The sequence below is a fragment of the Pleurodeles waltl genome, chromosome 2_2, assembly GCF_031143425.1.
Source record: "Pleurodeles waltl isolate 20211129_DDA chromosome 2_2, aPleWal1.hap1.20221129, whole genome shotgun sequence".
Taxonomy (NCBI): Eukaryota; Metazoa; Chordata; class Amphibia; order Caudata; family Salamandridae; genus Pleurodeles; species Pleurodeles waltl.
Genome location: NC_090439.1, coordinates 698,626,040 through 699,779,472, shown reverse-complemented (window position 1 = coordinate 699,779,472; position 1,153,433 = coordinate 698,626,040). Strand labels below are relative to the sequence as shown.

At 44.2% G+C, this 1,153,433-nt stretch overlaps 1 protein-coding gene across 1 annotated transcript; it reads left to right on the top strand.

Moving 5' to 3' along the window:
* The first annotated feature begins 293,957 nt into the window (after window positions 1-293,957).
* On the top strand, window positions 293,958-1,102,873 carry CYP7B1 (cytochrome P450 family 7 subfamily B member 1). The gene is made up of 6 exons (XM_069220257.1): window positions 293,958-294,194; window positions 737,605-737,744; window positions 886,779-887,375; window positions 887,833-888,039; window positions 1,019,629-1,019,807; window positions 1,101,973-1,102,873. The coding sequence occupies exons 1-6, from the start codon at window positions 294,097-294,099 to the stop codon at window positions 1,102,258-1,102,260; spliced, it is 1,509 nt and encodes a 502-aa protein (XP_069076358.1). The 5' UTR covers window positions 293,958-294,096; the 3' UTR covers window positions 1,102,261-1,102,873.
* The last annotated feature ends 50,560 nt before the right edge of the window (window positions 1,102,874-1,153,433 follow it).

The window sequence follows — 1,153,433 nt, the reverse complement described above, 5'->3', positions numbered from 1 at the left end:
GTGGGAAGGCAGATGGACTAAGAAAAGAGACAAGGAGAAAGGTGACAGCCCAGGAACAAGTAAAGCTTAAACTGCACCAGATATGGAATCAGTAAAAATGCTACCAATGAGAGAGACAGCTGGTGGGGTTTTAATTCATGTACCGTGGTCCAGGGGAGACATCCTATCTTTTACAAATGATTATCCCAGGTTGAGGGAGAAACCGATCGAGTGGTACCAACAAACAGATAGGTTTGTGAAGTTTTCGAAGTGTCTCTGGGAAGACCTGAATACCTTGTTTGAGATCATTGTTCCTCCAGACTTATGGCTTGAGTGCAAGAGACGAGTAGACTGGCCGACGCAGGAGCCGGCAAGGGATAAGGTGACCGGAGCACCCTCTGAGGAGGTGATGAAGTACTATCACAAAGTGATTGAGTTTTTAAAGCAGAAAGTGTCGCTGAAGGTGACTGATTGGCAGAAAATTGATCGGACCGCACTGGAGGTTAAGGAATCAATACATGCTTACTATGAGAGGTTGTTGAAGGCATTTAAACATTACAGTGGTACTGAGACAATTGAGCCGAAAGACATGAACCATCTCGTGTTCAGATTTGTTGAAGGGTTGAGACCAGAGGTTAGCCAGATGATTAAGAATCATTTGACCTGTTGACAAGCAAAGCCGATTGATGAGGTGTTGCAGTATGCAAAATACTGTAGTGATGAGATTGAGCTGAAGCAGAAAAAGTTGAAGGAGAAAGTGATGGTGATGCAGATAAGGGCTGCACAGGCAGGAATGCAGGGAAATGGGATTCAGCAGATGATACAGCAACAACCGCAAGGGAATGGTGTGCTTCAGGCACAACCAAGAGGTCGAGGTTTTGTGAATCGTGGTCCAGACTTGAATACCATTGTGGTTCAAAATGATGTACAAGGGATGAAAAAGATGTCACCATGTCACACGTGCGGGGCGTGGGGCATTGGAAGCGGGAATGCCCAAATGTGGTGCAGGATGGCGTCGTTCAACAAAGCACTAAGGTCGGTACATTGCAAAATATGAGAGGACCAAAATTGAGGAATTAAAATCCAAACTTCCAAAATAACATGGTTCAGATGCAGGTGTTACAGCCCATGCAGCAAATGCAAATGACGCATGTTCAACCAGCGCAAATACAGCAAGTACAACAGCAGGTTCCCATGGTACCTAGACAGCAAATGCAACTACCAATGGCTCCAATGGGACAGCAACAGGTGATGCTTTCTTAGCAGGTCACGGGTCAGGTGATGAGCCAAAATAATACAGTACAGCAATTCCCATTGCGTGGTGAAGATGGAATGAATGAGGAATGGTCGGATGATAGTTCACACAGTGAAGAGTGCAGGCTTGCAGCGTCCCTAGAAGTAGATCAGAGGGGACCCTATGTAGAGGGAAAGGTAATGGGTCACAAGGTTTCATTCTTGGTTGATACTGGAGCTGCACACTCCACAGTCAGGAGTGCAGAGGTTCTGAAATTGCCACTTTCGGGGCGCACCATAAGAGTGGTCGGAGTAGCTAACCAGTACTTGACGAATCCAATTACAGATCCAGTGCAAGTTGAGATTGGCAACTTCCAGGGACTGCATAAGTTTGTAGTCTGCGATTCAAGTCCGGTATCGCTACTAGGAAGAGATTTACTGTGCAAAACAAAATGTTCGATTACATGTTCCAATGATGGGATTGAGGTGCAGACAAACAGTGATGATGAAGGGGATGATGGTCAGTTCTCAGAGTCGGAAGCAGAAACCGCAAATGAAGATTACCCTTTGATAACATTATTCCCGATGCTTACAGGCTGAATTACAGGGAACAGTGACAGAGAAAGTGTGGGATTTGACAGGAAAAGAAGTGGGACTGATAAAAGGATTGGAACCAGTTAAAGTTCAAGTGAAACCAAATGCAGTATTCCCCCAGGTGCCGCAGTACCATATGGCACAAGATGTCCTTATTCAGGTGTCGCAAATAATTGCAGACTTTGTTAAACAGGGAGTCCTGAAGGAGGTATTGAGAAGTCCATGTAATTCACCGATAATGGGTCTGAAAAAGCCTTGTGGGAAGGTTCGAATTGTGCAGGATTTGAGAAAAATAAATGAGATTGTGGTGAAGTGTTGGCCCATAGTGCCCAATCCAGCAGTGATTATGTTTCAGGTCCCGTGCGATGCTGAATGGTTCATCGTTGTAGATTTGTCACAAGCTTTCTTTTCGATACCTCTTCATGAGGACAGCCAGTTTTTATTCAGTTTCAAATTCCTGGACAAGGTGTACAGTTGGTGCAGAATTCCTCAAGGTTTTTCTGAATCACCGTCCATCTTCAATCAGATATTGAAAAAGGACTTAGAATCCCTAGTACTGCCTTTCAATTCGACTCTAGTACAGTACATTGATGACTTGCTGATTGCGTCCAGGACAAAAGATGACTGTAAATATGACACAATTGCCTTACTGAATCATTTGGGAAAGAACGGACATAAAGTGTCACCCAAAAAGCTGCAGTACTGCCAGAAAGAAGTGAAGTACTTAGGACATTTGATTGAAAGGGGGTCCAGGAGAATATCAAAGGAAAGGGTAACTGCTATTTTGTAGATGAACCCCCCAACAACAAAGAGAGATGTCAGGATGTTCTTGGGAATGGTGGGTTACTGTCGCCAGTGGATACCCAACTTCTCAATTATCTCAAAACCCTTGATAAAGCTGACAGGCAAAGAGATTAAGGATGAACCATATACCATAACCCTATCCAAAGAAGAGCTTGAATCATTCATGAAATTGAGAGAGTGCATGTGCAGGGCACCAGCTTTGGGTATGCCTGATTACACGAAACCTTTTCTACTGTTTTGTCATGAACGTGATGCTTGTTCTTTGTCTGTCTTAACACAGGTCCATGGAGGTGCAAACCGCCCTGTAGCATATTTTTCAGCTACCTTGGACCCCGATGCAGCAGCCTTACCGGGTTGTTTGCGCGCAGTTGCAGCAGTTGGCCAAAGCCTCACGCAGTGTGAAGGCATAGTGATGGGACATCCCTTGACAGTAATGGTTCCCCATTCAGTTGAAATTTTGTTGACTCAAACCAAAACTCAGCACATGACAAATGCCCGACTTACCAGATATGAAACAATTATATTGGGGTCACCTAATGTTTCACTGAATCGATGTACTGTATTAAACCCGGCAACTCTGCTTCCTGTTGAAAGTACCGAGATTAATAATGAAGAAGAAGTGGAGCATGATTGTCTTGAGGTAACAGAACTATGTACCAAGCCTCGACCTGATATTCAAGATATGCAGTTAAAGGAAAATGACTGCATCATCTTTGTTGACGGATCCTGTTTGAGAAACTCAGTCGGAATGCTGAGAGCTGGTTATGCTGTGTGTACCATAGCTGGTATCATTGAAGCTTCCTGGCTCGAGAGAGTGTATTCCGCACAAGTGGCAGAGCTAATTGCCCTTACCAAGGCATGCCACGCAGCTGAAAATCTGAGAGTCACTATCTATACTGACAGCATATACGGATTTGGAATGTACATGATTTTGGCCAATTGTGGTCACAGAGAGGTTTCATGACCTCTTCTGGTTCTCCTGGGAAAAATGGTGAACAAATTAAGGATTTGTTACATGCGATTCAGTTACCTCTTGAAATTGCAGTGGTGAAATGCAATGCTCATGTTAAGTTGCAAGACTTTGGGGGTTATTACAACTTTGGAGGAGGTGTTAATCGCCCCAAAAGTGACGGTAAAGTGACGGATATACCACCAGCCGTATTACGAGTTCCATAGGATATAATGGACTCGTAATACGGCTGGTGGTATATCCGTCACTTTACCGTCACTTTTGGGATGGATTAACACCTCCCCAAAGTTGTAATAACCCCCTTTGTGTCCATGGGAAACGGTTATGCAGATCAAGTCGCAAGATTTTGTGCATTGAACTGTATATCGTTCAAGGATCAGTGGGAATTATTATCACAAACTGAAAATGACACATATTTGAACCTTGCATTAAGGGTGGTTGATACATTAGATGAGCTGAAAACACTACAGGGTCGTGTCAGCAAAGAGGAGAAACGCTCCTGGCAGAGAATGCAATGCGTACAAAGGGCTGATGACTTGTGGGTCTCAGAGGACGGGAAACTGGTTTTGCCCAACAGTCTTCTGTCACAATTTGCGAGGCTCTACCATGGGCAGGCACATCTTGGGAGAGATGAAATGATCAGGTCATTCAAGATTGACAGGTTTAACCCAAAATTCAGACATGCTGCAGAGGTTACCTGTCACAGGTGCATCATCTGTCAACCGAGAATGCAGGGAAAGGAACTGTGGTAACATTGAGACACATAGGGAGAGCTGGAGGTCCATTTAGCAAGATGCAAATGGATTTCATTGAGATGCCTGTTTGTGGAGGATTGAAGTACGTGTTGGTGATTGTGTGTGTTTTCAGCCACTGGATTGAAGCTTACCCCACACGTAGAAACGACAGTCTCACAGTCGCAAAGCTGCTGCTTAGGGAACTAATACCCAGGTTCGGGTTTCTGGGCTCTATAGAATCAGATAGGGGCAGACACTTCGACAATGAGGTGATTAAGCTCTTGTGTGCCGCATTAGACATTGAACAGAAGCTGCATTGTAGCTACCGCCCTGAAGCATCAGGACTAGTAGAACAAATGAATGGTACCTTAAAATCGAGAATGGTGAAGATGTGCGCAGCTACCAATATAAAAAAGGCCAGATGCATTGCCCTTAGTACTGATGTCGATGATGGAACACCCCTGATAAGAAGACAGGACTATCACCCCACAAGATCCTTATGGGTAGAGCTATGAGGCTGCCCGCAGTACCTGCAAATGCTCTTGTGAATATCACGGATGATATGGTGTTGGACTACAGCAAAGGTTTGGCTGATGTGGTTCGCTCTTTTTCTCACCAGGTGGAAGCTAACACATTGCCACCGATCAGTGATCCAGTTCATGCCCTGCAAGCCGGTGACTGGGTGGTTGTCAAGAAGCACGTGAGAAAATCGTGTTTGGAACCACGAAGGAAGGGGCCATATCAAGTAATATTGACAACAACCACTGCTGTGAAATGTGCAGGCGTTCCAAACTGGATACATGCCACTCACACAAAGAAGGTAACATGTCCAACTGACGAGGAACTTGAAGCTTCCGACTCAACAGTTCCAGAGAGGGAAGTCTCAGGGCCTGAAAATAGCCACGAGAGAACTGAGACTACAGAAGAGCCCACTGAGAACAGCCTTGTCCCTCAAAGAGTAAACAAGTTCGAGAGAGGTGCCAGTGTGCCTATCTCAGTAGAGGCAGCAGGAGAACTAAATCAAGGAGAGGTTCTCCCAGAAGCAGACGGATACGGGTTAGAGCTTGAACACGTTACAAATCCAGAAGAAGAAGAAGGGGAAATATTAGAAAGAGATCAAAGTACACCGGCATCACCTGAGCCAGTTGCAGGTCTATCAAGAGAAAACACCATAGCACAAGAGGAGGGTGCTGTTCAGCGTCCTGAAAGGACAAGCAGGAAAAAGATGCATAAGGGAGATAACTGGCCAGAGAAGCAGGCTGCAAAAGAAAAGGTCATACCAGATGAAACAATAATAGAAGATACCGATACCACAAGGATAGAAGAACGGAGTGAAGGAGAACGCAGTTTGAAAAGAAAGAGAATCGCAAATAGAAGGTACGCAGGTCCTGAATGGGCATATACAACAACATCTGAATGGCAACAAGAATTCTTAGCATTCTGTTTTGATTGAGAAGTACCAGGCCAGTACTACAGTACCTGAAAGCAATCAGGGAAAGAGACTGTGTTGGAACTAAAATATTGAAACTGGTTGAGAAAGAGACTTATAAATTACCGGATGTGACACTGATAACCTGAATTGACTTTGAAAACCTGATTATGACAAGCTGCTAACCTGATTTGACAAAAGGGTCCTGGAGTGAGTGAAACGCTGTAAATATACGCAGAGAGAAAGAGACTTTTTGCATTAAGAAAAAAAAAGAAAAAGAGTTTATATCGTCCCCAATTGATTATTGTTCTACTATCTGATTCTTTACAGACATGGCTTATAATAGAGGTAGTAACAAAAAGGGTAAGGTGTGTGGTTGGTTGAGTCTTATATTAGGTATCGTGTGTGCAATAATAATTGTGGGAGTGATTGTGGGAATGCCGTGGTTGGATAAGAAAGTGACTAACAATGCTTCAAAACCTGAGACTACAACACTAACACCGTGGGAAAAGTTTGAGCAGGATGCAAGACACTTGCATGAGGGAACTAACTCAAAAGGGGAACTTTCTACTAAAGTTTTCTATCGCTTGCTGAATGAGTACGTTGAGACCATAGATGCGAAAAACTGTTATGTGTGCACAAAGATTCCTTCATCAGTACAAGAAGGGGTCACCTATCATAGCCTTCCACTAACGTACGGGATAAGTTGTAGCTTGCTATTAACAAGATTCTATAATCAGGAGCATGTGCAATATTTTTATTCAAATTTGGATGTAGTATTTTCTTTTGTGCCTGTGATTGAGTTTCTGAACAAGCTAGCTAAGGAGCATAGTATAAAATTAGTAAGAGCTTTCTTTGAACCAACGCTTACATTTGGGACAGCTTATGCACACCGCAACAATCTGACCTGCTTATTGACACCTGTAGAGAAAAGCTTCTTAGATCACACTGACGATAGATGCAAAGCACTGAAAGAAAGATTAGAAAAGGGGCTAGAAAAACACACATATGCAAATGATTATGCTTACACTGCAATAAAGACGCAAGGCAAACTAGCTATAGATGCATTACATGTAGGAAAGCTTTGTATATAGAGGCCGAAATCTGAACATGACACTTTATTTGTGGGAACAAGTGAATGCAGGCATGTGTTTTTGTTACAGAGTAAATGGACATTCATGTTAAATGGACAGGATCCAGCGATCCCTGGGATCTATTACATCTGCAGACTAAGGGGGTCATTCCGACCCTGGCGGTAAAACCCGCCAGGGCCGTGAACGACGGAAAGCACCGCCAACAGGCTGGCGGTGCTTTCCTGCCCATTCTGACCGCGGCGGTAAAGCCGCGGTCAGAAAAGGGGATCCGGAGGTTTCCCGCCGGATTTCCCCTTGCTGGGCTGAACCTCCATGGCGGCGCTGCAAGCAGCGCCGCCATGGGGATTCCGACCCCCTTCCCGTCAGCCTGTTTCTGGCGGTTTTTACCGCCAGGAACAGGATGGCAGGAACGGGTGTCGTGGGGCCCCCTAACAGGGCCCCAGCATGATTTTTACTGTCTGCATAGCAGACAGTGAAAATCGCGACGGGTGCAACTGCACCCGTCGCACCCCTGCAACACCGCCGGCTCCATTCGGAGCCGGCTTCTGTGTTGCAGGGCCTTTCCCGCTGGGCCGGCTGGCGCTCCCTTGGTGGGCGCCCGCCGGCCCAGCAGGAAAGTCAGAATGGCCTCCACGGTCTTTTGACCGCGGAGCATCCAAGTGGCGGTACCCGCCGCCCGCCGGGGTCGGAATGACCCCCTAAATGCTTATTACCGTCTCCCTAAGGGATGGTATGGGACATGTTGTTTGGGGATAGTTTTCCCAAAGATTTACCAGATTGATGACTTAAAGCAAATACCTAAAACGTCCGAATTACAACATGCTAGACAAAAACGAGAGACAGCGGCTGCTGTTGTTGGAGACATATTTGGAGCCATAATTCCTTCAGTAGAAGTTATCTTAAACTCCATAATGATTCAAAAGTTGTCTACTATTGTGGATAACATGCTGACAAATTTTACAGGGGCTATACTCCTGATGGATACTGAACTTGCTGCGGAATGAGCTATGACTCTTCAAAATCGGCTTGCTTTAGACATTCTTTTAGCAAAAAGTGGCGGAGTCTGCAAGATGCTCAACGAGCGTCATTGTTGCTCATATATACCAGATAATAGTAAAAAGATTAGAGGTATGCTTACTAACCTAACTAAAGATAGTGCAGATTTGAAGGATTTGAAAGAACCTGGAGTGTGGGAAAAATTAGAAAAAGGAATTACCAGAGAAGGGAGCTGGTTTGGCAATATTTGGAATGGAGTACTTGCAAAAATATTAGGGGGTTTATTAATTGTTCTGGCCTGTCTATTAGGATTATGGCGAGCATGCAAAATTAATGATACAATTAAAAGAAATTGGACAAAGAGGAACAAGAGAAATGAGGAAAGTGAAAGGGAGAAAATGTTTAATGAAATTTGGGAGAGTTCACACAAGGGACAAGATGTTGAAATGCGCATTATGCGTAAAGTAAACAAATTAAAGTGAAAGGACAAAGGGAAAGGTTTGTGTGATGACGAACGAGGAGGGACTGAGAGAGCATAGCTTTATAATCCATATTAACTTGAAATGTTTATGAATCAATGTGTGATAATGCTGCATAGAAACTATAATGATAGTAATTTTGCTCAGACGTGCACTTGAATTGTGACCACGGGGAGTGGCCACCAATGTATACGTAGACTAATAATAGTGACCAAAATGTTTATATTATGTTTAAATAAGTTTAAACTAATGATTGCGTTATTAAATCTGTACTGAAATCCTCATAGGCCTTAAGTTAGCATGAGCCGAAGCTTAGCTGCCTTGGCTCTCATATTAAATGCATTTTTCTATTTTTCAGTATGCTGACTCACAAAGGGATGTGACCCTGCGTGTTGTTTTTCTTCAAATTAGAAGACGAATGTAACCATGTTAGATCCGTTCACACTGCCTTTGCAGAATAAATGTTAAAAGTAAATTGAAACAGTGTAAATTAATGTTATGTACAAGGTCATTCAAACCGGTGAAGACAATGAAACTGCTGACCAGAAGATGTGCAAGAATTACAGAAAGATGAAATCATACCGGACGTGCCACCTCGTCAATTACGAAGACCAATCAAAGACTTGTAAAACAATATGGGGTGAAGAGTTGGGTTACCTAATGTGTTTTCTGATAGGTTAAAATTAGTGGGGTATAGCAAATGTCCAATAAAATCTTGGGGGAATGTACAACGGAAAAGGGATAAAAACCCATGTCATGGGAAGTCAGGGAATTAGGTAGGGAAAGCTATTGATTTTATCCAGAAACTTTGTCACTCTGTTTGGTGACTTGGTGGTTTACTTAAAACCATCCTCGCCCTTAGATTTGTCCATGTTACACTTTACCTCCTTATGAGGAAAGTGCCCTTTTTACCCCGGAGCTGAGCTCTGACTGATGGCGATTTGACTGATGTCCTGAAGACGAAGACTAAACCTGTGCGCTGACCTAAACTTTAAAGGGTAATTATGACAAATGCAATTGTGATTTGTCTGTTTGCTTTTCCTTTCTAGGTACCAACTGCTTACTTTTGACAGAGACCTTAGATAGATGTTTTCCAAATTGGTGTTCTAAATTGTTTTGCATGTAGCCCAACATGCTAATGCTAACAGTGGTTAGGACAGGTGCTCAATAAACTGACGCAAATAGACAAAAGACCGAGAGTATGTTTTGTTGAACTGACACGTTATTGACACTCTGCTAAACTTGATCTATGTTCACACCGTGTTATGTTCTGATGTTTGTAATTCTCGTTTTAATTAAATCTTATCAAAGTTGCCATATCGTGACTATGCTATTATGTTACTTGGTTTTGAGATTGACATATCTGATATTAGAATTGTAAGCAATAGGGAATAAAACTCATACAATTCTACTAATCAAGGTGTGGTTATTCATGGTTGAAAGGTCATGGTAGTGTCTTTGAACTGATTAATGACTTTGACTAAAGTGAAATGCATTGTCGTGATGAATATTGATGACATTATCAATGTATTGATTGATATATTGATTAGTTGTCTCGTCCTAAGGTGTCTCTCAACTGGGTCAAAAGATTCATTGGCCTAAAATGAGTCCTGATGTGTAATAAATTATCATAAAGGGACGCATTATCAAGAGGTTCATGGAAGAAAAAATAAAAGCCTTGAAAATTTGCAATACACCTTTTGAGAATTCGCTCTATCACCAGACCACTGTTTCTCTAGAAAACAAGTTTTACAAGGAAAGACTTCAACTGTATTCTTTGCTTCCAAAAACATTCATCATGATAACTTCCAGGCGAGGTCCACGTTGCATCACTTAATGTCCTGTCATTTGTTGAAAGGATGACCTATGCCACTTCCTGTGATCCCATAAGATGACTGAATGGGAAGTTAAGTCAAATCCTCTACCTTTGACATTTTAGAGAATTTATGCCACTGCAAATTCATGAGAGGAAACCCAAACAGTTTAACCAAAAGGGATTTCTGTGACATGGTTTATAGTATACAAAATTTCACATTAAAAGTGAAATATTTAACATAGTGCGCACCTTTAAATTAAGTAATGCATGCTAATTTTATTCTCAAATAAATGTGAAATGCATACTCGAAAAACATGGGACACATATCGCTTTACTTTTGGAAGATAATCTATTGATCTTAGCCTAGCACTCAATAAATTTCAAGGGGAAAAGGAATCATGGTCCCGCCTAGTCAAGGCCACATGTATAGGGCGTTGTCAGATTTGTCACACAAACATTTGTCTAGTGGCATAGAGAACCCCCCACTTTAGCACCTTAAGCGGGGGCTGTCACTGGGCCGGATAAGCAGGTTAGCCGGGTCACATAAACATTAATTTGTTGTTTTTGGTCCTCACATGTCTGCAGACAAAATGTTAATGGATAACACTGCTGGACAATACCACGAGACAGGGTTACATGCACAGGGAAGGAACACTTAAAGACAAGCATCTGCAATCCAATGATTCTCGCGTTTGCTCGAGTTAGAGCTATTAGCGTTTTAAACTCTTAACAGGACTTTTCTTGCCACATAAACTGAAAAGTAAAACAGTTTCACATAAGCGCACCATGTGCACAGAGCAGACACACAAAAAGAAACAGAAGTTCAGTTCGCTAGCAGTGAAACGCATTGGCAAAAGTGCAATTATCTATGTAACCGGCTAAAGTGCAATTATCCATGTAACATGGTCGATGTCATGCAAAGCTCTCAATTACTGGACAAAGATTGCAGAAAGATGTCCCACGGAGAGAAGTTAGATGCAGGGGAGTTTTGGTTCTGGATTCCTCCAACAAGCCTTGGTTCCACCAAAGTCGCGTTTTGCATCAAGTAGATGATATCTGGACCCAGAAGAGACGTGGGGGCCTCAACTCTGTGTAAGGAGGCAGAGGGGGCTCTCCTTTTCTCCTTCACATTCTCTCAGCTCCTTCGCCTCCCATGCTCTATTTTCTCTTGCTCTTTTGTTTCCCTGTTCCACCCTCCTTCCAGTTGATTTTTCAGTTGCATCCAATGGAATTAATTGTTTGGGGAGTCACTTCCAGGTCCCCGTTCCTGTAAGCAAAAGTCCTTTGTCACTGTTGTTGTTTTCGTATCCCTGCCCTCCTGACATCTGTTTTCCTTCACTTCTTGTTCCAGGAGATGCATAGATTGAGTGGATGGGAAGCAATTAGTCTCCAGACCTAGTGACACAACAGTTAAGGAGGGGGTTGGGAGCACCTTCACATACCTTCACCCCTACTTTCTTCCTTGGAAGAAACAAACTGCATGGGTAGAGGGACAGGAAGTCAGCGTTTACTTGTCCTTTTCCTGCTATATGTAATGTGGTGAAACTGTAAGGCTGCAGGGCTAAGAACCATCTAAGGATACATGAGTTATTGCCTCTATTATGGGACATTCATTCCAAAAGGGCACGGTCCATCTAAAGGGTAAACACATGACCCTCAAGATAGTATTGTAGGGTCTCTACTGCCCATTTGATGGCAAGGGCTTCTTTTTCTATGGTTGTATATTTCTGTTCACGTGGAATCAGGTTTTTGCTTATGTATAAGATTCATCTGTTTGGGAGAGAACCACCCCCACACCTACCACAGATGCAACTGTTTGAAGGATGAAAGGTTTCCTGAAGTCTGGAATTTGTTAAAACGGTTTCAACATGAGGGCTTGTTTTAGCTGTTGAAATACCTCTACAGTTGTGGTTGTGGGTTCTTTTAAGGCCTTTTCTGTGGTTTTTCCCTTTTTTTAGGAGATCAGTTAGGGGGACTGCTATCATGGAAAACTGAGGGTTGAACCTCCTGTAGTACCTGACTAAACCAAGAAATGCTCTGAGGTCGCATTTGGTCTTGGGAAATGACAACTGTTAGATTGCTGCTACTTTTTCAGTCTGTGGTTTGATCATACCCTCTCCCAGGAGGTGCCCAAGTAATTGACGGTGATAGGATTGACTGTCAGGCAAACTGAGCCTAAGGCATATAATACCTTCTTTAAGTGTTGTAAATGCTCTTCCCAGGTAGAGCTGTGGATAATGATATCATCTATGTAGGAAGCTGCATAGGTTTTATGGAGGTGTTAGACCTGGCATCTTTTGGCTTGTTTCCCCTGTTTATTTGCCTTCTGACCTCCAGTTTTTATAGTATGCTGGACTCTTTTTGTGCTGGTTTATTGTCTCTGCACACTTTACCACTGCTGATCAGTGCTAAAGTGCAAGTGCTCCCTATGTAAACTGTAGTGGTGATTGGTTTATCCAATACTGGAATTTTTTTGATTGCACTATTGGTGCCCATGGCCTGTAAATCAAATGCTACTAGGGGGACTGCAGCACTGATTGTGCCACCCACATGAGTAGCCCTGTGAACATGTCTCAGACCTGCCACTGCAGTGTCTGTGTGTACAGTTTTAAACTGCCAATGCGACCTCACAAGTTTACTCACTTCCCACGCCCAAATCTTCCATTTTACTACATGTACGTCACCCCTATGGTAGGCCCTAGGTAGCACCAGGGTGCAGTGTATGTTAAAGGTAGGACATGTACTGATGTGATTTACATGTCCCGACAGTGAAGTACTGCCAAATTCGTTTTTCATTGTTATAAGGCCTATCTCTTTCATAGGTTAACTTGGGGACTGCCTTTAAATATCTTTCAAGAGCAGTTTCCCATTGGGAGCTGTCAAAATGGTATTGTGCAAGCGCAAGTCCTATCCTCACTGCTGACAACCAAGGTTAGAAATGGGGTTTCTGGTTGGCTAGGGTATGCACCTAAGCCAGGCAGAACCTACTCACTCTCATCAGGGCAAGGGAGTTACACGTCCAAAATAACCCCTGCTCACCCACTTGGTAGCTTGGCATGAGCAGTCAGGCCTATCCCAGAGGCACTGGGTAAAGCGTTTCCACAACACACACAACACACATGACGCACTTTCCCCACCACAAAGGAATCACAACACCAAGTTATATTAAAAAAAAAAAAACGGTATTGTACACAACACAATTATTAGACCAAACACAACATGTCAGTAATATACTGCTACTGAAGCCGTAGTTACACAGTAGTTACTCTGAAGAACCAGCAGTAGTCACATTTATCACACAGGTTACTTATTATTCTGCAACATAAGCAGTAGTCATGAATCACAAAAGAAATGCACTTGTCATCAAAGAATCATGAATGCCTATACCAAGAGCATTAGAAAACCTATGGCAAACCAAAAAAACATTTCAGCATATCATGCCCATAAAAGGAACATCAACACTTCTATGTAGCACATCATAAAACTAGGCAGGTTAACATATAAATCAATAATGTCTATACTAGGAGCATACGAAATATGTATGTCCTTTAGAAAGTACCTATTTTTATGATGAAAGGCACTTTTAGTGCCAAGAAGTGAACAAAGGGGGCCCCCAGTGCTCCACTGCACTAAACGGGGGCCTTGTGGTAATTTCAGGGGAAGGGGGCAACACGCACCCCCTCCGGTTTTTATAATGGGCCCGGGCCACAACTGACCCTACAGAGGGGGGCCCAAAGCCAGCAAACAACACAATAGGGGGACCTGCGGCATGGGGAGCCTCAGAGGTCCTACCCTTACCTCCTCCGTGTCCTGCTGTCCAGGAGGTCCTGAGATCTGAAGGAGACCTCCGATGAGGTCTTCCTTCCTCCTGAGGCCATCACTGAGCACTTGCTCGCACCCGATCTGGTGCGCAAGTGTCTCTGCTCCCGGCCAGGCCGCAGCGGTGAAAAGGCCTAAGTGTGGGCCTGATGGTGCCCCGGGGGAACTCCTGAGATCGCGCTCTGCGCTGAGGGCATGGTAGGAGCACGACCGCTCCTTTTCATCAGTTGATGGTGCCCCAGGGGTCCCAGGGCCAGCGCTTCATTCACACTCGGCAAAAGCAGCCTGCCCAGGCTGCGGCAATGATTTCAGAATCAGCAATGTATATAGGAGCGCTGGGGCATGTTTAAAGAGCCCGGGTTGGGGCAATGATTCCAGGATTCAGAAAGGCGCTTAGCCAGCACAAGGGCACCACCAAGGATGCGCTTTCAAGCACAAAATGCACCCAACAGGAAGCGCTTTCCAAGCGCTTGAGAAACAGTTTATCAAAGTGCTTTCCAGGCACTATGGACTTGTTGAAGGGGGTCCAGGGCCATGGTACCCATCTCCTGGGGGACAAAGGAGAATGGATCACAGGGCTACAGGGCCCAGCAGCAGGCCAACACAAGGTGGATGCAATCAGTGGCATTTCCTCCTAATGACCCAGCAGGTCACCGGTCAGCACAGCAGCAACAGGCCATGGCGGTTCCTGGTGAGTCCCTCCAGCAGTCTGTGTCCAGTTTCAAGTAAGTTCCAAAGAGTTCAACATTGTTGGGAAAACTCCCTTGTACTTACACTCAGTTTTACAGTGTGTTCACAAAGAAAGGGGAGAGGAGGTTCCAACCAGTTACAAATGTTTGTGGGAGTGCCTCCTCTCTCCTCCAGCACAAGCTACAAACATCAGTTGGGGGTAAAATATCATTTTGTATGAGGCCAGGGCACAGCCTTTACAAATGCATGTGTGCCCCACCTCTCCCTTCGCTCAGCCCAGGAAGACCATTCAGCATGCAGATAGATCCACCTCAGTGACATCTCCACCCTCTCTGTGAACGGGATATCTGAAAAGTTTGCACAAAGCCCAACTGTCACTCTGCCTAGACATGGATTGGAGTCAAAGCTACAAAACACCAGAGTCATAAGCACAGAGAAATGCTCACTTTCTAGAAGTGGCATTTCTGTAATAGTAATAACAAAATCCACCTACACTAGTAAGCAGCATTTCTCACTACCATTACAACCCTACCAAACATGCCTATGTTACCCCTCATAAATGAGACAATACCCCCTAGACATAAGGCAGTGCATTTCCAATGCAATCCCATGAGAAGGCAGCACTCACAGCAGTGAGAAACCAAATAGGCTGTTTGTCACTACCAGGACAGGCCACTAAACCAAGTGCATGTCCTGCCTTCCACATACATAGCACCTTGCCCATAGGGCTTGGTAGGGCCTACCTTAGGGGTGACTTACATGAAGTAGAAGGGGAGTTTTGGGCCTGGCAAGTAACTTTAGATGCCAGGTCCCTCTGGCAGAAAACTGTGCATGCAGGCCCTGCTCTAGCAGGCCTGAGACAGTTCTGAATGGCCACTCCAGTGGATGGTGCAAGCAGTGCTGCTGGCCCACTGGAAGCATTTAATTTACAGGCCCTGCGTATAGAGATACCACTGAACAAGGGACTTACAGGTAAAATAAATATGCCAATTAGGTATAAGCTAATCATACCAACTTTAGAAGGGAGAGCACCTGCACTTTAGTACTAATCAGCAGTGATGAAGTGCTCAGAGTCCTAGAGCCAACAGCAAGAAGTCAGAAGAAATAGGAGGAAGGAGGCAAAAAGGCAGGGGATAAACCTGCCGAAAGGGCCAGGTCCAACAGGAGCAGATAGAGATGTGGAGTTTGGGGTCGCCAAACTCACAATTCAAAAATACACCTTTTGGTAAAGTTGGTTTTAAGATTGTTAGATTGAAAATGCCACTTTTTGAAAGTGGGCATGTCCTTTCTTGAACTATTCTGTGCCTCTGCCTGCTTGTGTAGTCCACATCTGAGTCAGACTGACAGTTGGGCTGTTGTGAATTCCCTCTAGATAGTGACACAAAGGAGCTGAGCTGTATCTTGCATTTCCTGATGATTCTCCTGGACTAAAGTGGGAACGGAGGAGCTGACACTTGCACCTGAAAGGGCTGTGCCTGTCTTCACACAATGCAGTCTCCAACCCCCTGGTATGTGTCTAGGGCCAGGCCTGGACAGGGCAGGATCTTGTCAACAACAGAGACTTTCCTTTGAAGTTTGCCTACTTTAAAGGCGGAAAGGGGCACAAGTAGTGGACCCAAAACTCCCGACTTCTAGAACACTTCTGGATCAAGAGGAACCTCCAAGGAGAAGATATGGAGGAGGAGTACTGCCCCTTTGCTATGTGTGCTTTGCTGGGTTGTCCTGCAGTTGCTGCTTCTGCCTTAAAGAGGATGAAGACTGAACCTTGCTGTGTATCCTGTTAGTGACGTTTCTCTAAGGGCTTGAAGTAGAGTTTGCCTCCTGTTGGAAGTCTCAGGGATATCAAAGACTTCAGCTTCATCTGCCTACAGCACTGCGAACTTTGTGCTGCAACAGAAAAAATCCCAACAACGCTGCTGTCTGCACCGTGACCTGATGAAGCCACACAGAGCCCTATCCCATGTCGCACAGCAATCCTGATCTCACCAACGCTGCCATCTGTCGTCATTACTGAGCCGCTGCTTGCACTGTGACCTGTAGGATCCGCACTCCACATCACCTTGCTAACACCACAGCCTTGGCATCTCTGACAATGCAGCTCCATGCTGACGCCAGTGCCGCTGCCTGCACCCTGTGGTACACAACGCACTGTCCCTTCTCGCACCGCAGCCCTGGTCCACTAACGCCAGTGACAGTGCCATCAACTGCACCATGACCTGGAGACACCACACGTTACACCGTCCCTCTTCACAGCATAGCCTGGTCTCTTTGACACAGAAAGATGCTGTCACAGAGCCACTGCCTGCACTGTCACTTCTAAGCACCGTGCGTCACATAATCCTGCTTCGCAGCGCAGCCCCGACTCATCCACTACAGCGCACCTGACTTTGTCATCAGCCCAGAGTTTGATCTGCAATGCATGTGACATTAAGGGTCTGAGAACCCCCACTCCGACCTCTGGAACCAATGTCTGCGACACCAGCGATGTTGCACTCTAGATCTCATCGCAAGGATCACGACACCCTACATTTCCAAGGAACTGTTTGTGGCCGCCCTGAAACTGTTGGATTTGTTGATCACAACGTTGTGATAGCCCAAGACGGAGCTATCAACTTCAAGGAACTGTATTTTTAAGTTTTTTTTTTGCCAAATTCATATCTTTATAACTTTATGCAGGATTTTTCTCGTCTTGGCTATTTTTCTAAAACTGGTGTGGTGTCCTTTTGTAATGTTTTCACTGTATTACTGTGTGTTATGTACAAATGCTTTACACATTGCTTCTGAGATAAGCCTGACTGCTCATGCCAAGCTACCAAGTGGGTGAAAAGGGGTTATCTGAGCTGGGTATCTCCCTTATCCGAACTAGAGTGAGGGTCCCTACTTGGACAGGTTGCAAACCAACTGTCATCTAGAGACCACATTCTTAATAGGGGCCAACGCAGTGTTCAGCATTAGTTGGAATGTGACCCGTGCCACATGAAGGCCAAAAGGAAGAACAGTAAACTGAAAGAGCCCATCTGGGGCTGAAGAAGGCAGTCTTATCTTTATCAGCAGGGTTGAGTGGTACCTGTCAGGAACCATTACAAAGGTCTAATGTACTGATGTACCGAGAGGTGCCTAACTATTCTATCATTTCGTCTACCCTGGGTAAGGGATAAGAATCAAACTTGGAAATTTTGTTCACTTCACGGAAATCTATAAAAAACCTGATAGAACCATCATGTTTAGGAGCTAGCACAAATGGTGAGCTCCACTCGCTTACGGTTGGCTCTATGACTCCCATCTCTATCATGGTTTGGACTTCCTCTATGATAGCGTGTCTTCATGCTTCAGGTATGCAATATGGCTTAAGGCGCACAATCCTACCTGGTATGGTAGGAATAGAATGTGTGACTATGTCAGTCCTTTCTGGGAGTGTCGAAAAGGTAGACAGATATGGAGATAAATACTCGAGGAGCTTTTTTTTCTTGTCTGGATCAAGCGTTACTGATATACTGTCAGACACTTGAGTTTTTTCATCTTCATGAGCTTCATGTAGGACGGGATTTGTACCTAAACATTTTTAGCAAGTTAATGTGGTATATTTGACTCTTTTTTTTCTTTATTCAATGCTAATCTAAAGGTTACAGGAGTTCCCACCTTCTATACCTTGTAGGATCCCTGCCATTACCCACAACATTTTATTAGCAAAAGTGGACATCATCAACAATGCCATATCTCCTACAGAAAACTGTCTTTATGTGGTGTGATTGTCATATTGTTCTTTCTGAGACAGCTGAGCACCTACTAAGTTAGGTTGAGCTATCGCACAGATTTGACCCAAACAAGACTTCATTTCAGTGACATATTCCATTAAAGACTTGGAATCGTCTTTTTCTTGTTCCCAAGCTTCCCTTGCCATGTCTAATAGAGTGCATGGTTTATGGCCAAAAACTAATTCAAAGGGGGAATAACCTATGCTGCTTTGCTTTTGGCTTATGATCGTGAACAGGGTTAGGGGTAACATCTGGTCCCACTTTCGGGTCTCAAATTCTAACAACTTCTTCAAGGTGAACTTTAATGTGGCACTATACTGTTCAACCAGACCATCCATTTGGGGTGGTACGCGGCTGTGTGGATCTGTCAGATACCAAGTTCCCTACAAATTTGTTTTGTAAGATGGGAGGAAAAAGGTGTGCCCTGGTCGGTTAGGATTTCTCAGGTAAAACCTACTCTGGACAGGACGTATATCATGGCTTTCACTGTTAGTGTAGTGGTGGGCCAGTGTAGCAGTACGGCCGCTGGGCATCTGGTGGCATAATCAACTATAACCAGTAAATATTGATAGCCACTTCTGGTATGAAGTAAAGGACCTTAGATGTCCATGCCTACATGAGAAAATGGGAATTTGATAACCGGCAGGGGCCCCAGGCAAGCCTTCTTGGGGAGCTTTATGCTTGTTTTCTGACAAATAGGACATTCCTGGCAGTATCTCTTTACTTGGTTTTACATGCCCGGCAAATAAAAATGCTCTAAGATTGCCTTTTCTGTCTTTTCAGGTCCAAAATGCCCCCCTAATAAATGCCTATGTACCAAGTAGAATACCTCTTCACAGGAATGGGTAAGGACCAATAGTTGCTGGGGTCCACTGTTGAGAAGCAGTGGTTATTTGCACATCTCTGAATTCTGGGGTCCCCATACTAGCATGTGAATTACAAGACATTTCTCAAATAGATGTCTTTTTCACGCACTGTCTTACATCTGGAAGGAAAAAATGGAGAGAAACACAGGAGGCAATAACACTTGTTCTACTATTCTGTGTTCCCCCAAGTCTCCCGATAAAAATGGTACCCCACTTGTGTGGTTAAGCCTAATGCCCACGACAGGAAACGCAACATGGACACATCACATTTTTCCAAGGAAAACTGACGTGTTTTTTGGAAAGTGCCTAGCTGTGGATTTTGGCCTCCAGCTCAGTCGGCACCTAGGAAAATCTACCAAACGTCTGCATTTCTGAAAACTAGACACCTAGGGCAATTCAAGATTTGGTGACCTGTGCGGCTCTCACCAGGTTCTCTTACCCAGAATCCTTTGCAAACCTCAAAATTTGACCAAAAAAACACCTTTTCCTCACATTTTGGTGATACAAAGTTCTGGAATCTGAGAGAAGCCACACATTTCCTTCTACCCAGCATTCCCCCTAAGTCTCCCGATAAAAATGTTACCTCACTTGTGTGGGTATGCCTAGCACCCGCAACAAGAAATGCCCCAAAACACAACGTGGACACATCACATTCTCCCAACGGAAACAGGCCTGTTTTTTGCAAAGTTCCTAGCTGTAAATTTTGGCCTCTAGCTCAGCCGGTACCTAGGGAAACATACCAAACCTGTGCATATTTGAAAACTAGACACCAAGGGGAATCCAGGATGGGATGACTTGTGGTCTCTCACCAGGTTCTGTGACCCAGAATCCTTTGCAAACCTCAAACCTTGGCCTAAAAAACACTTTTTCCTCACATTTCGGTGACAGAAAGTTCTTGAATCTGAGAGGAGCCACACATTTCCTTCCACCCAGCGTCCTCCCAGGTCTCCCGATAAAAACGGTACCTCACTTGTGTGGGTAGGCCTAGTGCCCCCTAAAGGAAATGCCCCAAAACACTATGTGGACACATCAAAATTATCAAATACTAAACTACCTGTTTTTGCTGGGGTGGGAACCTGCGTTTTTGGTCCTGGGCTCAGCAGCCATACAGGGAAACCTTCCAAACCCAAACATTTCTGAAAACTAGACACCCAAGGGAATCCAGGGAGGTGTGACTTGAGTGGATCCCCCAATGTTTTCATAGCCAGAATCCTCAGCAAACCTCAAATTTAGCTAAAAAATCTAATTTTTCCCATATTTCTATGTGGGATCACTGCACTAGGACAAATTTCCTACCACCAAACGTTCCCTTCAGTCTCTCGGTAAAAATGATACCCCACTTGTGTAGGTGGATCAAGTGCCTGTGTCGAAATTGAGGGGGAACCAAAGCGTGTCCAAAAGGGCAGTTTGAAACAAAACATTTTTAGGCTGATAAGTGTGGCAGAATAAATAAGACAATGCTGAGTGATATGATTTTTGTGGATTCCTGCAGATTCCAGATGGTTCCATCACAAAAATGTGGGGAAAATGTGTGATTTTCAGCAAAGTTGGAGGTTTGCAGGGCATTGAGGGTAAGAAAATGGTGCGGGTGCATGTGAGGCACACCACCCTGGAATCACCCAGGTGTTTAGTTTTCAGATGTTTCTAGGTCTTGTGGATTTTTCTACACGGTAGCACCCCAAAGTCCAAAAAATGCAGCCCTCACCTATCCGAGTGGGACGATTTTGAGAGTTAGCCAATCTCTCATGGCCCAAATGTAAAACCAAAACCCCAAATAATCAAAAGATGTTTTATTGTGCAGGGGAGAGCTGAAAGACTGTTACCCCCTTCAGTTGGGGTGGGGGCCTAACCAGCCCCATACTGGTTGGAAGCCACCACCCCACTAATTTTTTTTTTAAATTCCCTGGCATCTAATAGACTTTCTGCCCCCCCCCGGGGTGTGGACCGGGGGTAATTGCCCCATGTGCCCAGTGGTGTGCAGAGCAACTTTGGCCCCATTTATTTGAGGTGGGGGTATGGCCATACACCCACCCTCTTATTTTGAAAAAAAAAATCTTCCCTGGTCTCTGGTGGGCTTTCTGCCCCCTCTTGGGCGCAGATGGGCCTTCCAAAAACAGGCCAATCTGCCCCCAAGGAGGACAGATATGGCCAACAGTAATGTGCCCCATGGGGAGCGACCCTTGCCCAAGGGGCTGCCCCCCAAACAAAATGCACACATACACACACACCAATCCCTGGTGCCTAACTGGTTTCTGCCCCCCGGGGGCAGATCAGCCTAATAGAAATAGGGCGATCTGCCTCCAAGGGGAGCAGAAATGGCCTAAAATAAATTTGCCCCCCCCACCCCCTGGAAGCGACCATTGCCTATGGGGTAGCTCCCTTTGCGTGAAATTGGTACAAAAAAAAATCCCTGGGGCCTAGTGGTTTCTGCTCTCCTTGGGGGCAGATCGGCCTAATAGAAATAGGCCGATCTGCCCCCAAGGGAGGCATAAATGGCCTAAAATAAATTTGCGCCCCAGGGGAATGACCCTTTCCTAATGGGTCGCTCCCTTTGTGTGAAATTGACACAAAAAAAAAATCCCCGGTGTCTACTGGTTTCTGCCCCCTTGGGGGCAGATTGGCCTAAGAAAAATAGACCAATCTGCTAATGTGGGCAGAAATGGCCTAAAGACAATTTGCCCCCCAGGGGAGCGACCCTTGCCTAAGGTGTCACTCCTCACATATAAAGAAATAAAATAAACCACAAAACAAAAATCCCTGGTGTCTCGGGTTTTCTGCCCCTCCGGGGGTGTATCAGCCTAATTACAATAGGCCGATCTCCCCCCAAAGGGGACAGAAATGGCCTTCAACAAATTTGCCCCCCCAAACTGACAAAAAAAAAATCCCTGTTGTCTAGTGGTTTCTTCCCCCCTTGGGGGCAGATTGGCCTAATGAAAATAGGCTGAGCTGCCTCCAAAGGGGGGCAGAAATGGCCTAAATACAATTTGCCCCCAAGGGGAGCATCCCTTGCCTAGGGGGTCACTCTCCACATAAACTAAAAAAAAAAATTAAAAAAAAATTATCCCTGGTGTCTAGCAGTTACTGCTCCCCCGGGCAGATCAGCCTAATTATAATAGGCCGATCTGCCCCCGGGAGAGAGATATCAAAGAAAAGGAAATGCCTTTCATTTCCCTTTGATGGCTCTCTCTGCCCCTCCACGTGATCGGAGGAAAAATGCAAAAGCTGAGCTTCTAGCGCGGAGGAGTAGGCCTCTGATGAGGTCGCTGATTGCGCGCTCACTTCATCAGATGCCACAGGGAGGGTGGGGTGCGGGGGTGGAAGGGAAAGCGATTCCCCTTCGATCCCTGCACAGGGGAGGGGGGTGCGAGGCCCCCGGGGGGAGCGCTAATGCTTCCCCCGAGAGCCCCTATGTGGATCTAACCATTACGTCCAGGGCACCCAAGGGGTAATGCTTCCTGAGGCTTACTAGTCTTGGTGAATCTAGCAGTGCCTTAACAAGCATGGGTGTATGTGTGGGAACAACAACGCTCCACCCATGAAACACCTTCCGGGTGCAGAGTGATGTAGGGCCTTGTGTTACTCTAGATTTACAAAGACACACAAGGTCAAACAAAGTGGTTTTGCATGGCTTGGTAAATCTGAATTAAGCATTGAGTAGCCTTTGTGTCACCTTGGGTGCGCACAGGCAACACAATCCTTTGATAATCCTGGGTCAGAATCTTTTTCTCCAGCTGCAACTTGAAATTGGACTGGAAAAAGAGACTAATCATGTGAAGACTCATCAGCAAGTCATTTACCTTTTTTAGTCCCTGGGTGCACATCCCATCTTGCCCTCCTTCCTACTATACTGCATATTCCCTCCTGCCCTCCTCCATGCCGTACTGCGTGTGAACCCTCATGAAGTCCTCCCTGGGGCTTGTATTGGATTGCTGGTCTCTTGACCACAACAGAAATGGAAAAACCTCACTTGGTCAATAACTGAGGGAATCAGTTTTAGCTCTGAGGCCAAAATGGGTAAGAAAAAAATACAGAAGCATTTTAAGATCTGCAAAAATGCTCCCTTGTCTCCCTTTTTTTAAATTCCAACAGAAACAGGAAGAAATACCACCGATTCCAACATTGCTGTCTCCGTGATTTCCCAAAAATGAAGGTCCCTCACATTGTGAGCCATGTGCCACCTATACCTCTACAGATTCACTCACCCTATCATTTATACACTTAAGACCGGTATTATGTAATTTCGACTACAACGCAAGTGCTCGAGCTCCATAATTTCTCCACTCCAAGGCTTTCAGACCTGCTGAGGTACCATGTGAAGTAAACATAAGTACCTGTCTTCTAGATCAGGCAGGGACAACAGATATTTGAGTAATTCATTCTTCTATTCCTCTCAAGACTGCACATGGCTTACTCGATAAGGACTGAACATTTTTAAAGTAACTAGAGTTTCAGTATCAGAGGGAAAATTGATCTTACTTTGCGAGGGCGAGGAAGTGACACCTCAGTATAATGCCACTTTAAAACGGTGTGTCAATTTATAATTTTTTATGTTTTGACTTCAATAAAATGGGTGGTTCATTGTGTTTTAAGACAAGGCGACCTTGGCAAGTTGAGGCGATTTATTGTATTATTATGATTTTCGGATTGTTTTCTTACTTTGGGGGTCATTCTACCCTGGCGGTAAAATCCGCCAGGGCCAACGACCGCGGGAGCACCGCCAACAGGCTGGCGGTGCTCCCATGGGCATTCTGACCGCGGCGGTACAGCCGCGGTCACAAACGGAAAACCAGCGGTGTACCGCCGGTTTCCTGCTGCCCTGGGGAATCCTCCCTGGCGGCGCAGCTTGCTGCGCCGCCATGGGGATTCTGACCCCCATACCGCCATCCTGTTCCTGGCGGTTTTGCCCGCCAGGAACAGAATGGCGGTATGGGGTGTCGTGGGGCCCCCGTAACAGGGCCCCACAAAGATTTTCAGTGTCTGCCACGCAGACACTGAAAATCGCGACGGGTGCAACTGCCCCGGACGCAACCCTTCCACTCCGCCGGCTCCATTCGGAGCCGGCATCCTCATGGAAGGGTGTTTCCCGCTGGGCTGGCGGGCGGCCTTCTGGCGGTCGCCCGCCAGCCCAGCGGGAAACCCAGAATACCCGCGGCGGTCTTTTGACCGCGCAGCGGTATTCTGGCGGTCCCAGCATGACCCCCTTTATGTGGAATCCAGAAATGGAGGCAACACACCCGGCATGACATTGCCACTGACATTTATTTTGTTCTAACACTTAGCTAAAAAGAGTGGTGTCATAAAACAATATTCAAGCAGTATTTTGTTTACATGTGATCCACAGTATGTTGCTAACAGCTGGCGATTTTCTCTTCAATTTCATTTAAAATATTTATTGAAGCGAATATTCATTAACTATAACCTAATTAGCACATAACTGGTTTGTTTTTATTTGTTCTAATCTTGCAAGGTATCAACATTCATACATCTGTAATGTAGATCGACATCATCAAGGGCTGTTCGGTTCTTGAACCAAACTGAATGAATTATTCAGGTTGTTCTCGGGATATACCAAGAAATAACAAGTATCTAGTTGTTTATTTTATTAGCAAAGTTACATTTAAAGAACACACGCTATCATTTAATGTGAAACATTGAGCATGGTGCTGCCAGATTGAAAAAAGGGCACACTTTAACCCACATTAAAAACACCCTTTACATAATTATGGGCCTCATTATGAACACAGCGGAAATTTCCCGCCGTGTTCGGGCTGGTGGTCTTTCATCGACCGCCAGCCTCCTGGAAAACCCTCTGGCCGTAAAATGAACTCCCCGGCAGGCCACTGGGGGGGAACATGGCCGCAACATTGAGGGTGGCTCCATGAGGAGCCGCCGCCAATGTTGTTGTGCGACGGGTGCAGCAGCACTCGTCGCGCATGTCACTGCCCATAAATCGGGCAGAGACATGTGCAACGGGTGCCTGCACCGCGGCCCCTGCACTGCCCATGCAAGGTGCATGGGCAGTGCAGGGGCACCCCCCGCCAGCCTTTTCCTGGCGGGATGGCTGGCGGCATTGGAAACATTATCCGCAGGGTAGTGCAGCTAACCTGGTGGATTGTGTTTCCTCCCGCCGCCAGGCTGCCTGGTGGCGGGAGCATGGCAGTGGGTGACTGCTGCCGCTGGCGGCCGTCACCATGTTCTTTCTTTGGCGGTTCGGCCCGTCATGCCGGCTGGCGGCTTTAGCCGCCATTGCCGGCATGGCGGGCCGAACCGCCAAGTTCGAAATGAGGGCCTATATGTTCAACAATTTTTTAGCATCTTCCCTTACTTAGGCTATTCTGCATTTTGGGATCTGCCTTCAATTTCTGAAATATCAGGAGACATGCACTCTTGAAAATCCATTGCATTAATAAAGGTGCAACATAGAAAATTTAATTTGCATTTTAATTTCCACCAAATACTTTACATGTTAGAGCATTCTTCCCCATGCAGTGACATCCTGGGTTTGTTAGAATGGAATTTAAGCTCATGGCCCTCATTACAACCCTGGCAGTCAGTGATCAAATGACGGTAATACCACCAACAGGCAGGCGGTAACTTCCGCCAAATTATGACCATGGCGGTGAGAACTCAGATAGACAGCCACTTTACCACACCGACCGCCAGGGCGGAAACAACAGCCACTATGATGGTAGCTGCCTACAGCCCGGCGGAAGTCAATGTTCCGCCCACCATATTAAGAGACACGAATCTGCCACCCTTTCCGGGGCAGTACCAACGACATCAAAAGCCTCAGAAGGGAAAGGACTCACATTTGGAGACACAGGGAACAACCACACCTCCATGGAGCCTGAACTTCAGATCTTCCCAACGATTTTCTACGTCCTGCTCCACCACGAACACCAACGACGGCGAAGACGACCACGGTGAGTACAGCCACCTAGCACACACAGGAGGGGGGAGGAAAAAGAGAGTGATACACCCCCACACAACACACACCCCCACCCCCAACACCATACACAAAATCAGATGCAGTAATAAAACATTTTTATCCTGTACCCCTCAGGAATAATGCAAGGACAAAAGGAATTGATGAATGTGAGTGTAATAATATAAATACAGTAGAAATACCAACATTCAATCTAATGGTATATACATATGCACAGTTCAAGGGACACTGGCCAGTCCTCAATGTGCGTGCGCCACAGACAAAGTCCAAGGCCCCACTTGTCACCTGCAGCAACACAGAGAGAACGCTGCAGGGGCATCAGTTGGAAAATAGGCAGGCACCTCAGGGGGATGGGGAATGGGGGGCACCTCAGCCGGCAGATGGAACAACACCACTGGTCCTGGAGGGGGCAAAATGCCCTGTGCTTGGTCCTGGGGAGTGCAAGGCCATAGTCTCTCAAGTGGGTGATTTGCCGACTGCTTGGTCCTGGGGAGTGCAAGGCCACAGTCTCTCAAGTAGGTGCTATGCCCACTGCTTGGACCTGGGGAGTGCAAGGCCACAGTCTCTCAAGTGGGTGATTTGCCCACTGCTTGGTCCTGCGGAGTGCAAGGCCACAGTCTCTCGAGTGGGTGACTTGCCCACTGGTTCTGGAGGGGGCATCGTGACCTGTGCTTCAGATCCTAGGGAGGGTGGGGTGAGTGGGTGTCATACCCCCTGTTTCTGGAGGGGGCATCATGCCTTGAGCTTCAGATCCTGTGGAGGATGGGGTGAGTGAGTGTCATACCCACTGGTTCTGGAAGGGGCATCTTGCCCTGTGTTCGAATCCTGAGGAGTGCAACGTCACAGTCTCTCAGGTGGGTGTCATTCACACAGTATTTTCAGGGGGCAGACCACACAGCAGCCCATGGAGGCAGGACTACAGACCGTACGCCGGCGGTGATGGCTGCTGTTGGTTGTGGGGGGAGGCTCCAGCCATTCCATGCAGCCTCCTATGGCTGCCCACTGCTGGTGGTGGTGCTGCTGCTGGTGTTGATGGGAGGCTCCAGCCCATCCCCTGCAGCCTCGGAAGGCTTCCCACTGCTGGTGTTGGTGCTGCTGGTGATGAGGGAGGCTCTAGCCCATCATCTGCAGCCTCGGACGGCTCCACAACCATGGTTCGTGGTGAGGGCTCTGACTGAGCCCCTGCACCTGGCCCTTTGTCCTTCCTTCAGCAATCTTTATTGCTGTATGAAGGACATTGGAGACTGGATGATTCAATCTAAACTTAAATTTAATGATGGAAAATCTGAAGTTATTGTCTTAGGTAATGGTTCCCCAGCCTCCCCCCTCTCATCGTACTCAGAAGCTTTTAACAATCTTCCTCCTCCCAAAGCTCAGGTAAAAAGCCTTGGCTTCTGGTTGGACTCTCGCTTGACTATGGACTTTCAAGCTAACAAAGTCTCTTCTACATGTTTTGGACTCTTAAGAGTCCTTAGGAAGATCTTTAATCTTCTACCCTCCACGGCCAGAAGAATCCTTGTTCAAACCCTGATTCTTTCCCGCCTTGATTACGGGAACTCTCTGTTTCTCAGTTCCCCGGCCTATGTGATAAAGAAGTTGCAGACAGTGCAGAATGCAGCAGCCAGGCTTCTCACTAATCTGCCCAGACATTTGTCTGCGAAGCCGGCTTTTTCGATACTTCACTGGCTCCCTATCAAGCAGCGCATTCATTTCAAAGCCCTGTGCATTGTTCACAGGGCTCTCCATGATAAGGGTCCGATGTTCTTTAGAAAACGGATCCTTATTTATGTCCCTTCCGGAAGTCTGAGATCATCTTCCTCCGACATGTTAATATCTTTCAATTCAAGAGAGCCTGGGGAGGCAACTCTTTTTCCATCAAGGCTGCCCGCCTTTGGAATGCTCTTCCCTCTGAGCTCCGCCATGAACCCTCAGAGCGGCTTTTCAGGAAGAAACTAAAAACTATTCTTTTTTACAGCTAATTTCTCTGGACCTTCCTTTTTTCTGGTAGTAGTCATGTTATGTTAGCGCTGGGATGCCTTAGGGTAACTAAGCGCTTTATAAATCCATAAAACTAAACTAAACTAAACTTCCTGGCTGCTGGTGCAGGCCCCTTGCCCTTCTTGGCAGCAGCTGGGGATGGCTCCTTGCCCTTCCAGGCAGCACTTGGGGAAGGCACCTTACCCCTCCGGCCAGTACTAGGGGCAGGCTCCTTTCCCTTCCTGGCAGCACTAGGGGCAGGCTCCTTGCCCTTCCTGGCAGCACTAGGGGCAGGCACCCTTTCTTTGAGGCTGCCTGATGCCCTGGATCCTTTCACACCACGAGTGGGTGTGAAGACTACTGGTCCCTTGGACTGGGTGGCTGAGGTGCTTGCCTGGGTTTTTGACACCCTGGCCAGACGGGTAGGGGTAGGGAAGAGGTCAATGGTGGCGAGGAAAAGGTACTTAGGGACATTGGGGCAGAAAGAGGTGGAAGGTTTGGGAGTGGAGGAAGAGGGAGTGGTTGTATGAGGTATCTGTCTGCTGTGTTTGGGTGCAGGTGCATGGGCTGGATGCTGTTGTGAGGTGGATGGCTGTTGGGTGTCTGAGTGCTTGCATTTGTGTACTTTGGGAGGGGGGACAGATATAGTGGGAGAGGACACCAGGGACGTGTGCATGGATGTTGTGGTGTTGTCTGCCAGTGAGGTGTGTGTTCTGCTTGGTGTGGTGGTGATGGCGGTAGTGGATGAGGATGTAGTGCATGCAGGTGTGAGTGCAGACGCAACTGGGAGGGAGGTGGAGGAGGAGGAGGAGGTGGGCACAGTGGAGGCAGTGGATGTTGGTATGTCTGCATCTGGATGGTGTTTGTGTGAGTGTCTGTGGGTTGATGTGTGGTGCTTGTGTTAGCCTGTGCCACTCTTGGGTGTTGTCCTGTGTGCATGCTCGTCTGCCTGTGTGCTTGAGATAGGTTGGGTTTCAAGGGAATGGGATTGGGAAGAGGAAGTTGGCGGTGAGAGGGTTGAAACAGAGACAATGGCAGAGAGGAGGCCAGAGCCTGGATTGATCTCTGTTGGGCCGCCAAGACAGTGTGAATGCCCTCCAGGAATGCATTTGTCTGTTGCATTTGGGCTGCCAGCCCCTGGATGGCATTCACAATGGTTGACTGCCCTACAGAGATGGATCGCAGGAGGTTAATAGCCTCCTCACTCAGGGCAGCAGGGTTCACTGGGGCAGAGCCTGAGGTGCCTGGGGCGAAGGAGATGCCCACCCTCCATGGGTGAGTGGGCACGGGCAACTCGCTGAGGGGCTGCTGGGAGGGCGGTGCTGGTACGGGGGGTTGCGGCTGTACCTGTAGCTGGGGTGGTCACTGAAGTGTCCGCCACCACCAGGGAGCTTCCATTGGAGGAGGTATTTGTTTCCGAACTGTCCCCTCCAGTCTCTGCCGTGGTGCTCCCCTCACCCTCCGTCCCACTGGTGCCCTCACCGTCGTGGACTCTGCCTCCAGAGTCCTGTGGGATTCAGCTCCCTCCTTCGCTGGTGCCTCTGCTTCTCCGCCAGATGATGCTAATGTGCATAAGGACAGGATGACAAAACAAAAGTGGGGGAGAGAGGCAAAGGATACACTGGGTCAATGGATGCACCAACACCACAGTTGGCGTACACACCACCGTCACACTTAGGGAACAGCCCTACGCACTATGAAATGCACCACCGGTAATAATGCTAGCCACCAGGGCATGGGGAGGGGCACATACCGCCAACTGCAGCACACCTAGACCCACACAGCCCTGACCAGTAGTGGATGCCTACAAGCTAGGTAGCAGGATTATCACTTCCGAACCCTGCTGAACATGGGACCTACTCTGCAATGTCAGGCCTGACCTAGGGGCACCCACTGACACATCCCCCACCTGGGTCCCCCCTACCATGCGTAATTTGTAATGATGGGCACTGTACTCACCCCCTTGTGGCTGCTGTCATGCCCTCAAGTACCCATCCAGCTCAGGATAGGCCACCACCAGTTTGCGGGCCATCAGGGGGGTCAGGGTTTGACGGGCACCCCTTCCTCGTTGGGAGGCCATCCCCAGCTTGGCCTCCGCCATCTTCCATGCCCAGCGTCTCAGGTCCTCCCACCATTTCCAACAGTGGGTGCTCCACCTGCCGTAGACCCCCAGGGTCCGCATGTCCTTGGCGATGGCATGCTATATACCCTTCTTTTGATGGGCGCTGACCTGCAGAGAAATACACACAGGAAAAGGTATCAGTCAGACTGTCCTGCCTGTTACACTTATGGCCCACCATACCCCTTCACGTCGCCATTTGCACACACAGGGCTCAGCACACAAGCTGCATGCTGCCCAGGGGACATTCACCAACTCCCCCCAAACAAGGCCTTCACACACACCTCTCCATGCATTCATGCCCCATGCATCGTGCTCACAGTGTACTCACCTGTTGATCTGGAGGCCCATACAGCAGTCCATACTGGGGTGGGACCCCATCCACCAGTCTTTCCAACTCTGCCGAGGTGAAGGCAGGGGCCCTTTCCCCAGTCACACGAGCCATGGTAGGTTCCAGACACAGGTCATAACAGCACATGTAGTGTAGGTCCTCTCCTGTTGAAGGTCAAGTAGCAAGTGAGTGATCAGATAGAAAATGGCAGTTACGTCTGCGGCGGTGCATACCGCCACCACAGTTGTACATCACCATTGGCCACAGTACCCCATAGGGCCCAATAGTAAGCAATGAGGAGTTGCACGGCAGATCGCGACCACCTACCGCAATGGCGCACAACGTCAGCGGAATTACCTCACTTCCACCTGTCCCTCCACACAGGACAGGCAGATGCCATTTTGTGGGGGGGCAGTCCTTGGATAATAACTGTGTCACAGTTTAAAATTGGATATACAGGACAAATACCACTTATACATTAATCATTAACATCATGCATTGTACTGTTGTGGCTACAATGTACAGTTTGTGAATGGCTCCTCACTCTTTTTCCCCATAGAACTGCCACTGCTGCGAATGAATAGGAGATGGAGACATACCCCCGTGGATAGACCCCTTGTGAACTTGGCAACAATGGAGGACAGGCCTATTATCCTCACCTATAGACTTGACAGGGCCACAATCACAGAGCTGTGTGCCCAATTGGAGCCTGACCCAATATCTGCAATCCGTAATCGCACTGGGATCCCCCCTCTTGTGCAAGTCCTATCTGTGCTCCATTTCTTGACAACTGGTTCTTTCCAAGTGACAGTGGGCTTGGCAGCAGGAATGTCACAGAAATGTTCTCAATAGTGCTGACCAGAGTGTTGTCTGCCCTGATTAAACACATGTGCAACTACATTGGTTTCCCCCAAGTGTAGGACTTTGCCAAAGTGAAATCTGACTTCTCTGCAATGGGACATATCCCCAACATCATTGGGGCAATTTATGGTACACATATTGCATTTGTCCCCCCTCCCTGGCAAAACAAACAGGTGTTCAGAAATCGAAAGAGTTTTCACTCAATTAATGACCAGATGGTGTGCTTGGCGGACCAGTACATCTCCCATATCAATGCTAAGTATCCTGGGTCAGTGCATGATGCCTTTATCCTGAGGAATAGCAGTATCCCAAATGTGATGGGCCAACTGCAGAGGTGCATGGTGTGGCTAATAGGTGAGCCCTGGTTCCCACCCAGTAGATGTTGGTGCATGGGTATGGTGTGGGCCATATGGGATAGTGTGTGGCTAAATGTTATCCCTCAATATTTGCAGGTGACTCTGGTTACCCAAACCTATCATGGCTAATGACCTCTTTAAGGAGTCCCAGGACAAGAGCAGAAGAATGTTACAATGAGGCACATGGGCGAACAAGAAGGATTATCGAACGTACCATTGGCCTCCTGATGGCCAGGTTTCAGTGTCTCAATCTAACAGGTGGATCAATGTGCTACTCACACAGAGCACACAGAGCACACAGAAGGTCTGCCAAATAATTGTGGCATGCTGCATTTTGCACAACCTGGCCCTGAGACGCCATGCGCCTTTTCTGCAGGCAGAGGAGGCTGGAGATGGCCGTGTGGCAGCAGAGGACCCTGTGGACAGTGAGGATGAGGAGGTAGAGGATGAGGATGAGGACAAAAGAACTGCAGTGATTTGAGAATACTTCCAATAACACACAGGTAATACAGTGTTACTTCACATTTCATTGTCAACTATTTGTGTATCTTTAGCACTGGCATGCTGTTATTTCCCACTTCTATTCCCACTTACTGTACCCTTTGGCACCTCATTTTGCAGATGTTGGTGCCCCACTATCGCTCCTGGTGTGATCACTGCAGCCAGCTACAGGTCTTTCCGATTTGAACGTTACTGAACATTTGAATTGCAATGTTTAAACATAGTTAAAAGAACACATACTTAAATAAGTGTTTATTTAAGTGCTAAAAAGTCGTGGGGCAAGTGCATTGGGATGGGTTGATGATGGAGGAAAGTCCAGAGTATTGTTCCAGTCTATTTGTTGCACAGTTGCATTGTCCAAGGGGACATAAGAAGGGGAGCAATGGCAGTTCAAGGTGGACAGGGTGACAGAGTGGGACACAAGGGTGACAATCAGGAGAGCCTCATTTCCTGGCAGGGGTCTTGGCAATAGTCTCTGACTTCTGCCTGGATCACAGGGAACGTCTGCGAGGTGGTTCACCTTCTGCAGGGGGAGGGGTGCTAGTGGCCTGTTGGTCCTGTGGTGGGGTCTCCTGTCCACTAGCAGAAGCTGAGGTGGAAGGCAGTTCAGATGTCTGGCTAGTTTCAGGGGCCCGGTGTTGTGATGCTGCCTCCTTCATAATGTTGGCCATGTCTGCGAGCACCCCTGCTATGCATACCAGGGAGATGTTAATGGACTGCAAGTCCTCCCTGATCCCCTGGTACTGTCCCACCTGCAGCCACCTGTTCTACTGCACGATGGCCAGGATCTGGCCCAGCATATCCTGGGAATGTTGGTATGCTCCCAGGATCTCGATAAGTGCCTCCTGGAGAGTCGGTTCCGTGGGTCTGTCCTCCCCCTGGTGCACAGCAGTCCTCCCAGTGTCCCTGTTGTCCTGTCCTGAACCGTGTGCCCACTGCCACTAACCCCAGGTCCCTGATTGTCTTGGGTGCAGGGTGTGCACTGGGGTCCCTGTATTGATGGACACACTGCTTATTGACATGTCCTGGGGAGAGAGGTATGGGTACACTGGTGGGTGCCGTGCGGGTGTTTCCTGAGTGGGGTGTCTCTGTGGTGATGTGTGACTGTGGCTGGGTAACCGACTGTCCAGAGGTCCCTGATGGGCCAGGTTGGTCATCCAGGTCCGGATGACCAGAGTTGCTGTCATCACTGTGGGCCTATTCTGTTAGGGGACTCGATAGTGCTGGCACCTCTTCACCGCTGACACTGGCTGGGGTACCTGTGGGGATGTAAACGCAGTGTTATTGTTTGTGTGTGTGACATATTGTGCATCAGTGGCTTGCCCTCATTGGTTGTATTTGCCCTAGCAGCTTTAACTTGTGTAAGTTGGTATGTGGTGGGCTAGCTGATTCTCTCTAGTGTGGATGCTTTGGTGATAGGTGTCCATGCAGGGCTGTGAGTGGTGTCTATGCATCGGTATGGCATGCAGGGCTTGTGACTGGCGTGAGGGTGAGGGAATGTGATGGCATGCAGGTAGGTGGGTGATAGTAGTAAAGTGTTAACTTACCAGAGTCCAGTCCTCCTGCTACTCCAGCCAGGAACGCAGGATGCATGATTGCCAAGACTTGTTCCTCCCATGTTGTTAGTTATGGGGGAGAAGGTGGGGGTCCACCGCTAGTTCTCTGTACAGCGAGTTGGTGTCTTGCTGCAATGGAACGTACCTTCCCCCGTAGGTCGTTCCACCTCTTCCTGATGTCATCCCTGGTTCTTAGGTGCTGTCAAACGGCATTGACCCTGTCCACGATCCTCCGCCTTAGCTCCATCTTCCTAGCAATGGATATCTGCTGCACCTGTGCTCCAAATAACTGTGGCTCTACCCTGATGATTTCCTCCATCATGACCCTTAGCTCCTCCTCTGAGAATCGGGGGTGTCTTTATGGTGCCATGGGTGTTGTGTGGGTGAGGGTGTGTAGAGCGATGTGTTGGGGTGTGTGATGTTGGGTGCGTGGGTGGTGTATAGGTGATGGTGGTGTGTGGCTCTGGTTTTGTCTGTGGTTGTGGTGTCTGTCTCGTGCCAATGGTTTGTAGTCATAAAGGGTTGTGGGTAATGTGGTTGTGTGTTTTATAATGGTGTGGGTATGGTGTGTGTATGGGTGTCAGGTGTGTGTTATTCAAATTGACCAATGTAGTGTTGTTTTGTATGTGTGTGTGTATTTTGAGCGTGGCGGTATGTACTGACAATGGTTTACCGCCATTAAATGTCTGCTCTGGTGATTCGTGGATCATAATGTGGTGGGCGTAGTTATGTTGGTGTAACATGTGGGTTTGGATACCGCCACTTTATAACTGACCTTTGGTGTGACGGACTTGTGTCTGTGGATGAATAGTGACAGATTGGTGTTTGTGTGTTATAATATGGTGAACGGATGTCCGCCGCTGCGGCAGTATGTTGGAGGCAGTCAGCGTGGCGGTAAGTGGGATTTACCACCAATCTCATAATGAGGGCCAATATTTGTTATTGATGTGCATGCAGGGCCCAACAGCCATTTGTCTTTATGAGGGAAATGTGTTATGTTATGTAAATTTGTAGAGTGCACTATCAGCTGTGAGGGTTTCCTGGCACTGAGCACGTGTGTTTTCCTAGCCCTCCCCGTGGTAAGTTGGTTAATTGAAAAGCCACATCTTCAGCTTCTTGCGGAACACAAGAAGGGCAGAAGAGGCACTGATTTGGATTGGGAGGTCGTTGTGCTTTTTGAGCAATATATGCGAACATCAGTCCACTTGATCCAGTTCTGTGTATGTGTGCAATGTGTGTGAGACTGAGTCCTGCAGAGCAGAGGTGTCTGGATGGTCTGTTGAAGGAGCAGAGACTATTCGATAGGTAGATGGGGCCTACGTTGGGTAGTGCCTTGAGTGTGTGTGTGAGAAGTTTGAAATGAGGTTGTAGGTGTATTGGAAGCCAGTGGAGTTCCCTGAGGTGTGGCGTGATGTGGGTTATATGTGAGCGGTTGAGGTTGAGATTTGGATGCCTTGTAGTCTTCTAGTAAGTTGCTTGGAGATCCTGCATACCGGGTGTTTCCATGGCCCAATTTTCTGGTGACCTGGAAACGAGTGACAGTTTTCCTAGTTTTGCTTTGGAGCCATTTGAAGATGTTCCTCAGCATCTTCAGAGTGTGGAGCAGGATACAGTGATGGCGTTGACTTGTGCAGTCAAGTCAAGTTTGCTGTTGATTAATGTTCTGTGTTTCCTGTTGTGGGTGCTGTATGTGGGTATGGGTCTGAGTTTGGCTGGCCAACAGTTGGAGTCCTGTGGAGAGGTGTTCTTGCCAAAGATAATTACCTCTATGTTCTCAGTGTTGAGTTTGAGATATTTAGATTTCATTCAGTTAGCGACTTTGGTCATGCAGACAGTGAACTTGTTTGTTGTGTTGGGGGTCTTGTTTGAGAGGGAGAGTATGAATTGCCTGTCATTAGCATAGGAGAGAATATTGAAGTTATGTGTGCCGAATCATGTTGGCCAGTGGGATCATGTATGCAGTTAAGAGGGTGGGCTGAGTGATGAACCTTGGGGCATTCTGCAGATGGGTTTGCAGGCTCCAGAGGAGTAAGGTGCTAGACTTAAAACTTGTGAACAATACAATCCTTTTTGCATGGAACGCTGTTGATTTAATAAAATGTATTGAACTTATTCCTCCTTCTGTTTGTCTTTGCCTGTATGAGACATGTGTGACTGAGATAAAGGGGTAAGATCTGTTCCACCATGGTTGCCATGAGAAATCTAAGAAGTCATGAGAAAGGCTGCCACAAATCACCTTTACTCTTGGGTACTGTTGAGGTGCTCCTAGCTGGTCAGAAGGGTTAGGCCTACAGCTGTCACACAGCACAGGATCAGACTTAGTCCCCTGCGCTTGCTGGTGCTGCCTCCCAAATCCAGCAGTCTTGTTACCATAGCAGGAGTCTTTACAACATTACCTAAGCAGGGGCATGACAGTGGCATGTTTTCAGGAGTCTGAGAATTTAGCTCGGTTAGTGAAGGGATTGAGGATGGGTGTTAGTGTTTTGCTGACGCATAGGAGTTCTTTGGTACAGGCATGGTGAAAGAAAGGACCAGATGGGCCCCCCAAGATGTAGTGACAGCAGGCCACGAGGTCAGGGTTCATTCTTCAGCTGTGATGGGAAGTTGAGTTGCGATGGTGACGGGGTCTGGTTGAGGGTCAAAATTGTATATAGATGTGTTTTTGTTATAGAAGAATTCTGAGACATTTTTGCAAAGGTATTGTGAGGGGATGATGTTGCTGGAGGTGGCAGGAAGCACAGTGAAATCTTTGATAATGATCAATATTTCCTTGCTGCTCTTACTGTCGGTGTCGATTCAATCTGCAAGTGCTCTGTGCTTGGTGTTCAATATCAGCTGGTGGTAGCATCTTAGGTCTGATTTGAAGATGTCTTTATTTGGGGAAACATCCTTAACAACACGTTGCGAACAACGTGGATGTTTCCCATGCAAGCATAACTACGCTTGCCAGAACAGCACATGCCTTTCTTTGTGACTTAACCACGCATGCGCTAAACAATGTAAATGCGTAAATAAGGCACAAAAAAAGCTATGCTTTGCTTGGGAGAGGACGCGGAGGATGTGGTGAGGTAAGTGGGGCTAGGGCAGGGGTGGAGGATTGATTAAGGGATTGAGGTGGGTGAGAGGTCAGGGACAGACTATTTGTTTTTTGAGGGACAAGGGTGGGGGTGTTTGGGTATTTTTTTTAGGGTTTGGGGGTTGGGCTACTTTGTTTTAGGGGCTGGAGTGGGGGGTTTGGGTATTATTTTATTTAGGGCTTAGGGTGGGGTGGTTTTAAAGGGGTGAAGGAAGGTTTAAGGAAGGGTGGGAGGAGAGAGGAGGGTGAGGAAGAAGGACCTGAGAGGATGCAGTGAAGTAATTGGGATTGGGGCAGGGTTGGTGGGTAGTTTTTAGTGGTGGGAGGGATTTTGGGCTTAGGGTGGGGGAGGAGTCTTGGGGTAGTTTAGTTTTTAGGGACAGGAGTGGGGGGGTCAGGGTAGTTTTTTTTAGGGCTCATGGGGATGGGGGATCGGTGTAATTAGGTTTTTAGGGGAGTGGTGATGAGTCGGGATAGTTTTTTTTTTTAGGGCTTAGGGTGGATGGGGTTTCGGGGTGATTTACTTACTGGGGGAATGTTTTAGGGCTCTGGGTGGGTGGGGGGTGTTGGGGTAGTTTATTTTTTAGGGCCAGGGGTGGAGGGGTTGGGGTAGGTTTTTTTAGGACTTAGGATGGGTGGGGGTGAGTACTTTAGTTTTTAGGGGCTAGGTTTGGAGTTGGGATTGTTTTTCTTTTAGGGCTCAGGGTGGGTGGGGGTGGGGGGCTTGGGGTAGTTTAGGTACTAGGGGTGCGGGGAGTTTTGTGTGGCAGAACCACTCATGCTGTTTCTACATATGCTTTATTATGCATGCTTTTACAATGAAATTTGTTGTAAAGGCATGCCTGGTAAAGGCTTGCGTGGAAATGATGCGGTCGTAGTTCCGACTGCATTGTTAAATCATGCATTGTTCCATCATAAAACCCTTTTTTTCTTTGTGCTGTTTTGACTTGTTCACCATTTGTGCTCCAGTTGCTTGCAGTGGTGTTTTGTCATGTTGAGTTCTTCTGTGTACCAACTGGGCTGTGGTTGAGCTCCTGTCATTGGGTAGCACCAGAGAGTCAGCACATACAGTGATCCACGTACTGACATCCTTGATCACTTTCTGCAAGCTGCTGCCAGAAGCCCACTCATCATCTGCAGTGCTTTTCCAGCTGTGAGTGGTGGTTCTGGTAGTGGTGTAGGACGGGTATACTGAAACTGATGAGAAATGCTCTATCCAGGTTGTAGTTGCTGGCTTGTCAACTTTGATATTGCTGATTGAGGAGAAACTCAGGTCCAGTAGGTGTCCGGTGTCCGGCAGTGTGGGACGGGGGGCTGTAATGTGCCTAGAGAGACAAAGACTTTTGAGGTTTTCTAGAACAGTTGTAGAGTATAAGTCTGTGCATTGCATTTGCAAAACATTCGCTGATTTTAACATAGAAAGTTCAAAATATGTCTTACGTATTGTAAGAAAGTGGATTAGTATTTACAAAGAATGTGGGTTCTTCACAAGTGATAAGTTTGCAGACCTTCATCTACTCGGAATCATGTACTCAATTGCAGATTGAAGATGTCCCTTCCTGCACATAAACAAACATCCGTGGCATTTTGCTTCTTCTATGAGTGCTGCAGAATGCAAAAAGCAAACAATGAGGAGGAATAAAAGTATTCCATACTGCCACAGACTTATGCCTTCTTGGAAATCTGGGGCAGCGTCAAAGGCAACGGGTGTTGCGGTGTAACACCCACTTCAACACCCATTGCACGCCCCTCTGATGCAGAAAACTGCAACGGAGGATCCCATATTTATAAATAAAGCCACAAAAAGTGGTGTTACACCTCCTTGTAAATATGAAGAGGTGGTTAGCGCCACCAGAGTGTTGCAAAAAGTGACGGTTCAGTGATGATAGGACCTTGTAAATCTGGCCCTTAGTACCTATCCTCTGTCCAGCACCAGGGACTGTATTACAGAAAGTGCCCCAGGGTTTCAACTGGTGTGTGCTCCCATTTTGTGGGCATCAGGCCCTGTGATATTACAGAATGGGCCGCAGACACTTGTGCGGCCCCTTCTGTAGAACATGTAGGACCTGCACATTTCTAGAGGGCATTCCCTCATTTTCATGGGCATATGGCCCCATGCAAATGAGGGAATTACTTTGCTTCTGTACCCATGACATATTACAGAAATGGGCCTACAGGCAAACATGCCCTGAGGAGGCACACTAACAGTGCACCACAAAAAGGTGGAGCACTGTCCGTGTGCCAACCTGAACCCAACCCTCTTGAGAGATGAAAGGGGGTCCTATGCAGGCAAGTGCATTTACTCACTACATCCGAATTCAGGGGGATCTCTAATACCTATTGAAAGGGCAAGTGAGTTACCACCTGTCCTGTGAAACATAGAGCGGCATTGAAGCAGACACTTTGCATTTCACTTGAATGCGCTGCCCCAGGGCCGCATGAGTTTGTGGCTGCCATAAGGGCAGTGCATTCACCTTAATAGAGCGCACTTTTCCTGTTTTCTCCCTATGCACCTATTTGAAGGTGCAGCGTGGTGCAAACAGGGAAAGGATGTCCTTATCCTAATATGGGGCCCTGGTGTTCTCATCAGCCTGGGGATGCCTCAAGCCACACCCATGCCACCCTCCAGACAGAATGCCTTCCATCCCCACACCCTTCAGGTGCCATAGTCTTCTAGCTCATTTAAAGGGCACCGTTGTGATGGCAGAAGCCAGAGGCAGCCCTCTGTTGAGGGCTATCCCTCTGCAGGTGCAATCCTCAGAAGTTTCAGGGAAAACCCTCCACTGTCCTTCAGGGAGTATGGGGGGGTCAACACCACTGGCCCCAGAGAACTTAATCTACATAAATAATCCAGTTTAGGTCTAGGGTGCTCCAGCACTAGGTCAGGCCTTTTCAGGGTTCTATAAAAGCCATCTCTTTTTCTTTCACTCTATCCTGTGCAGAGGTGTTTAGTGGGGTGGAAAGTTCCAGAATGTAGGGGCTTCTACTGAATCCTGGGATGGCACTTGCACTCCATCCCTATCACTGGCCCCCTGTAGAGCAATTTGGGACATATCAAGATGGCAACTTGAAGTAGTCTATTGCAAGATCGCTCCAAAAATGTGCAATCATGTCCCTAACTGCCACAGCTGCCTGTTTCCTTCCTGCCAAAACTTCAAAGGGGACCCTGTCCCATGATTGGCTCCAGGCGTTATGACTTCTCCCCTTTGCCCTCCTTCAGATGTGCCTTCCCAGGCATGGGACCTTGTAAAAAGATACAGATTCCATCCCTAACATTTCCTTTCGCAGAAACAGGCCCAAACAAGGGCAAATGGCCATATTGTGTGGGGAAGCAATTGATCGTCCAGGTGGCCTGTAGAACAATTAACAAAGCCCAGCAGAACAAAAGACTGGTATCTAATTAGTAGCTGATTCAGGGAAATATGACAAATCTTCAAGTGCCAGAAGGAGTGCAGATATGAAGAAAATGTCACAGAATCTGCACTCTGAGTCCAAGTTTATTATAGGATTGGTGCGTCACCAGTCGCTAGGCCTTACTGGCAAAATTTGCTTTGGTGTAGTTTTCGCCCATAATCTATGCAATAAATGTATGCAATAAAGCACACCTCCTTTCAGTTGAACACTATATTATGGATTCTCACTAACATCATAATACCTACCCCAAAGTCAGCGGCACTCCCTAGTATTGGAAATGGGGGCTCTAGTTGGTAGTGGTTTGCACCCTGGTGAAGTAGGGACCCTCACTCTAGTCAGGGTAAGGGAATCACACATCTAAGATAACCTCTGCTCATCCCCTTGGTAGCTTGGCTCAAGCAATCAGGCTTATCTCAGAGGCAATATGTAAAGTATTTGCACACACCAATAGCCAATGTATATCTGAATACAACAAGACCAACACGAGAAAAATCTAACATACACAAGTAAAGCTATCACTTTTTAAAGTTATAAATGAGTCTTAAACCATAGGAATAAGTGGTTGTATCCTTTTAACACACAGCACCCGGGATGCATCAAAAACAAAGATGCCGGCCGCAGGAAAGGTGAAGCACCAGAAAAGCAAAGTCATGCATTGGTTGCTTACTGAGCATGAAGGGTGATTCTTTCCTCGCAAGTGAGACGATGCGTCAGTTCCTTACTGACAGGGGAGATTATTTCAATTCTTTCCTCTCAGGAAAGGTGATGCATTGATTTACAGACATGCAGCCTCAGTTCCTTACTGCGGTGTGGGCTAGATGAGAAATTGACACCCAGGGACTATGCGTGGAAAATGCAGATGCTCTGAGTAGATAGAATCGCTCTAAAACAGGCACTGCATTGATTCTGCAGTTGCGAGATCAGTGCTGCGTCACTTCTTCATCCGCGGAAAAAGCCATGTGTGCATGGATTTTCTCCTTCAGGTCACCAGCTTCCACTTCCAAGAGGCCAGGGACTGAAGATGGCAACACTTGGCAAGTCAGGACTCTCAGCAGAAGAGCCAGGCACTGGTAGGTGAAGTCTTTGATGTCCCTGAGACTTCTTGACAGGAGGTAAGTTCAGTTCTGTTGTGAAGCCATTTTAGTGATGTTTGTGGGCATGTTATTTTAGCAGCTAGGCTTGTTGTCTGTGCCCTTTGGCCTAGTAACATTTAATTTTATTTAATTTTATTGTTTTAGAAACAATCACATTTGTAGTGATGTGTTATTTTCCTTTATCTTGCTGTCCTTTTGCCTAGGAAAGCCTTTACATTTCTTTGCAGACATTCGTTCACTCTCTGCTTTATTCAGGGCTGTGACAAGATAGGGTTGCCTTCACAAAGTGGTACATTGTGTCTCTAACATTTCACAGAAATATACATATTTGTACGTGGGGACATTTTTCATAGAACAGTAGCTGTTTTATTATAAAACATTTCTCTGTCCCCTGCACATTAGAGGGAGGTTCCTGGCAGATGACTACTACTGTGTGCTGTCTGATTTTGCTACAGCTGCTTGCTGAGACTGGTGGTTCCCTGGCCTATATGGGGATGGTGTCTCAATAGATAACAGGCTTTTCCACTACTGTCATGCTCAAGTATCGGAAATAATGTATTCCTGGGGGGGGGTCCTAAAAGGTGGATTAGAGCTTATTCTGCTGTGCTCTAACATAGAACATTAGTAGCGTAGGTAGGAATCGCGCATCTTATATAGTAACAGTATGGTGGAACTTTTCTAATGTTTCACTTTTCTTGTCACCATTTTGCTTCTAGTATGTTTTATCACCCTAATTATTTGATCTAGGACACAGCTGATTCAATAAATCTTATTAAACCATTTCATCACACTAATTATTGCAGTTCATGTTATTCTATCAAGGACTTAGCTGATTCAATAAATCTTATTAAACCATTCCCTGCTTCTGTTGTCTTTGCATGTATGAGACAAATTTTGCTGAGTGAAAAGCGTGAGATCTGATCCACCACAATTTTCCTGAGTAGCCGCAATGTCCTGCGCCCAGCTGCAACAAACCATCCTTGCTAATAGGCATAGGTGAGGTGCTGCTATCTGGCCGGAAACGGACTAGGTCGACAGTTGTGACATGGTATGGGATCAAACTCAGTTTCCCACAATTCAGGTGATACTGCTGCCCAAATCCAGCAGCCTCATTGGAACAACGTTTCATCAGGCACTGATTTTCGGATCTCCCAGAGTATCTCTGTGTGAACTACGTGCTAAAGGCACCTCAATACTATGTACAGAGATGTCTGTGGTATTAAGGATTTCTTCCTCACCTAGATAGGTATTACCTGTTAAACGCTATAGGTTGCTCAAGCTTGAACCTTAAAAGAATCAATCCCCATTTGTTGTCCTTATCACTGAACAGGTACATTTACCATGGCAAAACCGCAATGGATGGTAATTGTAGTAAACATGAAGCTCCCCTCACTGCCCATGTATTAGCTAATTACCTTACAGCCCAGGGGAGTCCTGTTACTTTTGTAGTTGAGGCTCATCCAGCCTATAGAACAGAAACATTTTATTCTTGGGTCAATTTTACAGCAGGTGATGGGAACACTAATACATTTCATCATCATTCACCTGCTAATATACCTGCACAATACAGAGCATACACATAGTTAAAGGTACCTCTATCCTTTCAAAACCACAATAACTGACTTGATGGCACCCTATACCACACAATACTTCATGTTAGGTTAGGTCCTCTGAGTAATGATTGTCCTACCTGGCATTATTCTCCACAGACACACCTCATACTGATTCAGGAACCTTGGCAGTAGCTGAGATTTGTCGCTTATACATTGAGCTTACAGCAATTTATAGACTCTGATGCCCATATTTATAATTTTTTAGCGCCGCATTTGCACCGCTTTTTGGCGCTAAAATGGCGCAAACTTACAAAATACAATTGTATTTCATAAGTTTGCGCAGTTTTTGCGTAAAAAAGCAGCTCAAATACGGCGCTAAAAATGTATGAATATGAGCCTTAGTTTGTATTGCAAACATTAAATACTAACCCAGTACGTGCTGCTCCAGTGCAACTGCATGCAGTCACACCAGGCATTAACCCTGCAACTGTACATTCAATTATTGGTAAGGTAGCTGCCAAATGGGAAAAAATCTGTTTTGGTTAGCTCAAAAAATAAACGTGCTGGAGGCAGTATTTCCCCATACAGGACCTCAAGATAAACACATAATTCTCAGTATGTGCTTGCCATTTGGGATGGTTCTCGCAGTAGATAACTGCATTTCTTGGGGCACCGTATTCGCCATGCTCTATACTACTGCACAGGGTACATGAACACATGTTAATCTTCTGGAACTGTTAAAACAAATTGAAGATGAATACGGGGCTGCCCTGGCCTTGGGGTTTCAATTAATAAGAAGTTTTGCCACTGAGTCATCAATATTATTAAGGAATCTTAAGGAGAAGCAGTAGCGCTAGCAGTGATCATGCAGCTCTGGGACGTTCCTCTACAGGATCAAGAATGCAAGCTGCCAAAAATTATCATTGAGACCTATTCTAGTATTGGTTAGGGTAGTCTGGGACCTAGTAAACCACTAATACAGGGTATATCCAATAAGGATTCTACCAAGCAAGCACTTGGGGGTTCTAAAAAACACTGGGGTAAACAAAAACAAACACCTAAAAAACAAAGGAGAGAATCTCCGGGTTCGGAGACCCCTCAAAATAGCTATAATCTTAGAAATAGAGGAAATTTAAAAACTCCTGATAGATATCGATATAATGATACACGCCAATCTTGTCCTTTCAGGACTCACAGGATAAACGCAGTGAAAGAGGTGGGCGGTCAGAGCAGTGAACTGAGTAAATGAAACAGAGAAAGGAGTCACAACGCTCATCAGACGTTTCTGTTAAAAAAGAAGAGAAATGTCCCCAAAAAGACCTAAATTCAAAAAGAAGGTGGCAGCGATTTCTGCACGAAATGGCAATGAGGATAAGAGCTCTACTGAAGAACAGGTAGTGGGCATTGGCCCTTCTAGACAGCACGCCAGAGGTCACAATGGTTCACCTGAATCTTCAAGAGCATCTGAAGGTGAAAGCAACTAGCGACTTTTTACAAGTCCACATTTTGGATATGCACGCCTCCACATCCAACAGAGTGTATAAACGGAAAATACAATCAGAAGGAGACATTGGGCCTGATTCACCAAGGTAAACTTTGACGTTTGGGCCACACTTAGACCAAACATCTAAGTTTACGATGTTTGGAAATTCACAAAAGAAGTAGCTTTATGTCCACACTCAGGGCGGAGATCCGCCCCGATTGTGGATGTAAATATACAACTCATAAATGCCCTTTTTGAATTCCCAAAAATCATAAACTTAGATGTTTGATAAACGTATAAGTTTACCTTTGTGAATCGGTCCCATTGAGTGTACAATAGATGCTATCTTTTAGGATCGAGTAACTACCATTTATATTTTATTGGCCAAAAAAGATTGGCCACCAGGATTGTACATAATCTTCCATGTGGAGAAGAGGTAAACCATCTTTCCCGCCAGTAGTTCCAGTAAAGCTCAGGGAGCCTTGCACTATTGATTGTGCATTGGTGCAGGACCCCGCCCTATATCGTAACCATGTAGGGTGAATAAAGACTCTCCCTACCAAATAATATCACTTAGGTCCCAACCATAAAACACAACCCCATTATCCCATCAAACATGAAGCTAAATCACATTTGAGGGAAATCCTCACAGTGTGAGAGTACCAGGCCGTAATTGAACCCTCTGTCTCACCAATGAACACCCAGTTGTTTCCCGTAGCTAAACCGGACCATTCATATAGAATAGTCTAGGACTACAGACATTTGAATAGTCATACACACACATCTGCCATTCAAAATGCACACAGTACAGCACTTGTTAACAATATAGTGCACAAAAAAAACTTCAAGCCCTTAGAGAACCTTCGGAAGCAGGATGTAGAAAGCAAAGCCCAGTCCTTTCACTCCCAGGACAGAAGCAGCAAGCAATAGGCCAGCACCGCAGAGCAACAGGCAGAGTGACAGTCTGTCCTACAACATTCAGTTCTTCTTCCTGGCAGAATGTCCTCAGTCCAGAAGGATTCTAACTTTGTGGTGTCAGAGATCCAGTACTTACACTTATTTCTGTCTTTGAAGTAGGCAAACTTCTAATAGAAGTCACTGTAGTGTACAAGATCCCGTCCTTCCCTGGCCTGGCCCCAGGCATAATCTAGGAGGTTGGAGACTACTCTTTGTAAGGACAGACGCAGCCCTATTTGGCTGCAAGTGTCAGCTCCTCTTACCACTCTAGCTCCGGAAGACCCATCAGGAAATGCAAGGCACACCTCAGCTCCCTTTGTATGTCTGTCGAGAGTCAATTCACAAACAGCCCAGCTGTCATCCTGACCCAAACATGTATTCTAGCAGACAGGCAGAGGTGGAGAATGGCTAAGCAAGAAAATGCCTACTTTCTAAAAGTGGCCCTTTCAATCTTACAATTCAAAAACCAACTTCACCAAAATAAGTATTATAAAAGTGTGAGTTAAGAGACCCCAACCTCCACATCTCTGTCTGCTCCAAATGGGAAATTACACTTAAACAATATTTCAAGGCAATCCCTATGATACCCTATGGGAGATATAGGCCTTGCAATTGTGAAAACAAATTTAGCAGTATTTCACTATCAGGGCATGTAAAGCACACCAGTACACAACCTACCTCTTAAATACACTGCACCCTGCTCACGGGGCTGCCTTGGGCCTACTTTATGGCTGACTTACATGCAGTAAAAGGGAAGGTTTGGGCCTGGCAAGTGGGTGCACATGCCAGGTTGAAAGGACAGTTTAAAACAGCCCACACAGACACTGCAGTGGTAGGTCTGAGACATCTTTACAGGGCTACTCATGTGGGTGGCACAATCATTGCTACAAGCCCACTCGTAGTCTTTAATTTACAGGCCCTGGACACTCATAGTGCACTTTACTAGGGAATTACTAGTAAACAAAATATGCCAAACATAGAGAAACCAATCACCAATACAATTTACACAAGGGGCACTGGCACTTTAGCACTGCTTATCAGTGGTAACGTGCCCAGAGACCTAAAGCCAACAATAACAGGTCAGAAAAATAGGAGAAAGAAGGCAAAATGTTTGGGGATAACCCTGCAAAAAGGACCAGGTCCAACACATAGGGCCTGATTACAACTTTGGAGGAGGTGTTAATCCGTCCCAAATGTGACGGATATACCACCAGCCGTATTACGAGTTCCATAGGATATAATGGACTCGTAATATGGCTGGTGGTATATCCGTCACTTTTGGGACGGATTAACACCTTCCTCCAAAGTTGTAATCATGCCCATAGTCTCTTCTGCAACAGGATACCCGTGCACAGATACTGGTTTGGGATGGATAGTAGTCCTACTTACTCAGTACAGAGGTGTGCATTTATGTGTGTGTACATGTTCACATGCAGCTAACCCAGGACCTCTTGTCTCAGCTGAACAGCAGCAGACATAGTTCTAAAAGACTGACAGTGGCAGCTGTCACTCACAATCGAATTTTCACATGGTTTACAGTGAGTGTTACAGATAATAGGACCCATTTGCAGCAAAAGCTCAACACTGGGTAGTTCAAAAGCAAGAAACCCAAGGGGCTAGATGGGTTGGAAGCCATTTTCCTACAAGTATGTAAAAGCTGGGAATACATACATGTGGGTTAAGGTTAGTTGAGAAATAGAAGACAGCAGGTGGGAGCGGAAAGAAGAGAATTGTCTAAACTAGGCAGGTGGGTTAGGGAGTATTGAGAAGTAACAGGAATTTGAGGAAAGACCCAAGTATGGGAGAGGATCTAGGGGATGTGGATGTTTGGGCATTGGCAGGTGTTTTTCTTATCAACTTTTTCATCAACTTGGGTCTCTCTTTTTTTGCCTTTACAGGTGACTAGCTATTTTGGCGTGAGGAATTATATGAAGAGTAGAGTGTTCAGTTTCTTTCCTGGTCGATTTAAAAAGAAATGGTATTACACATTACTGAGCACAGCATAAGAAGTCCTAGAGTCTGGTTTTCTCTTTCCTGCATTTTTGGGTTTCTAGTCTGAAAATGGCCTGGCATGTGACTTGTGTGCCTCTATATGTGTTGTAACCTTTGGAGCCAGGTCAGGAAGAGTATTATTGTTAATAGGTTTTTTAGGTGCTAGGGGCGGGTTTGGATATTTTACTCTTGGGTGACCGTGGAGTATTGTTGCTGACAGGTTTAAGGTCCTAAATATGATATAGGCAACAGTTTGGTTTTGTGAATCAAGCATTTCTTGTCTTTCCATACATCCACTTATCAAGTTAAAATTGTACTGGACTTTAGCTTGCATATATGTCTGTTTTTGTTGCTAAGGAATATTCTGGGTGAAGCATCTGCAAAAGCTAAATTCATTACAAATTAATTTGTATTGATTAATAGGTTAAGAGTTTACATGAATTAGGCTAACATGAAAATAACGTGTACCTTGGAAAATGTGCCTACTTGAGTGGCCATCATCATGTGTATAATAATTAATTATGAATTCACATTTTCTCCTAGAACAGGTGTATTAATTGGTTATACTGATATATTAATGTCATATTTCTTTACAGAATTATGAACTTTTGATTAATTACGAGGTTTGGGGCCTAGTCGACATAGCCTCATGTTGAGTTCCATGGCCTAATAATTGTTTGAAAATGTCTTGTGAAAGCAGATAACTAATATTGCTCATTGTTCACTGTGCTGACCAAGCAATTTGTTCATGTCTTAAACTTTCTCATGAGAACTGCTGGTGAAGATTTTCTGTACTGGAAAATGTTACTTTGTAAATTTGATGTGAGGGAAAGAGATGTTCCCAGGGGCTAACAATAGGCTCACAGACTACAGTTGGACTGCATCAAAGAAGTGACCTGACGAACCTGACAATGAGAACGGGAGAAGAGGAGCCAATCATCGACGTGTGAACGACTGTGCAGTTATGTTTTAGATTTAGGTTTTAATCGCTATTGGTCCTACTGTAACTGCATGATTTTCTGATCAATGAAGATGTGAGAAATGCTTTAGTGGATTTAGTATATCCAGATCATAATTTGCAGAGCAGTTAGCCATTTTTTAGCAATTAGCTATGAGCCATTTTTCCATTTTCCGTGCCACTTTAGCCCATTCTGTTCATGGAGCACCGAAGTTCCAGATGTCTTTCTCCCTTCTAAACATCCTCATACAGAAATTGCATCCTTGTAGAGAGGTTGTGTTAATGCTGGTTCCTAGCTTGGTAACAGTTCTCGTGGGGAAGCAGTATTAAAGGCAACTCCTTAGCTTATTGACTTTGTGGTTCGGTTATTAGAGCCCAACTGTGGCTGAGCCATTTTCCTTTCATTACCCGTTGCTGATGCTGACCAGCCGGATGTCGAACTGACAAAGAGATCGCAGATTGTTGACCCAGTGTGACCCCCTGACCTGCTTTGGGCCAGGAGTACACTTCGGCTCCACCATCCTGCCTCCGTGCCCCTGACCCTACCGTTTTTGCTCCAAAAGAAGTTCGAGGTCCTCCACCACCCGCAGGCCTGCGCCTCATCCCTGGTGCCTAGTAGTAGGCGTGTCTAGTATACCATGTATTTCATTCCATAGCTCGTATTTCATTTCTTGTATCTGGTTTTTCATTTTTCATACTGTTTTTACCCTAAACTGTGCCCATTTTCTGCTCCGCTTTGTATTTGCGCTTTATAATTGTGCTTGTTTTCTTTTCCGGCACTCACCGGTTCCTCTAAACCCAGCCGCTGCGTGCCCTGTGGCCCCGCCCTCTTTGCACCCCCATTGGACACTCCCTCCCACCTCCCCTTCTTAATGGTGGCCGCTGCGCGGCGCCTAGTGTGAACCCCTGACCTTCTTTGGGCCAGGAGTACACTTCGGCTCCACCAGCCTGCCTCCATGCTCCTGACCCTGCCGTTTTTGCTGCAAAAGAAGTTCGAGGCCCTCCACCACCCGCAGGCATCCGCCTGCACCTCATTCCTGGTGCCTAGTGGTGGGTGTGTCTATTATACCATGTATTTCGTTCCATAGCTCGTATTTCGTTTCTTGTATTTGGTTTTTCGTTTTTCATACTGTTTTTACCCTAAACTGTGCCCATTTTGTGCTCTGCTTTGTATTTGTGCTTTATAATTGTGCCCGTTTTCTTTTCTGGCTCTCGCCGGTTCCTCTAAACCCAGCTGCTGCGTACACTGTGGCCCCACCCCCCACGTGCCCCCATTGGACACTCCCTCCCACCTCCCAGCTGCTCCTCCCTCCCAAATCCCCTTCTTAATGGCAGCCAGAGGCAACCGTGCCCAGCTCCCGTCCCCCTGGTCCACGCTCCTGCGACCCCCCTAAGCACCACTACGCCTCCACAGAACTCATTGCTCTCAACCCAGGCCAGCACCTAGACTGCGCCGAGGCCAACCTCAAACACACACACAGACCTTTCACATGCCACTCATGCCATTTCTCCTGCACTCACACCAACACCAGAAAAACCAACAAGCACCGCAACAACTCCAAACCCTGCAATCACATCAACTGCATCCTCCTTAACACCCCCTCTGTCCACAAGCACACCATGGAGCTTTGGGACCTGCTCACCACAAACTCTCCTGACATCGCCTTCGTCACTGAAACATGGATGAACTCCTCATCAGAACCCAACATCACCATAGCCATCCCAGAAGGTTACAAAGTCACCCGTAGAGAACGCACCAACAAATCGCCATAATACACAAAAACTCCATCAAAATTTCCACCAACACCAACGACACCCTAGAAAATGCAGAACACATGTACTTTCAAGTACACATCAACGCCAACACCACCCTCAGAGGAACCTTCATCTACAACCCACCAGGACCCCGCCCCCATTCTGTGACACCATCGCCGATACTATCAGCTCCCACGCCCTCACCTCCACAGACTACATACTCCTTGGTGACCTTAACTTTCCCCTGGAAAGCACCCACGACTGCAACTCCACTGCCCTGCTGGAACACCTCATGAACCTCGGCCTCAAGCAACTGGTCACCTCACCCACCCACTCAGTGGGACACAAGCTAGATGCCATCTTCACCTCCAGCAGCCACATCACCTTCACTCACACCACCGAACTCCACTGGACTGACCACCACTGCGTCCACTTCTCCTTCATGAAACCCACCACCAACAACACACCACACCCTACCGCAAGTGGAACAAGATCTCCAAAGGACACCTGACCTCCAACCTCGCACAAGCTCCACCTCCCATCACCAACGACCCCAACACCGCCGCCCTCAACCTCACACGATGGCTAGAAACTTGCGCAGACTCCCTCGCCCCTTTGAAAACATATAACACCCGCACCATCAAGACCGCCCCCTGCTTCATCACAGAACTTCAGTCTTCCAAACGAGAATGCCGAAAAATTGAGAAAGTCTGGTGCCAAGAACCCTCAATGAGCAACTTCTTCGCCCTCAAAACAGCCATGCACAAACACCACCAACTCATCCAGACCACCAAACGGTCCTTCTACAAAGAACGCATAGACAACAACACACACAACAGCAAGGAACTCTTTGCCATCATCAAAGAACTCACCAAACCCAAATCCTGCACCATCGACCGTCCATGCTCCCAAGACCTCTGCAACTCCCTCTCCAACTACTTCCACTGCAAAATCGCAGATATACATGACAGCTTCACATCATCAGCACCCACCATCACCACCACCGACACAACCAAGACCACAACACCCTGCCGGACTAACCTACTGAACACCTGGACCCCCACCAATGACAAAGAAATCGGCAAAACCATGAGTTCCATCCACTCAGGCTCCCCAACAGACCCTTGCCCCCACCACATCTTCAACAAGCACAGCCAAATCATCGCTCCCCAGCTCCGGGCCGTCATCAACAGTTCCTTCGATACCACAACCTTCCCAGACATTTGGAAGCTCGCCAAAGTCAACGCTCTTCTAAAAAAAAAAAACAAGGCAGACCCTGAAGACCTAAAAAACTACCGGCCCATTTCTCTTTTACCCTTCCCCGCAAAGGTCGTTGAGAAGATAGTAAACGTACAACTATCTCGCTTCCTAGAAGACAACAACATACTCCATGTCTCACAGTCTGAAATCCGCAAGAACCACAGCACTGAGACCGCCCTCACCGCCTGCACAGACGACATCAGGACCAGAGTGGACAAGGGCGAGACCGTCGCCCTCATTCTCCTGGACATCTCTGCAGCTTTTGACACTGTATGCCACCAAACCCTCTGCGCATGCCTTTTCGACGCCGGAATTCAACACAAAGTCCTGGACTGGCGCACCTCCTTCCTCTCCGAAAGAACCCAAAGAGTTTGCCTCCCTCCTTTCCGGTCTACAGCAACCAAGATCATCTGTGGTGTCCCCCAAGGATCCTCCCTCAGCCCCACCCTCTTCAACATCTACATGGCTCCTCTCGCCAACATCCTCCGACCCCACTGCATCACCATAATTTCATACACTGACGACACCCAGCTCATCATCTTCCTCACTAGGAACCCAACCACCGCCAAGAATAACCTGCACGCCGGACTCCTCGACATCGCCAAATGGATGACAGCAAGCCACCTCTAATTGAACTCAGACAAAACAGAGATCATCATCTTCGGCCCCAACAAGGCAGCATGGAACAACTCTTGGTGGCCCACCACCCTCGGACCACCCCCAACACCCACCTCCCACGGACGCACCCTTGGCATCATACTGGACTCGTCTCTCTCCATGACCCAGCAAATCAACGCCATATCATCCTCCTGCTTCAACACTCTTCACATGCTACGCAAGACTTTCAAATAGATCCCTTTAGAAACAAGAAGAACAGTCACCCCCGCCCTCATAAGCAGCAGACTGGACTACGGCAATGCCCTCTATGCAGGGACCACGGCCATCCTACAAAGAAAACTCAAGCGAATCCAGAACGCAGCCACATGCCTCATCCTCAACCTCCCTCACCACGAACACATATCCACCCACCTCAGATCCCTACACTGGCTGCCCATCAACAAAAGGATCATTTTCAAAATCCTTGTCCACGCTCACAAAGCCCTCCACAACACTGGACCGGCCTACCTCAATGAATGAGTCAACTTACACATACTAACTCGACAGCTCTGTTCCGCCGACCTCACCCTCACTACAGTCCCCCGCATACAACGCACCACCTCCGGCTGCAGATCCTTCTCCCACCTCGCCGCCAAGAGCTGGAACTCCCTCCCCACCAACCTACGCAATAACCAGGACCTCCTAACCTTCAGAAAGCACCTAAAAACATGGCTTTTCGAGCAGTAACTGACCCCCCATGGCCCCATCCCAGCGCCTTGAGACCCTATCGGGTGAGTAGTGCGCTTAAGAAATTATTTGATTGATTGATTGATTGATTCGAAGAGAGGTATATTGAAATGCGCTTACAATTGTTGAATGTTTTTTCTTTTTAGGTACCAACCACTATTTTGACCGAGCCCTAGTTAATGGTTTTCCAAATGATCTTTTGACTAAAATTTGTTTTGCATGAAGTCCAAACATGCCATTCTAATCAGAGAGTTAGTTAGAGTGTCACATGCTTACAAGTGTCAATAAAGAAGAATTGATTTGGTTCATCTGTCAAATCTAGTTGTATGCTATCTCTGTTGTTCAGTTATTGATGTTATTGATTTGTACTGTAACTCTTGAATGTCTAGTGATCAATGCATTAGTTAAATTAAGATTCTTTCAACGATTTGCTCAGCCTGTGTTGTTTGTATATGCTTATCATTTGGGTTTTAAAACTCATTTAAGTGATATTACCATTGGTAATATAGGGAAATAAACTTTCCAAATTTTACCAAAAGGTGCAGTTATTCACGGCCACATGGGTCATGATGCATAAAGATTACTGACTCAAGGTTGCCAGAAATTGATTTGTTATTCATGTTATGTTGTTGCTTGTAAGATTTCTGAGCAAAGATTGTGTATATGGTGGTGATAATGCGTCTTTCTATGTCAATTTATACACATTAGGACTCGTTTTAGGCCGATGAATCTTTTGACCCAGTGGTGAGACACCGTAAGACGAGGTAACTGATCAATATGTCAAGCAATATATCAATAATATTATCAACATATATCACCACACTATATTTTAGTTTAGACATTGGTTAAAACTGCCGGCGCAACCATAACCTTTCAGTCATGAATAACCACACCTTATTGAAGTTTTGTGAATTTTATTCCCTATTGATTACAATCTAATAGCAAATGTATTAATCTCAAAACCAAGAAGCAAAAGAGCATAGTCATGATATGGCAACTGTGATAAGATTTTGACAATGTAAAGATCAGAACCATTAAGACACTAACATAAGAGATACACAAGTCAGAATGCATAGAACATCATATAAGCCCAGTTCAGCACAGTGCAACGTCAGTCATGTCGGTTTGTCAGTCAAGGTGAATATCTAATCTAACCACTAATTAGCATCAGCATGTTAGACTTCATGCAAAAACAATTTAGAACACCGATTTGGAAAACATCTAACTAAGGTCTCTAATCAAAAATACAGCAGTTGGTACCTAGAAAGGAAAAGCAAATAGACAAATTACAAGAGCAACTGTCATAATTACCCTCCTCGGAACGAATCAGCATACAGGATCAGACTTCGTCTTCATGACATCAGTTGGATCGTCGTCAGTCTATCTAGTCTAAGGACAGGGGGCACTTCCCTCATAAGGAGGAGAGGTGTAATGGGGCAAACTAAGGGTGAGGATGGTTTTATGAAGTCTCAAATCACCAAACAGAGTGACAGAGTTTCTGGATGCAATCGATATCATTCCCTACCTAGTTCTCTCGAGTCTCCTGTGTCATGAGTTTTTATCCCTTTTTCGTGATACCTTCCCCCGAAATCCTATTGGATAGTCGTTACACCCCACTATCTGTAACCTATCAAATTATACATTAAGTAATGCACTTGTCATTTCATGATAATTCATAACATTTTGATTGGTCTTCATAATGGACGTTTTTCGTAGGTGGCACATCCAGGGTTACTTTATTCTCTGGCACACTCTTCGGGTCAAAAGTTCTCTTTTCAGTGGTAGAATGTCCTTGAAAGTTTCCATATTTGTTGCAAAGCGTATAAACTTATACTAAAGCAGCTAGAATGCAGATGGGAATATAACTATCATTGTTACATAAAAAGGAGAAAGGAACAAATGCTGGGTCATGGCCTTTTGCAAGTCAGCACACTGGAGAAACAGAAAAAATATGCTTTAATATGAGAGCTACACGGCTAATTCTTCGACTCGCGCTAATTTAAGGTTTATGGGTTCTAATACAAATGCAATCTTCATACGTGTTAACATATTCAATTAATCATAATACAAGCAATCATTTCTTATAGTTGATATTAGTATATGCATAGGATAATTCTCCACGTTTAAAATACGATTCAATGAATAATATTTTATTAATGCAGCATTGTTAAGTATAAGCAATTCACATCTAATGTATGTAATATTTAAACTACGCTCTCTCAGTCCCTCCTCTGATGACGCTCGTCATCACACAAATCTTTCTTCGGTCTAGTTTTTCACCTTGCGCATGATGCGCATTTCAACATCTTGCCCTTTATGAGAACTTTCCCATATTTCATTGAACATTTTCTCTCTTTCACTTTCTTCATTTCGTCTGGCACTTTTAGTCCAATTTCTTTTTACTTTGTCATTGATTTTACATGCCCCCCACAATCCCAATAGACAAACCAAAACAATTAATAGACCCATTAATATTTTTGCAAGTACCCCATTCCAAATGTTGGTAAACCAGCTTCGAACTCGGGCAATTCCCTTTCCAAATTTCTCCCAAACACCAAATTCTTTCAGATCCTTCAATTCTGTACTATCTCTAGTAAGGATAGTAAGCATGCTTCTAATTTTCTTACTGTTATCTGGAATAAATGAGCAACAATGACGCTCATTAAGCATTTTGCAGACACCTCCACTCTTTGCTAAAAGAATGTCTAAAGCAAGCCGATTTTGAAGAGTCATAGCTCTTTCTGCAGCAAGTTCAGTATCCATCAGGAGTATGGCTCCTGTAAAATTTGTCAACATGTTATCCACTATAGTAGACAACTTTTGAATTTTCATAGAATTCAAGATAACCCCTACTGATGGGATTATAGCTCCAAATATATCACCAATGACAGCCGCCACTGATTCTCGTTTTTGTCTAGAATGTTGCAATTCAGACGTCTTAGGTATTTGTTTCAAGTCATCAATCTGGTATATCTTTGGGAATACTATCCCCAAATAACATGTCCCATACCATCCCTTAGGGAGACGGTAATAAGCATTTAGCCCACAAATATAATAGATTCCAGGGATCGCTGGATCTTGTCCATTCAACATAAAGGTCCATTTGCTCTGAAACAGAAACACATGCCTACACTCACTCGTACCCACAAACAAATTGTCTTGATCAGATTTTGGCCTATATACACAAAGGCTACCTACATGTAATGCATCTATAGCTAGTTTGCCTTGTGTTTTGATTGCAGTATAAGCATAATCATTTGCATATGTACGTTTCTCTAATCCTTTTTCTAATCTTTCTTTCAGTGCTTTGCGTCTATCATCTGTGTGATCTAAAAAGCTTTTTTCTACAGGTGACAATAAGCAAGTCAAATTATTGCGATGTGCATAAGCAGTCCCAAATGTAAGTGTTGGCTCAAAGAATCCTCTAACTATTTTTATATCATGCTCTTTAGCTAATTTATTAAAAAATTCAATCATAGGCACAAAAGAAAACACAACATCCAAGTTTGAATAAAAATATTGCACATGCTCTTGATTATAGAATCTTGTTAGTAGCAAGCTGCAACTAATTCCGTAAGTGAGAGGGAGGCTATGATAGGTAACTCCCTCCTGCACAGACGAAGGAATTTTAGTACATACATAACAATCTTTTGCATCCATTGTTTCCACATACTCATTTAGTAAGCGATAGAAGACATTAGTAGATAGTTCTCCCTTTGCATTAGTCCCTTCATGCATATGCCTTGCATCCTGCTCAAATCTCTCCCACGGTGTTAGTTTAGAAGTAGTTTCAGGTTTTGAAGTTGCGTTAATAGTTTTTTTCTCTCTCCATGGCATTCCCACAATCACTCCCACAACCATTACTGCACACACAACACCTATTATAAGACCTAACCAACCACACACTTGACTTCCCTTGCTACTATTTCTATTGTAAGCCATGTTTGTATAGAATCAGTATAGCAGATCAACAATCAACTTGAGGATAAACTTTTTTTTTTTTCTTCTGCGTATATTACAGCGTCTTCACTCACTCCAGGACCCTTTTCGTCAATTCAGGTTAGCAGCTTGTCGTAATCAGGTTTCTTTAAAAGTGAAGTCCGGTTTTAGTGTCACTTCCAGTAGTTTTCCAGAGTTTCTTTCTTTTCAAAATTTTCGGAATTTAATTTTTGCCAGGTTTTTCTTTGAATTTCTTTTCAGGTACCGTAGTATTGACCTGGTACTTCTCGATCAAAACAGAATGCTAGGAATTCTTGTTGCCATTCAGATGTTGTAGCATACGCCCATTTAGGACCTGTATATCTTCTGTTTGTGATTCTTTTTCTCTTTAATCTTCGTTCACCTTGTTGTTCTCCTTCACTCAGATCATCTGCTTGTGAGGTATCACTCTCTTCTATTATGGTGTCATTCGATACCTCTCTTATTTTAGGATGCGATTTGTCTGGCCAATTATCGCCTCTATGTGTCTTCTCTCGACGTTTCCCTTCAGGACGTTGGACAGCTCCCTCCTCTTGTGATATGGTGTTTTCTCTTGACGGACCAGCAACTGGTTCGGGAGACTCTGACACTTTTTGATTTGTATCTACAGTTCCTCTTCTCTTTCTTCTTCTGGTTCTATGTTGGGTTCAGATTCTAACCCGTATTCGTCTGCTTCTGGGAGAACCTCTCCTTGGCTTAGTTCTCCTGCTGCCTCTACTGAGATAGGCACTCTGTCACCTCTCTCGAACTCATTGATAGCTTGAGGGACAAGGCTGTTCTCAGTGGGCTCTCCGGTAGTCTCAGTTCCTTCTTGACTGTTTTCTGACTCTGAGACTTCCCTTCCTGAAGTTGCTGTACCGGAAACTTCAAGGTCCTCTTCAACAGGACACGTTACCTTTTTCGTGTGACTGGCATGTATCCAGTTGGGAACCCCGGCACACTTCACAGCAGTGGTGGTCGTCAATATTACTTGATACAGTCCTTTCCAGCGTGGCTCTAAACACGATTTTCTCACGTGCTTCTTGACAACCACCCAATCTCCCGCTTGCAGAGAGTGACCTGAATCGCCAATTGGTGGCAACGTGTTAGCTTCCACCTGGTGAGAAAAAGAGCGAATCACGTCAGCCAAACCTTTGCAATAATCCAACACCATATCATCTGTAATATTCACTAGTGCATTTGCAGGTACTGCTGGCAATCTCGTTGCTCTGCCCATGAGGATTTCATGGGGGGACAGTCCAGTTTTCTTGTCTGGGGTATTTCTCATAGACATCAGTACTAGAGGTAAGGCATCTGGCCATTTCATGTTTGTTGCTGCACACATTTTTGCCATTCTTGATTTCAGAGTACCATTCATCTGCTCAACTAGTCCTGATGCTTCAGGGCGGTAGCTACAATGCAGCTTTTGTTCAATGTTGAGTGCAGCACACAGGAGTTTAATCACCTCATTGTCAAAGTGTCTTCCCCTATCTGATTCTATAGAAACCGGAAACCCGAATCTTGGTATCAGTTCCCTAAGTAATAGTTTTGCAACTGTAAGACTGTCATTCCTACGTGTGGGATATGCCTCAATCCAATGACTGAAAACACACACAATCACCAACACATACTTCAATCCTCCACAAACAGGCATCTCGATAAAATCCATTTGCATTTTGCTGAATGGACCTCCAGCTCTCCCAATGTGGCTCAAAGTTACCACAGTTCCTTTTCCAGCATTTATCTGTTGACAGATGACGCACCTGTGGCAAGTGATTTCTGCGGCATGTCTGAATTTTGGATTGAATCAATCAATCTTAAAGGACCTAATCATGGCATCCATTCCTAGATGTGCCTGCCAATGGTATAGCTGGGCAAACTGTGACAAAAGGCTATTTGGCAAAACCAATTTTCCCTCTTCTGAAACCCATAAGTCATCAGCTCTTTGTACACATTGCATTCTCTGCCAAGAGCGTTTCTCCTCTTTGCTCGCACGACCTTGTAATGTTTTCAGTTCATCTAAGGTGTCAACCACTCGTAATGCCATATTTAAACGTGAGACGTTTTCAGATTGTGGTAACAATTCCCATTGTTCCTTAAACGATATACAGTTCAATGCACAAAATCTTGCAACTTGATCTGCATAGCCGTTTCCCATAGACACAAAATCTTGTGACCTGATGTGAGCACTGCACTTCACCACGGCAATTTCTTGAGGTAACTGAATCGCATGCAACAAATCTCTTATTTGTTCACCGTTTTTCACAGGAGAACCAGAGGAAGTCATAAAACCCCTCTGTGACCAAAGTTGTCCAAAGTCATGCACAATTCCGAATCCGTATCTGTTATCGGTATAGATAGTGACTTTCAAATTTACAGCTGCATAGCATGCTTTAGTAAGGGCAATTAATTCTGCCACTTGTGCAGAAAACACTCTCTCGAGCCAGGAGGCTTCGACGATGCCAGTTATGGTACATACTGCGTAACCGGCTCTCAATGTTCCTGCAGAATTTCTTAGACAGGACCCATCAACAAACATAATGCAGTCATTTTCTTTTAACTGGATATCCTGTATGTCTGGGCGAGGTTTGGTACAGAGTTCAGTCACTTCAAGACAATCATGTTCAAATTCTTCCCCATCTTTGATTTCAGCACTTTCATTAGGAAGTAAAGTTGCCGGGTTCAGCACAGTGCATCTTTTAAGAGTAACATTTGGTGACCCCAATATAGTCGTCTCATACCTAGTGAGTCGTGCATTTGTCATGTGTTGTGTTTTAGTTCGTGTCAAGAAAATTTCAACTGAATGTGAAACCATTACTGTCAGGGGGTATCCCATGACTATGCCTTCACATTGTAAAAGGCTCTGACCAACTGCTGCAACTGCCCGCAAACAACCCGGTAAGGCTGCTGCGACAGGATCCAAAGTAGCTGAAAAATATGCTACAGGGCGATTTGCATCTCTGTGGACCTGTGTTAAGACAGACAAAACAACAGAAAAGGTTTTTCGTAGTCTGGCATTCCCAATGCTGGTGCCCTGCACATGCATTCTTTTAATTCTACGAATGACTCAAGCTCCTCTTTTGACAAAGTTATAGTGTATGGCTCATCCTTGACTTCCTTTCCTGTCAGTTTTATTAACGGTTTTGAGATGAATGAGAACTTGGGTATCCACTGACGACAGTAGCCCACCATTCCCAAAAACATCCTGACATCTCTTTTTGTTGTTGGAGGATTCATCTGCAAAACAGCTGTTATTCTTTCCTTTGATATTCTTCTGGACCCTTTCTCAATCAAATGTCCCAGGTATTTTACTTCTTTCTGACAATATTGTAACTTTCTGGGCGACACCTTGTGTCCATTCTTTCCCAGATGATTCAGTAATGCAATGGTGTCGTATTTACAACTGTCTCTGGTTTTGGATGCAATTAGCAAATCGTCGATGTACTGCACAAGAGTTGAATTAAAAGGCAGCACAAGAGGTTCCAAATCCTTTTCCAGTATCTGATTGAAGATAGATGGTGACTCTGAGAACCCCTGAGGAATTCTGCACCAACTGTACACTTTATCCAGGAATTTGAAACTGAACAAAAATTGGCTATCCTCATGAAGAGGTATCGAAAAGAAAGCTTGCGATAGGTCTACTACGGTAAACCATTCAGCATCACAGGGAACCTGAAACATTATTACCGCTGGGTTGGGTACCACAGGACAACATTTTATCACAATTTCATTTATTTTTCGCAAGTCTTGCACAATTCGAACTTTCCCACAGGGCTTCTTTAAACCCATGATGCGTGAGTTACATGGACTGCTCAAGATTTCTTTCAGAACTCCTTGTCTGAGAAAATCTGCAATTATTTGTGACACCTCAATGAGGACATCTTGGGTCATGTGATACTGTGATACTTAAGGGAATACTGCATTTGGTTTGATCTGAACTTTGACTGGTTCTACTCCTTTTATTAATCCCACTTCCTTTCCGGTCAATCCCACACTTTCTCTGTCACTGTTCCCTGCAGTTCAACAGGTAAGTCAATCAAGGTATGCATGGGGAATAAAGTAATCAAGGGGTAGTCTTCATTTGTTCCTGCTTCTTCCTCTACAAATTGACTCTCATCTCCCTCATCGTCACTGTTTGTCTGTACCTCAATTCCATCATTGGAACAGGTAATTGAACATACATTTTGGGCCATATTTATACTTTTCGACGCACAACTGCGCCAACGCAGTTGTGCGTCAAAAAATCTAACGCCGGCTAACGCCATTCTGAAGCGCCATGCGGGCGCCGTATTTATTCAATGACGTTAGCCGGCATTAGCCGGCGGAGCTGCCTGGTGTGCGTGAAAAAAAATGACGTACACCAGGCAGCGCCGGCGTAGGGGAATATGGAGCTTGGGCGCCAAAAAATGGGGCAAGTCAGGCTGAGGCAAAATTTTCACCTCAACCCGATTTACGCCATTTATTTTAACTCCCAACCCCCATTGAAATGACTCCGGTCTTAGCAAAGACAGGAGTCATGCCCCCTTGCTCAATGGCCATGCCCAGGGGACTTCTGTCCCCTGGGCCTGGTCATTGGGCATAGTGGCATGTAGGGGGGCACAAACCAGGCCCGCCCTATGCCACAAAAAAAAGAAAAATTACTTACCTGAACTTACCTTATGTTCCCTGGGATGGGTCCCTCCATCCTTAGGCGTCCTCCTGGGGTGGGCAAGGGTGACAGGGGGGGTCCCTGGGGGCATGGGAGGTCACCTCTGGGCTCCTTCCGAGCCCACAGGTCCCTTAACGCCTGCCCTGACCAGGCGCTAAAAAACGACGCTAAAGCGGCTGGACGTCATTATTTTTGACCCGCCCACTCCCGGGCGTGATTTTTGCCCGGGAGTGTAAATACGGCGCACATGCCTTAGAGTAAATTTTTTCGACGGGAACGCCTACCTTGCATATCATTAACGCAAAGTAGGTGTCCACGCTAAAAAGTGACGCAAACTCCATGGACTTTGGCGCTAGACGCGTCTAACGCCAGAGTATAAATATGGAGTTCGTTTTGCGTCGAATTTGCGTAAAAAAAAACGACGCTAATCCGGCGCAAACGGAGTATAAATATGCCCCTTTGTCTTACACAGTAAGTACAGTACGGTACAGTAAGTCCCTTCCTAGTAAGGATACTGGACTTGAATCGCATACAACAAATCTATGCAGCCCTTGGAATTTGCCAATTTCAACTTGCACCGGATCAGTAATCGGGTTAGTCAGGTACTGATTTGCTACTCCAACCACTCGTATGGTTCGCCCTGAGAGAGGTAATCTTGGGACTTCTGCACTTCGAACTGTAGAGAGTGTAGCTCCTGTGTCAACCAAAAATGAAACCTTATAGCCCATTACTTTTCCCTCTACATATGGGCCTCTCTGATCCACCTCTAGGGATGCTGCAAGCCTGCACTCTTCACTGTCTGAGCTATCATCTGACCAATCCTCATTCATGCCATTTTCACCTCGTAATGGGAACTGTTGTACAGTGTTATTTTGATTTGTTACCTGACCTGTGACCTGCTGAGGAAGCATCACCTGTTGCTGTCCCATTGGAGCCATTGGTAATTGCATTTGCTGTCTAGGCACCATAGGAATCTGCTGTTGCACTGGTTGCATTTGTATTGACTGAAAACGCAGCATTTGCATCTGCTGCATGGGCTGTACCCCTTGCATTTGTACCAAATTATTCTGAAAATTCGGGTTTTGATGTCTCATCTTTGGCCCTCGTGAATTTTGTAAGGTACCAACACTTGTGCTTTGCTGAACTGCACCATCCTGCACCATATTCGGACATTCCCGTTTCCAATGCCCCACGCCCCCGCACGCGTGACATGGCGACATCTTTCTCACTCCTTGAACGTCATTTTGAATAACAACATTATTCATGTCCGAACCGCGGTTCACAAACCCTCGGCCTCGGCCTCTCGGCTGTGCCTGAAACACACCATTCATTTGCGGTTGTTGTTGTTGTATCATCTGCTGAACTCCATTTCCCTGTATTCCAGCCTGTGCAGCCCTTATCTGCATCACCATCACCTTTTCCTTTAACTTTTTCTGCTTTAACTCGATCTCATCACTACAGTACTTTGCATACTGCAATACCTCATCAATCGGTTTAGCTTGCCAACAAATCAAATGATTCTTAATCATTTGACTGACCTCCGGTCTCAATCCTTCAACAAATCTAAACACAAGGTGGTTCATGTCCTTTGGTTCAATTGTCTCAGTACCACTGTAATGTTTGAACGCTTTCAACAATCTCTCGTAATAAGCATGTATTGACTCTTTGACCTCTTGAGAGGTCCTGTCGATTTTCTGCCAATCAGTCACTTTCGGCGACACCTTCTGTTTCAAAAACTCAATCACTTTATGATAATATTTCATCACCTCTTCTGAGGGTGCTCCGGTCACCTTATCTCTTGCTGGCTCCTTCCTGGGCCAATCTACCCCTCTCTTGCACTCGAGCCACAAGTCAGGCGGAACATTGATCTCAAACAAAGTATTCAAGTCTTCCCAGAGACACTTTGCAAGTTTCACAAACCTGTCTGTTTGTTGATACCACTCGATTGGGTTCTCCCTTAGCCTAGGATAATCATTTGTAAAAGATAGAATGTCTCCTCTAGTCCATGGCACATGTACTAAAACACCACCAGCTGTCTCTCTCATAGGTAATATTTTTACCGAATCCAAATCAGGTGAGGTCCTAGCTTGATTAGACCCTGGACTATCACCCTTTCCCTTATCTCTTTTCTTTGCCCATCGGCCTTCCCATTTCTCCAATGCACCCCAAATTTGTGCACTCTGCAACAATTCTCTCAAATGTGCTTTCATACCTGCAGATCTCATGTGTTCAAAATCTTTTGAATCGAAATCTAATCTGTAACTTCTTTTCAAATGTTTAGTGTTTCCAATATCGATATTGTATTTGTCTGTTACGTTCGCCAATCTCTGATGTACTTTGCCTACCTCCTTGGTAATTTTGGGACACAGGTATCTTAATTCCGCTTCTGTGTATGATTCCAATCTATTTACTCCCATTGTCCCTTCCACTAACTCGGCAGCTTCTGCCCCTAGTCGTACAAGGTTCAGGTATTCGTCTTGTTTCTCTTTCTCGGGTTCAACTGTGGTCACTGTAGTCTTTTGCGAGGTATAGGTTTTCTCTAACCATTCGTTTAACTGTTGTACCATAAATCCCTGCAATGAAATGTTCCCTGCATGTATCATTGGAGAGTGTGAAGTATTCGTACTCATGGTTTGGGGAGTTAGAACTCCCAAACCTGCTTGACGCATTGCTTCGAGAGGTGCTCCCACTGGACTAAGGTCCATTAAAGGTCTTGGTGGCTCATTTGCTTGCTCTCCATGGGCCATTATCTGTGGAGTTCCCATATGCCCTCCTCTTATCGCTTCTTGAGTCATCACTCCCTGATCACACACCCCTGCTTTACCTTGTGCAAACAATGGTACGGGGGACCAACAGTGATAGGTAATGATATAGCAGCAGGTGTCTGACCTGGACCCAGACTTCTTGGAGCTTCGACACCATAAGTCTGTTCCAATGTACCCGGAACGGATACTAACGGCGATCCCGCTACAGGGTTATACCCTGGTATCAACTGTGGTGGTTGGGACATTAATTTCGGAGTCGATTCAATCTGTATTAACTTTGGCTTCGTGTATATCGGGTCTGGCGGCACAATCAAATTCGTGGTAGTTTCGAGCAACGGGACATCAGGATAGATTCTCTTTATCTGTGGTGGTGGTTGCAACGGTATCGGCATGTCTGGTGCAGTGGGTACACTGACACCATTCTGTGGCAAAGCTGTATCACTAGTCTGTACCGTATCAGTAACTCCCTTTTCCTGCATCTGGTTCCCAGGATCTAAGCTAATGCTGGGAGCGCTGTCGCTCTCCGCATACGGTGGCGGACGATCATGTAACAATATATCCATAAATTCCTCATCGTCTGAATCATCGTCCTCTTCCCAGGATCTTTTATTTTCTTTAGATTTGCCTGAGTCTTTATCAGTTTTACAGGAGGCTTTCTTTCCCTGTGTTTCTTCTCCCTGAGTTATTGCTGGGAATAACTTCAACCCATCTACGATTCCCCTTCTCCACATTTTACTCTCGTTGTCCCATCTGGCCTCTGCATAGGATTTTTCTGCCCTTCTCAGTCTTCTCTGAAACCTTTCTTGTCTATGTTTAAGAGCCATTAAGTCCCAAATCGCTAAAGCCTCATATTGTGCCGGTCTTGGAGGTGGCTTTTGTGTACTTAACATCCACCTCAGATTTTCTAGTACCTTTGGATTGAACGTCCCATGTTCTGGGAACGCTAAACACCCTTCTTTCTCTGTTAATTTGCGCCACTGCTCCATCCATAAACAAGGCGCGACACCTTTCTCTTCCATAACCATATAAGCTGGAGTACCCTCAGGTGGTGTGGGTACCCATCGGTTGCAACAATATATACATCTCCCTTTAGAGCGCTATTGAATGCTTTGACAAAATCCATTTTTGCGATTCTCTTATTTTGTATTTAATCAGAAATGGCTTAGTTCCCAGGATACTCTTCACCCGCCCTTTCTCAACCTATTGCCTCTCACGGACAGCAGCCAATCCGTGCGCGACCCTTCTCGGCATCCGACCTATCTCAGCGCGGCACCACTGACGTCACACTCACACACACATCAGCTGACAAAGTCTTGCGGCTTGTCCGCTCCTCACTGACCCTTACAATCATACAAACTAATGCAAATTATTGCGAGCACCTTAAAAAGACAACTCAAATCTGCCAGTTTACTACAGGAAGGGTAACACATTCGCTTCAGAACTTTACAGAGATTTCACTTGAAGCCTCAGCCGCTACTCTCTCCTTATCAGTTCCCGCATACGCAAGCAGAATTCGGCCCGCAAATTCTACTCTCGACTTGTCAATGACTCCTTCTAGTGCACTTTAGAATTTGTCAAATCTCCATCGAAGGTTTCACACATACATTATAACTCAAACTTGATTTGTCAACCACGCCCGATTGACCTATTAAACCGCCCAGATTACAACATAAATCACATTTATCTTCATACTCCGGAGTCTTAGACCTCGACAGGTCCGTACACAACAACCAACCACGTGGATAATTTTTGAGCGACAAGCGCTACATTTACATGAAGTACGCCGACTTCCCTACTCTCATACTGTGGAGCACACCTACTCCTGCAAATCAACACTTAATTTGGCCTAATTCTCACAGATTTTCACAAACACCTACAAATTGCATAAGCTTTAGGCAAGCGCAAAATACCCTAACCACACACACTATGGCGCCGAGAACATTCCCAACTCATTTAGGCAGGCTCCGAGATCCCAGGAAAGCCATGGCAAGCTTAAAAAACCCATCATACCTCCGAATTGCATTATCACAGAAAAACAAATTAAACAATGAATCTTCGTCTTAGGGCCCCCAAGGGCCAAACCGTCGCTCTGCTACCAGAACTGATAACGCGTCCTTCTATGTCAATTTATACACATTAGGACTTGTTTTAGGCCGATGAATCTTTTGACCCAGTGGTGAGACACCATAAGACGAGGTAACTGATCAATATGTCAAGCAATATATCAATAATATTATCAACATATATCACCACAATATATTTTAGTTTAGACATTGGTTAAAACTGCCGGCGCAACCATAACCTTTCAGTCATGAATAACCACACCTTATTGAAGTTTTGTGAATTTTATTCCCTATTGATTACAATCTAATAGCAAATGTATTAATCTCAAAACCAAGAAGCAAAAGAGCATAGTCATGATATGGCAACTGTGATAAGATTTTGACAATGTAAAGATCAGAACCATTAAGACACTAACATAAGAGATACACAAGTCAGAATGCATAAAACATCATATAAGCCCTGTTCAGCATAGTGCAACGTCAGTCATGTCGGTTTGTCAGTCAAGGTGAATATCTAATCTAACCACTAATTAGCATCAGCATGTTGGACTTCATGCAAAAACAATTTAGAACACCGATTTGGAAAACATCTAACTAAGGTCTCTAATCAAAAATACAGCAGTTGGTACCTAGAAAGGAAAAGCAAATAGACAAATTACAAGAGCAACTGTCATAATTACCCTCCTCGGAATGAGTCAGCATACAGGATCAGACTTCGTCTTCAGGACATCAGTTGGATCATCGTCAGTCTATCTAGTCTAAGGACAGGGGGCAGTTCCCTCATAAGGAGGAGAAGTGTAATGGGGCAAACTAAGGGTGAGGATGGTTTTATTAAGTCTCAAATCACCAAACAGAGTGACAGAGTTTCTGGATGCAATCAATATCATTCCCTACCTAATTCTCTCGAGTCTCCTGTGTCATGAGTTTTTATCCCTTTTTCGTGATACCTTCCCCCGAAATTCTATTGGATAGTCATTACACCCCACTATCTGTAACCTATCAAATTATACATTAAGTAATGCACTTGTCATTTCATGATAATTCATAACATTTTTATTGGTCTTCATAATTGACGTTTTTCGTAGGTGGCACATCCGGGGTTACTTCATTCTCTGGCACACTCTTCGGGTCAAAAGTTCTCTTTTCAGTGGTAGAATGTCCTTGAAAGTTTCCATATTTGTTGCAAAGCGTATAAACTTATACTAAAGCAGCTAGAATGAGGATGGGAATATAACCATCATTGTTACATAAAACGGAGAAAAGAACAAATGCTGGGTCATGGCCTTTTGCAAGTCAGCACACTGGAGAAACAGAAAAAATATGCTTTAATATGAGAGCTACACGGCTAATTCTTCGACTCGCGCTAACTTAAGGTTTATGGGTTCTAATGCAAATGCAATCTTCATACGTGTTAACATATTCAATTAATCATAATACAAGCAATCATTTCTTATAGTTGATATTAGGATATGCATACGATAATTCTCCACGTTTAAAATACGTTTCAATGAATAATATTTTATTAATGCAGCATTGTTAAGTATAAGCAATTCACATCTAATGTATGTAATATTTAAACTACGCTCTCTCAGTGGAATCACTCTAAGCGCAGTCAAAAGGTCCATCGAACCTCAACCGCGTCACCTTATAAATAAATTATAAAGGACCAAATAAGGCCAGACGTGCTCACGCATCTTATGGACTTTAGTCAGTGACAATCGATGATAAAGCAATTGGAACATGGCTGTGGAATTTCGTTGCATTCATTCAAATTATCGTTTTTATCAATTGACAACAAATGTAATCAACATGAATTTTAAATGTATAGTCATAATGGGTAAACACTTTTTCGTGGAATACGTATTTATAAAAAAGAAGGCACCTGGGGTGCAGAGGAGAGTCACAAAGGTGGGCAGTGGTGAAGGGCAATCATTTAAGGAAGCACAATGGACAATGGATCTGTGAGGATTTAACGTCAAGGAAGGGCAGGGCACTGGCAACCATTATTATAGTATCTTGCGGGAATGTTTAGTCGAATTTTGGTAGGTCTCTTGTGCATTTTTTTCCCAGAGCTAAGTTCAACTTTCTCTAATTCTACTGATAAAAAGTGGCTTTCTTTCTGTACGCAGAGGACGACATTTCTGTCGTTTTAAATAGTTTAAAATAATTTTGAATCCGAGATTAAAAGTGCACTGATCTCTCTACAGTAGTTGTTAATAAGCTATTTTCAGAATGCCCTATGGACCATTTAAAGGTTGGCAATCCATAATTTGTGTTACTATAAAATGGGAGTTTGGCTATTGGAATCGTCTTTTCAGCCCTGCACCAATGTAAGATGGATGCCGTGCATGAGCATGTTACGTTAAAATGGCAGCATGCTAAAAGCATGACTTTATGACACCCATCCGTATCCAGGGCGCTTTTTTGAGACTGACTCTGTGCACCCAGTATTTTGGATGCCATGCTCAATTAAATTGGAATGTGCAGAAAAGGAACACAAGACAAGAAAAGATGAGTGTTAAGAAATAAACGGAGCAGAGGAATTAGGAGGCAGATTTATAATCTGGCAGATCGCTCATTTGTTCACTGATCTACCTGATGGAGGTTCCGCCTGCCAAATTTAGCAATGATCACCAATTCATGTCGGTCATTTCTTAAGGCATTGAGAGGAACCTCCCTCACAGAGATTTTTTCAATGCTTTTCACAATTTCATGTAGGGCTCCTTCAAATTGAGGCAGCCCTTCACCAAACTGTTTTCTATTTTATGTTCAAAAAGAAAATACATGGGCAGGTTTTTCATTTTTAAAATAAGAAAGAAAATTCTTCCCTCGCCCTGGGATCCCTCTTCCACTGCAAGTGGAGCAGTTAGCAGTTTCCACTGACCCTTACCGTCAGGGTCCTCGGACGATGATGGGAAGTGACAGTTGACACCTATAATTACGCTAATCTAAGTTAGGTGGGTGGAATTAGAGGTCTGCCTCTGATAGCCCTTATTCCTAAGGGCCTCTGGAGGGATTTAATAATGACAAAAGAGTAGTCTCTGCCGTACTTAAACCAAAGGTCCACGCGCATCTAAATTAGTCAGGCGGACTATTATGTTGGTAGTAAGCATACTCTGTCACTGTAGTGACGGAGCACGCTTACCAACACCATATAAATTGGGCCCTAGGTCTGATATTTTGCCTGTCATAGTCTAAAACTAGAGTGAAATTGGAGTATGACATTAGCTCCAAAGCTGAATTGTATTGCACCTGTTCACAGGGACACTTATGCTGGTAAATGGATGTTTGCATGTGTGAGTGCTGGCCCTTAAAAGAACAATCATCCATCAGACACATGTCCTTGTGGACACTGGTGGTCATTATGAACATGGCGGAAAACGCCGCACCACCGGTGGTGGCGGTAAGTACGGCCAACAGGGTGGAGGTCAAGTCCGCCAAATAATGAAGCACATGAGAAACAAGCAGCGGGCCATCCACCCACTGCCATTTTGGTAGTCCCACCGACGACGGGGGAGGAGGCCCTCAGGCCAGTAGCACGGCCCTACTCGCCCACCAGATTATGAAACACGACACCCCCATCAATTCCCTTGCGGGAAGCACCGCAGGTAAAGCGTGGCAGAAACAACCCATTTAAAGGGCAAAACTCACCGGAGGCACACAGAACACGCCGACATAGACATGGAGCAAGAGTTGGAAATAATCCCAGTGCTTCTCCTTGCCGTATTTCTCCAGGACCGTGACCGTCGACGAAGACTACGACGGTAAGTACTGCAGCCTAGTACACATGGGAAGTAAGGGCACAGTTACACATGAACCCACCCCACCCGCAACGCACTCCCAACCCCTCCCACCAACCCAAGCCATACACCACACCCCCACAGTAAAACGCTGCACAATGGCTCAATATTGCACCAACATGTCTGCTGGGCACTAAAATGTATTTTTAACAAATAAATATGAGTGTTCAAACAAGGCCATAGGCCAGTCCATAAACAAGTCCTGTAAGGGCAAATATAGGCTACACATGACTCCTGCGATGGTAAAGGAAACTCCACTGAGAAGGGGCATCACTGTGGCAGCCAGGCACCTCACGGAACAGGGGCAGGGGGTGGTGGGGGTGGTGAGTCAGGTCTTAAAGGGGGGGGGGGGGCTTTGGCTTATGTTTATGAGGTGGAGGTGGAGAGGGTTTGGGCTTACCCTTGAAAGGAGGTGGGGCGGGCCTGGACCGGGGGATAGCAGAAGGACCTGGGGCAACACGAAGCTTCTTCCTCCCTGGGCAAGGGGCAAGGGAAAGGGAAGGGCAGACTAGGGGGGACTTTGATGAGGAAGGAGTGGTCTGGGCCAGGGCATGGGAACGTTTAGGGATAAGACAGGTGGGCCAGTGGGTTCAAACAGGTCAACATGGGAGATGAAAAGCTTCTTAGGTGCAGTTGGTGGGGATTTGGAGCCAGGTCTGGGAGTGGAGGTTGAGGGAGTGGTGGTACGAAGTGTAGGTGTGCTGGACGTGGATGCAGGTGCCTGTTTAGTCTGCTTATGTATGGTGGGTGTGTGTGGTGTGGATAAGTGTGAGCGTTTGAGTGTTTTGGGAAGAGGGAGGTGGACATAGTGGGAGAAGACAGGCTGCCAGTATATATGGATGTTGTGTGGGTGTCTGCAGGTCTGGTGAGTGTGCTGCAAGTGTATGTGAATGGAGTCATGGTGAGTGCAGGTGTGGTGTCTGGGGTGCATAACTGGATGTCAGCTGTTGTGGTAGCTGCAAGAATGGGGGCAGCAGCAGTGACTGAGGGTGCAGTGCATGTGCATGGTGAGTTGACATACAAGGAAGCGGGTGAGGTTGACACTGTGGGGGAGGTGGATGTTGTTGTGAGTGCTTTGGTATATTGAGTGTGTGCCTGCCTGTGGTGGGAAGTGTGGTGCTTGTGTTGCTTAGTGTGCTTCTTGTGTGTTGATCTGTGTGCATGGCTGTCTGTATGTGTGCTTGGGATGGGTGAAGGGAGTTGGGTTATGGAAGGGGTAGAGGTGCTGGGAGGGGGGACAGAAAGACCAGGGACACTGGTAGCCGTCAAAGAGGAGGCCAGAGCCTGAAAAGATCTCTGTAGGCCAGATATGGCACATCCAGGAATGCATTGCATTGCTGCATCTGGGATGCTAGCCCCTGGATGGCATTCACGATGGTTGTCTTCCCTACAGAGATGGCTCTCAGGAGGTCAATAGCCTCCTCCATGAGGGCAGCAGTGCTGACTTGGGCAGGGGATGAGGGGCCTGGGGCGAAGGATACGCTCACCCTCCTGGGTGAGCGGGCACGGGCAACTCGGTGGGGAGCAACTGGGAGGGCGGTGATGGTATGGGGGTTGGCAGAAGATGACAAAGAATGGGTGGGCCCAGTAGGGTCTGCCACCACCAGGGAGCTGCCATCAGGGGAAGTATCAGAGTCACTACCTCCAGTGGTAGTTGCCTCCCCCTTGGTACGCCCCTCGCCCTCTAACCCACTGGTCCCCTTGACATCGGTTGACTCTGCCTCCTGGGAACTGTGGGCTGCAGCATCCCCATTTGCTGGTGCCACAGCTCCCTTGCCAGGTTATGCTAATGTACACAGGGACACAAGAGCACGGGGGGAAACAAAGCAAGAAAGAAGTATGTGAATTCCAGGAAATATGTTCATGTTGAGATACATACACTCCCACCCAGCTCAGGCACAAACCCTCAGCCGACACAACACATGTAATGAATGTGCACCGACTGGTAGGCATGACCCCACAATACACTACATTCCCATCCTGATCCACCACTCTGATACACTTTGTGGAATGAACCAATGAGAGACGATGCCAAGCCAACACATCTACAAGTTCATGAGGCTACATTGAATACAATGGTCCAAACAGGGGACCCCTCACAGGCCTACAGACACTGCCAAAACTAGCTATGACACTATCCCATGGACATGGAGGGAGGCAGGATTGCAGGGACACACATGTCTATTTGCCTTGCACTACTATGCATGCACCCCTTAGCATCTAACTACACTCATCATAGTGGCATCACAACAGTGTTGGCGCTCACCCCCTTGTGGCTGCTGTGCTGCCTTCAGATGCCCATCCAAATCTGGCCAGGCCACCGCCACCCATTAGGGGGGTCAGGGTCTGACGGGTACCCCTCCTTCGTTGGGAGGCCTTTCCCAGCTGGGCCTCTCCGATCTTCCTGGCCCAGCACCTCAGGTCCTTCCACCGCTTCCAGCAGTGGGTGCTCCACCAGTTGTAGACCCCCAGGGTCCGCACTTCCTTGGCAATGGCTTGCCATAGTCCCCTCTTCTGATGGGCGCTGACCTTCATGGGACACACAGAGTAAAGAAACAGACATCAGTGTGGGTGCCCCACACACAAATGCCATGACCGTTCAAACTGACATGGCCCATGGAGACATGCATTTGGACAAATTTCAAGCCGAAACCTCTAGACACACTACAGGTGAGCAGTCACACAATGAACAAAAATGCATACAGGCATCCGACACATGAACACATATGTAAGGAGGACAAATAGCATCTCTACCTGCTACAGTGGTAGGACCCCATCCACCAGCTTCTCAAGCTCCTCTGCAGTGAAGGCCGGAGCCCGTTCCCCTGTAACACACGCCACTTCAGGGACCAGACTCAGGACATAGCAACACACGTCACATCATCATAACTTACAGAACTAATCAAGCTACAATCCTTGACCTCTGTGCAGTAATGGATCCTGTTCTGAAGCCGGGCAACAGGAATCACCATGCCATACCTACAACTGTGCAGGTACTATCTCTGCCCCATTTTGTAGGCCACAGGCTCATTTCAAGTGACAGTGGGCATGGCTGCAGGGGTATCTCAGCCAATGTTCAGCCACATCCTGCCCAATTTTCTGAATGCATTCGCTCAACACTTGCAAAGTTATGTCCAGTTTCCCCAAAGGGCTGATCTCACTGCCATCAAATCAGTATTCTATGCCTTGGTACCCACATAGCCTTCATATCCCCAAGAGATAATGAACAGATGCGTCGGAATCGTAAAAACTATCACTCTATGATTGTCCAATTTGTGTGTACTGCTGATCAGTACATTTCATATGTCAATGCAAGGTTCCCAGTATCAGTCCATGATTCATTTGCCCTGAGAAATGGCAGTGTGCCACACATGATGGGACAACTACAGGGGGACAGAGTTTGGGTCCTGGGCGAGTGTGTATGACACTGGATCAGTTACATAGCTGACATAGCTTGCTGTATGCAAGTAAAATGTGTGTGTTTCAACACTCTTTCACCCACTTTTGCATGGGGATTCTGGCTACCCCAATATGTAATGACTCCTGACACCTGTGAGGAATCCCAGGACAGATGCAGACAGGAATTATAATGAGGCACATGGCCATACTAGGAGGGTGATTGAGCGATCCATAGGACTCCTGAAAGCAAGATTTTGTTGCCTCCATCTCTCTGGAGGATCCCTGTGCTATGTCCCTGACAAGGTGTGTAAGATAGTGGTGGCCTGCTGCATGCTGAACAACGTGGCTGTGAGGAAAGCTGCATGCTGAACAACGTGGCGGTGAGGAAAGCTATCCCACTTCTGGAAGAGGAGGATGCTGTCGAACCACACCTGCCACCTCAGAGGAGGGATGAGAGTGATGGTGAAGAAGAAGGGGAAGATATCAACTCCAGGACCTAGCTAATCCGGCTATACTTCTAGTGACTCTCAGGTACTGTTCTATGATGCTGATGGCTTCACTGCATTGTTTCAGGCTGACTCATGTATTGAGTACTGTGGTGTACTTTACCAGTGATAATGCAAAATCATAACTGAAGTGGTAGATGCCAGTGCACGCAATGTAATGTACAGTGTGACATACTTCAGACACTGCAATCTGTTGGATCCCCTCCAGCAATAAAAGTGGCATTATGATGGCAACTGGCTGATGTATTCACCTTCACAATTGACAGTTCATATTGATTATGGACAGATATTTTGAGTGCACAGGTGTATTTATTCCAAGTCAAAACATCCATGCGTGTTGGGACAGTGGAAGGGAGTGGTCACATGGTGATCAACAAACTCAGGTACAAATGCTCAGCTGTTGGTTGCCCAGGGGAATCGTCCATTGGGCCATTGGAAGATGGTGAGATGGCAGCTACATGTCAACTAGGTAGCTCAGTGGCACACAAGGGAGACAGTTCAGGGCATAGTCACTTCCTGGTGCTGGGCTTGGACTTGGCTGGTGTTTCAGTGGGATGTCTGGGTCTGAGGGCACGTTTGTAAAGGTGAAGCTGGGCTGCAGGGGTAGGCGCGCTGGTGTCCTCTGAGTCCTCTGGCAGTGCCACCAGTTCAGTGGATGCTGCAGATGAAGATGGCAGGGCAGTGTCCTGGCTCGTTTAAGGGGCCTGCAGGTGGGTGGAGGACTCAGGCTGGATGTTTGTCTGGTGGTGCAGCACCCCTGCAATGGAGGCCATGGTGGCATTGAGCTGTTTCCATTGTTCCATGGCCTCCTGGTGGTGTGCTACCTGCAGCCTCTGATTCTGCTTCAAGATGGTCAGGATCTGGCCCATCGTGTCCTGGGAATGGTGGTTTGCTCCCAGGACCTCCGAAATCACCTCCTGGGCTGCAGCATCCATCCTTGGGATACCCCCCTGGCCCACTGATGCCCTCCCACTGGATCTAGCCCACTGTGTCTGTGTCCCCTGCACAGGACTCACAGTCCCACTTCCAGTGGGCCCTTCATCATCCTGCCTGGTGGTGAGTGGAGACTCTGGCCTCTGTACCTGTTGGCAGCCAGTCAGTGGCCTGGTGACACTGGTGTGGGGTCGTTTGGCCAGAGCTGATGGTGGTGGCTGAGTGGAAGGGGTGTCAGTGGTGTCCTGGGTAGAGCTTCTGGAGGGTGACTGTCCAGGGGTAACGGATGGGCCAGGGATTTCCTCTGTATCCAGACATCCCTCTGCACTCTACTGAGTGGGACCTCCATCTTCAGGTGGAGGTCTGACACTCCTTGACGTCTCCATCTGGATGGCATGGGTGGTAGTGTCTGTGTGTGAGGGAATAGAGATGTGGGTGTCCTGCACTTTCTTGTCAATTGCAGCACTAGTCATCAGTAATTGGTGGTTGTATTCCCATGTATTGGCATGCAAGGTCCCTTCGTGTACATTTAGATGCATTTATTGAGGGGGGTGGTGGTGCATTGTGGGTGTTGTAGTGCTAGTGGGATAACATGCATGGGTTGGTGTCTGTGCACAGGAGGCTGGGTGGTGATTTGCATGGGGGATTGTGGGCATGCAGGTGACTTGGATGTGAGTGTGTGGGTGTTGTGGACTGGGTAGGGGATGGGGTCCTGGTGGTAGTGAGAGGGATGGAGTGATACATGCATTATAGGTGTGGTGACTGTTAAGGTATTGTAGTTGACTCCAATGAGTCCAGTAAGGCCCACTGGGTGCAGGATAGCCAGGACTTTCTCCTCGGTCGGTGTACTGGGGGAGGAGGCGGGGGACCACCAGCAGTCTTCTGTAGGGCGATGTTGTGCCTGGATGCCATGGAATAAACCTTCCAGCGCAGGTCGCTCCATCTATTCCTAATGTCAACCCTTGTGCGTGGATGGTTTCTCACTGTGTTGACCTTGTTGACTATTGTTTGCCATAGCTCTATCTTCCTGGCCACAGGTGTCTGCTTCACCCGTGCCTCGAATAGGTGTGGCTCGACCCTGAGTATTTCTTCCACCATGGTCCTTAGCTCCCTGTCTGTGAAGCAGGGGTGCTTAGGGGGTGGCTTGGTGTGTGTTGTGGGTGGTGTGTTGTAGGTGTGTTGGTGAGGGTGTTGTTGTGTAGTTGGGTGTGTGGCTTGTGATGGTGGTTGTGCTATGTATGTGTTTTGGTGGTATATTTGTGTGTGTGACTTGTGTGATGGTGAGTTCAGTGTATGCATGTTGTGATGTCAATGTCTGTCGTGCTATTGCCATTGCAAAGGACTGTGGGGTGTGTATGTGTGTGTTTTAAAGTGTTGGGGATGTGTGTAAGGTGTGTGGTTTTCAAACATGCCAATATGTGCATTTGTTGTTGGCGGGACCCATTGCTGGCCGTGGCGGTCCGTACCGCCAATGGTTGTTCGTCATTCACTGTCCGCCAAGCTGATTTGTGCATCATTATTAGGTGGGTGGGGGATTTATCAGCATGGCGGTGGCGGGGTGAGTTGTACTACCTCTCCGCCGTCGTTGGCCCTGGCAGTGGGTGGAGGTTGCAAGATTTTTGGAGGTTTGTCTTTTTGGTATCATTATACGGCGGTATGCAGTTCACCGCCACTGGCGGTCTTTTGTTCATCATCAGCACAGCGGTCGACAGTGATTGCCGCTAGGTTCACAATGAGGGCCATAGTATATCGGAGAAAAACAAGTAAGACATAAAATAATGTCACAGGTGAAAACAAAGCAAATAGGACACTTCTGTAAGTAGCCTCAAGGTCTTTGTCATAGTTTAAGTTACTTGGTGATTCAGGATGCAAATGCTGTTTGTGGAAGTGCCTAGAATGTTGTTAACAGCTGCACAACAGGATGCTTTCTGCAGAGTTTGAGGCCAGTACAAATTGCTAATGTAAGATATAGTTTGTCATCAGTGTCCAACAGTTCAAAAAGTGATTCACAGAAAGAACTATGCTGTTGTTTTGCAGCATTAGCTGTCTTGATGCGCTGGGGCTGGGAAGATTTTTCTCCCCTCCTCAGGTTCAGAAACCACAAATGCGCAGGTGAGACACCATTACTATTCTCACCTATAGCGGTCAAATAGGTCTTTGGACTTGGCAAAAAGTGTAGTAATTGTCAGAATCATTCAATCACAAATCAATGACATAAACCATAAACAATTCTAAACACCATGAACAATTTAACACTTAATCAAACTCCAAACTGAATAAAGTTTCAATCTTGGGTTGGGGGACTTTTTGTCAGACCCTCTTCACCTCCCCAAAAATGCTGCACAGATTCTGAAGGATGCATATAGGTTGAGTGTTCAAGTGAAAAAACTAGAAGAGGTTCCCTCGCTTAGTTTAACCGCTTTGGTGCGGGCGTCGGCCACTGGCCGACGCCCACACACCCTCCCTGGTGCGGGTCACGACCAGTGGCCGACACCAGGAAGGGCATTAATAAATCCTCGGGTGCGTCGCACCCGAGGATTTTTTTATTTTTTTCTTTACTCCCCCCGGGAGACACGGAAGCTACCGTGTCTCCCCCCGCCCCCCACCCACCCCTTTGCGGCGCGCTGACGTTTCAAAGGTGTTTTCCCCATCAAAGCAGGAAGCAGCCTTGCGGCCGCTTCCTGCTTTCATCGGGAAAACGGCCTTTTCTACGTTCGGGAAGGCCTCGTAAGAAAGGGGAGCTGTGCTGCGATCGGGGGCCAGGAAACACTTTCAGGAAGGCCTCGTAAGAAAGGTGAGACACTCCCCTTTCTTACGAGGCCTTCCTGAAAGTGTTTCCTGGCCCCCGGTCGCAGCTGTGCTGCGATCGGGGGCCAGGAAACACTTTCAGGTTTCCTGGCCCCCCGATCGCAGCACAGCTGCGATCGGGGGGCCAGGAAACACTTTGAAAAGGCCTCGTAAGAAAGGGGAGACTCTCCCCTTTCTTACGAGGCCTTCTGAAACTGTTTCTGGCCCCCGATCGCAGCTGTGCTGCGATCGGGGGGCCAGGAAACCTGAAAGTGTTTCCTGGCCCCCGATCGCAGCACAGCTGCGACCGGGGGCCAGGAAACACTTTCAGGAAGGCCCCCTTTCTTACAAGGCCTTCTGAAACGGTTTCCTGGCCCCCGATCGCAGCACAGCTGCGATCGGGGGCCAGGAAACCCCACTAGACACCAGGGATTTCACTTTTGGGGGGCGCCCCCCCGGAAAACGGGCCGCCCCCCCCCCCCCCTCCCCTGGCATAATTTTTTTTTTTTTAAAAGGTAGGTGCCCCCGGGGATTTAAAAATAAAAAAAATAAAAAATGAATGAAATGACAGGGGGTCGCCCGTGGGCAGGGTGATCCCCTGTGGGGGCAATTTTTTTTTAGATGTAGTAGGGTTTCCCTGGGGGCCATTTTGGCCCCCAAGGAAACCATACAACTAAAACAAAATATATGTATATATATATCTATATATATCTATGTAGATAGATATATCTAGGTACATGGATATATCTATAGATATATCTATGTAGATATATATATATATATATATATATATATATATAGAGGTAGATCTGTATCAAAGAGATTTATAAAGCGCGCTACTCACCTGTGAGGGTCTCAAGGCGCTGGGGGGGGGACAGGGGGAGGGAAAGGGGCTGGGAGGTTCACTGTTCAAAAAGCCAGGTTTTGAGGCCCTTCCTGAAAAGAAGTAGGTTTTGGGTCTTGCGAAGGTGGGTTGTGAGTGCGTTCCAGGTTTTGGGTGCAAGGTAGGAGAAGGATCTGCCCCCGGTGGTGGTGTGTTTGATGCGGGGGACAGAGGCGAGAGAGAGGTCAGCTGAGCGGACGTTTCGTGTGGGGGTGTGGAAGGTGACTCTCGTTGAGGTAGGCAGGGCCTGTGTTGTGGAGTGATTTGTGTGCGAGGATGAGGATCTTGAAGGTGATCCTTTTGTCAATGGGGAGCCAGTGGAGGGATTTGAGGTGTGGAGAGATGTGTTCGTGTCGGCGGAGGTCGAGGATGAGTCGTGCTGCTGAGTTCTGGATGCGTGTAGTTTGCGCTTGAGTTTTAGAGTGGTGCCGGCGTAGAGGGCGTTTCCGTAATCAAGCCTGCTGCTGATGAGTGCGTGAGTGACAGTTTTTCTGGTCTCTGTGGGGATCCATTTGAATGTTTTTCAGTATATGGAGTTTGTTGAAGCATGAGGAGGTAAGAGCGTTGATTTGTTGGGTCATCGAGAGGGAGGAGTCTAGGATGATGCTGAGGTTGCGTGCGTGGTTGGCGGGGGTGGGTGCAGGGCCTAGCGTGGTGTGCCACCATGGGGGGTCCCAGGTGTTTTTGTGTGGGCCAAAGAGGATTATTTCGGTTTTGCTTGAGTTGAGTTTCAGGTGGTTGGCTGTCATATATATATCACTTTTGTCAATATGTGTGTGGTTTCCCTGGGGGGAAAAGGGTCCGACTTGTCTAGTGGCAGTTTTAGTGCCATAAAGAAGCGCAGAAGGTTTATATGCCTACTGCAAAGAGCACATCTGTATTTTATGTAAATAGCTGAGTACATTAGTAAAGTCTATGGAGAGATGAAGGGCACTTTTGCTGGGTGGTAATGAGGGAATCCGAGGAGGAGAGAGTGGGAGCACCAATAATGATTGTTGGACTGGGCGCAGGAGGTGCTAAAGACTGTGACGAATGGTATGTGACAAGGTGTTTTTTGAGTGTCTTGAAAGTACGTGCTGATTGAGGGAAGAAGCGCAGGTAAGGTGGCCTCTACTGTTGCACGTATCTCACACACACCATCGATTTTGTCACTGTCTACGTAGGCTAGTGTTTTAGAGCAACAGTTTAGCCAATAGCAGAGATGGCATCTTGATGGATGACTGCTGCCTGCACTCGGGTTATAGAGGACCGCTCTGACATAGGATCAGAGACTGAGACATCAGATACTGAGACAGCATCTGAGGGATAGGACAATGGCGCAGACTCTGGGAGTGATTTTTCAGTCAGAGGAGTCCCATTGGAAAACTCCTCTTCCAGTACATTATGAGGGAGGTGATGAGGACAGTCCTGCTGTCCCTTCGCAAGCTGTTTGTGCAACTGGGTAATAGTGGGTTAGGCCAACCCAGAGAGCAGGTGAATGCGGCGGCAAGCAGAGAGAGAGTGCTCTCTTGGGAGCTCCCCAATTTAGTTCAGCCCCAAATTCCACCACCCAAATCATATTGTGGAGACATCAAAATTGTCTATGGCAAAACAAACTGGTTTTGTAAGGAAGGCACCTGTGTTTTTGGTCCTGGATTCGGCGGCCATATAGAGAAACACACTAAACCCAAACATTTCTGGAAACTAGACATTCGGGGGAGTTCACAGAGGTGTGACTTGTGTGGATTCCCCAAAGTTTTCTTACCCAGAATACCCTGCAAAGCTGAAATGTTAAAAAAAAACTCTATTTTTCTCGCATTTCTGTCACACAAACTACAGGAATATGCTGGGATCCACAACATTCCTACCACCCAGTGACTCCTCACCTGTCCTGATAAAAACACTACCCCACTTGAGTGCCTACACCTAGTGCCTGTGTCAGGAATGGATCACCCCAGGGTCAACAGCTGCCTCACGTAAGGACCAACATTGACCGTTGTGTGATCTATTCCTGTCGCAGGCACCAGGCCTAACCACACAAGTGAGGTATCATATTTATCGGGAGACTTGGGGGAACGCTGGGTGGAAGGAAATTTGTGGCTCCTCTCAGATTCCAGAACTTTCTGTCACCGAAATGTGAGGAAAACGTGTTATTTTAGCCACATTTTGAGGTGTTCAAAGGATTCTGGGTAACAGAACCTGGTACGAGCCCCACAAGTCACCTCATCTTGGATTCCCCTGGGTTTCTAGTTTTCAAAAATGTGCTGGTTTGCTAGGTTTCCCCAGGTGCCGGCTGAGCTAGAGGCCAAAATCCACAGGTAGGCACTGTTTTCTATGAAAAAATGTGATGTGTCCACGTTCTGTTTTGGGGCATTTCCTGTCGCGGGCGCTAGGCCTACCCACACAAGTGAGGTATCATTTTTATCAGGAGACTTGGGGGAACGCCGGGTGGAAGGAAATTTGTGGCTCCTCTCAGATTCCAGAACTTTCTGTCACCGAAATGTGAGGAAAACTTGTTTTTTTAGCCACTTTTTGAGGTTTGCAAAGGATTCTAGGTAACAGAACCTGGTCCGAGCCCCGCAAGTCACCCCTCCTTGGATTCCCCTAGGCCTCTAGTTTTCAGAAATGCACAGGTTTGGTAGGTTTCCCTAGGTGCCGGCTGAGCTAGAGGCCAAAATCTACAGGTAGGCACTTCTCAAGAAACACCTCTGTTTTATTCCAAAAATTTGGATGTGTCCACGTTGCGCTTTGGGGCGTTTCCTGTCGCAGGCGCTAGGCCTACCCACACAAGTGAGGTATCATTTTTATCGGGAGACTTGGGGGAACGCCGGGTGGAAGGAAATTTGTGGCTCCTCTCAGATTCCAGAACTTTCTGTCACCGAAATGTGAGGAAAACTTGTTTTTTTAGCCACTTTTTGAGGTTTGCAAAGGATTCTGGGTAACAGAACCTGGTCCGAGCCCCGCAAGTCACCCCTCCTTGGATTCCCCTAGGTCTCTAGTTTTCAGAAATGCACAGGTTTGGTAGGTTTCCCTAGGTGCCGGCTGAGCTAGAGGCCAAAATCTACAGGTAGGCACTTCTCAAAAAACACCTCTGTTTTCTTCCAAAAATTTGGATGTGTCCACGTTGCGCTTTGGGGCGTTTCCTGTCGCAGGCGCTAGGCCTACCCACACAAGTGAGGTATCATTTTTATCGGGAGACTTGGGGGAACGCCGGGTGGAAGGAAATTTGTGGCTCCTCTCAGATTCCAGAACTTTCTGTCACCGAAATGTGAGGAAAACTTGTTTTTTTAGCCACTTTTTGAGGTTTGCAAAGGATTCTGGGTAACAGAACCTGGTCCGAGCCCCGCAAGTCACCCCTCCTTGGATTCCCCTAGGTCTCTAGTTTTCAGAAATGCACAGGTTTGGTAGGTTTCCCTAGGTGCCGGCTGAGCTAGAGGCCAAAATCTACAGGTAGGCACTTCTCAAGAAACACCTCTGTTTTATTCCAAAAATTTGGATGTGTCCACGTTGCGCTTTGGGGCGTTTCCTGTCGCAGGCGCTAGGCCTACCCACACAAGTGAGGTATCATTTTTATCGGGAGACTTGGGGGAACGCCGGGTGGAAGGAAATTTGTGGCTCCTCTCAGATTCCAGAACTTTCTGTCACCGAAATGTGAGGAAAACTTGTTTTTTTAGCCACTTTTTGAGGTTTGCAAAGGATTCTGGGTAACCGAACCTGGTCTGAGCCCCGCAAGTCACCCCTCCTTGGATTACCCTAGGTCTCTAGTTTTCAGAAATGCACAGGTTTGGTAGGTTTCCCTAGGTGCCGGCTGAGCTAGAGGCCAAAATCTACAGGTAGGCACTTCGCAAAAAACACCTCTGTTTTCTTAAAAAAATTTGGATGTGTCAACGTTGCGCTTTGGGGCGTTTCCTGTCGCGGGCGCTAGGCCTACCCACACAAGTGAGGTATCATTTTTATCGGGAGACTTGGGGGAACGCTGGGTGGAAGGAAATTTGAGGATCCTCTCAGATTCCAGAACTTTCTGTCACCGAAATGTTAGGAAAACTTGTTTTCTTAGCCACTTTTTGAGGTTTGCAAAGGATTCTGGGTAACCGAACCTGGTCTGAGCCCCGCAAGTCACCCCTCCTTGGATTACCCTAGGTCTCTAGTTTTCAGAAATGCACAGGTTTGGTAGGTTTCCCTAGGTGCCGGCTGAGCCAGAGGCCAAAATCTACAGGTAGGCACTTCGCAAAAAACACCTCTGTTTTCTTCAAAAAATCTGGATGTGTCAACGTTGCGCTTTGGGGCGTTTCCTGTCGCGGGCACTAGGCATACCCTTACAAGTGAGGTATCATTTTTATCGGGAGACGTGGGGGAACGCTGGGTGGAAGGAAATTTGAGGATCCTCTCAGATTCCAGAACTTTCTGTCACCGAAATGTTAGGAAAACTTGTTTTTTTAGCCACTTTTTGAGGTTTGCAAAGGATTCTGGGTAACAGAACCTGGTCCGAGCCCCGCAAGTCACACCTCCTTGGATTCCCCTAGGTCTCTAGTTTTCAGAAAGGCACAGGTTTGGTAGGTTTCCCTATGTGCCAGCTGAGCTAGAGGCCAAAATCTACAGGTAGGCACTTTGGAAAAAACAGCTGTGTTTTCTATAAAAAAAATAGGATGTGTCCATGTTGTGTTTTGGGGCATTTCCTGTCGCGGGCACTAGGCCTACCCACACAAGTGAGGTATCATTTTTATCGGGAGACTTGGGGGAACATAGAATAGCAAAACAAGTGTTATTGCCCCTTATCTTTCTCTACATTTTTTCCTTCCAAATATAAGAGAGTGTGTAAAAAAGACGTCTATTTGAGAAATGCCCTGCAATTCACATGCTAGTATGGGCACCTCGGAATTCAGCGATGTGCAAATAACCACTGCTCCTCAAAACCTTATCTTGATCCCATTTTGGAAATGCAAAGGTTTTCTTGATACCTCTTTTTCACTCTTCATATTTCAGCAAATGAATTGCTGTATACCCAGTATAGAATGAAAACCAACTGCAGGGTGCAGCTCATTTATTGGCTCTGGGTACCTAGGGTTCTTGATGAATCTACAAGCCCTTTATATCCCCGCAACCAGAAGAGTCCATCAGACAAAACGGTATATTGCTTTCAGAAATCTGACATTGCAGGAAAAAGTTACAGAGTAAAACATAAAGAAAAATGGCTGTTGTTTTCAGCTCAATTTCAATATTTTTTTATTTCAGCTGTTATTTTCTGTAGGAAAACCTTGTAGGATCTACACAAATGACCCCTTGCTGAATTCAGGATTTTGTCTAGTTTTCAGAAATGTTTAGCATTCCGGGATCCAGCATTGGTTTCACACCCATTCCTGTCACTAACTGGAAGGAGGCTGAAAGCACCAAATATAGTAGAAATGGGGTATGTCCCAGTAAAATGCCAAATTTGTGTTGAAAAATTTGGTTTTCTGATTCAAGTCTACCCGTTCCTGAAAGGTGGGAAGATAGTGATTTCAGCACCAGAAACCCTTTGTTGATGGCATTTTCAGGGAAAAAACCACAAGCCTTCTTCGGCAGCCCTTTTTTCCCATTTTTTTGGAAAAAACAAAATTTTCACTGTATTTTGGCTATTTTCTTGGTCTCCTCCAGGGGAAACCACCAACTCTGGGTACCATTAGAATCCCTAGGATGTTGGAAAAAAAGGACGCAAATTTGGCGTGGTTAGCTTATGTGGACAAAAAGTTATGAAGCCCTAAGCGCGAACTACCCCAAATAGCCAAAAGAGGGCTCAGCACTGGGGGGGAAAAGGCCCAGCAGCTAAGGGGTTAACTTATAGCTTTTTATCCTTGAAATGTCATTATGAATTTGAGCATTTTATGGACTTAATTTTTGAAACACTAATCATGATATATAGTATTATTCTTGTTATGAGCCAGTGATTGCACATTGAAAGCTAATATTTTAGTGAGGACCTATGAAAACCAGTTTTCAGCTGAGAATATGTGATGTGTTGTGATTCTGCAGTTATGACTTTTAATATTGTTTATCTCAGTCTTAAATGTGTTTATCACATTATGGGGGTCATTACAACCCTGGCGGTCCAAGACTGTTTTGACGGAAGCACCGCCAACAGGCTGGCGGTGCTTCCCAGGTCATTACGAGTCCCCCTACTGCCAGCCTTTTCCTGGCGGTTTGAACTGCCAGGAAAAGGCTGGTGGCACTGGCATGGGAAGTCCAGGGGCCCCCTGACAGGGCCACGTGCAGCTTTTCACTGTCTGCTATGCAGACATTGAAAAGCGCGACGGGTGCAACTGCAACCGTCGCACGGCCGCAACACCGCCGGCTCCATTTGGAGCAGGTTCCTGTGCTGCAGCCCAGCGGGGATCTCCAAATGGCCGCGGAGGGGGTGCGGCCGCATTGGCGGCCGCCCGGTGGTCCGATCTTGGCGGGCGGCAAGGTCGTAATGAGGGCCTATATCCTATTTTTAAATTAGGTTTTTATCCTGCAGAATTGATATATTTACTGCTTGTTATTATTAGCTAGAGATTTTATGATTTTCTTTTCTCTTAATATATTTCTAGATGAACTTATGTAATTTTCTATGTGCTTTTATGGTAATTTTGTCTTACCGAAATAAAGCTACCACCACTACAAATAAAGTTTCAAAGCTTTATTACAATCCCAAGATCAATGTCACAAATGTGGTGAACAAAACTAAGTTATAAACAAGCATGAAAACCATAGGCTGACCAAAATGTCTGAAAAGATTTAACCTACTAAATATCAGGTCTGTTAAACACTCCAAAAGAATAATATAGATTAGCAGCAATACAATATGCACATTATTATCACACTTCAAAGGAGATGATGGTGACATCAGTAATTCATCAAAATGCAGTTTTTACAATCAATTTCAGGTTTTAGGGCTGGGCCATTCCTATCACTAACACGAATTTAGACTTGCATGTGTGGGAACAGGCTAAATCATGGGGGCAAAAAGAAAAAGAAAGACAGAAATAATTTGAAAAATCATCTAACTAGAACAACTCACTACAAAATTATGCTGGTGTAATTACCTAAACTGAAAAAGGAAACAAGAAACCTCATTTAGTTATACCTCTCCTCATGGGACAGCAGACAGTAGTGTTTCATCGGCAAGAGCGGTCACTTCTTCCAGCATTAGCTGACAGCAGCATCAGGACAGTGCAGAGCATGGGCTGCAAATAGGACAGACCAGCAGTTTAGAATTTGTTGGGCTTGTTAGTACTGAAATGCATAACAGAATAGGACAATTGAGACTAAGATGAGAAAACTAATTTGGGGACTTAAAAAAATAGAATGCGAGAGTAGACTTAAACAGGGTTTTGGACAGTTCTAAGGCAAGAGAAGAGCTCTATGACTGACCCTAACCAACAGTTTCCAAAGTTCTTCACTAATTAGAAGCATGTGCAATTCATTCATTGGGCCTTCAGATGGGTGCACTCCAAACGTCAGATTCAGTTCCCAATGACTGTTGGTGGCGCCATCGAATTTGGAACTATTCCAAATCTTCTCAGCAAAAACTCATTGTCAATTGAATGATTTCACAGAATTCCAATAAAATATTACATTCTCTAGTCAATTGTTACTTGAGAATTTTCTCTCATGAAACTAAACCTGTTTCACATAAGAATCATGAGTTTGCTGTCTTGTTCAACAACTAGAATAAATAATGCAACATTGTTAGTTATGAAACATGTTTCTTGCCTTCAATTCAAGAGGACATTCAACATCACATTAACAAACTAAGAAACAAATTCAGGTCAGAGGGAACAGAATAATCAAGTGATTTTCCATTACTGCTGCAAAATGAATCCTTCAGGCCTAGTTAAACTAAGAATGCCTTTATGTGCATTAACACAATTAATACATTAATACAACCTATTGCACACCTTACAATTCATATAAAATATGCAAAACAAATTACTTAATTGCAAACATTATTTATAACATGTTAATGCTGATTTAAGCGTGCATTTATTTTTCTGCACACATGTAACTCGCATTGATAAAATTCATTTAATTCAATATAAGTATGATAAATTCATGTTCATTTAATACGTTCAATAGCATTCTTAACATTAATTCACATTATTACTCCATTTATTTTGAATGCTGAATCCCTCAGGGTAAAATGTTTTATACAAAGGTTGGCCGCATGGGGGGCCACCATTATTCAAACGTGCACATTTTACAACTCGTGTTATTTTCCCTGTTAGGCTTTTCAATGAAGGTTAATTAGTCACCATATGCTAACTTCTATGCCACTAATATATATTTTTACAATTTGATCTGTCTCACTTGTAATACTTGAGTTCCAAAGACAGCATTCAAAGGAATTGCTTATGTATTGAGTTTCCAGAGTCATCCTTGGGTCACCTGTCAACCAGGTAACCTTTATCATGCATCTGTATGTGGGCTGTGTTAGGGCTGCAGACAGGTTTATCTAGAGTTACAAAGCAGGTGTCTACCTTTTTGCTGTGGAGGATGAACAATAAGAGCAGTGAGGGTTTCGGTATTATGTTCAGATGTGGCAGGAATCATTGGTTGAACGCAATGCTGGGAAAATGATGGTACGCAACTGACCCATTGGGATCCATAATGAACTTCCTTGAGCTGCATCTAATGATGGTTGTGTTGATGTAAGGAGTGAGCTACTACTGAACCAAATCATTGTTGTTTGATCTGACAGGCGACGAATACTATTGATACTAAGTAAACATGCCTCTCTGATTTTCTTACACTGTTCAGAGTACTGATCCTCAACTGTTTCAAGCTGAACATGAACTATATTGCAAAATGTTTGTACATGGTTGTACTAGGTTGTAAGAATAAAACAGCTGATTCCCTAGTTGGACATTCTTTGGAAGTTGGTGCCAGAGAGATAACTATGTCTGAGCAAGACCTTTGGAATTTGGGGCCCACAGACTCACAAATTTGACACAGGCATACCTCACGTTCTAGATAAATGGATGAATAAAGATAATTTTATGTTCTAATACTAACTTGAAAGACAAATACAGATTAACCAAATCCAAGAAAGTATAGACTTTGGCCAATTATAGACACAAAAACAGAAGAAAAAAAACATTTGAATGAGATATCCTCTGTGCTTCAGAAGAATCATCTGTTTCTCAAGAATCATAGTCTAAGAGGGTGTGAAGTACACTCATTGCTAGACATGATGCCTCCCAGATCACCGCCTTGGGAGGATTCACATGAAATCACTAAAAGAATGCCTCATTGACCAGTGACATGAAGCATCAGGCAACTGAGAGGACAAAACACATCACAATGGAGGAACAACATATGGAATGTAATGAAAGGAATTACTTTCCTGGTGTATTCCTTCTGCAGTAAATCATCTAAAAAGCGTGTTTCCACCAACTTAATAGACCAGCTTCATACACATACCAGACTTCACAGATAAGCAATTGGAAACTCAGAGCAGTCTATCCTGCTTTAAAATGATTACCAATGAGCGTTAATACATTAGTCATAATTTAAACAAACAGTACAAAACTGATATGTAATGCAGGGAAACAAGAAAGAATGAGGTCACTGACATTGTTCTCTGAAACAAGATATTTTACTGATCATGTCCTACCAAGCCGGATGAAGGACTGCTGTAATGCTGTAAATGCTGGGAACACAAACTTCTGTGAAGGGAATGACTAGGTTCTAAACACAAATATTTTCAGCATCTTGAAAGCCTGTTACTGCCAATGGTCACCTTGGTTATTGACTCAGTCATGACAAAAGACTGAGGGGCATATTTATAAGCCCCTTGCGCCTCCTTGTGCCACATTAGTGTTGTTTTGTTTACACTAGTGTGGCGTTACGTAGGCATTTCCATAGCACCATATTTACAAAGTAGCACTATTCTTGCATTGTACCACTTTGTAACCCCTTGCGCCACATTATGCCTGCACCAGGCACAATGTATGCAAGAGGAGCATTCCGGTGCTAGGAGGCCTGAAAAAATGGCACAGTGAAATTTACAAGATTTCACTGCACCATTTTTTGTATCATTTTTAATGCCTGCTCAAAGCAGGCATTAAAATGACACCCTCATTAAGTTCAATGGGCCTCCCTGTGCTTTGCTACATTAGCGTCAAATGTCTTGATGCTAGTGTAGCAAAATGTCATGATAGCAACAAAAATGTTGACGCTATTGTGCTAACGACCGCCATGGTGCACCATATTGTAAATACACACAACCATGGTGTTATTAGGTGCCGTTAGGGGAACGCAAGAAAAGTGGCTCATAATCTATGATGCGCCACTTTCTTGTAAATATGCGCCTGACTGTTTCCGGAACTGAAGTCTCTGGAGAATACCTCCCTGACATCTTCTGCATCCAAACTTAGAATTTTAGGGGATAAGCTGAAAACAGTAGGTATTCCCTTTTTGCATTCTATGAACCTGCTTGATTTGAAACAATAGATATCTGATACCATCATTGTTAGCAACCACGTACTTTTTAATTGTTGGGCACAAAATATTTTCATTTAAAATCTTTCTACTTACCTGGCGATCTGGTCTGATCACTATGTTACTACTGTTAAGAATGGTCATCTAATCTCGACTAGAAAAAAAAGCAATGCTCAGGCAAGTTTTTGCCCAGAATATAGATCCAAGTCAGCTCTTCTTGCCAATGAAACAAAGATGCTAATGGAAGGGGCCCAGGAGTCTCTTTTATTGGACAATTACTGGCTAGAAGTAATTGGTACTTGTAAAACCAGTACAATCAGTGAGATACCTTGGAGTCCATTTCTATACATTGCGCTTCTTTCCAGAATCTGAGGAAGATTATTCAGGTGCTGGCTGAAACTGAGACTTTATATCATCTTGTCATCCCTACCATCATTGGATTTAGACTGGACTTCACAAATTGCTTACACTTAGGTTTCCCATACTATGGGACCCTCCACCAGAAGTTTATTCAAATTCAAACTGCTCAGTTGGTCCTTTGTGCTTTAGGCTTCTGCTACACTCACCCACTCCTTATTGCATTCCACTGGCTCCTTTTTCTGGATCACATTATTTTTTAGCTTTGTCACCCCCTGTATTGACATTCGCCAGCCTTAGGTCAGAATTGCTTTCAGAAATATGTACTAGCCGAATCACGAAGCTCCTCATCTTTGTTTTTGCTGGTCAAACCTAAATTCCACAGATCCTTCTTTGGTGGATGTAGCTTTTCTGTACTTGGACCCACCATCAGGCATGCTCCTCCACTTGCCCTGTTCTCCATTTAATCCCTATTGACTTTCTTCTTCACATTCAAAACCTGGTTCTTCAAGAAACAAGACTAAAAGCTGAAAAATATATATACAGTCTGTGCTCCATGTTTTAAGCATGAAGTCAGGTAGGCCTGTCATCAATAACACATATCACATTACATAACGTAACATAACATAACATAACATGACATGACATGAAATTACATAATTTGACATAACATGATATAACACAGCACAACATGTGGGATGAAAGACTTGATTTCACGTCTACCTTCTGAACTAAATGGGTTGTGTTATGGGAAACAAAGGCAGTGTGTTCTAATGAAATCGGCTGCTTGCCCATTGTGAAATGTACTTCACAATGTTTACCATGTCCAGCACAATCGCTAGTAAAATGAAGAAAAAAGTATAGGCATTTTCATGACGGTTATTAATGGAGAACTGTTGCCTTGTATGTACAACAGAAAAGCAAGATATTTACAGGAATCATTGTGATACATTTGGAAATGATGCTAGATGTTGATTATACCAATAGTATTATTATAAGGATATGACAGTGGAAAGGCCACATTACATATACAGGTGGTCTTAAGAGTCATCATTCAAACATTAAAGGTTCATCTAGAGTGAGGGGAGGCTATTTAGAGTGTAGTAGGTCTTTCTTTTAGGGTAGTTTTTGAACATTGGTTGGTTGGAAAGATGCTGATCTTATATGAGTGTGGATCCATTACAGAATCTTGGGGCACTACTAAACAGTATTCTTAAGAGTAGGTGTATTCCTGAAGTGAGAGCGGTTTTGTTACTAACTTCTCAGAACTCTGCTTTTTTCAATCTGTTCCACTTTCTGTGTCAGGTAGACCGTGGAATTCTGATAGATACTCATATGTGATATGTGCTGCCCAATACACAGAGCAAAATTAATAAAGTATTTGAGCACGTTATGAACAGGGCAATTTGTTTCAAACATTCTAAAGTTAAGGATCATTATGGAAGCATAGTTGTGGAATGCCTTGATGGGTGGTAGCCCGATAGAGGAAGCCAGGGAATTAATAGATTCATGTACTCAATACCTAAAAGGGTGTATAGTAGGCTTGAAATCTTACTTTTCAAGGATACAATAAACGCATTAGAGGGAATGTTTGATTTTGGTGATATAATTTCCAAGCTCAATTTCCATGGGAAATCACTGAGGGGACTCCGCATGTGAAACTGAAGAGTTCAGTTTTCAAAAGCCATGGTAGGCAGTCAATTTCCACGCTGCACTTTAGGATCTGTTGGTTGAAATGTTTGGAACCATAATTACAAGAAGCCAAATCTAGTGTAATATGAGATTGATCATCCATGATTTTAACATGTTTGTAGTGTCTGTCTCTGCCCTCTCAAATTTTAGATCTGGAACACAAGGATGTAATTAGAAAGTTGAGTTTTTGGAGTCTGATTAAGACTCCCTCTGTGGTGCATATCTTTCTAGGTTTCCTGGTTTCCTTGCTGAACAATAAAACCAACTTCTTAGAATTTTTGAGCCTCATTCTAGTTGGTGCTAGTTTGCCCAAAACACCAATAGTTTCATCATTTTACAAGTTTAGAAGCTCTGAAACGGTAGATGTAAGCGATCTACACATTTTCATCAAATGGACCACAGAGTTCAGTTTTTATGGCTGACATATTTTATGTCAATTACAATAGTTAGTATTTTAGGATTCTTGTTAAGACACTATGGGCCTGATTTAGAGTTTGGCAGAGAGGTTACTATCCCATGTGCAGAAATCTAAATCCCATTGGAAATAACGGGATTTAGATTTTGGCGGACGTGATTCCCATCATTGTTGTGACAGAGTAATACCTCCGCCAAACTTTAAATCAGGCCCTATATAGCTTTGTGAACAATGGGGAGATAAATTTTGGAGTGATCTCACCAGTCCCAAGGAAGGACATTTAACATTTAGATTTGCTCAGCTTTCATGATCTCTTCTTCAAGTGTATACTATTGCTATACTATGTGTAGGTTTATGAAATAATTTGGCTGGTGTACATATTTACCACCCTGCCCCTCTGATCATCTGGTTATTAGAACTCCCTTTAATTTGATTTGCATAAATAATTTGTGTTCCTAAAATCAAATATGAGATTTCAGTTTACATGTTAAATATCTGTCACTTAATATGCATGTTTATATTGTTTGAAAAGACCAGAGCAGTGGTTCTTAACCTGTTGCTTAGAAAATTTTATAATATTAACAAATTAATAAAGTGTATATAAGTAAAGAAGCAAAATATGCAATTGAAAATTGAAAAGGTGAAGTAGTTTGAAATTGGAGGCTACAAATCAAGGTTGTGTCCTCAGATTGAATCAATGGAGCAGTGAAAGTGCATCAAACAGAATATTTGAGTGGCATGAATTACATTTAGAAACGCTCCAACCTACCTACTAGAATTAAAATTTGAATATATTTGTTTGTGAGTTGAATAAAAATGTCATAAATAAAATGTCATAATTTGTATATTTGTGTAATTACTGCTTGTTTTATATCTTTTGTGTGTTGTTTTGTGATTTAAATCATCAGAAATGCTTAAGCAGGGGTTCCCAGCTCCATATAATGACTCAGTGGGGAGTCCCTGGATTGCAATAATGATTCAGTGGGATTCCTGTAATTATTAAGTGAGGGTCCACAGAAGTCAAAAATTTAGGTACCACTGGGTTGGAGTATTCTTCCTGCTGTCAGCAGGTACCTGATACCTTCAATTCGACGACTGCCAGATTAATTCAATAGCCTCTTTCTAGTTCTGGGAGCAAACCATTGTGCACTCCTTCTGTTTGCAGTCCACAGATGGGTCTACACTGCTATGGGAATACGTCCATTGGTTCGGCTGTGTCTCAGCTCCAGGTGTTGCTTATCTCCACCCTTACCCTGTGTCAAAGCAGCTGGGGTCCAACTGCTCTGACCATCTCTGACTCTTCTGCCCCATAAATGTTGTAAAACATGAGAGAAGTGAGGAATTACCCAGGGACTCCATCTTCAAAGGACATCCCTAGGAAAGTTATTCTTCTCTTTTTTAGAGACCTCTATTCATCTATTTCAACTTCTTCCCATCCTCTCTCTGCCTATTTCTATCTCAAACTCTGTCTCACTCTACCCAGTGTTATTTTTGGTATTTTGGGGCCCAGGCCAAGGCATATTTTAGTTTTTTTGTGCGACTTATTTTCTGAAAAGTTAACATTTGATTTGGTATGGTTTGGCACCATGCAGCTGTAAGAAATTGGATTACTGGTTGAGGGGAGTTGAAGTCCACTCAAGTAATAACCACAATCCTTATCAGGGGAACCACAGAAGTTACTAAATTAACTGTGCCTAACACTCTGGTAGCTTGCATGAAAGCAGTCAGGCTCAACTTAGAGGCAAAGTTTAATGTGTAACAAATAATAACAGAGTGAAAACACAGCACAAGAAAAATACCAAACCAATTTAGAAAAGTATAGTAAATGTGATCAAATAAAGTGATGCCTGTACAACAAAAAAATAATCAGTAGAACTGGAGACATTCAGGGGGTCATTCTGACCCTGGCGGTCGGTGATAAAGCGGCGGGCAAACCGCAAACAGGCCGGCGGCCAAAAAAATGGAATTCTAACCCTGGCGGGAACCGCCAACACAGGCCGCCACTTTAACACTCCGACCGCCACGGCGGGACCGACAAACAGCACGGCGGTCACCGCCAACAGGCAGGCGGCAGACAATGTACCGCCCACCCTATCACAACTCACCAATCTGCCACCTTTTCCGGGGCGGGAGCCCCGCCGATAAAAACACGGCAGAAACAGACTACGAACGGGAAAACGCTCACCTATACGCACTCCACGAGGAAGGAGGACAGCATGGAGCCCGAATTACACATCCTACCAGCTATTGTCTACCTGCTCATCTACCAGGAGTACGAACGCCAGCGCAGACGACAACGGTGAGTACTGCACCTACGACACAGGCGAGGGGGGAGGAGGAAAGCTTACGGGCACACACATGCGCCATACACCCACCCCCCCACCACAAATACCTATACCCCAATGCCGAGCAACAAGTCAGAGTGACACTTGTGCTTGAGACGGCGGGGCCCAGCGGAGCGGTGCTTGAGACGGCGGGGCCCAGCGGAGCGGTGCTTCAGATGAAGGGCCCAGCGGAGCGGTGCTTGACAGGAAGGGCCCAGCAGAGCGGTGCTTGAGACGGCGGGGCCCAGCGGAGCGGTGCTTGATACGGCGGGGCCCAGCGGAGCGGTGCTTGAGATGAAGGGCCCAGCGGAGCGGTGCTTGACAGGAAGGGCCCAGCGGAGCGGTGCTTGAGACGGCGGGGCCCAGCGGAGCGGTGCTTGATACGGCGGGGCCCAGCGGAGCGGTGCTTGAGATGAAGGGCCCAGCGGAGCGGTGCTTGACAGGAAGGGCCCAGCGGAGCGGTGCTTGAGACGGCGGGGCCCAGCAGAGCGGTGCTTGAAATGAAGGGCCCAGCGGTGCGGTGCTTGAGATGAAGGGCCCAGTAGAGCGGTGCTTGAGACGGCGGGGCCCAGCGGAGCGGTGCTTGAGACGGCGGGGCCCAGCGGAGCGGTGCTTGAGATGAAGGGCCCAGCGCAGCGGTGCTTGAGATGAAGGGCCCAGCGAAGCGGTGCTTGACAGGAAGGGCCCAGCGGAGCGGTGCTTGAGATGGCGGAGCGGTGCTTGAGATGAAGGGCCCAGCGGAGCGGTGATTGACAGGAAGGGCCCAGCGGAGCGGTGCTTGAGACAGCGGGGCCCAGCGGAGCGGTGCTTGAGACGGCGGGGCCCAGCGGAGCGATGCTTGACAGGAAGGGCCCAGCAGAGCAGTGCTTGACAGGAAGGGCCCAGCGGAGCGGTTTTTGTCCTGGCGGGGCCCTGTTCAGCGGTTCTTGTCCCGGCGGGACCCTGTTCAGCGGTGCTCCTCCCGGCGGGCCCTGTTCAGCGGTGCTCCTCCCGGCGGGGCCCGTTCAGCGGTTCTTGTCCCGCCGGGGCCCTGTACAGCGGTTCTTGTCCCGGCGGGGGCCTGTTCAGCGGTGCTCCTCCCGGCGGGGCCCTGTTCAGCAGTGCTCCTCCCGGCGGGGCCCTGTTCAGCGGTGCTCCTCCCGGCGGGGCCCGTTCAGCAGTTCTTGTCCCGGCGGGGCCTTGTCCAGCGGTTCTTGTCCCGGCGGGCCCTGTTCAGCGGTGCTCCTCCCGGCGGGGCCCTGTTCAGCGGTGCTTGTCCTGTGTGTCTAGGGAGCCAGACCTGGGCAAGACTTTCCGCTCATTCACCATCCGAACTTGCGGTCGCGGCGCCCTCCTGTGATGGAGTCCTGGGCCTGTGGGTGTTGTCCGTCACACCCGGAATGGGGCTGGTGGGGCCCTCCTGGGCAGCTCGCCTGCTGCCTGACTTCTCCGCCCTGCTGCCCTTGCCCTCCTTCGCTGAAGCTCTGTGGCCCTTGTCTCCCTTGGATGATGTGGCAGGTGACGGGGCAAGGCTACTGTCCTTGGTGGCAGCCGTCTCAGGCTTGTCGCGCCGGGCCTTTTTCTTTTTTGTCCTCTTCCCGGGGGGGGGGGCTGGCTGTCCCCTTGCTGCTGGTCGATGTTCCTGCCCTAGGATCTGGTGGACTCCAATAGCCCTGCACTATGGTCACAGTAGATGCAGGGCTGGTGGTGGCTGAGGTGCTTTTTTTTACTCTTACCAGATGGAGGGGGTGGGTCAGTGATTGGAACGAGCTCAAGGTTGGAAAGGAAAAGGACTTTGGAAGGACAGGGACGGGTAGGTGTAGTGGGTTTGGGAGTGGAGGAAGAGGATGTGGTTGTAGGAGAGTCAAGTGTGCTGTCTTTGGGTGCAGGTGCTTGTGACGGAGGCTGTCGTGAGGTGGATGGCTGTTGGGTGGGTGGCTGCCTGCGTTTGTGTGCTTTGGAAGAGGGGGTGACAGACACACTGGAAGAGGACACAGGGGACGTGTAAATGGCAGTGGGGGTGGCGACTGCACGTGTGCGGACTGTAATGGAGGGTGTGCTGGTGATGGAAGTACTGGCTGATGGTGATGTGCATGCAGGTGTGAGTGGAGACGTCACAGGGAGGGAGGAGGGAGATGAGGAGGTGGGGGACACAGAGGTGGTAGTGACTGTTGGCATGTCTGCATCTGGATGTTGCTTGGGTGAATGCTTGTGGGATCTGTGGTGCTTATGTCTGGATGATCTGCCCTTGGGTGTAGACTGGTCTGATGGTGTGGATGGGATAGGCAGAGGAACAGGAGACTGGGACTGGGTGGAGGGAGTCAGAAGAGGGAGGCTGGAGACAGGGACAATGGCTGCCGTCAGTGCTGAGGCCAGAGCGTTGAACGATCGCTGATGGGCAGCCTGACCCGAATGAATGCCCTCCAGGTATGCATTGCTCCGATGCACCTCACTTTCTACACCCTGGATGGCATTCAAAAGGGTAGACTGCCCAACAATGAGTGTCCTGAGGAGGTCAATGACCTCCTCACTGAGGGCAGCAGGGGTAACTGGGGCAGGGCCTGAGGTGCCTGGGGCGAAGGAGATGCCCGCCTTCCTGGGCGAGCGGGGATGGAGCGAAGGCTGAGGGGCTGCTGGGAGGGCGGGGCTGGTGCGCTGGGTGGCGGCTGTACCTGTTGTGGCGGTGGGCACGGATGTTGCCGCCACCGCTAGGGAGCTCCCTTCCGAGGACGTGTCGGTGTCGCTGACGTCTCCACGGGTCCCCGTTGTGGAGCTCCACTCGCCCTCCGTCTCACTGGTGTACTCGGAGTCTGTTGTATGGCCCTCCGGGGCCATGTGAGATGCAGCCCCCTCGTGCGCCGATGCCACTTCTCCTCCGCCTGATGATGCTAATGCACACATGAACAGGAAGACAAAGAAAATGCGGGGGGGAGAAATGAAGACAGGTTGAGTTCATGCATTGGCAACACCGTTGTCGGAGAGGACAGACACAGAAGCCCCCTGAACTAGGCCGCGCAATGGGGGTACACTACTCAGTTATTGTGACTAGGCCTACGGGTCTATGGACGACAAATGCACACATGGGTGAGGCCGGACCATAGATAGCTGTACTTGGCACCCTACAGAGGTGGGGGGCGGGGGCACAGGGCCGTGTCTAACGGAGGGGCCTAGCCTACAGAATGCGCCCTGGCCTGGAGATAGCCACAGCCCTCCTCCCCCACCCAGACACCTTCACTGTGCGCAAAGATAGCAGAATGTGCTGATACTCACCCTCTTGTGTCTGCTGTGATGTCCTCACGCGCCCATCCAAATCGGGGTAGGCCACTGCCAGGATCCGGGACATCAGGGGGGTCAATTGGCGGCTGGCACCCCTCCTACGTTGGGAGGCCATCCCCAGCAGAGACTCGGCGGTCTTTCTGGTCTCGCGGCGGATGTCCTCCCACCTCTTTCGGCAGTGGGTGCCCCGTCTGTTGTGGACCCCCAGGGCCCGGACGTCCTTGGCGATGGCACGCCAAATGTCGATCTTCTGATGGGCGCTGACCTATGTGACATGTACAGGGTGGTAAAGGAAATCACATCAGTTTTCTGCCTGGTCAATGTGAGTGCCCCCCCCCCTCCCCAACCTTGCCATGTGGCACATGCTCTCATCTTTCGTGCGTTGCACTCCTCATTCGCTCCCCTCCCCACCATCTTACATACACCCCACTCAACACAGGCATAGCCCATTCAACGTGCACCCTGTGTACTAACCTGTTGGTCTGGAGGACCGTAGAGTAGCGCATACTGGGGGAGGACCCCATCAACAAGTTTCTCCAATTCTTCGACAGTGAAGGCAGGGGCCCTTTCCCCAGTCGCAGCAGCCATTGTATCTCCCAGACTGAGGTCACAGCAGCACTTGCAGTATAGGTCCTCTCCTGTGGATGATCAGGTCACGAGTGATTAATCAGATAGAAAATGGCGGCCACGCCTGCGGCGGTGCGTACCGCGGCGGTGCGTACCGCGACCGCCGGCGCACATCGTCATTGGCTCCTGAGACCCATAGGGTTCAATGTTAACCAATGCTGCTTTGCGCCGCGGTCTTCGACCGCCTACCGCCACGGTGTGCCACGCCAGCGCAGTGACCTCACATCCCACTGTCACACTTCACAGGTCAGGCCGCTGCCATTTCAAGGGCGAACATGGCATGATTTCTACTGCGTCACACAGGCCTAGGCCTTGCATTGCCACTCATACAAGCCATTCAATGCATAGCGAATCGTGTACTGTGCAAGCTGTGGTTACGTACCTGTGGGTTGCTTGACTCTGTGCTCCATGTTGTCCTTCCTAGGCACCGTCCGCTGGGACTTGCGAGGAGAAGGATAAATCCTCCTGTGTACCGACCGCTGGTGGACCTGTCGACAATGGAAGAACGACATATCATACTTAAATACCGGTTTGACAGAGCAACTATACATGAACTATGTGCCCAGCTGGAGCCAGACCTGATGTCCCCCATCCGCCAACCCACAGGGATTCCCCCTCTGGTGCAGGTTCTGTCAGTACAGTACTGCAATAAACACACTTTGAAAACAATACAAGTACAGAGTATGTCAAATGATGTAAGTATGTATTCGTGTAACAAGGTTTAAACATTGCAATTCAACTGTACAGTAATGTTTGCATAGGAAAGACCTGTAGTTGGCTGCAGTGAACACACCAGCAGCGATAGTGGGGCACCAACATCTGCAAAAAGAGATGCCAAGGGTACAGTGAGTGGGCATAGAAGTAGGAAGTCACAGCCCGCCAGTGACAATGGCAAACATTAAACTTTCCATGACAGTTTCACTGTCTTACCTGTGTGTCATTGGAAGTATTGACGAATCACTTCACTTCTGTTGTCCTCATCCTCATCCTCTGCCTCCTCATCTTCTCTGTCCACAAGGTCCACTGCTGCCACACGGCCATCTCCAGCCTCCTCCTCCGGCAGAAAAGGCACATGGCATCTCAAGGCAAGATTGTGCAACATAGAGCGTACCACGATGGTCTTACAGACCTTCTTTGGTGAGTAGCACAGGGATTCACCTGTTAGATGGAGGCACCGAAACCTGGCCTTCAAGAGGCCAAATGTACGTTCAATTATCCTTCTTCGCCCATGTGCCTCATTGTAACGTTCCTTTGCCCTTGTCCTGGGATTCCTCACAGGGGTCAGTAGCCATGAGAGGTTGGGACAACCAGATTCACCTGCAAATATCGAGGGACAACTGTTAGCCACTCACTAACCCTTATGGCCCACACCATGCCCATACACCAACTTCCACTGGGTGGGAACCAGGGCTCACCTATTAGCCACACCCTGTGCCTCTGGCATTGGGCCATCACATTTGCGATGCTGCTATTCCTCTGAATAAATGCATCATGCACCAACCCAGGATACTTAGCATGGACATGGGAGATGTACTGGTCTGCCAAACACACCATTTGCACATTCATTGATTGAAAACTTTTTTGATTCCTGAAGACCTGTTCATTTTTCCGGTGGGGGAGGTACAAATGCAATATGTGTTCATCAATAGCCCCAATAATGTTGGGAATAGGTCCCATTGCATAGAAGTCAGCCTTCACTGTGGCCAAATCCTCCACCTTGGAGAAAACGATGTAGCTGCACATGTGTTTAATCAGGGCAGACAACACTCTGGTCAGCACGTTTGAGAACATTGGCTGTGATATTCCTGCTGCCAAGCCCACTGTCACTTGGAAAGAACCAGTTGCCAAGAAATGGAGCACTGATAGCACTTGCACAAGAGGGGGGATCCCAGTGGGTTGACGGATAGCAGATATCAGGTCAAGCTCCAATTGGGCACACAGCTCTGTGATTGTGGCCCTGTCAAGTCTGTAGGTGAGGATGATGTGCCTGTCCTCCATTGTTGCCAAGTCCACCAGGGGTCTGTACATAGGGGTATGTCTCCATCTCCTATTCATCCGCAGCGGTTGCAATCCATGGGGCAAAAGAGTGAGAAGCCGGTCATAATCTGTACATTGTACCCACTACAGTTCAATGCATGATGTGATTTTTACAATTTATTGGTAGCATATGTCCAGAATGTACAATTATGAACTGTGACACAGTTAGGATCCATGGCCTGCCCCCCCACCCGAAATGGCATCCGCCTGTCCTGTATGGAGGGACAGGTGGAAGTGAGGTAAATCTGCTGACGTTGAGTGCCATTGTGGGAGGCAGTTGGGAACCGCCATGCAACTCCTCATTGGTTATCATTGGGCCCTATGGGGTACAGTGGTCAATGGTGATGTTCGCTGGCAGTGACGGTATGCACCGCCACGGACATCACCACCATTTTCTAACTGTTCCCTCACTTGCTACCTGACCTTCAATAGGAGAGGACCTACACTGCATGAGCTGCTGTGACCTGTGTCTGGAACCTACCATGGCTCGTGTGACTGGGGAAAGGGCCCCTGCCTTCACCTCGGCGGAGTTGGAGAGACTGGTGGATGGGGTCCTACCCCAGTACCGACTGCTGTATGGGCCTCCAGACCAACAGGTAAGTACACTGTGAGCACGATGCATGGGGCATGAATGCATGGAGTGGTGTATGTGAAGGCCTTGTGTGGGGGGGTTGGTTCATGGGCCCTGGGCAGCGTGTAGCATGTATGCTGGGCCATGTCTGTGCGTAAGGGGATGGGAGGGGATATGGTGGGCCATGAATGTAACAGGCAGGACAGTCTAACTAATACCTTTCCCTGTGTATATTTTCTCTGCAGGTCAGCGCCCATCTAAAGAAGGATATATGGTGTGCCATCGCCAAGGACGTATGGACCCTGGGGGTCTACGGCAGGTGGAGCACCCACTGTCGGAAACAGTGGGAGGACCTGAGACGCAGGGCATGGAAGATGGCGGAGGCCCAGTTGGGGATGGCCTCCCAACGAGGAAGGGGTACCCATCAAACCCTGACCCCCCTGATGGCCTGCATACTGGCAGTGGCCTATTCTGAGCTAGATGAGAGTTTTTGGGCATCACAGAAGCAACAAGGGGGTGAGTACAGTGCCCATCATTACTACTTACGCCTGGTGGGGTGGTATCCAAGTGGGGGAAGTGTGCCTGTAGGTAGGGCTGACATTGCAGTGTATGTCCCATGTTGGGCAGGTTTCTGATGTGAACTTCCTCTTACCTAGCTAGTAGGCATCCACTACTGGCAGGGCTGTGTGGGTCCCAAGTATGCTGCAGTTGGTGGTATGTGTCCCTCCCCATGCCCTGGTGACTAGCATTGTTACTGGTATGGCATTTCCTAGTGCATAGGGCTGTTCCCTGTGTGTGAGTGTGTTGTGTAAGCCAACAGTTGTGTTGATCCAGCAATTGACCAAGTATATCCTTTGTCTCCTCCACCTTTTTGTTTTGTCACTCTGTCCTTATGTGCATTAGCATCATCTGGCTGAGGAGCAGGGGCACCGGCGACGGAGGAGGCTGCATCCCACAGGACCCTGGAGGCAGTGTCCACCGACAGCGAGGGCACCAGTGGGACGGAGGGTGATGGGAGCACCACGGCGGAGACTCAGGGGACAGTTCGAACACGGATGCCTCCTCCAATGGAAGCTCGCTGGGGGTAGTGGACACCTCAGTGCCCACCCCAGCTACAGGTACAGCTGCCACCCCCATACCAGCACCACCCTCCCAGCAGCCCCTCATCGAGTTGCCCGTACCCGCTCACCCAGGAGGGTGGCCATCTCCTTTGCCCCAGGCACCTAAGGCCCTGCCCCATTTAGCCCTGCTGCCTTGAGTGAGGCGGCTATTGACCTCCTGAGATCCATCTCTGTTGGGCAGTCAACCATTGTGAATGCCATCCAGGGGCTGGCAGCCCAAATGCAACAGTCCAATGCATTTCTGGAGGGCATTCACACTGGCTTGGCGACCCACCAGAGATCAATCCAGGCTCTGGCCTCCTCTCTGATGGCAGCCATTGTCCCTGTTTCCACATTCCACCTTCCTCAACCCAATTCCATTCCCCTCAACCCCAACCTATCCCATGCACACAGGACAACACACAAAAGTGGCACAGGTAAACACAGGCACTACACTGCATCCCACAGGCACTCACACAAACACCATCCAGATGCAGACATACCAACATCCACTGCCTCCACTATGGCCCCCTCCTCCTCATCCTCCACCTCCCTCCCAGTCCCCTATCAGAGCATACACCTCACTGGTAGTCACCACCCCTACATCCAGGCACACATCCCCTGTGTCCTCTCCCACTGTGTCTGTACCCCCTCCTCCCAAAGTACACAAACGCAAGCACTCAGACACCCAACAGCCATCCACCTCACAACAGCATCCAGCCCATGCACCATGCACCCAAACACAGCAGACAGACACCTCCTACAACCACTCCCTCTTCCTCCAATCCCAAACCTTCTCCCTCTTCCTGCCCCAATATCCCTAAGAAGCTTTTCCTCTCCACCGTTGACCTCTTCCATACCCCTCCTCCCCCCGTTCTTCACATCAGGCCAGGGTGGTTAAAACCCAGGCAAGCACCTCAGCCACCCAGGCCACGGGCCCAGTAGTGTCCACAGCAACTCATGGTGGGAAAGATTCCCGGGCACCAGGCAGCCACACGGAAAGGGTGCCTGCCACAAGTGCTGCCAGGAAGGGCAAGGATCCACCACTATCTGCTGCAAGGAAGGGTAAGGTGCCACCCCCAGGTGCTGAAGGAAAGGGCAAGGAGCAGTCCCCAGCTGCTGCCCAAAGGAGCAAGGAGCCATCCCCAGATGATGCCAAAAGGAGCAAGGAGCCATCCCAAGCTGCTGCCAAAAGAAGCAAGAAGCCATCCCCAGCTGCTGCCAGGCAGAAAGGACAAGGGGACTACTGCTGGGACTCAGTCGGAGCCCACACCACCAACCATGGTGGTGCAGCCATCCGAGGCTGAAGGGGATGGGCACGAGCCTCCCCCCACCATTACCACAAGCTCCACCACCAGCTCCGCCCCCAGCACCAGCTGCAGTACTAGTGGGCAGCTGTCCAAGGCTGCAGGGGAGGGGCAGGAGCCTCCCCCCACCACTACCACCAGCTCCACCACCAGCTCCGCCACCAGCACCACCACCAGCAGCACCAGTGGGCAGCAATTCAAGGCTGCAGGAGATGGGCAGGAGCTTCTTCCCACAACCTCCAGCAGCAGCACCACTGCCACCACTGAGCAGCCATCACCACTGGCGGATATTCTGTAGACCTGCCTCCATAGGCTGTTGTGCGGCCTGCCCCCTGCAAATCCTGTGGGTATGGCACCCATCTGAGAGACTGTGACCTTGCACTCCCCAAGCTCTACATCACAGGTCACAATGCCCCCTTCAGAACCAGTGGAGAAGCCACCCAATCACCCCATCCTCCCCAGGATGAAGATCACTGGGCACGATGCCCCCTCCAGAACCAGTGGAGAAGCCATCCACTCACCCTATCCTCCCCAGGATGAAGATCACAGGGCACAATGCCCCCTCTAGACCTAGTGGAGAAGCCATCCACTCACCCCATCCTCCTCAAGAAGAAGATCACAGGGTACGATGCCCCCTCCAGAACCAGTGGAGAAGCCATCCACTTACCCTATCCTCCCTAGGATGAAGATCACAGGGCACAATGCCCCCTCCAGAACCAGTGGGAAAGACACCCACTTGAGAGACTGTGGCCTTGCACTCCCCAGGATGAGTCACAGGACATGTTGCCCCCTCCAGAGCATGTGGGCAAGTCACCCACTTAAAAGACTGTGGCCTTGCACTCCCCAGGACAGAGTAATGGGCATGTTGTCCCCTCCAGGACCAGTGGTGTTGTGCCACCTGCCGGCTGAGGTGCCCCCAATTCCCTGTCCCCTTGAGGTACCTGCCTGTTTTTGACCTGATTCCCCTGCAGTGTTCTCTCCGTGTTGTTGCAGGAGTCAAGTGGGGCCTTGGACTTTGTAATGTGGGCCTGTGGCCAACGAACATTGAAGACTGGGCAGTGTCTCTTCATTTGATCATATATATACCTTTTGATTTGCATGCACATATTACTACTATATTTATCTTATTACACTCACTTTGATCTATTGGTGTTGGCCTTGCATTAGTCCTGAGGGGTACGGGGTATATTTGTTGTGTTACTGCATCTGCTTGTGTGTATGGTGTTGGGGGTGGGAGTGTTGCGATGTTGCGTGTCACTCTCTTTTTCCTCCCTACCTCCGCTGTGTGCTAGGCGTCTGTACTCACCGTGGTCGTCTTCGCCGTCGTTGGTGTTCGTGGTGGAGCAGGACATAGAATAGAATTGGGAATATGTTCAGCTCGTACTCCATGGCGGGTTGGTTGTTCCCTGAGTCTCCACAGGTGAGTCGTTTCCCTTCTGTGCAGTGTTTCCACCAGGCTTTTGATGTTGTTGGTACTGTCCCAAAAAAGGTGGTGGTTTCCTGTCTCATAATACAGTGGGCGGAACATTGACTTCCGCCTGGTTGTAGGCAGCTACCGCCATGGTGGCTGCTGTTGATTCCACCCTGGCGGTCAGTGTGGTAAAGTGGCTGTCTGTCTGAGCTGTTTCCACCATGGACATAATTTGGCAGTATTTACCACCAGCCTGTTGGCGGTATTACCGCCACTTTATCACTGATCCTCTGCGGATGCCCTCAGATCTGTGAAGGAACCGTGGCCCTAGATATACAAATTTTAGTTGATTTAATAACTCTGAAACTACTGATTAGATTTGCACCAAATAACAAAAAGAAAACTTTCTAGACCAAGATTTAGCTTTCTGCCAAATTCATTTTAAATCCATTCAGTGGTCAGGCTGTAGTCGTATTCAAGCAATGCACAATCCCCACAGACGTTGCATGAGGAAAAACAGTTTTGGGACCCTTCCTTTCTCTCAGCCCTCGCTTGATGAATCACTCTGAAACTTTCCACACAACAGTTAAACTGAGTGGCAAACTAATTTTGAATATTTCCTGAAAATTCATCAAATGGTGCCAAAGTTATTAGCAAAACAAAAAATGCGTTGTCTGTGGGAAATGTTGGTCCTAACTATAACTACCTAATGGCTATTGCCAGTAGATAACATATATGTAATATATATGTATTCTGGGAGTGCTGGTCGCCTTAATATCTATATCTATAGATAGATAGATAGATAGATAGATAGATAGATAGATAGATAGATAGATAGATAGATAGATAGATAGATAGAAAACATAGTGGTGGTTGCACCTAGGTAGTTACAATTAGGGCCTAGTTTCCATAGAAGAGCGTTTTTTTGTTTTGCCCTTAAATTTAACACCACTTGACAAATCTTCACATCATTTTCAAAACTTATATTTGTTAAGATCAGCTTCTATCTGGACACTGCCAGGGCAAAATGCTTTTTAAGGTGGGGGAGGCCCTATGGCCTGCCCCACAGCCCCAGAGATTACCACCTCCCGGGGCAAATATACAAATATGAATGGAAGGTCGTGCGGCCATCCGTGCCCCAGGCATCACCACACTGGGGCAAAAAAAATAGGTAAGTCGGGGAGGCCTGCTTGCTGAAGCATTGGCACGGCGAGGGAAGCCTTAAGTCTTCTCCCGCAGTGCCAGGGAGCCCATAAGGGCTTTTTGTGTAAAATTAAATAAATCGGGACCGTGAGAGAACGGGGCTGATTGCAGAGGCCCCCTAACCTTTTGCCCCCATTTTCCACTTTTTGCTGGTGTTTTCCTGACTCTGATGGTGCCCTGGGTACTGCTAACCAGTCCCAGGGCCTGTGCTCTGTGTAAAATAAGTATGCAAATTAAGCTAATTATAATTGGCTAAGTCAACCTACCTATAAGTATATGGTAGGGCATGTAGGTTTAGGGACCCCAGCGTAGGTAGTGCACCCATAGGTGCACTGCTGAGGTGCCCATTGTCATTTTAAAGGCAGACATGCCTTGCTGGCTGCTTTTAAATTAAAGTAATATGCAAATTCGACTTTGGAATGACCAGCCCAGCCCATCTGGGACCTCGGGACAGTCGGTTCCCCTCACACTGGCACAATCTACTACAGAGCTTCCCCCCTCTGGAAACACCAGCACAGCACCCACCCAGCAGGCCCATACCCCTGTCCCCAGGACACGTCAAGCAGCAGTGTGTCCACCACTAGAGAGAACCCAGGCTAACCCACCACCCCAACAACACCAGGGACCTGGGGGCAGTGGGCACACGGCTCAGGGTACAGAGGCCCAGGAACACAGGGGAACTGGGAGGGCTGCTGTGCGACAGGGGGAGGCCAGGCCCAGGGAACCCACTCTCCAGGAGGCACTCTCCAACATCATGGCAGCCTACCACCATTCCCAGGAGACAATGGCGACGGTACTGGCCAAGTTTCAGGAGACCCAGCGGCTGCAGGAGGAACAGTATTTGGGGTTCAGGGAGGAACTCAAATCAATCAATTCCACCCTGGGCACCATTGTCAGGGTGCTGAAGGAACTCGTGAACACCAGGAGGGGCACTGTGGCACAACAAGGGGCCCCTGACACTAGCCTGGACGATGAACTGCCCACCACCTCCGCCGGCGCTAGTGGACAGGAGGCACCGCCACAGGACCACCACACCAGCACCCCACCCCCTGCAGAGGGAGAACCACCCCACAAACGGTCCCTGAGATCCAGGACAAAGACAGAGAATGATGCCAAGACCTCCGCCAAGAAATGAGACCACCCTGATTGTCATGCTTTTGTCCCACCTTGTCACCCTGTCCATCCTTAAACTTCCCCAGCTCCACTTCCTATGCCCCTTTGGACAATGCACCTGTGAGACTAATAGACTGGACTCTGCCATCGACATTCCTCCACCATCACCCCTCACCATTTTACAACCCCCTCCAATATTGAGCACTTAAATAAACACCCTTAAAGCACGAAACAATCAGGAGTCTGTCTGTGATTTCGAAATACTGTATTAGCAATTACAGTGGCAAAATACTCTTTCAAATGTAATGTCAACATACCTATGTCACACAGCTCTAGTCCATGAGGAAACAAAGCAGATGTCACACAGTGGGACCCACATCTGTGAAATCGTAAGGGACAGTGACAACTCAGTGACCATCCACTGGGTGAAAATGACAGACAGTAGAGAGGTAGAAGATGTAAATCAGATGTAGCAGGCATTGTTGTCTTCTTACCTGTGTCTCACTGGAAGTATTTCAGGATCACCGTGTTCCTGTTGTCGATGTCCTCTTCTTCTGCTTCCTCGTTTTCACTGTCCAGAGGCTCCACAGCTGCCACAACACCTCCATCTGGACCATCCTCCTGCAGAAAAGGCACCTGTCATCGCAAAGCCAAGTTGTGAAGCATACAGCAGGCCACGATGATCTGGCATACCTTCTTTGGTGAGTAGAATAGGGAACCACCTGTCGTATGGGGGCACCAGAACCTGCCCTTCAGGAGGCCGAAGGTCTGCTCTATAATTCTCCTAGTTTGCCCATGGGACTTATTGAGCGTCACTCTGCCCTTGTCCTGGGATTCCTCACTGGGGTCAGTAGCCATGACAGGTTGGGGTAACCAGAGTCACCTGCAAATGTCGAGGGACAACTATTAGTCACACACTAACTCATAGGGACATCCACAGACCATGACAACTATTCCCACTGTATTGGGCCTATGTCCTCACCTAATAGCCACACCCGGTGCCTTTGGAGTTGCCGCATCACAGAAGGGATGCTGCTATTCCGCAGGATGTAAGCGTCATGCACTGAGCCAGGGAATTTTGCATTTACATGGGAGATGTACTGGTCTGCCAAACACACCATCTGTACATTCATGGAATGGTAACTCTTCCGGTTTCTGTACACCTGTTCACTTCTGCGGGGGTACCAAGGCCACATGTGTCCCATCAATGGCTCCTATGATGTTGGGGATATGTCCCAGGGCATAGATATCAACTTTCACTGTAGGCAAATCCTCCACCTGAGGGAAAATGATGTAGCTCCGCATGTGTTTCAGCAGGCAGACAACACTCTGGACAACACAATGGAAAACATAGGCTGGGACATCCCTGTTGCTATGGCCACTATTGTTTGAAAGAACCCACTTGCTAGGAAATGGAGTACTGACAGCACCTGCACTTGAGGGGCGATTCCTGTGGGATGGCGGATAGCTGACATCAGGTCTGGCTCCAACTGGCCACACAGTTCCTGGATTGTGGCACGATCAAGCCTGTAGGTGATGATCACATGTCGCTCCTCCATTGTAGACAGGTCCACCGGCGGTCTATACACCGGAGGATGCCGCCATCTCCTCACATGCCCCAGCGAACGGTGTCTATGGAGGAGAACAGCAAGCAGAGAGTCAACCAACTCTGAGGTACGTAAACACAGCTTACTCAGAAAATATTAGCAAATCGAAATATGCCTGTATGAGTGTTTAGGCAAGGCCTCTTTATGTGTGACGCAGTCCAAAATAATGCCATGTGGGCCCCTGAAATGGAGGCTGCCTGACCTGTAAAGTGGGACAGGGATATGAGGTAACTGCGCTGGCGTTGTACACCGTCGCGGTATGCGGTCGAATACCGTGGCGCATTCCTGCATTGGTTAACATTGGACCCTATGGGTCCCAGGAGCCAATGACGATGTACGCCGGCCGTGACGATACGCACCGCCGCGGAAGTGACCGCCATTTTCTATCTGTCCAATCACTTGATACCTGATCTTCAACAGGAGAGGACCTACACTGCAAGTGCTGCTGTGACCTCAGTCTGGAAGAGACAATGGCTTGTGTGTCTGGGGAAAGGGCCCCTGCCGTCAGCACGGAGGAGTTGGAGAAACTTGTGGATGGGGTCCTCCCCCAGTACACGGTACCCTACGGTCCTCCAGACAAACAGGTAAGTACACTGTGAGCATGCTGTATGAGCAATGCCTGTGTGGTGTTGGGTGGATGAAAGATAGGGGGGGTGAGAATGAGGCGTTCATGAAACGACGGTGAGTGCATGTGCGTCATGGCAAGGGTAGGGATGCGGGCCAATGACTGTGACAGTGCAGATGGTAATTACTTCTCTTTTTCCCCTGTACAATTCCTGTAGGTCCGCGCCCACCAGAAGAAGGACATTTGGCGTGCAATCGCCAAGGAAGTCCGGACCCTGGGGGTCTACCACAGACGGAGTACCCACTGCCGGAAAAGATGGGAGGACATTCGCTGCTGGAGCAAGAAGATGGCGGAGGCCCAGCTGGGGATGGCCTCCCAACGTGGGAGGGGTGCCCATCGCACCATGACCCCCCCTGATGTTCTGGATCCTGGCGGTGGCGTACCCAGAGTTGTATGGGCGCTTGAGGGCATCACAGCAGGCCACATGGCCCTGCAGGGTGACACTACAGATTCTGAGTTCACCAGTGGGACGGAGGGCGAGGGGAGCTCCACGGCGGGGACAGGAGCTGACACCAGCGATACGGACTCCTCCTATGATGGGAGCTCCCTTGCGGTGGCGGGCCCATCTGTGCCCACCGCATCTACAGGTACAGCCGCCACCCCCCCCTACCAGCACCGCCCTCCAAGCAGCCCCTCAGCGTTTGCCCCGTGCCCGCTCACCCAGGAGGGTGGGCATCACCTTCACCCCAGGCGCCTCATGCCCTGCCCCAGTCACCCCTGCAGCCCTCAGTGAGGAAGCCATTGACCTCCTCAGGTCCCTTACTGTTGGTCAGTCTACCATTCTGAATGCCATCCAGGGTGTAGAGAGGCAGTTGCAACAAACCAATGCATACCTGGAGGGCATTCATTCTGGTCAGGCAGCCCTTCAGCGAGCTTTTCAGACTCTGGCCTCAGCACTGATGGCAGCCATTGTCCCTGTCTCTAGCCTCCCCCTCCAACTTCCTCCACCCAGACCTCCACCCCTGTACCTCAATGTATCCCAAGCACACCATCAGACCAGCATGCACACACGTCAACACACAAGGGAAGCTCAGGCAAACATAAGCACCACACATCCCACAGGCACTCACGCAAGCATCACACACATGCAGACACACCAACATCCACTGCCTCCACTGTGTCCCCCTCCTTCTCGTCTCCCTCCTCCCTCCCTGTCTCGTCTCCACTCACACCTGCATGCACTACATCCTCAGCCACTACATCCATCACCAGCACACCCACCACCACACCCCACTCATGTGAAGTCACCACCCCCACTACCATTCACACGTCCCCTGTGTCCTCTCCCAGTGTGTCTGTGAGGACACCTCCCAAGGTACACAAACACAGCCACACACCCACCCAACAGCCATCCATCTCACGACAGCCTCCAGCCCATGCACCTTCACCCAAATTCAGCAAACTTACACCTCCAACAACCACTTCCTCATCCTCCACTCCCAAACCCCCTCCAGCTACCCATCCCAGTGTTCCTAAGAAACTTTTCCTAGCCAACCTTGACCTCTTTCCCTCACCTACCCCACCCCTTCAGTCTCCTAGGGCCCGACTCTGCAGGTCCCAACCTAGCACCTCAGCCACAACATTGGCGGGACCAGTGGTGCCAGTAGTCACCAGATTCTGGAGTGCACCAGGCAGCAGGGCAGCCAGTGTGGCAAGGAGCCAGAGCACGGACAGTCCCCCACCTGTCAAGCATAAAAAGTTGGCCAGTGCCCGGCGGGAGAGGGGAAAGAAATCAGCCACCAAAGCCGCTCCCAGGGGTACAGTTGGGAGTGTGGTGACAGCTGCGACACCATCCAAGGTGGGGAAGGGGCACAGTAAAACTCGCAAGTCTGGGAAGATCAGCACGGCGGCTGCCCAGGACAAGACTGCCAGCAGCAGCCCCGCTGCCCAGGACAAGACCGCCAGCAGCCCCGCTGTCCAGGACAAGACTGCCAGCAGCAGCTCCGCTGCCCAGGACAAGACCGCCAGCAGCAGCCCCGCTGCCCAGGACAAAGCAGCCCGCTGCCCTGGACAAGACCTCCAGCAGCCCGCTGCCCAGGACAAGACCGCCAGCAGCAGCCCCTCTGCCCAGTACAAGACCGCCAGCAGCAGCCCCCCTGCCCAGGACAAGACCGCCAGCAGCCCCGCTGCCCAGGACAAGACCGCCAGCACCACCGCAGGACAGTGAGCGCCAATGATTACAATGCTACTGAGGCCGCCACGGGCAGGATGAAGCCCTCTGGGCACCAAGCCCCCTCCAGAACCAGTGGAGATTCACATCCACTACCTCTGTCCTTGGCAGGATGAAGCACTCTGGGCACCAAGCCCCCTCCAGAACCAGTGGAGAAAGGCATCCACTACCTCAGTCCTTGGCAGGATGAAGCACTCTGGGCACCAAGCCCCCTCCAGAACCAGTGGAGAAAGGCATCCACTACCTCAGTCCTTGGCAGGATGAAGCACTCTGGGCACCATGCCCCATTCAGAACCAGTGGAAAAAGGCATCCACTACCTCAGTCCGTGGCAGGATGAAGCACTCTGGGCACCAAGCTCCCTCCAGAACCAGTGGAGATTGTTATCCACTTGAGAGACTGTGGCTTTGCACTCCCTAGGATATAGCAGTGGGCAACCCACCCACTGTAGAGACTTGAGAGACTGTGGCTTTGCACTCCCCAGGATTGAACAGTGGGCAACCCACCCACTGTAGAGACTTGAGAGACTGTGGCTTTGCACTCCCCAGGATTGAACAGTGGGCAAGGAGCTCCCTCATGGATCTGGCGTCGTGCACTTATCCGGCTGAGGTGCCCTCCATCCCTTCCCCCTGAGGTGCCTGTTTTATTTCTATTTGATGCCCCAACAGTGTTCTCTCCGTCTTGTTCGGGTATTGAGTGTGGGCCTCGCCCAAGCCTTTTGGGCCCAGTGGTCCACGGACTATGATGGTGGAATCCCTTGGACTTGTGTTCTTGGTGTAGATAATTGTTTATAGTGTAAATGTATAAATATGTAAATATTTTTGATTAATGTAATTGAATATATAACAATTATTCAACTAATTTCCTTTTGTCCTTGCATTCTCCAGGGGGGGGTTGGGAGTGTAACTGTAATGTAGCATGCTGTATTAGTGTGTGTGTTGTTGTGGGTGGGGGTGGGGGTGTTGCATGTTGCGTGTGTGTGTGTCACTCTCCTTTCCCTGCCCCCTCCCCTGTGTAGTAGGTGCAGTACTGACTGAGGTCTTCTCCGCCGGCGTTTGTGCTCCTGGTAGAGGAGCGGGAAGATAAAGGCTCGGAGTATCTGAAGTTCCAGTTCCATGGCGTCTTGATTCCTCGCGGGGTGTGTAGAGGTGAGCGTTTTCCCTTTCAAGTCCTGTTTCCATTGTGTTTTTGTTCGTGGAAAATCCGCCCCGGAAAAGGTGGCAGATTGGACTGTTGTAATAGTGTGGGCGGTACATTGTCTTCTGCCTGTCTGTTGGCGGTTACCGCTGCGGTGTTTGTTTGTACCGCCGTGGTTGTCGGAGTTTTAAAGTGGCTGTCTATGTTGGCGGTTTCGACAACGGTCGTAATTCCGTTGTTTTTTACCGCCGGCCTGTTGGCGGTTTTACCGCCGCTTTAACACCGACCGCCAGGGTTGTAATGACCACCTAAGTCTGAAAGTAGAAAGTTGACCGGGATCTCCCAGCCAGCGTATCCGAGGAGGGCTCCAAGGACGTTGGATCAAGATCCAGGTTTGCCCCGGTCGAAGGATTTTCACCTCGAAAAAACGACTAAGTCCGAAGGTAAAAATCTCCACCGAGGGCTCCTGCAACGCGTATCCGGAGAAGAGTTCCAGGAGGTCACATTGGACTGTCAGGTTCGTCCCGCTGAAGAAAATCTTCAGAAAAGAGACTAAGGCCCATATTTATACTTTTTTAGCGCCACATTTGTGCCGCTTTTTGATGCAAAAACATCGCAAACTTACAAAATCCAATTGTATTTTGTAAGTTTGCGCCATTTTTGTGTCAAAAAGCAGCGCAAATGCTGCGCTAAAAAAGTATAAATATGGGCCTAAGTCCTACGGTGAACTTTTGACCGAGGCCTCCCGCGGGCTGTAGCCGAGCTGGGCTCCATCGCGGTCAGCCTCAAACTTTGACTTTGCCCCCGTTGCGGTGCGACCAGATGACCAGATTGGCGCTTTTTGTTTCTAGGCACTAGAAAACAATAATTCTTAAAAAATTAATTTCTCCGGTTCCCATTATCCGATTTTATTTGTTTTTGTGTAATTTTAAAGATAAAAATATTATCTATTATTATAAATTGGTTTTGGATTTTTAAACTGTTTCCTGTGTTTTATTTAATTACTGTTTTGTGATATTTGATTGATTTACACTCTGTCTCCTAAGTTAAGCCCTGTCGCTGGTTGCCAAGCTACCAAGGGTTGAGCTGGGTTTAATTTACTGAGACCTAACTGGACCTAAGTGGAGGTTAGTGGCCTATTGCTAAGTGTAGGTACCTACCTGCCCTTACCAATAACCCATTTTCCAACAGGGACCATGGGGGAGCCCTTCAGGGCTCCCCCATGGTCCCAGAGAGCCCATAAAGGGCTGATTTTTTTTTCAGACCAATTAGCTCAGTGTGAAGGTCACTGGCCTTCACAGTGAGCATTGGGGGTTTGCGTCCAGTTGGCCTCTTTTTTTTTTTTTTTTTAAGATTTTTTTTTTTAAACAACAAAAACATTTTTGATTTTTAATTGTACACAACTATCCCATTCTAAGTACATCAGACACCAAACCCTAATAAAACTCTATTGCTCCCTCACTTTCTTCTCTCTCTTTTTGTCTCTCTTTCAATCAATTTCTCCCCCTCACACACCCACTCAGACACTTACGCACCCACTCACAGATCCACTAAAATATTCTTGCACCCACTCACAGACCCACTCAGAGACTCCTACACACACTCACAGACCCACTCACAGACTCCCATAACCACTCACAGATCCACTCAGACAGTAACACACCCACTCACCGACTGACTTAGATCCTTATACACCCACTTGCAGATCCACTCAGACACTGACGCACCACACACAGACCCACTCACACTCTGACAAACCCACTCACAGACCCACTCAGACCATTCCCCACCAACTCATAGACCCACTCAGATACTCATGCCCCCACTCACAAACCCACTCAGACCCTTATTCACCCAGTCACAGACCCACTCAGACACTGATGAACCCTCTCACAGACCCACTCAGACACTGACGCACCCACTCACAGACCCACTCAGACACTGATGCACCAACTCACATACCCACTCAGACCCTGACGTGCTCACTAACAGACCGACTCAGACATTCATGCACCCACTCACAATTCCACTCAGATGCTCATGCACCCACTCACAGACCCACTCAGACACTGATGCACCCACTCACAGACTCACTCAGACACTCATGAACTAACTCACAAACCCACTCAGACCCTCATACACCCACTCACACTCTTAAACACTGATGCTCCCACTCATAGACTCACTCAGACACTGACACACCCACTCACAGACCCACTCAGACACTCATGCACCCACTCACAGACCCACTGACACCCTCATGCACCCACTCACAGACCCACTCACACACTAACACACCCACTAAAACACTGATGTATGCACTCTCACACCCAGTCAGAAAATCTGATAGCCACTCTCACCAGCAGATACAACCTCTCCCACCTATTTCCACACCCAGAGAGACCACTGCAATTCCCACCGGCCACAGCTGAAGGGCAATGCACAGCATGGGGTTTGGTGGTTAAGAAGGTTGACCACAAGGTCTGGCTGCAGGCCATGTCTAGCGGGCAACCTCTGGTGCACTTGGGTGAAGGCTGTACACAGTGTAAGGTTGGGTGGTCATAGGTGGTTGGCCACAGGGCCTGGCCAACCACCACCATGCCAGAGGCCGTGCGCTACTTGTGTTTGAATGAACGTATAATAATGAAAATTGCTATACATTAAAAAAACATAGAAAGTCAAAGAAAAAAGCTAATGTTACAGGGATGTCATAGTTAGGAAATAGAATTAAAAAAATTTGAAATTCACTGAAAAAAACAAAAGCTGCAGGGACATTATAGTTAGGCTCACATTTTAAACATTCAATACCTAAGAAATTCACCAGTTATACTTATCTAAATCAACTAGAACTCATGCCCTAAGGTAACTATAACTCATACCCTCACTCACTACATCTTAGATAACATCATTGATAATATCAATGTAATATTTGCTGTGTACTTTTTTTATGAAAAACGATGGTGAAATACTCATCATGATACATCTACCATCATAAAGCCTAAAGTTGCTACCATACAGGCATACATCTACCCTCATAAACCAGAGCACCTACATTATGCATGTACACCATCATTCATCTAGATAACCAACATCATATGTACAAACACTATCATATGGCCATATATTGATCATCATATTCAACCAACCATCCAGCACTATACATCCACACAACCACCATTTTATGCTCACAATCACTATTATACAGTCACAAAACTATCATCATATGCCAATGCACCCATCATCACAAGGTCACATACCTATCAGCTTACTCCTGCACAATCACCATCATAAGATTAACAATTACCACCATACCTCCAAAAATGCAACATCATATGACAAATAATAGCAACATCATGTGCCTATGTAGCCACCATCATAAGGCCTTTCAATCACCACCGTACATCCTCACAGCTGACATCTTACAACCACACACCACATCACACACCCATGCATGTACCATCATACCCATAGGTATCCACAAGTATGTGACAGACTTTCCATCATCACATAACATCATACAGGAACACAACCACTATATTTTGGCCAAACACTCACCATATTGACTCCTCCTCACACAGCAATGATAGTAAAACGCATGTTACTCTTGGTGTTTCTGCAGCATGTTTTTGCTTTGATTGTAGGTTTTGGTGTTGTTTCACAAATTGACAGCACGTGGGATTTGTCAGTGCAGATTTTGCAAACCCTTGATAGACTTGAGAATCCAAACAATTGGATTGCCAACTTAAAATGTTTGTTACATCAGCCATTATAGGATGAAAGGTACCAAAACCTGTATCCAGCAAAAACGTGCCAGAGGATGTATAAAATGGTTGAGGGAGTATATCCTCACCTAAAGTAAGGAAGTAGAGGTTACCAGAGGGAAGATATTGTCTTCAAAGTAAATAAAATGCCCCTCTTTACTCACACAATTTGTAGATCTAAATTTGGATCCTTAGAACCCGAGTATATCTGCAAATGGTTTTGAACAGATTAATGTCCTTTTCTGGAAACAAATCCTGAGAATAGTTAAAACAACAATAAATTTCGCAGATTCATCTATTTATGGTTAGTACCATGCACACTAAACACTATGAACTATGGAGATGCTCAAGGCATGCCAGGATCTGTGATGACAGCCACATCGCTGCTGAAAGGCCATTTATAGCTGGTTCAGAGGGGCAGGGCTTGCCTTCAGGTCAGTCCTTGCTCCCAAAACCCACTACTCACACATTGTGACCATGTGCATCTGATTCGGTGTCACAGAGGCTGGTGCAGGGCATGGGTTGTTGCTCGAAGAGCATGCTGTAAACTGATGAAGGCTGTAAGCAGCACGTTCAGTGGCATAGGACTTGAAACTCATAGCACACTACAAAGGGCTGAGCACACACACAAATGTTAGGCAATACATGGCATGTGCATGGAAAGGACTGCATCAGTGGGGGGTGTTGCAACAAAGGGGAATGAGGTATTTCTTGAAAAAATCACTGAAACTGTGTTTTTAAGGATAGATTATGGTTTGCTCTGCTCAGACAACATTAATGTATGTTTGAAAAAAGCTCAGAAATTCTTTCAAAAGCATAGTGAAAGTGACAATATGGTTACTAAACAAAACAGAAAAACTCAGAAAACTGACCAGTGATGGTTAGCTTAGCAAACCATTACCTGCACCCTAACAGCAAAGCTCATAACATTATAATATTTATTTCGAGGCAAAAACAGGATGTAAGAAGACAACATAGTAAAATAATGTCACCAGTGATGTTGTCAGTATAAAATGTGGTGTCACCTGTCACTTCATGGATCTGGACAGTCTAAGGACAATGGGGGTGATTCTCACCCTGGCGGGTGGCGGAGGCCGCCCGCCAGAGTTCCCCCCTCCAAAATACCGCTCCGCGGTCGAAAGTCCGCTGAGGGTATTTTGGGATTTGCACTGGGCTGGTGGGCGACCGCCAAAAGGCCGCCCGCCAGCCCAGTGCAAATCATCCTTCCCACGTGGACGCCGGCTCAGAATTGAGCCGGCGGAGTGGGAAGGTGCGACGGGTGCAGTGGCACCCGTCGCGTATTTCAGTGTCTGCAAGGCAGACACTGAAATACAAAGTGGGGCCCTCTTACGGGGGCCCCTGCATTGGCATGGGCACTGCAGGGGCCCCCAGGGGCCCCACGACACCCCATACCGCCATCCTGTTCCTGGCAGGCGAACCGCCAGGAACAGGATGGCGGTATGGGGTGTCAGAATCCCCCATGGCGGGCAGCAAGCTGCGCCGCCATGGGGGATTCCCAGGGCAGCGGAAAACCGGCGGGAGACCGCCGGTTTTCCCTTTCTGGCCGCGGCTGAACCGCCGCGGTCAGAATACCCTGTGGAGCACCGCCAGCCTGTTGGCGGTGCTCCCTCCACGGGGTCAGAATGACCCCCAATATGTTTATTTAAAAGAATCCCAATTGGCTTAGGCAACCTTTTTTGACATCTACCATTTTTGTCGCGGTTCTCAACGGTCTTACCCTCGCAGCGGAGAGGCGTAGGGGAACGGTCCTTGTTCCGACGGGTTCTGCTCTGGCCGAGGTAGGGGCGACCCCTTCCGGTAGCCACGGTGCTGTTTGGTATGAGCGAACCACTACAGTCCGTGCCCTCCAGAAGGAGTCCCAGAGGAAAAACCCCAGTAGGGTAAAAAACCTCCACAGGAACTCCCTGAAACGAAAGGAGGACACCAGGGTATTAGGACCGCAGTTCAGGAAGGCAGGAAAACAAAGCAAATCAGGAACAGACAGGATTCGCAGAAGGATATCAAATAGGAGCGTGACTATCACCAAGGAGTGTTGCAACGCAATGAACAGGCAGTTGGAATCCCCTTAAATACCCCTGGACAGGAAACAGGAAATAGGAAGTAGAACACCGCCATCTTGGATTGGGGAAAAGAAAACAGTAATGAATTAGGTATGTGTGTTAGACAATGCATGCTGGGTAGAGAGGAAGTGGTAAGCATGCTGGGAAGAGAAAAAAGGCAAGTATAAAGAACCCCCAGTGTAAGGGTTCGGTTTGTCCTAGGAACATCGGTAAGTGGTGGTGGGCAGGTGAATACATGCAAGAGAAATAAATGTTAAGCGCATAATGCGCTGTGTGTGGCCATGCCTGAAACCCCCTCGGGGTTTCAGGCTCTGCCGCGTCTGCCTTTAAGGCAGAACTTGAAAAAGGGGGAGCGGCGAGCGCCGTGACCCCCAGACCGGCTCCCTGGAGCCTTTATGGCCCTCGCCGGAGCCGCGGCGACCCCCGCGACCTGGGTGTCTGCCTCGGCGTCTACCGCGTCCCGGGCGTCGGCCGCGGCAAAATTAACGTGCCGCGCCGCGGCAACCTGAGCCCGCGGCCGCAGCGAGCGCTGCGGTGTAACAGTATGCCCCCTCCCCGAGGCCCCGGGTTTGTGAGGGAAGAGCCGAAAAAAGCGGCGGATTAAAAGAGGAGCATGGACTGAAGAGGCATCCTCCCAGGAACACTCACTCAAAGGGTACCCCTTCCAATGAATAAGGTATTGGAGGCGTCCATGGAAAAATCGAGAGTCACAGACCTCCTGCACTTCGTATTCAGGCACATTGTCAACCAACAAAGGAGGGGGACAGGGCAACTGCCTATGAAAGAGATCAGGACGGTAAGGTTTCAGTTGCGAGACATGGAATACTGGGTGGATCTTCCATGTCCGAGGTAGGCGAAGACGCTTGGACACTGGGTTGATCTTCTTGAGAATGAGAAAGGGACCATAAAAGCGGGGCTTGAATTTGTTTTGGGTGAGTCGGAGAGGTAGGAATCTAGAGGAGAGCCAGACCTTATCATGGACTTGATATAGAGGAGCCGCACAGCGTCTCCTATCTGCTATTGTCTTCATGCGGGACTTGGTGGACACAAGGTTAGAATGGATAATTCGCTGTATACCCCGTAGCTGTCGAACGAAAGAGGAGATGGCGGGAAGGTTGGAGTTGTCTCTCAGGGGAGTTGGGAAGGCCCTGGGATGGAAACCATAGGAGCCATAGAAAGGAGAGACTTTAGAGGCACTGTGTAGAGAGTTATTATAGGAGAATTCGGCAAGCGGTAAGTAGGGAGCCCAATTACTTTGTGTAGCGTTACAGAAGCTACGTAAGTACTGCTCGAGACCCTGATTGAGTCGTTCTGTTTGTCCATTGGTTTGAGGGTGGAACCCGGATGACAAGGCCACCTGGATCCCCAAGATCTTGCAGAATTGGTTCCAGAAACGGGAGATATATTGGGGACCTCTGTCTGATATAATAACTTGGGGTAGCCCATGTAGCCTGAAAATTTCTTGAGTAAAGACCTGACTTAACTCCTTTGCCGTGGGTAACTTTCTCAAGGCCGTGAAGTGGGCCATCTTGGTGAAGGAGTCCACAGTTACCATTATGACGTGGTTTCCCATTGAGGAAGGTAAGGCGCACATAAAATCGGTGGATATGGTAAGCCATGGGCCTGGGGGAACAGGTAATGGGCGGAGTAAGCCCACAGGTCTGGTTCGGGGTGTCTTGGCTTGAGCACATGTAGGACAGGATAACACATATGCCTCAGTGTCAGCCTTGAGAGTTGGCCACCAGAAAGAGCGAAGCAAAAGATCTTGAGTCGCTTTCACTCCTCGATGACCCGCAATAGGAGAATCATGGCACATGTGTAAGGCTTCGATTTGCACTGTTTTAGTGGGTAAAAACAGGGCCTTATCATGATAATAGTAGTCATGATCTATGTGCAGCTGTGGACGTAACCTCTTTAGTTCAGTTTCGTGTAGACGGGCATATTCAGACTTAACTTGATCTAAAAAGGTCTGTGCTACCCCTATGATTTTATTGTTGTCGAATAAGTTTTGAACCGCGGAATCACCGCACCCAGGATAACGTCGGGACAGGGCATCCGCCAGGATGTTCTGAGAACCAGGGATGTAGGTGATATAGAAATCATACTGGCTGAAGAAGAAGGCCCATCGAGCTTGCCGGCTATTTTGGCACTGGAAATTTCTTAAACACTGTAGATTTCTATGATCGGTCCGGGCTTCGAAGGGCTCCTTTGATCCCATCAAAAAGTGTCTCCATTCAGTGCACGCGACCTTTAAGGCGAGTAATTCGCGTTCTAGCACGGAATAGTTTCGCTCAGAATCAGATAGAATGTGGGATAGATAGAATACAGGGTGTTCTAGGTCATCATCGTCTTGTCTTTGTAACAAGGCAGCCCCAATGGCTCTTTCTGAGGTGTCTGTGACAACAATGAATTGTTTGCTAGTGTCTGGGTGTCGAAGAATAGGGGCTTGACTAAAGGCTTTCTTTAAGTCCTGAAAAGCTGACTCAGCGCCTGGTGTCCAACAAAAACCTTTCTTTAGGTGTTCCTTTTTGAGGGTTTGAGTAATGAAGCTGGTTCTCTGGGCAAAGTCTGCTATGAACTGCCGGTAGAAGTTGGCTAGTCCCAGAAAACATTGAGTCTCCTTGATGGAAGAAGGAGATGGCCAGTTCAATATAGCCTGTACTTTGTCTGAGTCCATGGCAATTCCGGTTTGGTCTATACAGTATCCCAAATATTTCACTTCTATCTGATCAAATTCGCATTTTTCAGGCTTACAGAACAAATGATGTTGTCGGAGTCTTTCTAAGACTTGGCGGACGTGTTTGGAATGTTCCTCTGGATGAACCGAATAAATTAGGATATCGTCAAGATACACTACCACTGTTTGTTGCAAAAGATCAGAAAAGATAGAATCCATGAATCTTTGAAAGATGGATGGGGCATTAGTGAGTCCGAAGGGCATTACTCTATATTCGTAGTGACCAAAAGGTGTTCTAAAGGCGGTCTTCCACTCATCACCTTCTCTGACTCTTAGCAGATGATAGGCTCCTTGGAGATCCAGCTTAGTGAACCTCTTGGCTCCTCTGACTGCTTCTAAGATGTCTTTGATGAGGGGTAGCGGATACCGGTCTTTGATAGTGATCCTGTTTAACCCTCTGAAGTCGATACAGGGACGCAGGTCTTTGGTTTTCTTTGGTACAAAGAAAAGAGGAGCCCCGGCGGGTGAAGAGGAGGGAGTTATTAACCCACTTTGTAGATTCTCATCTAGGTACTCCTTCAGAATTTGTTTCTCTGGTTCGGTGAGGGAGTACATCCGCCCAAAAGGAACTACAGTGTCTGGCTCTAAAGAAATGGCACAGTCGTATTCTCTGTGGGGTGGCAATTCAGGTCTTTCTGGCTTCTGGAATACATCGATATAGTCCTGATACTGTCTGGGAACTCCCTGTAGAACATTAATGGATCCTCCCACCTGGGCAGGTGCTGTTGAGAGACTTTTTGGGGACCAATAATCCCCGGCCGGATAGCAATGGTGTTGACAAAAATGGGAGGATAACAAAATGGTTTTTGTTTCCCAGTTGATGTAAGGATTGTGCCGTGTAAGCCATGGAATTCCCAGGATCATGACATGGTGTGGTCATGAGATTAAGTCAAACGAGAGAATTTCCTGATGTTTACCGAACTGTAAACAGAAAGTAGGGGTGGTGTATTGTACCGGTCCAGAGGCCAAGAGTGACCCATCAACAGTATGTACCTGTTCTGGTATTTCTTTGGGTATTTGTGTTATTTGTTGTTCTTTGGCCCAGGTTTCATCTAAATATAGGCCACTGGCTCCGCAATCCAATAAAGCCAAAGTTCTTGCTTCGCGGCCATCAGTTAAATGGAGGATAACTGGTAAGAGAAAAAGAGCAGTTCCTTCCTCCCTGGAAGAGCAAATAGAAGGTATATCACGATATCCCGTCCTCACCCTTCTTACTGGGGACGGGAGTTGGCGTTTCCCAAGGGCTTGGTTGGACGAATGGGGCAGGCGCGAATTAGGTGACCAGCTGCACCACAATATAGGCAAAGCCCCTTCCTTCGTCTATGTTCCCTTTCGCTGGCGGATAGAGGTCCGCGAGCTGTGTCAATCTGCATGGGCTCTTCCTCGGTATTCCCTTTGGATTCAGGGCGGGCTTCCTCGGAACGATGGGCGAAGGGACGAGATGGTACTGAGTGAAAAGGCAAACGACTCTTCTTTTTCTCCATTCGTCGTTCATTTAACCGATACTCTATAGTTAGTGCTTGGTCCATCAACCCTTTGAGGTTTTCTATCCTGGCAGAATGTACTAGTTCATCTTTGATGTCCTCTCTTAGACCTCTACGGAAGAGTGTCACCAAGGTACGTTCCACCCAGGTTGTTTCTGCAGCTAATTGTCTGAAACGGGTGATGTATTGTAATACATCCTGACTCCCTTGTTGGACTTCGCAAAGAGCCTCTTCTGCTGACGCCTCGAGTCCAGGGCGTTCAAACATCTGTTTAAAAGTAGTGATAAAGGTGGAATAATTAGATAGACAGGGATCGTTTCTGGTTACTAGAGGTGTGGCCCAGGCCAAGGCTGGTCCTGATAAGGCACTAATCAAATACCCCACCTTGGTCTTATCTTGTACAAATTGCAAGGGGCGAAAGGCAAAGTACACCGTTAAGGCATCCAGGAATTCTATTAATGTGGTGGGATCCCCGGAAAATCGAGGTGTAGAGGCGGCTACTGCAGGGACATCTGTGGTCCTGGAGGCAAAGGTTTGTCGATAAACAGTATTCTCAGTACGTAATTGCTGGAGTTCTTGAGCCTGTTGTTGTATCGTCGCCAGCAGGTCCTGGTTAGTAGGTTCCGTGTTTACCACTGGGTTATCCATAGTTCCGGACTGCAACAGGAATTGTGGGCGTTGCAATCTGTCGCGGTTCTCAACGGTCTTACCCTCGCAGCGGAGAGGCGTAGGGGAACGGTCCTTGTTCCGACGGGTTCTGCTCTGGCCGAGGTAGGGGCGACCCCTTCCGGTAGCCACGGTGCTGTTTGGTATGAGCGAACCACTACAGTCCGTGCCCTCCAGAAGGAGTCCCAGAGGAAAAACCCCAGTAGGGTAAAAAACCTCCACAGGAACTCCCTGAAACGAAAGGAGGACACCAGGGTATTAGGACCGCAGTTCAGGAAGGCAAGAAAACAAAGCAAATCAGGAACAGACAGGATTCGCAGAAGGATATCAAATAGGAGCGTGACTATCACCAAGGAGTGTTGCAACGCAATGAACAGGCAGTTGGAATCCCCTTAAATACCCCTGGACAGGAAACAGGAAACAGGAAGTAGAACACCGCCATCTTGGATTGGGGAAAAGAAAACAGTAATGAATTAGGTATGTGTGTTAGACAATGCATGCTGGGTAGAGAGGAAGTGGTAAGCATGCTGGGAAGAGAAAAAAGGCAAGTATAAAGAACCCCCAGTGTAAGGGTTCGGTTTGTCCTAGGAACATCGGTAAGTGGTGGTGGGCAGGTGAATACATGCAAGAGAAATAAATGTTAAGCGCATAATGCGCTGTGTGCGGCCATGCCTGAAACCCCCTCGGGGTTTCAGGCTCTGCCGCGTCTGCCTTTAAGGCAGAACTTGAAAAAGGGGGAGCGGCGAGCGCCGTGACCCCCAGACCGGCTCCCTGGAGCCTTTATGGCCCTCGCCGGAGCCGCGGCGACCCCCGCGACCTGGGTGTCTGCTTCGGCGTCTACCGCGGCCCGGGCGTCGGCCGCGGCAAAATTAACGTGCCGCGCCGCGGCAACCTGAGCCCGCGGCCGCAGCGAGCGCTGCGGTGTAACAATTTTAGGATCACTGTTTTCAACGGAATCCCAAGGACTCCAACAACCTCACTGGCTGCCATCACATGAAACTTTCTGTGGTTGTGAGAGAGCGTAGTTTGATATTACATATTATAGACGTGAAATGCTTATGATTAACAATGCTGCATTAAATAAAATATTCATTGAAACATATTCATTAACGTAAAGGATTTTCATGTGTATAAACTAATGTCAACTGTAAGAAGTAATCGTTCATAGATTGCCAAAGCTGTGCACATTAAAACGCATAGACTGCATTCGTTAGAATCATATATCTTAAGTTAGCGTGAGTCAAGCAAAGCTGTGTAGCTCTCATATTAAAGCGTATTTTTCTGTCTCTTCAGTGTACGGACTTACAAAAGACCATGACCCCGCGATTGTTCTTTTCTTCACTAGTTTGCAACATCCCCCGATTCTCCCATCCGGATGTTAGTAGCTTCTAGCATAACAGATATATACTGTGAAACATTAATGGACACTTCCAAGGACGATGAAGCGAGAAGAAGAGAACTTTTGACCTGATAAGTGCAAAGTCGATGAAGTAATCCCGGATGAGCCACCTACGAAAATACGTCAATTATGAAGACCAATTAGAAATTAGGAGAGTATCAAGAAATGACAAAATGCATTACTTAATATATAATTTGATAGGTTACCAATGGTGGGGTGTATTGACTGACCAATAGAATTTTGGGGGAATGTATTACGAAAAAGGGATAAAAACCCATGACACAGGAGTCAAACAACATTAGGTAGGGAATGATATCGATTGCATCCCGAAACTCTGTCACTCTATTTTGTGACTTGAGACTTAGACAAAACCGTCCTTGCCCATAGACTGCCCCCTTACACTTTTCTCCTTATGAGGAGAGTGTCCTTTGCCTTAAACTTAGATAGACTGACGGTGATCTAACTGATGTCCTGAAGATGAAGACTGATCCTGTATGCTGACCTATCTTGAGGAGGGTAATGATAAATGTTGCTAATGAAATCTACTTACTTGCTTTTCTTTCTAGGTACCAACTGCTGTATGTTTTTGATTAGAGACCTTAGTTAGATGTTTTCCAAATTGGTGTTCAAAATTGATTTGCATGATGCCCAACATGCTAATGCTAATTAGAGGCTAGACGAGGTATTCATTCTGACTGACAAACTGACGTGACTGACGTGATGCTATGCTGAACTAGTATCTTTAGAAAGTTCGATGTATTACGATTTGCTTATATCCATCTGATTGTCTATGTTACTGATCTTTGCATTATTGAAAGCTATTATGGTTGTCATCTTGTGACTATGCTTATATGCTTCTTGGTTTTGAGATTGATGCATTTGCTATTAGATTGTAATCAATAGGGAATAAAACTCATAAAACTTCATTAAGGTGTGGTTATTCATGACTGAAAGGTCATGGTTGCGCCGAATGTTTATTAATGCCTAAAGCAAGATATATTTTGGTGTTAAATGTTGACAATGTTATTGACATATTGATTGATATTATGATCAGTTATCTCGTCCTACGGTGTCTCACCACTGGGCCCAAAGATTCATCGGCCTAAAACGAGTCCTGATGTGTATAAATTAACATAGACGGACGCGTTAACAGTTGCATTCATTTTCTAAATGTGAGGATCTGCTAATCTTTGCTTTCAGATAATATAACTGTTGAAGATATATGACAGTTAGGCAGATATCTACCTTCCCCGTTGACAAGCGCATGTCCCAGAGCAGTAGTAGTAAATGTCATATAAAGATAAGAGTTTTCTTTGCTTGGATTGCCAACTTCACAGAATGATCACTGCAATGAAAGATGCACATGTACCTATACGCTTTTGACAAACAATAACATAAATACACTATCACCCATGAGCTAACGAGTAACAAATTGTATTGTATTGTATTGTAATCGTATTTATATAGCGCTTAGTACCCCTGACGAGGCGTCGAAGCACTTTTCGATGAGTAGCACGCTACTCCGGAACCCAACAAGAATTAGTGATGGATTAGTATCGTTTAATAATGAGTACAGTTTTAGTATTATTATGAGTTAATTTGAGCCGCGGATATGAGAGTTTGTTAGTTAGATTGACTGGAGTAATGGAGGGGTGGAGGAGGAAAGAAAATGTTAATTGGGAGTATATCCTTCATTTACTCAACCCAAAGGCTTGGGATGAATAAAGGGGGGCGGAGGGGGAAGAGTATGTGGAAGGGTTAGGGAGAGCATAGTAGCAGGGTGAGATGAATGCAGGAGAATTTAGTAGGGTTGTGTGGGAGGTCACAGAGGTAGAGTGAGGTTTGGTGAGTTAGATGTGGAGGTGGAGGGAAGAGCTTAGGCAGAGATATTTAGGAGATGAAGGTGGTAGAAGGGATTTGGGATGAGTCAGAGTGAGAATGGAGGATAGTTTGATAGAGACATGACATAAGAGTGATGAGTAGATACGTGTGATAAGATGAGAGCAGGAATTCATAGATATCTAGTATAACAACCCAAAAACCAGGAGCCATGCAATGATCCATGAACATGCCAAGCACAGAAACAACATATACACATACATACACATATAAATATATATATACACACACATATGCACATACAATACATAATTAGAATCATGGGTAAAAAATACTTAGTCCGACAAGTTTAGAGAGTGTGTTTGTATTTTATTGTTATGACAGTAGCAATACATATTTTCCAAAGAAACTATAAAGAAATAGAAATATACATATAATCTGAAAAAAATATTTATCCACATAGGCATATGCAGTTCATAGTTGTTTGAAAAAGGTGGTTATGAAGGAAAGAGCCAACTCTTGAGTAGTTTTCTGAAGACAAGAAAGTTATCTGTGGCTCTTATAGTTGGGGGTAATGTATTCCATATTTTGGCTGCTTGGACGGAGAAGAATGTACCACCTATAGTCTTTTTCTTGTATGGTGGTGTTCTAAGGCGGGGTGCCAGTCTTGAGCGGAGGGTTCTTTGTTGGATGTATTTGGTAATTTTCTTTCTGATAAAAAGCGGTCCTGTTCCATGTATAGCTTTGTGGGTGATACAAAGCAGCTTGAAAGTGCATCTTCTGGCAACGGGTAACCAGTGTAGTGCTCTCAAGGCAGGGGAGATGTGGGCTTGCTGCTTTATATGTAGTAGTAGCCTGGCTGCGGAATTCTGGATACGTTGTAGTTTTTTCATAACAGATAGAGATGATCCATGGTAGAGGCTATTGGCATAATCCAGTTTGGATAGTACAAGCGAGACAGTAGCTTGTACCTTGTGTGGAAATCAGAGGTGGGGGAAGATGCGTCGTAAAGTCTTTAAGGTGATGAAGCTTGTGCATGCTAATTTGTCTACTTGGGCATTCATAGTTAACTTGGAATCCATGGTGATTCCTAGGTTTTTAACTTCCTTGGATAATTGAGGAGGTGGTCCGAGATCGTCAGGCCAGACGCACAGAGGGTCATAATTTTTCCAGTCACCACATATGAGTATTTCTGTTTTGGAGGTATTTAGTTTGAGATGGCTCCAGGTCATCCACTGATCAACGGCTCTGAGGCAACTGAAGATTTGGGAGTTTTCAATGTTTTGGGGGTCTTCTAATTTAAGTAGTATTTGTGTGTCATCTGCATAGTTGTAGCATGTGAGATGGAAATCATTGATCAGTTCTGGTAAAGATATCATGTAGATGTTGAAAAGCAAAGGTGAGATGATTGACCCTTGGGGGACCCCTGCTTTTGTGAGGTAGGGTTCGGACGAGAAGGGGGGCGAGTGGATGATATTTCGCTCTTTTTTGGACATAGGAAGTAATCCAGTCGAGAGCAATCCCTTGTATGCCGGCTTCGTGGAGTCTTTGAGTTAGGGTGTCATGGTCAACCGTATCAAAGGCAGCTGAGAGGTCTAAGAGAAGTAGTGCAGCAACTCCATTTTGATCGACTGTGTTTTTAAGATCGTCCCAGATTGCCATGAGTGCTGATTCAGTGCTTCTTCCTGGGCGGAATCCAGTTTGGAAGTCTGAAAGTATAGAATTGTCTTCAATGAATTGTGACATCTGGGCGAATGCTGCTCTTTCTATCAATTTGCCCAGGAAAGGTCCATTTGTGATTGGTCTGTAGTTGTTGGGGTCTTGTGGGTCTAGGTTTGTTTTCTTTAATAATGGTCGTATGTATGCCTTTTTCAGGTCTGCAGGAAAAGTTCCTGAAGTTAAAGAGTTGTTGATGATTCTTCTTACAGGTGTGGCAGCAGAAGTAGATAGCAGGATGTTCTTGAGAATTTGTGGTGGGCAAGGGCCAGAAGGGCAACCAGAAGGTCTGCTTGCTTTAACATTAACAAGTACAGAGTTTTGATAGTATTATACTGAGTAGCACGTTCGCAAGGGACAGCAATCAAGTATCCAGAACAAGTGTCCACTATGGTGCAGGCGTATTGACACCCGCTACTAATCGGTAGTGACCCAATGTAATCAATTTGCCATATCTGTCCTGGTAACTTTCCTCTCCCCAATTGACCTTTGACTCTTTGTGGGACAGATCTCTGTTGTGTGTGCTGACAAATAGGACATTGTAAAATCACAGTTTTTATAAAATCTAGGGGAATGTGCATCTCTCTAACCTCTGCCCACCTGTAAGTGGCTTTTTCTCCCAGGTGTCCACATTTCTGGTGCGCCCACTTAGCCATCCCCACCAAGTCAGAATTCTGGGTTGACACTTCTGCCTCTGCACTTTTGTCTTTAACATCTTCAAGGGAATTGAACCAGCATTCTGAGTCAATGGGACAATGAGCATCTATGACTTTACTCTGTTCTGACATTTCCCAAATTTCCTGCCACAACTCTTTGCTCCTCACCTCCTTTGAATGAATGAACCAGTTATGTGCAAGCCATGTGGAAAGTCAAATGGCTAATCCATTGGCAGTGAACCAAGAATCAATGTAAAAAATGACACGACTCAGGCAGCTCTTGCTTTAAAGCCTGACACACATTGTACAACTCTGCATATTGGCTACTTCTTCCTTCTCTTGTGATAGATGAATTTTCAGTAACTGGATTGTATAACACTGCTTTCCAATGTCTTTTAGTATCCACGTATTTGAATGAATCATTAGTAAAAACAAACATGCTTTCTATCCTCAAGGGACAAGAATTCAAATGGTGCACTCAATTTCACTGGTGACTCTTTTACCTGTGGTACCCCCTGCACCCTCTCCTCATCCTGTACAGGGGCTTGTGACACCTGTTCATGTAGGGCTGCAGTGCCTATCGGTCCTACTCGAACCCTGTCTTGTATGTACCAGATCCATTGTATGATACTAGCCTCTTGTGCATGTCCTATACGGTAAGATTTAGGTGAACTCATCACCCACTGCATGATTGATATTTCAGGTTTCAGCATTACATTATAATTTAGTGTGAGTTGCTCAGTATTCACTAGAGCCCAATAACAAGTCAAAAGCTGTTTTTCAAAAGAAGTGTAGTGCTCCACAAAGTCAGATAGTTTTCTGATCCAAAACCCCAGGGGTGCCCTTGTCCTCCCTTGTTTCTGCCACATAATCAAGTTTGAATATTGTCCTTGAACATTTACATCAATGTTTCCCTCTTGCACTGCGCACAAATCTGAAGTCTGTTGAATTATTTCATTTGCCAAATCAAAAGCACACAGCTGCTCCTCACTCCATTCAAACTCATGTTTTTTCCTAGTTACTTTGTACCAGAGGGTTAAAATTTTACTCAGATGAGGGCTATACGGTCTCCAAAAATCAAAACATTTCATGAAATTCTGTGTCTCTTGCTTAGTGCAAATAGTAGCAAACTCCAAAATCTTTTGTTTTACCTGTAACAACATCTCTATATGTTCTTGATTCCACTGGATTCCCAGAAACTGCACATTTTGCGACAGTACCTCTGTCTTGTCTGAATTAATTTTACACATCGTACTCTGCAAAAGTGGTCTGAATATTTTAAAGAATGCACTTCAGCTCCTTCCAAAAACTATAGGCTGCTCTGCGCACGAAGATCTACGCTCTTCTCATCAGGCTCACGCTGGCCCCCACCTTTTTTACCCTCCTCATTACTGGAATGTGAAAAGTCAGATTCTCATGTAACAGCTTTGTAAATTTCAGTTTTATCTTGCAATGATTTCTTCTGGCTAATTTGCTCACATAAATTATTATTTTTATGTTCTAACTGTTTACATCTCTCATGTAGTTTTCTGTAAGCAGACAAATGTATCCAAACCCTTCGGTCAAAAACAAAAGGGACATCATTCCATTCAAAAAGCACCTTTCCTAAATATGAAAACTGCTTATGTGCCAATGAAGTCTTGCAAATCTTTAATAACAGTCCGAGCATCAGCCGAGCATTGTGGCCACACCCATAGAAATCTGGAGCAGGAGTCAACAGCGACTAAAATGTATTTGTATGCACTGTCCGGTGTTAAAGGACCACAATGGTCCAAGTACACACATTGTAAAGGTTTGTTGGAAATTAGGAGGGGTGTCTGCGGTGGGCGTTGACGGTGGAGCCCCTAAAGTGTTGGCAGATGTCACAACAAACGACATACTGCTTGATCTGTTTGTATAGACCTGCCCACAAATAAAAGCTTGCAATAATGATATTGTAGCTGCCACACCAGCATGGGCAGAGGCAACCCCCTCATGCGCTGCTTTAATCACCTCTGGTCTTGGGTCTTTATTGGGAATTATCCGAACCCCTACGCCTGGTATATTTACTTCTGCATCGAGGAAGCCTCCCATTTGTTAGGAAAATTTTGCAGGAAACGCTTTTGGAAAGGGCGTGCCTTCAGCCGTGGCTTTAACGGCAGCCCATATGTCATTGTCAGTTTTTTTTCTAGAATGTGTTACTGCAGCAACAGCAGAAGAGGCTACTGCTGATTTGGCTGTTTCATCAGCTAGTGTATTTCCAGCAACATGCATTCCAACGTGCTGGTGTCCAAGTGTATGCACAACATGGACGTTTGGTAGCGTTTCCTTTACATCCGCTACTTCCCCCACAGAAGTCTGTGTTTGATGGTGTTACCTTTAGAATCTCTGAACCTATTCTGGCGCCAGTAATGCAGGTATTCATTGAAGGACTGGACACAATAGTATGAATCACAAACAATCAGTTTTAGCTGTGCAGGATCCGTATGTTGCAGTGCTGTCACTAGAGCCTTTAGCTCTACCAGCTGTGCTGTGTAATCCCCTAGGGTTTGCATGAATGTATGTTGTGGATAAAATGTATTACCCTCCATGTAGTAACTTATGACTGCGCAAACAGTGGAGTATTGATGTTTTGTGCCTATTACAGGTTGTTCTGAGCCATCGGTGTACATGACTCTTTGATACTGAGTATTATAGTTCACATTGCAAAAATTCTTCAGTTTGTAATTTTGGGTCAAAAATGTAGTCGACATCAGTGGGTGTCAAAGTCTTGCCCATTGAATCCAACTTGGATGTAATGCTTTAGCGTTTTGAACACTGACTTTGGTAACAGCCTCAAGGGCTCGAATTGGACAAATTACAAGAATCCGTTTCCCCTGGGACAGTGGTCTTTTTTAATGACGGCCATCTGAACAGTAGTGAGAATTTTCTCAGTGGGAGCAAAACGTTGTTCTGCTATAGAGTACAAATGTAATTTATATGCAATAAGGACTGTCTCACCCCCGTTGAAAGTTACATAGGGGAAACCAATAGCACCAGCAATTACTCTGATGACCAGATGTTTTTTATTGTCCCTTGTGTATAGGTGTTGTGCTGCAAGCATGTCTATTTGCAAAGCTCTGAAAATGCGTGTGTTCGACTGTCCAAAATTTACTGAAATAGTCAGGATGTATTAGGTCATATAAAGGTTTTATACGCGATGCCTAGTCTGGAATGTAAGTTCTGCCAAAATTTAGGAAACCCAATAGGGATTGGAGTTTTTTAATGGGATTTGGAGGTTGTAACTGCACACATTTTTCCAAGAATTGTGGCGCTAGGCTCTTTCCTTCACTTGATAGCTCATATCCCAAAAACATGACGCTAAGGAAGGATATTTTATTATTATTCTTTTTTTTAATTTAATTTAAAGCCAAATTCGGCAAATCCTACAACAATGCTGGCTACCCGTCTTAGATGTTGCAGTAATTCATTATCCGTGGGATAGATATCATCTACATAGGACAATGCTTCAGGGTTAGTGTCGTACAATACTGAAGTTATACGAGCCGCAAACAGTCCTGTACTGTTCTTTTACCCCTGGGGTAAACAACTGAATTTTTTCCGGGAGCCTAGTGCGCTGAAACTTGTTAGGTCTCTACTCTCAGGTGCTATATTTTGGCAGAAGAAACCATTGGAAATATCCAGGGTTATTTTGTATTTTTTGTGCAGTATGTTGTTCATAAGTGCCGTGCTCTGTCAGTTTTGTATAGCATATGTGCGTGTATGACTATTTAAATGCCTGTAGTCTAAGACTATTCTGTACGAATGGTCCGGTATAGCTTCTGGGAATAAAGGATTATTCATAGGAGACAAGGGGTTCGATTACGCCCTTGTACACTAGTTGTGTGAGGATTTCTCTCACGAGTCCTTTAGCATCATGTTTTATTGGATACTGTGGTTGAGATTGGGGTTGATTTTTAATTGGAATTACATGATAGGGAGAATCTTTATCCCACCCTACATGGTTGCGATATAACGCGGGTGCCTGCGCCAATGCCCAATCGATGGCGTAGGATTCTGTGAGCTCATCGGGAACAAGAGGTGAGAAGGAAGGTTTGATAATATCTTTCCCATATGGGCAAGTATGGACAAATTCAGGTGGCCAATCCCTTTTCGGCCAGTAGAATATCATATATGCCTACGACGTGGTCCCTAAAGATTGCGTTAATTGTGCGTTCAATGTCTCCTAACCGTAAAATTACTTTGTACACCCTATCAGGCATGGAGACACACATGTCCACCATTTCAACTTGTAAGAAGTCATCAGTTGCTTTCACCTCCAGATGCTCTTGAAGATTCCGGCAAATTATTGCGACCTCTTCCACGCTGTCTAGGAGCTCTAGTGCTCTTCAATAGAGCCCTCTTCTTCAGTGGCATGACGAATCGCAACTGCTGCCACTTTCTTCTTTTTGAATTGGGGTTTTTGTTGGGAAAGTATCTCTTCTTTTTTAACAGAAACTTCTGTAGAGCGTTGTGATTCCTGTCATGGTTTCACGTACTCAGTTGTTCGCTCTGACTGCCCACCTCTCTCACTGCTTTTTTCCGGTGAGTCCTGAAAGGAACGAGATTGGCATGTATCAATATACTGATATTTGTCAGGCGTTTTTACATTATATCTATTTCTGAGATTATATGTATTCTGTGGGGTCTCCATATACGGAGATTCTCACCTTTCTTTTTTAGGTGTTTGTTTTTTGTTTTTTATCCCAGCATTTTTTAGAACCCTCAGAAGCTTGCTTGGTAGAATCTTTCTTAGATTTACCTTGAAACTGTGGTTTTGTGGGTCTGGCCTCCAGACTATCTCGACTAATACTAGAGTAGGTCTCTGCGATAATCTTTGGCAGCTCGTTTTCTTGATCCTGTGGAGGAACGTCCCAGAGGCGCATGCGCACGGCTAATGCAAATGCTTCCCCTTTAAGGTTACTTAATATGATTGAAGATACAGTGGCAAAATTGCCCATAAGTTTCATCCCCAAGTCCAAGGCTGGGGCAGCCTGTATTCATCTTGAATTTATTTTAACACTTCCAGTAAATTCGCAAGTGTCGGTGTACCGTGTGCAGTAGTATAGAGTGTGGCAAATACCGTGCCCCATGCATTGCAGTTATCTACTGTTGGAACCATCCCAAAAGGCAAGCACATAGTTAATATTCTATGCTTATCCTGGGGTCCCGTATTGGGAAATACTGCTTCCAGTGCATTTATTTTTAGAGCTAACCAAAATGGAATCTCTTCTCATTTGGCGGATACTTTACCCATGATCTAATGTACAGTCACAGGATTTATGCTGGCGTTACTGCATGTGGTTGTGCCTGGGCAGCATGTGCTGGGTTTGTATTTAATGTTTGCATTACAAACTGTACTAATTGTCTGTATATTGCCATAAGCTCAGCATAAAAGCGACAGTCATCAGCCACAGTCAAGGTTTCCGTAGCAGGGTGCGGTGTATATGGGGCCAATAAAGGCCAGCTATAACCATCATTACTTAGAGAACCTATCCTAACATGTAGAATTGTATGGGGTAGGACACCATCAAGCCAATTATTATGGTCTTGATAAGATAGAGGTATTTCTAACTATGCATATTCTCTGTATTGTGCAGGTATGTTTGCAGGTGTATAGCGATGAAATGTGTTTGTGTTCCCATCAGCTGCTGGAAATGTGACCCAAGAATAGAAAATTTCTGTTCTATAGGCTGGATGAGCCTCAATGACAAATGTAACTGGACCCCCCTTGGCCGTTAGGCCATGTGCCAATAAATGTGCAGTAAGGGGTGGTCACATATTGACTGCAATTGCTACCTGTTGTGGGTTTGTCATGATGAATGGTAAATTTTGGCCAGAGATAAGCACACCAAATGGGGATTATCCTTTTAGAGTTCAAGCTTGAACAACCTACAACGTTAGTTAGGTACTCCCTACTTAGCTGAGGAGGGAAAAATCCTCAATACCACAGACGTCTCCGTATATAGTACTGAGATGTCTTTCCATGTAGTGAGACAGAGATAATCAGGAGGACCCGAAAATTAGTGCCTGCCCAAACGTTGGCGTCGCCATGTCGTGTAGGGTCTCATTATCCTAATGAGACTACTGGATTAGGGCGGCAGAATCACCTGCGCAGTGGGGGAATGAGTATGAACCCAATACAGGTGACACCTGTCTGCCTAATACGGGTTTTGTTCTAGCTAACTAGCAGTGCTTCATCTCCGCCCTAGAGCAGGGATGATTGGGTAACCGAGTGCATGACACAATTGACTACTCAGGGAAATCATGGCCACTCAGATCTCATCCGTTTCTCTCAAATACATTAGTCTCACGTATGCAAGGACAAGCAGAGGCAGAGTATAGTTCAATAAGGTTTTATTGAAGTAACTGCATCTTAGATAATAAAGCATGCAATGCAATAAGTAGGACGATGAAGCATGACAGGATTAAAATTGTGACAAGAACAGTAAAGCATAAAAATAATGCTACCATATTGTCACCATGACCGTTAAGAATAGTCCTACCTAGGCTATGTTAGAGCACAGCATTTTAAGCTCTAATTCTGCCCTTCAGGTTCCCCTGGGAAGACATCATCCCTCATACTTGAGCAAGAGGCCTATACTCTACATAAGCAGCTGCAACGAAGCACTCAGCAATCAGCATACAGTCGTGGTCATCTGGCTGCAATCTCCATCTAATGTACATGGGTCAAAGTATGTTTTTATAATAAAACAGCTGAAGTTCCAAGAAAGGATCCCCACGTAAGAGTGTGTATGTCTCTGTGAACATTGGAGAAAAAGCGTACCCCATTTTGCTGGCAACCTATCTTACTCCATCCTTGAGAAAAGCGCAGAGTGAAAGAAATGTCTTGTTTAAAAAGGCAGTGCTGGCCTACGCAAAGACAGCTAGATAAAGAAATAAAACAAGCCGCAAATGTGGCTATTGTTAAAATAATAAAAACAAAGCTGAATAAAATAGGTCTATGCTAAAGTGCACAGCGACAGACCTAGTTTGCTAAACTAACGTGTAAGAAGCTATAACTTAAATGGCTATACAACACCTCCTTTCCACAGCTGGCTCGCACCCTGACCTGGGAGAGCTCTCCAGGCCCAGGGAGAAAGCTCTATGGTCCTGGTGGCGTGGCTTCTTCTGCAAAACAGTACACACACCTCACCTGGAGGTCTCTCTGCTTCAGACCCCATATCCCCTTTCCTTCTTGTGAGAAAGTCCCTCCTTTGTGCAAAGTTGAGCTCCTCAATCCAGTCCCAAGCCTTCTCGGGTGAGTCAAAGAAAAGGGTCTTGTCTTGGAAGATAACCTTCAGGCAAGCTGGGAAGAGAAACATGTAACCGGTGTCCATGGCTCTGAGTTTTTGCTTTGCCTCTTGGAATGAACAGCATTGCCATTGGACTTTAGGAGTGTAGTCCGAGAAAATAACCACAGGGGAGGATTTAAATGTCAACGATCCTGCTTTATGTGCCGCACGGAGGATCGCATCTCTATCTGCATAGTTAAGCAACAGGGCAATAAAATAAAGGTGCACCCACTGGGAGCTTCGCGATCAATGCTCGATGCGTCCGTTTGACTATGAAGCAAGTGGGGACCTCTGTTGATTCGTCCGTTTGACTATGAAGCAAGTGGAGACCTCTGTCGTAGGTATCCAGCTCTTTAGGCAGGCAGATTTGAAGGAGGCGGATTCAGTCTCCTCTGGAATGCCCACAATGCATTGACTGTTGTGCCTTGATCTGCCCTCAGTGTCCTCCACTCGGGCCTCCAGATGCCCCACTAGGCGTTACAGAGCTGTGAGGCAAGATCTGTGCAACTTGACTGCATCCTCAGTCTCAAAAAGCCTACTCTCCATCCCGTGACCCTATGTGGAGTGTTCGGTAGGTCCTGTCAGATCAGAGCTAGATCTACTTTTAGGTCTCCCATTTTATCCCTCATGGAGTCCGTGAGATCTTGGATTGGTTGTAGGATGGATGAACCTTGGAGGCCCTCGGTGGGGGGCGGCTGCCACCAGCGTCATCTGCCAGGGCCAGCTGTTTAGTGAATTTGTCGATTTTCTGTTGGGATGCAGATCCAGGAGGTTTGTCTCATGCCATGTTGAGCCGGGGTGGGAGGGGTGCTGGCAGGAAGATCCACCTAAAATAAAGAAGAGTAGGGTATTATGTGAGCCCCTCTTCTCACAAAACAGATACCAGGGCAGGGTGAGAGTGCAAAAAAGAAGTACCTGTGTCTTCCAACTAATATGGACTCCCCACAAAAGGAGGGGTTTTATAACTATTCTACTCTTACCTTAGAGCCAAGAGTAAATCCCTTATGACAGGACCCTATCCAATCTCTTTTTATCGGCACTCTCCAAACTACATTTTGCAGGGATGAGTAAACATGATTATTTCCATGTTTCATTCACTACATCTAGCATGTTCTTGGTGCAAGGGCATAAAATCTGTGTGGTGAAGCCTAAAACCTGCTGGGTTCATCAACCCAACCGAGAAATTTTCCAAGGTTTCCCCAAGTGCCCAAGGGCTCTCTTCATCTTTCTCCACATTTTGTTTTCCAGGGAGGCCTTTTGTCTTTATGTGCCTAGATGAAACTTGAGAGCTTTCCCTGTACCCCTGCTAACTGCTTCTTGTTGAGTTCCAGAGGAATGGTGTCAAAAAGAAATGTGATCTTTGCGAAAAGTGTCATGTAAACTAGGTTCACCCTACCATAAATGGTGAGTGGTAGATTATTCCATCTCCTCAATAAAGCATCAATGTCTCTGGTAACCTTAGTTAAATTCATTAATCGAATATTTTTGGGTTATTTGTACCCCTAGGTTTGAAATCCTATTTTTTCATATATATAGACCTTTCTAGAAGGACATGCCATAGCTTCCATCTTTCCCACATTCAAAGGATAACCTGAGAGGTCTCCAAACTCTCTTGCCAGTGCTCTACCTGTTGTTTAGCTGTCTGTTGGTCTAATGTATTTATAACAACATCATCCACATTAATGGCTATTTGAATGGTGGGATACCAGAATGCTCCCTAGTCAATTGAACAAAAGGATCAATGTACATGTTAAATAATAAGGGGGAAAGTGGACACCCCTGATGCGTGCCTCTCTGGACTGAGACATTGCTGGGCGGGGACATATTAACTAGGATTCTTGCTTTTTGTGCCCCATAGCAAGCTCTAACTAATCTTATCACCCCAACCTGGACAACCAAACCTCTGTAGGCACTCCCAAAGCAAGGCCCAGTTAACTTGTTCGAATGGTCTACCTGCATCTAAAGTTATAACTACCAGAGATGTAATTGCCAGTCTCTACTAAGTGTTTTGGACCTATCAGGGTCTGTTTCAAGTCATTTAGATGCCTACCTCTCATTAAACCCTTTTGATCTTCCTGTATTAGCCCCTCGATTAGTATGCGTTCTCCAGTTGCCATAATTGTAGTCAGTATTTTATAAGCTGAATTTAACAAAGGTATTGGCTTCTAGGAGCTACTTGCATGCAGATTCCTGTCAGGTTTGAGTATTACTGAAATGGTTGCCTCAAACCAAAATTTTCCCCTTGCCCCTCAATATTGGGTTAAATCACAGTCTTCTAGAACTCATCTGGAGTACCTTTGGGACCTGCTGCCTTACCATTCTTACCATTTCTTATAGCGGCATTATCAGTATCTCACTAATTCCTTCACCTAGTTTCTCCTGTTCTTTGCATGACCTGCAGTGTCCTAGCTGCCAAATACTTTGTAACTTCTTAATCTCCTCTCTAGGGATTCCAGCCTCCTCCTTTATCAGAACTCTGAAAGTAGATCTGAAAAGTCTCCAGAACTTTCCTGCCCTCAGATATTTCCCCCAGATCTTCAGTATAATACACAGGCTTTATATTATGTCTTGCCCTATCAGACCATGAGTTCCAAGCAATTAGTCTTCCACATTTCTCCAAAATGCTTTAGACTGCTTGCTTCCCATCTTGGACTTAGTTTTGCATCCAACTTTAACTTAAAATCCATCTTATCTTGCTTCAAATCCTCCTATTTACTTTGTTCCTTTACTATAGCTTTCATTTCCTCATCTTACTTTATCTTTCTCTGTTGGCTTCTGAGAAGGTTTCATTCATAGCGCTCCATGATCTTTTCCTTTTACCCCTCTTTAGAAAGCCGTATAGGCTTCCCAGATGATATCTAACATACTTCCCAACTTGTTTTGATAAACAAAACTCAGATTCTTTCTTAATCCACTGCATCATATCCTGATCCCATTGAATTTCTAATTCCAGCCAGACTGCTGCATGATCTGCTAGCTGGGAAGGTATGTGTTTTATAGCTACCAGCCTGTCTCTTTGAGTAAAATCCAAAAACCAGAAATCAGTATTAGAAAAATGGTTGTGTTTACAAATTGGGAAGATGTAACCTCTCTGTATCCCTGCATTCTCTCGGCATACATCAAACAGACCCAAGTTGAGCATTACATGCTTCAAGACTCTGAAAAAACTTGGGGAGTTCATTTTGTATCTTACTGAAGCCATATCTAGCTCTTTACTAAGTAAAGCATTAAAGTTACCACATCTGCTAGTTCCAAATGTATTCTTCTGAAGAGCTCTGGGTCATCAACATCTGGACCGTGATATTCTACACAGGCCCAATGCAAATTACCAAATTAAATCTTTGTGATTGCCCATCTCTCCTGCCCAAACCCTCCAATTTGATGTCACATCCTTTTTTTAGTAAGAATGAAAATCTCCCTAGTGATCCCCATCTGTTCTGTTGCCACCATGTCTTGAACCCAACTAGCTTTTTTGAACAACTCTATGCATTCTGGCATTGTAAGATGTTCCTCTTGTAGGACTGTTATCTGGGTCCCACATACTCTAAGATACTGTAAGACCTACGTCTGCTTTCTCAATCCCCGTAACCCATTAACATTCCACATCATAAAATATTTTGGATCCCCGACTAGCCATGCTCATTCTAGCTTAATCCACCAGCATATATTGCATGTGCTGGACCTCAAAAATAAGATGGGTAGGTGAGGACTTCTTTTTTATCAATGTTTCCCTTTATTCTCCCCACACAGTGATCTTTTCCCTCCCACACCCTTCCGCTCTTCTTCCACATTGGCATCTTTAGATGCCCGTTTGAGACCACCAACCCTACTAAAAACTAAAACCTACATCCCAAGAGCCCATGTGACAATTTAATGCACATTTTATTTGTATTCAGTTGCTTAATTTAAACTTTTTTTTTTTTGTTTCCTTTCCTTTTCATTACATTATATTTTTTTGTTTCCGTTCTTTTTTTACCCCATGATATGGAATAAAAGGGGGGTGTTAGAGGTGAAGACCAAATATATTGCTTATTTTTCCATAACACTATGGCATCCTTTATGTGTCTGAAGCTATGCAGCTGATTATGTTTCATTACCCTCACAGTAGCTGGAAAATTCATTTGCACTTTTGCACCTAACACATGCACCTCTTTCATCTTCTAACCAAGGGCCACTGCCTGTCCTTCGTCACACGGCCTCTATCAGACTTAATAGTAAAGGAATAGCTTCCATACAACTTCTGCTTAGCCTGTAATACCTTGGTCAGGATCTTTTCTTTCAATGAGTATGTCTGAAAGTTTTCTTATATCCTTCTGGGTTTCTGTCTAGTGGGGTTCTCCTAAAAGGGTACGTATGAACTCTTTGTATCTCCCACTCCATATCTATCCTCAAACAACCCATTTTTGATCAGCAAGATCACAAATGCTTTTAAATTACCCCCCTCACTGCCCTCTGGCACATCTAAAGTTTTCAAGTTATTACTCCTGGAGTAATTCTCTAACCTCCATGGCGTCTCATTAAACTTCTTATCCTGAGCCTTCATTTGTACTTAATACTGCTGAAATGTATCCACTTATTTGGAGACCTTCTCATGTACCCGCACTAGCATCAGTGTGTGTGCTGTCAGGTCATCAAGCTTTTCCCCCAAAGTTCTGCAGATCTTTTGGATTTTCTTTTAGGTATTTTTATAATCTATTCTGAATCTCACTAGTTTGCCTTTCTATCAGTGTTATCAAATTTCCCGCAGAGGCATGCTTTCCATGTGTTTCATCCCCTGAAATCCCTTTTTCTGAATTAGACTTAGCATTTCTTCACCCCAATCCTCTGCGAAGGGGTTCTACCTTTCAAGAATGGAAAATTCTTTAGAGGTGCCAAGGACCATTGAAGGCGGATCTGTCCTATAAGCTATTTCAATACTCCCCTGCTTCTCCATACTTGTGCTATGCTTCAACTCAAGCCAGTGCACAGCGGACTTGCATCTTATTTTGGCGTAACTTGGCAGGAGCTCTGCAGTTGTATCCACTTCTGTCCTCTTGCCCACTACCTTTGACTTTCCGGTTGTGGAAGTTTGCATCTTCTTCCTGCTATTGCCTTCTACCCCTGGATGGCAATAGAGTGTTACACTATGTACCTGCACATGCTGTTTCCCCATAATTTTAATTGCACAGAGCAGTAGCGATTTTAGGTCTGATTCTGGATTTAGTGCTGAGAGAGAGTACTCTGTTCACATCTCCTTTCTCCTTCCTTGGCGGTGTTCCCCTCTCTCCCTCCAACACTTAGTCCCTCATTATGACCCTGGCGGTCATATGGTGGAAAGTACTGCCAACAGACTGGCAGTATTTTCCACCATATTATGACATTGGCGGTTTCGCTGAAGCCAAACAGGCAATGTACCACACCAACTTCCAGGGCGGTAATGATAATGAAAGGCCATTGACCAGTCCATGAGTAAGTCTTTGCACAGTGCTGTGCACCTGCCTGACTCTGATCTCTGCCAAAGAAGCTCCACAGGAAGGAGCATCAAGTGGGCAAGTAGGCACTTTAGGGATCATCCTTGGGCAGGATGGGGTTGGATTTGGGATGGGTTGCTTTGGGTTTGGAAGGGGTGGACTTCACTTTGGGTGGGTGGGCTTCTCTTTTGGAGGGGTGGGGTTCTTCTTCGGGGTAGAAGGAGTATGGGTGGTTTCAGTGGGGAGGTGGGACAGGGGACGGCTTGGATGTGGAAGGGATGGGTCGGTATGAGGATGGGGTCCTAATGGTTTTGGGAGGGGTGGGTATCACAGAGGTGAGGGCAAGGTCAAAAAGGAAACTTTCTTGGGAAAAAGGGTAGGGACTTCAGAAGTTGTTGGGGTTGGGGGTTTGGAGATTGATGAAGTGGTTGTTTCAGATGTGGGTGTAGATGCTGCTGGTGTGTATGAGTCTGAGGCATGCTTGGGTTTTGGTGGTGTCTGTTGCATGTGTGAGTGTGGTCACTTGCATTTCTTGCAGGCTGGGAGGTAGAGGTGCTGGATAAGGTGGTTTGGTAGCTGTGTTTGGGGGTCTTGGGTTGTGTCTTGGGGTATGGTGTGTGTAGTGGATGTGGGTATTGGGGTGGTGTCTGGTGGTATGGTATCTTTGGTGTGTGGTTTGTGGGTGTTTGGGTGGTATATGGGGGTATGGTGGGTGTGGTAGCTGTGTCTGTGGGTGTTGGGGTGGAGTCTGGGGGTATGGTGGATGTGGCATGCGGGTCTGTGGGCATTAGGGTGGTGTCTGTGGGTATAGTGGGTGTGGTGTGTGGGTTGGTGAGGGTGGTGCTTGTGGTAATGGTGGGTGTTGTGGTGTATGTGAGTGACAGTTGAGTGCTTACATGCCAGTGTGTCTTGTGGTGCTTGTGTTTATGTGTGCTGCTTGTGCTTGTTGAGGTGGATATGTGGAGATGTGTCTGTGTGCTTGAGACAGGTAGGAGAATATGGAATTTGGATGGGGAAGAGGTAGGTGGTGGGGAAGGATTGTGGGGGTGGATGACTGCCATCAATTAGGAGGCCAGATTAGGAGGCCAGAGCCTGAAAAGATCTCTGTAGGCCAGACATGGCACTATGAATGCCTTCCAGGTATGCAACCATCTGCTGGAGCTAGCTTCCCTGCTCCTGGAGGATATTCAGAATGGCAGTCTGACCCACAGAGATACTCCTGAGGAGGTCAATAGCCTCCTCATTCAGGGCAGCAGAGGCAACAGGGGTGGAGGGTAGGGTAACTGAGGTGAAGGAGACGCCCACCCTCCTGGGTGAGCAGGCAAGGCCAACTGGGTGTGGAGCAACAGGGGGGTGGAGATGGATCTGGGGTGGAGGACAAGGACGGAACAGGAGCAGGTCCTGAAAGGTCCGCCACCACTAGGGAGTGGCCACTGGAGGAAGAATCTGAAGATAATGATATGGATCCTGCATCCTCCGTGGCACACCCCACCAGGCCACTGGGTCCCTCCGTGTAGGATGTCTCATGACTGGCGGTATCATGGCCAGCTGCTTCCCCACTTGGTTTGGCAATGTCTTCTCCACTTGAGTGTGCTGATGCTGAAATTACAAAACCAAATAGGGTCACTACATGTGCCTGATCACACTTGAACAACTGCTGTGATTAGCAAGCATTCTCATAACATACAGTAGCCCCCAGCCACAAGCTCCAGTCGAGTGGCTCCAACATTCGAACCCCATATACATGCATGGTACATGAACTGCAAACAATTGCCCAGAGGAATTTCAAAATTATAGACAACTCCAATTGCATGGATGAAGTTGTGCAATCATAATTCCCATGAATCAAGTAGGAAACCTTATCACCTTGAATGGTTTGCCTTCCTTAGGATCTCTTTGTAATCTGTTGTCACAAAATAGTATGGCAATGTCAAGTTGAATCTCACAGATCCTACACAAGGTCATGCATTCAGCTAATCTTCATATACCCAATACCACATCATAATCCTGCCATGTTGCTGTAAGAAGTACTGTAGCCAGAAAAAGGTGACATGGAAACACCCATGTCACAATGGAAAAAAAAAACAAGGTTCACTTCACTATATGTACATTGTCTAAATAGACTCAGGGAGGTTGTACTAATGTTGCTCAGATAGATTACACATCTTACACAGAAATGTACAAAGAAGACAAATTGGGCAAACTGTCTTGGAGATGTGTCTACAAATATCCACACCAATGAGAATCAGCTATCGCCTGGGAAATCAACCCTGTTGTGTGGTACTACTGAGAACACCCTACTCAGACTGCATAAATAAAATCAAATAGTCTTTTGAATGGTGTAGAGGCCCAGGGATACTCAAGTACCTGTAGAAGGCCCTTAACATGTTGCTTAAAGAGAAGGCACATCTCTGCCCCTTTTTGTCATGCAAATACAGATTCACTTGGATGAATGGTTGTACACAACCACATATGATTCCCACATTATTGCAAGTAACGTCCTGATGCATGTCAATGGTTAGGCAATGAACCTTCACTATTTAACATGTGCTAAGCACTTTTCTAAATAATTGTACATCACTGTCTTGGAAATATACATTGAGAGTAAAAACTATAGTCATACCTGTCATTGCTTCTGTAATTGTACGTGCCACAGAATGATGGGTAAGGGTATGTGTGAGCCACCAATCAATGGGGATACGATCCTGTCTGTGGCACCACATGAGCTGTAGCCCCATCACAAATGTCCAGTTCAAAACACAATTAAAAACACATATTGGCATGCACACATTTGTGGGGGAACAGACATCATTCCATAAAGTCAGGTAGGCCATGCTTGAAACAGCAGTGAAAATGATATGGCAAAAATGAAAGGTACACATGCTAACATGTAGGAACATGGACTGATGGCAACATTGAGGTCACCAAAATCATGTCACTGAGCATTCACTAATTCCCAATGGAAATGATTGATCTGTGACTGCATCTAAAGGGCAATGCATGCTCTGTCATATGTATGATGGTCACCTTCACATGACAGACAGTTGGGAGGCACCAGCACTTGTGACACACTGACTCAAGTGGCCTGTGGTGGGCATATCACAATATACTCACTTGAGCAGACATATTGTGGAGTACAATGATTTATTACTTCATGTTGTTTGGACTGACACACTGGAGACAAGTGGACTCTTTGCTACAAATGACACCCACAGCAACAAACAACAGGACCTGATTGATCACTGTACTCAGCCGTGTGTTGGCCCTGGAGAGTTACTTGGTTGTGGACTATACTATGTTGTGTCCAAGGTCATTGGGCCAATAAGCAATGCACACCAGCATGCACCAACCACCATACCTACACAAACAATTACTCATCTTGTGTGTCACACATGGCCCATCTCCAATATTCAGGGGGACATGGGAGAGTCTAACACATCAACTTGGCAATGTAACTAGCAGGAAAATGCACAGGATTCACCCCCTTATAGCTGCTGTGCTACCCTCAAAAGCCCATCAAGTTCAGTGTAGGCTACCACTAGAATGCAAGCCGTTGGGGGGGTGCGGCTCCAATGTGCACCCGCCCATGTTGAGAGGACAACCGCAGCTGGACCTCTGCAATCTTCGGGGTCTAGCGTCTCTGATCCTCCCACCTTCTGACTGTGGGTGCTCTGCCAGATATGGACCCAAAGGGTCCCTACCTCCAGAGCAATGGATCTTTAAATCCCTTTCTTCTGATGGCGTTGACCTGTATGGATGTAGGAGACAAATCAGAAGGTTACAAATCCCTTTTTTGGCCAAATGGTTGTATCACACACATTTCAGAAACACCAAGCACAACCATTTGGCTATTGTCAACACGCCACAAGTGTAAAGCCCACTTGCTGATAAGGAAAGGGACATGATTACATCATTTTGGAGTCATCTGCAGAATAAACCACTACCCTGCTCATGGCCTACGCTGACTAAGCAAGCCTACTGACATCAAGTAGCCCAGGCTCAAGCAACGTGTAATTTGTACACAAAGGAGGTGTATTTAGAGGGGAGACACGGTGCACCAAGGAACATTTTTCAACTATTAGGTTAAAAACTGACCAAAATGTCTACAATGGTCCACTTCTATGGGGAATACACCCTAACCCTAAATGCTGACTGTGAACACAGTCAAACTACCTATGTACATACTGGGGCACCCGTTGACCTAGAGTAAACTCCCTAAAGTAAGGACTCTTATTTCTATTACCTAGATGTGTCGCTTTAAATGTGCATAGAGCAACCACCCACTTGGATTAGTAATTATTTGATATACACATCATAGAAATATCATGAATCTTGAATTCCTATTAATTCAAATATCTAATTTTAATATTCAATCCCACATTCAAAATTCCCCCTACATTTCAATTGGTAATTTCAAAAGTCCAAATTCATCAGTCCATCTCCTTCCAAGTAAATTGGATAAACTAAAGTTGTTCCATTGATTTGCAAAGTCCACTTAATTCAAACACAAATGTTCCTGTAATCCTTATTATCACCTCTAGTTCACGTAGAAATCCATATTAAGTAAAAATGTCCAAATTCCTTGCAACGACCTCACAGCCAACACATGTTTCGTCACTTGACTTCCTCAGGGCTGGAATATAGTCGCTTCTCTTAATAAGTTTTTCTGGAACCCAAGAGTCATCATAAAAACATAAAATATATTCAATTTAATTGGAATGAGTTCATTAACGAATACGTAGAACGCTAGTGCCACCGTGAAAGCCAATATCCAAAAGAGATTTTGTGGATAGATTAGTATCAAATAATCCAAATCTATCTAAGAATATTCAAGTATTAATTCATGAAAACACCCAAAAAGTGACTTCCCTTATCATGCAATCAAAGTCACGGTGTCGGAAAGTGGAGAGAAAAAGCGGTATTCATGCACTATATAATTTCATTTAATTAAGGAATCATAAAAAGGAAAAGTTGGAATTAAGGTTAAACTATAGCCCATTTGTTGTCATGTTATAAATAGACAGATGAGTACAACCAAGAAAGTCAAAAGTAACCCTGAAGATTAAAACCAGTCGAAACTTACCTCCAAATATTCAAAAAATAAAATCTATGTGGTTTTCCAAATAAGTAACGCTTCCGTTGTCAAAGTTAGTCTACAAATGGTCTTTCCACTCGGCCCATACGTAACTCACAAAAGAAATATCCTGTAATGAAAGGATGTTTTTAAGCCTTCATTTGCTTGCCCATCGTTAACAGACTCATAAAGATACATCAAATCAGCACAAAATAATTAAATATACGCTTCCCCATTCAATTCCTAAAGATTATTTCTAAACCACATCCATAAGGAACCTCCTGTTTCCCTTTTTATGCCCACGTAGTTCTAATACCTACTCGATTAAATGTACCTTCTCATACTCCTCTGACAACACGTCGAGGGAAATGTGGCATACCAAAAGTCCGCCTCCGAAATTGCCTTGCCACGTAACTTATTCCCCGACAGCAAAATAATAATGTACAGGTGCACAAGGGAGAGAAAGTGAGACTAGTTACAGACTTTACAGATAGTACAGGAATTTTGAAGAAATATACCACCAAACATTGGCACATTTTACTTTGAGATTAAATAATGACTGAATTCTTAACTAGCAAACCTATCTTCACCTTCCGAAGGGGGAGGTCATTGAAAGAGATTTTCTAATTTATTGGGTGAAACATTTCCCATTAGGTCAAGCATGAACTGTAATACTCCTTTTGTGGTCTATGTTTTGGTTTGTAAGTGTAAGAGATATTGGCGGTCATTCTGACCCTGGCGGTCAAAGACCGCCAGGGCGGAGGACCGCGGGAGCACCGCCGACAGGCCGGCGGTGCTCCAATGGGGATTCCGACCGCGGCGGTAAAGCCGCGGTCGGACCGGCACCACTGGCGGGCTCCCGCCAGTGTACCGCCGCCCCATTGAATCCTCCACGGCGGCGCAGCTTGCTGCACCGCCGCGGGGATTCCGACCCCCCCTACCGCCATCCAGATCCCGGCGGTCCGACCGCCGGGATCCGGATGGCGGTAGGGGGGGTCGCGGGCCCCTGGGGGCCCCTGCAGTGCCCATGCCACTGGCATGGGCATTGCAGGGGCCCCCGTAAGAGGGCCCCTACATGTATTTCACTGTCTGCTGCGCAGACAGTGAAATACGCGACGGGTGCAACTGCACCCGTCGCACAGCTTCCACTCCGCCGGCTCGATTCCGAGCCGGCTTCATCGTGGAAGCCTCTTTCCCGCGGGGCTGGCGGGAGGTCTGAAGGTGACCGCCCGCCAGCCCAGCGGGAAAGTCAGAATTACCGCCGCGGTCTTTCGACCGCGGAACGGTAACCTGACGGCGGGACTTTGGCGGGCGGCCTCCGCCGCCCGCCAAGGTCAGAATGACCGCCATTATGTCCGTAGCACAATCCGACCTTTAAAAGTAAGAATTGGAGAACATGCGAGAGCCTTGGCTCAGCAGGATATTAGATACCCAGTGGTAGCGCATATGATCAATTGTGAATTTCAAAAAACAAGAGTCGGTTTTACTTTCTTTGGCTGTGAACAGGTATTAAAAGATCAGAGAGGTTTTAATAGGGAATTAACGTTACGAAGAAGAGAAGCAATGTGGATAATGCGGTTAAGGGCAGTAGAAGACGGTTTGAACTCAGATAGGGAATTGGAATATTTTCTGGGGGCTTAAACACACTAACATACACAAGTTTGGGTTACAATTTTACAAGTAGCATTTTCAAATAAGATATTATACTATGTTGTGACTTGTTTAGGATACGGTACATGTGATGATGCCTTTGAATGAATTGTTCAAAAATTTACTATAAATTGTCAATCATCTTGTCAAATAAAGGGACGAATGGAATGTAAAAATACTCATGTATAACCCTAACACTTTCCGGTGGAATATATGTGTAGTGGTTTCAGGGATTAGTTCATAACATATTTCTTTCCACCTTCACTTGTAATCTCTTTAATGTACCTTGTTCTGTCCTTTGATTGGTTCCATAATAATTAATTTTCTTTTTTAATTTTACAAACAACTGTTTGTTGTCATAGTATAAATGGGTGGGTGGTGATGTACAAGAGTACTCACTTTATATTAATATATGGCTGAATGGTTATATTAATTTAAACAACGAGTTATATAGGATATCGTCTTTATTAAGTTTAATTTACAATATTTTGCGTGATAAGGAAGAGGGAGGTATAATCCTGTATTTATGTAAAATGATGGATTAACAGTCCATCGTTTATCTTGTTGGAGTAGTGTATATTTGGGAAGTTATAATTGTAGTTTTAGTCCTTTGTTTATGTTTAATAGAATACAAGGGGAATGGTCCTTTCTCTATTTCGCTGACGGCCATTTCTTTATTAGCAGATTAAGGACACGCCATATACGGTGTCTACGTGCTTTACAGGCAACAACACACGATTTGTGCTTATCTGTGTTGGATCGGCGTTTTGCTGTCGGGGAATAAGTTACGCGGCAAGGCAATTTCGGAGGCGGACTTTTGGTATGCCACATTTCCCTCGACGTATTGTCGGAGGAATACGAGAAGGTACATTTAATCGAGTAGGTATTAGAACTACATGGGTATAAAAAAGGAAACAGGAGGTCCCTTATGGATGTGGTTTAGAAATAATCTTTAGGAATTGAATGGGGAAGCGTATATTTAATTATTTTGTGCTGATTTGATGTATCTTTATGAGTCTGTTAACGATGGGCAAGCAAATGAAGGCTTACAAACATCCTTTCATTACAGGATATTTCTTTTGTGAGTTACGTATGGGCCGAGTGGAAAGACCATTTGTAGACTAACTTTGACAACGGAAGCGTTAATTATTTGGAAAACCACATAGATTTTATTTTTGGAATATTTGGAGGTAATTTTCGACTGGTTTTAATCTTCAGGGTTACTTTTGACTTTCTTGGTTGTACTCATCTGTCTATTTATAACGTGACAACAAATGGGCTATAGTTTAACCTTAATTATAACTTTTCCTTTTTATGGTTCCTTAATTAAATGAAATTATATAGTGCATGAATACTGCTTTTTCTCTCCACTTTCCAACACCGTGACTTTGATTGCACGATAAGGGAAGTCACTTTTTGGGTGTTTTCATAAATTAATACTTGAATATTCTTAGATTGATTTGGATTATTTGATACTAATCTATCCACAAAAACTCTTTTGGATATTGGCTTTCACGATGGCACTAGCATTCTACGTATTCGTATGAACTTATTACAATTAAATTGAGTATATTTTATGTTTTTATGATGACTCTTGGGTTCCAGAAAAACTTATTAAGAGAAGCGACTATATTCCAGCCCTGAGGAAGTCAAGTGACGAAACATGTGTTAGCTGTGAGGTCGTTGCAAGGAATTTGGACATTTTGATTTACTATGGATTTCTACTCAAACTAGAGGTGATAATAAGGGTTACAGGAACATTTGTGTTTGAATTAAATGGACTTTGGTAATCAATGGAACAACTTTAGTTTATCCAGTTTACTTGGAAGGAGATGGACTGATGAATTTGGACTTTTGAAATTACCAATTGATATGTAGGGGGCATTTTGAATGTGGGATTGAATATTAGAATTAGATATTTGAATTAATAGGAATTCAAGATTCATGATATTTCTAGGATGTGTATATCATATAATTACTAATCCAAGTGGGTGGTTGCTCTATGCACATTTAAAGCAACACATCTAGGTAATAGAAATAAGAGTCCTTACTTTAGGGAGTTTACTCTAGGTCAACGGGTACCACAGTCTGTACATCAAGCAACATGTACTGTGATGTGAGCAACAGTGAAACACAACCCACCACTGTGGCCTTCTGAACGGTAAAGTCATTGGGCTTGACTGGACAGACACATGTACACCAAGCCACATTGACTCAATGCATTCAGTCCATACAGGCAGCTACCATAGTACAGACCTCACCCTAAGACTTAGGTGACAATGAGAGGGCTGCCATGGGTGTCACAGAAAGTCTCTTCCCTGTGCATGTGTGGACATGTCATCTACCCAATGTAAACTTATTCCACTTCAGTGTGGGTCTGTGTGGTATGTACGTGTAGCACAGAACACACCTTTTACCACATGTGGCAATCCTACAGAGATGGTACCCGACATACTAAGGTATGTTTGGTCTGGTTATTTACACGTTACCAAGCTAATGAGTCACATGTCCTACGCTCACCAGAATCAACCAACTATCTGCACTGTTGGTTTGTCACTTGTGCAATACACCTGTACTGGACAAATATAACTTATGTAAAGGTGATGACAGAGCTGTGGGAGTAAGGGACCTGTCATAAGTCAATGACACACATTGTGAATGCAAAATGCACATATGCACTAGGTCAGAGAGTTAACTCATTCCCCATTCCTAATGTTGTTAATTGACAAAGGCCGTCAGAAAAAGTCTTGCCACTGGAGACTCATTTTGGCCAAAAGCTAGGATCTACAGGTCTACAGGGAGTGGGCCTGGTGCCACAGTTACATAGCCACAGTAACTATGCCAACCTGGCCTATGCCCCATACTGGGAGATACATTTGCAGGCTGAGCATACAGAACCTACATGACACTAACATTTCCATCACTTCCATGCATGAAAGTTCATCATGTGTCGATCCTCTATGTGGGTTGTGGCTTGTGTGGCACTCTGAATGGCACAGTGAGTTGCATATGGTTGCAAGGCCAGATGTGGGCTGAGTGGGAAGACTCAAGCAGTATACATGCACAGCTCATGCTGTGATGCTCATTTATGCCATTTGACATATACTACCATCTTATCCAGAGATATGTTAATTTATGGCTTTAAAGTCTCCTTGCCTAGATTTATGATTGGATCACATGGAGGATCTTGACCTTAACACACATCACATAACAGTGTTAATGAGCACCTTTCTACATTACCTGCACCATGTACATCCTATGTATGGCACACAAAATGTGACAGCCGGCACCAAAAAGTGTAACTGGCATGCAGAGGCGCATTGTAGCATATGAGGAAGGAAAGGATGATGTTGAACAGAGTCGAATATGCCTATGAGGTTCTTATCTGCTGCTCTGGTGAGCTTTAGAGCTGACCATATGGGGGAAGGACCTCCTCAATGAGCCTCTTCAGGTCCTCAGGAGAGAAGACAGGGGCCCTTTCACCTGCTTGGTCTGGCATGATTACTCCCAGAGGCAGCACACAGCGGCTGTAGTGGTGGAGGTGTTGATGGCAGCAGTGTCAGGAGTCAAGTGAGTGAATTTGTAAAATCTGGTGTACATGTACACTACGTACACAATCCTGACCGCCGTCCGGCACAGCCATTGGCCCCCTACAGACACAGGCAACGTTAGCCTATGGCTGTGTCCACTGCGGTTGAAATCACGCACCACATGATCAACTTCTGCCGGCGTCTGCGGGCGGTTCCCAATGTCCAGTGAAGTAGGTCAGACTTCCTCTATTTTGGACATACAGTATTGTACCTTGATAAATGCGTCACAACACCAATATATGTCTTGGCTCATTACAAACCTTCTCAAGCAGACTTGTTGTGTAGGCCCTGCTACACAATCACTAGTGGAGTGTGCTGCTGGGCACAGATGGCATATTACGGTGGTGCACTGTCCACTGCAGCTGACAGTAAATTTGGCAGCTGGAACAGACTGTTAAATTTGGAGGGGTATTTGAGGAGCAATAGCTGGGTGTTGGCCAAATCCATGTTGTGGACACATGTATAGACAACCATGGAGGGCACATTTGACCTTTCTGTAGTTGACAGCTGTGATGTGTAATTGGTGCAATGTATTTCCAGTCAGACATGCTTTGTCACATGATTTTGTTGCCACATATCATGTGTGTTTGTGTGGACATAGTGACTAATGTTCCAACTCATATCATTTCACAAATAAGGACCCTGGGAGAGGGAGGAGGCAACAACCTTAGTGTACCATCCATTGCCAGACCTTCAAACCATGGAAGAACATCAAATCAATAAACAGCACCATCAAAATAGGCAAATAATTGTGGATTTATGTTGCCAGTTGGAGTCAAATCTGATGTCTGAAAATAATAATCCAGCATGCATAACACACGTTGTTCAACTCATGGCAGTATTACACTTCCTGGCCAGAGGGTCTTTCCAATATACAGTGGCCAAATCTGGTGGTAAGTCCCAAACTACGCTCAGTGATGTGTTAAGAGACGTACTATCATCAATGATGAAACACACTGACAGCTATAGCAGGTTCCCCAAACCTGAGGATTTAGCCAATGTGAAGGCTGGCTTCTATGGTTTGCTTGCCTACCACATGTGGTGGGAGCCATTGATGACACCTATGTTGCCTTGGTGCTGCTGCAGGCAAGTGAACAAGTCCATCACTACATGAACCACTTCAATTTGATCAACGTGCAAGTTGTCTGCATGGTAGATCTCTACATCTCAAACGTCAGTGCCTGGTTTCCAAGTTCAGCTCATGATTTCTTTGTAATGCAGAACAGCACCATACCCCAGCTGATGTCACAACTGTAAGCAGAGAGGGCCTGGTTGTTTGGTAGGTGACATCTGTCCTGATTTTGTGTGTGCAATGTCATAATCATAAAGTGAGTGACTCATTGTAGCACTTATGTCTCAATTTTTATCAGGAGACTCACCATATTCAAAACATCGTTAGTTATCAATGCCAATGAGGAATCCAGCTATGCAAGGGGAAGTCTACTTCAGTGTGTCAGATCACTGTGGCATGCTGCATGCTCCATAACATCTCCCTGTGGAGGAATATCCCTTGCATCTCAGAGGAGAGGGAGCCTCTGTGCCACTGGGTGAGAATTCTGAAAAGTCAAATGAAGATGATAGTGGTGAAGAGGAAGAAGTGTAAGTATGTCATGAGGTTTCATGACTTTGACTGTACAATGAACTGTAGTTGTGTTAATGTGTGGAGTTTATTATTTGAAATAGTTAGGGTGCTGATGCTCAGGCAAAATCTGCCAAAGTGTGTTTACTTAGGTAGATTTTGACACATCCACATCTTGATGATGTTGCTTTCCTTGTGTCAGATTTTTTATAATGTACTCTGATGTTTACTATGTGACTTGTGTCATTTGTCTGGTTTCATAACTATACTCCTTGTTTTGTCCTGGTACCTTAATCATGACATCTTCATGTGGGCATTTAAGAGTTGTGACATTAGCAAGTATCTGATGCTATTCGGACATACAAAGTAAATATGCATTGTTCCTGGGAATGTAGGTCACAGAGTTTTGTTGTATAAGACCTGTGCCAAGATAACTTGTGCAGTGATATGATGGAGGTTTGGAAGAATCCATTGGACTTGTTGTTTGTTGTGTGGTGGACCCTGATGAATCATGTGTGTAATCATGTGGTCTGAAAATATGTAGTCCTGTTTCCCTTCACATTGGCCAAACATTCGTTTGTATGAACTGTATGTTGCTGATGATGTGTTTCATCATTGTAGGCCAACTTCCTGAGACACATCACTGACATTTGTTTTTTGTCATTCCACTAGATGCCAAAGCACTTTATTGTAATGACCCTGTGATCAGAAACCACTGTACTTCCATTTGAGTCTTACATTATATGATGTTGGATTACTTTTGTGTGGTAGGCCGTTTTGTTCCAGCTAATGACATCAACCACTTACATGTCTGCCTATTCTACAGGACAATGTCTGATAAATTGATTTCTTCCATGGTCTTGAGGACTGCACCTGTAAATGTGATGATTTACCCAGTATGATTCAATCAAGTATGATTTGCTATGCTCCAGACATATTGACAACCTTTACGCTGAACATAATAATAAAATTTCTTATTTGATAAGACACTTGTATGTAGGTGTTTGTGTGGAATAGTTGTGATCCTGAGCTGGAGACTGTGTAATTTGAGGATTACCGTTGCTTGTGAGATGAATAAATGAGATAGACAGGCAATAGTATTGTATTGGGCTACATTTCATAATATCCCTGGGCAAAATATTGAAATTGAAAATTAGTGTTGCTAAAATATTGGCTAGAACAATATTGTAAAAGTAAGTAAATACTGACAGCAGTTATTAACTCCCATCCAGTACCTTGAAGATATATATATTTCCAAGTACATATATTTACAGTAAAGTACAGTAAACCTATATATATTTACTTTCACAATATTCTTGTAGACGAAAGGTTGTCTGGGAGAAAGTGAATTATTGGTCCAGCTCAGGTAATACCGTCACTTGCCAGAGGTTTCAGTAATTTAAACCTGAGCTCAAACAATGGTAGCTATGGCACAGAGGAGACAGACTTAGCTTAGAAAAAATGTGTGAAGCATTTAGAAGAACCAAAGCAGTTAAAAGCCAAAAACACTACCCATTAAAAATTCCACTCTGATTTATAAAAATAGAATAAAACTTAATAAGCAGAAAGACACTAAAACAACAACAATTGAATAAAGGGAATCTGAGATATGAATTTTTAACCACTATCTAAATGTTAGTCAAGGGAACTCCATGGCAATGGTGACGAAGTTCCTTCCTGCCATCATTATGGTCCACACACAAAATTTTAGTTAGAGCACACCATAGTTTGACAATGGCAGAGACTACTCCATCTCCACAGGGGTCTAGCTGATCTGATGACCAGAGTAAATACTGTCCGATTTAAAGCTGTACGTCCACCCACCTAATTTAGATAGGTGAATATACAGACAATTTTCAACACCCATCATCCACCAGGAAACACTTGTCATTAGAGGAAACTCCCATGTCGAGAGGGGCAATTTATTTTTTAAATCCCGCTTTGATATATTCTTTTTGAAAATAAAAAAAAGTTGCAAGTTGCAAGTTTGCCGTATGGCTCTGTCACGTTGATGGTTCCTGCCAATACTAAAGAGTACATTGGAACAGCGGACGTTTCTTAATTTGCTTATGATGAAATTACTGGTTTTGACGTAAAAAAAAGCTTTGAGTGGGAACATTTCAAATTTTGTGCCCAGGAAAGTCCCCTTGCTGATTGTATACTTTTGACACCTTTGCGCATTCAAGATTTTTATCTTTGGACTTGGATGGGCTGAGGTGAGCTGTCACAGTCCTACTAGTGTCTGGAAGTCCAAAAAATTTCTATGTCACATAGGGGGTCATTCTAAGTCTGGCGGGCGGCGGAGGCCGCCCGCCAGACTTCCCCAACCAAAATACCGCTCCGCGGTCGAAAGACCGCTGAGGGTATTTTGGGATTTGCCCTGGGCTGGCGGGCGACCGCCAAAAGGCCGCCCGCCAGCCCAGGGCAAATCAACCTTCCCACGAGGACGCCGGCTCAGAATTGAGCCGGCAGAGTGGGAAGGTGCGACGGGTGCAGTGGCACCCGTCGCGTATTTCAGTGTCTGCAAAGCAGACACTGAAATACAGAGTGGGGCCCTCTTACGGGGGCCCCTGCAGTGCCCATGCCATTGGCATGGGCACTGCAGGGGCCCCCAGGGGCCCCGCGGCACCCCCTACCGCCATCCTGTTCCTGGCGGGAGACCCGCCAGGAACAGGATGGCGGTAGGGGGTGTCAGAATCCCCATGGCGGCGGAGCGCGCTCCGCCGCCATGGAGGATTCTCAAGGGCAGCGGAAAACCGGCGGGAGACCGCCGGTTTTACAAATCTGACCGCGGCCAAAGCGCCGCGGTCAGAATGCCCTGCGGGGCACCACCGGCCTGTCAGCGGTGCTCCCGCCGACCCTGGCCCCGGCGGTCTCAGACCGCCGGGGTCAGAATCAGGGCCATATTTTCTGAGATGGTGGGAGAACTCCAGTTAGATGTACCAAGGGGCCCCGGACCTCAGGAACAGCACTTGGAGGACAAGACACGCTTTGCTGGAGACCAGGTAAGGCTCAGTTGGTACTGGTCAGCTGAGCTCTTCAGGAAAGAAGCTCTCTTGCAGCTTTTTGTATCCCTGTATGCACACAGGAGGTGAGCCAATTCACCCTTTGTCCTGGGCACAAGAGGAAGCAGGACCAGTCCTTCAGTGCTCATCTGAAGTCACAGACAACAAATCCAGTCCTCTTGTGTTTTTCTACAGGTCCAGAGAGTGTTCTGAAGCGAGGTCATTGGGGTGCTACATTTATTTCTGGCTTTAGCAAGTGGGTGGTGGTGACTCCTGGCCCCTCCCTAACCAATGTGTTAAAAATTCCCACAGGTAACCCAACTCACTGTTTTACAGCAGTTTCTGTTTGCCCTGCTGCAAACAATCCCACAGTGCCCTCACACCTAAAATGCAAGATAGGGAACCCCTTCCCCACTTGTGCAGAATTAGTGTGCCCACCCAGAGGTATGGCCAGGGTAATGAAAAGTCCCCTCCTCTCTGGTCACAAGTTCTGGGGAGAGCTTTATCCCTACTGCATTTTGTGCTTGCCTGATCTGGGTACTTTCCAGCTGTCACCTAGCATTTACTTGTGACAGAAAAGACCACTTTGAAGTTAATTACGTTCCTGGGTACACCCCAACTGGTCTTCTTGCCAGGGGACGAGAAAACACCTCCCCACACACAAGCCATGGTCTTTGCTCTGGGATCAGTTTTCCCATCTCATCAGGCCTAAACACTCAATAGCCTAGAGGTGGACAGCTAATGCAAATTAGCATTCAGGAGCTTCAGGCAGGGAAAAGTAACTTTCAAAAAGTTACTAATCCTTAATATTTACTACAAATTGACCTTCATCATTGAGTTGGATGTTTAATAAATAATAAAACCATTGACTTAATCCCATTTCTAGGTGGTCCTGAACCAGAGATAGCAAAGTTAATATTTAATCCTGCTTCCCATTGTTTCTCTATGGGCCAGCCAGCCTTGCTACAGTGAAAATTGTGTTTGGGTGCTTGTTAATGTAAGGACATGTTAACTTTACATTTCTACATGTCCTACCTTTACATGCATGCACCCTGCCTTGTGGGCTACAAGGCCTACACAGGGGGATATTATTATATAAAAGGAAGGTTTTATACAGCTGCGGCTACTTTGATATGAATTTCAAAAGAAATAATGCTTTATTGAAATACATGTGACAGGATTTTGTGAATCCTACTGAAATTCAATTTTATGTTGCGATTATTACTTCTGTTGCATTGCAAATTAAGCCCTGGGTTGCAAGACTTTTTTTGAAAAAACAGTAATGCTTTGTGATTTGAATTACCTACCATCATTTCAAGTAAAAAATAAAATAAAGCAACACAGGTAGTAGGGCCTTTCATGCTTTTTCCGTTCTTCTACTGCCATTCGTTTTCGTTTGCCCTTCTCCCAAAGCTTATTTTTTTAAACCAGCATTAGCTCTACATGTTAATCAATCTGTTTAGAGATCACTGCTTGCAAGTAGACAACTTCTGTTTGATCCTTTATCCCACTGTAGGTGTACCCTATTGCAGTGGCGGCTGGTGAGCTTTGAAAGTGGTGGGGCGTAATACTTGCACTCAGTTCTAGTGAGTAGGTGAAGCAAGCAAGCCCAGCCTCTTCTAAGGAAGGCTGACTGGCAAGCCTACCCAAGTTTCCCAGGTCCATGCATGAAGTGCTGCTCCAATCCAAGTGTTTTCTTTGAATTCTAGAGCTTGTAGTCCTTTTTGTTCCTTTATAAAACAGGCTAAAAGTCCCATAATTAAAAGAACAAAATATGGACTGGAGTAGAACATCACTTCAAGGAACTGGAAAACTTGGCTACTACAGGAGGGGTGGTTTCTACCCCCAAGAAGTTTAGGAGAAAATGGGTTTCAAAATTGCATTTTAAAGCTAAAGCCTCACGTAAATGTGTTTAGAAAGCAATAAGTCCTGAAAGGGCACTCATTAAATATTTGAGAACTTTTGTGGTGTGTTAAGCCAATGACACACAACTCTCCTCATTAATTAACTCCATTTACAAAATTTTCTATGGGTGCCCCTAAATGTCAAAATTGACCTCCATTGTTCCAGATTCAGCGTTTAATCATATGTGCCCATCTTCCACATGCCATGGGTGACCAAATATTACATACAATATGCCAGAATTGTACCATTAATGCCATGCATATCAATGAATAAACATTATTTCAAAGTTTACCTCTGAAATGGGCCAGCATTTTGTCATAGTTGCCCCCATTTCATATGCAACTCTTGTCCTCCCCTACGGCAAGAATTTGCTCCAGTGTGCTAGAGGGAGCATTATTTCTTGGGAGTTCCACGGCCACACATTACCTTCAGTGTGCTAGTACCAGACTTTCCTCCAATATGCCAGTGCCAGCATTTGGCATTCGATGCATAAGCAAGTACCGACTGCAGGCTTCCAACCGTAACTCCACATTATCACTCACTCTCATTCTTACTTATCATTTTCTACCACACTTTTGCAGTCACCTTTTCTCTCACTCATTCTCACTTACATTCATTGACTCTCATGTTTACCCACATGCACAGTCTTACACACACTAATACATACACAAGCTCCCTAACAAACACACTCTCACTCACCTGCTCTCTATATACTTCAATCAATCAATCAATCAGTCAATCAAACATTTATAGAGCGTGACAAATCACCAGAGAGTGTTTCAAGGCATTGGAGGTAAATGCCGCTGAGTGGAGGAATGATCATTTGAAACATCCAGGTCTTTAGTTCTCTTCTGAATTGCTTGAGTGATGGTGCGGTCCCGAGGTGCAGGGGAAGGTTGTTCCTAGTCTTGGCTGCCAGGTGCAAGAATGAGCATCCTCTGCTGTTGGCTTGACATATCTGTGGGGTGTCTGCAAGGGAAAGGAAAGCTGATCTGAGGTGTCTAGTTGGTTGATGGAAGGCCAGGCGTTTGTTGATGTGTGCTAGTCCTTCATTGTGTAGGCGTGGGTCAGCATCTTGAACTGGTATCTCTTCTGAATCTGGAGCCAGTGTAGTTTTTTAAGATTGGTGTGAAGTGGGTCCTTCTGGGAAGGTCGAGTATGAGCCTTGCCGCTGAGTTCTGTATTGTCTGGAGTCTCTTCGAGAGGCGTGCTGTGATTCCTACATAGAGAGTGTTTCTGTGGTCCAGTCTGCTGGTGATGAGTGCCTGTGTGATGGGCCTTCTTGTGTCTGGTAGGAGTCAGCTCAAGGTCTTGCGGAGCATGGAAAGGGTGTGGAAGCAGGCGGATGAGACTGGGTTGACTTGTTGCTTCATGGATAATTTACTATCCAGGATGATGCTGAGGTTGCAGGCGTGATCTGCTGGGGTGGGGGGGGGTGTGCCAAGCTCTGAGGCCCAACAAGCAGTAACAGGGCTGAGAAACAGAGAGCAGGTTCAGGCTGAAGCAGAACAGGAAGAGGACTGGAACACAATCCAACAAGGGGTCTGGTACACAAAGGAATCGAACTTCAATGCACGACGAGGAGCTTCAGGGAATGGCAGCTTTTAAGCAGTTCCAGGCAGCAGCAAACCCAGGGTGGAGTCACATGGCTGGGCTGCGCAAAAGAGGTCACAGATGTGTGCAGTTTCAGTCTCTCACAAGGCCTGGAGGAAAGAATCCAGTACAAAGGAGCAACCACAATTTTCCCATAGGAAGCAATGGACAGCAGATTACCAACTAATTAACTAACTTGTCTTACCAACTACCAGGCAGTGCATTATGGGACCTGAAGTCAATGTGTTCTTCCACAGCATGCCATATTGAAAAGGGAAGCAAACAGGGGTCAGAAAGGGACTCTGGGTAAGTGTTAATGATGATTCCCAGGCTACAGATAGTCCATTTGCAGCGCCCCCTGGAGATGGGACGGCAGAGTCATAACAAGTCCATGTGATCTGACAGTGATGGCCAGGGGGATCATGTAGGTGTTGAAGAGGGTTGGACTGAGGGATGATCTTTGGGTGACTCCACAGATGATCTTCTTGGGCTCTGAGGTGAATGTTGGGAGACTGATCCTTTGGGTTCTGCTGGTGAGATAAGAGGAAGTCCACTTGAGGGTGTTTCCTTGAATCCCGATGTGGAGGAGTCTGTTGATCAGGGAGTAGTGGGATATGGTGTCAAATGCCGCAGACATGTCCAGGAGGATGAGGGCTGCTGTTTCCTCATTGTCCAGAAGGGCTCTGATGTCATCTGTGGCTGCAATCAAGGCTGTCTCTGTGCTGTGGTTAGCTCAAAATCCAGATTGGGAGGGGTCTAAGAGGTTGTGGTCTTCAAGGTGTTGGGTGAGCTACTGGCTGATGGCTTTCTTGAGGACTTTTGCTGGATAGGGGAGCAGAGAGATGGAACACTAGTTGTTCAATTCAGCTGGGTCGGCTGATGTTTTTTTTCAGGAGGGTGCCTCATTTCAGCGTGTTTCCAGACCTCCAGGAAGAGGCCACAGTGATGGCCTCGCTGCCGATTGTCTTGCTTCTGAGTCTGAAGACATGGTGGGGTCAAGGGTCAGTGGGTGCTCCAAAGTGCACGGAGTTGATAATGGAGCTAATGTCTTGCGTGGTGAAAAGTTCCCAGTGGGTGAGAAGGTGTTCGGGGTTAGTGTTTGTGCATGTGAGCTGGTTAATGCTGTCTGTGGTGAAGGGTTAGTGTTCAAAATTTTCGTAGATAGCCAAGATCTTCTTGTAGAGAAAGTCTGCAAGGTTGTCACACAGTTCCTGGGAGGGAGTGAAGTCATTCTCTGTGGCTGTGGGAAGGGTGAATTCCTTCATGATGGCAAAGAGTTATTTGCTATGGTTTGTGCTGGCTTTGATGTTGTTTGCTAGTGTGTTCTTCTTGGTCCCTTTTCAAGAGGCGGTGCTACTGGTTGACCACGGTCCTGAAGGCGGTACGGTCTTCAGTTTTTTCGCTGATGTGCCACTTCCTTTTAAGTTGTCAGCAGATGCATTTGAAGGAGTGCACTTCCTCTGTGAACCAGCTTGCTCCTTTGCTTTGTTCTTTGACCTTGGTTGTCTTGGCAGGCGCAATTGTGTTGGCGCATTCTGTGATGCACTGGGAGAAGCTCTTTGCTGCTTGTTCAGGGTCGTGGGCAGAGTCAGGGAGGTGGGAGTGGAGAGTATTTTTCTACTGGTTTTCTGATAACCTTTTCCAGTTTCTTTGCATGCATCTGGGGACATGGTGCCAGGGTGTCTGGGTCCGAAGGTGGTGAAGTGTATGCTGTGGCGGTCAGACCAGGTGAATGGTGTGGTGTAGTTGTACCTGACTCTGTCACTGGAGGTGAAGATGGGGTTGAGCATGTGTCCTTCAATGTGGGTAGGGTTAGTGACAAGCTGCTTGAGACCAATGTGGCTCAAGCTTTCCAGGAGGTCTGTGGAGTTGGCGTCACTTGAGTCACTGAGGTGGAAGTTGAGGTCCCCTAGGAATAAGTAGTACTCTGAGTAGATTACTTGCAGGGCGGTGAGTTCCGGGATGGCATTGCAGAGGCTGCAGTGTGGTACCAGTGGTCTTTAGGCAAGGATGCCTCTGATGGTGCTTTTTCCGTCTGTGTGGTGTTGGGAGTTGAGGTGTTCCAATACTGGTGTTTGGGTCATCAGTGGATACGTGCAGCGGATGGTGTTCCTGTAGATGATAGTGATTACACCTCCTTGCTTGTTGGTTTAGTCCCATACTTTTCAATGCATTTTATTTGGGTTACCTTAGCTGCCAGCGAAAGCCTCATCTCATCTCCTGGTGCTTAATTTCATTACACCAAGGGCCTGTTAGAGGTTGTAGGGGTAAGTCAGTGGCTGCAGCTGTGACACTTCACGACCCCAATTTAGTCTGTGCAAACACCAATTTGGGAAAACGCATCTCCAGACAAATGGTGTCTTGATCATGTTGTCTCCAAAGGATGAGATTAACTTAATCTGATAGAGGGCACAGAGGTGCAACAAGCCCTACTGCTGATAAGAAATTTACATTTTTGCAAGAAAATCTATGAAGTCACTCTCAATGTAGAATTGCTCATTATTCTTCTGCATCAGCAAAACAGGGCACTCTGGGCTGTTCATAATATGACATTCTTGACACTAAAAGAAACTGTTGTTGAAAACACAACTATGTAGTATTGTCAACACCAATGCAAGAGAAATGTAAAAGGCAAATCGCTGTAAGGTAATAAACGAGCAGTGCAGAGTTTAATTAGGAAAGGAAATATTGGCAACTTTCAATTGCAGATGTTTTTACTATCGCTTGTCACTGGGGGGTGATTTTTCCATCAACTGGGCTATTTTGAAGGTCAGAAGCATACATTCCTTCTACTTAGTAGATAGCATTCAAACTTTCCTTTAAATGGGAGAAAGCATTTAACTTTGTTGGGGTGAACTATAACTGGAATGAATGCAAGCACTTATTGATTGCTCACACTCCCTTGCCACCTGTTTTAAATATGTGTATTCATTGTCAGAGTAGGCTTGTCCCCATACTAGTTGAAACTGTAAACCAATAAGTACTGGTGCAATTGTTCTCCTGTCCGCTGCGCCTTGGATCCTTGGAGCTGTGGCCTGTGCAGTCTGATGAATAAATCTGTGCTGATGAGTGCGCAGGAGCCTATGCTCTGTTTACTGCAGTTGTGACAATGTTTAATCACACCTTCCCCGACTCCTTGCATGGTGGGGTGGGGTCAATGAGGCTAGAACTCCCCACCCTGTGAGAAGTTATGGAAGGATGGGATTTGATATGGCTCGGTTACAGTGATTGACGTGCAACCTGGCCATTAACAGACTTAAACCTGAAACGCCTGAGATGATTTTGCCTGCTATGCTGCCTGGGGGAGGTTGCTCAGCACGGAAGAACAGAACTTTGCTGGTCTAATGACATCACAAGCTACCTTGTGATGTCATTAGACTATGAGATTGTCAGCCCGGCAAACACTAACTGATGTTTTGTCGGGCTGCATAAATGAACAGGGAGTACAAAAGGTGCTTGCTGCAGTTAGCATGTTACTGGTATAGGGATGTTTTATTTAACTTTACACTGATTGCTAACAAAAAATAAAACAAAAAAGATGTCATTAAAACAGTGTGAGCAGAGCCCAGGCACTCACCTGTAGATGCTGCCACTGCCCTCTTGTGCCCTGTTTTAAGAAGTGCTCAATTTACATGGTAATACATTTTTGCCCTATCTTGGTCTGTCCAAAAGGTTAATCCACAAATGTTGGGTGTATGAGGGAAATTGTGGGAACACACAATGCTAAAATGTCTGCCACTGACTGCACGCTCCAGCATTTTCATTGTCTCAATTTGACCAAATTGTGTATTTTTAGCCACAGTTTCAGATTTGTGGGTATAACAAAGTGGTGGGATCCATGTAAGCTACTCTCCATGGTCTTCCTTGGTTATTTAGCTTTTAGCACTGTCTTTGGTTGGTAGGTTTCCCCAGGATGCCAGTCAACCCCAGTAACATCTGCTCACATCCAAACTTTCAGGTGTTTTCCATGTCAGGCACACATGTAGGATACCACTTTTATCAGTAGAAATATGTGAATGCTTGGTGTGACTTTGATTCTGCCTGCTAATAAAAACCTTTTAAAAGGAATGTACATGTCCGTTCCATAATCCCGCCTTTGGCACTTCCTATCCTGGGGGATACATATACCATCGGATATGGGGTACCATTTTTGAAGTGAGAAGTATTGGATTGCTGGGTGGTGAAACTTTTACCATTCCCCACACATTCTAGAGCTTTCCCTCACAATAATGTGATGTGACCTGCACCAAGGATAGCGAAGAGCACAAGGTCCACACCATGGGTATCAAGGAGTAAAAGTAACAAACCCAACAAAAGTTGGTGTGACAACGTGTGTAGAGCAGCTAAGAATAAGCTGAAATGGGCATATAACGAGTGGTATGACTCACAAGGAGAAGAGCAATCCTTTAGAACCATGAGGAGAAATTATAAAGCCCTACTCCGAGACAAGAAACTAAACTACCACCATGAAGCGTGGCAAGACCTGATCAAAGTAGCAGAAGAAAAGGATAACAAATCCTTTTGGAGGAAAATCGCTATAATATTCAGAAAATGTCTAGTATGTCAGGACAACCTCATTCTTGCACAGACCTTGGTAGACCATTATAAAAACAATCACTCCAGCAATGACCGTGGACCAGCTCTAGTTAATTGCAGTGTACCCCTGCCATTGGAGGAGCTAATCATTCAGCACCCAGAAATAGAAAGAGTACTCCTGGACCAGGAGGCCAATAAAGCACCCGGCCCAGACTGCCTATCAGTTGACATGTTTTACCTACACTACAAAGCTTGAGCTGTGGCTTCTGACTAAGATGTTTAGGGCATATTTAAGAGCCCCTAGCACCAACGAAGCACCACTTTTCATGACATTCCAGTGGCGCTATCCCCTGTGTCGTATTTACAAGGTGGTGTTAAACAACTTTTTGTGGATTAATGCCACCTTGTAAATACGGCCCCTTCACATGCAGCACTTTGCGTGGAAGGGGTGTGCAATGGGTGTTGCTGTGGGTGTGCCACAGCAGCACCCATTGCATTTTGAGGCTGCCTCAGATTTCTGATTTTTCATAAACCTGAAGCAGCATCAAAATCTAACATCACCCCAGGGGTGGCGTTTGAGTGGCACAACGAGGACAAAATGCTTTAATTTCTCCTCCTTTTTTGCTCTTTCTATGTGTGCTGCATTTTTTTAAGGATAAATCTCCTACACTATATTAAACATTTAAAATTTTCCACCACACAGCGACAGACCACCATTCCTTTTCTATAACAGAAAGCACCTTTTCATTTTCTTTGAAAGACCTGGACACGAAACCCACAGTCATTTCATCACCTTCCTTTTTTTTTTTTTTAGCAATCGTGACACCCAGTCCATCAGTACTTGCATCAACAGTAATAATACACTCCATAGTGGAATCAAACGGTACAATAAACCAGCAGATACAATGCCATTTTTAAGAGCCAGAAATTAATCTTGGCATGTGTCAATCCAACCAAATGCTTTTTCTTCTTAAGAAGTTGCCTCAAATGTACTGTTTTCGAAGACAGTTATTTTAAAAGTTTGGTATAAAACTCAGATACTCCCAGAAAAGATGCCATATGTTCCTTGTTTTTTGGCCTAGAGGCATTTGTAATGGTTTCCACCAACCCAGGTCTAGGCGCTACCCCTTTTTTGTAACTCACATGGTACAAATACTCATTGCTACTTTTCGCAAACTCACATTTTTTTCACGCAGGCTTCTACAACAAATTTCTGTACCCTCTTTAACACTGCATGCATAGATGTAGCATGACTGTCAATGTCTTCCCCAGCCACCAGAATGTAATCCTGGAAAGTCACAACACCTTTGATACCCTGGAGTACATTTTCCAGCAGCTGTTGGAAAACTGAAGTGCCAGATGCCAATCCAAAAGGCATTTTTCTGAATTTTAAAGTGCCAACTCATCTAAGTCATCCTGATGGTAAGCAGAGGCCAAATCAATCTTGCTAAACACTTTGGCGCCTGCAAACACGGTGATGATGTCATCTATGTGAGGAAGAGGATATGAATATACCTATATCACCTTACGCAAGCTCCTCAGGTCTACACAAACCCTTAACTGGCCATTCTTTTTCCTCGCAATCACCAAGTGAGATACTCATGATGATGAGTCCACAGGTTCAATAAACTCATCTTCACACATTTATTTGAGTATTTCAGTTAAACCTTCACAAGCACTAAGAGCCAGGTTCCTTAATATGTGTTTAACAGGAGGGACTATATTTTACATCTTAATTTTGTGCCTAAATCCAATGACCTTCCCCATCTATCGCTGAACACTGCCTTATACAACCCAGTCCACTTATTGTTCCTGGTCAGAAGACACTTTATCAACTGATTATCCATCTGTGACCAATGAGACTTGAACCTTTCTCCCTGGCCTTAACATCATGACAAATAAACCTTGATGGTACCACTCTAGTATGTTCAAACCCTTCTTTGACACATACACTTTACCTAAGATAACTTTGGCCTTGAAGTTCATGTGGCATTAAAAATATCCAGTGAGGTCAATCTTCCTCCCATCATATGTTATTTATTTATGTCGGGTGGGAGCAAATTCCTCATACCCATGTCTGATGAAATAATTAATCAGTGATCATTCTCATCCTTGCTCCTGAATCAATCAAAAATCTCAAAGTCTTACCATCAACAATGATATTCTCATATGGGTCAACACAATTTGATTTCCCTCTCAGACAAGCAGCAGTAAATACCTTTCATTAATCTGGTCATCCTCCAAACTGCCACTCAGCCCTCTGCTGGGTACTGAATTTACCTTATCCTTTGCTGATTGACATACCTTGGCAAAATGTCTGACTTTACAACAGGTTCTGCACTTTTCATTTTTGGCTGAACAAGGACTACTATTAGGTCTGTGATTCAGATACCCACACCTGGAACATTTTTTTAATTGAAAAACCCATCCTTATCTTCTTTTTAATGTTTTCTTCACAATGTCTACAGTTTCCACAATTGTGGAAACAATACCACTATCTGATCCCAACTAAGTTGAGACATAAAATTCTCAAATTCACATTCTGCCCCAAGCATACGTAGGGTTGCCACACAACAGTCAACTGATTCATCTTGATGTTATTCTCTAGTGTAACACGTGTGCCTCTTTACAATTAAACTCAGTGGGACATCAAACTGCTTCTTCAAGTATTCTAACAACTGATATTCATCTATATCCTCCTCGTCCTCAACTAACTCATATGGTGGCAGATGTTCACAAATGGATTGAGCCCAAAACCCAAATTGTGCTTTAACAAATTTATTTTCCACTCAGGACGAATATATATTGCCCCCTGTAGCACCCAGGTACTTGGTAAAGGCTCTGTACCAATTCCTCCATGGAATAGGCCTTTCCCCCAGAGTCTGGAGAAAAGGAAGAGGAGTGTTAACACTCTGCAAGGTGATGTAAATTTACACAAACTTTGACCAAAACCCAAAGTATTGCAGTTAACTTTATAAATATGGAACCTTACACAAATATACGCTATATGGGATGAAAACCCTAAATACACAGCTACTACACACAACTTGAGTGGGAAAACATGTGGATGCATAATGTACAACTTATGCTGCACCATCCTCACATGCTTGCAGATTAACTATACTGCACACCGTGGTTGTTAAAGTCATGGTGATGGCTTCCACTTTCCTTGGTAAAATGTGTACATGGCAGAGTCTGTAAAATGTGGTTAAAACAGGAAGGTTGTTGTTTACACTGAATCACTCCCGCTATTGGGTATTTACTGTCCATTCAAAGGAGTATGCTTCATAGGCATGTGTGTGTATCACAGTGTTTCAGAATCAAAATATCAAAAAATGTACGCTCACTTGGGACACACACTACATATGTGTGTGTATATCACAGTTGCTAGGATGCACCTCTTCCCAGTTTATGTTGTGTGACTGACATTCCTTTAATCGTCTTCTCCCAAATCAAAGATGGCCACTAACATCCTCAGGGTACAGTCAATGACATTCTCAATGTAGACACGAGTGTTTGAGTGTCCTGTGCCTGCACAGATACTCGGTCAGAATGGGCTGCACACAGGAGAATCAACAGAAGGTGTGCGCAGAGCCTTTGATGGTGAGTGCATGGGGGCTGTCACGCTCTGACCTCACCTTGAGCGTGTAAGGGTGCACAGGGCCTGTCTCGCTTAGGTGGGGTTTGCACAAAGTACTTTAATTAGAATAGATGTGTAGGGCCTGTCTCGCTCATACTGTGCTCGCACAAATCCCAACTGACAATTTCCTTTGTTTGCACACATGCAGAGGCTCATTTCAATTTTGCTGTTTTGACAGTAGGGTTATTTTCAGCCAAAATTGTACTTAAACACGTCAACGCACACAAATGTGCTCAAATTACCTGGAACTGGCCTAAACGTTGAGTCTTCCATAACAGAACAGCTCTTACCCCATTTATCAATTCCACTGAGAAAACGCTCAAATACACTGACTAAAGTATGAGAAGAGTTCAGGATACACATGGATTCTTCACTTTGGATAACACGTCGCCAAAATTGTGGTAGTGTAACACATGATAACACCACACAATATGTTGATCAGAAGAGTGTGGGTTTATTAGCCACTGTCTTTAACAGCTTTAGGCAATAACTGCCAGAGATAGAACCCCCTCTTGGTAGACCTTCACCGTGCATTCCACCTTCCTAAGCACTGGAATCCAGAATGTGCAATGTAGTGCAAAAAACACATCATCACAGAATGCTTGAATTAATTTCAGCCATTGGTATCACTCAGACTGCATCCCAATCCATTGTTATTTTGCACACCATGACACCTCAGCTATATGCAAATCAGTCTTGACCCTGCTCCACAAAGGAACAGCCCCACCCAATCTGCAAGCCAGGTCCTTCCTGAACCAGAGAACAAGCAATCAGGACTGGTTTCACCTTAGTTATGGAGTCATCAGTGGATACAGCTTGGTTTGAGTGAAATAGGGTGTACGGGACAGAATTCTGGGCATAACTGTCCCACTTAGGGTTACACAATAAGTATACAAAACAGTGATGGATGGAATGCTTGAATTAATCTCAGTCACTAGCAATCACTCTGAGTGTATCCCAATACATTGTTATTTTGCACACCATACCATCTCAGTTTGGACCCAGCTATTTGCAAATCAGTCTTGACCCTGCTCAAATAGCATCAGTCCCGCCCGAACTGCAAACCAGATTTTCCCTGAACCAGAGCACAATTTCACCCTGGACCAGTTTCACCCTAGTTATGGCTCATCAGCAGGGTATAGCTTAGTTCCAGTGACACAGTGTTCACAGGACTCCTGTCTGGGCATGCCCATACACTACAAAGGCTCTACATCGTAGGGGCTTGGCCATTAAATGGAACTTGGGTGTTTGGAGGGAGTGGGTTCTCCATGAAGAGATGTTGACAGGACAAAGACTGTGTGCAACAGGGGCTTTCCCACCTGTATCTGATTGATCCCCCACACAATATTGGCTATCTACAAACTGTTTGGTGTAGCGCGAAGGCTGTGCATTGTGCATGGGAGGAGCTTGGCTCACCTATGGGAGCTTGTGTGCCTGAAGGGTAATTTATGTGTTACATAATTCTGCACCACTTAGAACTTGCTTTCATATCTGAAATGCTGTACTGGTTTAATTCGACCAGCAGTAGGTTGGATGATATCATCTGTAATGTTATCAGTGATAGCACCAATGATGTCTTCAATGATGTAATTGAACATGTCATGAGTGATGTAATATGTGAGGTTATAATCAGTGCATGCTAGGTACAAGGTATAGTTTGCTCAATAAACTACAAATAAGGATTATCAGTGTTTTTTTTAGTTTTAAACATGTGTTTTGTATTATCACAAGGCCTAAACAATAACATCACTTTAACTTTTGGTTGCTTTACTGAATCTCTGAGATTTTTTATTATAAAGTAAGATATCTTTATCATACCTAACTATCACATCACTTTAAACTTTGTTTCTTTTCAGTGAATGTCTGGTTTTTCTTAATGTGAAGTAAGTGTCTATTACCTTTCTTAACTATAATGTCACTTTAACCTTTGTGTTTTGTTCAACTCCCTCACTACGTATATCTTTTAAGCATGCACATTAGGGGAATGGACGCAGAGCCAGAACACAGGGCCTGGCCCAACCCTCCGAAGTCAGCTAACACCCCCACCACACGTTCTTTGTTATTATATGGGGTTGGTCGTGAAGCCATCCCCGAGAGCAGCCAACACACCATTGATGATTAATCCACTCCACTAATGGGTGTACAACTCCTCACAGACACTAACATGGACCAGACACAAAAGTTGAGAACCCACTTAAATATTTTCTGAGAATAAAGTAGGTGTTCGGTTATGAACAAGCGATAGTCCATCAAGTTTTTGAAATTTTGGGAAATTATGCATAATTATGAGAATTGTTTGAAATTTTTATTCAAGTGAAATGAACAAATCCAAATGAGTACTTAAAATAGAGGCACATTCCACCAGTCGATGTTTGTACGATGTAGTTATATAGATTATCCGAATAAGAATTGAATCTCTGAGCTGGAGGTCCTAGGGTTAATCCCTGAATGCAAGAACACGGCGTTCTACATGGGCGCCATGTTGAATATCACAAGAACAAAAACAAACTTAATGAGTAACTTAATGCCTTGAAAAAGCCCCAGGTTAACACACCACAGGTGGTGAAACACGTGCCGGCTGTTCATAGAGGCTGTTCATTGTTGTCATTCTTAGGACAATGGATAGATTTGGAATTGTTCATTTCACTTGAATAAAAATTTCTAAAAATTTCAAAAACTGGATGGACTATCGCTTGTTCATAACCGAGCATCTACTTTATTCTCAGAAAAGATTTAAGTGGGTTCTCAACTTTTGTGTCTTATTATTCTTATCTTGGGGCAAACTGGCCCAAGCCCCTATTTGACCACCCACTGCCTAATAGCAGATAACTCAGGCATTTGATTAAAGGAAAGGAGAATTGGATCCCAACAACTTGGTGATGTACTAACATGGGCAACACTGAAATGTGCTCTCCAAATCATCAAAGTAGCAGCCATAGCATGTCTGTTGATGTTGTGGCCTGTCAATCCTACACAGATATCACTAACATTTCAAGCTTAGGGGCAGATTTAAGAAAAGTGGTGCTGCGCTAGGTGCAGCACCATTTTTCTTGCGCCCCTTAGCACCCCCCTACTACCACCATGCTGTGAAATATTTAAACTACAGTGAACCATGGCACAGGGTAGGGGGCAATAGAGTCATTTTTATTTCATGCTATTGATGTACTCAGCAGGAGTAGAGACAAAATGTTGGTGCTACTCCTGCAGAGTACATGGGGGCCCATTAAAAATAATGGTATGCCCCCTTTTAATGCCTGCTCTGAGCAGGCATTAAAAGTGCCAAGAAATGGTGGAAGGAAATCTTTTAGATTTCCTTGCACCATATTTTGGCTCCCCAAACTGTGGAACGCCCCCCTTGCATACATTTTGCCTGGCGCAGGCATAATGTGGCACAAGGATTTACAAAGTGGCACAATATATCAATTGCACCACTTTGTAAATATGGCGTGGAAAAAATGCCACTTTAGCGTCAAACAAATGACGCTATGGTGGTGCTAATGTGGCACTAGAGGCTCTTAAATCTGCCCCTTAATTTCTTAAAATACGTAATTCTGTTCAGCTGGTTGAATCATTTAGTGCTTAGGGAAAGAACAGAGGTTTAGATAGTGGCGGTTGGTGAGCTTTGAAAGCAGTGGGGCGTATTACTTGCCCTGTGTTGTCGTGGGTAAGTGAAGCAAGCAAGCTCAACCTCTTCTAGGGAGAGCTGATTGGCAAGCCTGCCAAGTTTCCCGGGTCCATGCACGATGTGCTGCTCCAATCCAGGTATTTTCTTTGAGTTCTGGGGCTTGTCGTCCTTTTTGTTCCATTATGAAAACAGGCTAAAAGACCCACAATTAAAAGGGAAAAAACGTGGATTGGAGTACAACATCATGCAAGGAACTGGGAATCTTGGCTTAATTTAGAAGAAAATGGGGTTTAATAGTGCATTTTAAAGCTAAAGGCTCACATAAATGTGCTTAAAAAGTCATAAGACCTGAAAGCGCACTCATTAAATTAAATATTTAAGAATTTTTGTGGTGTGTTAAGCCACTGAAACCTGACTCTCCCCGTGATTTAACTCCTTTATTTACAAAATATTGTATGGATGTCCAAAAATATCAAAATGGACCTCCATTTTGCCAGGTCCAGCATGTAATCATGGGTGCCCCTCTTCGACATGCCATAGGTGACCAGACATTACATGCAATATGCCAGAATTGCCCCCATGCATTTTGTCATATTGCCCCCATTTCATATGTCACTGTTGTCCTCCCTACGGCAACAATTTGCTCCAGTGAGCTAGAGGCAGCATTATTTCTTGGGTGCTTCAATACCACACATTACCTTCAGTGTGCTAGTGACAGAATTTCCCCCAGTATGCCAGTGCCATCATTTGGCCTTGGGTGCTTATATAATCAAGGGCCCATTGCAGGCTTCTAACTGTAACTCCACATTATCACTCACTCTCATTCTCACTCTTCATTTTCTCTCACACTCTTGTAGTCACCCTTTCTCTCACTCATTCGCACTTGCATTCATTGACCCTCACTTTTACTCACATGTACACACAATAATACATAGACAAGCTTCCCAACAAACACACTCTCACCTGCACGCTCTTGACATACTTTTAAATGCATTTTATTTGATTTACCTCAGCTGACAGCGAAAGCCCCATCTCATCTCCTGGTGCTTCATTTTTTATTACACTCAGGGCCTTTTAGGGGCTGTACGGGCAAGCCAGTGGCTGCAGCTGTGACACTTCGCAACCCCTATGGTTACAGAAATAAACATAGTTTGAAATATATTGGCAATTCAGTCTGTGAAACCCATGATTTGGGAAAACGCATCTCCAGACAAATGGTGTCTTGAGCATTTTGTGTCCAAAGGATGAGATTAACTTAATCTGGTGGAGGGCACAGAGCTGCAACAAGCCCTACTGCTGATAAACAATTTACAATTTGCAAGAAAATCTATGGAGTCACTCTCAATGGGGAATTATTCGTTTGCATCAGCAAAACAAAGCACTCTGGGGTGTTCATCATACAACATTCTTGACGCTATATAAAACTGCTGTTAAAAACACAACTAAAGTGAATGAGGAGTTTAGCGCTTGTTTTCAATGTTAAGCGAGTATTGTCGTCATGTAAATTGTGCAGCATGGTAGGAGTTAAATAGGTGCAGGATATTGTGTGTGAGAATTGTAGAGGAGGGGGGTTGAGTCATATTAGGTCACTCATTGTATAGTGAGGGTTATAGTCTGTAAGGCAAAGGCCTTGGGATTGTATGTGATGTGCACCTGTCTTCAATAAAGCAGCCTTTTCCACACCAAAAATAGATGTCTGTGGTCTATGCTGTCCCCCTCTCACCCAATGCATGTGTTTATGTTGGATGCAATATTAAGGCCCATATTTATACTTTTTGACGCAAAACTGCGCCAATGCAGTTTTGCGTAAAAAAAATGAGCGCCGGCTAACGCCATTCCGAAGCGCCATGCGGGCGCCGTATTTATTGAATGACGTTAGCCGGCGTTAGCCGGCGTTAGCCGCCGGCGCTGTCTGGTGTGCGTTAAAAAAAACGACGTACACCAGGCAGCGCCGGCGTAGGGGGAAAATGGCGTATGGGCGTCCAGAAATGGTGCAAGTCAGGCTGAGGCAAAAAAATCGCCACAACCCGATTTGCGCCATTTTTTTACGACGCCCATCCCCCATTGAAATGACTCCTGTCTTAGCAAAGACAGGAGTCATGCCCCCTTGCCCAATGGCCATGCCCAGGAGACTTCTGTCCCCTGGGCATGGTCATTGGGCATAGTGGCATGTAGGGGGCCACAAATCAGGCCCCCCTATGCCACAAAAAAAAAAAAAAAAAAAAACTTACCTGGACTTACCTTAATGTCCCTGGGGTGGGTCCCTCCATCCTTGGGTGTCCTCCTGGGGTGGGCAAGGGTGGCAGGGGGTGTCCCTGGGGGCAGGGGAGGGCACCTCTGGGCTCATTCTGAGCCCACAGGTCCCTTAACGCCTGCCCTGACCCAGGCGCTAAAATCCGGCGCAAATGCTGGTTTTTTAGTCCCGCCCACTCCCGGGCGTCATTTTTGCCCGGGAGTGTAAATACGACGCATATGCATCGCAGTCATTTTTTAAGACGGGAACGCCTACCTTGCATATCTTTAACGCAAGGAAGGTGTTCACGCAAAAAAATGACGCTAACTCCATGAACGTTGGCGCTAGACGCGTCTAACGCCAAAGTATAAATATGGAGTTAGTTTTGCGTAGAATTTGCGTCGAAAAAAACGACGCAAATTCGGCGCAAACGGAGTATAAATATGCCCCTAAATCTTCAACTTCATTCTAAACGAACACTGGCAAAGGCAGTAGGTCAGCTGTGAAACCTATTAACTTTGTCAGTGATTGTTGTTATCCCAGATAGTCAGAGATTTTGTGCATGAATATTCACTGCAATTTTTGAATGCATTTTGTTTTACCAAAATGCAATCTCAGACAGCAGCCATGGATGCTCATTTTTGTGCAGCAGCCATCTTGGAATGGCATATTGTTTCGGGATGTGTTTAATTTGCATAGTTACCACTATCGTAATTACTAACAAAATTGCAAAAACGCACTTGAAATTCTGTTTAATTATGAGAAAAGCAGCTCCCTTCTTCATCCACATGAGAGAGATCAAGTTTATTAATAAATTAGTGGCATAGAATTAGCAAATGGCAGCTAATATATCTACAGTTTTAAAGGCCTAAGAGAAAACAATGTAGAAATGAAAATGTGCACATTTAAAATTGTGGTGGACATTTGTGCCTATCTTTAGTTTTTTGACATCACGTTTATCATGAAAACATTTTGCCTTTAACTTTTGGGTGAATTATTAATAAATATTAGCCTGAAAGTATTATTTTCAAGTACAGCCAGTTGATATAAAATGTATTATGAGTATTAAATGAATATGAATTAAACACACTTATATTGAATTAAATGGCTTTTACAAAATGTGAAAAATAAATACACGTTTTAAAATTGCTTTGACATAACATGAATAATGTTTATTATAATATTTTCTTTTTAAAGATTTGATCTTAATTCAGGGATGCGCAATAGGTTTTACTTTTGAATTGAATGTATTATTGTGCATTAGGCTTTCTTAACATGACTAGGCCTGGAAGTTCATTTTGTAAGCAGCAATGGAAACATTATTTGTTATTTTTATCCCCTCTGAACTGAATTATTTTTCTTTAAGATGCAAATGTCATGTTGAATGTTCTAATGTATTCCAGGAGAAGAGACGTTTCAAATGCAATAATGTAGCAATATTTGTTCTAGTTGTTGAAAAGAGCAGGATGTTACTACACTCATGTGAAAGAGTATCAGCTTAGTTTATTGTGTGTCATGGGAAAGGAACTGTAAGTTTCAAATTTAGAAATTGTAATGTTTTGACATAACCCTGTGATGGAGAAAAATGACAACACACTTTTTGCTGAGAGAATTCTTGTATTTATCAGAACTTGGTGGTGTCATCTGCCATGATTAGATACTGAAATCAACACCTAGTGTGCCCAGCTGATGGACCAGTTGAATGGCTTTTGGTTATTTTAATTAGTGAAGAACTTTGGAACTGATGTCAGTCTTCTTCTGTCTTCTCCCCTGCTTGGTATTGTTTCGAACTCTGTTTGAGTATTCTGTTTAAGTCTGTTCTCTCACATTCTGTTTCTTTGAGTTTCCTGATGAGTTTTCTCATCATAGTCTTATTTGCCCAATGCGGGTTCAATACTAATATGCCCAACTAATTCTGAACTGCTGATCTGCCCTACGTGCGGCTCATGTTCTGCACAATCCTGATGCTGCTTCCAACTGACGCTGGAAGAAGGTGAATGCACTGTTTGAGGAATCAATGCTGTATGCTGTCCCATGAGGGGGGATATAACTAAATGTGGCTTCTTCTTTCCATTCTAGCATAGTAACTTACACCAGCATATTTTTTATAGTTATTTACCCTAGTAAGATGTTTTTAACATTATGGCCCTCATCATTACATAGGCGGTAAATCCTGCTTACAGCCGCGGAGACAGCCGCCAACATACGCTGCAGTGGCGAATATCCGTTCTCCATATTATAACACACACACACCAATCCGACAGAATACTGCCACATACACAAATCCACCAGCCCAAAAGTCAGTGTTAAAGTGTCAGTGCCAACACCCATACCGTTACGCCAACAGAACAATGGCCACCACATCATGACCCACGAATCACCACGGCGGACATTCATTGGCAGTAAACCATTGGCGGTACACACTGGCGAGCTCAGAATGGACACCCAAATACTAAACCACACAACATTGGCCAATACAAAAACACACACCTGACACTGATACACACATCACACACACCCACCCACAGCACTATAAAACACACCCCCACATTACCCACACCCCTTTACGAATAAAAATTATTGCCACCAGACTGACACCAAGACCACTGCAACAACTAGACACACACACCACATACACCCATTCATCCCTCACGCACCCCACTTCACACACCCAACTACAGTACCCAAAACCCACACACTTACACACACCCCACAACACCCATGTCCCCATAAAGGCACCCCGTTTCACAGATGAAGAGTTGCGGCTCATGGTGGAGGAAATAGTCTGGGTAGAGCCACAGCTGTTTAGAGCACAGGTACAGCAAATATCGATTGCCAGGAAGATGGAGCTATGGCCGGAGAATTGGGGACAGGGTGTACACTGAGCGACAGCATCCAAGAACAAGGGACGACATCAGGAAGAGGTGGAACTACCTACGGGGGAAGGTACGTTCCGTGGCAGCAAGGCACCAGCTCACCATACAGAGGACTGGCGGTGGACCTCCACCTCCTCCCCCACAGCTCACAGCAGGGGAGGAGCAAGTCTTGGTAATACTGCATCCCGAGGGACTCACTGGAGTTGCCAGAGGACTGGACACTGGTGAGTCAACATTTACTACTTAGCACCCCCATACCTGCATGCCATCTCACACCCTCACTCCCATCACTCCACTCCATCCCACACACTGCAGCTACATAGATGACTAACCCCAATGCCAAGCCCTGCATGCATTACCAATGCATGGACAGCCCTCCCAGCCCTGCATGTACACCCATTACAAAAGCATGCGCAGCATGGAGAACTAACAATCACACAATACATCACCATACACAACCAAAGGTGGCAGGGCAACAGCAACAATAGAGGGGAAGCTAAGGATGTACAATATGTCCCATACATGAAGCATAATACATCACTTACATCCCCACAGGTGCCCCAGCCAGTCTCAGCAAACAGGAGGTGCCATGACTAACCAGTCCCCCAACAGAAGATGCCCCCAGTGATGACAGTAACTCTGGACTTTGGTATCTAGATGAACTACCTGGCCCAGTCGGTGACCCCAGCCCACTCACAGTCAACCAGAGAGCTTGCCCCATCAGTATCCAACACCACAGCACCCACCCAGCATCCTCACACCTCTGTCCCCAGGACACATCAATTAGCAGTGTGCCGACTTGTACATGGACCCCAGTCCACACCTCACACCCAAGACAATCAGGGACCTGGGGCAAAAGTGACACTGGGAGGACTGCTGTGCACCAATGGGAGGACAGGGCCAGGGAACTGACTCGCCAGGAGGCACTCACCAATTCCCTGGGGGCCTACCAACAATCACAGGACATGATGAGCCAGATCCTGAACAGCATGCAGGAGAACAAGCAGCTGCAGGAGGAACATCATCAGGAGATCAGGGAGGACTTGCAGGCTCTCAACACCACTGTGATCTCCATAGCAGGGGCGCTGGCAGACATGGCCAACATCATGAGGGAATCGACAGCACACCAGCGGGCCCCTACCACTAGCCAATCTATTGACCTGCTCTCCACTTCCGCTGCAGCTGGTGAGCAGGAGGCTCCGCCACAGGACCCACAGGCCACCAGTACCCCTGATGCTGTTTTCTAGGTTGTATCTTTTCAGACGTTTTGGTCAGCCTATGGTTTTCATGTATGTTTATAACCTAGCATCATTTATGTGACATTGATTTTGGGATTGTAATAAAGCTTCAAGACTTTGTTCAGTTTGGAGTTTTGATTTAGTATTTAATTATTCATGGTGTTTAATATTGTTAATGGTTATATGTGCTTTCGGTTTCTGAACCCAAGGTGGGAAGAAGACCTCTGCAGGTGCTACAGCACACACAAAAGATAAAAGATGCATTTTGTGTTAAAAAAATAGGATGTGACACTTTCCAGCTCCATCCTATCATTTCCTGTCCATGTATCCCATTTTTATATGTAGTATAGTATAGTATAGTTGTCCCTGGTCCTCTGCATTTAGTTTAATTTTTTTTGCCCTGTCTGTCTGTTTTGCTATCTTTGTTTTCACCCACTCATTCCCCCTATTTATGTCAGAGGCAGGCACTGCCCAACAGGAGGAGATAGATGTCTGAAATCCCCAAGGTTGGCACAAGGGTACCGGCCCACCACATGCAGCATTTTTGCAGGCCCAGTAAGGGGTACAGCCAGTATTAGAGCCAGTTGCATATACAGAAAGATATTACTATACTCACCAAGACAGCCAGTAAGTAATTCAAATCAAAAGGAAAGTTAAAACATGCATTCCTTTGCTGCATTTCGCAAACCAAGTATTTCTACCACATCTAACAATAGAAAAGCAATTCACTTTAAGCGTTAATTGTCTCCTCATTCTTGCCTGCCAGCCTTAGGAGGTTTTTGTGCAAAGTAAACTCTGTTCATAGTAATAATGTTGCAATTATATTATTAATTCAAATCAATTCAAATAGTCTTTATTCGGCTATTCTCAAGCCATAAAAGCACAAAGTAAAACTACACACTCATAAAAATGCACAGAAAGGGTAGTAAAAACATAGTTAAAAAGCAAATCAATTGCACTACAAATGATCAAAAAAGTTTGTAAGTTCATAAGTTCATTTGCATTCATGCACAGCCCCATAAAAGCTTCTAATCATTTCTACACGACAAACAAAGTTAAATACTACTATACAGAAATCCAACTCACACAATTTCTATAAAATTAGAGTAATGCTTCCCTATGTAATCTGATTTTGGATAAACATAGGGTTTATCTCATGAGGCACCTCCATGGGTTGAGAGTATAAATAGCAAAATGGGGTAAAGTGCATGGAGCTTTGCTTTAAAAAACACCACAAGGCAGTTTGAAAAGGTTATACACCAGATGACATCCTTGAGAAGGGCAAACTGTAGTAATTCTCTTTGTTTGGTCCAAATATAGACCAATTGAGTGCAGTCAGACATACGTCGGTACATGAAATTAAAAGGGGAAATTTTAAGGCTCCTATGGGAAGTAAGCTTAAAAAACAATCCTCAGCTCATTCCAACAATCTCCTCTTGTGGGCTATTAGATTACCAGTCATAATTGTTTAAAATGGAATGTGCTAATGGCATAAAAACTATCCAGACACTAACAAACCAAAGTACAAATACTTTTGTTATCATAATATTATCACTATAAATTATGATAAAATTTAATGTAAAAATATCAAGTCTAAAACCATAGGATGGAAACAATAAGTGGGGGAAAAGCCTTCCCGAAGGCGTGCCCATCTGTAGTTCCCTAATGTTCCTACTATCTAACACAGTGTTAGAAATCTGACGCTGGGATAACCCTGTGACGAATAGACCAAGCTGCTGTTAGGAACTTGGTTACTGCACTTACAACCAGAGTAGACAAATCATATTTACATATTCTGTAGGCATTAGCTCGATCATATAATAGCAAAGCTTTGCACAAGGGGGTAATCCATTTTCCCTAGTGTTCTTATATAGGGGACGAAAAAACAGGACATGTTCAATTGATTCCTCGCATATATTACAGTTTGAACACTTATTGGCCTCTGAACTGTTCTTCGGCCAACGAGCAGTAAAACTATTAACTGGTAAGGTTCCATATCTAAACTGGAGAAATAAGGCATGTGCGGGTATGGCGAGATCCAAAAATAGCTCGGGCCTTGGTTCTTGTTTGACCAGCAGGAATTCAGATGTTAATCATCCCACCCCATTTCTATGGAAGATCTCCTCATTGGCCTTCTGTCAGTACCTTTGTTTGACTAGTTAAGTGGCATTGGTGGGAATCAACTCCGGCCTCTCCCAAAAATGAGGGAGAGACAGTCTGTCCCAGGCCGATTTCATCTCCCTCAGCCAACTGACTTTTTTCCAGTTCCACTGGATCTTTGTAAGATCTTTAATTACCCCTCGGACGGGTGCCAGTTCTTCCTTTTTCCATAAGTGAATCCAATATAAGAGAGGTTTCAAGCCTGCTATATCTTTAATGCTGTTTGTTCCAAGATCAAGTCTGAGGGGGATCATCGGTGTGCCCTTCCCCAACCTAGTTATGTGTCTAATGAAATGGTTCTCTTTAATTTGTAGGGCATCTAGCTGCCTTTGAAACCCCATAGCTCTGCCCTGTGCAATGCAGCACCTCTGATTTGGACTTTATATATTTAAAAAATAGGATTCAAGGGTGGACTAACTACAGTTCTTGCTTTGCGTCCTAAGGCCCCTCCTCTTTGGCATATAGTGAAACCCCCTTTTCTGATGGCTGCATCCCAGCTACTCGAATCCATTAGTCTAATCCCCAAGTAATCAAACTCAGCAACCCTTTCCAAAGGAGTGGAGTTCATTCAGATGGTCACTTTTGTTTTTATTTTCCGCGGGCTATATATCATAAAGTTAGTTTTCCTAACGTTAACTTCCAGGTCAAAGTCTCTGCAATACAAACAGAATTGGTCGGCCAGATTTTGCAATACCTTGGGTGTTTTGGCTAGTAGTATGGTGTCGTCGGCATAGAGCAGACCTGGGATTTTCTTGCCTGCCAGTTTAGGTGAATCGTTATTGCAGTTAGTTAGATATTTGATGCAGTTAGTTATGTATAAAAGAAAGATTGTAGGTGCTAGGAGTCAGCCTTGCCTAACTCCTCTTTCAATAGCAACTGGATCAGTTAATTCACCATCTTTACCACACCTGATTTGGGCTAAAGTACTTTCGTGAAGTCAGACTATAAGATTTAGGAGACCTTTGGGGACACCCATGTTCGTTAATGTCAACCAGAGTTTATTCCTGGGTACCAGGTTAAAAGCTGCTCTCAGATCGACAAAAACCACATATAGGTTCCCACTTCCAACATACACCGTCTTCCATTTGATGCTACGAACCTCAGAACCTGATCTATTGTAGTGACCACAGGTCTGAACCCTGCCTGAAAATCCATAATGGCCCCATTCTCTCCACAGTAATCCACTCGTCTAGATGGAACAAGATCTGCTTTGCAGGTTGTTGAGTAAACAAATTGATCGATAATTAGAGTGATCACTAGGACTGCCTTTTTTGAAAAGGGGAACTATCTCAGCTCCCTTCCATGTCCAGGGAATGGGTGCTCCTGCGGCAACCGCATTACAAAACAAATTCAGATAGGGGGCCCAAATATCTGGATTTGATTTGTAAAGATCGCCAGGAATTTTGTTGAGGCCCGGGGCCTTACCCCACTTCAACAAAGTTATTGCTGCCTTAGTTTCTGCTGAGGTAAATTGGATTGGAGGTAGGTCACATTTACTGTTTTCATCCGATTCCCTGGAATTTGGAGCATCCACCCCTGTGTAAAGTGACCCAAAATGTTTTACCCATGTTACAGGGAGAATCGAAGTGCCAGGCAGAGGCCGGTGTTCACCACTGTCACTTGGAATCAACTTCCAGAACTTGGAGGTATCATTGGCTCTTGCGGCGCCCAAGAGAGCAGCCCACCTTTCTTCCTCCCAGCTCCTACAGGACTTAATAATTATATTATTAATTATATATATCTCTGGAACAGGGAGACTTTGTAGGAACTTGGAAAGGTGGTTGGATAGGTTTTGGTGCATTTAAATACAGCACCAAATGCAGCGTTTGCATGAGAGCAGATGAGGAATCTACTCATTTTCTCAGCACAAACAGGATGTTGACGTTTCCAATGGGTTTATTTATTCATTTATTAACTCTTCACTTACAGATTTATACAGCATGAGATGTTGGTTTTTCATTACTAATTCTCATTTATATAGCGCAAAATATAAAGTTCATATATAGTCCTTTATTTCACATGTACTGTTTCTATGTGTTCTCAATCACGGGTGTTGGCATTGCCCAATTTAATGATAATGAATGTCCTGACCTTGGAAGGATGGGAGACTGAGTCATTTCTGCAGAAGGTTCCTTTATTCACTGAGCTGTACTGAGCTGTATTAAAATACAGTCTTTGATCAATTATCAGAGGTACAATATTTATTTTGGGAAGATATTTCTAAAGATGAATGCATATATACTAGCAGGCTAGACACAAACTGGCATTGGCCTTGCCAGTCCTACTTTTTTCCCCCACAACTCCAAGCCTTTCTGTCATCACTCCCACCCTCAATCAGCTTGTGGGCCCCACTATTTATTTTTTCCAGATTCAGCACTGCATCAACACAAATCACACAACACATTCATTTTACACAGCCAAGGTCTTTTGGCTTCACCAGTGCTTGTTTTGTATTGTTGGTGGCCTCACAGATCTCCAACAAAAAAGTTTTACGAAAACTATTACAATACAAAGGAAGCATTGGCAAAGACAAAAGTCTTGTAGCCAACGCAAGATTTTTTTTAATGCTTCTTATTTTTGGAGGGAAGCCGATATCTGTTTTCGGTTGCCTTCATGCCTGGATGGGTTCAATTCTTCCTGGCTTAGTCACTTGCGACATGTGTCCCTCCCCTTAGACACTGTAAATAGAGACATTTTGGATTCGAATGAGGGTCAGTTTGGTGCTCCCTGATAAGCAAACCATGTTCAACAAGCAATGACAAAGCCAGTAAGTCTTGTTTTGGGTACCATCCTCTTGGCTTTGCCAAATTTGTTTTACTGATTTTCGAAAGCTTTACAACAAACACATTAAAGCAAAATAGTCTTAATTGCCCAATGCAATTCATAATTCCAAAAACAATATCAACCTACGTTTTAAGCCAAAGAGACAAAAAAAAAACAGAGCAGTCGTTTCCTGCAGGCAACCTTCCCCATAGCTACCCAAAAAAAGACCCCTGCAGTTAACACCAAGCCCTAACAGTGTCAAAAACTGTGCACCTAGAGGACCACAACAATCACCCTACTTCTGATTTTTCTGTCGCACCACCTGACGGAAAAGGCCAGGAAAGAGCTCAAATCATTGCCTCCCCCCAAACCCCATTAACATGACTTAAACAGTAGGAGTTGCTGCTTGACAGTGTATTTACAACACACAGATGCTCCCGAAGGAATCATTTAAATAGAAAATTATATAAACAGTTTGATGAATGAGACCAGGATAAAGTCTAAGGTTCATGCTGACCACGATGGAGCACAAGCTAGCTACAGGGAACCTGTTGGGGCCATTGAACAAAGGTATCTTAATCCTGTTTGCATCGGTGTTCATCTCCGCAGTGAAGGCAATGTGTCAATCGTTCCCACGCAGTACCAAAAATGCGTCTATTTTCTCAATGCAGCAACAGTGATGCGTCGGGTCCAAGATATGGTGTTTCTGAAGGTGATGCACGCTGGGTAGCTATGCGTCAACTCTGTTCCATGCAATGGGGCTAATGCGTTGGGTCTGATCCATGCAACAGGGGGATCCTCTAGTTCTGGTGTGTGCAACAGCAGTGATGCATTGGTTCTGACTGGAGCAGCACTTTACACCCACTTCCAAGGGCCCACACCAGGACTGGCATCGTTTGGAAGAGCAAGACTCACAGTTGGCTGAGTACAGGTGCTGTAGCAGGTGAGTGGGAAGTATTTTGTGTCTCTGAGACTTCAGAAAACAGGAGGCAAGCCAGCAAGCTCTTGGAATCACTTTGGTTCTGGTTTGGAGAGATGCAGGCCCAGTCCTTCTCAATACTAGGGAAAGAGGGCAGCATGTCAGCTTAGCGAGCAGGTCCAGGGGAGTAGCATTGCAGTGGAGTCCTTGTAGCAGAACAGCAGTACTTCTTCTAGGCAGAGTCTCTACAGGTCCAGAAGTGTACTGAGTTGGTGGTGTCTGAGGTCCAGTACTTATACTCAGTTGTGCCTGAAGTGGGAAAGACTTCAAAGAGATGCCATTTTAACACTCAAGAAGCAGCTCAGAGCTTCTGGAACCTTGGGGTGAGTTTGGGACTCTTAAAGGACCTTTTAAGACCTTCTGCAAGAAGATCCAGAAGTTTGGATAACTTTTGGAAAAAAGTTCCATAAAGGGACTGAACCGACATCGTGAGTCAAGCTGGCTTACCTCAACTTAGACCCAGCCTGACTTGTAGTTTCGTCCCGCTGAAAAGCTCCTTAGCCCCAGACTTCCAGGATTTCACAGGGGTCTCCTGGAAAGGCTCAAAATCGGCTTGCTGTGGAGGGTCGTCCAACGTCAGAGAGAAAAAGCTCAAAAAAAGTGCCAAAGTCATAGCGTCAAATGTTGACTGAGGCTTCCCACGCAGCATATCATAGGCGGGATCCAGGGATGTCAGATCAAATTTCAACTTCAGCCTGGACAAAGCTTTCCATCCCCAAAAGTCCGAAGTTAGAATTCTGCACCGATGTCTCCTTTGACGTGTATCTGAAGAGGGCTGCAAGGAGGTAGGATCCAGGGAGGGAGGATCGGAATGGTGACTTCGTCCCTGTGAGAAAAATCTTCCAAATCTTTTTTAAAAAGTAAACTTTTGACCGAGGCCTCCCGCTTGTTGTAGCCGAGTAGGGCTCGGATTTTGACTTTGACCCAGTCGAGTGCGACCAGAAGTCAAGATTGGTGCTTTTTTCTATGTGCTAAAAAACATTAGTTCTTTAAAAATTCATATCTCCAGTTTCCCTTATCCAATTTTTTAATTGTTGTCATGTCATTGTAAAGATAGAAATATACTCTATTATTATAAATTGGTGTAGGATTTGTATTGTGTTTTGTGTTTCACTTATTCACTGTTTTGTTATTTTGAAATGCTTTACACACCTGCCTCTAAAGTTAAGCCTTGTCGCCCATTGCTAAGCTACCAAGGGTTGAGTGGGGATTAATTTATTGAGACCTGACTGGACCTAGTGGGGGTTATTGGCCTATTGCTAAGTGTAGGTACTTACCAGCCCTTACCAATAATCCACTTTCCAACAGCAGCCTAAAATTGCACAAACAGGCTCTGCAATGGCAGGCCTGAGGTATGTTTGAAGTCCTGCTGAAGTGGTGGCACAATCTGTCCAGCAGGCCCACTAGTAGAATTTCATTTAAAGGCGTTGGTCACAGGTAGTTGTTGAAAATTGAGTCTCTAGTTGGCAGAGGTATGCACCCTGTCCAAGTAGGGACTATAGTCCAAGTCAACGTAAGTCAGAAACATGCTTAAAATTAACCTGTGCTCACCCTCCGGTACAGAGCAGGCAGGCTTAACTTTGGAGGCAATGTGTAAAGTATTTGTGCAACACACACACATACAGTAACACACTAAAAACACCAAAAAAGACTGCACACAGGTTTAGATAATAGAGAAAATTTCCCTGAGTACAACAACACCTACACAACAAAAATCCCATCAGTAGAAGTCGAGATATGAATTTTAAAGATTAAACTAAAAATAGTGCTTAGAATTCACTAGCAGTCAAAAGGGTACTTGAGGTCACAAGAGACTAGTGCAGATCCAAAGTTCAGGCCAGGTAGTCTGGCCACTGAACCCATGCAGGGTCTGCTGAAGAAATACCTTGAGCAAGTGTTGGTGTCAAAGAGCAAATGCGAAGGCTATGCAGTGATATTTTCAACGCAGTCAGGTTCCGCTTCAGTGTCGAGCTCTGTTGATATGAATGCAATGTATCATCATTGGGCTGCACGGGCTTTGAATCCACTGTTATTGAACAGCCTCTGCATAGGTGTCGAAGAGGTGACACATTGGTCCTGACCAGTGCAGTGGTGGTGATGAGTCTGTTTTTAGCAGAAAACAGCTGCAAACCCCACTTCTGAGGCCCAGGACTGGAGGGGACATTTCCTTGGAACAGTCAATCCAGGCAAATTGACAATCTTTACAGCACAGCAGTCCTTCCTGAGTCTTTGAAGTGGGGGTGACTTCAAAGCAGTTTCCTGAAGTACACAGGTCCCCCTTTACCCCCAGCCCTGGCTCCAGATTATAAGTAGGGGGCAATCAGACCTTTGTGAGGGGACAGGCACTTCGATATTCAAGTGTAAGTGTCAGCTCCCTTCCACTCTTCTTGCCCAGGAAGGCCCATCAAATTGCAGATAAATGCAGATGAGTTTTCCCAAAATACTGGAAACAACTTGACAAGAAACACAGTGGCAAGCTTTTAGATTGGGTACAATATTGTTCAGAGTACTGCTATGAAACAGTCCAGAGTGCTGGGACTCATGGGGTTTAATACACAAAAAATGTCCAATATCAAAAAACATGCTCACGCCTTCAAAATAAATAGTCTTTGAAATATTTGGCTAACCTATGGATTAATGTGCACTAACCTGAGGGGAAGGTACTTAGCCATGACAGTACTTGAACTGGAATCTGAAGATGACAGGAGGATTAGGGCAAGAAGTATAATAGGAAGCAGAATTGTAGCTCATGAAGGAAGACACTGGGAGCGTTGCAGATGCCTGGATCATAGAATCATCAGGAAGGCTTAGAAGACTAGAGCACTTGAAATTCCGAGTGAGTCAGGAGATGAGTGCAGGGATGTTGCCTGAGTGCAGGGATGGTGCTTGAGCAGGACTAGAATGAGGCCAAGGGCTGATGCAGGTTCAGAGGGGGGAATTTATAAAGAAAGGCATGTGTTTCACGTGGCAGAGTGGAATATTCCAATGAACCTGAGGAAGATCACATGTTTCATACAACAGATATGAAGCATAGCAGGTGGCAGGTGCAAGCAGTAACTGGCAACAACAAACAGGTACAACTGAACCACAAGTGCATGATGGTACAATTCAATGGTTCACAGTAGAAATGTAACTTTCCTAAATAGATAAGAGGTATCTGCAGGTGCACAATCAACGAAACTTGCCTAGCAACAGAACAGGAGGGTCAATGGTTCACGCTTTCTGGGAGGGGAATCGTAGAGAGCTCGAGGCTGGAAGATGCCACTGGGAAACGTGACTTGTAGTGCTTGGTACAGAGAGGTGCCACAAGGGAAGTATGAAATGAGGAAGAGTAAAATCCACAGCACATATGGCACAAGTTGTAGTTGTGACACCAATGATATGAAACATAATGCAGCTACTGCTTCCTGATCAGAAATTACATCTTAAAAGTATATTAAGGAATTCCCAATGCTGGCATATGAGGGGAGTAGGCCTCACAGTTGTAGTAATATTTCATTACCTCAGGAGACGGTGCACCTGTATTCTTGTCTCTCTCTGGGTCACTCGTTGGCCAATCTACACTCCTTTTACACTCGATCCACAGATCAGCTGGAACCACTATCTCTAGTAATGAGTTCAAGCCTTCCCACAAACACTTTGCAAATTTCACAAATCTGTCTGTCTGCTGATACCACTCTACTGGCTTCTCTCTCAATTTTGGACAATTATTTGTAAACAATAAAATGTCACTTCTGCTCCATGGGACATGAACAACATTCCCCCCCTGGAATCTCCCTCATTGGTAAAATTTTCACTGGATCTTTATCCTGCTGCACATTTGCAATCAGCTCCAAATAATCTTTTTTTCTTTTGTCTCTCTTCTTTACCCATCTGCCTTCCCATTTATCTAATGCTCCCCAGGTCTGAGCACTTTGGAGAAATTCCTTAAGGTGTGCCTTCATTCCCGCAGATCTCAAGTGTTCCTAATCTTTAGCCTCAATATCTAATCTGTAACTCCTTTTCCAATACTTTGTTTTCTCTATTTCTATGCCGTATTTCTCTGCCATGTCTGCTAGTTTCTGATGCGCATTGCTCACCTCTCTCGTAATCTTCGGGCACAAATATTTCAACTCTGCCTCTGTAGGATTCTAACCTATTCAAACCCATCGTTCCCTCAATGAGTTCACCCATTTCCATGCTTAGCCTAGTATAATTCAAATGCTCCTCTCCCTTAAGATCACTCTGTAGGGTATTCAGTTTGTCTAACCATTCAGTCAACTGCTGAGCTGTCAATCCTTGCAAAGAAATATTACTTGCTTGGACTGGTGGTACCTGCTGTTTAACTGCATTCGGGGTCTGCGGCATCAATAATTTCAAACTCTGGCTAACATTCGGCCCTGCCATAGTATCTGGAAGTGCTACAAATGGACTAAAGTCTAACAATGATCTTGATCCATCAAAGGTCTGTCCCACAGGAGAGACTACCTGAAAATTTTCACTATGTCCTCCCCTCATTATACACTGGGACATTGCTCCCTGATCACCTACAGTTGGTTTCTTCTGTGCAAATAAGGGTACCACTGGACCAACAGTAATAGGTAGCGATATAGCATCTGGGGCTGTTCTGGCACTAACGCTCTGTGGGAGAGTAACTCCCATATTTTGATTCATCATCGGAATCATATCTGACTGGGTTCCTGTCACTGGAGTGAATCTTGGCATTACCTGCAGCTGCACTTGGGGCAATAAAAGTGGAGTTAGTTCAGTCTGAACAAACGGTCTTGGGTAAATCTGTTCCGTAGGCACCATTAAGTTTGAAGTTGTTTCCATAATCGGCACACCAGGGTAAATTCTTTGAACCTGTGGCAATTGCACCTGATTCTGTATTACAGGAGAGGTAGGCACATTAGGACCACTCTGAATCGCATTCTGTGTCAGGCTAGCATTAACCTCAATTGGACTCCCATTTTCCTGTGTGGGAGCTGTGGGATCAGCACTGGTACTTTGGAGTACTCGCATGTACTGTATGTGGTGGTGGTCGATCCCTCAATAACTGTGTAATAAACTAATCATCATCCGATTCCTCCTCCACTGATGAAGACGTCCTAGCCTCTTTACTCTCGGACGGACTTCTGTCAGTCTTCCTAGTAGCTTTCTTTCCTTCCTTCTCTTTGTCCTGCGTAATTGCCGGAAACAACTTAATTCCGTGCAAAGTCTCTATCCTCCAAACTTTCTGAACACAGTCCTATCTAGCCTCCGCTAGAGTCTTTTCTGCCTTTCTCATCCTCCTCTCAAATTTCTGTTGCTGTTGCTGTCTGGCTACTAACTCCCAAATCGCTAATGCCTCAAACTGTGCTGGTCTCGAAAGGGGCTTTTGATTCATATAGCACCATCCTTCAATGCACCAAAACCCTCAAATTGAACGACCAATTTGTGGGAAACGCTACGTTCCCATCCTTTTCTGTCAATTCGCACCATTGCTTTATCCAAAGACATGGCACAACACCTTTCTCTTCCATTCCAATGTAAGCCGGTGTACCTTCTTGTGGTGTAGCCTCGCCTACACGCATTGTATTAGATGTATCTCACCTTAGGGCACTTTTTAAAGCTTTGAAAAATTTAATCTTTTCTACATTGTTTGCTATTCAAAATCAAATCAAGAAGTGACTTTTAATCCCAAGATTCCTTTCACCTACTTTCTTAACCAATTGCCTCTCATGGACGGCTGCCAATCCGTGTGCGACCCTTCTCACTAACTGACACATCCCAGAGCGGCTCCGATGACGTCACACTCACACTTAATGCGGCTGACAAAGTCTTGCAGCTTGTCCTCCCAAACTCTGATGCACATGAACGAATGCAAACATTGCGAGCACTATTCATAAACAAAAAAACAAAAAACAAATCTGCCCGGTTTACTATAGGAAAGGTAGCCCAATCGCTTCAGAAACCTTGCAGATTTTTCACTGACGGCTTTTCCCGCACTTACAGCTACTCCTTCTTTCTCGTTCTCCCAGATTTGCAAGCAAAATTCGACACGCAAATTTTACTCTCAACTGATCAATGGGTCTGTCCTGATGCACTTAGGAATCAGCAAATCTCAGTCGAAATTTTCTTTCACTCCCTCTGCTCACACTTGTTGACCACGCCCGATCAACATACTAAACCAAACAGATTACAACATAAAACCAAGTGTCTCATACACTTTCCAATATACTCCGGAGTCTAAGACCACGCAGGGTCCGTACATCAACAACCACGTGGACTATTTTTTAGCACAAAGCGCCACACTCATGTGAAGTTAGATGACTTCCCTACTCTCACACTGCGGAGTACACACACTCCTTCTACAACTTAATTTGGAGTACTCAAACTCCCTGAAACCCTCACAATTCACCGCCAATTTGCATAAGCTGTGTAAGTGCAAACTACTTAATTCACGCTGTCACTAGAATGCCAAGAATATCCTCAAACAGTCATCAGTAGAATCTAGGATTCTGGGAAAGTCATTTCTGGACTTAAGGGAACATTTTCCAATTAGCATCATTGAAAAATAAAATCCAAACCTCAATAATAATCAATCAGGAATTCAATCAGGAATTTGTAAAGTGCCCTAATCACCCATAAGGGTCTCAAGGTGCTGAGGAGGGAGAGGGGGGAAATGGGGGAGAGGTACTGCTACTGCTCGAACAGCCAGGTCTTCAGAAGTTTCCTGAAGGTAAGGAGGTCTTTGGTCTGGCGCAGGAGGGTTGGAAGAGTGTTCCATGTTTTGGCCGTGAGGTGCAAGAATGATCTACCGCCGGTTGTAGAGGCGTTGGACGGTTGCGAGGGCGAGGTTGGCGGAGTGGAGATGACGGGTCAGCATGTAGAAGGAGAGTCGTCTCCTGAGGTATTCTGGTCCGGTGTTCTGCAGTGCTTTGTGAGCATGGGTGAGGAGTTTGAAGGTGATTCTCATGTTGACTGGGAGCAAGTGCAGGTTTTCCAGGTGGTCTGTGATGTGGCAGTGGCTGGGGATGTCCAGGATGAGGCGTGCAGAGGCCTTCTGGATACGTTGCAGCCTCTTCTGGAGTTTAGCCGTGGTTCCTGCATAGAAGGCATTGCCGTAGTCCAGTTTGCTGCTTACGAGGGCTTAGGTGACTGTTCTTCTGGTTTTGGTGGGTATCCATTTGAAGATCTTTTGGAACATGTGGAGGGTGTTGAAGCAGGAGGAGGAGATGGCGTTGACTTGTTGGGTCATGGATAGTGAGGGGTCCAAATTGAATCTTACGTTTTGTGCGTGGTCGGTGGGAGTTGGAGCGGTTCTAAAAGTGGTAGGCCACCAGGAATCATCCCATGCAGAGGGGGTAGAGCCGATGATGAGGACTTCCATCTTGTTGGAATTCTGAATTAATTCTGCTACCACCTCTGGGACCTTCAACCCTGCTACTATCTCTACCAAAATCTTACCAGGAGATAAACCATTACCTCCGTAGTCTCTGCTCAGTTATTATTCTATGCCAAACGTCTATGATAAGCTCTAAGGAGACTAACCATTACCTCTGCTACCATCTATGCTAGCGTGTCTGGCCTTAATAAGTAAACTTACAAGGGTACGCAAATAAGTCAATAAACCTTTTGACTCGCAATTAAGATGTTCTTATCATAACTCCAGTACATAATCAATAATCATTAGTAATCAATAACATCAAAAATCAACGGAGTCAGTAATTGTCACGCACCATGACCTTTCAGTCATGAATAACCACACATTTTATTAAAAGTTAGAATATTTATTTCCCTATATTAACAATGCTAAAGTCATGTAGATTAATCTAAAAATCAAATGAAAAACAAACAGAAACAATAGTGGCTGTCCAAAGCGGCGGAAGAGAGGTAATCTAATCAAAGCTTGAACTACAACACATCAAAGTAATTTCATACGTTAAGTTTAGCTGAGAAATTCATCAAGCATTAATCCCTGTTAGCATGATTTCATTAGTGAAGATCCTTAACTAACACCAGATTAGCATCAGCATGTTGGGCTTCATGCAAAACTATTTAGTATCACAAATTTGGAAAAACATTTAACTATGGGTCTATCAAAACAGTGCAGTTGGTACCTAGAAAGAAAAAGCAAATGCATATCAATCAACAGTCTGGATCATAATACCTATCCTCAGTATGGATTAGCAAGCAGAGTCAGTCTTTGTCCTCAGGATATCAGTCGACCAGCAAGGCATCAGGTTTCAGCATCAAAGTTCAGAAAACGCAGTCTCTAAGCATTAAAGTTAAGCACAACTTTTGTCAAGACGCAGAAGAAAGTATTGACCTTTTGGTCAGGAACAAAATGAGCAAACGGTTAAAGGCAAAAGGCAAGGGCAGAATGTCTGGCTAAAATGCTGCTGTCTTCTCAGTGTAGTCCTGTTAAGTCAAAACTGCTAAAACTACTTCCAAAATCCCTATTGGTCAGTAAATCGCATGTTCACACTTTGTCCAGTAAAACTAAAACTCCAAATCTATGAATTCTGCTATTACTTCATTCACATGTCGTTGATTGGTTTGTCTTGCAATGTCCTCATCACCAGGCTTGTCAGGTAGCAATATTGTTGCAGCTTCCACTCTAGTCAGTATCTCCATTGTTCTTCTCCTGAGAAAGTCAGTCTCACACATAACATACAAAAAGTTACATTGACGAGAACAGCATCTTCTAGCAGTCGGTTCTCATGAGAAAGCTTCCGTCATGAGCACATTTAAACAATACAACAGGAATCACAGTTTAACTCTCTAGGACAGCCATTTTATTAAACCTTAAGAAATACAGCTTTTACATGAGGCCTTGGCAAGCAGGCCAAGACACTCGCTAAGTTAAGGCCTACAATTAATAAAGCTAGAGCAAAATGCATAACCCTTAATAAGATGCACTACTACATTAATCAAACATATATTCAATATTTTATATTATTAAATCATTGATTAGTACATTTCGTTAACATTGGTGACCATTCTTTGTGATCACATTATCATATGCGTGCATAATTGTTCTACGTTATTTGATTTTCTACACAAACTTATTATTTAGAATTCATACACTCATTAATAATTTTTATTAAAGCACCTGCGCTAGCAATGGCACCCTTCCCCATGGACTACCTAGAGCATACCTTATGGTAACATATATGTCATAAAAGAGGATTTTATGGCTTGGCAAGTTGTTTTAAATGACAGGTGGAAGTGGCAGTGAAACTCTAATGGCAGGCCTTAGACATGTTTAAAGGGCTACTTAAGTGGGTGGCATAAGCAGGGCTGCAGGCCCACTAATAGCATTTAATTTAAAGGCCCCAGGTATAAGGTATAACACTTTGCAAGGGACATACAAGTAAATGAAATATGCTAATTGTGGCTACACCAGTGTTACCATGTTTAGGGGAGAAACACATGCACTTTAGCACTGGTGATCAGTGGTAAAGTGCTCTGAATCCTAAGGCCTACAAAAAGATACAGCAATAATGTGAGGCAAACAGGCAAAAAGATTGGGGGAGCACCACCCTAAGGCTGCCAGGTCTAAATGTAGTACATTTTACTAGAGACTTATAAGCAAATTAAATATGCCAGTTGTGGATAAGCCAATGTTATCATGTTTTAAGCAGACAGCACATGAACTTTACCACTGGTTGGCAGTGGTAAAGTGGCCCGAGTTCTAAAGCCAGCAAAAACAAATTCAGTGGCAAGGGCAGGAGGAAAGCAAAACGTCTGGGAATCACCCTGCAGAAGGGGCAATTTCCATCACAAACCCCTCTAGCCTAGAACCAGGGTTGACTAATCAATACCTTGACGGATTTTCCTGCTTAGGCAATAGAACGTGCATAATGGCCCTCCATTGCATAGCATTTATCAGTTGTACGCCTCTCTGAATTCAGTTGGATACCTCTGCACATATTATCCTGAGCAACTGAACTAACCCACGGGGAACCCCTCTTCTCATCTGTGGATCCCATTTATGCAACACCTAACGTTAATTTGCGCACAGATGCATCCCAGTAGGCACACAGTACCACCGTGGTCAACAAAGTGATGTGGCCCATTCCACTCCATGGGTGTGACATCTGTCTTCAACCCAGTGAAAACTCTGTCCACAAGGACAACAACCATAAGAGGCCACTGACAGCTATTAGTGTCAAGCGACCAACTATAACTCGAGCACTAAGGTGACAGTAACTAGCGCCCTCACCATGCACAGTTTTCTCATCAGTAATTTTATTGCAAATGTTACAGTGATATTATCAATGATGTTAAAGAAGATACCATGAGTGATGTAATATCTTGGGTAATTAGCAGTTCATGGCGAAGGTGAGAGTTATTAGGGCACAAGTTATGGTTACTTGAAATACCTCCAACTATAACATCTGAATTGTTATGGTTTTGTGCGTGTAAAATCTGAACCTAATGATTTCGTTCCTGTAACCTTTGGTTTTTAAATATTTTTATTTCCTAACTATAATGTCCATGTAACCTTTGGATTTTTCAGTGAATTTCTAGTTTTTTTTTACATTATGTAAAATGGCCATTGCAATGTACGGTGTGGTTCGGGGGGGGTGTTGGACACAGGGCCTGGCTCCCTAATTTTCTCAATAGAAAATCCTTTCCATTTTCCACTTCAGTTCCATCAAGATGGCCTTCAGATGTGGCACACTTTTGACATAAATTCAGAATGTAAGCACTCGAGCTGCTCATTAGAACAATGTAAGCTGCAGATCACCAAGTAGTTAAGTGGCAGTCTGCTGTTGGGGTTGAAAGTGCATGTTTCAATCTACATGTCAGAATGTTTTAATGAAATAGGAGAGAAAGATGTTTGAGAACTCACTTAAAATATGTGCTTATGTATCTTTCTACAGCACAAACCATAGGTTCTATGATATAATGAACCACCTCATTTTGTTCCTTTCTAAATTAAATGTTTTAAGTTTTGCCAGTTTAATTCAATCAAGATGACTTCAGGTGTACCACACTTTTGTCATAGGTAGGACTGAAAGCACTCTAGTTGTTCTTTAGAACACTCTGACAGGCTGCAGTAGAACACAGGGGAATCAACTGACAGGCTGCTCCTGTTGGAAGAACGTGTTTTACTGTGAATGTCTGACTTAATTTTCATATGGCTGAGAAAGAAAGTGTGAATTTACAGATAAAAAAGCTCTCTCTTTTTAGCCTGTGGTGCACCTTCCATAACCTCTATGGAAAGATCATGAGAAAACAGTTTTCTCTCAAACATGATTCATGAAATCCTATCAGGTTAAAATCATATTAGGACACACCATAATTCCGAAAATTAGGATGGTACCATCAACATATGATTTATATTGCAACTAAAATGTGTTATCATCTTTTATACATTCTTTTTGTGTCCCTCAAAACCTTCTATTCACTAGAATGCATTTCAACGGGGAGCTACCGTGTATATTGGTCCCAAGATGTCTATATATATATATATATGTATATATATATATATTCACTTACAAATATCAAAGGTTACAGGGACGTTAGGCTCACATTTTAAAAGTACAAAACCATAGAAATTCATAAGTAATAGTTAGAGTTACCTCAAGTAACTATAACTCGCACCCTAAGGTAACTATTACGCGTGTCCTCGCCATTCACAGTTTTTTCTTTAAAATGTTTACAGCAAATATTTGATTGATATTATCAATGATGTTATCAAAGATGTCGTGAGTGCTGTAATTTGTGGGGTAACTAGCAGTGAATGGCAAGGGTTTGACTTAAAGTTACCGTCAGGCATGAGTTACAGTTACTTGCGGTAACACTAACTATAACTGGTGAATTTCTATTGTTTTGTATGTTGTCCCAAAACAGCTATGTCCTGGGGATGGCTGCCATTTTATGAACCTGGGCAATCGTCCCAGGGGATAAATATTGTGGGACAACAAAATGGAAGGGGTCAGGGTAGAGGCACTCTGACACCATGTGGATTACTTATGCATATTTGAGGGACACTTAATAAGATTTAAAACCTTTGAATCCCTTTTTATATGTCCACGAGTGCAGAGTCCTTGACGTGCTCCTGGCTCATAGCACGACCCCTCCCTCCGTTTAACACTGCAACAGAGTTGTGACTCCCACTGAACAAAAATTAAAAAAATATACATTCGTACAGTCACTTACACAGTAATGCATGCAGTGTCAGACCCAGTGAGACGACACTCACAACCCACTCTTAGACCCACTGACAGTCATACACCCACTCAAAGACCCACTCAGTCACTCACACATCTTCTCACAGACCCAGTCAGCCTCTCATGCACCCACTCACAGACCCATTCAGTCCCTCAGGCATCTATTCCCAGATCCATTTATAGACTCACACACCCACTCACACATTCATGCACACATTGACAGACTTACTGAGACTCTCAGATACCCACTCAAAGTCACACCCACTTGTGCACCCATTTACACTCTCACTGATACTCTCACACACCTACTCAGAGATCGAGTTTCCCGCTCTTGCACCCATTCACATACCTCATTAGACTCCCACTGAGGAATTCAGAAATGTATTGATACATGGAGAAAAGTAAAAAAAAAAAAAAGAATTACATGCCGGGTGTTGTTCACTGAATTTCTACTTTAGTTTGGGGATTTTTGTTAAAAAAAGAATTTGATTCTCTTTCTAAGTTAAAGAGTTTTCTGGGTATAGGGTGGCTCTAAAAAGAGTTTTTGTGTGTTTATTTTGCACATCTGATTAGTACATATAAGAGCAGTTGATACCATCTCTTCTATACATCCCATCTATGTTAAAGTACGGGTTATTATTGTAGATCGCGCCCATGTTATTGTCTATGAGGAATGCTGAAACAGTTTTATTAACATGTTTCCTGGCTTTGTCTATCCGTGGACAGAAATCAGTTGACCACTTAAATTTCTGCCTCTGGCATATGTTAGAGAACACAAAGGTAGTGTGAGGGAAAAGGTGCATTAAATGAACAAAGGTATCTTTCATTAGGATTTTCAGTCCTACCCCAGTCAGTGTGCCCCGGTCATTACCACAACAGTGTAAAATCATGAGATGAGGGGTTGGCTATCTCAAATGCTTTCAACATATGGAAGCAATTGTTGCCACTTTAACCCTCTCTTGCCAATCCAATTAATATCCACATGAGGTAAACCCAGGGATCTGTCAATGCCACAGTTTCTAGCAGCCTCCCTAGCACAAAAAACGTAGCTATAACCTACAATCCACACTTTTTGAAGGGAAGGAGCAGTAGCAAACAGGACAGGGTTGTACTGAATGAGGCAGTTTTCAAAATGTGAAGTGATTAAAATGGAGGGAGAACCTGTTTTAAAAAAACACACACACATTTGACTGGATGTTGTAACTACACTGGTAGACAAAAATAGGTTGTGAATAAAAATATTAAGTCAGTACACTTGTGATTGGCTCTGATTATTTCAGAAACAAGCAAATTAATTTTGGATATGCTTATGTTCTGTGACAGTCAACCACACCTGGTACTGCACAATATAAACTAGTATGTTGCTGACAGACAGATGGTACTGTAAACTTTTGAACTACTGGTACAGTAGAGTGTTCCAAAGTAGGCTGTATGGCAGCAGAAGTGAAAGACTGTGGGAGGGAGGGCAGCTATTAAAGCAGACTTGCAATCTTAAAGTAAAAGAAGATTTTGGTATATCACTAGTTTGTAAAATCAATATTTTCCAAATCACTATTCCTATTATATTGAACGTTTACATGAAATATTAGCTAAGCACAATGGTAAATATATTTTAAATTCCCCACCTCTATTTGCAATTCCGTTGCAATGTTACACTGGGGCGTGCTGCGCTCTTCCACAGTGTCACAACTCCAGCAGTACACAGTAGCAAAGTGGGATTCTTACCAAATAAAGAAAAAAAGGGTTAACAGCCACTAACCATTCAGATGTAGGATAACATAAATAAAACATGAAAGGAAGATTCTGACTTAATAAGTAGGACAGTATCATTGAGAACAAAGGTGAACAGGTTGCCATTACTGCTTCCTTGGTCAAAGTGTGGTGTGCCAATTTGTATTCTGAGATTTCACTGTGATATAAAGAAAAGAGCCAAAATGGTATTGTGATAGCATTTTACCTGTCATTGAAATATATTAACAGGTATGTGAATAAAAGTATTCACTTCAAAGCAAGCTGTGTTTCTAAATAAGAGTGATAAAAGTGTATATGATATAGATAAAACTATATTAACTGAGCTATAGGTAGAGAGGTATTAAAACGTGTACTCATCTATATGGTAATGTATTTAATATTTTAGGAAATGATTAAAAGTACAAGTTTTTAAATCATGCATTTTCTTTAATACTGTAAATGTTATATGCACACTTATGGTGCCAGTTGAGTGGGCATTTATGTCCACCTAGAGAGGCACACAGTTACCTTTTTAGTAGATAGAGGTTACGTCTAAAGTAGAATGTATATTTGTTATAAAGTGGGTGGTACCTGTTTATAATGTTAGATATATAGGGTCTCATTTATGAGGCCCATGGCAAAGGGTGGTGCAACAAGTGTCTTATTGTGCTGCCCTGTGCCACCGGGGGAGAAGGAGTAATGGTCTGTATCCTCAAGATACGGTGCATTTCTGCTCTCTCCCCTGTGGGGCCACATAGATTGCTACCTAGTGCCAACGCAGGCATCCTTTGTTGTGGTGCAGAGGTGCCTGCGTTGTGGGGATGATTGATTTTGTGCAGGAAGAGACACCTTGCAAAAGCAATCATAAGAGGCGTTTTTTGGTTGTACGTGTGCTATTGGATGATATATAGACCAACAGTATCAGGTACATACAAATGCATGCAGTGTAAGGTTGTCTGTGACACTTATACACAAACTAATATACACAAATACATGTTCATGCATAAAAAGACAATTTGATGCACACACTGATATGTATGGTGAGACAGCCAGGCAATTAATACGAAAATAGATGTATAGTGCCTACAATGTTGTTATGTGACTGACTGTATGAAGAGTATTTGATAACACTATATAATTGAACTGCTTCTTATGTAAATGTAAATCTGTTGCTATATTGTTTTGTGTTTCAGATATTTTATTTACCAAGAAAAGATATGGAAGATGCCAAAAAAAACTGAAAGCAAAAAAAAACTGACGGAAGCTTACTATCTACTTGCAGCACAAAACCAAAAGGCGGAACAAGAGGAAACTGTGGTTAAAGAGAAAAGAGCTGCTGGTAAGAGAAGCAGAAAATTCCTTAAAACTAAATGTGAGAAACTGCAAAATGTGAAAAATGTCATAAAAAAAAAAGGAAAGTTTGAAGTCAACGAAGTAAGGACAAAAATCAGGTGAGATAAACAGTAAGAAATCACTGAAGAAACTAGATAGGTTAAATAGAAGACAGCAACAGTTCAAAGAAATTAGATTTAGAATGTTTTGTGCCAGGGTAATTCAGAATCTTCTAAAAAATTTGAAGAAGTACAAAAGGAGAAAGGATGTACTGAAACAAAAAGAACGTCTTGAAGCAATAATTGATAAGGCTTTTGCCTTAAAGAGAAAGCTTTTTATTTTGATTCTCACTAGAATTAGAACACTGACTAAAACAGTGCTATGTATGAAGAAATGTAGCCAAAGGAAAAGGCTTGTTAATAAAAGTAATTATTGTAAAAACTTTAGGGGTGAATTGAAGCATGCCTCCAGCATAGAGCCTTTCTTAAATGAAGAAGGATATTCGCCAAGAGAATACATTAGTGCATGCAGTTGAATTAACTGGTTGATGTCATGAGATGAAGGATGGCAGTCTTGTTGAAGAAGAAGCGATTGTTCCAATGTGGAAGAGGCGGTAGCTGAAGACGTTCAGGGAAGGCATAGGCAGGCTTCTGTTTACACATGGAACTGTAGCAGTATTTGTAGTATTCAGCAGAAATCAATTGATTTTTAAGGAGTTTTGTACATGAGTTTTCATACAGAAGTTAAAAAAAAAAATCTATTTTGCAAGGATTAGATCCATGCAAAGTAAGAAAGTTTACAAATTTACAAGGACATTTATTAGCATGTTTATCCAACGAAGCGTGCCAAAGCACCTTTCATCAATTTAGAATACTAGCAGTTCTCCATTCAAAAAAATGAAGTTTAGTTAGGAGAATTTCATATGTGAAGACTCCAGCATTATGTTTAGGAGAAATGATTAAGGTACTTTTGCATGGTACCGTATGAGAGGTAGAAAAAATTTGTGAGGATGTGCAACTTAGAGTTTTTGGTCCTGAAGAGGATTTTAGGGAGAACGAGGAATTTGTAGGGACAGGTATTGAGGAGGAGAGCACAAGTATTGCTACTGAGAATTTTGAGCAAGAAATTATAATGTTTAATACAGCTTGTTCCTGAAAAACCAAACTATGGGCCTCATTACGACCCTGGCAGTCGTGAGACCACCAGGGCCGCAGTAGAGGTCGGACTTCCACCAAACCAGCAGTCCGGCCTTCACATTACAACCGTTGTGGAGCCACCACTGACACTGTAAGGTTGCCACCAGCCGACAGCCTGGCAGTGCCAGAGGTCTAAATCCGCCAGGGCAGTGCTGCTTACAGTGCCGCCCTGGGGATTATGAGTCCCCTTTCTGCCAGCCTTTGCATAGCGGTAGCTCTGCCATGCAAAGGCTGGTGTAAAGGGAGTGCCGGGGGCCTCACGGGCCCCCTGCACTGCCCATGCACTTGCCATGGGCTGTGCAGCGGCCCCCATGGACAGCCCTGTTGCGATTTTAACTGCCTGAATTATAGGCAGCGAAAAGCGCGATGGCTGCTGTTGCACCCGATGCATCACCACATTGCCGCCGGCTCAATTATGAGCCGGCTCTGATGTTAAGACCCTGTTCCCCACTGGGCCGGTGGGTGGTAATGCTGTTTCCCCCAGCGAGCAACTCTTACTAGGGCCAGCGAACAGAAGACCGGAGTGGCGGTCTTCCATGTGAATGAGTTTTGCAGCGGCATCCGCCGTCCACCAAACTCATAATGAGGGCCTGTGTTTGGATCTCTTGTTGATATACTCACTACATATGTCAAACACAAAATGTAGATTAATTTTCCAAAACTGAAGGGGAAGACTGCTGCTTATTTATTTGTAGAGGATTGTTTTGACTTGTCCATGATTTGATGTTAGAGGATCAGAAAAGGCCAGCTAGAGCAGTACATAATAGGTTAGAACTTGTCAGTATTCCAGAACAAATATGTTACTTAAATGTATATGAATCTATCCATATACAATCTGTTTATCCAATTCAAGTGATTATATGATTGGAACCAAAAACAGGTAAATTGCATCCAACAGCGTTCTTGAAAAGCCTTAAAGAGGGAGTAGTGTATTTGCCATTAGACTCTAAAAAAATGTTGAAACTGTAGGAATAGACAAAGACAATGAAGAGCCACTCATTAAATTAGTAAATAGTGCACCAATTAAGAATAAAACAATTTGGCAAGAGTTGCTTGATGTTAGTAAAGGTAAATAAGCACAATTATACCTGGTACAAAATAAAGTTTATTATGAAAATGTTGAAGTGGAACCTGATGTACCAAAAGTTGATGATGACAGTTTGCCAGCAAGCGGACAAATAGAAAAAATAGATCCATCCCAATCAGAACAAATTTATGAGCACTACAGCATACATCTGTTACATTCCAAAAATGTAATTGGTGATGCTATTGACCTTTTCCAAATGAAGCAGCTAAAGGAGCTCCCATACATGTGTGGGAAAAAAGTTTAGAGGCGTGCTGTTTTCCACACTTGTTTCTCACTGGACTAAGGGGTTGCTATGATAAACGGCCCATACAAATAACCACAGCAGAATACAGATCAACACAATTATATTCAGAGGATTTAAGATTCAGACAGTGTATCCCATACATATTTCACCTTCTAGTTGAGAGTGACTTGTCTGGACCTTCATATGCAATAAATCACATTCTAAAAACCGGAGTTAATCTTCAAAATATGTCTGCAAGAGATTTTGTTAACAAGGTTCATGATAAGGTTGAGAACTGAGACTACAACTTGATTAATTTAATGGCATGTCAGCATGGTACCAACAAATATTAGTTCCATTGTCATGGAGAACCGAAGTGTATGCTGAGAAACCTAGGATCCCCATGTGGTTTTTGAAACTGAGTTGAGCTGAGCATCCATAGGATGACCTTATTCACTTCTTGAGAGAAGCAAACTCTAAAATAAAAGATATCAATGTAAAAACAGCTGGAAAAATGTGCACATTAGATCCTGCTAATGTTTGTAGATATTTTCCAGCTATGCTTGCTTTTATCTGCAACAAGAGTAATCCTCCTCTTGGAGAAGTAAATGATTTCTTTTGGTGGAAAGAGTATTAGGCAAGAGGTGCTCCTCATATTCACATGCTACTGTGGATAAAAGGTGCACCCACCCTTGGAGCAGATAGAGATGAGTCTGTGTTGTCTTTATAGAACATTATGGCACAAATTTACCACTCCAAAATACACTGGTGACAAGGTTCTCAGAAAACAAGTTTTGTGTTTCCAAACACATGGATGTGGTAAGTACTGTTGTCGCACATACATGTCCCTAAGGACATTTTTGCACAAGATATTGATTTGGATTTCCAAGACCTTTCATTTAAAAAGGAAGGGTAAACAGCTTCTTGTTTTAGTCATAGATCTACTGACACAGAAATCACCAAAGAACGCATATAACTGAAAAAGAACTGAAAAATCCAAATATATTAATGACTGAAATCCTGTGATTTTAAAAGTGTGGAATGCTAATATGGACATACAATTTGTTGCAGACGACTCCATTGCTGTAGCTCAGTATGTCTCATTATATATTACAAAATCAGAAAAAATCTTGATGAAAGAGATGTGGGAGGAGATTTCTGCAGAGGATACACTGAGCAAGAAATTGCATTCCTTCAGCTTGAAAATGCTTTCCCAAGGGGAAATAGGATACTATTAAGCCTGTGACAGCTTCAGATTGGTAATTTTGTGTTCTCAAAATCAAAAGGAAGAGTCTGGGAACGTCTTGGTACATCTACTACAAGAAATAGAGTATTGACGTCTTTCCCTGAAATTCAGTACCTGGCACAGTTTGAACCAGAAAGTACAGAAATTTTAAAATTAAATATGTTAGATACATGCTAGCCAAGAAAAAGACGACATCTAGAAGACAAGTGTCTATGAAATTCTTCAAAACTACAGATCTAGAAGTAATGTAAGTGAAAATCTAGAAGGAGAAGATGCCCTACGTGGATGTGACATACGTTTAGTGAGACATGAAAAACAAAATGTAATTAACCATCAAAAACTTAGCTTCCAAACCCTGAGAAAAGATATTTTTTCGATTTAGCTCTTCTTCAGTTATTCAAACTTTGGCATACTGAACTGGAATTACTCAGAGATTATGACTGCTATGAAGATTGTTTTAATGCTGTTAAAGATAATATTCAGTGTCTCATCTTTAAAACGTTTTTACAAATGTTAAATGATGAGATTCAACAGGAAGAAATGATAGCTGCTGAGGTAGCTAAGGACAGTTTTCAAAGCAGCCAAAGTCCAGCAGCTTTAAGTCAGGATCCTCTTGAACAATCTATTATTGAAAATAAAGCTGCAATAGTTATAAATGAAGTTAAACTGCATTGGAACAATGGGAATCTGTAGACAACTCAACAACGTAACGGAACAGCATTTTTATTGAAGTAAAAGACAAAATAGAACATGGTTTTCCTCAAGAGAAGAAGGAATACTATTGCTCATCATTCAAGCTAATACTTTTATGTATTAGTGGTCAAGCTGGTACGGGTAAAAGCTTTTTAATTAAAGTTATCTCTACTTACCAACAAAAGATTACAGATTCAAACTTATTGTGTGTAGTAACAGCATCTACTGGACGCACAATATCAAAGGAATTATTTTACATAGTCTACGAATGCTACCAATTGAACCTGGCGATAAACTGCAATTCCAGAATTTGTCTGGTGAAGCTTGTCATGAGGTAGCAAGTGTTTTGAAGAAAAGGACGTGTTTGGTTATTGATGAGGTAAGCATGGTTTTAAATCTAATGCTTGAGTTTGCTCACCTAGGAATGCAACAGATATTAAAAACTGAATACGTCATCTTGTTTGGAGAAAAGCATTTGATTGTTTTTGGAGACCTACTACAACTTAGCCTGTAAAAGGACAGTCTGTTTTCAAAACTCTTTCACATGAAGAGACTTGAAACTCATTTGGGAAGTATTGGCAATGCAGTGACGCAAAAGTGGCGTAAACTTACAAAATATAACTATATTTTGTAAGTTTGTACCACTTTTGCATCAAAAAATGAAACAAAGGCAGCGCTAACTTTTCATAAATCAGGCCCATAGTTTCTTTGAATCCTACACTTCAAGAGTGTGCTGTATTTAATAAAGAATTACTAAAACTGGAGAATTAAGACATTTTAGAGATTACTGCTATTGACAAAATGGAACACCAAGGAGTAATTGTACTACTCAGTGAATAATTACAAGAGAAATTAAACTCTTTGGAGAAATCTGTATCCAGGACTGCTGGACTAGAGAAGTGTTTAAGTGTCTGCAAAAAATGGAGAGTTATTTTAAGACGTAATTTAAATGTTGATGGAGGATTGGTAAATGGTGCCATGGGTAAAGTTGACTTCATTAATTTTCCTAACCAGGATGAGGTTGAATTCTTTGCTATAAAGTGTGTTCAGATTGTTGGCATCAAGCAAATTGCATGATGTGTTGTAGGCGTTCCGCTTGTGAAAGATCTGTATGTTGTATGACCGGCGAAAACAGTTTCCAGTCTATCTTGAGTATGCCATAACTATCCACAAGTCTCCAGGTTTAAGTGGTGATGCTGCATTTATTAATATTGAAAGTACTATTTTTAAAGAAGGAATGTCATATGTAGCATTGTCACAAGTTTGAACATTATCTGGTTTATTTCTGGTTGAATTTGATGAGAAGAAGCTTACTGCAGAGGCAAATTGTGTGAGAGTTCAACAGATTAAGACGTAAATATGCTCCTCAGTTAGGACAGTATCCTGTTTACGAAAAACGGGTATTATGTCCTAAGCAGAAATTAGCAAAACAATCAAAGAAAAATATGGAAAAGACAGAAAGCAAAGTTAAATAAGAAGCTGCCAAGAAAAGAAAACTGGAAAAGAATGGAGATATTGCAGGTTACCAGTTGGATAACACTAATGGTGTAAACTGCTCTGCTAATGTTGTTCTCAAAGTTCTTTTCCATCTACCACGTGTTGTAAATGCATTCTAGGAAAAAACATGGAACACATTGTGCACTGCACTGTTTAATTGCCTTCAATGTTTATCTTATGACAAAAGTGTCATACAATCTACTTCAGGCATACGACAACTAGTCAACAAATATAGTGGATCTGTAGTGTTTACTCTATACACTAACAAGATGCACAGGAATGTATTATGGTGATCCTTGGGGTTTTAGAAGAAGATATAAATACTGATGATATATATGGATTCAGTTATACATGGAACCATAAGTGTGAAGATTGTTCTATCTCATTTACTACTGAAATTCAGTCTGAGCGATTTCTCTATTTAACTCTGCCAGATTGCAAAAGTATGTCTTTTGACAAAATAATAAAAAAGAGTGACCAAAACTGTTGGAAATGGGGTCTCTAGTTTGCCGAGCTATACACCCTTATCCAAGTAGGGACCACAATCCTAGTCAGGGTAAGTCATGCACAATCCAAATAATCCTGTGCCCACTCTCTGGTAGTTTGGCACTGAGCCGTCAGGCTCAACTTAGAAGGCAATGTGTAAAGTAGTTGTGCAATAAACCATACAGTAACACAGTGAAAACACCACAAAAATACACCACACAGGTTTAGAAGAATAGGAGGTCAAACAAGGCCAATAAGCAGAAGTTGAAATATCACTTTTAAAAGGTTTAAAAGAGTCTCAATCCTTAGAAATAAATAGTTGTCTTTTTGTTACACATAGTACCTGGTATGCATCAAAAATAAAGACTCACAGTGACCGTAGAGGAGGAGATACACAGAAAAATAAGGATTTGCATTGGATTTTCTGATGCGTCGTTTCTTTCTACGCTGCACTGGGTTTGCATCATTTTTCAGCGCACAGTCTTGGTTCCTCAATGCAATGTGGGGATATTTTGACCCCCAGGGACGATGTGTGAAAATCCTCGACGTGCTGGAAGAAGGCACAGGAGCTTTGTCAATCCAGTAGATGATGCCTCAAATTTTTCCATCACAAGGTTAGCGCTGCATCGAATTTCCAGTCGGGAAGTCGGGCTGTGTCATTCCGGTCAGCTGTGCGGTGATTTTTTGGTCGCAATGCAGGCTTCGCGTAATTTCTGGCAGGCGTTGCATCGATTTTCAATGCACAAGACATTTCTTGAAGAGATGAAGTCTCTGTTGGCCCTGAGACTTCAGAAACAGGAGGCAAGTTCAATCCAAGCCCTTAGCAAGCACTTTTTGGGTAAGGTAGAGTCCTTCCAGCAAAGTCAGAGGCCTGCAGGGCAGCAGGGCAACAGCCAGGCAGCTCCTCTAACAGGGTGCAGGTATAGTTCCAGAAGTGTCTAAGCTGGTGGGGTCTGAGACACAGTTTATATACCCAAAAATGCCTTTGAAGTGGGAGCGACTTCAAAGAGTGGTTTTGAAGTGCACAAGTTCCCTTTTCAGTCCAGTACTGTCTGACAGGGTCCCAGTGGGGGGTTATCAGTCTATTGTGTGAGGGCAGGCCACTGGCCTTTTAAATGTGTCAGGCCCTCCGCCCTTCCAGCCCAGGAAGATCCATTCAGTATATAGATGAATGAAGATGTGACTGAGTGTCCTGGGTTTGTGGTTGTCTGGACGAAATGCACAAGGGATCTGTCAACCAGCACAGACTAGACATTGATTGGGGACAGGCTGTAGGGCACAGATAGTTGTAAGTGTAGAGAAATGCTCACTTTCTAAAAGTGGCATTTCTAAAATAGTAATATTAAATCCAACCTCACTGCTAAGCAAGGTTTCCTAACACAATTCTGGCAATACTACATATGACCTGGTTACCCCTTTCAGATCAGAATCTACCACTCAAAAAGTATATGAGGGCTTTCGTACTGCTAGTCTATGAAAGGAGCAGGCCACACAGTAGTGGAAAATGAAATTAGCAGTTTTCCACTACAAGGGTATATAAAACACATATGTACACATTTGTACCTACATAGCAACCTGCCCTATGGGTTACTTGGGCCTACCTTAGGGGTGACTTAAATGTAGAAAAAGGGGAGTTTAAGGGTTGGCAAGTACTTTTAAATTCCAAGTCAAAGTGGCACTGAAACTGCACACACAGGCCTTGCAATGAGCCATGGTGAAGGGGCTACTTATGTGGGTGGCACAATCAGTGCTCCGGGCCCACTAGTAGCATTTAATTTACAGGCCCTGGGCACATGTAGTGCACTTTACTAGGGACTTGTAAGTAAATCAAATATGGGGATTGGGGATGAACCAATGCTACCATGTTTAAGGGAGAGAGCATATGCACTTTAGCACTGGTTAGCAGTGGTAAAGAGTCCTAAAACCAGCAAAATCAGTGTCAGAAAAGTGGAAGGAGGCAGGCAAAAAGTAGGGAGATGACCACCCTAAGGCTGTCAGGTCAAACAAAAACATTACCTTTCCAAGATGTAAATCAAATGCATTGTCTACATTGCTTATACTGAGAAGTGATGAATACATTATAGCAATGTTTCAAAGATGCAGAGCAGATGGATTTAAATTGGAGACTGAGATTACAAACTTTAAACCATGTCAACTGTCTATTTCTGGGAGAGCATACTGTACTTTGGCTTTCATCTTCCATAAAATTACATCTAGACATTATACTGTATATTTAAAGACTCCAACTGGATGGACAGAATGCAATGAGAGCAGCCTGCAATTCAAACAAAAACTACCTTTCAAACTTCCAAGTTCTTACCTATTATTTCTTCAGCTAAATTTTTAAAGAAGTTGTGGAAACATTAGGGAGATGCAGGCCCTCATTCCAATATTGGGGGTATTGACCGCCTACCGCCATGGCGATGGCCGCCAACATACCACCACCATGGCTACCAGACGCATACCGGTATCGTGACCGCTGACGGTATTCCGCCAGAATGCTGGTGGAAGACCGCTGACGGTCATGGAGGCGGTAAGGCGGCGCTGCTGACAGCAGCACCGCCACGCCAGCAAAACACCGCCGACCGTATCATGAGCAATGATACGGCCTGGCGATGTTTTGCTGGGGGACACTGCTGCTGACAGCAGCGCCGCGGACCGTCTCCAGCCGGAGGACCCCCTGCAAGCAGGTAAGTCGGGTTCTCCGCCCGGAGAGGGGGGTGTTGTGTGTATGTGGAGGGTGTGTGTGTATGTACTGGTATGCATGCATGCGGGTGTGAGTCGCATAGGATGCATGCATGAATGAGCGATTGTGAGTGTTGTGAATGCATGTATGTGACAAGGTATGTTGGTGTGTGTTGCGGTGTGTGAGTATGTATGTGTGCATGCATGGGTGGTGGTGGGTGCAAGTGTGGGTGTGCATATGTGCGGGGGGCAGGAGAGGGAGGGGGAGGGTTGGGAAGGGCTCTGGGGAGAGGGAGGAGACCCCTATCAGTTCCAGGGAAGGGATTCTCTGGCTCTGATAGTGCCTACCGCCATGGTTTTCGTGGCGGTAAGTTTGGCACGAAAACCATGGTGGTAGGCCGGGTCGTAATCCTGAGGGTGGGATTGTGGCGGCTGCCGGGCTCGAGACTGGAGTTTCCAGCCCAGCGGCCCTTCCCACCCTGACGGTCGGTGTGTGAAAGTGGCGGTTTTGGATGGCGGTAACCGCCATAGTCCAAATCCCTTTTTTTTTTACCGTTGGCCTGTTGCCAGTTTTACCGCCACTTTAACTCCGATCCCCAGGGTTGTAATGAGGGCCACAGTCTTCTGTCTATGTTAATGATTTCTGCTTAATATATCATTCAGCCTTTGAGGGGTCAAGTCTTGAAAAATATGACAAACAATGAAGTGTGGATGAAATGTGTTCAAATGTTTTCTGGTAAAAAACAAATATACAGTTTTCTCAACACATGGATCATCACTGTTTAAAACATAATTTGGCCTATCAGGGGTGATGTCAACCAAAGTATATCCAAAAAGTGAAGTGTGGATGGAATATTTTCATACGATTTCTGGAAGAAAAATGACTATATGGTCTTCTGTCTATGTGCAGCATCACTGTTTAAGACATCATTTGGCCTATCAGGGATGATATCTACAAAAAAAAGTTGTGGAAAATCCAAGCATAGATTATATTTCTTCATAGTTTTGTACCAGGTATAACAATTACCAAAATGTTCTTAAAATACCATCTTTTGATTACTTTAGTAAGTGTGGCTTCATTAAATATATAAAAAATTGTAGTGAGTGTAATTCACAATATCACTTAGTCGTAGTGAACTGTGGAGTTATGGGCTTTTTTCCTACAATCTAGGTGATTGTTTTTTCCCCACTATTCAATGATGATTATACAGTACTCTGGTTATAGGTACTAGTATAAAAACTGAGAACGGGAAAGAGGGAAAATAAAATGTTTTAGTAAATTGTCAAATATACTGCTAAAGTATACTGCTTTGTTTTACATCGCTTATAAGCATGATACCAACATATTTATATTTTATTCTTTTTTTGTCAATAATATTAGGAGATAAAAGTCATCTTTGAAGATATTAGGAGTAGCAGAAATATTAATGGTTTCGAACACTTATGGAACAGTGTTTATCGCAGTATTCTTTATCTGCTGCCTCCAGTGTGTTTTCTGGTTACGAACCAATACAGTGTCTGACACACACAAACTTAGTCAGTTTGTATTGTAAGCACTCATATAACTGTACATAGATCACTTATATAGTCACTCATTCTTACAGGGATACTATCACTCACTCATACATACACCTCTCATATAGTCATTTGGTCATTCATACATCACTGCTACACCCACTCACACATGTACCACTCATACACCTACTTAACCACTTATGCACCTATTTACCAGTCCATGCAGCAATTAATACAATCTCTCAGTTACCTATGACATCACTCATAGATCAACTCAGTCACCAAAGCAGCCACTCATGCATCCAGTCATTTATGTATGCAGCCTCTGATGCACCCTATCACACATCCGTATAGCCACTAAGGCACCCCATCACTCACCCATACATTCAGTCATGCACCCACTCACTCACTTGTACAGCCACTCATGCACCCAGTGACTCACCCATACATCCACTCACTCACCCATACAGCCACTAATTCTTCCAGTAACTCACCTATACAGCCACTCATGCATGCAGTCACTCACCCATACACCCACTCATGCACCCATTCACTTCCCCATACAACTTACATATCCAGTCACTCACCCATAAACCCAGTCATGCACCCACTCACTCACTGATTCGTACAGCCACTCATGCACCCAGTCACTCACCCATGCACCCACTAATGCACCCAGTCAGTCACCTATACAGCTACTCACACATGCAGTCACTCACCCATGCACCCATTCACTTACCTATAACCCGATACACACCCAGACACTCACCCATACAGAAACTCATGCACCTCATCACTCACCAATACACCCACTCACAAACCAAGTCACTCGCCTATACAGCCAGTCATGCACCCAGCAACTTAACCATCCAGCCACTCACACAACTAGTCACCCACCCATACAACCAATCATACAACCAGTCAGTCTCCCATACATCTACTCAAAAACCCATTCACTCACCTATACAGCCACTCCTGCACCCAATCACACATCCTTACAGCCACTCAACCACCCAGACATTCACCCAGTCACTCACCTATAGAGTCTCTCATGTACACAGTCATTCACCCATAGAGTCACTCATGCACCCAGTCACTCACCCATACAGCCACTCATGCACCCATTAACTCACCCATACAGCTCCTCGTGAATCCAGTCACTTACCCATACAGCCACTCATACACCCAGACAGACACCCATACAGCCAATCATGCACCCATTCACTCACCCATACAGCCACACATGCACCCTTTCACTTACCCATACATCCACTCACACACCCAGATATTCACCCATCCAGCCACTCATGCACCCAGTCACTCACCCATACAGCCACTCACAAACCCATTCACTCAATCATAAAGCCACGTGCGCACCCAGTCACTCACCCATACACCTACTCACACAACCAGTCTCCCATACATCCACTCACACCCAGTCACTCACCCACACAGCCACTCACACAACAATTCACTCACTCATACAGCCACTCACACACCCAGTCACTCACCCATACAGCTACTCAACCACCCAGACACTCACCCATCCAGGCACTATCACATCCAGTCACTCACCCATACACCCACTTATGTACCCATTTTCTCACCCATACAGCCAATTGCACACTTAGTCACTTGCCCATAGAGACATTCACACACCCAGACACTCATCTATCCAGCCACTCATGCCCCAAATCACTCAAAGATACAGCCACTCATGCATGCATTGACTGACCCATACAGCCACTCACAAACCACTTAACTCTCTCATACAGCCAGTCATGCACCCAGTCATACACCCATACACCCACTCAAGCACTCAGTAACTCACCCATACACCCACTCATTCATCAATTCACTCATCCACACAGCCACTCACACACCCAGTCACTTACCCATAGAGTCACTCAGACACCTAGACATTCACCCATCCAGCCACTCATGCACTCATTCACCCACCCATACATCTACTCATACCTCCTTCCCATACAGCTACTCGTGCATTCAGTCAGTCACCCAACCAGGCACTCACGTACCCATTAACTCACCCATGCAGGCACTGACGCACTAAGACACTCACCCATTCACCCTCTCAACCACCCACACACTCACTCAGACAGCCATTCACACACCGTCACTCATCCAAACACCCTCTCATGCACCCATTTACTCACCCATGCAACCACTCACACACCTAGACACTCACCCATCCAGCCCCAGCCACTCATGCGCCATGTCACTCACCCATACAGCCACTCATGCATCCACTCACTTTTCTCATACACCTAGACCTGCACCTAGTTACTCAGCCATACATTCACTCATGCACCCACTAACTTACCCAAATGTTAAACAAAAAAGTAAAACATATTTATTCTTTTTTTGACCAGCATAGTGGTTCTGAAAAGGATATTTTTTTTGTTTAAAAAAAATGAGTTTTTTTAACCATTTTGGTTATTTTTTTGCTGTTTTCTATTTATTTCACAAAAACGTTAAACCATATTGCTATATAACAAGCAGCATAAACTGTCTTGGGAAACAGGGAAAAAACGGACACTTATGTGCCTTGATGGAGTTGATGATGCTAGATATTGATTGTTCACCTACACACAATATAGCCTTGCATTTGATGCAGTGTGTTGTCCAACACCTGCAAAATCAGGACAGTAATCAGAATATTGCAGCCAACACAGATCCAGATGATGTCCCTGGTGTGGATCCTATCCTCCAGTTCTTCCAAGGGCGTGACCCCTTTGCCTCTCTGCTCTTAAAAGGAGTGCACCATGCATGCTTTGCGGTTGTTTCAACATTGCTGATGTCCCAACTGAGTATTTTGGTTCGGATCCCGAGACAAAACCTTCTTGCACAAAGTGCATTCAACCTGTCTCGCATTCACCTTCTTTTCCCCTCCGGAATTTGAAAGAAAGGCCAAACGATACTATCCTTCTTTTTTCTGGAGGGTTCTTCATCATCAGAATGATTGCTTGGGACATCGTCATTGGCTGTTGAAGTAGCTGCCATCGTGAAGTCTTCTGAAAAATATGTGAAGAAATAACCAAAATTAATGTAAAGCAACACAGGTCTGTTTCTATTGAAACACACCCAAAGGTTGCGCAAAAAAGTGTGGGACCGTCGTATACAAGTAATGGAATTCTGCTCATCCAATGAAATTGACTTTCTTGTAGTGACATGGTGTTCGCAACATCATTGTGTACACTCCGCAAAATCAAATAAAACCATTATTTCAAAGTTATGTATGTTTATACTACTTTTTATAGAATAATAGTAATCCTCTAACTTCAGAATATATTTTAAAACTCTATGTATATACTACTTCATACTGTAAAAAATACGGTGGAGCCACGTCACTGCCACGAACCTAAAAATGCGTCGCAGCTCGGCCCGCGTATCCATCGCGACTTCAGGAAAACTATCAAAACCACCAGTAAAATAACTTTTCTATACAAAATTGTGTATTCTAATACTTTATTAATGAATCTCTTAATGTAATCCATACTTATGAAAAGTGTTTAAATATAGTTTAAGAATATAAAAAACACGGTAGAGTTGCAACTGAAGCGTGGGTATTCGCAGTGGGGACTCCACTCTAATAAAACAAATAAAAAAAATATTAATAGTATGTTTCCATAAAATCTGCATATACATATTTTAGAAGCCTCTAACAAAAAAAGAAACATTACCTTAAAAAATTGCAAAAGACTACATAAAATAGTTTCAAGATATAAAATTAAAAAATATACAAATTAACTTAAAAAAACAAAGGTTAGAGAGGTATTATATTTAGGAAATACAAGTTAAAAGAACAGAGACAGTCACTAAAAATGAAATGTTACCTGAACTTTGCAAATAGTAAGTAGAACTTAAAAAACATAGATATTTGCTGAAAAAAACAAAGGTTACAGGGATGTTATAGTTAGAAAATAGTATTAAAATCAACTTAGAAACTCACAGAAAAACAAAGGTTACAGGGACATTATAGTTAGGAAATAGAATTTAAAAAACCTTAGAAATTTGCTGAAAAACACAAAGGTTATAGGTATGTTATAGTTAGGCTCGCATTTCGTTCATACAAAACCAAAGCTAACTATAATTTGCACCCCCGTAATGCACTGCTTATGACTTCACATATTACATCACTCATGACATGGTCGGTGTCATCACTGATGACATCATCCACTAACCTACTCACACACACTCATGTCCCCCCAATAATAACTCATGCACCCACTCCCATACAAGCGCTGACATACCCATTTAAAGACCCATACAGTTACACACTTACCACTTAACTGCAGAGCCATTCACAGATGAACTTACCCATACAGCCACTAACACAGCCACTCACATATACATCCACTCCTCTACCTACACTCACCAATACAGCCACTCACACATCAAGTTATACAGAAATACAGACACTTACACACCCACTCATACACCCATAAAGCCATTGACACTCTGAATCAGTCATACAGTTACTCACTCATCCATACAGTTACTAACACACCTAATTCACTTACTCACACATATACTAACACAAGTACTCACTCACTCCCATATACAGTTAATAAGACAAGCACATACTCGCCCATGCAACCTCTCTCACACTAACTTACTTGCTCATAGAGCCACTCACACAACCAGTCACTCACCCATATAACCACTTACACAATAACACACTCATCCATGCAGCCACTTACACAAGCATTCATGCACCCATTCAGGCACTCATCCACCCTATCACTCACCCACACAAACACTTGTGTAACTGCTTAATCACTCGATTAGCCACTCACATATCCTCTCATTCACCCTTTCCAGCCCCAGACACACCCACCCACTCACCTGTACAGCCACTTATTCACCCTCTCATTCACAATTACAGCCACTTACACACCCACTCACTCATTCATACAGAGTCTAACACAGCCACTCAGGGACGCATATACCCTATAACACACCCACTCACTCATCCATGCAAAAACTCACACAGTCGCTTACTCATGCATATAGTTTTTCACATACCCACTCACTCGTCTATACACCACTTACACACCCACTCACTCACCCACATAGGCACTGCAACAGCAATCTACCTCACTATACATGTTTAACACTCAGTAATTTTTAGAGAACACTCATAATCATGGGATGATGTCATCAGTGATGTCAATGACCATGTCATGAGTGATATAATATGTGAGGTCATAAGCAGTGCATTACGGGGGCGCACGTTCCAGTTAGCTCAGGTAACTATAACTGCTGAATTTATTTAGTTTTGTACGAATGAAATGTGAGCCTCACTATAACATACCTGTAACCTTTGTTTTTTTCAATGAAAACATATATATACACATATATAGTACGTATAAATATATATATATATATAAATATCTATATATATACATACATATATATAATACACATGTATACATATATATATATATTATATATACACACATATGTATATTATGTGTATATATATATATATATATATATATATATATATATATATATATATATATAAACATATATATGTATATCTATCTCAATGAAAAAAACAAAGGTTACAGGGACATGATAGTTACGAAATATAATTTATAAAATCATAGAAATTCACTTAAAAAAAACAAAGGTTACAGTGACGTTATAGTTAGGCTCACATTTTAAACGTACTAAACCATAGAAATTCACCTGTTATAGTTCCGGTTTTCTCATGTAACAATAACTCATGCCCTAAGGTAGCTATAACTCAGGTGGTTATAGTTAGGACCTAGTTTCACACATATAAATATTTATGTTACCTATTGGCAGTCGCCAGTAGGTAGCTATAGCTAGGACCTAGTTTCCATAGGAAAAGTGTTTTTTGACTTTATTATATCTTTGATGGTACTGTTTGAAGAATTTTCACAAAATGTACCTGAAATGTGCTCCCTAGAATCTTGTTGTGCATGGAAAATTTTGGTGTGATCCGTCAAGCTAAGGGTGAGAAAAAGGGGGTGGGGTAAAAAAAGTGTGTTTCCCCTGTTAATTCCAGTGGACTCTTTAGACACGCCTGTAGCCCGAACCGCTAGATGGAATTACACCAAATTACAACTTTGCACACTACCTCCCCAGGGCAAAGTTGTAAAAAAAATATAAGCGGGGGTCCTAAGGACCTCTCCGGACCCCCGGGACCAGCACTTCCCCAAGGCAAGGAATAGGTAATTAACACGAGTGCTCTGTGGACTCCCCCAGAGCCGGAGCCCACCACCTCCCCAGAGCAACAATTGTTTTAACCGGAAGGGGGATGTGTTTCCCCCCCACCTGCAGCCCCATGGACCACCACCACCCTAGGGCCAAATTCAATGATGGAGGGTGCTGTGTGCCCCCCCTCATGGAGCCATAGATGGCCCTGGGGATTGTCTCCCCCCCAGGGCCGGCTCTTGCAACCTCCCGATGTCCCCACCCTCGGGAGGTAGCTGTTTGCTTTTGCTTGGTGGGAGCTGGAAGCTCCCACCAAGCAAAAGGAAACATAACTCCACTTTCTGCAAGCTGTCAAAGAGCTCCAGCTTGCTGAAAGTGGAGTTTTCATCTGTTTGCCTTCACATAAATATGTGTACAGGGAAAGAGATGAAAACATTGCTCATACAAGCAGGTCGGGGGTTCTATTTAAAGCAGCACCCTGCTTGCAATGCCGGCTCTCGCAGGCCACGGGGAGCCTGATAGGAACGCGGGGGCCTTGAGGCTATCCCTGAGGTCCTGTGCTGTTACCAAGCAACTTGCTTGAGTGATGCTTTAAAGTCATTCTATGGAAAGACCAGTGCTATAACAATACCAATGGTCTCTCCATAGAATGACTTCAAAGCGGCAGAGAAGCAAGATGCTTTGTACGAACGTTAGTTATATATTGATGCACAGCAGAACAGAGTCACTGTTGGCCTAATAGTAAATCTCTTTGACTATCACTCAGTATGTTGAACGTTCAAATGTTAGTATTTCATGGTAGTGCGTCTGTTCATTTACTAGTGTTTTGAATGTGAAACACTCCTAGTGGAGGAATATTTCTCTCTGTCAATTTTGGGGCTTGATGGTTATAGGGGGTTGGCCGTAAGGCTTGGCCAAAGGCCAGGCCCAGCTTTCAACCCCTGTCATGCACAGCCAAAGGCTGTGCATGGCGTCCAGTTCAGTGGTTATAGGGAATTGGCCAAATGCCAGGAAAAAGGCCAACTCCGATTATCGTACAGTAATTAAAATTACTTTATGTTAAAAATACATAGAAATTCACTGAAAAAAACAAAGGTTATAGGGATGTTATAGTTAGGAATTAGAATTTAAAAAACATAGAAATTTAATTTAAAAAACCAAAGGTTATAAGGACATTTTAGTTAGGTTCTGAATTTACTCGTACAAAACCATAGAAATTCAGCAGTTAGAGTTATTTCATTTAACTATAACTTGTGCCCTAGGGTAACTGTAACTCGCAACCTCACAGTGCATTACTAATTACCCCACATATTGCAGTGCTCATGACATTTTTGATAACATAATTGATATTATCAATGTAATATTTGCAGTAAAACTCTTGAGGAGAAATCTGTGCATGGCAGGGGTGGGAGTTATAGTTTCCTTAGGGCAGGAGTTGAAGTTACTTGAAATAACTCTAACTATAACTGCTGAATTTCTATGGTTTTGTGCGAGTAAATTCAGAACCTAACTATAACGTCCCTGTAACCTGCCACCTCACCAAGGCTAAATACCAAGTTTGTGTGGGTTGGCCATATGGCCCCCTGCAGCCCCGGGGACCGCCACCTCCTGGGGTTTACACTGTATATTATGTGGGGGGGCATGCCTCCCCACAGCACCAGGGACTGCCACCTCCCTGGGGCACTTTACTTAAATTAAGGGGGGCACATGGCCCCCCACAGCCCCTCTGACCGTCACTTCCCTGGGGTACAATAAAAGTAGGAAGGGGGACCATTGCGGACTCCCTACTCCAGGGGCTACCACCTCCCCGAGGCAAATTGAACATTGGAGGGGGGTGGCACCTCTCGTGGAGCCACAGATGGCCCTGGGGGCCACCACCCCCCAGAGCCGTCTCCAGCTATGTCCTGGGGTGCCACTCCAGGGAATTAGCTGTTTGTTCTGTCTTGGTGGGAGCTTTGACAGCTCCCACCAAGTCAGAGCAAACACTTCACTTTCTGCAAGTGAGAACTGTCAAACAGCTCTCACTTGCAGAAAGTGATGTTTTCATCCATTTCCCTGCATGCAAATTTGCGTGTAGTGAAACAGATGAAAACATTGATCCCACAAGCAGGGAGCTGCTATTTAAAGCAGCTCCCTGCTTCTGGGGGCAATGCTGGAGCTGGCTAGGACCGCGGGGGCCTTCTGGCTCCCTCCGCAGTCCTGTCACTCTCTCTTTCTCTCCTATTCCATAAAGGGATGGAAGAGAGAGATAGATTGTTATTGGAACGGTCTCTCCATACAATGACTTCAAAGAGTCAGACTAGCAAGATGTTCGGTAAGAACATTACAGTTACATTTGGATGTAGAGTAGAATAGAGTCATTTCAATTCAATTCAATTCAATTTGTAAAGCGCGCTACATACCCGTGAGGGTTTCAAGGCGCTGGGGGGGGGGGGAGGGTGCTGCTACTGCTCGAAGAGCCAAGTCTTGAGTAGTTTTCTGAAGGAAAGAAGGTCCTGGATCTGTCGTAGATCCGGCGGGAGGGTGTTCCAGGTCTTGGCAGCGAGGTACGAGAATGATCTGCCACAGGAAGATTTGCGTCAGATGCGGGGGACGGAGGCGAGAGCGAGGTTAGCGGAGCGGAGATGCCGGGTGGGGGTGTAGAAGCTGAGTCTGTTGTTCAGGTATGATGGTCCAGTGTTGTGGAGTGCCTTGTGTGCGTGGGTGAGGTGCTTGAAGGTGATCCTCTTGTTGACGGGGAGCCAGTGAAGGTCTCTTAGGTGGGGGGTGATGTGGCAGTGGCGAGGGATGTTGAGGATGAGTCGGTGGAGGCGGTTTGGATGCTTTGGAGGTGTTGGAGGAGTTTGGATGAGATACTGGTGTAGAGGGCGTTGCCGTAGTAGAGTCTGCTGCTGACGAGGGCCTGGGTTACTGTTTTTCTTGTTTCTGTTGGGATCTATTTGTAAACTCTGCGAAGCATGCGGAGGGTGTTGTAGCAGGAGGAGGAGATGGGGCTGACCTGCTTTGACATGGAGAGTGAGGAGTTGAGGGTGAAGCCGAGGTTTCGTGCGCTGTCGATGGGTGTCGGTGGGGGACCCAGCGTGGACGGCCATCATGAGTTGTCCGAGGCGTAGGGGGTGTGCCCAAGGATGAGGACCTCTGTTTTGTCCGAGTTCAGTTTTAGCTGGCTGTCTCTCATCCGGTCGGCGATGGCTTTTAGTCCCTCGTGGAGGTTGGTTTTGGCGGTGTGTGGGTCCTTGGTGAGGGAGAGGATGAGTTGGGTGTCGTCGGCATAGGAGATGGTGTTGAGGTTGTGCTGACGGGCCACTTGTGTGAGGGGGGCCAGGTAGATGTTGAACAGTGTCGGGCTGAGGGATGAGCCCTGAGGTATGCCGCAGATGATGTTGAAGGCTTGGGATTGGTATGGGGGAGACGGACTCTTTGGGTTCTGCCGGCGAGGAAGGATGCGGTCCATTTGAGGGCCTGGTCCTGGATTCCTGCTGCGTGGAGGCGGGATTTTAGGGTGTGGTGATATACGGTGTCAAAGGCGGCTGATAGGTCTAGGAGGATGAGGGCTGATGTTTCTCCATTGTCGAGGTGGCTTCTGATGTCGTCTGTGGCAGCGAGGAGGGCGGTTTCGGTGCTGTGGTTGCGTTTGAAGCCGGACTGGGAGGGGTCGAGGATGTTGTTGTCTTCGAGGTACCGAGTTCGCTGAGTGTTGATGATTTTCTCGATGACCTTCGCCGGGAAAGGGAGCAGAGAGATGGGCCGGAAGTTTTTCAGGTCCTTGGGGTCCGCCTTTGGTTTCTTGAGAAGGGCATTGATTTTGGCATGTTTCCAGCTGTCCGGGAATCTTGCAGTTTTGAAGGAGATGTTGATGGCTTTCCGTAGGTGTGGTGCGATGGCTGTGTCTGCTTTGTTGAGAGCAGGGGTCTGATGGTGATCCGGAGTGGATGGAGTTCATGGTCTTGTGGGTTTGGTCGTTGCTGATGTTGGTCCAGGAGGTCAGGCGGCTGGAGCGGATGGAGTTCGTGGTGGGTGGGGTAGGAGCGTCCGGAGTGTGAGGGGAGTTGAAGCTGTCTTGGATGTCTGTGATGTTTTGGTGGAAGGCGGTTGCTAGGGCGTCGCATAGTTCTTGGGAGGGGGTGATGTCGTTGACGGTGGCGTTTGGGTTGGAGAGTTCTTTTACGATGCTGAAAAGTTCTTTGCAGTTGTGGGCGTTGTTTTCTAGGCAGGTTTTGAAGGAGGATCTTTTTGCTAGCCAGATGAGTTGGTGTCTAATAGTCAAGGTCTTGTGCTGTCACTCATTAGGCTGAAAGTTCGAATCCTAGTATCGCTTGGCTGTTTTTATTTTCTAGTTTCTTCAGTATTAAAAATTACTAGTGCTGGAACATTGAAGTCTTTTCCCCTCAAAATCTATAGGTTGAATATCATAGCTATGTCTACACACAACATAGTAAGGAGTCATCTGTGGTCTAGTTGTTAAGGTCGCAGACATTCACACTAATAGTTAATGGTTCTAGTCTAGGTGAGTCTGTGGTCATTTCCTACTTTAGTTTTGTTTCAACTATAAATATTGAAGTTACATACAGAAAGGAAATCTCACTCTTTTTAATTGACAAAAACATTTTTCTTTTCAATTTGCTCAGAAATATCTCATTCTAGCTAGATCATCCATCGAATCCTAAATTGCTCTCTCCCTCTCAAACATTCACTTTCTCTCTCTCTCTCTCAGGGTAGGGTGGTTGGGGCGGGTTCACCACAGAGACTGGTTGGCCAGGCGCGGTAGTGGTTGGATTAACTTAAAGTAATAAAAACTACTATACGTTTTAGAAAAACATAGAAATCCACTGAAAAAATCAAAGGTTAGAGGCTCACATTTTAAACTTACAACACCACCGAAATTCACCTTTTGGAGTTATTGCAAGTAACTATAACTCATGCCCTAAAGTAACTATAACTCACACCCTCGTCAGGCACTTCTAATTACCCCACAAATTATGGCTCTCATGATATCTTTGATAACATAACTGATAATATCAATGTAATATTTGCAGTAAAAGTTTGGACGATAAAACTGTGCATGTCAGTGGCACGTGTTATAGCTACTTCGGGCAGGAGTTATGGTTGCTTGAGATAACTCTAACTCAATGGTTTTGTGCATTTACAATGTGAGCCTAACTACAACATCCCTGTAACCTTGGGTTTTTTAAGTGACTATGGGCCTGATTCTAACTTTGGAGGACGGTGTTAAACCGTCCCAAAAGTGGCGGATATACCACCTACCGTATTACGAGTTCCATAGGATATAATGGACTCGTAATACGGTAGGTGGTATATCCGCCACTTTTAGGACGGTTTAACACCGTCCTCCAAAGTTAGAATCAGGCCCTATATATATTGTGTGTGGGGGCTGAGGGGGGGGTGTTTATGTGTGTGTGTGTGTGTGTATAGGAGTTTGCATCTGCAAGATCAAACTCTACCCATGAGTAAAATATTTCAAAGGGGTATGCAGCATGTGTATTTATGAGAAAAATTATTTAACCAATGGTTTTGAGGAAATCCCTTGCTGTAAGATGATGTATTAATGGTACCTCAAAGTTTCCTATTATCACAACACATACTGCTGCCATTGGAGTAGGAGTTTTAATATCAATCAAACTATCAATATCTTTTGTGTATTTGAATACCTTTTATTGCTCAAGTATCTGACAAACCCACAGCAGAGAGGGAGTTCTTGACTGAACTGTGGGGGGAAGTCAATTTACAAGGGATGTCTCCAGTATTACTAATATTGGTAATGTCCACTTATACATGTTTTGTGATTCCATATAAAAGACAAATGGCATAAAAATATCTGATACTCTGAGTACAAAAGAAATATATTGTGGCAATTTTGACACTTGTGCAGGGTGTGTATTTCTTTCTACTGCCATGGCTGTAAAACTCAGGACTCTCCTTCTTGGTGTCCTTTCGCAGAAGTCTCAGTTTATCTCTGACTGAAGTCTCAGAGGGATATGACAGCCTGTGTCTTTGTGGAACATTGGGCTAGATGTTGTATGAAGCCTCTGGTGAAACTGGGTTCCGGCTTCAGGAGATTAGGTAGCCTGTATTCCAGCCAGAGACTTTAAAGAGTGATTGCCAATGGTTGTTTGAGCTTTTTCCTCCTTGTAGTTTTGTTGACAACAGACACCAGTGCCAAGAAGTGGGGTGGCACTCAGTACTTAAAGTCAGTTGTGGAAAAGTGGTCGACCCAGGAGACTCTGGCCCTCATTCTGACCTTGGCGGGCGGCGGAGGCCGCCCGCCAAAGTCCCGCCGTCAGGTTACCGTTCCGCGGTCGAAAGACCGCGGCGGTAATTCTGACTTTCCCGCTGGGCTGGCGGGCGGTCGCCTTCAGACCGCCAGCCAGCCCAGCGGGAAAGAGGCTTCCACGATGAAGCCGGCTCGGAATCGAGCCGGCGGAGTGGAAGCTGTGCGACGGGTGCAGTTGCACCCGTCGCGTATTTCACTGTCTGCGCAGCAGACAGTGAAATACATGTAGGGGCCCTCTTACGGGGGCCCCTGCAATGCCCATGCCAGTGGCATGGGCACTGCAGGGGCCTCCAGGGGCCCCGCGACCCCCCCTACCGCCATCCGGATCTCGGCGGTCCGACCGCCGGGATCTGGATGGCGGTAGGGGGGGTCGGAATCCCCGCGGCGGTGCAGCAAGCTGCGCCGCCGCGGAGGATTCAATGGGGCCGCGGTACACTGGCGGGACCCCGCCAGTGGTGCCGGTCCGACCGCGGCTTTACCGCCGCGGTCGGAATCCCCATTGGAGCACCGCCGGCCTGTCGGCGGTGCTCCCGCGGTCCTCCGCCCTGGCGGTCAAAGACCGCCAGGGTCAGAATGACCACCTCTATGCCCTCCAACAGGAATGAGTTAAAAGCTATTCCAATTGGGAAAATAGCATTTTCAGCTCAGCTCAATGAAGAGCTTTATTAGTCAGGACAGACAATCAGGTAGCAAAGTCCTTCTCAGCTTGTGCCATTTCAGACTTGTTGAATAACGCTCATGTCCTTAAATCTCTGTACCGAGATATCCGAGAAATAATACCAAATTGAAGGAATCTTGGGAAAACGTTGAAAAAACTAAAGTGAGATCCTGAATGTGAATTAGCACTCTGTGTGGATTTGTTTAATTCAATGGGAATTTTAATGGAGTTCTACCCGGGGAGAGTGGGGACTTCTAGGGAGTAAGTACCAGCTATGAGGCATGTAAAACAGAACCCCTAAGAATAGAACAAGGTTTACCCATCAAAATGACAGATGGCATAGTGATGAGCTCCTTTCAGACCAGGATACCAGGTTGGAAACCTTGCACAGAAGAAGACCTGTGGTTTACCTGCTGAGAAATCTAATTAGTAAACAGAGAAACAAGAGGAAAAGAAAGGCAAATGTCCAAAGACATAATGAAAGGAATCAAAGGAGAGCCTAACAGCGAGGGACCAGAAAAAAAGAAAATAACGAAGATGCAGGGACGGTTGAACAGGTAAAATTTATGTGAAATGGATAAACCACAGCAACTACACAACATGTTGCAGGTGCCTGTTTCATGTTAGAAAAAGCCTCGAAAGCTCATGTTAACCTGAGCGATGATCTCTAATGTAGTTGTTTTGTGCTTTGTGTGAACCCAATCTCTACTGCCCTGTCTTCCACAATTTCCAGGCCTTTTCAGCCATGCAAGTATTTCAATATCTAAATTGTGTCTGAATTCTGACAGTTCTATATAGACAGACAAGAAGAGCCAATTTTTGAGAACTGCCATTATTGACATATTCCTTTCTGCCTTGGATGGAGATTCACCTTTACTCTATTCAAGCAGCCTATCTATTGGGGATCGAGAGCATTCAAGCCGACATTTTGAGGGTGTTCTCATTTTCATATTAAGTACTGCCCCAGAGTCAGGGTTTTCAGGAGACTGGCATTTATTTGGGGAATCCTTGGATGGGGAGATGCACATCTTATCAAGATGCTCTACTGCCTCTGTTCTGCTTAAAGGGGAGGGGAAATAGGGGCTGTGGGAAGTGCTGCTTCTACAGCTCAAGGGATCATTATTTACATTGGCCATATCCTCTTTAATCCTCAAGGTACTGAACAAAATCAGAAGGGAGAGTGTCTGTGATTTGAATGGTCCCATTCTGGCCAACATTCCTGATTCAATGTCTATTGGTGGTAAGAGCTGAGCAGGATATCTTGCTTCCCCTTCTCCACTGAGAATGGCAGTTCTACCATAACTCAGTTAGCCAGGCTGAGGCTAGCAGCATGGAGGCTAAATGCCTAGGTCTGGTTTGTTTGAGTGTGTCAGCTGAGGTTGCAGGGACTCTATAGATGTCCAGAAAATGCTCCACCGTTAAATCCTACAGACAACACAAAACATTTTTACATCTGGTGTGAGTCCAGAAAGTGTTTTTCCTTACATTGTGGTCCATTGCTATGTTATGTTATGATAATTTGTAAAGCACACTATCATCCACTAAGGTATTCTGGTACCTAGCCCTGCTTATGATTGGTTTGTTAATTGAAAAGGCAGGAATTCAGCTTCTTGTGGAATTGATGAAGAGAGGAGGAGGTTCTCATGTGGAGTGGGAGGCTCTTCCACACTTTAGGAGCAATTTAAGAGAATGTCCTTCCTCCTAATATGGTTTTATTTATATTTGGGATGTTCACAAGTAGAAATCCTGCCAATTAGAGGTGTCTGGGTGGTTGATAGAAGAAGATGCGACTGTTTAGGTAGACGGGGGCTCAGTTATGTAGTACTTGAATGTGTGGCAGAGGAGTTCATTGTATATTTTAGACTTCTTAAGTTGATTTAGTGATTGATTACTTTATTCAATCACATAAATATGGATCGTAAAAGGCACATCAATGAAAAAACATACACAATACAAACAATTAAAGGATATAATAAAAACAGGTAACAAATAGAAAACCAGGGACTGAGAGGAGGGTTTCATCACACGGACATAAAAGAATATCAGCAGGTGCAAATTGCACCAAGGGGAAGCATAACTGGCACTGAATCAAGCCAGTTCAAAACTTTGTAAGCAATGCTCATTGAAAGATATTCTGGACAATAACCGAATAAGGGGCTACAGCATCCATGGTTTGAACAGGGCAAAAGTCCCTGACAGATCGTTTCATAAGTTCCACCCTCTCCTGTTGGTCCCTCCTAAAGCCAAAACTCGATCCTTCAATCATCCTTCACCCCTCTTTGTGACGCTACTGAGGTTATCAAAAATATGGGGGCATCACAGAGCCTGGGTGGTCACACATATGTACCTCATCCACGGAATTTTAAGACCATGATGACAAGAGAGATAGTCCATAATAATAGTATGATTAACAACTGCCTCTTCGTTGAGCCAAATAGAACACCATAACAATAATAGAGGAAGGCTGATTATGTCCTCTACATAATCAAGGCCAAGTTCCTGATGGGCTATACAATGGGAACTGGATGGAGGGACACCCAAGAAGCATCAACAAACTCTACTTTCCTCCACCTGGACCCTAGTGATGTCTCTCTTGTCCCAAACCCCGGAACAGTACATCAAAGAGGGAAGGCACTTTCTCCTATAGATTTCTATGATTGGATTGATGGGTTTTCCCCTAAGGGTGGTGGCTAGGGAGAAAATTTATCCTATTGCACAAGCAAACAAATGAACCCTAGTAATAAGGCATGGAAACCAGGAGCAGGCTTCATCAAACGTAACCCCCAAGTAGGGATAGTGACTCACCCTAGCAAAATATTTGCCATTAACACAAACAGGGCACAATTTCATACTCTTGAGGCCACATATCATTATATGTGTCTTCGACAGATTGGTCTGCAAATCCAGCTCCTCCACACAGCTAGCAAAGGACGTAATTAACAACTTTAGGCTATTTGGAGTCCTAGTCAATAGCACGATGTTGTCCACAAAGCGGTGCACCAGCAATGGCTTGCTGCCAACAACTGGACTACCAGCCCCCACCACACCTAGAACCGACTGAAGCTTATTAATATGTAGGAGAAAAAGTATTGGGGCGAGGACGCACCCTTAGCGCGCACCTCGCCTTCCAGAGAAAGTCAGGGTACACTCATTGTCATTACCAAATCTAACTGTGGATTCCAGGTCCCAATGAAGATGGCGAAGAAAGGCGACAAGGTCAACCTCCACCCCAGAAGATGTTAATGTGACCCACAATTTGGACATATTTACGCAATCAAAGGTGCTTGACAGATCCATAAATGGCAGCTGAATGGAGACACCCTTGGTCACCTTATATTTTGCAACTAACAGATGAAGATTTAGACCTGTTATACAGTTCCTAAGCCTTTGCAAAACCCATACTGTGCAGGAGAGATAATATTATTACTCGAGGCCCAGGCCACAAGGCGGTCAAAAACAGCTTGCCCAATTAGTTTCGCCACTGAGTCGAAAAGTGAAATGGGGCGATAACATGCAGGATCATCAAACTTGCCCTTCTTGAATACGGGAACGATGACCGAATCTCGCCAAGACTTGGGAATGCCAACATGCAGAGTTGAATACCTTGGTGAGTAAGGGGAACAAAATTCTCCGTTAGCCTTAAATACGTCTATAGGGACCCTGTGAGGACCAGAAGCCTTGTTGGTCAGGCTATTGTTTATAGCAGTAACAAGCTCCCTCTCAGAAAATATTTTTCCTAAAGGCAGGGGGGCACCCAACAACTTCATCAGCATCCTGATTAGAACCAGATAAATAAATACTACTAAAATGCTCTATCCAGGAATCAGAGCTAACATAAGAGGTTAGTCTGCCAGGGGATCCCCTTAGGCTAAGACAGCCCTAACTAACTTCCAAAATCCTTGGGTATCCCTCGCCTGGCAAGCTGCCACCAATTTGTCTAATTTTTCACCCTGCAACTCAACCTTCCTTCTCTTTAAGGCAAGTCTGTAATCTTTCCTACAGGCTCTAATGTGCCCTTGATCTCTCGGGCTGGACTTCAAAGCAGATTGCAGTTTGTCCCTTGCAACTCTACTGGCCCTATCAAACTAGGACTTCTCCTTCCCCCTGGTGGCACAATGGGGTTTGGACAAACTGCCTTTGACATGATCAGTGAGAGCTTTAAAGTTGGTGAGAACAACAGATGGCTTCAGAGCCTCCAAACGACACCCCGAGATATTCACAGTTCACTATCTTTCCAATCCCAACAGCAGATTGCCCATGTCAGCAGAGCAGCAGACTAATCACAGGCCACCGTCCTTAGCAGTTATTTACAAATTTTTACTTATGGAACTTGCACCCTTATCCTCAAAATTAATAGAGTGCAAGAGGGTTATGGTCATTGTGTAAAGTAGGATTTACCCTCCCATCAGAGAGAGATTTGCACAAATTCCTAGTTGCAAAGATGAAATCTATAACAGACCCACTCCCTTTGCCTGTAAAAGTAGGGATGGAATCAGAGGCCTGAGATGGAGTTGCACAATACAAGTCATAGGCCAGTAACTTAGGATACAAAAAATGCCCTCTCGAATCCATAAGATTACTATTGCCAATGCCATCCATGTCCAGGTCGTGGGCACCTGTTACAATAGTCATGGAATGATTGGCACCTAACTTTCCATTAAAATCGCCAGCTAAAAACAGATTAAAAGACCCAAGTGCGTCAGCATGTTTAACAACCAGGTCCTTAATTAACAAGAACAACCTTTCTAGAATACTATTGTCCTTAGCTGAGAAATCATTGTTATAGATATTAATCATATAGATGACATGCTTTGGAACTCATCTAATCTCAAAGGCTTGTATGAATACTTTGCCCAATGCTATTGGGGTGATACTATAGCTGGGACCCAATTTACACCATGCCACCAAACGTCCCCTTAGCACGTCCTAAGTCAGAGGGACAAGTGGGAAGATTAAACAACACATAACCCTCAAGATAAATGTCTTCACAGGACCATGTCTCCTGAAGAAAAACAATTTCAAACCCCTCAATAAAGGAATAAAGGCCACCCACTCATTGTTATGTAATTTAGCTTGGATACCTGCAATATTCTAGCTTAAAATCGTTTACTTTGGTGTACCAATAATTTCAAGGACAGGTGGCACAGACACAGCCTCATTTGTGCCAAAACCCTGGACATGTATTTAGGGAGTCAAACCTGTGGTCTCTTCCAAATTCACATCCAGCGGCATGGCAAAACAATCTCATTCAGCACACCTGTCTACAGGCAGACTGGGGGCACTATGGGCCCCTCCAGGATATAGAGCGATAGCTACAACCTTGGCCACCCCGTCCCCCTTTCTGCTGTTTTTACAGGGTATACAGCAGGCTTTATCACAAATGGCAAGTCCATCAGTGTCATAAAAGTTTGTAAGTGGAGCATATCTATTCCTTCACAGATATTTAGCCAAACCATTTGGTTTGCGTGTGGGCTGCAGAAATCCCCCACCCCTGAAATGGGGTGTAATATGCCTATAAAAGAATCCTACGGGGAGGATCCTTATTACACCCATATAAGACAAGCTGGATTCAGCTTTAAAGAGGATGTCCTGTGCCACAACTAGCCTGCAAAAATGTATGATAATGCAGTCCTCTTTCAATCAACAAGGCAATGGACCAATCCCACCCACCCTTCACACAAAAATAATTTCATCATGGAATTTACATTAAGGTCCAACATGTTTGTGAAGCCAATGTATCAACTTATTCTCAAGCTCCGAAGTGTCCACCCTCAGTGTGCAAACCTTCTTCCCCTCTTCCAACTGCCACTCTTTAGATTCAGGTGGTCGGGAGCACGCTTTCAGCAGAACATGCATCCAAATGAGTAGCAGATATATGGAACTGACCTCTCAGGCCCTCTGAAGACAAAGAGAGTCTTAGTTCGGCGAGGTCAATCTCTTTGGATAATACATCCACAACCTGCACTAAAAATCTGTCTATAGTAGGGTGAGCAGGGCCACCTGCACTGTCACCCCTGTTCTGCTTTCCCATTGCACAAACTGAAACTGTCTTGCAAACCAAATAACAACACGTAACGAAGAAAGCATACCAAAGGCAGATGTTGTGTAGAGCCCGCAATAGTACATTGGTTTAGGAATAAATCCTGAGGAAATCAGCAACAGTAAAAAACTGGACGATATTCAAACCAAGGGGGGTGGCTCAGCCTGGCCTCTTCCAGTCAATGACAGGCAAAGACAGGCCGGCAGTGCACTTTAGAAGTGCAAGGAGAGATGTGTTCAGCCTCCTCTCAGCGGTCGGGTGGTGGTGCCTTCTGACATGAATGGAACTGGAACTCTGAGTCCCTCTCAAGCATCCTCCTCTCTTGCCCCCCAGACAGCTGGAGCCCACAAAATGCTTTAGAAGCACAGGGTGTGTTCAAGTTCCTCCCAGCGGTCAGGTGGTGGCACCTCCTGGTGCAAATGGAACTGGTACTCTGAGTCCCTCTCAAGCGCCATCCTCTCTTGCCCTCCGCACAGCAGAAGCACACAATGTGATTTAGAAGTGCAGGGAGAGGTATGTTCAGGCTCCTCACAGCGGTCAGGTGGTGGCGCCTCATGATGTGAATGGAACTGTGACTCTCAGTCCCTCTCAAGCATCCTCCTCTCTTGTCCTTCTTAAGCTATGGTGATGAATTAGGATGATCCCCTCCTTGTTTTGAGCTCACTTGGTTGTGAATGTATTTTTCTGATGGCTTTGGGAGGGTGGACCTGGGAGTGATCTTTCTTCTATAGGGGAGTATGGCTCTCGACTTCTTAAGGGTTTGAGATGGCAATACAAAGTTGGACCAAGGATATGCTCTTGGGAATCTTCCTTTAGTTTTACAGCTTGTACTGAACTACAATTCTGAACTCTTACAGAGGTTTGTATAATGTTTTCTGACTCTTAATGCTGCCTTTTTTTTAGTGTCAATTACTTCAGCATGATACTTGGGGGAGTTGCAGGGACCCATATTTGTGATTCATACCAGACGGTTTCATGTTGAGGCCTTTTCCGTCTTTTAAGACCAAGGTTATGATCAAATTGCATTTTTCTCTGCATACTGTTCTTCTCATTGGGAGAACGGAGACCTGAAATAAATATTTAATTATCTCCCCTTGTTACTGGACGTCAAGGCAATGAACCTTGAAGACAAGTAAGAAGGGAAGAAGCTGCAAATCAAAGCATTTAAGGTACTCAATGCTTCAATTTCATTTATTTTATAGAGTCAATGATGGGAGTTTGAATTAGTTTTCAGAGTTTTATTAATTATTTAGCTCATCAATATATTTATCAGTAAATCAATAGCAATTTACTGAACAAAACATATAGCATGTCCCATAAAGATCTAAGGGACAGATGTATCATTAATCCCAATAGCGATTACCAAATTATGATTTTGTGAATAGCAATTGAGTAATCGCTATTGCAATGTATGAAACTCCAGGAGTTTTATACAGAAATCAGCAAGGGCTTGCAAATATACCTACCTCATTAATATTCATGAGGTAGGTCACGATTTGCTAGCCATTGAGAATGGCTACAGTCAAAGGGATGGTGGCCTGCTGGGCTCAGCAGACCACAATGTCTGTGATTGCTTTTAATTAAAGCAATCTATTTTTTTTTTAAATGCAGCCTGTTTTCTTTAAAAGAAAATGGGAAGCATTTGAAAAAGTAAAATGAAAAGTTTTCTTTTTTGATTTTTTAAGAGTAGGCAGTGGTCCGTGGGAACACTGCTTCCTCTTAAAGAATGTTTTTGCATGCATTCACAAAAGGGTAAGGGCTCCCTTGAGGGCCCATTCCCCTTTGCGAATAGGTTACCGCCAATTCAAAATTGGTGACAACATTGATTGTTTTGCGACCTCATTCACAGTCACAAAACAATCATACATACCTCTGCGATTCAGTATTAGGAAGGGATGCCCTTGACACGCCCCTTCCTAATACCGATTCGCTATGTAGTCGCAAATTCAAGTTACCGAATCGCAAATTGGACTTGATACATACCAAAAGACATTTTTGTGATCGCAAACGGGCCATTTGCATTCACAAAAATGTTTGATACATCAGGCCCTAAATCCCTATTCTCATTTTCATTCTAGGAAATATAATTCAGCAGAAAACCTGTAAAGAGTTCTTGTCTCAGATATGAAAGCATAAATTCAGTAGAATCTTTCCGTTACAGATTTAAGCAGCTTAAGCACAATATAATGAATCAAACAAGAGTCAGAGAGCCCTCAAGAAGCATGCATCTTGGCAGAATGAAAGCATCAAAATCTAGATTGGCATGATGTGATGCGGAGTCCCCTTCTATTTCACTGGGGCTTTTTTAAATAGTTTTTACTATGAAACATTTTATAACAGTCTTGCAGATAATATTTCATCTCGGCCAATAGGATTGCAAAGTCTTCATGCGAACAGGACAGCTTCCACCTAGATTTCGAGTTTCACCAAAGAACATTCTAAATACACAATACATTAGCTAAACTGTAAACATCAAGGGGGTTATTCTAACTTTGGAGGAGGTGTTAAACCGTCCCAAAAGTGACAGAAAAGTGACGGATTTACCACCAGCCGTATTACGAGTCCATTATATCCTATGGAACTCGTAATACGGCTGGTGGTATATCCGTCACTTTACCGTCACTTTAGGGACGGATTAACACTCCTCCAAAGTTAGAATAACCCCCCAAGTCTGTTGGACCTGGCCCTTTTTGCAGGTTGGTCCCCAGACTGTTTGCCTCCTTCCTCCTATTTTTTCTGACCTCTTGATGTTGGCTCTAGGACTCTGAGGACTTTATCACTGCTGATCAGTGCTAAATTGCAGGTGCTCTCCCTTCCAAAGTTGGTATGATTGGCCTATACCTAATTGGCATATTTAATTTACCTGTAACTCCCTTGTACAGTGGTATCCCTATACCCAGGGCCTGTAAATTAAATGCTAGTAGTGGGCCTGCAGCACTGCTTGCACCACCCACAGAATTAGCCTTTCAAACCTGTTTCAGGCCTGCTAGCACAGGTCCTGCTTGTGCAGTTTGCTACCACAGGGACCTGGCATTTAAATTCACTTTCCAGGCCCAGAACTCCCCTTTTTATTACACGTAAGTCACCCCTAAGGTAGTCCCTAGCTAGCCCTGTGGTCAGGGTGTTACGTATGTAGAAGACAGGACATGTCCCTGTTTGCATGGCCTGGCCTGGTAGTGAAAAACAGCCTATTTGGTTTCTCACTGCTGTGAGTGCTGCCTTCTCATAGGACTGCAGTGGAAATACCCTGCCTTATGTGTAGGGGGTATTGTCTGATTGATGAGGGGTAGCATAAGAATATTTGGTATGGTTGTAATGGTAGTGAGAAATGCTGCTTTCTGGTGTAAGTGGATTTTTTATTATCATTACAGAAATGCCACTTCTAGTGTCGCGTAGGCTCTCATTATTCTAATAAGACTCCTGGATTTTGGTGGCAGAATCGCCTGCAGTGTGGGAGACTAAGGCGGTCATTCCAACCCTGGCGGTCCAAGACCGCCAGGGTTGGGGACCGCGGGAGCACCGCCAACAGGCTGGCGGTGCTCCCATGGGCATTCTGACCGCGGCGGTACAGCCGCGGTCAGAAACGGAAAATCGGTGTACCGCCGGTTTTCCGCTGCCCTGGGGAATCCTCCATGGCGGCGCAGCTTGCTGCGCCGCCATGGGGATTCCGACCCCCATACCGCCATCCTGTTCCTGGCGGTTTTGCCCGCCAGGAACAGGATGGCGGTATGGGGTGTCATGGGGCTCCTGGGGGCCCCTGCAGTGCCCATGCCAATGGCATGGGCACTGCAGGGGCCCCCGTAACAGGGCCCCACAAAGATTTTCAGTGTCTGCCATGCAGACACTGAAAATCGCGACGGGTGCAACTGCACCCGTCGCACCCCTTCCACTCCGCCGGCTCCATTCGGAGCCGGCATCCTCATGGAAGGGTGTTTCCCGCTGGGCTGGCGGGCGGCCTTCTGGCGGTCGCCCGCCAGCCCAGCGGGAAACCCAGAATAACCGTGGCGGTCTTCTGATCGCGCAGCGGTATTCTGGCGGCTGCCGCTGGCCCTGCGGTTACTGCGGCCGGCGGGAGTCAGAATGACCCCCTAAGTCTGATCCACTGTGGGTGACACCTGTCGCTCCAATCCGGGTTTTGCTCTGGCTAACTAGCAGTGCCTCATCTCTACCCAAGGATAGGGATGACTGGGCAGCTGAGCGCATGACATACTTGGTTTCTCAGGGAAGCCGTGGTCACTCAGGTCTCATCTGTTTCTCTCAGTTACCTTAGTCTCATATATAAATGACAAACAGAGCCAGTATATGTTTCAATAATGATTTTAATAAAATGACTGCATCTTAGATAGCAAAGCGTGATCTGCAATAACCAGGACGACACAACATAACAATATTAGAATTGTGACTAGAAGACTGAAGCATAGAAATAACGCTATCATATTGTCACTATAGTCAATAGACTAACTCCTACCTAGGCTATAATAGAGCACAGCATGTTAAGCTCTAATTCTGCCCTTCAGGTTCCCCTGGGAAAGCATCATCCCCCATACCTGAGCAAAGACCTGTGGTCTGCGTTAGCATCTGTAGCGAAGCATTCGGCAATCGACATACAGTTGTGGTTCTCTGGCTGGAATCTCCCTCTAACGTGTAAGGGACATGGAAGTGTTTTTATTACAACATAGCTGATGTTCTTAGAAAATGTCCAGACATAAGGATGTGTGCTTTTTACGAATGTTGTAGACTAAACTTCTACCACGTTCACCGGCAATGTACCGTGCTGTAGCCTTGGAAGAAGCACAGAGTGAGCAAGAATGTCTTGTTTGAGAACAGAGTGCTGGCTTAGGCAAAACAGTTAGATAAACAGAAAATAAAACAAGACCGTAAAAGTGGCTATTGTAACAGTAATGAAATGAAGCAGAATAAAATATATCTAGGTTAAGGTGCACAGCGGCTTGCCCTTGTGTGTTAAAATAACGTGCATGGAGCTATAGCTAGAATGGCTACACAACACCCTCCCCTTGTCGGTTGAAGGTGGTTCAAAGCCTAAGAACATATAAAATTGCTACTAAAGGCCCAACCTAAGATATATATGTAAAAATTTATGTCAAATATGACAAGTCGAAAGGACACGTAAGCATATAAAGGGACAATTTAAAATGCAAACATGTGGCATAAAAAGACCAAATTTCAAAGGGCAAAGTTATTTTTGAAAAGTTCCAATCGATTCCAGGACCATAGAGGACAGGAAATCTTCCACTTCGGCAGATGTTAAAGTTGGAAAGGCATCGGCAAGAAGGATCAAGGAGCAGTCGTGCTCCATAGCCTCAGCCTCAGCAAAGGCGGCATTCCATGTTGTACCCAATGATGAGTCAAGAGCCACATCCTCCAGGAAGGGCAACTCATAAGGTAGCTTCCGTAGCAAACACAACCTCAACGCACATGTCCGGTAATGAGCCCTCAGCGAGCACATCAACAGATCGGCGTCCAATGAAAGCAAGCGCTGCGTAGAAAGACAGACTTCCAGTGTGTGTTCAAAAGAGCACCAGAGGCATCAAAACACGGGCTGCACACAATGTAAATCCGGTCTGAATGACTGAGACCAGCCACACTCCAATTGCTCCAGGAGTGTTGCTCCAAAATACTGCATTATGCGTTCATGACACAGCTGCGCTGATGGGAGCATCTTCATTCCTCCTTGTTGTGGATGAACAGCCATTGCACATAATAAATAGCAACAGCAGAATGCCAGCTAATAAAGCCAAAGTTATTGGAAATCTCCCTAAAATACTAAAAAAAATTGAGTGGATGGTTGATGGTATTAAACCGAATATGGAGGAGAAGGTGGGAATCAAACCAGAACCAACAGCTTTAAAGAAATGTGTGATTCCAGTTGTACTGGATGCATTAAATATCCGTCCCACAAGTTCAGCAAAGTGTCTTGGAAAGTTGGTACTTAAGAGGGACTGTATTTCTGCTGACGACCTGGCCACCTGAAGTGCGTAGGTCTTGCATGCAGATGTAAGGGTCACATGATTTTTAAACAATAAAGCTTTGAGTCTGCTCAATTTGTCAAAATTCACGTTTGAAGTAGCAATATGAGGCCAAATGTCAGCTACCTCTTTTATCTTAGTGGAGGGAAAAAGTACATTCCCGCAGCATGTAACGAGCTTAGAGACCGAAACAACATAAACTATTCCAGCTCTCATCCCACAACAGTCTTCACCGTTGAGGAGGACATAGCTGCAGTTTGAAAGCACCTGGAACGTAGGTCTAATCAACGGGACTGGAACTCCCTTCAGATAACAAGCCAAGTTTGCTGCAGACGCATTACACGCCCCATGCAAGGACAGCTGTTTACAAACCATTGAATGGCTGACTGAAGTCTCGCATTCACTACTGCTAAGAAAGACTTTTTTCATGCCACTGAGACATTTGTATGAGAAGGGAAGCTCCCACACCTCATGGATGTAACTATCTCCCAGCCTTTCATATCTGCCTACCGGAATGTGTTTTAAACAGGAGGTGAATTGTAGTGTAGAAATAGGCAGATTGATGACCCCATGTGTGAGCCACTCAGCAGATGGTATTTCAGCCACAGTAAGAGGCAACTTTTCTAATTTCTCGATGTTTAGCATGACATAAGTCCCTTCTTTCTTAGTCATTAGTTATTGTTGTCGCGTTAAATTAAAGGAAGAAAATATTTCCTTTGCGCTGACATGCTGCCAGGGAACACGACACGTCTTCAATGTTTGAAGTGTCCAACCCAACTGCATAATGGACTTTAGCTGACTCTGTCCATGGTGTAAAGAAGACATATCTGTTTGTATAATGTCTATAGCAGAAGAGACAATGTTATTTAAGGTGTATATTCGGTCAGACAGGGTATTAATCCCATTATACACAACAGCTAATGCTTTTTTTAGATTTTCCTGGTGTATTTGCCTTAACCGGGCAGCTACTTCTTGTTGGGAAAGCTTCCAAATTTCATTATATACTTCATATAAGAAATGCTTTCTGCTGTGCTTTCTGGGGTCTAAAAGAAAATCTTGTGAATCAGTATTTTTAGACAGGAGATTGAGGTGTTCTCTAACCGCATCTAGTGAGGAAGCTCTTAACCATTGCTGGCATAGTTTCCCTACACTGTATGTTGTAACTATACCCTCATGTTCAGAAGATATGTAGCGAGAGTCCGGCCTATTAGTTCTAAAACCTCCTGAAGAGTTAATAAAAAGTTGGTGACACCCATTGGTATCAACTAGCCACAATAACCACCCGCCAGGACAGTGAAACATTAAATGTACCATTCTGGACCCATTCATCGAGCTGATCTTCAGTTGCATTTGTATATTTTTGCCATTTATAAAACTTTGCAGATCTTTTGTATGTGCCAATTTAAAATAATACGGCTTAGCATTTTTTATGTAGTGCCCAGAAAAATAAGTACATTTTTCAGAATATGTTTTGGAACTCCCTTGTGGTGGAGTTGACCAATGTTCCCATTGAGTATAATTAGAAATAGTTTTTGGGCTGTTCGCTCTGTGTATGAAATGGTGCCCATAATAATTGTAGCAAAACATATCACCATAATTTTCTTTAGATTGATACACATCTTCGTTTTCAAATACAGTGTAATATTGCAATTCAGTCATCACAGAATCAACTGTTTTCACATCCCAATCATCAGAAACAATGCCTGGTATTATGATATCATTCATAGATAGTTTAAACACATATGGTATTAAATAACTTCCGTGGGACCGTATTCATCAAATATTACTTTATCCCAAACAATCCCATTGGGAATTGGTATTGTGGAATTGTTCACAAAGGATAAGTCTGTTCGGACCTGATGTGATGAAAAATGTGGTTTTAGGATCTCATCTATCAGTTGAACTGTTGATTTTTCAGGAAGAAAATGACCATGCATTAATAAAAAGAAAGTGATAACAAAACCAATCTAAAGTAGGAAAGCTAGTACAGTCCAGGAAAGCAATAGATAGTTCCATAGAAAAATAAAATATGTTATTTTAAGCTTACGTGTTCAGTTGTCAAATAGGGGAATGAGTCTGAGATGTCATCATTGATGTCGGCAAAATATCCAGAAGCAGTTCATGCAAAAGCTGGAGTTGTGTTCATTGGTGGAGTTGGTGTTTCTCATGGTGGCACAGAATAAATAGCACCATCCGTTTGTGTTGAAGTTGAATCGAATTGATCAATCATTTCTGTATTGTTCGATGTTAGTGGAACCAAAGCAAGATCATTTTCCACCCTCCCCAAGCTCGGAGAGGTGTCAGTGTTGCTGCTAACAACTTATAGAGGGACTTCTTGATCAGTAGTGAGAGGGATTCGGGAACTACTGGTTGTTCCTCTTGGTATGCTGTGCAGGATCGGCCACATGGTGTAGTTTGACATTGTCGATTGAGACAAAACGATTTTCTTTGGCACCAGCCAACGGCGGTAGAATTACAGTTCTGGTACCGTGTATCCCCAAGACTGGGACTGGTGCACGATAAGAAGGACCAAATTCCTTTTTTACAGCAACCTTTTCACGTAATAGATCCCCGATTCTAGGAATCCAGCCAGTAGGCGTTACAGGTACATCCCTGATTCCTGTGGAGGCAGCACTGATAGAAGAATTATCATCACTCAACTGTTGCAATTCCTGTAAGACAGTGACACGTTCATTTATGTCAAAAGGTGTTTATGCTACCTCCACGCCAGGACCATCAAGATCTGGAACATACATTTGAGTTCCGAACAGGCACTCGTATGAAGTACGACCCCCCAGGGACCTTCTAGGAAGATTGTTAAGTGCTCTCTGAACTCCATACAGGTGATTAAGCCAACTACGAACTGTACCTAAGACTCTGGCTGTTAAGGATTGCTTTAAATCATGGTTTAATAGCTCCACAACACTATTTCCCTCAGGATGAAATGGAGACGAGTACTAGAGTTGGACCCCCAATGAAGCCATGGCATCACTGAATGCCCTTGAGGCAAAAGCAGGGCCCTGGTCTGAGTGGAAAGCCACAACCGCATATGTACCGATAAAGACTCGCAAATCTTTAATAACAGTCCGAGCGTCAGCCGAGTGTTGTGGCCACACCCATAAAATTTGGAGCAAGAATCAACAGCGACTAATATGTACTTGTATGCACTATCCGGTGTTAGGGGACCGCAATGGTCCAAGTACACACATTGTAATAGTTTATTTGAAATCAAGAGGGGTGTCTGCAGCGGGAGTTTGGCATTTGAAACTTTAATTTGTTGGCAGATGTCAAAGCAAAGGATATACTGCTTGGTCTCTTTGTAGAGGCCTGGCGACCAATAGCGGGCTTAAAAGATTGAGATTGTAGCTGCCACACCAGCATGGGCAGATGCCACCCCTTCATGCTCTGCTTTACTCAATTGTGATGTTATATCTTTGTTGGGAATAGCTCGTACCCCTATTCCTGGTATCTTAACCTCAGCGTTCAGCATACCTCCTATATGGTAGGAATATTTGTCAGGAAGTCCTTTTGGATAGGGCGCACCATCCGCAGTAGCTCTCACGGCAGCCCATATGTCTGCGTCCGGTTTTGAACTCAAACGAGTTACTGCAGAAACAGCAGCCACAGCCACTGCTGACTTTGTGGCTTCATCAGCTGTTAGACCTGACAGCCTTTGGGTGGTCACCCCTAACTTTTTGGCTGCCTCCATCCACTTTTGAGATACTGTTTTTGCTGGTTTTTAGACTCTGCGCACTTTACCTCTGATAACCAGTGCTAAAGTGCATATGCTCTCCCCCTTTAAACATGGTAGCATTGGATGACACCCAGTTGGGCTATTTAATTTACTTATAAGTCCCTAGTAGAGTGCACTATATGTGGCAAGGGCCTGTAGCTTAAAGCTACTAGTGGGCCTGCAGCACTGATTGTGTGAGCCACTTCAGTAGCCCCTTAACCTTGTCTCAGGCCTGCCATTGCAAGGCCTCTGTGTGCAGTTTCACTGCCAATTCGACTTGGCATTTAAAAGTACTTGCTAAGCCTAAAACTCCCTTTTCTACATATAAGTCACCCCTAAGGTGTGTCCTAGGTAACCCCTAGAGCAGGGTGCTGTGTAGGTAAAGGGCAGGACATGTACCTGTGTAGTTTACATGTCCTGGTAGTGTAAAACTCCTATATTCGTTTTTACACTACTGTGAGGCCTGCTGCCTTCATAGGCTAACATCGGGGCTGCCCTCATACATTGTTTGAGTTGTAGCTGCTGATCTGAAAGGAGTAGGAAGGTCACATTTAATATGGCCAGAATGGTAATACAAAATCCTCCTTATTGGTGAAGTTGGATTTACTATTACTATTTTAGAAATGCCACTTTTAGAAAATGAGCATTTCTCTGCACTTAAATCTTTCTGTCTGGCTAGGTTCAGTTGACAGCTCCTTGTGCATTCACTCAGACACACCCCAAACACAGGCTACTCAGCCTCACTTGCATACATCTGCATTTTGAATGGGTCTTCCTGGGCTGGAAGGGTGGTGGGCCTGCTCTCACACAAAGGACTGCCACACCCCCTACTTGGACCCTGGCAGACAGGAGTGAACTGAAAGGAGACCTGGTGCACTTCTAAGCCATTCTTTGAAGTCTCCTCCATTTCAAAGGCACATTTGGGTATAAAAACAGGGCCTCTGCCCTGCCACCTCAGATACTTCCTGGAGAAGAAACCTGAACTAAAACCTGCACCCTGACAAGAAGAACTGCTGACTGCCTAAAGGACTCACCTGACTGCTTTCTGAAGAGGACTGCTGACTTGCTGTTACCCTGCTGTCTTGCTGCTCTCTTGCCTTGCTGCAGAAGTGCTCTCCAAGGGCTTGGATAGAGCTTGGCTCCTGTTCCCTGAAGTCTCAGGACCAAAAAGACTTCTCTCCTGCAGCTGAAATCCCTGTATGGTGAAAATTTGATGCACTGCCTGCCAAGAACAACGCACAGCCTGCTGGCGGTGAAAATTGTACTGCACGCCGAGTCCGGAATGATGCAGCCCGACTTTGCAAACCGAAGATTGACGCAGCACCAGCGACGCAACTGGAACTTCAGCACACAGCTGTACGTAATTGACGCAAGCTGACTCAGAACAACGCCGCCCGACTTCCTGAGAGGAATCGCTGCAGCGCCTACTGTGCGGAAGAAAATTCCACGCATCGCCTACCAGAATCGATGCAGCTGCTGTTACTTCACTGTGCAAGCTCAGGATTCTAAGCATTGTCCCCGGGGCGTATGAAAACGCCGCAACCCGAAGAGGATCCAAGCCTGCGTGCCGGAAATCGACTCAACGTCTTCCCCTGTGAAAAATAACGACGCAAGTCCGTGTGCGAAGAAGCGAAACTGTCGTTTTCCACGCATCTCCTCCTCTGCCGTCCCTAGCGAGGATTTTTCAATGCAAACCAGGTACTTTGCCCTGCAAGAGACACTTGTTGTTTCTAGGTGAACTTAAGACACTTTTTACTGCTTTTACAGTAATCTTTTAACTCTAAAGGCACTTGATATCACTTTCAGTGATATCCCTACATTTGCTATTTCCATCTTTAATCGTGTTGACCTGCATTTATTCAGATAAATATTATATATTTTTCTAAACACTGTGTGGTGTATTTTTGTGGTGCTATATTGTGATGTTGTATGATTTATTGCACAAATACTTTACACATTGCCTTCTAAGTTAAGCCTGACTGCCCAGTGCCAAGCTACCAGAGGGTGGGCACAGGATAATTTGGATTGTGTGTGACTTACCCTGACTAGAGTGAGGGTCCTTGCTTGGACAGGGGGTAACCTGACTGCCAACCAAAGACCCCATTTCTTACACTTTTGGATAGGACGCACCATCCGCCGTAGCTGTCACGGCAGCCCATATGTCTGCATCCGGTTTTGAACTCAAATGAGTTACTGCAGCAACAGCAGCCACAGCCACTGCCGAATTTGTGGCTTCATCAGCCAATGTATTCCCAGCAACGTGTATTCCAATGCGCCGGTGTCCAAGTGTGTGTACAACATGGATATTTGGTAGCGTTTCTTTGAGATCTGCTACTTTCCTCCACAGAACTCTGTGTTTAATGATGTTGCCTATAGAATCTCTGAACCCATTCTGGTGCCAGTAATGCAGGTATTCACTGAAGGACTGGACACATTAGTACGAATCAGAAGCAATCTGCGTTAGCTGTGCATGATCCGAATGTTCCAGTGCCATCAACAGAGCTTTCAGCTCTGCCAATTGTGTTGGGCAATCCCCTACGGTTTGTGTAAATGTATGTAGGGGACAAAATTTATTGTCCTCCATATACCCACTTACGACTGTGCAAGCAGCAGAATATTGGTGCTTTGTGCCAATTGCAGGTTGTGCAGAGCCATCGGTATACATAACTCTATAATATTGTTCGATAGAAGTGTGTTTGCTTGAACTGGGTATTCTAGTTCATACTACAAAAATTCTTGAGTTTGTAATTTTGGGTAAAAAATGCAGTCTACATCAGTGGCTGTCAAAGACGTAGCCCATTGTATACAGCTTGGATGTAAGGCTTTTGCATTTGGAACGCCGGCTTTTGTAACAGCCTCCAGGGCTGGGATTGGAGAAACAACAATAATGTGTTTGCTTTGGGCTAGAGGTCTTTCTTTAATGACAGCCATCTGTACAGCAGTGAGTATTTTGTCAGTGGGAGCAAAGTGTTGTTCTGCTGCTGAATACAAGTGTGATTTGTATACAATTGGGACTGTCTCACCTTCATTAAATGTCACATAGGTGAAACCGATGGCACCAGCAATTACTCTGATGACCAAATATGTTTTGTTGTCCCTTCTGTGTAGATGTTGTGCTGCAAGCATGTCTGTCTGCAGTTATTTAAGAATGTGTGCATGTTCAATTGCCCAAACTTTACTTGAAAAATCAGGATGTATCAAATCATATAAAGGTTTTATGCTTGAAGCATAATCTGGAATGTAAGTTCTGCCAAAATTTAGGAAACCCAATAGAGATTGTAGTTTCTTGATCGCATTTGGAGGTTGTAGTTGTGTGCATTTTTCTAAGAATTGTGGTCCTTCACTTGATAGCTCATATCCCAGGAACAGGACACTGAGGAAGGCAATTTTTGTTTTTTAAAGTTGAATTTGTAGCCAAATTCAGCAAATCCGACAACAAAGCGGGCTACCCGTCTCAAATGTTGTAGCAATTCATCATCCGTAAGATAAATATCATCTACATAGGACAATGCTTCAGGGTCAATCTTGTGCAAAATTGCAGTAACACAAGCTGCGAACAGTCCTGGGCTGTTCTTATACGCCTGAGGTAAACAACAGAATTTTTTCTGGGAGCCTAGTGCACTGAAACTTGTCAAGTCTCTACTCTCAGGTGCTGTATAACTGTCCAGCGTTGTTTTGTATTTTTTACGCACTATATTGTTCATTAGTGATGTGATATGTGAGTTTTGTATAGCATATGTGCGTGTATGACTGTTTAAGTGTCTGTAGTCTAAGACTATTCTGTATTAATGGTCTGGTTTAGCTACTGGGAATAATGGATTACTCATTGGGGAGACACATGGCTCAATTACGCCTTGGTACTCTAGTTGTGTGAGAATTTCTCTCACAGTTGCTTTAGCATCGTGTTTTATTGGGTACTGAGGTTGAGGTTGGGGTTGATTTTTAATAGGAATTACATGGTAGGGGGATTCTTTATCCCATCCTACGTGATTGCGATATAACGCAGGTGCCTGTGCCAAAGCCCAATCAATGGCATAGGATTCAGCGAGTTCCTCTGGAACAAGGGGCGAGAAAGAACGTTTAATAACGTCTTCTCCATATGGGCAGGTACGGACAAATTCAGGTGGCCAATCGTGTTCGGCCAACAAAACATCATATATGTTTACTATGCGATCCCAAAAGATTGCGTCTATTATGCGCTCAATGTCTCCTTCTAACTGTAGCGTTACTTTATACACCCTATCAGGCATGGAGACACGCATGTCTGCAGTTTCTACTTGTATAAAGTCATCAGTTGCTTTCAACTCCAGATGCTCTAGAAGACTCTGGCAAACTATTGTGACCTCCAACGCGCTGTCTAGCAGTGCTAGTGCCCACTTCCTGTTCTTCAAGAGGACCCTCTTCCTGAGTGGACTGCGACTGCTGCCACTTTTTTCTTTTTGAATTGGGGTTTTTGTTGGACAGGTTTCTCCTCCTTTGATGAGCGTTGTGATTCCTGTCTCAGTTTCACATACTCTGATCTCCGCTCTGATCGCCCACCTCTTTCATTTTGTTTTTCTGATGAGTCTTGAAAGGAACAAGATTGGAATATATCAGTATATTGATGTCTATCAGGCATTTTTATATTATCTCTATTTCTGAGATTATATCTATTCTGTAGGGTCGCCATACGTGGAGATTCTCCTCTCTCTATTTTAGGAGTTTGTTGTTTTTTATCACAGCGTTTCCTATAACCTCAGGAGCTTGCTTGGAAAAATCTTTGTTAGATTTGCCCTGAAAGTGTGGTTTGGTTGGTCTGGCCCCTAAGCTAGCTCGACAAATGCTAGAATAGGTCTCTGCGATAATCTTAGACAGCTCGCATTCCTGATCCTGTTGAGTAACGTCATGGAGCCGCATGCGCACTGCTAGTGCGACTGCTTCCCCCTTTAAGATTACTTAAAATAATTGAGGATACTGTGGCAAAATTGCCCATTAGTTGCATCCCCAAGTCCAGGGCCGGGGCAGCCCACTATTCATCTTGAATTTGTTTCAACGCTTCCGGCAAATTGGCAGGTGTCGGTGTGCCGTGTGCAGTTGTATAGAGCGCGGCAAATACCATGCCCCAAGTATTATAGTTATCTACTGTAGGGACCATCCCAAATGGTAAGCACATCGTTAGAATTCTATGTTTATCCTGAGGTCCCGTATGGGAAAGTACTGCTTCCAGTGCATTTATTTTTTGTTCTAACCAAAGCGGGGTTTCCTCTCGTTTGGCGGGTACTTTACCCATGATCGAATGTACAGTCACAGTGTTTATACCTGGCGTGATTGCATGTGGTTGTGCTGGAGCTGCACGTTGCTGGGTTTGTATTTAATGTTTGCATCACAAACTGTACTTATCGTCTATATGTTGCTGTTAATTCAGTACATAAGCAACAAACCTCGGCTACTGCTAAATTTGTTACTGAAGGATGTGGTGTATAGGTGGCCAAGAAAGGCCAGGTAGGACCATCATTACTTAGAGGACCTAACCTTACTGGTAATATTGTGTGGGGTAGGGCGCCATCAAGCCAATTATTATGTTCTTGATAAGATAATGGTATTTCTAAATATGCATATGCCCTGTATTGTCCAGGTGCATTTGCATGTGTATAGAGATCAAATGTGTTTGTGTTCCCTTCAACTGAAGGAAATGTGACGCAAGAATAGAAGAGTTCTGTTCTATGAGCTGGATGGGCGTCCACCACAAATGTGACTGGACCCCTGGCCCGTTAGGCCATTTGCTAGTAAGTGTGCAGTCAGAGGTTGTCTCATATGACTGCTACTGCTATCTGCTGTGGATTTGCCATCCTAGATGGACTATATGTTCAGAGAAGGCACACCAAATAGGGTACTTTCCATTCAAAGATCAAGCTCGAACAACCTCCAGCTTCAGATAGGATAGCCCACGTAGCTGGAGTGGAAATCATCAGTACCACAGAGGTCTTTGTACACAGTATTGAGGCATCATTGTATTTAATGAGACAGAGATACTCCGGAGGACCCGAACATTAGAGCTTGACCAAATGTTGATGGCGCCATGTCGTGTAGACTCTCATTATTCTAATGAGACTACTGGATTTTGAGTGGCAGAATCACCGCGGTGTGGGAGACTCAGTTTGATCCACTGCGGGTGACACCTGTCGCTCCAATCTGGGTTTTGCTCCTGCTAACTAGCAGTGCCTCATCTCTACCCAAGGTTAGGGATGACTGGGCAGCCAAGCGCATGACATACTTGGTTTCTCAGGGAAGCCGTGGTCACTCAGGTCTCATCCGTTTCTCTCAGTTACCTTAGTCACATATATAAATGACAAACAGAGGCAGTATATGTTTCAATAATGATTTTAATCAAACGACTGCATCTTAAATAGCAAAGCATGAGCTGCAATAACCAGGATGAAACAACATAACAATATTAGACTTGTGACTAGAAGAGTGAAGCATAGAAATAATGTTATCATATTGTCACTATGGTCAATATACTAACTCCTACCTAGGCTATAATAGAGAACAGCATGTTAAGCTCTAATTCTGCCCTTCATGTTCCCCTTGGAAAGCATCGTCCCCCATACCTGAGCAAAGGTCTGCGGTCTGCGTTAGCATCTGTAACGAAGCATTCGCCAATCGGCATACAGTCGTGGTTCTCTGGCTGGAATCTCCCTCTAACGTGTAAGGGACAAGGAAGTGTTTTATAACAACATAGCTGATGTTCTGAGAAAATGTCCCTACGTAAGGATGTGTGTTTTCGACCAATATTGGAGACTAAACTTCTGCCACGTTCACCGGCAATTTACCGTTCTGTAGCCTTGGAAGAAGCACAGAGTGAGCAAGAATGTCTTGTTTGAGAACAGAGTGCTGGCTTAGGCAAAACAGTTAGATAAACATTATTGTAACAATAATAAAATAAAGCAGAATAAAATATATCTTGGTTAAGGTGCACCGCGGCTTGGCCTAGTGTGTTAGAATAACGTGCATGGAGCTATAGCTAAAATGGCTACACAACACTAGAAAGTGAGAATTTCTCTGTGCTCATGACTCTGGTGTTTTGCAACTTGACTCCAATCCATGTCTGGGCAGAGTGACAGTTGAGCTTTGTGCATACTTTTCAGACAGCCTGCACACAGAGGTGCATCTGCATTTTGAATGGTTTTCCTGGGCTGAAAGAAGAGGGAGGTGGGGCACACTTGCATCTGTAAAGGCTGAGCTCTGGCCTCACGCAAAGGGCTCGTTTACCCTCAACTGACGTTTGGAGGCTGTGCTGGAGCAGAGAGGGGGCACTCCCAGAACCAGATGTAGCTGATTGGAACCTCCTTTCCCCTTCTTTGTTAAGCCAATGCAAAAATTAATATAAGTACAAGGAGTTTCCCCCACAATTTGGAACACTTTGGAGACACTCTGGACTTTAAACCTGCTTATAACTGGACACAGAATGCTGCTGGAGGGACTCACCAGGAACCACCTTGGACTGCTACTGATGTGCTGACCGGTGACCTGCTTGGTCACTTGGAGGAACTGCCACTGACTGCAACCCTTTGTGCTACCCTGTTGCTGGGCCCTACCACTCTGTGCCCTTCTTGTGTCCCCCAGAGGCTGGGAGCTGTGGCCCCTCCCCCTGCAAGTACTCAGTTCCCAGCACGAGAACAGCACTGCGTACCTGCTCCTGTGCAGGAGCTCAGCACACGAGGAGCATTCTGTTGGTTCATTGCTCTGGTCACAGCGCTGTTGCTTGTTTTCTGGACTTGCTTTGAGTGCTTTGCGAGAGCTCTTCACCTTGTTGGGACAAAGCGCGTGAGGAACGCCTTTCCTATGTGCCTGGAAGGACTAATCACTGCCGCGACCTGGGCATTTTCAGAAATCAGAGCGCAGAATGTGCGCTCCTTGAAGTGCCCCTGGGTCACGAGAGAGAAGACGTGGGAGGAGTAGCACTCTCAATGGTGGCCCTGGGTTGCGGAAGGCTGTCAGGAGGTGCCCTCTGGGGCAGATGCAGGCATCCACTTCTGGTGTCTGGGGTCCACGTGGCTGCATCACCCCTGAGGAAGGAGCCCGGAGTGGCAGCCACGCCGCAAGGACGCAGGCGGCTGCCTGTTGCACTCCCACCAAGGAGGGGACCCCAAGAGGCCTTCCTGTTTGGCTGGATGGTGCTGGCCCTGTGTTGTCTACCCCTCCATCGTGCCCTCACTTTCTTTTTGTTGTAGGACGGGTGGGGTAGGAGACCTCTTCGGAGGCTCCCCCTCCCCCACCAGGCCCTAATCTGGTTAGGGGGTTGCGGGCAGGGAGGGAGCCTCATTGGAGGTCCCCTGCAGCACTTAGCCTCCCCTGCATGGTTACTCTGCTTTCACCCACCAGGAGGGCCAGTTGTGGCCCCAGGGGGAGGGAGGACACCGTGATCACCCAGTGAGGGTGTGGGACCCAGGAAGGGTCCCAATATAAGAAATGGAGGGGATGCGTGCCACCCCCCCTCCCTAATCACGAGAGTGGCCCCCATTTAGTGCAGAGGAGCTGCGGGGCCCATGGTCTTTCCTCGTGGCACAGGAGGTGCCTTTCACATACAAACCAGGTACTTTTGATGGCACTTGTTCATTGGGGCACTTTTGATTCTATCATGGTCTGTGCATTTATGATGCTATGTTTCCTATGACTTGCCATGCATCTTGCTAAAGTTTCTTTAATAGGGATCCTATTCTGTTATGTTTTTGCGACTTGGCATATGTTTTCTAATGTCCTTAGTATGGGCATTTTTCCAGTAATGTTGCAGAATAATGAGTAACCTGTGTGTTATATGTGACTACTGCTGATCTCAGCAGAGTAACAGTATTATGTAACGTTCTGACAACTGCTTGAGTAGCAGCGTATTACTAACATGTTGTGTTTGGTCTAATGATGTAGTTTACAATACAGTTGATTTTTATATAACTGGGTGTTGTGTTTCCTTTGTGGTGGGCATAGTGCATCACTTGTGTTGTGTGTGTTGTGCAAACTATCCCTCTGGGATAGGCCTGACTGCTTGTGCCAAGCTACCAAGGGGGTGAGCAGGGGTTATCTTGGACATGTAACTCCCTTGCCCTGACTAGAGTGGGTGGGCTCTGCCTGGCTTAGGTGCATACCCTAGCCAACCAGAAACCCCATTTCTAACAAAGGCTACATCAGGTACCGTTCTCATCCGTACAGCTCTATGAAAGAAAGAACAGTTATGTGAATACATCACAGTCTCAAGGTTAAATAGTCCCATCCCCTAACAACTCTCCATCAAACCTCTATTCATATAGAAACAATTTTTATAATTAATCTAACATAGCAGTAATTATTTTACAGGTCAAACTGTTATAAGACAAATCAATCAATCAATCAGTGCATTTGTAAAGCGCACTACCACCCGCGAGGGTCTCAAGGCACTGGGGAGTGGTGCTGCTACTGCTCAAATAGCCAGGTCTTGAGCCACTTCCTGAAAGTCAGCAGGTCTTCGGTCTGTCGTAGAGGCAGTGGAAGGTTGTTCCAGGTCTTGGCGACGAGGTGGGAGAAGAATCTGCCTCCGGTAGTTGCTCTTCGGATGCGGGGGACGGTGGCGAGGGCGAGGTCAGCTGAGCGCAGTTGGCGGGATGGGGTGTAGAAGTTGAGTCGTCTGTTGAAGTAGGCTGGGCCGGTGTTGTGGAGCACCTTGTGTGCATGGGTGAGGAGCTTGAAGGTTATCCTTTTGTTGACGGGGAGCCAGTGTAGGTTTCTCAGAAGGGGAGTGATGTGGAGGTGGGCATCGAGGATCAGGCGTGCAGAGGCGTTTTGTATGTGTTGGAGTCATTTGAGGAGTTTGGCCGGGGCTCCTGCGTAGAGGGCGTTTCCGTAGTCAAGTTTGCTGCTGATGAGGGCTTGGGTGACTGTTCTTCTTGTATCTGTGGGGATCCATCTGTAGATCTTCCAAAGCATGCAGAGGGTGTTGAAGCAGGAAAAAGAGACGACGTTGACTTGCTGGATCATTGATAGCAATGAGTCCTGGATGAACCCCAGGTTGCATGCGTGGCTGGGTGTCGGTGCAGTTCCAAGTGTGGTAGGCCACCAGGAGTCATACCAGGCAGAGGGGGTGGAGCCGAGGATGAGGACCTCAGTCTTGTCAGCGTTCAGTTTCAGGCAGCTGTTCTTCATCCATTCAGCGATGGCCTTCATTCCATTGTGGAGGTTAGTTTTGGTGGTGGAGGGGTCCTCGGTGAGGGAGAGGATCAGCTGAGTGTCATTGCAGTATGAGACGATGTTGAGGTTGCGTGATCAGACAATGTTTGCAAAGGGAGTCATGTAAACGTTGAAGAGGGTCGGGCTGAGGGATGACCCTTGGGGTACGCCGCAGATGATCTTAGTGGCTTCAGAGTGGAATGGAGGGAGGCAGACTCTCTGGAAAGGAGGTGATCCAATCCAGGGCTCTGTAACGGATCCCTGCCTCATTGAGGCGTGTGCGTAAGGTGTGGCGCAGATGGTGTTGAAGGCGGTGAGAGGTCCGGGAGAATGAGGGCAGCAGTTTCGCCATTGTCAAGGAGGGTCCTGATGTAGTCGGTGGCAGCGATGAGGGCAGTTTTGGTGCTTTGGTTGCTGCGGAATCCCGATTGGGACAAGTCCAGAGTGTTGTTCTCCTCGAGGACAACGGATCAGTTGTTTGTTGACAATCTTCTCAATTACGTTTGCCGAGAAGGAGCAGGGAGATGGGCCGGAAGTTGTTGAGGTCCTTTGGGTCTGCCTTGGGTTTCTTGAGGAGGGTGTTGATCTCAGCGTGTTTTCCAGCTCTCCAAGAAGGTGGCGGTCTCGAAGGAGCTGTTGATGATCTTCCGGGGATGGGGTGTGATGACGGAGCTTGCTTTGTTGAAGATGTGGTGAGGGCAGTGGATGGTGTTCATGATTTTGATGGCTCTGGCAGGAAATGGGTCCACGGGTGAGCCATGGGTGGCCTGGTGGCAGGTGAATGAGCAGCCGGTGTTGAGCGCGTGGAGGGTGATGGCATTGTAGCAGTGGGGGGAGCGAGAACCAGGTTTTCCGATGGTGGGCATGGTCCAGGTGCAGACGGGCGCAGACAGGCTTGCCTTAGGGGCGCCATTGGCCGCACAGTGGCCATTGTTAAGTAGGGAGGGGGAGGAGAGGACTGCTGGGAGGCAGGAGCGGGGGCAGAACACAGCATGAAAAAAAGGAGGTCGGCCTGCGGGGGCTGCAGCGGCGAGGATACAGCGCGAGAGAGCGGAGGGGGGTGGGGCCGCAGGAGCAGCAGCGGCATGGGAGAGAGAGAGGGGGAGAGAAGAGTGAGAGGAGAAAGAAACAGGGAGGAGAGAGTGAAACACAGAAAGCAAAAGACAAAAGGAACACAAAAGGGACAGAACACAGAAGGAAAAGCACACAAAGAGTGAAACAGAGGCACAAGAGGAAAAAAGGAGAAGAGAGGCAGAGGGCAGCCTAGTAGAAGAGCAGAGCTCTCCCACTAGACACCAGGGATAAGGTGCAGGCAGAAGGCTGCGGGTGGAGGAGGTCCTTGAACTCCTGACAGAGGTTAGACTTCAGAGGAACTAAGGGCTCTACTTGCCGGTGGAGCTACGAGGAGGCAGAGCAGTTCACTAACTAGGGCTAGGAACCATGTAAAAGTTTGTAAAATAATATTGAAAGTGTCTCTGCTATATACTAAACTTAGAAATTTACACATGATATTAGGGAATGTGGCGCTATATGCTACTTGTTCATGAGCTGAAGAAGTAATGTGTGCACAAACAAAGCAGTACTTTGCCTCAATGGCTTACGTATGTTATTGCACTAATCTACAATAAATATTTGTTGAATAATCTTCCTTTGTGTAATCCACAAAAGAAGCTTCTAGCTCATCTCCATTAGTATCTGATTTATATGTTGTGTTAGCTGTAGGGAACTACGATCTTTTTGGCACAGTTACCCCCACTTTTTGCCTGCTGTCAGTGTATTTTGACTGTGTTCACTGGGATCCTGCTAACCAGGACCCCAGTGATTGTGCTGTCTCCCCCCAAATATGGCTGCTGAGGATTTAGCACACCCCACAATTGTCATGCTGGTGCCCCATGTAAGTCTCTAGTATATGGTACCTACGTAATCTGGGCATTGTGGCACCAGGAGTTCCCCATGGGCTGCAGCATGTATTGTGTCACCCATGGGACCCCATGCAAAATGTGTCTGCAGGCCTGCCATTGCAGCCTGTATGAAAAGGTGCATGTACCCTTTCACTACAGGTCACTGCACCAGGTCACTGTGTCACCCCTATGGCAGACCATCGTAGCCCAGAGGGCAGGGTGCAGGTACCTGTGTGAGAGGGCACCTCTGCATGAGCAGAGGTGCCCTTACAAACTCCAGCTCCATTTTCCTCAACTGCGGGGAAGCCATTTTACCCGTGTACTGGATACTGTGTCCAGCTACATAATGGTAACTCCAACCTGGGCATGTTTGGTATCAAACATGTCGGAATCATACCCCAATATTGTTGCCAGTATTGGTTGTACAATCGCATGTACTCAGAGGGCTCCTTAGAGGACCCCAAGCATTGCTCCTACCACTCTTTTGTGGTTTTCCGGGCAGCCTGCACTGGTGCCACCCCACAGACAGGTTTCTGCCCTCCTGCTGCTTAGCCTGCTTAAGCAGAGGAAGGCAGAAGAAAGGATTTCCTTTGGGAGAGGGAGGCAACACCCTCTCCCTTTGGAAATAGGTGTTACATGTGTTGGAAGGAGTAGCTTCCCCAAGCCACCACTATGCTTTGAAGGGCACATTTGGTGCCCTCCTTGCATAAACCAGTTTATACCAGTTCAGGGACCCCCAGTTCCTTTTCGGACAGGAAACTGGACAGTGGAAAGGGGAGTAACCATTCCCCAGTCCATCACCATCTCAGTGGTCCTCCAGGTAGCAACTTTATTCTGCCATCTTGAATGCAAGGAGGGCATAGGCCCCGGGAGCATCTGAGTGGCCAGGTCAGGCAGGTGACGTCACAGCCCCCTCATGATAGGTGGTCACCCAGCTAGGTGACCAACCCCCTTCCTGGGCTATTTAGGGTCTCTCTCCAGGGTGGGTCTTCAGATTTAACGTGCAAGATTCCAGCAGGACTCCTCTGCATTGTTTACTTCATCTTCTGGCCACCGAGGCTGTAACTGGACCCTCCAGGAACTGACAATCTGCAATGCCAGCTGATAACTCCGCTCTGCAGCATTGTTTCTCCAGGTCCTTCTAGCAACTGCAACATTTCCCTGGCTGTGCGTCCTCTGAGGGTGATGAGTCTTCAGCCTGCACTAGAAGCGAGAAGGAATCTCCTTTGGAGTGAAGGAGTCACTCCTCTGCATCTGCAGGCACCAACTGTAACAACGTCCGGCTCTGTAGATCTTCTCTCCTGCAAAAGTGTGTGGATCCTGCAACACAAGTGGCAGTCTGGAAGGGTCCCCTTGGTCCTCTCTACCAGCTGTCCTACTTGGGAAATGTTGAGCCCTTGCCTCTCCTTGCAAGACAGTAACCCTGTGCACTGCAACTCTTGCAGCTACCAAGGCTTCTTTGTTCCTCCATCAAGGGATCTTTAGGCTCCGTGTAGTCCTGGCCTCCAGCACTCTTCCCTGCAAACCACAGTCTCCTGCCTGCTGCTCCAGCAATGTGGGACTCCTCTTAGGTGTGCTGAGTGGGGCTCACTGCAACTCCTGCTGCCTGTGTGTTGCCTGTGGAAGCTGCCTCATTGCCTTCCAACTCTCCTCACTGCTGAAGGTCACCTAGGAATCCCCTCCTTGGGTTGAGCCCCCTTGGCCTTGCTGGTCCCCAGCAGCTCTGCAACTCTTCATCTGCAACTTTTGCCTTTGCCAAGGCTTGTTGGTGATTCTCCAACACCACTGACTGACTTCAACTCTTCTTCCATAGTGGGACATCACCTGCATCACTTCTGGAACTCTTCCTGCTCCAGTGCTGCACAGCTGACTCTTTGTCTCCACCATCGACCTTGCCCTGCATCTCCAGAAGGGTGGGTAGTGGCTCCAGCCCCAACCAAACACTTCAACTTGAACTGGACCTGGTCCCCTTCTTTTGCAGGTCCTCTGCTGTCAGGATCCACCTTTGGTTTCTTCCTGTCTTGTTCGGGTCTTGCACAGTCCTTTTCCAAAGTTTACCTGTGGGTTTGGGGAAAAACACAGTACTTACCTCTACTCTCCTGGTTGGTGGGGGCACTCTGGTAATTACCTTTTGGGGTTCCTAGTTCCTCTAGCTCCCCTCTACAGATTCCACTTTCTTGGGTGGGGGACTGTCTTTCACATTCCACTTCCTTAGTATACGGTTTGATCTCCCCCTAGGGCCTTCACTGTTTTCTGTAGTTTTACTGTTGGCTATTGCTTTCTATGCTAATCACTGAATTCTAATGCGTATATAATAGTGGTTTACTCACCTTCTAGTGAATATTGACTATACAGTATTTTAGTATTTAATAACATACCTTTATTTTGTAACACTGTGGTTCTTTCATGTGTTTAAGTGCTGTGTGACTGTGGTTTTATTGCATAAGCTTTGCATGTCTCATCCATAGCTACCTCTAAAGAGCCCTGGTTACCTAGACACTGTCTACACCTCACTAATAGGGGATACCTGGACCTAGTATAAGATGATGACACCATAGGTGCTCACCACACACCATGCCAAATTCCTACTTTAGTGACTCCAGCCACAGATGTTGCTGTCTCTGTTGAGAAATGTATGACTAATAGTACTGCTGCTCCTAATAAAATTACTAGTGTAAATATAATGCCTATAAATATCTTGCATCTATTTTATTTAAGGTACACATGTTTGACTATGGTCAGACTACAGTCAGATCTTACAAAAGCAATGTGTGTTACAGCACACTTGTCTTCTTCTTCCAATAAGTAATGTATTTTTGATTTTCTTTTTCTTTCGGTTAGTAGCCTTATTTACCGCAATCTTCATATAGCCTTCCTTAACCCTACTCTGTGTTCTTCTAAAATGTTATCCCTACTCTTCCACTGCTCCACTGCTCCCTTGGACCGAGGTACTCTTCTTATCTTCTTTTAATTTTGTATTAATCTTTATTTGCACAGTTCATGAGTCTTTTAAAATTTTCTTGATTTTCGATATTGCCTCAGCTTGATTTTTCTTATTTTTTCTCTAGGAGGTTAAGTCAGTTCTTTATTCCTGTCAAGTAGATCTGAAATTGGGATTTTCTATATCTGACTCACATAATAGGTTCATTCAGGTGCTGAATATCTTCAACAAGGTACTCTTCTTGATCTCCTCAGCGTTTATTTTTCTCCTTCTGTATCAATTATACCACTTGATGCTGCGTCTTCTTCAATTGTCGGTGGTATAGATAAAAGCGACACACTTGATTTGAACCTCTTTCAACAGTAAGTCTTTGGTCCTTTGGCATCATAGGCATCTTCCCTTGTTCCTAATTCAGAACCTGTACAGTCTTCTGGATCTTCTTGTGGTTCTGCAAGTATCTCAGTTGTCAGTTCAGTTTGAGTTCTGCTGTCTGACAAATGGACTTCTTCACCTGTCTGCAGATCTTCACCCCTTTCTTCTTGCTGGCTCTGATCACAAACTCTTCTCTTCTGCATCTGTCTCTGTTCAACTTGCAGTGGTGCATTCACCAGTGTAATTGGTTCTTGCTCACAGGACACTCTTTCTTCAAATGGAACTCTTGTCCTCTGGGTATGAGAAGCATTCACCCAGTTTGAGACTCCAACACACTTGACTGCTGTATTCATGATCAGAATAACTTGGTAGGGGACTTTCCATTTTGACTCCCAACAGGACTTTCTCATATGTTTCTTAATCAGTACCCAGTCACCCGGACTGAGATCAAGGCACTTCTCTTGATGTGGTTTTGCAATGACAGCTTCAACTGGTGAGAGACAGAATGCACCACATCAGCTAATCCTTTGCAGTAATTGAGTGCCATGTTTTCTGCTCTGTTCACAAGTGCATTTGCAGGAACAGCAGGTAATCTCATTGCTCTCCTCATCAATATTTCATGGGATGACAAACCAGTCTTTCTATCAGGTGTACTTTGCACTCATTAACACCGAAAGTAAAGCATCATAACATTTCAGTGTAGTAAATGCACAAACTTTTGCCAATCTTGACTTAGTGGTGCTTTTGACTGTCACAGCAATTCCAGAAGCCTCAGGTTGCTAACTGAAATGCACCTTCTGTTCAGCTTGTAATTCTGCACACAATATTTTAATGATCTCACTGTTGGAGTGAGTTCCCTGGTCTGACTCCAGACAGAAAAACTGGTATACAGCAATACTAGGAACTAAGGGACATATTTAAGAGCCCTGGGCACCATTCAAACGCCACATTAGCATAATTTTTTAACGCTAATGTGGAGTTAGAAGGCCAAAAAGGCTGCATCATATTTACAAAGTAGCACAATGCATGCATTGCACCACTTTGTAACCCTTTGCGCTATATTATGCCTGCACCAGGCATATTGTATGCAAAGGGGGGGGGGGGAGCAAACAAAATGGAGCAAGGAAATCTAAGAGATTTCCCTGCTCTATTGTTTCTGCACTTTTAACTCCTGCTTAGAGCAGCCATTAACAGGAGCCTTCTATTGGTTACAATGGGCCTCTGGGTTCTTTGCAGGATTAGCGTGTGCAGTGCCACGTTTCTTAAATATGCCCTTAACTCTCTCAACAGCAACTAGGATAAAGTGAAACTAAAATCTTCTAGTGTCTACCCCTACACACAAGACGCACTGTGACCAAGCCCTCATCACCAGATGACTGGCCTATGGCAATGCCCTCTACGTAGGAATCACCACACACCTCCTACAGAGACATCAGACCATACAGAATGCTGCAGCAAGGCTCATCCTTGGCCTTCCTCGATGAACCCACATCACACCACACCTCAAGCAACTCTACTGAAGAGATGTCAATTCAAGCTGCTGACGTATGCACACAAGGCTCTACTTAACCAAGAACCCACGTACATTAACCACTGCCTGAACTTTCACCAACAGTCAAGAAGACTAGGCTCTGCCTATACTCCCTGCATCTATCAAAGCACAAGTGGAGGAAGCTCCATCTCTCACATCGCAACAAAAACCTGGAACAGCCTCCCCACATGCCTCCCCAAACACCGCGGGACCATCACCTCACTTTCGAAATTCTGAATGGTCCTCAAGACCTGGCTGTTTGAATAAGTCTCCTGGACCTGCAAGGGCCTGGATACCCTATTGTGTGATTAGTTGTGCTTTATAAATCCTGACTGATTTCTCCTTGTTGGGTCGGCTTCCATGCATCTAGAGAAAATACATACACACCATAACCAGGGCATATCTTAGCCCATTGCAAACAGGCATTCAAAAAAATCATCTGCATCCTATTGGAAGGACCACTTGATCGTCTTACATGGCTCAATGTGACTTGTGATTGTTTGCCTACATTCATTTGAAGACATGTCCAACATCAATGGCATAATTCTTCTTCATGTGCTAAGAATCTGAAATGAAACCAATTCTGCTTAATTAATCTCACAGTAGCGCCCCTTCCTAAGAGTGTAGTTCCATGGAAATGACTTGACATTGGTGACAATTTTCCTGTATGGCTTTTAATTCTTTCCAAGTGCCACCTATTTTAGACATTATAGAAAAGGCAGTGGGCCCCATGTACAACCGCTAGAAACAGCAACTAGAAATTTGCGATATTTTGCAACTCACAAATTGTGAGTCACTATTTCAAATGTGTGTACAATATTGGCCCCCAAATTACAACTCGTGAACGAGTCACATCGCAATTACCGAACTCACAATTTGTGAGTCGGTACCTGCTCGCAAATTGCAGTTGCAAATTTCGACTGCGGTAGCAGCTTTAAAAAGTGCCCAAACACTTCCTGGTACACTGCAAGGACCCCTAAGCAGGAAGACAGGAAGTGGGGCCCCAGGAGTCACAGAATGTGGTTGAGTCCTGCGGCACAGACCCACACCACTGGCTAACTTGAATCCACACACTGCAATGGCCAGCCAACAGAGGGAGAAGGCAACTTGGGAGCACAGGTGAAAACCCAAGTTCTCAAAGAGAGAAATGGACGTCCTCACCGAGATTAGCTGTAACCACCATGATGAACTCTGGTCAGCTGTCTCATACTGCCCCTGAGTCTGACAAACGTACGTTCTGGAGGGACATGCAGATTGGAATGAATGGTCTGGGCATGGCAGACAGGTTAATTGAACAGATCAAGAAAGGGTGGTATGGGCCAAGGAGAGGGTTGCAGCACGGTTGTGGGACACCCAGGGAACAGAAGGAGGACCATCCACTGTATACCCCCCATCAGCGGAGGTGGTGGTAGAAACCACATTGTAGCTGGAGGCAGTGTGTGGCTTTGGGTCCCTTGACACGTCTATACCCCCACCAACCACTGGTACGTACAATATTTTATGTACTACAACATTGGTCCCAAACCCATGCTGGCTACAAGCATGCAACACACCCTTATCCAAATATGCCTGGATGGCCCTTGTAGATGAGCACAATTTCACAACTGGTGCATTATGGGACATGTAATCATGTACTGAAATAATGTTGTTACTGTCAGACAGTAATTGACAACCAAAGAGCCAGTACTTTACATATACATTTTATTCTATTTCCCATTTATCACTTATAAACACCTGGTGAACCACAGGAAGGGGAAAGTGATGAGGGAGAGGTAAAGTCCAAGTCCCAGATGGAGGAAAGGCAGGATGATCCACCAAGAACATCATAGGTCCATGTCAGTGCTGCTTTCAGTTCACCACGCTTAGCTGCAATTGGGGGTCCGGTAGTCCTTCAACAGACCACTCCTCAATGCATCCCTTTGACCAGGATCCGGTGTCTGCACCCAACTCAACAGGCTTGAAGGCACCAGCAGGCTAGGCAGGCCACACGCTCCCAGGCAGAATCCAGCAACCAGGCAGACTTTGGTGAGCTAGAAAAGGCCATGTTGAAAGTTCCGCGCTTGCAACAAAAACAATTATGCATGATCAACCATGAACTCACACAGGGTTTCTCAAATATCACCCAGCAGATGTCTGCTAAATGCCCTTACAGGGGGATTGGCTAACTCTGCATGGAGATGGCAGAGGACAGATGATGGCTAAAGTGTCAGGAGCACAGCCGAGCTAAAGAGTGGACTCAATGACCAGGGCAATTGGCCGCCTAGCCCAGTCTACCACTCAGCACACTAGGCGCACACTGGCCCTGCAGGTGGTGATGGGCCACTTCAGTGGTGATGTGGCTAGAGGGTTGCAACAAATTACTACAGCTGTGCAGGAATTCCAGACAGCCATCGTTGCCAGTGGTGCTACAGGTGACTCAGCAGACAGTGAGGTGTCCAGCATGAGTAGTGTGTCTGCTGCAGACACACGTGTCCTGCTTATGACCAGCTGCCTGCAACCTGCACCTTCAACAGCCAGAACCCCACATGCCAGATGTACTTCACAGAAGTGACTGCACACTGAGTGTGCCTGTGTGTTTTTTCATGTATGTTTCCTTTGGTGGTGAAGTAACCGCACAACAGGTGCAATCACATTACTCATTTCAGTTATGATGGATAGGGTGTCCATCCTTGTTCTTGCGTATACGGATGTTAAATGGTTGCCTATTTTTTGCAAAACAAACAGTTGTGTATTTCATGGAGGATATTGAGTACATGTGGATTTCTCACTGTGCAAAATAATGTCTTGCTATGTGGTCCCTGCTCCTTCTCTGTTCTGCTGTGCTGCTTTCCTCTACTGGCTGTTGGGCAGGTAGAGCAGGGTCATCATCCTCAGAGTCAGATCCAAATACCTCTACGTGTAAGCCTTGCCTGCAGGCAATGTTGTGCAGTATTGCACAGGTTGCAACGATATTGCACACAGTTTCAGGTGCATACTGCAAGGCTCCACCCTTTGTGTAGACACTGGAATCATGACTTCAGGAGGCCAAACATACAAGTTATCACAGACTTGGTGTGCACATGTGCCAAGTTGTCTCACCTTTCATGGGGATAGTTGGGAGGCTTGTAGGGTATCAGGATCCAGGGCAGCAGGGCATACGCACTGTCACCTGTTGAGACACACGTGAGGGTTAGACCTCATAGAGACAAATGATTGTACCTCAAGACTTTAATGTGCACTCATCTATTACAGTACCTGTAGGAGGCTGGCCTGGTTTGTAGTGAGTACCAAGGGGTACTTACACTCTGCACCAGGTCCAGGTATCCCTTATTAGTGTAGAAGAGGTGTCTAGCAGCTTTGGCTGATAGAAAAGGTAGCTTAGCAGAGCAGCTTAGGCTGAACTAGGAGACATGCAAAGCTCCCACTATACCACTAGTGTCATATGCACAATATCATAAGAAAACACAATACACAGATATACTAAAAATAAAGGTACTTTATTTTTATGACAATTTGCCAAAAGTATCTCAGTAAGTACCCTGAGTATGAGGATAGCAAATATACACAAGATATATGTACACAATACCAAAATTATGCAGTAATAGCAATAGAAAGCAATGCAAGCAATGTACAGTCACAATAGATTGCAATGAGAGCACATAGGTATAGGGGCAACACAAACCATATACTCTAGAAGTGGAATGCGAACCACGAATGGACCCCAAACTTGTAGAGGGTCGCTGGGACTGTAAGAAAACAGTGAGGGTTAGAAAAATAGCCCACCCCAAGACCCTGAAAAGTAGGTGTAAAGTGCACCTAAGTTCCCCAGAGAGCACAGAAGTCGTGCTAGGGGAATTCTGCAAGGAAGACCAACACCAGCAATGCAACAACAATGGATTTCCAGACGAGAGTACCTTATGGAACAAGGGGACAAAGTCCAAGAGTCACACTCAAGTCGGGAGTGGGCAGATGCCCAGGAAATGCCAGCTGTGGGTGTAAAGAAGCTGCCACCGGATGGTAGAAGCTGTGGATTCTGCAAGAAAGAAGAGGACTAGGAACTTCCCCTTTGGAGGATGGATGTCCCACGTGGTGGAAAAGCTTGCAGAGGTGTTTTCGTTGAGAAAGACCGCAAACAAGCCTTGCTAGCTGCAAGGGTCGCGGTTAGGGTTTTTGGATGCTGCTGTGGCCCAGGAGGGACCAGGATGTCGCCAATTGCGTGAGGAGACAGAGGGGGCGCCCAGCAAGACAAGGAGCCCACTCAAAAGCAAGCAGCACCCACAGAAGTGCCAGAACAGGCACTACAAAGAAGAGTGAACTGGAGCTCACCTGAAGTCACAAAAGAAGGTCCCACGACGCCGGAGGACAACTCAGGAGGTCATGCACTGCAGGTTAGAATGTTGGGGACCCAGGCTTGGCTGTGCACAAAGGAAATCCTGGAAGAGTGCACAGGAGCCGGAGCAGCTGCAAATCACATGGTACCCAGCAATGCAGTCTAGCGTGGGGAGGCAAGGACTTACCTCCACCAAACTTGGACTGAAGAGTCACTGGACTGTGGGAGCCACTTGGACAGAGTTGCTAAGTTCCAGGGACCACGCTCGTCATGCTGAGAGGGGACCCAGAGGACTGGTGATGCAGTCTTTTGGTGCCTGCGGTTGCAGGGGGACGATTCCGTCGACCCACTGGAGATTTCTTCGGAGCTTCTAGTGCAGAGAGGAGGCAGACTACCCCCACAGCATGCACCACCAGGAAAACAGTCGAGAAGGCCGCAGGATCAGTGATACAAGGTTGCAGTAGTCATCTTTGCTACTGTGTTGTGGTTTTGCAGGCGCCCAGAGCAGTCAGCGGTCGATTCCTTGGCAGAAGGTGAAGAGAGAGATGCGGAGGAACTCTGATGAGCACTTGCATTCGTTATCTAAAGAATTCCCCAAAGCAGAGACCCTAAATAGCCAGAAAAGGAGGTTTGGCTACTTAGGAAGGAGGATAGGCTAGCAACACAGGTAAGAGCCTATCAGAAGGAGTCTCTGACGTCACCTGCTGGCACTAGCCACTCAGAGCAGTCCAGTGTGCCAGCAGCACCTCTGTTTCCAAGATGGCACAGGTCTGGAGCACACTGGAGGAGCTCTGGGCACCTCCCAGGGAGGTGCAGGTCAGGTGAGTGGTCACTCCCCTTTCCTTTGTCCAGTTTTGCGCCAGAGCGGACCTGGGGGATCCCTGAACCGGTGTAGACTGGCTTATGCAGAGATGGGCACCATCTGTGCCCATCAAAGCATTTCCAGAGGCTGGGGGAGGCTACTCCTCCCCAGCCCTGACACCTTTTTTCCAAAGGGAGAGGGTGTAACACCCTCTCTCTGAGGAAGTCCTTTGTTCTGCCTTCCTGGGCCAAGCCTGGCTGGACCCCAGGGGGGCAGAAACCTGTCTGAGGGGTTGGCAGCAGCAGCAGCTGCAGTGAAACCCCGGGAAAGGTAGTTTGGCAGTACCTGGGTCTGTGCTAGAGGCTCGGGGGATCATGGAATTGTCTCCCCAATGCCAGATTGGCATTGGGGTGACAATTCCACGATCTTAGACATGTTACATGGCCATGTTCGGAGTTACCATTGTGACGCTATACATAGGTAGTGACCAATGTATAGTGCACGCGTGTAATGGTGTCCCCGCACTCTCAAAGTCCGGGGAATTTGCCCTGCACAATGTGGGGGCACCTTGGCTAGTGCCAGGGTGCCCACACACTAAGTAACTTAGCACCCAACCTTTACCAGGTAAAGGTTAGACATATAGTTGACTTATAAGTTACTTAAGTGCAGTGGTAAATGGCTGTGAAATAACGTGGACGTTATTTCACTCAGGCTGCAGTGGCAGGCCTGTGTAAGAATTGTCAGAGCTCCCTATGGGTGGCAAAAGAAATGCTGCAGCCCATAGGGATCTCCTGGAACCCCAATACCCTGGGTACCTCAGTACCATATACTAGGGAATTATAAGGGTGTTCCAGTATGCCAAAGTGAATTGGTGAAATTGGTCACTAGCCTGTTAGTGACAATTTGTACAGAGAGAGCATAACCACTGAGGTTTTGGTTAGCAGAGCCTCAGTGAGACAGTTAGGCATCACACAGGGAACACATCCATATAGGTCCCAAACTTATGAGCACTGGGGTCCTGGCTAGCAGGGTCCCAGTGACACATAACAAACATACTGAAAACATAGGGTTTTCACTATGAGCACTGGGCCATGGCTAGCAGGATCCCAGTGAGACAGTGAAAACACCCTGACATACATTCACAAACAGGCCAAAAGTGTGGGTAACAAGGCTAGAAAGAGGCTACTTTCTCACAGTACCCAGTAGGAATCCTTTGTCAAAATCCCCTCTTTCTAGTCACTGGTATATGCCACTGTGCCTGGATATGTATGAGTTGTGTGCTCCCTGGATATTTGGCTGCATGGTCTGAGATGATGTTGGTGGCACTGCAGACAATGTGTATGTTCAAGGAGTGTGTGCTCTTACAGTTGAGGAAAGTGTATTCCAGCCTGAATGGGGGAAATAAGGGCACATGGGTCCCATCTATGCAGCCGATGACTTGTGGGAATCTGGCTGTCCGGTAAAATTGTATTTTTAGATTCTGCATTTCCAACTCGTCCCTGGGCAGGTGGATGTGCTGATGTATGTGTTGGATCTTTGCTTCCAGTACACTCTGCGACACCCCTCCAGCCAGTGCCATGACATGTTAATAACTACCACTGGCCAATAGGTGGAGGGAACACAAGACCTAGACATGGGTGGGGATTGCATTGCTTTGCTGTGTCGTGCTCTCCAGGTATGGCTTTAAGGTGGCTATTAGCTCAAGGATCACATTGCTACTCAGCCTGTATTGCTCAAATATCTTCTCCTCTGTCTTCTCAAGCAGGTCAGCCTGATCCTGAATATGCCCTCCTGTCTCCCCCTCCTCTGCTGGACAGCCAGTATCCACCTCCTCATCGCTATCAGGTACTGGGCAGCCATTATGGAAATTCCCTGATGTATTCTTGGCCTGTTTTTATAGGTTGGTTCCAGTTAACACCTTTTTTTAATTGGTGTTAAAATGCATGTGCAAATGGGCCATTTTGCAACTCCTCGCAAATTGCGACTCATTTGTACATGCAGTTCTGCAACTCACAATTAGGGTTTCTCTAATTGCGAGTCGCATAATCCGGTTGCAAATTTTGCGATTTCCAAACCGCTCTAATTGCAATTTCTGCTTTGCGAATGCTTGTCGTACATCTCCAACGTTAGTTATTGCATTCGCAAAACAGATTGCAACCGATTTGTGAGTCTCAAATGATCAGACATCTGGCCCAGTATTCTCTTGAGTGCCATTTGTGAATGTTCCATTCAATGTACAGGTCACCTTTGCACAACAGTGTGACACTTCATCTGCGTATCTGTTGCAGACAATGGTACAAATACTATTGCTCCTGTGCGCTGCACATTTAAAAACAGCAATTTCCATTGGGAGTTGTAAAGCTTCCAGTAACTTTCTAATCTGCTCCCCATTTCTAATGGGGGAATCTGAAAAAGTAATCAAGCCCTTTGTGATCACAACTGACCGAAGTAATGGACTGTATCAAAGCCATAATCTCTGTAAGTCTGGTCCCTCTCATTTGGGCTGTCAAGCTGCATGCTCTAGTAAGAGCAATCAGTCTGCAACTTGTGCTGAGAAGATACCTTGAGGTCATGAAGCTTCTTATATTTCTTGAATGGTACAGACAGCATAGGCTGCTCTCAAAAAGCCTTCATTTGTTCTTAAACATGAGCCATTAACAAGAAGGACATTATCAGGACTTAATAATAGCTCATCTTTTATCTCAGGTCTTGGCTTGTTGCATAAATCCATGACATCAAGACTGCCATGTTCAAATACATCATTTTCAGGAAGAAGAAGCAGTGAACACGGGTGCAAAATATGACAAAGATTCATTGTTATATTACTGAAACTGAGAATTTACTACTTGTATTTTGTCAGCCTAGAATTAGTCATACAATGAGTTTTAGTTCTGGTAAGCAGAACCTCAAATGAGTGAAGAGCCATACGAGTTAAGGGATGTTCTATCACTACGCTTTCCCACCCACCATATTATGGTACTGTGGATTTCCGCCATGCTTTGGGCGGAAATCTGTCAGTAGTCGTGCTGGTGGGTGGGGGCGCTCAGGCGGTTCCATCAACCTGCACTGCCCCGCCAGTAGGACACCACCTGCCATATTATTGGCCGTAATATGGCCTGGCGGTGTCCTGCTGGCAGGGCGCTGTGGCTGGAGGGGGGGAGAGGAGGCCTAGTGCTTGCTGGGAGGAGTAGGGAAGCCGTCTACCGGTGACAGGGAAGGAATTCCATGTCACTGGTAGCCCTTCCACCATGGTTTTCGTGGTGGTGCTACTGCTGTGGAAACCATGGCGGAAGGCCAGCGTTCTTCTGTGGACCGCCGGGTCAGAGATGATCATCTCCGCCCTGATGGTTCAGACCGCCATGGTAGCAACTTTATTCTGCCATCTTGAATGCAAGGAGGGCATAGGCCCCGGGAGCATCTGAGTGGCCAGGTCAGGCAGGTGACGTCACAGTCCCCTCATGATAGGTGGTCACCCAGCTAAGTGACCAACCCCCTTCCTGGGCTATTTAGGGTCTCTCTCCAGGGTGGGTCTTCAGATTTGACGTGCAAGATTCCAGCAGGACTCCTCTGCATTGTTTACTTCATCTTCTGGCAACCGAGGCTGTAACTGGACCCTCCAGGAACTGACAATCTGCAATGCCAGCTGATAACTCCGCTCTGCAGCATTGTTTCTCCAGGTCCTTCTAGCAACTGCAACATTTCCCTGGCTGTGCGTCCTCTGAGGGTGATGAGTCTTCAGCCTGCACTAGAAGCGAGAAGGAATCTCCTTTGGAGTGAAGGAGTCACTCCTCTGCATCTGCAGGCACCAACTGTAACAACGTCCGGCTCTGTAGATCTTCTCTCCTGCAAAAGTGTGTGGATCCTGCAACACAAGTGGCAGTCTGGAAGGGTCCCCTCGGTCCTCTCTACCAGCTGTCCTACTTGGGAAATGTTGAGCCCTTGCCTCTCCTTGCAAGACAGTAACCCTGTGCACTGCAACTCTTGCAGCTACCAAGGCTTCTTTGTTCCTCCATCAAGGGATCTTTAGGCTCCGTGTAGTCCTGGCCTCCAGCACTCTTCCCTGCAAACCACAGTCTCCTGCCTGCTGCTCCAGCAATGTGGGACTCCTCTTAGGTGTGCTGAGTGGGGCTCACTGCAACTCCTGCTGCCTGTGTGTTGCCTGTGGAAGCTGCCTCATTGCCTTCCAACTCTCCTCACTGCTGAAGGTCACCTAGGAATCCCCTCCTTGGGTTGAGCCCCCTTGGCCTTGCTGGTCCCCAGCAGCTCTGCAACTCTTCATCTGCAACTTTTGCCTTTGCCAAGGCTTGTTGGTGATTCTCCAACACCACTGACTGACTTCAACTCTTCTTCCATAGTGGGACATCACCTGCATCACTCCTGGAACTCTTTGTCTCCACCATCGACCTTGCCCTGCATCTCCAGAAGGGTGGGTAGTGGCTCCAGCCCCAACCAAACACTTCAACTTGAACTGGACCTGGTCCCCTTCTTTTGCAGGTCCTCTGCTGTCAGGATCCACCTTTGGTTTCTTTCTGTCTTGTTCGAGTCTTGCACAGTCCTTTTCCAAAGTTTACCTGTGGGTTTGGGGAAAAACACAGTACTTACCTCTACTCTCCTGGTTGGTGGGGGCACTCTGGTAATTACCTTTTGGGGTTCCTAGTTCCTCTAGCTCCCCTCTACAGATTCCACTTTCTTGGGTGGGGGACTGTCTTTCACATTCCACTTCCTTAGTATACGGTTTGGTCTCCCCCTAGGGCCTTCACTGTTTTCTGTAGTTTTACTGTTGGCTATTGCTTTCTATGCTAATCACTGAATTCTAATGCGTATATAATAGTGGTTTACTCACCTTCTAGTGAGTATTGACTATACAGTATTTTAGTATTTAATAACATACCTTTATTTTGTAACACTGTGGTTCTTTCATGTGTGTAAGTGCTGTGTGACTGTGGTTTTATTGCATAAGCTTTGCATGTCTCATCCATAGCTACCTCTAAAGAGCCCTGGTTACCTAGACACTGTCTACACCTCACTAATAGGGGATACCTGGACCTAGTATAAGATGATGACACCATAGGTGCTCACCACACACCAGGCCAAATTCCTACTTTAGTGACTCCAGCCACAGATGTTGCTGTCTCTGTTGAGAAATGTATGACTAATAGTACTGCTGCTCCTAATAAAATTACTAGTGTAAATATAATGCCTATAAATATCTTGCATCTATTTTATTTAAGGTACACATGTTTGACTATGGTCAGACTACAGTCAGATCTTACAAAAGCAATGTGTGTTACAGCACACTTGTCTTCTTCTTCCAATAAGTAATGTATTTTTGATTTTCTTTTTCTTTCGGTTAGTAGCCTTATTTACCGCAATCTTCATATAGCCTTCCTTAACCCTACTCTGTGTTCTTCTAAAATGTTATCCCTACTCTTCCACTGCTCCACTGCTCCCTTGGACCGAGGTACTCTTCTTATCTTCTTTTAATTTTGTATTAATCTTTATTTGCACAGTTCATGAGTCTTTTAAAATTTTCTTGATTTTCGATATTGCCTCAGCTTGATTTTTCTTATTTTTTCTCTAGGAGGTTAAGTCAGTTCTTTATTCCTGTCAAGTAGATCTGAAATTGGGATTTTCTATATCTGACTCACATAATAGGTTCATTCAGGTGCTGAATATCTTCAACAAGGTACTCTTCTTGATCTCCTCAGCGTTTATTTTTCTCCTTCTGTATCAATTATACCACTTGATGCTGCGTCTTCTTCAATTGTCGGTGGTATAGATAAAAGCGACACACTTGATTTGAACCTCTTTCAACAGTAAGTCTTTGGTCCTTTGGCATCATAGGCATCTTCCCTTGTTCCTAATTCAGAACCTGTACAGTCTTCTGGATCTTCTTGTGGTTCTGCAAGTATCTCAGTTGTCAGTTCAGTTTGAGTTCTGCTGTCTGACAAATAGACTTCTTCACCTGTCTGCAGATCTTCACCCCTTTCTTCTTGCTGGCTCTGATCACAAACTCTTCTCTTCTGCATCTGTCTCTGTTCAACTTGCAGTGGTGCATTCACCAGTGTAATTGGTTCTTGCTCACAGGACACTCTTTCTTCAAATGGAACTCTTGTCCTCTGGGTATGAGAAGCATTCACCCAGTTTGAGACTCCAACACACTTGACTGCTGTATTCATGATCAGAATAACCTGGTAGGGGACTTTCCATTTTGACTCCCAACAGGACTTTCTCATATGTTTCTTAATCAGTACCCAGTCACCCGGACTGAGATCAAGGCACTTCTCTTGATGTGGTTTTGCAATGACTGCTTCAACTGGTGAGAGACAGAATGCACCACATCAGCTAATCCTTTGCAGTAATTGAGTGCCATGTTTTCTGCTCTGTTCACAAGTGCATTTGCAGGAACAGCAGGTAATCTCATTGCTCTCCTCATCAATATTTCATGGGATGACAAACCAGTCTTTCTATCAGGTGTACTTTGCACTCATTAACACCGAAAGTAAAGCATCATAACATTTCAGTGTAGTAAATGCACAAACTTTTGCCAATCTTGACTTAGTGGTGCTTTTGACTGTCACAGCAATTCCAGAAGCCTCAGGTTGCTAACTGAAATGCACCTTCTGTTCAGCTTGTAATTCTGCACACAATATTTTAATGATCTCACTGTTGGAGTGAGTTCCCTGGTCTGACTCCAGACAGAAAAACTGGTATACAGCAATACCTAGGAACTAAGGGACATATTTAAGAGCCCTGGGCACCATTCAAACGCCACATTAGCATAATTTTTTAACGCTAATGTGGAGTTAGAAGGCCAAAAAGGCTGCATCATATTTACAAAGTAGCACAATGCATGCATTGCACCACTTTGTAACCCTTTGCGCTATATTATGCCTGCACCAGGCATATTGTATGCAAAGGGGGGGGGGGGGGGGAGCAAACAAAATGGAGCAAGGAAATCTAAGAGATTTCCCTGCTCTATTGTTTCTGCACTTTTAACTCCTGCTTAGAGCAGCCATTAACAGGAGCCTTCTATTGGTTACAATGGGCCTCTGGGTTCTTTGCAGGATTAGCGTGTGCAGTGCCACGTTTCTTAAATATGCCCTTAACTCTCTCAACAGCAACTAGGATAAAGTGAAACTAAGATCTTCTAGTGTCTACCCCTACACACAAGACGCACTGTGACCAAGCCCTCATCACCAGATGACTGGCCTATGGCAATGCCCTCTACGTAGGAATCACCACACACCTCCTACAGAGACATCAGACCATACAGAATGCTGCAGCAAGGCTCATCCTTGGCCTTCCTCGATGAACCCACATCACACCACACCTCAAGCAACTCTACTGAAGAGATGTCAATTCAAGCTGCTGACGTATGCACACAAGGCTCTACTTAACCAAGAACCCACGTACATTAACCACTGCCTGAACTTTCACCAACAGTCAAGAAGACTAGGCTCTGCCTATACTCCCTGCATCTATCAAAGCACAAGTGGAGGAAGCTCCATCTCTCACATCGCAGCAAAAACCTGGAACAGCCTCCCCACATGCCTCCCCAAACACCGCGGGACCATCACCTCACTTTCGAAATTCTGAATGGTCCTCAAGACCTGGCTGTTTGAATAAGTCTCCTGGACCTGCAAGGGCCTGGATACCCTATTTTGTGATTAGTTGTGCTTTATAAATCCTGACTGATTTCTCCTTGTTGGGTCGGCTTCCATGCATCTAGAGAAAATACATACACACCATAACCAGGGCATATCTTAGCCCATTGCAAACAGGCATTCAAAAAAATCCATCTGCATCCTATTGGAAGGACCACTTGATCGTCTTACATGGCTCAATGTGACTTGTGATTGTTTGCCTACATTCATTTGAAGACATGTCCAACATCAATGGCATAATTCTTCTGCATGTGCTAAGAATCTGAAATGAAACCAATTCTGCTTAATTAATCTCACAGTAGCGCCCCTTCCTAAGTGTGTAGTTCCATGGAAATGACTTGACATTGGTGACAATTTTCCTGTATGGCTTTTAATTCTTTCCAAGTGCCACCTATTTTAGACATTATAGAAAAGGCAGTGGGCCCCATGTACAACCGCTAGAAACAGCGACTAGAAATTTGCGATATTTTGCAACTCACAAATTGTGAGTCACTATTTCAAATGTGTGTACAATATTGGCCCCCAAATTACAACTCGTGAACGAGTCACATCGCAATTACCGAACTCACAATTTGTGAGTCGGTACCTGCTCGCAAATTGCAGTTGCAAATTTCGACTGCGGTAGCAGCTTTAAAAAGTGCCCAAACACTTCCTGGTACACTGCAAGGACCCCTAAGCAGGAAGACAGGAAGTGGGGCCCCAGGAGTCACAGAATGTGGTTGAGTCCTGCGGCACAGACCCACACCACTGGCTAACTTGAATCCACACACTGCAATGGCCAGCCAACAGAGGGAGAAGGCAACTTGGGAGCACAGGTGAAAACCCAAGTTCTCAAAGAGAGAAATGGACGTCCTCACCGAGATTAGCTGTAACCACCATGATGAACTCTGGTCAGCTGTCTCATACTGCCCCTAAGTCTGACAAACGTACGTTCTGGAGGGACATGCAGATTGGAATGAATGGTCTGGGCATGGCAGACAGGTTAATTGAACAGATCAAGAAAGGGTGGTATGACCTGAGCTCCTGGGCCAAGGAGAGGGTTGCAGCACGGTTGTGGGACACCCAGGGAACAGAAGGAGGACCATCCACTGTATACCCCCCATCAGCGGAGGTGGTGGTAGAAACCACATTGGAGCTGGAGGCAGTGTGTGGCTTTGGGTCCCTTGACACGTCTATACCCCCACCAACCACTGGTACGTACAATATTTTATGTACTACAACATTGGTCCCAAACCCATGCTGGCTACAAGCATGCAACACACCCTTATCCAAATATGCCTGGATGGCCCTTGTAGATGAGCACAATTTCACAACTGGTGCATTATGGGACATGTAATCATGTACTGAAATAATGTTGTTACTGTCAGACAGTAATTGACAACCAAAGAGCCAGTACTTTACATATACATTTTATTCTATTTCCCATTTATCACTTATAAACACCTGGTGAACCACAGGAAGGGGAAAGTGATGAGGGAGAGGTAAAGTCCAAGTCCCAGATGGAGGAAAGGCAGGATGATCCACCAAGAACATCATAGGTCCATGTCAGTGCTGCTTTCAGTTCACCACGCTTAGCTGCAATTGGGGGTCCGGTAGTCCTTCAACAGACCACTCCTCAATGCATCCCTTTGACCAGGATCCGGTGTCTGCACCCAACTCAACAGGCTTGAAGGCACCAGCAGGCTAGGCAGGCCACACGCTCCCAGGCAGAATCCAGCAACCAGGCAGACTTTGGTGAGCTAGAAAAGGCCATGTTGAAAGTTCAGCGCTTGCAACAAAAACAATTATGCATGATCAACCATGAACTCACACAGGGTTTCTCAAATATCACCCAGCAGATGTCTGCTAAATGCCCTTACAGGGGGATTGGCTAACTCTGCATGGAGATGGCAGAGGACAGATGATGGCTAAAGTGTCAGGAGCACAGCCGAGCTAAAGAGTGGACTCAATGACCAGGGCATTTGGCCGCCTAGCCCAGTCTACCACTCAGCACACTAGGCGCACACTGGCCCTGCAGGTGGTGATGGGCCACTTCAGTGGTGATGTGGCTAGAGGGTTGCAACAAATTACTACAGCTGTGGAGGAATTCCAGACAGCCATCGTTGCCAGTGGTGCTACAGGTGACTCAGCAGACAGTGAGGTGTCCAGCATGAGTAGTGTGTCTGCTGCAGACACACGTGTCCTGCTTATGACCAGCTGCCTGCAACCTGCACCTTCAACAGCCAGAACCCCACATGCCAGATGTACTTCACAGAAGTGACTGCACACTGAGTGTGCCTGTGTGTTTTTTCATGTATGTTTCCTTTGGTGGTGAAGTAACCGCACAACAGGTGCAATCACATTACTCATTTCAGTTATGATGGATAGGGTGTCCATCCTTGTTCTTGCGTATACGGATGTTAAATGGTTGCCTATTTTTTGCAAAACAAACAGTTGTGTATTTCATGGAGGATATTGAGTACATGTGGATTTCTCACTGTGCAAAATAATGTCTTGCTATGTGGTCCCTGCTCCTTCTCTGTTCTGCTGTGCTGCTTTCCTCTACTGGCTGTTGGGCAGGTAGAGCAGGGTCATCATCCTCAGAGTCAGATCCAAATACCTCTACGTGTAAGCCTTGCCTGCAGGCAATGTTGTGCAGTATTGCACAGGTTGCAACGATATTGCACACAGTTTCAGGTGCATACTGCAAGGCTCCACCCTTTGTGTAGACACTGGAATCATGACTTCAGGAGGCCAAACATACAATTTATCACAGACTTGGTGTGCACATGTGCCAAGTTGTCTCACCTTTCATGGGGATAGTTGGGAGGCTTGTAGGGTATCAGGATCCAGGGCAGCAGGGCATACGCACTGTCACCTGTTGAGACACACGTGAGGGTTAGACCTCATAGAGACAAATGATTGTACCTCAAGACTTTAATGTGCACTCATCTATTACAGTACCTGTAGGAGGCTGGCCTGGTTTGTAGTGAGTACCAAGGGGTACTTACACTCTGCACCAGGTGCAGGTATCCCTTATTAGTGTAGAAGAGGTGTCTAGCAGCTTTGGCTGATAGAAAAGGTAGCTTAGCAGAGCAGCTTAGGCTGAACTAGGAGACATGCAAAGCTCCCACTATACCACTAGTGTCATATGCACAATATCATAAGAAAACACAATACACAGATATACTAAAAATAAAGGTACTTTATTTTTATGACAATTTGCCAAAAGTATCTCAGTAAGTACCCTGAGTATGAGGATAGCAAATATACACAAGATATATGTACACAATACCAAAATTATGCAGTAATAGCAATAGAAAGCAATGCAAGCAATGGACAGTCACAATAGATTGCAATGAGAGCACATAGGTATAGGGGCAACATAAACCATATACTCTAGAAGTGGAATGCGAACCACGAATGGACCCCAAACTTGTAGAGGGTCGCTGGGACTGTAAGAAAACAGTGAGGGTTAGAAAAATAGCCCACCCCAAGACCCTGAAAAGTAGGTGTAAAGTGCACCTAAGTTCCCCAGAGAGCACAGAAGTCGTGCTAGGGGAATTCTGCAAGGAAGACCAACACCAGCAATGCAACAACAATGGATTTCCAGACGAGAGTACCTTATGGAACAAGGGGACAAAGTCCAAGAGTCACACTCAAGTCGGGAGTGGGCAGATGCCCAGGAAATGCCAGCTGTGGGTGTAAAGAAGCTGCCACCGGATGGTAGAAGCTGTGGATTCTGCAAGAAAGAAGAGGACTAGGAACTTCCCCTTTGGAGGATGGATGTCCCACGTGGTGGAAAAGCTTGCAGAGGTGTTTTCGTGCAGAAAGACCGCAAACAAGCCTTGCTAGCTGCAAGGGTCGCGGTTAGGGTTTTTGGATGCTGCTGTGGCCCAGGAGGGACCAGGATGTCGCCAATTGCGTGAGGAGACAGAGGGGGCGACCAGCAAGACAAGGAGCCCACTCAGAAGCAAGCAGCTCCCGCAGAAGTGCCAGAACAGGCACTACAAAGAAGAGTGAACTGGAGCTCACCTGAAGTCACAAAAGAAGGTCCCACGATGCCGGAGGACAACTCAGGAGGTCATGCACTGCAGGTTAGAATGTTGGGGACCCAGGCTTGGCTGTGCACAAAGGAAATCCTGGAAGAGTGCACAGGAGCCGGAGCAGCTGCAAATCACATGGTACCCAGCAATGCAGTCTAGCGTGGGGAGGCAAGGACTTACCTCCACCAAACTTGGACTGAAGAGTCACTGGACTGTGGGAGCCACTTGGACAGAGTTGCTAAGTTCCAGGGACCACGCTCGTCATGCTGAGAGGGGACCCAGAGGACTGGTGATGCAGTCTTTTGGTGCCTGCGGTTGCAGGGGGACGATTCTGTCGACCCACTGGAGATTTCTTCGGAGCTTCTAGTGCAGAGAGGAGGCAGACTACCCCCACAGCATGCACCACCAGGAAAACAGTCGAGAAGGCCGCAGGATCAGTGATACAAGGTTGCAGTAGTCATCTTTGCTACTGTGTTGTGGTTTTGCAGGCGCCCAGAGCAGTCAGCGGTCGATTCCTTGGCAGAAGGTGAAGAGAGAGATGCGGAGGAACTCTGATGAGCACTTGCATTCGTTATCTAAAGAATTCCCCAAAGCAGAGACCCTAAATAGCCAGAAAAGGAGGTTTGGCTACTTAGGAAGGAGGATAGGCTAGCAACACAGGTAAGAGCCTATCAGAAGGAGTCTCTGACGTCACCTGCTGGCACTAGCCACTCAGAGCAGTCCAGTGTGCCAGCAGCACCTCTGTTTCCAAGATGGCAGAGGTCTGGAGCACACTGGAGGAGCTCTGGGCACCTCCCAGGGAGGTGCAGGTCAGGTGAGTGGTCACTCCCCTTTCCTTTGTCCAGTTTCGCGCCAGAGCGGACCTGGGGGATCCCTGAACCGGTGTAGACTGGCTTATGCAGAGATGGGCACCATCTGTGCCCATCAAAGCATTTCCAGAGGCTGGGGAGGCTACTCCTCCCCAGCCCTGACACCTTTTTTCCAAAGGGAGAGGGTGTAACACCCTCTCTCTGAGGAAGTCCTTTGTTCTGCCTTCCTGGGCCAAGCCTGGCTGGACCCCAGGGGGGCAGAAACCTGTCTGAGGGGTTGGCAGCAGCAGCAGCTGCAGTGAAACCCCGGGAAAGGTCGTTTGGCAGTACCTGGGTCTGTGCTAGAGGCTCGGGGGATCATGGAATTGTCTCCCCAATGCCAGATTGGCATTGGGGTGACAATTCCATGATCTTAGACATGTTACATGGCCATGTTCGGAGTTACCATTGTGACGCTATACATAGGTAGTGACCTATGTATAGTGCACGCGTGTAATGGTGTCCCCGCACTCTCAAAGTCCGGGGAATTTGCCCTGCACAATGTGGGGGCACCTTGGCTAGTGCCAGGGTGCCCACACACTAAGTAACTTAGCACCCAACCTTTACCAGGTAAAGGTTAGACATATAGTTGACTTATAAGTTACTTAAGTGCAGTGGTAAATGGCTGTGAAATAACGTGGACGTTATTTCACTCAGGCTGCAGTGGCAGGCCTGTGTAAGAATTGTCAGAGCTCCCTATGGGTGGCAAAAGAAATGCTGCAGCCCATAGGGATCTCCTGGAACCCCAATACCCTGGGTACCTCAGTACCATATACTAGGGAATTATAAGGGTGTTCCAGTATGCCAAAGTGAATTGGTGAAATTGGTCACTAGCCTGTTAGTGACAATTTGTACAGAGAGAGCATAACCACTGAGGTTTTGGTTAGCAGAGCCTCAGTGAGACAGTTAGGCATCACACAGGGAACACATCCATATAGGTCCCAAACTTATGAGCACTGGGGTCCTGGCTAGCAGGGTCCCAGTGACACATAACAAACATACTGAAAACATAGGGTTTTCACTATGAGCACTGGGCCCTGGCTAGCAGGATCCCAGTGAGACAGTGAAAACACCCTGACATACATTCACAAACAGGCCAAAAGTGTGGGTAACAAGGCTAGAAAGAGGCTACTTTCTCACAGTACCCAGTAGGAATCCTTTGTCAAAATCCCCTCTTTCTAGTCACTGGTATATGCCACTGTGCCTGGATATGTATGAGTTGTGTGCTCCCTGGATATTTGGCTGCATGGTCTGAGATGATGTTGGTGGCACTGCAGACAATGTGTATGTTCAAGGAGTGTGTGCTCTTACAGTTGAGGAAAGTGTATTCCAGCCTGAATGGGGGAAATAAGGGCACATGGGTCCCATCTATGCAGCCGATGACTTGTGGGAATCTGGCTGTCCGGTAAAATTGTATTTTTAGATTCTGCATTTCCAACTCGTCCCTGGGCAGGTGGATGTGCTGATGTATGTGTTGGATCTTTGCTTCCAGTACACTCTGCGACACCCCTCCAGCCAGTGCCATGACATGTTGATAACTACCACTGGCCAATAGGTGGAGGGAACACAAGACCTAGACATGGGTGGGGATTGCATTGCTTTGCTGTGTCGTGCTCTCCAGGTATGGCTTTAAGGTGGCTATTAGCTCAAGGATCACATTGCTACTCAGCCTGTATTGCTCAAATATCTTCTCCTCTGTCTTCTCAAGCAGGTCAGCCTGATCCTGAATATGCCCTCCTGTCTCCCCCTCCTCTGCTGGACAGCCAGTATCCACCTCCTCATCGCTATCAGGTACTGGGCAGCCATTATGGAAATTCCCTGATGTATTCTTGGCCTGTTTTTATAGGTTGGTTCCAGTTAACACCTTTTTTTAATTGGTGTTAAAATGCATGTGCAAATGGGCCATTTTGCAACTCCTCGCAAATTGCGACTCATTTGTACATGCAGTTCTGCAACTCACAATTAGGGTTTCTCTAATTGCGAGTCGCAAAATCCGGTTGCAAATTTTGCGATTTCCAAACCGCTCTAATTGCAATTTCTGCTTTGCGAATGCTTGTCGTACATCTCCAACGTTAGTTATTGCATTCGCAAAACAGATTGCAACCGATTTGTGAGTCTCAAATGATCAGACATCTGGCCCAGTATTCTCTTGAGTGCCATTTGTGAATGTTCCATTCAATATACAGGTCACCTTTGCACAACAGTGTGACACTTCATCTGCGTATCTGTTGCAGACAATGGTACAAATACTATTGCTCCTGTGCGCTGCACATTTAAAAACAGCAATTTCCATTGGGAGTTGTAAAGCTTCCAGTAACTTTCTAATCTGCTCCCCATTTCTAATGGGGGAATCTGAAAAAGTAATCAAGCCCTTTGTGATCACAACTGACCGAAGTAATGGACTGTATCAAAGCCATAATCTCTGTAAGTCTGGTCCCTCTCATTTGGGCTGTCAAGCTGCAAGCTCTAGTAAGAGCAATCAGTCTGCAACTTGTGCTGAGAAGATACCTTGAGGTCATGAAGCTTCTTATATTTCTTGAATGGTACAGACAGCATAGGCTGCTCTCAAAAAGCCTTCATTTGTTCTTAAACATGAGCCATTAACAAGAAGGACATTATCAGGACTTAATAATAGCTCATCTTTTATCTCAGGTCTTGGCTTGTTGCATAAATCCATGACGTCAAGACTGCCATGTTCAAATACATCATTTTCAGGAAGAAGAAGCAGTGAACACGGGTGCAAAATATGACAAAGATTCATTGTTATATTACTGAAACTGAGAATTTACTGCTTGTATTTTGTCAGCCTAGAATTAGTCATACAATGGGTTTTAGTTCTGGTAAGCAGAACCTCAAATGAGTGAAGAGCCATACGAGTTAAGGGATGTTCTATCACTACGCTTTCCCACCCACCATATTATGGTACTGTGGATTTCCGCCATGCTTTGGGCGGAAATCTGTCAGTAGTCGTGCTGGTGGGTGGGGGCGCTCAGGCGGTTCCATCAACCTGCACTGCCCCGCCAGTAGGACACCACCTGCCATATTATTGGCCGTAATATGGCCTGGCGGTGTCCTGCTGGCAGGGCGCTGTGGCTGGAGGGGGGGAGAGGAGGCCTAGTGCTTGCTGGGAGGAGTAGGGAAGCCGTCTACCGGTGACAGGGAAGGAATTCCATGTCACTGGTAGCCCTTCCACCATGGTTTTCGTGGTGGTGCTACTGCTGTGGAAACCATGGCGGAAGGCCAGCGTTCTTCTGTGGACCGCCGGGTCAGAGATGATCATCTCCGCCCTGATGGTTCAGACCGCCATGGCGGTATGAGTGGAGATGTGGTGGGTTGGCAGACGCCAACCCGCCACACTCATAATGTGGTGGTCTGCACCACCAGCCTGTTGGCAGTGGGAATGCCACAGGTCAAAATGACCCCCTTGATGTCTATCCTCTGCCAAATTAAAGGGTTTAGTAAAGCAATGGTGTCAACAAGATTCTCTCGTCTCTGTTGCCACTAGTAAGTTATTGATGTATTGAACAAAGACTGCATTACAGGGCATTATTAGCGTTTCAACATTCTTCTTTAAGATTTGCTTGAAAAGAGATGGACTTTCCGTATAGCCTTGTGGGACTCGACACCATGCTAATAGTTTCCTTGAAAACACAAAGGAGAATACGAACTGGCTATCCTTGTGTAATGGATGGAATTGAGAAGAAAGCCTAGCAAAGATCAATAACAGTAAAGCATTCTGCTGTACATGGTATGTGGTAAAGTATAGTGGCTGGATTTGGTAACACAGGACAACATTGCATTACATTATCGGTACCCTTTCTCAAATCCTGGACAATCCTATATTTTGCATTAGGCTTTTGTAATCCCTTAATCTGTGATTATTTCTTTTAAGATCCGTTTCTGTATCATGCCTTCAATTATTGGTGTTATTCCTGCTATTACTTTAGGAGCCATTTGGTAAGGTGGTGTTCTTGGAAAAATTGCATTTGGTTTAACATTTATCCACACAACAAATGGATGATTTTCTTCAAGTGAATCTATTTTTACAGGGACTTCTTTTTTTATTGGGTTTGTAATCTGTAAATTAGTAACTCCTACAACTTGGATCTTCTTTCTCTAGAGGAGCAGGTCTGGGACATCTGCTGCTCTAACAGAGGAATGGGTAGCTCCATTGTCAATAAGAAATGACACTTGGTGGCCATTTACTTCACCTTCTACAAATGGTCCACTCTAGTCTACCTCTAAAACTGTGCCAAGTATGCAATCTACCTCCTTTCTCATGCACCGTCATTGTGACGTGTCCAAGTCCAAACGTTCATCATCAAACATGGGAACTGTTGGGCTGCATGTTGACTCTGTATTTGAACTGTATTTCAGTTTACTCAGGGCAATTGATTTTGATTCAATCTTTGATTTCTCATATTCTGCTCCACCACAGGGGATTGTGGGACAGGTAACATTTGAACCTGATTTTGCAGTGGTACCTGCATTTATTGTACAAACACATTTTGCACTTGCACTTGGTTTCCTCCCTGCCTTTGATTTTTGTTTATTCTGTCTGGTTTGAGCCTACACCTGCACTTCCAATTGCCCACATTTTTACAAAAATAACAAGGATTCATTTTGTTCAGCTTTGCTAAATCCACACCTGGACTCAGATCAATCACAGTTCCTTGATCTCTACCCTGTGAAACAATCAGGCCTCCCTGAACACCTTTCATTCCAGCTTGAAGTCCACCTCCCTGCATGACACTTTGAACACCGCCACCTTGTACCGCACCACCATTTCTTGGAAACTACTGATTCAGAAAACCTCTCTGTGCCAACTTAATTTGCACTAGCATGAGCCTCTCTTTAAGCTCCCGCTGTTTCATTCCAGTTCATCACTGCAATATTTTGCATACTTCAAAACCTTATCTAGAGACTTTCACATTCTGCTGTATATGCTGGCTAATCTTAGGGTGAAAACTGAGCACAAACTGTGAAATAAAGAATGCCATATCTTTAGGTTGAAGATGCATTTGACCTGTATGCTGCTGAAGCGCATTCATCAATCTCTCATGATACTCTTGCACAGATTCCTTCAATTTCTTTTCTGAATTTGATTCAACCTTACATAATCCAAATCCTTTGGAGGGACTCTACCTTTCAGAAAAGTAATTACTTCAGTATCCTTAATCATCAAAACAGGTGAAGGTGCATTAGTAAGAGGATCTCTTTCCGGTTCTGCATCTGGCCACTGAACAACAATTTTACATTCCGCCCACAAGTCATTTGGAAACACAATGTCAAAGAACATATTCATATTAACCCCCAACACTTTTTAACAAACCTCGCAACTTGAGTATACCTTTGCATGGGGCTCAATTTGGGGAAATTGTTTGTGAGTGATCCAAGGTCTCCTCTACTCCAAAGTACATGAACATATCCTCCACTCGGTATCTCCCTTAATGGGTAAGCAGTAGTTCCCTCATCCCCGGAGGAGTCTATAAGTGGCTTTCTTTTTACCTCTGCTCTTCTGCGAGCTTCTTTTTCTTCTTATGTTTCTGTGACCATTTATTTTCTAATTTATCAAATTCACTGCGTCTGTATAGGCATTTTCCTAGTTAAGTGATGTGTAATTCCATTCCTGAAGAATACATATTTTCCACTGACTCATCATCCAATTGTACCCCAAAACATCTCTGTAATAGGATGCTTTTAGAAAGATCAAATTCATATTTGTTTGCCAGGTCTGTCAATTTACCATGTGTGGATATTGTTTTTCTTGTATTTTCTCTGCACAAGTAAATCAGTTCTTTATCTTTACAATGATTTACATGATCAAGATCCAAACATCCTCCAACTATCTCTTCTAATTTGATCTTTAATCTCTGAACACTCAATGGTCTTTCAGTCTCTGAACTTATACTAGTGCCTGGTATTTCTGTGTCTTTTGCTTTTGTAAACTTTTTTATACTGTAGCTTCCTCTAACCATGGAGGACTAATCCCCTCTTCTGATGAGCCTGTTTCTCCCTGTGTTTGTTGTGCTGTGAAAACAAATCGACTTTCTTCACCTAAAGTCTGCATCTCTTGTGGTGTTGTCTACACAACAATCTGTGAATTTTGAGAAGTTGGAATATATCCTGCTACTAGTGTACCTCCAATAGCTCCCTGAGCTACTGTCCCTTGAGTACAAGCACCCTGAGTAGATACTGGCTGAGCTGTAATAAATCCTCTAACTTGGGAAAGTGTTGTCATTACAGAAGCAGTAACGTCTGCAGGCATCACAGTTTGAGTTGTTCCTACCTGTGCTGGAACACTTGGAATCATCTGCTGAACAACTGGCTGTGTTGTCACATGCTGTGCTACAATCGGCTGCGTTACAGCTGGCTGCACTCTTGTTGTCTGCATTGACACTAGTTGTGTAACAACTGGTTCTATTGCTTGTGAAGGTCCAGCAATCTGATATGTACTAGAGTCAACAGGAACTGTAGCCACTGTCACATTATTAGTTGCTGTCAAATCAACATTTGACATGGGACCCAGATAAGGTTCTGGACGTGTTGCCAATAATATGTCCAAAATATCCTCCCAAATCAGTACCAGTGTCTGATTTTGTTTAATCTTTTCTTGCTATATATACTTAAATCTTTTTCCCTTTAGGGTTGTCACATTTCTCAGATTGTTCACTGATCTCATTTGATATAACAGATATAATATTGTTCCTTCTGCTATATTTTTCTCCATCTTTGCTGTTGCTCATCCCATACTGCATCAGTATAATTTCTCATAGCTCTTTTTGTTTGTCTTTGGTATCTTTCTTTCTCTTTATCGTGAGCCATTTTCTCCCAAGCACTTAGTGCTGCAAACTGTGTAGGTCTGGGAGGTGGATTTCTTTGACAAAGTTTCTCATAATTTGTCAATAATTCTCAAATTAAATGTATCCCACCTTGGAAAGCTCAATGCAGCCTCTTTAAAAGTGTTCCTGCACTACTGACAAAGCCATGCACATGTATGTATCCCTGCTTTGATCACAATATGATATGCTGGCCTGCACGCAGGAGGTGCTTCTGCAACCTCCCATTCTGTAATGTTTATTTCTCCTCCCATTGCACTTCTAATAACTTTGAACCTTTTCATGATTTTTAAATTAATGCAACACAATAACAGCAATTAAATTTCAATGTTTCAATGTTGTAAATCTGTTCCATATACATCAAATCTCAGAAACCCTTTCTCCAAATCACAATGAATTTCAGTAGTCTAATCAACCAATACCTGCACAGCTTTTTAAACAGCTCAATCAAACTCAGTGCTGCATTTACACCAACTGACCAATTCCAGTGCAGCAGAATATGATGCAACAACTTGCTCCCTGCAACACCTCACTCTCTTTTACAATTTCTTCATATTTACACAAATCTTCAATTCTATAATTCTAAGCAACATAAAATTAAAATATTTGTCTGCTTCCTGTAAAGAAACCATAGAACAACCACCAACCAGTTTACACCCAAAAATGATGAACACTCGACCAGCGGGAAATCACCTAACCACCTTGTTTCACCTTTGCATATCAGGCTTCACCAGCAATAATCAATATTAATACAATCACAATTATTATTAGCCCTGTCTCTTTTGTACTGTCGACAACGTTTCATGATACCACAAATTGTTAGCAGACAAGAAAACCATAAATAAACTCTTATTTCTCTGTTTATCCATCCTGGTACATTAGATTACTTCTTAGTGAGATAATCACTTTATCTTCTTTGACAAAAGTGCACAAGCATCAACAGTGCAATTTAACACATTAATTGGTAAGCAATTTTCAAACCAATTCGCAAACCACATTATTCATCACAATTTCAACGTATATCCCTATTGATACTCACACCCGAAACTGGAATCACCAGTCTGAAGCCACTAGCTGAAAACTGCTTCAGGAACCGCACTCGGTCAGTCTTGGAAATCGGGTAGTGGGCAATTGGGCATTTATCTACCATGGGAACTTTTTCAATTTTTGCAGCTTCTTTTCCTCATTATCTCACCTTATCTCTGCTACTAACTTTTGAGGGAGCAAAGACCTCAAATAAATAATTAATTATCTCTCTTTGCTACTGGACCCCCAAACAATGAACCACGGAGACAAGTAAGAAGGGAAGAAGCTGCAAATCAAAACATTTAAGGTACTCAATACTTCAATATCAGTTATTGTATAGAGTCAATGATGAGAGTTTGAATTGGCTTTAAGTTGCATTAATCAGTTAGCTCATCGATATCATTATTGGTAAATCAATAGCAATTTAAAGAACAAAACATATAGCATGTCCTAGTAAGGTCTAAATCCCTATTCTAGTTTTCATTCTAGGAAATATAATTTGGCAGATAACTCATAAAGATTTCTTGTCTCAAATGTGAAGGCATAAAATTCAGTAGAATCTCTGAGTAACATATTCAAGTAGATTAAGCAGAATATAATGAATAAAGAAACATGTCAGAGTCAGAAAACCCTCAAGGAGCACTTGTCTGGGCAGAATGGAAGCATCAGAGTATCAGCCTAGAATGGCATGATGTGATGTAAAGAGCCATAAAGACACAACTTTTAAGATTAATCTAACATAGCAGTAATTATTTTACCAGTGAAACAGTTATAGGACACAAGCACCAATATTCTTCTGTTGCTAGCAAAGGACATTTGGGTCATGAAATGTTATGCTTGTGGCCATAACAGGGGTCAAACTAAGCAAAAGAATGAACGAAAGTCCTTGGAATTTGATAGCATTAATATTTTCTGCCAAGCACATGTCACTGTAAATGCTTTGAAAGAAAAAGATTTGTGTTAATATGCAGTGTTTAGTTATGCCTAAAACCCTTTCATACGGGTTAATATAAAATGTTTTTATTTCTACTAAAAACTTTAAATCATCATTTGATGCATTCGAGGAAGGGTCATGGAGTTAAAGGTGAGGCCGGGGCCTGTTAAAGCTGATCTTTTTAAAATTTAGGTTAGATATATTGTAGGAAGTTGGCTCTGTATGCACTATTTCAAAGTAAGGAATAGTATGCACAGAGTCCATGGGTTCCCCTTAGAGGTAAGATAGTGGCAAAAAGAGATAATTCTAATGCTCTATTTTGTGGTAGTGTGGTCGAGCAGTAGGCTTATCAAAGCAGTAGTGTTAAGCATTTGTTGTACACACACAAGCAGTAAACGAGGAACACACACTCAGAGGCAATTCCAGGCCAATAGGTTTTTGTATAGAAAAATATATTTTCTTAGTTTATTTTAAGACCACAGGTTCAAGATCTACAAGTAATACTTCAAATGAAAGGTATTTCAGGTAGGTACTTTAGGAACTTTGAATTAGCAAAATAGCATATACAGTTTTCACATAAATGACATATAGCTATTTTAAAACTAGACACACTGCAATTTTCAACAGTTTCTGGGGAAGTAAGTGTTTGTTAGCTTTTGCAGGTAAGTAAACCACCTATGGGGTTCAAGTTTGGGTCCAAGATAGCCCACCGTTGGGGGTTCAGAGCAACCCCAAAGTTACCACACCAGCAGCTCAGGGCCGGTCAGGTGCAGAGGTCAAAGTGGTGCCAAAAACGCATAGGCTTCAATGGAGAAGGGGGTGCCCCGGTTCCAGTCTGCCAGCAGGTAAGTACCCGTGTCTTCGGAGGGCAGACCAGGGGGGTTTTGTAGGGCACTGGGGGGGACACAAGTCCACACAGAAAGTACACCCTCAGCGGCACGAGGGCGGCCGGGTGCAGTGTGCAAACAAGCGTTGGGTTTTCAATTGAAATTGATGGGAGACCAAGGGGTCTCTTCAGCGATGCAGGCAGGCAAGGGGGGGGGGCTCCTCAGGGTAGCCACCACCTGGGCAAGGGAGAGGGCCACCTGGGGGTCGCTCCTGCACTGGAGGTCGGATCCTTCAGGTCCTGGGGGCTGCAGATGCAGTGCCTTTACCAGGAGTCGGGTCTTTGAAGCAGGCAGTTGCGGTAAGGGGGAGCCTCGGGATTCCCTCTGCAGGCATCGCTGTGGGGGCTCAGGGGGGTCAACTCTGGCTACTCACGGTCTCACAGTCGCCGGGGAGTCCTCCCTGAAGTGATTGTTCTCCACAAGTCGAGCCGGGGGCGTCAGGTGCAGAGTGCCAAGTCTCACGCTTCTGGCGAGAAACGCGTGTTGTTTCAAAGTTGCTCCTTTGTTGCAAAGTTGCAGTCTTTGGTGAACAGAGCCGCTGTCCTCGGGAGTTCTTGGTCCTTCAAGATGCAGGGCAGTCCTCTGAGGCTTCAGAGGTTGCTGGTCCCCGTGGAAAGCGTCGCTGGAGCAGTGTCTTTAGAAGTGGGGAGACAGGCCGGTAGAGCTGGGGCCAAAGCAGTTGGTGTCTCCGTCTTCCCTGCAGGGTTTTTCAGTTCAGCAGTCCTCTTCTTCTTAGGTTGCAGGAATCTGAGTTCTTAGGTTATGGGGAGCCCCTAAATACAGAATTTAGGGGTGTGTTTAGGTCTGGGGGTTAGTAGCCAATGACTACTAGCCCTGAGGGTGGCTACACCCTCTTTGTGCCTCCTCCCTGAGGGGAGGGGGGCACATTCCTATCCCTATTGGGGGAATCTTCCATCTGCAAGATGGAGGATTTCTAAAAGTCAGAGTCCCCTCAGCTCAGGATGCCTTAGGGGCTGTCCTGACTGGCCAGTGACTCCCACTTGTTTTTCTCATTATCTCCTCCGGCCTTGCCGCCAAAAGTGGGCCCGTGGCCGGAGGGGGCGGACAACTCCACTAGCTGGAATGCCGTGGGGTGCTGTAATGAAGGGGGTGAGCCTTTGAGGCTCACCGCCAGGTGTTACAGTTCCTGCAGGGGGGAGGTGAGAAGCATCTCCACCCAGTACAGGCTTTGTTACTAGCCACAGAGTGACAAAGGCACTCTCCCCATGTGGCCAGCAACATGTCTGGAGTGTGCAGGCTGCTAAAACCAGTCAACCTACACGGGTAGTCGGTTAAGGTTTCAGGGGGCACCTCTAAGGTGCTCTCTGGGGTGTATGTTACAATAAAATGTACACTGGCATCAGTGTGCATTTATTGTGCTGAGAAGTTTGATTCCAAACTTCACAGTTTTCAGTGTAGCCATTATGGTGCTGTGGAGTTCATGCATGACAGACTCCCAGACCATATACTCTAATGGCTACCCTGCACTTACAATGTCTAAGGTTTTGCTTAGACACTGTAGGGGCATAGTGCTCATGCACTTATGCCCTCACCTATGGTATAGTGCACCCTGCCTTAGGGCTGTAAGGCCTGCTAGAGGGGTGACTTATCTATACCTGTAGGCAGTGTGAGGTTGGCATGTCACCCTGAGGGGTGTGCCATGTCGACTTAGTCTTTTTATCCCCACTAGCACACACAAGCTGGCAAGCAGTGTGTCTGTGCTGAGTGAGGGGTCCCCAGGGTGGCATAAGATATGCTGCAGCCCTTAGAGACCTTCCCTGGCATCAGGGCCCTTGGTACCAGGGGTACCAGTTACAAGGGACTTACCTGGATGCCAGGGTGTACCAATTGTGGAAACAAAAGTACAGGTTAGGGAAAGAACACTGGTGCTGGGGCCTGATTAGCAGGCCTCAGCACACTTTCAAATCAAAACTTAGCATCAGCAAAGGCAAAAAGTCAGGGGGTAACCATGCCAAGGAGGCATTTTCTTACATATATCTTCCAGTAAAATGATAAATATCACATGTAATGACAGTGACGGACAGGGCCAGACTAGGAACCCTAAGCAGCCCTGGCAAATTTTGTCCAACAAGCCCCCATACGGTGCATAGCAAGTGAGTGCAGTAAAGGGGGATTCTCCCCCAAGAAAAAGTAGAAAGAAATGGCAAAAATTATGCATTTCCAATACTTTTTTCATTATATATTCAAATCTATTCTTTTAAATCTTAACAAATTATGACTTTACAGTGCACCAGGATACCAAGTAAAATCCACAGACATTGTTAGAGAGAACAGAAAAGAATACAGTTATGGTATGTCTTGTAGATGGTGCATGTGATCATGTTTGTGTATTTGCTTATTTGATGTTTATTAAATGGTGGATGTGTTAACATGATGATCTGTGTTAGTGCTTGATGACAGGTGATGCCTGCACGGTCTATATTAGCGGGATGGCGTTTGACTGGGTGCGCGCACAATGGCATAACATGTAGGTCACAGACAGAGAGAGATGTGTGAGTGGCTACTTGCTTAAGATGTTTGGGTGTATCAGGATGTGAAAGTGCATATCAGAGCCAAATAGCAGTAATGGAGTACCCAGTACAATTAAAGAGCATCCTCCCACTCAACTTCAAAATATATTCCAGACCAGGGATACTCACAAACTTTTTCTCGGTGCCAAAATGACCATCTGGTTTGTGGCCGAGAGCTGCAGTGATGGGCCTGCGGGTGGGGGCAGGATTACTGGGGTAAAACAAAAATCACCCCTTTTCAAAACATTACTAAACAATATTGTATTTTGAAGCCAGATATAACTACAAAGCTACAAGGAGGACATTTTGATAACTGATTTTTATTATCAGGCAATAGCAATCTCAAGAGGCATTGCATGCTAATCCTCGTTAACCTGATATTCAGCACAGGCCCAATGCAGCACAGGTTTAACTGAGATCGAAATATAGACATGTCAAAGAAAGATATACTAAGAACTAATTTTACACTGCATGTCAATTTCAGGAAGCAAAGTGATAAACTGCCCCAGAACGTTCCCTTTGCTTTGCTTTTGAACTTCAGTGTGCATCAAAAAGTCTATATATCCAGCGTTGGAATCCTGTAGCATAGCTTTAAAAGTCTGTGGTTAGGGGCTTTGGCACAATCAAAATTAACTATTTTCACTGCAAGTTTTAGGACATTATTCAGGTCTCCATGCTTTAATTTTGCACACAAACATTTCCTGATGAATAATGCAGTGGTGGTCTGTCACAGTCTGTCCGATGAGCTTCTTTTTAGGCAGAGAGATAAAGTCTAAGTCATGACCTACCATGGCAGAAGCCCCATCTGTTGTGATGCTGACAAGAGTGTCCAAAGGTATATGACATGTTTTAAAGTAGTTGCAGATGATGTCCAGTATATCTTCTCCTCTTGTGTGCCCTTGCAATGGTAGAAGGCCCAGGAGGCACAGGAGCTCTTCTTTAGGATGAAGTGATTGGCCCAAATACCTCTCCCAAACTAATAAATGGGTCACAACTGTGGACTTGTTCATGGCAATGCTAAAGAACGGTGACTCTCTGACTGCTTTGATCACCTGCTCCTAGACGTTTTCACCCATTGCCTCTATTCTGCAAGCACGCATGGAATACAATAGCTGTAATGTGCTGATTTCTTTTAAAATACTGGCTTTGTTGCTAAAGATTTCAAACAAAATTTCAGCTGCTGAAAGGAAACAGGTCTTCACCAGCTCTGCCTCAGTGAAACGCTTCTTATGTTTGACAAGCAAGTAGCATATTTTGAATGATGCTTCTGCAACTGCCTCAGATTCCTTCATCTGGCAAAGCAAGAGCTTCTACTGGAAAGAAGCAATTGCATTAATGGTGGCACTTTTACTGTGGTTTTCTCTTTTGACAATTCAACAAACAAGTACTCTTTTTCTCATTTTGCCTGGAATGACCATGTGTTCACACTGTATGGATCTGGGTCATTTGCAAGGCTGGGTAACAGGAATATAGACAATTGCAGAGCTCCCCAGTGGGTCTGTTACTGTGCCATAAGTAACAAGGTCCAGGAATCAGATTTACCCCTCATGGTTGATGGACCGACACAGCCTCACACCCGATGGACCGACACCACCTCATGACAGATGGACTGACACCGCCTCGCGAGAGATGGACCAACACCACCTCATGACAAATGGACTGACAACGCGTCTCGCTACATACCTTTGTGAGCAACAACAAAGAAATGTTTTGTTTAAATATACAAAGTAATGTGTAAAAAGGGAAGCACACACATTGTGATTAAACATTTAATTATTAACACACAGGCTGGCCTTGGCCCATTCCCAGAGAAGTATGTTATAAAAAGTTGTTATTACAATTATGCTTTCAACTTGTTAGACATCATAGTTTGGTGGTTAAAAGGTACTCCACTTGGCACATCTAGTTTTGTCTGCCCACCCTAAAAGTGAAAGCAGCAAACACAGTGCCAAATTGCAAGGCAGCAAAAAACAGTTATAATTAGGTTAATGAATAGTAAGTAGGTCCCTTTTTAGAGATTGTTTTTTAGTGCACTAGGTCACCAAGCAATTGAAATCAGCTGTGCGCGAAATGCCAAAAACCAAACTACTACAGGACTGTAGTATATTTAATGGGTGATAGATAAGGAGTCAAAACACACATTTTTGATATTTGTTATTTTTCCTATGAAACAGTCATTATATATATCCATATATATGTACATACACATAGATTTATTGCCACAACAATATTTCAGCAGTTGTATTCCTCATCCACACACTTTCACATAGAAGCACACTTATTTGATATACCTGACCACTGCTCTCTATGCGCTCTGCAGAGACAGTCCAAGGATGTATTCTGAACCAATTTATCACCCACTGATGCTAATTCAGGCTTCTTTTGACCATACAACCACACCAGAGCAGTTACGCAGTGTGATGTTTATCAGCCAGTGCTGCTTTGCTTCTCTGACCTGATGCCTAATAGGATGATTCAGGCTAGCTAAGGATGATTTTCTCTCAATCTGTAGCTATTTTTATTGGAGGAAATCTGTTTCAGTGCAGGCAAACGGCATGCTGTGTGGCCATACCATTCATCCATATGTGAGGCTGTGATTCATAATTCCAAGTTACAAGGAGGTAATCAACACCAGGTACAAAAACATTTATTTGAAGCCTGTCTAATGCTGGGCACGTGTGGCCTGATGTTCAAGAGTCCCTAAAAGCCTTCTCAGGTTTTATGGGTCCTGCTGAATATTTTATTGTGATATTTGTATGTATCCCCAATAAATACTGTCAACCGATCTTTGCCTTGTTTTGACAAGCACACAGTTCTCTGCTCTTAGGCCTTCCGTTGAGAAGTGGATCTACCACATGGTGATCACCAATAAATCTTCTCTGTTTTACATTCACAAATTAGCTAAATTGCTGTACAACTGCAACCTGGTGGATTATTCTGTAAATTATTGGCACTAATGGAAATGTGTACATTAGTAGTTTTGGAGAGAATGCGTAACTCAAATAATCAATAGTGTACCTTTCACCAGGGGACATACCATAAGTGGGAGAAAAAGTTTGCATGTTCTGTAAGGTCATATGTAAACAGGAACTATCTGAAGGTTGTTAGCTTTCTAATTATGGATGCTGCAAAGCCTTGCACAATGTAATCAGCAATTCCACCCTCACCCCTACTGCCTACCGATGGCAGTGCCTTAGGAAGTCTGATCAGCCTGCCCACTTCCTATCAAAGTCTTGTTTAGTGACCTTCCATTCCAGGGGGAATTTATGCATTTTCAAGATATTTGTAGAGTTTCTCCTTGCTCAAAGTTGTGTAATTTCCAAAATGTATCTTTTCTCATGGACTTCATTGCTTCAGCTTGCTTGCAATAAAGTGTCACAGTAAGTGGCACACATTTGTTTGTGGAACAGCACTCATAAGTACACTCACACTTGGAAAATGGCACGCATATGCAATCTGAAAACTAGCTATGTCCTCATTGGCATTACTGACACCTACATACTTGTTGAGTTGGCTATGCTGTTAGGGCTCATTCTCTCTTCATTACATCATCTGCATATTGTAGGGAGACAGATTTATGCTGTTCCTCTTCTGTGAAACTATCCGTTGGCTGCACAAGCATAAACACCTACAATCAATACATCTGGGTACTGGAACAAATTTCTGTTATTCATCAGGCAAGACCAGCCTTTAGCTTGGGAAAGCTGGGCCCCGGCTGCCAAAATTTTGAGGAGTGCATGGAACTGTGTGCATTAAGGTTAAGGCTCCCAGTTTTCCATTTCTACTGATTTTTACAGATAACTAAAGACCGAAATCAATGTGTTTCTTTTCTGTATTTATTTTTAAAAGCAGAAAAATACAGAAATTGTGGCTTCTTCTCAGTGACTCTACATGTTGTTGATGAATTCCCAGCCAATATTCGTGCAGATTGAGAGCATGCTGAATTTAAAAAAAAAAGATATTTCCTTCAGAAACTGCAAATCTCAACATATGTTAGTGCTATTATGCAAATGTATTCATGTGTTTTATTATTTTATTATATTTGGCCACCAACTGTGCTAAAACTGGACAGGCATCAACGTATGATTGCACATTTATTTGTTAAATAAATGTGGAAATATACATGTTAATGTTTCATTTATACACAAAGCGCAAAATAAATTCGGATAAATAATGATAAGATGACTGAAACATAAATATGGAAAAATTCCTGAGCCTGAGGAAGCCCAATTTGTCCCCATGGCCTGAAAGAGCAGAGCGGTCCCCAGGCCTGAAGGTACATAGAGGTCTCCATGGCCTGACGGAGCAGAGAGTCCCTTTGACCTGAGGGAGCAGAGAGAGCCCAGGGCCTGAAGGAGCATAACGGTCAGTGGGCCTAAGGGACAGAGAGGTCCCTGGGCCTGAGCGAGCAGTATGAGACCCATACAGGAGTGAAAAGGAGCACATGAACACAACCTATGAGGAACAGTACCAGCCTGACATGAGGGGGAAGGGTTTGCCCAGAGATATGTTTTCTTCTTCATGCGCTGTTGAAACTGGCCCTCTTGGCGGGTTCATTCCCTGACTTTTTGCCTCCTTCCTCCTAATTTTTCTGACCTCTTGCTGTTGGCTCTAGGACTCTGAACGCTTTATCACTGCTGATCAGTGCTAAAGTGAAGGTGCTCTCCCTTCTAAAGTTGATATGATTGGCTTATACCTAATTGGCATATTTAATTTACCTGTAAGCCCCTTGTACAGTGGTATCTCTATACCAAGGGCCTGTAAATTAAATACTACTAGTGGGCCTGTAGTGCTGCTTGTGCCACCCACTGAAGTAGCCTTTCAAACCTGTCTCAGTCCTGTTAGCGCAGGGCCTGCGTGCGCAGTTTTCTGCCACAGGGACATGGCATCTAAATTTACTTGACAGGCCCAGAACTCCCCTTTTACTATGTGTATATCACCCCTACGGTAAGCCCTTGCTAGCCCTATGGGCAGGATGGTCTGTATGTAGAAGGCAGGACATGTGCCTAGTAGAGTGGCCTTTCCAGGTAATGACGAATAGCCTATTTGGTTTCTCACTGCTGTGAGTGCTGCCTTCTCATAGGATTTATTGGAAATGCCCTGCCTTATATCTAGGGATTACTGTCTGATTTCTAAGGGGTAGAGTAGGCATGTTTGGTATGGTTGTAATGGTAGTGAGAAATGCTGCTTCCTGGTGTGAGTGGATTTTTTTTATTACTATTACAGAAATGCCACTTCTAAAAAGTGAGCATTTCTCTGTGCTTGTGACTCTGGTGTTTTGCAACTTGACTCCAATCCATGTCTGGGCAGAGCGACAGTTGGGCTTTGTGCATACTTTTCAGACAGCCTGTACACAGGGAGGGTGGAGGTGTCACAGAGGTGCATCTGCATACTGAATAATTTTCCTGGGCGGAGAGAAGGAGGAATCGGGGAAAAAATGCAATTGTAAAGGTTGTGCCCTGGCCTCACACAAAAGGATCATTTACCCCCAACTTATGTTTGGAGCCTGTGCTGGAGGAGAGAAGGGGCACTTGCAGAACCAGTTGGAACTGGTTGGAACCTCATCTACCCTTCTTTGTTAACACACTGTAAAACTGAGTGTAAGTACAGGGGAATTTTCCCCACAATTTGGAGACATCTTGGAACTGGACACAAAAAGCTGCTGGAGGGACTCTCCAGGAACCGCCATGAAGTGCTGTTGCTGTGCTGACCTGTGACCTACCTGTACTGTGACTGTCACGCACCGTGTCCTTTCAGTCATGGATAACCACACTTTTTAGTAAAAGTTAGAATATTTATTTCCCTGTATTAACAATGCTAAGATCATGTAGATTAATCTCAAAATCAAATCATACACATATATAAACAATACTGGCTGTCCAAAGTGGCAGAAGAAACGTGATCTAATAAAAACTTGAACTACAACACATTCTAAGGTTATAGTGCAAATCAATAACAAAGTCAACTACGTTGAAGTAATTTCATACGTTAAGTTTAGCAGAGAAATTCATCAAGCATTAATCCCTGTTAACATGACTTTATTAGTGAGTATCCTTAACTAACATCAGATTAGCATCGGCATGTTGGGCTTCATGCAAAACAGTTTTAGTAACACAAATTTGGAAAAACATCTAACTAGGGCTCTATCAAATCAGTGCAGTTGGTACCTAGAAAGAAAAAGCAAATGCATATCAGTCAACAGTCTGGATCATAATACCTATCCTCAGTGTGGATCAGCAAGCAGAGTCAGTCTCAGTTCTCACGACATCAGTCGATCAACAAGGCATCAGGGTTCAGCATCAAAGTTCAGAAAATGCAGTCTCTAAGCATTAAAGTTAAGCATGTCTCTTGTCAAGACGCATAAGAAAGTAATAACCATCTGGTCAGGAAGAAAATGGGCAATTGGTAACGGCAAAATACAAGGGCAGAATATCTCTCTCTTCTCAGTGTAGTCCCGTTAAATCAAAACTGCTTAAACTACTTCCCAAATCCCCATTGGTCAGTTAATCACATGTTTGCACTTTGTCCAATAAAACTATAATTCCAAATCTATGAATTCTACTATTACTCCATTCACATGTCGTTGATAGGTTTGTCTTGCAATGTCCTCATCATCCGACTTGTCAGGTAACAATATTGTTGCGGCTTCCACTCCAATCAGTATCTCCATTGTTCTTCTCCTGAGAAAGTCAGTCTCACACGCATTACACATAAAATGTTACATCTAGCAGGAACATCATCTTCTAGCAGTCGGTTCTCATGAGAAAGCTTCCGTTATGAACACAATGCAATAGAAATCACAGTTTAACTCTCTAGGACAGCCATTTATTAAACGTTAAGAAATGCAGCTTTGACATGAGGCGTGGCAAGTAGGTCATGACACTCGCTAAGCTAAGGCCTACAATTAATAGAACTAGAACATAATACATAATCCCTAATATGACATATTACTACATTAGTCAAACATATATTCAACTTTTCAGTGTTAGGCTCTTAATGAGTACACTTCGTGCATATTGTCAGCCACTCTTCGAAATTACATTTTCAAATGCGTGCATTTTTATTTTATTTTCTACACAAACTTATTTATTCAGATTACATAAACACTCATTAATAATTTGTATTAATACACCTGCGTTAGTAGGAGCCAGATCTGAAGCACCAAGCTCCATTCATCCCACATAGGTTACACCTCGGAAAATCACTTCAAAGCAAAAGCTGTAGTGGGAACACTGCTATGACCAGTGCTTTAAATGGGCCGGTACTGTCCGGTACTGAGTACCAGCACTTCTTTATTTAGAGAGGGAGAGTACCTGCTCTCCTCAAGAAAAACGTAATACTTTTAATTGTAGAGTACCAGCACTTTTCAGAAAGAAGCAGGTACTCTGGTAAAGAGTACTTGCACTTCTATTTTTCCATTTGAAGCACTGGCTGCGTCCATCTTTCAAGGCAATATAAGTGTACGGCTAAGATGGCAAAGCAGCTGCCCCGTTTAAGCCCAAAGTTTCACCATGGAGGGTGACGGAAATCCTTCTTTAAAACAAGGAGTTATTTCAGCCAGCTATCCTGCCCTGCCCCTTGGGACCAGTATTTATTATTACTCTTTTAGAAAACAGCATGGGTTTCCTTAAATAAATTGAAGTTTTCTACTTATTTCAGGACATCAACGCTGTTATCCAGAAATGCACCCGTTGGCAGTCACAGCTCATATCTCTGGTCTGGTGCATTCCTCATACAACAGTCATTTGGCACTCAGCAGCACTTACCTTACCAATACCCCAGATAGCTAAGCTAAAACTGCTCTTCAAGGGCTGTAATTATTAAACTAACCCGAGTCAGCTCGGCCTAGGTTGCTGACCTGGGCCTAGCTATCTTCCCCACACCATAAGGTAGGGCCGGGCTGCTGGTTTGGGCCTAGCTGTCTTATATTCTCTGCACCATAAGGTCTGTCCGAGTAGTATTCACAGGCCCCTCTGAGTGTGATGAGGTGACGAGGGCGGGGGGTGGCGGGGCGGCTACAGGAGGGACTTAACTGGTGGGGCGGGGGCATTGGGGGCAGACAGTGTAACTATGTAACCAGGCAAGGCCGTCTCCTCTTTCATGCGCTACTACATATTGACGGTCCTGTCAGCAAACTCCACACGACTGCAGCTGTTTTGAAAACGTTATGACGTAACACAAGTCCTAGACTAGGCGTAGAATGATAATGTCGTAACGTTTTCAAAACAGCAGCAGTGGTGTGCAAGCGTGGAGCGCTGGCCCCAGTAAACTAAAGAGGAATGCGCTAAAGGATTTGCTGGCCTGTTCATTTTCTTACCGTGGACTAATAGTTCTGCAAAATCAGCCCCATCCTTCCAGCTCTCGCAGGGAAACGCCTGGGTGCCCGTCGCTGCCAGCCGGGCCCGGTGATGGCAATAGTAGGATGAGGTGTAATTAAGACTACGTCCCGCAGCATGCACTGGGAGTTCAGGCAGTGTAGGTCTCTCTTAAGAGACATAGGAATGAATTCCATAAAAGGCATTACAAGGGCTAAAATATGATGTAAATTTTGCTGACATCGTCATTATGGTAATTAGTAATTTTGAACCTGAAAAATCTCCTCTTTTTGGCCACACTGTTGGTAGGTATGGTAATATACGCCAAGCATGCACATAGTTTTAGCAGTTGAATTGTCGTGAATATATGTGTTAAAATGTTTCTTTACAATGAAAGTGAACACACCCGAGGTTATTTGAAAGACGTTGCAACTGAAGTGAAAGTATTTTATAGGTATGTACTAATCCTGCTTCGCTGCGTCAATGTAGCTACAAAATAATAAGTCCCCATAAAGGGAAACGTGAGCTCTTTGGTTGCCGACCTTTGAGCTACACTGCTGGGAGGAGCCGGCTCACTCGCAGCCAATCTGAGCTTAAGCCTCCCCCGCAACTGGCGAGCAGTAAAAAGTTCACTCTAGATACACAAAAGTTGTAAAATCCAGTCTCTCGTTCTCACGGAAAGAAGAGGAGCTGGGAGCGGGCAGAGTGTATCCGTAGAACTCCTCCGTTCAGCTTTGAAGAGGTGTAACGGGGAGCCGCCTGCCAAGAAACAATGCTGCCGGCTCTTCAGTGGCTTTTCAGTGTGTACACCCTGACCGTCGGGACTGCGGTGCTGCTGGCATGTTTGTTCTTCAGCGGCAGCAGGCGGAGGTACGTGAAAGCATGTCGTTATCCCAGAGCAGCCCTTTTCCTCTTTACAGCCTACAGGCGTAGCTAACGCGAGGAGAACCGCAGGCGCTTTTGAAAGTTGCCGTGGAGGTTTCAGGTCAAGTTCAGCTGCCACCCAGCAGCCGTATATCACATCCGATTATGGAGCTAATCACTGTGTTAGTATCTTACTAAGGAAGATGGTCTCTGCGGGGTTCCAGCGCCAACATCGCAGCACGTTTTTGCTGTAAATAATGAGCGTTCGGGTATCTGAGTCTGCGCTGGTCTGCACGGTACCTAGGGCACACGTCCTAATAGAAAGAAGTGGGGGACTAACCAAGATAGGCAGTATGCGAGTGACATCGCATGTGGCATTACAAGAAGTGACATCACAGGAAGTGGCATCACAGCCCGTGGTTTTACAGTAAGTGACATCATAAGACGTGACTTCAGATCTTAAGACCTCATACATGTTTAGCAGGTCTATCATAAGCACATGTGAGCGCATTACGAATATACAGAAAACACGTTTTTGTGACCTAAACATAAAACAGTGTTGGCATTTGTCAGGGTATAGCGTCCCCAACCCAAGGGCAGAACAAACTATTTCCACCAGGTATAATAGTCCATACTCAGCACATTTCCACTATATGAAATTGCTTTAGCTGGCTGCCCATGTAACACCTAACTGAATCAAGTTAACTCAACACAGAGCAATGTGCTGCTTTGCGTTCCTTCTTTTTTTAAACAAATCAACCCAGCTGGGACTTGTATGGCACTGTAAATCACAAAATAGATTTTGCATCAGGGTTGTGCTAGAAAAGTGACACAACCCTGACGCAAAATCTGCACCTCAACTGATACATTTGCTTTTTAAAATCTCTGTAACCAACAATTGGCAACAAGGAGAAACAATACAATAAATCTGTTCTGCCTAGTTGGTTGCAAAATCTGAATTTGAAAAAAAATCATTGGCTTAAGGCACCTGCTGCAGAGATCTTTGGTTTCCCAGTAAATCTGCAGAAATAATAATGATGATAAGATAACCTTGGTGGTTAATGCATTTGGTGAAAGATCACTGTTTTGTTTAGTGCCCGTTTAAACTCAAAGAGTATTACTGTCTCCTGAAAAAGCACATCATGTAACATGCCCATGGCAGATTTTTATTTTATGTCCATAGGCAATTAGCTTACTGCTTTTAACATAGATATACTTTTGTTACTTGCAGGTCATAAATTGTAGTCCTTCTAATAGAGAGCAGTGAGCTATGAAGTGCAATATGAAACTCCCCTACCTTGTAACCCTAGTTATTTTATGTAGCATATCCTGAACATAGATGTACAAACTTGCCTGGTTTATTGTCAGTGTAATGAGTATTTGTGATGTAAAGTGCTCTGACACCCTGCATTTTCATTAATAGCACTATAACAGAAAAAAACCTGTGGCATTTAAATTATTATTTTGTGTAAATACTGGAACAGAATAACACATCTGACATTCTTCCAGTGCATGCATATATCTCTTATAGAGGGAATTAACAAAGACACAAGTGTGCCTCTCTGAAGTATGTGTAAAGTGCTAACAAGCTGTGTGCCTTTGTTTCCCCTCCACTGCATTTGCATCTAGGTGTGAGGCTCCACATAGCTTCCAGCCAAGGATACTCCAATAAAAGGAAGCCTGATTGCTTCTTAAGTTTGTCTTTGTTAAGGGCTCAGCTGGAGTTGGAAATTGGAAATACCCCCTCTCTGCCTGCACGTAGTTGCTCGAATGGAAAGCAGACAACGTGCAGGCACTGCTGAATGTGTCCCAGTGTCTGAAAATTACACTGGCACATGTTCAGCATTTTATAGTGGGGACAAACTTCTTGGCAGGGTGGACAATGTCCACCCTGTGAAAATAGTGGATGGACACCATCCACCCGCGTGCACCCCCGACTTCTTCCCTGATAGTATCTGATCATCTTTGAACAGTGGCTGTAACTATTTTGTGCTGAAGTACATGACATCAAACTGAACATTAACTATTTCGCCGTTGGAAGGGTCTGGATGTGTTGCCAGGCAAAGCCATGGCCAGTATGGCAGGAGCCTAGTGTTAGTAAGGAAATGTGCCTCCTGGTAGCTGTTTGAACTGTGAAATATAGTATTATTCAGGGTTCAGTGGGGCCCTCTGGGCACCGGTGCCACTGCACCTGCTGCACCAGTGGAAGCTACGCAACTGCTGGTCATTCTCTGTGAGTTTAAAAGCTGACTTGCACTTAAAGGCGTTGTGTACAGCGTAACGCAATGATGCGGTGTGTGCTATATGTTCCATCACTTCCAACAGGTTGATTAAGAATCCTTGCACAGTATATTGAACACTCAGCCATAGGTGCAGAGTAACACGTCACAAAAAAGAAAAAGAAAATTAAAGTAAACCCGTGGATACAAATTTCTGTAACATGGGTTTCCTGGACATCATGTCTCTTATTCACAAAGTTGTTTCTATAGCGAAGTAACCTAGAGGTGAGAACGTAGCACTATACTCTTCACTTTGAAATGAGTCATTACTTGCAAAATCGGTAGTTATTGCACCAGATTTCGTGTGTTTTGCCTTTTTTTTCCTTGGCTTTCCTCTTGATAAATTTTAGCAGACTTAGCCTTCTCACTTCTATCAGGTGAAAGCCACAGGGATGTGAAATGATTGCACAACTTAGAATTCTGCTTCTTGCACAAACGTTAGAGAAATAATAAACAAGGGAGCAAGTGCACTGATGCACACACACATTTTTAAATATCTAAGTAAGGGCCTATTCACTCAAGCATTTTGAAGTAAAGTAGTATTCTTGCAGTACTCTTTTACTTACTCTTAAGTACTTTTGTGTCTAGGCCCCAAGACATCCAAAACGGGGTTAATCAGGGAATAGTCATACAATTACTGCAAACTGAACAGACAATGTCCTCTTTGCACTTTTACTAGTGTGAAGTTGAACGTATCAGAGGTGAGTCAAATGTCAAATTCATGTAGGAACACGTAAAAGATACTCCTCTAGTACACCCCCCCACACACTCAAAAAAGCTTTTGTATCTGCACCACTTTCTGTGTTTTCAAACGTGCACATTTTTACACATGTGAATATTTCTGAGAAGCTGCAACAGTCACAGATTCATAGGATTGATTGTTCCAGAAATTCTTGATAAATTAAATACAAAGGAAATTGCCCCAAGCAATGGAGTAAACCAACAGAACCAAATTTCGAATTTTCTTTGTGAATCTGCCCTGTTTTTATTTATGCCAAGATTTATGTCTCAGATTGAGTCTGTAGCAGACCAAGAGCTATGTGGACCCAAATCCAAGTAAATACGTTTGGCCTCCCATACCCATGTTTGATAGCAAAAAAAACAAAAAAACACTTATTGGGATGCAGAAGGCCCCCATATCCCACTGGGTCATGGTGTCACTGCACTGGACTTCATTCCGCGTCAAAGTGTGCTTTGACGAGGCAATGATAGTCTTCTGGGCTGTCGTTTGCAAATCATCAGTTTCCTTGACGCTTTCAAGCTACGCCCAGTGCTCAGTTTCTAGGTTCAACACTGTTTTCCCTTTTTTTCACCCTGTGGTTTCTTTTGTGAGCCTGATTCCCAAAGATTTTGCTGTCAGTATTCTTATGTTACTCCTGTCTTTCTCCTAAACTTCTAGACTACTACATCAGTTGGTGAGAACATGTTATTTGTAATCCTGGCCAAGTTTTCAGTACAGGGCAGAGGTGATCAGTGAGGATTTGAAATTTGTCACTGGACCATCCAAAGTATATGACTGGTACCGCAGGTAGAGATGGGACCGGGGAAAGCTCAGGGTGCTCTGGCAAGGGAAAAATAAATGAGTAACCTTTTATTGTGCTGAGCTTAGGACAGGACATGGTACCAAGCGCTAAATTGTATTGAAAAGATTGGTCATTTACTCTGAGAGTTCAGGGTTGAGAGAATGTAATGAGGGGAAGGTTTGCTTGTTTTTGACAAAGACACCTACTTTAAGTCTTTACTAAATAAAAATGACTATCACACAAATCTCATGTTACTCCAATGGAGCAAAAGCCAACATTTTCACTGTTACATTCTCTATTTTAACTGGCCCATATTGGCATGTACTGTGTCAGCTGCAGTACTTCATTTGAGCTGCTGGTTACAGGTGGGCCCATCAGCACTCATTTTTGGGGACCAGCACTTATTTTTAATGGTCTTATTTTGACCCAGAGTAACAGAGAGAAAACCCAATAGGGGAGCAAAAGAAAGAGAGAAACGGAAAGTAGTGACAAAGGAAGAAAGTGAGGAATGACAAGAACCTTCAAGAATGAAATAAAGGTGCAGGGAGTGTCTGGAGTTGTATGTAAAAAAAACATGAGGTGGAATCAGAACTACCCAGTAGCGCGCGGGCTTTTGAGCAAAACTTTCGGCGCACCCACTCGGTCTTTTATAAATTAGGCACTTGACAGCCTAATATTTAGCCTGATATTTATTGTGCCACTAACATTTTTAATTCACAGGCCACTAGCTGGAATATGTTTTCGTTCCTCCAAACAATACTCACACTGACGGAATTGAGAAATATTGGAATGTACCTTCGAGGAATGCCAAGCGCATTGCCAACTTAAACATTGTAAGTATTTCACGAGGCTACAATCAGAGTGAGGAACGGGTTGGTTTTGGACACAAGTGTGTAAATTGCACTGTGGAAGAGTGACTAAAGTAACACAGTTTGTGGAATTAATGTAGGAGATGGCAATAAACAGCAAAGAAAGAGCAACCCCCGTAGACAAAAAAAGTGCAAACGCATCTGTTTATCCCCCAGTGATAGTTCTAGTGTTAACTGAAGTGCGTTGTTTATGTTTAACTCTACAGAAAGTTATCGCCGAATCCAATAATACAAGCCTACTTTTCATAGTGCCAAGTGGTTAGAGGAGCAACACTAGCTCTTGTCGGATCAATACAATACATGAACTGCCGACGTTCAATCTTGTGTGTAAATGATACAAAATAATGTGGTTTTGCTCCCAAAGGAACCGTGTTCTCTTCCTATCGAGAGTACAAAAAATGCAGGCCGAATTATACAGATGGCTGAGCCCATTGTTTATTTCCCTAGGCTCAAATCGCAGTAACAGGAAATGCCTGCGTTATTGCAAGAGGAGGACGCTGTACTATTTATTCGAGTTTGGGTGGCGAATAGTTTTGGACTGAAGTCGCTGATGAACCAAATTCATAACAGAGAGAGTGAGGGCAAGTGATTCATCTACTGCTAAGTCTGGCAATTTGCCTGGCTCTTCCTAAGAATGATCATATGTAATGCTATAGAGTCCCCAAGGCCTCAAGCGTGTTCTCATGGCTATTGCAATAGAAAGTTCAAAGTCTTACATAACTGATATCATAGTACTTGTTGATGTAAGTGCATATTAAATCTGCCAGTGAAAAATATACAGAGGTCTGCAGTTTGTACTATCTCAGGAATGAGACCTTGTAACTTAAAAATTCAACACTTTGAAAGTGATCATTCTCAGACTACTCACTGTTAGAAATGGGGTCTCTAGTTGGTAGTCGGTTTACACCCTGTCCAAGTAGGGACCCTCACACCACTTTTAGAAAAATAGCCAATATTTATCTGTGTAAAACAAGACCAAAATAAGAAAAGTCCAACATACAGTAATAAAGATATGAATTTTGCCAGCATTACTTAAGAATACAGTTCCTTGAAGTCAATAGTTCTGTCTGGGGCTATCACAGCATCATGACAACAAATCCAACAGTTCAGGCTGGCTGCGGCGTTGCAGGCCAGCTACGATGGCAGGAAGACCTGCAAACAGTACCTTGGAAATGTATCGCGTCGTGATCCTCGTGATGAGATTCGGAATGCGGTGTCACTGGCATTGGCAGGCAGCCGGCTTCGGTTCCGGAGGTCAGTGTAGGTGTCGTCGGGCCCTTGAAGTCACAAGAGTTGTAAATCGAACTCCGGGCTGATGGCAAAGTCAGGAGTGCTGGCGTTGATGGAGTTGGGGCTGCGGTGCAAAGTGGGACAATACGACGTGTGGTGCCCACAGGTCATGGTGCAGCAGCGGCTCGGAGACAATGTCTTGCAGCGTTGGTGAGATCAGAGTTGCAGTGTGAAGAGGGGCAGTGCAATGTGTGGTGTCTCCAGGTCGCGGTGCAGGCAGCGGTGTTGTTGTTGCTCAAGCACTGTCATCAATAGGCCCAAGGAGGTGGTACGATGTCGGGCGGGCTCTGTGCGGCACCCACAGGTCGCGGTGCAGACAGGGGTGTCTGTTGATGAGGCTGGAGTCAATGGTGTTGGTGCAGGTGGACCGGGGTCACGGTATGGGACAGGACGGTGCTTCTTGTACCTCACAAGTGGTATCTTCAGGACACAGTACAGGCAGCGGCATCGATGTCAGCGCAGAGCATCGTCATCGGGGATACCAAGGCTGCAGAGTGAGCATGTTGATGCAGAGTGCGGGGTCCATGGGTCACAATGCAAGCAGCGGCTTGGTGACAGCATCAGGTGGTGGTGTCAGTGATACCAGGGTTGCAGTGCGAAGTGGCGCACAATTCTGTGTGTCGCCATCAGATCACGGTGCAGGCAGCAGCGGCGTTAACAGCATTGCAGTGGTTTTTCTTCAGTTGCAGCTCAAAACACACAGTTCTCCGGGCTGTAGGGAGATAAATCTGAAGTCTTTGATATTCCTGATACTTCAACAGGAGGCAAGCTCAACTTCAAGCCCTTGGAGAAACTTCACAAGCAGAATACACAGCAAAGTCCAGTCTTTATCTTCTTTAAGGCAGAAGCATCAACTGCAGGCCATCCCAGCAAAGCACACAGAGCAAAGGGGCAGCACTCCTCCTCCAGCTCTTCAGCACTTCTCCTTGGGAGAGGTTCAACTTGATCCAGAAGTGTTCTAATAGTCTGGGGTTTTGGGGCCACTACTTATACCCATTTCTGCCTTTTAAGTAGGCAAACTTCAAAAGAAAGTCGCTGTCGTTCACAAGATTCTGCCTTTCCCAGACCTGGCCCCAGCCACACTCAAGAGGGCCAGAGACTGCAATGTGTGAGGGCAGACAGAGCCCTTTCAGAAGCAAGTGTCACCTTCTCCCTCCCCACTCTAGCCCAGAAGACTCATCAGGATATGCAGGACATACCTAAGCTCCCTTTGTGTCACTGTCTAGAGGGAATTCACAAGCAGCCCTACTGTCAGTCTGACCTAGACGTGGATTCCACAAGCAGGCAGAGGCACAGTATGGTTAAGCAAGAAAATGCCAACTTTCTAAAAGTGTCATTTTCATACAGACATTCTAAAAACCAACTCTACCATATGATGTATTTTTAAATTGTGAGTTCAGAGACCCCAAACTCCATATCTCTACCTGTTCCTGGTTGGAAACTGTACTTAAAAGAACTATAGAACTATTGACTTCAAGGAACTGTATTCTTAAGTAATATAAGGGCAGTCCTCATGTTAACCTATGAGTGAGATAGGCATTGCAATAGTGAAAAACAAATTTGGCAGTACTTCACTATCAGGACATGCAAAACACATCAGTACATGTCCTACCTTTGTTATATACTGCACCATGTGCATGGGGCTACCTAGGACCTAGCCTAGAGGTGAGTTACATGTAGTAAAAGGGAAGGTTTGGACCTGGCAAGTGGGTGCACTTGCCAGGTCACTTTGGCAGTATAAGACTGCACATACAGACACTGCAGTGGCAAGTCTGAGACATGTTTACAGGGTGACTCGTAAGTGGCACAATCAGTGCTGCAGGCCCACTAGTATTATTTGATGTACAGGCCCTGGGCACCTCTGGTGCACTTTACTAGGGTCTTACTAGTAAATAAAATAGGCCAACCATGAACAAACCAATCACCAATACAATTTACATAGGGAGCACTTGCACTTTAGCACTGATGAGCAGTGGTAAAGTGCACAGAGACAATAAACCAGCAAAACAGAGTCCAGCATACCATAAAAACAGGAGGTAAGAAGGCAAAACAAGGAGAAATGAAAAGAAATATGCCAGGTCTAACACTCATGAAGAATTACAAAATATACACAGAGAGGAGAGGAAAAGGAAAAAAAGAAGAGGGATGGAATATGAAAAAGAGGGGTGCAAGGAAATACTCTGCAAGGAGATGCATTTGAAAAGCCAAAATATATCTATTTTCTGTGCTTACAATATCAAAAGAGAGGCACGAACGAATGCTATTTGCATGTGTAAGCTCATTTAAGGCAGACTGATTGGCTTTGTTGATGTTCGTTAACATCAGGCCTGTTGTGCAGTACACAGGATTTTCAACCCCATTATTTTCCACAGGGAAGCCATGGAGTTCATTAAAGCTGTGTTATTGTGTCATCTGTTAAACATCTCCTGCAGCTACATTCTCTATGAGCTGAAAACCTCTGAAAATAATGGAATAAGCTCATATAAACCATGGAGCATATTTACAAGAAAGTGGTGTATCAGGTCTGATGCGCCACGTTTCTTGCGTCACCATGCGCAACCCCTAACATCACCAAGGTAGCGTTGTATTTACTATACAATGCACCATGGAGCACGATAGTAGAATAGAGTCATAATTTATGATGCAATTGTGGCGGTCTGTTGGATTGAGTGCCATAAATATTAGTGCTAATCCAGCAAAGCAGTGGTAGGTCTATAGGTTATTATGGGAGCGTCACTTTAACTCCTGCACTGAGCATGTGTTAAAAATGATGGAAAAAATGGCACAGTGAAATCTTGTAAATTTCACTGTGCCATTTGTTTGCGGCCTCCCTGCGTGGAACGTCCCCTTGCATGCATTATACCTGGTGCAGATATAATGTGGCGCAAGGAGTTACAAAGTGGCACAATGCATTCATTGGGCCACTTGGTAAATATGGCGCACAGTGGGGACCTCCTTGACGCCTCCTTAGTGTAAAAAAATTATATAGGGCATCCCCAGAGGCTTGTAAATATGCCTACTTGTTTGTGAAGTTAAAACAAGACAGGATTGCATCGAATATTTCTCTGACCTTCTGGGCATACGCATTGTAGGTGACTATTTAGCTAAACTGTAAGGTGGTAGTCGCCAATCCTGGCATATGAGAGAAACCTCATATTTTTAATGAGTTTTTTCAATTTTTTTCAGCAGTATTGAGCACAGTGACATTGATGCACGTTCAGCCTGATTTAATTTTAAAACATTTGGACATCAGTGGCAAGCAAGCAGGAAACAAACCTGATGACGAACTATTCCTAGTTAGAGGCTAGCTTGATGATTAATGGTGTCCTGCCTCTAGAGTTGGTAGTGTCTACCCATATGTTCACTTCAGAAAAGAGACAGAGCTTTGAGGTCAGCATTGAGAGTCTGGGATTCATGGCTCCTCCAGCTGTGCACCGGCAGCTGAAGGGTGACATCACAACACAGGGGATGCCTCCACACTGGCCCTGCTCCTAAGGATGGAGCAGCTTGTATCAGACTATGGGGAGTAGGCAGGGATCTTACCAGCACTGTCATCACTGGCAGTGTTCTGAAGTATGAAGAGGGTGAAGGGGATGCCACTAGTGCTTACAATACTGTCTGGAGAAATGGCGGACACAAGTTACCTTTTTTAGCCAAATATATAACTCTTCAAATCAACTCTGAAAGTCCTTCTCTTTATTGTCCATATTGGCTATGTATTATAAGTTGTCCTTTGAAGACCTGTCGTCTCCAGAGTTAGCTTTAGGTCAGCCCATTGCTCATGACTGGATAGCTTTGTTATTTATCTCACTACCCTGCACCTGATTCAATAGGTTTCCTCCTTATTCTTCTGTTCTTCCCACCCATGATGATTTAGTTCTACAATGTTTTAGTTGGTTGTTGTATCCTTCAACTGCTAATGTCAGACCTTCCATTGCAGTGCCTGGGACTATTCCAATTCTCTCATTCTCTCACCTGCATCTGTCTACTCCCTCACGTTTTACCACATACCTATCTTTTTAACTCTTTCTCCTCTTTCCCACTCCCCAAACCAGCATCTAAGTTTTGGCTATTCACTGCACTGTCCACAAGCAGCCATCTTAAAAATATTTTTGACTTATTTAAAATGGCTACTCACATGTACTCAGAACATGCAAGTGTGGCAGGCAACTTTCAGTTACTGTTTTTATTTTTATTTTAAAAGACTCTATTCAGCATTGTCTCTTGCAGATGTGCATATATCTAAATGTGGCACTGGGGGAGGGCAGATTTGAACGGGGTTTGATAAATGAAGTAGAATGCTTTCAAGGGTGGCTGCAAGAATGATCATGCAGTACCTGCTAAGGCCACCTTTAAATGCATTTTATTGTATTATTACAAATCCTGTTGAAAGATGGCCAGAAGGAGTAAGCAAAGCCAGTAACTGTCAAAGCAAGTCCTACTGGCTTTGCTAATGTTTATTTGATAATATGTGAGGTATGAACCACAGCTAAACCTGTCTCTGTATAGCCCAAAACAGTGAAAAGTTGAAAAAAGATAGTAAGACAAAGGAGACTGGGGAAAAAAATAAATTAAAAAAGGAAAGGGTTAAAGGAATAAGGAAAACTTGGTGCAATGATTACCCTTAAGAATATCTATAAGAAAGAATAAGAGCAAAACGTGGAAAGGAGAGATGGAAATGGGGGTGGGGGTTAAAGGAAAACATCATGTTAGAAATTTAAAGTCATAAGGAAAATGAAGTTAAAAATGGAAGTACAAATCGTACAGTAAAATATGCTTGAAGTAAAGTCTTAAGTTATTAGGGAAATTCCCTTGTTTTACTGCGGGAAACGTCTCTCACCAGACATATAAAGACTTATGAGGGAAGGCCAGTGCCTGACAATTACTTTTTTACCTAAGAAAAACCATGCATCCTTTGTGGAAAGGCACTTTCAACCATAGGAACACTGATATTTTTTTGGTAACGGAGAACTTAGTCCAACCCAAACTTGTTGCAACTCTAAGCACATGTTTAATTCCAAATGGTTGTATGTTTGTATAGCAGCTGATAAAAAAATAGAGGGACTGATTCACAAAAGCGTTTATGAGCACAAGATGTAGAAAGAGAACTCTTAACTGTCTGTGAACTGACCTAGAATCGTCCAACTCCTTAGTAAAACTGTAAAGAAAGCAACATCCTTTGTATTTACACTAATTGTATATGAACGGTCTGAATAGTCCGATTTTTTTGTTTTATGGCTGTTGACGCAAATATGCTAATTAGAAAATAGATGAAGGAGATGATGAAGACAATTTGATACAATTATGTGTAGAGCAGTCTAAATGTACTTTCCCAGGACTTGAACAATGGCAGCACTGACTGAAGTGGAACATGCAACATTTTCGATACCTGAAGAGCAGGATGATGAGGACATTGTATAGTGGACCAATCCATGCGCTGTGAATGGACTAATATTAAAATTTATAGATTTGAAAAATTAATATTATAGGTTAGAGTCATATCTGCTGACTGACTGACCAATTGGGAATTAGGGGGATGGACAGGAAGACCCTAATAAAAAGTCATGACAAGGGGCTAAAACTTCAGATGCGGGAGATGCAAGGGGAGAATTGATGGTGTCAGGAGACGGGGTTTGAGATTCTGTCATTGGGCTCATACTCTTGAGAGCCTGATGCATTGCTGATCTATTGACCTGTAGACAAAGACTAACTTTGTTGCTGATCCACTCTGTGAATAGGTAGCTATGACAATGTGACTGATTAACTTGTGTCTTTTCTTCTAGGTACCAACTGCGCTGTTTGATCCTTTTCTCTTAGCTAGATGTTTTCTAATGTAGTGGGTTGCTGCACATGTTTCATCAAGTACAAATCATGCAGGGAATGAAATAAAAGTAAAACATTGGACAGCAACTGGTGACATCCAAGAAGTAGGTGGTTTTAAGATGTAGAAATCCCCTAAAGAATAGTTCTAGAATGCAGAAGTATTTTAATATAAAATGTGTGAAAATGAATGACCGTACAACACTTTCAAGAATTTGAATCTATTTCTGCTTGTGTATTCGTTTGATTTGCTACTTTATTAGTTATCATCGTGTCCTGCATTGCTACAATGTCAACTTTTCTACTTGAAGTCTTACACACAAATTGGAATGTACATGTGAACCTTTCAGCGCCTATTTATGCATTTTGAAATATTTTCTTGGGCAGAGAAATGTCACAGTCATAGTTAGTGTGGCTCAACGTTTGAACAGTTTCTAGAAGTAGAGAAGGAGAAATGTACTTTTATTTCCAAGAATCTTTCATTCTTTATCTAGGCAATGTAGGAAAATGGGTATTAGTTGGGGAGCAAGAGGAAGCCAGTTCTGCTAAAGCCATAGGTCAAAAATATTGTCAACATGCAGGTTCAATAAATAGGTCTGGGCTTGTCGCATGGCTTGCATGCAGTTGCCATTTTAGATTCAGCTCCTTAAGTTGACTTCTCCTTTCCGTAGTAACCTTTGCCAGTTTAGTGTGTGAATGTGCTGTATGTGCATTTCTGACAGAAACATGTGCCCTGTAGTCTGTACAGCTAGTTCCAGGGTTGCTCACAATGTCACTTCTTTGCTTTTTTGTGTGCTTGTTAGGAGACAACTCATTTCAGCTAGACAATACAAATGAGGTGCTCTGCATCCCTCTCATGGTTTGATAAGAATGCTACTTCATTGCATAAAGAGCCTCCATGCTATTATTTAGTGAGAGGAGGACTTCTATGCTTGGAATATCACGTAATCTCTGAGAATTGGGACTGAAATGAAACCCTGCTGGCTCCGACCTCTGTCCTTCCAAGGAGGATAACCTATACTGGTTTTCAGACACTTGCACCAAGGTATGGAATTTAGACTACCCCAACTGATCTAGCAGAGGGTATTCCTGCTATGCTGTCTTTGGTATAGTATTAGATACAGATAGGAGTACGGAAACATTAGCATTCCCAAAAATTGCTATGTTTGCATTGTTTATATACTTCACCATTTTAACAATGCTGATTACCATAGTATGTCTCATCTTTCTAATAATCCCAGCACATGCTTTTTATATAAGAATAGAATAAATGCTTTGAAAATGCTTTTTATGTCTTTCTTGTGGTTACCTTCGGCATACAAGAGTAACTAAGAATGGGTTAGATCTGTTTGAACGCATTCTTTGGGAATCAAAGGGTTGTGTTGCAGATTGCCAACAACATCCTTCCCTTGTCTGTTTAGGGGTTGGATGTGGTATGTTGAGGTAGCCGAGGTACATCCTTACTTACAGATGGGATAGGTGAACTGAGAAGTTGTGAAGTTCATGTTGGTCTAATACACAGTCCTGCTGTGTAGGAACTGTATAATATGATGCCACAAATGTTTTAGGTCAGGTACTTATTTAACGGGTCTCCTGTGTAGTTTTCATGCGCATGTCCAAGGCTCCATTTTTAACCTCTACACTGAGACGTCTGTGGTGAAAGGGAGATATCCTCATCAGCGTAATTGGAAGCACCTATTTTTGTCTGTAGGTTGTTTAAGCTTGAAACTTTAAAACGCTTACCACACTATAGTTTGCCTTTCTTTGAATACCATTCACAAAACATGGCACTACCAACTGCTATTCCAGTTAACTATAGACATGCAGTTACTGCACATTTAACCACATATGGACTAATCCCTGGTGGGGAGATGTTACCTTTGTGATTGAGGCACACAACCTCTGGTAACTATGTCACAGAACAGACAGGCTTAACTTAAGGAAATGGATATAAAGTATTGAGCAATACAAAAGGAATTAAAAAAGCCAAAACACAGTAAAAATGGCACAACCAATTTCTAAAACTAGAGCAAAATTTAACAAGAAAAAATACAGAAAAATTACTAAAATACAGTTAGGGGTACCAGAGGTTTGAATGTTTAACGTTGTCATGCAAACCATGCCAAGAAAAAGTAAGACACTAATCAGAAGTCACTATTTGTTGGTGACCAAGGCCTAGGCATGATTTCAGGCTGACTACAGTGGAGCGGATGACAGATACCCTAAGTGGGCCATCCTGGTCAAAGATTTGTTATTTTTTTAATAAGGGCCTACTTTAGATCCAGATTTTAAAATGATTGCCAAGCAGGTGGTCATTTGATAAAGCATAACCAGAAACTGCAGTCACAGCGGTTCATAAAGAGAAAAACAAGAAGCAGCAGGTAGAAATCTTCAAACAAGGTAATTATTTCACAGTGAAACCTTAATTAAATTACTAGAAAACCAAAATGCATGGTTAGGCTCAACAGTTTTTCTTATCTATAACGTAGGAGGTGAGGTTAAAGGTACACCCACAAGCCCTAAAATTGTGCTTAGTAACAAATTTCAACACAGTGAAAAACTGTAACAACACAGTAAAATAACTTTTTAGATCAACATTGATTCCTTTCCCATATCTTTTTCTTGATAACTGTGTTTTACAATATAAATGGCAGTACCAATATTTGGAGGTAGTTGTAGGTTGGTGGCAGAAAACATAGGGAAAAACACTGCTAGAATGTATAATACACGGCCACCATCCACCCATTCCTTATATTTCGCTAGAACTTATATTCCAACTCCTCTGGGAAATATCAACAAGTTTCGGTACAAAAGGGCCTCCTCAGGATAAATAAGGAAAGAAAACCTAATGATTAAAAAACAGAGTCTAATAAAAGGAAAAAGTCAAAAAATCACTAGTGCCCCCCCAAGTGCCAAACTTGGAGTTGCAACTTTCCCACTGAAAGTGAAAAACCATGCAAAACCTCAAGCCAAGACTGAATCAACAAGTGCTAATAAGCGTTACATTAAAGAAGTGTCTTGTGCTTCAAGGAAGAAGGGCACTAGCTCGGACCCTGGCTGAGTTAAAAAAAAATACCTTAATGTCTACTAAGCAACCACTCCTAAAAATTGTCTTAAAGTACTCACACAACAAGAGGACAGTACTAAAGCTTGGACCTACGTTAAAAAAAGAGGAGAGAAGAATATCACATGAGTGCTTAAAATCTGGATATACTCATAGTGAAAAGCAGAAAAATCGGACCCTGCTAATTTCTTACCATTGCAGGGATCCTCTGCATCTCTCTCTCCCTCTCTCTAGAGTCTCTCTGGACTATTTACTCAATGCGTTCTGTGGGCACAAATCCAAGTCAAAACCACTCTGTTCTATCATGGTCAGCTTCTAAGTCACTGACAGGAGGGACACTAAGCCACTAGTCCGACCAAAAACACAGCTCACAGCTTGTGGCCGTAATGTAAAAATGACCCAGAAATGAATCATGGGTTCGCCACACATGCGCAAACAAAATTTAGAGAGGAAGCAGCTATCTTAAAGTGGAGTGGGACCAGGTTTTAAATGCTAAGTCTAGCAATGCCTAGCCATAAAGCAGGCATCTTGGTGACACAAATTGCTCACGTGGAGGATGCCAGATGCTAAGCCCGAGTGTGCTCACTCTGAATCTGAATGGCCACCAGACCATAGAAAATATAAACTTAACTCTGTGGCCATCTTGAAGTGCGTCAATCCACAAAAGGAAACGTGAACACTAGCTCCTGACATACATGCCCAAACAGTGAAAGGACATATTTGTAACACTCCAATGTACTGCCCTATATCTCATTCTAGTTCTCTCACAAGCTATCCTTTGTCTCCACTCTCTGACTCATCCCAACCCTTATTCCACTACTATGATCTCCCTAATAAACCTTTCTAGACTCTTACCTCCTCTAATACTCATTGACTCACCCCAAACTTAATTCTTCTACTGTGATCTCTCAAAGAAATCTTTCTGGAATCTTCCCTCCTGTATTCCTCCTTTAACTCATCCCAAACCCATTTTACTATTACGATTTCCCTTATAACCCATTCTAGACTCTTACCTCCTCTGTCTGTCTTTTGAGTCATCCCTCATCTAATTTTACTACTATGCTCTCCCAAATTCCACTTTCTAGACTCTTCCCTCCTATTCATCCTTTATCCTATTCAATCAAACTATGAGACTCACATGTCCTTCTCTCAACTAAAGAACTTAACTTTCCCTGTACTAATCCACTACTAATTCTTTGGGTTCTGGAGTAGCATGCCACTCACCTAAAATAACTTCAATGCCTCGTCAGGAATACTAAGCACTATATAAATACAATTACAATTACAGAACAGATGCACCTTAGCACATTCAAGAAAATATAAATCACTTCTAAGAAAATATAAGACCTGAGAAACCTGAACAACTATTCAACACACCTACTTAACAATCCAGTAACATCTGCTGAACAGCGTGTCCACTCAAAGTTATATTCATAAAGACAACCCCCCACAAACACAATAAATATCATTCTTGAGATATACTGACCTAGTACCGTGCCCTTACAACAACTTTAGATACATTTCTTGCTTACTACACACCTATACCTACCCTATATTAAACGCATGCACATACTGTCATGACACACAAGGACTTCTTTAAAGGCAAATTGATTAACCAATATATTCCTACATATCTGAGTCACTGAGAATGAACATCGTTCATAATAATAAGAGATGTATTGATGATTTCCTTGCACTAACACTGATAAACTCCTATTATTTCGTCTTGTGGTCATATTTTCCTGGGCTGTTTCAGCAACCAGTGGGAAAACAACATTTACACCCAAACAGTCCTCTTCGAATCTTTCAAGTCAGACTAGAATCAAATGCAATACTGCACCTACAGACTACTTGTGTGGTGCTTTATGTAATTCTCAATAGAATATGTTGTGTCTCTGTGGGCCCTGTGTCTTTTTGTTCCTCCTACGTCTGTGAAGTATTGTTTAATTCACCAATAAAGGAACCATGCATCTCGGTTCTTGCAAAAGAAAAAACAGCTCCACTGCAAAGACTTAGGAATACAGGAATAAGCAGATGGAGCACAGACAAAGGAAGTACAGAAAAAGACAAATCACAAACAGTTGATTTGTATTTTCCTACTAGAGAGCTAAAAAAAACAAATGAAAAATCTGCAGTTACCCTCATGTAAAGGCATTTTGCATGTATAGTTGGTCCCTGCACAGGTGGAATGTCCTCTGCATGCACAAAACCTTTCTTGTACTACTCCTGCAACTGTTGCAGGTGTACTCTTGGAAATCCGTGCGGATTCCTAAAATTAAATCTGCATGCAGGTACGGTACTAAAACAGCAAGAGCAGATGAAAAATTGTTTAAGAATCTGACCCACAGTCAGCATTTGATACATTTTCCATCAGACATTCCCAATGCAAATAGGGAGAACTTCTTTAATCTTTAGAAAGTGCCTCAAGGCAGGTTGGACTAGATACACTTTTACTTTGAGCCTGTTATCTTTTTGTTTTCATTTATATTTGGATTATGTGGAGTACTTCATGCCATGTTTTGCCTTCTCCAATCACAAGAAAGATGACAAGGAGCAGCAGCCATGTTAAGTGGTGCAGGTGATCCGCCCCAAAACACGATACGTTGGAATATAAAGATGACAAGCTTGAGTGCCTCCCTTGGAGTTTTAAGTGTAGAAGGAAAACAATGATTGTGGGAGCTCAGAGTGTCAAGGGCCATCCTGGGCATTTTGCTGACAGATGAAATAGGTTTCTGGTCATCAGAAAACAAGAATCTGTTGTGGCTTTGTCCCCTTTTCTCTGACCCTATGTCTGTAGTTCTGCATTCTACCTTATTATCTTTATTTTCACAGCCACTATTAGGTCTTTATTGAGTGTAATGTATTTCTGTCAATGATGTGCCAACATTAAGTGGCATATCAACTGTGGCTGTGGTTGCACTATACATTAAAATGTATTTTGGTTAAAGTGGATGAAGATGGATGAGTGAAAATTGAGAATATGTTCTTTGAAATTTTTTATAGTTTATTTTAAACAAACAATGAAGAAAGACATTTTTGGGTGATGATGAGAATGGCAAATGTTGTATAGCAAGTATTCTCTTTGTTACATAGTAAACTGAGTGCTGAATTTATGGGAACATCTAAGAGGAGCCAAAACCAGATCTGAGTGTAACACTTACAACCTTTATGGACAATGGATGTCATTACGACCCCGATGGTAGGCGATAATGTGGCGGTAGTACCGCCAACAGGCTGGCGGTACTTACCACCATCACATTATGACATTGCCGATTTGGCTGAAGCCAACCCGCCAATGTACCACTCCGACCGCCACAGCAGTAACAGCCGCCGGGCTGGAGATATCCATCTCCAGCCTGGCGGCCGCCATTATGCCACATGCGGATTTATGACCCCGTCTGTCTTCGTAATGCCACGAAAACCTTGGTGGTAGGCCATATCAGTGACATGGAATTCCTTCCCTGTCACTAATAGAGGTCTCCCCTCCACCTCTCCAGTTACCCTCTCACCCTCCACCTCTTCAAACCCCTCAGCCCCCTACATCCACGCCCCTTCACACACACACATACACACACTCATTCATACATACATACACACATGCATACATCCAATCACACACACATCCTCATACACCTCCAAACATACACGCAGACATGCATTCACATTTCACAACATACACGCACTCACACGTCCGTACATGCACACACGCATTCAACACTCAACACACACCCGCATTCACGCACACACATACATTCACCCCCCCCTCCACACACACAACACCCCTGTGCCCTGTCGGAGGCTCAACTTACCTGGATCCAGGGTGTCCTCCCGCAGGAGACGGGACGGGGCGCTGCTACCACCAGCAGCTCCCGCCAGCAGAACACAGACAGGTCATATTATTTGTCATTTTACGGCTGGTGGTGGTCTTCTGGCGTGGCGCTACTGTTGGTAGCAGCGCCACCTTACCGCCATCTGCCAGTATGGCCACAGCCAGATTTCTGCCATTCCTGTGACGGAAATCCGGCTGTGGTCATATTATGGTGGACGGCTGGTAGCCTCAGGGACAGTCTTTTGTCAGCCGTCTCTGCGGCGGTAGGCGGTTTTTACCACCTATGTTATAATGAGGGCCTATGTCTTTTAAGAAGGAATGTGTGTGCTCTATCACATTCCAGACATAGTTTCACATCTAAGATGCTGTTAGGGATGAGGAAACATAAAAAAGTCAGGTCAGAGGGTCAAAGGGCAGGCCTCAAGTGTAAGAACTAGAACATTTCACCTCTGATGTCATGGGACCACCATACTGCAGACTCACAAACTGGCAGACAGGTACCCCCATTTGTGCACTTCTCTCTCAGAGTAACAAGGCAGAGCATCCCATACCTTACTCATGCGTGGAGCTTCCTCTAACTGTTCTGGCAAGTCATAGCCACTAAAACACAATACTACCTATGTGTCAAATACAACATGACATACCTGTATAAAAAGGCAGGCCTACTGGCTTTGTCAGGGTGTCACCATATTCACATAAGCAAATCATATGCCAGTTCCTTATATTTCAATCATTATAAAGCATTTTTTAGGTTATTAGCTATGTGATCAGTGTAGCTTTCACTGATAGCATATATATGCTTTGCTTTTGATTCTCGTGTTGTACATAACATTTCAGCACAATGAACCATTTGAACAGTGAACATTTCAGCGCTCTTATTTTCATATTAACACAGTAATCAGAGATTTCAGAGTACCTAACTACAACGGCCCATTTAACCTCATACAACCTAAAATCAAAGAGCAATACACTACAGAGACTCAGAACAAAAGCTACAGCTCCAACAGTTTCTTGAATCTCCAATAAAGCTCTCCCATGGCCACCCTTACCGTACTTAAGGAGACTTAGGGTGTCAGCATTGAAAATGAAGTAGATGGCCACCCCGCACAATTTCAAGGCTCCTGCAGTAACTTGCCCTCCTGTGGGCAACATGAGCCAAATATGAAAATTCGGGAAAGCTCAACAAGGGCTTATGTGGCGAGGCTTTCATCTCTTTTGAGGGAGCCACAGCTCTTTCACTTTTTGGTGAAATAATACACGCCCATTGATGCAAAATGTTTTTTAATGCAGGTGTCACTGCCTCGTTTGGCCTTCTGTGTACTTAATTCAAGGACCATGCTACAGCCCAATCCCATGTGGTCAGGCCAGCAAGCACCCAATCAGCAATTCATCTCTGGGAGCTGCCTTTTGCTTTCTTCTTCCGTCCATGAGCGCACGCAGTAGTAGCACAGTTAAAATGGCTGGTGATCCACTCACGCCACCAGCTTCTTTCTTCTTTCTCTGCCCCTGTTGCTCTTAGCTCATGGAGCTGTGGAGTCACATGCCCGTGCACAAATCAGTCTTTGGGAACCCCATGAGTAGACATGAGGGCTTCTTTTGCTGGGTAGCCCGATGTCCCCCTCCTTCTGCCTTTTGATGTATTGAGGCATTGCTCATTTAGACTGGTCCCCCCAGGGCAGTGGCTCCCCCTGGAAGGATGATTAACTGCGAAATGAGAAAGAATATGGTAAGCACCATGAAAGTTCTGCATGAGTGAGGTAGTCAAATACAGATATCACAGTTTCCATTGGGCCTTTTAACATGGGACTTTTAGCATTTGGCTACTGGTGGCATGCTGCATTAGGACCTCTAAGATTTTGTGACATTTCTTGGCATGTGTACAGAAGCTTTTTTCTGCTTCTAGAGCTTTGTTGTCAAACTGCTCCTCAACTGAAGAAGAGTCTCCAGGGCATGTCCTCCTGCCCCCAGCTCCTAGTAGCTCCTTGGCACAGAGACTTCCAGAAGCAGCCCACTGTGGCTGTTAAGGCAAACTACTCTGCTAATCTGCAGTCTGTAGGCCCCAAGGCATCCAGGTTCAGGGCACCTATGAGTTTGAAGGTATCCCTGAGTGCCCTTCTCCGGGTACCACTAGGCTGAAATTATCCAGAAAAGAACCAAGGGACTAGTCTACTCCAGGGTTTCAAACAAGTCCAACTGCTACTGTCCCCTAGAAGGCACAGGAAGATCAGTGCCACTGGCCCCAGACTAAAAATCTGCAAGGTTCTGAGGCATCTGGAGATCTCTCCTTTCAGGGTTTTCATCTCATAATGGGTACTCCCCCCCCCCTTTTCTGTAGTTCCCTCTTCTCTCAAGTCTCTTCCTTGTGCAGATGATTAACAGTGGAGGTATATCATTTTAGAATGTAGTTGTCTCTCTCCAATGAAAAGATGCTGCATCACACCTCCATTCCTGACAGACACATCTCAGGTGCAGTCCACAGGCTGCCCCTGCTCCCCAAAACAACATCTTGGATACTTTCAAGATGGCACAATCAAGCTGTGGTCTACAGGAGCTCTTCCTGTGGCATAGCTTACACCCAACTGACACTGCAAAACTAGTTCCATGCCTTTAAGTGGAACCACTGGTTCGACTGATGTCAGAGTTCTACCTGTTACCCCATTCTCACTCTGGCTAATCCCACCCAACCTGCCCTATTGTCTATTGTCTAGGGCTGAAGTATACAAAAAAGAGATGGAGGGGATGATTGAATACATCTCATCCATTTCTAATTGCATAGGGCACCATGCCAGTCCATCATCAATTTGCACATCATGTCGCCTCAGTTTGGAACCAGCGATCTGCAAATGAGACTTGGCCCTGCTCCATTCGTAGCAGACCAACCTGAACAGTCATGTCAGTGCCTCCCTGAACTGGATCACAAGCATTCCAAGACTAGTATCGCCCTGAACTGAAATTGACAGCTGGCAAGCAAAGTTATTAACTTGGCCTAGCAGGATTAGGGGTCACTCAAGGAAATATTGCTAAAAGCAAAAAGCACGAAAAGCCCAAATATGGGCAAAAAATATTTTACTTGTGCTTGGCCCCTTTAAACATTGGAAAAGTCACATCAATCTTTTTTGTTCAGTTGAAGCAATTAAAAATAGACTTATTTACTTTTTCACCCTAAGTATAAACATAGTTAGTCACTACAGACTAGCACTTTAGTCAAGAAGAAATTGGATACTTCGTTTTCCATTTCTGTCAGAACCCCTTTCAGAGAGCCAACAGGCAAGCAGGAACTACTTTACCCCAAAATGATGGTCATGGCCATTACCTCCTGTTGTCCCGGGGCCCGACCTAACATATGTCCTGATTAACATACCCCTTCACCACTTGACTCTCCATGGTAGCACAAGTGGAGCAGTCAAAGGATCTTCAGAGGGAGGTAGGTGCAAGGTATTCGAGATCTCAAGACTCAAAATACCCACAGAGAACCCAATAAGATAAATGTCCAGTCCAGTACTAAACTTTGGTGTGAAAAGCTGTGTTTATTACACACGCTAAACACAGCCCCCCAAACAACTTAGCAAAAGTAGTCTCTCAAGACTAGTGCACTTGTTTTTATCAGGGAAGTGCTTCCCCCTGCATGTCCTCTAATTCACCTCTCCACTCCTCCATGCTATACTCAGCATCTCTGGCGGATTTTGGGAGATGCCCCCAGGTGCTTCCCCCACTAGTGATGTGCATCAATGTCTGGCTTTGGCCTTGGAAGTTTTGAGATCTCTGGGTGGTAAACCATTGAGCTTGAACTAGTCTCACATGGACTGGCGGACCTGCTTTTAACTTACCAATTGCGGCCCTGGGAAGAATCCAGGAGCTGGGGTTCTACAACAAGCAGCTTGCACCACACCCTTCCTGCATTGGTGAGATCGGTGTGCTGAGGCTGCCACAGTCGGAAACAGCTTCTAAGTTCAGGGGCTCCCTCTTCTTTGTGTTCTTGCCAGTAAGTAAGTGAAGCAGCGGCACACCTGCAGGTGGCTTCTGGGCATGTTCCCTAATCCCTCCACTGGTCGAGGGAACAACTCAGACATAGTAATGGCCCTAATGGTGCTAGTGGCCCCACCCTGGTTAAATGGATTACACACATATGGGTGACTGTCTCAAAATTGGTCAGATCCACAGGGTACTGTCACCAACAGCCTCAGTGTCACTCTCCTACCATGCAGGGGCCACAGAGAGGTGACCACCTACAAGCTCAGTTGCATTAACCATGTCCCAAAAGTCTCAGTTATGATGGGCAACAGCCTTAGATGTCCAGGTGGCTCCCTCCTGGCAAACAGGTGTTATGAACTTTGATGATGACCTCAATGAGATCTTCAAAACCGGGTGACAGTCTGCAACTTCACAGGAGCCTGACAGGGTTGTCAGCTCCCCCAAGAGCGCAGACAGCTCTCTCGCAGAACCGGTCCTGACTGGAGCAGGTGCCTCACTCTCTGTTCATCAGGATCCACACACCAAGATCCCTGGCCCTTTCCTCCTCACAGGGTATACTGTTTTTGTCAGGCAGGAAGAAGTTTGGTACTCAGGCACATGGCAAGTGTTCTTGGCTCTTGGGTGATGACCTCTCACCCAGGTAGGAGTCTGGCAGACCTTGGTTGCCAGTCCTGGTTCCAGCATTAATAATTCTTGGCGATCTTCCCTCTCCTGATGAGACCTTGCTGTTCAACAAAGTATTAGGATCATGCTTCCACCTTTATTGTCCAAATCCAGAGTCATATGTGATGTAGTGTCTGGCCTTTGAAATTCCTTTTGAGTGTGTCAGTTCCCATGAAGTGCCCTTTCTTCAGCACGCCCTTTGTCAAAGGGAAAATCTGAGACAGCAGGGATAGCTTCAATTCTCATTGACCCACAGGACAAGGGCGTAACCAGGGATCACACCTGGCTGCCCACCTCCCCTGAAATATGCCCCATAAAGAGGTTCAAAGAACTAAGCCCTCCTCTCCATCATGATTCCCTGATAGTGTCAACCTTATCAGTCTCCCTGACAATGAGATCAGGCCTAGGGATCCATGCTATACTTAGCTTCTCTGGTGGATTTTAGGAGGTGACTTGTGTAATTCCCTGTAGCGTAATCACACAGAATTACATGCGGATTCAATGAGCTGATGCTTGAATTACACGAGAAGAATAATTCTGTTTTTATAGCTATTTCATAGCACAAAAATGCCCTCTTGCACACAAAATGGGTGCAAGAATGCATTTTGTGCTAAGAAATAGTGGTAAGTGCAACAGAACATGAATAGTGAGCAGCCACTTGCAATAGCTAAATGTGCTCTTTGGGTAGGATTTTTCCACAACTTACTACTGGCTTTTAGTGCTGTTTTCCTTGTGGAAAATGGACCCCACCTCCGAAATGTAGGTGAGGATGCATTATGCGCTAGGAAACACTTCCAAATGAAGCAGAACATGAATAGCGAGCACAAATAGTTGCTCATTAATGTGCTCTTACAGTAGGATTTTTTCCCCCTAAATTCCTCTTAATTACTGAAGGAGAAGTAATTGCATAGTTATCTAATTACTTCCATGTAAATGAATTCTGCCCAGGTGCACTTTGCCCCAAAGACCAGTGACTCTTCTGGAACAAAAGAGCCATTTGATGTGCACAGAGGATGCTTTGCTTCACCCCCTTTTGAGGTGTGTGTCCTACCCCAGCCCTCAATAATGTTAGCAATACACATGTCCTCTCTGGGGGATGCGGTCCTCAAATCTCTAGCCTCTCCAGGCCCTGGGCTTCCAAAACTCATGCAACCCAGCACTCAAATGCAATTATCACACGCTGTCTGGCACCACAGGCAATCCAAATAGGCCAATGGTGAGTTGTGTACACAGCCATGGAAATTTACACGACTGTGCCAGTTGGCCCCATTCAAGTGATACAGGTAAAAAGGTCTCTTCACAATCCTGTTTCTACAGAACACAAACCAGGTATTTTAGCACCACTGTGTTTTCCCAGACTGCATTACCATTAGATAGGCCTAGATCATGGCACTTGTGTATGATCTGTGTTTGCCCATGATCAAAATCTGTACCATGGAACGATATTGATTAGATAGGCCTAGATCCTGGCACTCGTGTATGATCTGTGTTTGCCCATTATCAAAATCAGTACCATGGAAAGATATTGATGCAGTTGGGGCAGTCAGCACAAGGGTGCAGGCTTGTCACTATGAATAGGACTTCTGCCTTCTAACAATTCACAATTACATTTTAAGACCTGCACAGGCCATAACCAGTCTGTTCATGGTGCTCTTTATGATATGCTACTTGTGCACACATACCACACTGAATCAGACATTAGTCCTCCCCATTCAGCTTGAACATATTTGTGCGTAACCAATATAGGGTATTTTACTCAAGCTGCTCAGTAGTGATTCTTATTCAAAAGGCACTTGAGATTATCACTCACAAATTTGCTAACTTATTACAGAATCACAATTTTCATTTGCTACCAAATACCCATTTGTTATTTGGAAGGGGTGTCCAGTCCAAATACCGAATTGGTAAGGTATTTATTAATGTTTTGTAATCGAATTCCAGTTGCAAAACATTAATCTTTTACAACTACAAACATGTAGTAGTAACAGTCCCAGACATGGTGGTCTACTGACCCCAGCAGGCCACCATCCTGTGATGGCTGCAATTCCTAGTGTGTCACAAAATGTGACCTACCTCATTAATATTCATGGCTTAGGTCAATTTGCAACCCACAAGGAATTGCTATTTCAAAATAAAATTTTCCATATGTTAGGAATAGAGATCTCGAAATGTAATTCTGAAATAATCCTAATTAGGAAATCTCAGTTCCTAAAGTTAGTACTTCTGGCCCTATTCCCTATATGGCTAGGTAGGTTTGCACTGAGTACAGTGTCATACATACTAGGCATTCTGGGCACCATGGGCGAAAGGTATTTTCGGTGCCCCAGTTCAAAACGCCTTTGAATTTTACTAACCATTTTCAAGCCTTGTGATGCCAAGCATTATTGCATTTTATGTTAAAGGTTGGGATAGAGAAAGAGACAGAAGTGAGATAGGGAGGAAGTTCACTTTCCCATGGGTCCACTGGAAAGTGAGGCCCTAAGCCACTGACCATTTGCCCATGCCTTAAAAAATCTCTAATTGAGTTGCATATTTTGAGTTGCATTCAACCAAATTATTTCTCAGATATGAGGCCAAATTAGTGCTGATTTTGATAAATAAAATGCATTATCAGATGAACAGTCTTTCTTTTATTTCTCTTAATTTTCAGCCAAACACGAAGGTGTGAACAACTGATCAGAATGACAGTTTGATTTGCATTTGATGACATTTACATTTCTGAAATTGTTTGTTTTCTCATTAACTCTAGTTATAGTATAGTTTCCAAAAAGAGGAGAAATTGCGTATATTTCTATCAGAAAATGTAATAGACAAGGACACTTGCACGGTGCTGGCTTTCTCTTCTTATCTTGGGAACAGCTCCCTACCCCTTCAACCTTTCACTTTTAACAAACTTATACAATGGGCTTGCTTCCTCACCCATCACAGACACTTCTAACTGGTAAAGGACCTTTGAATTCACTTTCTAGCCATATATATTGACGGTTTAATAAAGACAGGGGAAATTACAGTAATTTCAGGTAGAATGTTCGAATCTAGCTACGCCCAACTCTGTTTAACTGCGAAGAGTTGAGCTACATGATGTCACATGATTTGTTTAAACTTGTTAGTGTTTGAGCTGCCCGAGCTGATGTGTCACAGCGGCAGAATGCATTTTTGTGGTTCTTAATTCTGAGTGATGGGGTCGCTTGCAGTGTTCTTTGAAATTATGTTGGCTTCATTTTTTTTTTTTTAATCCAATTCACGTGACAGTCTTCAGTTTCATAATATAATCGAAACCTAGCCCCCTGAAAGCTGCCAAAGGGGTTTTGGGTCATCTCTGTTATGCAGAACTTCCGCGTTAGAAATAAATGGCAATCGGGGAAGCACCTTGAATCTTAAAACAGTTACAGCATTTTTTCTGGGAGTTGGAAAGTCCTGCCCTAGATACATTACACCGCCTAGGTGTCCCTGGCATAAAGAACGTAGAAGAACACGTATGGTTTCCTAGCTAAGCTCTTTGGCGAAGATCTTATCCGCCTGTGTCCTTTGGCAGGGAGAGACATGGTGAGCAGAAAAGGTGTATTCTATACTCTGTGCTTGGGTGGTTTATAACAATGTAATGTATCATTACAACATAATGTACACACCACTGCTAAGTCTGCATGCATACCACCGGTGGCCTCACTAAAGTAATTGGATTATCAAACGTTATGTCACGGGCATTACCATGCATGCCTTTACCCAGTGGGCATTGCAATGTGTTGACCTTTACAACACGTTGTAAGGCCATGCAGGGCTTAATAACGGTTGCCTTTTCCCCGCCATTCTGTTGTAAAGTCTCATATATATATATATATATATATATGTATATATATATATATATATATATATATGTATATATATATATATATATATATATATATATATATATATATATATATATATATATATACAGGGCGGCTCGTTCGCTATGGCAAATGAGTGTCGCCCCCTGGCTGAGCCAGCGGCAGAAAAGTAAAACCATAGTCGTTATATTTCTCTTCTGCTGGATCTGCCAGCAGTGTAGGGAGGGCATGGCTGGGCCACAGGAGATGAAAGGGGGGATGAGGAGAGAGTGTACTTAAATGTGCAAGTGTGTTTGCCCGGCCTTCTCAGGCTGGCCATATTCACATGCACATGTAGGTTTCTCTAGCCCGGTTGTGTTGAACAGGTGGGCTGGAGAAACTGCACAGACCCCAGTGATGTGTCTGACCTGCAGTCTGAGTTGCTCAGACCAGTCCTGATGCTGCTTTCATGCTAGTTGTAGCATGAAAGCACCGCCGGAATTTCTGGGGAGCCTGTCCCGGTGACCCAGTGAATGCTGGGACACCACATCGAGGGAACAGGAGCGAGGCGGCAGGAAACGGCGGGAGACAGTGATAAGGCAGGTTTATTTTTATTTGTTTTACTCCCTCCGTCTCCGCCACATATATATATATATATATATATATATATATATGTTATATATGTACTTGAAAAAAAAAACAAAGATTACAGGGATGTTTTAGTTAGGTTCTGAATTTACTCCTATAAAACCATAGAAATTCAGCAGTTATAGTTAGAGTAATTTTAATTAACTATAACTCGCACCCTAAGGTAACTGTAACTCAAGCCTTTGCCATGCACAGTTTTCTTACCTATAATTTTTTTTTTATTTTTTTTTTTTATTGTTTTATTCAGTTAAGCACAAACCAAAGAAACATACATTAATTCAGCAGATCTCTCGACAAGTGGGTGAGGATATATGAGAGTCATTACACATCATAAAACTACAGTGGTATCCCATATCTCAAATATGACTCTGCCGGTGTCTCTCACCATCTGCCAATATCCAGGGGTCCGTTCCAGGAAAAGGAGATCAAAGAAAAAAAAAAAAAAAAAAAAAAAAAGGCCCTCCATATCGGAGAAATGCAACATTCCGCCACCCCGTAGAAAGGAAACGGCAGAAACACCCAATGTTATTAATCCAACACCGTCGAGTAGAGGGAACTGCAACAAGATACCAATTGTAAAAACCTCTAAAAAAAAAACAGGCAGGTGGAGGGCACAGCCACATCACGCAGGGCTATCGCACATCAAGGTAACTCGCATGACTCGGGGGGGGGGATTGAAGCGCGCAGATAGGGGACGTCAGTCACACAGCGCTCTCAGTCTGCGTAGCCAGGTATTCATTTAAAGGGCTCCAAATATCTTTGGGACGGGATTTCTCTGGCATGAGTTCCCAGAATACTAACAGCTGGTCATGGCAGAAAGCCGCATCTCGCAACCAATCCGATCTGCGAGGGGCTCTCCCTCTGCCCCAACACATTGCTACTCTTCGCTTGGCCAGCAGCATGAGCAGGCCCACTAATCGTCTATGCAGGCCTTGCACCTCGTCCATATATCCCAACAGCGCTACCTTGGGAGAGAGGGGTATCTCCTGTCCTATCATTTCAACAATCGCTCGTCTTATCTCCTCCCAAAACTTATATACTTCCGCACACTCCCATGCCAGGTGAAAGAAGCCCGCGTCCGGAGCTCCACAGCGGACGCAGCGTGTGTCCGCTAGCAGTCCCATGGAATGTAGTTTCCTAGGCGTGTAGTATATTCGGTGCAGAAATTTGAAGTGCAGCAAGCGCAGTCTATAATTCGGGGACAATGTCCTCATATGAGCACAGCTGCAGCGCCACATCGTGGCTGGAATAGGCTCCCCCACATCTCTCTCCCATGCAGCCCGAGCGGGCATCACAAAGCCGCCGCCCTGATCCTGCGCAGCACTGTACAGCCTGGTTATCAACTTGGAGGGGGATCTCACGCTGCAGAGTGCCTCCAAAGTCCGAAACTCGGAGGGAGCGTCCGGCTCTTCAAAGAAACGGTCCCGCAGCAAAGCGCGGACGCGGAGAGCACAAAAGCGCTGCAACGGGGTGCCATCACGGTTCGAGAGTGCGTCAGGGACATCCAACAACCGGCCATCCACCACCCAGTCTCCCAGCACCAGCAAGTCAGCGTCTCGTAGAAACCCGCGCACCCCTCCATCACGAAACATCTGGCCATCCGCCACCGCCATAACAGGCAGCGATGGCGCAAAGGAAGCCGACATCCCAGCCCGCCGCATCAACTCTTTCCATGCTCCCGCAGTGCAGGAGACCGTGTCTATTCCTCTAGAACGGGGGAGAACCCGCCCGCCGAGCGCACATACCAAGCCGTCAGGCCAGACAGAATCACTCTCCGGTGCAAGGTGTGGCATATAACGGGTCGGATTCAGCCAATAATACGCGAAATGTGCCTGAGCACTATGATAATATAGCTCCATGTCTGGGGCTGCCAATCCGCCTCGTTCAAATGGCAGCGTCAATTTCTCCCAAGCGATGCGGGGCTGACGCCCCGCCCACGCCAGCCACACAAGCGCAGATCTCAGGCGCCGGAAATAAGCCTTAGTGAGTGGCAGGGGAAGATTCACGAATAAATACAAAAATTTAGGGAGTACCACCATCTTAGCAATAGCAATGCGACCAGTCAGCGAGAGGGGCAGAGCTCTCCAGGCCTCCACCTTTCCCTCTAGCCATGTCATCGCTGTCCCGTAGTTAGCAAGCCGAAGCGTTTCCGCATCGCGGCACAGGTATATGCCTAGGTAGCGCACTGGCCCATCTGCCCAAACCAAAGGGTATCGCGAATCAAATCTCTCTACACTAGGGGTTAGTGGCAGGATCATTGATTTCGACCAGTTAATAGTGACCCCAGAAAAGTTCCCAAAGCGAACAATTTCATCTAATAAGATATCTAGATTTTGCCCGGGATTGCGCACATGTATCGCAATATCATCTGCATATAAAGATATCAAGACAGGGCGTTGCCGGAATTGTAGGCCGCTATTACTATATTTCTGTCGCAGTCCTGCCGCCAGTGGCTCCATTGCAGCCGCAAAAAGAAGCGGAGACAGCGGGCAGCCCTGTTGTGTTCCCCGCGAGACCAGGAATGGGGCTGATATACCCCCGTTGAGGCGCAGCCTGGCGGTAGGCAGGGCGTACAGCAACCTGATCCAATTCACAAAACGCGCGCTGAGGCCCACTCGGTTCAGAAGCGCAAACATATATTCCCAGGCCAGAGAATCAAAGGCCTTAGCCGCATCAAGAAACACTGCAGCCACATCATCTCCTGTCTCGAGTGATCCCAGCACCGCAAAGAAAGTTTGCAAATTGTGGCTCGTGGATCTCCCGGGAATAAAGCCCGATTGATCTGGAAGCACCATTTTAGAGAGTAGCGGCTGTAGTCGGGTCTCTATAATTTTTGCAAGAATCTTATTATCAATGTTTATCATGGAGAGTGGACGATACGAATCGCATCGCGTCGGGTCCTTCCCAGGCTTCAAGATAGTTATTATTAAAGCCTCCCGGAGGGAGGTCGGAAGGGACCCCGTCACCAGGGACTCTTCATACACCTCCAGCAAATAGGGGGCAAGGATGTCCCCATATTCTTTATAAAAGGCAGGGGTTAAACCATCAGTGCCAGGAGACTTATCCCCAGGTAGGCTTTGGATCGCCGCCACCACCTCCTCTACTGTGAACGGCATATCCAAATACATCCTATGTGCCTCTTCAAACCATACTAACGCAATGCTCTCAAAATACTCCTTCATATCTGCCTCCCTAAGACCCTCCGGAGGCGCGTATAGCTGCGAGTAAAATTTAGTAAATACCTGCATCACGCCTCCCATTCCAGTCACCCTGCCACCCTCGGTATCTATCACCTCAGTGACGTAATTGCTGGCCCAGGGGCTGCGCAATAACCCCGCTAGTGTCCTCCCGGCTCTCTCACCCTAGCCATACCTGCGAGCCCGCGCATGCCTCCCAAGAAAGCAGACCTCTCTAAGAGAGGCCTCTTCATACAGTGACACCTCTCGTCTGATTGCTGCAAGCACCTCGTTTGACCATGTCGCCTCTAATCGCTGCTCCAGATCCTCAAGCCTCCTTTCGATATCAGCCATCTCCCGTCTTAAAGCCTTCACTATCCCATGCTGCTTTGCTAGACACACCCCACGGATAACCACTTTAAATGCTTCCCATACCGTGCCAGGGGAGTCCACCGACCCTCGGTTCTCCTCAAAATATAACCGAGTAGCCTCCCGTATCTCCGCTCGGAAGGTGTCGTCCCGGAGAGCACCACTGGGCAGCCGCCACATCACCATCAGTTGTAGCTCACTAGGCATCGCCAGGTCTAATAACACCGGTGAGTGGTCTGACAGCGTACGGGGGAGATGGTCAATTGCTCTAGTCCAGGCCTCCACATCTCTAGTGCCCAGCCATCTATCAATACGGGACCAACTGCTATGGAAGTAATTCAGGCAGGTGCCCTCCCGCACTCCTGTATGTCTCTGCCTCCACAAGTCTACCAACGCGCCGCTATCCATTACTGCTGTCAATGACCTTGCTGCAGAAACATGTTGCATCCTGGCCACACTCTCCCGGTCCAGCCATGCATCTAAAACAACATTAAAATCACAGCCCCAGCTCCCAGCGACTCTATTTGGCGCCATACCTCCAGGAAAAATTCCGGGTCATCCACATTTGGCCCATATACTGCCACTAGCCGGCAAGCCCTGTCTAACAACACTCCGCTCAGTATTACATATCTACCGTTGGGGTCAGTAATAATTTCGCGCGTGCGCCACTGCAGCCCCTTACGGATGATGATTGCAACCCCACGAGCGTAGCTAGAGTATGCCGAATGGTGAGCCTCACCAACCCAGCTGGCCCTTAGCCTACCAACTGTCGATGCCATCAGATGGGTTTCTTGGAGCATACAAATATCAATGCCATGACGCTTAACATAGGCCATCACCAGCCGGGCTTTTCGATTATCATTAAGTCCCCGCACATTCCATGTCAAGCATCTCACAGTAGAAGAAACTTCATTCCCCATCCAGAACCTCAATCATGCAGCTCCGCACATGGACACAGCCCCCCACCTGCCAAAAACTGAACAAAAAAGGAACCAGGAACATTTCCCAATTCGCCCCATCCTCCCACCTCCCACCCAGGCCCCCCAATCGGACCCTCGTAGTGACCCAGCCAACCATCCCTAAAGCCCAAACTGCGGGCATGTAACAGAAAAAAACCGGAATCATCCGTGGGGCAGAGGCCTGCCATACAACTCTCCACCCAGATGGTCTAGGGGAGAGGGGCCACGGGCAAGCAACAGCTACACATCAGGGGCAGATCGCGGAGCGGACCCATATGCCCCCACAGTCCCAGGGGCAACGAAGTCCCGAACCTAGCACTTAGTCATTGTCACTGAGTGAGGCGTCCTCGGGGCTCACCCCCCCGGCGCCTCCGCCCCCCGCTGCCTAGGTAATCGTCTTGCAAACTTGTTCGCCTGCTTTGGATCCGAGAAATATAGCACTTTGCCTTCATGTCGCACCCTCAGTTTAGCTGGGTATAACAGAGCAAATCCGATTCCAGCCTGGCTGAGCAAACGCTTTATCGGTAGAAAAGCCCGCCTCTGAGCCTGCACACCTGGGGTATAATCGGGAAAGAAGTTAATTTCGGAGTTCTTATACATTAGAGGACTCTTCTCCCTAGCTAGCCGGAGCACAGAATCTCGGTCCCGATAATTCAATAGTCGTGCAATGATTGGGCACGGAGGAGTGCCGGGCGGAGGCCGAGGGCCCAAGGATCAATGTGCCCTCTCAATCACCAACAGCCGAGAGTGCTCGCCAGTGAACAGCTCTTGCAGCATGTTCTCGACGAAGTCTTCCATGCAACCCATATCTGTTGCCTCCGGCAGCCCCACGATGAGAATGTTATTACGTCGGGACCGGGCCTCCAGGTCCTCATTTTCGTTTCGTATCACCTCCAGAAGACGCTCCATCTGCGCAATCTGTTCTCTATCGCCACTGCGAGCATCCTCTATCTCAGATGTGCGAGTCTCCAGAGTTTCAAACCTAGCATCGTGATCATCTACCCGGGCTCTAATACGGTCAAGCCGTTCCGTTACATGATCCAGCTTAGCGTCTATCCCCGCCAAGCTGGTCTTGAGTTCCATGAACATGGCTCTCACAGACATCTCCGGAAACCCCTCCTCAGCGTCTGCATCTCCGGACCGGGAGGCGGAAGGGGTGCCGCGTTTTTCTCCTCCCGAGAAGGAGAGTTTAGCCTGTCGCTTATCTGCCTTGCCCATCTTGCAGTATTACACATATAGTGCAGCTAGCACGGTCCAAATGTACCTATCCAAGACTGCAAGTCTCTGTCACAGGAAACAAAAACACCTGGTCAGCTGTTTCGTTTACCTCACCAAGTTACCAGACGGCCCCCTGGCACACCCGGTGATCTCCTCCTCTCCCAGGTCCATCCGTTGCTATATGTGGGTTCCGTTGGCTTCACCAGCATCAGGGGGGGCTCGACACAGCACAGGGGAGACGGGGGGGGGGGGGTCAGCCGGCCACCAGATTGGAAAACCAGGACGTTTAAGCTCCACGAGCCAGGGGGGGCCTCAGGAGCACTGCGCCGTGCCAGCGAGGGCCTCCGACCCCCGCCCCAATCCCAATCCACCCCTTACCTGGTTCTGTGCTACTAGCACAGTGCAGGATTCCAGATGCGGTCCGCAGGGCACCAAAAAAGTTTGTGTGCAGGCAGCCGGGGCAGTCTCCGAGACCACCAGGCGAATCCCTCAGCAGGCTCCGAATTCAGGCCCTCGCCTCATCCAGTCACAGCGCTGTCAGTATGCGCTTATTATCAACCGGGCCCCGCGCTCTCCTGCCGGGGGTCCGGGGTTCAGGATGCCCAGCGGGAGACTCCGGCCGAGGGTCGGGAGCGGCCCACGAGGTCGGGGCCCCCAGCCGCAGAACGCACTGGGAGCCAATCAACAATAAAAAGGGGAGGGGGGGAGCCGCATCCGACACGACCGCCGATAAGGCTCCCCCGAAGTCCCTTGCACTCCCGTCCTCTCACCCCTCGATCGGGGGGAGTGGCCGAAGCCTCCACTCCCTCCGCGCACACCGCGGGACCCGGCGCGTGCGGAAAACAGCCGGCGCCAGGCCTCTTGGCGTTTCTCCGCTCCCAGGACGCCAGCAGCAGCCAAAATCGGCTAGAACAGCGTCGTCAGAGTCCCCGGGAGGAAGCCCCAGGGGCCCGCTCCTTCTCCACCGCGCATAAGATCGATTATATCGGATGAATTGCCCGGCCCCGGCAGAGCCTCACAAAGTGACGGCCATCTTGCCCGGTGGCCAAGCCACGCCCCCTTCTTACCTATAACTTATTGCAAATGTTGCAGTGATAATATCAACAATGCTATAGAAGATGTAATCAATGATATAATATGTGGAGTAATTAGCTATGCGTGGCAAAAGTGTGAGTTATAGTTACCTTAGAGCGTGTGTCAACCTTTATTTTTTCAGTGAATTTCTTTGTTTTTTTTAATGTAAAGTAATTTTAATTACTATACGTTAATCCAACCACCACCCGTCCAGCCTTTGGCCGTGCGCAGCGGGGGTTGGCAATAGGGCCTGTCACTCTCAGTGGATTTGTGAGTGGGTTCGTGAGTGTCTGAGTGGGTCTGAAAGTGGGTGTGTGAGTCTATGGGTGGGTCTGAGTATGTGCATGAGTGTGTGAGTGGGTGTGTGAGTGGGTGTATAAGTCTCTGAGTGCATGTATAAGTGAATGAATTAGTGTAGGAATGAGTCTGTGATTTCTTTTTTCATATTCTCGAATATCCTCAAATATTAGTTGATATTCGAAAATATTTGAGAATATTGAGCGTATGAAGAAAAATCATTTTAAACCCAGAAGTTTACCTTAAAACACCCCTATTTCACACCCCTGGGGTCAGGATACTATCACCGTGACCCGTTATACTACTTCCCATTTCTATTTTCAGCAACTTCTTAGTCAGGTTGTTGCCTGCCAATTACAGCCCTTCTATTCAGTGCGCATTGTGAAAATGTGCAAATATTCAAGATTCATGCAGAGATATACAAATGTATTTTCCCTTTAATATCTCCAAAACTACCGGACGGATGTACACCAAAAAAGTGAATGAACAATCTGCATACCGAAAGCTAGCTTTCTGCCAAATTTGGTGTATTTACGTCCAGCGGTTTGGGCTACATTCATGTCTAAAGGTCCCATGGGTATTAACATGGGAAACACTACTTTTTTGACTCCCACTTTTTCTTGGCCCCCACTTGACGGATCACCCCGAAACTTGCCATGCGCAACAATAATCAAGGGGCACCCTTTTTTTGGAAAATTTCATGAAGAGTCGTCAAATGGTGCCAAAGAGTTAGGCAAGTCAAAAAATGCTTTTTTTTTGGGGGGGGGGGGGGGGGGGGCATGGTCTTAACTATAACTCCCTACTGACCACTACCATGTTTCCATAGTAAAATCGTTTTTTGATGGAGGAAGGACCTGGCCTGGCAGTTTGGGTTGGATCAGTGCTATGGGGAGCAGGGTCAAGAGTGATTTGCATATAGCTGGGTCCAAACTGGGGTGGCATGGTGAGCAAAAGAACAATAGATTTAACCCAGATCTGTGACTGGGGGTGAGTGTTTAAAAAGTTTCAGCACTCCGTCCATCATCTTTTTGTGTTGCTGAAGTTGCCCTAACAGCCCGGGGTATGCCCAGATATGGATCCCTTGCTCACTGTGCCACTGGATTCAAGCTAGTCAGGCTGATGAGGGGTGATACCCCAAAACCCGTGCCAGGACTCCTGTTTCCAATCCAGGGAGGAACTGGCCTGGCAGTTCAGGCTGGACAGTTCCACTAGGGAGCAGGGTGAAGACTGATTTGCACATAGCTGGGTCCAAACTGGGGTGGCCTGGTCAGCAAAGAACACTGGATTTAGCCCATATCATTGAGTAATTCTTTTTGCACATGAAAAGGTTTGGGGTGACCGTCAAGCGGGGGTCGAGAAAAAGGGGGAGTCAAAAAAAGTGCCTTTCTGTTGTTAATTCCTATTGGAGTTTTAGGACCACCACCACCTCCCCGGGGCGGCCACTCTCCCCCATTAGATAGAGGTGGGCCTTGGGTTCCCCGGGGGGCAAAATTGGTTAGGAGAGTGGGGCTGCACGGCCCCCTGCCACACTAAATAAAGGTGGCTCTGTGGTATTGGGTCCCTTGGGCCAAATTCGGCCATGGGAGGGGTCCTGCACAGCACACATCTCCCATTAAACAGAAATGGGACTCTGGGGATGTGGTCCCCAGGGCTGAAATCAGCCTGGGGAGAGGGGGGGCATAGCCCCCCTCCCCTACAGTACATTGTTCTCCCTTTAAATTGCTATGAATATCCAAATGTGCAAATCATCCGGATGCTGCACCCGCTTGGCGCTGCACTGTCCATTTTAGTAGTATGAAAAGGTCCGCCCCCTTTTGCTAAGAAAATGTACAGCTTCCCAAAGGGCCCTCAGTGCATTTCCCGCCGTTTTTGATGGCGTTTTCTTGATGCAGAGGAATATGAGGACATCTCCACAAAACAAAGAAGCACTTACTTCATATATATAAGAGGAAGGTCCCTGATTTGGTGGAGATTTACGTCTTTGTGGTCTTGTTGGCCTCTCTATAGGAGGAATCATGTTATCACAGAATTCTAAAGAAACATGCAGCATGAACAATCATGTTGCCAAAACGCACACAAGGTCATTGGTGACATTTTGTTGTGCTCCGTTACACAGCTGTAGTGTAGAATACATACTGGACATTTACCCAAGGAGGCAGAGAGAACTCCACTTGGGTAGATATTTCATGCAAAGCTGTGGACTCTTGTTGGATAAAAGGGCAGGTGAGGTTCGTTTGTGGCAGAGTCGCTCATACAGCTACTCACACACCAGCACAGACACTCACACACCCACCCACTCACAGACGTACTCAGTCATTCACTCAGACACTCATAGACCGTCTTACACACTGATGCACCCACTCACCGACATACTCAAAGACTCACGCACATTCTCGCAGACCCACTCAGAGACTTGCACACCCACTGACAGACCCACTCAGAGACTCATTCACCCACTCACAGACCCACTCAGACTTTCACCATACACTCACAGACCTACACAGATATTCCCACTCACAGAGACATTCCCACTGTCACACCCAGAGACACCCTTTCACACCTATTCTCACACCCAGACAGACACTCTCACACCCACATAGACCCTCTCACATCCACTCTCAAACCCTGACAGACACTCTCACACCCAGAGACACCCTCTTATACCTATTCTTACACCCAAAGAGACAGTCCTTGTGGGCAACTGCTGCCGAGCAAAGCCAAAGCCAATACGCAGCTTGGGGTTGGATGGATAGAGGGGTTGGTCCTTAACATGCACTGCTAATTACCTCAGATATAACAGCACTCATGACAACTTTTATAGCCTCAATGAAATTCTCAATGAAACATTAGCAGTCAAATTATTGAAGAAAAAACTGCATGGCGGGTGTGATTTATAGTTACCTTAGGCAGTGAGTTATAGTTACTTGAAATAACTCTAACTATAATTGCTGAATTTCTCTGGTTTTGTGTGAGTAAATTCAGAACCTAATTATAACGTCCCTGTAAATTTTGTTTTTTAAGTGAATATATATATATATATATATATATATATATATATATATGTGTGTATGTGTGTACATGTGTGTGTACATATATATATATATAAAAATATATATATATTACGTAGTGGCGGTCTCTTCTTAGTCATTGTAGTTAGGATCTCTTTTCCATAGGAAAAGTGTTTTTTGTCCTGCAAACAACCTTGGCATGGTTTGATAAATGTCCACAAAAGATTCCAGAAAGGTGCTACTTAGTTTGTGTATGGAAAGTTTCGGGGTGATTTGTCAAGATGGGGGGGCAGAGAAAAGAGGGGGTCTTAAAATGCACAATTCTCATTCATTTTCTATCGACTTCTTTAACACAGGTTACAGCAAAAACTGCTGAATGGAATTACCATATTCATCAGGAAGCTAGATGTTGGTTCACAGATTGTGCTTTCTGTGATGTGGTGATCATTGTTCAGTAGTTTTTGAGAAATTAGAGGTCAAATATTTTTTTATATTTTGTCAGTTGAGCATGCACAAGTCTTAAGCTACTCTCATGGGAAAGACAATTTAAAAATGGAGCATCCTGATTGGCAGAGAGAGCTTTATTTCCCTTGGGGCTATCTCGTTCTTGCGTGAATCAAACTCCTGCAAGAGCAAGTGTTCTCATTGGCTGCCAGCAACATGAGAAAAATGTTTCTGGCAGCCATTTTCTCAGGGACTTAGGGCCATATGTACCAACGAATGTTCCCATAGACACGGAATGGGTAAAACCCTTTGATACATCTGGCCCTTAGTCCCTTGTCCTGCATTTGTTAAAAAATAAAGATAAAAAAGGCATGGTAGGGAAACCCTGACTACTGTGCTTCATGGGGGGAACCAGAGGGAAAAATGTGCGATCCCTCAAGACTTTTGTCGGATCGGGAAAAAAAATGACAGATGGGCCGCATTTAAAGGCCTTATGTCCTGTGGAGCCAAACCCTGGAGCTTATTTCATACAGAAGAATAGGGCTGCATTGCTCTCTTCCCTGAGCCTCCAAGGGCCCTGGGGAGCCCATCGCTGGGGCTGAAATCTGTTTTTATGAGGTGTGGGGGGTGTTTGGCCCCCTTTCCCAAGACTTGAGAGTCCCCAGGAAGCCTACTCCAAGGGCCAAAATGTAAGAAAATGGAAAGGGGGTCGCTCTGTGTCACTCCCTGAGCCTAAAGAGGCCCCAGGTAGCCCACCCCTTGGGATGAAATTTAGGAAAATGGGGATGGGGGACATGCGGACCCCCACTCCCTACAACTGAAAAGGCCCTGGTGAGCCCATCCCCAGGGCCAAGCGCTTTAAGGGAGGGTGACTGCCCATCCTTAGACATTAATGACCCTGGGGACACTATCCCCCAGTGCCAGCTCACAGGCTATGTCACAGGGAGCCCACCCACTGACAAAGCGGTTTCCTTACGCTCAGCAGCATGGGCAGGGAAACCTGTGTTTGCTCTCACCTGGCACAGCATTTTTAATTCTCCAAACAAGCGGGAGCAAACACCAAGTCTGCTCCCAGCCAGCAGGAGCTGCAAAAATGCTATCGCCCACTCTGAGTGGACTTTTCATCTGTTTCCCTGCTTGCACTGAAGTGGGCAGGGAAACAGTTGAAAATATTGCGCCTGCCTGCAGGGAGCAGCAGTAGGAGCTGCTCCCTACAGGCAGGAGCAATGACGGCTCCCGCTGTATGCGGGGATCTGGCTGGGGCTCTGCAGGCCTGTGGGCCACCCACATGTCCTCCAGTGACACTATGGTGGGTGCCCTGGCCAGGGCATAGGGGAAAGGGCCCCTGGTGCCACAATTGGCCCAGGGAGCGGCGCCACTTGCGGCCCCCTCAAAAGAATGCTGGGCCCTGGGGGATAGGGTCCCTGGGGCTGAAATTGGCCCAGGAGGGGGGCTGCCTGCCCCCTCCCCCTCAAAAGAACACCAGACCCCAGGTGAAGGGATCCTCAGGGCTGAAGTATGTATAGTAATTAAGTATTATTTTACGTTAAAAAAGCCCTAGAAATTCACTGAAAAAAACAAAGTTTAAATGGCATTAACGTTTTAAATTAAAAACACAGAAATTAACCAGTTATAGTTAGCAGCACTAACTATAACTTGTGCCCCTGCCATGCATCACTTATGACCTCACATATGATATCACCCTTGACATATTATAGTACATCAATGCTGACGTCACTGAAGACGTAATCCAAGCTTTGTTTGGTCTATAAATTACTATAGCATCAGAGGCCTGACAGTAAGTACAAAATAGTTCAGGTGAATATCTGTCAGCATTACTGCCATCACAGTTACAACGTCCTTGGGTGTAGCTGTCTTTACCTATTGGTCTATTACTGTGTCATTCACATTTTGCTTCCGCCTACTACAGCATACAGGGTGGAACAGTGTGTTATCCCACTTAAGCCACTAGATAACTTTTCTTGGAGTGAATGAATTTTGTTCTTTCACGAAGAGAACATCCGGACACAACAAAGAACATTTACAACTGCATTCCTGTATGTCATACTGATATGTATTTTAATTAAATACTACAGTTACATTTGTATACCAATGTAGTCTGTATGTCCTGCTTGTATAGGTTTCTAGTGTCCTTCAAGGGCTCTTGTAAGTCCTGCTTACATAGACTTTTAACTATTATAGTAATAATTTTAGCTCAGCTTATTCTAATTACTTGATCTATCTGTCTATCTGTTTGTCTGTCTATCAACCCATCTATCATTGCCACACTAGCTATCTGCCTTGGCAAGGCTCGCTGTTAGTCTATCTTTGCATGCCTCCTTATTCAATTCCGAGAATGTTTTTACAAAAATATTACAGAAAAGCATTTGAAAAGGTAAGGGGCTTGCATCCAACATTAAGTCGAAGGTCCGGGGTTAGCCAAGACCTTTTGATTTTAATACAATGATTTTTCTAACATAGGTCCTGATTTAGATCTCAGCGGACGGGTTACTCAGTCACAACAGTGATGGATATCCCATCTGCAGAAACATAAATTCCATTATATCCTATTGGATTTATATTTCGGCAGAGGGGATATCTGTCACCGTTGTGACGGAGCATCCCGTCCACCGAGACCTAAATCAGGCCCATATTTGCTAATAGGGTTTTTTAGCCAGACTTCATTAATCTGTTGTTGTGTCAGTCACATTGTTTTCCAACTACTGCAGCATGCATCATGGGGCAGTGGGTTAGCACACGTAAGCAACTGGCTGACTACATTTGCAGGCCCAGAATGATGTCCTTTCACAAGGAGCAAATACACACCCAAATTATTCCCCATTAAGGACTATTGTGACAGTGTTCTTTTTGGAAACAAAACATATTTCTGCCTTCAGTCAGTAACCTTTTTAGATTGATGATGTCTTTTCCTAACAGTAAGGATTTGCATTAACCATGACATAGATAAACAAGAATTGCAGAAGGCGAAAATGTTGGGCCAGTGTTTGTCTTACATTGTGGCACCGGTCATTGGAGCCTGAGGCAACGTTACTGAATTTCACCTGGCTTAGATTGACATTTACCTTACTCTTATTATTTATTTTGATAACAACATGCAATATTGTGTAGTTACTAGGTTTGCCTCTCAATTATTTAGATCGATATTAATTTAGTTTTAATTCAGCGACACATTCCATAAGTGGCTTCATGAAAGCATAAATAAACCTTCACTAAGTTACATCGATTTTGCAAAAGCTCAGACTGTTTTTTATTCCCTTTTTAGAGTTAGAGCACATGAAAATGTGTTTTTCTCTCACATATCTGGTTTTGTCTGACAGTTACATCTTGTTTGGGATATTAATCTTCCTCCTGCATTTTCGAACGTGATAGAGCGTTCCGTCCTAATAAATTACCTGTATTTGGACGCTCTTGGGTCGATGAATCTTTTGACCAAGTGGGGCTCTCTTCACCCGAGATTAGTCAATTTAATCAAATCAATAATCAATAACGAACATAAGCAATGCCCTGATCAACATAACACTTCACAATTAATCCAGAAAACATTTCGGCGAACCATGACCTTCCGGCCATGAATAACCACACCAGTTTATTCAAAGTTAATGAATTTATTTCCCTATATTAACAAAGCTAGCACGATATAAATGTGTCTCAACACCAAATGATATATGTAAATGAACATTAATAGCTGTCCATAACGGCGAAAAAGATGCAATCTATGCAGCATTTGAATAACAATGCATTCGATGATAGCAACGCAAACCACTAAAACTATAATCTGTAATGGGCTAATTGCATACATTAGTCAGCATAACAAGGTCTCAAATTGCATCGTGCGACAAATGAATCCTCATCTAACCTCAAATTAGCATCTGCATGTGGGACTTCATGCAAAAACAATTTAGCAACATTGATTTGGAAAACTCCTAACTAGGGCTCTTATCAAAAATCAGCAGTTGGTTACCTAAAAAGAAACACAATGCAATTGTACATTTTCCTTTCATATTTACCAAATTCAATCAGCATTCAAGGAAGTCTTCGTCTCACAGGTACCGGTTTCGATCAGCATGGGACGGGGGCAAAGGGGCAGGGTGGACGGGGCAATTGCCTCACAGCGGCAAGATAAAAGGACAAAACTACTACTTTATGCAAAGGGGCAAATCGAAGTTAAAGTCTCTAGGGCGAGAATTTCTTAAAGTCTCTTTCTCTCGATTAGAGATAGCATCAAAGTCTCATTCAAAATGGCGTCGGACATCAATTGGCATCGTAGAAGATGGCAAAATGACGAGGTCGGCAAGATGGGCCATAATGGCTGCAATGTCCTGCAAATGGCGGGTAATGGCCGCTTTCTTCTTGTGCATCAGGTTTAAATAATCAACAGTTCAAATCCAGTAGGGTCTTCCATTGGAGGGTTCATAGGTTGGCTTCAAATTGTCCAATCAAAAACAACAATTCACAAGCTTCTACCTAGGCATACATTATCCTTGGAGTCGGGAACGTAAGTTGCAACATATTTTACCAATTAACTCACTTTCAGAGCTTCCATTGTCTGCACCTGCAGATTGACCTTGGAGCAAAGAAGAAGATGCCAGGCTGGCACGAAACCTTAAAGGTAAGTATGTGAACCGATCTCACTGGAAAAGTACAGCTTCAAGCAAGAATACACGTTTTATTAGCACGTTAGAAAAACACGAGCATCTAAACCGTGAGACAAGGCAACTAGGCCGAAGCCTCCACTAAAGTTATGCTAAGTTAAAACATTTCAAACAAGCAAATCATGGCACACGTTTACGGTTATGTCAGATTAGTACAATTCTAATACATCACGTTATATAAAGCACGCTTATAAATGTTGGCAAACTACTCTGAGGGCACATTTGTCCCCGTACAATCTTTATTAGTTCGGTTAAAGTCACACTTGATTATTGCGGCACTACGTTTATGCGCTAATAAATGTAAAACCTTCGTTTCTGCGTCATCAATCCCTCCTCTGATGACTATTTGTCATCACACAAAACCATTCCCACAAATTTTATTCCATTAAAATTCTGTCAGTTCTCTTTGCCTTTTAGTTCCCCTTGTTCTTGCCTTGTATTCTTCTGCCATTCTTTTCATTATTTTCTCTTCCTTCCTTCTTTTAATTCTTGCCATGATCATTAGTATTCCCCTCTTTATTCCCCAAATCCCAAAGATGCAAATTAGTACTATTAGTATTCCCTGTATTATTTTTAGTAATATTCCATTCCAAATGCCACCAAGCCAATTTCCCACTGAAGCAACTCTCTTTCCAACCTTCTCCCAAACTCCTGGTTCTTTCAATTCCTTCAAGTCTGCACTCTCTTTTGTTAGATTTGCAAGCATTGTTTTAATTTTCACACTGTTGTCTGGTATATACGTGCAACAGTGACGCGCACCAAGCATTTTGCAAACGCCGCCATCCTTTGCTAAAAGAATGTCTAGGGCAAGCCTGTTTTGAAGAGTCATAGCTCTTTCTGCTGCAAGTTCAGCATCCATCAGGATTATAGCACCTGAAAACTTTGTCAACATGTTATCCACTATAGTAGACAACTTTCTTATTTTGATGGAATTCAACACAACTCCCAATGAAGGAATCATGGCTCCAAATATATCTCCTACCACAGCAGCTGCGGTCTCTCTTTTCTGGATACAATGAGATCCAGGCGTCTTTGGAATCACCGATAGGTCATCCAGTTGATAAACCTTTGGGAACACTATACCCAAATAACATCTCCCCCACCATCCCTTTGGAAGACGATAATAGGCATTATGCCCACAAATGTAATATACACCAGGTATGACAGGGTCAAGTCCGTTCAGCATGAATGTCCATTTGGCCTTAAAGATAAACGTATGTTTACATTCACTCGCTCCCACGAAAATGTTATCATAATAAGATTCACCACGATATATACAAAATTTCCCTACATGCCAAGCGTCTAAAGCTATTTTTCCTTGTGTTTTTATTGCGGCAAAAGCATAATTATCTACTGAAGTCCTCTTACTTAGCTCTTTTTCTAATTTCGCATTCATTTGTGCCCTTCTATCATCTGTGCGATCTAAAAAGCTTATTTCTACTGCAGAGAGCGAGCAGGTAAGGTTTTCCCTATGAGCGTGAGCTGTTTCAAAAGGTTGCATTGGCTCAAAAAATTCCCTCATTATTTTAGCATCCCAATCTTTAGCAATCTGGCTTAGTTGCGTTATTATAGGAACATATGCAAAGGTAACATCATAATTTGAGTAAAAATACTGTATGTTAGTTTGACCATAAAATCTAGAAGTTACTAAACTACATGTAATCCCATATGTAAGAGGCATGTGGTGATAAGTCACCCCTTCCGTTACCGATGTCGGTATCTGTGTACACACATAACAATCTTTCGCATCCATAGTCTCAACATATTCTGTTAGCAGGCGATAGAAAACATTATACGAAAGTTCCTTCTTATCATGCAAGTGTCTCTCATCTAATTCTAGTCTTTTCAATGCGGTTAGTTCAGTGACAGTAACAGGAGCAGAAGTAGAAGCATCAATTTTCTCATTCTCACCCTTACCACGCGTTGCAAGCACTATTGCCATTATTATTAGTACACATGCAGTTATTAAGCCTATACACGCATATTTACAATATTTCACTCTACTGTTTTGTGTAGCGTACTTAGTCATGATCTGTATAGAATCAGAGAGCTAGAAGCACTTATAAAGAAACGATTTAGCAATTAGTTACAAAGCTGAACGAGCGCAATGTTCACACAGTTTTCTTCAGGAGCCCAGTCACTTATCGGTTAGCAGCATTTGTCTCAATTCGGCAATAACTCAGTCTTTTATCAGTTAGCAACGTTGTCTCAAATCGGGTTTAAGAGTCAATCAGGTTATCAAAGTCTTATCAAGTTAGCAAATGTCTCATCCGGTTTAGCAATGTCTCAGCTGGTTGTATCACGTTAGATTATAGCAAGCAATGTCATTTATCAGTCTTTCAGTCAATAGTGTCCATAAAACTTTTCTTTTCTATTGGTATCTCTTCTTCTTCGTTCTCGAGGCTAAGAGATACAAATTCGTCGGTCCAATCGTCATTGACTACATATGCCCATTCTGGACCGGAATATCTCCTGTTTGGTATCCTTTTCCTTTTCAATTTTGCATCTCTCTTTGATTCTGCCTCACTGGTACTTTCCTCTTTGGCCAAGTCTTTTTCTTCACTTGATGTTGGTATCACGACAGACACTTCCTTTCTTTTCTCTTTCACTCTTGGCCCTTCACCGTCGTTCAACGTTTCTCTAGTCCTTACTTTTACTGGTGATATACTTGGTCTTCTCTTTGCACTGTGTCCACTTGATGGACCTGCGATCTCTTCTGAAGAAGTTTGAACAGTTTTGTTCTGTTCTGCCTTGTCCCCTCCTTCTGGGGAGTCAATCAGGTTTTCCTTTTCTTTTTCTGTACCGTCTGCTTCTGGGAAAGCCCTCCTCTGATCAGGCTCTCCTGCTTCTTCACCTCTTTCGAGCCCTTTGTCACCGTTACTTTCTTCAGGCTCTTTGTCACTTTCAGCTGCTTCGTCACTGTCTGAGGCTCCTCCTTGGTCTTCCCCAAGTGAATCGGTTGCTTCGTCCTCAGAGAATATTTCTCTCTCCTCTATTTCTGCCTGTTCGCTTCTAGTTCTGTTTTGCTCTGTCTCAGCGCTCGGCACTTTGTTATCAGGTACTGGCAGTTTCAGCGCTTCAACTTCCTCATCTGTGGGACACAACACTTTCTTTGTATGACTGGCGTGGATCCAGTTGGGAACTCCCGCACACTTCACAGCGGTAGTGGTCGTCAGGATCACTTGGAAAGGGCCTTTCCAACGGGGTTCCAGACACGACTTCCTCACGTGCTTCTTTATCACGACCCAGTCACCTGCTTTCAGTGTGTGTCCTGGACCTTGGATCGGTGACAAGGTGGTTGCTTCCACCTGGTGAGAGAAAGAGCGAACCACGTCAGCCAGACCTTTGCAGTAGTCTAACACCATATCATCTGTAATATTCAAAAGCGCGTTTGCGGGAACTGCAGGAAGTCTCATGGCCCTGCCCATGAGAATTTCGTGCGGGGACAATCCAGTCTTTCTGTCAGGGGTGTTTCTCATTGACATTAACACCAAAGGCAATGCGTCAGGCCATTTCAAATTTGTCGATGCACATATTTTCGCCATTCTTGATTTCAGTGTACCATTCATTTGTTCCACCAGTCCTGAGGCTTCAGGGCGATAGCTACAATGCAGTTTTTGCTCAATGTTCAGCGCTGCGCAAAGTAACTTTATCACCTCGTTATTGAAGTGACTTCCTCTATCTGATTCTAAAGAGATCGGGAATCCGAAACGTGGTATCAACTCCCTCAACAATAGTTTTGCAACTGTAAGGCTGTCATTTCTACGTGTGGGGTATGCTTCAATCCAGTGACTAAAAATGCACACAATCACCAACACATACTTCAGACCTCCATGCACAGGCATCTCAATAAAGTCCATCTGCATTCTGCTGAACGGGCCACCCGCCCTGCCAATGTGGCTCACGTTCACAACCGTTCCCTTTCCTGGGTTCATCTGTTGACAAATGACACAACGATGGCAAACTGCTTCTGCAACTTGACGGAATCTGGGGTTAAACCAATCAGTTTTGAACAATCTTATCATGGCATCTCTCCCTAGGTGAGCCTGGCCATGATAGAACCGCGCTAGCTGCGATAAGAGACTATTTGGTAAAACAAATTTTCCTTCATTTGAAACCCATAACTCATCTGGTCTCCTTGTACATTGTGACTTAATCCAGGAAACTCTTTCATCCTCCCTGACGCTATTCTGTAATGCTTTTAGTTCATCCATTGTATCCACGACCTTCAAGGCAAATGCTTCAGCTGGTTCGAGCTCTGGCTCACTTATCAAATTCCATTCATCCCTGAGCAATATACAGTTCAAGGCACAAAATCTTGCGACCTGATCCGCATATGCATTTCCCAGGGAAACATAGTCCTGTCCTTTTGTAAGAGCACTACACTTTACCACTGCAATTTCGGCTGGCATCTGAATGGCGTGTAACAATTCCCTTATTCTCTCCCCGTTTTTCACTGGGGACCCTGAAGAGGTCAGGAAACCTCTCTGTGACCATAGTTGCCCAAAGTCGTGCACAATTCCAAACCCGTACTGACTGTCAGTGTAAATGGTAACCTTCATCAATGTAGACAGTTGGCATGCTCTTGTAAGGGCTACAAGCTCTGCTACTTGTGCGGAATAGACTCCTTGAAGCCAGGACGCTTCCAAGACACCTGTTACAGTACATACAGCATATCCTGCTTTCAATATTCCCAATGCATCTCTTAAACATGACCCATCAACAAAAACAATTTGGTCATTTTCATCAAGCTTAGTATCCTTGATGTCAGGTCGGGGTTTTGTGCAAAATTCAGTCACCTGAAGGCAGTCGTGTTCGACGTCTTCAGCGTTCTCAATTTCAGCATTTTCACCGGGAAGCAAGGTTGCTGGATTCAACGTAGTGCACCTTTTCAGCTGCACATTTGGTGAGCCCAGAATTATTGTTTCATACCTTGTGAGTCTTGCTCCAGTCATGTGTTGCGTTCGGGAGCGGGTCAAAAGTATCTCAACTGAGTGAGGGACCATGACTGTTAATGGGTGTCCCATCACTATTCCTTCACTCTGAGTGAGGCTGATACCAACTGCTGCTACGGCGCGCAAACACCCTGGCAGTGCTGCTGCGACCGGATCCAAAGTAGCTGAAAAATACGCTACTGGTCTGTTTATGCCACCATGGGCTTGGGTCAAGACAGACAAAGAACATGCATCACGTTCATGACAAAACAATGTGAAAGGCTTTGTGTAATCAGGCATACCTAAAGCTGGAGCCCTGCACATGCATTCTTTCAATTCAATAAAAGCATCCATCTCATCTCCTTTCAGCTCAATTTCATCCAAGGCATCCTTCTGGGTCAGTTTCAGTAAAGGCTTTGCTAGAGTTGAGAAGTTGGGAATCCACTGGCGACAGTAGCTCACCATCCCCAAAAACTTCCTCACCTCCCTCCTCGTCTTTGGTGGACTCATTTGAAGTACACTTGTTATTCTTTCCTTCATTATTCTCCGTGACCCTTTCTCTATTTGATGACCCAAGTATTTCACTTTCTTCTGACAGAACTGCAACTTTGAAGGAGACACCTTGTGTCCATTCCTTCCCAAATGGTTCAGCAGAGCAATGGTGTCGGCTGTGCAGCCACTTTCTGTCTTAGATGCAATAAGTAAGTCATCAATGTACTGTACTAGGGTTGACTCGAATGGCAATTCTAACGCTTCCAAGTCTTTCTTTAGAATCTGATTGAAAATTGACGGTGACTCAGAAAACCCTTGAGGAATTCGACACCAACTGTAAACTCTGTCTAAGAATTTGAAACAAAAGAGAAATTGGCTGTCCTCATGAAGAGGCACCGAAAAGAATGCTTGTGACAAGTCGATGACTGAGAACCACTCGGCATCGCAAGGGACTTGAAACATTATCACAGCTGGATTCGGTACTACAGGGCAGCATTTAATTATGATGTCATTTATTTTCCTCAAGTCCTGCACAATTCGGACCTTTCCACTCGGCTTTATTAGTCCCATGATTGGTGAATTACATGGACTGCTTAACACTTCTTTCAATACTCCCTGTTTTACAAACTCGTCAATGAGTTGGGCGACTTTCATGAGGGTGTCTTGTGCCATGTGGTATTGTGGGGTCTGGGGAAAGGTTACATTGGGTTTTACGGTCACTTTCACTGGTTCCACTCCTTTTACCAATCCCACCTCTTTTCCTGTCATATCCCACACTTCCTTTCCGACTGTTTCCCGTAATTCAGCTGGAATATCTGCTTCAGTTATCATTGGAAAAAGGTTAATCAGAGGATATTCTTCATCGACAGTTTCCATCTCATCCCCTTCTACACTGTCCTCTTCTTCCCCATCACTGCTCGTCTGAATTCTAATTCCATCGTTCGAACACATAATCGAACATCCCAATTTGCACAATAGGTCTCTCCCTAACAGTGCTATCGGGCTTGAGTCACATACCACAAAATTATGTAACCCTTGATAGTTACCAATTCTGACTTGTACTGGATCTGTGATTGGGTTCGTCAGGTGCCTGTTTGCTATTCCCACTACTTGAACTGTTCTCCCTGAGAGTGGCAAATTTGGTACTTCAATGCTCCTAACAGTTGAACGTGTGGCTCCTGTGTCAACCAAGAATGAAACACGATGACCCATAACTCTTCCCTCCACATATGGACCCTTTTGATCAACTTCCAAGGATGCTGCAAGCACACAATTTCCCTCCTCATCTGAACTTTCACTCTCCCATACATTGTTTATTCCATTCTCACTGTGTAGTGGGAACTGTTGTACTGTGCCATTTGTACTCATCACCTGACCCGAGACCTGTGGAGGAACCATCACTTGCTGCTGACTCACTGGTGCCAAAGGTATTTGCATTTGCTGATTAGGTACCATGGGAAACTGCTGTTGCATTGGCTGCATTTGCGTCATCTGCATACGGGGCATCTGCATCTGCTGCGGCTGCATGGGCTGTAATCCCTGCAGCTGATTTATAGCCTGAAAATTTGGGTTTGGACCTCTCATTTTCGGTCCCCTCATTGTCTGGAATGCATTGACATCATTGTTTTGCTGACCAACACCTGCACCTTCCTGCACCACCATCGGGCACTCGCGTTTCCAATGCCCGACGATTCCGCACACGTGACACGGCATCACCCTTTTCATTGCCTGCACACCATTCCGAATCGCAACAGTGTTCAAATCTGGACCATTACTCCCAAAGCCTCCTCTGCCTCTGCCTCTCGCCTGTGGCTGAAACACCATATTTCCCTGCGGCTGCGGCTGCGGTATCTGCTGTGGGAACCCTTGCAACCCTGTCTGAGCTGCTTTAAGTTGCATCACCATCACTTTCTCTTTCAACCTTTTCTGTTTCACTTCAATTTCGTCGCTACAGTATTTCGCATAATTCAACACCTCATCAATAGGTTTCGACTGCCAACAAATCAAATGCGTCTTTATCATCTGACTTATCTCTGGTCTCAGCCCTTCCACAAATCTAAACACAAAATGAAGCATGTCCTTCGCCTCTATTGTTTCCGTGCCACTGTAGTTCTTGAACGCCTTCAACAACCTCTCATAGTAACCATGAATCGACTCTTTAGCCTCTTGGGCAGTTCGATGAAATCTTCTGCCAATCCACATTTTTCGCGGCAACCTTCGTCTTCAAATGCTCAATCACCTTATAGTACAAGCTCATTACCATAGGTGATGGTGCACCCGTATCCCTGTCTCTCTCTGGTTCACTTGTCGGCCAACCTACAGCCCTTTTGCAGTCTTCCCACAAATCTGCCGGAACCACAATCTCAAAGAGGGTGTTCAGGTCTTCCCAAAGACATTTTGCAAGCTTCACAAACCTATCAGTCTGTTGATACCATTCAATCGGTTTCTCTCTCAGTTTGGGAAAATCATCCGTAAAAGACTGAATGTCGCTTCTGTGCCACGGTACATGTATTAATTTTCCCCCTGCTGTCTCCCTCATTGGTAACATGGTTATTGCATCACTACTCTGTGATCTTTTCTCGTTGTGCTCTGGGACACTGTCTTTCCTCTTTTCCTTTTTCTTTGCCCATCTGCTTTCCCATTTGTCTAAGCACCTCCACACTTGTGCACTCTGCAGCAATTCTCTAAGGTGCGTTTTCATGCCTGCTGACCTCATGTGTTCAAAGTCTGTGGTCCCGAAATCCAATCTATAGCTCCTGCTCAAGTGTTTTGTCTTGTCTATCTCAACCCCGTTTTTGTCAGCTATTTCTTGCAACCTTCTATGTACCTTGTTCACTTCTCTCGTAATCCTGGGACATAGATACCTCAGCTCTTCTTCCGAGTAGGACTCTAACCTATTCAAACCCATAGTCCCTTCCACCAATTCTTCTGCTTCCATGTTCAACCTTACCCTATTCAGATAGTCTTCTCCCTTCCCACTGGCTGAGCTTTGTGTGGAATTCAGACTGTTGAACCACTGTGTTAGCTGTTGCGCATTCAACCCCATCAGTGTAGCATTCACATCGACTGCCATTGATGGTTGTGGCAACTTTTCAGTGTTCGATGATAGCGGTATCATCAGTGGGGGACTCGACCTCACCACTGTTGACTGAGCACATATGGGACTAAACTCCATCAAGGACCCAGATCCAGTTGGCTGAGCCTCTATCGGAGTTGTCTCTGGAGTGTTTTCTATGCACCTCCTTTCCGTCCCATTCTGCACCACTGATCCTTGACCGCTCATACCTGAGTTAGGCTGAATGTACAAAGGTACCGGTGGACCTACAGTAATGGGTAGGGATATCGCATCTGGGTTCTGTCCATTCTCCAGGTTCTGAGGCATGTTCATTCCCACACTATGGGTCATCATTGCCGGCATGCCCGTCTGACTCCCCGTCATCTGAGCATGTGCGGTTCCCCCCTGCATCTGCTTTTGAGGCATCAAAAACTGGGTTGATTCAGCTTGTGCCAATGTTGGGTTGCGACCATTCTGTACTCCCATTACGGTTGGATCTAGAATCATTCCCGTACTGTTGTCACTGCTGTAGTACCTTGGGACCTGCGGCTGATAATTTTCTGCTGTTTTCAATATAGGCACATCTGGATATATTCTCCCAACCTGCGGTATCTGCGGGGTGAACAGTAAACTCGGGTCCTTAGATCCCGATGGCGTTTCTGAATTCGGAGTTTCATTATTCTGTACCGGTGCCGGAGGGGCAGAACTGGTACTTGGACCTTGTTCACTCTCTACATAAGGTGGTGGACGGTCGTTCAGCAATTGCATGATGAACTCCTCATCCTCTGACTCGTCTTCTCTCCTTAACTTTTCCTCGTCCTCTCTATCTTTGGAACACCTCCTGTTTGTCTTACAGGTAGCTTTCTTGCCTGTCGCCTCTTCTTCCTTAGCAATTGCGGGAAACAATTTTATCCCCTGCAATATATCTGACCTCCACACCTTCTGTGCATTATCCCACCTAGCGTCCGCTAGTGTCTTTTCTACCTTTCTTATCCTGGTCTCGAACTTCTTTTGCTGTTGCTGTCTAGCCATTAGTTCCCAAATCGCTAGAGCCTCAAACTGTGCTGGCCTTGGGGGTACCTTCATGTCGTACATCGCAAATCTCAAATTCTCTAGGATCCTTATATTGAATGTCCCATGGATCGGGAACGCTACGCTCCCATGTCTCTCTGTCAGCTTGTGCCATTGCTTTAGCCAAAGGCACGGAGCTACCCCCCTTTCCTCCATTACAATATAAGCTGGTGTTCCTTCGGGTAGCATCTCCTCTCCTACGCTCGCTTTAATGTAAGACTCCCCCTTCATCGCACTCTTTAATGCTTTCAAAAATTTCATTTTCTCGTCTTTTATTTCACAAAATTTGTAATCAATAAGTGACTTTAATTCCCGGAATACTCTTCGCTTGCCTTTCCCCTTCCCATCGAGCCCCACGGACTGCGTCCAATCCGTGCGTGACTCTTCTCTGCAACCAACCTATCCCAGCGCGGCTCCTAGTGACGTCACACTCACACACTCTGCGGCTGACAAAGCCTTGCGGCTAGTCCTCCTTCACTCAGCTCCTCTCGTAACAACTTCTGGCATGTATCGCGAGCAACCAAATAATAATAAAACAGATCTGTCGGTTTACTACAGGAAGGGTAACACAATCGCTTCAGGACCTTAGGGATTTTTCACTAGCCTCGGCAGTTATTCCATCTTTCTCGGTCCCCACTTTCGCAAGCAAAATCTGACCCGCAGATTCTGCTCTCAACTTGTCAGTGATCTATTCTAGTGCACTTAGAATTTGTCAAAGCCCGAAGTCGAAGTTTTCTTTCACTCCCTTAACACACGTACCGACTCGTTGACCACGCCCGGTTAACCTATTAAACCGACCAGACCACAACATAAAACAAGTGTCTCATACACTTTTCAACATACTCCGGAGTCTCTTGACCTCGCAGGGCCCGTCTCAACAACAACAACCATGTGGACCTTTTTCTGCACAAAGCGCCACATGCACATGAAGTTCGACGACTTCCCTACTCTCACACTCGGAGTCGCACCTCCGCTATTCTCTAAAATCCTCGCAACCTTTTCAAACAATCTGCGGCAATAAGCTGTGCAAGCGCAAAATCCTGACTTCACTCATACCGTCACTAGTACCGCCAACGCCGATTTCACACCTCCATTCTCTCCATTCGCAAGCTCCGAGATCCCGGGAAAGTCGCGGGGGACTTAGGGCATCATCATTCTCTCAATCTGTTTTACCCAAGAAAAATCTAATTCAACATCATATACCTCTCGAGTGGGGTCTCAAAGAGCGCAACCGTTACCTCTCGAGCGGGGTCCCAAAGGGCGAAACCGTTACCTCTCGAGTGGGGTCCCAAAGGGCGAAACCGTTACCTCTCGAGTGGGGTCCCAAAGGGCGAAACCGTCCTCTCGAGTGGGGTCCCAAAGGGCGAAACCGTCCTCTGCTACCATCTACTGATAGAGCGTTCCGTCCTAATAAATTACCTGTATTTGGACGCTCTTGGGTCGATGAATCTTTTGACCAAGTGGGGCTCTCTTCACCCGAGATTAGTCAATTTAATCAAATCAATAATCAATAACGAACATAAGCAATGCCCTGATCAACATAACACTTCACAATTAATCCAGAAAACATTTCGGCGAACCATGACCTTCCGGCCATGAATAACCACACCAGTTTATTCAAAGTTAATGAATTTATTTCCCTATATTAACAAAGCTAGCATGATATAAATGTGTCTCAACACCAAATGATATATGTAAATGAACATTAATAGCTGTCCATAATGGCGAAAAAGATGCAATCTATGCAGCATTTGAATAACAATGCATTCGATGATAGCAACGCAAACCACTAAAACTATAATCTGTAATGGGCTAATTGCATACATTAGTCAGCATAACAAGGTCTCAAATTGCATCGTGCGACAAATGAATCCTCATCTAACCTCAAATTAGCATCTGCATGTGGGACTTCATGCAAAAACAATTTAGCAACATTGATTTGGAAAACTCCTAACTAGGGCTCTTATCAAAAATCAGCAGTTGGTTACCTAAAAAGAAACACAATGCAATTGTACATTTTCCTTTCATATTTACCAAATTCAATCAGCATTCAAGGAAGTCTTCGTCTCACAGGTACCGGTTTCGATCAGCATGGGACGGGGGCAAAGGGGCAGGGTGGACGGGGCAATTGCCTCACAGCGGCAAGATAAAAGGACAAAACTACTACTTTATGCAAAGGGGCAAATCGAAGTTAAAGTCTCTAGGGCGAGAATTTCTTAAAGTCTTTTTCTCTCGATTAGAGAAAGCATCAAAGTCTAATTCAAAATGGCGTCGGACATCAATTGGCATCGTAGAAGATGGCAAAATGACGAGGTCGGCAAGATGGGCCATAATGGCTGCAATGTCCTGCAAATGGCGGGTAATGGCTGCTTTCTTCTTGTGCATCAGGTTTAAATAATCAACAGTTCAAATCCAGTAGGGTCTTCCATTGGAGGGTTCATAGGTTGGCTTCAAATTGTCCAATCAAAAACAACAATTCACAAGCTTCTACCTAGGCATACATTATCCTTGGAGTCGGGAACGTAAGTTGCAACATATTTTACCAATTAACTCACTTTCAGAGCTTCCATTGACTGCACCTGCAGATTGACCTTGGAGCAAAGAAGAAGATGCCAGGCTGGCACGAAACCTTAAAGATAAGCATGTGAACCGATCTCACTGGAAAAGTACAGCTTCAAGCAAGAATACACGTTTTATTAGCACGTTAGAAAAACATGAGCATCTAAACCGTGAGACAAGGCAACTAGGCCGAAGCCTCCACTAAAGTTATGCTAAGTTAAAACATTTCAAACAAGCAAATCATGGCACACGTTTACGGTTATGTCAGATTAGTACAATTCTAATACATCACGTTATATAAAGCACGCTTATAAATGTTGGCTAACTACTCTGAGGGCACATTTGTCCCCGTACAATCTTTATTAGTTCGGTTAAAGTCACACTTGATTATTGCGGCACTACGTTTATGCGCTAATAAATGTAAAACCTTCGTTTCTGCGTCATCAAACGTCAGGCGCTAATCAATGCCCGACAGTGTTTCAGCTCCACACTCTCTGTAGTACACAGCACAGAGACAGTAATGACCTCCGGCAGCTACTGTGCTGGCAAACTGGATGGCTCTGATGGCATTCACATAAAACTCGTTTGCTTAAGCCGAACAGTTCAGTTTCTGTTGAGCATGAGCCAAAGAGCAGTACTTCCCTGTAGCACAGGAGATCTGTTTCGGCAAGTATTGGTAATTTCCGTTGTGAATTTACTAAGTGTCATACAGACCATGAACCATGAACTTCAGCAGGGAAGGTCCTACCACTTACAAAAAAGGAAATTTAGTCTGAATTTGCAAAAGGCTTCTTGAAGCATTGAATGTCAAATGCTGCGGATTATCACTTGAGATTTATTGGAGAAAGTTGTGGAATACTGTTTAAGGGTTTAATTTAGGGTTTGGTAGATGAATGCAGAGAGAGTAGTAGAGAAATTTACATCCATCACCCTGCTTTTTTTTCACCTGTCAAATCTGAAGATGTCTACCAGCCCGTGGACATTTCTATACATTGGCAGGAACCGCCATCCTATTCGTCCCTGTGAATGTTGGAAAAGTTGGATGGATGGCTTCATTGAATATGGTGCCAAAGTACGTTTTTGTTATTGAAAAAATAAACATTAATGACTGTCACACTATGTGAGTTGTCTCTATGGTGTGGGGATAATTTTTCTGTTTTTACTGCTCTGACCTCGAGGATATACCTGGTGTGACATAGTAAAAAAGGTAATTCAGCCACCCACTCTAAATAAAGCAGGCGGACAGATGGCATACTTCCAATGACCTTGGACTGTGAGAGGAAGGTTTATCCCAACAGAGTAACAGTTGGCGTAATCTTGGCATTCCTCCTACCTCTTAATTGGATGGACTGGGAGTTTGGTGGAGAGGACACTCGTTGCTGTTGGTACTCCACCAAACTCTAAATCAACCCCTAATTTACAGATTTGATGAAAACAAAAAACTTGAGGTTGATTCCCAGTTCCCTGAACTGGTCCAATGTTTGATCATGGCCAATTTTTGTATGCTTTTGGGGCACTGTTAGCTTTTCTGTAGGTGTTATGCTCGAGAATGCATTCAATATCATTAAAGGATCAGGAAGCTAGCAGCACAACCTGAATATGTCTGTGTCCCTCACAAACACTCTCAAAGCTGCTAAACCTGCCATCTGAAATACCCATTGAAATTCAGTAAACAAGGGTGTAATGAAAGTTCATTGACATCTAGAAACACCCCAGAATTCATTTTGTGTGCTCCAGCTACCTAGTATAAATCTTTGTACTATTAACCTACTCTTTAACTTTGCTTTGAGAGCTGAATTGTATGCAAACAATTCCTCACCTGCCCTTGGTGTAGTAGCTTGTCAGTGAGAACATAATAAAAAGGGATGGATAGAGCAGGATTTGCTAAAAGTGCGGGACAGAAGTGAGAAAAAGAGGAGAAAAAAAAGATGGTGTGGGAAAAAGTGATGGAAAAAGAGGGAGAAAAAAGGGAAAATTGGGCAGAAGAGAATACAATGAAGCATAAGAGTAAAATGGTGAGCAGCACATAAGAGTGAGCATAGTGTTGCTGAAACAGGGGAGCAAATCAGATTCTGGAGTGTGAGTGGGTGAGAAGGTGAGAGAGTGTGATACTTTTAGACAAAGGAGAGGGGAGGAAAAGCAATAGATGGAAAAGAAAGAAGAGTTAGTTTAGGTATTAAGGGTAAAAGTCCAGAGTGAAGAACAGAAGAGAAAAGAATTACAAGAGGCAGAAGTTGGAGTGGATTGAGAAAAGGGAAACTAAAAAAAGGGAGAGTGCGTTAGAGAAGGGGCAGGGCAGAGAATTAGTAGAAACAAGAGTGCGTAGAGAAAGAGATATCAAAAAGAAGATGTGAGAGTAAGAGTCAACAAAGGGAGAAAAATAGAAACAGAGTGGTAAATCGGAACCATAATGAAAAAAACACCTCTAATTTAGAAAAAGAGAGAGAGAATGAATTAGTAAAATAGCACCACAATAAGAAAAATCCAATAAATGGAACTGGAGATATACATTTTTGAAGATTTAAGGCAAAAAGCACCTAGATAAAGTTCAGCACGAACCAGTAGTCACTGTCTGTGGTTCATCAAGACCGAGGTGTGATTTCAGACAGAGCACGATAGAGCATGGGTCGGATACACCAAACAGGTTTCTCCCAGTCAAGTATTGTACCTCCAGACTGAGTATCTGAAATGGACGTAGAAGATCTCCATTAGGGCAAGGTTGCAGACTGTGCCTGCCGAGGTTCTCTTAAAGTCAGATAGTCATTGGAAAGGTCTGGCTGAAGCTTTGATTCTTGGGGGAAAAGCTACAAGTGGGAGACATGCTTCTTCTTTACACTTAACATAAAATGGGCAGACCTCATCCTGATTCCTTTCGAGTTTATTTAGTTCCTGCACCCTCCTTAGCTGTGCTTCCTGAGCTGATATTTCACATGCTTCACCCCCACATTGTCCTATGAAAAGGCAGAAGCCATTGTTCGTGCTCTGGAGGAGCTTTACAACTCATTAAATGGAAGCACTGGCAGGTCCATTTGCCAGCAGACTAAAGCTATTTAGCATACCGGAGGCTCAAGCAGGTGAAGTGTATCATTTTAAAAGTCACTTCTCTGAATATGTATTCAAAATTTAACTTCACCACTGAATTTGTTTTTTGATAAATATTAACAAATATTGTAGCTTGTCCCAAACTTGAGATAGCAGGTTTATGATTTTATTCACATCTGTAGTTGTTCTCATAGTACAGCTAGAGACCCTTAAAATGAAAATAATGGTTGGGGGAGATTCACTGCATGCATTTGCCAACATTAAATTCTTGCATGTACCACTTTTAAATACTAGGCACCTTACAATGTAGACCACAAAGCCTACATTTAATATATAAAAGTAGGGGTTTCTTTTTTGTCGGAAAGGGGTATTTGGCCAGGTTCATCTGGAGTTGTGAAAGCTGCTGTAGTCAAGCACACAGGTAGATCTGAAGCCATGTTTCTTTTGCCAGCCTGGTAGATAGACCACCATGTGCTGCAGTCCACAGGTGACTATTAACTTTTCCATGCCATTAGTGTATTTCTTGCACCATATGCAATGGCCTTACTAGGAAGTTATGTATGCAGAAAATCATTTTTTGTTTTGCTTATAAACCAGTGCTGTTGTCCAATATTCACGAAAGTTATAAAAAAAATAGTTCAGCTAAACTCCTTCCTGGAAAGTTTTGGGGTGGGAGTGATAACATGTTTTCCCCATGCAGTTTTCCATAGGAAAATTGAACATAGATATATCAAACACGGATGAATGAAATCACTCCAAATTCGTCAGAAAGCTAGGTTATGGAGCAGAAAATATGGTCTTTTGTGATATTCTGTAAACCTGTTCAGTAGTTTTACAGAAATTAAGTTTCAAAAACTTTGTAAATTTCACCCTGCAGAGGATGTGCAGAGGCAACAGATCTCAAGACAAGCTCTGATTTGACGCCACCACATCAACAAAAACATGGTAGTATCCATTTTAGGACTTAGCGACTCCGTCCCTTGTCCTGTAGAAAAGCTGAAAAATATATATGGGTCAGGGTAGGAATTCCTTACCCCCCTCAACCTGGTGGGGGAACGCCCTTGGGCTAAAAACTTATTGTTTTGTTTAAATTGCTGCTTCTGCAGCTCTGAGGCACCATTAAAAACAAAAGCACGCTTTCCAGAGCTTTTAAAAACTAAGGTGTCAGGTTTGTCTATGGGCTGGAGTGTAGGCGCTTTTAATTTAATTGATGAGTGGGGTGTCCGGCATCCTTCACTGAGTCTTTTTGAGGCTTTGGGAACTTGATCCCCTGGGTGTTAATACGTTAATTATTGGCAAGGTGGCATACAGCTCCCTTCCCCAATCCTTCCTGAGTGAAATAGTGACAAGCATTTCATAAGTAGCAGCAGGACAAGGCAAGAACATACACACTTCTTTGGTAATTTGTTGGCTGTTTTTTGATATAGTTGCTTGAGGAGGCCCAAAGTGGGACTGTCTTTATCATGTGTGACTACCATCGCCATGCTAATCCCAAGACTTGGTTTGCGGTTGGCAACGGTTTTGAGTTACAGGCTCTTTTATTTGGACCCTATGCTGGTAGGCCATCAAAACTGAGACTGTGCATGCCGAGTGGGAAAGATGTGTGGGAGGCATGTTTGAGACCACATGAAAGAAAAATCTCTATATATGTATGCAGTTTTGACTTTGTAGAATACATTGCCACAGCTATAGGCCTTGCTGGTAGCTGTCTCCCTTTTGAGAACCTATCTGTTCCTGTCCTGGCACTATTCCTTTCTCTCCACATACCTACACATGTCATTGTAGCGGTTCCCTTGTGTCTCTAGGCCAGGTCGACAAATTCTCAAAGGGGCAGATCAAGGAAGATTTTATTACCCTAATGTAACTAAAATATCATGTTATAGTGGCCTGTCTGTCCTTAACGATGCAATTCCTTGATGAAGACTTTGACTGGAAGCTGCTTCCACACCTGAAAAAGAGGGACGTGATAGCTGGACAAGAGGCAGGAACCTTATCTTCTCTCCGATAGCATTCTACACTAGATTCTATTATTGAGCAGTATAAACGTTTTACTTACAACCAATGTCAAGAGGCATGGCTTACATGCAAGATGAGAACCTGCCAGAACTCATTTGAAGAAGCTCTAAGGCTCTGGTGCAGAGAGGGACTCCAAGCCACTCAGAATTGTGTTGTGGTTTCTGTTGCCCAGCCTAACACATGATAATGTTTGTCCTGCTGCCCCGCCTAACACATGATAATGTTTATCTTTGCTTTTTGTAGAGAGTGATCTTGTAGTGCAAGGCTCTAACTGAACACTGCATGGTAATAGTTAAAGATCTTCTTGGGTGAGCCACTGCCTTTTTGTTGCCTTCTTCCCATGCATCTCAGGCCATTGTGGCTCCATGACTGGAGGGACCAAAGCCATTCCCACACTCTCCTACTGGGTGGTTACTTATCCTCAGAATGTTTGCAATGGTCACATCACGAGAGCTACTATATGTTGTCCTGTGCATGTTGCTGGCTGGGTGCCATTTGAAAGGTTGTGTAGCCTGTATTTCCCTGAGGCCATAAACCTCACTTGCTCAGCTATCCTATCATCTGTGCACACAATCTGGTTATGATAGAAGGCAGCCTAACTCTGAGCTCTCAGAGTCCCTCATTGATGAACACTGCAGCCACCACACGAGGGCTCAACACAATAAACACAATTGATTGCTGAACTCTTTACATTTTACAGACAGAATACACCAAGGCAGTGAAAGATTATCCCAATAGCTAAATCACCCCATCAGCAGCTCCCTCACATGTACAGCATAACTGGTTCATTTTGTTTTAGGGAAGTCAAAGACTCCCCATTCAAGTAGCAATGTTTTTACGTGGTTCTTTTTGTGTAAGAACTAAACTACTTTAATGAAGTGTGAAAAACAAGTATTACTTCTAGTGCAAAAGATATGACACTGCCTTGACTGTTTGACCTTCCAAGCCTCTGAAGATGAAAGCCTTTTTGGCGTGTAGAGTCTGGAGGGTTACTAGACAACATGCATTACAGAGGTTTCTGTGGTGTCCCTGAGTTCCTATAGTTTCTGACACCTTGTGTTTGCACAACTGAAGACCTCCACAAGAAACATGGTTTTCTTGTTACATTGTGTTTGTTTATTTTTTGTTGTTCACTGAATCTGATGTGTGTTAATTCTATATAGCTAGCCAGATCTAGAGATTTGTTGTCAGTTGGAAAGCATATCTAGTGTTCGGCCTTTGGTCGTCCTTTACACCAAGCATTGCTTGCACACATACACACACATACACACAGACTCTCTGGCTCTATCTATCTTTATCTCTCATCTCTCCTGCGCTGCACCTGAGACACTCACTGGCCGTTTCTTTGTAGAGATAATCTGTACTTTGAGTACTGCTAGTTGTGTGTGATTCCCTGTGCTGTTTAGATGTTTAAAAACCTCTAGGTTTGTGAAACTTAAATGTACCAGCATGCTGGAGGTTCTGAACAGCGTTTGTTACTGTATCCTGTAATACTATCAACAATGGCTTGTGAATAATAGTCAGTTGCAAACCCTGACCATTTGTACTACTGTTTGTTTTTGTGTGTTTCCCAGGTGTTTTCAGAACTTCACATTCATTAGCTCTGTGATCCGAGCATTGTGAACATTAGAACTTCAGGAACTTTACAAACAGTTAATAGGCAGGGGCCCTAGTTTTCATTTGCATAATGATGTGCCTCTGTGTTGAATAAGCAGTGTGTGTTTTGTGTCATTTCTGCTTCTGGAGCCTTTTGGTTATACTGTAAATGCATTTGTATATTTTGAAATGCTATTAAAATGATCAGTTTTAACTTCACATCATTATTGCAAGTTTGATAACAGTGTTGTACTGTATATAAACTCGAAATATATCACCTCCCTTGAGCTTGGTTTCGGCTACTATTCTAGGTCTAATCAAAAAGTCAAGAGGGCTTAGTGAAGTTAACTTTCAAATACTGACCAGATGTTTGGAGTTGGGGTTTTTATGGTCAGGGTTGACAGTGCAGCTGTTACCAATCAGTTAGGTGAGACTCATTAGGTGAGGGGCTTTGGCTCCACCCACATGCTAGGAGCCAGAATACTTGTTTTGATTGAGCAGAAGTTGTGAGTTTACTCACACAAAGTGCTTGCCCTAGAGCAGCTGTGATCATTTCCCCTTCTACTACTATGATCTCCCTAACCCCTTTCTACAGACTCTTCCCTCCTCCATCTCTCCTTTACTCATCACAAGCCTCACCCCATTACAATAAACTCACAATTGACACTTCTGGATTCTTCCCTCCTCTATCCCTCCATTACTCTATTTAGTCCAACTAACAAACTCACATATTGTCCGCTCAAATTAACTCATACTGATACTAGTACTGTACTCATATTTCCCTATACTAATCCACCACCAATCCTTTTGGGCTCTGGAGTAGGGGTAGTCAGTCTGGCTCGACAGTGCAACTGTGATTTAACATTTTAACCTACACCAATATTTATTTCTAGATAGTTCTTTGCTTCTACGCAAATGCACATTCATTCCCATGCTATCTACTTGTAATGCCTCAAGTTACCATGCCAATGCTTGTTAGGGTTTTGGGTTACGAAGTGAAATACTGATTTACAAATAGTATCATTTAAAAAACTGCTTCAATACAATAGCAGAAAACTCTCAAAGAGGCACCTTAATGCAGGTCAGGGAGCATGCTGTTTAAAAACACCATCAATGTTATTCTTCTTCATTGTGCGTGTCCCTTCATGTATTGTGTAGGGTGGAATAGAAGAGTGCTTTTCCCAGGATCTTTCGCCTACCACACAGTCTCCTGCTTTGTCAAGAGTTTTTGTTCCAAAATCAGGCACAGGCAAAAGCTGTAGATATGCGGAATTTCTCTGATATACATCCTTGGAATACCATAAGACGGCAGGTTTAGGTTGCCACCCAGCAGTACTAACAATTTTCAGCATAAGGCAAAAAAATGACATGCTTATCAGTGAATAGGACTTATATCAGTGGACAAAATGTGCTGAAAATTCTTTCACTGTTGCTGGCTGTTATTAGCTTTTTTAATTTTATGCAAGTGCTGACCTTACTTCAGTATGATTCAGTGCCTCTGAACTTTTGATTGTCCTAAGTGCTGGAAGTAGAGGTGCAGGAAGTGCTGCAGCGCCAGTAACATAACCATCCTGGAGTTCAGAAGATGAGTGAGCTCCAGTTACCCCACTTGTTGTGTTTTCAAAAGCAGGTCAAGTGGCAGGCTATGTCTTCTGACAAATTGCGGTTTATTCCTTTAACATGCAGACTAACGTTTACTTTACATTTCTTTCTCTGACTGCAAAGTGAGAGGATTTTATAAAGGGAGCTATGTGACAATCTTGCTGGAGTACAAGAGATGTAAAGAAAAAGGGTTAAAATTCCAATTTTATTCTAACACATAAGGACATTTAAATATGTGTAAATGAACTGCCCGGCTATTTCAAAATATATCAGCACATATCTGTAGGAAGGCACTTATAAGTCACTTTTTTTGAATATTTTGAAGTGTGATGGAAACAAGGATTTTAATGGGATCAAAACAAATCAAGACACCTTTCTTGGTGATGTGCAAATTATAAATATTAATTGAAAACCGATTTCCACACTTTACCGTTTGTGTACTTTATTGCTTTATCAGCAAAAATGCATGTCTATGTGAATTTATCTACCTTCAACAACGAGAAATATTCTGTCTGTGAATAGAAGTGTGCTACCACACTATGTTATAGTATCAGTTACATACTGCAACTGTACCACTCATCTTCTGAATCAACGTGGTTCACTTGTTACACTTGTTCTTTGTGTGGGCTTGGATTTTTCACTGACCCTATTACGTCAGTGATGTAACATTGATCGGAGCACCCCCATTCCAATAATTGTTCCAGGACCACTGGTTTTTGACATTTTGAGGTTAAATTGTAGACTGCAATATGCATGTAGATCCTGCATGTCCATAGTTTCTGGGAAGGATACTCTGCTAAATTGCTGCTGAAAATCTATATGCTCACGTCGAAAACCATTTTCTACTGCACATTAAAATGGACGCCCCTCCCACTATTTTGTATTTTTGTTTACTTATCCTTGAAATTAATTAGTAATTACTTGTTTGTCATCTTTATTTGTAATACAGTTCACCTTGTACTGTATTTTGTACTGTATTTTGTTTGCCCAAGTGTAATATTTGTACAAAGTTGTCAGTGCCTCTGTAACTGTGGTACTCTTGCATTCAAAATGTCTATTTCAGTAATTTTAAAAAGTAATGGTTTTTGACTCCTTGGCGCTGCTCCCACTTCTTCTTATTGCCCTCCATGGGTTATGTTTATAAAGTTGCCTGTGATCCAAAAAGTTAAAATCAAACATATTTCTGAAATACTTTGTATCCTGCTGGTTCTTTTGAACAATGATGATTTGACTTTGCTAACTTTCTTTAGCAAGTAAAACAAACATTTGATCTATTGGCTTTGCCAACGGTTTTAGCAGCATGATACTGTAGATATGGTGCATATTTCACATAAGTAATGACTTAGATTTTATGAACATTTGCAAACTCTCTTTTTTACATATTTTGTATTGTAATTGTGTTAGAAATTGGGTCTCTAGTTGGCAGTGGTATGCACCCTGTCCAAGTATGGACCACAATCCTAGTCAGGGTAAGTCAATGTACAAAGTATTTGTGCAATAATTCATACTGTAACACAGTGAAAACACCACAAAAAGTACTCTACACCCATTTAGGAAACTATATAATATTTATCTGAATAAAAAAAGATAAAAATAACAAAAATCCAATATACACAAGTGAAATTATCACTTTTTAAAGATTTAGATGAGTCTCACTCTTTAAGAATCAGTGGTTGTATCCATTTAACACACAATACTTGGGATGAGTCCAAAATAACACCGCAAGCAGCCGTAGAGGAGGAGATGCGTTGAATAGTAAAGTGATGTGTAAATTTTTCTGGTGTGGCTAAGGCGATGCATCGTTTCTTTGCACACTGCAAGGCGATGTGTCAGTTTCTGGGAGAGCAGCCTTAGTTCCTCACAGCGTACGGAGATATTTTGATGCCCAGGGACGATGCGTGGAAAATCCAGAATGTGTTGAGAAGAGGCAACAGGTGCTGCGTTGATCTGTCAGGTGATGCAGTGATTTGTAGCTGCGAGACAGGCGCTGCATTGATCTGGTAGGCATTGCATTGAATTTTCCAGTCATTGTGTAAATTTTCCAACGCTCTGGATTTTCTTCTCTCTGGTGAAGTCTTTGATAGCATAGCCCTGAGACCTCAGAACAGGTAGCAAGCTCAGTTCAAGCACTTTGAGAGCACCTACGGAGGAAGGCGGAGTCCTGCACACACGGGCCTGGCAATGGTAGACCTGAGACACAGTTAAGAGGCTACTTATATGGGTGGCACAATCCACTAGTATCATTTAATTGATAGGCACTGGATACATCTAGTACACTTTACTAGGGCCTTATAGGTAAATTAAATATGCCAATTGGGTATAAGCCAATGTTACTATGTTTAGGGGAGAGAGCACAAGCACTTTAGCACTGCCCAGAAGTGATGAAGCATGCAGACTCCTAAAACCAGCAAAAATTAGATCAGAAAAATGGAGGGAGGCAGGCGAAAGGTTGGGGGATGAGCACCCTAAGGCTGTCAGGTCTACGAAATTGAAACTGACCTTACTAAGTACAGGCAAAGCTAAGCAGCCTAGTATTCAAGTATTCGTATGGTACATGTTAGGTGAGTCACATTTAGGTGTGCAGGTGTGTTCTGGTTGCAGGAGAGCGCTCATAATGGGGCATGGTTGAGAGGTGAGGAGCTGTTGCTGAAGCTGAAGACATTGTAAGTCAGTGTGCTATAAAAGTGTTCAGAGTACATGGGCATTCAATAGTTGATGTTTTTCCAGTGCCCACATAGTCATGGTCACCAATATACAATTTGTAATTACCAATTCTAATTATTTACAACAAAATCATTACTGTCACTCATTTACAAGCAATCACAAAGCCTGGCTTGCTTTAGGAATTTGTTTGTTGTTGTGTGATATGTCTGGATAGAATAACAGAAAACTCTCAAAAAGGCACCTTAATGCAGGTCAGGGAGCATGCTGTGTAAAACATAGGTTTGTAGTTCACATGTTTAAGGCATGCCCTTAACTATTTAAGGGATGCCCCTTTAAAAGTCCCCTCCAAACCTTTTCGATCTCATTTAGAGCACTGTAGTCCACTATAGACTTTTGCCTAGAGCTAGAGAAAAGCTGTCCTGTAGGCGAGACCTAAAAGTTATGATGTTGTAAAACTGTATAATCCTTGGAGTCAAATCTAAATTTTGTGTCAGAGAAAGAAGGAGTGGCTGCACAAGAAGAGGAAGGAATTCCCACACAAGCTAACAAATAAGACACATGCAAATGAGAGTGACAATGAAAGCAACCAATGGTAAGCTATGGGGTGACCCTTCAGCCTACGGTAAGCTAAGAATATGTCTTTCAAAAGACAACACATGCGCTGTCTGGTAGGTGAGACCTAATAAAATGCATGGACTGTGAAAATTTAAAAGCTGACTGTGTGACGGGTCCTTGATATATAATTCACACGAAACGAAAAACAGTTTTGTGGTTAATTTGGCAGAATATCTGTCTCCTTTCATCCACAAATTTTCCAACATTGTTGCTGGAAGACTTACATTTTAATTTAGGTAAAACAAATAATATGATGGCGCTTACTTAGGCTCTTGAGGTTCTGTGTTTGAAACAGGCTCGTTTCCAGCCTTCTCATTGGGCAGGACATATTTTGGATGTTAATTTTACCTTCCCTGATTTCTGTTTTATTAGTCTCTCTATACCAGTTACCTGGTCAAATCATTTCTTGGTTCTATTTAGTATTATGATTCCACAATTATATAACATTCTAATTCAGAAACTTCTAGATGGATTGGCTAGGTCTTCACATAAGATTACAGAAGAAAAGCTGTAATCTTCCTTTCTGGCCACCAGTTTTACGTTTTTGTCATTCTTATCATGTGATGTATCATTGTTCAATAGCTGGCTATCCAATTTTTTGGACAACATTGCCTCAGTCCAGATTTTACAACCTTATAGAGCTAAACCTTTGGCACCATGGTATTCTGAAGAGGTTAGAGCCACCAAATTGCACTGCAAAGCTCTCAAACACCTGTGGAGTAAGGATTATATTGAGGAGACTAAAGAATTATATCTAAAGGCTGCCAGGGAGTACCGTCAAAACATCTGATCTGCTTGTGCAAATTTCTTCACAGGCAGGATAGAAATATCTTGCCACATGCCTACATAGTTCTGCTGCCTAAATAGCCATCCTTAGATACTAACATTCTAGTTAACTACAGACCTATGTCTTTGCTTCCGTACTGAAAATGCTGATCAAAATTGACATAAATTCCCAGCTAACATCTTACCTATAGGTGAACCAGATTCTAGATGATGTCCAGTCAGGTTTCATACTATTTTATTGCACTGAGGATATTACAATGGTCTTAGATCATGGTGGCTTGACTGCCTTAATCCTATTGGACCTCTCTGCAGCTTTCAATATGATTGCCCTCCCTGTGCATGTAGATAGGTGAGTGAGTATTTGGGTCTCTGGTTTGGCTTTGAACTGGATCAAATGCTTTCCTTCAGAGAGATCTCATTGTGTCTTTTTATTTCCTTTTTCATCAGTTGACTTTAGTCTTCTCTGCAGGGTGCCTCAAGGATCTTCTTTGAGCCCCATATTATTTAATGTATACATGGTCCCACTGGAAGCTGTGAATAAATACTTTGGTTTCTCTTGCATTACATATGCAGATGATACCCAGATTGTCCTCTTCATCTCGGACAGTCTGAGTGAAATCCAGAGTCATTTTTCTGCTTGACTGTTTTTTAATGGATGAACCAGAGTTTTATTAAGCTGAATGTGGAGAAAACCAAGATACTCCTATTTGGAGCTAACAGCCACATTTGATTTTCTAAATGGTGGCCCAAAGAAGTTGGTCCCTTACAGTCTTTCATCTTCTGTGCCAGAAATCTGGTCTTATTATTTGACACTGATCTTTCATTTACAGCACACATCACTATGGTACCAGCAAAGTGTTTTCCTTTGCTTCAGGCCATCCACAAAATGTGTCCATAATTTGCCCAGCTCTGCTTGCAAAACTATGGTCCAGACCCTCATTTCTTCTTGCCTGGACTGTGCCATTGCTTTATATCTTGTTCTACCAGTATACATTCTTGACAGTACAGAATGTGGAGGCTGGTGGTATTCTTAACCTTTCTCACAGAACCTCAGTTAAATATTTACTTCCAATCCTTCACTGGTTACCTATCCAGTAGAAGTATGTCTTTAATGCACTCTGTCTGGGTTTTGAAGCCATAAAGGATATTGTCCTGCTTATTTGTCCAGAAAGATCTGTTTGCATCTACCTTTGCATGCTCTCCTTTCTTCTGGAGTCAGATTTTTCGAGGCAACTAGATTTAGGCTGCACTGCATCAAATGACAATCTTTCTATTACCACAACACCAATTGGTGGAACTCCCTGCCTGTTATACTGGTGTGGCATCAGACTTCTCCTCTTTTAGAAAGTCAGGCAAACCTTGGTTATTTTGATTATTAGGAATGTGCCCACTTGTTCAGTTAGTACTCAGCACCAGGATTCCCCTTTTTGGTGTGACAGTGTGCTTTATAAATATTAATCATTAATTAATTCATTCATTAGTGGTTTGTTAGTTAGTGGTGTTCCCTGATATTTGACGTTAACAGATATTTGCCAGACCCAGAGTGCAGAGACCACAGTCATACTAAAAAGAGAGGCCGGCCATAATACTTTGGCCTCAGAACGGAAATGTGTTGGGTGCGTGTCTTGGAGCCTCTGCAGAATAGTGACTCTCCGTTAAGCTCCATGGAGCCCTCTTCAGCTCCCAGCCACTCTTGGACACTCATGACAATGGGTTTACGTGAGTGAGGCCCACGGAGTCCCAAATCAGTGGGAGTTTTGTTTTTAGGGGCTGTTTACCACTTTCAGCTTGACACCCTATCCTTTGGCATTATTTTACATGAGATTCTGTCCATGACTATGTTGCAGTGCGTTTTTTAAATCTGCAAAACTGTTGCTTCAGTCTGAGACTTTGAGGACACGTGTGTACTCTTATTGCAGCAAAACATTTTCTCCTGTCATATGGCTCAGCTTGGAAGTAGTCAAATAAGGATTCACTTCCTTCTGAGAAACAGATGTACAGGTAGCTTACCTTATCTAATGATACCCCATTCAATTGCCTCTACCTCAATTTGTCTCCCTGCTTGCCTGTCTGGTCTTTGTGATTGACCTGTAAATCGGATTGTCTCTTCCTAAGATGTCAGACTCGGAACCCCCCAAAAAGAAAGGGCACACTTAAATGTACCACACAAGAGCCACCAATTCCTGACACTCCAGTGAAGGATAAAAGAGATGAATCTCCACTTTGGAGACCATCCTAAAGAACCTGAATGCTGTGCATGATATTGTACAGATCACCAAAACCAATACAGACTTATTAAAGGTGGAAATTGCTGGTACTCATAAAAAGCTCAAGGAACTGAACATTAGGATTACCAATGTGCAGAGCACAATCAGCTTGGTGGAAGATCATGCCTGAGCACACGTAAAACAATTTAAGAAATCAGAATTATTAATTGCCTTTATCAAACATCAGATTACCAATCTGGAGGATTGGAACAGATAACATAACCACAGAATCTGACCTTCCGTAGAGGTTGGAGGGGGATGCTACCTCCGTGATTGCCTTCTGTGAGTCCTGTATCCCAACAAATCTTAATATAACCTTCCTTAAAGACTTTGAATGTGAACGTGGTCATAAGATTCCTACTTAAAAACCTAAAAACTCAACTGCCCTGAGACCACTAATCTTCTAAACATTATGCCATCAGCATAATGAACTGAATCTTGCACAGATTAGAAAGATTAAGTGCATCACCTGGTATGTTGTGAAGATCTCTATCTTTCAGAACCATGCACAAGACTCTGTAACCCAAATTGAAAGCTTCTAAGCCCTCAGAAGATGGCTTATTGACAGATCTTTTCAGTGAGTGTTCGTCAGCTCATCAAAATTCAAAATAAGCTTTCAGGACTGCTGTCCTCACGAAGCTGGCCAACTTGGAGTCCTTTTTGGAGAACAAACTAAAACACTGATAGATGCTGAATACAGTGTTACCTGATCTGCTTGGCGCTGCTGATCTCATCTGATTGGTTTACCTGGTTACTCGGAGATTGGAACACCTTCCCATGATACCTGATCTGCTTGGTACTGCTGATCTATGCTGATCTCATTTGATTGGTTTACCTAGTCACCTGGAGATGGGACTCCTTCCCATGATGCCATAACCAATGTGGATTCTTCAATGCCATGGCTGTCTTGAATGTAATCTTCCTTAATACCAAAGGTCTGAATCATCCAGTGAAACATAGAAGATTTACTGACTGCTGTAGCAATCTTAAGGGTGACATAATATTTTTAGAAGGAACTAATAGTCTTTACAGATAAGTGCTGTCTATGAACAATGGCTGGGTCTAGGATTTAACTTGCTCCTCTGCCTCCTTAAAGAAAAATGGTGTACTCATCCTTATTTCCAAAACCTTTGCTTCCCTTCAAACTGCAGCTTGCAGTTTACTTGGCAGCAACTCCAACCTCCTCATGGATCCCATTCTTGATAGATTATCGGCCTGCAAATGCAGACCTCCATGTGCCCATAATAGTATATGTTCCCTTTGTTCCTTTCATGGCCTGCTTGATATTTTGAGACTACATAACACTATAGGAAGTAATTTCTCTTTGTTTTCACCTCCACAACATTCCTTTTCTAGAAAAGAATACATTTTAGTTGATCTCTTTATCTCAAGGTATAATATATACATTGAGCCAGTCATGTGCTCCGACCACGGAGCTATCCCTGGACCTTGCATATTGCACCACCACGTCAGACAGGTCATTCTTGGTGGATGAACCCATAAGAAAAGGCCTTGACAAGCAGTTAAAATGGTTTATTCAAGAGAATATTAATTCAATTTATTTTCTTCCCAGGTATTCACTGGAATGCCCTGAAATATTCAATTTGATGTCAGAGTATTAGACATGTTGCCAAATAATTCAAAAATATCAAATCATCTCTAAAAAGGTTGGTTAAAGAAATTAAGGAAAACAAAACCCTTTACAGATCCACTAATGGTTCTTCCGTCCATGCCACCATCAGTCGTCTCAAATATGAGTACAAAATAATCATCAACAAACTTGCTCAACTTTTGTTTCACACACAGAAGGAATGAAACTCCTGTACCTAAAGCTGGGAAATTGTTAGCGGCTTATTTAAAATTGAAAAAAGTATAGCAACCTAATCTCATCCATTAAAGACCCTGTAGGCTTAAGTAAAGTTAAACCAGCCAAAATTCTAGAGGTCTCTAAGAACTTGTGTGCATCTCTTTGCACTCTCTTTACGCACTTTTCAAGGGACTCTTCCCTAGAATTCTTCAACTCTTTGCCATTTATGATACTGAGGCTGATAAATTCAAACTTAATAACTCTTCACAAAAAAAATCAAAACTATAGAGGTCATCAAATTCATCCTGGGTGGGAAAGCTCTTGGACTGGATGGTTTGCCCATTGATTTTTACAAAACATTTGCTTCTACATTTATTGACCCTTTACTGGATGTCCTTAACTACTTTGCCTCTTTGGCAGGATCTCTGGTTCAGCAGCCGAGACTATTGTTGTTATCCTCTCTAAGGAGTGTAAAGATCATTTGCTTCCAGAGAATTGTAGACTGTTTCACTGATCATTATGGAGGCCACAATTTATGCCAAAATCCTGGCTAAAAATATTGAACCTCCCACTAGACTGATTCACCCTTAGCCAATCTGGCTTTGTAAAAAGCAGACTAACCAGTAATAATATCTGCATGTTTTGCCATAATATTTGGAAAGCTTCTCTGCCTCAGTCTCCTCCAGCAGCAGCTAAAGCTTTGGACGCCGAGAAGGCATTTGATAAAGTTACTTGGCATTTCCTAGAAGTAGCCCTAACTCAGTGTAATCTTGAAAGCTGTTTCATGAAGATGGTCATGGCTCTTGGTGTGAATCCAACTGTGAGAATCAAAATCAGTGGTGCCTTCTTTGTATAGTATACAGTAATGGCTCATATCCCCTCTTGTTTTCCTCTTTACCATTGACCCATTATTTCATATTTCTAATGCCTCACGTGACATGGCGTGTTGATGGCCTGTTTCAAAACAGTGGTTAATGCTGATGACATTCTGAAAGTCACAGAACCCTCACTAAGTGATCCTTGCTATTCTTAAAATTATTTAGTAGTTTTTAACTTTTTCAGGGTATTTCCTGAACATAGATAAGACTGGAGTCTTACCACTCAATGTTTATTGCCTCCCCTACTGTGTCAGTAACACTGGCTTATTGTGGCATTCTAAATTCCTTAAACATCGAGTATCTGATTCACTCGAGATCTGACCACTTCTGTCTTCTACAATGAACAAAAAACGGTGGCAAAATCAGAAACCTCTAGTCTACTTTGTCACCTAAGTACATGCCGTGGTTGGGTAAGTTGGAAACACTGAAAATGAACACTGAAAATGATGGTTACCTCCTTAGTCAATGTTTTGTATGGTGTGATTCCTGCAGAGCTCTCTCCCTCTTTTTACTCCACATTAAATAAGCTTACCTTCGCTTTTCTGTAGAGCAGTAAGAAACCTAGATTTGGCTATAGTAAACTCCTCTCCAACTACAGTGCAGGTGGTTGCAATTTTCCTATTTGGTTTGATTATCAAACAGCATTCCAAACTACTTAGTCATGCTGGTTTTCTTGGGAATCCAATAATCTCCTGTCTTGGTTACAGATTGAAAGCTATATTTGCTCTCCCTATTCCATCAGCAACCTTAACAATGTCCTTAGTATGTCTCGCTCATTCTACCCAAATCATAGTGGACACTGTGAAAACCTGTGACTGCTGAACAGGTGCCTTTGTGGTAACTTCTCCAACTTTAAGCATAGAGACCATACTCTCCAAATATTTGGGTGGCTAAGGGCATTAATCTGATTGCTGACCTCCACTCGGATCTAGAACCGCCATCCTTTGCTTACCTTCAAACAAATGTCCTTGTTTAATATGGATTTCTATTTATTGATGTGGAGATCTCCAAATTGGGCCCACTTCAGCTACGAATGTTGTTGACTTTTCTGGTTCAATGTCTCTCCAACAGTACCCTGCTTCCAAAATGTATGCTTCACTATGTTCTTTTACCAACCCTTCCCCACTACTCTATTCAGACTAAATGGACTAAGTATTTCCATAGCATAGACAGACCACCTCCCTCATCAGATATGTGGGGGAAGATCTGCACTCATTCTCGACATAATATACTTATTTCCTCTTTAGCTCAAACTAAATTATTCATGTTACACTTTCTGTATTGGTCCCCAGATAAATTATTTAAATGGAAACTTAGTGAGTTGGACACATGCTGGTCCTATCATTCAATAGGTGGTTACCCTGAGCTTACGTTTTTTGGTTGCAAGTGGCTGACCCCTTTTTAGGCCCAAATTGCTACCCAGTTGAGTGACATCTTTACTACCACTATTACATTAGACTTCCCCACAATTATTCTTGGGCCATATGTAGTCAATAGGCCACCTCCTGTCTCTGCTACTGACTTAGCACTCCTAGATGTGTTATTGACGATCTCAGTCAAGGATGTCCTTCTTAATTGGAAAAATGCTAATCAAGACTCATTTCATACTTGGTTGGTCTCCGTAACTTACCTCAGAAGCACACATTCCTTTCAGATGCATATCAAAAGTAATCCTAAGATTTCACAGAAAATATGGCATACACTGGACATCTTTGCATGGAACCCAGGCCCTCATTTAATCAGGCAAGATGATACATCGCAAATTTGCCTGAATAGTTGATCCACTTCAGGTTTTTTCTTTTCACTCTAGGTATGGTAGTCTTCTTGAGCCCATTGTTAAATTAGGGCTACTTGTCCAGAGTACAAACAAATCTCCTGACTTGGATGAGCTACCCACCCATGGACCTGAGAAACATGTGAGCTTTGCATTCTGGGAACTAAAATCGAATCAAATGTGCAAATCAGTCCAGCAGTGTACCTGTTTAGCACTGTAACTTCTTAATGTATGAAGGTGGTAAGGTGCTGGTTGAGAGATAGCAGCCACCAGAGGGTTAATGATGGTTCCTCAGGTTGTTCAAAAGCACACACACATTCTGACTCCTTCCTAGAATGCAGCAAATGATCAGAGGCAGAGTATATGTGGGTATGTATGTTTTATTGCTAAAGGATGCACCTAGTCAAAAGGCAGCAGTGCACTGCACAAAGTCAACAGTATAGTGTCCATTTAGAAATATTGATCAAAATCATGTAAACACCTGTCATAAACTTCAAAACCATAAGAGACGGAGGTCATTCGAAGGTTAACCCAAAAACGATAAATCAAACCACAGAGACCATTGGTGCAGGCCTTCTACCCAGGCAAACACACCTTTCTATCAACAGCAGCACCAAAAGGCAATGGTGTGATCTGTAATATTCCCAGTGGTTGATAGCAAAGCAGCTTTTACGAGTAAGTCCAGGGTGACGTGATCTGGGTAAGTCTTAGTGGTGGGTTCGTTCCTACCTTTTATCAGTGTTAGTAGGGTACAGGGATGTTCTGTTTTTCTCATTATTTAATATACCGATGACACACAAATTGTCACCATCCTATCACAGAACAGCAAATCAGTGGCGTCTTCGCTTTCCCTTTGCTTGGCAGAGGTAGTGACATCAATGGACCTCAGCTGCTTAAAACTGAATGGTGGGAAGATGGAGGTGTTGGTTATGGGCAAACACCTGAACATATGCTCCAATGTCGGAGGGCCTGATAGCCTCAGTCCTTTATCCCACCATCCAAATCCAAGGTAAAGAATTTGGGCATCTGGTTTGATGACAAAAGTTCCTTCGATGCTCAGATCACTGCCCTTGCAGGGACATGTTTTGGGATGTTGAGCTCCTTGAAGAAAATTCTCCATCTACTACCCACAAAATGTTAGTGCTTGCCCTGGTGATATCCAGGCTGGACTACTGGGTGTATCCCAGTCCCGTCTAAGCAGGCTTCAATGAGTCCAGAACACTGCCCCTTAGGCTCTGCTCAAGCTACCCGAGTGGATCTCCATCAGTCCTGCACTAAGAAAGTTGCACTGGATATGGTTGAGGCATAGAGTTACATTTAAAAAGCTCTGTTATTGTTATAAAGCTCTCTCTTTCGAAGGCCTTCATTATCTTCAGTCGATAATGAAACCCTATGTTCTGCCTAGGAATCTAAGAACGCCTGAAGCAAAAGGGGCTGTTATTCCAATATTATGTACCCAAACTCAGGAACTCTCTTCATTTAGCAATTTGGCAAGCCCCATCTGAAACCATTTTTAGTTAAAAAAAAACTAAATCCTGGCTTTTCGGTTCTGGTTAGATATATTGATGGGATGGGCTTCAATATTCTCCGGAGTCAGTTTCCTAGGACTGGAACACTTCGTTAGAAGTAGCCATGCACTCTCTAATTTACGTTAATGTTATTATTATTTCTAGGTGCTCCAGTCTATTTAAGACTAGTAACTTCCGTATGTTGTCATCCTCAAAGCATTTCTAGATACCTTTACACTTCATTAGGAAACAACAATATTCTTACTCTGTCATTAAAAATTAGTGTTTCCGCTAAATTTCCTCCTTGGTTCTGTGTGGCTTGTGACCATTATGTCTTAACTGAATAAAAATATAGGATACAGTGTGCACACCCTAATACAAAAAATGGCCGAAGTGACATAATATGTGAATACGTTAAGGATTTGAACGGGCATTAGAAAGAGATTACTGAATGAAACCTAGTGCAATAAATTATTTAGAATACAATAGTAAACTGAACTTAAAACCACCATAAGTTTACACTGAGATGTGTGGGGAGAGGCTGCATGGATTCAGTGCAGAAATATATGAGATCTGGGACTAGGGGATCGTCCTGGTAGCTCACGAAGAGGCTAAACACAAAGTGAATGTAGTTGATAGGGAGTGCAGCGTTTAGGGGTCTTATCAAAAGTAAAACTTCTTTGTGTTTTTAACAGTATGTTTTCATTGAAGTGGGTTAGAGACGTGGCAGAGATGTTCATTGATCGTGGTGGTATCTATGTTGTCCCAAGCTTGATGCCAGCTATCTGCCACATCATTTGGACCAGGCCATTAATTGCCCAGCCAATGTCCCTCCAATTGGTAGGGGCTGGCTGTGGTGGTCTTTTCCTGACTCCATACTTATAGTGCCCAGCATGTAAGGTAGTAGGTTGGACATGAGGGCCTTTTTAGAGCCTGTTGTGTGGTCTGTTATTGCTGCTACGATTCCAAAAATTATGTATGCACCAGTCGCAAGACTACATATCACCATCTCCACAACACAATGCAAAATAGTGGGGCCAGTAGACTCCGGAAAACAAGCTGTGATAGATCTGCCTAAATGTTACATAGCGACATCAACACACCACATAGCAATAAAGCTCCCAACCATCAACTTTTATATCCAGTGTAAAAGACACAGATACGTCAACTCTATATCCTCACACATTTGATGAAAAGTCACAAAACCAGACCTGGTCGAGCACCATTCTTTGACATAACCTACAACTTTCAGATAACAGCCACGGTGACGTGTCGTGTAGCTCGAAGAGAATGAGGGCATAAACGTGGGGAGCAAGGAAAAATAGAATTAGCAAGTATGACATCCTAATATGAGTTTAACATTAGTGTGCACCCATTAGTAACCCTGTTATTGTTTTTCATATTCTTTTGTTGCATAATTAGACACTTGTTCATAGAATGCTCTTTTGGTTGAGAAGTCTTTTAGATTTACTTATATATTTTATTCTTATTCATTTTTCAAAACCTCATTAAAAACATCTCAGTATTTTTAATTGTCAGCCAATGTGTTTCGTCCCCACTGGGACTTTTTTAAGACTGTAAATGAAACATACATACATATAAATATAGCATTTCTTAAATACCATATTACTTTAAAAACAACCTTTGAGCTAAAATGATGATCTGCAATCAACACTCCAAAATTTGGGAAATTACTAGGATCTTTGCAGTCCAGGGGTTTCGACAATAACACCGCTTTTTTGTAACATTATCATACGTACGAGTATATCAATCAGCTCTATTACAATACTTAAGGATTCCGACCAACATATCACATACTATCAGCATAAATCCCATGAACAAGTTTATGCAAACAAGATGTGGCTCATAACATTATTGTTGGGGACCAGGTCTCAAAACACATTTTTGAGTATAAATTGGAAAGCATTGGCAGTTGTACAGGAGCTTGGGGGGGCTCATTCATGTGTTAAATCTATGCCTTAAATGTAATTGGCAAATCACTGCTCCTGCACCATTTGCACACAATCTGCCCTTCTTTTCACTGCCCTTTTTGCTCCCTGCCCGATCTGCTCTTTGCTCCATGCCGCTTCTCTTCACACTACCCCTTTCTTTGCTCCATGCTATACTGTCTCTTTAAACAACTCGATACAGGCCTTAGTTCGGTGCGACCGGTGCAGTTGCACCTGGCACTGATGCTGTTGGAAGGCGTCTCGTTTACAAAGAGCTTATGGGTTGAAACACACGTGAACTCCTTGTGCGTCCACCATTTTTCAGGCAACAGTAAATATGTCATGATAACTCTGGTGATTAATGTTACTGCTGGTGAGGGATTGGAACTTTGTCTAGAGGCAGTTTTTACTCATCATAAAGTTGCGTAGAGGGATAATGTGACTACATGTAACATGCAGAACACAGAAATGAGTGTGAGTGAATTATGTGCAGTTCTTTAGAAAAAAATGAAATGTATATCCGAGCGGGGCTATGGAGAGGTAAGGGGAAAGGTTGGCGAGTGGTCGTGAGGTAATTCTTGAAGAAAGAGATGGAGGGGACAAAAAAGACTGTTGCACCCTGCCTACGAGCCAGAACCGAACACCCCTACCCTGAATACTGCACTAAACAAATGACTCCGCATTGTAGTTCTGAGCTGAATTTAAATAGGTCCTTTAAAATGCTATAGTTTGCTTTCGGTGGTAGGGCAAGTAAGGTGTGGGACTTGCAGCTTTTCGGATAAGAGTACCAATCACTTTCGCATGACTCACACACCATCCGTCATCATGAAAGGAGAAGTACATGGCTCTCCACAAGGGCACAACCCAGAGCAAAGACTTGGACCTCACTCACTCCTAGCGGGTGGCTCTCAGGTATTTTAACAGTCGTAGCAAAATGGCAGGAAAGGCATGTTGAACGCCTCACTCTGACTGTATAGTCAAACCTTTCATTAGACGGTGACACGAGTACTTAGGCCCAGATTTATACTTTTTGACGCAAAACTGTGCAAATGCAGTTTTGCGTCACAACGTATTGCGCCATTCCAGGATGCCAACCAGGCGCCATATTTATGGAACAGCGTAATATGGCACAAAAAAGATGGGCTAACGTCATGGAAAATTACATTAGCCTGGTAGGGGTGGAGGTATGGGAGAGTGGTGTTTTGCACCAAAAAATGATGTTAGGCTGGTTAGAGTAAAAAAAAGATAACTCTAACCAGCCTAGCATCATTTTTTGATGCAAAGCCAGCCATATCACATGACTCCTGTCTTATAAAGACAGGAGTCATACCCACCACCCTACTGGCCAGCACAGGGGACAAGAGTCTCCTAGGCATGGCATTTGCACCCAGTGCCATGTAGGGGGACCAATATCAGGACCCCTAATGGCACTTAAAAAAAAAAATACTTACCTGTACCTACCTTTACTTGAATCTTGAAATACTTTTTTGGGCAGTTTGACCTAAAAGCATGCTTAAGAAAATACATTATACAAAACAATGCAATAATAAATATAGATTTGTATATTATTAACATAAAAACAATAAAAATGAAATTCTCATAAAAGACAGCAAAGACTAATCGATCTCTAGTCTTCGAGGTGCTCCATTTCTTATATACCCTATATTGCTTGTCACAATATATTACTACGGCCATCTCTGTGAGGGTTTAGTGAGCTCCACATGATCAGCTTACAAATCCTTAAAACCTTTTCCGTATAACTCCCCCAACCCCCTCGCTTGCTCCCTCCCGAGCCAGAGCCCTGTCTTTTCTGATCCATGCACCCAGGAGAAAATGACTCATAGGATAGACTAAAGTCTTGTCTGTACTAGTCTTAAACATGTGCATCACCACTCAATAATCCCCAGTCCCTAGGGATAGGCAAACTGGTCTAAGCCACCGCCACCTTGAGGCTCAGTTCCCAGGGCAGACAATAACAATATGATTGACTGTTTCAGGCTTAGATTTACTCAGGGGGCATAAGGCAGATGGCCCATCTTCACGCCATGAGCTACAGAAAGTGTTAAAGGGCAAGCAGCCGTATGTAAATCGCAGATACAAACATTTTGCCCTAGGTGGTGTAACATAGTCCAGGAAATCTTCCAATTTGGGCACCACTTTGAATTCCAGAAATGTTTCTGTGAGATGACCCAGGTTAGCCCTATACTGTTGGCGCTCCCCAATATACTGCCAATAAGCCACCTTAACTATCTGTTTGTCTTCTCTGCAGATTTGGTCCGGCTGTTCCCAAAGTGCCTCAAGCTTCAACTTTTTAAACCATGCAAAGACAAAGCCCAGCCAAGGGACTTTCCGAGCTAGGTCTAGCCTTACCAAGTATCTTAGACATGCACTATACATGGCTAATTCAGGGGTAGACCAAACCTGTACCTAATAGAGTAGGGGTTTTAGCTGTATTTGATCAACTACCCGATTAATACCCATATCATATCTAAAGGGTATAAGCGGGGTACTAGGTGATACGGGCCCTAACAGCCTAATTAAAAAAAATTCAGCTATCTCTACCTTTGTGAGTTAGCATACCCCCATATTTCTGCTCAGTAGGTTGCTGCATTGAGGGCCTTAGCTCGATAAGCCTCAACAGCTGGTGAGATAGAGTGAGTGCTAGTGGCTCTGAAGAATCGAAGAATGGCGTTAGATCTATGTTCTAATATTAGGGAATGTTTTACTACTTAGGGGTTCCATTTTAATTTTGGAGACAAGATGATACCTAGATGATCAAATTCTGACACTCTTTCAAGGTTGGAATCACCCATTTTTATGCTCCTTGTTCTGACTGTAAAATTTTCAAAGACCATAAACTTGGTCTTAGAGCAGTTTATCTCCATCCCCCTTTCTCTACAAAAAGACCCGAATTTTAACACCAGATTTTGCAGTCCCATTGGTGACTTGGAAATTAGCAGTGAGTCTTCTGCAAACAGAAGGATGGGGATGTTTCCATCACAAATGGTGGGAGAATCATTTATACACTGTCCAAGATATTTGGTGATGTCATTCATATATAGAGAAAAAAGTGTAGGGGCCAACACACAACCTTGTTGAACCCCCTGAATTATTGGAATTCTAGATCTCACTTCTCCTTGCCCACCCCAGCGGACCTGGGCATAGTTTCCACAATGTAGTCTAATCAAGATGTCCACTAGGCTACTAGGGACTCCCATCTTCTTTAGAACTTGCCACAGTTTATCACGTGGGATTAAGTCAAAAGCAGTTTGCAGATCAACAAAGGCTACATATAACCTCTGACGATGGAGGAGGACCTGTTTCCAGTACAATACTGAAAACCTAAATACCTGATTGATGGTACTTGTCTTGGGCTGAAATCCTGCCTGCAAGGGCAGGAATATCTCTGCGCTAGCCGCCCAGCCCAACAGTTTGTCAAGAACCTGCCTAGCAAATATTTTTGGGAGGTTATCCAGCAGACTAATAGGGCGATAGTTCACAGGGCAGCTTGTGTTTCCTTTTTTAAACACAGGAATAATTTCAGACCCTTTCCAGATATCCGTCATTCTGCCCCCGCTTATTATTGCATTAGAAAGAAGATTTATATACCCTGCCCACACTCATGGTTTAGACTTATAAAGGTTTCTGGGAATTCCATCCAAGCCTGGGGCTTTAGGAGGTTTCAGACTATCGATGGCTGCCAGAGTATCTTCAATTGAGAAAAAAATAGAGGACTATCTGCCTCACCTACCTCACCCAAAGCTGTACATGAGTTCTCCACCCCTAATGCTATATTAAGGTCCAATAAGGGGCTCCCAGTGTGTTGATGTGGGGTACCACCACAGACCCCCCCTTTATCGTTTACACTCACCGAATATAGAGCACCAAAGTGTTTCTCCCACTTATCTGGTGCAATGTTACAGCGCCTCAAAGTACAAAATTCACCAGTTCCATCTGATATTATGGCCCAAAAGGCATGATTATCTCTTAGCTTCAATGCCTTAAGTAGCTTTTGCCAGCTTTCATTGTCTCTTTCTGTCCTTGCCACCCTTTGAGCCTTTTATACATTGCTCGTGCATACTTAATATCTGCTTGATTACACTCCCTTATGGCGGTTAACAGCGCCCGCTTAGCCATTCTACAATCCTGATTAACCACTTCGCTGCCAGGCCTTTTCCCCCTCCTGTGCCAGGCCTTTTTTTGCCTATTTGGGGCAGTTCGCACTTAGGCCCGCATAACTTTTTGTCCACATAAGCTAACCAAGCCAAATTTGCGTCCTTTTTTTCCAACATCCTAGGGATTCTGGAGGTACCCAGACTTTGTGGGTTCCCCTGAAAGAGGCCAAGAAATTGGCCAAAATACAGGGAAAATTTTGTTTTTTTCAAAAAAATTGGAAAAAGTGGCTGCAGAAGAAGGCTTGTGGTTTTTCCCCTGAAAATGGCATCAACAAAGGGTTTGCGGTGCTACACTCAGCAGCTTCCCAGCTTTCAGGAACAGGCAGACTTGAATCAGAAAACCCAATTTTTCAACACAATTTAGGCATTTTTCTGGGACATACCCCATTTTTGCAATTTTTTTGTGCTTTCAGCCTCCTTCCAGTCAGTGACAGAAATGGGCATGAAACCAATGCTGGATCCCAGAAACCTAAACATTTCTGAAACCTAGACAAAATTCTGAATTCAGCAAGGGGTCATTTGTGTAGATCCTACAAGGGTTTCCTACAGAAAATAACAACTGAAAAAGAAAAATATTGAAATTTAGGTGAAAAAAACATAAATGTTTCTCTACGTTTTACTCTGTAACTTTTCCCTGCAATGTCAGATTATCGAAAGCAATATACCGTTACGTCTGCTGGACTCCTCTGGTTGCGGGGATATATAGGGCTTGTAGGTTCATCAAGAACCAGAGGAACCCAGAGCCAATAAATGAGCTGCACCCTGACGTGCGTTTTCATTCTATAACGGGTATACAGCAATTCATTTGCTGAAATATAAAGAGTAAAAAATTGCTATCAAGAAAACCTTTGTATTTCCAAAAAGGGCACAAGATAAGGTGTTGAGGAGCAGTGGTTATTTGCACATCTCTGAATTCCGGGGTGACCATACTAGCATGTGAATTACAGGGCTTTTCTCAAATAGATGTCTTTTTTACACACTCTCCTATATTTGGAAGGAAAAAATGTAGAGAAAGACAAGGGGCAATAACACTTGTTTTGCTAATCTATGTTCCCCCAAGTCTCCCGATAAAAATGATACCTCACTTGTGTGGGTAGGCCTAGCGCCTGCGACAGGAAACGCCCCAAAGCGCAACGTGGACACATCCAAATTTTTGGAAGACAACAGAGGTGTTTTTTGCGAAGTGCCTACCTGTAGATTTTGGCCTCTAGCTCAGCCGGCACCTAGGGAAACCTACCAAACCTGTGCATTTCTGAAAACTAGAGACCTAGGGGAATCCAAGGAGGGGTGACTTGCGGGGCTCGGACCAGGTTCTGTTACCCAGAATCCTTTGCAAACCTCAAAATTTGGCTAAAAAAACACATGTTCCTCACATTTCTGTGGCAGAAAGATCTGGAATCTGAGAGGAGCCACAAATTTCCTTTCACCCAGCGTTCCCCCAAGTCTCCCGATAAAAATGATACCTCACTTGTGTGGGTAGGCCTAGCGCCCGCAACAGGAAACGCCCCAAAGCGCAACGTGGACACATCCAAATTTTTGGAAGACAACAGAGGTGATTTTTGCGAAGTGCCTACCTGTAGACTTTGGCCTCTAGCTCAGCCGGCACCTAGGGAAACCTACCACACCTGTGCATTTCTGAAAACTAGAGACCTAGGGGAATCCAAGGAGGGGTGACTTGCGGGGCTCGGACCAGGTTCTGTTACCCAGAATCCTTTGCAAACCTCAAAATTTGGCTAAAAAAACACATGTTCCTCACATTTCTGTGTCTGAAAGTTCTGGAATCTGAGAGGAGCCACAAATTTCCTTCCACCCAGCATTGCCCCAAGTCTCCCGATAAAAATGATACCTCACTTGTGTGGGTAGGCCTAGTGCCGGCGACAGGAAACACCCCAAAGCGCAACGTGGACACATCCTAAATTTTGGGAAAAAACAGAGGTGTTTTTTGCGAAGTGCCTACCTGTAGATTTTGGCCTCTAGCCCAGCCGGCACCTAGGGAAACCTACCAAACCTGTGCATTTCTGAAAACTAGAGACCTAGGGGAATCCAAGGAGGGGTGACTTGCGGGGCTCGGACCAGGTTCTGTTACCCAGAATCCTTTGCAAACCTCAAAATTTGGCTAAAAAAACACATGTTCCTCACATTTCTGTGGCAGAAAGTTCTGGAATCTGAGAGGAGCTACAACTTTCCTTCCACCCAGCGTTCCCCCAAGTCTCCCGATAAAAATGATACCTCACTTGCGTGGGTAGGCCTAGCGCCGGCGACAGGAAACACCCCAAAGCGCAACGTGGACACATCCTAAATTTTGGAAAAAAACAGAGGTGTTTTTTGCGAAGTGCCTACCTGTAGATTTTGGCCTCTAGCTCAGCCGGCACCTAGGGAAACCTACCAAACCTGTGCATTTCTGAAAACTAGAGACCTAGGGGAATCCAAGGAGGGGTGACTTGCGGGGCTCGGACCAGGTTCTGTTACCCAGAATCCTTTGCAAACCTCAAAATTTGGCTAAAAAAAACACATGTTCCTCACATTTCTGTGGCAGAAAGTTCTGGAATCTGAGAGGAGCTACAAATTTCCTTCCACCCAGCGTTCCCCCAAGTCTCCCGATAAAAATGATACCTCACTTGTGTGGGTAGGCCTAGTGCCGGCGACAGGAAACACCCCAAAGCGCAACGTGGACACATCCTAAATTTTGGAAAAAAACAGAGGTGTTTTTTGCGAAGTGCCTACCTGTAGAGTTTGGCCTCTAGCTCAGCCGGCACCTAGGGAAACCTACCAAACCTGTGCATTTCTGAAAACTAGAGACCTAGGGGAATCCAAGGAGGGGTGACTTGCGGGGCTCGGTCCAGGTTCTGTTACCCAGAATCCTTTGCAAACCTCAAAATTTGGCTAAAAAAACACATGTTCCTCACATTTCGGTGACAGAAAGTTCTGGAATCTAAGAGGAGCCACAAATTTCCTTCCACCCAGCGTTCCCCCAAGTCTCCCGATAAAAATGATACCTCACTTGTGTGGGTAGGCCTAGCGCCCGCGACAGGAAATGGCCCAAAACACAACCTGGACACATCACATTTTTTCATAGAAAACAGGGCCTACCTGTGGATTTTGGCCTCTAGCTCAGCCGGCACCTGGGGAAACCTAGCAAACCAGCGCATTTATGAAAACTAGAAACCCAGGGGAATCCAAGATGGGGTGAATTGTGGGGCTCTGACCAGGTTCTGTTACCCAGAATCCTTTGCAAACCTCAAAATTTGGCTAAAAAAACATGTTTTCCTCACATTTCAGTGACAGAAAGTTCTGGAATCTGAGAGGAGCCACAAATTTCCTTCCACCTAGCGTTCCCCCAAGTCTCCCGATAAAAATGATACCTCACTGGTGTGGGTAGGCCTAGCGCCCGCGACAGGAAATGGCCCAAAACACAACGTGGACACATCACATTTTTTCATAGAAAACAGTGCCTACCTGTGGATTTTGGCCTCTAGCTCAGCCGGGCCCAGGGGGGGCAGAAATGGCCTAAAATAAATTTGTCCCCCACCCCCCAACCCCCCTGCCCCCCCGGGAGCGACCCTTGCCTATGGGGTCGCCCCCCCTTGCGTGACATTGGTGCCAAAAAAAAAATCCCCGGTGCCTAGTGGTTTCTGCCCCCCTTGGGGCAGATTGACCTACAATCGGCCAATCTGCCCCCAAGGGGGGCAGAAATGGTCTAAATACAATTTGCCCCCCAGGGGAGCGACCCTTGCCTAATGGGTCGCTCCCCATCTCTACAAAAACAAACAAACAAACAAAAAAAAACCACAAAAAAAACAATTTGCCCTGGTGCCTAGAGGTTTCTGCCCCCCCGGGGGCAGATCGGCCTAATACCAATAGGCCGATCTGCCCCCAGGGGGGGCAGAAATGGCCTAAAATAAATTTGCCCCCCCAACCCCCCCGGGGAGCGACCCTTGCCTGCAAGGTCGCTCCCCTTGCGTGACGGCGCAAAAAAAAGATCCCTGGTGCCTAGTGGTTTCTGCCCCCCTTGGGGGCAGATTGACCTACAATCGGCCAATCTGCCTCCAAGGGGGGCAGAAATGGTCTAAATACAATTTGCCCCCCAGGGGAGCGACCCTTGCCTAATGCGTCGCTCCCCATCTCTAAAAAAACAAACAAAAAAAAACCCACACAAAAAAAATTTTGCCCTGGCGCCTAAAGGTTTCTGCCCCCCCCGGGGGCAGATCGGCCTAATACCAATAGGCCGATCTGCCCCCAGGGGGGCAGAAATGGCCTAAAATAAATTTGCCCCCCCACCCCCCCCCGGGGAGCGACCCTTGCCTGCAAGGTCGCTCCCCTTGCTTGACTGCGCAAAAAAAAGATCCCTGGTGCCTAGTGGTTTCTGCCCCCCTTGGGGGCAGATTGACCTACAATCGGCCAATCTGCCCCCAAGGGGGGCAGAAATGGTCTAAATACAATTTGTCCCCCAGGGGAGCGACCCTTGCCAAATGCGTCGCTCCCCATCTCTAAAAAAACAAACAAACAAAAAAAAAACCCACACAAAAAAAAAATTGCCCTGGCGCCTAAAGGTTTCTGCCCCCCCCGGGGGCAGATCGGCCTAATACCAATAGGCGGATCTGCCCCCAGGGGGGCAGAAATGGCCTAAAATAAATTTGCCCCCCCACCCCTCCCGGGGAGCGACCCTTGCCTGCAAGGTCGCTCCCCTTGCGTGACTGCGCAAAAAAAAGATCCCTGGTGCCTAGTGGTTTCTGCCCCCCTTGGGGGCAGATTGACCTACAATCGGCCAATCTGCCCCCAAGGGGGGCAGAAATGGTCTAAATACAATTTGCCCCCCAGGGGAGCGACCCTTGCCTAATGCGTCGCTCCCCATCTCTAAAAAAACAAACAAACAAAAAAAAAACACAAAAAAACTATTTGCCCAGGCGCCTAGAGGTTTCTGCCCCCCCTGTGGGCAGATCGGCCTAATACTAATAGGCCGATCTGCCCCCAGGGGGGGCAGAAATGGCCTGAAATAAATTTGCCCCCCTCACCCCCCCCGGGGAGCGACCCTTGCCTACAAGGTCGCTCCCCTTGCGTGACGGCGCAAAAAAAAGATACCTGTTGCCTAGTGGTTTCTGCCCCCCTTGGGGGCAGATTGACCTAAAATCGGCCGATCTGCCCCCAAAGCGGGCAGAAATGGCCTAAATACAATTTGCCCCTCCAGGGGAGCGACCCTTGCCTAAGGGGACGCTCCCCATCTGTAAAACACAACAACAACAAAAATCCCTGGTGCCTAGTGGTTTCTGCCCCCCGTGAGGGCAGATCGGCCTAATAAAAATAGGCTGATCTGCCCCCATGGGGGGCAGAAATGGCCTAAAATAAATTTGCCCCCCAAGGGAACGACCCTTGCCTAAGGGGTCGCTCCCCTTACGTGAAAAACAAACAAACAAAAAAAACTCCCTGGTGTCTAGTGGTTTCTGCCCCCCTTGGGGGCAGATTGGCCTCATAAAAATAAGCCAATCTGCCCCCAAAGGGGGCAGAAATGGCCTAAATATAATTTCCCCCTATGGGATCGACCCTTGCCTAAGGGGTCGCATCCCACACCTAAAAAACAAAAGAAAACAAATAAAAAAACAAACCAAAAAAAAGTATCCCTGGTGTCTAGAGGTTTCTGCCCCCAGGGTGGGCAGAAAAGGCCTTAAAAAAAAAATGACCCCCTGGGAGCGACCCTTGCCCAAGGGGTCGCTCCCTTCTGTCAATTTCATAGAAGAAAAAAAAATCCCTGGTGTCTAGTGGGGTTTCAAAAGCCGGATTGCAAGCAATCCGGCTTTTGAAACCCTCGGAGAGACTTCAAAGGGAAGGAAATACATTTCCTTCCCTTTGAAGCCCCTCCGGGCCTCCCCCACGTGATCGAAAGAGAAATGCTGAGCATTTCTCTTTCGATCGCGCTGGAAGCTCTGCTTCCAGCGCGATGGGGGAGGTTGTGTGATTGTCAGCGCGCGCTCGCGCGCTGATGTCACAGGGGGGGTGGGGGGGGTCGGGGGTTGAAGGGGAAGGGATTCCCCTGTCAGCCCTGACCTAGGGGGGTGGGGGGGCGGCCCTCGGGAGGAGCACTAGCGCTTCTCCCGAGGGCAGCATTCAGGACGTAATGGTTACGTCCATGGCGCCACACGGGCGCTGCCATGGACGTAACCATTACGTCCGTGGCGGGGAAGGGGTTAAACTAATGTGGATGTTTTGCTCCCGGCCAATGGCTGCCTCGGTATTCACCAGAGGAAATCAATTTAAGTTTATCCACCAGTAGACTATGAGTTTGTAAAAAAAGATTGGGGTCTACATGCAGATCTTCAAATTTGTCTAAAAACTGTATGAACCACTGATAGATCTCAGCATGCTCTTCCTGATCAGCCAGAGGTCTAGGCCATGTTACTCATCGCTGATTATTAGAGATACTGGGTTCCAGCAGGTCTGAAAGTCCCTAATTAGGAGACCTAACAAATTTCCCTCCATTAAGCCATACTGATAGCGTGCAATGGTCACTCTCAGTGGTGCTAAGTACCTCCATATCTACCAGATCTGGCTATAATCGCACATCCAACAAGATATAATTAATCACACTCCTCTGGTGCCCCCTTCTAAAAGTGGGCGCTCGCGCTTGATCTGAGTTTGTTCTCCCAATACAGGCACATAACCTGTGGGCCGCCACCATTGCAACTATCTGCAGGACCATGTGGGAAAGATTACTTATTGGCCTACCCACCAGCTGTGGGATGCCCCATTGCTCATCCTCTTCCCCGGTTACCATGTTGAGGGCAAGACACGGTTCAAATAAGGTATTGAAATCACCAGCCACTATTAGGCTAGACTTACTTTTATAAGTTTCCACTAGCGTTTCAAGCATGGCCAAAACCGAGGACTCTCTGTTTGCTGTCAAAGTACGTTCATACACATTTAATATAACCAAGGTAAATCCCCTTGGGAATCGTAAGCTAATGCCCATTAGGTCGGGGAAGTCTATCTTCAGTAATTCATGCCTGCAGACTATGTCATTTCTGATCAAGATCATAAGTTCCCTCATTGCCCGGCCCATCTTCCTTGGTGGCAGGGCCTCAACGCTATAAGTGGTAAATCTTCTAACAAAGACCTTGTTAACAGCCCATGTTTCTTGGAACACACAGACATCATGTTTCCCTAAAAGGGAGTTCCATACTTTGCCAGCTACTTTAGGGTTCACCCCTGCCACATTCCAGGAGATTAGTGATAAGTTTGTCCTGTATTCAGCCACCTTTTTGGGAGGATCACCCCTTTGCTCATTGCCCATCGATATACAAGATGCCCCCCTACAACAGCCTCTAGGGTTGATTCAGTGACAGCTGGTCCTTGGGGTGTGAGAGTTCCCCTGTCCTTCCATAACCCCTGGGGACCTAGTCAGTCTAACTGGTCTACAGGGGATAGTGGGTAATAACGGTTCCGAATAGGTACCTTAAAAATAGTATGTTGTATACCTCCGGTTTGTAGTGATCGATGTTGGTCAGACAGTATCTTCCCAAAACCCCTTGCTATGGGGGGTATAAAAAACCCAGGGGTAACACTCTAATACCCCCATTCACTTGTTTTTTAGCACCAATCATATTTAACAGGGATTGAACACTGCTAGGTAACTTGAAGTTCACAATTATACAGTCCCCATGTGAAGCTTTTGGCGTAGGACCCACCCACGCCACCCTTCGGGTAGTGAGAATGTCCTCACAGAGGACCTGTGGCCAGCCCGACTGTTTCCGTAACCAGTGTGCAACTTTATTTAGTAATGAGTTATGTGGCTCACTTGTTCCTCTAGGTAACCGAGGAACGTTATAATGTAGGGAGTACACTCTTGAGGAATGCTAGGTCGTATATCAGAGGTGTCAGTACGCCCACACACAGACCTGGCTTCCTCAGATTCACTACCATGGTCTCCTAGCCCTTCCTCATCACCCACACGGTGTCCACTGCTTAGGCGTTGGAAAAGTCCATTAGGGGGTTCATTAAATGCAGGTGGACCTCTTCCTTTACTTGTTGTTTGATGGATCAATGATTCCTCTCATGTTCCCTCACGGGCATGCTCTCTGGGTGTCAGGGATTGCACCTGGCTCATAGGTCCGGCCACAACCTCCATCCCTAGGCTTAGTAGAGGGCTCTCTACTGACGTGGCTAAACTCAAGTCATTTAATCATAGCCTCTATCGAGTTGAAACCCTCGATTAGAGGCTGCAATTTTAATCAAGGATGCTACATAATTTTTCTTCCATCTGTACAAACATCTCCCCCTGAGCCTGCCCTCATCCCTGCCCCTTCCCATTACCTGCCTTCTCTTTTTTAGAATGGATGGAGTGTTGGGCTGCCCCCTCTTTTTTGGAAGGTATAGAGCTTTGGGCTGCCAACTGGATACTACCACAACTTAAGCGATTATCATTCCTTTCAGGATCAGTTTGTAACCTCTTCTCTCTTGTTACCAACTCTTCACCTTTATTATTTGTGGGAATTAAATCCAGGGCTCCAAAGTCAAGAGGATCATACTCCTGCCTCTGAGTTTGATCTGGCTCATCCACGTCCCCCTGAATCCCAACTGCCACAGGGTCATCACAGGGTATCACCTCACAACTACCTCCCAACCAGCCCTTCATTATTAGAAGCTCCTATTAATGAGTTCCCCAGCACCCCCAGGGGCGGGGAACTAGAGAGAGGATACAGAAAGCCAACACTCTGCCAGCTCAATTTCCTTATCGATTATCACCACAGCCCTTACTATAAATTTGTCCATATTAGACATGCAGGAACCTACTTGACCTAAAGAGTTCATAGGCCCGGGGGTGGCCTTGCTAGTTGCCTTACGACAAGATGTCTTAGATCTAGGCATGCTGCAAGATTAAAGTAAGGGGCCCCAGCAAGCACCAACCAGAGGCTCAAGCACTTATCTCCTAGCAAACTTCCCACTGCTCATGAGATTGCAAATAAGGATCGAATAAGTAGGCCCAGCCCAACTCCTTCTTTGGCCCCCCAACTACTGGAAGCGGAGATCCTTCAGTGCACCTCCGGTCGCCACAGGAGGTGGTATGCGGCTTCCCCCGCTGCCTGAACTGCTGTGGGATATAGTGCGGCCCCCCCCTGTCGATTTGCCAAGTTCATAATGATGGATGTTAAAGGGGTGGCCCAGCCTCCTTCTGGCTCTGACAGGTGTGGACGGGCCTGCTCTTGGCACCATTTTTGCAAGGGAGGATAAATAAGGCGCTAGGGCGTTAGAGTCATTTTTTGGATGGGAACGTCCACCCTGCATCTCAGTGATGCAAGGTGGGTTCACGCAGCCAAATCATAACTTTAACTCCAATATTTTGATGTTAGACTAGTCTAGCGTCAATATATAAATATGGGGTTACGTTTGCGCTGAGTTAGCATAAAGAAAATGACGCTAATTCAGCGCAAACCGGGTATAAATCTGGGCCTTAGTTTGAGAATGACATTTTGGATTGTAAACAAAAGTATTTGCACAAAGCCTTGCATTTTCTGCATGACCTCTAAACTTAATTTTGCTTCTTTACAACTAAGGGCCTGATTACAACTTTGACGAAGGAGGTTAATCCTTCCCAAATGTGACGGATATCCCGCCCACCGTATTTCGAGTCCTTTATATTCTATGGCACTCGTAATACGGTGGGCGGGATATCCGTCACATTTGGGACGGATTAACCCCCTCCGCCAAAGTTGTAATCAGGCCCTAAGTGTCCAATAACATCTTGCAATTCTTGCGGCATTCACTCAAGTCTAAAGTGCTGCAAAAAGTTAGTTGGCAGCACAAACGCCTCCCCTTTGCGTGCTGCATTATAAAAGACAGCTTATTTTCACTAGTGCAGGTTTAAAAAATCACCTTTAACACTTGCCCTGACTACAGCAAAAAGCACTGTAAGAAACATATCCGTCTCTGTCAGGCGCACGGAAGTGGCTGTGCGAGTGAGAGAAAGCACAAGAGTGGAAAAGCGCATGTGAAAACTGGAGTGAGCATGAGGCAGAATGCGAAGAAGAGAAGGCTGGGGAGAGAAAATGGTGTGTGAGGGAAAAAGCATGAGATTGTGTGAGGGAGGGGGAGCTTTGGAAGGAAAGGAGGCTATAATAGGTGAGACTGAGGGAGGTTTAGAGTTGTTGTATGCCAGAGTATGGAAAGTAAAAATATTGAACTACAAAAATATAGTGACCAGAAAATTGACTACAAAAATATCATGAAGGTAAGTACGTATACCTAAGTATAGATATATTATTCTTACCTTCATACCTACACACCTTGAAGATTACATATACGTGTGCGTACTTTCAAGGTATATGCATGTAAGTGATATTGTTCCTAAATATTCTTAACTTCACAAAATTGTGGGAGTCAATATTCAGATCCCAAGGTTTATATAGTTTGATGTTTAAAACTGAGTATCCTGGGGAAAAACATTTAATGTAAGGAAGTATGAGATGGTGTGGGAGAGATGTGGATTAAAGGTGGGAGCAGCACAGATCAGGGTGTTTTAGGTGGGACAGAATTGAGGTGAGAGTAGAAGTTATGTAAAATGACATTTTCGAGGAAAATGAGGAATAGAGTAAGGTTTGAGGTATGCAACAGAGAGGTTGGAGGGAGAGGAAGTTAACAGGGCATTAAAGGATGGAGAGAGATGTGGAGTGCAAGAAGGTGTGTGAGTCAGGGGCATAAGAAAAGAGGATATGCGGGATCAAGGAAAGGCAGTGAGAATGGATGGTGCAGGTATTTTATTTACAAAAAAATTGAAAGGGTTTAAATGATAAAGAGGGGGTAAAGAGAGAGAATGGTCTGTGTGAGATAGACATGAAGGCAGGGCTATTTTTCTGAAAGTAAGTACTATGTTAGGGAGCTTGTATTTCCTTCACAAGCACAAATATGTCACCATTGGTAGAGGAGTGATACAGAAAAATGTCCTTTTGTCTGCTTGTGAAACTATCCTGCAACTGTTCTTTGACATTGGACAGAGAGTGAGCAGATCCAGGTTTCCCTGTTGCTCATATGTTGAATTTCATCACACAGTAAAATGAAGAATTTGAATGCAGTCTAAGCGATAACACAGACGCTTTCTCTGCATGGAAGCACTGTTCGGAGCTCGACTTTGGTATCTGTGTCACTACTCTTGATGCTGGGTTTATGCAGAGCATTCCAACTCCTACCCTAATGACCATAATGATGTGGTACATGGCATAACTGTGGCTGATCTGGGAAAACCCTTATATCCTGGCCCTGTTATGTGCTAGGAGAGGAACAAATTATGTGGCAAGGTTGGCTAAATTATGCACAAACAAAAGGCAGTTATGTGGCGCAAGGTGGCACATTTTGTGATAGTATCACTTAAATATATTGTCATTTTTGGGCAAAGGTTTTGTTTCACTATTACCATATTACCACCCAGAAATAAGTAATAGAAAGGGACCAGTCAACCTTTTGTAGAAGGTTGCAGAATGTGAAGCTGATAAAGGATCATGTGGCAAATGCAGAAAATAAATCATAGCCACCACATTACATAATTCTATTGACCCTGTTTATACTGTACCATTTAAGTTGAGCTGTCCTCACATGTCATGTGGAGATTACCTTCACCCATGCCCTAAAGTATATGTCCAGTCTAACATTCCTTTGTGAGTTGAAGCTAGAAAATAACAGCTGGTCAGATGAGAATGACTGAATTTCACATGATGAGCAGACTGTGGGACTGGCTGGCACAACAACAGCATTATTTACAGCAGGTGTAATACTTCCACTTTGTTTCCTCTTTAAAGGTTGTGCTGCTTTCCTGCACCTGTTTTGAGTGTAAGGGAAGCTTGCTCCACTGCTGCCTGATCAGTGATGTAACAAAGGTCTCCCCAGCCCCGAGCTCAGGACAGAACACTGTTCATGGATGGCAGGCCCCTCAGTGAGTCTGGGGGGGGGGGGGGGGGGGGGGGGGGGGGGAGACCACCTGTGGTACTTTGCAAGATGGCCCCCTCAAGTTTTGCCACTGTGCCTGATATGTACCTGTTCTGTGATTGAAGACAGCTTACACTGCCTGTATTGTACTATGTTGATATGTATCACGGAACATTATTCCTGCTCCCATACCTATTCTTTGTGTTGTGTCACAAATGTTTCCACTGCTACTGTGGTTGATACAGATACATCGCTGGGTATTGAAGCTTGGTGAACATATTTTCACACACAAAAAACATTTTCAGTGCTTGCTTTAATGAGTGTGCAGATGAAATAGTGGCCATTTATAAAGCAAGAAAACCTAGTTTATATTCACTTTTACAATACAAAAGAAGCAATACTGTTATTGAAACTGGACAAGAGCGCTTTGTAATATTTAGAAACATAAAGTCCAATCATTGCTTAATTTGTGCCGATGTTTGGCAGTGCTCATCACTGGTACCTAATTGTTAACACAGGCACTTACGTATGACAGTCCACTACAGGGTGGAGCTGTCTGTATATTTTTGTATGGATCACATCAGTTTAACAATTAAAAGCACGTTAATATAATTCTAGAGGTTCCAGGCCATTCGTCCTACCTTGGCTGGCCTTTAAGTGATCAAATAGTAACATTTATAAAAGGGTAATTATTAGTAGGGAGCTGGCATGTGGCAGTGACATTAGTTACAGTCAGGAGTGCAAACTGAAGTAGCCCCCTGAGCAATATAATGGCCCTGCCACTTGTTTTTTACACAGTAAGCAGTGGTCCTAGTGGTCTTTTGTCAAGCGTAACTCCTTCAGGCAGTGCTGACTTTTTATCCAGGAACAATTTGCATTCTGGAATTTTCAGTCCTTACCTATAAATCGGAAAAAATAACATACGTTCGAGAATACAACATGTTGATGTTAAAAAACAACGGTTGGCCAAACGTGTCACACTCTAAAATGACCAATTCGCAAATGTATATAAAGTTTTAAAAAAGAAACATAAGTTTGTGATTTGAAGACTTTATTCCTGGATGGAAGTAAGGGATATTTAATGAAGTTTGTATTTCATGTGATTCATGTGGGGCAGTCCTATCACATAGCACTGCCTGCAACACACACCCCTCCAGATGCCACGCTGTATAGGAGCAGCAATTAAAGCAGCTGAACTTCTCAGTTCAAAACGTATGTGCTCCCCCTGTGTTCCTGAGCGTGGTGCATGCATTCACTTAAGTCTACAGTGCTGTACTGAGTTGCCCTTACAAACTCCTCCCCTTTGTGTGCTTCACGTGTCACATTGTTTTCTCTTTAAATGTAGAGCCCTCAGGTGAAATAATCCAGTGGTCTGAGTCCCAGAGCCTTGCATAGTCCTCAGAGCAATTAGTCCATTTTTAGTGATCCATGTGCACACAAATGTGTGCACAGGATAGTCTGAATCAGCGTTTCCCAAACGGTGGGTCCTGACCCGATTTTTGGTGGGTTGGTGAAGTGTCCGGGCAAAAAAAAATAAAGATACTTTTAAATTCTGTGTTTATCCTGTCAACAACAGTGGCTAAATATCCAGCTATGGCTTCTGGAAAATTGCTGCTTATTTTAGCATGGGGTTTGGTGTTTTGCTTCTTTCTCTGTATGCAAACCAATTAATAAATGCAGGTTACATGTAGGATTACATCCATGCACTTCACTCATGTGCATTCCAGTGCACCACATTATGGGGAAATCCATTTTCAACACAATTACATAAGGAAATAACCACTCCTCTATTTCCTATGCTATGAGACATAATAGGACAGCTAATGTTTGCTCTTTCAACCCTCTCTGATGATGTATTAAGTCATCACAATCCCACTTTATTCTCGAATGAGACTCTCTAAAACCTTATTGTTTTGAACAACTTTCAACTGGACTCCTCCAAACATTTCATATCATCATTAAATTTACACTGTCTGTCTTCTAATTCAATCTCTGCTCTCTTCCTCTTTCTGCCTTTCTGAATCCTCATTCCCTGAAAAACCTTGTATCCAACCAACAGAACTGTTGCCACTATCAAAGTAATCAAGAAGGGCTTCAAAATAAAACCTACAATTCCACTTCTCAAGTTTCCAATTCATTTACCTATGGCAGAAAATCTGTCTCCAGTAGCGTCCCAAGCACCTGCCACTTCCAACTCCTTGAAGTCTTTTATCAACCCTGAAATATTCTGAATGTACTTTTCCAACTCCTTACTAGTATCCGGGAAATAAGTGCAGCATTGCAGAACTTTCAGCATCCGACAGACCCAGCCTTCTTTTGCGAGTAACTTGTCTAAAGCAAATAGATCTTATCGCTATCATCTCAGAAATTACAACCAATAAAGCTCCAACAGTATTGGTGCATAGTTTATCCACTATAGTAGATAGCCTTTTGATCTTTAAATCATTTAAAATCAATCCCACAGATGGAATTAAAGTGCCAAAGATGTCACCCACCACATCCTGTACACTCACACCTCATTTAGGTCTAAAAAGCCATTAAGATGTTCTACAAGATACATCTTGGGAAAAGCAATGCCTAAAGAACATGTACCGTACCATCCTTTTTGCAATTAAAAATAAGTATGCTCTCCACAAATAAAACACACTCCAGGAATAGCAGCATCCTTTCCATCCACATACAACTTGCATTTCCCTCAAACTTTAAAGGCGTGTTCACATTCACTTTTTCTCACAAATACATTGTCAGTATCAGTTCTCTCCATCCAAATACACAACTTAGTTTTATGTTTCCAAAATAGAGCCACACAGCTAGATTTCTTGCTGTTGTTCAATTTCTTCTCTAGTCCTCTTATTTTGACTTTGAAAATTTTATCTAATTTTGATCTAGCTTCCAATTCCCTTCTTTGGTCCTCCACTAAGTTTAAACACTTCTTCTCAACTTCTGACAACAAAAATGTAAATGTTTGTCTATGTGCCTAAACTGTATCTTAAGTGGTAACAGGTTTAAAGAATCTTGCAATTATGTTTACATCTAAGGGAGCTGGATGTCTGTTGAAATTATCAATGATAGGGATTTCTGAGAGGACTAAATCATTATTAGAAAAATAATACTGATCAAGTAAAAAGCTTAACAAAAGTCACAGGAGTATGATGAGAGGAGATAACTTCTAACATTGAAGCTCTCCTTAAGAGTAATCATTTGTGGGAAAATTAGGTAATTTATTTAGAGGGGATATAGGAAAGTATGCTTCTGTCAACAGAACTACTAATATTTTACAAAAATAAGCATTAAAGCATCTATTATGTATGTGCACTTATTCTTTTAATTTGGCTCCATCACTTCTCCAGAATCAGATCTACCACCCAATAAGAACAGCAGCAGCATTGTTTCTTCAGCAGTTTCACCACAGCTATGACAAAAAGAACTCAAAGATGTAAAATGCATTCAATAATATGCTGTAAATCTTTGTGAGACTTCCCTAGGCCTACTCCATGTTACTTTAAATGACAACCCTCTTTTTTCTTCTACTGGGGCCTAGGAAATCTTCCAAATTCCTGATTCTAATCAATGTAATCGTCTCCAATGTCCACACAAACTAAGCTCTTGGATGACAATGAAAATTCAAGATACAATTCAACCACAATGTTCAGTTCATGAAGGTTCAGCCAAACCTGTATGTTGATCCCAATATTCTTGGAACTCTTGCTCTGCATTATTTGCAAAGCACGTCCAATCTGGTGAAGAATACCTACAACTAGGCACTCTTGTTCTTTTTTGATTTTCTGACTGTTACACCTTCACCCTTGCTCAAACCTGAGTTCTCAGTTTCTTTAGCAATTGTTGGTTGCACACGTTCTTTAGGAAGACTCACTTTCCCTCTTTCCTTCCTTCTGGGCCCTTTATCTCTTGCTTCGACTAACTTTCTTCTAACACTCATTCCGTCAGGTTCTGATTCTGAGTCTGACTCATCCACCACAGGACAAGATTCAATTGCTCCTGCTTCATGGTCAGTCGTGACTTGCTCTAGACCCACTTCGATTTGCTCAAGTGCTATGTCAGCTTCAGTTTGGTCCCCAAGAGCTTGGCTACCCTACTCCTGCTATCTTTCTTGCATCACTGTTTCTACTGGAACAGGTGCTGCTGCATCAAGGGGACACTCAACTCTGGGAGTATGGGAAATGTGAATCCAATTGGAGAGACCTCCACACTTTACAGCAGTTGCTTTGACCAGGATCAACTGATAAGGCCCACACCAACGGGGTTCCAGACTCATTTTCCTGACACATTTCTTCATTAAAACCCAATCGCTGGGACTAAGGTCATGGCACTGTTCCTGTTGCGGGGGGGCCATGGCTGCTCCAACTTGATGAGACACAGAATGCACCACATCAACTAGTTCTTTGCAATAATCTACGACCATATCATCAGTAATATTCTCAAGTGTCTTTGCAGGAATTGCTGGCAGACTCATCGTTCTTCCCATTAAGATCTCATGGAGGGACAGTTCAGGCTTTCGATTAGGTACTCTCAGAAGGCATATCAACACACGAGACAAAGGATCAGGCCACTTTAGAGAAGTTAAAGCACACACTTTTGCAAGTCTTGATTTCAGTGTGCCATTCACTTGTTCCAAAAGACCTGAAGCCTCAGGTCTATAGCTGCAATGCAGTCTTCGTTCCATTTGCAATGCTGCGCATAGCAATCTCACAACCTCATTATTCAATTGAGTACCTCAATCTGATTCCAAAGAAGCTGGGAAGCCAAATCTGGGTATGAGGTCTCTTAACAGCAACTTGACTTCTGAGACACTACTGTACCTTCTAGTAGGATATGCCTCAACCCAATGGGAAAAAATACACACAATTATCAAAACATACCTTTACCCATTGCACACAGGCATTTTAATGAAATCCATCTGTATCCTGGTAAAAGGTCCTTTTGACCTCCTTATGTTACTTAATGTGACTGCATTTATCTTGCCTATGCTGTTCTGTTGACACAATACACAGCCATCAATCTAAATCTAGGTTGAACCACGTCTGTCTGAACAATCACACCATGGCATCCCTACCAATATGGGCTGGTCGTAGGAGATGCCTAGCCATAGGAGGTAACCAACTATTTAGCAACAAAGGTTGCCTGTCCACTGAACCCATATGTCTTAATCTCCTTTGACACAACCTACTCTGACCGAGCTGTTGTTCCTCCTCAGGCACTTCGTCCTGAAGGCTCTTCACCTCATTCCAAGTATCAGCTGTTGTAAACAAATGATTAAAGTTAGTCTGATCCATTACCTCATTTTTGAATTTGCCATTAAATATACAAACGTTATGAGCACAGTACTTGGCTACCTCGTCGGCGTATCTTTTGCCCAAAGGCAAATGATCATCTCCAGAATTATGTGCAGGACACTTGACCAGGGCAACTTGTTCATGTAATTGTAATGTGTTGAGGTTTATCACTTGTTTGCCATTCTGGATCGAGATCCAGAGTACGTCATAAATACCAGCTGGGAACACATTTGTTTGAAGTCATGAACAACACCAAAGCGGTACTGACTATCGGTAAAGATTGTCACTTTCAATTGATCAGGCACACAGCATGCCCTAGTTAGTGCAATCAGTTCAGCCACTTGAGCAGAGAATATTCCTTGAAGCCAAGAAGCTTTGACATCTCCATAGAGAGTACGGACAGCATAGGCTGCTCTCAGACTTCCTTCATTATCTTTCAAACATGAACCATCAACATAAAGGACATAATCAGATTCAGGTAATGGTTCATCTTGCAGGTCTGGTCTCGGTTTGGTACACAGTTCAGTAACTTCAAGACAATCATGGTCCTCGTTACAAACGTCATTGCTTCCCTTACCCAGTATTGGCAACAGAGTAGGAGGATTCAAAATCCCACAACATTTGATAGTCAGATTTTCTGCTGCCAAGATGATCTGCTCGTACCTATTAAGTTGACTAATTGTTAAGTGTTGGGTACTTGTTTTAGTCAGGAAAAGCTCAACCGGTTTCTTTACCTCCTTTTTTGTCCATTTAGTTTCTCACTTCTCTAATTCATTCCATTTCCTAATATTCTAAATTCGTTCTTTGATCTGTGTTTTCAATATTGGAGTTCTTATGTCAGCAATGTCATTTTCACTGAAGCACACTCAATAGCTCATTTGCAGAGCTTTAATTTTATTTAAGCCTACCTCTCATTTTTGAGCTAATTCTTCCAATTTATCCTGAATTTAGCCCACTTGATTAGTAATTTCCCTACAAATAAATGCAAGCTCATCTTCTTGATAAGCGTGTAGCCATTTCAGGCCAAGATTTCCAATAATAATTGCATCAAATTCTACTGTCATCCTTGCCACATCCAAAATTTTCTCTCTCAGTGTTGATGCAATTGTTTCTTGACTCACTTCTTTACTCCCACTCTCTCTAGATGGAGTGCCTCCATTAAAGAATTGTACTAATTAATCTATCTGCTGAGCACTAATGGATCGAGTCACCACAGAAATCTTAAGTGTGGAATAATTTCCCCGAACACTATTTCCCAAATTCAAAGGTGGTTCCCATACAGGAGTAATACGGATGGGTACCTTCTGATAAGTGCCTGCAGAGGTGCGTCCTGACACTCTCTCAAAACCATTGGATACAGCCAAATTGTATGTATTTTTGACAGAACCTTCTGATTTTTACCTAAGGGCTACCGGGCTAATCTTTACTGTGACTGTAAAAGCAGCAACAGTACTCACATTAGGATCAACTGGGACACTCTCTTTCAAACTCTTGCCTTTTATCTCTCAGGGAACACTAGTAGGAAAGGCTCCCACAGGAGTATCGTTCATCCTATTTGGAACAGTCACAAAGATAAACAGACCACTACCACCAGTGTCCTGATTTCTGCTTCCATCTCGAGTTTCATTACACAGAGTTGGAGGTTCAGAAAGTAACATATTCATGTATTGTCAGATTCCTCATCGTTTTCTATGCTCATATCATCTGTTTGTTTTTGTTGCTTCTCTTTCAAATTTCTACTCATTTTTCTTTTTCCCTCTCCCTCAACTCATCAGTTTCTAAAATGGGATGCAATCTACCATCTTTCTGCTCCGCATCCCACCTAGCATTTGCAAAAGTATGTATACCTTTCTTTGCTCTACCCTGGTATTTCTCCTTTTCTCTGGAATGAGAGGATGTTGCCAAGCATTAAGTGCCTCATATTCAGCAGGTTTGAAATGTGGCTTCATTTTATACAGTACCCTCCTCAAATTTTCAATACTCTGCAAATTAAATGTGATGTAGTGTGGAAATCTCAATAAGCCTTCCTTTTCTGTAATTCTGTGCCATTGCTGAAGCCAAACACATGGATGAAGCCCTACATTAATTGCCATATAATGACATGGGGTTTCTTCAGGTGGTGCCACTTCTCCCTCCCTGCTGGGGATATGAACATCTCTCCTAAACAAATCTCACACTACTTTAAAGCTTTTCATTTTTTGACAATTGTCACAAAACTTAAATTGAATTCAGAAGACTGTTGTTTCTACAATTCCTTATACCGAAGCAACCACTCAGCGTGGCTCTCTATGACTTTGTCAACCAATAGCAGTGTGGCACCACACTAACTGACCTATACCAGCACAGCACACTGTGACGTAGACCTCGCTCTTCTCAGTAGTCCCCTCCTTTACAAACCACATGCACACCCGCTCCGCAATGTCATACATACTTATAAAATACAATACAATAACATTTGTCTGCTCCCCTAAAAAATGAAAGGTTTCCAACATAAAAGAAAGTTTCCAAACACTTTGAATGAAACCTCGACCCATGGGGTAACATCCAGATTAGTACAGCTTCACTCTGAACATTTAGATTCACTATGCTAAACATCTCACATTCACAAAAGATAAATCCCTATCTTAACTGCGCCATTGACAACGTTTTACAATGAGCACAACCACTCAGCAAACAATTTAATTTGGTGTCTTCTATACCTTTTAATACTATCCCGGTATCGTAGGCCACGTCATACCCATTAACCACTTCAACTTCTTTATAAGTTGCCACACTCACGCTACACACAAAACATCTCTTCTAGCCACCATCTACTTCTCACAAGCACCACAAGCGAAACATGAACTGCTGTATCGACAACCCTATTAATATACACACCTCTGCCACCAGAATGACTCTCTTCTAAGTCTCTGCAACTTTGACGATCCTCTGCAGGTGTATGACCTCCTAATATTAGGCTAAGTTGACACATAATAGGGTAGTGATATCTACTACCCTCAGACGTCGACTCCGACAGGAGTAATGAAATCATCCAAGTAAACAATGAGAACCAATAGCCATCAAATTATCAAAATGTGCAATGAGCAGTCAATAATTGATATTCTTCAAGACATCTGTGGCCATGAATCACCACACCAATTTAGTAAAGTTTAAACATGTATTGCCCTTATATTAGCAATGCTAAGGTCACATAAATGATACGCAAACCGAATGATAACAATATAGAAAAAACACAGGTTGTCCAAAGCGTCTAAAGAATCTCAATTATGTAAGAACATTCACCATTAAACACTCCGGAAGAATAATACAGAATAACAATAGAATTATTGGAGAATCAGAAAAAGAATACATTAGTTGTGCAGTTGAATCAATCACAATCAATTAATAAAATGTATATACATTTTTGGGTCAGGCATCCTAGATATTACTCTAATTTGAAAAGCATGTGTAGGCTACATGCAAAAAACTAAAATAAGACAAAAATAATTTGGAAAATATCTAACTATGATGGCAACAAAAATATGTGGGTGGATTTTCAAAGGGAAACCATGCAAAGGAAAAACAAATGCACATTGGTTATACCTCTCCTAAATGAGACAGCAGCCAGCAGTATCTTCATCAGCAGAGCACAGGAGCAGCAGGTCTTCAGTCCCAATCAGGAACATGAAAGGGACAACAGTTGAGTTATGTTGGGCCTAAGGTATCTGAACTGTTAGAATCATAGACAAAAGCTGAATAGTAGAACTGAACTGGAAAGAAACTGAATGAGATCTAAACTGTCTCTAAACTGACTCTAAAACTGAACACTGACTTACATCACCTAAAACCTTGCTAAATTAAAGTCCCCAAAATTACTAGCTGAGCTTCTATCGGACAAGACTATGAGGTGAGATTGTTGGCAGTCAATTAGACTTCATCTGAGGATCAGATGTACTTTTGCATTCCTTCCTTCTTCAAGATAGGCCCATGTAATCACTCCTCTCCAGTCAGCAGTTTCAATTTCCATTGAATTATTACATTTTAGAAAGCAACATAAAACATGATATTGAGCTAGCATTACTTCATACAAGAACTAAAGCCCATTGATGAAACATACAATATGTATCACTAGGAAGTACAGAGTGAGAAGCAACAACAGGACAGAAATGTTCCACTGTGCACATTCAACGGGATGTCTAATAAAATAATGTTTGCAAAGCATTTCAGTAAAGTCAACAGAACAAGTAAATACTGTGCTTCTGGAAAAATGCTAAAACGTAGGCCTTTTCACTAATGCTAATACTTGAAGAAATAAAACATTTCTAATAATTTGAAACCATTAGTTTTGTAGTACATTAATATTAATTTTCTTTTGTCAATACATGTAGTTATGATTAATCAAAATACATTTTCAAAGTCATTCATTCACATAGAAATCATGGTGGCGGACACCAGGTCGACCACACTTAAACCTGCACGTTTTATTTTTTTAACACACGTTTCTCTTTTTAAGCTTTTTAATACACATTATAAGTTAAGGTTTTAGTTACTCTTTTTTAATAATAATGTTTGCTCGCTAACACCTCCAACTCTGGATATGGGCATTAAGGATTGGACTCTGGATTTAACTAATCTAGAATATGGTCCCTGTTCTCCTCACTTCAGGAAAAGAACCATCCTCATCGCTACCATCTGATCTGGTTCTAGATACTGTTCTTAAACTCCTGAGCTCGATTAATCTTTTCCTCTGTTCTGAGGGGTGAGAAGATACTCTTTTCCAGTAGTTTATCAATCTCAGTGCAACCTCCCAGCCACACATTAAAACTCAGAGACCAAATTGAAGTTAAAAATGTATTGCAGATACAATCCCAAACGTACATAAATGAGTCTCAAAACCATAGCGTGAATGTAAAGCATCACCTAAGGAGAATTAAAATGAAGAACCACTCTAAACCTAATCAACATATAGAAAACCAATATTTCAACAACAACACATATCAAAAGAGGTGTGTGCAGCATAAAGGTGCTAAGTCTTTGGAAATAGAGGTCTCTACCTCAAAGGGGTCCACCTGGTTCAAAGGGAAAAGGGAGTCAGCTGTTCAGTTAACTATACCACTCTTAAATTTCAATCCTTCCAAGGAGTGACATGACAGATTACATTTTTCCACTAAAACACAACTCTATCAACTTCCTAATTAGCAACTGAACCTTGACGCATCCTTTGTTGCACCTAGTCTCAGGCCCCCTTATGTTTTCTGCACATTAGCATCCTTATTAGTCTGAAACTCATAACCCTGCAATCCTCATAGCCCTGCAACTTACGAAATAAAACAAACTTTCACATTGAAGATTAAACACAGGAAAATGAGGGCCTTCACTCCAGCCAAACTAATATTTTGTATAATGTACTTTAGTTAAATGATTTTAAACACATGTCTCTTCGTGAATATAAAATGATTATGGGAATAACATTTTGTAAAATACTTGAACATGAATATATCTGCAACCGATGAATAAATGCAGATTACATGTTCGATTATTATCATCCATGCACTTTACTCTTATGCATTCCAGTGCACCACGTTATGGGGAAATCTATTTTCAACACGTTTTCATAAGGAACAACCACTCCCCTCTTTCACATGCTATAAGACACAATGGCACAGCCACATTTATGCTCTTTCAAGATCAAAGCCAAATGAAGACACTTGGTGATGCAGACATGATAAATTTTCACAGAGACCCAATTTTCATACATTATCATTTGTGTGTTACGTGCCTTTCTCAGTAAAACTGTATGTCAGCGCAAAGTCGGAGGCCGTTCCAATGAAAAATAAACTGCTTGTAAATGACAATGCGCTACCACCTAACATTTTAGTAGCATTATGAAAATCACTCCACCACATATCCATTAAATATAGGTGGGTGGGGAAAGTTTGTCGTTCTAAAAAGGGTATTGTGGTTTTCAAACGTTTGGGAAACACTGGCCTTGATATTACCAATGTTGACTGAAGTTCGAAAAATCCCAACCTTGCAGATCAGCATTGCACGTATGCACAGCTGCTAACTGCCTTCTTACAGCTAAATCCTGTGTTTTTATCTCAAATCACCTCCATTGTAGTTGATGTCCTTTTATTGTAGCTGTTAGACACAGCAGAAGGTCAAGCAGTGGATTGCAAATACATGCTAACTAAATAGCCAGGTAGAAAGGCAGTGTGTAGCTGGCAGGCTGAAAGAGAGCACTCTGTGTGCAAGATGAGTAGAGCCAGCAAGTGAGACATCGCACCATGGGCTTCGACATCGGCAAAATTTCTTAGATTCGTACATAAACTCCTAATGAAGTGCTATATCATTGTACATATGACCAACTAACTTTGGAAAGTTTTTGGAATCAGAAGTTTGATAATAAGCAAGAATAAACTGAAGAATATCTGACTGTGTGATAGACCAATTGTTTTTATATATACCCCAATCTAACAATCCAAGATAAATTTAATTGAGTCAGGCTGCTTGAAAATAAACAGCCGAGTTTTGACAATTTTTTTCAGATCTAGGGGCATATTTACATGTGCCTAGTGCCACCTTGCGCCGCAATAGCGTCATTTTTTTAATGCTAAGGCGGCACTAAGGTGGCTTTTCCCCCACGCCGTATTTACAAAGTGGTGCAATGCTTGCATTGCGCCACTTTGCAACCATGCATCACTTTCTTGCAAATATGCCCTCTAGTCTTTGAAAATCCATATTTCAGGCATTTTGTTTGAGCCATAAAAAGACAAAATCCTTGGGACCCTGTGAAGACCAGAACATTTTGGCAGTGAAAATAGATTCAAATATTTATGTACAATGGAACAAATAAACATAATATAACTGCTGACCCATGATCTCGGTCACAGGTCTCAAAACCTTCATGTTGCCATAGTAGCAGATTGTAATCTGACCATTGGCAAATTCTGAAGCAGCAATTTGATGCCGATGATTGCAGTCAAAAGTGGGTTTCGGGGGCAGCCGACGACTGGGAGGTCTGCCCACCGAGCAGATTGGGACGATGGTGCATCCCATGAGCTGCCATTTTGTTTTGGGCTATTTGTGTAGCCCAGGTTATGAATAGTTTCACGTTGGGCTCTCTGTCACCATTTTAGGTGACCTGGTGGCAGGTGACTAGTAGCAATAAGGCGATTTTCTGATAGTTGTGGGCTGCAGTTATTCTGTGGGACTTTTCTACGAACAGCAGCATGTCACTGACCTGATTTGCAATATTCTGCCTAGTTGTCAATGGCTGCGGCAGACAAGAAGATTCTGAAGCAATGCGGCTTCTCTGCGAGGCTGGGCGCCTCAACCAGGTGGTGAGTGGTGAGGCCTCTCAGTGGGAGTGGCCCGCCCAGCGATGGTGCGAGTAGCCACTGCTGTGGTCACCTTCTTGCTGCTGCGCAAGTTGAGGGCATTGGTGGCATCATCCCCCATGTGGGTAAGTGCAAGAGGCCTCTCAGTGTCCAAGAGAGCGCCCCCCCACCGGGAGCAGGCAGGAGAGGAGCGATTATGAATGGAACGGGCGTAGCTGCTATGCCTGAGCGCACTCTCACAGAGCTGGGGGCAGAGTGGGGTGGGGCGTAGGGCAGAGGGAAGGACAGAGAGGAGGCATGAGTTCAGGCTCGTCTGCAGATGTGGACAAGGGCCAGGCACAAGGATGGTGGCTCTGGTGTGCCCTATACGTCTGTACAGGGCAGCGGGGAAGCAAAGCAGAGAAGCGAGTGGAGTCTAAAGAGCCGCTCGTAAGGCCACAGCACAATGGGGAGCAATAAGTGAGCAAGCAATAGGCTGGCAGGTGGAGGGGATATTGATGGATGCTGAGGAAGGCATGGGTATAGGGATCTTTCACACAGAACAGTCTGAGGAGCAGCAGGGGGGCACGGTAGATGTTCCCATGACAGAGAGAGAAGGGGTGAAGGGGTAGATGACAGAGAGTTCTTGGAGTCCGGCAGAGACCGACCGGAGACGTGGACAAGGTGGGCATATGAAAAGGCTTCTGCAATGGCAGGGTTATTGCGGGATGTGCTGGGAAGGGGCAGGGATATGGTTTCTGGGAAAGGGAGGGCTGAAGAAAAAGGGGACTGGTAGATTTTGGTAGGAGGGGGTATGGGGAGACATGGGCAACAACCGTTTGGGATGGGGTATGGCGCAGGACAGGCAATGCAGAGCAGCAAGGGACGGGTTAGGGATAAGCAAAGGCCCCGCGTCTGCGATAGAGGAGGCCATGCAGCGGAGAGGACATAGGGATACAGATATCCTAGGGGAAGAGGACTACGGACAGGAATGGCACGCTGCAGAGTGGAGAGAGATGGAATCTATTACAAAGGCGGCAAACAACTTCCAACAGGTAAGGGGCGGCCCTGAGAGGGCAGATGTGTTTCTGTCACAGGTGCAGGGGTCTGGCACACCAGTCCTGTCCACTTTTTGCAGGCACAGGAGCAGCACAGATTTCCCAACTAAGTAGAGCTGGTAGCAGCTTGTTGGCACCGAGGGGAAGAGAGGGTGGAGCCCCATGCTGTTTGCTTGACTTCGGCATGAGATCTCCATGACATAGACAGAAGAAGGTTCAGTACAACCTCATCAGCTCCACTCAGTCATAAGTCTCAAATGGCGTTGAGCAACTACAGCATGGCGGACAGGTGGGTAGTGTTGGCAGAGGGACATAGTGGGGTTATTTTGGCCCCCTTGGGTGCTGCACATTAGCCTACCAATCCCAGACAAATAACGGTATCCAGGCTGGATGCAGGTGCGGGCACAAGTTGGGGCAGGGTGGTGGACTATGGCATGGATAGTCTTGAAGAAGGTGAGGTATGGGATGAGAAACTAGGAAGTGATGGGAGAGGAGGGGGGCCAACTAATGTCATGTCCAGTGTATTGCGGGCAAGCAAGGCGTGGCCAAGTAGGTACACGGAGGTGCACAGGCCGCTGGCGAGGTGACAAGCAGCAGTATGGGCACTGTTCTTGGAGCCAGGTAAAGCACAGGCCATTGCAGTGGGGCCAGTAATGATGTCTACAGGTGTAGATGTGAGAGGGGTGCAGGGTGAAGCAGGGGTGGGGCTGTGTAAAGCGAAATATGTCACCAATGTGGGTGTGGGCACAGAAGGAAAGCACAAAGACAGGCGGAGAGACCAAAGCGAGGATATGACTAAAGGAGTGCGTAGTGGTGAAAAGTCAGGTGGTGGGGGGATCCCAGGAGAAAGGGGAAAATAAGGAAGGGCTGGAGAGAAGAGAGCTCAAGATAAAGAGGTTACCATACATGCGGTTCACTAAGCCACTGGGGGCATATTTGATGCTAGCCACAAAGGAGCAGATAATGAAAGGAGAGTACATTTAAATGCTCAAGCACTTGCACAGGGAAGTGCACTCTAAAGAGGTTTTGATAGGACCTCTGCATTCTTAACGTATGTCAGCGTTTACTGTGAAAAGTATCCGGAATGCTAAATAGCCATGCTTAAGTACATAAATGTTATTTGGAAGGCCCAACTTACAGGGGGAGGTTATGCATGGGCACATTACGGTGAGGAATGTCAGGCGCGATTGGCATGGGACCTTGAGGCAAAATAGAGGAAGTTGGATTCACACATTTGGCAGCATACAATGGGGGCTGCAAAGATGGGCATGACCATTATTATGGCAATCGGTTTGCCAATCGTATATCGCCCCTTTCAGGGGTGACCCACCCGGGTGGCATAGGTTTCACAGCAAAAAGCCAGTTTGGGACAGGGGCCACTTGCTGGGACTTTAATAAAGGGATGTGCACTCGGTAATACTGAAAATTTCTCCACGAGTGCTCCAAGTGCACGGGTAGGCATACCCTCAACAGTTGTTTTGCCCCTGCCGAGGACCATCGGGGACAGGGCTCAAGTAAATGGCAGCAGCATGGGGGCAGACAGATCCCACACCAGCAACAGCAGTTTTTTGGCAACCGGGGGGGGGGGGCAGGGAACTGGTTCCAAAGGCTCATACTCCCCAGTCAAGCTTGACAGGTTGGAGTGATGGCTGGGGTTCGGATGGCGCCCAAAGAAAGCAATAATTGTAAGGGAGGGGTTCCGATGGGGTGTTTGTTTGTGTTATGATGGCCCGTGGGTGCAGGGGTGGGCAGAAAACTTGAGGTCTGCAAAAGAGCACTAGCTGGCTGTCCAAGACAAACTGAAGATAGAAATTGTGGAGGGCAGGATGCAGGTCCCTTTCACCATTATCTGACTGAGGTATCGATTGTTTCTTCAATTGGGGTGGTGCCCAAAAAGGAGCAGGGCCATGTCACTGGTGGTGACGACTGGTCCAGTGGCACTAATGGGAAAATGTCACATGAAGTCAGCTTTTTGGCTGCTTCTGGTGCATCCCGATGACTTACAGCTCTTGTATATACAATTTGAAGAATGCTGGTACGTAGACAGGGCTTTACCCACGGGTTTCTCCATATAGTGTGCCCTTTTTGAAGTTTTTACGTGGTTGCTTACATGGCAGATGGACCATCAGTTGGTAACCGACTACTTGGATGATTAATTTTTTGTGGGGACACCTGGCTCGGTGGACTGACAATTATGGCTGGCAAGGTTCCAGAAGCTCATGGGAGACCTCAGGGTGCCTTTAGCACCAGAAAAAAACAGTAGATCCACAAACAGTGCTATTCTTATTGGGCATTGAAATTGACTCTGGCCGAATGTAAGTGCGGTTGCCGCAGGAAAAAAGACAAAATGTTAAGTCAGTTGGAGTGCATGCTTGCTTGAGAGAAGGTGAAAGTGAGGGAGGTTCAAAGACTGCTGGGTCTCCTCAGCTTCCCACGTAGGGCAGGCAGGACCTTTTTCAGAAGGCTGGGGCGGGCACTTTCAGGTCTCTCATCATCATGTAAGGCTATCAGCATGGGTCAAGGAGGATCTTTGGATGAGGTGTTTTTCTTGAACGCCATTAATGGGATTCCATTAGCACAGCAGGAGTATTTAAACTGGGATGTACAGATATTCTCTAATGCAACAGGGGTACTGGCTTTTGGTCTTTTTTGGCAAAGCAGGTGGTGCGTGGAGCCATGGCTGGAACAGGGGGCAAATGAGGGTAGGAACATTGCTTTCTTGGAGTTGTCCCCCTTAGTCGCAGCAGTGACATTGTGGGGAGCAGAGTGGGCACACAGGAAGGTGGTATTCGGAGTTGATAACGTCTGTATTAGAGGTGGTGAACAGGCAGTTAGCCAGGGATATGCAGGTTCTAAAAGTGCTGCAAGTATTTATTTTGGGTTGTTTGTGTCATTATATTTATTGTAGAGTGCAGCATGTGCCAGGTACTGACAATGATACTGCAGATTCTTTGTCTCGTTCACAGTGGGGGAGATTCTGTAGGTTGGCCAAGGATGCCAACAGTGAACCAACGCCTATGGCAGAGGAGTTGTGGTTGGTAGACAACAAAGCGGAGTCCACATGGAGAGCTTATGGTCAGGCATGGTTGGAGTTCTTGGCCTTTTGGGTGTAGCGAGGGAAGAAGATTTTTTGCGAGTGGAGTATGTGATTTAATTTATACCAAAGTTGATCAATACAGGCATGTCTTGGGTCACAATCAGAGGTAAATTGGCAAGAGTGGTGTGCATGGGAAATTTTTTGTGGGGATATGCTCCATGGGGGTGAGTTGGGATGCAGGATGCTGGAAGGGTGGGCAAGAGAACTGAGGAGCAGACTAGGAGACTAATAAGTTGGCAGCTACTATGCAGCCTTTTGGGGCAGTCAGATCATGTTTGTAGCGAGGAGTCAGAATGTTGCTTATTCTCTGCCATTATGTTGTGGATATTTTTGACACCTTCTGGGTGTCAGAGTTGTTGGGAGGCAGGTCCCAGGGAGGGGTGCTGTGGTAGCATGTCTCGAGGCGGAGGGGTAGATGGGAGGTCTGGCTGCATAGCTCCAAAACAGACCAAAGGGCACTGGGTAAGTGTAGTTTTACATGCAGTTGGACCCCCTGGGCAATGCCCGGTGACTTGGGGGTCACATTGGGTGTTATGCAGTGGATCTAATACTGGTTTGATTTTCAGTCACAGCTCTGGGAAGGAGGTCACCGCTTTTCAGCTGATATCGGTTTTGCGAAAAGCTCTGGTATGATTGGGCTTGCCCCCAGCTGATTTTGGAGCTCATTCTAACCGAATTGGCACTGTGGTGGAGGCGGGTGAACTGGGCTGGACACATGAGGACATTATTCGCTTGGGGCTATGGTCTTCCAATTGCTATAGATGCTATGTGCGGGTAAGGGGGAGGAAAGAGGGGATGGGCTAGCCTTTTTTAAGCCTTTACTGCGGTTATGTTTCCTTCCATGTTCTGTGGAAGGTCTGGCTGTGGAAGACGTGGCCATATGGGTGGGGGGCCAATCATTCATCAAGTGGGCGGAGGTGCAAGCTCAAAAGAGGGAGTGTGGGGCAAATTTGGGTCTGAATAAATGTTTGTTTATAGTTATGTGGAAAGGAAAAGGTGCAATGTATTGGAGGGATTTGTTACAGTGCCTAAGCGGTATGTTAGAGGGTGGCAGGTGTCCAGCTGTACTGATCACTCACTTAGGAGAAAATTACCTTTTGAAGGAGAAGGGTGTGGTTTTAATGAGGGTCATACAAAAGGATTTGCTACAAATCGAGGCAAACTGGTCCAGCTGCATTGTCTTATGGATAGAGTTTATCCCGAGGAGGTCTTGCAGGGGAAAGGACCATGCCCGCTGCCATTTACAGAGCACACAGGAAGGTCAATCAGGGAATTGCCCATTTTTGTAGGAAGACTGGTTTCAGGAGAATTTGTCATTCTGACATAAAATTCGAGGAAAGGTAGTTTTTCCACAGTGACGGGGTGCATCTGTTGCGCGTCGGCATGGCCCTTTACTTATTGGAATTGAGAGAGGTATTGTGTAGTACTCTGAATATCAGAAGATGAGGGAGTATAAAAAGGGGCCTTTAGGGGGTGGTGAGGGCAGAAAAGGTAGTGGCTTAACTCTATTTTTCTAGTTGGCAGGGGTCTCGAACTCTTGCAGTACTTGTCAGAAGTTTGCTTGGCATTGCCAGTTGGTGAATAAAGTCCAAAGGAAGAGTAAGCAGGTAGTTCAAGGTTCAGTTAAGGACTTTTAGTTGCTTAGAGGTTCATACATGTAGTCATGGGCTGTAGGGGAAATATAAAGTTTAAAATGATGAAATGCACTACAGTTAAATGAGATAGTTGCGAGGTGGGCTTGTTGGGGGAACCGTAGGAGTGGAGGACATTGGTTAGTTATATTTTATGTTTAGCGAGGTTTAGTTTTGTAAGGAGTTTTGCCAGTTAAAGTTTGTAATGTGCATCTATCTTAATAAAACAGCCTTTTTCACACAAGTGCATGGATGTCAATTCACCAAAATGCCAGGGGTATCGGAAGTGGCATCACACACCATTTCATCTTTACATTCACTCACACACATGCTTACACAACCACACATTAACTTATGCACACATTAACTTTTACATAAGCACACACTCACCCGCAATCATGCACACAACATATATTTAATAGTGTTTTTTACTTACCTCAGCTACCAAGGAGGGTCATGTTCCAGTTAAATGTACTCTATTTTTTATTACACTAATATTGAGTAATATATTATTCACTATTAGTGTAATAAAACAACCTGATTGAAAACAAGGAAATGGAGCCCCAGGCAACGCCCATAAGGACCAGCTGCCCCTGTGTTCCTGGCACTGATTTTGCCACCTCTGAGACCAGGGGTCGCAGAGGCAGTACCAGGGGTCACAAGAGGCAAGCTGGGGGTCGCAGGTGCGACCCCGGGAGACCCTTACATGATGTCCATGCGCTGCTTCCCTCTCTCCCAAAGGTAGCTTGACAGGAAAGGACACATACATTTTTTAAAACATTGATGATAAATCCAGCAGTGGCCACCACAAATCTCAGTAAGGGTAGGGGGAGTGGGGTGGGGGTGAGGGTGAGGGGGATGGAGACAGAACAAAAGATAAAAATAACTTTAAAAAAGACACCGACGGCTGCCATCTCCTTCCGCCTCGCTCGTCGCTCCTCTTCTTGTGGTGTCCCAGCATTCACTGGGAGACCCGCATAGGCTCCCCTTGGCAATCCTGGGGCTGCGTTCATGCTAATGATAGCATGAAAGCAGTGCCAGGATTGGTCTGAGCAGCTCAAGCTGCCTGGGGCCTGTGCAGTTTGTCCAGCCTGACTCTACAACAGAGCCGGGCTAGAGAAACCTGAGACGGCCAGCCAAACACACGTGCACTTAGTGCACTTTCCCCTACTCCCCCTCCTCCTGTGGCCCAACCCCGCCCCTCCCTGCACTGCTGGCTGAGTCAGCAGATGAAAAATTAAACGATAGTGCAGCTATCCTTTAATTTTTCATCTCCTGGCTATTGGCCAGGGGAGTGACATTCCTCCACCACTGCGGAGGAGCTGCCCCTGGATAAATCAAGCCTTCTAAGGATAATACACAAGAATGCGGAATTTGGTTGGGGAGTTTTAAAACTACTTTGAAAATGTATTTCGCTGTATCTTTCTTCTCAGATCCGAAAACACATCATAGTTGAGAGTTTAAAGATGAGCTCAGTTTTGAGTAAAATGTAAGAAAAAATGTAAGTATGCCAATAATAATAAAATTTCATATGTTCATTAACACGTGCATGCACCTACAGCGACCCAACTTGCAACCTTCAGAGTTTTCATTATGAAATCTGTGCATAATATAAGACTGTTTTCTGTAAACATGACTTAACCAGGCAATGATGACTATCGCTCAAAGATGTTCAAAAATCACAAACGCAGTTGCCCTTGTTAAACTTAATTAGTGCCCCTACGAGCACAACCTTTATTCAGAGTTTCTGCTGTTGCTAAAATGTAACCTTTCTGAGTATAAATGCATGTCCACTTACAGTTTGAGTAGTCAAATTGATTTTTTGAGTAAGTGCTTAATCAGTAAGCACTTTAATATCTACATGCCAAGAAAACTGTTTAAAAAAATCAAAGAATGTATATGGCACACCAGTTTGTTTGCTATGCCTTCATCTGGGATGTGATGTTCATATGCCTACAGGAAGTGTGCCTGGTTAATAATGGAACGTACTGCCGTTCTACTTCATATTTGGCTAAAGGCTGGGTTAATATAAATTCATTTTTCTTCTATGTAAAATCTGGCTGCTGTTATTTTAGCTAAAACCTACATTTAATTCATCGGACCCATGAAATATTATTTTCGTGATAACTACCGGCACAATTATGAATACACAACTCTTCTATGGTAATTGTAGAAAAGACGGGCTTTGCTACCAGAGACACTTACCCGCAACTGAAGGAACTGATAATCCGAATCATAGGAAAATAGATAATTTGTGATAAAGAGGTGAATATGTGGGAATTCATTACAATGAGTGAAACGCAATGGGATAAAGGAGGCTCTGTGTACCCTGCACCTCAAGTGGTGACAAGGCGCTGCCGGATTCAAGCCACAATTGACAAGAGGCCCCTGGATCTGATTCCTAAACCTGGATCTCCATGTGGCGCTCACTGAGATACAAAGGCGGCATATGCTGTTTTTCGATCAATCTTTTAACAAGGCACATTTTCACAAATCATTATTGGCATTGGATGCGTATTGCAGTCTTAACAGATGGTGACAATTCATTTCCGACGCAGTCTTATTAACATTGCATCTTTTTATACCATGCCAAAGACCCCTCTGCAAATCAGAAGATAAAACCGCGGAAGAGGGGAATGTGAGAGTCATTTTTTTAGTGTGATTCCTTTAAAGACCATTCATTTACTGTCATTCTATGGGATGTTTTTATAAGTTGAGACAATAACATTGTTATCAGCCTTCTGAGCTGACTGATACTGTCCCCCTCCCTGCCACAACCTGATATCGAATACCACTTACTACAAATGAAGCAATATAGAACTACTCGTTAAGAAGTCTGAAAAAATGCAAGTGCATGTGGGATGACCCTACAAATGTGCAGATAAAGCTTTTTAACCCCACGTGGCCACCTGCAATGGACATACCACAGTCTGCTTTGAAAAGCATGCAAACATATTCAAGGCCTTGTTCCCTCCCTGCAGCCTAGGTCTGAGCAGCTGATCAGAGTATGTTGTGCAGAAAAGGTTTTAGAGATATTTGTTGCCTATTGTAGACTGGAGAAAGTGAGATTTATTTATGACAAAATGAGTGTTGGCAAAGAGAATGAATGAATCACGGGCCTTTGGTAACCACGAAAGGTCCGATGATTTTTGAAGCCACAAGCAAAACTGCTTTTTTTGCACATTGTGGTCCATTTCTCTTGCAATGGTGGCGTGTTTGCAGCGTCTAACTGCAATCTGTACTGTTTGCTGTCCCTGCAGTGTGTGCTCCTTGCTGCTCCTCTTGTAGGGCTGAGAGGAGGCTTCCTTATCTGGACATATGGATGTGGGTCTTATTAGTGATAGTTGATGGAAAGTTATTGTGAACTAGGAACGATCACTCACTCTAGAGTATGACCAGCTGCAGTGCTTCCTAGACAAATATGTTTTTGTATAAGTGTGTTGAGGAGTTACTCAGTGACCCACTTCTGTATTTGTAGTTTGTCCTTTCTGCTAGCTACCAATTTTGTTAATAAAAGTAGATTTCACTTAATTAGATTAATTTAATATTTGTCTAAATTAGATTATTGAAAGTTAATGTTTCTATATTGTATAACTGATTATTGGACCCCTGTAATTAGATAATAAGCAAGTGAATGCTTTTAATGTTTGTGCCACAGAACTACGGGCCTCATTGACGAGGCCCACGGCACCGGGCAGATATGCAAGATATGGCACATTTCTGTCCTCTTTCCTTGTGCTGGCTCACAAATTGCTGCCTAGCACCAATGCAAGCACCTTTGCACCATGGTACAAGGATGCCTGCATTGTGGGGAAGATTGTTTTTGTGCAGGAAGGGACACCTTCCTCCACAAAAGTAATCACAAGATGTGTTTTCCTCTTTGCAGAATGCAGCACACATGGAAAGAGGAAAAACAGGAAAAATAAAGATATTTTTCTTTGTTGCGTCATTCTTACACCACCCCTGAGGGCTGGCAGACTCCGCCACCAGAGCATTAAAAAAAATGATGCTCCAAAGGCGCAGTGTGCCACTAGAGCCTTGTAAATGAGGCCCTAAGTCGTCTATTTATTTAACAATGTTGTGCAAAGCGTAAAAGGCCCTGGAGTATCAGAGCGCTTGAAATAGAGCAATAGACATTCACAAATCATATTAAGGGTCTCATTAGGAGTTTGGCAGATGGGTTACAGTGTCACAAACGTGATGGATATCCCATCTGCCATTTTACAGTTCTATTATATCCTATGGGCATCATAATATGAACAACAGGATATCAGTCATGTTTGTGACAGAGTAACCTGTCTACCAAACTCTAAATCAGGCCCTAAGTATTTTGAGTGTTAACAGATGACATGTAGTATAAAGAGGGTAGGATAGTCAAGCAAAGAGTATGCTCATTAAATACTAGTCAGATACACCCATTACTAGTCTACTAATCAGAGTATAAACACAACAATAATACTCAGATCCTATAGACACCGTAACGTTTGTTGAGAGCCAGGCCACATTGAAGCTTGTCCAATAGAAACTGTGGTCTCGTGTTTTGGAAACTAGATCAGAAAATATAAGAGAAGAGTCCTCCAGACTCCAATATGGTTTATCCAAGAGTATTAGAAAACTCATTTCCAGAATGTTGTTGGTGTAACAAAGGCCCCTGCAGGCTTTGTGGTGTTTGGAGGGGTGAGCTCCAGTGGTTCCCTCAGTACAGTACCGTGGTTTGAGAGATGACTGAGTCTGGAGGGGCTCCTCCATGTACTTTGCAGGGCCCCCCGATTTTCAAAAGGCCACTGGCTGTTCAAGCTATTTTTATAAAGAGCTAAAAGACAGAATAGTGCAGGTGGAAAGGGCATTCTCTTTGATCAATTATTGGAATGATGTGATTGTCAAATAGTTTAGATGAACATTTCCTTGTTCTCCCTTTACAACACAATGCATGTCACAAGCTGGCACTTGGTAGCAAAAGTCAGCCCTCTCTTTTCGACCCTTCAGTTGGAGGTATATTCATTGCCAGCTCCACTGGAATGTAATGAGATGTCCTGATCATTTCTCAGAACCATGTTTGACAGAAGAGTCTTAGTAGTTCAACAAAATCTTCTGCTTCTGTTGCAAGCACGTCTTACCTTATTGGCCCTTTATATGTTAATTGAAAAGGGGACGCATTCTTAGGCCAATGCACCTTTTGACTTGTTTAAGATGTTCACCCGTTAAGCAATCCACATTATAATTATAATCTAATAAAACAATGTGAAAATTCTTTAGAGTCAGTAATTCTCACGCATCATGACCCAATAGGACATGAATAACCACACCTTTAGTATCAGTTAGAAGATGTATTTCCCTAAATTAACACTGCTACTATCACGTAAATTAGCGTCAATACCACATGATATAAGTATAAGAATAATACTGGTTGACCGAATCTCCTAAAGAATCTTAATTTAATCAATGCGTTAATCACCAATCCTTCTAAAGCCAAAGTACAGATCAACAATGAGAGCAATTGCACAATAGTAGTAACATACATTTGAAGTTCAGCAACTGAGTAACATCAAATAACAATTAGTCGAATGAAAGGGAAAAATACTAACATCAGATTAGCATCAGTATGTTGGACTTCATGCAAAAGAATTTAGTCAACACAAATTTGGAAAACATCTAACTATGGTTCTATCAAAATGCAGCTGTTGGTACCGAAAAACAGAAGACAAATCAATAATAAAGACATTTGCGGCTTATGTCCTTATGAATCAGCAAGTGGTGAACAGTCTTCATCAGGCGTTCATCAGTTCGAGCAGCATTCAGCATTGGGGCATGGCAAGGGAAAATGGTTCAGAATCTGTGACTTTAAGCTCACCGAACCATTAGAAAGAAGAATCTAGGGAAGGTAGCAAAAGTGCTACAAGCATTAAGCATCGAGCACAAAAGTAAGCAGCAGCATTACGCATGGAGCACAAGTATAGAATAAAATCTGGCAAAGGGTAGGAATCTGAGAATCTGCAAATCTGAAGGAACTCTTAGTGCAATGCGGTTAAGTTAAAGTTGTCCCATGTTGTCATTGGTCTAGGAATCAGGCTATAGTCATTAGTCCAATAGAGTTGACATTTCGAATCTAAGATATAACTAAACAGTCTTTCACATGTTGCTGATTATTTTTCTCTTCTTACGCACATTGCTCAACTCGTCAAGAAGCAACTTTTATACTCTTCTGTCCTTCTGTTAGTACATACATTATTAGTTCCTGAGAACATCGCTCTCTCATACGCTTCATGTTATCATTTGTAACAAGTTCTCTACATTTAGGTTTCTAAGCACTTTACCTAATACCCAATTCCTATTAAAGATAGGAAAAACATATTTTGCCACAGCTAATGACTTGGGTCAACCTTCAGTTAGGAAAATCCACTTTTATTCAGCAAAGCATGACATCATTTTTTATTCTTACATTGAATTTTTCTAATAAACGGTAGTGCAATATTAAGGCTCAGACCTCGGTAACTTTGAGACCTACAGTTAACTTAAGGAAATACATAACATTTAATCGTAAGTATAACCCATTACTGAATTTTGCATTTTTATAAGTTCTAAATAAACATTAATAAGCTGTTTAATACACACATTTTCATAATAGATGACAGCCATTCAAGTGGGCCCATTTTCGAGTTGCACGTTATTGTCTAGGTAAATTCATTTTCTGTGCTACTACAAATGCAAAATACATGAAGCATTTATTAGTAACATTTTCACAATCCCCCCTCTGATAACTAAATATGTCATCACACTTACATTCCCAAATAAATAAAGTTATTTTGTTAAACAATTTTCTCTCAAAATGTTGTCTTTCATATTTTTATTTATTCCTTTTCCATTTGAAGTTTCACTGAACAATTTTCCATTCTAATTTATTCCCTTCTGTGTTACTTTTTCAGTCTCTTCATTTTAATCACATTGTACAATTTACGTATATACCATAATCCAACTAAGCAAATCACAATGATCAAAATCACATGTATTATTTTCATTAATATCCCTTTTCCAAGGTTTCCAAGCCAATTACTCATAGAAGTAATTCCTTTGCCAACATTTTCCCATAAGGTAGGTTAAGTTAGTTTTTTAAATCAACTTTATCTCTGGTTAGGTTGTTAATATGGCTTCTAATTTCTTTACTATTATCTAGTATAACTAAACAACAATGTTGCGGACTCAGCAATTTACAAGCTCTGGCTCCTTTTGCTAAAAGGATGTCTAATGCAAGGTGGTTCTGAAGAGTCATAGTTCTTACCACAGCCATCTCTGTATCTATTAGGATAATGGCTCCTGAATAATCTGTCAGCATATTGTCTACTATAGTCAACAATTTACGTATCTTTATGGCATTCAAACAACTCCCAATGAAGGAATCATTGCTCCCAATATGTCTCCAACAATGCTGGAAACTGATTCTCATTCTTGTCTTTTATGATGTAATTCAGCCTTTGTAGGTACTTGGTTCAAGTCTTTAAGCTGGTACATTTTTAGGAAAACTATCCCTAAGTAGCATGTGCCATACCATCCTCTATGAAGACAATAACATGCATTTGCCCCACAGATGTAATAAACTCAAGGAACTGCTGGATCCTGACCATTCAACATAAACGTCCATTTATACTGAAACAGAAATACATGCTTACATTCACTTGTTCCCACAAATACCCTGTCAACTCTAGATTCAGGCCTATATATACAAAGCTTTTCTACATGTTGTGCATCTAAAGCTACTTTCACCTGTTTTGTTATGTCAGTAAATGCATGATCATTTTATGGTGTCCTTATCACTAACCTTTTTTCTATCTTTGCCTCTAATGCCCTCCTTCTATCCTCTGTGTGATCTAAGAAGCTCTTTTCTACAGGTGTGAGTAAACATGTGAGATAGTTTCTATGCGCATAAGCTGTTTCAAATGTTAATGTAGGTTCAAAGAATCTCCTCACTATTCCTAGGTTATTTTCCTAGCTACTCTACTTAGATACCTAATTATAGTGACAAAAGAAAACACAACATCATAGTTGGAATAGAAATATTGGATATACTCTTGATTAATTCAAAAAAATTTTTAGTAACAGACTGCAACTTATACCATATGTAAGAGGCAAACTCTGATAGGTAACTCCTTCCTTGACTGATGCAGGAATATGTGTGCAAACATAACATTCTTTTGCATCCAATTTGTCAACATAGTCACGCAATAAGCGATAGAAAACATTAGAAGAAAGTTCTCCCTGTGTGTCATCTAAATGCAGATATTTTTCATCTAGCCTAAACTTATCTATGTTTGGAATTTCAGTAGTCGTCTCTATAGCTAAGGTATGGTTGGCCTCACTTTTGTCAAGAACAGTCACCCCTACAATCAATACCATACTTACTATTATACATAAAATCACCAAACCAATAACCATATATTTATAGCATCTACCCTTCCTACCTTGCTGGCTATGACTACTTATAATCTGTAAAGACTCAGAAAGGAGAAGAAGATACATGTATAGCTACAAATCTAAAAGAAAAAGAACCTTCAAATATATATATATATATATATATATATATATATATATATATATATATATATATATATATATATATATATATATATATATATATATATATATATTTATTTTTTTTTTTTTTATTTTTTTCTTCTTTTTTTTTTTTTGCAATTATGCACAGCATTCAGTCTTTTTCTTCCAGGACCCTTGTCAAAAATTGGTAGTTTGTCAAAAGAGGTTTAGCAGCTTATCAAATTTGGTTATCAAAGTCTTTTTCCGGTAATTTTCAAAAGTCTCTTTTTCTTTCTTTTCTCGAAGTTATAGGCTTTCAACAGTTCAATCCATTGATTTCCTTCATGTGCCAAAATATTGACCTAGGATGTCTCGATCAAAACAAAAAGACAAAAATTCTTTCTGCCACTCACTAGTAGATACATACGCCCATTTAGGACCCGCATACCTCCTGTTTGCGACTCTTTTTCTTTTCAGTTTTCGATTTCCAATTAATTCTCCTTCACTTAGATCCTCTTTCCTTGTGGTGTCAACTTCTTTTTAAATTGCTGTCACTGTGATTGCTTTCTTTGCCATTGGCTGTGATTCTGGACACTTGTCACCTTTCAGCTGCTCTTTTGTCAGTGCTCTTTCAGTATCGGACACGCAGTTTCTTCTTGCTCCGTAATATCTTCTTTTGACGTGCCCGCAACCAGTTCCAGAGAAGTCAACTCGTAATGGCTTTGATCTCCCTAAACTCCTCCCCCGCTGGGGTCAGTCGTTTGTTCTGTTTGTGTTTCAAGACCGTCTTCTGGGAGAGCCCTCCTCTGACCAGACTCTCTTGCTTCCTCAGTTGAGGTGGGTTCATTGTCACTCTCTTGTATTCCTTGCACTTCGTCTCTTAAAGGAGTGGTTTCGATGGATGTGGTTGGCACAGATAGAGTCTCTAGCTCGCTTTCTCCCTTCTCGAAGCCTGGAGCATTTTTAGACATTGTTTGTATTCTCAACAACCCTTCTTCCTCATCTGAAGGATTTGGTACTCTCCCAGTGTGACTGGCATGGATCCAGTTCGGAAGTCAAGCACACTTTACTGCTGTAGTTGTGATTAGCACTATCTGGTAGGGGCCTTTCCACCAAGGATCCAAGCACGACTTCCTCACATGCTTTTGGATCACAACTCAATCACCTGGCTTCAGGTAGTGTCCTTGATCCTGAGATGAATGCAGTGTGGTGAATTCCACCGGATGAGAGAAAAAGCAAACCACATCAGCCAGGCCTTTGCAGTAGTCCAATACCATATCATCTGTAATGTTCACAAGAGCATATGTAGGGACCGCTGGTAACCTCATTGCTCTGCCCTTCAGGATCTCGTGTGGTGACAATCCTGTGTTCTTGTCAGGTGTACTTCTCATTGACATTAGAACTAGCGGTAGTGCGTCAGGCCATTTCAGATTTGTGGTCGCACATATTTTTGCAATTCTTGACTTCAAGGTACCATTCATCTGTTCCACAGGTCCTGAGGCTTCAGTGTGGTAACTATAGTGCAGTTTCTGCTTAATGTTTAAACCTAAACTTAGCAATTTTATTACTTCATTGTTAAAGTGACTTCCTCTATCTGATTTTAAAGAGACTGGAAACCCAAAACTTCGTATCAGCTCCCTGAGCAGTAATTTTGCTGCTGTGAGGCTATCATTTCTTCATGTGGGGTAAGCTTCAATCCAAGGCTAAAAAGGCACACAATCACCAACACATACTGCAATCCTCCACACACAGGCATCTCAATGAAATACATCTGCTAAATGGACCTCCAGCTTTTCCAATGTGGCCCATATTGACTACTGTTCCCTTTCCCAGGTTCATCTGCTGGCAGACAACACATCTGTGGCAAATTACTTTGGCAACCTGTCTAAATTTCTGATTGAACCAAAATTGTTTAAAAGTTCGGACCATGGCATCCCTTCGCACATGTTCTTGACCATGATAATATCTAGCCACTTGAGTCAGTAGACTATTTGGCAAAACCACCCTTCCTTCTCCTGACACCCAAACATCGCCTTGAACACATTTCATTTTGAGACAATCTTTCCTTTCATCCTTAGTCACGTTGTCCTGCAGTGCCTTTAGCTCTTCCATGGTATCTACAACATGCAAAGCATAGCTAGAATGAATTTCATTGTCATCAGGTAACAGTTCCCATTTTTCTTTGACAATATACAGTTCAATGCGCAAACCCTAGCAACTTGATCCGCATATCAATTTCCCATTGAAACAAAATCTTGCGATTTCTGATGTCCACTGCATTTCACCACAGCAATCTTTTCGGGCAATTGGATAGCTTGTAACAGTTTGTGAATTCTTTCTCCATTTCTCACTGGTGAACCTGAAAAGGTCAGGAGACCTCCCTGTGACCACAATTGGCCAAAGTCGTGAACTATTCTGAATCCATATTGACTGTATTGTAAGCTGTGCGTAAACATGGCATGCCCTAGAAAGAGCTACCAGCTCTGCCACCTGTGCAGAATATACTCTTTGAAGCCAGGACACTTCTAATATACCAGAGATAGTACATACAGCATATCCTGCTCTCAATACTCCTGTGTTATCTCTCAGGCAGGAGCCATCAACAAAGATAATCTGGTCATTCTCTTCCAAAAAAGCATCTCTAATGTCAGGTCTTGGTTTTGTGCATAATTCAGTTAGAGAATCATGTCCAATCTCATCTATTTTGTCAATTTCAGCATTTTCATTTGGAAGCAAAGTTGCTGGGTTAAGCACTGTACATCTTTTGATTGACACATTTGGGAAACCCAAGATTGTGGTCTCGTATTTAGTCAAACAAGCACTTGTTGAGTGCTGAGTCTTTGATCTAGTGAGCAAAACTTCAATGGAGTGTGGGACTATTACAGTAAGTGGGTGGCCCATCACAATGCTTTCACTCTGAGTGAAGCTCTGTTTAACTGCTGCAACGGACCTTAGACAGCCTGGTAAGCTGTTGTAACTGTGTCCAAAGTAGCTGAAAAATATGCTACTGGGTGATTTACACTGCCATGTGCTTGGGTCAAAACAGACAAAGAACATGCATCACGCTCATGACAAAACAACATGAAGGGTTTCGGGTATTCAGGCATACCCAAATCTGGGGCATGACACAGACTCTCTCTCAGTTCCGTGAAAGCTTTCATACAGACTTGGTCTAACACTAGGGGATCAGTAACTTCCTTGTAAGTCAGCTTCTGCAAGTGTTTTGAAATGACCGAAAAATTTGGGATCCATTGGCGGCAATAGCCCACCATTCCCAAGAACATTCTAACATCTCTCTGATTAGATGGAGGATTAATTTGCAATATGGTTGCAACCCTTTCTCTGGATATTTTTCAAATTCCTTCTCAATAAAGTGACCCAAATATTTCACTTCTTTCTGACAGTACTGCAATTTAGCTAGAAACACTTTATGCCCATTCTTTCCTATATGATTCAATAAGGCAATTGTATGGTACTTGCATTCCTCCTTCGTTTTGGATGCTATCAAGAAATCATCAATATACTGTGCCAATGTGGAATGGTAAGGCATTTCCAGTGATTCCAAATTCTTTTTCAGGATCTGATTGAAAATGGGAGGTGACTCTGAGAACCCTTGTGGGATCCGATACCAACAATAGACTCAGTTTAAGAATGTGAAACAGAAAAGAAATTGGCTATTCTCATGAAGAGGAACAGAAAAGAATGCTTGTGACAGGTCCACTATGGTGAACCATCCAGCATCGCATGGGATTTGAAACATAATTACTGCAGGGTTGGGTACCACCAGGCAACATTTAACTCTGTAATTGGGTTTGTCAAGTATTAGTTTGCAACTTCTACCGTGTGGACTGTATTCCCCCAAATATGCAGGTTTGAAACTTCTACAGTTCTCAGCATAGAGCATGTAGCTCCAGTGTCAACAAATAATGAAACTTTGTGACTCATTACCTTTCCCTTTACATGCGGACCTTTCTGATCTACCTCTAGGGAAGCTGCACTCATGCATTCTTCTTCATCCGAACTCTCGCTCACCCAATCATTGTTTATTCCATTCTCACTGTGTAAGTAGAAATGGTGTACAGCATTATTACTCTGATTTAACCTTTGACCTGTGGCTGGCTGCGTACGCATCACCTCCTGCTGTTCCACAGGGGCTTGTGGTATTTGGATTTGTTGTCTAGGCACCATTTGAACCTGAGGTTGCATCTGCTGTGACTGGGGTATCTGCATTGGTGACAACTGTATTTTCTGCATGGGTTTGAAACCTTGCATCTTATTCATATTATTTTGAAAATTTTGGCTTGGACCTCTCATTGTCAGCCCTCTCAAGTTTTGGAAGGAATTGACATCACTCATTTGCTGAACAAAACCTCCCTGACTTACCATTGGGTACTTCCGTTTCCAATGCCCGAGGATTCGGCAACTGTGACACGGAAACATCCTTTTCATTCCTTGAATCTCACCTTGCACTACTACTGTACTTCAATCGGTACCACAATTCACACTTCCCGTTCTTGCACGCCTCTACCTTGGCTCTGAAACTGCGCATTTCCCTGTTGCTGCAGTTGTGGAAAACTTCCCTGCAGCCCTGTTTGTGCTGCTTTAATATACATCATCATTGTCTTCTCTTTCAACTTCTACTGTTTCAACTCAATCTTGTCACTACAGTACTTTGCATATTGCAACACCGCATCAATTAGCTTTTCTTGCCAACAAATCAAATGGTTCTTAATCATCTGACTAATTTCAGGTCTCAGTCCCTCAACAAATCTAAACACAAAATGATTCATGTCTTTCAGCTTAATTGTCTCTGTACCACTGTAATGTTTAAATACCAGCAACAATCTCTCATAATATGCATGTTTTGACTCTTTTGCTTCCTGGGCTGTCCTATCTATGCACTGCCAATCAATGTTTTTAGGCAAAATTCTCGTTTTCAAAAATTCAATCATCTTATAGTAATATTTAATTACTACAGGAGATGATGCACCTGTTACTGGATTTTCTTCTGACTCCCTTGTCGGCCAATCTACACTCCTTTTGTATTCCACCCATAAATCTGCTGGGTCTACTATCTCAAGGAGAGTGTTTAAGTCTTTCCATAGGCATTTAGCAAGCTTCACAAATCTATCCGTCTGCTGGTACCATTCTACAGGTTTCTCTCTCAGCCTGGGGTAGTTATTTGTAAATGACAGAATGTCACTTCTGATCCACGGGACATGCACTAAATTCCCTCCTGGAATCTCTCTCATTGGCAACATCTTTACTGGGTCCTTAGCCTTCTGTTGCTGTCTAGCTACTAGTTCCCAAATGGCTAATGCTTCGAGCTGTGCTGTTTTCAGAGGAGGTTTCAGATAGTATATGACCCTCCTCTCCTCACATTTTCTGGGATTCTCAAATTAAATGTCCCATGTGTAGGAAATGCTAAACTCTGATCTTCTTCTGTCGCTTTGCACCAATGTGTTAACCAAAGCTGTGGTGCAGCACCCTGTTCTTCGAACATAACATATGCGGGTGTACCTTCTGGTGGAGTAACGTCCCGTACTGCCGCTGCAATATGCATCTCTTAAGGCACTGTTTAAGGCTTTGACAAAATTCTTTTTTGCAAATTCTACCCTAATTTAATCAAATCAGGAAGTGACTTTTGATTCTGAAATGCCTTTCTCCGACCTTTCGCAACCAATTACACTTCACGGTTGTCGGCCAATCCATGCGTAACCCTTCTCACTAACCAACCTATCCCAGCGTGGCTCTAAAGATGTCACACTCACACGTACAGCGGCTGACAAAGTCTTGCGGTTTGTCCTCCTTCACCCCAACTCACACTAAACTGATGCTGAATTATTGCGAGCACTTCAACAAACCTAAAAACCAAAAAGTGTCCATTCGCTACAGGTAGGGTAACACAATCGCTTCAGGAACCTTATGGATTGTTCACTGACAGCCTTTTCGCTCTAGCAGCTACTCTTTCTTTCTTAGTTCCCCTGATTCCAAAGCAAGATTTGACCCACACATATTACTCTCAACTGATCACTGGGTCTGTCCTGGTGCACATAGGACTCACCAAATCTCAGACTAAAATGTTTTTCACTCACTTGGACTCACACTCTGACATGTCGACTATGCCTGATCGACCTCCTAAACAGAAAAATTACAACAGTAAACAAAGTGTCTCATACACTTATCAAAATATACACCGGAGACATAGACCTCACAGGTCCCGTATACCAACAACCACGTGGACAGTTTTTGAGCACAAAGTGCAACACACATGTGAAGTTCCAAAACTACTCTCACACTTCGGAGTACGCAAACACCTTCAATAATTTCATCTGGAGTACGCAAACTCCCTAAACTTCACAACCATCACAATTCATCTGCGATCTGCATAAACTGTGCAAGCGCAAAAACCTAATTTATTCACACTGCCACTAGAACGCCGAGAACACCTTGAAACAATCATAGGTAAGCTCCAGGGATCTGGGAATGTTACCCTAGGTTTTAGGAGAACATTTTCTCTCTATTTTTTGTCATTGAATCTGAAAATCTTAACCAAATCAATTTTGAGCTTCTAACCTTTCCACTGGACATTATGTTGATCTCTTAAGGAGATAAACCCATATAACAATACTCGAGGATGTGCTCTTAAAGAGACAAAACATAGACTATACTCAAGGAGGGGCTCTTTAAGAGACAAACCATCCTGCTCTGCTACCATTTCTTGCGAGCGTGTATTACCTTATTGGCCCTATATGTGTTAATTGGTAAGGGGATGTGTTCGTAGGCCAATGGACCGTTTAGGATGTTCACCCCCTTAATCAATCCACGTTATAAATATTATCAAATAAAACAATGCGAAAATTGCTTAGAGTCAGTAATTCTCATGCGCCATGAATAACCACACCTTTAGTATCAGTAAGAAAATGTATTTCCCTAAATTAACAATGCTAATATGAGGTAAATTATTCTCAACACCACTAATGTCAGATTAGCATCAGCATGTTGGACTTCATGCAAAATAATTTAGTCAACACAAATTTGGGAAACATCTAACTATGGCTCTATCAAAATTCAGCAGTTGGTACCTAAAAAGAAAAGATAAATCAATAGTAAAGACATATGCGGCTGGTATACCTGTCCTTATGAATCAGCAAGCGATAAACAGTCGTTATCATGTGGTCATCAGTTCGAGCAGCATTCAGCATCAGGGCATGGCAAGGAAAAATGGTTCAGAATCAGGGCCTTTAAGCTAACCAGATCATTAGAAAGGAGAATCTAGGGCAGCCAGCAAAGGCACTACAAGCTCTAAGCATTGAGCTCAAAGGTGAGCACCAGCATTATGCATGGAGCACAAGTATAGAATAAAATCTGGTGAAGGGTAGGAATCTGAGAATCTTCAAATCTGAAGGAAACTCTTAGTGAAGTGCAGTTAAGTTAAAGTTGTTCCACGTTGTCATTGGTCAAGGAATCAGGTGATAGCCGTTAGTTCAATAAAGTTGACATTTCAAATCTAAGATATAACTATAAGAAATAACTAAACAGTCTTTCATACGTTGATGACTGGTTTTCTCATCTTACGCACATCGTTCGACTCATCAAGTAGCAACTTCTATATTCTTCCATCCTTCTGTTAGTACATCCATTGTTAGTTCCTGGGAACATCGCTTTGACATACACTTCATGTTGACATTTGTATCAAGTTCGGTACTTTCCTACGCACGTTACCTAATACACAATTCATTGTAAAGACAGGAAAAACAACTATTGCTACAGCTAATGACTTGGGTCAACCTTCAGTTAGAACAATATATTTTTATTCAGCAAAGCATGAAATTATTTTTTATTCTGACATTGCATTTTTCTAATAAACGGTTTTGCAATTTTAAGGCTCAGACCTCGGTAACTTTGAGGCCTACAGTTAACTTAAGCCAATACACAACATTTAATCGTACGTATAACCCATTACTGCATGTTGCATTATTATAAGTTGAAAATAAACATTAGTAAGGTGTTTAATACACAAAGTTTCAAAATAGATGGCTGCCACGTTATTTTCTAGGTTAATTCGTTTTCTGTGCTAAAAGAATTACAGAATACATGAAATATTTATTAGTAACATTTTCAGGGCTCACACTGTTACAGAGGGACAATATATTCTGAAAAAATTAAAACATGTCATTATAAGCAGTTATGACTGATAAGCTTTTAAACATGTTGGTGTGCAATAACATACTGTAATTGCATACTGAGAGGTGAAGTGGGAGATCCTTAGCCCCCATGCCTGGTGTGGAGGGACTTATGTGGGTAGGTGAGGGTTCCCCAAGTAAGTGACAACGAGGAAAACATGGGCCCAGATGCTACAGATCATAGCAACATTTTCCTAAACAATTAATACAGTTAATGATTTTGCAAGTGTCTCTGCAGTGCTGCCTTTGAAACATTTCAAACGTTTGTGATCTGCTGAGCAAAGCCAGCTTTCGCCACTAGTTTTGAAGATATATGCATACATAGGTATATACATTTAACATCTCAAGACCCCAGTAAAAGGTGACTAAAATGTATTCGATTTTGCATACGCTCAATCTTGCTTGTAATTTGATGTGTCCCCTCTATTATTTTTTCAAGATGTAAACAAATCTCTCTTCAGCTCTGCCACCCACTTTTTTTCATTTTCTCATCTTACCCCCTCCAATCATAATCATCAGTCATCTAGAATTGAATTGAAGCTACCCAGAAGGGCCAAGACAATTTACACAGATCCAAAAAAGCCATCCTTGAGATAACAATTATTCATGGGTTATGAGAGATCTTGAACGCTTTGGCCCTACAATAGAAAAAAAACAGGCATTTGCCTAACTTACATCCTTCTGGCAAGTAGAGTTATAATAAGCTATGAAATTAAAGCAAGAAAATCTTCCAGTGGAGCCCGCAATAACACCCATGGGAGCATAACATGGTCTTCTGGCACCAAGGAAATATAACATCAGCAGTAAATCCTTCATACACAGCTGGTTATCACTCAAATATTAGATTTATATTTTATGAAAATGTACTAATTTAATTTCTTGATATCTCAAATCATAGTATATGAGGACTATCTTACTATTTTCTGACAATACACTGTCTTTCCACGGATATACCAGTTTTTTGGGTCTGGCTTGACAGCTCAGCTGTTGCAGGACAAATATGTGAGCATTGCTAGAGAGGGGCTTTGGCTCCACCCACATGTTGGGAACCAGGAGTACCTGTTTGTTTTGATTGGGCAGATGCGTGCTGTTCAAACAAAGTGTTTGCCCTCCACACAGCTGTGATCATTTGTTTATTTATCAAGTTGCCTGGGCTTGAACTTTGAGAGACACACAAATGACATTGTAATGCTTTTAGAATGTCCTAGATGACTAGATAATTTATGGTGTTTTCTCTGGCTGCAGCAGAGATGAGAGGAGTGCAGTCAATAACCTACATTGATGTTTAAGTCTGGCTTGAAAGTTCAACTGTCACCTGACTTTTTAACCTACACCTTTATTATTCTACAGTTCTATCCTTCCACACAAATAATATCCATTCATATGCTATTTTTTTGCAGTGCTTCACATTACCATACAACATTTCTCTAAAGCCAGACCTATTGGCATTACTTGTTCATTTTTGCATACACTCAATGATCCTGCCAAGATTAGTGGTTAATGTTTTGTGAAGCTTCTATGTCCAGGTATAACACAGAGATTCACCAAGAACAGGATTATTGTACCTATATTCCACTTGTATGCTGAGGTGCTAATATTCTGGTACATTCGGGGGGATGCAGACATGTACCAGAAGCAGTTACGCAAGGTTACCTCACACTCAGTGTATGCATTGAGCACAGTCAGTAGGACTGTATGCTTTTCTCACAATCAACAAACATTTCCCTCACATATAGCAGTGATGTAACTAGCCCTCAACCAGAAGTGGTACAATGCAGGTAGCTGTAGCGCAGTCTTCCACCACAAAATATATATTGTAAGAGCATCGTTAGTGCAAGGTTCACTCATATTTACAATGGAATTCAGTGTTCCCTATTAGAGGAGGTACAACATGAGTGCCAGCTGTGCACACTTATGGGATAGCAAGAAGCTATACAAGCTTCCATTGCTGAACGTGTACTGCAAATCAAACTGCAATGTGTTCTTCCTCACCCCAGAAACAGTAACAACAAGTCAGCTGAAAGGAAACTTTCTATAATGTCTTGAAAGGCATAGCACAATTGACTGAAGTGCAAGTTTGGTCTACCCTAAAAAGAGGTACATTGCAAGCACCAGCATTGCTCATTTCCACCACTCCAGAACCTTGTGGATCATATGCAAACGTAGTTCAAGTGTCTTCTGAGGACAGGTACAGTAACAAACAGCAGAAAATCAAGCTTCTATCACTGCTAGAACCAATACAGCACAGCCCACAACACTGCACTCTACTATTTCACACACATACAACAGAGACAATGATAGTGCAGCCTTTCCACAGATACTAGCTAATCTGCTGCAGATTACTCTTCCCTTACTCAACATGTACATTAAAGTATTCAACTGTTCAATCACGGAGATGCCCCTCGACAGCTGTGCTCATACATTGCAGGCAGGACACTTGGGTGCAGACTTGCAGGCCCTTATGCTGCTGACATCACATGTGGAGCATTTTTTTATTGCACCCAAGAATGAATGGTTTTGCTCATTTCAATGCATAATGATGCTGTAGGTAATAGAGATACTGGTACAACGCTTTCATTTTTGTGATGATAGGTGACCTAGGACCTCTAGTCCAAAGACTCTATTTGAAGATGTATTGATGTTAAGTTTATTTTCAATGCTAGCGCCCAGTCTCTGCATTTTGTTCATGCATATACCCAGTATGAACAAGACCCAAATAAAATATGTACTTCGGTGATTCTGCATCACCAATCTTGCCTTTTTGCTTCATTTCAACTAAGTCTTACAGAAAAAGTACATACTGCTGTATAATACCCTGAAAGTTGAGCCCTAAAAGAGAAATAATGTCTATCTTCTGCTGTGTTTTTCTTTTGACCAAATGGCCCCTCTAATGTCCTTAACCTTATTTTCTCCACGTTTTACTCTGTAACATTTTCCTGCAAATTCAGATTTTCAAATGTAATATACCATTACGTCTGCTGGACTCTTCTGGATGCGGGTATATGTAGCGCTTGTAGGTTCATCAAGAACCAGAGGTACCCAGAGCCAATAAATGAGCTGCACTTTGCAATGGGTTTTCATTCTATACCGGGTATGCATGCAATTAATTTGCTGAAATTTAAAAAGTGAAAAGTAGGTATCAAGAAAACCTTTGTATTTCCAAAATGGGCTCAAGATAAGGTGATGAGAAGCATTGGTTGTTTGCACATCTCTGAATTCCGGGGTACCCATACTAGCATGTGAATTACAGGGCATTTCTCAAATAGATGTCTTTTTTAGACACTGTCTTACATTTGGAAGGAAAAAATTAGAGAAAGACCAGGGGCAATTACACTTGTTTTGCTATTCTGTGTTTCCTCAAGTCTCCTGACAAAAATGGTACCTCACTTGCGTGGGTAGGCCTAATGCTCGTGACAGGAAATGCAACATTTTTACATTGAAATCTGACATGTTTTTTGCAAAGTGCCTAGCTGTAGGTTTTGGCCTCTAGCTCAGCCGGCACCTAGGAAAACCTACAAAACCTGCCCATTTGTGAAAACTAGACACCTAGGGGAGTCCAAAATAGGGTGACTTGTGGGGCTCTGACCAGGTTCTGTCACCCAGAATCCTTTGCAAACCTCAAAATTTGGCCAAAAAACACTTTTTCGTATCATTTCGGTGACAGAAAGTTCTGGAATCTGAGAGGAGCCACAAATTTCCTTCCACCCAACCGTTCCCCCAAGTCTCCAGATAAAAATGGTACCTCACTTGTGTGGTTAGGCTTAGTGCTTGTGAAAGGAAATGTCCCAAAACACTATCTGGACACATCAAAATTATCAAATACAAAACTACCTGTTTTTAAGGGGGGGCACCTGCATTTTTGGTCCTGGGCTCAGCATCGATCTAGGGGAACCTACCAAACCCAGACATTTCTGAAAACTAGACTCCCAAGAGAGTCCAGGGAGGTATGACTTGTGTATTCCCCAATGATTTCTTACCCAGAATCCTCAGCAAACCTCAAATTTAGCTAAAAGAAAACACTTTTTTCCCACATTTCTGTGTGGGATCACCACTCCTACCACCCAACGTTCAAATGATACTTCACTTGTGTACGTGGACCAAGTGCCTGTGACAGGGAAGAGCCAAAAACATGTCGAAATTGAGGGGGAACCAAAGCGGGTCCAAAAGGGCAGTTTGAAAAAAAACATTTTAGGCTGACAAGTGCAGAAGAATTTTTATCGGTATAGATGAGACAATGTTGGAGGTTTGCAGGGCATCATGGGTAAGAAAATGATACGGATGCATGTGAAGCACACCCCCCTGGAATCAACCAAATGTTTCGTTTTCAGATGTGTCTGGGTCTTGTGGATTTTTCTACATGACAGCCTCCTAAAGTCAAAAACGTGCAGCCCTCACCATTCCAAGTGGGACGATTTTGAAAGTTACTAAGCTCTCATGGCCCAAATGTAAAACCAAAACCCCCAAATAATCAAATGTCTTCTTGCTTGCCATGGGATAAGATGTTTTAGTATGCGGGGGGAGCTGAAAGACTGTTACCCTCTTCAGTTGGGGTGGGGGCATAACCAGGCACATACTGTTTGGTAGCCACCACCCCACTATTTTTGTTTTTTTTAACTCCATGCCATCTAGTAGACTTTCTGCCCCCCCCCGGGGTGTGGATCGGGGGTAATTGCCCCATCTGCCCACTGGGATTCTCCTTTCGGCCCTGACCTGGGGGGTGTGGTGGCTACCCTTGAGGGCCGGTAATCAGACGTAATGGCCGGTAATCAGACGTAATGGTTACGTCCGTGGCGCCCGAGAGGCGCAGCAACGGACATAACCATTACGTCCGTGGCCCTCAAGGGGTTAATGGAACAACATTCTCTTGATCTTCTCTTTGCTTACATCCATGTCATCATCTTGCTCTTTCTGTCACGTACGTTAGTACGTTTTCCAGTTTCTTGTCTATATTATTATTCCGTGGTGGCTCCTACTGAATGGTGGTGGTGGGTGAATTAAAAAAAAAAAAAGAACACTTAACCTGCTCCATCCCAGAGATGGGTTCCGTCTCTCCTCCATCCTTGTCCTCTTTCTGACTCCCAGCAGCACACAGGCTCCCAGACTCCCCTAAGCCAATCACAACACCGCTGTCACCAGCATGACGGCAGTGTCGTGATTGGTCTGAGTGGCCTGGTTCGGCACTCAAACAGGGAGTGGGAGCCTGTTCACTTTCTCCACCAACTGTGCAATACAGCCAGATGGAGAAATGCTGAGTGTGCATGTCTGTTTGGCTGGCCCAACACGGCTTGCCAAACCATCATTTGCACTTATGGTGCACTCCACTCCTCCTCCCTGTGACGTAACCTAGCCCTCCCCGGCCCTAACCTGGCTCCGGCACTGAAAAATAAAATGATAATAGCACTGTTTTATTATCGTTTTAGTTTTTTTGTTTTTTTTACACTGCTCAAAGCAGTGGGGTGACGCTCCTCTACCTTGGCAGAGGAGCCACCGCTGTTATTTTTATTGTTTCTGGCCTGTTTTGTAAGAATCTTTTTTCTGAAGTTGTCCTTCTGCTTCCTAAATTTTCTGAGTTTTAGTTTCAAGGCTTTTGATGTAATCCTCAATCCTGTGACCACCAGCCATACAGACAGAACATAGAGGAATACATAAAATATCTTTCAAACATTGCTTTCTGATTTAAGGTTTAAAAGTGGTGAACTGAAATGTTTACCTTTTCTTTACTTTACAACATTGACAAGGCACTGATGTCCGCCTTTTGGCAATCTAAGGTTTTGGAAAATCCAATAGGATGTACACTGCTGGTACATGACTACAGATCGTAACTCAAGACAACATAGAACCACCATAATGCTATATTGCTTGCACTTTCAGTAGGCCCTCGGGTGTGAATAGATTTCATTAAATGTGTAATGACAAAGGTTGTGAATAGATTATTTCTGCAAGAACGGCTTACTAGCCATATCTTGAGAAAAAGGCTCCTTATTTAGCCCCTGTTGCTTCCATACAGACTTCTGCAGGCAGTAGCCCTCCCATATGTACCAAGAATCCTCACGTTTGTGTCCTTGGTTCTGGACTTTTATCTGGGATGGTACTAGGTCACTGTATGCAGGGCAGGCTCTATCAGGTCCCATATAGTGGTTGCTAGTCTCAAGATTTAATGATTATAAAAAGTTAATATCCTTGCACCATTTGCCCACATAGTCTTCTACAACTATTGGAGATCATCCTTTGACCAAGTATAGAGGCTTACTGGATATGTAAGCATTTGCAGCACTCTGGTCCTGTGGCACACAACTGAGAGTGGGAGTGAGTACAGTAGTGGTACTCCTTGCAAAACACTACTGCTAAGCACTGCAGAGGGAGGATCTTGCAGATTCTTCACAGATGTATGTGTTAGAGGAATGAGTACCAATAGGAACATGCCTTTAGGGCGCTTATGGTATGCTCGGTGGTTGATTGTGTGCACAGCCTCAGTGCGCTGTTGGAATCCTGAAATGAAAGGTTCAGTAGTTATGGTTGCACAAAGGCCTTTAGAACATATGCTCCACAGCAGGAATGACTGAGAGTGTTGTAGAGCTTGTGAGTGTGTGAATGATCGCAGCACATCCATAAAGCTCCTTTTTACTGCCTAACCCTTCTGAATACAGTTATGCTTGCAAGGAAGTTCTGGGTTTTTGTGCTGTATGGATTATTTAATAGCAGTCGAGATTAGAAAACTACATTTTAATTACCATGCCCGGTCTGCTGCACTGAAATACATGTGGTTGTGGGTGCTGTTAGTAAAACGAGAACAGGCGCATATGCTTTTCCCTGGCTTGCAGTGCCTGTCACGCAGCCATAGATGGATCCTGCATCCCATCCTCCATTGGGACCATATGCTCCCTTGCATTCGGTGCTATAATTGATATGTGGGTGCCATCCACAGCTTATAGAGCTTACATGCATAAGCAGCACATTTATGTTAATGTTGTAATTGATAGCGCAAAAAAGAAAAAAAATCTGTCATGCTGAAGATTTGCATGTGGTCTTCACACACGTTACACGTGCACAGAGACCCCCAGGCCTCACGGTTGTTCCACTGTCTGCTGTTTACTGCCCCAGAATAATGTTTTGACGCACCCTCTTTTTAACCCTACCCTCTTCTTTGAAACCCCTTCTGCCCCAACAACCTGGAACTGCCCTCTTGAGGAAGGAGAGTGAGCTCCTCCCAGGCGCCCGACGCTCTGCCCTGTTCAGGGGACACGATGCAGTGCTGAGAAGTCAGGAATACTTTAGTGCTATGCTACTTTCTCAGTGCTGTTAACACCTACTCCATATTCAGAAATGGACACAAACACTCTTCTATTTCTGAAGTCCTGTTTCACTCCTGTGACGTTCACTTCCATTGTTGTCATTACTATGGTGTCAGAACAAAGAAGGAGATAAGTGTGGGCACAGACTGTACCTAAGTTACTGAACCTCAGTGAAATAGCAAGTAATGACGGGAACTAATTTTAACCAAATATTTGAAATTCATAATAATATTTTTTGAGTAACGGCGCCTTATATCTTAAAACCATTAATCACGTTTAGATGATCTACAATCTCTGAACACAAGTCAAACATAAATAAAAAAAGAAATATGAAATGACGTTACTGAACATTTAAATATCCATATAGCAAACAAATTCATAACCGTATCTTCCAATCAACCTTTGTATGCAGTTTGTGCATTGAACATGTGTTTGATCGCATGTTTCTTGTCCCTGAAAACAGTAGGTTCATAATTGGCGATTTGTTTTAACATTTCAGTCCCAAATCCACCCATATGGTAGTCATACCAGCAAGGAGTCTCCCAGCGTGCAGTCCCCTTATCACTTTACACCTTGTGGAAAAACAACATGTTTTTACTAGTTTTTTTGTCCATGTGCTCATTCAGTTTCATGGTTGACGCGTTTCAGCCAGACAAATGAAAGGCAGAAAAATAACCACCATTAGATCAAAAATTGTAACAAAATAGATATGGTGAAAGACTAACCAATACATATATACATATATATATATATATATATTTATTTATTTGTACATACTAAGACCTAGTCAGTCAGGGCTATTAAGCAGAGAAAAGACTGTAGAGCAAAGATGTGTGCTGCTCTTGTACATGCTGAATCTCATTGTGCTGAGGTGGCCAACATACGGGAGACAAAAGGAACAAGCATTTGCAATGCAATGGGTCTCGGTTTTGCTCGAGTTAGAGCTATTAGCGTTGTAAACTCCTAACCGGACATTTCTTGCCATATAAACTGAAAATGAAAAGTAATACACTTTCACATAAGGTAGCCGATTTAAAACGCAATGCCATGAGCGTGAAGGTGACTAATCAGAACAAAAAGACCGGTCTGGTTTTGTCTTTAAATAGTATTTTTTTTTTAAATGAGCACGATTGCGCTGTGTAAAACCTTGAATTCGCGAAGGAGCTCTAGGATGAACAATAGAATTAAACAGGAAGTCATGAAAAGCGCCCGATACTGCTCTGCAAGATCACGCTTCCTACGAAATATAGAGAACAAGTAGTGCAGAGGCCATACGGAAATCATGGAGCCTTGCATGTTTTCAGTAGTTGGCCGGTGCTCTCGAGGAGGGTTAAACATCGGAAAACGCAAGACGTATGCATGCCATTCACAAATGAAATCAAGCCAATTTTAAAAGGCAAGCCCACAAACTAACGAAAGTGATGGGTGTGACATGGGCATGGTTAAAAGCCCACAGAGAGATTACAACTGGGACAGAGCGTTTGTGCTCTCGACCCTAAAAATTATTACTAAACTCGGCAGTGTGTTACCACAGGAAACATCCACCACCAATAGTGAGAGAGATTAAAATCGAATTAGCTCACTACATCATCAAAAATGTTAATATCCATGCCTCAGCTTATAAAATAATTAGGGACTAGTGGGGAACCAACCACCATTGTTTACCTCTTAACACTAATGAATAAAAGGTGCCCAAGATCACCAACAGAATATGCGTACAGAAAAGGGGCTCATAAGGTTCAGATAGTACACATGACAATCTTATTGCATACGCCAACACACTCCTCATCAGAAAATGGATAAGCCCTGTGGAGGGCCAGAATCAATCCCCATACATTGGCTAGTAATCAACATGACGGCAACAAACTAACTCCATGGGAAATAGTGTATGTCTTACCACGAAAGGAGCTCCTTGGAGAGCTAAATTGCTAAAAAAAAAGAGAGTGTATCTCCAAGATAAACCACCTAAGTGCAAAACAAATACGAAAAACAAAGCAATACTAAATGCAGGTAAAACAAAAGAAGGAAACTGCAACGCAAACAGGGGCAGCTCCTCCGCAATGGCGGCGGAGCATCGGCCCCCCTGGCCAAAAGCCAGGAGATGAAAAATGAAACAATAGTTCCTCTGTACTTTTATTTTACATCTGCTGGCTTGGCCAGCAGTACACGGAGGGGCAGGGCTGGGTCAAGGGATGTTGAAGGAGAGAGTGCAGCTAAGTGCGCAAGTGTGTTTGGCCGGCCAGCTCAGGCCGGCCAAACACACATGCACATTTAGGTTTCTCCAGCCAGGCTGTGTTTAACAGCCGTGCTGGAGAAACTGCACAGAACCCAGGACTGTCTAAACCGCAACCTGAGACACTCAGGCCAATCTTGGTGCTGCTTTCATGCTAGCAGTAGCATGAAAGCAGCACCAGGATTTCAGGGAGCCTGTGCTGTTGTCCCAGTGAATGCTGGGACACCAGAAGAGGAGCAACCAGCAAGGCAGCAGGAGGCGGCGGCGGGAACAGAAAGGTGTTTTTTATTTTATTTTATTTTGTTCTTTCCCCCGTCGTCATCCCCCTTCCCCTCCCCCTTTACGATTTTCATCCAATGCCAGTGATCGCAAACCCCTTTTTGTTGTTGTAGTCACTTTTATGGTGTTCATGTGCCCTAATAACATGCCAGCCAATGTATGGCTCAGGAAGTTGGTGCAAAGTTGATGTGAAAATCCTGAAAATCCTAAAACTATCTAAACATCCTCCACTGAGCCCTGGACTAACCCAAAGGCACAGAAAAATGACTCAGAAGGAAGCCTTCTATATGTTGGGACAGTCATCACTTTGTGTGTGGCTGTTCCCTGGTATTCCAAAGTTACTGATTGTGTGAGGTGGCACGATCAAAGAAACTTCTCATGCAGTGTTAAGCATGGTTCTAGAGTCTAGAGTGCGTTGCTACCCCCATGACATGCGAATGTACATGTTTAATGAGAAAGGGAGCAGATTCTGATGATGAGTGTAGATGCCATACCATTTTGGGACATGTTCTCTACAGAATTTAAAAGTGACTTAAAACCAACCATGTCTTACAAGTTCATTCCATATATCTCTCTGGAACTCACTTTGGTCTTGCATGCACCGCCTGCAGCCACAGTTAAAGACTGGTTGCCCGCCACTGAGTGGGAGAGCACTCATCCTCAGAGAGGTGTGTGGGCCAGAACCAGTGGCTGTGGGTGAGTGGTTCCCTTGGTAGTGGTGTGCGATTCCTGTGGATGTTCCTCCATAACATGTGGCCACGAAATGGCCCCAACACTTGTATCTACTCCTAAGTAGGCCGCTTTTTAGTCATGGCAAGGGCTCAAGTACCAGAGGGACCAAGTATTCGTGACCCTTGCGGTAGGAGAGGCAACCAATCACCTGTGATGCACAGCTATGGGGTGGTACTAACTATCACGAGGCCAGAGTAGAAAAAATTGTCCCAGAACTGGAGGGCGGGCAGAAGTGTCAACAAGGCAGAGGCAATTGGTACCTATGGGTGACAACATAATGGCAACAGTAGTAAAGTGAAGTGGGTGAACGTATGGAATTATTTTTCAATTCCCATGGATTTGTCGCAGTTGAGGAACTCGAGGAGAGAGGTGCCCTGTCCCGGGCGTTTACCAAAGTCCCAAGGGCCAGTGAGGTAATAGTGCTTGATCCAAACCAGCATTTTCGCTGACATGCATATTGATGGGCGTTTGACAATCCCTCGTCTAGAAGAGCCTCGGTTTCATATCTGGCTCAGCAGCACAGACTGCATAGGCATGAATGACTTTCTCAGCCAATATACTTCAGTGCGGCACCACCATGTTTTTCTACAACGTGACATTAATAAAGCATGCCTCTGATCCTCACACACCAAGCCCAGTACTTTAGATTTGGCCAAACTACACCACGTAAAATATCACCCATGCACTAATAAAAGGCACTAAGAGACCAAATGTAAACCAGAGCTCTTTGGGGCCTCGTCAGGACTATGAAGTGCTATATAAATTCTACGATCAGTTCTGCTCAGAATGCCGAGGGTCCCGACCTGTTGGGCACGGGGGTGTGATATGAGCGAGGGACAGAAAGGCATTGTTCCATTTATCAGGTATGTATAAATAGCAATTGTCAGTACGTTATATCATTCTAGCTGTTTCATTAAATGCACTTTCGTACTTGTTATTGTTTGACTTCGACTCTTAATTGACGATTGGGTGTTGTTCTTTTTGTTTGCTTCACTACATTATTTTGTGGAAAGCCTTTAAAATAACACTGTAGATAAGACGTTATTTTCTGTTTTTGTTGTGTGTTCATTTTCTTTAGTTTCCAGAGCGCGGCAGCAGCTTCATTTCTCTTTTTTTTTAATAGATAGGGTTTCGAGCAACACGCAAAAAACCGGGTGTGTGCATGCAAAGATGTTCTCATAATATTTGGGAAAACGAACAATGAGGGACCATGTTTGCTGCTCATGGTTTCCGTTATTTGTGCATTTTTAAATGGCTTGAATGAGTTATTTCGCAGCTTAATTCGCTTTAAAATGTGTCACAAAACACACATTAGAATAAAGTGAAAGCACGAACGTGTTGATCCGCTGTGGAGTTGGCATACAGATCTTTGTCGCCGGACTGCAAAAATGCAACATATGTTCCTTGGATGAACAGCAGAGGGCAGATGTAAAAAGGAAACAACGCCTTCTAAGGAGTTCCTACCGAAAGCATTGGCTGTATAAAGCAGGAACTTTACCCGTGGTGTTATGCTGACTAGTGAACTGTTGCAATGCTTGTGTGACAACATTTCATGAGCAAAAATATCATAATAAACAAATATCGCGACAAAAAACAGGAAACGTAATATCGAGTTTACCTGCTATGTAGGTAAATTTCAAAAGTAGTAGAAAAAAATTATACATAAATCTATCTATCTATAGATAGATATGTTTTTTAACTAACTTTATAAATATGAATAAACATTGCAATGTATTTAATTTTAGAAATAATCCAACAATTATTATTAAAAATAAAAATATGAACAGTTCTGACTAAACTTTAGGGAAAGTGTTGAAATTTGAAGGAGTCAGATCTACTATTCCAACTTCAACGTAAGGAACAGTAGGGAAGATTTTGCACTTTAAAGGGAACAGATGTACTATTCCCTCCAAAGTAAACAGTTGGGCAATTATTAAACTTTGAAGGGGTGAAATTTAATATTCCCACTCCAGCATATGCAAGAGCAGGTAAAGTGTTTGACTTTGGAGGGGTTAAATATGCTATCCCCACTCCAGTCTGAGCAACAGGAGGGAAAACATTGGACTTTGGAGGGGTCAGATTTGCTGTTCCCACTCCAATGTAAGCAAAAGCATGAAGCACGGTTATTGTTAGACTCTGGTGAGGTTCAATGTACTATTTTCACTCCAACATAAACACAAGTAGGGAAAGTCTTGGACATTGGAAGGGTTAGACTCACTATTCCCACTCCAACCTAAGCAACAGTAGGGAAAAATCTGGACTTTGGAGGTGTCACATTTAAGGTCAAATTTACCTTTAAATATAATAAAAAATTGACCTCTCTACTACCCAAAAAGCCCAACAAACAATTGAAAATGAAAGCAAAAAAATATAAAAATAGAATAATTGAATAATACATTCTTCAATACACAAAACAATCAAAATTAAAAATATGAATTTCTAATTCATCATCATAAATAAACTTTAGTCAGCCTACATTTGCCCATTATGGACATCAAATATAAATTATACAGCAATAAAAAGCCATCACAAATTAAAAGCAGTAACTCTCAAGACAAATCAATTGATCCAATCCTCCAAATATCCTAAAAATGCACAAGGAATCACTTTTTGTGAAAGCCACTAGATGGTGTATTAAATTTAGCCATAACCTAGTAAGATAAACGCTATGTTAGGGGTTATTTATCCAAAACAAATACGGCTCCACACTTACAGACAACATGATTTGCATAAACCTTATAACAGTTGGTTTATCTAAATTACCTTCAGGTCTTGTTTCCCCTTTAACAACTCAAAAAATCACCTTCGATTCAGCTTTAAAATTCACAGAGATGGTTCCTGGGTTGTGTTGTCAAAAGCATACCCATAGCCTAAACTGTGGAAGCTAGTTTTTATATATGGAAGCCAGGGAATTGACTCCATGTTGTCCTGAGATAAACAAATGGACAGCACTTTCCTAGAGAAGCTAGTTTGTGGGCTTTTCCGTATTTTTACCATAAAAATAAATGTGCCAGTTTAATAATCTCTTCACTGTAGCCCACCCCTAGCTCCCTAAGCACAATTAAACTTGCTGTAGTTCTAGGAATTGAAGTAAGTCTACATAAAAAACTATTTTCTGCAGTCTGCAATCTTCTAGGTTGGACATAACCCCAAACGCCCATACCATAAGTGCCAACTGATAAACATTTACTATTATAAATTTGAAGTATATCCCTTACCGAATTTTGCCCTAAACGTCTCGCAAATCTAAAAATAGCATCATCCACTGCCCCTGTTTTTTATGCCCTATTAATTAAATGACTGGCCCGATGCCCCTCTATATCAAATAAAATACCTAAATAGTTAAAATCAGATGTGTTTTCTATTTTTCTCCCTCATATATGAAAACGTTTTTTTTTCAAATTCTTTGGAACACTTGACATTGTAAATGATTTTTGTTGATTAACCTATAATGTGATATTTTGCATAAATATGTCAAAACTACTCAGTGGTCTTTGGAGCCCATTTGCTGTATGTGCCAATACAATTGCATCATTTGCGTACAGTCAGAGTGGGACTGACTGGTTACCAATTTTAGGGACATCATCCATGCACCTACTTAGTGCTACATTCAGGAGTGAGTTTTATACAATAAAAAGAGAAAAGGGGCAAGGACACAGTCCTGTCTGACACCCTAACCACTGAAATCGGGCCTATACAGAACCCCTCCCTTGCTAATCTAATTATTTAAGCTGATTGACTCCAAAAAATTGTTAGACAGTAAGGGCCACTACCAACTCTATAACAAAACTGTAAGAAAATGATAACATTTTGTTTTTAAATGCAGCTGTGCTTTCTTCAACGAAAACAAATGGCTTTTTTTTTAAAACAAGGTTTTCTTTATTAAAATGTGGTCAGAGGTATAGTGGTAAGCTGACCCCAGCAGCCCACCATTCCTTCAATGGCATCCTTTTGTAGTGAGACACAATTAATGACCTACCTCATGAACACTGGTTAAGTAGGTTGGATTGTGGCCCACTGTCCTTAGATATTTCATGAACTGAGCTATTTTACATAGGTCGATTTGCAAAATACTATTCTATATGCAAAAAGTCAGTGCACAATTTTCGACCAGTTTTTGCAAATTGATATTTCCTGCATCAGGCCCTGAATGCCCTATTTTTTAATAGAAAGGTTGGTACCAAATGTAATTTACTATAGTATTTATTTAATGCATATGACTAAGACACCAAGTTGCAAGGGAAAACTGAAAATTAACTTGGAACTTGAACAATAAAATATTGTTTTAAGTCATACAGTGGATGAAAATCAGCCACGAAAGCAATATACTAACTATTTTAATGGTAATGTCTGCCCCATGAGTCATGACCTCATAGAAGTACCTAATAAAAAATAAAAATATTGCTATTTCGAGAGACAATGCACATCAGATCCAAGTATGGCACCAATTCCTCATGGGCTACACGCATCTAAAGGATTTGTGATGTAGTTCTAGAAAGAAAATGCCATAATTGAAAGGGCATTTTGTTTCTCTCAGAAATCGTATTTACTGGTAGGTGCAGAATTTCATTCATAATGCTTATGTATCAGTATTTAAGTTTCTTGACTTCCTAAATTGCTTATAAACATTTTAGAACTGCCTTTGTAAGCATAGCTCGTCCACTAGCAAACAGAAAGCAATCCACGAGCCTTCTAAGAGATCCTTTATTGCTTACTGCACGGGGCCATTGGAATCATGTGGCAAAGAAGGTCTAAATTGCACAGCACTTTTGAATGGATTATCTGGCAAGGAAAAAAATAAAAAATGAAAGGCAAATTATGTGACATTATGCAATTAAAGCAAATTATGCAACACATTTTGTGACATTAGAATCACGCTATTTTTTATTTTTTAGCACGTTAATGCAAAATGATCACTTTTCCATTAAAAGGGCTTAAGACCCTTGTAAACAGACAAACAGATAGCATTCAAAATTATATTAACTAGAACTTAAATTCTTCTCACAGGAACCCATTAATAATGCCATTCCTGCTTGCCAGAGTGAAATATGTTGTGTAAAAGATATACAATACAATGGTGCACGCAGCAGAAAACAAGTATAAATGCACACACTTTTTGCAGTAAGAGTTGTGCTTCATTCCTTCAGTACATCCCAGTTATTTCCTACAGCTATTCTGTTTCAGTTTCACCTTATATTCACACTATAGGGCCTCTCTACCGGCCCGTTCCCTTAAACATAATAAATCTGCAGGCTAATATAGTACATTCATATGTATCGTATATGTGTCTCACTAAGAGGCATTTAGTTGTCAAGACAATAGACCATAAAAAGTGATATAACATATTTGGAATTATTCTAAAATTTTAGCACAAGTAACTGCTGCTTTAAGACTAAGGGCCATATGTACGAACACATTTTCCCATAGACACAGAATGGGTAAAACCCTTTGCTACATCTCGCCCTAAATCTCCACGGTGAAGGAAACATTGTTTACCTCGTATATGAATAACATTTATGTTTTAAGGCTTTTGTTTCTTGCTGCAGACAAAAGTTCCTCTCTTCCACTCGCCCCTCATCCTTGGTCTATTCATTGGCAAAGTTCATGCAACCTGGCAAAAATGGTAACTTCCTTAAATACATGTATATATTAGTTAGCAGATGATAAATGGCCTGTTAACTCTCGAAAAGTCATATGTGGCGTTGCAAGCCCTTTATCTCGATTTTAATCGCAGGTAATACATTTGAGCTAAAGAAGGTGAACGGTAGCACATGCAAATCATGCGTAGATGTCCAATTATGTGGGATGGACAGTGGATATATATTGAAGTGGAAAAAACTGTCTGCAGAATCATATTTTTCAGTACTGTATGACTCACTCATTTTTCATTGTAACTGTTTTCGAAAGTGCTTGTAACCACCTGAAAGAATAAATATTCTTGTGGAACTATGACAATTTAATATCTGTGACCCTTTTCATTAAACTAATACACGTCATTACTGGTGCTAATCTTGGTGCTTTAATTCTCTCCTTTTGACTGCAAAGTGCCTTTCGCCCTATTAGGACAGAGAGATACCTAGAGCTTCTTAAATGTGGAAGAGAAAACAGGAAATTGCAGAACTGTTTTGGAAGTGATATTTTATTTGTGGACAGACACAGGGGGTAGTTAGCTGATCTTAAATCTTAAATATTTGATTATTTAGTTGTTGGCTTCTCTAACATGTATTCTTCTGGAAGATTGCTTTGTACCATCTAATAACTGGAGAAGGATGTAATGAGATTTCCTGTAAATAGACTCATTATTCCCCCAACTGATCAAAGAGCTAATCACTTTTGGATCAAGTGTTGGTTAATAATTAATTACGTTATGTTCTTCTGGACTTTGAAAAATGTGTGGTATGATAACTGGGTTTCAGACATTGTCCTTTCAGGTGATAAAATCGAAGCATGAACACCAATAAATGTTTTCACAACGAAAGTCCTTTCATTGAGTTATTGAAATGCCTAAAAGGTAAACACATAGAAAACAGGATTAACGGGGTAGGTCCTTATTACTGTCTACAGCCTAACTGGTTTAGAAGAATCCCAGACAATCTAAAACCAAGGGCGTTGGTGTAAAGCTGCGGGGAAGTCTATCAACTGCAGCACATTCATTTCCAAAGACACTTGTACTTTCTGGCAGCTAGTTAACTGGGGACTTATTTGCCACAGTTTTGTATTCCATTCCTTCACACTTACTTAAATTGGGTCAATAATATGTCAAAATAATGATCAGAATGACGAGGTAAAGGAGGTTATCTAAAAGTGAGCACAAAAATAAATTCTCTGAGCATTTATCTGCTCAGAATCATGCGATGGACGGAGAATTCTCCTTCTTTAATGTGGAAGTGGGTCTCCTAACACTGACGCTCTAAAAGAGAAGCACAGCCCCGGGGCCTAGTAACATGATGGTCGATCTGTCTTTCTGATCAACTGAGCAAATCTCTGATGATGGAATACCACAAGGTGATACTGGTTGTCAAAAAATGTGGATACTGTTACATGCACGTGGACCTACAATCACACCTTCAAAAGTGGAAATAGAAGAAACAAGAAGATGGTTGTCTAGCTTGTCTAGGAGGTATGCGAAGGACGCCTAGTATGAGTGGTTGAATCACATAACATGATGAAGGTGGCTTGTAAGACTGATTACCAATACACGGCTGTGTAGAAACAACTTGAAAATGTATTTGGATCTGGAAAGTTATGCCAGCTCCATATTTACTTCTGTTTCTTGCTTTAGTGAATATCAGGTGAATCCTGCTTTTGTTGAATATGGCTAGTTTTATATTGTTCTGCTACACTTTAGCACCCTCTGATTTAACTGTGAATTGACTGAAGCCAAAAATAAACACATTACCCTTGATATGTTCATTGAGTTTATGCCAAAAGCGTACGTTTCTGGTGAGCAAAAGCAAGAAAAACTGACCATTGAATTAAGAAATATTTTTCATTATTTCTGATCTCTTACTCCCCCTTTCCTTTAAGTAGAGTTTTACACTCCAGGACCATTACAGTTATATGACAGAGTAAGAATAGACTTGATAATATGAAGGGACTGTCCACTCACAGCAGTTTGATTGTCTCCGTCTATGCAACTGGATGAGAGAAAGTGTTTCTTTTTCAGAGTGATCTGGACATTCTTAGTTCCTCCAGAAGATTGCTGATTCTCTTCTCCTCCAAGCACCCATCTCTCAGCTATGGCTAGCGTGGTCACTGAGGACACTCGGAAAACTATGGGCAATGGCCTGGTTTCAGGACTGAATGGATTTAAGAAAATCGACCCATTCTACACTCAAAGCTTTCCTGAGGGAATAGCACACTAATGGACAAACATATTTGCAGCATGTAGCAGCACATCAATCACAAAGCCAAATTTCAGGTGACCAGCTGAAACACAATTGAACAAAATGTTAAATGTGTTTCTTTCAAGAGAAGAGTAACACATTGTAGTAGATGGTCCATACTATTTCTTTAATCATTGATGGGTGCTTTGACTTTTCTGGGTTTAAGTTACCTGTACACTAAATTGTGAATCCTCTGTGATTGTGCCCGGCAAAACCAGGCTGTGCATCTTACTCCTAAACAAATGTCCTTGTACAGTGCATGCACTAATTTGGTGACTTTGCGTATGCCCTTCAAACAGGGGAAATTATGGCTTGGTTCACTCACTGCTCTATGTTTTGGTGCAGATGCCTCTAGTTTTGTAGGAGAGAGCCTTGCAAGTCCCCGTGATGTGACAGTGGGAACATTCAAACATCGCAGTTGCATTCAACCTCATTGAGGTTTCAAGAACTGGCTCAGAGGCTAAAGTGTACCAGCACTGACACCGCATCCTCATCCTTTCTTTGGTGTAAAGAACTGTTCCATTTCTAGGGAGGAGTCCCTTTAGTATTCTTGGCACTCTGTATTCTCCTTACCCGAGGGCTGTGGGGTAGACATGTTGTTATATTAATGGTCCACCAACCTATATTTGGCACAGACGACCTGGACCTTTTTGCAGCATCTGTAATATGGCGCTGGCCCACAGACTAACACATTACTTCATATGAGGTGGTCCATGGCTACACTTAGTTAAGGAAATACCGACTTTACAATGCAAGTGCACTAACTTTGTCAACCTTTCTTTAATACCAAGTTGCTCTGGAAATGCAGAAATATTTGTTGTACTCTTTGGGAAATTAGTGTGCTGTAGCCAACTGTCAAAAAGACGATAAAAACATGCGACTCTTAGGAGCAAATTGAAATTTACAGGGGAAGGCTTCCTGCCTCCGGAGCTCAGAAAGGTAAATCCACAAGTGAATTGCCAAGATGATTAAACTTTTATATCCCCAATATAACACGAAAATAGGGGGTATGATAAAAAACATCTTTTTTGTGGGATCTTAATATTCTGACTTTTGTGGCTTGTGAAGTTGGCCTTCACATTTAGTGATGTGCGCCTCAGAGAACGCCATTTCCATCTCCACAGGTAACAACACTGTGTCCTCTCTTTCGTGGGCTGCTCCAAGGCGGAAGAATCTGCTTTGCTGAACAGCTAATTCAGTGATGTTGATCATGACCCGAGCTGACAGGAGTTCCCAGACCGTGGCACGCCTTCGAAACAAGAGTAACATTCATAACTGCAGAACACACATTTCTCCTGTTAAAATGACAAACTGTGCTACTAATAAATGTGTTGCTGTAGGGTACATTTTATGCCTATTTAACTCTGGACTGGGTCTGCAGACTCTGCCTTGACTGTTTAAATAACTCTCTCTTTTCCCTGAATCAGAAAGTACAGCGCACATTAATTTTCTTAAAACTATTTCCTGACTTGTCGTTCAGAAACTCAAAAGTGAACACAACTAGGAGCCGGCGTTTATTGTTACTTGCATGACATTTGACAGAGGTGCCTCAAAGCTCATAAACTAAAATTTGAGGATGAGGCTTGGGGTGATATTGCTTCACTGTGGCTGCAACGTGAAGAGAAACAACTTCTGTCCAGAATGGATGTTGGGAATATGAATCTAATGCATCTAAACAAGGCACGTCTGGAATAAAATGAACAGAAACCATCTAATGACTTTCCTACATAGGCGGCAGTGAGGCCAAAGGGTTCTCTTCAGTTAAGGTGCACTGTGGGTCAGACCACAGCACATTTTCGACTGGCGCTGTTGCAAGACAGTACTTCCTTTAAACCACTGCATTGCAAATGTGAATTGTACTATATGAGAAGGATGCTTGTGCATATTTGAGGTGAAAGACTGTACGATAGGTACAACGATAACACAACCTGTAACAAAACCACAAGACCAAATTATAACACAATAAAACAGCATTACACCCCAACAAAAAACATTACATACTAGCACAACAAAATGATCAAAGAATACCTCAACAAAACCACAACACAAAAACAATCATGTAGACTATAGAATACAACGCATCTGCAAACATGAAACTCACCAACTCAAAAAAGTAACACATGTTGACACAAGAATACAGCCCTACCACACACCAACTCCACAATAACACTATAAAATACTGATGAAAAAATACACAGAACAGTGTAACTGTTGTATGGGGCTGTGTTTTTGTTGCATTGTTGCTTTGTTTTGTGTTGGGTTTTTGTTTTATTGTAGTTAGTTGTTTTATGTTGTTACTTTGTTGTGGTTGTGTTTTTGTTGTGTTGTTCTGTTTAAGCGTGGCGGATATGTGCTATAAGTTGTTGTGTAATAGTATGGTATTGTTTTTGGTGACTGATTCTGTTTTAATGTTCAAATGTTGCTTTGTGTTGCTATGGATGTGTTCCATTCTGTTGTTGCGGTTTTGCTCAGTTGTTTCTGCCATATTACTGTTGAACTAGTTTTGTTGTTTTTTTAGAAGCATTGTAGTGTTGCTGTTTTGGGCTTTTCTTGTAGAGTGCTGTTGTATGGTACTGAATTGCTTTTTAGTTGTATTGGTTTTTTTGTATGTGCTGTTGGTGTTGCGTTGTTTTTTAAAAAACTTTTGGATTGTTTTTGTGTTATATTATTGTACTGCTGTTGTGATATAATTTTATGTTTTTCTCGTAATGTACTGGGATTATGTTGTTATATTCCATTCTGTGTCATTGCTTTATTGTTATTATGTTGTGTTTGTGTGTTGGTATTGTGTTCTCTTGCATTACTGTATGTAGTTTGTTTAAAGACTTTACAAAATACTGCTACGTTTCAAGTCAAAATCATTACTTTCCATACCATTCTACTATCAGAGATGGTTCCCATATCACCTCATTGAAAAATAACCCTTTGTAACTTCCGAAGGTAAAACCATATCACTACCATGCCATGAAGAAGCACTTCCTAAGCTTATTTATATGATCCGCCCATGTCTGGCCATAATATTTATTTGTTATGAATCATTATTCTGAGTGAGGTATTAGCAGTGTTCAGATATAAATAGGCTTACATCATGCCTTGTGCAAAGCAAGGCAAGATCTCAACTGCATGTTATATTTATGATTTGAATATTTGTGAGTATGAATGTCTAAATAAATACCATCAACAATAAATATGTATTTCATCTGGTGGGCACCCTGAACATTGAAGTGAGAATATCGAGATAGGCGAATATCAATGACAAATCATAGAATCCTAAATATCAAAAGGGTAAATATGTATACATTCTCTATACCTAACTCCATATCCATGGAACTTGACAATATATATAGCTTCAAGTTATGTAGATGTAATGATAGAAATAGTGAATCTATACTTCATCTATATGCACTTACCTTTTGATATTTTAGCCTTGATAATGGTCCACAATAATTTTGTACCACTATATTCATAGCCTCAATATTCAGCATGCGTGAAGGAAGCACTAGGAGTATAAAGTAAACAGGATTTTGAAATATATGCTTTCTTTCTACAGGGAGTGCAGAATTATTAGGCAAGTTGTATTTTTGAGGATTAATTTTATTATTGAACAACAACCATGTTCTCAATGAACCCAAAAAACTCATTAATATCAAAGCTGAAATTTTTGGAAGTAGTTTTTAGTTTGTTTTTAGTTTTAGCTATGTTAGGGGGATATCTGTGTGTGCAGGTGACTATTACTGTGCATAATTATTAGGCAACTTAACAAAAAAAAATATATACCCATTTCAATTATTTATTATTACCAGTGAAACCAATATAACATCTCAACATTCACAAATATACATTTCTGACATTCAAAAACAAAACAAAAACAAATCAGTGACCAATATAGCCACCTTTCTTTGCAAGGACACTCAAAAGCCTGCCATCCATGGATTCTGTCAGTGTTTTGATCTGTTCACCATCAACATTGCGTGCAGCAGCAACCACAGCCTCCCAGACACTGTTCAGAGAGGTGTACTGTTTTCCCTCCTTGTAAATCTCACATTTGATGATGGACCACAGGTTATCAATGGGGTTCAGATCAGGTGAACAAGGAGGCCATGTCATTAGATTTCCTTCTTTTATACCCTTTCTTGCCAGCCACGCTGTGGAGTACTTGGATGCGTGTGATGGAGCATTGTCCTGCATGAAAATCATGTTTTTCTTGAAGGATGCAGACTTCTTCCTGTACCACTGCTTGAAGAAGGTGTCTTCCAGGAACTGGCAGTAGGACTGGGAGTTGAGCTTGACTCCATCCTCAACCCGAAAAGGCCCCACAAGCTCATCTTTGATGATACCAGCCCAAACCAGTACTCCACCTCCACCTTGCTGGCGTCTGAGTCGGACTGGAGCTCTCTGCCCTTTACCAATCCAGCCACGGGCCCATCCATCTGGCCCATCAAGACTCACTCTCATTTCATCAGTCCATAAAACCTTAGGAAAATCAGTCTTGAGATATTTCTTGGCCCAGTCTTGACGTTTCAGCTTGTGTGTCTTGTTCAGTGGTGGTCGTCTTTCAGCCTTTCTTACCTTGGCCATGTCTCTGAGTATTGCACACCTTGTGCTTTTGGGCACTCCAGTGATGTTGCAGCTCTGAAATATGGCCAAACTGGTGGCAAGTGGCATCGTGGCAGCTGCACGCTTGACTTTTCTCAGTTCATGGGCAGTTAATTTGCGCCTTGGTTTTTCCACACGCTTCTTGCGACCCTGTTGACTATTTTGAATGAAACGCTTGATTGTTCGATGATCACGCTTCAGAAGCTTTGCAATTTTAAGAGTGCTGCATCCCTCTGCAAGATATCTCACTATTTTTGACTTTTCGGAGTCTGTCAAGTCCTTCTTTTGACCCATTTTGCCAAAGGAAAGGAAGTTGCCTAATAATTATGCACACCTGATATAGGGTTTTGATGTCATTAGACCACACCCCTTCTCATTACAGAGATGCACATCACCTAATATGCTTAATTGGTAGTAGGCTTTCGAGCCTATACAGCTTGGAGTAAGACAACATGCATAAAGTGGATGATGTGGTCAAAATACTCATTTGCCTAATAATTCTGCACTCCCTGTATAGGACAGTGCTTCCCAAAAGTTTTAGAACCAAGACCCAGTGTTCAGAATAATAAACGTTTTGCAACCCACATAGATTTAATACTCATGAGGGAGGCAGTTTTTCAAATGTACTTAAAACAGTGTGTGGCAGCACACTCTCATTTACAGACAGCACACTGTCCATTGAAATGGTCACTAAATATGCATGGACATACAGTTTTACTGGTAAAACTATATTGCACACAAATGATAATGTATAGAAATTGGGGTTTGGTGAATATTTAATAATTTGTGCATTACCAAGTAAAGTGTCTTGATTTCTTTTGATCCTATTAAAACCTTTGTTTACATCACACTTCACAATTACAAAAAATGTGCTTTATTTTTACTTTCCTACCTGCTGAATATGTACAGTTAAATTACAGGTATTTACATTTTGTTGTATGTACAGAGAAATAACATGCTATAGCCTTTCCTTTCCCACTCCCTATACCACAGTAAGATTGCCCCATAATTCACTTTACTCTTCTTTCTATGACTGCAAACTGAGAGGCATTTGTAAACACCAGTCCCCTTGTTAAAAAATGTGCATCAATTTGTCAGAAGACATAGTCTGACAATTGACGTCTGTCTTTGAAGTACAGCAGATGTGACAAGATAAAAACAAAATGTAAATAGATTTTGTTTATTGCTTGAATCTTCATGACCCACCAAAAATCTACTCAGGACCTACCAGTGGGTTGTGACCCCCAGTTTGGGAAACACTGCTGTAGGGTTAATGCATTTTCTCTTTCCATATATTTCAATAGCAAATAGGAGCCTGCTGAAGCATTAAGGAAAGATCAGCTGCCAAAACTGTGACATCATGGGTATCAAAGTGTATGTGATATCACCTGTGCTGCCGTTTGTGTTTTGGTAAATCAATGTTCAGGCTTCCCTTTTTGATTTTTAGCACAATGGTACACACAAGTAATGTGCTTGTTGAAGGGTGAGATGGATATTTATTTCAATTCAAGTGTAGCAGAATATTCTTAAGCACATGAAAATTTTAAAACATAAAAACACCACAATAGTACAGGAAAATACTTAATCTTTCGTTCTAATATGTCATCCTAAACAGTTTTTGAGAAGTGCAAGATGGCCACTTGTGCGTTTGCATACATGCACATATTCAAATGTGGCCACCACAGATACTCCCATGTTTACAGCAACCATGCAAGAAAAATGCATTTAAAGATGTCTTCAACTGATGCGTGCACCTCCAGTGTGGCAATTAGTGAATGGTTAGACCTGACAGCCTTAGGGTGGTCACCCCTAACTTTTTGCCTGCCTCCTTCCACTTTTTGACACTGTTTTTGCTGGTTTTGGGACACTGCACACTTTACCACTGCTAACCAGTGCTAAAGTGCATATGCTCTCTCCCTTAAAACATGGTGACTTTGGCTCATACCCAACTGGCTAATTTAATTTGCTTGTAAGTCCCCAGGAAAGTACACTACATGTGCCCACGGCCTGTAGTTTAAATGCTATTAGTGGGCCTGCAGAACTGATTGTGCCACCCACAATGGTAGCCTCTTAACCATGCCTCGGGCTTGCCATTGCAAGGCCTGTGTGTGCAGTTTCCCTGCCACTTCGACTTGGCATTTAAAAGTGCTTGCCAAGCCTTAAACTCCCCTTTTTCTACATATAAGTCACCTCTAGGGTAGGCCCTAGTTAACCCATAGGGCATGGTGCTCTATAGGTAAAAGGCAGGACATGTACCTGTGTAGTTTAAATGTCATGGTAGTGTAAAACACCTAAAATTCATCTTACACTGCTGTGAGGCCTGCTCCTTTCATAGGCTAGCATTAGGGCTACCCTCATATACTGTTTGAGTGGTAGATTCTGATCTGAAAGGAGTAACAAGGTCATATTTAGTGTGGGCATAATGGTAATACAATATCCTGCTCGCTGGTGAATTCGGATTTAACATTACTGTTCTGAAGTGCCACTTTTAGAAAGTGAGCATTTCTCTGCACTTAAATCCTTATCTGCCTTACAGTCCACGTCTGGCTGGGTTAAGTTGACAGTTCCCCTGTCAGTTTCACTCAGACAACCCCAAACACAGGATGCTCAGTCACACCTGCACACATCTGCATACTGAATGGGTCTTCCTAGGCTGGGAGGGCGGAGGGCCTGACACTTACATGTCAAAGAACAGTGGCCTGCCCTCACACAATGGACTGCCAAGCCCCCTACTGGGAGCCTGGAAGATAGGATGGAACTGAAAGGGTACCTTGTGCACTTCTAAGCCACTCTTTTAAGTCTGCCCCACTTCAAAGGCACATTTGGGTATATAAACGGGGTCCCTGACCCTCCCAACTCAGACACTTCTTGACAAGATACCTCCTAGGAAAGAAACTGAACCAGAACTTGCAACCTGCTAAGAGAAGCTGCCTTGCTGCCCAAAGGACTCACCTGATTGCTTTTCTGTAAAGGACTGCTGCCTTACTGTTGCCCTGCTGCCTTGCTGCTCTCTGCTGAGAAGTGCTGTCCAAGGGCTTGGATTGAGCTTGCCTTCTGTTTCCTGAAGTCTCAGGGCTAAAAAGACTTAATCTCAGCAGAGAACTCCTGTGCAGCGCAGCCTGCCCTGCGGTGAGAAAATCACTGCATCGCCAAAGTGGAACGATGCTGCCCCGCGCCCCGAGTGGAGATCACCGCAGCTCCAGCATTGCGACCGAAACTTCGATGCACGGCCTACCGGATCTACGCATGGCAGAGCCGGAATGACGCAGCCCGACTTCCTGCGGGAGGAATTCACGCAGCACCTGTCATGCGACAGGGCGTCCAAATACCCCGCAACCTGAAGAGGACCCAAGCCTGTGCACCGGAACTTGGCGCAAAGTCCTTGCTGCATGGAAAAGAATCAATGCATTGTCTGTGTGCGCCCGGAGAAACTGACACAAACCTCCCCATTTTCCACGCATCTCCTCCTATGCAGTCCCATGCGGATAATTTTGATGCAAACCAGGTACTTCGTGCTTGCAAGAGACACTTGTTGCTTTTAAAGAACTAAAGACTATATTTATCATTTTAACAGGGATATTTTGACATATACTTATCAAATCTTGACCTGCTTTTTATCAGATAAATTCCTTATATTTTCCTAAACCTGTGTGGTGTCTTTTTGTAGTGTTCCCATTGTGTTATTGCATGATTTAATGCACAAATACTTTACACATTGCCGTCTATGTTAAGCCTGAGTGCTCAGTGCTAAGCTACCAGAGGGTGGGCATAGGATAATTTGGATTGTGTGTGACTTACCCTGACTAGAGCGAGGGTCCTTGCATGGACAGGGGGTAACCTGACTCCCAACCAAAGACCCCATTTCTAACAATGGGGTTATTTAAATGTTACGAAAATGTGTTCACACATGGCAACAGTGGGTGCATGTGCATTCAGTGTGGCCACCGAGGATAACAAAAAACATTAGCAAAGACATTAAGGCCCATATTTATACTTTTTTTGCGCCGCATTTGTGCCGCTTTTTGATGCAAAAGTGGCGCAAACTTATAAAATACAATTGTATTTTGTAACTTTGCGCCACTTTTGCCTTAAAAAATGATGCAAAGGCGGGGCAAAAAAAGTATAAATATGAGCCTGTTTCCCCACTGAGGCGTATTGCCTGCACCAATGCTTGTTATTGTTTTATATGACTAATGATAGCTTTCTGTCAAATGTTATGTCATCAACACGGAAACACATACACAGAGACAGACTTATAGTCACCCCCAAAAGCCTTTAGTTCAATTGGGTCAGCCCACATTCAGCCATTACTTCTAGAAATTTTCATTCACATCTTCAATCAGGGCAGGAGAATATTTCAGTCCACAGATAACCTTCGTTTTTTAGTTATGTTAGCATACCCACATACAAGTGTTTCCCATAGCAGGGCTTGGACTGTAAATGTACACCTTGATTTGAGCTCTTTAATGGTTTTATATTCATGTTAGTGTTGCACTAAGGGTGAATTTGTGGCTCGATGTACGGACAACCAAATGTGATGTCTCAGATATACGCCTATTACACCTACAGTGACATCATACTTTCACATTTTCTCTGTGTACTGAGTGAATGTGCATCTGAATGTTCTGGTGTTTGTGCACCTGGATGTGATTTTTGCTATTAAAAACGTCTTTACTTTCCTGCTCATGCAGTGTTAAAGGTGATTTTGCATCTAAATTATATTTGCACCTATACGTTGTACTTGTTTTTAAATCTGTCTTTTAACCTAAAGTATCACTGCACTTCAGTTAATGTGGCACCAAGGGTGATCTGGCACCCAAAATGTGATTTTTCATCAAAATGTATTTTTCTACTTAAATGTGTCTTGCACATTAACTTGTTTCCGCACTTCTGGTGATGTTGCACAAGATTTGATTTTACGCAGAAAGGTTTTTTGCACTTAAATGTGATTCTTATTCCTGAAGGTGGTTTTGCTTTGTTGGCGATGTTGAGTCTAGGGTGTTTTGCACCTAAATCTGATAAAATATATATTTTTTGCAGTTACCAGTTTTTCCATACTTTATAATATTGCAGCAAGGATGATTTTACACCTGGGTGTGATTTTGCACTAAATGTCATCTGTGTTTCTTAAAGTATTGCCACCATTTTGTTTATGTTGCACCAAGGGTGCTCCACAATTCTGTTTATGTTGCACCAAGGGTGCTTTGCACCTTGTTGGGATTTTATACACAAATGCAATAACCCAAAGCTGCTTATCTAAGGGAGATTAATTTTGTACCCCTAGATGTGATTTTGCACGTAGTTGCGTTTGATTAGTATTAAAGAGGGCACAGACACAGGAAGGCGCAGAAAGAGACTAGTTGCACAAAGGCACCACAAATATTCTGCGAACAGTTTTGGATAGATGTGCAACAGAAAGCGCATGATGTCCAGAAAAAGAATAGAAGAACCTCCTAGACGTTTTCTCTAGAGAAAGTCGCATTGTTATGTCACCATTACCAACCGCGGTGTGATGTTTCATAGTATTCACATGTAAAACATTTTAATCATCATAATATTCGACTTGCCCAAACTATGCAAGAAAATAAATTAAAAGAGCAGAAATTAAATTTAGCACAGAACACAGTCTGCTTCTTGGAGAAGTGCAATTTGCTGGCTTTCCCAGTCACATTAAGTTCGCAGTCTAGTAAAGTTAATTTTTTTCACTGTGCGTCACAAGGGAATCTGATGCCCTGCTTTTGTTTTTTTTACTTTTCTACCTGCATTCAAGAGCGCCTGTCATTGTCACGACCAGACTACTGCATAGCTCCAGTTTTTGACACGGGAGAAGCTCTTTTGTCAAATAGATGACAAAAAAGTGCCTTGAATAGTTGACTCTGGGGCTTTCACCAAACTGGTCATGAATGCTGAAACCATCTGTTTTTCTGGACGTTTGAAATCGTCAGGGTGAGTGTGGCGGAGGCAGCTGTTTGAAAACGGACGCCGCGGATGATGAACCGCCCATTGTCTCGAATCAATTCACTTGCATTCAATCCCTCTAGTCAAGCGTACCATAGAGCAATCAAAATCAAACTATTGTTTGTACCAATCACATTGATCTGAAAAGGAGGTGGTGGGATGACCCTGTTGTAGAAGCGAACAGTTCCGTAGAGCAGCTGTGTGCGGGCCAGCACGTAGCGCAGTAGGAAGCTAGGGGGCGCCCTGCACCCTACCGAGGCGAAGAAAAGATTGCCTGCTTGTTCTCTAGCTTAAAGAAAAATAGGAAGCTGTGCAGGTCCGAGGCAACTTCTGTCAATTGCTTTTCTACAAATCGTTGACATTAACACCATGGCCGCAAAGCTATACATCAATTAATGCTCACGGTTTAAAATACGGGCTATCCGAGTTGCACTGATGGACTGTCAATAATTCGCTTCGCTTTGAAATGGCAGCTTTTCTCAAGAAAACGCTGACATGTTTAGACACTGCAATCCCAAAGCAGACAAGAATATCTTTCAACATTCAAGCTTGTGAGCTCAACTTTGAGATGGCATGAAAGGGGGCTCCTTAATATAATGCCACTTTCTTGGCAGAAATTACATGTTTGCGCACAGTTTTTACGCTACAAATAAAAAGGTCCTAGACTTCTTAATACTATATTTGCTTTGATCTTACATAGATAACATTTTAAATGAACTGATATGCAATGTTTAACATTTACTGTCACGATATTTAAGAATAAAGTCAATAAGCTTTTACTACGGAACTCTTTTCAAGGCTGTGCATAAGAAACTTTAATTTCTCCAAATAATTTTGCACAATTTCTTCAAGACAATCTAGCTTTACAAGGATTACATAGAGTTAGAACAACGTAAATACAGTTTATGATACTTTCACTAAACAAAAGGATAATAACATTCCTTTCAGGTTGTTATGTTAAATATTGAACTATTGATCAAGAATGATAAATGTCTTCAAGCTTCAGATGATTAGTTCATTCTCTTGATACACACTTATTCACAAAACATATCCTAAATCACAATCTATTCCACTGGCCAATGAACTCTCTGAAAAATCTTGGCATTGCCCTTGATAACAACCTGACAATGGCTAACCAAATACACCCGGTTTCTGCTTCATGCTTTTTTTGGTTGGTTGGAAGTGCTACGTAAAACGTGGCTCCGCAATGAGGTACGCAAGATAACAATTCAAGCTTTTTAGGTCGAGCAAAGCAGCGCACAAGCGCTGCTTTTCCAAAGTGTTGGTATCTATGTGGGCTTTTAACCACGCCCACCTCACACCCATCATTTTCACTCGTTCGTGGGCTTGCCTTTCAAAAATCCTTTGTTATCATTGTAAAAGATGTACGTTTGTCCCTCCTTATTGCGGTTTGGTTACCACCTTGGACATGGACCCTGTTACATGGATAATTGCATGTTAGCCGATGTGTTTGACTGCGAGCAACGTTCTTTTTTCTTTTGTGTCTCACGCTCATGGCGGCCGTGGCGCTTTGAACTGACTTGCTTATGTCAACTGTTTTACTTTTCATTTTCAATTTATGTGGCAAGAAAAGTCCAGTTAGAAATTTTCTAACTCGAGGAAACGCAAGACCCATTTTACCAGTTGTCTAAAGTACAGTAATTCCTGTAGATAGGTATGCCTGACTACCTGATGAAAATACTTCTAACGGTACAAAACATGGCTGCAGAGATTGTCCTGAACCTCCCAGCCCACTTCTCTGTGTTCTCTCATATCAAGGACTTCACTGATTGCCTGAGCAGATAAAGGCCTTTCTCACTCATCTTGCCATGCTCATAAAACCCTTTATAACACAGACTCGCAGTAATTAACCAAATCGGATCCGTTTCCTACAACCCACACAGCTGTTACATTTATCCCATCAACACGTGGCAGCACTCCCTCATATTCAACTTTGAATCAGATGGATGACCATCTTTATACAACCTGGGTGCCAACAGATGGAACAAACTCTCCTTTGCTCTGTTACTATTCAGCTTCTTTGCCATTTTAAGAGGGAAGCTCGAAACATGGCTGTTCTAACCTTGTCTGCTTCCTGCTTCCCTGTCCACAGCCCATACATAATAATTTACAACTTTCATCAGCAGTAAGATGCCCTTTTCTGGGTGAGTGAGGACTGTAGAAATTAACGTAACGTCACGTAATGTAACATCACGTGATGTAACATAGCGTAATATTTCATAACGTAATGTAACATAGCATCCTTTCTTTTATATAGGCATATGTTCACAATGTATCAAAGTTTTCAAAGACAATTATTCAATACAACACTAAACTGTGTAACTGACACGTCTTTCACAGACTGTTCTATGTTCTCAAGGCGTATGGTTAGAACGCGCAATGATCACCATTTTCTGTGTTTTACTTTGTTTAATTAGGGAAGTCAGTCAGTTTAATTAGCTATGTTAGCAGCGGTTCATGGGTGATACATTGAATTAGGCTTTTTGTTCACTAAAATTACATCTTATCAAAAGATAAGCTCGTAGGCTATCAAATGCATCATATATCAACCCATGATAAGGTCTTTCACTAGTTATGAAGCTTTTTCGTAACAGATTCTAGATCCCCACTTCTAAATATAAGCACAGTAGCTTTGAAAATAGTCTTATGATGTCCAGATGTTACCATACTGCTGACTAGTATTCAGCCCTTTTATCTTGGTTACAGTTTCCAGTTTAGACAAACTTGGGAAGCACTACTGCATCATTTGTATTCGAGCCTTAAGTTGTCCTTGATAAACCATTGCACGCATGTTCACGGTGACTCCTATAAAATTTAATCTGTCAAACTAAATGAAGGAATTAGTCTCTGAAAGGCATCTTTCGTTAAGCAATTAGCAAATCTCTCAAACAAATCTACAGAAACATATGTGTTTATATTTAATACGTTTTTGCATGATCAGGCAATTACAAATATTGGAGCTTTATGATGGGGTTAATTTATGTGGGTATTATAATTGCTGTCTGGCGGCAACACACATTATTATGCAATTTACTTTTCCATTTTGTTGTCTCCAGTTATATACCATTGAGACCAACATTCTCAGCGTATCTTTTGTAATTCTTAGGCATATTGCAATACCTTTTAGACTATCCTTTTGGCACAGGTGTTGTTTTGTAGGATGCATAGTGTGCTTGTTCCTTTATTTCCTCTAAGACACAGAACTGCATTCAACTGGCTTGTTAGCTAGCTTTACAATGATTATGCTACATTGGTTACCTCATTACCAACTGCACTCGAAAGATAATAAATAATTCACAAATATGCTCTGTGTATGCATATATGTATTTATATTTATTTGTGTGTGTGTGTGTGTGTCTATATATATATATATATATATATATATATATATATATATATATATATATATATATATATTTCTTTATACTGGCAGTCTCCTGTAGGTAGTTATAGTTAGGGCCTAGTTTCCATAGAAAAAGCGTTCTTTGACTTGGCTCTATCTTTTGTACCGTATGACAAATCTTCATGACATTTTCCCAAACACGTGTCAAGATGACTCTTGTTGTGCATGGAAGGTTTTGGGGTGATCCTTCAAGTGGGGGCCGAGAAAAAAGTGGGGTAAAAAAAGTGTATTTCCAAAGATAAATACCATTGAGATTTTAGACATGTCTACAGCCCAAACTCCTTGATGGAATTACCCCACATTTGGCAGAAATGTAGCTTTTGGTCCTGGAAGCACACTTTTTTGTTATTTGGTGTACATCCATTCAGTAGTTTTTGAGATATTAGAGGCAATCCAAATTTGTACACCTAGAAGTGCGAATACTTTGAGAATACTGACACTCTTGTGCAGAGATCTGATTGGCTGCCAACACTTCACCCAGGAAGTGTCGGCAGCCATTTTGGGTCTCAGCTTCAGCCGAGCTGCCAAAATAAACTCAAAAAAAGAAAAGGGGACAAGGTACGAATACCCCAACCTCCTAGCCTTGGTGCAGGAGTAGAACACAAAAACCTTTTTTGTTATTCACTGCAAATTTTGTGAATATTCACAAACTTTGGCATGAATTTTAAACCAAACTAAGCACATTCTCCCACATTTGCTTTTAATTTTGCCCCCGGATGGACCAGTTCCTAGAGTCATGGTCAATTATAAAATAAGGAGGGGGGCACATGGGCCCCTCCTCCTAGGGCTCTAAAAATCCCCCTGGACCACCACCTTTCTTGGGCACCATTTCATAAATATGAGGGGGCCACCCAGACCCCATAGGGCCCCGGGATAACCACATCCCCAGGGCTAGATTGAATATGAAAGAAGGGGTCTGTGTGAACCCACTGACCTCCACCTCCCCGGGGCGAATAACATATTTAAGATGAAGTTGGGCAGCCATGCGGGGCCACCCCATGCTAAACATAAGAGGGGGTCCTTCCCTCCTGGAGTCATTTCTGGTCCTGGGGGCCACCACCCCCTAGGGCCGACGATGCGTGGCAGTGGTTAGATTAATGTAAAGTGATTAAAATGACTTTACATTTTTTTTAAACAAGAGTAACTGCAGCAATGAGGGAGGTAGTAAGAATGATGGAGACCCACTCTTGTGGAGTAGTTATTTGGATTAAAGAGCTGGGACAGCACTTTTGGATTTTCCGTCTTTGTCACTTGGATATAAGAACTACTAAAGTTAAAACTGTGCACAGATATCATCACTGAGACAAGTTGTGAACTGTTTTGCATATATATGATTGATGTAGGAAGAGGACTGACACCTAACGTGCTGAGTGTGCATGGCAGATTTGCTGGCTGCCTACTAATGACTAGCCCAACATGTGCACTTTTGCACGCACCAATCCTCCAGCTGTGTTAACAGCCAAGGGATTGCTAATACCGGCTCCCAGTCGCAAAAGGAGGACTGGGTTAGCCTGCACCATCCAATCCTGATGATTCTCACATGCTGAAAACACCAAGAGAGCAAATTTAGGATGTGTTAGGTTTTCGTAGTTGGCCTTAGCCCTTCCAACAACAGCCTCTGAGGTAGAGCAGCACGTGGGCTCTCAGAGAAGGATAAAGACTGAATGTCAAAATGCTTTGCTCAAGGTGAGGACAACTACAACTTAAACTGAATTGAGTACGTGCTGTGAGTGCATCTCTATTAATTATATGATGTTGTTTTGTACTTTCCACTGTCTTTTTTTGCACCGGTCTTGCCAATGCACTCCCAACCTTGTAATTGCTCAGGAAAGTCTATGCATTAACATTTCACCCATTGCCCTGATCTTATAACTTAAACCTTCGCTAACATTATAACATTATAAAAGCTGTCCACGCGCCTTACTCCTGAAGCATTCTGGTGCTTGTAGCGTATGTCTTCCTCTGTCAAATACTGTCGAGGTGGGGGGGACATGATGCATACTGTCTATGTAAACTCATCTAGTACTTTTACTCCACCTCTCCCTGACCCCATCCCTTGGGGTTATATTGAACACTGTAAGTAGCTGTTCCAAGGAGAAGAGTTAAAGAGGGCGAGAAAGAAAGACTATAAAGCCGATATTATAGGAGTGCCCTCAAGCATCACTATAGGATGCTAGGCATCATCATTGGGCTAACTCCTCGCCAGACCGGCACTGCAATGTCTGACGGGCCACTACACAGAGGTAGTGGCTCTTCAACCGGAAGGTGGTTCAACAGATCAGCTCAAATCCGCAGAATATGCTGACAGAGGAGAAAAGGAGAGAGGAAAGTAAAATTTGCTATGAGCACCCGATAACTAGATTTAATGTTTATAATGAGGGTCAGGCCAAGGTTAAAAACTGGTAGGAGTAATCAGGGAATGATGTCTCCTATACTCCTAAAGGAAGGGAAGGAAGGAAGAATCTCCACTCCTACCGCTGGGTCGACATGTTTCGCGCTCATTCGGTCAAGGGTTGATCCACTGGCGCTTCATCAGGACCGTTTAGTTGTAACTTCTCCTTCATGTATCAAAAAACAAAGTAAACCAAAAGATAAGTAAAGACCATAAATGCTGGGAGGTCACTTACAGTCTATGGACCATTCGTCACAGTCAGTCTAATAGAAAGTCGCCCATCCCATGTGAGGATAGGGCATCATAGGGACGCGTAAACCCTGTAAACACGGTGAGTTCATTGAACCTCATGTTCATCGGCCGTTCGCCTACCCCGGGACGAGTTATTCAGGAACGCGTCCCGGGGTAGGCGAACGGTCGATGAACAGGAGTATCTGGAGGAATGGACTCTGGTAAGTCTCATCTTCACTACTTCATCCTCCCCACCCCACCTGCATGCCAACTCATACCCCAACCCTCACCCCCATCACACCTACTCCCTGCAAATGTCTCACCATCAAAACCCACCCATTCCAACACCAAACCCTGCATGCTACCACAAACCATGGACACCCATCACCAAAGCATGCCCACTGCACATACCCATACACCCCCCCAAACCAACGTCACTAAAGCCCCCACACAGGAATGCCAGCACTGGGGTACACGGGCACCCACCCATTGCACGCTATGGCACACACAGATGCAATAACCATACTTTTATACCCCTGCAGGACCCGAACGCCACGTCACCGCGCAGGAGGGTCCACAAATGTCCACTCAACCCCCAGAAGAGGCCCACAGTGATGACAGCAACTCTGTCGACCTGGATCTAGATGACCAGCCCGGCCCATCGGGGACCTCGGGACAGTCGGTTCCCCTCACCCAGTCACAGGCCTCCACAGACCTTCCCCCCTCTGGAAACACCAGCACAGCACCCACCCAGCCGGCCCATACCTCTGTCCCCAGGACACGTCAATCAGCGGTGTGTCCACCACTACAGGGCACCCAGGTTAACCCACCACCCCAACAACAACAGGGACCTGGGGGCAGTGGTAGTGGGCACACGGTCCAGGGGACGGAGGCACAGGGAAACGGGGGAATTGGGAGGGCTGCTGTGCGACAGGGGGCGGACAGGCCAAGGGAACCCACTCTCCACGAGGCACTCTCCTCCATCATGGGAGCATACCACCACTCCCAGGAGACAATGGCTACGGTACTGGCTAGGTTTCAGGAGATCCAGCTCCTGCAGGAGCATCAGTATATGGGGTTCAGGGAGGAACTACGAAACATCAGTTCCGCCCTGGCCACCATCGTAGGGGCTCTGAATCAGGTAGTCACCACATTGCGGGACACTGTGGCACCACAAAGGGCCCCTGACACTAGCATGGACCAAGAACTGCCTACCACCTCTGCCTGCGCTAGTGGACAGGAGGCCCCACCACAGGACCAACAGGTCACCACCACCCCACCCCCTGCAGAAGGAGAACCACCCCACAAGCGGGCCCTGAGATCCAGGAAGAAGATAGAGTAAGATGCCAAGACCACCGCCAGCAAAGGATACCTCCCTGATTGTCATCCCACTGTCCCACATTGTCACCCTGTCCACCCTTAAACTGCCCCTGCTCCACTTTCCAAAGGCATTTGGACAATGCACCTGTGATACTAATACTCTGGACTCTGCCATGGACATTCCTCCACCATCACCCCTCACCAATTTGCAACCACCCACCAATATAGAGCAATGTAATAAACACAGTTATTGCACAAAACAATCAGGAGTCTGGCTGTGATTTGGAACAAATGTATTAGACATGACCGTGCCAAAATGCTGATTTACATTGTGATGACAACATACCAATGTCACACAGCTGTAGTCCATGGGGAAACAAAGCAGATGTCACGCAGTGGGGCCCACAGCTCTGAAATCAGAAGGGAAAGTCACAACTCAGTTACCATACACTGGGGGAAAAGGTCAGACAGTAGAGAGGGAGTAGTCTTTAAGTAAATGTAATATGCCGGTGGGGATTCTTACCTGTGTGTCATTGAAAATACTGCTGTATTACTGTGTTCCTGTTCTCTATGTCGTCCTCTTCGGCTTCCTCGTCTTCACTCTCCACAGGCTCCACAGCTGCTACAACACCACCATCTGGACCATCCTCCTGCAGAAAAGGCACCTGGCGTCGCAAAGCCAGGTTGTGAAGCATACAGCAGGCCACGATGATCTGGCACACCTTCTTTGGTGAGTACAATAGGGAACCACCTGTCATATGGAGGCACCTGAACCTGGCCTTCAGGAGGCCGAAGGTTCGCTCAATCACTCTCCTAGTCCGCCCATGGGCCTCATTGTAGCGTTCCTCTGCCCTTGTTCTGGGATTCCTCACTGGGGTCAGTAGCCATGACAGGTCTGGGTAACCAGAGTCCCCTAATAGCCACACCCGGTGCCTCTGGACCCATCACGTAAGGGATGCTGCTATTCCGCAGGATGTAGGCGTCATGCACTGAGCCAGGGAACTTGGCATTCACATGGGAGATGTACTGGTCTGCCAAACACACCATCTGTACATTCATGGAATGATAACTCTTCCTGTTCCTGTACAATTGTTCACTCCTGCTGGGGGGGACCAAAGCAACATGTGTCCCATCAATGGCACCTATGATGTTGGGGATATGTCCAAGGGCATAGAAATCACCCTTCACTGTAGCCAAATCCCCCACCTCAGGGAAAACGATGTAGCTGTGCATGTGTTTCAGCAGGGCAGACAACACTCTGGACAACACCTTGGAAAACATAGGCTGGGACATCCCTGATGATATGGCCACTGTTGTTTGAAATTACCCACTTGCTAAGAAATGGAGTACTGACAGAACCTACACTAGAGGGGGGATCCCTGTGGGTTGGCGGATTGGTGACATCAGGTCTGCCTCCAGCTGGGCACACAGTTCATGAATAGTGGCTCTGTCAAGCCTGTATGTCAGTATGACATGTCTTTCCTCCATTGTCAACAGGTCCACCAGCGGTCTGTACACTGGAAGATTTCTCCATCTCCTCGCATGTCCCAGCGGACGGTGCCTATGAAGGACAACAGCGAGCACAGAGTCAATCAACCCACAGGTACGTTCCCACAGCTTGCACAAAACACGATTCCCAGTGCATTGAATGGTTTGTATGAGTGTCGATGCAAGGCCTAGGTATGTGTGACACAGTAGAAACTAAGCCATGTGGGCCCTTGAAATGGCGGCTGCCTGACCTGTGAAGTGCGACAATGGGATGTGAGGTCAATGCGCTGGCGTGGCACACCGTGGCGGTAGGCGGTCGAAGACCGCGGCGCAAAGCAGCATTGGTTAACATTGAGCCCTATGGGTCTCAGGAGCCAATGACGATGTGCGCCATTTTCAATCTGCTTAATCACTCGATACCTGATCTTCCACAGGAGAGGACCTACACTGCAAGTGCTGCTGTGACCTCAGTCTGGAAAAGACAATGGCTCATGCGACTGGGGAAAGGGCCCCTGCCTTCACTGCTCAGGAATTGGAGAAACTTGTGGATGGGGTCCTCCCCCAGTATGCGCTACTCTACGGTCCTCCAGACCAACAGGTAAGTACACTGGGACCATGCTTTGCGGGCAATGCCTGTGTTGAGTGGGGTGGATGAAAGATGGTGGGGAGGGGAGCGATTGAGTCATGCATCAAACGACAGATGAAAGCATGTGCCACATGGCAAGGGTGGGGATGGGGGGCCACTCACATCGAGCATGCAGAAGGTGATGAATATTTTTCTCTCCCTGTACATGTCACATAGGTCAGCGCCCACCAGAAAATTGATATTTGGCCTGCCATCGCCAAGGACGTCCGGACCCTGGGGGTCCACCAGAGACGGGGCACCCACTGCCGGAAGAGATGGGAGGACATCCGACGCTGGAGCAGGAAGACAGCGGAGGCTCAGCTGGGGATGGCCTCCCAACGTGGGAGGGGTGCCAGTCAGACTTTGACCCCCCTGATGTCCCGGATACTGGTGGTTGCCTACCCCGATTTGGATGGGCGCGTGAGGACATCACAGCAGACACAAGGGGGTGAGTACACTCTAATCCTGCTGACTTTGCGCGGAGTGGAGGTGTCTGGGTGGGGGAGGAGGGCTGTGGGTATCCCTAGGCCAGGGCGATTTCTGTAGGCTAGGCCCCTCTGTAAGGCATGGCCCTGTGCCCCCGCCCCCCACCTCTGTAGGGTGCCAAGTACAGTTATCCATGGCCCCTGTGTCATCTATGTGTGCAGATGTCGCCCATAGGCTTGTAGGCCATGTCACACGGATTGAGTAGTGGACCCCAAGTGCGCGGCGTAGTGCAGGGGGCTTCTGTGTCTGTCCTGTCCGCCAACGGTGTCGCCAATGCATGCACTCAACATTTCTTTATTTTTCCCCACCCACCTTTTTTATTGTCTTCCTGTTCATGTGTGCATTAGCATCATCAGGCGGAGGACAAGTGGCATCGGAGCACGAGGGAGCTGCATCTCACATGGCCATGGCTGGCCGTGCAACGGATTCGGAATTCACCAGTGAGACGGAGGGCGAGGGGAGCTCCACAGCGGGGACTCGTGCTGATGTCAGTGACAGCGACTCGTCCTCTGAAGGGAGCTCCCTTGTGGTGGCGGCAACATCTGTGCCCCCCGCAACAACAGGTACAGCCGCCACCCAGCGCACCAGCACCGCCCTCCCAGCAGCCCCTCAGCGTTTGCCCCGTGCCCGCTCACCCAGGAAGGTGGGCATCTCCTTCGCCCCAGGCACCTCAGGCCCTGCCACTGTCACCCCTGCTGCCCTCAGTGAGGAGGTCATTGACCTCCTGAGGAAGCTCACTGTTGGGCAGTCTACCATTTTGAATGCCATCCAGGGTGTAGAAAGGGAGGTGCACCAGAGTAATGCATACCTGAAGGGCATTCATTCAGGTCAGGCTGCCCTTCAGCGATCGTTCAACACTCTGGCCTCAGCACTGATGGCTGCCATTGTTTCTGTCTCTAGCCTCCCCCCTCCAACTTCCTCCACCCAGACCCAATCCCCTGTACCTCTGCCTATCCCAGACACACCATCAGACCAGCCTGCACACACCTCAACACCCAAGGGAAGCTCAGGCAAACATAAGCACCACACATCCCACAGGCATTCACACAAGCAACATCCACATGCAGATATACCAACACCCACTACCTCCACTGTGTCCCCCTCCTCCTCGTCTCCCTCCTCCCTCCCTGTCACGTCTCCACTCACACCTGCATGCACAACATCTTCAGCCACTACGTCCATCACCACCACACCCACCAGAACCCCCGCTCACGTGCAGTCACCACCCCCACTACCATTCACACGTCCCCTGTGTCCTCTCCCACTGTGTCTGTCACCCCCTCTTCCAAGCTACACAAACGCAGGCAGCCACCCACCCAACAGCCATCCACCTCACGACAGCCTCCATCCCAAGCACCTGCACCCAAAGACACCAGACTGAAAACTCCTACAACCACAACCTCTTCCTCCATTCCCATACCCACTACACCTACCCGTCCCTCTGTTCCTAAAATGCTTTTCCTTTCCAAACTTGACCTCTTTCCAACAACTCCCCCACCCCGTCCATCTCATAGGACTCCAGTCAGCACCTCAGCCACCACAAAAGCGGGACCTGTCATGACAGTCTGCCATGGACTGTGAAGTCCCCCACCCTCAAGGGCAGCCAGTTCAGTAAGGAGCCAAGGCACGGCCAGCCCACCCCTGGTAAAACATCCGAAGATTGGCAGTGGCCGGCGCGAGAGGCCGAAGACACCAGGGACCAAAATCTCTACCATGGCTCCGGCAGTGTGTTGCCAGATGCCACACCGCCAAAGGTGGGGAAGGGCCACAGGCGAACAGGGAAGGCTGGGAAGGGCAGCACGCCCGACAAGACCGCCAGAAGCCCAGCTGGCCAGGAGGGCCCCGCCAGCCCCATCCCAGGTGGGCAGGAGGACACCAACAGGCCCGGTACTGCAGCCCAGGAGGGCCCCGCAAGCCCCATCCCAGGTGGGCAGGAGGACACCAACAGGCCCGGTACTGCAGCCCAGAAGGGCCCCGCCAGCCACACAACAGATGGGCAGGAAGGCACCACCATCCACAGGTCAGGTGGCAAATGACTTCCACGCCATGGCCGGATCCGCTGAGCTGGGCACTCATCCGATGCACCGCTGAACTGGGCCCTTCATCTCAAGCACCGCTGAACTGGGCACCGCCGTCTCAAGCACCGCTGAACTGGGCACCGCCGTCTCAAGCACCGCTGAACTGGGCACCGCCGTCTCAAGCATCGCTGCACTGGGCACCGCCGTCTCAAGCACCGATGAACTGGGCCCTTCATCTCAAGCACCGCTGCACTGGGCACCGCCGTCTCAAGCACCGCTGAACTGAGCACCGCCGTCTCAAGCACCGCTGAACTGGGCACCGCCGTCTCAAGCACCGCTGCACTAGGCCCTTCATCTCAAGCACCGCTGAACTGGGCCCTTCATCTTAAGCACCGCTGCACTGGGCACCGCCGTCTCAAGCACCGCTGAACTGGGCACCGCCGTCTCAAGCAGCGCTGAACTGGGCACCGCCGTCTCAAGCACCGCTGCACTGGGCCCTTCATCTCAAGCACCGCTGAACTGGGCCCTTCATCTCATGCACCGCTGCACTGGGCACCGCCGTCTCAAGCACCGCTGAACTGTGCACCGCCGTCTCAAGCACCGCTGAACTGGGCACCGCCGTCTCAAGCACCGCTGAACTGGGCACCGCCGTCTCATGCACCGCTGAACCGGGCCCTTCATCTCAAGCACCGCTGAACTGGGCCCTTCATCTCAAGCACCGCTGAACTGGGCACCGCCTTCTCAAGCACCGCTGACCCACTGGCGGAAGAGGCAGGCCCGCATCTGTGTCGGGCAGGGCTGCACGAAGCACTCTAGGCACCAGTCCCCCTCCAGAACCAATGGAGATTGTTATCCACTTGTGAGACTGTGGCTTTGCACTCCCCAGGATGTAACAGTGGGCAACCCACCCACTGTAGAGACTTGTAAGACTGTGGCTTTGCACTCCCCAGGATGTAACAGTGGGCAGCCCACCCACTGTAGAGACTTGAGAGACTGTGGCTTTGCACTCCCCAGGATGTAACAGTGGGCAGTCCACCCACTGTAGAGACTTGAGAGACTGTGGCTTTGCCCCCCCCAGGATTGAACAGTGGCCATGGAGGCCACTCGTGGATCTGGCGTCGTGGACTCATCTGGCTGAGGTGCCCCCCCTTCCCTTCCCCCTGAGGTGCCTGTAGTTTTCCTATCTGATGCCCCTGCAGTGTTCTCTCCGTTGAAATCAGGTATCCTGTGTGGGCTTTGCCCATGTGATTTGGGCCCAGTGGTCCACGAACAATGCCTGCTACAATGATTGGACTTTTAAATTTATGTATATAAAGGTTTTAGATGTGTGATATATTTTTAAGCCAGTGATACAATATATTCCAATGTTTAGATCCATTTCCTTTTGTCTTTGCATTCTTCCAGACGGTTTGGGGGGGGGGGGGTAACTGTGATGTATTGCTATGCATTGATGTGTGTGTTGTAGTGGGTGAGGGTGGGGGTGTCGCGTATGTGTGTCCCCGTAATTTTTTCCCTCCCCTGTGTCGTAGGTGCAGTACTCACCGTTGTCTTCTGCGCCGGCGTTCGTGCTCCTGGTAGAGGAGCAGGAACACAATCGCTGGGAGTATGTGGAGTTCGGGTTGCATGCTGTCCTGATTCCTCGTGGGGTGTATGGAGGTGAGCGTGTTCCGTTCGAAATGGCTGTTTCCGCCGTGTTTTTATCGGCGGGGCTACCGCCCCGGAAAAGGTGGCAGATTGGTAGGTTGTGATAGGGTGGGCGGTACATTGACTCTCGCCTGTCAGTTGGCGGTGACCGCGGCGCTGTTTGTTTGTCCCGCCGTGGCGGGCGGTGTGTTGAAGTGGCGGTCTCTGTTGGCGGTTTCCGCCAGGGTCGGAATTCCATTTTTTTTACCACCAGACTGTTGGCGGTTTAGCCGCCGCTTTAACACCGACCGCCAGGGTTGGAATGAGGGCCAATGTCTTAAATTAGCACTTCCAGTACTCTCTTTACATGCTACTGCTCCATGTGTGGTTCTATGTTTAGCACAAATTTCATGTGTGAATCTAGGTTCTTGGTATGAGGTGACTGTAGATGCAGTTCCTATGAGCCCAAAGAGACAGGTGAGTGCCCTACCAAATCCGCAATCTTATCTTCTGCTATGTTGAAGTTGGGCATTTGCTTCTTATGATACATCCAATGTCTGCATCCAGAGGAAGGCTCCTGCCAGTTTCTTTCTTGGTTCTTTAGGGGAGGGGCTGGGATTCACTTAAGTATTATACTATTCTTCCTACCTTAAACCTCTGTTTATCTACATCTGAGGGCGGGATTCAGTGCTTCCTCAAACTCTTCCTCAAGTTCAATGGAGATATCTGTATTGTGTACCATTTATTCTGTGGCTTACTAAAAAGGCATTCAGGTGATTGCACCCAAGTTAGTATGAATTTGAGTAAAATTGACGAATCCATTTACACTTACATTGGAGGAAATTGTACTTATCTCTTAAAGCTTTAGATCGGAAATGTTATAGTGTAGCTACTTAACTGAAAATGCTCCCCCTCGTGCATAGTTTTCTGAAAAAATGTGTTGGACTCATGTGAAAACACACTTTACACAGATGGAAGATAATTTACCTTTAATACTATCCAATATAAACAAACAGTGAATGCCTTAAAGGTACAGGAGCTATAACTGTTAACACTCGTATACCATATTTTGTATTTTATGAACCCTCCCCATAAAATTCAACATATGGTCATAACATTTCTTGGACATCCAGCACCTAAGATCCTCAAACAGATATTACAAGTTTTCAAACTGTTGGCAATCAGTTTACCCATAAACGGATCCACGTGTAATGTAACTTTAAGTGTTTTATGACGTTGTAACCATTTTTGAGGATACTTCCGAAGAGAAGGTAAAAATAATTCTAGTAACTTAATACCACAATTTCAGCACCACCCATTGAACTAGCCCATAATAGAAATGAGCTAAAGGATGTAAAAGGATGTTAAAAAGATACGGGGTACGTCATATGTAGAGCTTGGTCTTGCTGAGACCTGACCCTTTAATAGGTGCGGGTTTAGGTGGAAAACAAAAAGCAAAACAGACTTGTAGGCTATGCTTGTGAAAGGTGGTAGTCTTGATAAGATATCCAACGGAGCATTTCTTAGACATAAGTACCCACAGGTCTAAACCAATTCACTAAGAGTAACTGTGGCTCTCCTTTGGTAGATTATCAGGCCCATGAATGCAATCCCCAGAGAAATGTATGATGAGGTATTGTAGTTAACAACATATCCAAAGGAAAATGCAGTTAAACACACAAGAACGTTGACGTTACCAGCATGCATGATTACCAAGATAAAAACTTATACGAAAATAAAGCAAATATAAGAGAAAGTGTTCAAGGGTTCAAACGAGAAAAAAATATCCTATTTGAACCAGTGCAAAAAATAAAAAGATGTTTAGTAATATTCTAAAGGAAAAGAAAGAAAAGCTGAGACATTGTTATTGTCCCCACATGAAAGCCATACCAGGACCTAAAGGTTGAAAAAGACACACAATTGGAAAAAAGGTGGCTTGTTCAATTAAGTTTCTGTGTTTGGCCTTGGAAGAAATTGTGTAGCATGCGTTTAGGCAGCACAACGAAGCATACCTATTTGTTCTTGGCATGGCCTCCAGAGCTTTCAATGCGCTGAACCGACGTGTTCATTGAACCTCAGACATCTGAGTGGTGTAAAGGGTTCTATATATATGAAGCTTGTTTGATGAGTGTTAAGCTTTTCCTCGGTTTGTTCTTGTCCTTCCGGCCTCGAGATTGAGTCAATTTAGTGGGATGTGTGGCCAAAGCTATATCTGCGTTAATTTATGCAACACTTTGGAGAGACGATAATACTCAGCTGCTATGATATGCAATTTCAAAAATCACTAAATAAATCCTAACTGTCATGAAAATAACCACATACCAAACTCTTATGTCTTCATTTCTAAGTTCATATGGAAGACGTGCAGTTCTTCCCAATTTGCAGCATTGGTAATGTTAAATGTCGCATCTGTACAAATAGGGGACCCTAATGAACTGCCCTTGTTACGAGGCATAGGCTCTGGTGGGTAGTCCACACCAGTTGGAGCCTTTTAGGTATCTAGTTAAACTAACTTCTACTACAATATCTAATCTAGCACAGGTAATGCCGCCTCGCCCCCATGTTTAAGTTCTCCTTCATAGATACATATAGTCAGCATCATAAAAGTAAAGGATAAAGTATGATAACATCGCATGAAGGTGGACAGCAAATATATGGCAAATGTATTTGTAATGATTCATGCTCTTTGCAATACAGACGTCTGCACATTTTAATCATCCGCTATTAGATATCAACATGCCTCAGTTCTTCATCCTATTACAAATTAAACAGTGCAGTGCAACTTTCTCTCCCTTTCTCCGATACCATTTGATCATACTCTGGAGCAATAAAGATATGCATATGATTCTCTCTCGTCATCATCCAGGCAAAGCAGGTCAACACGTACCGTGCTGACAGGCTGCTGCTCGATCCTGGCTGTGCTGTTCTCATCATTTTTCAAGAAGGGGGAGCTCCCTGTCTGATGCCAGAGTCTGATTGCATCAGTCCAAATGACACTTTTGCTACTGGTAGATCATCCATGAAGAAACTCAAAATAAGTTGTTTACGTTTCCATACAACTGTTGCTATGCCATAAAAAATGCAAAGTAGCTCATTAGTTGAACTGGATGAACCAACTGGTAAACATACTCTCTTCACTACTCTACCTCCTAAGCTTTTTAGCACCTAAAATCTCATGAGGCAAAATCGGCAAAAGTCATACAGACTGTACACCACAGGCCAAGTTCTCAGCAACTCTCAAAGTGTGTCTTGCAAAACCATGAACTAGTCCTAATAAGTAGAGTTTCAAGTTAAACTCTGTGACAGCTCTTCCAATTTTCTACCAGCAGAAAACCGTTTCTTCTTCAGAAAAGCAGGGGTAGTCTCATCATCTCCTTTTCTAGATAGTCCCTAAAAAGAGGTGGAATGTGCTTAAGGTTTTTAGTTGAATGGACTGTTTTGTCCCATGTCTGTAGCTTAGCTGAGCGCAAGGGAAGTGGTGCTAGTGTGTCCAGGAAGCAAAAAGAAAACAACAAACTTATGGCCAAAGCAGGACACGAAGTCAGTGGTCTCTGCCAGACTTGTAGGTCATGAGGGAATTTGCTGCCCTTATGTGAGCTGTGATGGAGCTCCCGCATTGCCAAAAAGAATGACCCAAAAGGGTAGAAGGGAATTCACCAAGGGGTTGATTTTATATAGCTTAACCTAAGCATGAAGGAAATCACCAGAGAAAGTGCATGAGTTGTTTTGTATATTGGCCCTACTTAATAATAATAGTATTAAAAAATGTAAAACTAAATTGCCATACCATGTTTAATATAAACTACAATAGCAATAGGACAAATTTCACAAATCATGAGTCGAATGGGGCAACGGTTCAAATGTCAGTTCAAAAATAACTTAATTGGCGTTTAGGACAAAGGCCTGTTGAATTAAATCTAGGGTAAATGTATTCCATAATTGGTAAATTTACATAATGCCATAGTTGTTTCCATATGTCCTCACTTCAACCATACCAACAGTGTGACACGTTCCCTTTCTGGGAGGTCAAAGGCTGTGAATGATGAACTGTGAGCCGTGGAACCTGTGGTTGCCCTGGGACTCCTGAACATTTCTCACAATTGGCAACACATTTTGACTAATAACTAGATTATTTCCAAAAGACTCTGAAATCAATTAATAAGTCCATGATTTGCTCTCACAGACTTTACATGAGAATGACTGATGGCAAATGGAAAGAAGCTAGCTTGATAAACGGGTCCCTCCATCAGTTGAAAGAGGTGTTTTGGGATGCGGTGTTAAACACCTGAGACAAAAGGCTCTGAAAGGCCCAATCTGAACCCAGTAACCCCTGATTGGCCTGAGACTCCTGATAAGTTACCACGTAGGTGATAGGGGTTACTGCATACATGGGATGCTCACAGTACTACAACACTCACAGTCACAGGTCAGGTATTGTGCCTGGCACTACTACCACAACACTAACCAGCACTTTCACTTAGATGCCCATTTTACGTCTGTACTCTGCTGGTATATACTGGTTTGCACCCTTCGTTTCATAGTTCAGGATACAGTGACCATCTCCAGGGACTGTGGAGCACACCTTGATCAGTTTGTGTTTCGTTTGAGTGTGATGCAGACAGCCTCTCAAACGCCCTATCCTGAGGACATTTTCTGAGTCACTATCCCTTTTGTCGTGATCCATTGTTGAGGCCTAACAAGTCTTGAGGTTCTGCTCTTCTAGCTACAGTTACGCTCCTTCCACCATTGCCTCATCAATGGTGCTGCATTGAGTGTAAAGATGTGTATGGTGAGCTAGAAGTTCTAGGGCTACAACATGGCACCGGCCTTCATTTTTATTTTTTGCAGTTTTATAAACCGAAACTTAGTCTAACAGCCTGAAAGAGCTTTACATGGGAAACAGATTGCTTACGTATTTTTGGGAATGGAGAAATACCAAAGAAGTGAACTGCTCAGCACCAGACGCTGCTGACCAGAAGCTTGGATTTCTATCTTCTATGTCCACAATTTCAAATCCAGGAACTCTGCCCATTATACTACATTGGCAGAATACGTTCACAGTGCCATGCAGGAGTTTGTGTTAGGTAGGTATTCTGTCTTCAGAAGTATAACCCACCCATCCAAGCTTGCTGTGGCATTCACTGTGTGTTATCCTACAACATTGGGTAGGCAGCATCTGGCCCATTGGCTTTAACCTACCAGATCTTTCCACTAGAGTACCTGAGCCCTTCTCAACCTCAGTTTCATTACAATTCTTCTAAGAGTTTTTCTGAGTTCGAACAGCCAGTTGTGACTCCATGCTATTTGACAAATCATTGCCACGTCTGCTGTATTCTGGCAGTACAGGGAATTGTAAAACGTATCTAAGCAACAACTTATCACTCTAGGGTTACAAAAGCCACTGGTCGTAATGCATATCGATCTGAACGTGCAATGCCTTAGACCCCAGCGAAGTAACATACTGGTCAGAAAGTATGCATATTTCTTCCCTCTATAGTCCGTCGTCTTCCACAGGAAGTACATTTGACCCTATTCAGTGAGCAGAGCGGTATCTTCACTGATTACAGGTGATAAATTAGTGAACACATAGAACCACATGCAGGCATAGGCTTGCTAATTCACGCACCTGTATGATTTCCCCAGGTGCGTGATGCTTGGTAATCGGGGGTGGTGGGAGATACAGCTAGAATCATTGTCTCCCCAGTACCTCCCCCTCTAATTACAAAGCGTCCCCTAATGAGGCCGAAGGAAACTTATAACCTCCTCACTCCCTGCACTTTATGTCTCATCCATCATTCTTAAAGTACTGAGTAGATACTACACCCTGTTTCTCCTTTCAGCAGTTTTTTAACGTGTCAGCTTTGCAAAATGCAAAGCTTTAGAAAAGGTGTCCATAAAGGAGGCTCAACACGACAGCGGATAATGTTTTCGCTGTGGTTCAGAGCTACAAGCAGGTTCCTGCCACCACTTTTCAGCTGACTACCAAGTGTTCACATCCATTTATATTCCATTTCTCAGGGCCACATTTCCTGCCCTCAGCAGCTAGTTTCCCCTGAGCCGTAAGCCTCGTTCTTCGAGCCAGTTCATAAAGATCTGCTGTGAGTAGATATGACTTAATCTTTCCGCACTCCTGACTTACTAACTTCTGGTATACCCTGGCTTACTCCTGGAATTCAGTAGTGGTCTAGATATGGTACAAGACTTATTTGCAGCAATTATTTGTGAATAAGGGGAGTAGAGCTAGTTGGGATGTGAGGCTACAGAGGGTGAAATTGAGGGAATTATTGATAAAGTGACCTGGGGATGTGGCACCGTTAATGTGTTTGTGTGAGAAACCATTTAATTATAATAATATCGCTGAGCCATCACTAAACATGGAGTTGGTGGCTGGTATTAGCAAAGGGCATGGAGTCTGTAGTGGTTGGGCTCAGCTGTAGGTAGGCTTGAATGGTAGTGAGGCTGGTCTTCAGTCAGGCAATGGACTAAATGTGGCCTTTAATTAAAGCTCAGTGGATAGCTGTATGAAAGCTATTAATAATGATAAATGCAACTACAGCAACCTTTCTTCTCAATAGATGATACCTACAAAACATTTCAGATGGGTCATGGTTTGCATTACTGCAGTATTCCCAAATATTATTTATACAGCACACGCTCAATTAAGTTTCTTGGTGCCGTGAGTAATTTTGTTTATGCTGCAGGAATTGTCAAGTTTCTGAGTCCTCCAATACCTCGAAGTCTGTATAGTCGCTATTCAGTATTAATAATTTGTTACAGGTGATTAGTGACACATTTTTCTTATTACAAACTTGCTATAATGTTAGCATTCACTTCTAAGAACTAAAATAATAGCCATGCTTTTAAAAGGACATCATATTCCTCCAGAGGGAGAGGCTATGCAGCAAAAACGTATGCACAATGGCACCGTATTCCCATCGGGGGGTTCTGGTGACCACCTAAATTATGAGGCCGAAGAACGATCAGTTGTAACTTTCACAAAAAGCACAACACAGAAGACCAAGTGGTTTGTAAGGTGTCACTAGAAAATCTAGAGAAGCAATTGCGGGACTGCCCTGCACATATTACCCATATAAATATTTTTTACAAGGTTTTTTATTTTGAAGCAGTTAGCATGAAAACGGTGCTTTTTTGTCAAACGGGAAATGTTTATTAAAAAGTGAAACACTGCACAACACTATTTGATTATCTGTGTAAAAAAGAAACATGCAAAATGTGGCTGAACAAATAGGCCTTAAGTAAAATATGTTTTGCTCTGTTAAAATAGACATTCTGTCTATCGAAGCCAGAGATTTTTTTAAACATTCGAAAGTGGGTCCTGATTGCAGATAGAATGTTAATTCTGTTCAAGGAGGGGGATCTAATTAAATAACACGATGGTAAATATTATGGAGTGATTTAGAGCTGTCATTATCTAAATGCACTGACAGCTGGGAGATGAAATGGAGGCAAGCAAATCGGACAGAAGCCTGGTCTCACTGGATAATGTTATACCAGGAAAATAACAACATTATTCCTGTGAAATGCAGGAAGCACCGCGGGTAACTGCACGTGTATGTGAAATTGTATTCATTTCTTGACATAGCTGGGACTCACATTAGAACACGTAGCTCAAGCTTTACAACTTGAAATGTTCTGCAGGTACTTCTCGGTTTCAGTAGAATGACCCTCGCACATTTTCAGGTTGACCACAGCCTCATGAAGCTTCTTTTTTCCACTTATAAGGTGGAAGCAGAATTGAGAAAGCATCACGTTTCACATTGCGAAGTTCTCACTTGAGGAACAATTTTCAGGGATCGGTTGTAAAAATTAATTTTGAGACGTACAGAAGCCAGTAGGTTATTTTCTCGTCGTTACTGGCTCTTCATCTCTCTGGCTCACACTCATCTTTTTTTCCCCTACCCATTACCCCCTCCAACGGTTTTATAAACTAAGAAAATGTATTATGCATGTGTTTTGATTACAGTACAGTCAATCCTGACGGTATGTGTATCAGTTCTAGTGTTTACTGCCCCCCTAGGCCTTGGCTCTATTGAGCGTCGCAACAGATCATCAGGTTGCTCCATTCACCCGGAAAGATCCCCGTCCCAATTAAACTTCCGGCCTAGAGCACTTCCCACTGCTCAGACTGTGTAGGGTAAATCTGCATTCTGTGTCCCCACAAAGCACCCAGGGCTATCGATGTTCTAACGTGAGCAGTCATACTCTGCTAATTACACGCATTAGGAAGTAAGACAGGTGAAAAGGTCAGCGGCCATGCGGGATCTGACTGGTTACTCTTGTGATCAATTATATGAGCACAGGACAGGTGGGTGTCTTTGAAAACGTGGGTGCTGCTTTACTCCCTGGCCTGAACGAAAGTCAAGAGACATAACTATGGTAAAAAGCGGAAACTTGACTGAAGCAGATGACAGTAAAAGCGAGGACGGACGTGTTTCACTTTTAGCATGTGGCTTTGTGAAATCTGATATTTTCTGTTCTCTCTGGTCTCATTTCCTGATCTACAAAGGCCTCTTGCTAGATGAGATAATAGAGGTAATGAGGAAGGAGGGATAGACTGGAAATGGACAAGACTGAAGATATTGGAAGGAAAGACAGCTTGTGGAGACATCTATGAAAAGTGCTTTTCACAAGATTTACAGGTCATAAAATGCTGGACTAAGATAGAACAAAATGACAACTACCTAATCTGTGCCATGCTGCTGTGCCAGTGTTGCCTATATGTTTTAGCCCTTTTTACAATTTTGCACGTATGTCTCTCAGAAACCTCGCTAATCACACCTCCTGGTGCCGCGTCCGTAATACAATAGCTGCATGAATGTGGTCATCACCCAACATAAAGACACTTTCGACACAGGCTTTCACCACACACCGTACTCGGTGTAGCTTGCTATCCATGTGGGTAAGTGCTTCAGTGCCTCGCACAAGGGTAGTAAGTGCTATACAAATGCTATGATAAAATAAGGTCAGATGTACGTAACAGCTCAACTATGAGGAAACCTATTTGAGCAGGATAAAGTTCTGATGAAGGCGGAATGACATACAGCAGCCTAGCATATACATCATTTTGCAGAACTATACCAAAGTTTAAGAAGAACGGGTTGGGGAAGTAAGGGAAGACCGTCGGCTTGTACAGCCATCTCATCTACTGCATATGCCACCTTAAATGCCATTTCTTTAAATTTATGGACAGAGCTGCACCTTTGCAGTGCACACTGTCCTAAAGCTGACAAAACGTTATCTTGCCCTCCCCTTCCATTACTAGAATGCTGAGATTTCTGGGAAACAAAACTATTTGGTAGGATGGCAAAAAGAGGCCCAAAAGTTGTGCAAACGTTATAAGACAATTTCACCCAAATTGGCCCTATTTGGGGGCTGTTATAGATGGAATCCAACTGCTTATCTGTCCATACTCGTTATCTTCTTAGACAAAGCCTTATTCTTTCATACAGCAGTTAGATGTGAATGGGTTGGAAATCAGCCCCTACTTACTAATTTTCTAAAATGGCATTCAATCCAGTAATTGCAATTGGAGGTGAATTAGTGGACAATTATAATTGCCACAATATGTGCATTGGAAATGCACACAACTCATGGCAGTCCTGCTGTCAGTTATCAAGGGATTGCTCCCACAACCGAACCGAAGCAGATGAATGTTTATCTCCACTGGAAAATACCCTCTTTTTGAATTTAGAAATTACAATTTTGGGATTGTGTGCAGAACACATTTTGTCTTTTTCACTTGTTGTATTTTTTCTTTAAATGTCTTCCTGTGTTCCACAGTAAAGACAATGCCTTATGTAATATGAGCAGTCTTTTAATGTATATGTTTATTAAAGCAAATAGTTGGGAATACTTTTATGTAACGTGAGTCTACATTTAGCGCACATATTAAATATGTGGATCGTTAATAGCTTTTATCAATGGTCTAAACATGCACAGATGACAGTCCCTGAAATGATAGCTTGTTGACATCAGCATCCTCTTCTCTGACTTGGCATTTGCTGCCTGCGTGAATGGAAACAAATGGCTTTCCTTATTTGATCATCGATCGAAAACCTAGGATAGAAGAGCTATCTCTACATCTTATATAATGACTATATGAAAGAACCCTATTAAAGGAATGCCTTGGGTTTGAGGGTAATCTTTTGTGCCATTTCATTTCTTTTCGCACAAACAATTCTGTCTCTAAATCTATAGTTTGTGTGATTATATTTTTCATACTAGTCTCTGTTATGAAATCTACACGAAGAGGATCCTTTTCCTCCAAAATAGACTTCTTTCTTTTGTATTGTTGTTATTATGCCACACGATGTCTATCATTTGTCTTCCAGATGTATTGGTTGTATTCTGTGTCAAACAGGTCCCCCTGTCAGAAAGCAGAGTTTTTATCTGTGTTCCCTGCACTCCTATATGCTTGCAGGAAAGACAGATAAAAACATCGCACCAGCAAGCAGGGAGCTACTATTAACAGCAGCTCCCTGTTTTCTGGAGCTATGCCAGCTCACACAGGAAGCAGAAAGTAGCTGGAACCATGGGGGAGGCCTTGAGGCTCTCTCACTGTGGTCCCAGATAGCCAGTAAAGAGCAAAAAATAAAATTAAAAAAAACAATTGGGTGGGACCGCGGGGGAGGCCTGGGAGGCTCCCCCAGGATCCCCAGATAGTCCATAAAGGGCAAAAAATAAAAATAGAAAAAAAAAATCAGGTGGGACCGCGGGGGAGGCCTTGAGGCTCCGCCTGTGGCCCTAGATAGCCTGTAATGCGAAAGTAAAAATGGAAAGAAAACAAAATACGTAGCGTAATGGTGAAGGTTGTATTGTGTGTGCAAATGTATAGCCCATGAAGGGCAAAAAAATAGAAATACTAAAAAAACAATCAGGTGGGACCGCGGGGGAGGCGTTGAGGCTCCTCCTGTGGCCCTAGATAGCCTGTAATGGGCAAGTAAAAATGGAAAGAAAACAAAATACAGAGCATAATGGTGAAGGTCACAAACCTTCATCATGAGAGTTGATGGTTCGACTCCAGGTGTATCCGTAGTCATGTCCCTCCTTTAATTTCTTTTTAACTGGAAATGTTTAAGGCTCATACTGAAAGGTGATCTTACTCTTTTAATTGTCAAGTGCATTTTTCTTTTCAATTTGTGCAGAAAAGTCTCATTCTAAGTATATCTTACATCAAAGTCTTAAAAAGTCACTATCTCACTCCCTCCCGCTCTCTTTCTCTCTCGCTCTCTTTTTCAATCTCTTTCTCCCACTCACAGGCCCACTCAGACACTCACACACCCACTCACAGACTGGCTAAAACCCTCATGCACCTACTCACAGCCCCATTCAGACCCTCAGGCACCCACTCACAGACCAACTCAAACACTTACGCACCCACTCCCAGACCACTCATACTCTCACACTCCCACTTACAGACCCACTGACATCCTCATGCACCCACTCACTGTGGTTAATCACTGCCATGCACAGCCAAAGGCCATGTGTGGCGGTGGCTGGATTAACATATAGTTATGAAAATTACTATACGTTAAAAAAAACATAGAAAATCACTGAAATAAACAAAGGTTACAGGGACATCATAGTTAGGAAATAGAATAACAAAAAAAAAACATAGAAATTCACTTAAAAAATCCAAGGTTACAGGGACGTTATAGTTATGCTCACATTTTAAATGTACAAAACCTTAGAAATTCACCAGTTATAGTTAGAGTTATCTCAGGTAACTATAACTCGTGCCCTAAGGTAACTATAACTCGTGCCCGGCAATGAACTGCTAATTACCCAACAAATTACGGCACTCATGACATCTTTGATAGCATGATATCTTTGATAACATCTTTGATAATATAAATGTAATATCTGCAGTAAAATGTTTGATGAAAAAACTGCATGGCGGGCGCAAAATATTTATGTTTATTAAACAGCACAACCACGTAAATCCACAAGGAAGACTCAGACCCCCCAGTGCAGTGCAGAGGTGATTTATTGTAAACTGAATAAACCACCTCTGCACTGCACTGGGGAGTCAGAGTCTTCCTTGTGGAATTACAAGGGTGTGCTGTTTGATGTTAGGGGTACTGGATCCCCACTCAGACCTCCGTGGGGCAGCCTCATGACACCAGAACTGATTTGGTATGAAAAAAATGTATATCTATCTATATATATATATATATCTATATATATATATATATAGATATATATATATATATAGATATATATATACTAACAAAGAGACAGGACGCGCTCTTATAATGAACGCATATTCATTAACATCCACAATACTTGCGCTCAGTGAGACTGTCAACTAGATGCAATTCAGGTTCCCCTCAGTGGGGTCTTTCATAAATTCTTTCATGATTCATAATAAAAACACAGTTTCTATTTTCTGTGAGCTTTGACAAAAACAATTGCATTTAACATACTCAAGTTACTTGCCTTAGTCCACAAATTTTCCATTACAATCTTGAGGAGCACTTTATAATTATATAATTATTTAGTATGTTATTAGGAGTGAATTGTTAGAGATTGTGTAGTAGAAATTTATTAACTACAATATCCAGAATGCTTTGTTGTCTGTAAGGAGTATATAACAGAAACAGTGATGACGGGCTAACAGTTGTGAACAAGACCATGATGGTCGAAATGCATAGACTGTTTATGAGTGGATAAACAGCATTATTCTGCTACGGAGTGTGTTGTCTCTTTGTTATTATTCTTTGGAGTTGGTCCAACCTCCTGGGAGCACTGGCTTGGAAGTAACGTGCCCCTCATGTGGACCGATTTGTTAGAATTTTTTTTATATATATATATATATATATACACACATATATATATATATATATATATATATATATATATATATATATATATATATATATATATATATATATTCTCAGGGCCTTGCTGCATTTGCCATAAAATCCATCATCTGCTGCGTAATCTACAGAATTTAACAAAAAACAATTGTTTCTAGCTCAGATGGTTCAAAAAGCTACTGCCTCCTGAACGTGAAGCTCGGTCCTATAATCGAGCTCTAGTCCTTTAACAACCCTTATAGCCCTTGACAGCAGGCTGTAAGGTTATATTGTCTCACCATACTTTTCTTCAATCAAGGCCTCTCTGTGTTGCCCTCTTACTGGTAATTTAACTGATATATTTCTATAATAATAACTAAGCACAGGACTTGTTTTTACAAAGGCTGAATCTCAGCAAGTACAAATATTCCAAATGACAGACTTGTAAATATACTACTAATGATCTTGGTGAACATTCGTTAGCATGTTTACCTACATGCAACATTGGAGTCAGCCCAAAACACCAGTTATTGTCACTTGGTATCTTTACTGTTCCCTCTTCTGCAGCTCGTGACCATGAAGCATATGAGGGCTAAAAACTGGCATTATTGACCATGGCAGTCATCAATAATATCTCTGTATGTTCTCAAAAGAATCCCCTCCATCAGGATGTTAAACTGTAGCGAGAAATTTCTTTAGTGGCTTGCTTAACATATGCCAAGTCTAAAACCGATCTCCTTCCATATGCAACGGCATATTATTTTAATTTTGCTAGAAATTGGCACAGATCAAAATACACTGGCAAAAACTCTCTTTATTCCTTGAGAATTCTTGTTTTGAGATGGCATTTACCTATCACCCTCCGCAGAACGCTTCATTCCCTTCCGCATTCGGATTGACCCTTCCTCGAAACTGCAAGGATTGTTATTTAAATCTGTGTTCTAGCCTAATGGCTCAAAGCTAATGAATGTATGGGGTATTTATTAGATGCCTGCCGCTGAAAGAAAGTGACCACAATTCACTTACAATTGAGATTTTACCCCATTTTAACGTTATTTTAATGAGCTACAGATTTGAATGTGGGCTTTCTTCGTCTGTTGCTTCCGCTCAATTGCAACTTCACCCTAAGAAGACACAAGACAGATTGGCCAGCCTTGCAGTCATTGTGAGACTTAAATGAAGTGAACATGCCCGTATGTTTCCAAACCAAACGACAGAATTAAAACTAGAAAAAAACCTTTCACCTTCTCTGTTCACTGTCTGCTCTCCTTATGTTTCCATATGCCGTTTGCCACAAGCATTGTTTTTGTTTTTACCACATAAACATGTAGAGAAAAGCTCGCTCAATCCTCCCTCCCCCTACTTCCCAAAATAGTTTTCTTGCCTGGCGTATGCTGCAAAAATGCATGACTAACAAGGAGCTCTGAAAGGAAGCCTTTGAGCTCCAGTCACTCCCTGGAAGGAGAACGAGGAGTCACACTTTTGATCGCGTTGAGTCGTTTTTTTTTCTCCCCTTGCTATTGCCTGTGTCTCCCAGAGGTACTTACTGATGTTTGTGGTCGCACTGTCACTATAGGTTGCGGCTTAGAGTTCAATCCCATCTCTGAGGCCTTGGGGAAGTCCTGTAGTAGCTAAAGGATGCCTTGCAGTAGTGCACAGCATGGCATAAACTTACTGCACACCCTTCTACATGCGACCTTTAAACACAATTAATATGATGCCAACGTAGTGGTGACTTCCCAGAAACTATGCTGCACACGGGTGTCGCATGGTCCTGCGCAAGCAATGAGAGAATTCAACACAAATCTTCCAGCAGCAGGGCGTAAACACAATCCTCTCAGGCTTTGAAAGCTTGGTTATGAAACATCGAGCTTAAACGAATAAAAAAGAACAATAGCCAGCAATTTAAAATGCGTTATTAGTAGTTTAAGGAATTGTGTGGCCAGCCTCATTGTTAGAAAGGCAGTTTTTGGAGGCAAACGGAATGTACTTACAGAAATCACTCATAATATTCTTGAAAACGCTATGATTGACACCTGGTTTCATCCTAGAACTGTAGAATTAGAAGGGACCTCTGTCACCAAGACCCATCTAAACTACAGAAGCAATTGAAATCCCAATACTTAATGGTAATGCATTGATAAGCATCCAGCTGTCCTAGATTTTCCAGAAAATGTTAGAGTGAAAAGATTTAATTTCTCTGGTTCTTATATTCTTGCTTCTACATTGACAAATGTGGCCTTATACAATGTTTTTGCTTCTTACTGAAAGTCCCTTAACTATTTATATGTTGTTACTGTAGCCTATGTTAGTTCCCAATTTAGAGCATCCATATGATTATTGAAATTTATCTGGTGGACTCTAATACGGATTTAGTGCCAGATGTACGAAGCATTTTTGAAAAATGCTTTTTGGAATGTACAAAGCCCAAACTAAGATTTGGTAACTTGTCACCGAATCGCAGTCTGGGTTTTGCGATTCGGTATTAGGAAGGGGCGTGTCAAAGGCGTTCCTTCCTAATACCGAATCCAAATGGTATGTATGATTGTTTTGTGACCGTGACTGCGGTCGCAAAACAATCGCAGTTAGCACCAGTTTCAAACTGGTGCTACCCCATTCGCAAACGGGAAAGGGTCCCCGTGGGACCCTTTCCCCTTTGTGAATGGCAGCAAAAATATTTTTTCAGAGCAGGCATTGCCTGCTCTGAAAAAATGAAAAGAAAACTTTTCATTTTTGATTTTGAAACGCATCTCGTTTTAATTTAAGGAAAATGGGCTGCATTAAAAAATAAAAAAACTACCTTATTTAAAAGCAGTCACAGACATGGTGACCTGCTGTCTTCAGCAGGCCACCATCCATGTGAGGGCGGCCATTCCCAATGGGGTCGCAAATTGCGACCTACCTCATGAATATTCATGAGGTAGGTCATTTGCGACCCCATTGGGAAATCGCAAACATTGTAAAGTACACTGTTGTACATCCGGTATTGAGACTCGCAAATTGCGAGTCGCTAAGGCTCGCATTTTGCGAGTCTCAATACCATATCTTTGTACATGTGGCCCTTAGTCATTCCTTCCGAAATCAAATAATTTTTCTCATTAACTCCTAACACACACACACATACGTACACACCCCCACACCCACATTTACAGAATGGCGGTTGCCCCAGGGTAGTTATAGTTAGGTCTCCGTTTCCATAGGAACAGCATTTTATGTTTTTCTTATAGCCTTTGTGCGTGTTTGACAAACCTTCACAAACCTTTCCAAAAAAGTCTCATCCAACTGAGCTCCTTCATAGTGTTAATCGCTTTAGTAGTTTTTGAGCAATAAATGCTCAAAAACGTTTTATATATCACGCTGGGTAGGATCCCCAGCCCTGACACATCTCAAGCTGAGATCGGATTGGCTGCCACCGTATCAACAACGATGTGGCAGCAGCTGTCTTAGGACATGGGACTCAGTCTCAAGTCCTGTAATAAAGGTATAAGTCATTAGGATAGGGATAACCGATCCACCTAGGCCTGGAGGGAGTCTGAAAAGTTAAAAAAAAAGTAAATATGCTATGAATTATTGGAGGATCCGCAAATCCATGCAAAAATTTTAATAAAAGCATGGGCTCCCGAGCTACAAAAAAAAATACCCTTTGGGGTACGCCATAGTCCAGGGGTTGTCAGAATTACATATGTTGGGAAGGGAGGCATGTGGCCACCCTACACAAGCATCTGGGAGGCCAGGGGACCCAAACTGTGGGGCCGGCATAATGAGAAAGCGGAGGGGGGCTTGTGGCCCCCCTTCTTGAGTCTGAAAAGGCCCCTGGTACCCTACTCACTGGGGCAGAATATGAAAAAAAGGTGAGGGGGTGCACACTCCTCCTCGCTGAGCTTGAAAAGACCCCGGGGGCCACATCCTCTGGGGCTAGCATTAAAAGAAAGGGGTGGGATATGCAGTCCCCCCTTTCTGATCCTGAAAAGGACCTGGGGATCCCATCTTCTGATGCAGAATACAACTTAAATAGGAGGAGGGCACACAACATCCCTTCTCATGCTTGAAAAGCCCCCAGGGACCCATCTCTTGGGCCAACTCACTAACTGTTCCTCGGGAGCCAACCCTTGGGAAACAGATGTTTACCTGCTTACAGGTAAGACATGTCTGCCCCCACCCCTGGGGTGCTTTACAAATGTTCCCGCTGAGTGGGAGCAGACATGTGTTTCCAGCCCAGCAGGAACAAACACAAACACCTGATCCCACTGGATTGGTCCATGCGGGGAACTGGCGGGGCTGCAAGCACCCTTGAACCCTTAACACGGCCCACAACCTAGTATTTGTGAGTGCCCTGGCTGGGCACTGGGGCACTGGTGTGAGGCCCCAAGCATTTGTTTAATGTTGTTGGGTGCTGCAGAGAGTGCAGGAGTCCCCCCAAAACTTTGAACAACAAGTAAGTCACATGGGTCATTAAATCCATGATCCCAGGAGAACATACCATATTTCTTTGCTCTGTGCTCTTCAACTGGAGTGGAAGGCCCTCTTGTGGTTGTTTTTATGAGAGCATGTTGTGGGCTGAAGTATGTTAAAAGAAAGACACAGAGACATTTTTTTTTTTTTTTTTTTTTTTAAAGCAACATGTCAGAGTTCTTTTAACATTCACTGCTCACAAAATGCAATCATAAAAACAATGTTAAAAGAAAGACTCAGAGACATATTGATTTCTCTTTTATTAAACATTTATTACACATTTATGTAATAATAACTATTATTAAACATTGCATTGTGTGAATTACTGAAATATATAGATTGTTTTGGAGAATAATAACTATTATTAAACATTGCATTGTGTGAATTACTGAAATATATAGATTGTTTTGGAGAAAGATGATAGATCTGCTTTATATATTTATATATATATATATATATGTATATATATATTCATATTTTGATATGCTCAACCCTTGATAAAGCCAATAGGCCCATTTATTATGTTTGGGTGTATAGAATCTTTGAGGAAATCAGTAAGTCTGTGTGAGTGCAGCCAGGACCTGCAACACTAACCATATGTTGTGCATGCCAGAAGGCTGTGCATGGCGTGGGGTTGACTGCTTGCAAGGTGTTGGCCCCAGGGCATGGCCCCAGGTCAGGCCCTTCAACCATCCCTATGCCACACACAGCCTTTTGCTGGCTTCCCGTGGGGTTTGATGCAGTGTGTGGCTACAGGTCAGGCCCTGCGGACCATTCCATGCTGCGGACGGCCAAAGGCAATTCACGGTGGATGGTTAGCTGCTCATGAGAGTGGAATGCAGAACCTGGCTGTATGTCAGGCCCTGTGGTCGACTCCACACTCCACTCAGCCAAAGGCTGTGAGCAGCCTTGGGTTTGCATTACATATGATGATAAAGTTACTTTACATTAAAAAAACTAGAAATTCACTGAAAAACATAAAGGTTGAAGTGATATTATAGTTAGGTATGATAACAGTATCTTATTTTGCATTTTTTTAAACTTAGAAATTCCCTGAATGAAAGGAAGTTAAAGGGATGTTATAATTAGAAGAAAATGTCACTGCAACATTTGCAATTACATCATTGATGACAAAACTGTGCATAATGGGGGTGTGAGTTATAGTTAGTTGCCTTAGGGCATGAGTTATAATTACTTGAGAAAATTGTAATTGGTACATTTGAGTTGTTGTCTTCATTTAAACCAGAATGTTTTAACTGACATTTTCACCTATACTATAACTTCCCTTTAATATTTGGGTATTTTCAGTGAATTTCTTTCTCTGCTAGTGAAGGCATTCTGCTGAAGTACAATATCTTCAACCATACAGAAGGTAGTCCACTTCACCTTCAGTACCAGGAATTGCTTCCATCTACCACAGTATGCGGCAAACCGTCAGCCTGATTCAGCCACTGGTTCCTTTCCCAATCTTTTTAATAACTTTTTAAATCTTTGCAAGGGCCCAGCAGTTACCACCATACTGCCACAGAGGCCCACACCACTGCTATGTTTACCACCACTTTTTTTTTGTATCTGCATTCTTTGAGGATGGCTTTAAAATCATTCTAAGACTGCAGCAATCAATTGTGCATTTTTATAAAACTTTATCACACAAATACTTCTAAGGTCTCTACATGCATATGCACACACAGGGTGGCCATATGTAAATCTTTTTAAAATAAAGTTTGACAAAAACATTTACACTGAAAAAAAACATTGGCTAAAGATAACACCAACTATACTGGTTTTGTCAATGGTCTTTTTGTATCTATACTTTCTCTTTCCTCATACCATTATTTTGCAATGTTTCTCTTCCTCATTCCTTCTCTGCTATCTGTCTTTCTCACTTTTCTTCAAGGGTTAGGGCTGAATGATTAGAAAACACGTCAGAGTCCCATAAAATGAGTAAGGGCACCCACTACCTACAACCACCAGCTCAAATTAAGCACTTGGTGGTTGTGTGCTACTATTTGTGCTTTGCCTCCTCTCCTTCCTCATGCAGCAGGCTGTGTTTTAAAGTGCGATATAAGGGAACAAAGGAGAACATTATTTTCAACTGATGGTGTTTACAATTGCGACATGCTTGCAAACCATAAATGACCATAACAAAGAGGACTGAGGCACTGTAAGACCAGTTTAAGAATGCATGGATTTCTCGGCTCATTGGGTGGTGGGACATTTTATTTATTTTTACTTATTTTGTCAGCTGGTAGAAAAGTGCCAAGAATCAAATCGTGCTCTGTATTTGCTTTTTGACACTTTTTGGCATCAGGTTTTGCAGTTAGAAAAAGTGATTAGTGTCACTGACTGACTCAGTTGTGCTCCTCTATTAGATTGAGACTGCCTAGAGCTTTGCAGGATGTGTAACCCTCCCTGTATAGCTGGGATTCTGGCTAGTGTCTAGTGCCAAGATAAGATGCACCAATACCCTTCTGCATTACATAACACTGGAAGGATGGCTTACCCAGCTTTCCAGAGGATGTTAAGATTACATGGTAACTGGTGCAGCAATTATAGGTCATAAAGGCGTAAAGAAGGAGATAATCTGGACGGAGCTACACTCATGCTTGGGGGTAAAAAACACAGAAGCAAAGAACAATCATTTACATATAACTCATTTAATAATTTAAATATAATAAAGCAGAATAAAATCCTGCGTAGAATAAATTAGTAGGGGAACATTTCCAAAAAGACAGCACGCATCCTGTCAGGAGTTACCTTATATTACTCATAATGCTATCAACACAACCAGTACATATAGTTAGCCAACAATAAGAACAGTTATTATTATTTTTTTTTAAAGGTACACAAAAGGAACCAAAACATTTGCAGTCGGTGTGTAAAGTGTTAGTGGAAAATACACTCCAGATGAACCAAACCAAAACAGAAAGAAAAGTTTCTGGTATTGTGAAACATGGTCGGAGTATTGGTAGAAATTATTCAGACAGTCTCAATTGTTTGAACAGAAATAATCACACAGGGCAATTCAGGGTAGTTCCAAGTGTAGAATGACTGACAAAGGTCTGTCTTTTTTAAGTGTTGACAGCGTTTCGACTCTTATAGGTGATAGGTGTAGGTGTTGCTGGTTATCATGAGGGTTATGTTGACATTTATTAGGAGGGACTACAGACTTAGCTCTGCTAAGTTTTAGGCCATTGAAGTTCATCCACCTAGAAATGGTGGAAAAGCTGTTGATCCTGTAGCAGGTTAATGAAGGGGTACATGAAGTTGTTAAAAAACATAAATAGGAGAGAACAATGTCAAGAGTCTCAGAAGAGAAGAGTGACATACCTGAGTAGGGAACTTGATGGTTGGTTTGTTGAGAGTGTTGTTTAGAAAAGAGGAGAAAACACTCTAGGGTGTAGATGGGTGATTACTTGCAATCTGTTACTGAGTGTGTTATGGATTACTGTAGCAACTGTGGCAAAGAAGCCAATGATAGGACATTCTGTAGCCATTACAGCGGTTCAGGATCTTGTGTTCTTCAAAAGGAGTTGCAGTTGGGGCACCACCACCACCACATTTTCTAGGAGTTTGGAGACCAAAAAAGTCCAGCAGGGTGACAATAGGATTCAAACGTGTTGGGCTCAAAAGAGGGATTTTTTAGAAGGGCCGTCAGTTTACAGGTGACTGGGACAGAATCTTTTGGGGAAGAAAATTGATTTTTCTGGTCTGTGATGCCTGGGCCAAAAAGAGGATGTATTCTCTAGTGCAAGAGGATTAGTTTACATAGCTCAGGGCTTGGAGGTGCCTGACTTCACTTAGACAGGCTTTGGCCAGTTCAATTGGATTGATAGTAGAATGAAATTATAGTGAAGACCAATTGGAGTGAGAAAACTAAGGGAATGTGTGTGTTGTGGGAAGGTTGGAAGTTGGTTTCATTGATGGTTTTGTCTTTTCATGTTGTGAACATTTTCTGTGAGGAGGTTTCTGAAGTTGTTTTATGGGTCTTTGGCTTTGCAGTGATCCATGGAAGGATGGGGATACCTGGATGGGGTATTTGGATGGGGGATTTTCTTTAGCACTGCTCTAAGTTGCATTCCCAGTTATCTAAATTAAAACTGTGATGTTACATGCCTCATGAAAGACAGCTGATGAATTTGTGATATTGTAAAAACATGCATCTCTTTTTTAAGGAAGGCAACAGCATTGATGCAAGACCTCAAACATCATGCCTATATACATTTGTGACAGTGCTTAAAGCTGCACTGTTGTTACCTGTGCAGATGACATTGTCTTGGCAAGCCCTACTGTGAAACATTTCCATGGAGCAGGGTGAGTAGTTTGATCAAAGACTTGCTGTTATGTACAGTGAACTTGGCTAGCAGTCATTCCGCCACTGACCACTTTTAGTCTACGTCCTTCAGTTACAGTGTCACTGGTGTCTTTCACATTTGGATCAGATGAGACCACAGAAGTATTGTACAGATATACATTTACTTTTGCAGCTGTCATTGCCAAAGAAGTAGTCTCTCTAGGATTAAACTGTCAGTACTTTTGCTTGCTCACCCCCACCCTCTCACAAGCATTGACATCTGACAGAACACATCTCCACCCTTCACAGTTGTCCCTGCATGCAGACAATGTATTATAATGCTTTAATTTGCTGTGTGTTTTTATTTATGCCAGTAATCCTAATTGGACTGTGGGGAGAATATCTATCCTTTAAAACGGCTTCCATGTCATGATGTAGACATGCAACTGGAGACCAGGAGGAAGAAGGCAGAGATAGCCATGAGCCTAAAGCTGCCCGGGCCCAACTATTGTGCTCTCCTTGCTTTCAGAGCTTTGTAGTATACCCCCAATCTTGGAGAATAGTGTTATTCCTAAAAATGCTTACACAACGTATGCATATGCACAATATTCAGTACCAACAATACACCCACATCTTATTCTTCATGAAGAGAAATGTTAGTTACTTACTTTATTTAATTGCGTGATTACTTAAAATCATTGCAAAAGGAACAACACAATAAGAATGTAAAAAGGAATAAGAAATGCATGTGTATATGGAGTATAACACAAACAGACAGTCCTCCCTATAAATTTCTGTGTAAATAAGTGTTATTAGTGGAACTTTTCCTGAGTGCAAATCGTATCCATACGGAGGTCCATAGGAGAATTAAAACTAAAACCCATTTAAACATATTCGGTTTAAAACAATAATGATATGAATTTTAAAAAGTATCTAAATACATGTCAGGTGATTGTTCAGCTTTGCTTGAAACAGCATGATGAACTTCCTGAATTTGGCCAGGTCAACTAGTTCCTTTAAAGAGGACACCAGTGATCTAGCCTCAGTACAGGTTCTTATGTTGGGGCGGAGAAAAAGAGGTCTTAAAAACGTGTGTCGTGCATTCAGCAGAGACGGGCAACAACATAATAGATGGATGAAAGACTCAAATTAGTAGTTGCAGAGCCTGCAGCCTTTTATATTGGTTAGGGAAGTCCATTTCGGATTTAGCTCCTTTGTCCTTAGGCCCAGAAGTCTTCAGAAGGCAATTTTCGATACACAGGCTTTCCTGATGGTACTTTTGAAGTATGGTTTGGGGGCCAGATATTGGGTGGGATTTATATAGGACTGCTCCAGCGCTGCCTGCACTGGAGAGCTGTTCACTTTTCCCAGGTCAGTTGCTTGAGAGAGTTTTTATCTGTCTTTTTTGTACAGGTTTAATGATGATGTGTAACTGTGCTAATTTGATCAATGCTGCCTGGTCAAGTTGAAGTTTGTTTAGAGCTGTGATGAGATATTGTGACCAGGGATTAATTTTTGTTTCAAAAATAAAATGCAGAGCTGATTTCAGGGTGTTGGAGGCGCCATAACTATCCTGTGGTAGTGTTTCAGAAAAGCCCTCATCAAAGCCCATTGGTGGTCTACCAGTCTGAATTCTAATCTTATTAGATGGCTTCTGATGTATTGCAGCAATTTAAAAACTCATTTATACATTTTGACCTGAAGTTGTTCAGTCAGAGCTGAGAATTTGCCAGGAAAGGCTTTGTGAGCATAGTTCAAAGCTGGTAGGAAAACTGTTTTGATGGTTTGAAGTATTAAACCTGCTGAAGGGCTGGCTATTAGTTTGTTTAGCTGACACATTCTTGTTGTTATAAAGGCGCCATTTGTTTTCAAATGCATAAGTTGGGCTTTTGGCGTTCCCTTGGCTGTTAGTCGAACGCCTAAGTAGTTGTACGTATCCATGGTGCTGATGATAAGTGGCCCCAGCTTCCAGCGTAGGTGCTGAGGTCTCAATGACCCACTGAATATAACCACTTTTGTTTTGGTGGAATTCGCCTTCATTTTGTTTGTCATGTTATAGCTATGCAAAGCTGTTAGAGCTTGTTGTAGGCCGGTTTTAGAGTGGTCCAACAAGACAAGGTTGTCAGCATATTAAAAGCAAGGTGAGTTTACGATTTAAAATTTTTGGTGGGATCAAATTTGCTTGTATCAGCACCTGCAACATATCTGCAGTGTATAGATTAAATAATAACGGCGCTAGGACACACCCTTGTTTAAGCCCTCTGGTGGTGGAATCTCCTTACTGATGGTGGAGTTCAACAGCTTTATCCTTACCCAAGTGGATGTATACAATATGATTATTGCCCTTAATAGCCTGTTTGGGATGTCCCAGTTTCTTAGCTTGCTCCATAGTAGATTCCTGTCCACCACATTGAATGCTGCTGTGTAATCCACAAAGCAGACGAACAGTAGTGATTGTTTCGCAGCAGCCTCTTGAGGTAAGTAGGAAAGGGCGATGATGTTATCCGTGGTTGCGGAGTTTGCACTGAAGCCATTTTGATTTAATGTCACTATATCCTTGGCATCTGCTGAGTTTTGTAGTTCTTCCAAGACTGTTGAGGCAAAACCTTTTGCTTCAACGTCCAAGAGAGCAATAAGATGGTAATTAGCTGGATCCTGTCTGTCTCCTTTTTTATAAACTGGATGGGGTATAGAGATTCTCCAGCTCTTTGGAACCTCCTGAAAGTCAAGGCAAGATCGATAGAGCACTGAGAGAATTGGGGACCATAGCTCGTGATTGCCTTTGAAGATTGTTGCAGGGATTCCGTTCGGGTCTGGTGCCCCCGACAACCTCATTTTCCGCAGAATGCAGCGATTTCACTAGGCAAGGGATCAAAGCGTATGATCGATTCGGATTCATATGTGTCCAAATCCTTTAGTTTTTCCGTAAGAAGTGGATCAGCTGCATATAGTTTTGTAACGTGTTTTATCCATGTAGCTTCATTTATTGAATTAAGTCTTTGTATGCTCTGACCCATTTTGTTTTCGATATAGCACTATAAGTCACTGTGATTATGTTTTCAGGGAGAGGATGTAAACTGACTCCTTTTCTGATAATTGGCATTTTAATGACCAAATCAGTTGCATGTGTTGTTTTGTGTATGTTCTTAATTTTAATGTTTAGTTATTTTTTTTGTCACTGGTCTCTAGTCTTAACTTGTAATCTTCTCAATCTGTTCAGTTTCAACTTGCTTTCCCTTATGTAGCGGTGCGAGAGGGACTTTATGGGTTGCCATTGCGAGATTTTAATGGAGCCGGCTTTTTTAAAAGGCTGTTGGTGATATCTTGCCAATTAGCTCGGAGTGATTTGCCTGACAGAGACATTAGAGTCGGGCCATTAGAACTGAACCAGGAGGTATAAGCTTGTAGTGCTGGAGGACCCCCTTTTATTAGTCTAATTATTTGTGACTCTTCATCTCCCTGTGAATGACCTATATGCATGTATCGTTCCATGCACTTTAGATTTATCTCAAAGCTTGCTATGAGCGGGAGGTGATCACTGGTGTTTAGTTGTGAGAATTCAAAGGATACCAGTTGATTTATGGGTTCCTAAGTAGCAAAGATATAATCTAAAATGCTCTTACCCTGGAAGGTTTTGGGAAATGATTGTGCAAAGGAACTTGCTTTTTGAGAATGCTGAATTGAGTTAAGTCCATACATGTTGAAGAAACGTTGAAGTTGTTTGGTGGCCTGCCACTTCGAGTGGTCCTGACCTTCGGTTATTCCTAAAAGGTTCAGGTCCCCACATATTATGATGTTATAGTCTATATGGTCGCAAAGTACTTCATCCAGGGTGTCTACGAGTTGAGCCATGTCTTCTGTTCTTGATTGACCAAAGGAATTAAAGTAAAGATTCATTATAAGAATTCTTGACAAAATACTTTTTGATGTAGGAACTTCTACTCTTATTATTTGTAGGAATTGGTTATGATTGGGTACTGTGCTGACTTTCAAGTCAAGGTTGACATTTACATAGATCATTATGCCACCAGAGGGTCTTCCAAAGATGTTTCTTTTTATTGCTAGTTATTGTATTTCCAATAACCTGGGATGGCCAGTGGAAAGGTTAGCCAGGTTTCTTGGAGGCATAGTATATCCGCGTTGATCAATAGTTGTTTTGCAACATCGTAGTTTAAAAGACGCTTCAGACCCGCAACATTCCAGGAGATAATTGTCAATTGATGTTCGCTGCACTCAGGTTGGCTGTTTTTGTTTTATTTTGGCATATTGCTGATATGTTCTAATAGAAGTGTATATATTCCAGTTTGTGCACATTTCGTCCCTCTGTATCAGAGACACTTTTCCAGTGTAGGTCGTTGGGTTATCGTAGAGGCAGAATATAGAGAGTTTAGTGTACTGCTCATCTGTCTTACTATGACATGCTCCTTTTAGAATGTTGGGGGTACTTGTTTTTTACAGCTATGTTTCACAAGATATTTTTAGAGGGTGAGGATATTTATGGTGGCCCATCAGCTCCACCTTTATACTCCATTCTGCAAGAGGCCGTTTATTTTTCAGCACCGTTTCTGCCAATGCTGTGGAGCTTAAAGTCATAATGGTGGATTCTCAATGGGTGCTATACTCAGGAATCACTTTGAATGCTGTTCTTTCAATGTCGTCTGACACTGTGGTGGTTGCCTCAGGGAGTGCCTTAAACACTCTTAGTAGATTTGATTGATTCAGAATATCATGGTCGACTTCAGAGCTATATTGGGGTGTAAAGGCTAACTTGGCAGTTGGAGCCATATTCATCGGTTCCATTGCTCCCTCAATACCTTTTGGTGCTTTCTGTTTCTTCCTACTCAAAGTATCCAATAGGAGTGCATCGGATAATAGGGTCGGAGGTCCAGGTGCTTCCGAGATATTTAGTAGAAGCCCAACGCTGGCCTCTACAGGAGCATCCAGTTTATTTTCTGTTAAAGATGTTATTGATGGGCCCCTGCACTTGTTTGATGATATACTTATTGTACAGTGAGGACAAGCTTGTGTCAATGGTTGCATCATTTGATAGACTGCAGGTTTAGTAGCTATATCAGCATGAAGATCAATAGGTTCTATGCTAGTACTCATCTTTTTTTGTACACCGGCTTGGGCCGATGGCTGCAAATGTTGATTGTCAAATAGTTGTCGGTACTTTGGCATTTCATCTGTGTTTCTACCTGTTTTCCTAAACTTATAGATGGGGTATGTGTTTGTTTAGTCAGGGGTAGCCGCCTAGTGTTCAATTCTTTGCAGCACCTGAAGTGAGTCTCTTTTCTTTTTGTTCTTGGCTTTTTTTTTGCCTTTTTCTTGCTCTCTTTGAGAGTAGTGTTGGCCAGGCTGGGACACCGGTGATTGATAGGTCATTTGATGCTGCAGTGCTCTTCTCTGTTTCCGTGACTTGGTGGGATGAAGAAAGTAAATGTTCTAAGTTGTTTGTGAATTCATTTGGCGCCTGCTCCCTTACTTTTAAATTTGCGGTCGGATTGTCAAGTGGAGAAAACATATGCATGCTGAAATTTATTTCATTCTGGTCTGTCAATGGGGCTAGATTTGCTTGTCTAGCCAGCACTTTGTCTGGGATTTACTCCTTAGGGGAATTTACACTTTTCAGGGCTGATGTCCATTCGATGATCATGATGGTCAAAACTTCTGGTAGGGATTACAGTTTATCCACTAGTGGCTTGCAAGCACATATCGCCGCTGTAGTATCAGTGCATGGCCCATTTTGCTCCAAAGCTGATAGCTTTGTTTCTATTTTATTGATAGAAATGGCCATTGCGTGTATCAAATCAAATTGTATTTCCAATTTGTCTGATTGGCAGGTAAGAGCATTAATTGTTGCTGTCAGAGTTGAGTTAATTGATGCCAATAAGTTGCCCTGATATATGCAAGATTGATTTGTCATAGGAGTTGCCATCTTCTGGGCTCCTGAAGAGTCTGATTGATTTAGCTTATGGAGTGGTTGTTGTTGGATACTGTGCCAGCCACTGTACCTTCTAACACCATTGGCCAACTGTCTGGTTTCCGCAGTGATTTCCGGAACGTGTTCCTGCAACAGCTGTTATAGTTGTCCCCTGATGTAGTGAGGGCTAGTTCTTTCTGAATAGGGGCTGCCTATGTGCAGTGCAGAGAGATAGGCATCGACGGAACCAAGGTGTTGCTTGTCAAAAGCAGAGTCGATATGAGTGTCGCTTGTGGGGCTAGTCTGGGTAATATGGAAGGAGTGAAAGGCATTAACTTTACCATATTTGAGCCAATCTTCTTGGGTTGTAATTAGTTTCATTAATGTATTCTCTGTAGCACTGCTTGATGATGATATTTCTATAATTGTATTGTCCCTACGCCGGACCGATCCGTTCTGGCCCAAGTCTCGACCGGTTTCTAGACCTTGCATTGATGTTTTGTTATGGTTTGGATTGTCCTCTATGGAGGGATGTTCTAGTGGTGATGAGATTTGTGTTTGTGCTTTTTCTAAAAAGTCCAAAACCGATTTTTGGGTAGTCTCTTTTGTTCACTTGCCTTGAGTTGACATAGTTTTTGCTGTGACCTTTTTTGGCTGAGGTCAATCACTATTATGTACTGGGCAGGTTGTTGGTTCTCTGCCTATTATTCTAAATATCTCTCCTGCTATCTCTCCAGTGACATTTTTGGTGTAATTGGGTTGTTGCCCCTGTTGAAGCTGTTGGGACGTAGAGGGATCAAGTGGCTGCTGGATCATCCCAGGTGTAGAGCTGATGTTGTTATGAGGACGTGATTCCCCCCTGCATTGGTCCTTTTTGCTTCCTTTGATGTATGATTGATGATGCTGTATACTGCTCTGAGGTTGAGAGACAGGTGGCCCTAGCATACCTTGCTACCGCTATTGATTTGATGAATCGACAGAATGACAATAGGTTAGATATTTTTCATGCATGCAGGTGTAGCAGGTGTAGATGTGGTCCTGGTTGCTTTGATTTTGTTTTTGGCTTTGGCTGAGCTAGTCTCTGGGTTCATCTCTGTTTTGGACTCCATTGGTCCGATTGGCTCTTTAGATCCTTAAAACTCGTTAGACTCCTTGTGTTGCCCTGAGTGTAGCACAGGTTAGGCATGGTTACGTTTGAGTTGCTGTAAATGACCTATGATTTTAAATGGTCCTCAAATGGCTCCAGTGGAGCTTGGCGCTTGAGTTTGTTAGTGCTCACTGCTGGCAGAGCATTGGTGCAGTGGTCCTTTGGCAGAATTTAACAAAGTTTACTACAGGATCTGCCCCTGGTTTGGAAGCTTCTGGTTCTGTTTTGTTTTTAGTTTTTTCCTTTTTTCCCTTTAGTGCGTGTGTGACTCTTTGAGCGGGGCTCACCGGATCACTTGCAAGCTGCTCCCTGCACTAGCTGGGCTGCTTCCGCGGGTTTCCAGGGCACACTCTTAGTGGGGCTGACTACAGCCTCCACGCTTAGTCCGCAGTCCTCAATCTTTCAATCCTTTAGTGCACCATGCGCTCCCCATGCCTTATCCAGTACTCCACTACCCCTCCGCTTGCCTTTCGCTTTACCCTTGCTTATTTATTGACCCCTGGAATCGGTGTATGGAAGGTGCAGCGGTTCACTTGCTAGTTCGCTGTGGGGGCTCATGACGCTCTAGGTAGGTTATGGGAACTTGTGGGAGCTTTGTAGAAACTTGTGTTGCTTGTGTTGGTATTTCGAGATCAGAACGCAGACTACAAATCAGCAAGGCTACGCAAGCGCAGCTACACAACAGTCAACAGTTCACAGGTGAGAGCTTGTGTGCGCTAGAGGGTACCTGAAACAATGCTTCGGTCGCTGATGCTGAGGGCAGAGAGGGACGCTTGATGCCTGTCCAGCTGCGTTGCTCCATCCACGCTCCACCCTAGCTCCAGCCACATCTGCGACCACGTCTGTGTCTGCGTCCTGCTCTAAGTTGTCAGCAGGGGGCACTTCTCGGGTCCTTTATGCTCCAAGCCCCCTGGGTTTTGCCCCCCCTCTCGCCTTGCACTCCCAGCTCTCAAACCGCACTCCTAGGGCTCCCGTACAGAGCACAATGAAGCACCTCTCTTCCCTGCCTGGAGCTCTGTGAGCAGGGGTCTGAGGTCGGGGCTGACGGGGCTGAGGCCCGAGGGGGCCAAGGTCAAAGATTCAGTTGAAGATTCGGGGGGGATTCGGGGGCACTCCGAGCCCCTCACTGCTGCCAAACACCAAGACCACGGCCACTGCCGCTCGCACTCTGTGCTTCCGTCCTCACGCTCTGTCCTTGTACTGCTCCCATCACTTCTAGGCCCGACACTGGAACTTCATCAATCTTCGGTATGAACCCTGAACACTTCACTGCAGCCTCTCACAGCCATAGCCAGTTGTATCAGTGCACATGGAAACATTCCTATCTCTTTATTGCCTGCCATCCTAGGGGTGGGAGTAGCTTTGCTTTCACTGACAACTGCCTTCTACTGCTACTCCCTGCCGTTAGATGGCGGTATTGTTTACTGATATAGTGCAGTGCAGGCAATATTGGGCAGTAAAATAATACTTAACATTCCACTGCTTCGCAATGCAATAACACTATACAACCTAGTGCCTCACAGTGGCACAATAAAGCATTGAACTATGCTATTCAACAAACAATGCATGGTATACAAAACTACAAAGTAATTTACCTTCCAATATCACTCAGTGTTGTGGGAAAATTGGCCGGATATTCTAAGGTTTTTTGCATTTGCAAATGGGCCAATGTGCAAAATCTGGCCATTTCCAACTACAAAAAAGCATTTTGGTATGTGTGAAACCCAAACTGCGATCCTTACTGAATCACGATTTGGATTTGGGACCAAATACTAATTTGTTATTCGGATGGGACCTTCAAAATACCTAACTGGAATTTTACATATAATAATGTTTTATATGCAAATTCTGGTTGAAAATCATTAATACTTTACCAACAACAAGCATGGAGAGGTAATTCATTCACAAATTGGGACCCATTCCCCTTTGTGAATGTAAAATAAAAGTTTGCTTAAGAGAAGCCAGTGATCCACAGGACAAATAAGCAAACACATCAAAATAAACTTAGCTTTTTTAACACAGTCCTGTTTCTTTAAGGGAAACAGGCTGCATTAAAAAAAAATAGCTTTATTACAAAGCAATCACAGATACAGTAGTCTGCTGACCCAAGAAGGCCACCATCTCTGTGATGGTGACGATTCCTAGTGGGTCCCAAATTGCAACCTTCCTCATTAATATTCATGAGATAGGTAGATGTGCTATCCACTGGGAACTGGTAATTCAAAAAGGAAACTTTCATTCATTTATTTAGAATTGCGATCACCACAGCAATTCAGAAGAAATCACTATTTGGAAATTGCTATTCTATAGGTACATACATCTGGCCCTAACATTTAAAATGCAGTACTGCCCACTGACAAAAATACTATACAATGCTATAATATTATGCAGTACAGTAATTTCAATGCAAAATACTATATAGTGCAACAATACTATACATTACAATATCATGCAATGCAATACAGTACATTATATTGCAATATGATGTAGAACAGCAGCTCTAGTGTAATGCTTGCATCACCATTTTTTGTCATTTTTGTCATTTACATAACATCGGTATTGTTGCCTGATGTCTCAGGGTGTTGGATTGGTCTGTCTATTTTTGTTCTCAATCTTAGATTCATCCTTCAGCCAGTATGTTAATTTGTCCATCCATGTCAATACTCTCCCATTAATTGTCTATGTAATAATTCATTCACTGATCCACCCATCTGTTAGCACATTCTCACATCCCCCACTCACCCATCCACACGACACACACAGCCTTACTAATCAATGAAGAAGCATTTTCTTTTATGAAACAGCCAACCATATTGATGTTGCTAATTCGTGTTATTAATTATATAGGTGAGCTTTCATTAATAGTCCATTTGGTTGTATTTAAAAGGTACTTAACCAGAAAAATACTAAACAATTTTGGCAGTCATTGCAGTGCAGCTTTATTTTTCAAAATAATTGTATCTTGACGTTCAGTGTATGCATTTAATGGAGAGTATAGTTCGTTTCTTTTATAGTTGCCGTCTAAAATCATGAAACCAAAACGGTGAATTACAGTATGCTTGCCTTTCCTAGCAGAGACTAAATTCATTGCTCAGAGAGGCATCCATTCCTTTAATCCCCCCACTTTATTGTGCAATCCAGGAGTCTGTTGAGCCCAACTTGTTCCTAAGACTGCCCTCTGATGTTTGTTCAAGGTGAGGTTTTCAGGCAGTAAGCTGCTAGTCAGTTCACATAAATGCTGCAGATAAGCTATCTTGACATTAGCAGGTTATTCTGTCTAAAATGCAAATGACTGCACCTGATTTGTTTTCGCTGTGTTTCCCTTGGACACACACTGTTAAAACTAACTTGCAAAAAAGCTTACACAAAGGAGTAACAAACTATTAAAAATACAAAAGTCGAAGAGCGCTTTGAAGGGCCTTAAATTGCCAAGACTCAGTCTATCGCCATATAGAAACGTGCTGGATTCCTTTCAAATGAGCCTGCTTCCAAAAGACATGGGATGCAACGAAACGTTACAGTCAAATAAAAAAAAAATAAAAAAAACCTTTGTCCACAAATACATGAATGTAGGGCTGGGTAATAGACCTTTCATACCCGAAATAAAAACAGCCCATTCTCATCGGAAAGGTTGCTGCCCCCTTTCAGAGAGTGTTTTCTAATGAGACGCCGCCTTGTGCGTGGGTCGCTATTTAATCGATGCCGCTCCATTGAAGCCTCAGCCGATAAAGACACAAGACAGATTGTCCAAGCTTGCGGCCATTGTTGAGAGCTGATGGAGTGTACAGGGCCTTATGCTCGGAAGCAGAAGTAGGTGGTCAGACTCGATAAATAAAACTTTAACTTGGATTGTTGGGCGATGTTGTTGAAAAGCTTTCTGTTCGCGTGGAGCTCGCGCTTTGAAGGACTTGTGAACCCAAAGGCAGCTCACAGCTCTGTCACACAAACTAAGTCAGTCAGACAAGGCGCAATCTGTCCCATCTGATAAACGCAGATTTGTCTCGAAAAGTCTAATTTCTTTCCAGGGAGCAGCATTGTTAATATTTTGACAGACCATTAACTTTAAAGCATGTGAATCTGCTGCCCTGTTAATTTGTCACACAAATGCTGTGTTTGTGGAACGGGGAAAGGCTCCCGTCTTTCATGAAGCTTGAAATGGGAAAATCTAGGAATAGGCAGTTTAATGTTTGATAGAATCAAGTGAATACTACGCAGGCATGTAAAAGTAACTGTTGAATTTATTGATCGTATGCATATACTTGCATGGCGGCGGGGGCTTGACTCCCCGCTTGGATTTAGATACTGCCTTGTGTGCGGGCTCACAGTGCAGAGTAACACTCCAGCCGCCATAGTGTTACGTTGCCTGCACTAGTATGGCCGTGGCCCCGTTAAAATTATGCCCCCTTAAAAAATATCTGTGGACACACATGGATATAGGTGGCCTGTTGGTCTCAGCATGACATCAGGATCATCTTCATTAACTGTGTTATTGTTGTGAAGAATGCATCTTTTATCCAGTTACATTTTGGGCAATGGTGGAAAAAGGTTCCCATTTGCAACCGTTACTCATATATATATTCATATATATATATATGTATATCGTAAGTCGCTTATTTTATTTATGTATGACTGTGCATCCGAGAATTACTCTCAGAGAAAGGACCATGGAACTATTGTCATTTATTTATTGTGAATGTTGGGGTTTTACTATTAATTCATAATATGTTGTTTCAAGGTCAAAGGACTAGTGCCCTTTTCTTTCTGTTTTGATAACAACTATTCAAAACTGCACTTAACAGGCAGGCACGTGTATGTCCAGTGTAGCAAGAAAAGGCCTACAGCCTTGTAGGGTCTGCGGACCAGCCCGTGCTGCTGCTGACCACAGACACTGTTATGTCCTCTTGCTGCCTACCCTAACTAGGGCAGGGTAAGCGGTACAAAGGATTTCCTGTAGGACAGAGGTGTGACCACCTCTCCTTTAGAAATGGGTGTCTCTATGCTGGGATGGGGTGCCTCTCAGTGCCACCAGACTGCTTTGAAGGGCACATTTGGTGCCCTCCTTGCATAAACCGGTTTGCACCAGTGCAGGAACCGCTGGTTTTCACTTCTGCGCAAAACCACACAAATGACAGGGGAGTGATCACCACCCTGTCCAGCTGCTCCCCTAGGGAGGTGCACAGAGTTCTGCCAGATTGCCACATGATTCTGCCATCTTGGAAATGAGATTAGCAGAGGATCCTGGGAGCATCTGACTGGTTAGACCAGCTGGGTGACGCCCCAGACCCCCCAATAGGTGGATCACGCAGTAGGTGTCTGACCACCTACCAGGGTTACTTCATGGCTTCCCTGAGGGAGGGACCCGAGATTTGTCTGCAAGCCTTCAGGAACCATCTGCAAGCCTCATTTGCAAGACACTTCTGCAGCCTGGACACCGGAACCACTGCTGGTCTTTGCTGGAACCAGAAGCAAGACTGTAACCAGTACAAAGGCCCCTACTGAAAATTTGTTTACAAGTTCAGAAATGTCTTCTTCTACCCCATGTCCGTGCATTCTCCAGAATCACTGGGACTCTGCCTGCACTTAGGAAAGCAAGAAGGAATCTCCTTTGGAGTGAAGGAGTCACTCCCCTGCATCTGCAGGCACCTCAACGACACAGACTGGCTTGTGGATCCTGCTGTCCCACGGACTCTTCAAAGTTTTGCAACACAGATGTTTTTTCTGTGGTTCTCCAGAGTTCTGACCTATTTTCCTTGAAACTGGGAAGTTTGTGGTCCTTCGCAGAAGCTTCTTGGCTGGAACCCCTGTGCACCGCATCTGATTGTCGTTGCCAAGGCTTGTTGGTTCTTCAGTCTGAAGACCTTGTGCTCCAAGAATCCCTGACCTCCAGCACTCTCCAGCTCCAAGAACCTTGTCCTCTCTGCAACTCCTGCAACATGGGCATCCCTCTGCTGTTCTGTTGAGGCCTCCATGTGATTTCTTGCGCCTGCTGCAAGAGCATCCTGCTGGGGGGCATCAACAATTCCTGCTGGCTCTCCTACTCACTGAAGGCTGACCCTGGCCTTTATGCTGAGTCACCTGCACCTTGCTGGTCCCCACAAATCCTGCAAAGTCTGTGCAATGCTTCTCTGCATTTGCCAAGGCTTGTCAGTGGTCCAGCTGACCACTGACCCTTCTGCTATTTCACGACCAGTGTAGGGCAGCTCTTGAATGACTACTGGAATCCTCCTGCATTGCCTGGCCTCCACAGCTGCACTTCTGCATCCACAGCCCTTCAGGAAGCATCACTGATAAGCGTGGGCATTGCCCTCCTGCACCGCCTGGGTACCTCTGAGTAGTATGGATTCTGCCTCCTCTCGCCTTAGGTCCCCTTCTTCTGGAATCCATGCCTGGGTTCCACTGACCTGGTCCACGGGTAATGACAAGCAGCAGGACAGCCGAGGTCCCCATTGACTTCAAAGGGAGGTTCTGACACAACTTCACCCCTATGAACCTAGGCTCCCTGGTGTGGGTAGTCCACTGTTCTGGGTATCCACAGGTGGGGAACCTATCCAGCCTCCCTTGTCCCAACGGGTTTCCTCTGGGTCCTCTGGGAAGGGTTCTATAATGCGACCCCCCCCATGTTGGCTTATGGACACTGAGCCAAGATTTCTATTCTGCATATAGGCGCCTCAGAAATCCTACCTACTTACCTTTGGGTGTTAGTACTTCCCCATTCCTAAGGGTCCTTGGATGGTAGTGTGGGATGGGAGTGATTCTCTCATTTCATTTTTTAGTATATGTTTTGGCCTCCCGATAGGGGACCATGTTAGTCTACGCCTTTGCTTACCTTTTGCTAAGTAAATTTTTGTTTGACCATATCTCCGGTTAGGAGATAAACCAAAGTTAGTTCTAGCATGTGTGTTATAACAAATATTACACATTTTTCCAACACTGGTGTGATTCTTTCCTGTGTGTACTTCACTAACTGACCTGTGAGAATTTGCAACTGCTTTACAGCCTCCTGGATAAGCCTTAGCTACTCTCCACAGCTACCCCTATGAGAGCTCTGGTTATCTAGAGCCACCTACACTGTCACTAATGGTTGCCTGGACTCAGTACCGGGTGCCTCACCTATAGGTGTACACCCTATAGTGAGCCAGCCCCCTACACCCATGCTGACCAAGAAAAGGAGCATGGAGAGCAAGCATTATGAGGTGATGCCTTCCAACAGAGTGCTACAGAAAACAAGTTCCATTTCCTCTGACTACCATGGTGAGTTCATTACAAAGTACAGGTACTGTGCAGGCACTCAGCTGAATAGTCAACTTGTGCTGCTATCATTGTAGCTAGAATGAGGACAAACAAGGGGAATGTGTCATGTTGTGTCATTACCTTCTGACATCAAAATAAGAAACAAACAAATGAAATAGAGTGTAAAGTCATAGAACTCCTCCTCCTCAAAGCACTGATGCAGAGAGATTCGAAAGCACTCACAAACACCAGAGTGTGTTCTTATGGATGCTAGTGCATAGGGCAAAGATGGGATAAGAATTGAAGTGAGCTCCTTATAACACTAATGTGGAATCCAAGCATGCAGACACTCTTAGAGATAGACCTTCATATGGAGTTGATAAGAGTTATATGGCAAAATACAGCCATAGGCAGAAGGTATTGGAAGTCAAGTGTATTACCTATGTTATTAACACCACTAATGTAGGTATTGTCTTGTCTCTGGACAATATAGAAGTTAGGAGGACAGCTCTATCGGTTTGAAAGTAAGGCCAATTTAAGGCAGAAGTTTGTTATGAGAGCCCTATCATGGGTAAGACTGACATATATACTGATAACAAGTGAACATTCTTTTATTAAGTTAAAAAAAAATATAACAATGCAAGAATTAATTGGACTACAAAAAGGATTGCCTTCTTCATAAAAGTGGGCTCAATCTACGTAAAGGAGAATTACCAAAAATGACACAAATTGTTCAGCATTGGTGCCATGAGGCATTATCCTGCTATGGATCAACCATATGTAGACAATCTTCCTGTGTTGGTTTGGGAACCTGCCTAGATGGAGTATAGTACTGTTTATATCAATCCAGTGAGGCTAAAGTTGATATATTATTAACCTTTGAGTACTCCTAGTAACTTAATGCCCTTCTCCAAGAAATATTAGGCACTGTAACTTCATAATTTGTTCAAAGATTCCCTGAGAGTAGCACCTAGATGTTGATCTCCCAATATGATGTGTACCTTTACTGTTCTCTTTATGAGTGGTGTCAAAACCTTGAGAGGTGTTAACCTGTTCTGGAATGCAATAAGGGAAACAAATCAGAACATGAACGTTTTGGCTGCTTGCTATATAATATCCCTGTACCAAATGATTTCAATAGTTTAAAGAGATGGTACAATGGCATGCATCAATTAATATGATATATTTTTCCTAGAACAAGCAAGGTGTGACAAATTTGGTTATTAGTTGAGAGGGCTGTAAGGGGATGTAGACCCTTCTCAAGCAACTACCACAATCCTTGTCAGGATGAACCACAAATGTAACTTATAGTCAAAGTGTAAAGTATTTCTGCACCACACAAACAGTAATAAAGTGAAAACAGAACACCAGAACAGTTCCACACCAATTTGGAAAAATAGAGTACATTTTAATAAATGAAATTATACAATAACAACAAAATGCAATCAGTGGACCTGGAGATATACAATTCAAATATTGTAGGTAGGTAAAGTGCCTATAAGCACAACGTTCCACTTGTGATCATCCGATCTCGCTAGACCTGCGAAAAGTCACAAGTTCTGCCCAACCACAATGGAGCATGGGCCAGATACGGGGAACAGGTTAGTCCAACTTAAAAAGTTATCACAAAGAGTCCAGCTCGTGGATGAGGAGGTTGCAAGGAGCATGGAGAGTGACATGGATGGTCATCACGGTACTGTAAAGAGCAGGTCTGGTGTCCCAGATAGGCATCGATGTAGCCCGAAGATTTGTTCAGGCGTCACAGTTGGTTGTTTCTGGAGCAGTACGTTGGTGGTTTCTGCGGGTTGTCCTTGCTGTAGCACAAAGTGCATATCTCACGTTGCTGGTCATCACTTGCGGTTGCTGTAGTTCGAAGAGTCATGTTCACCAGTACTTCACGTTAGCGGTTGTTGCAGACAGCAGAGTCTTGGCGCAAATGGGCCAATACACCTATCTTTGTAGAGGAGCGCACTCTTATGGCAGCCAAGGATCCAGGACCTGGAAACCTACCTCTTGGGGATCATGACTCACTTTGCAGAGTCCTGCAGGGTTCAGGCAGGTTCAGTTGCAGGTCCAGTTACAGCAGGTCAGATAGGCAATTGCAGGGAGAGCTCTTGAACTTATTGTGTCCTTCTAGCCCAGAACATGACTGACCCCTGGAGTCACTCAGGTTAGCGTGGGATGAAGGGAGCAGGTCCAGTCTTCCTTCACATAGAGCAGGGTAGACCTCAAGCAGCAGAGCAGTCTTCTTGTAGCAGTGGGTAATTCCTCTTAAAACAAGGTACTCCTCAAGCAGCAAGTCAGTTACTAGGAAACACAGTAGTCCTTCCTAGAGCACAGGTTCAAGAGTGTACTAAAGAGGTGAGATGAGGTTCAATATGTATATCTGGCACCAGCCTTTGAAGTGGGAGAAACTACTACGCTCTAATCCATCTGATTCTAGAAGTTGTCTTCCTTCCTCTACCCAGGCTGCAAGAGGTCTAGGGTGACAAAAGCTTGTGTCACATTTCCTTGTGTGTGTGTGCCAGAGGCAACCCTTTGAAATGTAAGTGGAAGAGGGAACTGCTCCGCTCCACCTATCCTGGCAAGATGGCCCATACTATCAACACTTAGTCCCCCTTTAGCTCGCTTTCTAGGAGGAATACACAAAGACCAACTGCCAACTGTTCACAGTCATGTGACCCTTGACACAAGCTGCAGACACCACATGGTTAAGAGAAGAAAATGTCACATTTCTAAAAGTGCCAATTTTCTGAACTGTGACTTCAAATGCAACATCAGTATTAAAGAGGATTTTAATTTACAATTCTTTTGATATCAAACTTGACATTTGTACCTGTTCCATATGAAAGGTTACCCCTTATTAAATGTAATAAGGTAACCCAATGTTGGCCAATGGGAGAAGTAGGCATCAAAGTAGTGAAAACAATGAATTTGTGAGTTTTTCACTGCCAGGACACAATGCACATCACCCTATGGCCTGTTTAGGTCCTAGTAAAGGGGTGGCTAATATGTATTAAAAAGGGAGGTATAGGCCTGTAAAAAGGTTTATTTTTTCAGGTCAGATTGGCAACATAATGCTACTCACAGGCTGCACTGACAGACCTGGATGTATTTTTAAGAGCAACTTAAGCGGGTGGCACAATGAGTGCTGCAAGCTAACTAGTAACATTTAATTTATAGGCACTGAGTACATGTAATAACACTTTACTAAGGATGTATAAGTAATTGAGTGTGGCAATTGGATGTAAGCCAGTTTTACTATGTTTAGAGGAGAGAGCAAAATCATGTTAAAACAAACTGCCACCATAGCATCATAGGCATTGTTTTGTGTGCTTAGTAATGGGATTGTGCATTTGTTGACTTCAATGCAACTGTATGGTTTGAGCTCCCACATGGCATGATTGCATTCTTAAGTGACTATATGATAACTATTGAGCTAGGATGCCACCAAATCTTTTAGGCTTGGTCTCCATGCCAGTAGATTGTGATTCAGATATGAACCAGTGCTTCATGTGCAGTCCTGCATCGCAGAGCACATATGTTACTGATCCGGCATCTATATTTAAGAGTGCCAGATGTTTTTACATAAGTGACCTGGAACTCACTTGGTATTAATAAATCTGAATACTTATCTCAAAAGCCTAAAATCTCTGCTAGAGATTGAACTTTCAAGCACTAAGCTAGGCTCAGGCTTGACACCCCAGGTTCAATCATAATTAACAAATGCTCAAAGGATCTTGAATGCTATGTTGACTCACATCAATCCTGGCTTTTCAAAGGGCCATCAACAAGCATTTCCTACAAGAACTTTTGTAATCTGTACCCAGCTATTGTACTTGTTTTCTCACATCCTGCACTACAAAGATAACACCATATCTTTAGGGACCTATTGTTCCTGTTTTCTGACGTTGTCTTACTTGTCATAGTAAGGTATTTTACTGGCAGTGCAGTCTTTTAGGGATATTTAGTTGGCCACTGCCAGCCAGTGCAGCTGAAGTAAGTTACGTGTTACATGAGCCCTAGTGTGTAGGTGAAAATGGTGTCTTGCAGCTAAGTTCCTAATGAATTGAGGTTTGTGTACTGGGTCACTCGTGCACGAAGAGTATGTTCCATTTTTCCATGTGAACGAGAATGAGAGCAATGGTGTCTTTGACCTACTGTTGAGATACTAACAAAGGAGCATCAAAAAAGGTTGCAGGGCAAAAGGAAAGTGTGCAAAATTAATTTATAATTGGTACCTGATAAGTTCAATATCCAAGCTATCTATCAGACTTATTACAGATGCTGGTGACAGAAGGAATGCCAAGGTCGGAAGTCGAGTTGGGGTCTGTTTCTATTACTTTGAATTTTTAGTTGAGATGATCTACAGGGCTGGAACTTGGTTGCCAACTGGCAAAATAAATGTTGAAACTTTGGATGCTCTCCTGTAGATCAATATTATTGAGATGAGTCCATCCTTCCCTGTTGAGGCCATTTCAGTGGACCTGGGTGTGGATTCCATCTGCCATTTTGCTATTGTACCAGCTTACATTTTTCAATTCAAACCCACGCAAGCAAAATTTGTTTTTGTTTTTCTTGTGGTAAAGACTGAATTCCACTGAGGTAGTGTCTTGAATGGGACGTCCGCTCCCTCCTCCAGTTCCATTTTCTTTGGAGGATAATATTACCTTTTAAACCCTGGGTTTCATCCTTGAGGCTTTATAAACATTTACTTTGAAAGATATTATTACATTTTAAACCCTGATTTAAGCCCTATGGAAGTGGCGCCCACAGACGTATTTGGAATCTCACTTACACCAGCTTAATGCTCTTTCGTCATGGTATCCTGTACCTTTTTAACTAAGTTGGAGCTTAGTGTGCAATCTTGATAATAAAGGGCTCCTGCAGTCAGCGACAGAGGTAGATGGAAATGAGTCATCATTCACCTCTCTGCTTCTTGTGGTGAGATGTATGTTAGGAAAAATGTATACCTCGAATAACTGATAAATATCGCGAGAACATTATGAGGAGCGAGTATTCTATTTCTGATGACAATAACTAGAGGATCTGATAAGGTGGCAATCAATTAGTTCTTTACAAAATGTACTGCCATCGTTTAAAGTGTAAATGATTTGGTATAGAAAAGATGTGAAGCAGGAGAAATAATAATAGTCGGTGGTGTAATATTTGTTCATTTATAATGTTGTGATACAGACGTTTTGCTGACGTTTTCACTATCCTGGTTTAGTTGAAGGAGATATGATTGATAAATTTTGACTATTACCTAGCTGTGCAATTAATTATGTCAGCGATGGGCTTATCATGTTTGTTTGGAAGGACACTTGTGTTATTTTAGCGAACCAAAACAGAAAATATGGATGGACTCTGTGTTATGGCATCTACCGGTTTATTCACATACAAACTGTATTGCTCACAATTTCCTATTTTTTACATTTCTCATTCTTCCATAACTTTGGCTAACCTAGTTGACTAGACCCTAAACAGCTGTCTGGCTAACATGTAATGTTGTATGTATAACAGGGCCTAAATCTAACACAATCAAAATAATATTAGATAAAACACTAGTACTGTCCATCCCAGGTGCGGCCCGTCCTTTAGGGTGGAGGGGCCACACCCCCTCACCTTTTGCCCCTCATGAAGAGTGCCAGTCAGGCAGACCAAAGGTCAGCCTGACAGACACTCTTCATGTTCAGGAGGCTGCCTTAGACCTGGGCGCTTCAGCTTGAAGCCCTGAAGTGCCCAATCACTGACACCTCGTCACAGAGTGGGGTTGGATCAGCAGTCTCACTGACCCCATCCCAATCTGTGACAAAGTTGGGAGTGCTGCCTTCCTTCATTGGCTGACCTAAGGCCAGTCCCAACCCTCCTGAGACCTCCAAGGCTGAAGGTAAGTGCGTGATCTTTTTAAATTAAAGTTTGGTGTGTGCATGCATGTTTGAATGTTGATGAGTGTTGTTAATGGATGTGCGTGCATGTGTGAAAGAATTCCCGCCCGCCCCCCTCCCTCCTAAAACTGCCGGCTGCCACTGGTCCATCCCTAGTCAGCTGAATTTGTGCCATTTTATTGCACATTAGGTTCAGCACCGATCGTTCTGTGATCTTGTTATTCTAACGTTCTTTGAGCGCCAACACCTGCCATTCTATAAAACACTGTTATTAAATAGTCTGGTCCTTGCTTACACTTGGGTCAGTGCCACCAGGGCCGGCATTTGGGCGGTGCGAGCGGTGTGGCCGCACTGGGTGTTGACCTCAGGGGGACGCTGTGTTTAGCAATAACGTCCAAAACTTACAATTTAAAAGCACCTGCTGAAAAGTTCCTTATGCGTCCAGCCTTCAGGAAACAATTAAAATGTCAAGATACCTCTTGTGATTAATCTTCCTGCTAGGCAGTTTTGCCTAGTGGCAGCTTTGACTCAACATAAAAGTAGCACAGAGGGTTAATATGCCTGCTGCAAAAAACAGAACTATGGGGCATATTTAGAAAAGTGGCACTGCACATAGTTCAGCGCCACTTTTCTTGCACCCCTTAGCACCCCCCCTAATGGCACCATGTGTGCGTCATATTTAAAATGCGGCACACCATGGCAGTACTTTGGGGACTAGCATCAGAATTTTTTACGCCAGCCCTGTGCTTTGCAGGATTAGCATAAAAAATGTTGACGCTAATCCTGCAAAGGACCCAGAGGCCCATTGTAACCAACGGAAGCCTCCTTTTAATGCCTGCTCTGACCAGGAGTTAAAAGTGCGTGAAAAAGATCAGGCAAAGAAACCTGACAGATTTCTTTGCGTACTTTTTTGGGCCAAGCCTTAACACGGTATACCCCCTTTGCATACATTATGTCTGGCGCAGGCATAATGTAGCGCAAACGGTTACAAAGTGGCGCAATGCATGCACTGCACCACTTTTTAAATATAATATAAGATATATTCTATCATTGATAGATTCTTTAATATGAAGAGAAGCGAAAAGCCATTGGATTTAAAAGGATTATTTTTGGAAGATTTGGTGGTACTATGAAGAAAGGAGAATATCCCCATGTGATTGGGATATAAGGCGTTGTGAAGTTCAACTGAAGAGGATTGTGGCTTTAAGAATGGAATTATAATCAGTTGGTCCCCTATCTTTTTAGTCCTGATGAAGACCCGTGTGTGAGCCTGTAACTAGCCCGAGAGCCAGAGAGGGTCGAAAGGTCGACGATGATGTTTGAGCCTGGATGTGTTTTTTGTTTTTAGGATGAAAGAAGGTCTTTAATGGGAATGTAATACTTCTGTAATTATACTAGAAGATTTAGGGGGTCATTCCTAGATTGGCGGCCGGCGGTCGCTGCCCGCCAAGCGGGAACCGCCAGAAGACCGTACCGCGGTCAAAAGACCGCGGCGGTCATTCTGAGTTTCCCGCTGGGCTGGCGGGCGACCACCAGAAGGCCGCCCGCCCGCCCAGTGGGAAACCCCCTTTCACGAGGATGCCGGCTCCGAATGGAGCCGGCGGAGTGGAAGGGGTGCGACTGGTGCAGTGGCACCCGTCACGATTTTCAGTGTCTGCATTGCAGACACTGAAAATCTTAATGGGGCCCTGTTAGGGGGCCCCTGCACTGCCCATGCCCCACGACACCCGTTCCCGCCATCCTGTTCCTGGCGGTGAAAACCGCCAGGAACAGGATGGCGGTAAGGGGGTCGGAAACCCCATGCAAGCAGCGCCGCCGTGGAAGATTCCCTGGGGCAGCGGGAAACCGTCAGGACACCGCCGGTTTCCCGTTTCTGACCGCGGCTTTACCGCCACGGTCAGAATGCCCCCGGAAGCACCGCCAGCCTGTTGGCGGTGCTTCCTCCGTCACCTACCCTGGCGGTCATAGACCGCCAGGGTAGGAATGACCCCCTTAATGTGCTAAAAGTTGAACCAACAGGCTGTCCTGTAAATTTCTATTTTATTGGTTAGGTGTGAGATTTACCTTTTTCTCTTTCTTCTTGAACACGAGCACTTGTTCTTTTGACACTTCTTCTGTCCTTCTTATTTTTTTGATAGGGGTTTTTGGATGTGAATACACAATTTAATTGTGTATGTAAATTAAAGAAGTTTATCTAAATATTGTCTTATGATGCTGCATGTGTATGTTAGTGTTTTCTTTATGTTAGAGTTGGTCCAAGAGTGGGCAATGTAGTCTGTTGACACCACTTTTTAAATATGGCACAGCGTTTTTGGCCTTCTAACGCCACACAAGTGTAAAAAAAATGACACTAATGTGCCGTTAGAAGGGCACTAAGGGCTCTTAAATATGCCCTTTGCGGCATATTTGAAAAAAATGGCACTGCACACAGTGCTGCGCCACTTTTCTTGTGCCACTTAGCCCCCCCTAATGCCACCATGTGTGAGCTGTATTTAAAATACGGCACACCACGGTGGTACTTAAGGGACTAGCGTGAGATTTTTTGGACTCTAGTCAGGTGCTTTGCAGGGTTAGCATAAAAAGTTTTGATGCTAATCTTGCAAAGCACCCAGAGGCCCATCGTAACCAACGGAAGCCTCCTTTTAATGCCTGCTCTGAGCAGGTGTTATATTATGCCTGGCACAGGCATAATGTAGCACAAAGGGTTACAAAAGGGTTTATAAATATGGCACAACGTTTTTGGCCTTCTAACGCCACATGAGCGTAAACAAAATGACTTTAATGTGGGATTAGAATGGCGCTAGGGGCTCTTAAATATGCCCCTATATTTTATGTGGATAGCTGAGTGGATTAGTAAAGCCAACCTTTACAAGTGCTTTAAAACACATGAATGTATGTGAAAGGGGAGCATGGAGAGATAAGGGGCACATTTGCTGGGTGATAGTGAGTGAAACCGAGAAGGAGGTCTTGGGGTGGGGAGAGCGCCAAAATAAACTGTCACACAGGGTGCCACTAGTCCTAAAGCCGGCCCTGAGTGTAACATAATTTCACAATGTTGGTCCATTTCTCTATTTATTTTCCCAATTTTACGAGTTTCTAACCAGTCAAAAATTCAGGTTACTGGGACCATGGCCCATTAAACTATTACAACATAATTAAAAAATATAAAAACAATCATGCACAAAAAAATCACTTTCTAAATATCGAAATTCATCACAGACAACATATGTCGTCACTCAAGCTTTTAGTTAACATATGTACCAGACATATTTGTATCATAAAATCCCATAAAACTAGCTAAAATATATCTCCTTCCGAGGACATTGGCCGGTGTACAACAAATGTCATGTCATCATCTCACACAACCAAACCATCCCTTAACATTCGTTTCATGTGACTATTCAGGTGCACTCTAATAACAATGAAATCATAGAAATGTGTTGGACCTTGTCTTTTTTACAGGGCCATCCCCAAACTTTTTGCCTTCCTCCTCCTTTTTTTCTGACCTCTTTTTGTTGGCTTTAGGACTGTGAGCACTTTACCACTGCTGATCAGTGCTAAAGTGCATGTCCTCTCCCTTCTAAACTAGGTATGATTGGCTTACACCTGATTGGCACATTTAATTTACCTATAAGTCCCTTGTACAGTGGTATCCCTTATACTCAGTGCCTGTAAATTAAATGCTACTAGTGGGACTGCAGCGCAGATTATGCCATCCTTTCAAACCTGTGTCAGGTAGGACATGTGTCTTTATGTACTACATGTCCTGGTAGTGACAAACAGACTATTTAGTTTCTCACTACGGTGAGCGCTCCTCCTCTCATAGGATTGTATTGGAAATGCCCTAACCTATGTCTAAGTGGAATTGTCTGATTCATGAGGGGTGGCATAGGCATGTTTGTTATGTTTGGAATGGTAGTGAGAAATGCTGCTTACTGGGGTAGGTGGACTACTGGGTAGCAACCTTTGACCCTGCTTCTGCAGGCAGGTCTCTCCACGCTCCGCCATCCACCCCACCTCCACTCCGCATCTTTTATCCTCCTTTTTCCCCGCCGCTGCGTCCCTGCGGCCCCTCCCACTCCCCTCCTCCTCACTGTCTCTCTTTGCCTGTTTTTCCCCACCGCTGCGTCCCTGCGGCCCCTCCCGCCTCCCCCTCCTCCTCACCATCACTCTTTGCCTGTTATTCCCCGCCGCTGCGTCCCTGCAGGCCCCTCCCGCCTCCCCCCTCCTCCTCACCGTCTCTCTTTGCCTGTTTTTCCCCGCTGCTGCGTCCCTGCGGCGCCTCCCCCCTCCTCCTCACTGTCTCTCTTTGCCTGTTTTTCGCCACCCGCTGCGTCCCTGAGGCCCCCCCAGCCCTCTCTTTCGTCAAGCCCTCCCTCCTCCCAGCTGCCACTCCCACCCTCCCCACCTCTTATGGCAGCCGCGGCGCGGCCACTCAGCTGGCGCGCCAATGGCAAGCCCATCTGCACCCGTCCGTGCCAAGACCGCGCCCAGCGCCAGTCCCCCTGGCCCTCTCAGACACACCTACTCCCCCCTCACCCTCCACTCTCTAAACCCAGGCCCCCGCCGCACATGCACCCCATCTAGCCCCACACACACTCATGGCCCCTTCACCTGCCACACCTGTCACTTCTCCTGCTCGTCATCCCTCACACCACACATCAACCATAGCGACCCAACCTTCAACAAACACAACACCCCCAACGCAAGACTCACCCGCCCTGCCCCCACCAACCAAACCCGCCACACACCAGCCCACAACCAGAACACACCCCGCAACAACACCCTCACGCACCACACCAACGCCACCCACCACAACCACCTCAACTGCCTGCTCCTTGACATCCGCTCCCTACACAAACATGTCATAGAACTCTGGGACCTCATCACATCACACTCACCTGACGTCGCCTTCCTCACAGAAACCTGGACCAACCCCTCCTCAGAACCCGACATAGCCATCGCCACCCCCAAGGGATACAAACTCCAACACAAAGGCTGCCTCAACAGGCCAGGCGGTGGCATCGCCATCCTACACAGAGACACTATCAAAGTCACCACCAGCTCCCAAGACACCACCGACAACGCTGAACACATGCACTTCCTAATCCACATTAACAACAACTCCACCCTCAGAGGTACACTAATCTACAGACCACCAGGACCATGCCCCGCCTTCTGCGACATCATCGCAGACAGCATCAGCTCGCACGCCCTCACCTCCACAGACTACATCCTCCTCAGTGATTTCAACTTTCACTTAGAAAACCTACAAGACCACAACACTACCTCCCTCATAGACAACCTCACCAACCTCTGACTCAAACAACTGGTCACCGCACCCACCGACTCAGCAGGACACACGCTCGACGCAATTTTCACCGCAAGTCAACACATAGCCTACACCCACACCACCGAACTCCTCTGGACTGACCACCACTGCGTCCACTTCTCCTTCACCAAACCCCCCCACACGCTACCATCAACACACCACACCCTACTGCATGTGGGACAAGATCCCCACAGAACGACTAAGCTCCCAACTGGCCCATAAACCCCCTACACCAACGACCCCAAAACAGGAGCACACAACCCCTCCAAATGGATCACTACCTGCGCAGACACACTAGCCCCCCTCAGAAAACACATCACCACCCGCAACATCAAGAACGCCCCATGGTACATCCCTGAACTCCAAGACTCCAAGCGCAAATGCCACCAAGTGGAGAAAATATGGCGACTAGAACCTTCCACAACCAACTTCTCCACCCTCAAAACCACCCTTCGCACCCATCACCAACTCATACGCACCGCCAAAAGAGATCACTACAAGACACGCCTTGACAACAACTCTCTAAACAGCAAAGAGCTCTTCACCATCATCAATGAACTTGCCAAACCCAAAGCCAGCAACATAGACCCCACACACACACAGCCCCTATGTGACGCCCTGTCCAACCACTTCCTCCACAAAATCCTGGACATCCACAACAGCTTCATACCACACACACCCACCACACACACGCCTCACTCACCCAACCCAACCCCACTCATGACCCCCACACCACACTCTCCACCTGGACCCCCAACACACCTAAAGAAACCGAAAAAAAACATGAACTCCATCCACTCCGGTTCCCCGTCCAACCCCTGCCCACATTGCATCTACAACAAAGCCAGCCCAACCATCGCCCCCATACTCTACAACATAATCAACTCCTCTTTTGACTCCGCCACCTACCCAGACCCCTGGAAGCACGTGGAAATCACCACTCTCCTAAAAAAAAAAACAAGCCGACCCAGAGATTCTCTCCAACTACCGCCCCATCTCCCTCCTCCCTTTCCACGCCGAGGTTGCAGAGAAATTAGTCAACACCCGCCTATCCCACTTCCTCGAAGCAAACAACACTCTGACCCCTCACAATCCGGGTTCCGCAAGAACCACAGCACGGAAACCGCCCTCATCGCATCCACTGACGAAATTAGGACCAAAGTCGACAAAGGCGAGACCGTCGCACTCATTCTCCTAGACCTCTCTGCAGCCTTTGACACCGTCTGCCACCACACACTGTGCACACGCCTCCACAACATAGGAATTCGCCACAAAGACTTAGACTGGCTCACCTCCTTCCTCACTGACCGGACCCAGAGAGTCCGCCTTCCGCCCCTCCACTCCAACACTACCAAGATCACCTGCGGAGTCCCCCAAGGGTCCTCCGTCAGCCCCACACTCCAACATCTACATGATCCCCCTAGCCAACATCCTCCGAGCACACAGAATCACCATCCTCTCCTATGCAGATGACACCCAACTCATCCTCTCCCCCACCTGCAACACCACCACCGCCAAAACCAACCTACACGCTGCTCTCCTCGACACCGCCAACTGGATGACCACTAACCACCTCAAGCTCAACTCAAACAAAACCGAGATCATCATCTTCGGCCCCAACAAAACCACATGAGATGACTCCTTGTGGCCCACCGCCCTAGGCAACCGCACCCACCCCCGCAAACCACACACGCAACCTCAGCATCATCCTAGACCCCTCCCTCTCCATGACACAGCAAATCAATGCCCTAACCTCCTCCTTCTTCCACACACTCTGCACTCTAAAAAAAATCCTTCAAATGGATTCCCCCAGAAACCAGGAAGACAGTCACCCACGCACTCATCAGCAGCAGACTGGACTATGGTAACGCCCTCTACGCCGGCACCACACTCAAACTCAAATGCAAACTCCAGAGAATCCAGAACACAGCCGCACGCCTCGTCCTTGGCCTCCCCCGACACGAACGAATCTCACCACACCTCAAATCCCTTCACTGGCTCCCCATAGACAAGAGAATCACATTCAAGATCCTCATCCACGCACACAAATCCCTTCACAACACCGGCCCAACCTACCTCAACGAAAGAGTGAACTTCCACACTCCCACACGCAACCTCCGATCAAGCGACCTCGCCCTAGCCACAGTCCCCCGCATCCAACGCACCACCACAGGAGGCAGGTCCTTCTCCTATCTCACCCCCAAAACCTGGAACTCCCTCCCCACCGACCTTCGCAAAACCAAAGACCTCCTGGTCTTCAGAAAGAACCTCAAGACATGGTTGTTCGATCAGTGACCCTCCCGGCCCTCCTTGGTCCCCCAGCGCCTTGAGACCCTCACGGGTGAGTAGCGCGCTCTACACATTTTTTGATTGATTGATTGGATTTTGTTTACCATTGTAGAAATGCAACTTTTAGAAAGTGGGCATTTCTCAGTGCTTATGACTCTGGTGTTTTGCAGCTTGACTCCAATCGATGTCTGGGGCAGAGTGACAGCTAGACTTTGTGCATATTTCTCAGACAACCTGTACACAGGGAAGGTGGAGGTGTCAGAAGAGTGCATCTGTATACTGAATGGTCTTCCTGGTCTGGGAGAGTTGGAGGCAGGGCACACCTGCATCTGAAAAGGCTGTGCCCTGGCCTCACACAAAGGGCTCGTTTATCCCCTCTTGATGTCTGGAGCCAGTGCTGGAGGAGAAAGGGGCATTCTGGAACCAGCTGGTGCTGGTTGGAATGCCACTACCCTCCTTTCTGGAAGGTAGGCAAAATGTTTGAGTACAAGGGGTTGTCCCCCACATTTTTAGACACTGATGGACTGTAAGGGCTGGACACCAGATGCTGCTGCAAGGACTTACAAGTAATTGCCATAGGGGACTGTTCTGCTGGTGTGCGAATCTGGGACCTGCTAGGTCACCAAGGAGGATTCCCACTTTTTGCTTACCAGACCCTTCTTTGCTGGCCTACCTGCAGCCTGCTCAGGTGCCCTCTGTGGCATGAGTGGTGCATGCCCTACCTGCTTGGGGCTAAGGTGCCCCCACGTCCAAGAGGGGTGACAGGAAGTGCAGCAGCAGATTTGTGTGAAGCACAGACTCCATGCACTTTTTAGTGCCCCCAGGATATAATCTGACATCTACTTCGGAGCCATGTCACCGCCAGGCCTGGGAGTTCCCTGAAAGTTGCCTCAGAGGAGAACACATGGCTGGTAGCATACCCGTAATTAATCAAGGTGAAGCGCCTCCACCATTTGCCCACCCGGAATTGAGAATCCAGACCGCAACCCAGGACCCAGAGGAGATGCTGTGGATGTGAGCGGCTGACCTGCAGGTGCGCAGGCGGGTGCGGAGTGGTTTTTGTTCCATGCGGTGAGGACCTGGAGAGGCCCCCTCACCAATGTGGAAGCTGAGAGTTCACTCTCCCCACTTCCTGGTGGAAACCCAGGATCAGGGCAGCTCAGGAGGGAGCTACAGAAGGTGGCCATCGCACCGCAAGGACAAGGGCGTCTGTCTATTCTGCTCCCACATACCTGGTACTGGCTGTGGCTTGCAGGGCAGGAGGGAACCATCAACTGAGGTCCTGTCCCTGCCGAGCCTTTTCTTTATTGTAATTATTCACCATATAACTTCTATAGAAGCTCAAAATGCACTGTAACCTCTGTAGGAAGGTATTGAGAGGAGCACCGAATGCGAGGCATCCCCCTGATATGTTTTATGACCTCAGAATCCTGGTTTGCTGTGTACTATGAACCGTAATAACCTATCATGCCCTGTTACTGTGTAGTTATAAGTATCATTTCAGCATCTACAATACATGCACTGGGAGGGAGTGTTTTGTGATGACATATGCAGTGGGGGGGTAATGTTTTATGGCATATGCAATATGGAGTTTTAGCTTCTTATTTGCATCCATGATTATGCTTTGGCATTCAAGCTAAAGTGCTTATGATGACATGCATTTTTGATGATTACGATGACCTGACTACTGCTTGGGTTGCAGGATAGTAATAACCTATATGATGACCTGACTACTACTTATTTTTGCAGAGTACTAGTAACCTTTGTAATGTTCTGACAACTGCTCGTGTAGCAGGGTACTACTGATAGACGTTATGTTTGATCTAATGATGTTTTATGCAATACAGTATATTTTTATATAACTTGTTGTAGCGTTTCCTTTGTGGTGTATTTATTGTGTCACATGTGTTATGTGTTGTGTAAACACTTTACATATCACCTCTGTGATAAGCGTCACTACTCATGCAAGCTACCAAGGGGGTGAGCAGGGGTTTTCTTGGCTTTGTAACTTCCTTGCCCTGACTAGGGTGGCGGTCACTGCCTGGGTGGGGTGCCTACCCTAGGCAACCAGGAACCCTATTTCTAACAAAACTTTAACATGTTTAATGCTTTGGCTATATGGGGGTGATGAACATATCTGTTCTGTTCTCTTGCAGTTACCTTTATTGAATCTACGTTGCTCCAACACTGTACACATTAAGGTAGTCACACATTGTTCCATCAAATTCTTGTTAGGCTTTTATGTTTTATGATTTTAATGTATAATCCCTCCTTCATGGCTAGCATTACATAGGACATATTCTCAAATGCTGTATATTTAAACGTCTCCATGGCTTCCAGATCTAAAAGATAAAATATCTTTGTCGGCTCTCTAATTCTAATCCATTGTTGTCTGCTGTTCACAAAAATATGATGCATACATGGCCATAAACTCAAGTGTTCATTAGTCACTCTCTTCAATGGTGGTAGCCGAGTAAATTACACTACAAAGGACATGGCCAGTAACTTCCAATGCAAGACTATAATTCAAGACACCAGAATACCTCATAATTACCTCATGAACTTGTCTTGTAATTGTTTATAAATTGCCTCACCACTCTAGGTCGATGTTCTTACTTTGTTTCATTTGATTATATTTTATGGCACAGAAATTATCTGCTGTAGCAACTGAATGCAACCCCTGCATATGTTTGATATCCCATTTGTTTTAAGAACCAGCTGATGAAAAGGGTAATAATCATTATGGTGTTTGAGGAGCACAACAATGTGAGTTAGAATCTTGTAACAAAAGAAAGGGCCACTGCCAGAAGAGACATTTCCTTTAAGCTATAGCCAGGCTAATGTAGTTTAAAATACCAAACGATTAGAGTAAAATGACACTGTATACTGGGACGAAGTTAACTTTTACAAATAAATTGGGGGTCAACCTTGAGTGCATCTGATAGATTAGTTTGATGGACTTAAGCTTGTTTCATTAATGTGAAAAACCCCGTGCAATAATTTGATTGGTCAAATTAAAATATTCTAAAGAAGTGGTGATCTCTATTCCGAGCAGCCAGGCAGATTTTTAGTTGTGGGTTGTGAAAATCCAGTCTGGGTGAAACAGAGTTTAGCAAGTGTTTGAAGCCTATTTGCTGGAATATTGATGCTGGAGAATAAAAGTATAAAAAAATGTCTAGCTTTCGCATCAAGAATTTTCAATTCTATTAAGGACACGGAGGCGAGGATTATGCTTTCTCTCTCTTTACTGTTCCAAAACACAGCAGCCAATCAAAGAGCAGTACAGTAAAAAACTACACATCCCATGATGCCAATGTATATATATCATGGTCCAATCACCAGCCACGATCTCAGTCTATAAGAATCATGACCCCCAATGTCACTTCCTCTTTCTTTGTAAAAGTCAGATAATCCTTTAAACTTCCAAACTGAAACTTCTTACGTAGATGGAGCTCCAACGAACTTCCCACCAGATCTGGATACATGAATGAAGCTCAACAGGAGCTAGAAGCAAACGAAATTCCAAAGGAATTGAACTTCATAAAGATGAAAGTCATCCACCAATGTAGTGAAACTTCAAGTAGTCTTCTGTTCAGACCCTATAACATAACATAGTAAAAGGTAATATCTTGTGCCATTCAAGATAGACCATAATATTTTGGACTTCACAAATATATTAAAAAACGGGAGGGGAAAAAATGAAATCAACATTCATCATATGACATAAAGACATATTAGGCCTGATTACAACTTTGGAGGAAGGTGTTAATCCGTCCCAAATGTGACGGATATACCACCAGCCGTATTACGAGTCCATTATATCCTATGGAACTCGTAATACGGCTGGTGGTATAGACGTCACATTTGGGACGGATTAACACTTCCTCCAAAGTTGTAATCAGGCCCATTATTTGGACATGACATAAGCATATTTCTTAAGGGAAGGATAATCCCCACCTCCTTGTCCTTAATAGAATTGAAAATTCTTGACACGTAAGCTAGATTTTTTTTAATTCTATTTCAGAACTGGAGGCTCCGATTATGCTCACTTAAAGCTGCCCGATCACTACCGAAGCAACATCTACCACAGGTTTATGATAACATTTACGAAATGTAGGTTCAGAAGACCAGTCAGCTGCCTTCATAATGTTCTCTGGACGAGAACCTAAAGCATACGTTTTGGAGGCCATGGCCCCTCGAACAGAATGAGCACCAAAATGACTGGTATCTATACCTGCTTCATTCATTAACCACTTCACCCACCTTCAAAGAGTGGCGTAAGATACAGGTTTAAAAGGTTTTTGTAAAGAAATTAATAATTGACCTTTAGTAACCTGTCTAAATTCATCAGTGACCACTTCATAATCCTTCAAACATTGAACCACACATAGTTTTGAATTATCAGAATACATTGGATAAGTTACTGGCCTGCAATTAGTTTTTGTTCTCCGAGTAATAGTAAAAGTAACACCTTCAGGGGAATACACCCTACTAGCCAAATCCAAAGCCTTGACATCAGAAACCCTATTACAGGAAATTAAACATAAGAACATAGTAAGTTTTGCTGATAGCTGTTTATGAGATAAATATTTATTGGAAGGCCATGCATCTGAAAACCTCAAAACAATGTTTACACCCATAAACTCTCAACAATTTGCAGACTAGAGGATGTTCACCTACTGGTTTACCATCGATATGAACATGACCAGCGGAAATGGCTGATCTGAAATTATTAACAAGCTTGGGCTTCAGGCACGCATAAACGGTATTCATCAGCATGGCGCAGATGGCATAGTTGGTGTGGTGGAAGGGGTATTAATCCCGTGGAGTCAGACATTGAGTTGATTGTAAATTTCCTAGCAGAATTGGCTGGTTCAGGTTTGGCGTATAGAACTGGTCTCAACAGTTTCGTGAAACACGAAGGGGCTGATGACAGGCCAAATGGGAGTGCATTGAATTCCAGACATTGACCCTTCCAAAGGAATTGAATAAATCTCCTGTGGGGAGGAAACACAGGAATCGAAAGTAGGCGTCCTTTAGGATTAGGATTGGACCATCCAATCCCCTTCTAAAAAAATTTCTCTTAACATGTGAATCCCTTCCATTTTGAAATGTCTGTACAAGATCCAGTAATTGAAATCCTTTAGATTCAATACTAAGCGATGACCCCCTCCTTTTTTGTCTACCACAAAAATAGGACTTAGAAATCCTGAAGGGTGAAGGACTGAAAAACGTACTGCTCCTTTGGCTAGCAAGACTTGAACCTCTCCATCTATAAAACTCTGATCTACGTGGGAAAAAGTCATTTAAATCGGAGTTGTGAAATGCGTTGGGGAGCCAATAAACTCTAGATAAAACCCCAATATTGTCTGAAGAATCCAAGGATCTCCAGAAATCTTTTTCCAGTTTTCCAGAAACAATCCCACTCTACCCCCAAGAATCACCTGAGAATATGGAATAATGCTCACCTGAGTAGCCGGCATCTTGAATTGCTCCTTGTTGCCCTCTACGGGGACCTCTAAGAAATCTGGAGCAGCCTCCTCTGGAGCGAGTGGGATAGAAGGTGGGGTCTGATTGGTCTCCATACCAACCCCGTCTCCCTCTGGGATAGTAGTTCTGAGGACCTGAGAAGGTAACCCGGCCGGGCATTCGTCCTCCATAACGACCGGCCCTGACAAAAAGGCCTCGTCCGAAGACCTTTTTGAGGGACATTTGTGCCTTATCAAGTGAAAAAAAAGTAGAACACAACTTGGCTAGCTCCTTGATAAAGGCGGATCCAAACAGGAGGCCATTCGCTGCCAGACCTGCCTCAGATGAGGATAAATCAGCTAACTTCGGGTCAATACTCATGAGAACAGATTTTCTGCGCTCAGAAGAAATGGCACAATTAGTATTACCCAAATGGCAAATGGCTTACTGAGCCCATCTGATCAGCACGTCAGTATCCACAGGAGTATCAGATTCCTTAGCCAGAAAGGCCATATCCAAGATTTTGGTTAACGGACCCAACAGATCTAAAAGTTTATCTTGGCAAAGGTGCCAAGACCCATCCAATCCCTTCTTAGGATCCTTAGCAAATTGTTTCATGAATGTGACCATAGTGGGGTCAATTTCAGGAGTGCCGGACACTTTGGGGGTCATTCTGAGGGCCGGGGTTGGCGGTAGCACCGCCAACAGGCTGGCGGTGCTCCGCCGGGCATTCTGACCGCGGCGGTACAACCGCGGCCAGAAGCGGAAAGCCGGAGGTGTACCGCCGACTTTCCGCTGCCCATGGGAATCCGCCATGGCGGCGCAGCTTGCTGCGCCGCCATGGGGATTCTGACACCCCATACCGCCATCCTGTTCCTGGCGGGTCGCCCGCCAGGAACAGGATGGCAGTATGGGGTGTCGTGGGGCCCCTGGGGCCCCTGGGGGCCCCTGCAGTGCCCATGCCAATGGCATGGGCACTGCAGGGGCCCCCCATAAGAGGGCCCCACAAAGAATTTCAGTGTCTGCTTTGCAGACACTGAAATTCGCGACGGGTGCAACTGCACCCGTCGCACCTTCCCACTCCGCCGGCTCCATTCGGAGCCAGCTTCCTCGTGGGAAGGGTGTTTCCCACTGGGCTGGCGGGCGGACTTTTGGCGGTCGCCGCCAGCCCAGTGGGAAACCAAGAATGACCGCCGCGGTCTTTTGACCGCGGTACGGTCTTCTGGCGGTTCCCGCTTGGCGGGCGGCTCCTGCCGCCCGCCAAGCTTAGAATCAGGCCCTTTATCTTCTAAATCAGGTCTAGGACATTCTGTCCGGAGGTGAGAATGGACCTCCTTGTCAAAACTCTTTCTAAGATTGGCATGCACATATTGTGCCACTTCAGAAAAAGGAACCCAATTAGAAGATCTCAGATGCACAATCTCAGTGGGGTCAAAATCCAAAACTTGAAGAGGAGGTGCCTGTTTCTTTGCTTTTTAGCTGGAACCAGAGGTCTCCGAGTCATCAGAATCTTTAGATGAAGAATCCTTATCCAAGGAGGATGGGGAAAAGCAAGGATCATTTTTAGAGGTATAATTATGTTCGGTAGCTCGTTTTCTGCACAGTTTTTCAAATACGTTGGCGTGTAAATCACCAGAGTAGAGTCAGAGCCTTCTAAATTTTTTGATTTAGATTTGGACTTTGCCTTAGATCCCTCAGAAGGGGTTGCTGCCCATGCAGCCAACCCTGGGAACGTGCATAATCAAACTGTTGGCCCGCAAAGGGCCCTAAAGTTCTCACTAGGGCATAATTTACTGACTGTTGCACCCTAGTATCCAGGGCTTCTACTAGATTGACCTCTAGTTGGTTACCAATGTCTTCAGGAGCCATTATAGAATGTAGGAAACAGACAAAATGTTATATAATGCAAGGGAGAGTGCAAAAACCCTTAACAGGCCAATATAAAAATATAAATATATATAAAAGGCCAATAAAGTGTGGAGGGAGCAGCTTGTAGGGCACTCGAGGCAATGCCTTGCATGAAATTTTACAACCTAAGCATATTAATGACGTTGGGCGTCAGGGAGCACAAATGAAAACAGGAGAATCGAGTTTCCCCTGTCCACGCAAGTAGCAATCACGAGCCGATCTCTTTCAAATGGAAACTGAAAGGACCGGCTCCTGAAGCAGTGCATGCACAAAGGAAAAAAGGCAGCAAGGAAAGACTAAATGCGCAACGCGCTTTTCATGCTTCCACTCCACTTGAAAAAGGCCATAAAAGTCGGCATGAAGCCGTTATCAAAACAAGCGCGCTTAGCGCTAAAAATAAAGAAAAAGCACGTGAAATTGCATCGCTAACCAGTGCTTTAAATGGAAAAATAGAAGTGCAGGTACTCTGTGCCAGAGTACCTGCTTGTTTCTGAGAAGTGCCGGTACTCTCCAATTAAAAGTATTATGTTTTTCTTGAGATATGCCGGTACTCTCCCTCTCAAAATAATAAAGTGCCGGTACACAGTACCGGAGAGTACCGGCCCATTTAAAGCACTGTCGCTAACAATAACAAGCATACGTAATTAAATACAATCATTATCAAGTATAACAACATAATAGGAAATAAAAGGAACACTTATCTGCTGCGGAGCAGCAAAGAAAGAGGGAGTGACATTGGGGGTTCCTATAGACTGAGGTTGTGGTTGGTGATTGGGCCATGTGATATATATATTGGCATCATGGGATGTGTAGTTTTCTACTGTACTGGTCTTTGATTGGCTGCTGTGTTTTGGAACAGTAAAGGGAGAAAAAGAATAATCAGAGCCTCTGGCCCTGAAATAGAATATGCCTATGGTAAGCACACTTTGATTTACGGGTAACATTTCCTTGCACCATCAGGCCTGCCAGCTTAAAAAAATCACTTTACGTGGAGTGGCGGGGCTTTGAAGAGGGGGCCTCATAATGGGAGCTACCTAAAAGACACGTCTACTTCCTCACCCACCTCCAAAAAAAGAAAAAAAGCTAGCTAAGATTGGTGCTGATGTCCTGCTTCTACCTCAGGACCCATTTTTCACACCCATTAATGGACATCAGCTGATCAAAGATTCCAAAGACAACTGGAAATCCACTCTTTACAGTGGTTTTCAGCATGTTTCCACTGCCAGAGTGTGATATCAACTGATATCGTGTGACACGTGGTGGCACCCTGTGAGTTGGCAGGTCTGCATCATCCAAAAGAAACCCACTTTTTTTTATTTTATATCTAATATATTGCATCGACCAAAGGAATTGGAGGGACAAAGAACTGTAGGTTTTTCTGTGCTGATGGTCATTAACTCATCTTTTAAGTATTAAAACTGGGTTCATTCATGTTCATCTATCATCCAATGCTGTAAATAAGGAGAGTTATTGGGGAACCGAGGATAAAGCTGGATGCAGTTTGCATAGTCTTTCTTGTTTTCATTTTAAACTTCTAACCACAGTAAACTTTTTAATTTTATCACAGATTGACAAAACAACAAGTTAACCAGAATCACTGCTCACAACTCATCATTGATATCAGAATACCTGTCAAACATCTATGAGTCAGTCATGTCATGAGTGGTGCCCGTGGCAAGTGATTTGATGCTTGTGTGTTGAGGAGTAGAGGAAGTATCACCCGATTCTTTCTATAAAAATAGTGTGATGCCAATCATAGCTACTAAGTGGCCCTTCAGTGAGTCCTGGCTTGTAAGCAAACATCAATTTGTGTGTAGCTATTCAACGTCATATTCACAGCTTTAAATGCAAAACAAGAGCCTGGAGTCCAAGACTGCTATGAAATGACAGATTGATTGGTGAAACAACAGAACCAGTTAAAGAAGTCACATTTGGCATTGGTGCTCTTTAACAGCCACATCATTGAAAGACCATTTCCTTGCACCTGCAGGAAGAGCGTGCATATGTAACAAATCAGGTATACAAAGCAATGTGGCACAACTTGGTAGGTTAGATGATCTACAAGGAAATATAAGGATTGTTAATACTGGAAAAAGACAATATTGTGGTTGTTGTTTTTGGGGGGTGCGGTATAAACCCTGATAAACACTGGTGATATCCCTTGTGGCCAGCGTCTAGGTTTGAGTGTTTGCATAAGCCTTCACAGAGGTCAGTTTCCTGCCATAAGGTCGATCAAATAGATAAACTAATGAAATTACCACTTTTTTATGTAAGGAATAGGTGCTTCTGGGGAAGACCTCTTGGGAGGAGACAATAGTCTAGGCAGGATCAGGAATTTTTGGACATTACAGCAAGATAGATCTCTGGATTGTCATAATGGTTTCAATTTGAAGGTTTCTTTGATAATGCCTGTGGTGGGGCAAATTTATTTCATTTAAATATAAAAAATGCATGTGAAAGATATAATAAGATTATGGCTTTCTTTTCTTTGATATCAAAGATAGAAATGCCCTTTCTCCATCGAAACACATTTTGCCAAATTTATCTTGTATAGTTTCTGGTTAAACTCTAGTGGGAACAAGTAAAGGCTTTAATGACCACACACAGATGCTGTTGGTTATAAAAATGTTAACAGAGCCAATAACGGAGTGGATCCTCATTTCACCCCTGTTCACAGGTGCTGTAAGTGTTTAAAGCCGACTTTTCTGAGACAGGAAGGCAGCCTTGGCAAATGGTTTATATAATGTAAATTCAGGTGTGCTGAGAGAGAAAAGTCTCACAGGAATGCCTACTGTTAGCAACACTTTCACCTGACTGACAGATAACATTTGCATATTACACTCTACTTACTCACTGAACTGGGTTTCTTGGAGTTGTAGCATATAGTTAGCTGACTTTCAAAATGTTAATCAACAAATATGAGTAGTTGAATGTGAAAGTAAATATTGCTGGTCTCCTTCTATGGTTAACTGAATTCTATGGCTCTTCCAAAACCTTGTTTCCTCATCTAGCCCAGCAGTTATTGCAGTTATATGTACACCCTATCATATACTTGTCATTTGGACAATAAAGCTAACCTGTCTCTGGCTATTTGTGCCACAAAAGAGCACCAGGTTTGATAATTAGTCAATTTCATGTTTTTTAGTAGCCATTTTGTCAAAACATGAAGGCGTTTGGTCAGCCACTTTTTCAAAGGCCTTAAGATACTTTTGCAGAGCCTAAGCATCATCTTTGAGCAGTACTTGGCATGTTATGTTTTGAAATCCTAAAAGTAGCCCTCATTAGCAAATTATGTATGTCCAGCGGTGCTGTAGCCATTTTTGACTCTAGTAAATAGTGTATTACTGTATCATAGAAACACATCTGAAGAAGGATAGATCCCTGCAGGTGTTCTAAATGGACAAAAAATAGTAAGGCCCTCATTACGAATGTGGCGGTCCGAAGACCACCACACTTGTGGTGGCGGTCGGACCTCCACCAAAGTGGCGGTCCGACCACCACACTACGCTCTTGGTGAAAGCACCACGGTCACACTGACCAGCACTGCTAATTTTAGGCCGGCTGGCAGCCTGGCAGGGCCGGCGGTCTTAATCTTAAGCCTCCGCTGCCCACCAAACTCATAATGAGGCCCTAAGTGTTTCATGAATGAGAAGCACAAGAAGCAGATTAGCTCTTAGTTTGAAAAATACTTTTAATGTCAAATAGTTCCCAATCATTGACCCACACAGATTGGCAGCCTTAATTGTTGTTGTGAGATATCTTCTACTGATAAAACCTTCCTCATAATCATCTATCAACCCTCAGGTTATGATGGTAAATCTGTGGATGAGCTAGTTGAACTCATGATGCCTTTTAGTTTTAGTGTAGAACACTTGTTAATAATGTGAGACTGTAACACTTGTGTAGAAAATATCCTATTTCATACTGAATTTCTTGGTGTTATGGCTTGTTTAGAGGGTTAGTGGAGCCATATATAAATTTGGCCTCAATCTGATAAATATATGGATCATTTCCCCTTTCTTACTTTGTAGTGAGCCACTCCAGAATCTCATTCTGCATCAGGTTTACTCCTTGGGGATGGCCAAAGCGTACAGTGAGGCTCCATCTGTACGGGACCGTGGGTTAGACTCAGTCTGAATGTCTTTCTCTTTCCCTTTGTTGACCTCGCATTTAGAGCCAGGCATAAATGTGAACATCATGCTTTTTGCTTGTAAGAGATGGATGTAAGCTGCACTCTACTCTGAATTATGCTGAAATTATGGAGTCAATAATTCTCAGAGGGTAAATCTTTTGGTAGATCAGGCTCTACTCTAATGCTCAGCAAGGGAAATACAAACTAGGAAATAATTTTATGCCATCCCAATTTGTAATTCTGCAAATGTTTCTAAAGACATTAAAGAGGTAAAATATTTTAGGGAACATTTCGTTCCATGAGTGTTTTGCACTTTGGTCCCTATACGAGGGTCTCTATAATGAGTCACCTAGCTTTTTTGCTGATAAAACTGGAACCATCCAACTGAATTTGTTTGTTATTTATTTGAGGAGGGTGAAGAAAGGGACAATCTGTGATGATACAGGTCGACACAGTAATAGCCTTAATTTTAAATCCATCAATTCGTGAGGATTCCGCTTCTTCAATTAAGAAAAAGTGCTGCATTTGCTCTCTTAATGGCCTCTGTCCTTCATAATTTCTCAAACAGCTCCCTCAGATAGTGGTTTGAGACCCACTTTCCTAATGAGTACCTAGGTTTGGATCAATTTCCCCAGTAATTTTAGTTGATGATAATGAAAGTCCTACCCAAATTTGACACCTCTAAAGTGACTACTGATCCATTTGTAAATATTGTCTATCCTGCTCAGTTATTGTAAAGCATTTTCAAAGATTAATCTTAATAATACCTTTAGGATGGCTGGAGAAAACTCAATCACTCCTCCATTGTTTAAGTAAGATGACGATTTTTAAGATGTAGAAGAAACAACTTTTCACCCTGCATTTTGGTCTGAAATTTGAGGTAGGCACTTGGCTTCCTCAGGATCTGAAGATCTGAATGAAAATGAACTGTTGTTATTTCCCCCAAAACAGACGTCATTGTTAATATTTAAAGCTACGAGGTCTACTTTTTGAGGGAGGGTTTTAACTCACTGTCTTATACTAAGGGCAGCCTGGTTAAATTGTCTGTCTTATAACATGAATGCTTGTCTGTTGCAAAGATCCGTATTTGTGGTGGCCTCGGATCTTCATCAACATATGTGGACACTGCTGTTGTGCCTTCAGAATACTGGAGTGTTGCTAGCATAACTCACTGGCCATGACATATTTCACACTGCTCTGTTGTACTTACATTGTCATTCAATTAGTCATGTATGTGTGGTTGTCTAGCTCTTTTCCCTAAGATTGACCCTGCTGAATATTGTCAAGAATTTACATTTTGTCTGAACATGGAACGTCTAACCAGAAGGAAGCTCTAACCTTCAGCTCCTGGTCATCCATGTGCTCTCACCGTTTCACCTGACATTGTCACTTTGTTTTACTTGACCAGACTGCAAAAAGGACTCTCGGAACTCTAACCCAACATCACAACGCTGCATTCCAATACATTCCTACATTGTGACCCCGCTAGACATGTTTTGGTGACTTCTCATATTTTTTCTGATCCTTTGCTACAGCGGGTGCCTGAAGTCTCAGATATTTACATTTTTTGGGGTACATGATTACAAGCTACATGATTACAATAGCTCTTGGAGAGAGGGTGGGTTCAGGAGTGAGAGAGGTTTGTCTTGTGACAGTGTGAGTTTAATTGGTAGTCAGTTGGAAAGTGGTAAAATGTAGAATTCAATATGCTTTCAGCTTTTTTCAAGTAATTGCAAAGCTGGAGAAAGTCTGAAGGGCAAAGTTAGCTCTGTTCAGGGTCCTGAGGTAGAAGCAGTAAAGGCTTGCAATTGTGTTTTAATGTTTTTTGTGTACTTTCTTGGACTTCAGATAAACGAATACAGAGCAGCAGGCTGTGGTGAAACATTCCTCAGGTGAAGTGGATTTTCTCAGCAAAGTATTCTGGGATTTGCGAGTGCATGACTTTGTATCACACAGTATGATTTGAATTAAAGCTGGTGGTCGAGTGTTTTCAGGAGGGAGTGATGTAGCTTAATTTTCCATGGTATGTGCTGAGTCATGACACCGTTTGCTTGAAGAATATAACCGGGCTAGATTAGAGTTGAATGTTCCTCTAAACAGTGCATCGTGCTGTATGACTGAAGCAGGAAACAAATGTGGACAGTGAAGCAGACATTTTCGGCGGACAGGAAGGATTTGATTTTAGTCACAAGTCTTTAAGGGAGTCAGGTTATCTGACAGTGGTGGTGGATCACAGACTGAGAGGCTGAAACATCTGTTGTTGAGCAATGTGAGAGTGAATAGTACTTCATGACGTTCCCTAAGGAGAAGAGGTGTGAGATGGGCAGTCATTAGAGCACTCCTCAATGTCATCGATTATTTTTTTAATAGGGATAGGATCAGGGACGGTTATTGATTTATAACACTTATATAGCATACTAGACAACTAAGTCAGACGCAAGGTACTAGTTTGTCAGGGGGACACCAAGATTGAGAAAATCTATGTTTTAAAATGTGTTTACTTCTCAACAGTGTAGATTAGGCCTAAGCAGCTAGGTACTGCATTCCAAAGCATTGCTCCACTACAACTGACCTATGTTCTCAATATGGTGGTGAAGGAGAAATAAGATGGGGAATTAGCTCTGTGATGGCCATTGAAAGATTCTTACTGGGAAAGTATAAAGGAACCTTATTTTGGAGAAAGCTCACTCTTAAGCTAAAGAAAAATATATGATTAACGCTTAAACTCTAGGTCCTTGAATATGAGTGCCCTGGAAAATTTTAATATATGTGACACCTCCTGTTACCACATGGGTGTGGTACCCCCATACCCTGTAATTTTACCCAGATAAGTTTCGTCAGCTCAAATATGCCATTATTTACTGCAAGCCAAATGAAAGGACAATACCTAAGCATGTGGAACTTGATGCCGAAAGCATGAAAATGTAAAAAGTATGTATATTTCTTGGGAAAAACTCGGATTAGGTGATAATTATCAAATTCTAAACACCTCAATGTTGGATTCGCCGAGGAGCCATAATTGTCCCACGGGGTACCGGGGACTCATAATTGAGGCCTTAAAGTGAAATCTTGAATTTATTAGGAGCCGATTCAGGTCCCCTTTGCCCAGGGTGATGTGATATCTTCACCTACATCCCTCTGCCAACCGCATCCCTGCATTCCAAGCCCTGTGGAGTTGAGCTATTCTGAATTGGCCTCTGTTTAGTAGGAATAAAGTTTTTAAAGATTCTTTGCTGAGTAAACTAGAAAATAATTGTTTTGTCCCCGTAGATGCCGATGACCCCCAAGGTCATTATATTGAGAAGATAAAACCCCAGGTGTTTGGCTTTGGATACAAGGGAAATATTATGATCCAGTTGCCTGGTGGGCGAGAGTAAGGCAAGGGTCCTTTTTAACTTAGTTTGAGTAAATAAAATAGATAGTTCAGTCCTGTACCAATTGTCCTGAATTCTATTTTTACCCAGCAAATACTCAATATCAAAAGGGAAGGCCATTTAATCAGTTTTTTTCCCTGCGTTCTTTCAGTCAGAAGAGATCTAAGACATTTCTCTCAGAGATCACTGACGCCTGCAGTAGACTTTTAGTGTTTGACCAAGAGCCCAACGTCCATTGTATTGAATGCAGTCTAAATCCTCCTTGTCGTATGCTTAGAGTAGATCCTTAATGACATCTATGAGGGCATATTCCCTCCCATGTCATGGATACAGGTTTGATTATTTGACGTCCATGAGCCTATCCTGTTCCAATAGAAACTGCAGCTGGCTCTATGGTGGGGAAGATGTCTGTCAGTATGCTTGAGTTAACAATATCAAAGATATATGAGAGGATGTAAGGATAGATTAATCATTTCAGCTGGGTTAGTGTTGCTATTGCCATATGAGCTGCCTTTTAGGGAAATGATGATGTTTATGTGGGGTTGGAGGATCCAAGTTTGAAATGAGTACCATTTGAAGAAGTGGTTTGAGGATGTGTGTGGACTGTGGATGTGTGTGCTTCTGATGTTGTTAGGTTTGATTTTATCATGTTGTCAACAGTGAATTGGGCAATGTGGATGGCTTTCTGCATAGAATAGGATCAGGGGACGGTGAAACTGATGGAATATTTGATCACCTTGAAGAGGGTTTTACTTTTGTTGCATGCCTTGAACACGCTTTTTAGACGGTAGACAGAATTTGCTATAGTGTTGCTGTGTTTGTTGTTTATGTGAGCTGCTCTGAATGTTGTGCTAAAATTAAGACCTTAGGCAGGAACGCATTCCTGTGTAAAAACAAAAGGGGTAAAAAAACATTGATACAGCATGCCCTACGTTTATTAAGTGTACCACAGAGTTGATGTTCAGGACTTAGTTTTTCAGAGAGGTGTAGTGTAACATGTCTATATTGAAGTTCATAAACAAGCAATGTGTGTTTCTGACAAGTTAGAATAGACATACGTGGAGTAATTTGTGGACTGTATGCTGAAGATAATGGCATGATGTTCAGAAACCCCAGGGGAATGACGACTAGAAAAATCAGAATTGGTATTGCTGAGTTTATGAAACCTAGTTGTCTTAGAGTTGTTGATTCTGCCATATGTGAAGTGGGCTGCAGTTAAGCAAAGATGTCGTCACTGGTACCATTTATATATTTCATGTAAGAATCATCAAGAAGGATGCAGGCTCCAAGATAGGTATTACTGGGGTTAGTGAAAAAGACAATGGTTGTGAAATCAGCAAGTTCTGAAATGAAGGGGGGCAGTCCTAGAAAAAAGTAGGACATCTGCACCCATAAAGGTATGTTTGTATACGGATGAAGACATACTACTTGTTTGAAGTTCACATACATTCCAGGTAGTATGCCATAAAACTGTGCCAGGCACGTTTCTAGGTGTACTACTGGGAATGTTGTGATATCTCCCCGAGGCCCCTAATCACTCTTTAAGTAATGCTACATAGCATGAGTTGAAGCACAGGGGAAATGGAGCCTGCTGTGCAAATTCATGCTAGTTTTTATTTGTTTTCTCTTTGGGTAAAACACTTTTCCCGGTGTAGAAATTAGTTCCACTAGGACCCCACCAAACTTGGGTTGATCAATTCCCCTTTCCAACCTTAACGGGGATAATTCAGACCTTTGGCTGGAGTAAACCTCTGATCATTTCCTGAATGGGGAGGAGTCAGGTGGTGAGTTTAATGTTGTGAGTTTGCAGTGTGAATTTGTATAAAATTACATGCCTCCAAGAGGTTTTGTGATTTTATGGTCGGTGTGTGAACATGTGGCCATTTTGTGTGAATTCATCAAAAGTCAGTTGTGCGACTATGAACAGAGCGTGGTCAGTTAACATTAATGACAGAGGTGGTCTTAATGAAGAACGGTAGATATTGAGACAGCTGGGATTGTGTATGTCAAATCAAATCAAATCATTAACATTTATAAAGCGCGCTACTCACCCGTGCGGGTCTCAAGGCGCTAGGGGAAAGAGGGGGTTACTGCTGCTCGAAAAGCCAGGTCTTTAGGAGTCTCCGGAAAGCGGAGTGGTCCTGGGTGGTCCTGAGGCTGGTGGGGAGGGAGTTCCAGGTCCTGGCCGCCAGGAAGGAGAAAGATCTCCCACCCGCCGTGGAGCGGCGGATGCGAGGGACGGAAGCGAGTGCGAGGCCAGAGGAACGGAGGAGGCGGGTGGGGACGTAGAAGCTGAGGCGTCGGTTGAGGTATTCCGGTCCCTTGTCGTGGAGGGCTTTGTGTGCGTGGGTGAGAAGTCAAAAGGTGATCCTTTTGCTGACTGGGAGCCAATGCAGGTGTCTCAGGTGTGCAGAGATGTGGCTGTTGCGGGGTACGTCGAGGATGAGGCGGGCCGAGGCGTTTTGAGAACTGTAGAACTGTTCACTCCTTTTGGGAATTTGTGACTCAGGTGGCAGAGTTTGCTCTATTGCAAAAGCTGCACAGGCTACTCAGTTTCCGGAGAGGCCCTGTTTCAGTAACAGAAGCGTCAAAGTTCCTTCAGATGCAAAAGAAGGTCAGCTTACTCGGGAACAGATGGGCCATCTTTGTATAAGAAGATGCAAATACCTAAAGTACATAAGGGTTCTTTGGTGTCTGGGAGATGGCATTTGGGGAGATGAGAGGCGCTGGGGTGTGCAATTACATGCAAAGTGGGGGCTCTTATCATTACAAATTCACATCACAGAAACAGGAGAAATCCACCTACAGCATTGTGTTTCTTCTGTAGCCGTAAATGGGGCAAACAGTATTCCACCAGATTATGGGGGTCATTCTGACCCCGGCGGTCAAGGACCGCCGGGGCCGGGGTCGGCGGTAGCACCGCCAACAGGCTGGCGGTGCTCCGCCAGGCATTCTGACCGCAGCGGTACAGCCGCGGCCAGAAACGGAAAGTCGGCGGTGTACCGCCGACTTTCCGCTGCCCATGGGAATCCGCCATGGCGGCGCAGCTTGCTTGCTGCGCCGCCATGGGATTCCGACCCCCTCACCGCCATCCTGTTCCTGGCGGTTCCACCCGCCAGGAACAGGATGGAACAGCAGACATTGAAATTTGCGACGGGTGCTACTGCACCCGTCGTACATCCTCCACTCCGCCGGCTCCATTCGGAGCCGGCATCCTCATGGAGGGGTGTTTCCCACTGGGCTGGCGGGCGGCCTTTTGGCGGTCGCCCGCCAGCCCAGTGGGAAACCCAGAATACCCGCGGCGGTCTTTTGACCGCGCAGCGGTATTCTGGCGGTTCCCTCCAGGCGGGCAGCTCCCGCCGCCCGCCGGGGTCAGAATGACCCCCTATATCTTGGACAAAACAAATTGCACACTACTTGCGTTACATAAATGTATTAAGAAATGAACAAAATTTGTGTTTTCCACATAGCAAAAGTGAAAGATGGGACAAAGCCAGTGGCAAAAGCATACTCGTGCATTTGCTAAAATAAGTAGCACCAGAATTCGTAGCAATATTAGTGCACATTAGGCTTGCTTTATTTAAAACAAATGATCTTGGACCTGAATTACAAATATGTCTATTAACACCCAGAATGGTTTACAGTATTAATGTGAATTGTGTAAATTTAACAATAACTCCACAATTCATTTTTTCCTTTTTTATTATTGGCAAAAAACTGTCTATTATGGAATGGGGCTAAATCATGTTGAGCTATTCTATAGCACACAATTAGCAAACAAGTACACATTGGATTTGCTCCCATTACAGTACCACTGCAAATCATCTGTAATAAGGTCGCTACTGTTAAATGGTTCCACCTTTGGTTGTTGTGGGATGAGGGGGTTGCAGGTGTTCTTGTCTAAAGCTCTTCCTAGTTGAAATATGGGCAAAGAAAAGAATCACTACAGAGCTTACTTTGCACACTTTTGATCATGCCCATGGATATTTTGTTGAAAGGGCATTAGAATAGAACTCTGGCACCAGATTCAGGTCTGCTGGGGCTGAGTGAGTCAATCTCACTGCCCAAATGGTAAATTTAGGGACAGTGTCTGCAAGGCATGCTGGAAGTTCAAGCACATAATTTCTTAGTTACAGCAGACACTTTGATTGTTTAGCAGACTAGATTTAGGGCCTGATTTATATGTTGATGGACAGGGAACGGCAATGTAGTTCCCTCCCCAAAAACATTTTGGTCCACCCACTCGATTTAAAATCAAGAGGAGCATAAGTTTGAATATGGCTACTCCATCTCCCCTGTGGTCAAACCCCGATGGCCCTTACTCCGTCAGACTGCTGGGGGTTTGGCTTTATGCCCGTCCACCTAACTTAGATGGGCGGCCATGCAGCTGATTTTCAATGCACATCATAACCAGGAAAAACCTGGCAGAAATGGTTATTAAAAAGTGCTCAATGCTTTCCTCGTCATGGGAGTAACCTTCCACGGCGAGAAGGGCATTTTCTTTTTTTAATTTACAAAAAGAGACTCTTGCTTTGGGATTTTCTTTTTGAAAATAAAAAAAAGTTGTCAGTTTGTTGTATGGCTCTGTCATGTTGACGAAGATGTCTGTTGAACTTACAATGCATTTTCAGGAACTGCTGTGATGACATTTCCTGAAAATGAAAGAGATATCCTCAGGGGCAGCAGACATCTCTACATACAGTGGGTGGAATACCGTCGCCATGGCAGAAGTAAGGTACTCCGCTGCGGTGATGATAATTACTTCATCTGCCGATATATAAATCATCCCCTAAGTATTTTACCCTTGTCAAATGTCTATACCTGAGAATGGGTCAAGTTGCACAAACAATTTGAATAGGTGCAGGAGTGTATTGACATTTGCAACTCAATGCCCCTTTAACTGTGCTGAGTCTGTTGTTATCATATTTGTTTTGACAGCGTGTGAAACATGGCCTGTAAACAGGAAGGCAGTACATTAGGTGCTAGGATAGGTACTGCTCGAAGCAGTATAGGTTTGTGTGTATCCTTTGTTGATCAGCGCACCAAACAAGTAGATGCCGTTGACATAATACACTCATGAAGCATAATTTAATTCCTTCCTAACCCTTTGTGCTTTCTCTCTAGGGCACTGCCTCTCTCCTGTACTCTAATACCCTCAGTACATCCTCATCACTTCCTCTTTCTAGTCCTTATGTCATGAGGTGTATGCACACTCTGGAGACAGGCACCCGGCCCCCAACCTAAAAAAGAACAAAAATAATAACTTCTCCCTCTTCAAGTGTGTCTGCAAAGTACCCAGAAACCTAATTTCTGTCTGTCTCCTTTAGAAGCAATTAGTACTCTCTCTTTCCTGTCTCTGGATCAGATTTTCTGCTGACCTTGTGTGACCTGTTTGGGCTTTTTCTTTTTGCTTTGTGCTATTTTTCAGATTTTTATGCCTTCCTAAGTGCTTACTGAGCTTGCAGCATGGTATCTTGGCTTTGTGTGTATGAACTCTTCCTTGATAGGCTTGTTTGAGTCTGTGTGGCGCTGCTCAATGTGTTTGACTTGCCCTTTTGTAGCTCCCTCCTAGGCTTGGGTTTAAGGTTGTAGCTGGGGTTCTTAATATTGTTGTCAGCCCTTGATGGATATTGATTACTCACCTTCCCTGGAAAATGATGCTGGGTGAGGGCCTTTTCCTGTGTGTTCTCCCTGATTTGGAGCCAGGGTGGACATGGTTCCTAAGAGGTGCTGGACTCCCAATCTACAAAATATGTGTGAGTGGCCCCTCATGTGCCCATGGTGTGAACTGGGCATGAGTTTGCGACTATATTCCCTTCTGAGTTTTCAGCTTGTAAGGTGTGGTCTTGTTTACCTGTCTCATTCCTTGTTTGGCTCCTGCCCCTCTAGCATCACTGCTCCGCTTGCACGGCATTGCTCTGGAGTATTACCTGCACTTTCCTGGCTCCCTGATGTTACTTTGACCCTCTGTCATTGGATGTGACTCCCACCACACTCAGGCTAGTGGAGCAAGTTGTGGGCCTTCGCTATTATTTGCTGCTGCTGAGCTTGAACCCGGGATGCACCCGTCTGCTGAATGGTGCTGGTGAGGAGAGGTTGGTGTGCCCCCGTTTTTTCCTAATGGACTAACTTTGGTATTCCCACGCTGCTACCTGCGAACCTGGGGCATGTGAGATATCCCTTGTCTCCTTGCCTTCTTTTGTCTACTGTCCCAGCCCACCTCCTTCTCAGCTTGTGGGGGACTGTGAGGTGGTCTTACAATGTTTACCTTCTCTTCACCGCTTCCTAATAGGCTTGTGGGCCTGTGTTAGGTTTGATCCTCCAGATAATGCTGTGGACCTCTGGATGGTTATCCATTGCTTCTTTGGACTTATGGCTGGGCCTGGATTGCCTGTCATGTGCTCATTGCTGGGCTTCGGACTGGAGTTTTACTTCTCTAAGTGCAGTAGTCCCTACACTGATGGGCAGGTGAGGGCCCAGCTTTTGTATTGGGATATGGGCCAGTCTTTGTATTCTACCTGTTCCCCTTGCTGGGTTTGGGACGTATGTGTTGTGTGTGCTGCCTTTGTGACCCATGGCTGTGTGTATTTCTGCCTCCCTACTGTTCTAGTTGGGGGGTCATGTGGTGCTAGTTCTGATGCGAATCCTGGTCTTCACTGGCTCCTCACTCAGCTCGGAGCTGGACTTTGCTGGCTCAGTGTGGGGCTCTAGAGCCTTTTTTTACTAATGGACTAGTGTGTGCTCCCCCTTTAATGATGTTTAGGTGTGACCGTGTCTTACACTTCCACATATTCTTTACCTATTCTTTACCTATTATCCCTAATGGAACTGTAGCTTATGAGATATCTGCTAGTATCAGGATCTAAAACCTGTCTTTGTCCCCCTGCCTCTTCTCTGGGCTTGTTGGGGACGTGTGGTGTTGGTTATAAAGTTCATCCTGCCCTTCCCTGATGGGTTTAGGGATAGGATTGGGATTACTCTCCTTGATTTAGCTAAGGATTGTGCTTGGTAATCCCACTTGTGGGCAGTGTACCCTGACTCAGTTTTCCTGAGCCCAGCTGTTTTACCTCCCTCCCTTTTACCTGTTTATAGGTTTCAGGCTTTGTTATGGAGTTGTCCCTTGTGCTCTGCTAGACATGATCTTCCTTGCTCAGTTTCCATTGCTCATTGACCCAATGCTTGTGCATTAGCTCTTTGCCTCTTTTTTCCATCCTGCCACCCTGCCATCCCACTACCTTTTATTTGGTATGTGGGCTTTTGGTGGCCATACCCAGACACTCTGTTCTGTGTTGGGCTTAGGGTGGGCATCCTCTGCCCTTTTCCTACCTTTGACTATTAGGTTGTTTCTGTGATTAAGCCCCTTCCCTGCACATGATAACACTTTCCACTTTTGCCCTTCTCCTTCCTCTTTTTTCAGGTGGTGTTATTTCCTGTGTTTTGTGGTGTGGGTAAACGTGAATGGCCCAGCTCAGGAGCCGATGGGGCTGATGCTCTGATTGCTTTTCTGTTGGTTTTTCCAAATGTTCCCTATTGGACTTGATGCTTGTGGGTTACTGCCTGGTTTCCCCTAGTGGTTCTGCTTAAAGTTGGCTTTTCCCTTCACTGCAGGAAGATAGGTGCTGCCTTTTGCATAGGCATTGCTCACACCCACCTAATTTTCGGCTCAGATTTTTGAGGATGGTCTACTTCGCTTCTCTTCTCTCACTTTGTGCTTCCTATGAAGGGTTTGGCATTTTAATCCAGGGTGGCCTTCCTTTACACGGGCTGATTGTGACTCGTGGTCTCCTATGAATGTGCTGTGCTGTTCTTGCTCTTGGTTTTGACGCTTGTAGCTGTTGGACATGTATTGCACTGTGCTGCTTTCTGCCCCTCTGCTTGTGTTTTGCATTGGTTTCTCTGTACGGTATGAATTGGGACACTAAGGACTCCCCAGTTTGTGTTTGGTTCATCCAGTGGAACTTTGGCATTTTGGAGGTCTTTGCCCTTCTTCTGCTGTTGTGGGGTCATCTTAGCATTTTACTTGGGCATACCTATTTTAGCTTTTTACCTAGTTACACATTTTATTTCATGTATTCTTTTTATTATATTTCAGCATGGCTTGCTTTTAGCAGGGATATTTTTTATTTTCTAATCAACTGCTTTTCTGCAAAAAAGTTGTTAGTTCTTTGCACAACATTTCATCCTGTTCTTCTCAAGGCTGTACATGATAGCTTACTTAGTATACTTAGTATTGCTGGACTAAGAGTATGGAGAGTATGGAGCCAACCCAGCAGACTAATGGACATTCTTCTGCCATACTCCAGGTATGAGGTCAGGACTCCTCCTTTAGACTGGGACAGCCAGTATGGCTACACAAGAATGTGCTCTCAAGTTTTGAGATAGGAGCATAGGTAGGAATCACCATATTCATGATTACTCAAGGATGTTGGGACTTTTCTTTTTTTCACAATCATCTGTGTGCTGTTTCACGGCAGTAACAATTAAGGCTCCTGCTTTATATATGAGAATGCAGTTGCTTTCATGAAATATATTGAAACTTTTCCTGCATCTTTTTATTCGCCTTCATGTGCATGAGACTTTGTGGACGTGAAAGAAAGGGGTGTGTCCTCTCGACCACCACTTCCCTGAGGAGCCTGAGTGTTATGTTTCGGAACTGCCAGAAATCATCTTCACTTTATAGGTGTGGATGAGGTGCTGCTAGCAAGCGATGAGGTCAGGCCAACAGCTCCTATTCAATGTGAGACTGACTCAGTCATTGACACGTGGTGGTGCTGCCACCCGAAACTTAGCAGTCTTACTCCCATGGTAAGAGTCCTATGACACTGCTTTTGTGACATGCAGTTTGGTGATGGGCCTCCCTTGTATTTCTTTGGACTTGACCTTATCAGGGTAGGGTGCTTTTGTCCTGTTGGAGGTGATTTACTTTGCTGTCTGGTAAGCTGATTGGTCTAGAATTCCTGTTGGTAGTTTTGTTTTTGTCTGTATTAGTCAATGCCTTTGCTTTTTTGCGGTATGTTGGCGGCCGTCACCGTGGCGGTAGTTACCGCCAATGCTGTAATTAGGGCCTTTGTCTGCTTCATTATGCTTAGTTACTCCGTGCTCCAGAACTCCCATCCAAGCTCCTTGTCAGAGACAATCTCCCAATCAGGTTTTGGCATCTCTAACTTTGGGCCTGATTTAGATAGGAAATAATGGAATTTATATTTCGGCGGACGGGATATCCGTCACCATTGTTACGGAGTAATCTGTTTGCCGAAATCTAAATCAGGTTCCTTGTGTCTAAATGTCCTTTCTTACATACTTGTGCCTAATGGTGGCTCTCTACACAGACTCAATTTGTGATTAAGCCATGTGTACAATATCTCAGTGACCCCCTCGCCTGACCATCGGAACTCTATGAACTATTTTGGTTCATTCAGATGTTTTAACATCTGCCAGTGAAAGAGAAGCTGAGACAAATAGATCAGTCAAGCATCAGGTGAGGAAGCTTTGATTCATTGACACCCAACTCTGAAATCCATCTTTGGTCAGTAAGACTACAACATGATTCTGCTCCGGGTACTGATGTTCCCAACTCCCTTCGTTTGCCAAATAGTCCAGTATGTCATGAAAAATGGGCATCAGCTCAGAGGTGGGCTGCGTCTGCTATGTACCTTTATAGATGTGTCTCTGTCTTTTTTTATTGCATATTTTAAATGAGTGCTCTTCTGCAGTTTTATACCTACCCTACTTTAGTGATCCTTTGGTAGCAATCACGGTTTATTTTAGTACTTTTCAATTTTGTGTAATCTCTTAATTATCCATGAAATCCTGTAATGAACTGGCATTGTAGAAAGCAGTTTAGAGAACGACTTCACCTCTAAGGGTAACTGTGTGATTGAAGGTCTTAGAAATGCTTCACTTGATGTTTCAGAATGGCACAGAATGCTAACATCTATTACTGTATTTGTACGAGACTATCATAAAGACTTGAGCAATCCACATTCCTCCCCCTAGTGGCCAGAAAAGTTGTGCTTACCGTTTTTTGAACATTATGCTCTACTCCCTCTCAAGCCTTGTTTTTCTTTCTTTATCTGCACAACACATCTGTTTTTAATATGCTACAATGTGTGACATCCAAAAGATGTTAGCTATCTTGGCAACAGCTATTGCAGTGATGATACCAATTAGCATCCGAGATATTTTTTTTTTCTTCTTTTTAATTTCTCTGCAAAGCTACTGTACTAATACGCGTCATCACGAGAGCTGCTTCAGAGCAGAAAAGATAAGAAAGTAATTTTATTCGCTGCAAATTTTTATTCAGGAAAACACATCAGTGCCAGAGATCTTTTTTTGTCCGGAAGATCAGATGTTGTCCACAGAGGGAGTAGAGGTTATTTGGAATCTGGAACTGGTGTTAGGACATCTGCTTTCATATGGTATATGACATGCAGTACCAGCAATTTGATGTTATTCTGTCCAAACTCGTACATCATTGGGAAACCAAATCAGACTTCCTGATTCGTACTGACAAGTCACTGACAGCATTTGACGTGAAATCCTTGTATGACAAAGGGCAAACAAAGGCTGCATATGTCAGCCGGGACACTCTCTTGTTGGCTGCAAGGGTTGAAATTGCTGACGCTTTTACTGTATGAATACCACCCCCTCCTCCCTTTAATTCACTGTTTTTTTCTGATGGTGGTCAGCGTTGTGGTGTTTATTCTGACCCTGAGATCTCTTTAAAAGCAAGTCACGTGCTTTGTTGTTTCTGTCAATATTTTTCAAAGCGTTTATATCAGTCCTTCCTAGCAGTTATTAACTAAGCTTTTATGTTGTGCCTGCATTTAGTACTTGTTAAGGTGTTTTATATACTGCCAACATGTAGTGCTCTGGTCCCTTTGTGCAGCACTGAGCTCTTCCTGTTTCGTTACAAAGTGAGGATGTTGTCACTGAGACGGGGAGGGTGAGCAGGCTAAGGAGCCAATCCTACCAGATAATTAAGCGTCAATATCCAGTCTCTCAAGATGAAGCACTGGTCTCCTGATGGCCTAAGTTTCTAGTGAAAGCTTTCTTGCTTTAGGTTCTCATTGAATCTAACCAAATTGTTCTCTACCTTTTCATAGAAACAGATTTGTAGACAATCTTTAATGATAAACATATTTAAGGTACAATGTGTTCATGGAACATATACTCTACTACCCTTTACAGTTGACTGCTAGGGTAAAAGATAGCGACTGAAATACATACACAATTGTAACTTTTCACTTCTTGCCAGTGGGACAGGGTACAAAAGGAGTAATGAGTCAATGGAAAGTAAAATTAAGCTACTGTCACCAACATGGGGGCAAGAAATAATGCAGTATTTACATCTCCAACAATTTGCTCTGACTTATTCCCATGTTCTGGTAAAGCACTGCCCCTCAATATGTGTGTACCAGGCTGCATTTGCTGGGTCCATACAGCTTTATATTGTTTGCATGCTGAATTAGGACAAGTAAATTTCACATGCGCAGTTCATTATGGTTTTCTTACAGTACACAATAGAGTGAAGATCTGGCCAAAAGTAAGACCACTTCAGAAAGATATAAATTAATACAAAGAATCACAAAAACCCATGAGAGAGGATAAATAAAACAAAGATTATATTATGAAACCAGTATGTTAAAGTCAATAGGTTTTTGAAAGTGGATTTATATTGGACTGTATTAAAGCCTTAAACGGGTATTTTATTACATGGAATCTCATAAATGACCTTAGTAGGGAGGAGTTTGGTGTTGTGTGACACTTTGACAAAGATTTAAACTGTGATAATCGTTGCTACAGGTTTAGTTGTCTGTGAGACCCTTGTAATCAAATTAATTAATAAAAAACAAATGTATAAATATAGATACATAAATGCCTTTGGGTCACCCTTTTTCTAGCGTTGGTCTGTTTGTAGCATTCAAATTCTATGTCTGCTCATAACAACATACAGCATGTGGCAAAATGTCAGACCACTTCAGCTATTGGCTCAATTGCCTGGTGAATGATGAGATTTTTTCCTGATCACATGTGCACATCTGCCTGAAAACGAGTGCGCTTTAGTGCCAGAGCTGGTTGACAAGGCCTTTAGTTTTCCATTTTTTTACGATAGAGGTCACTTTTCATTTCTATTCTTCTGCTTTTTTAATTTAGTTTGTTGCATTTTTAGCATCTTGCAGAGCTACAGGCCATATGCTTTACCCGGATTGAATCTGCAGTTGGGTGCATCCCATGTAGCCACTGCTTATAACCCTGGTGACCATCTGTGATTGGTACTGTCCATAATGCATCACTGTTTTATTGTTTCATGATGGCTGCCATGTTTAGAAGAATTATGTTAGCCTTAATGGATCAGATACCAGGATAACACAGTGACAGACTATGCACAACAATATTTCTTAAAGCTCGCTGCCCATTGTGACGTCTGCTTGACAGCCATTAAGGAATAGTATTGTGCATTGTCTAACATTGTTTTCACACTCCAAGATAGTTGACACATTTCTTTTAAACATGGTGACCATGTTGGAACTTTAAAACATTGTTAAGCTATGCACTATGGCCGCCTGCTGCTATTTCTATGTTTAATGTGGTCATATAGCCACCCTGTTCAGGTGGTGACGTTTTCTTTTTCTACTTGTTTACCTTTCGTGGTTCATGAAAATGCTTGTTTGTGTGTATGCTTTTTTGTGGGTGGGCAGGAGGATGATTGTAAGAACGAATCAGTGAGTGGGATGAATTGGTGCATGGGTAACGGAATGCTATTATGATTATTTATCTAAACTCGCTAGTGGCCATACCTTAAAGGTGACTAATTGGCATTGACAGTCCTTCTTGCAATGTCTGCAGGCAGAGAAGGATAAGAATCCAGAAAATCTCCAAGTGTTTTCATCAAAGAAACGACCAGAAGGAATGAATTCAGAGCCAGAGGGAACAGCAAGGAAGAGCTTGAGGGTGAAGAGGGTGAAGAGAAAGGAATAAACTGAATGATAGAAAGTTTTAATATTAAATGAAAAAGGTACCTTTCTTCTGTGGCTGAGACAGCCATGTAGGATGCATACTTCATAGGGTGATAACTCTTTCCAATCAAAGTTAGTTTCTCTCCATACGCATGAATGCAGATCAGTGTAGATTGGCATGGGCTATAAACTCTATTGCTTGGGCACTTCTCACAATAGTGCGAGAGAGGGATGCCTGTGAGACTCAGTCCTCACAAACTGGAACTAAGTATTTATTTTATGGTCGATGACATGCATGAAAAAGTGTTGCAAAATCTCTTAGACAAGTGAAAAGAGAATAAAATGTGGAACATCGATTCAGTGATTGAAAAGGAATATGCATTTTTCTTTTCATGCAGCCATGCTCCTCAGCATTATGCACAATTTAGCCTCAATGTAACATGAACTCCGGCATTTATTTGAAACAATATTGGATCATTCCAGCTTGCCTAACTAATAGACCATTTAAATGCCTGCCCTGGATCATAATGTGAATATTTTTGAGGTACAAATTTGTGGTTTAAATGCTTCATTCCAATAGTAATATGATAGTAATACTCGAGACAACCTTTATAAGCCCAATGATTACGTCAGTTCATTAATGGCATTGGTTTATGTGTGAATGCAGTGCCGTCCGTATCATACATTGAGTCCAGAGGGGTTTAATAAAACTGTCTGCGTCTTAGCCTCAGGCATGTGCAGTGTGTTTCATTAATACCTGGGGAGGCAGTGCCCCCTGATGATTGAAGAGGGCTGATTCTGTACTACACGTCTTGCCCTTTAGGAGGAAGAAATGAAATAAATCAATCACATCCGACAATGTTTTGAATTTTTTACAAGTAAAAATTATTTTTTTTAAACACTAAACATAGAAAGAAGTGATGCCATTCAACAAATGTAGGTTCGTTTAAGTGAATCAAATCGAGGAGGTGCTCTGCCAGAATACAAAATGCATGTTTGTGTAATAACAGGAACTGGAGAAAAAAACATGGCATTGTTTACAGTGTATTATTTCTACAAAATGGCAGAGATTTGCAGGTAGGGTAACACTATTTCCATCTGAACTCAGAGCTTTGTAAATCTGTCACTCTTTCAGTCCTTCTTCGTAAACCCATTGAATTTTAGATTAGGTTTGCTTTTAATTCGTGTAATTTTCTTTGTGAAAAGTAAATGAAATGCCAGAAACAATATGTGAAATACAAATATAGCATTTTGCACTATTTTTTTAAGAGCGATGTGCATTCTTGGTTCCCTTTTGAATGCAAGGACGCATACCACACTAAAAGAAAGCGCACACTTGCGCAGGACATGAACAACAGATGTTTGTGTTCTATTTCTTCACTTTGTGGCTCATTACAAATTTGGCAGTCAGTCGAGCTGACCGCCAAACTCGTGGGGATTAGGTGGCTGTCAACCCGGCTGCTTCACCCCCCACTGTATTACGATGTTCCCACCGGGCTGACCATCGGGAACATCGTATTACAACTTTCCTGCCAGTCAGTCCAACGGGAACAGTGCTACGGTATTGGTCTCGGCTCCCTTAAGTAAGCAGAGGCCAATACCGTAGCACACCAGCACCTTTGGAATGCGCTTTGCAGACAGTGTGCATTCTGAGGGTGCTGGGCAGGGGCGGGGAGCCCTGCACTACCCATGTCATTGGAATGGGCAGTACAGGCCCCCCATGTCCCTCAGCACTGTTTTTCTGCCAGCATTTCCATGGCGGGGTCCCTGCCATGGAAACAGGAGTTGTGATCAGCACGGCGGCTCTGAGTTTAGCGCTGCTGGGGCTGACCATGATTCCGACCACCATCAGCCACCATTTTCCCGGCGGTGACGGTAATTCTCTGGCAGTCTGACTACCATGGTGGTAATGTGGCGGTCAGACCCCCTGATGTGCTGCAGTGGTCCTTGGACCACCAGACTCGTCATAAGGTCCTTTGTTCCTATGGTCCTGTGGTGGAATATTTACCTGAATGACAACATCCCAGTTACCGGACGTAGCTTAATCGTGGGCATTTCGTGTAATAAGCGCAACGCTTAAATGCTGAAAATCATGCAAGATAAACGCTAGTGTTAGCAAAATTTCTCCACAGCCTACTTTGGACCTAAACCTGTTCAGAGCCCCACTGTGCAGCTGCATGAATGGGTTCAAAGTGTAAATAAGTTGTCCTGTCGAAAGTGTACTGCTGGGAAAACGGAAGACAGGTCAAAGCCCATTGATGAAATCCTAGTGGAAGAGCATACCTGAAAGAAAAGGATTCTGTTTGTTTTGCAGCACATGTTTTGAAGACCTCAAACATAAATGCAAGAATGGACTCGAGGTGATAAAGCCCAGAGTTTCACAATATGCTTGTGCCATTATGATTCCTCTTCATACATGAAGACAAAAAGATTAACATGATAGAAAGTGTGCAAAGACCCCCTTGAAGGCATGCAACTAAAGGTACTGATTTATGTCATGGAATGGCTGCAAGAAAGGAGAGCAAGGACACTAAGTATTAGCAGAGGGCAAACTTGGGACCTTACATCAACAACAGCTTAATGGTGTGGTCTGAGGTTCATGTCTGCTTAGCATAACATACATGCACTAGCATGAATGGACAAATATGTCTGGACATTTTGATAGAATTTAGCACAGAAACAGACAATTTCCATAGTGTTCTTTAATGCACCAATTTTAGAATACTATGAGATGTTCTGAGAATAGTGTGACACCCAGGTACCAATAATTTTTCCAGTTGGCTTACACATACATAGTTTCATGGATCATATAGGATGATATTAATTGAAGTGGTGTCCTAGCCTTAAAGATAAGGTTGTGAAAAGCGTTGCAGATTGTTCTCATACTTCATTGATATGAGATATCAATATAATGCCCCTCATGTTTCATTCTGAAAAGGCAAAATATATTTTAGAATTCCAAATGATGATGTCTGCTTTGAGAGTGAATGCCAAGAGTTCAAGATGTACACAATTGTCTTACTTCTCTCATAGGATAAAACCACTTTACTTTTGATTCTTATCTATAACTTTGAAGAACAGCCAAACTGTTGTATGAAAGCAGTGGGTGACATTCAGTTTCATACGTGTCAGCAGAGAGGAGGAATGATCACTTTTAATTTGTTAAATATGTTTAGCTGACACTTTTGTTGAGCCTTCGTGAATACAGTTACTGCTTGTTATGGAGACACCAGGTACACTATGCCATCAAATTCCCAGAGAAAGGCTGCATTTTAACAATTTTTTTTAAGGCAGTGGGTGCAAAAGAGAACGTTCTGGGAGCAAATATGCAGTAAAATTACTGTATCACAGGTTGCCATTCTATAACTTTCCAGTGCCCAAAAGCTGTAGAGGTATTTCTACAATGCGGGGCAGAAAAGCACTAACATGGTATACATCCCCACCCTGTCTCTCCCAGTGCACTTGACATTGCCTCAGAAGCCAAGGTTTTCCACAAATAATGGTGCCCAGTAGTAACGTGCTCTTTTAGAGTAGCTAAATAAACTGAATTGCATATGGATGCTAATAATAACTGTTTTGATACACCAACTCCATCCTAGTCAAGAGAAGAGACTGAAGGGGTCATTACCAGGTTGGCAGTCCGGGTACCACTGAGGTGGAGGTGGTGGGCTCACCACTGCGGTCCCGGCAGAGAAGACCGCCGTATTATGAGGAACGCAATGTGGCCGATGCCAAACAGTCACACCGCCGCCAGTCCTGCCACTGCGGTGGACTGCCGCTGCCGGTGTGTGCCTTCTCTGGGCTGATGGCATGCAAGACACCGCCGACTGTATTACGAGGCTTCACACCACCAGGATTTTCGCGGTAGTCGCCCCGCATGAAAACCCTGGTGGTAACTCACCCCATGACAGGAAAATGCATTCTCGTCCCACACAACTGCACCCCCACACCTACACACACCTATTCAGATGCACACACATGCCTGCACACACACACACACACACACACACACACACACACACCCCAAACATACACATCTCACAAACACTCTGCCCTATTACAGTCGTCCCACATACCTGGCAAGACACATAGCATCCCACGTCGTGGAGGTTGTCAGGTAGTGGGCAGATATAGGCGGTGATGGCGGCCACGTACCAGACTGTCACCGCTGGCCTTTCACGTTGTGGGCCCCAGTCCCCCATAGGCAGCAGTGGTACCCCATTGGTTGTTGCACGGCAGTGCAAACCGCCAATGGTTCACCACCGTGCAGTGACTGCCATGCTGAATTGTGGCCCGTAATCTGGTGGGTGGAGTCTTCTTGTTGTGGGGGTGCTGGTGGTGAGACCGCTTCTCTCTCACTGTCAGTCAGCCTGGCGGTGGGTGGAATTTGGCTGTATTTTGGTAGTCTCTTGTGTGTGCGGTCCCACGGCGGTCATGAGACCATCATCACTTGTGGTATTTTGAGGGCCTTCAGTGCAGTGGTCTTGCCGAAATACCACCAAAGTCGTAATGCGGGTCTGAGTCGGCCAAACAGAGTTTCAAACATACAATCTTCATGTTAAACCTGCAGTGTATGGATTAATTTGCTGGCCATATTTCATAGGGCAGCATGGCCAACAAAAGGAACTACAGATATGGCACATCAGCACAAAATGGTAAGAAGAGTAAAAACCTTTTAAAATAGGAGGATTTTGGAGGCATACTGGAAAAATATGTTGATTTGTTTTTTTTTAAAACTAGAACTACATTTAAAACAAATCATTTGCACATACACACAGCTTTCTGAGGACATTCACGGATGTGCACACATGGTGTCAATTAAATTAGATATGTTAACAATAATACCTGCTCCAGAGCTCGTCATGAAATGCTCAGATTCAGAAATACCTCAGATGTAAATTATGTTTTAAATGGACTTTTCCCTTAACATAATTGTGTGGGTGTTAAGCGTTTCATTCCATTTTACCAGTTATGCTTCATCTCATGCAACCCAGTACAGATATAAACCTAAGAAGAGGAAAAACTAGTCCACATTGATGTTCCTTGAGTTTCACACAATATATAATCATGAGTTTAAAGAAAGATATGATCATTATGCATAAAAACATATTTTCTGTGGCATCTGCTCATGCCCACAGGAATAAATGAACATGACCTGAGGTTGGCTAAGTGGAGCTTAAAATATAGAGATGATGCTCTTGATGTTATACAGAACTCTAAGCATTCTAAGCAATATTCATTAAACCACCTGAAGTATGTAAATGATTGAAAATGACCTGTGCATGTCAAATACATGAGGGTAGGACAGTCACCCAAGTGCAATTTAGTCTGTTGAGAAGAATAATGCTGGTGGAATGGATATTCAAAGATGAGGCCACACAAGTAATATTGATTTCGAAAAACACCATAATATTCTTTAGCGTGCAAATGATTGAGTATCTCAATTACAAGTTTAGGGAAGTCCCACGTGGTAGCAAAGGTACATCAGCAAATTATGAAATTCTATCTATTTATGACCAATGCCCTCATATCATTGATTATGATGAAGGTCTTCCTCTGAATATCTTAGTTATAATTTATAGAAAAGGCATAATGTGATGTATGTCATGATATTTATTTTCCATAGCAACGCTTGAGCCAACAAAACCAGCTATACTTCAACATAACATGTAAGTGTTATATTTTATCACTTAAATTCTAGAAACTCAGGAAAAGGTGTGTGCAGATTTTTAGTACAGATAGCCAAGGCTTGTAAATTGTAGGTTGAAGGTTGTGTTGGACTGAACATCCTTACAGGAAAAGAGGGAGATGATCTGAACGTGAAATTTCCTGTCAGTATAGTATGTCATTTCATATCACATAAAACTAGAACTAAACTGTTTGCCTGGCTAATTGTGAATAGCATTGGCTCTGTGCTTAGGAATCTCTCTAATTATGTAAAAATGCCATTATGCAATATGTCACAGTGCTTCCTTCCTCTGCAGCAGATAAGCAATAGAGTAAAATTTTTGCCTATAGATAAAGATTGACTGTTTGACACTGTAGATGTTCGGTTTTAGGTTGACACATTTTATATGGTACAAAATATATATTTTTATTTAGTGGTGATTTTTCTCCAGCAACATGCTGTGTTTCATGACTTCCATTAGGATATTAAGGTTGTATACTTTGTAAAGCCATTTGCATGGAGTGCAAATATGAATGAGTAGATCCAAAATGTAGAGCTTTAGATCTGTTGTATGTTAGATATTGCATTGCTTTATGCCTGGCAGAAAAGAAACTCAACAAAATGAACAAGGATTCTTAAGGATTGAAATTCACTCTCATTGTATGACCCATAGACAGTGAGTTCTTAGACCTGGGAATATCAGTATCAGCATAAATGCTGAGCACTTGCTTTCTAGGGAAAAGGCCCTCCACTGAATCTATTTTATACATATAGATGTGTTGTCCTTGACACAGACCTTTTAACCACATGATGAAATCATTATCACTAAGTGTATTTGGAATTATAAATTAGGTTTTACGAAAACAGTATGCAATAATGTTGTGATTTAGGAACAAAGGGCATAGTGTATCTAAATTAGACTTGGGGTCTGATTATGAATTTGCTAGTCGCACCGCCTTACCACAGCAGTGGCGGTCCCAAGAAGACCATTGAGTCAGTGGTCTCCCGCCCACCGCATCAAAATGTTGTTGTTGTGCATGCGGTCTTGTGGCAGTGCTCTTCCCACGGAGGTGGGCCGTCGTGTAGGAAGCTACATTTTTTTAGGTATTGTTCCACAGTGCAAATACATATGTGGGTATGTACATAAAGCAAGTCTGAAAATACACACATATGTATTTCACGTATGGAAAACAAACCTTGTCCAACAGCACAGGTCCAAAGCCATTATAACAATGATGAAATGTACAAGTGGCTCACCTTAAGAGGTGACTCCGACGGTGTGGATTTTCTTTGTGGATAAGTGTCTGCAGCAAAGGGGGGACCATGATGAGGGGCTACTTGATGAGAAGAGGAGTAGAAACTGGACAAAAGGTGAGTACTTACCTTTTTTCTCTTGTTTCCCCCAAGTCAGGTATGGAGGTCTTCCTGCCACAGTCAGCTTAGCGGTTAGTCTCACCATAATACCTCTGGTGGGAACAGGGGCTGGACTCCAGCCGCTGTAGTCTGTGACCTCCATTGATGCGGGCATCGAGAGGCTGATGGTGGTGGCAGGGGTCCTGTGATCTTTCATCTGTGTAACCGCATGCATTGTAATACATGGTTAGACCGCCAATGCTGCAACGGTGATTCCTATACCACAGCTGTACCAAGACCTCCAAACTCATAATCAGGCCCTTAGTAGTTACTAAAGTTTTGAATAAACACTGGCATCTGCTACAATGTGCCAAAATTTCTCTTACAGCCTCTAACGTATGGGATACATTGAATATTAGTCTATGTTACAAACCTCAAAACAGGTTTCTTAGGTGCCTGACTTTAGTTTATTTAAATGTGACTTCTGCTACGTTTGTGATATTTTTCTGAAGTGGTGCAAAGAGATTGTAATACTCAGTGGTAGCGTTTAAAAAATAAAGGGCCTCATTATGACATTGGAGGTAAATGCCGCCTACCGCAACGGCGACGGCCGCCAACATACCAGCTTCATTTTTACCGTAGACGGAATACCGCGAGAAGGCTGGCGGTATTCCATCGACGGTCGTGACGGCGGACGGCTGTAAGGTGGTGCTGCTGCCAGCAGCAGCGCCACGCCAGCAAAACACTGCCTACCATATCATGAGCCGTGATACGGCCTGGCGGTGTTTTGCTGGTGCCGCGTCCCATCTCCTGCCAGAGGACCCCCTGCAAGCAGGTAAGTTGGGTGAGGAGAGGGGTTAGGGGGTGTTGTGTGCATGTGTGGGGGTGTTGTGTGTGGGGGTGTGTGTCTGCTTTTGTATGGGTGCATGTGGGTGTGAGTCGCGTGGAATGTGTATGTGAATGAATGAATGTGAGTGTACGTGTATGTTGTGTGTTGTAAATGCGTGTGTGCTACAATGTATGTTAGTGTGTGTTGCGGATGAGGGTATGTATGAGTGCGTGGGTGGATGTGGGTATGCGTGTGTGCATAAGTGTGTATGTGTGCACGTGTGGGTGTGTAGATGTTGGGGGGTGTCGAGAGAGGGAGGAGGAGGTCTCTGGGGAGGGGAAGGGGAGACCCATATCAGTGCCAGGGAAGGAATTCCCTGGCACTGATAGTGCCTACCGGCAAGGTTTTAGTGGCAGTAGATTTCCCACGAAAACCATGGCGGTAGGCGGGGTCATAATCCCGATGATGGGATTGTGACGGCTGCCTGGCTGGAGACTGAAGCTCCAGCCCGGAGGCTATTACCACCCTTGTCGACGGAGTGGTACATTGACGGTTTGGCATGAGTCAAACCCCCAATGTCAAAATTTGGGAAAAGGTACTGCCAGCCTGTTGGCAGTACCTTTCCCCAAATTACCACTGTCCGCCAGGGTCGTAATGACCCCCAAAGTATTTTGTCAAATATAAAGGTACATTTTTTATCAATGTATGACTATGCTCTTTTGGGTGCTGTAAATTGACAGTATGATTCCCTTCCTTAAGTTAGATGTGCTAAATGTATAGGAATTATTAAATGCAGGGATACAACAATCTCCATCTATAACATGGTGTGCCCCTAAAATTAAATAACTTGGTGCCTGGTTTTCTCCTAATATCTCCAACACACTCAGAGCCCGTCAGAAACTGGACAGATAGCCAGTCCGCTGTATTACAAGTTGCATTATATCCTATGGAACTTCTAACATGGCTGGTGGGATATCCGTCACGTTTGTGACGGAATATCCCTTCCGCCAAGGCCCTAATCAGGCCCTTAGTCCTAATGTTTATATTCTAAAATCAAAATTACAAACATCATTCTCCTCTTGGTCTCCTTTACATTTATCTTGGTGGGGTAGACTTGATATCATTATAATGTTGACTGTACCACATGTTCTTTATACAATCTATATGTTACCCTTCAAGATCTGCAAATTATTTCATTTTACAAATTTACTCCATTTGTGTACAATTCCTATAGAACAATAAACATCCAAATATTGCCCTTACTAACCACCCAAAAAATTAAAGGGGAGTTTAGTTACCTGATTTTAAGCTTTATTGCTCTGCTTTTTTGTTTAGGCAATTTCATGCCCTAATTAATGACATTCAAGAATCACGAAGTATTACATTTGGGTGATCCTTACTGAATGATTTCTCATTCAAAGATGTTATTCATATGTCTAATTGTACTTTTATATCCCAAAATCCTATTTCAAAATACTCCCATCATTTGTTGCATACTCTGTTTCGACTAATCTTGACTTTCAACAATATTTTTATTCTCCTCAGTTTGATATAATATGTTTCTCAAATTTTGTCATAAATCTTTTTACTTTAAACACTGGAAATAAAAAGGGCATTATGTTTCTTCACTAATTAGTGAAGGATACTTCTGTTATACCTTTTCCTCAATTGCAAATACAATATTACTTACCTACTTCTTATTTTAAAGAATATGAATTAATTACCTCTGTCCTCCATTCCTTTTTTCTCACACAATATTTCCCTCCTCACCCGATTGCAGCTCTGCCATTGACACCTTTGAATATAACTTCCATTACTCTATCCCTAAAGTGCAAGTATATATGAAATATTAATATCACCACCTTCTGTTCCAACTAAAAAACACCCCTGCAATATTATGGGAAGCGGATCCTTCCATCTTGTTCTCTGCACAATTCAGGGACAAACTCTGGATTAAAATATTTAATACTTCCAATGCTGCACGTATTACACAATCTCTGTTTTCTGTATACAATATAGCTGACATTACTCCCAGAATGTATTTCTAAATTTGACCCTTCTGCCCTATGTTGGTCATGCTTCACATGTAACAGTTGCTTGACTCTCCTATTATTTTATTGTTCACATGTTCTTAACTTTTGGAAATATATTTGGTATAAATGTTCAATGATCTTCAAATGTGATATACCGTTACCTTTTCAAAATGTTTACTTAGTAACTTTATCTCCTAGCTTTGAACACCTATCACCCAAACCTCTGCTGTTTGATCTTTTCCTTGCACTTGCTTTCAAAGTTATACTTTTTTGTAGGAAAGGTGCTGCTAAATTATCTTTATTTACATGGGGGGAATTTATATGTGATGATCAAAGAATACACATTGACTCTTGATTAACATTACATCAGAAGATCAGATTGGATTTATATTGGCTACCTCTTACTACTTATCTCACCTCACATTCGTCATTACCTTAATTTCTTCCTCTCTTTCCCACCTCTTCTCTCTCTCCCATTCTTTCTTGCTTCCTAATTCTTTCTCTTTTTGTCTCTTTATTCCTTTTTTATATAAAATAACTTCTCTTACATAAGTTTCATTTTAATCACATGAAATAATTTCTCTATGTTCTATCACAAGTGTTAATAATTGTGTTATGGGTTTTTGAATCTTCAATAAAAACAAAAAAAATCCATCTGCAATTAATTTAAAAGAAAAAGTAGACAGCAATCTTGTGAGAGCTGTTGGATTGTGTCATATATCTGTAACACTCAGGGAATGGTAACAGAGAATTTAATTTACGCCAGGCTATAATAATGCTTTCAATATCATTGCTCAAACCTCAATTTTTGTGATGTTTGTGTGAATAATGTGAATAATGTGAATTGGAGATGAGCATTCAGTAGTCAGAATTTTTGTGTGTGATGAGACTGAATAACAACACAATCTTGAGAAAGCCTGTAGATGCAGATGTTGGTGAGGTGCCTTGCTATACTGTTTCTGTTGTGAAACTTAGTGTTAAGTTCTCGAGCATGACATGTGTTAACAATGTTTCATGTTGCGCTTGTGATTCGCTTTTACGTATACAAGTGTTGTTTGTAATGGAATAATCACAAGCAGGACATGCTATGTAATGCTCATGACTATTTCAAATGTTGCCTTCCTCATAAATTAACAAGGAGCTGGCTCGTGAAAGTGGTGTAGTTTTGCATGGGAGTCTGGGATGATGTATAGGAGTGGGAGGCGGTTGAGGGCATCACTAGTGTAACTTACTGAAGAATTCACACATCTCGTAATAAAGTTGATGCCGTTAAAGACACTTAGTTGTCGGAGTCGCCTTGTTCGGGAGAACAAGAAATGCTTTTCAACACTGGCGATGAGTGGGAGTGTATTCACATTGTGACTCGGTAAAACCGTAGTGTGTTACTACTGTGATGCGCGCACATCAGGGATGACACTAACTATTTTGTAAGTCATTCATGCATCACCATGGTAGTGTGCACACCTCATAGACTGCTGTGACTACATTTTTTGTTTTAATAGTGCTCAATGTTTTTTTTTTAAGATTTCATTTTTTTTTTCAAAACTTTCATGACACACTATTGTTTTGTTTGGGGTGCAATATAATTGGGCCCGTCAAGGTGAAAAGTAGGCATACTGGCGTGAGTGTTGCTTTGACAAATGTGTGACTACAAGCACACACCCCCTCCCGGAGGACCTAAGATGGAAATAGCATAGATACTGTAAGTTTTCCCAGCAGAACAACGATACTGATGGGTATTATTCAATTTAGTTATATACATTACCTTACCACATAGCAAGTAGTAACTGTGCTTCTATTAGTGGCAGGTGCACAAGGAGTGATACGAGGGAGTTCACTTTGGTCCTGAAGAGGAGTCTAGGGGTAGACTCAGAAACATGTAGACCACCTAGGAGGACAGGTACATGATATACCCACCCTCCCAACATCCCTTTTTAGGCATACTACCCCTGTGAAACATATTAAATTGGTAATATCATCCAGAGGGTAGTATTTTTAACTCACCAAGACACCCCCACTCCTATCCCTTTCTAGTATTCACATTGTTGAAACCAACAATGCTTCCACGTATTCCGTTGGTCGCAGAACGCCTGGTTTTGCAGCAGAACAGGAAGAAACCCAATGATGAAGCATGCCACGAAGGGCTAACCCTGGTGGGTGAGGGTATTTCAAACAAATAATTTTTTTCCCTGTGGAAGTTTCTTTTTCTGGGCTGGGTCTTTATGTACGTTTGCTGAAGCCTTAAGGAGGATGGACCCAGCTCCTTTAAACCCTCCTTCTCCCCTTAGGTTAATGCAATATAATTGTATATTACATTATTGGTAGAATAGTGTATGCACTCATTTTGTACACTGTGGGGTACATTACAACATTAGCGGTAAGTGCCGCCTACCGCTGCCGCGACGGCCGCCAAAAGACCATCGCCATGGCTAACATCCATCCGCCAAAATATGACCACAGCCGGATTTCCGCCACAAGAAGGACGGATATCTGTCTGTGGCCATACTGGTGGACGGTGTTAAGGTGGCGCTGCTACCACCAGCAGCGCCACGGCAGTAGACCGCCACCAGCCTTATTATGTCAAATAATATGGCCTGGCAGTGTTCTGCTAGTGGGAGCTGCTGGCGGTAGCAGCGCCCCGTCCCATCCCCTGCTGGAGAACACCCTGGATGCAGGTAAGTCAGGTTTCTGACAGGGGAGGAGGATGGGGGGTGTTGTGTATGTGTGTGTGTGCATGTATGTGTGTGTGTGTGTGTGAATGCAAATATGTGTGTTTTGTTGTTTACGTGTGTGTGTGCATGTGTTAGAATGCATGTATGAATGGAAATGTGAACGCGTGTCTGTGTGTCAGTATGAATGTGCGTACGGATGCGTGCGTGAATGAATGGATGCATGCGTGTATGAATGCGTGTATGCCTGGGTGAGTGAGTGCGTGAATGCGTGGTGTGTGCCTGCAAGTGTGCATGTATGGGCGAGATTGTAAGGGGAGGAGCGTGGATGGAGGGGGGAAGGGTGCGTCTGGGGAGTGTTAGCCGGGATGGGTGGGCCTCCTACCATTGATAGGGAACGAATTCCCTGTCACTGGTAGTGCCTACCGCCATGGTTTTCATGGCATTACAAACACCACGAAAACCATGGCGGTAGGCAGGGTTAAAATGCCGCCGGTGGTACAGTAGCGGCTGCCGGGTTGGAGACTGTTATCTCTGGCCCGGTGGCTGCTACCACCATGGCGGTCAGTGTGGTATATTGGTGGGTTGGCTTCAGCCAACCCACCAATGTCATAATGTGGTGGTATGTACCTCCAGCCTGTTGGCGGTACTACCGCCACATTTACACTGACCGCAGGCATCCTAATGAACCCCTATGTCAGATATTGTTCCAACCTCAGCTTTTCTCACAGCACCTGGGGAACCACTTATGGAATGGGAAACATGGGAAGCAGTTTTCCTAGCTTATGTAGATGTTCTGCAGGGTGGGGGTAGTCGAACCAGAAAGAAAATTTGCACTTTTAAAAGATTGTTTAGGAGGGTTTGGATTGAAGGAATTAAAAAATGTACCTGTTTTAGTCAATCCTAGTAATATTAATGTTTACCAGTATGCTTCTAATCAGCTATGTTTGCGGTATGGTAAAGAAACCAGTGTTGTGATGGAAAGATTCATCTTTTATTCTAGAAAACAATGGACTAATGAATCTATTGAGGAGTCTGTATCACCCGCTGTGACTTGTGACTTGGAACATGTTACGCATGAGCAAGTTTTAAGGGATCACATTTTGATGAGAACAAACAAGAAGATACAAGAAAGACTCTGGACCACTACAGATATATCACTGAATGCTGCCTTTGAAATTGCTAAAGCTATCATTTTTACAGGAAGTAAGGGGTAACAAGACTCGTAATAAGCCCTGTGTTATAGATGTAATGGTAATATAGGCACCTCAAAATTATGCCCTGCAACAGAAAAATATTGTTCCAGATGCAATAAGAAAGGGAATTTTAGTAGAGTATGTAGGTCAGCTCAAAGGAAAGTAAACCTTGTGCAGTGTCATGATGTCTGCGACAGCATGTATGACAGTTGTGAACAAGATATTAACATTGTGTTGACTACTACTGGAGAAAGTGGTGCAACCAATTTTTTTCTGAAGTAGACATTGAATGTGTTAGTTTACAGATGCTAGTACATTCCTGTGATTGGTACACAATCATATCATATGACATAGTTAAGGAGAAATGCCCAAATAAAGTGTTACTGTTGCCTGATGAAGCACCGGGTAGATACACAGGTCATAGATTCAAATTAGTGGGGTATTTCCCTGACCAATTTAGAGTTCAATAAACGCCGCCGAAAGGTAAAGTGTATGTGGCTAGAAAGTTAGGTTGGCCACACCAGGAAACAAGCATCTGCAATGCAATGGGTTTTGCGTTTACTCGAGTTAAAGATATTAGCGTTGTAAACTCCTAACCAGACTTTACTTGCCACATAAACTGAAAAGTAAAACAGTTTCACATTAGCGAGCCGACGGCCGCCATGAGCGCAAAGAAAACAAACAAAAGGAAAAGGAAGGTCACTCGCAGTGAAATGTATCAGCAAAAGTGCAATTATCCATGTAACTGGCAAAAGTGCAATTATCCAAGGAACCGGCAAAAGGGCAAATGTCCATGTAACAGGGTCAATGTCATGCAAAGCGCTGGACTACTGCCCAGCGAGATCGCGCTGCCTTCGAAATAAAGAGAAAAAATAGTCCAGAAACCATACGGAAAACATCGAGCCTCATATGTTTTCATTTGGCCGGTGTGCTCGAGTTGGGCTAAACACCGGAAAAGGCATGACTTATGCATGCCTTTCACTAATTAAATCAGCCAAATTTTAAAAGGTAAGCACACAAACCAACCAAACTGATGGGCGTGACAGGGGTGTGGTTAAAAGCCCTTAGAGAGATAACAACAGGGACAGAGCACTTTGCTCTCTACCATAAAAATGGGGTTTAGATTAGACCAAAGGGCTGTCCCCTCTTTTGTACAGTATAAGGAATTCCTCCAGTTATGAGACCACTGATTTCATTCACAACTTAAAGCTACAACTTCCTAACATTTTCAGTGATAAGTTAGGAAAATACAATAGATTAAAGCATTGGATTAGATTGAATGATAATGCTATTCCTTCATGTCAGAGAACGAGGAATGTTCCTTTGTCTTATGATATGTGTGGGAAAAAGTATTATTGAACCTATAGAATCATCACCATGGGTTTCTCCAGTTTGATCCCTGTGAAATCTTCTGGAGAGCTGAGACTCTATGTTGATTTACGCAGTCTTAATAGTGCTATCTGGGTTGCTGCCTACCCGCTTCCCATGAAATGGTGACCAGACCAGCAGGAGCACAAGTTTTTTCATGTTTAGATCTTGCAAGTGCATACCATAAAGTGTGTCTGGATAAAGAATCCAAAGATCTCACAGCTTTTATTACCCCAGAAGGTCTATTTAGGGTCTGCCACATGCCATTTGGCCTAGCGAGTGCAGCATCTGTGCTTCAAAGGCTGATGAAGGAAACCTAAGAAGGTTTAAATGGTGCAATAGCCTTCCAAATGATATACTTGTATTTGGGGAAAATGCAGAAGAACATAGTAACAATTTGATGAACGTTTTGGGAGCTTTGTCATCAAAAGCTCCCAAACAGACAAATGCAAATTCAAAAAACGCGAAGTTGAGTATTAGGGCACCTAATCTGTGGTGAAGGGATCAAATCAAGCGTACTCATGTGGAAAACATTATTAATGGTCCTATTCCTATATGTAAAGAGCAATTGATGGCATTTCTTGGGCTCACGGAATTCTATGCACAGTTCATTCCAAATTACGCAACCAAAGTTGATCCTTTCAGCTGCTTATTAAAGAAGATTGCAAACTTTGAATGGTCAGAGTCTATGACAGCAGCTTTCAATGTTTTGAAAGGGTTAATTGTCAAGGCACGCTGTCTTAAACCCTTTGTTACTGGAAAAAATGTGCTAGCATGGTTGAGGCCAGTAACTGTGGACTTGGTGGTGTGTTAATGCAGAAAGTCAAAAACAAGGCATGCATAGTGGCATATGCTTCAAGAGCTTAGCTTTATGTGATGATGAGAAACATTACTCTGTGATAGATCAGGAATTGTTAGCCTATGTGTGGGGTGTGGAACATTTTAGATCTTTTCTATCGGGAACAAAATTTATCATCAAAACCAACCATAAGCCCCTAGTACATATTATGACACCAGGTGGGGGGCAGACAATGTCTGCAAGGTTAGCCAGATTAGCTTCTAGACTGCCAAGTTTCCAGTAGCAAATAGAGTATATACTGGGAAAAACTCAAGTGCACACTGATTGCATCTCCAGGTTATCTATACAAGGCAACAATCATGGGGATGTTGATGTGGAAGAAAGTGAGGTAGTATTCACAGTACAGGATATTAACTGAGTTAGATTAGAAAAACCTATTATTCAAGAAGCTAAATGGAAAGAGGAAATGGGGAAAGATTGTGAACTTAATAAAATTATGCAATTTATTGTGAATGACTGACCAGAAGACAGTAAAATCCCTGGTGAGCTAGTGAGTTTCTTCAAAATAAGGGATGAGTTAGCATAAAAAATGGGATTGTAATGTGATGCGATACATTCATACCTCCTTTAAATCTGAGAAGTATCATAGTGAATTTGGCTCACGATGGTCACATGGCCATTTCCTGCAGTAGAAGGCAACTCTCTGGTGGCCAGGGATATATACCTTTGTTGAACACCAGGTAATTGAGTGTGGGAAGTGTGCCTTCAGTGATAAATCTACCAAAGCATTAAAAACTGAACCACAGACAGTTGCGTTTCCTGTAGCACCATGCAGAAGTTAGGCTTAGATATTATTGACCCATTTACTACATTACAGAGGCAAGAGGCTTTTGGGATCGTATTAGTAGACTATAACTCAAAATGGCCTGAAATTAAGATGGTAAAAGAGGTCACTTCCGTTAATGTAGTGGAATTTTTGGATGACGTTTTTTGCAGAGAAGGTATTCCTCAAGAATTGGTGATGGACAATGGACCACAATTTGTCAGTAAATATATGGAAAGCTATTTGGAGAAGTGTGGGGTGACACATAAGAGGATTGCGGTGTTCCACCCCAAAGCAAATGATCACATTGGGAGATTCAATTGTGTAGTGAAGAAGATATTAAATTGTCAGTGAAGTGTGTGTTGAGTTGGAAGAGTGCCTTACAATCTATGTTGTTGGCATTCAGGACTTCTCCCAATTCGGTGACCAATGTGAGTCCTTTTGATTTATTGAGGGGATGCAACCCTGGCACAAACCTTGTTCCTCGGTGGTTAACAAACAAAGCAAAAAAATGGGGTGAAATTGTGGAAGTGGATTATAATGAAATCCGCAGCAGAGTGGAAGAGTACAAAGCTAAAAATGAAACAAGATTTTTTTTTTAAAGGGAGTGATAAGCAGGCAAATGGTGAATGTTGGTGATAAAGTTCATATCAAAAAGGGGAAAATACATGGTAACTGGATGCTGTTAAAGTCTATTTGTTGTCTGAGTCTTGTTCAGGAGAACGGGAAATTGGTTTTCTACACTTAGGACGTGGAGTAAATAGATGTTTCTATATTTCTAACAACCACGTCCTGAGTAATGGTCTTTAAAGAGTTTCTAAAACAGGCTGGGACATAGTGGGTCGAGTGGTAGAAGGTATTATCCAGCTTACAATCATCAATATGCAGTGATCACCAGTGTCTGCTGTTTTGTGTAGATAGTTTCCACTCATTTTTAGTATTCAGATATTCAGAAATGAAGGTGTCCTAGGGAGTTCACCAGGCTCAACTCTTTCCCCTGTCATGTTTAATCTCTACGTCCAGCCCATGGAAGGGTTCATCTACTCTTTTATCTGTATTACAATCTTCTATGCTGATGACACACAGTCTATGCTTAATCTGACCAAACGTCTTCCAACTCCATCTGGAGGCTTCAGGGCTGTCTGTGTAGAATCGAGAGCTAGATGTCCCTAAGCTTCCTCAAATTGATTGGGGATGAAATTGAGGTCATTCTGATGGATGAGGTGACTCCTACCTCTCTTCTGATGTATAGCCCTCACAAATAGGGCATCTTCCATTGCTGGTTTTTGATACCAAAAATTTAGGTTATCTGTTTGATCAGGATCTTTCTTTTTTGACTGTGACAACTATCACATTGTGTCAATAAAATTGTAACGATGGGATATTACCTCAGCCCCTTGTGGCTTTTAACTTGTATATGAATATTAAGTTTGAAGTCTGAGAGGTTATGCGCTTTCTGATGGAATTAAATGTATTTTCGATGTGATGGATTGTATTAAGATTTCTGAGAATCATAAGGAAGGAAATGTAATACATTGTGGGGTTTTGTATTGCGTCACAAAATACATGCGAACCTGGTAAATAATACTTATGGGTGCGTGGTTTTTTTCAGTTTATAACAGAATTACATTGTACATATGTTATCGATGAATTGAACAGGAAACGTTTCACTTCAAATGATGTTAATTTATTAACAATTTATTTTTAAAGCGTCTACAAGATTATTTACTTGCCCCTATTCAAGACGGATGCCCCTCACTATCAATTAAATAGCCTTAAATGCTTTAAGTAAAATCTATCAATTACACTTGTACACCCACCTTATCTAGAAAATATCTGCCTCTGCAGTATTACTGGAAGAACAATCACTTTGATGACTTCTCAGTCCTCATCATCTACTGTGCAGAAGAAAATGTAACAATTTATGGTGCTAATGTTCGGTAGTTTTCAAGCACATTAAAGCTCTTGATTAGTAATGTCTTTGAAATTACTGGATAATCACGCTCTAAATACAGTGTGACATAATAGTACTAAAATTAGCTCCTTTAAACTGACAGGATGTCATTGTAACTCCTATCTTCCAAGTATTAAAATATTTATTTCCTTCAGTTTCGTGAATAGTTACCTGTACAGCAGCAGACATAATAAATTGCATTTTTTCTCATTTCACCAAAATATATTCCTGGTGTCAATGGTCTCTTTTTTTGATGGGCGCAATTGCAATCAGAACAATATGTAACAAAACTAAACATGTTTGTGTGATACAATGTGCACATTTAAAGCACATGTTTTACCCTGAAGGTATCTTGGCATGGAAATAACTGATGTTTATTTTAATTTGCAGTTTTATATAGTGCAACCTCGACCCAAAGGTATTGAAGCGCTTTACAATAGCACCAGTTACATTACACAAGGAAAAATTCATTTTTGGCAGGCCTGAGAGATTAAGGGGGTCATTTTTAGATTGGCAGGCGGAAAAGCCCACCCACCAAACTTCTGCACTCAGGCTGCCGCCAGTGAGGCCGCCTTCCAGCAGGCCCCATTACAAGTTCCCCACTGGGTCCGCACGCTGGCCCAGTGGGGAACAGCCCACAACATTGACACATCATTGACGCCAGCACATAATTGAGCCGGGGTCAATGTTGCGGTGCATAGGGTGCAACAGCAGCTGTCGCGCTTTTCACTGTCTGGATGGCAGACAGTGAAAAGAGCAACTGGGCTATCCACAGGGGCCCCTGCACTGCCCATGCCAAGTGCATGTAAAAGCTGGTGGAGAGGGGGCTCGTAATCTCCAGGGCAGCCTCATGGGGGCCCCTGCACCCTATCTCCGCCAGCTTTTACAAGACGGTGCAACCGCCATATAAAAGCTGGCAGAGAGGGGACTTGTAATCTCTAAGGTGGTGCGGCCATGGTGGATCAGGACCGCCAGCACCGCCACTCCCTCCAGTCCCTCCAGTGGATGGAGGTGGTGCTGGCGGTCAGACCGTGGCCGAACTGCTACGGTCATAATATGGGGGTCTGACGACTGCCAAAGCGGTTGGACCACCGCTTTGGCGGCAATCTGACAACCACCACAGCCCTGGCAGTCAGAAGACCGCCAGGGTCATAATTAGGGTCCAAGTGATTTGCCCCGAATCACAGGATGTTGAGTTGATCCCAAGACTCAAACCTAGTTCCCCAACTTGAAAGTCAGCAGCTCTAACCAATTCGCCACATCCTCTCCAACTCACTTGTACTAATTTATCAACCTATGAAAGATGAAATGCTGAGTGGACCCACCACGATGTCATACACAGATCCCTGTAGTGGATGCAGCCACCAGACCCGGCTGCTGAAATCACAAACAATGATTAGACATTTATTGAATTCTGCTTTGGGCGACATGCTGTTGATTGCCCACTCACAAATATTGACCTCATCTGGTGGTGAGGTCCTTAAACTCATTATTTCACTGGGTATGAGTAATATCGTGCTAACTACCCCTATTGTATGTGATAAAGATATGTCAAGCCACCAAGGGTTTCTGTGAACATATATAAAACTGAGGCCACAAGCTGTGTGCCTTTATTGGTCACAGAACTCTGAGGTGCATTGCAATATCCTTGATACTGTAAAGGATGGGGGTGTTTTACCCAATATATTATGTAGGCCTTGCAAGCGTACAAGTAGCCTAATATCATGTGTGACACCTTCAGCTATTCTTGACATTGTAGTCAACAACACTTTCCATTCCTGGGGTCCTAAATCTGTACTTTCAATATTGAACACAAATTAGGTATCCCAGAATCTAACAAAAGCAGGCTAAACAAGTAGCATCGGCTGAAGGTGTTATACATGACACAGTCCACTTAGCCTCTGCCAAATAATTTATTCTCTGCTGTTAGAATTGCACTTCGTCTGCAATCTCTGGACACAAATGAAACACCATCTTGAAATCATTGCTTTCTTGATCAGGACTGTACTGTGCTGTGCTTCTTCTATCTAGAGGCTTCCTATGAGAGTCTGCACTCACGAAATAATGAGTGAAGGTGGTATGTAGTTCCCCAAGCACTGCCACTATACAGCAGAGTAACCATTTTATAAGCTGTTGCCAGAGCACACATATTTGGGGCTACTCACAAAGGTAACTTACATTTGTGAGTAATTTACATGTGTTATTTGCTCTTACACTTTTGAGTAACTTAACTACTTAAGGCTACTCATAATATCTAAGTGCAAAGTTACTCAAAAGTACAGACTTGCATGTCTCTAGCCCCTGAAAATGAGGGAATGATTGTAAATTGCTATTTATAAAAAGAAACAATTAGTAAGTCCAGTGCCACACATGGCCAACCACTGATACTGTAACACCTTTCCATAGAAAGTAAGGCAACAGGGACCTAAAATAATACCCCATATGTGTAATTTACTGCTGTTTTGGATCCCTTTTTGGCTGTGATAAGTATAGAAGTTCTGTTTGGGAATATCAATGGACTTACTGTTTTGTGTTGTGTGCATGGCCTTACCTAAACCTCTCCCTAACGCTCCCTTCATCCCTCCATATTACTCTCTAAACCCTTCCCATTTAGTAGTAAGTATGCATGCTTTTCCAGTCACTCCTGTGGTCCCTCACACATGTTCTACTAAGAAGTAAACGTACTTACTGAGGATCTCCCCATAGAAAAGATGGAGTTGTGGAGGTGGAAATTTACACTCATATGTTTGTGAATGCCATCTTCAAGCACTTTAATAGTACTATTGAAGCACTACTAAGTGCAATACAAAAGGCAGTTTATGAATAGGCTTCAAATATTTTGGATTGCAACACATTTGTTTCATTCATGCAGAGTGAAAATTGCTGTGTTGTTGGAGCACAGTGAAGTCATTAGACACCTGTATTAATATATTACAAGAGACTAGGTGTGCCATTTTGCTATGACAGGCACATTCTAATGTCAAATCTCACCTAAAATTAGAAAATGAAGAACATATCTATGAATGCTTATTAACCCTTTGACAGCTAAGTGTTTGCCCTGGGCCCTTTTTTGATATTTGGTGCTGTTTGTTCTTAAGCCTTCAGAGCTTTTTTTCCATAAGCCACTATGGACCAAATCCTTTTCCTCCACATATTGGAGATTCTAAGGTAGCCACAATCTATTATTTCTTCCTGGTATATACCAAGAAAAAACTGACGAAATCTGACTTTTTATTAAAAAAACTTGGAAAAAATTGGTGTGCAGGTTGTATATTTGCTTTCTAAAAAGGCATCAATAAAAGGTTTGCTATGCTAAAATTTCCCTCTTCCCAGCCTTTAGGAACAGGCCGAGGTGTAAAAATATATTTTTTCACCACAGTTTTTGCAATTTTTCTATGGTAGTTAATATGTTCTGTTATTGCGTCTCTAACTATTTAAGGATTGTGGGGATAAAAGGTGCGTAAACCTGGAAAGGTGTGCATTTCTGAAAAGTAGACAAAATTCTGGTGTTCTTGGTGTAGATTTCTCATGGTTTTCCTAAAGACCCTAATCATTAGAATCAAAACCTGTATTAAATTTAGTAGGGAAACATAGAAATAGGTGTCAATTGTTGCATCTGAAATTTGTTGACTTAATGGCTGATCTACAAAAGTAATATACCATTAAGTCTGTCAGACTCTCCCATTCGCCCCAAAATATATTTTGTCAAACAGCCATCAGCAAAGCTATGGTTTATAACGATTTTTCATTGTGTTTTGTATATGCAGCAATTCAGAAGGTAAAATTTATTGACTGAAAATATGTGTGTAGGAAAACTTTGCATTGTTAAAATGTGTTTAAGAAGATGAGTTTAGGAATAGAGGTTCCTTATATTAGCTGTTGATTTTGGGGAGCTTTTTGCAAACTGTGTGGTTTTGAGCACATTGACTTACATTTGGAAGGCAAAAATGTTGAAAAAGTAATTTGATAAAGTACTGTACTATTTTGTGTTCCTACACTCCTTCCCATAAAAATGATATTCCAATCAATCAATCATTGAATTTATAAAGCGCGCTACGTACCCGTGAGAGTTTCAAGGCGCTTGGAGTGGGGGGGTGGGGGTGAGAGCTGGTGTTACTGGTCGAAGAGCCAGGTCTTGAGGAGTCTTCTGAAGGTGAGTAGGTCTTGAGTCTGTCGCAGGTTGGTGGGGAGGGTGTTCCAGGTTTTGGTGGCAAGGTATGAGAAGGATCTGCCGCCGGAGGTCTGTCTTCGGATGCGGGGGACGACGGCGAGGTTGGTGGAGCGGAGCTGACGGGTGGTGGTGTAGAAGCTGAGTCTGTTGTTTAGGTAGGCTGGTCCGGTGTCGTGGAGCGCTTTGTGAGCGTGGGTAAGAAGCTTGAAAGTGATCCTTTTGTCCACGGGGAGCCAGTGAAGGTTTCTCAGGTGGTGGGAGATGTGGCTGTGGCGGGGTACATTGAGGATCAGCCAGGCGGAGGAGTTTTGGATGCGTTGGAGGCGTAGTAGGTCTTTTGCTGGGATGCCAGTGTAGAGTGCGTTGCCGTAGTCCAGCCTGCTGCTGACGAGGGCCTGTGTCACTGTTCTTCTTGTTTCTGTCGGGATCCACTTGTAGATTCTGCGGAGCATGCGGAGTGTGTTGTAGCAGGAGGAGGTAACTGCGTTGACCTGTTTAGACAAGGTGAGGGAGGAGTCGAGGATGAAGCCCAGGTTGCGAGCGTGGTCGGACGGTGTCGGCGGGGTTCCTAGTGCGGTGGGCCACCAGGAGTCGTCCCAGGTGGAGGGGGTGGGTCCGAGGATGAGGACCTCCGTCTTGTCCGAGTTCAGTTTCAGACGGCTGTTTCTCATCCATTTGGCGATGGATTTCATTCCCTCGTGGAGGTTGGTTTTGGCGGTGTGGGGGTCTTTGGTGAGTGAGAGGATGAGCTGGGTGTCGTCGGCGTAGGTGAGAATGTTGAGGTTGTGTTGTCGGGCCACTTGAGCGAGGGGGGCCATGTAGATGTTGAACAGCGTCGGGCTGAGGGATGAGCCTTGGGGGACGCCGCAGATGATGTTGGTGGCTTCGGAGCGGAAGGGGGGGAGGCGGACTCTCTGGGTTCTGCCGGAGAGGAATGAGACGATCCAGTCGAGGGCTTTTCCTTGAATTACAGTTTTGTGGAGGCGTGATTTCAGGGTGCGGTGGCAGACTGTGTCGAAGGCGGCAGATAGGTCCAGGAGGATGAGGGCTGATGTTTTGCAGTTGTCGATTTGGCGTCTGATGTCGTCTGTGGCGGCGAGAAGGGCGGTTTCGGTGCTGTGGTTTCGTCTGAAGCCGGACTGGGAGGGGTCTAGGATGCCGTTGTCTTCGAGGTGGCTGGTTAGTTGTGTGTTTACGATTTTTTCAATCACCTTTGCTGGGAAAGGGAGCAGGGAGATGGGTCGGAAGATCTTGAGGTCGTTGGGGTCTGCTTTGGGCTTCTTGAGGACAGCGCGGATTTCGGCGTGTTTCCATTTTTCAGGGAATGTTGCTGTTTCGAAGGAGATGTTGATGACCTTCCGTAGTTGGGGGGCGATGGAGGAGTCGGCTTTGTTGTATACGTGGTGGGGGCAGGGGTCTGACGGAGATCCTGAGTGGATGGAGTTCATGATCTTGCGTGTCTCTGTGTCGTTCACGTTGGTCCAGGAGGTCAGGTGGTTTGCACAGGTGGAGTGTTCGGGGGTGGGGGCTGGCGTGGGAGTGGCATCAAAACTGTAGTGTATGTCGGTGATCTTCCAGTGGAAGAAGGTGGACAGTGCGTTGCAGAGTTCTTGGGATGGAGGGATGTCGTTGATGTTGGTGCTGGGGTTGGAGAGTTCTTTCACGATGCTGAAGAGCTCTTTGCTCTCATGTGCGTTGTTGTCCAGGCGGTTTTTGAAGTGGGATCGTTTGGCTTGTCTGATGAGTTGGTGGTGCTTGCGGGTGGCGTCCTTGTGGGCTGTGAGGCTGTCAGGTGTGCGTTTGAGGAGCCATTCCTTTTTTAGCTTCCGACAGTCGCGTTTGGAATTTAGGAGCTCGTCGGTGAACCAGGCGGCTTTTCTACTGGCTTGGTTGTCGGTGGGTTTTTTGAGTGGCGCGAGGGTGTTGGCGCAGTCGTTAATCCACAGGGTGAGGTTGTTGGCGGCGGTGTCTGGGTCGGTGGAGTCGTGGGGTGGGTTCTGGGCGAGGGCGTTGGTAAGCTGGTCTTCCGTAACTTTGCTCCAGCATCGGCGGGGTGGTGGTTGGGTGCGATGGTGCTCGGTACGTTTCTTGTAGGTGAAGTTGATGCAGTGGTGGTCGGTCCAGTGGAGTACGGTGGTATGGTTGAAGGTGATGTGGGCGCTTGAGGAGAAGATGGGATCAAGCGTGTGGTCGGCGATGTGGGTTGGTGTGTTGACGAGTTGTCTGAGGCCGTGGTTGGTGAGGTTGTCGATCAGGGTAGTGGAGTTGGTGTCGTTGTTGTTCTCCAGGTGGAAATTTAGGTCCCCGAGGAGGATGTAATCTGTTGAGGTGAGTGCGTGGGTGCTGGTGAGGTCGGCGAGGGATTCGCTGTAGATGAGCGTTCCTCTGAGAGTGGTGTTGGGGTCGGAGTGGATGCGGAAGTGTAGGTGTTCGGCGGTCTTGAGGGAGTCGTCAGTGTGGGTGTCGACCTTGAGGGAGGATTTGTGGGCGATGGCTATGCCGCCTCCGATTCCGTTGTTGCGGTCCCTACGGATGATCTTGTAGCCGTCCGGGATGGCTATTGCGATGTCGGGCGCCGAGGAGTCGTTCCACCAGGTTTCGGTCAGGAAGGCTACGTCTGGGGCAGTGCAATCGAGCAGGTCCCAGAGCTCGATGGCGTGCTTGCGTGCGGAGCGGGTGTTAAGGAGTATGCAGTGGAGGTGGTTAGTTTCGGTCTTTGTTGGTTTCGTTGTTCTGTCGCAGGTGAATCTGCAGGTGCGGCATGCAAAGGGTCCGTTAGATGTTCCTTGGTGAGGGCTGGGAGCATGCTGTGATGCGGCCGGGATTGAGGGCGTTGAGTTGGTCGGCCGTGTAGCAGTGTCTGGAGGTGCAGGGGTCTCGCGGACCAGGGAGGGTGGCGCTGGGTGCGGTCTAGGCGCGGACGGGCGCAGACGGGCTTGCCTTCTGCGCCGCGGCTGCCATAAGAGGAGGGGAGGGTGGGAGTGGCAGCTGGGAGGCGGGAGGGCCTGTCCAATGGGAGGGCTGGGGGGTGGGGCCACAGGGGAAGCAGCGGCGGGAAAACTGGCTAATGGAGTGATGAGAAGGAGGGGGGAGGCGGGATGGGCCGCAGGGGACGCAGCGGCGGGAAAACTGGCTAATGGAGCAGTGAGAAGGAGGGGGGAGGTGGGAGGGGACGCAGGGGACGCAGTGGCGGGGAAAAAGACCGAAGGAAACAGGAATGGAGGTGGCGCGGAGGTGGAGCGGGGAGCGAGTTGCCTGCGGAAGCAGGGTCAAAGGTTGCTCCCTGTTACTGCGCCGCGGCTGCCATAAGAGGAGGGGAGGGTGGGAGTGGCAGCTGGGAGGCGGGAGGGCCTGTCCAATGGGAGGGTTGGGGGGCGGGCCGCAGGGGACGCAGCGGCGGGAAAACTGGCTAATGGAGTGGTGAGAAGGAGGGGGGAGCTGGGAGGGGCTGCAGGGGACACAACGGCGGGAAAACTGGCTAATGGAGCGGTGAGAAGGAGGGGGGAGGTGGGAGGGGCCGGAGGTGACGCAGCGGCGGGAAAACTGGCTAATGGAGTGGTGAGAAGGAGGGGGGAGCTGGGAGGGGCTGCAGGGGACACAACGGGGGGAAAACTGGCTAATGGAGCGGTGAGAAGGAGGGGGGAGGCGGGAGGGGCCGGAGGTGACGCAGCGGCGGGAAAACTGGCTAATGGAGCAGTGAGAAGGAGGGGGAGGCGGGAGGGGCCGCAGGGGACGCAGCGGCAGGGAAAAAGACCGAAGGAAACAGGAATGGAGGTGGCGCGGAGGCGGAGCGGGGAGCGACCTGTCTGCGGAAGCAGGGTCAAAGGTTGCTCCCTGTTACCGCGCCGCGGCTGCCATAAGAGGAGGGGAGGGTGGGAGTGGCAGCTAGGAGGCGGGAGGGCCTGTCCAATAGGAGGGCGGGGCCGCAGGGGACGCAGCGGCGGGAAAACTGGCTAATGGAGCCGTGAGAAGAAGGGGGGAGGCAGGAGGGGCCGCAGGGCACGCAGCGGCGGGACAACTGGCTAATGGAGCAGTGAGAAGGAGGGGGGAGGTGGGAGGGGCCGCAGGGGACGCAGCGGTGGGATAACTGGCTAATGGAGCGGTGAGAAGGAGGGGGAGGCGGGAGGGGCCGCAGGGGATGCAGCAGCGGGAAAACTGGCTAATGGAGCAGTGAGAAGGAGGGGGGAGGCAGGAGGGGCCGCATGGGAATGCAGCGGCGGGGAAAAAGACCGAAGGAAACGGGAATGGAGGTGGCGCGGAGGCGGAACGGTGGTTGGTTAGTTCCTTCACATGGGACATGAAAAGCCCCAAAACACACCATGACAGCTTCAAGATTTTTAAATTGAATTACCATGATTCCTGATAAGGGAGTAGCTAAGCTATTTTGGTCAGGAATTGTCTGGCACCCTTGATATTCTACCAGCCCCAGACATTTATGACATCTGGACACCTTGGGGATTCCAGAGTGGTGTAACCTGCATGGATCTCCATATGTTTTCTCAGTCAGCACGTCCTGCAAAAGTCAAACTTTGTTGCAAATATTGTATTTTCCATACATTTCTCTGTAGAAAGTATCAGCATTAGCAGGGATCCACAAATAATCGACCCACCCAATATTGGGCCTATCGCACAGGACAGAAATGTATTACAACTAGGACAGTGTGAAGACAAAATATTGTCAGTGTGTGCTTCACAAGTTGAATGTTTTAGTTAGTTCCTATCAAATGTGTTAGGTCCATCCACAACTGAATACCTTATTCTCAGAAGGAAGGTGGAAGGGCAGGAGGATAGTATATTTGTTATTGGCTGGACCTGTCTGAGATGTCCACCAAAGCCACACCATTCTGGATTCCCTTGGGCCAGTACACATAGGTATTGTCTAGGATACGTAGCGTTCTCTTTGTGCCAGATGACCCAGTGCCCGAATACTATAGTGATGCCTCATAGCAAGTGAGAGGAAATTGTGCCTTTGTGTGCATACTTTTAAACAGCCTGTTTCACACACAAGCCATAACCCCCAATGAACCCAAGGTACCCCAGAGTCTCAAGTTTACAAAAACACTTTGAACTGGTGTGGTTGTCTGGGTAATACCCATAACAGTTCCGTTCACAATTTTACCATCAAATCAAGTGTTGTAAATTAATATACCTATAATGTCACCTTCTCCTTAGTCTCATTGTTGGCTATTGACGACAGAAAGCCCCACAAGTTGTGTACCCTTTTCCATTAGGGAAAGTCTGCAAATGCAATTAAAAACAATTGGCAGGTCCTCTCCTTCCTACAAGGAAAATCATCTTTGCTAGAAAGTCCCTAATAACTTTGCTACAAAGCAAAAATGTAGATAAGAATGATTCACAAATAACATTTTGAACCAGAGACACACTTTATACATGCAACAATTTCACTCACACCAAAACATACTTAGCTTAGAACTATGCACAACTGTTTCACCAGAAAGATTGGTTTTGCTCATGGATCATATTCTTATGAGCAGTAATGCCACGTCATGGCACCAATTCAATTACTGTCCATTCTTATGTCCCTTTTGCAACCATCTACACACCTGTCATGGATATACTTAACTAGTAACCGAAAGAAGACAACCTGCCACTCCAGGTTTTACCACCACTCACAGTGAAAGTCACCTGACACTCCCACTCCCACTTGCACCACAAGCACACCACCACTCAAGAAAGCAACACACTGCCTCTAGCCACACAGTCACAGTTCCATAAAACATATTGTCAGTCATCCAAAGTTATTCACATAGTCCAATCCACCCCTCAGCCATGTCACTTTCCCAACATCAACAGGATAGTTTTTCACAATGCAAAACACTGCACTACCATCTTTCAGACCTTCTCCTTTCCAATTGCTCCTGACTGTACTACAAGCAAGATTACCCATAGAAAACAACTCCTTAAATAGTTCAATTGCAGTGTTGAAATTGACAGAGTTCAAGTGGTATTCATTTTTCAAGCGAGGGTTCACAAGATCCCATATGGTTTTCTTGCTGGTCCCTAATGACTCAGGGCAACCCTTGGCGAAATGCTGGAGTCTTTCCTAGTGTAGACTGGAAGGCTATAAGTATAAACTGTAGCACTTTGACAGTTGGTGCAGCTTAATTCCATACAGAGAAAGTTTGATACGTATGTACCGCCTATACCACAGTGGTCCTATGCTCAAAAGCTAAGATTCTTCCAAAGATATGTTTTGTCCAGGAGCTTAATCTTCACTCGACTGCACTGCAAAGTGGTCTATTACAGTCTTAATGTTAAACAGACTACCACTATCTGCGTGATCTCTTGAAATGCGTGATCTCTTGAAATGCAGCAAAATAGTCTCTACTCATGACAGCAGACAACAATGGAGTGTACCATAATTGGTCTCCACATCATTAGGAGGACACAGAAAGTTGTACACAATCCCAATGGGAACGTTTAGATCCCAAAACATTCAATTAAGGAACATTGGTTGGTGTTCACTGCTGTTCTCTGGAATGTTGGGAATGGTGCAGTAGCCTGCTGCTGTGCTGCTTCAAGTACTGCTCGACATGGAGGTTGGTTTAATCAATCATTTTGACAAGAAAGCCATTGTCCACAAAGAGGTTGAAATAATGAACTGGGTCAAATTGTCTGTGTTCACAGTACAGCCATCAGCACCAGTGACTACAGGAAGACCACCATCCAGAGCAGCCCAGCTCAAATTCTTCTGTCCTATTACTGCGGCAGGTACGGTTCAATCCTAACTGAGGGGTTAAACCAGAGTACCTCATAACATTTAGCATACACTTCACATGCAACAGAGCCACAACTTAGCTCTTCTACATCAGGTGCTTCTCTATATCCACTACAAACAGACTTATATGAGGATACCTCTTTGACACAAAAGTCAACGCCAGAGCCTTCTCTATGCTCCACCTAAGATGCTGCATTGGCTCATCGTATGATGCTGTGACGGCCGACACCCAAAGAGATATAATAATACTGTAAGAAAAAATACAAACGAAAAGAGAAGTCAACAAGTAAAAGAAAAAGCCTTCAAAACACCTGAAAACTCTATCTTCAGAACCTACCATAGTTGAAAAAGAAGAGGTTGCAGAACACAAAAAACACAACAGTCCATAGACAACACTTGATTGTCTAAGTATGGTGATAGAAAACAATTAAGGGAAACTATAGGAGTTGGAAGAACAATTGAAAAACATACAAGACATAAAAGCAGTGGCAAAGCAACAGGCAACAGTAACATGGAATGAAAAAATACAACCATATTAGAATTGAAAGAACCCATCACAGCAGACAGCCCTGGTGTCAAACCATCTGTAGCACCATAGATATGTGTACCCCCGACATCATGGGAAAGCACAATCACATTTCTGGCGGGGGGGGGGTAACTATAGAGCAGAGGTCTCCAAACTGAAAGGTTGGTATCCGACTGGAGCCTGGATTGATCTTATGGGGGCACCAGGCCCTGACCTTGAGGAGAATGTATTATGCCCCTAGTGAACAAAGACATGCATCATGCTTAAAACAGTGCTCTGTTTTAGTTAATAAATACAGAGTAGCAGTGTGCCACTCTCAGGAATTCCTTTTTTATTAAGGTCTGGTTAGAAATACGTGTCAAAGTGAGTGGGTGGTTGAGAACTCCAAATAACCATTAAAATCTATCATACATTTCTGATAAAAGATCACACTGTAGAGACTCTTAAGTTTTAGGACGTTCAAGCTTCCATTAGGTGCTGGCAATCATGCATTTGACTGCGTTTTCAAAAAGATAATCGAACATATCTGCAGTGTTTGAATTGCTAAATATGTTCAGAGCTGACAATTTTATAAAATAATTCTGAGAAAATGTTTCTCTTTCTGGGGGGACCGGCAGATTTATTTACATGGGTTTTGCGAGGTGCGACATTAAAATGTTTGAAGACCTTTAGGTTATATGGAGGTGTATATTTAGCTCTTAAAATGGGGGAAATATTGGATTATGTGAAGTCACCAAATTAAAAAGAAAACAATGTGCCTTCAGGATACTTCGATTCCCCAACTTTGCAACACCAGAAGGTAGAGTTCTGGAATTCTCGACACTCACTACTCAAGAAACCAGAAAACTGTACATCCAGCAACATCACACATCAGATACCAACACAAACTGACTTTCACCAAACTCACAAACTAAGGGTCACACATTATGATAGGATACTCACCGTTCTACAGATTTTCACACCATAACATGCACATCCAGCGCATAGCCACAGAACATCCTGCAGAAGGGTGTTGAACTCGAACTTTTCCAATCTACCAACCATAGATATATTTGCAAACACACTAATCTATAACATCATCACTTGCAGCCAAGTGCTACCAGTTGTCATAAAATATGTACCCAAACATGAAAAATGAAAAGGATTTCTACAGACAACAGTGTTACGAGACCCTACCTGAATAAATAGGTGCAAAGTACATATTATCTGGTCATGCTCAATATGACAGTGTCCCCTCTAAAATGGTTGGAATGATCTTAACCACACGAGGTAGCATCGTTCATCATTGGGTTGTTCCTCGTCAGAGAAATTGACTATATGTGTGGGCTAGTCTCTACACGAGCTCTTTTCAAAAAGGGAAAATAATCGATACACCAATGGTCCATACAAAATTTGGGATTTCAGGGGTGCCCCATACTACCATCATATAGGCAGATTAGGCCACCAAGTATGGTGACACAGCCTGACTTTTGCATTCACAACATTCAGCAAGTATTCCTAGACTTATGATTTTCCAAAACCATTAGATAATTACTGTGGCATTAAGGCATGCACCATGCCCACAACAAACGTGGAACATGCACACACCAAACACACAAAGCCAGACCCTACAAAAACAACAGCACATTTAGGTGTGTTGTAAATTCTCCAAGGAGTGACCCACCTCAGTATAAAACTCTTTGAAGTTTACATCACTTTTAAACTGCACAATCAAAATTCCATGTTATGTACTGGATCAGCAGATCTCCATGCTTTCTGTCTCTGGAAGGAAGCTTTAGCCAGAGCAAAACAAAGGCGCGTCGATGAGGAGGAGTTTGGGGGTGCACGTTGTAATCCATATTGTCTAATGAAAGCACCAGGTAATGGCGCCCAATACTATCACCACGCAAGATCAAAGGGGAAAATATATGTCTTGTCTCTCATTCCTCAACCACTCCTTTCTTTTCAAATCATAACCTGAGTGTTTTAAAGCTGTAGTTTTTAATCTATTGAAGAAGCTTTCCCCTGATCTTATTGACCAACAGATCCACATTCTTTTTGTCTCTGGAAAAAAGTATGGCTACAGAAAAACAAATACCAATTGATAGAGGGGGAGAGGGGAATGTCATGTCATTTGTGCCTGTGCCCAACAACAACATCCTCCATGCTACCTGGTGTCTAGTAAAAGTGCCAGGTGATCACTTCCCACTGTGATTGCCTGGTGCTTTATGCAGCAGGAGAGTTGTCACTAAAAAGCTGAGAGGCTCAGCTATCCACTGATGTCCCTTCTATGGCGTGATTCTCCTCAACTGTGTGAAATTGACTTTTTTGTGCCAAATCTTTTCCCACAGAAAATAGAGCCAAAGGACATAAGCTCACCCATGTATTTTATTAACATTAGCACCCTTAAAGATGAACAACGGAGTCGTAGTTATTAGTGTGGTTACTATAATCAGTTAGTAGTAGTAGTAGAGGGGGTCATTAAGAGTTTGGCCCGCAAAACTCTTCCTGCTCTCAGGCCGCCTGTCCAGCCTGAACCCGGCTGGCCCTTATAGGACTTCACCACAGGTCCCTGAGGTGAACAGGGCCTTAACATTGGCGTGGCTCTTAATGGAGCCGACGCCAATGTGGCGGTGCAGTGGGTGCAGCAGCACCCGTCACGCATTCCACTGCCCGTAACTCGGGCAGTGAAATGCGCGATGGGGGTGCGCATGGGAGCCCCCCCCCTCGAGTTCCCCATTCTGCCAGTCTTTCCATGGCAGTGTGAACCACCATGGAAAGGCTGGAGGATGGGGACTCCTAATTTCCAGGGTGGCGCTGCCCTGGAGGATGAAAAACCACCGGAACCGCAAAGCTGCCAGCTTGCTGCAGCCTGGTGGTGTTGGGGGTGTGACCGTGGCGGCTCTGCCACGCCATAATATGGTGGTCCCACTGCCAGCCTGTTGGCGGTGGGTCCACCACCGCGAGTCTGGCGGTCATGCGACCGCCAGACTCGTAATGACCAGCATAGTCTTTATTTCTAACTCCTCTCCTTTGAACTAAGTAATGAGTTTGATACAGACGATTGGAGTGAGGGATGGCAGAGGATTGCCTATTCTTGGCTATGAAACGTGCGTTTAGAATATGACTGTGATGTTGTGGGCCCAAGGCCCACATACTATGCAAATAAGGCACACAGACTCATGGTTGTGACATTGGTCAACTGGCCCTGAGCATGTGCTCCCAAACCCTTTTTATTTGCAGGCGCCACGTCATCTGTGACGCCTGTGTTAGCTGGGTGTGAGGTTAGTGATGAAGCTAGCCCTCACAGAGTGGCTGGTGGAAACACTAGAATGTGTCCAGCAGGACACTACATATGTCCAGTCATTTCAAGGCCCCTGTTACGGATTGCCTGTTATTGTAATTCTTTCTATTTATGACAGACATATTAATTGAGGTCATCCCACTTTCAGCACTCTTACAAATCTCTATATGCATCATGCTGGTCGTGAGCAACATGTTGTGATTCAAATGATGTGAAATAACCTGATTATAATAGTCAGCCCTTCCAGCAAGGAAACTGAGTCACTCTTGCTGAAATGAGGGACTCAGCTGAAGATGGTGTTGACAGTAGTCGCTCTTTTGGATTATTTTTAGGGCCTTTAATTGATCCCATTTTCAGTTGATATTGATGTTCCGCTGCAGTCGAATACCGTTAGGCTCACTGGTCCAGTTTTGCAGGAGTACTTTTATAATCCAATTCATAATCAATCACGAAAGAACAATGGGTGCAATGTTATCCCCATTCTAAAATGGTGATGCATCGGGTTACTTTTTATTTGTGTCGTGTATTAATCCAAGGATAGTGCACTGTAAATAGACATTATTGAAGAGTCACAACGTCCTACAGTGTGACGAATGAATCCATCACTTTTTCAAGTGTGTTTATATTGGTGTGTCAGCTGTGCTTCTCTCTGCAGTTAGCTTGATACTAGGATATTCATATAGCCCGAGAACTGAACAGAAAGCAAGAGCTTTACATCGAAATTGAGTCACCCAACGGGCAAGAGTAGCGCAATTGACATCACACCTCTATGACTTCTGATGACATCGGAAGGTTGGCAACTTGCTCAACTCTCACCATGCAACAGCCTCTACTGCTAAGGGATACAATCCTATTAGTAATGGAATACTGTCTCTAAAAAATCCAACACATTCCAACAACAAAACTCGGAAACACGCATGTTGAGATTTGTGAAATTTGCAGATTTGAGTTCAAAATGAATGGGTAAAATATATTCTCCATGCTAATATTTGGTTGTCAAGCATGGGGTTAGACATTTGCCCCTGATCTAATTACAGCGAACATGATGCAGCAGTTAGACATGTCAACATCACAGAAAGTGTATTAGATTCGAAAGACATCTCATGTGATAAATAAATATATGAGGACCTTTTTTAGAGTTTGGTGGTGAGAGTACTCCGTTAAACAAGTGAGCCACCCCATTCAACCAACTTAGAGTAACATTGATATCTGACGCCTTTTTGATAGACTACCTGTCCATCAAACTCTATATAAGGCCTACAGGGGTCTCTTAGTCAAATAGAGATTTACCCTATGAAATAGAGTGCTGGAGTATAGCTAAGTGTGTAAGGCCGCTCCATGTATGGAAACAGCTGTGCCAAGGAATCATCATTGAAATGGAGTACTGGTACAAGCATTGCTAAGGCTAAGGAAATGGCAAATTACTTCCTGAGGTCAATGTAGTGAAGAACACTGGATCAGAAAATTCACATATGGCTAGAACTGTTGCAAACTATCTCTCTACTCTTATTTGTAATTCTGTGTAACGTCATGGTGAAGATCTTTGCAAGGGTGTGATGTGACCATCTGCCACCCACTTGTGACCACAGGAGAGGCAATCAAGGACCAGAGGGAAAAAGGGATTGGGAAGGGAAACAACTCCACTCAGAGAGATGAGAGTCAAAGTAGGCTAGTCCATGTACTTATCTAAAGTCATGGTTCTAGATGCCTATTCTGATGCTTAGTAGTACCTGCAATACACCTGGTTAAATATTATCCTGTCTGACACTAGGGCTTGCAGCTAATATTTAATTTTCCAGAATTTTCTCTCTGACATCTTTAAACGGACAAGCAAAAACTGTCACTAGCAAATTCAACATGGAACAATATAGTTCTATGTAAAAATATAACTAGTATCTAATTGTACCAAGAAGGGTATGACGAGAAAATGATATGAGTTCTTAATGAAATGATAACCTAATGGTTGCTCAGTGTTACCATCAAGCTGAGGATATGAACATAACTCATCAGGACAAGAATATTTTACTGCTTTCAATGGATAGAATAGCAGTAATAGTCCAATTTTATAGGGCAAATATTGTGAAAAGGAAGAACAATGCTTCATGTGCTCTACATCCATATAAGAACCTGTAGTCCACTACTAGTGGAGTCCAAGTCGAGCAATGCTGTGAAGCACTAATATGCCCTCGAGAGCCTGTTGCAAATACCTCTCACCAATCAAAGATGGTGCTTAAGTTCATATCGTAGATACTCACCAGAAGTTGACTGCTGATTGGTGTGGTGCTTGGGCTTCTGCTGCGACAATACCTTTGGTTTCAAAGAGGTAGTTAAGCTTCTTTTGTCACTGGTACTCACTTGGTGCTGTGTGGGCAAACTAGAACCCAATGTGCTCAAGAGAAGAAAAATAAAGGAATGATATTCAACATTATGTAGTACCCATGCAGGAACCTGTTATATACCCCTTGGAACTGTGTGAATAAAGAGAAGGGAACCTGATTTCCCCACTTAATATGTCTGCTCCTATAATAGGCTTGAATCACCACCATTCTGTGGATGAATATCAGTCATTTTATTTGTGTGTGCATGTGTGTATATATATATATATATATATATATATATATATATATATATATATATATATATGTATTTTGGGATGGAAAAACCTCTGCATGGGGATAGAGGTCTACCCCTGCCCGAGTACCCAACTGTATTATCTTGATTCCTAATGCTGATTTTTTTTCTAATAGGCAAACACATGTCATGCATGTAGCCCAATGCATAGGCCTGTCTCACAGATTGCAGCCTTGTTGCTCCGGAAGGGGTGCCCATTGTGTTGCCCTCTAAGTGGTGGGAGGCTACTGCCTTCACCAGGAGTTAAACAGCACACGCTGTGGCAGCCTATCAGTAGTGATCTGTAGTAGTCAACAGGTCCTTTTTACCCTGTGTCTCTGGAGTGAGGCCTACAGGCTCATTGACCCTTTTAAAAGTTCTGCTGTGTGTTTAACTCACACTTTGCCTACCTCAGGTTGATGTAGAAGTGCTTGCGGGATGAACACATGCTGAGTGCCAATGTGCTCACTAGATACACTACACAAAGGGTGAAGTGTGGTTCAGTGTGCACACAGTATATGTGTGTGTGCTGGCAGGGTGTGCCTTTCAATAATACACTCTGGTGCAGTGCAGCAAGACTGTATTACTGAACAGTGTGCAGACTGTGTGTTTGTGCTACATGTGGGAATGCTGGTGGCAGCATGGTACATGGGCACAACAGTACCAGACAGTTTAGTGTGCTTTGAATGTATACTGAGTGTGGAAGAGCCTGTACTGGTACATTACATGGAGGGCTACGGGTTCCATTTTGCGAAGCCAAGGCTTGCCTGGGGGAAAAATAAGGAGTAGAGGAATCACCCTAGGCAGAACTGTATATTACTGCATTCTTGTAAACTGGATGGGACTAGCACTGGATGAGGGGGAGCCAAGCTCTCCCTGTGCATTTCAAAGGGATCTCTGATTCAGTGACAGATCAGAGGGAAGAGACCTGGATGCATTTCAGGAAGAGGAAGTTGGGGCTGATAAGGAAATTATAAAGAGTAGGGCTGAGGGCCCAGGATTAACCTTTGATGCACGTCACTCTGCCTGACATCCTAGTGTGAACTCTTAATTTTGTTGTGGGTTAATCAGCTCCGGAGTAATGCCTGCAGACATCCTTCAGGAGGAAAAATAAAGGAATGAGATGTCCATTTCAAAGAAGAAAAACCACAACATAAAACTTCAAAGATCCAGACCCTAAATGACATTTGCCTGGAGAAGAACTATAAGGAGGGGAGTTTGAGACACCCAATTTTGTCATTGGTTGAGCAGCCAGCCTGGCTGTGTGAGAAGGGGAAGCGCAGCAAGACTTTTGCCTGTGACCAGAACTAGGGGCACAGCCTTCTAGTCTCCCAGCTGGGTGAGGGGACGTCAGCCAGGGAAACTAAGACTACCTGCCCTGGAGCCTGAAGCACCAGTGTCTGCCTGCTCATCCAGACCAGTGTGCCCATGCGGGAGATGAGTGTGTTGGAGGGAGCAAGAGCTAGAGAGGAGCCCAGACATGTGGGCCTCATAAGCAGGGTGTCATAAACAGTGCCGCATTGATAAGAGCATTGCCCATGTGCTGTGCTGCGAAGTTCGGCAGCCCTGTATTTCAGGAGGGGCCACTGTGCAACAAGAACAGTGCTGCGGCAATCGGGCCGTCGACCATGTGCAGTGTTGTAGATGTTTGGCAACCCCATATGCCAGGAGGGACCACAGTGCACCATGGACAAGTGCTGCATTGATTGTGGCTTTGACCATGTGTAGCATGGTGAAAGTTTGGTGACCTCGTATGCCAGGAGGGTCCACCAGGTGCCAAGGAACTGTGTTGCATCAAGTGGACCATTGCCTATGTGTGGAAAGTTGCTGTGACCCAATATGCCAGGAGGAGCCCAGGAGAGGCAACCTGAGCCCAGCGTTACCCGACCATGAGGTTTGTTGGAGTTGCCCTGTATGCAAGAAAAGACTGCTTGGATCGCTGAGGCCAGACTGGAAAACTGCTGCTATGACCAAGACGAGTGATGCTTTGTATCTGAGGACAGAGATTACTCCATCAGAGCTCCGCCGGACCAAGGAGACTGCCCCTATCCCTGAGCAAGGAAGCAAAAGAACTTACCACATATGGCTTTATCCAAAGCAACTCTGATCATCAGGATGCTGGTAAGCGCAGCTCAGGAGAGAAAGAGAGAGCCTGCACCTCACAGGAGCTGCATGTTTGAACACATGCAGTCTGACTTTTATGATCCTGGCCAAGACCGCACTGCATCGCTGCCAGGTTTCATACTGCTGGAGTAGTTGAGCTGAGAACTGGTCCTACCAGCCCTGGCCGATATACTGCCTTTGATTTTTGCAACCCTACTTGACTCTAAGTGACTATACCTTACTAACTGAGTCCAAGAGGGAGATACCCCGTGAACAGGGCCTAATAGTTTACATTCCCTGGATGTTGCCGCATGTGAATGGGAAATAATAGCACACCCATTATATGGGAACTTGATAGACAGGGAGTGGCCTGCCAAATACTAGTGCACCTACCTCAAGGAGGGAACTGTTTTATTGTTTTTTTGAATGACATTTACCTTTGCATATGTAGAACTAAAATTAAAATACTTCTTTTATACAATGTAAGTATTTAACTGGACATTGATTTATTGTGTGCGCTGCTTCCACATTGAGTTATGAGTCGTGTTCACTGATCTGTATCTACACTTCCCTCCAAGGGAGCCTTGACTGCTCGTGCTATGCTACCTAACCCTGAACAGGGTTCTGATGTGTGTGTGTAACTATATATATATATATATATATATATATATATATATATATATATATGTTCACTAAAAAAAAAGGTTACAGGGACGTTATAGTTTCTGAATTTACTCGCACAAAAACAGAGAAATTCAGCAGTTAGAGTTATTTCAAGTAAGTGTAACTCGCAGCCTAAGATAACTATAGCTTATGCCTCCACTGTACGAGTAAATTCAGAACCTAACTATAAAGTCTCTGTAACCTTTTGTGTTTTAATTGAATTTCCAATGTTTTTTTTAATTCTATTTCCTAACTATAATGTCCCTGTAACCTCTGTTATTTTCTGTGGATTTCCATGTTTTTTTTAATGTAAAGTAATTTTCATTACTATACGTTGATCCAACCACCGATGCGCATGGCCCAAAGCAGTGTGTGGCGGGGTTGCCCGCAGGACTGTGGCCAACCCTCCATAACTACCCAACCCCACACCATGCATGGCCATTAGCTGATGAGCAGTGGGGGTTGGCTGCTGGGCCTGGTCTACGGCCAGTCCCTGAGGTCAATCCCCCTAACCACCCAACCCCATGCAGCACTCGGCCTTAGGCCATGCACAGCAGGAGTTGGCCACAGGACCTGTCTCTCGGCGTGTGAGAATAGGTGTGAGAGGGTGTCTCTGGTTGAGAAAGTGGCTGTGAGAGTGTCTGGGTGTGAGAGTGTCTATGTGAGTGTGAGAGTGTCTAATTGCGCTCAGTAGATGAAAGATGCATTCACCTCCACAAAGGATTTCAGATCATTTTTCAATATGGAATCATAGAGCAGACATACTTGCTTTGCCTTCACCAAGCTCAGGAGTTAGGATCATTTGTCCTTTCCAGAAGTGGAGCTTCAACTGGGAAACCTGCTACGTTTATATTTGCAAGTGCTTCCTGTCGAGGTTTAATTTCTGTGAAGGGAGCATCATGGCCAGAATGGAAGCTCACCTGCTCATTTATTCAAGAAGAGTCCACAGTTTTGCACAAAATGTCTATCTAACTGGAGCACTTTCTACTGGTTAGCTAATGCTACCTCGTTGGCTAAATGTCCAGTATGGGGGAAGGGGCCTCCCTCCTCCATTTTCTGAAGGCCAAGCCCTGGGAGATGGGTTCCCCGGAGCTGAAACTGGCCCCCTTCCCCGGGCCCATCTCAGACCTGTAGACCACATCCCCGGGGCCTGGCCATGTGTCCTGGGTGGCCTGTAGGGTGCCCAGTGTGCAATGAGACCTTGGGGGGAGCCTGAAGGCCCCCGCGGCCCCAGCTGGCTCCCTGCCTCCTGTGAGAGCTGGTATTACTTTTTCAGACAGAGAGGTGTTAAACATGCAGCTCCCTGTCTGCAAAAGCTATAGTTTTCTCTGTTTGCATGACGCTTCTCTGCAGGCAGGGAAACAGAGGAAACCTCTGTGTCCAGCAAGCGAGAGCTGTTTAACAGCTCTTGCTTGCTGGAGCTGGTGTGTTTCCTCTGACTTGGAGGGAGCTGTCAAAGCTCCCACCAAGTCAAAGCAAACAGCTATGTCCTGGGGCTGGGCACCCTGGGACATAGCAGGAGCCGGCCCTATGGGGTGGCGGTTCCAAGGGCCATTATTGGCTCCATGAGTGGGGTGTGGGCCCCTCTCCCACATTGTATTTGCCCTGGGGAGGTGGCAACAGACACCCTTCCTTATCTTTTTTCAGCGCTAGAGAGGTAGCGGTCAGCTGGGCCCCCCATAATTTAAATAAATAGCCCCAGGGAGGTGGCGGTCTCTGGGGCTGCAGGGGGGGGTGCACAGCCCTCCACATGTAATTGAAAGTTAGCCCCAGGAAGGTGGCAGTCCCTGGGGCTGTGGGGGGGCCACAATGACCCCATATATCATTTAATCCAAATCCTGTGGAGGTAGTGGTCACCGGGGCATAAATAAGCCCAGAAGAGGCCCTTATACCCACTCCTTTAGTTTTTATATGCCCCTGTGACCTGGCTCATATGAGAGCTTTTTTTAAAACAAATTGTTGTGAATTTGCAACGTGGTCGCAAATTTGCAGCAAAAATGTTTTAAAAATAAGTTCTTTTTTGCACTTGCCGGGTCCTTCTGGCACCCCAGGACCAGAGCTAAGGAGTCAGGGTGTCCCTATCATGTCCCCTTCTCTTTTTTCAATTTTTCTTTGCAACTCTGCTGCAGGTGAGTTCCAAGATGGCTTCCAGCACTTCTGGTTGAAGTGTTGGCAGCAATCAGAGCTCTGCCCATTTCTGCACGAACTCATGAACTCATTATTATTTGCAAAGTCGTCTTGTCCACAAACATACAAACTTGGACTACTGAACAGATTTACACCAAATAACAAAAAGCATAATCTGTGTACCGAAAGCTACCTTTTTGCCAAATTTGGTGTAATTCTGTGCAATGATTCGGGTTGTAGTCGTGTTCAAAACTCCTACAAGAATTAACATTGGAAACACATGTTTTTTGACCCGCCCCCTTATTCTCGTTTCCTGCTTGACGGATCACCCCAAAACTTTCCGTGTGCAACAGGAATCACCGGTACACTTTTTGGGCAAAAGTTTGTGAAGAGTCATCAAATGGTGACAAAGATATAGGCAAGTCAAAAAACACCTTTTCCATGGAAACATGGTCCTAACTATACGTACCTACTGGCAACTGCCAGTAGGTGATATATATATATATATGCCAACAATGCTATTTGATGGTGTTGCAGCGCAGATCCTTGTCTCATCTTATTAATTTATAATAGTGAGTGATTGGACACTGCATTAAGGTCGATTAACCTTTTGACTTGTATGGACTATATTGATTGCCACATTGATTATTGACACATAAAACAACAACATTAAACAATAGTAATATTCACCAAAGAATCAATTTATGATGCACCATGACCCATTTGGCCATAAATAACTACACCTTTTAGTCTCAATTACAAATAAAGTAGTATCACAGATTGGTGAATTGGCCTGAAGAATCTTTGTTTAAACAGAGAAAATAAAACAATACACTCAATAGTTAGAACTCAAATCAATAACGTATGTAAGAGAGATAAAATACATTTAATTCAGCAATAAACAATGTCAAATCAGCATAGACAAAACACCTCACTAATCTAAAATTAGCATTAGTATGTTGGGCATCATGCAAACGTTTTAGTAACATAAATTTAGAAAACATCTAGCTATGGCACTATCAAAAATAGCAGCAACATTTTAAACAGTAGCAGCTGGTAACCTGCAAAACCAAAAACTATTTCACAGAATTCATACATTTAACTCTCCTTAAGACAAACAGCAATAAGGTTACAGCTTCACCAGTGGGACTTCAGAATAAGGACAAGGGCAGTGAAAAGGGGGGACAATTCAGAAATTTGGACTCTAAGTTCTCTGAAGCATCAAACTAATTATTTAAAGCAGGTAGCATAGCACTATAGGCTCTAAGAACTAAGTTCTAAAATAAGCACCAACATTTTTTCTTGGAGCCTAGAAAATAGTTCAAAATAATGAAGTATCAGAAATCAGTAGACTGACTGGCAAAACATGAAATGTCAAAGTGACAGATCATAAGACTGAGAAGTGAAGCCTCTGGAAACCAGAGAAAATACTGCAACCCAATGTCTAATTCACAAACATTAAATTAAACTTGCTAAACTTCTGTGATTGGCTGAAAACTGCATATATGCACAACTCATCTAATCACAAAACATCAGCACATCAGAAAATATTCCACTATTAATTTAAATATTCTGTATTCTGTCACTTCCTTTTTGCGTAAGCACAAAATATATTAATTATTTTTTCCTGCAGTCTTCTCTGCAGTGTTCTGAAGGTCCTTTGTTCAACACATTCCAGAATGTACTCGCTGCCAGATGACAGTCAGTAAGAAATATTAAAATTTTCATATCAGTTCTTTTCCTCTCGAGAGAAACACATGCCATTAGTACGAAACACAGATTAAACTCATAATTCAAACTAAAGAAGCTTGTAATTCTACCAAAACATTTGTCACTTTAACTCACTTTAACTCGGCTTGGCAGACAGATAACACTTGATGACCTTGGTTACTTGAGCCACAGCGGAGAACACGTTTTGAAAGAAATACATTTCATTAATAAAAGTTTTACACAAGTTTGAGATTCAATCAAATAATGTGTTATACAGAGGGCATGAAATCATTCTACTAATGTAACATTTTATGGAACATTGGCAGACAATCAACATCAGCTCTGTCCTTGTTCTGCCAAAAGGCACCACAGAAAACTCAAGAATTACTTGCATTTATTCTAACATTATTTTTCAAAGCACATGTTCTTAAAGAGACAGAACATATTTTATTTTTCATCACTAAGTTAACACATTTTTTGTGCAGGCCTTTCACTCTGATGGCGGCCACTAAACAAGCACACTCCGTGTCAAACAATTATTTTCATTTGAAGCGTTTCTCATGTTAGTGTATCATTGTGATAACATAAAATATTTATTTAATTTCAGGTCGGTGCTCACAATCCCTCCTCTGATGACTATATATATCATCACACATATATCCTAAATACATTTACTTATTTAATTTTAATGTTTTTCTAAAATTTTGTTTCTCTCATATTTTTATAAATTATTTTCTTCTTTGAGTTTTTCCAATATAATCTTTACTCATCTGATTCTTTTCAAATCTTCTTCTTTTGATCACTTCGTACAATTTGCATATTCCCATATACCAATTAGACAAATCACAATAATTGAAAATCCTTGTATCATTTTAATTATTAATCCTTTCCCTAGGTTGCCAATCCAGTTTCACACAGCAGTCATCCCTTTACCAGCTTTTTCCCAAATAATGAGCTCTATTAGTTCTTTTAATTTAGTTTCATATTTTGTTAAATTGTTAATCAAATCTCTAACCTCTTCACTGTTGTCCAATTTGCAAACTCTGCCCTTCTTTGCTAAAAGAATGTCTAACACAGGGCGGTTCTGAAGAGACATAGCTCTTACCGCAGCCATTTCTATATCCAAAAGAATAATAGCTCCTGAATATCTTGTCAGCTTGTTATCCACAACTGTAGACAACTGTCAAATTTTAATAGGATTCAGAACTACTCCCACTGAAGGAATTATTGCTCCAAATATGTCTCCAACAATGCTAGAAATTAATTCTCGCTTTTGTCTTTTTCATTGTAATTTAGTCTTTTTATGAAATGTATTCAAATCATCCAGTTGATACATTTTCAGGAAGACTATTCCCAAATAAGATGTGCCATACCATCCTCTAGGAAGACGGTAATATGCATTTTTCCCACAAATGTAATAGACTCCACATACAGGCGGGGCTTGACCATTTAACATAAATGTCCACTTATTCTCAAACAAAAACACATGTCTACGTTCACTGGTTCCCACAAATATTTTATATACCCAAGATTGTGGTCTGTATTTACAAAGCTTTCCTACACATTGTGCATCTAAAGTTAGTCTCCCTTGTTTAGTAATGTCAGTGTATGCATAGTCAATCCCAGGACTACGTGAAACTAATCCCTTATCTATTTTATCCTTGATCGCCCTTCTCCTATCATCTGTGTAATCTAAAAAACTATTTTCTAAAGATGAACGCAAACAGGTTAAATTGTTCCTGTGTGCGAAAGCAGTTCCGAACTTTAATGTAGGTTCAAAGAAACCCTTTACTATTTCTATGTTATTATCCTTAGCTATCTTATTGAGATCCCTAATGATAAAAAATACTACATCTATATTGGTGTAGAAATACTCGTTATACTCCTGGTTATAGAATTGTGTTAGTAAAAGACTACAACTTATGCCACGGGTAAGCAGTGAACTATGATAGGCATTTCCCTCCTCAACAGAGGCTGGAATCTGCAAGCAAACATAACAATCTCTAGCATCTATTATATTAAGATACTCATGCAATAAGCGATAGAAGACAGTGAAAGAAGGTTCTCCCTGTGAATGCACATTTTTCTCATCTATTTTAAATCTATCTATGGTTGAAAGAGTAGGCACTAATTCTGAATAAGTTGTTTCTATAGCTATGGTATGGTTGGTCCCATTCTTATCAAAGACAATCACACCTACAATCAATACCAAACCTATAATTGCACGCCCAATTACCAAACCAATGCCCATGCATTTACAGCATCTATTTTTAGTGTTGTGCTGCTTGTGGTTACCCATGTCTGTAAAGAAACAGAAAAAACTAAAATATATGGATATGCAGCAAAAATCAAAACTAAAAAAACAAAAATTACAAAAAAAATCTCAATCTTCAATCTTCAGTCTTCAATTTCAATCCCTCCTTATTTTTTTATTTTATTTTCAATTTTCAGAGCTTCATTCACACAGGACCCTTTTGTCAGAAAATTGGTAAAGTTGTCAAAATCAGTTTAGCAGCTTTGTCAAAATCTGGTTAAAGTCTCTCAAGAAAATTTTCTTCTCAACAAAGTCTCTTTCATTTAGTTTTCTAATTTTCATTTTTTTTCCTCAATAAGTCTCCATCAGTTTTCTTTATGTGCCAAAATATAAACCTGGAATGTCTCTGTCACAACATAAATTCAAGAATTATTCTTGTCATTCATTAGTTGCATATGCCCATTCAGGACCAGAGTATCTTTGATTGGCAACTCTCTTTCTTTTTGATTTTCGACCATCACTTGATTCACCATCACTCGGATCTTCACTTCTGGTGTTATCGACTTCTTCCTGTATTGGTTGCACCAGATTTGACTTCTTTGACTTTGAACTTGTTTCTGACCAGTTTTCACCTTTCAGAGATTTTCTTGTTAATGTTCTTTTCAGTATAGGACTTGAATTCGTCTCCTTCAACGTTCCCACAACCGGTTCAGGAGGAGTCAAACCTGTTTGGCTTAGATCTTTCTCAACTCCTTTCCCGCTGGGGTCAATCACTTGTTCAGTCTGGTTTGTCATACCATCTGCTTCTGAGGATGCCCTCCTCTGAGCAGGTCTTCTCTGCACCTATTCTTTTACTGTTTCATTTGAGGACGTTGATGACCTTTCATCCTCATCTTCCAGGATTCCTTCCACTTTGTCTGACACAGGAGTGGGCAAGTCAACTTGAGCCTGTTCAGGCACTGTCTCCAGATCGTTTGTTCTCCTGTCTTGTCCTGGAATATGTTCAGGTGGTGGTAATCTCAACAGTTCTACTTCTTCTTCTGTTGGACTGTTCGCCTTCCTAGTGTAGCTCGCTGAATCCAATTCGGAAGTCCTGCACACTTCACAGCTGTAGTTGTTATTACTATCATATTAATATCACCTGGTAGGGTCCTTTCCACCTGGGCCCCAAGCACGACTTCCTCATGTGCTTACGGATAACGATCCAATCACCTGCCTTCAGGTTGTGTCCTTGCTCTTGTGACTATTGCAGTGCAGTAGCTTCCACCTGATGAGAGAAAGAGCGAACCACATTAGCTAGGCCTTTGCAGTAGTCCAAAGCCCTATCATCTGTAATATTTACAAGAGCATTTGCAGGTACAGCTGGCAATCTCATGGCCCTTCCCATGAGGATTTCATGGGGCTACAGTCCTGTTTTCTTGTCAGGAGTACTTCTCATTGACATTAGAACTAACTGCAAACCATCTGGCCATTTCAGATTTGTGGATGCACACAATTTTGCCAATCTTGATTTTAAAGTACCATTCATTTGCTCTACAAGTCCTGAGGCTTCTGGGCGGTAGCTACAATGAAGCTTCTGCTCAATGTTTAAAGCGGAACATAGCAACTTAAACACCTCATTGTTGAAGTGACTTCCTCTATCTGATTCTAAAGAGACCAGAAAACCACAACTTGGATTTAACTCCCTAAGCAGTAACTTTGCTACTGTGAGACTGTCATTTCTCCTTGTAAGGTAAACCTCAATCCAATGATTGAAAATGCACATAATCACCAACACATACTTCAAACCACCACATGCAGGCATCTGAATGAAATCCATCTGCGTTCTGCTAAATGATCCTCCAGCCATACATATATGTCCCATGTTGGCAATTGTTCCTTTGTCCGCATTCACATGCTGGCAGATAACACATCTGTGGCAAACTGCTTCGGCAGCCTGTCTAAATTTAGGATTGGACCAATACTGTTTAAATAACCTAACCATGGCATCTCTCCCCACATGAGCTTGTTCATGATAGTATCTGGCCATCTGAGTCAGTAAACTGTTTAGCAATACTACCTTTCCTTCTCCTGTTATGCAAATGTCATCATTTCTTTGGACACATTTCATCTTAACCCAATCTCTACGCTCATCTTTCCCAACATTGTCTTGGAGAGTTTGTAAATCTTCAAAATTATCAATAACATGCATTACATATTTGCATAGATGTCATCATCTTCAGGTGACAATTCCCATTCTCCTTTGAAAGATATGCCGTTCAATGCACAGAACTTTGCGACTTGATCCACATATGCCTTTCCCAATTACATGTAATCCTGTGATCTCTGATGTGCACTGCATTTCACCACAGCAATCCTTCCAGGCATATGAATTGCTTTTAACAAATCATTAATTTTTTCACTGTTTCTTACTGGTGAACCAGAAGTCAGGAAACCTCTCTGTGACCACAATTGGCCAAAGTCATGCACAATGCTGAATCCATATTGACAATTGTGTAAATAGTCACTTTCAACTGAGTTGAAATGTGGCATGCTCTAACAAGAGCCACTAGTTCTGCTACTTGTGCAGAAAACACTCCTTGAAGACATGAAGATTCCAGTATGCCAGTGATAGTACATACTGCATATTCTGCTCTTAATGCGCCCACATTATCTCTCAGGCAGGAATCATCAACCAAGATAATTTGGTCATTTTCTTCCAGACAAGTATCTATAATATCTGCTCTGGGTTTTGTGCATAACTCTGTAATTTCCAGACAATCATGTTCAGTATCATCCAATTTTTCGATGTTTGCTTCCTCATTTGGAAGTAAAGTTGTTGGGTTAAGCACTGTACATCTCTTAATGTTTACATTTGGAGATCCCAAGATTGCTGTCTCATATCTGGTCAGCCTTGAGCTGGTCAGATACTGTGTCTTAGACGTGGTGAGAAAAATCTCAATAGAATGGGGAACACATAGTAATTTGATAACCCATTACTATACTCTTGTTCTGAGTGAGGCTCTGGTCAACTGCTGCAACGACCACAAACAACCAGGTAAAGCTGCTGCAACCAGATCCAAAGTAGCTGAAAAATATGCTACTGGGCAGTTCACACCACCATGAGTCTGAGTCAAAACAGACGAAGAACATGTCAAAACAACAGAAAATGTTTAGTGTAGTCAGGCATACCCAAAGTTGGAGCTTGGCACAAACTCTCTTTCAAATTAGTAAATGCTTTCATACAATCCTCATCCAGCACTATAGGATCTGAAACATCCTTAAGAGTTAGCTTCTGTAAAGGCTTTGAAAGAAACTGAAAAATCCAGGATCCATTGGCGGCAGTAACCCACCATTCCCAAGAACATCCTCACTCCTTTCCGAGTAGTTGGTGCTGGTATTTGCAAAATAGTTGCAACTCTTTCTCTAGAAATCTTCCTAGTTCCTTTCTCAATCAAATGGCCCATGTATTTCACCTCTTTCTGACAGTACTGCAATTTAGCATACTTTATGTCCACTGTCTCCAAGGAAATTCAAAAATGCAATTGTATCATATTTACACCCTTCCTTTGTCCCGGACACAATTAATAAATCATCAATTTATTGCACCAATGTTAACTGATAAGGCATCACTAATGATTCCAAATTCCTTTCAAGATCTGATTGAAAATGGATGGTGAATCTGAGAACCCTTATGGAAGTCTACGCCAACAGTAGACTTTAATCAAGATTTTGAGATATCTACTGTGTTCGTGAAGAGGCACAGAAAAGAATGCTTGACATAAGTCTACCACAGTGAACCGTTCAGCATCACATGGGATTTGAAACTTAATCACAGCTGGATTTGGCAAAACTGGGCAACACTTCAGTCCTCATTATGAACATGGCTGTCTGGGCCGCCATGTCAGCACTGGCGGTAATTACCGCCACCGGCATGGTGGCCCAGACTGTCATATAATAATTGTGGCAGAACCGCCACTGGTGTAAGGCAGCCTGGCGATGGCGGAGTTATATATCCGACAGGGCATCGCTGCAAGCAGCGCTGCCCGCCGGATAATGGACCTGATTCCACCAGCCTTTCCCTGAAACGCTGGCGGAATGGGTGCACATGGAATGGGCAGTACAGGGGCCCCCGTGCACAGCCCCGTCGCACATGTCACTGGCCGATTTACAGGCAGTGATATGCACGACGGGTGCTGCTGCACTGCTACATTGCCGCTGGCTCCATGTGGAGCCGGCATCAATGTACAGGCCCTGCGTTCAGCTGGGCCAGTTGGCGGAAACACTGTTTCTGCCAGCTGGCCCAACTGAATGATCATAATGTGGCGGGCGGGGACTTCTACGCGCTGGCGGTCTTTTGTTTGTATCTTATCTGCTTCTTTTGTAATCTTCGAGCACAAGTATCTCAATTCTTTTTCATTGTAGGACTCTAACCTATTTACACTCATGGTTCCCTTAACAAGTTCACTTGCTTCCATTGAAAGCCTAGTGTAGTTAATATAACTTCCTCCACTGGAAGTATCTTGTGAGGTATTCAGCTTTTCTAACCACTGTGTTAATTGTTGAGCTGTCAACTCTTGTAATGATATGTTATTAGGCTGAGTACTAGGTAGCTGTTGAACAGTTAGACTCAGCGGTTAAGGTTTCATTGACCTCGAGTCAGCACCAATAGGTGATGCTGCTTCAGTATTCAGAGGATTATTCAGAGAACCTCTGAAAGAACTCAAGTCTATCAATTACCTTGTTCCATCAACAATCTGTTTCAAAGGTGTACCTATTTTGGCATTATCACTGATTCCTCCTCATACTAAATTTAGATTCATAATTCCCTGTCCATTTGCACCATTGTTACCCTAGGCATACAACGGTATGGGTGAACCATTAGTGACAGGTACAGACACTGCATCTGGACTTATTGTGGCATTTACATTCTGAGATTGCATTACACCTGTGTTCTGCACTTGAGGTAGTAACAACGGGGTTGGCTCTGCCTGAATCAACATTGGTTTCTGGTAAACCTGTCCTGTTAGCACTGTAAGCTTTGTTGTTGCCTCCACAATTGGCACATTTGGATAAATTCTCTGAACACTAGGTTGTGGCAACTGTGCAGAATCTGTTGACTGATTTAGACTATTAAGCATTGGTATTTGAACTACAGGACTAGTCTGCACTGAGCTCTGTGTCATGTTAGGATTCACCTGTATAGAACTCTCAATCATGTTAAGACTACTCTTTATTGAACTCAGTGTCATACTAATCTGTGTTGGTGCAGAAGGATTCACACTAGGACATTTCTCTCTCTTGTGCCACATATGGTGGTGGTGGACAATTTCTCAATATCTGTAAAATAAACTCATCATCATCTTATTCCTCATTATTAATCAAAGACCTTTCATGTTCTTTTGATGTCTGTTCTTCATCTGATGAAAGAAAACTCTTTTTAGATTTCTTTAAAACTTTCTTTGCATCTTCTTAGATATTGCAGGAAATATCCCAATACCATATAAGGTATCGAGTCTCCACTGTCTCTGATCATTGTTCCACCTAGCTTCTGCTAGTGACTTCTCTGCTCTTCTCATTTTTCTCTCAAATCTCAATGCTTGTTGTTGTCTGGCTACTAGCTCCCAGATTACTTATGTCTCAGACTGAGCTGGTCTTGGTGGAGGTTTTAGGCCATACATCACTTGTCTCAAATTTTCAAAAATTCTCAAATTAAATGCCCATTTTCAGGAAATGCTAAGCTCCCTTCTTTTCTTGTGATCTTGCACCAATGTTCTAACCAAAGGCATGCTCCAGTACCTTTCCCTTCAATCACAATGTGTGCTGGAGTTCTTCTCCACCTTCTGGTGGACAAATTTCTCCTATCCTAGCTGGAATATGTTCCTCTCCTCTAAGAGCACTTGTTAAAGCTTTGAAAAACTTCATTTTCACACATTTATGTCAAAAATCAATAATCAAGAAGTGACTTTTAATCCCAAGATCCTCTTTGTCTAATTTCTCAACCAATTGTGCTTCACGGTTGTCCACCAATCCGTTCGCGACCCTTCTCACTAGCCAACCTATCTCAGCACAGCACAAAATGATGTCACACTTACACACAGCAGCTGACAAAGTCTTGCGGCTTGTCCTCCTAAACTCAAAAACATTCAAAACTAATGCAATATTATTTGCAAGCACTTCATCAAAACCAAAAAAATGTGTCTATTTACTACAGGTAGGGTAATACAATCTCTTCATGAACCTTACAGATTTTCACTGATGGCTTTTCAATCTAGCAGCTATTCTTCTTTCTCAGTTCCCCAGATTTGCAAGCAAAATTTGACCTGCAAATTTTACTCTCAGTTGGTCAATGGATACTGTCCTGGTGCGCATAGGAATCGCCAAATCTCAGTCAAAAAGACCTTGAGTGTAAGGTCCTTTACACTCAACTTGACTCACAAACTTGACTTGCCAACCACGCCCGACTGGCCTACTAAATAGATAAATTACAACAAAAAGCCAAGTGTCTCAATACACTTTTAATATACTCTGGAGTCTTAGACCTATCTCAGGGTCCGTATACCAACAACCACATGGACAATTTTTGAACACCAAGCACCACACACATGTGAAGTTCGCCAACTTCCCTACTCTCACACTTTGGAGTACACAAACCCCTTCTTCAACAACATTTGGATTACCCCAACTCCCCTAAAATCTCACAAACAACTCAATCACCTGCAAACAAATTAGCTAAAGCTGTGTAAGCGCATAATCTACTTCATCCAACCTAACAACAGAATGCTGATATTCCCCATCAACATAGGCAGACGCCAAGGACCAGGGACAGTCACCTTGGGTGTTTAGGGACACATCTTCTCCATAATTTTCATTATATAAACAAAAACCATAAATCTCAATCAAAAGTCAATAATCAATAATAATCAATGATCTACAATCCATAAAGACATAACCATCCTTTGCTACCAAAAACTGTTGCAGCGCAGATCCTTGTCTCATCCTATTATTGAAAATAGTGAATGATTGGATGCTGCCTTAAGGTCGATGAACCTTTTGACTTCTATCGATTATATTTATTGCCATATTGATTGACACATTGATGAATGACACATAAAACAACAACATTAAACAATAATAATATTCACCAAAGAATCAATATATGACGTACCATGACCCATTTAGCCATTAATACCCACACCTTTTAGTCTCAATTCAAATATTTATTTCCCTATATTTATTTCCCTGTACTAACATAGATTAAACTCATAATTCAAACAAAAGAAGCTTGTAATTCGTCGGAAATGTTTGTCACTTTAAATCGGCTTGGCAGACAGATAACTACACATGATGTCCCTGGTTACTTGAGCCACAGCAGAGAACAAGTGTTGAGACAAATACATTTCATTAATAACAGTTTTACACAAGTTTGAGATTCGAATAAAGAATGAAATCATTCTACTAACATAACATTTTGGGAACATTGGCAGACATTCAACATCAGCTCTAGCCTTGTTCTGCCTAAAGGCTCCACAGAAAACTGAAGAATTACTCACATTTATTCTAACATTATTTTTCAAAGCACATGTTCTTAAAGAGACAGAATATATTTTATTTTTCATCACTAAGTTAACACATTTTAAAAAACATTTGCATGCCTTTCACTCTGATGACGGCCACTAAACAAGCACACTTTCCATGTTAACATTTTTTTTTATTTTTTATTTGAAGCATTTCTCATGTTAGTGTATCAGTGTGATTACATAAAATAATAGTTTCATTTAAAGTCTGTGCTCACAATGACGATCATTGATGAGTTTGCTTATATACGTCCACCGAACACAGAGATGGGGTGCAAGCCTGAAGGATTTTTTTAAGGTCCAGGTCTGTCAGTCTGCTTGAACACACTGAAATGCTCATAGAGATGCTTGAATTTTCTCTTACACATGAGGTATTTCTTTTTGCCAATAATTTTCATCTTCCAAAGAAAGGGACAGGTATGGGCACGTCTTTTGCCCCTATGTTCGCAAACTTAGTGGGGGGCAGAGACAGTCTGGACGGAAGAGAATGCTGCTAGCCTGGATCATGTGATTTTATGGGTTCGTTGTATTGATGATTTATTTTTAATCTGGGATGGGAGTGGAAAAAAGATCACTGCATTCATCAGATCATTGAATGATGACCCCCCTAAGACTGAAATTTACCCATGAAATTCACGCTACAGAAATAACTTTCCTTGATGTGAAGATTTATATTGACAGAACTAGGGATTAGGGATACTTTTTCTCCACGGTCGATGAGGGATCTGAGGTCTGTTGCTGCGATCAGGGCGGTCTTGGTTCTGTGGTTGGCTCGGAAACCTGCTTGGGAGGTGTCCAGTAAACTATGTTCTTCTAGGTGTTTGTGAACTGTTGGTTGATGGCTCTTTCTAAGACTTTGGTGGGGAAAGGTAGCAGCAAGATCGGTCAGTAGTTCTTGGATTTGCTGTGGTTGGCGGATGTTTTTTCAGGAGCAGTTTTACCTCTTCATGTTTCCTTGTGTGAATGGTAGCCTTTGTAATGGAGGCGTTGAGGATGGGGGTGAGGGTGCTACTGATCTCTCTTTGTCCCAGGTTGAAGATGTAGTGGGGACACGCGTCATTGGGAGATCCAGAGTAGGTTGCGCTCATGTAGGCTTATGTTTCCTGAGTTGTTAGCTGTTGGAGTTAGAATGTGGTCATTGCTGGTGGTTTGGGGAGGGGGTGCTGTAGATAGCATCTCTTTTGTTGTAGATGTAGTCAGCCAGAGAGTTGCAGAGGGCTTGGGCGGGTTAGATTATGTACTCTCTGTGGCTTCAGGACAGGAAAACCCTGTCACAATGCTGAAAAGTTTTGTTGAGTGGTTGGTGCTTTTCTCGATGTCGTTGATCAGGGCATCCTTTTTTGCTTCCCTGATGTGATGATATGAGTTGATGGTTGTTTTGAAGGTGGCACTGTCTAATGGGTACTTCCTAAGGCACTATTGACTTTCAAGTTGTTTGCATTTTCTCTTCAGTGGTCGGAGTTCGGGTGTAAACCAGCTTGCGGGGTTTCTGGATCTTCTGGTGCTGGAGATTCTTGTAGGGGTGCTTTTGTCAGCACAGTTGTGGATCCAGTTATGAAAGTTGTGGGTGTCTTGTTCGATGTTGTTGGTGGGGTTGGGACTGTTGGTATTGAAGGTGGTGGTTCATTGGGTGTCAGTGATTTTTCCCCAATTGCGGTGAGGGAGGGCGGATGCTGTGGAGGAGGGTTCAGGAGTGCTTGCTATGGTGAAGTGTACAATGTGGTGGTCGGTCCATGTTAGCTCTGTAGTGTGTGAGAATTTAATTCTGTCGCTGGAAAATGGGATCCAGGGTGTGACCTGCATTGTGCATGGGGCTGGTGACCAGTTGCTTTAGTCCGATGTTGTTGAGGTTGTCCAGGAGGTTGGTGGAGTTGCCGTCACTTGGGTCATTGGGTTGGAAATTGAGGTCTCCTAGGAGGACAAAGTTTCTGGATTCGATGGCCGGGGAGATGAAATCAATGATCGTCTTGCAGAAAGCATGAGGCTGTGGGGTCTATAGGTGAGGGTGCCTCAGATGATGGATTTGGAGTCGGTTCGGAATTGGAAATTAATGTGTTCCATAAGGGGGGACGGATCATCCTCAGTAGTTGTGCATCAGAGGTTGTTCTTGTGGATGATGGTGATGCCTCCTCCATGTTTGTTGTGATGGTCTCTGTGGATAAGTTTGTAGCCTTGAGGGGTTGCACAGGAGATGTCTGGAGCTGATGCAGGGGTGAGCCAAGTTTCTTCGATGAACATCAAGTCAAGTTAGAGAGTGGTTGTGGTGTCCCAGACTTCTGTATCGTGTTTGCATAGCGATCTTATGTTAAAAAGAAGGCAGTGAGGTTTTTAATCACGATAAGTAGTCGGCAGTGTAGTCTCAGTGTAGCAGGTGAAAGGTCCTGCTGCGGTCCAGGGAGTCACGCTGCAGCAGTTGTTGTCTTGATTCCTAGTGGCCAGGTCCCTCAGTTCAGAGGCTTAGTATCGGCAGATGGTAGGAGAGCCAGGGTTTCTGATGCTGGGCGCGGTCCAGGCTCAGACGGGCACAGATGGGCTTGACCTTGTCGTGACAGCAGCATGCCTGCTGCATGCTTCCTGCTGCATGCAGCCACAAGCATGGCCTCCATTAAGTAGGTCCTGGGACAGGAAGGGCACCGGGTCGTGGTGTACGGGCTGGCAGCAGGAAGGGGGAAAAAAGAGTGGGAAGTAGTGGGGGAGCACATCAGGGAGGCAAGCACGGCACAATGGGAGACAAGCATGGTACAATGAGCAACAAGGACAATGACAAGAGAGGAACAGGGCAGCAAAAGGAAAACAGCAGCGCAAGCAGTGACACAACAACAGAGGAACAGGAAACAGGAACAGAGCACAAAGGCAACAAAACAACAGGAGAGAAGCAGAGCAACAAAGGAAAAAGACAGCATAAGTAGTGACCAGAATGCAGAAGAAGGCAGGAGGCTCCTGGTAGTAGCACTTTAAGCAAGGGTGCTGAGGTGTTGAGAGAAGGGCTCTGGAGAGGAGGCAACCAGATGGCGAGGGGGAGCTGGACGAGGGCTTTCTCAATGGTGTCGCGCTGCTGCCTCCATTAGGTAGGTCCTGAGGCAGGAGGGGCACCGAGTGGTGGAGGGCAGGCTGGCAGCAGGCGAGGAGGGAAAAAAAGATTGGGAAGTAGTGGGGGAGCACATCAGGGAGGCAAGCACGGCAGAATGGGTGACAAGCATGGCACAATGAGCAACAAGGACAAAGACAAGAGAGGAACAGGGCAGCAAAAGGAAAACAGCACTGCAAGCAGTGACACAACAACAGAGGAACAGGAAAGAGGAACATAGAACAAAGGCAACAAAGCAACAAGAGAGGAACAGAGCAGTGAATGAAAAGCACACAGTTAGCAGTGATTAGAATGTGGAGGAATGGGATAGGCACCTGGTAGTAGCACTTTCAGCAAGGGTTCTGAGGAGCTGAGACCAGGGCTGTGGAGGAGAGGCAACCAGATGGCGAGGGGAAGCTACCCGGGAGACCTTCCTTTGGCCAGCTCCTTCAACCTACTGACAGTTCAAGAGCTCTACCATTAGGGCAGAAGTGACTCTTGTCTGCTGTCCATGAAAACGTGACTAAAACATTTGCGTCAAACATCTTGCTAAATTGACTCTTTGAAGTCATTGCATGGAGAGACCATTGCAATAACAATTTCTCTCTGGATGGAAGAGAAGAGGGAGAGAGTGACCGGACTGCATGGGGAGTCTGAAGGCCCCCATGGTCCAAGCCGGCTCTCAGCTTCCTATGGGAGCCGGCATTCCTTCCACAAGAAGGGAGCTGCTTCAAAAAGCAGCTCCCTGCCTGCAGGAGCTTTGTTTTCATCTGTTTCCCTGCATAGATATTTGCATGCAAGATAACAGATGAAAACTCGGCTTTCTGCAAGCAGAAGCTGTTTGACAGCTCCTACTTGCAGAAAGCAAAGTGTTTGCTCTGACTTGAGCAAACACCTACTTCCCACGGGTGAGCACCCCAGAACACAGCAGGAGCCTGCCCTGGTGGGTGGCGGTCCCCAGGTCCATTATTGCCCTCCTCCAACATGAAGGAGCCCAAGGGAGGTGGTAGTCTCTGTGGCCGGGGGTCCACAACGGACCCCCTATCTTCCTTAAATTTAGGCCAGAGGAGGTGGCGGTCGCTGGGGCTGTGTGTGGGCCATGCTGCTCCCCCACACTCATTGTATTAAAGCCCCAGGGCATAAAAATGCCCTTGGCCTGGGTCCCATGAGCCCCCTCCTTTATTTCAACATGCCCCCGGGACCTGGCCCACCCAGAGGCTTGATTTAAACAAGCGCGGGAGCCCACTTTTGTTTTTGTTTTTTTAATATTTGCCAGACCTGTGGATACGCCATGACTTGTGGCACACAAATTAAAAAAATGCTTTTGTGCCTGGGGGGTGGTCCTTCTGGGGCACTAAAACTAAGGGGTCAGGGTGTCCTTACACTGGCCTCTTTTCTTTTTTTTAATCTTATGTTTTTTGTGGGACTCGGGTGAAGCCCAGTCCCAACATGGCTGTCAATAATTCCTGGTTGAAGCATTGGCAGCCAATCAGAGCTTTGCATTTCCCTGTACGAGCTTATTATTATTCACAAATCCTTCGTACCTCTAAATATATCTATATTTCTTCTTCTTTTAATATCTCTAAAACTACGTAACTGATTTACACCAAATAACAAATAGCACTGTTTCTGGACCAAGAGCTACCTTTCTGCCAAATTTGGGGTAATTCTGTCCAGCGATTATCAGGGCTGTAGTCATATCTAAAATCCCTATGGGAATTATAATGGGAAACATACTTTTTTGACCCCTCTTTTTCCTCAGCGTCCGCTTGACGGATCACCCTGAAACTTCCCATGTACAACAAGATTCACTGAAACACTTTTTTAGAAACATTTTCGTAGATTAAAGGACACCAAAAATATAAGTAAGCCAAAAAATGCTTTTTCAATGGAAACATGGTCCTAACTATAAAAATTATATATATATATATATATATATATATATATTGATTCTGCCACAAATTGCTGTATTCCGCTGAGAACCTAAGTGAGGGAAGTACTGGCACTACAGAGTTGGCCCTCCATTAAATCCACCTTCTCCAGTTGCCTTTCCAACAAAACCAGAAGCCATCACACAACAGATCCATTTATCAATGTTTTATTGAGATACCGTCATAACGCGTTTAGGCTGTAGTTCAGCCTTGCTCACAGATGCCTGTGAGAACATGTGGGCTGCTCACATCCTGACCTCATCCTTCACATGCCTCCATCCAGGTTTGTTCTTTAGACCCACCAAGGCATCTGCCTTACTTCGCATACCTGTGGCCCTGTCAGTTCACCTTTTGCCCCACCATTCATTCAGGGCTGCCTGAAAAGCTATGCCACTGACTTCCGTTTCACCACCTCTATGTTCCATGGGAGCATTACATTGTAGTCCTAGCCCTCTCAACAGCAGCTTTTCCTGCTTACATGTTTCTCTCTTAGATGAACCATTCTCTATGCTGCCCCTTCTGTAGTGATCGCTCTCAACACTCTTCAAGCTTTGCTGGGTAATGCAGTAGAAATTTTGGGTGTCTCGGCTGTTCTGGACTTGACTTCTCGGCCATTTCTGCTGTTAGAATCTTTCTGTTCGTCTGCCTAGACAAACTTCACAATATCACAATCTAAAGGCTTGGATCAGATTACAAATATCCGCTGGGTTGCCCATAAGCATCATTGAAGCAAAGCTCAGAATAGGCTTCATTCTCCATGCATCCCACTTCATACTTGGCCCTTATCAACGCTGCTGTCCATCTCTTCCAGTTGGTATTTTCCAAGATCAATTTCTGAAGCCTTCGAGCCGAACAAATCTCCTTTCATAATTTTAGATTTTAGCTGTAGCTTTGAGCCCTCCTCCGTGTTTCTGCTATGTCTTCCAAACATTGTATAACCAAACCAATAAAAAAAATTCTAGCTGCTCCATCAAGAATTTTAAAATCTATTAACCCCTTAGCTGCTGGGCCTCCCCCCCATGTGCTGAGCCCTTTTTTGCCTATTTGGGTTAGTTTGCGCATAGGCCTTCATAACTTTTTGTCCACATAGGCTATCCACTCCAAATTGATATACTTTTGTTTCCAACATCCTAGGGCTTTTAAAAGTACCCAGAGTTGGTGGGTTCCCCTGGAGGAGACCAAGAAATTAACCAAAATACAGCAAAACTTTTTTTTTTTTTTTTTTAATGGGAATAAAGGGCTGCTGAAGAAGGCTTGTGGTTTTTCCCTGAAAATGGCATCAACAAATGGTTTGCAGTGCTAAAATCACCATCTTCCCAGCTTTCAGGAACAGACAGACTTGAACTAGACAACCACATTTTTCAACACAATCTTGGCATTTTACTAGGACATACCCCATTTTTACTATTTTTTGTGCTTTCAGCCTCCTTCCAGTTAGTGACAGGAATGGGTGTGAAACCATTCTGGATGCTGGAAGACTAAACATGTCTGAAAAGTAGACAGAATTCTGAATTCACCAAGGGGTCATTTGTGAGATCCTACAAGGTTTTCCTACAGAAAATAACAGCTGAAATAAAAATATATTTAAATTGAGCTGGGAAAAAAACAGCCATTTTTCTCTATGTTTTACTCTGTAACTTTTATCTGCGAAGTCAGATTTTTTAAAGCAATATACCATTACATCTGCTGTACTCTTCTGGTTGCGCAGGTATATAGGGCTTGTAGGTTCATCAAGATCCCTAAGTGCCTAGAGCCAATAAATGAGCTGCATCTTGCAATAGGTTTTCATTCTATACCGGGTATACAGCAATTAATTTGCTGAAATATATAGAGTGAAAAATAGGTCTCAAGAAAACCTTTGTATTTCCAAAATGGGCACAAGATAAGGTGTTGAGAAGCAGTGGTTATTTGCACATCTCTGAATTCCGGGGTGCCCATACTACCATGTGAATTACAGGACATTTCTCAAATAGACGTCTTTTTTACACACTGGCTTACATTAGGAAGGAAAACATGTAGAGAAAGACAAGGGGCAATAACACTTGTTCTGCTATTCTGTGTTCCCTCAAGTCTCTAGATAAAAATGATACCTCACTTGCGTAGGTAGGCCTAATGCCCCCGACAGGAAACGTAACATGGACATATCACATTTTTACATTGAAAACTCGCGTGTTTTTTGGAAAGTGCCTAGCTGTGGATTTTGGCCTCCAGCTCAGCTGATACCTAAGGAAACCTACCAAACTTATGCATTTTTTACAATTAGACACCTTGGGGAATCCAAGATGGGGTGACTTGTGTCAGTCTTACCAGGTTCTGTTACCCAGAATCCTTTTCAAACCTCAATAATTGGCAAAAAACCCACGTTTCCTCACATTTCGGTGACAGAAAGTTCTGGAATTCGAGAGGCACTGCGAATTTCCTTCCACCCTTCATTCCCCCAAGTCTCCCAATAAAAATGGTACCTCACTTGTGTGAGTAGGCCTAGTGCCCACGACAGGAAATGCCCCAAAATACAACATGGACACATCACATTTTCCCAAAGAAAACAGAGCTGTTTTTTGCAAAGAGCCTAGCTGTGGATTTTGGCCTCTAGCTCAGCCGGCACCCAAGTAAACCTACCAAACCTGTGCATTTGTTAAATTTAGATACCTAGGGAAATCCAAGATGGGGTAACTTGTGGAGCTCTCACCAGGTTCTGTTACCCAGAATCCTTTGCAAACCTCAACATTTGGCCAACAACCCACTTTTTTCTCACATTTCAGTGACAGAAAGTTCTGGAATCTGAGAGGAGCCACAAATTTCCTTCCACCCAGTGTTCCCCAAAGTCTCCCGATACAAATGGTACCTCACTTGTGTGGGTAGGCCTAGTGTCCGTGACAGGAAATGCCCCAAAACACAAAATGGACACATCACATTTTCCAAAAGAAAACAGAGCTGTTTTTTGCAAAGTGCCTGGCTGTGGATTTTGGCCTCGAACTCAGCTGACACCTAAGTATACCTACTAAACATGTGCATTTTTTTAAACTAGACACCTACGGAAATCCAAGATGGGATAACTTGTGGGGCTCTCACCAAGTTTTGTTTCTCAAAATCCTTTGCAAACCTCAAAACATGGCCCAAAAAACATTTTTTCCTCTCATTTCGGTGACAGAAAGTTCTGGAACCTGAGAGGAGCCACAGATTTCCTTCCACCCAGTGTTCCTCTAAGTCTCCCAATAAAAATGGTACCTCACTTGTGTGGGTAGTCCTAGTGCTCACGAAAAGAAATGCCCCAAAACACAACATCAACACATCACATTTTCCCAAAGAAAACAGAGCTATTTTTTGCAAAGTGCCTACCTGTGGAGTTTGGCCTCTAGCTCAGCCAGCACCTAGGGAACCTACCAAACCTGTAAATTTTTTAAAACTAGACACCTAGGGGAATCCAAGATGGGGTGACTTTTGGGGCTCTCACCAGGTTCTGTTACCCAGAATCCTTTTCAAACCTCAATAATTGGCAAAAAACCTACTTTTTCCTAAAATTTTGGTGACAGAAAGTTCTGGAATCTGAGAAGCGCCACAAATTTGCTTCCACCCAGCACTCCTCCAAGTCTCCCGATAAAAATGGTACCTCACTTGTGTGAGTAGGCCTAGTGCACACGACAGGAAATGCCCCAAAACACAACATGGACACATCACATTTTCCCAAAGAAAACAGAGCTGTTTTTTGCAAAGTGCCTAGCTGTGGATTTTGGCCTCTAGCTCAGCTGGTACCTCAGTAAACCTACCAAACCTGTGGATTTGTTAAATTTAGATACCTAGGGAAATCCAAGATGGGGTAACTTGTGGAGCTCTTACCAGGTTCTGTTACCCAGAATCCTTTGCAACCCTCAACATTTGGCCCAAAAAACAATTTGTCCTCACATTTCGGTGACAGAAAGTTCTGGAATCTGCGAGGAGCCACAAATTTCCTTTCACCCAGCGTTCCCCCAACTCTCCCGATAAACATGGTACCTCACTTGTGTGGGGAGGCCTAGTGTCCGTGACAGGAAATACCCCAAAACACAACATGGACACATCACATTTTCCCAAAGAAAACAGCTGTTTTTTGCAAAGCGCCTAGCTGTAGATTTTGGCCTCTAGCTCAGATGGCACCTAATGAAACTTACCAAACCTGTGCATTTTGTAAAACTAGACCCTAGTGGAATCCAAGATGTGGTGACTTGTGGGGCTCTCACCAGGGTCTGTTACCCAGAATCCTTTGCAAACCTCAAAATATGGCCCAAAAAACATTTTGTCCTCTCATTTTGGTGAAAGAAAGTTCTGGAATCTGAGAGGAGCCACAAATTTCCTTCCACCCAGTGTTCCTCTAAGTCTCCCAATAAAAATGGTACCTCACTTGTGTGGGTAGTCCTAGTGCCCACGAAAAGAAATTCCCCAAAACACAACATCAACACATCACATTTTCCCAAAGAAAACAGAGCTATTTCTTGCAAAGTGCCTAACTGTGGATTTTGGCCTCTAGCTCAGCCAGCACCTAGGGAACCTACCAAACCTGTACATTTTTTAAAACTAGACACCTAGGGGAATCCAAGATGGGGTGACTTTTGGGGCTCTTACCAGGTTCTGTTTCCCAGAATCCTTTTCAAACCTCAATAATTGGCAAAAAACCTACTTTTTCCTCAAATTTTGGTGACAGAAAGTTCTGGAATCTGAGAAGCGCCACAAATTTGCTTCCACCCAGCACTCCTCCAAGTCTCCCGATAAAAATGCTACCTCACTTTGAGTAGGCCTAGTGCCCACGACAGGAAATGCCCCAAAACACAACATGGACACATCACATTTTCCCAAAGAAAACAGAGCTGTTTTTTGAAAAGTGCCTAGCTGTGGATTTTGGCCTCTAGCTCAGCTGGTACCTAAGTAAACCTACCAAACCTGTGGATTTGTTCAATTTAGATACCTAGGGAAATCCACGATGGGGTAACTTGTGGAGCTCTTACCAGGTTCTGTTACCCAGAATCCTTTGCAACCCTCAACATTTGGCCCAAAAAACAATTTTTCCTCACATTTCGGTGACAGAAAGTTCTGGAATCTGCGAGGAGCCACAAATTTCCATCCACCCAGCGTTCCCCCAAGTCTCCCGATAAACATGGTACCTCACTTGTGTGGGTAGGCCTAGTGCCCGTGACAGGAAATGCCCCAAAACACAACATGGACACATCACATTTTCCCAAAGAAAACAGCTGTTTTTTGCAAAGTGCCTAGCTGTAGATTTTGGCCTCTAGCTCAGATGGCACCTAATGAAACTTATTAAACCTGTGCATTTTGTAAAACTAGACCCTAGGGGAATCCAAGATGTGGTGACTTGTGGGGCTCTCACCAGGGTCTGTTACCCAGAATCCTTTGCAAACCTCAAAATTTGGCCCCAAAAACATTTTTTCCTCTCATTTCGGTGACAGAAAGTTCTGGAATCTGAGAGGAGCCACAAATTTCCTTCCACCCAGTGTTCCTCTAAGTCTCCCAATAAAAATGGTACCTCACTTGTGTGGGTAGTCCTAGTGCCCACGAAAAGAAATGCCCCAAAACACAACATCAACACATCACATTTTCCCAAAGAAAACAGAGCTATTTTTTGCAAAGTGCCTAACTGTGGATTTTGGCCTCTAGCTCAGCCAGCACCTAGGGAACCTACCAAACCTGGACATTTTTTAAAACTAGACACCTAGGGGAATCCAGGATGGGGTGACTTTTGGGGCTCTCACCAGGTTCTGTTACCCAGAATCCTTTTCAAACCTCAATAATTGGCAAAAAAACTACTTTTTCCTCACATTTTGGTGACAGAAAGTTCTGGAATCTGAGAAGCGCCACAAATTTCCTTCCACCCAGAACTCCTCAAAGTCTCCTGATAAAAATGGTACCTCACTTGTGTGAGTAGGCCTAGTGCCCACGACAGGAAATTCCCCAAAACACAACATGGACACATCACATTTTCCCAATGAAAACAGAGCTGTTTTTTGCAAAGTGCCTAGCTGTGGATTTTGGCCTTTAGCTCAGTTGGCACCTAAGTAAACCTACCAAACCTGTGGATTTTTTAAATTTAGATACCTAGGGAAATCCAAGATGGGGTAACTTGTGGGGCTCTCACCAGGTTCTGTTACCCAGAATCCTTTGCAATCCTCAACATTTGGCCCCAAAAAAAATTTTTCCTCACATTTCGGTGTCAGAAAATTCTGGAATCTGAGAGGAGCCACAAATTTCCTTCCACCCAGCGTTCCCCCAAGTCTCCCGATAAACATGGTACCTCACTTGTGTGGGTAGGCCTAGTGCCCGTGACAGGAAATGCCCCAAAACACAACATGGACACATCACATTTTCCCAAAGAAAACAGCTGTTTTTTGCAAAGTGCCTAGCTGTAGATTTTGGCCTCTAGCTCAGATGGCACCTAATGAAACTTACTAAACCTGTGCATTTTGTAAAACTAGACCCTAGGGGAATCCAAGATGTGGTGACTTGTGGGGCTCTCACTAGGGTCTGTTACCCAGAATCCTTTGCAAACCTCAAAATATGGCCCAAAAAACATTTGTTCCTCTCATTTCGGTGAAAGAAAGTTCTGGAATCTGAGAGGAGCCACAAATTTCCTTCCACCCAGTGTTCCCCTAAGTTTCCCAATAAAAATGATACCTCACTTGTGTGGGTAATCCTAGTGCCTACAACAAGAAATGCCCCAAAACACAACGTCGACACATTACATTTTCCCAAAGAAAACAGAGCTATTTTTTGCAAAGTGCCTAACTGTGGATTTTGGCCTCTTACTCAGCCGGCATCTAGGGAACCTACCAAACCTGTGCATTTTTTTAAACTGGATACCTAGGGGTATCCAAGGTGGGGTAACTTGTTGGGCTCTCACCAGGTTCTGTTACCCAGAATCCTTTGCAAACCTCAACATTTGGCCCAAAAAACACTTTTTCCTCTCATTTCGGTGACAGAAAGTTCTGGAATCTGAGAGGAGCCACAAATTTCCTTCCACCCAATGTTCCCCCAAGTCTCCCGATACAAATTGTGCCTCACTTGTGTGGGTATACCTAGTGCCCATGACAGGAAATGCCCCAAAACACAACATGGACACATCACATTTTCCCAAAGAAAACAGCTGTTTTTTGTAAAGTGCCTAGCTGTGGATTTTGGCCTCTAGCTCAGCCGGCACCTAGTGAAACCTACCAAACCTGTGCATTTTTAAAACTAGACCCCTATGGGAATACAAGATGGGGTGACTTGTGGGGCTCTCAGCAGGTTCTGTTACCCAGAATCCTTTGCAAACCTCAAATTATGGCCGAAAAAACATTTGTCCCTCTCATTTCGGTGACAGAAAGTTCTTGATTCTGAGAGGAGCCAAAAATTTCCTTCCACCCAGTGTTCCCTTAAGTCTCCCAATAATAATGGTACCTCACTTGTGTGGGTAGTCCTAGTGCCCACAACAAGAAATGCCCCAAAACACAACGTCGACACATCACATTTTCCCAATAAAACAGAGCTATTTTTTGCAAAGTGCCTAACTGTGGATTTTGGCCTCTAGCTCAGCCTGCATCTAGGGAACCTACCAAACCTGTGCATTTTTTAAAACTGGATACGTAGGGGTATCCAAGATGGGGTAACTTGTTGGGCTCTCACCAGGTTCTGTTACCCAGAATCCTTTGCAAACCTCAACATTTGGCCAAAAAAACACTTTTTCCTCACATTTCGGTGACAGAAAGTTCTGGAATCTGGGAGGAGCCACAAATTTCCTTCCACCCAGCATTCCTCCAAGTCTCCCGATACAAATGGTGCCTCACTTGTGTGGGTAGACCTAGTGCCTATGACAGGAAATGCCCCAAAACACAACATGGACACATCACATTTTCCCAAAGAAAACAGCTGTTTTTTGTAAAGTGCCTAGCTGTGGATTTGGCCTCTAGCTCAGCCGGCACCTAGTGAAACCTACCAAACCTGTGCATTTTTAAAACTAGACCCCTATGGGAATCCAAGATGGGGTGACTTGTGAGGCTCTCAGCAGGTTCTGTTACCCAGAATCCTTTGCAAACCTCAAATTATGGCCCAAAAAACATTTTTTCCTCTAATTTCGGTGACAGAAAGTTCTGGATTCTGAGAGGAGCCACAACTTTCCTTCCACCCGGTGTTCCCTTAAGTCTCCCAATAAAAATGGTACCTCACTTGTGTGGGTTGTCCTAGTGCCCACTACAAGAAATGCCCCAAAACACAACGTGCACACATCAGATTTTCCCAAAGAAAACAGCTATTTTTTGCAAAGTGCCTAACTGTGGATTTTGGCCTCTAGCTCAGCCGGCACCTAGGGAACCTACCAAACCTGTGCATTTTTTAAAACTAGACACCTAGGGGATCCAAGATGGGGTGACTTGTGGGGCTCTCACCAGGTTCTGTTACCCAGAATCCTTTTCAAACCTCAATAATTGGCAAAACAACCCACTTTTTCCTCATATTTCGGTGACAGAAAGTTCTGGAATCCGAGAGGCTCCACGAATTTCCTTCCACACAGCATTCCCCAAGCCTCCCGATAAAAATGGTTCCTCACGTGTGTGGGTAGATCTAGTGCCCGCTACAGGAATAGATTACACAACGGTCAATATTGGTCCTTACATGTGGGCAACTGTTGACCATGGGGTGATTCATTCCTGACGGAGGCACTAGGTGAAGGCACTCAAGTGTGGTAGTGTTTTTATCAGGACAGGTGGGGAAACACTGGGTGGTAGTAATTTTGTGTATCCTAGCATATGCCTGTAGTTTGTGTGACAGAAATGCAAGAAAAAATATAGTTTTTATTCAACATTTCAGCTTTGCAGGGTATTCTGGGTAAGAAAACTTTGGGAAATCCACACAAGTGACACCTCTGAGGACTCCCCCGGATGACTAGTTTCCAGAAATGTCTGGGTTTATTATGTTTCCCTATATGGCAGCCGAGCCCAGGACCAAAATCCCAGGTGCCTGCCTTACAAAACCAGTTTGTTTTGTGATAGAGAGTTTTGATGTCTTCACAGTACGATTTGGGCGGTGGAATTTGGTCCTGAACTAAATTGGAGAGCTCCTAAGAGAGCACTTTCTCTGTGCTTGCTGCTGCATGCACCTGCTCTCTGGGTTGGGCTAACCCGCTATTGCCCCGTTGCACAGACTGTGCTTGCGAAGGAACAGCAGTACTGTCCTTATCACCTCCCTCATAAGCACTGAAAGAGGAGTTATCAAATGGGACTCCTTCGACTGAAAAATCACTCCCAGAGTCTGCGCCATTGTCCTATCCCTCAGGTGATTTCTCAGGTGATGTCTCAGTATCTCCTGTCTCAGTCTCTGACCCTATGTCAGAGCTGTCCTCTATAACCCGAGTGAGGGCTTGAGCAGCAGTCATCCAACAAGATGCCATCTCTGCTACTGGCTAAGCTGTTTCTATAAAACACTAGCCTTTGTAGACAGTCACAAAATTGCTGGTTGGTGTGTATGTGTGTGATACGTGCAATAGTAGAGGTCACCTTACCTTTGCTTCTTCCCTCAATCAGCATGTTCTTTCAAGACACTCAAAAAAAGACACACTATTACTTCACCTTGTCACATACCAATCGTCACAGTCTTTAGCACCTCTAGAGCCCAGTCCAACAATCATTATTGGTGCTCCCACTCCCATGACCTCCTCCTCGGATTCCCTCACTACCACCCTGCAAAAGTGCACTTCGTCTCTCCATAGCCCCCAGCACATACATTTCATTTGTATTATAGCGCAGGTAATGGCTGACTTTACTAATGTACTCAAATACTTACATAAAATACAGAGTTGATCTTTGCAGTAGGCATATAAACCTTCTGCTCTACTTTATGGCATCAAAACTGCCCCCTAACCAAAGTCTGATCCTTTTGTAGCAGAAACATAATCACAAGAATTACTTGACTTTTTTATTGCTGCCTAAAAGCTACAGTTGAAACGCGTCAGTTGAAGTATGTGCATTGCTTTGAAGCTGCAACTGCAAGACAACTAGTGGCAAATATATATATATATAATATATATTATATTATAATATATATATATTATATATATCACTTTTACATGTGGGTCCGGTTTTACGGTGGGCCAATCGCAGCCCCCAGGGAAATCACACATGTGTTGACAAAAGTGATCTATATATGTGTGTATATATATATATATATATATAAATATATATATATATATAGATCTACTGCTCACGGACGACCCCTTTCCCCCTTTCAATTTCTTTTTAAATTTAGCTCCTGGGGTTCTCCCCTTTCAAATGAGTCCTTCACAAAAGTCGGGAAAGCCGTTTGGGGCCGCTTCCTGCTTCGATGGGGAAAACAAAACTAGGGGAGCTGACGTCACAAAGAGGTGGGTAGGGGGACGGGGGAGACACACAAGATCTTCTGTGTCTCCCGGGGTATTTTCAAATAAAAAAATCCTAGGGTGCAACGCACCTGAGAATCTTTTAACCCCCTCCCTGGTGTCGGCCCCTGGTCATGACCCACACCAAGGCGGTAGTGTGGGCGTTGGCTAGTGGCCGACACCCGTACCAGAGGGGTTAAGGACATGTAGGTGAGGATTATGCTCTCTCTTTCTTTACTGCAAAACTACAGCAGCCAATCAAAACATTCTAAACATCAAAGTACATTTCCCATAAATATTAGTAGTCCATACACTAACCAATCCCATGTCAGCCCTACTATATATATATATGTCCTTGAGAACATAGTCCTTCTTCTTTCTTTGCTGCTCGCAGTCAGAGTTAAGTGTACACTTCTTACATTTTACTAATCCAGTATTGTTTCATTAATTGTACTTTATTGCTATGTCATTGGCCAACGTAGAGCGGAAGCGGAGTTTGCTGATGCACTCATATAAGATTTCATCCTCTGTGTCCGGTGGCGCGTGGAGCCGGTCATCACCTTTCCGAGACCTGGCCCCGCACTTCATTTCCTTTCAGTGCTTCAGTGCCTTTTGTTTATCGAACGCCGAACAGGGAGAATAAATGTTGAAGTGCTCAAGCCCTTGTTCAATCTCTTGCTCTGTGGATGCTGTGAGGAGACGGAAAGTAGTTTCTCCTTTGTTTCCGGTGTCGCACACGTGGAGACCTTTTCCGTCACTCTCCTAGTGTTGGATCATACCACGTGTAACGCAGGGAGCACACAACATTTTCTCTATTTCAGCACTGCTCAGAGTGCCCGAGAGGGCACAAAAAATGTTAAGGCTCTGGCCTAGGGGATTGTCAGATTCTCCCCCCACCCTCACTGTCATATTGGTTGAGATGTGGTCTCTAAAAACAATATATATAGATATATAAGTTGATTTAAAAAATTCATAGAGCTGCTGGGCTAATCCCCCCTTGAACTCCTTCATTCCTCTTGCTGGGATAGCTATGGCGTACTATGCCGAAAAGGAGGATTACTATCAAGACACCCCTGAAGTGCCCTTTGAACACCAAATGGAGGAAAGACTAGTTGAGTCCCTGGGTCATCATGTCCAGGACTCTGTCAAATAGGATCTTATAAAGGATCTTAAGCCCCTAATGAGATTTGAGCAACAGGAAGTGTTGGGGAGAACCCCTCCTCAGAGAGTGTGGCCAGAGTTGGTCAAGCATCGGAATTGGGTACAGCTCAGAAAGCCTCTATGGATCCTACATCATTGGCTGAGATCCTAGCACATATGGCAGCTTCAGTTCTCAAGGATCATGAGTACGGGTCCTGTTCAACCATAGATTAGTCTGGGTCTTGTTCTTTGCCATTAATTCACCTGACAGAAGCCTGTCACTCATCCTCTTCTCATTTCTCAGCTTCATTCATTAGCATGAGAACCCTAAACCGGTGACTAAACGTAAGAAGAAGACTCAGCATGTGACAAAAGAATCTCAAGCACTAAAAAACCTGTGCTTCGACCCTGAAAATATAGTTCATCCCCATTCTATGTAATGGATCCTGTGCATGTAAGTAGCCTATTACATCCAAGACAAATTGCGTAAGGGTTTTGACAAAGATATACGCAGTACTCTGCATTCTGAATGCCCCTGACCTTCTCTCTTGGGCAAGAAGACCAATGCCATCCAAAAAGACGCCTGGGTTGGGAAAATAGAGCTTAATTTTATGAGCAATACAAGATCAAAATGATAAATATCCAATAAGTACAAGTTGAGATATGAGTTTTTAAAGAATAAACTGAAATGTAGAGCTTAAAGGCATAAAGTGCCAGCCGGGGCGATCGGGTCGCACTAGACCGGGTAAAATCAAAGTGTTCAGGTCAACCGTGATGGAGCACGGGTCGGATACAGTCCCAGACAAGTTCTACTGAAGTTGTACCTCCTCAAGAATTAAGACAAGAGTCCCGTTCATGGGGAAGAAGCAAGGAGAACATCACTGGTGGTGATCCACATGCACAAAGAGTTGACCGAGCATTGCAGATGAGCAAGCTGGAGTGTCGCAGTCACAAGCGGCGAAGTTTGCTGTGCAAAGAGACGAACTTGCAGCGGCTTGTACAAATTCTTCATGCAAGTGGTGTGATTCTGGGGCAAGCTGGCCCTTTCGTGAAGAGCCCAAAAGCTTGATTTCAGAAGCCAAAAAACATCTCTAAGGGCCCAGGGCTGGAGAGACACCTCTTGGGGGTCAGGAGCTGGTGGAAGACAGGTCCGGGAGCTATAGTAGGTGTGTTAGAAGTCTTTTGTGTCCCTGAGACTTCAGAAGAACAGGAGGCAAGCCAGCAGGCCCTTGGAGTCACTTTGGTTCTGAGATGTGGAGATGCAGGTCCAGTCCGTCTCACTCCCAGGAAAGCAGGCAGCAGGTCAGCTCAGAAAAGCAGGAGTCCAGCAGAGTCCAACAGACTGACAGTCCTTTCAGAAGCACAACAGTCCTTCTTTCTGGCAGAGTATCTTCAGGGCCAGAAGTGCACTGAATTGGTGGTATCTGATGTCCAGTACTTATACTTTGGTGCCCTGTTTCTAGAAGGTGTGAGAAGCTTCTAGACAGTGACTTTGAAGTGCAGAGCATCCCCTCTCCCCCTACCCTGGCTCCAAGCTGGCAGGAGTGACGATACTGGGCTGTTGGGCCTCTTGTGTGTGGACAGGGCACAGTCTATTCAAGTATAAGTGTGAGGCTGTGGCCAACTCTTCCCTCCCAGGATGGCCCATCGGGATGTTGATGGTCCATCAGTCACACCTAAACTCCCTTTGTGTGTGGTTGTCTAGAGGGAATGCACAAGCCCAGCTGGCACGCCACCCCAGACGTGTATTGGAGACAGGCTGAAAGCACACAGGACGTAGTAGCAGGAAAATTAAAAAAAATTGAGAGTGGTATTTTCAGAATTGTAAAAGTAAACCTGGCTTTACAGTTAAAGAGGATTTATTGCAATTCCATAGTTATTAAATATGACAGGTCTACTCCATCCCAATCAGGAACTACAACTTATTAAATGTAATAAGAAATTGTCACTGTTATCTATGAGAGGGGTAGGACTCATAGTAGTGAAAAACGAATTTGAGAGATTTTCACCAGTAGGACATATAAAATGTAAAAGGACATGTCCTACCTTTTAATTCCACAGCACCATGCCGAATGGGCTACCTATGGTGTCTCTTAAGGATGACTTATGTATAGTAAAATGGGAGTTTAAGGCTTGGTGTGGGGCTTTAAATTCCCAGGCACACGTGGTGCTCTTTACTAGAGACTCATAAGTAAATTAAGTATGCCAACTGTGGGTAGGGCAATATTACCATGCCGTAAGAAGTAAGCACATGCCCTTTAGTGCTCATGGGTCCTAAGACGACAAAAATAGGTGCAGCAAAAAAGGAAGAAAGACAGAAAAATGTCTTGGGGAAGACCACCTTAAGGCTGACAGGTTTAACACAAACCATCTTCAGAACACGTTCACGCTCGAACTCCCTCTTAAAATGGCACTCTTTAAACGTTAGATGCTCTTCTTAACACTCTGTCTTTGAGTATTAAGCTAGTTCGTGGATGCAAAGCCCATGTTCGAGCGTAGCCTTAATATTCTAGGCATTTTGCCAACAGATGCCAAGTGTACTGAGGAGATGATTCACGCCAGAACAGGTTGTGTGGGTGGGGAGGAGGTGCAGCAGATGTCTTCCTGCGTGTGCACTTCCTAATGAGTGACCCTGGCATCACAGCCACAGGTAGGTGGCAGAGCGCGCTCACTGATGCGTCCTTCCAGATAGACAGCAGCACAGAGCAGCCTCTAAATGTAGTGTATTGTTTACAGTGGATACAGGTGGCTAGGCTTATGCAGGTCGGCTCTGCAGGCTCTGCCTCAATGAAGGTGAGAGAGGTATGAGGAAATACGGGGCTTGTATATACTAGGCTCCAAAAACATACCCTGCAGTCAACCATGATTTATGGGCAACCTTTTGACGTGAACAGCGTGAGGTGGAACAATTTACCAATGTTTGAAAAGACAAAGACATTTTTAATATACATAACGTTCGAAAAATTTAAATCATTGCAGTGTTTGTTAATTTAACTGGAAATCATTTGTTAAATACCACAGTATATTAACAAAATCACCCTGTAAAAAGGATGGCAACAAAACCATTTAAACCTTACCGTAGCACATTTATACTTCATATAACTTTACAACATATTTGAGTACAGCATCTCTACATAAACTTAAATTAGATTACTGCAATTTACACAAGCTTTCACAAAGCTAGTTTTTCGCTTTTGTCTTAATTTGAGCCCACATATATGTCACATCCATTGCCTTGGTGATGTAGGGCAGTGATTGTCAAACATTTCAATGTTGCAACCACTGTCATGTAATAAAACACACAACGTCCCAGCCCCCAGAATGAAAACCCATCCTTAACAATTATTCTATAAAATTTGCGGCTTTAAACAAATTCTGTTGTCGGTCTTTGAGTCTTACACTCTCAGCATCGAGAGACATCTCGAGAAGGAGAAAACAGCCCAACTCCATATTTCTATTTAAATACATTAACCTAGTTAAACGAACATTTAGTAATGAAAGTAAATACTTAATTGCTACTAGTAATTTATTGTATTTGTTTATCAAGCGTACTTTACAGATTCGATTGTCTCGAGGCTGTTTTACTTAAGAAAGAACCACAACCAATTGAAGTGTTTTGATGACTTTTCTGAACACCAATAAGGTAGGCTAAAGTTTAATTTCTAAAGGCAGCTAGTTTTAAATTTGGGACTCCAAAGGCAGAGGTTCCAGTCCCCTTTCCATCTTGACCTGGTTCTTGGAAGAATGGGAAGTAGCATGGTGGTACACCTCGATGGCCACACAGGATGGTAACAAGAGATCTCTCTCATGTTGGAAAGGGCATCCCTCACGATGCATTTTAACCCTAGGCAGGATAGCTTGAAGATGATCACTTTATTTACAGGGCATTAATGAAGAATGGTGAGACCTGCTCTGATGTTATCACTCTTCTTGACCTTAAGACCAGCCTATCAGCCTCATTCTAAACCAAGAGAAGCCCCTCATATTGGCCCTTTGCTGGTGCTCCCAAAATTCCACTGGTGCAGGCCAATTTGCCGTTTATGAGATATTTAACCACTAATTTATGAAGGACGCTAGGGGCTGTGAGTGCTGGAAAAATTTGTGGTCCCTAGTTTACCTCCTAACAGAGTCTCTGCAGCACATACACGTGGTGTAGAGCTAGAGGTGAGAGCCCCAAACAACTAGGATGCCCACTCATCTCATTGCCTGCTCTGGGTGAGGCACTCTGTAGTAACCAATGAAGACTCAGTACCGGTGTTAGGAAGTGGGAGCTAGGTAGAAGTAGGATAGAGACAGGAAACATGGTTGGCAGGTGAAGTAGATCAACAAACAGGAAAGAGGAAGAAATGGAAGGAAGGGAAAAGAGAAGAGGAGCACAGGAGAGGTAGAATTGGTGCGAAAGCTAAGAAAAGTGGGGAAGATCAATGTAGAGAGTTACATTAATAAAAGGGTGAAATGCTAAACTTAAAATGGGAGCCCAGATAATGTTGTAGCAAAGAAAGGGGCATTAGAAAATGAGAAAAAGAAATGAGGACAAAGAAAAAAGCAGATGTTATTGTAGGCCTTTTCTTAAAAATATATTTCAGTCACGACCCTCCCTGATAAATCAGATAAAAGCCAATGCTTACATTCCCTTATCAGCCTTCATAGCAGTTATGAAGCACGCATGGCAATGATGGCTGTAGGAGAACCAGGAGTACTGGTAAACAGCGTAAACTGTTGTCAGTAGTGAGCACTGTTAGGTAGTAGCACTGGTGGAGGTTGGCAGGTGTGAGTAGTGTGAGGAATCTACAGAGGTGGTCAGTGGTTGGAGCCTTGGCTGGTCAGGAGTGTGAAGAGATTGCATGGCTGAGTAGTCTGATGAGAAGACACCGCTGTATGATTTCACTTATATGGTTTAAAATTTGTAAAGCTCGTATCCACACCTGGAGCATTTGGGCACCTAAGGAACAAAATAAATCTATACTTGAGACAACAGTGTAATAGGAACAGATGCCTGATGTAGTCTAAATTTTAGTGCTGTCCCTCATGTCATAAAAGTCATCAACATGTGACAGTTTATGCCGTATGTTAATCAAAGCTTTAGTGATTTCACTGTAGAAGCTGCATTGACACACAATTTAAAAGTGCACTTGTTTATATTGTAGAGCTCAACTTAGGTCGTATTAAATGACATGTTAACAGAATGAAATTGATATTACAATGTAATTAAGGATTAGACTAACAGAATATATTGAAACAATATTGAATTTCTAATGACTACTGAATAAACAATTTGTGCAAAAATGAAAGAAATTTATTTCTCAATTATATTCAGTGAAATGCATTGACAAATTTATTTTCTGTTTAAGATTAATGTAACATGGATATTAATGAAACATTATTAACATTGAATTCATAAGTTTGCATATTAAAAGGGTGTTTATTAAACTGTATTAATTAAATGTATTGTTTTAATTTGCTTTTGTTGGCTTAAGCAAGGCCTGTAGTTTGTAATTTGTGACTTTGCAGAAAATCATAATTCATTTTTTCATAATGTGAGCTGTCTTTCAGATTTTGTTTTCATGAGAAGACTAGAATTTTGGTAATAGGCTCTATTGTTTAGACATAGAGAGAATGTATCACATAGTCCTTGAGAACGGAACACCGTGAAACACGCACTGCCATTGAATACAATTGTTTCAAACTTGTGTGGTGTCACACAGATGAGAGATGTTCCCATAAACAGACCTATGAATGGAATTTGATCTTTCAATCTGGAGTCGTGAGATTGATTTCTATTAGATGATGCCCCTTCAACGTGTCGTGGACTGCTTTATGGAACAAATCAAATTGTTCCCTGAACTTTAATTAAGTGCTGAATTGTTGGACTTTGGTCAGATCTCCTGCATTCCTGAACATCTGCTGATAAAGAATCCTGTATGCTGAGTTTCTTGGAGAGGTATCTTCCTCTCTGTGCTCTGCCCTTTGACACTTACAGATTTTTCCCTAATCTTTTCAGAAGACTCTTGATCAAGCTTCTGATATGCTGATGCTTTCCCCTTTTACCTATCTTTTGCCCACCTTAGCTAGTTTTCTTTTGCTTGAGATTTCCTTTTCCAAGTTATTTTTGGTCTTTTTAATTCTTTTTGTCTTTTGCCCGCATGTGTTTCGCCCCACACATGTATTTCCCTGATTTGATTAGATGTTGGTTTTTTTCCTGTGCCCAGCTGAATTTATGACTCTGCTAAATTGATTTGACTGATGATTGCAAATTCTGGGCATCGTTTGTTTTCTGTATCATAGATATCTTTATTTATGACATGTAATGTTCTTCTTGAATGCTTAGTTCTTTTGACGTTAATTAGCTAGAATTTATTTTGTCGCTTTGGACAACTATTAGTGATATGTATCTTTATAATTTGGTCTTTTAAATTGTCTACATGACGTTGAGCTTGAGTTTGTAATAAACCCCATGACTTTATTTTTGAATGGAGTTTTCCTTCTATGGCCACATTGGTCATGGTGTATAATTTAACTGGGTTGGATTGAAATTGTGTTAATGGTTCTACAACACCCTGAAGCAGGGTCAAAATATCCAGCCACCTTGGTGAGCATTGATTCCTGTGAAGGATAAAAACGCTACAGCATTCCTAAAAGAACAAAAATGTTTTAGAGTTTTCCTGAGGCTTAAGTATTTTGCAAGACACCAACGGGATGGCCATTTTAGGATTTGAGGCCCAATTGGTGTAAGAAAATTACACTAAAATGGCAGCAAATTTTTTGTGGCACTCCTAACAACATTTAGTACTTGAAACCACACAATCTGGAAGTCCTATAATGGGAAAGGCACTCTTTAAGGCACAGGTGATCACAGCCATCCAAATAGACCCCATGACATAGGCAGAGAGACTTGTAGGATCTCAAGAAATTATCTTCATGTATTTGATACATGGTTGAATTTGTTTTGGCAACCTCACACATTGCTGGATACATATAGTTTTGAAGAATTATGGTGGACCAAGGTGTAGTTGGTCTAGATAAATGGTTAGCTATGTATCCGTACTTATAAGCTGGGCCAAAAGTCTGACTTGAACATTAATTTGCATACATGAAAGTGAGGATCCTCATGGGGCCTCCTTCTGAGCACAGAACCTCCAGAGTGGAACGGTGTGCATAGTTAAAGAATGAGACTGTCCCTCAAGGCAGGATCCCATTCAGACTGCTGTGGTGCGCACAGGGCCACTTTCTGTAAGCATAGCTTTCAGAATAGAATAGTCCACATTACTAATTGTGCCACCAGATTGAGAAGAGTCATGATGCTATGTCACCCTCATCCCCATTAGTCCTGATTTTATCCATAGCTACTGCTAGTTTCAGTTATTCTGCCTTGGTACAACCCAAGAAGTCAGGGATCTAAGGTGGTGATCTCCTCTGGTTAATCTGGTGATTGCTTTTCAAATCTTTTCAGTGATCTTTTCTAGCACAGGAAGATAAGTAATTGGACATTCGTCGTCTTTTGTAGAAGGGGTGAGAATAATCCATTTGATTCTGAAGGAACTGTGCCAGTGGACAATAAATCCATGACTGGGACACTTACATATGCAAAACATTGCCAATTAGAAACCAGGTAAATGCCATCTTGTGAGCCCAATTGAACCTTGTGGAAAAGCTGTGCCACCTCCTCAATATGTGTGGGGGAAAAGTGATCCAGTGGTGTTCAAGTGAGCATAGGGGGACACTGGGTGGACTGACAGCAGATGGTTCTTAAGATGTTTCTTTATTTGCACAAATATTTTTTATTTTGTGCTTCCAAAAGACGGCCAAAGAGTTTATGCAGTGGGACGTTTACTGCTGAGCAAGAAGGGTTCAAAAACAGTTTATAAAATGTAAAAAGCTAATGAGTTGACTTCTCTGATGACCTTCAAGACAGGATACATTGTAAGTGTTCAGTGCAAGGAACTGGCAATGGTGAGCAATGTGATGAAAGGTGGCACTCAGGAATACTGTGAAGCTGGCAGCTGTGGTTAAGGAGATGGTTGGTGTAAAGAGTTTACAGTGGGAGGTGCTGCACTGGTTGGCAATTTATGGATCTGGTACTTCTGGATAGAAAGGATCCTGCACTTCTTAGCAGTGAGTCTAGCAAACACTGTTGCACAATGTGTGAAGTCTCCACAGGTGGGCAGTGTGAGGTTCTTACAGTTGTGTCAATGTAATAATTTTACATTTATGGCAGTTTGAGGAGGTCACATTTGTTGGAGTTTGAGAAGCTAGCCCTCCTGGACTGTCATTGTGAGAAACAAGCACAATTGAAAACAGGGGACAGGAAAGCACTGATTTTCAGTGTAAGTATATGGTATTGGTTGCTAATATTAGACATGGAAACTCATGACCAGGAGGAGGAGTTGCCACCAATGGTTGGAGCTGGTTGGAGCTGGTTGGAGCTGGCAGAGGTTGCCATTCAGATGCACAATGACTTTTGACATATTGTGAGAAAACACTTGAAAGAAGTGTGAGTACCTGGCAGTGAAGGGCAATGTGAAGAAATGGCGCTGGTGACATTCCTAGGAGCAGGCACTGGCAGTCATTTTGAGGTGCCTACAATGAAAAACAGTATGATGCATTCGCTTTGCTAGCTAGCGTGAGAAGCTAGTACTTGTGGCCAGTGTGAGAGGGTAGTATTGGGTAGGAACTTGAGTAGCTGTACTAGTGAGCAATGTAAAAGACAGGAGGTAGTGGACGGAGTGAAGAGTAGATATGTCTAGGTAATATAAATAGCAGGCACTTTGCAATGTAAGGAGTGAGTAGCATAAAAAACTGAAAGTAGTTCACAGTTTTAAAAGCTGAAAGCCCCTGCTGAGCAGTGTGGGGGAAAGAGTGCTGGTAAGCAATGTGAGAAGCTAGCATGGTGGGCAGGGAATGAAAGTGGGCAGCATGAACAGCTAGCACTGGTGGGCAGAATGAGGGCTAGGCAAGTGAGAAGTGTAAGCAGCATGCACTGGTTGATGACAGTGTGAGACCACTGCAACAGCTGGCATTGTGAGAAGACGGGATTGGGAGAAATGTGAGCACCTCAAATGGATGGGTAGAATAATGAGCTGCCCATGGATGGTTCTGTAAAGAGTTACATTCATTGCTAATTTGAACAGCTGGCATGGATGGACAGTGTGAACATCGAGGATCAGTGCGCAGTGTAAGCTAAATGCACAATTGAGCGGTATGCATGTATCTAAGAACAGCATTTCACTCTCCTTATACTGGTGTCTCTAGAATAATAAATAACTACGCAAACATATATAAATACATGGATGCATGCAGTGGGAAGAGCTCCATTTGTAGACAGTATGTGACTCTAGCATTGATGGTATGTATGAGGAAATTCCTTTAATTGTTATTCTGAGAGCAAGCATTGGTGGGCAGTTTTAAGAGCAGACTGTGGTGGATATTATGTAGAGTTAAGATGTTTAGGATGCAAAAAAGGCAGGCACAGCTAGGATGTGCAAAGGCCATGTAGCAGCATAGAATGCAACTGACTGGTACTGATGAGCAGGTTGATAAAAAGACAGACTGATAACAGTGTGAGGAGTTGACACTGACAGGCAGTTTCCACTTTAAGGATCTGACACTAATGGCAGCGTGAAAAACTCGCATTAGCAGGCAAAATGAGGCATGGGCACTGATATAAACTAAAGTGATATAGCATTATTGGACAGTACTAGTGACTCCCATGAGCCCAGATTTGTGTGCTGTACGAAGAGGGGATATTTGTAGACTTTCTGAGGAATGGGAACTGGTGAGCTGTGTTAGGCAAATTCTAGTTGGCCGTGTGTGAAAATACACTGGTGAGCAGTGTGAGTAGGCATTGGTAGACAGTGCTTGAATTTGAAACTGATGGGCATTGTGGGCAGCCAGTGGTTGATAGTGCAAGAACCATACATTTTTAGGCAATAAGTGGAGCAGATATTGTTGGTAGTGGGAGGTCCTGGCAGCAGTAGATAAATGAAGCAAGTACTTACATACATTAAGAGGAAATTGAACTGCTGGCAGTATGAGAAACCTTCATGAGTATGGAGTGTGTTGGAACAAAAACTAGCTATAAGTGTGAGGAGATCAGATTGGTTGGTAGAGTGAAAATGCTACACTTGTGGCTAGTGTGAGTAGCTGGCACTTGTGGGCAGAACAATTTGAGGTAACTGGTGTGAGTGTGAAGATCTGGCACGGGTGGGAAACACGCCTAGAGGTACTCACTTATTTTGTCTGCCACTGACACAAAAGGGTTTTTGAGGACTCCCTCAGGTCTCTGTCTTGTTTAACATTCTATTTAGTCTTTATGTCAATACTCTTTGTGACCAAATACATTCTTGTGACTTCAACTATCCCTCTTATGCTTCTACCACAGAGATTGTAGGAGAGTCAAGTTAGACACAGTCAAGGGTCCCAACAACTAAAAGACATCATTTATGGATTAGGACTCATACCAGCATAGGCCACCAGCATGGTCCAATACATGTCCAGTTGCAACTAGTCAGGTGGCACTTCAGGACACGTTCGTCTTGTAGCATATTGTGCCCCTATAGCCATGCAGTCAGCCAACTGACCACTGGAGTCCACTTGTATTGTCCTGAGTGCAAGTGGGAGAAGGTAAGCCCTTCAGTTCTCCTTTCAGATCTCAAAAAACAGATGCAGTCCTCCTCTTGCTTTTCCAAAGGCCCAGAAAGTAACTCATCCACTCCCATAATTAACCTGCAAGCAAGATGTGTCAGTTCGACGAAAAAACACACACACAGAGGTATTTTAACCTTACGAACATCAGTCATCAAGAAAGTACATTTCTTAGGTCACAAGGACTCCCCACACACATTGATTCCCAGCCGTAAATTCACACTTAACCACATTAAATCTTAGACATAAAATGCAAATACCCACGCCCCAGCATCCTGCACTACTAGTCATAGAAATGCAAGCCAATGAACACCCATACTGACTTATTCCCATACATGCAAAACGCAAAATAATACAAACACACACAGATTAAAATTCACAGATTACTTTCCAAAGGTCCATGTATGCTCCGATTCTTATACACTCGAGCCTACCAGTTTATATGTAGTACAAAACAGAGACATAAAAACATTTTCACTTGTTCATATGTTTTTATTTATTTTCTTCATGTGACAAACAGTTCAGACTTGGTGTTCACTTGCTCCCCTACCCCATCCTCCCCCGAGAACCCCACATTTCAGTGTTCAAAAGTGTACGCTCCCACAGGTGACCCATGACCCAGTGAACAGAGATCCATAAATGTATATTTCGAAACAGATATACAAAAGATACTACTGTGGTCAAGAAATATTTTTCGTAACTAACAATATCGTTATATTTTTTTTAACAACTCACTAATATGTGACATAGACCCTCATAGACAATTGTGTGGCTTTTCATAATTCTCACGGTTTGATACCAAAATGTCAGTAACACTGAAGGTGTGGTACATCTGGGCCATTACAGGTAAGACTTTAAGGGTCCCCCTTGAATTGAGAAGTTAATGCAAATTTGGAAATTCCGGGTTCTGTTCCCCTTGGAAATCCTCATTTTCCCTGGATTTTCACAGGATCTCTGTGTGGAAATAAACAGATATATGGAAACACCACAGATCTCAGAATTCCGATGGAGACGGAAACTGCTATTACTGGCTCCATCGCAGTAATCCATAATGAGAGCTGTGGTGTATAACTGGGATATTTCTAAGTACATTTCAAAGTGAAAAACCATATACATATTATGTACCTCTATAGTACTTCCTCATTCAGAAACGACTTTATGCATTTATTTTTTAATCAATCAAGTTTGAATGCAATATGGTAGCCCTAATAGAAATTAAGCTCTTAGGTGCCGTATCTGATTTATATTACTTATTAGTTAATTCACAAATGGATACCAGACTCTATATTCAAATAGTACATGGTTACGATTTTTAAACGTGTACGATATCTCTGGGTGCTTTCTCCCTCAATGTAGTCCTAATTAAGGGACGAAGTATAAAATTCAGCAACTTTTTAAAATGTTTCTGCTAAAAATGTAAAGCATAAAACTTGCAGTCAACCAATCAAGGAATATGCGATCTACCACCCAATATGTTGTTTCGAGTAAGGAAAATCAAAAGGTAGTTAGTTGTGCTATATTTGGGGAAATTCTTAGAGAAGTGGAAACAGAAAGTATGTATGCAGCCACCGTTTCGTCGCTATTTGTGAAGAGTTTTAAAATGTTGTGCCCAGAAATGTTAAAATGTTATGCCCAGAAATGTATGTAGTCCTGTTTTACAACACTATTCAGTTAGGAGATTTTGGTAAATCCCTGCGTACAGCACACATGACCATTTACAATCAGAACAGAAAAACATGGATAGACTGGAACAAGAACTACACTGATTCTCTGCCCTAAGGTTGTAACTTAAAAATGGCAGCAGAGGAAATTCCATAAACGAGGAAGAAGGTCGGAACGAATACGAATGAAACAATATGGTGCCAAGAGACTGCGAATTTCAGAAAGGTTCTATTAAAAATACAAAGAGCAAGACATCTTACCATTTCATACAAGACCATGGAATAAATGTCACATCTAGGAATAGTTGTTTAAATAGGTGTGATTGAGTAATGGAGTGGACAACTGCACTTTGTAAATGTCTACTGCTGGGTAACTTGGCGGTCAGTATGTGGGAACAGACAAACCTTTTGGAGGGGAGCAAGAGGGGAAAAAAAGATGTAATGCTCTGTTTAAGGACTGAAGGTCAAGTTTGAATCTGTTGTCTTTGGAGAAGAGTTTCAACTGTCAATCTCCTCTTATTTTAAGACAGGCTTACTTACTGACTACAATGTATCTGCTGCACTGCTGGGGATGGCCTCCCAACGAGGAAGGGATGCCTGTCGAACCCTGACCCGTCTGATGTTCCGCATACTGGCGGTGGCCTATCTGGAGCTGGATAGGCGCTTGATGGCATCACAGCAGCCACAAGGGGGTGAGAACAGTTTCCCAATATACTACTTGCGCGTGGAGGGGTGGACAGGAGGGGACAGTTCTGACAGCGATACCTCCTCCGATGGAAGCCCCCAGTGGCCACCCCAACTACAGGTACAGCCGCCACCCCCGTACCAGCACTGCAATCCCAGCAGCCCCTCAGCGAGTTTCCCAAACCGCTCACCCAGGAGGATGAGCATCTCCTTCGCCCCAGGCACCTCAGGCCCTGCCCCAGTTAGCCCTGCTGCCCTGAGTGAGGAGGCTATTGACCTCCTGCGATCCATCTCTGTTGGGCAGTCAACCATAGTCCAGGGGCTGGCAGGGCATTTGCAAAATACAAATGCATTACTGGAGGGCATTTACTCTGGCGTGGCGGCCCAACATAGTTAATTCCAGGCTCTGGCCTCCTCCCTGATAGCAGCCATTGTCCCTGTCTCTAGCCTCCCCCCTCTAACCTCCTCTACCCAGTCCCATTCCCTGAACACCAACCTATCCAAAGCACACAATCAGACCAGCATGCACCCAAGACAACACACAGGAGTGGCTCAGGCAAACACAAGCACCACACATCATCCCACAGGCACTCACACAAACACCATCCAGAAGCAGACACACCAATATCCACTGCCTCCACTGTATCCCTCTCCTCGTCGTCATCCACCTCCCTCCCAGTAGCGTCTCCACTCACACCTGCATGCACTACATCCTCATCCACTACCTCCATCACCAGCACGCCTGTCAGTACACGCCCCTCACTGGCAGTCACCACCCCCACACCCATGCACACGTCCCTGTGTCCTCTCCCACTGTGTCTGTGCCCCCTCCTACCAAAGCACACAAACACAAGCACTCAGACACCGAACAGCCATCCACCTCACAACAGCATCCAGCCCATGCACCCAAACAAAGCAGACAGACACCTCCTACAACCACTCCCTCTTCCTATACTCCCAAACCTTCACCGTCTTCCAGCACCAGTGTGCCTATGAAGCTTTTCCTCTCCACCCTTGACCTCTTCCCTCCCCCTCCCCCCCATCCTTCACTTCGGGCAAAGGTGGGCAGAACCCAGGCCAGCACCTCAGCCATCCTGTCCGCGGCCACTATAGTTTCGGCAGCTACTGCAGGTGTGAGAGGCTCCAAGGAAACACCCATCAGCACTGGCAGTGTGCCTGCACCAGCTGCCAAGGGCAAGGCCAAGGAGCAACCACCAGCTGCCAAGGGCAATGCCAAGGAACAACCACCAGCTGCCAAGGGCAAGGAGGCACCACCAGCTGCCAAGGGCAAGGCCAATGAGCAACCACCAGCTGCCAAGGGCATGGAGGCACCACCAGCTGCCAAGGGCAAGGGCAAAGGACCTTCCCCTGCAGGCAGGATGGACAGGAGGCCTGGTGCTGTGACAGGATCTGAGCCCCCACCACCAACCATGCCGCTTCAGCTGTCCAAGGCTTCAGGGGTAGGGCTGGAGCCTCCCCCTACCACTGGCAGCACTGCCACCAGCACCGCCAGCAGCACTGCCACCGGCACCGCCAGCAGCACCGCCATCAGCACCGCCATCAGCACCACTAGCAGCAGCAGCCCCAGTGGGCAGCCGTCCATGGCTGCAGGGGAAGGGCTGGAGCCTCCCTCCACCACAGGCAGCACCGCCACCAGCACCGGCACTGCCACCACTGTGCAGCCATCATTGCCGGCGGATGGACTGTAGTCCTGCCTCCACGGAGTGTCATGCATCCTGCCCACAGCAAATCTCATGGATATGACACCCAGGTGAGAGACTGTGACCTTGCACTCCCCAAGGGCTGCTTCACAGTGCCCTCCGGAACCAGTGGAAGAAAGCATCCACTCACCCCCTCCTTGCCGGGATGAAGCACACTGGGCTCAAGGCCCCCTCCAGAACCAGTGAAGAAGCCACCCCCTAGAGGGACTGTGGCCTTGCACTCCCCAGGACCAAGCAGTGGGCAAACCACCCACTTGAGAGACTGTGGCTTTGCACTCCCCAGGACCAAGCAGTGGGCAAACCACCCACTTAAGAGACTGTGGCTTAGCACTCCCCAGGACCAAGCAGTGGGCATGTAGCCCCTTGCAGGAGCAGTGCTTGAGAGTCTGTGGCTTTTCACTCCCCAGGACGAAGCAGTGGGGATGTAGCCGCCCCCAGGAGCAGTGGCGTTGTACCATCTTCCGGCTGAGGTGCCCCCCTTCCCCTTCCCCCTGAGGTACCTGTGTATTTTCGACCTGATGCCCCAGCAGTGTTCTCTCCGTATTGAGGCAGGACTCAAGTGAGGCCTTCACCTATGTGATATGGCCCTGTGGCCCACAGACATTATGAACTGGGCAGTGTCCCTTCATTTGTATATCTGTAAACACTGTTTTGTTTTTTGAACACATGTTTCTAGTATTTTATATTATTACACTCACTTTCTTCCAATCATTTTGTCCTTGCATTATTCCTGAGGGGTGGGGGTGAATATGTAATGTTATTGCATCTGCTTGTGTGTATGGTGTTGGGGGTGGGGGTGTTGCATGTTGCATGGTTGTGTCATTCTCTTTTTCCTTCTCCCTCCCCTGTGTGCTAGGTGGCAGTACTCACTGTGGTCGTCGTCGCCAGCGTTGGTATTCCTGGTGTAGGAGGAGGTATACAATCATGGGAAATATGTGCAACTCGGGCTCCATGGTGTCGTGGTTCTTCCTTGAGTGTCCAGAGGTGAGTTATTTGCCCTCTGTGTACTGTTTCCTCCGTGCTTTTGATTTTGTTGGTAAAACCCCAGAAAAGGTGGCGGATAGGCCAGTTATAATGTTGTGGGCGGTACATTGTCTTCCTCCTGGCTGTTGGCGGTTACTGCTGCGGTGCATGTTGCAACCGCTGTGGCGGTCGGTGTGTTAAAGTGGCTATATGTGTTGGCGGTTTCCGCCATGGTCATAATTCTATTTTTTTTACCTCCAGCCTGTTGGCGCTATTACCGCCACTTTATCACCGACCGTCAGGGTTGTAATGAGGGCCATTGTGCCATTGTGTGTCTGTGTACTCGGATGTAACAGATTAAAAAATAAACAGCTCTAAATAACTCTCACCATTGTTAAATTGAGAAAGGCCTCAATGTAATAGCTCCTCGGTGAGCTGTAAGGGCTTGCTATGTTGTTATGGCTCTCCTTTCCTTCCCGCTGGTGCTCTGGAGTGTTCTGATTAAAACAAACCCTTCAAAGGTTCAGGGGTGCAAGTGCTTTTTTTCTGTTTCCTGCTGATCTCGGGTGGAATCCCAACACAGCAGTTCTGCAGACGCAGTGGCATAGTAAGTATCTTTGGCCACAGTGTAAGGAAGAAAATTAGCCTCTCCGGCTGCTGTTTGGATTGTAAAATACAACAATAAACAGGGTTCGGTGTGTCCCTCAGCCTCTGGGCCCCGGTGCACTGCACCTGCTGCACCGATGGATGCTGCTTGAATTGTAAAATACAGCAATAATCAGAGTTCGGTGTGTCTCTCTGCCTCTCGGCCCCGGTGCACTGCACCTGATGCACAGATGGATGTTGCACCCCTATACAAACAGGCCCTATTATCATCCTGAAAATGAAGTTATGAGCGGCATCTGGCTGCTGATACACCTCGGTCCTTACTATAGAGCGCCTCTTTATTACACATGAAAAATTCCACGCAAGCGCCCCACAAACTCCTGCAACAGCTGTGCATCTCTTCTAACCACTGGTGGGATCACGGACTGCGCTCATTGTGATGTAGCAACTTCTTGGCACAATATTTCTCATACACTATGAGCTTGTGTTTCCCCTGGTTAGTTTTATGAGACGTTGACATCCATGTGCGCTCATTGCACAGTAATGTCCACTTTCTCGAACAGTGTCCGGCCTTCGCCCCCTCCCTCTTCCCGTCAGTAACTCTAATTGGAGTCATCTCCTACCTTTAGTCAAACACTCCCGTTCATTATTTTGTAAAATCATATTTGTGCTTGATTCATTTCAAACACTTTCTCACCCACTCTATAAATCAATTTTCTGCGGCATCACATTCAATTTCGCACAGGTCATTTTACTCCGCAATCCATTTTAACCTTTGAAATTAATTATGCCGATGCACCCAATTCATAACATTTTTCCTGTTGGGTATACCATTTTACAAATTGTCAAACCATCATAGTTTTGCCGTCGTATTAGAAACTTTTAGTGCTCGCATTTTAAGCCAATTTTAGGATGGTTTGTCAAAAAGTATGCGTCACCATAACAATTAAAATGATTTGATATTAAGATACAATCTGTGCAGCTAAGAGCTGTATGACGTCTAATAACTCCAGAATCACAGAAAGTTGCATAAGGGCACAGGGATAATGGGCATAGTGGCTGTTCTGACATTGACTGTCACTCTGTTTAGCATAGTAGCAAAGATGCTGATGTGCTGACAATGAAGCACACTTCCAAGTGAAAACAGTGTTAACATAGGGGGATGCCACTGCTGGGTGCTATATATGGCATTAAAAGCCCTCTCGCTAGTTCCTATGAGGCAGCCACAGGCCACAGTGCCTGGTAGTGCTTTAAGGACCGGTGCAAACACATTGAGTAAGGAAGGAATAAGGGGTAGATTGAATTTAGATGAGTTCCCATTTGAGACAACAGAATGGCTAGAGTGCCAATAACGATTGGTGTAGGTCACCAGTTCCAATGTTAGTCTGTTTCTTCCCTTTAAAAGAAGTACATTGTACCCAGAACACAAATCCTAAAAGAAGAAGTCGGGGGACTAACCACGTTAGGTAGTATGCAAGTGACATTATGGCGTGTGACATCATGTCTTGTGACATCGCACAAGGCCTCACAACCCATGACCTCACAGGAAGTGACATCACAAGAAGTGGCATCACATCTTAAGACCTCACATATGTCATCATATATCATGCCATCATATCATATATCAGGTCTATTATGAGCACATTTGAGCGTGTTACAATATTTAACAAATTAGATTTTGCGTCGGGATTGTGCCAAAAAAGTGATGCAACCCAGACTCAAAATCTGGGCTTCAACTTAAACATTTATTTTTTAAAACTCTGCCACACAAAAATTGGCAACAAGGAGGAAGATGGCAGTATATATGTTCTGCTTATTTGGTTTCATAGTCTATATTTTAAAATATTGTTTGAGGTTAAGGCACATGCTTCAGAGATCTTTGTGTGCCAACTAAATCTCAGGGGATAAGAATAATGGGAACATGACTCTGGAGTTTAGTATTTGTTGGAGAGATCTGTGTTTTGTCTAGTCCCAGTTTTGACTCAAAATAGCATTGAGGGTAATGTGTCTCCTGCAAAGTACATCATGTAACATGCAGATGACAGTCTATGTAATTGGATAAGTGGGTTGCTGCTTTTTACAGAGAGATCCTTGTGTTACTTATAGGTCATAAATTGTAATCCTTCTAATATAGCACAGTGAGCTATGAAGGGCATGTGACTCCTACACCTTGTAACCCTCACTGTCTTATGTAACACATCCAGCACACTGGTTTACATGCATTGATTTATTGTCAATGTATGTGTGTGTGTGATGTAAAGTGCTCTGACACCCTGCACTGTGATGAATAGCTCTAAGAAAGGAGTACAAAAAAATAATCACATTTAAATTGTTATTTCTGTAAATACTGGGATAGATCAACACATCTGAGATTCTGACGGTGCATGCATATTTCTTTTATACACAAACTAAACAAAGTCAGAAGCATACCTCTCTTAAGTACTTGTGAAGTGATAAGCTGTGTGCCTTTGTTTCCCCCTCCATTGCATTTAGGTATGCAGCTCCCAATAGCTCCCATTCAGAATACTCCAAAAACAAGCATTTGCGCTGCAACGGGTCTCGCGTTTGCTCGAGTTAGAGCTATTCCCATTTTAAACTCCTAACCGGAATTTTCTTGCCACATAAACTGAAAAGTAAAACAGTTTCAAATAAGCGAGCCCACGGCCCTAATAAAGCATGATGGAGACACACATAAGGAAACAGAAGTTTGCTTGCAGTGAAACATATCAGCAAAAGTGCAATTATCCAGGTAACCAGCAAAAGTGCAATTAGCCATGTAACAGGGTCGATGTCATGCAAAGCGCATGATTACCACCCAGCGAGATCATGCTGCCTGCAAAATAAAGAGAAAAAGTAGTCCAGCAACCATATTGAAAACATGGAGCCTCATATGTTTTCAGTAGTTGGCCGGTGCGCGCGATGAGGGCTAAACACCGGAAAAGGCATGACATATGCATGCCTTTCACAAATGAAATGAAACGAATTGTAAAATGCAAGCCTGTGAACCAACCAAACTGATGGGCATGACACGGGCATGCTTACAAGCCCATTGAGAGATTACAACAGAGACAGAGTGCTTTGCACGCTCAAGCCTTAAAAGGCCTGATGGGCCCAGCTGAGCTGGAATCAGATAAGCCCCTTCCCTTATGCTCTTTAAGAAAGCAGACAATGTGCAGGTGCTGCTGAAAGTGTTCCAATGTCTGAAAACTACACCAGGACATGTTTATCAAGTTTCTGTGGGGCCCAGCCTCTTGTCAGGGTTGACTGCATCCACTCTCTGAAAAGAGTGGGTACACGCCGTCTACCCATTTGTACCCACCACTTGTGCCCTGATTTATCCTTAGTGGGTTCAATGTTCTAATAGCACTATATCCTTCCTCCCTCGGGCTATACAGTTTGTAAATGCCCCCTCAATGTATTAGGCCCTCTCTTGCAGCTCCATTCTATAACTCGTGATCACGTCCCTTCAGAACTCTACTAGCCCCCATGAGTGGGCATTAATGCTATATTAAAACAATCCACCCAACGTCCAAAATTACACAAGGAAAAACTGAACTGCAAACATCGGAGTGGTTGGCGCTCTGTTACTCTAGTGTCTGCCGAGGAGCTCCCAACATTACAGAAAAATAAGTGCCAATCTCTCACACAAGTAGCATCATTCGTGGCCCCATTTTAAAAACACAACTGCTTTAATGGAAAATCGGGCGAATAATTAGAAATTTTTTTGTGAGGCAGTCTTCGAGGATTCCATGATTCAGAATAACTTAAGTGGAGCCTTCCATTTGGAGGAAGGGGCTGTACAAGGAGGGAAAACAGGAACAGGAAATCCCAGCTGCAGAACCACGCATGTAACAACCCCTCCTCCTACGGACTTGGCAAAGCCTTTTCTTCTGACACTGTGACATTGCCGCCGACCGCCCGCGCAGCCCATAAATACACTGCTTATTCCAGGCCACGCGCAAACTGACAACATTTTGTGAAAGGGGAAAAATGCGCATATAGATGGGATATGCGAAATACCCAGTTACAGGTTGTGTTCTGTTTAGCCCTTGATTGAAACGTATTGCTTCTCGGGATCTCTTAGCTATGAAAATTATAATATGGAAGAGAGATTAGAATGAAATTATCATGGCCGGAAGGCATTTACTCAGCGGTGGCAGCCGCATAAACCGGGGCCCGGAGAATGATGATAATGCATTAGGTTCTGCTTGCCCGATATTACTGCCGCACATTATGTATGTTTCATTTATACTATTTCGCACACATCGGCGACGCTGACAGATAGGTAATTACTCTCTGCGCCAATGAACACTTATCACCAGCTCCGCTGTTTATTGCTGGAATGAAGTGCGCTTGTCAGTCAAGGTCACTTGTTTGTGCGTCCTCTTTAATAGTTCTTTCACAGTTGTTGAACTTTGCGCGCGGGCCTGATGACAGGGTTCCTGGAGGTTACCCCACTACATCTTGCGCTGCTTGTGTTATCAAAGGCGCCCCTATTTATCACTTTAATTGATAAACAGCCGCGTCGCAGTAAGCAGATCTGAAGATGCGAAAGACAGCAGGCAGTTAGCGGTGATTGGCCCCCGCCGGAAGAGTCGCGCAGCGCGCGCGCTTTATGGATTGTTTTACACCGACAGCCCAAGCACGTCAAATGTGCGTTTTTGCTTACACTGCTTTTATTAACCAGTGTGTCTCAAAGGAGTTTTATAGCTGCTGAACACTTAAAATTTGTAGGCTGTAGTGTAACGCTAGGCTGCATTAATTGTAAGTGGAGTTGTTTATTAAAGATATCAGTTTTTCATTTATGGGAAATATGTGCAATAACACGTTCATTATCTTGTGAGGGAAACAGCAATTACTTTCTGATCACCTTCTCTCTTAACCACTTATTTATTTACAAGCTTATGTAAAGCACAATTTACCAAAAACTGTCATGCAAGCAACTATGATAAGAGACTGAGAAGAGAACAAAATTAAACTAGGAAAAGGAAATGCTTAATATCAACACAATATGTTCAAACCGCGCCACAAAAATTGTAAATGGGGAAATGACAGGACTACTGTGGTGTAGGAGTTCCTAATAAAACGGGAAATCTATGTAGTCAAAAGTTGAATTTCCAAACATAAAAAACAACAATGTTCATACTGAATATAAAAAATGTGTAACTGGAACAAAACGGCCTGTCCATTCAAGTAAAATGCTCATCATTTAGGGCACGGATATTGCAGCAAGTGCGCATCTGGCATGAAAGTTGATAGCTCCAACTGTTCCAGAACAATCAGGTCCAACCTCCACAATAACATCCTCTACGTGCGCTCAAGGCTCGGTTAACCATCCAAGCCCCATCCCCTACCATCTCGTCACTACATGCTGCCCGGGAGAGATGGTGTTTCTACGCTTCCGGTAAAACTCATGGGGGAGGCTTAGAAGTGCTCCCAACTAGTGAAGGAGCGGACGTTTTACTAGTATAACTCTGTTCCTCAGACATTTGAGGAAAGTGTTTGTAAGACTTTCAGCAGTATCTCAAAATAGGAGTGTAAATACCCGCATGTCAGTGTGCAGGAGGCAAATACTCCCTAGTGTGCCCATCTCAGACCAGGTGATAGGATACCACTCCTGTACTTTTCAAAAACAAATCCTTGATTTTAGGTGTTTTAGTCTAATTGATTTTATGGAAGAAAAACAAGACTACAACAACCAGTAAGCATTAGGCTATCAAAAGCCCAGGGCTGGGAGCACAGTTCATGATGACCTGGAGGAAGATGGTCACCCTAATGCTTGTGCATTCAAACAAAAAGATTGAGGAGGATTAACAAATGGGAGCTCAAGCTAATGTAACATTGACCCTATGTGTGTGTGAGCCTCACAGTCACTGTGGGCACCAGGCTTGGAGGGGAGCCTCACATAGCTGCAGAGATGAGAGAAAAGATTGAGTGTGTGTACCCGATGAACTGAAGAGGAACACAGACTGCTCATTATCTTTGTTAGACCTGGCATCCTTGGTGTGGTCTCCCCTGTCTTTTCTGCCTCTGTTTCCTATGTTTTTACTGTGTGCTGCACTCTGATTTTGGTATTCTGGGCACTTTACCACTGCTGACCAGTGCTAAAGTGCAAGTGCTCCTGTGTAAATTATATGTCTAATTGGCTTTTCCATGATTGGCATATTTGAGTTACTAGTAAGTCCCTAGTAAATTGCACGCAAGGTGCCCAGGGCATGTAAATCAAATGCTACTAGTGGGCCTGCATCACTGGTTGTGCCACCCACATTAGTAGCCCTGTAAACATGGCTCAGACCTGCCACTGCAGTGTCTGTGTGTGTAGTTTGAATCTGCCAAGTCAACTTGGCAAGCGTACCCATTTGCCAGGCCTAACCCCAATTCCCTTTTATACATGCAAAGCACCCCTAAGGTAGGCCCTAGGTAGCCCCATGAGCGGGGTGCAGGGTATGTTAAAGGTGGGACATGTACTGATGTGTTTTACATGTCCTAACAGTGAAATACTGCCAAATTCGTTTTTCACTGTTGCAAGGCCTATCTCTCTCATATGTTAACACAGGGCTGCCTTTAAATATCCTTAAAGTGCAGTTTCTCTTTGAGAGCAGATAGAAATGTGGAGTTTGGGATCTCTGAACTCAATTTAAAAATACATCTGTTAGTGAAGTTGGCTTTTAGATTGTTAGTTTGAAAATGCCACTTTTAGCAAGTAGTCATTTTTTGCTATAACCATTCTGTGACTCTGCCTGTTTATGGATTCCCTGTCTGGGTCATACTGACAGTTAGGCCGTTTGTGAATCTCCTCTAGACAGTGACGCAAAGGGAGCTGGGGTGTAGCCTGCATATCCTGATGAGCTATCTGGACTAGAGTGGAGGGAGGAGTGGCCACTTACACCTGAATGGGCTATGCCTACCCTCACATAATGCAGTCTCCAACCCCCTGGTATGTGTCTGGGGCCTGGCCTGGTTGACTCCACGGACGTTCGCGACTCCGACTTTTGAAAGTTATTGCTTACACACTGAAAAGTGACCGATTTGTGGCTGACTTTGCCCAAGAGGTTGATGTCAAATTTATTACATGCCAGCTTTTATGGCGCACTCTGGATGGTGCGATTTGAGAGAGTATTAGGTTTCTACTGGTCGGGATGTTAACGCCATTTCAATTAGTGGATGTTCTGGGGAAGATCGGTTTTTGCTTGTGAATTAGGGTCAATTTGAATATATAAGCCTTGAAAAAGTCCTTTTGTGGACGAAACACGTGTCGGCTGGAGTTCTACTAGGCTGAAGCTCTACTGCGAAGGGGTTGAATTATATTTTATTTGGCCCTCTCTTTCTGAACATTTGAGATTTAAGAGATTTGCATATACATTATGTTTTGTGTGTTTATGTTGTTTTTTGTTTTGGACATTGTATTACGTGCTTTATGAGTTTGTATGATTGTTTGCATTTTTATCTTTCATATTGATGTATTAAAATACTCTAGTTTTATATTAATATACGAGTTTTCTTTGTGAGGAATGAACACCGTTCTCTTGTGTTCTATCTCTTTGACTAACTAACTCACCTATAGCTGATTAATTTATGCTATCCATTTTGAATGAAAAATATTTAGTTTGATTCAAGTCACATATGTTCTAGATTGTTTATGGTGTGCTCCACTATCTTGTAATTTTATGTATTCACTGGATTCTATTTTGAGATTCCAGTATGTACAGTTTGGCAACAGTGTACATTAGTGTATAAGCACCTGAGTTGCATACCACATGCATAGGAAATTATAGGCATGTGCATTCACCTATTGGTCAGTGTTGCCATTTTTTGTCTTGCCTGGCCTGGTCAAGGCAGGGTCCTGTGAACCACAGAGACTCCCCTTCAAAGTTTGCCTACTTAAAAATCAGAAAGGGGTATAAGTAGTGGACCCAAAACCCCAGACTTTAGATTTCTTCAAGATCACTTCTGGATTCTAGAGGGACCTCTGCCAAGGAGGAGAGCTGAAGAGATGAGGAGAAGTGCTGCTCCTGTTTGTGATTGTGCTTTGTTGGGCTATCCTGCAGTTGCTGCTTCTGCCTGTGAAAGGGGACAAATACTAGACTTTGTGGTGCTTTCCTTCTTGAGAAGAATCTCGAAGGGCTTGGAGCGAGCTTTCCTCCTGTTTTGATGTCCCAGGGCAATCAAAGACTTCCTCTATCAGCACCTGGACTCTCTGCTGAGGCTCCTGTACTGCCAAATGGCGCCTTATCCAGTCCCTGGCCCCTTGAAAGGTGAAGTTGGCAGAAAAAGTTCTGAAATCTGCACACAGGACACCATGCAGGGAAATTTTTGATGCACCACCTGCAACATGGCTGAAAAACGACATGCCACCCGCTTTGCGGCTAAAATCGACTCTCCACCCACATCACGGCTGGGAGATCGATGCATCGCGGCTGGAAAAATGACACAACATCTGCTTGCGGCTGCTGATTACGACGCAAACCCCATGCAACGTGGTTTTTGAACACCGTGCAACTGTATTTCTCATGCATTGTCCATGGGCGTCAAAGTCATCGTGAATCGACGCAAATCCAAAGTGTCGTGTCTGGAAATCGACACATCGCTCTCTTGCGAGGGAGACAAAATGACACGTTGCCTATCCGAGTGGAGAAGAAACGATGCACGGCCTCACTTGCGAGTAAGGAATTGACACATCGCTGACTTTTCTGACGCACACTCACCCGTGCATCTTTATTTTTGCCGTAAACCAGATACTTTGTGTAAAATCAATGTTTTCATTGTTTTCTATGGAGTAAGACTCTTATAAATTTTAAAAATTCATATCTTGACTTGTGAATGTTGGATTTTAGTTGTTTTGTTCCTGTTTGATTTACATAAATATTGTCTATTTTTCTAAATGGGTATAGTGTCCATTCTGTAGTTTTTTCACTGTATTACTGTGTGTGTTGGCACAAATACTTTACACATTGCTCCTGAGATAAGCCTGACTTCTTGTGCCAAGCTACCAAGGGGGTAAGCAGGGGTTATCTAAGTGAGTTTCTCCATTGCCCTGACTAGAGTGAGGGTCCTTGCTTTGATAGGGGGTAACCTGACTGCCAACCAAAGACCCCATTTCTAACAATCTTCTTTTTGTTCTTTCATTTGTCCTTAGTTATGCTATAATCCATTGTAGGTTTTTCATCATATAACTTAACAGAGACTCTGCTGTGCTCCATTTACGATGCTGTATTCTCACCCCTCTGAAGAATAAAATGTCTCCATAGAGGTGTCACGCGCTCTTCATACATATAGGCCATTCTAAACATTATTCAGCCCACATTCACCTTGATGGGATCACCCAATGCTTAAATCCATCCACAGTTTTAGTCAAAAGGTGACAATGCTTTTTTTTATTCCACCATAGAGACCATATGGGTATAGCGAGGTCACTTAGTGACTGTGAACAATCACAAACCGAGATACCTTTAAGATGCTACTGCATGGACAGGGTGACTCGTACTCCTTGTTTGTGCTGCATGCTATGGCAGGAGCTAGCTACTCTGGCACTCGGAGGCTGTCTTCTTGTGCCAGATAACTGTCTTTTCAGTCTCTTTAAGGTACGGTGTATGTCATCTTTCACCCGAGATCTTCACCGTCCTATCCAGTATTCACCCTCCCCCAGCTTTCTCCTACCCCAAACCAAGGGTTGAAGATAAAAGGGCCACTTCTTGAATTATTTTAACCCTTTTCCTGGAATCCGCCAGTAATTCTGAACAAACGGCACGTGGGAGATATTGTTACCCTGTTCATTTGGATAGCGCGTTATACCACTACAAGTGCGGTCCAAAGCGCTGTCTACAATGATTGAGAGCGGCTAACATGTCTGTCCAATAGTTGGCGAGTTAACCACCTGCTGCTGCTATCTGCCTACAGCCACGGGTTCCCAGTTCAAATCCCAGCAGCAGGGTACACTCAGCCTTTCATGTTTTGTCGGCAGAGATATTCCGTTCCTTAACCATTCTTCTCTGACACATGCGGTGATCTGCAGGTGTTGAGTTAGAATCGCGTAAACAGAGACTCATCCTTCCATCTTTATTAAGTTGGGATATTGAGTGCCCTAAATCAGGGAATAGTAACGAACACCTGTTGTGTGCTTAGAAAAGGCAAAAGTGCTCTATTAAACGCTATATAGAAAGAATTTATTTTGCAGTTGATAAACTGAGATTATTGAGGAATTGGTACTTAACAGGTCTCATAACGTCAGATGAATGGGAGGGAAGTATACTTTTCAAAACAAAAAATATATAGAACACGTTTATTACAGATATATTTAAAAATGTGAAGATTTGTAAAATGTTGTGATTTTTTAAAAATAAAAATGCATAACAATTTTTTTTTTAAAATAAAGTTTGCTTTTTGCGCTCTGGATCCATATTGCAACTATGCAACCCATTACCTTTACAGTGCACACACATTATACATACAGTAAAACAGCTACTGCAACATTATGTACTGCACACATACATTCCCTCAATCACATTTAGGGGGTTATTCTAACTTTGGAGGAGGTGTTAATCCGTCCCAAAAGTGACGGAAAAGTGACGGATTTACCACCAGCCGTATTACGAGTCCATTATATCCTATGGAACTCGTAATACGGCTGGTGGTATATCCGTCACTTTACCGTCACTTTTGGGACGGATTAACACTCCTCCAAAGTTAGAATAACCCCCTTAGTCTCTTAATCCTTCCATGCCCAATTAAGAAAAACAAGAAAACAAAGAGGCATATTTACAAGAAAGTGACGCATCATTTTCTTGTGCCCCTCTACCAGCACCTAACGACACCATGGTTCCACCGTATTTACAATACGGCTCACTGTGGCAGTCGTTAGCACAATAGCGTCCACATTTGTGGTGCTATTGTGGCGCTTTGCTACGCTAGCGTCAAAAATGTGGACAATAGTGCAGCAAAGCACAGGAAGGGCCCATGAAAGGGTGCGTCATTTTAACGCCTGCTCTGAGCAGGTGTTAAAAATGACGGAAAAAATAATGCAGTAAAATGTTGTAAGTTTCACTGCACCATTTTTTTGTGCCTCCATACTCTGGAACACCCACCTTGCATACACTATGCCTGACGCAGGCATAATGTGGTGCAAGGGTTTATAAAGTGATGCAATGCAAGCATTGCACCACTTTGTAAGTATGGAGCAGCAGAAATGGCACCTTAGCACTAACTTAGCATCTAAAAATGACACTATGCAGCACTAAGGTGGTGCAAGGGGCTTGTAAATATGTCATTTAATATCCATTATCTTAATGCTAAATTACACAAACTATAAAAAAAAAGCTTTGACATTTACTAACGCAAGACCTATTCGCTTTCCCAATGCTTGCTGTCTTTGCATTCTAACCACTATTTATTATTTTGCAAAGGCTTAGGTGAAATCAGAACTGGAAGGCAAGAGCAAAGTAACAAACAGGATATCATCCTGCTTTGCCTTGTACAGTGTCTGCTTATTGTGTTAGAGAACTGGCCGTCAACCTTTCTAATGCCGCACCCCCCCAGTGAAGCAATGTTTAAATATGTCTACACTTTTTTAACCCCTTCGCTGTCAGGCCTTTTCCCCCTTCTTTTCCAAGCCTTTTTGTTTGGCTATTTGGGGTAGTTTGCACTTAGGCCCTCATAACTTTTGGTCCACGTAAGCTATCCATGCCACATTTTTGTCCTTTTTTCCAACATCCTAGGGATTCTGAAGGTATCCAGAGTTTGTGGGTGACCCTGTAGGACGCCAAGAGATTAGTCAAACTACAGCCAACATTTTGTTTGTTTTTTGGGAAAAATTGGAAAAAACTGCTGCAGAAGAAAGCATGTGTTTTCCCCCCTGGAAATGGCATCAGCAAGGGGTTTGCAGTGCCAAAATCACCATCTTCCCAGCTTTCAGGAACAGGCAGACTTTTATTCAGAAAATCACATTTTTCTTTACACAGTTTTGCCATTTTACTGGACATACCCCATTTTTACTATTTTTTGTGCTTTCAGTCTCTTTCCACTTAGTGACAGAAATTAGTGTGAAAACAATAGTAGATCCTGAACATCTAACCATTTCTGAAAAGTAGAGAAATTTCTGAATTCAGCAAGGGGTCATTTATGTAGATCCTTCAAGGTTTTCCTACAGAATGTAACAGCTGATAACAATTGAGTTGAAAAAAAACAGCAATATCTGTCCATGTTTTATTTCTGTAAAGTTTTCCTGCAGTGTCAGTTTTTTGAAAGCAATATACCGTTACGTCTGCTGGACTCTTCTGGGTCCGGGGATATATAGGGCTTGTAGGTTCATCAAGAACCCTAAGTACCCAGAGCCAATAAATGAGCTGCACCTTGCAATGGGTTTTCATTGTATACCGGGTATACAGCAATTCATTTGGTGAAATATAAAGAGTGAAAATAGGTATCAAGGAAACCTTTGTATTTCCAAAATGGGCAGAAGATAAGACTTCTTTTTTGCACACTGTCTTACATGTGGAAGGAAAAAATGTAGAGAAAGACAAGGGGCAATAACATGTGTTCTTCTATTCTGTGTTCCCCAATTCTTCCGATAAAAATGGTACCTCACTTGTGTGGGTAGGCCTAGTGCCCCTGACAGGAAACACAACATGGACACATCACATTTTTACATTGAAATCTGACATGTTTTTTAGAAAGTGCCTAGTTGTGGATTTTGGCCTGTTGTTCAGCCGGCACCTAGGGAAACCTAGCAAATCTGTGCATTTTTTAAAACTAGACACCTCGGGGAATCTAGGATGGGGTGAATTGTGGGGCTTTCACCAGGTTCTGTTACCCAGAATCATTTGCAAACCTCATAATTTGGCAAAAAAAAACTTTTCCTCACATTTTGGTGATGGAAAGTTCTGAAATCTGAGGGGAGACAATATCTTCCTTCTACCCAACATTTCCCCAAGTCTTCTGATAAAAATGGTACCTCACTTGTGTGGGTAGGCCTAATGCCTGCAACAGGAAATACCCCACAGCACAACGTGGACACATCACATTTTCCCAAAGAAAACTGTCCTGTTTTTTGCAAAGTGCCTATCCGTGGATTTTGGCCTCTAGCTCAGCCGACACCTAGGGAAACCTAGCAAACCTATACATTTTTGAAAATTAGACACCGAGTGGAATTCACAATGGGGTGACTTGTGGAGCTCTCACCAGGTTCTGCTGCCCAGAATCCTTTGCAAACCTCAAAATGTGTCTAAAAAACTATTTTCCCTCACATTTCTGTGCTGCAAAGTTATGGAATCTGAGAGGAACCACAAACTTCTTTGTACCTAGTACTTCCCCATGTCTCCTGATAAAAATGGTATCTCACTTCTGTTGGTAGGCCTAGTGCCTGGGACAGGAAACGCCAGAAAACCCCAAAGGAACACCTCACATTTTTATATTGAAATCTGACGTGTTTTTTTTAAAGTGCCTAGCTGTGGATTTTGACCTCTATCTCAGCTGGCACCTAGGAAAACCTACACAACCTGTGCATTTTTGAAAACTAGACACATTGGAGAACTCAGGATTGGGTGACTTGTGGCGCTCTCACAAGGTTCTGTTACCCACAATCCTTTGCAAACCTCAAAATTTGGCCAAAAAAACACTTTTTCCTCATATTTCTGTGATTGAAAGTTCTGGAGTCTGAGAGGAGCCACAAATTTCCTTCTACCCAGCATTCCCCCAAGTCTCCCAATAAAAATGGTACTTCACTTGTGTACTTAGGCATAGTGCCCATGACAGGAAATGCCCCAAAACACAACGTGGGCTCATCAAATTTTTACATTGAAAACTGATGTGTTTTTTGAAAAGTGCCTAGCTGTAGATTTTGGTCTCTAGCTCAGCCGGCACCTAGGAAAACCTACCAAACCTGTGAATTTTTGAAAACTAGACACCTAGGGGAATCCGGAATGGGGTGACTTGTGGAGCTCTCACTGGGTTCTGTTACTTAGAATCCTTTGCAAACCTCAAAATGTGGCTAAAAAATAATTTTCCTCACATTTAAGTGCTGCAAAGTTCTGGAATCTGAGGGGAGCAACAAAATCCCTTCCACCCAGCATTCCCCCACATCTCCCTATAAAAATGGTACCTCACTTGTGTTGGTAGGCCTAGTGCCCGCAACAGTGAAGGGTCCAAAACACAACATGGACACATTAAGATTATGTGTTTTAAAACAGCCTGTTTTTGCAAGGGAGCACCTGCATTTTTGGTCCTGGGCTCAGCGGCCATCTAGGGAAACATACCAAACCCAGACATTTCTGAAAACTAGACACCTGCGGGAGTCCAGGAAGGTGTGGCATGTGTGGATCCCCCGTGTTTTCTTACCCAGAATCCTCAGCAAACCTCAAACCTTAGGTTTGCAGGGCATTGTGGGTAAGAAAATGGTGTGGGGTGCATGAGAAGCACACCATCCTGGACTCACCCAGATGTTTAGTTTTCAGATGTGTCTAGGTCTGGTAGAATTTTCTAGGTGGCAGCGTCCCAAATTCCACAAAGCACAGCTGCTCACCAATCCAAGTGGGACGATATTGAGAGTTAGCCAAGCTCTCTTGGCCCAAAAGTAAAATCAAAACCCAAAATAATCAAATGTCCTCTTGCTTGCCATTGGGATAAGATCCTTTAGTTTGCAGGGAGGCTGAAAGACTGTTACCCCCTTCAGTTGGGGGTGGGTGGCATAACCATGCCCATACTGATTGACAACCCCCACCCCTCTATTTGTAAAAAAAAATCCCTAGCATCTACTAGCCCTTCTTCCCCCCCCCCTTCTCCCTGGAGTGGATTGGGGGTAATAATCCTATCTGCCTACCAGTGGGCAGAACAGCTTTGTCTCCATGGATTTGGGGTGGGAGCATGGCCAAACCTGCCCTCTTTGTTAAAAAAAAGAACCTTCCCTGGTGTCTAGTGGGCTTATTGTCCCCCTTTGGGGCAGATGGGCCTTAAAAAAATAGGCTGATCTGCCCCCAGGGGGGCAGACTTGGCAATCAATAATGTGCCCCCATTGGGAGTGACCCTCACCCAAGGGGCCGCCCCACCAAACAAAACACACACACACTCCTTATGGCTAGAAATCCACATAATGTATCAATCCCAGGGAAAACTGCCCCCCAGGTTCAGATCCTATATCACATTTGGGGTATCTGTACTCCTTTTGGCACCTGAAGGTTTGTCAAAATTCCTTTACTCAGCTTCTGTTAATCGAGACATCTAGTTGAAGAATCCTTACCTTCGAATTTCCCCCAGGCATCGAACACACAGACATCACCCGATGACAGAATCCACAGAGCTTGAACCCAGTCTTTCTAGATCCTTGATGCACCTAAAGCTGTACAACTAAAAAAAACTTTGAGCAAAATTTGAAAAGGCCAATCAAAAATGACTGAGGGCTAGCTCTATTTTCAGATCAGCACTGGTTGCCATGTAAAGTTGTGAAAAGAAACTAAGGTCTGCACTGGGGTGACCCCTTTAAAGGACCTTCAGTGTCATATGAGGTGCAGACGGACGTGGAACAGATCAACACCACCTACAAGTGCACATGGATATTGCTCGAGGAAAATCTCCGGATCCAGATCGGTGCCTGAGAAAATTCCAACGTAAGGAATCTGCAACTAGATATTGTCTCTATCAGAAAAGGCATTTCCAAAGGAAAGTAACTTCTCCAATTAGAATCCAGGCCTTTGAAACCTTCCTGGGCAAAGTTTATTATTCTGCTGCACAGCTGGAAAATCAAAGGATTCTCTACACAGTATACCCATTTGACAGTGCTTGGGCTTGTTCCGGGGTAAAAATTAGTGGGAATGAAATCTGCATGTGCTAATCACTTTTCACATGGCACCTGGCCTGTGAAATCTCAGTTCCACTGAAACAAAGGAGGACAGGCAGCCACTGGATCCAAATACAGGAGTTGCTACAATTGGAAGTTTTGTTTTGAAAGGAAGGGACTAGACATCACTGGCGGTTAATGGTATGATTTGAGGCTCTCAGAGAGGTCTTTCAACAGATCACTTCCAATTGCAATGTTTGAATGTTCGAAAATTATGTGCTGGGGGAATGGACAGGGGTGGAAGGATGATGTTTCATCCTATTATTAGGTAAAGGTACCTACATTCTAGAACTTTCAAACCTTGCTTAAACACCCCCACACAAAGTGAGAGAACAGTCGGGACTGGTGGAAAGTGACTCTAGAGGAATGCCCAGCTGGTGGAGGGAAAACTCCAGAGGGGCTCCCATTTAAAGTCTTGGAGTGAAGAAACCAGGCTGCTTTGACAGTTAGGATTGGGCTTCAGGCCCTCAGAGAAAGCTTTTTAGTGAACCACTTCAAGTCACCATGGTGGAAAGTCACAGAATACTGTGCAGGAGGGCTCGGACAGTGTTGGACCAATGATGTGTCATCCCAAGATTGGATAAATGTGCCTACTTTCAAATATCTTTCACCCCATTTGAAAGCCCTACATCAAGGGAGAGTTTTTAAAGAACCTTCTGGGCCTGAGGGCAACAATGCAGAAGGAATGCCCATGAGGAAGGATAAGCAAATTGACTCCCATACAAGATGGACTTATGAATTTTTTAACTCCAGCTGGCACGCAAGAACTAGGGTTTGTTTCTCCATGGCCAGTGCTGCAGAAACAATACACACTCTGGGGGACATTAGAGTGATGGACCTGCTTGGGGAACCCTGGAGGGTTTCCCTGGATCTTCTGTAGATCTTCTGTAGATTGGTCTGTCATATCGGTCACCTCAGAGGGGCCTCTAATACTGCTCCTGAGACACAGATGCCCTACAAGAAGGTCAAAGTCTTAGGGCCTAGGGAATGTGGCAGGAAGGGTACTCTACTGGTGGGCTTTGGAGGGGCAACTAAGAAAGCCCCCGGGCAAAGGCAGAGAGAAGACGGGTCCAGCACCAAAGCTGAAGGGCAGTTGGAGAGAGCTCTGTGAATCAAGAGTTAAGTTAAAGAGAAATCAAGCTTCACAACAAAAACAAAATGTAAAGGTCGGGATGCATGAACAAATAAAATAAGAGCTTACCACTGGGTGTAAAACAACACCAAAATCATGTGAATCAGCTGATCTGAGCCAGAAAATGGACTGGAGTAGTTCAGTCCCCAGTGGGGACAGTGCAGGTAATGGAGTTTATAGCACAGCTGCAATTTTTGCTGTGCCTCTGGAGTGGGCTATAGCCCTTGATGTCAGCTCACAGACAAGTTGCCCGACTACCCCTAACCATTTCAAATGGACCCTGAAACCCCCATGTCCCTGGGGGCCTACACAAGTTACCAAGCTCCATCGCCCTTTGATATGTATTGTATTGTGTCTTCAAGAGCCCCCATCTCCCCGGGGACCAAAGAAAAATATTGCCTCAGATGCTTCTGGGGTAGGCCAGAGCCCTAGGAAAAAAGTGTCTTTCCTGCCCCCTCTGCCCTTTCCTTAGGGTGATCAGGAGCCCACTACAGATCAATGACATGAGGGTGGGAGAATGGAGATGCAGGCTCCAGCGCTGACACAGAATAGTGTCAGCTGTACGGAGGGCACCTGGGCCAGGCAAAGGTGAGCTCCACATGTGGTCCTGAAGGCAAACACATTTCAAGTGCCCCACTAGAGGATTAGGTGGCACCGCATCTAAAGAACAGCCTCCACATTTCTGTTAAAAAGAAAAAGAGAGAAGACTGCAGGTACAGTATTGCTCTATTAGCCTCTGTGGTCAAATCAACTGAAAAACTTTGTGAGATCCCACATGAAGGATGAGCAGCGACATTACCAATAGGTTTAAGCCTTGATTCAAGGTCCTGCATCGAGGATGAGTCATGCAACAGTGGTTCTGATGTGAAGCAGCAATGCGTTGCACTGCATTGGTTCTGCTCCGACCATAGCTGGGCTAGCAGAGCACTGTCCAGACCACTTCCAGGGCCCGAATTGGAGTGATACCACTAGCAGGAGAGACTCACATCAGACTGAGTCCAGGTGTAGGGTTCAAGTTGGAGCCGTTTCTGTCCTTGAGGCTCTGATCAGGGGGGCTGCCAACCAGCCCTTGAAGTCACTCTGGTGGTCCTGAGTTCAAGATGCAGGTCTATACTTTGCCACTCAGGCAGCCAGGCAGTAGGGCAGCAGAATAGCAGGGCAGCAGAGAGTCAGTTCTTCTTTCACAGCAGTCCTTCTGAGTCTTCCAAAGGTCCAGAAGTGTACTGAAGAGTTGGGTTTGAGTGTTCAATATTTATATCTGGTGCCAGTTTTGAGGTAGGAAAAGATTCTAGAGGTCTCCACACCCAGAGGTGTCTGGAATTTCCTGCCTTCCTTTCTTGGCCCCAGATTGCCAGGGGGCACAACAGACTAGTGTCAAACTCTTTGTGAGTGTGCCCAGGCTTAGCCTTTGTCATGTGCAAGTTGGGTAGGTCACAGCTCCTCCCCCTCATCCAGTCAGAGATGGCCCAGCCTGCTGACACCTATCTTCCCTTTCTCTCACTGTCTGGGAGCAATACACAAGAATGAAATGCCAGCTACACCTAGGCACTCAGAATACAGGCAACAGACACCAGATGGTGTGAACACGAAAATGCCAACTTTCTAAAAGTGTCATTTTCTGAAATGTGACTTGAAATCTGACTTTATCATTAAAGAGGGTTTTAAATTGCAATTATTTAGACCCCATCTCGAAATTCCTATTTGCTCCCAATTGAAAGTTACCACTTATTAAATATTATAAGGTAACCCAATGTTATCCAATGGGAGAGGTCGGCCATGCTGTAGTGAAAAACAAATTTAAGAGTTTTTCACTACCATGACATGTAAAAGTTAAAACTTCAAGTGCTACTTTTTACTTACACTGCACCCTTCCCTATACGCTGTTTAGGGCCGAACCTAGGAGTGACCTATATGTATTAAAAAGGAAGGTTTAGGACTGGAAAATGTTTTACGTTGTAAGGTCAAAATGGCAGTTTAAAACTGCACACACAGGTTTCAGTGGCAGGCCCGAGGCATGTTTAAAAAGGCTACTTAAGTGGTTATCACATTCAGTGCTGCAAGCCCACTAGTGGAATTTAATTCACTAGCCCTGGGTACAAGTAGTAACACTCTACTTGGGGGTTACAATTAAATTAAATGGGCAAATTAGGTGTAATTCAATTTTACCATGTTTAAAGAAGAGAGCACTTTAGTACTGGCTAGCGGTCATAAGGTGTGCAGAGTTCTAACGCCAGCAAATCATGTCAGAAAAAACAGAAGGATGGAAGGCAAAAAGTTGGAGGAAAACCGCACCAAGGATGACAGGACCAATATTCTGATACAAGATATAGCAGCAATGCTAAGAAGTCAAGGATCTATCCAATTCAAAGTACGGCATTGTTTCTGAGTAATGTTGTAGCTTAAACTGCCGACCTGTTTGCCCAACATCTTTTCAGGAGCATAGACTGGCATTTAGAAACCATTTTTATTCTGTCTTTTTCACTCATGATCAAGACCATCAACAAGCTCCAAAATCCTTTTGGAACACTCAAGCTAACAAACTTGACAAAGAATACACTTTCATAACAATTCCAATAAGCTAATAAAAAGGAGGTTCTGCTTGACTTGTCAAAGCTTGCTACGGAATGACCAGTTACATCCAAAACATTTAATGCATGTATTTGTTTGCATCACACCAGGGCATTTACGAAAGTGGGAAAAGGTGCCAATTGAATGAAGAAAGAATAACAGAGGTACATTTTAAGTGATTTGTACAGCTTACATGCATCAGCTAATTTTTCAGCTGCTTTAGCATGTCATTAGGACCTATTTGCTACACACTAGAAAAAAGGGGATTGAGGAAGGTGGCACTTAGGAAGGACAAGACTCTGGTTCCTAAAGGGTGTCAATTTGTTCTGCCTGGTATGCTGCTGTTCAATATAACTGTGACATTCAACCAAGGCAGAGTCTCTAGCATGTTAACATATGCAATAATTACTTTGCTACCGAAGGAGCGCTTAGTCAGCTCACAAGACCCAGCTAAGTTCAGAATGTTTTTCAAATCTCCCTCTTATCAGCTAAATCATGAAGGCGAGGAAAACAACAAACCATAAAACTTCCTCGAATCAGACAATTAGACATTCAATAGGCAATCAGGGTTTAAAGTAGGGAGTGGGATCAAACTGCATTATTGCTATTACAGAAAACATAATCATCTCCAGGATCTTGGGCATTCTCATTGGTTCTTATCAAATCACAGTCAACAAATCAGAATCAGCTCTCTGTTGCTGAGAGTGAAGACCATTCTATAAAGGTCCCTCAGGTATCACCATTACCCCCTCTCCCCCTTTAGTTCTCAGTCTACATGAGACCACTAGCTCAATGTCACATCAGTTCCAAGTGTACACATGCCACATCGGGCTCCAGCAAAGACAACCTGATCATACAAATAAGGTTGAACTTCAACAAGCCTTGGGGGAGACAGGTTCAGGTGTTGTGTACACAACTCTGAAACCCTTTGCAACCAGAAATCAGGAACCTTCCCGGTCTGACAGTGCTAAAAATACTGTGAACAACATTTTCAAGGATTCTTTTGCCCTACCTTCAAATGACAGGAGCTATCCCACACTACCGTTCCTCTTAAAGGAAATGGCACCATTTGTTTGCAGAAGATTTCCCAAGGAAGATTGACCCTGAAAAACTACTAGGACATCCCCTAGTCCCTGATGTCATGTATCCAAACACCCTCAAAAGAGAGTTGGTGTCATGCGGCTCAGCCACAGCAGCAATACAAAGTGGCTCCCATTTCAAACCAGCACTTTACAAAACAAACAAATACATGTAATTAATAAACAAGGTGTCTAGTAGCCTAAAGGTGACTGGCATATTTGACAGGAGGGATGAGAACTGTCTGTGAATCAACACCCCTTATGAGCTCAGCGACCATACGGCCACGCTGCGCTCCAGGAGCGAAATGTGGAGAATGAGACCACGAACATGTTTTTAGCAGACTGTCGCCCACAAAGTCCAAGAAGTTATTCAGCAGCATGAGCCATCTGTGTTCTGTTTTGTGCTTATGGCATTGATGGCAACTCTCGGCAACTCTCCACAGTTCACATTAGAAGCTGTAAATGGCCACATGCAGTGTGGTGGGAGAATGTGGATAGTCAGGGTCACTTTTATCCATTAAAGTTTGTAACTAGTTAACCTCAATCATGGATTTTATTACATATTACATGGTATACTACATTTGGATGGATAAAAAAATAAAGGTCAGTTTTATAACATGAAAACTGAAAAACAGAATGCGAACTATATTAAGAAAATCTTTTTTCTCGATCTCGCTGAAAATTGTTTAAAAAGACATTACTCTGGGGTAGAAGCATTACTATAATAATGTGTTATAACTGAGAAAACAGAAATTCTCGACATAAAATATGACTACAATTAAAAAACAAAAAACAGCTACATCGTATCTTATGGAGAACGAGTCCTTCTTTGCACCAACTTCATCATGAGCTCATAAAGGACATTAAATATGGCATCAAAAATAGATTCATACCTGACAGGTGCCACTCTTATAAATTGGTTGTTTCCCTTATCTAGGACATCATAAGAGTTTCAAAACATTGCACGTTTTGAAATATGTTTGCAGGCGAGAATTACTATGTGATTATAATATTACTTCAGCATTAAGACAGCCTTGGTCTGTTTTATGATATCGTTTGCCTATGTGTTTCACTGAAGCCGCATTTTTATCAATATATTTTTTGTGGGAACATTTGGGCATTGTCAGTACTCTACTATCTTAAAACTAAGTTTAATACGTTTGAGAATATCCAGTAAATACCTCTCCGTTTTTAGCTCAAAATGTTTCAACCTGATTTCTATAAATATATGGATATATTTCGTCCCCTGGTCTGTGTAGCATAGGGCCTTTTTTTTTTTTTTTTTTTTTTGCCAAGTTTGGTCTGATCAGACAGTTTTTTGGTTCTGGGTTATCAACTTTTTTTCTGTTTTTGGGGCCAGGCGCCTTAGACCAGTGGATTATTCATTGTTTGCTAAAGGTTTCTGTTCTTTATAGCTTTATGTTCGTATGGAAGAAATTTGGGCGGTCATTCTGACCGCGGCGGTCGGCGGTCGCCGCCCGCCAAGCTGTTCCCACCGAAAGACCGCTCCGCTGTCAAAAGACCGCAGCGGCCATTCCGGCTTTCCCGCTGGGCCGGCGGGCGACCGCCAGAAGACCGCCGGCCGGCCCAGCGGGAAAGCCCCTTCAACAATGAAACCGGCTCCGAATGGAGCCGGCGGAGTTGAAGGGGTGCGACGGGTGCAGTAGCACCCGTCGCGATTTTCAGTGTCTGCAAAGCAGACATCGAAAATCTTTATGGGGCCCTGTTAGGGGGCCCCTGCACTGCCCATGCCAGTGTCATGGGCAGTGCAGGGGCCCCCAGGGCCCCCACGACACCCGTTCCCGCCATCCTGTTCCTGGCGGTAATTACCGCCAGGAACAGGACGGCGGGAAGGGGGTCGGAATCCCCATGGCGGCGCTGCAAGCAGTGCCGCCATGGTGGATTCCCTGGGCCAGCGGGAAACCAGCAGGAAACCGGCGGGAAACCGCCGGCTCCCCTTTTCTGACCGCGGCTTTACCGCCGCGGTCAGAATCGCCCAGGAAGCACTGCCAGCCTGTTGGCAGTGCTTCCGCTGCCCTCCGCCCGAATGACCCCCTTGATGTAAGACGCCCTTGGTATGTGCCACCCTTCCTGATGGATTACCTGTTTTTTCATCACCAGGTTCTGCAAAACACTATTAATTAACTTGTGCATACCCAAAAGGTCTCTAAGCCATTCAAAGGGTGTATAGTAGCACTGTACAAAAATCCTTAGAAAAAATAGAGATTACTGCCTGATAAGAAATTGCATTTATTGTAACTGTGCTATATACCTGCTGCCTGACAACTAGTGTGCTTATCTGAACTGCATTAGATATTTGACATCCAGAACAACAACTACTATTGGAATTGGCAAGCGTTGTGGAAAACTTTAATTGTTGTGGATACCTGCAGCCTTATAACAATTTTACTTGTGGCAACAATGCTAGAGATTTTCTCTTTGACATAAAACTGTATTTGAGTCACTTGTGTCTGATATTTGTTCTGTGAAAAATGATCAGTTGAAGCAACTAGGCTAGATATATAGTCCCTGACAAAACAAAATTTGAGTAAACTGGGAAGATATTTGCTTCTAAAAACGATCTGTTCTGAAGCAAACTCTGTTGTCCCACCAGTGATCCTCTGCAAACCATAATGAAACAGTCTTGTATAGCACAACAGACAAAGATAGACTGGCTGAAAAATGTAATTCTTGCATAATGTCATATCTAATGTCTATGTAAGCGGGTGGGGCATAAGAACTATTGTAGCCTTATAATATGTAAGATAACAAGATTTTTCACATCCCAGTGTCACCCAATTTGCCTGAGTCCATGTTAAGCCAGAGCAGCAGTAGCAGAAACTAAAATTTGAGTCAAGGAAAATTAAATTGTATACAGAACATACAGTCCATATTTACGAGGCTTCAGTTTATTTGAAAACTACGGAAATACTAGCAGCAGAGAATTTTTCTTATTGCACCTTTGATGCTGGATGAGCAGTGTATGCTCCATGTGTTAAGTCTATGTCGTTTTAGACTGTGCTTTTTGCTGGTAAGTTTCTATTTATATGTGATTACAATGATATATTTCGTGTCGATTGAGATAAACCGTGAAGTTTCAATATTTATCTCTAGACAAAATCCGCTCCGATGAAGAATTGGCTCCACTTCATTTAGTAGTTTTATATAACACTTCCCAAGTTGCAGCAGTTTCCAATCCGCTGCCCAATCGCTGGTGGTGCTGAAATAAAAGGTGTCTTCCGCTCACACCTGTAATTTCACCACACAACTCCTTCAAATAAATGGAACACCAGCACTCAAAGTGTGTTCTATGTGATTTATTCCTACAGCATTAATAGCATGATGCGTTTCGGCTGAAAACCAGCCTTTGTCACAATAGAAATCGCTCAGTTGCATAGAATTAAATAACTACATGCTAAAAAGGTGCGCATAAACATAAACAACATACTCTGGTCAACATTCAGTAGTCAGTGTTGTGTCAAAATGAAGTGCATATATCAGAACAAAGTGAAAGTACAAAATGTAATAATAAATTATGTACGAGCTTTCAGAATGCACTTCCAATGCAATTAAAGTGCATTACATGAACATTTGCTCCAGTATTCAATTCCTACTGCAGAGGTGACACCTAAGTGGGTAAATTAAATCAACTGTTCATCATTAATAATTAGAAAATAACTTAGCATCCATTTTTAGGAGCAGAATCTAATGTAAGTCTGCAAACATTATTGTGATTATGAAAAGTAACTGATCATGTACAGACGACCAAAATGTCACAACTACTGCGAGTCAACAGAAAACATAACTACTGAAATACTGAGACCAGTGACTCAATACTTCTCACTCAGTATGTATTCACTTGTGAAGTATATCAAATACCAAATCATGCCCAAGTGGGCAAGTAATCGGATATATTTTCTCCTTCACTTCCACAAAGATTTCATAACTCCATAGACAAATCTAACAGAATCAAAACAGAACTTAACACTAAAATATTAAAAAACAGCATTCTAATGACAGCTCAACAGCACACTAGTTAACCCCTTCATTACTAGTATAAAAATAAAGCAAACTTTTTTCTAGTATGAAAAGAATGCAAAATGTTCCAGGAACAAATATCTCAGGTACACCCAAGTTTACAGATGTACATACATTTCTTCATCACAGTTCAGACCCCGTGGTCCTCCGCTGTCAAAGGCTAAAATATACCTAGACTCAAGGATTCTAAGGCCCTGATTTAAGAGGGCCTAGCACCTCCTTGATCCACATTAGAGTCATTTTTTTACGCTAATGTGGCCAACGAGGCCTAATTTTCTGCCCCATATTTACAAAGTGGTGCAAAGCATGCATTGTGCCACTTTGTAACCCCTTGCGTCACATTATGCGTGTGTCAGGCATAATGTATGCATGGGGGGGTGTTCCCTGTTAGGGGAGGGCAAAAAAATGGCACAAGGAGATCTAAAAGATTTCCTTGTGCCATTCTTTAGGCATTTTTAACGCCTGCTCAGAGCAGGCATTAAAAGGGGGCACACCATTGGTTACAAAGGGCCCCTAGTTACTGTTTAGGGTTAGCGCCAAAATTTTAATGCAGACCCTGAACAGTTCATCAATTACGTAAACAAATCTGATGCTATTGCCCCCTACCCTGTGCCATGGTGCACTGTATTATAAATACGGCGCACACATGGTGGTAGTGGGGTGCTAAGGGGTGCAAGGAAAGTGGCACTGCACTGGGTGCAGCACCACTTTTCTTAAATCTGCCCTTAACTGTTTACTCTTTGTTCCCACCCTTTGCTTCTTTTTTAATCCCATCTATACCACTATATCTCATCTCTCTCTCATCACCTTTATGCACTTAGTGAATATGTCTTGCTACTGGGTAGGATGGATCTAGATTTTTTATTGCTCTCAAATGTTTGAGAATCCTTTTATATACTTGCAATGTAGTGCTTCCTACATATACTTTTGGATAAGTTCGCTTCAAAATATACACTACATGATCACTTTTGCAAGTATAAGGCCCACCTATTTTTTTGACGTTCTTGCCTTGAGGTATGATTTCTGTCATATTTTCTCCATTTTTAGAAGCCTTACATTTTCTACATTTCACAAAGTAATTACTTGGTTTAAGACAGCCTTGCTTCTCTGTCTTCACATCAAACCTAACTAAGGTATCACACATAGACTTGACCCTCCTGAAAGTAACAAGAGGTCTCCTTGATAGTTAATTGCCAATTACCATGTCACTCCTCAAAAGGTGCCAATGCTTATTAAGGGCTGATCTTACAGCCTGATATTCAGCATGGTAGGTGGTGATGAACCTACACTGATTCTCCTTCCCCGGTTGTTTTTGGACCTTCTTAATTATATATCCTCCCGGGAGACTTTGGATACTTTAATTTTAACAATCTCCAATGTTCTGTTCTTGTAACCTATGTTCTCAAACCTACTAATCAGTTCCTCCTCAACCTTCTTGAACCCCTCTGATGTACTGCATATCCTTTTAGCTCTGAAGAGCTCACCATTAGGTATACTCACCTTTAGAAGTGTAGGATGGAAGCTTCTTGCATGCAAAGTGCTGTTACCAGCACTGTTTTTTCTAAACTGCATGAAGGTCAGTCTAACTTTACACGCAGACGGTTTCACATCGAGAAATTCCACCTCCCTTTCACTGATGGTTCTGGTAAATTCCAGGTTCAAGTTGTTATCATTATTCATTGAAACAAACATATGTGCTGAACTTTCATCCCCTCTCTAAATAACAAATATGTCATCAATGAAATGGGCCCACATGATTATGCTGTCAATTGCTCAAGTGGGAAATTGTTGAGCACCTGCTCCTCCCACCAGCCTGTATGTAAATTTGCATAGCTGGGGGTGAAGGAGGTGCCCATCGCAGTTCCTGCTGTTTCTCATAAATATCTTTGTTGAAGAAGAATATGTTATGCTTCAAACACCATTCAGTCATTCCCAAAATCATTTTGTGTGTTTGTAGAACCTTATAAGCCTAGCCCTTAGAAAATGCTCCATTACTCTTCATCCATCAGTGCGATGTATGCTGGTATATAATGACACAACATTTAACGTCATCAATAGTATGCTGTTTTCCCAGTCTACAATAAAGATTCTCTGCAGAAAATCTGTGATATCTTTGATGTGGGATGGCAAGTTCTCAACAAACGGCTGTAGGAAATAGTCTATGCACTGTGTCAGGTTTTCAAAATGTCCTTTTTTTTGTGCTGCTTATATGGGTGTATACTGGAGCTTGTCATCATTCGTGTTGATTCTGGGAACTAGGTATAACACTGGGAGCCTGGGATGTTCTGGTCTTGAGTAGCTGTACTCCACCCCACTGAGTAAACCTTATGTTTTCTATCGTTCTGATTCTCAAAACAAATCTAACAGTGCAAGTCTGAAATGGGCAAAGTCAACTTTCCTGTAACATAATTCATCATTCAATTGAATGTAATCCTCTTCCATATAAGATTTATTGGACAATAAAACTACATTTCCTCCCTTTTCAGATCTTCTGACCCCTACACTAGGGGTTCTGATAATTTGTCCACTGTAGATTTGTTGCTCTTACTAACCATAGATCTGTTTCTGGATTTTTTCAATCTGTAGGTTTCTCAATTCCTTAATGACAACTTCTAAAAACTGGGCATTTGTATTGGAGGGCACCATGTTAGATTTGGGTCTGAACATCCCACTTCACAAACCCAATAACCTTGACTCTCTAACATATCAACAATATTACATTCACATGTTTTACCCATATTTTCATTTTACAACTCAAACAATTCCTTCATTAAATCTGTATCCTCCACCAAGAGGTTACTTATTTTCAATTTGGTGTTGTGAACTGTGTTCATGGGTTGTTTATATTCCTTTTGCTTATGCACTTTCATTAATTTAAGTCTTTAACAAAACTTAAATAAATGAATCCTAGTTTACAGAGTCATAGTCATTTTTCTGACAAAAGGATAGTCCTAGTGAGATATTTTTTAAGTCCTCATCTAACAAAACAGCATCCGTCAGGTTTGCTACTGTCTTAGTGCCCAACATTATATCTTGCTGCTGCTCGTCACTCTTCTCCCACACTCTTCTTCTGTTCCTCTGTCTGAGGCAAACTGTCATCATTCTCATTCTTGTGCCATACTAAACCAGGGACATCCCAAATGGATCCCATTCCCTCCAATACTCAGAGTCACAAGTCACTGAGGCCTCCTACCATAAAGGCGCTACCCATGCACTGTACAGAAACAATTGACATGCACATGGGATGTGTTTGGATTCTATGTTTGACATCTCAGTGGAAACTTACATGAGCAAAGTCTGTCAACCAAACTTCCATTGACACACAAAAAAGTCTGGTAACACTGTAGATTCAAAATACGATACACTGTCACTTTTACTTAAAGTGATACTGATGACGCTGAAATGAAGGTTTTACATTTATTAGCGCTTAAACGTAGTGTAGCAATAATCAAGTGTGACTTTAATCGAATTAAATAAGATTGTACGGGGACAAATGTGCCCTCAGAGTAGTTTGCCAACATTTATAAGCGTGCTTCATATAATGTGATGTATTAGAATTGTATTAGTTTGATATAATCGTAAACGTGTGCCATGATTTGCTTGTTAGAAATGTTTTAGCTTAGCATTACTTTAGTGGAGGCTTCGGCCTAGTTGCCATGTCTCACGATTTAGATGCTCGTATTTTTCCACTGTGCTAGTAAACGTGTATTCTTGCTTGAAGCTGTACTTTTCCAGTGAGATCGGTTCACATGCTTATCTTTAAGGTTTCGTGCCAGCATGGCATCTTCTTTTTTTCCTCCAAGGTCAATCTGCAGGTGCGGACAATGGAAGCTCTGAAAGTGAGTAAATTGGTAAAATATGTTGCAACTTACGTACCCGACTCCAAGGATAATGTATGCCTAAGTAAAAGCTTGTAAACTGTTGTTTTTGATTGGACAATTTGAAGCTAACCTATGAACCCTCCAATGGAAGACCCTACTGGATTTGAACTGTTGTCTATAAAAACCAGGTGCACGAGAAGAAAGCAGCCATTATTGGACATTGCCATTGCAGACATTGCAGCCGTTATGGCCCACCTTGCTGCGACGCCATTTTGAATGAGACTCTGATGCTTTCTCTAATTGAGAGAAAGAGACTTTAATTAATTCTTGCCCTAGAGACTTTAACTTTGATTCGTCCCTTGCATGAAGTAGTAGTTTTGTCCTTTATCTTGCCGCTGTGAGGCAACTGCCCCGTCCACCCTGCCCCTTTGCCCCCGTCCCATGCTGATCGAATCCGGTACCTGCGAGACGAAGACTTCCTTGAATGCTGATTGAATTTGGTAAATATGAAAGGAAAAAAGCCCTCCTCTGATCAGGCCCTCCTGCCTTTTCACCTCTTTCGAGCCCTTTGTCACCGCTACTCTCGTCAGGCTCTTTGTCACTTTCAGCTGCTTCAGGCCCTTTGCTACCTTCAGCTCCTTCGTCGCTGTCTGAGGTCTCTCCTTGGTCTTCCCCGAGTGAATCGGTTGCTTCGTCCTCAGAGAATTTCTCTCTCTCCTCTATTTCTGCCTGTTCGCTTCTAGTTCCGTTTTTCTCTGCCTCAGCGCTCGGCACTTTATCAGGTACTGGCAGTTTCAGCGCTTCAACTTCCTCTTCTGTGGGACACAACACTTTCTTTGTGTGACTGGCGTGAATCCAGTTGGGAACTCCCGCACACTTCACAGCGGTAGTTGTTGTCAGAATCACTTGGAAAGGGCCTTTCCAATGGGGTTCCAGACACGACTTCCTCACGTGCTTCTTTATCACGACCCAGTCACCTGCTTTCAGTGTGTGTCCTGGACCTTGGATCGGTGGCAAGGTGGTTGCTTCCACCTGGTGAGAAAAAGAGCGAACCACGTCAGCCAGACCTTTACAGTAGTCTAACACCATATCATCTGTAATATTCAAAAGCGCGTTTGCGGGAACTGCAGGAAGTCTCATGGCCCTGCCCATGAGAATTTCGTGCGGGGACAATCCAGTCTTTCTGTCAGGGGTGTTTCTCATTGACATTAACACCAAAGGCAATGCGTCAGGCCATTTCAAATTTGTCGATGCACATATTTTCGCCATTCTCGATTTCAAGGTACCATTCATTTGTTCCACCAGTCCTGAGGCTTCAGGGCGATAGCTGCAATGTAGTTTCTGCTCAATGTTCAGCGCTGCGCAAAGTAACTTTATCACCTCGTTATTGAAGTGACTTCCCCTATCTGATTCTAAAGAGATCGGGAATCCGAAACGTGGTATTAACTCCCTCAACAATAGTTTTGCAACTGTAAGGCTGTCATTTCTACGTGTGGGGTATGCTTCAATCCAGTGACTAAAAATGCACACAATCACCAACACATACTTCAAACCTCCATGCACAGGCATCTCAATGAAGTCCATCTGCATTCGACTGAACGGGCCAGCCGCCCTGCCAATGTGGCCCATGTTAACAACTGTTCCCTTTCCTGGGTTCATCTGCTGACAAGTGATACAACGGTGGCAGACTGCTTCTGCAACTTGACGAAATCTGGGTTAAACCAATCAGTTTTGAACAACCTTATCATGGCATCTCTCCCTAGGTGAGCTTGCCCATGATAGAACCGCGCTAGCTGCGATAAGAGACTATTTGGTAAGACAAATTTTCCCTCATTTGAAACCCATAGCTCATCTGGTCTCTTTACACATTGTGACTTAATCCAGGAAACTTTCTCATCCTCCCTGACGCTATTCTGTAATGCTTTTAGTTCATCCATTGTATCTACGACCTTCAAGGCAAATGCTTCGGCTGGTTCAAGCTCTGGCTCACTGATCGAATTCCATTCATCCTTGAGCAATATACAGTTCAAGGCACAAAATCTTGCGACTTGATCCGCATATGCGTTTCCCAGAGAAACGTAGTCCTGTCCCTTTGTGTGAGCACTACACTTTACCACTGCAATTTCGGCTGGCATTTGAATGGCATGTAACAATTCCCTTATTCTCTCCCCGTTCTTCACTGGGGATCCTGAAGAAGTCAGGAAACCTCTCTGTGACCACAGTTGCCCAAAATCGTGCACAATCCCAAACCTGTACTGACTATCAGTATAAATGGTAACCTTCATCAATGCGGACAGTTGGCATGCTCTTGTAAGGGCTACAAGCTCTGCTACTTGTGCGGAATATACTCCTTGTAGCCAGGACGCTTCCAAGACACCTGCTACAGTACATACAGCATATCCTGCTTTCAGTACTCCCAATGCATCTCTTAAACATGACCCATCAACAAAAACAATTTGGTCATTTTCATCAAGCTTAGTATCCTTAATGTCAGGTCGTGGTTTGGTGCAAAATTCAGTCACCTGAAGGCAGTCATGCTCGACATCCTCAGTGTTCTCAATTTCAGCATTTTCACCGGGAAGCAAGGTTGCTGGATTCAACGTAGTGCACCTTTTCAGCTGCACATTCGGTGAGCCCAGAATTATCGTTTCATACCTTGTGAGTCTTGCTCCAGTCATGTGTTGCGTTCGGGAGCGGGTCAAAAGTATCTCAACTGAGTGAGGGACCATGACTGTTAATGGGTGTCCCATCACTATTCCTTCACTCTGAGTGAGGCTGATACCAACTGCTGCTACGGCGCGCAAACACCCTGGAAGTGCTGCTGCGACCGGATCCAAAGTAGCTGAAAAATACGATACTGGTCTGTTTATGCCACCATGGGCTTGAGTCAAGACAGACAGAGAACATGCATCACGTTCATGACAAAACAGTGTGAAAGGCTTTGTGTAATCAGGCATACCTAAAGCTGGAGCCCTACACATGCATTCCTTTAATTCAATAAAAGCATCCATCTCATCTCCTTTCAGCTCAATTTGATCCAAGGCATCCTTCTGGGTCAGTTTCAGTAAAGGCTTTGCTAGGGTTGAGAAGTTGGGAATCCACTGACGACAGTAGCTTACCATCCCCAAGAACTTCCTCACCTCCCTCCTTGTCTTTGGTGGACTCATTTGAAGTACACTTGTTATTCTTTCCTTCATTATTCTTCGTGACCCTTTCTCTATCTGGTGACCCAAGTATTTCACTTTCTTCTGACAGAACTGCAATTTGGAAGGAGACACCTTGTGTCCATTCCTTCCCAAATGGTTCAACAGGGCAATGGTATCGGCTGTGCAGTCACTTTCTGTCTTAGATGCAATCAGTAAGTCATCAATGTACTGCACTAGGGCTGACTCGAATGGCAATTCTAACGCTTCCAAATCTTTCTTTAGAATCTGATTGAAAATTGACGGTGACTCTGAAAACCCTTGAGGAATTCGACACCAACTGTAAACTCTGTCTAAGAATTTGAAACAAAAGAGAAATTGGCTGTCCTCATGAAGAGGCACCGAAAAGAATGCTTGTGACAAGTCGATGACTGAGAACCACTCGGCCTCGCAAGGAATTTGAAACATTATTACAGCTGGATTCGGTACTACAGGGCAGCATTTAACTACGATGTCATTTATTTTTCTCAAGTCCTGCACAAGTCGGACCTTTCCACTTGGCTTTATTAGTCCCATGATTGGTGAATTACATGGACTGCTCAGCACTTCTTTCAGTACTCCCTGTTTCACAAACTCGTCAATTAGTTGGGCGACTTTCATGAGAGTGTCTTGCGCCATGTGGTATTGTGGGGTCTGGGGAAAAGTTGCATTGGGTTTTACGGTCACTTTCACTGGTTCCACTCCTTTCACCAATCCCACCTCCTTTCCTGTCATATCCCACACTTCTTTTCCCACTGTTTCCCGTAACTCAGCTGGAATATCCTCTTCAGTTATCATCGGGAAAAGGTTAATCAAAGGATACTCTTCGTCGATAGTTTCCATCTCATCCCCTTCTACACTGTCCTCCTCTTCCCCATCACTGTTCGTCTGAATTTTAATTCCATCGTTCGAACACATGATCGAACATCCCAATTTGCAAAATAGGTCTCTCCCTAACAGTGCTATCGGGCTTGTGTCACATACCACAAAATTATGTGACCCTTGATAGTTACCAATTCTAACTGGTACCGGATCTGTTATTGGGTTCGTCAGGTGTCTGTTCGCTACTCCCACTACTTGAACTGTTCTCCCTGAGAGGGGCAAATTTGGTACTTCAATGCTCCTAACAGTTGAACGTGTGGCTCCTGTGTCAACCAAGAATGATACACGATGACCCATTACTCTTCCCTCCACATACGGACCCTTCTGATCAACTTCCAAGGATGCTGCAAGCACACAATTTCCCTCCTCATCTGAACTTTCACTCTCCCACGCATCGTTTATTCCATTCTCACTGTGTAATGGGAACTGTTGCACTGTGTCATTTGTACTCATCCAATGACCCGAGACCTGCGGAGGAACCATCACTTGCTGCTGATTCATTGGTGCCAAGGGTATTTGCATTGGCTGATTAGGTACCATGGGAAACTGCTGTTGCATTGGCTGCATTTGCGTCATCTGCATACGGGGCATCTGCATCTGCTGCGGCTGCATGGGCTGTAATCCTTGCAGCTGATTTACGGTCTGAAAATTTGCGTTCGGACCTCTCATTTTCGGTCCCCTCATTGTCTGGAATGCATTGACATCATTGTTTTGCTGACCAACACCTGCACCTTCCTGCACCAACATCGGGCACTCGCGTTTCCAATGTCCAACGATTCCGCACACGTGACACGGCATCACCTTTTTCATTGCCTGCACACCATTCGGAGTCACAACAGTGCTCAAATCCGGACCATTACTCCCAAAACCTCCTCTGCCTCTGCCTCTCGCCTGTGGCTGAAACACCATGTTTCCCTGCAGCTGCGGCTGCGGTATCTGCTGTGCGAACCCTTGCAACCCTTGCAAACCTGTCTGAGCTGCCTTAAGTTGCATCACCATCACTTTCTCTTTCAACTTTTTCTGTTTCACTTCAATTTCGTCGCTACAGTATTTCGCATACGTCAACACCTCATCAATCGGTTTCGACTGCCAACAAATCAAATGCGTTTTTATCATCTGACTTATCTCTGGTCTCAACCCTTCCACAAATCTAAACACAAAATGAAGCATGTTCTTCGCCTCTATTGTTTCCGTGCCACTGTAGTTCTTGAACGCCTTCAACAACCTCTCATAGTAACTGTGAATCGACTCTTTAGCCTCTTGGGCAGTTCGATCAATCTTCTGCCAAGCCACATTCTTCGCGGCAACCTTCGTCTTCAAGTGCTCAATCACCTTATAGTACAAACTCATTACCATAGGTGAGGGTGCACCTGTATCCCTGTCTCTCTCTGGTTCACTTGTCGGCCAACCTACAGCCCTTTTGCAGTCTTCCCACAAATCTGCCGGAACCACAATCTCAAAGAGGGTGTTCAGGTCCTCCCAAAGACATTTTGCAAGCTTCACAAACCTATCAGTCTGTTGATACCATTCAATCGGTTTCTCTCTCAGTTTGGGAAAATCATCCGTAAAAGACTGAATGTCGCTTCTGTGCCACGGTACATGTATTAATTTTCCCCCTGCTGTCTCCCTCATTGGTAACATGGCTATTGCATCACTACTCTGTGGTCTTTTCTCATTGTTCTCTGGGACACCGTCTTTCTTCTTTTCCTTTTTCTTTGCCCATCTGCTCTCCCATTTGTCTAAACACCTCCACACTTGTGCACTCTGCAATAATTCTCTAAGGTGCGTTTTCATGCCTGCTGACCTCATGTGTTCAAAGTCTGTGGTCCCAAAATCCAATCTATAGCTCCTGCTCAAGTGCTTTGTCTTGTCTATCTCCACCCCGTTTTTGTCAGCTATTTCTTGCAACCTTTTGTGTACCTTGTTCACTTCTCTCGTAATCCTGGGACATAGATACCTCAGCTCTTCTTCCGAATAGGACTCTAACCTATTCACACCCATAGTTCCTTCCACCAGCTCTTCTGCTTCCATGTTCAACCTTACCCTGTTCAAATAGTCTTCTCCCTTCCCACTGGCTGAGCTTTGTGTGGAATTCAGACTGTTGAACCACTGTGTTAGCTGTTGCGCATTCAACCCCATCAGTGTAGCATTCACATCGACTGCCATTGACGGTTGCGGCAACTTTTCAGTGCTCGATGATAGCGGTATTATCAGCGGGGGACTCGACCTCACCACTGTTGACTGAGCACATATGGGACTAAACTCCATCAAGGACCCAGATCCAGTTGGCTGAGCCGCTATCGGAGTTATCCCTGGAGTGTTTTCTATGCACCTCCTCTCCGTCCCATTCTGCACCATCAATCCCTGGCCGCTCATACCTGAGTTAGGCTGACTGTACAAAGGTACCGGAGGACCTACAGTAATGGGTAGGGATATCGCATCTGGGTTCTGTCCATTCCCCATATTCTGATTCATGTTCATTCCCACACTATGGGTCATCATTGCCGGCATGCCCGTCTGACTCCCCGTCATCTGAGCATGTGCGGTTCCCCCCTGCATCTGCTTTTGAGGCATCAAAAACTGAGTTGATTCAGCTTGTGCCAATGTTGGGTTGCGACCATTCTGTACTCCCATTACAGTTGGATCTAGAATCATTCCCGTACTGGTGTCACTGCTGTAGTACCTTGGGACCTACGGCTGATAGTTTTCTGCTGGTTTCAACATAGGCACATCTGGGTATATTCTCCTAACCTGCGGTATCTGCGGGGTGAACAGTAAACTCGGGTCCTTATATCCCGGTGGCGTTTCTGAATCTGGAGTTTCATTACTCTGTACCGGTGCCGGAGGGGCAGAACTGGTACTTGGACCTTGTCCACTCTCTGCATAAGGCGGTGGACGATTGTTCAGCAATTGCGTGATGAACTCCTCATCCTCTGACTCATCTTCTCTATCTTTGGAACACCTCCTGTTTGTCTTACAGGTAGCTTTCTTGCCTATCGCCTCTTCTTCCTTGGCAATTGCGGGAAACAATTTTATCCCCTGCAATACATCTGCCCTCCACACCTTCTGTGCATTGTCCCACCTAGCGTCCGCTAGTGTCTTCTCTACCTTTCTTATCCTGGTCTCGAATTTCTTTTGCTGTTGTTGTCTAGCCATTAGTTCCCAAATCGCCAGAGCCTCAAACTGTGCTGGTCTTGGAGGTACCTTCATGTCGTACATCGCGAATCTCAAATTCTCTAGGATCCTTATATTGAATGTCCCATGGATCGGGAACGCTACGCTCCCATGTTTCTCTGTCAGCTTGTGCCATTGCTTTAGCCAAAGACACGGAGCTACCCCCTTTTCCTCCATTACAATGTAAGCTGGTGTACCTTCGGGTGGCGTCTCCTCTCCTACGCTCGCTTTAATGTAAGACTCCCCCTTCATCGCACTCTTTAATGCTTTAAAAAATTTCATTTTCTCATCTTTATTTCACAAAATTTGTAATCAATAAGTGACTTTAATTCCCGGAATACTCTTCGCTTGCCTTTCCCCTTCCAATCGAGCCCCACGGACTGCGTCCAATCCGTGCGCGACCTGTCTTTGCAACCAACCTATCCCAGCGCTGCTCCTAGTGACGTCACACTCACACACACTGCGGCTGACAAAGCCTCGCGGCTTGTCCTCCTCCACTCAGCTCCTCTCGTAACAACTTGGCATGTATCGCGAGCAACCAAATAATAATAAAACAGATCTGTCAGTTTACTACAGGAAGGGTAACACAATCGCTTTAGGACCTTAGGGATTTTTCACTAGCCTCAGCAGTTATTCCATCTTTCTCGGTCCCCACTTTCGCAAGCAAATCTGACCCGCAGACTCTGCTCTCAACTTGTCAATGATCTATTCTAGTGCACTTAGAATTTGTCAAAGCCCGAAGTCGAAGTTTCTTTCACTCCCTTAACACACGTACCGACTCGTTGACCACGCCCGATCAACCTATTAAACCGACCAGACCACAACATAAAACAAGTGTCTCATACACTTTTCAACATACTCCGGAGTCTCTTGACCTCGCAGGGCCCGTCTCAACAACAACAACCACGTGGACCTTTTTCCTGCACAAAGCGCCACACGCACATGAAGTTCGACGACTTCCCTACTCTCACACTCGGAGTCGCACCTCCGCTATTTTCTATGAAGTTCGACGACTTCCCTACTTCTACACTCGGAGTCGCACCTCCGCTATTCTCTAAAAATCCTCGCACCCTTTTTACACAATCTGCGGCAATAAGCTATGCAAGCGCAAAACCCTAACTTCACTCATACCATCACTAGTACCGCCAATGCCGACTTCACACCTCCATTCTCTCCATTCGCAAGCTCCGAGATCCCGGGAAAGTCGCGGGGGACTTAGCCCATCATCATTCTGTCAATCTGTTTTACCCAAGAAAATCTAATACTTCTCGAACAGGATCCCAAAAGACGTAACCGTTAATTCAACACCATGCACCTCTCGAGTGAGGGGTCCCAAAGGGCGAAACCGTCCTCTGCTACCATCTACTGATAGAGCGTTCCGTACCAATAAATTTACCTGTATCTGGACGCTGTTAGGTCGATGAATCTTTTGACCAAGTGGGACTCTCCTTACCCGAGAGAAATCAATTTCGTCAAATCAATGATCAATAATCAATAACGAACATAGGCAATTCCCTGCTCAACATAACATTTCACAATTAATCCAGACATCATTTCGGCGAAGCATGGACAGTAGTCAACTGCCTACTATAAAGGCACACTTAGTGCATCTCTAGGTCACAGGTCCGATTCTATACCTCCCTTTGTCAAGGACAGGCACAGCATCTTCACTCACCATTTAGCATGATGCCAGGGCCAAATAAAAAATAATAAACCAGTTTTACTTGCAGTTCAGCACTCAGTGCAGGGGTACTCCTCCATTTACAATGAATGAAACATTCCTTTCCTAATAAAAGGTTCCCTTAATGGCTAATGAGGTAGCCTTGGGCAGAGACCATGTTTATTTGAGTAATATACTGTTTAATCATCAAACAGCACAGCAACTGAGATCTAGAGCAGATGTCACAAAGTGTGGACCCAAGCTCTGGAACCCTTTTCAGTGCTGCTTGGAGGACAGGACGACCATTTCAGTTTGCATCAGAAGCTGAAGACATTTCCCTTTGGTCACTGTAGTAGCTATGCACATAAAGACGAATGATACCTACCGTCACCTATTTTCTGATTTGGGACAGTCGGCTCAGTCTCTTCACCTCCCTGCTCTGAGACTGTCCCTGTAAGCATGTGAGGACTATTCAGAAGTCTATATGCTAAACTATAATATACCGTCGCTTTATATCAATAAGGAAAGATGCGTTTGAGCTTTCAAACTTTGACGTGTACACTGTAAACTTTGCAGCACATCAGGCAGACAGCGACAGAAGTTGCCCCTGCCTAACCAGAGACATATACAGTTGTTACTAGTGGGAAATACGTTTCATCTAAGACTGTACTCGCCGCTGCTTGGGATACCCTGAACCTTTGCAGCTAGTGTGCTGGGCAACGGTTGAGTATACATTTTGTATTATGTTCCTGCTGATAGTTCTGCTGGGTAAGGTCTCTCAAAGCCTGCTCTTGCTTCTGACACAATATTTCCGTTTAGTTAAGTTCCCTTTAGCCGTGCCCTTGAAAGTACAAATAATTTCGAGTCTGTTTTGTGTAAGGTAACTTTCTATTTCAAAAAGAAGCTATTCTGTCGCCGGGCTTATCCATTCACTTTATTTTGTTTCAGGGGGTTTATTAGATCTTGGAATAACCTCTAGGACACAATAATTTATCCAGTCAAGATAACAGGAGCCATTTCCCTAAGCCGGTAATCAGTTTGTGTGCTGTGAGATTTACACTGCGTTTGCTCATTACAAAAGCACCCGTTGCACTGGATTTATGTTTCGTGTGTGTGTGTGTCCGGAATGTGCGTATATTTGCCATGCTTTCTCCTTACACTCCTTCTGAGCTTTCAGAATAGAACAGCGGGTTTAAAAGGAGGCACTGCTGATAAAGATGGCATGCAATTCCACTGGGACAAGAAAGCCTAGTTCTACTCATTAATGAGACTAAATGGCCCTGTTATTTAGATGACGGGTACCCACGTGGCGACATTACTTGCCGCTACCAAAACAGGAGAAGTTCTAGAGTGATTGGTTTGAACACAAAGATTTTGTTGCGTTGCATTTTAATGAGGTCGTCCTGCTACCCTGTCTGCTTGTGAGAAATGGCTTTTCCTTCGGTTTTACCCACTTTGATGGCGAGCAGTTCCATCGTGTGACTTATCCTGTGTGCCAATATCGCTGGTGGCCCATAGTTAGTCTGTGGCTGAGCTTGCGCTTCTGACGCCATCTTTGAAGGTGCTAACTTTTCAAGGTGCATTCCTCATACCAGAGGTATTTGAGGGGAGACACCTTCTTCCGAACTCTAGTTTACACACGTTCAAACCTCTTTTTTCCCCTTGTTCCTACCACCTGAATGCTACAAAGAAAGGGGTTTGATCTTGTGCAGCCAGCATAGCATTAATTACCCTGACACTAATTAAACTGCATCAAACAAATACCACCGTGGTCCTCAGGGACACAACAGAAGGCAGTTTAAAATAATTACTGCAGCTTTACGCACATGTGAAGTTTTCATTACTCTTAGGACGTATGCAAAGAGATGTGATATCATTAATCCCCCCTCACTCTCTGGCACACTTACATCCGGGCACTTCAGCAGAAAACAGTCAAAATCCTACAAATATCCTTCCACCATATTGATGTCCAAATAGCAGTAATTGCAAATCTTGGGGATGGTTAATGTTCGCTCTCCGCCTGTGAAGCAGGAACAGGTGTTCCAGGCCTCATTCTGGTATGATTATGTATCAGCTTATGTTTGTCAGACCATTTCATTAACCACCTACTGCTCTCACGTCGACATATACTTTGTTCTTCGTGAACCATGAAATGAAATGCGTATATCTTCACTAATACCTACTATCAATGGAAATGAGCAAAGGCGGGTTATTGCCAATCACGGCTGCGGTGGCGCTCACCTCTCCACACAATTACAGTAATAGCCGTATTTCCACAAGTACCATTCGAGGTAGATGGAGCTTTGCGCGCAATAAAAATAAACCGGGACGACTTCTCCTTTCCTATCCGCAGATGCCAATTCCCTTGCACGCAGTTTCACAGACTGGCCAGCAGAAGTTTCCTTATGTCTACAGTAGGGATTGTTTTCTTTGTGAAATAAAAAGGTTCGCATTTAAAATAAAGTTTCCCTGGCTGTTGGTCCACGGGATGTAAAATGAATCAATTTCTCCCAGGAAAATGAAACGATGGATTTGCACGGTTAAGCAGAGGGCTGCTTCTGGGTGAGTGGACGCTCTCTCGAGAGTCACGCGGCCTGCAGCTACCTCTAAAGCCAGGGTACAGTATTATTGTGAACTGGAGCAAAGAGGGACAAACTCTGGCAAAAAAAAAAAAAAAAACATGTCCTTTGGGTGGTACAATATCCCCCAACCCATACACCCCCTACACCCGAATGACCTTCAGCCTCACCCATGTGTTTACAGTAGTAAAGGTCACACATTGCAAAAGCTGTGCCACAGTTTCAGTGACACACTGTCTGGGGATGCGCATCGCATTTAATACCACAAAGCACACCTCCGTCATCAAAGGTAAATCATCTGTATATTTAATGTGGCAACATTTAGTTTTACCACCGATACAGGAGATGCACCATTAACAACCCTGATATAATCACGGATCCTGATAGGAAAATACAATCTTCTTTATCGGGGCTTCTATGTGCTCAACATTAAATAACATAAAGCATTAAAGCGACCATTAGTCATTAATTTGTGTCTCTCCTCTGGGAACACTTATTTAGTGGAATCTTTTCTCCGCAAGAGTTTGCAGTGATGTTATTCTTCGGAAATGATGCTTAATGTTATCTTAGCTGCTGTTTCTGATCAAGCGCTTTGTATTGTGTATTGGTTTTGTAGTTGGGGCTAAATCAGCAATTCGATCAAACTTGGTTCCGTGCAAAAACAGTTTTTACGTTTTTAGCCTTGAAATTAAATACTAGTGATGCAAGTTTGCCGGTAGAATGGTTGATAATTTATGAATAAGCTAAATTCGAATCAGTTACTGTATCAGACACAGTACTGTGTAGAATGCTGTAGGTAGACAGCCCTTTTAAATATGATTTCCTAGTAGCACGCACCTTCTCAAAATATATTTTTAAAATATGAAAAAGAAATAATAGCATGAATTAACTGTTCAGTTTTTTTTAACACGCCTGACATGATGTTGACAGAAGTCGCTTTGATGTAGTTTGGAGTTATGAATTTTCTATCTGTTCTTCTGTTTTTCCCGGGGCTGCCTCTATTCAGACATCCTGATCTGTCATTTTGGCACACTCCCTGACGTGCTTGACGCAGAGCTGTTCTGACAAGTGCTGGACATCAGCAGCAATTCCGAGCAGGCACTGTACATTTCTCCAGGTGAAGTGACAAAACGTCGAAAAGCGTAAAGAGCGCGGTGCGGGCTTCAATCACATCTGATGTTGTACACTTCCCCGTGACCCATGTTCACTCTAGCAGCCAGGAGAGGCCGACCAAACTTTGCGCTGCAAACATTCCTTTTGCAAGTCTTTATGAAGTAGCCATTTTGCTTGCTGATCATTCTACAAATGAAAGCATTCAGGCTAAATAAATGTTGGATTCTGAAACAGCAAATACCTGATCAATACAATGCCATCAATTGTGCTATTAATCAGAATCCGATTGGCAATGACTGGACATCCATTATTTTAAATCTCCACATTCACATTGTAATTGCAAGGTGGAAGTGAAGGTACTGGTGAACCCTTAATCGTGAAACAGGTAGTAGGTGATTTACTCCTACAGCTAACCCACATCTACTCCTACCCATCAATCACTGGAGTTCATAGGTACAATACATAACCGTGCTATAGGCTGTTTATAGGCTTCTGACATTTATGTTTTCTGTATGGAAACGTAAAATGTATGCCATAATTATGTTTCGTCTGTATTCACTCAAGAAACAGCTGTTGACTATTGAGGGGGTGTAAAATGGCACAGCCTGGAGATGTCCTTGTTCATTCAGCCCCTCTCCTTTGATGTGATAGCTCCTGGCAGGGTTGTGTGGTGAATTCAACATCTTTGACAGCCGTCAGCCCCACTGACCAGTACTTGCGGACTCAGTATAGAAGGGAGAGATCAGAAAAAAGATTTCCATAATGTTGCCGCTGTATCGAAAGCCCCTGCCAGCTACTATCTGCATCAACACCATGCCAACATGTTCCGCAGTCCGAAGGTCACTCAAACATCTGGCCCCACAGTCTTGTTCTTTAAGGTCTGTCACTGGGCAGCATCTGTTTATAGATCCTTCCTCGGCCTCCCTTTGATCACTTTGACAGCGAAAAGAAGTTCCTTTCACCCTTGATGTGGTGAGTTAAAAATATCACCTCTGAGAAGCAGTTTAAAACTGCAGAAACATCATGTTAGGAATTACCGAAGTTCTTGATGAAGCATGGTGTTTCGAAGTGAAATATGCAGACCTAGAGAGCTTGGTGGCTCAAATTTTAAAAATATCTGCAAGCCTGTCGAGGGTAGATCGGGGGGACAGCTGAAATGACAGCTACGACGAGTTTGCCCGTTGAGCTTGGTCAGCAGATGTAAGTCAGAAACATGACTTGGCCGTTCCTTGTTTTTTATTGTTAATTCAAAAGGACATGTACCAGAGACATTACAAGCAGCTTCACTCAAGTATATGGCAAGGGCATCCTCACTGTCAGTGTAAATCTTGTAGCTGTCCTGCAATGGCAAAAGGTTTGGTGCAAGGGGTGTCTCCATAGGGTGTACAAGATGCCGCTGAAAATTCGGAAGCAACATATCAGCATGTACTTTTTCGGTTAAGTTTGGTGGTGGGTAATTATTTGAATTTAATTACGGGGCCTGCCTGCCTGCTCTGAAAAAGGAAATGCTATCCCCATCACCTAAGATATGCTAAATATCCAGGGAAAAAAATAATCCGAAAATGTTTGTCAGTTTTGTGCAGCATTTTTCGTAGCACGCACTGCACAACTGAACGGCTTTTAGCGGCTTTTGAAAATGTAATGCGAGAAAGAAGAGGGTACCACTGAAAATTCGAGTATGTGGGTTTTCAGTTTTTAGGAAGGCACAGAGGTTGTGGGGAATGTATGACTGATGGAGAAGGTTGTTCCTTGTTCGAGTCACTGAAAAGTGACTTTCTTTGTCTTTGGGTCTTGCAGAGGTTGAGGTTGTTGAACACAGGGGTCTGGAGGGAACAGCATCTCAGGATTTTGTCCCACGGGTATGTTCGAGCTGAGCTTCCTAGCATTTGTAGGTGTGGCAAGGTATTTTGAAGATTGCTCTGTCTTTCACCTGCAGCTAGAAGAAACATCTGGAGTGCTGAATGATGCTTTGCGGTTTGCCTAAATTCTATATGGAGTTTATTGCAGTATTTTGTTCTTTTTGGGTTCTGTTGATTTGGTACACAGTCAACTTCTGTTGAGGCATCTGTCAAATCCTAAGCAGTATATAAGGGTGATGACTGTTGCGGTGTGCTGTTCAGTGTGAGTGAAAGATGATGATTTTCGGCATCTGAAGTTCACTCTTCGCGCACATGACATCTTTTTATATGACAGTGCAAGATAAAGTTCGTGACGATGCTAATTAGGCCTCTTTCAAGATGTGTTTGTTCCCCTCATATAAACCTTTGTTTATCTATTTCCAGCATTCCTTCTCTCGCCCATGGGACAGTCGAGACTCCAGACTTTAATAAATAATAAATCAAAAGCAATGTCAGCAGTAATGGTGACCTAACTCCATAGTTAAATCATAAATTGGGACAAATCCATTAATGTGAGACATGGGTTCCACCAATGTATTCACCCAGGAGTTTTAACTTTTTAGTCAACCTGGTTCTGAACTTGTGTCATTAGCCTCACTGTCTCAGCCTTACTCAATGTAAGCTCTGCTGCAATGGATTGGGAATGCTATCAACCAACACTTGTCTTTTAAGATAAGGTCTGCTGCTGCTCAGCTAGTGTAGGGGGCTCTGGGCTGTTTTCCCATGTACATGTTTGTTCATACGTGTGCAAATATGTGCAGGCTGAGCATGCTAGACTACAGTTTACCTTGGCCCGATATCTGCTCACAGGTTGCCTGTTGCAGAAGGCACCTTTTAGAGATTGATATGGGCATGGTCTATGCTTTGTAATGTGAGTGGGCATTAATACCGTGAGCAGGTCTCTCCGTAGTAATTACTGAAAAGTGTGTGCGCTTTACTTTATTAAACACTGTGGTCAAAATGTGAACCAAACTACAGTTTTGCCATTGTGATGCCTGGAGAATAGCGTGGCACACTGATCATACGAGCAGGTTCAATGCCTTTTTTGTCATATCTATACTCCTTCTGGTGCCTGAGGTTTTGTTAAATTTCTCAGACTTATCTTGTAATTAAATTTCCGACCTTTGTTTCCCCTCTGGAAAATATAAATTACTCTGCTGGCCAGCTGGAGAATCAAAGGCTTCCCCAGACGGTAGAGCTATTTGCCAGTGCTTGGGCTTATATGAGAGAAGGAAGAGGGTGTGGATGGGATTTGCATGTGCTAATTATCTTTAAAACAGCACTTTGGGAAAAATGACACCCACAAGACAAAAGAGGACAGTTGGACTCTAGAGCCAAACACAGGAGGGGCTGTCATTTGAAGTTTTGGAGAGAATGGATTAGGCAGCTGCAGTAGCTGGAGCATGGTTTCAAGCTGTCAGAGATGTCTTTCAACAGACCACTTCTGATTGCTGTGTTGGAATATCCAAAAATGCTCTGCAGGAGGGTTGAGGCAGCGGTGGACTTAGGTTAGGAGTGGAGTAATGATGTGTTAGCCTTGGACTGGTAGGAGGTGCCTACCTTTTAGATAGTGCTTAATTTGGAAATAATGAGTGCCAGTGACAAAATATCTGCTCAGAAGCCCTCAGCTGGTGCAATTAGATGTCAGCATGCCGAATATCAAGGCTACGTAACCCTAATTCCACTCCATGCCTCTTTATTCTATTACAGACACTTCCCGACCCTTTATGTCACTCTTGAAAGTTCCTGGTTTCTCTGTTTATGTTTTTTTCTGTCTTTCTCAACCTCCTTCTTTCTGCTTTGTGTGTTTTCCCTCTCTGAATGAATATCTGCTGTAAAAAATAAGTGCAAAAAGAACAAATGATGTACAGAATGCTGAAAATTTAGGCCCTTATCTCTGACTTGGGTGAATGTTTGACATTATTCAGCCTTCCGTCCATCATCAGTTCTTTTTGCATTTGTCGCCCTAAGTGCGCCGTGTATGCTCAGATGTGGGTCCCAGGCTCACTGTGCAACTGGATTCAACCTAGCCTGGCTGATGAGGGGTGATACCACAAAACCAGTCCCAGGATGCTTGTTTCTGGTTCAGGGAGGACCTGGCCTAGCAGTTCTGGCTGCACTGTTCATATGGAGCGCAGGGGCAAGACTGATTTGCATATGGTTGGGTCCAAACTGGGGTGGCATGGTGGGCAAAAAAACAATGATTTTAGGCCCATATCTTTGACAAGGGGGTGAATGTTTGACATCATTCAGCATTCCTTCTATCATCTGTTCTTTTTGTAGAAAAATAAGAGTCAGTCTCCAAAAATGAGCACCAGTGGCCCCCAGCGGTAACCACTGGCTCAAATAAAGCTCTACTTCTAAAACTTTTCAATCACTCTTAAAAATACCTGTACAAGGGAGATACTTGGAAAAACAGTCTGGACCTGGGGAAATCAATGCCAACAGAATGCCTAGTGGGAGGGAGAAGGGAAGACACCTGCTCTCACTGCATAGATGGACAACTGGTTACTATGTCTTGTTTCTCCAGGGTCAGTGTTTCTGGCTTTCCTACACCCTCTGGATGACAGTAGCGGGACTGGCCTGTTGAGAGGACCTGGATGAGCCCCATGTATCTTTTGTGGATTGGTCATGCAGGAGTGTGACTTCCAGCTGGCAGGGACCCCTGATGTCCACTGACCCAGGTGTTCTGGAAGAGCCCATAGGTGGCCGTGAATCCTGAAGGGTGCAGGCAGGGAAGAAAATCTGCCTTGGGGGCTTGGGTTGCTTCTGAGGAAGGCCTGCAGCCCTGGAGAAGTGGCATGTGCTCAAACAGGAGACAGATTCTGGCAGAGAAGGGAGAGCTGTAAAAATCAGGATCCCCAAGAATTGCAAAATTTAGAGCTCCAAAAGTCTAAAGAAACCACTCCTGGTGCACTCCACTAGGAGAAAAACACAACTTTCCCTGTGCAGTAAATCATTCCAGGTAATAATGAAGCCCATGACAGTAGCACAGTCATCAGCAAATCATTACATATATTAATGGTGTTCATTGAAATACTTTATGGGCAATCACAAAGTTAACACTTAATCAGTACATATCAGTACATATCTTAACAGATGTCATTGTAAGTTGGTACAATCCATAGCAGTTTTAATTGTGTAGTAGTGGTTTATTATGACAGTCTTATTCTCAAAGTCATGTGAACACCTTTACAAAGCCATTAGCCATGCCTTTTGATAACTACACCCCATTTCATTGTGTCTAGCACATGTGGGATCTCTCTGCCATCACTGAAACACTTACTGTAAATATCGAATAAAAGTGAAGTCAGTGGAATAATATGCCAGTATCTGCTATTTGACTGCAGCTATGTTTAGTCATGGATTTAAATCAAGGGGTCCCTTCTTTGCTTTTTGTCTTGTTAGAATGTTTGGTTCACCTTTTGCCATGCGGTTCTTCTAGCTCTTAATCTAATCAAATCAAAATATTGCTTCTATTTTTAATAATACAATCACTCTCTGCCAAGTGGTGAATGGTCCCATCTTCCATCTGAAATATGATTTTGAGGGTTACTTGAAGTTAGGTATCTTATCATTGAGCTTCTGCTGAAACTGTTGTTCTGGTGCTAAAAGCTGGATTTCATATCTAATGAGATCACCTCACCCCACCCAACGTTTTAACTTTGGTTTTACTCACTTTTTGGTTCTTAGACTCCACTAGCAGGGCAGGCCAGGAAGCTGTAGTCAGGGAGGACTCCATAAGGGTGGACATCATTACTGGGAGGTCCCGCTGAAACAGTTTGCAAGACAGCAAAAACCCTTAAGCAGGACAAATCTGATTTTCTTGCCCACCTTGGTTCAGACATCCATGGACATGCCTTACCACTTTGTCCAGATGCTCCTTAGGTGGATGAAATAATTAAGTTACACTTTTCTTTAGGTTCTTGGAAACATCATTCTGGCCACTCTTTCAATCCCAGGTCCTCAGTCAGGCTTCAGGGCACCAGATCTCTTTCCAGTTAGGGCTCCAGAGGACTCGAGTCCTCAGTTGTCAGCTAGGTCCTCTTGGAGTCAGAGGTCCTTCTGTTTTTTGTCCATAGAGCAGGCAACAGGAGATCAACCAGTTGACCCTTGGAGAGCAGTTACAAGGCTTGAGTCTTAGCAGGAGTCTTTGAGTCATTTTAGTCCAGCATGGTCCTCTTTCTTAATAAAGTTTCTGATGAGGCAGGGGTGAGTTGCAAGTCTTATCCTGTGTACTAACCAGTGATTGGATATGTTTTCACTTCCGATCCTGTCTACTTTCTTGCCCTTTGCCATCTCCTTTTGTAGCGCTTCCTATTTGATTTGAAAATTCCGGAAGCATTAATTAAAAAATGCCTAACCCATTCCTCCATCAGGAGGGGTTGTGACTCTCCCTTAGTTGCTCCCCTATTTAGATGATGGAACCTCCACTTTATTTGGATAAAAAAGCTATTAGAGAAGGGGCCGGGGTAGAGACACCCTGACCCCATAGGTCCAGGGGTGGTGGTCCCCCTTTCTTTTTTTTAAATATTCCAGGGGTGGTGGTCCCTGGGGCAGCAGGGTATCGGCAGGCCCCCGCATATTTTAAAAGTAAAGCCTTGGGGAGCTGGTGGTTCCCAGGGCAGCGGGGGGGCACAGGACCCCTGCATATTCATAAAGGAAAGACCCCCACATAGATAAAAGGTAAAGCCCTGAGGATGTGGTCCGAGAGGCAGCAGGGGGTAGCCCCCCCCCGCATCCAAAAAAATAAGCCCTGAGAGAGATGAAATTCCCCAGGGCATGGGAAGGGTCCAGGAGGCCCCTCTACTTTTAAAAAAGCCCTTGGGACTTGGCCCAAATGGGGGCATTGAACTTACAAAGCACAGGAGACAGCGCTTCACTTTAAAAAAAAAACATACAAGCGGATTTGCTGATCCACCACATCTCCACTTGTAAAATTTTTAAAAAATATTTTTAGCCTGGGGGGGAGGTTCCTTTGAGTCCCACCACCGAGCTAAGTGGTCAGGGTGTTTGTACCTGGCCTCTTTTGTCTTTTTTACTACTTTTATTTTGAGATTCAGCTGAAGCCGAGTCCTAAGATTGCTGACAACACTTCAACAGCTTCTGTTGTTGAAGTGTTATCAGCCAATCAGATCTCAGCACGAGATCGTTAGGGGTCGTGAATCCTTTGCGTCCCTAGATATACAAATTTGTTTTCCCCTTCATTTCTCAAAACTACTGAACGGAATTACACCAAAACAATACAAGCATTCACAATGTAATGGGTCTTGCATTTGATCGAGTTATAATTATTGGCACCGTAAACTCCTAACCAGACTTTTCTTGCCGCATACCTTGAAGATCAAAAGTAAAATAGTTTCACATAAGCGAGCTGATTCACAGCACAATGGCCACCATGAGCATCAGGGATAAGGAGAGACACAAAAGAAAAAAGAAGTTTGCTCGCAGTCAGACTTATCAGCAAAAGTGCATTTAGCCATGTAACAGGGGCGATAGCAAAGGCTGTAACAAAGCCTCCCCAAGGACGGAAAACGTAAACCATTTACAAATGTCATCAAAGGATTTTTGAAGGTCAAGCCCACGAACAAGTGATAGTGATGGGCATGAGGTGGGCATTGTTAAAAGCCCAGATACACACCAACACGTCGGAAAAGCAGCGCATGCGCGCTGCTATGCTCGACCTAAAAAGCACTGTTTCTAGAACAGGACCTACCTTCCTGTCAAATTTGGTTTAATTCCATTCAGTAGTTTTTGCGCTATCACTGTTCAAAATCCCTATAGAAAAATCAATGGGTAAAATGTGTTTTGGGACCCCCCTTTTTTCTCTTCTCCCCCTGGATGGAGCACCCACGAAACTTTCCAGGCAGCACCTGACGGGACTGGCAAAGTCTTTTGGAAAGTTTTATGAAGATTCGTCCAGCGGCACCAAAGATATAGGCAAGTAAAAAATCACTTTTTAAATAGAAACTTGGTTTTAACTATACCTAGTGGTGACTGCCACTAGGTAATACATATATATGTCGTGAAGTCATTTGGTTGTGTTCAGATTGGCTAAAGCTGCATTTAGTCATGGTAGGCACTGCTATTTCACTCAGAAAGTTCAAAAGAGGCATTTCAGAAGAAGGCTTTTTAAAGTTGTGAAGAAGGGATTCTTACAGAATGTCATTCTATACCTTTGGAATCAAACCCCAGATGGGTTGGGTTTACTTTTTTGGCGAGGGGGGGGTGGAGTTGAAACAACGTGGTTCCATTTGAGATGGTTTGCACTGCAAAAGGTGTCTTCATCCGCCTGAGATTTTTTATTTGTGTATCAGATATCAGAAGATGTTTATTTTCAGAATTCTGAAAATGGCACATGCATCATTCGCCTGCAGGCTTTAAATACTAGGCGTGGCGGTAAGAGACAGGAAAGAGATGACAAGAATTGAGGAGAGATGGAAGCCAGCATGGCCAATGTTGGGAGCCATGTTTTGCACATTCACCTCAGTGCACACCACTAGCTTCCTTATTCATCTCTCTGCACTGAGAACTCCAACGTCCCACCCTTATTTTATCGAAATCTGCTGTTAATTATTTATCACCCCATACCACACAGGCGTGTATGTCACAGTGAAGGCTTTATTGTTACTGTTCTATGGATGACAATTGCGAAATACACATTACGTTTTTATGACGTATTTCATATTACTGAGACATAATTACTCCAGTACCCTGCTGCATAAATAAATTATTTTTAATGCATCTGTTCTATGAAAGGGTGTCTGATTAATGTAATGACCAGTCTCAACCTAGCCTATGAAACAAGGTTAAGTCTCAAGTATGCCAAGATTGGAATGTAACAAACTGCATCATACATGCGCGTTTCGCCTTCTACTATGCACAGTTCTTCCTGCAATGTGGTCATGTCTGTCCATGGAAGGCATGAGTGATTGGAATCAGTGGTTGCAGACCTTAGTCCCAGTACAACATTCATCACTACCTTATATCAATTATCTAACCCAACCTCAGTATCTGATTGTGCTCCACGTTCTGGCCGTGTTTACAGGCACCTGCTGGTCTACCAGAGGCATGCCTCATACTTCTGAGCAACAAAAGATGTATCTCGGGCATTCCCTGAATTTTACCTCCTCCACCCTGAATTAATCTGGAGGATATGTATAATGTCCCTTCTCCTAAAGTTTGGATTTCAAAATAGGTGAGAATATCTCATACTGTTGCATGCATCCACTTTCATAAAATAATCAGATTTTCTTTCCCGTCCATACTAAACTGGAATACCCAAACTAAAAGTTTGGTAAACTCTCAAAGTTCTCCCTGTGTCAGTTCTAAAGGTTTGTAAATCTTCATTTGGCTGGCCTTGCTTCAGTGGAAATATATAGCCAATCAGAATGCTAATGTAACCTTTAAGGTAATGAAACAAATAACGCATTAAATAGGAATGGGTTTGATGTGAACTGATAATTGATTGACAGGTCAATAAACTGCTGATCAGGGAATTAAGTTTCTTGTGTTAAATACATTTCACCTTTATATTGGTTTATTGCCTGTGCGCAATTTAAGATGCACAAATTTACAATTGCCTGGAAAGGGGGCTGAATATTTGAAACAAATTATTGACAGTCCCCACAAGAGGTAATCATTAAAGAGTCTATGTTATGGTTGACATTTTGTGCCGGAATGCTTATTATTGCTGCCATGTCACTGTGTAACCTGCTGGATGGCGCTTAAAGTTTTGGGAATAAAATCAAGACACAGACATAGAAAGTGAGGCAGTTTGCACAGTGATGAGTCACAAATAGACTTTGCAACTTTGTGCATGCCTGTGTTTACATGCAGTAGCACTTAAAGCCAAATCTATTGATTTGCCAGTGCTGGCTTGTGTCAGTTCGACACTCAAATTGCAAAGTGTTCGACAAGATTTTGGCACCATGATGTCCCCATGCAAACAAGTTGCACCTCAATGATAAGGTCAACAAAGGTAGAACTGGTTTAGGATTTTCTGTGTTCCCATTCAGGAGGGCGTACAGCATAGCATTTCAGGCTGTACCATTGTTAATGTTGTAGGACCAAGGCTTATGTCAATGCTACTGCTGTTGTCTCTGTCATGGTGGCAGTTGTCACTATTGTGATCCCTGCTGCTCTGACAGCTGTTATGGAAGGTGTCATCACTGCTGGGGTCCTGGACCTTGACGGGCTTGTAACTGTTCCAGCTGTTGCTGCCACTGACTGTGATACTGGTTATGGTCACAGCTGTTGCTACTTTGCGGTCCTGTCTGAGGTAAAAGCCACTGATACTGTAGTGGTGGTCGCTCTGATTCGTGCCGTGGGCCAGGCTGTGATTACAATTGTGGTTAGTGGTTACTGCTGAGATCTGCACTCTAGCGACTACTGTAATCCCTGCCAGTATTACAATTGTGATTGCTCCTACAGCCCCTGCTATGCTTGCAGCTGTTGCTGTTAGTGTGCTTGCAGGCTTTGTTGATGCTAGGATATTGCCTGTTCAGGCAGATATGTTGTATATTCTGATGCCAAAATTAGTTGTTGCTCTTGCTGTGGTTAAAACTACTTTCATCGCTGCTGTCCATGCCTTAATGCCTTGTTTGCTGTGCCATTGTGACTGCTGTTGTCACTACTGTAGTACCTGCTGTGGTCAATGTTTTAAGGCAGCATGGACCTCTACTGCCATGACAGCTGTTATTGGTATTGTTGCCCCTCCTACTCTGGCAGAAACAATTGTTACAGTAGCCTTTCCTTTGCTGTGGTACAGCTGTAATATCTGCTGCAGTCCTTGCTGTTGTGGCAATTGTTTTTACTGTTGTCGGCCCTCGTCTGTTTTTTGTGGTGTTTGTGTAGTGGCAGCTTTTCTAATTATTAGGACTCCTGCTGTGCGTGCAGGTGTTGTTTCTGAAGTTCCCACTGTTGTGGCAGTTATTGATGATGGTATTCCTGTCATGGTGGTTGCTGTGGTCACTGCTGTGGTTTCAGCAGCAGTTGAAGCTGTTGCTGCTGATGTGGTCCCTACTCTGCTTGTAGCTACTGTCGATACTGCTGTTGCTGCTGTGGTGGTGTCTATGGTTTTAGCTATTGTGGCTCCTGTTGGTTGCTCTGATGTTGTCCATACTGTGGTAGAAGATATTGTTTCTACTGTTGGTCCTGTTGAAGATGCAGCTGTGATCACGTCTATGGTCTCTGCTCTGGTCATTTCACTGGTTCCTTTTGATGCACCTTCTTTGGTCTCAGCTGTCATTGTAGTGTTGTCCCTGCCATGATGCCACCTGTGGTGACCAGCGTGGACTCTGTTGAAATAATTGAAGCTGTACACACTGTCCTGTTTCCTATCATAGTGGGAACTGTGGTCACTGTTGTAGCATCTGCTGTCATTACATCTGGATTTGCTGCTGTGCATTCATTAGGGATGAAAGGGGCTGACCCCAATACCCTTGTAATAGATTTCGTTTTTGTTAATTACGAGTTTTGGTGTACAGCCAAACTCATATCTAGTAAGACCCAAAAAAGTGCCTCTTATCCTAGGTCCTTCAAGAAACAGAATTATCTGTCTGGGAGAGATCATCTTTCCAATAATTACAGGATGTTCTTGTACAATACAGTGCAGAGACTGGTGGCTTTGTGTCAGCCCACTTCAGCCATTGTCCTTGGCAAGTTTGAATGTCTTTCCATTGCTTGGATGGACTGCCCAATAAGCCGATGACATTCCCTGGAGGGTACCATTGCCTCATTGTTTGGAGGTGTCACATCAGTAATTAGTCGTACTCAATTCTCGCTTCGCGTTTCCTATCAGTGCTGTCACTTTTCCTCCATGCCTCGCCTTCCTCAGTGCCTGAGTTCTGCACTCTCACTCCATCCCCCACTTTCCATCAACTCTCACACGCTTCACTTTCCCTCTCCCTGCGTTCCCTCCTGATTACTGCCTTCTTTAAGTTTTCTCTTTTTGTTCTCAGCTTTCTCCCTGCCTTCATTACTCGCATCTCTCTCTTTCCCCAGGCCGAATGTATTCCCTCCCTGCTCCCTGGTGCTTCCTGTCACACCTGAAGCTTGTGATGATTTCCTTCCAGGGACAGAACCCTGAAGTAGTTTCACTTCTGTCGTCCTTATTCTAGACCTACATTCCATCTCACTAGTTTGTATCCGTTTTCGGGACATAATTATGTGGCTGACTACAACAGAAAAACGTGCTCCTTCCGATACAGAATGTTGCTAGCTTGTACATGCAAGTGCCTAGAATTACCTATAAATAATAAGGTGATTTCTCTCGCAGCATACACAAATTGCGCATGGAGCCTTGACAATGACTATTATCACCACAGCTCAGCATTAACACATTTATTTGGGCCAAAGACAACACGAAAAAATCATTAGACTTGCAAATCCGAAAATACTTTTTTTTGTCGAAGCAGCCACACCCTTTCTACTAACTTACCTGCTGAAAACGAAATCACGGTCAATATTTTGCCATTGTTTCTTTCCCCTTTCAAAAAAGACTTTTAAGGGCATCTGCACTTTTTATAATTCGCTGGTACCCCGAGAACGAAGCGGCAGTGGTGGACTTCTGAAGAACCTCGAATAATCGAGTAAAGTACTGTAGTCTGCTAAAGAAAGGACTCCCGGCACTTCTAGTAAAGGCAAAAGGTACTTCAGCCTGTTACAGGAACGATTTGCTTGACTCCAGAGATCTCCGTAGGGACTTAACATACCGAGGAATGCTACAGCAAGAACTTATTGTTCTCTAAACTCTAGTTTTCTAGGGTTTTCGTTATTTCATCAAGGGGTCACCATATTGTGCATCGTACGCAACATTTGTCTATGGCTTAAGGGCTTCTGAGTTGTTTCCTATCTGCAACTGGTGATTAGTTTTATGTGCTCCTGCATACTATTGTATGATTTGTCTGCATTCTGAATTATCAACGTCTTAGTTGTTGTATTCATGTATTTAATTCACTGTAAGTGTTTTAAAATAGAACTTGTTGGCTTGTCTTAAAAGTAGACTAGAGGAATTCCCATGAGTTTTCTCTCACTTTGTCTCACTAAACACTAGGACAGTTCATCACGACAGGTGTGAGAATCACTATAAAAAGGTTGCATTAACTCTCGGAGAGAGGAGCATTTCGACCTTCGAGGAACTTGTTTTCTCTTCACCAATGTTGCTTACTGATGAAACACTGGATTCTCAAAGATAAAACGTACCCCGTGGTCGCCTTCAGCTATGTGACAAATGTAACACATTCCTCACAATGGCAGCCCTATTAGTGTTAATGATTACTAGCCAGGACTCAATAAGAAGCAATTCATATCATATGCTGCCTGCCTTTTTATTTCTTCTTCTCTGTTAATTTACAATAGCCACCCTTATTTAATATCTGTTATAATAGTCTGGTACATTCTTTGCATTAGAATGGTTCCTCGTAAAATTATATGAAATGCTAGTTCAGATTTTGTCTGGTCTGTGTGTTCCCATGGACAAAAGGGGTAAGGGAATCCACCCAAATACCAATGTTTCCAACAGGTAGTGTTGCATTATTAATGCAAACTCCATTGGGGTAAGTTCATTGACGTTTTGTGAGACACAACCTCTGTTTGCCTTGCTCGGTATTATAAGGTGGCATACCAATTCATACATAGGGCTGAAGGATATCAACCAGGTCCTATCAGAATAAACCCTTTCAAGCACCATGGCACACAAAATGGAGTCTTAAAAACAGAGTACCCTTAAAGGGTTTGCTAAGCTTAACTATTAATTCCTTCGCTGCCAGGCCTTTTCCCCCTCAGGTGCCAGGCCTTTTTTTGGCTATTTGGGGCGGTTCGCCCTTGGGCCCTCATAACTTTTTGTCCACATAAGCTACCCGCGCCAAATTTGCATCCTATTTTTTTTCAACATCCTAGGGATTCTAGAAGTACCCAGAGTTTGTGGGTTACCCTGGAGGAGACCAAAAAATTAGCCAAAATACAGCAGACATTTAAAAAAAATAAATTTTGAAAAAAGGTCTGCAGAAGAAAGCTTATGTTCTTTTCCCTGAAAATGGCATCAACAAATGGTTTGTGGTGCTAAAATCACATTCTTCTCAGCTTTCAGGAACAAGCAGACTCTAATCAGAATCCCATTTTTCAACACAATTTTGGAGTTTTGCTGGGACATACCCAATTTTTACTATTTGTTGTGCTTTCAGCGTCCTTCCAGTTAGTGACAGAAATGGGTATGAAACCAATGATAGATCCTGGACAGTTAAACATTTCTGAATTCAGCAAGGGGTCATTTGTGTAGATTCTTCAAGGTTATCCTACAGAAAGTAACAGCTAAAATAAAAAAAATATTGAAATTGAGGTAAAAAAAAAGAGCCATCACTGTCCACGTTTTCTTTTATAACTTTTTCCAGCTATGGCAGATTTTTGAAAGCAATATACCATTACATCTGCTGGACTCCTCTGGTTGTGGGGATATATAGAGCATGTAGGTAAATCAAGAATCCTTGGTACCCAGAGCCAATAAACGAGCTGCCCCTAGCAATTTGTTTTCATTGTATACCATGTATACAGCAATTCATTTGGTGAAATATAAAGAGCGAAACCTTTATATTTCCAAAAAGGGCACAAGACAAGGTGTTGAGAAGCAGTGGTTATTTGCACATATCTGAATTCTGGGGTCCCCATAATAGCATGTGAATTACAGGGCATTTCTCAAATAGATGTCTTTTTTACACACAGTCTTACATATGGAAGGAAAACATGTAGAGAAAGACAATGGGCAATAACACTTGTTCTTCTATTCTGTGGTCCCACAAGTCTCCAGATAAAAATGGTACCTCACTTGTGTGGGTAGGCCTAATGGCTGCGACAGGAAACGCAATATGGACACATCACATTTTTACATTGAAATCTGACATGTTTTTTGGAAAGTGCCTAGCTGTGGATTTTGGCCAGTAGCTCAGCCGGCAACTAGGGAAACCTACCAAACCTGTGCATTTTCTGAAATTAGACACCTAGGGGAATCAAGGATGGGGTGACTTGTGGAGCTCTAGTAAAGTTCTGTTAACCAGAATCCTTTGCAAACCTCAAAATTGGTAAAAAACACTTTTTCCTCACATTTCAGTGTCAGTGATAGAAAGTTCTGGAATCTTAGAGGAGCCACAAATTTCCCTCCACCCAGCAATTCCCCAAGTCTCCCGATAAAAATGGTATCTCACTTGTGTGGGTAGGCCTAGTGGCCGCAACAAGAAATGCCCCAAAACCCAACATGGTCACATCACATTTTCCCAAAGAAAACTGACCTGTTTTTTGGAAAGTGCCTAGCTGTGGATTTTGGCCTCTAGCTCAGCTGGCACCCAGGGAAACCTAGCAACCCTATACATTTTTGAAAACTAGACACCTAGGGGAATTCAGAATGGGGTGACTTGTGGGCTCTCACTAGGTTCTGTTACCCAGAATCCTTTGCAAACTTCAAAATGTGGCAAAAAACACTTTTTCCTCACATTTCGGTGCTGCAATGTTCTGGAATCTGAGGGAAGCCACAAACTTCCTTCTACCAAGCGTTCTCCCAGGTCTCCCGATAAAAATGGTACCTCACTTGTGTGGTAAGCCTAGTGCGCGACAGGAAATGCCCCAAAGCACTACTTGGACACATCAAAATTATCAAATACAAAACTACCTGTTTTTGCGGGTGAGCACCTGCGTTTTCTGTCCTGGGCTTAGCAAACATCTAGGGAAACCTACCAAAATCAGACATTTCTGAAAACTAGACACCCGAGGGAGTCCAGGGAGGTGTGACTTGCTTGGATCCCCCAGTGTTTTCTTACCCAGAATCCTCAGCAAACCCCAAATTTAGCTAAAAAATCAAATTTTTCCCACATTTCTGTGTGTGATCGAACCAGTAGAAATTTCCTGCCACTCAACGTTCCACTCAGTCTCGCGATAAAAATGATACCTCACTTGTGGCAGTGGGACAAGTGCCTGTGACAGGGAAGAGCCAAAAACATGTCGAAATTAAGGGAGAACCAAAGCGTGTCCAAAAGGGCAGTTTAAAAACAAATGTTTTTAGGCTGACAAGTGGGGCAGAATAGTTATCGGTATAGATGCGACAATGCAGGGTGGTAGGAATTTTGTGGATTCCTGCAGATTCCGGAAGGTTCCATCACAAAAATATGGGGAAAATGTGTGATTTCCATCAAAGCTGGAGGTTTGCAGGGCATTGTGAGTAAGAAAATGGTGCAGAGGTCAATTGAAGCACACCACACTGGACTCACCCAGATGTTTAAATTTCAGATGCGTCTAGGTCTCATAGATTTGTCTACATTGCAGCATCCCAAAGTCCAAAAAGTGCAGCCCTCACCATTCCAAGTGGGACGATTTTGAGAGTTAGCCAAGCTCTCATGGCCCAAAACTTAAACCAAAACCCAAAATATTCAAATGTCCTCTTGTTTGCTGTTGGGGTAAGATCTTTTAGTATGCAGGGGGAAAGCTGAAAGACTGTTACCCTCTTCTGTGGTGGTGGGGGCATAACCATGCCCATACTGGGTGGTAGCCACCAGCCCACTATTTTCTTTTAATTCTCTGGCATCTAATAGGCTTTCTGCCCCACAGGGAGTGGTTCAGGGGTATTTGCCCCATCTGCCGGGTGGGCAGAACACATTTTTCCTCATTTATTTGGGGTGGGGGTATGGCCATACCTCCACTCTCTTTTTTTTTGGAAAAAGATTCTTCCTTGGTCTCTTGTGGGCTTTCTGCTCCCCTTGGGGGCAGATGGGCCTTACAAAAATAGGCTGATCGGCACCCAAGGAGGGCAGAAATGGTCCACAATAATGTGCCCCCATGTGGAGTGACCCTTGCCGAAGGGGCTGCCCCCCCAAACTAAACACACACCAAACCCTGGTACCTACGTGATTTCTGGCCCCAAAGGGGGCAGAAATGGCCCAAAATAAATTTGCATCCCAGGGGAGCGACCCTTGCCTAAGGGGGTCTCTCCCCAACAGTAAAAAAATAAAAATCCTTGGTGTCTAATGGTTTCTGCCCCCCTTGGGGGCAGATTGGCCTAACAAAAATAGGCCAATGGGCAGAAATGGCCTAAAAACAATCCCCTCCCCCTGGGGAGCAACCCTTGCCTAAGGGGTTGCTCCCCATGTGTAAAAAATAAAAGAGAAAGATCCCTGGTGTATAGAGGTTTCTGCCCTTTGTCGGGCAGATCAGCTTAATTACCCTGGGGGGGGCAGAAAAGGCCTTAAAAATGCCCCTCCGCCCCCCAGGGAGCGACCCTTGCTCAAGGGGGCGCTCTCCTTCATTGTTTACAATAAAAAAAAAAAAAAAACGTTCCTAGTGTCTAGTGGGCATTTCTGCACCACGATCGCTTCACTATCGGGCTGCAGAAATGCTCAGACAGACATGAAAGGAAAGGCCTTTCCTTTCCTTTCATGTCCTCTGCCTGCACCCACCCACCGATCGAAAGAGAAATGCTTTGTATTTCTCTTCCAATTGCGCTGAAAGCTGAGCTTCCAGCACAATGGGGACGGCCTCTGATGAGGTCAACGTGCGATCGTGCACTGACTCCATCAGACGTCACTGGGGTGGGGCAGGGGGACGTAGGGGGGGTGGAAGGGTAAGTGATTACCCCTCCATCCCTGCCTAGCGCTCCCCCCCGGGCCAGGTGCAGGACGAGCTGGTTTCATCCTTGGCACACAGCAACCGTGGCTGAGGGCGAGACCAGCTCGTCCAGGGCACCTTAGGAGTTAAGAAGTATGCCCAATACTTAATTGAGCTTTGACTCACAATCTGAGTCCTGATGGTAGATAAGGCCAGTTCTCTAAATGGGCTGGTACTGTCCAGTACTGAGTACCGGCACTTTTTTATTTTGAGATGGAGAGTACCTGTATGTTAAGAAAAACGTAATACTTTTAATTCAAGATTACCAGCACTTCTCAGAAACAAGCAGGTACTTGGGTAGAGAGTGCCTGCACTTCTATGTTTCTATTTCAAGCACTGGATAAGGCTATCAAACTAAGGGTGAATTTGACAGCACATGGGTTCCTGGCGACTGGGGATAAAGTAATACTGGCTGCGACATCCAGTCCAGATCATCCATTTGGAATATTTTACTCGCTGGTAGAATTTACATAATTTGATACTGATACTGGCCATTTTGCCAAATACAAGCCAGCCAGATATCCGGCAAATTATGATTCTTATTAAAGTCATAAGATTCCCTAAAGTTACCAAGAACATCTGCAATGAGTACTGGGGAGTTACCACATGTACTAAAGCCATTTAGAATGGGTCCCTTGAGCCTTCCAGAGCCTACATGGCTGACATTAGCAAGGCTTACAACGTTTCCTAATGTACAACATTTGTGTGCAGAGTGATAATGTATCTTGTTGGCATAGGAAAGTGACGATTGATGTTTTTCAAATATCCAGTGGCCTTGGAATGCCACATTTGGGAGCATTTTTGTATTTTCTGCTCATTTAAATTTTGCATCTTTGGGAGGCGTGGAGTACAAAATCTTAATGGTGGGACTGACCATGCAACATGAACAACCATTAGCGAAGCATTTAAGTATGGAAACATATCCGCTTTGCCAATGATTTTTTCAATGTTATATCATTTTGTCCGAATCCAAAAATAAGTATTATGCGGCTTGCTGCACTTATTGCTGAAGTAGCAGGAGGTGCGTGGATAGTATATAGCTTTGCCTAAACCCACTAAGGAATAGGCAGACAGGGGTTGTCTTACGGTTTGGAATATGTGCAAGAGTTGCTTTGTGGTGAAGGGCCCACCATGTAGAATTGAAAGAGCCTAGTTAAATTGTATATATAGAAAATATGCATTGAATGGTCTTGAAAAGTAAAGAACATTTTTCCGTTATTGATTTAAAGAGGCCCACTAAAGAATTACATTCCGTACAGCTATATGTTCAAATGCTGTATATCTGATGTATAGAAAGCTTAACTGGCAGAGTTGCGTGTGGCTTCCACTATAGAAATACCAAAGGGTGCTTTAGGGTGTGCATTGACAGATCTATTTTTCTTCTGTTCACTGGAACAGCATGGTGTGCAACAGATGAGGAATTAAGTTAATTGGCAGGACTTTGTATAGGTTACATTACTGAAATGTAGGGGGTGCCACAGGCCAAGAGTGAGGTGCCTTGGCAGACTTCTAAGCACATCTCCACATTGAGTTAGAATATGAGTTAACTCCGTACAAGTGGTTCCGTGAAAGCAGGAATGCTACAGATTGGTAAGATCTGCAGTGCCTTGGAAGAGGTGAGTGGATCCAGCATGAGAGTTGTTTCGACAAAATATTGAGTTAAAAATATTGTGTCCAAAAAATATTATGTCAAGAATGATGAGAATAAAAATATTGTGAAGGTAAGTTTTTTTGGGTAAGCAAAGTTTTACCATATTTAACTCCACATACATATACCTTGAAGATATGTTTATCTTTAAGGTACATACATGTGGAGTTAAGAACAGTTAACCTATACTTCCCTGCTTACACTTAAGTTCTCAATATTGTAGTCCTCGATATTTTTGGCACAATATACTGTCCCCATGATATGTTTAGCATGAATATTCTATCAGATAACCACATTACCCATGCATGGAGGCTGTAGTGCTGCACGGAGATGAATTGATCAAGCTGCTGTACTTCAAAGAGAGGAGATGTTATTTGGATCTTGGAAGAGAGAAGTGTATGTCGCCCCAAGTAATGGAACAGGAGGGTGCTATGCAGGTCATGTTTCACGTACATTGCTACGATGTGTCTGGGTATCAGTTATGAAACATCAGTGCACTGTCTTGGTTCTGTTACATTTGTCTAGCTGTGGGTTTTCTGCTTCAACCATAAGAAGGTGCATGCAGAGCATGATGGGAATGGATTGTCAGGAATGTGTGTAGGTGCTTGGTCTGGAATATAAGAGCTACACTGAACAGCATGCTGCAAACAATAAGCATGAAGCCACAAATTAGCATGACTGGCATAGGCACTATATCATAGAATATTGCATGCAGTGAAATCACACTGACCAAGTACAAGTTAAGTGATCCTACTACAAGCGTACAGACACAAATAGATGTTCACCTTATGCATAATGCATGGAGGGCTTAAGAAATGAGCCATAAACAAATAATATATAACAGATATCAGAAAATGTTTTTGTACACACGCTATCATGCACAAAAGTGCACTATGGTGAACAGAAGATGATTGAACCTAGAAGTTGAAGATAAGGGAGTGAAAAATGTTAGACATGCTTTGTTTAAAGTAGAGTTAAGAGATCCTTATACAAGGGGAAAATGTACTTGATTTCTTTAAACAAAGCGAGAGGAGTTTTGATTTGAACAGCAATTATAATGCATTTCGCACAATTCTGTTGAGTATATGAATGTAAATTTTAATCTGCTGCTTGTATTGTTTTACCTTGACACTTCCCTTGCTGGATAGAGTCTTTGTTGATCTCATTTCACTCCATAAAAGTTTGTACACATATCATTGGTTGCTAGGTATGCCATACTCAAGAGGGAGAGGGTAAAATTTAGCAACCACCTTACAAACAGTTTTGATTTTATTTTGAGGAGCACAATTTGCTAGGTAAAACAGTAGTCTGTTAAATGTGTTTAAGATCCACTGTGGAAACTCTTCTTTCACGCTTTCAGGTAGCTGGTGTGTTGTTTTCACTAAAAGGAGATGGAACCTAAATTCTCTAAGGTGGTGTTCTTAACCTTTTGACGTCTGTGCCCCCCACTAAGTCACAGCTGAAAGCCAGGGACCCCTACGTAAGCAATTCCTGTGACTTAAACCTCACAATAATTCACCAAAATGCTGAATCAAGAATACATCAAACATATACGCAAATTATGCAATGTTTTATTGGATTCACCAACAAAAAATATGCAATGATTACAATTCTTATTTCAATGAGGAAGTTGGAGCTTTTCAAAACTTTAATTTTAATTGTAAAAATGAGGTGATAAGCTAGACAATAGCATACATGTTTGTGTATTTGCTTCTAATGCATGTTCTCTTTTTGCTGGTGCATACCAGTGTTTCAATTGAGGTCACCAATCGTTCATACTTGATTATGTTTGCTGAACTTGAGTTGCTACCACAAATCAAGATAAAGAGCTTAATGTACAGCTTCCAATTTCAAATTCATTCTCATTTAAAAGGTGTTAAAAATTTAAATATACTTTACTAGGCTGCAAATATTTAATTTTCTAAATAGGCATGGACCCCCTAGTAGGTGTTACAGACTCCCGATCAGAGGCCCACAGATTCAGCACTGCTGCTCTGAGATCAAATGTACGTTGCCAATATTGAATAGTAATAAGGTATCTGAAGTGTGTTAAGTTTTGTTAGTTGGACTTTAAACTTTTAGTCCTAGTCGGCGGGGGCTTTTTGCAGCCACAAAGTTGAGGAGGTGTTTTCAAAAGGCTTTTATGTTATCCAGAGTTCAATATCCTAAAGCTAGCATTAGCACCACTGGGTGTAGTATTCAGAGTTTTGCCGATATCTTAAAGTAGACAATGGGGGTCATTACGACCTCGGCGGTCTTTTTGCAAGACCGCCGAGGGACCGCCGTGCGAAAGACTGCCTGTGCAGGCGGTTTGCCGCTCGGCTTATTATGACTGTTGGATGCTCTCCGTCGTTATTCCGATGGAGAGCCACCAACAGCCATACTTGCGGGCGGTGGGGAAGTTGAGGCTGCTCCACCTCCACCGCCACGCCAACAGAACATCGCCCAGCGAATCACGTCCTGTGATTCGCTGTGGGGGTGTTCTGTTGGCGGTGTGGTGTCGGCGGAGCTGCCCCCATGGCTCCCGTCCCCTCCCGGAGGATCGACGGAACAGGTAAGTCGATCGTCCATTAGGGGAGGAGGGTTGGGGGTTGTTGTGTGTTGTGTGTTGTGTGCGTGCATGGGGGTGTGCGTGTGTGTATGTAGAGGGGGTGTGTGAGTGCGTGTATGCTTGTGGGGTGTTGTGTGTTTGGGAATGAGTGCGTGTATGGCTGTGGGTATGTCTGTATGGATGTGTGCGTGTATGTTTGAATGTGGGTGTGCGTGTCTGACTGTCTGTGTGGATGTAGGCATGTATGTCAGGGTGTGTGCGTGTGTGTTGGTGGTGCCTGCATGCGTGTCGGGTGTGTGTGAGTAATGTTATGTTGGGGGTCGGGGTGGGGAGGGGGGCCCTGCCACCTTTGGGGGGTGGCAGGGGTGGTGGGGGTGTAGGGAAGGGAGTCGGGGTGGGGGGTGGGATTGAGACCCCTATCAGTGTCAGGGAAGGAATTCCCTGGCACTGATAGTGCTTACCGCCATGGATTTCATGGCGGTTGAAACCGCTGGAAATCCACGGCGGTAAGCCGGGTCCAAATACTGCCGGCGGTATACTGACGGCCGCCGGGCTGGAGACCCAGGTCTCCAGCCCGGCGGTCATCTCCGCCCTGGCGGGCGGGACGGAGAACCGGCGGTTGACCATGGCGGTAACTGCCATGGTCATAATACACCAAGGTAAGACCGCCAGCCTGTTGGCGGTCTTACCGCCGGTTCTCCGCCATCCGCCAGGGTTGTAATGACCCACAATATTTGTAAAAAGTGAAAGTACAATCTTATTATAAAAAAAAGGATACTACCCCTTAATTTATGAGCATGCTTGCAAGCTGTGATTGTTTATCTTTTCAGAGCCATCAAATTTGTCAAGGACCAAGCCATATCTTATACCCATGTTTCTATTAAGTAACTTGAAATATCATTTTTTTTTCTCAGATATGACTTTTGTGATATATGCTTTTTCCTGACCGTACATTGACATATTAATTTTCAGGAATATTGCACTTTAGTAAGCAGATGTAGTGTAGTAGTTTTAAGCAAATTAATACATACATATTGTAATATAATGTATTAACTCATAATTAATATTTTGTTTCTCTTGTGTTAAAAAGCTTGTCTTTGTTATACCTCTTTGGCCTTCTTCCGGAATCGGTTGACAAGAGTCCACTAATGAAGATACAAAATCAGTTAATCTTGACTGTGCCTTACATTCGCTCTTTTAAAATGGATCAACACACTCTGAAATGACCAATCAGAGAAATGTAGCCACCATGGTCACATACTGGCACTTTTTGTATGTTTAACCTGGGTAATAGTAACACCTGTTATTTACCGTGCTTTAATCCGGTGTAAATTGTGGTATGAAGGATCACATAAAAAAAAGTTGTGCGCAAGTCCATGCTGAGTGATCAGGAAGAGCGTGGCTTTGCACTATTGTGCTACCTCCGCAAGTAAATATGTGCGCTGATCACAGCACAGCCTGGAAACATGAAGAGATTGTTGCAACTACACGATCACATGTTGTGGTGTCTGAAGCATGCACACTGACTCATGGAGCAGGACAATCGTGTGAAAGAGCATGCACACAACTCCCTGCTGCATCAGGGTGACATGCATATGATGATGCGCCCTCTCCTGATGTCCTTTGCTGACACCAGCCGTGCTAGAATAGGTAGTACTGTCAGCAGAATTAAAGATGCCCAGGGTGAAGCGTGTGTCACAACCTGGTTTTGTGTGTTTTGTGCAGTGAAGTCTTTTCACAAAACTGTTTTCTTAAAACATTTTATAAAGGTTATTAGGCAAATTACATAAAATCTTATGAAAACATTATTTCCTAAACATGTTAGTCAATTAGTGGATTTGAAATTCTACTAGAGCACAATAATAAGCATTATATATTCATTGTCTAACGGGGGAGTTGTTTAACTGTATAGAGGAAACTTGGTATTTGCCTCCGAGACAGGGTGGTTGGTTTGGCATAGGTGGTCATTGGGGTGTGCGCCAAAGCTGTAAATACGTATTGTATAGGTCTGTACCAAATATATGAACAGTATTGTTAAATAACCTAGATATTTTAGCAGTTTCTTAGGCCCATCAGAGTTGAATGATTTTCCCAATTTGTACCCTTCAGTGCTTCCCCATTTTAAAGTTTTTAATTCTGCATGTTGAGATCATTCAGATACTTCATGTATTAGGAAACACAATATATAACTGCAATATATAATTCACGATTTTAATGTGGTAAATGTGGAAAAATTCCATCATTTTCAGATGTTTGAAATACTGTGCAACCTCATGTTGCCCATTGGAGACCTTTGTAAGATTCTTCAAAGCACTACACTTCACATAATCAAACAATTAAAAAAGTATCTAATGCTCCTCTTTGCCAACTCTGATTTTGAGAATGATAGGTACTAGGAGGCAAAATATGTTCAGAAATGACTTATTCAAATGAGTCTATAAATTAAGGAACCTCTGCATTGTCTGTTTCATCCTCATTGTGCCCATTTCAAAGAGCTCCAGAAAATTGGATCTGTAAATTCCAAGGTGAAAACCTTATCCTGTAAAATTCGATTATATCAGATTTATTCCTAAAAAACGTTTTTTTCCAGTGAGCATGGACCCTGATAAATCATCGACAGGTGTACGCTTGATTTATTATAAATGCTGCAATTGAACAGTTCCGTTCATCGGCATTTGACACTTTCCCACGCTGGGATGGATGAAAATTAAACATCTGCTCTGAACATTTCGTGGTGCAATATTTTTGGAACTGTGCCATGTTTCATACACAAATTATATTGGAGGAAAACCCTTCTGTGGTTTCCTAACTCTAGATGATTTAAGGTGTAGGAATAATTCTCAGAAAGGGCATTTGATTAATTTCATAGCAAAATGTTCAATTATAATTGCTCCCCCGTATCTGATTCCTAAATAATATCCAATAATTAATGGCCTGCTTTACTAAATAGGTGAAATGCCATGCATGAAAGGTTCTGTGTCATTCATAATTAACATCGGTACCTTTTTCTGGAGTTATTTAAATGTAGTGACTTGGTTATGAGGGTTACCAACATTAAGTGCCAGATCAGGAAATAAAATATTTGGCACTATAACATGTCACTGGTGGTAGTGTTTAGGGGGTTTATGAAGATGCAAACACTCATCACTTATAACTTTGTATATTTTTAAAGTACCAATAGCTGCACAAGGTGCACAACTCTTCAGAATTTAAAACAGTTTGAGTTTTAATAAAATGAGACACTGTCAAGGAAGTGGACAGAATGATGTCACCAAGCAGCCACCACACCATGCCCTGCACTACCCCACCCTCCTGCACAGAGGGTTGGTCATTTCATGTGATTTGCTAAACCTGTTCAAGTTGTTCCCACTTATTCTACATGCCTGCATTGAACCTGTGGCTGAAACGGATGTGGGGGGTGTGTGCAAGTGCAAGTGAAGAGAAGCACTGGTGACTAGAAGGTTGGTGGAAGTTCATTCGATGGTTGAGGTAGGCAGGTCCTCGGTCACGGAGAGCTCTGTAGGAGTGCGTGAGGATCTTGAACTTGCATCTCTTCTGGATGGGGAGCCAGTGGAGATCTCTTAGATGGGGGGCAATCTGTGTTTGTTTAGGGAAGTCAAGGATGAGTCTGGCCGCAACGTTCTGTATGGTCTGGAGTCTTCTGAGGAGATGGGTAGAGATGCCAGCATAGAGAGCGCTGCTGTAGTCAAGAAGGCTGGTGATGAGGGACTGAGTGAAGGTCTTTCTGGTGTTAGTTGGGGATCCATCTGAAGATTCTGCGGAGCATACAAAGTGCGTGGAAGCAGGAGGGGGAAACTGCATTGATCTCTCATTTCATGGCTGGTTGACTGTGAAGGGTGATGCCGAGATTGCGTGCATGAGTTGTGGGTATTTGCAGAGTTCTGCTGGCACCAGCTGTGGTCCCATATGGAGGTCTTCTTCCCAAAGATCTGAACTTCTGTCTTGTCAGAGTTAAGCTGGTGGCTGTAATGTAATATTTAGCATGCAAAAGGAGTCCTACACTATTTGAACTGTGACATGTCACTTACAATAAGAAGTAGTTGAAAGTATCTGCTGAGGAGGACAAATATTTAGTGGCTAGAATTTTTCAATTGCTGATCTGAACTCAATGTTCTAGCACACTTGTGCACTGCTAGCAGAACAGCTGCCTTTGAAACTAATTGATTGGTTATAGCATGGAAAGCAGTGTGGAAAGGGCTTCAAAACGTGTCCACCGACATCAAGAAGAATGCACAACATGTTCCTGCTCTTTTGTAGCATCCCCTTGTAACTTTTTGGTAACTTTTAGCACATAATGCTTAATTTTATCTTTAACTATACAATTTTATTTTCTTGCGTTACTTCCAGAGTGCCTCCTCTCCATTGAGTTTCTGTGTAGCTTATGCACTTGATGGAGATAGAGGTTGCCTCCCTTTTGAGCAGCACATTTCATTGGTCAATTTGATACCCACATGACCTCGTAACCCATTCAACCAACTTCAAACCCACAGAGTCATTTACCACATGGAAGCGGAACCTAAAGCAACCTCATCTGTACCAGTTTGTCCAAGTCACAGCCTTGCTCCCTCTATTTAGCAGGTTTTCCACTGATACTTCTCTGCCACTAGTCTGTTCTAACTCTGGATCTTACATTTAGACCCTAGTAGTCATTCAAAAAGGGTCTTTGTCTACATGAGCTATCAAGCATTTCTCTACTGGTCATTTCCATCACATCTACCTATCTGCATGGTATGTCACCTCCTCTCTAAGGTTATGCTGGCCCACTCAGTGTCATTCATTTCTACCAATCAAGATAATGCACTGAGTCGACATCCTTTGCACACCTTAATTTAAAATCCTGACATCCCTTATTGTTAACTATTAACATACTGTTTTTTGCTGGTCAATCAAGGACAAACTATTCATAGGGTAAAAGGTTCTCATCAGTAATGGCCGAGATGTACTAGCTGGGGGCATATTTGTGGTATTTGAAACGTTCAACTATTGCAAAGTGCTGCAAAACATACATTTGCCCAAAGAAGATAATTTACTATAAAATTACCTATTACCCAGCGGAAATGCACAACATCATACTCCTGTATGAGTCACTTGGAGTATTAACATAACTTGTTGATATTGTTAATCACATTACTGCCTCCTTTATAAAAAGTCATCCAAAGTTCACTGTCATAGATGACTTTCATTGATGATCAAGGCAGAGAGAAGACTAAATCAGCAAAAGTGTTAAATATTCCTCTTCTCTAATAGATTTCACTTTCTGGACTTGCTGATGTCTTTGTGGTGCCTGGGGCTCTTCTGCATTTGAGTCAGCTGGTTCAGTACCTCATAAGTCACTGCAACCATTGCTCTTATGACATGAACTTCCAAATACCTGTACAAACACGATTTGGTAAGGCATTCAGTGGTGCATGATTCCTTCAAATTCTGACAAAGGATCCCTTTGTCTTTGACTCCTTAACTAGAGTAAGACATGGGAGCAAGCAAGTTGGAGTGGGAAGCTATCTTGAGAGTCAGTCAGTTAAAAAAGTGTCTTTGGCTCGAGAGATACCATTCTTGAAATTGGAGGGAACTTATGGCACTTTTGCACTTTTTTCATCTCTTGCAAAATCAAGTGGTTCTGGTGAGGAACACAATCACCACATCTTACCTCAACAAGCAATCGGGTATGGGTTCTTGTTCACTGTCAACCCTGGAGAGGTAGGGTCAGTTGGGAAGATAATCATTTACTGCCATTTTCAGAAACTTCCATTTGAGGGATGGAAAATGTGGTAGCAGACAGACAGGTTAAGCAGTGTGTTTCTTCCTTCCCGCAACATCTGTCTGGTTTCAAATATATTCAGGTGAAAATGTTGAAGACTTGGGACACTTCCTGGAGACCACTTTCCCTAGTTGAGACAATTCTCTTCTGCAGACGTTCCTGTCCTGGTATCTGAGGAAAGGTGTTGGTGGAATAGATGCATTCCCTTTTCCAAGCCCTAGTCTCCTCCTTTTCTATTGATAGCTAAACTGTTCACCTGATTCAGTAGGGTGAACCTCATTTTGGAGGTACTCTTTTGGCTCACAATAAATCAGTTCCTGCTACTCCAAATGATCCAGAATGTAGAAGTGGGTCTCTCCAAACAAGCCAACAATCAGTCTCTGCTTCCAGACTCCATAGTTCCTTTAGCAATATGTTAGAGGATATGTTTAGTGGCCTAGTGGTTGACAGGAGGGAACTAGAAAGATTGGACTTTCCTCTTGAGTAGCAATGTCAGTCCAGGAATCTCATGGTATGCCCTCTATGAGCGCTCACAAATCTGTCCCCCAAAATCCTTACTGCTGTCATTGCAAATTACACTCTTCATCTCCGAAATTTCTTGCTGTACCAAATATTAGTTGCTTTCAGATAGGAGGCCAATATTTTTTCACACAGCTAAATTTTACAACTTGCTGTCTGTCCTTGTTAGAAATGGGCTCTTTGGTTGGTAGTCAGGTTACCCCCTGTCCAAGCAAGGACCCTCACTTTAGTCAGGGTAAAGGAGAATTACCCTCAGTTAACCCCTGCCCACCCCTTTGGTAGCTTGGCACGTGCAGGCAGGCTTAACTTCAGAAACAATGTTTAAAGTATTTGTACCAACACACACAGTAACTCAGTGAAACACTACAAAGTGACACAACACAGGTTTAGATAAATACAGAATATTTATCTAAACAAAACAAAAACAATCAAACATTCACAAGTCAAGGTATGAATTTTCAAAGAATATCAGTCTTAATCCTGGGAAAACAGTGAGAATGTTGTTATTTCACAAAAGTACCTGGGTAGCTTCAAAATAAAGCTGCATGGGCGAGTGTGTGTCTAAAAAGGCCAGTGATGTGTTGATTTCTCACTCACAAGCAAGACCATGCATCGTTCCTCCTCCGGTCAGGTCAGTGGGTGTTGTTTCTTCTCTCCCACAAGAGAGCGATGCATCGATCTGGACAGGCACCTCAGGTCCGGGCAGGTTTGGCATTGTTTTTCTGCTCCCAGTGATGTTGCATTGAAACTCCAGTCGCACAGTATCACAAAACCGTGCTGCAGGGGGTTTGCGTCGTTATCAGCCTACGTTAGCAGGTGTTGCTCATCGTTTCTCCAGCCGTGTTGCGTCGAACTTCCAGCTGTGAAGCAGGTCAGCTGCGTCATGGAAGGTGCAACAAAAATGTCCCTGCGCGGCAGTCTGTGTGTGGATTTTCAGTCTTTGTCTGCCAGCTTCACCTTTTAGGGGTCTAGGAACTGGATAGGACACCACTTTGCAGGGCAGGAGTCTCAGCAGAATCCAGCTGTTGTCAGGGGAAGTCTTAGATGGGCTTGAGACTTCAACAACAAAAGGCAAGCTCAGTTCAAACGCTTGGAGATTCTTCACAACCAGGAATGCACAACAAAGTCCAGTCTTTGTTCCCTTTCACAGGCAGAAGCAGCAACTGCAGGATAGCTCCACAAAGCACAGGCAGGGCAGCACTTCGCCTCAGCTCTTCAGTTCTCTTCCGTGGCAGAGGTTCCTCTTGATTCCAGAAGTGATCTGATTTTCAGGGGTTTGGGTGCTCTTCTTACACCCCTTTGTGCCTTTGAAGTATGGATAAAGGAAAGTCTCTGTTGTTTTCAAGCTCCTGCCTTGCCCTGGAAAGGCCCCAGACACATGCCAGGGGGTTGGAGACTGCATTGTGTGAGGGCAGGCACAGGCTTTGCAGGTGTAAGTGACCACTCCTCCCCCCTTAGACCAGATGGCCCATCAGGATATGCAGGCTACAACGCAGTTCCCTTTGTGTTACTGTCTAGAGGAGAGGTGCAAACAGCCCAACTGTCAAACTGACCCAGACAGGGAATCCACAAACAAGCAGAGTCACAGAATTGTTTAAGCAAGAAATGCCTACTTTCTAAAAGTGGCATTTTCAAACACACAACCTAAATATCACCTTCACTAAAAAATGTGTTTTTAAATTGTCAGTTCAGAGACCCCAAACTCCACATGTCCATCTGCTCCCAATCTGAACTTTAATCATATTCAAAGGCAGCCCCCATGTTAACCTATGAGAGAGATAGGCCTTGCAACAGTGAAAACTGAATTTGGCAGTATTTCACTGTCAGGACATGCAAAACACATAAGCACATGTCCCACCTTAAATATATACTGCACCCTGCCTATAGGGCGGATACTTAGGGCCTACCTTAGGGGTGCCTTACATGTGTAAAAAGGGAAGGTTTAGACCTGGCAAGTGGGTACACTTGCCAAGTCGAATTGGCAGTTTAAAACTGCACTCACAGACACTGCAGTGGCAGGTCTGAGCCATGTTAACAGGGCTACTAATGTGGGTGGTACAACCAGTGCTGCAGGCCCACTAGTAGCATTTGATTTACAGGCCCTGGGCACCTATAGTGCACTATTCTAGAGCCTCACTGGTATATCAAATATGCCAATCATGGATAGCCAATGTAGACATACAATTTATACGATCTGTCTGAACCCGGAAGTAAGTCTTAAACAAGTAGGGTCTCAGCTTTTTCAGTGCCCAGACAACAGCAAAAGCTTTTCGCTCAATTGCACTCCACCTACATTCCCTGGGAAGTAACCTCCTGCTAATGAAGGCTACAGGTTGATCTAGGCCCTCTTCATTAAGTAGTGAGAATACTGCTCCAATACCATGCTCTGAGGCGTCTGCTTGCGCAACAAAGTCCTTGGAATAGTCAGGTGCCTTCAGTACAGGTGCTGTGCACATGGCAGCCTTCAGGGCATCAAAAGCAGTGTGGCAAGACTCAGTCCAGATCACATTTCTGGGCTGCTTTTTGGAAGTTAACTCAGTCAAGGGAGCAACAATTGTGCCATACCCCTTGACAAACCTCCTGTAGTATCCTGTGAGACCTGAAAAGGCTCTCATCTCAGTCTGGGTCTTGGGGGGCTTCCAAGCCAGAATGGTGTCAATCTTTGGCTGTAGGGGTGCCCCCTGGCCACTCCCCACCTGATGTCCCAAGTACACAACAGAACCCTGCCCTATTTGGCACTTGCCTGCCTTAATAGTGAGGCCTGCCTTCTACAGGGCCTCCAACACTTTGCATAGGTGCTGCAAGTGTTCCTCCCACATGGAACTGAACACAGCTATGTCGTTCAGGTAGGTGGCACTGAAATCATCCAGGCCAGCCAACACCTGGTTGACCAACCTCTGAAAGGTGGGAGGGGTAATTCCTCATTCCAAAGGGCATCACCCAAAGCCGGTAGTGCCCATCTGGTGTAGAGAATACAGACCTCTCCTTAGCCCCCTCAGTCAGGGTGATCTACCAGTACCCAGAGGTAAGACCAAACGTACTTAGGTACTTGGCAGCTCCCAACCGGTCAATGAGCTCATCAGCTCGGGGGATGGGGTGTGTGTCAGTCTTAGTGACCACATTGAGTCCCCGGTAATCCACACAGAACCGGAGTTCTGGAGTGGCACCAGGCGTAGCAGGCTTTGGGACGAAAACCACTGGGCTGGCACAAGGGCTGCTGGAAAACGTAATAACCCCCAACACTAACAGTTTAGAGACTTCTTCTTTAATGTTAGCCCTTACCCTGTCAGTCACTCTGTAAACTTTGTGTTTAACAGGAGGACTGTTCCCAGTGTCCACATCCTGTGTACACAAGTGTGTGACCCCTGGGATCATGGAGAACAGTGAGGCAAAATGACCCAACACCTGTCGTCAGTCCTTCTGCTGTTGTGGGGTCAGGGAGGGGGAGAGGTTCACTCCCTCCACAGAACCATCCTTTTCTCCAACAGACAGGAGGTCAGGAAGGGCTCTGACAGGCCATTATCATGCCCTTCAAGGTGCGCTTGAATCTCTCAACCAGACCATTGCTTTGGGGATGGTAAGGTGTAGTGAACTTTTACGTTACCCCACACACCTTCCACAGAGACTTCATATAGGTTGATATGAAGTTGGTACCCCCCTATTGGACACCACCTCCTTGGGGAACCCCATGTGGGTAAAACCTCTATCAATGCACTGCCCACCACAGGGACAGTGATCCATCTCAAAGGAATGGCTTCCGGGTACCGGGTGGCATGATCTACCAAGACCAGGATAAACCTTTTGCCTATGGCTGTCTTGGGGTCCAGAGGCCCACAATGTCAATACCAACCCTTTCAAAGGGGGTACTAACCCCAGGGAAAGGTTGAAGGGGGGGCCTTGCATTTCCCCCCACTCTTGCCATTTGCCTGACAAGTTGGGCAAGACTTACAATGAGCATCAAAGGGCCTGAGCATTAGGGGCCAGTAAAAGTGGGTGACAAGCCGTTCAAAGGTATTGTCCTGCCCCAAATGTCCAGCTAAAGGCACATCATGAGCCAGACCCAGTAGGATCCTTTGGCTTGCTATATTAGAGGCCATCCTCCCAGTAAATTAACTGTGATCCAGGCTCCTGCCAGATGCCTGGTCTGCAGCCTGCAGCCGCAAACCCTCCAGAGTAGGGTATGTTTTCTGTGCCTCACAAATGCTTCCCTGGTTGGCACCCCTTCCTGCTGCCACTGTAACAGCTCAGGGACCTCATCCAGTTCAGCCACCTTTTCCCCTGTAGGCTCCAGGGCTTCCCCCTCAGGTTCAGCCTCCTCCTGGACCGTGGGTACTTCTGGGGTCGGTTTCCCGTGCCCCTTCCCCTTCCTCCTTCTGGCAGACACCTGGGCCACTCATTCAGGCTCCAGGGTCTCCTGATCCCCCTGACGGGCTGCCATAGACCAGGTAGACACACAGGCCCACACAGGCAGAGCCAACATTTCCAAGTGTGACCTGCGTTCCACCCTCTGCCAAGGGGAATCCTCCAGGTCATTGCCAAACAAACAATCTACAGGCATGATTGGACTCACAGCTACCTTCAAGGAACCTGAGACCCCCCCCATTCAAAGGGACCCTGCGCCACCCTGCACAGGCGCTCTGAGTTGTTCACTGCAACTACTTGGTGAAGTACGCAGGGATCTATCTGCTCTTCAGACACCAGGTGAGTCCTCACTGTAGTCACACTGGCTCCTGCGTCTCTCAGAGCCTTCACCCTCTGTCCATTGATGGTCACCCACTGCCTGTACTTCTTAGTATTATCAGGCACGAGGGTCCTCTGGACCATCTCACTGTCCCCTAGTGAGACAAGGGTCATCTCAGCTGGATCCCACCCATCTGGAACCAACTTCTCCCCAAGCACTATACTGGCCAAACCCTGTGACTTAGCACCATTGGGTGCGGAGTCCACTTGGGAAATTTGGGGTCCCCCGTCATGTGACCCTCCTGATCACATGCAACACACTTGCGAGACCCTTTCTCTGCAGGTTTTCCTGTAGAGACCCTTGGTTTCTTTTCTACTGGGGGCTGGGATTCATTACCATGGGGACTAGGTTGTGGCCCTTTAGAGAATTCCCCCTGTTTACCCTCCCACTTCCTCTGATGGGGACCCTGTCCACCCTTGGCATGGTCTCCCCAATACCTCTTTTGGACCCTGGTGCTCTCCCAACGGTCTGCTTCCTGCACAAGCTTCCTGTTGTCAGTCAGCTTGCTATCAGTTAGGTGCTGGCACAGCTCTGGAAAACATAAACTGTACAAGTGCTCACAAGCAATCAAATTTTAAACCCCCTCATTCATTGCTACCTTACTGCCCTTCACCCAACCATCCAGTGACTTGTAAAAAGAATCAACACATTCCAACCATGTTTGGGATTCCTTTTTCTTATAGGACCTAAACTTGTCCTTATACTGATCAGGAGTGAGACCATACCTAATGATCAGGGCATCCTTCATGATAGGGTACGTGAGCCCCTGGGGATCCCCTAAGGATGTCAGAGCATCCCTTCCCTTTACCTCGAAGTGCTTCCACAGACCCACCCCCCCAATGAGCTTCAGGGACCAGATTCATATGGAGAGCAGACTCATGCCCCTTAAACCACAAAAGTATGTCATCCTCCCTCTTGTAATCCTTTACAAAGTCCTTAGGAATGTGCAACCCCCTCTCAGGCTCTACTGTGTTATTGCTGCCACCATCCCTACTAGACTGGCTCCTCTGATCCAGCTCCCTCAAGCTGAGCTCATGACCCAACAATAACGTTTTCTCTTCTACGGCCATCCTCATTTTCTCCAACTGGTACGCCCTCTCAGCCTATCTGTCCTGCAACTCTTCAGGAGTCGACCCTTGGATGACACATTTCTACATGCCCTGGAGACCCTCTCCCGGGACCTAACAGGCCCACCCCTACACCATTATGGATGGATTGCTCTTCCTCCTCCTCATTCTCCTCCTCCTCTGTGTGCCCCTCAGCTTCCTTGGCTGTTACCCAGGCCTCAGTGCCGTTTGCAGCTCCTCATACCTGGTGGAGCCCTAATGGGACAAGCAAGGTTTTTGCAGAACTGACTCAACTGGGCAACCATGTAGCTCTCCAGTTTCCCTAAATTAAAAGCAGCTCCAGCTGATGCATCTCATGATTGAGACATGATGAAGAGTTAAAAGTGCAAAGTTCCAAAGGCAGAAGAAACAGTTCCCAAATGGAGTTCAAAAGTCAATCAAAGATTACCACCAAGTGGAAGTAGGGAAAAATCTCAAAAAAGAGTAAAAAGCAAAAATCACAAGGACAAGTAGTATGTGGTCACATAATGGTCTGCACTGAAAACAGTAGTGTACACTTAATCATTGTATGTCAAGTACAAATACAAGTCCAATCCCAACCGCTGATCATCAGTGTTAGAAATTAGGTCTTTGGTTGGCAGTCAGGTTACCCCAGGTCAGGGTAAAGGAGAATTACTCTCAGTTAAACCCCGCTCACCCTCTTGGTAGCTCGGCACGAGCAGGCAGGCTTAACTTCAGAAGCAATGTGTAAAGTATTTGTACCAACACACGCAGTCACTCAGTGAAAACACTACAAAATGACACAACACAGGTTTAGATTAATAGAGAATATTTATCTAAACAAAACAAGACCAAAACAACAAAAATCAAACATACACAAGTCAAGGTATAAATTTTCAAAAAATAACAGTCTTAATCCTTAGAAAACAGTGAGAATCTTGTTATTTCACAAAAGTACATGGGTAGCATCAAAATAAAGCTGCATGGGCGAGTGTGCGTCGAAAAAGGTCAGCGATGTATCAATTTCTCACTCGCAAGTGAGACCGTGCATCGTTCCTCCTCCGGTTGGGTGATAGGCCTTATTTCTTATCTACCGCAAGAGAGCGATGCGTTGATCCAGACAGGCACCTCTGGTCCGGGCAGGCTTCGCATTGTTTTTCCGCGCCCAGTGATGTTGCGTTGAAAATCAGGCCGCATGGTATAAAAAAAAACACGCTGCAGGGGGTTTGCGTCATTATCAGCCTCCATTAGCGGGTGTTGTGCGTCATTTCCCCAGCTGCGTTGCGTTGATTTTCCATCTGTGATGCAGGTGGAGCATTGATTTCAGCCGCAAAGCTGGCGGCGCATCATTTATAAGATGTGTCACAGAAGGTGCGTCTAAACTTTCCCCGCACGGTAGTCTGTGCGTGGATTTTCAGTCTTTGTCTGCCAGGTCTTTCAAGGACCCAGGAACTGGATAGGACACCACTTTGCAGGGCAGGAGTCTCAGCCGAGAGTCCAGGTGCTGGCAGGGGAAGTCTTTGATGACCCTGAGACTTCAACAACAGGAGGCAAGCTCATTTCAATCCCTTGGAGATTCTTCACAAGCAGGAATGCACAACAAAGTCCAGTCTTTGTCCCCTTTCACAGGCAGAAGCAGCAAATGCAGGATAGCTCCACAAAGCACAGTCACAAGCAGGGCAGCACTTCTCAACAGGTCTTCAGCTCTTCTCCTTGGCAGAGGTTCCTCTTGATTCCAGAAGGCATCTGATTTTCAGGGGTTTGGGGTGCTCTTCTTATAACATTTTCTGCCTTTGAAGTAGGCCTACATTAAAGGAAAGTCTCTGTTGTTTTCAAGCTCCTGCCTTGCCCAGGACAGGCCCCAGACACACACTAGGGGGTTGGAGACTGCATTGTGTGAGGGCAGGCACAGCCCTTTCAGGTGTAAGTGACCACTCCTCCCCTCCCCTCAGCCCAGATGTGCCATCAGGATATGCAGGCTACACCCCAGCTCCCTTTGTGTCACTGTCTAGAGGAGATGTGCAAACAGCCCAACTGTCAAACAGACCCAGACAGGGAATCCACAAACAAGCAGAGTCACAGAATGGTTTAAGCAAGGAAATGCCTACTTTCTAAAAGTGCAATTTTCAAACACACAACCTAAAAACCAACTTCACTAAAGGATGTGTTTTGAAATTGTGAGTTCAGAGACCTCAAACTCCACATTTCTATCTGTTCCCAAAGGGAATCTGTTCTTTAATCATATTCAAAGGCAGCCCCCATGTTAACCTATGAGAGAGATAGCCCTTGCAACAGTGAAAACTGAATTTGGCAGAATTTCACTGTCAGGACATGTAAAACACATAAGTACATGTCCCGCCTTTAACATACACTGCACCCTGCCCATGGGGCTACCTATGGCCTACATTAGGGGTTCCTTACATGCATAAAAAGGGAAGGTTTAGGCCTGGCAAGTGGGTACACTTGCCAAGTTGAGTTTGCAGTTTAAAACTGCACTCACAGACACTGCAGTGGCAGATTTGAGTCATGTTTACAGGGCTACTAATGTGGGTGGCACAACCAGTGCTGCAGGCCCACTAGTAGCATTTGATTTACAGGCTCCGGGCACCCATAGTGTACCTTACTAGGGACTTAATAGTACATTGAATATGCAAATCATAGATAGCCATTGTGCACATATAATTTATGCAGTGAACACTTACACTTTAGCACTGGTCTGCACTGGTAAAAGTGTCCAGAGCAAACAAAACAGCAAAAACTGAGTCCAGCACACAGAAACAAGCTGGGAAGTAGAGGCAAAAAGTTAGAGGAGTCCATGCCAATGATGCCACGTCTAACATGTGCCCCCCCAGCTGAAAGTGGGGAGCAACTACCCAACCTCATGGGAGTATTCATCACTAAGGCAGAACAATCTGGACAGATAATCAGCATTGGCGTGGTTAGGGGAGACCATGCCACTGATGCCAAGTCTAAAAGTCTTCATCTGCCTATTTATCACGTACAGTTAAGAAAATCTTTAAAAACTCAGTCATTTTCCATATTTCTCAAATGTCTCCCATCTTGAAATCCCAGTAAGGTCTCTCAGGGCCAGGATACCCTGCCTAGTGACAGCCTGATAAATAGTCCTATGATTACCATTGGGTCTCTTTCTCAGCCTGGTACGCTGAAAAAGCTTTGGATCCATTAACATGTGAGCCTAGACAGATGCTGCAATTTCTTCAGATGGATTTGACAGTTTCCATGTTATGGCTACAGTGGTCTGCAGTTACAGCAGTAATGGCCCAGAATAGTACTGTTGAAATGGAGCCCTTCCATAACAGATTATTAAAAGCTTATTTTTATATTTGATCTCTTGCGAAGAAAATGGTTCCATCCTTGGAGCTACCTATGGTTCTAAAATCTATCACAGTCTTCTCCCTTTGAACCATTTGGGATGTAAACCTGAAATGTCTGTCCCTAAATGTTTTCTTCTCTGTGGCTATAATAGGTGTAGGTTGGGGAGCTGAGATCTTTATCGATTAAATCCCCATATTTAAACCTCCATGTATATGGATTTTTCCAGATAGGTTGATTCTCAAATTAGGACCAGGTTTTCATCCTATAGTGATGCCTATTTTGAATTAAGGGCACTGGATTATACATATTACTTTTTTCACCCCCTTTGACACCTGGTGAAGAATCACAGTACACACTTGATATAGTGAGAGCTGCTAATATTAATTTAACAACATTTTAAGATTAAATACCAGGGTAGAATCTCTTTGTGAATTTCAGAGTCAATAGGTTTAAGAGATCTACTTCAATATTAAGTAGATTTATTCAGTTCCTGAATTCCATGGTATATGTTTCTCAAGGTACAGTCCTACCAGCTGCAGTACAGAATAGGTCTACATGGAGAATGGTGCCTCTTGGGCTGAAGCATGTACAGCCTCTATTGGAGACATATTTAGAGCCGCTATATTCATGATTCATTCTACCTTTATCTCATGATATGAGAGATTTACATTCAATCATGTTTGGATCTAGGGTACCAGCCTCTGCTATTTTCTAGATTTAAGGTTGTTTGTTTCTCTTGCACAAAATCTTTGTTAAATTTGAAAGGGTTCTTGCATCATTCAGGTGTTTTTCTGGGAATACGGTTATCATGGCTGCTCTGGCATATCCTCCTATTAATAAGTAGGAGGTACTGATGCAATTACTTACTGGTGATTTTCATTACTCTGAATAACCTTTTCATACCAGTACTACCAACCCTCCCGCTTGGAACCATGGTTCCCGTAAATCTTTGGCATGGCAGGAAATGTGTGAGGACTTCGCCACATGTATCCTCACAGGTAAGAGTATGGGTAAATGGGGAGGTTAGATGTTAAACTTCAGCAACATTTATATTATACTAAGTTACATGGTGCCTGAAGAGTAGTGAGATACCTCATAGTATTCTGTACTGGTATGAGAATAGGGTATTCAGAGAAATAAAGGGCATGATTTAGAGTAGATGGGTAACTCCGCCTCAAATGCAACACATATCCAGTCCACCATATTACAAGCATCACTGGATATAAAGCACTTGTAAAATGGCGGACTGGCTATCTGTCACCTTTGTGACGGAGTAACCCTTCCACCACACTCTAAATCAGGCCTATTATATTACAACCTGTATTTTGGGGAAGATAACATTCTAGGGGTTGAGATGAAATCGAGGGTGGCCTCGTGTTTGTTTGAGAAGATTATGTTTCTGTACATTTGTGTTCCTGCAAGAATAATTACAGTACAGCATTCTTTAAAATCCTCAAAGAAACACTGCAAACCAACTTTCATCAACGAATATTAGGTCTGCTTTCAAGCTGACATCCAGTTTGAAAGCTGTGGGCCACATGGCGATCTGCAGTAAGAGGCACTAAATTCATGAAGGTGTAAGGAGCCTTAATTCAGCACTGTTTCCTATATTGTGCTGTGGGCATCTGGCACTTTAGTTATATTCCAAAACTATTGCTAAATCAATATTTTTGGAAAGTGGGTTATTGGTAGTGGTAAGTATGAACCTACCACTGGCAGTAAGGCCACTAACCAAATATAGGTTCAGTAACGTTCTCAGTAAATTAGCCCCTTGCTCAACCCTTGGTAGCTGTCACCCAGCAGGCAGGCCTAACTTAGGAGACAAGAGTATAAATTATTCAAAAACTCCAATACAGTAAATAAGTGAGACACAACACACAATAAAAATCCCACAGCAATTTGTAAAAATAGGTATATGTTTATGAGTAAATAGACACCAAAACGACAAAAATAAACAATGTAGGGAACCAGAGATATGATTTCTTAAAGAATAAACACTTTCTGGTGCCTAAAAACACAACCAAAATTCTCCAAACTTCAGGAGATGTTTCCTGAAGTCATTCTTGCGGGTTCAATAGGTCCAAAACACAAATCCAAGGGTCTGGAATCTCCTGGTTGGGCCTTTGAACTGGAGATATGAATTTTTAAAGAATAAACACGTCCAAGTGCTTAGAAACACAAAGTGCTAACTTTACCAAAATTCTCTAAACTTCTCCAAACTTCAGAAAGTGTTTCCCGAAGTCCTCCTTGCTGATACAGAGGGTCCAAAACACATATCCAAGGGTCTGTAATCTCCCCGATGGTCCTTGGAACACTGGACCACTGTTCCCCCAATGCACCTGGCCAAATCCTTAAAAGTCCACTCAATGCACTTCAGGCTCGGGACTCCTGCTGTGGATGGTGCTGGTGAAGCTCTGTTAACCTGTAGCTTCAAAAAGTCCACTTGTGAGTCCTTCTTGAGACAAGGCACCGTCCCCAGGGCTGTAATACCAGATTGTGCAGCAGGCGCAGTTCACTCAGAAGTGCAGGTCAATGGTGCAGATCCAGATCCCAGCAGGGCAGTCCTTCTTCCTCTCATAGTTTCAGGCAGCAGATCTGAGAGGCTATGCACCTCTCACATATTTATTCTCAGCTCCTGTGCATCAGGAATGGGGGTGCCCCAACCAATAGAATGCTGAGTGACACCCAGATGCATGACTACTTCTTCCAGTGTGGCATATTCCTGTCCCAGAAAGGACCATTCTTCCAAATTCCATGAAGGCTCAAATTTCAGCTAAGCAGTAAAAGCTGACTAAGTCCAGCCACCAATGTGGCTCATTTCCATAGCTCTCCTCCTCCTAACATCTGCAAATTCCTTCCTTAAGCCTGGTATCTGGCTTAGGGGTCAAGAATCTGGGGTTTAGGTGATCTGGCATTCCCTCCTGTCCTGCTCTCCTTTGAGGCTGTATGTTTTATTACCCCGCCCCCTGCTCTGGCATTCTTGTGTAGCCCCAAAGCTGCCCTTCACCAGATAGGCTCTCCCCTGGACAGCCACTTATCACTTAATCAAGCAGCTCTGCTAATCCTGTTAGCACTGATCAATCAGAAGGGATCTTCAGAAGGCTGGATTTTGGCTTACCGAAAGAAAGCCTTATAACTTATTTTCTGTACCAGGTGTGATAAATTCACCAATGTCAAATTGCTAAATTTGTCACAATAAATCTTTTAAGTCCTTGAATGACTTTTCTACGCTTTTCCTTACTATAATTACAGTGAAATACAATATTCTAATGATAGCCTATGAAGGCCAGTATCTACAATGGGGGAAATTGAAATAATCAGTTTTTCCCTCACCAGGGTTTATAAAACATCATTTATAAGGCCCCTGCTTATAGTTACATGACCTCCCACCCCTGCGACAGCTAGGGGAGACCCTTGTGGTACCAAATATGTAAAAATAAGATAGTTCATCACATTTAAAGTGCACATAGCACCAAAGGCGAATTGGGACACCGTTTCCATTTAAATGCAGTCTCCAGAGTCAGGCTGCATTTAAAAATGACAGAAAATCTCCAGCAGTGTCCACATGCAAAGGGCAGCAATTCTGCAGGGCCTCTACGTCCATTCCCTATTATGTACTAGGGTCTTATAGGTAGTTGGCACCCACTTTCCATATTATTTACTGGGGACTTATATGAGCTGTCATGCAAATTGTATGAATTTAACTTTTAAAGACAGGCTGCAAGGCAGGCCTACATTTTAAAAGACATAAACCACACAGCAGTGCACACACGCAAGTGCAGAAATGTTGCTGGGCATCTAATCTCCATGCCCTATCATATACTAGGGACTTATAGACATATTGTACCCCCTTGTCCTATTATATAGAGGGACTTACTGGGTCTATCAGGCCAATTGGAAGGGTATCCTAATAGCTAGTGTACTCTACTACATGTGTGTGTTTTAACAGAGCACTTGTCTGGGTCTGGCTAACAGAGCCCAGGGCACAGTCAGAGTCAGTTATCATCAGCACCAGTCAGTAACAAAAAATGGGGGTGAACAGGGCAGAAAGATGACTTTGCAACAAATATTAAGTTATATATGACTTGAATGTAACAACAGGCAATGGCCATTCTCCAGCTGCATAACACATACACTACCCCAAGCACACAAATTTGACATGTGGTGAATTGTGACCTCTAGAAGATTTATGCAATTGGGATGGTGACTATGTGAAATGGAAGAAATAGAGAGCATACATGTAACAGACTATATGAAATAGAGAGCACACATGGAGAGAGAGCATACGTGTAACAGACTATGTGAAATTGTGAGAGCATACATGCACTACCAACAGGGAACAAAGCCAGATGTGCTTGCAGAGGGGTGTGAAGCCTTTCACCCCTGGCAGGGTTGGGTTTATGTTCGTACACCATGTGCTGTGATGGTTTTGAGGGACACTGAAAACTGTGGAAGTACAGGAAAAAGTATACACTTCTCAAGTATTTTAATGGATCTTTTGCCAAAAACCTTAAACTTCAGTTGGGCGGTCTATAAATGATGTTGGGAAAAGAAACAATCAGTGAAAAAGCTGAGTGTAAAGCTAGTCTGAAAATTAAGCCAAACAGTGCTAGCGGGCCTTGAATTATTAAACCTGAGTTGTGAGACCAGTCACACTTGAACTTTATCCAAGTGTTCTTATTGACTGTCGAACATGCCAGTGCATATATTGCATGAAGCCTCTGGCTGCTTACTTTGAGAAGAGAGTGTCTGGCGTATAAAAGGTTAAGCTCCTTGTGCAGGTCGGGTGCTCCTCTGGATGCAAAATAGATGCTTGATAGAAGTCATGTATCAGATGAAAGTAAAAGTACTAAAATTGCGCAAATAGGACACTCTTCTTTGCCCTATAATTTCAGGTTATGTCATTAAGAGCAAGCATTTCCTCGATTATTAGCGTTGTAAATTCCTAAATGAACTTTTTTTGCCACATAAACTGAAAATGAAAAGTAAAACAGTTGACATAAGCGAGCCGATTCAAAGCGCCCCGGCCGCCTTGGCAAACATACAATTATTCATGAAACAGGGTCGATGGCCAAGGAGGTAACAAAACTGCCCCAAGTAGAGACAAAAGTAAAGCATTTTCCCTATGATAACAGGTTTTTTTTAAAGACAACCCTATGAACGAGTGATAGTGATGGGCGTGCAGTGAGCGTGGTTAAAAGCCCACAGATAGATTACAACAGGTCAGAGCACCGAAGTCCCAGTCTACCTGTGAAGTACCCAGGCGCCATCATATATTGCTCATTTTCAAGCAGTTGCACTGGGAGCTCTCCGGAAGTAGAGTCGTCTTCAAGGCGATGGTTACTGCGCATAGAGGCGGCAGCCAAGGCTCCCTTGAAGGATGGGGTCCCAAAAAGGGGGAACCGCCGCCCCCACCCCAGCTCTGCAGGGGCTTAAGTTACTCCAGAAATTTAAAGGGGACATCACAGAACATTTCACGTTGCATGAAGTGAACAGGACCTACGCGCTTCTTGTTTTATGCACCTACCACAGGAGCCAGTAAGGACCTGCGTGCCAGACGGAGATCCCATTTAAAGCGTGTCAGCTCTGCGCTCGAGATGCGCGCCCTGGCAGGTGTGACCCTCTTTAGCTCCCCCCAGCTCGGAGGACTCCGGGGCCTGCCTGTGCTCGTGGCTTCAGTCACAAACGGTCACATCGCGCACCGAGTCCGCCAGACATCCTGAGAGGCCTTGACGTGCTCATAATAGTTTGTTTTTGATTTTGTTCTATACTTGTACCGATAAATTGACATTTATAAAACGGGGCACCGCGTACTCTTGCGCTGTCACTGCACGTAATGATTTGATCCAAAGCGTTCCAGCGGCAGATCGCGTCTCCAGGAAGAAATCAAATTGAGCCTTAAATCAAGTCCATTTACGGACCGTCAATGCCATCATTTTCAAGGGAAAAGGGCGCGCGCTTGTGACAGCCGCCATTATGAGAGCCACGGTGGATACTTCCCCTCTCTCCAGAGAAAGTTGTGGCGCAGAGCTGGTCGGAATCACCTGCCCGGCCTCCTGCAGGGTGACACTTCACGTGGGGCCTTCCTCCTGCGGCGGAGGTTGTGTTAACACCAGATGCCAATCACACACCACCAGTGGATTTGCAAGATTATGGAACACGGGAAAAGATGAAGGTTAAGCACAGGGCACAATGGAGATTACTTATGGTAATGAATTGTATAATTTTTCTAGACAGATCTGGATTAATGTTTATCCCTGGAAAGAGATTACTGTATGTCGGATTCTTGCTGTAAACATACATTATTAAACAGAAGGTTTATGTTCATGAAATGAAACTGCTGGCGCTAAAGCGCTCAAGTTATGATTTATTAGATGAAAAATGAAAAATTAACCTGTCCTGCCGCTCTATTGCCTAATACACATAGCCTGCGGGGTTTGCATATACTTGAGCAGGATTATAGCTCGCTGCTGTCATTTTTAGTACGGGCGATGATTTCTTTCTTTCTGGCATTGAAGACACTCCCAAATGGTGCATATTTCTCACAACCAAATATCCAGAGAGGTCACAGAAAACATGATTGTATCACATTAATTGATAACACATAAAACATTGGTTGAAAATTGAAATGCAAAACTGCTGCTACAATCTGTGACTAATGTTTGCATGTTAACACCCAGTTTGTTGGGGGTTGGGAGCACACATTCCCAGTGTCCACTGAAAGAATGGTACCTCGGTCTTCTGCAGGTATGAGCACTTCACCACTTTCTGAAGTATCGGTTTGCAAGAAAGCATATAGACGTTTAAACTCGAATTGTCAGTGTAATTATAGAACATTTCGAACATAATTTCAAGTTCTGTTTGCTTTATTCTTTCCAGTTATTTTGCTGTTTGCCCTGAACTGTAACTAGTTCTACCTCCGACAGTGTTTATTTTAAACATATTGAATGTGATAGTTTCCCAAAGCCCTGTGTTATGTCTTAAAGACCCAGACCACAGGACTATGGCCAGAGCCACTTGAACTATGCAGTAGAATTGGACCAAATTAGGTAGGACGGTTGACCAAATTATGCAACACAATGCGGCACGTTTTGTGATAGTATCAACTTCATTGTTTTGTCATTTACAAACATGGTAACGCTTTCTGGCCAAATATTTCACAGTATTAGTACCAGTTTAAACCCAAAATACAGCAATAAGCAATTGAAAGGTGACCATGCAACATTTGTGAAGGACTTCCCACTGTGCAGGTACACAGCTCACAGCATTTTTTGTAAGTTTTGTTTAATTTGAGATATAATTTTTTTTGTTAAAATCTGCAGATTATGTAGCAGATGATGGATTATGTGGCAAATGTGGCAAATCCATAATTATGCAGAAAATTCCAGTGGCCCTGACTATGGCCCATCATATTCATTTCTCGAAACTATCACAATGAATACATATTTGTTGTTCATGCAATTTACAAAAGTTAAATACAACCAAATTTATATTTTATACATATGTGTTCTGTACACATTTAATGTATAATTGTGACACGGCTGTGGGAAAGTGGGTGTTCCTTGTGGAGTATCAGACCAGTTGGCAGGAACTGCAATGGAAATTAGAAAAACATCGAAAATTAATACAATTTTCGATATGGAAATTATTTTCACACACTTATAAGGACACCAAATTTAACACCCAAATCGCTCAGCATAAATCATGCATAGAGTTAAGTACATCAGACCATTTCCTAGTGACAGAATTTTTGTAGGAAGAAGCCCAGGAAGGAAATACTCATATTATTTGAAATAATTTGTACAGTAAACGATATTTAGGATATCCCAATTTCTTAAGCCTACGCTGATTTATTGCACACTTTGCATACATTATGTAAACGCAGTACACATTTTAGAAAATCTGTAATGTACACGTTGGCAGTAAAGCCACGTATGTGAACATAATCAAATTGATAACTATGTCTTTGAACACATGCAGAGCATGTGTTGCATGATTTATTTGCAGAAATGAAATACTTTTGCGAGTTAGGCCCAGTATGTCACTAAAATATCGCACCCAATTATTGTCTAACAGAAATATTGTGTCATGAAGTATTGTTTGTAGAAATATCTCCCGACTGAAGTTCATAATTAAAAAACCCTCACAATTTGACAATATTTTTGTAAACGATATTTAGGAGACAAAATTACAGTCACACAACATTTTTGGCAGCAAACCTCAGACATACAGCCATTTGGCCCTTATCCATTTTGCCTTCTAAAGTCTGTTTGAAAGAGATATCACTAATCTGGTACCAAAGAAAAATTGGACAAATGTGGTAGCCAGTAGGAAAGAAAAGGGAAAAGGAGAGGTTGAGTTTTCTGCCCACACTTTACGCATGCAAACAGCTCGACTTTGCACTCCAGCTGTGCTTTCGCTATGAAATAATTATATACATGCATACTTAAATATATACATACATTCAAGAGTGTTCATTTGAACTAGAAATGAACTATAAGTGCTTGTGCTAGTATTCTGAAAACGTGGTGATCACTTTCGCTTTTGGAGATGAATAATGAATATATTCACAATCAGTACCTTCTCAAATCTTAGCTTAAGTGCAATATTAATGCAATACTTTCATGGATATGTGAGACTTTAAACCTTTCTTCTTGTAGAAGCACCAAGAATGTATACTTAGTATTCTTACTAGTGGTTTGAAATACACACTGAGAGGGCTTTGGCTCTGACCAGAAGAGCAGCCCTCTTTCTCCTTGTTCTAATGACCTTTTGGTCTATCAGTGCGCATTTCAGTTACTGTTTCCATTGTAACGCAAAGGTTTTTTTTATCACTTCTAAAAAGTACACTTAATCATCACACGATAAATTATTTATCTCATAGATGAATTGTATACAGAAAGCAATCATTTTTTTCACTGTAGTGGCTTTTTTGATGCTTAAGGAGATCTCAAAATGCAATCCAGTCTGTGGACCTTGCCATGTCTAGTTTTAAAGTGACAGGGCGACCATTTCTAAACAGCCCTGGGGTAAGAGTAAAGGAACAGTGTTGGGATTACATGAACGGAAGCAGGTAACGCGAACGTGCACTTCACGTTTTTCACAGTCTAGCACTTCATTGTGTAAACTTTTTCAGGTTTCATTTGTTTTCAAAGATAATTATTGACATGTTTTTCTACACAATAGGCCAAGGATCATAAATCAACTTAATGTATTTTTTAGTTGTGATCACTTTCTTATTAGGTTTGTAAAAAGGATCAGTGCATATGAAATATAAATACTGGTTTATGTGGTGGGACAGTTAAGAATACAACCTTCCAGTATTGGCCCATTAAATATGGTGTGTTCTAGAAATATAATTTGGAAGAGGATGTAGACAGTAAGTCCTAGTTTTCTGATTGGCATGCTTTGCGTCAGGTGTACACTGCTAGTCTAGGTGTATGTGGAAAACAGTTTGGCACGGCCATCAGAAAGGGAGGACAACCTTTGCTTTTTACCTCGGACCCAGTGCTTTTTGGGGGCCCACACTCTTATTACCGCTCATATTTTACCTAATAAAAACGAGGGGTGACTGTTTCCTTTGTGATGCAGATAACCCAGCAACACCACTAGGCAGCGCCAAATGCTGTGCTTTCCCTTTCCCCACTGAACATGTTTACTTAATTGCGAGTTGCTCCTAGGGTCAGAAAGCAAAAAAGGGCCCGACCAACAAAAGCTTCTGACATGCCTGACAAGGGGAAACACTTGCATGGTATGCTCGGCTGGCTGACTGTGGAGGACGCAGCCCGAGGCAAGAAGAGTGAACAAGACAGTGGCTAGGGCCTTGACACGTGCTTGAAACTGCTCTGTAAGCATCATTTAATTTGAAGCGCATGCCCGCGTGCGCGGCTGTGAATCCCGAGCTCAAACTGATCTTCTGGAGCATTTGCAGGTCAACTGCCAGAAGTGTTAGCCTGGCAACCAGGTGCGGGATTTGTAATGATGATTATGCAATGTCAGGGACAGTGGCCTAATGCAAGATCAATACTCAGCCTGCTGGCAAAAAGAAGTGCTGTTGGGGGGCACTACCTGGTTAGTGACCAATAGAGATGAAGCACTGTTACAGCGTAGCATGATTACCTTGATGAACTCAGCAGCACACACATGCCAAGGGACAGCATTGAAGTACAAAACAGCGCAAAAGTAATGACCACTAGGCAGTAGTATAGAGGAAATGACAGGTGCTAAGTCTACAAGAGTAACAGGTCCTCTAGGACAGTCAAGCAGCACAAGTGTTGGTGCATTAGTAGTTTTCCAATAGTATAGCCCCTGTGGGGAAGAGATCGTTCAGGGGGAGTTAACTTAATCTAAATGCTTTGGCAAGTTCACTTATTTTTCGCTACTCTCCAAGTCAAACCTTGGTCCCAAACTAATCCTTATGAGTGTGAGGAGTATAGATTATGTCACTTGTAAAGTCTCCCTGCCATTGGACAGTGATGAGATTTAACTAATCATTGCCATGTACATCCAAATCTTGCATCAAGCTGCTTAATAATACAACATCTCTGATTGGGACTCAAAGAATCCATCAAACTCAATGTAGACCTTCAACACACACTGCACAGAGGCTAGAGAAGGTGATCCTAATGTGAGCCTCAAACTATCTCCTTTTCCTTGGGAATGGCAACAGTATTCAGGCAGCTGTCACCCTTACATTTTTGAATCTCTGACAATGACAGCGATTTGATGGAGGAAGAGGTTGTGGTAAAGGTCTATGCCTTAGTGTGGTGAAGGACAGACTTAGTTACCCAGGAACCTGTGTGAGAGGACTGTTCTGACTATCTGGTCTGCCCCGATTTTTTGCTTTTTGACTACCAGGTTTTTTACTCTAAGGGAGCCTCCTAGTCCGGGACACACCCACAGTAAACTCATGGTAGAATGGACTGCACATGTTTACCACCAGTGTCGTCTTACTAAGAAAGGCTGCTGTGGTGCACCAAGAGCCCCGGGATGGATAAATGTGATCAGATGTGCACACATGTGTACATCCATGTGAGGGGTGCACAGGGAGGATTCCTGGCATGCACAGCCCAAGAATTGTGCTTAGGTAGCCTGGTGCAAAAGGAACTATGCAGAGTGGGTGGTGACCTGGAGTAGGCGTCTGCTCGCAGTGAAGGGCAGACACCAAAGGAAGGACTGGCTCCCACGGCAGCACCTATTGGTGCTAGCCATGCAGGGTGCCGGTGGGGCAGCCAGGGGTGGGCTCCCTGTGCCGCCCCGCAATGAGGGAGCACTTACCTGGTGTGGGGGTGCCTGGGTGGGGCCGGGCACCCCCAATGCAGCAAACCTACTCAGGTAGCATTTCGGCTCTCCCCGGCACAGCGAGAGAGCCTCTCATACCGTATACACCACGTCCACAATGCTTTGCGGGAGAACACTATGGCTTTTGGCTCCTCGCCTCATTGTGGTGGCCCCAGGAAGATGGGGCCACCAACAACCAAGTGCGGATGAACACGGGGAGCTGCAGGAGCAGCGCAGCCTCCCCTCACGCAGTTTGTGTCCCCACCCTAGGTTGGGTGGGACAAAATAATTGTAACCCCCCAACAGGGCAAGGTGAAGCACAAGCTTGTTGGGACTTTTGTTCTTTGCTTGCGGGACTGTGCCCTCAGGGGTGTAGGATGATATTACATAATGTTAATCAAGAGTAATCTGAAAGTAATTGGAAAGTAATCCAATAGTAATCCTAACCTTTAAATTACTTAAACATGTTCCTTGTTGATGCTGATTTGAGTAATAAGACTGGCAGCCACCTCTTCACTAGAAAGATGTACTTAATTGCCAGATTTAGGTGCTCCCACTGTAAATTACAGTCAAATATTGCATTCAGATACCAGGGATTGTTTTGCCATGTGGGTTCTTGTATTATATTTCCCCTCTGGGTAGACATGAGTGATTATACAATGTCATCCAAGAGTAATTCCATCAATTTGTGTATATTTGTAAACTGTGGCATAGTACTGAGTAGTGTGTGTGCAATTAATGTACTTTTACTTTATCAAAAGAAAAAAACACAGACTGGACAATCATTTATTGAGTGTCATGCTTGTGTGCTCATGAATGGGGATTACTAGCCCACACCACCTCCCTTGAGTTAGCCTTGGACTGCTCTGCAATGCTACCTTATGAGAGTCAAGCGCTACAGTCGGGTGTTTGGTTCCCAGTGGTGGTCGTATGCAGACCCATTACTTGTGCAGGCCACACAACTAATGGCCCACTGTAAGAAAATGGCTCCCTGTTGCAGTTAACCCCGAAATTTTGCCTGATATCGATGCTGACTTGGCTAAGAAGTGTGCTGGGACCCTGCTAACCAGGCCCCAGCACCAGTGTTCTTTCACAAAAATGTACCATTGTTTCCACAATTGGAACACACCTGGCACACAGATAAGTCCCTTGCAAAAGGTACCAGTGGTACCAAGGGCCCTGTGACCAGGGAAGTCCCTAAGGGCTGCAGCATGTGTTGTGCCACCCTAAGGGACCCCTCACCTAACACATGGACACTGCCATTGCAGATTGTGTGTGTTGGTGGGGAGAAAAAGGCAAAGATGACATGGCATCCCCCTCAGGATACACAAAATACTGCCTGTGGCATAGGTAAGTCAGCCCTCTAGCAGGCCTTAAAGCCCTAAGGCAGGGTGTACTATACCACAGGTGAGGGCATAGCTGCATGAGCAATATGCCGCTATAGTGTCTAAGTCTATTCTTAGACACTGTAAGTAAAGTGTAGCCATATTAAGTATATGGTCTGGGAGTTTGTCAAAATGAACCCCACAGTTCCATAATGGCTACAATAAACACTGGGAAGTTTGGTATCAAACTTCTCAGAATAATAAACCCACACTGATGCCAGTGCTGGATTTATTAAAAAATGCACACAGAGGGCATCTTAGAGATGCCCCCGGATTTTATCCAATCCTTCAGTGCAGGACTGACTGGTCTATGCCAGTCAGCCACTGAGACAAGTTTCTGACCCCCTGGGGTGAGAGCCTTTGTGCTCTCTGGAGCCAGAAACAAAGCCTGCACTGGGTGGATGTGCTTCACATCTCCCAACTTCAGGAACTGTAACACCTAGCATTGAGCCTCAAAGGCTCAGGCTTAGTATTACAGTGCCCCAGGGCACTCCTGCTAGTGGAGATGCCCACCCCCCGGACACAGCCCCAACTTTTGGCGGCAAGTCCGGAGGAGATAATTAGAAAAACAAGGAGGAGTCACCCTCCAGCCAGGACAGCCCCTAAGGTGTTCTGAGCAGAGGTATCCCCTGCCTTAGGAAGTCCTCCATCTTGTTTTGGAGGATTCCCCCCAGTAGGATTAGGGATGTGCCCCCCTCCCCACAGGGAAGAGGCACAAAGAGGGTGTAGCCAACCTCCAGGACAGTAGCCATTGGCTACTGCCCCGCAGACCTAATAGGGGCGACCCTGAACCCAGGAAATCAGATTCCTGCAACCTGAAGAAAGAAGAAGGACTGCTGACCTGAAAGCCCCGCAGAGATGACGGAGACAACAACTGACTTGGCCCCAGCCCTACCGACCTGTCTCCAGACCCAAAGAACCTGCACAGCGACACATCCAGTGGGACCAGCGACCTCTTAGGACTCAGAGGACTGCCCTGCACCTAAAGGACGAAGAAACACCTGAGGACAGTGGCTCTGTCCAAAACTACAACCAAGAATCCATCTTTAAAGAAGACTCCAGCCTTACTCTGGAAGCGTGAGTCTTCACAGTCTGCTCCCGACGACCCCGGCCTGTGTCCAGAAAACCAACAAGCAGAGAGGACCCCAGGTGACTCCAACAATGTGGACACCGTGAGTCAACCTCCCTGCACCCCCACAGCGACACCTGCAGAGAGGATCTAGAGGCTCCCCCTGACCGCGACTGCCCGGTAACAAAGGAACCCAATGCCTTGACAAAGAACTGCACCCGCAGCTCCCAGGCTTGAGAGGAACCAACCACAGGTGCAGGAGTGACCAGCAGGAGGCCCTAATCCTAGCTCGGTCAGTGGCTGGCCCGAGAAACCCCCCCCTGTGCCCTGCCTGCATCACCAGAGTGACCTCCGGGTCACTCCATTGACTTCAATACAAAACCATACGCCTTGTTCACACACTGCACCCAGCTGCCCCTGAGGGTGTATTTGTGTGCCTGTTTGGGACCACCCCAGTGCTCTCCAAAACCCCCCTGGTCTGCCCCCGAAAGACGCAGGTACTTATCTGCTAGCAGACTGGAACCGGAACACCCCTGTTCTCTATAGGCGCCTCTGTATTTTGGGCCCTAGTTTGACCTCTGCACCTGACCGGCCCTGAGTTGCTGGTGCTGGGTGTTTGGGGTTGACTTGAATCCCCAACGGTGGGCTGCTTATGCCCAGGAGACTGAACTTGTAAGTGCTATACTTATCTGATAAACTAACCAATACTTACCTCCCCCAGGAACTGTTGATTTTTGCAGTGTACACTTTTAAAATAGCTTATTGCCATTTTTCCCCAAACTGTGTACATTACTGTTTTAATTCAAAGTTCCATACTTATCTGTGTGAAGTACCTTACAATTTATGTACTTACCTACATTCTGAATCTTGTGGTTCTAAAATAAATTAAGAAAATAATATTTTTCTATATAAAAACCTATTGGCCTGGAGTTAAGTCTTTGAGTGTGTGTTCTCGTGTATTGCCTGTGTGTGTACAACAAATGCTTAACACTACCCATTTGATAAGCCTAATGCTCGACCACACTACCACAAAATAGAGCATTAATATTATCTAATGTTTCCACTATCAGCCTCTGAGGGGATCCCTTGGACTCTGTGCACACTATTTCTCACTTTGAGATAATATATGCAGAGCCAACTTCCTACACCCAACTTTCCACAACCTGTGAGGAGCCGCTTGTTATTTTTAAAAGAAACTCTGGAGAGAATCCTTGTCACCAAGTCAAAGAGAGGAGGTTAGAGAGACACTGGATGGAGTAACTGTGGAGCACACCAAAGCCCTGTATTGAAAGACGTACCTAGCTGATGGTGCCAATTAATAAGATTTCAGTCTAAATTGTAGAGGTTGTCACTACCCTAAGGCATCTTTTCTTGTGGAGTTTTGTAATTCCTCAGTAAACAACTCCAGAGGGCTAGAAGGTTTTCAACTGCAGATTCAGTGTAGGCTTTTAAAATATAGAATTGATGTGGAAGTTCAAGGTGTTCTGTTATGGCATCAAATTAGCCCATCCTCTTGGAATGTAATTCTTTAGTGCTCCCTAACAGAGAACTTTCTTAATCCTGTATTCACAAACCCTGTGTGCAATGTCTTCCAAAGTATTTCTTAGTTGTGTGGAAGGATGCCAAGAGGAACCAAGAGGCTCTGGTAACAGGGATTTACGATACACAGTTGAAGCCTACCACAGGCAGTACACCATTCAACAGACGATTAAACTCCATTTACCTCAAAACTGCCCCTACACAAATGGACTATACTCATTGTTTCTGTCTGTTATTTCAGAAAATCTCCTTGAACAGTGAAAGACTGCCTGAGACATTTCCTGGAACTAAGTGGGTGGTGCACGGAATAATTGTCTCGATAGCTAATGAATTCTAGAAATACTTCTATCAATCAATCAATCAATTTTTGTAAAGCGCAGCTACTCACCGTGAGGGTCTCAAGGTCCTGGGGGGGGAGGGGCCTCATCCGAAGAGGCATGTCTTAAGGTTCTTCCTGAAGATGGTGAGCGACGGGCTTTGTCTGAGGTGCAGGGGAGGTTGATCCAGCTCTTTGCTGCAATGTAGGTGACGGATCGTCCTCCGGTGGTGATTTTGTGGATGCGAGGGATGGTGGACAGGGCCCTCTGGGTTGAGCGGAGGGATCTGGCGGGGGTGTGGGAGGAGAAGCCGTGGTTTAGGTAGGGTGGTCCTGCATTGTGTATGGCCTTGTACGTGTGGGTGAGTAGCTTGAAGGTGATTTGCTTCTCGACCGGTAGCCAATGGAGAGTCCTCAGGTGTTATGCAATGTTTTCTCAGCGAGGGAGGTCCAGAATGAGTCTGGCAGCAGCGTTCTGAATTGCAGTTTTTTAATGTTTCTAGTTGAGGTGCAGGCATAGAGGGCATTGCCGTAGTCGAGTTTGCTAGTGACTAAGGTGCGGGTGACTGTCCTGCGACAGTCTGCTGGGATCCATCTGAAAAGCTTCCAACGTTTGCAGAGTGCTTACCAGCAGGAGGAGGCGACTGTGTTTACCTGCCGGGTTATGGATAGGGAGAAGTCGAGGATGATTCCTGGGTTGCGGGTGTGCTCAGTTGGTGCGGGGGTGCTGAGGGATGTGGGCCACCAGGAGTCATCCCAAGCTGAGATGGCGTTTCCAAAGATGATGAGCTCAGTCTTCTTGGAGTTGAGCTTGAGGCAGCTTTCTGTCATCCAGGTGGTGACGGCTTCCATTCCTAAGTGGAAGTTCCTTTTGGCCATGTCCTGGTCTTCAGGGAGGGAAATGATGAGTTGTGTGTCATCAGCATATGACACAATGTTCATATTGTGGCTTCTGACAATGGCAGCGAGAGGGGCCTTGTATATGTTGAGCAGTGTGAGACTCAGTGAGGATCCTTGGGGGACTCTGCAGTTGACTCCTGTGGGTTTGGAAATTTAGGGCGGGAGTCTGACACTCTGCATCCTCTCAGAGAGGAAGGAGTGGATCCGTTCCAGGGCTCTTCTGTGGATTCCTGTGTCATGGGGTCTGGTGCGCAGAGTGCTGTGGGAGATTTTGTCGAAAGCTGCTGAGAGGTTGAGGAATATGAGCGCTACAGTGTGGCCGCTGTCTAAGAGTAATCGGATGTTGTCAGTGGCTGCCAGGAGGGCTGTGTCTGTGCTGTGGTTGCTGCAGAAGCCAGACTGGGAGCTGTCCAGGGAGTTGTTGGCCTTGATGAAATTCCATAGTTGTGCATTGATTGCTTTCTCCAGTACTTTGGTGGGGTAGGGTAGCAGCAAGATGGGCCAGAAATTCTTTAGTTCTGATGGGTCAGCCGAAGGCTTCTTCAGGAGACAGTATATTTTGGAGTGTTTCCAGTCCTCAGGGAAGGTGCCAGTGTTGATGGAGCAGTTGATTGTGTTCTGGAGCTCGGGGCGATGGATGCGCTGGCTCTGATGTATATGTGGTGCTGGCAGGGGTCCGTGAGGGGTCAGGAGTGGGTGCTGTTCATGATGTTGACTGTTTCCTCTGTGGTGAGCTTGGACCAACTGCGGATGTTCTGGGTAAGTTCTTGAGGGGGGTCAATCACAGGTTCAGGTGCCAGGATTTTCGGGGCGGAAGCTGTCGTAGATGTCCTGGATCTTGTGGTGGAAAAAAGGTGGCAAGTTTGTCACAGAGGTAATGTGACGGGGAGATGCTCGTGGCTTCGGAGGGTGGATCTGTGAACTCATTGATGACTGAGGAGATTTCCTAAGAGTTGTGTGCGGAGGAGTTGATATGTTCCCAGGTTGCGGCCCTCCTTGCGTTCTTGATTTTTCATTGGTGGGCAGCGGTTGCGGCTCTGAATGTGGCGAGGTCTTCGCTGATTAGGCTGTTCCTATATTTTTGTCTAAACATCTGCGGGTACGCTTTGATTCTTGGAGTTCGGTGGTGAACCAGCTGGCTTTCTTAGGTACGCATTTGGCCAATGTCAGCTGGAGGGGGGCTAGAGTGTCAGTGCATTTGGTGATCCATGCGTTGAGATTGTGCGCTGCTGTGTTGGCGTCGTCAGAGGGAGGTGGGAGGGATTTGGCGAGCAATTAGGTGAGTTGCTCGTTGGTGATTTCATTCCATTTCTTGTTCGGGGTCCTGGGGGTGCGGTGTGGCTGCTGGGTGCGGTGACTGTGAAGTGTATGCAGCGGTGGTCGGTCCTGTCTGGGGTGGAGATGGTCTCAAGGGTGATCCGGTTGCTTGAGGTGAAGATGGAGTCTAGTGTGTGCCCTGCAATGTGTGTGGGTGCGGAGACCAGTTGCTAATGCTCCAGAGAGGAAAAGTTGCCAGTTACTAGGACAGCACGAAATGTTCATTTTGCCTTTGAACTTTACCAAATTAAAGAATTTCACTTGACTCGAAATTTAAGGAGTTCCTTGAATTTAGAGCATGCAACTTTTTACCGAATATTTTACTTGGGGGACTGATATGAGCAGAAAATGCCTTGCGGGACACTTAGAAAATTTCTAGTCTTTCCATTATCTCAAAATATATTTGAATGTGAGTTAAGCAGTCAATTTCAATTTTCATGTGAAATACTGCAACGTGAATTTCATGAAATGTCGTGTAATCTTGCAAACTTTTTGTGACATTCCAGAAAATAAAATCTTGTTATTTTGCACCACCCTACGGCAATTAATCCACACTTTCCCTTTCAACGGCATTACTGAAATGCATAAAATAAGACGCTTTTCTTAATTTTTCCTATTGAACCATTGTTAAATATTCTTCCATTTTCTTTAAATGAATCTATTTGTCAAGTAAATATTTCTCTTTTCCTACATATTCTGTTTGTTTTATTTGCATTTCAAGTTCACCATAAAACTTTCTAATGAAAAAGATTTTGACAAAATGCCATTAGTGTATACCATAAGTTTATACTATAAATAGCTGTAGACCCTAAAGTAAACCATGCCACCATGTGCGTTGACTGTCCTTTTTGTTTCGAGTGCAAATAGCTTTCCATTAACGATCATGCACTTCCTTTATAGTTCATCCATGAATTTATTTATCATCTTCTTGGAAAAGAAACTCGTTTCATTGTAACCAGTAGCCATAAGAAATCTATTTTTTTTCAATAAGAAACCATGTTTATGAATATAAGCACTTTATAATTAGGATTGGAAATATGGCTATACAGAGCTGCGACAACGCAAGCTATAGATTACTTTCTCTTAGCCGCATGTAGCACATTGGTCCCAAACACCGTTTAACCTCATTGTCTTTGCCCATCTGCCCTGTCCCTCTGCTCGCCCATCTGTCTGTCATTGCATTACGATGTTAGTGTCTCTTGCAATTCGTTCAGGGCTGAAAGGCATACAACACGAATAAATATGTATTTTCTTCATGGAATTTTTCCATATTTTCTGAAAGACGATTTTTTTTGGCAAGATCTGTTTTTTTCCCATAAGTTACATATTATTTCTGAGTCTCACTGTCTGCCACAGTGAAGAATTTCCCTGCGTTCTTGTGTCTGCATTGCATTGTTTTTCTATTAAACAACATGTAAGATTCTTCTGCTGTTTGAAAGAAGTGACGGTGCGAGAGAACCACTAATCTAGGCTCAGTCAAAGCTTCGAAAACCTAGATCCACTCCAACTGTTAATGTAATTTCCTACCACTACCTATCATACAAGGACACTGGACCAACTACACAATCAGTTATTCTTTTTAAATGTCCTCAGCATATAATAAATACGGCAGTTATGTAATGTCACCAAGAAGAGCCAGCGAACCAGACAAGATACATGCAAGAAATTAGAATTAAAACAATCTACATCACACTGCATGCAAGAAAGGAGACCACTGAACTCACTGAGGCCCTCATTACAACATTGGCAGTATTGACCACCTACCTCCACGGCAACGGCCACCAACATACCGTCACCGTGGCTACCGATCGTCAATGCCACTATGACCGTAGCCGGAATTTCGCCAGAAGGCTGGCGAAATTCTGTCGACAGTCATGGTGGCGGACGGCGGTAAGGTGGCGCTGCTGACAGCAGCAGCGCCACCCCAAAAAAACACTGCCTACCATATCATGTTCCATGATACGGCCTGGTGGTGTTTTGCTGTTGGACGCTGCTGCTGGCAGCAGCGCCATGTCCCGTCTCCTGCCGGAGGACCACCTGCAAGCAGGTAAGTTGGGTTCTCTGACAGGAGAGTGGGGTGGGGGGTGCTGTGTCCGTGTGTTGGAGTGTGTGTGTGACTGTGACTGAATGCATGCATGCATGCATGTGTAATGCATGTGTGCATGAGTGGGTGTGTGTGTACGTGTATGTTGTGTCATGAGATTGGGTGTGTGCCTGGATGTATGTGTGTGAGTGTGGATGTGCGAGTGTATCTATGTATGCATGCGTGGGTGAATGTGTGTATGGGTGTGTGTATGGGTGTGTATGTGTGTCAATGTGCGGGGGGTCAGTAGAGGGAGATTAGGGTGGGGGAGGACTCTGTGGAGGGGGCGGGGGAGACCACTATCAGTGCCAGGGAAGGAATTCCCTGGCACTGATAGTGCCTACCACCATGGTTTCAGTGGTGGTACAGAAACCACTGAAACCATGGTGGTGGGCGGGGTCATAATGCCATGGGTGGCCTAGTGACGGCCGCCGGGCTGGAGACTGGAGTCTCCAGCCCGGCAGTCATTACCGCCGAGGCGGTCGGTGTGGTACATTGGCGGTTTGGCTTTAGCCAAACCGCCAATGTCAGAATAGTGGAGGTAGGTACTGCCAGCCTGTTGGCGGTAATACCTCCACTATACCACCGACCGCCAGGGTCGTAATGACCCCCTGAGTCTCTTACCTCTGGTGTCCTGGGTCCACCGTCCGACTGGACCCAAATCTGAGCATCAAGTACAAGCTTTAGCTCTTACAACTCAGGGTAGCAACACAGCTGTTCAAGGATTAGTCAGGAAGGTGATGTTGACCAAGTTAAAACTCAGTAGAGTCCACAATGACAAGTCATTAATCAATGGCCGATCAGTGCTTTTATTGTTAAAAATGAAAAGCATCTTAATCATCTCTTCATACACCCTACTACTACACATAATACACTTATACAATACAAATATTCATCAGGTACCAACTGGCAATCAACAGTAGGGTGCTCATTATACACATACCCTGCCTATTGCACTTTTGAGAGGGTTTTATAATACTGTGTTCCTGCCTGTTATATTTAACGCTAGGTGTCCACAATGTTACTGTTATAAACACTTTTCTGTGGTGCTTCAATGAAGGTGTTCTGCTGTAAAAGCCCTTTCTGATGAGACTTACAAATGGGGGTCGTTAAAGCTTGTTCTTCTCAGCTTCTTGTAAGCAGCATTGTGATTTAACCACAGCTTAGTGATTTAACCGCAGTCTTCACTCCTGTGTGAACGTATGTGCACGCAGGTCGCGAGTAGAGTATACCACAGTTGTAGTGAGAGTCAGGGAGGCTCTCTGCCAGCAGAGCACATGTTATCCACAGCCTCTCCTGTCTGAGACAACTTCCCTGTCATGCTGGCATGACCTCCAGAGTCTTCCTAAGGCCCAAACACAAACCCCTGCCAAAGTAGACAGCAGAGGTCACCGCGACCACACAACAGCTAATATTTCTGGGGAAAGGCTGGAAATCCAGAAGTAGGACTAGAGTTGTTTTCCAGTGCATGTGCACTAAATTCCTGAGCCATAACAGTGAACGTGTGTTAGGCATATAACTTTGAAATTGCTCAATGTAGGACTAGAGATGTCTTCCAGTGCCCATGGACTGAAATCCCTGGGATATGGTGGTTGAAATTTCGAAGAGGTAAAGTTTCATCTTGAAAATGTAGAGAAGTTAAAGAGTTTCAGCTCTTCAAGGCACTAGTTCTCTAAAACCGCTGAATACGATCAGTTTTTCCCTGCACCATGGTCACCCACAGATTCAGGAGTTATGGCAAGGGCATTAAAGGGCTTACATGAAGGCGACTTCAAAGGGTAATAAATCTCTGCAACGTTGCATGGATTGACATAGATCTTGCAGGGCTATACTCAGAAAAGTCTCACTTAATAACTCCATGGATTACTGTCAGACTAATAGAAAGGAGAGTGCAATTTCAACTGCCTCTTGCGAGACATTATTGTCTGACTTTGTTAGAGACCAAGAGCTTAGACTGATTCTGCCATAGTCTTTGTTATACAGCCTTGGGCAAGAGGAGGTGACAGAACTGAAGCCTGATAAGGGATTGAGGCTAAACTTTAAGGATGTGACATCCTTGGCCACTTGTTGCTGTAACCATACAGTGCTTTTGGGAGATGAGACAAGAGTGCTCAAGGCCCACTTCCAAATAACAAAGGACGAGGCATGCCAACCCCACCCACCAGATACTGGAGCCCAGTACCTATGCTGACCCTGGGGTAAGGTCCAGAAATGTTCCAATCATGCTTACGGATTAAAGAACCTGGGCAACCTCACCTCAGTTCTCCATTTTGGCTTGCCAATCCCACAAAGACAGGCCTAGCCATAACTTCACAGGAGCTTTAATGCTGGGGTAACTTACAGAGCAGCCTTTGTTCAAAAGTACCTAAAACAGTAAGGGTACCGGTCCTCATAGCTCACCCGTACTCACAAAGATAGTGTTTGTCTGGTTCTGTCAGAGTTTACTCACACTGCGAGGACTCATACGGTCCTTATAGCATGTGATAAACACACACACACACACACACACACAGATCCACACACACACTCACCCTTCCTCACATTCTTTTCATCCCACATATAGTTGTAGTGTTGACTGAGGAAAAATGTAAAAACTTTTGCATGACATTGAGTTACTTTTCCGACAGTCTAACTCATGCTTACCTGAGCAATGGAGGGGATATTTCTGTCCCAACAAATTTCACATTGCAAAAGTGCAATAATCTGGAAATCATCTAAAATATGTTCTACAAAAGTGTCTTTTTCGGAATATCCTAAAAAGTAAGCATCATCCAGTCAAAATATTCTCTATTGCAGACTGTCCGAAAATACACAAACTTAGAAGATCTCATAAAGACACATTCCTTACATGACCATTTTTCAGTTAAATTCTGAAAAATATCATTGCTACAGTCATTTCTGTAAACACCAAATCAAGGAGACTGTACTTAAAAATGTAAATATAAAGGGTTGTTCGGAGCAGACAGCAAAGTTCAGCAGAATTCGTTTAAACAGAGTTTCCTTTTGGACATTCACAGGGGGCACCACTAGAAAGTGATTCTGTCTGATGGTGAACGTGGGGCAAAACTTTGCAGAGAAAAATCAGCACACGACACAAAAATATGTCTGTGAGGCAAAAATGTGCACATATTTTTCTTTTTGTAGATTTCTAGTGAAGCAACTCACCCGTTTTCACGGATAAGGAAGGGGAAAAAAAGTGGCAGGTTTTACAGTAAGGTTAAAAAAAAACATTGCCGATTTTCTGATGACTGTTTCACACAGTAAATGAGGGAATACATGCCCTCATTTTGTTTTCAGTAAAACTTTGCCTCCCAATGCATATTTGCCGGTGTCTAGAGACTTGTGGTCCAATGCGTGCATCCAGTGCATGGGGTGGTGTGGGACTACAGTGCCACTCCAGTGAAGTGGACAACTGCATATGTGGATTCTAGTTAGCTTCTGGTCTAAAGACTGTTAGCGGTGCTTGAAGGCGGCACTGCAGAGTTTCTGCTGAAAACTCTACGGTAGCAGGAGCGGCGCGCGGAAGGGGCTTGACAGCGTGCTGGGGGAATAAAAATTCAATTGATTAAAAAACAACACACTTACCTCGCTTGCTGCCAACACCGCCGCACCGCTCCATCCGCTTCTCTGCTGCAGGCACAGGCTCCCAGCCTGCGGCCCATCCTGACACTGCTCAGAGCCACGTTAGGATTGGCCGGAAGCACCCAGCCAGGGCGCTCTCAGGCAGACTGGGAGCCTATGCACGCTCTTTCCAGCCTGGCAACTGAGTTACTGGACTGTAGAAAGCCTACTGCACATGTGTGCTGTGCACTCCTCCTCACTGATCGTCACCCCCGTGGCCCGCCCCTTTACAACTAAATGATAATAATCACTGTTTATTATTGTTTTCTTGTAAAGGTTTTGCAGCAGCCACTGCTGACAGAGGGGCAACACTCCTCCGCCCTAATTGAGGAGCCATCCCTGTACGGTAGAGGGATGTCTGGGAGGACTGTACGGATGCCAGTGAGAATGTCAGCATCATACCCCCATCCATTGCTGGATGGCCTCATTCCTCCTAGGCCAAAGGCAGATAATGCTGCCCATGTGGAAAGAGGGAGTTTATTTATTGCAATCCATTTCACTCACTGTAAGAGCCGGACAGGAATCTTTGTCACCGGCATAGCAGTGATTCTGTAATAAAAATCATAATATGATACAACAGTGGTCACATTTTAGGGGGCTGAAGCATTATTCTGCTATGATGTCCATGAATGATAACCTATACATTCGATTCCTTCTTCAGATAGCTGGAAATTATGGGACAGAAAGGTACTGTTTGTCAATCTTTGTTTTCAAGAACCCGTGGACTTGCCCAAGTGTGCATTATATGCCTTTTACATCTGTTTATGTATATTAACAAGTTGGTATTAATTTTTCAGAATTAACTAATGAAATACAAGACAAATAAAATTGCATGAGGAGGAAATGTAGGCATTAGGAACCTTTTGTTTTGTATGCAAATGTTTGCAATTCTTAAAGCCAAATATCATTCCCTAATAATATCAGCTGCATGGCGTGACCCTGGGAGATCTGCAGTTCGGAGCAGTTCAGCAAATTCCACTTCACGTGCTTCAAAGCTTGTGCAGCCAAGCATTTCATTTTGAGAGATTCCACTGTTTATTCTACTGTGTCCCCTGCGCCTGAGCAGCCAGGTATAAATCACTGGGCTGAACTCCATTTCCTACAAGAAGGCAGACTAGAGATGAAGACACATTCTGTTATCATTGTACCGGGGCCCTAAGTGGAGCAAGCGCTAGATTTCCTCAGAAATACCCAGAGCCCTGACATGGAGTTTAAGGGTGTTACGCGTATTGCCGGTGACCTAAACATGTCTGATGCAAACTACAACCCGCAAGTCCTTGTAATAGGAAAATGTCTCCCTGGTGTGAGGCCGGAGACTCTGAGCATTAAGTTAATTTTGCCCTGGATTTCTGAGCTGTGTCCGCTTCACCCCGCGGAAACGCCGTGAAGCATACAGCTTGTGACCGAATGACAGAGAGGAGGGGGTGCTTGAAGGGGGAAGGGAAATGAGATGTGTTCAATTAGAGTATGACAGAAAGCCTATCTAAATATTTGTCACAGCGTTACCTTTCGACTACAGTAGGCGTACTAGGGGATCCACTGTCGCAGAAGGGAAGGAGGCTATTGTGAAAGTGTTCAGGGTCATTATGGAGGCCTTCCAGGTCAGATCCTCCCACTGTAATTCCAGATTAGTGATTCTTGCCTTACTTTCCACGTGCACAGATTTCACTTTCACAATCGTTCTATCTATATGTGCCATTTCTGTGCCTCTCTGAGTCTGGGCTCCTGGGGTCTGTCTCCCTGTACAATGCATTACCCTGTTCACGTCCCACTGTAAAGAACTGCTATGCCAATCTCCAGATTTACTTAATGGAGAGCAAGCTAATACTGACAAATATACTCAGTACATCATTAGACCCAGTTAATGTTATGCAGAAATGTACAGTCACGGACAGCACAAACTCCCACGCGTTTTCCCCATGGGAACATCTGAAACACGAAACTATATGTGTACTACTGGGATTTCTTTTTTTAGGCTATGATCGTATAAATGCAGATTTTAATTTTTTAAAATATGGAACCATTATTCGAATTCAATGGTGTGCCACTGCCACATTTAAGAACCTCAATGGGCAGTTAGGAAGTGAATTGTGGAATTCTCTGGACGGGAAATGTATGCAACTGCTTACGTTTGGGGACCTTACAAATATGTATGAAGAACTGTAAAAAATAAACTAATTACAAATTCACATCATCGTCGCCTTCAGATCTTGATTTCTGTGCTCCCATTTCACATGGACCCTCAGCCCTGTGCATCCTCGTTGTATGTGCACAGTGCCTTGTTTTAGCACTGTTCCTAATTCAATAACATGTTTTGAGATGCCCTGTAACACTACTAATATTTTCTGTAAAGCAACCACTGCTCCTTTGTGCTAGGTCCGCTCTACATCAAATAGCAAAAAAAAGAAAGAAAAAAACATTCTGTAGCCTGAATTTCCGTGCCTTGTTTAGTTGTAGTAAAGCATGCGATTCCCTTGATGAGCGATTAGATATGAGCTTGTAAATATCTTGTGATTAATCAAAATGAGTTGTTCTGAATGTAGAATAAGTCACCTTCACAGATGGGATGCAGCATCAGAGTTATTTCTGAATATTTATTTTAATCCTTTCTAAAATAGACTTGTTCTGTAACCGGATTTAAATCAGATTCCGCCAAAGAAACAGCTGCATAAGAGAAGAAATGATGTCTTGCAGATGAAAAAAAAAGTAGGGCGGGAACTGGAATGGAAAATTACAAATTGATCTTTCTGTTTGAAATAAACTGTGTTGGAAACATTTAATAAGAGATTACCAACAATCTTTGATCTATGTATAAATACTTCCCATGTTAGAAAACCTGGCATTTTAGTTGTTGTCAGTGCTCCTAACCAACATTTCATGCATTGTCAAATAGCTGATTGTTAAGAAAAGTGTATGTATTTGTAGATTGTGTTGCTTTCAGTGATATGGTTTTCTCTTCATATAATTTTTTTTCTATCCTATAGTACAATGGCAAGTAATATTTCTACTAAGATTGCCAAACTAATGTTAAAGTTAAGGTGTGTGCTCACCTTACTGATAAGAGAATCCCCCATCCCATGATGGTGACGAGTGATGGCTGTAGTATTTAGGTCAGAAATATTAAACTAGGAAGAGGGTTGGCCAGATCCCAATGCGAGCTCTATCCTGCTACAGACATATGAGAAAAACTGTACTTTACATCAACCGCAACTCTTGAGTTGCCTCATGTAAAGAAAATACTTTTGAGGTAGTTTCAATGCAAATGCTAATATTCCTTTTATCTCCATGGGTTAAAATACCTTTGCCTTCTACTGCAAAACTTGGTTTATGTTCATGCACAAAGCAGGCTATCCATGATTTATCAATGGCCAGCTACATGTGTAACCCTGCTTTTTACTGCTCTTTTTAACAGAGTGCATTGACCACACTATCCTCTGTCCTCTTGTACTTGACTGAACATATGTGCAGCACGCTAGGCCACGGCATGCCGAGTATGATGCACTGCAGATGTATTTGTATGGGTGTTTTATTCAGAATAATCTATCCTCAGCTGTAGATCTGAATGTGTTGAAGTACATAGTTTGAACTGGGGCCCCACAAACATAGACAATCACTTGTCAGCACAGTCTGTATTTGCAGAAAGTATTTAGCGAACAAAGACCATATAGCTTGTAGCCATTGTTTGAGCATAATCGTGACCTGTCTCAATGACCAGAGTTCAGAGGACATGCCTGGAGATCAGAGTTTAGGGTTGGTGGCATTGGTTTAGGTTTGAGAGGATGTTTGGTAGTGAAAACAGACTGTGGGATTTGCCTCGCACAGATCCTCCAGAGATGGTCTAAAGCTTGCAGATTTTGCAGCCATAGTCTCTGCTGTGTGCGTAAATACAAAGGAGTATCCACATTTTCCACCAGGAACCTGGGGTCATCGGAATATGAAGTTAACACTGGCACCCGGAGCTGCTTAAAACCGGCTACAAATAAGGACAAATAAATGCTATCACATACTTTGCACAGGTAGCTATGAACTGACATTATGTACAATAATGATACATTGCAAGATATATAAATTCAAGAAAGACATTTTACATGTGCAAAACGGGCAGCTCAGTGACACGTGAATGAGTAAAAACAAGCGTTTCATGCTCAAAACTCGGTTCATACACAACATTAGATTAGTGTGTGAAACAAGAACAAATCCTAAATAGCAAACAAAAGTAAAGTACTAGTTTCATATCGAATGTTTCTATGTTGTGATACTACTATGAACATATCGAAATGTGGTTCAAAAGGTGGAAGTCAACAGCAATTCGACCCAAGGGAATATGTAGGCCTTCCTCAGAATGGGTAACTGTTTACCATGAGGACCGCCCATGTCCACAGATGATTCTTGAGCACTGGCCCCTGTTCCCAGAGACGGTGCCATACCTTGCTGCACCTTCAGTTTCACTGGGACCTCTGTCCCTCTCCTGTCCTTCCATCAGGCCTGAAGCCACCTGTTCCTAAAGGTTTAGGAACCGCCTGACCCTTCTGAGATAATTATATTCTCAGGATTATGGGCCAGATGTAGAAAGCTGTTTGCATGGTGCAAACTGCGAAAATCGCAGTTTGCGCCATGCAAAATAGCCTTTTGTGATGCACATTCACAATTTGCGAGTCGGAACCGACTCGCAAATTGTGAATGCGACTCGCAAATAGGAAGGGGTGTTCCCTTCCTATTTGCGACTCGCATCGCAATGCAGAATTGCTTTGTGACTGTGAATGCGGTCGCAAAGCAATTTGCAGTTACCACCAGTGTCATACTGGTGGTAACCCATTCGCAAAAGGGAAGGGGTCCCTATGGGACCCCTTCCCCTTTGTGAATGTTGCCAAAAAGGGTTTTTCAGAGCAGGCAGTGGTCCAATGGACCACTGCTTACTCTGAAAAACTCTGAAAAACCGAAACCAAACAGTTTTGTTATTTTTTTTATTTTGCAACTCGTTTTCCTTTAAGGAAAACGGGCTGCAAAATAAAAAATAAACTGCTTTATTTAAAAAGCAGTCACAGACATGGAGGTCTGCTGACTTCAGCAGGCCACCATCCCTGTGAGTGCAGGGACTCGCTATGGGGTCGCAAAATGCGACCCACCTCATTAATATTAGTCGCACCGACTCGCAATTTCAGAATCGCAAATTCTGACATTGCTACATCTGGCCCTATGTGTTTTATTTCAAGGTGTTCAAACCTCATTGCACCTTTCCTATTGTATTTCAACCTCGTCTCAATACTTACAGCATTTGCCACATAATCTACTGCGGAATTTGCAGATACCACAATTTTTTTTATTTCTAGCTCAAATATCTGAGAATAATATTGCCAGTGAATGTGTTGTATAATTTATTTTTTTACTATAAAATTTCGCAAACCGTATCACATAATTTCTATAACCTTGCTGCATAATCGTAGCTGGTAGAGTTTTGTTAAATGACTTGGGTGCTTGGGGGCTTTCACTACGATGATGAAACCCATATTTCACAGTGAACCGTGAAACATTTAAATTTTTTCTCTAATGTCTGGAAAATATGGTTATATTCATCAGTTCATTTTGTGCAGTAACATCACCTAAACATGTTGCATATGTACTTACATTTTTATATCAGCAGACACCCTGATAAATCTTTGTGGACTGGATTAGAATCCAACAGGGTATTATTGCAACATAGTACCCTTATCTGTTTCATTATTTTGCAATCTAAGTGAGCAGGTCCATCTATACTGACTCCAAAGCTGCAAACAAATTTTATCATTTTAAATAGTTGCAGCTGCCCTTCTTACTCTCACGTGCCCTATTGTAGATTTTCTTCTTCCTTGCTTCTCGCCTCTCAAGTCACAGCAGTTTCTTCACTTCATCTCCTAGCCTGTACCGCATTCACCACTTTCCTCTACGCCTCAGCTCTCTCTCATCGCCCATTCCCCCTTCTGTAGTTTCCCTTCTTTTCTTACCTCTCTTCTAACAGATCCTTTGTCAGCTCTTTACTGAGGCTCTGTCTTCACCTCTGCTCCTGTAGCCTCCATTCTCCCCCTCCCTTATCCCCTACAGCTCCCAATTTACATCACAATGCTCAACTTACAGCTGCCAGTCCTGTTCTCACCCCGTACCGAAGACTCCAATTCGTAGAGGCATAGCTTCCATTGGTACAGCAGGTGCAGTGGCACCAGGGCCCACAGGCCTGAGGGGTCTACTGAACCGTGATTATTGCTGTATTTCATAGCTTAGGCAGCAGCTGGGGGACTTTTTCGTCCTTGCACTAGGGCGTATGACACACTCCCTACACCACTGCCCATTCCCCTATCCCATTTCCATTGAAGCGATCCTCCTCCCTCTCCACCTCTTCTTGAATCTCTTCCTTGACCTTTTCGAGACCCCTTTAGTCCTGCGTTGTGCTGTCTCTAACCTGAAACGCTATTACTTAGGCCAGTGGGTGAGGGGCACTTTTGTTCGAGGCATGGCTGTAACAACCTGTGTCCCGCCCCTACGTGCGCAGACGGGTCTTCGAACCTGTACTGTGGACACTGTCCGCACACTGTAATCATGCTGTGTCACTCCTCTGTGGTCATTCTAAGCAAGTACCTAGCCCACATAGAACTTGCTCCTGTCCTGTACTTGTGTTTCCAAATTCATAGCTTGCAAAGCATAGCCTAGCATGCAAACAATACCATTCTTGGTGACGAGTGCTGTGCCACTGATAAATGTGAGTGGATCGCAGACAGCTATATCAAGCTGCAAATCTGTGCAAGTGGGTTCCTGAGATTATGAAGATGCTGTGTTGTTGCTTTAGCCGAACCAAGTGCATGCTGCATTCTTGATCATTCAGAGTTATAATTTAATTCTCACTTTCATACAGTACATTTGACCACTCTTTGACCAATCCCCAATTATGAGTGGCTGAGTCCAATCCAAGTCCTTCAAACACCCTTTAAATATAAGATATTAAAATAGTTTTGAGCCCAGAGTAAACAAATATCCTCACTGTATTCTCTAACTGCCCCTGAAGTGCTATAAAATTGATCTGTAGGTGTTATAAAACCTCTCTAGTGACAGCTTCTACTGAATCTTTAAAGCCCTCTCCGATTCATTAAAAATGCCACTCTTGTGAAATACTTGTTCTGTCATAATGTCAGGCAATGACACGTTGTTAAATTAATGCCATTTGTGGCAAAATGCTGATTAAATTTTCTTTGAATGCTTTGTTCTTTGTTTAACTAAGTTATCACCTGCGTGCAAGTTCCAAATATATATAGGTATGTACGTGGGAGTCTTTAATGCACTATGCAGGTGTTTTGATGCATAAACATGTATCATATACTGCAAAGTGCTATGACAAGAAACAGATATTTAGGGTTAACTCAAATAAAAGGCGTCAGTTTCTTGTTTCCTGCATCCCGATTATCCGAGTCTTTTGGAATTGTTTTATCATAACCTGCAGCTTAAGTTGACATGCAAATTGCCTGGCTGCCAAGAACAAAGGCGCTGAGAGTAAGACATGCAAACAAGCAGGGAGTAATTGCCCAGGCTATTGTTATGGCTCATTTAATGACCTCATATCTGATGATTTTTTGAAAATACAGGTTTCTCTTGATCATTTATATTCTATCTATAATCCCCAATAAAATGTGAAAACATCACATTCGGCAAAGAGATCCCGCCATCTATCTTGTTTATTAATCACAACTCCGCAGAGCTTGAGTCCAGTGATGGGATACGATTTAATCTTCAAAACCATGGATAAGGCTTTTATTGCGGGTTGTGTGTATTTCAATATTTATATGGGTTCAACATTTTTTTATCGTTCGCTGTAAAAAGTGAATATAATGTAACACCAAGTGTGCTATCTCTTCAAATGTTTCTTTAGGAGAAGAGCAGGAGAACCGCCATTAGAAACTGGATGGATTCCTTACCTTGGCTGCGCGTTACAGTTTCGCAAAAGTCCTGTAAATTTTCTGAAGTCGCTGCAGAAGAAACATGGTGATATCTTTACGGTACACCTCCTTGGTAAGACAACATTTCTTTACTTCTAAACCTGGCTGCACTATAAATGTGCTCAAGAAGCTGATGTGCAAGGATGCTTTGCATCATTGTCCTAAGTCTAGAAGAATAAGTACAGTACAATTCCAGAGGTCCTATCTACACACAGTAAGATAATCTGTTTTGTGAGTATGTATTTCATCTGCTCATATTAAACAAACATGCAGTCTTTCTTGCTTTCGGGCGACTGAGACTTGACTGTTAATAGTCGGACAACAATTGTACTTTTCTTAATCTGATACTCTGTAGACTGTTGTCTGATCTGTATTTTTAGATTACTAGTACCTTAAAAAGTGTTCACAAAGGTCTGCATGTGTTCCATATTAACTCAAATGATTCTCAGGTTTTTCTAGGAAAAAAGGATCACATGCTATTGACCCCATCAAACATATAGTCAAATGTGTTTCTTTCTCAAACCATCAACCACCAGTGTTCAATTCTATCATCACTGACTGGCATATGCCCCCTCATCCACCTCACCCTTTAGGGGTTGATATCCAAGCAAACAAATGTGGTGATGGTTTTGCATTCCAGATGAGCTCCCACATATGGTGGAGGAGTCAAGGTCTTACTTCAGGGACTCCAGAACAAGGATGGGGTCACAAGCTTTCCTGTGGCATTCCTTACTTTCAGACATGAGATTTGGCAATGGAACCCCACAGTCTCTCCTGAAGTATTTTGGACACTGCTATTCAATTAAGGATTATAATTTGTCACCACGCAGATCAATATTTCTCTAAAGCTGTTAGGGGTCATGCTCTGGATTATAGACTACCAGTTTAAAGGGTGTTACTAGGACATCCAGATCTACCTGCAAATTTCTGTCAGTATGCAGACAGGTACACAATTCAAGCTTAATTTCATTTGAGATCTTAACGTGGTTATCCAAGACCCTCGTTAATCACTGTCAAACAATATACAAGTAAATATCATGGCTTAATTAAATCTATTTATTTGTGATAGTGTGTTGAAACAATACAAGATCCGGTTCTATTTGCAAAGTGCATATTAAAGAGTGTATCAGTTAGTTGGATCCAATACCTGTGTGTGCAACTTCCAAGGCAACATAGATTGGCTGAAGTAAGCTTTTTCTATTATTAGAGATTTTCATCACCTTCAGATGTAATTTTCTTTCTGTGCCAAGCCCAGTCAATTACATATGTCCTAAAACATTTTTCAGAAATGTGTATGTGAAGTGGATAGGGAATAAGGCCATCGAACCCCACTTAATCCAGCATGTTCTTGGTGTAATCATTGGACTTTGCTGACAGCATGCTCCATCTCATTACTCAGCCGTGATTTCTCCCTTTCTTTTTAACTCCACACCAACCCATAGAGGGGACCTGCAGGAAGATCTCCTTGCTTTCAATAACTGGATCGCTAATGAATTAGCCCAAGTTACAACTTCAAAGAACATGCAGGGGAATAAGCCATCTGCGCCTTGGGTCACACAGGCAACTGGGGAACAACGTTTGCGGTGTAAGCAGGTGGAATGTACATGGTGGCAAACGTACAAGCCAGTTGACTTGCATTCTTTTAGAACAGTCTTGAAAGTTTATCATGCCCAGATTAAAGCGACCAAAAAGGCCTACTTCACAGCTCAGATTACTGATGCTCAATTTGACCAGAAAACGATTAAGATCACTAAATCCTTTTTACATTCAAAGGCATTTAACAGGGATATACCTGTTTCCCAAATCCTCTGTGACCAAATTTTTCTGTTTTTCGAGGGAAAATTTGCACTATCGAAAAGGAGTTTCCCTGTGTGATACCACTGATAAATGCAGATCCATTGAACTCATCCTCAACAACAGCGACTACAACTCAAATGTCTTTTCAAGAAATAACTTTAGCCCAATCTCATCAGGCTATTTTATCATGTAAATTAGGATCTCCTAATGATCCTTGCCCCCCTCAGGCCTTCACAAAGTAGTGGATATTGTGAATCCCTTGATTAATAAAGTCATGAATTCCTCGCTGGCCAGCGCAGAGGTTCCACAGAGTGGAAACTAGCAGTTAGTAAATCACTTCAAAAAGGCTTCTAGCTGACCCTACTGTGCTATCCTACCTTTGCCCTATCTCTCTCCTCCCCTTGTTAAGCAATATGCTCAAAGGATTGGTCAACCAACAAGTAATCTTGTTCCTGGAGCAAACCAAGGTCCTTCATCCAAGACAATCTGGTTTCTGATCTAAACATTCTACTGAATCAGCCCTACTAGAAGTGGAAGACACAATGAAACTGATCTTAGATCGGGGAAAAAATGCAGTCCTGATATGACTAGATCTATCTGCTGCGTTCAATACCATCTCACATGACATCCTGCTTCAACAGATAAAGGAATGTAGTATATTGAATCTTGCTTTGGCCTGGATTAAATCTTTTTTAACTAATTGCTGCCAATCAGTGTTGTAAGGACCTTTTCACTCTCCCGAAAGAAGTGTAACATCAGGGATGCCACTCGTCATTGAGTCCAGACTTGTTTAATGTATATATGACCTCTTTAACCACCAGGATCTCCTCCTTTGAAATAGAAACAACATCTTATGCTGATGATACACAGTTGATTCTTTCCTTAAACAAAGCATCTATCGGATCTGAGCTCAATTTCAAAAACTGTCTCACTGAGGTCACCTGCTGGATGCAAGTCAATTCTGACTGCTGTCCGGTAAGTCTAACTCTTTTACATGTGCTCAATGGTGATGGGACTCTCTGCCTACCCCCTACCTTCCAGCCATGGTGGAGGTAGCAAAAAATCTTGGCATAAAACTTGAAGCTGCCTTGTCTTTTCACCCCCAAGCTACAGCCGTAGCTAGCATGTGTTCTAGCTTTATGCATTTTCTTTTAATTCCTTGATTTTCTCCCATTGGCTGCTAGTAAGACAGTGGCTTTTGCTCTTATTACCTCCAGATTAGGCTTTCACAACAGCCTTTATGCATTGTCTTCAAAGCAAACCCTTCACAAATTGCAAGTAGCCTATCATGCAGCAGCCAGACTAGTATTGAAACCTCTGAGATGGTCATCTGCATCAACTGCATTTGGCTCACAGTGCATAAAAGTGTTCCCTTCAAAATGCTGCTATTGACATGAAAATCTTCTTAAACCCCCTTCAGTTAGATTGACAATGCAAGGTGGAGATCCTTCTCATTCCGTGGCACTAAGGCATGGAACCAACTTCCCAGGCACCTCAGATTCATTTAATCAGAAATATCATTTAAAAAGAAACTAAAGACATGGCTCTTGATCGCTCCAGATTAGCTTTGCTATCCACTTATCCTTTATTGGTCTTTTCCTACTGTTTCACTCAGAATTCCAACACAAGCAGGGCACCTGCGTTCATGCCAGGATGTTCCTTGTGGGAGTTGCAGTGTGCTCTACAAGAACAAATAAAAAAACATACAGGTAATCAAAACTGTGACTTTGTCTTTGGTGTATATTGCCTGTCCCGCATGCAAAATTTAATCAGAAGTTTTCTCATAAACTCTCTGCCCTGTGAAAGCCTCCCATAGGGATCCCTCCAAGATTCTTCAGCACCAGTGTGTGCTGGTTTCGAGCTTTAAACTCTACTTAATCACCTGACCTCTATTTTATCTCAATGTCTCCATCTACATCTTCTCATATCCATTTCCACTACTTTGAATATTAGGCTAAAGTACTTTTATATTCCTGATTAAGTTATCTACGTCCTCCTCATTTTTTAGGCTATGCTTTTGTTGTTCTTTTTTGTTAACAATAGTTCCACATGACTCTCAGTATCGACAGAAATCTTAACTGGACTCTGCACACAGACTTTGTTTCTCTTCCACTCTTCTGTTGCATGATATACATCTGATCCTATGATACATGAAATATCATTATGTGAAATTGTCTTCATCTTTAGACCAGTTGTGAGGGTTAGTTGTTTAATTGAATGTGTTTGGAAGTGAATAAGCATTTTTCTCAGCTTCTTTTGGTTCAGATTTAGTCCAAATGGGCCTTGAAGTACCCTTTGAATCTCCTGTTCTGGGTCCATCACACGCACTCCCTGAAATAGACTGTCTTTAATAAGGTTTATCACAAACATTTTGATATTACTGCACTCTGTTTCCTCAGGTATGTTCAGTATCTTAATGTTAATCCTCCTTGCCTGATTTTCCAGTTTCTCCATGGTATCAGTGATGACTATGGGCCTGATTCTAACTTTGGAGGACGGTGTTAAACCGTCCCAAAAGTGGCGGATATACCACCTACCGTATTACGAGTTCCATAGGATATAATGGACTCGTAATACGGTAGGTGGTATATCCGCCACTTTTGGGAAGGTTTAACACCGTCCTCCAAAGTTAGAATCAGGCCCTATGTGTTGACCTTTTAACTGTAATATCTCATGTGCATTTCTCTCTAAATCTGGTGACATTTGCAATATTGTGTCTTTAGTCTACTTGTTCTGCTACCTAAATCATCTAGTTTTTCACCTAGTGCTTGACAACTTTCTTGGCTATCTTTCTGGTTATTCTCAGATGTCACAAACCTATTTTTATTTTGTTGGAAATTTCTCTGAGCATGGATTCCAGGCTCCCTTGGTCAATATATTTTGCTTGCTGCTGCCCATCTTCTGTGAATCCCTTTGGTTTTTGTTGGATGCTGTCATAACCCAGATCAGGATAGGTTTTTCATGTCCACCTGCCAAAGTTTTCTCATTCGTTAATACCTTATAACTACAGCACAGCATAGTGTCGCAGCACATCATAATGTTATCCTTGTTACTCATTAGTCCTGCACCTTCCCTCAATTTTAGCATGGGGTTACAGTCTTGGGCCAGAGCTTTGCTAATACAGGAGTTTTTTCTCTGCCTTGCTCTGATACTTCTACATCGATCCTTATCATTTTTGAAGGCTGACTTTCTGTATTTTCCTTAGTCTGATTATTTTCCCCCATAAGGTTGTCTCTGTGAGGGACACAATACCTACTATTATCATCAGCAATTGGGTTTATTTAAAATACTTGATATGTCTTTTTTCTGAGCTTATTTATGTTCAGTGACCCTTGGTACAACTGTATTTTTCTCTTTTAGCATGAAACCCTTCAAAATAAAAAGGAAATATTTTCCATATTTCTTGGACCCCTGTTCAGTAATAGAATCTAAATATGTTCCATATATACTTACAGTTAAATAAGCAGATAACCTGCTAAATCTCTGTGGTCAGAACTAAGTCCAACATGGTATTATTCCAACACAGTACCCTTAACTTTTTCATAATTTTGCAATCTAAGTGAACCGGTCCATCTAAACTGCCCCCAAAGTTGTTAACAATTTTTATCATTTCAAATTGTTGCTTTTTACCTGGAACTTCTCCTACAGCTGTCCCTTCTCCCTCTCACCTGTTCTACTGCAGCTTTTCTTCTTCCTTGCTTCTCATGCTCGCCTCTCAACCTGCAGTACTTTCTCCAATTCATCTCTGCCTGCACCTCATTTGCCGCTTTCCTCTGCTTCTACAACTCTCTCTCATCACCATTTCCCCCTTCTGTAGTTTCCCTTCTTTTCCTACCTCTAACAGATCCTTAGCTGAAGCTCTGTTGTCACCTCTGCTTCTGTAGTCTTCATTCTCTCCCTTCCTTATCCCCTTCTTTGTCCCCAATAACCCTGGTACAACCTTATTTTTCTCTTTTAGTGTGAAACCTTTCAAAGTGTGATACCAACTCTGTTTCCTTTTTCCTTCTGCCAGTTTCTTACTTTTTTCAACATTTGGGATTTACTGTGCACCCAGTGCGCCTGATGTTAGCTGGTATCATTTCATTTTATTTTATAAAAGTTGATTATATCGCTTTTCTATTTTTATTTATATGTGTAGGACAGGTTTTAAGCATGTTACTTACATTTTTGGTTGCCCCTGGACTGCTGGTCTTTATGCCTTATCTTCATCTTTAGTTTCAAAAGAAATACTTTTGCTGTGGAGATTCCAACAAACTTGTTACCTGCAGATGTTTTGGTTCATCTAGAAATTTAAATTTGAAAGTTCTAAAAGAAATAGCACTCCTCCTAAAATGTAATGGTTAACAACAAGTTCACAGAGAAGTGTTATGTTTACCTTTTCATCATTGAGTACTCTGGCTCTGTGATTACCACTTGATGCCCCAATCCGGCATACACATAAGACAGTTTAGGCATTACACCTCAGCAGTGACAGGTCACGGAGGCACTCCCTTGCAAAAGAGGTCTTGTCCGTCCTCTAGTGGTGATGGACAGAGAACCATTGTGGCAGAATTTGATTTTCCTTCTGGTGAGAGCCACTGCCATCACAAAAGGTGTTTTTCATAAAAGGCTATCTGTACCTCCCAAACGTAAGTGGACCAGTCAGCAGATGGTGGCTGCTCATTTGTTCGGCTGGTCCTTGATGATTATTTCCTTTCTGGAGTTTACGCTTTGCAGTTCTAATTGTTATGAAATCAGTTGCTCTTCTGATGTTCTTACCACTTCACATTTATCTCTTGAAGGTTCCCCTTTTTAATAAACACATTTCAGAGGTTATTTTTTTATAAATCAAATTTTAGAGCTCTGCATGGGCAAAGCCATTCTTAAGCCGAACATCTCGAGGCACCTTTTACATTTGTTGTTTCGTCTATTATTAGTCTCTGTCTTCAGCGAAACACGTAGTAATAAAGTTAGTTCTCACAACCGCCTGTGTGCATAAATGAAGGGAGTCGATAAAATGACTGCCTAGCGTTAGTCACTTTTTATGGTCATCATTGTATGTGTCTCTCATAAGCAGTTGAGAATGAGGCCAAATATCATTGCATTACACATTTAAAAATGGACGCTAAATATATAACAGTCACACATCTGAAGTTCCTTCGATATTTGGTTCAGTTACAAGTACTTTAGCTCATGTTATACTTAATATTTCTTCGTATACGCGCTAAATAAGTGAAGAAGTAAGTTTATGGACGACATAAATACGGCTGACTGTGATGGAAAGAGCATTGAGCAATCATACATAACAGCGCATCACAATTTATGGGGGTTGCAGCTGTGACCCCGTCTTGCCCCTTGCAACTTCTGGCACTGCTTTTGCGACCCCTGGCCTCAGAGGTAGGAAAATCAGTGCCTAGAACGTAGTGGTAGCTCGTCTTAAGGACGTCTGTTTGCGGCTCTACTCGCCTTCTTTTCTTTCAATGTGTTATTATACTGCTAATAAATATTAAATTATTTACTATTAGTTTAATAAAATGGCTATTTATTACTATTTATTAGCTGTAATATGACCATACCTGGTAGCTGAGCTAAGTCAAAAAATGTTTTTGCATTTTTTAAATCTTGGTTCTGTGTGCGCTTGTGGGTGAGAGTGTGTTTATGTGAGAGAGAGAGTGTATGTGTGTGTATTTGTAAGCGTGTGTATGTGAAATGAAGGTCAAATGGCGTGTGATGTCACTTCCACCACTCCTCTCATTTTGGTGAACTGACGTCCATGTCACAATTTGCACTGCATCAAAAGAAAAACTTACTGGAGAGTCAAGGTCAGAATACAACATAATTAATGCGAGTCATTTTGGTATGTTTAATCCTAATCTAAATTAAACCTGGCTTTCAGTTTTTGAAAGAAAACATTTACAGAATATGTATTATAGTCCATGTTCTACTCCAGTATTGAATAATGAAGCAACTTGGATTTTTAAAAATATCTTTCTATGATTTTGTTATTTGTTTTCAGCTAGACTGTACTTTAATATGTAGTTTACCTTAAAATATACTCTAACTATCCTGCGGTATTGAGGGAGGAGAATCCCTTGTGAGACAAACGTTTTTGCATTCCATTGCTTATCATCGTGGCCTTAAATAACACCGTCAAAGAATCAAGACAAGAAATCACAGAGATATGCTGAAGGGAAGTCTTACGTGCATCACGCCGGACATCCTCTGCTGTTTATGTACTATATTTAAACGGTGTGTGGTTGAAGGTGCTGTCAATCAGCCCTATCAATATGTATTGGCCTAATTATCAGCTCAGCAGCTCGTTTGGAAAATGTGGAAGGATGTTTGGACTTCCCCTCGCTGTCTTGTACCAGTGATGCCATTTTGCTGATTGTACTTTCCGATTTGATGAGTAAATGATTGTCATCTTGAAGAGTCACAAGGGACATGTATGTCATCTTAATAAAGAAATTAAAAAGCACATCTTTCTACGAGAAACAATGTAAATTCCCGACCTGTCGCAGAAAATAGCTCACTAATTGGTTTTGTGTGGTGGTGCAGCAGAATCGTTTTCTCCAAACGTCACACCAGCGAAGCACCACTGTACATCATTGTCAACAGTTCAACCAAATCTTCCTAATAAGACCATGATTACATAAATGTGATAGCCCTAACAGGATAGTGAAACTCGAAAAAATACCCTTGGTTGTTAGGATAAAGAACGAATGGGCTGTATTCTTGGGTATGAACAGGAGGAGCCTCTTACGGTGTTTTTGCGATTCCACGAGATGCCACTTCTTGAGCTTGTTCTGCAACACATATAGAAGCTCAACAAGCCTTGACATTTAGTAAATGACAATTGTCGTTTCTTATCTTCACATTTGTGGTGAATGTCTGCACTTGTTGGACATATCTAAGTACATAGGGCCAGATTTACAAGGCTCTAGCGCCTCTTACCGCCACACTTGCATAATTATTTTTTACTCTAATGTGGAGTTAAGGAGGCCATTCTCCTTCACCATAGTTACAAAGTTTCGCAATGCCAGCATTGCGCCACATTATACCTGCACCAGGTATAATCTGTTTAAGGGGGACTTTCCCAAGCAGGGAGGCAGCTAAAAAATGGTGCAGTGAAATCTATAAGATTTCACTGCAAAAAAATTTTCTGTCATTTTTAATGCCTGCTTGGGGAAGGCGTTAAAGTGACGGGCCCATAGTAGCCTATGGTCCTCCCTAGTGCTTTATGTTGTGAATCCAGAAAAACACCACAATATCATCATGAATTATGATGCTATTGTGGCAACGAGCACCATGGGACAGTGCAATCATGGTGTCTTTAGGTGGAGCAGGGGTGGCGCAACAAAAGTGGCGCATCTGGACCGATGCACCACTTTCTTGTCGATCTGGTCCACAGTTTTCTGTTTTATAAGTTTTGCCTTATGATGTTTTACTCAACAGAGGTACTCCTGTGATAGCGTTAGTTAATCAGGCTTCACAGTCCAAGGCAGATATGGGCAACATCTCATTTTTAAATTGGCTCAATGTCATAATATTCAATACGGACTTTAACTTCATCCTCTGACGCCCTACAGAATTTGATCGCAATTTTTTTTTAAAAAAGGATGAAAAAAACTTGCATTAAACTTCAGGGAAAGAGGTACAGAGGGTAATCTCTAAACACAAGCAAGAGAACATGAACACAGGATGTCAGTAAGAAATAATGCTTTTGAGTAACTGAGTAACTGCCCATTACAAGGGCATGGATACGAGGATACCAGGGACAATAAAGCAAAACATGTTGTAACTAGGGGTGTGCGAAATTCATGTAATTTCCATTTGTCTATTTATGCAAAATTTCAGCAAAGTTATGTGTAATTATGCAAAATTCTAATTTTTCATTATGCAATATATTTTACCTCGAAATGCATGTTCATGTCAATATTTGGCACAAGGATGTATTTAAACAAAACACTGTGAACAACAGGCCACTTGAATGCTTTTGTTCGAGTGCATTTACTGTAAATTGTTCATGTGAATGGCACACTTTGTAGTACGTTTTTACCTTGAAAGACACATAATTATGTGAAGTCGACTAATGGCATAATTTGGGGAATTTGAGGTAACAAGCGTAATGTGAACTTTCCAAAATTATGCAAATTATGCCAGTGTAATTTAAATTTTGCCCCGGCCTAGCTGTAATAAATAACAGTAGAATAAAATAGCACAACCAAGGCAATGGCATATGAACTTGGGCATAAAGTTTGAAGGTCTGATTCACAAACTGCATTTTGTTGAACATGAAGTAGCACTACTTTAGTTCACAAACCTACAAGTGTAAATCACCACCCCATCTCTCGAAATTAATTTAAAAAAAGTATATTCATAGCATTCCATATAAAATAAAACATTTGTATTTCTTTATTACGTACTTAAAATTGCAAAATGTTATGTATAGAATTCTTTTAAAGTAATTTAATCATTTCTTAAAAAATAAATGCACATTTATTTTTAAATCATAAAAACACCATTAAATTATGTCACCAGAAAATATTTTTAGATACATAATTGTGTTAACATTAAATTACATTTATTTATAATTTTTACAAGTCAAAATACATTACTTTATGTTCTCATTATATGCTTTGGAGTTCTGGAGGCTGGATACATGTAAGTCTATACTTTCTAGTAAGTTTACACTTGAACATGATGATTGGCAAACAGTAGTAAATGTCCGACCAAGTTTAAGAGTAAATTTACACATGTAGACTTACCCGTGTAAATTTACTCATATGTAAATTAACATTTGTGAATAGCCCACTGAGCTTATATGCATTAACGTATTTAGCATATAGGAGGACTACTTATGCTCAGCTCTACGTAGGCTTTTGGAAGCTGTTCAAGTATCATGAATATTAGCTGAATGCTGACATTTGTTGCCCACTTTGGCCTCTAAAACCCCTTTTTATGCTACAGTTGGCTCTTGGCTTCATAGTTTGACCAAGTGCAAATCTTGAGACTGCAAGAGAGGCTGTGGGGTGCAAACCAATACAGTGTAAGCAAAATGCAAATCAGATAAGAGATACAATACTTATTGCACACAATTCTATCAATAATAAGAATTTAATAAACCAGTTACCTCTAAAATGATAATGGAGCAAAAGAGCATGCAAATTAGAATGATTCTTCAAGGTGCCTTTAAGTTAAAATTTATGGGAAGGGCACAGTAAAGTTCCATGGTTGTATGAAAGTGTCTAGAAATGCACAAAAGTGTGCTATGAGTCCTCCTTACAAGGCTAAGCCCTCTCAAGTGGCCCTTATATATGTGCCAAAGACTTATAGTGCTGACACTGGTGCAGGTGGCCAGATGGTCTGTACTGTTGGCCTAGAAGGTGTGTTGGCATTCATGGCATTTTTTCTTGTGTAGATGATTTTCAACAATTAGACATTTTGCAGATCATTTTACTTCACTTTATTGCATGTGTTACTTGTAGTTCTGCTCCAACCTTAATGCAGGTGGCACGTTGGGCACTTTCACCTACATGGATGCATACAGTGGCTGTACTTTACCAGAGTCCCAATAGAAGGGTCTAGCATCCACTAGATCTAGGAGTAATGGCTAGCTTGGGTCACAGTGGGTATTACATAAAAGTAAAAAAACCTGGGGATCAGCAGAAAGCAATGGGGTAATTTACAGTTCACATTAAAGTAAAGGTAGCTAAGAGACATAGGTGATTCACTCATTTACTATATATATATATATAATCCAGAGCAGATGAAGCAATATCCACCAAAACGACTGCACTGATCCCTCGGCCGTCTCATACGGACAAAAGAAATGTTCGTAAGTGGAGTTTCACCAATTTTATTCCATTAAAGTATGTCACAGTTTCCTGCACAGAATATCACAGTGTCAACGCGTTTCGGAAAATGCCTTCTACAGGACAATATATATATATAGTAAATGAGTACATATACACAGAGAGAGAGAGAGCATTTCTAACAAAAATACTATAGAGTGGTGCATTAGGTCATTGATGGCAGAATGGTTTCACAGAAAGCAAGTAAAGATAGTGATGGACACAACCATGCATTGCATATAATAATGCATTCCATTTCTAGGCCATTCCTTGACTTCAAGGCTGGCTGGCTGCTTTCACTGCTGAGAGAGTCTCTTGCCTGCCTGTTTTACCTTTTGCTTCATACATTCAATTTGTGACCAAGAAACATGCTCTACTTCCCCTAAGGTGGAATGGCTATTTTCTCCCTTGTTGACTCTACTGTGGTTGTTAAGGATGTACTGCACTGCTATACGTCTTAACACAACCTCACTCATAGTGTATTACACACAGGTAGGTGATAAGCTACCCATGTTAGCAGTATTGCTTATGACACAGCCTCAGAATAAAGAACACAGGAAATGTCAAAGATAGCTACTTTAATAAGCCTATTGTTAGAATTAAAATGACACTTGCTAGAAATGGGTACAATGACCCTAGCTGGCTCATGGGATCATTATACCCATTTCTGGTCAGCGTATATTAAATACGTTTAGGATATCCCTTAGTTATTTTTAATTATCATCACACCAGTCTTCTCACATTATTACACGTAACTTTGCAACTCACTCTTGAAATTGGAAGACAAAACAAAAGTTCTCAGGCAAAGAGCCCATTGGGTATTGAAGCTCCAGCCCAACGAGGAGCTGTCTGATGATGAAGCATGACACCCTTTTGGGTGTGTGAGAGCTCTTATACCTAGGCAATCAAATCCTCTGATCAGACCACTCAGGCAATATCTGAACTGTTTTACTTTCTTTTTTCCCCCTTTTCTTCACCCCTTCTTTTTAGGAACTGAATACCCTTTTTATCTGCAGAGTTATAGATGCTACCATCTTCACCACATGATTTCAAATTTGCCCAACTTTGACTTCTTCAGTGTCATAGGACCTAATTTGTATGTGTGAAAAATTACTATCTTTAGCATGGTCATTTCATTATGGTCTTCACAAAAGGCATGCAATCAGTTTTGTTGGGCATAGAAGTTTGAACTCAGTTGACACATTTTTCACCCGAGATAGCTACCTTTTGTTCTTTTTCAAGGTTTCACTGAATAACAGTGCAGTGTTACTGTTTTAGTGGTCTGTAGTTTGGTGCAAATAAAGACATTGTGTACATTTTCTGACAGGCTCTGTTCTGTCAGGGACAAATGTGTAATTGTTTTTATATTTTCAAATAGTAAGGTAACAATTTTGGTCTGAAGCCATCCAACTTGAAACCATCTCACCTGCTCTTTTTCACTGTGCAGCCCATATTTTATGAACAGCAGTCTTTGTATGGTATAATACTTAGTGAGGCAATCACTATCGCAAGTGCCACCCCATCCCCGCCCCCAGTGAAAAACAGTTTGAAAGGTGCATGATTCATTTAGCATTCAAGGTGCTGTCTCTTGGATGTCTATGCTCCTAGTCCCGGGCACCTCCTACAGCTGGGATTAATGATATCAGGACTGGCCAATAGTGCAGCAATGAGACCACACCACTCTCCACAGCTGCAATTGCAGAACTGTGGCTGTAGCTCCAAGAGGGTGTTGTAAGCATTAGTGAGAACACATCTCAGGTTCCATAGACTTCGTATAAGCCTGCTGCATGCCTGTTTTTTTTCCAGGCAGCACAGATGAAACAGTGGTGTTACTCATGTCTGGACGTTTGCTACAAAGCAGCGAGTGAGTTAACAGTGGCATGTTGCTTCTTCTACCTGTGTGGGCAATGCCAGGTTTATGAATACCCTACTGGATCTAGATGACCAGCCCGGCCCATCGGAGACCTCAGGACAGTCAGTTCCCCTCACCCAGTCACAGGCCACCACAGACCTTCCCCCCTCTGGAAACACCAGCACAGCACCCACCCAGCGGGCCCATACCTCCGTCCCCAGGACACGTCAATCAGCTGTGTGTCCACCAATACAGGGAACCCAGGATAACCCACCACCCCAACAACAACAGGGACCTGGGGGCAGTGGTAGTGGGCACACGGTCCAGGGGACAGAGGCCCAGGAACACAGGGGAACTGGGAGGGCTGCTGTGCGACAGGGGGCGGACAGGCCAAGGGAACCCACTCTCCACGAGGCCCTCTCCTCCATCATGGGAGCATACCACCACTCCCAGGAGACGATGGCAATGGTACTGGCCAAGTTTCAGGAGACCCAGCGCCTGCAGGAGGAACAGTATATGGGCTTCAGGGAGGAACTCAGAACCATCAGCTCCACCCTGGGCACCATCGTAGGGGTGCTGAAGGAACTTGTCAACACCAGGAGGGACACTGTGGCACTACAAGGGGCCCCTGACACTAGCATGGACGATGAACTGCCCACCACCTCCCCTAGCGCTAGTGGACAGGACGCCCCGCCACAGGATCACCACACCAGCACCCCACCCCCTACAGAGGGAGAACCACCCCGCAAACGGTCCCTGAGATCCAGGACAAAGACAGAGCACGATGCCAAGACCCCCACCAAGAAATGAGACCACCCTGATTGTCATCCTACTGTCCCACTTTGTCACCCTGTCCATCCTTAAACTGCCCCAGCTCCACTTCCTATGCCCATTTGGGCAATGCACCTGTGAGACTAATAGACTGGACTCTGCCATGGACATTCCTCCACCATCACCCCTCACCATTTTACAACCCCCTCCGATATTGAGCACTTAAATAAACTCCCTTAAAGCACAAAACTATCTGGAGTGTGTATGTGATTTCAAAATAGTGTTTTAGCAATTACAGTGACAAAATGCTCTTTCAATTGTAATGTCAACACACCTATGTCACACAGCTCTAGTCCATGAGGAATCTAAGCAGATGTCACACAGTGGGACCCACATCTGTGAAATCGTAAGGGAAAGTGACAACTCAGTGACCATACACTGGGTGAAAACGACACACAGTAGAGAGGTAGTAGGGTTTACGTACATGTAGTAGGCAGGTTTGTATTCTTACCTGTGTCTCACTGGAAATATTGCTGGATCACTGAGTCCCTGTTCTGCATGTCTTCTTCCTCTGCTTCCTCGTCTTCACTGTCCACAGGCTCCACAGCTACAACAACACCGCCATCTGGACCATCCTCCTGCAGAAAAGGCACCTGTCGTCGCAAAGCCAAGTTATGAAGCATACAGCAGGCCACGATGATCTGGCACACCTTCTTTGATGAGTAGAATAGGGCTCCACCTGTCATATGGAGGCACCTGAACCTGGCCTTCAGGAGGCTGAAGGTCCGCTCGATCACCCTCCTAGTTCGCCCATGGGCCTCATTGTAGCGTTCCTCTGCCCTTGTCCTTGGATTCCTCACTGGGGTCAGTAGCCATGACAGGTTGGGGTAACCAGAGTCACCTGCAAATGGTGAGGGACAACTGTTAAACACGCTCTAACCTGGAGGGATATCCCGAGACCCAGACAACCATTCCCAATTACTTGCTCACCTAATAGCCACATACGGTGCCTCTGGAGTTGACCCATCACATAAGTGATGCTGCTATTCCGCAGGATGTAAGTGTCATGCACTGAGCCAGGGAACATGGCATTAACATGGGAGATGTACTGGTCTGCCAAACATACCATCTGTACATTCATAGAATGATAACTCTTCCGGTTTCAGTACACCTGTTCACTCCTGTGTGGGGGTACCAAAGCCACATGTGTCCCATCAATGGCACCTATGATGTTGGGGATATGTCCCAGGGCATAGAAATCCCCTTTCACTGTAGGCAACTCCTCCACCTGAGGGAAAAAGATGTAGCTCAGCATGTGTTTCAGAAGGGCAGACAACACTCTGGACAATACGTTGGAAAACATAGGCTGACATCCCTGATGCCATGGCCACTGTAGTTTGAAATGACCCACATGCAAGGAAATGGAGCACTGACAGCACCTGCACTTGAGGGGGGATTCCTGTGGGATGGCGGATTGCTGACATCAGGTCTGGCTCCAACTGGGTACACAGTTCCTGGATTGTGGCACGGTCAAGCCTGTATGTGATAATCAAATGTCGCTCCTACATTGTCGACAGGTCCACCAACGGTCGGTACACCGGAGGATGCCGCCATCTCTTCACATGTCCCAGCGGACGGTGCCTATGAAGGACAACAGCGAGCACAGAATCAAACAACTCAGAGGTACGTACCCACAGTTTACACAGAACACCATTCATCCACAAAAGGTGGCCTGTATGTGTGTTGAGTTTAGGCTTACGTATGTGTGACACAGTTGAAAATGAGGCCATGTGGGCCCCTGAAATTGCAGCTGCCTGACCTGTAAAGTGGGACAATGGGATGTGAGGTAACTGCGCTGGCAATCCTGCATTGGTTAACATTGGACCCTATGGGTCCCAGGAGCCAATTACGATGTTCGCCGGTGGTGACGGTACGCACCGCTGCGGACGTGACCGCCATTTTCTATCTGTTCAATCACTCGATACCTGATCTTCGACAGGAGAGGACCTACACTGCAAGTGCTGCTGTGACCTCGGTCTGGAAGATACAATGGCTCGAGTGTCTGGGGAAAGGGCCCCTGCCTTCACATCGTAGGAGTTGGAGAAACACGTGGATGGGGTCCTCCCCCAGTACACGCTACTCTACGGTCCTCCAGACAAACAGGTAAGTACACAGGGAGCATGATGTATGGGCTTTGCCTGTGTGGAGAGGGTTGGATGTAAGAAGGAAGGGGGGAGAGTGCAGCGTGCATGAAAGACGGTGAATGGCTGTGCCACATGGCAAGGGAAGGGATGGGGGCCAATCAGTTTGACAGTGCAGGTGGTAATAACTTCTCTTTTTGCCCTGTACAAATCATGTAGGTCAGCGCCCACCAGAAAAAAGATATTTGTCGTGCCATCGCCAAGGACGTCCGGACCCTGGGGGTCTACCACAGACAGAGCACCCACTGCCAGAAAAGATGCGAGGACATTCGCCGCTGGAGCAAGAAGACGGCGAAGGCTCTGCTGGGGATGGCCTCCCAACGTGGGAGGGGTGCCCGTTGCACCATGACCCCCCTGATGTTCAGGATCCTGGCGGCGGCCTACCCGGAGTTGGATGGGCGCTTGAGGGCATCACAGCAGACACAAGGGGGTGAGTACACTCTCATTCTGCTGACTTTGCACACATTACGATGTGTCTGGGTGGGGGAGGAGGGCTGTGGGTTCCCCTAGGCCAGGGCGAGTTCCGTAGGCAAGGCCCCTCCGTAAGGCAGGCCATGTGGCACCCCACCTCACCTCTGTAGAGTGCCAAGTACAGCTAGTCATGCCCCTGTGTCATCTATGTGTGCAGATGTCATACAAAGCCTTGTAGGCCCTTTCCCAGAAATAGAACAATGGAGCCCAAGAGCGCGGCGTAGTGCAGGGGGCTTCTGTGTCTGTCATGTCCGCCAACGGTAGCAGTAATGTATGCACTCAACATGTCTTTCTTCTGTCTCCCCCCCCTTTTTTTGGTCTCCCTGTTCTTGTGTGCATTAGCATCATCAGGCGGAGGAGCAGTGGCACCGGAGCACGAGGGAGCTGCATCCCACATGGCCCTGGAGGGTGACACTACGGAGTCTGAAATCACCAGTGGGACGGAGGGCGAGGGGAGCACCACGTCGGGGACAGGAGCTGACACCAGCGACACGGACTCGTCCTCTGATGGGTGCTCCCTTGTGGTGGCGGCAACATCTGTGCCCCACCATCTACAGGTACAGCCGCCACCCCCCCTACCAGCACCGCCCTCCCAGCAGCCCCTCAGGCTTTGCCCCGTGCCAGCTCACCCAGGAGGGTGGGCATCACCTTCGCCCCAGGCACCTCAGGCCCTGCCCCAGTCACCCCTGCTGCCCTCAGTGAGGAGGCCATTGACCTCCTCAGGTCCCTCACTGTTGGGCAGTCTACCATTTTGAATGCCATCCAGGGTGTAGAAAGGCAGTTGCAACAAACCAATGCATTCCTGGGGGGCATTCATTCTGGTCAGGCGGCCCTTCACCAAACTTTTCAGACTCTGGCCTCAGCACTGATGGCAGCCATTGTCCCGTCTCTAGCCTCCCCCCTCCAACTTCCTCAACCCCGACCCAATCCCCTGTACCTCAGCCTATCCCAAGCACACCTACAGACCAACATGCACACACCTCAACACCCAAGGGAAGCTCAGGCAAACATAAGCACCACACATCCCACAGGCACTCACGCAAGCATCAGACACATGCAGACACACCAACATCCACTGCCTCCACTGTGTCCCCCTCCTCCTCATCTCCCTCCTCCCTCCCAGTCTCCTCTACACTCACACCTGCATGCACTACCTCTACAGCCACTACGTCCCTCTCCAGCACACCCACCACCACACCCCACTCACGTGCAGTCACCACCCCCACTACCATTCACACGCCCCCTTGTCCTCTCCCAGTGTGTCTGTGACGGCCTTCCGAAGATACACAAACGCAGGCACACACCCACCCAGCAGCCATCCACCTCACAACAGCCTCCAGCCCATTCACCTTCACCCAAAGTCACCAAACGTACACCTCCTACAGCCACCACCTCTTCCTCCACTCCCAAACCCCCTCCAGCTACCCATCCCAGTGTGTCCCAAAAACCTTCCCTGTCCACCATTGACCTCTTTCCCACACCTCTACCACCCAGTCCGTCTCCTAGGTCCCGAACTAGCACCTCAGCCACAACATCTCCGGGACCAGTGGTGCCTGTAGTCACCGGAATGTGGAGTGCACCGGCCACCAGGGCAGCCAGTGTGGCACGGAGCAACAGCACAGACAGTCCCCCACCTCTGAAGCATCAGAAGTTTGTCAGTGCCCGGCAGGAGAGGGGGAAGACTCCAGCCACCAAAGCCGCTCCCAGGGGTCCCAGTGGGAGTGTGGAGTCAGCTGTGACACCTTCCAATGTGGGGAAGAGCCACAAGAAACTCGGCAAGTCTGGGAAGAGCAGCATGGCGGAGAAGACCGCCATCATCCCCGCTGCCCAGGAGGACACCGCCAGCACCAGCCCAGGAGGCCACTGCCAGCACAAGCCCTGCTGCCCAGGAGGCCACTGCCAGCACAAGCCCTGCTGCCCCGGAGGCCAACGCCAGCACAAGCCCAGCTGCCCAGGATGCCACCGCCAGCACAAGCCCTGCTGCCCAGGAGGCCACTGCAAGCACAAGCCCAGCTGCCCAGAAGGCCACCGCCAGCACAAGCCCAGCTGCCCAGGAGGCCACCGCCAGAACAAGCCCAGCTGCCCAGGAGGCCACCGCCAGCACAAGCCCTGCTGCTCAACCGCCAGCACAAGCCCTGCTTCCCAGGAGGCCACCGCCAGCACAAGCCCAGCTGCCCAGGAGGCCACCGCCAGCACAAGCCCTGCTGCCCAGGAGGCCTTCGCCAGCACAAGCCCAGCTGCCCAGGAGGCCACCGCCAGCACAAGCCCAGCTGTCCAGGAGGCCACCACCAGCACAAGCCCAGCTGGGCCATGAAGGACCGCCAGCAAAAGGCCTGTTGGGCCATGAAGGACCGCCAGCCCGGCTGGGCCCTGAAGGACCGCCAGCAGCTGAGACCCTGCAATGTAGACCGCCATCTCAGGCACCGCTGAACAGGGCACCACCATCTCAAGCACCGCTGAACAGGGCACCGCCATCTCAAGCACCGCTGAACAAGGCACCGCCATCTCAAGCACCGCTGAACAGGGCACCGCCATCTCAAGCACCGCTGAACAAGGCAAGGCCATCCCAAGCACCGTTGAACAAGGCTCCGCCATCTGAAGCACCGCTGAACAGGGCACCGCTAGCCCATGAGCTGCAGGGGCACTGACGCAACTGAGTCTGTCACGGGGTGAATTAAGCACTCTGGGCACCATGCCCCCTCCAGAACCAGTGGAGACTGTCATCCACTCCCTCTGTCCTTAACATGATGAAGCACTCTGGGCACCATGCCCCCTCCAGAACCAGTGGAGACTGTCATCCACTACCTCTGTCTTTAACAGGATGAAGCACTCTGGGCACCATGCCCCCTCCAGAACCAGTGGACACTGTCATCCACTACCTCTGTCCTTAACAGGATGAAGCACTCTGGGCACTCTTAGATGTCCAAACATAGTATCCTGTGTCAATGGCTTAACACAATACTATTTGATAATGCTGGGTGCAGTGTCCCCTTACCAATATCTCACTTACTTTTATCTGAACCTTCAGTATGGATCCTTATCTGAGAGTGGCTTAAGAAATTGAATAAGCTGCATCAATAATTTCAAGATACAAACTTTTTTTTTTGTAATTTTTTTGTATTGTTTTTTTTACGAGCAACAGATGCTTACACATTCAACATCTTGACTAAACTCTCCCCCAAATTCCCCTCTCTGTATCAGCTCCACTCAATATGACATCTGTCTTGTGCTGTTAGGGTTCTATCTCCCTCTGGCCGTTTGGGGTTGAGTCTGAGTTAAACAGCATTAGGTTAGTTAGGTTCTTCGTCGCTACCTAGCTCCTCCAACGTTGAGGACTGATCTCCTGTTTCCACTTCTGGTTCCTTAAGGCAATCTAGCAAACAGTCCCATTTTCGAGCCATGTGTAAGGGGCCACAGCCTCTCACTGCTTCTTGGTACAATGTTCTTCCCTCCACTTCAACCCACCGTATTAATGTGTTTTTCCAGCTCTGAAAGTGCGGGCCTTTAGGGTCTAGCCTGTGTAATGTTATCTCCCTTTTGGCTAGAATTAATGCTATGTCAATATATTTGTTTGTGACCTTTTTAGTGTTGGGGCGGGGGAAATCCTCCAGAAGGGCCAGCAGTGGGGAAGGTTGTAGCCCTCTCTCTGTCACTGCATTGATGGACTGGAATACCCCCTCCCAGTAGTGCCCAATCTTCAGGCAGCTCCAGAGCATGTGGGATAGATCTGCACCCTGTTTAGAGCAGCGGGGGCATCCCCCCCCTTGTTTTAAACATTCTTGCCAATCTGTGTGGAGTGAGGTATGCTCTGTGGAATACATAGAGGTTGATTAGTTTGAGACGGGCATTCCTGGATACTGTGTATATGTGTGCTGTGATTCTCGCCCACTGTTGTTCGTCTCCGAGCACTCCCATGTCTCCTTGCCATGTCACTCATAGCTGATCTAAAGGGAGTAGGGTGTATTTGTGCTTTGTAAAGTGTAGAGATTATTTTCCGCACCCCCCGACTGTGCAGATAGTTTGAGATCCCATGTGGGTGGGCGTCTCCGACCTCCCCTGTTACCATCGTCATTGTATAAGTGCCACTGTTGATCTGTGCGGTAAAAATAGACCTGGGGGGACATTGAATTTTTCCATTAGTGCGTTAAAGGACAGCAATTCTCCATCACTGAACAGGTCCCCCATTACAGTGATGTTGTGCGTAGCTGATGTTGTGATGCCTGTCATTGTCTGTCCACCCGGGAGCGTGGCCAGTCCACATAGCGGCATGTGTGGGGTATATGGGGAGTTGATTTTTGCCCACTGTAGGCTGCGCATCCAGCATCACAGTACTTGTAGTTCCAGCGAGTTCAATGTGTGTTGTCCCCCTGGGATTCATTAGGACCCCTGTAAGGTCTTTGATTGAGTGCTCCATGTAACAGTCCATGCTTGACTCTGATAGTGCGGTGTGTATTGCTTTAGCTAACCATTGAAGCTGGCACTCCATATAGTACGTTTCAATATCTGGTGCCGCCATACCCCCCTCTGCCACAGGGCTTTGGAGCTTATGTAGTGCTATTCTGTGTCTACCTGCTCCCCAGATGAAATTGGTCAGGATTGAATTGATATCTTGAAATAGTAAATGTGGGACAAGCAATGGCAGAGTCGAAAAATAGTATGACAAATGCGGCAGGGCCACCATTTTTGTAAGTGCTATTCTCCCCGCCACTGACAGTGGAAGCGATCTCCAGAATAGAATATTTGCCCGTAGTTTTTGGGCTACATGGCCTACATTACCCTCCAGGAGGTCCTCTGATTTATGATGTATGTGTACCCCCAGGTATCGAAAGGTGGACGGGGTCCATTCAAGCCCTCTGGTGTTTCCCACCCTGGGTGTTTCCTCCCTCAGGGGGAAAATTTGAGACTTTTGCCAGTTGATCCGCAGCCCAGACATTTCTCCAAACTTCTCGAGAAGGGCCATTGCCTCCGGCAGCTCAGTTTCTGCATCACCTAAGAAAAGTATTGTGTCGTCTGTATATAATGCAATTTGGTGAATACGTTCCTCGATGTGTAACCCCTTATAATAGGAGCCACCTGTGCCAATGGTTCCAATGCTATGGCAAATAGCAGTGGCGATAGAGGACAGCCCTGTCTGGTGCCCCTACCAACTACATAAGGTTCCAATATTATGCGACTTGTGCGTACTCGAGCCGTGAGTTTTGTATATAGTAGTTTTGTCCAGTTAATGAAGCCCTGGCTTAAACCCATCCACACCAATACGTGCTCCAGGAAGTCCCATCGTAGGCTATCAAAGGCCTTTTCGATGTCTACAGCTATGAGCGCTGCCCCCTGTAGATTCGGGGACATGGATTGTAAGATCGTGGTCAGATGTCTGATATTAGTAGCGGTGCTGCGATGAGGGTAAACCCCGTCTGGTCTGAGTGAATCAGCGCAGGCATATGAGGTAGGAGTCTTGTGGCGAGAGTCCGGCTGAGTATCTTATAGTCCATATTGAGCATGGACAATGGGCGGTAGGACCACACATCTGTTGTGGGGCGGTCTGGTTTTAAAAGTGGTATCGCGATCGCTTCATTAGTGGATGGGGGCAGCACTCAGTGCTTCATCGCCTCTGAGTAGAGTGTACTCAGATGGGTGGCCAGAATATCTATGTATGTGTTATAAAACTCAGAGGGGAGTCTGTCTGAGCCGGGTACTTTCCTTCTAGCCTACGTGGCCACTGCCATGGATATATCTGTGGGGGAAATAGACTCCCCCAGAGCTTTCAGAGCCGCCTCGTCCAGCACCGGGAAGTGAGGGTCATCTAAGATCTGCAAGTGGGCAGGGGGCATAGCCTCTCTCGGGGGGAATATAGTAAACAGTAGTAGGTTGTAAAAGTGTCATTAATTTCCCTCTGTCGGTAAAGCCGCTCTCCCGACTGATCCTCAATTTCCATCACCAGAGTATGCTGCTGCGGCGGGGACGAGAGCCAGGCCAATAATGCTCCAGCCCTACCCCTTCCACATGTCTTCTTGTTATATATTTTTTATAGTCAAAGCATCGCAACTTTTCAACTGCCATCGCTACTTTTCCCTGGTCTCTGCGAGCAAGGGGGGATACCTCTGGGGCATCAGGCCTCCTTCATCCAACTCCCTAAGTTCCTCCTCATGTTTATCAATCTCCCTTTCCAGAGTTTTCCGGACCCGCACCATCTCTGCCACGCACTGGCCCCTGATGACTGTTTTAAAGGCCTCCCATTCCAGCGTGCGGGATGATGTGATTCCCTGATTGTGTTCAAAGTAGTCTTGGATTGTGTTTTTAATGGATTGTCGGAAGGTGTTATCTTCAAGTGACTAAACCCAAAGTCGCCAATCCGGTATACGAGGGCGGTCCTTTCTCCAGTCTAGCATTAATAGTAATGGATTATGGTCTGATATCGTGCGACATAAGTACTTGGCTGCCATTGTCATGCAATTTACTTCGGGGATTCTAAAAAGACATCTAGTCGGAAATGTAGATCATGTAAGTAAGAGTAAGAGGAATAGTCTCTTTCCGTAGGGTGGAGGTGTCTGCAACAGTCGGTAAAGCCCCAGTGTCATTGCCAGTTAAGGAAAGTTTTGACCAGTCTGTGAACGGGGGAATGTTGTAATGGGGGGTGGGATCTGCCAAGTGCTGTGTCCGCAGTGCAATTAAAATTGCCTCCTATGATAGTTGTTTGTGTGAGATATGACCCAAATTTGTGTGGCAGCGATGACAGGAAAGCACCTTGTTCCTGATTCGGTGCGTAAATCCCCCTCAGTATAATGTCTCTACCCTCTAGTCTCCCAGACACCAGGACAAAGTGGCCCTCCTTATCTATGATTTCCTTCCGTTTTTGGAACGGGACTCTGGTTGAATCCAAATAAGGACCCCTCTAGCGTATGCCAAGTAGGCTGCAGCGTAGACTTGACCGCCCCATCTTTTGGTTACAGCCTTAACCTCCTGATTAGTGAGATGTGTTTCCTGAAGGACAGCAATATGTACCCCTCTTCTTTTAAGTTGGCAGTAAACTTTTTACCTCTTGTTCATTCTGTTCAATCCCCTGACATTCCAGGTTAGGAACTTATAGAGTAGGAGGCAGGCCATAATGTGTTGTGAAGTGTTGTATATCTATCTGTTCCACCCCGTGGCTAAGTTCTACAGCCTATGGAGAGGCCAGCTTATGTGTTGATGAATGATGTGGAGCCGATACGTCTATATTTGTCCGAACATAAGTAAACAAAACAATGTCCCCAATTTCCCAACTCCCTCTCCCCAGGACTGGCATCAAAACTATCCCTGTCCAAACAGTAAATAACTCCATAAACAATGTTCCTGGGGTGAGGTGCGAAAGACCAGGAGCAGGCCTTCCGGCGTGCCCCCACCATCTAGTAGTGCCGGTTAAACATCTCTTTCCCGGCGTTAGTGTTGACAATTTTAATGCACATCTATGGTGGGGCATGTAGTGTTAAGGCAGTGCAGCTTCTGCCATCATAGTATGCTTGCAGGTTCGACTTGGTTGGCGTCTGATCAGTTGCAACAGGTGAATGTGTATCAGTTATTTTTCGTGGCAGCCTTGTGGGTGGGTGTGGGCAGCCTGTCTGTCTAGAGAAAGCCAGTTCTAATATGCACAGGCTGGTGCCCATTATGCAATTTCATCTGAGGTCCCTGGAGTTACTTTAGGGAGGATGTCAGAGGTGATGTGTGAGGAAAGGGATGCACTTCCAGATGTAGATTCATGGTCTGAGAGAATTTCGGATGGGTGCAGCGATCCCAAGCCTCTACTATTCAGGGACACCGCAATTTCCACTGCATCTAACAGTTCCTGTAGGGCCTGTTTGTGCGGCAGCGCCGTGGTTGATGATAGTTTCCCAGTTCTTCTACGCGCCCTTGTGCACGGTCGATTATTGTTTACCGTGGATTCAACTGTGGCAGGATCCAACATTTCTAGCTCTTCCTCCACCTATTATGGTGTTGTGAAGAAAAGAACTTTGTTATTAGTGTCTACTCTTAATTTAGCTGGGAAAAGCATGGCATATTGGAGTCCCCTCTCTCTGAGTTGTCTCTTCGCGTTATTGAAGGACGCTCTTTGTTTCTGTGTGCCTTTGGTGAAGTCCGGGAATATCATTATGTGTTGGTCCCCCATTTTGAGCTCCCCCTTCCGCCGTGCCTGTGCCAGGATGTGATCTCTGTCCTTAAAGTGAAGCAGCTTGGTGATTATTGGCTATGGTTTTGCCCCCGGGGGTTGCATCGGCACTCTGTGGGCGCTCTCGATTGCAAAATAGGGCTATAGGCCCTCAGGAACCACTTCTTCACATATCCACCGTTCCCAAAAAGTTTCCATAGTTTTCGCTCCTTGCTCTGCTCTTTCTGGAAGAGCCACTAGTATCAGGTTGTTTCTGCGAGCTCTGTTTTCTGCATCCTCTGCTCGTGTTTCTAAGGTTTTAATGCAGGATGTTAAGTCAGATACGTTCTTCTTTAATTTTTGACAGTTCGGAGCAAGTTGTTCAAGAGATTTTTCATTCGTAATGACTCTGTCTGTCAGTTGGCGGTAGTCATCTCGAAGAAGGTTTAAGTCCACAGATAATGTGTCAATCTTCAATTCCAGGGCTTCTCTGGATGCTTGTATTGCTTGCAGTACGGTGTCAAAGGTAGTCTCGTGGGCTAGGTCTCAGTCCGATGCTTTTCTTTGGTGCTGTCTACCTCCGATTGGGGACCCACCGACAAACCCCTCTCCGGGCCACCTTTTTTTTTTCATCTTGCCCATCTTTATATTTGCTGTTCTCACTTTTATTGCCAGCGCTGTTTGTGAGGGATGGGTTGTGCTGCTTGTAATCCCACTGTGTCTTAATTCAGCTAAGGAGGGGCAGTCCATAGGTCCCCCCAAGTGCAAGTCGCTTTGTTCCATTGCGTGATGTATGTAAGCGCTCAGTTTGGATTCTGTCATTCGGGCCGACAGCTGCCAGTTTATTTTCCTGTCTCACGGGCTGGGGGGTCTTCCTCCCGATCCGTGATGTCCGGTGCGAAGATTAGCCCTGGTGCCACCATTCTTCACCCCTCAGATACCATCAAGGGCGACCAGCCGTTCCAGAAGTAGGCCACAGGGCCGCGCCTCTGCAGCAATTTCACCTTCCAGTCAGTGTACACCATGGCCCCCGAAGGCGAGCCGCCTCACCCCCCACATCACACAGCCCCCACTCGTTCCAGGAGAGGGAGGAGGGGGGCAGCAACACCCCCAAGACTCCGTGTGGCAGCAGCCAGGCTGTCCACGCCGCCCACTCTCAAGCAGGTAATGTCTCCAGTCACCACTCACCCCTGCCACCGATCTCTCCAGGGACGTCAGTCCCATGGCGATCCTCGTACTCCGTCTGATCGCCCTCGGCACAGTGGGGCTTTTTGCAACCAGGCCGCTCCTGCTCTCCCAGAGCTCTCATCAGCGCTCCAGGGTTTCGGTGCTATCGCCGGAGACCTCCACTACTTCGTAGTGTGGGTGCCATCTTGAATCACAGGTATTCTTCTCGCAGCGCTCTCATCGGCTTTACAGGTCTCACTGAGTCTCAAGGTCACTGTGTTTTTATGACCGCTGAGTGCTCCTCATGTGACCATGCAGGATAATGTCGTATAGATGGAGGCTGCCGGGATCTCCACTATATGTGTGCTGCCCCATCTGCCTCAGGCCACTCCCCCTTAATTTCAAGATGCAATCTTATTTAATAATTTGGTTCCTTTAGAGTAAATAAAGAGAGTTTTAGTAGTTTTGAAATATGCATTTTAAAGAAATTAATATAGATTTATTTATCAAACATTAAGTTACAGAAACACGTGAAGAGTGTCCTGAATCTGTCCCTACTCTATTCGTCTCTGTCCCACGAAAGTAGTACGTTGGTATAATGCTGTCTCTTAGTCTTGGAAAGTTAGGAAAGAACATTCAGTCTGTTACATTAACTAAGATTCTCATGGTTATCCGTCTCATGTGCTTACAGCTATCATACCATTCTGAAAAAAATTATCAACTTTAAGACCTAATAGAATCTCTCCAGCATAAAAAATGACTGTGTTGTTTCTAATAGGTCTGTAGCTGGACAGTTCTGGCAAAGTTCTCTACACTCAATCCTACTTACCTAAACTAAAGTAATCCACTCAGTGTGGTCTCTCTAAAGCCATATCTCAGTGCCTCTGTAGATCATATAAAGCTGTCTAGTCATCTGTAGCTCTCAGCTCCAGCAGCGGAGGCAAATAAATAGTGCCTCAAAGCAAAGGGCACAGTGGTCGTCTCTTGCTCTCTGCTTCTCTCGAACATACAAACTGTGTTATGTCATATTGGCACTCTGACCCCTCTGTCTGTCAGTCCGTCCTCTCCTAGCTCTTTCCATGGGACACCTTTTATAATTAATTCGATTGATACATTTTTTTTAAAAGTCAAAAAATTCTTGAGATTTTGCTAAAGTGTACAATGCATCTTCTTTTTAGATGGCTAGAATTGGATACTTGCATTTCCTTTCCCGAATGCTTTTCACTTCTGTAAGAACAATTTTCCATACGTAAGTCTAACACCCACTCATTTCCCCTTATTCTTGCAATGTTAATGTTTCAAAGTTAATTAGAACATTGGAATGTTGGGGGCTCCATTGCAGACAATAAAGTGCTCCGGGCTTTTACTCGCTGGTAAAAGCCCGGAGCGTCAACATTCAAATGTTCTCTTTGTTCACAGCAAAAGCTGTGAACAAAGCCTCACGGAGCCTGAGGGGATTTTAATCCCCTTGGGCTTTGTGAGGAATTTGTTTTATTGATAGGACATTCTGCCCTCTAGGGTCAGAATGTTCTAATCGCCTTACAACCCGCAGGAGAAGTCTCTACCGGCCATTAAAGGCCCTTTCCCTTGTTAAAGGCCCTCGCCTTCGGCTTGGGCCTTTAACAGAGCAGCAGGCCTTTAATGTCTGGTAGAGCCCGCTATGGTGGGTTCTAAGGCTATAGTAAATGCTATTTTCTAAATACACTACAGCGCATTCCAAAGCAGTTTAATAGGTGGGTAAGGGTGTAATTAGTACTGGTTCTTTTGTTTTAAGGAAAGTTGTATAATCTCACAAGTCAAGAAGAGGTTATAGAAGAAACACTAAAAAAAATTGCCAACCTAGCAAGTTTTGCAAATCATGTAGCATGGGTTACTTAAAGGTCAAAGCATGCATATAAACATTTACGGAACAACAGTTTTGAGCCTAGCAATTCATCTTCATGTTAGTGATTAGTATTACGGTTTTTAATTTTCTATTGGGGTCCTTATCAATCCCCCAGTGATGGCTTGGAACCATCATAAACTCACTTCGATAATTATTCTTCAATTTTTTCAGATTCTTGTCTTTTTCTTTTTAGTTTTTCCTTTTCTTACATTTTCTTATATTCTTCACTCACTCTTTAACTCATTTCTATATCCTTTTTCATTGTTCTTTTTAATTTGTTTTCTCTGTGTTTCTTCATTAGCAATCTGATTATTGAACAGAAGCAGTAAAGAAAGATAATTCATATTATCACTTCTATAATAGGGATTAGTATATAGCTAAGGATTCCTCCTCCCAGATCCTTTAACCACGTTCCTACTTCACCAAACAATTTAGAGATAATTTCAGCTATAGCTGGAGTCTCCACAGGTTCTACATCTCGTTTCAAATAAGTAATGTTATTTGAATATGCTTCTATCTTTTTACTTTCATCTGGGATGTAACTGTAGCAGTTTTACTCGTAGCTAGTCTATCTACTACTGTGGACAATTTTCTTCTTTTCTCATCATTCAGTACTACTCCCACAGTTGGAATAACTGCTCCAAATATATCTCTGACCATCAGTGTCCCTCTGTGTATCTCTTAATTGCAGGTGTCATTGTTAGCGCATCCAAAGAATCTATATGATATACTTTGGGAAAGATCAGTCCTAAATAACATGTTCCCTCCAAAAATGCAGGTAATTTAAAGTAAAGATTTGTACCACAAATAAAATACACTCATGATATAGTGTGATTATCTTCTTGCAGAATTTGCCATTCGCCTCCTGATAAAAAATAAGTTTGCGCACACTAACTATTTCCCACTAATATTTTCTTTCCCTCTATTAATTGTTTATATACACATATCTTTCCTTCCAATCTCTCTTCTGACCTTAATTTAGGTACATTTATCTTTTTCCTGAAATCATCTTCTTCTCTTTTCACACATTCTTTTACACATCATTATTGTTATTCTCAGCTTTTGTAAGTCTTTCATGTCTTTCTTCTAACATTTGCATAAAAACCTCCTCTTGTACTCTTTTTGCATATTACATTTTTCTCATTTGCTTTAACTGTGTTTATAGGGAAATAAGGTCTAAAATAGAGCCACGCTGTCTCTGTGTCCTTTGCTTTTGGGTTTAGGTTCATGTCTTTCAATAAAGGTACTTTGAAAAGCACCATTTCATGATTCGAAAAATAATGTTCAAATGTCACAGTCTATATACTAAGTTAACCATTATACTGCAAGAAGTAGCATAAGTGAGTGGTATGGGATGATATGACACTTGTTCATCTGCTGAAGATGGCATGTGTGCACAAATATAACAAGCCTTAAAATGTAAAGCTCTAGTGTATTCCTGAACTAATCTAGAAAACATATTCATCACATAACATCTTTCATATAGTCTACAAAGGATGTCTTCAGTTTGTCTTCCTCTATTGTAGAATGATGTGTTCCATTCTGTAATAAAGATATCATCTTCTTGATTCAGATGTAAAGTAAATCACTCAAAAAATAGCTATAGTTGTTAACACTATTAATATAAGTGGAGTCTCTAGAAATTCCTGGTTCTAGTTACAGTACACATTTTCTCTACAATCAGATATATCACCAAAGTAATCTGTTAATGGCAACAAAGAGGAGAAAAAAAATATATATACATTTCTTTTTCTTTTTAGTATAATCTTAATTAGACAATCCCTAATCCTACTCAGTGTTCTCAATTTTTATCCCTAAATTTATTCTTCTTAATATCAGCTCTAGGTACATTCTTTCTTGTTATTTCTTATTTTTTTAAATTCATTTAATGTATTTTGCAGTTTGAAGTTTCTCATTTTTCTTTCAGAGTAGCTTTCTTTTCTTTCAGGGAGGATCAGGCTGATCTGTGCTCCGTTCAAGTGTGTCAGAGATTGGCATGTTCAGTATTTGTCCCAGATTCAACCAGGTACTCATGCTTTCTTTGGCCTCCTAAGTGTGTCTGATGACTCTATTGTTTCACTAACTCCACTGGATTCTTCTTCCTCTTTGATTTTTTTCAGTAGTGGCAGTTTATTGCTCACACTCAAACTTTGTTTCTTTTCAGCACTCCTCTGCCAGATCTCAGTTACTGTTCTTTCATTGTTGTGGCTGTTACCATACGTTTTACCTTCTCCTGGGTCCTCAAGTTCCCTTGGTGCTTCTGTGATTCCTTCCAAACCTTGTTTTCGACAATTATAGTTTGCACCTCACAGTTGTCAGCACTCTTTGAGACGTCCGGCAATTGGACCAATTGACCTGTTGGAGTTTCTTCACCCAAATTTTCTTTATGCTGATTCTGACCACTAATTTCTTCTCTTGTAACGTTCTGTGGCACATACACCAAATCTCTAGCCTATATTTATTCTTCTGGCCTTCTTGGTTCTAGATGTGTGAGGCATGAACCCAAATATGAATTCCAGCACACTTTATTGCAGTGTTTGTCATCAGAATTACCTGAAAGGGGCCTTTTCAATGGGGCTCTAAACAGGACTGTCTCACATGCTTCTTAATGTAAATCCAGTCTCCTGGGTTTAGATCATGGCATTGTCTTTGGCTTGGGTTCTCGGTTACAGCTTCAACCTGTCAAGACACAGAACGTACCACATCAGCCAGACCTTTGCAGTAAATGAGTGTCATGTCATCTGTTATGTTCCCAATCACATTTGCTGGGACTGCAGGCAATCTCTTGGCTCTTTTCATCAACACTTCATGGGGATACAACCCTTTTTTATGATCTGGTGTATTTCGCAAATTCATCAGGACTAGGGGTAAAACATCTGGACACTTTAATGATGTTGATGAACAGACTTTAGCCAATCATGATTTAATAGTACAATTAATTTGCTCAACAATTCTGGAAGCTTCTGGACGGTAACTGCATTGAAGTTTTTGATCGATTCTCAATGCTGCACACAACATTTTTATAATCTCACTATTAAAGAGAGTACCTCAATCTGATTACAGAGAAACAGGCATACCGTACCTTGATGTCAGCTTTCTTAATAGTAATTTAGCCATTGTTAGATTGTCAATTCTTCTTGTTGGATATGCCTCCACCCTTCGGGAAAGAATGCAGACAATCACCAAAATGTACCTTAGCCCATTGAAAGGTGGCATTTAAATTAAATCCATCTACATCTTGTGGAAGGGTCCTCCTGATTTGCCTTCATGACTCAGTGTAACTTTTTTAAATACATTTTTATTAACTTTTATAAACGTATCCAACTAGTATATACCATTCCAAGGAGTATATTGACTGTTAGAGATATGAGCACCATTTTTACTTTAACTACAAAATATTCAGTCCACAAGAAAGATACAATAACAATATAGTAGGCAGGCCATTGTAGTAATGGGCATATATGCATTATATAAACACAAGGCACAAAGGGACACAAGCTGTAATAGGAAGTATCTAATTCATCTTGGGGGGGCTAGGAAGTGTCTTGTTCTTCTGTATGGAACTGTTCCAGCAAATTATCCCATAAGGGAGCCATAGGGCGTTTACGCAAACTTCTGTATTCCTCCCTTCTTACAGCCATGGCCTCCGTGCTGAACTCCAGTGGCAGACCTCTTATCGACAGCTCAGAAATGAGGGCAGAACATGAGATTTCCAACTGCGAGTTATCTGCCTTTTAGCCAGACAAAAGCTAGATCAAAGAAGCAGGATTGTGTCTTGTATGATTTGGGCCAAGGATATAGCCCCAATATAAAAAGAACAGTATATAGAATATACTATATAAAATATATAAACAGTATATAAAATATAAGTACAATATAAAAAATAAAAAAAAACATTGCGCCATGTTGTCTCAGTGCATGCATTTAGTGAGAGCTCAGAGTGCTCCATGTATGCCCTTCCAGTAACTAGACAATCAAGAGCACCCATAATATCATTTGCCAAAGATCAGTGCCTTCTGCATGGCATCTTGGACAATTTGAGGAAGCTGAGGGTAATATCTTATGCTGAGTGGATCCCATCAGGTGTGCTCCATGAAAAAGTGCATACTGTATGAATTTAAATTCTAGTATTCTGAGGCATCTTATTAGAGTATGCTAGCATAAACCTCCATTCTTTATCATGTAGGGAACAGGCTAAGTCATCTTCCCAGTGTTCTCTAAGTGGCTCTTTTTATAACAATTGATCAAATGTCTCCCTGTGCCTATCTCAATGACTGCTGTTACAATTGCATTTATCTTCAGTTCATTGCCCTGTGGGGACCAATGGTGATGTACACACCTTAATGTGGAGGCATGTGTGAGGAATATAACCCCTGGTAGGTCATAAGATTGAATAAAATCACAGTGCAAGATTAGTTCCCCATCAGTGAAGAGATCGCCACCACAGCAACACCTGCAATTTCCCTAGGAGCCAGCCTAACCAGTGAAAGAGTCTCTGTAGGAGAGGACAAGCCACATAATGGGATGTTTGGAGCATATGCAGGTGTAGACCTCGTAAGAAGGAGTGCAAAGTACCAGTAACTAATAACATGTAAGCATGTAATCTATTTCCTGTAGGTTTAGATCCGCCAGCTAGTAAGAGAGCCATTGCAATTGGGCAGCTAGGCAGTAAGAATGGAGATCATGGGTCCCAAGGCCACCTTTATCCATTGACATTTGCAACTTATGGTGGCCAATGAGGTGATGGCCTGAGCCAAATATGAGTTCCACCAAGAGGGTGTCAAGGGAGTTGAAAGTGTTCTGTGGAATTACCACTGGTAGGTTAGCAAAGTAATATAATAATTTAGGGAGCATCACCATTTTGGCAATGGGTAGCTTGCCCATCACTGATAAAGGTATGTGGTTCTGAACTCAACCTGGGCTCTCAGCATGGAGATGGCTATTAATTGGTTGCCCTCGAGGAGATCTATTTGTATTTAGTAGACCTGAATCCCCAAATAACGAAAAGTGTGGTGTGCCATTGGAATCATGTGGTTCCCAAGGCTAATATTATCTCACATTATTGGCCCTTGAAAGGAAAAGGCATAGGATTTAGCATGGTTTACACATAAGCCGGATAGATCTGCAAAGAGCTGGTGGATATCAGAAATGGGGGTAAGGTCACTTTCAATATTGCAGACATACACAAGCATATCATCGTTGTATAGAGAGATCGAATGTGAAAGAGGGCCCTAGGGTATGTCCCAAGTTCCTGTTTCTAGGTAGAGCTTCTGTGCTAGAGGCTCCATAGCTAACACGAATTATAATGGCGATAGAGGGCATCCTTGGTACGTGCCTTGGGAGACAGTCTATGGCTCCGAGATATGGGCACCCGTTTTGGCCCAGACCGTTGGTTCGCTCAACAGTAACTAAACCCATGTTATGAAGGCTGTAGGAATGCCAAATTTCTGCAATACTACAAATAAATATTCCCAGTCAATGGAGTAAAATGCTTGATGTAGGTCAAGAGATAGGCAGCCTGCGTTCTGGAAGATGTCATGTGCTGAATCCACCACTTGGTAGAGTTGTCTGATATTCATTGAGGGTCTCCTACAGGGGACAAAGCCACATTGGTTTACATGGGAGTAATAGTAAAAGTCTTAGAGCCAAGACCTTACTAAGAATCCTAAAATCAGTAGTCACAAGAGAGAGGGGTCTATATAAGACCAGATCTTCTGGGTCCCGTCCTGGTTTAAGCAGGGAGGCGACCAGGGGTTAGCTTGTTGTAGAGGGTAGTGTCCCAGCCCCCTAGGAAGCTTTGTAAAGCTTCTCTAATCAGAGCACCAAACGTGAAGAGAAGGTAGAGTAAAGCTCAAGAGGCAGTCCATCAATACCTGGTGATTCATTATGAGCTATTCCACAAATGGCAGTGCGAAGTTCATCAGAGGTAAGGGGCGCCACAAATGACTCGAAAGCCTGTCTCAAAAATCACAGGAGATATAGCAAGTTTAAAAACCCTCTCTCGCCTCAAGAAGTGGAGGGGACCGGCCTAATATAAGTGTCCATAGCAGAAGCGGAAGGCTTCATTAATGGCTGTTTGAGTGTTACCATATGGGCCATTTGATGTGTTTATGGATAATATTGGCATGAGAAGCTGTGGGGGAATCATGCGGGCAAGAAGGGTGCTTGCTCCTGTCTCCCTCTGAATGCAACTTTAGGGTATATGTTTTGTAGTCCAGCAGTTTAAGTTGTTCAAGGAGCTCTGCATGTCGTCTTCTAGCATCCTGTAATGCTGTGTGTCATGTAGTGTCAAGAAATGATCTTGTTCAAGTCTGCCTAAACGATGTTCCATGTCATTTAATTCCTGCATGAGCTGTGGCTATCCGATAGCTGTGGTTATCGAAGTCTCTCTAATGACCACCTTGAATGCCTTCCATTCCACTAATGGTTTGGAGGCTGTGCCTTCATTCTTAGTAAAGTAATTGTCAATTGCGGACCCAAGTGTATCCCTGTAGACCGCCTCCTCTTACAGTGCTGGTGACATGCCATGTGGGGGTTGGTGTAGGGACCTACCCCATGCAAGTATCACCTCAAACGGGTTATGATCGGAAAATGACTTCCCTAAATACGTTGCTTCAGAAGAAGACCCTACCATATGGGCTGGGTATAGAATATGGTCTAGTCGGATATGAAATCTGTGTGGTAGGGACAAAAAAGGAGAACTCTTGAAAGTCCATGTCATGTGTTCTCAATATATCTGATAAAGACCAACAGGATAACCAGCTTGATAGGGACTTAGCCTGCCTAGTTGAGTCAGTATTGGCCAAAGGAGGGTGGGACTGGTCTAAAGTAGCGTATATAACTGCGTAAAAGTCAGCCCCCTAGAGCGATAGAAGATGTGACCAATCAGACAGTGTGGTGGACAGCCTCTGTAAAAAGAAATCCTGCACCACATTTGGTGGATATATTCTGCCTAGGACCACTGTCATCCCATCCTGTAAACCTTGAACCAGTTCTTAACATCTGCAATCATCAATTTTTGTAGTTGTTGCCTCAAAAGGAACTTCAGCTCCTACCTATAGGCTGCCCCCAGGCAAAACCAGAGTAAGTTGTCACAAATAATTGGCCCCTCCATTTTATGTTAAAATTCCTGACCTCCGTGGCTGATAAGTCTGTTTTCTCTAGATATACTATGTTGGCCCCTCAACCCTGTGTAGTTTGTGTACTAACCTCAATCCCTTGACATTCCATGTCAGTATCTTATAGTGTTGTTGTGTTGCAGAGACATATTATTACAATATTAGTCACATTGGAGGGGACAGAAGTAGCATGCCAACAGATATCACTGGCGAGGTGATCTTTCTGGTGGGATAAAAAACAATTCCCCAGTACTAGTTTAAACAAGTAAACCATGTTCGACCAACCCACATGAACACAATTAATTAGAACAAAGTAAGTAAACTATTGTGTATTTGCCTAACGTAGGGGATAAAGTGGAGATAGTTATTGTCCCCTTAAATAGGGAACCAAATTTGTGTATATAGGTACAAGACAGGCTATCCAAGAACCCAAGGAAAATAACATTGGGAAGGTAGTATAAGTCATCTTCCATTTCTGCCAGTGGCTCTGCACGTGTATATCAATTGTCACAGTGAGTCCGTCCTCCACTAAAGAAAAATATATAAATATAACCCCTCCCCAACAATAGTAGGTAAGAGAGTGTTTGGAGGTACAAAGATCTGATGATGGCTATTAATATGACAGTAGAGTTCATAAGTGAGAGTATTCCTTTGCGATCATATTACTAAATCTGCAGTCTGCAGTGTAACAGGTGTGAACAAGGCTACACTGGTACTAGAGTGAAAGTCAGAATTTGCGCTCAATGAGGAGCTAGTTGGAGAAGACTGATATTTCTCTGTATTCAGTGATGCCATCATGGACAGCACCACCGCTTTTCCCTCCAGCATCTGCTGAGGAGAAGATAATGCCTTTCAAACCAACTGCTTCTGCCGTCATCACCTACCAAGTAAGTCAAACTCCATCCAACCTGACTTCTGCGGGGGTGGACGACGTGTGTTTGGGTATTGCCGTTCCAACCTGTCCAAAGCCGCTTCCACCTCATCAAATAAGGAGAGTGAGTCATGAAAGATCTTCAAGTGGGCTGGAAAAAGCAGCAGGTACTGAAGTCCTTTGGTTCTCAGCTGTCGCTTGATCACCAGGAAGGAGGCACATCGCCTCTGGACCTCGAGAGTGTTGTTGTCAGGGTATAGTGATACTATGGCATTGTCTACCCTTAAAGGAGCTACTTCCCTTGCTTTCTGTAGAAGGTGGTCTTGGTCCCTATAGTTGAATACCCAACGGTGCATCTCATACACTCGGGCTGACGGCCCTCATCGATAGCCATTGCCGCATGGAACTTAGAGTCAGGCAGCCTCTGGCATATCTGTGTGCAGCACCTGAAGTGCGGACCCCAGAGCAAGTCGCCTCAGGTGTCTGTGGTAGAAGCCCCTGGTTGTGCTGGCTCTTCACACAAGGGGGGCAATAAAGGTGCCTTCTCCAGCAGGGCACATCTGTCCTTCAGGCATCCATTGCTGTTGGCTCCCATTGGGGGGAGAGGCCAGAGCAATCAGTTCTGCAAATGGAGCAGATATAATTCCTTGTAACCTTGATGCTTCAAATACTTTTTGTATAGTGCAAACCGCATATGCTGCTCTTAATCATCCCTCATTTGTTCTTCAACATGAGCCATCCACAAAAAGTGCATAATCTGGATTGATCAAAGGTTTATCTTTTATATCTGGTCTACCTTTGGTGCACAAATCTGTGACATCCAGTCACTCATGTTCATAATGATCAGATCACTTTGTTCAGGTATTGGCAACAGATTACTGGGGATCAATTCATACATCCTTTTAGTACCACATTGAATCCAGACAATATCTGTTGCTCATATTTAGTAAGTCATGAATTTATGAGATTCTCAGTTTTAGTTGTGGTTAGTAACACCTCACCTGAATGCAGGAGCATAATAGTTAAGGGAAATCACAACACAATGTTCTCACACTTTTTGCGACTCACACTTACTGTGGATACCACTTTCAAACATCCATGCAAAGCTGCCACTACAGGATCAAGAGTCACAGAGAAGTATGCAATTGGTCTTTTCTAAATTCCGTGAATTTGGTTTAGCACTGAGAGACCACACCCTTCTCTCTCACTGCAGAACAGGATGAATTATTTAGTATAATCTGGAATTCCCAATGCATTTGCACAGCAGAGACTTTCTCTCAACTCCAGGAATGCTTTCATGCATTTGTTGTCCCATAGACCTGGATCAGGAATATCCTTATGAGTCATTTTCAATAAAGGCTTTGCCACCAGGGAAAAGTTGGATATGCACTGTCTACAGTAGCCATCCATTCCAAGAAACCTCTTTTTTGTGTGTTCTTGTGGTATTCATTTTTAGAATCATTTCAATTCTGTCTTTGGACACCTTCCTTGTCCCTTTATCAATTATGTGTCTCAAGCATTGTACTTCTTTTTGACAATATTGCAGTTTCTGTGGTGACACCATGTGCCCTTTCTCAGGTAGGTGGTTTAACAATGCTGTGGATTCTTCCTAACATTTTTCTTCGGTACTGGATGCACTCAATAGATTGTCGATGTACTAGATCAGAACTGAGTCTCCTGGCAATTTCAAAGTTTCCCAATTTTTCTATAAATTCTGATTAAAAAGTGACAGACTGTCCAAATACCACTGTGGGATGCGACGCCACATGATTTCTTTCTCTAGAAGAACTGTCTTTCTTTGTGTAAAGGTATAGAGAAGAATGCATCACAGAGGTCGATCACTGTGAACCATTCAGCTGTACGTGGTATTTGATAAAATATGGTGGCTGGATTTGGTAAAATGGGACAACATGGGATTATGATTTCATTGATTTTTCTCTAATCCTGCACTATTCTGTATTTGCCATTTGGTTTACTTAATCGCATGATTGATGAGTTGCATGGAGTCCCAATCAGTTCTTTTAATATTCCTTTTTCCAACATGTGATATATCAGGAGTGTAAATCCTCCTATTGTTTATGGTGTCATTGCATAAGAAGGTGTTCTTGGGAAAATCGCATCTGACTTAACTTTTACTTGTACTGGTTCAACTCCTTTTATTAGTCCAATGTCTGTTTTAGGACAGTCCTAGACATCCACCTTTACTTTTTCAAGCAACACTTAGGGCAAATTATTTAATAGCAATATTGGAAACAATTCTGCAGTTTCTCTCAAACTTGGTCTGATTCCCACATCTTCGTCATCATGGATCTGGAAAATGACTCCGACTGGAGTACAACTGTTGGTGCAATTTAACTTGCACAATAGATCCCTTCCTAACAAGTTAATAGGACTTAAATCACAAACTATAAACTGATGTTTGTCTCTGAAAGATCCTATCCTTATCATAACTTCCTCCGAAATTGGATTAGTAACCAGTTTATTTGCAATATCTAGTACTTGTATTATTTTTCCTGAAAGGGGTAGGTCTGGTACTTATGGGTAGCCCCCAGCGTCTATTTAAAACACTACTGAATGGAAATTTACAATTCCATCTAAATATGGTCCATTCTGGTCTACCGCTAAGATTGCACCAAGCATGCAATTTGCCTCCCCCTGAGGGACCATCATAGTGACATGCCAAAATTCAATGCCTCATTCTCATCAAAAAGTGGGAATTGTGATATTATTTCAAAATTCTGAGTTACATTTCAGGACATTCAAGGCAATTGATTTTGATTAAACCGGGCTCCATTCACATTAGGCTGAATTACAGGGGTTGTGACATTGGTATTATTTGATTCTGATTTTGTATAGGGGCTTCAATCTGTCTTATAGGGACATTTGATAATTCAACCGGATTTGTCTCTTGCATTGGTTCTCATCAGGATTAAATCTACATTTCCGCTTCCAGTGCCCCACCTTTTAACACACTTGACCGGCAGTTGTTTTCTTTAGCATTGCAATATCACCACTTTTACTTGAATCAATAGGGACTCCTCTTCCTGATAATGTCTGAATTCCTGTCTGCATCACTCCTCCCATTTCTTTAATAGCTGTCACATGTCAATGCCTGTAGGGTTCTGAAACTTTCGCTGTGCCAACTTAGTCTGGGCTAGCATGAATTTCTCCTTAATCTTATGCTGTTTCATTTACTGTTCATCGCTTCAATACCATCCATTACACAAGAGAGGGGAGCCTCGCAGTAAGCAAACTCTAAATGTTATAAGAGTTTCAAAATCACTGGTCTCAATATATACCAACGTGAAAAGGGATCTACTACCAAGTAAAACATCGCAACCCTTGCATCGCATGGATATATTAGTAGGATCCTCACCTACTAATAGCATGCATCATCATTGGATCCTCACTGACTGCATCTAGTATGAGTGGGTAGGGTCAACACAGTTTGTAAGCGGAGCTCTTACTAAAACCTAGGTGCCAGTCAAAAAAGCCTTCAGGATCCTACTTCTTGATTATTAATAGGGTCCTTCAGCTGTGATACTAACAGTGTGATGCGTAAAGAGTGCATCTATCATTCAAATAGGTCTACATGATTCAGCTTATCTCAAGTGCCACTCAAGGTCACCAGGCTTTCTTCAGGACCGACTACATCTGTAGGAATTCTACAGATTATAATATGTACCAGTTCGTAATGCTGATCTACAAGGTGCGCTAAGCGGGACACATGCAATCATACAGACCATATAGGACCGTTTCCAATTAATGGTCTATAACTCTTAAGAATTCAGGCTGCATGAGGCAACGTCCTCCTATTCACCTATTCGGCTCCCCATACTCCTCCGACATAAAGGATGGTTATACAAAAGGGATGGTGAGGATGATCCCTTTTTTAATTGCTTCTATCTCCCTCCTAGATTCTTAAACATCACTACAATACTTTGCATACTTCAGAATCTCATCTAAGCACTCTGTCTGCCAACAAATTATATTCTGTTGTATATGCTGACACATTTCAGGTTGCAATCCAAGTACAAAAGCCATAATCAGGAAACCACTGTCTCCTGGAACTAAATGCACCTGTCCTGTGTGCTGCTTAATGGCTTGTATCAGTTATTCATAAAACTCATGCACAGTCTACTTAACATATTGCTGCATTCTATTTAACTTTAAATAATTCAGATCTTTGGGGGGATCCTCCTCTTCAAAAACTCTATCACCTCATTGTTTAGTCATCACTACTGGTGATGGTGCATTAGTTCCAACTTCCCTTTGAGGCTCCGAGGTTGGCCATTGAACTGCTGCCCTACATTTATCTAAATCAACCCACAAAACTTTTGACAGTTTCATAAACGTTTCAACCTGGTATACCATTGCATTGGAATATCTCTCAATTTGGGGAAATTGTTAGTGAATGCTAAAAGATCCCCTCTGTTCCGTGGCACATGAATGTATGTCCCGCTTGGTGTTTCTCTCAAGAGAAATGCGGCAGTGGTTTCCTTCTTTCCAGACTACTCTTTATTTTTACTTTTCTCCTAGCTTCTTTTTCCTTTCCTGATTTTGTGGCCATTTATTGTTGTACTTTTCAATCTAACTCCATTTACGTACACATTTCACAAATTCAGAAAGATGTATTTGTCAACCTGGTGTGTGCATGTTTTCAATGGATTTCGCATCTAGATGTACGTTGAAGCTTCTCTGAAGAGGCATACTCCTTGAAATGTCTATATCGCATTTATTTGCTAGATCTGTTAACTGCACTTGTTCTGCCCTTCTGGTTATTTCAGTACATACATAGGCCAATTATTTTTCTTGATACTGTTTAATATGTTCAACATTTAAACACCCTCAAAATTTCCTCCAATTCCACTTTCAGTTGTGGAATATTCATTAGTCTCTCATTTTACTTTTCTGTATTTGTCTCAGTACTAACTACACTAGTGCTAGTGCTTAGTTTCTCTGCCTCTTCCGTCTTTCTGCACCTTCAAATAACTTTCTATTCTCGGACCCATCCTTCTCTTGACACTTCCTCTATCTGTGTAGGTTGTGTTGTACAGACATACTGAGTTCCCTGTCCCAAAACATTTTGTGGTGGTGTCCAGCCCATAACTTGTTAATTCTCTGAAATCAGGGCAAACCTGTTCACTCAAATGTCTCCTGAAGCTTGCTGAGTCTCTATAGTTTGTATGGCATGTGTAGATCCTGTTTGCTGTTTCTCTAGTCCAGTAGTCTGAGAAACAGTAAACCTGTCCAACTGGCACCTCAGATGGAGGTTATCAACTGGGAAGTCCTAATTTGAGCAGGAGTACTAACAATAGCTTGCTGTGTCAAGGGTTGCATGACAATAGGGTGTGGAGCAATTGGTTGGATTATCAGTATTACTTGTGACAGAATTTGCTGTTCCATTACGGATGGTATATTTACAGGCATCAGTGTTTGCATTTGGCTAGTAAGCTGTGAAACAACAGGATCTACGGGATCAGAGGCATTTGTCAGATTATTTCCAGCATTCTCTATAGAGGATTCATCATAAGATGGGGGACGCCTTGATAACATTTCCTCCAATATATTGTCCCCTGAATCAGTGTCAGTATCTGTCTTTTGTTCTTCCTGCACCTTACTTCCTCCCTTAAACTTCTTTCTAGGTGGTCTTTCCTCTTCCCTTGGTTGTTTCTGTTCTCCCTTTATACGCATAGGGTATAATCTCGTTCCTTCCACTATGGCCTTCCTCCAGACCTGTGCTTTTTGATCTCAAACTGCATCTTCATAATTTCTTACTGCTCTTTTTGTTTGTCTGACATATCTCTCCCTTTCATACATTAAAGCCATTCTCTCCTGTTCACATAATGCATCAAACTGGGTGTGTCTAGCGGGTGGCTTTAAATCACACTGCATGTCCCTTAATCGTCTGCTTACTGTCAAAATACATTTTTACCACCTTGGAAAACTCAGATCATCCTACTTTTCTGTAATACTACTCCATTCATGTAGCCAGAGACATGTATGTAATCCTTTCTCCACCATCATATGGTAAGCTGGTGTACTTTCTGGAGGAGTTTCTTCTCCCTTTCTAACTGGAGTCACCACATTTCCTCTTACTAATCTTACTGCTTTTAAAATCTTCATTATTGTCAAAACTTAGGTTAATTACAGTGAGCAGAAACAGAATGTCTCCTTCACTGAACTTCTACCAATCACAGCGCAGACCTTCACAAACCGATCAATATCAGTGTGGCAACATACTACATCACAACTTACTCTCTGCAGCAGCTCTCTCTTTGTTCTTAGCAGAAAAATACAAATAAAAAGCAATTTTATGTCTGCTTCTTCTAAGGAAATCAAGAAATAGTCTCTCAACCTACCAGAGTAAGATCCTTTTAAGAATTTACCAAGTTTTAATCCATAATTCATTCAAGTGAGTTCTCGACCTGCAGGAAATCACCCAATTAGCAACGAGTGACCTTTGCACATCAGGTTCCCCAATCACCAATTCCTGTTAGTACTATCACACAAAGAAATGAATTCCCTAATCTTGTGTAATCGACAATGTGTCATGATTTACACTTCACCATAGGAGACAAATAATTTTATTATCTATCCCGAGCTCTTATCTACATCTTATTCCAATAACCTCTTATTCATAAGTTAGAATGGAAACAACATCCATAAATTGATATACTCGTCGATGCAACACCTTATTAATACTTATATCCATTGAAATTATTTTTCTTTCAGCTGCTGCCACTTGTGACCACCTTTGACTCTCTTTGTCGGTTCACTGAAGTCGGGATTCGAGCATTACTTTGTTCTATCTTTCACCTAGCTTCTAACATCTTTTTAAACTTTTGCAGCTTAATTTCTCCCTAGCACTCAACCATTCCTTCGGTTACCAGAATTACTGCTGGGTGCACATTACTTTGCCAATATCTCATTTACTTTTGGTTGGACCCGGAGTATGGATATTTATCTGGGAGTGGCTGAAGAAATGTAATAAGCTGCAACAATAATTTCAAGATGCAAACCTATTTAACAATTTGGTTCCCGTAGAGTCAAAGAAGAGAGTTTTAGTAGTATAGAATTGCTATAGTTTTATTAATCAAACATTATGTTACAGAAACACACATGAAGAGTGTCTTGAATCTATCACTACTGTATTCGTCTCTGTCCCACAAGACTGTAGTACGTTGGTATAATACTGTCTCTTAGTCTGGGAAAGTTATGAAAGAACATTCAGGGGGTTATTCTAACTTTGGAGGAGTGTTAATCCGTCCCAAAAGTGATGGTAAAGTGACGGATATACCACCAGCTGTATTACGAGTTCCATAGGATATAATGGACTCGTAATACGGCTGGTGGTAAATCCGTCACTTTTCCGTCACTTTTGGGACGGATTAACACCTCCTCCAAAGTTAGAATAACCCCCTCAGTCTGTTACATTAACTAAGATTCTCACGGTTAGCTGTCTTATGTGCGTACAGATATCCTACTATTCTGAAAAAGTTTATCAACTCTCTCCGAGACCTAATACAATCTCTAGTAGCTCTCAATGCATCTTCTTGTTAGGTGGCAAGGATTGGATACTTGTACTTCCTTTCCCATATGCTTTTCACTCCTGTAAGAACAATTTTACATACAAAACACACACTCATTTCCCATCATTCATGCAATGTTAATGTTTCAAACTGGAGCATTTTTTTTTTTCTAAATACAGTGCATTCCAAAGCAGTTTAGTAGGTGGGTAAGAGTGTAAGTAATACTGGTTCCATTGTTTTAAGGAAAGTTGTATCAACTCACAAGTCAAGGCAAGGTCATAGAAGAAACATTAAAAGAAATGTGCCAGCCTAGCAAGTTTTGCAAATCTTGCAGCATGGGTTACGTAAAGTTCAGAGCGTGCTTTCAAGCATTTAAACAACAACAGTTTTGGGCCTACCAATTCCTCCTCTTGGTTGTTATTAGTAAAATTATTTTTAATTTTCTATTGAGGGCCTTATCAATAATCTCTCAGAGTATGTTGGGGATAATCTGAGATTTGCACCATCCATATTATCAAAGCTCATTTAAAGACCAAAGATATCCCCTCAAATAAATCCTCAATCTGGAGGATCCCAGGACATTACCACCATCCAAGCAACAGTGGTCCCTGGTGTAGAGCTTTCAAAGTTGACCTCCACAGAAACAGCCCCGTCTACCAACAGAAAGATGCCTAGCTAAGTGACTGTAATGCTATCCCCCAGAGCATAGAGTGAAATGCTTCCTTAACCTGTCAGGTCCAGCAAAACCAGAAAGCACTGCAAAGCATCCTATAGAACTGCTCATAGAAACACCATACAATATAGACTCAACAGAATCCTGAATTCATATGACACAGACAACACTACTGTGTAAAGGTACTCACTGCAGCTTCAATGGTGAAAGCAAAACATCTTTGTTGGTAGAGACCCACAGCCATGAGAGCTTCATCCTGCAATACCTTCTCATTGCTAGAGGGCTACATCAGCGTGTACTTCTTGTTTCTTTAGGAGTGCCTTCTGGGTCCTTGTGGAGTGCTGCAACCGTAGCTATCAGCTCTTTACAGCTGTCTTAAAAGTTTACAGGACATTATTAGTAATTCCTCCGAAAATGTTTTAGGATACCAGCTAGTATCAGTTTTACCCCACTGTGGGTTGTCTGTACTAAAGGGTTCCAACATTTTCAGTTCCTTCTAGCAGTGCATTCCTAGTGCTTTTGATTGGGAAATTATGTCAGTGTCTTCAGACAATACCTTGTTGGTGGCAGAGGCATTCAACAATGTGACCTTCTAGTACCAGTGTGTTGTTGGTGTTTTATGATCCTTAGTGATGTGAGCTTATTCCAGTAACGTCATATCAGTTTAGACATTGTGACCTTCCTCCAATGGAGAGTTCTCTGTATTGCAGGACACCCTTGGTCTGATGCATTCACTATTGTCTTCTAAGTGCATTAGGATCCTAGGTAGTATTATGATCTTCTCAGTGTCTGAAGACATACTTATTTTTGCACAGCCTTCCTTTTTTCAGTGTTTCATTTCAGATCCTTGTAATTCTTATGTCCTTATGCATGTTTACGCAGACTTACAGGTTTCTGTAGTGAGGTCACCAGCAACTTGGCTTGTGTTGGTAATAAGGTCTCAAAGCTGTCCCTGTCCCCTCCCCCACACTTTCCATACCTGTAGTGCCTCCTTCGCTCCCCACTACTACTGTTCCAACAGAGGTCCTGTGTTTGTGAGGAGATAGCTCTCAGAGAAAACCTGATGGTAAAAGGCGATGTACATAAAAGATATGTTAAAAATTGTTACAAATTGGGTGCTGACATTTTGCAAATCTATTCTGATTTTATGAGCTGAACTATGTAATAATGGGTCGGTCTGCAAAATCCCAGTTGGATTGATTTGTGGTTCACCCTACCTCATCTATATTCATGAAGTAAATCGCAAATTACAACTCACTCCAATTTGATGACATCATTGGGATGTTGGTTTGCTGAGGTCAGTGTTGGAAAGTACCCTCTTTTGGGCATGGTTACCCCCTATTTTTGCCTGCTATCAGTATGCTTAAACTGTTTTCACTGGGATCCTACTAACCAGGAAACCAATGATTGTGCTCTCTCCCTCTAAATTTGGTTGCCTAGGACTTTTGTACATTCCATATTTGGCATTCTTGTGCCCCCTTAAAAGTCCCTAGTATATGGTTCTTAGGTACCCGGGCATTGGGGCACAAGGGGTTCCCTATGGGCTGCAGCATGTATTGTGCTACCCATGAGAGACCATGCAAAATGTGTCTGCAGGCTTGCCATTGCGGCCTGCATGAAAAAGTTCATGCAGCCTTTCACCACAGGTCACGGCACAGGGTCACTGTAAGTCACCCCTATAGTAGGCCCTCCTAGCCCAGAGGGCAGGGTGCAGGTCCCTATGTGTGAGGGGACCACCGCATGAGCAGAGGTGCCCCTGTGAACTCCAGTTCCATTGCACTGGACTCTGTAAGTACAGGGAAGTGATTTTAACTTTAAACTGGACACATGTCAATACCAGTTGTCCAGTTACATAATAGTAACTCCAAACCTGGGCATGTTCACTATCAAACATGTTGGAATCATACCCCAATACTAATGCCAGTATTGTTTGTATGATCCCATGCACTCTGAGGGGTCATTAGAGGACACCCCAGTATTGCTCATACCAGTCTTCTAGGTTTTTCCAGGGAGCCTGTCCTGCTGCCACCCCTCAAACAGGCTTCTGCCCTCTTGTCTGACCAGCTCAAGCAGGGGAAGGCAGAACAAAGGATTTTCTGTGGGAAAGGGAGGCAACACCCTTTCCCTTGGAAATAGGTGTTACAAGGATTGGGAGGGGTAGCCTCCCCAAGCCACCGGTTTGCTCTGAAGGGCACATTTGGTGCCCTCCTTGCATAAACCAGTTTGCACTAGTCCAGGGATCCCCAGGCCCTGCTCTAATGTGAAACTGGACAAATGAAAGGAGAGTTCCCACTTCCCTGTCCATCACCACTGCAGGGGTGGTGCCCAGAACTCCTCCGGGTGTCCACTTGATTCTGCCATCTTGAAACCAAGATGTGCACAGGCCCCTGGGAGCATCTGCATGGCCAGGTGAAGCAGGTGATATCAGAGACCCCGCCGCTAGGTGGTCAGCGTGCAAGGTGACCAACCACCATTTTAGGGCTATTTAGGGACTCCCTTGTGGGTGGGTCCCCAGATTTGACATGCAAAACTCCACCATGACTCATCTGCATTGTTTACTTCTAATTATGGCCACTGGAACCACGACTGGACTCTTCAGGAACTGACCTTGCCTTGCAACATTGTTTCTCTGGCTCCTTTGAGCAACTGCAACATTTCCCTGGCTGTGCATCCTCTGGGGTCAGCAAGACTTCAGCTGCACCAAGAAGCAAGAAGGAATCACTCTTGGAGTGAAGGAGTCACTCCCCTGCATCTGCTGGCAACAGCAGTAACAACATCCGGCTGCGTGGATCTGCTCTCCTCTGGAACCGTGTGGATCCTGCATCACAGGTGGTGGTCTGGAGTGGTCCCCTTGGTCCTCTCTGCCTGCTGTCCAACTTGGAAGACTGAGACCCCTTATCTCTCCTTGCAGGATAGTACCCCTGTGCACCATGGCTCTTGCAGCAACCAAGGCTTGTTTTCTCCTGCTCCAAGTGATCTTCAATCTCTGAGTAGCCCCTGCACCCAGAACTTTATCCTACCAAGGACACCTTCCTCTCTGCTGCTCCAGCGATGTGGGACTCCCATCCAGGTGTGCTGACTGGGCCTCACTGCAACTTACTGTGCCTGCTGTCAGTGGGTTGCCTGTGGGAGCTGCAAGTGCTTCTGCTGTCTCTCCCAACTGCTGAGCATCAGCCCAGACTTCCTTCCAAGGGTTGAGTCCCATGGACCTTGCTGGTCCTCTTTAGCTTTGCAAATCTTCTTTTACTTCTTCTTGCATTTGCCAAGGCTTGTAGGTAGTTCTCCAAAATCACTGACCATCTGTAACCCGAAGACCGATGTGGGACACCATCTGCATGACTCCATGGAGTCCTCTTCAGCTCTTGGGCTCCAGTGCTGGTCTTGTTCTCCCTCCCTCGACCTGGATCTTCATCCACAGAAGGGTGGGTAGTGACTCCTACCCCAACTGGACACTCCATGATGGACTGGACTCTGTCCCCTTCTTTTGCAGGTCCTCTTTTTCCAGAATCCATCTTTGGTTTCTTCTAGTCTGATCCTGTTCTTGCACAATCCCTTTTCTAAGTCCTCTTGGTAGTCCTTGGGAAGATCAGGGACTTACCTCCGCTCTCCTGGTCTCTGGAGGTCACTTAGGTACTCACCTCTTGGGATCCCTAGTTCTTCCAGCTTTCCTCTAATGACTCCATATCCTTGGGTGGGGGACTTCAATTTGCACTCCACTATTTTAGTGTGTGGTCTGGTCCTTCCTTAGGACCCTAACTAGTCTTTCACAAATTTTTACCAATGCTTGTTGTTTCTTGTGCTAATGTGTGTAATAATAATATATATATCATGTGTAGTTATGTATTTAACTCCAGTTGGGGAACTGCCTATAAGTATAAGTCTAGTGTGGCGTTACTGTAATAAAGAACCTTTATTTTTGTGACACTGGTTCCTTTTATGTGTGATAAGTTACTGTGTGACTATTGGGTATTGCATAAGCTTTGCATGTCTCCTAGATAAGTCTTGGCTGCTCATCCACAGCTACCTTTAAAGAGCTCTGGCTTCCTAGACACTGACTACATTCATTCAGTAATAGTGGTTGGACCTGATATAATGTGTCAAAACCATAGGTGTCCACCACATACCAGGACTGATTGCATTTAAATAATGTACATTTTAATGCTGTCTATTATTCTTAAAGGAAATGGGTCTGCATTTAAGAAACAAATCTATTATTTTTTTCACGTTTTTTTCAAGAGTTGGCACTGGTCCCTTGGATCACTGCCCACTCCCAGACAAACATTTTTTTCATTCACAAAGGAGAAGGGATCTCATGGGGAACCCTTCCCCTTTGCAAATAGGTGACTGAAAACCAATGATGCATAGCATTCTGAATCGGAATTCGGAAGGGACATCCTAAACAGACACCTTTCAATCTGAAATTTGGTATCCATTTCTAAGCCTATTTTGTGATTTGGTAAGCTCTTACCAAATCGGAAAATGCGATTACTAAATACCAAAAAATGACTTGGCGGTCACAAACCCTGTTATTTAATGAATTGCAGGGTTTTGGACCTCTAAATGGCTTCATACATCTGCCCCTTAGTTTTCAATCTATGTTCTTGTCCTCATCACAAATCACACCTAGTGTTTTCACCTTAATATTTGAACCCATGCCATAGCCATGCCTTTGAGTCATTTTTATTATCATCACTTTCGTTGTGTTGAGCTAATTACTAAAAAACTCCTTGAGACAAACTCTTCTTGCTAACATTTGCTGTCATTTGCAGGGAACAAGCTCACATCCCAGAAAGGTCAAATCAACCTTTCAATTATCCAGGGGGTGAGTGAAACTGAGTGCTAGGAAAATTGGGTAAAGGTACCCCTATTATTGACAGTTATTAGAAATGACAGAAAAGTGGTATGAAGCCTATGGTAAAAATCACTTTTACTGAATTACTTCACTGTTGTGCTCTATATTGCCGTGCATCCATATATCTTGTTAAGATGCTGCTGTTGTCGAACAAATTGTCTAAGTCCCACAATACTGAGGCACAACATGCAAGCCCTGCTAATGAGACTCCCTGCAAGCCGTGCTATATGCTACTGCGTATAGGCAGTGTGATCAGATGTGGCTAGATCTGCCTCTGCAAGTTAAGCACTAAGCACGGAGGACAGTTGTCTACAGGAATTATCATTATCATTTGATGGAGTGAAGCCATTTCTTAACATTCATCTAACTAATGATATGTTGACCAATACGTGCCCTTAGCTGACTGCTCTCAGATCTTTCGCATCAATATTTCATATGAAATATAATATGTTTGAGAAACTGTGATGTCCTGCACATTCTCAATAAAATGGCTTATACGATATGATGGCTTCTAAAGAAATATGTGGCCATCTCTAGAAAAGGATAAATACTTTATGACTGAAAGACATTTTCATAAGCTAGTAATTACTTTGATATTTTGACTTTGAGCCCTTTTAACTAGCAGACTTGACTCCAAATCTGCCAAAGTATATCTTTTGAGGAATGCTTCGACTTGACTTTATTAGGGGGTTTCCTGTCATGTTGTTGCTACAAGGGACTTTCAGAGTCCTTGCTGTACAGCGAAACTGACAATGAAAATATCCAAAGCATACTGCTTTAATGTGCTACATCGGGGCATTGTATGGTGTAGGTGGTGGATAATGATAGAGGAAATGCACACGTATACTCCAAACAGACCACTGTGATCGTGAGCATGGGCCAACCTTTAGCTGTACTGTAGGAGGAGAGAAACTGAGAGTGTGGCCTGTTTAATAACATTTTATGTGTATATCAGCCACTCAATAGTTCACCAGACTTCTTATAAGCAGCAGGCCGATATCCTAATTTGATTTTTCCATTATTTATTTATTTATTTGGCTGTTAGGGCTTCATAGCGTCACCAGCCCATGCTGCTATATTGCAAGCGGCTGGGACAGGATTCCTTCTATGTTGCTATACGGATTGCCACCTTTGGAGTAAGTGTGCCTACAAGGGGCAACCCCGCTCTTTCCCAGACCTGGGGCTATTTGCCCTTCCCTTATAGGGCCTTCCTTAACTCATTTTCCCTCAGGTAGGCCCAGTGTGTATTTTTAAGGTTTTTGATCACTTACTAGCTTAGCCAGCTATCCCCATTTATAGGAGGAATCCTAGGCCCTGATGAATGCCCCAGACCATTTTGGCTATAGGAGAGGGCAGAAACATGTTAGCCAAATAGACTTAGATGACACCTTGTAGCATTATATTCAAGAGTGTCCCAATTGTTTTTAATCTTACCAATAAACACCGTCATTAAAGGAATTGGAGACTCCGGTGATTTGTTAGGCAATTTTAGCTTATATTCTCACGCAACTGGATCCCCGCTTTATCCAGAAAGATTAATTTCAGCACTCCCTCAGAGTTCTTTTAACAACGAGTTTGAGTCCGCTCAGGTGGTATCCTCCTACCTGTGTGGGGATAGGTAGTCAAATGATGGAATATGACACTATAATGTGTGTGAGACCACCTATTCCTCTATATAGCACACAGCTGCTACCACCACACCCCATGCCGATAATTAGATCACCACATTTGTGATCTGATGAATAGTTGAACAGTCCAGATTAGCCTGTTCACAAAATTCCTCATACCAGTTGTGTTGTTGATTCTTGTGTCAGGGAGACAGTATAGGTATGACACACTCCCAGATCTCTCTTTTTGTGTAATACACTCTATATTGCAAAGTACATAGTTCTCAACTTTCATTCAGTCACTTTAAACAATATCTTCAACAAACTGTTATCCAGTTGTTCTAGGTGGAATTTAGTCCTAGAATAATTAATTTGCAAAAAGGTATTTTCTCATATTTATCTTTTTTCAATAATTGTTACAAATACATACTCAAGGGACAAAGCTGTACCTTAATGATCCGCATACTATTTAAAAATCAAAGAAATAGTTTGGACAAGCTGTGAATTGACCACTCAGTTAGGCTAGGTCTTACCCAAGAACCTAATTCTCTGGGTATAAATGGGGGTACCAATGAGTATGCATCAGTGACAATAGTGATTCTAGTAATGGTAGTTTTTAGTTCCCCTTACTCCGTATGACCTTGCTCCCAACACTGCTCCCTTTGAATTGTCTTCACCCTATGAACAAAGAGCAGGACTGGAGGCATGGTTGCAGTTGGGCATCTGTAGCGGGCCAGTGCTCAGTGGGGAGGTCTACACCAAAGCTTCAGATTCTTGAGTAGACTAGACATTGCTATGTAGAACGGCTCTGGCTCTCAGCTTCCAGCCTGACATTATATGCTTATGGAGAATGAGGAGTGAGTATTAACAGTACAAGAGTGACTACGGTGCACAACTTGTGTTTCTTTTCGCCTCCATCATGTTCTTAAATGTGCCAGGTGTCTTGACTCAAAGGTTACACAAGAAATAATGAGACTTTGGGGCACGTTAGGGTTTAAAGCATTAGCATTTGTTAGAATTCATTAATGAAAACAAAATGTAAACGGTTATAAGAACTCCAAATGAAACCTTTGTTTAGTTCTCTGTCATGTACCCTATTAAGGTGCTTTGCACTCTTACATGTTTTTCTCAATGGCAGACGGATTTTCAGACCCTGTAGAGTTGTTTAATTACACAGCGCTCTCCCCTTGAAATCCAGTCAGAAGTGTACCTGCCTTTGGCTCCATTTGCCAACCCTCCAACTGGCAGCCTCATAACCCTCTTTAATTTAGGCACACTGGAGTCGTATTTACATATGCAGAAGTTCTCACCTGGTCAGAAGGATGCACGGAGAAATCATATGGTTTGCATGACTAAAGGAAATCTGTGGTGTTCGTATATTTCCTGTTATTCTCCAGCGGCCTTCTTAATCCCTAGAAAGTCAGAAATGTACTCCCTGTGGAGATGTAATGTTCATGTGCAGACATCAGACTTTAAACAGTGAGCTCTATGAATCAGCCATCAGTAGCAGTCACAGCCACACACGTTTTGTAGAGCGTATATGGCTTTCACATCTTCAGCATATTTCAGTTCACACAAGATGTTCAAAAACAGATGTTACAATTGGAAAAAGGAGAAAACTATGAACCTTCATTTCCTAAATATGGTATGTTTAACCCAATTGGCGACAGGTGTGTACTCAAATTTGTTTTCTATGGTGTTTGCACTTGATGGTGGAGAGGGCGTGATGGGTGGTTTCCCACATTTGGTTTTGGAAATGAAAATTGCATTGCACATGTGAATGTACTTTATAATAATTAGGTCTAAGTAGCTGCTGAACTAGGTGTTGGGTACGGGGTTTCATGGATGCCTCTTCCCATTTTATATACATCTATGTATTCAGGTGTCGTAAAAAATATCTTAACTAAAAACATATTTCAGTGTGTCATTTTTTTAATAAATATATATTTTGCTTGTCATTGCTTCAACATTTTTCATTTAACATTTGTTTGTTTAGCGATTTTGCATTATTGTCCCTGTAGATCCACTGCATAGGCGAATAGATATTCATTCTGTGCAATGTTTTTGCACTTTAAGTAGATAAGCATATACTTGCTCTTAAGATAGTTGGAGAAAATATTTTGGAATTACTGTACTTAGTCAAGCATACTCATAAGTATGACATTAAATCCACTGTTACATGTTTTGAGTGTGTTCATGAAATATACATTTATGTTTGTGTGTGTATATATATATATATATATATATATATATATATATATATATGTTATTGACATCTCATATATTTTATCTCTAAATAATATATTATGCTACCCATAAAGCTCCAAGATCTCCTCCTTCAGAAGTGTCAGAAAGAAATGCTTGTATGGGCAGAATAGGGTTGAAATTGCCAAGGATGGCTTGACTTCACCTTCAGTGATTACCATAAGGTTAAAACGGCCTTTTGCTTAAACAGCATACAGTAAAATTAACTGAAATAGCTGGGGCTTTAATTTGCATAACAGTTACTCCCTGTAGGTCATGACATTTTTATTCATTGTGTGATGTATTAACTTCAGATAGCGAATAATTTGTCTGACAGCTTCATGCTTCACTCGTGGAAATTTTGAAGTGTTAACTTCTTAGCTTTATGTTATGGCCCTGGATTCTGTGTGGCTGTCTTCCTGTTAAAAATCTTGAATAGGAGAAAAATATGGAGAGCATCTCATCTCTTCTCCATTTACAAATCTTTCATACAGAACAATGGAACAATGACCAGATGTCAATATAATTGTAAGGAGCTGGTCAGGCCATTATGTTTCCTTGGATGAAGTTTCATAATCAGTCGGTAGCCACTGAAATAGTCGAAGTTCCTGGTCCACTGCAATCTTCTCGCACCAATCCCCCCAGTAATATATTTCTATTGCACCAGGTCCCTACTACAGTTCATTCTCAATTCAACCGAAGGCTCTAGGCCCTGACACTTATTTAGAAGGTACATATTGGTTTTCTTGTTTAATGGTATTCTTGCATCCGCTCTAGTCGCCTATTTCTATCACTTGGGTGCTCTACTTCTGCTCTAGTCACTTATTTCTATCACTTTGTGCCCCTGTGAGTCAGGTTCCTGATTTTCCTTTTTTCAATATTGATCTTTAGTACATATCTTTGGTACAACAAACCTTACGAGGTCAGAAGATTGGGCAGTTAATGAGTCACTTATAAAAAATATGTAATCAGGATTTTCTAAAGAACTAGCTTGTGTTCTGCAGAGGTCTGGTCAACACCTCTATACTGTAAGTTAGTGGCCCAGAGTACATGCTGCTAGATTGAAATGGTTGTTGAGTCCATTCAAGCATTTTGCCTCGATATTTGGATATATGTAGCAAACTGGTGTCCGGCACAGACAACTGGTAGGTTCCATCCAAGCAGACCTTCTTGCAGGCCTGAGATGTGAAGTGAGGTGAATGCTGGTTGTTGAATGGTAAATCTCTGAATGACATAAGGAGATCAAGTAAGCCCGCCCCACAAGCAGCCATAGTTGGATCAAATGTGACGATTTGCCCAGGTGAAGATTTCCATATGCAGGCCAAATAACGTTTTATGAACAAAACGTAGTTCAGTGATATGAAGTCAAAGGTTATATTACTATATAAAGGGCTCCCACAGTCTATTTGGTTTTGTCACAGTTAATTTCTCAGCTGCACTTAAACTTCCAAGTCCTGCTGCATTCAGTGGTGGAGACTCCCCACAAATGCTGCCACAGTCTCCACAGCAACACTCCAGGTAAATGGGATCCAGTTTGATCCTGCTCCAACCATCTGAACTTCAGGCTCCTCAGAGATTGTTTTCCAGCAGGCTCTAGGCTGCCTCCTGCAGGATTGGCCCAGTAGACCCGGAATGTGGCACCCACACTTCTTATAAACAAATGCTGGAGAGAAGAGATACAGACAGAGGCATGATAACCTTTTCCAGATTACTCTTTCAGACAGGCAGAGGATATACTAACACAACGGGCAAGGAACTTTCTTTCTTCTTAAGGCTTGTTCTGGAGTATTTATTAAGCACAATGAACATATTATTTAAAGTTGATCCTAATCGAGTCCCTTGAAAGTAGCACACTTCTGCACTTCTAATTATACTACAGTGTTATACCACAGTGTATGTCGGTTTGCTAAGGGTTGTTGTTAAGGGTTGTTAAGAGGTGTTCAAAGATTAGAACTCCACCATTCAAAAGTGTGAATATCTCATCAATTCAGTTAAATGGGCTTAACTACACAGCATTTCATAAATAAAAAATGGAGATCTCAAATCTGATCACAAATCTCATCTGTGCAGGATAGTTTACCGAGATTTAGAGGCTGTGTTGGCACCACTATTCTCAAAATCGAAACTAAGAATTACTACTGTCATATTCTGGAGATGTCAATCTGAGGCTCTAGTAAGCAGCACTGCCAATCACACAGTGGCAGGAGTGGCACTGAGCGAAGAGAGCACATTAGTCTAACTAAGAATGTGTTACAGTGACCCCATATTAGACCTGAATCCACAACAGAAGTCAAAAGTTCTAACCATAATGTTTCAGAAGTACCTCATGCAAATAGAATTTTATTAATCCCTTTTTATTTCCTTCTACTTCCTCACATTTCCTCTCTGGTTTTTGCTGTCCCTTACCTTGCTTCTACTCCTGTTTCTCTACCCACATATTTGCTTCAGCCTCTCCTTTCTAAATTTTTTCCCCTTTGTTCATGTCACAACTGCTCTCTCCCAGATTCTTCTCACCTTCTTTTGCAATCCAGACACTTGTTTCTCTTCTCATGAAATGTATGTACTTCATGTAGTCAAAGCAAGGCCCAGCTATCCCAACTCAACTTAGATTTGATCTTCCCCCTCAGTGTTCTTTGCTCTATATATCCTTTCCCTCCTTCTTGTTCCCCTCTGCCTTTGCATCTTTTATTGAACCTAAAATCAAATCTGCTAGCAGATGTGTCCATCTTCTGCACAACTTCTATATATTTGCAACCTTTTCTCAACTGTCTCAGAAAAAAGGATTAGGTGTATGATGCTCTGGTCTTCTGGCAACTTTCTCCATTAGAACACAAAATTACAACCAAATAAAGCCCAACCAAAACTGGATAAGGTCTAGCTTTCTATTTAAAGCAGACTGAAACATGGTTGTGCTAGATATTCCAAATAATCATTCTTTTAAATTATTGTTAACCTTCATCAAACTAGATAAAGCTCTTCTTCCTCCTTGTGCACCATAATTTTTACTTATTGTATTTGGATCTCATCTCTCATCTGGAATATAAGCTCTTCGTCATTGCAGGTGATAGCATGATTTCTGTGGATTACATCAAGAACTTAATTGCCTTCTGTTTTCTTAAGGTCATCTCAGACCAAAAATGTCATTGGCTGCACCCACAATGAAGATTATGCCTCTAACTGCGGACCTACCCATGCTTACTTCAAAAATGAACCTTGTCAACCAGGTTATAAAAATCCTTTTCATCATTTCATTGCAACCGCCCATCTGTGCTCCAAAATCTAACCCTCTTTCTACTCCCTTATGCAGCATGTTTTTTCCCTTTCCAAGCTACGTACCATCAATAATTTCTTCATTATAGTCTCCTCACCCAGTAAAGCAATATTACACTTGATGAATACTTCTATGAAATGGAAAATTCACGTCACTCTCATGATGATCTCCTTCTAAGATGTGAACTGACACATCATGAATGGAGGTGATAGAAAACAAAACATTCAGATGAGCAGAAGACCAGAAGATATACTACACTAAAGTCGTAAAGGCCCCTTCTCAATCTCAGAAGGTTCAAAGGCAAAGTGGAACTGCTGGGATTTGGACCTGTGACTTTATGGTAAAAGACAGACACATTACTCCACTGAGCAACCAGAGATGGATTGTAATAGGCAACCGCATAACCCATCATCCTATCCATGATGCTTTCAGTAAAACTGTTATTGAAATGGACATCAGAGTTAATCCACTCAAATAAGCATAAATTGAGCCATTTGAAGAAACTTTCTCTGAATCCAAAAGCCCACTGAGTTTTTAAACTATTGCAACAGTTTCTGTGTCCATTTCTTTTCTACATGCTTGTCAGTGCATTTTCCTAAAATTTCACAATGATAATATGGCAATGATTATGTTCATGGTGGTGTGCCTCCTTACAGGTTTTTCTCTTCTTGGAATATTGAAACTTTCAACTTCTCTACGTGTTTTGAAGCACAAAATTCTATGACACTGACTTCAGTTGCTCCATAGCCACTGGCATTTACCTAAAGATGGTTTGTCTTCTTCATTCATAAAGAATCCTTCCAATTCACAACCATTCATTTTCTGGCCCCTCCTTCTCCTGTAAATGGTGTAGTCTTTCAGGGATCCCTTTTAAATTGCTTTCTTTCAACATTTATCTTCCATCCCACACCGATGCCCCCAACACCTCAGCTTGAGGCGTGCCACATCTTTGTTAATGCCAAAGGGTTCTTCTTTATAATCCTGGGAAAGGGTCTAAAAGTTATCATAGCCAAGAATTAATCCTTCAACCCTAAACAAATGTTTTGATATACTTAAGCATTTTTCTCCTAAAATGCATCATGAACATCTTCATTTGCCTCTAAACCATTGCACAAACCTTAATTAATCAAATCTACAGTATTTTGATGCTCTACTCAAGTGCACTAATGGCAGATATAAAAATTTACCACATATTTGAGGTATAAGAGGCTCCATTGTAGGGATCATATTAAGCCAATCCTCAAATTCCTGCAATGGCTCTATGTCCATGGATGTGAATAATTCAAACTACTGCTCCTTTTCACAAACCATTTACAGAGTCTCTCTTCATTAACTTTTGTCCTGTTTGAAAAAGTGGTCACTGCTGCTACTCCTTCACTCAGTTTAATGATACTTTGTCCTCCTTTTAAAAGGTTTCTTCATTTGGCAGGCATAGATTTTGCATTTGTGCCTCAAACCTTTGAAACTTTTTTCTCTGTCTTTGAGAGGTATTTTGAGCATTTATTATGCCTATGTTTAATGCCACAATGCAAGCAAACACATGAATGCAAAGTGTTGTTTGTATGCAAGCATATTAATGGCAGACATACTGGCATTTTCAGAGCTTGATAGTGGTGTTATAGGTCCTAGTATGGCTACAACTGGTGATCTTACTTGTAATAGTATTAGTGGTGGTTATATTAGCAATGTTACTGCTAGTAGTTTAATGATGGTGATATTGGTACTGTGAGGGTTGTATTAGTGGTACTAGTGGTGGTGGGGTGCTATTGATGGTGGTATTAATAGTGGCTTTATTGGTGGTAGTGATAATGTTGGTCATAGTATTGGAGGTTTCTGGTAGGGGTATTGGTGGAATTTGTGGTGGTGGTGGTCATTGTTATGGTGACTGTAGTGGTTTTGATGTGGTGTTGTTTTTTGAGGTAGTGAGGGTGACATTTGTTGGTTGTGGTATTATAGGTGGTGTTAGCTACGGCAATGGTGGTGTGGTAATGGTGGTGGTATTGGTATTGTGATGGTTGTATTAGTGGTCTAGTTAGTGTGGTATGGAATGGATGGTGGTGTTATTAGCAGCTTTATCAGTGGTGATGTTAGTACTGACATTGATATCAGTATTGTTTGGTAGTGGTATTGATAGTAGGTGGTAGTATGTTTTTGATGGCATTATTGATGAGGTGGTATACTAGTATTTGTGTGATTCGTGTTGTAGGTGATGGTACTGATACTGATGGTATTGCTAGGGTTAGTGGTATTGTGATGGCATTGATGGTGGAGTTGGTGATGTTGGTGGTGGTATTTGTGCTGGAAGTGATATTAGTGATGTTGGTGATGGTAGAACTGGCAGCAGCGACAATGGTATTGGTGAGGTTTTGGTGGTATTGTTGGTGAGGTAATACTGGTGGTAATGGCATTGATAGTGATGATGCCTTGGTGACTGTAGTTTTGCTGGTGGTATTGATGATATGATATTAGTGGCGGTGTGGTATTTGTGGTTGTGGTATTAAAGGTTCTGATCAATTACCTACTTATTAATATGTGTACATCCCAATTGTATTTTGCTTATTATATGGGAAAGCTTTGCCCTAAGATGGCTGTCTGACATGGTACCAGAAACACAAAAGAGTTTGGGGTTCACTTATAATAAGGAGCTGCACACAGGGGGAGTATCCCCTGGGGCTCCTTAAACTCACTTAATGAGTTGATTGTGTTAAGTGCTGTGGAGGGTTGTGTAGTGATGGTTGGGGGTGTTTCCTTTACCAACTAGGTGGTCTCACACACTATATAGTGTCATGGTTCATCATATGACCACCTAGCCCCACCCAGGTAGGACAGTGCCACCTGGGCAGACTCAACCTCACCGTTAAAAGAACAGGGGGGAGTGCGTAAATTTTAACTGTCTGGAACATGTAGGATCCAGCTAAACTAGGGTAAATATAAAAATACCTAGACAGTCACTTGTGTGAGGGTACACTTTTGATAGTGGTGTCTACTGGTGTGATTAAGCTCAAGGGTGGGACACCTCTGTGACAGCAAGGACTCACTGGGTCACCTATCTAAAAGTTAATGGCCAACATGTTTCTGCCTTCTACAATGAGCCAAGGAAGGTCTAAGGGCATTATTCAGGGCATGGGATCCCTCAAAGTCATGCAATGCAAGGAAAACCTACTCCGTTCAATGGGAGTGTGGGTGAAATGGTGTAAAAAGTGATATGGGGCCTACCTGTAAACAAGGAATTACCTTGTGGAGGCCTGAGGGAAACAAAAGCAAAATTAAGGTTTTTTGTGAGGTACAACACTGCACAGCAAAACACATGCAAAGGTGACACAGAAAGCAAAAGTCATGCAATGTATATGTGTGTAACAAATGTCTAAAGGGAAGGAAGAATGTCGTTCCCTATACCTGAAGGCTACTAGCCCCAGGACTCCAGGAGGGGGAGTGTCCCCTTATAGTCACACACTAAGGATAAGAGGAATGGTAAAATAGGAAGGCAATAAGTATGCCAATTACATTGTACAATGTCATAGAGTGAGGGCAACTGCCTGGCCGTGAATAGCGCTTACTGAAGGGTGAGCCAGCAATAAAGTATGCCAAGTGGCATTATCTATGGTTTTCAAGAAGAAATAAGAGGAAACTAATAAAAGTATGAATGAGTATAGGGAATACCTCACCCAACAAAAAATCTCCAAATTTCAAAAGGATTTAAATCGATTCTCACAGGAGAAAGTGTACCCCTATACAAAACCAGATTACGTGGCTAAAACTAATAATATATCCAATACTTCATCTAGTAAAAACACCAGCTCAGACACTGACAGTGATTCATCAGTAAACACACGACAGTGCAGCGGACGCCGGGGCCAATATCGGGGAAGGTGGAATTATCCACCTATGATGCCCACCTATCCTGCTTTCAACAACCAACAATGGGGATGGCCAGCCCAATATGGCCCCCAACCCAGTATCAGGCCCCCTTTTTCCAACACCCGGCCCAATGGTAATTTCCTGATCCACCTCCACCTTTTTTAGACAGAGGCAAAAGGGAGGGGAAAAGGGAAAAAGAAAGGGGTGCACTGGAGACCAAGAGATGAATTTCTAGAGAACGAGACATAGCGATTGAATGCTCCAGGGACAAGCAAGATGTAGCGACTACTAATATAACAGGTAGAAACGACAACATCATAAACTTAAGCAACAGAAACATTGACACTCTCGAGTCAAAAGCACTGAATAAGGGTCTAAATTTTGTTCCTACACCCAAAATAGACTTGTTCAAAACTAGAACTGAACTTGCAGACCTGTTTCGTAAGATCCGTCTCAAAACATTCTTCTTAGAGAGAAACTTTGATGAACCAGAGAGAAATACAGGACTATGTCCTAAATCAACCTTCTCTCCTACAACGGGACAGATGCCCCCTGAGGTTCTAGCCTTCGAAAAATCAGTGTCTTGCAAGATTAGCGGTCTTATAGAGACACCGAGCAACTCGTTCCATGAGTTTGGACGAACTAACAGCATTGAAACGTTTGACATCCGACCCCTCCATCATAATCAAAACAGCAGACAAAGGTGGGGCCATGGTAACCTTGCCACTAAAAATTTATAGAGATGAATGCCAGCGCCTACTAGGCAACACATAACACTACAAACGCCTGTCCTGAGATCCAACACCAGATATCCAGGAGGAAATCTCCTTCCTAGTGACCAGAGGAGTTGAGAACAATTGGCTCACTAAACATGAAGCAGCCTTCCTGACACAACCTAATCCTAAAATACCCTACTTTTACAACCACTAGTTAAACAAATCCCAAACTATTTAAAAGACACTACTGATGTCCTGGTTCTGCTAGACTCCATGTCCTTTGATAAAGCCATGGAACACTTGATCATGCTGGACGTTGAATCGCTCTACACGAATATCCCCCACGAAGCAACCCTGGGGGTTATATGCAATCTCCTTGAAGCAAACATGTGTTTCACGGACACACCCAGAATTCATACTCAATCTAGCACACCTTGCACTAACAAGGAACTATTTCGAATTTGAAAATCCCTTTTATCTACAAATTCAGGGGACATCCATGGGCAGCACTTTTGCTCCCAGTCTGGCCTGTCTGTATGTAGACAGTTTAGAAAAACAGGTGGTTCTCCATGACGATAACCCATTCCTGGGGCAGATCAAACTTTGGATACGGTACATAGATGACATTCTACTCATCTGGACAGGCACCAGAGATGAGGCCCATGCCTCCTCGAATTGGCTCAACATGGCAAACCCTTTCTTGAATTTCACCATGACTACAGGCGATAACCAGCTGCCTTTCCTGGATCTTCTAATCTATGAAAGAAATGGATTTCTGGCCACAAAGGTCTACTATAAACCTACAGATCGCAACAATCTACTGCAATTTCAGAGGTTTCACCCGAGGTCCCTGAGGGAGAACCTCCCTGTGGGGCAATTCTTACGTTTATGACGGAACTGCTCGAACCTGTCAGACTATAAAAAACATGCTAATAAGCTGTCCACTAAACTGCAAGAAAAAGATTACCCTACACATCTTGTCAGGAGAGCAAATAAAAGAGCACGGAACAACAATAGAGACCAGTTGTTGAAACCCCGCGAAAACAAACCCAAGGTGGAAGAGATAGTGTGTGTGACTACGTTCAACCCACTATCTAACAAAATCCAGAAAATTATCAGAGATGACTGGAAAATCCTGACATCTGGTTCTTTTTAACAACCGTTGCATGCCTTGAAAAGAGCTACCAATATACGCAACATGGTGGTCCACACAAGACCCACCATGAAACCTCCTAACAAACAGGCAACACTTTGGCATCTACCACCCCCATCAGGCCACCACCCGTGTGGCAACTGTAGCGTGTGCTGGTTCACACAGAAATCTATCACGGTAGACCTTGACCTAAAAACTCCATGGGTACTGAAATCGCTTACAAATTGCAACAGTAAGAAAGTAATTTATATGATCAAGTGTCCCTGCCAGCTTAAATATATTGGAATGACTACAAGGAAGGTTGGCACTCGTATTTGTGAACACAAGAACACTATCCGGTGTAAACGTGACGCCACAAAACTCACAAGCCACTTTATTACGAGTAACCACTCCCCAGATGAATTGAAATGGACTGTTCTAGAGCAACTGCCTTCCACGACAAACAACATGTCACAGAAGTTACTTTACTATGAACAACGATGGGTCTGGTGACTACACACAGATACCAATGGACTAAATGACCAAATCCCGTAGTCCTCACTTAACAAGTGACTTCACCTACCAATATTATGATGCACACCAGTACCAAGTTTGGAGTCTTCACCTATGGATTAAAATAACGTAGTCCCGTGGACAACACTCAGTCGGGGACTTCATCTACCGACATTCTTCTCTTTACACCCCTTCCCAGTCCCACCCTCCCCCTCACTCTCCTTTTTTCTGGCGACCCTCCCACCCCTCACCCCCCTCGTCCCTTTCTTTCTCTCTTTCCCCCCTCCACCCCCTTCTCTCTTTTTGCCCCCCCTGTTCTGCCAATTCTTCTTTCACCTTTTCCTCTTTTTTTCTCCGCAGCCTCCTTGCACCCCCCTTGTACTGCACTCGCTTCCCCTCTCCCTCCCACCGGTCTTCTTCTTCTTTTTTCTTTTTTCCTTTTCTTTTTCTTCTCCTTCCTTTTTATTTCTCCCCCTTCTTTTTATTATGTCTCCATATTTATCCTTCGCTTTCCCTCTTCTCTCCTTCTTTTCCCTTTTCCTGTTCCTTTTTTCTTTTTCTTTTCTCGTTTTTCTCTTTGTTCCTCTTTTTTCTTTTCTTTTTCTCCTTCTTTTTATCTCTCTTTTCCCCCTTATTTTAGGTGTCTCCAATTTTATCCCTCCCCTTCCCCCCTCTTCTCTCTTCCTTTTCCCTTCCCCTCCCCCTTTTTCCTTTCCCCCCTCAGCCCCCCGCCTTGTTTCCCCTTCTTTCTTTCCCCATGCTCAAACACCCCCACACGCGCCCATCTTGCCACTAGCAAGATGGTCATCTTCCGCTTTCCCTCATGGCTGGGAACTACGTTTCCTAGCAACCTAAACACGTTGCAGCATCACGTGATTCTGTCACGCTGACGTTGCGCTGCCTGCCACGCCCCGGGCCCCGAGATCCAGTCCAGGCCGGCGGCGGTGAACGCGCGAATCACGCGCCACCTTCAATCCTACTTTCTGTTCTTTAAATACCGCTGTCACACTGGACCATTTACCTCAAGCGGTCCAGTGAAGGGACGGATTAGGCGCACAGCGAGCGCCTCCTTTGGAGTTGTGAGTCAGAACTCTTCCTTCGACACACGGCGGCTACCTGCTTCGGCACAGATAAGATCTTTTCATTTTGGTTCCTCATGCCGGCGGCTTGCCCTCCACCGTGGGGGTCATTTTATTTTATTTTACTTTACTCCAGCCGGCTGCTCGATTTGTGTAAATTTTTAATTTCTGTGTGTGCTGTCCACAGGTTTGGTATAGACCTTTTTCTTCGTTATTATCCCCTGCTTCTTCTTGGGACCATAGATAACACCACTTGGCATAATTTATTGCTGGCTCACCCTTCAGTGAGCTCTGTTCACGGCCAGGCAGTTGCCCTCACTTTATGACATTGTACAATGTAATTCCCATACTTACTGCCTTCCTATTTTACCATTTCTCTTATCCTTAGTGTGTGTGACAATAAGGGGACACTCCCCCTCCTGGAGTCCTTGGGCTAGTAGCCTTCAGGTATAGGGTAAGACATTCTTCCTTCCCTTTAGACATGTGTTACACACGTATACATTGCATGACTTTTGCTTGCTGTGTCACCTTTGCGTGTGTTTTGCTGTGCAGTGTTGTGCCTCACAAAAAACCTTAATTTTGCTCTTGTTTCCCTCAGGCCTCCACAAGGTAATTCCTTGTTTACAGGTAGGCCCCATATCACTTTTTACACCATTCCACCCGCACTCCCATTGAACGGAGTAGGTTTTCCTTGCATTGCATGACTTTGAGGGATCCCAGGCCCAGAAGAATGCCCCTAGACCTTCCTTGGCTCGTTGTAGAGGGCAGAAACATGTTGGCCATTAACTTTTAGATAGGTGACCCAGTGAGTCCTTGCTCTCACAGAGGTGTCCCATCCTTGATCTTAATCACACCAGCAGACACCACTATTAACAGTGTACTCTCACACAGGTGATTGTCTAGGTGTTTTTATATTTACCCTAGTTTAGCTGGATCCCACATTTTCCAGACAGTTAAAATTTACACACTCCCTCCTGTTCTTTTAACGGCGAGGTTGATTCCACCTAGGTGGCACTGTCCTACCTGGGTGGGGCTAGGTGGCCATATGATGAAGCATGGCATTATATAGTGTGTGAGACCACCTAGTCAATAAAGGAAACACCCCCCACCATCACTACACGACCCTCCACAGCACTTAACACAATCAACTCGAGTTAAAGGAGCCCCAGGGGATACTCCCCCTGTGTGCAGCTCCTTATTATAACTGAACCCCATACTCTTTGGTGTTTCTGGTTCTATATATAGGGAGAAAATATGGGTTGATTCCTTCTGGTTTGTTCTATTTGTTCTCTCCCTGACTCTCTGTATGTGTTGTGATGTCTGACATGGTAAACAAAAAGTAACTAGGAGACTATATTAGGGTCAAGCTGGATATTGAGCCACTACGAAAACATTCAAAGCTGAAGTAAGAAAGACTGCTTTCAGCACTCATCTAAAAATTTCTATTTTGTTCATTGTTGCTCAAGATTGGTTGGTGTCCTCTTTCACCGACCAATCTTGAGCAACATTAAACAAAATAGATATGTTTATATCTGGTGTTAGCCAGGATCGTTTGATTTTCCTTTAATTTATTGTATAACATACTTACTTACAAGGGCTTTCAACTAGTGTTTTTCATCCATTGGTCTGTTGGTGTGTCATTCACATTTTGATTCCATCCATTATTGCATACAGCATGGTGCAGTGGGTCAGCCTATTTCAGCCACTGGCTAACTTCACTTCTGGTGACCGCATTTTGCTCTTATATCGTGAGCACATCCGCACATAAGGTCCCCTTCAGTGCCAATGTCTTTTCATATTTACTTTATTATTATTTTAGTGTTACCTTTGTGTTTAGAGCATGATGTGATAGCAAAATACGTTTGCTGCTTTTAACGTGTGCATGGGCCACATTCCAAGTTTATCAGTTCCTGTCTTCTCCTAATGGTGTTGTAAATTATTTTTGCAGTGGAGTTTGTTTCTCTGACCTGTGGCATTTCACAACATCCCAGATTGTGTCCATTTGATACTGTTCAATATAAATGTATCTTCTTTTTAGTATGCACACAATGGAGTGAATGTGTAACTGGACTCTTCTATGTCAGGCTTAAAGCAGGATGGCAGTAATACTTGTAAACAAATGTAGTCTGCATGTCCTGCTTTTGCGGCTTTCTAGTTCGCTTTCAGTGCTCTTACATGTCGTGCTTAGAAAGACATTTAACATTACTACACCATTTATTCCAATCCAATTCTTATCTATCTATCTATCTATCTATCTATCTATCTATCTATCTATCTATCTATCTATCTATCTATCTATCTATCTATCTATCTATCCATCCATCCAAAGGAGCATTGCAAAATCTGTCTACGCAACTATTTCTCTCTACGTTTGCAAGTCCTCCTATGTATCTATCTTTTTAATTCCCTAAATGTTTTACAGAAACATTACAAAATTTTACAAAAAAGCATTAGCAAAGGTCAGAGGCTGACAGAGAGTGCCACACAGTTTGGCTTTTTAGGTCTGGTTTTAGCCAAGATTTTTTGATTTTACAAAACTTATCTGTATAGCATAGTTAAAGGAGTTTTCAGACAGATTTTAATCAATTAATTTGGCATTGCATCCTTCAAATTTTCTTGCACCCAGTCCAGGATGTATAATGGAGCAATGGGTCAGCCAACTTCAGCCATTGGGTAACTTTGCTGAATTATGGCATGCTGCTGTTGCAAGGTGGAGTATTGTGTGGTGTGGCTGAGAGGCCTTACCATGCAATATTTTCACAATACACAGGGATGATCGTTGGATTCAACAGAAATTAATTCTTAGCTCAGTCCTGGTAGTGTGGCAAAGAGCAGTCAGGCATTACTGGAGGAACATGTGTAACGTATTTCACAATACCATTATGGTGCATAAGTAATTGAGATGATTTGAAAGAAAGAAATCCAACACCAATTTATAAACATAGAATGTATGTTTTATAACATTTAGACACCAAAACAAACTTTTTATCATACATGTACCCAGAGTTATGAATTTTCAAAGCATTAGAAAATAAATGCATTAAATACTTCCGACATTTAACATTGCTTTCAGTAAGAAATGCTGCTAGTGACAAACAGTCACTTAGGACTCAAGTTAATTTCTACCCTCTCGAGGTACAGGTCTTTGGGGGTCCAGGACCAGGTTTCTTGTACTCTGTTCAGTGACCCCGGGTGCAGAGGTTTCTTTTGAACTGTCAGTGGAATTTAAATCAGGGCTTTTAAAATTGTGGTCAATGGGAAAAAGCACTCTTGTGACAATCACTTCTCAGTTGAATTACTTCTCACTTACGCAGGGTAGAGGTCTTTAGGGTCCCAGAACCAGGTTTCAACAGCCAGTTCACTTGTACCTTGCTCTGTGATTCTGGGTGTAGAGGTAACTTTGAGCTGTCAATCAGTTTGAACGGGAGCCATGGGTGTTGTCAGAAATACAGCACTTGACACTTGGGGGTTGGATTACAGTCTACCCTCGCAGAGTAGATGTCTTTGGGGTCCAAGAACAGAGGCTCAATAGCTGTATTTCTTCTTCCTTGCTTGGTGCCTCTGGGTGCAGAGGAGCTTCAGCTGTCAATCACCAGTGATGGGTTGCGTCAAAGAAGCTTTTACCACAATGTCAACCTCACCAGTTTGAGGATGCAGAAACATAGGAGTGAGGTCACTGCCGACGTCGGTCGCAGGTGCTGTGAAGTGCTCTTTTGCTGTAGATGTCAATTAAGGGGTTGGTAACTGGACTGGCAACCAGCAAGCCTTGGTTGCGGAAAAGGTAATCCAAGGTGACTTCGGCGGCTGGAGGTCCAAGGGAGTGCGGTAGTGGTGCAAAACTTGCCGTGAGCCCAACTACAACTACCAACATGCACTTCACCACTTTTCTTCAGGCTATCTCTAGGTGGGCCCAGTGGATGGCAATTCTTCTGAATCAGCGCGTCGATTTACCTGCAGTTTACAGGGACTGATTCCACCAGTCCAGGGGAGTCTGACTTGATTTCTACCATCCACAGGAGTCCCTTTTGCAGGAGAGTTGAGTTTCAGCCAGAAGCCCAAGTCGTTCGAGCAGTTCTAGTTTATGGTGCCACAGGGACTTCAGTACCACTTTGTGGCAGAGTCCAAATTCTGTTCTCAGTGATCACTTGCTTCTTAGAGTCCTTCTTGGTAATCTTGTGCAGAACCGAGGTACTGGTGTCAGGGGTGCCCATTAAATCCTAGGTTTAGAGGTCTTAAGGGTGTGAGGGACATTGGCCAATGGGCTAGCCGTCCCTGTGGCTAATTTGCCCCTGAGGTTCTGTGGGTGTATGTCACAATGCTACCCACAATACTCTATTTCAGGGTCCTTCAAACTGGTAGGACTCTTCCTCAGCTGTACAGACCTCCTAGCCCACCCAAAAGGTGTGGCTAGCATTTTGGGGGTGTACGCCGCCTGAATATCTAATTTTCCCACCTCCTGGCTTGGACCGGGTGGGAAGGGCTTTGCCCTCGAGTGGGAGACAAGGGATTATGTATCAAGGACGGTGAAAACATTTGAGGCTCGCTGTCTTGATTACTGTAAATGCTAGCCATCACGGGAGGGAGAAGTTGTGACCTCCTACCTGCCCAGGACCTTTGTCTCTATCCTGGTGACATGCTAGCATGACCAGCAGGAGGAGGGAAGACTCTTGTCTTGGTGGCAAACGCCTCAAGGGGGAGCCCACCAAGGCACTAGGTCACTGTATCTTAGGGCTACACCCACTCAGGGTGGCACCCCTGTGCATGCCATCTCAGACTTGACAAGAGAATCATGTCGGGTTGAAAGAGCACTGTGTTAGAGTCCAAACACAGCACAATTCGGTGGCACCACAATGGAGCTGGCTTTTTCGAGTTTGCTCAATAGCCTGCCCATGTTATTCTACGGACCGTCAGTCACCCTCAGTAAACCTTACTTTACAGGGTTCCTGTAGGGATATATATATGTATGAACATATATGTCCATACTTTTAATATAATGCACTCTACCTCTTGGGCTTAGGTGGAGAATCTTAGGAGTGACTTACTTACATTGAGGCAGTGGTATGGCTGCAGCACATGGTGTGTGCAAAGCTCGTGCACGGCTGCAATGGCAGTTCTGCAGTCATATTTTTACTTGGGTTACACAGTGTGGCACATTTAAGTGCTGCAGCCCTGGGGGGCCCTCTTATCACCCCTGCCCTAGGTGCCACTAGTATCATATACTAGGGATTTACAAGGACTGAGAAGTGCCTTGCCAATTGGTTGTACCAATTTACAGTTACCTTTTTGGGAAGGAGCACTGGTACTAAGGCCTGGTTAGTAGGTCTCAGATCACTATCAGAGTCAAAAAACAGCATCTAGCAGTTCTAATGGAGCCAAAAAAGGGGGGGGGGGGCTTCTTCAGGGAAGCCTGGGTTCTAACATCTGCCTTTTCACAAGGAGCACAACCACACACACAGCAGTTCCTTTCAGTGTCAGGGAAAACTATGTAAATGTGTGCTTTTTAAGACAAAGAAGCTTTTGTTTTCATTAGCCATTGTTTTTGATTAATAATAGTGTTTGTGCAGCTTCTGCTACAATAGTTGTTTGCAAAATCCATCACAGAATAAAACAAGAAATGCCAAAGACAAAAGGCTGGCAGCCGACACTGGACCTGTTGGCGTTGTCAGTGCTTGTTTTGCATTATTTCTATAGGCCAGAGGACAATTTTCTTACTAAACTTTCACTGCCCTCCTCTTCTGCCCAGTTAAAAGATGACAGGAAATGACTGCCAATCCACTCTGCAGACACTCCCTAACCAAATATCTGCAGATGAAAGGGCATACACTAAAGAAACAATGGTAGCAGAGAGAAACCCATGACCGGCTTCAGCCATCTGCCAATAATTGCCCATTCTCCCACTAACTCTCACTGAGATCCATTCTTTACTGATGATCTATCTCTCTATGTCTCTCTCCTTGCTGCACAACAGCCACTCCATTATTTCTCAGCTCGACCATGACGACATCCCCAAGGAAAACAGTTCTTTGTTGGATGTGTATTGAGCGATTTCCTTCACTGTTGCCTCTGTCAAAAGTGGCACATGCATCACCAAATGTGCATTATTTTCAACAATTCTGCAAGCCTTTTCTTCTGATGGCCCCATGAAAGAGACAGACTAGCTCAACTACTTCATGTAACTGCACTCTCAAGGTTGCTAAATGTGATTTCTGTCTATTCTCAAGGCATACTCTGGCAAGCAACAAGACCTGGGCACTGTTTGACGTTATTATTTTTTTTAAAGTGCACCTCTCCAGAAAATATGATAATAAGCATCCTGTGTTACACTTACTTTGAAGTTTGACTATTCATAAAGTTACTTGGTCTTACACCAATATGTTGGCTTGACTAGAGCAAAACTGCAGACCTTTTTTTTTACCCTAGTATTGGGTGCCATATGAGATATTGTGCATGTTTAGTTTCTTAAGTCTTTACAAGTCCTAGCACATTCTCAGTCATTGCCATAAATTAGTGTTGTAGTTATTGCAACTATAATTGTATTTATATAGCGCTTACTACCCCTGACGAAGCATCAAAGTGTTTTTTGGCGAGTAGCACGCTACTCCAGAACACAAGAGGCATTAGTGGTGGATTAGTAGAGGGGAATATGAGTACAGTATTAGTATTAGTATGAGTTAATTTGAGCAGAGGATATGTGAGTTTGTTAGTTAGATTGACTAGAGAAATGGAGAGACAGAAGACGGAAAAATCCAGAAGTGTTAATTGGAAGCTTATAGTAATACAATGAGGCTTGGGATGAGTAAAGGATAGATGGAGGAGGGAAGAGTCTGTAGAAAGGGGCTAGTAAAATCATAGTAGCAGAAGGGGTTTTGGATGAATCAAAGGTGAGATAAAAGAGGGAGAATTTAGTTGGGTTGTTTGGGAGATCATAGTAGTAAACTGAGGTTTGGGGTGAGTTAGATGCGGTAGAGAAGGGAAAAGCTTAGCGGTTGTTTTGGAGATCAAAGTAGAAGAATGTGTTTGGGATGAGTCAGAGTGGGGATGGAGGATAGATTGATAGAGAAATAGGGTGAAGGGGAGACAGAGTAAAGCTTACGAGAAAGTAAAATTTATATTATTTTTAATTTATTTATTTATTTTATTTAATTATTGATTTTTTAATTTTAAATATAGATGTAATTTTGTTTATTTGTATTTATTTTCTCTAGTACTGTAGGTCTAGTGTAATAAATAAATACATATGTAAATATTACGTAAAAATTGTGTTAAAAATGAGAGATTCGCTGGTCACGCATTGCATTCAAAACCATTTTAGAGCCAGGTTTATGTACAACTGAATAATGGTCATAATTTGCGACCAGTGTGGTAATTTCCTATGTACTAATAGGTCAGTTTGCAAATTACCATTTCGTAGTGGGTTGCAGTTTGACCTACCTCTTCAATATTAATGAGGTAGTGTGCAAATTGCAATCCACTATGAATTCCATCCATGTATGTGATTACTTTTTAATACAGCAATCTTTTTTTATTATTTAAATGCAGCCCATTTCCCTTAAAGGGAATCAGACGGTGTTTAAAAAGAAAAGTTTTTTTTTTTTTGTTTGTTTAAGAAGATACAGTGGTCCCAGTGGACCACTAACTCCTCTTAAACCACCTGTTTTTACATTCATAAAAGTGAAGTGGTCCCTTGGGTACTCCTCCCCATTTGAGAATAGGTTACCACTACATGCTTGTAGTTAGTAAAGTATTAATGCTTTGCAACTGCAATTCGGTCACAAAATATAAATACATACAATTCCAATTCAGTAGTTGGAAAGGATGCCCTAAAGACTCTGGCCCTCATTCTGACCCTGGCGGTCGGCGGAGAGACGGCGGTCGGACCGCGAACAGACCGGCGGTATTAAAAATGGCATTCTGACCGCGGCGGTCCCCGCCGCGACCGACCGCCACTTCTCCACTCCGACCGCCACGGCGGTCATGACCGCCGGGCTGGAGTTTGCGCACTCCGGCCCGGCGGTCGTCCCAAGACCGCCAAGGGTATTATGACCCTGCCTACCGCCGCGGTTTCTTGCGGGCGGGAACCGCCGTGCGAACCATGGCGGTAAGCACTATCGGGGCCAGGGAATTCCTTCCCTGGCACTGATAGGGGTCTCCCCCACCCCCCACTACCCACCCGAGTCCTCCCCCCACACCCTCCACCCCCCTGCCACCCCCCAGAGGTGGTACGAACCCCCTCCCCACCCCCAGCCCGACATGCACATACATGCACCCCGACATGCACACACCCCCAACATGCACATATACACACCCCCTACACACACATACACAACGGGGACACATACCCGCACACATACATGCAGACATGCGCACCTGCCGAACAGCACACATTACCCATAGACACAGCAGCACCCCCCGCCCGCATACACGCACTCACACACCCCCTCTACACACTCACACGCACACCCCCATGCACGCCCACATCACACAACACCCCTCCACCCCCTCCCCTCACGGACGATCAACTTACCTTGTGCGTTGGTCCTCCGGGAGGCGACGGGAGCCATGGGGAGGTGACCGCCAACAGAAGACCGCCAACAGAAGACCGCCACACAGAAATGTGGGTCGTAATTCTGTGGGCGGTGTTCTGCTGGCGTGGCGGTGGAGGTTGACCAGTCTCCACTTTCCCGCCGACCGCCAGTGTGGCTGCTGGCGGTTTTCCGGCGGAACGCTCCCAGCGGTCAGAATGCGCACAGCGGCATACCGCCGCGGTCGGCGGTCTTCACCGCGGCGGTAACTCGGCGGTCTTGCGAAAAGACCGCCAGGGTCAGAATGAGGGCCTCTATTTCTATATGGGAAATCAGTATTGGTTGCAACCCCAATTGTGATTTGGTACCGTGTTATTGAATTGTAGTTTCGGTTTCATACATACCAAAATGCTGTTTTGCGGTTGCAAACTAGCAGAGTCTGTGAATAGACCCATTTACAAACTCAAGAAAGCTTAGCACATCTGACCCAAAGTTCTTTTTAAATCACTAGCAATGGACATGATTTGCTGTGATACTGACTTTAAATAGGATTTCAATACATAGTTATTTGCAGACACAGTATTGTTACAGAAGATAGGAGGCTACAACATGGTAACTAGGGCCCTATTTTGAGTGGAGGTAAGGTATTGACTTCACCCAGTAATAACTGACACTAGAGGGTTTGTTATTTTCTTGCTGTGACAAATGCCTCTGACTTGTGTTTTTTCATCAGTGCAAATGGGCAATGACACACAAAGTGATGCTTTAAGCATCAAATTCTGCGTATCTTGGAATTTACCCTGTTTCTTTTCCCTGCTAAATTTCAGGAGGTTTGACACTTCTAAACTGACCTAAGGAAAATTGTGGAGATGAGAAATTTACCACATGTTAGCCCTGATTTAGAGTTTGGAGGGTGGGTTACCTAGAGCCGGCCTTAATGCTGGTGGCACACAATGCAACAGTCTTTTTTGGCACCCACCCCCATGACCTCCTCCATGGATTCTCTCACTACTACTCTCCTAATGCCTCCATAGCCCCTCTCTGACATGACGTTAATATGTTTAATAGAGCTACTCATACCAGCGTAGGGTGTCTGAGCACTTTACCTCACACACACATTGTAGAGAGACAATGAATCGTTCATGTGTAAATCAGTCTGTAGGACATTTTATATAAAACAATTAGGATTACAAGGTGTAGGAATGACATGCCATCCATACTAGTAGGCAGTATATTTTAAGAGTGTTCTTCAGAATCCCAAACTTTGCGATTTAAAATGTATCACAATCTTTGGGGTTGGCTTTACTAACAAGAATATATTTCTACACAAACAATCCTTTTTAGCAACATTAGCAAAACATGAAATCTGGGAGCTGGGGAACAGTGCATTCTAACCTATACCATGTAGTTTGTATGCAACTTTTTGATGACAGTTTATTGGTCACTGTTCTATATTAGGAATGTAACGAATGAACTGCAATTTACAAAAGGATGTCTGTGAGAAAAGCAGTAACCCACTGAGCTAGCCACATAAAATATAGGTCTGTGAACAACATGGTACACGATTTTTGCAGCATGCATATTATTCCTCTGGGCTGGTTTATGATGAGTTGGAAACTGCCACTATACAAAACTCCATCTCTCTCTGAGCAGAAACAAATCAACAGAGTTATCTTGACATTTTTATTGTTGCCTCAAAACTGCAGTGCAATCAAGGAACTCTCCATCAGGCGCTTTTAAACCGCATTATTTCGAAACAAAGCACTGGATACCCTCCTACCGCCCGCCCCCTCAAGTCAGCACCATGTGCGGTTGCACCGTTTGCACCCTCCAAAACCCCGCCATGGGGTCACTTCGTCACAAGAGTGACAGATATCGAGTCTGCCTTATTACAAGTGTTACACGATACAATGCACTTGCAATAAGGCAGACGGAAAATCGGTCACGTTTGTGGCCGAGGGGCCCAACGAACAAACTCTAAATGAGACCCTTGGTATTAAAACTATGGAGTAAATTCCACAGGAGTAGGAGTTAAAACAGTGATCGAATTTATTAGAATACTCTGAATCGGGTCCTGTCTCGCGAAGGCAAAGTGCTTGGTACATGTCTTTCAAGCTTTTATTTCTGTGAGGGTCCCGAGCTGTTTGCTTAGGAAATATATAATTTCACAATAAACTCTTTATATAATGAATTATAATCTTTTATGCATGCAGTCTTAAATTAAAATATAATGAGAATTAAATTATTTTATGACAATTGCTGATCAGCTGCCCATCCATTATGGAATTTCTATATGCTGGTGTTCTGTTGAATATTAATATTTACTTGTGCTGCAGTGTGTAAAAGCCCATATCTCATTCAGTTGTTTTCTTTGCTATTCCGGCTATATGTTTAAGGGTTAGGCCTTTCATTTTATACTCTTAATTAGAAAAATAGTGCTAAGTGGCATATGCCCGTTGGTGGCAGCAAATTTACTGCACTCCATACACAGTTTTTCCCAAATTCTTATTTATTGTTTCCTTAAATGCAAAAAGGCAAGGCATTGTAAATGTCCTATACCACACAATGCAGTACCATCACATATTTGTTTCATCTGCCACAACAGGGCCAAAATCTGATCGACAAATTATTGCAGCACTTTGTATCTTGCACTGAAGAAATGACATTCCAGTAGTTAAGATGTAAAGTGCAATGTAGAAGATTGGAGAGCTTACAGGATGCAGTGGTTAAGGAAAGAAAGCTTCTGAAAAGGATTCAGAACGTTTTATATGAAGAATTAACTTACTTCAGTGCTACAATTGTGAGGCATGGCACTTCAACTATAGCGAGAACTTTCGCAACAAAACAAGGAAAAAAACAGAAAAAAGGGGACCAGAAAGGAGCACAACCATGCTAACGCACTCCCCCCGCAACTCCTAGTAAATAATAACATGTGTCGGGAGCCAGTGATCACATGTCGTCTGCGCATACATCTGTGGAGGGATGATACCCAACCAGTACATATACGTGTTACCGCCGCCAATAATCCCATGTCATATTCAAAGGGTAATGTCATTACCTTGTTTCCCCACTGTAAGGGCCCCAGCAAGCAGGCAGCCTCATGCTAGGTGCTGTGTTTCTCTCATGTGGTCAACCCAGTAACGTATAGTAGCAAGTCATCCAATTTGGCATCCATGCCCACCAAAAGAGTTTCTCAGCTTCAATAATTCAAGGACCCTGACCCCCAACCATGCGCAGTGCAGTCAACTTGGTGTGTGCAAGTGCACAAGAAGCGTGTTTTCAATCTCTCACTGGAAATATCTTTTTACGTTGACAGAGGCAGCAAGAGAATCAACAATATAAAACAATTTAGATTTCTGTGAAGCCCATTAAGGATGGAGTCTAAATTGCGCTACTCCATGCTCATCCATTTTCGTGTATCTTTCAACCAGGATGAGCAGGTAGATGTTGGATGAGCCTTCCACCTCATTACTATGTTCCTCCAAGCAAGTACCATGGTCAAGCCAATAAAGCAGGTTATGCTGCTAAATTTGTTATTGCATTTCATCTGACCCAGTAAAAACACCAGTGGATCTGGGGCACAATTTTCCCTCTTATATACCTTATCTTTTCTATTACAAGTTACCAAAAGGCATGAATTTGTTTGAACTCCCACACCGTGTGACAAAAAGCATCTTGTGAGTGTTGGTATCTAGGGAGGGGATCAGAGGACCGTCTTTGGTGACAGGTGTGTTTGGTGTAAGTAATGTATCTGTTTACACTTAAACCATTGGTTTCTTGTAACAATTGTGTGGTTTCAAAGGACACTGGTTCTTGCCGTAGGCTTGGCTCCCACTGGACCTTTAATGCTGCCATTTCTGCATAAAAGGCAGGTGATATACACAACTGAAGGACTGCCTCACTGGGCTGCTTGCCCTGTATGGTAATACTTTATGAAGTGTCTCAGATCTCTCCAGTTCCATTTCCTCCATCCCTCGCGTGGGTCTGGTGGTCTGAACCACTGCAGCATGAGCCAGTAAATGTCCCACAGGTATGTCCATTTCTGTTTGTATCACCTCAAAATTAGCCAGTAGTCCCCCATGATACAAGTCTCTCACAGTCCGGATTTCAGCTTCTCCCACGGGCCTGTGATTGTAAATAAGAGTCAGGCCTCCAAAGTAAGGCATACAACATAGTGGAATTTTCGGTCCATAGGACTCAAAACCTCCCAATCCTCTAACATACTTATGCCAGCAAAAAGAGGCAGCTCGGTCTGTCAAATTATAACCCTTTTTTACTTTTGTTGCACCCCAAGAGCACGCCATCAGTTCCATCTGCCACAATAGCAGTGGGGTTCGCAATCCACCTCATAAGCCATAGCAGTTGTGCAGAATAATAATATGCCTCCAATTTGTCAGTGCCCATACCTCGCCCCAACAAAGGCCTCTCCATCTTAGCCAGGGACAATCTCTTAGTTTCAGTTGCTCTCTTTAAATCAGTGATCTCCTTAAATAAGTGCCCCCTCAAGATCACTGGGATGCCAAAATAAGTGTAAGAGGTTTATTAAAATAATCATTTCAGCTGCTGCCACACGGCCAAAGGGTATGACAGCAGTCTAGTCCAAAAGGGGATGGTTGCCTTAACCTCAAAGACTGCCCTTCCAATATTCCCAGCCAAAGTTCACAAGGATCAAATCGTCATCAGAGTGATACACTTGTACCCCTAAATATCGAAAGGAGTTAGGTCATCATGTCAAGGGAGAGGTCTCAAATGACGAAGCTGGTGAATCTCTGATTGGGAGGGCCAGGAAATGCCAGGACGTTGCTCAGTTCACCCTCAGGCCAAAGTGCCATCTAAATGTGTCTAACATCTAAATAACATCCAATAGACTCCATTGAGGTTCTCTCAGATATAACAGGGCATCATCGCCGTACAAAACAATTATATGCGTGCCTGATGCCACTTCAGTGCCCTACTTACATGCCTGTTTCCATAGTGTGCATGCCATAGACTCCACCACCAGTGCACTCAACAAATGTCACATATACCATCTTCCACTCTTCTTCAGAATGGATCAACCAGGCCAACAAGTGACGTTTTCCCTTGTACCTCCCTGTGTTGCCTTGCTACCAAGTACTTGTAGTTTAGCACTCCTACCCTATCCAGCTGTGCCTGATACTTCTTCCCCACTTCACTTCTTTCTTTGTGGCCCTAAGAGTCAACAGCCCCTCACCTCACCAACTCCCACATTCTACTCCCCAATTCTTAGAGCTGCCTATTCAGCACCAGTTTAACTCATTAGATATTTTGGAGCATTCCATCCTTATAACTACCAATCAAAGACGGTGTCCCAACTGGTTCTGTCATTCGTCTGAAAATAATGATCAGTGTGCTCACTGATTGCCATCCTGAAGGGTACATTGAGAAGCACCTCTGCCCTCAGCAAAAAAGTCAGTATCAGGGGATGGAGACCACCCAGTTCCATTTGCAGCCAGAAGTGGCTATGACCAGATAGTGCTTTCTTTAGGTATTCTGCCTCTATAATATTTTGCTCTGTTGTGGGTTTAATTAGAAATGTATCTAATCTTGTGTGGATCTTGTGCACACTGGAGTAATTTGAATAGTCTTGTGAGTCTGGGTGTAATTCCCTGCATGCTTCTAGTGCACGTCAGTGTGTGGTCCATCGTTGTGAGGTCAGCCTACACAGTGCAACTTTTATAGGAGGTTTGGACCTATCTTTATCAACATGCGATATCATATTATAATACTGCCCAACACCCAGCAATCACACCCACCAATCCACCATCCAATGAGCCGAAGAAAACAGTTGATTTACATTTGGAGGATAAATAGTTGCCAAGACCACACTAATGCCCTTCAATATTAGCATACCTTCCTTCTTCTTCAATTATTGCGTGACTTATTTCCTATACAATATTGGGGGTAATCCATATCAACATGACTATGTATAGAGTGCCCACCAGTTGTCCCCACCATCTATGCCTCAGGTTCTCAAGATCAGATTTGTTAAGGTTACTCTCTTTCATGCACGCAAAGTGTATTAATCTAGAATATTGATATAATCTTTAATATAGAATAGCATTCTTAATCGTTTTCAGGGAGAGACCAGACCCCTAATGTTTTAGGGTAGACAATTATATCCACTGTGCATCCAGAGTAATGAATATCTGAAAAATCACAGACCGCCCCCCATACGTGTTATACTCCATATCTCTAAAGCCTTCAGCCAATGCCTCCAGCTTCCAATTGCATATGTTACAGTGGAAAACACACTCTCTCAGTACCTGTTGGTCAATGTGTGGGGCGTGTCATTTAGGATTTTGCATTACTCTTGTCCCAGTGCCACCCCAGAACCAAATGGGAACTCCCAGCACTATTCTCTGAGCAAGCGCTTGGCACACCAGCTCAGCAACCCTTTAGTCCCCAGAGTTACAAATCACCTGTTGAAAACATAGGGCAAAGATCTATTACAGCTGTAGGACCATGTCCTCTTCCTCAGATCTCCATATTGGAAGTCATGGGTGTGACCTCCAAGCAGGACCCCAGTATATCCAAGGTCAATGGGTCATCAAAATCGTCTGTCTGCTTTTGCGATCCAGGCTCAGGTCCCGAGCCATAGCCATACTGGTCTCTTGACTGTGTGACTTTTTCCACTGTTTTCACTCTCTCTTGTGCAGTTTGCTGTGTGTACGTGTGTCCATTCAATTGTGTCCTTCTTTTCTCAAGGCTGGACTTAGGTGTGTGATCTCTCAGTGTGCATCCATTAGGGCCAGATCTTGGTATGCTCGTTGATTCTATCCACCCCCTGAATCTATTGATGAGATAAATAGTGTGTTTTAATTTTTGCTACCGCCCTCAACTTGAAAGGATACAATAAGGTGTACTGTATGTCCGTTTGTTGGAGAGTTTGCTTAACATCAAATTCAGTGTCCCTGACACATTAAACTGCATGGTGCAATCTGGGAATATATGAATTTTAGAGCTATCCATTATCCACGGGCCAAGTTCCCTAACTCGTTGCCCACAAGTTGAGAAGTCTAGCCACCATCTGTTGAGGTGATGCTCCTGATTCTGGAGGAGCATCCTGGTAACCTGTGTGCCCCTTCCACTAGTCAAAACTGGGGTGGATTATCATCAAATATGTTCATGAGCAACTAGTTTTCAAAAAAGGATTCCACTTTAGGACCCTCAAGCTTCTCTGGGATTTCAATCAGCTGGATATTGTTCCTATGTCACCGTCCCTCAGCGCTCTCTGCTTTATTATTATTTTGGATTGACGCTTCCTCACCGATGGCAATAGAGTGGCCAGTACAAACTCATTCTGTGTTGCCTTTTTCACCAACTACTGAGGATCAGTCAGAGTACGTTCACATCAATGGCCACTACATCTATCTTACTCTTGATCTAGCGTTAAAGATCACCTGTAGAACTTCAGAAAATTATGTTGTGTGGCCTTCCAGGGTCGTTTCCTCAGACCTTAGCACACCACTGACGGCTGATCCACATTCCTCGTGCATTTGTACTGATTTTACAGCTTGTGGTCCTTTTTCTGCCCTAGAGAAAGCATCTTCTCAGTATGTTGTACAATTTCAGTATGTTGCACAATCGAAAGGCACTTTTGCGTACAAAGTCACTGCTGCCTTGTTCATTTTCACGGACTACATATGATGATTACAGTAGTAATGTGCATTTAAGACCTGAAATCAAAACAGAGAAGTGTATTTAGAGGATTCCTTTGCCCCCACACAGAATAAATCGTCTGGCACAATCATGTCCAAATGTACATGTACACTGCCACAGCTGCATGTTTTTCATCCCCACTGCTACTCACTCACTATGCTCAGAGGTACTACAACACTGTGCAAAATACTTATTTGGGGGTCAGGAGTCCAGGGCAAGTCACTCACCCAAGCTCAGTCTTTCCACTCTAGAGCCCTAGAAAACAATAGCAGATACCTGTTGGGTCCTCTCTAGCTTGCCAATGCCATCCTACGGCTGAGGGCACTGGCCAATCAGGTTTCCTGGAAAGAGTAGCGACCAGACCAACTCTCTGAAAGGCCCAGAGGTACGCCCCCCAGTGCCCTCGCAGGCTCTGCTGTCCATGCATGGGAGAAATCAGCCTGGCTGATGGTATTTGAGGCAGGATAATTGTCGATTCCGAGGTGGCACAAGGGACTAGCAATGGAGTACATGCTACTCCATTGTACTAGGCCATGCAGCTACATATCATACATTCCACCGCATGACATAAAAAACACACCAGCCTACTTGAATCTTGGTATGACAGGACCTCTTTAGGCCCAGCTTCAAAGCAACTTCGCTAGGAAGGAAAGCTACAGGTATGGCCCACATGATGGGAGAGAACAAAACTACCCTAGAACCGAAGGAAACAATGAAATCCATAAACTGTATTTGAAAAGATTTATTTTTGATGTTAGCTCAAAATGGTATGGAATTTTATATACAGCAACTAAAATAATCCAAGGTAAATTAAGCAATGCTTACTGCCTACTAATGGATTAGCCAGTGTACTTGCTATATTTTTTCACACAGGACTTCAGGTTTATTCTTTGGTGGCAATAGTGTTTGCAACATCGGATATCTCCGTTTTTAATTGGACAGCATCCTACGAAAGGATCCTGTTTACCTCAGTCGGAGATCAGGCGTGTTATGTAACAATTAGGGTTTTATTTCCTAAAGGTTCTCTTTGCTGTGCTATGCCTTAAGCGGGCCCCCTTTTCTGCTGTCTTTAGAAATCAGACATGTCGCAGAGGATCCTTGTTTCTCTAGAGAAGATTAAAAGTGAATCCTCTTCATAAGAATTTTTATAACTTGCATGCATTATGGCCTCCTCGCTTCATTAACATAACTTTTAAATAATTGCTTCTATTTGGAGGAGCTTTAATTTTGTTGAACTTGTTTTTATGATTGAAAAAGTACATGCATTTGCATCTGTTTTGCTAAATATCTGATTAAAGATCACAAAGAGGCTCGTATTTTGCATTTGAAACAAGCAGATGGTGGACAGATGGTTTAAATTATTAATAATGAGGAAAAATGTTTAACTTAAAATGTTTACACTGTAAACTCAAAGTTAGGATGCCAGTTAGTGTCTCCAGGGTTAATAGCGGCCCATATTCATCAGTTGCAAAGAAATCATTGAAAGAAGTGTGCTCCTGAGAGGCATCGAAGGAAACGTACATATTTGTAAGTGTTATGAAAGCACATAAATGGCACAGCTACCATCTATAGACACTATCTGGAAAAACCCATCACGTATTTAGAGTGTCATGCAATGACTCATGCTAGGTGTCGGTAGCAGGCAAGCTGCAATGTATCCACGGCTTGACTGCTACACATCTTTAGGCATAAACACTAATAGCACGAATATATATGGGCAGGTTGCGCCCTGCTCCAGGTGTCCTGTATGGACACACTCCTGTGACTCAATTTGCAAGAACAAATGTAAATCTATATCCATAGCTTTAAACCTGCATTTAGAACAAATGTACACATATTTTAAAACTTCTTGACAAATTCCAATATTACTCCTGTAAACTCCAGTTGTTGCTTTCCAGACGTACTTATATGCAAAAACATTTATACATAGGTGAATGTCTATGTTGTACATTTATGCGTGTTAATGCTTATCAAAAGTACTTTAATCTTTGCTAAATATTCTCCTTGTGGAGAAAATAAATTATTTATCTTGCATTTCACCCTGAATACAAATTTACTCTTACCTTTGGCAAGTGTAATTTTCTTATCCTACTCGGAGTGGAAATATGTGTTCAGAATTTTGCGAACACCCACATATTTGTTAGCTTGGAACACCCAGGTCCCACCTGGTAGCCTATTTAGCAAATGGGAGCATATTTATTAGATGTGGTTAAATCGATATATGAGTACAAATTTAAGCTTTGTGAGTTAAAAATGATTATTTGATCTCACAAATCTTATTTACTTTTGGTACACAACCGACTTTGAGAATCGGACTTCTGTTGTCTTCGTTATAGTTACAGCTGAAAACAAAGGTGGAAACCAAGGGCCAGATGTAGGTAAGTCTGGGTTTGCGACTCGCAAATTGCGAGTCGCAAACCCATATGCAGGATGGTGTCCCTGACACCATCTGCGAATCGCAAGGGGGTCGCAAAGACCCACCTCATTAATATTAATGAGGTGGGTTGCAATTTGCGACCCCCTTGCGATTTGCTGCACTCACAGGGATGGTGGCCTGCTGGAGACAGCAGACCACCATGTCTGTGACTGCTTTAAAATAAAGCAGTTTTTTTTTGTATTGCAGCCCGTTTTCCTTAAAGGAAAACGAGTTGCAATACACTCAAGAAAATGAAACTTTTTTGTTTCATTTTTTCAGAGTAGGCAGTGTACCACTGCCTGCTCTGAAAAAATATTTCAGCATTTACCAAACAGTGGGTCGTTACCAACTAGTGGCTTGCTAGCCGATCCCCAGTAGGTCCAGAGAGCACATTAAATAAACCTTTCTACTTTATATTTATCTTTTCACATTTACTGCGTGTGGAACGACAGATGTTAAATGTCAGGCTATGTCTAATGACAAATTGCTGCCTATTCTTTTTACATAGGGATTGGTGTTTTCTTTCTCTGACTGCAAAGTGAGACGAGTTTTTAAAGTGAACTATGTAACAATCTTGCTGGGGTACAGGGAGAGTGAATGGACAGGCCATAGAATGTCATCTTTTTGTACCATCACACAATTTAAATACCTATGCGTAAAACATACACATAATTCAGAGTTTTTCAGCAGCTAGGAAAGAAAAAATAAAGTAGATTTTTTGTAATTCTGAAGTGTGATGGAACTAAAGATTTTAAAAGGATCAAAACAAATCAAGTCACCTTTATTTGATAATAAATATTCACAGAAACTGGATTTCCAAACATTATCATTTGTGTGCTATCACAATGCTTTAGTAATATATTTGCAACAGTGTGCTTCAAAATGCACCAGCAGGTACATACTACACCCTTACCACTCCCCGTGGAATACATTTGCCACATTCATGCAAAGCTAGATTTTTTTCGCATCCCCATGACTTCAGTGATGTAACATTGATGTTAGCACCCCCATGCTGAAAATTGTTCTAGGACCACTGGTGCAAAGGTACTGAACTAGGGGACAGATGTCTCAAAGGGTTTTACCCATTCTGTGTCAATGGGAAAATGCTTTGGTACATATGGCCCCATGTCCCTAAATCTACTTTTAAAACAAACTGTTGCAAGTATTCCCAATCAAGACTCTGAGTAAACGTTCCAGTATTTTTTGCTGCTGTTTTTTTACTTCACAAAGCCATTTCAATAGAAAATGTGCTCAATATGCATGATCATTCACAACCATCTTATTTGTGTATGACTTTCCCACATGAATTGAGAAATGTGGATGTGGCCTAACAGGAGAGCCAAGTTCAAGTCCTCGCATTGGCTCTGTGCAAATCACTTAATCTTCCATGCTTAAAATGAAATGTATCTGACTTGATGTATTGTATATATATATATATATATATATATATATATATATATATATATATATATATATGTATTGGGGTCGCCGCTAGGTAGTTATAGTAGGACCTACTTACCTACCTAAGTGTTTTTTTACTTCCCTTTATCTTTGGCACTGGATGATAAATCTAAACGAAATGTTCCCAATAAAATACAATGCTCACTTCAGCTGCTATCTGGGAAGTTCTGGGGTGATCCGTCATGAGGGGACCAAGAAAAAGGCGGCCCCATGAATTTTTTCATAGAGATTTTGATCACAACTACAACCTGAACCACTGGAATGAATTACACCAAATTTGTCATAAAGTAAGTTCTTGGTAGAGAAAGAACACGTTTTGTTATTTTGTGTTAATCTGTTCAGTAGTTTTTGAGATATTAAGGAAAATTCAAATTTGTATATCTAGGAATGTGAAGGCTTCACAAACCCTCTCAATCTCATGCTGAGATCTGATTGGCAGCCAACACTTCAACCAGAAAGTGTTGGCAGCCATCTTGGGACTCGGCTTCAGACGAGTCCCAGAAAAAAAGATAAAAAATAAGAAAAGGGGCTAGGTTAGGGGCACCCTGACTCCTTAGCTTTGGTGCTGGGGTCCCTGAGGGACCCCCCAGTGAAGAAAAAATACTTAAAAAACATTTTATGGGGTGGCAAATTCGTGGCAGACAGCTCTCGCTTGCTGGAAGCAGGGCTTTCCTCTGTTTCCCTGCTTGCAGAGATGTGGGCAGGGAAACAGAGGAAACTATTGCTCTCACAGACAGGGAGCTACATGTTTAGCAGTTCCCTGTCTGTGACAGCAACGCTGGCTCCGGCAGGAGGCGGGTAGCTGGGTGGGTCAGGGGGGCCTTAAGGCTCCCCGGCATTCCTATTGCACACTGGATGCCCTGCGGGCCACCCAGGACAAATGGCCGGGCGCCGGGGTTTAGGGTCCCTGGGGCTGAGATCGGCTTGAGGAGGGGGGAACAGATGGCCCCCTCCGAAGAAAATATGTTAAGGGCGCGCCCTGGGGGATGGGGTCCCTGTGGCCTGAATCGGCCATGGCAGGAGGGCCATGTGGCCCCCTTTCCCTCCCAAAAATTTATTTTACAAAAGCTTGGCCCCAGGAGTTGGGATCCCCACGGTTGAGATCGGCCCAGGGAAGGGGGGGTTATGTACCCCCATCTTCATTCATTTGTAGTGAGCACCATGGAATGGGGTCCCTGGGGCTTAAATTGTCCGGGATATGGGGGCCAGGCAGCCCCCCATACCCACACTGGCCATTAACTGAAAGATGTAGCACTTACTAACTAACCAGCAGAAAGTGCTCCACTTGGATAGACATTTTGTGCGAACTGTGGACTCTTGTTGGATAAACAAGCAGGTGAGCTTCCTTTCTGGCCATGATGCTCATTCCACAGAAATTAAACCTCAACAGGAAGCACTTACAAATATAAAAGTAACTGGTGCCCTAGTTGAAGCTCCACTTCTGGGTTCTAACTCCTGGACTTGGTGAAGGGAAGCAGGCATGTTTGCTCTGCAATTCCACATTGAAAAACGATCTGAAATCCCTTATGGAGGTGAATGCATCTTTCATCTATTGTAGCACAATCAGACACTCTGTCACCCACTCTCACACCCACTTAGACCCTCTCAAACCCACTCTCACACCAAGACAGACAGTTTCACAGCCACTGTCACACCCAGGGACACCCTCTCACACCTATTCTCACACCCAAAGAGACAGTCCCTGTGGCCAACTCCTGCTGCACATGGCCAAAGACTATGGGCAGCATGGGGTTGGGTGGTTAGGGGCTTGGCCACAGGAACTGGCTGCAAGCCAGGCCCTGCGGCCAAACACCGCCTCTCATGGCCTGTAGCGGTGCGCGGCTGTGGTTGAATGAGCGTATGGTAATGAATATTACTTTACGTTAAATAAAACATAGAAATTCACTGAAAAAAACAAAGGTTACAGTGATGTTATAGTTAGGAAATAGAATTTTAAAAAACCTAAGAAATGCACTTAAAAAACCAAGGGTTACAAGGACGTTATAGTTAGGTTCTGAATTTACTCGCACAAAACCAGAGAAATTCAGCAGTTATAGTTAGATTTATTTCAAGTAGCTATAACTCACGGCCTATGGTAATTATAACTTGTGCTCTTGCCAAGTACTGATATCACCCCAGGTATTATAGCACTCATGACAACTTTTATAACATGAATACAAATATCAGTGAAACATTAGAAGTCAAATTATTGAAGAAACAACTATGCACGACAGGGGGCTGACATCCTGATGAGAGCCTCAGGGAAAGAAAAGGCTTGAATCATCTTGAACCCACACCTGGACACAGCCTGAGTGAGTCCAAAACTGTTCAGAGAACCAAGAAGAGATTGGAATCAACCTGCTTGTCTATCTGTTGAAGGTGCATCACCAGTCAGCCTTACTTTGCCGCAGCTCCAGCTATGTTCTTAACCACAGCAGCAAGTCCTGTTCGGCATTTCTTTGAAGAAGGGGTATCTAGCTTTACAGAATCCCTTGTTGGCTACAGTGTTGTCCTGCAGAAGATTTTTGCCTTCAAAAAAAGCGGCACATTTATCAAATATTCATGCAACCAATGCAGCAAGCCACCTTGCTGTGCTGCACTGTGCTGCATGAAAGGGCAAGAACGCACTGTATTTTACATTATACAGCACATTCCTGCTGTCTGCCTACACTGGCACATAAACTGCTGCCTAGTACCAACCATTTTGCAAGGGTGCCTACCTTTTAGGCATTGTAGGCAGGATTGTTTTTGTGCAGGAAGGGACACCTGGGGTGGGCATAGCATTTTGACGCATTGCCAGGTCTTCCACTAATGGTAAAACAGGGAATGCAGCAAAATCCATCAGTGGATGCATGGGAAAACCCACAATCCCCTATGGAATGCCTCTTTGTGGCAGGGTGTGAGAAGGTAGCCTCTTTCTAGCCTTGTTACCCCCACTTTTGGCCTGTTTGTGAGTGTATGTCAGGGTGTTTGTCACTGTTTTCACTGTCTCACTGAGATCCTGATAGCCAGGCCTCGGTGCTCATAGTGAAAACACTATGTTTTCAGTATGTTTGTTATGTGTCACTGGGATCCTGCTGGTCAGGACCCCAGTGCTCATAGGTTTGTGGCCTATATGTATGTGTCACTGGGACCCTGTCACACAGGGCCCCAGTGCTCATAGGTGTGCATGTATATGTTCCCTGTGTGGTGCCTAACTGTCTCACTGAGGCTCTGCTAACCAGAACCTCAGTGGTTATGCTCTCTCATTACTTTCAAATTGTCACTGACAGGCTAGTGACCATTTTTACCAATTTACATTGGCTTACTGGAACACCCTTATAATTCCCTAGTATATGGTACTGAGGTACCCAGGGTATTGGGGTTCCAGGAGATCCCTATGGGCTGCAGCATTTCTTTTGCCACCCATAGGGAGCTCTGACAATTCTTACACAGGCCTGCCACTGCAGCCTGAGTGAAATAACGTCCACGTTATTTCACAGCCATTTTACACTGCACTTAAGTAACTTATAAGTCACCTATATGTCTAACCTTTACCTGGTAAAGGTTAGGTGCAAAGTTACTTAGTGTGAGGGCACCCTGGCACTAGCCAAGGTGCCCCCACATTGTTCAGAGCCAATTCACTGAACTTTGTGAGTGCGGGGACACCATTACACGCGTGCACTACATATAGGTCACTACCTATATGTAGCTTCACCATGGTAACTCCGAATATGGCCATGTAACATGTCTATGATCATGGAATTGCCCCCTCTATGCCATCCTGGCATTGTTGGTACAATTCCATGATCCCAGTGGTCTGTAGCACAGACCCTGGTACTGCCAGACTGCCCTTCCTGGGGTTTCACTGCAGCTGCTGCTGCTGCCAACCCCTCAGACAGGCAGCTGCCCTCCTGGGGTCCAGCCAGGCCTGGCCCAGGAGGGCAGAACAAAGAACTTCCTCTGAGAGAGGGTGTGACACCCTCTCCCTTTGGAAAATGGTGTGAAGGCAGGGGAGGAGTAGCCTCCCCCAGCCTCTGGAAATGCTTTGTTGGGCACAGATGTGCCCAATTCTGCATAAGCCAATCTACACCGGTTCAGGGACCCCTTAGCCCCTGCTCTGGCGCGAAACTGGACAAAGGAAAGGGGAGTGACCACTCCCCTGACCTGCACCTCCCCTGGGAGGTGTCCAGAGCTCCTCCAGTGTGCTCCAGACCTCTGCCATCTTGGAAACAGAGGTGCTGCTGGCACACTGGACTGCTCTGAGTGGCCAGTGCCACCAGGTGACGTCAGAGACTCCTGCTGATAGGCTCCTTCAGGTGTTAGTAGCCTTTCCTCTCTCCTAGGTAGCCAAACCCTCTTTTCTGGCTATTTAGGGTCTCTGTCTCTGGGGAAACTTCAGATAACGAATGCACGAGCTCAGCCGAGTTCCTCTGCATCTCCCTCTTCACCTTCTGATAAGGAATCGACCGCTGACCGCGCTGGAAGCCTGCAAACCTGCAACATAGTAGCAAAGACGACTACTGCAACTCTGTAACGCTGATCCTGCCGCCTTCTCGACTGTTTTCCTGCTTGTGCATGCTGTGGGGGTAGTCTGCCTCCTCTCTGCACCAGAAGCTCCGAAGAAATCTCCCGTGGGTCGACGGAATCTTCCCCCTGCAACCGCAGGCACCAAAAAGCTGCATCTCCGGTCCCTTGGGTCTCCTCTCAGCACGACGAGCGAGGTCCCTCGAATCCAGCGACACCGTCTAAGTGACTCCCACAGTCCAGTGACTCTTCAGCCCGAGTTTGGTGGAGGTAAGTCCTTGCCTCACCTCGCTGGGCTGCATTGCTGGGAACCGCGACTTTGCAAGCTTCTCCGGCCCCTGTGCACTTCCGGCGGAAATCCTTCGTGCACAGCCAAGCCTGGGTCCACGGCACTCTAACCTGCATTGCACGACTTTCTAAGTTGGTCTCCGGCGACGTGGGACTCCTTTGTGCAACTTCGGCGAGCACCGTTTCACGCATCCTCGTAGTGCCTGTTTCTGGCACTTCTCCGGGTGCTACCTGCTTCAGTGAGGGCTCCTTGTCTTGCTCGACGTCCCCTCTCTCTGCAGGTCCAATTTGCGACCTCCTGGTCCCTCCTGGGCCCCAGCAGCGTCCAAAAACGCCAAACGCACGATTTGCGTGTAGCAAGGCTTGTTGGCGTCCATCCGGCGGGAAAACACTTCTGCACGACTCTCCAAGGCGTGGGGGATCCATCCTCCAAAGGGGAAGTCTCTAGCCCTTGTCGTTCCTGCAGTATTCACAGTTCTTCAGCCTAGTAAGAGCTTCTTTGCACCAACCGCTGGCATTTCTTGGGCATCTGCCCATCTCCGAGCTGCTTGTGACTTTTGGACTTGGTCCCCTTGTTCCACAGGTACCTTCAGACAGGAATCCATCGTTGTTGCATTGCTGATTTGTGTTTTCCTTGCATTCTCCCTCTAACACGACTATTTTGTCCTTAGGGGAACTTTGGTGCACTTTGCACTCACTTTTCAGGGTCTTGGGGAGGGTTATTTTTCTAACTCTCACTATTTTCTAATAGTCCCAGCGACCCTCTACAAGGTCACATAGGTTTGGGGTCCATTCGTGGTTCGCATTCCACTTCTGGAGTATATGGTTTGTGTTGCCCCTATCCCTATGTTTCCCCATTGCATCCTATTGTAACTATACATTGTTTGCACTGTTTTCTAAGACTATACTGCATATTTTTGCTATTGTGTATATATATCTTGTGTATATTTCCTATCCTCTCACTGAGGGTACACTCTAAGATACTTTGGCATATTGTCATAAAAATAAAGTACCTTTATTTTTAGTATAACTGTGTATTGTGTTTTCTTATGATATTGTGCATATGACACTAAGTGGTACTGTAGTAGCTTCACACGTCTCCTAGTTCAGCCTGAGCTGCTTTGCTAAGCTACCATTATCTATCAGCCTAAGCTGCTAGACACCCTATACACTAATAAGGGATAACTGGGCCTGGTGCAAGGTGCAAGTACCCCTTGGTACTCACTACAAGCCAGTCCAGCCTCCTACATTGGTTGTGCAGTGGTGGGATAAGTGCTTGAGACTACTTACCACTCTTGTCATTGTACTTTTCATAAGAGAAAAATATACAAAACAAGGTCAGTGTATATACACATAGACAAAAAGTTTTGCATTTCCTCTTTTCACTCTTTTCTAAGTGCTGAAAAGTACTTCTAAACTTTCAAAAAGTTCTTAAAAGTTTAAAAAGTTTTTTCTGTCTTTCCAAAAAGTTCTGAAAACTTTTTTTCTCTTTGTCTATCACTTTAACTCTCTCTAAAAATGTCTGGCACAGGCCAAAAAGTTGAACTGTCCAAACTTGCATATGATCACCTTAGCTGGAAAGGAGCAAGGAGTCTCTGCATAGAGAGAGGTTTGAGTGTAGGGAAGAATCCTTCCTTAGAACTGTTAATTAATATGCTTAGAGTACAGGATAAGGCCATAAGTGCCCAATCGGTAGAAAAAGTAGCTAATGGTTCTCAATCTGATCCAGGGACTCCCCCAGGAAAAGGTTCAGGAAAGAAACTTCTCAGCCTGCCCATTACTAGACAGTCTAGCATAGTTGGTACAGAGGTTGAATCACATCATACTGATGATGTGCTCTCACATTATACTGGTAGCCAAGCTGTTAGGGTGCCCTCTGTAAGGGACAGGTCTCCTTCTGTTCATTCCCATCATACCTCTGTATCTAGAAATGTCCCTCCCACCCACCCTGATGACAGATTGTTAGAAAGGGAGCTCAATAGATTGAGAGTGGAGCAAACCAGACTGAAACTCAAGAAGCAACAGCTGGATTTGGATAGACAGTCTTTAGAAATAGAGAGGGAAAGACAGAAAATGGGTTTAGATACCCATGGTGGCAGCAGCAGTATTCCCCATAGTCATCCTGCAAAAGAGCATGATTCCAGGAATCTGCACAAGATAGTTCCCCCTTATAAGGAGGGGGATGACATTAACAAGTGGTTTGCTGCACTTGAGAGGGCCTGTGCTGTACAGGATGTCCCTCAAAAGCAGTGGGCTGCTATCCTATGGCTATCATTTAGTGGAAAAGGTAGGGATAGGCTCCTTACTGTGAAAGAAAATGATGCCAATAATTTTACAGTTCTTAAGAATGCACTCCTGGATGGTTATGGCTTAACCACTGAACAGTACAGGATAAAGTTCAGAGAGACCAAAAAGGAGTCTTCACAAGACTGGGTTGATTTCATTGACCAGGCAGTGAAGGCCTTGGAGGGGTGGTTACATGGCAGTAAAGTTACTGATTATGAAAGCCTGTATAACACAATCCTGAGAGAGCATATACTTAATAATTGTGTGTCTGATTTGTTGCACCAGTACCTGGTAGACTCTGATCTGACCTCTCCCCAAGAATTGGGAAAGAAGGCAGACAAATGGGTCAGAACAAGGGTGAACAGAAAAGTTCATACAGGGGGTGACAAAGATGGCAATAAGAAGAAAGATGGTGAAAAATCTCAAGATAAGCATGGGGATAAGGGTAAAACCAAAGATCCCACTTCAAATCTTAAACACTCTTCAGAGGGTGGGGATAAAACAAATTCTTCCTCTTCTTCCCAACCTGCACACATTAAAAAGCCTTGGTGCTTTGTGTGTAAAAATAGAGGCCATAGGCCAGGGGATAAGTCCTGTCCAGGTAAACCCCCTGAGCCTACCACCACTAATACATCAAGCTCTAGTGCCCCTAGCAGTAGTGGTACTAGTGGTGGGACTGCTGGCAACAGTCAAGCAAAGGGTGTAGTTGGGTTCACTTATGGGTCCATAGTGGAAACTGATGTAATCAGTCCCAAGACAGTTTCTGTCACACCTAGTGGCATTGGCCTTGCCACACTGGCTGCTTGTCCCCTTACAATGGATAAGTACAGGCAGACAGTTTCAATAAATGGTGTTGAGGCCTTGGCCTACAGGGACACAGGTGCCAGTTTCACTTTGGTGACTGAAAACCTAGTGCCTCCTGAACAACACATCATTGGACAACAATATAAGATTATTGATGTCCATAACTCCACTAAGTTTCTTCCCTTAGCTATAATTCAGTTTAGTTGGGGTGGAGTTACTGGCCCTAAGCAGGTGGTGGTATCACCTAGCTTACCTGTAGACTGTCTCTTAGGTAATGACCTAGAGGCCTCAGGTTGGGCTGATGTAGAGTTTTATGCCCATGCAGCCATGCTGGGCATCCCTGAGGAATTGTTCCCTCTCATTTCAAGTGAAATGAAAAAGCAAAGGAGAGAAGGCCTGAAAACTCAGGATCCCTCTCCATCAACAGGTAAAAAGGGTATCACAGTATCCCCTAACCACCCTACCATTCAGGATACTATTCCTGTGGTGGGAGAAACCTCTCCTGGGGTGGCACCTGTTCCAAGGGAATCATCAGCTGGCAAAGCTAGACTCCCTGAGGTGGAAGTACCTCTCTGTGGGATAACTAACATTGGTGAGAAAAAGAGCACCATTTTAGTTAACATGGAGCATCCCTCCAACCCTCCCAGAGAAACTTTAGTGCAGAAACTCTGCACTGCCTCACAACACTTAGGACAGCATCCCTGCCCTAGTGTGGAGCTGATAGGACAGCATCCCTGCCCTGCTCCAACCCAAGAGAAACAGCATCCCTGTTCTCTCTTCCAGCCATATGGACAAAGTTTTTGCCCTGCTATGGCTTTTCTGAGACAGCATCCCTGTCTGGCATTTCCATCACTACAAATAGGTTCAGTGGACAATTCCCACTGCTCTAAACTAAAACTTACTGATAGAAACTCTGAAAATACATCTTCACATTGTTGCTTAGCTAAAAAACTTCAAACAGGGTGGTTTACATCCCCACAGGGAAGTAACCATATAGTGGATGATAAAGGGAGTAACCAGTCTATTGCAGAGCTACTCTCTACTTATCACCACTTAGACAATAAAGTCTCAACTGGCCAAGGTTAGCCTTATTGTCCTTCGTTTGGGGGGGGGTTGTGTGAGAAGGTAGCCTCTTTCTAGCCTTGTTACCCCCACTTTTGGCCTGTTTGTGAGTGTATGTCAGGGTGTTTGTCACTGTTTTCACTGTCTCACTGAGATCCTGATAGCCAGGCCTCGGTGCTCATAGTGAAAACACTATGTTTTCAGTATGTTTGTTATGTGTCACTGGGATCCTGCTGGTCAGGACCCCAGTGCTCATAGGTTTGTGGCCTATATGTATGTGTCACTGGGACCCTGTCACACAGGGCCCCAGTGCTCATAGGTGTGCATGTATATGTTCCCTGTGTGGTGCCTAACTGTCTCACTGAGGCTCTGCTAACCAGAACCTCAGTGGTTATGCTCTCTCATTACTTTCAAATTGTCACTGACAGGCTAGTGACCATTTTTACCAATTTACATTGGCTTACTGGAACACCCTTATAATTCCCTAGTATATGGTACTGAGGTACCCAGGGTATTGGGGTTCCAGGAGATCCCTATGGGCTGCAGCATTTCTTTTGCCACCCATAGGGAGCTCTGACAATTCTTACACAGGCCTGCCACTGCAGCCTGAGTGAAATAACGTCCACGTTATTTCACAGCCATTTTACACTGCACTTAAGTAACTTATAAGTCACCTATATGTCTAACCTTTACCTGGTAAAGGTTAGGTGCAAAGTTACTTAGTGTGAGGGCACCCTGGCACTAGCCAAGGTGCCCCCACATTGTTCAGAGCCAATTCACTGAACTTTGTGAGTGCGGGGACACCATTACACGCGTGCACTACATATAGGTCACTACCTATATGTAGCTTCACCATGGTAACTCCGAATATGGCCATGTAACATGTCTATGATCATGGAATTGCCCCCTCTATGCCATCCTGGCATTGTTGGTACAATTCCATGATCCCAGTGGTCTGTAGCACAGACCCTGGTACTGCCAGACTGCCCTTCCTGGGGTTTCACTGCAGCTGCTGCTGCTGCCAACCCCTCAGACAGGCAGCTGCCCTCCTGGGGTCCAGCCAGGCCTGGCCCAGGAGGGCAGAACAAAGAACTTCCTCTGAGAGAGGGTGTGACACCCTCTCCCTTTGGAAAATGGTGTGAAGGCAGGGGAGGAGTAGCCTCCCCCAGCCTCTGGAAATGCTTTGTTGGGCACAGATGTGCCCAATTCTGCATAAGCCAGTCTACACCGGTTCAGGGACCCCTTAGCCCCTGCTCTGGCGCGAAACTGGACAAAGGAAAGGGGAGTGACCACTCCCCTGACCTGCACCTCCCCTGGGAGGTGTCCAGAGCTCCTCCAGTGTGCTCCAGACCTCTGCCATCTTGGAAACAGAGGTGCTGCTGGCACACTGGACTGCTCTGAGTGGCCAGTGCCACCAGGTGACGTCAGAGACTCCTGCTGATAGGCTCCTTCAGGTGTTAGTAGCCTTTCCTCTCTCCTAGGTAGCCAAACCCTCTTTTCTGGCTATTTAGGGTCTCTGTCTCTGGGGAAACTTCAGATAACGAATGCACGAGCTCAGCCGAGTTCCTCTGCATCTCCCTCTTCACCTTCTGATAAGGAATCGACCGCTGACCGCGCTGGAAGCCTGCAAACCTGCAACATAGTAGCAAAGACGACTACTGCAACTCTGTAACGCTGATCCTGCCGCCTTCTCGACTGTTTTCCTGCTTGTGCATGCTGTGGGGGTAGTCTGCCTCCTCTCTGCACCAGAAGCTCCGAAGAAATCTCCCGTGGGTCGACGGAATCTTCCCCCTGCAACCGCAGGCACCAAAAAGCTGCATCTCCGGTCCCTTGGGTCTCCTCTCAGCACGACGAGCGAGGTCCCTCGAATCCAGCGACACCGTCCAAGTGACTCCCACAGTCCAGTGACTCTTCAGCCCGAGTTTGGTGGAGGTAAGTCCTTGCCTCACCTCGCTGGGCTGCATTGCTGGGAACCGCGACTTTGCAAGCTTCTCCGGCCCCTGTGCACTTCCGGCGGAAATCCTTCGTGCACAGCCAAGCCTGGGTCCACGGCACTCTAACCTGCATTGCACGACTTTCTAAGTTGGTCTCCGGCGACGTGGGACTCCTTTGTGCAACTTCGGCGAGCACCGTTTCACGCATCCTCGTAGTGCCTGTTTCTGGCACTTCTCCGGGTGCTACCTGCTTCAGTGAGGGCTCCTTGTCTTGCTCGACGTCCCCTCTCTCTGCAGGTCCAATTTGCGACCTCCTGGTCCCTCCTGGGCCCCAGCAGCGTCCAAAAACGCCAAACGCACGATTTGCGTGTAGCAAGGCTTGTTGGCGTCCATCCGGCGGGAAAACACTTCTGCACGACTCTCCAAGGCGTGGGGGATCCATCCTCCAAAGGGGAAGTCTCTAGCCCTTGTCGTTCCTGCAGTATTCACAGTTCTTCAGCCTAGTAAGAGCTTCTTTGCACCAACCGCTGGCATTTCTTGGGCATCTGCCCATCTCCGAGCTGCTTGTGACTTTTGGACTTGGTCCCCTTGTTCCACAGGTACCTTCAGACAGGAATCCATCGTTGTTGCATTGCTGATTTGTGTTTTCCTTGCATTCTCCCTCTAACACGACTATTTTGTCCTTAGGGGAACTTTGGTGCACTTTGCACTCACTTTTCAGGGTCTCGGGGAGGGTTATTTTTCTAACTCTCACTATTTTCTAATAGTCCCAGCGACCCTCTACAAGGTCACATAGGTTTGGGGTCCATTCGTGGTTCGCATTCCACTTCTGGAGTATATGGTTTGTGTTGCCCCTATCCCTATGTTTCCCCATTGCATCCTATTGTAACTATACATTGTTTGCACTGTTTTCTAAGACTATACTGCATATTTTTGCTATTGTGTATATATATCTTGTGTATATTTCCTATCCTCTCACTGAGGGTACACTCTAAGATACTTTGGCATATTGTCATAAAAATAAAGTACCTTTATTTTTAGTATAACTGTGTATTGTGTTTTCTTATGATATTGTGCATATGACACTAAGTGGTACTGTAGTAGCTTCACACGTCTCCTAGTTCAGCCTGAGCTGCTTTGCTAAGCTACCATTATCTATCAGCCTAAGCTGCTAGACACCCTATACACTAATAAGGGATAACTGGGCCTGGTGCAAGGTGCAAGTACCCCTTGGTACTCACTACAAGCCAGTCCAGCCTCCTACACAGGGTAATACAATTCAACAACTTACTCCACATTTACCAAGCACCGCAAGGCCACGCAATGCCTAGTGTGGCTTGGTAAATCTGACTTTTGTGTTGCGTTGCCCTTGGGTTACCTTAGATGACACAAGGGCAATACAGCACTTGATAAATGTGGCGTAAGTCTGAATGTGGAAATCTTCTCCACAACTTTATCCAGTGGCTACCCAGTGTTGAGGCCTCTTACTCAGACATCGGCTGCAGCCTTGCTGCCCTCAACCTCTACCTTCTCAGACACATTTTGTTGGAAATGTTTCTATGTCTGAAGGTAAGCGCTGACTGAGCCCAATCCACTTTTTGTATCTGACTTGCGCTCCAGTGCAGAAAACATATTTTTTTACTTTGACACGTTCTCGCACAACTAGCTGTCCATGGTTGGCTCTGATCTTTTAGGAGCTCATTTTTACTTTACATTTTAAAAGTTCATAACTCTGGTTCTACTGATTGGGTTATTTTCATTTTGATGTCAAATAACTTATTCAAATATATTCTGCTTTTCTTGTGTTGTGTTTTCACTTTGTTACTTCTTGTCTGCTGCTTAAATACTTTACATATTACCTTTGAGTTAAGCCTGACTGTTTTTGTGCCAGGCTACCAGATGGTTAAGCACAGGTCAATTTAGTGACTTTTGTGGCTCACACTGAATGGGATTGTGGCTGTTGTTTGAGCAGGATTGACACCACACTCAGCCACCAACCCAATTTCTCACAGAAAGGAAGGCAGAAAGTGTAAAGAATATGGCCCTCATTACAACCCTGGCAGTCAGTGATAAGTCGGCGGTAATACCGCCAACAGGCCGGCGGCAAGAAAAATTGAATTTTGACCACGGTGGAAACCGCCAACACTCCGACTGCCACGGCGGTAGCAACAAGCACCTCGGCAGTAACTGCCAACAGCCAGGCGGAAGACAATGTACCGCCCACAGTTTTATGACACACCAATCCGCCACCTTTTACGGGGCTGTACCAATGCTATCAAAAGCACGGCAGAAACAGTACACAGAAGGAAAACAACTTATCTCTTGACACTCAAGGAAGAACCACAACGCCATGGAGCCCGAACTGCACATATTTCCAATGCTGGTCTACCTCCTCCTACACCAGGAACGTGAACGGCGGCGAAGACGACCACGGTGAGTACCGCACTGAGCACACAAGGGAGGGGGGGAGGAAAAAGAGAGTGACACACACACGCAACATGCAACACCCCCACCCCTAACACCATACACACAAACAGATGCAACAACATCACATATACACCCCGTAACCCTCAGGAATAACGCAAGGACAAAAGGAATTGATTAAAGTGAGTGTAATATTAAACATTTAGAAAACTATGTCCTTAAAGCACTAAACAGTATGTACAATACATACAAATGGAGGGACAATGCCCACTCCAAAATGTACGTGGCCCACATGGCCATAACACATAGGCAAAGGCTGCATTTAACTCCTGCCTCAATACGGAGATGTACCCCCATGTACAGACCCCTGGTGGACCTGGCGACAATGGAGGACAGGCACATTATCCTAACCTACAGACTTGATAGGGACACAATCCAAGAGCTGTGTGCCCAATTGGAGCCAGACCTGATTTCAGCTATCCGCCACCCCACATGCATCCCCCCTCTAGTGCAGGTCCTGTCAGTGCTTCATTTCTTGAAAAGTGATTCCTTCCAAGCAACAGTGGCCATGGCATCAGGGATGTCACAGCCTATGTTCTCAAACGTGCTGACCAGAGTGTCGTCTGCCCTGATGAAACACATGCACAGCTACATCGTATTCCCCCAGGTGGAGGATTTGGCCACAGTAAAGGCTGACTTCTATGCAATGGGACATATCCCCATCATTGGTGCTATTGATGGTACACATATTGCCTTTGGTCCACCCCCCCCCCGGAGAAATGAACAGGTGTTCAGAAATCGAAAGAGCTTTCACTCTCTGAATGTGCAGATAGTGTGCCTGGCGGACCAGTACATCTCCCATGTCAATGCAAAGTATCTTGGCTCTGTACATGATGCCTTTATCTTGAGGAATAGCGGCATTTATGTGATGTCTCAACTCCTGAGGCACAGGGTGTGCCTAATAGGTGAGGCCATGGTCCCCACCCAATTTCTGTTGGTATATGGGTGTGGGGTTGGCCCTAAGGGTGAGTGTCTGGCTAACAGGTATCCCTCGATATTTACAGTTGACTCTGTTTACCCCAACTTCTCATCGCTACTGACCCCAGTGAGGAATGCCAGGACAAGGGCAGAGGAACATTGCAATGAGGCACAAGGGGTGCTGGTGGTCTGTTGTTCCTGGGGCGGGGCCTCCTGCCCACTTCCGTCAGCAGAGGTGGAGGGCTGTTCATCGGTGTGGCTAGTGTCAGAGGCCGTTGGTGTGCCACTGTCTCCCTCATGGTGTTGGCCATGTCTCCCAGCACCCCTGCAATGGTGACCAGGGTAGTGTGGATGTCCCTCAGGTCCTCCCTGATCCCCAGGTACTGTACCCCTGCAGCCCCTGGGTCTCCTGAAACTTGGCCAGTATCTGGCCCATGGTCTCCTAGGAATGGTGGTATGCTCCCAGGATGTTAGTGAGTGCCTCATGGCGAGTCGGTTCCCTTGGCCTGCTCTCCCCCTGTCACACAGCAGTCCTCACAGTTGTCCTGTGCCTCTGTTCCCTGACAGCCACTGACCCCAGGTCCCTGATCGTCCTGTGTTTGTGGGGTTGCCTGGAGTCCCTATAGTGGTGGACACACTGCTGATTGACGTGGCCTGGGGACAGAGGTATGGGCCCGCTGGGTGGGTACTGTGGTGATGTTTCCTGAGGGGGGGGCTCTGTGGTGGTTTGGGACTGTGGCTGGGTCACCGACTGTCCAGAGGTCCCTGATGGGCCAGGTTGGTCATCCTGATCCAGGCGTGCAGAGCTGCTATGATCACTGTGGGTCTCTTCTGGGAGGGGACTGGATGTTGCTGGCACCTCCTTTCCGGTGACGTTGCGTCAGGGTCCTGTGGGGATATAAATGCAGTGTTATTGTTTCTGCGTGTGACATCTTGTGCATGGGTATGTTCCCCTCTATGGTTGTTATTGCCAAGGCAGCTTTGGCTTGTGTGAGTTGTGATTTGGTTGGCTAAGTGATTGTCACTAGTGTGCATGCCGTGGTGATGGGGGTCCTTGTAGGTCTGTGATGGGGGTCCATGCATTGGTGTTGCATGTAGGGATTGGTATTGGGATGGGTGGGTTGTGATGGTGGGGTATATGTTAGGTGGTGGAGTGATGGGGGTGAGGGTAGGGGTAGGAGTTTGTGATGGCATGCAGGTGGGGGGGTGCAAGTAGTAAAGATTGGACATACCAGAGTCCAGTCCTCCTGCTACTCCTGCCAGGCCCTCAGGATGCATGATCGCCAAGACTTGCTCCTCCCATGTTGTTAGTTGTGGGGAAGGAGGTGGGGTCCACCGCCAGTCCTCTGTACAGCTATCTGGTATCTTGCAACCACGGAATGCACCTTCCCCCATAGGTCGTTCCACCTCTTCCTGATGTCATCCCTTGTTCTGGGGTGCTGTCCCACGGCATTGACCCTGTCCACAACTTTCCGCCATAGCTCAATCTTCCTAGCAATAGACGTCTGCTGCACCTGTGATCCGAATAGCTGTGGCTCTACCTGGATGATTTCCTCCACCATGACCCTTAGCTCCTCCTCAGAGAACCTGTGGTCTCTTTGTGGTGCCATGGGTGTGGTGTGAGTGGTGTGTGTGAGGGTGTGTGAGGTGATGTGTTGGGTTGTGTGCTGTGAGGTGCGTGGATGGTGTATGGGCGATGGTGTTTTGTGGCTCTGATTCTGTGGGTGGTCCTGGCGTGTCTCCCCTCAGTTGTCAATTTTCTTGAGTTCTAAGGGATTGTGGGTAATGTGTGTGTGTGTTTTATAGCGGTGTGGGTGTGGTGTGTGTATGTGTGTTAGGTGTGTGTAGTTTGAATTGTCCAATGTGGTGTTGTTTTGTTAGCGTGTGTGTATTTTGAATGTGCGGTATGCACCGCCAATGGTTAACCGTGGTTGAATGTCTGCCATTGTGATTCGTGGGTCATAATGCTGTGGTCGTATCTCTTTTGGTGTAACGGTGTGGGTTTTGGTACCGCCATTTTATCACTGACCTCTGGGCTGGCGGACTTATGTGTGTGTCTGTATAGTGGTGGATTTCTAATTGTGGGTCATAATACACATAGCAGTATACCGCCGCGGGCGCAGTATGTTGGCAGCAGTCAGCATGGCGGTAAGCGGCACTTACCGCCTATGTCATAATGAGGGCCTATGTTTGTTTGGTAATTCACATGTCTACTATTAAAGTAACAAATTCCCCCACCTCATTTCAGCTAATGCTAGGTGGATTGCAAAAGTTTGTAGTTCTATAAATGGGTCATGGTTCTAAAACGTTTGGGGCACAGTATTCTAGTACCAATCTGGATTGACTGGTTCCTGTGTCTCTGTTGATAGTTCTTCTAGAACAGTCCAGTGTCAGTAATGCCATAATTCAGATTTGATGATTCTGTCATTTTGAAGCTTGAGCCAAGCTTGGATACCTATGAAATTACAGTGCTTGTATTAGGCTTGGCATTTGTGTTAGGTCTATTGCAAACAACTAGTGAAGCTGTTAAGACGAGTGCTTGTACCAGTGCATGTTGAAGTATGGCTCTGGTACCAGGGCTGTTGACTGAGTCAGAATTGTACTGGAGGCAGATTATTTCAAGTTCAAGACTTGCTATTGGTGTAGCTCTCGTTCTAGTGCTTTGAAAAGTGCAAAGACTGGTGTTACCAGACACACCAATCCCAATCCCAAATATGGTTAAGGGGTGAAACTGTGAACCCACCACCGTCGTTTTGTGCAGGTGAAGGGAAGAGGCAGAGGAGCTGATTGAAAGATTCAGGTTGCTTTGTGATGGTCCAGGCAGAAGAGAATCATACTACTTATTTATTTTCTTGACTGACATCACCATCCTAAAGTGGCATACCTCTACAGCCTATGTTGTACTGGCTACAGGGAAGATACTGCAAGCCACAATCTTGCCACGCTCTCATGCTGAAGTACAAGTAGGAGTTTTTTCTGGATTTATGGTTTATTCAAGGACTGGTGTCTCACAGAGTCCTTGAATCAACTCATCTTGAAGCTTGTTGAGACAGAGGTAGCCACCAGAGGTGGAGTTGCTGTCCTGAACCCTAACAGCCTGTAATTTATCCTGTTGATGAGCTTTTGCTTTGATTTACGGAAGTGTTACATCAACAGTTCACAGATGGCTCTGTGTTCCTTGTTAGCAGATAAAATTATATTACAGGTGGGGACTCTTTTAGAATCAACATTAGCCTTAAACAGGACCATAGGTAAATTAACAAGGGTCGAAGAAAATCTAATATAACAGGGTCTATTCAAGAAACACCTTTTTTGATGAATACTTCTGTCCTTGGATTCAGCACCTTTCAATACTCCCCAGGCACCAGACTGGATCGAAAACTTTTTCCAGCAATGCCTCAGCATGCCTCGGGGTGTTGCCAGGTGGCTCCGCGCTGGCTCCATATGACCCTGGATGTGACAAAGTGGAGCAGCTTATAAGTGCCACCCCTGTGCACTTCCTGTGTCAGTTCCTTTTGTTCTGCAACTTCCAACACAGATCCAGAGCACCGCTCCCAAATTTGTCAACTTGCGAAGACTCCTAAATATGAAATCCACTGTTTTAAACCATGCTGTTACAGTAGAAAAAAGATGTTGGTCATGGACTTGCACATGCTGTTTCTCTTTTACGTTTGCACTCATGACAAAGCTCAAAGTTGTGCAGAAACTGTATCCTCATGCACCTGAAGGCAATATGAAACTAAGATGTACTGCTGAATATTGCCAAACATAAGAAGAAGTCAAGACGTTGGCGCAGGTCTGTTGCCACTCCAAGTTATGGAGCAAGCATTCTTGCTCCTAGGGCTGTTCCTGTGAGACTCCAATCTCACAGTCACTGGTAAGTCTAAATCAAAGTACAAACATTAATATTAAAAAAGTGACTAGGAACCCAATCTCATCATGTATCTAAAGAGAGGGCACAAAGATGTCATGCTAGCAGTCGGTCTCCCACGTGGTCCTAGGTCACAGAGCCAATACCCCAACTGTCCCTAGTGCACCTTAGTGTCTAGTGCCATCCCTACATTTTGGTTTCCACCAGCAGATTAATTTCCTATATCCTTTCAGACCCCTTAGGACCCATTCCTGGTCCCATATCAGCTCTGAAACAAACGTCAACTGTGGCTCTAGGCCCTGCACTGCGCTATTCCTTATTAACACTGGTATGAGTGCCCGGAGATTATCCAATGTTGATTACGATGTCTGACCCTGAACTAACTCCACCCTGATCTCAACCAAAGTTGTTCTACAAAATTATTAAGTTGCAACCAGTCGTCATACAGCCTGACTCTGTACCACTGCCTCTACCAGGGTGGACACATCAGCAGAGGCTCGAGTCCAGGACATTCGGGCTGTGATTCTGATGTTTTAGCCTCAGTCTTGGGTCTCTGTGAGAGCAACCCTGTGGTTTCTTGGCTTCTTCGCCTCTTGTATCTTCCTGTATCCTGATCCTGAGCCACTATTAATAATTATATTATATTTTAATAATATATTTTCAATTCAGCTGCTGTCTGTAAAGTCTCGGAATGATCTCTGAAGGGGGGGCTGAGAAAAAGTGGGGGGTCCAAAACCACATTTTTCCCATGCAATTTACTATAGGTATCTTAGATACGGCTACATCCTGAACCGCTGAATGGAATTACACCAAATTTGTCCGAAAGATTGATCTTGGTCCAGAAATGTATCTTTTTGTAATCTGGTGTGAATCTGTTTAGTACTTTTGGAATTATTAAAGAAAGAAGATGTATTTATATCTAGAGACATAGATCCACCATGAATCCACCATGGTGAATCCGTGGATCCACTCACCAACAGCAGTGCTGTGATTGGCTGGTGGATCCACTGTGAATCCACCATGGTGGATCTGTGGATCCACTCGCCAACAGCAGTGCTGTGATTGGCTGGCCCCAACCTTAGAGAAAAGTTGTGGCCACCATTTTGTCAATCGGAACACGATTCACCTGGGGGGCATAAAGAGTAAATAGAATATAATGAGTCAGGATAGAAGTGCCTTGACCCCATGATACTGATGGAGGGGTGCCTGAGGGGTCCCTCAAGGGCAAGAAATTGCCCAAAAATGTTTTTTTAGGCATGCAAGTATCTGTGCTCCTCTGCACTGCTCAGCGGGGCCCCCTGTGTGAATCTGTGACTGATCTGCGGAATAAGACTCAATTAAAAAAATATACACCCACTCATAGACCAATTACTCACACACAAACCCACAAAACTGTTATCACACCAAGCCACAGACCCACACAGCCACTCAAACACCCACTCACACACACACCCATACAACCACTGACACAGCCACGCAAGCACACATACAGCAGTCACAGATCCAGCCAGTCAGGCCAGGCCCTGTGGCGAACCCCCAGTCATGCACAGCCAAAGGCCAGGCACGACAGTGGTCGATTAACATATGGTAATTAAATATTTTCTAGAAATATACTGAAAAAACACAAAGGTTACAGGGACAATATAGTTAGGAAATTACTTCACATACTACATCACTCATGACATCTTCTATTACATCACTGACAATATCACTGCAACGTTTGCAGTGAAATTAATGATGAGAAAACTGTGCATGGCGGGGGTGGAAGTAATAGTTACCTTAGGGCACAAGTTATAGTTTCTTGAGATATAAGCATAACTATAACTGCTGAATCTCTGTGTTTGTTTTTGTGTGTAAAATCTGAAACTATAACATCCTTGTAACCTTTGCTTTTTAGTGAATTTCTAAGTTTTTTTAAATTCTATTTCCTAACTATAAAGTCCTTGCAAACTTCGTTTTTTCAGTCAATATATACATTTACATATGTAATGAAATTTCAGCTGAAGCACACTTCATAAGTTCGTCCCTACAAACATAACTGTTGCATTCAGTAGTCGTGGATTCTAGAGCAGTAAAATAAGTGCACGATTTAAATAACTTCATATATTGAAATACTGAAAAGCCTGGCCTACGCTATAATATGAGATTTCCTCTGATGCATTGCTCTTGTGCAGGGTTTTGAACTTAGTTTATTCATCTCACATTGGAACATACATAAAGGAGCATGTGTAATTTGGGCTCATTAGTTGGACATTTAGACGTCAGACATATCAAGGGAAATTAAATAGACATAGAAAGCAGATCACAATGCCAGCCCACAAGAAGAAAAAACAAGCATTTGCAATGCAACGGGTTCTGCATTACTTTGAGTTAGAGCTATTAGCTTTGTAAACTCCTAACCGGACTTTTCTTGCCACATTAAATGAAAAAAAAAAAATCGAGCTCGATTGCGCTGTGTAAAATACAGTGCGATTGCACTGCAAAATAAAGAGAAAAAGTAATCCAGAAACCATACGGAAAACATGGAGCCTCGTATGTTTCCAGTAGTTTACCAGTGCTCTCGAGGAGGGCTAAACACCGGAAAAGGCTTGATGTATGCATGCCATTCACGAATGAAAACAAGTGGATTTTAAAAGGCAACCTCACAAACCAATGAAAGTGACTGACAAAACATGGGCGTGGTTAAAATCCCTCTAAAAAGAGATTAGAAGAGGGACAGAGCACTGTGCACTTTCCCCTAAAAACTAGAAGGCAGATATTTTGGAGTTTAATTTAAAAAACCTGGTAAAACGTGATACATTTCAGTTCATTCTGGGACACTTTACAGTAACAATACATTGTATTGACATCCGGAATATTCTATTTATTTATTTGTAGGTGTTGCCCACCGATCTGAAACGCTGTTCAGTCACCACATGTAGAGTTATGTACTGAAGTTGTGCATTATTGCTTTGATACTTCTTGTAGCTTCCTAATACATATCACTATACAACCTCTGCACTGAAGATGCACACACATGAAGTAGCGTCCATTAATAGTGGAAATTACAGTAGTTGTCTGTATAGTGCTAGATCCGAGTTCCCAACTCTGAGCAAGGGTGGGGGGCAGAAGGGGCAGTGTTTGTGTTAGGTGGGCTCAGGGCAGAGTTCATAGGTTATGCACACGACTTTGATGTGATGAAGTGGGTCTCTGAGAGCGCTGTTTATAGCCAGTTTTGCAAAAAGGGGTGGGGGGCGTTCTTCTAAAGTCTCTCCCTTGCATCCACTGGCAAGACTGAATGACCATGGCGATGGTGCTCCATATCATGTTTTATGGATTATTCTTTTATTTATGAAAAGCATTACGAACATGGGCTGAAACACATTAGTATTTTAAGAACATTTTAAGAAGCTTTTCAGCTCCATAGGTAGATCCTGAGGTCACACATTTAAATGCAGGATCAAAACTCACTAGGATCAAGACGCCGGTAACGAAACCCCACTCAGCAACAAAGAAACCAATGGAAAAAGCAAATAGCGTCCTATTTTGACTTACCCATTATAGGTTCACACAAAACGTGCAGATTGTACCTGATTGAAGTTTTCTTCCTAAAAAGCACTGCTGATCATGTTCCTACATATTAAACATGCTTGTAGAATAAAATTATTAACTCGATTTAATACGGTCAAACTTTAACGTGACTGCATGTTTTATTTTAATGAACAATTTAACTGTTGGCAGATGCTATTTGTTAAGCTTGTAGCACTATATCTGATCTGCTGCCATTTCCAAGTGTTCACCCAGATATGCAAATGATGTGCATGTTATATTGTGCTCATGATGATGGAAATGTTAACTGGCATATGGCATTCATGTGGTGAGAATATTCTCCATATTCTAACCACATGCGTGCATGCCAAATATTTAAATTACTGGAAGGCCTTAAAATCTTTTCGTCGCACGATGTAGAAATAAAATTGGGTCTATTGAATAATTTCTGGGAAGAAGACAGGACACGTAGAAGACAAAACGCAATTTAAATAAGGAAATATTTAGACTATCATACAACACTATAAAGGTATGCATATATGCGTCAACATTATGCATATAATCTATATGAGACTATCTTTTAAATCTATATATATTGATATGTTTGCTAATATATACACACATACATACATATATTTGCATCTGATCATTATAAATCTGTATATTCTTTCATTGGCTTTCATTAGCAGAAATTAGCTGTGCATGTAAAGACACATCTTTTGTTCCCATGAACCTTAGGATATGCTCAACGGTGGCATTTGGAGATAAGGTGTGTTTGTGTGCATGGCAAAAAGAGCATATCCTTATTCACAATGATACTCACTTCAGCCAATGTCTCCCGAGAATAATTACTATGTCAGAGAAGACGAGTGGAAAACGAATTAAAGAGTATTGTGGGGAGTGTACACTGTGTAGTGCCATGTTATTATCAGCCAATGTTTATATATGTTCATTATGATTGGATGAAGTTAAGGCCATATTTTTTAGGCTATTGTACCACGTTGCGTCACTTTTTGTGATGCAACGGCGGCACAAACCACTAACTCATATTTATGAGGCCATGCAAAGTCACTTTGCGTGGCTTTGAATGGCCTCATAAATATGGAGTACCGCAAGGCAGCGCAAATCACTGTGTTGCCTTATTCTGAGCAAGTGAGGCATTCTATGGGCGTTCTGGTGGGTGTTTCCAAGCAACACCTATAGATTTTGACGCATAGTCACATTTACAAGACCTTGTACACCTGGGGATGCACCAAAACCTTAAACCTCCCCAGGGGAGGCACAACAAGGAGAAATATCACTATCTCGCCTCGTTTATTCTTCTTTCTATGTGTGCTACATTTTGCAGCACACATAGAAAGAGGGAGAGCCTTCCAGAATTGTTTTTGTGCAGGAAGAGGCCCCTTCCTGCACAAAACAATCCTGCATGCAACACCGGCACGGTTCCACCATGGTACAAGGGTGCCTGCATTGGTGCTAGGCTGCCGAAACGGCACCAGCGTATGGTGAAAGGACAGGAAAGAGCTGTGTTGGATAAATATGGTGCATTCCTTCCCTTTCCCTGTGGCACAGGGCAGCGCAGCATCGTGACTTGCTGTGCTGCCATGTGCCACAAAACCCATAAATCTGGACCTTAGTGGATAACAAATATGTAATGTTAGTACACCACATATAAGATATAACATGAACAGGAGCTCCTCCAGACTGGAGCAAAGATGCCATCAGGCTGGAGCAAAGATGGCATCAGGCTGACTCTAGCGATAAAACTGGGGGGAACGCATCCAGCATGAGCCCTGGGATGTAAACCCTGCTAAATCATGATTATCTCTTAACTGGACCCTTTCCCCCATGATAACTCTCACTGTACCCAAGTGTGTTACTTTTGGCAGCATTTACGGGCTGTGGAGCACATGAGTGGATGTGAGGCAAGAGGGGCTGAGACCGGGTGCATGCGGTGGAGCTGGGGAGAGGCACATTGCAGTGAGGAGCACTAGCTCCCTGTAATCAGGGAGAACACCACGGTCTTTGGTCGTGGGCCAGTGGGCTGGTATTCCCTGTGAACTGGAATGCCCTACAAGCCCAACACTCTGTATGTGCATGAAAGCTTCACTATTGGTAATCCCTGGACCTCGCCCTCACGAGCACTTCCCTACACCTATAAACCAAGATATTACAGGCACTTACCTGAATACTGGTTTCTTGTCCTCTGCTCACAAGGTATAAAGTCCCGGAGGGCAGACAAGGGTGACACACCAACAACAACATAAAAGAGAACAAGAAAATACTGAATAAACATGGGAAGACAGAGCAAACCTGACAGAGGGAGTAAGGTTATTAAGGAATATGTCAGGACATTGATAAAAAGGAGCAATGCAGTAAAGTTTTGTTTTGGACTTTGAGTTGGTTTTTGCCTACCATTATTTAATGGATCATACCCTCCTCAGGAGGACAATGGCCCAGTGACAGTGATGTCAGAAGTGGGATCTTGGAAAGACACCCAGTGGGGATGGAACCCAAGGTTACCCGGGACTACATGGTCAAGGCAGCTGGCCAAAGGACAGAGGCATTTACAGTTGGTGATGGAAGACTTGGTCAAAGCAGCACGGTGAGATAGCGAACATGTACAAAATGCTCTAAATTCCCAAGCCACGCTTATTGTCAACAACCAACTCATGCATGATGCTGCTATCCAAAAGGTAACCAAGACCATTGTACTCTAAGGTTCGCCCCAATGTACCAAGTTCGGTCCTTCAGAAGTATCAAGTGACAGAAGACCCCAATGCATTCTTCACTAACGTTTAACTGATGGCCACCTCGGCCACCTGGCTGAAAGCACGATGAAGTAAGTACATAGCACCCTTATTGACAGGGGAGCTACAAACAGTGTACCAATCCGCCAACCCAGGTGGGGCACCCCATACGAAGGAGTGAAAGAAGCCATCCTTGAACGACTCGGATATGAAAGCTAGCACTACCAGCTGAGGTTCCGGAAGGAGAAGTGTGGTGCCCATGACAACCCTAGGGCCTTGCTTTATCGGGTACAAGATTTGGGCCTCGGATGGCTGAAACTCAGTGATTCCACCAGGGAAAAGGTTGTGAACAAAATATTACTGGAACAGTTCTTGGAGGCTCGCCCCAAAAATACCAGAAACTGCATTAGACAGCATCTAGACGTAACAGTCCCATTGGCCATTGATTTGGCTTGCACCTATCAACGTTTGGCAGACTTCAAGGGATCGCAGCCTTGGGATCTATCCCTCCTACTCCCAGTTGGAAACCTACCACACCTCCAAAGCTATCCCCTAGAATTCCCCAAGAGGTTCGCAACATGCCCCGGCCCCTCGGGAAGGATATATGTCAAGGTCCTCAGTGTTTCAGCTGTGCAGAGTGGGGGCATAGTGCACAGAACTGTCCCCAAAAACCCCAAACCCTGAACCCATGGAAGTGGGCTTTTCTTAGGGTAGGGTGTTCTGCACTACTGACAGTAATCCAAAATACCTAAAAGAAACAAGAGTCCATGACCAACCCACTATGATCATTGTGGACTCTGGGTGTAGGCACTCAATTATCAAAGCTGAGCTCGTACTCGCCCACCAGTGGAAGGAGGCAGAAAGATTGTTGCTAACTTGCATACATGGGGAGACCAAGACTTACCCCGTCAAACAGGTTCTGATTGAGTGGAGAGGATACAAAGAATCACTAAGAGTGGGAGGGGTTCCACATCTAATAGAAGACATGATTGTCAGCACAGACTGCTGTGAGTTCCTGCTGGTATTACACAAAACCTGTCCTGTCAAGGGTACCCAAACGTGGTTACAAGAGGCCCCTTTTAGAACCAAAACCATTGCAGGAGGTAAGGGGAAAAGAAAGTTGAGTCGCAGTGGGAAAAGAGAAAATAAGAGGAGCTATCACCTAGTTTCCAGCGCTAATGTAGTTCCAGTCTCTTCCACAGTTGCTCCAGTTGAGGAAATTCCTGGAAGTTTCTGAGCCTCCTAAAGGGAAGACCCAATGTTGCAGCATGCATGGGCCCAGGTCTTTCTCAAAGCTACCGAACAGGTAGGAATCTTCTTCTAAATTCATCAGCGTCTGCTTTATAGAAATGTGAAGCACAAAGACGTACTACACACCCAGTTAGTGGTCCAACGCCCTTGCCGACCTTAGGTTCTCCATTTAGCCCATAGCCAAACAGTGGGGGGCATTATGGCTGGGAAAAACATGAGGAATACCTCTTGAGACGGTTTTACTGGCGAGGGGTCTATTCCGATATACAAAGGTTTTGCACCACTTGTTCACGGTGCCAGCTGGTTAACCCACCTCAGGTATCCAAAGCACCCTTCAGGCCCCTGCCAATAAATGACATACCCTTTTTACGAGTTGGGGTGGACCTAGTGGGACCCTTGGTAGCCTCTTCTAATGGCTATCAATATATATCGGTCCTTGTTCACTATGCTACACGGTATCCAGAAGCAATACCTTTGACTAGTATGACACAAAAACAGTTGCACAAACTATGATTACATTGTTCTGACGGGTAGGTTTACCTAAGGAACTGCTCACAGATCAAGGTACCCCTTTCATGTTGAAGCTTCTGACTCATATATGTCAAATATTGAGCATGAAACACCTAGAGACGTCAGTATATCACCCACAAACCGACTGCCTCATTGAGTAGTATAACAGAACAATTAAAACCATTCAAAAAACGTCCATCTCGGACGCCGGACGAGACTGGGATAGAAAACTACCACTAGTCCTCTAGGCACTATTGTTCAGTTCTCTAGTGGACACAGCCCTTTTGAACTGGTCTTTGGAAGGCAGATGCGAACATTACTTGACATTGTTGCCGAACAATGGGACGAGAAAGAGGACAAGGGGAAGTGTGTCCTTGAATACACATGCACCCTTAAAGAAAAGGTACAAACTCTCCTATGGGAGGAGGTCAGAAGTCAGATGGAAAAAGCACAAGAGAGACAAAAAGGGGTTATGATCAGAGGAATAAGATGAGGCAGTTACAGGTAGGGTGTAAAGTATTAGTTCTCCTTCCCTCTTCCGATAGCAAACTCTTCGCTAAATGGCAGGGCCCTTTCAAATCATAGCTCAGGTTCGCCAATCACATATAGGATAGCAGTCTCACATGCACGTAAGAACGGGCAAATATATCACATTAATCTGTTGAAAGAGTGAGAGGAAGTAGATATAATACCGCCAATGTCTCAGACTGCCTTTTTTACAGCTAATAACCAACCCCTCGACATAATCTTACCACCTCAGAAGGAGGGGGAGTTGGAACCGATACCCCACATATGTGATAATCTAACTGAGAGACAAAAAAAGGCAGGTAATAGATCTGGTTGAACACAATGGGGGCATGTTCTCCCAGGTAGATGAGCGAACAACTCTCACTCAGCATGATATCCACACAGAAATGGGAAAAATCATCTGGTTAAGACCATATCAGATTTCTGAGGCCATACATGGCAGTAGGAGGTGAGGTTCACAGAATGTTTAGGGAGACATCATTGAGCCTTCCAAACGGCAATGGTGCTCACCCGTCATCTTGGTGCCCATGCCTAATGGTACAGTGCAGTTTTGCATAGACGTTCGGCAGCTAAATTCTATATCTAAATTCGATACCTACCCGATGCCACAAGTCGATTAACTTATCAAACAGCTGGGGGCTGCCCGCTATCTCACAACATTAGATCTCACAAAAGGATATTGGCAAATTCCCCTTTCCTTACAGGCCAGGGAAAAACTGCCTTTGCCACACCCTCCGGCCTCTATCAATTCAAGGTGATGCCCTTTGGGCTACATGGTGCGCCAGCCACTTTTCTGAGACTAAGGGATACCCTATTAAGAGCCCACCAAACACATGCTCCGGCCTACTTTGATGATATTGTTGTCTTTAGTCCTCCTGTGACATACACTTACAACCACTAGAATCGGTCCTTGCATCACTTAAGAAAGCGGTCCTAATGGTGAATCCAGAAATATGACGTCTAGCTAGGGACTCCATCAGATACCTAAGTATAGCATTGAGGATGGAAGCATAAAACCCCAAGTGGATAAAGTAAAAGCCATCCGAGACTTTCCCTACCCTACAAATAAACAAGAAATATGATCCTTTCTAGGGCTGATTGTTTACTATAGACAATTTATACCAAAGTTTGTTGTTCAAGCACCCCTCCTCACAGACTTGTTAAAAAACAAACTACCCAACAAAGTTGCTGAACTAACACCATAGCAACATTATAGCTTCAATTAGCTCAAAGCTGCTTTGTGCACTAATCCAGTATTACAGTGTCCGGACTTCTCCAGACTGTTGTTTGTTTGTCTATCAAATGGGTTGTCGAATCACTACAATATTATCTACTATGCCGATCTTTTACCCTGCTCACTGACCATGCCCCCTCAACTTGGCTTTCACACAATAAAGACGCCAACACCAGGATGTTGCAATAGTTTTTAGCTATGCAACCCTTTTCCCTACCAGGCACTCCATCTTCCTGGCAACAGCAGATTTTCCTTCCCGGGCACTGGTATCTTCATGGCCCGATCAGCCATGCTGGGATGAGGGGTACTGTCACAGTGAGGCAGCTGCTGTCCCCGACCAGGAGAGCACCGGAGGTGAGGCTTTGTCCACTCCAGAGTACCCTTGGTGGATTCAAAAACAGCCATCACCTGGAAGCACTTAGAACATCTGGGTTATAGAGACCTCAAGAGGAGATGCAGAGTCTCTCGAGAATGCCGGAAGTGGGCTGACTATGGAAGAAGCAACGCGTGTGAGGCCAACAGCGGATGAGTGAAGGACACTGGGGACAACAGCCATGAAAGACGCGGGACCTGAGAAGATGAGGAAGAAGTTGGAGAGCTTAGTTTAGGAAGGAGCGTGACCACAGAACACAAAGAGACCATCGGGCTGCCCAGGGGAGCTGGGCAAAAAACGCATAAGAGAGCACAAAGGTGCCTGTACCCGCCACGTTTCAGTAGAAACATGGCTTTAAAGGGTACGGTTGTGGTGGAGTGAAGAAAGGTTGGGAGGGTGAGAGGTTGTGAGGGAAGAGGGGCTGAGGCCGGGTGCATGAGGTGGAGCTTGTAGGAGGCTGGCCTGGTTTGTAGTGGTACCAAGGGGTACTTACACTCTGCACCAGGTCCAGTTATCCCTTATTATTGTAGAAGAGGTGTCTAGCAGCTTAGGCTGATAGAAAATGGTAGCTTAGCAGAGCAGCTTAGGCTGAACTAGGAGACATGCAAAGCTCCCACTATACCACTGGTGTCATATGCACAATATCATAAGAAAACACAATACACAGATATACTAAAAAAAAAGGTACTTTATTTTTATGACAATATGCCAAAAGTATCTCAGTGATTACCCTCAGTATGAGGATAGCAAATATACACAAGATATATGTACACAATACCAAAATTATGCAGTAATAGCAATAGAAAACAGTGCAAGCAATGTATAGTCACAATAGATTGCAATGGGAGCACATAGGTACAGGGGCAACACAAACAATATACTCCAAAAGTGGAATGCGAACCACAAATGGACCCCAAACCTATGTGAGCTTGTAGAGGGTCGCTGGGACTGTAAGAAAACAGTGAGGGTTAGAAAAATAGCACACCCCAAGACCCTGAAAAGTGGGTGCAAGGTGCACCTAAGTTCCACAGAGAGCACAGAAGTCGTGATAGGGGAATTCTGCAAGGAAGACCAACACCAGCAATGCAACAACGATGGATTTCCAGATGAGAGGACCTGTGGAACAAGGGGACCAAGTCCAAGAGTCACGATCAAGTCGGGAGTGGGCAGATGCCAAGGAAATGCCAGCTGTTGGTGCAAAGAAGCTGCCACTGGATGGTAGAAGCTGTGGATTCTGCAAGAACAAAGAGGGATAGAAACTTCCCCTTTGGAGGATGGATGTCCCACGTCGTGAAGAAGCTTGCAGAAGTGTTTCCGTGCAGAAAGACCGCAAACAAGCCTTGCTAGCTGCAAGGGTCGCAGTTAGGGTTTTTGGATGCTGCTGTGGCCCAGGAGGGACCAGGATGTCGCCAATTGCGTGAGGAGACAGAGGGGGCGTCCAGCAAGACAAGGAGCCCACTCAGAAGCAAGCAGCACCCGCAGAAGTGCCAGAACAGGCACTACGAAGAAGAGTGAACTGGAGCTCACCCGAAGTCACAAAAGAAGGTCCCACGACGCCGGAGGACAACTCAGGAGGTCGTGCACTGCAGGTTAGAGTGTCGGGGACCCAGGCTTGGTTGTGCACAAAGGAAATCCTGCAAGAGTGCACAGGAGCCGGAGCAGCTGCAAATCACGCGGTACCCAGCAATACAGTCTGGCGTGGGGAGGCAAGGACTTACCTCCACCAAACTTGGACTGAAGAGTCACTGGACTGTGGGAGTCACTTGGACAGAGTTGCTGAGTTCCAGGGACCACGCTCGTGGTGCTGAGAGGGGAACCAGAGGACCGGTGATGCAGTATTTTGGTGCCTGCGGTTGCAGGGGGAAGATTCCGTCGACTCACTGGAGATTTCTTCGGAGCTTCTAGTGCAGAGAGGAGGCAGACTACCCCCACAGTATGCACCACCAGGAAAACAGTCGAGAAGGCGGCAGGATCAGCGATACAAGGTTGCAGTAGTCATCTTTGTTACTTTGTTGCGGTTTTGCAGGCTTCCAGCGCGGTCAGCAGTCGATTCCTTGGCAGAAGGTGAAGAGAGAGATGCAGAGGAACTCTGATGAGCTCTTGCATTCGTTATCTAAAGAATTCCCCAAAGCAGAGACCCTAAATAGCCAGAAAAGGAGGTTTGGCTACCTAGGAAGGAGGATAGGCTACCAACACAGGTAAGAGCCTATCAGAAGGAGTCTCTGACGTCACCTGCTGGCACTGGCCACTCAGAGCAGTCGAGTGTGCCAGCAGCACCTCTGTTTCCAAGATGGCAGAGGTCTGGAGCACACTGGAGGAGCTCTGGGCACCTCCCAGGGGAGGTGCAGGTCAGGGGAGTGGTCACTCCCCTTCCCTTTGTCCAGTTTCACGCCAGAGCAGGGCTGGGGGATCCCTGAACCGGTGTAGACTGGCTTATGCAGAGATGGGCACCATCTGTGCCCATCAAAGCATTTCTAGAGGCTGGGGGAGGCTACTCCTCCCAAGCCCTGACACCTTTTTCCAAAGGGAGAGGGTGTAACACCCTCTCTCTGAGGAAGTCCTTTGTTCTGCCTTCCTGGGCCAGGCCTGGCTGGACCCCAGGAGGGCAGAAACCTGTCTGAGGGGTTGGCAGCAGCAGCAGCTGCAGTGAAACCCCGGGAAAGGCAGTTTGGCAGTACCGGGGTCTGTGCTAGAGACCCGGGGGATCATGGGATTGTCTCACCAATGCCAGGATGGCATTGGGGGGTCAATTCCATGATCTTAGACATGTTACATGGCCATGTTCGGAGTTACCATTGTGCAGCTATACATAGGTAGTGACCTATGTATAGTGCACGCGTGTAATGGTGTCCCCGCACTCACAAAGTCTGGGGAATTTGCCCTGAACGATGTGGGGGCACCTTGGCTAGTGCCAGGGTGCCCACACACTAAGTAACTTAGCACCCAACCTTTACCAGGTAAAGGTTAGACATATAGGTGACTTATAAGTTACTTAAGTGCAGTGGTAAATGGCTGTGAAATAACGTGGACGTTATTTCACTCAGGCTGCAGTGGCAGGCCTGTGTAAGAATTGTTAGAGCTCCCTATGGGTGGCAAAACAAATGCTGCAGCCCATAGGGATCTCCTGGAACCCCAATACCCTGGGTACCTCAGTACCATATACTAGGGAATTATAAGGGTGTTCCAGTATGCCAATGTAAATTGGTGAAAATGGTCACTAGCCTGTTAGTGACAATTTGGAAAGAAATGAGAGAGCATAACCACTGAGGTTCTGGTTAGCAGAGCCTCAGTGAGACAGTTAGTCATCACACAGGTAACACATACAGGGCACACTTATGAGCACTGGGGCCCTGGCTGGCAGGGTCCCAGTGTCACATACAACTAAAACAACATATATACAGTGAAATATGGGGGTAACATGCCAGGCAAGATGGTACTTTCCTACAGAGCTAGGTAGAGGCACATTGTGGTCAGGAGCACTAACTCCCTGTAATCACGGAGAACACCACGTCTTGGTCACAGGCCAGAGGGCTGTTGTTCCCTGTGAACTGGAATGCCCTACGAGTCCAACACTATGCATGTGCATGAAAGCTTCAGTGGTGGTAATCCCTGGACCCCGCCCTCACAAGCACTTCCCTACCCCTGTAAACCCAGATACTATAGGCATTCACCTGAATACTGGTTTCTTGTTCTTTACTCCTGAAGTAGGACGTCCTGAAGGGCAGACCAGGGTGACACATCAACAGCAACCTAGGAGAGAACAAGAGGAGTATGCATAAATGTGGGAAGACAGAGCAAACCTGTCAGAGTGAGTAAAGTTACTAAGGAATATGTCATGACATTGGACATTGTTAAAAAGGAGCACTGCAATAAAGGTTTGTTGTTGACAGTAAGTTGGCTTCTGCTCACCCTCCTCGGGGTTACCCCTGGCCCGGTGACAATGACCTTTCTTCTGTGTATCAGGTGCAAGAATTTGGATACCAGGGTTGAAGAGAGAGAGATTGTGCAAGAGTATCAAAGTGATTATGATTGGGGGTATGGAACTGTGTGTTTGAAGATCACTGTGAGCATGTGTGTTTGTGTGTGTGAGTTGGTGGAATGTGGATAGGAATGTTCATGTGAAGAAGTGTGTGTATGAGGGTGAGAAAGTTGTAAGTCTGACTGTGATTATGACAGAGGTTATGTGTGTTTGGAAGAACATGCCTGTAGGTGCAAGTGTGTAATCATTTATGCCAGAGTGTGAGAAACCGTGTTTGAGTGTTTTGGTGAGTGTTTCTGTGAGTCTGGGTGCACATCATACTGTAATTGTGTTAGCATGTGATTGCGGGGCTATAACGGTGTATGCATGTGTGAGAGGGCTACACCTACAGTAAACACACTTCATGCTCTTCATGTCAGCACTTTGATATCCTGGCCATTACCTTGGCTTTCAGTTCTGTGATTACCACCAAACTGAGCAAAGAATTGAAACGCAGGACATAAATGTCCCAGTTTGATCCAGGCCAACAACAGTGGCCGTAGTTATTATCCACATCCAAGAAATAAGCACAGTCTGAAACTCTAATTGCCTTCAGCCTCAGTTTTAGAGTGGACAGTTGGGACCCACATGAAACCCTACCCATCCCCTGGTGGCAACCAGAAATCTAGGGGCATATTTATGAGCCCCTTGCACATTTTGTGATGGTCCAGTGGTGCAAACCTTGCAATCATATCTATGAGGCAACACAGAGCCACTTTGCATGGCATTTAATGGCCTCTTAGATATGGATTAAGGCAAAGCAGCACAAATCTCTGTGTTGCTTTCTCTGTACAAGTGAGGCATTCCATAGGCGTTGAGGTGGGTGTTTCCACACAACAATTGGATTTTGATGCTTCCCCAGATTTATAAAACCATGTTAACCTGTGGATGTGCCAAAACCCTATGCCTCCTGAAGTGAGGAATAACAAGGAGAAATAACTTTATTTCTCCTCATTGTTACCTCTTTCTATGTGTACAACATTCTGCAACACACATCGAGAGAGGAAACCTTCTCCCAGGATTGTTTTTGTGCAGAGAGGGGCATCCTCCTGCATGCAACACAGGTTCTGTGCCTTTGTTGGCACTAGGATGCCGAAATGGTGCCAGCACAGGGGGAAAGGACAGGAATGCACTGTTTTGCATAAATAAGGTGCATTCCTGCCCTACATCAAATCCCCATTAGTGAGGGCCCTATAGGGTGCTCCGTCTACAATATGTGCTCACACAGTTGTTAGTTCTGCAGCTGAGTATCTTCTTCAAACACTTTACTGTGGGGGAAGACAGATGAATTGTAATGTGTCCTCAGAGATCTCATGAACCTCTTCGGGCTGCATTGACTACACCATACAAACCTGCCGCACCTGGACTCTGCTACAATGCTGGTACTGACTCAGGGCAAAACGAGGTGAAAAGCACATAGGAAATCAAGAGCTGAAGCGTGTGCCCTTCATGTAGTTTGTGATGCCAGAGGAAGGTAACAGAATGGTGGAATCAGTGCAGGTATCATAGAAGTGTTCACAGGTCTGCTGCAAAGAACAAAGCTAAAAACAAAGCGCTATGGTGAGCATAGCTCTTTGTTTTTGTTTACCTTGAGACATGTTCCGCAGCAGCCTGCACTGCTGTGCAATATGACTTAAAACGATGCGGTAGAGTTGGAGTGGCAACAACAAGAGGGAAGGTTAAAAAGAAGGATTTTTAAAAGAATGGGCGGAGTGATGGTTGAAAAAGATTGGTCAGCAAATTGGAAAAAAACCTGCAGGAGCTGGTGGCCAGTGAAAGGACACTGGCCACAGGAGGCAGTACTTGTTCCATGCTCCATGGCAGGATGAAGACTCAGAAGCCCTGGAGGAAATCTGAGACCAGGAGTACGCACTGACTAATAAGCAGCAAGTAAATGAGAGTAAAGTGGGAGCCAACCAATGGTAAGTAAAGTTTAGTAAAGGTTAGTAATTGGTGGACTCTAAGCCCCTTTTGAGATACTTTTTTCTTTACAAGAGGTTTCACAAGCATAGTGCAAATCTAAACATGTGCAAATGGCAGCTTCTGAGTCAGATGTGAGCTGAGTGGATTTTTCTTTAACTAACACAGTAACCAATACAGCAATACAAGGGGCAGACACTCAAACAGAGTAAGACAATCATTGTTAATCACTCCCTTTCTAAAGACATAAATCCTTAATACCAAGCTTACTATCACTGCTAACACTCATAATACTGAGTCATCTATGGTAATCCTGAAGCCCATCAATTCTCAAGGAAAGCCCATGAGTGAAGTAGTCAAGAAAGGCAAATAGGGCGAATGCACCATATGCCCACCTAGTATTACTGACTCATTTTGAGTTTGGAATCACCAGAGACGTTCTTTTCACTGTCTGACCACTCAGATGCTGACTTCAATTTCAACTTGAGCAATAATACAGGCTCTAAAGTGGGTACTGAATGAGGATGTACCATGGATAAATGGAATGAAATGGAAAAATAATCCACAATTCATGATGATATGAATGAAGACCAATTGCATCTACTTCAGACGGACTCTCAACACACAATGTGATTCAGATTAGGGCCATCCAATCAGCGCAAATATCACCTAACCCAGATGATAACTGTTAGACATGTCAGCTTTAGGGTGGTTTTCCCCCTACCTTTTTGCTTTACTCCTCGATTTTTGATGATCTTGTTTTTGTTGACCTTGGACTCTCTGCACTTTGCCATTGCCTACCAGTGCTGAAGTGCATGTGCTAAAGCATGGTAACTCTGGTTTACACCCAATTGGCATTGTGTAATTTATGTGTAAGTCCCAAGTAAAGTAGTGCTACATGTACTCAGGACCTGTGAGTTACATATGACTAGTGGGCCTGCAGCACTGATTGTGCATCCACTTAAGTAGTCCTTTTTAAACAAACATATCTCAGGCCTGCCATTGCAGCCTGTGTGTGCACTTTTAAACTGCCATTTTGACTTAGGGCAGGGTGTAGTGTATTTAAAAAGTTGGACATGTACTTTTATGTTTGCATGTCCTGAAAGTGAAAAACTCTAAAAGTAGTTTTTCACTACTGCAAGGCCTACCTCTCCAATTTTAAGTCATATTTCTGAAAATGCCACATTTGGAAAGTTGTCATTTTCCTGGCCCAACCATTTGGTGCCGGCTGCCTGCATCCTGGGGCACATAACTAGGTTTAGCTCTTAGTTGGTCCTTGTGTATTGCTGTCAGACAGTGAGACAAAGGAAGAATAGGTGTTGGCAGGATATGTCATCTCTGATTTAATAGGGGAAAGGAGATGTCACCTACTACACTAACACATCACAAAGACTCTGCCTCAGCATACTCACAAAAGGGCTTCATGCTAAGCTTTTGAACCCAGCACCTGAACTCTGTCTGCTGTGTGTCTTGCCCCTCCATGTGGTGCCATCCCAGTCCTGGACCCTTGGAGGTGGGCCTGAAAGTGCTCTGCAAGCCCTGCTGTGGTCTTTTGGGCAGAACCAATGCAGCGTGTCACAACACCTCACAGCTGAACAGCAGACCCCTAATGCAGGGCATTGCATTGGCACCCGCAGCTCCTCTGAACTGCTGCTGCGTGATGCATCCCTCATAGTATTGCAAACCTCCATTGATGACATACTCGATGATGATATTGGACCTTGCATTGCAAGTTATGTCGACAGCTTCATCAGACACATTGTTGCGTGACGCAGCCTTGAAACATGACCTATCGCTGTGCAACACAACCTCAACCTGAGAACTCACAACACTATGCAACAAGAATCTAAGGTACTTTAGGGCCAGATGTACGTAGCTTCACAATGTACAAACCCTATTTTGCAATTCAGTAATCTATTTACCAAATCACAAAATAGGTTTCAAAGTCACTATTTGGAAGGGGCCTGCTAAGGGCGTCCCTTCCAAATAGCGAGTCACAATGGTAAGTAAGATTGTTTTGCGACTTTGAATGCAGTCACAAAACAATCACGGTTACTACCTACTTCAAGTTGATGGTAACCCATTTGCAAAAGGGAAGGGGTCCCAAAGGAACCCCTTCCCCTTTGTGAATGGGGGTTCCAACATTTCTCTCAGATCAGGCAGTGTTCCAATGGACCACTCCCTACTCAGAAAAAAAGAAAAGAAAACGTTTCATTTTTTTTGTAATGCATTCTGTTTTCCTTTGAGGAAAACGGGCTGCATTTTAAAATAAGCAGCTTTGTTAAAAAAGCAATTACAGACATGGTGGTCTGCTGTCCCGAGCAGGCCACCATCCCTGTGAGCTCAGCTGTTCTCAAGGGGTAGCAAATTGCAACCTACCTCATGTATATTAATGAGGTACGTCATTTACAACACCATTGGGAACCACAAACAGTGTGCTTGACACTGTTGTACATTTTGTTTTGCGACTTGCAATTTGTGATTCCCAAACAGATTGCAAGTTGCAAAAGAAAATGTCATACATCTGGCCCTTTGTTCAGTGGGCCTAACTTCGTCCCTGTATCCAGCCCATGCTCCATTGCAGTCGGCCTGAACTTGTGTCTTTGTCCCAATGTGGTACAGTTGGTGCTTTGTGCTTGTAGGCATTATTGTTTTATCTAAAAATTTAAAATTATATATCTCTGGTTCTACTAGCTGGATTTATGTTGTTTTGGAGTCAAAATAATATATTACAATTTATCCAATTTCTCGAATTAGTGTAACATTTTTCTTGTTTTGTGTTTTCACTTTATTACTGTTTGAAATACTGCATAATTACTTTACACATTGCCTATTATTAAGCCTTACAGCATTGTGCCAAGCTACCAGAAGGTTGAGCACAGGCTAATTTCAGGTTTGGTTATGTGTTATCCTGAAAAAAAGTGTGGTTGCTGCTTGAGCAGGGTTTCACCCCCATCAAACAGTAACCCAGTTTCCAACAATAACAATTGCCAAGTGTTCAGGAGATACAATCTCATTCCACACTGTCTTCCATATACAATCTGCATTGTACATAAAGAGGAATACAGTTTCCAACAATAACAATTGCCAAGTGTTCAAGAGATACAATCTCATTCCACACTGTCTTCCATATACAATCTGCATTGTACATAAATAGGAATACAAAGAGGTTTGTGCTGCCTCAAAACCTTCCACCTCAAGATCCATATTGCTATCCACTAAGTGGCCAAACAGGTTCACATGCTAACTTCTAGAAATTCTTAATTAGAAGAACAGACTTTGACTATGGAAGATGCCACGCAGGCCATAGACACTGAAGTGCAGGAACATGACTAAACAACTAGGTTTGGTGAGATCCTTCTTGCAATGGATGTACCCTGTACTATGTAACACAAATAGGATATGGGCACTTCTACTGGGATTCTTTTACCACCCACACTATTCTTTGGTGGCAAATTAATCCATCCTTGGAGTCGTCCTCCCTGCTCCTCAATCTCTGCCGTCTCCTCTGCCCACCAGTAATCACTTCTCCCCCCTTTCTTGATTGACAGATAGTGAATGACTGACCCCAATGGTAATAATGAGCCTCGTAGCTTGAAGGCACGAAAGGTGGAAGTGGCCCTTAATTCTACACTTACTTAAATTACACTTACTGAGGAAAGAGCGGTAACTAGTGAACCACAGCAGATATTCAACCAGCAAGAGGGACTCTGATTTCCTGGAACCTAGCCTGGATTTCCCCCAATTTTATTGATCCTGAGTGGACCTCGTTTATAAGGAACTATGACTTTTGTTTATTCCAAGAGACTTGGGCAGTGGAGAAAGTGTTTGTCAATGCCGATGTTTCATACAGTGTGGAGTCAAAGCTCCCAGTGAAATCTGGGCGGGCAATAGGGGGCTGCTGGCCTTGGTAAAAAATAGTATTGCATGTTCATATGCAGCACTGGCAATAGATTCACCTGACCTAATGAGGCTTTTGCTCAAATTTCCTTCTGGACTGGCTTTCGCATTATTTAATGTCTATGCCAGATCAGTATGTGCTTGTAACGAATCATCTGTTCTGGCTATGTTGGATGAACACATAGAAAGATATCAGTTGCAGGCAAAAATATGAGTGGCAGGAGACTTTAATGTATCCTTTGAGCCTTCGTCATCTATTAATGTGTTAACTGAGCAAGAAGATAAGCTATGGAGAATAGGATGCCTATCTGGTAAACCCCAGAACCACTTTCCTAATACAGCCCTCCAACTTGCTTCTATCGTGGTGACCAGGGGTCTTAAAGCACTCAATGGACAAACTTATTCCGATCAGGGTAGATTGTTCATTTTTAAAAGGGGGTTCTTGCTCAAGCATTATTGATTATGTTTTTCTTGATGTATAGCTTTGGGTATTGCTTAAAGATATGAAGTTAGCAACTCGTACTGATAGTGACCATAATCAGTTTGTCACATCTTTAACAGGACATGCCTTTAAAAGAACCTCTGCCACTCCCCATACTTTGGTCCCTAAGTCTATATTAGCCAACAACTATAGGATAGTTTCCTGGCCTCGAGTAATGTCAAGCCCTAAGTTGGACGCTGAGGTCTATCAGTGGTTTGTGTTCTATCTATCTGATTACGAGGGACCTCGAGCCACCACACTCCCAATTTTAGATATCCTTGAGCACCTCTTTAAAAAGCTGCAGAGCATCTTTTATAAAAAAAAAAAAACATCCATCAACAGACATCCCGCATGTGAGACCATAAATGGTTTAACGCAGAGTGCAGACTGACCAAAATAATGCTAAGAGAGGCTATTAAAAGGTGTAGATGTGCAAATATTTGTGAAGTACGATCTAAGTTCAAGACAGCACTTGCTAAAGCGTGATTGCGAAGAAAAGAACTGACAGGATCTGCTGCAGGCTATTAAATTAATGATAGATCTTTCTGGTACATAATTTCACAAGGTAGCCTTGACAGTGAGAATACCCACGGTGATCATATTGAGCTTGAGAATTGGCTAGAACACTTCTCTGCACTGTATGCCCCTGAAACTCCAAATATACTACCACCCTGTACGGAACTGGGATGCCCTACTGAAGCTGTGCCATACCTAGTCCATTGGGAGACTATTGAGACACCATTCTTCAGCTTAGATGACACACTTTGTGCCATTAATAAACTTAAGTCAGCAAAAGCCCCTGGGCCAGATCCTATACCAGGTGACATATAAATCCAAACCACAGATATGGGCCAGTTATGTCAATCTCTTGTCTAATGCAACAGCTGCTGGGGAGAAATACCAGACACTTGGAGGGGGTGGAAATAATTCCTGTTTTTAAGAAGGGGGACAGCGGTAGGTTTCCAACTATAGTCCTATAAGCCTAATAGACAACTTGCAGAAAGTGTTTTCAATGCAAATTCTCAACAAACTGCAAAACTAGAAAGATAGTGAATATGTTCTGCCACACTTCAAGCAGGGTGGCGAGCTAAAACAAGCACCTCTGATCAAGTGTTCAGATTTGCTCTTATTTATTGGAAATACGGGGCGCTTAGCAATCAAAGATTATATGTGGCTTTCATTGATCTGAGTGCTACTTTTGATCTTGTGAAGATGAGGGCCCCTGGTAGCCTGGTTAGTCTCATTGCTAGACTTCATGATAAGAATTATGCCCAGGTCTGCGGGTGTAATGGAGATGAACTGACTACCTGTATTCCTATTGTTTGTGGGGTTCTCCGGGGTGTGTTCTCGCCCTTACCCTGTTTAGCCTGTATCTAAGGCATTGATGGCATGTACGGATGAGTCCCCTGTTCTGAATGGAGAACAAATTCCCATGCTCCTCTTCATAGATTATTCACTCCTTATCACCAAAACCCCTGTGGATCTCCAAAACCTGACTGAACTGCTGCATGCAAGGGGTCTTGAACTAAACGCATCAAAAATGAATACATGGTCCAAAGACACAGCTAAAGTAGGACAGTAAAGGTTGCCAATGAACCCATGGAAAGAGTTTTCCTTTTTGAACACCTAAGAGTCAAATTGTCTGATAAGTTTAAATGGGAACTGAAAATCAGTAAAGGCTCCTGCCTAACAGCCCATAGAGCTTGTGCTATACTTAGACTGCAAAAGAGGATTCACTCTTGTTCAATCTCACCAGCCCTCAAGGCATTTTGGGACAAGGCTCAAAGTGTAGCACTCTTAATACCCAAAGTGTGTGGTTATACTGATACCCAGAAGCTGGCCGTAGCTGAGAATAATTTTGTAAGATCATTGATCTCAGTTCCGACCAGCACTCCCCTTTTTTCTTGATCTAGGTGTAAAACATATATCCGATGCGGCACAGTCAAACCTTTAACATAATGGATCCATATCTGGTCAACCCCGGAGCTACTAGTATATGGTGCCTTGAAGGTTCCCTGACTGTGCTTCATCTTTACCTGATTCAAGAAGCAAGGTCTTCACAAACTGTGGAGGACCCTGGGAAAATCCACAAGCCAGAGATTGCCCCTTTTAAAGTCAACATATTGGGCATATGTGTATGATCAGCAATGTGCAGGGGGGATACACCGGCAGCTAACTAAACAGTTACTTGACTTTAAAGTGAGCCTGCATTTCGAAATATTCATGGATACCATACACCACCCTTTGCTAAAAGCCTATATGTAAGATTTTGTCTAGGATGCGTGTCTTTGAAGACATTTAGTAGCAAGTGAGAAAAAGACCAGACCTCCAGTTTGTGTCCAACCTGAAATCTGGGCCCTTAAACAGAGGAACATATTCTGTTGTTCTGCTTGGGGTATCGCGGCGAGCGCCGAAGGTGGATACGTCTACAGTACTAGAGCTTGGGTATTACTCTGTATCTTGTTGCCCAACGAATTTTAAAAACTGACACTTCTGGTCCACTTGTCCCTCCAGTTAGCCTCTTCCTATTAAATGTTTAGTTTAAACGAGTGAATTTCATGGCATAACCATTTTTAAACTGTTGTATCCTGCGCCTAACTCGGGCTGCTGAGGTGTTGGTTCTTTTGACCCTGACAGCCTATCTATTAAATCAGTCTACACGGCTTCTGCAAGCCTATGGTCCTTAGTTTCAAAACAAGTTTTATCAAAATTTGATAAGTACCAGTATTTATTAATTTCTGTATCATGTAGTGCTATACTGTCTACTTCATTTGGACAATTGGGGCATGTTGATCTTCTGGTAACTTACGAATTTTGCACATTAGCTGGATTTGCCATCCAATAGTTTTTAATTAGTCGTTCAGATTTGCATCTAAATTTTATGTGGGTCACTCTGCACATGCACAGTGAATGTTAACACTTACTTCTGTTTCATGCAACACTGTCATTACTTTGCACCGAAGTTCTACATTATGATTAATGTAACAAGCACGACATGGTGCTATATTGCCCACCCTGTCTGGGTTATGCCGATTTCTCGACATTTCTGCACCTTATGAACTTCACACTTTATATGGATCTGTTTGTCAGATTCGTTATCAACATTCCATGTGGACTAATTTACATATGCAGTGGACGTAACACTTATTTTTGTTTTGTGCTACTTTCAGACTCCTTGCTGCAAATTCTTATGTTGTGATTAATGTAAAAAGTACTGTATTTTATAATTGTATATTTTTATATTTACATTGATAGATTTTTTATATTTTATCTTGTTATTTTAATGTATATTTTGATGGATCTGGTAACCAACGAGAGTATTTTGATTGATTGATTGATTGACTGTACCAAGGATTTTGTTTGGATGATTAAAGATTTGGAAAATAAAATAAGACATGATCATAACCTTGGAGAGTGGAGCATGTATTTGGAAAGTCAAAGTGATCAGCACCCTCGAGTATATAATTAACATTGGCAATATTATTGTTATCCAACAGCTGTATCTGATGGCACTTTCTAATAATCAGTGCTATTAAATGGGCAGGTAATGTCTTCTCTAACAGTAGATGTACTTCTCAGCACTGCTTTAATACATTTAATTAGAGAGTACTGCCACTTTTCAGGAGCAAAGTGGTGCTCTAGACAGTGAGTACCAGCACTTCTAAATTTGTGTTTAAAGCACTGCTAATAACCCAGGCAAATGGGGCAATCTCACCTTTTTGTTTGCTCATATTACCGCAGACCCACAGTTAACTAGAGATTGGCTGCTCTAGTAATTGAACAATCCATTTCACAAGATTGGTGCACACGGTTATTTATAGGAAACCATAGACTTGTAATTTGTAGACGCTGCACATATTTTTGTACAATTCAATCTCTAGTCAATCTCTAACCAAACAGCCTCTAAATCAATGGTTTAAGAGCAATTCCACTGGCAATATACATGTATATAATTACTGCTTAAAATGTTATTCTATCAACAAAGGAGTGGTGTAGTTAGGGGAGTAGTGCTCGCCTGGAAAAGGCCCAGCACTAATGTATACATTTGTCTGCTGTAAGAAAGTGGACTATTAGTTGGAGTGGATGGTAGTCCACCAAAAGTGATAATGGCACTCCTCTAGCCAGGGACAGTGAAGTGAGTGAAGGTGTAAAGCATTTAAAGGTACCAAGACAGTGAAAAAGTCAAAAACACAATATAATAAAAATACTGCTCCAATTTATAAAAATATAAATATTTTAAAGAACAACATGGCACCAAAATGACAAAAATTCAGTAATGGCAACAGGCGATATGAACGTTTAAAGTTTAAAATAAAAATAGCACCAAGAAAGTGTTACGTGCCAACTGCAGGCCACTGGTAGCACTAAACAGGGAAAAGGGTAAGGTTTAAGGCCAGCTATGATGAATTACTGGTTAAATACAGAGACCAGGTTCCTCCCAGTCAAACGTTTTACCTTCTGACTTGAAATGGAGGTCAAAAATCCTCAGCAGGACAAAGCAGAATGCTGCGGCCGCAATGGGTTCCACTAGTCCAAATAGCCACCTGACAAAGTCCTGGTGGAGCTGTCAATATTTTGGCGGGTCTAAAGGAAGGCCCCTCGTTGGACAAAAACCTTTGGCTCCTGTGCCTGGAGAAGACCTCTACCGTTAGACTTAGTCACTTTTTTGGAGCTCAGATTCCTCCTGCGGGACAAGGCTGCAAGCTGTTGCTGAACCGGGCTCCACAAGGCCAGATATCTTTTCCGCAAAATACTGCTGGAATGGGTTTGCTGTTGCTGAAAAGCTTCAGGCAGCAGGAGCAACCTGAATCTTTGGCAAGACTGCAATGTACCATTGGCAGGTTGGGCCCCTTCTTCTCTTGGTTCTCCAGGTGAAAATCCTTGAAAAAGCTTCTAAGTCAAAGCTTGTATGATTAGGCAGGAGGAGTGCACTCCATCCAAGGACCCCAGGATCTCCGGGGCACCACTTAAGGGTCCGGACTCACTGCAATAGAAGCCACCAGCAGATCGAGTCTGAATTGGTCACCTAGATGCTTCAGGAAAGTGGACTTCCTACAGCTTTTTTGTTTGTGAAACTTGACAGGAAGACAGCTAACTGACCTTTGGAGTTCACTTCTCAGTCCTGCATACAGGTGGCAGCAGGTCCATCCATTGAAGGACTTCCCACTGATCACAACAGCAGGTGCAGTCCCTATTCTGTCTTTCATAGGTACAGAGGCCAATTATGCCTAGTGCCCCCTTCCACCCCCTTTGGGGGGTGGAAGGACGAACGCCTGGGCACTCCCTAAGCAATGGGATATAAGTCCTCAGGAGCGACACTACCCACTTTTACAGCACTTTCTGTGTGTTTAATTGCAAGCTATTCCACAGTGTCCCTCTCTACCTGAAACCCAGATGGACCAGGATGGCACAACCTTTCTTTCCCTGAACATAGCTCCCTGTGCCAACCCAGAGATGTGGCTATGATAATAAGCAAACCCTCCCTTGTGGTACTCAAAACTGGTAATGTTCCCATTGCTGTTGGTGCCTGGCTGCCTAGCAGGACACTAGAGGAGGCATGTGCAGGTATGAGCTACATCTGCCTTTGACAAAGTAGGCACCATTTGAAGTTAATTATGTTCCTAGGCACAGCCCAGATAGCCATCTTGTCAGGGAGTAAAACATCTCCCCACATCCAAGTCCTTTCTCCACTGTCTGGGTGCAATACACATTTCATCACAGGGGAGCCATCAACAGTCAGATGGCACTGAATAGTGACAGAAAGGCACAGTTGGCTCAGGCAAGAAGTTGACAACTTTCTAAAAGTGTAATTTTCTAAAGAGTATTCTAAAATCCAAGACTATTAAGCTGGATTTAATTTACCATTACAATTAGACATTGAATAATGTTTTTAGCTATGTCCATATTGAACATATGTATTATTAGGTGTTACAATGTAACCCAGTGGTTTCCTAATGGAAATCTATCCTTACTACAATGGAAAATGACTCTGGAGTTCTTTACTGCCTGTGGATGTAAAATATAAGTACACACGTCCTATTTTTAAATATCATGCCCACTTCCCTATCGCATATAAGGCCTACTTTAGGGGTGATTTATAAGTATTAAGCAGTTAGGTTTAGGCCTGGCAAAAGGTTATTTTGCTAAGTCAGACTGGCAGTTTTAACGCTGCCTGCCTAGGCTGCAGGGGCAGGCCAGGAGATATGTTTTGCATGGTCATGTTAGTGGTAGTGCAATATGTGCTGCAGTCCACTAGTGATATTTAACTTACAGACATGGGTACACTTTTGAACAATATACTAAGGACGTTTAGGTAAGTTAAATATGCCAATCAGGAGTGTAGCCAATTTCAACATGTTGTAGGGGACAGGGCACATGTACTTGAGTCTGATTAGGCAAAGCTGTTTTAATGCATGGGCAAAGTGGGCAATTGTCCAGCACCCCCTTGTACAGTGATCTTTCTCCCACTCTGTTTATCAGGACTTCTACCTATCTTTACTTCTGAATTTCACTGCCATGTGTCATTTGTTAGGAACTTATGGGCCCATGAAAGACTTTCAGCTGTTTTTGTGTAAAAGTTAATGTATAATTCAATACTATTTGGCATTAGTTATGCTTGAATTAGCAAAATCCTAATTTCATTCCAACAAGGGACCCCAAAATATATCTTGCACTAGGACCCTAAACATTCTTAAGATGACACTGTGATTAGTAGTACTGTGTGTAGGGTCGACATTGTAGGAGCATCAGTCCAGAAAAGTGAGACTGGTCATACAAAAAGTGGCATTTTCATATACCTGCTCAAGATTGGACTACACTCTTTCCAAGTCCAAGTCACTCTGCATTTCTTTTTCTTTTCTTTTCTCCTTTCATTTGATTTTAGCACAAATTATTAGGGCAAGGGAAGGTTCAGAACTGACCTGGACTTCCGTTCTGAACAGCTGTTATATGAAAGCTAGTTGTAGCATATTTGGTGCAGGGATGACGGAGGGAGGGTAAACGGGGATGAGACTGGATAAATCGGGAAGAAAAAGAGAAAAATGAAAACGCATTTACATTGAGACTTTGTACAGATAAATAATAAGGAATGCGTGAACAGAGAAAAAAGGAATTGACATGTTGACATATCAATAGACTCAGGAAGCTGTGTAACATACATGTGAGTACAACAGAATTACTATACATGAGTGCAGAAATATTATGTATACAGGAAACTCACTTATTAAAAACAGAGGTCAATTCATTATGGTCATTGGGCTACCATTTGGTGGGTTTCTCAGCACTTGTTGGTTTGAACTAGAGGTGTAGCCATCTTAATACGTTCTAAATTATGACAATGTACAAAAGTATGATAGGATAAGCATGGGTAATGGGTTAGTGCCAGAAAGCAATTATGGGATCTTATGCGATTGAAATATTCTGAAATTATGCCTCTTCAGCACTGAACTTCATGAAGTGATATGGGACAAGGCAGTCAAAATAATATGTGATACCTCTTTGAAGCATTTTAAGAACAGTGAGAATATGGGGCGCATGCTATTGCTACAGATAATGGAAAGAGAGCATCGGAATTAGATAAAAGCGATATTGGACTCACAGGGTCAGGTGGTTTCTGGCATATCAAATGTGTTTTTGCACATATACTGATCTTTATGAAGAGGCTATAACTCCTTTGCAGACAAGTATTAATCAGTATCTTGAATCAATAATTTTATAGATATAATTACCACACCCGAAGGTAACATACTAGATCCCTTGTTTATCTTACAAGAAGTCAAGAAAGCAATTTTGTCTATTCCAGATGGTAAGGGTGCTGAACTTGAAGCTATTCCAGAAAAACTCTGTAAAATATTCATTGAGATTCTTGTACAACATCTCTTTTCAATACTTCATTGCTTGAATCAGGTTTACCAGCACCACGGACATTCATTACAGAATTTCTTAAAAAGGCAAGGATTCAAGACTATGCCTTTCATATCTTCCATCACTCATCAACTGTGACTCAGGGATCTATTCCTTACTGGGAGCTAATCGATTTGCACGAAGGCTTGCATACTGGGTCAATCTGAGGCAGCATTGTTTTGTCCCTGAGCGCAATACTACTGCCCAAAAAAACTTAGTGAACTCAGTTTTTGATGCTGCTCAGGTCTTGAGTGTATCAACTGGGATGATCTTGTTGGATGCGGAGAAGGCATTCAACATGGTCTCTTGTGGCTTTGGACCATGAGACCTGGTCGATATATAGATATCCTACTCTAGATCGTCTGCCACAGTGATATATAAGGGGGAAACCTCAGAGGTGGTCCCGATTACCAGTCACACTCTTCAGGGGTGCTCACTTTCCCCCCAGCTATTTGCCCTCCATTTAAAACCCTTTTGAGACATCACAAGGTTTCAACTTTACTTCAACCACTGACCTTGAACTCAGCTGTCATTCGTGGCGTCATCTATGCGGTTGGCAGATCAATTTTTTCACCAAATTCTGCACAAGTTATTAAGACAAAAGAAGATGAGACATGACAAATTGGTTATAATTCTGGATATAAATGAAAAATAACTAAGACTCAGATCAAATTTATAAGGGCAAATCCACCTCATGGTATGTTGAATTAGCTTCGTATCAGGCCTTTCAAATATCAGCTTGTGTAGTTTTGATAATTGCTCTAAATTATGAACTCCTTATATGTAAGTCAAAGGACCACTTGGAAAAATGTAATAGGTTATCACTCTGTCTTCTAGGATGATGTAATCCTAGAAATTATTCTACTTCCCCAACTCTTGTAATGCTTTAGAGCAATATCTTTATGCCTGCTCTGTATTTAAGGAGAGAATACATGTAATAAATGTATTTGTCAGTACAAACACCACATGGTGCAATTTAATTTCTACAGCTTTCATTAGATAAAGGTGGATGGGCCTTTCTGAATCTTAGGTTCTATTTTTGGGGAACCATTGCTTTTTGATTATCAATAGTTATTTCTTTTTTAGTTTATCATGCCTCTATCTATTAACTTTATAAGGATATTGTTCATTAACCAGACTTCTATGATCATATCTACTTCATGCATACACACTTTAAAACACTTGGGGCCAGATTTATCATATGTTTATGCAACACAACACTGCAAGATACCTTAATGCGCTGTGTGAAAGAGACAAGGCAGGAATGTGCCATATTTAACATTATATGGCACATTCCTCTCCTCTCCTTATGCTGTCACAGAATGTGCTGCCTTGCACCAACGCAGGCACCCTTGCCCGTGGTATAAGGGTGCCTCCATTGTAGGCAGGATTGTTTTTGTGCAGGAAGGTGCACTTCCAGCACAAAAACAATCCTCAGAGGCATTTTTCTCTTTGTTAGTCTGCTGCAGAATGCATGTTTGAAAAATATGAATGTATTGTACTAATGTGATTATATAGCGTGCACGTAATATTTTTCAAGATTCAGTATTTTTTAAAGAATCTATTTTGATGGTAGGTCAGTAAATGTATTTTTGAAAATGAGTGATGAGTGAGAATCAGTTAGATTAAGATGATTTTCCTCTCTAGGGCACATACATCAGACATTTTAGATATATAGTGGCCCAGTCACAAAAGCATTTGTGAGGACATAAAGTACTGCAGTACTCTTTCACATACTCTTAAATGCCTTTGTGCATTTTCCCCAAAACATTTAAAATGGGAACATTCCGGGACTATTCCTATAAAATGAGTACAAATGCAAAGGAATGTTACCTCTTTGCACTTTTACTAAGGGAGTTGAGATTTTCAAGGTTGATACACAACGGCACATAGGTGTACGTAAAAGAATGCTCCTGTGGTACTCGTGCTCGTGCTCATAAACCTTTCTTCAAATCAGTCTCAAAGTGTGTATTTTGTTCTGATGGGGTTTTAGGAAATAGTACGAAATGCAGATAGATGAGCCACCGTGATCAGAAATGAAAACTGTGAATAAAGCCTGTCAGTTTGTGAATTGGAAAAACATAAACTTTGATGAGAGAAAAATAAAATAAACCTGATTTTTCAAAAAAGAAAACAAAAACAGTTACAAAATATTCTTGGGAACCGATTAAGTTTTTTAATACGTTGCTGATTTGCTGTTATGGGGGTTCTCCTATGGTTTAAGTTGATTTCTATCTTTCATTGAATTTTCAAAAATACCAATCGTAAATTTCAACGAATATTCTTCTTTCCTTATACTAAGCCAAGTGCATGGCCATGCCACATAAAATCTGGCTACTGATAGCAGAGACGAGCAATTGCGCATTTATGATTTCATCTGTATTCTTTACAAAGAAATTGTGGGGAAGCCCTTCCGTATAAAGATCCATGAAATTTTGCTGTTTTTCATCCTGCTCTTACCATGAAAAAAAGGTGACACTCGTTAGGGAGCACATTTTTAAATGTATTTAAGACGGAAATAATGAGAAAAATTTTTGTGACTACTCATAATTGTACGTTTGTGTACGTCTCTAGCATTCTTTATGGTTACACCTCTTAGCATGTCCCTTTTCCTAACTCTAAACCTAAACCTACAATGAGAGTAAATTTGCTATTCTGGAAGATTTCACATTGCTGAAAGGAAATATTAATAACAAATTAGCACAGGGTATGTTACGTTAAGACAGTCTCTTCCAGAGGTTTGGGTTGACTGCTATCTTAAATAGTTGAAGAGCTGGATCTGTGCTATTTTACTACCTTAGACAGTGGTAAATGGTTGCTTGTCACTGAAAATTAAAGGCAAAGTGTGGTTTTCAGCTGGAAATTGTAGGAGTGTGGCTCTCTACATAGTGTATGAAAATGACATACACTGTGCAGATAGTCCAAGCAACCCCACGTTAGTATCCAGAGGTAAAAGGTTTAACGCTCTGTCTTTGTGGTAGTGTGGGCGAGCAGTTAGGCTAATCCAGGAGATGTGCTAAGCATGCATTTGTTGTACTCACAGTATCAATAAATGAGGACACACACTCAGAAAAGACCAATTTACAAAAATACTTTAGATTTTTAAGATTAGGATCATCATTCTTTAGTAAGTACTTGTTTAGCTATGAATGGGAAAAACTTTGAAAATGCATATAAAATCAGGCAATGTTCTCACAAGTGACACCTTCTCTTTTTAGGTGAAGGTCTTAGAGAGATCCATTGTCAAGCCAGAAAAGTTTCTGCGGTTCCCAATTCAAACGGGAGCAGTGACTGAAGGTCTTGGAAATGGCACACAAATAGGGTAGGGGGCCACTTGGAAACATCCTGCACAGAGGGACTTAGGGGTATGTCCGCCGGATCCCCTTTGATGGGGGAAGTTGCAAGGGCTTGGGTACTATGAGGGCACAGCTGGTTCATTGGTGTGGGGGCCAGTGAGACCAGATGCAGCACAGATAGGTCAACCAGGCATTGTGCGTCTTGGAGTCCTCTCAGTAAGGGGAAAGCACCTGTGAATGTGTGGATTACAGGTCAACAGGCCACTTAGGAGGTGGATTTTCTGTGGCCTGAAGTCCCTCAACTGGTGCTTGCTCCTGTGCTTTTGGGAGTCCAAAGAGGACTCTGCTTCAGTGTGACCAGTGTTGGGGGTCCGGTACCTGGGTACTGGCACGCCACATCCCTAGGAAGTGCTAGTGCCACCAAACCTGGCACAGTGGCAGGTCGTGTCCTCTGGAGCTGTTGTTCAGTTTTTGGCTTGGCTTCTGGGTCTGGGTCGTTGGTCAGCAGCAGGTTAGTAAACCGGACTTCATGGGTTCCTTACCTGCAGGGTGCAGGAGAATGATACCTTCACTCTGAGGGAGGTTCTTGACAATTCTGAGACATCTGAAGGTGCTCCGGGGTTTTGTAGAGTCCTTCAAGTTTCCAGGTGACACCTCAGCAGTGATGGTCGAGTCCTTGGTGCAGCAGGCAGGGTTTGGCGCCTTTTCCTTTGTGTAGCAGGACTTCAGTTCTCGTGCCTTCGGTTTTCTTTGTTCCTGGTCTTCTTGTGTCCATCGAATCTGAAATCTTGGTCAGGGGATGCCATTGAAATACTGCATTTAGGGGGCATTAGGGGAAGGAACTGGTTGTGGCCAATGGGCCACCTACCTTAGGGTGGCTACACCCACACTAAGTGACCACTTCCTGTGAGAAGGGGGCATATCCCTGACCCAGATTGGCTACTTTTCCTACCATCCAAAATGGAGGAAAATTAAATGGATTGGTCACCTCGCCTGGCACACCTGAGGGGTGGTACAGGCAGAGGGTGGACACTCCTCCTATTCTTGCTACGTTTCCAGTCGGTTTTCCCACCTAAATTGGCAGTAGAACTGTTGGGCTGCCTTCCGCTGCTAGCAGCAGAGGCGGGGGTCAGATTTTAAAGGTGGCAAAGCCTTTGAAGCTGACTGCTGGTGCAGGGTGCCTGCCTGTGGGAGGAGTTGTGACACCTCCACCCAAGAAAGATTTTTTTCTTCTGGCTCCTGAGAGCAAAGGCTCTCATCCCAGGAGTCCAGTATCATGTCTGGTGGTGGCAGGCTGGTTGAGACCAGTTAGCAACGATGTCAGGGCTGTTAGGTTTTGCTGGGGGCACCTCTAAGGTGCCCTCTGGGTACATTTTATAATAAATCCCCCACACTGGCATCAGTGTGGATTTGTTATGTTGAGTTGTTTGATACCAAGCAACCCAGGGTTCCGAGAGGCCACTATGTAGCTGGGGAACTCGTAGTGATCAGTGTCCAGTACACGCATTTGCTATGGCTTCCCTGTACACTTACTATGTTTAAGAATTAGCAAAGACACAATAGAGGCATAGGCCCATGCACATATGCCCTCACATGCATTGTAGTGCACCCTGCCTTAGGGTTGACTTACCCATATTGCATGCAGTTTTAGTGGACATGGCACTCATGGTGAGTGCCATGACGAGTTTGCAACTTTTGGGTACACCTTGTCATGCACTTACAATGGTAGTTTGCTAACCATGTCTAAAGAGGCACCTTCTCACAGAAATGTAACAGGGTTTGTTGCCATATATCAAGTGAAAAACAATAGCATACAAAAAGAAACATGAACTGTTTTGTGATCTGGCTACATGACTCTAAAATCTCACTTAGCCTGCAGGATTAATCATGTTATGTAAAATTTAGAAATGAAAAATCCTTTTGTTGCACACCTAATTTGCATCTGTAGTGCAAAAAAGATTTTTAAAAAGCTGCCTTCTTCGCTTGGAATTTTGAACATGAGCTGCTGACTTTCTTCTTTAAATTTCAACTGCTGCAAAGGACTTTCTCTTTACTTGAGTTCCTCCGTGATATCAAGTTTGTTTTAGCAATAGCCTTCAATTTCCTATTTTGACATTTATGTATAAGAATTCTTAAGAACTTTCAATTTTGCTTGTGAAAAGTATGTATGTACTTCTTTCTCTATACATCACTGATGAGGCCTACAAAAACTGAAACCTATCTGGTGTTGTTTGTGTTCCTATTTGGACGGGACCTGGCCTAACATTTGGAGATTGACTTTTCCTATTGGAGCTTGACCAAGACTGAAGTGCATATGACTGGTTTCTGTGCAGAGTGGGATGGTTGTATGAAAGAATGGTCTGGAATGTGGCCAAGAGTGGCTGCTAGTGGCTGAGATTAATTCAAGTATTTCTTCCATAGCTTTGTTGCTTCAAGCATACACCATAAGCACATTAAAGGTAGACTGTGGAATTAAAGGATGCCTGTATTGAAGGCTTCTTTGCCTTCTATGAAGTACTGTTTTTGATTCAATACCAAGTAAAGGTAGGATGGCAAGGTAGTCTTTATAGTTCTTCTTTAGCTTCTATGAAAAAGGATAGTAATGAAGACTATCTTGTTACCCAGGGATCCGTGTGGTGGTAGGGAACAATGTAAGGGTGATAGGCAGGGCATAAAAAGGGAAAAAGGGAAAGAAGGTAGGGGTCAAAGAGAGAAGTCCCAGGCTGGGGGGGAGCAAGGACCACACAATGAAAGAGGGTGGGACAGAATGGAGGAACAAGATGGAGTGTCAGAGGTGAAAGAAATAGTTAGACATTCAAAAAAGGGTGAAAAACAGGATAGACAGCTGAGCAGATAGAGTGACTTATAGCAGTAAAGTAGTCGCTCATGAAGTTCAATACAGGCACTGCATTTGAAGTGGAAAGATACACCCTGACAGCCTATAGCATCACATGAGAGAAAACTACTCCATGGGGCTGAGCAAAATTTGATTGACAAAGACTAATTCTATTGGCTGAAAAAGGATGGTCAAAAAAGCCAGTGTTGAAGGGTGCAAATCCAATTCCAAGTCTAAGTATATTGGAAGCAAATTATCTGGTTGACATTTGTACTGACAGCCTAGGCCTAAATATGACTAGTAGTAGTTAATGACTCACTTCTAAGTAGGGATTGCTTGTTACATTGGCCCAGCCATCTGGTGATTTCATCAGGTCTATTATGACTCATAGATTAGAGATTCCCTACAGCACTGGAGCAAACCTTAATTAGGTTGTAAGGTGATAGAGCTTAAAATTTAGCTCTGCCCCTCATGTCACTAAAGCCATTTGACTGTGACAAGTCTCAGTTTATGAACATAAATGAGAGAAAAACCAACCTAGAAAGCTGCAATGACACACATTTTAAATGTGCAATTTACTTGTATTTCATAATTTGGCATAGGTGCCTTTTTGCTTAAATGACATGCTAGAAGGTTAAAGCTGATGTTAATATGTAGTTTATACTCCTAACTAATAGCCAATATAGAAACAAAGTTAGATTTTCTTGTGCTTAATGAAGGATTAATAACTTTGAAATTGTGTGCAAATGAGAAAAAAGCACTTCTCTGCTACACTTAATGTAATGCAATAATAAAGCTTTTCCATTTAAAATGAAATGTTTTACTTATCCTGATTTTATTAATGATTAATTTATATATTTGCAAATTATATTTGTTTTATTGACAAGTAGTAAATCTATTGCATTTTATGTTTTTTTTTGTTTTAGCATAACTGAGGCCTACAGAGCTTTCATTTTGCAGTCAATAAAAGTGATGAATCATTTTTCCTAACTTGAAGTGTTCTTTCAGATTTAATACCCAGGAGAGCAAAGTACCACTTGTAAAAAGTCTATTGTTTAACTGTAGACGAACTGTACCCATTTGGCCTTGAACGTTTTGTAGTACAGGAACAAGTACTGAGATAGTATACAAATGTTTCAACCTGTTTGGAGTCACACAGAAAGGAGATGTTCCCATGACAGACTTAGAAACAAATGTCAGAAATGTTCCCATGATAGATGTAGAAATATGTCAAACTGTTGCAACCTGAAGTCTGGGGATCATTTCTAATTGAATGATGCCCCTTCAACATAAAATGAACTGATACCTTGGACAAATCAGAATGTTTCATGTGGATTAATATTGGGTTGGTTATTAAAACTGCACAGTGCAGAGCAGAGCAGAGCAGCCCTGTCTTGGTCTTAGACACTTTCCTGATGCTTGTAGATGCCTTGCTGATGAAGATTCCCTAAATGCTGTATCCCTTGGAGAGGTGTCTTCTCCTCTGCCTTTTGCCATTGCCCCATGAAATGCCCTTTTAGATTAGAAACACCACTATGCTCATGCTTATTTTATTTTTACTTTTTAGTTAGTGTCCTGTAGCCTGAGTCGTTTCTTTTTTTCAAACTATTTTTTCCTATTTGCATTTTTCTATTTTGCCCGAATGAGTCTCTCCTCACGCATGTATTACCCAAGTTTGGTTAGCTGTAGGGTTGACCTATGCCCAGCCAAAGATTATTGACTTAACTGCATTAGAATTGACTAAATGGTTGTGAAATCTGAGCATCGTGTGATTTCCGTGTCTCAGATATTTCTATTGACATTCTGTATAATTCTTCTTGAATGGTTATTTTTATTGATGTTAGTATGTCTGAATTTATTTCATTACCTTTAGCAACCATTGGTGATTATGTATCTCTATTACTTGCTTTTGCACATTGTCTACATAACTTTGAGCTTGTGTTTGTAATAAAGCTTTGAAGTATGTTCCTGATTGGAGTTTTCCTTCCATAGCCACATTGGTCATGGTGTCTAAATTATCGGGGTGGTGTTGAAGTAATTGTTGATGGTTCTCCACATATCTTTCTGGGTCTAAAGGTCCATCGAGCTCGTCGCGCATTTGATTCCTGCAAAGGAAGAAAAATGTGTCCACAAAGGTGTTAGCTCATTGTGAATCTAAACTACGGCATGTGGGTCTTTGGTATCATCATACTATATTTTGACTAACCAGATCTGTTGTTTAGCACATCTCTTTCTAGTGTCAAAGCATCAGAACATCTGACATACTTAGGAATAGTGTGAATTAAAATATAGAAAACATTAAACAATTTGATTCACTTTGGCACTCTATATATATGTGATGAAAATATTTTCGGTAAATATTTACATAATGACTATTTCCATTTTTTAGATACATTTAACAGAATGCCAACCAGTGATAATTGTCCTCAATGGCTCATGGATGTTTTCACTTATAACAATTGCAGAATACGTCATAATGTTTATGAAGTATCTGAGAGCAGGATGTTTTACAAATTGGTGTCTAAAGATGAAAAGCCTATTGTGCAATACATGAAGTGGTGAAGTGCAGTGTGTACAGAGGTGGAATCATAAAGCGAATAAGAAATGAAACTAATATATAATTAAATATTAAGGGGTGCAGGGGTGTTAACTTGAATTCAAACCTCACCTGTATCTTGTAATGACCCACTTGCAGCAGCATAGAGAACTGAAAAGTAATGACATCTGAAATTAATGATCTAATGGTTGAACTTGAAAATTCACCTTCATTTTCTGCAGTCCTATTAATGTTAAAAATGTTTATAAGATGCCAACAACATCACAAATTGTGCCCTGTACTGACTAACTGTCTAGTGTTTTGCATGAATCACAGCTGCAAGCTACTGTATCCATCCTCCAGTGCTACCATTTGATCCAGTCTTGTCTTGCTATGATTTATTGTACAGTTTAACCCACTTTCAATATCGCCAAAATATTTTCAAATATATCATAATTCATAACATATAATTATTTATAACAGTGGAAGAGCGCATGCAGCATATTCATACAAATAGCATTAGCTTACATTAAATACTTCCAAGACAACACTGAGGATTTGTTTAGACAGCGCATGCAGTGTCTCATCGAAATCTTTAATTTGCTGTCAGTGGGCTTAGAGACTACCAATTTATTACCATTGATTGACATCATTGTCACTCTTATTTGCCTGCTTCTTATTGGTTAGCTGCACCGTTTTTTAGGGTTTGCCTGCACAGCTCTTGCGCTGTGCTTGTGAAATATATTGTATTAAATATATCTTAAAAGGGATTTACATCCCCCTTCACTTCTTATTGGTCCTTGTACTTGTCATTTTACTTTTCCACATTTCTATTGGTTGTAGGTGTTTTATTTCCTGTCTTTCGTGTGTGTTTCTCTAATCAGCGCCCATTGGCAAAGTACTGTGTTTATCCGCTTTGAAGGAACTTCTTTTAAGCATCTCATGCAATTATGGGAAAACAAAATAAAACCTAACAAGATCTACACCCTCGCTTTAAAGTTACAGAGCTGCCCAAGTGCAGTGGGCTCAGCGCGCTGATAATTATCCTGCTGGAGATCTTCCGATGTGCCTTTCATAACTTTTCTGTGTTCGGTAACAGCATGCACTACTTAGTGCCCCGGGGCACAAGCAGGGACCCACTTGTTATTTTGAGCTGTTCAGGCACTGACATAAAGGAATTAAAGACTCATTATGAGAAAAATCATGGGTGAGAGATGGAGCACAGACACTTTGGCAAACTCTGTATCACATGAAACCCCACAAAAGCCAGTTCCTGGTACCGGTCATAGATAATTAGTGAATAGCCACAAATCAATTTAATTCTGGGTCAAGAAAAGATGGTTTATTTTAAAGTATACTATTTGTATTGTTTTAACATACATGTGTAAATGTTTTTATTCATCAGAATTAGTCTTGCAGGTGTAATGGTTTTTATTAACTATGAACACTGATAATCCATTTTAATTTGAAATTTGAATTTATTGGTCAGCTGCCATAGGCTTCCTTCCTCATTGTGTGTTTGTTACACACCTTGAGCATGGGTGCATTGCTTGTGTCCTTCCACTGCTCATTTTTTTATGCCCAACTTTTTTCTATGGATTTAAGTACTCTACTGGAGTGTGTCTACTTCAGCTGGCTCCTTCAGGTACTTCTCCCCCCTCTGTGTTCTTCCCATGTCTATCTGCTTGTCTCCACCTTCCTTCTGTTTTCCATGTTGGCTTGTCCCCACCCTTTGTCCCTTTCTTGTCTGTGTTGGCTTGCCCCCACATCCACACTCTTCCTCTGTTCATTGTCTGTTTTGGCTTGCCCCTACCCTGCCCCCCTTTCTCCTTCCATTTGCTGTCAATGGTTGCCTGGCATAACCTTCCCTCCCTGCCTCTATCAGTTTGTTATCTGTGTTGGCTCGCCCCCAACCTCCCTCCCTTCGTTCTTTGTCCATGTTGGCTTGCCCTAATCTTCCATCCCTTAGTTCATTTTCCACTGTAGCTTGCTTCGTCCTCACTTGCCCCCATTATTTCCATTGTCTTTGAAGCACTGACTCTTCATTTCCACTGTTGTCTGTGTTATTCCCCTCGCCATTACAGAAGTCATAAGAGCTATGAGATGGACAACGCTGACCGTGCCATAGTACTTGTTTCCCTCTCCATCCTCCCTCCTGCCAGCAGTATAAAAGTGCTGTGTCAAAACTTGTTTTTGTAAGTTTCAGCCGTGCTGGTGTATGTCATGGCTAAAAAACAGTGACAAAGTCAATACATTTGGTAGGTGAGACCAATTGGCTTTTCCACTGTTTTTTAAAGAAAGCTGTGGTTGTTTCCCTTTACTTGTTCGTGCTCAGCATTTTCTGGGGCCATTTTTTGAGGGTCTAATATATGTCAGCCATATTATGGTAATCCAGAAGACATCTTTGGGCCCAAAACACATAAGTATTTCTATACCTAAGTCAAATGTTGGGGTGCAAAACAGAATTTGGGGTATAATTAACAAATCCTGATTCACAGAATAGGAATTTGAGGATCTTTGCATCTGCAAATTTCACTTTCAATCTCAGGAAATAGTCTACTATAATGGATTCTCCACACTAACACATTTTAGGGATATGAATGGTTATACATATTGTCCCAAGGTGGGAAAGTGCATGGACACTGGGAGGGCAGAAAATCCAAGTAAATTTGTAATTGTGTGGGCATTCGCAAACCTTCCCATTTGCATGTCCACACCTAACTTGCATATCTACACTTAATGCCAAAAATTGCTGGTGCATGAAAGTAAAATGGCAGAGAAAAACACCAAACAGGACCATGATTTATAGAAGTTTAGGTGATGGTTTTCTCCACGTGGAAAAATATTCCCTAGTAAAATATAAACTATGCAACAAGGATATCATCCTACATCAGTAGATCTTTCACCAATAAAAAATTTAGCAATTTAGATTAGGTATGAACATGGAAATATGGAGGTTTAGATGCATAGGTTCTGGGGATTTTGTGGATCTCATTAGTGGCACTGTAATTTTTTTTTCATTTTTCGTTTTTGTAATGCATCTCGTTTTCCTTTAAGGAAAACGGGCTGCATTACAAAAAAAAACCTGCTTTATTAAAAAACAGTCACAGACATGGTGGTCTGCTGTCCGTAAATTGAGACTCACCTCATGATTATTCATGAGTTGGGCATATTGAGACCCCCTTGCGAATCGCACATGGTGTCAGGGACACCACCCAACATTCAGAATTGCGATTCGCAAATTGCGAGTCGCTCTGACTCGCAATTTGCAGGTTGCAATTCTGAATGTTAGTACATGTGGCCCTTAATGTGTGATGATTCAGTGCACTTTTGAAATGTAAAATAGTCCCTAGTGAATTTCAATACAAGCAGCCCTCAGAAGGTGGAATAATACACCATACTTCTGATACAGAGAGGTAAGTACTACTCTAGACTAAGTGAAAGCCCACTGTGTATATTTTTAGGGTTGAGTGTGCAAGCGTTCTAGCCTGGTGCAGTCTCTGTGGGTTTTTAACCACACCCACTGCACACCCATCAGTTTCATTGGTTCGTTGTCTTGCCTTTTAAAAATCGCTTGATTTTAATTGTGAAAGGCATGCATACGTCATGCCTTTTATGGCGTTTAGCCCTCCTCGAGCACACTGGCCTGCTACTGAAAACATACAAGGCTCCATGTTTTCAGGACAGTTTCTGGACTACCTTTTCTTTTTATTTCCTATGCAGCACGATCTCGCTGCACATTTGCCTATACGTTTGACTGCGAGCGAACTTCTGTTTCATTTGGTGTACTCCTTCACGCTCATGGCATGGCCTTTAAATCGGGTCGCTTATGTGAAATTGTATTACTTTTCATTTTATGTGGCAATAAAAGTGTGGTTAGGACTTTACAACGCTAATAGCTCTGAGTCGAGCAAATGCGAGACACATTGCATTGCAAATGCTTGTTTAAAAATTGGTTACAAGACTGTGCTATTCCCCAGTAATAAAGTTATCAGCATCCCATTCTACAGTTACTGCATAATGTTGACAGTGTTGCGCCCCAGGGATTAGGACTGACTCGTTCACTGCTGTGGTGACTCAATTTGTGAGGAACTGAGAAAATTGCCAACATAGGAAGATGACTTAGAAGGTATTTAAAGCGAAGCAAGCAAAACGTGACATTTGAAATATTAGCAGGGGCTCGTTCGTTTAAAGACATTTTGTTTAACATAAATATATTTTGAGTGTGGCTTTGCTTGCACCTTGTACGAATTTTTTTTTCCCAGAACAAAAATAGCTAATGCCTACCAGGTACAATAATAAGAGGTGTGCAAACACTGTCACGGGGTTAAGAATAAAAGTTGTAGTTCTTCTGGCTTTAATTTTCTAGCAGACACAGACGATCGTTCAAACTCTTTCAACTGTACTTGTGCGGGCGTGCAAGTACTAAGGGTCCGGTTCATACAGGTAGGGTTTTTAAATTATCACATTTCCATCTTTTGGGGGAAATACCTTGTTTGAATTGTGTAAGAAATTCACGTATAGCAAATTCTTACTCCCGCCGCTTTACCTATCCACCCTTCACGGTTGGTGTAGTTGTAGGAGCAAATGGCTTGTGTTCTGTTATGTGTCAGGGAAGAAGTGCCGTGGCTTCTGTTGTCTGAAGGATTCACCGCTGTTTTAAAGAACAGTAAAAAATAAAAATAAACTGACTGTAGGTCTTCACATTCAAACTTTTGGTCTCAGTACTTTTAACGTGAACCCTTTTTTTAATGTAATCTAGGGGTGTGCGAAAATTGCATAATTTGTTTTCGCGTCATTATTCGAGATTTCGGGGAAAAATACTTTTGATTACAGAAAATGAAATTCGATCATTTGGCTCTTTATTTTAGGGTGAAATGCGTCCTCGCTTCAGTTTCTGATGGGAGACGCATTTCCCGCTTCAAACAAAAAGTGCGGAAAGAACAACTGCCGGCGTTCTTGTTGTTCATGTTGTTCCTGTGTTCCCCTGTTATAATTTTTCTGCAAATGGTGACGTAGTTACGCAATGTAGCATAATGGTGCAATTTGGGGGTTTTGCTTAACAACCATAACATGAAATTTCTAAAATTAAACGCTACGCCGGAGTAACTTACATTTCACCCAGTTCTCGTATAATCCTTCTTTTAAAATATGGCAGCAAATATATGGTAGAGGATTTATCCTACCACAAAGATCAGAAAAAAACTTACACAGCTCACCTTTCAGTTTAAGTATCTTCTCATTCCATATATCACAAAAGAAGTCAAATTAATTGTTTAATAATAATGATGACAATAAAAGCCACTTAAAATGCAGTGTCATCATTCTAAATGGCTGACATAACATATATTATTATTTACCAATGTAATAGTACTCCTTTTATTGCCCTTGGAAGGATACTAGGCACAGTCGACGTTCTCCAATTTGAAGTTGCTACCTGCTGATCTCAACACTTGTCAGGTGACTGTCATCACTTTAGAAATTATGCTCTCCAATTCTTTGATGTACTGCATTCCCCATGCAGTTTTACAGTCATTTGAAAGTGGGTCATTTACCCTCATTGAGCTGTGCTGTGAGTAATTGGGTTGTTGCTTGAGGGAGTGTGAGCACTTCTCAAGCAAAACCACTGTCCTTGTAAGGGTGAACCACAAAAATTCACTAAATTAACATGTGCTTAGGCCTATGGTAGCTTGACACAAATGCAGTCAGGCTTGCTTGAAGGCAATGTGTACAGTATTTTTGCAGCACTTAAACAACAATAAAGTGAAAACACAACACAAGAAAAATACCAGAAAAATAGAGTAAAACAATGCTATATTTGACACCAAAACAACACAAATTTAATTAATAGAACTGGAGGTATGCATTTTCAAAGACGTAAAGGAAAGTATAGAGCCTAATAGCACAAATCGCCACTTGCGGTTTTCTGGTAGTTCAAGACTGGGTGAAAGTCACAAATTCATACCAACCACAATGGAGCGCAGGACAGGTACAGGGACCAGGTTAGTCCTGCTAAAAAAGTTATCTTTTAAAGTCCAGAGTGAAGTGTTCCATTTGCAGTGGTGGAACACGCAAATAGTAAGGAGAGTGTCACTGATAATCGTTGCTGGAGATTTGCAGTCATTGCAGTCCGTCTATACTGTAACACAAAGTGCAAATCATGCTTTGACGGTCGTCGTTGGCAGTCGCTGTACTACAAAGAGCCGGTTTCACCAGAGGTTCGCATTGGCTGTCGGCACGGCTGGCAAATATTGCCACGAAAACTTCAGGATTTCACCTTTTCTTCTACAAGGAGCCCAACTGATGCCACACCAAGGGTCCAGAATCTGAGGGGCACTTCATGGAGATCAGGAACTCACGGCAGCAGAGCACAGGAGGGCTCAGGCAGGTCCAGCTGCAGGTCCAGGCAGGCCTAGTACAGCAGGTCAGCTGGGCAGTTGCAGAGAAGCCTCTGGAGCTTGTTGTGTCCCTGTAGCTCAGAAAAAGGAGGCCAGTCAGCAGACCCTTGGAGCCACCTAGGGCTGGGATGAAGGGTGGAGGTCCAGTCTTCCTTCTCAGAAGGCAGAGCAAGCCTCTACAGCAGTGTAGTTGTCTGGTAGCAGGGCAGACCTTTTTTGGTATACACAGGTCCAAGAGTATACTGAAGAGTGGGGCCGAAGTCCCTCTTTTATACCTGGTGCCCACTTTGACGTTGAAGACATTTCTGTACTCTTCCCTCTGCAGATGTGTCTGGAATTTCCTGCCTCCCTGCCCTTTTCTGTCTGCAGGCAGAATACGCTAGTGTGAAATCTTTTGTGTGTGAGCCGAGACAGTGTCCTTGAAGTGTAAGTGTGACAGGGCAGTGCCAGATCAAACCCTGTGGAGGCCCCAAGGCAGTCAAAAGTTTTGGGCCCCCCTCACAAATGATCTCCTAATATGTTTTTCATTTTACCAACCAACAGTCTTAATAGACCAATTTTATTACACAAAACTAAACATTACACGTACATAGTTTGCACCAATTCTTTTTACAAACTGGCAGCTGACAGAAGATGAGCTTTTAAGAGACAAACTGCTATGTGAATCTGATGTCTTTGGTTTATGTACTTTAAGTTGTTACTGGGAACATTACATTAATGTAGTATTTTCTCTATAAAGTCTTTGATGTACAGTTTTCGTTTCTTTGAGTTGCTTCATTTTTTCCTTTCTTTTGGAAACAATTTAAGAAAGCATGATTGTAATTTTCTTTCAAGATCAAATCAATATTATTTTGATCCGTTGTGGCGGGCCCATTAAAAGAGTGGGGCTCAAAGGCTGATGCCTACTTTGCCTATCTGATAACCCAGCACCGTTGCAGGGGACAGCTCCACCCGCTCATCAAATCAGGTTGGCCATCTTGCCAACACCTAGACCCTCTATTGTGTGGCTGTCTGAGGGGAATGCACAGGGGCCAACAACCAACTACTCCAAGTCTGGTGACCCAGGAACAGGGTGCAGGCACTAAATGGTTTGGACAAGTAAAGAGCAGTTTCCTAAAGGTGGCATTTTCAGATTTTTGCCTTAAAATCGGACTTCATCATTAAAGAGGGTTTTAGGTTACAATTCCTCAGACACCAAAGATGACAGTTATTTGCTCCTACCATAACATTTTCACTTATTAAAGGTAATAAAGTAACCCAATGTTATCATATGGGAGAGGAAGGCCTCACAGTAGTGAAAAGCAAATTTAGGACGTTTTTGCTACCAGGACATGTAAAAAAAAAAAACTTTTAAATACACTGTACCCTACCCTATGGGCTGTTTACGGCCTACCCTAGGAACAACTTATATTTATTAAAAAGCGAGGTTTAAGGATGGCAAAAGGTTTATTTTGGTAGGTCAAAATGGCAGTTTAATACTGCACACCCAAGATGCAGTGGTAGTTCTCGGAAACGTTTTTAAAGGGCTACTCAGCTGGGTGGCGCAATAAGTGATGTGGGCCCTTGCGATCGTAGAACCACTTTATTAGGGATTTATAAGTAAACTAAATGTGCCAATGGGTTGTAAGACATGTTTACAATGTTTAAAGGAGAAGGCACAAGCACTTTAGCACTGGTTATCAGTGGTAAAGTGCACTGAGTCCTGAAAGCCAACAAAAACAGGTTCAGAAAGCAGGAGGGGTGAAGGCAAAACATTGGGGTGACTCAGCAGAGAGGGGCAGGTCCAGCATGTGCAAATTATGTTTCTTTACAGAGTGTAGTTTCACATTAAAGGTTTCAGAGTTTTAACCTAATATTCAGAAGGGCACTAATCATTTGCTGTACAAACTTCAAAATATTATTGAAACATCTGAATGACAAATGAATGCAAAAATGACAAGTATGCTTTTTGTTTCATGGGCTTCACTGTCAGGATTTATGGAATGTTTAGTAATTCGGTACAACTCAATATGTATGCAATTTTTTCATGTACTACATGGATCTCTTTGAATATGATGATGGTATCAATAATTAAACCATCACTGACATTTGTCTGAGGTAATGATGAACTATCCTCCTACCCTTTGTCCTGCCTCTGAATCTTTCCGTAGCTATAGCATGTCAGTATGCACAGGGCACCAAAGCACAATTCTGTCTGGTGTTGGGTGCCAGAATACTCTTCCTCCGCTATCATGCAGGATAGTGTTTCTCAATGTCTTTTCTGTTTCAGTACTGAGAAGAAAGACGACTTTTGACGTATTACCTCTTTATATTCTAGCAAATATGTGCACACCATTACAGAACAGTACATAGCACTGTAGGTTCCTTTTCTACGCTCTGATGCTGAAAGAAGACTGCCTATGTCTTGCCCCAATCCTTAGAGTTCACATTCTGCTTTGCTCTACCTTCTGTTCAAGTCCCCCTCGTCACTTCATTTCTAATTAATATTTTTATCACAGAGGACATTTGACAAATAGAGTTTTTGCCCTTCACGTTTTTGTAATCAGGATTTCGACAGAATATTTTCATCTAATTAACTGAATCCCTTAGTACAAATATTCCATTGTACACCTCTCCAATTCTGCCTTGAATTTTGATTGTTCTCTAATATCAGTTTAGACTCATTAAAAAACGCCCATCTTTTAGTGTCACGCCTCACCATTCATGGGTCCTCTACACTACCATTTTTACTACACATTTTCTGTCACTCTATACTTCCCTCTCCATAACAGCATTGAACTCCCCATCAATAGTTTATGTTTCTATTTGCTCCATCTCTTGCTCCATCTCTTGTCTCTATCACCAGTGTCGGACTGGTACCAAAATAAAAGTGGTCCCCGGTTAGCAATCACATTTCCAAATTGGGCCCCTTTTGGACTTGTAAAGAAATGGTATAGATGTGTTTTGTAAGCAGTGACGGCCGACACAAATTAAAAGCGATGGGGCTAGTGAACAGGGCACTAGGGCGGTACAGGGGCAGAGAGGTTAATAATATAAGAAATATAAAACACTACCTGGTGCTGCTGACCACCTTGCTCACCTCTGCTTCCTGGTCCCAGCAGTCCGTGGAACAGCATCAGAGACTCCCTGTGCAATCCCTGTGCTGATCTCATGCTACTACCAAGCATGAGAGTAGCGGGAGGATTGTCCTGATCAGTCTGGTTTACTGCTTCCTCAGGCACAGGAAGTCTGTGCTATTTCTCTGACGCGGCTGTGCAATATAGCTGGTTTGGAGAAACCTAAAATGTCTGGCCAATACTGACTTGAGCACTTAAGTGCACACCACTACTCCACTAAACCTCGCCTCTCCCATGGCCTTCCCCCCCCCCCAGCACATGCTGGCTCAGGCAGCAGCTGAGAAATAAAATTATAATAAAATATTGTTTTATTTTTTAACTGCTGGCTTTGAGCCAGTGGAGTGACGCTCCTCCGCCATTGCAGAGGATCTGCCGCTGTTTGTAAGGTATGTGGGAACGAATGGATTTGGCTATATCAAGTACATAACAGTAAAAACTAGACTGCAAGAAAATAAAAAAGGCCAAAAAAGGCCCAAACACTGGCTTTTCATACCACCCCATTGGGCACTGCCTAAATACTCCATAGGCTAGTCCGACCTTATCTATCACAGGAGCAGGCCTCATTGTCTTTATGTCTTCATATTCTTGGTCTGCCTTCATGGCGTGCAAGGGTCTCAAACTGAATTGCAGATCTTTTCATTGGTAGACCCAAAAGAACTAACGCTGTCTTTTGTGCCATAGCGCCATAATTTGCCTGGCATATTTATAACCGCTTTGTTTCATGTCTGCTTTTCAGGTAAATACATGACTTTCATAATGGATCCTTGCCAGTACCAGTATGTGACGAAGCATGGCAAGCAGCTCGATTTCACTGAATTTGCTAGCCTAATGGCCTCCCGAACCTTTGACTACCCACATCCTTCCGAAGCAAAGTTTCCGCAGCTTAATGATAGTATGCACAAAGCCTACAAAATCCTGCAAGGTGACGGACTGCAGGAACTTACAGACAGCATGATGGGAAATCTCCAGCACATATTCAAATGGAAATTCTCACAGGCAACAGATTGGCAAACAGGAAAATTATACGAGTTCTGCTGCTCTGTGATGTTCGAAGCCAGTTTCATGACACTCTATGGAAAGGAACCTGCTGCCGATGGCCACAAAGTTATTAGTGAACTCAGAGACAAATTCTCGAAGTTTGATGCCATGTTCCCCTATCTTTTCACAAATATTCCGATTGCGTTGCTAGGAGCTACCAAGAAGACTCGAGAGGCCCTTATACAAACATTCTTTCCTGATATAATGTCCAAGAGGTTGGCAGTATCTGAAGTGGTGCAGTTCAGAAGCAGCGTTCTTGACAAATACGAACAGCTCCGGGACTATGACAAAGCAGGTAAGAAACTTATGAATAGTTACTTGTCTAAAACATAATAATTTACTATAGTCCTTTGAAATAAAACCGCGAAATTGCGACCTTGAAGCATTTTATGCCTTTTCTAATTGACTAATGCTAAAATGTTTTAGTCTCAAACAACCCTCTATGATAATTGATTTTTTTTTTGCTGAGGTGGTAAAACAAGATTCTTAATGGTGATAATGAGAAAGATTATAACTGAGCTGCATTTACTCCCTTTATTATCTATTCTCGCCCCCTTCCCCCAAGCTCCGACATTACATTTTTAAACTATTCTCATTAAGCAGAAAATTAGACTTCAGAAGCCTATTGGTCCTCATTAGCATTCACTGATCCTTGGCTGGGTCTGTGTCCTAACATCTTTTAATTAGCACACTGCAAATCTAATCAGTGTAATAAACGCCATTAATCTTCCTTTTCACTTATTTTCTCCCAGCACATCATTTCGCCTTCATGTGGGCCTCTGTGGGAAACACGATTCCGGCTACCTTCTGGGCCCTGTACTATCTGGTGCAGCACCCGGAAGCAGTTGCAATGGTGCGTGACGAAATTGACCATTTGCTGAAGTCAACAGGTCAAACGAGAGGCCCAGAGTACAACATCCACCTCACCAAAGAACAATTGGACGCCCTGGTCTACCTGGGTAACTTCTGTTTTGTCTCTCTTTTGAGGGGAAAAAGGTGCATCTCTGTAAACTCGCCTTCTCGTTCGCTTCTGTTTACGGAGGAGGGGAGGCCACAGCTGCTTAATTGACATAATAACACCCATTTACATCAATTATAAATTGTGTAGTTTATCGCTGCGGATAACTCGCTGCATGTAAACACTAAAGCCTACGTAATTAACTATGCAAGGGATGCAAAAGCTTAAATCTAGGCTTTGCAATTATTTGCAAAAAAATAACTTTATGCCTATTAGCTTGTTTGATTCTAAGCATCTGCCAGAGAGTTAATGCATTTCAAATAGTTCTCAATTGTATTTCCAAGAAATTCATTTTCTGGATTAAACGGAAGGTATTTAGGAAAATCAATTTACGCTTAAACTGTAATTACCTTCCCAAAGACAGTGGCAATCGTTTTATGCACTAGGCAGGGTGTTTGAGCTCTTTTTAGAGAGGGTTTTTTAAATCCAATTTGAACAGCAGCAATGTGTTTTACTGGGAGTTTGGTGCTCTGTCTTAACAAATTGAGGGCAAAGATGTTAATGCTTCTAAATATGTAAATTTGACATGTTTTCTTCTGAAAAAGAATCACGGAAATGGTGTGATTCATTCCCAATCAAATTTGGGCATCACATTTGACATCATTATGATGGCTGGATAATGGGATGCATAATTATACACTGACTGTCGTGTTTGGGAGGAGCTTGTATCTTCTAATTGAAAAGACCAAAACAAAGCGGGTTTGGAGGTTTTAAATGCTCTGGAACAAATTGGTTCCAAAAATATTCAAATGATGATTGTAAGTATAAAATTGAGCAGTGATGCTAGATACAGTTAATTGCAATTTTGTTTCACCCCTGAACGACCTGCACAGTAATTTATGACTAATGTATAAGAAAATAACTTAATACATTGTTTGAATCTTAAATCTAGTACGATATGTGCCTTAGTGACAAATGCATTTGTTATGGTTGGAATGTATTAAAGATGCTATACTGTAAAATACCTTTAGAAGCCACCTCAGAATTTTACTAGTCATAGTATATTCACACTCTACTATTTTCACACGCATATATTACTAAACAAAGTGTGCAATCAATGGTGATGTTTTTGTAAAAGATATCCCACGTTCAGGCTTAAGTGGATGATATTATTTCTGGAGTGAACTACATTTTGGCTATTACAAGTAGTTGCAATGTTGATTTTTCTTGGTGTGGCAGCCATTTTTAATAGTTTGGCTCATACAATATCGGAAACTATCTGATGTTGGCGTAATGAGTTCAGAGGCCTGATTGCAAATGAGAGGTGGTGTTAAGAGTTACGTAATGTGTTAAACATATGCATGCTAGCATCACATATAGGCACAGTTAATTTCTAGGCAGAGATTAATCAAGTTGTCCTAACGAATTAGTAGCTCACTATGTTTAGCTTGAATGATCTAAACCCTTGAACCCTGCAGGAAGTTACAAAACTCGCCAGACATAAAACATTTCAAGATAGCTAACAAGATAACAAATATAATGTTCAGGGAGATAAAAAAATACTGAAAATAATGAAAACGTACCACTATATAATAATCTGTACAAATTAATGTAACGTCTCATGGGTATTGCTTTAAGCAACCACACTCAACCACTCCTCATTTAGGACCACACCCTCTTATCTTTAAACTCCAAAAAGTCAGAAAACATACCCAAAGTAGATAATTAGACAAAAGATGTATATAAATATGACTCATTCATACGTGGTGAGTTTTTCTTGGCATGTCTTTCATGCAGTTTGTGTATGCGGAGCTATACTAGGTGAGTGGAGAAAACTAACTTTACACATAAAAAGGGTGTGCAAGAACTACTAGTAAACGGTCACCCTAACTTATTGATTGATTTGGTAATGAAAACGTATTTTAAAAGGCTACTTAGAAGACGCAAAAGAAGATTAATGAAGAAAACATCATGTCATACCACCAAGGATGCTTAAGAAAAGGAACAGAAACATTTCAACAAGGTTTTCCCTTAAAACTGTTCTACTCAAAATTTAGCAGGCAGCACAGTGGACAATTGGATATTGTTTTTATGGATATACAGACTGCATCAAATGGTGGGAACACACCACAACATTGGCCATCATTGGCTAGAGTAGAAATAGTTGTTTGTCTTCTCACTGCCATTAACATATTGCAAATAATACTTTTGCAAATAGAAGTGGAGGAACACGCGATAGGCAAGCTCCACTTTCTCAGTAATGCACGGCTTAAAGCAAAGCAGCATCGTGGAGCGATCACTTCTTGGTCTTTTAGTTAATTTGTTTAATTTCTTGTAGAACATTTGGCTGTCCTTGCTGTTGTTCCCTATTTAGTAATGCAAACGATCCGATGATGCTTCGTTTCAGATGACCATTGCTGTTCCAATGAAGTGTCAATATCCTTCAGCTCCTCATACATAATTTTTCAACTTGCTGCACCTGTAAATGCTTGGCCTGAAAATGTAGTTTGATTGTGTTGGACTGTGTTTCAAAGACTGTCTGACATGAAAGAACCAAACTGTAAAACAGTCTTAACATACTATGCCCGAAATATGTAGCAAAAAGTTTGGGGGGCACGGGACAGTGGCTTGCAACCTCTGCTATCCTCAAGGCTTGAGTGTATCGGTACTATTGGCATCAACGTACAAATCAGAGGCCCATCTCATTGTCATTTGAGAAAACGTGTCTCTAAATTAGCATTTGTCACTGTCCAGTCTTGACAGAATTCATGATTTGAGCTGGATCTCAGCTCCCAAAACCAGGAATCAATCTTAACAAGTAACAAGAAACAAAGCAAGCAAATAATACAAAGTAAATCACCAAAAAAGTAGTTAAAAGAAAAATGTGATATACATTAAGAAAATCTGATGTAGGGATCACAGAATAAAAAGGAAACAAAAACTATCCCATGAATTGGAAATAAGCGTTGAATATTATTTGAAGGAAAATACAAAGAAAGGTAACAAGTGATCTTTGTGATTCATGTGGCTGAACGTCACCTACACATTCTCTGTGAACAAGGGTGAGAGAACACTGCTACCTTGATGTTAGTAGTTGGCCCCAATGACATGTTTGCTTTCTGATTTAAAAACATTCTAGAACTCAGAAACCTTCAGTGGGATAAAAGTTCAATTTGGAACCTGAAGGGACATCATGAGGTCACAGGTGTGGCTGAGACACACTGTCGCCTCTTAATTCCTGACTAAAATATCTGAGGAGGAAGCAATAGCATTATGCTGAAAAGGTCGCTAATTTTCGAGGCAGTCTTGGCACATACTTCCAGTCGTTCCATTGTTTTATCAAGGCGTAATATTTCCGATCTGTTTGTACAAGTTTTGGTAGAACTTCTGCCCCTAAGAAAAGTCCTCATTTGTTCAGAACTGATTCCTTTATTTCCAGTCTACTGTGCTGGCTACACATGGGTTCCACAGCTCTGCTTCAGGTTCTCGAGAATGTCCAATTCTAACTGGCCTACATGTTACTTCAGACAGACAAAAGCTTTCTCCAGTCGCAGGACTTTCCGTTACTTCCAGCATCTAGAGTGATGTTCTGCTGGGGAAAGCAGGCTACATCTCCAGTTGTAGCTGACAAACTAGAAATCTTTGAGGTTAGCAACAACATTCTTAATCCCTTTAACGTCTGTGCCCACCAGCCATAGCAGGGGCATAGCTGTCAATAATGCTAAAGTTCCATTGGTACTGATGGTGTGAGAGGCATCACCATAATTATGCTGGCATTTTACTACCCAACAGGGAAGTAGTGCTCATTTTCCTTGATTGTGCTTGGACCTGTGGACTGTGCTACACCATGGAGCCACAGGAGAGTTGTCCCGAAAGAGCAAGCAGGTTTTCAGTCAGTGCCTGACCCCCTTTTGCCATATGTGTCAGATACTAGCATACCCAGTCCTGGAGAAACATGCTGAAGCAAAAGATCAAGGTAGAGGTGGAGAAAACTCCCTCCACTACTTAGGGATTTAGGTGGTTCAGGAATTTTTCATTGAGCAGCAAATAGAAAGCCCTCTTCTTTTGTGTTCCAAGAATATTATCTCATTGCCGTGCATCAGGCATGATAAAAGGTAGACCATTCATTTATTGGTGATGAGCTCCAAGCCGTTTCTCACAAAATGTACAGGTTTCTGTCTCCCCACTTTTGAGATCATTTATGCATTTCTGTCCTGGGTACACCTAGTAAAATCATCACAGAGTTCCATCCACCCAAACTCCCAAATGGTCTTAGCTGTGTCTATCTCTCTCATACCTTCAAGTTTCTTCTTGTGTTATCTGACTCCAGCCTATTGGGCTTCAAAGAAAATCCACTTCTCAAAGTCAAAACTAAGATCAGGCTACCTATAGTGCCTGAGTCCATTGAATGCATATGGCTCCATCTATGAATGAGGAAAGTGCAATTAATACCATGTGACATCAGCTAGGGGCCTTCCTTCTCCCATATAGGGCATTGTGTGATCACTCACTTGAAAGATTGGATCTCTGGTGGAGGACATAATAACAAATGCAATCTGATCACTAACAAAAAAGTGTATGCCTTATAGAAAGCACTTCAGTGGAGGAAGTATATAATCTTTAAAAATTGATAGGAGGCATATAAGAAATAATGTGTAAACCGCTGGTCTTGCAGATTAGAGATTCGCAACAAAATAGGCGCTGATAGCACTTTCCTCCAACACATTGCAGATTTAAGGATTGAATATTTTTAATTCATGAAACTATGTATTGTAGCAGGTTTTTCGGGAAAACATATAATAAAAAATTACATGCTACGTTTTTCCCACATCTGTATCCTGTGCATAGAGAACTTGCATACCACAGCTTTCAGACTGACAGTTATCACAAATGGGAAGTGTTAGACCTGTCAGTTCTTGGCGTGGGGTCCTCTGTCTGTCATTTTGCTGATGACCTCCTGGTTTGGAGTCTGCTGAATTTCGTTTTTCCTGGCTTTAGGATTCTGGGCACTGTACTACTGCTGACGAGTGCTAAAGTGCAAGTGCTCTCAGTCTAAATTGTATGGGTGATTGGTTTATCTATGATTGGCATATCTGATTTACTAGTAAGTCTCTAGCATAGTGCACCATGTGTGCCCAGGGCCTTTAAAGCAAATGCCACTAGTGGGCCTGCAGCACTGATAGTGCCTCCCACATGAGTTGCCCTATGAACGTTTCTCAGACCTGCCACTGCAGTGTCTGTGTGTACAGTTTTAAACATTTTAATCTGGCAAGTGCACTCACTTGCCAGGCACAAACCTTCCCTTTTACCATATGTACATCACCCCTCTGGTGGGCCCAAGGCAGCGCCATGGGCAGGGTGCAGCGTGTTTAAAAGGTAGGGCGTGTACTGTTATTTTTTACATTTCCTGATAGTGAAATATTGATAAATTCAGTTTTCACTATTGCAAGGACTATCTCTCCCATAGGGTGACATGGGATTGCCTTGAAATATTTTTTGAGTGTAATTTCCTATTGGGAGCACATAGAGATGTGGAGTTTTGGGTCTCTGAACTCACAATTCAAAAATACACCTTTTGGTGAAGTTTTTTTTTTTTAATTGTAAGTTTGACCATGTCACTTTTAGAGAGTGGGCATTTTCTTGCTTAACCATTCTGTGCCTCTGCTTAGCTATGGATTACATGTCTGGGTCAGGATGACAGTTGGGCTGTTTCTGAATTCACTCTACAAGGTCCCACAAATGGAGCTGAGGTGTGCCCTGCATATCCTGATGGGTCTTCCTAAGCTGTGATGGTGGAAGGAGCTGATACTTGCACCGGAATAGGGCTGTGACGGTCCTTAAAAAAAAGCAGTCTCCCACCCCTGGATTGTGTCTGTAGCCAGGGCAGGAAAGGCAGGGTTTTGTGCACTACAAAGACTTCACTTTGAAGTTTGCCTGCTTCAAAGAAAGGATTGGGTATAAGTACTAGACTCTGACCCCACAACGTGAGAACACTTCTGGGCTGAGGACATTCTGCCAGGAAGAAGAGCTGGATGTTATAGGAGGGACTGCCACTCTGCCTGTTGCTTTGTTGTGCTGGCCTGCTGCTTGCTGCTCTTGTCCTGGTAGTGAAAGGACTGGACTTTGCTTTCTTCATGCTGCTTTCCAAGGTTCTCCAGTGACTTGAACTGAGCTTGCCTCCTGTTAAGAAGTCTCAGGGCCATCTCAGACTTCAACTGCCAGCACTTGGGCTCTCTTGCAAAGAATCCTGACTTGCCAAGTTGAACCAAATCCAGTTCCTGGTCCCTTAGAAGTGAGCTCTGGTGCAACCAAGAAGAAACTAAGCACATCAACTCCAGAGCGACTTCGGAACTGGTGCTGTTCTCTGACTCCATGCTGCCGCCTGCACCGGAACTGTGGTACCCACTAAGTGCAGCGACCATGACGTGCAATGCAGGTCCACCATCGCCACAGTGCCTCTGAAATCCCACCACAGCGTGAGTTCCTAGTGCCATGTCACCGACATTTGTGACAGCTGACTCCACCGCAGCACCCGTGGCCCTGTGGTGTGGTCGTGACACCATCAATGGCTCGCATCTTGACGTGCTGAATTCATCGATTCCACCTTGTCATAAGAAACTGACGCCTCGCCACCGACGGCCCATCAACTTCCCTTCAACCGTAAGGAACTGACACCTCACCTCCCCTGCCTAGCAGTAAGGAACCAATGCCTCACTTCCTCAGTAGCAGCAAGGAACCAATGCCACACCGGCTCCAGCAAGGTCTCACCTCCCTGACTCCGTGCAACATCTTTGTTTCCTCATCATTCTCCAAGGTACTGTGTCTGTGGTCCATGCGACTCTGTGACCAGTCCACACTCCCTTGCGAGTAGCGTTGGACTGTTGAATGACTCCGTCAAGATGCTGTGATAGCTCCAGTTGGAGCTATTGTGTTTCTGAGCCTTTTACTAAGATATAATCTTTGAAAATGTGTATCTTTACTTGTGTCTGTTGGGCTTTTGTTGTTTTGGTCTTGTTTTACTCAGATAAATGTAGCCTATTTTTCTAAACTGGCATGGAGTACGTTTGTGATGTTTTCACTGTGTTACTCTGTGTGTGTGTGTGTCCACATACTTTACACATTGTTTCTGATATAAGCCTGACTGCTTGAGCCAAGCTACCAAGGGGTAAGCAGGGGTTATCTTAGCTCTGTGACTCCCTTACCATGACTAGAGTGAGGGTCCCTTCTTCGACAGGGTACAAACCACTGCCAAATAGAGACCCCATTTCTAACAGGTTGTAAGAGAGGTTCATCTTTTTGAACAATGCACATGTGAGTAACTCTGATCAGCAGGCCAGAGCCACTGCAGTGATCACAACACCAGGTGTCCTGAACAGAAACGAGTGAACATAGCACAAAGACAAACTTTGTTACAGTAGTGACCTAGGGGTACATGGCATTGACATCATCAAGCAACAGGAGTTATCAGGCCCCTGTGAATTACCAGCTTTTGTTTTTTACATGGAGATTTTGCTTGATTCTGTTACTGAAAACAGTGTAGCTCTCTGTTTGAAAGATCGGAGGAAGACAGTATTTTATTCCCCAAAACCTTGTAATCTCTCATCATTTCCCACATCTCAACCCTGGGTTTCCAGAGACCCCAAGTAATGGTTATCTCTGGAAAAAGACATGAAGGGGATCAATTCAAGGCACTCATAATCAAGGTCCGAGTATCAATTGCTTACTGCAAAATAACTCAGAGGAAGAGAGTAATATGTACCTGGGAGATCGTGACTAGATGCCCCTTTGTTGATGTCAATATATTTATAGAGTTGCTTTCAACTTATGTGAGCAATCTCCAGTTTAATAATTTATGTGACAAAAGATGTAAAAACTGTACAGTTAATTTATATATCAATACAAGTTACATTTTTGGTGATAGCATTCTATACATTAAGTTCTATACTTTACCCATTGGAAAGAAATACTATTGGCCACTGACAACTGGTTTGATAGACTGCCAATCTTGAAGATGTAGTTCAAGCTAGAAAGACATTCTGGGGGTTATTATAACTTTGGAGGAGGTGTTAATCCGTCCCAAATGGGACGGATATACCACCAGCCGTATTACGAGTTCCATAGGATATAATGGACTCGTAATACGGCTGGTGGTATATCCGTCACTTTACTGTCACTTTTGGGACAGATTAACACCTCCTCCAAAGTTGTAATAACCCCCTCTGTCTGTTTTCCTATCTCTGGCAGCAAGCCATGGGATTCGAATACCTCCTCAATCTTCGGAAAAAGGGTTTGGAAACCCAAAAACTAGGTGTACCATATCGATCACATGGCTGTTCTCCATGTGTACCTAGTGGGAACTTAAATAATATTTTCTAAGGGATGAATCTACTTTACTCCCTATAGGGTTGCAAAGCATTAACTTCTTGTTTCACAAAGATGCTATTTATTTTAGAATAAACACAAAAAAAGCCATTTTGTTGTGAGCAGTGAAACACATTTCGTATCTAGTTCTTGTTCATAAATATCAACACTTCTGCTGTATGTAATATGTCAAATCAAATCGAAAAAGCTTTATTTCGACTTTTGAATAAGTCATAAAAGCAACACATGAAACAATTCATGCAATATGAGGCAATCAAACAGAATGTGTTAAAAATAATATGACAATAAATACAATAACACTGCAATGGCGAGAAGCACCTGGCACCTTTCTATAGGCCTAATTAAAGTGCATAGTAATTGATTCAAGACCTAGGGTACTAGTATCCACCCTATATTCCTCAGTTTTACCTTAGCTTTCAAGAAGGAAACCAAATTAAAAAAAAATTCTTTCATGCACCATTTGTAGATACATTAGTGGAGGACATACTTGACTAAAATTCGCCTGCTTCAATATTGGGTAAAGGTAGGTCTTATGGGGGACAGCATAATGCTTAAAAAACATAGTAAAATGTAGAGTATCCTGCAGAGACAAGTTGTTGCAGTTGTAGGGCTCCATTATGCGACCCAGGCCTCTGGTACTGGGAGATGCCAACATATGGTGCAGTAGATCAATTCTAAACCTGATCAATAAAAATAGTCATACATACTAGGCACAACTGACAGGCAAGGCTCTATGCTGGGACTGTTTTAACAAGAAATGGCTAAGCGCCCGGGCATCTTAAAAACTATCAGCTCCCTGCTCATGGACTGATGTTGCATAAAGAGGTCTTTTAGTCCCTTACAATCACATTTATCTAACTTCTGAGGTGTAGTGAACAGATCTGCCCTGCCAGGGCTCTACAAGGTTTCCCTAACATACTTAAGCCAAGGAATGTGCAGAGAATGGTCTAGGGACAAACAATCCATAAGAGCCTCTTTATTCAACTTAGTTTCAGCTCTCAGCCAGATGTCAATCCAAAGTGAGAGGGTGCGAAATGCTATTGTATCAGAAATATAACCATCTCCCAGTTCGTCATGTACAGAGAGCACAGGGGTGCTTTGGGGAAGGCAAAGAAGACTACTCAGAAGGAGTTTTTTGGCCATCTGCAGCAAATTATGCTTGCCGTACCCCCATACCTCAATCCCATACACTACTGTAGATACACATGTTGCCCTGTACATTTGCAAAAGAGCCCCAATAGGTCTTTTACAAAGCCTTGAGGCAAAGACAAAAACTGCAGAGTTGGCCTTCACAAAGTCCCCCTTCTTCCTGGTCATCAAGGATTGTCTGCACTCGGCGGACATAAAGACAGTACTCGTAAATGCCCTTTGTGAATTCCCAAAGTCGTAAACTTAGACTTTTGGTCTAAGTTTAGACCAGAAGTCTAAGTTTACCTTTGTGAATCGTGCCCACTGTGTATATTTCTGCTGTTGGATGAGTAAGTGAATGGCACATCATGGTCTCCATTTAGGCTAAATAACTACCATCACTTCTAAACCCAAACTTTGCAGGTTTGGTGGTGGTTAGCACTGATTTGCTGTGAATGCATAAGTAATAAAGCTCAAAATCCTGGGCTTAAAGCCATCATGTCATATGTCAATGTAAGAATTTCCCACTTAGGCTGGGCTGTTTACCCCCTCCCACATTCTCACCATTAAGGAGTGTAAAAGGCAGAAAAAGTGTTTGGTTAGCGGTACTGGGAAATTCATAAACAAATAGAAGTGCCGCCAAGGTTTATCATCTTCATTAGGGCAATATATTCAGATATCATTTGTGGGAGACAAATCCATCAACTCACTTGTTCTTTAATTTTCGTCATGGAGAGTCTATAATTTTTTGCAATATTAAAGCTATATCATGACTAATCCAAATTCCCAAGTATCTCATAGAGGAGTTGCTCAATGATAATGGACAGTCTAAGTTGCCTTCTTGAGAATTAGGTATCAGTGGAATGATATGAGATTGTCACCAATTAAATGTAGGTCAGCTAGGTAACTGAACTTTAGGAATGCTAAGATAATGGATACAATGTTGGTTATAGGTGGCCTGCCAAACTGCAACACATTGTCTTCATAAAGTTAGAAAAGTAGTTATTGTGATATAAGCAGAGAATATACATTGGAACAACACATGCTGGAACAACGCATGCCTGAACAACTCGGTCGGATGACCCTTACTCCCCACATTCGCCCCTTAAAACTAAAATTACCCCGACTCCCTGCCCTCGCCCCTAAAACTACCCCGATCCCCCATGCCAACCCCAAAATCTAACATTACCCCGACCCCCACCCCGCCATTAAAACCTAAAATTACACTGACTCTCCACCCCACCCTTAAAAACTAAAACTACCCCCACCGATCGCCCCCAAACTACCCCCAACCCTACCCCAACCCCACTTACCTGGCCGCATCCTCTCCGATCCCGAGTGCGTTTTCCTTTGCCTTAACCACGCATGTTCGTTGTTCAGACATGCATGGTTAAGGCAGAGAAAAACAGGGTCGTTGTTCAGGAAAGCGTTGCTCTGCTTTCGTGGACAACGCCCGTCGTGGTTCAGTCGTCGTTCATGCTGCTTCCCATAAACAGAGACTTTTGTCAGAGTGTTGTTGTCATAAATTGCAAGCTAGAGGCTCTACAATAATTGTGGAAAGGTTATAAGACAATGGGCATCCCTGACTGGCACCCATTGTTATTTCAGTGGGTGCTCACAGCATTCCATGTGTTCTAATCTGAGAAGTAAAGCTATTGAAGAGTGGGTTGACCTACCCTATCAGTGTTCCACCTTTGAATGCCACAAAACCAAAGTCTTGCTCTAATGCATCAACGACCTTGGGTAGTGCACCCTATTACAATAAATGAGCTTCCCCCAGGGTAGCTTCAAACCCTGGGCTGCCCTGGGGGCAACACATTCAGTGAAACAGAGAGTGACTGCTTGCAAGCCGCTCAATGTTTCACAGTGCATGGGCCAGCTGTCTGCATTGTAAAGAGGGGACAAGGGTCCCCCATGAAGTTGGGTGCAATGGATGACGCATACATCTGCATGGCTATTGTCTGGGGTAGTCCACAGGACTCTCTTTTGCTCCCTACAGAGGGCTGCTCTTGGGAGGCACATTGGCCCATGGAATTGAGCATGAGAACTGGAAGAAGGGGTGCTGGGGTGCACCCCCAAAATAACCATGCAGGAGTTCAAAAGGTGAATGAGCAACAAAGATGCTTTTAAATTTTGTTTTTATCTTGTCACAGAGGTGAAATGTTAGACTCTCCCTTCTGGCAAATCAGTGCTTATACTTTGAAAATGGAGACCGTTATCTACTTTTTTTCTCAGACTGGAAAATGAGAAGATTTTCTAATGTGAACTATGTGAACAAATTGCTGAGAGCAATAGAAAAGGCTGTTTGTACAATGTAAAATTTTTTACTACACGGTAAAACCTGAACTTTACAAATATTTCAGCTGTTAATAATTCTGAAATGTGAAGGAAACAAATATCTCAATCGGATCAAAACAAATTACGACTCTGTACTTGATGATGTACAATTTACAGCAGAACTACGTGCGTCTACATATTTAACTGCCTTTTCAATGGAAAATGCAGTGTCTCTAAATGGCAGTGCACTGCAACACCACCTTCAATTATATATATGCGACATTGAGCTCCATAATGCACCATCAGCTACATACCACACCTTACCTCTTTCCCGCTGAACTGGAGTAGCTCATTTGCTACACTTGTTCTTTGCGTCATGCTTGATTTATTCACCATCCCTAAGATTTCAGTGGAGTAACACATATGGCAGCACCCCCACTTTAAACATTTTTCCAGCACCACTGCAAATGAGTGAACACCCTTTCTAGATAGCTGTGGTGCAACAATGTACACCAGCACTATCATTATTACAGAGGCGGCCACACAAGCGGCTGCAGTCCCTTCTGTAATACCATAGTGCTTGGGAGGCACGCAAAGCGGGCACATAGATGCGAAGCACAATGCATAATACGGCCCAAGGTTGACAGGTGGAGACTAAAGGTCACTTGTTGTCCTCCAGCTTGAACCAATTGTATGGGGATAAAAACATCCTTGTTTATAGTAACAATAACACCCAATGGGTTCACTCACCATTTACTTTGATGATTCTTGCTTGAGAGAGGCACAATTGTCCACAAGAAGCACACACACTGCATAATTAAGCTGCCTCTCCCATAAAGTAATGTGATTATAGCTTAGTCAAGACTGAAAACCGATAAAATAAGGTCATTTAAATTATTTTTTAATAGAACAGTCTATCACGAATCTGACTACTAATTTGAACTTTCCATTGAGATGTCTATTTCTGAATCTGAACCCACCAACAAAACAGAAATGTTACTTCTTTGCAATAGCTACATGATGTACCTTTAGGAGATATGGCTGCAGATTGTTCCACACCATTGTCCCACAGGAGCATCATAATATAACGTTGCCCACTTGGGTGAAAAAACATGTTTTACTTCTGCATACCATCAATATATACTGCTACAAAGACAATTCCCTATATATGGTTAGTTTACAGCGTTTCACTTTATTTGTTTTTGGTACTGTTCAGTGCCAGCCACCTGGCATTTCAAAATGCACCAGACTAATCCAAATATTACACGTGTGTTTCTGAAAGGCAGAAAGAATGCAATTTTTTAATATAATGCAAATATCCCTGGTTCTTGTTGACTACGCATTATAGACATTAGAGCCAAAACACATAGGGAAAAAACTAGAATCCAGATGTTTAAAAGCTCAAAGAAAATTACTTGGGAAATAGCCAAAGAAGAGGAGTCTAATTCACCTATCTTTGGAGTAACGCAAAGATCTCCACCAGTCTCTAAGGGGATCTGAAGGTCAACACAGGCATAACAGGCCCTTCTTTAATTAATCACTGACACTCCCTGGTACTGAGCCAGGCTGCATGGTCTGTCCTTTCCTATTTAATTCGGCAGCAGCGATCGCCCAGTCCGACTCTTGGGGAATAGCAGAATTCCTCCATCCTCTAGCCTAATTTCCTGGAGCCTGACTACCCCTCTTCCCACATATTCATCTTCAGGTGTGCAAAATGTAGATGGAATTACCTCAGAATATGTTTACTAGTAAAAATGGGCTACGGCAAGGAGTCTTCCTGGTTCGTACATAGCCAAAACGCAAATCTCTTTCACTTGATATAGGAATGATCCACTCCCAGCTACCCATATCCAGCTATGCAGACACTATGGGAGCTCTGGGACTTAGTAACAGCTTCAGAAAGGAATGAGATATGACTCTCAAAAGGACACAGTCTATTTGCATATCAGCAGTGCCTTTCTTTTGGGCAATGAGAGACAGAGCTCAGTCATTTGAACTTAACTGGCTGTTAAACTAGCTTACTGAACCATCTTCGGGATGAGGCTTACTACCTTCTTTCTTCTTTCACCCACTGTACACTTTTCCATAGAGAGATGTCATCATGTACTAGAAAACAAGAGTTTGTTTTCAATGAAAGCTGGTATTACTGTTTAATGCTGTTCTAATGCTATTCCATATGCATATCCGTAGAGGTCAATTTCCTAAATTTCTGCCCTGCATTGGTTGTGAACAACAATATGGAATCTGAATTAGAGGCATAGCCATTTCTTGCCTTTAGTCTACACTGTGTTGCATGTGCTAAAGGACATGACAGGTAAGAGAAGGAAAACTGTTGTGCTTGAGCCAGTCCTTTGATTTGCTTTGCACTGTGAAAGAGTCAGTTTCTTCTCTGCAGAATAGCAGAATGACCCTATTGATGCCATAGTGATTTTAGATCTCAGCTGATTAGTATAGTCATTCCCTACCTGCTGAAATTCCTACCATTATTGTGGTGAGCTCTTTCATTGTGCATTTTGATGGCATGAAAGAAGCTGTGACAACAGCTTTTGAACCCAATGAATTCCAGGATGTATGTCTCATTCACTGCCAAATGTTTGCACTCTTTCTGCAAGAGCATGGAAGGAGGGTTGAGTGTATCTTTAGGTAGTTGGCTGATACTATCCAGAGTTATGGTCTGCAGTGTAACCAGTATACTGAAGAAACATCAAATGCATTTTTATTTCATGGAATAACGGACCCCCCTTTACCGTAATTTAAACAGACATATTCTTGCAGTAATAAATGTAACTGCTTTTGCAAGAAACAGAAATATTTCCAGTTTCCATATCAAAAGAAACAAAACAAAAGGAAATATGTGCAGACTCATTTGATCGCAAGAATGAATATCTGACTCCAGATTAACAAGATAAGGGCTTACTAAAGCAAAAACCTTGGGCCTTGCAGGATAAAGCGACTCATTTATTTTCTTCTCTTAGCCATTCACATGGTCCTGTTTTGTAGGATTACCTGTCAAACATTCCTTCTTTGAGTAACTACAACATAGCTCATCCTTGAGGACACGACTTTACCTCAAGAGAGGACATTGCTGGTCCTTTGTATATCACTTTTTCTTGACTTAGTTCTTCCTTTCATTGTATATGAAGAGACTTGGTTTAAATAATTAACAGGCTAAGTGTCCATGGTGGACAATACTTAGATAGTTTTCTTCCTAATTTCATTCCAATTTTATATCCAAGGTAATTGAGATAGTCTATAAGATTGAATTTGAAAAGAAGTATCTTTGTCATAATTTGATAACAGCATTTTGGCCATATGCGATTGCAGAAGGCTGATGCCAGCGCCAAGTGTACACACCATTTTTGCCTCTGTGCTTTCACGTTATGGCAGAAAGCCTGACTGGGATATACAGCCCTCAGTGGCATGCAGCAGTTGGGGAGTAATATTTTTCAAAAAAGTCCTAAATTCAAGCAACAGCACCTTTTACAGTATAAAGGGAGTTTAATCTTACAAATCCCTTATTACTAATATACACTTTGTAAATGGTAGTCCTAATTTGTTCATGATAGTCAAAGTTCTGCATATTTGTATTTCAGATATACGTAGATGAAGGGACAAAAATGTATATATGTATAAATATTATGTCATTGACACCTTCCTAGGCACCCTTAACAAAGTAGCCTGTCTAAAACATAGCTGACTCATGATAGACACTGGGAGAATCTGAGCAGAACAGAGGTTCATCCCGTATGGAACATTGGTCATGCATTGGTGATGAGTGCAAACAAACCACACTCTGAGCTAGGAAACTCCAGGAGAATAATTCCAAATATATCTTGAACTGACAGTCAATCAGACATTGGCTGTTGCCTGGTTTAAAAATCCCACCTGTGAAAAATACAGTGCTCTATATGCTAATCACGTAAATCTGAAAATGTTACCATTCATCAAAGGTCTCATTCTACTAGCATCCTGGGTGTCTTTTGTTAAGGGACGATCAACCAGTTTGCATGTTGTGCACCCCTCGACTTGTCTTGCACTGTTTTTTTTTTGTTTTTTTTACTAAACTTGCCACCAACCCATCCTCATGCTGTCTCCCCTCTTACCTTTCTCTTCCGTAACTCTTTTACTCTGCTTATTTGCTTTTCCTCAGGTGTGCTCTTTTTTCTCTCTTTTGAGGTGTTGCTATAAGCCATCTGATCATCAATGTAATGAACCACCATCTCTGGCAAGCTACATCGCATTGGATAATTCAGCAAACAGACCCATAAGAGTTCAAAGCCAAACCTGTGGAACTATTCGAAGCTAAACTTTCTGTGCTCTAGGAAACCTATTAAAAACAGATTTATTCAGGCTAGCTTTCAACTATACCACAGATCTGATGGGATCAGGGTAGGCGTAGCACTTAGGGGGTGCATGCCCTACAAGCAATTGGATGTCTGCTGCTTCTCATTCCTGGACTTTCACTTCAAACCGTAGCAACCAGGTGCTCACAAAGTGCAGTCAAATCTAAAGCTCCTGAATAAATACATTAATTGATAAGAAATGCTCTGTCAGCTCTGCTATCACTGGAGCCTGTAACCAATAACTACCTTTTCTCCAGAAGGCACCTATTGAGACTTCTAGCACATGGTGTAACTCCAGAGCAATGTCAAATAAGTGAACTTGGTGAGTACAATTAAGGGAAACTGTATCCTGTCTCACTGCAGTGAACTACCCTAGCATTTTTAAGAGGGCAAAGGAGGAGAACAAATGAAAATCATTTTTTAGAAATCAACCATAATATTTTTCTGTTGAAACAAGCATCACTTTGTCAACAGGCAATATGGTCTTTGATAAATATTTACAAATAGCCTGGAAACCAGCTCCATTCTACCTATCATGGTACATTAACATTAAAAAAGGCAACAATGAAACCCTAGTTCCACCAGTGAATCAATATTAACAGAACAATAGTCTAACAAATCATTATAACTTATGTTGAAACTAGTGTAAGAGAAACTAATCTTGAATCCAATACCTCTGTTCAAAAGGTTCAATTGGTGCACAAGTTGTTTTTTCTGCATCATTTATTTCATGGACTGGGGTTGTGTGGGGCTGCTTCCTAAGGTCAAAATTCCTACAGAGTCCCTAAGATGTATCAGGATCCTGTAGACCTTTAAACCGCTGGTGGCAGAGCTTCTCCTGGTAGACCCTAATTTAGACCTCATAGCAGTGGACTCTTTTTTGTGGCAAGATGGGATAACAAACCCCAGGCTTCTCCAATTTGTCAGAGATTACATCTCAGAAATTTCAGGTACTGATCTCTAAATCTCTCATCCCTCTCCAATTCCTTCCCCTGCGGTAGAGGTGATTTCAGTAGAAAAGGTGGTTCAAGACCTTCTTTCCAAGGATGCCCTAATCGAGGGAGCCTTACATTCACCGGGCTCAAGCTGTACTGTCCTTCTTGTCATAAAGAAAGAAAATATAAACTACTGACTATCAGAGTCTGTGCCCTTATACATTGAGCCTACTTACACTTCAAAATGGAGGCCATCCACCTCCATTATATCTTAATTGGGGGAGGCTGGCTTACTAGGCTAAAACCCCCTCTGACCAATCCTATTTGGCAATCTCTACCACAGTTTATTAGGTACAGAAGACAATGGTCTTGCTATCTCTCTCCATGATATTGTCATAATGTTCAGTTCCCATCAGGAGTTTCTTCACCATACAACGCTGACAATATCTGTCCTTCCATGGGTTGATTTGATGGTGAACTTCAAGAATTCAGCTAATAGTGCTTAGGGGCAGTTACAGTTCCTGAGCTTTTAATCAGTGCTGCTTCATGTCAGTGAAAGTCTGCCTTTGCCTTACTAAAATCATGAAGGTACTTTCAGCAGCCCTCTAAGGCTTTTCAGTCTCTCTTAAAGACCTGGTGCATGTCGTGGGACTATTCTCACAGTCAATGAAGGATATTTAGGATACTTAGAGCTATCAAGCTCTTCAATACCTCAAAGTTGTCCTTCTTGCCCATTTATAGTGAGCTTTTTCTTATACACGTCACTTGCTCCTAACTATACATGCGAAAGAAGGGATTCTCTGGTGGCTCTTACACATATAAGCCTGGAATAGCAGGGCAGTGTTTGGACCCATTATAATCAAACTGATGGCAGTCAGATAGGCTGGGTTTAGGTGTCCACAGATAGGAAGTGGGCTTCTCAAAATAAATCCCTGCAATTTAATGCCTTTCAGGTTCTTCCTGGTTTTCAAGCCATCAAGAACCTGGCACCAGGCAGAGTAGTTTGTGGTGTCCTTCCACACATAAATAATGGCTTCACTATCCACTATGTCAATCCCTTAGAGGGCCCCAGTCAGAGGTATTCACTCATACTGCAAGGGATGTTTTGACCTCAGATCTAGATAGACATATTCCTCTACAAGAATAATATACCTCAATCTCAATAATCTAGATGCCAATAGGCACACTTGCACTCTTTGAGGAAACAGCGATTGGATGCTGGACAGAAAAGTATTCTGGTACTGGCTTTCCAAGTGATGCCTGTCGATATCAACCTGTTGGCCTCAGCATGGACCCACCAAATCCACCTTTTCTTCAGCTAATGACTGATTTAGAGACTTCCACTATGGATGCTATCCTATCAGTTGCGGCTCGCCGAAACAGGCGGCCAAACACACATGCACACTGACGGGAGTGCAGTCCCCTGACTGCTCGTCATCCCCAATGCCCCCCCTTTAACAACGAAAGGATAATAAACCTAGTTTATTATCCTTTCATTGTTAAAGGATTGGCAGTGGTTGCTGCAGGCGGGGACGACGCTCCTTTGCCATAGCGGAGGAGCTGCAACTGTATCCTTTAGGACTGAATGAGTTCCAGCCCTACTCCATTATGACGTTTGCCATTATCACTTACCTTTTAGCTAGGATCATATCTTTTACAGGCAGCATTGCTCTTCTATCCTCTCTTTTGAGGTCTAAGATGCAGTTTACCAGTTAATTGGATTTAACCATTGATCTACTCATCTGTTTACCCCTTTATCTGAACCTTCTGTCAGGTCTGACATGGGAAGCCCATGACCTGCTTCTCAGTGGCCATTAAGAAGTAGCAACCTAGAATTTGCCAAGCTCTCATGTTCAGTCAAGGGTTTTTCATCTGAGATTTAGAACACCTTTGCATTGCCTGGTCTCCTGAAACTCTTAGATGCTAGTGCTTAGCAATGGGATGCTGGGTCTATGATATTTCACTGTTTTTGATTCTCCTTTATCAATCTGTTAACCAGTCTCATCATTAAAAGCATGGCCTAGTCTACCATCAAAATTTATAGGTAAGCCACCTTAGCTGGATACCTTCCAAATGGCGGCCTTCCTTTTGGGAGAAAAGTCCTAACATGTCATCTAATAAACAAATAAATTTGCAGCAATCATCTCTTTTCTGCCATAACTCCTTTAGTGATTATAATTTGGGGCTTACACTGTTGAGGGTTTAGATCTCAAAAGTCTTCCTAGAAAGATGACAGCCCTCCTCTGCTTCATTTGTGTCCAGCTTTTCAAACGATTTAATGCATGAGATTAGCCTCTATGTTTTTCATAAATGAAAGATTTCCTAACCAAGAAGGGAAGAATTTACATTAATAGTTATGAAACCATACTCAGTACTTGCAGATCAAAGGTCGTGTAGAATGGGTCTACAGGTGTAAGTACACTAAGGATAACTTTGATCTCATATGATATCATTGGCATCATAAAATCAAACAAGTGCAGGTTTTTAGAATTTTACCAGACATACATTAGCCTGGAAACAGTTTATGGAGGAAACTATCCCAAAAACAAAGGGTATTGTAAAGGCATTTTTGGTTTGCAAACAACCACTGAACCCTTTCACATTAGCCTAACGCAAACTTTTCATGCCACGTTCAGAAGGACATAGTGCCATGGAGCAGAAATCAGGAGCACCTGCCTGGGCACACAAAAATTGGTGGTTTAAAATGCACATTCAAAAAGGAAGCACTTGCCTTTCTCCAGCCCTAAAAACACATCCCTTGGTGGCAGACATGGGATGCACGTCTGTAGAAAAGAAAAACACAGACATCTCTTTTCTCTGTGATTAAAAAGGAAGTAATGCACAAAAAACATCCTAATTGCCAGATGATGGAAAGAGGGGCTTTTGCAGCCCCATAAAAACCTATACTTTTACAAACTGAAACAAGCATTGGCAAAACCCAATAGGTCTCGCCTCTACAGGAGTTATGGGCAATGTGTTTTTGTCATCAGTGTGGCTGCTGTTCAGCATGGCTAAAAGTTAGTGGTTTGGAGTCTTGTATAGTGGAGTGGGGAGTAGAGTGTTGTAGAGTGGAGTAGGGGGAGTACAGTGTCATAGATTTGAGTGGAGGACAGTAGTGTTCAGTGGTTCAGTGGCAGAGAGAGTTGTGGAGTAGCCTGGGATGGAATAGGGTTGAATGGACTGAGATAGTGGGGTGGATTGGAGTAGGGTGGAGTGGATTGGGTTGGAGTAGATTGGGGTGGATTGAATGGAGTTGGCTGGAATTGAGTGGATACATTTGAGTGGGGTGTATTGGATTGGGTAGAGTGGTGTGGATTGGTCCAGAGTGGGGTAGAGTGGACTAGAATGGAGTGAGCAGGGTAGATTGGATTGGGTAGAGTGGGGTGGATTAGAATGGGCTTGACTGTATTGAATTGGGGTGAGGTAGATTGGAGTGGAGTGGATTGGAACAAATGGATTGGATTGGGGTAGGTGGATTGGATTGCAGTGAGGTGAATTGGACTGGAGTGGGGTGGATTGGACTGGAGTGGATTGGAGTGGGGTGGACTGGATTGGGAAGGACTGGATTTGGTTGGATTGGATTGAAGTGAACTGAATGGTGGTGGGGTGGATTCGACTGGGGTGGGGTGGATTAGAGTAGAATGGATTTTTTTGGAGTGGGGTGGATTGGAGTGGACTGGATTTCAGTAGGGTGGATTGTGGTGGATTGGATTGGAGGGGCAGATTAGAGTGGGTTAAACTGGATTGTAGTGGGGTGAATTGGACTGGAGTAGGGTGGGCTGGATTGAGTGTTGCATATTGAATTATGGTGGATTTGATGCTGTGGGGTGGATTGGATTGGTGGTGGGTGGATTGGACTTGTGTGAAATGGATTGGATTGGTGTTGGATGGATTAGATTGGTGTGAGTTGGGGTGGGTTGAATTAACGTGGTCTGGAGTGGGGTGGATTGAACAGGTATGTGTGGATTAAGGTGTATTGGATTGGATTGGAGTGGGGTGGGCTCAGGTGAATTGGATTGAGTGGGGTGAACTGGAGTGGATTAGATTGGAGTGAGGTGGACTGAACTGGGGAGGTGTGGATTGAAGTGCGGTAGAGTGTGGTGGATTGGAGTAGAATGAAGTGGTGTGGAGTGGGGTGGGTTGGAATAGAGAGCAGTGGGTTGAAGTAGAGTGGGGTGGTTTGAAACAGAGTGAGGTGGATTGAGGTAGAGAGGGTAGGTTTCAATTAGAGTGGGATGGTTGGAAGAGAGTGGGGTGGATTGAAGTAGAGTGGGGGTGAGGTGGATTGGAGAAGGTGGAGTGGAGTGGATTGGAGTGGGGTGTATTGAAATGGGATGGTCTGAATAGGGTGGGTTGAAGTGCGGTGGATTGGATTGGGGTGGGTTGGGGTGGGATGGATTGGTTTGGGTGTGGTAAAATGGATTGGAGTGGGGTGGAATGCATTGAGGTGGAGTGATTTGAATTGGTGTGAGGTGAGATGGATTGAGTGTGGTGAATTGGATTTGAGTGGGGCAGATTGTTTTAGATTAGAGTGGGTAGATTATTTTGGATTGGAGTGGGGCAGATTGTTTTGAACTGGAATGGGTAGATTGTTTTGGACTGGAGTGGGGCAGGTTGGAATGGGGCATATTGTTTTGGATTGGAGTGAGTCAGATTGGATTGGGGCATATTGCTTTGGTTTGTACTGGGACAGATTGGAGTGGGGCCGATTATTTTGGACTGTAATGGCGCGGATTTATTTGTATTGAAATGGGGCAGATTGTTTGGATTGTAATAGGGCAGACTAAAGTGCAGCATATTGTTTTGGATTGGAGTAGGGCAGATTGTTTGGATTGAGGTGAGGCTGACTGTTGTGGAATGGAGTAGGCAGATTGTTTTGGATTGGAGGAGGGCAGATTGGAGTTGGGTGGATTGTTTTGGATTGGAGTGGGGCAGATTGGAATGGGGTGGATTGTGATGAGGTGGACTGGATTGGAGTGGGGCAGATTGTGATGGGGTGAACTGTTTTGGACTTGAATGAAGCACATTGTTTTGGATTGGAGTGGGGCAGAATGGATTGGTTTGGAGCAGGGCAGAATGTTTTGGTTTGGGGTGGGGCAGATTGTTTTGGATTTGGGTGTGGCAGATTGTTGTGGACTGGAGTGGAGCAGATTGTTTTAGATTGCTGTATTGGAGGGAGGCAGATTGTTTTGGATTGAAGCAGGGCAGATTGGAGTGGGTGTGTTGGGAGTACTGGAATGTGGTGGATTGGGGCAGAGTGTGGTGGATTGGACTGGAGTGTAGCGGATTGGAGTAGGTCAGATTGTTTTGGAGTGGGGCAGATTGTTTTGGATTGGAGAGAGGTAGATTAGAGTGGGCAGATTGTTTTGGATTGGAGTGGGGCAGTTTGCTTTGGATTGGAGTAGGGCAGGTTGGAGTGGGGGAGATTATTTTGGTTTGAAGTGCTGCAGATTGTTTTGGATTGGGGTGGGGCAGATTTTTGTGGATTGGAGTGGGGCAGATTGTTGTGGATTGCTGAAGTGGATTTGGGCCATTTTTTCTTCGATTGCAGTGGGGCAGATTGTTTTGGACAGGAATGGGGCAGATTGGAGCGGGGTAAATTGGGAAGACTGGAGTGTGGTGGACTGGCGTAGATTGAGGTGAGTGGTTTGGATTGGAGTGGAGAAGATTGGATTGGACTGTGGTGAATTGGGGCATACTAATGTGTTAAAGTATAATTTTGAAAATTACACATAAGAAAGAAACAATGTTGCTTTACAATATTTATAACAAGATAATAGTCATCTTTTGAGAACACCGCCCATGAGCAAAAACAAAACATGAGTGAAAAGTGAGAAAAGAAGACTTGGCAAAATAAATACAAGTTAACTATAGAAAATATAACTTTTAATTTTTTTTTTCCCAGCTGGGCACATTTTTGCCAGTCACATGCCATCAGTTTGCAGGGCACTAGAATTTAAAAGAAAATAGTACGTCAATCACGTCGGGAGAAGTTAAAAAAAAATAAAAAACAGGAGTGCAAAGTGAGAAAAGAAGACTTGGCAAAATGAAAAAAAGTTAAGTATAGAAAATAGAACTATACAATTTTGTTTGTCCTACTGGGCACGTCTTTGCTAGTCACAGGCCTACTGCTTTCAGGGCACTAGAAGTTAGAAGAAAATAGTACCTCAATCACGTCGGCGGCAGCAGACTGCTTAATTAGGTTGAATCAATCAGTGCTTGATCCCTGCTCCACGGACGGGAATGGAAATGATAATATGGCCTCCAGTGACTAAATACTAGGCTGTAAAGAAGAATGTCATGCACATGCAAGCCAACAAATGGTAAACCACGGGCAGGCTCCAAGCCCTTTTCTAACTACAACAGCATCTCACTAGTGATATGCATGTTCTAGAACATGCCTTCACAGGCACAACCCAAAAAAAGAGCTGCCCAGCCAAAACGTACGCAGTCCGTTGCATCTTAGCACAGTCAAATGTCATGGATTAATGCACCTATGAATCCCCTTTAAACAAAGTAACCTTGACAGGAAATTGAAATGTTTACAAACTGAATTAAATTGCTAGAGAAGCAGCAACCGGCCTCAAATATTCTATCTTCCATGAAACGCTTCCCAGTACAGTTTGTCCTCAAAATCAATTAATCAAAATGTGTATTAGTTTCTAGATAGATTCAGTCACTTATCAGTAATCAAGAGGAGTAGCAGTTTGTTCTGAAGGCAAGCCAATGAACTACCTGAGATGCAAGTACAGCAACGACTCAATGAATCTCTTGCTGCTCCTCGGCAACTACTACATGCAGATTATGCATTGACTACTGGGTCAACCATCATGAGGCTGTCGAACTCAAAGACAAAATATCTGTATTTTCAAGAAGATCAAGAGTTGCCGAATTCCTGGAAGAAACCCAGGTTTATACATTAATTAAGCAAAGTCCAGTAATATCCAACTGCCAGAACCTGAAAGAGAATTCACTGCTGAACAAAACTATCTGAACTGAAATTAAGGAAAGTAACAGAATTTAGAACTTTTCAAGTGACATGGACCTGCAACAATGCCTAAATTGTCAGGGCCTCTTCTTTTCCGTCCTCTTGCAATTATTTGTTTTCTTTCAATTTGTAAAATATTCCTATATTGCTTAAATGTCCAGATCACTAAATTCCACAAGTCCAAAAGGATTCAATAAAATTTGAAAATTGCAGTTCAGAGACATCCTTCATAATTGCAACAACAGGATACAAGTATGGAAGACATATGGTTTCTGTTTTCAAGTAAGCTGATATCAGTTGCTCTTCACAATCCCTTATATGATCCACTGCAATTAAAAGGTTTGTTAGGTCCAGTGAAAATGAAACTACATGTGGCCCAATGACACATTATTTGTAGCAAGTGTAGTAATGAAGGCAGATTCAGGCATGCATTGCTCCAGTGCAAAAGTCAAATCCCATGTTATAACCACAGTAGGGAGGAGGCAGGTTTGAACAATAATTGGCATATTTCATCCTTATGCCTACATGCATACATATTATTTAGGGCATGGTGCTCAATGGTAATGCAGGCATCTGTTGAAGTGTATGACATATCAGACATCTCCGGAACAAATCGTAGTAGTGTAGCCACTATGCATCTAATTCCTTTGACAAATTTTAATGTAATTAAATTGTTTCAGCTTCATTCCTTACAATATATATAGGAAAAAACAAAATACATACAACAATAAAAACTTCATTACATAAAATCATTGTTCATTCCTTAAAAGCTTAAAACTTAAGAGCAGGGCTCAGCTTCATCCAGACATACCTAATCCCCATGGAGAACCCACATACACACGTACAAGTAAATATTTTACAGTTTCCACCCCCCTTATATATCTGGGGGATGGAACATTTCCCGGCAATAGCGTTGTATGCAAAAGGGCCTCAAGAGAATGAAGTGCAAGTGTTCGCAATGATTAATATTAGCAGCAGTCGTTTTAATACGTTATAATATTTAAAGTATTATATATTCAAAAGGTAATAAATATACCTCATTTATGTAACAGAGGACCGTATAGCTCACAACAACTGCTGTAACCCTATAGATCTTATGAATCAGATGGATCTGCTGGTCTGATCAGCCCTAGGTTGGTTGGTAACTCCCTCAGCCGGGGCCAAGCATCCCATATATATGAGGCTATCAAGTTGTGTTTGTTAATATTAGCCGGTCTTGTGCAAAGTGCTAGTGCAGTTTTAGTACAATTTGCTCCTTTAGACTTGAAAAGAGGTTGAAGCCACCTACGCCTTGCTACAACAAATTTCAAAACAGGGTGAAATGGGCCACATTATCTACCTCCCCAGGACAGCAATCATAGTACTCAAGTCATGCCACCAGCCTATGCATGCATACCAGATAACCTCTTAGGGGCAGTACACCCAGTCTAAATTTAATATAAAGAGACTGCTTCAATTCAGAGTACAACAGATCCAAGTAGTCTGGAGGGGTTGACTTGTAAACATTGGTAAAGTAATAGCTTGTGATCGAATCAGGCCTAATTCCCTGATATGTCCTCCTCTTGCTAAATTCCTGGTATTGCTCTTTATTACCTTACCTGCAATATCCTGTTCAATTGTGCCCGGATCCTCCCAGAGCGCCTGTAGCCGGAGGTTAGCTAGAGCACCTTTGACATGAGTTCCCCATGAGCGCCCTCCTGGGCCACCACTTGAGGTGGCCTCTTCAAGGGTTTCTAGGTACCCAGCTGCCCTAGGATTGCGGGCTAACCTCACCCAATATAGTATTGGCCTTAAGGCTGCTAGCTCTGATATCGGCACTCAATTTAGCTCTGCAAAGAGGACCTTCAGGGGAGTACCTGGCCCTAGCCCCAGTAAGGATCTCAAAAAGTTATTTTCGGCTATCTGTAGCACACTAATATCAGCGTATCCCCAGAGTTCTGCTCCATAAACTGGTGCAGCAACTGCTTTCTGGGCATATATTTCCAGGATTATACTAATATTTCTTGCTCCAACCTTGTGCTTAAACCTCAGTATTGCCCCTGCCGCATGCTTAAGGACTATGGCTGCCTTTCTAACTTGGTGGACCCAGCTCAGATTCTCTGAAAACTGCACATCTAGTTAGTCGAAGTACTTAGCAGCCTCAATTGGTGTGTGGTCGATGGCTAGCTTCCACCGGAGACTGAGGGAGGGTCGCAGGGTCATCCCCATGGTCTTCAAATGATTAATAGAGTTTTTTCAACACAATATTTAACAAAACGGGTGAGTAGTCTATAAGCTGCATTATCAGTGCGTGCCATAAGTACTGCGTCGTCCGCAAAGAGTAGTATTGGAACCCTCCAACCAGCAACAACGGGGACGTCTAGCTGTTCCCCTAGAAGATAATCAGCTGCATCATTCAAGTAAAGGCTAAAGAGTAGGGGAGCCAGCACGCAGCCCTTCCGTACACCTTTTTGTACCTGAAAGGGGTCTGTGCACTCTCCACCCATCCTGTATCTTACTCTGGCCATATTGTCTGTGTCAGTGCCACTATGGCTTTCACTAGGGGGCATCAACCCGTAGGTCCATCAATGACTTCCACAATTTGACCCTATCTGCTGAGTCAAAAGCGGTTTTCAGATCTATAAAGACCAAATATAGAGAAGGCGTCCTGACTACTGTGCATTTATGTGAGATCACAGAGAGGTGAATAATCTGGTCAATAGTTCCCACCCAAGGCCAGAAGCCAGCTTGTACCTCTGTTATCACACCCTGGGTGTCAACCCATTCCTGTAAGCGGTTAAGTAAAACTTTTCCTAAAACCTTCCCAGCTCCATCTAACAGGGAGATCGACCGATAATAAGTGGGGCAGCCTCTGTCGCGCTTCTTATAAAGCGGGACAATGATAGCAGAATGCCAGGACTGCGGTACTGCATTACCCTCAAGGGCAGCATTGAACACCTTGGTAAGTATTTTAGCTCAGAAGTAGGGTGCCTCATTATAGAGATCCACAGGGACCATATCAGGACCCAGGGCCTTATTCCTCTTCATTGCAGCCAAAGCTGTAATCACTTCTGGGAGTTAAAATTCCTACTTTGCTAGTGGGGGTGAAAAGAGCATCTTGCCTCTGTCTAGAAGCCAAGGGGTCAACCACACGAGTTCTATACAATGTACTAAAGTGGTGAACCCAGGCAGCTGGACCTCTGTTGTGCAACATTCGCTGTCCCCTTCCCAACTCTATCTACAATTTATTTTTAGATTTTAGTGGTGTTGTGGTCAACTATGCTTGCTCTAAGTTCAGCCCACATTGCATTTTGGTACAGCTGTTTCTTAGTTGCTAGCACACTTATAGTCTCTTCTGTATTCTTTAAATTTCCCTTCGCTAGCCGAGCTGTCATGGTGCTGTGTTAGGGCAACCAAGACTTCTCTTTTTGCTTTTGCACACTCCTTGTCAAACCATCCTTCATATTCTAGCTGCTCTTTTCTAATAATACCATCTGGCTTAGTCCGTACTAGTTTAGACCACAAGGCCCCCAACTTCTCTGCCATTTGGTCATAAGCGGCCAGTATGAGAGGACTATCATTAGCCGGGGCATCTACAGTGGATTGTCCATAGTTGGCTATTATGGGTTCTAGCTGCGGAAGTCCCTGCCGGTATTTCTCACCATCCCATTGTATTGTTCTTCTATAGTTGGGCAAAACGATCTCCCTCCTATGAAACCCAAGGGCCTATCCTGTTGTAATCCCTAGCCCCAGATCATCCGCCCTCATAACAAGGACAAGTGGATTGTGATCACTTTCTACTTGGCTAACCACGGCCATGTCTAAGATCGACTACCATGTTTTCATGTTAATGATAACATAGTAAATGATCGAGGAAGATTTGCCATTATTAAAAGTTACGTTGGCTGCGCCATCTGATTTTGAAAGCCCTTTAACAAAACGGAGACCGTTGTTCAATAAAAGGTCAGTAAAGGCCTTTGCTTTTTTTGTAGACTTAAAGTGTCTCATAGTTGTCTCTGGGATCCCCATACTATGATCCTCCAACAAGATCTCGTAGCTGTTAATAGTGTCACAAACTGGTAAATTAAAGACACCACAAACCAGGGTCACACTCCTACAACCTACACAGCCCCGGGTAGCTTTACCATCCATTGTGCTTCTTTTAACCTTTTTGACATATTTGGGGTACTCTCTCCAGAGTGCCTGAACCCCCAAAGACCACCCTGGTTGAATTTGTATGTTCAAGCTATCAATTAACACCCCTTTATTAAGACCTGACCTAAGTCTCAAATGCTGGATACTAGTAGAAGCCCTCATGAGTAATGCATCAACTTGCTCTACTTTACATTCTAACTTTCATGACACCCATATTGAGATAAAGGACGACCCTTCCCTGCCCAACCACCCAAAATTTCAAAGCCCAGAAACCCATCAATACATAGTCCTTCAACAGCCCACATTTCTTGGAAACAACAAATATTGTGCAGACTGACATATTGTATCTAGTCATTGTCTTCCAGTTTGCTAGCCAAACCTGCTATGTTCCGGGACAATAATCGCAAGCAGTCCCCCTCCAAGTTATTGTGGGTAAATGATGTTGGGGGGGCGTACAAAAGAAGTGGCTGGATAAAGAAGGTTCCTTTCCTAATCAATCAATTCTTGCTCTAGGGAATGCTCCTGCGTCACCAGCAAGTACAGCCACAACCCATGACCAGTTCTCACAGTTGGACCCTTTTTCCATCATGTCATGGCTTGGAATCCAGATTTGTCTGCTGTTTTTGTAGGTGTTAATGGTCAGTAGTTCTCGCACTCTACTACCCTCGGCTACAAAGCTCTTCTCATTTCGCCATGGTGCAAGACCGTGCCTATTAGAGCTGCCTTCCCTTAACGTATCTGCATTGTTCCCACACCCCTCATGCCCCTTGGTGTTCTCTTGATTGACAATAGAACAGGGCAGCACGTCAACCCCCATTATACAGAAACAGTCTGCATGATTGAAGATTAATCTAGCTATACCTGGTAAAACAAATTCAACCAGAGCCAAGGGGGAGGAGATAACAGGATTGCCTTGGGAATTAGTAGGATGAGTGCACCTCCTGCCATAATCAAGCCGCTGCTGCTTTGATCCCAGCTTAACTAGTTGCTCATCACTGGAAGAGAGGACTTTTAGCTCAGGAGAAGCATAAAAAAGACTTAATAGTCTAGACCTATTTAAGGGGTGGCTTAAGCCAACATCAGGGAAGAGATCAACAAATTCCAGGCTGGGCCCGACATAGCTTCTCCCTGGCGCAACATCACTGGGGCGATCAATTTTGTTGCAATATGGATCACCGGCATCTGGGCTATCTCTGTGGCTGAATCCTGAAATCGTCATAAATGGCGAAGCATCTGGGTTCAGTCCCTGCAGGACCCTCAATTGTCCGGGGATGAATAATGCCTCCTGTTCAGGTTGTTTGACTTGGGCTACCACCATCTCGTGGGGGAAAGCCCGGGAGCTGCCAATCTTGGCTAGGAAAGGTGGGAGGGGAGCTAGAATTCTCGTCCCCATGTTCTCCTCACTTAGTTTATCCTTATGGCTGGGAGCTGGAACTAGCCCCCTGTCTATGCTGTTCTTATTGCTGGAGAATAACCATTTAAGAGAGTAAACTAGAAATGGTGTAGCCTGCTTCCCCTTTTTTGGGGCACGTCCCTTCTTCTTGTTCAAAATTGCCCCTATGTCAACAAGGGCTTCATTCTGGGATCCAGAGGCTCTCCCCTTCTGCATTCCATGGCGCTAGCTGGTGGCTCCTTTGGTTCAGTGGTTGCATTTTTTTTCTGAGACTCGGCTTATGCTCGTCTGCAGGGAGGCTACTCCTCTCTGTTGCAGTGGGCCCGGCACCCTCTCTATGTACATGGGTGCCTTCACCACTATGGATAGCCATACTTGTTTTAATCTGTAATATACTTCCAGTTTGAGCAGAGATAGAATCTGCAGTTTGCATCTGCGTAGTGCTCCTTGTAAGATTTGAGGAATTAAACTTGTTATGACTAGCCGACCAGGGGCTCTGTGGAGATGGAGCCTGGTTTGCCCCAATTGTTCGCTCACCCGGGACTAGGGTATGTAGTATATAAGTTAATAATGATTCAATGTGCTCCGCCCCCCCCAAGAAATTTCTCCAGTAGTGCAAGGATCAAGACTAGGACATTGTTTAATGCAGTCATAGCCCCGGAGATTATAAAACCTTGTGGGGTCTCCACGGATGCAGAAACAGATGCAGGACAGAAACCTCCACCAGGGGAAGAGCTGTTGATTACAGGTTTGAGGCAAAGTGCAGCCTCCACCGAGGCCTCAGAACTGTCTTCAGCAGCTGACAAAACCTTAGATGATCTGCAAGGTCTGGGTTTAGCTACTGGGCTACAGGGTACATGTGGCACTGTATAATCCAAACACATTAGGAAGCTATCATTAATGTAGTCACTATTCCCCTTGGAGGTACCGTTACCCGGGACTGTTTTGTCCCCAATTCATTATTTGATGTCAGATGTTCACCACTAGGTCGCACGTGGTGTGAAAGTTCCAGCAGAGGTTCTTGACTGTCCCTTCTCCGGTGCCCTCTAAATTTGCTCTCCATCCTCAGGCTCTCCAAAGCACTTTCTTGCCCCTTCAACATATGGTAAGGCTCCCTATAAACTTTCTCGACCACCAGCACTATCATTGATGACCCAGCAGAGTCAATTTTGACACACTCAGCAGCTCTTGTCTCGGTGTCTCTCTCTGAGCGTCTGCCATAGGATTTTCCACCAGCATCCTATGTCCTCAGGGCTGCCAAAACTGGCTCCTGATCCTGAGCCAGAGCAACATCCTGTCTCTCGAGCTGCAATTCTGACTCTGTTTGCTTGTTGGTCTGCTCGATGTTCTGCTCAATGGTCTGCTGTAGGGGAGGTGCCTTGTCCACCTTTTGGCCCACCTTGTGGTAAAAGCTAGTTATCAACCTTTTGGGAAGACCGGACTCAGCCTCTCTAGGATCGCCAGCTAGCAGGGCTAAGGCAGAAGCAGAATCAGGTCCTTTAGGCATTGATCCACAAGGAAGGGCAGTAGTCTTATATTCCTTCCAGCCGGAACCCTTTGCTTTAGGTTGTCCCATGATTAGCATACTAAATGCTCTCATTGAGCGCCTCAGTACTGTTTGCCTACTCCTGGTGGTTTGTCTGTTTTTCAGTGTCATTTCCCTGCTATTTTCTAACCACCACTGGTGTCCAGTATCCAATGGCCAGTTGGATTGTCCAGCACAGTCACAGACTAGTAATGGCGCAGCCCAGGAGTGCAATCCAGTTGGTTGAGGTGGCGGGAGAGCACACAGAGTGGAGCAAACCATACCAGAACCTAGTCTGGCCACTTCCGTGCCTCTCCGGCTCAATCCTAGGGCCCTGGCTCTAATGCTTCAGCCACGCACACCACACCAAGCCCCACCAGCTACACCAGCCTGTCCTGTCCTACTGCGCTGCCCGTCTTAGATCTCTGAGTCTCGGTGCCTCCAGTCACAGAATCACAGGGTCTCTTTTAAATCCTTGTTGCACAGTCCTGGTTGGCAGTTGCTCCATTTGGTGGAATACTCTCTCACTTATTGCAGGGCCAGGGGCAAGGTGGTCAGAAAGTCACAGCGGTTCATACAAAGATTTGATAGCCCCTACAGACTTTCATCCAGCCTCATTAAACCTTAGACCTTTAGACCCTTATGACTTTTTGGCCTTTTCTTTCTTATCCTTATGTCCTTTGTCCCCTTTGGTAATCCCCTTGTTAGAACCCAGGGGTGCAGGGACGCAAGAGGCACATGCAACAAGCGACGGACAAAGTTGTGCGCGGAATTGATGGTGTCAGTGATAGTAATTAGATGGTTGGTGGCAGGCTAACAGCAGGTCTGAGTGGCCCAGGCAGCAATTTTCCACCTCTCCCTTTCCTGGCCTTCTCCCACCTTTCACCTAATCGCCATTGGTGGAGGGGGGAGTGCTGTGACCCTTACTGGGTTAACGCTGCACCTTTCCTAGGTGCTCTGGCATCTAAGTTCATCGGGCCTTGCAGGTCAGTGGGGGATGGTATTTATCGTCACCCCTCTGCTTCACCTGCACCGTCCACTCTCACCTGGTTCTCCTTGCACTCCTGGTTTTCTCCTGGCTTCTCTCCTGGTTTCTCTCCTGGTTCCTGGTACCCGTAGCACCCCCCACGGCCTGGTCTGTAAACTCTGCTGCAGCGTTATCGGGCCCGCTCACTGCCGCTGTCTCATCCATTGTTGGACCCGCCTGCTGCCACTGTTTTGTCCACGCTCCCATGCTCCCTTCTGCACTCGTGCTCACAATGCACAGCGATAAGTGTAGCTATGCCGAATTTTGTTCGGCAATTCATTCAGCAGGCTCAGCCCAGTGCCTGGAGCATTGCTGAGTCCAGAACATTGCCAAACCGCTGCCGCGCCGCTGTCGTGCCCCTTTCTGGCTCACTCATCAATACGTCAGCGCGTTTCCAGTCCTCCTCTTTGACAAATGATGCCACATATATTGCCATATCATCTACTTTAATTATTTTTGGCTTTCATCACTGACACTTTGCTGTTAGTAGCTTATTTTTAACCCCTGCTACTGCCACCATGCTATAATGACCTCCTTTTAAGATCCTTGAAAAGACTGAAATTATGTACCAAATATTTATAAAGTAACTCATTTTAGTGATGCTGTGTACTGTGAGGCACCGTGAAGCTTATCTGTTTAGTTATAGTGACTAATAAGCAGACGCGTCCTTAAGGCCGATGAACCTTTTGACTTGTTTAAGATGATCATACCCTAGGTAGCACATAAAATACATCAAATTTAACAATACAAAGCATTAAAGAGTCAGTAAAGAACACACCATGACCCATTTGGCCACAAATAACCTCACCTTTTATTATCAGTTAAAGTGTATATTTCCATAAATTAACAATGCTAAGATCACGTAAATTAGTCTCAAAACCATATGATAAAAATATAAAAACAACACAGGCTGTCTGAAACGCCTAAAGAATCTTACTTTTATCAGAGCAAAAACAACTATGACTTCAATAGCGACGGTACAAATCAATAGTAATAGTATTTGAGCAAGGATAATAACTTACATTTGATCAGCAATTGAATGTTGTCAGTTTGTCATCAAAAGCATATGAATAGAGGAAACACCTCACTAACTCCAGATTATCAGTAGCATGTTGGGCTTCATGCAAAAGTTTTAGTAACATGAATTCAGAAAACATCTAGTTATGGCTCTATCAAAAGCAGCAGTTGATACCTGGAAAACAAAAGGCAAACAACAATAAACATTGCAATTTTATACCTATCCTTAAGGATCAGCAACCAGCGTTTTCATTAGGGGTGCATCAGCATCAGGACAGAGGGGATTTGGGAAGGGGGGACGGTTCAGAATTTGGACTCTAAGTTCTCTGAACCATTAAGTAAATGTCTAAGGCAGGCAGCAAAGCACTTTAGTTTTAAGCATCAAGTGCTAAAGTAAGCACCAGCATCATTGCATGGAGCATGGGAAATAAACTTGAAAATAATAAAGTACCAGAACATCAGTAGACAGCCTGGCAAGAGTCAAAGTGACTTGCAAACCTGCAAAAGAAGTGGCTCTGCAAATCGGCAAAAAAAGATTGGCCCGGCACTCCAAGTGCAGTGCAGTTAAGTTAAAGTTGTCCCACGCTGTCCATTGGTCAGAAACATCTTGCGATGAAGATTGTCCAATTACAGATTTACTACATATCAGAAAAATATGCTAGATAGACATCCATGTGTCAATGATTGGTTCTTCTCCATTTGCGTACATCCAGTTTAACACACTAAGAATCAACTTGAGGAAATCTCCCACCTATTGTTAGTGGGTTCATTGTTCATCTCATTTCTAATACACTTCAAATCAACAATTACAGTGATGTAGAAACATTCTTTGGTTACACACCATTTCCTAAAAAAAAAAAACCATTTATTAATACAATCTCCGAACCAGTTTGAGATTTAGACAAAATAATTAGTTATACAGCGGACATGAGATTCGTTCTACTAACCTTACAAATCGTTGAATTTTGGCAGACATTCAATTTAGTCATGGCCTTGTTAAACTTGAGGCCTTTTAGTTAGCACAAGTAAGGTTCATAATATTTAGCTGCAAGTATAACAGTAATGAATTTCCAAGCATATATAAACTCTTAATACATATTAATACATAATTAGTTAATAACCCCATACAGAATAGTGGCCAATCAAATAGGCACATTATGAGTCACATGTTATTTTTCTACGCTAGCACATCTTATATGTTAAATCAAATACAAGAACACATGTAAAAACTCACAGCACAATATTTATCGAGTACCTTAAAGAAACCGCTGAAGTGAAAGCATTTTCCTAAAAAAAAGGTGCAAAGTTCCTTGTGTTTTCTCTACACTCAGTAGCAGCCTAATGTTTAGTGATTCCACCCTATCTATCTTTCACCTTAAACTTTTCAAATAGACAGTAATCGTATTAATTGTGATTTTAATTTTGGCTGCCAGCTTTAGGAACTAGAGAATGAAACGTAATCAGTAAGTCTGATGATACCTGTGTTTCTTCCTCCGTCCCACCAAGGCAGTGGGAATTAAGCCCTTTGACTTTTACATACGGGCACTGTGAGGGGACTTCCATCCCTTTCTGCACCGTGAACTAATGAGCAGTACCTCCAATCACACGTGATGGTATGGCTACAATCCCTTTATCAAGACCGGCACGCATTCATATTGTCGTTATTAGTCTGGGCATGAACTACAAGGATTAAAAAATAATTTTGTCCTGACTTCATCTCTTCCTCCTAAGCTTTTAAGAAAAATATTAGAAACATTGCTCTGGCAGTGGTATGGAAACCCCCACGACAGTCCAGGCTGATCTGCGAATGACGGAAGGGTTTAGCGCTGTAATCTCTTTTAAACATTTAAGCAGCAGCTTTTGAAAGTGAGATTCCCTTGTGCTGTCCTACTGCTGACAGTGTGGCCGAGGACCTACATGTTCTAGGTGACGCAGTACACGGTCGATGATTGTGCGGTTTTACAGATTATTTGGATTGTCTTGGATTTGTGCCTCTGCTTCTTTTTTCCCGAATTCGACTGTGCTTTGCTATATAAGAAGGCGTACTGCAATCAGGCACCATTTTCGTAGCAACAAATATCATTTTCTAAAAGTCCGTGTCTGGTGAAGTTTTTACAACATTTTACAACAATCGTGCACATGCCGGCATTTGGTAGCTCTTCATCTGTCCCCCAGTACCTGTCAAAGAAACGCCTTTCTGAGGCATAAAACCGTACTTTGGTAATGTCCTGCCTTGCCATTTGATATGTTGCAAACATGACAGGATGTCAAGGGAACTACTGGCAGAACTGCATTGAAAGTATGCTTGGATTGCAATGTATTTACCAAGCGAAACGGATGCTGCAAACAGAACCAGCTAGAAAATCGCGCTTAGTGCGTCCCATGTGCCTTATTTGATTTCCACGTACGTTTTTTCACAAAGACAGTTTTAACGTGTGGCAGCTGAATTTGCACGTTTTCCAACCGTCCTCTTCACTATTTTGCATTCTGTGTTTATAGGGAAAGTCACTTCTTCAGAGAAGATCATTTTAAAATCTTCTATTATTGAAGACATAGTGATAGAGCGAACCGTAGTAATAATTTACCTGTGTTCGGACGCTCTTTAGGCCGATGAATCTTTTGACTAAGTGGGAACTCTCCGTACTCTTATATCGATCAGTCGCATCAAATCAATAATCAATAACGAACATAAGCAATACCTTGATCAACATAACACTTAACAATTAATCCAGAATACATTTCGGCGAACCCTGACCTTTCAGTCAGGAATAACCACACCAGTTTATTGCAAAGTTAGTGAATTTATTTCCCTATATTAACAAAGCTAGCACAATATATATGTGTCTCAACACCAAATGATAAACATAAATGAACATTAATAGCTGTCCATAACGGCGAAACAAGTGTAACCTATGTAGCATTTGAATCACAAGGCATTCGATAATGGCAATGCAAATCACTAATACTATAATCTGTAACGAACTAATTGCGTACATTTAGTCAGCATAACAAGATCTCAAATTGCATCGTGCGACATATGGAATCCTCGTCTAACCTCAAATTAGCATCGGCATGTGGGACTTCATGCAAAAACAATTTAGCAACATAAATTTAGAAAACTCCTAGCTAGGGCTCTTATCAAAATCAGCAGTTGGTTACCTAAAAGAAACACAATGCAATTTTACAATTTTCCTTTCATATTTACCAATTACGATCAGCATACAAGGAAGTCTTCGTCTCACAGGTACCGTTTCTCGATCAGCATGGGACGGGGCAAAGGGGCAGGGGTGGACGGGGCAATTGCCTCACGGCGGCAATAAAACTACTACTTCATGCAAAGGGCATTTCAAAGTTAAAGTCTCTAGGGCAAGAATCATTTAAAGTCTCTTTCTCTCGATTAGAGAAAGCATCAAAGTATCTCTCAAAATGGCGTCGCAGCAAGATGGGCCATAATAGCTACGAAATGACGCAATGTCGGGCAATAGCTGGTAATGGCTTAATTTCTTCTCGTGCACCTGGTTTTTATAGACAACAGTTCGAATCCAGTAGGGTCTTCCATTGGAGGGTTCATAGGTTAGCTTCAAATTGTCCAATCAAAAACGACAGTTCTCAAGCTTTTACTTAAGCATACATTATCCTTGGAGATGGGTACGCACGTTGCAACATTGTATACCAATTAGTTCACTTTCAGAGCCTCCATTGTCCGCACCTGCAAATCGACCTTGGAGTAAAGAGAAAATATGCCAGGCTGGCACGAAACTTTAAGATAAGCATGTGAACGGTCTCAGTGGAAAAGTACAGCTTCAAGCAAAAATACACGTTTAATAGCACATTGGAAAAATACGAGCATCTAAACCGTGAGACCAGGCAACTAGGCCAAAGCCTCCATTAAAGTAATGCTAAGCTAAAGCATTTCAAACAAGCAAATCATAGCACACGTTTATGATTATGTCGGATTAGTGCAATTCTAATACACCACGTTATATAAAGCGTGCTTATAAATGTTGGCAAACTACTCTAAGGGCACATTTTGTCCCCGTACAATCTTTATTAGTTCGGTTAAAGTCACACATGATTATTTCACACTACGTTTATGCGTTAATAAATCAAAACCTTCATTTTCTGCTTCATCAATCCCTCCTCTGATGACTACTGGTCATCACACAAATTAAGCCCACAAATTTTATTCCATTAAAATTCTGTCAGTTCTCTTTTCCTTTTAGTTCCCCTAGTTTGCGCTTTGTATTCTTCTGCCATTCTTTTCATAATTTTCTCCTCCTTTCTTCTTTTAATTCTTTCCATAATCATTATTATTCCCCTTTTTATTCCCCAAATTCCAAATACACAAATTATCACTATTAAAATTCCCTCTATTATTTTAAACAATATTCCATTCCAAATTCCCCCAATCCAATGTCCCACGGAAGCAAGTCCTTTTCCAACCTTCTCCCACACTCCTGGTTCTTTCAGTTCCTTCAAATCTGCACTTTCTTTTGTTAGATTAGCAAGCATAGTTTTAATTTTCACACTATTGTCAGGAATATATGTACAACAGTGTCGTGCACCAAGCATTTTGCAAACGCCACCATCCTTTGCTAAAAGAATGTCTAAAGCAAGCCTATTTTGAAGAGTCATAGCTCTTTCCGCTGCAAGTTCAGCATCTATCAGGATTATAGCACCTGAAAACTTTGTCAACATGTTATCCACTATAGTAGACAACTTTCTTATTTTGATGGAATTCAGCACAACTCCCAATGAAGGAATCATGGCTCCAAATATATCTCCTAACACAGCAGCTGCGGTCTCTCTTTTCTGGATACGATGGGATCCAGATGTCTTTTGAATCATCGATAGGTCATACAGTTGATAAACCTTTGGGAACACTATACCCAAATAACATCTCCCCCACCATCCCTTTGGAAGACGATAATAGGCATTATACCCACAAATGTAATATACACCTGGAATGACAGGGTCAAGTCCATCCATCATGAATGTCCATTTGGCCTTAAAGATAAACGTGTGTTTACACTCACTCGCTCCTACAAAAATGTTGTCATAATAATATTCACCTCGATATATACAAAACTTCCCTACATGCCAAGCATCTAAAGCTATTTTCCCTTGTGTCTTTATTGCAGCAAAATCATCCTTCATTTGTGCCCTTCTATCATCTGTGCGATCTAAAAAGCTTATTTCTACTGCAGAGAGTGAGCAGGTAAGATTTTCCCTATGAGCGTGAGCCGTTTCAAAAGGTAGCATTGGCTCGAAAAATTCCCTCATTATCTTAGCATCCCAATCTTTAGCAATCTGGCTTAGCTGCGCTATTATAGGAACATAAGCAAAGGTAACATCATAATTTGAGTAAAAATACTGTATGTTAGTTTGACCATAAAACCTAGACATTACTATACTACATGTAATCCCGTATGTAAGAGGCATGTGGTGATATGTCACCCCTTCCTTCACTGATGTCGGTATCTGTGTACACACATAACAATCTTTCGCATCCATTGTCTCAACATATTCTGTTAGCAAGCGATAGAAAACATTATACGAAAGCTCTTTCTTATCGTGCAAGAGTCTCTCATCCAATGCTAGCCTCTTCAATGCGGTTAGTTCAGTGACAGTAACAGGAGCAAAAGTAGAAGCAGCAATTTTCTCATTCTCACCCTTTCCATGCATTCCAAGCACAATTGCCATTATTATTAGTACACATGCAATTACCAAGCCTATACACATATATTTACAATATTTCTTTCTATTGTTTTGCGTCATGATCTGTATAGAATCAGAGAGCTAGAAGCACCTATAAATTAAACTATTTAGCAATTCAGTTACAAAGCTGAACAAGCGCAATGTTCACACAGTTTTCTTCAGGAGGCCAGTCACTTATCGGTTAGCAGCATTTGTCTCAATTCGGCAATAACTCAGTCTTTATCGGTTTAGCAAAGTCTCAGCTGGTTGTTTGTTTCACTTTAGATTGTAGCAAGCAGTATCATTTATCACCCTTTCAATCAACACTGTCCATAAAACTTTTCTTTTCTATTGGTATCTCTTCCTCTTCTTCGTTCTCGATGCTTAGAGATACAAACTCGTCAGTCCAATCGTCATTGACTGCATATGCCCATTCAGGACCGGAATACCTTCTGTTCGGTATCCTTTTCCTTTTCAATTTTGCTTCTCTTTTCGATTCTGCCTCGCTGGTACTTTCCTCTTTTGTCAAGTCTTTTTCTTCACTCGAGGTTGGTACCACGACAGACACTTCCTTTCTTTTCTCTTTCACTTTTGGCCTTTCTCCGTCGTTCAAACCTTCTCCAGTCCTTTGTTTTACTGGTGATATACTTAGTCTCCTCTTTGCACCGTGTCCATTGGATGGACCTGCGACCTTTTCTGTAGAAGTTTGAACCTTTTCGCTCTGTTCTGCCTTGTCCCCTCCCTCTGGGGAATCGATCACATTCTCTCTTTCTTTTTCTGTATCGTCTGTTTCTGGGAAAGCCCTCCTCTGATCAGGCTCTCCTGCTTTTTCACCTTTTTCAAGCCCTTCTTCACCGTTACTTTCGTCAGGCTCTGTATCACTTTCAGCTGCTTCAGGTTCTTTGTCACCTTCAGCTGCTTCAGGCTTTTTGCTACCCTCAGCTGCTTCAGGCTCTTTGTGACCTTCAGCTTCTTCGTCGCTGTCTGAACTTTCTCCTTGGTCTTCCCCAAGTGAGTCGGACTCTTCGTTCTCCAATAATATCTCTCTCTCTCCTGCTTCTGCCTGTCCGCTTTCAGTTCGGTTTTGTTCTGTCTCAGCACTCAGCACTGTTTTATCAGGCACTGGCAGTTTCAGCGCTTCAACTTCCTCATCTGTGGGACACAACACCTTCTTTGTGTGACTGGCGTGAATCCAGTTGGGAACCCCCGCACACTTCACAGCGGTAGTTGTCGTCAGGATCACTTGGAAAGGGCCTTTCCAACGGGGTTCCAGACACGACTTTCTCACGTGCTTCTTTACCACGACCCAGTCACCTGCTTTCAGTGCGTGTCCTGGACCTTGGATCGGTGGCAAGGTGGTCGCTTCCACCTGGTGAGAGAAAGAGCGAACCACGTCAGCCAGTCCTTTGCAGTAGTCTAACACCATATCATCTGTAATATTCAAAAGCGCGTTTGCGGGAACTGCAGGAAGTCTCATAGCCCTGCCCATGAGAATTTCGTGCGGAGACAGTCCAGTTTTTCTATCAGGGGTGTTTCTCATTGACATTAGCACTAAGGGCAATGCGTCAGGCCATTTCAAATTTGTCGATGCACATATTTTCGCCATTCTTGATTTCAGTGTACCATTCATCTGCTCCACCAATCCTGATGCTTCAGGGCGATAGCTACAATGCAGTTTTTGCTCAATGTTCAGCGCTTCGCAGAGTAACTTTATCACCTCGTTATTGAAGTGACTTCCCCTATCTGATTCTAAAGAGATCGGGAATCCGAAACGTGGTATTAATTCTCTCAACAATAGCTTTGCAACTGTAAGGCTGTCATTTCTACGTGTGGGGTATGCCTCGATCCAGTGACTAAAAATGCACACAATCACCAACACATACTTTAGACCTCCATGCACAGGCATCTCAATGAAGTCCATCTGCATACGACTAAAAGGCCCGCTTGCCCTACCAATGTGGCTCGCGTTCACAACTGTTCCCTTTCCTGGGTTCATCTGCTGGCAAGTGACACATCGATGGCAAACTGCTTCTGCAGCTTGACGAAATATGGGGTTAAACCAATCAGTTTTGAACAATCTTATCATGGCATCTCTCCCTAGGTGAGCTTGCCCATGATAGAACCGCGCAAGCTGTGATAAGAGACTGTTTGGCAAAACAAATTTTCCCTCATTTGAAACCCATAACTCGTCTGGTCTCTTTATACACTGTGATTTAATCCAGGAATCTCTTTCATCCTCCCTGACGTTATTCTGCAATGCTTTTAATTCATCTATCGTATCTACGACCTTCAAGGCAAATGCTTCAGCTGGTTCTAGTTCTGGCTCACTTATTGAATTCCATTCATCTCTGAGTAATATACAGTTCAAGGCACAAAATCTTGCGACTTGATCCGCATATGCATTTCCCAGAGAAACATAGTCCTGTCCTTTCGTGTGAGCACTGCACTTTACCACTGCAACTTCAGCTGGCACTTGAATGGCGTGTAACAATTCCCTTATCCTTTCCCCATTCTTCACTGGGGATCCTGAAGAAGTCAGGAAACCTCTCTGTGACCATAGTTGTCCAAAGTCATGCACAATCCCAAACCCGTATTGACTATCAGTGTAAATGGTGACTTTCATCAATGCAGACAGTTGACATGCTCTGGTAAGGGCTACAAGTTCTGCTACTTGTGCAGAATAGACTCCTTGGAGCCATCCCGCTTCCAAGACACCTGTTACAGTACATACAGCGTATCCTGCTTTCAAAATCCCCATCCCGTCTCTTAGACATGAACCATCAACAAAAAGAATTTGGTCATTTTCATCAAGCTTAGTATCCTTAATGTCCGGTCGGAGTTTTGTGCAAAATTCAGTCACCTGAAGGCAGTCATGCTCGACGTCTTCAGCGTTCTCAATTTCAGCATTTTCTCCAGGAAGCAAGGTTGCTGGATTCAACGTAGTGCACCTTTTCAGCTGCACATTCGGTGAGCCCAGAATAATCGTTTCATACCTTGTGAGTCTTGCTCCAGTCATGTGTTGCGTTCGGGAGCGGGTCAAAAGTATCTCAACTGAGTGAGGGACCATGACTGTTACTGGGTGTCCCATCACTATTCCTTCACTCTGAGTGAGGCTGATACCAACTGCTGCTACGGCGCGCAAACACCCTGGAAGTGCTGCTGCGACCGGATCCAAAGTAGCTGAAAAATACGCTACTGGTCTGTTTACGCCACCATGGGCTTGAGTCAAGACAGACAAAGAACATGCATCACGTTCAAGGCAAAACAATGTGAAAGGCTTTGTGTAATCAGGCATACCTAAAGCTGGAGCCCTGCACATGCATTCTTTCAGTTCAACAAAAGCATCCATCTCATCTCCTTTCAGCTCAATTTGATCCAAGGCATCCTTCTGGGTCAGCTTCAGTAAAGGCTTTGCTAGAGTTGAGAAGTTGGGAATCCACTGGCGACAGTAGCCCACCATTCCCAAAAACTTCCTCACCTCCTTTCTCGTCTTGGGCGGACTCATTTGAAGTACACTTGTTATTCTTTCCTTCATTATTCTCCGTGACCCCTTCTCTATCTGGTGACCCAAGTATTTCACTTTCTCCTGACAGAACTGCAATTTGGCAGGAGACACCTTGTGTCCATTCCTTCCCAAATGGTTCAACAGAGCAATGGTATCGGCTGTGCAGCCACTTTCTGTCTTTGATGCAACCAGTAAGTCGTCAATGTATTGTACTAGGGTTGACTCGAATGGCAATTCTAACTCTTCCAAGTCTTTCTTTAGAATCTGATTGAAGATTGACGGTGACTCAGAAAACCCTTGAGGAATTCGGCACCAACTGTACACTCTATCTAAGAATTTGAAACAAAAGAGGAATTGGCTGTCCTCATGAAGAGGCACAGAAAAGAATGCTTGTGACAAATCGATGACTGAGAACCATTCAGCATCGCAAGGGACTTGAAACATTATCACAGCTGGATTCGGTTCTACTGGGCAACATTTGACTATGATGTCATTTATTTTCCTCAAGTCCTGCACAAGTCGGACCTTTCCACTCGGCTTTATTAGTCCCATTATTGGTGAATTACATGGACTGCTTAACACTTCTTTCAGTACTCCCTGTTTTACAAATTCATCAATAAGTTGGGCAACTTTCATGAGGGTGTCTTGTGCCATGTGGTATTGTGGGGTCTGGGGAAAGATCGCATTGGGCTTTACAGTCACTTTCACTGGTTCCACTCCTTTCATCAATCCCACCTCTTTCCCTGTCATGTCCCACACCTCCTTTCCGACTGTTTCCCGTTATTCGGCTGGAATATCTTCTTCAGTTATCATCGGGAAAAGACAAATCAGAGGATATTCTTCATCTACCGTTTCCATCTCATCCCCCTCTACACTGTCCTCTTCTTCCCCATCACTGCTCGTCTGGATTGTTATTCCTTCGTTCGAACACATGATCGAACAACCCAATTTGCACAATAGGTCTCTCCCTAACAGTGCTATCGGGCTTGAGTCACATACCACAAACTGATGTACCCCTTGATAGTTACCGATGCTGACTGGTACCGGATCTGTTATTGGGTTCGTCAGGTGCCTGTTTGCTACTCCCACCACTTGAACTGTCCTCCCTGAGAGTGGCAAATTCGGTACTTCACTACTCTTAACAGTTGAACGTGTGGCTCCTGTGTCAACCAAGAATGAGACACAATGACCCATTACTCTTCCCTCTACGTACGGACCCTTTTGATCAACTTCCAAGGATGCTGCAAGCACACAATCTCCTTCTTCTTCTGAGCTCTCACTCTCCCATACATTGTTTATTCCACTCTCACTGTGTAATGGGAACTGTTGTACGGTGCCATTTGTACTCATTACCTGACCCGAGACCTGTGGAGGAACCATCACTTGCTGCTGACTCATTGGTGCCAAAGGTATTTGCATTTGCTGATTAGGTACCATGGGTAACTGCTGTTGCATTGGCTGCATTTGCGTCATCTGCATACGGGGCATCTGCATCTGCTGCGGCTGCATAGGTTGCAATCCCTGCAATTGATTTACGGTCTGAAAATTTGGGTTTGGACCTCTCATTTTCGGTCCCCTCATTGTCTGAAATGCATTGACATCATTGTTTTGCTGACCAACACCTACACCTGCACCTGCACCTTCCTGCACCACCATCGGGCACTCGCGTTTCCAATGACCGACAATTCCGCACACGTGACACGGCATCACCTTCTTCATTGCCTGCACACCAGTCACAACAGTGTTCAAATCCGGACCATTATTCACAAAACCTCCTCTGCCTCTGCCTCTGGCCTGTGGCTGAAACGCCATATTTCCCTGCAACTGCGGCTGCGGTTGCGGTACCTGCTGTTGGAACCCTTGCATCCCTTGCAAACCTTGCAGACCTGTCTGAGCTGCCTTAAGTTGCATCATCATCACCTTCTCTTTCAACTTTTTCTGTTTCACTTAAATTTCGTCGCTACAGTATTTCGCATAATTCAACACCTCATCAATCGGTTTCGACTGCCAACAAATCAAATGCGACTTTATCATCTGACTTATCTCTGGCCTCAGCCCTTCCACAAATCTGAACACAAAATGAAGCATGTCCTTCGCCTCTATTGTTTCCGTGCCACTGTAGTTCTTGAACGCCTTCAACAACCTCTCATAGTAACTATGAATCGACTCTTTAGCCTCTTGGGCCGTTCGATTGATCTTCTGCCAATCCACATTTTTCGCGGCAACCTTCGTCTTCAAATGCTCAACCACCTTGTAGTACATGCTCATCACCATAGGTGATGGTGCACCCGTCTCCCTGTCTCTTTCTGGTTCACTTGTCGGCCAACCTACAGCTCTTTTGCAATCCTCCCACAAATCTGCTGGAACTACAATCTCGAAGAGAGTGTTCAGGTCTTCCCAGAGACATTTTGCAAGCTTCACAAACCTATCGGTCTGTTGATACCATTCAATCGGTTTCTCTCTCAGTTTGGGAAAATCATCCGTAAAAGACTGAATATCGCTTCTGTGCCATGGTACATGTATTAATTTTCCCCCTGCTGTCTCCCTCATTGGTAACATGGTTACTGTTTCGCTACTCTGTGGTCTTTTCTCATTATGCTCTGTAGCACTGTCCCTCCTCTTTTCCTTCCTCTTTACCCATCTGCTTTCCCACTTGTCTAAGCACCTCCACACTTGTGCACTCTGCAGCAATTCTCTAAGGTGCGCCTTCATGCCTGCTGACCTCATGTGTTCAAAATCTGTGGCCCCAAAATCCAACCTATAGCTTCTGCTCAAGTGTTTCATCTTGTCTATGTCAATCCCGTTTCTGTCCGCTACTTCCTGCAAGCTTTTATGTACCTTGTTCACTTCTTTCGTAATCTTTGGACATAGGTATCTCAACTCTACTTCCGTGTAGGACTCTAACCTATTCACACCCATAGTCCCTTCCACCAATTCTTGTGCTTCCATGTTCAGCCTCATCCTATTCAGGTAATCTTCTCCTTTCCCACTGTCTGAACTTTGTGTGGAATTCAAACTGTTGAACCACTGTGTCAGCTGTTGCGCATTTACCCCCATCAGTGTATCATTCACATCGACTGCCATTGATGGTTGCGGCAACTTTTCAGTATTCGATGTTAGAGGTATTATCAGTGGGGGGCTCGACCTCACCAGTGTTGACTGAGCACATATGGGACTAAACTCCATCAAGGACCCAGATCCATTTGGCTGAGCCGCTATAGGAGTTATCCCTGGAGTGTTTTCTATGCACCTCCTCTCTGTCCCATTCTGCAGCATTGATCCCTGACTGCTCATACCTAAGTTAGGCTGACTATACAAAGGTACCGGTGGACCTACAGTAATGGGTAGGGATATCGCATCTGGGTTCTGTCCATTTCCCATGTTCTGAGGCATGTTCATTCCCACACCATGGGTCATCATTGCCGGCATGCCCATCTGACTCCCCGTCATTTGAGCATGTGCGTTTCCCCCCTGCATCTGCTTCTGAGGCATCAAAAACTGAGTTGATTCAGCTTGTGTCATTGTTGGATTGTGACCATTCTGTACTCCCCTTACGGTTGGATCTAGAATCATTCCTGCACCGTTGTCACTGCTGTAGTACCCTGGCATTTGCGGCTGAAAATTTTCTGCTGGTTTCAGCATGGGCACATCTGGGTATATTCTCCTAACCTGCGGTATATGCGGGGTGAACAGTAAACTCGGGTCTTTAGATCCTGATGATGCTCCTGAACTCTGGGTTTCACTGTTCCGTACCGGTGCCGGAGGGGCAGAACTGGTACTTGGACCTTGTCCATTCTCCGCATAAGGTGGTGGACGGTCGTTCAGCAATTGCATTATTAACTCCTCATCCTCTAACTCCTCTTCTCTTCTCAACTTTTCCTCGTCCTCTCTATCCTTGGAACACTTCCTGTCTGTCTTACAGGTAGCTTTCTTGCCTGTCTCTTGTTCTTCCTTAGTAATTGCGGGAAACAGTTTTATTCCCTGCAGTACATCTGACCTCCACACCTTCTGTGCATTATCCCACCTAGCATCCGTTAGTGTCTTTTCTACCTTTCTCATCCTGGTCTCAAACTTCTTCTGCTGTTGCTGTCTGGCCATTAGTTCCCAAATCGCTAGAGCCTCAAACTGTGCTGGCCTTGGAGGTACCTTCATGTCGTACATCGTGAATCTCAAATTCTCTAGGATCCTTATATTGAATGTCCCATGTATCGGGAACGCTACGCTCCCATGTTTCTCTGTCAGTTTGTGCCATTGCTTTAGCCAAAGACACGGAGCTACCCCCTTCTCTTCCATTACAATGTAAGCTGGTGTACCTTCGGGCGGCGTCTCCTCTCCTACGCTCGCTTTAATGTAAGACTCCCCCTTCATCGCACTCCTAAATGCTTTAAGGAATTTCATTTTCTCGTCTTTTATTTCACAAAGTTTGTAATCAATAGGTGACTTTGATTCCCGGAATACTCTTCGCTTGCCTTTCCCCTTCCAATCGAGCCCCACGGACTGCGTCCAATCCGTGCGCGACCCTTCTCTCCAACCAACCTATCCCAGCGCGGCTCCTAGTGACGTCACACTCACACACACTGCGGCTAACAAAGCCTCGCGGCTAGTCTTCCTTCACTCACCTCTTTTCGTAACAACTTCTTGCATATATTGCGAGCTACCAAAAAAATAAAACAGATCTGTCGGTTTACTACAGGAAGGGTAACACAGTCGCTTCAGGACCTTAGGGACCTTTCACTAGCCTCGGCCGCTATTCCGTCTTTCTCGGTCCCCACGTTCGCAAGCAAATCTGACCCGCAGACCTACTCTCAACTTGTCAATGATCTATTCTAGTGCACTTAGAATCTTGTCAAAGCCCGAAGTCGAAGTTCCTTTCTCTCCCTAACACCCGTACCGACTTGTTGACCACGCCCGATCAACCTACTAAACCACCCAGACCACAACATGGATCAACATACTCCGGAGTCTCTTGACCTCGCAGGGCCCGTCTCAACAACAACAACCACGTGGACCTTTTTATGCACAAAGCGCCACATGCACATGAAGTTCGACGACTTCCCTACTCTCACACTCGGAGTCGCACCTCCGCTATTTCTATGAAGTTCGACGACTTCACTACTTCTACACTCGGAGTCGCACCTCCGCTATCCTCTAAAAAAAAAAAAAGATTCCTCGCAACCTTTTCATACACCCTGCGGCAATAAGCTGTGCAAGCGCAAAACCCTAACTTCACTCATACCATCACTAGTACCGCCAACGCCGAATCCACACCTCCATTCTCTCCATTCGCAAGCTCCGAGATCCCGGGAAAGTCGCGGTGGACCTAGCCCATCATCATTCTGTCAATCTATTTTATCCAAGAAAAATCTAATTCAACTTCTCGAGTGGGGTCTCAAAATGCGTAACCGTTAATTCAACACCATGTACTTTAAGAGTACAGGGTCCCAAAAGACGTAACCGTCCTCTGCTACCATCTACTGATAGAGCGAACCGTAGTAATAATTTACCTGTGTTCGGACGCTCTTTAGGCCGATGAATCTTTTGACTAAGTGGGAACTCTCCGTACTCTTATATCGATCAGTCGCATCAAATCAATAATCAATAACGAACATAAGCAATACCTTGATCAACATAACACTTAACAATTAATCCAGAATACATTTCGGCGAACCCTGACCTTTCAGTCAGGAATAACCACACCAGTTTATTGCAAAGTCAGTGAATTTATTTCCCTATATTAACAAAGCTAGCACAATATATATGTGTCTCAACACCAAATGATAAACATAAATGAACATTAATAGCTGTCCATAACGGCGAAACAAGTGTAACCTATGTAGCATTTGAATCACAAGGCATTCGATAATGGCAATGCAAATCACTAATACGATAATCTGTAATGAGCTAATTGCGTACATTTAGTCAGCATAACAAGATCTCAAATTGCATCGTGCGACATATGGAATCCTCGTCTAACCTCAAATTAGCATCGGCATGTGGGACTTCATGCAAAAACAATTTAGCAACATAAATTTAGAAAACTCCTAGCTAGGGCTCTTATCAAAATCAGCAGTTGGTTACCTAAAAGAAACACAATGCAATTTTACAATTTTCCTTTCATATTTACCAATTACGATCAGCATACAAGGAAGTCTTCGTCTCACAGGTACCGTTTCTCGATCAGCATGGGACGGGGCAAAGGGGCAGGGGTGGACGGGGCAATTGCCTCACGGCGGCAATAAAACTACTACTTCATGCAAAGGGCATTTCAAAGTTAAAGTCTCTAGGGCAAGAATCATTTAAAGTCTCTTTCTCTCGATTAGAGAAAGCATCAAAGTATCTCTCAAAATGGCGTCGCAGCAAGATGGGCCATAATAGCTACGAAATGACGCAATGTCGGGCAATAGCTGGTAATGGCTTAATTTCTTCTCGTGCACCTGGTTTTTATAGACAACAGTTCGAATCCAGTAGGGTCTTCCATTGGAGGGTTCATAGGTTAGCTTCAAATTGTCCAATCAAAAACGACAGTTCTCAAGCTTTTACTTAAGCATACATTATCCTTGGAGATGGGTACGCACGTTGCAACATTGTATACCAATTAGTTCACTTTCAGAGCCTCCATTGTCCGCACCTGCAAATCGACCTTGGAGTAAAGAGAAAATATGCCAGGCTGGCACGAAACTTTAAGATAAGCATGTGAACGGTCTCAGTGGAAAAGTACAGCTTCAAGCAAAAATACACGTTTAATAGCACATTGGAAAAATACGAGCATCTAAACCGTGAGACCAGGCAACTAGGCCAAAGCCTCCATTAAAGTAATGCTAAGCTAAAGCATTTCAAACAAGCAAATCGTAGCACACGTTTATGATTATGTCGGATTAGTGCAATTCTAATACACCACATTATATAAAGCGCGCTTATAAATGTTGGCAAACTACTCTAAGGGCACATTTTGTCCCCGTACAATCTTTATTAGTTCGGTTAAAGTCACACATGATTATTTCACACTACGTTTATGCGTTAATAAATCAAAACCTTCATTTTCTGCTTCATCAATCCCTCCTCTGATGACTACTGGTCATCACACAAATTAAGCCCACAAATTTTATTCCATTAAAATTCTGTCAGTTCTCTTTTCCTTTTAGTTCCCCTAGTTTGCGCTTTGTATTCTTCTGCCATTCTTTTCATAATTTTCTCCTCCTTTCTTCTTTTAATTCTTTCCATAATCATTATTATTCCCCTTTTTATTCCCCAAATTCCAAATACACAAATTATCACTATTAAAATTCCCTCTATTATTTTAAACAATATTCCATTCCAAATTCCCCCAATCCAATGTCCCACGGAAGCAAGTCCTTTTCCAACCTTCTCCCACACTCCTGGTTCTTTCAGTTCCTTCAAATCTGCACTTTCTTTTGTTAGATTAGCAAGCATAGTTTTAATTTTCACACTATTGTCAGGAATATATGTACAACAGTGTCGTGCACCAAGCATTTTGCAAACGCCACCATCCTTTGCTAAAAGAATGTCTAAAGCAAGCCTATTTTGAAGAGTCATAGCTCTTTCCGCTGCAAGTTCAGCATCTATCAGGATTATAGCACCTGAAAACTTTGTCAACATGTTATCCACTATAGTAGACAACTTTCTTATTTTGATGGAATTCAGCACAACTCCCAATGAAGGAATCATGGCTCCAAATATATCTCCTAACACAGCAGCTGCGGTCTCTCTTTTCTGGATACGATGGGATCCAGATGTCTTTTGAATCATCGATAGGTCATACAGTTGATAAACCTTTGGGAACACTATACCCAAATAACATCTCCCCCACCATCCCTTTGGAAGACGATAATAGGCATTATACCCACAAATGTAATATACACCTGGAATGACAGGGTCAAGTCCATCCATCATGAATGTCCATTTGGCCTTAAAGATAAACGTGTGTTTACACTCACTCGCTCCTACAAAAATGTTGTCATAATAATATTCACCTCGATATATACAAAACTTCCCTACATGCCAAGCATCTAAAGCTATTTTCCCTTGTGTCTTTATTGCAGCAAAATCATCCTTCATTTGTGCCCTTCTATCATCTGTGCGATCTAAAAAGCTTATTTCTACTGCAGAGAGTGAGCAGGTAAGATTTTCCCTATGAGCGTGAGCCGTTTCAAAAGGTAGCATTGGCTCGAAAAATTCCCTCATTATCTTAGCATCCCAATCTTTAGCAATCTGGCTTAGCTGCGCTATTATAGGAACATAAGCAAAGGTAACATCATAATTTGAGTAAAAATACTGTATGTTAGTTTGACCATAAAACCTAGACATTACTATACTACATGTAATCCCGTATGTAAGAGGCATGTGGTGATATGTCACCCCTTCCTTCACTGATGTCGGTATCTGTGTACACACATAACAATCTTTCGCATCCATTGTCTCAACATATTCTGTTAGCAAGCGATAGAAAACATTATACGAAAGCTCTTTCTTATCGTGCAAGAGTCTCTCATCCAATGCTAGCCTCTTCAATGCGGTTAGTTCAGTGACAGTAACAGGAGCAAAAGTAGAAGCAGCAATTTTCTCATTCTCACCCTTTCCATGCATTCCAAGCACAATTGCCATTATTATTAGTACACATGCAATTACCAAGCCTATACACATATATTTACAATATTTCTTTCTATTGTTTTGCGTCATGATCTGTATAGAATCAGAGAGCTAGAAGCACCTATAAATTAAACTATTTAGCAATTCAGTTACAAAGCTGAACAAGCGCAATGTTCACACAGTTTTCTTCAGGAGGCCAGTCACTTATCGGTTAGCAGCATTTGTCTCAATTCGGCAATAACTCAGTCTTTATCGGTTTAGCAAAGTCTCAGCTGGTTGTTTGTTTCACTTTAGATTGTAGCAAGCAGTATCATTTATCACCCTTTCAATCAACACTGTCCATAAAACTTTTCTTTTCTATTGGTATCTCTTCCTCTTCTTCGTTCTCGATGCTTAGAGATACAAACTCGTCAGTCCAATCGTCATTGACTGCATATGCCCATTCAGGACCGGAATACCTTCTGTTCGGTATCCTTTTCCTTTTCAATTTTGCTTCTCTTTTCGATTCTGCCTCGCTGGTACTTTCCTCTTTTGTCAAGTCTTTTTCTTCACTCGAGGTTGGTACCACGACAGACACTTCCTTTCTTTTCTCTTTCACTTTTGGCCTTTCTCCGTCGTTCAAACCTTCTCCAGTCCTTTGTTTTACTGGTGATATACTTAGTCTCCTCTTTGCACCGTGTCCATTGGATGGACCTGCGACCTTTTCTGTAGAAGTTTGAACCTTTTCGCTCTGTTCTGCCTTGTCCCCTCCCTCTGGGGAATCGATCACATTCTCTCTTTCTTTTTCTGTATCGTCTGTTTCTGGGAAAGCCCTCCTCTGATCAGGCTCTCCTGCTTTTTCACCTTTTTCAAGCCCTTCTTCACCGTTACTTTCGTCAGGCTCTGTATCACTTTCAGCTGCTTCAGGTTCTTTGTCACCTTCAGCTGCTTCAGGCTTTTTGCTACCCTCAGCTGCTTCAGGCTCTTTGTGACCTTCAGCTTCTTCGTCGCTGTCTGAACTTTCTCCTTGGTCTTCCCCAAGTGAGTCGGACTCTTCGTTCTCCAATAATATCTCTCTCTCTCCTGCTTCTGCCTGTCCGCTTTCAGTTCGGTTTTGTTCTGTCTCAGCACTCAGCACTGTTTTATCAGGCACTGGCAGTTTCAGCGCTTCAACTTCCTCATCTGTGGGACACAACACCTTCTTTGTGTGACTGGCGTGAATCCAGTTGGGAACCCCCGCACACTTCACAGCGGTAGTTGTCGTCAGGATCACTTGGAAAGGGCCTTTCCAACGGGGTTCCAGACACGACTTTCTCACGTGCTTCTTTACCACGACCCAGTCACCTGCTTTCAGTGCGTGTCCTGGACCTTGGATCGGTGGCAAGGTGGTCGCTTCCACCTGGTGAGAGAAAGAGCGAACCACGTCAGCCAGTCCTTTGCAGTAGTCTAACACCATATCATCTGTAATATTCAAAAGCGCGTTTGCGGGAACTGCAGGAAGTCTCATAGCCCTGCCCATGAGAATTTCGTGCGGAGACAGTCCAGTTTTTCTATCAGGGGTGTTTCTCATTGACATTAGCACTAAGGGCAATGCGTCAGGCCATTTCAAATTTGTCGATGCACATATTTTCGCCATTCTTGATTTCAGTGTACCATTCATCTGCTCCACCAATCCTGATGCTTCAGGGCGATAGCTACAATGCAGTTTTTGCTCAATGTTCAGCGCTTCGCAGAGTAACTTTATCACCTCGTTATTGAAGTGACTTCCCCTATCTGATTCTAAAGAGATCGGGAATCCGAAACGTGGTATTAATTCTCTCAACAATAGCTTTGCAACTGTAAGGCTGTCATTTCTACGTGTGGGGTATGCCTCGATCCAGTGACTAAAAATGCACACAATCACCAACACATACTTTAGACCTCCATGCACAGGCATCTCAATGAAGTCCATCTGCATACGACTAAAAGGCCCGCTTGCCCTACCAATGTGGCTCGCGTTCACAACTGTTCCCTTTCCTGGGTTCATCTGCTGGCAAGTGACACATCGATGGCAAACTGCTTCTGCAGCTTGACGAAATATGGGGTTAAACCAATCAGTTTTGAACAATCTTATCATGGCATCTCTCCCTAGGTGAGCTTGCCCATGATAGAACCGCGCAAGCTGTGATAAGAGACTGTTTGGCAAAACAAATTTTCCCTCATTTGAAACCCATAACTCGTCTGGTCTCTTTATACACTGTGATTTAATCCAGGAATCTCTTTCATCCTCCCTGACGTTATTCTGCAATGCTTTTAATTCATCTATCGTATCTACGACCTTCAAGGCAAATGCTTCAGCTGGTTCTAGTTCTGGCTCACTTATTGAATTCCATTCATCTCTGAGTAATATACAGTTCAAGGCACAAAATCTTGCGACTTGATCCGCATATGCATTTCCCAGAGAAACATAGTCCTGTCCTTTCGTGTGAGCACTGCACTTTACCACTGCAACTTCAGCTGGCACTTGAATGGCGTGTAACAATTCCCTTATCCTTTCCCCATTCTTCACTGGGGATCCTGAAGAAGTCAGGAAACCTCTCTGTGACCATAGTTGTCCAAAGTCATGCACAATCCCAAACCCGTATTGACTATCAGTGTAAATGGTGACTTTCATCAATGCAGACAGTTGACATGCTCTGGTAAGGGCTACAAGTTCTGCTACTTGTGCAGAATAGACTCCTTGGAGCCATCCCGCTTCCAAGACACCTGTTACAGTACATACAGCGTATCCTGCTTTCAAAATCCCCATCCCGTCTCTTAGACATGAACCATCAACAAAAAGAATTTGGTCATTTTCATCAAGCTTAGTATCCTTAATGTCCGGTCGGAGTTTTGTGCAAAATTCAGTCACCTGAAGGCAGTCATGCTCGACGTCTTCAGCGTTCTCAATTTCAGCATTTTCTCCAGGAAGCAAGGTTGCTGGATTCAACGTAGTGCACCTTTTCAGCTGCACATTCGGTGAGCCCAGAATAATCGTTTCATACCTTGTGAGTCTTGCTCCAGTCATGTGTTGCGTTCGGGAGCGGGTCAAAAGTATCTCAACTGAGTGAGGGACCATGACTGTTACTGGGTGTCCCATCACTATTCCTTCACTCTGAGTGAGGCTGATACCAACTGCTGCTACGGCGCGCAAACACCCTGGAAGTGCTGCTGCGACCGGATCCAAAGTAGCTGAAAAATACGCTACTGGTCTGTTTACGCCACCATGGGCTTGAGTCAAGACAGACAAAGAACATGCATCACGTTCAAGGCAAAACAATGTGAAAGGCTTTGTGTAATCAGGCATACCTAAAGCTGGAGCCCTGCACATGCATTCTTTCAGTTCAACAAAAGCATCCATCTCATCTCCTTTCAGCTCAATTTGATCCAAGGCATCCTTCTGGGTCAGCTTCAGTAAAGGCTTTGCTAGAGTTGAGAAGTTGGGAATCCACTGGCGACAGTAGCCCACCATTCCCAAAAACTTCCTCACCTCCTTTCTCGTCTTGGGCGGACTCATTTGAAGTACACTTGTTATTCTTTCCTTCATTATTCTCCGTGACCCCTTCTCTATCTGGTGACCCAAGTATTTCACTTTCTCCTGACAGAACTGCAATTTGGCAGGAGACACCTTGTGTCCATTCCTTCCCAAATGGTTCAACAGAGCAATGGTATCGGCTGTGCAGCCACTTTCTGTCTTTGATGCAACCAGTAAGTCGTCAATGTATTGTACTAGGGTTGACTCGAATGGCAATTCTAACTCTTCCAAGTCTTTCTTTAGAATCTGATTGAAGATTGACGGTGACTCAGAAAACCCTTGAGGAATTCGGCACCAACTGTACACTCTATCTAAGAATTTGAAACAAAAGAGGAATTGGCTGTCCTCATGAAGAGGCACAGAAAAGAATGCTTGTGACAAATCGATGACTGAGAACCATTCAGCATCGCAAGGGACTTGAAACATTATCACAGCTGGATTCGGTTCTACTGGGCAACATTTGACTATGATGTCATTTATTTTCCTCAAGTCCTGCACAAGTCGGACCTTTCCACTCGGCTTTATTAGTCCCATTATTGGTGAATTACATGGACTGCTTAACACTTCTTTCAGTACTCCCTGTTTTACAAATTCATCAATAAGTTGGGCAACTTTCATGAGGGTGTCTTGTGCCATGTGGTATTGTGGGGTCTGGGGAAAGATCGCATTGGGCTTTACAGTCACTTTCACTGGTTCCACTCCTTTCATCAATCCCACCTCTTTCCCTGTCATGTCCCACACCTCCTTTCCGACTGTTTCCCGTTATTCGGCTGGAATATCTTCTTCAGTTATCATCGGGAAAAGACAAATCAGAGGATATTCTTCATCTACCGTTTCCATCTCATCCCCCTCTACACTGTCCTCTTCTTCCCCATCACTGCTCGTCTGGATTGTTATTCCTTCGTTCGAACACATGATCGAACAACCCAATTTGCACAATAGGTCTCTCCCTAACAGTGCTATCGGGCTTGAGTCACATACCACAAACTGATGTACCCCTTGATAGTTACCGATGCTGACTGGTACCGGATCTGTTATTGGGTTCGTCAGGTGCCTGTTTGCTACTCCCACCACTTGAACTGTCCTCCCTGAGAGTGGCAAATTCGGTACTTCACTACTCTTAACAGTTGAACGTGTGGCTCCTGTGTCAACCAAGAATGAGACACAATGACCCATTACTCTTCCCTCTACGTACGGACCCTTTTGATCAACTTCCAAGGATGCTGCAAGCACACAATCTCCTTCTTCTTCTGAGCTCTCACTCTCCCATACATTGTTTATTCCACTCTCACTGTGTAATGGGAACTGTTGTACGGTGCCATTTGTACTCATTACCTGACCCGAGACCTGTGGAGGAACCATCACTTGCTGCTGACTCATTGGTGCCAAAGGTATTTGCATTTGCTGATTAGGTACCATGGGTAACTGCTGTTGCATTGGCTGCATTTGCGTCATCTGCATACGGGGCATCTGCATCTGCTGCGGCTGCATAGGTTGCAATCCCTGCAATTGATTTACGGTCTGAAAATTTGGGTTTGGACCTCTCATTTTCGGTCCCCTCATTGTCTGAAATGCATTGACATCATTGTTTTGCTGACCAACACCTACACCTGCACCTGCACCTTCCTGCACCACCATCGGGCACTCGCGTTTCCAATGACCGACAATTCCGCACACGTGACACGGCATCACCTTCTTCATTGCCTGCACACCAGTCACAACAGTGTTCAAATCCGGACCATTATTCACAAAACCTCCTCTGCCTCTGCCTCTGGCCTGTGGCTGAAACGCCATATTTCCCTGCAACTGCGGCTGCGGTTGCGGTACCTGCTGTTGGAACCCTTGCATCCCTTGCAAACCTTGCAGACCTGTCTGAGCTGCCTTAAGTTGCATCATCATCACCTTCTCTTTCAACTTTTTCTGTTTCACTTAAATTTCGTCGCTACAGTATTTCGCATAATTCAACACCTCATCAATCGGTTTCGACTGCCAACAAATCAAATGCGACTTTATCATCTGACTTATCTCTGGCCTCAGCCCTTCCACAAATCTGAACACAAAATGAAGCATGTCCTTCGCCTCTATTGTTTCCGTGCCACTGTAGTTCTTGAACGCCTTCAACAACCTCTCATAGTAACTATGAATCGACTCTTTAGCCTCTTGGGCCGTTCGATTGATCTTCTGCCAATCCACATTTTTCGCGGCAACCTTCGTCTTCAAATGCTCAACCACCTTGTAGTACATGCTCATCACCATAGGTGATGGTGCACCCGTCTCCCTGTCTCTTTCTGGTTCACTTGTCGGCCAACCTACAGCTCTTTTGCAATCCTCCCACAAATCTGCTGGAACTACAATCTCGAAGAGAGTGTTCAGGTCTTCCCAGAGACATTTTGCAAGCTTCACAAACCTATCGGTCTGTTGATACCATTCAATCGGTTTCTCTCTCAGTTTGGGAAAATCATCCGTAAAAGACTGAATATCGCTTCTGTGCCATGGTACATGTATTAATTTTCCCCCTGCTGTCTCCCTCATTGGTAACATGGTTACTGTTTCGCTACTCTGTGGTCTTTTCTCATTATGCTCTGTAGCACTGTCCCTCCTCTTTTCCTTCCTCTTTACCCATCTGCTTTCCCACTTGTCTAAGCACCTCCACACTTGTGCACTCTGCAGCAATTCTCTAAGGTGCGCCTTCATGCCTGCTGACCTCATGTGTTCAAAATCTGTGGCCCCAAAATCCAACCTATAGCTTCTGCTCAAGTGTTTCATCTTGTCTATGTCAATCCCGTTTCTGTCCGCTACTTCCTGCAAGCTTTTATGTACCTTGTTCACTTCTTTCGTAATCTTTGGACATAGGTATCTCAACTCTACTTCCGTGTAGGACTCTAACCTATTCACACCCATAGTCCCTTCCACCAATTCTTGTGCTTCCATGTTCAGCCTCATCCTATTCAGGTAATCTTCTCCTTTCCCACTGTCTGAACTTTGTGTGGAATTCAAACTGTTGAACCACTGTGTCAGCTGTTGCGCATTTACCCCCATCAGTGTATCATTCACATCGACTGCCATTGATGGTTGCGGCAACTTTTCAGTATTCGATGTTAGAGGTATTATCAGTGGGGGGCTCGACCTCACCAGTGTTGACTGAGCACATATGGGACTAAACTCCATCAAGGACCCAGATCCATTTGGCTGAGCCGCTATAGGAGTTATCCCTGGAGTGTTTTCTATGCACCTCCTCTCTGTCCCATTCTGCAGCATTGATCCCTGACTGCTCATACCTAAGTTAGGCTGACTATACAAAGGTACCGGTGGACCTACAGTAATGGGTAGGGATATCGCATCTGGGTTCTGTCCATTTCCCATGTTCTGAGGCATGTTCATTCCCACACCATGGGTCATCATTGCCGGCATGCCCATCTGACTCCCCGTCATTTGAGCATGTGCGTTTCCCCCCTGCATCTGCTTCTGAGGCATCAAAAACTGAGTTGATTCAGCTTGTGTCATTGTTGGATTGTGACCATTCTGTACTCCCCTTACGGTTGGATCTAGAATCATTCCTGCACCGTTGTCACTGCTGTAGTACCCTGGCATTTGCGGCTGAAAATTTTCTGCTGGTTTCAGCATGGGCACATCTGGGTATATTCTCCTAACCTGCGGTATATGCGGGGTGAACAGTAAACTCGGGTCTTTAGATCCTGATGATGCTCCTGAACTCTGGGTTTCACTGTTCCGTACCGGTGCCGGAGGGGCAGAACTGGTACTTGGACCTTGTCCATTCTCCGCATAAGGTGGTGGACGGTCGTTCAGCAATTGCATTATTAACTCCTCATCCTCTAACTCCTCTTCTCTTCTCAACTTTTCCTCGTCCTCTCTATCCTTGGAACACTTCCTGTCTGTCTTACAGGTAGCTTTCTTGCCTGTCTCTTGTTCTTCCTTAGTAATTGCGGGAAACAGTTTTATTCCCTGCAGTACATCTGACCTCCACACCTTCTGTGCATTATCCCACCTAGCATCCGTTAGTGTCTTTTCTACCTTTCTCATCCTGGTCTCAAACTTCTTCTGCTGTTGCTGTCTGGCCATTAGTTCCCAAATCGCTAGAGCCTCAAACTGTGCTGGCCTTGGAGGTACCTTCATGTCGTACATCGTGAATCTCAAATTCTCTAGGATCCTTATATTGAATGTCCCATGTATCGGGAACGCTACGCTCCCATGTTTCTCTGTCAGTTTGTGCCATTGCTTTAGCCAAAGACACGGAGCTACCCCCTTCTCTTCCATTACAATGTAAGCTGGTGTACCTTCGGGCGGCGTCTCCTCTCCTACGCTCGCTTTAATGTAAGACTCCCCCTTCATCGCACTCCTAAATGCTTTAAGGAATTTCATTTTCTCGTCTTTTATTTCACAAAGTTTGTAATCAATAGGTGACTTTGATTCCCGGAATACTCTTCGCTTGCCTTTCCCCTTCCAATCGAGCCCCACGGACTGCGTCCAATCCGTGCGCGACCCTTCTCTCCAACCAACCTATCCCAGCGCGGCTCCTAGTGACGTCACACTCACACACACTGCGGCTAACAAAGCCTCGCGGCTAGTCTTCCTTCACTCACCTCTTTTCGTAACAACTTCTTGCATATATTGCGAGCTACCAAAAAAATAAAACAGATCTGTCGGTTTACTACAGGAAGGGTAACACAGTCGCTTCAGGACCTTAGGGACCTTTCACTAGCCTCGGCCGCTATTCCGTCTTTCTCGGTCCCCACGTTCGCAAGCAAATCTGACCCGCAGACCTACTCTCAACTTGTCAATGATCTATTCTAGTGCACTTAGAATCTTGTCAAAGCCCGAAGTCGAAGTTCCTTTCTCTCCCTAACACCCGTACCGACTTGTTGACCACGCCCGATCAACCTACTAAACCACCCAGACCACAACATGGATCAACATACTCCGGAGTCTCTTGACCTCGCAGGGCCCGTCTCAACAACAACAACCACGTGGACCTTTTTATGCACAAAGCGCCACATGCACATGAAGTTCGACGACTTCCCTACTCTCACACTCGGAGTCGCACCTCCGCTATTTCTATGAAGTTCGACGACTTCACTACTTCTACACTCGGAGTCGCACCTCCGCTATCCTCTAAAAAAAAAAAAAGATTCCTCGCAACCTTTTCATACACCCTGCGGCAATAAGCTGTGCAAGCGCAAAACCCTAACTTCACTCATACCATCACTAGTACCGCCAACGCCGAATCCACACCTCCATTCTCTCCATTCGCAAGCTCCGAGATCCCGGGAAAGTCGCGGTGGACCTAGCCCATCATCATTCTGTCAATCTATTTTATCCAAGAAAAATCTAATTCAACTTCTCGAGTGGGGTCTCAAAATGCGTAACCGTTAATTCAACACCATGTACTTTAAGAGTACAGGGTCCCAAAAGACGTAACCGTCCTCTGCTACCATCTACTGATAGAGCGAACCGTAGTAATAATTTACCTGTGTTCGGACGCTCTTTAGGCCGATGAATCTTTTGACTAAGTGGGAACTCTCCGTACTCTTATATCGATCAGTCGCATCAAATCAATAATCAATAACGAACATAAGCAATACCTTGATCAACATAACACTTAACAATTAATCCAGAATACATTTCGGCGAACCCTGACCTTTCAGTCAGGAATAACCACACCAGTTTATTGCAAAGTCAGTGAATTTATTTCCCTATATTAACAAAGCTAGCACAATATATATGTGTCTCAACACCAAATGATAAACATAAATGAACATTAATAGCTGTCCATAACGGCGAAACAAGTGTAACCTATGTAGCATTTGAATCACAAGGCATTCGATAATGGCAATGCAAATCACTAATACGATAATCTGTAATGAGCTAATTGCGTACATTTAGTCAGCATAACAAGATCTCAAATTGCATCGTGCGACATATGGAATCCTCGTCTAACCTCAAATTAGCATCGGCATGTGGGACTTCATGCAAAAACAATTTAGCAACATAAATTTAGAAAACTCCTAGCTAGGGCTCTTATCAAAATCAGCAGTTGGTTACCTAAAAGAAACACAATGCAATTTTACAATTTTCCTTTCATATTTACCAATTACGATCAGCATACAAGGAAGTCTTCGTCTCACAGGTACCGTTTCTCGATCAGCATGGGACGGGGCAAAGGGGCAGGGGTGGACGGGGCAATTGCCTCACGGCGGCAATAAAACTACTACTTCATGCAAAGGGCATTTCAAAGTTAAAGTCTCTAGGGCAAGAATCATTTAAAGTCTCTTTCTCTCGATTAGAGAAAGCATCAAAGTATCTCTCAAAATGGCGTCGCAGCAAGATGGGCCATAATAGCTACGAAATGACGCAATGTCGGGCAATAGCTGGTAATGGCTTAATTTCTTCTCGTGCACCTGGTTTTTATAGACAACAGTTCGAATCCAGTAGGGTCTTCCATTGGAGGGTTCATAGGTTAGCTTCAAATTGTCCAATCAAAAACGACAGTTCTCAAGCTTTTACTTAAGCATACATTATCCTTGGAGATGGGTACGCACGTTGCAACATTGTATACCAATTAGTTCACTTTCAGAGCCTCCATTGTCCGCACCTGCAAATCGACCTTGGAGTAAAGAGAAAATATGCCAGGCTGGCACGAAACTTTAAGATAAGCATGTGAACGGTCTCAGTGGAAAAGTACAGCTTCAAGCAAAAATACACGTTTAATAGCACATTGGAAAAATACGAGCATCTAAACCGTGAGACCAGGCAACTAGGCCAAAGCCTCCATTAAAGTAATGCTAAGCTAAAGCATTTCAAACAAGCAAATCGTAGCACACGTTTATGATTATGTCGGATTAGTGCAATTCTAATACACCACATTATATAAAGCGCGCTTATAAATGTTGGCAAACTACTCTAAGGGCACATTTTGTCCCCGTACAATCTTTATTAGTTCGGTTAAAGTCACACATGATTATTTCACACTACGTTTATGCGTTAATAAATCAAAACCTTCATTTTCTGCTTCATCAATAGCACCTAGCGTCTGACTCACGTCAAATCTGCTCACGGTGTCCTGAGCTACCTCACGTTTTTGTGCTGCTCATAATTCATTAACCACTCACTGTACTATGATTCACTAATTGTTTGCGGTGCAAAGAGACGTGTGACGTATAGTTTTTCCTCATTAGGTATATATTCTCGCACAACCTACGAAAAAAATGCGGAATACTTTTAGTTCGAGGAGTGTTCAAACTTCAAAGTCAGGACTTTTAAAACATGCTTTATACAAGGGTGGCTGGTGTTAAGTTACTCGTGAGGGGAAGCTAACCGAGTTATGCACTTACCTTCAAAATGTCTGCTAGTTTCCAGAAGAGGCTGTTACCGAACAACTAAGCAAATAATGTCATCGCAAACAAAATATTTGTGAGTTATCGATGTCAACTAACATTCACTTCAGAAAACTACACAATTTCCAGTGATATCAACTAGGGGGAGCCGAGCTGTGGATTAGATTGCTCTCAGCAGCAAAAGCAGTGATAGAGACTAATAACAAGGGATAGCAGGCCTCAGTCTTGGCATTTGCTTTCTCAGTTTCACTTTGCAAGCCACAAAATGCGTCAGATTGTGAAAAGAGCATCGAGAAGAAAAGCGAGTGGCCCAGGTGACTGCTGTGTGCTCCACCAGATGCTAGCACCTTGCACTCACACAGTGGGAGCTATCTATAGTGGAAAGCTTTCGTGTTGCAAAGAGCAACCTTGTGACCTCAACAGTCAGTGCATAGCAAAGACCTTTCAACTGCAAGAAAGTCGCAAAACAGTGAGTCGTGGGCGTGCTACTGACAGGGAGGGAGGGGCGTTTCTTTGCCACCATGCTTCCTTAGTGCAGGGGTCTACAAATAGTACTGGTAGCTCCTGAGCTACTCATAAGTAGCTCTCCCGTGTGTAGCCCAGCATAAAAAACGGAAAGGTTTATATTTAAAACAAACATGTAAACTTGTCTGATGTGGTCAGTATTAAAATTCTAATAATACTCAAAGCATGGGATGATTTTCATCAACTGAGTAGCTTATGCTACAAAAAAGGTTGGAGACCCATGCCTTAGTGGCTCACAAGGGCTCGCAGTGTGCATCATGATTTGCAATGGTGTTTGTCTTTTCAAGCTAGTACTTCTGAATGCATTGTAGATTTCTCACTCTGGCCCCTGATCGTAAGTCAACAGTTGTATGCTAAAGTCATTTCAAACTCTTTGAGGGTCTATATTTAAGATATAATTTGCAAAATTGTACATATGGCATCCATTTTATACAAGTATATAACATTTCAGACATTTCTTGAGAAGCTCAGAGGATAGTTTCTTGCTAGCGAGTGGCACAGCCTTTATCCAAGCGCCTTAGTTATACACACTGTGGGTCATTCGATGGGAAATATCATGCTTGTGAGCTTTGTGGCCTAACGTAGTTTGATCTAGGTAGGGTATTTCTGGACGAGGAGGGGGTCATTATTTGACATGTGTTATCAGCATTTTATACCACATGTAGACTCAACGTCTGGAGTGTTTGGTAGGCTGGCGGAGTGAAAGATTTGACTAAGAAGGCGTTCACTTTAGGATAAGCGTTTCTTGAAAGAAATGGACCCACAAAGCTCTTATACTTAAAGTACGTGATTTTTATGTGAAAGATGGACTTGTTGCCACTGATGTGAAGGCATCAGATTATCACTTTTTTTGCCAGAAAATGTACATTTTGATGGATTGCCTTGTGGGAAATTGAGACTAGCGTGAATATATATAAAGCGTCTAATAGGAAGTCATGCAGTGAGAAAATCAGTGTGTAGCTGGAATATCCGATGCCGTGACCTGTGGTAGAGTTGAGGGCTTTGATGGTTTGAGGATGTTAAACATTTTCACAATCTAGCTTTAGGAGAGTTTTGCATCGGAGGAGGAAGATAGTTGAAGCCATTCCATTCATTTTTATCTGACTAGTTAATATTTGAAGGTGGATTAAATGTCAGCTAGTAAAAGGACTTAACCTTACAATAAATGTTTGGCCCTCACTGAAATAGTTTATATCTTGAAAGGTGAAGGTCATACGATGGCACTGAGACACAATTATATCTAAAAGGTTGGGAAGGACTTCAGCTGCCCTATTTTGAAACATAGGAAAGGTTGACATAGAAACTGTTTTTGGAGTTATAACTGTGAATAGTGCTTTTGTAACATCTAGTAAATGTTAGGTATCATTGCCCTTGCAGTTATGTATGTAGTTTAATTTTGCTCTCCTACTACTTTTCTTGCCCCCTTTGCAAATTTCATCAGGTCCCATGGTTTATGCCTGCTTTAGAAATCATTAGTCAGGATAATAGTTCTTTCAAAGTGAGCTTGAGAAAGGATGAAAAAGGAAGGAATAAATGTTATATTGACCCATGACCACCACGTATAGTTATAGTTAGCTTTTCATGTTGTGAACATCTTTTGCTGGGATCACTGTTTTACCAGTAAAGTCTGCGATCTCTCAAAATGAATGCGCTATTACAATAATTCCCCTGCTTGCCCCAAAAGAAAACCTTGAAGTTGCACTGTTGCGACAGTTAACTTTAGACACCTTTTCAAAGTAAAATAGATAAAATATCATCAATGATTCCTTTATTTTCCAATGTATTTGGCGAGGCTGGCACCACTTACCTGTATTTGTAACTTCTTGTTTTAATTCATGTGCTTTGCGTCCCTTGCTATTTTACTGTATCCTTTTCATTTCTTGCTTTATTCTTTCTCACCTTTTCTTAATTTTAATTTCTCAGTAGCTGTGAAGCTCAAGGAAGCTTAACACCACAGCATTACTTTCCTCCCCAAGTTTCTTGTATTTTCTTCATTTCACCAGCTGCATGGACACAATGCTCCCTCACCTGGTGCTCTGGCCTCCTAATGCCTGCAGGCTTCTGAGGTACCTGGCCCATGTGGCGGTGCTGAATGGACCCTAAAGCCAAGCCCATCTGCAGGCACCTGGACTTTTTCACAGTGGGACCCTATATATTGCTGCTGTGGCACCTATTGTGATGTGCCATTGTTACAAACATGTCTGTCCTTTTTCATTCAACCCTCTTAGCTCTGCCAACCAGACGGAGGCTAGTGCCAAGTCCTCTGATAACAGTGAACATCTCACATGTTTTAGGACACCCGCCCATCTCATTTTAATGCAGGCAAAATGCACCATCTTAATCTCTAATTATATTTACTCATTATTAGATAACTCTCCAGAAATTCCATTAAAATATTGAAATGTATTGTCTTTATTAACTTGATTTAGGGAATTCGTAGCTCCTGCTATTTCCCTTGCAGTCCTCCACTACTACAGAATTCTGCATGTTGACTGCTCTCACAAACTGGGAGGTGGTATTGTTATGATTTAACAGAGGTCAAAGGGGGCGGGATCAGAAGGGCACTGGTGCCCATACTTTTTAATTTGACAAAAACAGTTCTCCTTCTTTGTGGTAAAAGGCTTCAGTCCCAACATTTGAGAAGGCTCATCTGAAGTGGAAGTAGAAAAAGGCTCAAGTTCTGTGAAGCCGAGGTACGAACAGAGAGCTGAGCAAGAAACAATACTTCTTGCCAGGTGTTTGCTGCCTGAAAGAAATGTAAATGTGTGCATTTGATTAATCTGGAAATGTAAAGACCGCTTGGGAGCTATTATTGGCTTTAATTGATGGAGTCACTTGAAGAGTACTCTTTTTGAGAGGTATTGTAAGGAGACCTGATGAGCTGTGGAATTTGTGCTTTTAAGAGACACTTAAAATACTAGTACTAGGTACAGTCTACATATTACTCAGATCTATATTTTGGAGCACTTTTTTTTATCTTAAACCTAAGTCATTTTGTGCACTTGGTGGTAGCCTATCTTATACTGTGTGTAATGCAGTGGAGGCTGGTAATTTGAGCAGGCGAGGGTGGATGGGTCACACAAACACATATACATGCTCACACCCATCTACATGCACACTCACTCACACCCGTATAGTACAAGCATGCGCTTATACACACACCATTCACAAGCACACACACATTCACAGCACGCATACACTAATACACATACATTCACGCATCTTGCCCCTGCACCAGTAGGATCTGTCCAGCCTAAACTACCAGGCCAGTCCTCCCTGAACTGGAATACAACCCAGGACCAATTGCACCCTATTTAGGGCTCATCAGGTTGAATGGTGTGCAAAATGATGATAGACTGGGGTGTGGCCTGTGTAATTACCAATGACTAAGATTAATAATTACCAGTGGCTGAGATTAATTCAGGCATTCCATCCATCATTTTTTTGTAGACTTTATAGTGTTGCCCAAAGTGGTTTGGGTTTGCCCACACATGGTTCCAGTGCATACACCGGAATCAAGCAATACCTGGCTGATGAGCCCTAACGAGGGTGATAGCAGTCTTGGGTTGCCTGTATTCTGGGTTCAGGGAGGACCTGGCCTGGCAGTTCAGGCTGGGTTGTTCTCATTGGAGGAGGGTCGTCAGAACTAAATAGCATATGGATGGGTCCACAGTGAGGTAGCATGATATGCCGAATAACAATGGACTGGGATGAGGCCCTGAGTAATTACCAGTCACTGAGATTAACTCAAGTATTCCATCCATCGCTTTTTTGTAGACTTTAGCTATGACTGATGGACTCAGTGCTGGGTGCACAGGACTGAGTCTATTTGTGACCTGTCCTCCCTTCATGAGGGGGAGGGCATTGAGGACCTTTGCTGGACTGAGGAGGTCATGCGCACTGGGTTGTGAAATCCTCAGCAGAGCAAAGTTCATCTCAGGTAGCCAGGCACCTGGGCACATGTATTGCGCCTGGCTGCCAGGCCTGAACATAAATAGTGTCTATCAGGCTGATCAGATTGACAAACGTTCTTCGTGTCAGCAAAAAGATAGGGGGGGGGTGGGGGCCCTCTGCCCTTAAGGATGGTCCACTCCTGGTGTAATGCTGCACACATGCAGAATGTTTTCTGTCAGCCTGGGACCTCGTAACACTGAAAAGTCCCAAGTCACTATTCCCCACTGCACCAACCAGAATTCAATTCTGTGGCTCTCTGGATACATACACAGGTATCTGCGGTGATCACATTAAACAATAGAGGTTTCCCAACATAGAAAGGTGCATCTCTCACTGATTTGTTTAACTTGCATTTATTATTCATTTTAGGTGTGTTATTTTCTATGCAGTTACTTGTAGGTAAAAGACCAACAAAAAAGTTACAGAATAGTTTCTTCTTTTTAATCACGTCTTTGATCTCACCCCCCATGCTCACTGACCCCACCCCCATTGGACTCAGGATCAAAGTTCCCATTCTGCTTTTTAGTGCACTTCGACCACAGGATTTACAAACATTCACTGTCTATTACCAGCTTAACCACATCTGTGTAACTTCAGGTGGAATTTGTTCTTTCTCTGCATTGATGCCCCACCATCAGTTTCCTGCTGAGGTGCTTTTGTCTGTCGTCCTCTGGGTTCCCCAAGTAGATTTTTGTTCCTCCATAGTTGACATACTGGCTCACCTCGCACTGAAGTCATCTTTTTTTCTACAAAGGGACTTTAATATCTGGATGGAAAATCACCAGTCTTCTGGTGCTAATGCCTGACTTGACTCCTGCCAAGTTCTTGCTTCTCCCAGGTGGTCAATCCCTCTGTTCACCAAGCTGGTCACCCAATAGACCCAATCTTTCACCTCAGACTTTATCATCATTGGCCCCATTCCCTCACCTCGTCCAACCACTATGGGGTGCCTCTCACAATATCTCAAGGTTTCTTTGCTTTAAAACCCATCCTCTATTTTTTCACTAATGTTTAGTAGTTGGAAAAAGGTTACCTTTTGCACCCCGAAAGCCTTGCTTCCCATAGCTGTTCCCACAACCTCTAACTCGCTTGATTCAGACATCACTATTTTGGCACCTGTATCACCTTAACACTTGAGTCATAGCATCCTCTTTAAACCCAATAGCAACGACCCTGTGCACCAATTGGCCCCCCAGTACGCACAGGAACTTGCTGAGTACAATTACTAATGCAAAACCTTAGAGAGAAATGAAATGATAGCAATTGAGGGACTAGTCAATCATGTCTTTAGCTCTTTAAAGGACACAAATCAAAATTCACCTTGCACACTCTGCCTTCTATGCTGCCAGTTATTCGGAGGCCAAAAACTCTATTAGTGAAACTTTCCAGATCGTGATATTGCTCATCTTACCAACTTGGAATGGAATCACGACCATGGCGGAAACCGCCAACATAGACAGCCACTTTAACACTCCCGACCACCCCGGTGGCAGAAACAAACACCGTGGCGGTAACCGCCAACAGACAGGCGGAACACAAGGTTCCACCCACTGTATTACAACACGCCTATCCACCACCTTTTCCGGGGTGGTACCAACACCATCAAAAGCACGGCGGAAACAGTACTTGGAACGGAAACCACTCACCTTTCGACACCTTACGAACAACCAGGACGCCATGGAGCCCTCGTTACAGGTCCTGCCAATGCAGGTCTACCTCCTCTTGCATCAGGAGCAGCAAAGACGCTGTTGACGACCACAGTGAGTACTGCACCTAGCACACAGAGGGGGGGAGGGAAAAGAGAGTGACACACACACGCAACACTCAACACCCCCACCCCGACCCTCACCCACAATACTATACACACAAATACATGCAACAACATTACATATACACCCCGTCACCCCCTGGAAGAACGCAAGGACAAAATGAAATGATTGTAAAAAGTGTAATCATTGAAATATCAGATACGCCAAATTCAAATATCAGTATATACAAATATGTACACCAACTACACAAGTCCGGATATTAATGAAATCATTGTCCGTGGATCAGTGTCCCAAAATGCATGGGCAAAGCCCACACAAGATACCTGACTCGAAACGGAGAGAACACTGCAGGGGCATCAGATGGAAAATAAACAGGCACCTCAGAAGAAGGGGGAGGGGGGCACCTCAGCCGGATGAACGGACGATGCCACTGCTCCACGAGGAGACTCCATGCCCACTGATTGGTCCTGGGAAGTGCAAAGCCACAGTCTCTCAAGTCTCTCCAGTGGGTAGGTTGGCCACTGCTTTATCCTGGGGAGTGCAAAGCCACAATCTCTCAAGTCTCTCCAGTGGGTGGATTTCCCACTGCTTTATCCTGGGGAGTGCAAAGCCACAATCTCTCAAGTCTCTCCAGTGGGTGGATTTCCCACTGCTTTATCCTGGGGAGTGCAAAGCCACAGTCTCACAAGTGGATAACAGTCTCCACTGGTTCTGGAGGGGTCTTTGCGCCCAGAGTGTTTCATCCTGCCAAGGACAGAGGTAGTGGATGTGAATCTCCACTGGTTCTGGAGGGGGCTTTGTGCCCAGAGTGCTTCATCCTGCCAAGGACTGAGGTAGTGGATGTGAATCTCCACTGGTTCTAGAGGGGGCTGCGACTTCGCCTGCCACCTGCAGGTACAAACAGTGCTGGGAGTCATGCCTCATGTACGCTGGGCAGGGTCCAGGACATCTCCTGCAGCCTCGGACGGCTGGCCACTGGGGATGATTGCCATGTCAGCTGTGGTGGCACTGTCTGAGCACGTCGCGGGGCTGGTGGCTGTGTTTGCGGCGGTGTCTGTGGCAGCGGTGCTGGCGGTGGTTCATGTGTCTGCACCTGTTGAGGGACATAGCAGGATGTTTCCTGCAGCCTCGGACGGCTGCCCACTGGGGATGATGCTGGGGACTGTTGCTGAGGCAGCAGACGTGCAGGTGGCGGTGCAGGTGACGGTGCAGTTGGCGGTGTCCACCGCCGTACAGGTTGATGTTCTGGTTGACAGAAGGGGTGACTCTTGTCCCTCAGCCAGAGCCTTCGTGCCCTTTCCTGACCTGCTCTTTGGCTTGTGTCCCTTCCCACCTTTGATGTCGCTGCTGGTGCCTTACCACTGTCCCCCTTTGGCTTGGAGGAGCCCTTGCTTGCTGGTAGGTGCAGCTTCTCCCTCCGGCATGTGGGCACCTTCTTCACCTTCACAGGCGGCGAAATGGCCTGCTCCTTGGCCTCGCTAGGTGGCACACTAGCAGCCTCGATGGGTGCCGCCCGCGATGTGACCGGACTTGCTGAGACCACTGTGCTGGATGATTTGGTGGCTGAGGTGCTGGGCTGGGACCTGGACAGCCTGGCCCTAGGGGAAGGACGGTGGGGGGGAGGTGTAGGAAAGAGGTCAAAGTTTGCGAGGAAGAGTTTCTTAGACACACTGGGACGGGAAGATGGAGGGGTTTTGGGAGTGGAGGAAGAGGTAGTGGTTGTAGGAGGTGTACGTCTGCTGAATTTGGGTGAAGGTGCATGGGCCGGAGGCTGTTGTGAGGTGGATGGCTGTTGGGTAGGTGTGTGCCTGCATTTGTGTAGTTTGGGACGAGGGCTCCCAGACACACTGGGAGAGGACACAGGGGATCTGTGAATGGTAGTGGGGGTGGTGATTGCACGTGAGCGGTATGAGGTGATGGGCGTGCTGGTGATGGAGGTAGTGGATGAAGATGTAGTGCATGCAGGTGTGAGTGGAGACGAGACAGGGAGGGAGGAGGAGGACGTGGAGGAGAGGGACACAGTGGAGGCAGTAGATGTTGGTGTGTCTGCATGTGGATGGTGCTTGTGTGAGTGCCTGTGGGATGTGTGGTGCTTATGTTTGCCATGTCCACTCTTGTGTGTTGATGAGTGTGCATGCTGGTCTGATGGTGTGCTTGGGATAGGCTGAGATAGAGGGGATTGGGTCTGGGTAGAGATAGTTGGAAGGGGGAGGCTGGACACAGGGGCAATGGCTGGCATCAGTGCTGAGGCCAGAGCCTGAAATGCTCTCTGTTGGGCCGCCACACCAGAATTAATGCCCTCCAGGTATGCATTTGTTTGCTGTAAATGCCTCTCAACACCCTGGATGGCATTCAAAATGGTTGATTGCCCAACAGTGAGGGATCTCAGGAGGTCAATAGCCTCCTCACTGAGGGCAGCAGGGCTGACTGGGGCAGGGACTGAGGTGCCTGGGTCAAAGGAGATACCCACCCTCCTGGGTGAGTGGGCACGGGAAACTCGATGAGGGGCTGCTGGGAGGGCGGTGCTGGTAGGAGGGGTGGCAGCTGTACCTGTTGATGCAGTGGGCACAGAGGTGCCCGCCACCGCTAGGGAGCTCCCATCAGAGGAGAAGTTGCTGTCGCTGGTGTCTGCTCCTGTCCCCGTCATGAAGCTCCCCTCGCCCTCCGTCCCACTGGTGCCTTCGGACTCCGTTACTTCACCCTCCAGTGCCATGTGGGATGCAAATCCCTCCTGCTCCGCTGCCACTGCTCCTCCGCCAGATGATGCTAATGCACACAAGGACAGGGTGACAAAACAAAAAGGCGAGGAAAGACAGAAGAGACACATGGTCAATGCCTGCAACACCACTACCGTTGGCGGACACAACACACAGGGAGCAGCCCTATGCACTAAGCCAGGCACTGACAGGGCAGGGGAAAAGCACATGCCCATAGGGGACTCTGTCGAGAACCATTTTATGCACAGCTGGAAGCCATAGGAGCCTGACTAGGTTTAGAGGGCAAACACCACCTTTGCGTTGGACTGGGAATGAGGCTGCAAATCAATGGATGTACCTTTGCGCGTCTGCCCTGGCCTAGGGAAACCCACAGCCCACCTCCCCTACCCAGACACCTCGTCAAGCGTGCAGAGTCAGCTGAATGAGAGTGTACTCACCCCCTTGTGGCTGCTGTGATGCCCTCAAGCGCCCATCCAACTCCGGATATGCCACTGCCAGGATCCGGTACATCTGGGGGGGTCATGGTGCGAAAGGCGCCCCTTCCGCGTTGGGAGGCCATCCCCAGCTGGGCCTCTGCCATCTTCTTGGTCCAGCGGCGCAGATCCTCCCATCTTTTCCGGCAGTGGGTGCTCCGCCTATGGTAGACCCCCAGGGTCCGCACTTCCTTAGTGATGGCACGCCAAATACCCTTCTTCTGGTGGGCCCGTTGACCTAGAGGAAAAGTGAAATAAAAATGGAGGTTACTCCCCCGTACATTTCTTCTCACACATTGGCAACAAACCTCCCACCCTGGCCCAGAAATACATACACACACCATCCTCACATGCTGGCCTGTCACCCACCCCTGTCTCTTCCATCCACGACACTCCATACAATCATGTGCCATCCACCATGCACACAGTTTACTCACCTGTTTCTCTGGAGGACCGTACAGTTGCGTGTACTGGGGGAGGACCCCATCCACTAGTCTGTCCAACTCCTCCAAAGTGAAGGCAGGGGCCCTTTCCCCAGACACTGTAGCCATTGTCACTTCCAGACACAGGTCACAGCAGCACTTGCAGTGTAGGTCCTCTCCTGTTGAAGGTCAGGTATCAAGTGAGTGAACAGATAGAAAATGGCAGTCACGTCTGCGGTGGTGTGTACCGTCACCACCGGTGTACATCTTCATTGGCTCCTGGAAGCATAGGGCCCAATGATAACCAATGCTGAATAGCGCTGCGGTCTTCGACCGCCTAAAGCGACGGTGTACAACGCCAGCGCAGTTACCTCATTTCCCCTTGTCCCACCTTACAGGTCAGGCAACTGCCATTTCAGGGGGCCACATGGCAGGCCAATTAACTGCATCACACCTAATTAGGCCAGGAATACTGACAGACAAAGGCACATAGAGAAAATGTAACGTTTGTGCTAAACAGCCTTGTGAAACCTATGTGGTGTATGACCTTCTGCTCACCGTTCTCCTCCATAGGGCACGTCTACTGGGACAGGTGATGAGATGGCGGCATCCTCCGGTGTACAGACCCCTGGTGGACCTGTCGACAATGGAAGACAGACGCATAATTATCACTTACAGACTTGATCGTGCACCAATCCAAGAACTGTGTGCCCAGTTGGAGCCAGACCTGATGTCAGCTATCCGCCATCCCACAGTAATAACCCCTCTAGTGCAGGTCCTGTCAGTACTCCATTTCCTGGCCAGTGGGTCTTTTCAAACAACAGTAGCCATGGCATCAGGGATGTCACAGCCAATGTTCTCTAACGTGTTGTCCAGAGTGTTATCTGCCCTGCTGAAACACATGCGCAGCTACATCGTTTTCCCTCAGGTGGAGGATCTGCCCACAGTGAAAAGTGACTTTTATGCCCTGGGACATATCCCCAACATCCTTGGTGCCATTGATGGGACACATGTGGCATTTGTCCCCCCGCAGGAATGAACAGGTGTACAGAAACCGCAAAAGCTACCATTCTATGAATGTGCAGATGGTGTGTTTGGCAGACCAGTACATCTCCCATGTGAATGCCAAGTATCCTGGCTCAGTGCATGATGCTTACATTTTGAGGAATAGCAGCATCCCTTATGTGATGGGGCAATTCCAGAGGCACTCTGTGTGGCTAATAGGTGAGCCTATAGTCCCCACACAGTTTCATTTGCTGTCTGGGTATAGGAGATTCCCTAATGTTTGGAGGATGTCTAACAGTTGTCCCTCAATATTTGCAGGTGACTCTGGTCACCCCAACCTGTCATGGCTACTGACCCCAGTGAGGAATCCCAAGACAAGGGCAGAGGAACGCTACAATAAGGCACAAGGGTGAACTAGGAGGATAATAGAGCGCACCTTCGGCCTCCTGAAGGCCAGATTCCAGTGCCTCCATCTGACAGGTGGCTCCCCATACTACTCACCGAAGAAGGTGTGCCAGATCATCGTGGCCCGCTGTATGTTGCACAACCTGGCTTTGCCACACCAGGCGCCTTTTCTGCAGGAGGATGGGCCTGGTGGTGGTCTTGTGGCAGCTGTGGAGCCTGTGGACAGTGAAGAAGAGGAGGCAGAAGAAGAAGATGTAGACAACCGAAACAACATCATCATGCAATACTTCCAGTGAGACACACGTAAGAGGATGGAACTGCTTCCCACATCTCATACTATTGTTGGACCTAGCATAAATCTGCCTTTTTACCTCTGTGTATCGACCCTGACTTGTCACTTTGGTTTTCCATTTCACAGATCTGGGTCCCACTTTGTGCCCTCTGCTATGTTTACTGCTGGCCTACAACTGTGTAACATTGGTATGTGAACACGTACATTGACATTGCTATATTTCAGAGATGTTACAATTACAAATTTGTGAAAGCACAGACTGACTCCAGATTGTTTTGTGATTCAAGGGTGTTTATTTCTGTGCTAATAAGTGGAGGGGTGTGTTCAATGGGCTGGGGTGAATAGGTGGAGGATTGTCCATGGCAGAGTCCAGTCTCTTGGTCTCACAGGTGCATTGTCCAATGGGGCATAGGAAGGGGAGCAATGGCAGTTTAAGGTGGACAAGGTGACAAAGTGGGACAGAAGGGTGACATTCAGAAAGGTCTTATTTCCTGGCGGAGCTCTTGGCAATGTTCTCTGTCTTGTTCCTGGATCTCAGGGACCGTTTGCGGGGTGGTTCTCCTTCTGCAGGGGGTGGGGTGCTGGTGGCCTGTTGGTCCCGTGGCGGTACCTCCTGTCCACTAGCGCCGGTGGAGGTGGAGGGCTGTTCATCGGCCAGGCTAGTGTCAGGGGCCCGTTTGTGTGCCACTGTGTCCCTCATGATGTTGACAAGATCTGCCAGCACCCCTGCAATGGTGACCAGGGTGTTGTTGATGGACTTCAAGTCCTCCCTGATCCCAAGGTAGTGTTCCTCCTGTAGCCGCTGAGTCTCCTGAAACTTGGTCAGTACCGTGCCCATGGTCTCCTGGGAATTGTGGTATGCTCCCAAGATGTTGGAGAGTGCCTCATGGAGTGTCAGTTCCGTGGGCCTGTCCTCCCCCTTTCGCACAGCAGTCCTCCCAGCTTCCCTGTTATCCTGTGCCTCTGTTCCCTGAAACGTGTGCCCACTGCCACTGACCCTAGGTCCCTGATTTTACTGGGTTGGTGGGTTTGCCTGGGTTTCCTGTAGTGCTGGACACACTGCTGATTGACGTGTCCTGGGGACAGAGGGATGGGCCCGCTGGGTGTGTGCTGTGGTGGTGTTTCCTGAGGGGGGAGGTTCTGTGGTGGCATGTGACAGTGGCAGGGGAACCGACTGTCCAGAGGTCCCTGATGGGCCGGGCTGTTCATCTTGATCCAGGCGTGCAGAGCTGCTGTCATCACTGTGGGCCTCTTCTGTGGGGGGACTGGATATGTTTGGCACCTCCTGTCCGGTGACGTTGGGTATGGGTCCTGTTGGGGCGTAAATGCATAGTTTTAGTATCTGTGTGTGCCATATTGTGCATTGGGTGAGGTACCCTCTACTCCTGTGATTGTATAATTGTGTTTCCCTTTTGTGATAGTTGGTTTGGGGCTGTGTGGGTATCTGTACTGGACATGCTTTGATGATGGTGGTCCAAGCATAGGTGTTGCATGCAGGGACTTGGTATTGGGATGTGTGGGTTGTGATAGTGGGACATGTGAGATGATGGAGTGATGGGAGTGAGGGTAAGGGTGGGGGTATGTGATGGCATGCAGGTGGGGTGGGGGATATAGTAGTAAAGATATGACTTACCAGAGTCCCGTCCTCCTGCTACTCCTGCGAGGCCCTCAGGATGCAGTATTGCCAAGACTTGCTCCTCCCATGTTGTTAGTTGTGGGGGAGGAGGTGGGGGTCCACCGCCAGTCCTCTGTACAGCAATCTGGTGTCTGGATACCACTGAACGCACCTTTTCCCGTAGGTCGTTCCACCTCTTCCTGATGTCATCCCTTATTCTTGGATGCTAATCTCCCTCTCTGGGCTTCTTCCAAAATTGTTCATTGTAAGGGGTTGTGGGTAATGTGGGTGTGTGTTTTATAGTGTTGTGGGTGTGTGGGCGTGTGTATGTGTGTCTGGTGTGTGTATTTTGAATTGTCCAATGTGGTTGTGTTTTGTAAATGTGTGTGTATTTTGAGCGCAGCGGTGTGCACCGCCAATGATTACCGCGGTTGAGAGACCGCCGTGTTGATTCGTGGGTCGTGATAGTGTGGCATATTCTTTTTGCCGTGACGGTGTAGGTTTTGGTATCGCCAGTTTATCACTGACCTTTGGTGTGGCGGACTTGTGTGGGTGTCTGTATTGTGGCGGATTCCGAGATGTGGGTCGTAATACCTGTAGCAGAATTCCACCGCCGCAACGGTATGTTGGCGGTCTTCAACACGGCAGAAAGCAGGATTTACCGCCAGGGTTGTAATGAGGGCCTCAGATTTTTCCCCTTTCTTGATAAGAAATTTGCTGGTAGCGCTTCCATTAAATCTGGATTTCCTTTAATTCCTTATCTGATCTCGATCATGGTTTATGCGCCATTACAGAGATCTATAATTCTTCAATATCTTCTGTTTATGTCTCTTCAGCCTAGAAGCCGGTAATAATTGTTGCTTCATTAAAAAAAAAAACCTCCCTCAACTCTGCTACTTTCAGCAACTATTGTTTACATCATGTTATGGTGTTTTAGTGAAATTCATAAAGCACACATACACCAAACATCTTCTGGGTGGTAAGCAGATCCCTTAGCAGACCTTATCCACTCTTTTGGTCTCTCACTGACAATGTTTTTCATACACTCATTTTATAATTAGTGTGGATGAAAGTCTATGCATTGCATATACTATTTTCACATCTGTTTAGCTACCATTGCTGAACGAATGTCTGCAAATGCTCTCAAGCTCAACTCAGGCAAGACTGAAGTCATCATCTTGGTAGCGCCTCCCACCTCCTAGGCTTCTAGCTGGTAGCCCTGTGACACATGTCCTCATCCCAGGCTACCAAATGTGTAAAAAATCTAGCTTTTTCCTTTGATGTCTTGTACCCCATTCTCTCTTAATACCTGCTACCTCACTGTAGTTCAAAATGTGCCAGCCCATCACATACTAGGCATCCCTCATCCAGTCCCAGTTTTTGGCAACCTCTCCAGTCTCCACTAGCTCCTCATTACTTAACTTGCCTTCTTCAAATCCCTCTGCTTAGTTCATAGGGCTAAACTTTCAGAAGTTGCTCCACCCTTATACCCATGCCACCCTTTACATTCAGCCAATTTGAACTTCCTTCAGCTTCCGCACATATGCAAATCTACACAGGTGCATGTTTCTTCACTTATCGTGGTGTTAAACATTGGACATACCTCATTCAGTCTCGTACCGAATCACCTCCTCTTGCATAAATCTCCTAAAACCCAAAGCTTGTCTTCTTTTATTTTCCTTTAGCTACTTTCTGCCGAACCAGCTCCTCAACACCCATTCAGGTAGCGCGTATGCTTAATATATATTTCATTCACTCATTCATTCCTAAGCAACGGCTCTTGAAGAATAGATCATCGTCTTAGACAACTGATAGTCACAGATACACTGAGCCTCTTGCCCTGTAAATAAAAATCTGCCCTTTCATGGGTTTGTCCTAAAAAAAAACTGTCAACAATCTATGCTAGCTGTTATTCAGTCTATCAGACCGATAGATATTAGGCTTGAGAGGGTAAATCAAGCCCGCCAAACCTCTTTCTAGCATAGACTTCTGAAGTGGTGGATATGTGCTTCCTGTAGAAGTTGTCCAAACCTTCCCAGGAAAGGTTTGTTGATTTCCTATCTTTAAAAAAATTCACTGCTTCTAAAGGAACTGATCAAGTACAGTCTTATCACAGATTTATGCAACTTGTCTGCTGTGTATTAGATGTAAAATCAATACACTTGCAAATACATTCTTGAGAGATACTAATTGGGCATCAATTCAGGAAATCAGAGTAAACCAGGACATTGGGGAGTGATAGACCACCTACTGCATGTAGTCAATAGAACCATGCACCGATCCTCCATACTCTATACCATCTTACTCCACTGCCTACATACCCTCTCTTGAGCCACTCCAAGGGCATACAACAATTACCAAAACGAAATAAATGAATTATAAATAGGATTCTACTGGTCAGACTAGTCTTAGCACCAGAGCAGCTGCTGGGGCTTTTACCTGGCTATGGTACTTACTGACCTGATAAAAGCAATAATTAAACCGGGCCATTTCCTTCCTTGTTTGGCTATTACTTAATGAGTGGCTTGACCATGTAGTTTATTTCCCTGTCTTTTGGTGACCCCAACAATCTTCTGCCGCACTGTCAATGTTAAATATTTACACAGTCGTTCTTTTTTACTGTTCGTGCATTTCATAGCACTGGCAGATGGTATGCAATGTTGTCATCATATGTGCACTTTACAGCCACTACAAAATGGCTGTATTCCAATTCATTGCAGCTCGAAGCGTCGCGGACCGAGATCAAGACATATGGCCCTAAATCACGTTCATCCCTCGGGACTTCTGTCCTCTGCCTTTGTTAGGCCAAAAGTAGGTCTCTGGATCTATGGCACACAAATGCGAGTGTTGTGGGGTGCTGATGTTGTCCCAGGACCATGAAGGAAAATATCGTATTTTACGTTTGTAAAATCAGTCATTGCTTCTGATCATTTCCATAATCCTTGCCACTCGACAACTGCAATTCAGTTGCGTTTTCAGCAACATCAAGAATGGAGCGTTTTGGATGCACATACCATTCAGAGGGTAAGGGAGTCACTGCAGTTGCTTCTGATGAGAGTGCATGTTCAATTGAGATTCCAAGTCTTGTTTTAAAATGGGAGTGCTCAATAGCCCTCAGTTATGTGATATTCCACATCAAGCCACACTTTCAAATGTTTTTGTTTTGAGGTGACAATCTTCGAAATTCATGGAGTCCCCCAAATACTAGTTGTCCACCAAATGAAACAATATTTCTTAGTAGGGGAAGTTAGAAAATGGAATGTGTCACTAGTGGAGTCACCCATGCATAAGTAATGTGAATGCTTTGTTTGGCCCGGTTCGTCTCTCTAATACTATTCAATTGCCTAAAGTCTGATTTCATGCAGTTTGCTAATTTAGACACTCTATCCTAGCTGTTGGGAAATCACATACTAAAAGTAATTTTTGAACATAGGGCAGGAACATTGTGCATTCTACATCATCATTTGCCTTCAGAATATCCAAAAAGATACAGTTTAAATGAAAATGCAAGTTTATGTGACATGTCATTTCTCATAGCTTCTTTACTAATTTGTACATTTCACTTCTTTTCATTTTCCGATTTTACTCAATCCATTAATATTCTCGGTCTTATTTTATGCCTGAGGGTCAACTTCAAAGGGCCAGGGTGGAAACAAAGACTGCACAAATGTCACAATCTTCGGCCACATATCTAATAATTATGACAGTTTCATGCAGCAGCATTATCATACACGTTGCACCAGTACCGATGATCACTCATCGCAACTCCAAAAATATATTTCAAAATGCAATATTTTTGCGCCCAAACATCAGAATGGTAGTTTATGAACACATACATATTTCCCTGTCAGTTAAAAGCTTTTAAAAAAAAAATTACGTTAGACTAAGTACTATTATTCAACAAAAGTTATACAATTTTCATGAAAAAGCACAATTTATAATGTGAAATATTAGATTTTTATTTTTTATTAAATATGTGTGGTGCCCAATCATCAGTTGCCGTTTCCAGTACTAGCATGTTCTACTGCCACACATTGTTAGATTCGGATTTCAAACTTGCTGGCAGGGCCCACGGACTACAAGCAGGAAGCCCCCCTCGTCACTTTCAGTGCCAGGCAGGCACTCATAAGCACCGCTGCATTCCTGCGGTGTGGGGCTTCAAACTTGCCGGTGGGGCCCCCGGACTACAGGCACCAGCTGTCTTTGCGACAGGGAGGACGTCCTGGTCACTTTCAGTACCTGGCAGTCCTTCATAAATGCCACAGCACCGGGCGCGTCTTTTCCAGTCATTGCCGGAGAGCGGGTGGGCTGGGCCACCACCTTTGACCTTCGTCCAGAGATTCGGCAGGTGCGCTCCTTTTCCTCTCTTTCCGAGGCCTCTTTGATATTCTTTTTGCCTAAAGCAGTTGGAAAAGAAAGGTTGCCCCTAATAAACTTCTGCCTCTACCGGTTGCAGTGAAAATTGCAGCTATCAATGGGTACCTGGCACATGCTGTGGGAGTTGTTTCAAAAGAGATTGAATCTACAGAGCGCCGCCTGTTCTTGTTAGAGGATAGTCTCTCTTCCCCAAATTCTAGCATGATTCCCCCCTCTGGGTGATCCCCCCCTTTGCAACCCAATCTTTAGCCTCCTATTCTGCCAATTGTGCCCACCCGTCAGCTGGGCCTATGGACCTTGCCTGAGCCTGGTTTGTTAACTGAGCCAGTACAGGGACCCGGCTAGTCTCAGGGCTCGAGCACAGTGAACAAACGCAGGAGGAGGGCTGTTGCTTCTAAACTCACCCTGATCCGCCCTGAGTCACAAACAAAGGATACGTTAAGTGTGGGTCCAAATTAATTGAGTGATTTGTTTGCCTTAATCAGGGCAGAGTTCAGTGCTGTATTAAGTGGCAGATTGACCCCATCGTCTCCAGATTAATGACTATTGAAGCCAGAATGAAAATGATCATGGAGGATGAGGGAGGAAGACCCGGAGTCTCTTTCACCTCATCAGCCACATAGGTCATGCTTACTCCATCCCTGCCTCTGTCTCTGCTCCTGACCACTCTGCTAAACCTACAGCAGGTGGTTGTGATTCCGGTGATGGAACTCTCAATTGGATTGCGGCTTCAGAGGCTACCATCGAAGGACTGAGATCAATGTCCCTCCAGGAAGAACTCACCAACAGGAGTCTAGGATAAGGCTGCGATCAACCAGGAATAGGGGATTTGTGTTACATCTGCCACCTACATTCAGCCCATAGGTGATTATTTTGCCAGATGTACCTGTGCTGACAAGGGGGTCTGCTGAATCAATTATAGAACTGAGAAGCAAAGTCACCCACTGGCTAAGCTCCAAATCTAGCCCCCCTGTGTGTTATGCTGATGATATTTTAATGGTGCATACAGGTGCATGTGTCGGCTCACAACCAAAATATTTTGGTGGGGATTGTTTTGTGATAATCTTTTGACATCCAAGGACTGTTGATGGTCTGATTTATTAATCCAACAAGGGTATGTTCAAGCCAACCACGATTCAGCTTCTGCCCCTATCCTTCTTCTAAACCAAACTAACTACAATCCTGGCCCCCATGCTAACTAATGCATCGCAATACCCAGGGATTTCTACCCCTAATTGCTTTGAACCCCTTGCCTCTTTGTCCGAGCTGGGTTGACTCAATGAAGATAGGCACAGTAGGTGTACGCTAAATGCCCACCTGCCTGTTGTGTCTCGGTTGAGTTCAGAGGGGGCTGCCTACTGAGTTGTCAACATGACTGATTCTCCCAGTGACTTCATTGGATAGTACTAGCTGTAATAACTCACTAAATAAAGTTGACGCTGGTCATCATAATTTCAGCTTTCTTAGCTGAAACATTACAGGAGTCAATGAAAAGTGGGGTTCACAGGTTTGGCTAGACATTATTCAGCAGTTTGACATTGTCCTATTGCAGGAGACGAGGGCTACGGAGGATGTCTTATGTGATGGCTTTGTATGCTTTTCCCAAAATGCCTCACAGTCATCTTCAAGGCAATCTAGCGTTGGTCTTCTAGCCTGGTCTAAAGTTAACCTTCATTGTACCATAACTTGCATTGAAACAGAAAGTAGAATTTTCAGGCTTTTTATTTAAAATGGGCACCAAGTTTTGTTTATTTGTTGTGAACGTCTATAGCAATGACTTTTCCTCTAGGACCAGCAAGAATTTCATGGCTCTTTATTCTTTTATTGATTCTGCTGAAGCAGATGTCTTAATTAGAAATTTTATGACAAGACCGGAGGCTCCTATTATGCGTTTCTTTTCTTGCTTTAATAAATGAGCAGCAGTCAAGAAACTACAAATCCCATAAGGCTTAACACAGACAGCCAATGGGATTAAAAACGTAGTACACAAACATATATGAACCAATAGGAATAGTGCCATGCCATTGTGATGTCACTTGACTGCAAGCAGCCCTCTTTTCTTGCTGTTGCAGTCAAGATAAGTCGCATTTTCATTTTCTCATGTCTTTATTTGCTTCGTTACTTAATTCATGGTATTTTTTGTGTATTTTTATACCGGTGTAAAACTTTGCATGTTGCCGGCAGGTTGCCGCATACTGTGTCCATTATTTACCCCTTATTAATTGCGTTAGTTCAGAAAAAGCATTTGTGCTGTTCTGAGCCGAACGCTTCGGCTTTGTTCACATTCCTGGGCGCGTCGTGCGCGCATCAGCATTCCTAGCATTCTTTCGCCTCAGGAAGCAACCGTCATTCGGGTTGCTTCTGAGGTGAGGAAACGGTTCAGGAGTGCGCGCATTCTTCGCTTTGTCTCCCATCTGGCAACAACGTTTTTGTTGTGCCAACACAATATTTATTGATTTAACCTCTATCCAAGTAAGAGGTTTTGGCATTTATCCAACCTTATTATTCTATTAACCCCTGTTTTTTCCTGGCAAGTTTTTTCTACAAAAACATTACCTCAGCTTCATTTTTTCCCTTTACTACAGTTTTTTTCTGTAGTTTGAATCTAATTCCAGTATTTATTTATTTTTCCTACCATGGAGCCTGGCACTTCCACAATGGAACAGGGTGTTTCTACTGATTTAGAAGACATAAGACATGAACTCTGTAATTTCATTAGGAGTTCTGTCCATCAGGCAGTTTCGTACTCTATACAAAAATTATCAAAAAATCTAGAAACCAATTTTTCAAATTTATTATCCAAATCTTCGGCCCAGACTGCGGGGGAATGCAGTAAACGTCCACCAACAAAGCCAGGTGTGGGGACGCAAAAGGAGAGTGAGTCTATCTCATACATGCCAGAGGACGCGGTTCCTCACAAGGCTCCTGCCAAGGAGTATAATAATATGGCTTCAAAATCTTCTTTAAAACGTAAATTTAAAGAACATAGGCCCTCATTCTGACCCTGGCGGTCTTTGACCGCCAGGGCGGAGGACCGCGGGAGCACCGCCGACAAGCCGGCGGTGCTTCAATGGGGATTCCGACCGCGGCGGTAAAGCCGCGGTCGGACCGGCACCACTGGCGGGGTCCCGCCAGTGTACCGCGGCCCCATTGAATCCTCCGCGGCGGCGCAGCTTGCTGCACCGCCACGGGGATTCTGACCCCCCCTACCGCCATCCAGATCCCGGCGGTCGGACCGCCGAGATCCGGATGGCGGTAGGGGGGGGTCGCGGGGCCCCTGGGGGCCCCTGCAGTGCCCATGCCACTGGCATGGGCATTTCAGGGGCCCCCGTAAGAGGGCCCCTAAATGTATTTCACTGTCTGCTGCGCAGACAGTGAAATACGCGACGGGTGCAACTGCACCCGTCGCACAGCTTCCACTCCGCCGGCTCGATTCCGAGCCGGCTTCATCGTGGAAGCCTCTTTCCCGCTGGGCTGGCTGGCGGTCTGAAGGAGACCGCCCGCCAGCCCAGCGGGAAAGTCAGAATTACCGCCGCGGTCTTTCGACCGCGGAACGGTAACCTGACGGCGGGACTTTGGCGGGCGGCCTCCGCCGCCCGCCAAGGTCAGAATGAGGGCCATAATGTTCTTCCTGTTCCTACTCCCGCCATCCAAGATACAGATGAGGACATGCCTGATGTGGATTCAGATTCTTATATATCTGACAAGGATGATGACACTTTTTCTATTCCTCCTCCTAAGAAATCAAAAGTAGCCTCAGCTGTTCCCTCTCTATTTGATTCGGAAGGGTTTCCCATGTTTGACCCCTCTCAAATTCATCACCCTAATTCTACGGAATGGTTCCCAGCTGACTATGTGGGTCGCTATGTGGCGCAAAAATTGTTTTCACCTCTAGACAAGCAAACTAGATCCAAGCTGAAGTCAGAATGCCCTCGTCCTGTACTTCCGAACAAGGCTACCATTAGCCCTTCTATTGACCAACAAATGTTGACTTTCTTTACTAAGCAGGGTAAGGATCCTCGCAAAGGAGTGGACAAAGCGTGGTCCTCCTGTCAGGACAAACTTTTGGACGTTACGGGTCTGCTTACTAGAATATTTGATCTGGTTGAGTCGGACAGACTAGAAGGTACCTTTTTAGATCCAGAAGAATTATCGTTATGGGTTCAACGTTGCTTCTGTCTACTGGGGAACGCAAATTCCTCTCTTATTCATGAGCGACGCAAAGGACTTCTTATTAAATTGGATCCCAAACTAATCAATTTGGCGGCCGTACAACCTCACATTTAAACAGATGGACAACTTTTTGGAGATTTCTTCATAAAAGAACTCAGCAAATACGTGGCTACATTCACCTCGTTGGACAAAGCTCAACAGTCCATGAGGAAGATGTTTCACCAACGTGTTTTTGCCAGGGCCGGTAGAGGCAGGGGTCACTTTACCGGCCGCGGATTCGCTAATTAAGGCTCCAGAGGTTACCACAGCTCCTACCAACAGGACTTCAGACCACAATTCTACCCCCAACGTGGCAGAGGTTATCGCTCCAGGTCCGCCAGACATTCCAGGGTCTCCAAGACAACAGGTAAGCCCTCATGTTGGTTTTTTCCTGACAGGAGGTCGTATCTTCCATTTTCTGTCAAATTGGTTAACAATTACTGCAGATGTTTGGGTGTTAGACACGGTACAAGGTTACAAAATAGAGCTTTATTCTACTCCGGTGCAAACTTTTTTCCAACCTCCTCCTCATTTTTCCACAGAAATGGTTCATCTCTTGAGGTAAACACTCTGTTACAGAAACAGGCGGTTTCAATCACTCAGCCTCATCAGTTGGGATTTATCAGCCCAATTTTTCTGGTTCAAAAGAAGAACAAAAAGATGCGTCCAGTCATCAATCTGAAACATTTCAACTGGTTTGTGGTATACCGGCATTTCAAAATGGAGACAATTCTCCATCTCAGAGATATTCTTCTTCAGAACGACTGGATGATCAGACTGGATTTACAGGACGCTTATTTAGTGGTTCCTGTTCATCCGGAGTTCAGAAAATTTCTTCAATTCCAATGGTTGGGTCAAACGTTTCACTTTACCTCTCTGCCCTTCGGTCTATCGTCTGACCCATGGTGTTTCACCAAACTCATGAAGCCCGTAGTAGCTTTCCTAAGAGCTCAAGGGATAAGGCTATTAATTTACCCAGACGACATCCTCATTTTAAATCAGTCCCCTCAAACTCTTCCAGTTCACTTACAGACGACTTGCTCTCTTTTAGAAGACTTGGGTTTCATATTAAACAGAGAAAAATCTCTCCTAACACCCTCTCAAATCATAGAATTCTTGGGATTCCAGATCAATTCTCTTTCAGCTACCCTTCTTCTGCCTTCGACAAAGATAAAATCCATAAAATCAGAAATTATTCAAATTCTTTGCAGTTCTCTCATTTCTCTCCGAACTTTAGCTCGAATAGTAGGCCTTCTCTCCTCTTCTATCCAGGCAATCTTCACAGGTCCCCTTCATTACCGCTCACTTCAAAGACTGAAGATTCAACTCTTGAGGAAGGGGCTATCGTATTCCGATCTCGTTCCTTTAGACGTAGAGTCACGCACAGAGCTTCAATGGTGGATAGACCATTTAGATGCGTGGAACGGGAAAAGTATTTTTCCATCACCCCCAGATCTTGTGTTAGAATCCGATGCAAGTCATCTAGGTTGGGGGGCCCGATGTGGTCCCATCTTGACTGGAGGTACATGGTCAACGAGGAGTCCAAATTGCACATCAATTGTTTAGAGATGCTTGCCGGCTCCTTTGCAATCAGAAGCCTAGCAAAGTACAAACTGCATTGTGCAATCCTTCTCAGGATGGACAATATCTCTGCAGTAAGATACATAAATCATCTCGGGGGTACAAAGTCCAAGCCTCTAGCGGATCTAGCCAAGAGTTTTGGGGAGTTCTGCTTTTCAAACCATCTTTCGGTTCATGCAGAGTACCTTCCAGGAGTTCTCAACACTGTGGCAGATTGGCATTCTCGTCACCTTCGAGACTCCAGCGATTGGAGACTTCATCCTACAGTCTTCCACAACATACAATCTTTATGGGGCCTGTTCTCCATAGACCTTTTCGCATCTCGACTGAACACACAGCTTCCTCAGTTTTACAGCTGGCGTCCAGATCCCTTAGCCTTAGCATCAGATGCTTTCTTGCAAAATTGGTCTCATTCCCTCAACTACGCCTTTCCCCCTTTTATAATGATCAACAGGGTCCTGGCACACGTCAGACGTCAGCATGCCTCTCTCATTCTCATAGTCCTGTTTTGGCAATCCCAAGTTTGGATTCCACTCTGTTGGAACTGTCGATAGATTTTCCCTTACTAATTCCGTCCTTCCCAGATCTTCTGCTAGACCCTCTTCAACATTCTCATCCTCTTATTGTGGACAATATCATCACTCTATCCGCTTGGAAGATCTCAGGTATTCCCAATCTTCCCCTGTCATTTCGGCGGAGGCTTCCCAATATATCTCAAATTCCTGGGCCCCAGGCACCAAAAAAGCCTATAAGGCAGCCTGGGCTTTATGGGACTGCTGGTGTTTGGGAAGACAAATTGATCCCTTTTCAGCAGATGTAATTTTTGTCATTAATTTTTTGGCCGCAGAAGCCAGTAAAGGCAAAGCATTCCGCACTATCAATCTTTATAGATCTGCTATTTCTTCCAACCATATCCATGTCAATGGGAAACCGGTAGGCGATTATCCGTTGGTATGCCGATTACTGAAGGGAGTACAATTTTCCAAACCTCCTCTACCAAAGTATAATCAGTTGTGGGACGTCAATATTGTTTTAAAATATTTGATTTCTTTGCCAGATAATCCAATGTTGTCATTAAAACGGTTATCAGCTAAATTAACAATGTTGTTATGTTTGATTTCTATTAAACGCTTATTAGATGTTAAAGCTTTTGACGTATCCAATCGTCAGTTCACTCCTTCGGGAGTGTTGTTTTCGGTTGTACGACGTACCAAGACTAACTTATCGTCAGTATTTTACCCTTATTTTCCACAGCATCCTAAATTATGTGTAGGTCAGTGTCTCAAGGTTTACGAACAAAGGACTGCAGATTTGAGAACATCCTCCTCCCAACTTCTTATCTCTTTCAGGAAACCCTATAACCCGGTTTCGTCTGCTACTTTAGCTCGTTGGGTGAGATGGATTATGTCCTTAGCGGGTATTACCATTTCCAGATTTGGAGCTCATTCTTCCAGAGGGGCTATGGCTTCCCAAGCCTTCTTGGTAGGCTCTCGTTTGGAGGATATTCTGAAATCTGCAGACTGGTCTAATGATAATACTTTTAAAGTTTTTTATTGCAAACCTGTTGACAATGTTTCATTGAATGTAATTAATATGCTTTAAACGCGCATAATAGGAGCCTCCGGTCTTGTAATAAAATGTAGATTTTCCTAGTTTATGACGGAAAGTCTTAATTTTATTAAAGACACGGAGGCGAGTATTATCCCACCTCTAGTATAACTTTATTTCTCCCTCCCTTTCTTCCAGCACCAGTTTCGACCACTCAACCAACGTCCTAGTTGGACCTCTTCGCACCATCCGAATGATCTGCTTATTTGAAGTTTTGGATCGTCTCCTCCTGTTTTGCCGGAACATTCTTTCCCTTGCAGGATTTTAGACTTTTGTTCTGATGTGTTTGCATTTCTTATGGCATTGTTTATTCTTTGGTTATTATTGCCGTTATTCATCACTAATTGACTTTATTCGCAAGAAAAGAGGGCTGCTTGCAGTCAAGTGACATCACAATGGCATGGCACTCTTCCTATTGGTTCATATATGTTTGTGTACTACGTTTTTAATCCCATTGGCTGTCTGTGTTAAGCCTTATGGGATTTGTAGTTTCTTGACTGCTGCTCATTTATTAAAGCAAGAAAAGAAACGCATAATACTCGCCTCCGTGTCTTTAATAAAATTAAGACTTTCCGTCATAAACTAGGAAAATCTACATTACTAATGAAATGTTTCCGTATTTTGAATAATGACTTATGTAGAAAAATGAATAATGTAGAAAAATAATGTGCACGTTTGAAAATGTGACCTAGAAAAATGGCCTCCAGTGTTCACGAAATGTACTAAATGATGATTAATACATACAAAATACTGAAAATATATTAGATTAATGTAGTAATATGTCATATTAAGGGTTATCAATTATGTTCTTGCTTATTAATTGTAGGTCTTACCTTAGCGGGTGTCTTGACCTAGTATTGCCAGGCCTCATGCAGAACCTGCATTCCTTAGTGTTTAATATAAAATGCTGACAGAGTGAACTAACTGTGAAATACTCATTGTTTTAATAAAATGCTTAGCAGAAGCTTTCTATGGGAACCGACAGACAGGAGGTGAGGTCTCTATTAATGTATCTAAATGTGTGTAATGTGCATGAGATGTACTTTCCCAGGACGCGAACAATGAAGACACTGACTGGAGACAAAGATGCAACAAATTGATACCTGACGAGCCGGATGATGAGAACATCATAAAGCAGACCAATCAACGACATGTGAACTGTGAAGTATTAGAATTCATAGATTTGGTATATGGACATCATTGGACAAAGTAATAACGTATGATTAATTGACCAATTGGAAATTGGGGGATAGTTTGGGGAACTTTGATATAACAATGTGACAAAGGGAAAAGAGCTCAGATCTTACCCTCTTATGAGATGTGATATTGACTTAGAAGAGATTTGAGATTCTGTCACTGGACTCATGCTCTCTGACTGAGAGCCTGATGTTTTGCTGATCGATTGATGACCTGAGGACGAAGACTGATTCTGCTTGCTGACCCATACTGTGGATAGGTAGATATGACAATATGACTGAATTGCATTTTTATGCCTTTCCTTTCTAGTTACCAACTGTGCGGTCTTAATACTTTCTTTAGGTAGATGTTTTCCAAATTTGTGTTCTAAATTGATTTGCATAAAGCCCCACATGCTGATACTAATCTGGGTTAGTCGAGGTTACTCACATTATGGCTGACAAATTACAGAGACAAATGGTTGACAGACTATTTTGCTGAACTTTATGGACATCTTAGGCTTGCTTAAATGGTTTTACTAATGATCTGTGCTGATGCATTGGAATGTCTTTTGATTCAAGCTTGCATTAGATCATGTTTCTTGTGACTTGTTGATTAACAAGCATTATTACATTAGTTTGATTTGAGTTGATGATTACGATTCATGGCTTAGTATTGTTAATATAAGGGAAATAAAACTTACTAAACTTATAATTAAAGGTGTGGTTATTCATGGCTGAAGAGTCCTGTTGTGTGAAATTTACTGACTCCATTGATTATTGATTTGACTAATGATTATTGATTATTGTGTATTGATATTTGTCTCTGTGTTGGAACTATGGTAAGGACACCTTAAACGAATCAAAAGGTTAATCGACCTATAAGCGTCCCCTTGTGAGTTTACTTATTAAGGACCAACGCGCTATCAGTTATGGTAGCAGAGGATGGTTAGTTTCTTTAGGGGTTTGCCATAGGTGTTTGGCACAGAGTGATAGGTGTTAACAGTTATGGTGGGGAGACCGATGGATAGTCTCCTTAATAGCTTGGTATAGGTGTTCATAACTGAGTGACAGGTGTTAGCAGTCGTGCTAGGAGACTGATGGACAGGTGCCCCTAGTTATTATAATAGTTTAAAGATCGATCCGTTCAAGAATTCGGTATTATTGAAATCTGGATTTTGTTTTATAAAATGGCATTTGTAGAGAGAATGATGTTCCTTTGTTCCAGTGGTAGAGTGAGAGAGATAGGTTGCGCTTGCACAGCTTATGCAAATCACAGGTGAATTGTGACATATGGGAGAATTTAGGGAGTCTGCGTACTCCAAATGGAGTTTTAGTATGAGTGTGCGTACTCCGTAGAATGAAAGTGGGGAAGTCATTGAATTTCATATGCGTGTGGCGCTTTGTGCTCAAACAAATTGTCTACATGGTTGTTGATGTACGGACCCTGCATGGTCTAAGACTCCGGAGTATATTGAAAAGTGTATGAGACACGGCTATATGTTGTAATCTGTCTGGTTTAGTAGGTTGATCGGGCGTGGTCAACAAGTCAGTGTGTATGTTAAGTGGGCGAGAGGAAAATTTTGACTGACATTTGGCGAGTTCTATGTGCACCAGAACAGACGCATTGATCAGATGAGAGTAAAATTTGCGGGTCGAATTTTGCTTGCGAATCTGGAGACCGAGAAAGAGGAATAGCTGCATGAGCAAAAGGGCCATCAGTGAAAATCCGTAAGGTTTCTGAAGCAATTGTGTTACCTTTCCTGTAGTAAACCAGCAGATTTGTTTTTGGTTTTTGGTTTTTGACTAGTGCTCGCAAAATTTTGCATTTGTTTTGTGTGAATTGAAGTTTAGGAGAACGAGCCGCAAGACTTTGTCCCACACAGTGTGTGTGAGGGTGACGTGATTGGAGCTGTGCTGGGATAGGTCAGTCAGTGAGAAGAGTCACCCACGGATTGGCAGCCGTCCGTGAGAGGCAATTGGATGAGAATGTGGATGAAAGGAATCTTGGTAGTAAAAGTCATTTCCTGATTTGATTTAGAATAAATAAAAAGTAGAAAGATGAAGTTTTTCAAGGCATTCAAAAGTGCCCTAAGGGGAGATATTTACATTAGAGCGAATGTAGGAGAGCCTACCCCGCCAGAGGATACACCAGCTTACTTTGTAATGGAGGAGCGAGGTGTCGCGCCCTGTCTTTGGTTAAAGCAGTGGTGCAAGTTGACAGAGAAAAATGGGAGCTTAGCGTTTCCTGAGAATGGGACGTTCAATTTGAGAATTTTGGAGCAATTGCGGATGGCGCTATATGAATCGAAGCCCCTTCCGAGACCAGCACAGTTTGAGGCATTAGCAGTTTGGGAGCTGGTAGCTAGACAGCAACAGCAATTGAAATTTGAGAGGAGAGTAAGAAAGGTAGAGAAGTCATTAGTGGAAACAAGGTGGGATTGGGAACAGAAGAAATGGAGATCAGTGACATTGCAGGATGTTAAGTTGTTTCTGGCAATTACGCAGGAAGATGAGACGGAAGGAAAGAAGGCAACTAGAAAGAGTAATAAGGGTCTGTCTGAGAGTAAGGAAGCTAGAAAGTCTTCCATAGTGGAGGAGGACTCTGATGCTGAAGATCTTGTTACACAGATCCTGAGAGATCGACAACCACCGTATGTGGTGCACGACGATGGTCCGAGTACTAGTGTTGATGCAACAGCCCCGGCACAGGCAATGGAAACAGTGAGCGCAGTACAGTTTAATACTAGCCAGACACAGGGTGTGGTGCAAGGACCTAATGTGTTAACTACTCCAGTAGTTCAGGCACAGATGCATCCGCCACCAATTCAGAGAATTTATCCTGATGTGCCTGTCGTAGAGGCGATTTCGAACTTAGTGGCTACGGAGCAAGTGGTTCCAAGACCACTGTTGGTTCAGACCGAGCTGACTCTGATTTTGTTTCCCCAGGTACAGCCGTAAGCGATGCCAAGATGTACACCAATGACAGGGACACAGTCAGACTTGATACCAATTATGAATCAGAGCATGGGAGTTACTCTCCCACAATGTCCAGGTGCTAGAGCAGCCCCAGATGCAATATCGCTGTTGATTACTGTTGGTCCACCAGTACCATTATTTACGCAGAAGAAACCAAGTGTGAGCGAACAAGGAGAGATGTCCCAGAGTCTAGTGAGGAGGGGACCAAATGAGCAACTTCAGGTAGTCTCTTCTATGGGCCCGACCTTTGATGAGTCAAGATCATTGTTACATCTCAGTCCACTCGTTGCACTTCCAGATGCTGTGAATGGACCTAGTGCAGGTCAGAGCCTGAAATTGATCACACCACAGACATCAAATGCAGTTGTACAACAGGTACCACGGGTGAACGCAACTAACATTTCGTTACAGGGATTGACAGCTCAGCAGTTGACCGAATGGCTAGACAAGCTGAATACCCCACAGAATGCTTCCAAAAGTGAGGGTCAGATTGAGCATGGAAGTGGGAGAGCTGGTTGAGGGAACAATGGGGGTGAATAGATTAGAGTCCTACACGGAGACAGAGTTAAAATACTTATGCCCGAGAATTACAAGAGAGGTAAGCAAGGTACATCAGAGATTAGCAGATTTGGCAGAGAAGCATGGCATAGAAATAGAGAAAACGAAGCATTTGAAGAGAAACTACAGATTTGGTTTTGAGGCAAAAGATTTTGAAAACACAAGATCTGCCAGAATGAAGGCACATCTTAAGGAATTATTGCAGAGTGCTCAGGTTTGGGGAGCATTATAAAAGTGGGAAGGCAGATGGGTAAATAAAAGAGATAAAAAGAAACAAGATTCTCTAGAGGTGCCTGAAAGTGCGCAACAGGACAAGGATCTGGTAAAGATTTTACCAATAAGAGAGATTCCATGTCTCTTGGAGTACCAGTGATATTCTGTCATTTACAAATGTTTATCCAAAGCTGAGAGAAAAGATGGTAGAGTGGTATCAGCAAATGGACAGATTTGTGAAGCTCTCGAAATGTCTGTGGGAAGACTTGAACACATTACTGGAGATAGTGGTTCCAGTTGATTTGTGGGTTGAATGTAAAAGAGCTCTGGATTGGACAACTAGTGAGCCGGAAAGAGATAAGAGTACAGGTGCACCATCTCCTGAGGTAATGAAACATTACTATAAAGTTATTGAGTTTCTAAAGATGAGGATTTCGCAGAAAAACATTGATTGGCAGAGAACTGACAGAACAGTGCAGGAAGTGAAGGAATCAATACATGTATACTATGAGAGATTGTTGAAGGCATTCAAGGAGAACAGTGGTAAAGAAGCAATCAAGCCGAAAGACATGCTGCACTTTGTGTTCAGGTTTGTGGAAGGATTGAGACCTGAGATAGGTCAGATGATTAAGAGTCATCTGATTTCCTGGCAAGCCAAGCCGATTGATGAGGTGTTGCAATATGCAAAATACTGTAGGGATGAAATTAAGTTGAAGCAGAAAAAGTTGAAAGAGAATGCGATGGTGATGCAGATTAAGGCAGCTCAAGCAGGAGTGCTGAGGACTTTTCTGCAACAGATGCCACAGCAGCAGGGATATGTCATGAACCAGCCTCAGATGAGAGGTAGGAGTCATGGAGGCAATATGAATTGTGGTCCAGATTTGAATACTGTAGTGATTCAGAATTATGTGCAGGAAATGAAAAAGCTACTGCTGTGTCACATTTGCGGAGCCGTGGAACACTGAAACAGGAGTGTCTGATGATGGTGCAGGAGGGTGTTGTTCAGCAAAGTAACAACGTCAATGCATTTCAGAATATGAGAGGACCAAGATTAAGGGGTCCAAATAAAAAATTTCAGACTAATGTGAGTCAAATGCAAAATTTCCAGCCTACGCAACAGGTACAATTGAGCCGTGCACAAGTGTCACAGTTGCAGCCAGTGCAGCAGCAGGTTCCCATGGTACTTAGACAGCAAATGCAGATACCTCAAGCCCCGATGGAGCAGCAACAGATGATGCTTTCTCAACAGGTCACAGGTCAGAGACAAGACAGAAGTAGTAATGCAGAGCACCAAGTCCCGTTACACAGTGAGAATGAAATAAATGGTGACTGGATGAGTGATAGTTCTGATGAGGAGCCATGTGTGCTTGCGACTTCGCTAGAAGTAGATCAGAGCGGACCCTATGTGAAAGGCAAGGTTATGGGTCACAGAGTCTCATTTCTGGTAGACACAAGAGCTACACGCTATACAGTGAGAAGTGCAGAAGTTCAAAATTTGCTCCTTTCAGGTAAAACAGTTCAGGTTGTGGGGGTAGCGAATCAGTATTTGACAAACCCAATTACAGTTGAGATTGGCAATTTCCAGGGACTGCAGAAGTTCATAGTCTGAGATTCGAGTCCGGTGTCCCTATTGGGAAGGGACTTGCTGTGTAAAACAAGGTGTCTGATTACTTGTTCAACCGATGGAATTGAGATTCAGACAAATAGTGACAATGAGGAAGACCCAGACCCAGAAACTGAGTGTGAAACTACAAGTGAGGAGTACCCATTGATTGAGTTTTTCCCCGATGTTCACAGTGAGAGAGCTTCATTCTGATTTGCAAGGAACAGTGCAAGAAAATGTGTGGGATTTGACAGGGAAAGAAGTGGGTTTAATCAAAGGAGTGGAGCCGATTAAAGTTACTCTAAAGCCAAATGCAGTGTTTCCACAGCTTCCCTAGTATAATATGCCACAAAATGTCCTGATGAAAGTGGCTCAGATAATTGCAGATTTTGTGAAGTAGGGAGTTTTGAGGGAGGGTTTGAGCAGCCCATGTAATTCACCAATAATGGGCTGTTCAGGATTTGAGAAAAAGAAATGACATAGTGGCTAAGTGTTGTCCCGTAGTGCTGAACTCAGCTGTAATAATGTTCCAGATTCCACGTAATGCAGAGTGGTTCACAGTGATTGATTTGTCACAAGTGTTCTTCTCTGTGCCTCTTCATGAGGATAGTCAATTTCTCTCCAGTTTCAAGTTCTTAGATCTAGTCCACTGCTGGTGCAGACTTCCTCAAGGGTACACAGAGTCACCTTCCTTGTTTAATCAAATCTTAAAAAAGAATTTGGAAACAGTAGAATTGCCTTTCCAATCGACTCTGGTGCAATACATTGATGACTTATTGATTGCATCCAAGACAAGGGACGAGTGTGAGTACAACTCGATTGCCCTGTTAAATAATTTGGGAAAGTATGGCCATAAAGTGTCACCATTGAAGTTGCAGTACTGTCAGAAGGTAGTGAAGTATTTGGGACACCAAATTGAGAAGGGGTAGAGGAAAATATCCAGAGAAAGGATTACAATTATACTGCAAATAAACTCCCTGACTTTACAGAGAGATGTTAGGATGTTCCTGGGAATGGTGGGCTATTATAGTCAATGGAATCCGAATTTTCAGAAATCTCAAAACCATTGCAGACGTTGACCCATAAGGATATCACAGACACCATAGTGCTAGATCAGGATCAGACAAAATTGTTCACTGGGTTGAGAGAGAGTTTGTGCAGAGCTCCAGCGTTGGGTATGGATGATTACACAAAGCCATTCACATTGTTTTGTCATGAGCGTGATGCATGTTCATTGTCTGTCTTGACGCAGGTCCATGGAGGTGCTCATCGCCCAGTAGCATATTTTGCAGCTATTTTGGACCCAGTTGCAGCAGCCTTACCAGGTTGATTGCGTGCAGTTGCCGCAGTTGGTCAGAGTCTTTCACAATGTGAAGGAGTAGTGATGGGATATCCCCTGACTGGAATAGTCCCTCACTCGATTGAGATTTTACTGACCAGGATGAAAACCCAATACTTGACTGGTGCTAGGCTAACTAGATATGAGATGAGCATCTTGGGTGCTCCAAACGTGACACTGAAAAGATGTACAGTGCGGACACCGGCAACTTTACTTCCAAGTGATACTACTGAAATTGAGAAAGAGGAAGATGTTGAACATGATTGTCTCGAAGTAACAGAATTGTGCACAAAACCAAGACCTGACATTAGAGATACCCGATTGGAAGAAAATGATCAAATTGTTTTTGTTGATGGTTCTTGTCTGAGAGACAGCACAGGGACACTGAGAGTAGGATATGCAGTGTGCACAATTACAGGTACCTTAGAAGCTTCCTGGCTTTGAGGAGTGTATTCAGCTCAGGTAGTGGAATTTGTCGCTTTTACTAGGGCGTGCCATGCTTCTGCTCAATTGAGAGTCAATATTTACACAGCTAGCCTATATGGATTTGGAATAGTTCATATTTTAGGTCAATTGTGGTCACAGAGAGATTTTCTGACCTCTACTGGATCACCAGTGAGAAATGGTGAGATGAAGGAGTTGTTTTATGCGATTCAACTCCCTGAAGAAATTGCCATTGTGAAATGCAGTGCACATCTAAAGTCACAGGACTACGTGTCACTAGGGAATGGATATGCGGATCAAGTCGCAAGGTTTTGCGCATTGAACTGTATATCATTCAAAGACAAGTGGGAATTGTTACCTGAATAGGACGCAATATGTACAAGTTTTGCATTAAATGTTGTTGATACTTTAGAAGAGTTAAAAACTTTGCAGAGTAATGTCGACAAGGAAGAGAAAAGGTCATTGAGCAAAATAAGTGTGTTCAAAGACAGGATGAGTTGTGGGTATCTGAGGAGGATCAGATGATTTTTCCAAAAAGCCTGTTGTCTCTGATGGCGAGGTACTATCATGGTCAGGCACACACTGGGAGGGATGCCATGGTAATTTTATTCAAAATTGACTGGTTTAACCCTAAGTTTAGATAAGCATCTGAAACAGTCTGCCATCGATGTGTCATTTGTCAGCAATTAAATGTAGGAAAGGGGACAGTGATAAATTTGAGCCACATTGGAAGAGCAGGAGGTCCATTCAGTAGAATGCAATTGGATTTCATTGAGATGCCTGTGTGTGGAGCTTTTAGACATGTGCTGGTGAATGTATGCATCTTTGAGTCATTGGATTGAAGCATACCCTGCACGGAGAAATGATAGTCTCACTATAGCGAAATTGCTGCTATACCACGTTTCGGATTTCCAGTCTCTTTAGAATCAGATAGGGGAACACACTTCAATAATGAGGTAATTAAGCTACTGTGTGCAGCATTAAACATCGAGCAGAAGTTGTATTGTAGTTACCTGCCTGAAGCATCAGGACTAGTGGAACAGATGAATGGTGCCTTGAAGTCATGAATTGCAAAGATGTGTGCAGCTACGAATCTGAAATGGCCTGATGCATTGCCTTTGATGTTAATATCAATGAGAAACACACCTGACAGGAAGACAGGATTGTCCCCCCATGAGATTCTCATAGGCAGAGCAATGAGGTTGCCAGCAGTTCCAGCAAATGCGCTTGTCAGCATTACAGATGATATGGTGTTGGATTACTGCAAGGGGCTGATGTAGTCCGCTCTTTCTCTCAACAGGTGGAAGCCACCACACTGCCACCGATCCATGATCCAGGGCACAACCTGAGAGCTGGTGACTGGGTTGTTGCCCGAAAACATGTGTGCATGACATGTTTGGAGCCTCGCTGGAAGGGACTGTATCAAGTGATTTTAACAACTACGACTGCTGTGAAGTGTGCTGGGATCCCAAACTGGATTCACTTGAGTCCCAAGAAAAAAGTGGCATGTCCACTAGATCATGAAGAAGCGTTGTTGAGAGCACCAACAACTGTGAGACAAATTACAGCACCAGAACAAGAAAAGAAGCAAGGAAGAACTGAAGCTGAACCTGAGCTCGATGAGGATGGTTCTATCACTCCTGTGAGAGACAAAGGTGAAGATCTCCAAGAGGGTGCTGAAGAACCTATTGCAATTGAACCAGCAGGAAAGCCTAATATTGAGTGGGCCCTCCCAGAAGCAGATGATTCTGAGAGACAAACAGAGCAAGTGCCAGACCAAGAAGGGGAAGGAGTTGAGCTAGATCAAAGTCAAAGTGATCTGACTCCTCCTGAACCTGTTGCAGGACCGTCAAGAGAAAACACAACAGAGAAAGAAAAGGATTCAAGTTCAATCACAGAAGGTACAGGAAAACGAGATAAGTGGCCAGATTTGCAAGTGGAGAAAAGGAACCAACAATAGAGGAAGAGGTAGATACTATTAGAAAAGAAGAATTAAGTGAAGGAGAGTTGAATGGTGATTGAAAATTGAAAAGAAAGATAATAGCAAGGCGAACATACGCAGGTCCTGAACGGGCGGATGCAACTAAAAACGAATGGCAGCAAGAGTTTATGTCTTTTCGTTTTGATAGGGAAGTTCCAAGTCAATATTTTGAGGTGACCTGAAGAAGATTGATGAACTGAACTGTTGAAACAATCTGAGAAATATTTTTGGGAGAAAAAGACTGATGAAAGTAACTGGAAAAGACATTGATAACCTGACTTGACTTTTGAAAACTGATTTTGACAAAACTGCTAACCGATTCTGACAAGGAAAAGTGAAACTGATCTGCTGAAAGAATGATCTATTTTTTATTCTTGCTGCACGTCTTCTCAGTTACTTCTGCTTTCTGATTCTTTACAGATCATGGCTGATGTAGATAAACAAATTAGGGATGTTAGGCGCTGTAAATATATGAGCATTGGTTTGGCAATTATGCGTGGAATTTTGTTTATAGTGTTGATTGTGGGTATGTCTGTTCTTGATGCAAAAGGAGCCAACCATACTTCTGCTTTTGAGACTACTACATTAACGGCCTTAGAAAGATTCAAGTTAGACGAGAAGTATTTGCATGACCGTACTAATGTTCAAGGAGAACTTTCTTCTAACGTTTTCTATCATTTGCTGAGTGAGTATGTTGAGACGATGGATGCAAAGGACTGTCTTGTGTGTACGCAGATTCCTTCATCAGAGGAGGAAGGAGTCACCTATCATAGTCTTCCACTAACATATGGGATAAGTTGTAGTCTGTTACTAACAATGTTCTATAACCAGGAGTACATTTAGTATTTCTACCCTAATCATGACCTCGTGTTTTCGTTTGTTCCTATTATTAGGTACTTGAGTAGAGTAGCTAAGAATAATGACATAGAATTAGTTAGAGGATTCTTTGAACCTACACTAACATTTGGGACAGCTTATGCTCACAAGAATAATCTTGCATGCTTGCTCACACCATTAGAGAAAAGCTTCTTAGATCACACTGATGACAGAAGAAAGGCGCTGAAGGAGAAATTAGAAAAAGGTTCAGAGAAAAGGACTTACAAGAATGATTATGCCTACACTGCAATTAAGACGGAAGGAGAATTAGCTTTAGATGCATTACATGTAGGGAAGCTTTGTATATATGGGCCTAAGTCGTGCACTGACCCTTTATTTGTGGGTACCAGTGAATGTAGGCATGTGTTTTTGTTTCAGAGTAAATGGACATTTATGTTGAATGGGCAGGACCCTGCAATTCCGGGGATATATTACATCTGTGGATTTAATGCTTATTACCATCTTCCAAGAGGATGGTATGGGACATGTTATTTGGGAATAGTTTTCCAAAAGATTTACCAGATGGAGGATTTGAAAAAGTTTCCGAAAATGACAGAATTACATCATAAGAGACAGAGGAGGGAGACCCTTTTCTGCAATAGTGGGATATATATTTTAATTCAAAATTCGAAAGTTGTCTACTATTGTGGATAACATGCTGACAAATTTTTTAGGGGCTATACTCCTGATAGATACTGAATTGGCTGCGGATAGAGCTATGACTCTTCAAAATCGTCTTGCTTTAGACATTCTTTTAGCAAAAAATGGCAGAGTCTGTAAAATGATTAACTCTAGGCATTGCTGTTCTTACACTCCTAACAATAGTAAAGAGATAAGGGACTTAGGGCCAGATGTAGCAAAGGTTTAGCGACTCGCAAACGGCGAAAATCGCCGTTTGCGAGTCGCTAAAGCCACTTTGCAATGTAGAAATGCATTTTGCGAGTCGGAACCGACTCGCAAAATGCATTTCCGACTCGCAAATAGGAAGGGGTGTTCCCTTCCTATTTGCGACTCGCAATGCGATGTAATTCCATTTGCGACCGCGAATGCGGTCGCAAATGGACTCGCAGTTACCATCCACTTGAAGTGGATGGTAACCCAGTTGCAAACGGGAAGGGATCCCCATGGGACCCTTTCCCCTTTGTGTCTGGCATTAAAAATAATTTTTCAGAGCAGGCAGTGGTCCAGTGGACCACTACCTGCCCTGAAAAATACCGAAACTAAAGGTTTCGTTTTTTTTTTCAAAGTGCTGCTCGTTTTCCTTTAAGGAAAACGGGTTGCACTTTGAAAAAAAAAAGCTGCTTTATTTAAAAGCAGTCACGGACATGGTGGTCTGCTGTTCCCAGCAGGCCACCATCCCCGTGAGTGCCCTGAATCACTATGGGGTCGCAAATTGCGACCCACCTCATTAACATTAATGAGGTGGGTCTTTGCGACCCCATAGCGACTTGCAGAAGGTGTCTGAGACACCTTTCTGCATCCCAAATTGCGACTTGCAATTTGCGAGTCGCAGGGACTCGCAAATTGCAAGTCGCAATTTGGGAATTTGCTACATCTGGCCCTTACTTACTAATCTAACTAATGCAAGTAGTGATTTGGAGGAGTTGAAAGAACCAGGTGTTTAGGAACAGGTTGGTAAGGGGTTTGCTTCAGTGGGAAATTGGCTTAGTAGTATTTGGAATGGGGTATTGTTGAAAATCATATAGGTAGTATTAATTGTTATAGGCTGCCTCTTAGGGTTATGGTGATTATATAAATTATGTAAAAGAATTAAATTGAAAAGGACTAAAAACAATCAGAGGAAGGAAGAAAAGAAAAGTGAAAGAATCTATAGGGAAAATTCAAGGAGAAGACAAAATGTTGAAGAAATTGAACTGTAAAAATTGTGGGTGGTAAATTCGGTGTGATGACACATTTAGTCATCAGAGGAGGGATTACTAAAACAGATGTCTTAATTAGGAATTACTAATGAAATGTTTATATATTTTTAATAATGACTAACTTAGAAAAATAATGTGCACGTTTGAAAATGTGACCTCGAAGAATGGCCACCAGTGTTCACGAAATGTACTAAATTATGATTAATACGTACAAAATATTGAAAATATATTAGATTAATATAGTTATATGTCATATTAAGGGTTATGAATTATGTTCTTGCTTATTAATTGTAGGCCTTCACTTAGCGAGTGTCTTGGCCTAGTTTTGCTAGACCTCATGCAGAAGCTGTATTCCTTAGTGTTTAATATAAAATGCTGACGGAGTGAACTAACTGTGAAATGCTCATTGTTTTAATAAAATGCTTAGCAGAAGCTTTCTATGGAAACCGACAGACAGGAGATGAGGTCTCTAGCAATGTATTCAAATGTGCATGAGATGTACTTTCCCAGGACGCAAACAATGAAGACACTGACTGGAGACGAAGATGCAACAAAATTGATACCTGACGAGCCGGATTATGAGAACATGATAAAGCAGACCAATCAACGACATGTGAACTGTGAAATATTAGAATTCATAGATTTGGTATATGAACATCATTGGGCAGAGTAATTACATACAATTAATTGACCAATTGGAAATTGGGGAATAGTTTGGGGAATTTTGATATAACAACGTGACAATGGAAAAAGAACTCAGATCTTACCCAGTTATGAGATGCGATATTGACTTAAAAGAGATTTGAGATTCTGTCATTGGGCTCATACTCTCTGACTGAGAGCCTGATGTTTTGCTGATTGATTGATGACCTGAGGACAAAGACTGATTCTGCTTGCTGACCCATACCGTGGATAGGTAGATATGACAATATGACTGAATTGCATTTTTATGCCTTTCCTTTCTAGGTACCAACTGTGCGGTCTTAATACTTTCTTTAGGTAGATGTTTTCCAAATTTGTGTTCTGAATTGTTTTGCATGAAGCCCCACATGCTGATGCTAATCTGGGTTAGTCAAGGTTATTCACATGATGACTGATGAATTACAGAGACAAATGGTTGACTGACTATTTTGCTGAACTTTATGGACATCTTAGCCTTGCTTAAATGAGTTTTACTAATGATCTGTGCTGATGCATTGGAATGTCTTTTGATTCAAGCTTGGATTAGGTCATGTTTCTTGTGACTTGTTGATTAACAAGCATTATTAAGTTAGTTTGATTTGAGTTGATGATTAAGATTCATGACTTATTATTGTTAATATAAGGGAAATAAAACTTATCAAACTTATATTTAAAGGTGTGGTTATTCATGGCTGAAGAGTCATGGTGTGTGAAATTTACTGACTCCATTGATTATTTATTTGACTAATGATTATTGATTATTGTGCATTGATATTTGCCTCTGTGCTGGAACTATGGTAAGAACACCTTAACCCCTTCTGTGCCGCGGACGTAATGGTTACGTCCTGCGGCACTGTGCTGCTGTGCCCAGGACGTAACCATTACGTCCTGGGCACACAGCCCAGAGGGAGCGTTAGCGCTCCCTCTGTGGGGTTCCTCCCACCCCCCCAAGTCAGGGATGGAAGGGGAAGCCCTTCCTCTTCCACCCCTGACCCCACACCCCCCCTGTGACGTCAGCGCGTGAGCGCGCGCTGATTGTCACAGAGCCTCCCCCATCGCGCTGAAAGCTCAGCTTCCAGCGCGATCGGAACAGAAATGGTTTGCATTTCTCTTCCGATCACGTGGGGGAGGCCGGGAGAGGCTTCAAAGGGAAGGAAATGTATTTCCTTCCCTTTGAAGTCTCTCTCTGCGTTTTGGCAGCCGGATTGAAAGCAATCCGGCTGTCAAAACGCCCACTAGACACCAGGGATGTGTTTTTTAAAAAGGAAATTGGCATGAGGTAGCGACCCCTTGGGCAAGGGTCGCTCCCAGGGGGGGCATTTTTTTTTAAGGCCTTTTCTGCCCCCAGGGGGGGAAGAAACCTCTAGGCACCAGGGATAATTATTTTTTGTTTTGTTTTGTTTTTGTTTCATTTTTTGTTTTAGGTGTGGGGAGCGACCCCTTAGGCAAGGGTCGCTCCCATAGGGGGCAAATTATATTTAGGCCATTTCTGCCCGCTTTGGGGGCAGATCGGCCGATTTTAGGTCAATCTGCCCCCAAGGGGGGCAGAAACCACTAGGCACCAGGGATCTTTTTTTTGCGCCGTCAGGCAAAGGGAGCGACCCCGTAGGCAAGGGTCGCTCCCTGAGGGGGGGCGTGGGGGCACATATTTTAGGCCATTTCTGCCCCCCCTGGGGGGACAGAAACCTCAAGGCGACAGGGCTAAAAAAAATATGTTTTTTTTAAAGATGGGGAGCGACCCCTTAGGCAAGGGTCGCTCCCCTGGAGGGGAAAATTGTATTTAGGCCATTTCTGCCTGCTTTGGGGGCAGATCGGACAATTTTAGGTCAATCTGCCCCCAAGGGGGGCAGAAACCACTAGGCACCAAGGATCTTTTTTTTTGCGCCGTCACGCAAAGGGAGCGACCTTGTAGGCAAGGGTCGATCCCCGGGCGGGGGTGGGGGCAAATTTATTTTAGGCCATTTCTGCCCCCCCCTAGGGGCAGATCGGCCTATTGGTATGAAGCCGATCTGCCCCCAGGGGGGGCAGAAACCTCTAGGCGCCAGGGCATTTTTTTTGTTTTTTTTGTTTGTTTTTTTAGAGATGGGGAGCGACCCCTTAGGCAAGGGTCGCTCCCCTGGAGGGGCAAATTGTATTTAGGCCATTTCTGCCCGCTTTGGGGGCAGATCGGCCGATTTTAGGTCAATCTGCCCCCAAGAGGGGCAGAAAGCACTAGGCACCAGGGATCTTTTTTTTTGCGCCGTAGGCATAGGTCGCTCCCCGGGCGGGGTGGGGGGAGCAAATTTATTTTAGGCCATTTCTGCCCCCCACGGGGGCAGATCGGCCTATTGTTATTAGGATATCTGCCCCCGGGGGGGCAGAAACCTCTAGGCGCCAGGGCTAAAAAAAAATTGTGTTTTTTTTTTTTGTTTGTTTGTTTTTTTAGAGATGGGGAGCGACCCCTTAGGCAAGGGTCGCTCCCCTGGAAGGGCAAATTGTATTTAGACCATTTCTGCCCCCCTTGGGGCCAAATCGGCCGATTTTAGGTGAATCTGCCCCCAAGGGGGGCAGAAACCACAAGGCACTGGGGGATCTTTTTTTTGTGCCGTCACGCAAGGGGAGTGACCCCGTAGGCAAGGGTCACTCCCCGGAGGCAGGGGTGTGGGGGGGGGCAATTTTATTTTAGGCCATTTCTGCCCCCCTGGGGCCGGCTGAGCTAGAGGCCAAAATCCACAGGTAGGCAGTTTGCAAAAAACACCTCTGTTTTCTGTGAAAAAATGTGATGTGTCCACGTTGTGTTTTGGGCCATTTCCTTTTGTGGGCGCTAGGCCCACCCACACAAGTGAGGTACCATTTTTATCGGGAGACTTGGGGGAACGCTGGGTGGAAGGACATTTGTGGCTCCTCTCAGATTCCAGAACTTTCTGTCACCGAAATGAGAGGAAAAAGTGTTTTTTTGGCCAAATATTTAGGTTTGCAAAGGATTCTGGGTAACAGAACCTGGACAGAGCCCCACAAGTCACTCCATCTTGGATTCCCCTAGGTGTCTAGTTTTCAGAAATCTGCTGGTTTGCTAGGTTTCCCCAGGTGCCGGCTGAGCTAGATGCCAAAATCCACAGGTAGGCACTGTTTTCTGTGAAAAAATGGGATGTGTCCATGTTGTGTTTTGGGCCATTTCCTTTAGTGGGCGGTAGGCCTACCCACACAAGTGAGGTACCATTTTTATCAGGAGACTTGGGGAAACGCTGGGTGGAAGGAAATTTGTGGCTCCTCTCAGATTCCAGAACTTTCTGTCACCGAAATGTGAGGAAAATTTGTTTTTTTAGCCAAATTTTGAGGTTTGCAAAGGATTCTGGGTAACAGAACCTGGTCAGAGCCCCACAAGTCACCTCATCTTGGATTCCCCTAGGTCTCTAGTTTTTAAAAATGCACAGGTTTGGTAGGTTTCCCTAGGTGCCGGCTGAGCTAGAGGCCAAAATCTACAGGTAGGCACTTTGCAAAAAACACCTCTGTTTTCTGTCAAAAAATGTGATGTGTCCACGTTGTGTTTTGGGGCGTTTCCTGTCGCGGCGCTAGGCCTACCCACACAAGTGAGGTATCATTTTTATCAGGAGACTCGGGGGAACACTGGGTGGAAGGACATTTGTGGCTCCTCTCAGATTCCAGAACTTTCTGTCACCGAAATGTGAGGAAAATTTGTTTTTTTAGCCAAATTTTGAGGTTTACAAAGGATTCTGGGTAACAGAACCTGGTCAGAGCCCCACAAGTCACCCCATCTTGGATTCCCATAGGTCTCTAGTTTTAAAAAATGCACAGGTTTGGTAGGTTTCCCTAGGTGCCGGCTGAGCTAGAGGCCAAAATCCACAGGTAGGCACTTTGCAAAAATCACCTCTGTTTTCTGTAAAAAAAATTGGGATGTGTCCACGTTGTGTTTTGGGCCATTTCCTTTTGTGGGCGCTAGGCCCACCCACAGAAGTGAGGTACCATTTTTATCGGGAGACTTGGGGGAACGCTGGGTGGAAGGACATTTGTGGCTCCTCTCAAATTCCAGAACTTTCTGTCACCGAAATGAGAGGAAAAAGTGTTTTTTTTGGCCAAATATTTAGGTTTGCAAAGGATTCTGGGTAACAGAACCTGGTCAGAGCCCCACAAGTCACTCCATCTTGGATTCCCCTAGGTGTCTAGTTTTCAGAAATGTGCTGGTTTGCTAGGTTTCCCCAGGTGCCGGCTGAGCTAGAGGCCAAACTCCACAGGTAGGCACTGTTTTCTGTGAAAAAATGGGATGTGTCCATGTTGTGTTTTGGGCCATTTCCTTTAGTGGGCGCTAGGCCTACCCACACAAGTGAGGTACCATTTTTATCGGGAGACTTGGGGAAACGCTGGGTGGAAGGAAATTTGTGGCTCCTCTCAGATTCCAGAACTTTCTGTCACCGAAATGTGAGGAAAATTTGTTTTTTTTAGCCAAATTTTGAGGTTTGCAAAGGATTCTGGGTAACAGAACCTGGTCAGAGCCCCACAAGTCACCCCATCTTGGATTCCCCTAGGTCTCTAGTTTTCAAAAATGCACAGGTTTGGTAGGTTTCCCTAGGTGCCGGCTGAGCTAGAGGCCAAAATCTACAGGTAGGCACTTTGCAAAAAACACCTCTGTTTTCTGTCAAAAAATGTGATGTGTCCACGTTGTGTTTTGGGGCATTTCCTGTCGCGGGCGCTAGGCCTACCCACACAAGTGAGGTATCATTTTTATCAGGAGACTTGGGGGAACGCTGGGTGGAAGGACATTTGTGCCTCCTCTCAGATTCCAGAACTTTCTGTCACCGAAATGTGAGGAAAATGTGTTTTTTTAGCCACATTTTGAGGTTTACAAAGGATTCTGGGTAACAGAACAAGGTCTGAGCCCCACAAGTCACCCCATCTTGGATTCCCATAGTTCTCTAGTTTAAAAAAATGCACAGGTTTGGTAGGTTTCCCTAGGTGCCGGCTGAGCTAGGGGCCAAAATCTACAGGTAGGGACTTTGCAAAAATCACCTCTGTTTTCTGTAAATAAAATTGGGATGTGTCCACGTTGTGTTTTGGGCCATTTCCTTTTGTGGGCGTTAGGCCTACCCACACAAGTGAGGTACCATTTTTATCGGGAGACTTGGGGGAACGCTGGGTGGAAGGACATTTGTGGCTCCTCTCAGATTCCAGAACTTTCTGTAACCGAAATATGAGGAACATTTGTTTTTTTAGCCAAATGTTGAGGTTTACAAAGGATTCTGGGTAACAGAACCTGGTCAGAGCCCCACAAGTCACTCCATCTTGGATTCCCATAGGTCTCTAGTTTTTAAAAATGCACAGGTTTGGTAGGTTTCCCTATGTGCCGGCTGAGCTAGAGGCCAAAATCCACAGGTAGGCACTTTGCAAAAAACACCTCTGTTTTCTGTGAAAAAATGTGATGTGTCCACGTTGTGTTTTGGGCCATTTCCTTTTGTGGGCGCTAGGCCCACCCACACAAGTGAGGTACCATTTTTATCGGGAGACTTGGGGGAACGCTGGGTGGAAGGACATTTGTGGCTCCTCTCAGATTCCAGAACTTTCTGTCACCGAAATGAGAGGAAAAGGTGTTTTTTTGGCCAAATATTTAGGTTTGCAAAGGATTCTGGGTAACAGAACCTGGTCAGAGCCCCACAAGTCACTCCATCTTGGATTCCCCTAGGTGTCTAGTTTTCAGAAATGTGCTGGTTTGCTAGGTTTCCCCAGGTGCCAGCTGAGCTAGAGGCCAAACTCCACAGGTAGGCACTGTTTTCTGTGAAAAAATGGGATGTGTCCATGTTGTGTTTTGGGCCATTTCCTTTAGTGGGCGCTAGGCCTACCCACACAAGTGAGGTACCATTTTTATCGGGAGACTTGGGGAAACGCTGGGTGGAAGGAAATTTGTGGCTCCTCTCAGATTCCAGAACTTTCTGTCACCGAAATGTGAGGAAAATTTGTTTTTTTTAGCCAAATGTTGAGGTTTGCAAAGGATTCTGGGTAACAGAACCTGGTCAGAGCTCCACAAGTCACCCCATCTTGGATTCCCCTAGGTCTCTAGTTTTCAAAAATGCACAGGTTTGGTAGGTTTCCCTAGGTGCCGGCTGAGCTAGAGGCCAAAATCTACAGGTAGGCACTTTGCAAAAAACACCTCTGTTTTCTGTCAAAAAATGTGATGTGTCCACGTTGTGTTTTGGGGCATTTCCTGTCGTGGGCGCTAGGCCTACCCACACAAGTGAGGTATCATTTTTATCAGGAGACTTGGGGGAATGCTGGGTGGAAGGACATTTGTGGCTCCTCTCAGATTCCAGAACTTTCTGTCACCGAAATGTGAGGAAAATGTGTTTTTTTAGCCACATTTTGAGGTTTACAAAGGATTCTGGGTAACAGAACCTGGTCAGAGCCCCACAAGTCACCCCATCTTGGATTCCCATAGGTCTCTAGTTTTAAAAAATGCACAGGTTTGGTAGGTTTCCCTAGGTGCCGGCTGAGCTAGGGGCCAAAATCTACAGGTAGGGACTTTGCAAAAATCACCTCTGTTTTCTGTAAAAAAAATTGGGATGTGTCCACGTTGTGTTTTGGGCCATTTCCTTTCGTGGGCGCTAGGCCTACCCACACAAGTGAGGTACCATTTTTATCGGGAGACTTGGGGGAACGCTGGGTGCAAGGACATTTGTGGCTCCTCTCAGATTCCAAAACTTTCTGTAACCGAAATGTGAGGAACATTTGTTTTTTTAGCCAAATGTTGAGGTTTGCAAAGGATTCTGGGTAACAGAACCTGGTCAGAGCCCCACAAGTCACCCCATCTTGGATTCCCCTAGGTCTCTAGTTTTCAAAAATGCACAGGTTTGGTAGGTTTCCCTAGGTGTCGGCTGAGCTAGGGGCCAAAATCTACAGGTAGGCACTTTGCAAAAAACACCTCTGTTTTCTGTAAAAAAAATGGGATGTGTCCACGTTGTGTTTTGGGCCATTTCCTTTTGTGGGCGCTAGGCCCACCCACACAAGTGAGGTACCATTTTTATCGGGAGACTTGGGGGAACGCTGGGTGGAAGGACATTTGTGGCTCCTCTCAGATTCCAGAACTTTCTGTCACCGAAATGAGAGGAAAAAGTGTTTTTTTGGCCAAATATTTAGGTTTGCAAAGGATTCTGGGTAACAGAACCTGGTCAGAGCCCCACAAGTCACTCCATCTTGGATTCCCCTAGGTCTCTAGTTTTCAAAAATAAATATACTTTGGTCTGTGGTAAAATCTGCTCCCTTGCGGAGGAACCACCTGTTCATTGTATATCGGGCTTACTAGACCCCCAGAAGGCTTGCTAGAATAGGATTTCCAAGGAAGAGCAACTGCCCGAAGTTTGATCTAGAGGGAGCAGATGATATCCTTTTTTGGTGGCAATGTCCGGGAATTCAGATATTCTGGGAACATGTGGGCAAGATGATCTTATATCCTAAACAGGTGTGATGAGTTAAGTTTACCGATGATTGTATTTGGGTTAAACTAGGGCGCCGAGATTGATAGTCTGGAGAGACCACTGACGCACCACTTCTTTTATTTGGTCTTGATAGCAAGGCGAGAAATATGCATTAAATGGATCTTGAGTCTCCCCCCTACCGACATGGATTGGCTACTGTCGGTTAAGAGAATCTCTGACCTATATTGTAGTAATGGTTCGGATAAGTGCCTTAGAATGTGGGAACCTTTGATGACCTTCTATAGAAACTTCTCCTCCTGGCAATAGTGCAGTGAGATTTGATCTGTTTTAACTCAATTTAAACATCTGAGATTCGATCTGGTGAGAGTCCAATGATTAAGCACCAAGACGAAATAGCAAGAAGGGTAGGGTGGACTTGTTCTGCCCACCCCCCTCCTAAGGCTGATGGGGGGCTGCTCTTTCTTCTAGTGTCAGTCAGACGGCCAAGGTCCAGACCAAATCTGGGATATTATGTGGCTTCTCCTGTCTGTCTTTTGCTATAAATGAGGACTCAAAAAAATAAAATAGAGAAAATAATGAAATTATACTGTCACAAAATGTGCTCCATCACGCTGCATAATTTGCCTTTTCTTGACGCATAGTTTAGTCAGCCCTGCCGCATAACTTGGCCTTTCCCTGATGCATAATTCCAGTGGTCCTGCCTATCAAGAAGCTGGGAGAGGTATTGAGGTGGGTCTTCCCCTTTTCAATCTTGTTCTTGCTTCTCCATCCGGCTCCTCGTTGGCAAGCAGGGATTGCTGGTTCCTACGTCCAGCACCAGATTCCTGCTTTGCTGCTGCCATGTTGTCAGATAAGTAAGACAGGTAAGTAAAACAAAAATGTTATTTCTCTATGCATTTGTGTATGTGTTTGTGAATGGAATTGTGAGTGATTCAGAGTAAATGGGACTGAATGAAAGTGTGTGCGTTTGAGAGCATCAATGAGAGTGAAAGTAATAATCAGAGTTTAGGATTGTGAATGAATACATGAAAGTAAGTACAGGGAGTGAGTTAAGGAGGATGAGTGTGTCCGAACGTGTTATTGATTGAAGGTTGTGAGAGGGAGTGGAAGTGAACTGTGGGGTAACCTAACAATGGTGCTGCAGATTCAGTTGCACCAGGGCCTAGGGTATGTGAGTGTGTGTGTAAGTGTGTTAGTGAGAATGAGTGAGTATGACTAAGTTTGTGCGTGAGTAACAGTGAGTGGGAGTGAGTATGAGTGAGAATGAGCAAGCGAGAGAATATGTGTTGTAGTGAGTAATGAAAAAGAAACTAAGGTGCATGATTACCCAAACTTTCACACAATGCAGCACAGCACCCAAAGGTGCTGTGTTGCGTGAGAGGGAGAGAGCAGGAAATCACCATATATGCAAAGATGTGGCACCATCCTACTCTTACCCTAGCACTGGCACAGAATCATGCTGTCTAGCGCCATGCACACACCTTTGCACCATAGTGCCAAGGTGTCTGTGTGAGTATACCATAGTTTTCTACTGGAAGGGTGCCATCCCACTACACAATAGTATTCTCTGACTAACTTTAAAACATTTCTTACATTGGATTTGTGCTGTACAGTCCAGTACACATGCAAAGTGGGAAATGTTAGGAGAAATAAAAGCATTTCTCCTTCTAATAGCCTGCTGTCAAGTGGCGGTTGCATGGGAATGCCCGTGTATAACCCATGGAATGCCTCCTTAACTCAGAGTAACACACAGCAGCGATGTGCACAGCTTTGCATTACTTTCAGACAACCTTTCAATGCTAAGCTGGTTTGGCACTGGAAAGTAAACCAAAAAACACATTTTGTGCAGGTTTGTGTCACTTTTGTGATGCAAAACTGTTAGAAATGGGGTATCTAGTTGGCAGAGGTATACACCCTTGTCCAAGTAGGGACCACAATCCTAGTCAGGGTAAGTCACACACAATCTAAATTATCCTGTGCCCACCCTCTGGTAGCTTGGCACTGAGCAGTCATGCTTAACTTAGAACGCAATGTGTAAAGTATTTTTGCAATAAATCATACAATAACACAGTGAAAACACCACAAAAATAAACCACACAGGTTCAGAAAACTATACGGTATTTATCTGAATGAATAAAGGTCAAAACTATCAAGATTTAAGAAGTACAAGTTGAAATATCACTTTTGCAATAAGAAGAGTCTTAAGCCTTTAAAAAAAAAGCAACAAATGTCTGTTGTGTATACAAAGTACCTGATATGCGTCAAAATTACACACATGGAGACCGCAGAGGAGTAGATGTGTGGAAAATGAAGGGTGTGCGTCAGTTTTTCTGGCGCACACAGACGATGCATAGATTCTTTTCCACGCTGCAAGGACTGTGCGTAGAATTCTGGCACGAAGGCTTGAATCCTCTTTGCGATGCAGGGTATTTTGATGCCCAGGGATGATGCAGGGAAATCCTGGGCGTGCTGGACGAAGTCACAGGTGCTACGTTGAACCGGTGGGTGATGCAGCGGAGTTACTGTTGTACGGCAGTCGATGCGTTGATTCCTGAAGCAGGAAGTTGGGCTGCCCTGTTCCAGCTCAGCGATGCGTCGCTCCAGTGGGCTGCACGACGAAGTTCCGGTCGCAATGCTGGTGCTGCGTCGATCTCCACTCAGGGAGCCGGGCTGCATCATTCCGGAGTGGGGATGCGGTGATTCTTTCACTGTTCAGGCTGTGCATCGATTCCGGCCGGCTGTGCATCTATTTTCACTGCACAAGGAGTTCCTTGGAAGAGATGAAGTCTTTTTGGTCATGAGACTTTAGGAAACAGGAGGTAAGCTCAAACCAAGACCTTGGAGAGCACTTCTCAGCAGCGCCAAAGGCCAGCAAGACAGCTGGGCAACAGCAAGACAGAAGTCCTTCACAGCAAAGCAGTCCAGGTGAGTCCTTTGGACAGCCAGGCAGCTCTCTTGGCAGGTTGCAGAATCTGGTTCAGAGTGTCTGTCCCAGGAAGTTTCTGAGTTGGTAGGATCAGGGACCCAGTTTATATACCCAAAAGTGCCTTTGAAGGGGGGAGACTTCAAAGAGTGGTTGTGAAGTGCACAAGGTCCCCTTTCATTACAGGTCTGTCTGCCAGGGTTCCAGTAGGGGGTGTGGCAGTCCTTTAAAATGTAAGTGTCAAGCCCCTCCACCCTTCCAACCCAGGAAGACCCATTCAGTATTCAGATGTGTGCAAGTGTGACTGAGCATCCTGTGTTTGTGGTTGTCTGGGTGAAATGCACAAGGGAGCTGTCAGCCAGCCGGGCTCAGATGTGGATTAGAGACAGGCTGTAAGGCACAGATGGATTTTAAGTGAAGAGAATAATATAAAATCCAACCTCACCAGTCAGCAGGGTTTTGTATTACAATTCTGGCCATACTATATATGACCTATTTACCCTTTTCTGATCAGAATCTACCACTCAAAGAGTATATGAGGGTAGCCCTAAAGTTAGCCTATGAAAGGAGCAGGCCTCTCTGCAGTGGAAAACAAATTTAGGAGTTTTCCACAACCAGGACATATAAACACACAGGTATATGTCCTGCCTTTTATCTACACAGCACCCTGCCCTATGGGTTACCTAGGGACTACCTCAGGGATGACTTATATGTAGAAAAAGGGGAGTTTAAGGTTTGGCAAGTTCTTTTAAATGCCAAGTCCAAGTGACAGTGAAATTGTACACACAGGCCTTGCAATGGCAGGCCTGAAACATGGTTAAAGGGCTACTTATGTGGGTGGCACAATCAGTGCTGCAGGCCCACTAGCAGCATTCAGTCTAAAGGCCCTGGGTACATGTAGTGCACTTTACTAGGGACTTACAAGTAGATCAAATATGCCAATTGGGTATGAACCAATGTTACCATGTTTTAGGGAGAGAGCAAGGGCACTATAGCACTGATTAGCAGTGATAAAGTGTGCAGACTCCTAAAGCCACCAAAAATGAGGTCAGAAAAAGAGAAGGAGGAAGGCAGAAAGATTGGGGGGGACACTGAAGAGAGGCAATTTCCAACAAAAACCAGTGCAAAATGGTTGTTATTTTGGGTCTAAATGCGACTGGGACTGAGTATGAGTGAGGCAAAATTTGAAAGAAAAGTGTTAAACTCCTGGGCGGTATTATGACTCACCACTTTCAAAGATCACCAGCTACCACTAACACCAATGCAAACTGGTGAGGTGTGGCATAATGGCCTGAGCTGCAAAATTTGGAACTGGAGAACAAGGTTTGAATCCCACAGTCAGCTCAACATCCTGTGATCCTGGGCAAATCACTTAGGTGGTCATTACAACCCTGGCGGACGGTGTTAAAGTGGCAGTAAGACCACCAAAAGGCCGGCTGTAAAAATTTTGCAATTACAACCGTGGCAGAAACCGCCAACAAAGACAGCCACTTTAACACTCAGACCGCCACGGCGGTACAAACAAACAGCGCGGCGGTCACCGCCAACAGACAAGCGGGAGACAATCTACCGCCACACTATTATGACAAGCCAATCCGCCACCTTTTTCGGGGCGGATTCACCGTGGATAAAAACACGGCGGAAACAGGCATTTTGAAAGGAAAACGCTCACCTCTACACACTCCACGAGGAACGACGACGCCATGGAGCCGGAACTCCATATTCTTCCTGCACTAGTCTTCCTGCTCCTGTACCAGGAGCACCAATGCCGGCGGCGAAGACCACAGTGAGTACTGCACCTAGGACACAGGGGAGGGGGGAGGGAAAAAACAGGGACACGCAACACCCCCACCCTCACCCACTACAACACACACACCAATGCATATCCAAACATTACAGTAACACCCCACAACCCCCCTGGAAGAATGCAAAGACAAAAGGAAATGAGTGTAACCATTGTAATATATCAAAATAGAGTAAGCAAAAATATACATATTTACACTATTAACAAAATATACATCATGAATAGTATTCCAGGTATTGCATCATTCATAGTCCGTGGACCACTGGGCCCAAAATGCATGGGCTTGGCCCACACAAGATACCCGAACATGACGGAGAGAACACTGCAGGGGCATCAGATAGAAATACAACAGGCACCTCAGCGGGAAGGGAAGGGGGGCACCTCAGCCGGATGAGTGCCCGACGCCAGATCCAAGAGGGCGCTCTATGCCCATTGATGTATCCTGGGGAGTGCAAAGCCACAGTCTCTCAAGTCTCTACAGTGGGTGGGTTGCCCACTGCTTTATTCTGGGGAGTGCAAAGCCACAGTCTCTCAAGTCTCTACAGTGGGTGGTTTGCCCACTGTACCATCCTGGGGAGTGCAAAGCCACAGTCTCTCAAGTTTCTACAGTGGGTGGTTTGCCCACTGTACCATCCTGGGGAGTGCCAAGCCACAGTCTCTTAAGTCTCTACAGTGGGTGGTTTGCCCACTGTACCATCCTGGGGAATGCAAAGCCACAGTCTCTCAAGTCTATACAGTGGGTAGTTTGCCCACTGTTCCATCCTGGGGAGTGCAAAGCCACAGTCTCTTAAGTCTCTACAGTGGGTGGTTTGCCCACTGTACCATCCTGGGGAGTGCAAAGCCACAGTCTCTCAAGTCTATACAGTTGGTGGTTTGCCCACTGTACCATCCTGGGGAGTGCAAAGCCACAGTCTCTCAAGTGGATAACAGTCTCCACTGGTTCTGGAGGGGGACTGGTGCCCAGAGTGCTTTATCCTGTGCAGGACAGGTGGAGTGGATGCGGGTCTCCACTGGTTCTGGAGGGGGACTGGTGCCCAGAGTGCTTCATCCTGCCAAGGACAGACCGAGTGGATGCAGGTCTCCACTGGTTCTGGAGGGGGAATGGTGCCCAGAGTGCTTCATCCTGTGCAGGACAACTGGAGTGGATGCAGGTCTCCACTGGTTCTGGAGGGGGACTGGTGCCCAGAGTGCTTCATCCTGCCAAGGACAGACGGAGTGGATGCACGTCTCCACTGGTTCTGGAGGGGGACTGGTGCCCAGAGTGCATCACTCACCCCGTGACGGTCCCTGTTGCGTCACTGCCCCTGCCGCTCATGGGCTAGCGGTGCTTGAGTTGGAGGTGCTTGCCCTGTTCAGCAGTGCTTGCCTTGGCGGTCCTTGCCCTGTTCAGCGGTGCTTGCCTTGGCGGTCCTTGCCCCGTTCAGCGGTGCTTGCCCTGTTCAGCGGTGCTTGCCTTGGCGGTGCTTGCCCAGTTCAGCGGTGCTTGCCTTGGCGGTCCTTGCCCTGTTCAGCTGTGCTTGCCTTGGCGGTCCTTGCCCTGTTCAGCGGTCCTTGCCATGTTCAGTGGTGCTTGCCTTGGCGGTCCTTGCTCTGTTCAGCGGTGCTTGCCCTGTTCAGCGGTGCTTGCCTTGGCGGTCCCTCATTGCCCAGCTGGGCTGGGGCTGGCGGTCCTTCATTGCCCAGCGGGGCTGTGGCTGGCGGGCCCTCCTGGGCAGCAGGGCTGTGGCTGCCGGGGCCTTCCAGGGCAGCGACGATGAGGCTGGCGGGTCCCTCCTGGGCAGCGACGATGGGGCTGGCAGGGCCCTCCTGGGCAGCGACGATGTGGATGGCAGGGCCCTCCTGGGCAGCAATGATGGGGCTGGCAGGGCCCTCCTAGGCAGCGACGATGGGGCTGGCGGGGCCCTCCTGGGCAGCGACAATGGGGCTGGCGGGGCCCTCCTGGGCAGTGACGATGGGGGTGCTGGCGGGGCCCTCCTGGGCAGCGACGATGGGGCTGGTGGGGCCCTCCTGGGCAGCGACGATGGGGCTGGCGGGGCCCTCCTGGGCAGCGACGATGGTGCTGGCGGGGCCCTCCTGTGCAGCGACGATGGTGCTGGCGGGGCCCTCCTGGGCAGCGACGATGGTGCTGGCGGGGCCCTCCTGGGCAGCGACGATGGTTCTGGCGGGGCCCTCCTGGGCAGCGGGGATGATGGCGGTCTTCCCCACCTTGGGAGGAGTCACAGCAGAGTCCACACTCCCCCCGGGACCCCTGTGAGCGCTTGAGTGACTGGAGTCTTCCCCCTCTCCCGCCGGGCACTGGCCAACTTCTGGTGCTTCACGGGGGGGACTGGCTGTGCTCTGGCTCCGTGATACACTGACTGGCCTGGTGGCCGGTGCACTCCACATACCTGTGACAACAGGCACCACTGGTCCTGGTGATTTTGTGGCTGAGGTGCTAGTACGGGACCTATGAGTTGGACGGGGGGTGGTGGCAAATAGGTTAAGGGTGGACAGGAAAAGTTGTTTGGAGACACTGGGACGGGTAGCTGGAGGGGGTTTGTGAGTGGAGGAAGAGGAGGTGGTTGTAGGAGGTATAACTTTAGTGGCTTTGGGTGCAGGTGCATGCGCTGGAGGCTGTCGTGAGGTGGATGTATTTTGGGTGGGTGTGTGCCTGTGTTTGTGTATCTTGGGAGGGGGCGTCACAGACACACTGGGAGAGGACACAGGGGACGTGTGTATGGTAGTGGGGGTGGTGACTGCACGTGAGCGGGGTGTGCTGCTGGGTGTGCTGGTGCGGGACGTAGTTGCTGTAGAAGTAGTGCATGCAGGTGTGAGTGTAGACGAGACTGGGAGGGAGGAGGGAGAGGAGGAGGAAGGGGACACAGTGGAGGCAGTGGATGTTGGTGTGTCTGTATGTGTGTGATGCTTGCGTGAGTGCCTGTGGGATGTGTGGTGCTTATGTTTGCCAGAGCTTCCCTTGTGTGTTGAGGTGTGTGCAGGCTGGTCTGATGGTGTGCTTGGGATAGGCAGAGGTCCAGGGGATTGGGACTGGGTGGAGGTAGTTGGAGGGGGGAGGCTAGACACAGGGACAATGGCTGCCATCAGTGCTGAGGCCAGAGTTTGAACAGTTCGATGAAGGGCAGCCTGACCAGAATGAATGCCCTCCAGGAATGCATTTGTGTGTTGCAACTCCCTTTCTACACCCTGGATAGCATTCAAAATGGTAGACTGCCCAACAGTGAGGGACCTGAGGAGGTCAATGGCCTCCTCACTGAGGGCAGCAGAGGTGACAGGGGCAGGGGCTGAGGTGCCTGGGGCGAAGGTGATGCCCACCCTCCTGGTTGAGCGGGCACGGGGCGAAGGCTGAGGGGCTGCTGGGAGGGCGATGCTGGTAGGGGGGGTGGCGGCTGTACCTGGTGAAGTGGGGGGCACAGATGTTGCCGCCACCACAAGGGAGCACCCATCGGAGGAGGAGTCTGTGTCGCTGGTTACAGATCCTGTGACCGCCGTGGTGCTCCCCTCGCCCTCCGTCCCACTGGTGTATTCAGAGTCCATATTGTGGGCCTCCATGCCCATGTGGGATGCAGCTCCCTCGAGCTCCGGTGCCACTGCACCTCTGCCTGATGATGCTAATGCACACAAGAACAGGGAGACCGCAAAAAAAGGGGGGGGAAACCGAAGAAAGACATGTTGAGTGCATGCATTACCGCTACCGTTGGCGGACAAGACAGACACAGCAGCCCCCTGCACTACGTTGCGCTGTTGGGCTCTACAGTGCAATTCCTGGGAAATGGCCTACAAGGCTACGGACGACATCTGCACACATAGATGACACAGGTGCATGAATAGCTGTACTTGGCACTCTACAGAGGTGGGGTGGGGGGCCACAGGGCCATGCCTTACAAAGCAGCCTAGCCTACGGAACTCGCCCTGGCCTGGGGAAACCCACAGCCCTCCTCCCCCACCCAGACACCTCCACTGCGCGCAAAGTCAGCAGAATGAGAGTGTACTCACCCCCTTGTGTCTGCTGTGATGCCCTCAAGCGCCCATCCAACTCAGGGTAGGCCACCACCAGGATCCTGAACATCAGGGGGGTCATGGTTCGACGGGCACCCCTCCCACGTTGGGAGGCCATCCCCAGCTGAGCCTCCGCCGTCTTCTTGCTCCAGCGGCGAATGTCCTCCCATCTCTTCCGGCAGTGGGTGCTCCATCTGTGGTGGATCCCCAGGGTCCGGATGTCCTTGGCGATGGCACATCAAATATCCTTCTTCTGGTGGGCGCTGACCTAAATGAAATGTACATGGGAAGAAGAGAAGTCATTACCAACTGCACCGTCAAAGTGAGTGGCCCCCATCCCTACCCTTGCCATGTGGCACATGCACCCACCGTCTTTCATGCACGCAGAACTCTTCCCCCTTCCTTCTTACAACCAGCCCTCTCCACACAGGCATAGCCCATACAGCATGCTTCCTGTGTACTTACCTGTTGGTCTGGAGGACCGTAGAGTAGCGTGTACTGGGGGATGACCCCGTCAACGAGCTGCTCCAACTCCTCCGATGTGAAGGCAGGGGCCCTTTCCCCAGACGCACGAGCCATTGTCTCTTCCAGACCGAGGTCACAGCAGCACTTGCAGTGTAGGTCCTCTCCTGTCGAAGATCAGGTATCGAGTGATTCAACAGCTAGAAAATGGCGGTCACGTCTGCGGCGGTCACGTCCGTCGCGGTCACGTCCGTCGCGGTGCGTACCATCACCGCCGGCGTACATCGTCATTGGCTCCTGGGACCCATAGGTTCCAATGTTAACCAATGCAGCATTGCGCCGCGGTCTTCGACCGCCTACCGCGACGGTGTACAACGCCAGCGCAGTTACCTCATATCCCATTGTCCCGCTTTAGAGGTCAGGCAGCCGCCATTTCAGGGGCCCACATGGCCTAATTACCAACTGCGTCACACATACCTAGGCCTACTCTCAACAAACATACAGGCCAGATTTTGTGTATGAATCCTGTTCTGTCTACACTGTGGGTACATACCTCTGAGTTGTTTGACTCTGTGCTCGCTGTTGTCCTTCATAGGCACCGTCCGCTGGGACATGTGAGGAGATGGCGGAATCCTCCGGTGTACCGACCGCTGGTGGACCTGTCGACAATGGAGGAAAGAAATTTGATCATCACCTACAGGTTTGACCGTGCCACAATCCAGGAACTGTGTACCCAGTTGGAGCCAGACCTGATGTCAGCAATCCGCCATCCCACAGGAATCCCCCCTCAAGTGCAGGTGCTATCAGTGCTCCATTTCCTTGCAAGTGGGTCTTTTCAAACAACTGTGGCCATGGCATCAGGGATGTCCCAGCCTATGTTTTCCAACGTGTTGTCCAGAGTGTTGTCTGCCCTGCTGAAACACATGCGGAGCTACATCGTTTTCCCTCAGGTGGAGGACTTGCCTACAGTGAAAGTTGACTTATATGCCCGTGGACATATCCCCAACATCATAGGTGCCATTGATGGGACCCATGTGGCTTTGGTCCCCCCGCACAGGAGTGAACAGGTGTACAGGAACCGGAAGAGTTATCATTCCATGAATGAACAGATGGTATGTTTGGCAGACCAGTACATCTCCCATGTAAATGCCATGTTCCCTGGCTCAGTGCATGATGCCTACATCATGCGGAATAGCAACATCCCTTATGTGATGGGTCAACTACAGAGGCACCGGGTGTGGCTATTAGGTGAATCTGGTTACCCCAACCTGTCATGGCTACTGACCCCAGTGAGGAATCCCAGGACCAGGGCAGAGGAACGCTACAATGAGGCCCATGGGCGGACTAGGAGGGTGATCGAACGCACCTTCAGCCTCCTGAAGGCCAGGTTTAGGTGCCTTCATATGACAGGTGGATCCCTATTCTACTCACCAAAGTAGGTGTGCCAGATCATCGTGGCCTGCTGTATGCTTCATAACTTGGCTTTGCAACGACAGGTGCCTTTTCTGCAGGAGGATGGTCCGGATGGTAGTGTTGTGGCAGCTGTGGAGCCTGTGGACAGTGATGAGGAGGAAGCAGAGGAAGAAGACATTGACAACAGGGACTCAGTCATCCAGCAATATTTCCAGTGAAACACAGGTGAGAATACATTCCTGCCTTCTACAAGTACTTTTACACTTCTACCTCTCTCCTGTCTGTCGATTTCACCCAGTGTATGGTCACTGAGTTGTCACTTTCCCTTACGGTTTCACAGGTGTGGGTCCCAACGTGTGTCATCTGCTTAGATTCCTCATGGACTAGAGCTGTGTGACATCGGTATGTTGACATAACTATTTCCTGGAAATTTTGTCACTGTAATTGCAAATACACTATTTCAAAATCACAGACAGACTCCAGATCTTTTGGTGTTGTAGATGTGTTTAGTTACATAAACAATATTGGAGGGAGAAGTTAAATGGCGAGGGGTGATGGCGGAGGAGTGTCCATGGCAGAGTCCAGTCTATTTGTCTCATAGGTGCATTGCCCATATGGGCATAGGAAGTGGAGCTGGGGCAGTTCCAATATGGACAGGGTGACAAAGTGGGACAGTGGTTTGACAATCAGGGTGGTCTCATTTCTTGGCGGGGGTCTTGGCATCATGCTCTGTCTTGTTCATGGATCTCAGGGCCCGCTTGCGGGGTGGTTCTCCATCTGCAGGGGGTGGGGTGCTGGTGTGGTGGTCCTGTGGCGGTGCCTCCTGTCCAGTAGCGCCGGCGGAGGTGATGGGCAGTTCATCGTCCATGCTAGTGTCAGGGGCCCCTTGGAGTGCCACAGTGTCCCTCCTGGTGTTGAGTATTTCCTTCAGCACCCCTACGATGGTGCCCAGCGCAGAGCTGATGGTTCTGAGTTCCTCCCTGAAGCCCAAATAATGTTCCTCCTGCATGCGCTGGGTCTCCTGAAACTTGGCCAGGACCGTTGCCATCGTCTCCTGGGAGTGGTGGTATGCTCCCATGATGGAGGAGAGGGCCTCGTGGAGAGTGGGTTCCCTTCGCCTGTCCACCCCCTGTCGCACAGCATCCCTCCCAGTTCCCCTGTGTTCCTGGGCCTCCGTCCCCTGGACTGTGTGCCCACTACCACTGCCCCCAGGTCCCTGCTGTTGTTGGGGTGGTGGGTTATCCTGGGTTCCCTGTAGTGGTGAACACACAGCTGATTGACGTGTCCTGGGGATGGAGGTATGGGCCCGCTGGGTGGGTGATGTGCTGGTGTTACCAGAGGGTGGAAGGTCTGTGGTGGCCTGTGCCTGTGTGAGGGGAACCGACTGTCCCGAAGCCCATGATGGTCCGGGCTGGTCATCTAGATCCAGGTGGACAGAGCTGCTGTCATCACTGTGGGCCTCTTTTGTGGGTGGGGTGGAGATGTATGGACCCTCCTGTCTGGTGACGTTGGGTAGTGGTCCTGCAGGGGTGGAAAAGCATGATTATTGCATCTTTGTGTGTCATGGTGTGCAATGGGTGGGTGACTGTGTACCCCAGTGCTGGCATTCCTGTGTGGGGGCTTGTGTGATGATAGTTTAGGGGGGTGTTATGGGTATGTGCAGTGGGCATGCTTTAGTGATGGGTGTCCATGCTTTGGTGTTGCATGCAGGGCTTAGTGTTGGGATGGGTGGTTTGTGATATTGGGACATTTGTGAGGAGTTGGAGTGATGGGGTGAGGGTGGGGGTATGTGATGGCATGCAGGTAGGGTGGGGGATGTAATAGTTAAGATTTGTCTTACCAGAGTCCATTCCTCCACCGACTCCTGCTAGGCCCTCAGGATGCAGAATCTCCAAGACCTGCTCCTCCCATGTTGGTAGTTGTGGGGGAGGAGGTGGGGGTCCGCCGCCAGTCCGCTGAACCGCCTGGTGGGTGTCTCGAGACCACGGAACGCACCTTCCCCCGTTGGTCGTTCCACCTCTTCCTGATGTCGTCCCGATTTCTTGGGTGTTGTCCCACTGCGTTGACCCTGTCGACTATTCTGCGCCATAGCTCCATCTTCCTTGCAATGGAGGTGTGCTGCACCTGTGCTCCAAATAGCTGTGGCTCTACCCGGACGATTTCCTCCACCATGACCCTGAGCTCCTCCTCCGAGAACCTGGGGTATCTGAGCCGTGCCATGGGGTGGTGTGGGTGATGTGTGGGGTGGTGTGTGTGGTGATAAGTGTGGTGATATGTAGTGGTGTGTGGTGTTTTGTGCGTGGAAGTTGTGTGGTTGATGGTGTTGAGTGCTTGTGGATGCTAGTTTGTGGATGGCGCTGTCTCTCTCTGGCCTTCTCTCTGTAATAGTGGTTGTAGGGGTTTGTGGCTGATGTGGGTGTGTGTTTTATATTGTATTGGGTGTGTGGGAGTGGTGTGTGTATGTGTATCAAGTGTGTGTATTTTGAATTGTCCAATGTGGCGGTGTTTTGTAGAAGTGTGTGTATTTTGAGCGCGTCGGTGTGTACCGCCAATGGAATACCGCGGTTGAAAGACCGCCGCGTGGATTCGTGTGTCATGATAGTGTGGGCATATTTCTGTTGGCGTAACGGTGGAGGTTTTGTTTTCGCCAGTTTATCACTGACCTTTGGTGTGGCGGAGTTGTGTGGGTGTCTGAATTTTGTCGGATTCCGAGATGTGGGTCATAATAGCTGTGGCGGAATTCCGCGGCCGTGGCGGTGTGTTGGCGGTCTTCTGCACGGCAGTAAGCAGCTTTTACCGCCAATGTTGTAATGACCCCCTTATACACCCTTTTGCCTAAATAAAATTAGCAAATCTGATATTTTTTCTATTGTAATTTGGTGCTCATGCAATGCACCCTGCTGCCTTTGCTCTATATATAACTTCACAATTAAAAACGATAGGTGCCAGGAAGATTTTAACCAGGTGATTGGGTCTGCTACCTACTGCTCTCTTTGCTATCCATCCACCCCACCGTAATTTGCCAGCATAATTTTGCATGTACTTATGTTTTAGTCGTTAGCTGGTACTTTTAGAACCAAAATCACATATTCCCCCCTTGCTATTGACAGAAAAACCTGGACTGTGGGATGACCACTTCATTTAAAAAACAGAAATCTCTTTCTTCCCTTTATAGCATTTATTTAGCGCTTATTAAACTTTGCATGAGTAGTAAGCACTATATAAATGCAATTTGAAATCTAGACAATTTAGGATTTCTGCCTCGTTTCCCTGGAAGCACGGGAAGATGGCAGAGATTGCCTTTAATATGCGGATGCAGTTTCCCATCCCAGTGTTGATAGGCAAGTATTGTCTCTCTTTGAAATAGAGTGATCAGTAAAGGACACTGCCTTGCACAATTAGGACCCCCACTGTTAGGCTTTTGTCCTGGATATTGTGACTTACCTGTGACCCCATCGCCTCCTTTGAGGACTCTGCAGCAAGATAAGCTGTCTGTTGAAAAAAGAAAAATGTTTATTCTGAAGCACTCCTCCAGCCGTACTCTTCCCAGACTTTCCCTAGGACAGACACCCACACTACTTCAGCCTGTGCTATGGAACTTGACGGGAGAACTGAAGCCCTTTCAGCCTAATGGGTGTTGCATGCCTGGTTATATCCACTGGAAGTATAACAAAGAGCCTGTAAATGGTTCTTGGGAGTTGGCATGCAGACCTCACCCCTCTAGAGGAGCACAAGAGCATCAGCTTTCCAAACAGTACAACTGTGCATGTCTTACAGACCTTGCAGTTTTTTTTCTGTCATTGCGGGAGCCATCAGCTGTTCAGTCTCACCATTATAAGGTTGTGTTGCACACTACTCGACCATCAGAATAGCAAGAAAAATGTACTGCAGCAACTTCCCACATAGAAAAACAAAAAACATTTTCTGGTTGGAGCCGTAAATCTCAGGCTGATTGGCAGTATGATCCTGAAAACTACAAAATCAAGGGATTGTGCATGGGAGAAAGTGAGGGTTGAATATAACAACGCACACCATATATAACATATGAACAGTTCAACACATGCTATACAATAGCTGCAATAGGCATAAGACTTATGGGTGGTAGCTGATGAGATTTTTTCCTCTATACAAGCGTCTGCCTTATTGCACAAAACATTCCCGCCCTTTTTTACCAGATGGATTCTCTCACTGAACCATATGGGGATGCATCAATATCAGAATACCGACATTGCTCTGCAAATATTGATTATCATTGACTTTTGAATTCAACTTCTATGATTAAAGCCGTATTTAGTGGAACTATATCCATGTACTATTTTGTAACTTTAAATCTATTTGTCAAAAATTCTATTAAATATTCTATAAACTTATCTTCACAAACAGTAAATGTGAAATATGTTCAAGTGACTGAAGTAGAAAACATGCCAGATTTAGTTTCCCCTCATTGTATTAATTTGATCAATGGTAATTAACATACTGTCCTTAAGTTGCACTACAAGAAATCGGAGAAAAAAACAATTATCTTGTTTTTTTTTTTTTTAGGTGCGCATCTGTGATAACATCAGTGCTCATTTCTGGCTGGGGAACTTTGAGAAAGTTTATCATACATTAGAGCTTAACAGTGATGACAGGGCTCTTTGCGTGTCTGAATACCCACTAGAAATTGTATTTTCCGTGGAGGAAGTTGCTGAAGCCATTTCTGACAGCCCTATGCGTAAAGCTCCAGAGCCTGATTAGATACCCATGGATCTGTATAAACTCGAGGTGGACGTATGGGCCCCAATTGTAACAAATGATGTTTATCTAGCCTGCAAGACTGGCCTGCCCAAATCGTGGTGCTTGGCTATCATCATTCCCGTCTTTAAAAAAAGGAACATGGCTTCCCCTTGCTACAGGCCATATCTCTTTTGGATTGCACAGTGAAAATTGTTAGAAGGATTGTCCTCAACAGAATAATAATAGAGGGCCTCTGATAATCCTATTAATTCTGATACCCAATGTTGGACCTGCCCTTTTCGCAGGGTCATCCCCAAGCCTTTTTGTCTTCTTCTTCCTATTTTTTCTGATCTGTTTTTGCTGGCTTTAGGACTCTGGACACTTGACCCCTTCTGTCCTGTGCTAAAGTGCAAGTGCTTTCTGTCTAAGTTGTATTGGTGATTAGTTCCTCCATGATTGGCACATTTGATTTACTAGTAAGTCCCTAGTAAAGTGCAATATGTGTGTCCAGGGCCTGTAAATCAAATGCTACTAGTGGGCCTGCAGCACTGATTGTGCCACTCACATGAGTAACCCTGTAAACATGTCTCAGACCTGCCACTGCAGTGTCTGTGTGTGCAGGTTTTAACTGACAGTTCAACTTGGCAGGTGCACCCATGTAAGTCACACCTAGGGTAGGACCAAGGCAGCCCCGTGGGCAGGGTGCAGTTATTTAAACAGTAGGACTTGTACAGGTGTGTTTTACATGTCCTGATAGTGAAATATTGCTAAATTCTGTTTGGGGATGTCACTATTGCAAGACCTATCTCTCCAATAGGATTGCATGGGGATTACCTTAAAATATCATTTAAGAGTAGATAGAGGTTTGGGGTCTCTGAATTCACAATTCAAAAATACATCTTTTGGTAAAGTTGGTTTTTAGCCTGTAAGATTGAAAATTCCACTCTTAGAAAGTCGACATTTTCTTCCTTAGCCAGTCTGTGCCTCTGCCTGGCTGCTTAATACATGTCTGGGTCAGACTGACAGTTGAGAAGTTTGAGAATTCACCCTAGACAGCCACACAAAGGGAGTTGAGGTGTGTCCTGCATATCCTGATGGGTCTTCCTGGGCTAGAGCGGAGGAAAGAGCTGACACTCACAAATGAATATGGCTGTGCCTATCCTTAGACAAAGCAGTCTCCAACCCCCTAGAGCGTGTCTGGGGCCAGGACAGGGAGAGACAGGGTCTTGTGCACTACAGAGACTTTCCTTGGAACTTTGCCTACTTCAAACGCAGAAATGAGTATATGTAATGGACTGCTGACCCCACAACTTGAGAGCAAGAGGAGACTATGACAAGTATAAGAGCTGAAGAATTGTGAGAAGGAGTACTGCCCCTTTGCTGGATGAGCTTTGCTGGGTTGGCCTGCAGTTGCTGCTTCTGCTTTGGAGAGAACAAAGACTGGACTTTGCTTTATATCCTGCTTGTGAAGTTTTTCCAAGGGCTTACACAGAGCATGCCTCCTGTTAAGAATTCTCAGGGACATCAAAGACTCCACCTGCCAGCCCCTGGGTTCTCTTGCTGAGGACCCTGACTTGCCAAGAGGTGTCCATTCCAGTTCCTGTGCAAAATCTTGCATAAAACAAGAAGAACCAGGCACCCCTACTCTGGACTACTCTAGAACTGGTGCCACTGCCACACTCCGCGCCGCTGCCTGCATCTGAAACGGTAGTCCCCGCTGTCGTGTGACGACTGCAACCAACACCACCAGCCCAACACCACTGCAGTGCCTCTGATGTCCCGCTACACCATGAGTCCCGAGTGTCACTGATGTCCATGACATGTGCCTCCTCCATGACTCCTGTGGTCCTGTGGTGTGAACATGACTCTGAAGGATCGCCCCTCGCGTCTTGACCCACTGGACTTATCGACCCCACTGGATCGTAAGGAACCGATGTCTCACTGCTAACAATGCCTCACCTCCGCTGCCTCTGTAAATAACAGATGCCTCACCTCCCCTGTATAGCAGTAAGGATCTGACGACTCACCTCCTGCGCAGCAGTATGGAACCAATGCCATACCGGCTCCAGCAAAGCCTCACCTTTCTGACTCAATGCCACTTCTTTGACCCTGCCTCATTTCTAAGGTACTGTACCTGTGGTCCGTGCCACTCTGTGACCAGCACTGCACTCCCTCAAGAGTGGCTTCGGACTGTTGGGAATGACTCCTTCCCGACGCTGTGATAGCTTTAGTTGGAGCTATTGTGTTTCTAAGCACTTTATTGGGATTTAATATTTAAAAATTCATATCTTTGCTTGTGTATGTTGGATTTTTGTAGCTTTAGTCTTATTTTCTTGTTTTACTCAGATAAATATTGTCTATTTATCTAAACCATTGTGGTGTCTATTCATAGTGTTTTTACTGTGCTTCTTTGTGTGGGTACAAATACTTAACATATTGCCTCTGAGATAAGCCTGACTGGTCGTGCCAAGCTACCAAAGGGGCGAGCAGGGATTATTTTAAGAGTGCGACCCCCTTACCTTGACTAGAATGAGGGTACCTACTTGGACAAGGTGTAAACTGCCTGCCAACTATAGACTCCATTTCTAATATCCAATATGGTTTCAGGCCTGGCTTGGGCACCCAAGAAGAGTGCCTCAATTTATACCTTTTAATTATTAAATACAACTTTGCCAAAAGGGGGCCCTTTTTTCTTGATTTTATAGATCTGATCTGCGCTGTCGAAATGTAGTCAGATCCAAATTGTGGGACATGCTTACATCCTTGGTTTTGATCCCGGCTTGGTGTCTTTTTTAACAAGCCCTGCATTTTGATCTCAGTGCCTCGGATAGATATGGGCCGAACGATAAGTGTACTGAGAGTTTCAGCCTGGACAAAGGCACCTGGCAAGGCTGCGTTCTCACCCCTATGCTTTTCCTCTTGCACATCAACGGCCTGGACGCAGCCCTGGTGGATATGGGCAAGGAAATGCCAACCGTACTGGGATGGCAAGTCCCAGTTCTTCGATACGTAGATGATGCAGTTTTAATAGTTTGTAAACCAAATGGCTTCTAGATATTGCTTCATTCCTTTGTTAACCATATGGATGGTCTGGGCCTCAATGCAAATCTTGCCAAAACCTTTATTATGGCATGAGGCTTGAGGAATCAGAAACTGCCCCGTTTTGCCCTCCAGGGAATGCCCATTGGACGAATTTTCGATTTTCCTTACCTGGGGGTTAATTTTGATTCCCGAGAGTCTCTGGGGTCCTTGTCTTCAGCAGCGATGCCTCAAGTTCTGAAATTCGGTAGGTTTCCTGTTAAGTTTGCCATCCAGAATAGGTAGCAAGCTTGTAGTGACTCCTATTGATATCTGTAAAAAGTAAGTGTATACCGATACTCACCTATGCCTCTGGTTTATTGGGGTATAAGGCTGTTAAACATCTGCAGGACGAGGCGATAGAACATGCAGGCACATCTTTGGGGTGTTGTGGGGACACCTTTCTATTCCCCTCACACAGAACTCAGTTTACCTTATGTTGCCTACTCTATTGCCCCCCCCACCCCCCAATCCCCTCTCATTGAAGTTATGGTGTTCCATCGGCACAACCCGGAGGGCTTCATGAAAAGGGAAATAATCCTGGACTGCCTCACCTGTGACAGGGGTCTTATTTCGGTCTGCTCAATATTTTCTTAGCATCCAGAGACATTACCGTAAGGATAAGAACTGACTTAACTTTGTGTTTGATGACACTAGGAGAATGGAACAAGAGCAATCCAAAGTGCAGAAGACAGCTGTGCAAGAATATCTGCAGAGATAAACTACTTCTGGGCTGGAGCCTTGCCTAGTCATAGCCCTGAAAGATAAAGACAGGGTCATTCTTACTATCTTAATAGATTTAGGCTGGAACATATAAGATGCCAGCTCTCATTCCCATTGGGCCAATTTAACCCAAAAGGAATTTTGATCTGTCCATGCAACGAGGGTTCATTGCAAGCATTGGCACATTTTGTGTTTTTTTTGTGGGTTCTATGTTAATTACACTAGAAGGTTTTTAATTCTACTTTTAAGGTGTACCACTCATTCTATCCCTGCACTATTATACTTGCAGTCGCTTCCCACACTCGAGGTCTTTGTAGGTGTGGCTAGATTTTTTGAGCATGCATTATGATATAGGCATTCTTCATTCTTTTAATCATCAGCGTAACAATGCTTTTTATTAATATGTTAGGTTATATATGTTGATTTCTAAACAATGAGGGTACAGATGGCTCAGTTTACCTTCTGCAAGTTTTAGTCTTAGTGCCATGTTTGTAATCTGCTTTTTTGGGTGGCTTTAAATTCTAATGTTTTATCTATATAAATTATTATGTATTATTGTTTTAAGGTATTGTATGTGCTGTTATGGTTTGTTTTTATGAGCTGAATAAAGCTATTTCATTGAATTGAACTGAGGTGCGTGGCTGGGTAGAGTGGTATTTTCTCCAGAATGAGTTTTCAAAGTTATCCGGGTTTTATTTTTAGACATAACTTAGTTTATGAGTTGCTTAACAGATATATAGTGCTATTCCATGCTTCCTTTCACTACACAATTGCGAGGCGTTGAGAATATGGCAGTATGTTTCGCTCTTGGCTTTAGCTGGATGGAATTTAAGTCCTTTTATCTTGCACAAAATCACTATCAATGTTTTCAAACCCCCCCCTTTCAGAATATTTCACTGGTTGACATTTTTTTTATGGTTGCTGCCTTTCTCAGGAATGACCTTCTGTTTTCCCTTTCTAGAACAAAACTCCATTTTGTTTCCACAAATATTTAAAGACCTACCTTTTCAACTGAGCCTCATGAAAGATTCACTTGTAGAGCAGCAAGTTCAAGGTTGCACTTCATGAATAGCCCTTTCAACTCAATTCACTATAATTGTTTTTGTTTCATACTTGTTTCGTTCTGTCTCTGTAAAGAACATGACACTACTCCATTGTTGTTTTTATAAAAAAGGAAGGACTTATGGGACGACCTCAAAATTGAGTCTCAGGATCCATTGCGGATGTATTGCAAAAGTGACAGACAGAAGTAGAGGAGAAATAGCACTGTGAATCCATCTATGTGAATACTAGGAAACCGAGGATGTATGGAAATATATTAAAAACTTCCAAATGACTCTTCTTTAAAACCAAAAATAAAATATATTAGTATGTAAACTCATGAAGTGAATTCATTTGCAAGTTAGTACCTGTGCATGCAGTTTATCGGATAATACTGGGCTTCATCGTGAAACAGAATCCTCCTTCAGAGTGGCTTCCATCCGATCATGGAAGTTTATTAGAAAGATCTACTTAAAAATTGACTTTGATCGACACATTGTGCCTATTGTCAGTTACACCCTGGTCTAAAATCAGTAGCCAATTAACTATACACAATACGTTTTCTAAACCGTTTACAAATAGAGCTTATCTTTCATTAAAATTAACTTTACCCACCACAAGATCCAAATGGACAAATGGTTCCCTGTGACCTTGGATTAGCTGCACCCCTGGTCGGGCCGTTTGAGTGACAGATCGCTCTTTGCCCCCCATGTTGTACTTCAGCTGACAAGACTTTTCATTTTAACTCAATTTCCCTGCCTATCACAAGCTGGTGGCAGGCCAGAATCAAGTCGCCCAGCCTTGCCTCGGCAGCTTGCTCCATTTCTCATTAGTACGCATTTATTCAGTGGAAATTGGAAGACAAATGCTTCAAGGCATGTGAACTAAGTATAGCAAATTAGGTTTAAAGACTGAATATTTATAAGTCTATTGAAACAGTAGCCTTTTAAATCAAAAATAAACAGAACTAAATAACTACTTTGGTACAAGATCAGAGGTAGGAGGATTCTAAGAATAAATACTACAGTATGAAGCCTGGCCTCATCTCCATCTTAATTCCAAGTGTAACATAAAATGCTCACCCAGGATCCCATTGTTAATAAAGTGGCATCTTCCTTTTTGTTGAGGTTGTAAAATGTATTTTAAAGGCTTGTGTGTGGATGGGGGTGGAGGGGTGATGGCGGTGTGCATGTGCCGCCTGTTTATCCCTAGGTATGCTTCAAATTGCCTTGTTTGTTCGGCACTAGCACAGAAACAGATGTTCCTCTACCCTGCCGGATAATTTACTGTACCTCATGGAGCAGACTGGGAGGCCTCCCAAGCTACCCAGCTGGTCTGTTAGTAGCACTGGCTGGTGTCTGCTGAACTATGACAAGTGCAAGCGCAGGCAGCAGAATTTCCGCACCACTGTCATTTTTCTCAATGTACAGCGCCTGTCGTCGCACAGAGTATGTGGTAAGCTGTCCTTTTCTGTTTTGTTGCATTAGCCAGCAGACCCATAAAAACCCATTCCCCTTTGTTGACCATAATGTGACTCATTACTTTTGTCATCTAATAATTATCGGCATGAGCGCCCAGAGCCCGAGCCAACCGCATCCTCCACATATAACTGGTACTGGAAGGTAAAACAGATTTGTCATTTACGACCTGACTGCTAAGCCACGCTTTGTGCTCCATTATTGTGATTAACTTCTGCATAAGATATGCTTGCCCAATTGTCATTTGTGATACTGCATTGGGCACCAAGACTGCCAGGATTCCTGCAAGCTTGTCAGCCAATAGGATGTGATGGTGTTGCCTGGGCTGGTAGAGGCGAACCTGTTATTTCGCAGCAGCTGCCCTGGAATAATTTAGCATTTCTTTCCTCTCCCTGTTTCATATCTTGGGCGAGCAGTATGGCTGCATATGTCAGCTACCATTTCCAGACCCGACACCAGAAAGGCGTGATTCAGCTTCATATTCTGTGGCTGCCGACAGCCAAAGAGATGAGGCTAGTCCATTCCTTTGTAGCTCGGAAAGTTGTTTTTCTCTGTTTTTTTAACTGTAACACGCTGCCAGTTGAAATCCATCGTGTCAGGTGCCTTGTGGCTATCCGCAGTAGAGGCCATATTCTGGAACCAGGGTTCTTCTCTGGCTTCGTCACCAACAAGCCGATTTGACTCTGCCTGATTATAGTAACGAAGGCAGTCCAAAAGAATATGCACAGACTCACAGTACGTCACATTGAATCACAGCGCTGGCCACACAGAGCTGACCGCAGCCTCATTTCTTTAGACAAATGCACGCTTAAGGAAAAAACCTCCTGCGACAAAGCATCCACAGCCGCTTTATTTGCTATGCATGGTGGGCCAGATTTAATTTTTCCTGAAAGAACATTTGTTTGTATGTTTTTTGCACATGCATTTCCCATGCCCACTGACTGCCTGTGACTGCTAACCTTTTAACGAAAGGGTTATGGGTGCTCTCACACCATGCACCAGGGGCTTATCTTCTGTGCGTTGCCTGGCTTATTTCACTCAGAAAAAAACAATAGCTGTTTTGGAGAGGTAAACACTGCCTCTTTTCCTAATCTCTTTGTGGTGTTTTCATGCTCGTGATGAAACAGAAGCCAGTCACAGCATTACACCACCCATACATAATCGTCGGAAAAAAGTCAGCTTTGATTACAGAGTGAGAGATGCAGCCCTAGACAGGCGCTACACGCTGATACACATTGCTAGCAGAATGATTTATGCAAATTATGCATATTATTCCTGGAGGGATTCCTCCTCAAACTGCCAGGATAAATTGACGAAATTAACCATAAAATCTGCCACGGTGGGATCAAAAGGTGAAGGCCATTGGGAAAGTAAGGACATTGAGCTCCATGGCCCCCTCCAGCGTAGGAATCAAGGCAGAAAGTAGCCCCAAGAGGGAAGGGTGTATATATAGCTGACCTCTTCAAGCATGCAGACATGAAAACAACGGAACAAGCTATTATTTGTAGAGTCCATGTCTGTAGTCCACACTGCTGATCTCAATAACGGCGTTCTCTGTGGAAGTTTTTACAACACAGTTTCCAGGTTGGGGTAAAACCTGTTCAGAACTTCCAGCCACATGTCCTCTGTAAATGTGTTGTATGTAAACCAGTATTAGATATACCGAGTGGTTTGTGGTTTAAATTGCATACCCTTGCACTATAAAATCGAATGTAACTTCGTCAAGCATCACGGTGTGAATGACTCTTCTTCAAACTGGGTTTGGTTGGAAGTTGCGAAGGCCTACAACATTCCAGAGAACAAACAGCGAGGACACTGGCATTGAATGGGGTAGGCCTTTTCGCTTCATCCTTTTTTCTCTAGGGCATACTAATGGCATCTTTTATCTATCGCTATAGACTCAGAGGTGGTCTCACAAAGCAATATTCGTATGTGTCCGTTTCCGTCGCAGCCTCTATTTTTTTATGTAAATAACCTCTCCTCCTCGTTTTTTGTTGTTCAACCTGCAGATAGTGCGACCCACGAGAGCTTCCGAATGTGCGCAGCGTCCATGAACATACGTGTGGTGCAGCAGGATTTCTTTCTCAAGCTCGAGGGAAACCAGGGGTACTCTCTCAGGAAAGGAGACATGTTAGCGCTCTTCCCTCCGTCACTGCACAACGACCCGGAGATTTACAGTGACCCGGAGGTAAATATTCAACTGGTGCTTTGAATGTACTTCAGATAAATAACAGTACACGGGTTTTTGTCAGTTTGTTTTTATTTGGTTTCAACGGACTCTTACATGCGGAACAAATCGTTCGATATCTTGATTCATTCCAAAAAAGCCCCTGATGTCAAACGATGCCAGACTTGAAAATGAATAAGGCGATGAGATTTAATTTCTTTCCCTTTTCAAATGAACTGACAATTGCGCATTGACTACCACATACATTTAATTAAACAGATGTTTTTGTTCAGTGACAGATTCTTTCACAGCTACACAAAAACAGAAGGATGAAAGGTTGTTAAAATATCATAAAATCTGGGTCACTTAGTTAAGTAGCTCCTAAACATCACTCACTCTTCAAGCCCCGGAATGTCAGTATCGTGCTTGAAACTTATGCTTTTTCACTTCCCCTCATAGATCTTCGCCCTTTCTTGATCAATTAGTCGAGAGTTGTGAACTGAGATTGCAAAGCTGTTGCGCCACAGTGAAGCTCTGAGGGTAATTGTGTTATCGCCTCGCATTTTTTCCCCTGAAGCAAGAGTTAATGAATATCAAAAGACTGGAAATTAATCCACCCTGGCTCAGCCTTAATGCAGTCCGTGAAGTTCGCCACCTGCATGCAAATAGAATACTTTGAATACTGTCACAGGCTCCCTAAGCATTTCTTGCGGGGTGGCTTGTTGCTGCTTTTATATGGGTGCTGCTGAGGTATGCAGAATGATTGTGGAATGCTCCTATATCGATTAACAAAATTACAGGATAGGTTCGCTCAGATGGGTATTAATTAATGATTAATTCGTTAATAAATACCAAACACAAGGACTTGATTCTTGTGCTGGTTTTAATTACTCACTCTAATTATTTCTATAGTTCTACTCCAACAAACCCTAGTTGTTTGATTATATGCATTCATTTACTTTATATTTAATTTTTTATTTTGTCGTCCAACAACCTAGTACTATTCAAACTGTAGACGGAACACTGACTACCCGTCAGTATCCAGCGTTTAAGGAATGATCATAAGTAGTCAGTGATTGGTTTTCTTCTTGACAAATTGTCCATTATAAGATTTAACCTCTTGACATCCTACACAACATGAAACTACTTCTCACATGGGTCAGAACCCCACTCTCTTCCATCCGTACACACCCATGGAGTACCGCAGTGCGCATCTGCCTTTGCACGTTAGCACCCCCGTCAGAGGTATGACACATTACATACACACACAACAACAACAACATTCAGTAAATTCCCACAGTGACAACTGATTTGCTTTTCCTTCTGTGTTGACAGTACAATGTATGGCTTGTATCATGGTCTGACCTTTACTATATTGTGAATCATTTTTGTCGACTTTTTATCAACTTTCAGCGAGGGAGACACAATTAAGTCTCAATTACTATTCTTCCAAAGGTCAAGCCCCGACATTCGTACCAAAGGAGAGAACTGTGCCATCTTGTATTAACAGCCAGTTGCTTTTTGGTACCAGATCAATCACAGGGCTTCCTCCCATAAATGATAGGCAGGCCTCTCTGAACAGCACCATTTAAATAAATGTTAATTGCTCCTTTGAGTAGGCACCTTTGCCTTTGAGGAACAGAATATAGCTAGTGCTTCAAACCAATGCACACAAGAGTTTTGTGGAAGCCTTGCTTTTAATACATACTGCTCAAGCTTCTCTTTATATATACCAAGCCTATTATGTATTGTTGTATGTAAAAAATGTTTGCTGTTGAAATCTGTATAGTATATCACTATTCTTTTAAGGAATGAGGAGTAAAATAACTTCAGCTAATAATTAATGGACTAAAAATAAAGACACGAGGGAGCAATTGACTTCACACAATTATTTCATACCCATGATACTTTATGTGAAATAACTGCAATGAATGAATAACATTGCACTCAAAGTCTAGTACGAAGTAAAGTCATAACCATGGCACTACACTGGTGATACCCCCAAAAAACGAAACCCACTTTAAGTGCAGTGACATTGTCACATCCATTCATTTATCCCTTCTTTCTCATTAATGCACAACCAACAGCAGTAAGCATTGTAAACCTTGCTAACATACTATGAAGATAGTAATACTAGGAGTTATTTTGGCATATAAGGGCATGCTCAGAAGCTATGTGGTGCCATAACTAGGGGTAGACGCAACGCTCAGAATATTGCTCTATGGATTTCTGTGAAGTTACATAAAAACTCAGTAAAATTCCACTGTGTTCCACCAGCGGGTGGAAAATATGCATTGTGTGCTGCAATTTAGTGCCAGAAGCGCAAGCAGCACAGAAAAATCAGTGTGACCTGTACCATGCATTGCGTATGAGTTGATTTTGCTGCAGCTCAAGTACAAAATCTACTTGAGCAGCAGCAAATAAACTAGAGAGGCAGCACTCTCACTGTGACCACTCATGACTGCCCTACGTAGAAGATTGCGCTAGGAGACACCAAATCTCACTCACCAGTTAGCATTTTCTTGCGCCTTGCAGGAGAAAAATTCTGTCCCACAGTGATTGCAGTATTTGGCAGGAACTCCACGTTAATAAGTAACAAGGCATAACTAAAGTTCCATCAATTTTGTGTGTGGAACAAAACATTGCGCCCACCCCAAACCATAACCCTTCACTCAAGCAATAAGCCTTCTTCAACATCGAGTGGAAGGTATTCCTTAAATGAAATACTTATGTATATATCTGTTGATTGACCTAATCCAAGACAAGAGTTCAAGTCCGGCAGATGTTGCTCGAGACTTTGTATGTAGTATCCTTTTTTAAGGGCAACCAGGTAATTTCTTCCCCGGGGGTAACATGCAATTCTGGGTTGTCAATTACAAAACGGTGATTGATGACTGGCTGCAAATTCTGTGGATGTGTTATCGACTTAATGCATAACAACAAGAACCGTGATGTTTCTTCATATTATCTCATGCATCTTGATTGATAATGCAAGATTTTGTATGTAATATTATTAGGGACTGTAGGGAATCAGTTTTAAGAAAGAGGGGAAGGTGAAACAGTCCTTTTTAGGACAATTCTTTATTGATTATCACCAGTATCCTTCACGAGTATCAATGTAACACATTTATTTATAATATAAGGTATACCCTCCTTTATTAGAATGTACAGACTCTAAAAGTAACAAGATTGCCCCAAATATTAGTTGCACAATTATCCCAACCATCAACGATTAAAATCAAACAGGTAGGTATATTGGATATAAGGCTACTGGTAGGCTGTGGATTGATTTACCTCTCAATATTGCATACATCAAGAGAGTGACAGGCCTTCCACCTGTGGGGCTCTCAAACAACAATTCTAGAAGGGGCGAAGGGCTCACAAAGGTGTTAGTTCATCATGAAATGAGTATAATACATTACAAACCGCATCAGAACCCGGCCATCATTGTAGGCCAAACACACACTTACTGGGCACTGAGGATGAGTATTCGCTGTTATGATACTAGTCCATAGGGACTAGCCCAGACCCAGGGAAGTGGTGGCAAAGGGTCATAGGTCAGCTAATCTGAGAGGGGTCAAGATGATCAAGTATCGAGGAAAGTATAGTCGGGGTGTGCACAGAGTATCGTGATTGATAGGGTATAATATCTTGGGGTTGAAATCAAAGGGCTAAACATAAATGATTTAGCAATTAAGTGGTTTTCTGAACTGAGGATGAGTAGAACAGACAGCAAGATCTGTCAATGGACACTGCTTTTCTAAGAGTGTAAGGGAGTTGTATGGAATCGTATAACATTAAGGGGGTTATTACAACTTTGGAGGAGGTGTTAATCCGTCCCAAAAGTGACGGTAAAGTGACGGATATACCACCAGCCGTATTACGAGTCCATTATATCCTATGGAACTCGTAATATGGCTGGTGGTATATCCGTCACATTTGGGACGGATTAACACCTCCTCCAAAGTTGTAATAACCCCCTAAGTGAGAGTTGATTGTTGTTTGCCCAGTAAAAACCTATATAGATGGTGCATTCTAGGCATGTCCAAATTCCAAGGATTCTTCATGAAAAGGGTGCAACAAAAACAAAAGGGGACAAATTCTTGTCAAATATGGGCATTTAATTTTTAAGTCTGTATATGATCCTTTCATGTGAGATTGTCATCATTAATTCGCCGGGTCAATCCCCATATGCAGGGGTTGCTTTTGATTTCCATTTGCATAGAATTAATAACTTGGTAATAGCTAGAGAGGTGTCAGTCCTTCTCTTCCAGGCAACTGTCACCTGGAATGTCTAATGTATCATGAAGCACAGCAAGCGAGGCCACAGGAACAAAATGCAGTTCAGGCATGTCAGCCATAGTGAACCATGTGCCATTTTAGTATTTCTGAAGGGCTGTGCAGGACAAACAATATGTACAGTGTCACTACATCTTCAACAGCAAAAGCTTGGGCTTTGGCCCACTCAGTGCATTCTTTGAGGTCACCAATGCCCTGGCCGCAGAATTATGAAAGAGATGAATATTTAACAGGATTCACATAGTCCTTTGTTGTGTGTGGTCAAATGCACAGACTATTGCTCTTGTGTAGATTTTCAAAAGTTTGTCTTTCCATTGGGTCTTGAGTAACAGTTCTGAGGGTGTGGAACAAAGTTAACTGATTAAGGTGGCATAAAGGTCCAACACCACCCCACTAAATCCCTCCAGAGTTCCAGGTAGGAGTGTATCAAACATTTTCATATATTTGAGGATTTGTGTCTAATGTATTACAAAGGCATTGTGAGAGGTGCAGGAGTTTCAACCTTTGGAAGGCACTGAGATGTAAATGAGCTTGTAGTGTTGCAAAGGGCTTAACTTGTGAATCCACAAGCAAGTGTTTAATGAATATTGTTCCTCTTGTTTGGACAATAGAACCCTTGCTATCAATCAGTTGTTCTCCATTGCTTCACAGGAGAGCATTGGTGTGTAGAAAGCTATGTATTTGCAAGAACTTGTTACTGGGAAACCGGAGTCCAATATATAAACATCACTATGAGTACTGAATTGACTTGGTTTATAGGAACTTTTCCACAACCATGTGGATGCACAGTCCTTCCGGCCATGTAGTAAATGAGCTTATATGAATGACCCAATCTCATTTATCAATCTTACCAACTTAATGGTTTGCAGGAACAGTGAGATGGTGGGACGTACTGTATGTCTAAATATGTGGAAGACAGCCCTCTGGAGAATATTGAGCATGTATTTCAGGTATTCTTACTCTTGACCTCTGTCCATCCTATTTATAGGTTTTCACCTATTAACAAGTCTTGACCAGGACCAAGTTTGGGATAGATATGGGGAGTATTCCAAATGTTAAGACTTGATGCTACTAACATGTTAGTGGTTCAAATTGTGTCCATACGAATGTTGACTCCATATTGTTAGAAATGGAGTCTCTAGCTTTCAGAGGCCAATTCTAGTCAGGGTAAGTCACAACACAATCCAAACTATCCTGTGCCCACCCTCTAGTAGCTTGGCACTGAGCAGTCAAGCTTAACTTAGAAGGCAATGTGTAAAGTATTTGTGCACTAAATCATACAGTAACACAGTAAAATACCACAAAAGTACACCACACAGGTTTAGAAAAATAGATAATATTTATCTGAATAAAATACGTTCAAAACGTCTCATACTTTGGCATGGAATTTAACTTCTGCATTTATCAGTGAGATAGGGCTGTAGGTTACAAAAGGAGTGGGTCCTTGTTTGTTCTAGGGAGTAGAGGTGTGCTGGCTGAGTTGCATTCCCTTTTCACCGTGTTGCAAAATAATTTCAGTGGATGAGTGGCTAGTGTAACATGTCTCGAGCTTATAAAACTCTTTTGAGAATCCATAATCCCCAGTGGCCTTGCCTGTGATCATGCATTTCATGAGTTCTGCTTTTTTGATTTTTGAGATTTCACCTTGAATTTGATCCCGAACAATGAAGAGGAGAGTTGGTAAATCTAATCCTTGCTTGAAGTGCAATTTATTGTGCATACTCTGAAGTATAAGGTAGAAAATAATGTTATGAATTTTTTGGTTATTTCCAAGGTGTAAATTGCTAATCCCCATGGAACTCTTACAGTCACTATGGCACACATGACACCTTTTGGTTTCGCTTCCTGGGCACATAGAATATCCACTTCTTCTACATGCTCATATTGTTTTTGCTCAATATAAAGCAAGGCATAGTGTGCTTTAGTCATGAAGAGGGTATTAAGGCCATTCTTTGTTTGTGCCAAGCCCTTTCATATCCTTCTGTTGCCGTACTGCAGCCTTATGGGCACTAGCTGAATCTCCCATCAGCATGCTTTGCATGTAGGCCTTTCCAGCAGCCCAGGGTATTTGGAATGAAGAGACAGAGTTCACTTTTCTATTTAGATATTCATTCAGCGTATATTGCAGTTTTTACTTATTATCTGCCTGTATTTTGTGTAGCCATCTTCCTTCTCCAATTGTTAGGGATTGTTAGGGTGAAATCAAACATGAATGTACATGGTTAAGAACTGACATTCCACTCTCCAGGATGTCAAGAACTTAATATAGGGAGCTATTAAGTATTGATAAAGAAGAAGTAGTTAGTTATTGTGCTGGTCCAAGTACACATGATAAGAACATATAGGCCTTCATTATGACCCTGGCAGACGGCGATATTTTGGAGAAGAGTACTGCCAACAGGCTGGCGGTATTCTTCCCCAAAATACATTTGCTTTGGCTCAAGCCAAACCACCAATATACCACTCCGTCTGCCAGGGCTGTAATAGCCGCCGGGCTGGAGACTTCAGTCTCAAGCCAGGTGGCCGTCACTGTCCCACCCGCGGGATTATGACCATGCCTACCGCCATGGTTTTCGTGGCTCCCTTACGGCCACGAAAACCATGGCGGTAGGCACTATCAGTGAGAGGGAATTCCTTCCCTGTCACTGATAGGGGTCTCCCCAGCCCTCCTCCCCAGACTCCTCCCTCGCACTCCCCCTCCCACTCCAGACCCTCCACGACATACATGCACATTCACGCACCATCATACACATGCATACACACACTCATGCCCACATACAGCCACGCATGCATGCATCCATGCACACACACATCCACACACACTGACATACATACACGCACCCACGCATTCAGACAACACAACATACACACACACTCACAATCATGCATGCACACACGCATTCCACACGCCACACACCCGCATGCACGCACACACATTCACCCACAGCCCCCCCACACACACAACACCACCCACCCTCCTCCCCTGTCGGAGCACCCGACTTACCTTTTGTGAGGGGGTCCTCCGGCAGGAGACAGGACGGGGCGCTGCTTCCAGCAGCAGCGTCCACCAGCAGAACACCGCCTAGCCGTATCATGGGTCATGATACGGTGTGCGGCGGTCTGCTGGCATGGCGCTGCTGCTGGCAGCAGCACCACCTTACTGCTGTCCGTCGCCGGAATTCCTCCAACCTTCTTGCAGAATTCTGGCTATGGTCATAATATGGCGGATGGTAGATAGCCGCGGCGACGGTGCTTTGGCAGCCGTCACTGCTGCGGTAGGCAGTCAATACCAATAATGTTATAACGAGGGCCATAGTTTCCATTTCTGGAATGGGTGAGGCATGAGGGATCATGAAGTGTGCTGTCTGATATCAAATGTTCCCTCCAGCATCAGGTTTCACACAGTGCTAAAGTATCGGATCAATCATGAGAGTCCAGAATCCCTCAATCAGTATTTTAGAGTTGTTAAATGAGGTTAAGTGACAATTTCAAGTATGGAGACCCTTAGTGATGTAGGCAGAGCCAATTAAAAGGGTATTATCCAACATGTGGCACCTCACAAAGATGTATTTGCTCGCTGCATCAGTCTATAGCTGTAAGATCTGCGCTGCCTAGGATCTGTGAAAGACCATCAACAAACCTCCTTTTTATATGCTTTCTCTGTGTGTTCCAGAGATCAGTGTGTATATTTTTTGGATGGGCACACACTTTTCCAACACACTCTTTAATCTTTTTAGATTTGTATCAGGATAGGTGTCTCTTGTGCCGGCATACTGTCTGGTCTCTGAGTAGCCAAATAGAAATTAACTTTATTAACTTTTTACTAAACTTGATAGTTCATTAACTTTAATGGCTATAAAGGTAAGGATCTTTGATGATGTTCTATTTTACTGAGAAAGTCAGTTTAGCATTATTAAGTGCACTGATGGTATGAAGTATTGGCAACATATAGGACACACCTGGCAAATTTCATCTATATGCAGTGCTAAGATTACATTGTGGAGCTGAAAACCTATGAAGCACTGTATAGGTTGAAAATATAGAGAGGTTTATAGTCATAAGGCAGAGTCCAAAGAACATCTGTTGAGCATATCCAATAATACCTACCTCACCAATGCATCAAAGTTGACAATACTCAGGTGACTTCCCAATGACAGGTTAGTAGTTAAAACGAGTTTGTTTAGACCCAGTTGTCCTTATAAACATATGCTACAGCAGTCATAAATGCTACAGGTTCTCATAAAATAAATTTAAATGCACCACAAATATATCTTCTTGATTATTTCAATAAAAGTTTTTTCCAACAGCAGTTGTCACCTTAACTGACTGTGATATAACAATATATTCAAAAGCATTTGACACCATTCTAATAGAAGCAGTATGAGGCAGTTCCTTTATATATTTCCTTCTAGAAATACACCAGGATATAATAATACACAATTAACCACTAATTCATTTTGTGCAGTCTACTTATAGCAACATTTGTCAACAATGGTTGGCTTTGGCACATTTTTGTAACTCCAAAATGGAATTACATAAGATACCTCCTTTAGACAGGGCTATAGGTCTATGGGAAATAATTGTCTGTCCCACTTGTTCCCTATACCTATTAAAAACAAACCAAGGAACTTGTATCCTAGATATAACACTTGCCATGCTAAAAGAAAGAATATTTGCCACATCATCAGTAGGTTTTTACATGGTAAAAGGATAAGCTCTTGTCTAATAACTGCATTAAAATCAAGTTCCATGCTGCCAAACTCGGGCCCTAATTCACAAAGGTCAGCTTACATTTTATTAAAAGTTTTAAATTTTTTGCAACTCACAAATTAATTATATTAGTAATATCTTTATGACTGAGTATCCTATTATGTGGGGAGTACTTAGATTCTGTACTAATAAAGATTGTATTGTATTGTAATAGTATTTATATAGCGCTTACTACCCCTGACGAGGCGTCAAAGCGCTTTTCGGCGAGTAGCATGCTACTCCAGAACCCAAAAGGAATTAGTGGTGGATTAGTATAGGGAAATATGAGTACAGTTCTAGAATTATTATGAGTTAATTTGAGCCGCGGATATGAGAGTTTGTTAGTTAGATTGACTGGAGTAATGGAGGGGTGGAGGAGGGAAGAATCCACATGTGTTAATTGGGAGTTTATGGTAATAGGATTTAGGCTTGGGATGAGTAAATGGGGAATGGAGGAGGGAAGAGTCTGTGAAAAGGGTTAGGGAGATCATAGTAGCAGGGTGAGAGAAATGATGGAGAATATAGTAGGGTTGTTTGGGAGATCATGGTAGTAAAGAGAGGTTTGGGTGAGTTAGATGTGGAAGCGGAGGGAAGAGCTTAGGTAGAGTTATTTAGGAGATGAAAGTAGTAGAATGGATTTGGGATGAGTCAGAGTGGGAATGGAGGATAGATTGATAGAGACATGACATACGGTGATTGGTAGATAAGTGTGATATAAGATGAGAGCAGGGATTCATAAGTATGTAGTATAACAACTTATCTAGGAGTTATGCAATGACCTATGAACATGTTAAGCATAGAATAACATATACACACACATATATATATATACACACACACGAATACACACACATATGCACGCATATATGTACATACATATAAATATTTAAACCATGAGTAAATATACTTAGTTAAACAGGTGTAAAGAGTGTGTGTGTAGTTTATTGTTATGCCATAGTAGCGATACATATTTTCTAAAGAACTATATATAACTAGAATATACACATAATCAGACAAAATTATTTATTAATGTAGGCACATGCAGTCCATATCTGTTAAATAAATATGGTGGTTAGGAAGGAAATAGCCAACTCTTGAGTAGTTTTCTGAAGACAAGATAGTTATCTGTGGCTCTTATAGTTGGGGGTAATGAATTCCATAGTTTGGCTGCTTGAACGGAGAAGGATGTACCACCTATACTTGTTTTCTTGTATGGTGGTGTTCTAAGACGGGGTGCCAATCTTGAGCGGAGGTTTCTTTGTTGAATGTATTTGGTTATTTTGTTTCTGATAAAAAATGGTCCTGTTCCATGTATAGCTTTGTGGGTGATACAAAGCAGCTTGAAAGTGCATCTTCTGGCAACGGGTAACCAGTGTAGTGCTCTCAAGGCAGGGGAGATGTGGGCTTGTGGCTTTACGTGTAAAAGTAGCCTGGCTGCGGAGTTCTGAATACGTTGTAGTTTTGTCATAATAGATAGAGATGATCCATGGTAGAGGCCATTGGCATTATCCAGTTTGGATAGTACAAGCAAGATAGTTGCTTGCACCTTGTGTGGAAATCCAAGGTGGGGGAAGATGCTTCGTAGAGTCTTCACGGTGATGATGCTGTTTGTGCTAATTTGTCCACTTGGGCATTCACAGTGGGAGTCCATTGTAATTCCAAGGTTTTTAACTTCCTTGGATAATTGAGGCAGTGGCCCGAGATCGTCAGGCGAGGCGCACAGTGGGTCATAACTTTTCCAATCACCACATATGAGTATTTCTGTTTTGGAGGCATTTAGTTTGAGATGGCTCCAGGTCATCCACTGATCAACAGCTCTGAGGCAACTGAAGATTTCTGAGTTTTCAAAGTTTTTGGGGCATTCTAATTTAAGTAGTATTTGTGTGTCATCTACATAGTTGTAGCATGTGAGATGAAAATCATTAATCAGTTCTGGTAATGATATCATGTAGATGTTGAAAAGCAAAGGTGAGATGATTGATCCTTGGGGGACCCCTGATTTTGTGAGGTAGGATTTGGACGAGAAGGGGGGGAGAAAAGATGATATTAGATCTTTTTTTAAGGTAGGATGTAATCCCATCAAGAGCAATCCTTTCTGTGCCAGCTTCGTGGAGTCTTTGAATTAGGTGTCATGGTCAACCAAATCAAAGGCAGCCGAGAGGTCCAAGAGAAGTAGTGCAGCAACTTCATTGCGGTCGACTGTGTAATTAAAGAGTTGTTGATGATTCTTCTTACAGGTGTGGCAGCAGAAGTAGATAAAAGAATGTTCTTGAAGATGTGTGGTGGACAAGGGTCAGAAGGGCAACCGGAAGGTCTGCTTGCTTTGACCAAATCCATAAATTCACCTTGGGATATTTGTTTGAAAGACTGTAGGGGCTGGGTTGGTTTATTCTTAGAGGGTATTTTAGGAAAGGGGTTGGTGCTGATGATTTTCTTCTGTTTTAAATAGGAGTCCAGTGAGTCTGCCTTGGTTGTGTAATGAGTTGCCAGTTTGTTTGTGAAATCTTGAGTAGTGGGATGACTTCCTTCCATGCATGTAGGTTTTCGAAATTAATTGAGAATTTTATAAAATTCTTTGGTTGCAGATTTAGCATTTTGAATTCTGTCTGAGTAGTACCTTTTTTAGCTTTTTTGATTGATGATTTGTATATTCTGTTAAGTTTGTGTAGTTGCAGTTTGTCTTGACAGTTGTTTGTTTTGAGCCAGATCCGCTGCAACTTTCTGATTTGTTGCTTTATCTTTTTAAGTTCTGTGTTTCTCCAAGGTGTTGGTTTTCTTTTGTCATGTTTAGTTTTTCTGAGTGTTATTAGGATATCAAAAGCTTCCTGTAGCCACTCATAAAGTTTTGGAACAGAATTAATTGTATCTAGATCTGTGTTGGCTGTAAGTTGTGTTTCTAAGTCATCAAAATTGAGCTTGCTCCAAGGTCGATAGGTGCATGTATATAAGTAGTTGTGGGGTGTGTTGATTTGTGGAGTTTTATGTCAGAAAGTTATCAAATGGTGGTCTGACCATGTGATTGGCGTGATGCTATGAACAGTAACTAGTTCAGGCTTAGCAAAAATTACATCTAGGATGTGTCCAGCGATGTGTGTGGGATTGTGTACAATCTGATGTAGGTTCAGTGCGACTAGGCTAGTGGTGATAACTTTTGGATGGGGCATATTGGGCTTGTCAAACCAAATGTTTAGGTCCCCAAGAATGCATAGGTTTGAGTATATTGTAATAATGTTTGAGAGTGTATCTAGAAAACATCTGGGAATGTTAAGTTGTTAGGTGGAGGTCTGTAAAGGAGGAGAACGTTACAGGAGGAAGTTGGAGTAGGGGGGCATCTGGTGAAGAGGGCTTCACAACCTTGTATGGAAATGTTGTCTGTTTTACTGAGATTTATTGCCTGTTTGAATATAATAGCTAGTCCACCTACTCTCTTGCCTATACGGTTTTGTGTGATGGTTTGATAGTCCGGAGGAAGAGCTTCGTGCAACACTGGGGCCATGTCATCTCCCAACCATGTTTCTGTTATGAATAGTAAGTCAGGTTGTGTGTCTGTGAGCAGGTCGTAGATGTGGTGGTTGTTTTTTTAGAGTGACTGAGCATTTATGAGCTGGCAGTTTAGAAAAAGTGTGTTTGTGGTGGTGTTGTTTTGCTTAGGAGAAGGGTAAGCAGTATAATTTGAGATTGATGCAGGTGTGTTGTTAGTTGTGATAACTGTGTGAGGGTCACAATAGTCTTGTTTTTCAAGATAGTGATAATCTTCCAGCAGGTTTAGGAGGCATTTTGTTGGGTGTGTGTGTGTGGGTGGTGGACATGGTGGCTGAGAGAGACATGAAGAGTGTACTGTTTTTTGTAGGGTAGTCTTATTATGTAATAGACAAGGGGATGCGAAGTTGTTAAGAGTGGCATGTTGTTTATTTTGTTTGCGTCTGTTTAGTGTGGATGGAGTATGGGTTAGGGGTGGTGGAGGAGCATGTGGGTAATGATGTAATGCTCTAAATTGTGCAATAGAGGAGAGGCGAGTGAATGAAAGTTGCTGGGTTGGGGTGCTCGTGGTAGGTGTTTGTGAAGAGTTAGAATGTAGGGGTAAATATAGGACGGGATTTGTATTATTTGTGTAGTCATGAGGGTGGGAGTGTGTGTTACGATAAGTATAATGAAAGTTTGTGTTGATTTGATGTGTTGATGTGTGTGGTCTGTATTGTTTTTGTGGAATAGTGAAAGGGGATATTGATGTAGTTGTTTTCAGTGAAGGATTTGTATGTGAGTTAGTGCTGGTGAGTGGAATTAGAGTCTTACGGGGAGTGTTGATGTGTTTTGGAGATGAATGTATGAGGTGTGTAAGAGGGGATGGATGTGTGTCATGGAGTTTGTGTTAGTTGTGATGACTGGAAGAGGTAATATGTGTGGTGGAGTGAAGTGTGAGGATTGTATGGTTGTGTGTAATTGGTGAAGAGAGGGAAGGGTGTTTGTAGATGATGTGTTGGAAGGATGGGTTTGGGAATTGTTACGATGAAAGGTGGTCTGTGTGGAGCAAACATAGGATAGTGTTGTTGGTTTAAATGAACAGGGTGTGTGTATCTGGAAGGCTGGAAGTAATGTATAGTGTGGTTTTGTGTTGAGTGGGTGATGGCAGGTTGTGTTAGTGGGAGTGGACAGAGTAGTGTTTGCAGTGAGAATGCAGGGGTTTGACTGTTGTAGTTGTGGAGGATATGTGTATATGTGTTGTAGAAGGGGTATCGTATTGGATGATGGGAGATTGCAGTCTGTCTGCGGTCAGTTTGTGATGCATGAGTTGGATGTCTTTGCAGATAATGTGTTTGCATGTTGATGGATGTGTAGGGAGTAAAGTCCTTTCTGGTCAATAGAGAATTGGGCAGCATTTCTGGCCCTAGGCCCTACAAGTCCTTAACAGGCCAAAACAGGCAAATGCCCTTGTCCTCTCTTCCCTTAGATGAGGCGCCTGGGCTGAGACGCCCTGAGCTGTAGGCTTAATAACCCTATTGGCCAATAGAAACCTAGTCCTAACCCTAACCAATCAGATTTGTAACCCTAAGTCAAACAACCAGTGAGAGACCCAGTCCTATTCACCAGTCATACCCCCTAATCCTGACAACCAATCACACACCCAACCCTAGAACCAGGAACCAATAAGAATCTCAGCCCTACTACCAATCACAAGCCCAGCCCTAAAAACTAGGAACCAATCAGAATCTTACCCCTACTAACAATCACAAGCCCAGCCGTAGAACCAGGAACCAATCAGAATCTCAGCCCTACTACCAATCACAAGCCCAACTCTAATCCCTAAACCAATAGAAAGACCAGCCCTCAACAACCTATCACAACACCATATGCAACAACTAATAGGAACTTATATAAGGGGCAAGTTAACAGAAGTCGAGTCCCTGTGGGAACGGAGGAGGCAGCGGCTGCTCTATTCAGAATCTCCTTGGATACAGACGGGCTGAATTCACACTTCTAAGCTAGCAGAGTCTACTTACAGGTAAGGGAGAGATTGTTTAAAAAAAACACTGAAATACTGCTTGTCACACACTCTGAAATGTGGCTTTTTTAAGGCAAAAAACAGGGGATGCGGACAGTTTCTAAACACAATTTAAATCATAGAAACAGATTAAGCAGTCTCCTAAACACACTCTGCAAGATGTATGTAGCCTTTTTACTTAGAAAAGGAAGGGGGGGGCTTTTATGCAGTCTTGTGCCACAAACTAGAATGGAAAGTCACACAGTCACGGCTAAATAAAGCACCACTTTAAAAGGTTAAGCTTCCTGAAACACAGATAGTCTACAGTAAACAAGCACAGGTAGCAGTAAAAAACACTTTTAAACAAATAATACTATTTGCCAGAAAAGTCTGGGGCTCCTTACCTAGGTCTTTTAGGAATCCTTGAACACTGGGCTGTATTAGGGCACAGGGAAAATGCTGGGCTCACAAAATGGAGGTGGCTGTCTTGGGATTCCCACCACAAACTTAAGGGGCCAGAGCAGGTCTGGGAGGAGGGCTCAGGTTGCCAGGGACTCAGAGAGCCAATCAGCTAAGTCCAGCCCCTGTGGGCAGGGTAGAGGCAGCTGCTGCTCTATTCAGAATCTCCTTGGATACAGACAGGCTGAATCCTCACTTCCAAGCTAGCAGAGTCTACTTTACAGGTAAAGGAGAGATTGTTTAAAAAACACTGAAATACTGCTTGTCGCACACTCTGAAATGTGGCTCTTTTAAGGCAAAAAACAGGGGATGCAGACAGTTTCTAAACACAATTTAAATCACAGAAACAGATTAAGCAGTCTCCCAAACACACTCTGCAAGATGTATGTAGCCTTTTTACTTAGAAAAGGGGGGGAGCTTTTATGCAGTCTTGTGCCACAAACTAGAAGAGAAATTCACACAGTCACGTCTAAAAAACACCACTTTAAAAGGTCAAGCTGCCTAAAACACAGAGAGTCTACAGTAAACAGGCATGGGTAGCAGTGAAAAACACTTTTAAACAAATAATACTACTTGCCAGAAAAATCTGGGGCTCCTTACCTATGTCTTTTAGGAATCCTTGAACACTGGGCTGTATTAGGGCACAGGGAAAATGCTGGGCTCACAAAATGGAGGTGGCTGTGGATGTGCTCCTTGTGAGAGAGCAAAATGCAGTCGCTCAAAGTAAATTTAAATAGTGGCTTAAGTAGGCTTACCCAGTGCGCCATGCTATATGCTGGACTGGGCGGAAGCAAAAAGTAACTGCACTATAAGAGTCCAATGGATGAAGAAACGTTGCCGAAACCCTCTATATGTAACTATATTGTACAGACTTTAGTAAACTCAAAAGGCCTTGACTAACATCAGACCTAAAAGGTTGAGTAAAATGTATTTAGGTCAGGAATCAAAAGGCCGCCTGCCGGCCCAGCAGGAAAGCCCCTGCAACGAGGAAGCCGGCTCCGAATGCAGCCGGCGGAGTTGCAGGGGTGCGACGGGTGCAGTGGCACCCGTCGCGATTTTCACTGTCTGCTAAGCAGACAGTGAAAATCTTTGTGGGGCCCTGTTAGGGGGCCCTTGCACTGCCCATGCCGGTGGCATGGGCAGTGCAGGGGCCCCCAGGGGCCCCACCACACCCGTTACCGCCATCCTGTTCCTAGCGGTAAGAACCGCCAGAAACAGGGTGGTGGGAAGGGGGGTCGGAATCCCCATGGCGGCGCTGCAAGCAGCGCCGCCATGGAGGATTCCCTGGGCCAGGGGAAAACCGGCGGGAAACCGCCGGTTCCCCTTTTCTGACCGCGGCTTTACCGCCGAGGTCAGAATAGCCCAGAAAGCACCGCCAGCCTGTTGGCGGTGCTTCCGCGGTCCCCGGCCCTGGTGGTCATGGACCGCCGGGGTCGGAATGACCCCCTACATGTTTGCAACATAGTATGGGATAGGACTGAGCCAATTAAAAACAGAGAAGTCTCCCGCCACAAATTTATAATGTATCATAATCCAACAATAAATGCATAATAAAGAAATAATCCATTCAATATATATCCAACTTTAGGTTTATTACTCAGTTAACCCACCAAACCATTCAAGAGTGCTCCCATTCATTAGAACAGTCTCCTATCCCAACGCCTTGTTCCAGTCTCTTCTGCACTATGGCAATGACATCCATCTTGATGTCTGTACTACTAAATATCAACCCTTCCAGTATACAGTGGTACAAAAATATCAAAGACACAATATTATCAAAAGGTAAGTACATATAGGAAAGCATAGACTTACTATTTTTAAATCCACATCTACATACCTTTCAGGATATTTGGACAACGAAGATACATATATGTGGAATTAGGAATAGAAAATCTATAATAACTTACCTTCTGATATTTTTTGTTATAGTTTATCGTCAATATTGTGTCCCATTGATATTCTGTGGTCGTTATACTGGGTGCACACCTATCTTGATATTCTTGTAAAGAGCCACATTGCCTGACCTGGTACTAAAAGCAGCAGCAGTGATGATCACAAAACATTCTAGATAAGCGCACATTACCCTAGTATCAACATATTTACATTGAGTTGGCTGCTCATTCACTCCATGGTCTGTTCAAGGTTATAGTCTCCTGACTTTCTCACCCTTACCTTTAAGTGGTATACACATTAATGATCTTTGTATTCCACAGACCAAACCCCCTTTCCACAAAAAATAATGTTTACCTGGTGACAGAGCTTTACTTGGCAATGCTTCTCCTTGTTCAAATTCCCTACCATTACACCTGGTTGTGAGCATCAACCTACTAAACCATATTTTATAAGGTGTTTAATGGACAGTAGCACCATGAACCTCTGTAATGCTTTATGAATAGTTACAGCATTGCATGATTAATTAGGAAACCTCTATTTCACATTGTTAGGTTCTTCATTATTTAATGTAGTTGTACCTCTACTTGGACACTCAACATCATACATTACTTCTTTTCCATGTTTGTGCTGCAATGTGTATAGCTTTATGGTCATATGGCATGTGTCTTCATAAATTCTAGAAAGTAGCTGATAACCCAACAATAACATTAGTCAAGTGTTAATCCCCCCATCTAAATCATTGACTTAACAAAGTTCAGTGTACCTTTTTTTTTTTGTTTTAATAGCCCAAATATCGGAGTGACATCTCATGGGGAATTTTCATTTACTATATGTATATGGAAATTCCTGTTGATTACTATGGTCCAGAAGTCTCACAAAGAGGTGGTTTCAAGGTGGAGGCAAATGGATCACCACTGGCTCACTGCACATAGGCAGTGTATATTGGTTGTAATTTGAATATGTGCACCTACCTCTGGAGACTACTTCTGCACTGTTCCCTATGTACAGTAAACACTAAAATACTGAGTGTTGAGATCATTTTCCTTTGTGAAGATCACTGGTGTTATATATAACAATTATAGGCGTTTGACGATCCTCCTTCAGTGTCAGAATATAGTAAGAGTACTTTCCAGGACACCATTGTATTGTAGGGCTGCCTTGGTATTTATTGTGGAAAACAATGGTTGTATCCAGTTACCGAACACTGCTATGAAATAAAGGTATCTTGACAGGTATTTATTTGCAGGTTTGCATAGCACAAACTAGACCCAAAGCTATCAGAGAGATTTACACAAGAGCAGGTGCCACTGCATTCAAGCGGTTTACAAGAAGAAAGTGTCACAACACCTTTCAGAGGGTCACCGCGCAAGCATGAGCTACTAGGCCCAATCGTGGGTAGTGATGCATTTTACTCCTGATGTCCCATGGCCAAATTTACCATGGATCCTGAGCAACTGGGCCAAGTACCCCTTCAGCACTTAACTCTCAGTAGTACTGCAGGTTGACCTGTCCACAGCTTCTCAGGGGGAGATGGATGCAGAGGGATGAACACAGGCTCACAACTCAAAATACGTCCAACAGCAGCAATAAATGATTGTCCAGTCAAAAACGTGCTTTTATGAAAAAAGGAGTATTTATATGTGAGCACATAGTAACATATGGCATTCACCAATGTTAGAAACTGGGTTTCTAGTTGGCAGAGCTATGTACCCTATCCAAGCAGGAACCACAATCCTAGTCCAAACACACCCTAAATTAACTTGTGCTCAACTTCTGGTAACTTGGCACAGAGCAGTCAGGCCCAACTTAGGAGGCAATGTGCAAAGTATCCATGAAATACCTCAAACAGTAAAACAGCGAAAACACCAAACAAAAAGATACCACACCTGGTTAGAACAATAGAACTCAATTTAACAAATAAAACACAACCAAAATGACAAACATCCAATAAGTAGAACTTGACTTATGAATTTTTAAAGAATTAACTGTAGAAAAGCAAAACGAAGCAAAAAACACCAACTGGGGTTACCTGGTCGTGCCGGGCCAGGACAAAGTCAAAAGATCAGGCCGACTGCGATGGAGTGTGGGCTGGCCACAGGGACCAAGTCAAGCCAGTGGAACCAAAGTACCTTAAAATCTTAGTGTTGGATCATTGCAGTGGTTCTGAACCATGCTGTCGAGGAGATGCATCGAAGTTTCCCTTGCAGTGGTGGTGATGTGTTTGGAACCAAGATGCAATGGCGTTCCAGAGCAGGAGCTGGCAGCATCGACATTTATAGATAATTACTTTTAAAATTCCCATGTGAAGTGCAAAAATCTGTAAACATACACTAAAGTGTAACTTTACCTTTGTGACTCAGGCCCTCAGTAAATAACGTGTACAATGTCTCTCTCATGCGATGGGCTATGTAGAGTTCACTCTTGCACATGTTCAAACAACATAGATTTGTTCTTGATCTTCTTGATTTGTAAGTTATTCAATACATTTCAGGCTCAGCGTTTCTCAGTAGATCTGCAGTAAATTTGATACCAGTTCCTAATGTATGACTTTATTACCAGTGGTTGAGGGAATACCAAAAACCTTTTCTGAATAGTTTCCCCTGATGTGACTTACAGTTTATAGTACCATCCAGTACTAGCCCTTCCATTCCATAGGAATGTTCAGAGCATGTTTGGAGTATATGCTATTAACACTAGATTCACAGAAGAGGTTTTTTATATCATAAAATGTCAAAGACTATTTGTTTTTACCATAACCTTCTTACCAACCATTTAGTTGTGCTCCTTAAGCAACAATTTCTCATCAAAAATGAGGCCTAGATATCTGTAAGAAGAAACTCTACAGGGCTTTAGATGCCATTTAAAATCACAATTTTTGCTGCTAATAAAACTAGCTTGAGTGGGTTGTATTAATGTTAATAAACAAACTATGCATACCACCCTACTCATGTAGCATTTAAATCTGCCTCTCTAATTTAGTTGGTGCGCAATACAGTTGCACTAAATCATCATCATATAAAAATAAATGTAGTACTTTTCCACATATTTTGATTGATTTCCTTTGGCATCAAGAAGACAAGCTGAAAGGTCAAGGAAAGCAAAAAGAGGGCAAGGGCACACCCTTGTTTTATCCAATTAAGAGGAGCAATTTTATCTACCCAATCCCCTTCCTTCCCAAAATTACCCTGTACCCAGATGTCACAGTGTAGGACGATAAGTAACATAAATAATTCATTTGCAAACCCTAGTATAATTAAATTTGTCCTCAGTAGATTTCTATCCACAGTGTCAAAAGCCAATAATAGACTGCATAGGAGGTTTACCACTGTCTCACTGGAAGTGATGGAAATAAGAATGATGTAGATCAGCATTCATAATGAGAGGTCTGCTGAGCCTTAATGGGAAAATGCCCATGTCTCTGTCTCAGTAGTTGACCCCATTCTGCTTTTCCTGCTTGGTCATCCCCTTTGTAATGGGGATCTCATGTTACAGGGTTATGGTGTGGTCAGGGAGGTGTTTACGAGCCAGTAGAGCCTCTTGAATGGGCATTGTGTGATTACTTTAACTTTAAAAAGGTGTCCATTGTTGACTCCATAAAAAGTTCAAGTTTGGTTCGGGTAATCACATTTTTTTAATTTCTCATCCATCGTAATGAGCATTGTTTGCCGGTCCCAGTGAGATAAACTAAATGTCCCATACATGGCTCCTACAGAGTCAGATATTTATGGCAGAAAATATGAGTTTCATTGAAGAAAATCAACCAAAACAGAGTTTCTGTGGCCTTCATACTAATAGGGATCATATTTCGTGTGTTGGTGACAAAATAAACAGGCATTGATAAGCCTGAGTGCACTAAGGCCCTCATTACAACCCTGGCGGTTTGCGGAGAAGTGGCGGTCTTACCGCCAACAGGCTGGCGGTAAAAAAATTGGAATTATGACCATCATCCGCCACTTCTCTGAACCGACCGCCAGGGCGGAGACGACCGCTGGGCTGGAGACTTGGGTCTCGAGCCCGGCGGCCGTCACAAGATCAGCGGGGGTATCATGACCCGGCTGGCCGCCATGGATTTCATGGGGTTGGGCACCGCCATGAAATCCATGGCGGTAATACTATCCCTTCCCTGGCACTGATAGGCGTCCACACACAGTCATACACACACACCCATATTTAGACATACATGCACACATCCATACAGACATACATACAGGCAGACACGCACACATTTCCAAACACACTACACCACCCTGCAAGCATACACGCACTCACACTCCCCCTCTTCATACTCACACGCACATCCCCATGCACGCACACAACACCCCCCACCCCCTCCCCTAACGGACGATCAACTTACCTGGTCCGTTGATCATCCGGGAGGGGACAGGATCCATGGGGGCTGCTCCACCGCCAGCACCCCGTCAACAGAACACCGCCACGCCGAATCACGTAATGTGATTCGGTGGGCGGTGTTCTGTTGACGGGGCGTTGGAGGTGGAGCAACCTCCACTTCCCCGCCGACGCCAATATGCCTGCTGGCGGCTCTCCGTCCGGAAAAGGACAGAGGCTGCCAGCCGTCATAATTTGCCGTGCAGAAAACCGCCAGCACTGGCGGTCTTCAGCACGGCGGTCCCTCGGCGGTCTTGTGAAAAGACCCCCGAGGTTGAAATGACCCCCGAAATTTGTTAGGATTACGTGAGTGGGTCATGCGTGCGCAGTGGAAAGCTAATGTAGCAGTAAATAACATTTCTATCAGTGGTGGGATGAAAGTCATGAAGAAAGAAATAATATCATTCTATTCTTTTCAGAGACCTTCACACTGTCCCTCTCACTCATCTTCCAATTTTATTTTTTATTTTTTAGGTTTAATAAGTCACTATCCCAGTTTATTCCTAGCTATTTCCAGCCTTTTGTTGGTGGATTCTATTCTTGATCAAAAGGACATGAACTCTAAATGTATAGACTTCACGTCCTTAATTATTTTCTCAGTAGAAAGTTCATCCAGTCAATGTGGAGTTTAATGTCCTTTTTTCAGCCATTACTTGAGTTTCCAATGTCCACACTAATTACAGAGTCCTTGTGGGTGTTTGAATTTGCCAGAAATTGCCTCAGAAAATAGGACCTGGTGGTAGGCTTTAGATCCAGACTTAGGACCTGAGTTATAAATTGGCAGAGAGGGTACTTCTTTGCAACAGCAACAGAGTTCCCTCCCTGCCAATGTAGCGGTTCGCCCAGCACATTTAGATGTGGGCAGACCTTTGGGTTAATCATGGTGGAGACTACTCTGTCGCCATATAAATTAATCCTCTCTGATGCCCCTAGGGAGTAAGGGCGTCAGAAAAAAACAACATGTCCGCCACAAATGTAGAGGGGCAGAACTGTAGTAATTTTTTACTGTTTCTTACTGCCAGGTTTTACTCTACGCTGGCCCGGGTGTTACCGTCCACTGGCCCAGCGGAAAAGTCACATCAACATTGCTGCCGGCTTGTAATAGAGCCGGCTGTAATGCTGATGTGCAGCGGGTGCAGTAGCACCCGTTGTGCATTTCACTGCCCGAAATTCAGGCAGTGAAATGCGTGACTGGGCTATGCCTTGGGGCCCCTAACTGCCCATGCCAAGTGCATGGGCAGTGCAGGGGCCCCCAGGGGCACCCCAAGTCCCCCTTACCACCAGCCTTTCCCTGGCGGTCTTTACCGCTGTGGCCAGGTGATTATGACAGAAGCCTGGCGGTATAGTGGAGGGGCCGGCAGGGTCATAATGAGGCCCTTAGTGTTAAAAACATAGCCCATAAACGACAAGCTGCTCGCGTTCTTGTTGTTCACGTTGTTCCAGTTTACTGGGCTATTTTATTTCCTTATTGCACCACATGGCATAACAGCATAATTTCAGGATTTCTGTGTAAAAAGAGCCATTTTAAACTACTGAAAATTTGTGAGATTACGCTATGCTTTCAAGAGCCTGTGAGCCACACTAGGGGCCAGGACCTGATAGGCACCACTTTGGGGTCAACAACTCACTGAAGGCGGGTCCAGGTGCTGTTGGGGAGCCTTTCATGTCTCTGAGATTAAGATCAGGAGGCAAACTAGCTCTTGGAGTCACTCTGGGGTCTTGGGTTCAAGATAATGTTGCAGCTCCAATTCCTCTTCCCAAGGCAAGAGGGCAGCAGGCCAGTACAGCAGGGCAGCAGTTCCTTCAGAGTAGCAGTCCAGTGGAGTGGCAGTCCTTGTGGCAGCACAAAAGTCCTTCTTCTTGGCAGAGTATCCACACGTCTAGAAGTGTCTGAGGTCCAGCATTTATCTCCTGTTGCGCCTTTGAAGTGAGGGAAAAGCTTCTAGAGGTTTCCCCTTGAAGTCCCCAAGCATCTTGCCTTCCCTGTCCTGGCTCAACACTAACTACGGGGGGAGGTGCAGCCATTTGTGTGGAGGCAGGATACCGCCTAATTAGGTGTATGTTGGGCTGTGCCCAGCTCCCCCCTCCCATCCTGGCAGTGATTGCCCATCCAGGCACACCTAAGTTCCCTGTTATGTGTGGCTGTCCAGTAGAAATGCACAAAGCTCAGCTGTCAGCTACACCCAGTCATATGACCAGAAACAGGCTGAAGGCACTAAATAGCAAAGGCAAGAGAATGCCAACTTTCTAAAAGTGGCATTTTCAGAATTATAATTTAAAATCTGACTTCATTATATGTTACGATTTTACAATGTTATTCCGGAGATACCAAATCTGAACTGGTGATCTACCCCCAATTGGAATTTACACTTATTTAAAAGGCAACTCCAATGTTATCATATGGGAGAGATAAGCCGTGCTGTGTTAATTTAAGAGTTTTTCACTGCCAAGACATGTAAAACTTAAAAGTACATAACCTGCGTGTTAAATGCATTATACCATGTTCTCTGGGTTTTCCAGGGCCTACCCTAGGTGACATATCTGCTAGAAATGAAGGTTTGGGTCTGATAAAAGGTTTATTTTGCCAGGTCGAAATGGCAGTTTCAAACTGCACACACAGGCTTTGCAATTGCAGACGTAAGACATGTTTGGAGGGCTACTTAGGTGAATGGCACAATCAATGTGGCAGTCCCAATAGTAGCATTTAATTTACAGGTGCTGGGTACATGTAGTACCACTTTACAAGGGACTTACAAGTAAATTAAATATGCCAATTAGGTATAAGCCAATATTACCATGTTCAGATATGTGAGAGCCTGTGCTGCTGAGAGTATAGTCACAATACCACATGGGACAGTAAGTTAATTTGTTTTCAATAATGCCAGATGTGGGGGAGTGGCCTAGGTGATCAACATGTCGTACGCCTTTCGCTAGAGCTCCGCTTGGGAACCCCTGTAATCCGTCGTACATCCGGCATCCTAACTGCCATCGCTGTTTAATGCATGGGCGCAGCACCCTATGAATACATGACAGTCCTGTCAACTCCTGAATGACCTGCATCGTGGAACTATGCCCTTGAGCGCCACACGGAGGCCTGGAGTGTGGACAGAAGGCAGAGTGTCACGGAAGGCGAGTGACGCAGGACTGCCTCTCACCCCGTGGGCTGGGTGCTCCGGGGTGGCTGCTGGACTGAGGCCCCTGCTCCGAACATCGGGTGTGGGTTGGCGACTGCACTGGCTGGACATGATCAGATGGTGTTGGTCCTGCCTGACCCGACCAGGGGCCTAAAAGTACCCCTCCCCACCAGGGCCAGAGCTGGAGACTGCTCGCCTGTCGGAGGCTCTGACATGTCTTGGGACTTTTCCAGCTGACCGGTTGAGTGAACGCTGGCAGAAACGCACTTGAACAGCTCCTTGCAAGCCACCCAGGCCCAATTGGCATCAGCCTGGGTTGCTGGCTGTAGCCGAGTGATGGACTGCTGTGGCGACCTGTGGGGCATGGAGCCCTGGGAGCGGTAAGCCCTTCTGTGCTCCTCCCCCTACATCCAGATGGCACAAGTGCAACAGTGGGCTCCCCGAGGAGCGGACTGTCTGGTTGGGGGAGTCTCCCTTGAATGGTGACAGCTTTTGAGTCCTGAGCGCCAGTGGTGATTTGAGGTGGGCCCTCGGCCTGGGGAACTAAGAAGCCAGTGCTGTGCAATAGAGGCAGATGAGGGCCCAGGTCTGACCCAACACTTCACACAAAAAGGAGCTTACACAATACTTGGTAGGTGTTCACAGTCTCCCCCAATAATATCCCCAGTTTGAAGACCAGCAAATCTGGGGATCCTTCAGATGGACCATGGGAGATGCATGACTTCCTATTGATACCTAGTGGGGTCCTGGACATACACCCGAGTACTCCCTCCTTCTCCCCTTGATCTCAACGCTGGGACACCTAGAGGGAGTGTCAGTGAGAAAGGATAATAAACCTTGGGGTAGGAGGTCTGGTGACATGCTATTCCGTAGAGCATCTGAGTTGCTTACAAACTTGACGGCGATAAGATCTCGCCAATGTTTCATGATACCCTGTTTAACTAACAAACTGCAGTGCAGCGTATTACAAGGGGACTGGAGTGAATGACCCACAAGGGTCAGAGTGGCTCCACCGTAGGCCCAGTTCACCCTAACTGAAATCCTGTCTAACCAGTGATGCTTCTAGTTGCCAAAGTACTCGATTACTTCTTACTTGGGCTGTGGTAATCCAAGGCGAGTGGGACGCCCCTCCCCTTGGAGATGAGATTCAAAAGAGGCCACAGAACCTACCTGTCCCAATAGTGACCCTGCCTTTACTGACAGAGCTCAATGCTGCTGGATTGCTCTGTGGCCTCCCGGGGGCTTCCTGGTCATGGCACCTTCATCTGAGTCTCCTTGGGGTTGGGGGCTATCACCAACCTAGAGACTCCTCACCAATACAGGAGGTCCGACTGCTTGTGCAGCCACACTCTGCAGTGAGGTGGCACACCAAGATGGCAGACTTGAAAGGTATCGGTCTCCGTCATGATGGGCAAGAACAGATATATACCCACTCTACCATGTCCCAGACATGCATCGACCAAAACACCACCGGACCCACTGGCAGCCCATTAGACCCACCTGAAGGAGACAAATCGGTCTCCCATTCCAGTGACCTTACAGCCATACTCCAGACCATCCAATCATTGCAGACTGTGGTGAAAACAAAAATTGGAGAGGTGCTGATGGACGTGGCTGCTGCGACAAGATCTCCCAAATGCCACAACATGCACTGCTAAAAGTAAGTCCCGGTTCCCCACAGTGGAAGATGATGTCTCTGTTCTCAAAACCCAGGTCTCTTCGCTGCTCGCCCACATGGCTGAGGTTCACAGATGGGCTAAAGATGCTAAGAATTGCTCCAGATGCAATAACCTGTGTATGGTGGGCCTTCCAGTGGGCGTCGAGAGCACTGATCCGCAGAAGTTAGCAGACTTTGTGGAGAGCTGGATTAAATCCTGGGTGCCCACGGACCGACTGTCAGCTTGGATCGCAATAGAAAGAGCACATCGGCAACTGACCCCCCTGGCTTCATCCTGTGGCCACCCGACCCATCATAGCATGCATCCTTAATTACAGAGACCACAACGCAGTTCTGCGAGATGCTCGTGTGCAATTGGATCTCTGCTGTGGCAACACCAAAGTTCTTCTATTCTTTGAATACACCTGAGAGGTGCAGCAGCATTCATACACGGAAGTTAAACAAAAGCTGAGAGCCATGGAGCTTCAGTATGGGCTGCTGTTCCCTGCTTGGCACTGGGTTATACACACCAATAAATCCCACTTTTTTTAATGACCCGGAGGTGGCCTGGCAATGGCACATTGACAACTATCCGCTCCGGGGGCTCAATCATCCCTCTTCAACATCGCCTGGCCACGGAAGACCCAAAGGAAATGCCACTGCTGCTTAACTAACTTAAACCAAGGAGGATGTGCAACCAGTCACAGAGAAGACGAAGGGACATCCAGTAAGAGTTGCCACCGCAGTTTACCCCGGAGGAATCATCTCCAACACATTGGACAGCATCAAGACCCATTTCAGATTGAGAGGGCGAAGATGCAGCTGCTTATGAGAACAGGAACTACAGTCATCATCATTGGTGGTCCCTCATACAGACACAGATCTCTCCCACAGCCCCTTAGTATAACTTACCTGCTCCATGGCTCTAGCACACTGCAAAACACCTGACACCCTAAACGATAAGGCCTGACAATTGGGCTACTTTGCGTAATGTAATATGTAGGGTATCACACAGCCTCCCTCAGCAATCAGACAGCTGAGTCTAGCGGCGGAGGCCAACTTGCCTTAACAGTTATGTCTTGTACCAGAGGGGTGTCCCTCCCCCAATCTGATGTTCCTATAATGATGTACAAATTGCCTGTTTTAACCGACTTTCTTTACAGCGCAACAGATGCTTCTTGGGTAGAAGTATGAGCTGTGTATGGAGTTGGGGAATAGTTTGCCAGTTATTGTTTGTTTTCAGTTGCACTGTGTTCCCAATGCATGTGTTACCTTTTTCTTCCACTCTAGGCTACGAAACACACTCCAGTGACCATAAGGGTTGCAACTTGAGAGCTAAGCCCTCTTGCATCACATGGTTATGACCATCAGGGTTGCGACTTGAGAGCTACACCCTCATGCATCTCATGGCTAAAGAGTCCTACACCTAGATGTGGGTCCTCGACAGACCCCCTTCCTATAATATTCAGCACACATACTCACCATCACTCCTGATGACTTTCAGTACAATGCAATGGAATGTTAACGGCCTGCTGAACCAGGTGAAACACGCTGCGGTCTTCACGTGTGCCCACTGCCATCTTCCTGACATATTATTACTTCAAGAGTCCCACCTCATCGGGGACTGATGCTCGTTCCCTGTACACCGGGGGTGATTATCTTGCTGAAACGCTCATTTCCCATAACGGTCACATGTTCACAATGAGACCCGCAGGGTCGCTTTATAACTCTGACAAGAACACTGGAAGGATAAATAGTGCATCTTGCGAGTGTTTCTGTGCCACCTGTAACCCTTCCCATCTGTCTTTGGGAACTGTCCGAAGTCCTCCTGAATCTTCCACAGGGCCTCACTATCATAGGGGGCAATTTCAATGAGGTTCCTGATCCAGATTTAGATGTATTATGGTCCCCCACAAACTCGAGGCAGACTGGAGCGAGCCATCTTATGGGATGGCTCGTTAAACTCGGTCTGTGCGATGCCTGGAGGACGTGGTACCCGAGACTCCGACCGTCTACACATACCTCATTAGCACACTGATCTCACACTTGCATTGATCTAGTCCTCCTACCAGTCATGGATTGCAGACTTTTATCCCAAATCCAGATCCTTTACTATCTCACTTTGGTACCCCCAGATCAGGTCAGTGACCAATGTGGCATCTCCACACCTGGTATCTCCAGGGTGACACATTCATTCAGGCCCTGCAAACTGAATTGCAGGCTTATTTCTGCTGTAATGTTGGCTCAGTAGCAAAAGTTACCGGGCTATAGGCTGCTAGTAAAGTGACAATACGGGGACACGCCAAAGGACGCATCCGAGCCCAGAAGCGTGAGAAATCTGCTCATGTTACCCAACTAGAGGTGTGGGCCCTCTGGCTTGAAAAAAGCCATTCCCCCCTCCCTCAGGAAGAAACCTCCAGTCAGCCGAGCCTGATCCACAAGGAGATATTACAGTGCTCTGTGGAGGCTGTCAAACAACTTTGGAGAGCCACTGTGGCCCGGGTCTCCAGACAGGAGGACAAAAATGGAAAATTATTATACTGGTTAGCATCATGCCATCAAGTTTCGCAAATCATACCTGAAATAGTTAACGAGAATGGAGGACAGAGGCAAACTCTTCCTGAGATAGCCCAGGCCTTTGCTCACCATTACGAACAATTGTACTCACCCCAGAGAGATGAACCTCGCCCTCTCACAACCACTTTCTGGAGATGCTCCCCCTCCCTCGACTGTCCCCTGAAGAGTCTTGTGTCCTGGATGAATCACTCAGAGAGGCCGAGATGGGGGAAACAATGTCCGGATTGGCATCCAGAAAGACTGCAGGACCAGATGGCTTTCCCACAGAATACTATTCTGGATTCTGTAAAATTCTTATACCCTGCCTACTATCACTGTACAGTGAGGTATGCCAAGTCAGCAGCTTCTCCCTGGATCTGGAACAAACAAGCCATGGTAGTAGTAATTCCCAAAATGCAACCACCCTCAACATCAAGTAAGGAGTACCGCCCAGTATCACTTCTTAACAGAGAAGTTAAAATCTTCGATGCTATAATAGCCCATAGACTTAAAACTGTCCTTTCTACATTGATACGTCCAGATCAATGTGGTTTTATGTTGTCCCGTAGTATGAAACATGGCTCTGGCCCTTCGCCACTGGCTGCCTGGTGATCTAGCATTGCTTTTGATGGATTTCGAAAAAGCTTTTGACATGGTGGACTGGCAATATCTCCAACTACTACTGGCACTAGCGGGCTTTGAACCTAGATTCTGTGGTATGGTGAAAATGTTGTAATCTAACTTGACAGCTCGAGTTCAGATTCATGGGGTTTTAGCTGCAGCCTTTCCGCTAAGAGAAGGAACTAGGCAGGGATGTCCCCTGTCCCCACTCCTCTTTGCGCTGGCAATTGAGCCATTGGCTCTACTCATCTGTACAGATACCCAACTCCGGGGGTGAGTGTGGGAGAATGTCCAAGAGGAACATATATCTGTATACGCCAATGATATCCTTTTATATCTTGAGGACCCTGCCCGTAGTGGTTCACCTTACACTTATTCGGAAAAGTGTCAAGCCTCATGGTAAACCCTGCCAAGTCGGTATTCGTTCCACTCAGCCTGTCACAAGAATGCATTAACTGGCAGATGAACATCCCCATCCATAGCTTTAGATACCTGGGTGTATGGGTCACACTGCACCAGGAGCTCGCCTGGACATTTAACCTCCAGCCGTTGGTCCCATAGGCAAAGACTGACCTTACCCGATGGCAATCTATTCCCTTAAATGTGATGGGGTGCATTGTCCTGTATAAAATGATGCTTCTCCCAAGGTTTCTGTTTGTCTTCCAAAACTTACCAATTCACCTACCCCAATCATGGTGCTGAGAACTAGATAGCACAGCAACCACTTTTCTATGGCATGGGTCACGCCCTTGCATTGCATTCAGGCAATGCCAATGAGGTCCATACAACGGGGTGTTGGGAATGTCCAGCGTCTACCTATATTACCTAGCATCCCATCTTTTAATCATAAATGAGTGGTTTAGTGGAGGCTGGGCTGACCCAGCCTATAGATTGGAACTGTCCACGCTTGGTTTCCCGCACTTACAGGTCATGCTTTATGGGTCCCTGGTGCCTAAGTCCACACCACAGATGACCAAAATGGTCTTCCTGGCCTGGAGAGCCAAACTCAGACATACACGCAGGGGTAACAGACTCATGCAATAGACTCCTCTTTGGCATGGCACCTGGTTGGGCGAGGTGGCGACCCTTCAGGGGCTTAGGGCCTGGGACCTTATAGGCATTACTCGATTGGTAGACATATGGTCTGGGACACAGATCCACTCCTTTCAAGACCTTCAGAGTACATACACCCTCAAGCATTCCCAATTCTACAAATATTTACAGCCGAGACACCCTCTTCAGGCCCACGGTTTATTGTCAGAACTGCTGCCAGAATTCAGTCCCTTAGAGTCAAAACTTCTCATGGGTGGCCTGGGACATGGCTGTATCCCTCAAATATCTTGTACGTTAATTATTAACACTCCCAATACACTAGAACCTCTTACCTTCTGGTGGGAAGAGTGGCTAGGCTCAATGGATGAAAAGGACTGGCAAGATGCCCTGATGACCCCACAAGAGCTCACTATTTCCTCCAGATTACAGCTAGTCGAAACATATTACCTTCACACTGCCTACCTCACACTCCTCCGGATGCATAAAGGAGGCCTACGTCCTGACCCCTCCTGCCCCAGATGTGGCAATGAGCCAACAGACTTCTACCATATGGTGTGGGTATGCCCGGCCATAGTGCTCTACTCCACTGGGGTGACACAGGAATTAACCCAGGTCTTAGGGGTGAAGTGTCACTTTGCCCTATACTGATTCTACTTGGTGTGATGTAGTGCTCCAGGGGCACGGGAGCTGAAAGATCATTCTGGGCACGGCCCTCCTGGTGCCTAAGTGAAACATAACTGCGCGCTGGATATCCCCCTCCCCCACCTCGTTGTCAGAGTGGCGATGGAGGGGGTGGACTGGTTTGGTGACAGGAACGAGTAGTCTAAGAGGCCAGGTGGTGCCCTTGTAAACACAACCAAGTGTGGGGCAAGTTGTTGGGCCACTTAGATTAATGATTGTATCGCATTTGGGGTTCTGGAGGCCGTTTACCATATAAATAATGTAACGCTTGCAAGCCAGTGGTTTTTGTAGTCGCATATCCAGTAAATCTCATGAAATGCATGTGTGTCAAATGTACTGTGTTTATTCCTGCCAAATGTGTTCTGCCAAAAATCAATAAAAACAATTAATCCAAAAAAATAATGCTGTATGTGCTCAATTGGGCAATGCCAGCACTTGTGGGGCACTCTTACATGAAATTTGATCTGTTTAGGATATAACCGCATTGCTTGGAGTGGGTGTGTGCCATGCAAAAGCAGAATTTAGTTAGTTGCTGGAACTGCAAAATTTTGACACCCTAAAATTTACCTAATTAGGTTCATGCTCAGTTTACTGGATCGGCAATTGAGTTAAAACTCAATTTCATGAGGCAAAGTGTGCCCAAGTTAAGACACTCCTGAAGTGTAAAATTAGCAGAGTAAAACAGCTTAATAAGTAATGGGGTCCGCTCAATAATTGAGTTCTAGATCAATGGAAAGTTAAAGGGGGTGAGCAAGTGTATCATTTCTTCAGAAAATCACAACACAAGAAACATAAATGTCATCACCTTAACACATAAGTGCCAGCCCAACCCTTTGAATAATTATCCAACACCCTCGTTGCTAATGTCATCTGAGACGTTCAAACAAAAACTAAACATTTAAGAAGAAAATGTTCACTCAGTGATTTGGTCCAGCGAAGGAACAGAAGACATAGATACTTGTTGCAATCTTACATACTTTCATCATAGAAGGTTTATCATAAGTGAAACATTTTAGCAATGAAAATAAACTAATGTGACCTCAGTTTGACTGTGTGCGGCGGGGCCACTGGGGAGATGATGCAAGATGCATGCAGAGGGGAAAAGCAGGTGTGAGTGATAGAGAGGGCATCAATCTAGTCTAAAATGTTTTACACAGAAATGCGGCATAACTAAAACACATTAATAAACACACTTCTATACATCATAGTAAATGTTTTTCAATTGTAATTATGTTAATTAAGTATATTTATGTACAATCACCTGTAAAAAGGCATATTAATCGCCATTATTGATGCACAAAATATAGAGCTGAAAAAACTTCCACAGTATGTCCAATTACATGTGAGGTAGAGGACACTTGAGAGAGGGGTGAAGTGTAAATAATGGTGGATTACATCCCTATCCCATGGTAGGGAATGAAGGCACATGATGGTCACTAAAACTATTAAGCCGGGCTTGAATATTAATTTTTCCCCAGTAGTAGACCTAGTCAGCTGTTGAGGAGGCCCCAGTATTAGGCAAAGGCAGCATCTTGAGTATAATCCCACTGGCTTTTCTGCTTTGTGATTTAAATAGTTTTTTCCTGATCTATTAGCCAACTGAGTTACATTTATTCAGAAAATACTGTGTGTGGGTGAAGCATTAGGGGAAATCATGCAATGCACAAACCCCTGTTACTCAAGACTTTGTGTAATGAAATCTCATAGGAGGTTAATTCCTTCATTAAAACAAGCATTTGCAATGCAATGGGTCTCGCATTTGCTTGAGTTAGAGCTGTTAACAATGTAAATTCCTTTTCTTGCCACTTAAATTGAAAATGAAAAGGAAAACCGTTGACATAAGCGAGCCGATTAAAAGCGCCATGGCCACCAGGAGCATGAGTGCGAAGGAGATACACAAAAAGAAAAAGAAGTTCACTCGCAGTCTAACGTATCAGCGAATGTATTATCAATGTAACTGGGTCGATGTTCAGGGCAGTAACTAAACTGCCCCAGGGAAGGGCAAAAATAAAGCATTTACCAATGATAACAAAGGATTTTTGAAAGGCAAGCCCATGAATGAGTGATAGTAGTAAATTACAACGGGTCAGAGCGCTTGCGCTTGACCTAAAAAACCTGGCAACAGGCCTTCGCAACCTATGCACCTAGAAATTGGAATGATACCCCTGCTTCCATCAGGACTGTCTACGCCTTGCTCCAATGTAATAAAGAGCTGAAGACACACCTCTGCCTCCCCTATTTCAAGCCGTCTGTGTCTTTACCCTTGACACTTTACAGCACTCTGCTGCCCAGTAGCAGAGCCAGTGTTCCAAAGGCCCTACTGCAAGGAAGGAAATGGGCCTCCTGGCTGCTACTTGAAACAGAATTTAGCAATAATCATGGTCAGTGGGCCCTTCAGGCCTCTGTACACCGTACCACGGCACCTGCTGCCCGAATTGAAGATAGCACCCTGCTACTGCCTTTTTGAATACTTTTATGCTATATAAGTACCACACACAGTTAACATTTGAGAAAAGGTATGGTTATGGAGAGTCCTGGGCTAACTTTTTCCACCTAATGCGACTTAACAGAGCTTCAAAACAGATGTATATGTTAATATACTTGTTTTATGTTTTAACTGATACCTGCACCAGTAAAGTTGCTTTTCGCAAAGTCACTTCAAAGTTGCCAAATGTTTACTAGTCAATTGAGTTATTTGCTGTACTTTCATTTGATATGAGGTTGTGTTCCATGCAGACTGGAGAAATCTCGCCCTTTCCTGCATTTTCAAATAAACAGAACCCCAGACCCTGTGACCTTCATGGTAAACAACAGACCCCATCAAAAAGTATTGCCCACTTTTAAAACTTCTGTTTTGGTCCTGAAGTCTAAACTTTTCATTCTCACGCTTATTGAACTCGTGGACATTTTAAACTCTCTGCAACTGCTAAGCGGCTGAAAATCCCTGCCAGAAGAAATATGTGACAAACGAGAAATGTTAAGGTCCTTGTTCCACGTTGTGCGGCGCAACATTTTATAATTAATGACAATGAAGTATAATTTCTATCAGGTGTGCGCTGTAGCAGTTAAACAATAAAAAAAAAGGCATATGAGGAAAGTGTATGAGTAGTAAAGACTTATTTTGCCCACAAAGAGTTCTTCTTGCTGCAGACTCCGGTACGAGGAGCGCAGTTCACTGCAGAAATCAGCACCGCCCATTTTTGAGGGTAGAGGCAGGAAGTGAGAGCTTTGTGTTCTCTACAGTGGGCGGTGCTCAGAAGTGAGGAATGTAAAAAAAAATCATCACTTTAGTGCTTTGGCTGTGTGGCTGAACAAAGCTAGGCAGCTCTATATAATCTGCTTTCTGCAGCTCCCCGCCTGTTGCTCCTTGCTTCAGAGACGGTTCAGACGCACACGGCCAGCCCTTCCCAGAACTTTCACAATGTTAATCGGGACATGATTCAGTGACAACCATTTAGTGTAAAAGGTCATTTATTTAGGACAGGATTGCAACAAATAATATAACCTTAACTTTTATTTCGAAAACCCCAACTTTAATAACGCCCACCCTTTAACATCTCCTCGTTCATCCTTCCACTCCAAACCCTCATTTAATTTCCATTTCCCTACACACTCCCCTTTTCCTTTCATGCCCCATTTGGTTCGTGTGTACCCCCACTCAGAGCCTTCACATGCTTGTTTATTCCCTGGAAGGGTGGCCAAGCCCGCATCTGACTCACCACCCTCCCCCATCTACTGCCAACCAGCACAAAGCCATTTGACGTTTTGCTGCCCCACCCCACAGACACACTACTGCAACCTAGCAGCCTCACTCCCTATTTCTGACCCACATGCTTTCACCCAACAGCTCTCCCACCAACAACCTCAAGTCCATCAAATAATAGGCGTTCCCTAACGTGGACAAATGTACACCATCGTCCCTAAAGAGTGCCTCATCCTGCTCTGTCATGTCCTTGTGTTTCAAGATTTTTATCCCCTGCGCCCAGCAAAAAACTCTCATAGCTCTGCTGAGCTTCCTGCATGCCCGCTCCTTGGCTCCATACTTGGCTGCCCCTCTCCACACCCGACGAGGTACAAACTCCATCCACACCAAGCAGGTGCCATGCAACTTCTGCTTGATGAGTTCCAAGTCTCACTGCATGTGTTGCAGTAGTGTGAGTCCTGACAGTTTAATGAGATCATTTTCACCCAGGTGAATGATTAGCAAATCAGGACACCTCCAGTTCGGCAAGTTAGATGTAATGAAAGGAAGCAGGTAACCCCACAGCATGCCGCTTTTCCCCCACCACAACACTTCGTGCTGATTACTGGAAAGTCCCAAGGCCCAGCCGTAAATTTGTTTCTCTGCGAATTTCGCTGCCCAATGGATAAAGGAATGGCCTACAAGCCACGTAACCATCTTGCCATTCGATGGACCGGACACATCTCCTGTAAAGGAAAAAGATCTGTAATGTGTGTTTGGAATATCAACCCCCCCCTGCAAAACTCTGCTGTTGCTGCCCCGCCCTTCAGGGCCTCACATAACATTCACAGCACCTTGACTTCCAGCGACTTATCGCCCTGATCTTTGGCCAGTCCCAACCCAAATGCACAGCGGCCATAGCTGCCCCGATTCTGAATGAATGTGTGGCAAAATCCATTGCCCGACGGCCCGTCCGTCCCAGAGCCATCCTCAACACGCATAGGAACTGAAAACTTGTAAGCTTGGACCCAGACTTGTGTACAAACACCCCAGCCTCTCTAGGGGAAAAACTCAAAGTTTGAAAACTCATCCATTCCAACACTGGGCAGGCCAAAACATTGCCCCCTTTTTCCAACCACACCCATTTCCCTTTACCTAGCTGATCAGTCTTAGAACGTCTAAGCCATATCCCCAAACGTTCTCCATGTAAACAAACTTCCTTATACCGCACCCCTACCTCTGTCCTAACCCCCAACATTTCCGACACGCAGAATGCACCAAAAAACATCCACACCATACATAAACGAAACAATGCCAACTCATATTCTTCTGCACAACACACTGGCAGCACATGCAACAACTCCAGCAACAAATCAAAACCAATAGGTTCTCTGGCCGCCCTACCCTCAACTGATCTGACCCTGCCCCAACCCTTTAACATCTTACCCAAAAGGTCATCACTCGCTGGGTCGTGACCAAACAACAGTTTTCTGTAAAAGGAAACACCTGCCAGTTTTCCGCCAATGGTCGCCGGTGACAAACTTTCTGTATTATGAACAGCACAAAACGCAACGCACGCCGCTCTCACTGTTTACCCTTCTGCAGCCAAAAGTCTCCTGAGAAGAGCTCAAATGATTGAAAATCCAACCAAGCCATCCGGTAACTTCACTGAGTGGATTCCGCTAAGGACATCTCCACCAGCCCTGTGATCATCATGCCCCCCACTCCCAAATGTCTGCTGGGACCGCAGTCTTGTTCCGTTCTGCTCCTGGCGCCAAGTTGCGAAAGCGCTGCCACTGTGAACGAGACAGGGAATCCACAATCTCATTATATACCCCTGGTATGTGAGCAGCTTTAAAAATTACATTCAAAGATAAACACTGCAGCATAAACTGATGCAACAAGCGCAAAACCCTAAGGTCCCTTGCTCTCTGTCCCTTGACAAGTTCTACAACTGTCATGTTGTCAACTCTAAACAACACTGTTCTGTTCGCTAACTCCTGCCCCCATACCGCCATTGGCACCAAGAGGGGAAAAAATTCATAAAAAGGCAATACTCCTCCCTTGCTGCAGCTATTGTGCCGGCCATGATTCAGCACACCACCTGCCATCCCAAAAAACTCCAAAACCCTTGGCTCCTGCCGAATCTGAAAATATTTGCACTTGCTACACTGTCACGTCCTCACAGAAAAACATGGATACCCCGTTAAAATGCCTCAAGAATGTTTCCCACACCCTCACATCTTCTCTCAAACCCACTGAAACTCGTATTCTGTGGTGTGGCAGTACTGCTCCAGACATAGCCAGACCCAACCTCCTACAGAATGACCTCCCACCCCTGACTACCCTGCAAGCAAACTTGAGGTAACCTAACAGCTTCTGTGCAGTTTGCAGTTCAATTTTACGTGCCTCCTTCACGGTTCCCAAAAATTCCAGCATTTCTTTGACTTTTTGTGCTGGTAGTCTGGCTGTCAAGGTAATGGAATCTAGCTCGATGCCCAAGAAAGCGAGTACTGCCAGCGGTCTTTTCTGAGGCCAGAGGCACCCCCATTTGGCGTGACATTTCTTGAAAGGCCCACAAGGCCTTCCCGCAAGCCCCAGAGTCACTCGTCCCTACAAACAGAAAATCGTCCAAGTAATGGGTCATCGCACAATGCCCACTCACCTTGATGAAGACCCACTGCATGAAAGTGCTAAATGCCTCAAACAGGGCGCAAGATATAGCACAACCCATAGGAAGGACCCTGTCCACGTAAATGGCCCCTTCAAATTGCATCCCCAACAAGTCAAAGTCTCCCGGGTCTATAGGCAGTAGCCTGAAAGCTGATTGTATATTACACTTTGCCAATTCAGCCCCATTGCCACATCCTCTGACCAGTTTATAGCATCATCCACAGATACGTAGACTACCCTGGTGTCCTCAGCTGCAATGAAATCATTGACAGATGTTTCCTCCGGCCATGACAAGTGGTGTATCAGCCGAAATTCACCTGGGGCCTTCTTTGGCACTACTCCTAACGGGGAGATCATCAGTGTTTGACTCTGCCAATCATAAAAAGGCCCTGCAATTCTGCCCAATGACACTTCTTTATCCAACTTACTCCTTACCACCTGTGGCAATTCTTTTGCAGACCGCAAGTTGTCTGCCCACCGCCTCATAAGCGGACCTGGGTAGCTGACCCGAAAACCCTCCTGGAAACCCCTTGCTAGCTTAATCGCTGTGGCCCTATCAGGATATATGTGTATCCAGGGTAGGAGGAAGTCCAGCTTAAATGTGCCTCTACTCTTGGACACTCTCCATTGCTCTGCTGGGCTGGAGAGTGAAAAACATTGTGTAACCGGGTGACGGTCCCCGCATTTGGAGCAATCGTGTTTGAATTTGCATGGTTGTCTGGAACAGAAACCTTTGTTAAAGTTCCAGCAAGCTCCCGTTGTAGATGTCGGTGTTTGCTGACCCATGCCCGCCCCACCTTGGGCGGGACGAGCCTGAAACGGCTTATAGACCACAGGCAGGCCACTGGTGGTATGCGTAGACGCAGTGGACTGCGACGCCGCCATCCACTGCATCCATAATTCTGGGTCTACATCCCCCCATGGCTTGTCAGGATTGACGCTCACCCGGGCCCTGAACTCCTCATCGTAACTCAACCAGGCAAATCCCCCGAAATGCATTTGCGCCTTCCGAATGATGTCCATATATTTGAAAAGTGCTCTGGCTCTATCTGGGTACTTCTCGCAGTATATGCTTGCGAAAATAAAAAATGCTGAGGTCCAGTTATCCATTGTAATTGGGACCCTTGGTCTCCGTGCTAGCTCCCACTCCTCTTCCTTGGAGCCCTCCTTAGCTTGTATATCCCTGTGTAAGAGTTTAAACACATCCACGTACTCATGTCTCCATATTCTCGCCTTTGTTCTATCTGCGACATGCGATCCCAAAGGCATAGCCAAACCCATAAATGGAACCACTTTTTCTGTCCTCCACCTTCTTTGTCATCTGCCCCTGTATTCTCTCCTGTTACCTTGGACCCACCTTCACCCCCAGCTGTGGCATTTCCCTGCTGTGGCATTTTCCCCACCCTGAGAGCCTTTGTCTGGTGGTGTGTCAAAAATTGAACAATCACCCACCCCTATGGACTTACATGCAGGGGCATCACCGACACCCACGCCATCCCCCCAAACCGACCACCATTGCCCCTCACCTCTTCCTTGCGCCCCCAAAGGCCACGAAACCTTCCGGGCCCCTTGGCCACGTGCCGGCCCTTGCCTCCCTTCCTGTTGTTCGCCACTAATAACCCGATCCTGCAAAATAGAAACAGAAAGAGGGGTTGCGCCGCTCTGCATCCTCTCCCCCTCCATCTCACGCTGCTCACCTCTGCCTCCCGAATCTTCCCATCTTCCCATTCATCCAGATCATCATCATAGTTGAGTTCCAACACATCCTCCTCACCCATCTCCATCCTGTTGTCAACACCACCACCCATCATCATGTAATTCGATGAAACATCGTCTTGTCCCTCATGGCGCACACCATCTCTGTGGAGCCCCCTGTCCTGCAGTGTAGAGAAGGCTGCCAAAGACTCCTCTAGCGTTTCGGACCAATGTGCTGAGGATGTGCTGTGCCCCGTTGGCATCACCTTCTTTCTGCCAACCTCAGGTATTGGCATCGGCCTTCCGCGCCAATCGTGGCCTGGGGCGCCACTGGCGCCCAACGCGCTACCTAGCCCCCCGGCCGCACAAGCCTCCTGACCCTTACCACTCGGTACCCAAACCCAGCTACCCTTGCTGGCTGCCTGTGGCGTGGGCCCTGCACTCCCTGCACTCTCTGCTGGCCTCTTTAGTTGCCTGCCGTATGACCCAGCCACCTCACGCTCCATGCATAACTGGGCCCACCTGTCCTCTGTCTCTGCCACTATGCGGCGCTGTTCCTGTATCCTAGACTCCAAGTCCCATGCTTCACTCATGTCCAGCCTGCTTTGCCTGGTGCCACTCGCTTCCAGGCCCCAAGGGGCTCTGGCGCTCCACCCCCCCAGCCTTCTTGGACTGCACCTTGCTTGCCTTCCCTTTTGTTGTGCCACCTCCCTGCTTGTGGCCCTTGCCCTTCTTCCTTATTGTTGGCACAGGAGTGCCTTCTGTATTGGCCCCATCTCTGGGGAGGGACAGATCCATGGGTGCCAACTCCACAAGTGGGCCCTGGGAGCTCCTGGACCCCTAATTCCTGCAGGGGGGTGCTATCCCCCACTGGCTGCTCCTGGCTTGCCTCATTGCCACCCTCTTGCTGCTCTGCTGCTGCCCCCTCCTCCAACGCTTCTGCCTCACTTGAGGGGCCCTCACCTTTCCCCATCTGGCTGGTGGGGGAGGCCGCACCTCGTGCTCGCCCCACCGCCTCTTTTTTGGGCTTTTTAGCCCTTTCTGGTGAAGAACAAGCGGCTATAACTGCCGCTACCCGGCCAGACGCGCTGCGTGTCGGCCCCACCATTCCAACCCAGGCCTGGTCCAAAACCCCAGGCCTGAGGAGGTCGCATCAGCCGGCTTCGCCTAAAATGCGAAGTGCGGCCTTTACCACCTCAGCGTCATGGCTGGTTGCCATGGCGCCGATGCGGTCGCTCTCCGTGTGCCCGAACAGGTGAAACTCAAGAAGCCGGGCGTCGGCTCGCCACAAACTGCAATACTGTGTACGGCCGGTCGACGCGTCGTAATAAACGCGTGGCCACCGCTGTGCCCAAGAAAATTCCTCGCCTCACGAGCATTGTAGTTAACGCCCGTCTGCCCTTAATTAAATGAATACAGACTCCCCCGCCCCACCCCCCCGGGCCCTGAAGACTCAAATCTTGCCTGCTCCGCAAATAAATCTTTCCCCTGGGACCGGCCCAAACCTAACCGCGCGATGGGCTGCGCGGAAAGAGGATGGTCCCTCCCCCCACACTCCCTTTTATTCCCCACCCCTAAAACCCACCCCACTTACCTTGCACCTTTCCCGTCCTGCGCCGTCACTTCCCTCTCCCGAAAGAACCCGCGGAGAGACTAGAGCGGGTCTCGTTCTCTCCGTGGGCCCCTCCAGTCTACCTCGCATTTTTGTTGCTCGTTGCTTCAGAGACGGTTCAGATGCACACGGCCAGCCCTTCCCAGAACTTTCACAATGTTAAGTCTCACTCGCATTTTCCACTGCGACGCACGGCACAGCTGCAATAGTCTTGTGTTTGCTCTAGTTAGATACATTCATTTTTTAACAGTTCCCCTTCATGTATAAACCCAAACTAAAAAAATTATGTTGCAGTCTATTTTGGGTTAAGTCAGAGATAACCACATCATCAGGTGTACATCAATATGTGAAGGGGTTGCGAAGAACATTTAGGTGGATGATTTTGTGACTGCGGAAGAAGGGCAAGTAGATTGTGAAGGAACAGAGAAAACAGTAAGGGCGCTAAGGGCCATATGTACGAACACTTTTTCCCATAGACACAGAATGGGTAAAAACCTTTGCTACATCTGGCCCTAAGAGGCAACCTTGATTCCACCTATTTTTTGTTTGTATTTTTGGCATTAAACTTTTACTCCCGCCCAATAACAGCAGGTAGATGTATGCAGTGCAGTTATTAATTGTAACATGTTTGATGGAATACCTAATTTTATGAGCTTACTGCACAAGGTAGTTTATCCACCTGGTCAATATCAGTTGAGAAATTTATTAAAACAGTCTTAAGGACTTCCTATTCAAAAATCTTGGAATTTGGTCAGTTTTATAGCAGTGCACAAAATATGGGAACAAATATTTTCCCTATGCATCCTGGTCACATTTTAGGACCAATACTGGCACCTAATCTGTGCCACTGCACCTGAAGAGCATGCTCATCTAATATAGCCTCCTATTTGCTTAATTGAGGGTGAAGAAATACCCTGTGATATAAAATTACCAACCACCTTGGAGGTGAGTGAAGGTGCTATTGTAGAATAGAATAAGCAAAATGTACAGAGTAAAACTTGCCCATGTAATCTTTTCAGGCATCGGGTGGTATAGGAACAGTGACGGAACCTTTTTCAAATTCCGATGATGTGCCACAATCTTCCAGAATTGATTTGAATTTTTTCTTATGGCAGCCTGGTGAAGATTGTGCCAAATTTAGTCAAATGCTTATTTTTCTGCGCCATCCGATACCTTTTCCTTTTCTTCCTTAACACTTATATCTCTTTCTTCCTAATAGTATGGAACTACAGAAATTGTCTCAGAGTATTTCAATTTATTTCTGCAGGAAACTGAGTCTAAAGAGAACTCAAAAGGTTTTCCTTTCCTTTTGATTGAATAGCTTTCGGCTCATACCTCTTACATAGCCTCTAAAAAATAGTTTTCTACAGATCTTATCTTATCCCCTGGAAGGAGAGATAGGTGTGAGTTTCGAATAAACATGTTATTAAAAAAGTTTATAATAAAAATGTTCCAATTTACCTGACCCTGTTTTGGATCTATTTCCACTTGTCCATTTCCCACTTTAAGCAGTCAGTTTGAGGTTCGATGTAACTGTGTTGAAATTTTGATTGTTGTATTTCCCTCTCCATCCTTCCCCTTCCAGCTCTGTCTCAGTGGCCTCTTCCACCCTTGTTTCCACCCCTCCTTTCCTCCATCCCTTTGGTACAATCTTGTTAGAATGTTGGACTTAGAGCTTACAATAGGACTTTATTTGAGAACCTGTGAGATGCCAGGAGAAGCGTTGCAATGGTGAGCTAGAGGTGTTCTGAAAAACCAATAGACATCCCTAAATCTAAGAGTTTCCTTGCTTCAGTTTTCAGTAAACTGAAAGGTAATGATAACTTGGAGAATTGCATGGGCACTCACTACAAGGAAATGCATTTTCAGTTCAGTGATTAGACCAGACAAACTGTAATCAGAAATTATAAGATCTAGTATTGATGCATTTGTGACACCGTTACTTGTAGGTTTAGCTGATATATCACTTCCAGCTCAACCATTAGCCAGGACTCTACATTGTTCTTTGAAAGTCAATGAACATTTTACTCCATGCACCTGCTTTAAAATTCAATGAAAGTATCACTATGGGAATATTTCATGCTTCCTCAAGATATTTGTTTCTATTCAAAGTAGTATCGAGTTTGAGATCTTTCCATTGAAATCATCAACTATTAATATAACTATATTTCTTTCTGTTTCACCTACATATGCAATAAAATTGAGAATTTCAATAAGAAGAAAGCTTCTTTGCTCGCCTGTGAGGATATGAATCTTAAATAACAAGAGATTTTTTCAAGTGAAGCAGTCTGTGCATCAACATATTTATTTTAAACAACTGAACATTTTATTGGGAAATTGAAAAACCTTGTACTCCCAAGTGTAATCTACAGATAACAGTGCAACTAGACCACCTTTTATACAACCTTTAGTTGAACTTTTTGCCAAGGTAGCTATCACATAGTATACTGCAGAGTTTTCTTTATTCGAAGGCCAGCAAGCTTCCATGAGATAAAGTACAACAAGTTTTTACTAAAAAGATAACTTTGAGGTTTTATTAATTTTATTCTCATTTAACTTTCCTGAAAGCCAGGACCAAGATCTTTCTTTTTTCAATAATTCAGGCAGCCGGTGATTGCAAGTGCGTATTGCTTGACCATTGGAATCCAGGGATACATTTATTGAATTTGCAAATCCCTGAGTATTTATGCCATCTCCAGAGATGGTAAAAGAGACATTTCTATTAAATATTGTTGGAGAATTAGTTAATTCTGGATCCGTGAATGTAGCTTCAAAAAGCTGAACAGAATAGACATCAAAGTCACATTTATGGAGAACAATAATTTCGTGCAGTATTAGAGTTGGAATCAATTTAGAGCAAATTTTAACTCTTACTTTTGATAAACTGTATTTGGGAAAGATACAAGCTTTAGTTCAGCAGAGGAGAGGGCTTGAAGCAATGGATGCATCTTTAATCAGCAAAGGATCCTCTGTCTATTCAAGGGACTACTCTCAACTGGAAACAGATCTGTTATTTTGATAATCTGTGAACACTCATAAATAGTCTTATTTGTTCAATCTAGTTGGAATGTGAATTATGGTTTTATTTATATTTAATGAGCTTGCTGATTTACCTACAGTGAGAGGATACTGTTTCTCAATTCCAGGGTGAGAGGAATTAAACATTCCATAGGAGTTGCGATGTTCGGTGTTTTTAAGTTGATAGTAACTTGGCTATCCACTGTTGCAGGTGGATGAAATGAGGGTATTGATGTATGTTGAGTCCATGTCCTTGTTCTTTATATTTTGACTGGTGTCAATGACTACTCTTTCTGAAATAAATCTTAGACACTTTGAGCGTTTTTGTAGTAATTCTTCAATTTTTTACTTTTTACTTTCAGTTTTTAATTTTCCTTGTTTTCCAACCTTCTTTTTTTATTGACAATATTTCTTGTGAATCTCTTGATGCTAATTGCTGGCTTTCAGACCATCTACTGCTCTGCTTATAAAATATGTGAAAAAAAGGTGTCTACTTATCTGATAATAAACTGACTACTCGGTTAACGTTGGATGCTTCCTCCTCAGAGAACAGTCTTTTATGTGGCGAGACTTCATCTGTAGCCACACCTTTATGATTTTTGTTTACCCTTTGACCTTTAATTCCAAATGAGTTGCCTTGGATATTTTAAGCGTATCAGTTTTCTTTGGATTCTTAGACTCTTCCTGTTTAGATGCTAGTTCCTCACTTCAATTCCTGCCCTAAGCCTTTACAGATCTTGAACTATTACCTTGATTAGTATAATTGTTAAGATTTCCAAATTATGGTCAGAATTAGAACTTGTCTTTTCTAGGAGGGATAAGATTGATACCAGAATCCAATGATAGTCTAACAAGGCCTCCAAGACTTTCACATAGTCACCCAAAGGGTGATAAGCATCTAAGGGGAAATCTGGTGAGTTTGAAAGATTTTCCATAGTTAGGAGCCTGGCACAATTTTTATTCACCTTTGTTTAAAGCAGGGGGAGGGGGGTCTATATTTATATCTGTTTAAGGGTAATCAAGAAATGACTAGACTGGGGTCTTATCATTCTGTGATTATCCTACAGGAGTCAAGCCTGCACTTTTGTAAATGTTGACACTTCTTGCATTTTTTCATCCAAAATATTATTTCTTGCAGCAAAACCATCATGCACTCTTGGATCCTTTTGTCCAGCATTCTTGTGAACAATTGTAACTCCTCTTGTGAGGCCATTGTACTCTTTAATATCAGAAAAATGTTGGAATAGAAGGATTGCCTCCCTACTTTTACCCTTCTCACAGACGGTTGTCTTTTTAATAGAATTGCATGATTCCTTAATTTTATTAACATCATGATTTTCAGGGGAGACCTAGACTTTGGAGTGTCTCTTTTATGCTGTTCCCTTTTACTGTCCTTTATAAAAATTGATCATTTTACTCATGTAGTCTATGTTAAAGAGAAATACTAGTCATTAAGTTCTCAAGTCCCCTTGGATTTACCTTCTCAAATGCCGCCTGGACACACAATTCGTTACATATTAAAACGAGAGATAAGAAAGCGTACTACTGTTGGAATTATACTTATGCCACTAAATTCATACTGTTTGAATAGCACACTGTGAACTCCTGGACCCACCTCAGGATTCCATAGCCGCCATAATATTCACTTTTTGAGAGATGGTGCTGGCTAATAGTCACAAGAGGCAGGTGTGAGTGAAGGACCACTAAGCCGGCCTGCTTCACTTTCCCACCCCGGCTCCCTGGGGAAAAGTGGTGATGGAGCCCTCCCGTTAAAATAGCCCCCTCCACACAGCACCAGAGCAACAAGGGGTCTACTCAACTAAAGCAGATATTTCAGCTGCGGCTTCTGACCAGGACAATCCAGGTCTAGCACAAATGATCTGCTGGTTTAGTTTTATTTTGATGATACACACTCCAGTGCCTCAATACTCTGACCACTTCTGCCTGGTATTGGCATTCACTTTCTGGTTTTTCTGCTGTTTCCCTGCTGCTTCCACTTCATACAGCTTCCTATGGCTCTAGGTTCAACTTCAGTGGACACCCACAAGTGCAGTTAGTCAAAGTCCACAAGATAGTCACAAAATGTGTGCTGAAATTCTCTATACTGATCTTCACAGTGATCAGGATACAGTTGTGGAACACAAGTACGCCAAGAGAGCCAGTCACTGGTTGGTACCACTGTCAGATCTTGTTTAGAGTGGTCCGTAAGTAATCAGGTCACTCGATCTGGAATTTCCAAATGATCGCACCCAGAACATCTAGTGGAGGATTCACCTTTGTTTAAAGCAGGAGGTGAGGGGTCTATATTTATATCTGTTTAAGTATAATCAAGAAATTATTATATTAATTTGTGTTATATATAATATGGATTTGTTGGTGCAAAAACGGGCAAGGCAATGCAGAAGCAGATCATCTCACAATTAATTTTGTTGTACATCAAGATTTATTATGCACTGGCCAAGAAGCTGTCTCTGAAAGGCCTTCTGGCTCATTTCATCACAGCCAAAGCTGCTACCACTATATTGGCATGCAAAGTCACTGTCCTAAATATTAAGTTAAGGAAGCGCAACCACCTCAACAGTCAGGTCCATCGAGATGGGTATTTTGAGCAATAGTTCCTGCATGACCTTTTAGTATGAACCAGTTCACAGCCTTACCATCCTGTGGAAGTACTGCTACTCCTATTGTATCTATTCACAATGTGAGGAATCTGTGGTTAGAAGTATCCATCAGAAGATCAAATGACTTACCTTTGGTAATGTTTTTTCTAGTGGCTACATTAACCTCAGATTCTTCATAGACCTTCCCACATTTCCATACTGTGAAAGGGACTCTTTTTCATCTATTAAGGTGACAATGTAGAGATCAGCACGCTGGTTATGCAAATTTTCCAATGTTCTCTGCATCTAAGGTCATGGACATCGTAAAAAACACAACTGACGTCAGCTCCCATGGGTAGTACTTATATGTGTTTCCGCTCATCACTTCTGTAGCACAATGATGTTGGTGCAGAGCCTACTGGCATGCAGGAGTACTGCTTTGAAGTTTAATGATTCAGTCTGATGCCTGGAGAATAGTCACAAGATTAGACTTCTGCCTGTAGATAAAGTATCAACCATAAAGAACATTACCAAAGCGATACAAGTGATACAAGGTACCAAGTACATAAAGACTTTATATTCACAGGCTGTGCTTTTTCTCTAAGTCAGGCCTTTTTGTCCTACTAGGTACTGTAACCATTTGTGGTTCATTCTACGTAACTTGTGAATTTTAGTATGTGTGAGCATGATCATTTTAGAGATGTTCTTATATCACCTTCCTAGAGATGTCTCCAACAATGTCTCTTCAATTATTCTGCCTGCAAGACACTGAGCTATATCCAAAGAGGGCTTCGTGGAGCTGGGTACCTTCTCAGCCGGGTCCCACTGAATTGGATTTGCTACTGCAGAGAAGCTCCGAGCAGAGGAAACCTGTTTCCTTCAACCCAGTTGCAATGTGCTTTTGATGGATAAGCTTGGCACGTTTGTCCTGGTCCTCCAGAGTTCTTCAAGTTCAAAAAGTTTCTATGTCCCAGGATTTCAGGTACGTTAGGTGAAATCTGCCTGCTGGTCTAGTAAATCTGCCTGCAGGTCTAGTAAATGGTCAATAGTGCATATCCTCACATGATGCAGTTGTACTGAATCCAATTTAGTTTTTATTGGGAATCAGGAGATTAGCTTAGCCTTTGGCTTGCAGGCCTCTGCCCCTGTCACCTAGTGGCTTTTAACCTACTTAGCTTGCTTTATCTCAGTCCATTTATTTTATTATTTATTTTAAGATAGCTGCTATTATTTATAGCTTGAGAAATGTTTTGATTTGCATTATCAGTGCCACTCTGTGAATGTGTCACTATCAGCCTCGTAATCAAGTGATGTACGTAGGTATTCACATCATGTCCCTTTCTCACTTACCTGTGGCTGGACATAATGTACACTTGTTGGGGGTTGTTTACATAATTGCTGCCTCGAGTCTGCCTCCTTATAAATTGTTTGGGAACATACCTGCGTCAGGGGGTCCTACATGATCTGTATAAATACTTATCACACAGACAAGGTTATCAGAGAGATATCTTCCAGATGCCATGTGTGCCATCTGTGCTGCACGTCACCTTGCTGCAGAACTCATCCTTCGTGTTACCACAGAGTCTAACCTCATTCCAAGGTAACAAGGGTTGGGGGGTCTTCTCATGGACATGGTAATCGAAGATTAAGCTTATCACAACTAGCTCTCATTAGGTTAGAGATTAGGTTCTCCAGGCTAGGGATTTTTTTGCATTTTATGTTTATTGCAAGATGGTGGGGGTCTTTGTATTCATGACTCTCACCTTCCCAATTATGCTTCTTTTATTGTTTGTTATTCTTCTCATTGCACCTCATGCATTCTACCGTAGATTGCAGTCTTTTCAATAAACCTATTGAAAACTTTTCTGCATCTCCTTCATTGCCTGAGTGTGACTGAGACTTATTGCTAACATGAAAAAGAAAATAACTTCTGTTCCGCCACGTCTCCCCTGAGATGTTGCACTCTAGAATCAATGCATAAGGCTGCCAGAGATCATCTTTTACTATTTGGGTTTTTGGCGAGGTACTGCTTGTGAGCCGGGAGGGTTGGGCCAACAGTTATGACTTGTTGTAGGAGTGACTCAGTCACCTACAAACAAAAGTGCTGTCATCCGTAAAGGAGCAGTCTCCCCTAGGAGCGAGAGTCCAACTATGACATGGTGCCACCAACAATGGTGTTTTTGCACTAATTTACAGATGTCCTGAGTGTCTCTATCCCACACACAGTAGGCACCCTAAGTGCCATTATACGGAGACATCTGTGGTCTTAGGGAGAATCCTCCTCAGCTGAATAGGGAGTACCTAATTAGGCTGTAGGCTGTTCAAGATTGAACTCTTAAAAGGACTTTCTCCCCACTTGGTATTCCTTCTCTGTTCTCATTACTTTACATGGCTAACGCCATAGACTTTCTGGAAGATATCAGACACACATTAGCACAACATATAATACCCCATGGCTTAACAGGTAAGGGCTGGGATGTCACATTTACAGTGGAAGCTCATGAATCTTACTAACAGAAACATTCTATTCCTGGGTCACCTTTCCTGGGGAAGATGAGACAACATATACATTTCACAGATACAAAATAGCGAACCTACTACAGCGGTACAGAGCATAGATCCCCCTTTCCTATCAAGAACATAAAAATTGGTTCAATGACTCCCTACCACATGTAATATAACACGTGAGATTAGGTTCCTTAAGTAATGACGGACCAACGTGGCCCATGTTTCCCCCATACACACCGCATCCTGGTGTACAGGCACTGCAAATAGCTGACATACGCACACTTTATAATGAGCTAGTACAACTTTATATACGATTAGAACAATTTGCTATGCGACCAATGAGTACCGCTGCAGCACAGGCTGCACCAGCTGGTCACCAATTGGCCGTAACTGGGATTAACCCACAAACAATATATTCTATTATGGGCAAAGCTCCCACAGAACGTGAGAAGATTCCGTTCTGGATAGTACAAAAAACTAACCAGCTGGAAGCAGTGTTACCCCATACAGAAGCACAAGATAAACATAGCATTATCAGAATGTGTTTGCCATTTGGAATAGCTCCCTCAGTGGACGACTGCACTACGTGGGGCACAGTCTTTGCTGCAGTTTACACTACCACACATGGTACCCCGACACTTGCCAATTTACAGGAACTGTTAACACCAATTCAAAAGAGGCACTAGGCTGCTCCAGGCCTGGATTTGGTGATAAAACTGATGCATAACTTTGACACATTCTCCTCAATAATACTCAGTAACATTAAAGCGAAAGCGGTAGCATTGGCTATCTGGCAGCGGCTCTGGGAGATTCCACAACTGAAACAGGAGCATCAACTGCCAAAAATAATTTCCTAAACCTATACTAGTATAGGACGGGATAGTTTGGAAGTCAAGCCAAAAAAGCCTGAAATTCAGAGTACCACCCCTAAGGAATGTACTAAACAAGCACAAGAGGGTTCTAAAAAATGCTGTGATGAACAAAAACAAAATAAAGACAGACAAAGTCAGAGAGGAGACTCTCTATATCGGGAGACCTTACAAAGGAGGTATAATCTCAAAAATAGAGACATTTTTAAGGTTCCTGACAGATATATAGTGATTCACGTCCCACTCGATCCTTTCAGGGCACACCAGATAGACGTAGTGAGAGAGTGGGCCGGTCAGAGCAACGTCCTGACTATGTGAAACAGAAGAAAGACTTACAGTGGTCTTCAGACAAAAAAGAAGACAAATCCCCACAACAAAGACATAATTTAAAAAGAAAAAGGTGGCAGCAATTTCAATTAAACATGCCAGCAAACTTGAGAATATTGCTGAAGAACGAGACATGGGCAGTGACCCTGCTGGACAGCGTGGCAGAAGTCACAATATGTCACCATAGTCTAAAAGATCATCTGGGTGTGACAGCACCTAACGACTTTCTTGCGTTTTAGTCTGCAGCCGGGTGCGTTCTCCCACCCATCAGGGTTTATGATTTCAATATCCAGATTGAGAGAGACATAGAGTGCACTATTAGTGTCATAGTTTGGGAAAAACTTAATTGTGATATCCTATTGGCAGAAAAAGACTGGCCACCGAACACGTCAGTAAACTCCCACATTGGTAAGATTTCATTTTGCCTTCTTTTTCAGATCTTGTTCTGGAAGCAGTAAAAGAAGCCTACGCTGTTAACTGGGCTTTGGCACAGGCACCTGCGCTATACCACAACCACGTAGGTAGGGTGGGATAAGCATTCCCCCTACCATCTAATACCTATTAGGTCTACACCCCAGCCTCAGCCCCAATATCCTGTTGAACATGAGACTAAAGCTCTAGTGAGGGAGATCCTCACTCAGCTTGGGTACCAGGGAGTAATAATACCCTGTGTCTCTCCAGTGAAAAAAACGTTATTCCCCATTGTAAACCAGACCATTCATAAAGAATAGTCTTAGAATACAGACACATAAGCAATTACACATGCACACATTCATTACAAAACTCACACAGCACTGCACTAATTAACAACATAGTGCGTAAAGAAATACAAAACAACCTTAGATATTCCAGCGTTTTGTTTTCTACCAGAAGTTAGCGAATGAAAGTTGGTACCTGAGTGCATTCTTGTTTGGTTCACAAAAACGTTTTTGCCATTTGCCCCAGGGCTTTAAGAACAGCCCAGGGTTGTCCTCTGTCTGTGTAACATCAATATTGCATGATATTGATCCTGAGGCGTTGAAATATGTGGATGACATCTATCTCACAGATCACGACCTCAACATTCATCTTGCCAGGGTCGATCGGATCATTTTAGGATTTGCAGCCCTTGGCTACAAATTCAATTTTAGGAATACTAAAATGGCCTTTTTCAGTGTATTTTTCCTGGGTTACAAGCTATCAAATGAGGGCAAGAGCCTGGCCCCACACATTTTAGAATAAAGTGGTCAACTCCAACCCCCAAACACTATCAAGAAATTGCAGTCTTTGTTTCCTTTCTTTAACTTTGGTAGAACATACATTCCAGATTATGCACAATGCATTAAGCCACTCTATGATTGAATTTACCCAGATTTCTCAGACAGACACTGCAAAGTTGAACACACTTGCATCCTAGGAGGATTGCAGCAAGGCATGCTAGAAGCGAAACACTTACACACATGTGACAACAAAACAAATTTGGTCATCAGAATAATTGCTTTTGTCATTTGGTTTACCTGTGTCACCTTTAATGATGGCGACACAGTGCCCATAGCATACAAATCACATTTGTATTCCAAAGCAGAACGCATTGCACCCACAGAAAATATTCTAACTATTGTACAGATGGCTGTCATCAAGGAGAGGCCACTTGCCCAAGGGAAACACATTATTGTTGTTACCCCGGTGCCAGCCCTAGAGGCTGTCACCAAAGCAAGCATTCCTAACGCTAAAGCATTACGTTGGATTCAATAGGCAACTTCCCTGACTGCCACTGATGCTGATTACATCTTTGACTCAAAACTTCAAACAAAATTTCTCCAATATGAACAGGAGTACCCCGCACCTCTTTTGTCTCTAGGGCATTCAGGGACATCATGAGGATGATGGGTGTTGAACTCCCATTACTCTTCTCCATATCATTTCAAGGGTAATTTTTTGTGGTGAGGAGAAATCATAACTTAAAGCAGTCCTTAACAGCTTATTAGGTTCAGGTCACAGTTGGCTTCATCATCTATATGGAGTCCAGAGAGCAATGAATAATCATCCATAATGGTCCTTGGGAGGATGCACTCCTTACGTGGTCCTCTTTGGGATACCTGTGTATGTCCCAGATCTAGATAGCTCTGGTATGGTGGCAGCAGACCCACCTTTTGACATAAATGAACGTCTCACTGTCTTACAGGAACTTCAGCAATTTCATGATGATAATTCATCCACCAGTGCTGCCACCTTAGGAATAAAGGATTTGTCAACAACCTCTACAGGCTGGATTCCTAAAGTTGGGCATCTGGTTTGTGAGAAGATTGCTGTGAAGGAGGAATTCGGCCCATCCTACAGAGCATCAGTTCCAGCCCTGGGAATACAAGGCACCGGAACTGTCATCCTACCACCGCTGCCAGCTTCCAAAAGGAACTGATTTGTCTCCATTGACAATATCAAATTGCATCATGTGGCCGATCCTGCCTAGTAGACCCAGATGCCCCTTGGGTAGTCCCTGGTTCCCTCTTACTACCCAACAGGATATACCTCTTCAAAGAAGAAATAACAACACTTCTGAATAAACCAGCATGTACAACAATGCTACAAATGCCTCTTTGAGCATGGGACGGGCGGAGAATGAGCTTCTGTTGATTCCTGTTACCACTTCACTGACAAGAACTGTCCAAAATGTGTCTGTTTTCTACTCCAATGCAACACAAACTGATGACACAGTCTACTATGAATCTCCGTGTGAGGTGGATCCATCCACCAGTAATACACCTGCTCCTGTCTTTGCAGAAACTGATTTTGGTTATTTCATTGACCTTGATGACTTTTCCACACCTTCATCTACATCTGCAACTGAACATGTTTCAAAGACACGTAGGCTGTAGATATAGCTTAAAAATAACTACTTGGTTTACCCTGTGGATATTTCTGACACTGTTTGATTTTCTGTTATTGTTAGAAATTGGGTCTCTGGTTGGCAGTCTGTATGTATTCCATCTAAGCAGGGAGCCTCACTCTAGTAAGGGTAAAGGAGATACACACCTAGGATAATCCCTGCTCACCCCCTTGGTAGCTTGGCACAATCAGTCAGGCTTATCTCTGAGGCAATGTGTAAAGTATTAGTACAATCACACACACTAACACAGCAAAAACACCACAAAAGGACTCAACACCAGCTTAGAAAAATAGCCAACATTTATCTGAGTAAAACAAGACCAAAATGACAAACATCCAACCTTCACAAGCAAAAGTATGCCTTTTTAAAGATTAAACTTGAATATAGCGCTTAGAAACACAAATGCTTCAATTAAGAGTTATCTCGGTGTCGTGACGGAGTCGTTCCCAACAATCCAATGCCAATGGCGGGGGTCACAGAGACGCATGGACCCCGAGGTACAGTACCTTTGGTAACGAAGAAACAAGCCAGTGCATGGAGTCAGGGAGGAGAGGCGTCGCTGGATTCGGTGTGAGGCATCAGTACCTGACGATCTGAGGGGGCTTGATGAATCTGGCAGGTCAAGATGTGATGGGTGACCCCATGGGGTCGCGTTCACACCATAGGGCTGCTGGCGCCGAGGCAGAGTCAGATGTCACAGACATCGGTGACACAGCACTTCGGAACCCACGGAGTCATGGAACTTCAGTAAGGCTATAGCTGCATCTTGCCTGCTGTGACGGCCAGGGTCATCGCACTCCAGCAGTGACCACGACTTTGGATTGCAGGCAGTGGTGTGGAGTCGTCCAGAGTCGGTATGCCTAGATCTTCTTGTTTTCTCACCAGAACCCAATTCCAAGGGCCCAGGAACTGGATTGGTGCCACTTGCCAAGGTCCTCAGCAGCAGTACCCAGGCGCTGGTAGGTGAAGTCTTTGATGTCTCTGAGACTTCTTAATAGGAGGAAAACTCAGTCCAAGCCTTTGGAAAAAAATCACAAGAAGGATTTCAGAATACAAAGTCTAGTCTGTTACCTCTTAAGGCAGAAGTAGAAGCAGAGGCCAGCACAGCAAAGCAACAGGCAGAGTGGCAAGTCTTCCTCAAGCATCAAGATCCTCTCCTTGGCAAAGATTCCTCTTGATCCAGAAGTAATCTGAAAATCTGGGGTTTTGGGTCAAATACTTATAGCCAGTTCTGCCTTTGAAGTAGGCAAACTTCAAAGGAAAGTCTCTGTTGTTCACAAGATCCTGCCTTGCCCAGGACTGGCCCCAGACACACACGGGGGGCTAAGGTGAGGGACTGCATTGTGTGAGGAGAGGCACAGCCCTTTCAGGTGTAAGTGTCAGCTCCTCCCTCCCCACTCTAGCCCAGGAGACTCATCAGGATATGCAGGCTACACCCCAGCTCTCCTTGCAGTCCTCATGTTAACCTATGAGAGAGATAGGCCTTGAAATAGTGAAAACTGAATTATCTGGCAGTATTTCACTATTGGGACATGCGGACCACATCAGTACATGTCCTACATTTTACATATACTGCAGCCTGCCCATGGGGCTACCTAGGTCCTACCTTAGGGGTGACTTGCATGTAGTAAAAAAGGAAAGATTAGGCCTGCATGTGGGTGCACTTGCCAGGTCGAATTGGCAGTTTAAAACTGCGCACACAGATACTGCAGTGGTAGGTCTGAGACATGTTTACAGGGCTATTCATGTGGGTAGCACAGTCAATGCTTTAGGCCGACTAGTAGCATTTAATTTACTGGGCACCTCAAGTGCACTTTACTAGGGACTTACTAGTATGGATGATCAGTCACCAATACAATTTAGACAGAGAGCACTTGCACTTTAGCACTGGTTATCAGTGGTAAAGTGCCCAGAGTATCAAAAGCAGCCAACACGAATTGCAGCACAAGGTCCGAAAACAGGAGGTCATAAGCAAAAAGTACAGGGAAACCATGCCAAGAGCTGCCAGGTCTAACAGTTGTGGATTCGTTTTGTGACTGTTTTCTTTCTCTTGATAAATGGTAATTATCTTCTTGAACGCTTCTCTATAGAGCCAGTGTATGAAGCTTTAACACCCTAACTTTCCTCACATAAGGTGCAAAGAGACTTGTCCCTTGTGAACATTTCAGCAGTACCAATTCCATATTCAATTGTTTGGGATACAGTTCCTTTTGATGAATACGGGCCAACTGGGGTTATCCAAATTCCTTATGTATTCAAAATTTTAATGACTGATGTAATTACACCTGGTGTTGTTTCTGATGACAAGGATGTTCAAACAGCTGATTCTATCCTTGCTGAGCTGCAGTATTACAATGTATTTGAAAGTGATGATGTTTATGTGAACACAGCGAATTATGGGGAAATGTTCTGTTATAATCATTGTGGACATTACTATCTGCACTGAGTAACTAGACATGGATCAGTCTTTAACTACACACAGTGGGAACACTGTTTGACTCCACCTAAAAATTTATAGACAAATTTGCATACTTTTTTGGGCATGACACTAAAAATGCAGTGTCATATTATTTCAAATTACCACCTTCCAAAATGTGAAAAATGTTGCTGACACCAAATTAATCTATTCAGATTCCTTGTTTCTTAACTTGCTGTTGAAGGGTGTGAATACTGGAAGAGCACTATAGATGTGAAAGGTGTATGGGTAACACAAGATTGGTAAATACAAGGTAGGGAAGCTTTGTTTAGTACATGCCTTATTCCTGTTCAAATTATATTTTTAAATGACAGTTCACCAGCTAGGGTTAGCAAAAATAAAGGAAATGAATGTGCCTAGTATCCCAACACTAGCCAAATTCACCATTTGGAAAAAAATCCTAAATGTCACAGAGGAAGAACTGAATGATTGGTTTCAGGATGGTACCCGTCATTTCACACTTTCAAGTCTTAGTGAGTGGTTATTGTGGCCGATAGACACAAATGGGTGTTAGGCGCGTTTTGTTAATTCCTCGACCTTCGCTGTCTCGGGTCAAAACTCAGGTATAGTTACCACCTACAGTGTGGGTAAACTGTGCCAACAATGATTATGCACTAACACCTTAGCAGCAGTTAAAAAATACATTAATCTCCTATCAAAAGAGGTAGACTTGCAAGATTTCTTGCTAGGTCCAAGAAATCAACACTTTAAATGATTCCTCTATGCCATATACAATGAGATATGGAAGTTTCTCAAATGGAAACAGCTGCACATTTGAGGCAGACAGATAAGGAAAATATGGAAAAGGCTTTAAATGTTGTCGACAATGGCATGAATACTTTCTCCAACAGAATATACACCCTTAATAACGTAGTGTAATCTGCGATTTATATCAAACAACGTGACATGTCCCTTTTATAACATGGGCAAGGTCAGCTGCGTTTCCTCATGCAGTTGGGTTGGATGTTACAGATTCTGAAAAATGGCCACATCCCATGGAAATACAATAACAGTAGTGACTTGTTTGCTGCTTTTAATTTGTCTCGAGAGCAACGGATAATGGCTAAAAGGGAAGCGAGTTACATCATGCTCAACTTTGAAAAGTTAGAAAAGTTGCATTTCACCGTTGCAGAGACAGCATCAACTGTATGGCCTGTACACTGCATTATAAATCTGCCAATTTCAACCTTTCGTTTCACAAAATGTTTGAAACATTTTGTTGTGGTCAGATACAAGTGGCTAGAAGACAGCTATATTAAAGAAGAGTGGTAGTTGCTTTTCGAGTTCAGATGTCTGAGCGGCAAAGCATAGGTCTTTCTGAGCAGAAGTGAATGTGAGATTACTGTTAGTCATTCATTCTGATATGGAAACAGGTCACTTCACAGCTTTTGCAATGCGGGTGTTGTGAACTTGGCATGCTTTCTGAACGGTACTCCCGTCCCTTTGATTCATCCAGCATTTCATGTACTTTTGAATGGAAGTTATGTGGTCCTAACAAACAGAACTGTTGTGGAATGAGACCAGGAATTGCCAACGCAATTTCAGTCTCTCAAATTGTAACTTGTTGTGAACATGTTTTATTCCCCCCACACGAGAGTAGAAAATTTGGCCTCACGTTGATACTACTAATGTAAATTATGATAAGCTGAGCAGACTAAAGGTGTGTCTGTTCCAAAAACAAGTGGCGTTAACATCGGCCAGAGAGATGTATGCTCTCCAGATAGCGAGATCATACACCAAGATACAATCCCTATGAAATACCAACTTTCACAGGCACTTCGGAGAGCTGGTCTTCCAAATATTTAACGCCTCAAGCACTACAGGGATTGTACACATCTTTAAGGCTGTTGGGTCTGCATTAGTTTCCATCTTCCCCTCTGTCTTCGGAGTCATTCCCTCAGCTATCCATTCACTTTTTTCAAGTGTGTGTCTGGTGGCTTTCCTGTGACTTTGGCACCGATTGGCTGGATGCTGCTGCTATTCCTAATACGTAGTGATTGTGCTTTCTCAGCTAGGTGGAGTAATGGAGCTACTACCACCAGTTGAGCTGTGCCGTGATCGCATGGTACAGTTCTTTGGTGCTCTTTTGCTGGAAGAATCTGAGCACGATTGGTCACTGTCATTCCGACCAGTCCTGTGGTGCATGCAACTTGTCATTAATTGCACCTGGTGCCTCTTTGAGTGTCTACCATCACTGTGTCTTGCTGTTCCTACATTGCCTCCTGTAGACAAGGAACTGCTGATGTTCACGTTAATTCACGGTCGTGTCCCATGAGACTGCAGCTGATTTGTGAGGCCACCTATGAGCCACCTCCTGTGAACTATTTGGCCCCACCAAGCATTATGGATGATGCTGCCTTCACAGGTGATCCTGCTCTTGAGGCTTCTGCGCACTTCTGCTCCATGGATCCGTCTCCCAATCCTGTCATCGATCTTACATCTGACAATGTGGAGTCATTCTTGTTTGCGCTCGCATTCGAAGACTTCGGAGACATTCTTCAAGATCACTACTACTGATAAATGATTTGACCACTGGCCTTAATCTAATGTTTAAAAGTTCATGCCACATTGCCTTATTAATTTGATTCACATTTGGCCTGCTGTGCTTGTAATAGTCAACATTTTATCTCTTTGTATGTTTTTAGCTTGGTTTTAATTAGTTTTGGCCTGTGTTAACTTAGAGCACCTTCTCTGGTGTATTAATATCCTTGTTCCAGCAATGGGGAGGGTATAAAATCCAATTTGACTTTACTGGGACTAGCTTGCTCTGTCTTAGTCCATTTATGTTATTATTTCTATTAGGATGGCTGTTATTGTTTATAGTTATAGAAATGTTTTTAATTGCATTTTCAGTGCCACTCTGTGAAGGGGTCACTATCAGAGTCATAATCGAGTGATGTACGTAGGTATTCACATCATGTCTCTTTCTCACTTACGTGTGACAGGAACATAATGTACACTTGTTGGGGATTGTTTACATAATTGCTGCCACAAGTTTGCCTCCTTATCAATAGTTTGGAAACATACCTGCACTAGGGGTCCTACATGATCTGTATAAATACATCTCAACCACAGACAATGTATCAGAGGGATTCCTTCCAGATGCCATCTGTGCCATCTATGCTGCACATCACCTTGCTTCATTACTCAGCCTTTGTGTCACCAAGGAGTCTGACCTAGAGACCTCATTCCAAGGTAACAAGGGTTGGGGGCGCTTCTCATGGACATGGTACTGGCAGATTACGTTTATCACACCTAGCTCTCATTAGGTCAGAGATTATGTTCCCCAGTCTATGAATTTTACATTTCATGTTTATTGCAAGCTGGTGTGGGTCTTTGTATTCACAACTCTCATCTTTACAAGTATGCTTCTCTTATTGTTCTTTATCCTAATCATTGCAGCTCATGCATTGTACTGTAGAGTGCAGTCTTTTCAATAAACCTATTGGACACTTTCCTGCATCTTCCTCATTGCCTGTGTGTGACTGAGACTTATTGCTAAAATGAGAAAAGGATAACTTCTGTTCCACCACGACTTCGCTGAGTTGTCGCACTCTAGAGTCCATGCGTAAGGCTGCCAGAAATCACCTTATACTGTTTGGATTGTTGGTGAGGTATTGCTCAGCAGGGAGGGCTGGGCTGACAAGTGCAACTTGTTGCAGAAGTGACTGAGTCAACTACAAACAAAAGTGCTGTCATCCCTAAACTAGCAGTCTCGCCTAGGAGTGAGTGTCCAACTACGACACAGTAGTGGGGAGAACTTTAAAAATCCTTCTGAAATGAAGAAGACTGTTTTATAGATGTGTGGCATGCGTTGTGTGAGCTGTAACTAAAGAGTGATTTAAAAGTGTACATTATAAAACTAGGTCTCTCAGGTTGTTTGCATGTTAAATCTGCAGCAATACAAAAGCCACAGCATAGTAAAAGTCCTAAACTGCTGTTCAGTTCCAGATTGTATTTCAGAGGAGTGACATTCCATCTTGAGAGTTTGAGCTAGGACTTATGTACCCCTTTAAAAAAAACATGAACATTTGCATTGACACTATGGCTCTCAATACAAGGTTGGCTGGCAGCAGACACTCATACCGCCACCTGACCGCCAGTGCGGCCAAAACACCACCAGACCTATTATGAGTTCACCACAGGGCTGGCGGTCGGAAACAGTGTTTCTGCCTGCCGGCCCTGCGGTGAACAGGGCCTTAACATTGACGCTGGCTAGTAATGTGCTCGCAATGTGGTGGTGCAGTGGGTGCAGTAGCACCCATTGCGCTTTCCACTGCCTTTAATTCGGGCATTGGAAAGCACGATGGGGAGGTCCATGGGCACCCCTTTTCCGCCTGCCTTTGCATGGCGGGTCTACCGCTTACAGAAAGAGGACTCGTAATCCTCAGATTAAGACCGCTGAGACTGCCAGGCTGTCGACTGGCGGCAACCTTGCAGCGTTGCTGGTCAGACCGTGGCGGCTCTGCCACTGTCGTAATGTGGCGGTTGGACAACCACGACTGCAGCAGTCTGACCTCCACCGCGAGTCTGGCGGTCTTAAAACCTCCAGACTCATAATGAGGGCCGTTGGTCTCTCATGGAGGAAGAATCAGCCCCTTCCTGAATGAGAGAACATGGCCCTGTCTTTTAGTTCCCTAAATGTACAAAGTTGAATTGGGGTCACATTTATTTTCAGCACTGAGGAGAGAGAGAACTAATTAAGAAGCAGCTATTGGGGCTGTTTGGGATCCTGTTGGTGTGTGACCTGAGAGTTTTCCTCTCAACAGTGCCTTAATACTGACATAGGGTGTAATTCTAACTCCTCCACTTTTTGAAAAGACAACCACATCAGCAGCATTTTGTCAATCAGAACATTTGAGAACATTGATCTACCCTGTTTTACTATGTAGATTTTGTGAATTTTCCTTGTTCACAGCCACATGGCCCTGATTCCCAAGCATTGCAGCGTGGGTGTGCTTTGGGTCCTTTATCATGGTTCAACTAGACAACACTTAAACTACGCATATTTATCCTTTTAACTCTTTATGCAAATACTTCCTTTATTTAAATACCATATGTTTAAATTGAGTGTGTCATTTTGGAACTACTTTAACTGTTTAATTTGTTCTCTTTTATATTTATATTCTCCACTTGTTGAAGGGATGCCTTTATATTAATGGTGATCATAACTCGCAAAATTCGGTGTATCGTAATAACGCAAAATTACTTCTCCGGGGCATTCCAAATATTGTGTGTGGAGACCAGGGACCACCACCGCCCCGGGCATTTTTGTTTGGAGGGGGGCCATGCTGCCCCCCTAATGAAGTCACTGATGGCCCTGGTGACTGCCATCCCTGAGAGACGGCTCTTGCTGTGTCCCGGGGTACCCATCCTGGGACATAGCAGTTTGCTGTGACTTGGCTGCAGCTTTAAAGCTGCAGCCAAGTCACAATAAACACTCCACTTTTTGACAACGAGATCTGTAAATCAGGTTCCGCTGTCAAAAAGGGGAGCTTTCATCTCTGTTCCCTGCTGGAAGGTATGCGTGCAGGGAACAGTGATGAAAGGTTTGCTTCAGGAACCACAGTACTGCTACTTAAAGCTGCTCATTCTTTGCTCAAGCTTGAGGCTTTAATTGTTGTCCCAGATAGCCCATAAAGGGCTTGTTATAAAATTAAATAAAAATTAAAAAAACATGTAGGGGCAGTGGGGCATGAGGGGTCCCCCGCAGTCCCAGATAGCCCATAAAGGGCTTTAAAAAAGAAGTTAAAACAGAAATAGCATAGCTCACTATGAAGGTCAGAAACCTTCACAGTGAACTTTGAGGATAAGAGTCCAGCCAGACTCGTTTCCCTCACTTTTTTAATTACTGTTGTGTCATACTAAAAGGTGATCTTACGATTTTTTAATTACAAATAGATTTTTCTTTTCGATTGGTCCAGAAATATCTCATTCTAAGTATATCATATGCCAAAGCCTAAAAAGTCCTCTATTTCTATCCCTCTCACACTCTCTCTCTCTCTCTCTCTCTCTCTCTCTCTCTCTCTCTCTCTCTCTAACTCTTTCAATCCTTCTCCTACTCTGACACTTACGCACCCACTACCAAACCCACTCAGACACTCACGCACCCAGTCACAGACCTACCCAGGCCCTCATGCACCCACTCACAGACCCACTCAGATAGTTCTGCACACAATCACAGACCCACTTATACTCTCACACACTCACTCACAGACCCACTAACAACCTCATAGACCCGCACAAACACTGATGCACCCACTAAAACACTGATGCATGCACTCTCACACTCAGTCAGCCACTCTTACCCCGAGATACAGCCTCTCACACCTATTCTCACACCCATAGAGGCTGCAGCCAACTCCTGCCACACACAGCCAAAGGGCTGTGCACACCATGATGTTGGGTGGTTAGGGGGTTTGGCTTCAGGGTCTGGATGCAGGCCAGGTCTTGCAGGCAACCTCCGTTGCGCATGGGTGAAGGCGTTGCATGGTGCAAGGTTGGATGCTTAAAGGGGGTTGGACTCATGGTCAACCGCCCCCACGCACAGCCAGAGACAGTGAGAGGTGGTGGGTGTATTAACATATAGGCCCTCATTACAACATTGGCGGCAAGCGCCGTGCAGAAGACTGCCAACACACCGCCGCGGAATTCCGCCACAGCTATTACGACCCACAGCTCGGAATCCGCCAAAATCAAAGCACCCACACAAGTCCGCCACACCAAAGGTCAGTGATAAACTGGCGATAACAAAACCTCCACTGTCACGCCAACAGGAATACGCCCACACTATGACGACCCACGAATCAACGCAGCGGTCATTCAACCGCGGTATTCCATTGGCGGTACACACCACCACACTCAAAATACAAAACACAACCACATTGGACAATTCCAAATACACACACCTGATACACATACCACTCGCACACACCCAATACAATATAAAACACACACTCACATCACCCACAAACCCTTATGACCAGAAATTTAGATGAAGGACAGAGAGAAAGCACAGCAAAGACAACACCACCATACAGAGGCACACAACACCATCACACAAACACATCCACGCACAAAACACCACACACCACTAAACATCACCCCACACATCACAACACACACCACCTCACACATCACACACACCACCCCATGGCACCGCAAAGACACCCCAGGTTTTCTGAGGAAGAGCTCAGGGTCATGCTGGAGGAAATCATCCGGGTAGAGCCACAGCTATTCGGATCACAGGTGCATCACACCACCATAGCTAGGAAGCTGGAGCTATGGCGCAGAATCGTGTACAGGGTCAACGCAGTGGGACAGCACCGAAGAACACGGGATGACATCAGAAAGAGGTGGAACGACCTACGGGGGAAGGTGCGTTCCGTGGTCTCAAGACACCACATTGCAGTTCAGAAGACTGGCGGCGGACCCCCACCTCCTCCCCCACAACTAACAACATGGGAGGAGCAGGTCTTGGCTATGCTGCATCCTGAGGGCCTCGCAGGAGTAGCAGGAGGAATGGACTTTGGTAAGTCAAATCTTAACTACCATATCCCCCACCCTACCTGCATGCTATCACATACCCCCACCGTCGCCCTCACCCCCATCACTCCAACTCCTCACATATGTCCCACTATCACAAACCACACATCCCAACATCAAGTCCGGCATGCAACAACAAAGCATGGACACCCATCACCAATGCATGGCCACTACACATACCCACACAGACCCCTAAACAATTAGCACACAAGGTCCTAGACAAGAATGCAAGCACTGGGGTACATGGTCACCCACCCATTGCACACCATGGAACACACAGATGCAATAATCATGCCTTTACACCCCTGCAGGACCACTACCCAACGTCACCAGACAGGAGGTTCAAGACGTGTCCACTCCCCCCACAGAAGAGGCCCACAGTGATGACAGCAGCTCTGTCCAACTGGATCTAGATGACCAGCCCGGCCCATCTGGGGCCTCGGGACAGTCGGTTTCCCTCACACTGGCACAAGCCACAACAGAACCTCCCCCCTCTGGAAACACCAGCACAGCACCCACCCAGCGGGCCCATACTTCTGTCCCCAGCACACGTCAAGCAGCAGTGTGTCCACCACTACAGGGAACCCAGGCTAACCCACCACCCCAAGAACAGCAGGGACCTGGGGGCAGTGGCAGTGGGCACACGGTTCAGGGGACAGAGTCCCAGGAACACAGGGGAACTGGGAGGGCTGCTGTGCGACAGGGGGAGGACAGGCCCAGGGAACCCACTCTCCACGAGGCCCTCTCCAACATCATGGGAGCCTACCACCATTCCCAGGAGACGATGGCAACGGTACGGGCCACGTTTCAGGAGACCCAGCGGAGGCAGGATGAACAGTATTTGGGGTTCAGGGAGGAACTCAAATCCATCAATACCACCCTGGGCACCATTGTAGGGGTGCTGAAGGAACTCGTCAACACCAGGAGGGACACTGTGGCACAACAAGGGGCTCCTGACACTAGCCTGGACGATGAACTGCCCACCACCTCTGCCGGTGCTAGTGGACAGGAGGCACCGCCACAGGACCACGACACCAGCAACCCACCCACTGTAGATGGAGAACCACCCCGCAAGCGGTCCTTGAGATCCAGGACAAAGACAGAGAACAATGCCAAGACCCCCGCCAAGAAATGAGACCACCCTGAATGTCATCCTTTTGTCCCACTTTGTCACCCTGTCCATCCTTAAACTGCCCCAGCTCCACTTCCTATGCCTCTTTGGACAATGCACCTGTGAGACTAGTAGACTGGACTCTGCCGTGGACATTCCTACACCATCACCCCTGACCATTTCACAATCCCCTCCACTATTTACCACTTAAATAAACACCCTTAAATCACTAAACTATCTGGAGTCAGTCTCTGCTTTCACAAATGTGTATTTGCAATAACTGAGGAAAGATGCAATATCCATTGTATTGTCAGCATACCTATGTCACACAGCTCTAGTCCATGAGGAAACAAAGCAGATGTCACACAGTGGGACCCACATCTGTGAAATCGAAAGGGAAAGTGACAACTCAGGGTCCATACACTGGGTGAAAGTGACATACAGATGAGAGGTAGAACAAGTGTATCAGATGTAGCAGGCAGCGATGTCTTCTTACCTGTGCCTCACTGGAAGTATTGATGAATCACCGTATTTCTGTTGTCGATATCCTCTTCTTATGCTTCCTCGTCTTCACTGTCCACAGGCTCCACAGCTGCCACAAGACCTCCTTCAGGACCATCCTCCTACAGAAAAGGCATCTGTAGTCGCAAAGCCAAGTTGTGCAGCATACAGCAGGCCACGATGATCTGGCACACCTTCTTTGGTGAGTAGAGTAGTAAACCACATGTCATATGGAGGCACCTGAACCTGGCCTTCAGGAGGACGAAGGTCCTCTCTATAACCCTCCTAGTTCACCCATGTGCCTCATTGTAGCGTTCCTCTGCCCTTGTCCTGGAATTTCTCACTGGGGTCAGTAGCCATGACAGGTTGGGGTACCCAGAGTCACCTGCAAATGTCGAGGGACAACTGTTAGACACACACTAACCCTTAGGGACAACCCCAGACCCAGACACCTAGTCACACTGTATAGGGTCCATGTCCTCACCTAATAGCCACACACAGTGCCTCTGGATTTGCCCCATCACATAAGGGATGCTGCTATTCCTTAGAATGTAAGCGTCATGCACTGAGCCAGGAAACTTGGCATTCACATGGGAGATGTACTGGTCGGCCAAACACATCATCTGCACATTCGTTGAATGGTAACTCTTCCGGTTCCTGTACACCTGTTCACTCCTGTGGGGGGGACCAATGCCACATGTGTCCCATCAATGGCACCAATGATGTTGGGGATATGTCCCAGGGCATAGAAGTCACCTTTCACTGTAGGCAAATCCTCCACCTGAGGGAAAACGATGTAACAGTGCATGTGTTTCAGCAGGGCAGACAACACTCTGGACAACACGTTGGAGAACATAGGCTGGGACATCCCTGATGGTATGGCCACTGTCATCTGAAAAAACCCACTTGCCAGGAAATGGAGTACTGACAGGACCTGCACTAGAGGGGGGATACCTGTGGGATGGCGGATGGTTGACATCAGGTCCGTCTCCAACTGGGCACACAGTTCATGGATTGTGGCACGGTCCAGTCTGTAGGTGACAATTACATGTCGCTCTTCCATTGTCGACAGGTCCACCAGCGGTCTGTACACCGGAGCATGCCGCCATCTCCTCACCTGCCCCAGCGGACGTGCTCTATGGGGGAGAACAACGAGCAGAGGGTCAACCAACACTGAGGTCCAAAAACACAACTTTATTGCACACATTTTTAAATCCGCTATGTGCCTGTCTTAGTGTGTATGCAGGGCCTAGATATGTGTGACACATTTAAAAATAATGCCATGTGGCCCCCTGAAATGGCGGCTGCCTGACCTGTAATGAGGGACAAGGGGATATAAGGTAACTGCGCTGGCGTTGTGAACCGTCGCAGTAGGCGGTCGAAGACCGCGGCGCAATCCTGCATTGGTTAACATTGGACCCTATGGGTCCCAGGAGGCAATGACGATGTACGCCGGCGGTGACGGTACGCACCGCCGCGGACGTGACCGCCATTTTCTATCCGTTCACTCACTTGATACCTGATCTTCGACAGGAGAGGACCTGCACTGCAAGTGCTGCTGTGACCACAGTCTGGAAGAGACAATGGCTCATGTGTCTGGGGAAAGGGCCCCTGCCTTCACCACAGAGAAACTAGTGGATGGGGTCCTCCCCCACTACACGCTACTCTACGGTCCTCCAGACAAACAGGTAAGTACACTGTGAGCATGCTGTATGGGCAATGCCTGTGTGGAGTGATGTGGATGGAAGATAGTGGGGGGGGAATGAGGCTCGCATGAAACGACGGTGAGTGCATGTGCGTCATGGCAAGGGTAGGAACGTTGGCCAATGACTGTGACGGTCCGGACGGTTATATCTTCTTCTTTTCCCCTGTACTATTCCTGTAGGTCAGCGCCCACCAGAAGGATATTTGGCGTGCCATCGCCAAGGAAGTCTGGACCCTGGGGGTCCACCACAGATGGAGCACCCACTGCCGGAAAAGATGGGAGGACATTCGCCGCTGGAGCAAGAAGACGGCGGAGGCCCAGCTGGGGATGGCCTCCCAACGTGGGAGGGGTGCCTGTCACACCATGAGCCCCCTGATGTTCCGTATCCTGCTGGTGGCATATCCGGAGTTGGATGGGCGCTTGAGAGCATCACAGCAGCCACAAGGGGGTGAGTACACTCTCATTCAGCTGAATCAGCGTGCATTGGAGGTGTCTGGGTGGGAGAGGTGGGCTGTGGGTTCCCCTAGGCCAGGGTGAGTTTAGTAGGCAAGGTGCCTTCGTAAGGCAGGGCATGTGGCACCCCACCCCACCAGTGTTCAGAGCCAAATACACCTAGTCAGGCTCGTGTGACTTCCATGTGTGCAGCAATCGGGCATAGGCCTTGTACCCATGTCCCTGTGATTAATTAGGGAACTCTAAGTGCACGGCATAGTGCAGAGGACTTCTGTGTCTGTAGTGTCCGCCAACGGTAGCGATATTGCATGCACTGAACATGTCTTTCTTCTGTCTTTCCCCCCCTTTTTGTGGTCTCCCTGTTCTTGTGTGCAATAGCATCATCAGGTGGAGGAGCAGTGGCACCGGAGCAGGAGGGAGCTGCATCCCACATGGCCCTGGAGGGTGAGACAACGGAGTCTGAAGGCACCAGTGGGACAGAGGGCGAGGGGAGCTCCACGGCGGGGACAGGAGCTGAGACCAGCGATACTGACTCCTCCTCTGATGGGAGCTCTCTTGCCGTGGCGGGCCCCTCTGTGCCCACCGCATCTACAGGTACAGCTGCCACCCCCCCCAGCAGCACCGCCCTCCTAGCAGCCCCTCAGCGTGGGCCCTGTGGCCGCTCACCCAGGAGGGTGGGCATCTCCTTCTCCCCAGGCACCTCAGCCCCTGCCAGCCCTGCTGCCCTCAAGGAGGAGGCCATTGACCTCCTCAGATCCCTCACTATTGGGCAGTCTACCATTCTGAATGACATCCAGGGTGTAAAGAGGCAGTTGCAACAGACGAATGCATACCTGGAGGACATTCATTCTGGTCAGGCAGCCAACAGAGAGCTTTTCAGACTCTGGCCTCAGCACTGATGGCAGCCATTGTCCCTGTGTCCATCCTCCCACCTCCAACTTCCTCCACCCAGACCCAAACCCCTGTACCTTACCTATCCCAAGCACACCATCAGACCAGCATGCACACACCTCAACACACAAGGGAAGCTCTGGCAAACATAAGCACCACACATCCCACAGGCACTCACACAAGCATCATACCCATGCAGACATACCAACATCCACTGCCTCCACTGTGTCTCCCTCCTCCTCATCTCCCTCCTCCCTCCCTGTCATGTCTCCACTCACACTTGCATGCACTACATCTTCAGCCACTACGTCCATCACCAGCACACGCATCACCACACACCGCTCACGTGCACTCACCACCCCCCCTACCATTCACACATCCCCTGTGTCCTCTCCCAGTGTGTCTGTGAGCCCACCTCCCAAGGTACACAAACGCAGTCACACACGCACCCAACCGCCATCCACCTCACGACAGCCTCCAGCCCATGCACCTTCACCCAAAGTCAGCAAACGTACACCTCCTACAACCACTACCTCTTCCTCCACTCCCAAACCCTCTCCATCTACCCGTCCCAGTGTGTCTAAAAAACTTTTCCTGTCCAACCTTCACCTCTTCCCCTCACCTCCCCCACCCCTTCCGTCCCCTAGGGCACGCCTTTCCTTGTCCCAACCCAGCACCTCAGCCACCACATCAGCGGGAACAGTGGTGCGAGCAGTAACCGGCTTCTGGAGTGCACCAAGCAGCAGGGCAGCCAGTGTGCCAAGGAGCCAGACCACGGACAGTCCCCCACCTCAGAAGCATAAGAAGTTGGCCACTGCCCAGAGGGAAAAGGGCAAAACACCTGCCACCAAGGGCTCTCCCAGGACTACAGTTGGGAGTGGGAAGACAGCTGCGCCACCATCCATGGTGGGGAAGGGGCACAGAAAGAAAGGGAAATCGTCGCCAACCTGCACGGCGGACAAGACCGCCACCAGCACCGCTGCCAAGGACACCGCCACCACCAGCACTGCTTCCCAGGACACCGCCGCCACCAGCACCGCTGCCAAGGACACCGCCGCCACCAGCACCGCTTCCCAGGACACCGCCGCCACCAGCACCGCTGCCAAGGACACCGCCGCCACCAGCACCGCTTCCCAGGACACCGCCGCCAACAGCACGCTCACTGAGCCACCCACCAGCACCGCAGGCCAATGAGCACCGCAAGCACCGCCGCTACTGAGGCCGCTACGAGCAGGATGAAGCACTCTGGGCACAAAGCCCCCTCCAGAACCAGTGGAGATTCACATCCACTACCACAGTCCTTGGCAGGATGAAGCACTCTGGGCACCAAGCCCCCTCCAGAGCCAGTGGAGATTCACATCCACTACCTCTGTCCTTGGCAGGATGAAGCACTCTGGGCACAAAGCCCCTTCCAGAACCAGTGGAGAAAGGCATCCACTACCTCTGTCCTTGGCAGGATGAAGCACTCAGGGCACAAAGCACCCTCCAGAACCAGTGGAGAAAGGCATCCACTACCTCTGTTCTTGGCAGGATGAAACACTCTGGGCACAAAGCCCCCTCCAGAACCAGTGGGGATTCACATCCACTACCTCAGTCCTTGGCAGGATGAAGCACTCTGGGCACCAAGCCCCCTCCAGAACCAGTGGAGAAAGGCATCCACTAACTCTGTCCTTGGCAGGATGAAGCTCTCTGGACACAAAGCCCCCTCCAGAACCAGTGGAGAAAGGCATCCACTTCCTCTGTCCTTGGCAGGATGAAGCACTCTGGGCACAAAGCCCCCTCCAGAACCAGTGGAGATTCACATCCACTTCCTCAGTCCTTGGCAGGATGAAGCACTCTGGGCACCAAGCCCCCTCCAGAACCAGTGGAGATTCACATCCACTACCTCAGTTCTTGGCAGGATGAAGCACTCTGGGCACCAAGCCCCCTCCAGAACCAGTGGAGACTGTTATCCACTTGAGAGACTGTGGCTTTGCACTCCCCAGGATAAAGCAGTGGGCAAACCACCCACTGGAGAGACTTGTGAGACTGTGGCATTGCACTCCCCAGGATAAAGCAGTGGGCAAACCACCCACTGGAGAGACTTGTGAGACTGTGGCTTTGCACTCCCCAGGATAAAGCAGTGGGCAAACCACCCACTGGAGAGACTTGTGAGACTGTGGAATTGCACTCCCCAGGATAAAGCAGTGGGCAAACCACCCACTGGAGAGACTTGTGAGACTGTGGCATTGCACTCCCCAGGATAAAGCAGTGGGCAAACCACCCACTGGAGAGACTTGCGAGACCGTGGCATTGCACTTCCCAGGATAAAGCAGTGGGCAAACCACCCACTGGAGAGACTTGTGAGACTGTGGCTTTGCACTCCCCAGGATAAAGCAGTGGGCAAACCACCCACTGGAGAGACTTGTGAGACTGTGGAATTGCACTCCCCAGGATAAAGCAGTGGGCAAACCACCCACTGGAGAGACTTGTGAGACTGTGGCATTGCACTCCCCAGGATAAAGCAGTGGGCAAACCACCCACTGGAGAGACTTATGAGACTGTGGCTTTGCACTCCCCAGGATAAAGCAGTGGGCATGGAGCCCACTCGTGTATCTGGCGTCATGTACTCATCCAGCTGAGGTGCACCCCCTTCACTTCCCCATGAGGTGCCTGTTGTAATTCTATCTGATGCCCCTGCAGTGTTCTCTCCGTTTTGATCGGGTATCTTGTGTGGGCTTTGCCCATGCATTTTGGGCCCAGTGGTCCACGGACTATGTATGTGCAGTACATGGACTTGAATTCTTGGTGTATATATTTGTTAATAGTGTATATATATATTTTTGAGTACTGGATTTTAATTGATTACAATCGTTACAATCATTTCCTTTTGTCTTTGCATTCTTCCGGAGGGGTTGAGGGGTGTAACTGTAATGTATCAACATGTATTTGTGTGTGTGTTGTAGAGGGTGAGGGTGGGGGTGTTGCGGGTGTGTCTCACTCTCTTTTCCCTTCCCCCTCCCCTGTGTCGTAGGTGCAGTACTCACCATGGTCTTCGCTGCCGGCGTTCGTGCTCCTGGTAGAGGAGCAGGAAGGTAAAGACAGGTAGAATATGGAGTTCTGGCTCCATGGCGTCCTGGGTCCTCGTGGGGTGTGTAGAGGTGAGCGTTTTCCCTTCCAACTCCTGTTTCCGTCGTGTTTTTGTTCGCAGTGAATCCGCCCCAGAAAAGGTGGTGGATTGGCCTGTTGTAATAGTGTGGGCTGTACATTGTCTTCCGCCTGTCTGTTGGCGGTTACGGCCGCTGTGTTTGTTTGTACCGCTGTGGCGGTCGGAGTTTTAAAGTGGCTGTCTATGTTGGCGGTTTCCGCCATGGTTGTGATTCCATTTTTTTCACCGCCGGGCTGTTGGCGGTTTTACCGCCACTTTAACACCGACCGCCAGGGTTGTAATGACCCCCATAGTACTGAAAATTACTATACATTAAATAAACTATAGAAATTCACTGGAAAAAAACAAAGATTACAGGGATGTTATAGATAGTAAACAGAATAAAAAAAATTACATAGAAATTCACTTAAAAAATTATGTTATAGTTAGGCACACATTTTAAATGTACAAAACCATAGAAATTGACCAGTTATGGTTAGAGTTACCTCAAGTAAATATAACTTGTGCTATACCTCGCATCCTGGATATGCACTGCTAATTAACCCACAAATTACAGTACTCATGATATTTTTGATAACATCATTGATAATATCAGTGTAATATTTGCAGTAAAAATTGTTACGAAAAAAACTGCCTGACGGGGGCAATTTCACTGTAAAAATAAAAATAACAATCTTTTTAGTCCGGGGAGAGTTCCTTTGGGATCCTAGCACCAGAGCTAAGGGGCCAGGGTGTTTATACCTTGGCCCCTTTTGTATTTTTTATTCTTTTTTTCTGGGCCTCAAGGCCCCAAGACGACTCACAACACTTCAGCAGCTTACTTGTTGAAGTGATATCAGCCAATCAAATCTCAGCACAAGATTCGGAGGGGTTGCAAATCCTTCACGTCCCTATATATACACATTTGGATTTTCTTTAATTTCTCTAAAACTACTGAACAGATTTAAACTTTAAATCAAAAAGGGTGCTTTCTTGACCAATACTTACCTTTCTGTCAAATTTGGTATAATTCTCTCCAGTAGTAACAGCGCTATCGCTGTTCAGTTTTTTCTATGGAAAAGTGCTTCATGTAGAATCTTTCCAGTCAGGAGCTGACATGACTGGCAATTTTTTGGGGAAAGATTTGTGGAGAAATATCAAGTGGTGCCAGAGATATAGGCAAGTAAATTAAAACATTTCATAAAGAACCTAGGTCCTAACTATAACTTCCTACTAGCAAGCACCACTAGGTAATATAATCATTTTATTACAGATGCTCCCCCCATTGTTATTGTTCTCATGAGAGCAGTCAACCTTCCATGGTCGAAACGCTGTCAACACATTTAACAAACAAACATAAACAACAAGTATCCTTTAGAGGGCCAATGAACTATACTTTTTTTAAAAGCGAATTGGTGTTTGTTAAAAGAAACACATATACATTTGTTGGAAGTATATTTCTGTGGTTCTTAAATTCACTGGGGACACTGCACATGTTTTTATTCATAATGATATCATTAACAAGCTTCTTGTTGTTACCTTTTTTTGGAAAAACGTAATAAAGACAATAGCATTCATGGTGGTCTTAAACTTGAATATAGGGTGATAGCATTTGATGCAGTGGGTTATTTAACCATGTATATCCTTCATTGTAGCTTTGAACGATACCTATGAGTACCATTGTCTAGTTGTACAGGCATTTGAGTGCCCTAGCGAATTTGTGTCTTCATCCTGTTCCTGGGTCACATGTTGGATGTAGTTGGCAGTTGGACTTTATTTATTCTTCCAAGAAAGCCACCACACTAGAGGGATTAGATGCACCTGAGTGGGCCATCACTGGCAGGATGGATGGGTGGAACTGGGCACAGTCCCACTTGCAAATCAATTGGTTGTGCCCTGGCATCACACAAACGGCTTCACATCACTTGTTTAGACAGCCAGGTTGGAGCCAGGGCAGGGGAGGCAGGAAACTCCAAGCACTTGAAAGGTGAATTCTTCAGAAATGTTTCTTACTTCAAAGGAGGGTCTAGATATAAACATAGGACCCTCAGATGGACTCTTTAGTTCACTTTCTGGACCTGCAGAAGGACTCTCCAAAGACTGCCTGCTGCTGTGGCCTGCTGCGTACTTCAGAAGACTGCTTTATTGCACCAGGAGGCCTGCTCTGCTGCCTAAAGTCTGGCTTATACCATTAGAGGCCTGTCCTGCTGCTTGAGACCTGTTCTACTGTTTAAACCAGGGCTAACAGAGTGACTCCAAGGGTTAATTGGCTGGCCTCCTGATCAGAACCTCAATGACAGAAAGGGCTCCAACATCCTGACCAGCATCTGGACCCATCCTGAGTGAATCCTGGCCCTCCAAGTGGTGCCTTCCTGGTTTTGGGCCCTTGGAAGTAGTGCTAACGGTACCCAGGTATCCACAATCCAATACTTGGGACCTCAAATGTTTTTAGCTACAAACTGCTCTGAGAAGTGAGAGGAGACTGGGACCAACCAGCTCACATATCCTCCCAGGGTGCATCGGTGGTCAGCCTAACTTTGCAGTCGCTCCCACTACATTCTTCTCCACAACAACAAATTATATTCAGTGGTCCTTTGCAGAAAGAGTATCTAGCCCGTGGAGCCCTCATCAGCTACAGCCTCGTCCTGCTGGAGATTTTCAGCTTCCAAAAAAGAAACTAAGGGGCTTATTTACAAGCCCCTTGTGCCACTGGTTCATCACTTTGTATATGGGAAAAAGTGACACGCCGGGGGCGCAAGGGCTTGTAAATAAGCCTCTAGGTCTGATTGTGGTAAACTTCACTTTGATTTCATCCAATGGTTTCCTATCAACAACACCACCTCCTCGGACATGGTCTGCAGCGTTGCTCTGCTGAACTTCTACCTTTACGGATAATTTGTGTTGAAATTTCCACTAAGTCCAAAGGTAAGTGTCGAAGGGACCCAGGGTGTCTATGTCAAGCTTAAAAGCAAAGGAGGAGGGTCATGGAAAATAATATTCTTACCCTTTCTAAGTGAAACTGTGTAAAACAGTTACTACAGTACACTGGTCGATATGTTTCACACCTTTTGCGTCTCAACGGATCAAGAGCCATTTCTTCAGTACAGTCAAAACTACATTAGCACCTAGCACTCCCTGTTAGGTAAATAAGTGTAATCTAAGTTTCTGAATAAGTCATGCAAGTATAACTTGGACTAGTATGTAAATTCCCTAATTGGGATGACCTGGAATAAAACATAAGAACAAACAAAGACATGAAGACAATTCTATATAGTCACTAAACAACTTGTGACACTCATAATTGGCATGCACATGCACATACCCTGTGAGTGAACACTACTAGTAAAGAAATTATCAAACTCATGCTAAAATAGCAATGCAATATGTGATATATATGTAGCACGCAGAGAGGAGATCTTAACCTCCTAAAGTGAGGAAAAGGCCCCTTGGAAGTTTGCGAGCTGTTGAACTGTTGTAAAACTTTAATGGATATCAAGTGATTATTAAGCGTCAGAGACAAGTATAATCAGTCAATATGGAAAAAGTAATTCAAGAAAAGTAACATAGCATTACTTTTTGTAAACAAGGTAAACAATAATAGCACAGTCCAGATTCGCCACCTTATCTAGGAGACAAATAGTGTCAGTTATGCCTCGAACCTCCAAAAGATAGGTCATAGGCCTGCCTGCAATGTGTATTGCAGTTGTGCCAAAAGCAAGTAGTGTGGCGATAGCTTCAGGTTGTGCTCCTGATGAAGCATTCTAGCCATCAGGAGAAAAATGTTATACCAGATACTGAAATAATTTGGAAGTAATTTACTAATAGAGTGCTGTAATGAGGCCTTATGATCCTCCCAGAATTACAGCCCCTGCCAATCAGGAAACAAGTTGTGATGTATAATTGCAGTGTCTGGGGTGTGAAATGGTGGTGTACCATTGCATGTACCACAAACCACTAATTGTGCATGTGTATCGGTTGGCGCAGTATCAAAGTAGAAACATGCTGTAATCTGTATCATCAGCATATAGAAGGTAGTCCTAAAACACATATGGTCTCGCATTTTCTTGAGTTAGAGCTATTGGCATTGTAAATTCATAACTGGACTTTTCTTGCCACATATATTGGTCAACTAAGCCTCATAATTTTGTCTTTTCCTGCCATATGATTCCAGTGGCCCAACATTTAATTGAAGCATTTCCATTTACCTTCTTCCTCTATCTCAAAAGATATACATATTCAATTTATGAGAAATAAACTTTTGGCATTCAAGTGTAATGCTCAAAACACCATACCCATGTCAAGCTGGCTTGCTGTGGTGGAAGAAATCAGCTTGAAAATATTACACCCAGGCCTTTTCGAGAGCAGGCAGCATGGCGGCAGCCACTTTGTAGAACGCCAGCAATTTCCAGATTTACAAGCACTCCATCCTCCTGCGAGAAAGGCTGCAGTGCCACACTAATTCACAACAGATATGAGAGCAGGGGCTGGGCTCTGCAATCCAAAACCAAGGAAACATAAAAGGTCTGTAATCTAAAAACTAGTAGTCGGTTGCTATTCTTTCACAGCGTAAATCTGCAATACTGGAAGTGGCCGGGTTGCCATGAGGAGTTCTCACAAATCGGAGGTGCAGAAGAAGTCCTAAACACCCTCTTGGGAACCTGAGACAGCTGCCCCGAGCATAATCCAGAGTGCAGCTTGACTCCAAAGTGTTTAGGTGTTTGTCCTCAGGCCTAGGCTTCTGGGGAAGGGAGGTTCTTTTTGTGTTTCCCAGTGGTGTCAAAGAGCAGCACGTCTGCCCCTAGGAGCCCCACCAGTGTGTCTGACTGCGATCTTAAAGGCAGTCTTATGGGACCCGCAGCTCTGTTATCAAACAATTCAGTTTGGTATCTGGTGTTCTGAAGAACCTCACAATTGTTCAGCACATATACGATCACCTTGAAGTGATTGCATTAAAGTCGGATTACTAATGGGCTGGGTGGAAGGGGCAGATGGCAACAGTAGCAAGCAAAACAAACACTTTCTGGAGCTGAAAAGAAAGTATCGCTTTCTGCACTTCTAATGGAATAGAACAGCACTACACGGTAAACACAAACACCGTTTGCATATGTGTATCATAAAACAAACTCAGCTAAAATAAAAACAGAAGGATGCATTTATTTAGTTATCTTCAGGCCTTTATTCTGTAAATAGGACTCGCTCTAACTGGGGCTCCGGCACCAGCCTATTGCGTGGATCAGTATAAGTATTTGCAAGGAAACGTGTCTCGTATTTGCTCGAGTTAGAGCTATTAGCATTGGAAACTCCTAACTGGGCTTTTTTTGCCTAATAAATTAAATTGAAAATGAAATGAAAAAAACGAGCGCGATCCCGCTATGCAAAACCCAGCGCCATGAAGCTGAGATTTAAAACCAAAAGAATGAGCGCAAGGACAGAATATTGCAACAAAATCTCTCTAAGCCCTGCACCAGGATACGAACCTTTAGTCCAGCTGAAAGAAAACTACAGGATGTGTGTAGGAGGGTGGCAGACCTGTCACCTCAAACCAAATACCCACCATGTGAGGCAGGGGCGAGGATTTGGAGGGTTGGAGCTGCATGTGGAAAGCAAAACGAGAGTGAGGGCGGTTTCAAGGGACCCCTTAAAGAGGCAATGGCAGTTATGGCCTTGTGGGTCCCAGAGCTGCCCTTGTAGTGTTTTCTGTAAGTTGTTGTGCCTGTTTATCATGATTTACAGTGAATTTAGTTTCTGTAAATAAATTGCAAATTGCATTTTCGCTGTATTTAAATGCAGGCTTGTGGGATCATACTCATACAAACATCGAACATTCAGTCACTAATCAGCAGGTCTCCCTTGAAGCAGCTCCGATCGGAGCACAGCAGCTGTTCTTTTACCACTGAAGGCAACAAGGAAATTAAAGCTCTCCATTACAAGCAAAACGTGGGGGCTTGGATAAAGGAGGGGAGTGGAAAAACCTCTCCATGCTATTGGTTTTGTTTTCAGAAGTTGCTGGTGGGGAGGAGGGACTGAACAGGCACCCACAGCGTAAGACCAACAGGCAAATTGTAAAGAAAAAAAGTCCCCTACAGAAGAGATAAACAGGACATGACGTAGTTATATAGTACTTGGTGCTGCTCCCAAAGAGCAAAAGGCAGGACAAAGAGGCAGAACTGACCACTAGCAAGCAAGGATTTTTTAAGGACATTAGAACCAACAAATGAAATTGCTTGAATTCGCTTGAACCCATATTATAAGTATGCTAAAAGTACACAACACGTCGAACGTCATGCTCGACCTAAAAAGGCCAGAACATCGTTAGTGGCCCCTTCTTAAGACAAGCCCCATCCAAATCAGCGCACAGCCGTTTATTCGTCTCAATAAGTAAACAAAGGGTGAGGCGCCAAAATCAGAATTATTGGCGTGAGGAAAAATGAATGTACTGTGAAAGTCAAATTGTGCCACGGTATTGACTTTGACCTCTTCATACATGACAGCCCCACCAAGGTCACCACACATGTTTAGTATGTCAAAGTTAAATTACATATTAGTAGAAGAATCTCATAGGAAAGTGTGACATCTGCTCATACATCTATAATTGAATGTCGCCCAAGATTTTATGAACACAGCTCACGGTCTCACAAATGCACATATGTGCCATCAGTCAATGCCCCTGAGGAGGGTGAATAATGGAAAAAGACAAGCAAATGGGAGTGTCCCTACTTATGTTTTGCCTCATCAGTTCTGCAGGGAACCTACCAACTAGCCACGAACCCGTAGGTGAAGGGCAAGCACAGCACAGTAGTTCTTAAAGCGGCTGCCTTGAAGTGTGCTGGTTTCAGCTTTCAATGTATGATTTTAACCTGATGCCCTCCCCATTTTTTCTGTATCCTAGTTGAGCAAGTGAAAGTGAAGAAAAATAGCCATTGCAAATACTGTTACAGTCCCTGTCCATAAAATCCACTCTGATCACACTTGTAGAGAATATATGCCCTATGGTATCCAGGGGTGGATGAAAAGTTGTCGTGATGGATGCTTGAAAATAATCATGACATGCAGGGGAAGTTGTATGTCAAATATGATGTATGAGGGGTGCATGGCCCATGTGGGTAAGGAAAAATAGTTTCAATTATTAAACTAGTTTTGGCGCTGGAGTTTATGATCATGCATAAAATCATTAAGTCGCAAGTGATGATGGTAGGGAATAATGTTATGCACAGTATTATACCCACATTCACTTATAAAAAATCATCTAAGGGATTTCGTCATTAAAGCCAGAGATGTGTGTCTTAAGTTTCTGTTCCTTTTCTGCCAGTGTCTTTGTGATGACATTTTGGCTGTTACTTGACTCCAGAAAGATCCACCACAGATCGTCCGGGCTATGCTGTTCTCAATATAGTGTACGCTCAATTTGGTAGTCGCCTGTCGGCATCTGATATTGCTGCAATGCTCATTAATTTGTATTTTGACTGGTCTCGTAGTCATGCCGATATAGCGTACGCCACAGGGACAAGTGATCAAACAGATACAATTGCGTTTGTTACAGTTGGTGTATTTCTTAAGATGCCAAGTCCCTGCCTGTCCCAGATCTACAGAATCCAGTTTATGTGTAAGCGGACAAACATTGCAGCAACCACAGGGATGTGACCCTGTATAGATGGGAATTGCCAAATCCTGAAAAGTGTAACACCTGGTTTAGGTGTCTTTTGCTGTGGATGGGTGTGTACCACAAAATCTTTAATATTCTTTGTTCTTCTAAATGCAAATAGGGGTTTGGAAATATTGTTCCCTCCACTCCTTAAATTAGGCCAACGTCTATTATTAATTTTCTTGACCTCAATAGAAATAGGTGTGAAGGTGGTTACGTGAGTCTGGAATCTTCGGGCATATCATATGTGACCAAAAAGACATCTCCTTGATTATTACAGGTTCTCTTCTCTGCAGAGTTCAGAATGTTCCTAAAGTAATGGTGGTTTCAGGGTAAAGTCATATCCTTGATTCTCAAAAGTTGACAAGTCACTGCAGTTACGTCTCAACCTTAGAAACCGACCATAAGGCAAATTATTCCTCAGTGCTCGGGGATGGTGGCTTCAAACAGAAGTAGGTTGTTGCGATTAGTTTTCTTTTAATAAATCTTAGTTGTCAGTTCACCTTGATTGTTAGTAATAAGGAGATCCAAAAATGAAATCTCCTTGTTTGAAACAGAGGCAGTAAATCTTAGATAATCGTTAAAGCCATTGACCCATGACACAAATTGGGGTACATCCTGGATATCCACATTCCAAACGATCATGATGTTGTCAATGTAGCCACTCCAAGGTCTGATGTTCTAAGAGAAAGGATTCTCTTGGTTGAGAATAAATTGTTTCTCAAATTTAAACATATAGAGGCAGGCCAGACTAAGGTCAAAGGTACTGTCCATAGAAGTGCTGCACATCTAATGGTATAACAGGTCTTCAAACCGGAAAACATTTCTGTGAGGGCTAGTGTGGCACATTCCATAATGAAATGGACTGGTATAGACGAAGTCCAATTTTCAGCCATTAACATTTCTCCAGAGCAGTTAATGTCGCCTCTTGGAGTATGCTGGTATATAGTGCAGTCACATCAAGGCTAATCAGTACATCCACAAGCCCTCCATGTTGATGCAATCAATTAAATTCAGAATATCCTTGTAATCATTCAAAAAAGTAGGTGTATGCTATACTTTGGCTGCAAGAAACAGTCACAAAACTTGGACAGTGGTTCTAAAATGGAACCAATGCCAGAAACTATTGGTCGTCGAGAACGAGGTTGAACCCCTGTATGAATCTTCAGGAGGAAACAGAAGTACAGAGTTTGTGGATAGTGGTATCCACAAATTCAGCCTTCTTGTGAGTAACCAAATCTAATGATTCAGCTTCCTCTATCATGGACCATTTTGTAGCTGTAATATTTCCGTGAGAATCTGTTGTATGTTGTCAAAATAGGATGTGTAACTCATGAGGCATAGGCTTTCCTGTCTAGATGCTTCTGTGTCCAGGATGACAAGGGCTCCTCCCTTGTCAGCAGGTTTTATTGTAATGGTTTCATCTCGTGCCAAGATCTCTAAAGCCTCTCTCACCCTTACTGAGATATTTAAGAATGGACACTAAGGGTGGAGTTCGCCCACATCTTGCAAGACTGCTTTCTCAAAAGTCAGAACTTCGCAAGGTACCATGTTAGTGGGGGACGTAAAAGTGGAAGGATTCTTCAGTCCTGTATCCTCTGTCAAATTTGGTGTTGACTTATCCTTTAGGAACAAATGAAGTCTACTCTTCCTGAAGAATTAAGTCCACTCACAGTTCAGTCTCAAGAAGTCGGTCTGGGCACAAAAACTAGCCCTTTATTAAGGGCCTGATGTTTGGTGCCAGTCAAGGGCCTCTTGGACAAATGGACCACTAGGTCGTCTTTGCCTGCATTCTCTCACAGCTCCCTGTTACCAATTGTGAATCCTCTCTTTCCCATTGTATTTGTCTTCTTCTTCCTCTTTCATTGCCTCTTCCTCTGCCCCTGCCTCTGCCAAAAAACAGTTTGACACTAGTTTTTACCTTAAACTTTAAAATTAATAATTCTGGTTCTACTAATTGTGTCTTTGATTTTTGGCATCAAATAATTGCTTCAAAACTGGTGTACGTTTTTTCTTGTGTTATGTTTTCAATTGATTACTGTTTGTGTGCTGCATAAACACTTTACACATTGCCTCTAAATTATGTCTGACTGATTTTGTACTGAGCTACCAGAGGGATAAGCACACGTTTCTTTAGTGACTTTTGTTGTTCCCCCTGACAGGGATTGTGGCGGTTGGCTGAGTAGGGGTAAACACTCCAGTCAACCAACAATCCAATTCCTCACACTGGACACTGTCTAGTTGGCCTTCGTGCTAGAGGTGTAAAACACCTGACCAAACCCAGGCCATTGCTTCTGCACTTTGAGCATTTTTCACTCCTCATCAGGGCCATTCATCAGCTAGGTGACAGTTGGAGACCAATGCAAATTAGCCTTCAGGAGCTTCACTTCACTTCACTTCACTTTACTGAATATTTTTGATCAGTGCAAATGAGCCTCCAGGAGCTTCACTTCACTTCGCTTCACTTTACTGAATATTTCTGAATCTGACTTCACAATGGAGTGGGGGTTTTCATTAATATTAAAAGCAGTCCTTGAATTATTCTACCATGTATCTAGCCAGTTATAAAGACATAAATATTTAATATTCCTTCCCATTGTTCCTCCAGTAATCCTGCCTTCAGTGAAAATACCTTTTAGGGGCTTGTCACTGTAAGGACATGTTAACTTTAAATTTATACATGTCCTACTTTTAAATACTACACACCCCACCTTGTAAGCTACAGACCTACATAGGGTTGACATAATAATATTTAAAAGGGAGGTTTTCTCCTGTCAAAGGGGTTTGTTGTTTGTTGTGGCAGGTTGGGTTGCAGTTTTTGAAACTGCAGCAGCCAGTCTTCAGTGGAAGGCCTGAATCAATGTTTGCCTTGTCACACAGGTTACATTTAATTTTTCAAGACATGGTTGTACTTAAAGCACCATATACTTCACCCTTCATGAAAGTTAAGTACACAAATTAGTGTTTTAGCAAATTTCAACATGTTTTAGGGGCCAAAGCTCATGAACTGGGGCCTGGTTAGTTGTGTCCCACTGCACAGAATCACAAAACCAGCAGCATCCATCCTCCAAAAATGGAGTGACTGCTCAAAAAAAGCTACATTCTCACAATTTGTGTTGGGAAAATCGTCCAGTCATAAATTGAAGATTTTCCCAGTGAATAATGCAAATCTACAAATCAAGTTTTTGTGGGAGCAAAAATGGGTGAGTTTTGCAAGAGGTGTAATAAAAAAAAAACAGAATTGTAAAAAATTGCAGAAGTACAATTCCCACCTTCCATTTGTTGAAATCCTTTTATACTCCAAAATAACGGTCATAGGTTTCTTTTAAGTTCACGTCAGCATGCTCTTTTTCTTAAAAGTTAGCTGAAAACCAGAACTATTGTGTCTATACTTTAGAAATGTTGAAGAATAGTTTAGAGTGAATTCATATGCCAAAAGATATGAGAATATTGTATGCGTGTATTATTTAAAGCTCTAAACAAAGCAGTGAATAATCGAAATTCCTTCTTGTGTTAGATTTGTCAACTTCTTAAACACCACCAGTGTGGCGATCCAGTTTCTCTTATTTTTCAAAGTAATTTAAATGGCTATAATAATGGTGAGTCCTAATTTTGGAGTGTTTTTGGGTCAAATTTATATTATTTCATGTATGTATGTGTTTTACTCTATTAGAGTTTGGATTGTGGAGTAAGTAAAACTCTACTTTTACATTCACTTGTCATCTAGTTTTTTAGCACTAGTTTTAAAAATGGAGTAAGTGTGACAGCTCATGAGATGCATGGAAGAATCAAAGTCAGTGTGGTATTTCAGTGAGTTATTTGGTCTTTTAAAATAGTGTACTCTCTTTCATTAGTATTAGAAAATAATACTCTTTATCTATGGTGATAGTTGATCTGACAATTTGGTTTTCTTTGCAGGTGTACAAGTTTGACCGTTTTGTAGAAAATGGTGCAGTGAAGACTACCTTTTACAAGAGAGGAAAGAAGCTGAAATATTACCTCATGCCATTTGGGTCAGGAGTCAGCAAGTGTCCAGGCAGATTCTTTGCTGTGAATGAGATTAAGCTGTTTATAGCTCTGATGGTGACCTACTTTGACATGGAATTCATTGAAAATAAAAAAGTTGGACTTGACAATAGCCGCTCTGGCCTTGGCGTTCTTCTGCCAGATTCCGATATTCAGTTTCGATGCAAGCCAAGAGGTTAGACAGGTTACTGGTTGTAATGGTTATATAGGGCAATGTCTTCCAAAAATACTGGTAATTTTAACCCTAATTATAAGCCTAGCAGGAAAGTATTCCCAGTTCATGATGAGTACAAAGTTGGGTGCTTTTATTGCACAAAAGCCATCTTAAGGGTCTTTAAGCTGGGAAAGATTGTAGGTAGAAAGTAGCAAGTGCACCCATTTTCATATGAATTTTTACATCTCAACTGTGCGACTGATTCACTTGTCTACTGTGATGTGCACCCCTGGATCAGTACTACAAAATAGTTCGCTAGAAAATAGAGGTCAGATATTTAATATCAATCTGATTTACATATAATAACCATAGCTGTTTATGAGTAGATGAAGAACCATCATTAATTGGTTTACCTGTCACACATTTTAAAATTCCCTGTCAAAGAATGTCCATGTAATAACCCTGCTGTTCAAGATCACTGATTAACTCTAAGATTCTCTACATTCAACAAATACCAGCTTGTATGTATTTGCACTGTTTAATGGTGCTTTACGCATATGAAATTCAAATACACCATAGGAAAAATGTTTTGTGTTATTTTGTGATGATTGTGGCAATAAATCTAACTTTTCTTCTGTATTCACCTGTTACTATTTTTTAATTTACATATTTACCACAGAGGGTGTGAGGATTAAATGGAACACAAAAAAATTGATATGGTATATTCAAGCATTATGAGAAAGCAGAACATGTGATCGCAGGTGTTTTCTAAATGGAAATAATTTACAGTTTCTACTTTTGCATACAAATATCTGAAGTTGTATTTTAGCCTGATGTTCTCAAAACAAAATCACAATTTCTCATGATAACTTTCTGTAATAAGTGAAGTAAAGTACTCTGATGCAAATTTTGCAAATAAATGTGTAATGAGCACAATACTCTCTCCTTATTTAACATGAAATTGACTCCTAATATTGTTGCAAAAGTATTGTTTGGTTTTTCCCATAAATACGGTTTTCTAATGAGGCATTAGGATAGAGGGACAATCAACATCATTACTAATAACAAAATTGATTTAGTATGTATAATCAGCTGAGCACTTACACCAATCTTATAGCGCTCGCAGACGTCTTCTTCCTGTCTCAGGCCCAGAAACCTCAAGCACTCAGGTGAGACACCATACCTTACCCCACCTGCTAGAAGTTGACCGGATCTTAGGACTCAGTAAGGAGTGTTGTAATCTGATTCATTCAAACCAAAAACATGAGAAGCATAAAGCACATTAAACACCACGACCATTTTAACCACAAAACAGGACTTCAAACTGGATAAAAGTTCAAAGCTTTATTACTACCACAAAGTCAATGTAATGTAAATGGTGCACGGAAGTAAGTTATAAACATGCATAAAAATCATAGGCTGACCAAAACGTCTAAATAGATTGAGCTTACTAAACATCAATACTGTTAAACACTCCAAAAGAATAACACAAATTACCAAAACTATAATACGCACATTATAATCAGATTTCAAAGCAGATGATTGTGGCATCAGTCAATCTTCAAAATTGTATTCATGACAATTAGTTTTCAGAGCTGGGCCACCTCTATCTCTAACATGAACTTAGACTTGCATGTGAATAAAACAAAAAAAGAGACAAAAATATTTTGGAAAATCATCTAACTAAAATGCAATGGTATAAAAATCGAAGCTGAAAAGGAAACAAAAAACCACATTTAGATCATACCTCTCCTCATGGGACAGCAAACAGGAAGGATTTGTTTAAACAGAGCGTTCACCATCTCTCAGCATCCATAGACAGCAGCATCAGGGTAGTGCAAAGCACGAGCTGCACATAAGGCAGTACAGGGGTTGAGAATATATTGAGCATATTAGTACTGAACTGCATACGTAACAGGATATATAATAGAAAGGATAACTTATTTCTTCGGAAGACATCTAATGATCATAAGTATTCCGGAGCAGAGAGATTTGCACCACAGTAAGGGTCCTTAGCAAGCTACGACTCAATTCGACTGACTAAATGTTTCAAAAGTCTCGCCCTATCTAAAAGTGTCTACAAAGTTCTGATTGGCCCTCCATGTGAGCTCAGCTTGTGCAAATTAATCAATATCCAATTGTAACCGCTGACACAATCTAGTTTACAACCATTCCAGATTTTCTCAAGGAAGATGCAAAATCATCTCGATAAATTCATACAGTCCCACCAAATTATAACATTTATTAATCTATAGCAACTTTACAATTATTTCCCCCAGCTTACAGGATGATTTTAACATTTCTAATGCAAAATTAATAAAGCTTCCTGCTTTGTTCGACAACTAGAACAAATACTGTTATATTTAATAATATTTATCAATACATGTTCTCTGTTTTTAATACAATAGGACGTTCACCAACACATCAGCAACTTAAGAGTTAATTCAGGTTAAGGGAAACAGAATGAATCACTACTTTACCTTTACTGCTCAACAATGAATCTTCAGGCCTAGTCTAGCTAAGGAAACCAAAATTCATATTAATACTATTATCACATTTAAATGCTATTGCACACCTTACAATTTGAATCAAACATGCAAAGCAAATAATTTAATTGCATACTTAATGACATTAAAACAGTTTAAAACTGCATTTATTTATCTGCACACGTAACTCATGGTAATAAATTCATTTAATTCAATATAAGTATGATTAATTCATGTTAGTTTAGTACTCATAATATACCTCATTTCTACTATTCTTCTAAGAATAATAATTTTAATTTTAATTCATCTCAGTGGCTCACTCGAATATAAATATACAACATCGTTCAGGGCAAAATGCGGTAAAATACGAATGGAGGTCACATTGTCCACTATAATTCAAACATGCACGTTTACATTTCATGTTAATTTCTCTGAAGGCTTTTAATTGAAGGTTTATAAATCACCATTTGCTAACTTCTATGTCACTAATGTATTAGTAAAATTTGATCTCTAGCACCAGCAATATCAAGAGTGCATTTTATGATGAATAGCTAAGGCATCATTAATGTTAGTGGTGACTTTTTATCCATCTTTCCTACACAGTTAAGCAATACCTAATTGCAAAACTTGTTTAAAGAAGGGCACCACACACAAATTTACAGGCATCCATAGAAACCAGCTTAAATACATGCAAACACATTCAAACTTAGCAGCTGTGGATGCATGCACATGTACAGTGGTCAGCTTTGAATGGCTTTTCTTATACTTTATGAAACACCATTCAAAGATGGCCACTATGGATAAGCACACATCCATGGCATTGCATTTTTAATGGAGCTTTTCAAAATATAAGGAAATACTTTCAAAGATGGCCACCGTGAATGCCTTTCTGGCAGCTACTTGAGAGGAAAAGGATGTTTCTTTGGTGAGATCTATTAGCTTTGCCAATGTTTGCCAGGCATAAAAGGAATGTTGCACCTTCATTTATAAATAAGGCTCATATGTTTTTCATTTTTACTGACTTCACATACCAAATACAGACAAAAACATTTTCTTTTCTATCTCTGACTGTTTTTACAAATGCGAAAATGCAGATAAAAGGTCTTCATTGCAGTGTTTCTCCATGCTATCTGCCATGACTCCGAGTGCAATAGCTATGCAGGCTGACAGCACAAAGTTAAAAAAGGATGATATTTCACAACGATTAAATGGGTGAAGATGTGTGGGTATGCCAGTACAGCAATGCTGGTGTCCCCAGGTTCATTTAACTCTATTGTATAAAGCTACTAAGTACAGTAAAATCCCACAGACTGCAAAGTGTGAGTTTAAATTTGTCAGTTAAACAAATGTACAAATCCAGTAGCTGCAATTTCATATGCAAACATGGGTCAATACTAATAAGATGAGACGAACATAAATGTTGACAAATATAGGCGGAAATGTTAAAAAGTATGGTATGCAGTAGAAAAGAAGAGCGAACTTGGATGAAAGTGACAGGATTTAACTCTAAGACATTTCAACAAAGCAAGTCTTTCACTGTTTCACTTGAATCAAATCTCTAGTTGATGAGATGTTAGATATGGTGCAGAAGTTGTTCAGAGTTGTTATCAGTGGATAATGTGGTTTTGAAGAGAAACCCACTTGTCTTGAGCACACAAATAATTTTTAACCAGAATGTTTATGTTTGTACATATATCCAATTTATTCACAATACTGTGGCCAAGATTTAAGAGGGCCTAGCACTATTCCGATGTCACATGAGTGTCATTTTTTCTTTACAGTAATGTGGCGTTGGAAGGCCAAAAACTCTGCGCCATATTTACAAAGTGGTGCAGTGCTTGGAATGCGCCATTTTGTAACCCCTTACACCACACCATGCCTGCACCAGGCATATGTATGCAAGGGCACGTTCCGGCGCTAGGGGTGCAGAAAAAATGGCGCAAAGAAATCTTAAGAGATTTATTTGCGCCATTTTTATTGGCATTTTGAATGCCTGCTAACAGCAGGGGTTAAAGGGAGGCCCCCATTGTTTTCAGTGGGCCTTTGGGTGCTTTGCAGGATTAGAATCACAATTTTTTATGTTAATCCTGAAAAGCGCCAGACTAGTGTAAAAAATTATGACGCTAGTAATCCTGACTACCGCCATGGTGCATCATATTTTAAATACACCGCACTCATGGCGGCGTTAGGGGGGCACAAAGGGGCGGAAGAAAAGTGGTGCTGTACTAGGTGCAGGACCACTTTTCATAAATCTGCCCCTCTGTTTTTAAAACAAACACATAATCAGCACACAATAAGTTATGAATACAAACCTCACACATCAGAGCACAGTCAAATGTATGATGCAATTAGTACAAAGCACAATAGACCAATGGTTACCATGGGGCATTAGTGTGGAATCAATTATACAAGAAGCTTGTAAAATACGAACAAACTTCGAACTTGGACCGCCTGTGGAGTACCATCTCCTTCTTAAGTGTTGATTTGAAACTTGATATGTCTTTCCATGCATTTGGGGTCTTTGTAGGAACACTGTCTTTGTTGAATTTATATTCCAGAAATTTCAGATTCTCGTCCTATTTGTACATCTGCTCCATTTATGTCGGGAATCTTATCATTAGCCCTGAAGAAGTTGTTTTTGACAAAACACATGTAGGCTGTATATCTTGTGTATATCACATATGGTTGCATCATACCATGCTGTAAATATGAGTGCAAGAGCACTTATGGAGAACTTGATTATATCATTCACAGTAACTAGAAATCATAATACAGAAGGCAAAGGAGACTTAGCAGTCACGGAAAATAGGGTGCCACCCAAAGCCAAAATGAAAGCAGAAAACAAACATGATGGGATCATGCTGCAATAGAGTGAAATGAGAAGAAGGAAACAGAAAAACTAAAGGAATTAGGGAAGTATGAGATCAAGTGAAACACTGCATAGTCACTGCAGGCTAAATCCATTGCATAATGTCAGACAAAAGACAACAAAAGGTTTAAGTGTCATGGAAAGGACCTCTGTAAGGAGGATATGACAACCATGCCATGTAAAATGGAGAATACCAATCTGAAGAAGACTATGGGGCATATTTATACTCTGTTTGCGCTGAATGTGCGTCAAAAATTTTGACGCACATTCTGAGCAAACCTTGCCCTATATTTAAACTATGACGTCCGAACCTGCGGACGACAAAAATCCTCCGTGTGCGTCATTTTATTGGATGCGGGAAACTGCCTTGCATCAATGACATGCAAGGTAGGCGTTCCCGTCCAAAAAATGACTTTAAGGCCTGTGCGCCTTATTTATACACCCGCGTCATTTTGACGCACAGGAGGGGGTGGGCCTTAAAAAACAGCACACAGCCTGATGTGTGCCGTTTTTTAACGCCTGGGTGAGGGCAGGTGTTAAAGGACCTGTGGGCTCACTTCCATGGTCTCTGACCATGGAAGCAGTCCAGAGGTGCCCTTCCCTGCCCCCAGGGACACCCCCTGCCACTCTCGCCTACCCCTGGAGGACACCCATGGATGGGGGGACCCATCCCAGGTATGTACAGGTAAGTTGAGGTAAGTATGATTTTATTTTTTTAAAGTGCCATCGGGGGGCCTAATTTGGCCCCCCCTACATGCCACTGTGCCCAATGGCCATGCCCAGGGGACAGGAGTCCCCTGGGCATGTCCATTGGGCAAGGGGGAATGACTCCTGTCTTTGCTAAGACAGGAGTCATTGCAATGGGGGTTGTGCGTCAAAAAATGGCGCTAGTCCGGTTTGACCCATGATTTTTTTACTCAAACCTGACTTGCACCATTTTTTTATGCACAACCCCCATTTTCCCCTACGCCGGCTAATGTCAATCCTTAAATAAGGTGCCCGACTGGCGCGTAGGAATGGTGTTAGCCGGCGGTAAATTGTTTGACGCAAACCAGCGCTGGTTTGCGTCAAAAAGTATAAATATGGGCCTATGGTCAAGGAGCAACCCTGGGCTAGGTCAGCATACTCAAGGGAGGGATAAAATCATAGCAACAACACAGATGTCAGGGAGTCCAGCATTACCCACTACAAATAAGGCTCAATTGCAAACTCAGTATATTGATGACAACAACATAAGGTTCCAAGATGACTGCTGTAGTAAATCTATAGTGGACAAGGTTAATCAGAGCTAAATGATATTATGTTCTTCAAATTAAATACACTGGGCCTAATTACAAGTGGGTCATTGTTTTCTGACCCCTGTGTAAACCCTTGGTTGCACAGTGGTTGGAATTACGAGTTTGCTTGAACTTAACTGATTTGATAATTATCAGATGCATTAAATACCTCAACCTTTGTTAAATTCTTGCCGAAATTTAACAGGGGAAAGGCATACGGTATTTACTACATCATGCAAATTTTGATGTGCTGCTATTTATTGCACCCAATGAAAAACATAACCTGTGCAGCACATATAGAAGAAGCCAAAACAAGGAGAAATAAAAGGATTTCTCCTTGTTGCGCCATGCTAGTGCCACCATCTGGGGCAGCGTCAAAAACAATAGATGTTGCAGTGGAACGCCCACAGCAACACCCATTGCACGCCCCTCTGCTACAGAAAACTGTGTCGGAGGTGCCAATATTTACAAGGCAGCGTTAAGCCCAAGAAAAGCGGCTTAGTGTCACCTTGGAAATATGGCGCAGTGTACAGCACCACCGGAGCGTCGCTCAAAGTGACGCTTCGGAGGTGCTAGGGGCATGTAAATATAGCCCTAAGTGCTCTAGGTGTGTCGAAACAGGGTGCTTGCTAATTTAACATGTAAAGACTACATTGAGGGGACTGGCTAGTGCATTCACTAACAGACAGGTCTCATTCTCATACTTAATCATAGGGAAGTGCTGTATGTGAAGGTCCAAGAAAGTAAAAAAGGATGCTATTCAAAATGTTGAGCCACATGCTTTCTTTACAAACAATTCCAAAACCAATTTCTTTCCCAAACAAACTACTGAGAGATTTACCCAGTCCCACTAGCATATCAAATAACACAGAAGATTAATATTCTTTCAGAAAATTGACACAGGAAATTATGTTAATTAAAAAAGAATAATTGAGTCTTGAAACATAGTGGTTCTCCCACAGAAGATAATTGATTTGGATTGGTGCACGTTTTTCACAAGTCATAGAATCTGCTTATTTCTGGAAACCTAGACAGTTGACTCTGTGCATATTCTGGGCTTTTAAAACTATATCATGCTCACAACTTACAATCTAAGAGGATGCCCCTTAAGTGGGAGTTTGGCAATATGGGTGCACATCATGCTAGACTGTAAATTTGATACATTAAACAGTAGTTACCTGGACACTCAAGTAAAGCTTCCCTCATTTACCCTAGGAAGCTCCTTGTCTTCAGTGTATATAGCAGGGGAAGTAGACCTAATGAGGAATTAGCCACCATAACTATCTTCGATAATGAAACAGCATGTGGACCTAACACATTAGATGAAGATGGGGATAAGGCATGGAGAATATCTACACTCTGGCTTGAACATACATAATTGTTCTACAAGCTCAGGCCACTTAGTAAGTCTGACACTTACACAAGGACTTTGAACATGCATTGATAGGACATTTGCAGATAGTAAACCAAATTCCACATTCAAATCAGGCAGCTCCCAAAGTCAAATAGATACCGCGCTAATAAATCCAGCAGGTTGGCAACTGATCCATGACATAGTGAATAAAGACCAAGCTGAAATTTACTGTAAGCCTTTAGATTTCCATTGGAAATAAGCCTGTAATTGCCTTTATCCTTTCTTCAGGGTCATCCTCTGAATTCTTGCTTTCCTATCATTGCTAAAGTTGTGCTTTCTCTTTTAAACATGGTAGAATTGGCTGAAACCCAACTGACACATTTATTTAATTTTAAGTCCCGAGGAAAGTGGTACTACATCTACCGAGGGCCTGTACAGTAAAGGCTACGAGTTGGTCTGCAGCACTTATTGTGTCACCCACTTAGTAGTCTTTTTAAATATTTCAGGCCTGCTATTGCAGCCTGCATGTACAGTTTTAAACTGCCATATCGACCTGGGAAAATAAACCTTTTGGCAGGCGTAAACCTTCCTTTTTTAATACACCCCAAGAGTAAATCCTAAACAGCCCATAGGGCAGAGTGCAGTGTATCTAAAAGTTTGACATGCACTTACAAGTTTTACATATCCTGGTAGTGGAAAACTCTCAAATTCATTTTCACTACTGCAAGGCCTACCTCTCCTATAAGATAATATTGGGTTACCATATTATATTTAATGAGAGATAACTTTCAATTGAGAACAGAAAGGGATATCATGTTTGGTGTCTAAAGAATCATAATTTAAAACCATCTTCAATAGTAAAAATGGATTTCACAAGTCTGAAAATACCACTTTTAGAAAGTTGGCATTCTTGTCCTAACCATTTGGTGTCTGCAGCCTGTATCCTGGGTCACTTGACTAGGTGTAGTGGCATTTGGGGGCAGATTTAAAAATGAGGCGCTGCACTTGCGCCCCTTAGCAACCCCCTACCGCCACCATGTGTGCACTGTATTTAAAATACGGCGCACCATGGCACAGGGTAGGGGCCAATAGCGTCACTTTTTTGACGCTATTGATGTACTCTGCAGGAGAACTCCTGCAGAGTATATAGGGTCCCAGTTTAAATAATGGAAGCCCCCTTTTAACACCTGCTCTGAGCAGGCGTTAAAAGTGCCAAAAATAATGGTGCAAGGAAATCTCTCCTAACAGGAGAACATCCCCCTTGCATAAATTATGCCTGGTGCAGGAATAATGTGGTGCAAGGGTTTACAAAGTGGCACAATGCACGCATTGCATGACTTTTTAAATATGGCGTGGGGAAAATGCCACTTTGGCGCCACCTTAGCTTAAGAAAAATGAAGCTCAGTTCATGCTGGCGGTCTAAACACAGACCGCCAGCCAGTTAAAGACCCAGCTGGCCCAATAATGAACATCCCACGGGCCGGCGGGTGGAAACAGTGTTTCCGCCAGCCGGCCCAGCGGAATGCTGGGCCTAGACATTGCTGATGGCTCCACATGGAGCCATTGTCAATGCCGCAGTGCGGCGGGTGCAGCAGCACCCGTCACGCATATGCAGTGACCTGCGTGATGGGGCTGTGCATTGGGGCCCCTGCACTGCCCATGCAAAGTGCATGGGCAGTGCAGGGGCCCCCAAAGGGGCCCCAGAGCAACCCTTCCACCAGTCTTTCCCTGGTGGGGGAAACCACCAGGATAAGGCTGGAGGAACACGAGTTCTTTATCCGGAGGGCATCGCTGCTTGCAGCGCTATCCTGTCAGATAGAGAACTCCACCATCGTGAGGCTGCCTGGCGGCGTTAGCCTGGCGGTGGCTGAGGGCCACCTGTGGAAGTCCCCCTGTGTTCAGAATATGTCAGTCCAGACTGCCATGCCGGTGGCGGTAATTTCTGCCACCGCCGGCATGGCGGTCTGGACCGCCATGTTCATAATGAGGGCTTATGACTGAGCACATTCACAAAGGGTTTGACACTAGTCTTTTGTGTCCCCAGACAGGTTAGGGCCAGTGCAAAGAGGCAGGAAATACCAAACACCTCTAGGGGTGCAAACCTCTAGAACTTTCACCTACTTCAAAACTGGCACAAATATTGGACCCTCAAACCCAGCTCTTCAGTACACCTCGGTACCTGTCGAAGACTCAGGAGGACTGCTGTGCTGCTCTGCAAAAATGACTGCTACTCTGCTGCCCTGCTGCCTGCGAGAGAAGGAGTGGACCTGCATTTTGAGTCCAGGTCCACCGCAGTCACTCCAGGAGCTAGTTGGCTGATCTCCTGATCAGAACCTCAGGGACAGAAAAGGCTCCAACTACCTTGAACCCAGCACCTGGACTCTACCTGTTGTGAGTCTTGCCATCCAAGTGGTGCCTCCTCAGTCCTGGACTTTTGGAAGTGGGCCTGAAGGTGCTCTGCCAGCCTAGCTATGGTCCTGTGAACAGAACAGATGGAGTGCACCTCATCTCCTTGCACCTGCTTAGGGATCACCACTGCATGGCGCATCGCTGACGCAGGACATCACCCCCCAGCCTCCTCAGCACTGGAGATGTGTAACACATTCTCAGTGTGTGTTCTTGCAAAGCTCTACAACCAGGATTTAAGGTACATTGTTCACCGGGCCGTACTTAGTCCAAGCATCCAGCCCCAATCCATCGTGCTTGACCTGAGCTTCTGACTTTGTCCCAGTCCGGCACAACCAGATAACCACAGTTGGTGCTTTGTGCTTGTCGGCAATATTTATTGAATTTTTTTGGTCTCATTCTCAATACTTTACTAGTATTTGAAGTGCTGCACAAATGCTTTACACATTGCTTCCAAGTTAAGCCTGACTGCTCTTGTGCCAAGTTACTAAAGGGTTAAGCACAGGCTAGGAGATGCTCAGGTGGGAACTTGTCTACTTGCAGATGATACATTATTGGCATCCTATATGCCACCAGGTGTTGCTGAATAAGTAAGCTGGTTAACACAAATAAGATCAAATGTGTGGCATTTAGAGCCTCATTACGACCGCCAGCCTGGAGATGGTGGTCGGACCGCCTCAGACATGGCAGTCCGATTGCCCCATTATGACCCTGGCTGAGCTGCCATTGTCATACCACTGACACCGCCAGGTTGCAACCAGCCTGCAGCCTGGTGGTCCTGGCTGTTGTAATCCTGCCCTGGGGATTACAAGTCCCCATCTGCCAGCCTCTCCATGGTGGTAAACACTGCCATGGAAAGGCTGGCGGAATGGCGGTGTTAAGGGGCCCCTGGGGGCCCTTGCACAGCCCATGCACTTGGTCCCCATGCACAGCCCCATCACACATTTCACTGGCCGAATTGCGGGCAGTGAAATGCGCGACGGGTGCTGCTGCACCCAACACAACTCAACATTGCCGCCGGCTCAATTACGAGCCAGCTTCAATGCTGGACACCCGCGGCTTCGGCGAAGTCATAAAGAGGGCCTTAGTCCTCACAAGTAGGCAGGGGCAACTGTGAAATTGATACCATATTTTGACCACCTAGGCATAAGGCAATGCTGCAATGGAAAGTGATGAAAGCTAATTTACCACGTTATTTGGTGCTAGCGTAGCACTGAGTTTCCACTGTGCATTTTTCAAAGAGATCGGGTGAGCGCTCCCTGGTGCTCAAAGTATATAAGGTGAAAGAAGAAAATGAAGTTTCATGTCGGGCACAAATATGGGGTTTCAAATTTACCTCTTTGCTGAAAATCTGCAAGATTCGTTGCATACAAATTCTGTTAATGTTGTCCACAAAGAAATCCCTGACCTAACACAACAGAGAGCGCTACTGTATTGGGTTAGAATCTGGACTACACCCAGATTAAAATGCTAGAGGGAAGCTCAGTGATGTGCTGCACCAGCAAGGTGAAAGAAGTCTAGGCTGATGAAAATACATAAAGCATCTTCTACCCTGCCTTGCACATCTGTGGGTGGCAACAGAAGTAATCAAGCCAAAGACTTAAAGGGCCTGATTTATACTTTTTTAGCGCTTCATTTGCGTAATTTTTTGACGCAAAAGCGGCATAAACTTGCAAAATATAATTGAGGCCCATATTTATACTTTTTTAGCGCAGCATTTGCATCATATTTTGACGCAAATGCAGCGCAAACTTGCAAAATACAATTGTATTTTGTAAGTTTGCGCCATTTTTGCGTCAAAAAGTGGCACAAATGCGGCGCTAAAAAAGTTTAAATATGGGCCTGAATTTTGTACGTTTGCACCGCCTTTGCGTCAAAAAATGACGCAAATGCGGCGCTAAAAAGTATAAATCAGGCACTAAGGTGGTCATTACAACCCTGGCGGACGGTGTTAAAGCGGCGGTAAGACCGCCAACAGGCCGGCGGAAAAAAATTTGCAAATACGACCGTGGTGGAAACCGCCAACAAAGACAGCCACTTTAACACTCCGACCGCCACGGCGGTACAAACAAACAGCGCGGCGGTCACCGCCAACAGACAGGCGGAAGACAATGTACCGCCCACAATATTATGACAGGCCAATCCGCCACCTTTTCCGGGGCGGATTCACCGCGGATAAAAACACGGCGGAAACAGGAATTTCGAAGGGAAAACGCTCACCTCTACACACTCCACGAGGAACGAGGACACCATGGACTCGGAACGCCAAATCCTACCTGCGATAGTCTTCCTGCTCCTGTACCAGGAGCATGAACGCCGGTGGCGAAGACCACGGTGAGTACTGCACCTACGACACAGGGAAGGGGGGAGGCAAAAAACAGGGACACACACACGCAACACCCCCACCCCCACCCTCACCCACTACAACACACACACTAATACACTTACAATTATGTATTTTGAATGTGCATTGAAATGCCATATTAAGTTAGTATAACCAAAGGCCTGAAATTTTGGTTTCATGTATTATTATACATTATAGTTACACACCTCAACCCCCCCGGAAGAATGCAAAGACAAAAGGAAATGAGTGTAACCATTGTAATCTATTAAAATGCAGTACGCAAAAATATACATATATACACTATTAACAAAATATACACCAAGAATAGTAGTCCAGGTCTTGCACCACTTATAGTCCGTGGACCACTGGGCCCAAAATGCATGGGTGAGGCCCACACTCGATACCAGATCAAAACAGAGAGAACACTGCAGGGGCATCAGATAGAAATACAACAGGCACCTCAGGGGGAAGGGAAGGGGGGGCACCTCAGCCGGATGAGTGCACGACGCCAGATCCACGAGGGGGCTCAATGCCCACTGTTCAATCCTGGGGAGTGCAAAGCTACAGTCTCTCAAGTCTCTCCAGTGTGTGGTTTGCCCACTGCATTATCCTGGGGAGTGCAAAGCCACAGACTCTCAAGTCTCTTCAGTGGGTGGTTTGGCCACTGCATTATCCTGGGGAGTGCAAAGCCACAGTCTCTCAAGTCTCTCCAGTGGGTGGTTTGCCCACTGCATTATCCTGGGGAGTGCAAAGCCACAGTCTCTCAAGTCTCTCAAGTGGGTGGTTTGCCCACTGCCATATCCTGGGGAGTGCAAAGCCACAGTCTCTCAAGTGGATAACAGTCTCCACTGGTTCTGGAGGGGGACCGGTGCCCAGAGTGCTTCATCCTGTGAAGGACAGAGGTAGTGGATGCATGTCTCCACTGGTTCTGGAGGGGGACTGGTGCCTAGAGTGCATCACTCACCCCGTGACGGTCCCAGTTGCGTCAGTGCCCCTGCCGCTCATGGGCTAGCGGTGCTTGAGTTGGCGGTGCCCTGTTCAGCGGTGCTTGAGTTGGTGGTGCCCTGTTCAGCGGTGCTTGAGTTGGCGGTGCCCTGTTCAGCGGTGCTTGCCCTGTTCAGCGGTGCTTGAGTTGGCGGTCCTTCATGGCCCAGTGGGTCTTGTGCTGGCAGTCCTTCATGGCCCAGCTGGGCTGGGGCTGGCGGTCCTTCATGGCCCATCTGGGCTGGGGCTGGCGGGGCCCTCCCGGGCAGCTGGGCTGGGGCTGGCGGTGGCCTCCTGGGCAGGTGGGCTGGGGCTGGCGGTGGCCTCCTGGGCAGTGTGGATGGGGCTGGCGGGTCCTCCTGGTCAGCTGGGCTGGGGCTGGCGGTGGCCTCCTGGGCAGCTGGGCTGGGGCTGGCGGTGGCCTCCTGGGCAGCGGGGATGGGGGTGGTGGGGCCCTCCTGGGCAGCTGGGCTGGTGGTGGCCACCTGGGCAGCAGGGATGATGGTGGTCTTCTCCGCCGTGCTGCTCTTCCCAGACTTGCCGGGTTTCATGTGGCCCTTCCCCACTTTCGGAGGTGTCACAGCTGAGTCCACACTCCCACCGGGACCCCTGGGAGCGGCTTGGGTGACTGGAGTCTTCTCCCTCTCCCGCTGGGCACTGGCCAACTTCTGATGCTTCACAGGGGGGACTGGCTGTGCTGTGGCTCCGTGCCACACTGGCTGTCCTGGTGGCCGGTGCACTCCACGTACCTGTGACTACAGGCACCACTGGTCCCATGGATGTTGTGGCTGAGGTGCTAGTTCGGGACCTATGAGATGGACGGGGTGGGGGAGGTGTGGGAAAAAGGTCAAGGCTGGACAGGAAAAGTTTTTTGGACACACTGGGACGGGTAGCTGGAGGGAGTTTGGGAGTGGAGGAAGAGGTGGTGGTAGTGGGAGGTGTACGTTTGGTGACTTTGGGTGCAGGTGCATGCGCTGGAGGATGTCGTGAGGTAGATGGCTGTTGGGTGGGTGTGTGCCTGCGTTTGTGTATCTTGGGAGGGGGCGTCACCGACACACTGGGAGAGGACACAGGGGACGTGTGAATGGTAGTGGGGGTGGTGACTGCACGTGAGTGAGGTGTGCTGGTGGGTGTGCTGGTGAGGGACGTAGTGGCTGTAGAGGTAGTGCATGCAGTTGTGTGTGTAGATGAGACTGGGAGGGAGGAGGAAGACGACGAGGAGGGGGACACAGTGGAGGCAGTGGATGTTGGTGTGTCTGCATGTGTCTGATGCTTGCGTGAGTGCCTGTGGGATGTGTGGAGCTTATGTTTGCCTGAGCTTCCCTTGTGTGGTGAGGTGTGTGCAGGCTGGTCTGATGGTGTGCTTGGGATAGGCAGAGGTACAGGGGATTGGGTCTGGGTGGAGGAAGTTGGAGGGGGGAGGCTAGACACAGGGACAATGGCTGCCATCAGTGCTGAGGCCAGAGTTTGAAAGGCTCGGTGAAGGGCCACCTGACCAGAATGAATGCCCTCCAGGAATGCATTAGTTTGTTGCAACTGCCTTTCTACACCCTGGATGGCATTCAAAATGGTAGACTGCCCAACAGTGAGTGACCTGAGGAGGTCAATGGCCTCCTCACTGAGGGCAGCAGGGGTGACTGGGGCAGGGCCTGAGGTGCCTGGGGCGAAGGTGATGCCCACCCTCCTGGGTGAGCGGGCACGGAGCGAAGGCTGAGGGGCTGCTGGGAGGGTGGTGCTGGTAGCGGGGGTGTCGGCTGTACCTGTAGATGCGGGGGGCACAGATGTTGCCGCCACCACAAGGGAGCTCCCATCAGAGGACGAGTCCGTGTTGCTGGTGTCAGCTCCTGTCCCCGCCGTGGAGCTCCCCTTCGTCCCACTGGTGAATTCTGAGTCCGTAGTGTGGCCCTCCATGGCCATGTGGGATGCAGCTCCCTCGTGCTCCGGTGCCACTGCTCCTCCGCCTGGTGATGCTAATGCACACAAGAACAGGGAAACCACAAAAAGGGGGGGGGAACAGAATAAAGACATGTTGAGTGCATGGATTACCGCTACCGTTGGCGGACAAGACCGACACAGAAGCCCCCTGCACTATGCCGCGCACTTGGGCTCTACAGTGCGATTCCTGGGAAATGGCCTACAAGGCTATGGACGACATCTGCACACATAGATGACACAGGGGCATGAATTGCTGTACTTGGCACTCTACAGAGGTGGGGGGCCACAGGGCCATGCCTTACAGAGGGGCCTAGCCTACGGAACTCGCCCTGGCCTAGGGAAACCCACAGCCCTCCTCCCCCACACAGACAACTCCACTGCACGCAAAGTCAGCTGAATGAGAGTGTACTCACCCCCTTGTGTCTGCTGTGATGCCCTCAAGCGCCCATCCAACTCCGGGTACCCCACCGCCAGGATCCTGAACATCAGGGGGGTCATGGTTCGACGGGCACCCCTCCCACGTTGGGAGGCCATCCCCAGCTGAGCCTCCGCCGTCTTCTTGCTCCAGCGGCGAATGTCCTCCCATCTTTTCCGGCAGTGGGTGCTCCGTCTGTGGTAGACCCCCAGGGTCCGGACGTCCTTGGCGATGGCACGCCAAATATCTTTCTTCTGGTGGGTGCTGACCTACATGAAATGTACAGGGGAAGAAGAGAAGTCATTACCAACTGCACCGTCAAAGTGAGTGGCCCCCATCCCTACCCTTGCCATGTGGCACATGCACCCACCGTCTTTCATGCATGCAGAACTCTGCCCCCTTCCTTCTTACATCCAGCCCTCTCCACACAGGCATAGCCCATACAACATGCTCCCTGTGTACTTACCTGTTTGTCTGGAGGACCGTAGAGTAGCGTGTAATGGGGGAGGACCCCATCAACAAGCTTCTCCAACTCCTCCGAAGTGAAGGCAGGGGCCCTTTCCCCAGACGCTCGAGCCATTGTCTCTTCCAGACCGAGGTCACAGCAGCACTTGCAGTGTAGGTCCTCTCCTGTCGAAGATCAGGTATCGAGTGATTGAACAGAAAGAAAATGACGGTCACATCCGCGGCGGTCACGTCCGCGGCGATGCGTACCATCACCGCCGGCGTACATTGTCATTGGCTCCTGGGACCCATAGGGTCCAATGTTAACCAATGCAGCATTGCGCCGCGGTCTCCGACTGCCTACCGCAATGGTGTACAACGCCAGCGCAGTTTCCTCACATCCCATTGTCCCACTTTAGAGGCCAGGCAGCTGCCATTTCAGGGGCCCACATGGCCTCATTTCCAACTGCGTCACACATACCTAGGCCTAGTCTCAACACACATACAGGCCACCTATTGTGTATGATTGGTGTTCTGGGTAAACTCTGGGTACGTACCTCTGAGTTGTTTGACTCTGTGGTCGCTGTCGTCCTTCATAGGCACCGTCCGCTGGGACGTGTGAGGAGATGGCGGAATCCTCCGGTGTACCGACCGCTGGTGGACCTGTCGACAATCGAGGAGTGACATTTGATAATCACCTACAGTTTTGACCGTGCCACAATCCAGGAACTGTGTACCCAGTTGGAGCCAGACCTGATGTCAGCAATCCGCCATCCCACAGGAATCTCCCCTCAAGTGCAGGTGCTATCAGTGCTCCATTTCCTTGCAAGTGGGTCTTTTCAAACAACTGTGGCCATGGCATCAGGGATGTCCCAGCCTATGTTTTCCAACGTATTGTCCAGAGTGTTGTCTGCCCTGCTGAAACACATGTGGAGCTACATTGTTTTCCCTCAGGTGGAGGATTTGCCTACAGTGAAAGGTGACTTCTATGCCCTTGGACATATCCCCAACATCATAGGTGCCATTGATGGGACCCATGTGGCTTTGTTCCACCCCCACAGGAGTGAACAGGTGTACAGAAACCGGAAGAGTTATCATTCCATGAATGTACAAATGGTATGTTTGGCAGACCAGTACATCTCCCATTTGAATGCCATGTTCCCTGGCTCATTGCATGATACCTACATCCTGCGGAATAGCAGCATCCCTTATGTGATGGGTCAACTCCAGAGGCACCGTGTGTGGCTATTAGGTGAGCCCCTGGAAGCAAGACTGTGGTAATGGTTGTCTGGGGTTATCCCTACAGGTTAGTGTGTGTCTAACAGTTGTCCCTCGCCATTTGCAGGTGACTCTGGGTACCCCAACCTGTCATGGCTACTGACCCCAGTGAGGAATCCCAGGACAAGGGCAGAGGAATGCTACAATGAGGCCCATGGGTGAACTAGGAGGGTGATCGAGCGGACCTTTGGCCTCCTGAAGGCCAGGTTCGGGTGCCTGCATATGACAGGTGGATCCCTATTCTACTCGCCAAAGAAGGTGTGCCAGATCATCATGGCCTGCTGTGTGCTTTACAACTTGGCTTTGCGATGACAGGTGCCTTTTCTGCAGGAGGATGGTCCAGATGGCGGTGTTGTGGCAGCTGTGGAGCCTGTGGACAGTGATGAGGATGAAGCAGAGGAAGAAGACATGCAGAACAGGGACTCAGTGATCCAGCAATATTTCCAGTGAAACACAGGTGAGAATACATTCCTGCCTACTACATGTACTTTTACACTACTACCTCTCTACTGTCTGTCGTTTTCACCCAGTGTATGGTCACTGAGTTGTCACTTTCCCTTACGGTTTCACAGATGTGGGTCCCAACGTGTGTCATCTGCTTAGATTCCTCATGGATTAGAGCTGTGTGACATAGGTATGTTGACATTACTATTTCAATAACATTTTGTCACTGTAATTGAAAATACACTATTTCGAAATCACAGACAGACTCCAGATACTTTTGTGCTTTAGGTGTGTTTATTTAAATGCAAAATATTGGAGGGGGAAGTTAAATGGTGAGGGGTGATGGCGGAGGAGTGTCCATGGCAGAGTCCAGTCTATTAGTCTCACAGGTGCATTGCCCATATGGGCAAAGGAAGTGGAGCTGGGGCAGTTTAATTATGGACAGGGTGACAAAGTGGGAAAGTGGGATGACAATCAGGGTGGTCTCATTTCTTGGTGGGGGTCTTGGCATCGTGCTCTGTCTTGTTCCTGGATCTCAGGGAACGTTTGCGGGGTGGTTCTCCCTCTGCAGGGGGTGGGGTGCTGGTGTGGTTGTCCTGTGGCGGGGCGTTCTGTCCACTAGCGCCGGCGGAGGTGGTGGGCAGTTCATCGTCCATGCTAGTGTCAGGGGCCCTTTGGAGTGCCACAGTGTCCCTCCTGGTGTTGAGTACTTCCTTCGCACCCCTACGATGGTGCCCAGGGTGGAGCTGATGGTTCTGAGTTCCTCCCTGAAGCCCATATACTGTTCCTCCTGCATGCGCTGGGTCTCCTGAAACTTGGCCAGTACCGTTGCCATCCTCTCCCGGGAGTGGTGGTATGCTCCCATGATGGAGGAGAGGGCCTCGTGGAGAGTGGGTTCCCTTGGCCTGTCCGCCCCCTGTCGCACAGCAGCCCTCCCAGTTCCCCTGTGTTCCTGGGCCTCCGTCCCCTGGACCGTGTGCCCACTGCCACTGCCCCTAGGTCCCTGTTGTTGTTGGGGTGGTGGGTTATCCTGGGTTCCCTGTAGTGGTGGACACACAGCTGATTGACGTGTCCTGGGGACGGAGGTATGGGCTCGCTGGGTGGGTGCTGTGCTGGTGTTTCCAGAGGGGGGAAGGTCTGTGGTGGCCTGTGCCTGTGTGAGGGGAACCGACTGTCCCGAGGCCCCCGATGGTCTGGACTGGTCATTTAGATCCAGCTGGACAGAGGTGCTGTCATCACTGTGGGCCTCTTCTGTGGGTGGAGTGGACATGTCTGGATCCTCCTGTCTGGTGACATTGGGTAGTGGTCCTGCAGGGGTGGAAAGGCATGATTATTGCATCTGTGTGTGGCATGGTGTACCCCAGTGCTGGCATTCCTGTGTGGGAGCTTGTGTGATGATGGTTTATGGGGGTGTATGGGTATGTGCAGTGGGCATGCTTTAGTGATGGGTGTCCATGCTTTGTTGTTGCATGCAGGGCTCGGTGTTGGGATGTGTGGTTTGTGATATTGGTACATTTTTGAGGAGTTGGAGTGATAGGGGTGAGGGCGAGGGTGGAGGCATGTGATAGCATGCAGGTAGGGTGGGGGATGTAATAGTTAAGATTTGACTTACCAGAGTCCATTCCTCCACCAACTCCTGCGAGGCCCTCAGGATGCAGAATCGCCAAGACCTGCTCCTCCCATGTTGTTAGTTGTGGGTGAGGAGGTGGGGGTCCGCCGCCAGTCCGCTGAACCGCCTGGTGGTGTCTTTAGACCAAGGAACGCACCTTCCCCCATAGGTCATTCCACCTTTTCCTGATGTCCTCCGGATTTCTTGGGTGTTGTCCCACTGCGTTGACCCTGTCCACTATTCTTCGCCATAGCTCCATCTTCCTTGCAATTGAGGTGTGCTGCACCTGTGATCCAAATAGCTGTGGCTCTACCCGGACAATTTCCTCCACCATGAACCTGAGCTCCTCCTCCGAGAACCTGGGCTGTCTTTACCGTGCCATGGGGTGGTGTAGGTGATGTGTGGGGTGGTGTGTGTGGTGATAAGTGTGGTGATATGTAGTGGTGTGTTGTGTGAGGTGCGTGGAAGTTGTGTGGGTGATGGTGTTATGTGCCTGTGGATAATGTGGTACTTGCTGGTGGTGTCTCTCTCTGTGCTTCGTTCTCGATTTTTGGTAGTAGGGGTTTGTGGGTGATGTGGGTGTGCGTTTTATATTGTATTGGGTGTGTGGGAGTGGTGTGTATATGTGTATCAGGTGTGTGTATTTTGAATTGTCCAATGTGGCTGTGTTTTGTAAATGTGTGTGTATTTTGAGCGCGGCAGTGTGTACCGCCAATGGAATACCGCGGTTGAAAGACCGCTGCGTGGATTTGTGTGTCGTGATAGTGTGGGCGTATTTCTGTTGGCGTGGCGGTGTCGGTTTTGTTTTCGCCAGTTTATCACTGACTTTTGGTGTAGCGGACTTGTGTGGGTGTCTGAATTTTGGTGGGTTCCGAGATGTGGGTCATAATATCTGTGGCGGAATTCCGCAGCCGCGGCGGTGTGTTGGCGGTCTTCTGCACGGCAGTAAGTGGCTTTTACCGCCAATGTTGTAATGACCCCCGTGTTATGAAATCTACTTTTTGGAGGAGCAGAATAACCCACTCAACAGTATTTCTTGATGTTCAAAAGTGTCGTTATTGTTAAATATTATAGAATATCCAATGGCAAAAGCACTTTACTTAAATTCGCTTGAGTATGCAGCCTTTAGCTTAATTTACTCAGTAATGGGCACTGCCGGGCTGTGACACTGGTAAACTGTTTTAAATGAAACAGTTTTAAATGCTATGATAACATCCAATCAAATATCAATTTCTTGTTCCCCTGTCCTTTGTGCGATAAGCCCAAAAACTCTTGCTCAATAATGGTGAGGGCAGCCACTATAGTTTGCTGTGAATATGTATATCCGTCGCCGTTGAACTTTTCTTACTGGCCGCTTGAAGGATTTCTAGTCGTTTACTTAAATTTGAACTCTCAGAAAATAATAAAAGCAAACTTTTCGATATGTTATAAAACGATGTGTTGATAGATCCCTGTATTTTACACAACTAAAATGAAATATTTTCATTTGTGTTTCATCTATTGGCTCTACAGAATATATTGTGACTGACTGAAATAACATCTGGTAATCATGATCCTAAAGCTGATTACTTATAGTATAAAACGACATATCTAAAATGCAAACGAATATAATGGTAATAAAACATGCGTCAATGCAACCAGCCCTACTACAACAGCTAAGACTGTTTGTCGAGGTTATTCTCATTTGAAGTCACAACGACCTGCTTTGAGCTTTACAAAAACCTATTATGCTATCATTTAGGTTTTTGTGTTTCTGTTTCTTACATTACACACCCAATCAGTTTCATTGTTGTAAAAGCTTAGGAAATATTTGTTTCTAGTATGAAAAAGTGACTGTTTCTGAAACGCGCTTTTTGCCACCATGCCAAGATGACTCTGATGAATAAGAGAATCTTCTCGAATCATGACCTACAGGTTATTTATTTCAGAGTCTAAGAAGCAGCGAGTGTTTGACTGGATTTACTATGCTGTTTTTGTCCTTTGAAATGAAAGAAGTCTTTGCAGATGAGGTTACAGCTCCTTACTAAGAGATAAATGACTATTTTTAAGACTATTTATATTTTTATGGTCGCGGGCTTCTTAATTATATAATTTTTATATTTGTTCCCTGGACATCATTCAGCATGATTTCTGAAATGCAGGCCAGAAATGTATACATCGCAGTAGTCACCTTGGTGCGCTGCGTGACAGGGAAAGGGCAGGAATGTGCCATGTTTAAAAGAAAATGGCGCATTCCTGCCTTTTTACCCGCGTTGGAACCGTTTTGGCTGCCCCTTGTACCATACTGCAAAAGTGCCTGTATTGTAAAAAGGATTGCTTTTGTGCACGAAGGGGAGACCATCCTGCATAAAAACAATCCTAAAAGGCATTTTCCCCTTTCTATGTGTGCTATGGAATGCAACACTCCTAAAAGAGGAAGTAATGAGAAATAAAGATAGTTCTTCTCATTTTGCTTCACCTGGGAAGGCTTAGCATTTTGGAGTATTCCTAGGGCTACCACTTTTGGTAAATTTGGAAATGCATCAAAATCCATGGATGTCATGTAGGAACACCTATGCAGGATCCATGGAACGCCTCCCTGGGGCAATTTGTGCTGCGTTGCATTTCTCTTGATTTATCCAGCCAGTCAGAGCCATGCATGGTGGCCTTGCATGGCTTGATAAATTACAATTTGGACTTGCTTCACACATGCACCACAGTGTTTGGTGCAAGAGTGACGCAACCCCACTCATTACATTTAGTGGGGTTAAACTTTGAACAGTCACTGAGAGACGCTGTGTGCTGTCTTCCCTAAGTTATGGAATAAAGGCCCTCATTCTGACCTTGGCGGTCTTTTCGCGAGACCGCCGAGTTACCGCCGCGGTGAAGACCGCCGACCGCGGCGGTATGCCGCTGTGCGCATTCCGACCGCTGGGAGCGTTCCGCCGGGAAACCGCCAGCAGCCACACTGGCGGTCGGCGGAAAAGTGGAGACTGGTTAACCTCCACCGCCACGCCAGCAGAACACCGCCCACAGAATTACGACCCACATATCTGTGTGGCGGTCTTCTGTTGGCGGTCTTCTGTTGGCGGTCACCTCCCCATGGCTCCCGTCGCCTCCCGGAGGACCAACGCACAAGGTAAGTTGACCGTCCGTGAGGGGAGGTGGAGGGGGGGTGTTGTGTGATGTGGGCGTGCATGGGGGTGTGCGTGTGAGTGTGTAGAGGGGGTGTGTGAGTGCGTGTATGCGGGCGGGGGGTGCTGCTGTGTCTATGGGTAATGTGTGCTGTTCGTCAGGTGCGCATGTCTGCATGTATGTGTGCGGGTATGTGTCCCCGTTGTGTATGTGTGTGCAGGGGGTGTGTATATGTGCATGTTGGGGGTGTGTGCATGTCGGGGTGCATGTATGTGCATGTCGGGGTGGGGGTGGGGAGGGGGTTCGTACCACCTCTGGGGGTGGCAGGGGGGTGGAGGGTGTGGGGGGAGGACTCGGGTGGGTAGTGGGGGGTGGGGGAGACCCCTATCAGTGCCAGGGAAGGAATTCCCTGGCCCCGATAGTGCTTACCGCCATGGTTCGCATGGCGGTTCCCGACCGCCAGAAACCGCGGCGGTAGGCAGGGTCATGATACCGTTGGCGGTCTTGGGACGACCGCCGGGCCGGAGTGCGCAAACTCCAGCCCGGCGGTCATGACCGCCGTGGCGGTCGGAGTGGGGAAGTGGCGGTCGATCGCGGCGGTGACCGCCGCGGTCAGAATGCCATTTTTCTGACCGCCGGTCTGTTCGCGGTCCGACCGCTGCCTCTCCGCCAACCGCCAAGGTCAGAATGAGGGCCAAAGTCTTGGAAGGATGTTTACTACGTCCTGCTAGTATATTCCTGCCTGGTAGACCTAACACAAGTTGGAGGTGAGTAGACTGACCCTAACGGACCAGAACACTTTTTCTCACAGCACCTTCGGCAAAGAAACTTCAGAAAAATCAATATGTACTTCAGGTGAGTGATTTACTGAGCTATTTTATTGATGCTTTTGAAATCAAGGTAAAAGCAAAAAAAAAAAATAAGGGATTACTTATTCCTACCGCAAGATTTGAATGCTAGAGGGTGATGGTATAATTTCCAGCACTGCATTCGCTGGATACATTCACTGAGTTCTCTTGACAAGCTGATACTCCTCATGGAAGTTCTATATGGGACCTCACGCACAATGGAGCACAGCAGCATCACTGATTGTGCCGCATCAACCAAGAGCTCCAATAGGATAACAGTGATCATATTTTGCTCAGGCGTAGTAGCATAGTTCATCACTCCCCAGTCGCCCTGATCTTCTGGATGTCTGGATATACTAAACAGGAAGAGAGGATACATACATTTTGACTGGTGAAAGATACTAAGTGCAGGATCGGTCAACAAGCATGTACTTTATCGTGATTGGAGGATGTTTTTAAGCCCAGGATGTTGATGCACAATTAAAACATTGTCTTCTTGATTGATTCAGTGATCTAATTATAAATTTATTACACAGTGTCACAATATGCACTACGGAAACCTCGCAACTTCATCCTTTCCTGAACCTGGAATGTCTTTAATGAAATGAAAGCAATGGAGCAGAACATTTCAACAACTGTTTAATAGATACTTATGGTATAAGATTTGACCAAGTAAAGAAAAAGACAATGTTATACAAATGTTTGGGTACAAAAGGTTAAAGAATTTTGATCATGCGTCTGAGAGGATCCCAGCATACTTGTTGAGAGGCACAGGTTCTTTCTATGCCATCAACTCTAACATGAGTCAATTGGTAGTTTTCCAGCAGAACTGTGAGTTTGTTGATACACTGGATATGGGACAAGTTGGTGGTTAATTGTTATGACAGTAAAACACAGGAAACATTACTGTGTTGCAGGAATCCTACACTTGAGGAAACACCAAAATATGCAAGTGGGACAGAGAGATCAGCAGTGTCATCAAAGGTGTTGGGAAAATTCAAATGCCATTGTGAAAAAGAAAATGTAAATACCATCACTTCTAAACCAAAACACACCACGTCTGTCTCTAGTGACAACAAAAAACCTGAAAAGAGTGCAGTGACAGTAGAAGGACTCTATTATAGATGTGGATCCAAAAGCATCTTTGCCAACTACAACTCAGGCCCAGCAAAAAGAAAGACCTGCATGAAATGCAGAAACATTGGATTCTTTGCTCGAGCATCCACAAATTTCTAAAAAGTGGTATTTGTCAATGAACAGCAGACAAGTTTGAACAGGAAAAGTGGAGAAAGCTAAAATGGAAATAGATTTGTATCATCAATTACGATTGTAGCTTCAGAGAAGAAGAAGAGAAGGAAAAAAGGAGACTCAGTCCCTCATTATGAGTTTGGCAGTCAGTGGACTGCCGTGTTGGAGATGGCGGTTGCACCGCCGCGCACCCGGTGGTATAGACCGCTATATTACGAGTACTGGGAAGGCACCTGCAGAACACAGTCAAGTTTCCGTCCGGACCGCCACTGTGGATGGACTGCTGTTGCTGGCGGAAGGCCCCTGCAAGCCAGCGGTGAAACAGTTTCCACTCACCGTATTATGAGGTTGCACACCATCAGGACTTGGCAGAAAAGAACAACATGAAAGGAAGCACTCACCTTCTGGAACACATGCACGCCCATAGGCGGCATGGCACGCAAATTGCAAGTCTTCCCAATGCTCCTGCTGGCCATTGACATCCAGGAATAGCGTCGCCGACATAGGCACCAGCCGTAAGTACCCCAGTCTAGTACACACTGGGTGGAAGGACATTAGTACACACGCACAAACGCAAAGTCACCACTCACACATGCACAAGGAAAGCCAGGAAAAGCGATGTAGCAGTGACACCAACGGTGCCATTTCAGATGAATATTATTTGTAAGGGTAAAAGCATAATGTATAAAACTATATACAGAATGCCACAAGAGCCAGTGCATCACCCTCCAATAGTCCCTAGCTCATTGGGCATATAAGGACTGCCAAACTTGACTCCTGACTATAGTGTGCAGACCTCCACAGGGCAGAAGCATCAATGGGGCATGCAGGTACCTCAGAGATAGGGGGGTGATCATGCCTTGGATGGGGGGTCCCTCTTCCTGCCACCAGGCTTCCCCTCCTTACGGCCCTGCTTACGGGGGGACACCTTAGCCTTGCCTCGCTTACCTGCCTTCTTCGGTGGGACGGTGGTGGAGGCCACGACAGCAGGGGAGCCAGGTGGAGTGCTACCAGGGCTGGGGGTGTGAGGGGCAGGCGTGCTTGTAGTTTCAGCACTGCAGAATGCTGTCTGCGGGCATGGCTCAACCTAGAGGAGGACAGTGAGGTGGAAGGCACACGTCTAGCTAGGGTAGCAGTGCATTTGGGGAGACAGGAACTGGACCAGGGGATGTTAACAGGGAAACTCATGGAATAATCTTTTTTTTATGGGCAGTGGGTAGCTCATGGGGAAGGCGTTTGGGAGTGGAGGGAGAGGGGATGGTTGACAGGTGTGTATGTGGGATTGGGTGCTGGTGCGTGGGTGTATGACATGGGTGTGCTGGGTGTGTGTTGGGTGAATGAGTGTGGGCATATATATGTACTCAGAGGAGGGGAGGAGACACAGGGAGGTGGCAGGGGGAAAGTGTGAGTGAATGTTGGGGTGGTGTCTGCAGGTAGGGTGGATGTGCTGCATGTGGCTGTAGTGACTGTTGTGGTCCGTGCAGATGTGGTGTATGGGGTGCATTCATGGGGGTCTGCTTTCGTGGTCATGGTGACAGTGACGGAACATGTGTCTGAACCTGGAAGTGATGATGTGGTGTCTGGATGTGTGAGTGGCGAAGTGACTGTGAGGGGGGAGGAGGTGGGGTAGTCATTGTAGGGCGTGGATGTTGTTGTGTGTGCGTCTGATGGTGTCTCTGTGCATGGTGGTGGTGGCGTCTGTGGTGCATGTGATGATCCTTGCGCTCTGGGTCTGTTGGAGGGGATGCATGCTGGAATGAAGGTGTGCTTTGGATGGGAAATGGGAGAGGGATGTGGGAGGGGAAACAGGTAGTTGGAGGGGGGACGGAGAAAAAAGGAACACTGGCTGCCATCAATGAGGAGGCCAGAGCCTGAAACGATCTCTGAAGGGCAGACAGGGCACTGAGAATGCCTTCCAGGAATGCATTGGACTGTTGCATCTGGGATGCCCGTCCCTGGATGGCATTTACTATGGTTGTCTGCCCAACAGACATGGACCTCAGGAAGTCAATAGCCTCTTCATTGAGGGCAGCAGGGCTGACTGGGGAAGGGGCAGAGGTGCCTGCGGCGAAGGAGATGCCCAGCCTCCTGGGTGAGTGGGCACGGGCAACTGGGTGGGGAGCTACAGGGAGGGCGCTGCTGGTAAGGGGGGTGGCAGACATGGATGGAGCAGTTATGGAATAAAGTCTTGGAAGGATGTTTACTACGTCCTGCTAGTATATTCCTGCCTGGTAGACCTAACACAAGTTGGAGGTGAGTAGACTGACCCTAACGGACCAGAACACTTTTTCTCACAGCACCTTCGGCAAAGAAACTTCAGAAAAATCAATATGTACTTCAGGTGAGTGATTTACTGAGCTATTTTATTGATGCTTTTGAAATCAAGGTAAAAGCAAAAAAAAAATAAGGGATTACTTATTCCTACCGCAAGATTTGAATGCAAGAGGGTGATGGTATAATTTCCAGCACTGCATTCGCTGGATACATTCACTGAGTGGTGGCCTGAAGGTTCTGCCACCACCAGGGAGTTGCCATCGGAGGTAGAATTGGATGATTGTGTAGTTGATCCTGTCTCCCTCGTGGTGCTCCCCTTGCCCTCCGTCCCACTGGTCCCTTCGGCTCCTCTGGTGTTAGCCTCCTGGGTCCCTTGGGATGCAGCTTCCCCACTCGCTGGTGCCCCTTCTCCTTCACCAGATGATGCTGATGCACACAAAGACAGAGGAGGAGAGGGAGGGAGTGTGGTACAGTGACATACAGGGTAGGAGAAAGAGAGACAGGGAGCAAATGGTAAATGCCAGCACAACAGCCCCACACAACTCTCTACAACATACCCCAAAGCCATGCCATGACCTGCCATGCCTTCACTCACACATGCAACTCCAATAGCAGCCCATGCATGCCACCTCTGTCATGCACATGAATTTCACTCATGCTGACACACATCCAATCCTGCACAGGATGAAAGCCATCCCCTCAACACATGGCGGAACCAGCCCATTGGACCATGTCTCCTCAAGATCACAAGACCCAAAGTATTTACTCTATGGGCATTTGGAGGCATACTTGCACAGCCGCATAACCCATGCACATCTAGCTGTGTGATGTGCAACCTCTGGCTACACAAACTCCACATACGTCACATGCCAGCAGACAGCAAATAGGGATATGGCCTGAGTAACACAGTTTGGCTAGTTGGGAGTACAATGTGTGTGAACTCTAGATGCAGGATCCCTGTCCACAACAGATACCCAGCTCATCTACTTCACAGTTGCCATGCCATCGATACTCCTTAGCAGTTCAGTTTACCTCAACTCATATCCTGCACAGCATCTTCACACATGGATGTAGCACATCCGACCTCAATGTGTCCTAGGCCTAGTCCGAAAGTAGCCAGCTAGCACACATTCCACTGCCTTCAGACACTGCACAGGCTGCACATATCACACACCACATGACATGAATACGAATGTGGACTGTGTGGCTGTTATGCTGCCCTCAAGCGTCCATCCAACTCAGGGTATGCCACTGCCAAAATGCAGGACATCTGGGGGAACAGGGTCTGACATGCACCCCTCCCTCGTTGGGAGGATGTCCCCAGCTGGGCCTCACTGGTCTTTCACACCCAGCATCTCAGGTCCTCCCACCGCTTCCTGCAGTGGGTGCTCCACAGGGCATGGACCCCCCGGGTCCGCACTTGCTTGGCAATGGCACGCCAAATCCCCATCTTCTGATGGTCGCTCCCCTGCAGGAATGACACAGAGAATAGGAGACTGTAATGTAGCGTGGCATCTAAGGGACTTCATTGGACACAGCACATCTCATGGACATGAGCACATATCAACATTCCAGTTGGCCTCATAGCCCTCAGCTAGACCCTTCCACAAGTCACTCATCCTCATCCCATGGCCCCCCTCCACAACCGTATCCACTCACAGACAGTACAATCATTGTGGACTCACCTGATGCCCCATATAACTGGGCATACAGTGGTAGGACACCCTCCACTAGCTTCTCTAGTTCTTTCTGTGAGAAGGCTGGGGCCCTATCCCCTGCAGCATGTGGCATCTTGGCTACTAGTGGCAGAACACAGCAGCACACGCAGTGGAGGTCTTCTTCGCACGAGTGCCAGGAGTCAAGTGAACATGAGCACATGAAATGACGGTCACGGCTGCGGCAGACAGCACCGTCAGCACCGGCGGTGATCACCATTGGCTCATGTCTCCCATAGGCAACCATGTTAACCAATGAGGAGTTGCACGGCGGTTCTGCCCCCCTACCGCCATGACGTCTTCCGCTGGGGGAATTCGCTCACTTCCATCTGTCCTGTGCATGCAGGATAGGCTGCTGCCATTTTACAGCTACAATGTGTTGAACAGGGAGTTCATGGGGTGGGGAATGGATGTTTAACAGTGACCTGTGCACAGCTCCACTGCATCGACACAGTCCTTAATGCACATTATGATTGCTACTCCCTCTTATTCCCAGGTACGATGGAAGAATTATGGTGAGAAATGCACCTTTCTACAGGCCCCTGGCCGATCTTGCCACCCTTGAGGAGTGGCACATCATCCAGTGCTATTGGCTGAACCATCAGACCATAATGGAGCTTGTGAGCTTATTGGAGCCGGATCTGCGACCTGGTATACGTCATCCCAATGCCATCACTCCCACAGTACAGGTGTTGGCAGTCCTCCACTTCCTTGCCTCACGGTCCTTCCAAATTACAGTGGGCTGGGCTTTCAGAATGTCCCAGCCCATGTTCAGCCACGTCTTGAAGTACATCCTATGTGCCCTACTCAAACATATGGGCAGCTACATCAGGTTCCCCCAACGTAACGATTTGCCCACTGTGAAAGCAGCCTTCTACGCTGTCGCACATATGCCACATGTGATCGGGGCTATTGATGGGACCCACATTGCCCTGGTGCCACCCAGAAGGACTGAACAGGTGTTAGGAACCGTAAGAACTACTACTCTACCAATGTTCAGGTGGTATGTGTCGCAGACCTCTACATCACACAAGTGACTGCCCGGTTCCCAGGTTCAGTGCATGGTGCCCTCATTCTGCAGAACAGCAGCATTCCACCCATGATGGACCACTGCAAGGTGATTGTGCCTGGCTCATCGGTATGTAACGGATTATATGAGTGCCTCTGTATTCTGCACACTCTACACCACCTTCCAGTTTTACCTACAGTTTCCAATATGCCTATTACCTCTGTGCACACAGGTGACTCTGGTTATCCCAACCTGCCATGGCTACTGACACCTCTCAAGCATCCGACTACATCAGCAGAAAACCGTTTCAATGAGGCCCATGGTAGGACCCGATGGTTTTTTTAATGCACCTTCGGAGTGCTGAAAACCAGATTCCAGTGCCTGCACCTTGCTGGAGGGGCCCTACTGTACAGACCAGCAAACCTGTGCCAGATCATTGTAGCGTGCTGCATGTTACACAATTTGGCTCTCAATCGTCACAACCCATTATTGGATGCTGAGGAGGGTGCAGCTGTGCCAGTGGCTGATGACGGGGACATTGGGAGTGATGAGGAGAAGGATGACGAGGATGCAGATGATGCCAGAGCAGAGCTGATACAACAATACTTTCACTGATATACAGGTATGTGTAACAACCAAGCTATGTAACCAGTTGCAATCTCTGCAGTGTGCACGGCTGCTACCAGGATTGTGTGTTCAATTTGGGCATTGGGTGTACACATTACTTTGCTTGTGGTGCTGTTAACTGTATTGCTGAACTTGTCAACGATTGCTCCTCCTTCTGGCACTATCACATACATTGGTTGGACAATGGTCTGGCTGTTACACATGTCATGGCTGGACATTTTGTACTCATGGTAAATGAAGGCGTAGACAGTACTATGTTCAAAGGGGTTTATCATGAGTTAACAAGTGCAAGGGCTGATGAGTGTGGTCATGGCGAGTGGGATCATCAAAGTAGTTAGCCCACCTTTGGGGAGTTGAAGTCCAGTATGATGGCAATTGGAAAACGGAGTTCTGACAGTGGGTAGTCAACAGGGTGTCACTGTGATGCACAAGGGGGGGTATGTCCAGAAGTGGCTCACTTTCTGGTAGTGGTCTTGGCATCAGTGCAGGCTGGTTGTCTAGTTGGATGTCCTTGCTTGCTTGGGGGCTCCTCAGCTACAGGGGAAGGGGTGCTGGTGTCCTACGTGTCCTGTGGCTGGGCTTCCATTCCCTGGTTGGCTGACGTGGATGTCCCAGAAGTGCTCAGGCAGATGGTAGGGGCATGCTGGTGGGAGGTGGACTGACGCAGGATGGTGGTTAGGTCTGCCAGCACCCCTGCTATTGAGGCTATGGTGGCATTGTGGGTCTGTCACTGCTGCATGTCCTCTGATGGTTCTCCCTCTGTAGCCTCTGGGTCTCCTTTAGGGTAGCAAGGATCTGGGCCATGGTTTCCTGGGTTTGGTGTTACGCACCCAGGATTTGGGTGAGGGGCTCCTGGCAAGTCTGCTGTTGTAGCTGCCCCCTCCCTTGGACCACGGTTCCCCTCCCACCACCCCTGGCCCCTTGCACCTGTGCTCCTAGCACAGTGTGCCCACTCCCAGTAGCACCAGGGCCTTCATTGTCTGAGGCGGGTGCTCTTGGCTCAGGCCCCTGTACTGTGGGGCACACCTCTAATGATTGGTCCCTGAAGCACAGTTTTGGGGAGGAGGGGCTAGCTGAGGTGCTGTAGTCACACAAGAGGGTGAGTCTTGGCAGTCCAGTTTGGGGCTGCTGCGGGTGAACTGGCCAGTCACCCGAGATGGCCCAGGCAAATCTTCAACCTCCAGACATCCACTGAGGCCTTCATCCTTGGGAGGGCTGTCTGACTCTGTGTCAGAGTCACCAGATCCTCAGGGTCTGTGCACGTTCCCAACATATCCACCACAAGACAGCTCCAATACTCTGATTAGAATGTCACAGAGTCTAAGAGCGTCCAAGTGTGGAAAAGGGGATTAGGTAGGGAACAGCTGGGAAGGAGACCTGTAGGAAGCAAAAAGATTAGAACACACAATATCAAGATTATATCATACTAAACCTTACTAGGCTATGACTCTAAGCATTGTCATACTGGAAACATGGATAACTTAAACATGGACTTAAATAACAAGGCCTCAAAAATGTTTGAATACCTGTGAGGGAATCAAGAAAGATTAATACAACTTTCTAATGAACCACTCAATGAAATGTTCCACATGAATTAGAAACATCAGAATTTTCAAGAATTACGCTTTCAAATTCAAGCATAGACTTTGGCATGAGGACAAGGAAAAAATCTGAATGATTTCTATAACACCATATGAATTATACTTGAGAGACTTGTTATGCACATACAATATAACATCTAGAGTTTTAAAACACTTTAGTTTTCTTAAAATGCAGGAACATGAATTGCGCACATTAAAGATTTCCACAAAGGTTTGTAACTGCCATGAAATGATTGTGCACAAGGAGTAACATGAATTAGACACGAGAAATGAATCGTGCGTCTTGCCGATTCAAAGACCACCAAGTAAATGCCAGGAAGTGGTAGTGCACAATGAACTTCGTGATTTTAACACAAGAAATGAATCGCACGTGTGCCTATTCAAATGTCACCACGGAAATGCCATGAAATGGTAACACACAATGAATATCATGAATTAAACACAAGAAATTACTCGCGGGTCTTGCCGATTCGAAAGCCACCCTGTGAATGCCAAGAAATGGTAGCGCACACTGAATATCATGAATTTAGTACAAGAAATGAATCACGCATCTTGCTGATTCAAAGGCCACAATGTGAATGCCAAGAAATGGTAGCGCACACTGAATATCATGAATTAAGCACAAGAAATGAATTGCGCGTCTTGTCGATTCGAATACCACCATATGAATGCCAAGAAATGGTAGCGTACAATGAATAACATGAATTAAGCACGAGAAATGAATCGCATCTTGCCGATTTGAATGCTACCTTGTAAATGCCATAAAATGGTAGCGCACAATGAATATCACGATTTGTACTCGAGAAAAGAATTGCGCATCTTGCAGATTCAAATGCCAGCATGTAAAATACCATTAAACATCAAGCGCACATTCACACGCACAAGAGCAAAATAGTTTTATCATGCTAATTAGGCCCAAGAACTCAAAATCCTTCGAGAACGGAATTGGGGGCCTAGCCCGACCTCCGTCTTACCGCCCTGATCAAGAATCACCGAGCAAAGTGAAAGGGCGAGGCCTGGAAGATCAAAGTAGGCCTCCGGAACAGGAGCTCAGGAAGTTGCTGCTGCTCTGCACCAGGACCTTTGAATAGTGAGCAAGTGGAGCTGGGCTGGCTCCCTTATATAGAGTCTTGGCCAAGCCCACAAACCACACCCAGGCATGTTCCAGGGAAAGCTTCTAGAAGGCCCTGGAAAGGGACCACACCCTAACACACTCTGAAAGCCTGCAGCAGTACATTGCAAATGAACAGTATTTATATGCACCTTGAACATAAGTCTTCAGGATTAAACTCTGCAATGCAAAAGGTTAAACAACAGCATATCAGCACAATGCATGAATTACGTTATCTTGAGAGTGCTGGGTTTTTGCATTTCAGTCGCCCGTAGAGCGCGCACTGCCCTGATGTTGACAGTACTCCCCTCTCCCAGACCCACTCTAGGGCCTGGTTTGTCTGGATTGAGACGATGAAAACGCCTCACAAGTACTGGAGCATGAATATCAGATGCGGAAACCCATGAGTTACTTTCAGGGCCATCACCTTTCCATGAGATTAAGTACCATAGATTACGCCCTCTCAGTTTGGAATCCAACACCTTCTTGGCTTCATATTCTACTTCCCCCTGTACTAGAACTGGAGCTGGATGAGGGCGGACCTTCTGGACTGCCTTTTTCAAGAGGGAAGTGTGGAACACTGGATGAATCCGTAATGATTTTGGCAATTGCAGTTTATAGGTCACAGGATTGATTTGCTGAAGGACAGTGTAAGGACCTATGAATTTAGGGTTGAACATGTGCTTCTTCTTGAAGTCTATATGTTTTGTAGAAAGCCATACTTTATCATCTGGTTGATACTGCGGTCCCTCACAATGTTTCTTGTCATATTGCTTTTTGTATTTTTGTTTGGCCTTTTCTAAATGCTGTTGAATCAATTTCTGGGTTTGATGAAGATGTCGAATGGTTTCTGACACAGCTGGTGTAAGAGAACTTTCTTGAGGGATCGTGATGGGCAAAGTGTCATGATGATAGCCAAACAAGTCAAAAAAGGGTGTAACGCCAGTAGAAGTGTGGAATGAGTTATTGTAGGCTAACTCAGCTAACCAGAGCATTGATGTCCAAGAATGAAGTGCCTTTTCTGCGTAAGCACGTAGGTATTGCTTCAAAGTCTTATTTAGTTTCTCCGTTTGACCATCTGTTTGAGTATGATGGCTAGTAGATAGTGTGGATGTCACTTGAAGTGTTTTGCACCATGTCTTCCAGAAATTGGAGGCAAACTACGACACTCGATCGGAGAGGATCATTTTCGGCAGTCCATGATAACAAACCACTCTATTCAGTAAAATAGTTGCCGGTTCACTGGAGGTGGGCAATTTCTTATAGGTAATGAAATGTCCATATTTCGTGACACTATCTACTACCACCAAGATTACTGAATGTTGTTGAACCACTGGTAGACCTGTAATAAAGTATAAAGAAATGTGCTCCCAAGGACGACTCGGAGTTGGGAGTGGATGCAACAACCTTTTCGGTTTTGAATGACTTGTTTTAATATGAGCACAGACTTCGCAGTTGTTCACCATTGCTTTTACATCTTTTGTCAGGGTAGGCCACCAAAAATAGCGTTGGATTAATTCAAGAGTTTTAGGAGAACCTGGATGACCTGCCGTAGGTATAACAAGCAACCAATGAAATATTCTCTTGCAAAGTTTGGTAGTGGGCACGAACAAACGAGCGTCATGAAATGGTAATCCTTGCTTGATTGACCTTTTGGGATCTGCTTGGGCCCATGTCTGCCATTTCTCAACAGTGAAAGAATTGCGGATGTCTTCAAAGAAATCTTCAGTTTTTATGATACATAGGACTTTGTCTGGAGCAATGATAGCTCTGGAGGTTTGAACTGCAGGCAACGTGCTAGACTCTTGGCGGGACAAGGCGTCAGCTTTGCGATTGTCTTTACCAGGTCAGAAAGTTACCACAAAATCAAATTCTGCAAAAAACAGCATCCAGCGTAGTTGCCGAGGAGTCAAAAGTCTGGCTGAACTCATGAACTGGAGATTGCGATGATCAGTATATACTGTGACAGTGTATTTGGCACCCAACAAATGATGTCTCCATTCTTTAAAGGCGTCAAAAATCGCCAGAAGCTCTTTTTCAGCAATGACATAGTTCTGTTCGGCTTCGTTCAACTTCAGAGACATGTAAGCTACAGGATGAAGTTGACCAGTGTCTTTGTTTCGTTGTGACAAGACTGCACCTATTGCCACATCTGAAGCATCAGCTTCCACTATGAAGGGACGGTCCGTATCAGGATGAGTCAAGACTGGGGCAGTGGAGAAAGCTTCCTTCAAAGTTGAAAAGGCTTGGTCAGCTTCTGGGGACCATACAAATTTTTCTTTCTTTCTTAATAGCTTAGTGATTGGAGCCACTGTCTGGGAGAAATGATTTATGAACCTCTGGTAAAAATTTTCAAACCCCAGGAAACATTGTACATAACGTACAGTCTTTGGGGTGGGTCAATCAGATATGGCCTTTACTTTCTTTTCTGCCATCACCATACCTTGAGGGGTAAGGATAACCCCTAAAAACTCAACTGTGGTAACATGAAACTCACACTTGGTTAGTTTGCAATATAAATGGTGCTTTCGAAGGGCTGCAAGAATTTTCTTGACATGTTGTACATGTTCATTATTATTGTCTGAGTAGATCAAAATGTCATCAATGTAGACTATGGCAAATATGTTGAGGTACTCTCTAAGAACGTCATTCAAGAAAAATGTAAATGCGGTTGGAGCATTACACAGACCAAAAGGCATGACGGTGTATTCAAAGAGGTCATATCTTGTCTTGAACACTGTTTTCCATTCGTCGCCCTCTCTCATTCTGACCAAATGATAAGCACCTCGAAGATCAAGCTTTGTGTAGATTTTTGCTTTCTTTACTTGTTCCAGCAAGACCGGAATTAGGGGCAAAGGATACTTATTCTTGACTGTGACTTTGTTCAATCCCCTATAGTCGCTACAAGATCGAAGTTCTCCATTCGCCTTCGTAACAAAAAACAAAGGAGAACCTGCTGGAGACTTAGAAGAGTGAATAAAACCATTCTCCAAGAATTGATCTAGATACTTTCGTAAATGTTTATTTTCATGTTCTGACAGGGCGTATACACGACAGTTGGGGATTATCACACCTGGAACTAGATTGAGTAGACAGTCATAAGATCTATGAGGAAGCAAGTTTTCTGCTTCTTTCTCATCGAATGCATCTTCATAGGATGAATACTGCTTGGGTAATTTAACTTATTTCTCTGCGGCAGGGGCTATGTAAGAGTTGCAAACTTTTGGTACTTGAGACTTTTGGAGGCATTGTTCTTTACATAGCTTTGATGAGAACACGACCTTTCGTTCTGCCCAATGAATCTCAGGATTGTGATGAGTTAACCAGGGTATGCCAAAGATAATTCCATACTGGGAGCATGGATCACGTCAAGGATGAGTTTCTCTTTATGCTTCTTTCTTTGGTTCTTATCTTCACAGATCACCGACAAGGGAACAGTCTGAAGAGTTACCGGACCTCCAGTCAAGAGTTTTCCATCTACTGCCTAGATGATTTCTGGGGTCTTTTTCTCAATACATGGGATCCCCTATGCATGAACCAATTGGGTGTCAACAAAGTTCCCTGTAGCCCCAGAGTCTACTAGGGCCTTCTTAAAAATAAGTCTTTTTCTTTACTTGAACTTTTATGCCCAGCTTGAGATGTCTGGATTGTGAAGAGTCCACGGTGACACCCTTCTTTACATCTTGGGTGTTTTAGTTTTCCGACTCGACTTGTGTATTGGCTGCAACTTTCTGGACAGGACCTCGTATGCTCTTTGGTTTGATGGGACATTCTTTGGCAAAATGACCCTTGCGCCCACAATAAAGACATTGCCCATTCTTTCTACGTAGGTCCTTTTTGTCTTTGGTCAATGGTCTCCTGATTGTTCCAATTTCCATAGGTTCTGGCGTCCTTTCTTTTGGAGTTCTTGAGTCTCTATTATCATGAACACGCCAGGAATATTTTTCAGTCTTTTTGCGTGTTCCCCTCCGTTCTGTTAAACGATGATCCAGTCTTAAAACAAGGTTTATCAGGTCTTGACAGTCTGTAGGCTGCGGGTCTATTTGAGCTATAATATCCTTTAGCTCCTCTTTGAGTCCCTTGTAGAACAAGGCCGGTTGCTTTTCTTCAGGCCAGGATGTCTCAGCTACCAGCCGGTTAAAGTTGGCTAAATATGATACTAAATCTTGATTTCCTTGTAGTAAGTCTAATAATTCACGATCTGCTGACAATGTTACAGTTCTACGATCAAATACTCGCTCAAACTCACAAACAAAGTTTCCCCAGTTGTAAAGCAGGGGACTGTCTTTACGCACAAGAGGTATAGCCCATGTAGCTGCATCTCCAGTCAGATATGATAACAAGAAAGCTACTTTGGACTGGGCATCAGGGAAAGTATGTGGTCGGCAGATGAAATGTAATTCCACTTTAACCAGGAAAGATTGCGCTTTCAAAGGATCGCCTGAGAAACGCTCAGGAGGTGCTAAAGGAATGGCCGAAGGAACATTAAGGGAAATGTTTATGGGATTACCTCCAGAGGTCTGAGAGGAATGACCTGACCAAGACACACCTGTAGGATTTTGTTCCTTCTTCTCTACCTTATCCTGTAACTGACTCACTCTCTCAGCTAGACTAACTGCTAAATCTTTTGATGACACCACTTCTGCCTGGAGCTGCGTGATAGCCTTGACTAGCTCGTCCAGAGTGGCCATGCTGAGAACATACACAAACCCGGAGGATTATTAATTCGTGGGCTCACTATTCCGTCAGAGTCAGCAGATCCTCAGGTCTGTGCACGTTCCCAACACGTCCACCACAAGACAGCTCCAATACTCTGATTAGAATGTCACAGAGTCTAAGAGAGTCCAAGTGGGGAAAAGGGGATTAGGTAGGGAACAGCTGGGAAGGAGACCTGTAGGAAGCAAAAAGATTAGAACACACAATATCAAGATTATATCATACTAATCATTACTAGGCTATGACTCTAAGCATTGTCATACTGGAAACATGGATAACTTAAACATGGACTTAAATAACAAGGCCTCAACATTTTTGAATACCTGGGAGGGAATCAAGAAAGATTAATACAACTTTCTAATGAACCTCTCAATTAAATGTTCCACATGAATTAGAAACATCAGAGTTTTCTAGAATTACGCTTTCAAATTCAAGCATAGACTTTGGCATGAGGACAAGGAAATAATCTGAATGATTTCTATAACACCATATGAATTATACTTGAGAGACTTGTTATGCACATACAATATAACGTCTAGAATTTTAAAACACTTTAGTTTTCTTAAAATGCAGGAACATGAATTGCGCACATTACAGATTTCCACAAAGGTTTGTAACTGCCATGAAATGATTGTGCACAAGGAGTAACATGAATTAGACAAGAGAAATGAATTGCGCATCTTGCCGATTCAAAGACCACCAAGTAAATGCCAGGAAGTGGTAGCGCACAATGAACTTTGTGATTTTAACACAAGAAATGAATTGCACGTTCTGCCGATTCAAATGTCACCATGGAAATGCCATGAAATGGTAACACACAATGAATATCATGAATTAAACACAAGAAATGAATCGCACATCTTGCCGATTCGAAGGCCACCATGTGAATGCCAAGAAATGGTAGTGCACACCGAATATCATGAACTAAGCACAAGAAATGAATTGCGCGTCTTGCCAATTCGAAGGCCACCATGTGAATGGCAAGAAATGGTAGCGCACACCGAATATCATGAACTAAGCACAAGAAATGAATCGCGCGTCTTGCCGATTCGAAGGCCACCATGTGAATGCCAAGAAATGGTAGCGCACACCGAATATCATGAATTTAGTACAAGAAATGAATCGCACGTTTTGCTGATTCGAAGGCCACCATGTGAATGCCAAGAAATGGTAGCGCACACCGAATATCATGAACTAAGCACAAGAAATGAATCTCCCGTCTTGCCGATTCGAAGGCCACCATGTGAATGGCAAGAAATGGTAGCGCACACCGAATATCATGAATTTAGTACAAGAAATGAATCACGCGTCTTGCCGATTCGAAGGCCACCATGTAAATGGCAAGAAATGGTAGCGCACACTGAATATCATGAATTTAGTACAAGAAATGAATCGCGCGTCTTGCCAATTCAAAGGCCACCATGTGAATGCCAAGAAATGGTAGTGCACACTGAATATCATGAATTTAGTACAAGAAATGAATCGTGCGTCTTGCGGATTCGAAGGCCACCATGTGAATGCCAAAAAATGGTAGCGCACACTGAATATCATGAAGTAAGCACAAGAAATGAATTGCGCGTCTTGTCGATTCGAATACCACCATATGAATGCCAAGAAATGGTAGCGTACAATGAATAACATGAATTAAGCACAAGAAATGAATTGCACGTCTTGCCGATTCGAATGCTACCTTGTAAATGCCATAAAATTGTAGCGCACAATGAATATCAAGATTTGTACTTGAGAAAAGAATCGTGCGTCTTGCCGATTCGAATGCCAGCATGTAAAATACCATTAAACATCAAGCGCACATTCACACGCACAAGAGCAAAATACTGTTATGATGCTAATTAGGCCCAAGAACTGGAAATCCTTTGAGAACGGAATCGGGGGCCCAGCCCGACCTCCGTCTTACCGCCCTGATCAAGAATCACCGAGCAAAGTGAAAGGGTGAGGCCTGGAAGATCAAAGTAGGCCTCCGGAACAGGAGCTCAGGAAGTTGCTGCTGCTCTGCACCGGGACCTCTGAATAGTGAGCATGTGGAGCTGGGCTGGCTCCCTTATATAGAGTCTTGGCCCAGCCCACAAACCACACCCAGGCATGCTACAGGGAAAGCTTCTAGAAGGCCTTGGAAAGGGACCACACCCTGACATACTCTGAATGCCTGCAACAGTACATTGCAAATGAACAGTATTTATATGCACCTTGAACATAAGTCTTCAGGATTAAACTCTGCAATGCAAAAGGTTAAACAACAGCATATCAGCACAATGCATGAATTACGTTATCTTGAGAGTGCTGGGTTTTTGCATTCTAGTCACCCGTAGAGCGCGCACTGCCCTGATGTTGACACTCTGGCATCCTCTGCTGGGTGGCAGTAGCAGGGTGAGCTGTGGATGGAAAGGGTGAGAGTTAGTACATGGATATGTTGTTGCGGTGTCATGGTGTGCTGCTCGCAGTGGGTGGATTGGTTACCCAGGGATGGCAATGACATTTGCAGCAGTGCAGACACTGCATGGTGTATGGGTTTTGGGCCATGCTTGTCCTTTCATTTGTGGTCATGGGTTTGCTGTTTGACATTGCTGTAATTGCCATAGATAGTGAGGCGGTGTTGGCTAGCAGTCGGGGTGGGCTGTGGGATGGTTGTCCATGCAGGTGCTCCATTAGGAGTTGTGAGTGTGACTCGGATCTAGCATGCACAGTAATGGGTTGTGGGAGTGGTAGCTGGGGAGGTAGTAAAGGTTTGGCGTGAATTGTGTGGGGTGGGTGTGTGAATGGTGGGAGAGGGGTGGTGTGGCATGCAGAGTGGGAAGGTGGGGTGATAGTGGGGGATTCATTCTTGTGGTTTGTGATGGGATGGGGAGTGGTAGGTGCTTGAAAGGCATGCAGGACTGGAGTGGTTACTGCTCAGGGGGGGAGTTGGTTCCTTACCTGAATTAAGCCCTCCAACGATTCCAGTCAGGCCCTCCGAGACCTTCTACTCCCAGGATGTCAAGTCAAGGGTAGGAAGTCGGGGTCCACCGCCAGTCCTGTTGAGTGCGATGTTGTGCCTGGATGGCATGGAACTGACCTTCCCCCTGTGGTCGTTCCTCCTCTTCCTGATATCCTCCCTTGTGCGTGGGTAGCTGCCGACTGCATTCACCCTGTTGACGATCCTCTGCCAGAGCTCTGTTTTCCTGGCCATCGATGTCTGCTGGACTTGTGCTCCTTTCAGTTGTGGCTCTACTCTGACGATCTCGCCCACCATGATCCACAACTCATTGTCTGTGAAGCGTGGGTGCTTGGGTGTGACATGTTGTTGGGGGCATGCTATGTGTGTGAAGTGCAGTGCGGGTGGCTCGTTGTTGTGGGGTTGCATGCCACCTATGATAGTTATGCTTAATGTGCAGGGGTTCATGGGTTGTGGGTCTCTAGCTCAAGGTGATATTAGCAAGGGCTTGAGGGGGCGTGAGGGGGTGTGCATTATAGTGCGGTGAAAAGGTGTGTGTATGTGTTTTAGGTGTGGGGTACTCGGGCTGTCTAATCTGGTGTTGCCTTCTATTGGCGGTGATTTCCTGGCCCGCCATGGTGAGCACAGCCAATGCTTTGCCACCGTGCATGTTCAGCTGTGCTGATTTTTTACTCATAATATGGCGGCCAGAATGGTGTCGGGGTGGTGGGCCTGGCGGATGGTCAGTCGCTCTTTTGCCATCAGTGGCACTGGCGGTGTTGGATTTCTGGCGGTGTTTCGTCAGGTTGGTGTTTGTAACTTGTAATACGGCAGACAATGTACCGCCAACAGCGGGATGGCAGCAGGATTTTGCATGGCAGTCTTGCGGGAGAACCACAAAACCCGTAATGAGGGCCTCAGCTTGCAAAATAAAAGTCAGCAAGTTGTTTTAGATGTCACTGTGGATTCAGGTTCCCATCACAATTTAGAAGGATAAACAATGTATGCAGGAGTGGGGTCGCATAAAGATGTCACTGATGGACATCTGTATCATAGTCTTTGAAGGTTTTGAGATTGACATGATGGGTTATTTTCAAGAAAATATGATGTGTAAGGGCAACATGATTCACACCAAGTTGTATGTTGCAAAAAGGGATTTTAGCTTTGATCAAGAAATGTTTGATATGATGTTAAGTCTAGGGTCAAATTGGACAGGCTATTCCATTTGCATAATGGATATTTCTTCCCCACAGATTGGGTCAGTGGAAGAACTATTACATAAGCACAAATCAACATTTGAGAACAGATTGGGTGCAATCAAGGGACAGAAAGTCATTTTAAACCCCAATGCCCTTCAAGTGGTTTCCCCTTACAGGGAAAGGGTAAGTGAGCTAGTTGATTTGTCCCCAGTTGTAAAGAAAAAATAAAGGAGTTGAGGTTGTGTGTAGACCTCAGGTCGCTGAACAAACAAATATTATTGAATTGTATCCCACTTGCCAAAATTCAGGAATTGCTATTGCTGTTAGATTGGGCTAAGGTGTTTTCGACATTGAACCTAAGAACTATATATGAACAAGTGGAACTTAGTGGTAAGACACAATCCTTAACATCATTTAACACTCCTAATAAGGCATACAGGTTTTCTGCATCCTGCTTCTCTTAGCCTTGGTTGAGTTGGGTCTTCCAAAAATTGATACTCCTGTATATTAATGTTTTATACTCACCGAATCTCTGAAGCAGACTTTAGAAAAATTGTTTGGGATCTTAGAAGGTCAGGATACAATGGCTAAGTGAGAAAAGTTCCAGTTTTTAGTGTGGACTGAAGTATGCTATTTAGGGCTTAAGTTTTTGTGACAGGGCATCAAACCTAAGCAGGACTTAGTAGATGTAATAGAAGGGCCAAAAGGCAAAGACAGGTTTAGATCACTCTCAGGCCTGTGTGAGTACTACTTGTGATTTTTTTTAAATCAGTCTCTGCAATGATGTCTGAGGTCATGGTAGATGCAAGTGTAAAGAGGCTGAGAGAAGTTCTGAGCCACATTGGCAATAGGAAGGAAAACACTATAGTGCTTGCTTCCAGGTCATTAACTGCTGCAGAGCAGAATTACAGCATAATTGAGAAGTGAACGTCGGCCTGTGTGTGGGCAATGAATCATTTTGCAACTTATCTCTGTGGGAGGGAATTTCCTTGGTCATGGACCACAAGCCGTTAGTGTAGTTGTCAAGCAAGAGAAGTTTAAGGGATGTGAGTCCTAGATTGGTCAGGCTGTTATCAAAAATGTAAAGATTCAATTTTAGAGTAAGCCATATCTGTTAGATTCAGTGTCAGATGATCGATATAGTGAAGAGTTGCATGGTCAACCTGGATTTTTGCCTTTTAATGGACACTATATTCTTGCTGGCTTTAAAACTCTGTGCACTTAATCTTGCTAACCAGTAGTAAAGTTCCTGTGCTCCCCATTTCAACATAGTTGAGTTGGCAGGGGACTGCACAAATGGCTTAAGCCTACCACTAGTCTGACTGTAGCAGTATGATAACTGAAATTAAAATTTTCAAAATACATTATTTGAAATGTAAAAATGTCCCTTTGAATAACAATGTGACCCCTTTGTAGACCTTGTAGCCCATGAGACAGTGAGTATAACATTCAAAAGGAGGACATATAGAACTTTAATATTACCATGTCATTGCTGGGACCAGCACCCAAAAACGTATTTCATTGTGGCATGCCTAGCTATCCTATGTGAACACCCGAGTACAGGTTAAATTCCAAATATTGTATCTTGTGAAAACAAATCATCCAACAACTATTTTTAATAGTTATTAAGATGCCAATTTAATGGTGAAATCACATATGTAATACAAAATAAGAAAAAATAACTTTTATAAAGTTAGCTTTCCTCTGCATGATGCTCCTGGCGGCTGATTTGCACTGACTCTCTAGCTTGCCCCAGCCAGTAATTATCCTTGAATTGGTGTGAATAGGTATGAAATGTCTCTCATGAACGAACAATAGGTGGCCAGAATGGGCAGAGATGACTCCTCTGAATAACTATGGTGTGTGCTATGCACATCCTTTTTGACACTACATTGTCAAATCCTACTTGAGTAACAAATCCTGCTTGACAGTTCTGCAATATATTTGGGTATGCTTGAAAGGGGAGAGGACAGGATGCCAAGACAATTCTCGTGGTCCTCTGTTTATGAAGGACTGTGTTTTTATTCTATCAGACTTCTGCCTCTGGCTTTATTGTGGGAGTAGTGGCTGCCTCAAACTGGATTTTATTGTTAGTATGAGAGGACACCAGATTTACAATAGTACATTCCCCCCACACATACACTCCCAGCCCACAGAGCCCAAGTTTAGTGTGGAAAAGACTTTTTCCATCTTGAAAATGCCCAAAGTATGTAGCTTTGTTCCCGGTAACTTTGACTCCATTGGTTAGGGCATGCTTAGGAGTCATACTCACATACTAGCTAGTGCCTGGCCTAAATGAGACATATCTGGGGAGCCGCGTCAGAACCCTTTTCTCATCCTGCAGAAGATCAGATGAGGACTGGACCTGATGTCTGTGTCCTGAGAGAATCTCTGAAGAACTGCATCTGCTCCCTCTTGTTCCCAGGACTAAGAAATGCACTCCAAGGGACATAAGGCTGACCTGTTCAAGCTACAGGGATACAACAGGCTACAAAAGGTATTCTCCTGAAAGCACCCAGCTGACCAGCAGCAACAGGACCTGGAATGGACCCTGCTGTTGGCCTCTATTTCTCTGCCTAACACCCTGTGAGACTCTAAAGGCCCTGGGGGCTTTAGAAGTATACTACTGTGGTGGATTAGGACTTACAAGAGTAAGTCAGGAGGTAAAATATTTGACTGAAATGAACCTGGTTGGTGTATCTGATCCATGTGTTGATATCGGCCGCAGGTTGTGCCAGGGTTCCAGTCTACCCCATCATGGACTATATTGACATATATATATGACAATAATTCTACTTGAAACTTTAATAAATCATAACCCCAATTATGCTTATTGGACTTTTGTCATTTTGGCATCCTTTTGTTTGTTAAAGTTACTACATTTTACTAATTCAGTTTGGGATATTTATTCTGCTTTACTACTGTTTTGGTATTGCATAAATATTTTGCACATTTCCCTAATGTAAGCCTGCCTGCTCTGTGCCATTACTACTAGGGGGTTGAGCTTAGGATAAGTTAGTGACAAGGGTTGTGATTATTCCTTGAGTTCGATAGTCACCCTCCCCAAATAATAATCCAGTTTCATAAAATGTGTGTCAGATCCTGCTGAAAAATGTATCAACCAAGTTTGGCCTAGATAGAGGTGTGTGGCGAGTGCACTGAAGGTGTATTCTAAAGTTAAAGATGAAGGAAAGCAGTGTTGGTCCTCAGGGGTAATATGTTGATTGCCCAAGCTGATTTGGGATTGTGTTTAATTAAGACTGCACACCAATGGCATGTGGGGTCAATAGGGACCATAAGAGACTCAGGCAATAATATTGGTGGCCTGGGATGGATGTTAGGGTGGAGGTGTTTTTAGCAGGTTGCCCTAAATGTATGCATGCATACAAATTACTTTTTACGTATAATGGGCTATGTGGCAAATGGAATTCATGAAATCCCCTTGTGGAAAACTAGGCATGGACTTTATTGAAGAAACCAACTGTAATCACATTTATGTTTTAACCACTGACTCCACGTTGCACTTAGCCTAGCAGCACATCGTAACATTAGTGATCACCACCTTCATTTTGCCTATTGACTTTATTTTATCATTAGCCACCACCACGTTAAAAGCTGTAAGTAATTTTCCATGTTGTACAATGTGCTCATGTTTTTATTGTGTGTGTTCTTTTTCCACCAAGGGCTTAGGCTGATAAGAATGTACTAACATGGCAGGGAACAGGCTTGTTTGGAAAGGCACCCTGTGATTGTGGCAGAGTCCTGACGTGTTCTTTTCAAAGCTGGCCTAAAGTCATTAGCATTTTTTGAATAGCAAACTTCTGCAGTGAGAGGGAGGTTCTAGAGTTTTCCTCTCTTGTTTGTTCAAAGTATAAGAGGACGAGACCAGATGGACCGGGGACCGAGAGTGTGCAGATCTCAGACATGCCCAGGATGCTGGGATGTGTCATCCTTCCCGTGAGGATAATTGATCTCTCTCTCCCTCGATCGATTCTGGGATCTGGCGATCTGATGCTGATAGGAGGGAGATGAAGCAGTTGTGCCCTTGCCATATGTTGATGCATATTTTTTAATTAATTATTTTCTTTGTATTACAATATAGATACATATATTTGCTGTGTCTATCGCAGAGGAGAATCATTTGTACATGTTTTCATTTCATTGCTGTGACCATTTTTAAATGTGTGCTTTCAGCATGCTGACCTTCCTTTACAAACCTTGTGAAGTGAAATAATAAATGTCTTTTTCAGACTAAGAAGCGCATTCCAGAGATTTTTGTCAGTGCCTGAGTGTTTCAGCTCGGTCATTAATGAAGCAAAACACCAACCCCTAACAATGTAGTTGAATTTTTGCATGAATTGTTCTATCTTGAAGGTATTCTGAAGTTTTTACTGATGGATAATGGATGCATCTTTTTGGCAGATCCCCCCCCCATCAAAGGTTTGGACTGGTGCTGCTGTTTCTTTTTTTATCAGAAAGTGCACTGAGGTCTATTAACAAGACCTCAGTACCAGTGTTTTGACCCTAAAAAGTAAATGTTCATTGGCCTACAAACCAGAGGTACACAGAGCCTGTAAGTGAAAATGGCCCACCAAGTCTGCAACACCTATTGTGCCAACCTGGCTGCTGCAGTGTGAAAACATGTGAAAACATGTCTCCCAGCCTGCAACTGAAGACTGGCAAAGTTTTAAACTGCTAACTCAACTGCCATTCAAACAAATGGCAAAGCCCAAACTTTCTTCTTTAATAAATATACCTTCTCCCCTACAGCAGACCTATTGAGTCCTAGGGAATGGTGCAATATAGTAAAGAGTAGGACCTGTATTTTAATATGTCTGACCTGAAAAAAGTCCAAGTTCACATTCTTACTCCTCAAATATTGGTATACCCACTGGTGTAACCAGGATTAAACACTGACAACTCAGCTGCGTTAGCTTCTGAAAGGGACTAATAAAGTTGATAATTCAAGGTATCAAAATGACCATTGCAATAAACCTGACTTGATGCCCAAGTTGAATTTAATGTAACTTTTTAAGAAATGCAACTGTTAGAAAGTTGTCGCTCTGTTGCCCAAGTCTTCCTGTGGCCACTTGAAGATGATGGCCACATGACAGCTGATGGATTTCTAGTTGGCAAAGGTATGCACCCCATCCAAGTAGGGTTCAGAACCCTAGTCAAGGTAAGTCAGATGCTCAACCTATATTACCCTGTGCTCACCCTCTGGGAGCTTGGCACAGAGTAGTCCGGCTTAAATTAGGAGGCAATGTGTATTGGTGAAGCACTTAAATTACAGTAACACAGTGAAAACACCACACAAAGACTCCACACCAGTTTATAAAAGTAAATAATATTTTTATGAGTAAAACAAGATCAAAATGACAAAACTCAAGATATGTATTTAAAAAAAAAAAAATGCAATAGAGTCCATAGAAATCAATAGCGCTAAATGGTTACTTGAGTTTACGCTAGAGCAGGGTATATCCAAAGTTCAGGCTGACCATGATGGAGGGCAGGCTGGCTACAGGACCCATGCTGGGCAAGCTGAAAAATACCTTGGATGGAGGGCCGCGTCAGCATTGAGGAGGCAATGCGTTGGTTCCAATCCACACAGTTTGGTGAATGTGTCATTAACTAGCTGCGCAGTCATCAAAGCAATGTCCTTGAGGTGTGTCTAGCGCCTTAAGAAGGAGGCCTTGGATTGTCATTGAGTTGCATAGCCGTTGATGCAAGGCTGATGCGCCGAGGCTGGTGGTGATGCGTTGATCCGAAGCCGGGCAGTCAGCAGTACAAAGTCCTTGTCCTCAGAAGCAGTGGCGATGCATTGGTGTTCAGGAGAGACACATTCTGATTGGTGCACTGGCGCTGATGCATCAATATTTGCAGGAAAACAGCTGCAGAGTCTCCTTTTAGAGCCCAGGACTGGGTTGGCACTTTTCGACAGCACAGGACTCAGAGCTGGCAGAGTGCAGCAGCTGAGCAGAGTTGTAGGAAGTCTTTGATGGCCCTGATACTTCAGAACAGGAGGCAATCAAACAAGTGCTTGGAGTCACTTACATTCTTTAGAGGATGTACATTGTCAAGTCCAGCACTTCTCCCTCCCAGGAAAGAGGAAGTAGGTAGCAGTCCAGCACAGCAAAGCAGTTCAGCAGAGTGGTAATCCGCCCTGGCAGCACAGCAGTTCTTCCTGTCAGAATATCCTCAGATCCAGAAATATACTGATTTGGTGTGGTCTGGGGTCCTGTACCTATACTCAGTTGTGCCTCTGAATTGGGGGAGTCTTCAAAGAGAGTCCTTTGAAGTGCACAAAGCCCCTGTCCTTACTTCCCTGGCTCCAAACGCTCCATAGGGGGTTATGCAGCTCTTTGTGATGAGACAGACATAGACCTATTTAGGGTCAAGTGTCAACTTGTCCATCCCAACTAGCCCAGGAAGACCCATCAGCCTGGTAATGAGTCATTAGGATGTAAGTGGCACATCTTAGCTCCCTTTGTGTATGAGTGTCTAGAGGGAATGCACAAAGCCCAGCTGTCACCCACCCCAGATGTGTATTCTGAGACATGCGGAGGCACAGAATGGCTAAAATAAATAAATGCCAACTTTCTGAAAGTGGCTATTTCAGACTTACAATTTAAAATCCAACTTCACCTCAACGTTTGGTTTTAAATTGTGAGTTTGAAGACACCAAACTCCAAATTTCGATCTGTCCCAAATTGGAAATGACACTTAAAAAGCTGCATCAAGGTAATCCTGATGTTAACCTATGGGAGAGTAGGCCATGAAAATGATTTTATTAGTTTTTCACTAACAGGACATGTTAAACTCAAAAGTACACGTCCAACTTTTTAAATACATTGCACTCTTGGGGCTAGCTAGGGCCTACCTAAGGGGTGACTTACATGTACTAAAAAGGAAGGCTTTGGGCCTGGAAAAGGGATCAGTTGCCAGGTCAAAATGGTAGATTACAACTGCACGCACAGGCTCTGCAATGACAAGCCTAAGACATGTTTAAATGGCTACTGTAGTGGGTGGCACAATCAGTGCTACAGGCTTACTAGTAGCATTTAATTTACAGGCCATGGGCACACATAGTGCACTTTACTAGGGAATTACAAGTAAATGAACTGTGCAAATTGTGGATAAGCCAAAATCACAATGTTTTGAGTACAGAGCACCTGCAATTTAGCACTGGTTTTCAGTGGTAAAGTGCACAGAACCCTAAAGCCGGAAAAAATAAAGTTAGCAAAAAGGGATGGAGGAAGGCTAAAGGTGTGTGGATGGCCCTGCAGAAAGGTCAGGTCCAACACAACTCCCCTCCAGCCTAATACCAGGGTAGGCTAATCAATATCTTGATTGGCTTCCATTCTTAGGACGTTAGAACATGGACAATGGGCAACTACTGCAGGAGTACTTGCCAGTTCTATGCCTTTTTGAACTCAGTTGGATGCCTCTGTCTATTCTCTCGGGGGCCACTGAACTGACCAGTGGGGAACCCATCTCCTCATCTGTGTATCCCATCCTTGCAGCACCTAACCTTAACTTGCTCACAGATGCATCCCAGTAGGCAGACAGTACCACCACAGCCAACAAAGTGAGGTGGTCCATTCTACCCCTTGGGTCTAACTTCTGTCCCCAACCCAAGAAAAATTGTGTCCACGAGTACAACAACCAACAAAGGCTGCTGACAGCTGTCAGTGTCAACAACCAGCCACCAGGACTTTCAGGAGTCTCTGACCTCTGTAGTTTCTCAGAGTGGGGGGCAGTAACCCCATATGACGTGCATCCTTTTTCTACTCTCCCTCTAACCAGTTCAGAGATGGTGGGCGATATCCTGAAATTGGTCCTTCAGCCCAGGGCCTGTACCCTTAGGCTGAAGATAAGCTTGGAAAGACAGGACTTCCACTGAATTGCAAACCAGCCCAAGGAAAATAAATTCTGCATGTGTGGTGCAAGAGTCTATCTGGCGCACGTCCCAAGCCCTCTGTCCTTGAGGCAATGCATGAAGCTCACCCCTGTCAAAAGTGGCCTCACCGGGGTCAGTTTTGGGGTGCTCCAATCTCAGGGCTGGCAAAACCTGACCCACTGGTTGTCCCACTGTGGAGTGTTTCCGCCTCCTGCTCCTCCCTCTGGGCCTCAGAACTCTCTGCTGTGGATTGGTACCCCTGAAAACAGAACTGGTAGGGCTCTTGTTGTAGCTGCCCCTCCCCGCTCTCCTGACACTTTGAAGCTCGCATCAGACCAGGCCCCCCTGCTTGTGTCCCCTCTGGGAGCAATCCAAGCACTGGGTCTGGTAATAGGGCATCCTGGGCCTCAGCCCTCTTCCCCCACTATACTAGGACCTGTCTGGGTCCCTGTGTACCACCTCCTCACTCTGTTGGGGGGAACCTAAGCCACCCTCCTGAGGATCACTCCCAAATGCCATCCCAGACACTCTGGTACTCATCCAGAAGTCTGTCTCGTTTGCAAGCTCCCTGTGGTCAGTGAACGTACAATCTACCAGGTGTTGGTGTAGCTGTGGAAAACAGTGACTGGATATGTGCTCCCTAGCAATCAAATTGTACAGCCCCTCAAAAGTGTTTACCATACTACTCTTCACCCAACATCCACTGCCTTGCAAAAGTAACCTATAAAATCCCCCCAGTACTGATAAGACAGTTTCCCACTGCCCCTGAATCAAAACCAGCACTTTTCTATGGTGAATACATATCTCTAGACAAGGGTCTCCTTGCTGGTGAGATATCTCGGTCTATCCCCCTTCCCAATGGCAAGTAGGGCTTCTCTACCATCACCAGGTATATGCTGCCAAAGGATAGCTGGCCAATCCTCTGTCAAGGGGTACCAATTGTGCCATATACCTTGATGAATCTCCTGTAATAGTCAGTGACACCTAGGAAGGCTCTCACTTCTGTGTGGGTCTTGGGGGTTCCCAAGCCAGAATGGTCTCAATTTTTGCTTTGCAAGTGCTG

Coding starts and splice junctions, on each gene's coding strand:
- CYP7B1 (XM_069220257.1), top strand. CDS start 294,097: ATGCTGCCGGCTCTTCAGTGGCTTTTCAGTGTGTACACCCTGACCGTC. Junction 737,745..886,778: donor CTTTACGGTACACCTCCTTG/GTAAGACAACAT, acceptor TCTGCTTTTCAG/GTAAATACATGACTTTCATA. Junction 888,040..1,019,628: donor GGACGCCCTGGTCTACCTGG/GTAACTTCTGTT, acceptor TTCAACCTGCAG/ATAGTGCGACCCACGAGAGC.